At 42.0% G+C, this 860,917-nt stretch overlaps 1 protein-coding gene across 1 annotated transcript; it reads right to left on the bottom strand.

Moving 5' to 3' along the window:
* Nucleotides 1-79,709: 79,709 nt before the first annotated feature.
* Nucleotides 79,710-718,632, bottom strand: ENTREP2 (endosomal transmembrane epsin interactor 2). Its single transcript, XM_075273590.1, has 11 exons — nt 717,609-718,632; nt 514,534-514,590; nt 345,514-345,624; nt 288,144-288,275; nt 218,367-218,474; nt 178,870-179,030; nt 176,513-176,648; nt 120,258-120,333; nt 118,204-118,788; nt 82,574-82,899; nt 79,710-80,253 (listed from the first exon to the last, which is right to left on the bottom strand). Exons 1-11 carry the CDS (start codon nt 717,834-717,836, stop codon nt 80,068-80,070), a joined length of 2,106 nt encoding a protein of 701 aa, XP_075129691.1. The 5' UTR covers nt 717,837-718,632; the 3' UTR covers nt 79,710-80,067.
* Between the last annotated feature and the right edge of the window lie 142,285 nt (nt 718,633-860,917).

Below are 860,917 nucleotides of genomic sequence, written 5' to 3'. Positions count from 1 at the left end.
GGCATGCAATACATCGCTCTGATATACGATGGAAAGGAGGAACAATCAAATCTAACATAGTGTGGACCAAAGAATTGTCAGGTGCTGAACAGATTATAAGCCATTGATGTAACAGCTCTCAGTACAGTCCTGGTTTTCAGTGATTTACTTTTATAAATTCATTAAGAAGTGTGAAAGAAATTGTATTGTCATCGGTTCCTCCGCTCACTGTTCTTTAAGAGGACCTGTCACCACTTACCTGTCTATGTTATACTTGTATTCTGTGTGAGATAATGTTTCTGAAGTATCCTTTCTATTCTAAAAATCCTTGAATCCTAAGGGTAAGTTCAGACTGGTTTTTTTGGTCCGAAACCTGAGGCAGGGGCCGCTTCAAGTTCCGGACCAAAAACCGGGTAGCCGTGACTGAAAACCAGTGCACTGCATCGGTATCCAGTCGTGCACTCTTCTCCAGATTAGGCCCAATGAATGGGCCTAGTCCAGAGGAGGGAGTGTCTTCAGGCCAAATCGCAAGGCGAATCGGCCTGAATGAGCATCACGCATCTTTTTCCAGGAGCCAGAACAAACCGGCTCTTGGAAAAAAAAACCTGAGTGGCTCCCATTGATTTTAATGGGAGCTGACTTTTTGGTCAGGATTTTGAGGCGGATACGGCCTCACAATCCTGACCAAAAATCCCCATGTGAACTTACCCTAAAGGTTTCTGAATAAATTGACAACTAAGTGCTACAATTTCCTTGTCCCAACTGAGTGCTATCATTCCCCTTCAGTGTTGATCCAGAGGAAGGCAAAAACCCCATGAGGCTTATGGCAATTGCCCCATTTCAGGGGAAAAAAATTCCTTCCCGAGTCCAATCTGGCAGTCAGCATAAAAACCCTGGATCAATGTGTCCTTAAAATCAAGAATCTTCACTCCCCTCTTGAGATCTCTACAATAGACAAAACACCTGTCTATTGTAGTACATGCATTCCCATTAATATACAGTAACAATTCTGGAGCAATTAGAAATTTGTCTTGTAGTGATATATCTGCTAGAAATTACCACCTGGCGGTTTATCCCTGTTCTCTCTTGTGCTGTCCAATCGGTGTTTCTAGTGTTAGACTGTATAAGGACACAGATCTTTTACAAGGGGAATGATAACATCTAGTTGTCAATTTATTTACTACGACATGACAAGGTGGTGACAGGTCCTATTTAAAGTGTATCTATTGCTACAATAAATATATGCTAAGATAAAATATTAAGCACAAATGAGAAACAGACTTGTTGCTGTGCATTATATATAGTGGATTCTGTAACTGTGATATCAGAACTGTGCTGGGCTCTCAGACACTTCGATGTCTCGGCCCTGCTGCTTATTCTTTTTCCTTCTTGCAGTATACAGTCACAGGTCGATGCACAGAGTCTGTACAGAGTCTTCTTCTTTCTCCTTTTCTCTTATACAGATACTATGGGAGAAAGGAAAGTTATCATAGGTACATGTTAATTTGTAACTAAATATTAAATAAATTATTGGAATAAGCTTTGTTATGGAGTCCAAATGGACTAATGCTCATCTAATAAGCTAGAGCTACACATTGACTTTGGCTGGTCACTTTGTGACTCTTTCACTCATGTTAGTGAATGGAGAAGCATTGTGACCTTAATGGTGCTGTGACTGTGACTTCTAGTTGCAAACCACTCTAGTTATGACAACTCTCAACTTGTCTATTTTATACTTATGTGTTATACTTGGCCATCTCTGGTCCACAAACAAAGTGAATGAAAAGTGAGCTGCAATAGTGAAGTGTCCCCAATACAGAGCATACTAAGCCGTATACTTTTAGCTCCTTTCACTGTGCTCTGCTAATCTGTGGGGGCGACGGTTGTCAGGCCCCCACCAATTTGATATTGACGACCTATCCTAATGATAGACCATGAATATCCAGACTTGGAAAATTTCTTTAAATTCTTGTATTCTCTTGTACACAAAAGAGCACTTATAGATATAGTCAAAACATAATAGTGCAATAATAACCAACGATCAAAACAGTGAGCTGAATCCATCATAAAATGTAACTTTTAATAGAACATTTAAAAGTTAGATGCCCAAAAGGGGACTATACGCCAAACAATAAACACCTACAGTAAATAATATGCCATTATATCCAAATGTGTTCAATCCTTGTTTCAAAAAATAGAAAGATCCTACCAGCATAGTCATAAATGGCGTCATGCACAGGGGGATCTTCTGTATTAGGTCAATCCAAACAGGCCTCATTGGGTGATCAACTACCACTTTGTCACTGTATGGACACACATGTGGGATTCAGCTATTCCTTTCTGGGATATTGCCAGATGAAACAATCATTCCCTGAGTAGTGCCTTACTAACCAAGGGATGAAATGAAGTGAAGGTATAGCTACCTATTGGAAAATAATTGGAGACTGCCCTTGTAAGGATGGGAATTATATTGATCTGGGATATTGGGTGAATGTAAGGGATAGTTACTCATTCCTCACCCAATGGGAGATTTTCTGGATTGACATTATACAGATGATATTCCCTATCCATGACTGTACATTGACTGTACATTGTGCATTTATGACTACGCTGATAAGAACTGGCGTATTTATCTGCATATATTTTTATGTTGGTTTATTTATTTGTGTATAGTCACTTTCATAGGTGCCCCCTTTTAACTGTTCTATGAAAAATTACTTTTTATGATGTATTCATGTAGATGCTCTGGATTATAATACTTTAATAATTTCAATAAGATATCTGCTATTTTAAAGAGATGCAATCCTTCAGTTACTGTAGTTGGAGACAGTTCTATCCATTCAAGGCAATCTGGTGTGTGCTATAGTGTACCTACCTTAATTTAGAAATCAGACAAATCTCTTGTATCAGACCTGTAGGAAAGATTTGTGCTGCTGACTTATTTAGCTCACGTACTGTTTACCTAGAGTCAGTATGACGACTTTTCAGTTCAACCAGGTCTTTACTGGATTTGCTGTCTTTAAATGTAATACAGAATGTTTTAATCCCCTGACAACAAACAAATTACAAAAAGAGAAATTGGGGCATAAAGTATATAAGAACTTATACAATTTCCAGAGTCCCTGCCATGCTAAATTCCCTGCTTCATTCCTGACAAAACATGAAGGGACTGAGAATGCCCACTGTGCCAATCACTGGCTGATGGGAAACCCCTATAAGGACATTCTGGTGATCCAGTTGACATCCAGTAATTAAAAATGATTAATTCATAACATTATTAATCATTACAAAAAAATGCAACATTGGACAAAAGATAACAGATAACATTTTTTATGACTATGCAAAAACCCTTATACAGTACCACACCCTTTTCAGCCTTATGAATAACCCAGTTAGGGTATGTTCACACAGCAGAAAATGGATTTCGCGTGTGAACATACCACATGGCTAGCTGCGACGGAATGCCAATGCAGTGCATCGGCATCCCGTATCGGCATTCCGCTCTGGATTAGGCCTGAATGAATGGGCTTAATCGGGAGGGAGACTCGCGCCACGGACGCCGCAGCTGAGTCAGCCGTGGAATCCGCAGCAAGATAGGTCATCTCGCTTCTTTTTTCCGCTACTAGCTGGCGAAAAAAAGAAACGAGCAGCTCCCATTGCAGTCAATGGGAGCCATTTTGGCAGGCAGGTTTTGAGGCAAATTCCGCGTCAAAATCCGCTGCCAAAGAACTCTGTGTGAACTAGCCCTTATATTTCATCTTCAGCTTACTGTTGGCCCAACTTTCTCTTTAGGACTTTGCTATTAGTGTAGAATTCTTGTTTTCCCAATTCGCCCACCTTGTTTTATTGCTTTTATGATGCTTGGTTTGTACAATACTACATTACTTTACACCATACATAAATGGACTTGTGTTCTATAACTGTTTTGCTGTAGTTATTTTACTCACAAACATGAGCTTTGCTGATGACAGAGAAGAATTCTTTGTTAGAACTTTCTGGATCATATGCATCCTGAGCAATTTTGGCAGTCTGGCCGCTCTTGGGAAGATTATGCCAAATCTTCCTTAGTTGCAGATAATGGATGTCATTGTTTTTATAAGTTCTAAAGCCTAAAGCCTAACCAGTTCATATAACTCTCAGCCGAACACCTGTTTCTCTCACCTCCTACACTCTTGGCTCAGGCAGACATGCATATGTTCTTGGAGTGAGTTGCTGATAGAGGTTTATCTCCCTTAAGAACTTAAGGATAGGGCATGTTGAAATCCAACGGCCCGATCCTTCTTTCACTGACATCAGTAGAAAGTCGGGACATCCATACATATCAGACAACATTAATGTATTATGTAAAGCCTTTAGAAATGATTCCATAATTGTAATCAGAAATATACAATTAACCATTCCTCTGAAGCCAAAAGCACTAAAAGTTCAATTGGTGTCAAGGAACGGAAGTATTTTTGCAATAAATAGAGAAATGGTCAGTAACTACGTTTATTAAGTTACTGTAAAAGGACAGTTACTTTTCACATGTAGGATATAGGTGACAGACAATTGAATGCTCTACCAATTTATAAACTATATTACATTTTTCTATATTACATCATTTGTCTAAGCACTGGGAACTATTACGTATGAGCAACATACCATACAATAAATGGAAAGTACCATACACAAAACCAAAAATGTTGCATAGCCTATCAATGAGCTTGAGGTAAGCAACTCTTGGTTTGTATGGATACCTGTGGTCTCCAGGGCTTGGCGCTGTAGTAGGCAGAGATCTCGCTCCTGTAGCTCAACCAAGAATCCATTTTTCCATGCCAATGGGGTGACCACAGATGTTAGTGTAGGGATAAGAGGATAGCCATCTGTCTACTCTATAAACCTGTTGTTTGATAAAACATGTTATTTCTTGATGAAAACAAAGGACTCAATAGCTATAAAACCAGCCTACTGATCCATGAAGATATCTGGGTCTGTACCAATGGACAGTAGGTTTGAATTCTCATGGCTACAACCAATGTAAGACAGTCAATGCTTTTTTAATGTTACTATGGATATTATCTGAGTACTATTGCCACTTTATAACAATGGAAAGTTGTAGAACAAGTTTTAACAAGTGACTAGGGTTGAGCTGATCTTGACTTTTCAGGATCGATTTTGAAATCCGATTTCCGATCATTTTTCATTCGAACCCGATCTCGATCACAATTCCGATCCCAATGCAAGTCAATGGGATTTTTTTACTAATCAGAGATCGGATTTAAAAAAAAATCCTATTCACTATACAGCATGGGATCTAACAATTGAACGCTTTAATTGTTAGAATCCACGCTGTGTGGTGGTTTTTTTTAATCACTAAGTAGCCAGAGGATTTTTTTTTAAGGCGAAGAAGATTGAGAACACCAGGCACCAGACCAGCCATCTCTGCAGGTAAGTAGCTACTAGAGATGATAGCTAGTCTCCCATTAGAATGAATGGATGCAGCCGGTGCGCAGGGGGTTAAGGCTGTGTGCCTGCTGCTTCCATTCATTCCTATGAAAGCGCAGCGGAGGTTTGGAAAAGCTTATACTGTAAAGTAAAATAAAAGCTTACCAAAGATAACATCTTCCGTATGGTAGTCAGACAGTTTATGGAAGGACTCAACTTTGTTAGAGCCATTCTGGATCATAGAGCCTGGTACTGAGCTGATGACACTCCCCTATGATGTCCTTATGCCATAACAGGTCATGTAAATAGATGCTATATTGTGTTTATGGGAAACCACCTTAAGGGTGCATTCACACTGAGTAAACGCTAGCTTATTCTGAACGTAAAACACGTTCAGAATAAGCGGCGTCTAAAGCAGCTCCATTCATTTCTATGGGAGCGGGGATACGAGCGCTCCCCATAGAAATGAATGGGCTGCTTCTTTCACTCCGTGCAGTCCCATTGAAGTGAATGGGGAGTGCCGGCGTGTACGCTCCGGCATGAGCAGAGCTTGCCGTATACGCCGGCACTTCCCATTCACTTCAGTGGGACTGCACGGAGTGAAAGAAGCAGCCCATTCATTTCTATGGGGAGCGCTCGTATCCCCGCTCCCATAGAAATGAATGGAGCTGCTTTAGACGCCGCTTATTCTGAACGTGTTTTACGTTCAGAATAAGCTAGCGTTTACTCAGTGTGAATTCACCCTTAGGCTAAGGCCCCACATAGTGGGCTGCAGCAGTAAAGCGCTGTGGGAGAAACCGTGCTGGAAATATGTTGCAGCTTTCATAGAAGGTCCACAGAGCTTTCCTCTGTGGACTTTCTTCTTCTATTATATCTATAGGAAAAACTGCAAGCATTTCCATAGGTATAATTGACATGCTGCGATTTTCAAAAATGCAACAGTTTGGGAAATATCAGCATTTCCGCTGTGGGTATTCTTCTGCAATGTGTGGATGGGATTTGCTAGAATGGGACTGTAAAACGTTGTCAAACGGCGTTTGCGCCACGTGTGGCCCTGTCCTTAAAGGTGGCCATACAAATGAAATGAACATTTGTGGAACCTGACTACCTAAGCCATTTAGTGTGTAATTTGGGGTGTCAAAACCCTCTTCTGATGGTAGCTGTTGTGAAAAAGAAGGATGGGGCATGTTGGATTTCAATACGCCTGTGCCTAGTGTATGGAAGGAGGGTGGGAGGAAGGTGGATACAATAGCTGCCTAGAGGCTTTATAAGGTGTATGGAAGAATTTTTAGTGGCATATTGAGAGCGATTTAGAGACCAGTAGCAATTGCTGTACTCACTGGGGCAGATAAACTAAAATTGTCTAACTTTTAGACAGTGCAGAGTTAGACTAGACATTCTTAAACAGCATCAGACTTTCAACGTGTTTAATGCAGTTTTAAATTCTAGTGCAGTTTTAGGGTGCGTTCACACGATGTAAAGTGGAGCGTGATTCGGCACGTCTACGTATGTCAGCAGATTGCGCGCTCAAAAAGATCCCATTGATTTCAAAGGGAGTTACAAGCGTATACGCTGTGTTATTTTGTGCCCGTGATTTTGCTGCCACGGGTGCAAAATAACGTGGCATATACGCTCGTAACTCCCTTTGAAATCAATGGGATCTTTTTCAGCGCTCAAACTCTGACATGCCATATACGTGCCAGATCACGCTCAATTTTACATCGTGTGAATGCACCCACTGCCTGATGTACCTTTGCATCACTTTGCTTATTTTTGTGGGGTAAAAATGTGGCCCAGTGGCTGAAATTGTGGCACAATATCTGACGCACAGTTTAGCATATTAAGCATTTTCCCCTTTCCAACAAACCGCGCTCACAAACGTAAGAAAGTGTCTAAGGCTGAAACCCCATATTGTGGAAACGACGTTTTTTTTATTGCCGATTTTGCTGTGTTTTTTTTTTATTAATTGAAATCTCTGCTCTTTCAATATTGAGGCATCAAGGAGGTGGTCTTATCAGTGATTGACAGCCCCCATGACTTTGCAGATAGAGATAGCTGTCAATCATGGAGTCAAAGTTAGGAGTGAGCAGAAGGTAGAAGTATAAGAGCTTCCTTTTATATTCTATTCCTTTTGAAGCCATCCTTGACTTTGGTTCATAAACCGAAGGTAAATCTGCAACAAAAAAGCATATTTTCTACAAAGTGGGGCCTTAACCTAAAACACACATAAAATGAGGTGAAAAGCTTTTTTTTTTTTTTTGTTTTTTTGAGCAAATTACACCAGAATTATGGTGCATATTTATTAGTCTATCTGCCCCACTGTATCTATTGATCTATGTCATTTGAAAACCTATGAAATCTATGTTCTTCTATCATAATACGCTTTATATGCATAACCTGATGGTCAGTGTCTCACAGTCTACAGATCCTGAAGGAAGTGTTTGATCATTTCAAGAATCTTAATGAAACTAGAAGAGTAAGGAGATTCTATAAATGTATCTTATAGTAGAAGCCGAGTACAATCTGGGTAGTGTGGTACCGGTGTGATTGTTTTTCGTGTGTATACATGCACTGTACTGCTCAGCCTCCAGATCTTGTATTACTGTCTGTTTTCAAGATCTAACAGAGAAATTTCTCCTCCAGGAGCAGTGTCTATAAATGGATGATTCTGCTATTAGACATGATGAGATTTTTTTTTCTTCTCAGTAAACAAGCGAGAAAGAACACGACTTGACTTGCTTCCTTGTTTTGTTCAGTCAATGACAACCCATGACCATTTTCAGTGTTAGATTGTGTGCATAGTGACACTGTATTTCATGAACAAAATAAATGTTGATCGGTGTTCTACATTTTGGCTTAGACCTTGAATAGTATACACTGTGATTTAAGAAGCCTTACCATACAGTAACACAAATGTACTGTATTTGGAGGACTAACGTATACGATGCATGCCGCCGCCAATTGTAGGAAAGCATCATTGTTAATAAATTTAATACAAACGGTGAGTGGGTGGTCTCTTCTTTAACCCTTAAGTGAGCAAACACTATAATGGTTTGTCATCTGCAGATTAAGCCTGATGCTCTGACTTGCCTTACCCCGTGGCAGATGCCTAAGTCCTTACATTGTCTAATATTCAGCAATCCCACACAACTGATAACTCAGCCATTTATCTTGGCTGCAGTGCTCCACTGTAAGATCATGTATAATGTATAGACTTCCTCGCCGTTTTCACTCCTAACTAGAGATGAGCGAACACTAAAATGTTCGAGGTTCGAAATTCGATTCGAACAGCCGCTCAATGTTCGTGTGTTCGAACGGGTTTCGAACCCCATTATAGTCTATGGGGAACAGATACTCGTTAAGGGGGAAACCCAAATCCGTGTCTGGAGGGTCACCAAGTCCACTATGACACCCCAGGAAATGATGCCAACACCTCTGGAATGACACTGGGACAGCAGGGGAAGCATGTCTGGGGGCATCTAACACACCAAAGACCCTCTATTACCCCAACATCACAGCCTAACAACTACACACTTTACACACTCAATACCACCTCTCTGACAGTAGGAAAACACCTTGAAACGTGTATTTGGCACTTGCAGTGAGGAGAGCTTGTCACCAGCAGTGAATTTGGCCCTTGTAGTAAGTTGAGGTTGGCACCAACATTTGTTTTGAAAATCAGGGTGGATTGAGCCTCTAACCAGCAGAGTTTGGGCAAATTCATGGTGGAGGGAGCCTCTAAAAACCCCAGTTTGGACCAATTCATGGTGGAGGGAGCCTCTAACCAGCCCAGTTTGGGCAAATTCATGGTGGAGGGAGCCTCTAAAAAACCCAGTTTGGACCAATTCATGGTGGAGGGAGCCTCTAACCAGCCCAGTTTGGGCAAATTCATGGTGGAGAGAGCCTCTAACCAGCCCAGTTTGGACCAATTAATGGTGGAGGGAGCCTCTAACCAGCCCAGTTTGGACCAATTAATGGTAGAGGGAGCCTCTAACCACCCCAGTTTGGACCAATTCATGGTGGAGGGAGCCTCTAAACAGCCCAGTTTGGGCAAATTCATGGTGGAGGGAGCCTCTAAAAAACCCAGTTTGGACCAATTCATGGTGGAGGGAGCCTCTAACCAGCCCAGTTTGGACCAATTAATGGTGGAGGGAGCCTCTAAACAGCCAAGTTTGGACCAATTCATGGTGGAGGGAGCCTCTAAAAACCCCAGTTTGGACCAATTCATGGTGGAGGGAGCCTCTAACCAGCCCAGTTTGGGCAAATTCATGGTGGAGGGAGCCTCTAAACAGCCCAGTTTGGGCAAATTCATGGTGGAGGGAGCCTCTAACCAGCCCAGTTTGGACCAATTAATGGTGGAGGGAGCCTCTAACCAGCCCAGTTTGGACCAATTCATGGTGGAGGGAGCCTCTAACCAGCCCAGTTTGGACCAATTAATGGTGGAGGGAGCCTCTAACCACCCCAGTTTGGACCAATTCATGGTGGAGGGAGCCTCTAACCAGCCCAGTTTGGACCAATTCATGGTGGAGGGAGCCTCTAAAAAACCCAGTTTGGACCAATTCATGGTGGAGGGAGCCTCTAAACAGCCCAGTTTGGGCAAATTCATGGTGGAGGGAGCCTCTAAACAGCCCAGTTTGGGCAAATTCATGGTGGAGGGAGCCTCTAACCAGCCCAGTTTGGACCAATTAATGGTGGAGGGAGCCTCTAACCAGCCCAGTTTGGACCAATTAATGGTAAAGGGAGCCTCTAACCACCCCAGTTTGGACCAATTCATGGTGGAGGGAGCCTCTAAACAGCCAAGTTTGGACCAATTCATGGTGGAGGGAGCCTCTAAAAACCCCAGTTTGGACCAATTCATGGTGGAGGGAGCCTCTAACCAGCCCAGTTTGGGCAAATTCATGGTGGAGGGAGCCTCTAAAAAACCCAGTTTGGACCAATTCATGGTGGAGGGAGCCTCTAAACAGCCAAGTTTGGACCAATTCATGGTGGAGGGAGCCTCTAAACAGCCAAGTTTGGACCAATTCATGGTGAAGGGAGCCTCTAAAAACCCGTTTGGACCAATTCATGGTGGAGGGAGCCTCTAACCAGCCCAGTTTGGGCAAATTCATGGTGGAGGGAGCCTCTAAACAGCCCAGTTTGGGCAAATTCATGGTGGAGGGAGCCTCTAACCAGCCCAGTTTGGACCAATTAATGGTGGAGGGAGCCTCTAACCACCCCAGTTTGGACCAATTCATGGTGGAGGGAGCCTCTAAACAGCCAAGTTTGGACCAATTCATGGTGGAGGGAGCCTCTAAAACCCCCAGTTTGGACCAATTCATGGTGGAGGGAGCCTCTAACCAGCCCAGTTTGGGCAAATTCATGGTGGAGGGAGCCTCTAAACAGCCCAGTTTGGGCAAATTCATGGTGGAGGGAGCCTCTAAAAAACCCAGTTTGGACCAATTCATGGTGGAGGGAGCCTCTAAACAGCCAAGTTTGGACCAATTCATGGTGGAGGGAGCCTCTAAACAGCCAAGTTTGGACCAATTCATGGTGAAGGGAGCCTCTAAAAACCCGTTTGGACCAATTCATGGTGGAGGGAGCCTCTAACCAGCCCAGTTTGGGCAAATTCATGGTGGAGGGAGCCTCTAAACAGCCCAGTTTGGGCAAATTCATGGTGGAGGGAGCCTCTAACCAGCCCAGTTTGGACCAATTAATGGTGGAGGGAGCCTCTAACCAGCCCAGTTTGGACCAATTAATGGTGGAGGGAGCCTCTAACCACCCCAGTTTGGACCAATTCATGGTGGAGGGAGCCTCTAACCAGCCCAGTTTGGGCAAATTCATGGTGGAGGGAGCCTCTAACCAGCCCAGTTTGGACCAATTAATGGTGGAGGGAGCCTCTAACCAGCCCAGTTTGGACCAATTAATGGTGGAGGGAGCCTCTAACCACCCCAGTTTGGACCAATTCATGGTGGAGGGAGCCTCTAAACAGCCAAGTTTGGACCAATTCATGGTGGAGGGAGCCTCTAAAAACCCCAGTTTGGACCAATTCATGGTGGAGGGAGCCTCTAACCAGCCCAGTTTGGGCAAATTCATGGTGGAGGGAGCCTCTAAACAGCCCAGTTTGGGCAAATTCATGGTGGAGGGAGCCTCTAACCAGCCCAGTTTGGACCAATTAATGGTGGAGGGAGCCTCTAACCAGCCCAGTTTGGACCAATTAATGGTGGAGGGAGCCTCTAACCACCCCAGTTTGGACCAATTCATGGTGGAGGGAGCCTCTAACCAGCCCAGTTTGGACCAATTCATGGTGGAGGGAGCCTCTAAAAAACCCAGTTTGGACCAATTCATGGTGGAGGGAGCCTCTAAACAGCCCAGTTTGGGCAAATTCATGGTGGAGGGAGCCTCTAAACAGCCCAGTTTGGGCAAATTCATGGTGGAGGGAGCCTCTAACCAGCCCAGTTTGGACCAATTAATGGTGGAGGGAGCCTCTAACCAGCCCAGTTTGGACCAATTAATGGTGGAGGGAGCCTCTAACCACCCCAGTTTGGACCAATTCATGGTGGAGGGAGCCTCTAAACAGCCAAGTTTGGACCAATTCATGGTGGAGGGAGCCTCTAAAAACCCCAGTTTGGACCAATTCATGGTGGAGGGAGCCTCTAACCAGCCCAGTTTGGGCAAATTCATGGTGGAGGGAGCCTCTAACCAGCCCAGTTTGGGCAAATTCATGGTGGAGGGAGCCTCTAAACAGCCCAGTTTGGGCAAATTCATGGTGGAGGGAGCCTCTAACCAGCCCAGTTTGGACCAATTAATGGTGGAGGGAGCCTCTAACCAGCCCAGTTTGGACCAATTAATGGTGGAGGGAGCCTCTAACCAGCCCAGTTTGGACCAATTAATGGTGGAGGGAGCCTCTAACCACCCCAGTTTGGACCAATTCATGGTGGAGGGAGCCTCTAACCAGCCCAGTTTGGGCAAATTCATGGTGGAGGGAGCCTCTAACCAGCCCAGTTTGGACCAATTAATGGTGGAGGGAGCCTCTAACCAGCCCAGTTTGGACCAATTAATGGTGGAGGGAGCCTCTAACCACCCCAGTTTGGACCAATTCATGGTGGAGGGAGCCTCTAAAAACCCCAATTTGGACCAATTCATGGTGGAGGGAGCCTCTAACCAGCCCAGTTTGGGCAAATTCATGGTGGAGGGAGCCTCTAAACAGCCCAGTTTGGGCAAATTCATGGTGGAGGGAGCCTCTAACCAGCCCAGTTTGGACCAATTAATGGTGGAGGGAGCCTCTAACCAGCCCAGTTTGGACCAATTAATGGTGGAGGGAGCCTCTAACCACCCCAGTTTGGACCAATTCATGGTGGAGGGAGCCTCTAACCAGCCCAGTTTGGACCAATTCATGGTGGAGGGAGCCTCTAAAAAACCCAGTTTGGACCAATTCATGGTGGAGGGAGCCTCTAAACAGCCCAGTTTGGGCAAATTCATGGTGGAGGGAGCCTCTAAACAGCCCAGTTTGGACCAATTAATGGTGGAGGGAGCCTCTAACCAGCCCAGTTTGGACCAATTAATGGTGGAGGGAGCCTCTAACCACCCCAGTTTGGACCAATTCATGGTGGAGGGAGCCTCTAAACAGCCAAGTTTGGACCAATTCATGGTGGAGGGAGCCTCTAAAACCCCCAGTTTGGACCAATTCATGGTGGAGGGAGCCTCTAACCAGCCCAGTTTGGGCAAATTCATGGTGGAGGGAGCCTCTAACCAGCCCAGTTTGGGCAAATTCATGGTGGAGGGAGCCTCTAAACAGCCCAGTTTGGGCAAATTCATGGTGGAGGGAGCCTCTAACCAGCCCAGTTTGGACCAATTAATGGTGGAGGGAGCCTCTAACCAGCCCAGTTTGGACCAATTAATGGTGGAGGGAGCCTCTAACCAGCCCAGTTTGGACCAATTAATGGTGGAGGGAGCCTCTAACCACCCCAGTTTGGACCAATTCATGGTGGAGGGAGCCTCTAACCAGCCCAGTTTGGGCAAATTCATGGTGGAGGGAGCCTCTAACCAGCCCAGTTTGGACCAATTAATGGTGGAGGGAGCCTCTAACCAGCCCAGTTTGGACCAATTAATGGTGGAGGGAGCCTCTAACCACCCCAGTTTGGACCAATTCATGGTGGAGGGAGCCTCTAAACAGCCAAGTTTGGACCAATTCATGGTGGAGGGAGCCTCTAAAAACCCCAATTTGGACCAATTCATGGTGGAGGGAGCCTCTAACCAGCCCAGTTTGGGCAAATTCATGGTGGAGGGAGCCTCTAAACAGCCCAGTTTGGGCAAATTCATGGTGGAGGGAGCCTCTAACCAGCCCAGTTTGGACCAATTAATGGTGGAGGGAGCCTCTAACCAGCCCAGTTTGGACCAATTAATGGTGGAGGGAGCCTCTAACCACCCCAGTTTGGACCAATTCATGGTGGAGGGAGCCTCTAACCAGCCCAGTTTGGACCAATTCATGGTGGAGGGAGCCTCTAAAAAACCCAGTTTGGACCAATTCATGGTGGAGGGAGCCTCTAAACAGCCCAGTTTGGGCAAATTCATGGTGGAGGGAGCCTCTAAACAGCCCAGTTTGGACCAATTAATGGTGGAGGGAGCCTCTAACCAGCCCAGTTTGGACCAATTAATGGTGGAGGGAGCCTCTAACCACCCCAGTTTGGACCAATTCATGGTGGAGGGAGCCTCTAAACAGCCAAGTTTGGACCAATTCATGGTGGAGGGAGCCTCTAAAAACCCCAGTTTGGACCAATTCATGGTGGAGGGAGCCTCTAACCAGCCCAGTTTGGGCAAATTCATGGTGGAGGGAGCCTCTAAACAGCCCAGTTTGGACCAATTAATGGTGGAGGGAGCCTCTAACCACCCCAGTTTGGACCAATTCATGGTGGAGGGAGCCTCTAAACAGCCAAGTTTGGACCAATTCATGGTGGAGGGAGCCTCTAAAAACCCCAGTTTGGACCAATTCATGGTGGAGGGAGCCTCTAACCAGCCCAGTTTGGGCAAATTCATGGTGGAGGGAGCCTCTAACCAGCCCAGTTTGGGCAAATTCATGGTGGAGGGAGCCTCTAAACAGCCCAGTTTGGGCAAATTCATGGTGGAGGGAGCCTCTAACCAGCCCAGTTTGGACCAATTAATGGTGGAGGGAGCCTCTAACCAGCCCAGTTTGGACCAATTAATGGTGGAGGGAGCCTCTAACCACCCCAGTTTGGACCAATTCATGGTGGAGGGAGCCTCTAACCAGCCCAGTTTGGGCAAATTCATGGTGGAGGGAGCCTCTAACCAGCCCAGTTTGGACCAATTAATGGTGGAGGGAGCCTCTAACCAGCCCAGTTTGGACCAATTAATGGTGGAGGGAGCCTCTAACCACCCCAGTTTGGACCAATTCATGGTGGAGGGAGCCTCTAAACAGCCAAGTTTGGACCAATTCATGGTGGAGGGAGCCTCTAAAAACCCCAATTTGGACCAATTCATGGTGGAGGGAGCCTCTAACCAGCCCAGTTTGGGCAAATTCATGGTGGAGGGAGCCTCTAAACAGCCCAGTTTGGGCAAATTCATGGTGGAGGGAGCCTCTAACCAGCCCAGTTTGGACCAATTAATGGTGGAGGGAGCCTCTAACCAGCCCAGTTTGGACCAATTAATGGTGGAGGGAGCCTCTAACCACCCCAGTTTGGACCAATTCATGGTGGAGGGAGCCTCTAACCAGCCCAGTTTGGACCAATTCATGGTGGAGGGAGCCTCTAAAAAACCCAGTTTGGACCAATTCATGGTGGAGGGAGCCTCTAAACAGCCCAGTTTGGGCAAATTCATGGTGGAGGGAGCCTCTAAACAGCCCAGTTTGGACCAATTAATGGTGGAGGGAGCCTCTAACCAGCCCAGTTTGGACCAATTAATGGTGGAGGGAGCCTCTAACCACCCCAGTTTGGACCAATTCATGGTGGAGGGAGCCTCTAAACAGCCAAGTTTGGACCAATTCATGGTGGAGGGAGCCTCTAAAAACCCCAGTTTGGACCAATTCATGGTGGAGGGAGCCTCTAACCAGCCCAGTTTGGGCAAATTCATGGTGGAGGGAGCCTCTAAACAGCCCAGTTTGGGCAAATTCATGGTGGAGGGAGCCTCTAAAAAACCCAGTTTGGACCAATTCATGGTGGAGGGAGCCTCTAAACAGCCAAGTTTGGACCAATTCATGGTGGAGGGAGCCTCTAAACAGCCAAGTTTGGACCAATTCATGGTGAAGGGAGCCTCTAAAAACCCGTTTGGACCAATTCATGGTGGAGGGAGCCTCTAACCAGCCCAGTTTGGACCAATTAATGGTGGAGGGAGCCTCTAACCACCCCAGTTTGGACCAATTCATGGTGGAGGGAGCCTCTAACCAGCCCAGTTTGGACCAATTCATGGTGGAGGGAGCCTCTAAAAAACCCAGTTTGGACCAATTCATGGTGGAGGAAGCCTCTAAACAGCCCAGTTTGGGCAAATTCATGGTGGAGGGAGCCTCTAAACAGCCCAGTTTGGGCAAATTCATGGTGGAGGGAGCCTCTAACCAGCCCAGTTTGGACCAATTAATGGTGGAGGGAGCCTCTAACCAGCCCAGTTTGGACCAATTAATGGTGGAGGGAGCCTCTAACCAGCCCAGTTTGGACCAATTAATGGTGGAGGGAGCCTCTAAACAGCCAAGTTTGGACCAATTCATGGTGGAGGGAGCCTCTAAAAACCCCAGTTTGGACCAATTCATGGTGGAGGGAGCCTCTAACCAGCCCAGTTTGGACCAATTAATGGTGGAGGGAGCCTCTAACCAGCCAAGTTTGGACCAATTCATGGTGAAGGGAGCCTCTAAAAACCCGTTTGGACCAATTCATGGTGGAGGGAGCCTCTAACCAGCCCAGTTTGGGCAAATTCATGGTGGAGGGAGCCTCTAAACAGCCCAGTTTGGGCAAATTCATGGTGGAGGGAGCCTCTAAAAAACCCAGTTTGGACCAATTCATGGTGGAGGGAGCCTCTAAACAGCCAAGTTTGGACCAATTCATGGTGGAGGGAGCCTCTAAACAGCCAAGTTTGGACCAATTCATGGTGAAGGGAGCCTCTAAACAGCCAAGTTTGGACCAATTCATGGTGGAGGGAGCCTCTAAACAGCCAAGTTTGGACCAATTCATGGTGAAGGGAGCCTCTAAAAACCCGTTTGGACCAATTCATGGTGGAGGGAGCCTCTAACCAGCCCAGTTTGGACCAATTAATGGTGGAGGGAGCCTCTAACCAGCCCAGTTTGGACCAATTAATGGTGGAGGGGGCCTCTAAACAGCCAAGTTTGGACCAATTCATGGTGGAGGGAGCCTCTAAAAACCCCAGTTTGGACCAATTCATGGTGGAGGGAGCCTCTAACCAGCCCAGTTTGGACCAATTAATGGTGGAGGGAGCCTCTAACCAGCCAAGTTTGGACCAATTCATGGTGAAGGGAGCCTCTAAAAACCCGTTTGGACCAATTCATGGTGGAGGGAGCCTCTAACCAGCCCAGTTTGGGCAAATTCATGGTGGAGGGAGCCTCTAAACAGCCCAGTTTGGGCAAATTCATGGTGGAGGGAGCCTCTAAAAAACCCAGTTTGGACCAATTCATGGTGGAGGGAGCCTCTAAACAGCCAAGTTTGGACCAATTCATGGTGGAGGGAGCCTCTAACCAGCCCAGTTTGGACCAATTAATGGTGGAGGGAGCCTCTAAAAAACCCAGTTTGGACCAATTCATGGTGGAGGGAGCCTCTAACCAGCCCAGTTTGGGCAAATTCATGGTGGAGGGAGCCTCTAAACAGCCCAGTTTGGGCAAATTCATGGTGGAGGGAGCCTCTAACCAGCCCAGTTTGGACCAATTAATGGTGGAGGGAGCCTCTAAAAAACCCAGTTTGGACCAATTCATGGTGGAGGGAGCCTCTAAACAGCCCAGTTTGGGCAAATTCATGGTGGAGGGAGCCTCTAAACAGCCCAGTTTGGACCAATTCATGGTGGAGGGAGCCTCTAAACAGCCCAGTTTGGGCAAATTCATGGTGGAAGGAGCCTCTAACCAGCAGAGTTGTGGGAAAGCAGGGTGGAGGGAGCCTCTAACCAGCAGAGTTGGTGGAAATCAGGGTGGAGGGAGCCTCTAACCAGCAGAGTTGGGGGAAATCATGTTGGAGGGAGCCTAGTATTAGCAGAATTGTGCAACGCTTATGGTGGATGAGTATGAGGATGCGGAGGAATTGGAGAGGTTGAGTACAGACATGGAGTTTCATGTTGGGGTGCTTTACACAGGTGGGCACAAAAATGACGGCTCTACCCAGTGGTGGTTCATTTTTATCAAAGTGAGCCGGTCGGCACTCTCAGCTGACAGACGGGTGCGCTTGTCAGTGATGATGCCACCGGCTGCACTGAACACCCTCTCAGATAGGACGCTGGCGGCAGGACAGGACAGCACCTCCAAGGCATATAGGGCAAGTTCAAGCCACAGGTCCAACTTCGACACCCAATACGTGTAGGGCGCAGAGGGGTCGGAGAGGACAGGGCTGTGGTCGGAAAGGTATTCCCGCAACATGCGCCTATACTTCTCACGCCTGGTGACACTAGGACCCTCCGTGGCGGCACTTTGGCGAGGGGGTGCCATCAAGGTGTCCCAGACCTTAGACAGTGTGCCCCTCGTTTGTGTGGACCGGTGAGAACTTGGTTGCCTACTGGAGGAACTGCCCTCCCTGCCGCCAACGTCACATGCTGGAAACATCTCCATCATATTCTGCACCAATTGCCTGTGGCAAGCATTGATGCGATTGGCCCTCCCCTCTACCGGAATAAAAGACGAGATGTTGTTTTTATACCGGGGGTCAAGGATAGCAAAGATCCAGTACTGGTTGTCCTCCATGATTTTGACAATACGCTTGTCGGTTGTAAAGCACCCCAACATGAACTCAGCCATGTCTGCCACAGTGTTAGTTGGCATGACTCCTCTGGCCCCACCGGAAAGTTCAATCTCCATTTCCTCCTCATCCTCCATGTCTACCCATCCGCGCTGCAACAATGGGACGATTCGAAGTTGCCCGGAAGCCTCCTGTATCACCATCACATCATCGGACAACTCTTCTTCCTCCTCCTCCTCCTCCTCCTCCTCCATTAAACGCAGTGAAGCGGACAGATGTGTGGACCTACTCTCCAGCTGTGACGGATCGGATGCTATCCCTAACTCCTCTGTGTGATCTGAGTTATCCCTGATGTCAATCAGGGATTCTCTCAGAACACACAAGAGCGGGATTGTAAGGCTCACCATCGCATCCTCAGAGCTCACCCTCCTTGTGGACTCCTCAAAGACCCGTAGGATGTCACAAAGGTCTCTCATCCATGGCCACTCATGGATGTGAAACTGAGGCAGCTGACTTTGTGGCACCCTAGGGTTTTGTAGCTGGTATTCCATCAAAGGTCTCTGCTGCTCAACCACTCTATTCAACATCTGAAACGTTGAGTTCCAGCGTGTGGGGACGTCGCACAAAAGCCGGTGTTGTGGCACATGCAGGCGTTGCTGGAGAGATTTTAAGCTAGCAGCGGCTACTGTCGACTTGCGAAAGTGGGCGCACATGCGCCGCACTTTCACCAGTAGCTCTGGAACATTAGGGTAGCTCTTTAGGAAACGTTGCACCACTAGGTTGAAGACGTGGGCCAGGCATGGAACATGTTGGAGTCCGGCAAGCTCCAGAGCTGCTACCAGGTTCCGGCCGTTATCACAAACGACCATGCCTGGGCCCAGGTGCAGCGGCTCAAACCATATTGCCGTCTCATCGAGGAGGGCATCCCTCATCTCGGAGGCAGTGTGCTGTCTGTCCCCCAAGCTGATCAGCTTCAGCACAGCCTGCTGACGTCTACCAACGCCAGTGCTGCAACGTTTCCAACTCGTAGCTGGGGTCAATCTAACAGCGGAGGAGGAGGCGGTGGCGGAGGAGGAGGCGGTGGCGGAGGAGGAGGCGGTAGAGGAGGAGGAGGAGGGGGGTGTTCTTCTCGTGTCCCTGCCAGGAATGTTAGGCGGGGAGACGAGGTACACCGGGCCAGTTTGGGAAGCAGTCCCAGCCTCAACTACATTCACCCAGTGTGCCGTCAGTGAAATGTAGCGTCCCTGTCCGCATGCACTTGTCCACGCGTCGGTGGTCAAGTGGACCTTTGTGCAAAGCGCGGAACTAAGGGCCCGCCTGATGTTGAGTGACACGTGCTGGTGCAAGGCGGGGACGGCACACCGGGAGAAGTAGTGACGGCTAGGGACGGCATAGCGAGGTGCCGCAGTTGCCATCAGGTCCAGGAAGGCGGGAGTTTCAACAAGCCGGAACGCCAACATCTCCTGGGCCAGCAGTTTAGCGATGTTGGCGTTCAAGGCTTGCGCGTGTGGGTGGTTAGCAGTGTATTTCTGCCGCCGCTCCAATGTCTGAGAGATGGTGGGTTGTTGTAAAGAAACGCCTGATGGTGCCTTTGATGGTGCAGGAGAAGGAGATAAGACAGGACCAGGGGAGGATGAGGTAGAAGTCAACAAAGTGGCGGAGGCAGATGAAGTGGTGTCCTGGCTCGTCCTCTGGAGTGCATCGCCAGCACAGTCAGCAGTGGCAGTGGCAGAGGCAGAGGCAGTGGCAGAGGCAGTGGCAGTGGCGTGAACGGCAGGCGGCCTTTGTCCTGCCGTTGCTGCCTGCCACTGATTCCAGTGCTTGGATTCCAAATGACGGCGCATTGAAGTGGTGGACAGGTTGCTCTTCTCAGAGCCCCTAATCAATTTCGAGAGGCAAATTGTGCAGACAACACTATATCTGTCCTCGGCGCATTCCTTGAAAAAACTCCACACCTTCGAGAAACGTGCCCTCGAGGTGGGAGTTTTTCGGGGCTGGGTACGAACTGGAACATCTTGGGAGATTCCGGGTGTGGCCTGGCTTCGCCTAAGCTGCTGACCTCTGCCTCTGCCTCTAGCTACCCTTTTTGGTGCTGCACCTGCCTCAACATCCACACTACTTTCCCCGCTTGACATCCCCCCTGTCCAGGTCGGGTCAGTGTCCTCATCATCCACCACTTCCTCTTCCAACTCCTGTCTCATCTCCTCCTCCCGCACAATGCGCCGGTCAACTGGATGCCCTGACGGCAACTGCGTCACATCATCGTCGATGAGGGTGGGTTGCTGGTCATCCACCACCAAATCGAACGGAGATGGAGGAGACTCTAGTGTTTGAGCATCTGGACACAGATGCTCCTCTGTTAGGTTCGTGGAATCGTGACGTGGAGAGGCAGGTTGAGGGACAATGAAAGGAGCGGAGAACAGCTCTGGGGAGCAGGGACAGTTTGGGTTATTGTTCTGTAAAGCTTCGGAATTTTGGGAGGAAGGAAGACAAGACTGTTGGGTAATAGGAGGAGAGGAGGCAGAGTCTGACTGGCTGCTGGACAATGTGCTGTAAGCGTTCTCTGACAGCCATTGCAAGACCTGTTCCTGGTTCTCGGGCCTACTAAGGTTTGTACCCTGCAGTTTAGTTAATGTGGCAAGCAACCCTGGCACTGTGGAGTGGCGCAATGCTTGCTGCCCCACAGGAGTAGGCACGGGACGCCCTGTGGCTTCACTGCTACCTTGCTCCCCAGAACCATTCCCCCGACCTCGCCCACGGCCTCGTCCATGTCCCTTTCCGGGAGCCTTGCGCATTTTGAATTCCTAGTTAGAAATTGGCACTGTATACCAGTAGTAAAAATTGTGGGTGCACGTAACCCCAATATATTCTTTGAATTCCCAGTCAGACACTGGCACTATATGGCAGTAGCAAGAAATGAGGGTATTTGTATTCCCAATATACTCTTTGAATTCCCAGTCAGACAATGGCACTGTATACCAGTAGTAAAAATTGTGGGTGCACGTAACCCCAATATATTCTTTGAATTACCAGTCAGAAACTGGCACTATATGGCAGTAGCAAGAAATGAGGGTATTTATAACCCCAATATATTCTTTGAATTCCCAGTCAGACAATGGCACTGTATACCAGTAGTAAAAATTGTGGGTGCACGTAACCCCAATATATTCTTTGAATTACCAGTCAGAAACTGGCACTATATGGCAGTAGCAAGAAATGAGGGTATTTGTATTCCCAATATACTCTTTGAATTCCCAGTCAGACAATGGCACTGTATACCAGTAGTAAAAATTGTGGGTGCACGTAACCCCAATATATTCTTTGAATTACCAGTCAGAAACTGGCACTATATGGCAGTAGCAAGAAATGAGGGTATTTATAACCCCAATATATTCTTTGAATTCCCAGTCAGACAATGGCACTGTATACCAGTAGTAAAAATTGTGGGTGCACGTAACCCCAATATATTCTTTGAATTACCAGTCAGAAACTGGCACTATATGGCAGTAGCAAGAAATGAGGGTATTTGTATTCCCAATATACTCTTTGAATTCCCAGTCAGACAATGGCACTGTATACCAGTAGTAAAAATTGTGGGTGCACGTAACCCCAATATATTCTTTGAATTACCAGTCAGAAACTGGCACTATATGGCAGTAGCAAGAAATGAGGGTATTTGTATTCCCAATATACTCTTTGAATTCCCAGTCAGACAATGGCACTGTATACCAGTAGTAAAAATTGTGGGTGCACGTAACCCCAATATATTCTTTGAATTACCAGTCAGAAACTGGCACTATATGGCAGTAGCAAGAAATGAGGGTATTTGTATTCCCAATATACTCTTTGAATTCCCAGTCAGACAATGGCACTGTATACCAGTAGTAAAAATTGTGGGTGCACGTAACCCCAATATATTCTTTGAATTACCAGTCAGAAACTGGCACTATATGGCAGTAGCAAGAAATGAGGGTATTTGTATTCCCAATATACTCTTTGAATTCCCAGTCAGACAATGGCACTGTATACCAGTAGTAAAAATTGTGGGTGCACGTAACCCCAATATATTCTTTGAATTACCAGTCAGAAACTGGCACTATATGGCAGTAGCAAGAAATGAAGGTATTTATAACCCCAATATATTCTTTGAATTCCCAGTCAGACAATGGCACTGTATACCAGTAGTAAAAATTGTGGGTGCACGTAACCCCAATATATTCTTTGAATTCCCAGTCAGAAACTGGCACTATATGGCAGTAGCAAGAAATGAGGGTATTTGTATTCCCAATATACTCTTTGAATTCCCAGTCAGACAATGGCACTGTATACCAGTAGTAAAAATTGTGGGTGCACGTAACCCCAATATATTCTTTGAATTACCAGTCAGAAACTGGCACTATATGGCAGTAGCAAGAAATGAGGGTATTTGTATTCCCAATATACTCTTTGAATTCCCAGTCAGACAATGGCACTGTATACCAGTAGTAAAAATTGTGGGTGCACGTAACCCCAATATATTCTTTGAATTCCCAGTCAGACACTGGCACTATATGGCAGTAGCAAGAAATGAGGGTATTTATAACCCCAATATATTCTTTGAATTCCCAGTCAGACAATGGCACTGTATACCAGTAGTAAAAATTGTGGGTGCACGTAACCCCAATATATTCTTTGAATTACCAGTCAGACACTGGCACTATATGGCAGTAGCAAGAAATTAGGGTATTTGTATTCCCAATATATTCTTTGAATTCCCAGTCAGACAATGGCACTGTATACCAGTAGTAAAAATTGTGGGTGCACGTAACCCCAATATATTCTTTGAATTCCCAGTCAGACACTGGCACTATATGGCAGTAGCAAGAAATGAGGGTATTTGTATTCCCAATATATTCTTTGAATTCCCAGTCAGACAATGGCACTGTATACCAGTAGTAAAAATTGTGGGTGCACGTAACCCCAATATATTCTTTGAATTACCAGTCAGAAACTGGCACTATATGGCAGTAGCAAGAAATGAGGGTATTTATAACCCCAATATATTCTTTGAATTCCCAGTCAGACAATGGCACTGTATACCAGTAGTAAAAATTGTGGGTGCACGTAACCCCAATATATTCTTTGAATTACCAGTCAGACACTGGCACTATATGGCAGTAGCAAGAAATGAGGGTATTTGTATTCCCAATATATTCTTTGAATTCCCAGTCAGACAATGGCACTGTATACCAGTAGTAAAAATTGTGGGTGCACGTAACCCCAATATATTCTTTGAATTCCCAGTCAGACACTGGCACTATATGGCAGTAGCAAGAAATGAGGGTATTTGTATTCCCAATATATTCTTTGAATTCCCAGTCAGACAATGGCACTGTATACCAGTAGTAAAAATTGTGGGTGCACGTAACCCCAATATATTCTTTGAATTCCCAGTCAGACACTGGCACTATATGGCAGTAGCAAGAAATGAGGGTATTTGTATTCCCAATATATTCTTTGAATTCCCAGTCAGACAATGGCACTGTATACCAGTAGTAAAAATTGTGGGTGTATATAGCCCCAATTCTATTGCTAGGGGACTTGCAGGGTATTTCTGGGGTGAAGGTGGGGGGGCACACCGTTGGAACGGGTATCGGGGTATATATCGGGTATACGGGAATACACTGACAGTGTATTCCATTCAGGATCCTGGGAAAGCTGGGTTGCGGCGATTGAGCCCGTCAGTGCCACGTTACACTGACAAGCTTCTCCCTGGAATTTAGCTCTTACAAGAGCTGTTGGTTGTCTTCTCCTTCCTATCCTAGCCTGTCCCTGCCTACCCAGAATCTAAGCCCTAGCTAGCTGGACGGAAACCTCCGTCCTCGGTGAATTGCAAGCTCAGAATGACGCGAACCTGGGCGGCGCTGTTCTTTTAAATTAGAGGTCACATGTTTTCGGCAGCCAATGGGTTTTGCCTACTTTTTTCAACGTCACCGGTGTCGTAGTTCCTGTCCCACCTACCCTGCGCTGTTATTGGAGCAAAAAAGGCGCCAGGGAAGGTGGGAGGGGAATCGAGTAATGGCGCACTTTACCACGCGGTGTTCGATTCGATTCGAACATGCCGAACAGCCTAATATCCGATCGAACATGAGTTCGATAGAACACTGTTCGCTCATCTCTACTCCTAACCCTAAGAGAATCGTCAGTTTTGTGTGGTCATAAAATTGAATGAGACTTTCATTAAATTCTATCGGATTTCATTATATATAAAGAATTAAAAAATAATGCTACACAGACAGTACCATGTGGAAAGCCAGAGACCTATTTATTTCATAGCCTGGTACAACAAAAACGCTCTTTTCTCAGATATAGAAGAACAGAAAAGCAATATTTAAGAGAAAGTTCTATTAATGGGAACTTGTCGCATGGACAATGCTATCAATCTGCAGGCAGCATATTATACTATAGAGCAGAATTGCTGAGCAGATTGCTATATACTATAGATGAAAAGGTTTATTATGACATTTCTGCTCTTTTTCTGTGGAGAAGTCATAGAGGTGGTATTATCAGTGATGACCCCCCCCCCATGACTATGCCTACAGAGATAACTATCATTTACAGGACTGCCTCCTTGACTTTTAAACATAGAAAGCACAGAGATTTCAATACACAAATGACAGTCACAGGTATAAGTCATGGTAAACAATCACAGTATATTTTCTTCACATTTTCTGTCCATTCAATTTTATTAACCACAGACGAATACTGTAGTTATGACCTTCCAACTAAATATGTCCGTATGGCTGCCAGTGGTATTATGTTATTATATAGCCAACAAGCAACTACAAAAACATACCAGCTCCATTACTACCATGAGAACATGTCTTATGGTCATCCAATATGGCCTCTTAATGATTCTGATGCACTCCTGTACACTTGAACCACAAGCTACACTAGTCATAAACTGGTGAAGAATTCAAGTATAGCTCAGTTATAGTAAACTTGTCAGCCCAAGGTGTCCTCGCCCCAGTCCACCTCGGTCTCTGCCCTGATACCCACTTTCATCAGAACTGGCAAGCGGTGTACAGAAACAACAATGTGGTGCATCTTCAGTTCAAGAAAGCGTTGTGTCCCAAAGATTCACCCATCTATGTCAGAAAACTTTTATAGATGCATTAGTACTTTACCCCCCATTTCATAACCTAACATCAGGGAAATATGGCCCTATTTAGTTCTATAAAATTTACGTTAAAAACATTATTAAAAAACATAGTAAAATATATAATAGAATGCAAGACCTGATCAAGAGCAAGTAAACTTTTTATTACTAAAAGAAAGACGGAAGCCAAGCTCCACTCTTATTTCAGATATGCAGAGGAATAGTTTATGCTTTCTTTATGGAAGGCAACGCTATAGGCCAGAAAGGATATGCTGCTGTATACAAGGCATTATTAATAAAGGGAATAGTCACAAAACAATAAAATTGTTATAAGGAGCCCATACTTGGATATATGAGGTTTTATAAGTAATTGAATGCAGTACAGTATGTATGCCACCTAACTAATGATGCATATGTCCTTGTTCCTTAGCATAGCGTATTGTTTTGAGGATGAGTTTGGGGACATAGTGCATGTTCAGATCTCTCCAGACTCTCTTATAGGAGCTCTGAAAACAGCCAAGCACCAGTGATGAGACCAGTATGTATACAACATTTATGGCATACTCTGAACCTGCACTGGGCCCTATGGCAGCAGGGGGCCGCTACTTAGCCATCACCAATCAAACAGGACTAGTATTGTTCGAAAAACATGGACGTTGTAAGTGACAAACTGGGGAGTGTAGCTGTGGAGGAAATGAATGGCAAACTATGGGAGAAGGGTAGTTATGCATGTGGTGGTAAATTGTAGGTGGCGTGGAATTGATTAACTCTTAAATAGTGGTGGTGGTGAGCATGAATCCTTGGCAATAGGCCCACCGATTTGTTGAAAGGGTTGTGTCATTAAAAATACTTATCCCCTTTGAGCTCCATTCACATAGAGGCTTTAGGAGGACTTTTGGTTTGGCCCCCGACAATTGGACATTTATCCCCTGTGTCATGGATGGGAGATAAGTGTCCTTAATGGCACAGTCCCTTTAAAGCCACCCAGAACATGCCAAGATAGGAAACGTTGGGCAAGGCAGAAAATCAGTGTAAGTGTGAGGATATATAATCAGATGGAAAGTTGATAGCTTGTCTTTGATTGTAAGTTTCAAAGATGTTAATAGCATTTAATTCATTTTCATATTTGATCAAATACTATGAAAGCATCTGAATGCGAACAAATGCATTCTTCAGGAAGAAAACAATCACAACCACACGGCGATCAGGATGATCAGGACATACTGTATTTACAATGAAGCTGCTGGTCTTCTCAGGACAACGAACTTGCAAATGTACAGAAGTGCTGACATTGATGATAAACTCTAAGGGTCCTTTCAGGATGCACACAGTGCTTTTTCTCATTAAAGTTTTTATTGGTTCTACAGTAAAGGTAAAAACATACAAAAATATTAACTGTAAAGAACATTAGTGTGGGGAGAAGTGGATGAGGAGAGGGCAGGGCAGGAGGCCATGAGGGGAAACAACGTCTGGGAGGAGGAAGAGATGATGAGGGGTGAGTAGTATATGACTGTTGTGGCAGAGTTTTATAGAATAGTAGCAAAAACAACAAAAGTCTTGTCTCTTCATAACAGTATGTAGTGATGGGCAGAGAACAGAGGGTAGAGAACAATAAGAGGGGTGGGAGTCAAGTAATAGGGTTGAAAGTAAAAAACGTCTGAAGGGAAAAGGAGAGCTTGAGCAAGAGACTGGGGAAGAAGATCTGAAAATGAACAGAATTGTAAAAGATATTCCATAGGAGCCACACTTTCTGGAGCGAGATGTCTTCATGTTTGATTTTGGCTAACTGATCCTCCATGCGATGGATATGTAAGACTTCCTGAAGCCAGGACTCGATAGAAGGGGGTGATGTAGACTTCCACAACCTAGGTATGACACATCCAGCAGGAAACAATTCAACTTATACATATTTTTGAATCTTATGAGGAAACATAGAAAGATGGAGTGGGGCTGGATCATCTTCCAGCTCAACTCCGGTGACTGTCTTAATAAGGTTACATACCTTAGTCCCAAAGTTACGAAGGAGAGGACATTTCCAGCAGATGTGCAGCATTGAACCACAATCTGCAGTACATCTCCAGCAATGACCACAGGATGCTGGGAAGATCTCATGTAGTATGGAAAACACTCTGTACCAACAAGAAGGGATTTTGTAATTGGGTTCTTGAACTTTGCATGAAATGGGAAATTTTTGGCAGGATTTTAAGGCAGATAGCCACACATCTGGAGGGAAGGAGATCCTCAGTAACCCCTCCCAGCTAGCCATCTCCTAGTGCACTCAGGAAAATATTATAAATGAGGAATATGGGATGTAGCAGCATTGAGGTAGACATACAGAGACATTCAGATGACAGGAGAGATCTGTGGGACTGTGTGATGTCCTCAGAGTTGTGTAAAGGTAGTGTAATTTTACATATTGCCAATGAGAACTAGAGTCTCTGGCCTCTGGAGGTACTAGTGCAGAGTAAAGGAGGAGGGAAGACGAGGACCTGAAGAAATCTAGGTGATGTGTGGCTTGGAGAGTTTGAGAGAAAGGAAGAGTGTAGAGCAGTGACGAAATCTGGGTTACTTGAGCAGGCCATCATTCGTGAATAGGCGAGTGATATCACGGTATGTTTCACATTTTTTCTCAAGGATGGGGTGAGCTACGTATGGAAGATCTATAGTAGCCCTGTCCAACTAGTGGCATCTATGTAGCCATGGGAGAGCAGTGAGAGGGCAAGGGGACAAAGTTTCCTCTAGATCAACCAACAGTTTGGAGTGAGTGGAATGGTTTAGTCTAGTATATGTGTAGCAACCACAGCTAGGTAGTACTGTAAGCAATTTGGGACTGCCCATCCTCCTCTCTGTTTTGACCTTAACAATGTATCTGGCAGTCCTCAGAGGCTTTGCAGCTCATACAAATCTAGAAAAGGGTTTTTGAACTGTAACAAAAAAAAATCTTTATGGAGGATGATCAGGATTGTTTGGAATAGGTAGAGGAGCCTAGCACACATTCCCCCTACGCCCAAACAGCAGCACAAGATGGGGTATTCCTGCCCCTGTGTACTGTTAGGACAGGTGGAACTTTTAATAAACTAACAAGTTCCCTCCCATAAAAGGCCCAGGAGACCTCCCCCTCCCTGTGTTTTTTTCTGTCCTGTGGACCAGGACAGGTGGAGGGAGAGGTCTCCTTTCCTCTCCCACAATTTTATTTTTCTTAAGGATTTTTTCCTCCTTTGGGATTTTATGTTTCCCCCTCCCCCTCTGGGTTTTACCTGGGGCAGGGGGATTCCTGGCGGCTCCTCTTGCTTCTGCTCCCCCCCCCCCCCCGCCTGGGTAATGGTGCTCCGGCGGCCGGGGGGGGGGGGGAGTGAGTCTTGCGGCGCATCCTTCGGACTGCTGTCCTGTCCCGCCGCGCTTCCCCCGCCGCCTGGATGTGACAGGCTCTGGCGGCCGGGGGAGGAGGAACCTCGCGGCGCTCTACATTTTCTGCCGCGGGCACTGTCTGGTGCGCCGCGGTGTCACGGAGCAAAGGTATACGTCTTCCTCCGGATGGTCTTTTGAATCAACACGGACACAAGAGGTCGGGAGACAACAGCAATTTATTGTAATCCACAAAGTTAGTAGCCGGCGGCGGTCACATCAACCGTAATAACAATAAGTCCACAGAAGTCACAATCCAATGATAACTTTGGTTCCTTGGTCCTGTAACTAAGTCCTGGCTCTCTACAGAGCTGTGCACAGGCCGGCTAACACATACTAACTGCTAGCTACATCTATATACTAAACTGTTACTTCCTCTATCTGTGGGTGGGGAGGGCTGAGTCACAGATCCTTCCCCCCTCACCTATGCCAAGGAGAGCAGACTCCCTGTCTCCTGTGGACAATGCACCGTCCAACATCTTCTTGGAGACACTGATCAGATTATCTCCACCCATTGTCCTCACTGGTCCTCACTAGTTAGAGGTATTTGCATACAATGTGCTAACACACTAGACCCTAATCAGCCAACTACACACTGATGTTTACAACAGGTTAGAGAATACATTCCACATGAAATATATATTACACATTGCCTATAGTATAGACTCTAACCATCCCGTGACAACCCCTCCCCCTCTCAAAACATGTGCATGACACAATTGGCCTACACAGGTAAATTGGGGAATGCACATCAGTCTCTATAGCTCATATTTCCTCCTGCCGGGATAACCCATCTGTGTTCTGGTGTTGGTTCCCTCGGCGGTACTGAATGGTAAAGTTGTAGGGTTGAAGGGCTGGCATCTGTCAGAAAATCCGGTGGATCCATGTTGGCTTCTCCCTGAGCTTGGCTTCGGGTCACTGCTCCCACAAAGTGGCACTGTAGATTTCCAACATCGTTGCCTAACAGAACATCGGCCGGCAGCCCGCTCATCACACCAATTGTGCATCGTTTTGGTCCATAACCATAGTCGAGTTCCACGGTAGCTTTAGGAATACGTCTTTGAGTACCCCCTGCCAACTTGATAGAAATGCCAGGACCCTCCTCTAGGGCCTCGGGTCGCACAACTCGGGGGTCCGCTACCGTTAGGAAAGCTCCCGAGTCCCGGAATCCAACAACTGTTCGGCCATCCAGTAGGACCTCCTGCAAGTGCTTCCTCTGAAGGTTTGCGGGATGTGTGGCGGAAGGCTGAATCCCATAGACCCCTGGAGGTGGAACAGATGGGTCATTCATGGAGTCATCTGGAAATGGGGCCAAACTTTCTGTCCTAGGAGTGGTTCCCAGGTAGTGAATAGGCCGGGATGCCACGGTGGCCCGTGCCCCCATGTTAACAGGGCAACTAGCTTGCAAATGTCCAGGCCGCCCGCACCCAAAACATCTGCGCTCTAGCATTCTTCCAGTAGGTCGTTGTCTAGGGACAGGGTTGTTCATAGCTGGAGGCCGATGGGCTGGGACAGGGGTAGAGGGGGAATTGTAATCCTGAGGCCGGGCACGAAAGGTGGTTGGCTGGCTGAAGGGTGTCTGGCGGACTGTGGTAGTTTTCCGCTCCTCTGCAAACAACCTCTTCCACTGCGGCTTGATGGTCAGGCCCTCATCTGCAAGAGAAGCAGCTTGCTCAACTGTGGCTGGGTTCCGTTCCAGCACCCACTCACGGATCTCAGCGGGGCACTGGGAAAAGAACTGTTCCTTAAGTATGACTTGGAGGATCTTATCGACTGTGACAGCCTCCTCTCCTTCTAGCCAGCGCTTGCATGCTTGCTTCAACTTGTGGGCGAACATGTGGAAGGAGCTTCCCCCATTGTAAGACAAAGAGCGGAACTGAACTCGGTAGGTCTCTGGAGTGACTGCATAATACTTCTGCACCGCTCTTTTAATGGCCTCATAGTCCCGCTGATCACTAGGGTCCATGGCTCTGAGAGCTTCCGCAGCCCCATCTCGTAGGTGCCCCACCAGATACCGGACCCAATCCTTCTCTGGGACTTCCATCAGGTGGCACTGGTGTTCGAAGTCCTGAAAATATCCATCAACATCCCCAGCCGCTTCCTCAAAGGTCTTGAAGTGTTTATGGGAGACATATGGTGGTTCTCTCACTGTTGGGCTGGGGGTCGACGTTTGATTATAATTCCTCATAGTTATCTCAGCCATTCGCATTTCATGCGCCATTCTTTCCTTTTCATGCGCCATTCTCTGTTCCTCCTTCTCCGTTTCCTGAGCCCTCTGTAATGCTCTACTCCTTTGCTCTGCAGTTGCTTCTAGCCCCAGCACTGCCAATTCCTCCTCATACAAAACAACCCATCTGCTCTTTTGGGTCTGTACCTGCCACTCCTGTATCTCTCCAGTCTCCTGGGGGCAGCCCTCCTCATGGTCGCTTTGCAGGGTCATCTCCTCCAGTGCCTCGATCAGTTGCTCTTTCGTTCTTCCCTGGTAACTCAGGTTTAGTTCCCGGGCCCTTACTTGTAGACTTGCCATAGTCCAGTTCCTGTATTCTGAGGTTGTGGCTCCATTAATCGCTGAGCTGCTGTAGTCCATCTCGCTGTCCGCTGTTGATCCCACCACTGCCAACCAGTTGTCACGGAGCAAAGGTATACGTCTTCCTCCGGATGGTCTTTTGAATCAACACGGACACAAGAGGTCGGGAGACAACAGCAATTTATTGTAATCCACAAAGTTAGTAGCCGGCGGCGGTCACATCAACCGTAATAACAATAAGTCCACAGAAGTCACAATCCAATGATAACTTTGGTTCCTTGGTCCTGTAACTAAGTCCTGGCTCTCTACAGAGCTGTGCACAGGCCGGCTAACACATACTAACTGCTAGCTACATCTATATACTAAACTGTTACTTCCTCTATCTGTGGGTGGGGAGGGCTGAGTCACAGATCCTTCCCCCCTCACCTATGCCAAGGAGAGCAGACTCCCTGTCTCCTGTGGACAATGCACCGTCCAACATCTTCTTGGAGACACTGATCAGATTATCTCCACCCATTGTCCTCACTGGTCCTCACTAGTTAGAGGTATTTGCATACAATGTGCTAACACACTAGACCCTAATCAGCCAACTACACACTGATGTTTACAACAGGTTAGAGAATACATTCCACATGAAATATATATTACACATTGCCTATAGTATAGACTCTAACCATCCCGTGACACGCGGACTTCCGCTTCTCCGCGCATGCGCGGGGGAGTTTGCTTCGCGCATGCGCGACTTTGCCGGTTCGCGCATGCGCAGTCCGGGGCGCTTCGTCTATGCGCTCTGTGCCTCCTTAGAAGGCCGTTTCAGGGGGACAGGTTCCCCCCCCCTGCTTTGGTTTGCTATTAGGTTTGCTGGGGGAAGGTTTTGTAATCCCCAGCCATGCTGGGGGGCAAGAAGGTAGAGAGGGCGGAGTTAACATAACTCCACCCCCCCCCTTCTCCCTTATTTAGCTCTGGGTTGCCCAGTGTAGGTTGCCTGTCAGCTCTAGCTTGCAGGTTCCTACTGTTCCTGGACACCCAGAACCAGAAGGCTGAATTTCCCTACGTTGGAGATTTCTGAACCATAACCGAGGTGATGTATGCCCCCTGGTGGGGCCTGAGGGTAGAAGCTTTAAGGTAAGAGGAATAATGAGCAATATATTTCTCTTTAGATGTCATCTTCCTCCTCTATTGCGGAGAATCCTAGGAGGAAAGCTTCTAGTAAACGGCGTCACCTTGCTTGTGCTAAATGTGAGGTGCCTTTACCGGACGGCTACGCCTACCAGTGTTGTCGCGGATGCCGAGGTCCCCCTTCAGAAGACACTTCTGTCCGTGACGTGGTTGGTTGGGTGAGAGAATTCGTTGAGGAATCAATGAGAGAAATCAAGGTCTCAATCTCTCAGCTGTCTAAAAGACCACGCATGGAGTCATCACCCCCTTCGCTTCCACCTATGGAGGCGCTGCAGATTTTGGACGAGGTTTCCTCAGGAGAGGACAACCTGGACCCAACTAAGCCGGTCTTCCCGGTGGATAGGATGCCTAAGTTGCTTAGGGTCTTACGGGCCAAGGACGCAGAGGAGGCCACGGAGGAGACTCCGTCCACCTCCCTCAAAACCTTTAAGGCCAACCCTGATATGGTCAAAAGGTTTGAAGCTGAATGGAGGTTCCCTGAGCGTCCATTCAATGCTTCTAGGCGCTTTAGGGCGCTCTTTCCCTTGGCCGAGGCCCAGTCCAGCTCCTGGGGCCCCCCCCCTAAGGTCGACATAGCGGTCTCCAAATTATCTAAACGCACGGTGGTGCCAGCGGAGGATGGCTCTAACCTCCAGGATGTGATGGATCGCAGGGTGGAGGGGTCCCTGAGGCGTATTTACGCCTCTTCCTCTGCTCAAGCTTCGGTGGGCATCGCGGCTAGTGAGGTAGTCGCTAAACTGCGATCGGAGGTCTCAAATCTGGAGAGGGACATCGACTCCGGTGTCCATCGGGACGATCTGTTAAAGGCTATGACAACCATTAGCCTCATGTCCGACTACCTCTCTGAGACCGCTTTCTATCAGACCAAGCTGGCAGCGAGAACCATGGCACTGTCTACCGCCGCGAGGCGTCCCCTCTGGCTCAAGCCCTGGAAGGCAGATAACGCCTCAAAATTCAATTTATGCGCCCTGCCCTTTGAGCCAGGCAGGCTATTCGGAAGTGAACTTGACCGGCTAATGGAGGGGTTGGCCGATTCGAAAGGTAAGAACCTACCTCAGTCTACAGGATCCAGGCAACGATCCTTTCGTGGCTACGCCCCCGCGAGAGGCATGTCAAGAGGCCAGTTTCGAGGGCGCCCCTCTGGCTCTAGAGGCGGTCGAGGTTCCTCCCGTGGTGGTGGAAAAAGATCCACCTTCTGACTATCACGATTCCCTCGCCTGCAGGGCCAAGGTGGGGGGTCGGCTTTCCTTACATCTAGCCGCCTGGCACCATCATATCCAGGATCCATGGGTTCTCCAGCTTTTGCGGGAAGGCTACAAAATAAGCTTCCTATCCCCCCCTCCAGACAGATACAGGAGGACCCGCCCTCTTCAGGGCACCAAACAACTTCATCTGCAAAGATCCGTGCAGGAGTATGTGGACAAGGCTGCGTTGGAACCCGTCCCTCCAGACGAACAGGGTCAAGGCGTTTATTCACCCGTGTTTCTAGTACCAAAGTCCACCGGAGGGTGGCGCATGATTATCGACCTGAGGTATGTAAATCAATTCATCCGCAAGGTCCGGTTCCGTATGGAGACCATAAGATCGGTTCTCCCCTTTCTGCAGCCAGGAGAACTATTCGTCACCTTGGATCTGAGGGACGCATACCTCCATATCCCCATTTATCCTCCACACAGGAAGTACTTAAGGATTGCCACGTATTTAAACGGAAGATTACATCACTTCCAGTTTACAGCTCTCCCGTTCGGTATATCCTCGGCCCCCCACACCTTCACAAAGGTAGTGGCTCCGGTCATAGCCGCCCTGCGCCTCCAGGGGATATTTATTGTCCCTTATTTAGACGACTGGCTGATAAAAGCTCAGTCAAGGGAGGTCTTGGCCACACAGTTGGATATCACAGTGGCCTTTGTGAGCGAGCTGGGCTGGCTGGTAAACTGGCAAAAGTCGGTAGTGGTTCCATCAACCCGGATTCAGTTCCTGGGGTTCATGTTGGATTCTCTCAGTATGATGATCTCCCTGCCCTCTCCTCGGAAGGAGAAGATTGGTCGAGCGGTTCACTACCTATCCCGAACCAGGAAGGTTACAATCAGGACAGCGATGAAGGTCCTGGGTCTCATGTCCGCAACCATCGAGGCAGTTCCTTGGGCACTATGGCATATGCGCCCCTTACAACTCGAGATCCTGAGAGTATGGAACCACAGTCCTTCGGGACTTCAGAAGCCTATCCAGCTTTCCATCAGTACCCGTCGATCACTGGAATGGTGGTCTCAACTCAAGGACGGGAGGTCCACGGTCCAGACTTCCTGGACCCTGTTGACCACAGATGCCTCCCTTACAGGCTGGGGAGCGCATCTGGGGGACACCCTAATACGAGGAGCCTGGAACCATCAAGAGAGAACTCGCTCCTCCAACTGGCGAGAGCTTATGGCAATTTATCTAGCACTACGGACTCTGACTCTCCATCTTCAGGGAAAGGCTGTCAGAATAAGGACAGACAATTCAACGGCCGTCCAATATATCAACAAACAGGGAGGCACCAGGTCTCCCTCCCTGATGAGGGTGACCAACCTGATATTCTCCTGGGCGGAGGAGAACTTGTCCCGGCTGTCAGCGGTGCATATCAAGGGCCACCTCAACGTCCTGGCAGACCAGTTAAGCAGGGGACTAATAACAACAGCCGAATGGTCTCTGTCCCCGGAAGTGTTCAAACAACTCACCAGGATGTGGGGTCTCCCCGAGGTGGATCTGATGGCCACCCAACACAACGCCAAGGTGGGACAATTCTGCTCCCTGTATCGGGACGGCAATCCCTTGGCGATCGATGCCCTGTCAATACCCTGGAGCTTCAAACTAGCATACGTTTTCCCTCCGATTCCAATGATTCCCAGGGTGTTGGCGAAACTCAGGCAGGACCAGACTTCGGCCATTGTCATTATGCCGTTCTGGCCGAAAAGGGCATGGTTTACCCACCTCATGGTAATGAGTCGAGGGACCTACTGGAGGCTTCCGTGTGTCCAAAACCTGGTAACTCTAAACAGTCAGCTCTGCCAGGATCTGGACAGGTTCAACCTCACTGCCTGGAGGTTGACCGCACCGTACGTGGAGACAGAGGATTGTCCCAGGCCGTCTTAAGAACATTGGCCCACTCTAGAGCGGATTCGACCAATCGCAGTTACCAGAGGATTGCTCGAGTATTTAAGGACTGGGGGGCCAGAAGACAGTGTGATACATCGTCCATTGAATCAGTCCTGGAGTTTTTACAAGAGGGATTGGACAAGGGATTGTCCCCGGCCACCTTGAGAGTGCATGTTTCGGCACTATCCGCTCTATTGGGGACTAGATTGTCTCAGAATCCTCTCATAAGGCAATTCCAGAAAGGGGCCTCTAGGCTCCGACCCCCGGTACGGCCCCCGGCCCCCCAATGGGACCTAGGTGCGGTCCTACAAGGTCTATGCGGCCCTCCATTTGAACCCTTAACAGAGGTGGAGCTCAAATACCTCTCATGGAAAGTAACCTTTCTTCTGGCAATCACATCTGCCAAGCGAGTGGGAGAACTCCAGGCTTTGGCGGCATCAGAGCCATACACGACCTTTTTTCCGGACCGAGTCCAGCTTAGGTTTATTCAAGGTTTTCTGCCTAAAGTTCCCTCAGTGGAAAACATAAACCAGGTTATAACCTTACCTACCTTCTTCCCCTCTCCTTCCTCGGAGTGGGAACAGAAAATGCATAGTTTGGATCTGGTGCGAACTCTGCGAATATATCTGGACCGGACAGGTCCATTCCGCAGGTCAGAAAACCTACTTGTCAATTTTTTTGGTCACAACAGGGGTAAGAAGGCGTCCAAGACTACTCTGTCAAGGTGGATCAAAGAGGCCATCTCAGTGGCCCTTCAGACACAGGGGCTGCCGGTCCCAGAAATTTTGCGAGCCCATGCTACCAGGGCGGTAGCGGCGTCTTGGGCAGAGAGGCAGTCCCTCTCAGTAGACCAGATCTGTGCGGCTGCATCTTGGTCTTCCCACTTGACTTTCGCCAGGCACTATAGATTGGACTGGCATACCTCCAAGGCGAAGTCCTTTGGTTACTCAATCCTGACCTCGGCCTGTCAGGATCGCCCTCCCTAGAAGGGGCATTACTTGTTAAGTCCCCATCTTGTGCTGCTGTTTGGGCGTAGGGGGAATGGAAGATTATATAGATAATCTGTTTTCCCTTAGCCCAAACAGCAGCACAAAGCTCCCTCCCTTGGCTTGTTAAGATTATATGTGGTCTTATGCTATATAGTACTTGGAGACTAACACAGGGAGGGGGAGGTCTCCTGGGCCTTTTATGGGAGGGAACTTGTTAGTTTATTAAAAGTTCCACCTGTCCTAACAGTACACAGGGGCAGGAATACCCCATCTTGTGCTGCTGTTTGGGCTAAGGGAAAACAGATTATCTATATAATCTTCCAGTGTGTGCTAATATGTGTAACATATTACTATTCATTTTTAGAGATGAGCGAACAGTGTTCTATCGAACACATGTTCGATCGGATATCAGGGTGTTCGCCATGTTCGAATCGAATCGAACACCGCGTGGTAAAGTGCGCCAAAATTCGATTCCCCTCCCACCTTCCCTGGCGCCTTTTTTGCACCAATAACAGCGCAGGGGAGGTGGGACAGGAACTACGACACCGGGGGCATTGAAAAAAATTGGAAAAAGTCATTGGCTGCCGAAATCAGGTGACCTCCATTTTAGACGAATAGTGGATATCAAATCCGGGTCATATGAGAATGTGAACTTTGTGACTATGAGACAGGGATAGCTGTACAGGCAGGGATAGCTAGGGATAACCTTTATTTAGGGGGGAATGTTATTAAAAATAACTTTTTGGGGCTCTATCGGGTGTGTAATTGTGATTTTTGTGAGATAAACTTTTTCCCATAGGGATGCATTGGCCAGCGCTGATTGGCCGAATTCCGTACTTTGGCCAATCAGCGCTGGCTCTGCTGGAGGAGGCGGAGTCTAAGGTCGGACCAGAATGGAGACTGGTGTGGAGCGATCTTAGACTCCGCCTCCTCCAGCAGAGCCAGCGCTGATTGGTCGAGTTCCGTACTCTGGCCAATCAGCGCTGGCCAATGCATTCTATTAGCCCGATGAAGTAGAGCTGAATGTATGTGCTTAGCACACACATTCAGCTCTACTTCATCGGGCTAATAGAATGCATTGGCCAATCAGCGCTGGCCAAAGCATTCTATTAGCGTGAACTGAGTTTGCACAGAGGTTCTAGTGCACCCTCGGCTCTGCTACATCAGATTGCTACATCTGATGTAGCAGTGCCGAGTGTGCATCAGATGTGTAGTTGAGCAGAACTGGCTCAGCACTGCTAAGTCTCTGCATTCGCATAGGAATGCATTGGCCAGCCTTCGACCAATCAGCGCTGGCTCTGCCGGAGGAGGCGGAGTCTAAGGTCGGACCTGAATGGAGACTGGTGTGGAGCGATCTTAGACTCCGCCTCCTCCAGCAGAGCCAGCGCTGATTGGTCGAGTTCCGTACTCTGTGCCAATCAGCACTGGCCAATGCATTTCTATGGGGAAAAGTTAGCTTGCGAAAATCGCAAACTGACAGGGATTTCCATGAAATAAAGTGACTTTTATGCCCCCAGACATGCTTCCCCTGCTGTCCCAGTGTCATTCCAGGGTGTTGGTATCATTTCCTGGGGTGTCATAGTGGACTTGGTGACCCTCCAGACACGGATTTGAGTTTCCCCCTTAACGAGTATATGTTCCCCATAGACTATAATGGGGTTCGAAACCCATTCGAACACTCGAACAGTGAGCGGCTGTTCGAATCGAATTTCGAACCTCGAACATTTTAGTGTTCGCTCATCTCTATTCATTTTAGCTGTAAGCTAGTGGTCATTCCATTGAAACCCTCTGCTGGCATAGTAAAATGTGCTTCTCATTAATGCAGTTAAAGAAAGCAGGCAGCTATTGATTAAAAAGGCACCATGTGGACCCAGTCTTACACTGATCGATTTTAGTCTGGAAAGAGTGCTGATCAGAGATAAAACAAGTAAGGGCTCGTTCACATCTGCGCCCAGGGTCTCCGCTTTCAGGTTTCCATTTCCTGTCCGAAACTGGGCAGGAGACGGAAACCATCAGGCATTTTTCAAACCCATTCAAATTAATGGGTTTGAAAAGTGTCTGACCATGAGCGCTGGTGAGCGTTTTGTGCTCTCTGCGGCTAAACCGTTTTTTTTTTAATCGGACACAAAGTTGGACTTGCAGTACTTTTGTTCGGTTTAAAAAAAACGGTTTCGCCGCGGAGAGCACAAAACTCTCACCGGTGCTCACGGCTGGACACGGTCTGACAGGTTTCAATGGAAACCTGAGAACAGAGACAGGATGCTGGTGTGAACCCCACGTTAGGGTCTATTCACATTTTTTACATCTGTTTTTTGGCTCTGTTGAATGGATATGGTAAATGTATGTGAAAAATGTAATGTGAATGGAGCCTTAGTATATTGCTATGTAAGTTCTCTGCCTTTACACTTCTCAGAGAGGAGTCTGCAACTTCTCACAAGTCACATTGAGTCTAATAATAATAATAATAATAATACATTTTATTTATATAGCGCCAACATATTCCGCAGCGCTGTACAATTTATAGGGTTCAGATACAGACATACATAACAAAGAACGTCATTTCACACAATGGGACTGAGGGCCCTGCTCAAAAGAGCTTACAATCTATGAGGTAGAGAGGGTGACACAAGAGGTAGCAGGGGCGGCATTGCTTATACAGTGTTCAGACAATTTTGTGCATTAGGAATTGTGATAGGCTTGTCTGAAAAGATGCGTCTTTAGTTTGCGTTTGAAACTGTAGAAGTTGGGAGTTAATCTGATTGTCCGGGGTAGAGCATTCCAGAGAAGTGGTGCAGCTCGGGAGAAGTCTTGTATACGAGCATGGGAGGTTCTGATAATAGAGGATGTAAGTGTTAGGTCATTGAGTGAGCGGAGAGCACGGGTTGGGCGGTAGACAGAGATGAGGGAAGAAATGTAGGGAGGTGCGGCATTATGGAGAGCCTTGTGGATGAGAGTAATAACTTTATATTTTATTCTATAATGAATAGGCAGCCAATGTAGCGACTGGCACAGACCGGAGGCATCGCTGTAGCGTCTAGCCTGATAGATGAGCCTGGCCGCTGCATTCAGAATAGATTGTAGAGGAGAGAGTTTAGTGAGGGGAAGACCGATTAGTAAGGAATTACAGTAGTCAAGGCGAGAATGAATCAGAGAGACAATAAGTGTCTTTAGTGTATCTCTGGTAAGGAAAGGGCGTATTCTGGAGATGTTTTTGAGGTGGAGGTGACATGAACGTGCGAGTGATTCAATATGAGGGGTGAAGGAAAGGTCTGCGTCAAATATGACCCCAAGGCAGCGGGCATGCTGCCTAGGAGTTATAGTAAGGCCTGAGACTGCAATGGATATATCAGGGACAGATCTGTTAGATGGTGGAAACAGTAGTAGTTCAGTCTTAGAGAGATTTAGTTTCAGATAGAGCGAGGACATGATATTAGAGACAGCAGAGAGACAGTCACTGGTGTTCTGAATGAGTGCAGGGGTGATGTCACGGGAAGATGTGTATAATTGGGTGTCATCAGCATAAAGATGGTACCTGAAGCCAAATCTGGCGATGGTTTGTCCAATGGGGGCTGTGTAGAGAGAAAAGAGCAGGGGGCCGAGGACCGAGCCCTGAGGAACCCCAACAGCAAGGGAAAGAGGGGAGGAAACAGAGCCCGCAAATGATACACTGAAAGTGCGGCCTGAGAGATAAGAGGAGAACCAGGAGAGCGCAGTGTCATTGAGGCCAACTGAGCGGAGCATAGTGAGGAGAAGTTGATGGTCAACAGTGTCAAAAGCTGCAGAGAGGTCCAGAAGAATAAGAAGAGAGAAGTCACCATTGGATTTAGCCTTTAGTAGATCATTAGAGACTTTTGTGAGAGCTGTTTCAGTAGAGTGCAGAGCGCGGAAACCAGATTGTAAGGGGTCAAGCAGAGAGTTAGCAGAGAGATAACGGATTAACCGAGAATAAACCAGGCGTTCCAAAAGTTTAGAGATGAAGGGGAGGTTAGAGACGGGTCGATAGTTAGCAGCACAGGATGGGTCCAGGGAGGGTTTTTTCAGTAGCGGGATTATAACAGCATGCTTGAAGGAGGATGGGAAGATTCCAGAAGAGAGAGAGAGGTTAAATATTTTAGTAAGGTAAGTAGTGACAGCAGGGGACAGAGATTGGAGAAGGTGTGAGGGGAAGGGGTCACTACTGCAGGTTGTGGGGCGAGATGAAGAAAGTAGCTGGGAAACTTCCTCTTCTGTGACAGGTTCAAAAGATGAGAATGGACAGTCATAAGTGCGGCTGGTGAGGGGATCAGTACTATCGTAGGTGTGGGAGTCAATGCCACCTGGGGCTTGGGCAGTAATTTCCTGATGGATCTTATCAATTTTATCATGGAAATACATGGCCAGGTCATCAGCACTAAGGTCTGTGAATGGCGTCTGCACCTTGGGTGTGAGTAAGGAGTGAAAGGTTTCAAAAAGCCTTTTAGGGTTGCTTGAGAGAGAAGAGATGAGGGCGGTGAAATAGTCTTGTTTGGCAAGGTAAAGGGCAGAGCTATATGTTTTAAGCATAAACTTGAAGTGGAGGAAATCTGCAGGTGAGCGTGATTTTCTCCATAGACGTTCGGCACACCTAGAGCAGCGCTGAAGAAATCGTGTCTGTGGCGTGTGCCAGGGCTGCTGCCTCCTATGTGGGACTTTACGAGTGGAGGGGGGAGCAACCTCATCCAATGCATTTTTGAGGGTATCATTATAGTGACTGGTGGCCAGATTGGGACAGGAGATTGAAGAGATGGGGGACAGGGAGGACTGTAGAGTATCTGAGAGGTGCTGGGTGTCAATAGCACGCAAGTTCCTATATGTGTGATGGATAGGGGCGTCTTGTGAAGGGGAGAGAGCACTGATGGTGAGAGATAGAAGATTGTGGTCAGAAAGCGGCAGAGAAGAGTTAGAAAATTTAGAGACTGTGAGGAGTCGATGGAAGACTAGATCAATCGTGTTACCGTCTATATGTGTGGCGGAAGAAGAACATTGTGAGAGACCAAGAGAAGTGGTTAATGAGAGAAACTGTGAGGCAGCCGGGGAGTGAGGGGGGGCAATAGGGATGTTAAAGTCACCCATGATGAGGGTAGGAATGTCACTGGATAAAAAGTGGGGAAGCCAAGAAGCAAAGTGGTCCAAAAATTGGTAGGGTGAGCCAGGTGGGCGGTAGATCACAGCTACACGTAAGGAGAGTGGCCGGAAAAGTCTGATAGCATGGACTTCAAATGAGGAGAATGTGAGTGAGGGGACCGGGGGAATGGACTGAAAAATGCACTGCGGTGACAGCAGTAATCCTACCCCACCACCCTGCCTGTTGTCAGGCCTAGAGGTGTGTGCGAATTGTAGGCCACCATGAGACAGAGCAGCAGGGGAGGCAGTGTCTGCCTGCTGGATCCAAGTTTCAGTAAAGGCGAGCAGGCCGAGGGATTTACTAAGGAATAAGTCATTAATATATTCTAGTTTGTTACACACTGAGCGGGCGTTCCAGAGAGAGCAGTTAAAGGAGACAGGGGAGAGATGAGGGGAAGGAACACGGTAAATATTGATGAGGTTTGTAGGCCTTCTATGTGTGCAGGAAGAAGAGTTAGTGAAGGAAGGAGGGCCGGGGTTAGGAGAGATGTCCCCAGCAGCGAGGAGGAGTAACATGGACAGAGACAGAAGGTGGTTCAGTGATTTATGTGGGCGCTTCTGTTTGGTGTCACTGCTAAAAGAAATAAAGGGATGATTAAAGAGTGTGAAAAGTGTGTGAGAGCTGTACATGGGAGAAGGAAGAAAAGAGGGACTGATATGGATGGTGTGTACTGGTGGTAGAGATGGAGGAGAGATCTGCAGGAAGCCAATGGCTAAGATAGTAAGAGACAGTGCAGCTACAGGATACCATGAGGTAAAACTTGTTGTTTTAGGTTGAAATTTACCTGGTGTTCTGCCATGGTTAGCCTGTTTTGTGCCCTGTTTAAGTGCCATGTATAAGTGCACTTTGGTTAATCTGCACTTCGGTTAAGATGCAATTTGGTTAAGATGCATGCTGCAGATGAGATGCACCCCATAAGCTATATCTACTTATATAGGAAAGCACAGCTTCAGACTAGCACTAATTTAAGTCGTTAACTAATTAATCTACAAACTGTGACACATGAGGAGACTGGCAGTGTGGATCCAAGTAAACACTTGGCCAGAAACACCAATAAAATCAGTGAAGATCAAAAGACTGACACTAGTGCAGATAAGAAGACATGGAAGTGCAAAAAATATACAGCCTGGATGAAATGCTAGGATATAGTTCAGTAATCAGGCAGAGGTGAAATACAGAGGTGAAATACAGGATTATATACCATTGAATATTACAGCAGATGATCGAAGGGAGAATTCAGACAGCAAGCAGAGGTGGGTTCAATAGCAGATTATATACCATTGAATATTACAGCAGATGATCGAAGGGAGAATTCAGACAGCAAGCAGAGGTGGGTTCAATAGCAGATTATATACCATTGAATATTACAGCAGATGATCGAAGGGAGAATTAATAATAATTAATAATAATAATATAATAATAATAATAATAATTAATTAATAAATAATTAATTAATAATAATAATAATAATAATTAATTAATAATAATTAATAATAATATAATACATTTTATTTATATAGCGCCAACATATTCCGCAGCGCTGTCTAACGAGAGTCTATCTGACTGACTGCTTGTGTTTTTACTGATGTGGTGTTAGTCATAGACAGCAAACTGCTTTCTTGAATGTGCTCAGGTTTCTCTTTTTATCTACATTATAACATGGATTTGAAGTCCATTGTCTCTGGATCTCGTATATTAAGTTCATGTGAGTTATTTGCAATTTTACAGTTACATTTTGCTGTATTAATGTAAAAAAAGATCCAGCAGTAATAATAAAGTATGGGGGTGGGGGGTGGGGACTGCTCTGTATTGTACAAATCTCAGAGAGAAATGCAAAATGTGTTGCAGCTGTGATGGGGCTAAATAGCAGCGAAAAACTAATAAATGTATTAAGGCTTATACAGACAGAGAACAGATTGCCTAGCAAGACCCCACAGATGTTTCAACTGTTGATGAAAACACAGGTATCCTTTATAGAGTTTCCAAGCTTATAAAAACACAGAAATTTACTAACAGTGAATGTGTGTGAATGCTCACCAGATGGTGCTTAGAAGTAGGTGCAATTGCAATTGCTAGCATTCGCTATGGATGGGATTTGAAAAGTAAAGAATCAAAGTTCCCATGATTCTTACATACTTTGCCTCTATTTACAGTTACTCACATGCCCTTCCATTAGACGGTGAAAGATATTGCAGGCATACACTCAATCAGGTGCTGGAAGGTTTCTTGGGGAATGGCAGCCCATTCTTCACGGAGTGCTGCACTGAGGAGAGGTATCAATGTAGGTCGGTGAGGCCTGGCACGAAGTCGGCATTCCAGAACATCCCAAAGGTGTTCTATAGGATTCAAGTCAGGACTCTGTGCAGGCCAGTCCATTACAGAGATGTTATTGTCCTGTAACCACTCCGCCACAGGCCATGCAGTATGAACAGGTGCTCGATTGTGTTGAAACATGCAATCGCCATCCCCGAATTGCTCTTCAACAGTGGGAAGCAAGAAGGTGTTTAACCCCTTCCCGACATTCGCCGTAATAGTACGGCGCTGCAGGGAAGGGCTTCCCGCAAACCGCCGTACTATTACTGCGGATGCATGGTGCGCACACAGAAACTGTGTGCGCACCATGCACAGCGGGTGACAGCCGTAATACACGGCTGACAATGCCCCGTAACACCCGCGGTCGGAACCGGGTCCGATCGCGGGTGTTAACCCCTGAGATGCCGGTGATCAACATGACCACCGGCACCTCCGGGGTTACAATGTCATATGGTGCCGATCGGCACCCCCCGCGCCGGTTTCGGGGGGTGCCGGTGTTCGTAGGGGGCAGCCCGGGGTCTGATCAGTGACCCCGGGTCTGCCCCTTCACTTACCCCGTCCTCGCGCCTGGCCGATCCTGCCGTAAATGAAGCTGTCAGCCTGTGCGTCCACACAGGCTGACAGCTTCCTATACTCTGCAATACACGTGTAACACGTGTATTGCAGCGTATCTCTATTGAAGCAGTGATCAGCCGATCACTGCTTCAATCCCCCCTGGGGACAGAAAAAAAAAGTGAAAAAAAAGTCAAAATAAAAAAGTTTAAATAAGTTTAAAATAAATTATAAATAAATAAAGCCCCAAAAATCCCTTTTTCCCCATATAAAATGTTTTATTATGTAAAATAAAGAAAAATAGAAAAAAACATTACATATTTGGTATCACCGCGTCCGTAATAACCTGAACAATAAAATTAAAACATTATTTAACCCGAACGGCGAATGTCGTAAAAAAAAAACGTAGAAAACCGCACAAAATAATGATTATTCACCACCCCGACGTGCCCCGACGCGCGTTTCGCCACTACCGTGGCTTCGTCAGGGGGAAAAAAAGATGACGCGCCCCTGACGAAGCCACGGTAGTGGTGAAACGCGCGTCGGGGCGCGTTCACTACATGAAGGTCCACCCATAGGTAATTTACCACTTGGTATCATGTTATTTCACAGAATATTTGCACTTTAAAAAACTATATGTTATATATGCACTTTAGAAACCATGGATGTTTCACATATCCTTATATATATGTAATGTAAGTGTCATTTATTCATCATCAACCATTAGTATTCCATCTTGGGCCTTCATTGTTCTGTTTGGTTGTATCACCCCATTCATTATTTCTGTCTTATATATGTTTTAAAATGTATTTAAATAAAGCTTTATATATTTTTTGCTAAACATTTTCTGTGGCAGTGCGCTTTTTTAGCATAGTGTTCTACTCATGTTACTTATAGTGTACGCTGCACGGGAAAAAAAATAAATGCTAAAAAGCAATGCCAGAATTGATGTTTCCTTTTACATCCCACCCAGAAAGAGTTAATAAAATGTAGTCAATAAGTTACAGGCCCCAAAATGGTGGCATTGAAAAGTACATCTAATACCGCAAACACCAAGCCCTCATATGGCCACATTGCCAGATAATAAAAATAAAAATCTACCTTGTACAATGTGAAGACAAAAACCCCAAAAGTCGCCAAATCATTAGGACATAAGTGGCTGCTACTAGAAGGAAATGTGTAAGCTGTGCGAGCGTTTTCAGGGGACACCCCATATTTAGAGCTTATGAGAGATAATACAGCAGCGCTGATCCCCCAGAATGCCCCTCTTCCCCATCCGCGTCATAGGAGCTGGTGGGAAAATAGAATGGGATTTGGTGTACCCAATTTACTCCGCACAGCTTACATATTCACTTCGGGGTTACTAATGCTCAATACATCACTTGATAAATTCTTTGAGGGGTGCGGTTTTCAAAATGGGGTCACTTTCTAGAGGTTTCCACTGTTTTGACTCCTCAAGGGCTTTGTAAATGCGACATGGTTCCTGAAACTGATCACAGCCAGATCTGCCCTCTAAAAGCTCTTTGGCGCGCCTTCCCTCCTGCGCCTCGCTGTGCGTCCATATATTAGTTTACACCCACAAGTGGGGTACTATGGTAGTCGGGAGAACTTGCCTAACAAATTGTGGGATGCGTTTTCTCCTTTAACCCCTTGTGAATGTGCAAATTCTAGGGCTAAACGAAAATATTAGTAAAATAAATTCAAATTTGAAAATTTCACCTCCATTTTGTATTAATTCCTGTTAAGCACTTATAGGGTTAAATTACTAGGTATATGTTGTTTTGGCTTATTTAAGGGGTGCAGTTTTGAAAATGGGGTGATTTATGGGGGGCTTTAATACAAGGGTCTTTCAAAACGCTTTCATAACTGGATTAGGCCCTTTAAAAAATGGGTTTTGGAAATTTCTTGACAATTTTGAATATTGTTGTTTCACTTGTAAATCTTATAATGTCCGTAAAAATTAAAAGGGTGACTAAAGTTTGATGCCGACATAAAGCGGAGATCTGGGACATGAGATTTATGATATAATTTTGGCGGTCTGACTATCTGTATGTAATGTACATCATTTCAAACTTTATAAAATGCATATTTTTCAAAATTTCCACCAAATTTCCAATTTTTTTATAATTAAACACAAAACATATCAACCAAAATTTACCACTAACATGAAGTACAATGTGTTACAAAAAAACAATCTTAAAATCACCTTGGTAAGTTAAAGCGTTCCAAAGTTATTGCCACATAAAGTGACACATGTCAGTTTTGAAAAATCGAGCTTGGTCAGGAAGTCAAAAAGTGCCATCGGCGGGAAGGGGTTAAAACATCAATGTAGGCCTGTGCTGTGATAGTGCCACACAAAACAACAAGGGGTGCAAGCCCCTTCCATTACCGATGGAGGGCGCCACGAACTTGTAAGTCATTATCAGCCAGGTGTCTGGATACTTTTGATCACATAGTGTACGCTGTATTTTACAGTACCTGAAAAGTGGATGGTATTTAGGCTAATTCCATCCACACATTGCAGAGAAAAATCTTCAGTAAATAAAAAAAAACACAGCATGTCAATTATACCCGTGGAAACAGTGTTTTCAGTATAGTATTATAATAGGGGCAGAAAGTCCGCAGAGGAAAAATCTGAGAAAATACAATGAAAAATACTGCAGAAAAAAAAAAAATCAATGTGTTTCTGTTGCTCCTTTTTTTTTTCACTACGTGGAGACTTTGCCTTGCAAAAAAACCATTTAATGTGTCTTCTTTTTATGAAATACAGTATGAATGTAATCTCAAACACAAGATAAGATAACAGATGTGTTTGGTGCATTGGGCTTATGGATCTGCTCAGTGCACAGAGGCTTCTTCAGCACATGCCAAACAAAAATAATGTGATTTTTATATCTTCAGATGAATTGTAAATTTTACCTAGGTTTCACGTTTTCTGACTTTATAGTCATTATTAATCAAAGCAGAATTTCACTATAACAGAACAAATTCTAATAAGGGCCACACATGTATTGTAAGTGCATTTTAATATTTTTCCAAAGCTGATGATTGTTATGTTGTTTAAAAAAAGCAAAGAAGAGAAGTTACTGTCTACAGCTCTCTGTCGCTCTTGTTGCCTTGCATAGAGGCTCATCTAACCTCACAAGAATAGAAAACGAATCCTACTAATATTATAAATGTGAAAGTTTGTGTGTTTGGATGTTTGTGAGTTTGGATGTTTGTTCCTCAATCACGCTAAAATGCCTGGACGGATTTGCATGCAATTTTCCACAAACATAGTTTTCCCTCAGGATTGAGTCACAGGCTACTTTTGGTGCCACTAAACAACATGGCTTCCTAGCAGGAGACTCACAAAAGCAGGACTCCTAGCCCCAGCTATAGACTCACACACACTGGCTGGCATTTCCTGCCTCAACCTGCCTGCACACTCCTTACTGTCACCTCAGGAGTAGCCCTCACTCTACTCACTCACATTTACATATAGCTTTCCACTATATAACACATCACATTGCAATTACATGTATCTCCTATCACTGCTATATACAGTGCCTGATACATATATACTCCTGTACACAGGCTGTATACAGTGGCGTAACTACCACCATAGCAGCGGTAGCAGCTGCCACAGGGCCCGGGACATTAGGGGCCCGGTGACAGCTGCTACCGCTGCTATCATTATTCTCGGAGGTCTTTTCGGACCCCCGAGTATAATGATCGGGGCCCCCTGTTGGTGGAATACTTTCCACCAACAGGGGGCCCCGAAGCTGCAGCAACGGCTGAGACACAGGAGCTGCAGCTCTGGCTCCTGTCAGCGCTTCAGGATGCTCCCCCTCTCTCCCCCCTCCCTTTCTCTGCTGTCCTCTGCCCACCAATGAGAGGAGGAGGCGGGGCTTATCCCTGCCGAGCTCCTGCCGTCCTGCACTGGAGGAAGAAAGGAAGAAGGAAAATGAAACTAAAGCTACACAGGTATGTACTGGGGTTACTTATTAATATCAGGCATATGGGGTGATTACTTGTGTTTTAGTAACTCCATGTGCCTCATATTAATAGCAGTTAACCCCATAATCTCCCTCACATTAACCCCTGTGTGCCTCATCATAAGAGTTACTGATATGTGAGACATATGGGGGTAATAATAATGAAGATACTTTACTATTACCTCCATGTCTCTCACATATCAGTAACTCTTATGGTGAGGCACACAGGGGTTAATGTGAGGGAGATGATGGGGTTAACTGCTATTAATATGAGGCACATGGAGTTACTAAATTGTAATGCACAGGACCACATTTTTTATCCACAATTTGTCCTGGTATAGCGGTCAGCGGGTGACGTGACAGTATTTAGTCCTGTAGGGACCACTAAGGGACATAATACTGTGTGCAGTGGCCACTATTGGGTATAATACTGTGTGCAGGGGCCACTATGGGACATAATACTGTGTGCAGGGGCCACTATGGGACATAATACTGTGTGCAAGGGCCACTATGGGACATAATACTGTGTGCAGGGGCCACTATGGGACATAATACTGTGTGCAGGGGCCACTATGGAACATAATAGAGCGCGCAGGAATGCGTAGGAGGGACTCGGTCGAGATCTTCGGTGTCGGGGGGGCCCCATGTCAAAAGTTCGCCACGGGGCCCCGCCATTCCTAGTTACGCCACTGGCTGTATATACATATAGATTTCCACTATATAACACATCACATTGTAATTACATGTATCTCCTATCACTGCTATATACAGTGCCTGATACATATATACTCCTGTACACAGGCTGTATATACTATATATTACATGTATTACCTATCACTGCTATATACAGTGCCTGATACATATATACTCCTGTACACAGGCTGTATATACTATATAACTACATGTATCTCCTATCACTGCTATATACAGTACCTGATACATATATACTCCTGTACACAGGCTGTATATACTATATAATTACTAGAGATGAGCGAACAGTGTTCTATCGAACTCATGTTCGATCGGATATTAGGCTGTTCGGCATGTTCGAATCGAATCGAACACCGCGTGGTAAAGTGCGCCATTACTCGATTCCCCTCCCACCTTCCCTGGCGCCTTTTTTGATCCAATAACAGCGCAGGGTAGGTGGGACAGGAACTACGACACCGGTGACGTTGAGAAAAGTAGGCAAAACCCATTGGCTGCCGAAAACATGTGACCTCTAATTTAAAAGAACAGCGCCGCCCAGGTTCGCGTCATTCTGAGCTTGCAATTCACCGAGGACGGAGGTTTCCGTCCAGCTAGCTAGGGCTTAGATTCTGGGTAGGCAGGGACAGGCTAGGATAGGAAGGAGAAGACAACCACAACAGCTCTTGTAAGAGCTAAATTCCAGGGAGAAGCTTGTCAGTGTAACGTGGCACTGACGGGCTCAATCGCCGCAACCCAGCTTTCCCAGGATCCTGAATGGAATACACTGTCAGTGTATTCCCGTATACCCGATATATACCCCGATACCCGTTCCAACGGTGTGCCCCCCCACCTTCACCCCAGAAATACCCTGCAAGTCCCCTAGCAATAGAATTGGGGCTATATACACCCACAATTTTTACTACTGGTATACAGTGCCATTGTCTGACTGGGAATTCAAAGAATATATTGGGGTTATAAATACCCTCATTTCTTGCTACTGCCATATAGTGCCAGTTTCTGACTGGTAATTCAAAGAATATATTGTGGTTACGTGCACCCACAATTTTTACTACTGGTATACAGTGCCATTGTCTGACTGGGAATTCAAAGAATATATTGGGAATACAAATACCCTCATTTCTTGCTACTGCCATATAGTGCCAGTGTCTGACTGGGAATTCAAAGAATATATTGGGGTTACGTGCACCCACAATTTTTACTACTGGTATACAGTGCCATTGTCTGACTGGGAATTCAAAGAATATATTGGGGTTATAAATACCCTCATTTCTTGCTACTGCCATATAGTGCCAGTTTCTGACTGGTAATTCAAAGAATATATTGGGGTTACGTGCACCCACAATTTTTACTACTGGTATACAGTGCCATTGTCTGACTGGGAATTCAAAGAATATATTGGGAATACAAATACCCTCATTTCTTGCTACTGCCATATAGTGCCAGTGTCTGACTGGGAATTCAAAGAATATATTGGGGTTACGTGCACCCACAATTTTTACTACTGGTATACAGTGCCATTGTCTGACTGGGAATTCAAAGAATATATTGGGAATACAAATACCCTCATTTCTTGCTACTGCCATATAGTGCCAGTGTCTGACTGGGAATTCAAAGAATATATTGTGGTTACGTGCACCCACAATTTTTACTACTGGTATACAGTGCCATTGTCTGACTGGGAATTCAAAGAATATATTGGGAATACAAATACCCTCATTTCTTGCTACTGCCATATAGTGCCAGTGTCTGACTGGGAATTCAAAGAATATATTGTGGTTACGTGCACCCACAATTTTTACTACTGGTATACAGTGCCATTGTCTGACTGGGAATTCAAAGAATATATTGGGAATACAAATACCCTCATTTCTTGCTACTGCCATATAGTGCCAGTTTCTGACTGGTAATTCAAAGAATATATTGTGGTTACGTGCACCCACAATTTTTACTACTGGTATACAGTGCCATTGTCTGACTGGGAATTCAAAGAATATATTGGGAATACAAATACCCTCATTTCTTGCTACTGCCATATAGTGCCAGTGTCTGACTGGGAATTCAAAGAATATATTGGGGTTACGTGCACCCACAATTTTTACTACTGGTATACAGTGCCATTGTCTGACTGGGAATTCAAAGAATATATTGGGGTTATAAATACCCTCATTTCTTGCTACTGCCATATAGTGCCAGTTTCTGACTGGTAATTCAAAGAATATATTGTGGTTACGTGCACCCACAATTTTTACTACTGGTATACAGTGCCATTGTCTGACTGGGAATTCAAAGAATATATTGGGAATACAAATACCCTCATTTCTTGCTACTGCCATATAGTGCCAGTGTCTGACTGGGAATTCAAAGAATATATTGGGGTTACATGCACCCACAATTTTTACTACTGGTATACAGTGCCATTGTCTGACTGGGAATTCAAAGAATATATTGGGGTTATAAATACCCTCATTTCTTGCTACTGCCATATAGTGCCAGTTTCTGACTGGTAATTCAAAGAATATATTGTGGTTACGTGCACCCACAATTTTTACTACTGGTATACAGTGCCATTGTCTGACTGGGAATTCAAAGAATATATTGGGAATACAAATACCCTCATTTCTTGCTACTGCCATATAGTGCCAGTTTCTGACGGGTAATTCAAAGAATATATTGTGGTTACGTGCACCCACAATTTTTACTACTGGTATACAGTGCCATTGTCTGACTGGGAATTCAAAGAATATATTGGGAATACAAATACCCTCATTTCTTGCTACTGCCATATAGTGCCAGTTTCTGACTGGTAATTCAAAGAATATATTGTGGTTACGTGCACCCACAATTTTTACTACTGGTATACAGTGCTATTGTCTGACTGGGAATTCAAAGAATATATTGGGAATACAAATACCCTCATTTCTTGCTACTGACATATAGTGCCAGTGTCTGACTGGGAATTCAAAGAATATATTGGGGTTACGTGCACCCACAATTTTTACTACTGGTATACAGTGCCATTGTCTGACTGGGAATTCAAAGAATATATTGGAGTTATAAATACCCTCATTTCTTGCTACTGCCATATAGTGCCAGTTTCTGACTGGGAATTCAAAGAATATATTGGGGTTACGTGCACCCACAATTTTTACTACTGGTATACAGTGCCATTGTCTGACTGGGAATTCAAAGAATATATTGGGAATACAAATACCCTCATTTCTTGCTACTGCCATATAGTGCCAGTTTCTGACTGGTAATTCAAAGAATATATTGAGGTTACGTGCACCCACAATTTTTACTACTGGTATACAGTGCCATTGTCTGACTGGGAATTCAAAGAATATATTGGGAATACAAATACCCTCATTTCTTGCTACTGCCATATAGTGCCAGTGTCTGACTGGGAATTCAAAGAATATATTGGGGTTACGTGCACCCACAATTTTTACTACTGGTATACAGTGCCATTGTCTGACTGGGAATTCAAAGAATATATTGGGGTTATAAATACCCTCATTTCTTGCTACTGCCATATAGTGCCAGTTTCTGACTGGTAATTCAAAGAATATATTGTGGTTACGTGCACCCACAATTTTTACTACTGGTATACAGTGCCATTGTCTGACTGGGAATTCAAAGAATATATTGGGAATACAAATACCCTCATTTCTTGCTACTGCCATATAGTGCCAGTTTCTGACTGGTAATTCAAAGAATATATTGTGGTTACGTGCACCCACAATTTTTACTACTGGTATACAGTGCCATTGTCTGACTGGGAATTCAAAGAATATATTGGGAATACAAATACCCTCATTTCTTGCTACTGCCATATAGTGCCAGTGTCTGACTGGGAATTCAAAGAATATATTGGGGTTACGTGCACCCACAATTTTTACTACTGGTATACAGTGCCATTGTCTGACTGGGAATTCAAAGAATATATTGGGGTTATAAATACCCTCATTTCTTGCTACTGCCATATAGTGCCAGTTTCTGACTGGTAATTCAAAGAATATATTGGGGTTACGTGCACCCACAATTTTTACTACTGGTATACAGTGCCATTGTCTGACTGGGAATTCAAAGAATATATTGGGAATACAAATACCCTCATTTCTTGCTACTGCCATATAGTGCCAGTTTCTGACTGGTAATTCAAAGAATATATTGTGGTTACGTGCACCCACAATTTTTACTACTGGTATACAGTGCCATTGTCTGACTGGGAATTCAAAGAATATATTGGGAATACAAATACCCTCATTTCTTGCTACTGCCATATAGTGCCAGTGTCTGACTGGGAATTCAAAGAATATATTGGGGTTACGTGCACCCACAATTTTTACTACTGGTATACAGTGCCATTGTCTGACTGGGAATTCAAAGAATATATTGGGAATACAAATACCCTCATTTCTTGCTACTGCCATATAGTGCCAGTGTCTGACTGGGAATTCAAAGAATATATTGGGGTTACGTGCACCCACAATTTTTACTACTGGTATACAGTGCTATTGTCTGACTGGGAATTCAAAGAATATATTGGGAATACAAATACCCTCATTTCTTGCTACTGACATATAGTGCCAGTGTCTGACTGGGAATTCAAAGAATATATTGGGGTTACGTGCACCCACAATTTTTACTACTGGTATACAGTGCCATTGTCTGACTGGGAATTCAAAGAATATATTGGGGTTATAAATACCCTCATTTCTTGCTACTGCCATATAGTGCCAGTTTCTGACTGGTAATTCAAAGAATATATTGGGGTTACGTGCACCCACAATTTTTACTACTGGTATACAGTGCCATTGTCTGACTGGGAATTCAAAGAATATATTGGGAATACAAATACCCTCATTTCTTGCTACTGCCATATAGTGCCAGTTTCTGACTGGTAATTCAAAGAATATATTGAGGTTACGTGCACCCACAATTTTTACTACTGGTATACAGTGCCATTGTCTGACTGGGAATTCAAAGAATATATTGGGAATACAAATACCCTCATTTCTTGCTACTGCCATATAGTGCCAGTTTCTGACTGGTAATTCAAAGAATATATTGTGGTTACGTGCACCCACAATTTTTACTACTGGTATACAGTGCCATTGTCTGACTGGGAATTCAAAGAATATATTGGGAATACAAATACCCTCATTTCTTGCTACTGCCATATAGTGCCAGTGTCTGACTGGGAATTCAAAGAATATATTGGGGTTACGTGCACCCACAATTTTTACTACTGGTATACAGTGCCATTGTCTGACTGGGAATTCAAAGAATATATTGGGGTTATAAATACCCTCATTTCTTGCTACTGCCATATAGTGCCAGTTTCTGACTGGTAATTCAAAGAATATATTGTGGTTACGTGCACCCACAATTTTTACTACTGGTATACAGTGCCATTGTCTGACTGGGAATTCAAAGAATATATTGGGAATACAAATACCCTCATTTCTTGCTACTGCCATATAGTGCCAGTTTCTGACTGGTAATTCAAAGAATATATTGTGGTTACGTGCACCCACAATTTTTACTACTGGTATACAGTGCCATTGTCTGACTGGGAATTCAAAGAATATATTGGGAATACAAATACCCTCATTTCTTGCTACTGCCATATAGTGCCAGTGTCTGACTGGGAATTCAAAGAATATATTGGGGTTACGTGCACCCACAATTTTTACTACTGGTATACAGTGCCATTGTCTGACTGGGAATTCAAAGAATATATTGGGAATACAAATACCCTCATTTCTTGTTACTGCCATATAGTGCCAGTTTCTGACTGGTAATTCAAAGAATATATTGTGGTTACGTGCACCCACAATTTTTACTACTGGTATACAGTGCTATTGTCTGACTGGGAATTCAAAGAATATATTGGGAATACAAATACCCTCATTTCTTGCTACTGACATATAGTGCCAGTGTCTGACTGGGAATTCAAAGAATATATTGGGGTTACGTGCACCCACAATTTTTACTACTGGTATACAGTGCCATTGTCTGACTGGGAATTCAAAGAATATATTGGGGTTATAAATACCCTCATTTCTTGCTACTGCCATATAGTGCCAGTTTCTGACTGGTAATTCAAAGAATATATTGTGGTTACGTGCACCCACAATTTTTACTACTGGTATACAGTGCCATTGTCTGACTGGGAATTCAAAGAATATATTGGGAATACAAATACCCTCATTTCTTGCTACTGCCATATAGTGCCAGTTTCTGACTGGTAATTCAAAGAATATATTGAGGTTACGTGCACCCACAATTTTTACTACTGGTATACAGTGCCATTGTCTGACTGGGAATTCAAAGAATATATTGGGAATACAAATACCCTCATTTCTTGCTACTGCCATATAGTGCCAGTTTCTGACTGGTAATTCAAAGAATATATTGTGGTTACGTGCACCCACAATTTTTACTACTGGTATACAGTGCCATTGTCTGACTGGGAATTCAAAGAATATATTGGGAATACAAATACCCTCATTTCTTGCTACTGCCATATAGTGCCAGTTTCTGACGGGTAATTCAAAGAATATATTGTGGTTACGTGCACCCACAATTTTTACTACTGGTATACAGTGCCATTGTCTGACTGGGAATTCAAAGAATATATTGGGAATACAAATACCCTCATTTCTTGCTACTGCCATATAGTGCCAGTTTCTGACTGGTAATTCAAAGAATATATTGTGGTTACGTGCACCCACAATTTTTACTACTGGTATACAGTGCTATTGTCTGACTGGGAATTCAAAGAATATATTGGGAATACAAATACCCTCATTTCTTGCTACTGACATATAGTGCCAGTGTCTGACTGGGAATTCAAAGAATATATTGGGGTTACGTGCACCCACAATTTTTACTACTGGTATACAGTGCCATTGTCTGACTGGGAATTCAAAGAATATATTGGAGTTATAAATACCCTCATTTCTTGCTACTGCCATATAGTGCCAGTTTCTGACTGGTAATTCAAAGAATATATTGTGGTTACGTGCACCCACAATTTTTACTACTGGTATACAGTGCCATTGTCTGACTGGGAATTCAAAGAATATATTGGGGTTATAAATACCCTCATTTCTTGCTACTGCCATATAGTGCCAGTTTCTGACTGGTAATTCAAAGAATATATTGTGGTTACGTGCACCCACAATTTTTACTACTGGTATACAGTGCCATTGTCTGACTGGGAATTCAAAGAATATATTGGGAATACAAATACCCTCATTTCTTGCTACTGCCATATAGTGCCAGTTTCTGACTGGTAATTCAAAGAATATATTGTGGTTACGTGCACCCACAATTTTTACTACTGGTATACAGTGCCATTGTCTGACTGGGAATTCAAAGAATATATTGGGAATACAAATACCCTCATTTCTTGCTACTGCCATATAGTGCCAGTGTCTGACTGGGAATTCAAAGAATATATTGGGGTTACGTGCACCCACAATTTTTACTACTGGTATACAGTGCCATTGTCTGACTGGGAATTCAAAGAATATATTGGGGTTATAAATACCCTCATTTCTTGCTACTGCCATATAGTGCCAGTTTCTGACTGGTAATTCAAAGAATATATTGGGGTTACGTGCACCCACAATTTTTACTACTGGTATACAGTGCCATTGTCTGACTGGGAATTCAAAGAATATATTGGGAATACAAATACCCTCATTTCTTGCTACTGCCATATAGTGCCAGTTTCTGACTGGTAATTCAAAGAATATATTGTGGTTACGTGCACCCACAATTTTTACTACTGGTATACAGTGCCATTGTCTGACTGGGAATTCAAAGAATATATTGGGAATACAAATACCCTCATTTCTTGCTACTGCCATATAGTGCCAGTGTCTGACTGGGAATTCAAAGAATATATTGGGGTTACGTGCACCCACAATTTTTACTACTGGTATACAGTGCCATTGTCTGACTGGGAATTCAAAGAATATATTGGGAATACAAATACCCTCATTTCTTGCTACTGCCATATAGTGCCAGTTTCTGACTGGTAATTCAAAGAATATATTGGGGTTACGTGCACCCACAATTTTTACTACTGGTATACAGTGCTATTGTCTGACTGGGAATTCAAAGAATATATTGGGAATACAAATACCCTCATTTCTTGCTACTGACATATAGTGCCAGTGTCTGACTGGGAATTCAAAGAATATATTGGGGTTACGTGCACCCACAATTTTTACTACTGGTATACAGTGCCATTGTCTGACTGGGAATTCAAAGAATATATTGGGGTTATAAATACCCTCATTTCTTGCTACTGCCATATAGTGCCAGTTTCTGACTGGTAATTCAAAGAATATATTGGGGTTACGTGCACCCACAATTTTTACTACTGGTATACAGTGCCATTGTCTGACTGGGAATTCAAAGAATATATTGGGAATACAAATACCCTCATTTCTTGCTACTGCCATATAGTGCCAGTTTCTGACTGGTAATTCAAAGAATATATTGAGGTTACGTGCACCCACAATTTTTACTACTGGTATACAGTGCCATTGTCTGACTGGGAATTCAAAGAATATATTGGGAATACAAATACCCTCATTTCTTGCTACTGCCATATAGTGCCAGTTTCTGACTGGTAATTCAAAGAATATATTGTGGTTACGTGCACCCACAATTTTTACTACTGGTATACAGTGCCATTGTCTGACTGGGAATTCAAAGAATATATTGGGAATACAAATACCCTCATTTCTTGCTACTGCCATATAGTGCCAGTGTCTGACTGGGAATTCAAAGAATATATTGGGGTTACGTGCACCCACAATTTTTACTACTGGTATACAGTGCCATTGTCTGACTGGGAATTCAAAGAATATATTGGGGTTATAAATACCCTCATTTCTTGCTACTGCCATATAGTGCCAGTTTCTGACTGGTAATTCAAAGAATATATTGTGGTTACGTGCACCCACAATTTTTACTACTGGTATACAGTGCCATTGTCTGACTGGGAATTCAAAGAATATATTGGGAATACAAATACCCTCATTTCTTGCTACTGCCATATAGTGCCAGTTTCTGACTGGTAATTCAAAGAATATATTGTGGTTACGTGCACCCACAATTTTTACTACTGGTATACAGTGCCATTGTCTGACTGGGAATTCAAAGAATATATTGGGAATACAAATACCCTCATTTCTTGCTACTGCCATATAGTGCCAGTGTCTGACTGGGAATTCAAAGAATATATTGGGGTTACGTGCACCCACAATTTTTACTACTGGTATACAGTGCCATTGTCTGACTGGGAATTCAAAGAATATATTGGGGTTATAAATACCCTCATTTCTTGCTACTGCCATATAGTGCCAGTTTCTGACTGGTAATTCAAAGAATATATTGGGGTTACGTGCACCCACAATTTTTACTACTGGTATACAGTGCCATTGTCTGACTGGGAATTCAAAGAATATATTGGGAATACAAATACCCTCATTTCTTGCTACTGCCATATAGTGCCAGTTTCTGACTGGTAATTCAAAGAATATATTGTGGTTACGTGCACCCACAATTTTTACTACTGGTATACAGTGCCATTGTCTGACTGGGAATTCAAAGAATATATTGGGAATACAAATACCCTCATTTCTTGCTACTGCCATATAGTGCCAGTGTCTGACTGGGAATTCAAAGAATATATTGGGGTTACGTGCACCCACAATTTTTACTACTGGTATACAGTGCCATTGTCTGACTGGGAATTCAAAGAATATATTGGGAATACAAATACCCTCATTTCTTGCTACTGCCATATAGTGCCAGTTTCTGACTGGTAATTCAAAGAATATATTGTGGTTACGTGCACCCACAATTTTTACTACTGGTATACAGTGCTATTGTCTGACTGGGAATTCAAAGAATATATTGGGAATACAAATACCCTCATTTCTTGCTACTGACATATAGTGCCAGTGTCTGACTGGGAATTCAAAGAATATATTGGGGTTACGTGCACCCACAATTTTTACTACTGGTATACAGTGCCATTGTCTGACTGGGAATTCAAAGAATATATTGGGGTTATAAATACCCTCATTTCTTGCTACTGCCATATAGTGCCAGTTTCTGACTGGTAATTCAAAGAATATATTGTGGTTACGTGCACCCACAATTTTTACTACTGGTATACAGTGCCATTGTCTGACTGGGAATTCAAAGAATATATTGGGAATACAAATACCCTCATTTCTTGCTACTGCCATATAGTGCCAGTTTCTGACTGGTAATTCAAAGAATATATTGAGGTTACGTGCACCCACAATTTTTACTACTGGTATACAGTGCCATTGTCTGACTGGGAATTCAAAGAATATATTGGGAATACAAATACCCTCATTTCTTGCTACTGCCATATAGTGCCAGTTTCTGACTGGTAATTCAAAGAATATATTGTGGTTACGTGCACCCACAATTTTTACTACTGGTATACAGTGCCATTGTCTGACTGGGAATTCAAAGAATATATTGGGAATACAAATACCCTCATTTCTTGCTACTGCCATATAGTGCCAGTGTCTGACTGGGAATTCAAAGAATATATTGGGGTTACGTGCACCCACAATTTTTACTACTGGTATACAGTGCCATTGTCTGACTGGGAATTCAAAGAATATATTGGGAATACAAATACCCTCATTTCTTGCTACTGCCATATAGTGCCAGTTTCTGACTGGTAATTCAAAGAATATATTGGGGTTACGTGCACCCACAATTTTTACTACTGGTATACAGTGCTATTGTCTGACTGGGAATTCAAAGAATATATTGGGAATACAAATACCCTCATTTCTTGCTACTGACATATAGTGCCAGTGTCTGACTGGGAATTCAAAGAATATATTGGGGTTACGTGCACCCACAATTTTTACTACTGGTATACAGTGCCATTGTCTGACTGGGAATTCAAAGAATATATTGGGGTTATAAATACCCTCATTTCTTGCTACTGCCATATAGTGCCAGTTTCTGACTGGTAATTCAAAGAATATATTGGGGTTACGTGCACCCACAATTTTTACTACTGGTATACAGTGCCATTGTCTGACTGGGAATTCAAAGAATATATTGGGAATACAAATACCCTCATTTCTTGCTACTGCCATATAGTGCCAGTTTCTGACTGGTAATTCAAAGAATATATTGAGGTTACGTGCACCCACAATTTTTACTACTGGTATACAGTGCCATTGTCTGACTGGGAATTCAAAGAATATATTGGGAATACAAATACCCTCATTTCTTGCTACTGCCATATAGTGCCAGTGTCTGACTGGGAATTCAAAGAATATATTGGGGTTACGTGCACCCACAATTTTTACTACTGGTATACAGTGCCATTGTCTGACTGGGAATTCAAAGAATATATTGGGGTTATAAATACCCTCATTTCTTGCTACTGCCATATAGTGCCAGTTTCTGACTGGTAATTCAAAGAATATATTGTGGTTACGTGCACCCACAATTTTTACTACTGGTATACAGTGCCATTGTCTGACTGGGAATTCAAAGAATATATTGGGAATACAAATACCCTCATTTCTTGCTACTGCCATATAGTGCCAGTGTCTGACTGGGAATTCAAAGAATATATTGGGGTTACGTGCACCCACAATTTTTACTACTGGTATACAGTGCCATTGTCTGACTGGGAATTCAAAGAATATATTGGGGTTATAAATACCCTCATTTCTTGCTACTGCCATATAGTGCCAGTTTCTGACTGGTAATTCAAAGAATATATTGGGGTTACGTGCACCCACAATTTTTACTACTGGTATACAGTGCCATTGTCTGACTGGGAATTCAAAGAATATATTGGGAATACAAATACCCTCATTTCTTGCTACTGCCATATAGTGCCAGTTTCTGACTGGTAATTCAAAGAATATATTGTGGTTACGTGCACCCACAATTTTTACTACTGGTATACAGTGCCATTGTCTGACTGGGAATTCAAAGAATATATTGGGAATACAAATACCCTCATTTCTTGCTACTGCCATATAGTGCCAGTGTCTGACTGGGAATTCAAAGAATATATTGGGGTTACGTGCACCCACAATTTTTACTACTGGTATACAGTGCCATTGTCTGACTGGGAATTCAAAGAATATATTGGGAATACAAATACCCTCATTTCTTGCTACTGCCATATAGTGCCAGTTTCTGACTGGTAATTCAAAGAATATATTGTGGTTACGTGCACCCACAATTTTTACTACTGGTATACAGTGCTATTGTCTGACTGGGAATTCAAAGAATATATTGGGAATACAAATACCCTCATTTCTTGCTACTGACATATAGTGCCAGTGTCTGACTGGGAATTCAAAGAATATATTGGGGTTACGTGCACCCACAATTTTTACTACTGGTATACAGTGCCATTGTCTGACTGGGAATTCAAAGAATATATTGGGGTTATAAATACCCTCATTTCTTGCTACTGCCATATAGTGCCAGTTTCTGACTGGTAATTCAAAGAATATATTGTGGTTACGTGCACCCACAATTTTTACTACTGGTATACAGTGCCATTGTCTGACTGGGAATTCAAAGAATATATTGGGAATACAAATACCCTCATTTCTTGCTACTGCCATATAGTGCCAGTTTCTGACTGGTAATTCAAAGAATATATTGAGGTTACGTGCACCCACAATTTTTACTACTGGTATACAGTGCCATTGTCTGACTGGGAATTCAAAGAATATATTGGGAATACAAATACCCTCATTTCTTGCTACTGCCATATAGTGCCAGTTTCTGACTGGTAATTCAAAGAATATATTGTGGTTACGTGCACCCACAATTTTTACTACTGGTATACAGTGCCATTGTCTGACTGGGAATTCAAAGAATATATTGGGAATACAAATACCCTCATTTCTTGCTACTGCCATATAGTGCCAGTGTCTGACTGGGAATTCAAAGAATATATTGGGGTTACGTGCACCCACAATTTTTACTACTGGTATACAGTGCCATTGTCTGACTGGGAATTCAAAGAATATATTGGGGTTATAAATACCCTCATTTCTTGCTACTGCCATATAGTGCCAGTTTCTGACTGGTAATTCAAAGAATATATTGTGGTTACGTGCACCCACAATTTTTACTACTGGTATACAGTGCCATTGTCTGACTGGGAATTCAAAGAATATATTGGGAATACAAATACCCTCATTTCTTGCTACTGCCATATAGTGCCAGTTTCTGACTGGTAATTCAAAGAATATATTGTGGTTACGTGCACCCACAATTTTTACTACTGGTATACAGTGCCATTGTCTGACTGGGAATTCAAAGAATATATTGGGAATACAAATACCCTCATTTCTTGCTACTGCCATATAGTGCCAGTGTCTGACTGGGAATTCAAAGAATATATTGGGGTTACGTGCACCCACAATTTTTACTACTGGTATACAGTGCCATTGTCTGACTGGGAATTCAAAGAATATATTGGGGTTATAAATACCCTCATTTCTTGCTACTGCCATATAGTGCCAGTTTCTGACTGGTAATTCAAAGAATATATTGGGGTTACGTGCACCCACAATTTTTACTACTGGTATACAGTGCCATTGTCTGACTGGGAATTCAAAGAATATATTGGGAATACAAATACCCTCATTTCTTGCTACTGCCATATAGTGCCAGTTTCTGACTGGTAATTCAAAGAATATATTGGGGTTACGTGCACCCACAATTTTTACTACTGGTATACAGTGCCATTGTCTGACTGGGAATTCAAAGAATATATTGGGAATACAAATACCCTCATTTCTTGCTACTGCCATATAGTGCCAGTGTCTGACTGGGAATTCAAAGAATATATTGGGGTTACGTGCACCCACAATTTTTACTACTGGTATACAGTGCCATTGTCTGACTGGGAATTCAAAGAATATATTGGGAATACAAATACCCTCATTTCTTGCTACTGCCATATAGTGCCAGTTTCTGACTGGTAATTCAAAGAATATATTGGGGTTACGTGCACCCACAATTTTTACTACTGGTATACTGTGCCAATTTCTAACTAGGAATTCAAAATGCGCAAGGCTCCCGGAAAGGGACGTGGACGAGGCCGTGGGCGAGGTCGGGGGAATGGTTCTGGGGAGCAAGGTAGCAGTGAAGCCACAGGGCGTCCCGTGCCTACTCCTGTGGGGCAGCAAGCATTGCGCCACTCCACAGTGCCAGGGTTGCTTGCCACATTAACTAAACTGCAGGGTACAAACCTTAGTAGGCCCGAGAACCAGGAACAGGTCTTGCAATGGCTGTCAGAGAACGCTTACAGCACATTGTCCAGCAGCCAGTCAGACTCTGCCTCCTCTCCTCCTATTACCCAACAGTCTTGTCTTCCTTCCTCCCAAAATTCCGAAGCTTTACAGAACAATAACCCAAACTGTCCCTGCTCCCCAGAGCTGTTCTCCGCTCCTTTCATTGTCCCTCAACCTGCCTCTCCACGTCACGATTCCACGAACCTAACAGAGGAGCATCTGTGTCCAGATGCTCAAACACTAGAGTCTCCTCCATCTCCGTTCGATTTGGTGGTGGATGACCAGCAACCCACCCTCATCGACGATGATGTGACGCAGTTGCCGTCAGGGCATCCAGTTGACCGGCGCATTGTGCGGGAGGAGGAGATGAGACAGGAGTTGGAAGAGGAAGTGGTGGATGATGAGGACACTGACCCGACCTGGACAGGGGGGATGTCAAGCGGGGAAAGTAGTGTGGATGTTGAGGCAGGTGCAGCACCAAAAAGGGTAGCTAGAGGCAGAGGCAGAGGTCAGCAGCTTAGGCGAAGCCAGGCCACACCCGGAATCTCCCAAGATGTTCCAGTTCGTACCCAGCCCCGAAAAACTCCCACCTCGAGGGCACGTTTCTCGAAGGTGTGGAGTTTTTTCAAGGAATGCGCCGAGGACAGATATAGTGTTGTCTGCACAATTTGCCTCTCGAAATTGATTAGGGGCTCTGAGAAGAGCAACCTGTCCACCACTTCAATGCGCCGTCATTTGGAATCCAAGCACTGGAATCAGTGGCAGGCAGCAACGGCAGGACAAAGGCCGCCTGCCGTTCACGCCACTGCCACTGCCTCTGCCACTGCCTCTGCCTCTGCCACTGCCACTGCTGACTGTGCTGGCGATGCACTCCAGAGGACGAGCCAGGACACCACTTCATCTGCCTCCGCCACTTTGTTGACTTCTACCTCATCCTCCCCTGGTCCTGTCTTATCTCCTTCTCCTGCACCATCAAAGGCACCATCAGGCGTTTCTTTACAACAACCCACCATCTCTCAGACATTGGAGCGGCGGCAGAAATACACTGCTAACCACCCACACGCGCAAGCCTTGAACGCCAACATCGCTAAACTGCTGGCCCAGGAGATGTTGGCGTTCCGGCTTGTTGAAACTCCCGCCTTCCTGGACCTGATGGCAACTGCGGCACCTCGCTATGCCGTCCCTAGCCGTCACTACTTCTCCCGGTGTGCCGTCCCCGCCTTGCACCAGCACGTGTCACTCAACATCAGGCGGGCCCTTAGTTCCGCGCTTTGCACAAAGGTCCACTTGACCACCGACGCGTGGACAAGTGCATGCGGACAGGGACGCTACATTTCACTGACGGCACACTGGGTGAATGTAGTTGAGGCTGGGACTGCTTCCCAAACTGGCCCGGTGTACCTCGTCTCCCCGCCTAACATTCCTGGCAGGGACACGAGAAGAACACCCCCCTCCTCCTCCTCCTCTACCGCCTCCTCCTCCGCCACCCGCCTCCTCCTCCGCTGTTAGATTGACCCCAGCTACGAGTTGGAAACGTTGCAGCACTGGCGTTGGTAGACGTCAGCAGGCTGTGCTGAAGCTGATCAGCTTGGGGGACAGACAGCACACTGCCTCCGAGGTGAGGGATGCCCTCCTCGATGAGACGGCAATATGGTTTGAGCCGCTGCACCTGGGCCCAGGCATGGTCGTTTGTGATAACGGCCGGAACCTGGTAGCAGCTCTGGAGCTTGCCGGACTCCAACATGTTCCATGCCTGGCCCACGTCTTCAACCTTAGTGGTGCAACGTTTCCTAAAGAGCTACCCCAATGTTCCAGAGCTACTGGTGAAAGTGCGGCGCATGTGCGCCCACTTTCGCAAGTCGACAGTAGCCGCTGCTAGCTTAAAATCTCTCCAGCAACGCCTGCATGTGCCACAACACCGGCTTTTGTGCGACGTCCCCACACGCTGGAACTCAACGTTTCAGATGTTGAATAGAGTGGTTGAGCAGCAGAGACCTTTGATGGAATACCAGCTACAAAACCCTAGGGTGCCACAAAGTCAGCTGCCTCAGTTTCACATCCATGAGTGGCCATGGATGAGAGACCTTTGTGACATCCTACGGGTCTTTGAGGAGTCCACAAGGAGGGTGAGCTCTGAGGATGCGATGGTGAGCCTTACAATCCCGCTCTTGTGTGTTCTGAGAGAATCCCTGATTGACATCAGGGATAACTCAGATCACACAGAGGAGTTAGGGATAGCATCCGATCCGTCACAGCTGGAGAGTAGGTCCACACATCTGTCCGCTTCACTGCGTTTAATGGAGGAGGAGGAGGAGGAGGAGGAGGAGGAAGAAGAGTTGTCCGATGATGTGATGGTGATACAGGAGGCTTCCGGGCAACTTCGAATCGTCCCATTGTTGCAGCGCGGATGGGTAGACATGGAGGATGAGGAGGAAATGGAGATTGAACTTTCCGGTGGGGCCAGAGGAGTCATGCCAACTAACACTGTGGCAGACATGGCTGAGTTCATGTTGGGGTGCTTTACAACCGACAAGCGTATTGTCAAAATCATGGAGGACAACCAGTACTGGATCTTTGCTATCCTTGACCCCCGGTATAAAAACAACATCTCGTCTTTTATTCCGGTAGAGGGGAGGGCCAATCGCATCAATGCTTGCCACAGGCAATTGGTGCAGAATATGATGGAGATGTTTCCAGCATGTGACGTTGGCGGCAGGGAGGGCAGTTCCTCCAGTAGGCAACCAAGTTCTCACCGGTCCACACAAACGAGGGGCACACTGTCTAAGGTCTGGGACACCTTGATGGCACCCCCTCGCCAAAGTGCCGCCACGGAGGGTCCTAGTGTCACCAGGCGTGAGAAGTATAGGCGCATGTTGCGGGAATACCTTTCCGACCACAGCCCTGTCCTCTCCGACCCCTCTGCGCCCTACACGTATTGGGTGTCGAAGTTGGACCTGTGGCTTGAACTTGCCCTATATGCCTTGGAGGTGCTGTCCTGTCCTGCCGCCAGCGTCCTATCTGAGAGGGTGTTCAGTGCAGCCGGTGGCATCATCACTGACAAGCGCACCCGTCTGTCAGCTGAGAGTGCCGACCAGCTCACTTTGATAAAAATGAACCACCACTGGGTAGAGCCGTCATTTTTGTGCCCACCTGTGTAAAGCACCCCAACATGAAACTCCATGTCTGTACTCAACCTCTCCAATTCCTCCGCATCCTCATACTCATCCACCATAAGCGTTGCACAATTCTGCTAATACTAGGCTCCCTCCACCCTGATTTCCCCCAACTCTGCTGGTTAGAGGCTCCCTCCACCCTGATTTCCACCAACTCTGCTGGTTAGAGGCTCCCTCCACCATGAATTTGCCCAAACTGGGCTGTTTAGAGGCTCCCTCCACCATGAATTGGTCCAAACTGGGGTTTTTAGAGGCTCCCTCCACCATGAATTGGTCCAAACTGGGCTGTTTAGCGGCTCCCTCCACCATTAATTGGTCCAAACTGGGCTGGTTAGAGGCTCCCTCCACCATGAATTTGCCCAAACTGGGCTGTTTAGAGGCTCCCTCCACCATGAATTTGCCCAAACTGGGCTGGTTAGAGGCTCCCTCCACCATGAATTGGTCCAAACTGGGGTTTTTAGAGGCTCCCTCCACCATGAATTGGTCCAAACTTGGCTGTTTAGAGGCTCCCTCCACCATTAATTGGTCCAAACTGGGCTGGTTAGAGGCTCCCTCCACCATGAATTGGTCCAAACTGGGTTTTTTAGAGGCTCCCTCCACCATGAATTGGTCCAAACTGGGGTTTTTAGAGGCTCCCTCCACCATGAATTGGTCCAAACTGGGCTGTTTAGCGGCTCCCTCCACCATTAATTGGTCCAAACTGGGCTGGTTAGAGGCTCCCTCCACCATGAATTTGCCCAAACTGGGCTGTTTAGAGGCTCCCTCCACCATGAATTTGCCCAAACTGGGCTGGTTAGAGGCTCCCTCCACCATGAATTGGTCCAAACTGGGGTTTTTAGAGGCTCCCTCCACCATGAATTGGTCCAAACTTGGCTGTTTAGAGGCTCCCTCCACCATTAATTGGTCCAAACTGGGCTGGTTAGAGGCTCCCTCCACCATGAATTGGTCCAAACTGGGTTTTTTAGAGGCTCCCTCCACCATGAATTGGTCCAAACTGGGGTTTTTAGAGGCTCCCTCCACCATGAATTGGTCCAAACTTGGCTTTTTAGAGGCTCCCTCCACCTTGAATTGGTCCAAACTGGGGTTTTTAGAGGCTCCCTCCACCATGAATTGGTCCAAACTTGGCTGTTTAGAGGCTCCCTCCACCATTAATTGGTCCAAACTGGGCTGGTTAGAGGCTCCCTCCACCATGAATTTGCCCAAACTGGGCTGGTTAGAGGCTCCCTCCACCATGAATTGGTCCAAACTGGGGTTTTTAGAGGCTCCCTCCACCATGAATTGGTCCAAACTTGGCTGTTTAGAGGCTCCCTCCACCATTAATTGGTCCAAACTGGGCTGGTTAGAGGCTCCCTCCACCATGAATTGGTCCAAACTAGGTTTTTTAGAGGCTCCCTCCACCATGAATTTGCCCAAACTGGGCTGTTTAGAGGCTCCCTCCACCATGAATTGGTCCAAACTGGGCTGGTTAGAGGCTCCCTCCACCATGAATTTCCCAAAACTTGGCTGTTTAGAGGCTCCCTCCACCATTAATTGGTCCAAACTGGGCTGGTTAGAGGCTCCCTCCACCATGAATTTGCCCAAACTGGGCTGTTTAGAGGCTCCCTCCACCATGAATTGGTCCAAACTGGGTTTTTTAGAGGCTCCCTCCACCATGAATTCGTCCAAACTGGGCTGTTTAGAGGCTCCCTCCACCATGAATTTGCCCAAACTGGGCTGGTTAGAGGCTCCCTCCACCATGAATTGGTCCAAACTGGGCTGGTTAGAGGCTCCCTCCACCATGAATTTGCCCAAACTGGGCTGTTTAGAGGCTCCCTCCACCATGAATTGGTCCAAACTGGGTTTTTTAGAGGCTCCCTCCACCATGAATTGGTCCAAACTGGGCTGTTTAGAGGCTCCCTCCACCATGAATTTGCCCAAACTGGGCTGGTTAGAGGCTCCCTCCACCATTAATTGGTCCAAACTGGGCTGGTTAGAGGCTCCCTCCACCATGAATTTGCCCAAACTGGGCTGTTTAGAGGCTCCCTCCACCATGAATTTGCCCAAACTGGGCTGTTTAGAGGCTCCCTCCACCATGAATTTGCCCAAACTGGGTTTTTTAGAGGCTCCCTCCACCATGAATTGGTCCAAACTGGGGTTTTTAGAGGCTCCCTCCACCATGAATTGGTCCAAACTGGGCTGTTTAGCGGCTCCCTCCACCATTAATTGGTCCAAACTGGGCTGGTTAGAGGCTCCCTCCACCATGAATTTGCCCAAACTGGGCTGTTTAGAGGCTCCCTCCACCATGAATTTGCCCAAACTGGGCTGTTTAGAGGCTCCCTCCACCATGAATTGGTCCAAACTGGGCTGGTTAGAGGCTCCCTCCACCATGAATTTCCCAAAACTTGGCTGTTTAGAGGCTCCCTCCACCATTAATTGGTCCAAACTGGGCTGGTTAGAGGCTCCCTCCACCATGAATTTGCCCAAACTGGGCTGTTTAGAGGCTCCCTCCACCATGAATTGGTCCAAACTGGGTTTTTTAGAGGCTCCCTCCACCATGAATTCGTCCAAACTGGGCTGTTTAGAGGCTCCCTCCACCATGAATTTGCCCAAACTGGGCTGGTTAGAGGCTCCCTCCACCACGAATTGGTCCAAACTGGGCTGGTTAGAGGCTCCCTCCACCATGAATTTGCCCAAACTGGGCTGTTTAGAGGCTCCCTCCACCATGAATTGGTCCAAACTGGGTTTTTTAGAGGCTCCCTCCACCATGAATTGGTCCAAACTGGGCTGTTTAGAGGCTCCCTCCACCATGAATTTGCCCAAACTGGGCTGGTTAGAGGCTCCCTCCACCATTAATTGGTCCAAACTGGGCTGGTTAGAGGCTCCCTCCACCATGAATTTGCCCAAACTGGGCTGTTTAGAGGCTCCCTCCACCATGAATTTGCCCAAACTGGGCTGTTTAGAGGCTCCCTCCACCATGAATTTGCCCAAACTGGGTTTTTTAGAGGCTCCCTCCACCATGAATTGGTCCAAACTGGGGTTTTTAGAGGCTCCCTCCACCATGAATTGGTCCAAACTGGGCTGTTTAGCGGCTCCCTCCACCATTAATTGGTCCAAACTGGGCTGGTTAGAGGCTCCCTCCACCATGAATTTGCCCAAACTGGGCTGTTTAGAGGCTCCCTCCACCATGAATTTGCCCAAACTGGGCTGGTTAGAGGCTCCCTCCACCATGAATTGGTCCAAACTGGGGTTTTTAGAGGCTCCCTCCACCATGAATTGGTCCAAACTTGGCTGTTTAGAGGCTCCCTCCACCATTAATTGGTCCAAACTGGGCTGGTTAGAGGCTCCCTCCACCATGAATTGGTCCAAACTGGGTTTTTTAGAGGCTCCCTCCACCATGAATTGGTCCAAACTGGGGTTTTTAGAGGCTCCCTCCACCATGAATTGGTCCAAACTTGGCTGTTTAGAGGCTCCCTCCACCATGAATTGGTCCAAACTGGGGTTTTTAGAGGCTCCCTCCACCATGAATTGGTCCAAACTTGGCTGTTTAGAGGCTCCCTCCACCATTAATTGGTCCAAACTGGGCTGGTTAGAGGCTCCCTCCACCATGAATTTGCCCAAACTGGGCTGGTTAGAGGCTCCCTCCACCATGAATTGGTCCAAACTGGGGTTTTTAGAGGCTCCCTCCACCGTGAATTGGTCCAAACTTGGCTGTTTAGAGGCTCCCTCCACCATTAATTGGTCCAAACTGGGCTGGTTAGAGGCTCCCTCCACCATGAATTGGTCCAAACTGGGTTTTTTAGAGGCTCCCTCCACCATGAATTTGCCCAAACTGGGCTGTTTAGAGGCTCCCTCCACCATGAATTGGTCCAAACTGGGCTGGTTAGAGGCTCCCTCCACCATGAATTTCCCAAAACTTGGCTGTTTAGAGGCTCCCTCCACCATTAATTGGTCCAAACTGGGCTGGTTAGAGGCTCCCTCCACCATGAATTTGCCCAAACTGGGCTGTTTAGAGGCTCCCTCCACCATGAATTGGTCCAAACTGGGTTTTTTAGAGGCTCCCTCCACCATGAATTGGTCCAAACTTGGCTGTTTAGAGGCTCCCTCCACCATGAATTTGCCCAAACTGGGCTGGTTAGAGGCTCCCTCCACCATGAATTGGTCCAAACTGGGCTGGTTAGAGGCTCCCTCCACCATGAATTTGCCCAAACTGGGCTGTTTAGAGGCTCCCTCCACCATGAATTGGTCCAAACTGGGTTTTTTAGAGGCTCCCTCCACCATGAATTGGTCCAAACTGGGCTGTTTAGAGGCTCCCTCCACCATGAATTTGCCCAAACTGGGCTGGTTAGAGGCTCCCTCCACCATGAATTTGCCCAAACTGGGCTGTTTAGAGGCTCCCTCCACCATGAATTTGCCCAAACTGGGCTGTTTAGAGGCTCCCTCCACCATGAATTTGCCCAAACTGGGCTGGTTAGAGGCTCCCTCCACCATGAATTGGTCCAAACTGGGTTTTTTAGAGGCTCCCTCCACCATGAATTTGCCCAAACTGGGCTGGTTAGAGGCTCCCTCCACCATGAATTGGTCCAAACTGGGTTTTTTAGAGGCTCCCTCCACCATGAATTTGCCCAAACTGGGCTGGTTAGAGGCTCCCTCCACCATGAATTGGTCCAAACTGTGTTTTTTAGAGGCTCCCTCCACCATGAATTTGCCCACACTGGGCTGGTTAGAGGCTCCCTCCACCATGAATTGGTCCAAACTGGGGTTTTTAGAGGCTCCCTCCACCATGAATTTGCCCAAACTGGGGTGTTTAGAGGCTCCCTCCACCATGAATTTGCCCAAACTCTGCTGGTTAGAGGCTCAATCCACCCTGATTTTCAAAACAAATGTTGGTGCCAACCTCAACTTACTACAAGGGCCAAATTCACTGCTGGTGACAAGCTCTCCTCACTGCAAGTGCCAAATACACATGTTTCAAGGTGTTTTCCTACTGTCAGAGAGGTGGTATTGAGTGTGTAAAGTGTGTAGTTGTTAGGCTGTGATGTTGGGGTAATAGAGGGTCTTTGGTGTGTTAGATGCCCCCAGACATGCTTCCCCTGCTGTCCCAGTGTCATTCCAGAGGTGTTGGCATCATTTCCTGGGGTGTCATAGTGGTCTTGGTTACCCTCCAGACACGGACTTGGGTTTCCCCCTTAACGAGTATCTGTTCCCCATAGACTATAATGGGGTTCGAAACCCATTCGAACACACGAACATTGAGCGGCTGTTCGAATCGAATTTCGAACCTCGAACATTTTAGTGTTCGCTCATCTCTAATAATTACATGTGTCTCCTATCACTGCTATATACAGAGCCTGATACATATATACTCCTGTACACAGGCTGTATATACTATATAATTACATGTGTCTCCTATCACTGCTATATACAGTACCTGATACATATATACTCCTGTACACAGGCTGTATATACTATACAGTCCTATGAAAAAGTTTGGGCACCCCTATTAATCTTAATCATTTTTAGTTCTAAATATTTTGGTGTTTGCAACAGCCATTTCAGTTTGATATATCTAATAACTGATGGACACAGTAATATTTCAGGATTGAAATGAGGTTTATTGTACTAACAGAAAATGTGCAATATGCATTAAACCAAAATTTGACCGGTGCAAAAGTATGGGCACCTCAACAGAAAAGTGACATTAATATTTAGTAGATCCTCCTTTTGCAAAGATAACAGCCTCTAGTCGCTTCCTGTAGCTTTTAATCAGTTCCTGGATCCTGGATAAAGGTATTTTGGACAAACAATTCAAGTTCAGTTAAGTTTGATGGTCGCCGAGCATGGACAGCCCGCTTCAAATCATCCCACAGATGTTCAATGATATTCAGGTCTGGGGACTGGGATGGCCATTCCAGAACATTGTAATTGTTCCTCTGCATGAATGCCTGAGGATTTGGAGCGGTGTTTTGGATCATTGTCTTGCTGAAATATCCATCCCCGGCGTAACTTCAACTTCGTCACTGATTCTTGAACATTATTCTCAAGAATCTGCTGATACTGAGTGGAATCCATGCGACCCTCAACTTTAACAAGATTCCCGATGCCGGCATTGGCCACACAGCCCCAAAGCATGATGGAACCTCCACCAAATTTTACAGTGGGTAGCATGTGTTTTTCTTGGAATGCTGTTTCTTTTTGGACGCCATGCATAACGCCTTTTTTTATAACCAAACAACTCAATTTTTGTTTCCAAAATGAAGCTGCCTTGTCCAAATGTGCTTTTTTCATACCTCAGGCAACTCTATTTGTGGCGTACGTGCAGAAACGGCTTCTTTCTCATCACTCTCCCATACAGCTTCTCCTTGTGCAAAGTGCGCTGTATAGTTGACCGATGCACAGTGACACCATCTGCAGCAAGATGATGCTGCAGCTCTTTGGAGGTGGTCTGTGGATTGTCCTTGACTGTTCTCTCCATTCTTCTTCTCTGCCTTTCTGATATTTTTCTTGGCCTGCCACTTCTGGGCTTAACAAGAACTGTCCCTGTGGTCTTCCATTTCCTTACTATGTTCCTCACAGTGGAAACTGACAGGTTAAATCTCTGAGACAACGTTTTGTATCCTTCCCCTGAACAACTATGTTGAATAATCTTTGTTTTCAGATCATTTGAGAGCGGGCTGTCCATGTTCGGCGACCATCAAACTTAACTGAACTTGAATTGTTTTGTAGAAAGAAATGGTCCAAAATACCTTCATCCAGGATCCAGGAACTGATTAAAAGCTACAGGAAGCGACTAGAGGCTGTTATCTTTGCAAAAGGAGGATGTACTAAATATTAATGTCACTTTTCTGTTGAGGTGCCCATATTTTTGCACCGGTCAAATTTTGGTTTAATGCATATTGCGCATTTTCTGTTAGTACAATAAACCTCATTTCAATCCTGAAATATTACTGTGTCCATCAGTTATTAGATATATCAAACTGAAATGGCTGTTGCAAACACCAAAATATTTAGAACTAAAAATGATTAAGATTAATAGGGGTGCCCAAACTTTTTCATAGGACTGTATATTACATGTATTACCTATCACTGCTATATACAGTGCCTGATACATATATACTCCTGTACACAGGCTGTATAACACATCACATTGTCTGTATCACAACATACACAATATAACACATCAAATCACATTTGCTAGCCCACCAAACTTTTTAAAGCACTTTTACAGTTTCACACGTCTGTGTCCGCCCAATTCTCAACTCACCGCAGACGAAGTCGCGGGTAAAAGCTAGTAAGCAAATAAACAGGAAATTGTTTGGCCTCATATGCTCTGCATCAAGCCAATATTAACAATACGCTACTAACATATATATATATATATATATATATATATATATATATATATATATATATATATATATATAGTAGAATTTATATCTCAGTGGGCCCCCTTGTAAAGGAGGCGGGGGAGTCGAGACATTGTGCGTCACAGATGAAGCAAGTGACGTCACACAGGAGTGTGGTGTCACCAACGCCATACCTCCCAATTTTTAAAGAGCAGAAAGAGGGGCAAAATGTGTGGCGCAGCAAATTTAGCTCCACCCACTTTTATGTTGACTCCGCCCATTCTCATTCATTTATCATGTGCTCCCACACAGTATAATCCTCCTACAGTCACCCATAAATTATATGCCCCCCTCTATCTCTCCCCCAGTTTATTATACACCCTTCCTCTGCCCCAGTTTCATGTCCCCCCCTCCATCTCTGTCCCCAGTTTCATCACGTTCTCCCCCTTCATCTGCCCAGTTTCATGTCCCCCGTCTCTGCCCCAGTGTCATGCTGTTACACCCCCCCATCTTCCCCAGTGTCATGCCGTTCCCCCCTCCCCTTCATTTGCCCCCCAGTTTCATTGGGCCCCCTCCATCTCTGTCCCCAGTTTCATGCCGTTCTCTCCCCACCCCCTTCATCTTCCCCAGTGTCATGCCGTTCCCCCCCTCTCCTTCATTTGTCCCCCAGTTTCATTGGGCCCCCTCCATCTCTGTCTCCAGTGTCATGCCGTTCCCCCCCTCCCCTTCATTTGCCCCCCAGTTTCATTGGGCCCCCTCCATCTCTGTCCCCAGTTTCATGCCGTTCTCTCCCCACCCCCTTCATCTTCCCCAGTGTCATGCCATTCCCCCCCTCCCCTTCATTTGCCCCCCAGTTTCATGGGCCCCCTTCATTATGTTCCACCTTAATATAATACAAAACAAACACTTACACTCATCTTCCATCGCTCCCCCGACGCTCCTCTCTCCGCTCTCACTCCATTCACATAGGCGATTAAAGCAGGAGCTGTGACAGCTCAGCTCCTGCTTTAAAGCTGCGGCCCGGCTTGCGTGTGTAAGCGTGATGTGATGACGTCATCGCGCCTACACACGCAAGCTGGACCGCAGCTAAGCAGGAGCTGAGCTGTCACAGCTCCTGCTTTAATCGCCTAATCAGCTCATCGGCGTCCGTCGGAAAAGAAAGGCCAATAATCATGAGGAAAAAACAAAAAATGTGGCAAAAATAAATTGATAATGATAAAACTCAACTTGTATTGACTATCAGTTTAAAAACCTCAGTTTTAAATATGTGTAAATTTCTCAAGAGATAGAACGTGTCATCGCACATTAGCTGCTACTTTCTGTAATAATATTTTTAAGAAAGCTTGTATAGTGAGGACACTAACAATGCACAGGCACAAACACACTAGGTTTGACACCAAACTTGTTATTGTCAAATCACCTAGTATAGCTTAATCATGAGGACTATATTTGTCACTACTAATAACATTAATTTCAGTGGAGCTTCTGAATTGTTTTTATTTTTAGCATAGAGATGGGGAACCTCTTAAGATTTGCTTCACTTCAGGTTTGCATAATTTGGTCCAAAATTAAATTGTCTTAAAACATAGTGTATAGAGATGAGTGGAATAGTGAAATGTTCGAAGTTCGATTCGAGTAGCCGTTCAATGCTCGACTGTTCGAGCATTCTTCATTATAGTCTATGGGGAATAAATACTCGTTTAGGAGAAAACCACTATTCAACTCAGGAGGGTCACCATGTCCACTATGACACCCCAGGAAATGATGTCAACACCCTGGAATGCAACTAGGACAGCAGGGGAAGCATGTCTGAGGGCATCTAACATGTCCAAGTCACTGAATTACGTCGGGATCCCTGTCAGCTTGCGATATGCCCAAGCTGACTTTTTCCCATAGAAATGCATTGACCAGCGTTGATTGGCTGAATGCCATACAGAGTACAGCATTCGGCCAATCAAGGTTACTCCGGAGATGCAGCCAAGCTAAGCGCACGGCCAGCACTGCTACACCGGAGAACCGCTGAACCCTGCTGCACACTCAGCTTTGCTGCATCAGAGATGTGCTGAACCCTGCTGCACACTCAGCTCTGATGCATCAGAGATGTAGGAGAGCTGAGTGTATGCTGAACCTTGCTGAACCTTGAGATGCAGCAGAGTGGAGTGTGCAGCAGGGTTCAGCGCACACTCAGCTCTGCTACATCTCTGATGCAGCAGTGCTGAGTGTGCAGCAGGGTTCAATGCATCTCTGATGCAGCAAAGCTGAGTGTGCAGCAGGGTTCAGCGGTTCCCGGTGTAGCAGTGCTGGCTGTGCGCTCAGCTTGGCTGTATCTCTGGAGTAGTCGAGCAGAGCGCACGGCCAGCACTGCTACATCTCGGCATAGGAATGCATTGACCAGCGTTGATTGGCCGAATGCCATACAGAGTACAGCATTTGGCCAATCATCGCTGGTTCTGCTGGAGGAGGTGGAGTCTAAGATTGGTCCACAGCAGTCTCCATTCTGGTCCAATCTTAGACTCCGACTCCTCACAAACGAGCCTCCGGCAGAACCAGCGTTGATTGGCCGAATGTTGTACTCTGTATGGGATTCGGCCAATCAACACTGGTCAATGCATTCCTATGGGAAATAAAGGTAATCCCTAGCTAACCCTGCCTGTACATCTGTCCCTGTCTCACAATCACATAGTTCACAGTCTCATATGAACCGGATATTAAATCCACTGTTCGTATAAATCGGAGGTCACCTGAATTAGCCAGCCAATTACATTTTCCGATTTTTTTTCAATGCCTCCGTTGTCATAGTTCCTGTCCCACCTCCCCTGCATAGTTAATGGTGCAAAAAAAGCGCCAGGGAAGGTGGGAGGGGAATCAAATTTTTTGTGATTTTGTCACCTGGTGTTCGACTCGAATTGAACATCTCGAACAGCCTGATATCCGATCAAACATGTACTCGATCGAACGCTGTTCGCTCATCTCTAATAGTGTATGACGGTCATGGCTCTTGGGACTCTATCTGGCCTATTTCTAGTTCTTTGAACCCTTATATAAACAGTTTTAAAAACTGACGTGTGACTTTATGTCACCATAACTTTACTAAAGTGAATATGAGATTGGCATGCTAGTAGTAAACTTTGAACAATATCTTTTATATTTATTTATATAAAAAGGGAAATTGATGGAAATTTGGAAAAATTAGCAATTTTCAAAATGTGAAATGCTTCGCTTTTCAGACAGCCATACCACCCAAATACATTAATAAATATTATCTACCAAGTATCTTCTTATATTTGTTTAGTTGTCCTCAAATTAATTTTGGATGATAGAAGGCTTACAAGTCTAAAAGTGATTTTACAAATTTACAAGAAAATTTTCCCAAATCCATCAGTTCTATCAGGGATCCCAAAATCTTGTATATTAGAAACCCTCCATAAATCACCACATTTTCAAAACTGCAAACATAAATAATTCATAACAGCACTTAGGAACTTTTTGTTGTTGTTTTTTTAACCCTTTAAGCAGGTCACAGAAATTAAAAAATATGCAGGTTAAATTTAGACATTTCATTTTTTTAATAATGCATTCATTTGCCCTCAAATTTACATGTTCACAAGGAGAAAATGTATCCCACGACTTGTTATACAATTTCTCCCCAGCACAGAAATCCCCCACATTTGGATGTAAACTGGACACATGGCAGCGCGCCAAAGAGATGGTGCGCCACTGGGCATTTGGAAAGCAGATTTGGCTGGATTCGTTTTCAGGTGTCATGTCACATTTGCAGAGCCCCTGAAGCACCACCAATACCAGTACCTGTATCTTCAGATGAATTGAGTCTTCGGATTGGAGCAAAGCAAACCTATGAGAGAGAGCCTGTTACAGCCTTAAATGAGGGAAATGTGGTCGGGTTCTTATCAAAGCTTTGGTCCAGCAACATCATTGCTGCAGTCATATATAGTAGGAGAGCACCAACGCACATCTGCTGCTACTACGCCACCTTCTGTACTGAGCACTTTAAGTCTCTAGTGACCAAATTTCTGCGGGGAAACACACATCCACCCTGGAGCAGCATCACCCCAACATCAATGACATCTTTCTACCTGACTAAGGAAGCAGAATTAGCAGAATTAGGGAAATTTTACTAAAGTGATGGTACACTCTTCCTTTGGGTGAGTTTTGTCCAGTCTATCCAATGGTTGACTTAAGTAAGAGAAGACTATGTCTTCAGTTGACTTCTGTGGTTAAGAACAGAGCAGCTCTCTGAGAGAGAGCCAGTAACAGTCTAAGGGTAAGTTCACAGAGGGTTTTTTGGACCGGAAGCTGAGGCGGAGGTCGCCTCAGGTTTTGCTCCAAAATATGGGTAGCTGCGACTGGATGTCGTTGCAGTGCACCAACATCCAGTCGTGCACTCTGTTCCTGATTAGGCGCAAGTGAATGGGCCTAATCGGGATGGAGTGTCTTCAGGCCGATATTGCGAGTAGAATTTGCCTGAAAGAATGAGCATATCACTTCTTCAGCTCCCGGGAAAAAAGAATTGACCGGCTCCCATTGATTTCAATGGGAGCCGTCTTTTTGGTCAGGATTTTGAGGCAGATGCAGCCTCAAAATCCTGACCAAAAAACCCAGTGTGAACTTACCTTTAGCCTTAGCTCAGTGACATCATTGCTGTAGCTCTGAGACAAATCTGCTGCCAGCCGCCTGAGAGGAAAGAGACTGCAAAGTTGGAGGAGAGGTTGAGGTATGAAAGCCTTACAGCCTGGATCCTGCAAAATCCTCAGGTAGATAGGGATCCTTAAGACTTACTGATATCAGCCCTCATATATATTAGGAGAGGCAGGAGTAAAGCTATAGAGGAGTGGAGGTATTAGGCACAGGACTAACATCCTATATTGGTCTTTGTTCTCTAGTGGAACTTCTTATATACTACAATATCCATCTGGAGGCTTCATCTATTGCCTATATCTCAGCAGCTTTCCAAAATTTGGTTCAACTGTAACTGCTGTCTCCTAAGTCATTTTTTTCTCAGTGAGAGTAGAGGACTCCTACAACTGAAAGCACCCCGGGAACCTACCACCACCATCAGGTGTACACTACAGGCTCCCTCGACACTGCTCCGATTTGGGAGGAGGGCTGGAGGAGCCAATTGAGTGCTCCTGGCCTTTGTTGACAACTACTACTCTCATTCTCCAGTTTCCTCTAGTGGGTAGTATGTAGCAGTATTACAACAATTCAAAACTGGTGTTACGCCCGAGTAACACTTGACATGGCAATCCCACAGCATTGGCGACTTTGTGCTATGTTTTTTTTTTTTTTTTTAGCAGCAATGTAGAAAAGAGTTAAATAAGAGTAATTCAATGAGATTTGAGTCTTTGTTCTTTTTTTTATTAAATAAGGTTGTGAAAACACTTTGAGGTACATAAAGTAATACAACACTGAGGTTGTAAATTTTTTCTTCTTGTGAAGATTTTTCACCTTTTATATGTTATGCTACCTTTCATTGATGGTACAGATAGGATATATTGAAATGTTGTCTGCAAGACTAGGTAATGGCTCCTCTTTTCTGACAGGTGGCAACTGTTGAGAAGATGGTATACATTTAATGAAGCTACATGGCAGCAATATCCAAATCTCTATTTTAAATTAAAAATAGATTAAACTTCAGGTGTCTGTTCCCAAAAGGCTGTTGTTGTGGAAATAAAGCTTGCATTGTTGGTGCAGAACATAAAACATTCAGGGACTTCTTTGAACAGGAGTCTATTGTCCCATGCATGACCATGTTCAGATTGAAGATGCCATGTTGTTGGTTGGTGTTGGTGACAGAACTGGATTTAATGTGCTCAGTCTTTGCATGCAATCTTTTATAACCTGTTGTCAAAGGATGGTTTCTCTGCAGACTCCAATAAGACTATGTGGTCTGTCATGGTCCATTTCTCGTGTTAAATGTATTCTGTGTAGAAATGTCACTGGAGAACTTAGAGCACCACAGCTTCGGAGGTGAAGATCTTCTTGCAACCGCTTTCTTGACATACTGACACTGTGCTGAGAGCTTGTAATTACCTGGTAATAAAACAAATGGTGGTTACCACTTACTAGGAAAATAAAACCAGCATCCTGATTGAAGAAGAATGTCCGTCTTGTCACAATACTACAGTAAGTAATTGTGTCTGGATGCCTTTCTTGAAAAGAACAATATTACGTGTTATGGACTCTAGATTTTAAGGACACGTTGATCCAGGGTTTTTATACTGACTGCCAAATTGGACTCGGGGAAGGAATTTTTTCCCCTGAAATGGAGCGATTGGCATAAGCCTCATAGGTTTTTTTTGCCTTCCCCTGGATCAACACTGTAGGGATTGTAGGGTTATAGGTTGGACTTGATGGACTAATGTCTTTATCCAACCTCATCTACTAGGTACCTATGTAAGATATGTGCAGTATGAAAGACAAGTACAGTATGGGATACATAGGTTGTATGTATGTATTACCAGTCACAGTGGCTGTTGAGTGCTTCCCCCTACCTAAAGCGGTTGGGAATATGATTGTCTTTGCTATAGGATTTTATTGCACAGATTTCATACATAATTGTACAGTGAAGTAGCAAATAATGTTATAAATTATAATTGGCAGGTAATGTGAGGTGGGTATGAAATTGGTACAAGGCTTGATGCACATGAACATTGAAAAAAATGGATGTTATAATATAATAAATGGTCTGTTAACGTCCATTTTCAATCCAAGGATTAGGCTTCATTTAAACAAACGTCTGTGTGCCAGATTTACCTGCCTGAACACATGATGGGAAAGGGACTCCTAGTATTATAGTTCTCTATGCTGCTAGGAGTTCTCACCTTCCCGCCATACACTGTTCTGTAGTGATCATAGTACTGAACATTGTTTCGCTGGGAGGCAGGAATGCCTAGCAGCATAGAGAACTATAATACTAGGAGTTCCTCTCCTGGTGTGTTCAGGCGGGAAAATTCGGTGTATACACAGTCTGATTTTCAAAGGTAAAACGAGGTCATGTGATGTGATTGTAGCCTTATATATTTCTATTCCATTTTCTGACCATTTGTCTGTTTTTAATGTCTTTCTGTAATTCCTTTGTCATCCATTTTTAGGTGTAATCAATTTTTCTTAAATTTTCCATAAAAGAACAGCTTAAGTGCACAATACAGAATGCAAACAATGGTGAAAACATCATGATAACACTTGTGCAAATGGAAGTATGAGTCCAAAACAGGTAAAGGAAGAGTAAAACAGAGGTAAGAGAAGGGGGGAAGAGGGAGACAGAAGGACGCTGGGAATCATACAGACATTGAGGGGGAAACAAGAGGAAGAGATAAGGACGGGGGGGGGGGGTCATCCATTTTTAACTGTCGTTTAAAAGTAAAAAAAAAAAAAAAGTTGAACTTCACCATTCTATTTTTTATTTTTATTTTTGGACCTAACTTACTGGTCTATTTTTAATTGCCAGGGAATAGATACATCAGCTAAAAAAAAATTAGCATTAAAAACTGATCGATTGACTTGTATCGGGTTTGCCAGACTGGAAAAGCAAAGCACTGTGCAAGTAATTCTCTATGGCTTTGTTCACACAAGGAAGTCGAAAGGTTATGTTTTAAAAGCTGTAACAACGCATTTTTCTCATTATGAACTAAAAAATATCACTGCAGTTTAGGGTGGCCATTCACACTAGATAGTGGATTGAAAAATGTGTAGATAAGATTAGCCTGAATCACATTCACTTTGCAGGTCCTGTAACGCCAGTGCCCCATATTTGGCCATGGCATAAACACTGTGAAAAAACTGTGGCGTCTTACAGTCCCTGTAAAATGGATCCCATCCACACATTGGGAAAAAACACATACAGAGGAAGCGCTGCGATTTCAAAGACATTGTGGTTTTGGAAATTGTAGCACGTTGATTATACCTTCGGAAACACCGATAGTTCCCTTATAGGTACAATGGAAGCTGAAAGTACATAGAGGAAACCTCTGCGGACTTTCTGTGAAAAATGATGCAGGAAAAACCACAATGAATTGCCGCCATGGTTTTTCCTGCAGCGCTTTTTTGCCGTGGCCCGCTACAGTGGTCTTAGCCTCACCTGTACAACATCGAGAAGCAATAAGAAAATGTCTGCTGGTAATAAAGAAAGAGGGGAAAGAATAAATGGGTGACCTCACTCTCTAGCGGCAGATGTTGCTATTCACTATGTTTTTTCTCACTGCCAATATGACTACGGGAAGAAGGTCTGAGACAAGACAAATAGGATCAGTAAAGCTAAGAGAGAGATTTCCAGGAAAGAGTGAGCGGAAGGTGCAGTTCAGCCGTCATTATGTTCATGTATTCCTAGTTGTGCTTTGCTATATTTCTTTACCTGATCTATAATGTTGGCACTAAAGATGGCTTCCTCCATGTGCCGCTCATCTGATTTGATGACAGACTTAATACTATTGACAACATGTTGCACTTCTGGAGACAGATGACAATTTGAATGTTCCAGGAATTTTGCCACTAAAATCTTTGTGTCTTTGTATGTTTTCAGGTCCACCAGAGAGTTGGGCCTCTCTTTAGAGATGTTTTTTAGGGCCTTGGGCTTAATTCGATGACTCCCTTTCTTGTTGTCTTTTTGTCTTCCCAATAAAAAATGGTTTGCCGTCTCCTGGCAGGCTGAGGCAGTCATGTGCGAATACAAGCTAGGAGCTGCAAAGAGAGAGAGTGGGAAAAGGTAAACAGTCGAACAGATTGAAACATGATATGAAGACTAAATTGTCTGACTGGATAAAAAGCATAATCAACCATCAAGATGCAAAGCATAAATAATTAATAAATCAAACTCTCCCCAGTGAGTATTTAGGCGATTAGGAATATTCTGTGCACGTTCTAAATAAATGTATTCTGGTTCAGTCATGCACGCTGCTGTACTGTATAATCCATCTGGAAGCAAATCATAAGGCAGCGGACGACATATGATTTGTAAGTAGCTCAAATTTTGCCATTTGTTACTTAAATCTGAACATGCTCAAGTGTCATAAAGTGTTTCCTTTTTTCTTATTTTTAGCAAAAAACTGTAGAAATAAAATGAATTTACCAAACTATTTATCCTCAATGCTTACCCCATTTGGTGTATGGAGCACAACACACACACACACACCTGGGGAAAGACATAACAGAGATGACATCATAAGAAGGGCTCTTCATGTTATGGCTGGCGGCTGGAGGGGATTTATTAAGCAAAATGTGCCAGAATTCTGATATACTTTGCACCAAAGAAACTGACGAGCATGCTGTGCACCACATTTATCGAGGGTCTTAACCAAAAAAGGAGAGGGCCTCATGGGTAAGGGCCATGACCTAAGTTGTGCCTCTGTGCACCACAAATGCTCCAAGAACTTTTAAGTCTACTAATAGTAGGTGCAAACTTAGACTAGAAAACAGATTTATCAAACAATATCAGACACTTTGATAAATCTGGTACAGTTTAAGAGGGCGTTCACACTACCGCTGCTGTCCGCCCCTGGGTTTACATCCTAAACCCTGTGGGAAACTGGACAGGGGATGGTTTGCCGGCAGTCTGCTTTAAAACTCATTCATTTTTATGGGTTTTTAAAAGTAACCATCGGTGTCCGTATGCAGCTTCTCCACCTGGAAACCGTTATTTTTGCACTTACACAAACTCCTGCATGTACGTCTTTGTGTCCGTGCAAAAAAAAAACGAAACGGTTTTCAGGTGGAGAGGCCGCATACGGACACCGGCGGTCACCTTTAAAAAAAACAATACAAATGAATGGGTTTTAAAGCTGACAGCCGGCAAGCTGTCCCTTGTCTAATTTCCCTGGAGTTTAGGGTAGAAACCCCTGGATGGACAGTGGTGGTAGTGTGATCGCCTTCTAAGACTGTCTAGTCTAAGTTTGCACTGTCTATTAGAGAGGATTTAAACTCTCAAGTTTTGTTTAAGGAAAATGTTTGGTTTTGTACCGTGTTAGCCAGCGGGTAGGAAATATAAAAACAAAAAACTTGAGAGTCTTCAGTAGTTGATACCTTTTTTAATGGCGAACTAATAATGATGACAGATTACAACGTTTCGAAGCTCTCGGCTTCTTCTTCAGGTATATCTAAAAACAATTTCTGATGGCTGCATATTTATGTACATAGGACTAGAATTCTAGTAGGGTGGCTGGAAGAAGGTTATTGGTTATACAACTAAACAATTCAATAGTTTGTGATGTTCTTATCAGTTCAGAGTGTCTTTTATGGCTGTTTCAGTTCAGTTATTTCTGTAGGATGCCATGAACCCATGTGACAGATTCATCCAATTCTCGAGAGTGTTAAATAAGGTCATCAGCTTGTACCTATAAATCTGTCTCTGTTTCCTTGATTTAAAATTCCCTCTTAAAACCAAAATTTTCATGTCGTTGGTGATATTATGATTTTCACTGCTGAAATGTTTAGACACGGGAAGGTCCACTCTTTGTTCTCTAATTGTATGGCGATGTGCATTCATCCTCATTCTGAACTTCTGACCGGTCTCTTCAACATTTCAGAGGAACTATTGGTGCATATTATTAAATACACTAAATTGGGTGTGTTACAGGTGAACGTACCTGGGATTTTATATTCCCTGTTAGAATTTGGTATCTCTATTTTGTCAGCGGTCAGTGTGTGAGGGCATTAAAAAAGTTATCAACTACTGAAGACTCAAGTTTTTGTTTTTAAGTAGTTTTGTTTAGTTTCGCATTTGGTTTATATATATATATATATATATATATATATATATATATATATATATATATATATATATATATATATATATACACTCACCGGCCACTTTATTAGGTACACCATGCTAGTAACGGGTTGGACCCCCTTTTGCCTTCAGAACTGCCTCAATTCTTCGTGGCATAGATTCAACAAGGTGCTGGAAGCATTCCTCAGAGATTTTGGTCCATATTGACATGATGGCATCACACAGTTGCCGCAGATTTGTCGGCTGCACATCCATGATGCGAATCTCCCGTTCCACCACATCCCAAAGATGCTCTATTGGATTGAGATCTGGTGACTGTGGAGGCCATTGGAGTACAGTGAACTCATTGTCATGTTCAAGAAACCAGTCTGAGATGATTCCAGCTTTATGACATGGCATTGCATTATCCTGCTGAAAGTAACCATCAGATGTTGGGTACATTGTGGTCATAAAGGAATGGACATGGTCAGCAACAATACTCAGGTAGGCTTTGGCGTTGCAACGATGCTCAGTTGGTACCAAGGGGCCCAAAGAGTGCCAAGAAAATATTCCCCACCCCATGACACCACCACCACCAGCCTGAACCGTTGATACAAGGCAGGATGGATCCATGCTTTCATGGTGTTGACGCCAAATTCTGACCCTACCATCCGAATGTCGCAGCAGAAATCGAGACTCATCAGACCAGGCAACGTTTTTCCAATCTTCAATTGTCCAATTTCGATGAGCTTGTGCAAATTGTAGCCTCAGTTTCCTGTTCTTAGCTGAAAGGAGTGGCACCCGGTGTGGTCTTCTGCTGCTGTAGCCCATCTGCCTCAAAGTTCGACGTACTGTGCGTTCAGAGATGCTCTTCTGGCTACCTTGGTTGTAACGGGTGGCTATTTGAGTCACTGTTGCCTTTCTATCAGCTCAAACCAGTCTGGCCATTCTCCTCTGACCTCTGGCATCAACAACGCATTTCCGTCCACAGAACTGCCGCTCACTGGATGTTTTTTCTTTTTCGGACCATTCTCTGTAAACCCTAGAGATGGTTGTGCGTGAAAATCCCAGTAGATCAGCAGTTTCTGAAATACTCAGACCAGCCCTTCTGGCACCAACAACCATGCCACGTTCAAAGGCACTCAAATCACCTTTCTTCCCCATACTGATGCTCGGTTTGAACTGCAGGAGATTGTCTTGACCATGTCTACATGCCTAAATGCACTGAGTTGCCGCCATGTGATTGGCTGATTAGAAATTAAGTGTTAACGAGCAGTTGGACAGGTGTACCTAATAAAGTGGCCGGTGAGTGTATATATAGTTATTTATTTTATTCTATTTTATGAGTAACAATGATTCCTTCCTCCATAACACATCTTAGTTGAAATCTATTCCTTGGGTGCATATATCAGGTTTTCTACTGCAAGAGTAAATGATTGTTTATATAGCTGATGTGCATATAAGAGCAATGCTGCCCCTACAGAAGAGTGTAATAATATACAGCACAGCATCATTTTTTGTGAGGAACACAACATGTTATGTTAACAATATTTTGAGTAAATCAGTCTTGTAATACACTCATTTCCATTAATAATTTGCTGATCATGGGGAATCCGTCATAAAACAAGGCACTGAGAACTGACTGCTGAAGTCTAATAAACGGCTCATCAGTTTCAGTGTTTATGTGGTATATGTAAGAGAGAATAAAATATTTGACTATTCTATTCTATCCTATCCATCAATCTATCGATCCACTTACCTACCTACGTTATCCTTCTCTCTTATTGCCACCACCCCATGCAGTTCATATTCCCATACCTGCCTGTCATGTTTCTGGACGGGATTATTGTAGTCATTTATGTTCTTAGCGGGAACACAGATGTTTTGAGACATATTGTCATTATTGCTGCATAAAGTCTGAAAGCAGCGACTATGAATACATTTTCCATGTGTCAATGAAGCCAGTAGAAGCTGTTCTGGATAGTGTTCCCAATGAGACTCCCACTACAGTTCCTGCCAACCAGTGTGTAAAGAAGCGTTTATGGCACATAATGGAAAGTGAATGATTGCAAGAATCATTATAAAATAAATTATAGACAATAAAATGATATCAGTCTTGTAATAAATAATATATATATGAATATTTTGTATTGTAATTTTTTAAAAACAAGTTTTCATTATTAATATACATTCATATTACCATACTACACTAACATTAGTATTGTGTCAGGAAGAAATAATAGTTTGCCATCTGCGCCCACAGCTGTGTTTCCATGGTATAATATTTTATAACTATTGCTTGTTTAGGTAAACCTGAGTTAAAAGTCCAATGCTAGAAAGAAATATTTTAAAATTAAGCAATTTTGCATTTTTTGCACGGTTTACCACTATATACCATAATACATGCAATTCTTCTCATTTAACCATTTAAGAGCTCATTGAAGAATCTGAACTATAACCTTTATTGTCAGAAATAGCAAAAATAAGGCAAAACTATCACTGTTAGCAAATCAATGTAATGTTTCATTTATTTCAGGTACCGAATAGGTTAGATTGGTGAATGTCCTTTTCGGGATTATGACAGGAATCTTTACCATACTACATTTTTCTGTATAATATTGATGTAAATACTATAACTTGAAAACACCATTGTATTTTGCATGGCCCCAAATACATGACCACGTATTATCACAGGCCAGAGGCAAAACTCAGAACAGGTCCTTTTCCTATCCTTTTTGTGGCCCGGGCTTCACTGAAGTAAATGACTAAGCATCATCCATGTGCCATCACTGCCGTTCATCCACCAACCTGGATTATCAATGTGGCCTAAGTCATATTCTTTCACAGAACCTACTTAGAAAGTGTCATATTGGAGGTGTAGGGATGTAACTTGAAGCTCCTGAGCCACCTACTTACCATGTGCCGTATATCAAACAGACTCTTCATATGTGGTGTTTTCAGATCCCCTCATTATGATCTTAATGCAAGTGCTGTCTACGTACCGCTATATACGTGAGTCTGGACTAGGAACATAACAAATGTGGTTACAACCAGGACAGAGGTGTAGGGGAACCTGCACTACTTCTACAGATACCAGCAGTAACAAGATGTTGAGAAATTCATGGTGCTCCTATTGGTTCCAAGTAGAGATGAGCGAACAGTGTTCTATCGAACACATGTTCGATCGGATATCAGGGTGTTCGCCATGTTCGAATCGAATCGAACACCGCGTGGTAAAGTGCGCCAAAATTCGATTCCCCTCCCACCTTCCCTGGCGCCTTTTTTGCACCAATAACAGCGCAGGGGAGGTGGGACAGGAACTACGACACTGGGGGCATTGAAAAAAATTGGAAAAAGTCATTGGCTGCCGAAATCAGGTGACCTCCATTTTAGACGAATAGTGGATTTCAAATCCGGGTCATATGAGAATGTGAACTTTGTGACTATGAGACAGGGATAGCTGTACAGGCAGGGATAGCTAGGGATAACCTTTATTTAGGGGGGAATGTTATTAAAAATAACTTTTTGGGGCTCTATCGGGTGTGTAATTGTGATTTTTGTGAGATAAACTTTTTCCCATAGGGATGCATTGGCCAGCGCTGATTGGCCGAATTCCGTACTCTGGCCAATCAGTGCTGGCCAATGCATTCTATTAGCTTGATGAAGCAGAGTGTGCACAAGGGTTCAAGCGCACCCTCGGCTCTGATGTAGCAGAGCTGAGGCTGCACAAGGGTTCAAGCGCACCCTCGGCTCTGATGTAGGAGAGCCGAGGGTGCACTTGAACCCTTGTGCACCCTCGGCTCTGCTACATCAGAGCCGAGGGTGCGCTTGAACCCTTGTGCACACTCTGCTTCATCAAGCTAATAGAATGCATTGGCCAGCGCTGATTGGCCAATGCATTCTATTAGCCCGATGAAGTAGAGCTGAATGTGTGTGCTAAGCACACACATTCAGCTCTACTTCATCGGGCTAATAGAATGCATTGGCCAGCGCTGATTGGCCAGAGTACGGAATTCGGCCAATCAGCGCTGGCTCTGCTGGAGGAGGCGGAGTCTAAGATCGCTCCACACCAGTCTCCATTCAGGTCCGACCTTAGACTCCGCCTCCTCCAGCAGAGCCAGCGCTGATTGGCCGAATTCCGTACTCTGGCCAATCAGCACTGGCTAATGCATTGTATTGGCGTGATGAAGCAGTGCTGAATGTGTGTGCTTAACACACACATTCAGCTCTACTTCATCGGGCTAATAGAATGCATTGGCCAATCAGCGCTGGCCAATGCATTCTATTAGCGTGAACTGAGTTTGCACAGGGGTTCTAGTGCACCCTCGGCTCTGCTACATCAGATTGCTACATCTGATGTAGCAGTGCCGAGTGTGCATCAGATGTGTAGTTGAGCAAAACTGACTCAGCACTGCTAAGTCTCTGCATTCGCATAGGAATGCATTGGCCAGCCTTCGGCCAATCAGCGCTGGCTCTGCCGGAGGAGGCGGAGTCTAAGGTCGGACCTGAATGGAGACTGGTGTGGAGCGATCTTAGACTCCGCCTCCTCCAGCAGAGCCAGCGCTGATTGGTCGAGTTCCGTACTCTGGCCAATCAGCACTGGCCAATGCATTTCTATGGGGAAAAGTTAGCTTGCGAAAATCGCAAACTGACAGGGATTTCCATGAAATAAAGTGACTTTTATGCCCCCAGACATGCTTCCCCTGCTGTCCCAGTGTCATTCCAGGGTGTTGGTATCATTTCCTGGGGTGTCATAGTGGACTTGGTGACCCTCCAGACACGAATTTGGGTTTCCCCCTTAACGAGTTTATGTTCCCCATAGACTATAATGGGGTTCGAAACCCATTCGAACACTCGAACAGTGAGCGGCTGTTCGAATCGAATTTCGAACCTCGAACATTTTAGTGTTCGCTCATCTCTAGTTCCAAGGTGTTCTGATAGGGTTTCACCCTTTTCACCCTTTCAAAGTTTGTTTTTATTCCATGCCATTCCATCATAAAATATGCAATCCACAATAGGTGAAACGTTTTTTGGCTGTTTCTTATGAGCCTACATCAGACTGGCTTTCCGTAGGAAAGAGGAAACCAAAGATAAGGGCAGAGCTACAGTAGAAATGAGTGATAACATCTATCACTTAGGCAGAATTATCTCTTCAGTAATATTATCACTCACTAGTAGTACCTAAAGGCGTGTGGATAGATATAATATAACCACTTCAATATAGAGCCAAATCCAAGCCACCCATCTACTAAACAAGTAAGTGAAATATGATGTCACTCACAGCTACATAAACTTCAACCAGAGACCCACTCTTTAATATTTGTAAGGGCCCTGATTATGAGACGCTGAATTATTATTATAATTAGAGATGAGCGAACAATGTTCGATCGAGTACATGTTCGATCGGATATCAGGCTGTTCGAGATGTTCGATTCGAGTCGAACACCAGGTGGCAAACTCACTAAAAATTCAATTCCCCTCCCATCTTCCCTGGCGCTTTTTTTGCACCAATAACTGCGCAGGAGAGGTGGGACAGGAACTACGTCAACGGAGGCATTGAAAAAAAATCGGAAATAGTAATTGGCTGGCTAATTCAGGTGACCTCACACAGCTCTTTGGGGCTCTATCTGGTTGGGATCCCTGTCAGCTTGCGATATGCGCAAGCTGACTTTTTCCCATAGGAATGCATTGACCAGCGTTGATTGGCCGAATGCCATACAGAGTACATGGAATAAAAACAAACAGAGTATAGCATTTGGCCAATCAATGCTGGTTCTGCCGGAGTAGGCAGAGTCTAAGATCAGTCCACAGCAGTCTCCATTCTGGTCCAATCTTAGACTCCGCCTCCTCACAGACGAGCCTCTGGCAGAACCAGCATTGATTGGCCGAATGCTGTACTCTGTATCAATGAATTACTATGGGAAAAAGTCCGCTCCCGCATATCACAAGCTGACAGGGATCCCGACATAATACAGTGACTTGGGCATGTTAGATGCCCCCAGGCATGCTTCCCCTGCTGTCCTAGTTGCATTCTAGAGGTGTTGACATCATTTCCTGGGGTGTGATAGTGGACTTGGTGACCCTCCTGAGTCAAATAGTGGTTTCCCCCTAAACGAGCATTTATTCCCCATAGACTATAATGGGGTTCAATTTTCGATCGAACAGTTGAGTATTGAGCGGCTACTCAAATCGAACTTTGAACATTTCACTGTTCGCTCATCTCTAATTATAATCATTAATTATTATGATGGAACAGAAGAAAAGAATGTCTAACATTGTGCATGTAAACCTACAGTAACCTTATACTTGTTGTCAGGGGTGTAGTTTAGGGGTTGCAGACAAGTTACTACTTGGCCCTTGAGCCTGAGGGGGCCTTAAAGGTCCCTATGCTGCATAAAATTTACTACTATTCTAAATAACACATGGTCAGTAAGGGTCTCATTACAGGTTTTGGATTGGGGCCCAGGAGCTTCAGGTTATGTTGTGTGTGTGTGTGTATAGTATGAAAAAAAAGAAGTCACACTATGATTAAAGATGGACAGGATACAGTATTAAAAACATCACAAGGGGGCGGGGGGCCTGTCTGAATGGAGCACAAGTAGAATGTGTATATCTTATAGTTTTAGAAATAAATGGACTTTTAATTGCTGATATTGTTGCTGCCCAGGAGTGTCCATATATCATCATACATTGCTTATGCTTGGTATCGGCCTAGTTCTTATACCTCGGCCTAGTGCGTATCTTCATGCGCGGAATACTTACACAACTGTTAACACTAAACTACATGGACTTTATTTTCTGTGTGTGTAGTGTATAGATTTTTTGTATGTAGATCTATATGTGTAGAACATATGTTGTGTGTATATACAGCATATGTATTGTATTAAATACAATACTGCATAATATACTTCATATGTACTGCATATGTATTGTATACAGGATTGGGGGAGCCTTGTACAGAGTTCATTCTGGGGCCCATTAGGAATCTTGTTTCCCCATTGCCTTGAACTAAAAGAAAATGCAGATCTAGAATTATCAGAAGTCATTTTGTCAGAATGACCCTTGAATTTAATACTGAGATGTATTATTGTGATTGGGAAGCAGATCAGGACGTGCACTATATTGTTTCCTCATCCTGATGTATTCTTCATGTATCCACATGGAGCTGAGGTGAATGACCTTTGGGTCTCTTATTGTACACTGGAGGCTCCGTGGTATTATAGGCTACTATTAGGACTGCGGAGACGTTAGCTGGTTCGTTACGGATATAAGACCATAATAAACTAAAAAACAATAAATAACATCTGTATCCGATGTTAGAGGTGGTAGATCACAAGTAAAGGTCATGACAAATTACCTCCATATAGCAAAACATATCAGTTCAATATTAAGAGACTTGTGCCAAAAATACAACCAATGGAATCTTTACGTTCTGTTTGGGAAAGAATGATAATACAATAAAATTTACATTAATATTAGTAATGCTTTTATTGTAGGGAATCTGTGGTTTCTGCTAGCCAGCTGTGATCCAGAAGCTATCCTCCCGGAGAAAGCCTTTACCTGCTGTGTCTTTCATTATATTTAAGAATACTATTTGCCTTGGCAAATGGGTAATTGATTCCCCCAGTAGTAATTAATGTAATTGCTATTGATTTAAGGAGCTCTCCACCACAAATCCCCTTTGAGAGGGAAGAATCACTGAAACACTTTCTGTCTCTCTCAATTTGGTTCAGGGCGAGCCGAGCCATTGCATTGATGTATGTGCTCCATTTGCAATACAACCATCCTTTATAAATGCTCAGACAGAACGAATCTTAAATCATCTTTGAGATACGGTTGCATATTAACACAAACAAAGGCAGCCAAAGAGATTTACGACATGGTGGGCTAGCAAATCTTTCCAAAGTATTGACACTCTTCCTATCTCCAAATTGCCAGCATTAGATATATTGCACAAGCCTAACAAATTGAATCACCAAAATCATACAGTTGTATTCTACAATATAAGGGTACGTCTGGATGGAACATACAATAGATCCTGCAAGAGAAAATTGGAAGAGAACGGCTGCCACAGATGCAAAATTAGTGCAAAGAGAGAACATATATTACAACAAGCGAAGATGTGACTCCTCTATTACAACGATGCTAATATTCTAACTGTGATCATATATCATTAGTTCTGGATGTATTATGAAGGGCCAAATGCACACGCCAGCTGTGTTTTGTCAGTTCTTCTCTTTCATCCATAGCTCAGTCTCTCATCCGCTTGCAATTTTAGCCATCAAATGCATATAATACCAGTGATCAGTAAATGTTAGCTCTTGTCTCGGTGAGTAGTGCGAGACAGATAATGATCCTTAATGATAGGAGTGCATAATAATTTTTGGCTATACTCCCAGTCATACTGTATTTTATGGTGCGACTGTCTTTCTGATAATAAGCCATCAATTGTATACAAGTATATTGTAATCCAAACTAATAGGGAATTATAGATTGGATCGGCCCTTTTGTTAAATTTATAATACATTGCCAAATGTCATAACATTAAACCAAAATATAAGATAAATCAATGTATGTGCAAATGAAATTCTCTGTAACAATCTTTCTAGCCCATACTAGTCTAAAGGTGGCCATAAACTTTAGATAACATTTGTTCTACCAAGGGCTATTTCTCCCAGCACCCCCCTCTATAACATGCTTTGCCAAGTGTGCATGTATTCCTGACTCTACCCTTCTTTTCTTGACAGGTTGTTACGGTTCTGTGTGTGTATATATATATATATATATATATATATATATATATATATATATATATATATAATATTTTAAACCCTTAACGACCGGCCCATAGGGAATCTACGTCGGCACTTGCAGGTCCTTCCTGACTGCCCTATAGGAAAACTATGTCGGGCAGTCAGGGAAGGATTCCCTGTAAGTGCCGACATAATTGGATGGGATTTTAGCTGTATCTAACAGCTAAGACCCCATTCCATAACCCCCCATCGGAGGGGTCTCCGATCGGGGGTTTTTAACCCCTTCAGTTCCGTGATCAAACATGATCACGGAACTGAAGCGGTTCCGTGACGGTGCCGGCTGAATCGGCACCCCCCGCGGCGAGATCGAGGGGTGCCGATGTCTCTAACATGGAGCCTGGGGTCTGGCCAGTGACCCCAAGCTCCAAGAGACCCCCAATACCTGGTTGATCCTGCCCGGGGAAGAGGAAGTCAGACGCAGGCAGCCCCTGCGTCTGACTTCCTCCAGACGCTGCAAGACACTGACAGCTGTGTCTTGCAGCGTCTAATAGAGAATTAGTGATGCTTTTATCAAAGCATCACTAATCCAAGTGTCCTAAAGGGACACATGACAAAGTAAGAGAAAAAAAGTGAAAAAGAAATAAATAAAGTGTCTGATAAAAATTAATAAACTTATAAAGCCCCAAAATTCCCTTTTTTCTATAGAAAATGAATTATATTAAAAAAACCCTAAAAGTTAATAAAAACAATACATATTTGGTATTGTCGCGTCCGTAACAATCTGAACAATAAAACTGCAACAATATTTAATGTATACGGTGAACGTCGGAAAAAAAACCCGGAAAAAACCCGCCGGAAGTAGTGATTTTTCGCCATCTCACCTTACAAAATATGCTATAAAAAGTGATCAAAAAGTCATAATCACCGCATAATAGTACCAATAAAAAGCGCACATTGTCCCGCAAAAAATAAGCCCTCAACCAACACTGTCAACCAAAAAATAAAAATGTTACGCCTCTCAGAAGATGGTGATACAAAAAACATTGATTTATGTCCCCAAATGTGTTTTTATTCTACAGAATTAGTATCGCATTAAAAAATAACATAAATGAGGTATCGCCGTAACCGTACCGACCCGCAGAATAAAGGACACATGTTACTTATACTGTACGCTGCATGGCGAAAAATTTAAAAGGTAGAATGCAATGCTAGAATTTATTTTTCTTTAGAAAATCCAGCAAAAAAGAGTTAATAAAATGTATTCAATAAGTTGTAGGCACCCAAACATGGTGTCATTACAAAATACATCTCATCCCGCAAACAACAAGCCCTTATATGGCCATGTAACCAGAAAAATAAAGAAAATATAGCATCTAGTAATGTGAAGACAAACAACCCCAAAATCGCCAAATCATTAGAACACAACTGGTTGCGGCAGGTAGGGAATATATAATCTGTGCGAGCGAATATCAGGGGACACCCCAGATTTAGAGCTTATGAGCGAAAAGACACCAGAAGTGCCCCCAAAGTGACCCCCAGAGTGACTCCCCCAATCATAGGAGCTACTGGGACATAGTAGGGAATTTGGTGTCTGCAATGTTCTTCGCACAGCTTATATATTCCCTCTTCGCCATCCGCTGTGCAGTCACGTCTGGGATACTAATACTCACTACACACCCTGATAAATTCTTTGAGGGGTGCAGTTTTCAAAATGGGGTCACTCCTTTGGGGAATCCAATTTTCTGGTACCTTACAGGCTCTACAAACATGACATGGCAGCCAGATACCAAACATTTGAATCTGTACTCCAAAAGCCTCATCGCGCTCCTTCCATTCTGCGCCCTGCTGTGCGCCCAAACTGCAGATTATGCCCCATGTATGACACATGTATGACACTGGTGTACCCGGGATAACGTACGTAATGTCATATGTGGGTATAAACTGATATTAGGGCACAGCCGGACACAGAAGGGAAGAAGGGTTATTGGGTTTTTGGAGCACAGACGGTTTGGTTTTTGGATGCCATGACACATTTGCAGAGCTGAAGCGCCAGTAAAGTGGAATCCCCTGATATGAGACCTTATTTTGGAAACTACACCCCTGAAGGATTTATCCAGGGGTACAGACAGCATTTTTAACCCCCAAATGTTGGTATAACTTATTATCCATAAATGAATACGCAGATGATTGTGAAAGGTGAAAATGACCATTTTTCCAGGAATCTGTCATTTCAGTGCATAATATATTGTGCCCACCTTGTATCAGAGATGAACGCTCTGAAAGCTGTTGTGCCCGGGATACCCGCTTACCAGTGTTTGGAGTGTGTATCTCTGCTGACATTAGTCGGGCACAACATATCAGATACTGAAATGGCGAATCCCTGGAAAACTTCATTTTTAACTTCTCATTATCAGCCGCAATTTCATTTCTGGAAACCAAATAAATGCAACACTCAAGGGTTAAAAATGCTCGCTACACCACTTGATAAATACCATCTGTGGGCTAGTGTCCAAAATGGCGTGACATGTCTGCGGATTCCACTTTATTGGTAATTCAGGGGCTTTGCAAAAGTGACGTCCAAAAACCAAACTGTGCTCCAAAAACCAAAATAGCGCTCCTTCCCTTCTGTGCCCGGCTGTGTCCAAACAGCCTTTCTATCCACATATGGCATTAAGTCCGTTATCCGGGGTACACCAATGTCATACATGTGGGCATACACCGCCATTTGGGTACACAGCAGGGCGCAGATGTGAAGGAGCGCTATGTGCTTTTGGAGTGCAGATTTAGATTGTTGGTGTTTGGACACCATGTCATATTTGCCGAGACCCTAAAATTTCCCCTACAAAATGGGGTCCCTTCTTGGCGAATTCCAGTTTACTGGCACCTCCAGGGCTCTGCAAAAACAACATGGCGCCCCAAAAGTCCCTCTAACTCTGTACCCCAATAGCTAAAAAGCGCAGTGCTCCTTCCCTTCTGCGCCCTGCTGTGTGCCCAAGCAGCAGTTTACACCCACATATATATTTTTCTGCCCCTCGGGATGGCCCCTTAATAGTTTTAGGAGTGTAGGTCTCTGACAACACAAAGTGGGTGCAACGTATTGGGCACCGAGATGGCAGATTTCTTTCAAAATTTCAATTTTCATTTTGTACATTAATTTTTGGGAAGCATTTTTAGGCTCAAAATGATAATACCCCTTGATACATTCCTTGATGGGTGTAGTTTTTAAAATGGGGTCACATCTGAGGACTTTCCATTGTATTGGTACTTTAGGGGTTCAGCTAATGCGACATGGAACCTGAAAACTAGTCCAGCAACATCTGCCCTCCAAAAGCCAAATAGCGCTCTTCCCATTCTAAGCCCCACCATGTCCCCATACAGCAGATTATGGCCACATATGGGGTATTGCCGTGTTCAGGAGAAATTGTGTAACAAACTGTGTGGGCTTTTTCTCTTTTAACCCCTTGTGAAAATGAAAACTTTGGGGATAAAGGGACATTTTAGTAATTTTTAACCTACACATCCCAAGTTTAGTAAAATCTGTGAAATGGCTATAGGGTCAAAATGCTCACTATACCCCTCAATGAATACCTTAAGGGGTCTAGTTTATAAAATGGGGTCATTTATGGGGGTTTTCAATTGTTTTGGTAACTCAAATCTTGTTTGAATGTGCAATGGGCCTGAAATATCTGCAAGCAAAATTTGTGTCTTGAAATCCAGTTGGTGCTCCCTTCTTTTTGGGCCCTACCGTGCATCCGTACATAGGATTAAGGCCACAAAGTGTACGTTTTTGAACACAGGAGAAATGGGGTCATCTATTTTGGGGTGTTTTTCTTCATTTTCATGTGTTATGTGCAAAAAAAACTGCCTATAAAATGACACTTGTGTAAAAAATATGATTTTTTTTTTTGTTTGACGCACATTTTCTCAAAACTTATGGGGTCAAAGTACTCTCTATACCCCTCAATAAATACCCTAAGGGGTCTAGTTTATAAAATGGGGTCATTTATGGGGGTTTTCAATTGCTTTGGTAACTCAAATCTTGTTTGCATGTGCAATGGGCCTAAAATATCTGCAAGCAAAATTTGTGTTTTGAAATCCAATTGGCCCTCCTTACCTCTTAGGCCCTACTATATGTGCTTACATAGGACTAAGGCCACAAAATGGACATATTTTAACACGGGAGAAGTGGGGTGATATATTTTGGGGTGTGTTTCTTCTTTTTGATGTGTTGTGTGCAAAAAAACTGGCTTTAAAATGACATATATTTGAAGAAAATGAAAATGTCATTTTTTTCATCATTTGTAATAATTCTTGCAAAACAATATTTATTTGATCAAAATACTCACTAAACCCCTCAAAGAATACCTGAAGGGGTCTAGTTTTCCAAATTGGGTCATTTAATGGGAGGTTCTGTCATTATTCCACCAATTCCTGTTTGCAAACAGAGCTTGGTACAGGAAAAAATGACAAACTCAAAATTTCCAAAATTTGCTTATAAACTTGATAAACTTGTAAATTGTCTAAGTTACTCAAATATGCTAAAATTATTTCAAATATGCTTGAAACACAAAAGGAACATTTGGAAGTATATAACTACTAACTTTTTTGCCCTGTATTATTGTGTATATGTGAGATATCGCAGCTAAAAATGGAAAACATTGAAAAATTTTCAAAATTTTCAGCATTTGCAAGTTTTTAAATAAATTTACGCAAGTTATATCAGTCTAATTTTACCTTCTCAGTAAAGTACAACATGTCACGAAAAAACAATATCAGAATCGCTTGGATGTGCTATACTGTTACAGAATTATTCACTGATAAAGTCACACAGGGCAAATTTCCAAAATTTGGCTTGGTCATTAAGGTCCAAAATAGGCTGGTCACTAAGGGGTTAAACAACAGAACCTCTAGTCTGCAAGACACTGCAGCGAGGTCCACAGGCGGCTGTATGTCTGAATAGTTCTCTACCAGTTAAACTGCATTGACAGATATGTGACGCGATACTTAATGTGAACAAGCTGCAAGAAATCCCTGCCAGTTAACCTCACTGGACAGGTGCACAGTACAGCTGAAAAGGCAAGGCTGCCAAGGGTTAACAGTCACCCCAGGTCAGCAACTAAACATGCTCCTGCAACAGCCAGGAGAGTAAAGGAAGATTGACAGTTAAAGAGGTTATCTAAGAGCCCAAACCTGCTGCAACTCTATGGGCTGGAACAATGTCTACTGCTCCTAACCCTGGTATAGAGCTGTCAGTTCAGGAATTACAGGGTACTAACTACAGAGCAGATAGAGGCTAGAGAAACCCGACACAGAGGCCTAGTCTGTACACCTGCCTGGAAACTGGGGCCTAGCCCTGAACTACTGTCATTTAACAAACTTCAAAGTGTGAGCGCCGGGTGGGCGTCGGCTCACACTATTTAAAGGCAAGTCCCCGCCCAATAGGGGCGGTGGTCATGACCTCACCGCTCATGCTCAGTAGGGACAAAATGGCACTTAGCTTGCGAGCGGCTCCAATAGGTCTGAGCATGCTCAGTAGGCCGAAAGCTGGACTTACACTCCAGGCACCTCACTATCTGCAGCCGAGGGTGAGAGTTAGATTGACCCGCAGGTGGCGCTGTGTGCTGAGCAAGAACCCTGCGGGACCCAATCCTAACACAAGTGTGGTCAGAAGAAAGGCAAGAGACAACCACACACATTAGACACCAGTGATATAGAAACATATGCTGGGATTGCGTACTTAGTCTCTGAACACTCTTTATTCGTATCTCATTTTTGCTGCTTTACAATTGTCAGATGGGGTTGTCTACACTTTGACCTCATGTTACTCTTGTATGTAGCTGGCCCTATTACAGAACCTCCTGATGCTCCGGTGGGCCAGTCTGGACCTGATGTTGGTTAACTTAGACAAAATTATATCTTTCAGCTGAAGATTTTGTTCAAGAAGGGTCATAGACATTTTTTGGGTTTAAAGTTTCCACTGATGGTTTCTTGGTTGTAGGAATTGTAGCTTGACAATGATGGGCTTCTGTTTAATATTATAACTGAGTATCAGCCATTATTTTATTGAATGTAATCTTATTTACTTGAGTTCCTGTCTGGTAGATCTGTACCAACACTATAGCAAAGCAACATTGCGCATGCAGCCCAATATCTTGTAATTTCCCCCCGAATGGACTACCGAACGCACTGCCAAGCGCTGTGCAGTGAAAGCACACGGACCCCTTAGATTATGATGGGGTATGTGTGCTTTCCACGCGCTGCCCACACAAATCATGCGGACAGGAAAGTAGATCACAATCTATTTTTCTGTCTGCATGTTCTGTGCGGGCAGCACGTGGAGAGCACACGGACCCCATTATAGCCTATGGGGTCCATGTGCTTTCACTGCACACCGCTTGCCGATGTGCTTGGTATTCCGTTCAGAAATGGGGTCCACATGTGAACTCCCCTGAACAGATTATCAAAGCAGATGTGAACAAGGCCTTAAGCTGAAATGCATTGTGGTGTTTTTTTCTGTAGCATTTTTCCTGGTGTTTTAATTGAGTTTTTCTCTCCAGACTTTCTGCCCATTTTATACATATAAGGAAACTGCCAGCATTTCTGAAAGTATAAATGACATGCCACAATTTTCAAAAAGGCATTTTTTTCCCTTCAATGTGGGGATGGGATTAGCCAGAATCCTATCCACTTTGCAGGTACTGTAAAATTCAGCGTTTTTGCTGTGGTGCTTTCGCAGTTGCAAAAGGTCTGTTTTTTCGCAACGTGAGGCTTTACCTCAAAAAGGTTTTCCAGCAGATGGCACTGGAGAAGTATCCGTATAAAACTGTACTGCAAATTAATTTCTGCACTTAATATATATATGCATTGTACTATTATCTGCTGCAGATTTATAGTGCAAAAATCTGCATGGAAAATCAGAATTCTGCTACCTTTGCATTCAATGTTAAGATATATACATGAGCTAGTTTGCTATAAAAAAAATGACTAGATCTTGCTGCACAACAGTCGTAGGAACCTTTCCTCATCATGACTTGATCATCTCCAGGATTTCCTCACAACTCCCTAGAGTTGGACATCATCTATCATGAAGAATAAGAGAAGCTCGGAAACAATTGCCAGGGTCTCCTGTGACATCCCTTCCTGCTGCTATCTTATAGAAATGTCATATTTATACCTATTTCAGATCCTTATATTAAATGATATTGTAAAACTCACAGTTCATTAATAATATGTATGAGAACTCTGTAAAGAAATATCCTACAGATTGCGCTGATGTGAGGTGAATAAATACGGTACACTGTAGATATTTTTGGAAAGAAAAAAGTAAATGCTTGAGTAGTTTCATAGGGCATACATCATGTGAGACTGCAGGATGATAAATGCTTCTGTCCTACTCTATTCCTGAGACTCTATTTTAAAGCTCTGAAAATCCAATTGGGTGATCTGTCAAGCTTTTAGTGTGACTGATTGTAGCGAAAAGACAAGCAACAAAGGAATCTCCTGTGCAATAGGGATTCCATGTCCTCACTAATGAAAATCTCCACAGTGACTGCAAAATGTCCGCAAGGGCACTAATCAAATTATTACATAAAAATAGGAGGACAAATGTCACTATCAGCCCAGTAATCCTCTCTCCGCTCTCAGACTTTCTGTTCTCCATAATTCTAATACTATTTGCACCTAACCATGACAATCATAAACTTAAGGAGTACTGAAATAGAAGGGAGATGTGCAATCTATACATCATTTCCCTGTGGAAGTATTCCATTATGAGCCTAGATTTCCCATTGTCCCTGTTGTATAACACAGATCTGTTACTCAGTTTCTTATGTCTTTGAGACAACAGAACCATGGTATACACTAAAAAGAACATTGGATTTAAAGAGAGCGAATAATTCCAGTGACTAAGGATGAAATATGTCACACAAAGGGTAACCAGAGGGTATCATGATTTCCACATAGCAATGATATTTATAAGAGGGAATGTATATATACAGTACAATATAATAAGGCACAACATTTAGGAGAGGGAATATAAATGATAATTGTCATAGGACACAATATTTAGGAGAGGGCATGTATATGAAAATTATCATAGTATGGAATATTTATAAGAGGAAAGGTATACAATAATTATCATAGGGCACTATTTAGGAGAGGGCATGTATATGAGAATTATCTTAGAGCACAATATTTAGGAGAAGGTATGTATATGATAACTGTTATAGGGAACAATATTTAGGAAAGTGCATTTATATTAAAATTATCATAGGGCACAATATTTATAAGAGGGAATGTATACAATAATTATCATAGGGCACAATATTTAGGAGAGGGCATGTATACGATAATTATCATAGGGCACAACATTTAGGAGAGGGCATGTATACAATAATTATCATAGGGCACAACATTTAGGAGAGGGCATGTATACGATAATTATCATAGGGCACAACATTTATAAGAAGGCATGTATACGATATTTATCACAAATAGAGATGAGCGAACACTAAAATGTTCGAGGTTCGAAATTCGATTCGAACAGCCGCTCACTGTTCGAGTGTTCGAATGGGTTTCGAACCCCATTATAGTCTATGGGGAACATAAACTCGTTAAGGGGGAAACCCAAATTCGTGTCTGGAGGGTCACCAAGTCCACTATGACACCCCAGGAAATGATACCAACACCCTGGAATGACACTGGGACAGCAGGGGAAGCATGTCTGGGGGCATAAAAGTCACTTTATTTCATGGAAATCCCTGTCAGTTTGCGATTTTCGCAAGCTAACTTTTCCCCATAGAAATGCATTGGCCAGTGCTGATTGGCCAGAGTACGGAACTCGACCAATCAGCGCTGGCTCTGCTGGAGGAGGCGGAGTCTAAGATAGCTCCACACCAGTCTCCATTCAGGTCCGACCTTAGACTCCGCCTCCTCCGGCAGAGCCAGCGCTGATTGGCCGAAGGCTGGCCAATGCATTCCTATGCGAATGCAGACTTAGCAGTGCTGAGTCAGTTTTGCTCAACTACACATCTGATGCACACTCGGCACTGCTACATCAGATGTAGCAATCTGATGTAGCAGAGCCGAGGGTGCACTAGAACCCCTGTGCAAACTCAGTTCACGCTAATAGAATGCATTGGCCAGCGCTGATTGGCCAATGCATTCTATTAGCCCGATGAAGTAGAGCTGAATGTGTGTGCTAAGCACACACATTCAGCACTGCTTCATCACGCCAATACAATGCATTAGCCAGTGCTGATTGGCCAGAGTACGGAATTCGGCCAATCAGCGCTGGCCAATGCATTCTATTAGCCCGATGAAGTAGAGCTGAATGTGTGTGCTAAGCACACACATTCAGCACTGCTTCATCAAGCCAATACAATGCATTAGCCAGTGCTGATTGGCCAGAGTACGGAATTCGGCCAATCAGCGCTGGCTCTGCTGGAGGAGGCGGAGTCTAAGATCGCTCCACACCAGTCTCCATTCAGGTCCGACCTTAGACTCCGCCTCCTCCGGCAGAGCCAGCGCTGATTGGCCGAAGGCTGGCCAATGCATTCCTATGCGAATGCAGACTTAGCAGTGCTGAGTCAGTTTTGCTCAACTACACATCTGATGCACACTCGGCACTGCTACATCAGATGTAGCAATCAGATGTAGCAGAGCCGAGGGTGCACTAGAACCCCTGTGCAAACTCAGTTCACGCTAATAGAATGCATTGGCCAGCGCTGATTGGCCAATGCATTCTATTAGCCCGATGAAGTAGAGCTGAATGTGTGTGCTAAGCACACACATTCAGCACTGCTTCATCAAGCCAATACAATGCATTAGCCAGTGCTGATTGGCCAGAGTACGGAATTCGGCCAATCAGCGCTGGCCAATGCATTCTATTAGCCCGATGAAGTAGAGCTGAATGTGTGTGCTAAGCACACACATTCAGCACTGCTTCATCAAGCCAATACAATGCATTAGCCAGTGCTGATTGGCCAGAGTACGGAATTCGGCCAATCAGCGCTGGCTCTGCTGGAGGAGGCGGAGTCTAAGATCGCTCCACACCAGTCTCCATTCAGGTCCGACCTTAGACTCCGCCTCCTCCGGCAGAGCCAGCGCTGATTGGCCGAAGGCTGGCCAATGCATTCCTATGCGAATGCAGACTTAGCAGTGCTGAGTCAGTTTTGCTCAACTACACATCTGATGCACACTCGGCACTGCTACATCAGATGTAGCAATCTGATGTAGCAGAGCCGAGGGTGCACTAGAACCCCTGTGCAAACTCAGTTCACGCTAATAGAATGCATTGGCCAGCGCTGATTGGCCAATGCATTCTATTAGCCCGATGAAGTAGAGCTGAATGTGTGTGCTAAGCACACACATTCAGCACTGCTTCATCAAGCCAATACAATGCATTAGCCAGTGCTGATTGGCCAGAGTACGGAATTCGGCCAATCAGCGCTGGCTCTGCTGGAGGAGGCGGAGTCTAAGGTCGGACCTGAATGGAGACTGGTGTGGAGCGATCTTAGACTCCGCCTCCTCCAGCAGAGCCAGCGCTGATTGGCCGAATTCCGTACTCTGGCCAATCAGCACTGGCTAATGCATTGTATTGGCGTGATGAAGCAGTGCTGAATGTGTGTGCTTAGCACACACATTCAGCTCTACTTCATCGGGCTAATAGAATGCATTGGCCAGCGCTGATTGGCCGAATTCCGTACTCTGGCCAATCAGTGCTGGCCAATGCATTCTATTAGCTTGATGAAGCAGAGTGTGCACAAGGGTTCAAGCGCACCCTCGGCTCTGATGTAGCAGAGCCGAGGCTGCACAAGGGTTCAAGCGCACCCTCGGCTCTGATGTAGGAGAGCCGAGGGTGCACTTGAACCCTTGTGCAGCCTCGGCTCTGCTACATCAGAGCCGAGGGTGCGCTTGAACCCTTGTGCACACTCTGCTTCATCAAGCTAATAGAATGCATTGGCCAGCGCTGATTGGCCAATGTATTCTATTAGCCTGATGAAGTAGAGCTGAATGTGTGTGCTAAGCACACACATTCAGCTCTACTTCATCGGGCTAATAGAATGCATTGGCCAGCGCTGATTGGCCAGAGTACGGAACTCGACCAATCAGCGCTGGCTCTGCTGGAGGAGGCGGAGTCTAAGATCGCTCCACACCAGTCTCCATTCAGGTCCGACCTTAGACTCCGCCTCCTCCAGCAGAGCCAGCGCTGATTGGCCGAATTCCGTACTCTGGCCAATCAGCACTGGCTAATGCATTGTATTGGCGTGATGAAGCAGTGCTGAATGTGTGTGCTTAGCACACACATTCAGCTCTACTTCATCGGGCTAATAGAATGCATTGGCCAATCAGCGCTGGCCAATGCATTCTATTAGCGTGAACTGAGTTTGCACAGGGGTTCTAGTGCACCCTCGGCTCTGCTACATCAGATTGCTACATCTGATGTAGCAGTGCCGAGTGTGCATCAGATGTGTAGTTGAGCAAAACTGACTCAGCACTGCTAAGTCTCTGCATTCGCATAGGAATGCATTGGCCAGCCTTCGGCCAATCAGCGCTGGCTCTGCCGGAGGAGGCGGAGTCTAAGGTCGGACCTGAATGGAGACTGGTGTGGAGCGATCTTAGACTCCGCCTCCTCCAGCAGAGCCAGCGCTGATTGGTCGAGTTCCGTACTCTGGCCAATCAGCGCTGGCCAATGCATTCTATTAGCCCGATGAAGTAGAGCTGAATGTGTGTGCTTAGCACACACATTCAGCTCTACTTCATCAGGCTAATAGAATACATTGGCCAATCAGCGCTGGCCAATGCATTCTATTAGCTTGATGAAGCAGAGTGTGCACAAGGGTTCAAGCGCACCCTCGGCTCTGATGTAGCAGAGCTGAGGGTGCACAAGGGTTCAAGTGCACCCTCGGCTCTCCTACATCAGAGCCGAGGGTGCGCTTGAACCCTTGTGCAGCCTCGGCTCTGCTACATCAGAGCCGAGGGTGCGCTTGAACCCTTGTGCACACTCTGCTTCATCAAGCTAATAGAATGCATTGGCCAGCACTGATTGGCCAGAGTACGGAATTCGGCCAATCAGCGCTGGCCAATGCATCCCTATGGGAAAAAGTTTATCTCACAAAAATCACAATTACACACCCGATAGAGCCCCAAAAAGTTATTTTTAATAACATTCCCCCCTAAATAAAGGTTATCCCTAGCTATCCCTGCCTGTACAGCTATCCCTGTCTCATAGTCACAAAGTTCACATTCTCATATGACCCGGATTTGAAATCCACTATTCGTCTAAAATGGAGGTCACCTGATTTCGGCAGCCAATGACTTTTTCCAATTTTTTTCAATGCCCCCAGTGTCGTAGTTCCTGTCCCACCTCCCCTGCGCTGTTATTGGTGCAAAAAAGGCGCCAGGGAAGGTGGGAGGGGAATCGAATTTTGGCGCACTTTACCACGTGGTGTTCGATTCGATTCGAACATGGCGAACACCCTGATATCCGATCGAACATGTGTTCGATAGAACACTGTTCGCTCATCTCTAATCACAAAGCCTGGTGGCGATATTTATGATAGGGCATGGGTACAATATATACATTTAGTCTACCTACTATATCCTTGCAGTTTACTTTTAGAATAAACAGTTGTGCGTCTTTAAAGGCATGTTGTATATTATTAGTGATGGCTTACATAGATCTGTACATAAAGGTATCCCTATCCTCTACATGGCGGTCATTGTGATTACGGGGGTTCCCTATAAGGGCAGAGTTGAAACTTCTGTTTGTAAAGCATGTGACTGGAGAGGTCACAGCACTGTTGTAAAGCTCTGAATGGCAGACGGAGAACACAGAATATTTAATAGTTTGTTTTGTGGTCTCCCGAACAACAACTCAGGGAACAGTTTACTGCCCACATGTTTGCCCACTTCCCTTCACCAATGATATCCCAACAGAGACAGATGACAAACTATTTTACTGATCTGAAAAAAAAAATCTGATACTATACAGCATGTCATTTTAAAGGCATCCTACCATAAGACATGTAAAGGCCCTTTAGTGAGACATTCAGATGACAGAATTTCTTGTTCTGGATTTGTCTATAATTTTAATGAACACTAAAGGGACCTTATTAAATTTCCTTCTAGAAGGTTTCCTTTAATATTGCTGATATTCCAACCATAAACATCACATCTAACACACTCAATGCTGGGAAAAAAAAACCTTTTTTTCAAATATATGTTTGCGACTGTTTACCAAATATTATAATTCTGCAATTTACTGTATTATATATGACTTCCTTTATATATCAATTGCACCCAACCTGTTCACAAGATTGCCTACCACATTCATAAGAAGACAAATACATTTCAACTTCCTCAGTAGTTACTTTGTATAGTAAGAACCTGAGCAGTAATCCAGTAATATGGGAAAGATTCAGTATAAATTGTATTATATTCATTTACATCTTTGTCCATTCTATGCTTAGGAGTCCAGTGGGCAGTCTTATACAGTAACAGACATCCCTTGTAATTCTCTGTCTGTGTAGGACTCCTAAGCATAGATCCTTAAATTAATAAAATAAAATATATAATGAATTTTTCCCACAAAACTATAATTCAATCTATACATCTCTTACAGCTCTAGAACATACTGTCTGAAGAGAGGATTCCATATACAAAGTTACAGAGAAGGTCCACGAACAAGCCACATTATACAATATGTAGGCTTTACCTTGGACAGTAAAATATGGTTGCTAAATGAGATTTTACATCCGATTATCACATTACTTGTTTTAGGCCTCATGTACACGACTAAGTGTACAGGCCGAGGCTCTTCTAATGGGGAGTTCAATGCTCTGTTCTGCTCTGATGCTTATAGAGCATGTCCTATCCTGCTCCAAGATATCAGAATGAAGAGGAAGAAAAACCCCATTTAAGTCAATGGGGGACAAAAGACACTTGGATGTCATCCATGTGAATTTGATTATAAAATGGCCTCTACCATTGCCCTGCACAATCGGTTGTGTATATGAGGCTTAGACCATTAACAGCACTGGGCACTTCACTTACCTCGCCTAGTCGCTAATTTTGATTTTATAGTAATTAAAGAAGTCTTTCTCTTGTTTATGTTCTACCTTGAACAGTTCTACAAGGTCTACCGTAATACAATACTGTGGACAAGGTGATTACTAACTATTATGTGAGAAGTATTATGTTAGCGGCCTCCCGATGGTACATAGTGCCTAAAGTGAGGCCGATGTTGTTTGTTCCAGAATCAGGAGTGCATTATCCTGCCATAACTCTTCACTTGTCTGATATTGCTTCCATTATACTGGTGGATTATAAATAACACAAAATACAGCGAAACCTTGAGAGCAGCTTTTCCTGAAAACACCGGCCCATTATAAGGACAGCTGCTGTTAGTATTACTCATTGCATCGCTTTGTTCCAGTTTGTGGATTACAGCAAAGCCAAGTGGGTATTTTGTTCCATTAGGATTTTACTTTGTGCCATAAATATGTTTTGCTTTTTGGGGTCTTTGGTAAAATATATATTTTTTACTTGCATTATAAATTTAGCAAACTTTGTTTGCATTTTATTAATTATAAATTTGATGTACAATATAATAGCAGAAAGTTTGCATGGATTTATTTTTTTAATTTTTAATTTTACTTTAGGAGTTTACAGAACATAGCAAAATGATAACATTAATAAAAAAGAAAGATTGGCTATGTCTGCCAGAGCATCTCTTGTCACCCAAAGTCGCCTACTAACATGAAGATAGGTCCCGATGTACTGCAACAAATGGTAAAAGTTGGTGCTGTTGCATGCTCCGATTGCACGGAACAGCTATCTGTGAAAAACGCTGCAGAAAAAAACACAATGTGTTGCCACAATGTTTTTTTGGCTGCCACTCACTATATGGGGCCTTAGCTTCTCTACGTGATTGAAATGCGGCAGAGAAAACTGCAGCATTTTACATTTACAGTAAAGCAGAAAAATACACGCAGCGGACATGCTGCAATTTCCAAAAGTGTTACGGCTTTGGAAATCACATCGTGTCAACTATACCTACTGAAAAGGCAGCGGTTTCCTTATAGTTATAATTGAAACAAAAAGTCCACAGAAGCAACCTTTTTGGACTTTCTTTGAAAAGTAATGTGGGAAAAACTGCAATGCTTTTTTTTTTGCTGCGGGACGCTACATGAGGCCTTAGACTAAGGATGAGAAACCACATTGCGAAAATGCAGTTTCTTTTGTTGCTTGCTGCGTTTTTTGAGCCAAAGCCAGGTGTGGATTGTGAACAGGGTAGAGGTATCAGTTCTTGGTGTATATTTCCCATTCCCTTTGTAACCCAAGAATGACTTTGGCTCAAAAAAACGCAACAAAATCTGCAACAGATTAGAGTTAGAAAAATGCCAAAGTACAGGAAATGTGACAACTAGACATGAGCGAGTAGTGAAATATTCGAGATTTGATATTCGTTTCAAGTCGAGTCTCAATATTCGATTACTCGATCGAATATCGAATCCCATTATAGTCTATAGGAAAAAATGCTTGTTTCAGGGGAAACCACTATTGGACTAAAGGAGAGTCACCAAGTCCACGAGTAGCAGGAGAAGAGTGTTTAGGAGGAGCAAAGGGCAGTTGAGGAGTGTTGAGGAGGAGCGCTGTGCAGTTAAAGCGCACGGACCCCATAGACTATAACGGGGTCCGTGTGCTTGCAGCGGACTGCCCGCACGAATGATTTGTGTGGGCAGCACGCAGCAACCACACGGACTCCATTATAGTCTATGGGGTCCGTGCGCTTTAACGGCACAGCGCTTGCAGTTGCACTGGTATTCCATTCGAGGGGGTCCTCCTGCGGACTCCTTATGGATGGGAGGCAAGCGCTAATGTGAACCGGCCCTTACTCGTCCTGCAGAACCAGCATTGATTGGCCGAATGCTATACGGTGTACAGCATTCGGCCAATCAACGCTGGTTCTGCTGGAGGTTCATCTAAGATCGGACCACAATGGACACTACTGTGGTCCGATCTTAAACTCCGCCTCCCCACAAATGAGCCTCCAGCAGAACCAGCATTGATTGGCAGAATGCTGTACACTGTATAGTATTCGGCCAATCAACACTGGTCAATACATTCCTATGAGAAAAAGTCAGCTCCCGCATAACGCAAGCTGCCAGCTCTCCCGACTAGCAAAGACGAGCCTGCTGCAGAACTAGCATTCGGTCAATCAACGCTGGTTCTGGATTGAATCTTTACTGCGAAGGAGTAGTATTCGATCGAGTACGAGTATTTCGAATACCGTAGTATTTGTTCGAATACCTACTCGATCGAATACTACTCGCTCATCTCTAGTGACAACATAAAAAAAAACTTAAACATGCTTGTTCCATCCTCTAAAAGAGCCTAGACAATCCAGTGGTCCCTGCCAGGCTGTGTCTTGCAGTGATGATGTTCTGTATATGCATGTGACTACTGTATCTCACTAGGTATGTGCCAGACATGGAAACATCTCCGCTGAGGTCAGAGAGTTGCTGCATGTATAGCACATCATCACTGCAGGGCCAGTAAACCGAGACTGGTGGGGATACAGGAGCATCAGCACTGGAGTAGCAGCATACTGAAAGGATTAATAGGTTCTTTAATGTTCTCACATTCCCTTTGCATGTGTGGAGCTGCAAAAACTAGGTTCTTATGGACATGAGTTGCAGAGCTTCTATATTTCAATTAAAAATAATATAGAAAAATGCCATATAAGTTATAATATAGTTATTGTATTTTATGTGTCTTCCAAGTAGATTCCAAGAACGAAGAGGAAAAAAGAAAAACCGCTTGGCAATAAACCATTTTACAGCTTTATTTATACCCATCCCAGGCTGCTGCAGTCAATTACTTTTCAGAATCATCTATTCTGATATGTTTTCGATGTGAAAATCCAACCTTTACATCTTTATCGGAAATAAAGAATTTATGATTGATGTGCTACAGAGAAGGTTGTTTGTGTTTCATGTATTTTGTTGGACATCTCACAGACAACTATATTGGCAGCTCTGAGAATTGTACAAGAGCCCAGTGCAAGTTAAGAATACTGATGGCAACAGTGACATGACTTGCCCTCCAGCAAGCCACAGGTTTCACTTCCTCCAGGTCTGATAGGCTATGGAAAGAGGCCTATACTTAGACACAACTCTTTGTAACATTCACCAGGGATTTGCATTCAGATTTCCCAACAGTAAAAAGAAATGTTGACATGGCTGCTTGACATATACGCCCTATTCACACCAACTTAACAGGAATGTTTTCATGAATATTTCAGCACCATAACAGCTTGAGATAAAAGCTATCATCCCTGTATGTTTAGCCAACCTTAGCTACTTTAAATGTAGAGACAAAAAACCCAGAACCTGTAACTAAAAACAGAAACATTACTGGTTAATGCGATAAATGGACCTCCCAATTTATTCATCACAAGGTCTAATATACAGAGCCCAGTATTTAAGATGGGAGGGTGAATTTAAGTGTAGGAATAAAGTGGTGCCACATTATCAGTAAGGAAACATCTCAGCATATACTTTTAAGAATCTGGTTTATTTATATTAAAGCTTGTATACCTTGAAGCATGTACCATCTCATAGATTGTAAGCCCTTGCGGCAGGGCCTCCATCCCATTATGCCAGTCGGTCACTGTTAGTATTAGATTTGTTTTGTATATTTTGTGTACTGTATGTAAACCCTCAAATGTAAAGTACCATGGAATTACTGGTGCTATATAAATAAATAAGTAATAATAATAATGATGGAATATTTTGGTTATATTCATACAGTAAGACATTTACCATGTGTGACTATAGACGTGATTATCTGAATAAGAGTACCCGGAATAGTTAATTAATATAGAATCAGTGAGTCACTTCCTGAGTTATTAAAAAAGCTAAATCTTTATTAGTATTTGTTAAAAAGATCCATACAAATAACAAGTATGGGAGCTCTGTAAAAAAATGCCCAAACAATAACAAATAAATTCCCCAAAAAACTGGCCAAACCATAAAAATAGCATGGCGGCAGGAGGACTGGTCAAAATGTATATAGGTATACCTATAAAGTTTTATATGGGTAACAGGTATACAAGGACAGGTGTCCGTAAAATTCTGCCCTAATTTCTATTGAATGCATAAGAGCTGCTAAGTATGTATACAGCTGAAAAGATGTAGCTGATGGTTGTTAGCAGACTATGCTGCATATTGAGTGCCAGAAATTACAGAAATATAAAGTGTTTTTGTCTAATTAATTTGCAACTTTGTATCAAGCCAGTACTATAGTCCCTAGCATACAACTATTAGCAGCGACTCTGCCAAAATCTTAATCAACTTGCAGCACCATGTTAAGAGTCAAAGACCCCACGTGCACAGCTGACCATTGATAAATGTGAAGGTAACATGCTATGTGATATGAGAGGTAAAAAAACAGCAGTATTGCTTGTCAGTATACATCCCCCAGCAGCTAACGTGTTTCTATATAGACCGTAGCTCTCATGTCATCAGAGGTGACTGTATACGGTATTGTTCAAAACCTATATATAGAGAACTAAAGTTTCTGCCTGTTCCACCCTCAGCACTAGTTTGTTGGGAGTGGGAGTGCAAAATTGGGATAGGGAGCGCCAAATCTATAAAGGAAAGGCCACATCCTGTTGGAATCAAGCTCCAATTAGGTGAGCACTACATGGCCAGGAGTGTTCACAGTAAGCAGAGTCAGCAGCAGTATAGGTACAAATGCGCTTGCATGGGGCACAGATAGACACTACATATCATCAATGATAAGTCGCTATCATAAGTTGGTAAAATATGTATAATAGCCATATGCATATGGAATCTAAGATAACTATGCTTATATTACAGGCTACCAAGAGTAGTCTGAATAATAACCTTCAGAAAAAAACAGAGTAAGGAACAGAGGCATAACCATAACAGAGGCATAACAATCCAGCAACTGACCCGTTAATCATACTCAAATGAAACATGCATAAGATATTCCATCATTTAACCCAAAAGGTTTTACTGTACATAATGGGAAGGTCCAGTCGTCCTCACGATGCAATCATTTTTGGTCAAAGTTCACTCCTCTGACAGGTGAGGAGGACAATTTAAACCCCTGAAATTTAATTAATTAATCATTAAGTAAATGAAGCCTGAAGTTTTACAGTTGATGAAACTTTGAGTTGTGGTACACCTTATTAGTGCTGTTACTTCTAAAGATCTTGCTCTGTCACATAAAATTACAGGCCTTGCAAGCGCCACCAAAGACTTGTCTCATATATTTTGTCTAAGAGGTTGCAAGTGATTGTGGACTAATTTGTCTCTTAGGTTGAGCCCTCTCCTGTATGTAACTATGGACCAACTGTTAAATAAGGGCCAGCATCTGGATCAGAAAGTGAGATATTAAAGGGGCTCTATCACTGGATTTTCACTATTTTAGTTAAACAAATGTCTGAATAGCCTTTAAAAAGGCCACTCAAGTCCAGCTATTCGTCTGTTAAAAGACCCCCCCCCCCCGATTTAATGAATTACCTTTTAAACGTATATGTAAATGAGCCCTGCCATGCACCGTGGGCGTTCCCGTACACCCCTCACATCATACTCTGTTCACGCCTCCTCTCTTGGTTCTTTTATCTAAGTCCCTCCTCCTACTTTCGATCACCAGCTCTGTCTCTTCCCTGTTAGTGGCACAGGACCCGTGATAACATCACTACTGCTCTGTGATTGGCTTGTCCCTGTGATGACGTCACTACAAGGTCCTTCATCGTCTTTGAAGTAGTGATCTATGCAGAGCAGGGTCTGCAGCTCCCTAAGTCTATCATAGATTTCTATGTGCACAGTAGCTCTATGCTATGATAGACACAGACCACTACTTAGAAGACAACACACATCTGTGTGTATAGTTTAAAGTTACTAAACTTTTGGAACGCCTGGTTTATTCTCGGTTAATCCGTTATCTCTCTGCTAACTCTCTGCTTGACCCCTTACAATCTGGTTTCCGCGCTCTGCACTCTACTGAAACAGCTCTCACAAAAGTCTCTAATGATCTACTAAAGGCTAAATCCAATGGTGACTTCTCTCTTCTTATTCTTCTGGACCTCTCTGCAGCTTTTGACACTGTTGACCATCAACTTCTCCTCACTATGCTCCGCTCAGTTGGCCTCAATGACACTGCGCTCTCCTGGTTCTCCTCTTATCTCTCAGGCCGCACTTTCAGTGTATCATTTGCGGGCTCTGTTTCCTCCCCTCTTTCCCTTGCTGTTGGGGTTCCTCAGGGCTCGGTCCTCGGCCCCCTGCTCTTTTCTCTCTACACAGCCCCCATTGGACAAACCATCGCCAGATTTGGCTTCAGGTACCATCTTTATGCTGATGACACCCAATTATACACATCTTCCCGTGACATCACCCCTGCACTCATTCAGAACACCAGTGACTGTCTCTCTGCTGTCTCTAATATCATGTCCTCGCTCTATCTGAAACTAAATCTCTCTAAGACTGAACTACTACTGTTTCCACCATCTAACAGATCTGTCCCTGATATATCCATTGCAGTCTCAGGCCTTACTATAACTCCTAGGCAGCATGCCCGCTGCCTTGGGGTCATATTTGACGCAGACCTTTCCTTCACCTCTCATATTGAATCACTCGCACGTTCATGTCACCTCCACCTCAAAAACATCTCCAGAATACGCCCTTTCCTTACCAGAGATACACTAAAGACACTTATTGTCTCTCTGATTCATTCTCGCCTTGACTACTGTAATTCCTTACTAATCGGTCTTCCCCTCACTAAACTCTCTCCTCTACAATCTATTCTGAATGCAGCGGCCAGGCTCATCTATCAGGCTAGACGCTACAGCGATGCCTCCGGTCTGTGCCAGTCGCTACATTGGCTGCCTATTCATTATAGAATAAAATATAAAGTTATTACTCTCATCCACAAGGCTCTCCATAATGCCGCACCTCCCTACATTTCTTCCCTCATCTCTGTCTACCGCCCAACCCGTGCTCTCCGCTCACTCAATGACCTAACACTTACATCCTCTATTATCAGAACCTCCCATGCTCGTATACAAGACTTCTCCCGAGCTGCACCACTTCTCTGGAATGCTCTACCCCGGACAATCAGATTAACTCCCAACTTCTACAGTTTCAAACGCAAACTAAAGACGCATCTTTTCAGACAAGCCTATCACAATTCCTAATGCACAAAATTGTCTGAACACTGTATAAGCAATGCCGCCCCTGCTACCTCTTGTGTCACCCTCTCTACCTCATAGATTGTAAGCTCTTTTGAGCAGGGCCCTCAGTCCCATTGTGTGAAATGACGTTCTTTGTTATGTATGTCTGTATCTGAACCCTATAAATTGTACAGCGCTGCGGAATATGTTGGCGCTATATAAATAAAATGTATTATTATTACTATACTGCCTTACTTATGCTTTCAACAGTACAGCAGAGCTGTCATTAAATCCCCTAATCCCTGTTCACCCTGTACCAGTCTATACAGCAAAGCTGAGATCAACAATACAAAACGGTTAGTGCCAGAAAAAAAAAAGTAGTAGGGCCCACACGGTGGCTCAGTGGTTAGCACTGCAGCCTTGCAGCGCTGGAGTCCTAGTGTTCAAATCCCGCCAAGGGCAAAAAAACTTTTGCAAGGAGTTTGTATGTTCTCCCCATGTTTGCATGGATTTCCATCCCATATTCCAAAGACATACTGATAGGGAAAAATATTCATTGTGATCTCTATGTGGGCTCACAATCTACATTAAAACAAACAAAAAAAAAAGTAGTAAATATTTTTAACAAAATGTTTATGCTTGCTAAGATCCTGATTTTTATGATATATTCCTTTTAACCTTTCCTATTAACCAGTATGTAAATACAGTATTTGGAAAATAAATGGTATGCAAGGCTGGAAAAGTCAAGCTTGCAATGTCCCTATACCAAGCTATTTTATTAAGCACAATACTATTATCATATGTTAAACAGTTGCCCTGTTAGTGGCGTTCAGCTAGAAAATGATTAAAGTAATCTCATTTTCCAGCTTTTTCTAAACAGCAGCAAGATACATTTACAAAATCAGTAATTTTGCCGAGTTTTGTAAAGGTCTCTGAACTGATTCAGGCCGGATCTACTTAGGCAGCAATTTACCAAACACAAGTCAACAAGAACCTATTTGCAAACAAGACTTTCTAAAAGTCATATAGTCTCATACTGTGAATTCACAGCTGGAAATACAAACCATTAAAGTAGTCGGATCATTCTGTAAGTGTGTTAAAGTTCAGCCTCATTTTCTCAGTTGGGGATACAAACCATATTACTTGTCTGGTAATTTTCTGGTGAGTAAAAGTGCCTTTAATTCTCAATTCTGTTCAGGCTTCCAAATGTCTTTCCTAATTAATGTAGGCATTGTACGGTGGAACTGCTGGGGCTGCTGCAACATGAAACTTTTCTTTCTAGTAACTGCCTGCTATAAAATACTGAATCCATTTCAGGTACTAAAGTCAAACTGCTTGTTATATCTGCTGATATATTTTGTCAGGGTTTTATTATCGAAAGCGCTCTATATTGATCAAAGGTAATTGCTTTCTAACCAGGTTATCCGATCTATCTCTCTTGCCTTAAAACTACCCAATATGGATTAAATTATGACAATCACCCAGGCTGTATATTTTCTACATGTTTTGTGACATTTAGTGAGGAACCAAATTATGGAGATGTTTGGGACTAAGAAGCATTTACCACTAACAAAAAACAAAAACACACATCCAATTTTTTTCTTTTCTAAAGCGGTAAATGGAAGACTTAGAAAAAATACTACACCATATGCCAACCGCATGGCTGAGAGAGTGATGTACGCCACAGAGCACAGCCATAAATCTTTAATATTTTTCTTCCTACTTTCTTTTCCATTTTCTTCATACCACCTTGCTGCTTTTGGATATGTTATTAGATGAAGCAGTCTCTCATGTACTGAGTACAATACTAGTCAGTAGACATAACACCGTGGGGGAATTTCCTACTCTATTTATGCCATTAAACTGGCATAGATGAGAATAGTTGTGGCGCTTCTTTGGCACATAGACCTAGGCTGGCCGATGAAGAGATGCCCAATCCAAAAATTACACTGATTTAGTTAAGACTGGCATACACAATGCTTATTGTAATACATTTCCCCCCAGTATAAATTTACTCAATGTGTTCCATTTCAAATTTTACTCTGTTTTTTTTGTTTTGTTTTTTTTTTTAGTTAATTCTATTTTTTGTGGAAGGCTAGGTGATAACCAGTATGGACACCTTCCCAAGGCTCCTAAATAACTAATGTCTGTTTCCTTGTGCTCTTGGGGTAGAAATACTTTGATGTACTTTGAGTTAGGGCATATATGGCAATATGGAAGGCACTTGCATTACCTTCTTTCTTCCAGCATGAAATAGGAACAAGCTAACAAAAATAGCAACAGTGCTGACCTGTCATAAAATTGACACCTACGTTTTTAGACTGACCCCCTCTGATTGTTGTCCATCATTTTACAGGACAAAATAGTACAGTGTGCTGCTCTATTTTTCCTGTGATTGACAGAATTTGTGACTTAGTTGAACTAAGCTTTCAATGTAGATGTGAACTCACCCCAAGAAGAGGTGTTTTTGTTTGTGTACACCAGTGGACAGATATTCAAGTTGCCTGAATGCATTCCCCTATAAGTCATGCCAATAACATCAGCCTACAAAAGGGAACTGATCATACCTGCCCTTGTATAAGTATGTACAACATATAGAAACTGATATACCAAATAAAAGGCCAGGTAGAATAACAAACAACTTGACAGATGATGATCATTAATGTTTTTGTAGACCACCATATAGATGTATCCTCCTTATCTGCCTTATTGGCTGAACATAGACTTTTGTAACTCAATTTAAGCAAATTTCCTAAAAACAATATGATTGCATGAGACTCTATCAAAAAGTAATATTCTAGCTATCATATTTCTGTCCTCAGATATGTCCACACTTATTTGATCTTCAGATTGTTTCAGGAGTTCATATTTTCGTGAAACCAATTTAATACAGTATTGTGAAGTGCTTGAAAGGCTGCAATTCATTCCTTCTACTGGGTGGCCAAAGGTAGACAGAAGTAGGACAGGTATGGTAACTTATCACTTTGCACTAATTTATCACAAAACCATGCAGATTTTTTAGAAAATCTGTATATGATACACACCTCTGGACATGTCTAGTCAGGTAAAAAAGGACATATCTCTATGTTTGTCCACTCATTGTGGAGTATATTGTAGTCTTTCATGGTTGTCCTAATTTTAGATGAATCTTCTAATGTTATAAGGTAAGTGTTAACCGTTTCTAAATTGTTTCAGCCCAATGAGAAATATTTTCTCCCATTCTTATAATCCTTTAGATGAGGTGTCTATTACATGGACTCTTATTAGAACATGGTTGAACATAATATGCAAGGCCTAGTTCACTGTTACAAGTGTCTGTTTACCTTCTGTACTAGATGAGCAGGAGACTGGGTCACTGGTGGATCGGACTATACTGGCAATCCGATATCTCCTGGCATGATGCTGCTGAACTGTCTTTTCCTTCGGTCCTGAGTGAGGTGTTGGATTTATTGGTAATGTGCTTGGTGATGGTTGGCATTGTCCAGGTGGTTGGCTGAACACACCATAACACATTTTTATAGGTTTCAATGGCTGAGACACTTTCCTTTCTTTTGTTGATAGTTGAGATTCTCTTTCTGGGGTGCTGAAATTCTCCGATGAAGAGTCCAAGGACCTGGACTGAGTATAATTTTCACAGTCTTGCCACTGAGATCTGTCTGTCGAAGCTCTGCTTCCATCATCATCTGGTGAACACTGAGAATTGGTGAGGTGAAGGCCACACCGGAGACTATGTTCCAAACTGGCACAGCTACTGCCTGTAGCTGCTGTACGAATAGTGCTATATGGAGAAAAGTCCGCCGAACGTAAAGAACCCTGGACCTCTAATGAACAAAGGTCTTCTGATGAGCAACTATGAGCAGGTATATCGGCCACCTCCGATACCAGAATGGATGTGCTGTCCACAGATACTACAATGTAAAACATGGAGATAAATATTAGCAACAGTATGATTTTTAATGGTATATTATACATGAAGTTGTCAATAATCCTGTTAAATTTAATTAAAGGCATTTTCTGGGACTTAGGAAACCCTCTTGGCAGAAATATACTGTATCTTTCAATATATAGCCAGTATCATCCTAGATTTTTTACATTACATTTAGTACAAGGAGCTTGACCTTTATCATCACAGTGAAATTTTAAACAGTAGTCAGATACTTTACCATAATGGTCAGTGTTCATCTATGTACAGTCATTTATCAATAGCCTTCTTGTGCAATTATTATTATTATAATACCAGTGGACTTTATAGACATCCACATCCATCATATTAATTGTTGTATTTAATAATTCAGAAATATGTATAATTTTCTAGCATTAGTTTCCAGGACACATTTGCAAAATCGAGTATTATTACATTCTCCAATAAAAGCAGAAGATCTGCTGACATATGCCCTTTATATAAGAACCTATATACTCTGTGTGTGTGTAGCTGGTAACAGCTCCACATAACTATCCAAGGACAAAGACAGCACGCTAATAGTATCAGGCAAAACTGGTGAAGTTTATTCCATACGTATTTTCTTCGGAAACATGGCTATATCTCTTGTACAAAGGCGACAATATGATTCACAGGAAAGCTCTCTCCACTTTAGGCTATCCACTGCAGAGAAATGCAGGGTCTAGAGGAAATTTATAGGCGCTTACCAAATTACTTAGCAGGAAATCCTGTGAAATCCTGCCCTAGGAAGGAATCGAACATGCAGATTTTTCAATTACATGGCCTGTGTAGGGAAGTGGTTCCTTAGATCATGCTAAATAGTCCTTGGTCTACTACTGTAACATTTCTTCCCAAATGAACATATTCTTATACTACATTAACAATGGCTTCCTCTTTAGTGTTATAAATCGCCGTGTTTGAGACGAATGGGGGTAAAGTGTAAATTTATAGTTACTATCTAAATATTGGAGTTTAATAAATATTAATAAAATATTAGTTAGTAAAATAGCTGTATATCTATGCTACATTAAAATAATTCTGGAAAAAGCAAATAACTTAAAAGCAATAGCTACACACAATATCTGTATAATAAGCCCACTATATGTTAGTGAGAACAGCACTGATGAAGTGAGGCAGGTTTTAATAAAACGCATTACAGACATTATGACATTATAAAAGCCTCATAGTAAGACCCTGAGATTAAGGGACGCTTTTCCAAATACAGTGATGTACAGTAAGGTGCGGGGTACATAAATTATATATTTAATATATTATATACAAAAGTAATTTAGGTTTTTTTCCCAAAAGTTATGGTTAACAGTATAATGTAACATAAATGTATATAAAGACAATACAAGGAAAAATGTAATGTACTGTAAAGAGCAATATTTAGTAAATCAGTTCAAGATGGAATTTTCTGCATAAAAAGATGCCAACCTTGTGTGCTGAAGCCAGCTGTAGTATTTCTGTCTCCGACACTGGATTCTGTCACTTGCTGGTCAATGCTATTCCCCTGTGGCAACATAAGATATATACATCATGTACACATTTGTATCCATTTAATTCTGTATTATTAAGGTTACATGTCACTATAATCTTTAGTTTTATTTATATAATGGCATAATATTACAATCCAATAAAATATAGTGAAAAATTCTGCCAAGGAGTTTCATGTACTTAGAACAGCTAAAAATAACAGAAGGGTAATCCCAATGCAAGATTTTCCATCAAGTCTCATAGGCTTCAAGAGGACCTCGCACCATCTCTCCACATTGATTCTGAAACAGTTAAAAAATTTTCTGTAGCCCCGACCATTCCTGAACAATCATTTCTATGAGATTCAGCCCTCAATATGCTATTTATACTCCGTACAGTCGAGGCTGCCTGATCAAATCCAGGACACTAGACAGCCCAATTAACATATTGCACTGATTGCCCAGGAGTGGTAAGGGCTAGAAAAAAAATCCAACTGTTTCAGATCAGTGGATTACCCCTTTTTGGGCCACAGCCCCGCAAAAAAATCACTTCTTCATTATATGCTGCTGGTTAACTGCTATTTTGTGCCATGAGATGCTTACATTTCTTCTTTCTGAAATACTGTGTATCATAAATATTCTCACTCTAGCTCACCAGAAGGCAGGGGCATTGATTTACAATGCAGTGACTGCCAGTCATCATAAGGTTTCAGAAAGGTGATGAAATGTGTTGAGCGTAACACAGGGGAGGGCAATTAATTTTCCCATGGGGCCGCATAAGAAATTGAAACTATTCTAGAGGGCCATGCGTGCAGTGGAAAATTTAGCTCCACCCACTTCTATGTTGACTCCGCCCATTCTCATTCATCTTTTCATGTGCCCCCACACAGTATAATCCTTCTACGGTCACCTGTACATTATATGTCCCCACATTATAATGTTCCTTTCCAACTGCCCCACAGTATTAAGTCCCTCTCCTAGTGCTCCAGTTTAAAGTCGTGGAAACTAGAGGGGGACATTAAACTCAGGCAGCTGGAAACAACAATTAAACTGTAGGGGTAGCTGGAGGGTGACATTAAACTGGGGGCAACTAGAGGCAGACAGGTCTCCCTCCAGCTACCTCCACGGTTTAATGCCTCCTCCAGTTGTCCCCAGTTTATTGTCCCCTCAGTTTAAGTGCCCCCTTCATCTACCCCCAGTTTCATGTTCCCCCTCCATTTCTCTACCAGTTTCATATCCCCCTTCATCTGCCCTATTTTATGTCCCCCCTCCATCTCTCCCCCAGTTTCATGTCCCCCCTCCATCTCTGCCCCCAGTATAACATTCCTCCTCCATATCTGCCCCAGTATAACATTCCCCTTCAATCTCTGCCTCTAGGTTACTGAGACACAGACACATACATACACATTCTCCACCCTGCATCTCACAGCCTCCCTCCCTCCCCTCTCAGTACCTTAGGACAAAACACCACACATCTCCATCTTCTTGCACTGTCCATCTGGCACTAAGACAGGCCTCCCTAGTCAAGCTATGTGGGCCAGACTGAATCAGTCAGGGGGCCGGATATGGCCCATGAGCCGTACATTGCCCGGGTCTGGCGTAACATGTGGTCCCATTGTCTTATGGACTCTGTTGCAGCTGCAACCGCTATAGTTACACCAGTGGTTGGCCATAAATAGCTGTTGCACCCAATATGTTCCATTCAGCCCAGCTCTCACTTTTTCTGAATAAAGAGATGTAATAGTAATAAATTCTTGGAAGACATATCTGTCTCCTGCTTACCCTTTTGAGGTCCTGCCAAATGATCAGGGAAAAATCAAGACCTCTGCTTATACATTACACCACTGGCCAGTCCTGCTGAAATTATTGTCTCTAGGTCATATTAATCTAAGGTTTATTATATTACTGCTAAACAACAGTCTATAAAAGAGCTGAAGAAATAATATGGGGCAGCACTGTAGGTCAGTGCAAAACTGGGCAATGCTGGAGTCCTGAGTTTGATTCCACCCAAGGATAACATTTGCATGGAGTTTGTATGTTCTCCCCATGATTCTTTGGGTTCCCTCCTACTCACTTGTGACAGTTAGCAAAATCATATCTGTAAAGTGCTGAATATATTGGCACTATATAAGTAAAATTAATAAACATACATTGATTATAAATAATAAAATGAAGGTGATGGGCAGAGTGCTGGAGTCCAGATATATCATCCCCAGGTTTCTGACCTATGTGTGGTCCAGGTTGGATCTGGAGTAGGCCTCAGTCCAAGTTTAGAATCTTGGCTTACTGGGCCAAAAAAGGATGCTGTGTGGTTCTGTCCTGTAACCCTGAGTCCCGTGAGACAAAGTTGTACTTGTTTTTTTTTTTTTTCATGTGGCTAGTAGTAAGCCACACATATAGTTAGGTTATAATTTCTGTTTAGTTAGTAGCTCAAACGAGCAGGTTTTTATTTTGTTTTTGCCTGAAGGTAAGGCTGTATTTTGTTTTGCTCATTTTGTGCCTGAAGTTAAGGTTTATTTATTTTCCTGCTTTCCCAAATAAACTGGTTTGTTGCATGTTTTGTGTCCCTGTCTTGGGACACAAAATATGCTTCTAATGAACTAACTTATATATATATATATATATATATATATATATATATATATATATATATATATATATTACACTATAGTATATTTGGCAAGACTTATATGCTGAAAAGTAGGACTTATTTAGTGAGTATGACTGAGAGACTTTTTCTCCCCTTCATTTTCAGGTAAAACTTTGCATTAATTTTGACATCACGAGCCAGTGTATGAGTCTTTGTTTTAGATCTACACATTGACTTTTCTTCTCATTGGCATGGAGATATTCAGTATTATGAACTGTATGGCTGTGTGTGAATCAATTATTCTGAAAGAGAGATTCTATATGGAATTTGCATGAAAGGTGATGGGTTATGAAAAAAACATTACAGTGACTATAAAGTTTCACATTGTAAAGGTGCCACATACTGAAAAAATTATTAATACAGGACATTATTTCCTGTAACTTTTATCCATAGATATTACTTTTTGCTCTTTCTTGGTTAGATTATTAAGGGAACGGTTACTCATGGCCATCTCAGCATGTTTTTTTTTCTTTTTGCCTAGGGACACACATTAAAATCTGCCTGACTCTAACACCACAAACTTGGCTGTTAAAAAATTATGTTAAATAGTACAATAAAAGTGAATACGCCATCAATGACTCTACAAATGCAAACCAAGTGATTAATGATAGTAATAAAACAAATATATAATAGAAGAAATACACGTGTTCCCATATACATTGCCAAAAAATCTGATTAATAGAGACGCAAATACATTAGACATATGGGCACTGGCCATCTAGGCCAAATGCTTAATTTCTAATTATTTTGCTAAGAGGTAAACAAGTACTTTGAATAGTTACAGTTACAATAGTTATAGTTACATCTATGACTCTGTCTGGCTTTGGTAACTTTTTTGTGAAAAAAGAATATGCTTATTACTAGGGTTGAATGAATGGGATCGGAAAGGATTGGTTTCCGATCGGCGATCGAGTAAATTTCACGATCACGATCGGAATTCCGATCCCGATCTTTTCCGACGGGATCGAGGTAGGAGGTTATTTCCCACAATGCTTGTCTACTGGCCAATCATTGTGGGAAAAGCTACAGTATCAGATGAGCGAGTGCTATTTGAAACTACTATTTCGAATAGCACGCACCCATAGAAATGAATGGAAGCAGCAAGCACACAGACTTTGCCGGCGTCCGACCGCTTAACCCCCTGCGTGCCGGCTGCATCCATTTATTCTTATGGATTTACCACAGCCTGCCACCCTTCTACTTCATCCCTGTTTTACCGTATACTCAACTCTGAGCTGAGTATACAGTAAAGCAGGGACAAAGCAGGAGAGTAGATAGCATCTGTCTACTTGCGAAGTTCTCTCAACTTACCTGCACAGAAGTGCTGCCGCTGCCCGTTCTTCTCGCTCCTCTTCTGTTAGAGATGTTGGGAGAAGGCGGGGCTGGTAGCTTAGGAGAGTGTGGGCGGGTACTGGGAGGGGAGACGTAAATGATGCACTCATGTCTCCCCGCCTACCCTTTCCTAAGCCACAACAAGCCCCGCCTACCCCCATCATCTCTAATACTAGCCTAGGGAGGTGGGGGCGCGCACAGCGCTCTGAAGGCATGTCAATGAGAGAGAACCGGACTGAGAAGGACGTGGAGTGGCAGCAGATCTGTGCAGGTAAGTGGACACCAGGGGGGGTAAGTAGCCAGGGCATTTTGTTTTAATCACTACAAAGCGTGGAGTACAAAAATGTAAACAATTTTTGGACTACATGCTGTGTAGTGAATAGGATCGTTTTTAAAATCCGATCTTCAATTATTAAAAAAAATCCCATTGACTGGCATTGAGATCGGAATTGGATTCGGGATCGGGTTCGAATGGAAAATGATCGGAAATCGGATTTTAAAAACGATCCTGAAATTTCAAGATCGGCCCAATCCTACTTATTGCATTAAATTTTTTTGTGTAAGAGTTTATTAGAGCAAATTCTAGATGACATAAAATGGTTTTCCAGCCCCAACATGGTTTTTTATACTGATGGCTTATTCACAAGAGATGTCATCTGTATTGATTGTTGGTTGTCTAACACCCAAACCCCATACCAAACAGTTGATGCCTATAGGTGTGAAGTGATGCGTCTGGAAGAATTTCTGCTCGTATTAACTAATACACTGTCTACTAATAAGTATTTGGACACCCATGCAAATGAAGATATCTGCAGTCGTGATGTATGTCACACCTTCCGCCGTTAAATAGGAAACAGCATTGGCATTAGTGCATTGGCATTAGTTGCATGCAAGATGTCACAAAGTGCAGAGTTGTCCAATTTCGAGAAAGGGATAATTGTGGGGTACCACAGAAATGGTGAATCCTTAAGGGACATAGCAAGCGAGCTGAATTACCCAAAATTAACAGTGGCCTATGTAATTATGAAGTGGAAGATGAACGGTGATTGTCGGAATGTGCCCCGAGAGGGCAGACCCCCGAAACTGGGAGATAGAGACCGGCGAGAAAAACTGCACCCAACCGATGGCTCACATACACCAGGAGTTTCAACAGACATCGGGGAGTATTGTGTTGATCAATACCATCCGTAATGAAGCATCTGCAATGAAGCATCTGCTGGGTTCTACCAACTATTGAATATGAATAAATGTTGTTTTTCTTTTCTACCACAGGTGTCCAACTGCAGCCCTGTCTATGGTGACACTGGGGTACTGCAGCTATGCACATTTTATTTGAATTGGACCAGAGCTGCTTGTAGGAGCACTTTGAAGCAATGAGGATGTCACTGTCACTCTCTTCTTACTGAAGAATTATTCCTTCCTCATGGATCCAAAGTCCTCGTTTGCATATTTATAATAAAGCTGATATCTTGGGAATTGCGGCACCCAATAGCAAGGGGAATAGATTTTCTTCAGGTGAGCCTATGCTCGGTTGCAGTGCTGCTGGTTTGGTAGGACCGTTCTTCTGACAGACCCCTTTAACTAGTTTGATTCACCTTTTACCTAAAACTAATTCTTACATTAGAGCTATTTACTGGAGATGTGCTTAAGCCATTATTGTGACAGACGGCGAATTCCTCTGTTGCTTCCTGAGAACTTTCTGCACATTATGCAGTTTTAAAATATGGTGACATTTAAATGTGCATTAATCACTTTCATTTGGTGGCATTTCCTAATCTACCGTATATTATTGCTGTTCTATTTTTAGCTATAGCTAAGGTATTGTCAAGCACAGCAAAATGGAATAAATGGCCCTTTCCTCCAGAGAGTACTAAGAGATTCCTGCTGTTGTACTGAACTGAATTCTAGATTTCTTTTTGATTGTATGATTTATAGTCTATAATACATAAAAATGACTGATTTTAAACTGCTACAGTATGTAAAATGCTTACTGCTCAATGTCTTAAAGAGGACGTTTCATCAGATTGGGCACAGGCAGTTCTATATACTGCTGGAAATCCGACAGTGCGCTGAATTCAGAGCACTATCGGCTTTCCCGATCTGTGCCCCGGGTAAAGCACTATCAGTCCCGGTACCGTAGCGCTTTACAGTCAGAAGGGCGTTTCTGACAGTCTGTCAGGAACGTCCTTCTCCACAGCAGTGCCTATCGCGCTGTACAGTGTGAGCGGGGAGAAGCGCCCCCTCCTTTCCTGATAATACTCGTCTATGGACGAGCACTGTGAGTACGTTCCTTCCCCCTCACACAGTACAGCGCTATTGGCGCTGCTTGTACAGAAGGACGTTCCTGACTGACTGTCAGAAACACCCTTCTGACTGTAAAGCGCTAAGGTACCAGGACCGATAGCTCTTTACCCGGGGCACAGATCGGGAAAGCCGATAGTGCGCTGAATTCAGCGCACTGTCGGCTTTCCAGCAGTATATAGAACTGCCTGTGCCCAATCTGATGAAAGGTCCTCTTTAAGTCTTCAATTATTTGAGTGTTTTTTTTTAGGTTGCTTGGTTTCTTTTAACTGAAAAGAAATGGATTCCAAGTAGGAAATATGAAAGGGGTAAAATTTAACAATTGTTTTTGCTGAATATAGTTGAATGATAACACGTTGTCAACATCTGGAAAGGAGTTGGCATCTTCAGACTGGGTTGCGTAGGGCCAAATAGAAATATTCCTACTGGGAGCACACTATACAGTTCCATGCAAGTATTACCAGCCATATTTGCGAATTCCTCAACATCATTTTTTTCTAGTAGTGTTTGAAGCTTAGCTGTTGCCTTTGATTATTTTTGTCCTGGGGTCCTGTTGCCTGGCTCTTGCATTGAACACGGGCCCTCTTTGTTCTTTGAGTAGGGGATATGTGTACATACAGTGGGCCCATGTGGTTTAGAAGATGGGACCCAGAGAGGAAGGTCAGCCTGACTCTGCACCTAGATGTCTTCTAAGCCACCCAATGTACTGGGAAGAATATTCAAGAAACCACCCAGTTTATTATATTGACTCATAGCCCCTCATAAACACCACTTCAACACATGGTTTATAGTCAGAGAAAGTATCCATTTCTTCTGTGACCATCCTTTCCTAAAATGTTCTGAAAAAAATAGGCAATTAAATCCTCCTTGCTGGATAAGAGGAACTTACTCTAGCACCACCTTTGTAGCTCCATGTAGATCATTGATGAGAGGTAATAACCTTGAAACAGGTGTCTGTAGAGGGGTCCCCCTTCCTTTTGGAGGTGATATTCTAACTCTGGTTTTATTCCCAGATTTTAAAAACAAGTTTCAGGAAAACCGGGTATTGATCGATAGAAAGCAACCTTCCAAAAGGTGGGGCTAAAGCAAGTTCCACTTTTCCATCATGGGTGACTTGTTTGATATGCCTTTCCCAGAATTCTTAGAGGGGAAGCAAGGTGTAATAAGTCCCTGTGCATTGCTAGGTGATGTCACCTTAAAGGGGTATTCTGATCTCCAAGATCATATTTTATCTAAGCTAAATGAAGGGTTTTACCCAATACATTACTTTATCTATCTTTCTCTGTATGCAAGATATTGCTCATTATGCATTCTCAACTAGTTGCCTAGGTAACAGACCACTTCTCTTTATCCAGCTTTGGTGGTTAACCGATTATGAAAAGATGAACAGCCTGCTAAAGCTGCCTGCATTCCAGCCAGTCCAGTCCCTGTCAGACTTTTTGTCTAAAGTGTTGCGGGAAGAACCGTGATGCGTTGCCGCTGCAGTTTTTCCCACAGCGCTTTTTTGCTGTGGGATGTCCTGTGGGGCCTTTATGCTTGGTTCACACATCAGTATGCCATCCGTCCATTTGAATTCAGTTTGAGACTAAAAACGGACTGATGCACATACTGATTGTATACTGACACCTTTGTATGCTGATAGCAAACGCTGTCCCCTAGAGGACAGATAAGGGGATTAAAAGTAGCAATTGTAAACAGAGTAGAGATAAGAACATATAATAAATGTCCTTATCTCTACTCTGTTTACAATTAGCTACTTTTAATCCCCTTACCTGTCCTCTAGGGGGTGGACAGCATTTGCTATCAGCATAAAAAAGTGTAAGTATACAATCAGTATACAATCAGTATGTGCATCAATCTGTTTTTAGTCTTAAACTGAATTCAAACGGATGGATGGCATACTGACACTAGCTTCAAACTAGCGTCCAGAGTCCGTTCTGAGCTTTCCATCTTCTGCATGCAAAGCTGTCAGACCGGGTCCGGTCATGAGCGCCGGTGAGCGTTTTATGCTCTCCGCCGCGAAACTGTTTTTTTAAACCGGACACAGAGTACTGCATGTCCGACTCTGTGTCCGATTTAAAAAAAACGGTTTCGCAGCGGAGAGCATAAAACGCACACCGGCGTTCACGGCCGGACATCTTTCAAACCCATTCAAATGAATGGGTATGAAAGAGTCCTGCAGGTTTCCGTCTCCTGCTCAGTTTTGTTCAGGAAACAGAAACCTGCACAACAGAGACCGGGCGCAGATGTGAACGAGCACTGATGTGTAAACCAAGCCTTAGCCTATAAAAGATCACATAACCCCTTTATCTAACCAATTCTATGCTGGTTAGGTAAATTTACTCCTTTTATAGGGGGTGGGAAAGGATCCAGTTTCATAATCACTGATTCTTCTTTAGTCTACATACACAGCACATAGATGCTAACTTTTAGGAGTTGGCACTAGTACTTTTATTTTGACACTATTCATTTATAAAAAAAAAAAAAACCTTTTAATTAAGATTCACTAAAAAAGAAAAAAGTGATCATGTAAGTACAGTATGAAAACAAGATTTATGTTCTCTAGAGGGAAAAAAATCTAATTTTGAATAGATGACTCCGATCTTAGTAGATGTAAGCAGCTTCATGTAACAATAAGGATTAAGTTCACGGGTGGTCTGATGGTGGAGAATACATCACCCTCTGAGAGCAGGAAAGTAATACTATTTCACAGCTTTATATAAGTTTACTTAGAGTGCATCTGCCATTCCTTCTTACAACATATTGCTCAAGTATTTCATTTTTTTTTTATAAGCAAATCCATATGTAGTGTCTGCATTGCATAGTCTAAAATATTTTATAACTCTTACATTTTCAATGCTTTGTTGGTAAACTATATATGTTATATTACTGGATAAAATGTATGAAGAAGTAAATAAAGTATAAGGTCAGGGCCACACTGCAAATTTTGGTAGCCTTACTGATTTTAGCTATCAAACACCAATTTTTTTTTATTTTTGATGATGTCATTGAGAATAGGTGAAAGCTACTTCACAATACTTGTGCAATACCAGATGGAACCTGTGGACAGTTGTGGCAGTGTTACTAGTCATGTCTCTAGAGTCAGCTACAGTATAAGGTAACATTATATGTGAGAATCAAAAGCACTCAAGAACTTTTGTACAAGTTATAATATGTACTTGTGACAATACATCATAAAGGTGAAGTAATGAGCTAAGAGGTGTCAATGAGTTGTGGCATGTTTACAATGTTGGAGAGGTCTTTTCCTTTTCAATGATAAATGCAGATTTTACATTATTTTTATGCTTTATCTCCCTCTCACTGCCTTTTATTTCATGTAGTTTCTATTAAAAAAAAGGTAATTAAAGCAGGAGACCTAAGACCGCCATTAATAACCTTTTTAGGTCCCGCTCCATGGTCAACATGAGCCCAGTTCTTTCTCCTATCCAATCCATTGTCTTCTGTAAAGCCTTGTTCACATCTGCACTCGATAATCCGTTCAGGGAGTCCGCATTGGGACCCCCCGAACAGACTACTGAACACATTGACAAGCGGTGAGCAATGAAAGCACACAGACCCCATAGACTGTAACGGGATCCGTGTAATTTCTGTGTGGTCTCCGTACGAGTCATGCGGACAGGAAAGTAAATCATGAAGTACTTTTGTGTCTGCATAGAACATGCGGACACCGCGCGGAAAGCACACAGACCCCATTATAGTTTATGGGGTCCGTGTGCTTTTATAAGCTCACCACTTGCCCATGCATTTGGCAGTCTGTTCGGGGGGTCCCCATGTGGACTCCCTGAACAGATTACCAAATGCAGATGTGAACCAGGCCTATAAGTAGAGCTGGTGTTTACCGAATGGGCTCTCAAACCCAAATAGATTTGTCGTCTGCCCAGTATTGCTAGTGTAAAGGTTAGTCTGGAATGTTTTTCTTTAACAAATGACCAAATCTTTGATTCCAGTATATAGGCAGTGCCGCACCTCCCATGAGGCGACCTGAAGCGAGCGCTTCAGGCGTCACTATGCCAGGTCCTCAGGGAGGGCGGCATTTTTGCTAACCTAAGCCAGTCCAGGACAAGCTGTCCTGGACTGGCTTAGCACAGAGCGGTGGTTTGGGGAGGCCACTGGAGCAGCGCTGCTCCAGCAGCCTCCCCGCACGCTCAGGCAGAGCGCAGGCAGTCTCCGGGCCTGCTCTCTGCCGGCGAACGGTGCTAAGCCCCACCCCTTTCGAGGAGCCACGCCCCCTCCGCTAAGCCACACCCCCGCTCCGCTCCCTCCTCCGGCGGGGGGGGGGCGGCGGCTTTCTGTACTTCGCTCGGGCGGCGAAAGGAGCAGGTTCACCCCTGTATATAGGGACATGTGTCAGGATCTGTACGGGTTAAATAGGAGTCCTTGGTTTAAGAAATGGGAGAGTATAGTCTCCTGGATCATACATATCCTTAAATACAGATTTATAAATAGCTGTTATATATTCAGCATAAAAAACGGAGTTCAATGAATGTTATTTCTCATATTTTGCGTTAAACTTTGCTACCATTAATGAGGCCACATAGTTCTATACTTTTGTGTAAAACTATCAATGGGACACAGCAAGAAAAGGCAAAACTGTGACTAAGTCAATCTTCCCCTTAGACGGATATCGCATTAGCTTAAAAGTAACATTTGCTAGATAAGGATAGAAATGGTTGGTGAGAAGCATCCCTAAGCAGCAGGAGGTTAAATAAAACTTAAAGCAGGCAGTGGATGTGTTTCCTTACAAGGTCATTTACAAGAGCACTGCACAGATTACAAAAGATCTAAGTCACAAAAAGCAGAGAAAAAGGCATAAAGCATTGTGAGCTATTCATTGTAAATAGGTCGCATCCAGGCCTCCAGTACGACACCGATACAGGTTAAGTATGTGATCACTTCAAGCATCATAGGCAATCCTATTTAAATTTTGCAGTGGGAATGTCTGAAATAGCTCCTATGTATTCAATCAAGGAAGTGGCAGTGAGCTGAACACATCCGAGGAAATCAGCAGATGTGGCATATGAATTCTCGAGATTCAAGAAGTGCTGCTAAAAATGTCATCATGAAAAAATACAAGTGGGCAAAAAATAAAATGAAGCAAAACGGAGAATTGTTCTGGAGCCAGAAGTGCCGGCAATCAGCCCATAGATGTGTATGGAAATGGACTCCTGTCTATAATAGGGGAAACTGGACTCCCGCCAACTTAAACAGCTTTCTGCAGGCAATGTCCTTAAACTGCATCTGGGGAATAATCTGTGGTTGCTGAAATCTTACACAATATATAGTTGTCTATTTCCTCTTGTTGCCATGCAATGAAACTTAAGTGCCTTGGGCTACTTTACCTGGTCTTAATACTAGATTTCAGCCTTGGAAGCGTTGCATGTTGCGACTCGGTTAACATTACATATACTATGCAATAAATAAGATGTGAAATTATCAGGTATATGTGTAGGGTTACTGATAGGACCATTTACAACCATAGCCTATGTGTTATCATGCTATCAGAGAGTATATGTGGTTGTAGAAACGCATTGTTATTCCCTTATAGCCCACATTAGAAGTATTGCAGTTGTGCAGGCTAGAAGAAGCTACCTTCCTTTGCTCTTACCATCAGCATAGCTTGCATGAACAACTGGACACTTTTAGGCCTTCTTCACACTGTAGTGCGAGTCCGCAGATGGCACTTATTCACATAGAAGTGAATAATGGCCATGCGACGGCCACTTTTTAAAAAGACATCACATGGTTATTATAGAATCCATGTATGTCAATGGGTCTATTCACATGGCACCATGTCCATTTTGCACGTAAATTTTTGACATATGTGTAAAGGGGCCATCTAAAAACAGCCATGTGAATATACGCATTGAATTCAACACGTTCTCAAAACAGCCGTTTGTTGGATATTGCAAAAATATGTGTTACACAGTTGTCTTTCATTGTCATGTGAATAATCCCTTATCCCAGGTGCCTTTCAGTCCCAGTCTGTGGAACACCAGCAACTGGATTTACAGAGATTGAGAATTTATGGTACAACTGAAAGACAGAATGCCACTGGCTCAGGAGTAGGTCACTCCAAATTGCTCCTCCCATATCCTGGTGAAGGGTGGTAAGGGAAGCGATTGTGGGTTTCACAGTAGTGGATGGTAGTATATGGTGCATATCACCCTGTGTGGGGGTTGGCAGAGATACATAGTGTTTTGAAAGGATATAGTGGTCTATGTATATGTTGTGTGTCCATGATCTTTGCATGAAAGTGTGTCAACTGAAGGTATTGCCATTTTGTTATGACTGAGTGATCCGAAGGGGGAACTATGTTGTTATGTGATTTGAGAGAGGATATGGTGAAATCTGAGGGGTTTATGGTTAGTGTGTAGGGAAAAGAATAGTGGAGCATGGGCGGGGTGAAATCTGGGTTGTATGAAATAGTGAAGGGGCCATTGGATGTAAACAGTTACACAGAGTTTAGGTATGTTTACATGTCCCCATAATCTGTTGCACAATGTATGGTAGTGCAGAAAGGAAGGAACTTGACTAGAGATGAGCGAGTACTGTTCGGATCAGCCGATCCGAACAGCACGCTCCATAGAAATGAATGGATGCACCTGGTACTTCCGCTTTGACGGCAGCCGGCCGCTTAACCCCCCGCGTGCCGGCTACGTCCATTCATTTCTATGCGAGCGTGCTCGCTCATCTCTAAACTTGACCAGTGGTGGTTAGGAAGCTATGAGAGAGATTCAAGTGGGCTCTGATAAATGGCATTCTAGTATGAGCCATAATTTGGAGTGTTTTGAGTAATGCCAGTCTAATATGTGGGTGGTTACTGCGACCAGGTAATAGTAGAGACCTATAATATTTTGTTTCCATCCCCTGTCTCTTGCTTGATAAAGTATTTGTAAGTATTTGCTCTAAGTATTCCTGTTGTTGTTAACATTGCTAATGTGTTGCGTGTTCCAATATATGATGTGCTTACAACATTAACAAAAATGTTACTGAATAACTGACAATGAATGTGCACTTATAATAAAAAAGGAAAGCACAACAGCAATTGTGTGAGCATTATCGTTCTATGACAAGCTATATTCCCGAAGATAAAAGTACAAGTACAAAAGATAAGGTTCTTCTATATCACAGAGAGAAAGGAAAGGAGGAAAGGTAAGGAAAAGGGTATAAAATGGAAATTGGGGTCAGTGCACAAGAGTTGGGATATTGATAAAATTATTACCTTTTACTCTAACCCTGCATTTACATATGTGAACATCAGGCCGGGAGAAGGACGCCAAGCATAGCTATCTATGATGCAAGGAGTCTCTGCCTCCCAACATACTTTCCTGTAATATATTAGTATGGGACGATATGTCACTGGGAGGCAATCCCGGTAAATCTGGCCTGAGTTTCATGGGTAAAACTCGTAATAACGCAGGGTAAGTTAAGATGGTGGAATTTTTGTGGCGGAATAAACTACATTAATTCTGCCTCTTATTCATTTCAGTGAGAAGCAGGCGCTTTATTTTATACTAGCTGAAAGCATTCTGCTTGATTTTTGGGCGGATTCTTCCTGAAGCTCCATTTGAAGTGAATAGGAGGAGGAAATGTTTCTGCAGCAGATTTTTTATGGCAGCCGGTCAACATTATTTGAAAATCGCATTGGAGCAAGAGTGCACAGCTGTGTTTTGTAAGTGCCATAGACCTGAATCTAAAGAGCCATGCACGTGTGCGGCCACCTTTCCATCAGTTCTCCATCTCAATGTGCATGCTGTTTTGCCTGATGGAATGAGGGTCCCTTGAGATAGTACCCCATCTATCAGACATTCTGTGCATAGGACATTTATGGCATATCTTGTGGCATACATACCCTGTTTCCCCGAAAATAAGACAGTGTCTTATATTAAATTCTCTTCCAAAATATATGACCTGTCTTATTTTCGGGGGATGTCTTATGGAGCGGCTGGAGCAGGGGACAATCGGCAGTCATGCCGGCGCTTCCTTAACGGAGTGTAGGCATGACTGCCGGTTGTAGGTGGTGCAAGAGGTGGTGGTGGGGAGGTATGCTAGTTACCTTCCCCATCTTCATAGCAGTGCTGGTGCTGCTGTTGGTTACGGTGGTGGAAGTGGTTGGCGGAGCTTAGCAGAGATTAGCGAGGCTTCCGGCGGTTGTGCCGGAGAGCCTCACTTAGTGGGCATTGCAGCCGGCTGAACGCTGTGCTCCGTGTGCACAGGAAAGCTGGCTGCCTCCTCTGCTGTGATACCACTGTTCTGGCTGCTGTGGGATGAGCTGGGAGAGTGGACTCCCTGCAGCATACGATGCTTTCCCAGCTCATCTTACAGCAGCAGGAACAGTGGTATCACAGCAGAGGCAGCAGCCGGCATACCTATGCACACGGAACATCGAGCACAGTGTTCTGCCAGCTGCTGTGATTTTGGGGATGTCTTATTTTCGGGGGGGTGCCTTATATTAGGCAATTTAACAAAACCTCCCCCATGCCTTACTTTTGGGGGATGTCTTATTTTTGGGGAAACAGGGTAGGTTAGTGTCAGCTGGCAGACATTTGCATTAATTTTATATACTTGTTGCGTCCATAATGAAGCAGTACTACTATTTTTCTGTCTATATATAACAGCATGGTGTAAATTTATATAATCTGAACTACATGCTGATACTACTTGAATTTCATGTCTCCCTGAATCTAACATCGGTGTGACATGATCTGCAGCATTTCCTATTTAAAATTTTTGGACGTTACCACTTAGGTAGCACTGGAAATGTAAAGGATGTTACATAAAAACATTCTGAAAAAACAAACTGCTGGGGCCCATGTATGCTAGATAATAAAGTATTACACCCTACTAATAATTAACATTGGAAGTTTATTGATGGATAATGCATCTACAATATCCTCACATCAATGGATACTAATTTAACAAAATTGTATATAGCTTTCTATACAGTAGATACACTGACAGTTGACAAAAAAAGATGAATCTTACTAAACATAACTAGACTTTTTTTTCTCTTCCTTATGCCATGACTCGGCAGCTTACGGTATACCAATACTTTGTGCCAAATTAACTACAAAATGGGAAAGGTGTTTAAAACCATTCTAAGGTTGAAGCGCACATGGGGCTAGCGAATCCCATCCACACATTGCAGAAAAATACCTGTGGCGGAAATGCTGCAATTTCCAAAACCAGTGTGGTTTTGTCAATCACAGCATGTCAATTATGCCTACGGAAATGCTGGCGGTTTCCCTATAAGTATAATCAAATCAGAAAGTTCGCAGAGGAAAACTGTGCAGACTTTCTGTGAAAGCGCTGTGGGAAAAAACGTGATGCCTTAGCCTAAATAAGAAACACAGCATGTACTTCACTTTTTGGCACAATTCATGCTAGATTTCTTACGTATATTGCTTTTTCTTGTTATTTTTGGTGGAAAGTCAGTGACCAAAATATGCTAACTTTCACATTGCAGTATGGTTTTTTTGCCATTTACCAGGATTATTAACGCTATTTTTGGATAGTTGAGACGCATGTGGAGGATACCTAACATGTTTATGTATTTAAAAAATAAAGGATTTTTTTTTTACTTTTTATTGCTTGTGTATTTTAAACATAGTATTACAGAACATAGTACTTTAGTCCCTATGGGAACTGTGCATAGGCAGTCAGGAGGCCATGGCTTCCATGGCAAACCCTAGGAACCTGCCTTCTTATCGCAGGGGGTCCAAGGGGCGATGTGGGGGTGGAGGTGATGATCTTGCTCACAGTCCCCCTGGGAGTCATGATCGCTATTGATCACGGCATCGAGGGGGCTAATCTCCTGGAGTCGGATTATCTTCCAACTCCGGTGGCTGGTCCCGGCCTTCAGCTGTGTAACACTGTGCCAGTGGCATTACAGCGGCGTACTATTATGGTGCTGAGCATTAACTATGTTATTGTTTGCGTAATAAAACACTGTACGATTTTTCAATATACTTTACATATCAATTCCTGATGATTTTTTAGATTGCTACTTGTTTTCATTCTGCAAAGATCTAAAAACTGTGAGAAATTGATACATAATGCAGCTTTTATTATACAAATAAGAACATTGATCTCTCAATATTGTTCTGAAAGTGGCCAACCCCTTTAATTTTATGAGGGATATTGGAAAATATAAGACCAATCCTGATTGCACTTTAACTATACTCACACTGCACTGCATACTTTGTAGTGACTGAGCCATATCTGCCTATGTCAGGACACACATGTCGTGCACAGAATAATATGTATAAAAACTATAATTTATACAAAGGTGACTATTTGGTCATTTATTCTTGGCTCTGGTGCCAGATTTATAAATATTTCAGTACTTTAATATTCATGGGGTGCCCTTGAAACAATTTGGATGTTTTTGGCTCCTTTCGTTCCTTTGATGAGATCACATTTTGACTATATCTGGCTTCTGTGCTATGGATTGCCTTGAGGTAGATCTATATATAGACTGGATGTGATTTCCTATGGAGCCTGGAAATCAGTACTTATGACCCATAGTTTTATTATTCTGATCAGAGCTGAATCACATGCTGTTGCTTTTGAGAGATAATCTTACTTTCCCACATGTGTATATGAATCCGATGTACAGAATTCTAGAATTATACATCAAATATAATTTCTATTATTATTGTATGATTATATGGTGCATATATCTTCTGTGGCACTGCACAATGAGATAAATGATGAAGACATTTGGTAAATGAACCATTCAGTACATTATATGTGTGCAAATGCTAAACTATAAATGCATTAACCAGAAAGTGGAAGGGGATAGAAGGGATGATAAAGGGATGATTTAGAAAGGAAAAAGTAACATTCTTAGATGTTTCCATAAATAATAAAATAACTGTGTATCATTGCTCTTAGTAAAGATAAAGTGCTATCTCTTGTGTCACCTGCCTCATAGATTGTAAGCTCTTGTGAGCAGGGCCCTCAGTCCCATTGGGTGAAATGACTTTCTTTGTAATGTATCTTTCTGTCTGTATTTGAACCCTACAAATTGTACAGTGCTGCGGAATATGTTGGCGCTATATAAACAAAATGTGTTATTGTTATTATTATTATTATTATTATTATTATTATTATTATTATTAGTGAGCTGGTTATGCTGTAGATATTTTCTAAACTGGATCTGTTCTCTACATATGTAAACTGATGAGGTCCACATTAAACTGTATCAATGCCATAGTGCTGATCGCAGAAGGGTGACAACACAATTTGCCAGGTTATTTTATTCAGTTTCATTCAGATTATAAGGCAAATAGCTGGTCATTTTAATCTGATATAGCGCCAGAGTTTATAGGATTTATAAAATGCAGTTGTATTAGAAAATTTTTAGCACTACATGTCATTCATCCATTTATAACCCTGTTCATTTGGGGCTAAGGAGTCAAATGGGTGGTACTACTCAGTGAGTGACAGCTGTAGGTGTATGCACATTCATACATGGAAGGCAGTCTTTCATAGATCAGAGCACAGACTAGAGATGAGCGAACAGTGAAATATTCGATATTCGTTTCGAGTAGAGCCTCAATATTCGACTACTCGATCGAATATTGAATCCCATTATAGTCTATGGGAAAAAAAATGCTCATTTCAGGAGAAACTACTATTCGACTAAAGGAGAGTCACCAAGTCCATGAGTTGCCTGCAGCAAATCAACGCTGATTATACAGCAGCAAGCTCATCCTTGCTAGTCTGGAGAGCTGGCAGCTTGCTGTTATGAGTGAGCTGACTTTTTTGTCATAAGAATGCATTGACCAGCGTTGATTGGCCAGTGTACAGCATTCGGCCAATCAACGCTGGTTCTGCCGGAGGTTCGTCTGTGAGGAGGCAGAGTCTAAGATCCGACCACAATGGAGACTGCTGTGGTCCGAGCTTAGACTCCGCTTCCTCATAGATGAGCCTCCAGCAGAACCAGCATTGATTGGCCGAATGCTGTACACTGGCCAATCAATGCTGGTCTATGCATTCCTATGAGAAAAAGTCAGCTCCCTCGTAACAGCAAGCTGCCAGCTCTCCCAACTAGCAAGGACGAGCCTGCTGCAGAACCAGCGTTGATTTGCCGTAGGCTCGTCTTTGCTAGTCGGGAGAGCTGGCAGCTTGCGGTTACGAGGGAGCTTACTTTTTATCAGCGCAACTGTAAGCGCTGTGCAGTTAAAGCGCACGGACCCCATAGACTATAATGGGGACTGTGCACTTTAACTGCACAGCGCTCCTCCACTGTATAGCATTCAGTCAATCAATGCTGGTTCTGAATTGAATATTTACTGCGAATAGCTAGTAGTATTCGATCGAGTACGAATATTTTGAACACCGTAGTATTCGATCGAATACCTACTCGATCGAATACTACTCGCTCATCTCTACTGCCCACTGGACCCCTAAACCCAGAATAAATAGGGTTATAAAAAGTGGTCCTTGGGAACAGGCAACATATGGCCATGCAGGTTGATATACTCAAAAAGAAGAACAGAAGACCATAAACGCCACATTAAAACATGTACTGGGGTAACAATCCAAGAACACCCTGCCATTTGTGTTAATTTATATGTTACTACCCTTGAATTTCTGTGTCCTCTTTCTTCTGAGCATCTGCTTCTTTAGAGCTTCTTGGGACTGGTTTGATACTGATAAAGTTTGGTCTATGGTGTTCTGTACTGAGTTGTGCTGTGTAGTCCTTGCAAAGGTTCCTTATTCAAAAAATTTGTTGTTAAATTTGTTGCGTCATCGCCATTTGTTATTAATTGGTAAAATGACATTATGACGCAGTTCAGTGTTTTTTCCTTCTCAAGACAAGTACCCCTTCATGAAATCTGTCCCAAGTGGGAAAGAGAAACAGGTGCACTATGTGCGCCAAACAAATTACTATGTCCCATGACACACACACTAAAAGTTCTGAGGATATGTACCTTTATTTTGGCTCCCAGCCAGTTTTTCCCTCATCAGATTATAGATTAGAAGCTATTTCCGTATTCAGCACAGACTATCGCACACCCGTCCCCTTAGCCTGAAAAAAGATCTTCTGATGCCTGCCTCTGCGTGGTAGATACTGTCCCTCAGTATTTAAATATGGTGGGTGGTTTAAGCAGACAGGGTCTCCATTTTCGGGTCACAATTCGGAACTGAACAATGGAGACCCAAATGCAAGCGTGAATTTAGCATTAGTCTAACTAGTAATTATAGTACAGATACTGATGCATTTGGATTAACTATTTACATATGTCAGGGTCTGGGGTTGCTAGGTGGGGTGGCGTAGACACACAAGTCCAGTTTCTTTAGTCCAAAACAAAGGTAGAGTTTATTTTCACTCAAAAATATAGTGCAGCAACAAAAGGAAACAATACAAAAATAAATACCTGCCCGGCTAGGCTCTAACTAAACATAGAATAGGTTACCTCACCTAGAGTAACAGACATTCAAAAGCCAGTAGAATCATTCAGGACACAGCTCCAAAAATATGACCTCTCTCTTTGGCTCTCCAGCCAAACTCTTCCAAAGTGTTGCTGCTGGAGCTGGCTTCTTAAGCCTACTTGACGAGGAGACTCTCTGCAGCTGAGTTGCTGCCGAAACATCCCCAAAGTGTGGACTGGAGCGGGGTGGAATGACAGGTCCCACTACCAACCTACCCGCCATTCCTAAAAATACAGCCCAGTACTGAGCATTTAACAAAATGTTTAGCAGACAAAAGTTGTCTGCTGAGAACAAACATTCCTGGAGTTTTCTCATCTCACCCACCTGAGTAGTCTGGGTGAGATGTACACCCCCTCCATTACCTGACCAGCCATCAGCTTACAATATATTAACAATCTCTTAGTGAGATTACCTTCTTAGATATTGTCTAAGATGGACATGTTAAAGATGGAAATACCCCTTTAAGCATCTCCAGCTTTTATGGTACAACATCTTTCATCAAGTTGCTGAAAAGTATATAGGAAAACAATAAAGGCTTCATGACAATGACATAAAACTATAGGTCCTAAACTATTCTCACTCTATATAGCAGTTATAAATAAAGCACAAAATGTGCTGTGACAAGGTCAAGAGGACACACAGAGGATGTCATGTTTGGCAAAAAGCATCATCCCAGCTCAGTCTTAGCACACTTAAGCATCCGACATCTCATAAAACCGGTGGCAGATCCCACGAAAAGTCATCAATCACTTCCCAGCCAGCACTTGTGTCCAAGACTTAATTTAAATTTGGCCTTTCATAAAACTAAATGTGACATGCTATTTTAAAGCTATTAGGAAGAGCGCTTTCAGTTCATGTGGAATTCGACATTAATGCGAGTCTTCCCACAAAGTCAGAAAGGAGGAAAAAAAATTGTTTTGCGACACATTCTAAATCAGTAATGACAAATGGATCAACAGTCACTGTCTGCATGTAAATACAGAAATGGAGACCCTTAAATGTGTTGTACAAGTGTGAGCTTTAATAAGATGTCTGATTTGTTAAGATGCATGACCAATTCCATTAGGCAGACATTGTGCTCCACATTTATAAGGAATATGAAGCTGAAAATTGAATATTGTGGTAGAGTGGAAAGTGGGATATTAAACTGGGCTTTGTTGTGGGAAAAAATAATTTGAAGAATACTTTATTTATTACTGAAGGCTACTTTAAATTCCATGTGTATTATGCAAGCTCTGAACCATACAATGGAGGGATCGGTGCAAAGAAATTAGTTTAACTGCAATATGATACTGAAATTAGGTATTAAGATTGTAATTGCATATATATATATATATATATATATATATATATATATATATATATACTAGAGGGAGGACCCGGCTTCGCACGGGTATATTACATTTTATGTTTGTGTAGCGGCCCCATAAGAATTGTCCAATTTTGCACTGGTGTATTTTGTATGCTGTTTGTGTGTATGTCCATAAGCGTCATGTGATTATGTGTATCTCATTTTGGATGTCAGTGAAAAACCTGTGATCAGTTGTTATGGATACCTGGAGTAAAGCTGTGTCTAATCCTTCCCCGTGTAGTACTGTGTTTAGATGAAAGTATCCAATCCTTGTTGGTGTGGTACTGTGTGCAGATGCACATATCTAATCCTCCCCGTGTGGTATTGTGTGAAGAGGCGCGTATCTAATCCTCCAGTAAGTGAAACTGTGTGCAGACGCGCATATCTAATGACTCTGGCGTGCGGTACCATGTGCAGATGCGCGTATCTAATACTCTGGCATGTGGTACTGTGTGCAGATGCACGTATCTAATCCTCCCCTGTGTGGTATTGTGTGAAAAGGCGCGTATCTAATCCTACGGAATGTGGTACTGTGTGTAGACGCGCGTATCTAATCCTATGGCATGTGGTACTGTGTGTAGATGCGTGTATCTAATCCTAAGGCATGTGGTACTGTGTGTAGACACACGTATCTAATCCTACGGCATGTGGTACTGTGTGCAGACGCGTGTATCTAATCCTATGGCGTGTACAACTGTGTGAAGACACGTGTATCTAATCCTCCCCTGTGTGGTATTGTGTGAAGAGGCGCTTATCTAATCCTACGGCGTGTGGAACTGTGTGTAGAGGCATGTATCCAATCCCCCGGCATGTGGTACTGTGTGCAGATGCGCATATCTAATCCTATGGCATGTGAACTGTGTGTAGACGCGCGTATCTAATCCTCCCCTGTGTGATACTGTGTGCTGAGACGCGTATCTAATTCTCTGGCTTGTGGTACTGTGTGCAGAGACACGTATCTAATCCTCCAAAGTGTGGTATTGTGTGAAGAGGCGCGTATCTAATCCTTTGGCGTTTGGATCTATGTGTAGACGCGCGTATCTAATCCTACTGCATATGGTACTGTCTGCAGACGCGTGTATCTAATCCTATGGCGTGTACAACTGTGTGCAGACGCGCATATCTAATCCTCTGGAATGTGGAACTGTGTGTAGACGCGTGTATCTAATCCTACGGCATGTGGTACTCTGTGCAGACGCGTGTATCTAATCCTATGGCGTGTACAAATGTGTGCAGACGTACGTATCTAATGCTCTGGAGTGTGGAACTGTGTGTAGACGCCTGTATCTAATTCTTCGGCATGTGGAACTGTGTGCAGAAATGCGTATTTAATCCTCTGGTGTGTGGGACTGTGTGGAGACCCGTGTATCTAATCCTCTGGCGTGTGATACTGTGTGCTGATCTGTGTATCTAATCCTCTGGAGTGTGGTACTGTGTGTAGACGCCTGTATCTAATGCTTCGGCATGTGGAACCGTGTGCAGGCGCACGAATCTAATCCTATGGCATGTGGTACTGTGTGCAGAAGTGCGTATTTAATCCTCTGGTGTGTGGGACTGTGTGCAGACCCGTGTATCTAATCCTATGGCGTGTACAACTATGTGAAGACACGTGTATCTAATCCTCCCCTGTATGGTATTGTGTGAAGAGGCGCGTATCTAATCCTACGGCGTGTGGAACTGTGTGTAGACACGCGTATCCAATCCCCCGGCATGTGGTACTGTGTGCAGATGCGCGTATCTAATCCTATGGCATGTGGTACTGTGTGTAGACGCGCGTATCTAATCCTCCCCCGTGTGGTACTGTGTGCAGACGTGCATATCTAATCCTTTGGCGTGTGGAGCTATGTGTAGACGCGCGTATCTAATCCTACTGCATGTGGTACTGTGTGCAGACGCGTGTATCTAATCCTATGGCATGTACAACTGTGTGCAGATGCGCGTATCTAATCCTCTGGAATGTGGAACTGTGAGCAGACGCGCATATCTAATCCTCTGGAATGTGGAACTGTGTGCAGACGCGTGTATCTAATCCTATGACGTGTACAAATGTGTGCAGACGCACGTATCTAATCCTCTGGAGTGTGGAACTGTGTGTAGACGCCTGTATCTAATCCTTTGGCATGTGAAACCGTGTGCAAATGCACGTATCAAACCCTTCAGTGTGTGGAACTGTGTGCAGAAATGCGTATTTAATTCTCTGGTTTGTGGGACTGTGTGCAGACCCGTGTATCTAATCCTCTGGCATGTGATACTGTGTGCTGATCTGTGTATCTAATCCTCTGATGCGTGTATCTCAGTTTGGATATCAGTGTTGTATTGTGCATGTGGAGTGACCGTGTGTATTGCAGTTGGAATATGAGTGAAAGACTTGCAGGTTTGTATTGGCTAAGGGGGGGGGGGCACTGTGTTTGAAATGCTGTATCTCAGCAATGGTACGTCCGAGCGAGTTGGAGTCTCGTCTTAAACCTTCCCGGATACCTGAAGTATCTCTGTACCAAATTTGGTGAAGATCGGGCCAGTCGTTTGGTTCGCATTAGAGTAGACAGACAGACAGACAGACAGACGGACGGACAGACAAGAATTCATTTTTATAAGTTAGGGAGATATATTCAGACAATTTTAAAGCATTGGGTGCAATTTTATAAGAAAAAAATATAATATATATTTGAATCAATTTATAAATATTAAATTACATCATGTATTTCTGACAATTCTCATTTACATGCACATTTAGAACTTGGGCTGGCATTTGAGTATCCTTGAGCTTCCTGCCAGTTTGGTTTTTCCTTCTCACTGTTTCAGCAGTTTCCCTGTTGTCTTTTCTTCTCACTTCTTCATTTCTCCTCCCCTTCCCCCCTCTTGCTGAACAGGACACTGAAGTATCAATATGCAGATCAGAGAATGTTCTGCTGGCAGAGCTGTAAGTGACATAACTTGCCCAATCTCACAGGTCCGTGGTTATAGTAGCGCTATGTAAACAATGGGAGGAATAAGTTCACATAGAAGGCAAACAAAGCAGAATATTTAAAGCAATATATTTAGGAAAAGTCTTCAATTTATATAAGTTACCAGTATAGATAGGATCCTTGATATAGGACAACCTCTTTAATTTTCAAATCTCAGACATACAGCTCCAACCTGCCTGTTCATTTCTGCATAAGTGAACCTTACCTATGTCTATATACTTTTATGCATTGAGTTGTTGCCATATGATTTTTTAATTGAAGGGAATATATTTAGAGAAAATAATATGTTTTAAAAATGTCCATGCCATTATCCATATTAAACATAAAACCTAAAAATCCTGCAGTTTTCACTGTGGCCACTAAGCCTCATTATAGGCTGACATTTCCTGTTCTTTAGAGATCACTTCTCTAATTAAGTTTCTCTGATCGCTGATTAAAGAATACAAAGAAAGATAATGCTTTTATATTGGTAATACTGGATTGACCATTCATGGTAAGTGATGGTCATAGCTCACCTCCTCCTCCTCCCTGTACAATAATCTCTTCTTAGGTCTAGAATACTCTGCCACAGAAGACAGTGTGTTACCTCCATACTATAGGTTCCTATGGTCCATATGGCTGCTGTAAAGCATATCTCTTAATGAAATTAAATGGTTTATACCTTTAAAATTATTTATCCTCTATCCATAAATTGCTAATTGGTAGAGTTCCTACTGCTGAGACCCCCACTGATCACAGGGGATGTTTTACTGCTATTGAGAATGTAAAAATCAGGGGATAATAATACTCCTTATGGAGTGTTCACCTTTACAGGCGTATGGAGACTTAAAAGCCTTTTTCGCTCCACTGTGGGATTATGGGAAAACACTTATTTGCATATTTTTCCCATTAATAATGTAGCCATGGTGGACACATATATGCACCTCCTACTCCATTTGTTTCAATGGGAGTGCAAAAAATAAAAGGCGTCTGTCGGCTTCCACTGCAGCTACATTCTCAGTAGGAGTTCAATGCGTCAGACCCATACTGATCAGCTATTTATTCTCTCTATGTTATGGATAGAAGATAAAATGTCATATAATATTAAATGTAAAATGGTGTTTATAGGTCGTTTTTCTTTTTTTAATTCCAGGTCCTATAGTCATGTGTAATATAGGCCTAACAGTTTTCAGACAATATTTCTAGTGCTTTTTTTTCTCAATGCATAAACTTACATTATGTGAACACACAGAGAGCAAACATTTTCAAGGATTTCATGACTGTTTGGCTCTAATCGACATAGATAGAAAATATATTGTATATGTCACATTTTCACTGGATATAGGTTAGAGCAAGCTATAGTGCTCTATATCCATCTGAAGTAAACCCATGGAAATCTAGAAGCTGCAGGCATGAATCTGTCATATTTGGTGTAAGTTTTTCTTTCAGAAGAGAGCAGTAGTGATCATTTACAAAAATGATTCAGTATTGGCCGCGCAGTGACATATTGTACAGTAGAAGCAGAGAACCAATGTTAAGCACACAGGTTAATCTTCAGGACAGAGATAAGTGGGCCAATTATAAGGAATAGATGATCTGTGAATAAAATGGGCTTTAAAACAGAACAGATTTATAGAACAGAAATGCTTATCTTCAGAATATTAATGAGGCTAATCTGATACCATCATTTGCATTCAATATGTTTCTGCTGTTGTTTGCATGACAAATGGATGTATAAGACATTTATAGAAATCTAAATTCAATCTATTCTTAGTACAAGCAAATGCCACATTAACTAAATCATTTTAGAATTCTACTTTTAATAAGTGAAACAATATTTAATAAAAACTTGTAAGGAGAAATAAAACTTCATTGTGATGATAATAGAGTAGAACATTGTAGTTACAGCGGACACTTTTACTTCTCTCGACTTGTCTGTTTTAGTAACCACTTGTCCGCATAACATAAAAGTTTCAGAGTATTTTTGTCTTATAACTGTATTGACAAGTGGGCGTCACCATTCCCCTTACCAGGGGTGTGTGCTGCAACTTGCTACACAGTCTATCACTGGTAGCACTGGTTGGATTATATCAGGCTGGGATGGGGCAAACTTCAGTTGTCATCTTATTCATACATTTCTAGAAGAATTACAGAGAAATTATTACAGACAAAGTATCCAGAAGAAAAAAAATCTCCAAAATGGGTATTTTATGGAAAATGCTAAAGTAAATACAGTGTGCAGTCCTCTATTATTATTATTTTTTTTTTTTATCTAGAACTCAATTGTCTATATTGGTATCAGAAGTGTTAACATTATAGTTTCCAATTAAATAATTTCGTAATTTTATCAATTGCGTAACAAAGAATTTTTAAAAGAAAGTTCCTGAACTGTGATCATGCAGTATGTTATATTACACATGAGCACAAAGCGCCAATGTTACATACTACAAGTACTGCCAGATTAATTGCTTTGGCTACTTTTATCCGTTTATCAGTTAAATTATTATATCAGTAAACTCGCACATACCGGTGGCAGGACCAAGTGCTGAATGAAGCTTCTTCAATATCGCCCCTGCTTATTACTTAGGTAATTATTATTTATTTATTTTTTCTATGTAGATTGTGAGACCCACATAGAGCTCACAATGTACATTTTTCCCTATCATTATGTCTTTTTTGGAATATGGGATGGAAATCCATGCAAACACGGGGAGAACATACAAACTCCTTGCAGATGGTTTTATGCCCTTGTCGGGATTTGAACACCAGGACTCCAGCACTGCAAGGCTGCAGTGCTAACCACTGAGCCACTGTGTGGCCCCACATTACTTAGGTAATTATGTCCTCAAGGGAGACACGTTCACATAATGCATTTGACACTTACTGTCAAATCAACATAATATGATTTTTTTTGGCCATTCAGTAAAGGAGGCCGGTAGAATATTGTATATCAGTCATTTTTCACACACAACTGCGAATCCTGTTTTCATTTTCCTTAGGCTTTATACGACACGTAAAAACTTGCGATTGATTTTTCTGTGTTCATATAATCAGATATTAAGATACTAGAAAACATATGCAAAAATAGACAACAAATATGTTTAGGATGACTCTACTTGTATGAGAAGTTTATAAAATAGAGAAAAAAACCAATTCGTTACAAGCCAGGATCAAACCAAATATTCCAAATTCTTTTGTTTTTACGAAAACCAAACTAATCCCAATTTGTCTTAGATTAATTAAAATGCCTGTCGCCACGCGTATTGCGCAGAAAAAAAATGCAGACATGTCTTTTGAGTCAGTGTGATGTTCTAGTACAAACTGAAATCAGTAGACTGTACATCCTACTGGGGGAAGATGAGGCCACTGTGGAGATCGCTGCCCAATACGTGTCCAGCTGTCACCAAACAAGAGGAAGATGAGCCTCCACGGACTGTTATACCCCAAACCACCCACCCCACCTCCCCATATAGCGGTCACCAACTAAGAGGAAGATGAGCCTCCACGGACTGTTATACCCCAAATCAACCCCCCACCCCCCCATGCCCACCACTTCCCCCCCGACTCCAACTCCCCCCACACTTTACTAGCTTTGGCAATGCCAAATATCTATTCGGATGTGCCAATAAAGCCGATTTGATTTGATTTGACTGTCTCTCAACTTGCAGTGATAGGTAAACGCCTTGGAGTTCTGTGGACATACACTATAAGGTGCTCTAAGTTTGAGCATGATGCATTGCTGTAATGAAGAAAGTAGTGAAGGATCTGTGATTCATCTCACTGCATCATACTGAGCACTCAGGTCTGAGAAGCTTACAATTGCTAACAATGGAGAATCTTAGTAATACACAATGTGCAAATTAACATATTTTGCTTACCTGCTTACCCCACAAAATAGCAATAAAAAGTGATAAAAAATGATGTATACGAAGAATTAGTAGCAACAAAAACTACAACTAGCCCCACAGATAAAGATCCCTTACATATCTGTCAACAAAACAGCAAAAAGTTATAGGCATCAGAATACAGTGACCCCCAGGAAACTAATTCATTTTCAAAAAGTGATGTTTAAAACCTAATTTAACACACATTCTTTCTGTACTGTCAACCAAAATATGACTCATCGGGGATAGACACTGAAATATGAGACAGCTATGTAAGACGGCCTTTTGAGATAGTAGTGGCATGGGCCAGCTGTTATTAACATGTGACTAGGTTTACAGCACTCTTCCCATGCTTTGGCTACTAGAGGTAGCTATTTAAGATGGTCTCTTGAGATAAAAGGTGGCGTTGATCAGCTCTGATTAACATGATATAATTTGATTTGTGGTGGTGACCAGCTGGGTCTACAGCATTCTCCTATTGCTTCAGCAAGGTTACTTAACTAGAGCACAGACTGAGTCTGCATTTTGGGGAGGATGGGAGTAGTTGTTCCTTTTTCTACCGTGTTTCCCCGAAAGTATGACGCCCCCTGAAAGTAAGGCATGCGGGGGTTTCTGTTGAATTGCCTAATATAAGGCATCCCCCGAAAAAAAGGCATGCCTGGCAGTGGTGTGCGGGGTTTCGGGGGGTGGGGATTAGCGGAGGTTTTGGGGGTGGGGCTTAGCGGAGGTTTCGGGGGCGGGGCTTAGCGGAGGTTTCATGGGCGGGGCTTAGCGAGCTCCACTTCACTGACACAGAAGCCATGCTCTGTGTTCCGTGTGAACAGCAAAGCTGGCTGCTGCCTCTGCTGTTGTAGGATGAGCTCTCCCAGCTCATCCCAGAGGCAGAGACAGCAGCTGCCATACAGAAGAGGCAGCAGCCGGCTTTCCTGTGCACACGGAGCACAGAGGACGGCTGCTGTGTCAGTGAAGTGGAGCTCGCTAAGCCCCGCCCACGAAACCTCCGCTAAGCCCCGCCCCCGAAACCTCCGCTAAGCCCCGCCCCCGAAACCCCCGCCCCCGAAACCCCGCACACCACTGCCGGGCATGCCTTTTTTTTTGGGGGATGCCTTATATTAGGCAATTCAACAGAAACCCCCGCATGCCTTACTTTCAGGGGGAATCATACTTTCGGGGAAACACGGTAGAAAAAGGAACAACTACTCCCATCCTCCCCAAAATGCAGACTCAGTCTGTGCTCTAGTTAGGTAACCTTGCTGAAGCAATAGAGGAATGCTGTAGACCCAGCTGGTCACCACCCGAAGCCTAGCTAAGCCCCGCTCACCACTTCCAGGACGAACAGCAGCACCAGCGCTGCTAGGAAGAAGGGAAAGGTAAGTATGATACCTTCCTCCCTCCCCTACACTACACTACCGACAACCGGCAGTCATGCTGACGCTCCACTAAGGAAGTGCCGGCATGACTGCCGGTTGTAATAAGGCACCCCCCGAAAATAAGACAGGTCCTATATTTAGAGTGACAATTTAATATAAGACACTGTCTTATTTTCGGAGAAACACGGTAGTTGTGAACATGAAACCCTGCTAATTGGCTGACCGCAGAGGTCTTACATGTAAATATCAACCTTAATCTATGGGTGGTGACGCTTCTGCAATCCTTAATAAAACTATGCGGGTTATATTTATGTTCAGTATCTAAATGGAAAAAAGAGGTGTTTAGGATCTATAGGTGGCTGATGAATGTAATGAGCACAACTATATAGCAATATACAAGCAGTCTGAGCACTTCTCCAGAGTTAGTTGCTCCACTCTCACAGGGGTTATACAAAAAAAAACAAAAAAACTTGAGATATACCTGAAGAAGAGGCCGAGAGCTTCGAAACGTTGTAATCTACCATCATTATTAGTTAGCCATTAAAAAAGGTATCAACTACTGAGGATTCTCAAGTTTTGTTTTTTTTATATTTCCTACCCACTGGCTAACACCATACAAAGACATACATTTTCCTTACACTAAAAGGGGTTATACAATATATCTAAGTACTTTTATGTTGATGTTACGTTTGAAATACAAAGAAACGTGCTCAGGGACTAAGAAAACGCCTTTGCAGGCATATGGAGATTAACAAGCCATTTTTGCTCCACTGGGAAATTCTGGGGAATATGCAAATCTGTTTTCCAGGATGTAATTAGGAAAGCAATTCCTCTTTTTGCTGCCTCACGGACTGCTCCATTAAACATTAGGCATGACTTTTTCAGATATTCCCCAGAATCCTCCAGTGGAGCGAAAATGGCTTGTAAGTCTCCATACGCCTGCAAAGGTACTCTCCTTAAGGAGTTTTCTTAGTCCCTGAACCGGTATACAGTCTCTCACTTAGCCAGACTAGTTTCCCTACGCTATGCTGATAAGATCCAACCAGATCAAAACAGTTCTGTCCACAGAATCCTTTTGGGATAGATATACTAGTCTGGCAATAATCCCACATCATGGTATTAGGCTATCTGAAAAAGCCATGCCTGATGTTTAAAGGGGCTCTATCAGCAAAATTATGCTGATAGAGCCCCACATATGCATGAATAGCCTTTAAAAAGGCTATTCAGGCACCGTAAATGTTATATTAATGTTAATCTTATCTATCGTGCACGGTGGGCGGGCATTCAGGGATCGACGTCTTCAGCCACGCCTCCTCTTCCAGCGATGTTCTCGGATTTCGTCTTCCTCCGGCACTCGTGAACTGCCATTGATAAAAAATGGCACGGGTGCATTCGCAGTAGCATGCTGCTACTATTGCCACTGTGCATGTACCTGCGGCATTTTTTATCAATGGCAGTTTGCGAGCGCCAAAGGAAGACGGGACCCGAGGACATCGCTGCAAGAGGAGGCGTTGCTGAAGATGACGTCGGACCCTGAATGCCCGGGTTTCATTTTAAAACGGGGGGGGGGGGGGTTAGTTTAATATAACTTTAGCGGTGCCTGAATAGCCTTTTTAAAGGCTATTTAGGCATATGTGGGGCTCTATCAGCATAATTTTGCTGATAGAGCCCCTTTAAACATCAGGCATGGCTTTTTCAGATAGCCTAATACCATAATTTTGCTGATAGAGCCCCTTTAAGGGGGGCTGTCCTTAAGGCAGCAAAAGGAGGCATTGTTTTCCTAATTACATCCTGGAAAACAAAGAAATGTGCTGTGGAGGTTTCTCCTGACTGCATAGACTCATCTCAACTTCCATTTTGTTTCTACAGCCCTATATCAGAGGTTTTAGAATTTTTGTATGTTTATTCCAATAGTGGGACTATGTTTTAATACATATCAATAAAATGTTGTTTTTTATTTTTTGCCATAACTTCTGTCGGTGCTATATTTTTTTGTACTGTCAACCATGTCTTCTTCACTGACACAGATCATATTTGTATATATCATATATGTCTGGAGAAAATCACGCTCACCTGCAGATTTCCTCCACTTCAAGTTTATGCTTAAATCATATAGCTCTGCCCTTCACCTCGCCAAACAAGACTATTTCACCGCCCTCATCTCTTCTCTCTCCAGCAACCCTAAAAGGCTTTTTGAAACCTTTCACTCCTTACTCACACCCAAGGTACAGACGCCATTCACAGACCTTAGTGCTGATGACCTGGCCACGTATTTCCATGATAAAATTGATAAGATCCGTCAGGAAATAACTGCCCAAGCCCCAGGTGGCATTGATTCCCACACCTACCATAGTACCGATCCCCTCACCAACCGCACTTCAGACTGTTCATTCTCATCTTTCGAACCTGTTACAGAAGAGGAAGTCTCCCAGCTACTTTCTTCATCTCGCCCCACAACCTGCAGTAGTGACCCCTTCCCCTCACGCCTTCTCCAATCTCTGTCCCCTGCTGTCACAACTTACCTTACTAAAATATTTAACCTCTCTCTCTCTTCTGGAATCTTCCCATCCTCCTTCAAGCATGCTGTTATAACTCCGCTATTGAAAAAACCCTCCCTGGACCCGTCCTGTGCTGCTAACTATCGACCCGTCTCTAACCTCCCCTTCATCTCTAAACTTTTGGAATGCCTGGTTTATTCTCGTTTAATCCGCTATCTCTCTGCTAACTCTCTGCTTGACCCCTTACAATCTGGTTTCCGCGCTCTGCACTCTACCGAAACGGCTCTCACAAAAGTCTCCAATGATCTCCTGACGGCTAAATCCAATGGGGACTTCTCTCTTCTTATTCTTCTGGACCTCTCTGCAGCTTTTGACACTGTTGACCATCATCTCCTCCTCACTATGCTCCGCTCAGTCGGCCTCAACGACACTGTGCTCTCCTGGTTCTCCTCTTATCTCTCAGACCGCACTTTCAGTGTATCATTCGCAGGCTCTGTTTCCTCCCCTCTTTCCCTTGCTGTTGGGGTTCCTCAGGGCTCGGTCCTCGGCCCCCTGCTTTTTTCTCTCTACACAGCCCCCATTGGACAAACCATCGCCAGATTTGGCTTCAGGTACCATCTTTATGCTGATGACACCCAATTATACACATCTTCCTGTGACATCACCCCTGCACTCATACAGAACACCAGTGACTGTCTCTCTGCTGTCTCTAATATCATGTCCTCGCTCTATCTGAAACTAAATCTCTCTAAGACTGAACTACTACTGTTTCCACCAACTAATAGATCTGTCCCTGATATATCTATTGCAGTCTCAGGCCTTACTATAACTCCTAGGCAGCAGGCCCGCTGCCTCGGGGTCATGTTTGACGCAGACCTTTCCTTCACCCCTCATATTGAATCACTTGCACGTTCATGTCACCTCCACCTCAAAAACATCTCCAGAATATGCCCTTTCCTTACCAGAGATACACTAAAGACACTTATTGTCTCTCTGATTCATTCTCGCCTTGACTACTGTAACTCCTTACTAATCGATCTTCCCCTTACTAAACTCTCCCCTCTACAATCTATTCTGAATGCAGCGGCCAGGCTCATCTATCAGGCTAGACGCTGCAGCGGTGCCTCCAGTCTGTGCCAGTCGCTACATTGGCTGCCTGTTCATTATAGAATAAAATATAAAGTTATTACTCTCATCCACAAGGCTCTCCATAATGCTGCACCTCCCTACATCTCCTCCCTCATCTCTGTCTACCGCCCAACCCGTGTTCTCCGCTCACTCAATGACCTAACACTTACATCCTCTATTATCAGAACCTCCCACGCTCGTATACAAGACTTCTCCCGAGTTGCACCACTTCTCTGGAATGCTCTACCCCGGACAATCAGATTAACTCCCAATTTCTACAGCTTCAAGCGCAAACTAAAGACACATCTCTTCAGACAAGCCTATCACAATTCCTAATGTCAACCCCTCCGTACTACAATCAGAATCCCTACATTTTAACCCTCCTCTGTCCCCGCTCCCACATTACCCCACTTGATATGATGCCTTTCCAGCCTAACTTATTTGTTCAATCTCCATCCACATGTTAAAGATCACCACTAGTGACGGCTCATACAGTATTATTTGTGTATTGACAGTAACCTCTATTACAGAATTGTCTGATCACTGTATAAGCAATGCCACCCCTGCTACCTCTTGTGTCACCCCCTCTACCTCATAGATTGTAAGCTCTCTTGAGCAGGGCCCTCAGTTCCATTGTGTGAAATTAAGTTCTTTGTTATGTATCAGTCTGTATCTGAACCCTACAAATTGTACAGTGCTACGGAATATGTTGGCGCTATATAAATAAAATGTATCATTATTATTATATTTTCTAGTAATCATTTGAGATATTCTAGGTCTGAAGCCCTTGTAGTCAGCGGGCTTCTCCTGCCCTCGCACAGCTGGTTGACAGGTTCTCCCTATTGCTGTGTATAGGGAGAATACTGTCAATTAGTCACTGATATGTGGGAGGAGCCTGCAGCTTATGAATATGGAGGCCTCCATTGCTTGTGCACTTTATTAAGATGACTCAGCACTCAGCTGTACCTAATAAAGTGTCATTTTATGAAAACTGCTGCTAGAAAACTATATCTGCCACTACTATATTCTGCCCTCATGTAAAGTAGGTCAGCATAAACCTGGTGATAAAAGTAATCACAATGTGAATGTGTGTATTGAATAGAAAAGAAAATTATATTGTGTAGTTCTGTATATATTAATACATAGTTAGATGCTTTGTGATACAGCTTAAAGCTTTCTCATGAAGCTGGAGATGAAAAGATAATCTCTTCTATTGAGTCATGCCATACATTAAACATATAGAGAATTGATTTCATGCTAAATGGCATAGGGTGTGCAACTTTATGCAGGGTGAGGTCAGCAACAAAGAAGCTATTGATGATGTCCTTAGAAGTTTTAATACTTTATTTTTCTACCCAAGGCTTCATGGGGAGGCTGAGGATAAAGGATGATTTGGGGCATCTGATCTTGCACATCTAAAGCTCATACTTAAAAACTTAAGATGTTCCTTCTGTTAAATGTACATTTTTGAATAGCAAAAACCACACTCTGCTTGAAAGGTGTGCAACATAGTGCACTGAGCCCTGTGGCACATTTTCTGTAATAATTCATATAGTTGCAGTAAGTCTTCCCCTCACAGAATTTCGTAATATTCAGTGCAGTTCAATTCCATTCCCAGGTCTGGGCACCCACTACTTACTGTATGCTCTGGATTCCAGTTATCACGCTCTCCAAATTATAGACAAAAGTGACTCAGGCTGCTATTGGTACATAGAAATATTAAAGGGATTGGCTCACAAAAAACATTAATTCCCTATCCACGAGATCATGGAGCGTCTGACTGCTCTGACTTCTACCTCTTATGGGTTTTGTGACCTGTGATGTTCCTAGCCATAGGATGCCCATAAAGCCTACTTTTATTCATTGTCTTGTGGATAGGGGATACATGTGTTTTGTGGGAAAGCCCATTTAAGTGCCACCAATTATGTCATATAGAATACATTTAATTGTCTTAGAATAATTGAATGTGAAGAGGGTATTGGGGTTATCACCCCTTTGCATGCACACTAGCATGACTGTACACCAGTCTTTACTAAGGTAAAAATTCTTGTGCTGACAGGTTAAGTAAGAAGCAGTAAAGTGTGTAATATTGGAAGGAAGTAGAAATGTTACTACCCCTTCTCCACAAAATGTTAGTGTAAAGGTATGCTACCAGATAAACAAACTTTAAGTGTGGAATAATTTGACAACTGACGGAAAACAGGTTGTGCCTACCTAACATGCCATTTTTTTGTAGTTTCCCCTTCCACAAAAAATTTAATAAATAGTGATCAAAGCAAAATGTTATTGGAAAAAATACAAATTGCCCCACTCCTCAATAATAAACTAGACTGGGCTGATCCAGGGCCGCCATCAGGAATTTTGGGGCCCCATACAGCCTAAGTGTCTGCCCCCCCCCCCCCGCCGCCATTTTAAAACTACTTTAATTTGCGACATACCCATTATGTATTACATTTCCCTTTATTTAGCAGCTTTACAAGGCTTAATCAGATTCTATTTGCAGGTACAATCTGCTCCGTGTGACAGCGCCTATAGAGAGCCAACACCATCTATAAGAGCCCTCCTAATAAATCCTCAGGGCTTTTTCACATTGCGTTTTTGGCCTCCCTTGCCGGGATACGTTGGTAACCAGTCAGAATCAGCTGTCAACTTATCCGTGCACGAAGAACTGGCCATTAAAAAAAAAGGGGGGCCTGCAGTTCTCCGTGCAGGGATAAGTGGGGAGCTGATTGTGACTGGTTATCAACGTATCCTGGCAAGGGAGGCCAAAAATGCAATATGAACACTCCTTTAAAGTGAAAGTCCCACCCCCAAACAGGCTGCTATGCTAGTAACATAGCCGCCTCCATCATTATTAATACAAAGCACACATACCTTTGGAGGTATAAAAACTTATATATTATTGCCCCAGACGTTCCCTCTCCACAGTGCCGCACACCTGATGCCCCAACAATCCCCCTCCCCCCCACCTTCTAACATCTTTCCACTGCCCCCTGTACCCATACCTCCCAACTTTTGAAGAACCAAAAGAGGGATAAAATGTGTGGCGCACTTTGCGCGCCGCAGCAAATTTAGCCCCGCCCACTGTTATGTTGACTCCACCCATTATCATTAATTTTTCATGTGCCCGCACACAGTACACTCACCGGCCACTTTATTAGGTACACCATGCTAGTAACGGGTTGGACCCCCTTTTGCCTTCAGAACTGCCTCAATTCTTCGTGGCATAGATTCAACAAGGTGCTGGAAGCATTCCTCAGAGATTTTGGTCCATATTGACATGATGGCATCACACAGTTGCCGCAGATTTGTCGGCTGCACATCCATGATGCGAATCTCCCGTTCCACCACATCCCAAAGATGCTCTATTGGATTGAGATCTGGTGACTGTGGAGGCCATTGGCGTACAGTGAACTCATTGTCATGTTCAAGAAACCAGTCTGAGATGATTCCAGCTTTATGACATGGCGCATTATCCTGCTGAAAGTAGCCATCAGATGTTGGGTACATTATGGTCATAAAGGGATGGACATGGTCAGCAACAATACTCAGGTAGGCTTTGGCGTTGCAACGATGCTCAATTGGTACTAAGGGGCCCAAAGAGTGCCAAGAAAATATTCCCCACACCATGACACCACCACCACCAGCCTGAACCGTTGATACAAGGCAGGATGGATCCATGCTTTCATGTTGTTGACGCCAAATTCTGACCCTACCATCCGAATGTCGCAGCAGAAATCGAGACTCATCAGACCAGGCAACGTTTTTCCAATCTTCAATTGTCCAATTTCGATGAGCTTGTGCAAATTGTAGCCTCAGTTTCCTGTTCTTAGCTTAGGAGTGGCACCCGGTGTGGTCTTCTGCTGCTGTAGCCCATCTGCCTCAAAGTTCGACGTACTGTGCGTTCAGAGATGCTCTTCTGGCTACCTTGGTTGTAACGGGTGGCTATTTGAGTCACTGTTGCCTTTCTATCAGCTCGAACCAGTCTGGCCATTCTCCTCTGACCTCTGGCATCAACAACGCATTTCCGCCCACAGAACTGCCGCTCACTGGATGTTTTTTCTTTTTCGGACCATTCTCTGTAAACCCTAGAGATGGTTGTGCGTGAAAATCCCAGTAGATCAGCAGTTTCTGAAATACTCAGACCAGCCCTTCTGGCACCAACAACCATGCCACGTTCAAAGGCACTCAAATCACCTTTCTTCCCCATACTGATGCTCGGTTTGAACTGCAGGAGATTGTCTTGACCATGTCTACATGCCTAAATGCACTGAGTTGCCGCCATGTGATTGGCTGATTAGAAATTAAGTGTTAATGAGCAGTTGGACAGGTGTAACTAATAAAGTGGCCGGTGAGTGTATAATCCTCCTACAGTCACCCGTACATTATATGTCCCCCCTCTATCTCTCCCCCAGCTTCATATACACCCTTCATCTGCCCCCAGTTTCATGTCCCCTCCATCTCTGTCCTGTTTCATGTCCCCCATCTCTACCCCCAGATTCATGCCCTCCATCTCTGCCCCCCCGATTCATGTCCCTCCATCTCTGCCCCCATATTCATGTCCCCTCCATCTCTGCCCCCATATTCATGTCCCCTCCATCTCTGCCCCCATATTCATGTCCCCTCCATCTCTGCCCCCATATTCATGTCCCCTCCATCTCTGCCCCCATATTCATGTCCCCTCCATCTCTGCCCCCATATTCATGTCCCCTCCATCTCTGCCCCATATTCATGTCCCCTCCATCTCTGCCCCCATATTCATGTCCCCTCCATCTCTGCCCCCATATTCATGTCCCCTCCATCTCTGCCCCCATATTCATGTCCCTCCATCTCTGCCCCCATTGTCATGCCGTCCTCTCCATCTCTGCCCCCATATTCATGTCCCCTCCATCTCTGCTCCCATATTCATGTCCCTCCATCTCTGCCCCCATTGTCATGCCGTCTTCTCCATCTCTGCCCCCATATTCATGTCCCCTCCATCTCTGCCCCATATTCATGTCCCTCCATCTCTGCCCCCATTGTCATGCCGTCCTCTCCATCTCTGCCCCATATTCATGTCCCTCCATCTCTGCCCCCATTGTCATGCCGTCCTCTCCATCTCTGCCCCCAGTGTCATGCCGTCCTCTCTCTACCCCCAGTTTCACGTTCCACATTACACTGACTGACTTACCTTCTCCTTCGTTCCCTCGCAGGTCTCTGCGCGCCACTCTCTCACTGGCGCACAGTTATAGACGCGATGTGACATCATCACATCGCGTCTACAAGCCAGTAGCGGAGGCGGCGAAGTGAGGAGCTGACACAGGTCAGCTCCTCGCTTCAGCCGCATATGTGACAGCGAGAGAGGCATGCAGCGGCGAAGCAAGGAGCTGACCTGTGTCAGCTCCTCGCTTCGCCGCCGGCTACTGGCTTGTAGACGCGATGGCTGAAGCGAGGAGCTGACCTGTGTCAGCTCCTCGCTTCGCTGCTGCCGCCGGCTACTGGCTTTTAGACGCGATGTGATCACATCGCGTCTACAAGCCAGTAGCAGCGGCGGCAGCGAAGCGAGGAGCTGACACATGTCAGCTCCTCACTTCAGCCGCATATGTGTCAGGGAGAGAGGCACGCAGCGGTGAAGCGAGGAGCTGACCTGTGTCAGCTCCTTGCTTCAGCCGCGTATGTCTTCAACTCAGATCTGCGTCCTCTGGATGCAGATCTGAGTTGAAATAGGACATACACAATGACTGCTACGGGCGCCAGTGGGCCGGCACACGGTAGCGGGCCAAAACCGGGCCCCCCCCATTTTTCAATTTGGCCGGGCCCCTGACGCCAGTACCAGTAGTACTGGCCTATCGGCGGCCCTGGGCTGATCACCTGGAGGCGCTGCACAGAAAGGGCCACAGCAGACTCTACCTGCTCAGGAGGCTGAGGGCCTTCGGAGTCCAGGGGACACTTCTTAGGGTATTCTTCAACTCTGTGGTTGCCTCAGCCATATTTTTCAGTGTAGCCTGTTGCGGGAGCAGTATATCAACCAGGGACAGAAATAGACTGGACAGGCTGATCAGGAGGATATCATCTAGTTGGATCCTGTTCTTCTAGTATTTATTCATACACAGCTTGGTGAGATTATATGTGCTTTGCTGATATATGTAGCTTCTCCGTTATCAGGTTATACTGAATCATGCAGGTTATCTGTTCTTTTGTGTCTTTTGTCTTTTAGTTTCTTTTCCCCATACAACTGTATCAAGCACCTTATTCTTTCTTATGGTAGAGTTGGAAGGGACCTCAAGGGCCATCGGGTCCAACCCCCTGCGAGTGCAGGTTTTCCTAAATCATCCCAGCTATATGTTTATCCAGATTCCGCTTGAAGATTTCCATTGATGGAGCGCCCACCACCTCCCGTGGCAGCCTATTCCACTCTCTCACTACCCTCACTGTCAGAAAGTTTTTCCTAATGTCTAATCTGTATCTCTTTCCCTTTAGTTTCATCCCATTGCTTCTTGTACTTCCTTGTGCTAATGAGAATAGGGTAGATCCCTCTGCACTGTGACTACCTTTCAGATATTTGTAGACTGCTATTAAATCTCCCCTCAGCCTTCTCTTCTGCAAACTAAACAATCCCAGTTCTTTTAGCCGCTCCTCATAGGACATGGTTTGCAGACCTTCCACCATTTTGGTTGCTCTTCTCTGGACTTGCTCCAATATATCGATGTCTTTCTTGAATTGAGGCGCCCAGAACTGTACACAGTATTCCAGGTGTGGTCTGACCAGGGAAGAGTACAGCGGAATAATGACCTCTCTTGATCTAGATTCAATGCTTGTCTTAATACATCCCAGAATTTTATTAGCCTTTTTTGCAGCAGCACCGCACTGTTGGCTCATGTTGAATTTGTGATCTACTATTATGTCCAAGTCCTTTTCCCCTATGCTATCACTTAGTTCTATTCCTCCCATACTATATATGTTTTTTACATTTCTGTTACCCAGATGTAGAACTTTGCATTTGTCCCTGTTAAATACCATTTTGTTCGCCTCAGCCCATTGTTCCAGTGTGTCTAAGTCCTTTTGAATACACTCTCTCTCCTCTCTAGTGTTGGCTATTCCTCCTATCTTCGTATCATCTGCAAATTTTATGAGTTCCCCAATAATTCCATCGTCCAGATCATTTATAAAGATATTAAAAAGTACTGGGCCCAGAACAGAGCCCTGCGGCACCCCGCTTTTGACTTTCTTCCAGTTCGATGTGTAGCCATTTAGTATTACTCGTTGTGCCCGATCATTAAGCCAGTTGTGAATCCACCTAACTGATTTTTTGTCAAAGCCATACTTAATCATTTTTTCAATAAGAAGGTTATGTGATACTTTATCAAATGCCTTACTGAAGTCAAGATATACTATGTCCACGGCATTCCCTTGGTCCAACCATTCAGTGATTTTGTTGTAGAAGGAAATCAGGTTAGTCTGACAAGATTTATTGGTCATAAAGCCGTGCTGGCTCTGGTTAATTAATGCCTTCCCTTCCAGGTACCAAAGTAAATGTTCCTTGACAATTTGCTCAAAGATTTTTCCTGCTATCGAGGTCAGACTTACCGGCCTGTAATTTCCTGGATCGTCCCTTTTCCCCTTTTTGTAGATGGGGACAACATTTGCCCTTTTCCAATCTAAAGGGACCACTCCTGTTTCCCATGACTTACTGAAGATTATAGCAAGGGGTTCTGTTATTTCCTCTGCTATCTCTTTCAGGACTCTAGGGTGTAAATCATCTGGTCCTGGGGACTTGGTTTCCTGTAACTTGGCTAAGTGCTCTCTTACCAGACCTTTGCTTATAGTCAGTTTGGAGTCCTCCTTCCACTCATCTCCATTAATGTCGATATTTCCATTAGTTTCTTGGGAGAAGACGGATACAAAATATGAATTTAGTAGCTCCACCTGCTGTTCCACCATGTTAACTGTTTCTCCTTTGTCATTTTTCAGGACTCCAATGGTCTCCTTCACTTTTCTTTTGCTTTTAACATATCCCCAAAATCCTTTTACCTTACTCTTTGCCTCTTTTGCAAGCTTCAATTCGTGTTCAGCCTTAGCTCCTTTGATGCATGTCTTGCAGAGTCTGCAGACTGCTGTGTACTCTTCCTTAGGTATAGTTCCCATCTTCCACTTTTTGTATGTTTCCTTTTTCCTTTTTAGCAGGTTATGTAATTTTTTGGTCATCCATCCTGATATTTTTAGGTGCTTCCCATTTTTCTTCCTTCTAGGTATTGTTAGTTCCTGTGCTTTAATGATTTCCCTACGGAAGATTTCCCACCCTTCATGTGCATTTTTGTGCTTAAGAATTTTGCACCATGGAATTCTGCTAACCCTTGCCTTCAGGCTCTTGAAGTCTGCCCTGCTAAAGTCGAGCCTTGAAGTCTGTGTCTTCTCAGGTCTTCTTCTTCTTGCAACCCCAAACTCAAGTATAGCATGATCGCTGAATCCCAGTGTCCCTGCTACCCGTAGTCCCTCAACCATGTGCTCTTTGTTGGTTAGGACTAGGTCCAAAATGGATGTTCCTCTCGTGTTTTCTTCTACTAGCTGGGCAATGAAGTTGTCTGCTAGAGAGGATAAAAATTTGATGGAGCCTTTACTCTTGGCTGTGTGGGTTTCCCAATGAATGTCATTGTTCATGGTGAACCTGATAAGTTCATGGTGTCAGGTGGTGTGGGAGGGATCTTGAAACTATATTGTCCATCTTTGTTGAGGGCAGCATCTGACCAGATCCATTATTGGATTCTCCGGGACTATATACATGTTTATATTTATAATGTTGTTTATAACTATATGTAGGATATTCCACTATGTAAATAAGCATCTGTGATCGAGAATTTTATATGTATATGTATGTTTCATGCTATTTACTTCCTTTTCTCCGAGCAGTCAGGTATGTTTTTTAATTAGCGCAGGTGTGTATGTGTAGGTCTCCACTATTTATGGAGACATTCATTCACACAGGGTCAGGCTATGAGTAAGGAGCTGATCTAGAGGCTCCGAAACGCGTCAGCCGGACGCTGCTTGCTTTCCCTCCATGCTGGCCACACTGAGCGTTTTTTACATTTAAATTTGGATGCTATCTTATTTTTGAATATGGATGAATAAAGGCTAAGTTTTATATAAACGAAGGAGATGCGTGCTGGATGTTTACTTCTACAGGCTGATCAGGAGGGCCAGCTCTGTCCTGGGGAGCCCCTTGGACCCAGTACAGATGGTGGGTGACAGAAGGATCCTGTCCGTGGTGACCTCCATGCAGGAGAACAAATCCCACCCCATGTATGAGACCTTGATGGGACTTGGCAGCACTGTAAGTGACCGTCTGCTTCACTCCAAGTGTGAGAAGGAGCGCTATCGCAAGTCCTTCCTTCCAACCGCGACCAGGCTGTATAATCTACATCAGACCAAGCGAAGATCACTCCGCACAGAGAACTAATGATTATGATGTCCTCCTTCTTTCTTCTCTGTTTCTAAGCTGCTATGGACTCCTAGTATATCTTTCTCAGCATATGTGTGTCTACTACTTCTGTAATATATTACTGTGTATTATCATGTATCTGTATTACTATGCAGCTGAAACATACTGAAATTTCCCCACTGTGGGACTATTAAAGGATTATCTTAAATTATCTCTTAAAAAAGATCCCTTACACAGCAACGTATATGGAAATATAAAAAAGTGACGAGTGTCGCAAAATAGTAATAGAAAAAGTTTTTTTTACATTTTTCAATGTTTTGAACCTCTGTAAAGATGTTAAAGCATAACAAAAATGATAGAAATTATCTCTAGTAACTCAGCAATGGTACCAGCCCAAAGAATATAGGGAACATGTAATTTTTCCAGCACGATAAACACCGTAAGTCTGTAAGAAAATTGTGCAATTGCATTTTTTTTCCCAATTCTGCTCCATTGTGAAAATTATGGAAAATTAGATGTTACCAAAATGAAATACAATTTGTCCTGCAAAAAATAAATCCTCATATGACTGTGTGAAGTTATAACTTTTGGAAAGTGGAGGGGAAAAAAATTCAAAATCAGAAAATAGATGTGGCTTATGGGGTTAAATATATACTGTAACTATGATGTTATTAGGACCGAAGGGGTTTCAAGCCATTATTTCATGTTTTAAATAGGATCAAAGGGACATAAAAATGAAACAATGATATGTACAGCTGACTGATCGCTACACTGGTTACAACAATCCCAGGTCCCCACTGGCTTTTATTTCGGTTGGCTGACACACACAGGGAAACCTTGGAGATGCTAGTCTCTGAATGAGGCAGGTTAGGGATACCACTGTGGATATGGACTGGCTGAAAAGACGTCTTTAGTAGAGATGAGCGAGTACTGTTCGGATCAGCCGATCCGAACAGCACGCTCGCATAGAAATGAATGGACGTAGCCGTCACGCGGGGGGTTAAGCGGCCGGCCGACGTCAAAGCGGAAGTACCAGGTGCATCCATTCATTTCTATGGAGCGTGCTGTTCGGATCGGCTGATCCGAACAGTACTCGCTCATCTCTAGTCTTTAGTCATTTTATGTATGTTAAGAGACACTAGGAAGTAAATGGCTAGAATTAAATTAAAGGGGCTATCCAAAAATATAAATGCAAAAAACACAAAGTATTTTCACTCTCACATTCCACATGCTGTGAACCAGACTATTTCTTGTTATTCTTGTGACATTAGTGGCTGTGTTAGAGCTCCAGAAATGACCTTCACAATACTGTTACCACAATTCTTTTATTCTGCTCTTCAGCATGATGTAACAACCACCCCCATTACCCTTCTAATGGACATAGCAATGTCCATCTAGTACATTTTTGTAATTTACAAGTCTCTCAAACAACAAAATGCAGAACACAATTGTATGTGTGTTCTGCATTTTTCAGATGTGTCATAAAAATACAGTGGGGGTTTGGCCAATGTACTTCGTCCTTGGTGGTATCTGGAGTTGATCATGCGTCAGGCATACTACACTACTAGAGATGAGCGAACAGTGTTCTATCGAACTCATGTTCGATCGGATATTAGGCTGTTCGGCATGTTCGAATCGAATCGAACACCGCGTGGTAAAGTGCGCCATTACTCGATTCCCCTCCCACCTTCCCTGGCGCCTTTTTTGCTCCAATAACAGCGCAGGGTAGGTGGGACAGGAACTACGACACCGGTGACGTTGAAAAAAGTAGGCAAAACCCATTGGCTGCCGAAAACATGTGACCTCTAATTTAAAAGAACAGCGACGCCCAGCTTCGCGTCATTCTGAGCTTGCAATTCACCGAGGACGGAGGTTTCCGTCCAGCTAGCTAGGGCTTAGATTCTGGGTAGGCAGGGACAGGCTAGGATAGGAAGGAGAAGACAACCAACAGCTCTTGTAAGAGCTAAATTCCAGGGAGAAGCTTGTCAGTGTAACGTGGCACTGACGGGCTCAATCGCCGCAACCCAGCTTTCCCAGGATCCTGAATGGAATACACTGTCAGTGTATTCCCGTATACCCGATATATACCCCGATACCCGTTCCAACGGTGTGCCCCCCCACCTTCACCCCAGAAATACCCTGCAAGTCCCCTAGCAATAGAATTGGGGCTATATACACCCACAATTTTTACTACTGGTATACAGTGCCATTGTCTGACTGGGAATTCAAAGAATATATTGGGAATACAAATACCCTCATTTCTTGCTACTGCCATATAGTGCCAGTTTCTGACTGGTAATTCAAAGAATATATTGGGGTTACGTGCACCCACAATTTTTACTACTGGTATACAGTGCCATTGTCTGACTGGGAATTCAAAGAATATATTGGGAATACAAATACCCTCATTTCTTGCTACTGCCATATAGTGCCAGTGTCTGACTGGGAATTCAAAGAATATATTGGGGTTACGTGCACCCACAATTTTTACTACTGGTATACAGTGCCATTGTCTGACTGGGAATTCAAAGAGTATATTGGGAATACAAATACCCTCATTTCTTGCTACTGCCATATAGTGCCAGTTTCTGACTGGGAATTCAAAGAATATATTGGGGTTACGTGCACCCACAATTTTTACTACTGGTATACAGTGCCATTGTCTGACTGGGAATTCAAAGAATATATTGGGGTTATAAATACCCTCATTTCTTGCTACTGCCATATAGTGCCAGTTTCTGACTGGTAATTCAAAGAATATATTGGGGTTACGTGCACCCACAATTTTTACTACTGGTATACAGTGCCATTGTCTGACTGGGAATTCAAAGAGTATATTGGGAATACAAATACCCTCATTTCTTGCTACTGCCATATAGTGCCAGTTTCTGACTGGGAATTCAAAGAATATATTGGGGTTACGTGCACCCACAATTTTTACTACTGGTATACAGTGCCATTGTCTGACTGGGAATTCAAAGAGTATATTGGGAATACAAATACCCTCATTTCTTGCTACTGCCATATAGTGCCAGTTTCTGACTGGGAATTCAAAGAATATATTGGGGTTACGTGCACCCACAATTTTTACTACTGGTATACAGTGCCATTGTCTGACTGGGAATTCAAAGAGTATATTGGGAATACAAATACCCTCATTTCTTGCTACTGCCATATAGTGCCAGTTTCTGACTGGGAATTCAAAGAATATATTGGGGTTACGTGCACCCACAATTTTTACTACTGGTATACAGTGCCATTGTCTGACTGGGAATTCAAAGAGTATATTGGGAATACAAATACCCTCATTTCTTGCTACTGCCATATAGTGCCAGTTTCTGACTGGGAATTCAAAGAATATATTGGGGTTACGTGCACCCACAATTTTTACTACTGGTATACAGTGCCATTGTCTGACTGGGAATTCAAAGAGTATATTGGGAATACAAATACCCTCATTTCTTGCTACTGCCATATAGTGCCAGTTTCTGACTGGGAATTCAAAGAATATATTGGGGTTACGTGCACCCACAATTTTTACTACTGGTATACAGTGCCATTGTCTGACTGGGAATTCAAAGAGTATATTGGGAATACAAATACCCTCATTTCTTGCTACTGCCATATAGTGCCAGTTTCTGACTGGGAATTCAAAGAATATATTGGGGTTACGTGCACCCACAATTTTTACTACTGGTATACAGTGCCATTGTCTGACTGGGAATTCAAAGAATATATTGGGGTTATAAATACCCTCATTTCTTGCTACTGCCATATAGTGCCAGTTTCTGACTGGTAATTCAAAGAATATATTGGGGTTACGTGCACCCACAATTTTTACTACTGGTATACAGTGCCATTGTCTGACTGGGAATTCAAAGAGTATATTGGGAATACAAATACCCTCATTTCTTGCTACTGCCATATAGTGCCAGTTTCTGACTGGGAATTCAAAGAATATATTGGGGTTACGTGCACCCACAATTTTTACTACTGGTATACAGTGCCATTGTCTGACTGGGAATTCAAAGAGTATATTGGGAATACAAATACCCTCATTTCTTGCTACTGCCATATAGTGCCAGTTTCTGACTGGGAATTCAAAGAATATATTGGGGTTACATGCACCCACAATTTTTACTACTGGTATACAGTGCCATTGTCTGACTGGGAATTCAAAGAGTATATTGGGAATACAAATACCCTCATTTCTTGCTACTGCCATATAGTGCCAGTTTCTGACTGGGAATTCAAAGAATATATTGGGGTTACGTGCACCCACAATTTTTACTACTGGTATACAGTGCCATTGTCTGACTGGGAATTCAAAGAGTATATTGGGAATACAAATACCCTCATTTCTTGCTACTGCCATATAGTGCCAGTTTCTGACTGGGAATTCAAAGAATATATTGGGGTTACGTGCACCCACAATTTTTACTACTGGTATACAGTGCCATTGTCTGACTGGGAATTCAAAGAGTATATTGGGAATACAAATACCCTCATTTCTTGCTACTGCCATATAGTGCCAGTTTCTGACTGGGAATTCAAAGAATATATTGGGGTTACGTGCACCCACAATTTTTACTACTGGTATACAGTGCCATTGTCTGACTGGGAATTCAAAGAGTATATTGGGAATACAAATACCCTCATTTCTTGCTACTGCCATATAGTGCCAGTTTCTGACTGGTAATTCAAAGAATATATTGGGGTTACGTGCACCCACAATTTTTACTACTGGTATACAGTGCCATTGTCTGACTGGGAATTCAAAGAGTATATTGGGAATACAAATACCCTCATTTCTTGCTACTGCCATATAGTGCCAGTTTCTGACTGGGAATTCAAAGAATATATTGGGGTTACGTGCACCCACAATTTTTACTACTGGTATACAGTGCCATTGTCTGACTGGGAATTCAAAGAGTATATTGGGAATACAAATACCCTCATTTCTTGCTACTGCCATATAGTGCCAGTTTCTGACTGGGAATTCAAAGAATATATTGGGGTTACGTGCACCCACAATTTTTACTACTGGTATACAGTGCCATTGTCTGACTGGGAATTCAAAGAGTATATTGGGAATACAAATACCCTCATTTCTTGCTACTGCCATATAGTGCCAGTTTCTGACTGGGAATTCAAAGAATATATTGGGGTTACGTGCACCCACAATTTTTACTACTGGTATACAGTGCCATTGTCTGACTGGGAATTCAAAGAGTATATTGGGAATACAAATACCCTCATTTCTTGCTACTGCCATATAGTGCCAGTTTCTGACTGGGAATTCAAAGAATATATTGGGGTTACGTGCACCCACAATTTTTACTACTGGTATACAGTGCCATTGTCTGACTGGGAATTCAAAGAGTATATTGGGAATACAAATACCCTCATTTCTTGCTACTGCCATATAGTGCCAGTTTCTGACTGGGAATTCAAAGAATATATTGGGGTTACGTGCACCCACAATTTTTACTACTGGTATACAGTGCCATTGTCTGACTGGGAATTCAAAGAGTATATTGGGAATACAAATACCCTCATTTCTTGCTACTGCCATATAGTGCCAGTTTCTGACTGGGAATTCAAAGAATATATTGGGGTTACGTGCACCCACAATTTTTACTACTGGTATACAGTGCCATTGTCTGACTGGGAATTCAAAGAGTATATTGGGAATACAAATACCCTCATTTCTTGCTACTGCCATATAGTGCCAGTTTCTGACTGGGAATTCAAAGAATATATTGGGGTTACGTGCACCCACAATTTTTACTACTGGTATACAGTGCCAATTTCTAACTAGGAATTCAAAATGCGCAAGGCTCCCGGAAAGGGACGTGGACGAGGCCGTGGGCGAGGTCGGGGGAATGGTTCTGGGGAGCAAGGTAGCAGTGAAGCCACAGGGCGTCCCGTGCCTACTCCTGTGGGGCAGCAAGCATTGCGCCACTCCACAGTGCCAGGGTTGCTTGCCACATTAACTAAACTGCAGGGTACAAACCTTAGTAGGCCCGAGAACCAGGAACAGGTCTTGCAATGGCTGTCAGAGAACGCTTACAGCACATTGTCCAGCAGCCAGTCAGACTCTGCCTCCTCTCCTCCTATTACCCAACAGTCTTGTCTTCCTTCCTCCCAAAATTCCGAAGCTTTACAGAACAATAACCCAAACTGTCCCTGCTCCCCAGAGCTGTTCTCCGCTCCTTTCATTGTCCCTCAACCTGCCTCTCCACGTCACGATTCCACGAACCTAACAGAGGAGCATCTGTGTCCAGATGCTCAAACACTAGAGTCTCCTCCATCTCCGTTCGATTTGGTGGTGGATGACCAGCAACCCACCCTCATCGACGATGATGTGACGCAGTTGCCGTCAGGGCATCCAGTTGACCGGCGCATTGTGCGGGAGGAGGAGATGAGACAGGAGTTGGAAGAGGAAGTGGTGGATGATGAGGACACTGACCCGACCTGGACAGGGGGGATGTCAAGCGGGGAAAGTAGTGTGGATGTTGAGGCAGGTGCAGCACCAAAAAGGGTAGCTAGAGGCAGAGGCAGAGGTCAGCAGCTTAGGCGAAGCCAGGCCACACCCGGAATCTCCCAAGATGTTCCAGTTCGTACCCAGCCCCGAAAAACTCCCACCTCGAGGGCACGTTTCTCGAAGGTGTGGAGTTTTTTCAAGGAATGCGCCGAGGACAGATATAGTGTTGTCTGCACAATTTGCCTCTCGAAATTGATTAGGGGCTCTGAGAAGAGCAACCTGTCCACCACTTCAATGCGCCGTCATTTGGAATCCAAGCACTGGAATCAGTGGCAGGCAGCAACGGCAGGACAAAGGCCGCCTGCCGTTCACGCCACTGCCACTGCCTCTGCCTCTGCCACTGCCACTGCTGACTGTGCTGGCGATGCACTCCAGAGGACGAGCCAGGACACCACTTCATCTGCCTCCGCCACTTTGTTGACTTCTACCTCATCCTCCCCTGGTCCTGTCTTATCTCCTTCTCCTGCACCATCAAAGGCACCATCAGGCGTTTCTTTACAACAACCCACCATCTCTCAGACATTGGAGCGGCGGCAGAAATACACTGCTAACCACCCACACGCGCAAGCCTTGAACGCCAACATCGCTAAACTGCTGGCCCAGGAGATGTTGGCGTTCCGGCTTGTTGAAACTCCCGCCTTCCTGGACCTGATGGCAACTGCGGCACCTCGCTATGCCGTCCCTAGCCGTCACTACTTCTCCCGGTGTGCCGTCCCCGCCTTGCACCAGCACGTGTCACTCAACATCAGGCGGGCCCTTAGTTCCGCGCTTTGCACAAAGGTCCACTTGACCACCGACGCGTGGACAAGTGCATGCGGACAGGGACGCTACATTTCACTGACGGCACACTGGGTGAATGTAGTTGAGGCTGGGACTGCTTCCCAAACTGGCCCGGTGTACCTCGTCTCCCCGCCTAACATTCCTGGCAGGGACACGAGAAGAACACCCCCCTCCTCCTCCTCCTCTACCGCCTCCTCCTCCGCCACCGCCTCCTCCTCCGCCACCGCCTCCTCCTCCGCTGTTAGATTGACCCCAGCTACGAGTTGGAAACGTTGCAGCACTGGCGTTGGTAGACGTCAGCAGGCTGTGCTGAAGCTGATCAGCTTGGGGGACAGACAGCACACTGCCTCCGAGGTGAGGGATGCCCTCCTCGATGAGACGGCAATATGGTTTGAGCCGCTGCACCTGGGCCCAGGCATGGTCGTTTGTGATAACGGCCGGAACCTGGTAGCAGCTCTGGAGCTTGCCGGACTCCAACATGTTCCATGCCTGGCCCACGTCTTCAACCTAGTGGTGCAACGTTTCCTAAAGAGCTACCCCAATGTTCCAGAGCTACTGGTGAAAGTGCGGCGCATGTGCGCCCACTTTCGCAAGTCGACAGTAGCCGCTGCTAGCTTAAAATCTCTCCAGCAACGCCTGCATGTGCCACAACACCGGCTTTTGTGCGACGTCCCCACACGCTGGAACTCAACGTTTCAGATGTTGAATAGAGTGGTTGAGCAGCAGTGACCTTTGATGGAATACCAGCTACAAAACCCTAGGGTGCCACAAAGTCAGCTGCCTCAGTTTCACATCCATGAGTGGCCATGGATGAGAGACCTTTGTGACATCCTACGGGTCTTTGAGGAGTCCACAAGGAGGGTGAGCTCTGAGGATGCGATGGTGAGCCTTACAATCCCGCTCTTGTGTGTTCTGAGAGAATCCCTGATTGACATCAGGGATAACTCAGATCACACAGAGGAGTTAGGGATAGCATCCGATCCGTCACAGCTGGAGAGTAGGTCCACACATCTGTCCGCTTCACTGCGTTTAATGGAGGAGGAGGAGGAGGAGGAAGAAGAGTTGTCCGATGATGTGATGGTGATACAGGAGGCTTCCGGGCAACTTCGAATCGTCCCATTGTTGCAGCGCGGATGGGTAGACATGGAGGATGAGGAGGAAATGGAGATTGAACTTTCCGGTGGGGCCAGAGGAGTCATGCCAACTAACACTGTGGCAGACATGGCTGAGTTCATGTTGGGGTGCTTTACAACCGACAAGCGTATTGTCAAAATCATGGAGGACAACCAGTACTGGATCTTTGCTATCCTTGACCCCCGGTATAAAAACAACATCTCGTCTTTTATTCCGGTAGAGGGGAGGGCCAATCGCATCAATGCTTGCCACAGGCAATTGGTGCAGAATATGATGGAGATGTTTCCAGCATGTGACGTTGGCGGCAGGGAGGGCAGTTCCTCCAGTAGGCAACCAAGTTCTCACCGGTCCACACAAACGAGGGGCACACTGTCTAAGGTCTGGGACACCTTGATGGCACCCCCTCGCCAAAGTGCCGCCACGGAGGGTCCTAGTGTCACCAGGCGTGAGAAGTATAGGCGCATGTTGCGGGAATACCTTTCCGACCACAGCCCTGTCCTCTCCGACCCCTCTGCGCCCTACACGTATTGGGTGTCGAAGTTGGACCTGTGGCTTGAACTTGCCCTATATGCCTTGGAGGTGCTGTCCTGTCCTGCCGCCAGCGTCCTATCTGAGAGGGTGTTCAGTGCAGCCGGTGGCATCATCACTGACAAGCGCACCCGTCTGTCAGCTGAGAGTGCCGACCGGCTCACTTTGATAAAAATGAACCACCACTGGATAGAGCCTTCATTTTTGTGCCCACCTGTGTAAAGCACCCCAACATGAAACTCCATGTCTGTACTCAACCTCTCCAATTCCTCCGCATCCTCATACTCATCCACCATAAGCGTTGCACAATTCTGCTAATACTAGGCTCCCTCCAACATGATTTCCCCCAACTCTGCTGGTTAGAGGCTCCCTCCACCCTGATTTCCACCAACTCTGCTGGTTAGAGGCTCCCTCCACCCTGCTTTCCCACAACTCTGCTGGTTAGAGGCTCCTTCCACCATGAATTTGCCCAAACTGGGCTGTTTAGAGGCTCCCTCCACCATGAATTGGTCCAAACTGGGTTTTTTAGAGGCTCCCTCCACCATGAATTGGTCCAAACTGGGCTGGTTAGAGGCTCCCTCCACCATGAATTGGTCCAAACTGGGCTGGTTAGAGGCTCCCTCCACCATGAATTTGCCCAAACTGGGCTGGTTAGAGGCTCCCTCCACAATTAATTGGTCCAAACTGGGCTAATTAGAGGCTCCCTCCACCATGAATTGGTCCAAACTGGGTTTTTTTAGAGGCTCCCTCCACCATGAATTTGCCCAAACTGGGCTGTTTAGAGGCTCCCTCCACCATGAATTGGTCCAAACTGGGCTGGTTAGAGGCTCCCTCCACCATGAATTTCCCAAAACTTGGCTGTTTAGAGGCTCCCTCCACCATTAATTGGTCCAAACTGGGCTGGTTAGAGGCTCCCTCCACCATGAATTTGCCCAAACTGGGGTGGTTAGAGGCTCCCTCCACCATTAATTGGTCCAAACTGGGCTGGTTAGAGGCTCCCTCCACAATTAATTGGTCCAAACTGGGCTAATTAGAGGCTCCCTCCACCATGAATTGGTCCAAACTGGGTTTTTTAGAGGCTCCCTCCACCATGAATTTGCCCAAACTGGGCTGTTTAGAGGCTCCCTCCACCATGAATTGGTCCAAACTGGGCTGGTTAGAGGCTCCCTCCACCATGAATTGGTCCAAACTGGGCTGGTTAGAGGCTCCCTCCACCATGAATTTGCCCAAACTGGGCTGTTTAGAGGCTCCCTCCACCATTAATTGGTCCAAACTGGGCTGGTTAGAGGCTCCCTCCACCATGAATTTGCCCAAACTGGGCTGTTTAGAGGCTCCCTCCACCATGAATTTGCCCAAACTGGGCTGGTTAGAGGCTCCCTCCACCATGAATTGGTCCAAACTGGGCTGGTTAGAGGCTCCCTCCACCATGAATTTGCCCAAACTGGGCTGTTTAGAGGCTCCCTCCACCATGAATTTGCCCAAACTGGGCTGGTTAGAGGCTCCCTCCACCATGAATTGGTCCAAACGGGTTTTTAGAGGCTCCCTTCACCATGAATTGGTCCAAACTTGGCTGTTTAGAGGCTCCCTCCACCATGAATTTGCCCAAACTGGGCTGTTTAGAGGCTCCCTCCACCATGAATTGGTCCAAACTGGGCTGGTTAGAGGCTCCCTCCACCATGAATTTCCCAAAACTTGGCTGTTTAGAGGCTCCCTCCACCATTAATTGGTCCAAACTGGGCTGGTTAGAGGCTCCCTCCACCATGAATTTGCCCAAACTGGGCTGTTTAGAGGCTCCCTCCACCATGAATTTGCCCAAACTGGGCTGGTTAGAGGCTCCCTCCACCATGAATTGGTCCAAACTGGGCTGGTTAGAGGCTCCCTCCACAATTAATTGGTCCAAACTGGGCTAATTAGAGGCTCCCTCCACCATGAATTGGTCCAAACTGGGTTTTTTAGAGGCTCCCTCCACCATGAATTTGCCCAAACTGGGCTGTTTAGAGGCTCCCTCCACCATGAATTGGTCCAAACTGGGCTGGTTAGAGGCTCCCTCCACCATGAATTTCCCAAAACTTGGCTGTTTAGAGGCTCCCTCCACCATTAATTGGTCCAAACTGGGCTGGTTAGAGGCTCCCTCCACCATGAATTTGCCCAAACTGGGGTGGTTAGAGGCTCCCTCCACCATTAATTGGTCCAAACTGGGCTGGTTAGAGGCTCCCTCCACAATTAATTGGTCCAAACTGGGCTAATTAGAGGCTCCCTCCACCATGAATTGGTCCAAACTGGGTTTTTTAGAGGCTCCCTCCACCATGAATTTGCCCAAACTGGGCTGTTTAGAGGCTCCCTCCACCATGAATTGGTCCAAACTGGGCTGGTTAGAGGCTCCCTCCACCATGAATTGGTCCAAACTGGGCTGGTTAGAGGCTCCCTCCACCATGAATTTGCCCAAACTGGGCTGTTTAGAGGCTCCCTCCACCATGAATTTGCCCAAACTGGGCTGGTTAGAGGCTCCCTCCACCATGAATTGGTCCAAACGGGTTTTTAGAGGCTCCCTTCACCATGAATTGGTCCAAACTTGGCTGTTTAGAGGCTCCCTCCACCATGAATTTGCCCAAACTGGGCTGTTTAGAGGCTCCCTCCACCATGAATTGGTCCAAACTGGGCTGGTTAGAGGCTCCCTCCACCATGAATTTCCCAAAACTTGGCTGGTTAGAGGCTCCCTCCACCATGAATTGGTCCAAACTGGGGTGGTTAGAGGCTCCCTCCACCATTAATTGGTCCAAACTGGGCTGGTTAGAGGCTCCCTCCACCATTAATTGGTCCAAACTGGGCTGGTTAGAGGCTCCCTCCACCATGAATTTGCCCAAACTGGGCTGGTTAGAGGCTCCCTCCACCATGAATTGGTCCAAACTGGGGTTTTTAGAGGCTCCCTCCACCATGAATTGGTCCAAACTGGGGTTTTTAGAGTCTCCCTCCACCATGAATTGGTCCAAACTGGGGTTTTTAGAGGCTCCCTCCACCATGAATTTGCCCAAACTCTGCTGGTTAGAGGCTCAATCCACCCTGATTTTCAAAACAAATGTTGGTGCCAACCTCAACTTACTACAAGGGCCAAATTCACTGCTGGTGACAAGCTCTCCTCACTGCAAGTGCCAAATACACATGTTTCAAGGTGTTTTCCTACTGTCAGAGAGGTGGTATTGAGTGTGTAAAGTGTGTAGTTGTTAGGCTGTGATGTTGGGGTAATAGAGGGTCTTTGGTGTGTTAGATGCCCCCAGACATGCTTCCCCTGCTGTCCCAGTGTGATTCCAGAGGTGTTGGCATCATTTCCTGGGGTGTCATAGTGGACTTGGTGACCCTCCAGACACGGATTTGGGTTTCCCCCTTAACGAGTATCTGTTCCCCATAGACTATAATGGGGTTCGAAACCCGTTCGAACACACGAACATTGAGCGGCTGTTCGAATCGAATTTCGAACCTCGAACATTTTAGTGTTCGCTCATCTCTATACACTACACTTCATTTATAAGTAGCCAGCCTAAAGTGTTGTGGGGGCATAACTTTCCAAAAGTACATTATTAAACATTATTATTTGGCATAACAAGATTATTCATATACAAAAAAATCTCAAAAAGCCCCTTTTTGTTTTTTTCCCAGTAGTAGCAGAATAGGAAAATTTTATGCTTTACTACATCACAGTACAGTACAACATGCAAGGTTTTATATGAAACTATGTCTACTAAGGTATTTCTATACAGTATAAAATAAGCTAACCAGACAAAAAATTAGTTACCCCTAAAGAAATAAATATAATATATAATAAGCATGCCGCTTTATGTTAGTGGTCACTTCAGTGAATGGGCCCAATTCATATTAAGAAAAACACCCCCAAAACATCACAGACCTACCTCCAGCTTAAACCTGACCTTGCACACATTCAGGATGAAATGCTTCATTTGGCCCTCGGTGCATCATTGGAATAAAGGCAAAAACATGATTCATCAGACCACATTGCAGTCCGCTAGTCAGCTACTGTACATGTTGCCATGAAGCAGAAAAATAGATTCAGCTCACCATATCCATATGAATAAACTTCTCCTGGAGAACCCGGTATGCAGGTGAACTCAGCCTGCTAGCAACACATGTATCCAATAGACAAAATAACCAGCTGCATCCAGAAACCTCACGGCAAGTTAAAATTTAGCTTTTATTCATTCATTTAAAAAAGTTACATAGTAACTGTTACAGGTATGAAGTTAACCAACTGATACTGTCATGTTGGGCGATTTCTAGCCCATTGAAGACATGCAGCTTTTCTGTGCCTGTGTGAGCAATGGCCTTTTATGAGGTGAATGACTCCAAATGTTCAGTTCATGCAGTTCCTGCCACAATGTTTGCTTGCTAACAGGTTGAGAAGGATGTTCATTCACTGACTGCAGCAATTCCTGTTGGGTTTGGAAGCAATTTTGATCCAGAAGCCGTGAAACTCGTCTCCGATCCCTCTCACTTAAGATTCTTTTCCAATCACTATTCTGACATTGTGTTTCGTTGCCATGTTTATTACACCACTGCTTGCAGACATGTTGAACAGTCTGCTGTGAAACACCAACAAATCCAGCAACTTGGGCATAGCCAAACACGATCGCCCCTTTTGCCACTCAGTCACTTCCTTACATCTACCCATGTTTATTTACAATTACCGCTTGAAACAAACTGCCTAACTAATCACTACTGCCTTATCACGTAGAGGTGTGCGCACATGACTCAACTGCAGCCCTATCTGTACAGAATTAACGATTCATCTGTGCTTGTGCACTTGGGTGACTAATTTTTTGTCCAGTGAGCTTAGGATCTGCACTTACAATATTAAGCCATAGTGCAGGAGTTTCTTACCTGGCTTGCAGGAGTTTGTCCAACCACAGCTTCATATGGAGGCGGCAGCTCAGATGGATATAAAATACCTGGACTGTTTATGGACACTTCATACAAAGCACTGAATGGTGAATGTGGGAAGTCCAGGTGAAGCCCTCTAGGAAGAAAAACTCCAATTATTTTTTGTTTAATCCACTTGAACATTGATTCTACCATTTTCTCTATCTGTATGAGTGATGACTGCAAATGAAGCAGATTTACTTGTGCACTCAGTCACTATATTTATCTCTTCATAACTACCTAAATGTAACACGCTAGACTTTAATTTATCGGAACTGTAAAGGAATTGGACTGTCATTAACTAACAAATGTTTTCCCATAAATACAGGTTTAATGTCTTTCATCTCCAACCAATTGCAGTTACAGTTATTGGATTTTTCGTTATGCCCCAATAAATTGTGCCCTAATAAATTTCAGATAAATAATTGTTTATCTTCTACCTGCGAAGCGGGAGTACTTTCTCCATAATTTCCTTCACTCTAAAATATCTTCCTTCTGGATTCAAGTGCAAGTAAGATAGATACTTATTAAGTAATAGGGATAGTTTTAGATGTCAACGTGTCCTTAAGCCTTAGAATATTACATCTGATATAATCCAATAAGGCTAACATTGTAGTAGGATGGGACTAAAAGACACTATTTTCAAATTAATAAATCTACACTGGGCATGAAAGTTTGGGTTGAAGATAATTTCCAGATGGATATTTCATGTTGTGTATTTGGTCATTTTCCTACAATCTAGCTGCACTAGAGCTATTATGCTTAGACAGGATAGATTTAATTTGAATTAGATTGAATAACTGCATTTCTATATGCAAGACCTATTGAATTTTACCAATAAATTGATTTTCCTACAAATAACCTTTATCTTCTATCAACAGGATAAGGGTTAAATGTCTGATTCCTGGGAGTCAAACTGCTAGGACCCCCACTGATTACAAGAATGGGGATCCCCAAGTCCCCTATATGAATGGAGCCTCTTAATTTACTTTTTTTGGACTGACAAAGATTCCAAAGTACAGTCCCAGAGAAGTACAGTAAAAAAAACTGTGGTCAGGTATATGTACAACTAGTCCATTCACCAAGTGCACTGGGAAACCCCTATTCTTGTAATTGGTGTGGGTCCCGGTTATCAGACCCACAGCAATCATGCAACAGTATACATGTTTTTGGTTATGTTAAAGTTTATAAGACAAATTTATCTTTGTATTGTATTAGCCAGTGGATATGAAATATAAAGATTGAGAGTCCTCAGTAGTTGATACCTTTTTTTGTTAGCCATTAAAAAAAGTATCAACTACTGAGGACTCTCAATCTTTACAAAAAATTATTAGTTAAATATTCAATAGTTAGCAATTAGTTTAATAGGAATCTTTTCTTTCATGCAACATGGGCTAAAATTTAATGAGAAACCTCCATAAGGCTAAAGCCCCAGCAGTGAGTCGTAAAAATGCATGCGTTTTTCAAATCACAGCATTGTAATGTGTGGATGGGATTCACCAATTCCACTAATAAATATGAGTAGCAGGCATGATTCGATTTCCAAAACCGTCTCTTTTTTGGAAATTGCAGCACATCATTTACACCTACGGAAACTCCAACAGTTTCTCTATAGGTATAATGGAGGCATAAAGTCCACAGAGGAAACCTTTGTAGGATTTCTGTGAAAAGTACTGCAGGAAAAATCATGATGTGTTGCCGCCACTTTTTTTTTCCACAGTGCTTTTTTGCTGCTGCACGCAACGTGGGGGCTTGGCCTCGAGTAGCCTTCCCTGGTGATTTTTATGTAGTGTTGAGATTATGTCACACATGTACGGACTTCTCCATTCTCATGTTGTTGAGATAGAGAACATGGCAGGCTAGAGGTGTGACCTGTATTGGACATTTATTGCATAAGTAAAAATATCTATGAACAAACAAAATAATAATCCTTGCCAGTATGGACATAAATCCCACACACTCTTAGTGATCTCATATATTACTGAAAATGTTTTGTTTCTGTTTTGTTGTACAACTTTTGTATATTGTAAATTTTCACCAGGGGCATACATAAATTAGTCGCTCTCAGGGACAGTTTTTTTTATTTCCATAATTATTCATTTTAGTATATAAAAAAGAAATGTTTATGTAAATATATTGGTCATAATTAAAGTATTTGTTAGTCAAATATGCAATATTTAGCAATCTTGTGGAAAAAAAATTAGTTTAACAGAATTTTCTTTGATAAGTTACAAAGTCTCATACGCATAGCAGCAAATCTTATCTTTACAGCAGCTCCGTTTAACAGTATGTGTGGCATAATATAAGATTCAAATCACCTTTGTACTTCCATGACTGGTGTACAGGTATATTCTGGTGGGTAGTATGGAGGAGGTGGAATGGGGGGAATAAACTCATCAAAATCCAAGGTTTGATGAAGAATTGTTCCATGTGCCATCATACAGTCCATGTTAGTGGAATGTCCTCTGTGCGGTAAAAACTGCAAAAAAGAAATATATTGTTTAGGTATGTATTAGGATGAAAATCTCACAATTCTACACTATTTAAATTTTGCATAGCTTTATACAGGTGTATCCACACTTAAATTAACTGTAGTTTGACTAAAGATTGTAATTTTTCAATAGACCATAGCAATACAATATCAATAAAATATTGGAAGATGGAAATTTGTAAAAAAGCCATTGGGTAATGGTACTTTGACATATATGGGATAGGTAATATTATATATCACAAATAGCTGCTCATTGTTTCAAACACATATCTAGACATTTCCAGACAAAAATAAAAAGGTAAAAATGTATACATTTTTAGTTGGTGAGGTTGAAAAAAATCCATGACGAAATAAAATTTAACATATCTTACAGTATTGATCCTGAAAAAGGTCAAACCTCTTTGCACCCTATGAATGTGTCTTATCAGTTTTTCTGCTAATAGAGGATAAATACTTTTCATGACAAAACCCATTTAATGAACCTACCATCCCATATTATGTGGCAAAAAGTTCTGTACTGTTCTTATGGAAGAGAATCACTGTTTATGATGATGAAACTATATATCCTGTAGATGTGGTGGATCCTTCTTCCTGTACTCTCCAGCCATATATATATATATATATATATATATATATATATATATATATATATATATATACATAGTAACTAAATGACCCTAATTTGTGTACCCAAGCTGAATAACCAAAACTTTGATACAAATTTTTTTTTACATAGAATGTTTCAGTCTATGGCAACAGAAATAGAAGCCAAAGAATAAAATAGTTGACAGATCCACAGGATGATTTTGTTATGAAAATACTTGTTCCATTTAATGTCAATTAATCCATTTGAAGCATAGATTATCTATTTAGACTGTGTGTTTGGTGCTGTCAGTATTAGTTAATTGAATCCACAGTCATTTACACATGTAACGAATCTTATCATTCTTGCTGTTAATATTGCAAATTAGCATTGTTCCTATTAGTCAGTATCAATGTAACTTCATTATCTATGCTTCACTGGCCAGAATGACACCTCTCAATCCATTCTATTTCTAGTGTGCAATCCGCTCTGAAATGTGAGAATATCACAAGTGGTATAGACAGTAATGCAGACAAACACTTTCAATTATATGGGGAAACAGAAGCCTAATGAGCCTGTTAGCAAGTCTAACCAGTACACGGTACAGCAGGGACTGCTCTGAAGATCAAATGAAGTGTGGACCCTTTGACCCGGCTCCTCGTGCTCAACACTGGAAAAATCACAGTTGACGTCAATGGAAGAACATGGTGTCTCTGCTTCTCCCATAGGCAAGGTTTTGTTGTCATGTCACTTTCACTGGATTTTGGCAGGCTGTCTCTTTAACTCTTGCCTCTAGAAAGAAGTGAGCTAATAATATTTGCTATAGGCAAAACTCAGTATTGAGTTTGAACTGTTGCATTCATATTTGAGCTGTTGTCTGCTTGCATTATTGTGATCTACAGTCACTATGAAAAAGACATCAGGAGACCATTTCTCATCCAATACCACTCACACATTTTTTAGCAATTCAGTTGCTCTCCAACAGTCGGAGCATTTTTTATCATGGATTAATGGAAGAGGTTTATAAGTTTTCATGATATGGATACAACTGGATAGCAAAGGGATGAAGAAAATAGAAGGGGTGCATAATCAGAACGAAGATCCCAGTTTACGTCTAAATTCTTAGGATCATTGTTCCTCTACGTGTTCCTATTTCTTACAGCTGATCCTCATTTTATGTGATCCTTAAATCCCAGGAGCCAGGTAGACAATATTTTGACTCTAAGGGTAAGTTCACACTGAGTTTTTTGGTCAGAATTTTAAGGCTGTGTTCACCTCCAAATCCTGACCAAAAAGACATCTCCCGCTCAGGAGCTTTTTCCGGGAGTTGGCTTATGTGCTCATTCTTCAGGCCGAGTTGCCTTGCTATTTGGCCTGAAGACACTCTCTCCTCCAGACTAGGCCCATTCATTGGGCCTAATCCGGAGTGGAGCGCGTGGCTGGATGCCGGTGCAGTGCACCGGCTTTCAGTCGCAGCTACCCAGCTTTTGGATCGGAACCTGAGGTGCCCTCTGCCTCAGGTTCTGAACCAAAAAACCCCATGTGAACTTACCCTAACATTTATGGGTAGCTTTCTATAAATCAATACAGTCTAAATCATTAGATTAAAGGTCAGCCTAGCCCAAAGATTTCAGGAGGACTGGGAAACCATCTAATGTGCCCTGAATGTTCAGATGATACTCACTCAATCTTTGTAGGGGAGAAAAGGATCATCCGTTTTCAAGGCAGGTATCAGCTAGAAGGTTTCTCGTCTCTCCCCATTCAGGACACTTGCACACATAGCTGAACCCAGCCTTCATTAGTATGGGGGAACAGGAGGAATAGTGGTCAGCACATTCATCGGACACCTAATGTTGTTCGGTGTGTAACAATTGTTTCAATATATGTTAAAAGAACGAACATTTAGGCCACTTTTTCACAACAATACTTTGTATCAGTAATTTTAGTTAAAAACAAGAAGTAGATCCACAATATGGAAGAGCTAATCTTTTTCTGGGTTTCACCGGAAGTTTTTTTTTTACAAAAGATATGTAAAATATTGATTAAAATTTTACCATGTAAACGTAGCCTTTTGGGCCTGGCTATTAAGAGGATAATGTAAAAGCCAGGAATACAGTATATAGATTTTACTTCCACTTTAAAGGGGTAATTCACATTCATACTATTAATTGCCTTCCCATAAGATTGGCTATCAATATTATGAAAGTGAATAACCGCCTGTCAGGACCCCACACGCCAGTTGTTTTTTTTACATGACCGCGGTTCCTGCCATAGTTTACATGCTGGGAGCTGCAATGCACACTTACTGTCTCATTCACAGTGGTTATGAAAACTGAATTGATGTTCTATATACTTCAATGGAGCGCTACTGAAATACTCAAAATCACTGCTAGCACATGGTTAGAGTCCCACCAACCCCAAATTGATGGCCTGTTTTTAGGAATATGCCATCAATTTTATAGAACAGCTAAAAATGAACTTTCTTATGGCCCATTTTATTTTTATTCAATATGCTAATAACTTGTTCAAAGTCATGAGGGTGGAGAATCAGCCAATAAAGTCAAGTTCTCCAAGCTCAGTGCAGTTGATGTCAATGTTCGTAAGTATAGGGAAGTCATTACATAGCTTTCCAGAAATCCTCAGCATGCACTGCGATGTTGTACCTGAAGGAGGAGTTCTCCTAATTCTGGAATATGTGTTATTTGCCTGGGTGTATTCCCTGACTACTTCTGCTTTCTGAGCATGTACCATGATATGCATGACCACAGTACGCGTGTGTAATTTACAGAATGATATCTACTGACATCCCTGTAATCAGGGACTTCAATTAAAGCACAGGGGCATGGAGAACTTGGCTTTATTGACTGACTTTCAACTTTATAAAATCCATTAGCTTATTCAATAATACATCTTTTTCTACACACTGCGGCATGGCTGGGCTATAAGAATGGGTTCGTTTTCACACTCTTCAGTTGCTTTATAAGATACTGTGACTGATATAGAGAATGAATTCCTGTTGACAGGTTCCCTTTCATTTTTAGTACGTTGTGTTAGATGGTGTAATTTGTCAGAAAATAGTATTGTAAGTGAAGCAGCTGGGGATCTTATAAATACATAACAGATCAGTATTGTATCTAAAAATGTAAAATAAGTAAGTACACAAAATGAAAGGGTAGACTTTAGCCGGTATATGAAGTGTTTTTTTATTAATGAACATGTGACTAGAAATGCACCGTTGTGGCGCTGCAGGTAGACCGAGATGTCAGTTTCCTATCCCTCACTGCGCCATGTGAAAGGAGAAACGAAGAAGAGAATGTGCTTTAATGGGAAATCAGTCTAATCACTGTTACTTATTTACAAAAATTGCTCGAATTGCTGTCCGCCTGGCTCAATGCAAGCAGTGCAACGCCAGGAGATGGATTGACGCACCCGTTCACAGACTCATGGCATGGCCCTCACCATGACAAATGCAGCCTGGATGCGGTTCACAAGCTCTTTGCGGGTTGGCACAGGCGTTGTGTACACAATGGACTTCACATGCGCTTTCTCTACTTCATTTCTCCTTTCACATGGTGCAGCGAGGGATAGGAAACAGATATCTCGGTCTACCTGCAGCGACACAACGGTGCATTTCCAGTCGCATGTTTATAAATAAAAAATGCTTCATATACCAGCTAAAGTCCACCCTTTCATTTTGTGTACTTACTTCCAGACAACGTGTGTGTGTATATACCTGTATATATACAGATATATACATATATATATATATATATATATATACAGTCCTATGAAAAAGTTTGGGCACCCCTATTAATCTTAATCATTTTTAGTTCTAAATATTTTGGTGTTTGCAGCAGCCATTTCAGTTTGATATATCTAATAACTGATGGACACAGTAATATTTCAGGATTGAAATGAAGTTTATTGTACTAACAGAAAATGTGCAATATGCATTAAACCAAAATTTGACCGGTGCAAAAGTATGGGCACCTCAACAGAAAAGTGACATTAATATTTAGTAGATCCTCCTTTTGCAAAGATAACAGCCTCTAGTCGCTTCCTGTAGCTTTTAATCAGTTCCTGGATCCTGGATAAAGGTATTTTGGACAAACAATTCAAGTTCAGTTAAGTTAGATGGTTGCCGAGCATGGACAGCCCGCTTCAAATCATCCCACAGATGTTCAATGATATTCAGGTCTGGGGACTGGGATGGCCATTCCAGAACATTGTAATTGTTCCTCTGCATGAATGCCTGAGTCGATTGGAGCGGTGTTTTGGATCATTGTCATGCTGAAATATCCATCCCTGGAGTAACTTCAACTTTGTCACTGATTCTTGGACATTATTCTCAAGAATCTGCTGATACTGAGTGGAATCAATGCGACCCTCAACTTTAACAAGATTCCCGGTGCCGGCATTGGCCACACAGCCCCAAAGCATGATGGAACCTCCACCAAATTTTGCAGTGGGTAGCAAGTGTTTTTCTTGGAATGTTGTTATTTTTTGGACGCCATGCATAATGCCTTTTTGTATGACCAAACAACTCAATCTTTGTTTCATCAGTCCAAAGGACCTTCTTCCAAAATGAAGCTGGCTTGTCCAAATGTGCTTTTACATACCTCAGGCGGCTCTGTTTGTGGCGTGCTTGCAGAAACGGCTTCTTTCTCATCACTCTCCCATACAGCTTCTCCTTGTGCAAAGTGCGCTGTATTGTTGACCGATGCACAGTGACACCATCTGCAGCAGGATGATGCTGCAGCTCTTTGGAGGTGGTCTGTGGATTGTCATTGACTGTTCTCACCATTCTTCTCTGCCTTTCTGATATTTTTCTTGGCCTGCCACTTCTGGGCTTAACAAGAACTGTCCCTGTGGTCTTCCATTTCCTTACTATGTTCCTCACAGTGGAAACTGACAGGTTAAATCTCTGAGACAACTTTTTGTATCCTTCCCCTGAACAACTATGTTGAACAATCTTTGTTTTCAGATCATTTGAGAGAGGGCTGTCTATGCTCGGCGACCATCAAACTTAACTGAACTTGAATTGTTTTGTAAAGAGGAATGGTCCAAAATACCTTCATCCAGGATCCAGGAACTGATTAAAAGCTACAGGAAGCGACTAGAGGCTGTTATCTTTGCAAAAGGAGGATCTACTAAATTTTAATGTCACTTTTCTGTTGAGGTGCCCATACTATTACACCGGTCAAATTTTGGTTTAATACATATTGCACATTTTCTGTTAGTACAATAAACCTCATTTCAATCCAGAAATATTACTGTGTCCATCGGTTATTAGATATATCAAACTGAAATGGCTGTTGCAAACACCAAAATATTTAGAACTAAAAATGATTAAGATTAATAGGGGTGCCCAAACTTTTTCATAGGACTGTGTATATATATATATATATATATATATATATATATATATATATATATATATATATAGGGGTTTTTTCTAAGTATATTGGATGCTAATGCTCCAGGGCTAAAAGTGAACTGTAAAAGATTAAGAAATTAAATTTTTAGTGTGTTGTCTTTGTGACTAGAATTGTATAGTTATGTTAAAATGTTTTTCATTGTCTTATTTATATGTTTAGTCTAATAAAGTTACTTGATAACTGTGCCAGGAATAAAACGAGGCCACTGTATTTCAGTAAGTGTGATATTTTTAATGCGGCAGAAGTGTGTACTGTTTGGCTGAGAGGGCTGTATTGTTACTGACCATTAAGCAATGCCCATGTTTAGCATTAACAGACTTGGACCAAAATCTTCAGAAGGTATCATAGAGCCTGAACTCTGAACCACTAAGACTCCCAGCTGCTCTGGGAAGGTGATTTATTGCATTTGATAAAGGGCCTAAATGCCTGAAACGCATCGTGCCTTAATAAACATATCGTTATCCAATTGGGTGAGTGCTTCTCCTTGCCAAACCTTCTGAAGATTTTGGTCCAAGTCTGTTGATGCCTCTACGTCCCAGTGACGTTTCTTCCAGCTGCTTCCCTCTCGGTTTCTAACATCTTTTTAATTGTTGGGGTTGTTGTGTCCTACACAACCCCCTAAGGTGAGCGGCTTTCCATTTGCTTACCTTTACTCATACTTGTGCTGAATTTACTACACTAGGGTCGGCTCGGTGCCATATTTTTCTTCTTCTCATGTTTAGCATTAGATACAGTACAGTGTGCACCTGGCTTTATATGTATGCACTTAAAGAGCAGGGATACTTCAAATGAAGATGCAGTTACCACAGTGATAAGTTAATACCACATATAATCGGCTTTTATACACTGAGTCAAAAGCAAAGTGTCCCCGAAAGTTTCTTTAACATCTTGGTAACTTTGAAGTAGTGAAGCCAGAATTCAATAAAGCAACTGTATATATATATATATATATATATATATATATATATATACATACTAGAGGGAGGACCCGGCTTCGCACGGGTATATTACATTTTATGTTTGTGTAGTGGCCCCATAAGAAATGTCCAATTTTGCACTGGTGTATTTTGTATGTGGTTTGTGTGTATGTCCATAAGCGTCATGTGATTATGTGTATCTCATTTTGGATATCAGTGAAAAACCTGTGATCAGTTGTTATGGATACCAGGAATAATGCTGTATCTAATCCTTCCCCGTGTAGTACTGTGTTTAGACGCAAGTATCTAATCCTTGTTGGTGTGGTACTGTGCGCAGATGCACATATCTAATCCTCCAGCGTGTGGTACTGTGTGCAGATGTGTGTATCTAATCCTCCCCCGTGTGGCATTGTGTGAAGAGGCACGTATCTAATCCTCCAGTAAGTGAAACTGTGTGCAGACGTGCATATCTAATCTTACGGCATGTGGTACTATGTGGAGACGCGCGTATCTAATCCTCTGGCGTGTGGTACTGTGTGCAGACAGGTGTATCTAATCCTCTGGCGTGAGGTACTGTCTGCAGATGCACATATCTAATCCTCCCCCGTGTGGTACTGTGTGCTGAGACGCGTATCTAATTATCTGGCATGTGGTACTGTGTGCAGAGGCATGTATCTAATCCTCCAAAGTGTGGTACTGTGTTCAGACGCACGTATCTAATCCTCCCCTGTGTGGTATTATGTGAAGAGGCGCGTATCTAATCCTCTGGAGTGTGGAACTGTGTGTAGACATGTGTATCTAATCCTATGGCATGTGGTACTCTGTGCAGACGCGTGTATCTAATCCTATGGCGTGTACAACTGTGTGAAGATGTGCGTATCTAATCGTCTGACATGTGGAACTGTAAGCAGACGCGCGTATCTAATCCTATGGCATGTGGTACTGTGTGCAGACGTGCTTATCTAATCCTCTGGTGTGTGGAACTGTGTGCAGATGCACGTATCTAATCCTCCCCTGTGTGGTATTGTGTGATGAGGCGTGTATCTAATCCTACGGCGAGTGGAACTGTGTGTAGACGCGCATATCTAATCCTACGGTATGTGGTACTGTGTGCAGATGCGCGTATCTAATCCTCTTGCGTGTGGTACTGTGTATTGAGACGCGTATCTAATTCTCTGGCTTGTGGTACTGTGTGCAGAGGCATGTATCTAATCCTCCAAAGTGTGGTACTGTATGCAGACACACGTATCTAATCCTCCCCTGTGTGGTACTGTGTGAAGAGGTGCGTATCTAATCCTATGGCATGTGGAACTGTGTGTAGATGCGTGTATCTTATCCTACAGCATGTGGTACTGTGTGCAGACGCGTGTATCTAATCCTCTCTGTGTGGTACTGTGTGCTGAGACGCGTATATAATTCTCTGGCTTGTGGTACTGTGTGCAGATGTGTGTATCTAATCCTCCCCTGTGTGGTACTGTGTGCAGATGCACATATCTAATCCTCTGGCATGTGGTACTGTGTGCAGATGTGCGTATCTAATCCTCCCCGTGTGGTACTGTGTGCTGAGATATGTATGTAATTCTCTGACTTGTGGTACTGTGTGCAGAGGCATGTATCTAATCCTCCAAAGTGTGGTACTGTGTGCAGACACACGTATCTGATCCTCCCCTGTGTAGTATTGTGTGAAGAGGCGCGTATCTAATCCTACGGCATGTGGAACTGTGTGTAGATGCACGTATCTAATCCTACGGCATGTGGTACTGTGTGCAGATGTGCATATCTTATGCTCTGGTGTGTGGAACTATGTGCAGATGCGTGTATCCAATCCTTTGGCATGTGGTACTGTGTGCAGACGCATGTATCCAATCTCCCGGCGTGTGGCACTTTGTGCAGACGCGTGTATCTAATCCTTCGGCATGTGGAATTGTGTGCAGAAGCGCGTATTTAATCCTCTGGTTTGTGGGACTGTGTGCAGACGCGTGTATCTAATCCTCTGGCGTGTGATACTGTGTGCTGATCTGTGTATCTAATCCTCTGATGCGTGTATCTCAGTTTGGATATCAGTGTTGGGTTGTGTATGTGGAGTGACCGTGTGTATTGCAGTTGGAATATGAGTGAAAGACTTGCAGGTTTGTATTGGCTAAGGGGGGGGGGCACTGTGTTTGGAATGCTGTATCTCAGCAACGGTACGTCCGAGCGAGTTGGAGTCTCGTCTTAAACCTTCCCGGATATCTGAAGTATCTCTGTACCAAATTTGGTGAAGATCGGGCCAGTCGTTTGGTTCGCATTAGAGCACAGACAGACAGACAGACGGACGGACAGACAGACAGACAGACAGACAGACAGACAGACAGACAGAAATTCATTTTTATAATATAGGGAGATATATATATATATATATGTGACTGTCAAAATAAAATGAATATCGTATTATTCTAGCTTTAGCATCAATAGCATGACGTACACTTAAATGCTGTATTACAAGGAAGTCATCACATTCGAGAGGGGCTTCCTCCCACCCCCACCCTCTGGCTGCTGATTGACCGATTTCTTCCTTTTACCATGCTTTTGGGATAAAGCTGTGAATCAGCAGAAGGAGGGCATAAAGAACCAACACATCAGAGAGGACTTCAAAGCATGTGGGCATCACTGAGAATGGCAAGTATCGTAAGTGATGTCTACTAATAGGTCAGCATAATCCTAGAAAATGTATGGCAACATAGAGAAAAACATTTGTTATAATAGAACCGTAATAAAGGGTTTGAACAAAGTATTATCTTTGCCAATAGACACTTTACAACACCTAATTTTCATATTACTTAGAAAAACAATACATGATTTTAACAATTAACTTAAAATTCTGATGACAAATAGTAGATGGGAAACTGTAGAGATACTGGATAGTTCATGACCTTAAATTTCAGTAGAACAGAGTCTGGATTAGATTCAATCTAATAGTATCAGTGATAAGCAACAGCTTTTGGATTTAAGGGTCAAGAAACAATTGGCAACATGAGTTTTAGGAAAGATTAAATCAGAAACTACAAGAAATATAATATCCATAAAGACTATGGTTGGCTGGAGGTTTCAGTTATAAGAAGAACAACATGCAACCTCCCTGAAATCTAAGGTTTTAAGGATCAGAAGTTCTGAATGTAATAAAAAACATCTGGTCCTTGGAAGGTCTTAAAATTAGGTAAATACAACATCAGATGAACAAAAGCACATCATAAATTATACCATGTCATTATTTGTATAGAAGGTCCTCTTCTAAGTCCTATATGTCCTAAGTACTAAGTTGATAGAGAATCCTCCTCTAAGATCAGAAGTTTTATCAATTTTGCTGGTGTCTACCACAATTCCAGAGATATTGCTGTGTTCATTATGGCTACTGATATCACTGCACTGTCCACGAGCCTCACGGCTGAGCCTCATTGCTGGATGGTGAGGAATGCTTTTCTAATATACTACTATAGTTTTACTGTATACTGTGAGAGGTCATTCCCCATCACCCAGTGATGATGCTAAGCTGTCAGGTCGGTTCCTCTGAGAATACACTCATATTGGTAGCTGAAACCAATATCTGTGGAAGTGGATCAGACAGTACTCTTCGCAATGGTATATAACATTGCCAATCTTATATGGCATAAAAAGGTCCTCTTTAGCAAAAACTAGGTCAAAATGCAGAAGGAGTGCGTGAAAAATGATGAGGGTATTAAGAATTATGAGGGGAAGTTGTAGCAGGGTGCTGCCAATCAAAGAATCTAGATTATTTCATGATCAGAAAGCTGATGTTATGACAGTTTTCTGCCAAGGAGGAAAGATATCAGCAATTACCTAAGGGAAATAATTACGGTTTCCCATTTACAAGTGGCAAACATTTGAGACTGCTAGCAAACTTTGCAAGAGTGGAACGTCCCAGCAAATTTACCCTAGAGTCAGATAATGAAATGCTCATACAAAATACCTAAGGCTGAAGCCCCATGTTGCGAAAACACAGCTTTCTTGAAATGCCCCAGCAAAAAAAAAAAATCTGCATTTTACAGTACTTGCAAAATGAATGAGATTCTGGCCAATCCCATCCACTGCAGATTTTTTTTTCTGCAGCGTTTTTTTTTTTTGCTGCGTTTCGCTATGTGATACCTCAGCCTAATAGAGAGTGAAAACCAGGAGCTACATCTAAGACTCTATAGGCCACCACAAAAAGCATGTTAAATATCCAATTAACAGTATAATTAGAAAATGACTAAACAAGTATGGCTTGGTTCTGGAACAATGTTTTTTTTTTTTACAAAACTGAGTTGGAGTTGTTTTGCCATAATGCACAGTGCCAAAAACCAAACACCATAAAACCCTAGAATTCAAAAAGAAACTAAATAAAATTCACTATTGACTTACAGTATATATAATTATCAGACAATGTATGAAAATCAATTCATATTATCCAAGTAATTTTAAACAAAGTAAGTCAACCATTAGGTGGAATAAATTTAAAGGGGTTGTCAAGCCCCAAGCTGGTGACCTATCCACAAAGGACCTGGACCCCACACAGATCAGCTGCTTGTGTAGCCTTGGAGAGTCAGAGGTTGCTGAAATAGCTGATAGGGGTCCGATACTCAGACACAATATAGATCAGGTCATCAGTAGGAAACACTTATTTGTGGTCTTTAAAACTACGCAGTCTAAAGATGTAGCAGTTCATCCAGCATCAACAACTATAATAAATATGACCATTTCAACAATGTATAGTCGACACGGTCTAAATTTTAGACATTACTACTTAGTTTGCCCCAATGTGGTACACACATAGCAAACTTTAACTTGACTATGTTAACTTGCTTCAGTGTGTTAACTCACAACAAAAATAATTAAAAAGTCATTGAAAATGGTCATGTGCAGTATTACTATTGTTCGTCTGGCTATACGGTATATATTTTAATTGTTAGTCAAGCCATTTTAATTGCAAGCAGCAATAATTCAAGCTTGGTAGAATACTGTAAGCCATGCCGAGCAAAATAAATAAATCCCTTAGTGATTCAAGTAAAAACACATTGGATACCTGGGACGCAGGCGTGTAGGTGTACGATACATTTTCTCTTAAGGGCACTCAATATTGCCTTGCACAGTCTGCAATCAAATGTTATTTTGTAATGCAACTCAAGTAGCACTTGTTTTAAAATAAACTTGGGCCAAAATCCCTCAAAGTGTCTTCAAGTAAAAAAAAAAAAAAAAATGTGTTGTTACCCAACACAGTAACTGCTTTTATCTTCCGTCTTCCTCCAGTAATTATGCATTACGATGACTGTAATTAAGTCTGCGAGGAAAAGGTTAAGGTTCTGCTGTTTCCTCATAATACCCTGTAATTTGAAATAATGGGATTTAATTTAAGGGGATACACAGAAAATGGAAGGCCTCTCTGAGAAGAAAATGGTTCAGATGCTTCTCATCTATAAATTACCAATGTAACACTGCATAGATAAAATATTTTCCATAATTTTATAGATAAATTGCAGTAAGTAATGCATGTTACATGACACAATGGGGATGAGCTATCACGCCTTTTTAAAACCAGTTTTCTAAAAAGTGGACAGAGAGGGGATGCCTCTGCTTGTCAGATTTATGGATGTCTAAATTCAATTTAAAGAGAACCATTCATGTCCTCTGACATCGGTGGTATTACATACTGCTAGAAAGCTGACTTCAGCACAGTGTCAGTTTTTTGTCAGTATGTGCCCTGATAACTAATGGCGCCGATATCCCTCCACTGTCAGGAAGACAAGTGACTACTCTTTCATAGCTGTAAACTGTCTCGGGGCATTTCTCACAGCCCAGTGATGACGCTGAGCTGTAAGGCCTGCCCTTCTGACAGTGAAGAGATATCAGTGCTGAAACTAATGACACCAATATTTCTCGCACTAGGGCGCATACTGGCAAAACTTATAATGTACTGAATTCAGCGCACTGCCTGCACTACAAGCGGACATGCGCAGTCGGCTCTGTCCAGGCCCGATGTCTGGCAGAGTGAATGAAGAGCCGGAAGACGCCGCGGGGAAGCTGCACGGAGAAGACTTCTAAAGGTAGGAGAAGAACCAGCGTTGATTGGCCGACTGTATAGCATTCGGCCAATCAATGCTGGTTCTGCATCGAACTTTTACATTCGAATAGCGAATGGTACTCGATAGAGTACGAGTATTTCAAATACCGTAGTATTCGATCGAATACCTACTCGATCGAGTACTACTCGCTCATCTCTAATAATAACGCTAATGTCAGACATGAAAGGTCCTCTTTAACTCCAATCACAAATTACGCTCCTCCACTTGGTGTTCACACATAGACACAAATACAATAACATTTTCGCTTATCACTTCGTGATAACTTGTCACAAAACCATGTTATTTTCAGAAAGGTAACTTAATTTGTGATACGCATATCTCAACACGTCCAGCCAAGAGAACAGTTAATGACTGAAAGTAGTTTAACTTGTGTCAGAAAACTGGTAAAGCTGGAATATGTGCCAGTAACTAGCTGACATAGGCTTTGTTTCTGGCACAAGAGACCTAAGATACACCAGAATTATAAAGAAGTCAGAGTCTTTTATTTTATCTTATTATTGATTCTGGTGTATCTCATGCTAGTGGAGGAATGAGTTAAGGCCATTTCACTAAGGGCTCGTTCACATCTGCGCCCGGCACTCCGTTCTGCAGGTTTCCGTTTCCTGCATAAAACAGAGCAGGAGACGGAAACCTGCAGGAGTCTTTCTCACCTATTCATTTGAATGGGTGAGAAAGCTGTCCGGCCGTGAGCGGCGGTGAGCGTTTTACTCTCTCCGCCGCGAAACCGGGTTTTTTAATCCGGACACAGAGTCGGACATGCAGTATTCTGTGTCCAAATTTTAAAAAACGGTTTCGCGGCGGAGAGCATAAAACGCTCACCACCGCTCACGGCTGGACTCGGTCTGTGCTTTCCGTCTTCTTGCATGTAGAAGACGGAAAGCACAGAACAGAGTGCTGAACGCAGGTGTGTACCTAGCGTAAGTGTCGGTCTTAAAAAATCTGCCACAATAAGGTAAAACCAGCGACCCTGTACACTTTTACATTTTTCTGGTGCTCAATAATTTCTTTATAAAAGCTAATGAAAAGAGAATTTTGATTATTAATCCAGCTCTTCATCCTTATGTGAAGTTTGCACCTTTCTTGGTGTCACTACACTTTGTTCAAGGTTTAATTCAAAATAATCAATCCAAGATGTGGATTTACTACAATAGAATCAGTGACATCCAATATTGAGGTTACTTAACATTGAACAGATAACTTAAAGGGGTTGTCCATTTTAAATGAACTTTAGACTATGGTGTTTTTGTCAATACGAACTGCGACTTACTATACTTATGACACCTTTCCAACACACCAAATTTCCCCATGGCGGGACTATTAAAGAGTTATCTTATTTTATCTTTACACATAAAGTTTCTCCAGTCCTGTTCTGCCGACTCCCTGGGTTGTATATATAGTTGTATGCTCTTCTAGCCACCAGGTTATGGTTGGAAAAGAAGTCCATACAATCAGGGGAGTGTCTAGAACAAAAAGAGGTTGGCTTTACCGTTAAAGAAGACATCTCAGAAGGGTCAAAACCATCACATGGTAAGTGCCAACTCCTATTCATCTGCACATATCAGCCACTTATTAGAAATGTGGTCATATATAACCGTTAGAGATTATGAACTTTCCCAAAATGTGTTTTGGGTCCAATTCAATGGAATTGGTCAACACTTTTGATTAGATCCAAATGTATTCGGCCTGAATAAAAAGGGTCTTATTGCACATATTCGTCCGCTTTTAAGATCTATAATGGCAAGGAAACATTAGTAGTAGAGATGAGCGAGTACTATTCGAAAGGGCAATTTTGAATAGCATGCACCCATAGGAATGAAATGACTGCGTACCAGCTGCGTCCATTCATTCCTATGGGTGCAGCAGTTTCAAATAGTACTTGCTCATCTCTAATTAGTAGCTTTCTGTGTTTTATGACTGATCAGTGACTCACACTTATAGATCCTCATGACGGGCTGTGCTGGAAGGAGCGCTAAGGTCATATGATCTTCATTCTCTGTCTTCAGATCTGTGAAATGGCATCTATCATTTTGAGATGCAGGATGAGTCCCAAAAGTTTCATAACCACCAAAATATGAAACATTTGGAAAATTTGTGATCAATTTGAGTCATCCTAAATAGATTTATTAAGCTAATATCTAATCACAGAATGGCAGCTCTTCTGACTGCTATGGAGCTTGAGAGTGTGAACCTATCTAGGGCTAATCTCCCACATTGGAAAATGAAAATGAAATGAAAAACGCTATGGAGAAAAAAACAATCCATTTTCGCTACCTTTTTCCCATTTTTTTTAGTTGTAGTTCCCTATATGGAGTCTTAGCTTAAGTCTTCCTATACAAACAGCACAACTAAAAGGAAGGAGTGAACAAGGCCAAAGGACAGGATAACTGCCCCTTTACAAGAGATGGTAACAAACTTTAGAACGCGATTGGATGAACTATTTTTTGTTCTCCAGACACCCCCTACACAAACTTGAGAAAGCATGTATTCTGAATGGGGAGAGGGGGTAAGCCTCTGACCGATGCCTCTAACAGTGGATTATCTGTCCTAAGAACAAAAGAATGAAGCATCAGACAGATCCTTATTTCCCCAGATACTTGCAGTTGGGGAAAAGACAGGCCACAGCCAGTGGCGTAACTAGGAATGGCGGGGCCCCGTGGCAAACTTTTGACATGGGGCACTCTCCAAGAGTGGTACATGGGCATGCAGGCTGTTTGTGAATAAGAGGGTGACGTGGGGTGCAGGGTGTGTATAAGCAAGAGGGGAAATGGGGGTGCAAGCTGTGTGTGAGAAAGAGGATGATCTGGAGGGGGGAACCCCCCATTCCACCACACTTTTGCTCACCCACAGCCTGCACCCCCATTCCCTCTTCTCACTCACACACAGCCTGCGCCCCCAAGTCACCCTCTTTGCTCACACACAGCCTGCATGCCCATGTACCCCTCTTTCTCATACACAGCCTACACCACCCATTCCCTCTTCTTGCTCACATAGGGCAGAATGGGGAGTGCAGACTGTGAGTAGGAGGGGTACATAAGTGTGCAGGCTGTATGTGAGAAAGGAAGGAATGGGAGTGCAGACTTTCTCACTCACAGCCTGCACACCCATGTACCCCTCTTCCTCACAGCCTATAACCCATTCCCCCATTGTACACTGACCTGTACAATCCGGGTAGCTCGGCCACACAAAAGACACTGAGTCTATGTTAGTAGATTAAAGGACCTTTGATGACGTCATGTCTCAGGTCCTTCAATCTACTAGTATAGATGCCGGCACAGGGCCTTGGGACAGTGTGCAGGAGATAGAAGTTTCTCTTGTCCGCTGTCACTATGCAAGTGCTGGGAGGCAGGGGCCCGGACAACAGGCGGCTCCTGCTTGGGTGCAGTAGTAAAGGCAGCAGTTGCTAGCTTTACTACAGTTAAAACATGGACTTTGGAGGAGGCAGCTCCTCTCCATCATCAGGCAGCCCCCAGCGCGGCAGTAAATAGGGCCCGTTACCTGCTGGAGTTACTCCAGCAGGTAACGGCCCATTTAAAAAAAAAAAAAAAACAAACATCTGCAGCGGTAGCAGCTGTCACCGGGCCCCCTAGTGTCCTGGTCCCTGTGGCAGCTGCCTCTGCTGCTACCATGGTATTTATGTCCCTAGCCACGGCATTAAATATTAGATGATCTGCTGGCCCTTGCAAAATTGGTAGCTTTGACTGACTTTAATCTAGTGTGTATGAACATCTTAACTAAAGAAAATGAACTTGGAGCCAAAAGAATTGCTATAGATCTCATGAGCTAATTGATGGATTATGAGCGACATGACAGATCCGCTTATCCCATATTGTGTTTTTTTTACTGTACCGAACAAACAAAAAAAACAAAAGTTCTCAACTTAGTCTACCATAATAAATTCTTAGGATAAGGCAAATTGTTTTCCATGTAATGAGTAAAGTCAAAAGTTCATAGTGTGGATTTAATACTAAAAAGATGACTTTGAGAAAAGGAATAATTTGCTGCAAAAGCCCCGAAGAGATGTGTCTGATTTATACCCCACTGAGGGCTTGTGCTGGAGACATTAATGCTAAGGATGCTTTTAATCTTCATGATAAAGTATCCTACATATGTTCTGTATGCAGATGTCTATAGCATGTATTTACATATTCTCAAAGTTCAACCTCATTGGAGAGATTATGAATATGAAACACTGTCATTGTAAAGCCCTCATCTGTGACTTATAAAGTGTACTTTACTAGTAATTCCAGAGTGTGGCGGAGAGTGAACAACTGATATTTTATATGCTTATACGGTATATTGACATTTTGGCCGTTCTTTTGTTTTATTAAACGCATGGTTAAACAGAAATTTTATTTCAGTGACACATATTGTCTTACTTTTATTATAGCATCTATGTGTCAATAACAATCGGGTAAGTCTTCAGTGTTAGGAAAGGGAGAATTGTCCATGACTTTTTTTCTCCCTATTGTATTGTAAAATCTTGAAACCAGACAAGACTTGTGCTGATCAATATTAAACATGCACGATTAGGTGCCAAATCGGAGAACTTTATACTTCGTAAATAAGCCAACTATTGTTTAATCAATATCCCTGCAGAATAGAAAACACATGGACATTTAGCGGAAACATTTCTCTGACATTTGAGACATTTACAAAACAGGTGGTGCTCTTTCAATGAGGAGGGTGCGCTGGTAGGGGGCGCTGCGTAATAGTCCCAGATCTAAGATTTTGTCAAGGTCAGCCTAAATTCAGGTTATATGGTGTCAAAAGGACTGGAATGAATAAAACTTACACTTTATTGTACATTATTTTCTGTGTTGCTGTTATCTACAAATACTGCACATTTGTTTCTTGTTTGCACACAATAGTAAACTAAATATATAGATTTGTGTTATTATTGTAGGGGCATTTAAAGGTTATAAAAAAAAATAATCTGTAATTATGTTTTGTGTTTCTGACACTTCAGAAACACAACATTTTCAAAATTGAAATCAATGGAAAAAAGTGACACAAAATATTGTGCGTTATAAAAACGACACAAAGTACAACTATATAAATTGAACTGCATGAATGGGAATTTTTACATCAACTAGAACATACTGTTATCCTACCTTCTTCTCTACATTTTAGATACTATGAACCAGCACTATCATCTATCGTAAGTGGTCAAGAAGTCATTTGCAGACAAAATTAGAAATCCTGAACAGAACAATCTATTTATAAAGATAAGCAATTTTACTTTTGCAAAAATATTTGGAAATAGCAGTAAAACACTTCCCTAGTGTTCAAAGCAACTCATTCACCGTAGCAATGTAAAAATGTTAATTTTACTATTGTGCTAAAGTGTGGATGCCTTGGGGAGTTTACTTTTATCCATTGGTAATATATGAATATTTAGAAGGTAAATGATTTACCGCATGTCTGTTTATGAGTACTGCACCTTCATAACATACTGCAGATAAATACATGAAAAATGATCATTATCCATAACAGGTCCCAAGCTCCATCCAAGAGAGTTTTGACAATTACACAACACATTCGTCTAGTGCAATCTACACTGCTATTCTTGTGTAATCCCTGTAACATGTACTAGTAGTAAGGATATACAGCAATATGTCTGATTTTATCTGCAGCATATTAGAATTGATGTGTTGCAAGGTGAAATGATAGAAAAAGAAGAAACATAATGCAAGGTTTTTTGGATTAGGATGACAGTCAACAGACAAGATGTAGTTTTCAGGACTCTGACTGTGTAGTCTGAACTGTGGGGGTGGTCCAGACTACAAGGCAAAACTTCTAGGCAGCATCGACTTATCATTCATTTCATCTATGACCTAAAGTTTAAGCTGCAGCCTAAAGTGTTATTTTGGAGATAGCTTAACTTTCAAGAGTTCTGGCTTTATTCCTGGCGTTCTGCCACTCAAAAGTTTTTTTCCTCCCATTTGATTTTGACTGACAATGGCACAGCCTCTAAAGCTGAGGGGAAACCTCACATCTGTGCAGAGCATTTCAATCATAACTTAGAGGCTAAAAATAGAAGGGGTGGAAACAAGCAGAGGATAATAATTAGAGATGAGCGAACAGTGTTCTATCGAACTCATGTTCGATCGGATATTAGGCTGTTCGGCATGTTCGAATCGAATCGAACACCGCGTGGTAAAGTGCACCATTACTCGATTCCCCTCCCACCTTCCCTGGCGCCTTTTTTGCTCCAATAACAGCGCAGGGTAGGTGGGACAGGAACTACGACACCGGTGACGTTGAAAAAGTAGGCAAAACCCATTGGCTGCCGAAAACATGTGACCTCTAATTTAAAAGAACAGCGACGCCCAGCTTCGCGTCATTCTGAGCTTGCAATTCACCGAGGACGGAGGTTTCCGTCCAGCTAGCTAGGGCTTAGATTCTGGGTAGGCAGGGACAGGCTAGGATAGGAAGGAGAAGACAACCACAACAGCTCTTGTAAGAGCTAAATTCCAGGGAGAAGCTTGTCAGTGTAACGTGGCACTGACGGGCTCAATCGCCGCAACCCAGCTTTCCCAGGATCCTGAATGGAATACACTGTCAGTGTATTCCCGTATACCCGATATATACCCCGATACCCGTTCCAACGGTGTGCCCCCCCACCTTCACCCCAGAAATACCCTGCAAGTCCCCTAGCAATAGAATTGGGGCTATATACACCCACAATTTTTACTACTGCCATATAGTGCCATTGTCTCACTGGGAATTCAAAGAATATATTGGGGTTATAAATACCCTCATTTCTTGCTACTGCCATATAGTGCCAGTGTCTGACTGGTAATTCAAAGAATATATTGGGGTTACGTGCACCCACAATTTTTACTACTGCCATATAGTGCCATTGTCTCACTGGGAATTCAAAGAATATATTGGGGTTATAAATACCCTCATTTCTTGCTACTGCCATATAGTGCCAGTTTCTGACTGGTAATTCAAAGAATATATTGGGGTTACGTGCACCCACAATTTTTACTACTGGTATACAGTGCCATTGTCTGACTGGGAATTCAAAGAATATATTGGGAATACAAATACCCTCATTTCTTGCTACTGCCATATAGTGCCAGTTTCTGACTGGTAATTCAAAGAATATATTGGGGTTACGTGCACCCACAATTTTTACTACTGCCATATAGTGCCATTGTCTCACTGGGAATTCAAAGAATATATTGGGGTTATAAATACCCTCATTTCTTGCTACTGCCATATAGTGCCAGTTTCTGACTGGTAATTCAAAGAATATATTGGGGTTACGTGCACCCACAATTTTTACTACTGGTATACAGTGCCATTGTCTCACTGGGAATTCAAAGAATATATTGGGGTTATAAATACCCTCATTTCTTGCTACTGCCATATAGTGCCAGTTTCTGACTGGTAATTCAAAGAATATATTGGGGTTACGTGCACCCACAATTTTTACTACTGGTATACAGTGCCATTGTCTGACTGGGAATTCAAAGAATATATTGGGAATACAAATACCCTCATTTCTTGCTACTGCCATATAGTGCCAGTTTCTGACTGGTAATTCAAAGAATATATTGGGGTTACGTGCACCCACAATTTTTACTACTGCCATATAGTGCCATTGTCTCACTGGGAATTCAAAGAATATATTGGGGTTATAAATACCCTCATTTCTTGCTACTGCCATATAGTGCCAGTTTCTGACTGGTAATTCAAAGAATATATTGGGGTTACGTGCACCCACAATTTTTACTACTGGTATACAGTGCCATTGTCTGACTGGGAATTCAAAGAATATATTGGGAATACAAATACCCTCATTTCTTGCTACTGCCATATAGTGCCAGTTTCTGACTGGTAATTCAAAGAATATATTGGGGTTACGTGCACCCACAATTTTTACTACTGGTATACAGTGCCATTGTCTGACTGGGAATTCAAAGAATATATTGGGAATACAAATACCCTCATTTCTTGCTACTGCCATATAGTGCCAGTGTCTGACTGGGAATTCAAAGAATATATTGGGGTTACGTGCACCCACAATTTTTACTACTGGTATACAGTGCCATTGTCTGACTGGGAATTCAAAGAATATATTGGGAATACAAATACCCTCATTTCTTGCTACTGCCATATAGTGCCAGTTTCTGACTGGTAATTCAAAGAATATATTGGGGTTACGTGCACCCACAATTTTTACTACTGGTATACAGTGCCATTGTCTGACTGGGAATTCAAAGAATATATTGGGAATACAAATACCCTCATTTCTTGCTACTGCCATATAGTGCCAGTTTCTGACTGGTAATTCAAAGAATATATTGGGGTTACGTGCACCCACAATTTTTACTACTGGTATACAGTGCCATTGTCTGACTGGGAATTCAAAGAATATATTGGGAATACAAATACCCTCATTTCTTGCTACTGCCATATAGTGCCAGTGTCTGACTGGGAATTCAAAGAATATATTGGGGTTACGTGCACCCACAATTTTTACTACTGGTATACAGTGCCATTGTCTGACTGGGAATTCAAAGAATATATTGGGGTTATAAATACCCTCATTTCTTGCTACTGCCATATAGTGCCAGTTTCTGACTGGTAATTCAAAGAATATATTGTGGTTACGTGCACCCACAATTTTTACTACTGGTATACAGTGCCATTGTCTGACTGGGAATTCAAAGAATATATTGGGAATACAAATACCCTCATTTCTTGCTACTGCCATATAGTGCCAGTGTCTGACTGGGAATTCAAAGAATATATTGGGGTTACGTGCACCCACAATTTTTACTACTGGTATACAGTGCCATTGTCTGACTGGGAATTCAAAGAATATATTGGGAATACAAATACCCTCATTTCTTGCTACTTCCATATAGTGCCAGTTTCTGACTGGTAATTCAAAGAATATATTGGGGTTACGTGCACCCACAATTTTTACTACTGGTATACAGTGCCATTGTCTGACTGGGAATTCAAAGAATATATTGGGAATACAAATACCCTCATTTCTTGCTACTGCCATATAGTGCCAGTGTCTGACTGGGAATTCAAAGAATATATTGGGGTTACGTGCACCCACAATTTTTACTACTGGTATACAGTGCCATTGTCTGACTGGGAATTCAAAGAATATATTGGGAATACAAATACCCTCATTTCTTGCTACTGCCATATAGTGCCAGTTTCTGACTGGTAATTCAAAGAATATATTGGGGTTACGTGCACCCACAATTTTTACTACTGGTATACAGTGCCATTGTCTGACTGGGAATTCAAAGAATATATTGGGAATACAAATACCCTCATTTCTTGCTACTGCCATATAGTGCCAGTTTCTGACTGGTAATTCAAAGAATATATTGGGGTTACGTGCACCCACAATTTTTACTACTGGTATACAGTGCCATTGTCTGACTGGGAATTCAAAGAATATATTGGGAATACAAATACCCTCATTTCTTGCTACTGCCATATAGTGCCAGTTTCTGACTGGTAATTCAAAGAATATATTGGGGTTACGTGCACCCACAATATTTACTACTGGTATACAGTGCCATTGTCTGACTGGGAATTCAAAGAATATATTGGGAATACAAATACCCTCATTTCTTGCTACTGCCATATAGTGCCAGTGTCTGACTGGGAATTCAAAGAATATATTGGGGTTACGTGCACCCACAATTTTTACTACTGGTATACAGTGCCATTGTCTGACTGGGAATTCAAAGAATATATTGGGAATACAAATACCCTCATTTCTTGCTACTGCCATATAGTGCCAGTGTCTGACTGGGAATTCAAAGAATATATTGGGGTTACGTGCACCCACAATTTTTACTACTGGTATACAGTGCCATTGTCTGACTGGGAATTCAAAGAATATATTGGGGTTATAAATACCCTCATTTCTTGCTACTGCCATATAGTGCCAGTTTCTGACTGGTAATTCAAAGAATATATTGTGGTTACGTGCACCCACAATTTTTACTACTGGTATACAGTGCCATTGTCTGACTGGGAATTCAAAGAATATATTGGGAATACAAATACCCTCATTTCTTGCTACTGCCATATAGTGCCAGTTTCTGACTGGTAATTCAAAGAATATATTGGGGTTACGTGCACCCACAATTTTTACTACTGGTATACAGTGCCATTGTCTGACTGGGAATTCAAAGAATATATTGGGAATACAAATACCCTCATTTCTTGCTACTGCCATATAGTGCCAGTTTCTGACTGGTAATTCAAAGAATATATTGGGGTTACGTGCACCCACAATTTTTACTACTGGTATACAGTGCCATTGTCTGACTGGGAATTCAAAGAATATATTGGGAATACAAATACCCTCATTTCTTGCTACTGCCATATAGTGCCAGTGTCTGACTGGGAATTCAAAGAATATATTGGGGTTACGTGCACCCACAATTTTTACTACTGGTATACAGTGCCATTGTCTGACTGGGAATTCAAAGAATATATTGGGAATACAAATACCCTCATTTCTTGCTACTGCCATATAGTGCCAGTTTCTGACTGGTAATTCAAAGAATATATTGGGGTTACGTGCACCCACAATTTTTACTACTGGTATACAGTGCCATTGTCTGACTGGGAATTCAAAGAATATATTGGGAATACAAATACCCTCATTTCTTGCTACTGCCATATAGTGCCAGTGTCTGACTGGGAATTCAAAGAATATATTGGGGTTACGTGCACCCACAATTTTTACTACTGGTATACAGTGCCATTGTCTGACTGGGAATTCAAAGAATATATTGGGAATACAAATACCCTCATTTCTTGCTACTGCCATATAGTGCCAGTGTCTGACTGGGAATTCAAAGAATATATTGGGGTTACGTGCACCCACAATTTTTACTACTGGTATACAGTGCCATTGTCTGACTGGGAATTCAAAGAATATATTGGGAATACAAATACCCTCATTTCTTGCTACTGCCATATAGTGCCAGTTTCTGACTGGTAATTCAAAGAATATATTGGGGTTACGTGCACCCACAATTTTTACTACTGGTATACAGTGCCATTGTCTGACTGGGAATTCAAAGAATATATTGGGAATACAAATACCCTCATTTCTTGCTACTGCCATATAGTGCCAGTGTCTGACTGGGAATTCAAAGAATATATTGGGGTTACGTGCACCCACAATTTTTACTACTGGTATACAGTGCCATTGTCTGACTGGGAATTCAAAGAATATATTGGGAATACAAATACCCTCATTTCTTGCTACTGCCATATAGTGCCAGTTTCTGACTGGTAATTCAAAGAATATATTGGGGTTACGTGCACCCACAATTTTTACTACTGGTATACAGTGCCATTGTCTGACTGGGAATTCAAAGAATATATTGGGAATACAAATACCCTCATTTCTTGCTACTGCCATATAGTGCCAGTGTCTGACTGGGAATTCAAAGAATATATTGGGGTTACGTGCACCCACAATTTTTACTACTGGTATACAGTGCCATTGTCTGACTGGGAATTCAAAGAATATATTGGGAATACAAATACCCTCATTTCTTGCTACTGCCATATAGTGCCAGTTTCTGACTGGTAATTCAAAGAATATATTGGGGTTACGTGCACCCACAATTTTTACTACTGGTATACAGTGCCATTGTCTGACTGGGAATTCAAAGAATATATTGGGAATACAAATACCCTCATTTCTTGCTACTGCCATATAGTGCCAGTTTCTGACTGGTAATTCAAAGAATATATTGGGGTTACGTGCACCCACAATTTTTACTACTGGTATACAGTGCCATTGTCTGACTGGGAATTCAAAGAATATATTGGGAATACAAATACCCTCATTTCTTGCTACTGCCATATAGTGCCAGTGTCTGACTGGGAATTCAAAGAATATATTGGGGTTACGTGCACCCACAATTTTTACTACTGGTATACAGTGCCATTGTCTGACTGGGAATTCAAAGAATATATTGGGAATACAAATACCCTCATTTCTTGCTACTGCCATATAGTGCCAGTGTCTGACTGGGAATTCAAAGAATATATTGGGGTTACGTGCACCCACAATTTTTACTACTGGTATACAGTGCCATTGTCTGACTGGGAATTCAAAGAATATATTGGGGTTATAAATACCCTCATTTCTTGCTACTGCCATATAGTGCCAGTTTCTGACTGGTAATTCAAAGAATATATTGTGGTTACGTGCACCCACAATTTTTACTACTGGTATACAGTGCCATTGTCTGACTGGGAATTCAAAGAATATATTGGGAATACAAATACCCTCATTTCTTGCTACTGCCATATAGTGCCAGTGTCTGACTGGTAATTCAAAGAATATATTGGGGTTACGTGCACCCACAATTTTTACTACTGGTATACAGTGCCATTGTCTGACTGGGAATTCAAAGAATATATTGGGAATACAAATACCCTCATTTCTTGCTACTGCCATATAGTGCCAGTTTCTGACTGGTAATTCAAAGAATATATTGGGGTTACGTGCACCCACAATTTTTACTACTGGTATACAGTGCCAATTTCTAACTAGGAATTCAAAATGCGCAAGGCTCCCGGAAAGGGACGTGGACGAGGCCGTGGGCGAGGTCGGGGGAATGGTTCTGGGGAGCAAGGTAGCAGTGAAGCCACAGGGCGTCCCGTGCCTACTCCTGTGGGGCAGCAAGCATTGCGCCACTCCACAGTGCCAGGGTTGCTTGCCACATTAACTAAACTGCAGGGTACAAACCTTAGTAGGCCCGAGAACCAGGAACAGGTCTTGCAATGGCTGTCAGAGAACGCTTACAGCACATTGTCCAGCAGCCAGTCAGACTCTGCCTCCTCTCCTCCTATTACCCAACAGTCTTGTCTTCCTTCCTCCCAAAATTCCGAAGCTTTACAGAACAATAACCCAAACTGTCCCTGCTCCCCAGAGCTGTTCTCCGCTCCTTTCATTGTCCCTCAACCTGCCTCTCCACGTCACGATTCCACGAACCTAACAGAGGAGCATCTGTGTCCAGATGCTCAAACACTAGAGTCTCCTCCATCTCCGTTCGATTTGGTGGTGGATGACCAGCAACCCACCCTCATCGACGATGATGTGACGCAGTTGCCGTCAGGGCATCCAGTTGACCGGCGCATTGTGCGGGAGGAGGAGATGAGACAGGAGTTGGAAGAGGAAGTGGTGGATGATGAGGACACTGACCCGACCTGGACAAGGGGGATGTCAAGTGGGGAAAGTAGTGTGGATGTTGAGGCAGGTGCAGCACCAAAAAGGGTAGCTAGAGGCAGAGGCAGAGGTCAGCAGCTTAGGCGAAGCCAGGCCACACCCGGAATCTCCCAAGATGTTCCAGTTCGTACCCAGCCCCGAAAAACTCCCACCTCGAGGGCACGTTTCTCGAAGGTGTGGAGTTTTTTCAAGGAATGCGCCGAGGACAGATATAGTGTTGTCTGCACAATTTGCCTCTCGAAATTGATTAGGGAAGAAGAGCAACCTGTCCACCACTTCAATGCGCCGTCATTTGGAATCCAAGCACTGGAATCAGTGGCAGGCAGCAACGGCAGGACAAAGGCCGCCTGCCGTTCACGCCACTGCCACTGCCTCTGCCACTGCCTCTGCCACTGCCACTGCTGACTGTGCTGGCGATGCACTCCAGAGGACGAGCCAGGACACCACTTCATCTGCCTCTGCCACTTTGTTGACTTCTACCTCATCCTCCCCTGGTCCTGTCTTATCTCCTTCTCCTGCACCATCAAAGGCACCATCAGGCGTTTCTTTACAACAACCCACCATCTCTCAGACATTGGAGCGGCGGCAGAAATACACTGCTAACCACCCACACGCGCAAGCCTTGAACGCCAACATCGCTAAACTGCTGGCCCAGGAGATGTTGGCGTTCCGGCTTGTTGAAACTCCCGCCTTCCTGGACCTGATGGCAACTGCGGCACCTCGCTATGCCGTCCCTAGCCGTCACTACTTCTCCCGGTGTGCCGTCCCCGCCTTGCACCAGCACGTGTCACTCAACATCAGGCGGGCCCTTAGTTCCGCGCTTTGCACAAAGGTCCACTTGACCACCGACGCGTGGACAAGTGCATGCGGACAGGGACGCTACATTTCACTGACGGCACACTGGGTGAATGTAGTTGAGGCTGGGACTGCTTCCCAAACTGGCCCGGTGTACCTCGTCTCCCCGCCTAACATTCCTGGCAGGGACACGAGAAGAACACCCCCCTCCTCCTCCTCCTCTACCGCCTCCTCCTCCGCCACCGCCTCCTCCTCCGCCACCGCCTCCTCCTCCGCTGTTAGATTGACCCCAGCTACGAGTTGGAAACGTTGCAGCACTGGCGTTGGTAGACGTCAGCAGGCTGTGCTGAAGCTGATCAGCTTGGGGGACAGACAGCACACTGCCTCCGAGGTGAGGGATGCCCTCCTCGATGAGACGGCAATATGGTTTGAGCCGCTGCACCTGGGCCCAGGCATGGTCGTTTGTGATAACGGCCGGAACCTGGTAGCAGCTCTGGAGCTTGCCGGACTCCAACATGTTCCATGCCTGGCCCACGTCTTCAACCTAGTGGTGCAACGTTTCCTAAAGAGCTACCCCAATGTTCCAGAGCTACTGGTGAAAGTGCGGCGCATGTGCGCCCACTTTCGCAAGTCGACAGTAGCCGCTGCTAGCTTAAAATCTCTCCAGCAACGCCTGCATGTGCCACAACACCGGCTTTTGTGCGACGTCCCCACACGCTGGAACTCAACGTTTCAGATGTTGAATAGAGTGGTTGAGCAGCAGAGACCTTTGATGGAATACCAGCTACAAAACCCTAGGGTGCCACAAAGTCAGCTGCCTCAGTTTCACATCCATGAGTGGCCATGGATGAGAGACCTTTGTGACATCCTACAGGTCTTTGAGGAGTCCACAAGGAGGGTGAGCTCTGAGGATGCGATGGTGAGCCTTACAATCCCGCTCTTGTGTGTTCTGAGAGAATCCCTGATTGACATCAGGGATAACTCAGATCACACAGAGGAGTTAGGGATAGCATCCGATCCGTCACAGCTGGAGAGTAGGTCCACACATCTGTTCGCTTCACTGCGTTTAATGGAGGAGGAGGAGGAGGAGGAGGAGGAAGAAGAGTTGTCCGATGATGTGATGGTGATACAGGAGGCTTCCGGGCAACTTCGAATCGTCCCATTGTTGCAGCGCGGATGGGTAGACATGGAGGATGAGGAGGAAATGGAGATTGAACTTTCCGGTGGGGCCAGAGGAGTCATGCCAACTAACACTGTGGCAGACATGGCTGAGTTCATGTTGGGGTGCTTTACAACCGACAAGCGTATTGTCAAAATCATGGAGGACAACCAGTACTGGATCTTTGCTATCCTTGACCCCCGGTATAAAAACAACATCTCGTCTTTTATTCTGGTAGAGGGGAGGGCCAATCGCATCAATGCTTGCCACAGGCAATTGGTGCAGAATATGATGGAGATGTTTCCAGCATGTGACGTTGGCGGCAGGGAGGGTAGTTCCTCCAGTAGGCAACCAAGTTCTCACCGGTCCACACAAACGAGGGGCACACTGTCTAAGGTCTGGGACACCTTGATGGCACCCCCTCGCCAAAGTGCCGCCACGGAGGGTCCTAGTGTCACCAGGCGTGAGAAGTATAGGCGCATGTTGCGGGAATACCTTTCCGACCACAGCCCTGTCCTCTCCGACCCCTCTGCGCCCTACACGTATTGGGTGTCGAAGTTGGACCTGTGGCTTGAACTTGCCCTATATGCCTTGGAGGTGCTGTCCTGTCCTGCCGCCAGCGTCCTATCTGAGAGGGTGTTCAGTGCAGCCGGTGGCATCATCACTGACAAGCGCACCCGTCTGTCAGCTGAGAGTGCCGACCGGCTCACTTTGATAAAAATGAACCACCACTGGGTAGAGCCGTCATTTTTGTGCCCACCTGTGTAAAGCACCCCAACATGAAACTCCATGTCTGTACTCAACCTCTCCAATTCCTCCGCATCCTCATACTCATCCACCATAAGCGTTGCACAATTCTGCTAATACTAGGCTCCCTCCACCCTGATTTCCCCCAACTCTGCTGGTTAGAGGCTCCCTCCACCCTGATTTCCACCAACTCTGCTGGTTAGAGGCTCCCTCCACCATGAATTTGCCCAAACTGGGCTGTTTAGAGGCTCCCTCCACCATGAATTGGTCCAAACTGGGGTTTTTAGAGGCTCCCTCCACCATGAATTGGTCCAAACTGGGCTGGTTAGAGGCTCCCTCCACCATGAATTTGCCCAAACTGGGCTGTTTAGAGGCTCCCTCCACCATGAATTTGCCCAAACTGGGCTGGTTAGAGGCTCCCTCCACCATGAATTGGTCCAAACTGGGGTTTTTAGAGGCTCCCTCCACCATGAATTGGTCCAAACTTGGCTGTTTAGAGGCTCCCTCCACCATTAATTGGTCCAAACTGGGCTGGTTAGAGGCTCCCTCCACCATGAATTGGTCCAAACTGGGTTTTTTAGAGGCTCCCTCCACCATGAATTTGCCCAAACTGGGCTGTTTAGAGCCTCCCTCCACCATGAATTGGTCCAAACTGGGCTGGTTAGAGGCTCCCTCCACCATGAATTTCCCAAAACTTGGCTGTTTAGAGGCTCCCTCCACCATTAATTGGTCCAAACTGGGCTGGTTAGAGGCTCCCTCCACCATGAATTTGCCCAAACTGGGCTGTTTAGAGGCTCCCTCCACCATGAATTGGTCCAAACTGGGTTTTTTTTAGAGGCTCCCTCCACCATGAATTGGTCCAAACTGGGCTGTTTAGAGGCTCCCTCCACCATGAATTTGCCCAAACTGGGCTGGTTAGAGGCTCCCTCCACCATGAATTGGTCCAAACTGGGCTGGTTAGAGGCTCCCTCCACCATGAATTTGCCCAAACTGGGCTGTTTAGAGGCTCCCTCCACCATGAATTGGTCCAAACTGGGTTTTTTAGAGGCTCCCTCCACCATGAATTGGTCCAAACTGGGCTGTTTAGAGGCTCCCTCCACCATGAATTTGCCCAAACTGGGCTGGTTAGAGGCTCCCTCCACCATGAATTGGTCCAAACTGGGGTTTTTAGAGGCTCCCTCCACCATTAATTGGTCCAAACTGGGCTGGTTAGAGGCTCCCTCCACCATGAATTGGTCCAAACTGGGTTTTTTAGAGGCTCCCTCCACCATGAATTGGTCCAAACTGGGGTTTTTAGAGGCTCCCTCCACCATGAATTGGTCCAAACTGGGCTGTTTAGCGGCTCCCTCCACCATTAATTGGTCCAAACTGGGCTGGTTAGAGGCTCCCTCCACCATGAATTTGCCCAAACTGGGCTGTTTAGAGGCTCCCTCCACCATGAATTGGTCCAAACTGGGTTTTTTTTAGAGGCTCCCTCCACCATGAATTGGTCCAAACTGGGCTGTTTAGAGGCTCCCTCCACCATGAATTTGCCCAAACTGGGCTGGTTAGAGGCTCCCTCCACCATGAATTGGTCCAAACTGGGCTGGTTAGAGGCTCCCTCCACCATTAATTGGTCCAAACTGGGCTGGTTAGAGGCTCCCTCCACCATGAATTGGTCCAAACTGGGGTTTTTAGAGGCTCCCTCCACCATTAATTGGTCCAAACTGGGCTGGTTAGAGGCTCCCTCCACCATGAATTGGTCCAAACTGGGTTTTTTAGAGGCTCCCTCCACCATGAATTGGTCCAAACTGGGGTTTTTAGAGGCTCCCTCCACCATGAATTGGTCCAAACTGGGCTGTTTAGCGGCTCCCTCCACCATTAATTGGTCCAAACTGGGCTGGTTAGAGGCTCCCTCCACCATGAATTTGCCCAAACTGGGCTGTTTAGAGGCTCCCTCCACCATGAATTTGCCCAAACTGGGCTGGTTAGAGGCTCCCTCCACCATGAATTGGTCCAAACTGGGGTTTTTAGAGGCTCCCTCCACCATGAATTGGTCCAAACTTGGCTGTTTAGAGGCTCCCTCCACCATTAATTGGTCCAAACTGGGCTGGTTAGAGGCTCCCTCCACCATGAATTGGTCCAAACTGGGTTTTTTAGAGGCTCCCTCCACCATGAATTGGTCCAAACTGGGGTTTTTAGAGGCTCCCTCCACCATGAATTGGTCCAAACTGGGCTGTTTAGCGGCTCCCTCCACCATTAATTGGTCCAAACTGGGCTGGTTAGAGGCTCCCTCCACCATGAATTTGCCCAAACTGGGCTGTTTAGAGGCTCCCTCCACCATGAATTTGCCCAAACTGGGCTGGTTAGAGGCTCCCTCCACCATGAATTGGTCCAAACTGGGGTTTTTAGAGGCTCCCTCCACCATTAATTGGTCCAAACTGGGCTGGTTAGAGGCTCCCTCCACCATGAATTTGCCCAAACTGGGCTGTTTAGAGGCTCCCTCCACCATTAATTGGTCCAAACTGGGCTGGTTAGAGGCTCCCTCCACCATGAATTGGTCCAAACTGGGTTTTTTAGAGGCTCCCTCCACCATGAATTTGCCCAAACTGGGCTGTTTAGAGGCTCCCTCCACCATGAATTGGTCCAAACTGGGCTGGTTAGAGGCTCCCTCCACCATGAATTTGCCCACACTGGGCTGGTTAGAGGCTCCCTCCACCATGAATTGGTCCAAACTGGGGTTTTTAGAGGCTCCCTCCACCATGAATTTGCCCAAACTCTGCTGGTTAGAGGCTCAATCCACCCTGATTTTCAAAACAAATGTTGGTGCCAACCTCAACTTACTACAAGGGCCAAATTCACTGCTGGTGACAAGCTCTCCTCACTGCAAGTGCCAAATACACATGTTTCAAGGTGTTTTCCTACTGTCAGAGAGGTGGTATTGAGTGTGTAAAGTGTGTAGTTGTTAGGCTGTGATGTTGGGGTAATAGAGGGTCTTTGGTGTGTTAGATGCCCCCAGACATGCTTCCCCTGCTGTCCCAGTGTCATTCCAGAGGTGTTGGCATCATTTCCTGGGGTGTCATAGTGGACTTGGTGACCCTCCAGACACGGATTTGGGTTTCCCCCTTAACGAGTATCTGTTCCCCATAGACTATAATGGGGTTCGAAACCCGTTCGAACACACGAACATTGAGCGGCTGTTCGAATCGAATTTCGAACCTCGAACATTTTAGTGTTCGCTCATCTCTAATAATAATAACAAAGGTACAATTTTAATCAGTCCAAAGTGCCCTACAGTACTGTGTGGTTAGTTTACTATGATGATCCTGATGACAGACTTCCTTTAAAGAGGACTTTTACCTCTCCTAAAATGTCTGTTTTAGAACATACTCGTATTCCAGATAAAATAACAACTTTGGAGCATATGGTGAGAAGGGATTCCACAACAATCTGTAAAGGGTGCTAAGAAATACTCTACACAAACAGTGAGAACATGAATGGAGATTAGACATATATACTCTCTAATAATGAAATTAGTCTTGGACAGAAGGGAATAGTAGTGAATATATAAAAAAGTAAGCCACACCCACATGTGTACAACAGAATGTATAAAGCAAATATTAGACAGCATATCCAAAGTTACATAAGTAAACACATGCTCAAAAACACTGTATAAAGAGCACTTAGGGGGTGTCATACTACAGTTAATGTCTGTTGCTATCTTCCATCATAGGATGACAGCAACGGACATTAAACTGTTGCAGAGAACATTCACAGACCGCTTGTGTGTCCGTTCCTATTGACACAAATGTAAACAACATGACAGACGCTATCGGCCATCATGTTAGTTTACCTTTGTAACAGAAGATAAAGCCCTGTATGCATGACTTCCATTTTTCGTTATAAGTAAACAAACATGACGGAAGATAGTGTCCGTCATGTTGTTTACATTAGTGCCAATGGGACTGGACACAGAATCGGTCTAATGTCCAATTCTGTCTATGACAGACGACAGCAACAGACATTAACAATGGCAGTGTGAATGCCCCTTTTGCATTACTGCTGTATTTACTTTATATATAAATGGGAGGTTCTACATTTTGACCGAACCATTAGAGTCCAATATGCCAGTTCTATATTGCCTTTGTTTTTGAACTATGCATGTTGGTTTTTCTCTGTTATTCCCTGTGGAAATTTTTAACTATGTTTAAACTGGGTGTTATTGTTCTTCTTTGCTGTAGACACATTCTGAATTTGCCAGGACTGATTGGATAATGTTAAAGTGAGCATGTGCACACCACAATGGGTAATGCTATCTCATATATAGCTATACTGCTGAGCACCACCATTGGTCCAAGTTACTACGCCTTGGTACAGAGAATAGTGACTATTGGGAAGTTCTCCACAAGGTAGTGCAGGTGATCTTACCTTGCTTAGGACTGCAACCCACTGACAGAATAGACACTGCTACAATAATATCCTGCATTCTGATGATGGGTCTCCAAGATAAATATGGAGTTTAAAACACCATGAAGGCCCGCAGGTTAATATCAAAATGACCCCATTAACATTATATTCAGGAATTGTGATAGACTATTTCAATTCAAGTGGCTAAAATGATAAAGCTTCCCCTTCAACAAGATTTATCCTTACAAAGACAGTTAAATCTTGTACAATTGTGCTATAATAACTAGAAATAATAATAGTCATCCAGGCCATTGTGTTTCATAGTTGTACACTACATTTTCAGGTGTATTAATATGAAGTCCCATTACAAAAACGTCTGGTCTTTAAGTAGGTCTCTCATCATGCTGAAAAAAAGAAAATATATTTCCACTCTCCGCCATGTAACAGAAATGAGAGCAGGCAGCCTGTAATGTCTAATTAGGTTTCAGCAATTAAAAGAAGAGTAAAGGAATGTTTGATACTACTGAGTTCTGGATGTACTGGAAACATGGTATGCAAATTCTAATCTAATATATATTTATATATATAGATAGATGATTCTATCTACGTTCATATACACATATATAAATGCTGAGAAGTTTTAGGCAGGTATGGAAAAAATGACAGAAAGTAAGAACTCTTTCAAAAAGTATTAATAGTTTACTCTTTATCAATTTTAAAAAATAAGTTAATGAACAAAATAGAAATCTAAAAATCAATATTTGGTGCGGACACCATTTGCCTTTTAAGCTGAAGCCCTACGTTGCGACAATACTGTGTTTTAGAGTAACTGCAAAGTGAATGGGATTCTGGCTAGTCCCACCCAACATTGCAGAAAAAAAATCCAAAGCAGAAAAACTGTGTTTTCAAAATGGGAGTGTTTTTGTAAATCGCATCATGTCGATTATACTTGTGGAAACACTAGCGTTTTCCTTATAGGTATAATAAGGGCAAAAACTCTGTGAAAATGCAATAACAAAACGCTTTGAAAATAACCCGGATGTGTTTCCTTATTTGGGGCTTTAGAATTAAATGGCATCAATTCTTCTAGGTATAATTGCACTCTCTGTTTCTGAAGGAACTCAGTGGTTAGGTTGTTCCAAACATCTTGAAGAACTAAGCACAGATCTTCTTTGGAAATAGGCTTGCTCTCTCCATGTAATCCCAGGCAGACTCTATGTAGTTGAGATCAGAGGGGGGCCATATCATCACTTCCAAGACTCCTCCTCCAAAGGGTGGTAACACTATATTATATTGATGAGATTTAGATTTTCTTGTTTATTCTATTTTGGTAATTAACTAGCAACACTTCATTTTATTGAAAGCAGTATTTTTTCCACAAATGTCTACAACTTTTGCACAGTACTGTATATATTTATCTAATTTAGTATGCTGATAGAAGCCAACTATGCCATGAAGATACATGGAAATTTCAGCAGCTAAGGCTGAGTTTACACTGAGTTTTTTGGTCAGTATTTTGGTCAGGAAAAAAACCGCTCAGTAAAATTTGTGTGGCGTTTATGAAGTGTTTTTTGACACATTTTTTCAGGCGTTTTTTGAAGCGTTTCTTAGAGGTGTTTTTTGAATGTGGCCATGAATTAGTTTTGAAAAACGCCTCACGTTTTTTGAGTTCTTTTTCTGTCAATTCCGCGTCAAAATCGCACACAAAAACCGCATCCAAAAAAATGTGAGGTAGATTTTCTGTGAAAAGAGCTGCGGGATGCTAAGTGGGGCCTTAGCCTCAAAGATTTTATTACAATTTGGATGTGGAGATGAAAAATACGGGCAACACCCCACATGTGACTATACAAGGTTGTATGGGTACATGGCAGAGATCAGAATGGAAAGAATGGTATTTGTATTTGGCTTTTGGAGGGCAGAATTTGCGGAATAGTTTTCTGGTGTCATGTTATGTTTACTGAACCCCTAAAATAACAGGCTCATTTGAGTGCAGAACAGGAAGTAAAAAGACAGTGAGAACAGGGATTGGTAAGTAAATTTGGCCGGTTACCTGCTGGGTTCATGTTATCTGCTGGGGTTACTCCAGAAGTTAACAGCATATTTAAACAAAACACACAAAAAAAAAACAAAAAAACCCAGCAACTGAAGTTATGGTCTGTGTGAACAGAATATGTACTCTTTGAATAAAAAAGGATTTTTTTGAAATAATTTAATTATTCATTTATTTATGATTTTGCATCTGTATTAGTAACTAATGTGTTAATTGTGTAATTGTGTGATATTTTTGTATTTAAAATAAAAAATACAAAAGGAGATAACCAAGGAGATGCTACTTTATAATAAAGCATGAAATATATTACAAAAGATTACATTTTTGTTTGCAGTATTTGAAGTCTGTGTTTTTTTGTCAGTGGCATATTTTTTTGCAGCATGCACCAGGTGTAGCATGTTTTTTCTAGTAGTTTTCCCAAAGATTTCTCCATATAAACAAATGCCAGAATGTGGCAAATAACTAGCAAATTGGAACAATGCCACACAAAATATAAAAAAAAAACCCATAATGCTTTTTTAAGAAATAAAGGTTTAAAAAGTACATGTAAAAGAAGTCTGACAATTGTAAATATGATTCAATTCTAATTTGGAACCTCTGCTGTTCACTGCTATACCTCATTTTAGTATTGTTGTTTTTTTATGTTTCTCCTTTTTTTTCTCTGAGAAATTAATACATTGCTCTTAATAACTTAATTAGTGAGGGAGGTCTCAGAATTTTACTTATTTATATATATATATATATATATATATATATATATTATAATACGGATAGTTGTACAATATGGAAAGACAACAACTCTAATAAAATGTTATAATAAATGACAAAGGTAGAAAAAATATTCTTCAAAATCATTCTTATTGTCTACTGCTTAAAAATCAGCAATGTGTGCAAAGTGGCCTCTGAACAGATGCAACAACTGGTGAACACAGGATCCACTGGGATGGCAACATGCACTGGAATAAGAAAAATTGCCTGCAACCAAGAAAAGAAGCCCTCATTTAGATTCTACTAAACTGTACTCAGGGATTACGGAAGAATTACAATAATTGTGAAGACAATAAAGGCAGATGCTGGACAATAAGAATTCTTAAGCAAGAGACTAAACAAACATCACATATGTAAATGGTTCTTTTGCCGACCAAAGTGGTCTCTGGATGTTTCGAATTATCATGGGCAGAAGGAACAGCAATGCATCTGAGCGCACATCAACCAACTGCTGTCTTGTTATGCAATTTAGAGGAAGCAATTAGCTTAGAAGAACATACAGAGCAGTAACCAAGATTTTATTTTCTCTTTATTATGTTTTTCTTCAGCTCTTTCACTTACAACCAGTAATTAATACTTTTTTCCATTTTATTTACTTAATTTTAATGCTCGTTTTATAACCTTCAAAGTGGAAAGAAATAAAAAAGAAAAAATAGAAATGCTATAACAAGTAATTGGCTCTACCCACAATCATTTTAAGGCTTTGATTTAATATAGTATATAGGAACTATGTGCAACTGGACCATTATGCAATTCTTTTGCAATTAATACAGTTAAAGTGACACTTTTTTAGATGAATTTGTAAATGGGAAGAATGTGTTGATTTCATGTTGTACAAACCCTAAAATACCTATTGTGGCAAAGTTAGCTCAGTAGAAGCAGTGGTGCAGACCCAAACAGTCAAGACAGGGACACAACACATGCCGCAAACTGGTTTATTTAGAAAAAAACAGGGAAATAAATAAACCTTGACTTCAGGCACAAAATAACAAGACATCCTTGCATATTTCTGTATTTTATAGATTTACAAATGGGCAAACCTCTGGAGATTAGTATATTTTCAAGGTCAGGTGGTTTAGTCCAAAGACTTGTTTCGAGTCGAATAAGTTTGTCACAAATCAGAGCTTAAATTGGCTTAAAACATAGTGTATGACTCGGTCAGGGAACCTAAGACTCTATCTAGCCCGTTTCCAGGTCTCAAAGGCAAACACAGCTGAGGTTATGTGACAGTAGGTCTATGAAAAACATATGATAAATAGTGTATACAAACTACTAGTGTAACCATTCACTTACCTCCCAACTTTCAATGGATGGAAAGAGAGACATAAGATGTGTGGTGTTATATGTACCAACAACCCTGTGCTAAGTGTGGATGTGGCCTACAAGGAAGATCATGGGGCCAAGGAGTAGAACATTCTTGCTCACTTTCCCTGCCACTGTCAATTTCATTTTGCCAAATTAGCTGGTGATGCCTTTTCATGTGAGCATGGAGAAACATAGTATCTACTTTTGTTCCTGCACAGCCACATTTAATTTTCTGCTTGCACATTGTTACGGATCTGTTGTTTGGCAGGAAATGTGCCTGCTAGAGTTCAGCGAGTAGTTTCGATTGAATACCTCCCCTGCATAGTTATTGTTGTAAAAAAAAAAAAATGCGCCAGGGAAGGTGGAAGGGGATTCGAATATTTACCATGTGGTATTCGACCGAGTACACCAATAACTATGCAAAGCGAGGTATTCGATCGAACACTATTCACTCGTCTCTAGTGCCTGCAAATGCCACCACTGCCACTCTCCTCACCCACTAGCTTCCCCCAGGTCTATCTGGGGCAGACTTTTTGGATGTTGGGGCTACACATTAGCAGGAATCATTACTATCTCCATTGCCACCAATCTCTTTCTCTGATTTCAGTGCAAAAAAAGGGCTTAACAAAACGAGATTTTGGCAATAAAATGGTTTCATCAAATCCTTTTGTGAAATTCAGGTCAAAACCAGTTTGTTACAAATTGATTTGCTCATCACTTACCTCAAATCATACTCTATAAAGAATTAAAAAAAAAAAAACCATTGCGATATTTCTGTTCGGTGCCCTTATTTATAACATCTTAAATAACTGCACACAAATGAGTTCTTGAATTTGGGTAACACTTTATAACGTTTCCAAGAGTTAACCAAATTAATTCAATCCATTGGGTTCATTGATTAATCCTGCCTTACTGCTGAGTAGTCTCTATTAGTTACAGACATCAGCATTGACTGCCGCTAGCTCCTTCCTTGGAAATGTGATGCTTCTGGGGCCAAGGGGTCTGACATCTTCCTTTTAGTATCTACTATTGATGGTCTCTGATGATTTTAATAGATAATATTTCAATGTACTGATATTTTGAATAGATGTTACGGATACTGATATCACTGTGCTTAGGATAGGCCATCAATATTAGATCTTTGGGGGTCCAACTTCCGGGACCCCCGCGATCACCAGTACCAAGTCACACTGCTCACTCACTGTATAAACTGTAGCGGCAAGTTTAGGTATTGCAGCATGTAGTATCCACATTTGCAGCAACAATATCAAGTGCCACGTTGTCTCTGTACTAATGATCTGTAGGGATCCCAGATGTCCGAAAGGTAGGCCATCAAACTTAGAAACTAGATAACCCCTTTAGGCTGGAGTACCACATCGCATAAATTCTGTAGCAAAACCCATAGCATTTCACAGTACCTGCAGAGTACCACATTGTAGAAACGTATCCACAGCGGACGCACTGCGATTTCAAAACCATCATGTTTTTGTAAATAGTAGCAAGTCAGTTATACCTACAGAAATGCTGGCGGTTTACGTAGAATGTCCGCAGAGGAAAACTCTGTGGACTTTGTGTGAAAAGTGCTGTGGGAAAAACCTAAGGGGAGCCTTAGCCTTAATCTACTGCCTCTATATTTGCATATATTTGGTCATTATACGGTTATATCAGTATATATCAGTGTATAAACTGGGAGAATTTCCTAACATACATTGTAAAGTATACTGACTGCGCACATGATGTGAATTGAGCCAAGGTGATTATAGAAAAAGGGTTTGATTCTTAACTAGAAGTAATGGTTATTTGTTACTTACCAGCTGTAGAACATCAGCAGAAACCATCTGCATGCAGCACATTGCTGTAGCCAAGGCACAGACAATTGTAGAGATGATATTCAAAGCACACACACTGAACAACAGGTCCTATAAAAAGATGCAAAGAAAACCATCAGGTTTTATCTTACAAATGCATGTGACGGGACTGCAAACATATTTAATTGGTTTGATAATAGCGGCTGTCACTTGCTATCTGTGTGGTATGGGATTAATTAGTTTGCACTGTCGCTTAGTCAGATCTTAACCCCTTACCATGGAACTCTTTCAGGAGACCAATATATAACAATTCTGTACAATTCACATCATACCACCATAAATTATTAATATTTTCATGTGAATTCAGCTATAGTGGAAAACTGTAGGGAAACTGTAATGACAAAGGCAATAAATGCAATTTATGTGGCTACCATGTTTATGTCTCAAAAAAAATTATTTTAAAGGAGTGGAAGCTGGGGGACCATTGATTGGTTTCGTGCCATCATGTGGGGTGCAGGACTTCTGAAATCCAGGTCCTTGTGTAAGACCAAATGGTCACTGGCAGCAGACAATGGGGTTGGGACATGAGTATGCTTTTTTTTTTTTTAATTTTTATTTTTTACCTCACTAGCCCCCACAGCGGCTCGTCCAATTCCTGAATAACTCCTTTAAACAATAATTGAAATATTCTACAAATTGTATTTACTGAATATAACACATCTCAGCTGTAACCAAGTAATGGGTCTTTGTCCGACGATCTACTTTCTTTGGGATATCAAACAACAATGTAGACTTGGATATAACATCACAATATGAAATATATTACATGGTTATATAGTTTTCCATCTCTCTGCCTACAGTATCTACAGTCTACATCCAGGATTTCTCCATCTTATTCTATTATTGTAAACTGCCCATTTGCACAACCAATTCAGCTCATAATAAATGTACAAGGAGGTCTTTCCCTACCATGTATTGTTGACAGATGGCAGTATAATATATGTGTTTCTGTTTTATATACCGAACTATAATGTGCCAAGACAACATTTCTCTCTGATACATAAAATTCCATAATGAAGGTGAGTGAACACTCCAGAACATGATGCACAGTGCTTATATATCAATGTATACAGTCTGTAGAGCTCCTTACTATGCTGTGTTTCAGATGTCATATATCACATTTTACTATTAAACCTAGACAGTAAAATGTGTATAGCGTAAACCCAAATGTCACTGGGCAGCAATTGTTAAGAGAAAAGCATCAGCATTGTATTTTTTAACATGGTTGATTCTTTGCTATGAGATGTATCTTCACAGTCAAGTGTATGAACTAGGGGTGAGGAGAGCGGAAAGGGATTGGCTGCTAAAACAAAGCTGCGAGAGGGAGAGAGGAGGTTCTAGGTTCTGACATTGGCCTCAAGCTAAAGCTGGGAGCAAATATGGTTGACAGAATGTTGTTTTTCCTTTTAGATTAAGGCAACAGATTGGAGCATTATGTACAGGGTGTATGAAAAAGAACAGAGAGGTAAAACACATAAACATATAAGGAATTAGGAGCAAAATGTAAGTTATTTTGGCTGGAGACACATTCCAACGTCATACAGGTTGGTAACACAATCATTATGCCGGCATATCAGGAAGATGCTGCCATACTACTTGGCATAGTCTATACTAACAGGAGACTCCTGCCTGCTAATGATGAGAGAACGCTTGTTCACATACAGAAGTAGGGCGCACCTGCCTTTCCTGCAGCGAAAGGTTACAGCACGGCAATACAAAATAAAACAATTAGCATTTCACTTTGAAGGTATGAATAAAGCAACATAATTACTGTGAAAGATCATGCTAATCAGCCATAAGTATTATGTTTATGGTAACCATGACGATGTTAATCAGTGCGCAGCATTCTAACAAAACAACCTGTGATCAGCAGCCGCAGATTTCCTGAGTTACAAGATATATATATATATATATATATATATATATATATATATATATATATATATATAATAAAATATTCTGTATAATTAGTTGGAATCTTTTAGTATGGAATCTTTTAAATGGAATCTTTTAGTATGAAAATAAAGATTCTAATTATTATTTCTACTGTAAATATATGCACCAAAGGAATGTATCATTAAATGATGCCGTTATGATTCTATTTTGCAGCATTTCTTTTTTCATTTATCTCCATAATAAGGCATGCCGCTATTTAATATGCTTTAATTAATGGTAAAGTTTATCTTTCTTTATGAATGGCATACTCTATGAATGATAACATAATGATAACATATGAATGATAACTATGAATGATAACATATAAACATATAAATACAAATGAAGCAAGGCTGAGGCGACACAGAAAATAAGCCATGTTTGTACTAAAGTTTACATACTGCTTAGAGTCAGCATTGCATACAAAAACCTTTTTGGTGACTACATTGCATTATTTGGGGACTACATTAGTATTTGCAAACTAACAGCATGAGCGGGCTTAAAACGCAAAAGAGGTACAAATCTTTCCATTATATTTTATCTTTGTGTTTTGTATTTGTAAGCTAAAGCAACAGTGACTAGTGAACAGTAAGCAATATACTATACATTTTAAAAAGTATTGTAACTGTCATTTCAATTTTACATCTATCAATACAATCTAATGAAATATACTATTTGTAATATGATAAATCTAAAAATGCTCCCAAACTGCTAAGCTCACTTTTTAAGGCCTCTTGCAGATCACTGTGGTTCAATGTGATATCTAGGTTTTTCCCAAATAGCACACTGACCCAGTCATTTCTGTCCATACACACATGGAACCACAGCCGGCGCACAGACGGCACATGGATAACATCCATGTGCCGCCCATGCCATTCAACCAGTCTAATTTTTTTTCAGTTTAACTAGAATAGCAGATCACAGCCAGACAACCCTGGCACACTGACCTGACTAAAAAACTGAGACGTGCCTCGCGGGTTGCAGAATGCCTCTGGAAGAAAAGCCACTCCAAGGAGGATTTCCTCAGGTACAAAGAAGCAGTTCTCTCATTTTTTTTTTTTTATTTACTTTTTTTCTAAATGTAGATTGTGAGCCCCACCTAGAGCACACAATGTACATTTTTCCCTATCAGTATGTCTTTTTTGGAATATGGGATGGAAATCCATGCAAACACAGGGAGAACATACAAACTCCTTGTAGATGGTTTTTTGCCCTTGGCGGGATTTGAACACCAGGACTCCAGTGCTGCAAGGCTGCAGTGCTAACCACTGAGCCACCGTGTGGCCCCAGAAGCAGTTCTCTCATTTAAGAACGCACTCACCTCTGCAAAGCAGGTCTACTTCACCACACTCATATCTGCACTCTCTCGCAACCCCAAACAGCTCTTCTCCACCTTCAACTCCCTCCTCCCTCCTCCGTCCTCCCGCCCCCCCTCCGACATCACTTATCTCAGCTGACGACTTTGCCGCTTACTTTAAAACTAAAATTGACACCATCAGAGACAGTCTCACCCTACTCCCCCGACAACCCCTCTACCCAACTACTTACTGTTCCTCATCCCTGACCTGTTTCTCCTCCATAACTGACGAAAAACTCTCCTCCCTAATCTCCAAATCCCACCTCACCTCCTGCGTGCTCGACCCGATCCAGTCACACCTCATCCCCAAACTCGCTGAAGTCATTACTCCAGCCCTAACCCATCTCTTCAATCTATCCCTAACCAATGGATCCTTCCCCTCAGCCTTCAAACACGCCACTGTCACTCCTATATTTAAGAAACCATCCCTCGACCCGTCCTCTCCTGCCAACTATCGTCCCATCTCTCTGCTCCCGTATGCCTCAAAACTTCTTGAGCAGCATGTCCACTCCGAACTCTCCTCCTATTTCTCATCCAACCTGCTCTTTGACAGACTACATTCAGGCTTCAGACCCCGGCACTCCACTGAAACTGCCCTAAAAAAAGTCACTAACGACCTGCTAACCGCCAAAGCCAAGCGCCATTATTCTGTCCTCCTCCTCCTCGACCTCTCCTCTGCCTTTGACACAGTTGACCACTCCCTCCTGTTAGAAATTCTCTCATCCCTTGGTATCTCAGACCTGGCCCATTCCTGGATCTCCTCATACCTCACCGACCGCACATTCAGCGTCTCCCACTCGCACACCACCTCCTCACCATGCCCTCTCTCTGTAGGTGTCCCCCTGGGCTCCGTCCTAGGACCCTTCCTGTTCTCCATCTACACCCTTGGCCTGGGCCAACTCATAGAATCTCTTGGCTTTCAGTACCACTGTTATGCCGATGACACCCAAATCTACATCTCTGGACCAGACATTATCTCCCTGCTGGCCAGAATTCCAGATTGTTTAGCGGCCGTAGCCTCCTTCCTCTTCTCCCGCTTTCTCAAACTCAACATGGAGAAAACAGAGTTTATCATCTTCAGCCCATCCTGTATGGCCCCTCCACCTGAACCATCCATCAAAGTTAATGGAACCACAATTACCCCTGTCCCACAGGCCCGATGCCTTGGGGTAACCTTGGACTCTGACCTATCCTTCAAGCCACATATTCAAGCCCTCAACACCTCCTGCCACCTCCAACTCAGGAACATCCACCGAATTCGCCCCTTCCTCACCCAGGAAACTACCAAGATGCTTGTCCAGGCCCTCATAATCTCCCGCCTAGACTACTGCAACACCCTTCTCCATGGACTCCCAGCTAACACACTCGCCCCCTCCAGTCCACCTTAAACTGCGCTGCTCGCTTAATCCACCTCACCCCCCGATCTTCATCGGCTGCTCCCCTCTGCCAGTCCCTCCACTGGCTACCTATAGCCCAGTGAATTGAGTTCAAGCTACTAACGCTAACATACAAAGCCATCAACAACCTGTCCCCTCCATATATCTCTGAACTAATCTCCCGCTACCTGCCCACACGTAACCTCAGATCCAAAGATCTCCTACTCCGCTCTGCTGTCATCCGCTCTTCATAAAACTGTCTCCAAGATTTCTCCCGTGCATCCCCCATACTCTGGAACTCCTTACCACGACACATAAGACTGACCCCCACAATCACAGGCTTCAAGAAGGCCCTGAAGACTCACCTATTCAGGAAGGCCTACAACCTCCAATAACACTATCACCACACCACCATCTGTACAGTCTCCCCCTCTCCTTCTGTCTCTACCCCCCTTCCCTCATAGATTGTAAGCCCTCGCGGGCAGGGCCCTGTACCCCACTGTGTATATTCTGTGTATTGTATGTAACCCCCAAATGTAAAGCACCATGGAATTAATGGTGCTATATAAATAATAATAATAATAATAATAATAATGATCATAGAAATATATGGAGAGAGATTAGGGGAAGGAGGAGGAGCTAAGTCAGAGAGGCGCACAAAAACGGATATCCTGCTAGAGCCATCAGTACATTTTAGGACTGTTCACATCTGTGCCCGGTCTCCGCTTTTGGGTTTCCGTCTTCTGCCAAGAGAAATTTGACAAGTAACGGAAACTCGGCAGTCAGTTTTCAAACCCATTCACAATGAATGGGTTTGTAAAGTGACCTCCCATGAGCGTCTTCTGCCTCTCCGTGGCGAAACTGGTTTTTTTTTTTAACCGGACACAAAGTCCTGCATGTTTGACTTTGTAAAATCATGGTGCTGTTATTTACTTTTCTCTAAGGGTAGGTTTGCACTACTGTGATTAATGTCTTTAGCTCTCATCCATCATAAGTATTCTATGTCTGCATTCAATCTTATGATGAAAAACATGATAGAAGCTTCATGTGTGACTGTCCCTTAACTCAACTCTGCTTCTTCCCCACCTCCCCTTTCCATAGACTCCTAGAGCCCGCAGACTGTTTTTGCTGAAGTTTGTTTTCATCTGTAAATTGCGTTTTGGAGGGAGCCTAGCAGAGGAGATTGAGAAATAGCGAAAGCACTTTTGTCTAATATTAAATGTTGCAATGTTTCTTAAATTCTCTTCTATTAATGGTTTATAAGAAAAAAATAATAAAATGGCTGTTAATCTTTAAGAGCCACAGATGGTGTACAGACACCAAGTTAACTATCAGTCTAACATGACACCTTTTTGTAGCAAATGGTGCTTTTTGTAGCTAAAAGAACTGCTAGAAATAGTTGAGTGACTGTGGATGTGGAGGTCATGCATAAGTGACCACTCTTGATCAGTGGGGGTCCTTGTGGTCAGACCCCTCCTTGTTATATATTTATCCCCTATCTTTTCATGTGTGTTTTTTATGTAAAGAAAATTGATGACACTTAAAAAAAAAAAAAAAAAAAAAAAAAAAAGGAAAAGAAAAAGAAAGAAAAACATTTCACATTGGTGAAATGTACTGTAGACAAGTGGTTTTCAGAATGTAGAACTCCAGCTCTCAGCATGACCTGACAAGAACTTTAAGAAGGCTGGTGGTATTGAAACTATGGAGAGCTGCAAGTTGAAGACAACTGCTTTAGATGGTGCTATAACCCGTAAATGGGGTAGATAGAAAGTAGCATAATAAAGACAAACTAAAAGTTATCTTTCAAGAATATTATGAACACGTATCATGGTATCTTTGCAGTAATGGAAATCAGCTCTCCATGCACGGACTTCCTGGTGAGCCTTTGATAGACAAGAGCAGCCTGGGATGGAAGAGAGCAGCAATATAATCCAATAATAAGATGGGAGGTTTCTCTGAGACTACATCAGAGTCCATGCAGAAATGACATCTAAACTGTAGACCTGTCCTTAAAGGGAACCTGTCAGGTCGATTTGGGACATTAAACTACACACATGTCCTTATAGACTTGTGGTTAAGTGGTTAATTGCCTTGTTTTAATGCAATCCACTTTAAAAATATAAAACCTTTATACTTACCTAGAGAAGATGCTACACATGCACATCCGGTCTGCTCAAGCATGTGCATATTATCTGATCTGCATAAATATTGTGATTGTCAGCAGGAGGGGAGGGAGAGGGAAATACAGGAAGTGAAAAGAGGAGATTGCAGACAGACTGCTGAAACAAGGAGATGGGAAAAACCCTTTAATGCAGCCATGAATAACATTATAACATTATTTGGGTCCATAAGGATCTGTGGGTTGTTTAGTGTCCCAAATCGACCTGACAGTTACCTGCTATTTATTTAAAGGGGATCTATCAACTACAGATACTGACTCGCACTATATTTTTTTAACACTTGATTCGACAGTCACTTTAACAATCTGTAGATTGTAGAGTCGTAGTCTCTACATAGCATGAGCACTACCGGATGGCGATAAGGTATATACAGCAGTGTAAGGTACTATTACTGCTACTTAAGGGTCCATAAGTCAAATAAGGGCAAAAATATGATGACATTTAAAGACTAGAGAAGGAGAAGACTACTCTGTTCTTCATGCTTGATCCTTGCAGATGATCTTTCTAAAGCAGACACTCATATAATTATGACCTGAACTGAATACAGAGCAGCCATGTAGACCAGACCCGCTTTTCAGTATATTTAACAGCTGCCTCAAGGGCTTACTTAGTTCATTTTAAGGATATCATGAAACAATTTGCTGTGCAAGGAATTATACAACTCTCTGAAGGGCAAGATGACTTGAAATGCACTGTACTGCTCAGTATCATGATGTAACCTGCAGATGATAAACTCTTGCTTGACTGCACTCAATGTATCCCAGAGAGCAGCATGCAGGGCAGGTTTAGAAGCAGAGGACACCTTGGCATACATTATATGTAATGAAGCATATCAGCGTAGATTTGTCTCTCTACCTGTGCAGTCATGGATATGACTGTAAATACACAGACAATTGCATGCTCAGAATCTGTTTGTAACAGGATTGTTTCCCACCTCTCTTTTGCAAATCAGATCTTACTGTACTAAGTGACACATTGTCAGCTTGCAGAAGACACGTTGCTGTGCTATTTATAATAATGTGCCGGGCTTTAACGCGAACATGGAAATAGCAAATAGAAAAAATATTTTAAAAAAATAAAAAATGGACAACTGTTTATATTGTGCACTTGCTTCTGAGATTCTGTAGCTTTCCATTTTATTTATGCACTTTTTAAACAATGTTTTATTGGTTTCTCAGGAAAAAAAAAAAAAAAAAGGACGGTGATAGACATACAGCCAAAGAAGGGTTATGTCAAAAGGAATAAGCTATAGAAATGGCAATGTCAATATAAAAAGACAAACAAAATAAAAAAAACTGTTACCCCCCCCCGACAGATCCATATCATAGGGCAGTCAAGAAAACCTATAGTTGTGGCCAAAGTCAACACAAGCAAGAAAACTATGACCTAGGCAGCTCCGGATGTCCCAGATTCCCATCCAGACTTTGTAATAAGTACCAGGAGGTGTAGTGGAAAGGGGACAACATTTCTCCGATTTCCTCAACATTTAAGAAATGCTTAATAAATGGGGTTCATTTTTTAAAGAAGACTTTCACCCCCTACTTCATGATCCACTCCTTTTCCAATCCATAACATATTTCAATTGAGCTAGAATTTCAGATTGAGATGGAGTAAAGTTTGTGACTAATTTGTTAACAATACCTAAAGGCCACAAATATTAGTACGTGTACCATCTGAGGGACCGTTAAGGTGTCTGAAGAGAAACAGTTGAGGGGTAAGTGGGACAGAAATATGTTATTTATTATTAATCATCTCACTCTGGCCCTTCCAATAACTCTGGGCAAAGGGGCAGAAGTTGGTCACATTTGGGACAGGCAGTCGATGTTCCAGCTTGGCCCAGTGCACTGAAAGAGTCAATTCACAAATTTGTCCTTGGATGAACTTAAAGTGGGTCTCTCACCACTTCTCAGCTCTCACCAAATGGCACAATCATGCCCAACCCCCCTGAATCCAAGAAGGCAATTCAGGATCATGAAAAACATGAAAAATAGTCTCCCATTTACAAAATAACATGTCTCTCAGCAGGTTGCTTGAATACTTCCTCAGGGTCCATTCACATGGAATTTGTTGTCGAGGATTTTGGTGCTGAATCCATGTCAGAATCCACATGGAAAAAAACACCTCCCCATAGAGTTCTATGGGTTCCGCTAACAGATTTTTTTTTCCCGATAGCAGAAAAAAAGCTTCCTTCAGGCAGATTCCACCTGCAAAAACCAATGCAGTCAATGGGAGGCAGAAAATCCATGTCGCGGATTTGGAAGCAGAATTTACAAAAAAACATGTGGAAAAACTGCTTGCTGTTTTTTCAAGGTCTATACATTGTGCTGGAGTAAAAAACCATTTCCTAATTCCTAAAGTGGATTTTTTCCTCACCAAAATCCTCGCCAAAAAACTCAATGTGAATGGACCCTCAAGTGGAAATATATAGGTACAACAACAAAGATCAAGACTCTGGCTGACACGTCAATGCATCTAATGGCTGTTGTCTGTGTTCCTTAGAGAGATCCCCCAGGCGAGCTGACAGAAATCCCTTCAAATGGGCATGGCAAAAAATATGCTGATTTGAGAGTTGATATTGCCCTCTCCATTTTATAATTCTCTTACACAATTCACAGATAACCTTTTAAGATGACATATCTTGTCAACCCATGCATAAGGTCATCAAGTGAGCACATCCTTCCTTTCTATAGTCAATACAGTAGCTTATGGGGTACTTATGGGGCACTCGGAACCCCTCGGTCTCATGATTATCAGTGGTCCGAATGGCTGAATCCCCAGTGATCATACTTATCCCCTAACCTCTGTATAGGATAAGTGCTGTTAGTGGGAAAACCCATTTAAACAAAGGATAGTTATTAAAGTATTAGACAATGGGTTATTGTTTCAATGTAATTTTCCACAATCAAGGCTTTTCTTCATGTTACATAGTAGGTATATGAAGGAAACTTAAAATATTTTAAGGATAGCTAAAGATGAAATTCCCTACCCATTCAGCTCTTTACATATTCAAGATAATCTGTTGTGTCGTGAATGTTATTAAAGAGCTATTTATTATCCCTTGTGTTGAGAAGTCTGTTAATCATATGCTGGTTGTTATGAATATTATTCAAGGTTAAAGGTCAGAAGGTGACTGAGGATTTCTCTCCATCTCTTAGAACAGATATAAAAAGCTAAGTTCTCTCTCATTTCCTTTATTATGTTAATAAACAACAGGAACGGGGATAATAGTGATTGATAAGACTAATATTTACAGGATCAAGATAATCCCAATGAACATTAAAACTGAATTAAAGGCTTAATTTCTTCATAATACTACTATAAGTGGCACAATGCTGTCATAAATAAAAGGGTCATGTTTAGTATGTAGGGAAATGTACACTTGGAAATCCAACGTTTTGCATGATATGATTTTTGTAAAGAACGTATATTATTGAGCAGGAGGAGATGAGCAGATTGATATATACTGATAGCTTTATAGAAAAAAAAATTCAGGGTATCTTGTATTTTATTTATTATCACTGCTTATTTTGTACTTTGGAGTCCAGTGGGCGGTCCTACACTGGAGTTGATTGCCTGGCCTCTATGAGCGTGAATACATACATAGCTGGAAAGCAATAAGATAAACCACCCATTGGACTCCCAAGTCCAGAGTGAGAAGATAGAAATCAACAAATTAAAAGGTCTATTGAATATTTTGTCATCAAACTATATATCAATCTGCTCAGCTACTCCTGCTCTATAAGGATGCTGCATGTAAACTGGACAACTTTTTCAGTGTTATAAATTCGCTTTTTAAGAAATAAATTCACACTTTGCGACACTTCACTTTTGACACTGGTTACTAACTTAATTTTACGTTTCAGACATTGAGTTGTTTCTATACCTTAGAAAGAAGATTTATGTAGTAACTATCCAAAATAGAACCAAAATGAATAGTTGGATTTAAAAGCATAGGCTGAAATGTGCAATATTCGTAACTTATCCCGGTTTCTGTCCTCTACAGCCAGTCTTATACATGTCTTTCTATCCATGTTAGTGACATTCCACTGTTACTATGAAAGGAACATCCTTGTCAGCAGTTAACCAAGGCAGTTACCTAAAAGTGCAGCCATATTTGATGTATTATAAGTAGAGATGAGCGAACACTATTCGAAATAGCACGCTCTCATAGAAATGATTGGACGTAGCCAGCACGCGGGGGTTAAGCAAAGTCTGCGTGCCAGTCACTTCCATTCATTTCTATGGGAGTGTGCTATTTGAAACGGCTGTTTCGAATAGTGTTCGCTCATCTCTAATATAAGCAGGTATGCAGGGAATGCATGGTCACTTGAGGAAGGGGGGCTGAAAGGGGGTCAATAAGATTAATAAATTGAATAATTTGTTACATTTTGATTAATATTGGCTGAATCCATGGTGACCATCGAATGTACACTGATGTGTCTCATCTTTTGTTCTCATGGGAGATAAGTGTCTGGCAGCAGCTTATTTCCCTTTACCATTTAGTACACAAGCATGCTTGGCAGAGGTGGTTGAGAAAAAAAATGTCATTCAATTCACTGGATCAGCCAAGAGCTTTCTCATGTACATGGCCAGTCTAACTTGCTGTGGTTCATGATCACCTTATTCTGAATCAAACCAGTTAGGGGGCGTTCACACTACAGCCAGCGTCCACCCAGGGGTTTCCATCCTAAACCCTGGAGAAACTGGACAGGGGTCAGCTGGTCGTCGGTCAGCTTTAGAACCCATTAATTTGAATGGGTTTTTAAAGGTAACCACATGCAGCCTCTCTGCCTGGAATCCATTTTTTTATTTTTTTTGCATGCACACAAAGTATTGCATGTCTGACTTTGAGTCCATGCAAAACCCCCCAAAAAACAGGTGCTCCATTTAACATCATGCCGACCTTTTCAGAGGCCTTTGTTTGCAATGATGTTGGTGTGCATGCCTGAGGCACTGGCTTCCTAATTACATCATGGAAGTCATATTTGCATATTCTTCCCATGTTCCTTTGCACAGTGGAGCTCTCATGGCTTAATAAGACTCCACACACCTAATTGGTGAATCTCTCCCTAAGGAGCGACGATATCCCCTCAACCCTGTCTAAGTCTCTCACCTCTGCCAGGTCAGTCCTCTCTGCGCCAAGCTGATGAGATGCAAGAACATCGAAACAGCTGTCCTTGGCTGAGGGACTACCTAGTATAATCCCAACATCATTGCAAACAAAGGCCTCTGAGAAGGTCAGCATGATGTTAAAGGGAGCGCCCTCTATTGGTTTGCTTGACTGAGGTTCTGTCTTCCTAATTACATCATGGAAGATAGACTTGCACATTCTCAGTGAGCGCCCTCTATTGGTGTGCATGCCTGAGGCACTGGCTTCCTAATTACATCATGGAAGTCAGATTTGCATATTCTTCCCATGTTCCTTTCCATGGTGGAGCGCTCATGGCTTAATAAGACTCCACACACCTAATTAGTGAATCTCTCCCTATGGAGTGACGATATCCCCTCAACCCTAATCACTTCTGATGAAAGTGTCATTGCAAAGATAAAATTCTAGTGTCCATCTTTCCTATTCTAGGCAGTCCAATGCCCAATCTCAATCACAAAAGTTTCTTATATTTATGCGATCGATTAGGGATTTTATTAGTAGTTCCCCATGGCCAACCCATATTGTTATCAATGACCATCCATGTCCTAATGTGAAAATGCTGTATAATAATGGTATTTTATTCATTTTATTTCTTTATTTGCTTGCGATATCCTAAACCATACGCTGTAATTGTTTGACTTTATCTGATCTCATCAGTGTTTCTCATGGATTTTAGACTTATCTGACTACTCTAATGCCAATGCCTTAATGAAAATGGCTACAAAAATCTATCAAAATCAGATTCTTCATTCTTCTCCTGTTCTTGCCTTGGTGGAAAGCACATAGTTAACACAAGATCCATTCTAAATAAATTTCAGTTTTTTTTCTTGCTTTTTTTTTCTAAAGTCATTTAATCTGTTTATTTCGATAAGAGTTAGAATAATAATGCAAAACACGCTCAGATCATCCGCATTGAAACTGTGACTCATTTTACCCTCTGCTGGATTGAAAAGCTCATAGAATTTGTAATGTTCATTGAAACCTGGCTGCAGCACTTGGCATCTCTTCCCCAGCGTGAATACTTTTCTATTCCCTTTCTTTTATGATCTTTCAGATAATTAAAAAACATCCATCCTATGCCCAGTTACTGGGGATATTTGATCTTGAATTAATTAAAAAATAGAATGCAAGCGCAATCTAAGAAACAATAAAACAACTCGAAACACGAATGTCACCAATGCAAATTCCTAAATGTTGTGATTAAACTGGAAGAACATTCAGGACTTCGCTATAACTGGTGTGATTATTCATGTATCGTATACTACGTTTCTATAATAAGCCAATCCACTTGACACAACATAAATATCTTGGCAATTTCATGAAGTGATTTAAAATGAGTTTAATAAAACTGCATAACTTACATCTCACTTTACTTTAAGTGGATGATTAAGACGCTCTGATTTCGGTCATCAGAATCACGGCAAGAAAGTTGAAATAGCAAACTGTGCCAAACAATCTTGTATTTTTCCATTGATGGGATAAATAGGGGGTAATTTAAGAAGCCAGCCAGCAGTTGAATAAAAGGTACTAGTGGTTATTGTGATATTTGCTTAATGTGATAGCATGACACTATTAAGTCATAGGGAGAATGTTTACCCCCCAAAAAATAATTGCCTCACATAAAATACCCTTAATATGCATTCATTCTAACTTTGTTACTTTTTTTTCTCCCTATCAGTATGTCTTTGTGGAATGGGAGGAAATAACATGCAAACACAAAAATAACATACAAACTCCTTCAGATGTTGTTCCTGGCAGGATTTGAACCCAGGGCTATAGCGCTGCAAGGCTGCAGTGCTAACCAATGAACCACCATGTTGCCCCAAATTTTGTTACTTTTTGTTCCAGATGGCATGTGTAAGAGGATGGCTATAATAAATATTTTGATGCCCATGTAACAGCCACAAAATCAAGTTAACAATCGTTCCAGTGTTCCCGTCTTACAACCCTATGTAATTTTGGTGCTGACATACAGTTGTACTGCGGCAATGTGCTACAAGGCTCAAGGCCATAATATTGAATGTTCATAACTATAGCTAGGTGTGAATACATTTCTTGTGCATGGACTGAGCTTTTCCATCAAAGGGGTTACTCGGCTTTTTGAAACATTTTTTTTAACTAATGCAAATGTGATAAAACAAAAAATAAAATAGTACACACCTCTTACATTTCCCAGAGATTCAGCAATGACTTACTTTGGTCTTCTTGGTGTTTGCTTACAAGAAGACAGTATGTGACTACTGCCGCCAGTCACTGGCTGATGTGGTTGGTCATGTCCCATACTATGGGCATCACCTCTCAGACATGCTAGCCTAAATGCTAGTCACAATCTTTCTGTGTGTAAATAAAGATCGGTTGGATCATGAGAGAGTATCAGGGCTGGATCGCAAAGGCAAACAAAAGGTGAGCATTGTTTTTCCTTAGAGTACATTTTTTTTTACTTTAAAGTACATTTAGAAGGGTTTTCCTGCCTGGATGGAGCCATTATGCTCCTTCCTTTTAATAAATCAGGTGCCTGCCCATGTGCCAGAATGGAGAGCTACATCAGTCAAGTACTTGTTTAGATTTCATACATATAACTCACACCAGCTTCCTGACATGGGTTATAATAAAGATGTTGGACCAAGGTGTCCCTACTTCATCCACTCTCACAGAACATGACCAGCAAGGTCCAGAGTAGGAAGTGTGGGGCATCTTTGGCACATTAACACCCACTATGCCATAAACATGGCATAGACAGAATGAGAACTCCCCCCAGTTGTCAAAATTGTGCCTATTTATATAAAAAAAAAAAGTAGTGAAAAGACAAGAACACTATTAAGAGCACCTGTACATAAGACGTGATAACACAAGAAAACAGTTTCATATTTTTCTCTTTTAGGACACAAATTTAGACCTGATCTCAATCCTTTCTAGCCGTACACATGATACATACTCAGTATGAAATGTGCTTTTTGATGAGTAGAAACAGAGAATATCTTTGCTTGGATGCTGTCTGATTTATAGCTCTACTTCAAATATCAAATCATATTAAATAAGGTCATGGGAATAAATTAGAGAATAATTTCAAGATAAAAGGAAAAGTGGAATAGTGATAGGTCTCTCTCAACAAATGTTTCCTTAATGTAGTGATTATGGCTCATCGATTCCCACTTTCATACCACCTACCACAGCTCTTCTGATGTTTTAGTTCCTGCGCTGAGGATTTAATAAAGTGTCTTCTTATGAAGATGAATTAAAGGAGCATGCCCTAGAATAAGAATAACCATCTCTACATGAATTGTTCTAGGTGGCATCCTTACATCTTCACCAAGGCTTGTCTGTATGACTAATAGGGTATATGGAGTGTGGTTCCTATTCTCAGACAACATCTTTAATGTTAACATTTACTATAGAAAATACCAGCTAGGAATATATTAGTAAAACAACTCATTATGTAACTCAGTATCAGCAGAAGCTCATACATGTGTTCTGTTAGTCAGATCTGATCTTCTTTTATCAGATCTCTAGCCTATTCATGTGGTGTATAAACTCTGACACTAGCAAAAATAGGTTTGAGCCTAGACATAGAAAGGGGTTTCCCCCTAACCCAACAACAGCCTTCGATAGCTTGGTATTCACTTTTAAAGGGAATCTGTCACCAGGAAACTTGATATCAAACCCATTGCTTTGCAGATGATATTACAGTATCTTGAATAATATCAAACCTTTAGTTAGTCCACCAGTTGCACCAACAGCTTTTATAATTATACAAAGGGTGTGCCATAGCCTCAGGTTTTTAAACCTAAGTATCTTGGGGCTCTGATAACACCTCCATTACACTTGAACCTAATTTGCATATTTCTAAAAACAACTTTTTCAAAGAATGGTTCATCCCGGTCTAACAGCCCCATGAACGCTCTGCGACTAGTTTGATATTAATTTTTTTTTTTTTTTTACTAAAGCCCTAAGTAGTGAATCGGAGCTAAACAATGTTAGCAGACTGCCGCAAAAATTATATTTCCCTGTGTCTTGGATTTTTGCTCCCATCATTCTGTATAAGTCTATGGGAAATAACCAGCGGGTTTGGATAACGCAGAGGGTTTTTCTGCAGTGATGAAACAAACTCTCATTCACTGTAAATCTCAACCTTTTTTTGCTGGGTTTCTGTAGAAGGCTGAAGCTCTGCGCTTCTACAACATAGGACTTTAGCCTTTAAGAGTTTTCCTACAATATACTTAACCAGGTTGGAGTAGGTAGCGACGACCACTCTTTTTGCTTACTCTATGACTCTGTATGTGGTTATCTTCTACATTATTACAAAACCCTTCTGTTCACAGATCAAAAAGAACGTTTTAATTTCTTTGCTCAACACAAGCCGGGATGTGTATTGGAGTGACAATGAATCTTTAACAAGATGTTGATAGGTTTACAAACATGGCACTCAGCAGTAAATATAACCTGAAGATTGTAAAGAGTTTTTCTACGTATCTTGCTGAAATGTGTTTAATACATTTAAAAAGCATGCACAAAACACAGATGTATTATGAAAGACTGAAAGGAAGTTACACTCTCTAGTACTTCTCATGCAATTCAGTGTACAGGAAAGCTTCTTCAGAGGCTCTTCACTGTCTTTCATATTCTCCATATCCTCTAATAAGGATACAAATGTCACATACTGAAAATAGATTGATGTGTTCTATACTAGGTGAAAGTTTCATGCTTTTTGTGTTAACTGTGTGGGGGAGGTAACTCGGTAGCAGTATAGGTGCGGACCCAAACAGTCAAAGAAAGGGACGCAAAATATTCAGCAAAACAGGGTCATTTAGTAAAAACAGGAAAATAAATAAACCTTGACTTCAGGCACAAATTGAGTAAAACAAATCTTCAGGCAAAAACAAAATAAAATCCTGCTCATCTGAGCGAGTAACTAAACAGAACTGATAACCTAACTATACGTGTGGTTTACTTCCAGCCACAGGAACAAAGCCAGCACAATATTGTCTTATCGGACTCAGGGTTACAGGACAGACCCAGACACCTACTCTCACTCCCTGAATCTACATTGGAGTACAGGAGCTGCAGCCATTTCTGGACCAGTAATAAGCCAAGGACTAACACCTGGAGCTGAGGCCTACTCAAGACCCGAACTGGACCACACATATGTCAGAAACCTGGGGCTGATATATCTGAACTCCAGCACTCTGCCTGTTATCTTCTCACAACTGTTACACTATGATTCATAAATTGCTTGTGTGTATTATCTGTATTTTCCCTATCCCTATATATGCCTATGCACAGGTACCAACCCTTAAATTTGACCTAAGTGACTTTTTTTTGGTAACAAAAAACCTTCTTCTAACATATGGTACTTAAGTCCCAGGAAGATAAAAAACATACAAACAACCATAGCTATTACTCTAGCATCTAATAGTAATGGATAACACCATTTTTGTTCACAAATGACTTCGGTAGTGAAATGTCTTGATGCTGGAAACCAAATTTCACAAGGAGTCTTCCTTACTGGCTGCATCTAGAGGTAGTTCGAGAATGATACAGAAGTCAGTGTAGCAGCCAAGGGTAGACAATTGTTATAGCATTCAGGACTGAAGTGCTATCAAAACTGAATAGTGTGGAGATTTGCTGGGGTTCTAGTGATTTCTACTTTATCAGTCCTCAGCAGCTCTGTCAGTTTGATAAACTGACTTGCTGAAACCATGTTATCCCCAAATACTATATTTAATGTATCTATAACTAGAAGCATGGCTGAAATTACTAGCTGAAATGGGTATCCAAATCATGTCAGCCATGCAGTGTATGTATTATACAGAAATGAGCAAATGTAGAACTCAGGGGTATAGCTATAGGAGGTTCAGCAGTAGTAGCCATTGAACCCTAAGGCGACCCCATATATACCACATAAAATATACCATTATTATAAACAACACAAGGTAAGTAAGGGCCCCATTATAGGTTTTGCATTGGGGGCCTTGACAGTGTGTTTTCTCACCATTCCTGGAAGGTGAAAAATAAAAATAAACACACTTACCTGTCCCCACTTGTCAATCAAAGAATAAGCCCTCAAAAAAAAATTAAAAAGTCATGAATTTTGGAAGACTGGAAATGAAAATATTTTAAAAAGTCGGCAAGCATTAATGTTCAAATTACTCTGTGACCTTAAATGAGTAAGTAAAGCCAATAAAATAATTTACTATTCCATGTATCAGTGACACTCATTATTGTAGGTGTCAGCTTTAATTATTCTGTAATTTTATATTTAAACAAGTCAAAATCTAAGCTGATGGAGCACAAGTGCGTGTATATTTTGTACAACAAATATAATAATATAATATACATATGCATCATTAACCCCTTCCCATTCCATGACGAATATATTTGTTATGGGCAAAGGGCAGTTCATGCTCAATGATAAATACAACCGGTTCCCTGTTCAAATAGTGACCACAGCATGTGAAATGGATAGGCAGGCAGACGGAAGGAGTTATCTCTTCTAGTTTCTCGGTCTGTGCAACACTATAGTGGAAAGCCAAGTGGTTGCCATAGCAGGCCTCCTTGTGTAGAGTACAGATGAAAACTATAACTTGACCAGTAAAAAAAATTAAAAACCTTACACAGCTTAATCAATTGAAAAATTAAAAAGTTGTGGCTCTTTGAATATAGCAATACAAAGACAAAATATTAATTGTATACACATATTATTGTGCAAAAGTAATAAAACCTAAAAAACTCTTTCTGTATTAGGCTGCAATCATAAAGACAGAAGAAAATTAGTTTTTAATGTACTATATGTATTCCAAAATGGTTCCATTTAAAAATACAACTTGTCTCAGCAAATTCAAGCTGTCAATGAAAAATATTAAATATATACTTGAGTATAAGCCGAATTTTTGCAGCCCAGTTTTTGAGCTGAAAAAGCCCCCCTCGGCTTATACTCGGGTCAGCAATTTTTATTTTTTTTTTTTAAGGGGGGGGGTCTATGACCAGCCACAATATTAATGTATAGAATCTCCCATAAAATAGTGCAAAAAAAAAAAAGATTAAAAAATAAATAAATAAATAAATAAATAAAAGTTCTAAATCACTCCTTTCCCTAGAATACATACAAAAGTAGAAAATCACTGTGAAACACATACACGTTAGGTATCCCTGTGTCTGAAAGTGCCCGATCTACTGAATATAGGGTATCTGCAGTGCTCCTGTTCCGTTGGGAAGGGGTTAATAGGAGCACTGCAGATACCCTATATTCAGCCAGGCTAAATTCCAAGTGGGGGAAAAAACCCCAGTCCTCAAGCTCAGGGAAGGGGCAGACAGACAACCAAAACACCCCCTCCCCTTTACCAGCACCTACTGTACCCCAAAACTCCGACATTTTAATTTTTGAAATTTTCCAGTAGCTGCTGCATCTACCCCCCCACCCCCAAGGCTTATACACGAGTCAATAAGTTTTCTCAGTTTTTTGTGGTAAAATTAGGGGCCTCGGCTTATATTCGGGTCGGCTTATACTCGAGTATATACGGTATATATATATATATATATATATATATATATATATACATATATATATATAATACTTTTGTATAGTATCTACTACACTGAACGAACATACTGGCCTTACTAGGCTGAAACAGAGTTAAGACATAACAAGAATGTGGAAGGTTTAATACTACTGTATATAAAACCTAATTCTGACCAGTAAGTGTGACATTGGACAGATCTGTACACATCATGACTGGTCAAGCTGCCTCTCATGAGGCAGAAGTGAAATGCACAAGTGTGTTGTGATGTGAAACAGATCTATCTAGCTCTGCAGGTCTTAAAGCATCTACGTTTCTAAAGGTTAAAAGTTCTCTTAGTCGTCCTTCTCACCTAGTGGGAAAACATTTTGGCAAACAGTGGAAATAATGAGTGGAAATAATGAGTGGAACAGCAGCCGGTATTCTCCTGCCGCCCACCAACTCCTGCAGGATGTCATTTACTATGCTGGGATATTGCAGGCAGTTTACTATTTTCACTCACTACTAAGCAAAAATGATCAATTTCAAACATTTACAACAATTTAGTACAATGCTTTCTGCATGAAGAACTCCCATTGAAGAAAAGCATTTCTTACATGTAAATTACTATAATGCCATCAAGTTTGCATGGCATCAGCAATAGACATTTAGAGGGGAGCACATTGCCTCTCCAAAGGTACAGACTGTATACATAATTGAACTGAAATGTCAAATGTGATAACTCATTGTCAATGTCTGACCTTACTTCATAGTATAACCAATATCATCATTATGGAGAAGAGAAAGTATTCAGCTTGATCCCATGTGCACATAGAAGTATATTTATATTATGTTTGTGGGTACACATATCCCGGAGTAGTGTATTTTCTTATAAATGTGATATCTTGCCAGGTAATTGTGCAGTTACAGGAATACAATCTTCCAGGGTGATGATATGAATTCATTACATACATAAGTTACTGCAGGTGTATGACTATGTGACCTGAGAAGTAGTATCACAATGAGAGCTATTCCAATTCCAAATGAGAGTAATTTCACTTGTATCTAGATAGATAGATAGACAGATAGCTGCAGTATATTTCAATTAAATGTGAAAATATACAAGATTGACTCCATATCATTAAGACACACTTAACAGACTGTAAGGCTAAGGCCCCATGTTGCGGAAACACAACATATTTGGCTCCTGTGGAAATGCTTCAGAAAAATATGTTGGATTTTACAGCACCAGCAAAGTGAATGAGATTCTGGCTAATCCCATCTGCACATTGTGGGAAAAAAATGCTGCAGTAAAGCTGAGTTTTCAAAAATGCAGCAAATCAATTTTATCTGATGAAATGTTCACATTTTCCCTATAGATTTTAAAAGGGAAGAAAAACAGGAGAGGAAAATGCATCAAAAACGCTGTGGGAAAAAACCTAATGTGTTTCAGTTGTGTGTTTTTTTCCACAGCGATTTTTAGCTGTGTTCCTCAAGATTAGCCTAAGACTGCAATCATCTTTTTAGGGCAAGTTCAGTTTTCACTATTCGATTAGTGTTTTTTGGAAGACCCAAGGTTATTTTCACTTAGGTTAAGGCCTCAATTAAAAAACGCTGCAGGAAAAAAATAGCAAAAACACAATGTTTTTTCCTACAATGTTTCTCACTGTTTTTGCTGTGGTTTTTTTAACAGTTTTTTCTTCGTTATTTAATCTGTAGGGAAAACACTTCAACACAGGTTAAATTGACATGCTGTGTTTTTCAAAAACTGATATGTTTTCCCAATGTGTGGATGGGATTATCCAGAATCTCATTCACTTTGTTGGTACTGTAAAACGGAGCATTTTTTTTCTGCTGCGCTTCCACAGCAGGCATAAACATTGCATTTCCGCAAAGTGGGACCTTAGACTTGAGAAGATTCTAACACCAGAACAGAAAGTGGATGAAAACCACTATGGATTGTAATTGCTACCATTATTGGTCGTTCGACACAACTTCTTTCAGCATACCATAGTAGATATGATTGAGATCCCATCATCCAGTTATATACAACAATTGCAGTGTAAGATACATCAGATTTCATTGGACGTTTTTGTGGCTGGTGTCCATTATTATTTTGGGACTTGTCCACCAGAGGGTTTTCTTGTTCTTTGGTCGGTCACAAGTGGTTGGAACACTGCAGCTGGTATCTGTTTAGGAACAACTGACTGAATAGATCATGAGGCTGAGACCACATGGTATGATCAGGGTCAATTCAATTTGGAAAATTCTGTAGTGTTACAGTTAGTGGATATTTTTAACTCGCTGCTACCATGTTGGTGGATATGATTTAACTTGCTGCCACTCCACTGTTAACATGTTGGTGGATATTATTTAACTCGCTGCTTCTCGTCTGCTGCTATGTTGGTGGATATTATTTAACTCGCTGCCACTTCGCTGCTACCATGTTGGTGGATATTATTTAATTTGCTCCCACTCTACTGCTACTGTAGATCAGAGCTAGTTACTAATCCACTGTAATTCTTGCTTATAGGGCCCAGACCTTATATTGAAAGACTTCAAGCAAGACGAATATTTGAGGACTTTAATTTCTAATTTTTTTAAGTAATTCTCTTGAAAAATACTGTAGGTAACTTGTGCTTTATAGGAGGAGGAACATTGAGTAGAAACATTCTGAATTCACCATTGCATGTATTACTAAATGTAACTAAATATCTGTATTTGGTATTGCCTTGTCCATAGATATCACAGTCGGCAGCTAAACAAACACAAGATGTAAGAGTATAAAGATATAAACCTTCTAATCTGAACGCTAGTTATCCTGTTATAACTGAATATTTTTCACAGCATGAGCTGCAACAACCCGGTAATGCTTCAAACCCTGCAGAATATACAGTGATCTTATAAATAACTTATGTGGAAAGATTACTTGATTAGAAGTTTTTTAGACAGAATAAGCACAAATTTATGCAAATTTTACGTAGTTTCAAACAAATTTGCATCCCATCCTACTCAAGATACAAGAAAAAAAGTCTCTCTGAATTGAGAAGTAGTGCAAATTTGTCATTTTTGGAATCAAATTTGTTTATTCACTGTACATTTCCTCAAACATCATTTTCAGCTGCAGAGAAACTATTTGCATAATCTTTCAGTTAGCTCAATTTAATTAGGAAAAACATTTTTTCTTGCCTAGTCCATGCCTGCAAGATTTTGTGCAGAGCATGGTATCAGCTTTATTAGCTTATATCTTGATTTTCTGCTTGACTAAGTACCTAAGTTTAGCTGTCTACTTAAGGCTGTATTCACACATATCTAATCATAAAACATATGTTGGTGAATGATGCTAAAATTCTTCCTGTTAGAATTTGCATTCATAATACCAGTATGCACACAATGAAGTGTTCGCACACATATGCTACACAAATTTAATGAAGAGTGGGGAAATGGTGGATGGAGATTCAACCCATGTTATTGTCTAAGTATAGGCCATTCATACTATATTAATACTGGTCTTACCAGGATCAGCCAATCATCTAATGTGCTTGGGGACCTCTCAAAACTCCTACAACTGCAGAATTTAGAGGACAGAACAACTTAGTTGCTGGAATTCAATATCCAATCCCAATGTTGTTTGTTCTCACAAGCCAACACCAAGGGTTCTGAAAGCAACTGACTCCCCTCATGTGTAAGGCCAACTTGCATTTAGAACCATTACTCCAAACTTGTCTTATTGAAAAAGATATTATTACAGTTTTGATAGTAAATGTGTTTATAGTAGTCACTGGTAATAACTAACTAATGTCTACACAGTTCAAAGCAATGTCACTTTCACTTCTGACTTCATAAAATGTATCATGTTCAATTTTAGATTTTCATGAACATTGGTAGGCTACATCCATATCAGGTTGGGACTTTAGTTTTGGCTTCTATACAGTGGTGTAACTACTGGGGTAGGAGCAGAGGGTCTTGGGACATTAGGGGGCCTGGTGGGCCCCTGATATGTAAATAGGGCAGGTAACAAGCCCTATTTACTTACCGATCCTCTCTCCTGCTCACGGCCACCCTTGCTTCCCTTTCTACAGAAGCAGAGGTGGCTGTGAGCAGGAGTGGGGATTGGTAAGTAAGGCCATGGCCCGCAAATCCCACAAACACTGCTATTATTATACTTTGAGTTCTTTTCAGACCCCACAGTATAATGATCATTGGGCCAGGGGAGGTGAGGGAACATAAAAAAAAACACACTAACTTACCTCTCCTGTGATCCAGAAGGCTTTGGGCCTGTTTGGTGATGTCACAGATGTCATGTGGCCTAGGCCAGCATCATTATGCGTTGGGACGCTGACTTGGGTCAGATGATGTCTGGTCCATTATTGAAGAGATCTGCAGTGAGTGCACTGGAGCCAGAGAGATGTAAGTAACAGTGTTTTTTATGTTTGTATCCTCCACTGTGTCTCCGATCATTATACTATACTCTGGGGTCTGAAAAGTGCATAATAATAATTAGAGCATAATAATTGTTAATGGGTGGGCCACTATGAGGCATATTACTGTGTGCATGAGCCACTATGGGGCATACTAGTGTATGCTATTGTGGGGCATTATAATGTGTGCAAGTGGTCAAGGAGCTGGGAAGGCACCATGTCAAATGTTCACCTTAGGGCCCCGCTTTTCCTAATTATGACACTGCTTCTACATTAGGAAGTTCTCCCACTATATAAATCTAACATACTCAAACTATTATTAGTCAAATGTCTGCCAAAAGAGTACCCTTTCTAGATTGTGAAAAGACATTGGTATAACTTTACGTCATTTGTACTGAAAATACATTCAGGTCTGCTTTTCAACACAACCACAAAAAAATATGGTATTCCCATAACAGCCAATGTGAGATGTATAAAAACGCTATATGCACTCAGATACATTAGTCTCTAGCAAACTGTTAAAACAAGTGAAATTGTTATACCAAACATAATGCTTGCGTGCAGTGTGAATCTAAACTCTAATGGTGTCATATGCTATCACTTATAAAGTGTTGAATTTTACTTCAGAGTTTCAAAGGTGAATGCCCTGAGTTCATCTATGGTAAACCATACAACTTCACAGAACTCTACTGATTTAGTATGGATGGATTGTTGTATATCACTCTCTGCATGGGGCAGCCAGAGAGACAAGAATGGTATTCTAGTCACGGTTACCTGTTGGGGTTCTCAGTGGAAAGCAGATGAGCTGAACATTATTACATTTTGCATATGAAAGGAATTGTCTAATGCTAGGCAGTTTCAAAAGGATATATTTTTGACCTGACATAATAAACTCAGAATTTCCAACATACAATAGAAATATTAGTTAAAAAAAAAAAGTTTATAGAAACTTCCCTTATAAAAGGAAAAATATTAATATTGCAAATTAAAATATAGTAAAACAAGTTAAAAAAAACAAAAACAACAACTTTGGAGTGGAAGGACCTGGAGGTTTTGAGCCTAAAGTGCTATACCACTTTCAACATTTGCACCAACAACAAATGTTAAGTAACTTTGTTATTTTATGCTTTCTCCATTTATTTTCATAGCTGGTTTCAAACTTCTGCCTTTTGCCTTAGGAAACAGACTATGATTTATCTCACTTTCAGACATGTTGCCTCACTACTTACATTTTAACTATCATCTCAGCTACTTACTACAAAGTAATACTTACAATACAATACTTAGAAAACTTTGGAATTGGATTTTTTGCATTCTCCCCAGAAAAAAATACTAGTTGTTAAATTGGATGCAACCCAAAATAATACAATTGAAAATACAGTTAATTCTGCCAATACAGCTACATTGGTTAATAGAATAAGAAGTTATGACTTTTGGGAACTGACACTAGAAAAGGATTTGAAAAAATTTGGTCCGTAAAGGCTAGGTAGACCTTTGCACCTTTTTAAAAGCAATATTATTGAAAAAGTCTCCCCTTTTTCCCATTTTGAACAGTATCAGCAAATTCAAAAGGTAGAGTAACTATCAGGGGCATAACTTGAAGAGGTGCAGAGGCAGCAGGGCCGTAAGCACTGGTATCAGTATTGAGATTGCAGCTTCTATCTGGCCCATAACCCAAGTAGACCCTAACCACACTAAGGTTGATTAAACTGCTTAGAACTATAACGTAACCATTACTATCAAGAATTCACTGTAAGGATGAGTTAGGGGGCCCCGGACAAAAGATTGGACCGGAGCCCACAAGACTTCAGTTACCCCACTGGTAACTATATTACAATATTTTAGAATTTTAGAATGATTTATTATTATTATCATTATTATTTTGAATTATGGAACTTCCATAGAAAGAGTTGTTGAATAGGGTCGGTACATAAAATATAAAGTAATTTATAAATTTAGGAATAGTAGGATAGGCAGGATTCTTAACTAGAGATGAGAGAGTAATGAAATATTCGAGATTCGATATTCGTTTCAAGTAGAGCCTCAATATTTGACTACTCGATCGAATATCGTATCCCATTATAGTCTATGGGAAAAAATGCTCATTTCAGAGGAAACCACTATTCGACTAAAGGAGAGTCACCAAGTCCACGAGTAGCAGGAGGAGAGTGTTTAGGAGGAGCGAAGTGCAGTTAAAGCGCATGGAGCCCATAGACTATGGGCCGGTTCACATTAGTGCTTGCCTCCCATCTGGAAGGAGTCTGCAGGAGGACCCTCCCCCCCTTCCCCGAACGGAATATCGGAGCAACTGCAAGCGCTGGACAGTTAAGCATACAGACCCCATAGCATATAATGGGCTCCGTGTGCTTGCAGTGCACTGCTTGCATGAATGTTTCATGCGGCCAGTGTGCGGCAAGCACACAGAGCCCATTATATGCTATAGGGTCCATGTGCTTAACTGTCCAGCACTTGCAGTTGCACTGATATTCCGTTCGGGGAGGGGTCCTCCTGCGGACTCCTTCTGGACGGGAGGCAAGCGCTAATGTGAACCGGCCCTTACTCATCCTGTAGAACCAGCATTGATTGGCCGAATGCTCGTCTGTGACGAGGCGGAGTCTAAGATCGGACCTTAATGAAGAATGCTGTGGTTCCATCTTAGACTCCGCCTCATCACAGACGAGCCTCCGGCAGAACCAGCGTTGATGGGCCGAATGCTGTACATCAGGGATAGGGAACCTTTGGCTCTCCAGCTGCTGTGAAACTACAACTCCCATCATGCTCCATTCACTTCCATGGGAGTTCCAAGAACAGCAGAGCAAGTATGCATGCTGGGAGTTGTAGTTTTACAACAGCTGGAGAGCCGTACATTCCCTACCCCTGCTGTACACTGTATAGCATTCGGCCAATCAACGCTGGTCAATGCATTCCTATGAGAAAAAGTCAGCTCCCGCATAACCGCAAGCTGCCAGCTCTCCCGAATAGCAAAGACGAGACTGCTGCAGAACCAGCGTTGATTGGCTGAATGCTATAGCATTCGGCCAATCAACGCTGGTTCTGAATCGAATCTTTACTGTGAATAGGAGTAGTATTCGATAGAGTATGAGTATTTTGAATACCATAGTATTCGAATACTTACTCAATCAAATACTACTCGCTCATCTCTATTCTTAAATAATAACATTGTAAAAATGTCACCCTGGCTGCATCATGTAATGCTTGCCTTAATTTTATTCCTTGTCAAGTCTAGTATTGCAGTGGTTTTATTAGATGTTTAAAGCTGTCCATGTCCACCAAATGATTAGCATTAGTAAGTAGCCCAGAGGCCAGACCACAATGTAATCAGCATCTAATAACATGCATTAAACAGCACTTTCCACGCTACTCTGAAAGATCACCACTAATATCATCCATAAACATGGTTCTGATGCTGGACACATAATAAAATCCATAACAAGCTTGCAAGGTGCAGATAAAAGCTTCACAACTCCATGTTTAATTACTAGAGAGGAATGTCGTCCTCACTCCACAGTGCTATAAGAGTTAATTAGAATAATACCAATCTAATGGTTATATAGCTCGAGCTATAAAGATTTAGTCACAAAGCCATTGCTGCAATTGATCAGTAAAAATGATTCTGTTTAAACACGGCTATTGATTGGCTGCAGCGGCTTCCATCTTTACAGATTGAAAACAACTTTTATCCTTGGTTGACTTCAATTACAGAGCCTCATTTCTAACATCACAATAATCTGAACAAAGATAATGAGCTGTAAAGCTTTTCCACCCATGAAATTACTACACACACCTTTCACTTGGCATTCAAGGACAGATGTGTTTCAACTTAAATTTTTCTTAAGGAATTATAATTGCAGTACTTGGTCCTTTCAGCCAGTGTTAATTGTTGTAAGACTTGTGAGAGCTGCGGTGCCACTGCTTTAAGAAGTTGGAGAGGATCTGCTAATTAAATAGTACTACTTGAGTACGTTCAAGTTGCTTGCTGAGCCGCCTGTAGTCATCATACTGTATAATTAGCTAGCATTATTAAGTGCCAGGCAATTATAAATAAGTAACAAATTGGCATTACTTATGAACAGTTTCAGATATCTTACAGTAGGCCTAATGTTGATAACAAAATATGCCCCTTAACTTATTGTCAACTAAGATTTGTAAGTTTTTCGAACATTCCTACATATAGTACGATGCTTCTAAAACTGAATCCACCCACATGTACGGATTATATATATGCGGATTACATCTTTTCCTCCTATTTACTGTCATTTATTAGAGATGAGCGAACACTGTTCGGATCAGCCGTTCCGAACAGCACGCTCCCATAGAAATGAATGGACGTAGTCGGCACGTGGGAGGTTAAGCGAGCGGCTGCCGGCAAAGTATACGTGCCAGCTGCTTCCATTCATTTCTATGGGAGCGTGCTTTTCGGAACGGCTGATCCGAACAGTGTTCGCTCATCTCTATCATTTATCAATGGTATAGCTTGTTTTTTTATCAATACATAAGATTCACCTAGAAATCTAGACCGTTTTAGTTTTGCTATTTTTCACTAAGTAAATGTCCTTTTAGAACATATTAAATATCAGACAAACTGCAATTCAGGATGTAAACTGAGCTCCTGCCCTCTGGGCATGCGCTGGACCAAGAGACTGTGAATTCGCAAATAGCCATTTTTTAGTCCAGAATCCGAGGCTGCCCCCGTGCCAAATTCCGGACTAAAAAACTCCAGTGTGAACTTAGCCTAAGTTGCATTTCAGCATTATTACCCAGTACACAATTATGCCATTTTTACCAGTTCATGACCAGACATATTTTCAGTTGTTTTGTACATGCAGTTTTGGATGCTGTAACATTTATTTTTGTATATTTTTTTACATTTTTTTGGGTGAAACATAGGGTTTGATCTGTATGTAAATTTTTCATTTTTATTTCTTTTATTGTACAGAAAAATGTAGAAAAAAAGGATGTCTGTTTTTTTACTTTTTTTAAAAATTTTTTTTGTAGTAAAAAACAGCCCCAAAGGGTTTTTTAAGGCTAAGGCCCCATACATTCCACAAAGGCGGAAAATACATTGCAGTTTTTTCTCAGAGCGCTTTTCACAGAAAGTGCGCAGTTTTCCTATATGGAAAATGCATTTCCGTGGGTATAGTTGACATGTAGCAGTTTACAGGAAAGTGTTTTTCCAATTGTAGCATTTGGCTGTGGATATTTTTCTGCAATGTGTAGATTAAATAATAAATGATGGATATTAAAAACATTGCCAACTTCTTTAAGCATAACTGATTTGGCAATAGTTTCACGAAGCAGTGCTTGCTCTATTCTATACGCAAGAAATGTATTATATAATCTTGGCAGCGTTGTGTGTTGAAATGGGGGAAAACTTACTAACCTAAAAAAGCCAGAATTCAGGTTCAATTTGCAGCAAAAATCCAGTGCACCACATTTAAATATACACTTGGTGCATCTAACTCAGCAAGGGGGCATGGCTAGTGGGAGAGAGCATGTGTTTAATGTGCATCAAAATTTTAGCACAAATTTATGACAAAAAGTAAGCCATCCAATACTGTAGGTTGTGTAAATTTACACAAAGTGCTTTAAGATGTACAAGATGTACATTAGAATAAGACACACATTTGTCTAATATAAGTTCATGCTGTTAAAGGCTTGTCCAGGCAAAAAGCAAACAACCCTTTTAACTTTTAAATCAGCCAGGGGCATTGAAAAAAATAGTAAAAATTCACACTCACTTGTACCGGATGCTCCGGTGTCCTCCCAGCGTGTCTCATTTCTTCTGCTGAATGGGTCTCTTCCAGAATTACGCTGAAACCACTGAATGGCCTGAACAGTCACATGACCGCTGAGGTCAATCAGCAAATGGCATGCAATGTCACTGCCTGTGACATCACGGGTCTCTTCCTGAGGCCTGTTGAAGCTGCGGATTGGCCTGTAACCACTGAGGACAATCAGTAGCTTCACTGCAACTCTGGAAAAGATCAAGAAGAAGCCACTGGAGCAGAAGAACCAAGATGTGCTGTGAAAACACCAGAGCATTGGGACAGGCGAGTATTATTATTATTTTTTTTTTTCAATGAAGCGGCTGATTTAAATTTAAAAGCATTGTCAATTTTTGCCTGGCAACCCCTTTAGAGACATTTACTAAATCTTACCCTCTGGATTTTATTTCAGAACTTGCTACAAACAAGGGACAGTACAAAGGGGTGATAGAAAAACACTGGCTCACATTAATTATTTTATCTATGTCACTTTTTGGCATGAATTGCATTTTTTTCTCTGTTATTACAAAAATTGAAAAGTGATGCGAAGACGAGATGAGGTCAGGCAATGTCGTTTTATGCCACATTTATCAACTGGAAAAAGTTATAAAAAAAAGCACAACATTTTAAATATAGCATTTATAACTGTGCCAGATTTATTATGATGCATGTATCTTCATAAATTATGGGAACCTTTTACAATCTTATATCATGCTGTGCTATTCTATCCATTAAAAACTGACATGCATCCATTAAAACAAGATTTTAATAGATCATGTCTAATACATTAAATGGATCTTGATGGCAATGGATCTTAACAATACAATATTTATCATAGATCCTGTAAAAACACAAGCCATGGTCCTAGTCTTCATGGAACAGTGAATCCAGTGGTCACCCATACAATTAACAGGACCAGAGAAAAAAATTACACCTCATTTATTTCTGGGCATAGTATAACTATGCATTATAGTCAGATTAAATATGGTGACAAGCATAGTAAGAATACAAAGTAATAGTACAATAATATGTTCTATGTAAACTTTGCCTTAAAGGGATTATCCAAGACTAGCACATTGATAACCTATCTTTAGGATAGGTCACCAACATATGATCAGAGGGGTCTAACCATCATGACACCCATATATGAGCCAGGTGAAGAGGCCATGGCACTGACTAGCACTGTAGCCTTGGTGTCATTCATCAGCTGCATCAGCCACCACACAATGTACAATGCTTGGTATTCAGTAAAAAGGTCATATTGGTCACCTGAACTCCGCAACCTGGGTTCTGGGTATTAGATACCCACTAATCATATATTCATGACTTACCCTAATGACATACACTGTGTGCTGAATTATTAGGCAAATTAGTATTTTGATCACATCATCCTTTTTATACATGTTGTCTTCTTCCACGTTATATAGGCTTGAAAGCCAGCTACCAATTATGTAAATAAGGTGATTTGCATCTCTGTAATGAGGAGGGGTGTGGTTTAATGATATCAACACCCTGTATAAGGTGTTAATTACTAGGCAACTTCCTTTCCTTTGGTCAGAGGAGAGATTTGACGGACTCTGAAAAGTCAAAAATTGTGAGATGTCTTGCAACGGGATGCAGCAGTCGTGAAATAGCAAAACTTTTGAAGAGTGATCACCGAACAATCAAGCATTTCATGGCAAATAGCCAACAGGGTCGCAAGAAGCATGTTGATAAAAAAAAAAGGTGCAAAATAACTGCCCGTGAATTGAGGAAAATCAACCATGAAGCTGCCAAGATGCCATTTGCCACCAGTTTTGCCATATTTCAGAGCTGCGACGTTACTGGAGTATCAAAAAGCACAAGGTGCGTGATACTCAGGGACATGGCCAAGGTAAGGAAGGCTTAAAAACAACCACCTTTGAACAAGACTGGGCCAAGAAATATCTTAAGACTGATTTTTCTAAGGTTTTATGGACTGATGAAATAACAGTGACTCTTGATGGGTCAGGTGGATGGACCCGAGGCAGGATCAGTAAATGGCAGAGAGCTCCACTTCAACTCAGACACCAGCAAGGTAGAGGTGGGGTACTGGTATGGGCTGGTATCATCAAAGATGAACTTGTGGGACCTTTTTGGGTTGAGGATGGAGTGAAGCGCAACTCCAAGACCTACTGCCAGTTTCTGGAAGACACCTTCTTCAAGCAGTGGTACAGGAAGAAGTTGGTATCATTAAAAAAAAAAAACATGATTTTCATGCAGAACAATGCTCCATCACATACATCCAAATACTCCACAGCATGGCTGGCCAGTAAAGGTCTAAAAGAAGAAAAAATAATGACATGGCCCCCTTGTTCACCTGATCTGAACCCCATAGAGAACCTGAGGTCCCTCAAAAAATGTGAGATCTACAGGGAAGGAAAACAGTGTCTGGGAAGCCGTGGTGGCTGCTGCAAGCAATGTGGATCGTAAAAAGATCAAGCAACTGACAGAATCTATGGATGGAAGACTTTTGAGTGTCATCGTAAAGAAAGGTGGCTATATTGGGCACTGATTTTTTTTTTGAATGTCAGAAATCTTTATTTCTAAATTTTGTGTTGTTATATTGGTTTACCTGGTGAAAATAAACAAGTGAGATGGGTATATATTTGGGATTTATTAAGTTTCCTAATAATTCTGCACAGTAATAGTTACCTGCACAAACAGATATCCTCCTAAGACAGCCAAATATAAAAAAAAAAAAAAAAAAAAAAAACACTCTAACTTCCAAAAATATTAAGCTTTGATATTTGAGACTTTTGAGTTGATTGAGAACATAGTTGTTGAACAATAATAAAAATAATTCTCTCAAATACAACTTGCCTAATAATTCTGCACACAGTAAATGTAAATTGCAGAAAAACCCTTTAGGTCAGGGCATTTTACCACCCTAGCAAATTGCATCCGCACATTGCTGAAAAATACATGTAGCAGACACAATGCGATTTCTAAAACTGTTGTGGTTTTGGAAATAGTAACATGTCAATTATTTCTGCGGACCGCCAGTGCTTTCCCTATAGGTATAACTGAAGCAGAAAGTCCGCAGGGGAAACTGCAGGAGATGCAGTGCTTTCTGTCTGCAGCCCGCTATGTGTTGCCTTAGCCATAAAGAGCTTTTGCTATGGAAAAAATGTTGACTCTTTTAGTATGATGCTAATTGTTATTATGTATACAATTGTATTGGCAAAACTTTCTTTCAGTGCTACAGTGCAGATACTTTCCAAGTTGCTCACACTAAAGTTAGGAAAGTAATCCACCCAACTATAAAAATAGTTTTCCTGTATGTGACTCCACCAGTTTTATCCTATACAAAATTAGCTGTCCATAGTACTGAAAATCTTATGTCTCACAGTGTAATTTTCACTCAACAGATATTTTTATTCAATAATAATTTCAAATTATCCAAATATGGTTTATTCAGAGAAATTTCACTAATACTGGCTCCAGTACTGGATATTTACTATTTTCAGACTATCAGTCATTAAAGAAAATCAGAAAGGATATCAAGCAAGTTTATCCAGCCCCAGTGTATTGAGGCTGACCGGTGGGGCCCCCATGGCTTCTGGCTCTGGTCACAGCTGCCACCACTGCAGCCCCTATAGTTACACCAGCGCCAAAGTCCATATTCCTCTTTAAATGTAAATATCCACAATTCCTCAAATCATAGCTGGAATACTTTAAGAGTATGATTCAGAACGCAAGAGTTGGGATCAGGGAATTCTGGACTCTTTGAGTCAGCAGTAATGACTTGGGGTTTCTGCTCCACTGAAGTCTTTCTTCCACTGCCTAGTGGGCCAGAAACTCCTCGGAGAACCAGAATGATTAATTTCATTCTTTCTGCGCTGTTCACACAAGTTCATTTTGCTAATTGGCTTCTTTTCAAACTTTTCATACCAATCTGCTAAAATGTTCAGAGACTGTTATACATCACCGATATCTGTAATAGTAAGCTTAATGGCTAACGTCATGTACTTGGCCATTAACAGACAACGCCTGTTTTCTGTCCTGTAGTATTTTAAATCAGATTTTTGCTTCTTACCAGCTACTGTCCCTTTCCCGCACGTCATTGTTCATTCCATAGTGGGATATGGAAAGCTAGGCTTCTGGCAAAATAATAAAATTGTAGTTCTCCATCTTTCAGCACAGCTTGTACTGAGATGCTAATAACCACATGGTCAATTTACTTTCATCCCATGGCATCCTTTAGAATGAGAGAGAATTTTAAATTAAAAGTTTGCATGTGTGCTCACAGGAAAATCACATATCTTTTAATAGTTTGCGATGTTTTTTAATTGCAGAGAAGATGAACTTATTGTCTTCCTGCAGCTTTGGTTGTGTGTAGTGATAGATGCTGATGTGCACAGCAATATTATTATTCAAAAAATAAGGGAACAAATACATTCATAATGGAATAAAACAATAGGAACGTTGCACTCTGTATAAACAATGAAAATAAAATCAACATGCATTTATTAATATACTATACCATAAGTACTTTGCTATGTCTATAATACTACAGTAGTTATGCATACAGAATATATATATTTTTGGTGAATCCAAGACAAAATGTAGAATTGGACAGAATTTCTAGAAAGCTGAAACAAACAAACAAAAAACACTATATAGTTTGCTAAAAGTTTTTTTTTGGGGGGGGAAATCAAATATTAAACCATATACAGTGTTGAAAAAGAGAACCTCCCCTAACTGCACCCAGCTCCTCCCCACATTACTTGAGTTAATCTCCACTTTGTCTCCAGTTATGGGCGGTTACTTGCAGTAGAGAGCAAAGCCCTAGGAGGAGAACGCAGACTGTCATTAAAATGGTGCTGCAATGCAGAATTAAAAAAAAGAATAGAGCCAGCCCTATAAAGTGCTAGGAGTTTGATACCTGTGTTCCTGCTAACAAACTTTCCATTACATTTTATAGTTCAGATATTTTATAAACTTTACACAAACCATCTTTTTATACGCTCAATACTCGACTATTCGATTGAATATCGAACCCTATTATAGTCTATGGGGAAAAATGCTTTGTTTCAGGGGAACCCACCATTCGACTCAGGAGGGTCACCAAGTCCACTATGACACCTCAGCAAATGATGCCAACACGAGGCTTGAGGGTGAAGTTCAGTGCATCTCATTGCTTCAGCACGGATGGTGTGAAGGGGAGTGGAAAATGGAAGAAATGGAGAGTGACCCTTACAGTTGGGGGCAGCGAAGTCATGCCAAGTAACACTCTGGCACACTTGGCTGACTTCATGTTGGGTTGCTTTTCAAGAGACAAAGGCATAGTTCACATCATGGACAGCAAACAATACTGGATTGAACAAAAAATTGGATTGAGCTGATATAGCATGACTGAATTGCTGTGTATCACACTTAGCTTTTGGGGGTAGACCCTTAAAAATTGGACTGAGCTGATATAGCGTGACTGAATTGCTGTGTCTCCCACTTAGCTTTGGGGGGTACAGCCTTAAAAACAGGTTTGACCATACATGGCCTTACTGAATGAACGGCTGTCTCCCACTTAGCTTCGGGGGGGTAGATCCTTAAAAATTGGATTGAGCTGATATAGCCTGACTGAATTTCGGTGTCTCCCAGGTAGGTTTTGGAGTTACACACCGTGAAAAACTGGATTGAGCGTACATAGCCTGACTGAATTTCAGTGTCTCCCACCTAGGTTTTTCACTGCCTGAAAAGCTGGTTTGCACATATATATAGCAAGAACTAACTGCTCTGTATTCATGCAATTTTGTGGTGAGGACACCCCTAAGAAAAGCTGGTTTGCACGTATATAGCCGGTTCTAACTGCTCTGCATTCCTGCTATTTTGTGGGGGGAAAACCCCTAATAAAAGTTGGTTTTAATGTATATTGCAAGAAGTAACTGCTGTGGATTCCTGCTATTTTGTGGGGGGACACCCATGAGAAAAGCTGTTTTTCATGTATATAGCAAGAAGTAACTGCTGTGGATTCCTGCTATTTTTTGGGGGGACACCCATGAGAAAAGCTGTTTTTCATGTATATAGCAAGAAGTAACTGCTGTGGATTCCTGCTATTTTGTGTGGGACACCCCTAACAAAAGCTGGTTTGCATGTATATAGCAACAAGTAACTGTTCTGTATCCCTGTTTTCCACCATCCATGGAAAGCTGGACTCCTGTCCCTGCAGTGTATAGCTCTGAGAAGAGCTGTTGTTGTTCTTTGGTTTTTCCCTGCCTATCTGAAGCTAATGCCTATCTAGCCCTCAACAGATATGTTTCTCTCCCTATCTTTGACCGCAAATCTGGCGGCGGCCGTTCTTATAAATGGGAGGTCACATGTTTTCGCAGCCAATGGGTTATTTCACTTTTTTTTTTTCAATGCCTCCGTTGTCGTAGTTCCTATCCCACCTCCTCTGCACAGTTATTGGTGCAAAAAATGCACCAGGGAAGAATACCTATTCGATCAAATGGTGTTAGCTCATCTCTAGTGAAAGCTAAAGAAAAAATTCTAACTGTGCTGCAATCTGTGGAGTGGCATCTATTGAAGGATACAAAGAGTTGGAGAGTAGAGGTTGTGAAAAGACATTATCAGCACACTATACCATACTGTAGCTAATACATTATTTGTAAATTTAGCCCCTACCCGTTGCTTATCTGGCTCTTTATGGCATTCCAGCTGGTAGCCTATGCTGAAGCCAAGTTCATTGAAGTCGAACAGTTGTAATACTGTAACTCCACTATTGACTGATAAGAGAGGCTTCTCCATGCTTGGGTTATAGTCAGGGATTTCCTCCTTGATAAGGTAGACTTTTAGGTTCTTTATCATCACTGATCAGCAAAATTAAACTATTTATGATGATTATAGTGAAGTGAAGGTAACTTCTGAAACACACTGTGTTATCAGAAGCTGCTCCTTGTTCCAGACCCTCCCTTTACCTTCCTCTTTTCTACACTAAATACTGATCAATTTACAAATGCACTATGGAGCCATAAAATAAGCCATACTGAATATGAGCCCATATGATGTCAATTTTTTTTGTTAGAGACTAGAGATGAGCGAACAGTGTTCTATCGAACACATGTTCGATCGGATATCAGGGTGTTCGCCATGTTCGAATCGAATCGAACACCACGTGGTAAAGTGCGCCAAAATTCGATTCCCCTCCCACCTTCCCTGGCGCCTTTTTTGCACCAATAACAGCGCAGGGGAGGTGGGACAGGAACTACGACACTGGGGGCATTGAAAAAAATTGGAAAAAGTCATTGGCTGCCGAAATCAGGTGACCTCCATTTTAGACGAATAGTGGATTTCAAATCCGGGTCATATGAGAATGTGAACTTTGTGACTATGAGACAGGGATAGCTGTACAGGCAGGGATAGCTAGGGATAACCTTTATTTAGGGGGGAATGTTATTAAAAATAACTTTTTGGGGCTCTATCGGGTGTGTAATTGTGATTTTTGTGAGATAAACTTTTTCCCATAGGGATGCATTGGCCAGCGCTGATTGGCCGAATTCCGTACTCTGGCCAATCAGTGCTGGCCAATGCATTCTATTAGCTTGATGAAGCAGAGTGTGCACAAGGGTTCAAGCGCACCCTCGGCTCTGATGTAGCAGAGCCGAGGCTGCACAAGGGTTCAAGCGCACCCTCGGCTCTGATGTAGGAGAGCCGAGGGTGCACTTGAACCCTTGTGCACCCTCAGCTCTGCTACATCAGAGCCGAGGGTGCGCTTGAACCCTTGTGCACACTCTGCTTCATCAAGCTAATAGAATGCATTGGCCAGCGCTGATTGGCCAATGTATTCTATTAGCCTGATGAAGTAGAGCTGAATGTGTGTGCTAAGCACACACATTCAGCTCTACTTCATCGGGCTAATAGAATGCATTGGCCAGCGCTGATTGGCCAGAGTACGGAACTCGACCAATCAGCGCTGGCTCTGCTGGAGGAGGCGGAGTCTAAGATCGCTCCACACCAGTCTCCATTCAGGTCCGACCTTAGACTCCGCCTCCTCCGGCAGAGCCAGCGCTGATTGGCCGAAGGCTGGCCAATGCATTCCTATGCGAATGCAGACTTAGCAGTGCTGAGTCAGTTTTGCTCAACTACACATCTGATGCACACTCGGCACTGCTACATCAGATGTAGCAATCTGATGTAGCAGAGCCGAGGGTGCACTAGAACCCCTGTGCAAACTCAGTTCACGCTAATAGAATGCATTGGCCAGCGCTGATTGGCCAATGCATTCTATTAGCCCGATGAAGTAGAGCTGAATGTGTGTGCTAAGCACACACATTCAGCACTGCTTCATCACGCCAATACAATGCATTAGCCAGTGCTGATTGGCCAGAGTACGGAATTCGGCCAATCAGCGCTGGCTCTGCTGGAGGAGGCGGAGTCTAAGGTCGGACCTGAATGGAGACTGGTGTGGAGCGATCTTAGACTCCGCCTCCTCCAGCAGAGCCAGCGCTGATTGGTCGAGTTCCGTACTCTGGCCAATCAGCGCTGGCCAATGCATTCTATTAGCCCGATGAAGTAGAGCTGAATGTGTGTGCTTAGCACACACATTCAGCTCTACTTCATCAGGCTAATAGAATACATTGGCCAATCAGCGCTGGCCAATGCATTCTATTAGCTTGATGAAGCAGAGTGTGCACAAGGGTTCAAGCGCACCCTCGGCTCTGATGTAGCAGAGCCGAGGCTGCACAAGGGTTCAAGTGCACCCTCGGCTCTCCTACATCAGAGCCGAGGGTGCGCTTGAACCCTTGTGCAGCCTCGGCTCTGCTACATCAGAGCCGAGGGTGCGCTTGAACCCTTGTGCACACTCTGCTTCATCAAGCTAATAGAATGCATTGGCCAGCACTGATTGGCCAGAGTACGGAATTCGGCCAATCAGCGCTGGCCAATGCATTCTATTAGCCCGATGAAGTAGAGCTGAATGTGTGTGCTAAGCACACACATTCAGCACTGCTTCATCACGCCAATACAATGCATTAGCCAGTGCTGATTGGCCAGAGTACGGAATTCGGCCAATCAGCGCTGGCTCTGCTGGAGGAGGCGGAGTCTAAGATCGCTCCACACCAGTCTCCATTCAGGTCCGACCTTAGACTCCGCCTCCTCCAGCAGAGCCAGCGCTGATTGGCCGAATTCCGTACTCTGGCCAATCAGCACTGGCTAATGCATTGTATTGGCTTGATGAAGCAGTGCTGAATGTGTGTGCTTAGCACACACATTCAGCTCTACTTCATCGGGCTAATAGAATGCATTGGCCAGCGCTGATTGGCCGAATTCCGTACTCTGGCCAATCAGCACTGGCTAATGCATTGTATTGGCTTGATGAAGCAGTGCTGAATGTGTGTGCTTAGCACACACATTCAGCTCTACTTCATCGGGCTAATAGAATGCATTGGCCAATCAGCGCTGGCCAATGCATTCTATTAGCGTGAACTGAGTTTGCACAGGGGTTCTAGTGCACCCTCGGCTCTGCTACATCAGATTGCTACATCTGATGTAGCAGTGCCGAGTGTGCATCAGATGTGTAGTTGAGCAAAACTGACTCAGCACTGCTAAGTCTCTGCATTCGCATAGGAATGCATTGGCCAGCCTTCGGCCAATCAGCGCTGGCTCTGCCGGAGGAGGCGGAGTCTAAGGTCGGACCTGAATGGAGACTGGTGTGGAGCTATCTTAGACTCCGCCTCCTCCAGCAGAGCCAGCGCTGATTGGTCGAGTTCCGTACTCTGGCCAATCAGCACTGGCCAATGCATTTCTATGGGGAAAAGTTAGCTTGCGAAAATCGCAAACTGACAGGGATTTCCATGAAATAAAGTGACTTTTATGCCCCCAGACATGCTTCCCCTGCTGTCCCAGTGTCATTCCAGGGTGTTGGTATCATTTCCTGGGGTGTCATAGTGGACTTGGTGACCCTCCAGACACGAATTTGGGTTTCCCCCTTAACGAGTTTATGTTCCCCATAGACTATAATGGGGTTCGAAACCCATTCGAACACACGAACATTGAGCGGCTGTTCGAATCGAATTTCGAACCTCGAACATTTTAGTGTTCGCTCATCTCTATTAGAGACTATATAAATGTGTAGCCTCTGAAATCAGAGGAAATTGAAAAGCACATTTAAATGTGTTCATGTGCAATAGTATATGTATATAAAAAAAAATTATAGATCGAAGCAAAATCTACATTTTTTTTTCACATTTTATACTATTTTTCAACTTCTAACAAAAATCAATATTGAATTTATATAACAATTAAGGATTTTTATTTCAAGTCTTCTGTGTCCAGAAAAATATCATAGTAAAAATAGTTGAGATATGCAAAGCCATTAAAACTGCAATGTATACCGAAAATGTGAAATTTGGCCTCAGCATTAGGGCATCAATGACCCATTGATGAAACTTACCTGAAAGATCAGAAAAGGTTCAGATAGGTTTGTAACTAACATAAGCTATAAAGCGGCGTCTGTTCATTTCCATTGCTCATAGTTAGTTAGCACTCTGCAATTGTTGTTTTCTAATGGAACAGAAAACCAGAAATGGTGACACATGTGAATGAAGCCTAATGGAGAAAGCACCAAAGTGCTTATCTAAATAGGCTGAAGTCAAATATATCTCACAGGAAGTGTAAAGCTATATAAGAATTCAAAGAGGCATAGATCATTGTAGAGAGGTAAATCTGCTAATCCCAATGTCATACCACTAGAAGTTTTAGGTCTGAGTAAACATGCAGGCCAGTAATGTTGAATTCGCACTAAACGTGCACATTTGGAAACCATCAAACTTACAATATTTAGAATCTATACTTCCAGAAGATCGAGAACTTATTCCTATAGATTAAGGGTCCATTCACACAGAGGAATTTGGTGCTGATGGACTTCAATGAGTTCCGGTTTCCGGGAGTCTTTCTTTCAGCGCTGACACGGATTCTGCGTCAAATTCCTCCATGTGAGTTGCCCTTAAGAAGGTTTATCTTATAATTTTGAATCATCAAAACTGCATTTTAGAGGAATGAATAATACACCAAAAAATGGAACTATTTCCCATTTCAGTTTTGTTAGTGTGGGCTCCAAGGAAGTTTAGTACTTATGTATCCCATTTGTAAAATTGCCCTTGTCAACAGTGATAATAGAAGCCTTTCATGCAGCCACCCAGATAGGAAAGTTAGCAATTTATAGGTGGAATTATCATAGCTGAATAATCAGTATCTGATTAAACAATAGTGTGACAATCAGTCCGTAAGAAGAGAAGACTAAAAATGATATCCTTGACCTTCTGCTAAGTACAACAATAGACATGCACACCTCTATATACTCGGGTTTTACAATCCACTGAAAATATAATTACAGAGTCCTCGAGTGTGAATTATGCATTCATTGACCAACCGTTCTCAGTTTAGATCAGTCCATTAAACAAAAATAATCACATGTGATGGATAAAAAGGAGATGTAATGCCATTGTTATCAGGATAAATAAATGATAAAGAATAACATTGATTTTCCATTAGCTTCTAATTTTCTGACTACCTGATGACATTAATAAAATTGTCAGTGACACTTTAGTTTCTTAAAAGGTTGGAATTAAAATCATTCACAGTGAAACTATCAGATGGGCTCTATATCAAATGACAAAACTTTCACTTTTTTGCAGGGGGGCAAAATCTGTGATCTAACTCAATGACATACAGTACGGATATTCTAGTTAGTGCTTTCAAGGCTAGCAGGGGCTGTTGTAGTGTTACAACGATACATTTGTCCATAAGTAGAGATGAGCGAGTACTGTTCGGATCAGCCGATCCGAATAGCACGCACGCATTGAAATGAATGGAAGCACCTGGTACTTCCGCTTTGACGCCGGCCGGCCGCTTGACCCTCTGCGTGCCGGCTACGTCCATTCATTTCAATGCGTGCATGCTGTTCGGATCGGCTGATCTGAACAGTACTCGCTCATCTCTATCCATAAGTCAACTTAAAGAGGACCTCTAACCTCCTGGGGCATATGTGGCATAATACACTGCTAGAAAGCCGACTGAAATCAGTGCACTGAAATCAGCTTTCACGTTCTGTGCCCCCAGTGAAGAGCTATCTGTGCAGGTACCGCAGCCCTTCACTGTCAGAATGACGTTTCTGATAGTCAGTCAGAAACGCCCTTCCTCACAGCAGTGTCTATAGCGCTGTACTGTGAGAGCGGTCGTTGCTTACCGCCCAGCGATGACGCGGAGCGGTGAGGAACACCCCACCAGTATTCGTCTATGGATGAGTACTATCAGAAGGGGAGGGGGGCGTTCCTCACCGCTTTCACAGTACAGCACTGTAGACGCTGCTGTGAGGAAGGGCATTCCTGACTGACTGTCAGAAACGCCCTTCTGACAGTGAAGAGCTACGGTACCGGCACCGATAGTTCTTCACCTGGGGCACAGAACGGGAAAGCTGAATTCGGTGCACTGTTGGCTTTCTAGCAGTATATAAAACCGCATGCGCCCCAGATAGTGAAAGGTCCTCTTTAATTGCTCTCATAGTGAATTAATATTTAATATCTCCAATCACCTTCTTGGTATGCACAGATGTAGCCTTCACCAAATGAACATTTGTTGCATTAAATGGATATTTATTTTTCACCATGGAGTGTCATACAGATTGTACCACACGAATGGATGGCAGTGCTTGGCATATAATAAGCACAGCATATCCTTTCAGTGTCACAGTACAATAGTTTGGTAAAGGATGTATCTGTAATCCTGATTCTGGTTTAAGTTTTTATGGGTGACTGCAACTTAGAAACCAATTTATGATGGGCCATTGAATTTATTATAAAAAAAACAAACTTTGAAATTAGTCTTGACTGAAAATATCTTTATGTCAAGTTATCTGCGGCTGCTTCTCCATGTTGACAGACTACAATCAAACCTACTGTGTAGTCCTATACTAGATTTAGTTATCTCTCCTCTGTATCTGCCCCTGCTTAGTGCTGCCCTTCTAGTGAGCAATGTAAAAGCATTGTGTGCCCCCATGACAGTAAAAAAGAGGACGTACAAGAGACAAGTAAAATTCTCAACAAAAATGCATCAGTTTTTCCGGCAGCACTTTTTACAGAAAGTCTGTAGAGGTTTCCACTAAGGACTTTCTGCTTCAATTATACCTATAGGGAAACCGCCAGCATTTCCGTATGTTCCAAAACCATAACAGTTTGGTGGTGGTATTTTCTCACAAAGTGGGCATGGGATTCTCTGGAATCCCATCCACCTTGCTGTAACTGTAAAACGCCACATTTGGCGGCATTTTCACTGCGGGTAAACTGTGGTGTTTACACCATGTGGGGCCGCAATCTAACTGACCTAACTCAGTGCTGGCGGCTTCAAAACAAAGGTAGAAATTTTATAAAAAGTGACAAACATTAGAAGTCAGCCTGTAACACGTCTCCAGGTACACAAGGAACATATTTAATGATAATTTTGTTTTAACAAAAGTAGACACATAGCGACTTGTTATTTATTTTCGCAAAATTTAGTCACCATGGAGACAAAGCTAAAAATAAAACAGCTGACCTTCTGTCTACCACACTGGTAGAACCGAATGGAACATTAGAGGGTTTGTTTTTACTACTCCTGTAAATATTAGCACAATAATTAGTATTAAGATATTTATAGCGTAATGTGTTACCCAGATTATAATACATTGATTATCATGTCATAATGGTGGATTAGCGGGTTGGCGTTCATTAGTCTAGAAATTCCAGTGGTCTGGTAATTATGGAACATATAACTACCACAGTTTTAACCATGTAATTGCTGACTACTTTGAATAAAGTTGAGGAAAGAAAGAGAACATCATGGAATATTGTTGAATCACTGTAAAGCTGGCCATACACATTAGATTTTAGACTGCTGAAGAGGAAGATTTTGGACTGTCTGCTGTTGGTTGGTCGTACATAAACCTGCAGTAGTTAGGGTTGAGCCGATCTTGAAATTTCAGGATCATTTTTAAAATCTGATTTCCGATCAGTTTCCATTCGAACCCGATTCCGATCCCAATGCAAGTCAATGGGATTTTTTTAATAATCGAAGATCGGATTTTAAAAACGATCCTATTCACTACACAGCATGTAGTCCAAAATTGTTTAAATTATCCAGTTATCCATTATTCCAGTTTTCAGGACTTCATTAGCATTGAACAATTTTCATTTGTCAATTTTCCAAGTATCTGGGACAGTCAAATGAGCTTTGGAAGGTTTGCGGTTGTTCATGTATTTGGAACAGTTTGGTATATGACCAACCAACCACAGTTCGTTTCTGGCCACAGATGACAGTTTAAAACTAGAGATGAGCGAACACTAAAATGTTCGAGGTTCGAAATTCGATTCGAACAGCCGCTCACTGTTCGAGTGTTCGAATGGGTTTCGAACCCCATTATAGTCTATGGGGAACATAAACTCGTTAAGGGGGAAACCCAAATTCGTGTCTGGAGGGTCACCAAGTCCACTATGACACCCCAGGAAATGATACCAACACCCTGGAATGACACTGGGACAGCAGGGGAAGCATGTCTGGGGGCATAAAAGTCACTTTATTTCATGGAAATCCCTGTCAGTTTGCGATTTTCGCAAGCTAACTTTTCCCCATAGAAATGCATTGGCCAGTGCTGATTGGCCAGAGTACGGAACTCGACCAATCAGCGCTGGCTCTGCTGGAGGAGGCGGAGTCTAAGATCGCTCCACACCAGTCTCCATTCAGGTCCGACCTTAGACTCCGCCTCCTCCGGCAGAGCCAGCGCTGATTGGCCGAAGGCTGGCCAATGCATTCCTATGCGAATGCAGAGACTTAGCAGTGCTGAGTCAGTTTTGCTCAACTACACATCTGATGCACACTCGGCACTGCTACATCAGATGTAGCAATCTGATGTAGCAGAGCCGAGGGTGCACTAGAACCCCTGTGCAAACTCAGTTCACGCTAATAGAATGCATTGGCCAGCGCTGATTGGCCAATGCATTCTATTAGCCCGATGAAGTAGAGCTGAATGTGTGTGCTAAGCACACTCATTCAGCACTGCTTCATCACGCCAATACAATGCATTAGCAAGTGCTGATTGGCCAGAGTACGGAATTCGGCCAATCAGCGCTGGCCAATGCATTCTATTAGCCCGATGAAGTAGAGCTGAATGTGTGTGCTAAGCACACACATTCAGCACTGCTTCATCACGCCAATACAATGCATTAGCCAGTGCTGATTGGCCAGAGTACGGAATTCGGCCAATCAGCGCTGGCTCTGCTGGAGGAGGCGGAGTCTAAGGTCGGACCTGAATGGAGACTGGTGTGGAGCGATCTTAGACTCCGCCTCCTCCAGCAGAGCCAGCGCTGATTGGCCGAATTCCATACTCTGGCCAATCAGCGCTGGCCAATGCATTCTATTAGCCCGATGAAGTAGAGCTGAATGTGTGTGCTAAGCACACACATTCAGCACTGCTTCATCACGCCAATACAATGCATTAGCCAGTGCTGATTGGCCAGAGTACGGAATTCGGCCAATCAGCGCTGGCTCTGCTGGAGGAGGCGGAGTCTAAGGTCGGACCTGAATGGAGACTGGTGTGGAGCGATCTTAGACTCCGCCTCCTCCAGCAGAGCCAGCGCTGATTGGCCGAATTCCGTACTCTGGCCAATCAGCGCTGGCCAATGCATTCTATTAGCCCGATGAAGTAGAGCTGAATGTGTGTGCTAAGCACACACATTCAGCACTGCTTCATCACGCCAATACAATGCATTAGCCAGTGCTGATTGGCCAGAGTACGGAATTCGGCCAATCAGCGCTGGCTCTGCTGGAGGAGGCGGAGTCTAAGGTTGGACCTGAATGGAGACTGGTGTGGAGCGATCTTAGACTCCGCCTCCTCCAGCAGAGCCAGCGCTGATTGGCCGAATTCCGTACTCTGGCCAATCAGCGCTGGCCAATGCATTCTATTAGCCCGATGAAGTAGAGCTGAATGTGTGTGCTAAGCACACACATTCAGCACTGCTTCATCACGCCAATACAATGCATTAGCCAGTGCTGATTGGCCAGAGTACGGAATTCGGCCAATCAGCGCTGGCTCTGCTGGAGGAAGCGGAGTCTAAGGTCGGACCTGAATGGAGACTGGTGTGGAGCGATCTTAGACTCCGCCTCCTCCAGCAGAGCCAGCGCTGATTGGCCGAATTCCGTACTCTGGCCAATCAGCGCTGGCCAATGCATTTTATTAGCCCGATGAAGTAGAGCTGAATGTGTGTGCTTAGCACACACATTCAGCTCTACTTCATCGGGCTAATAGAATGCATTGGCCAATCAGCGCTGGCCAATGCATTCTATTAGCTTGATGAAGCAGAGTGTGCACAAGGGTTCAAGCGCACCCTCGGCTCTGATGTAGCAGAGCCGAGGGTGCACAAGGGTTCAAGTGCACCCTCGGCTCTACTACATCAGAGCCGAGGGTGCGCTTGAACCCTTGTGCAGCCTCAGCTCTGCTACATCAGAGCCGAGGGTGCGCTTGAACCCTTGTGCACACTCTGCTTCATCAAGCTAATAGAATGCATTGGCCAGCACTGATTGGCCAGAGTACGGAATTCGGCCAATCAGCGCTGGCCAATGCATCCCTATGGGAAAAAGTTTATCTCACAAAAATCACAATTACACACCCGATAGAGCCCCAAAAAGTTATTTTTAATAACATTCCCCCCTAAATAAAGGTTATCCCTAGCTATCCCTGCCTGTACAGCTATCCCTGTCTCATAGTCACAAAGTTCACATTCTCATATGACCCGGATTTGAAATCCACTATTCGTCTAAAATGGAGGTCACCTGATTTCGGCAGCCAATGACTTTTTCCAATTTTTTTCAATGCCCCCAGTGTCGTAGTTCCTGTCCCACCTCCCCTGCGCTGTTATTGGTGCAAAAAAGGCGCCAGGGAAGGTGGGAGGGGAATCGAATTTTGGCGCACTTTACCACGCGGTGTTCGATTCGATTCGAACATGGCAAACACCCTGATATCCGATCGAACATGTGTTCGATAGAACACTGTTCGCTCATCTCTATTTAAAACCTATTATGTATGGGCAGCTTAAGACTGGGGATCTGACAATGGACAGGAAAGCACTAGCTGAAGAGATGACTACTAAACAGGGCTCGCACCTTGTATTACTTTATTGCTCCAAACTGATATTTTTAAACATGTTTTGTTTTTCAGGCATCAGACAGAAAGCTAAAGTAATACACATTGGTTTATAAGCAGTCCATATTCAGACCAGTGGCTACCGTAACTTCTGCAGAGATGACCTGCAAGGAAGTACCATGCAATTTGAAAAATTATTCTAATAATTAATAATGGATTATTCCATTATGAAGGAGGAGAGAGTAATGACCTATTCCCCCCCCCCCCTTCAGTTATTGGAAACTGTTGACAATTTTGACTTTAAATAAAGTCATATTATGAAATTAAAGGGAGCCTGTCAGCAGGAGAATCTGTATCAAACCAATGACATTACCTTGTAGGATGGCTTCCACACTTTCCAAAGATGCCTTTCTTATTCTGCATTGCTGCTCAATATTCATCAAAATCTGGGTTTTATGCTGATTAGCGGAAAAGGGATTTAGAGATGTTTTTTCACCTTCACTCTCTGCTCTAGGTAACTACCCCTAACTGCCACCCTGCTCCTGCCCTATTTCTTGAGAGGCTTCTGCCGCTTTTGTCACACTTTGTAGTTAGGGGAAATTATCTAGAGCAGAGAGTAAAGCTGCAGCAGAAGAAGAAAACCCCTAAAGCCCTTTTCAGCTAATGCGCATAAGGATAAAATGCTGGTATTCATGAAAATGGAGCTGCAACGCAGAATAAGACAGACATCTTTGGAAAGTGTAGCAGCAATCCTACAAGTTACTGTCATTATTCTGATATTGATTTTCCTGCTGTCAGACTTACTTTACACAGTTTTTCCTGTATCAGATCATTGTACAATGCTGTACATAAAGACACTTCGTGGAGTACGATTTAATACAATTCACCAGAAGTCAATTTAATGTAATTGAATTGTGAAGAATTCCAAATGTGGACTTTAAAACAATGTACAAATGTGAATATCCTCTTTGCAATTCAACTGAAGAGCACCTGAAAGCGTTCTCTCTTATCAATCCCGCTCCCCTGTCTCACATATACAGGACATTATATATTCTTTGTTGGGTAACTCTGCATTTATCTTCCATGTGCTTCCAGCTACTATGTTTCTCATAATCCATGAATGTTCTTTAAAAATAGCCAAACAAAACCAAACAGGAATAGAACGGAGCTCTCACTCCCCAGTGCAAATCCCAGTCAAACTGTTAATTAAATCTACCATGCTGCTTTATTTCATAATCCCCTACAGTGAGAATATTACACTGATAGGGTTCTTTTCCTGAGCACCGAGAGGAGATATTTATTCACAGGAATCTACATCATACAGAAATTGCACAAAATCATTTCAGCACATTACTGAGATGCATTACTTCTCCAAAATGCAACGCATTTAACAAACACAGTGTGTTCATTTCCGAATTCTCACAAGGCAATATTAGATTTATTATTACTAGAAATTAAAGGCAAAGCACAACAGACATTAGGCACATTAGTAACAATGTGTCACATCTGTACGCGTGCTGTATGACACCAATGCGACATTATCATTACTTTTTGTGGGGAGAATTGGTTGCACATATTTCAATGTATGAATGGCATTTTGCATACACATGATATTTATCCAGTCCCCCACCAGAGAAGCACGACTTTCAAGGTGCACTTGCTATAGCTGGTTTATGATTTTTTTTCAACCTAAAAAATTGGCAGTGAACTATGGGCACTATGGGTGCAGTTTTATAGCTGTGCCCTTGTCTTTTGCACACATATTCTAAAATTCTCGGCCTGACTCTTATCTCACAGAGATGGGCAAACCTTACAAAGTTTGTCTTGTGAATATTTGCAAGGCTCACTCACCATTTGAGTCTGGAACAGCTATTATTATGTTCTGGGGTCCCTACAAAAACTGTACCAGGCCCCACCAACTATAATGTATTGTTTATAATACTGGTCTCTCCATAATGTGGAAGAGATCATTAATGGGCCCCTTAGGGTCCTGGGCCTAACTGCACCTTCTGCACCCCAAGTTATGCCCTTACTTTAGGACCCCAGAGTAGAATTGGAGGTCCTGTGGAGGTGAGGAAATGTAATAAACACTAATACATACTTTCTCTTACCGCTCCTGGAATTCCGCACAGCATTCAGTGCTCCATCGTTTTGGTCCTCTTTTCACCTCCTCCGACCTCCAGGGTGATGTCATATGATTGGCCTCAGCAGAGACATGGGTTGTGCCTACTTCATGACACTTTGACACAAGCATCATGATGACGACAAACCTCCAGGGGAACGCCAAGTTACGTAATTGGGTTTGAGTAGTTAAGTAGAGTGCACCGACATCATGAAATTTAGACACACTTTTAGGAAATTTGTAGCAAACACGGCTCAATATTAACCTGTTTGCTCATCTCTACTCCCTGGCTATAACAGCCAGATGGGTAGGTTAATAGAATATAGTGGAGTAAGTGCATTTTTGACCCACAATAATGGCTAATGCCATTCAGGAGTCACAATCTTGAAAATGATATGACACAATCATTTATTCAGGTACATGTTCCACTCTAATGGTAGTCCTTATTAACCTGGCAACACAGAAATAACCCTAATAATTCTGTTATGGACTGAGTTAGTACTGAGGTGCAAGTGGCAGAAGTGTCAAAAGTGTCAACAAAGTTTCATAAGTGACAACTGACAATTGCAGTTCAATTACTTTAAATTACTTCACCTCTTGCTAAATAGGACTTAACTGTGCTCAAAATACTTCTGACCTGGAGCAGAGAGGCCTATTCATTATTACTGCTTCATGGTGAGGAAGTAAAATCTACTTAGGTGACTTCTCAACAGCAGAAATGTTATTGGGACTTAGGCTTAATAAGATATATTTCATGGAAATATTCTATGATCTTATTCTATTAAAATGTCGCATTGAAATATATTTGGGATAATCGTAAGTGCAACAAGTTAATATATCCTAGTGCCTTAAACTTTGTGAATGGGAACTTAGCTGCAGCAACCTGGCTTGGCCTCTACCTAGAAAAAGGAGCTGAACTTCCAGATCCATTGTCTGTGTTAATTCTGTGGCTGGTGGAAATGGCTGATCAATGGGGGTTTTGGATTTCGGACCCCACTAATCTGATATTAATGACCGATATTAAGATAAACTGATAAAAAAAGAATTGCTAAAATAATATCACTAATAATAATATGCATATTATAAAAGATGTCCAGTATGTGCCCTAACATTATTCAGAGGACAATAAAGCCCAGTGAAAACTTTTTATCATTGTGCTGTAATAATAAATATAATCCATATATAACAGAAAACCAGTATATAACATATGGCATGTAACGTATTGGTATATGTTTACAGGTTGTGTCTGTGTGAACACACAAAATGATTACATAGCTATCCTTTTAATTAGAGATGAGCGAACAGTGTTCTATCGAACACATGTTCGATCGGATATCAGGGTGTTCGCTATGTTCGAATCGAATCGAACACCGCATGGTAAAGTGCGCCAAAATTCGATTCCCCTCCCACCTTCCCTGGCGCCTTTTTTGCACCAATAACAGCGCAGGGGAGGTGGGACAGGAACTACGACACCGGGGGCATTGAAAAAAATTGGAAAAAGTCATTGGCTGCCGAAATCAGGTGACCTCCATTTTAGACGAATAGTGGATTTCAAATCCGGGTCATATGAGAATGTGAACTTTGTGACTATGAGACAGGGATAGCTGTACAGGCAGGGATAGCTAGGGATAACCTTTATTTAGGGGGGAATGTTATTAAAAATAACTTTTTGGGGCTCTATCGGGTGTGTAATTGTGATTTTTGTGAGATAAACTTTTTCCCATAGGGATGCATTGGCCAGCGCTGATTGGCCGAATTCCGTACTCTGGCCAATCAGTGCTGGCCAATGCATTCTATTAGCTTGATGAAGCAGAGTGTGCACAAGGGTTCAAGCGCACCCTCGGCTCTGATGTAGCAGAGCCGAGGCTGCACAAGGGTTCAAGCGCACCCTCGGCTCTGATGTAGGAGAGCCGAGGGTGCACTTGAACCCTTGTGCACCCTCAGCTCTGCTACATCAGAGCCGAGGGTGCGCTTGAACCCTTGTGCACACTCTGCTTCATCAAGCTAATAGAATGCATTGGCCAGCGCTGATTGGCCAATGTATTCTATTAGCCTGATGAAGTAGAGCTGAATGTGTGTGCTAAGCACACACATTCAGCTCTACTTCATCGGGCTAATAGAATGCATTGGCCAGCGCTGATTGGCCAGAGTACGGAACTCGACCAATCAGCGCTAGCTCTGCTGGAGGAGGCGGAGTCTAAGATCGCTCCACACCAGTCTCCATTCAGGTCCGACCTTAGACTCCGCCTCCTCCGGCAGAGCCAGCGCTGATTGGCCGAAGGCTGGCCAATGCATTCCTATGCGAATGCAGAGACTTAGCAGTGCTGAGTCAGTTTTGCTCAACTACACATCTGATGCACACTCGGCACTGCTACATCAGATGTAGCAATCTGATGTAGCAGAGCCGAGGGTGCACTAGAACCCCTGTGCAAACTCAGTTCACGCTAATAGAATGCATTGGCCAGCGCTGATTGGCCAATGCATTCTATTAGCCCGATGAAGTAGAGCTGAATGTGTGTGCTAAGCACACTCATTCAGCACTGCTTCATCACGCCAATACAATGCATTAGCCAGTGCTGATTGGCCAGAGTACGGAATTCGGCCAATCAGCGCTGGCCAATGCATTCTATTAGCCCGATGAAGTAGAGCTGAATGTGTGTGCTAAGCACACACATTCAGCACTGCTTCATCACGCCAATACAATGCATTAGCCAGTGCTGATTGGCCAGAGTACGGAATTCGGCCAATCAGCGCTGGCCAATGCATTCTATTAGCCCGATGAAGTAGAGCTGAATGTGTGTGCTGAGCACACACATTCAGCACTGCTTCATCACGCCAATACAATGCATTAGCCAGTGCTGATTGGCCGAATTCCGTACTCTGGCCAATCAGCGCTGGCTCTGCTGGAGGAGGCGGAGTCTAAGGTCGGACCTGAATGGAGACTGGTGTGGAGCGATCTTAGACTCCGCCTCCTCCAGCAGAGCCAGCGCTGATTGGCCGAATTCCGTACTCTGGCCAATCAGCGCTGGCCAATGCATTCTATTAGCCCGATGAAGTAGAGCTGAATGTGTGTGCTAAGCACACACATTCAGCACTGCTTCATCACGCCAATACAATGCATTAGCCAGTGCTGATTGGCCAGAGTACGGAATTCGGCCAATCAGCGCTGGCTCTGCTGGAGGAGGCGGAGTCTAAGGTCGGACCTGAATGGAGACTGGTGTGGAGCGATCTTAGACTCCGCCTCCTCCAGCAGAGCCAGCGCTGATTGGCCGAATTCCGTACTCTGGCCAATCAGCACTGGCTAATGCATTGTATTGGCGTGATGAAGCAGTGCTGAATGTGTGTGCTTAGCACACACATTCAGCTCTACTTCATCGGGCTAATAGAATGCATTGGCCAGCGCTGATTGGCCGAATTCCGTACTCTGGCCAATCAGCACTGGCTAATGCATTGTATTGGCGTGATGAAGCAGTGCTGAATGTGTGTGCTTAGCACACACATTCAGCTCTACTTCATCGGGCTAATAGAATGCATTGGCCAGCGCTGATTGGCCGAATTCCGTACTCTGGCCAATCAGCACTGGCTAATGCATTGTATTGGCGTGATGAAGCAGTGCTGAATGTGTGTGCTTAGCACACACATTCAGCTCTGCTTCATCGGGCTAATAGAATGCATTGGCCAGCGCTGATTGGCCGAATTCCGTACTCTGGCCAATCAGCACTGGCTAATGCATTGTATTGGCGTGATGAAGCAGTGCTGAATGTGTGTGCTTAGCACACACATTCAGCTCTACTTCATCGGGCTAATAGAATGCATTGGCCAGCGCTGATTGGCCAGAGTACGGAATTCGGCCAATCAGCGCTGGCTCTGCTGGAGGAGGCGGAGTCTAAGATCGCTCCACACCAGTCTCCATTCAGGTCCGACCTTAGACTCCGCCTCCTCCAGCAGAGCCAGCGCTGATTGGCCGAATTCCGTACTCTGGCCAATCAGCACTGGCTAATGCATTGTATTGGCGTGATGAAGCAGTGCTGAATGTGTGTGCTTAGCACACACATTCAGCTCTACTTCATCGGGCTAATAGAATGCATTGGCCAGCGCTGATTGGCCGAATTCCGTACTCTGGCCAATCAGCACTGGCTAATGCATTGTATTGGCGTGATGAAGCAGTGCTGAATGTGTGTGCTTAGCACACACATTCAGCTCTACTTCATCGGGCTAATAGAATGCATTGGCCAGCGCTGATTGGCCGAATTCCGTACTCTGGCCAATCAGCACTTGCTAATGCATTGTATTGGCGTGATGAAGCAGTGCTGAATGAGTGTGCTTAGCACACACATTCAGCTCTACTTCATCGGGCTAATAGAATGCATTGGCCAATCAGCGCTGGCCAATGCATTCTATTAGCGTGAACTGAGTTTGCACAGGGGTTCTAGTGCACCCTCGGCTCTGCTACATCAGATTGCTACATCTGATGTAGCAGTGCCGAGTGTGCATCAGATGTGTAGTTGAGCAAAACTGACTCAGCACTGCTAAGTCTCTGCATTCGCATAGGAATGCATTGGCCAGCCTTCGGCCAATCAGCGCTGGCTCTGCCGGAGGAGGCGGAGTCTAAGGTCGGACCTGAATGGAGACTGGTGTGGAGCGATCTTAGACTCCGCCTCCTCCAGCAGAGCCAGCGCTGATTGGTCGAGTTCCGTACTCTGGCCAATCAGCACTGGCCAATGCATTTCTATGGGGAAAAGTTAGCTTGCGAAAATCGCAAACTGACAGGGATTTCCATGAAATAAAGTGACTTTTATGCCCCCAGACATGCTTCCCCTGCTGTCCCAGTGTCATTCCAGGGTGTTGGTATCATTTCCTGGGGTGTCATAGTGGACTTGGTGACCCTCCAGACACGAATTTGGGTTTCCCCCTTAACGAGTTTATGTTCCCCATAGACTATAATGGGGTTCGAAACCCATTCGAACACTCGAACAGTGAGCGGCTGTTCGAATCGAATTTCGAACCTCGAACATTTTAGTGTTCGCTCATCTCTACTTTTAATCACATTTCCAGAGCATAGCCATGTAAACTTGTTATAATTTCCATGATCATTTGGCTAAGTATTGAACAGACAGAATCTTTCCACTGAATACGAAGACTAAGCCATCTGTTTACTAGTGTCCTGCTAACAGAAAATTAATCCAGGTCAGGAGGAGGATGGTGCCTGTTATGCAGATATCACTACTGGGAACCCACAACACACTCAGGTAACATAGGGGCAGAGGTTGACAGATGTAGTAGAGTTACTTGACTTTCTGTAGCATGAAAACGAAACGCAACAAAGGTAAAAATAAAAAACACCACCACATTAGCACTTTCTGCCTCTGCTTGTTAACACCCACTAGTAGCTCAGACGAGCAGGATTTATGTTATTGTTTCTTGCATGAAGTTAAGGCTTGTTTATTTTCTGTGAGTTTTTATAAAATGTACAGGGCAAACCTGTTTGAACCTGATTTTTTGCCTGTCTCTGTCTGGATCCGCTGCTGCTACTTATGTAGTACTATCTATTATTCTGTCAGTATTAAACTGACAAGCACTGCAGATGGCATATTAAGCCCCCTGACTGCCATTTAATGGGATCAGCACAACATGATTGTGTTTGTGAGAGTACCGATACCTGACAGAAGAAACCTCCTCCCTTCCAAGCATTCACATGCTCTGGTCAGTATTGACAGGGTCAGCTAAAAGTTTAAATGCTCAAGATGTGAGTTTTTTGATCCTGGGCATTAAGAACAGGTGCTCCACTATACATACCCAAGCACCAGATTCACCCGACATGGAACTCCCGTGCCAGGGTCTAATACATGCACCAAAGGACATACACATTGGAATACAGTGATGCTCATAAAAAGAAATATTGGCAATCACTAAAGGATTAAAAGAGTACTTTGTGTTGTAAATAGCGGCAATATATGGAAAAAAAAAAGAAGGTTGTAGGTCCTCCATTTCCAGCATGTTTCTGTTTACAGGTCCTAGCTAATGTCTACAGAGGAGGCCAATTGAAGATCAGGTCTCTACTGGGTCTACAGACCTCTGTGGTTTCCGCTTCCCATCCATCAGTCAACGCATCCTTTTTTTTGTGGCATCCCATATCTTTTAGTGGCTCTTGAGTGGAGTAAGCATGTATACTATGGCCATATAAAAATATCTTGGTCCTCAAGAGATCAAGTATGGCCTGATAGAAGACCGGAATAGAAGCTGTTCAAATTGATGACAGAATATTGCTCTATGCTGAAAAATAAGACAGTTCCATTGTAGCTTTATTTCTACTATAAGACTGACAATAAGAGTACTAGTAGAGGTCATATTATGTCTACATTTTGTGGACATGAAAAGTATATCCCAAGGTTTGTCTGCTGTTATCCAGACAGAAGTTTATCATACCGCTACTGAAGTGAGTATGTCTACTGAGGTCAGAGGATAATTTAGAAAAGTCCCAAGATAGGCCACATTGAAAGCTGCAGACAGATTTGGGACAGGAAGAATGAACAGATAACAATCATCCTTCACCAAGAACACATTGCCGGTGACACAGACAAGTGAGCTTTCTGTCTCATGTTCTATTTTCTTAATAACCAGCTTTTCTATAGATTGTTTTTTTCTGGTTGATTTAAAACTTCAGCGGCTTTTGGGATAGCGGCAGAATCTCCAAACACGATTGTTTCTTTAACAAAAGTAACTTTTTGCATTCATTTCGTGTGACACAGACTTGAAATATATCTTACAGTTTTCTTTCTGTTCTATAAAAGATGAATTCTTTACGGAAGCTTTAATAAATTACAAAATGTTGATGTTTTAGCTTGAATAATACTGAAGTAGTAAAGGAAGGTTGTAAATCTATTTCTCTTTCAAACTTCCAGCTGAGAGAGCTGTGGCAGGAAATTCACACTGAGCTGCTACAATATAGTGTTAGTCTTTAATATGCAGTACCTTGGTCTAGGTAGAAAAATCATTAGATGGTCATTGTTAAAGTCAGTAAGCAACTGGTCTTTCTATTCAATGTGCATGTACTGTGCTGAGAAAGACTTAGAACTCACAGGTTGCTTTAGTCTTCCAGAAATAAAATAAAAAGATACTTTGTAAATTTTGATCTAATTCTCTTGTTCCCATCAGCTACAACCATTACGGCAATCAATGGCTCCCATATCCGCTAATGGAAATACAAGGAGAGACACTACAATTTGGAACATCTGGAAACTAGAGCCAGCAGGGAAGAAGTCTGTGACTAGAATCCGCACACAGTATTTAGATCACAAATTGTCAGGGTATAAATTATGGTATGTCGGCATCAGGAAAATTTTCCAAGTGGAAGCATACACTATAATTGGGTGGTTGGAAATTGACCTGGACTTTCTGCTGTCCATGGTTGACGTATGGTATTTACTAAACATGGTAATTTTGCCCAGACTTCTATACTGCGTACCATAGGTGTAGCTAGGGGTTCAGCACAGGGAAGAAGGGCAAACACATCTAAATGAGACTTCAACCCAGGTATACCAATATTACCACAATATAGTGACCAATTAGTGGTAGATACTAGTTCTACAGACCATGTAAGTGAATACAGGACATGAAACACAGCTATTTACAGGTGAAAGCTCTGGCTATAATGGTTCACATTTACCATATTTTCCATTTAGAGTCCCATAACCACTTCTTCTAGCAGTGCCTTTTCTTTATCAAGTTTGCAGCAGAGACATCTTTGGCTCCTCATTTTTCCAGGCGTTTGACCCACATTTACTTCACCTACATAAAGTCTCCACTCTTCTGATAACCATTTATAAAATATACAATATAGAAATCCCCTGGAAATGAACAATTCACCCTGTGTGTATCTTAAACTATTAATGTCCCCTTGTGCCACTTAAATTAGTAAGACCCCTGTGTGCCCTTTTAAATAAAGCCTCCTGTGTTTCCCCTTTGCTAAAGGGGTTATTCGAGCTATTTTTTTTTGATGACCTATCCCCAGTATAGGTCATCAATAAAACCAGAGGGAATCCAACACCAGAACCCCCACTGATCAGCCATTTGAATGGGCTGCAGGGCTTGTACTCCTTCTCTGTTTACAGAGTACTGTGTATTAAATAGTGGCTATGCAATATAAGTACAGCCCCGTCCTATTCATTTCTATAGGGTGAGGCTGTTATTAAATAGCACAATTACTATAAAGCAAACAGTTTGCAATGTCACAACTGAAGAGTCACAGCTGATGAGTGTTGACCACAGATATCGGACCCCACTGATCTCTTACTTTAACCTATCATTAGGATTGATCATCAATAAATATGAGATGGACAGCCCATTTAATAAAACCCAAGTACCACCATAATTAATACTGCCCTCTTATATTATGCCCCCTGACATAAGTCCTGCACTGACCAGGGGGCGAATCAAACAAGCAAGCAGCATCATAGAAATCTATAATGTTGTAGGTTTAGGTCATTTGATCTATGCTTAGAACAGGATTATGGTCCATATAGCACCATATGTAGACACATTACCATAATCTGTTTGCAGCCTAAACATAATTATATTAGCTACACAATTACATTGCTATATAGTACAGTTCAATACAGATATATGTCCACCAGGTTCAATCACAGGATGGAAAGGACATGGCTTACATAAGGGGTGAGGAAATCAAGAAACCTATACATGTACTTAGGAGATAATGTTATTTTTCTTTAAGAAGGGACTTTGGAGCTGTCTTGTTAATCATCCTATTAGTATGACCTGTTCAGGGGCACAGCTGAAGGCTCATGGGCCATGGTGCAAAAATTCAGCTTGCCCCCCCCCCCCCCTTATATCTTCATTCACAGAGGTTGTCGTTGCCTGTAAGTCTAGGGCTACAGGGTCACTTTGACAGTTTCTTGCGTTGTATGACCAAAGATTGCTGTGTGGTCCTGTGACCTGCATGAACAGGGTCACATTGCAACCTAGGGGATGCTGTGACTGACTTTCAGTCACATTAAGATTATGTACAATGCAATCTTCTTGCGCTAGAAGTAATGGTTGCAATGCAACTCTATGCACCAATATTAGAGTGACGTGGTGATCTTTGGTCACACAATGGCCAAGTTGTGGCCAAAGTTGTGGTGTAACCACAGCCAAACTTTCAGCTGCATCGTTGCATTGTTGGAAATTCATTTTATTGTGTACAATTCATAGTCTCAGAAATTTTGAACAGATTCGCTGTGAGGTTTCTAAGTAAGACAAAAATTTTATTGGTTGTCAGCCAAGTGCAGGCATTATTGATGTCATCTGCCAAAATGTGTGCCAAAACCTGGCATTCTTCTTTTACTCAAGTACCATATTAATCTCCCTCATTAGCACAAACATTAAGATATTTTAATCACCTGAAAATGGATTACTACTACAATGTACAATCCGTAATAACTTACCTGATTGATGTTATACAAACTGGCAAAGTGGGAAGAATTGCTAACACTGTAAACACAGGTTGAATATGGGTGAACTATCTTTTTTGGATCTTGCTAGTATATAACAATCACACCATAATGGAATTGGTTATGATATCTGAGATGAAGTGGAAACAACATAATATCTCACAACATAATGTAAGTGCATTACAATATTTCTGCAACTATGGACTACCCTGGAACTAAAGCACATCATACCTTAAAGGGATCCTATCATTAAAACACAATTTTTTTCTGGTTAACACGTAGGAATAGCTTTAAGAAAGGCTATTCGTCTCCTACCTTTAGATATCTTCTCTGCGCCGCCATTCCGTAGAAATCCCCATTTTCGTCAATATGCAAATGACTTCTCTCACAACACTGGTGGTGGGTCCCAGCACTAAAACAGCACCGGGGGCATTTCCAATGCTGCAAGAGAACTCACCAGCACCGCCTCTATCTTCATGCATCTTCTTCCGGCGCAGGCGGTCAAACTTGTAGGCTTCAGGCAGAGCTGACTGCGCACGCCCAAGGGCCACAAGAAAATGACCGCTTGCTTACTGTGTAAGCGGACATTTTTCTTGTGGCTGCGGGCATGCGCAGTCGCTCTTCCTGAGGCCTACAAATTTGATCGCCTTCGCAGGGAGAAGACGCATGAAGAAGACGTTCCTGAAAAAGATGGAGGCAGCTTTGGAGAGTTCTCTCGCAGCATTGGGGACACCCCCAGTGCTGTTTGAGCGCTGGGACCCGCCCCCAGTGTTGTTTGAGCACTGGGACCCACCCCCAGTATTGCAAGAGAACTCATTTGCATACCGACGAAAACCAGATTATATACCAAATGGCAACGTGGAGAAAACATCTAAAGTAGGAGAAGAATAGCTATTCTTAAGGCTATTCCTACGTGTCAACCAGAAAAAATTGTGTTTTAATGATAGGATTCCTTTAATGGTTTCAAATATGATATTGTATACTTAAAGATATCTTATAAATGGTTATTATTTACTGTACTAGTTTTAAGGCAGCTGACTGGTCTTTCTATATTGTTTATGATCACCAAACACGTGTTTCCCACTCTATCATAGTGATCTCTGTTTGCCGGTGGCCCTTGTATCCTTGCCATAATTGACAAATAAATGTGATAGTAGTATATCCATCTGAAACGTGCCAACACCTTTCCCCTTTTTAATATCACAGGTAACTCAGGCCTCCTCATGTCAACAAACGTAATCACCGATGATCCTGCATTTCGTCTATACCATGGCAACTGAAATTTTCACTTCTCCGTGTTATGAAGAAGCTGAGCTATAAGGCAAACAATTTCTACAACACAACCAGAGCTTGACAGCTCACTGAATAGCAACTAAATGTTAATCCCCTTGTAACAAAGAATTAGCTGGATGTTAGTTTTCTAATGAATTATTTGAAGACCTAAGTCAATTGGTGCTGTTGTCTGACAGGGTATTAAACTCTTTCCAACTGGAATCACCTATGGCGAATAATTTAATGCATAACAAGTAATGCACAAGGCTATTGTCTAATACTATGCAGAACATATGTTCTGTTCACTATAACTGGAATAATCTGGAGTCACAATGTCAAATACAGTACTTGTTATAGAAGAATGAAGTATTGTTATACTGAACAGCAGCTTTTATTATACCTCTTGAAGATAGACCTTTTCACATTAAATAGAAATGTTGCATACTCATGTTCCACAGACTTTTATGGCATAATTCAAGCAACTATATCAGTCAGGAGAGGAGTCAAGGGATCCTTATACTTGACATACAGTAAGAGTTGGTTCCAGAGATGAAATATGCCTTAAACTCTTCTAATGAAGGTATCCCTTTAAAAACAATCCACCACTCCGCCCAAGAATATTTTATGGCTATCATCACATTACAGAGTGCATTATAGTGATAAACACTATACCTTTATATTATGAAAAAAATAAATTTTGAAAGCTTATGTAAATGAGTCAGCCGGTTCACTTCAGCCCTCGGAGTAATGCTCTTGCTGCTCAAGTAGGTTGGACAATGTTATAGTAGTGGGGGAATGAATTCTCACTGCATCAGGTTGTGCAGGATGGAGATGGTTGGGGTCACCCCAGTGCACCAACTGCCTCATTTGCAAAAGACATCAAAATCGTTTCTCCAAGTCCATAAAAGTGGCACACATAACAAAGGTGACAAATATGCTTGGGGGAGTTGGTGGCCTCCCGTAAAAAAATATTCACAAACTAGGGAATTGCGTAGAATGTATATTCCTGATATGTACATTTTAAATCTGAGATAAGACAAAAGACAGTGGTAAGGGGCTGCAATGGCCCCCTAAGTATTCTAAGTATTGCCATTAATAGCTGCATCGCTAGACGTCTCCTCTTACAGGAAATACATCAGCTGATTAATATGCAAGAGGAAACATCATATTCTAGCTGCAAGTGCCGTGCCTCTAATTGTGAATGGAAGAAGGAATGAAGCACTGGCCAAAATTAATCTTCTCCTTGCTTCTGGGGACAGGTGTTCAATTCATGGTTATAGAAGCCCCAGACACAAATATCCTGGTCAAGCAAGTTCACGATATTAAATTCTTCTCTCACGTAAAGCAATGCCCTTGAGAAATTGCACTGAATAAACAGGTCTTTATCTTTCACATACGTGTTTGTCAGCAGAGGGAACAATAAAAACCTGTTAGCCGAGCACTATTGATATCAACCTTGTGATGGACAAAATTAATTGTCTCTATAAGTGAAACATTGAGGCATTAACCATCCTCATGATTTAGAGCTTATCTTCTATAGAAGCTAATCTTCACCTATATAATAAAGAGGCAATTGCAAATCAATAGTGTTCAGAAATAACACGCACAAACCAATTCTTACACTTGGCACAGCTTCATATTACAAATTGTATTTATTGTAAATTGAAATGTCTTAAAGGGACCCCAAAATACTTCTAACGGGATTATGCAGAGGATGAATTGAGCAGTATAAAGCTGTGTTAACACGACATAACTTGAAGCCCCAAAATCTGTGGGCAGCATGGTGGATCAGTGGTTAGCACTTCAGCCTTGCAGCACTTTCAGTCATGGGTTAAAATCCTGCCAAGGACAACATCTGCAAGGAGTTTGTATGTTCTCCTTGTGTTTGCATGGATTTCCTCCCATACTCCAAAGACCTACTGATAGGGAAAAATGTACATTCTGAGCCCTATATGGGCTCACAATCTACATAAAAAAAGAAAGAAAAAACTGTGGCAAATTCTGTCCTGAATCTGAGGCTGATTCAGTGATAGAAGTCACTACGCTGTTCAGGCCCATTCATCTAAGGGTTTTTTCACACTCCTTTCATTATTGTCCGTTTTTATCATCCTTGAGAAAATGTTAACAGACCCCCCAAAAAGGACAGTATTATAACAGACATTAATGTACACTAACTGAAGTTAACTTTTACCATTTTTTTTTAACAGACTCTTTCATATCAGACTTACAATGATAGTGTGAACATCCCCTAAGCCTAATAAGCAAGTGAAAACCACTGCAGAAAGCAGGAGAGGAGAAAGTGACAAGAAATTTAGGCAGAAATCCAGCTCAAATTCTGGTTCACTTTCCACCATTTGAACAAACCTTACATACACCTGATGTCATGATGACCTTCCTGTTCTTACAACTTGCATGAAAATCTATGCTTTAATGCACGAGGCATTATAATAATCCACAGCTGATAATCCACCGCTACTGTGCAGGTGTGGGAGCAGCCTCAGAAATGTGCGCAGCAGAGGTGGATCATCGGCTACAAATCAGCGCTGGGTCTATAGTACGCGCCGGCAGTCAGAGAAGAAGGATGGGCCTCCAACAGGAGGAAAACTGGAAGGAAGAGATATATAAATTGGGTCCGGGGTTGAGCTGAGTAGGTGGTGAAGGGCTAGTAGTTGTCAGTGGAATAGCTAGTGAGACAGGGAAGGGGTGTATGGGAGGTAGAGAGGGAGGAAGGGGGGGAGTGAACTGAGAGGTAGCTAGGATGGAAGTTACATATCAGAAAGCTGAACCATATAAACAAATGAAGATGTCAGGAGCTCTCAGAGACACCCATAAATAACTAAAAACACTGCTAAAGGTATATGGGTGCATTTATTAACCCATTAATAGCACTAAAAGACCTTTAAAAAAAAAAAAACACACCACATTTTTACTATTAAAACTAGAGATGAGCGAACAGTAAAATATTCGATATTCATTATTCATTTTGAACAGCCGCTCAATATTCGACTATTCGATCGAATAGCGAACCCTATTATAGTCTATGGGGAAAAACGACTCAGGAGGGTCACCAAGTCCACTATGACACCTCAGCAAATGATGCCAACACCTTTGGAATGCAACTGGGACAGCAGGGGAAGCATGTCTGGGGGCATCTAACAAGTCCAAGTCACAGTTTTACTCCACCATCACAGCCTATCAACTACACACTTTCCACTCTCAAAAAAACTCTATCAAAGTGGGAAAATACCTGGAAACCTTCTTTCCTCCCCAAATGGATGGACAGAAACCCAAATTTAAGCTAAAGAAACATTAACAAGCACCCCTTTAAATCACATTGCCCATGACAACCACAGATGGAATAGGCAATGGGAAATCCAAAAGCCCCCACCCTTAACTGTCATTGTGGATGTGTGTGTGTGTGTGTGTGTGTGTGTGTGTGTGTGTGTGATGTGGTAAGACCTTCCAAAATTCACTTTTCTGGCCCTTAACGTTAGCCCTTCCAAATCAAGTTAGAGGCCCTTAAGCTGAGCTACCAGCAGAAATTGAGGCCCTTTAGGTGACTTAAGCCTCTTACCAGCAGAGTTTTAGGCCCTTTAACTTATTTGAGCCTTGCACCAGCAGAGTGTTAGCCCCTTTAAAATTGTTAGCCCCTAAAACGGTGGTTTCAGAACCATCACTCTCATTGTGTTGGATTGATGCAGTGGATTGGACTGAGGACCCAGACATTGACCTTGATTTTGATTGTGAAATTGATAACATTTTTCCATCAAGTCCTGGGGGTAACTTTTAATTAGAGGACCGCAAAGGTGGAGAATTGGCTGCAACTACTACTACCGGTAATGGTCCTCTAATATCAGACTCTACATTACCTCTACAGGGTTCTGATCAGGTGTTAATAGTCCAAACAACATGCTCCAGTACTTTAGATGTAGATAAGAAACCACTTTCCCTTCAGACACCAGATTTAACCAAGCTTCACCATCATCATCCTGCTGAGATGGAGCCACTAAAGGAAACCTTGCCTTCAAAGGCATGTTCTGAAGCTGTGACTGAGCCAAATCTAAACACAGAGTCCTTTGGAACTGAACAAATTTCACCAGCAGTGTTTTTGGCCCTTAGGGTGAGTTGAGCCTTGCACCAGCACGTGTCCCGTAACATCAGGCGGGCCCTATGTTCTGCGCTAAGTTGCACAAAGTTCCACTTGACCACCAACGCGTGGATAAGTGCATGCAGCCAGGGACGCTGCATCTCAATCGCGGCACACTGGCTGAATGTAGTTGAGGCTGGGACCGGGTCGCAAACTGTGGTGGCCTGCCTTGTCTCCCCAGCCAATATTCCTGGCAGGAGTGCTGAAACGCCACCCTTCTCCTCCACCGTTAAATCGACCCCAGCTACGAGCAGGAAACGCTGCAACACTGGCGTGGGGAGACGTCAGCAGGCTGTGCTGAAGCTCATCAGCTTGGGAGACAGACAGCACAGTGCCTCCGAGGTCAGGGATGCCATCCTGGATGAGATGGCATTGTTTTTTGCCCCTCTGCACCTGGGCCCAGGTGCAGGTTGGTGTATGTGATAATGGCCGGAACCTGGTAGCAGATCTGGAGCTTGCCAGACTCAAACACGGTCCACACATGGCCCACATTTTCAACTTGTTGGTGCAAAGGTTCTTTGAAACCTACACCATTGTGCCTGATATACTGCTCAAAGTGCGGCCATTTTCGAAAGTGAGAAGTAGCCTCTGCTAGGCTGAAAACATTCAGAGCACACTCTTGTCATCTTTGCACCGTTGGCTGGCAAAGGAAGACGAGGGGGATGAAACGGCATGTCATGTCACTGTCCCACACGAGGCTTGAGGGGGAAGTTCAATGCATCCCATTGCTTCAGCATGGATGGTGTGAAGGGGAGTGGAAAATAGAGGAAATGGAGAGTGACCCTTACAGTCATGCCAAGTAACACACTGGCACACATGGCTGACTTCATGTTGGGTTGCTTTTCAAGAGACAAAGGCATAGTTCACATCAAGGAGAGCAAACAAAACTGGATTGAACAAAAAGAAGTAACTGTTGTGGATTCCTGCTATTTTGTGGGGGGACACCCCTAATAAAAGCAGTTTTTAACATATATAGCAAGAAGTAACTGCTGTGGATTCCTGCTATTTGTTGAGGACACCCCTAATAAAAGCTGGTTTGCACGTATATAGCAAGAAGTAACTGCTGTGGATTCCTGCTATTTTTTTTTGGGGGGGGACACCCCTAATAAAAGCTGGTTTGCACGTATATAGCAAGAAGTAACTGCTGTGGATTCCTGCCACTTTTTTTTTTTTTTTTTTTGGGGGGGGGACACCCCTGATAAAATCTGGTTGGAACGTATATAGCATGAAGTAACTGCTGTGGATTCCTGCTATTTTGTCAGGGGACACCCCTAACAAAAGCTGGTTTGCACGTATATAGCAACAAGTAACTGTTCTGTATCCCTGTTTTCCACCGTCACTGGACTCCTGTCCCTGCAGTATATAGCTCTGAGAAGAGCTGTTGTTGTTCCCTGCCTATCTGAAGCTAATGCCTATCTATCCCTCAGCAGATATGTTTCTCTTCCTATCTCTGACCACAAATCTGGTGAATATGGCGGCGGCCGTTCTTATAAATGGGAAGTCACATGTTTTTGGCAGCCAATGGGTTTTTAAAAAAAATTTTTTTCACTGCCTCCATTGTCGTAGTTCCTGTCCCACCTCCCCTGCACAGTTATTGGTGCAAAAAATGCACCAGGGAAGGTGGGAGGGGATATGACTTTTTACTGTGTATGCCGCGTGGTATTCGATTGGGAACGAATACCTCGAACAGCCTGATATTTGATCAAATACCTATTCGATCGAACGGTGTTCGCTCATCTCTAATTAAAACCCTTTTAAGGCTGAAGCCCCACATTGCAAAAATGTAAGTTTTTTTGTTGCAGATTTTGCTCCAGTTTTTTGAGCCAAAGCCAGGAATGGATTGAGCAGAGTGTAGAAGTGTAAGAAGCTTCTTATATATTTTTCATTCCTTTTGTAGCCATTCTTGGTTTTGGCTCAAAAACCCACAGTAAAATCTACAACAAAAAAGCGGCTATTTCACAACGTGGGGCCTTAGCCTAAGGGTATGTCCGCTTGGAATGTATACACGGCATTTTACACCTTGGAACTGCATGTGGAAAATCTACAGCATTTCATAGTAACAAATGGTTTGGATTTATAACTTATCTCTGTGTAGTCTCCGTGCCTGGTTTTGGCTTACAAATACTAATGCAGAACACTGACCAAACAGCATTCTGTAATAAAGTCAAATACATGCAGTATTTCAGATAATAAGGGTATTTAAAAAATGGGTTTCTGAGATAGACAGTCTCTTTAAAAAGTAGTATAAGCTCAGAACCCTAAGCTGAAATTCACTGTAAACATTAAACAGATTCTGTATTATTCAACACTAGGCTACGGCGGGAAAGCAACACCTTGTCAGTGCATTGCAAATACCTATTTTGTTGTATAGGAGAGGTTTTAAAAGCTTGTTTTACAAAATAGTTTACTGGCTATTACAGAATTGTACCTAGACTGGAAGGCTACAGCTAATATTTGGAAATTTTCTGAGTCTCAGAGGCGAAAATTGTTTACATGCAGCTGGAATGGCTGGATATCATTCAGATGCTGATTAGTGCTTGAGCTCATACTGTGACTTCCCGCTGTGAGAGGTGGAGGGGAACCAAACATTGTAAAATTCTAGAATAAAATATAAATAAAAAGAATTGAATGATGATTTGTAAAAGGGCGATGTTCCGATAAATATTACATTTCTTCAATAAACAATACAAAAAAAAGTGCTTTATAGGGCAGTATACAAATGAGGAAATTGGGTAATCTTTTCATAGCCTTGTTAGCCACATAGTTCTTGTGTGGTGTGCTGTTAGGTAATAACTTTGGTGCATCTTAACCATTAAGTACTATCATGATGTCTATCATACACCACTATCCTACATATATCATTATGATAGACACCATGAGGGTTAATAGACATTTAAGACAAAATTTTCAAGCTTTTTCTACCTGTCACATTGCTTATTTTAGACCAATATTTTGTGCCAAAAATGTGAGATATGCCATTTATACATTTTTGAACATTTTAAGGGTATGTTTATGTTTTAATAGGCCTAATCAGCATTGTGGCTTGCAACATGGGTTCTATAGCTGAATCTGCTGTGTAATCCATGGCAAGAAGAGCAGGATGCTTATTTCTTTTAATGCCTTCTTTTGAGCTCTACCTCCGATTGAAAATAGTGCACTGATTTTGAGGCAGAATCAAACTCAAAATAAAAATCAGTACCAAATTCTGTTTTTTGAACTGACCCAAATAGTTCAATTAACCATCCCCTTTTCTACACAATTTTCAATTAGGTCAAGTAAGCATGGTGGCTCAGTGGTTAGTATTCCAAGTACGCCTTGCAGCTCTGGAGTCCTAGGTTCAAATCCAGCCTATTTTCTCCCTGTGTGTGAGTGGGCTTCCTCTGGATACTCCTGTTTCCTTCCACACTCCAAAGACATACTAGGACTACAGGGAATGTAGATTGTGATCCCTATACAGGACAGTGATTGACAATGACTGTAAAATGCTGCAGAATATGTTGGTGATACAAGTAAGAAAAATATATAAATAAGGTACAATGATGTGTCAAACACACAACAAATTTGGTGCAAATTATGTGCACTAGTTGTTTGGTGAAATTTGTATCAGAATTCTGGGGTACTTAAAATGGTAAATGTGCTCATAGTGTCTGCTAAAGTTTTCCTTTACTGCACTGAGACAATATACTATTGTAACTAATATAATAGATAACCAGTTCTAGGGAGAATAACTGCAAACAATACGTAATATGTAACCCTGTAATTCAAACAATATTTCCATGTAGTTGCCAGTTTTAAGATCTACTTTGTCTTGCACAGCAAAGTTACAGCAAGTTAATCACATTACTGACATCAACATGGACCCAATGTCTATAATTCTTGGAGCTGTTTATGGATGAAAGATACCGCATGGACTGCTGTTCAACAGCTGTAACGTATTTGTTTTATTTATGGACGTGTAATGGTAGCTAATCTTATCTTTAAAGTGACAGACAATATATCCCACATAACAATTGGGACTTATAAATGGAAAAAATACATGGTGGGAGTTGTATTGTAAGTATTAAAATGAAATGTACTTTTTACTGGAAATATAATATGTACCATGTGTATGATATGTATATACTACACTCTGTGTACTAGAAATCCTAATTTCTGTTGACAAATCTAGGCAAAGTGAGAAGTAACAAATGGGAGTGAATATACAACCTACTGTAATCTGCTGGTAGGCTGCAGCAAAGGAACATGTATGTCTTTGTTATACAATTAAATGGGTGCTCCAGGATTAATTAATTGATTTCCTTAAAGGGATTGTCCAGGATAAACGCAAATTCTACCTATAAACTAACCTCCAACCCCCACCTAACTTCTAATTTACATCAATTAAAAAAAATGTATAGTTGTTAGAGATGAACGAACAGTAAAATATTCGATATTCGTTTCGAATAGCCACTCAATATTTGACTATTCGAACGAATATCAAACCCCATTATAGTCTAATGGGGAAAAATGCTTTGTTACAGGGGAATCCACAATTAAACTCAGGAGGGTCACCAAGCCCACTATGACACATCAGGAAATGATGCCAACACCTCTGCAATGCAACTGGGACAGCAGGGCAAGCATGCCTGGGGGCATCTAACATGCCCAAGTCACAGTTTTACCCCACCATCACAGCCCATCAACTACACACTTTCTACACTCAAAAAAACCTCTATCTATAAAGTGGGAAAATGCTGTCTCTTCTTCTCACTTCCTGTATATCCCCCAAGCTTGCTGAACAGGACACTATGAAGTATCACAATATTTATGATTAATAGAAATCTAATATAAATGCAGATCAGATAACATGCATGTGCTCCTAGAAAATGGACTCAGTGTTATCTGTGTGTTTACATAGAGAGATAACAGAGACTGCTCCTTGAGCCTTTATCAGGAAACTGCAATTAGCTGAGCTCCAGAACTGTAGATAACAGGCAGAGCAGTGAGTGACATCACTTGTCCTGTCTTATCAGTCAGGTCTGGTGCTATGGAAATGCTGTGTAAACAATGGGAGGAATAATTTCACATAGCAGGAAAACAAAGCAGTATTGCTAAAGCAATGTATATACGAAAACTCTTCAATTCACATAAGCTACCAGTATAGATAGGATATTTGAGATGGGAATACCCCTTTAAAAGTGAAATGTACTGCTAAATGTAAAGAGTTTATCATATTTTCTTATACATGTATATCATATCAGTGTTATTTGTAAATGATGCCATACTAGTATCATTAAATACATTCTCCAATAATTCAGCTATATTGTATAGTTTATGTACAGCAAATTGATGTAAAGCTCATGTCTGTTAAAAGTGTGTCCAATAAAAATGTTGCATTATATCTGAAAAAGCAACATAAAGCAGAAGCAAAAAAAAAACCATAGTTTATAATACAACTCATATATACATTTTTTTAAATTTGCAATTGTGAACTATGTGGAAAGCGCTGTGGAAATGCCGCCATGGTTTTTCACCCACTGTTTTTTTGCTGCAGGACACTATGTGGGGCATTAATCTTAAAGGAGTTTTCCGAGAGAATAATATTGATGAACAATCCTTAGGATACAGTAGGTCATCAATAAATGAATATTTACAAGTGTCTGACTCCAGTAGTCACTCAACTGGCTGCATTGTACCAGAACTAGCACAGCCTCCATTATCCATACAGCAACTTGGAAAAGTACTGCAAATCTAGTCTCATTCAATGAGCTCCTTCCAATCTACTTGTGATAACTTGAGGGTAAGGTATCAATAGTATAATCTTGAAATATCTCTGTTACCCCATCACTCCACATTGCACAAATTTATAATTCTACCATATATCAACCAAGGAATTAGAGAGAAAAGTCAATTATTGAGTTTGACTTACCTTAAGTGTCAATCGCACAGCACTACACTCCTGCAAAGGATTGAGTTTCAGGGTTTCTCCAGGGTTACTGCAGCCAGATGTCTGATGTTGCATTTCACAACAAACACAGACTCCATCACTGTTAATATTAATCTGTGGAAGAAGAAACAATACTTATAGATCTAGATAGTGCACGTAAAATTACTGTCATAATAAAGGTTCCATTGAATGACAGCCAACATACTGTTACCCAGGTGTTTCTTATCAGACATGGTACAATGATGGGTAAGTATCTTCACAAGGTACGAAGATACTTAAAAATGAATGTTTTAAAGGTTTCAAAGACAAAGATGTAATTTCCAAATTAAAAAGTAGAGATGAGCGAACAGTAAAATATTCGATATTCGTTACTCGCTTCGAATAGCCGCTCAATATTCGACTATTCGATAAAATATCAAACCCCAATATAGTCTATGGGGAAAAATGCTTCATTTCAGGGGAACCCACCATTCACCAAGTCCACTATGACACCTCAGCAAATGATGACAACACCTCTGCAATGCAACTGGGACAGCAGGGGAAGCATGCCTGGGAGCATCTAACAAGCCCAAGTCACAGTTTTACCCCACTATCAAAGCCTATCAACTACACACTTTCCACACTCAAAAAGACCTCTATCACAGTGGGAAAATACCTGGAAACCTTCTTCACTCCCCAATTGTATGGACAGAAACCCAAATTTTACTCTAATGAAACCTCAACAAGCACCCCTTAACGTGAGCCATTCAAAATTAAGTTACTGGCCCTTAAGCTGATCTACCAGCAGAGTTTTAGGCCCTTAGAGTGAGTAGAGCCTTGGACCGGCAGTGTTTTTGGACCTTGGAGTGAGTTGAGCCTCTAACCAGCAGAGTTGGGGGGAATCAGGGTGGATGGAGACTCTAACCAGCAGAGTTGGGGGAATCAGGGTGGATGGAGACTCTAACCAGCAGAGTTGGGGGAATCAGGGTGGATTGATGTGGCCATCAAGGCAGAGACTGCGGGGAAGCGCAATGCTTGCTGCCGCAGAGCAGTAGGCACAGTACACGCTGTTGGTTGAGCGCAAACTTGCGCAACCTTGCTCCACATCTGCATTTCCACGCCCCCATCCTCATTCCCATCCCCTTGCGCTGGCCTTACGCATTTTTTTATGTATAGTAATGACCTTTTTATGGTCTATACACCCCCAATAAAAGTTGTTTTTTACGTATATAGCAGGAGGTAACTGCTCTGTATCCCTGAAAATTTGTGGGGGGGCACCCCAAAGAAAAGCTGGTTTGCACGTACATAGCAGAAGGTAACTGCTCTGTATTCCTGCAAATTTGTGGGGGGGGGACACCCCAAAGAAAAGCTGGTTTGCACGTATATAGCAAAAAGTAACTGCTGTGGATTCCTACTATTTTGTGGGGGGACACCCCTAACAAGAGCTGCTGTGCTCGTATATAACAACAAGTAACTGTTCTGTATCCCTGTTTTCCACCGTCCGTGGAAAGCTGGACTCCTGTCCCTGCAGTATAGCTCTGAGAAGAGCTGTTGTTGTTCTTTGGTTTTCCCTGCCTATCTCAAGTTAATGCCTATCTATCCCTCAGCAGATATGTCTCTCTCCCTATCTGTGACCGCAAAATGACACGAATATGGCGGCAGCCGTTCTTATGAATGGGAGGTCACATGTTCTCGGCAGCCAATGGGTTTTTTCAATTTTTTTCACTGTCTCCGTTGTCATAGTTCCTGTCCCACCTCCCCTGCACAGTTATTGGTGCAAAAAACGTGCCAGGGAAGGTGGGAGGGGATACGAATTTTTACTGCGTATGCCGCATGGTATTCGATTGGGAACGAATACCTCGAGCGGCCTGATATTCGATCGAATACCTATTCAATCGAACGGTGTTCGCTCATCTCTATTAAATTTGTGCTTGTTAGGCTTCGCTGTCACTAGCATCATGGCTTCCATTCATACTGAAGCTACAAATGTTCTCTTTTAACTTTCCTCTTGGCTTGATATGTCCACATACAGTATGTGTATTATAAGAGTTTTACATTGCTCTGTTTGATGTGCTATTACAAAGTGATACGCTAACACATTATATCCATCTATGCTATCAAGATATCACATTCAATTTGTTTCTTTAGAACCTCAAGTCCTTAAACAAATTATAGCAAAGTTAAATGTGAAAAGAACTTTATGCCAGTTATGTTGAATTCATTTATATACAGCTCCCAATGAATCCTGATGGATCAAGTTGACTTAGAAAAAGACAGTTGTCAGATGAGCCATTGAACAGTGTCAACAATAAAAATAAGAAAAAGGGAAAAGGAAAAAGGGGGGGAGCAGGAGGGAGAGAGGGAGAGGTAGAGAGGAGTCAGAGACCACGCAAGATACAGTAGGAGTCCCAGGATGACCAGATAGCCTGGAAGTCATCCATATTATGATTAAGAGATGCCGTCAAATATTCCATGCTGCGGATGTCCTTTACTCTGGCCAAAGATGGAGGAGTACACTTTTTCCAGTGGAGAGCTATGAGCATCTTAGCCGTAGTACATAAACATAAGAATAGCTTGGAGGTCTGTTTACCTAAGTGTGTACGGGGGAGATTACGCAGGTAAATAAGTGGGTTGAGCGGCACACCCTGGATAAAAAGAGCATTGGTGAGCGACTCGACCTCTATCCAAAAGGAACATATACAAGCACAGTCCCAAAAGACATGGTATAATGTGCCTATATTCGACTGGCAGCGCCAGCACATAGGGGAAATGCTAGGGTTGAGGGAGGGAAGCAGGGCGGGGGTGTGATACCAATGCATCAGTAATTTAAATTGAGTCTCACGAGTTAACTTATCATTTATTTACTATATTCAGATTGCATCCTAGCAAAACAGCAGGGCTAAAGACATATGGTAAAGGTTCTGTACTAAACTGTACACAAGAAATTCACCTTTATCTGTAACTTGGACAGGCACTTAGTATGCCCATACTCTTTATCATAAGTACTCTATAGTGGGATATATTTTCCACAACAATATATCTATTTACCGTACATAAATAGACACACAGATCGGCAAGTAGATATAGATTTATTAAGAACATTTTATAGAAATAAGGTTCTATATGTATACTATGAAAAATGTGAGGTCTATAATTATTACTGTAAGAAATCGCAGGAAGTATTTTGCAGCTTTCTATATTACAAAATGAAATCTATATCAAACAGGACCATGAAATAAATCTGTGCAGAAGTACCTAGGCTTGCAATATAGAATACGATCAGACATGTCTGAATTATTCATTATAGACTAAATATGTAATGCTAGGTCTGTGACCCCCTGGGAATGCTAAAAATAGTGGCAGGGGATGAAAAAAATATATTGTAAAGGCTGTGGAATCACACACTGGAATCTGTGTTCTTTCCTCTGCAAAGACACTTTAGCTACAGAACAACTGATGTAATAGTAAATGGTATACAAAAAATCAATATGTTCTTCAGTAGGGAAAAAGCTTCCCCATGTGGCGTGTTATTTGGCTCCTAAAGGAGCACTTTATGTTCGGAGGCAGAAAAATTCATTCTCTTGAAGCACTTTACATGTCCTCTTTCCAAGTATTATTGTAGATATTACATAGATAGATAGATAGATAGATAGATAGATAAGAGATATATAGAGAGATAGATAGATAGATAGATAGATAGATAGATAGATAGATAGATAGATAGATAGATAGAGTTGGGGTGAATAAAGGTCCCACTCAATTTTCTTTCTCTGATTTTGGAGTGCTGCCCTATTGTTTGGTTTATTATTGGGTTATTATTCAGTACCTTGCGGCTGGCACACTACTCTATTCCCAGTGTGGTCTTTATTTGCACTTGATAATAGGTGAGTTATGTTGCTGTTTTCTGATACAGCAGATTACAATAGTTGGCTTAATCCGTTTTCCATCCATCACGTTAATGATTTCAATATATAAAATGACAAATTCTAAAAAAAGAAAATTCAATCCTTTCTTTTAACTTCAGAAGGATGTTTACACAGATATTTGTTTTCACCTATGCTATCTTTATCACTTTCATAATAAACCTGTTATTTTTCCAACAATGTGCTTATCTGAAGCGCTGTTATTGCTGACCTATCCCTATATATATATATATATATATATATATATATATATACATACACTTCACTTGGTTAAAGCCAGTGAGTTGACAAGGAAAGCTGCTGCCAGACACCTCTAGTACTGACTTCTCTCCCTTGAGAATAAAGGATCACACATGTTCAAATGTATCATGCGGTATTCTGTTTTCTTTGTCACCTGCTCAATGAACATTTACCAGAGATTTAGGCTAAGGTGCCATGCAGCAAAACAGAATTAAAAAAACTCTGTAGAAGAAAATAAAAATTTTTGCTGATTTTTTTCTCTGCATTTTTCTTCCCATATTAAATCTATAGGAAAACCTATAGGATCGTATACGCCACATTATTTTGCGGCAGTGATTTTGCGACCACAAAATCACGGCCGCAAAATAACGTGGCATATACGATCCGAACTCCCATTGAAATGAATGGGAGCATTATGAGCGTGTCATCTGCCGGCACGTGTATATGTGCCAGATTGCGCTCCACTTTCCTCCGTGTGAACTTACCCTTAGTGTATACCCCTACACTACCTTTCCTACAAGCGGCAAACAATGCCCATTCCATGGAACACTTTCCCTGCTTAAATACCAGGTCACATACTATACTCAATATGTTACCATAACATCAAACCACTGGCAAAAGCAGTAAAAACAGCCAGCCACTAAGGTTAATGTGTGTCCCTGTCAATTACAGATGGTCATAATTAAAAACTGAACTGACATAGTAGACCCAATAAGAAAGCATACATGTTCTGACATAGCTTTACTAGAATAAATGATCTAAATAACAAAAGACTATTATTAATATAAAAGCCAACACAAAGAAGGGCCCTTATTCTGTAGTAATAGGATTGGGAGCAGTCTCTTCTTCATCAGTGCAGATGTTCCCAGTGTCTCTGGCTGTAATCACAAGACTTTGGTATTCTGCTCCCATTCAGCTCTAGTCTGAATATGCCACCGATTTTAAAGTGACATCATTTACTGAAGAGCGGTATGTTTAATCATGACTGACAGTTTTCATTAGCAGCTGGGTCTTATAAAGAATCTGGCATTCTGCTCAGGCACACAGCTTTACTACAGCTTCTTAAAAATGATTTCTGCTGGCACAAATTAATACCCATCAGCATTAGAAAGCAAAGAGAGTGTCTGTATCAGCGCTATAGATTTATGTTAGGCATGTTACACTGCTTACTGTCTGCTTGTTTGAGAACTAATGGTTCTTACTATTGGAATACCAAGATCTTTTAGATATGTTCTTGTGTGCTAATCTGTAACCAGAGAAAAATATACAGTCACGGAAGACCTGAGTTTGTCAATACACCATAGCTGAGTTTCTTATTTATTATGACCTACTCAGATGTGTGGCTTGTCTATATGATTGGAATTAAAGAGAATCTGCTAGGTCTCTTTGTATAAGGGAGTCATTTTATTTCATGTTTCACAACAATTTAGGAGCAGGTTTTCTTATAACCCTACTTAGTGCCATTATTTGGTTAAGGCTGGGATAATGTCCTTGTTACTTTTTCAAATTGTATGTTCCATTACAGAAACAGAAAATTGCAAAAAAAAAAAAAAAAAAAAAACCTTCATCAAAATATCTAGGAAAATTAAGACAACAATGGAACCAAATAGACCCCATCGATTATAACGGGTCTTTCCAGTGGCATAAGTCTTCTGGGGCCCAGTATAAACTTTGACCGGGGCCCCCAACCTACAGTGTATTCTTGATAGCGACTGTTATGGGTGCTGCAGAAAGGGAAACAACTATAACTTTTAACATGCCCCCCCCCACCCCTGACCGACCCCCCCACCCCACATTCTTATGCTCTCTAATATTCCCCTTAGTGCCCCCTGTACACCATATTATAACCCATAGTGGTCCCTGCACACAGTATAATGTCCCATAGTGGCCCCTGCACACAGTATTATGTCCCATTGTGGCCCCTGCACACAGTATTATGCCCCACTGTGGACACGCATGAACAATTATTATACTCTGGGGTCTTTTCAGACCCCAGAGTATAATAATTGGAGACTAAGAGGGGAAACAAACATAAAAAAACAATGTTACTTACTTATCTCCAGCTCTGCTGCAGTCCTCGGTGGTGCCAGCCTTCTTCAATGAGGTCTGGGACATCACATGAACCGGGACGTCACATGACTGCATCCCGGGTCATGTGACGTCAGGGAGCGTCCAGAAGTGAGCCCGAACCTGCCCAGAGCGTAGAAAGGTAAGTAACATTTTTTTTTTTAATGTTCGCTTAACTCCGATCGTTATACTCGGGGGTCTGAAAAGACCCCCGAGTATAATAATGTTTGTGGGGCCCGTGGCATCACTTACCGATCCCGTCCCCTGCCAGGATTGGTAAGTAAATAGGGCCAGTTGGCAACGGCCTATTAAGAAAAAAAAAAAACACAGGGGTAGTGGCTGTCGCCGGGCCCCTAATGTCCTAATGTCCAGGCCCTGTGGCAGCCGCTACTCCTGCTACCCCAGTAGTTACGCCACTGAACTATAGTACACACAACTGAGGCTGTCAATAATACTGTGAGTGAGCAGCACCCAACATGTAAACAGTACTGGTAACAGTAATAGCTGCTTGAGATCTGGTATTTTGTCTATGGCAATAGAAATGTGTATGCACCAAATAACATCTCAATGAACAGGCCACAAACATTGCTCAGATCTCCAGAACTTGAGTAACATCAGTAACAAACCTTCCTAAATCTTTGGTATTTCCCATATACAAATGTACGTAAGGTTTACTATATAAACTAAATTCCAAAAAAAATAAATAAAAAAAATAATGCAATGATTTGGAAATCTCACGTAACCAAATTTCATTCACTGCAGAACACATTTCAAAAGTTGAAAGTTAGACATTTTTCCATTTTGTTTGAAAAAAAAAAACTCTTTTAGAATTTGATGGCAGCAACACATCCCAAAAAAGTTTGGGAAGAGAAGACCAGTTGCTGAAGTTTTGGGAGAGGAGTGTTGTCCCATATTCTAGCTGATGAAATCCTAGGCTTTCTTTACCAGATTTTTTGTTTCATAAGGTGCCAAATGTTTGCCATTAGCGAAAGGTCTGGACTGCAGACAGGTCAGACTCTTCTTCTCCAAGCCATGGTGTTGTGATGGATGCTGTGTGTGGTTTAGCATGGTTTTGCTGAAATATGCAAGGCCAACTCTGGAAGAGACATTGGATGGGAAGATATGTTGTTCTAAAACCTCTGTATACTACTCAGCAGTGATATTGCCTTTTAAGATGTGTAAGCCGCCCATGCCAAAGGCACTAATACAACCCCATAGCATCAGACATGTCTTTTGAACAGATCAATGATAAGCTAGATGATCCATTTCCTCTTGAGTCCACATGACATGGTGTCCATGGACAAATTTTGATTCATCTAACCACACAACAGTTTTGTATTTTGCCTCAGTCCATTTTAAATGAGCTTTGGCCCAAAGAAGATGGTGGCATTTCCCGATTATGTCCCGATTATATTTGCATAATAGCTTTAAATTGTATTTGTGGATTGCACTATGCATTGTCTTCACAATGATTTTTGGAAGGATTATTGAGCCTATACAATGATTTGCATTAAGGATTCAAGTTTTTTTTTTTAAATACAATGCTAGCTAAATGCCCCGTATATCATGAGTATACAATATTGACTGTAGGCCTTGCCACATGTAAGCCTCTCTACATGCTCTTTCTATACGTAGTCATATAATTTATTTGAAAATTTACCCTCTAATTATTTTCCTTTACTTTTTTACCATTTACTTTCCAGCCTTTGTTAAAGGGGTATTCCCACGTCGCATACTCACCAGTCTTTACTGCTGTAAAATCTTCTTTCTTCCTGGTTTCTTGCATCATTTGATGGGTGGGGTTTCACATGCAACCTGCCCTTTAGCTCTGCCCCCAAATTCGCGTGTAGTTCCCCCCACCCATATTGGACTATGAAGTACAGGCAGCAGCAACTCCATTCTATGTTACATACAGAGACTGCCTGTCTCTGCCATAATGAACACAACTGAATTAGCTAGCCTGATAACTGGGAGAACAGAAGAAATGAAAGCAGCTCCTCTCTTCTATCTGCTAACAGGAAGCTAGGTCAGATGGTATAGACATAGGAATAGCTAGATACACAGGCTCGCTCCCGTGCACTTAGCCCCTCCTCCCTCCCCCCTCAGAGCAGCAGATACATCACTTGACTTATGACCAGATAAGTCAAGGGATGTGTAAAAAAAAAAATGAATAAAGTAAGATAGTGGACAAACAAAGCAGTTTTGCTGAAGCAGTGTATTTAGGAAAAGTCTTACATCCACATTAACAAGCAGTATAGATAGGATCCTTGTGATGGGACAACCCCTTTAATATTTTCCCAACTTCTTAAAACATGTTAAAGCCATCAATTTCTAAGAGAGTTATTTTTTTTCAAATGAAATAGAAATATGTCTCATTTTCAACTTCTAATATGTGTTTTATTGTAAATAAAATATGATTATATGAAATTTCCAAATCATTGCATTCTTCTTTTCATTACATTTTATGCATCATCTCTTATGGTAGAGTCCCTGGAGTAAATATGAGAATCTAACTGATAATAGAGTAGAACTAGCTGTTTAAATCCTTTGCAGTTCTGAGAGATAGGTCCCAGACATCAAAAAACCTTTACCAGCGACATCTACAAAGCTAGATGGACTTTGCTGAATTTGGGGTCCAATTTATTATAACAAAAACTGTACAAGAAATAAAGGGCTTCGCTATCAGAAATCAAGACCAGAACCCACAAGGAGGAAAAATCAGGATAATAAATGTCAGTCAGTAATTGTATATTTTATATACATATAAGCTCTGTTACAAAACCATACGTTTATAACATTTTTATTGCAGCCTTTTGGTAGAAGTGCTATTTAATATGTAGACCATGATTTCTTCATAGATTATGTCAAATGTTGATTTTTTTTCGTTCTTTTTCAGGCATCATGCATAATTAATTAATTCATTAATTAACGTACTTGTGTGCTCAGTAAAGTCTAAATTTCCTGTGTCAGTAGAGAATCTTATGCTATGACTAAGGGCCTCATTGCCCCGAAACATGTAAACGGTTTACTGCACCTGTATCAAGATTGGATTTCTCCGTTTTTATAATTTGATTAAAAGCCAAGTTTTAATTTTCACCTGGTAACTTCTTTGGTTTCCTTGTACCATAAGTCGGAGGTGGATTGCACCTGGAGCTTGTATTATGTGAATGGGCTGTGTATTTTTTGGGAGAGATTTTGTATATTGCAGAAGCTTCCGAGGTCACAGTAAACTTAAAACAACAGTGGCCGAACTAAGATTCTTGACAATATCCCAACTTTTATGGAATTGGGTTTGCACTATATTATAATTTACTACCAGTAAATTATGCATATTCCCTACAGCTGTACACTAGGACTTAGTTGGCAGTCCATGTGCCAATGAATCTTGCTTCTTGAACACACCATACTATCGATAGTTTAAGCTAAAATATTTCTAGTTGGGAAAAGTAATGTAATTTTTTTTAATAGTGCTGAATTTCCCCATGCTGGGACTATTAAACAATTATCTTATCTTGTCTTGTCTTAATTGCCATGTTCAATATTTTAGACATAGCTCTTGTTTTTGTTCCAAAAAAAGTGACTTAAAGACTTTTATGGAATGTGAAAACAGAATTCTCTGTGAGAAACAAATACTATGATCAAAACAAATAGAAAAAAAGCATACTTTATATATAAAAGAAAACTCACAAGCAGAAAAAAAAATCTATTTTAGTTAAAATGGCAGCAATAACAAAATCAAAATATCACTCCTTATGGATTTGGGAGTCAGGAACATTTCTATTTAGAATTTTTGTTTAGTCAAACAGTATTTGGCTTTGCAACTGTAAACTAGATATATTATTTTCTATAGGTATTAGATGGATTTTCATGAAAACTGTCTTTGTAAAGAAATTGAATGAATAAAACCAATAATCTAACCTTTCAGATTTTTGAGAACTTCTCAAGGGCCAAGAGTTGAATAGGGACCCACAGGTCACCTACAAGTTATAGTTAAAAGATAAGGTTTTCTTATATTGTGGTTTTAGTTGTTTTTCCCATTTTCAGAAAACTGTATCAACAGATATAGGAGATAGATGAAAGAGAATAATATAAAAGTTTTCGTGGTTGAAGTAAAACCAATTTCCTACAATTCCATGCTGGCCAAATTTGCAAAAAAAAAAATCAAAAAAAAAAATCAATATCTTCGCTAGTAAGTCTTGCCTCAAGGGATAGCACTGTAAATAAAGCACAATTCTAATGGGTATTTTCACTTATACAGCAGAGGAAAATATAGACAGAGGGCAGATACATTGAATATCAGGCTTATTCACGTGTATGTCTCTGTTTTTTTGTATGTGAAGATATAAACCATTTTTCACCCATGACAGTGTCCATTTTTGATCAGTTTTCTGTCCATTTCTCTATGTCATTTATTTTTCACATCTGTTTAAAAGTGAGGTCTAACCAACTAAAGTCACAGACCAATTGACTTGTATAGGTATATTTTGCCCGAAAACTGGACAAAAATAAGGCAATTTTTTCCTACAGAACAATAGTTAAAATATTGTTAATAGAAACATTATGACTTTCCAGTTTCCTAATGAAGTTGAGAATTGTGTAAGTCTTCATGAGAATTGCATTAAGTTTACATGTAGAATATTTTCATACATATTGTACCCTAACACAATTTTTCAAAGAGTTCTGCCAAAGTCATATTACAACCATGACAGGAAGCTAGATAAACAGTATCTATCAAATGCACACAGTGAAACCTCCTTGAGATGCCACCCAAAATTTTCTAGATAGTATATGATGAAACTAAAAATTTGGTTCATATGAGGTATAGTCTTCTGAAGGAAGTGGTCTTTGGGAAGGGTTTACTGTATAAATATACTTGGACTATGCTAGCGGAAATGCAAATATTAAAAGAATTTCCGGCACTCAGAGTTGAAGCTTCCAATGTGTGACATTTATTACATCCGATATATACAAACGTTTCGGTCATGTATAGACTCAGTGTATGGGTGCAAGAGGAGAAGCAGGTGAAAAGGAAGCCAAAGGGTCGAGTTAATGGCGTCCAAGTACGTAGTATGTGACATACTCAAATTTGGCATACTACGTACCTGGACATCATTAACTTGAACCTTTGGCTTCCTTTTCACCTGCTTGTCCTCTTACACTGATACACTGAGGACGGTCTATACATGGCCGAAACATTTGTATATATCGGATGTAATAAATATCACACATTGAAAGCTTCAAATCTGAGTGCCGGAAATTCTTTTATTATTGGTTATGGCAGTGAGAAGCCTTTTCCGGGCACCATCTACACTGACCGAGTGACTGTATATTACTATCATGAAATGCAAATATGTCAAAACTAAATTTCTTTATTGAGTACATGTTTTCCAAAATTAGCCTTAGATAAAGAAGAACTTTGGCTTGGACATATTTTCATCTCAATCTCTTCTCTCCTATGGCCTATAGGGCAGCTCCTCTTAAAGTTGGTTATGTGAGATTGATATGTTTTTTGCCAGTATTAATGTTTTTTAAAGTCTATAGTAAAAACTTTATTCATACTTCTTTGCATAAGATACACTTTATTTTATGTTGGACTCACACAGGACATAAAACTCTGTATATCCTATATCAGATACATATATCAGATGCATATGAAGGTTAAATAATCCATACAATTTTATGGTTGCTATATTTGAGGAATGTACATCTTGGAGGTGAAGTATACAACCTAATTCTGCATAAACTATAGGGCATGTGGACTACAATCTGAATTCTTGCCCTTGTAAATGGAAGAAAAGTAATATTACAAATTTATATATTAGTTTATAGTGATTTATATGCAATGTTATAACTTTTACTGTATGTAGTCCACTTTATATTGATTTGATACCCACAGATGGCATGTACGAAAATACTTGTCCAGAAGCCTTTTACATTCTAAAAATGCTTTTACTAAGCAGTCTGCTATCTCTTGCAATGTTTGACAAAGCTTTGGTTGATTAAAACCATCATTTAGATGGAAACATCCTATAAGACACACATTTCAAAATAATTAAGGATTTAATACCAATTATCCCATGACACTGTTATGCTTAATGAGAAATAAAAGTAGCTGTTACTGCAAGAGAGACCGACATAAATATAAATAAACTAGGAGTCTAATTATACTGACTTCTTAAAGGGTTGCATTGGAGATCATAATTAACTACCTCCTATCAAATATTTATGTCTGACTATAATAATAGAAGTATTTTAATTGTAGGGCTTCAATAAAATACATGCAAGACACATTTCAAAATCTGTATGACCTGTATTAAAAACAGCAGTACTTTACTTTAATGTGTGTTTAAAAGTTTTTCTGGTTTAAACAGATTAAACTTTTTGTAACTATTGGTAATACATCTATTTGTGTAGCGCTACTACAATACTCTACTGGAGCAATGGAAACATGTTTTCTGGAGGGATAAGTGATGGTACCAAATTGAGCTGGCTGAGGGATATGATGTGTCCACCCTTAAGCTAAAGCCCCATGTTGCAGAAATGCAGCTTTTTTTTGTTGCAGATTTTGCTGCGTTTTGTTGAGCCAAAGCCAAGAATGGCTACAAAAGGAATGAGAAATATATATATATATTTAGATCTTTGGATATATGCTGACTAACCTAGTTGAAGTTAAGCAGAGTCATAGCTAACATACCTTCTTTAACTTATGAATTTTCAGAGACATTTGTTCCGATCATGTGACCGCGGCGAGTCACGTGACTTTGGATTTCATGTAAGTGCCGAGGGCTCCAGCGCTATGCTTTTAGGTCACATGATCGCTATTCAGGAAGATATGCAGATCTATTTAATACCAATATCCAGGGATTTTCAGTTCCTAGTTAGTGTTTGTTTGGTTTTGTACTCACCTGATGTATTCATATCTCTTAGATGGCTTTGTATTTCATGTTTGAATTCTATAGAATAGTCAGGCCTGTTTCTACTACACAGCATGATGAAGTAACTAGTTATAAAAATGTGACACAATTTATAGTACATTGGTTTTCTAGTTCAGGAAATAGTTGTAAGTGAATACAATTTCATATGGTAACAGATATTTTTGAGGCATATATGGATGGCAATAGTTTTGTAGATTAACAGAGTTTATATGCTCATACATTATTTTTTATTTATTTATTTATTTATTTGTAATCTCATGATCCATTCCACATATGTTAAGGGTAGTACTTTGCTGGGTACCTAATTAGATCTTTTTATTAAAAATATGGTACCTGTTGTACACCTAAATAAACACCTTTATTATCATGGGGTACTAGACTATGTTCACACATTACGGGTTACATGCGGTTTTTGTATAATATTAGATCTAACAACAGATATTTCTGTGTATGATCCTATGATAAACATTGCATCTAGAATTATGTTGTATCAATTTTTGTAAATTCTTGTATTTAATGGTTTTTGTATATTGTTTTAATCTTTTTTGTACAACATGGGGTTAAACATCTAAATGTCTTGATAGTAGGAGGAGTCTTACCTGCCTCGTTTAGTTTTTAAGGAGTTTGGTTTTTGTACATAGTCGAGCCGAGAAGAAGGGACGCACTGTCCCGAAACGCGTCGCCCATTATACGCACAGGCAAGACTTCAGTCACAATGTAACTGTTTTAATGTGACAATAAAAGTTATATTTTAAATACCACGGATTTCCATCTTCATCCACCTCCTGGTAGCAGCTGGCGTTTTTTACCTTCAAGTTGGACAGAAATATATATATAGGAAGTTCTTATACATCTCCCAACTGCTCAATCCACTCCTGACTTTGGCTCAAAGAAAAGCATCAAAATCTTCCACAAAAAAAAGCTTCTTTTCTGCAACGTGGGTCTTCAGCGGTAAAGAGGTTTTTCCATAAATATAACCATATTTAGATTGTTAGGCAATTAAAAGTTAGACATCACTGAGTGTTCAAGATTTTCTCTAACCATTTTAGTGTTGGCAGTCTTTTGTTTTGATCAATTTCCAACGTATGCGACCATGAATACAGGAACGTTCTATGGCCAAAAACCCAGCCATGATTATCATATACTGTGGCTGAATTATCAGAAAGAGACTACATGCATAACCTGGACACAATAAGAAAATCATGGTAGATTTTAGAACAATTAGCAAGACCATAGAAAGTTCCTGCATTTATGGTTGTATAAATTCGCATCTGATTGAGATAATTGACTTCACTTTGTTTTAATTTAGCTAGAGACTCCAATTTCTCATTAAACCAATTCAGCACAATAATATCACAACATAACAACAGCACCTTTGACAGGTTGCAATTAATGACACAATCCCTGGGTGACCACACATATGACAGTGAATGTATCACTTTGTGCGATCATATCACTTCTGATAGCATGCTGTTAATCTTGTGACACCTATATGGACATGTCCATCCAAGAGGGAAGATAAGGAAGGAAACAACTGCATATGTGGTTGGGGTATTCCTGGAGAGGAAAATTACTGAGTGTTCAAGATTTTCTCTAACCATTTTAGTGTTGACAGTCTTTTGTGTTGTTATTAGGGGAAAGGGTGGATTGGAGTACGATGGTAGATTAACAATGTTGGGGTTATTCAGTTTAGAGAAAAGACGTCTACGGGGAGATCTAATAACAATGTACAAATACATGAAGGGACAGTATAAAGAGCTTTGTAATGATCTTTTTACTTCTAAGCCAGTAACAGTGACAAGAGGACATCCTCTATGTCTGGAGGAAAGAAAGTTTCACCAGCAACAGAGATGGGGATTTTTTATAGCAAGAACAGTGAGGCTCTGGAACTCTCTGCCCCAGGAAGTGGTGATGGCGGATTCATTGAACAAGTTCAAAGAGGGCCTGGATGCTTTTCTTGAAGAGAACAATATTATGGGTTATAGGTTCTAGATTTTAAGGACACGTTGATCCAGGGTTTTATACTGACTGCCAGATTGGAGTCGGGAAGGAATTATTTCCCCTGAAATGGGGGAATTGGCATGAGCCTCATGGGGTTTTTTGCCTTCCTCTGGATCAACACTGTAGGGGAGTGTAGGGTTAAAGGTTGGACTTGATGGACTGATGTCTTCATCCAACCTCATCTACTATGTAACTATGTAATTGCCACAGAAAAGCTCCAAAATCTTGTGGATAGCCTTCCCAGAGGAGTCTGGTATGGCCATAAAAGAAGTCCCAACTCCATAATAATACCAATTGTTTTGGAATGAGGTGGAATGTAGATTTTGCTATATTTTTCACCATGGTTTTTCACCTTTTAATATTGAAAGGTCTTCAATCTGTGTAGAAAAACTAAACAACAGCTTGACATGCTGTGGGTTGATTTCAATGCAGATTTCTTTGGCTGTAGAATGTGGATGAGATTTCTTGCTGCCTGTAAATTCAGACAACATGCAGTGTATCTGCTTTGTGAGAATATAGTCTATTGTATATACATCACAATAGATACAAGTAAAATTACAACAGACAATATAAATATAGTGCAAATATAATAAAGTTATCATAACCCAGTTCACACGAGGCTGCTGCTACTGCCTGATATGGGATTACCATGTGTTACTGATCAGTCTCTCTAATACACGGGTATGGTTCTGCTGCTAGACATTAATGACAGGGACAGTTATAAATACAATATATTACACAAAGAACATAGTAAAGTGTGATAATGTTACCTCTATCCAAAATCTGTTAGTTTTTATTTTCCTATATTGAAAGAGTCTGCGGAGCTGAAATCGTAGACCCCTGTTTATGAAGTGTTGTGTTGTGGTAGCACATTTTACACTCTCAATATTGCACACAAACAGCATATTCTTTTTTATATCCTGTGAGATTATTTTTCAATATAGCAAATACCCACAACAATTTGCTTTTGACTGTTCTGTTCTGGCTCACTTCTAGTCGAGGTAATCCAGCCTATAAAATGATATATAAGTAAACAGATGCTGACATTTGATTCTCTTGTTCACATAGACATGCTGCAGACCTGACATTGTCATTTTACTGTTTCCTTTGTACACTGTGATAATTCATTAAGTGTTAATCTGGGGGTTGGGCTTTAAAAGATGAGGCATTAACAATCTGTCATTTTCTGGTCTTATTCAGCTCCAACAATATGTCTCACAACAACACTGTGATCAAAACCAGCAACACTCAGGCAGAGGACAGATAACAGTCCACTTGCACATGCAATTTCAGACTATAACCAGTGTTACAGGATTGTTTGAGTTCCCAAGCTCATCACTGCACTATTTTTTGACCAGAATGTACCAAAATATTGATTTGGCAACTCCTAACATTTCCACCATCTCTGATGGATTTCTTCTTTTTTCAGCCTAATGATAGTCAGGTTCACTTCCATTGAGAGCTCCTTTGACCACGTGTTGTGGGTTCACAGCAACAGCTTCCAAATGCAAATGCCATACCAGGAATCAACTCCAGAACTTTTACCTGTTTAATTAATGATGGATTAACGAGGGTATAGCCAAGGCAGCCCATTAAATAGCTTTTGAGATACGTTAATTGTCCACTTACTTTTGGTCCCTTGAAAAAGAGGCATCTACAGGTTACAGAGGTTTCCTAAACCTTTCCTCCAAATAGGATGTGAATACCCTCATATTAAATCTGTGAGTCTTCACTTTACGACCATATTATTATATAACTGTAGTTTATACAATAAAATGCCAAAACTTGTGTCCAAATATTTCTGGACTTAACTGTACACCCTTTAGGCTGGTACACTACTGTATTTCATAGAGGAGTCTTATAATTTTATATAAGTCTTATATTTTAGACCTAAAAGTGACTTTAATATGGGTTTCTTGCAACTACCATGTACTGTATATACAGTGGGGCAAAAAAGTATTTAGTCAGTCACCAATAGTGCAAGTTCCACCACTTAAAAAGATGAGAGGCGTCTGTAATTTACATCATAGGTAGACCTCAACTATGAGAGACAAAATGAGAAAACAAATCCAGAAAATCACATTGTCTGATTTTGTAAGAATTTATTTGCAAATTATGGTGGAAAATAAGTATTTGGTCAGTAACAAAATTTCAACTCAATACTTTGTTATATATCTTTTGTTGGCAATGACAGAGGTCAAACGTTTTCTGTAAGTCTTCACAAGGTTGGCACACACTGTTGTTGGTATGTTGGCCCATTCCTCCATGCAGATCTCCTCTAGAGCAGTGATGTTTTGGGGCTGTCGCTTGGCAACACGGACTTTCAACTCCCTCCAAAGGTTTTCTATAGGGTTGAGATCTGGAGACTGGCTAGGCCACTCCAGGACCTTGAAATGCTTCTTACAAAGCCACTCCTTCGTTGCCCTGGCGGTGTGCTTTGGATCATTGTCATGTTGAAAGACCCAGCCACGTTTCATCTTCAATGCCCTTGCTGATGGAAGGAGGTTTGCACTCAAAATCTCACGATACATGGCCCCATTCATTCTTTCATGTACCCGGATCAGTCGTCCTGGCCCCTTTGCAGAGAAACAGCCCCAAAGCATGATGTTTCCACCCCCATGCTTTACAGTAGGTATGGTGTTTGATGGATGCAACTCAGTATTCTTTTTCCTCCAAACACGAAAAGTGGTGTTTCTACCAAACAGTTCCAGTTTGGTTTCATCAGACCATAGGACATTCTCCCAATACTCTTCTGGATCATCCAAATGCTCTCTAGCAAACTTCAGACGGGCCCGGACATGTACTGCTGTAAGCAGTGGGACAGGTCTGGCACTGCAGGATCTGAGTCCCTGGCGGCGTAGTGTGTTACTGATGGTAGGCTTTGTTACATTGGTCCCAGCTCTCTGCAGTTCATTCACTAGGTCCCCCCGCGTGGTTCTGGGATTTTTGCTCACCGTTCTTGTGATCATTTTGACCCCACGGGGTGAGATTTTGTGTGGAGCCCCAGAGCGAGGGAGATTATCAGTGGTCTTGTATGTCTTCCATTTTCTAATTATTGCTCCCACAGTTGATTTCTTCAATCCAAGCTGGTTGCCTATTGCAGATTCAGTCTTCCCAGCCTGGTGCAGGGCTACAATTTTGTTTCTGGTGTCCTTTGACAGCTCTTTGGTCTTCACCATAGTGGAGTTTGGAGTCTTACTGTTTGAGGGTGTGCACAGGTGTCTTTTTATACTGATAAGTTTAAACAGGTGCCATTACTACAGGTAATGAGTGGAGGAAAGAGGAGACTCTTAAAGAAGAAGTTACAGGTCTGTGAGAGCCAGAAATCTTGATTGTTTGTAGGTGACCAAATACTTATTTTCCACCATAATTTGAAAAAAAAAAAATCATACAAAATCAGACAATGTGATTTTCTGGATTTGTTTTCTCATTTTGTCTCTCATAGTTGAGGTCTACCTATGATGTAAATTACAGACGCCTCTCATCTTTTTAAGTGGTGGAACTTGCACTATTGGTGACTGACTAAATACTTTTTTGCCCCACTGTAGTTAAGAAAGACATGAGGTCACGTACCGTATAAGTCAATTGGCTAAGACTTATCAGATACAGTATGAATAATGTATAATCTAAGGCAGATATCGGCAAGAACATTATATTGCTCGGGGCACCTTTATCAGAAAAATATCTTAAACCGACTTCTGAAACTTCATGCATATTCAGAAACCAAAAATAAATTCAAGGACAATGTTTATCATACTCATGTCCACAAATAACTCATCCCCTGTCTGGATGGGAAATAGAAATTACTCATGAAACCAATTCAACACGGAAAATAGCACAACATGCTAATAAAAGACTCAGGGTGGCCGAATGATATAGCATATCGCATTGTGTTAAGTTAGAAGAATATTAAATCGTGTTTCTGCTAGAAAAGCTGCTTAACTTGTGATACATATACCTGGACATGTTTAGCCAATAGGACATGTAAAGAAGGTCAAACCATAATATGTGGAAGATGCAAACATAATAGGAAAACCTGATATTGAAGACTCTGCCTGTTTATATATATTATACTGTATATTATTATATTGCATACATAAGTGTAAATCTTTGAATGATTGCCTAAGTCAGCAGAGTCCAGTAGTAAATCCATTATATTCTAGCAGATACAACTACAGTAATGTTCTTACAGCCTTGCTAATGAATGGCCTCCATAGCACAATAGGCTTCTGCGTCAGAGGTAAACTTAGGATACGTTCTAGGGTGCTCATTAATATAGTCTACAGTCAGGCAGAAATAACATGATTTCCAGGCTGAAGAGCAGTATTTTTCAGATGTTGGTAATAATATTCAGTGGGAGCTGAGGCATATTGGCTTATCATTGATCTCACTATCCAGTAATGATAGCTCTGTCTCTGAAGAACAAGTGCAGCTCTATAAAAACTCGCTCTGCCAATACCACTTACAAATGCTCAGGGCATTTATTAATAATATAATAACCATCCATTTAATGTTACCACTAGACAGTAGAGACGTAATTACACAGTATGTGAACTACATGTGTCTGTATTCTGAATGTATCACATGTATATACAACGTCATTCTTGTTGTTACATTCTCTATAGATTTTTAGCTTTGTATCAGCATAAGCCTGTATCCTCAGCATTGTTCTGTTTTAGCCCATGTGGTACTTCCCTATAGATTAGGTGACATAAATGTTTTATGGCCAATTACACTTCAACTTTAGGATTAAGATATTTACTTGCATGCCCTTAACATATCCTATTGGTAACAGTTTTAGCTTGTGACACCAGCACTCCGCAAGCAATATTCAAGATGTTTATAAGACAGAACCAAAGATGGTTAAGGATGGGAAAGCAAAAGAGAAATTACATTACATTCAAGAGCACACATGTACTCCATCTGAATGGAGAGAGTCACTCAGGTGGGCTATTGCTTCATTCATCTTTAGGGGACTGGTGAAGAGGAATTGAGTACATAGCTCAGCTTTCTCCAGCAGTCTCACAGAGCTAAATAGAGTGACAGTAACCCTGCGTGACTACTGTCTAATTCACATAACATTACAGGGGACATTCTCATCATCGCCGTGTCCAGCAGTCAGACCCCCGCCATTCAGACACCTTACAAAAGTCAGTGGCTGTGAATTCAGTTTCAGCTAAAGTACATTTATTGAACAATGGAGAAATGTGTAGCAGCAGTATTGTGACAAGTACAGGTGTATATTGGAGCATGCCTCACCACATTATTTTCCCTATATTACGAGATGTGTAACTAATTATATGCTATTATTTTGGTATACTGAGCCTATAGTCCTATAAAGTACTTTTTCCCTAAAATAAGTTTGGCAAATTTGCATCATAGTTTTGAGATGATTTTACCTTTCACTGAATCAACTCTGGCATTCTTGTTTCTTTTAGCCAAAGTCAGTGTGTGGGGATGCAAAATAAAATACAAGGTCCTATGCACATGATAGCGATCACTGAAATATATTAGGTAAAAATACATGCAAAAAAAGTACATTAAAAACTAATGATGCTGGATTCACACTAGCAGCACCTTCATTGGATGACCCAAACAACAAAGAGGCAGACTGTTATAACAGCAATACCTAGGGTTGCGCAATTGGGATCGGAAAAGATTGGATTCCGATTGGCGATCAAGTAAATTTCAAGATCACGATCGGAATTCCGATCGCAATCTTTTTAGGCAGGATCGAGGTTGAAGGCCAAGCATTGTGGCTACTGGCCAAGTATTGTGAGAAAAGCTAACAATGTTAGGAATGAATGGATGCCGCAGGCACACAGCCGCTTAACCGGCTGCGTCCATTCATTCCTACGGCATAGCAGGGAGGAAACCTCGAATCTGCTACATCTGCATTATTGTACATTGACTTGTCTATCTACTCTTCTTCTTTGTCCCTGCTTTACTGTATACTCATCGGCTCTGCTACATCTGAGATCTACATCTCATATGTAGCAGTGCTGAGTAAACGATAAAGCAGGGACGAAGCAGAAGACTCGATAGACAAGTCCACTTACCTGCACAGATCCGCTGCCACTCCCGTCTGTTCTCTTCTTGGTCTGTGCGTGCCCCCAGCTCCCAGGTTAGTGTTACAGACCTAGGAAGAAGGATGGGGCTTGTGGTTTAGGAGAGTGTGGGCAGATACTGTACCCACCCACACTCTCCTAAGCCACAACAAGCCCCACCTATTCCCAGCATCATTAACACTAGCCTGGGAGGCAGGGGCACATACCGTGCTCTGCAGACATGTGCAATAGAACGAAGAGGAGTGAGAGCAGCGTGGATCAGCAGCGGCAGTGCTTCTGTGCAGTTAATTGAACAGCAGGGGGGGATTTAAGTAGCCGGGGATTTTTTAATCATTACACAGCGTAGAGTCTAAAAATTAAAGTGTTCAATTTTTGGATTCCACGCTGTGTAGTGAATAGGATCGTTTTTAAAATCCGATCTCCGATAATTTAAAAAATCCCATTTGGATCAGAATTGGGATCGGGTTCGAATGGAAAATGATCAAAAATCGGATTTTAAAAAAGATCCTGAAATCTCAAGATCAGGGCAGAGGTGAACGTAGCCTTAAGCGGTCAGTTTTTAACATCCGTTTTACATCACTTTGTCACTTATTTTTCTTCACTTTTTTGGAAGTATTCACAAAACAGATAAAACAACTGACATATGTAAATATCCATACAGGACATGTAACAAATGTTAAAAATTGCCCACTTTTCGCTATCATGTGCCTAGGACCTTGTATTTTATTTTGCATCCCCACACACTGACTTTGGCTAAAAGAAACAAGAATGCCAAACCTAGAGCAAGTTTTATTCTGCACGGGCCAACAGGCCATAAATGCATTTTGTGTAGAGAGCTTGTACTGCAACAGATTTTTGGTACTTTTTGTATTTCATGTATTTAATATATTTTTGTAACAGAACACATAGAAATTTCCCATATGATTGCCACATTAGATTGTATACTTAGAATATAGCCATAATTTATGGAGTTGTAAAATGTGACAGATTTATTAATGGCTGAAATCACTTTTTTGCCACAAAATCCGGGAAAATGTACCAAATCTTTCATACAGTGTGAGCTTCAGGGGTATACTTGGAACACTTTAGACTGGCTCCTTTAGCTTATTTAATCCATTATCAATAAATCAGACCCATGTGTGAATCGATCCTATGAGACTGATTTTAGGATTTGTGTATACTTACAGTAGCTCTAAAATACACAGCACACTTAGAAGAATGACTTAGTTGAAAAGTAATGTGTTCTGCATTTACGCCTGCAGTTATGTAGACAATTTTCCAGTTTTATTTTATTGTGCGGAGCTCTAGCACACTAGACAGACTTGACCCATATACTGTTTTTGCTAAGTATGAGATCTCAATAATACGTCTTGTTTTAAAGTGCCGTCCTATACATGAAAATAATTTATACAGCCGGCAAGATCTATTCATCAGAGAACAGACAGGTCTAACAAATTATAAACATGTCCTTCTAGATCCAACTATTCCTGCTTTCTGAATTTTATTTGCTCTTATTGAGTTTCAAAGCTATGCATACCAGAGCAGCCTACAGTCTCCACAGACTTTATTTCAGCAATATATTACTTGCATGATTTTTTAAATTATACAAAGTACCCTCAGGGCACAGCTTGAGTGACATGTAATTTACACACAAACAGAAATTTTACTGTATTCTTACTCTTTTTGGTCAAGTAAAAATTCCGTTTTATAAGAATGCATTGATATATTCTACATGAAATGACTTATACTGTTAAACAATTTTATTTCCTTCCAATTCTTTCTATACAACATGTGTAAGCAGATTTTTCAGATCTATTCTGCAGTACGAAAAAAAATCTTATGTTGTAGGCGATTTTATTTTGGCACCAGTAACAGTACACAGAATTAAAACACTTCAAAAGTGAAGACTAGTAATATAAATATACTGACATAAGACATCCTGGTAAAATGACATTTCTTCAGATTATTTTTCAGCACTTTATATCAAAGACATCCAGGTTTATGTGTGTATTTAAGCCGGGGCCCCACAGGACGGAAACACCACGATTTGCCCACAGCGGAAATGCTGCAGGAAAAATTGCAGCATTTTATAGTGAGGGCAAAGTGGATGGGATTCTAGCGAATCCCAGGACCACTTTGCGGTAAAAACTGTGGTGCAGATACACTGCAATTTCCAAAACCGGCGTGGTTTTGGAAATCGCAGCATGTCAATTATACCTACAGAAACGCCGGCTATTTCCCATACCAATAGCTCTTCACTGTCAGAAGGGTGTTTCTGACAGTCTATGAGGAACGCCCCTCCTGACAGTAGAGTCCAAGGCACTGTACTCTCAGAGGGGGCGTTCCTTACTACTCAGCGATGATGAGTTATTGTCATGGCTGGGTGGTAAGGAACGCCCTCTCACAGTACAGCGCTATGGACTCTACTGTCAGGAAGGACGTTCTTCACAGTCAAAAATGCCCTTCTGACAGTGAAGAGCTATGGTAACGGCACCAATAGCTCTTCACCGAGGGCACAGAACGTGAAAGCTGATAGTGTTCTGAATTCAGCACACTATCGGCTTTCTAGCGGTATATAAAACCGCAGGTGCCCAAAGACATGAAAGGTCCTCTTTAATAGTACACTAAAAAAATGGCTAATTGATGGCTTCAATACAGGCTAAGCTGAATAGTTTTCTACAGTATCTATCTAGATACAAAGGTAACTATGGTATTTTTTTTAATTACCAGCTCTTTTCTACTTTACGTAATAAAAGTGCAGAAGGGTTACCTTTACTCCTTATAACTCAATGAGCCGACTGGCAAATTAATTGCATGTAAATGTGATGTGGAAGAGCCTGAAACAGGTTCTAAGAACTTGGCATTAAAGATCTAAGAATAAGAATCTGCTTTGTATTTCTTTCCTCAGATACCGCACCACTAATGTGATTTGGCTGCGCCATGAGCTGCAGCTCAGCCCTATTTAACTACAGTAAATGGGGATGAACTTCATGACAGACTCATTCTTCACAGGGAAGTTGCCATTTCAGGTTTCTCTTTTTCTAATTTCCAACAACCTCTTTAAGAATAGCAGGAGATGATGAGATGGGATTTTGTGGTGAATAGTCTCTGTTTCTAGGACCACTGTACAAGCTAACTGAAAACTAAAGAGTACTATTGTCAAAGTCTGAGGTCAGCCATTGATGAAGTTCTATATTGATTGAAAAGAGAAAACCTTTATGTGGTTTGGGGTGTGGGTATGTCGGTATTTACCATTTATCCAGTTCCGTATAATGCGGTATAGTGATTGCTAAGATTTCCTGGGAGCAATTATTTGTATCCTTGGGCTGCTTAGATATTCTGGGTATTACAAGATGTAAGGGATGTAAAGAAGAGATGCCAAGACTGGAATGTAGGCTTGAATCAGCTGTGCTCATTAGGGCTAGTAATCTCGTAACGCATGGTCTCCCCCTCCGTAGAGTAGTTTTCTGCTTCATAGTATCTGAGCTGCCAGCAGGCTTGGCTCGCAATATAATGTTTGCTTCTGGAAATGTTTCACAACTATTATTTACACAGAATTACTTTTCATGTTCTAGATATTTTATGTCACATTCTGGTGTTCTCTTGGAGACAAAATATAATATAATATGCATTTATAAATATATTCTTGTGGTCTGGGAGTCCCTAAAGGTAGAACATGGTTAAAGTTGTTATTTGGCACATCTAGTCCTGATGTATTCTCTTTGGTGTTTCTCCATTATAATAAATCAGAGAACAATTTCATTTTTTTCCCCAGAACTACTGGTACACTCTGTTTTTGGAAAACCCTTTTTAACACTGATTTGGTAGTCAGTGGCATAACTAGGAATGGCTGAGCAACAAGGCAAATATTTGACATGCCCCCCTTCCCCGTGCTCACACAAACCGTTATTACTGCACTCAATATTATACCCAAAAGTGGTCCATGCACACAGTATTATGCCCCACAGTGGTCCCTGCGCACAGTATTATGTCGCATAGTGGCCCCTGCACACACTATTATGCCCCATAGTGGTCCCTGAGCACAGTATTATGCCCCATTGTGGACTACCCATAAACAAGTATTATACTGTGAGTTCTTTTCAGACCCCAGAGTATAATGATCAGAGATCAAGGGAGGAGACAAACAGAAAAAAACACGGTTACTTACCTCTTCTGGGCTCCGGCGCACTCCCTGCTGATGTTGGCCATCTTCAATGATGGACCAGATGTCACGTACCCAGCCCATGTGACGTCTGGGACATCACCAAATAGGCCTGAAGATTTTCAGAGCCAGGAGAGGTAAGTAACAGTGTTTTTTAGGTTCCCTCACTTCTCCTAGCCCTCCAATCATTATATTTGAGGGCCCGCAAACTCACTTACCAATCCCAGCTACAGATCACAGCTGCCTCTGCTTCTGAAGGAGGAAAAACTCTGGCAGCCGTGAGCACGAGACAGGATCGGTAAGTAAATAGGATCAGTAAGTAAATAGGATCAGTTATCTGCTGGAGTTACTCCAGCAGGTAACAGGCTATTAAAAAAAAAAGCAAAAAAAAAAACAACAACAAAACATCAGGGGCTTTCTAGGCCCCCTAATGTCCCAGGCCCTATGGCAAGCCACTACTGCTGCTACCCCGGTAGTTACCCCCCTGGTGTTAGTGGTTAGGACTGCATAAGAGTTAATGAGTAAAACCTATCCCACCTCTGGAACCTAGCTGAACCCTTATTACAACCATATATAAACAGGTGGCAAAAACATGTACATGGCCCTTTATTTCAAAGTCTATGGAATACATGGAGACAGTTAAGTCAGTTATTTCTTTAGTCTTCCACGTGTATATATTGCAACCTGTCGGCAGCCATCAGTATACCACAGTCAAACAGTGTATACATATATAAGGAAGTTTGCCTTTTTGCTCTACATACATGGACAAAATTGTTGGCACCCCTCGTTCAATTAAAGAAAAACCCACAATGGTCACAGAAATAACGTGAATCTGAAAAGCTGGAATTTGCCAAACTACATGTAGACAAGCCAAAAAGCCTCTGGGAGAATGTCCTATTGACAGATGAGACAAAATTGAACTTTTTGCAAGGCTCTATGTTCACAGATAGAAAAATGAAGCACATCTTAAAAAGAACACTGTCCCTACTGTGAAACATGAAGGAGGCTCTGTTATGTTCTGGGGCTGCTTTGTTGCACCTGGTACAGGGTGTCTTGAATCTGTGCAGGGTACAATGAAATCTCAAGACTATCAAGGGATTCTAGAGAGAAATGTACTGCCCAGTGTTAGAAAGCTTGGTGTCAGTAGCAGGTCACGGGTCTTGCAACAGGATAATGACCCAAAAACACCCAAAAATGGCTAAGAGGAAAACATTGGACTATTCTGAAGTGCCCTTCTATGAGTCCTGACCTAAATCCTATTGAATATCTTTGGAAAGAGCTGAAACATGCTCTATGGAAAAGGCACCCTTCAAACCCGAGACAATTGGAGCAGTTTGCTCATGAGGAGTGGGCCAAAATACCTGCTGAGAGGTGCAGAAGTCTCATTGACAGTTACAGGAATCGTGTGATTGCAGTGATTGCCTCAAAAGGTTGTGCAACAAAATATTAAGTTATCGGAACCGTCATTTCTGTCCAGGCCTGCTTCATGAGTTTTTTTTTTTTTTTAATTCTGTTGAAGCGGAAAGCAATGTCTGACTTTCATTTGTTCATTGTCATAGAATTTTTTTTCATTATTACTTTTGTCAGATTCAAGTTATTTTTGTGTCCGTTGTGGGTTTCTCTTTGATTAAACGAGGGGTACCAACAATTTTGTCCACATGTGTATATACTTGCTTATAGGGTCATTAAATTTAGTATATACAAGCGATATAGCTAGATGGATATGGAATGGCTGGTGAAGGTCCACTACGTTGCCAAGGTGGAGGAGGCATGGCACAAAGGCATAGTATGCTCTCCCTATAGCCTGGCCCTGGAAATGAGAGTGGTTAATCTTGCTTGGAGAATCTTTTATTACCTTGAGATGAAAGCTGCACCTAAACAACCACTAACCATGCAGTCCAATTAAATAGACATTCATTATTGTACATAGGAAATGGGTAATTCATAATTACTCATCCAAAGGATGTTGAGGAAAAAAAATAATTATATAGCAGCAACCATGATCAGCGTTAAAGGGACACCTTGCAATATGAAAGACATTGGGATGGTGGGATAATGTCCCACTTAAAGTTCAGCCACGTAAGAAGAATTCAATCAAATATCATCCTTTATGTCTATAGTTACTCTACTAAGGATATACACTGTATACATTTTTATCTGTATAATTAAAAATAACCAAAATGTGAAGAAAACAGGAATGCAATAAATATTGCATCATAAAACAATTTTTTTTTTGGAAAGTAGATATAGAAAAATGCTGGTTATGTTCTAACCTTTCCTAGTTTTTTTCCATTATAAATACACAATAGACGTTTTGTCAAGATTACATTTTACTTTTATTTGGGATGGCACTTACATTAACACCATCCCCACTGTCGCAAATAAAATGTATCAATATAGTTTGGCAAAAACTTGCCCCTCTCTTTTAGGAATGATAACTTGCTGAAATAGTGGAGATAATGGGAGCTCTGAGAGATATCTATACTCTGTTCCAGCCAAAAGTGACCACATCCAGCTTGGTAAGGAAAATGATACATCTATAAATAGCTAAGTAATTTGTGTTCTCTTAAGTAATTATGTTGTAATGTGTTCACTGCATTGAGAAGCTTCCAGCCAGTCTCTTCAGCAACTGCATGGTTTAGAAAAACTGTAACTTGTCTGGTCCTCGAGGGTGATGTCAGTGTTTAACAGGTCAGAGTGGGTTACAAACAGCACCGCACCTCCCATGAGGCGACCTGAAGCGACCGCTTCAGGCGGCGCTATGCCGGGGCCTTGGGGGAGGGCGGAATTTTTGCTGACCTAAGCCAGTCCAGGACAAGCTGTCCTGGACTGGCTTAGCGTCACCGTCTCGGCAGCCCGGCACGGGAAGCGAGCGGTGGATTGGGGCGGCCCTGTGGACGCAACGCTGCTCCAGCGGCCGCCCCTCACGCTTAGCAGAGAGCAGGTCCTCTCCCTGCCTGCTCTCTGCCTGCTAACGACGCTTGCTCCGCACGACCCCGCCCCCTCCGCCCCGCCCCCTCCTCCGGGGGGGGGGGGGGCGGCTTTCTGACGTCTGCCTCAGGTGGCACAAACCCTAGGTTCACCCCTGGTTACAAAGAAGCAATACTTACCTCTTCAATGCCCCCCACTCCTGGGTGAGCGATACCTGGTTCTCCAGCAAATTGCTATCTCCTGATCTCTTCTGACATGTAGGAAATAGTAGGTATTTCTTATATGTCGACATGGAGAGGGAAGAATGTTTAGAATCCAAACGGGAGCGTCAGGGGGTATTTTCTGCCCATTCTGGGCCTTTTCTAAAATAAATCTAACCACCTGTCAGTTCTTTTACCTGAGCCAGGGGTGTAACTATCAGGGCAGCAGCAGTGGCTGCTGCCAAAGGGATTGGGACATTAGGGGGACAGGCGGGCCCCTGATTTTTTTTTTTTAAATAGGCAGTTACCTGCTGGAGTAACCCCAGCAGGTAATGGGCCCTATTTACTTACTGATCCTCACCCTGCTCACGGCCGCCTGTGTTTCCCCTTCGGCAGAGGCGACTGTGAGCCGGAGCCGGAGCCGGGATAAGCAAGTCAGTCTGAGGGCTGACAAACCCCACAGACCACCTTAGTATAATGGTCAGAGAGTTAGGAGAGGTGAAGGGACATAAAAAAACCCATTATTACTTACCTCTCCTGAGCTCCGGAAGGCTTCAGGCCTGTTTGGTGGTGTCCTAGATGTCACATGGGCCGGGCTTGCGTCCTTATGTGTCGTGACACCAGCCTGAGTTAGGTGACATCTGCTCCATCATTGAAGATGGCTGACATCAGCAGGGAGTGCACCGGAGCCCAGAAGAGTTAAGGATCAGTGTTTTTTTTTAATGTTGTATCCTCCCCTTAGTCTCCAGTCAGAAAAGACCCCAGAGTATATTAAATGATCATGGGTGGTCCACAATGGGGCAAAACACTATGTGCAGGGGCCACTATTGGACATAATACTGTGTGTGTCTTTCTGTATCTGCTGTAGTGCCCTATTTGACTGTTGGAGGTGACAGAACATTTCAGTTATCGAAGGATACAGCTGGTACATTGTCACTTGTCACTAGTCTTAATATTTCCTTTTAAATTTGAAGCCAAAAAAGGGATAAAGATATGAAAGGCAGTCTTCACTGGACATTACAGGGCTATGGTGTGATTGTGTAATCATTTAAAGCTTTCTTAATAACAATACGGATAAGTTCACACAGGTTTTTTGGTCAGGATTTTGAGGCTGTATCTGCCCCCGTATCCACTACCGGAAAAAAGAAGTGAGATGCTCATTCTTCAGGTCGAGTTGCCTCGCAATTCAGCCTGAAGACACTCCCTCCTCCGGACTAGGCCCATTAATTGGGTCTAATCCAGAGCGGAGTGCGCAGCTGGATGCCGATGCAGTGCACTGGATTTCAGTCGCGGCTACCCAGTTTTTGGATCAGAACCTGAGGCGGCCTCCGCTTCAGGTTCCGATCCAAAAAACCCTGTGTGACCTTACCTTAAAGGGTATTAAAGGGGTTTTGCAGTGACAATACTCCGAGGTATCACCCACACTGGATAAGCTTTTTTTATTTTTTTTTTTTACTATATACAGGTAGGGGGAGAGGGGTGTCTCAGGGCATGGTGGATGCCAATAATAAAGGTTTTTGGAAACATCATAGTACCAGGGTCTTTGAGGAAAGGGCATAAAGGAGAGGCATAAAATCAAGGAAAGTTTCTTTCTCTATTTGACTGTATCTGCAGACTATATATCTTTGTCTTAGAACTCAATGCTGTCTACATAACATTCAACCCATACAGTGAATGAAAATAATTTATTGTGAATAAAACCCACAAGCACAGTTATATATCATACTTCAAAATGAATGTGCGATCCACAGATAAAATATGATAGCGAAGCCATCATTCTCACTAGCTTTCTGATGTCAAGGCTACACATACTTACCTTAAGTTCTGAAGAGGCAATGTACACATTTCTTTTGCTTTGATACAACGTGTTTGTAGTCTAAAACATTTCTGAGTTTTCCTAATCACTTTCATCTAGAAAACATCAGTCGGTAATATTGTCAGTCACTTCTTTTCGATTTGCATGTGCTCACAGCAGCAAATTGTCTGCTCGAGCTTACAGCTGGGTTTTCTAACAAGTCTAAAATATACAACTAGATTGAATTTGCTTTATTTTTTTAATATTTATTTTTACTATGTGATACTGTATGGAAAATTTTTAAAAATTGCCACCACATTGAGATAACACAGAATTATTATACTATAGAGGATTTTGTGGATTTTCAGGAACTAAGGGTCATTGATGCCCCGATGCTTAGGCCAAATTAGCTCTTTTGGCATGCACAGCAATATCTTTTCAATGGCTTTGCATATTGCAACTATTTTTACCATGTTTTCTTCAGGTCACAGAAGGCTTTAAATACGTAGTCTTATTTGTTAAAGAGAATTTATTATTATTTTTTTTTTTTTACCAAAAACAATTAAATAGCATTTGGTTTTATAGTCAGCATGGCTTTTTTGGCTCCATAGTACCTCTGAAAATTGACCAGTAGTTTAAACTGCTTTTGCTATCGCTAGCTAGGCTTGATGCTGGCATTTTAGAGATCCAGGAACAAGGTGATGGGAGGAGCTGGCAGGGGAAGCAACTTCTGTTAGCACAATGTTATTCATTTCACTGATCGCCATAAAGAATTACATTTTGCTGATCACACTGATGATAAAGGAACTAAAAGTTTCCCTATAACCCTAGCATGGAGAAGCCTCTTATCACTCCTACAAGAGCAGTTGTAAATCACGGCTGTTTGACTTTAATTAATGTGACTGCAGTATGGGGTATCAGCTTGAACACCTTAAATATTGACACCTTGGGGTTAAAGAAGAACTTCAGCTCCAGTGGTAAGAAACTGTATATTGGTTATTGCACGGTGTAAAATGCTGTCAGTTTCCGATTCCATTCACTATGCAGATATTATCTGATCATGGTGGGCTAGTGGCCAGGCCTCTACCAATCACATATTGATGACTGATCCTAAGCACAGGCTCTCAATATATAGTCTTGGACAACACCTGATGACTTATGGTTATGCTTAACCAGGCACAGCATTGAATGGGGTGGTGTTGTAGTAAGTTGAAGTACCCCCACCCAATGCTTTAACTCCTTCGTGTCACAGGCATTTTTCGACTTTGATTTTTCAAATTGGAGAAAAACTTTGTTTGTGCAACTTTTTTATGGGTTTTGTTTTTACCACATTCACTGTGCAGCCAAAATAACATTTCAACTGGATTCTATGGGTCACTATGATTGTAGGGATACTACATTTACATACTTTTGTTTATGTTTTAGCCCCTTTTAAAAAAAAAAAAAAAAACTCTTGGAGTCACCATTTTCTGACACCCATAATTTTTTAATTATACCATTTTGTGGAATTTCTGTCACTTTGATCACTTATTTATTTTTTTTATAAGAGGCATAAATGGAATAAAAATGGCGATTTGCCCATTTTGATTTATTTTTATTCCCACTACAGCGTCTGCCGAAAGTGAAAAATATTTTAATATTTGTTGACCAGGTTTTTTGAAATCGGGGGATACATAATTTGTTTATTTCTGTTTATTTAGCTTTATTTGAGATAGAGGGAAAGAGGGTGAATTGAATTTTTAAAAGGTTTTTAAAATTATTTATATTGGGGGCTTGAACCTTAAATCTTTAAATAGCTTGTCTCATAGACTGCAATACTACTGGTGCTACATGTCTGTTGAGGCCTGCCACAAACAAGCCTCCATAGGCATATAGTTAAGGCAAGTTTGGGAGTTTTAATAAGGCTTCAGGCTGTCACGACAACCAGATGGCTCTTGGAGGAGGGGGGGCAACACAAATAGGCCCCTTTTTCAATTTGGGGACCATGATTCGAGGTAGGCTCAGATAATGGGTATTATTGCTAGGTCTCTGCTTTACAATACAAGTAAATAAGTTGATTGTCCTGCATTTTTAAACACCGGAGTTTCACAGTAATAGTACAGCAGATGTTGGGAAAGGGTTAAAATTTATGCCACTATGCCTTTTAAACACTGAAGAGGCTACCGTGTTTGCCCTAGCACCTTGATACCTTCAAACCGCTGATTTTTTGAAGGTTGTTGAAAGTCAGACCAAAACTGAAGGCCATACCAAGGATCAATATTAAAGTCGCAGGAAGCTGCTTGAGACTGTGGCCGCACACTGTGGAAAAGCTACATTTTTGTTGCATATCTTACTGCATTTTTCAACCAAAGCCAAGAGTAGCTTCAGAAATAGTCAGAACAACAAAGTAAGCACTTATACTTTTTTGTTTCTACGTCTGGCTTTGGCCCAAGATCCTGCAGAACCATCTGCAAGAAAAACACAGATTTTCTGCAATGGATGGCATCAGGCTTAATAGGCTGCTAAAAAGCTACTCTGTATGCTGATATTCACTTTCAGCAAAGTTGCTGCACAAAGTTTTGTAACTGAAAATCCATTCCTTATATGTAATTGTTCTGCGTTTCAACTCCTTGCTCTTTTAAAGAGTACCTTTGACCAACTCCAACTTATTGCATCCTTCAAAAGGTGCCGCTCTATTCATTCCAGTACAGTTGGAACTATTTCTCTAGGCCCTTGTTCCTGAGAAGTCAGTACCACTAGTTTCAGCACCCCATACGCTAATTAGACTCTCTGTGGGCTGGTAGGAAAAATTTCAGACATCTATAGACCTTTTCTTAAAGGCTAAGGTGATGGAAAGGAGTTAATATGGGATATGCACTGGAGACACACAATAGACATATTGTTACGGTTCTGTCTATATATATGAAAATAATTTTAAACGAGACAGAACTGCTAGACTGCAAGACACTGCAGTGAGGTCCACAGGCCCCCTGAGGGGCAGCCGTGTGCCTGAAAGGCTAACCACCAGTTAACTGCACTGGCAGTGGTGTTCGTGCGGTTACAATGTGAACAGGCTGCAAACAAACTTTCACCAGTTAACCTCACTGGAAGAGTGCACCTGTTTAGCAGGCTGAAGCTTTTAAAGGGGCTCTATCACTGGGAAAAGTAATTTTTAACTAATCACATGCTTGCATAGGCTTTAGAAGTGCTACTTCACACCTACCTGTAGTATGTAGATTGCCTCAGTAGTGTCTGAATAAGTCCATTTTTATTCATATGCTAATGATCCTCAAGCCAGCTCAGGAAGTTCCCAGCAGCCTCCTCTCTCCCATTATCTTCTATGTGTGTGAAGCAAACAGGAAGCTGAGTCATCAGCAGCAGCAGCAGCCTCCCATAGGAAACAATAGGAGAGGTGTGCACGATCTATCGTGAACCAGTCTAATTAGCATATGAATAAAAATGGACTTATTCAGAAACCACTGAGGTAATCTACATACTATAGGTAGGTATGAAATAGACTTTCTAAAGGCTATGCTAAAGTGTGATTAGTTAAAAATGACTTTTCCTAGTGATAGAGCCCCTTTAAAAGCTTCAGCCTGCTACACAGGAAAGGCTGCCAGAGGTTAAACGTCACCCCTAGTCAGTAACATAAAAGGCTTCACAACAGCAAGGAGCTATAGTGTAACTAGACAGTTCAATAGGCTTTTCAGATTCCCACTGGCAGAGCCAAGGAATCCTAACTAGATCCCTAGACTGCTCCTACCTTTCACTGGAACCTAACCATGACCTCCTGTCTCAAAGTGTTTTAGTCAAAGTGAGAGCACCCAGCGGGCGTTGGCTCACATTATATAAAGGCAAGTTCCCGCCCACAGGGCGGTGGTATAACTTCACCAGACATGCTCAGTATGGGCAGAATGGGACTTAGCCTCTGAGCACCTCCAAAAGGTCCGAGAATGCTCAGTAGGCAGAAAGCTGGACTTAAAAACCGCTCACTGCATGACGCCGAGGGTTGGATTGGCGCGCATGTGGCGCTGTGCGCTGCATGGGAAACCTGCGGGACCCCATCCTAACACATATATAGAATCATACAGATATTTAGGCGCATGTTTGGCGCAGGGCTCTTTCTTGCGTCAAACATGTGCCTTAAGCCAGGACTCTTGCCTAGCCCACCACCTTATGCAAATATAGACAGGGTGAGTTAGAGATTTATGAAGACCAAAACGTCCTTGCCTCTTGTTGACAGATTTATTGCAATTCACACCAGATTTCTGGAATGAGTTACAATGGAAATATACGCCAGTTCTGTAGCTTCTTCATAATTCTCTTTGTTCTTTTTTTTTTTTTTTTTTTTTAATGTAGATTGTGAGCCCCACATAGAGCTCACAATGTACATTTTTCCCCTATCAGTATGTCTTTTTTTGGAATATGGGATGGAAATCCATGCAAACATGGGGAGAACATACAAACTCCTTGCAGATGGTTTTATGCCCTTGGCGGGATTTGAACACCAGGACTCCAGCGCTGCAAGGCTGCAGTGCTAACCACTGAGCCACCATGTGGCCCCTAATAATTCTCTTTGTTCTTGTACCAGTTGGGCCATTTTTTTTTAAGACTGACCAGTGTTAAAAAAAATTGCTCCATTGTATGTTTAATTGTTCTTTTAATTCTGAAAGGCTGTAACATCTTCATTGCTCAATACAACAAACATGTCTGTAAAAGATAAATCAGTGAACATTTATTGTCTATTTCCCTGCTACAATGTATACCACTGGGGATGGAAGAAGAGATTTATAGGAAATTACAGGTATCATCTGTTCCAGCTAAGATTATGAATGCAGGAACGCAATTCGAAATTGTTAAAATGCCTAAGGAATACTCCGTATATAACTAAAGTCCTGTGGACAAGAACAAATAAAGCCTTTAGGTTATTTCTACCTTCCTCTGCATTCCATATCCTAGTTTATGACTCTGCTATTGATTTTTTCATTGCTTCTTTGAAAACATACTATTGTACTTAATAAACAAATGGAATGGATTTTTTTTTCAAGGCAATGCAACAGCCTCCTCTATCATAACCATCTCTCAGAAGAGGAGTATATTTAAACTGCAGATTTCAGAAATATCTGGGGCTATTTTATTAATCTGAATGGAGTTTGCAGAGATCCATGAGATTGCCACCAAACCGCCCCATTCAGATGATTTGCACTGAGTTTCAGTTGCAAAAAGTTCTGCAACACATTTGCCATGTGTGAATTCACACTAAATGGTTTTACTACAATAGCTGTCAAAATTTACATATTAAAGATGAAAACTAGACATGTTCCTAAATGCAAAATAACATTGGATGGCTTGGATCAGTATACCCCAAAAATGCATCAATTATTCATGATAATCTCTGAAGTAAACTTCAGCTTTGCTACTAGACTTTTCACTGGGCTCAACTGGGATACATATTGGAGTTTGGCATGTGTTCACACTGAATTATGTTCTCCCATCAGAGGTATATGCTAGGGATATTTCCCAGTGAGTAGTGTAGCATTTATACTATTTTGTCAAAGTGACAGGTAACACGCCCCCTTGTTAAAACCCTGCCCCTTAGCTGCCAAAACTCTTCTCATCAATATATCACAGCACGCCCCTTTCCGCCCCTAATATAATAATGCCTATTAAAGAGGTTGTCCATGCTAAATAATATTTTCCAATTAGAACGGGGGAAGTGAAAAAAACCAAACATACTCACCTGCCCCCATGCTCCGATGTCCTCCCAGAGCGGTTCAGTCAACTGCCTTCTTGTTGATGAATTTCTCGCCAGCTGTGATTTTCCTGGCCATAAATCCTATGACACACATATGACTGCTGAGGCCAATCTATCCACTTCAACTGCTGGCCATGCAACACTATTCTCATCAGTCATATGGTCTGTTTGCAGCTCAGTTCCATTCAATTGAATGGGGCTGAACAACAAGAGCAAGCACAGCTACTGTATAACGTATAACATTACTTTGTGCTTTTTTCAGTGACAAGACCATGTTTGTCCAAACACTGCTTCTCTTCAAACATTTGATCACAGGTGTGAAAGGAAAGGACCTCAATCTTAGGTCCTATTCACATCTGCATTCGGGTTTCCGTTCCCCCAAATGGAAACCTATACGCATAAAAAAGCGGTTACCTAAAGAAATACACGGACCCCATAGACTATAATGGGGTCCATGTGGTTTCTGCACAAAACATGGAGAGAAAAGTGCTGCTTGCATTGACTAAACTTAATATGGTGAACAGTTGAAAATGTAAAATACAATATCAATGGTAGATTTGCTGTTCCTTCACGTTCCACTCCCCACAAAGTCAATCAGTATATCTCATCCTGCCTTCATAATAAAACAGTGTTGGCACTTAAAGAGTTAAATCCTTAGCTGTTTATGTCACCATGGTAACTGCAGCCACTTACAGCCAATAGGATTACAGGATTTGAGTTTGAAAAATCAGTTGACTGGTGTCAGTTCCTCGGTGATGGTGATGGAGGTGAGAGCTCGGCTCTGCTCAGCGAGATAGTAACTCTGAGGGGACGTCTTTGGTAACAGAGCGGGGTCTGATCCTAATACTGAAGACCCTATCATATATTACACATATTATACATAGGTGGGGGATGGGGTGACGTGTCAGTGATGACCAGTATTAGCCTCTGTTCACATGAGCTTCAATGTACATTTTTATGCTCATTTATATAACAAATACAAGACATTTCTGTAATATTTCTTCCTCTAGCCGGTGGAATCAGTTTTTATCAGTTTTATCTGCTCAGTCAGTTTTATGATGTTATAGGGCAGGCAGAACCGCGCAATCAGCTCTGCTATTCCACGTAGTTAAGAGAACTCGACCTATAGGCTCAACAGATAGCAAAAACTTGGCTGCTATATACCTGTAGACAGTATATAGACAGTATGATTAGTTTTACTTTATAGAAAATTACAACCTGAAATGTAAATTGCAGTACTGAATATATTTGTATAATAGTGACCTATAGGTGATATATCCCCCTAATGCATACATTAGAGACATCCAGAGGTTTAAGGCAACTATATTACCAGATGTGTATGCCTCACATGTAATGTGAACAGAGTCTAAGGCTATGTTAACACTACCATTGTCAATGTTATATATATATATATATATATATATATATATATATGTGTGTGTGTGTAATATGTATATCTAAACAGTGTGCGTAAGGTCCCATTTGAGTTTAGCCCCGAAGCACTGAATAATAGGAAGGCAGTGGCAACTATCAGTAGCAGTCGCCCCACTATGATGTCACCGTCTATTATGACACAGTGATGTCACACTACTGTTAGTGTTAGAGCAGTGTTAAAAAATAAATAAATAAAATCCAAAACATAGTGGAACCAAGCATCCTCCACAGCCCTGTGCTTTGGCGTTAAATTAATGTGGGCCAATCACTTAATGTCTGATGACGACTATGATTTGTGCCACTAATGATTTGTTTTTCACTGTAGCAGCAGCAGAGGTGGTGTGATCGGGGTTAGGTGGAGGAGGTGGTAGGCACTGCCTGGTGTAGTGTTGTAGTGAGGATGCAGGTCTTCTGGAATAAGTCCACTATGAGATGATTACTGTTATAGATCAGAACACTTTATTCCATGCTCCATCATGGCTCCCTGTATAACAACTCCTCCCCCTAAGCTCAGCTCCTCCTCCATTACTACCTCACTGTTGCTAGGCAGACAAAGCAGAATAAGTAAGCAGAACAGAACATACAGAACATACTTATAACAACATCACACCTGGCAATTCATTTGAATTGACGGACAGCTCCTGCTAAGATTTCTGGCATGTTTCTAGCATGAGCCAAGATTGCTGTATCTCAGATGTAACAGATTTACTGATCACAGTTGGATTGCTCTACTGCCTGCGATGTTGTATTGTGGTGACATGCAAATTAATTTGGATTGTCAGTAAATTGGATTGTCTTGGATTTTCACCTGAAATGCTGCACAGCCCCTGCCTCCTCCATCCCCACCAGCAGCCCTCTATGCTGCTGCCTACAATGAAAAAAATCACTGGTGGCACAGTGGAGGAAGACTCTGGCTGTCAGATCTTCTGCTAAGAGTTCTGGTTTGTGGAATTTACCAGACTTGCTCTTAAAGATTGTTCCATCTGTTTATAATCATATTTATGTAAATATGTATTTAGACATATCTGTGAGCAGTAACTGATGTAACAGGTTTCTCTTTTTCTTATGTTTGCTGCTGCTATAAATATATGCAAAGTTCCAAATATATATATATATATATATATATATATATATATATTTATAGTTAGATATTCTGTATATAGTTTCACTTATACAGCTTGTTTTGTTTTAACACTGTTTGATTGGGTGTGTGCAGTGAATAGCAAGTAGTCAAATGCAACGTCAAGTCAAAACACGTTACTCAGTTTTTTGGATTTTTTTTGTATAATAGGGTACAAGTTACACTAAAACAAGGGTGACTGCCATCAGGACTCCAGCGGGGGGGATTAAAAAAAAAAAAAAAAGATGGAATGGTGGGAGAGGGGAAGGAGCAGAGAGTGTAAGGTAGGGAATGTAGATGGGGAGTGGCAAGGAGAGCAATGGGAGGAGAAGGGGTGGGAACCAGGTGGGAGCAGGGAGAAGGAACAGTAGCAGGGGTATAGTATAGAGGGGGCGGTAAGGAAAAACAATGCAGCCTGAAAGTAGATACCTACAATTGGTACTATAGGAAGACACAGGTCCGCGCTCACTGGTAGACTTAGATAAATGACGGGTAGTCAGGTATTAAAATGAACCATAGATTATTTATTGATGTAGAACAAGAACAAGCACGACGCGTTTCGGACCACCACGGGTCCTTTCTCAAGTGCAGAAACAACTGAATACGCCGGGCGAGATATTGAAATATATGGAGTTTGGGTGTCCAACTATGTGAGTGTCTGTTTTGTGGATAACCACAAGGTCAATCAGAAAGGTCAATCTGGTCATGGGATTCCAAGCTCCTTCATCCAGAATATATCACTAATGTTAGAGACCCACTGTGAGAAGGAGGGGAGGGAGGAACTCTTCCAATGAGGAATCAGGAGCTTGGCTGTAGTAGGTGGGTAGTCAAATAATTTTTCTGTGTTTATAGTCTTCATGGGGATGCCATAACAGAATATGTTCAGGTGAAGAAGGGATTTGCTTGGAGTAAATTAGATTAGTGGTGTAGTATTTTGTTCCAGAAGAGTCAGATCATTAGGCATCGCCACCAGATATGTAAGAGACTACCTGCCACTTTTTGACAGCCCCAGCAGGTATCTAGGATAGAGAGGTCAATGCTATGTAATCATACAAGAGTCTAATACCACTATATGAGCAGTTTGAAAGAGTTTTCCTGTGTCCGGACACAAAGAAATTGTTAATTGGCCAGGATCCTTCTACGCTCGCTAGTGGAAAAGGATAATTCTAGTTTCTCTTCCCATATCATCAGGAACTTAGGTTTGGGGTCGGCAGGTATTTATAGAGTTTGAAGAAAACTCCCTTTAGTTGTGGGTGGTTCCCTGCCAAGGATGATAGCCAAGACAACAAATTCTTGGTCAAATGTTGTGACAGGTAGCATTCACATGTGGTTGTGAAATCTGACTGCTCCATAAAATTTCACAGGATCGGGCCTGTTTTTTGTAGTAAGTAGGAAGGTCATAGGTGGGGAGACCCTAATGAAAAACTTGGACAGAGTGTTGCCAGAACTTATTCCAGAAAGTAGGTTGTACAAATTTCTTAGTGTTAATCATATAGGGGAGTAGGTCCAAAGGCAGGGTAGGTCGTGATGCAGAAAGTAAGGAGTATGTTTTCTGGAGAGTGTGCCTGGTCGTGATTATACCACATAGGAGAGAGTCCGTAGTAGGGGTGGGGGTTGAGATACCCCAGATTGATAGTTTGTCTGATAAGGAGGGAGGTTTCAAGTTGTATAGCTAGATTGTCACTTGAAAATTGTGTTAGGAGGATCCAATGCTCCAATTCATGGGTGGTAATAAGTGAGTAGGTCTGGGAGACCAACTCCTCCATTAGTAGGTGATTATAGAAGCTGGGAGTATTTGATCCTGGAGCGTTTCTGTTGCCACAAGAAAGTAGTGATCATACACCTCACTTTGTCAAAGAAAGAACTAGGAAGCCACACTGGGAGTGTACGTAGTAGGTATAAAATTTTGGGAAGAATGAATGTTTTAAGGTTAGTCAATTGTCTCTGGATATCTTGGAGCAAGGGGTAATAATTGTATAAAAATAAGTTTGTTGGGTCTCGAGGAATACAGAAGCCTAAATACTTGATGTCCGTCTTTGGTGAATGGTAAGAGAAGTTTTGCTTAAAACAAGACGCTGTGGCTTCCTTCTCAGTGATGTTCAAGATTTTTTACTTAAGTTTATTATGAAATTTGAGACAAACCTGAAGCATGAGAATAGGTCATTGAGAAGGGATATTAAGTGTGCCTGGTTGGTTATAAGAACCAATTATCAGTTTTTTGAGTGAAATCTCCCACTGTCATACCAGGTATCATCTGTTCCTGTCTAATTTTTCTGAACTAAGGCCTCCACGACCACAATAAATAGGGTAGGAGAGAGAGGGCATCCCTGTCTTGTCCCGTTGCTGATCTAAGAGGGGCGGGAAAGGGTGCACTTCACTCTGATCTGTGCTGGAGTTTCAGTATATAGTTAATATAGCTTCAATGAAGGCATCAGGAAATCTGAAATCTTTTTATTATAGCAGAGAGAAAGGACCAGTTACCTTGTCAAAGGCCTTCTTGGCATCAGTGCCTAATAGGGGAAGTGGGGGGTCTTTGCTGATTTTGCTTGATCAGTCCGGCTACCTCCATGTATTGTCTCTTCCCTGACAATTGCATATATATCCGGATTGTTCTTTTGCCATAAGTGAGAGGAATAGGGGAGATAAATGGTCGATAAGTGCTTTTGCCGACCACGATCACTTAAGGTCGATATTGAGAAAGGAAATAGGTCTATACCTGCCACAAGATTTCAGATCCTTACCCTCCTTGGAAAGGATAGTGATACATTCTTTTAAAGATTTGGAGGAATTGGAATCAGTGGCCTTGTAAGAGGGAGTTACATTGAGATGTAAAGTGTAGTAACAGTAATGATTCAAAGGTCTTATAATACTGGATCAAAAGTCCAATCAGCCCCAAGCTTTTCCCCATTCGGATGGTTGGCAGTACTTCAGCTAATTATTTGTCAATATAGGGACACAGCAGGGAAAGCCATCTTTGACACCGGGTTTCACCAGATGGATAGAGTCAAGGAAGGACTCGATCAAATGTGAACTAGCAGAAAAAGGAGTAGGGGCAGAGTATTCTGAGTACTGATTTAGATTGTAGCATGTGTGATAGGAATCATGAAAAGTAGGGGCCACACGGTGGCTCAGTGGTTAGCACTGCAGCCTTGTAGCGCTGGAGTCCTTGGTTCGAATCCCGCCAAGGGCAAAAAAAACATCTGCAAGGAGTTTATATGTTTTCCCCGTGTTTGCATGGATCTCCCATCCCATACTCCAAAGACATACTGATAGGGAAAAATGTACATTGTGAGCCCTAAGTGAGCTCACAATCTACATTTACAGAAAAAAAAAAAAGAAAAAAAAAGAGGAATCATGAAAAGCTTTGGCTATGTGTTCAGTAGTGCTGACTGTGACTTTGTGAGCCAGAGTGGTCTCTTTTAAGAACAATTTTTCTTTTTGTTTTTAGACGAGTGCAGACGTAATCTTATTGCCTCTGTCATGTGTATAAAACTTCTACCTGGAGGTTTGAAACAGTTTGGCCTTAATTTTGTCTCTTGTTAGTGTGAGTTCATATAGAGTACTCTGTGAGTGTGATTGTTTGTGAGTACACTCCAATACCGCAATGCGGCATAAGGAATCACCTAATGCTTTCTGTGTAGTCTTTCTGATGAGAGTGCCCTGGGATATTAGTTCTCCCCTCATAAGTGTTTGGTCTGTCTCCCAGATTATAGGGCCAGTGATATCAGTTTTATTCACGGCTAATGCATATGATTTTGGTCATTTAATAACGTCAGTTAACCTCCAGCAATCGTCTCCTTTAGAGACGACCCATTTGTGAAAAATACAAGGGGTGGTCAGAAAAAAGGATGCTGCCAATTGATGTGTCAATCACTAGGTCTAGGTCTCTTTCTGCTGCAGAAAGAGATTGTCAGTAGTATGTGTGGTCATTGGGCGGAAGGGATGGGATAACTGCCAGGCGTCAATCAGATGGAGGTTGGCAAGGGTCTTGTTGAATGACACTAATGTTTTGATGGAGGCACTTTCGGAGCTGGTGGAGTCCAGAATAGGAATCAGAGGCAGATTCCAGTCACCATGGCTATGAGAACACCCCCTGTAAAATCTATGAGGGTGGTTAAAATTTGGACAAGCCATGAGATCTGGGGTCGATTCAGGGAACAGAGGTTAGCAAAGGTATAAAGGTATAAACTGTGATTTGCTATTTTATTGCTAGTGATGTTATATAATATGTCATCATATTTTACATGACATTTTTGATCCCATCGCCCACTTATTGGCCTTATTACGATGGGTCCCTATACTAACACTTCACATATAGGAGAGGAGATTACTTTCTTATATACTTACTGTTACAGCACAGTCTCTATGAACTTGATCTCTGGGGTCTTGTCTGTAGCAGGGGTATAACACATAAAGTCTTAGTGTAGGGACCCATCTGAATGAGGTCGCCGTGACGTGGCAGATGGGCTCGCACAATTTGTAGAACTGTGCGCTAAGAACCTCACATTTATAACAGTGATAGACAGTGCTATATGAAAGTGTAGACAAAGAATTATTTTATATTATATAATATATATGATCTAAAGCTCTGCATCAGAAATATAAACTCACTTGTTAGAATTGGGTCTAGTTTCCTTTAAAATCTATTCTGGGTACATCAGTCCTCATTTAATGTACTTGGTCTTTTACTTTTCCTCCTATAGTTTACCTCTTAGCTTGATAAAAGGAATATACCATTAAGAAACTTTTATCCACTAAGCAGATGGCAAATATTAGACTGGTTTGGGTCCACCCAATCTTATCACCCATGGTTCAGATGTTGGATAAAGCCATTTAATTACATTCTTGTAATGAGTTAACCCTTTTATTGTATAGTGTAGTATTTTGATATGCTGAATAAGCTTTTTAAAACTTTGCATTTTTGTCTGTGCACCATTCCAATATCTTCTTGGTTAAGCTTGTAAATTGTAAATACTGATCATGTGTATACTATTGTATAATGGAACTCTGCTAATCATATTTTTTGAATTTATATGCACTGTAACACTATCTGTTGAATGAACTTTTTAAAACTTTGCGTTTTTGTCTGTACTTAATTTGTATACAACCATTATATACGTTGATAGGGGTTTTAGCATCTACCATAATATTGTAATGCATAGACGTCTCATAAGACATGTCCCGGCATGTCTCTACCTGACTGTATAGCTAGTCAGGGCGCATGCTCCTAATACATGATATGAGAGACATATCATGTTCATTCTAATTGCCACGCTACACCTAACTATACCCCCCTTACACACCAATGTAATATAGACAGCACGGCCTGATGTAGCTAAAAAAGAGAAGGTTAGTGGGGTTTTTTTTACAATAAGCGTTGTATTATAGAATGTAATGCTGGTTTTGATTTGGGGTGGGAAATTAAACTTGATTATATGACATAATCAAACTGACACTGCATTCCAGAGACAGTCACATTCTTGAGGACATCACATTCTTGAACTTTTGGAATGTGCGCACAGAGGGGAATGTGGGGGGTGGAAAGGGGTGTGTGGGGGCTTATTGATGAGAAGTGTTTTGGCAGCTAAGGGGCAGGGTTTCAACAAGGGGGCGTGGTACCTGTCACTTTGACATAAAGTGTCGACGCTTCACTACTCCAGGGTCTACTTTCAAGGGTTTGCTCCAATATTTGTCTGTAGATATGCCGTGGTGTACATCACTCTGTGGGTCCAACTCTAGAAGAATGTAATTGCACTGAATACTCCTGCTGTACTTTCCAATGCCGTTAAAAAAACAAACAGTACAGTATGCAGATGCATACTGGCCTGACAGGCTGAATGGACATTATTTTGGTCTTTGTTCAGTAAATTAAGTCCTATGAATGTGTGTAATGGATATACACTTGGAATTTTTCCCAGCCTATACGCCAAGTGTTAGACCCGCTGGGGCAATTTACTGTGCCCTGTATACCAGAAAACTGATGTAGATGAGAATAGTTGTGGTGCATGGGCATTTTTTGCACAAAGATATGCCACTTCCCTCTTTTGATAGAAAAAGTAAAAATTCCAGCAAACCACTTCTTCATAAAACTTAACTTTTAATAAATTATGACATTTGAGGTTGCCAAAAAAAACAGGCGTTGCCTCTACTGTATGAACAACATCTTAGCTTTAGCTTTAACTTCCCTCTTTCTGCACCCCATGTAACACTTTTTACTAAAGTAGACAGAAAGCAAGGACAGATGCTTGGAGATGCCTTGACCCATCACATTTAGTATAATACACACCAGTTTTCTGAATTCTATATGAAATTCACACCAGTTCCTGACTGTGAGCATGCCTTAGTTACTATAAGGCTAGAGCCTCTTAATAATTCAGGTACAGTTAGAGTTAGATGGAGATTTAGGTCCACATTGCTCATTAATAGATTGGTAATGACGTGATAGACTGTGACAAAGCTGGCCATGCACATTAGAATGAGATCCGTTCTGCAGCACGTTCTTCTGCAAGCCACCATGACAAAAACCAATGGAAATTGGGTATTTTTCCACTGCAGCTCATCTGCAGGTTTCTTTGCGAGAAGTAGCGGCGCTCAGCCTTTGCATGGCAAAGATTGAAAATCTGAGTTGAAAACCACAACAATAATTGACACCCTGTGGGTTTACAACTGCAGGTATGCTAAGTCTCATCCACTGATCTGTTACTGTATATCACCCCCTGCAATTATTGCCCATGTTTTTGTAGAGTAATAGACTGGTTATAGAGATGTGAATTCATAATAAGTATATACCATAATTCATATAACTAGGTAACCTGCTTACTATATAGACTGGATGAAAGCCATTGATCACTGGATAAACTGCTTGACACTACAATACAAAATTCTCCTTTTGAGGTTGCACTAGCTCTCCAGAATACATATTACATGCAGAGCTAAGCACATTGCAGCAGTGTAAATGCCAAGGGGTTCATTCATTACAAAACATTTATTTCTGGAGGAGCGCTGGCTTATAGGATAACTGCATAAAAAGCCTGCTTCTTCAAAAGAAACAAATAGCAGCCATTGCAGAGTTACAATAATCATAACTGAGTGATCATATGTGTCAAGAGGTAACCTGCAGTGTCACACAGTCTAACAAACAAAGCTGAAAAAAATCAAGAAAACCTAAAACTCAAAATACAATTCATATTCTGAAAAAAATCCCATGACTACTTTGTAAATCGCAAACGGCATAGTTACCTTACCAACAAATCAGTCATTACCAGTGATCTATTGTCAATGGGTATACAGTACATTGATAGCACAAATGGGTTATTGAGTAGATATAATGCCAATAAATGGAGAATGCTAATGCTAGGTCGTCCAATTTCAAACAGCCAAATTCAGACAGATTTACCTTCCCGAAATTGGTTCAGTGGAACTGAACTGGCTTCATGGGACACATTTATTAAAACTGCCATTCATTTTGGAAATGGCTCCAGAAAAATTAAAGCTGCATTGTGATTGGTTGCAATGGGCAAGTAAGGCAGTTTTTCTTTTAGGGTGAAGCACCATGTTGTGGAAATTCCGCTTTGTTACAGATTTTGCTTCTGATTTTTTGAGCCAAAGCCAAGAATGGCTACAAAATGAATGGGAAATATATAGGAAGTTCTTATACTTTTCCCTTCTGCTCAATCCACCCCTGGCTTTGGTTCAAGAAACATGAGCAAAATATGCAACAAAAAAGGCTGCATTTCCGCAATGTGGGGCCTTAGCCTTGGGCAATTTAATATATCTGCACCGATGAGTTCAGCTGACCTACACTTGGCCCAGTAAATCCAACCAATACGGGGAACGTGTTTTTCAACCTTAACTTAAGCATGTGAAATCAGCCTTAAGTAATGTCAATAAATGTTCAGTATGTGTGTTTAGAATTCAGGTTGATTGAATATGCACAATGTCTCTACTATTACTGCAGTGCATTACTCATAGTACAATAATCCACATAACCCTCATATTCTTCTTACTGCACTAACTGCCTAAAAAATGGGGAACAACTTTTAAAGTTTGCTTGATGTCATTCAAATCCATAAACAACTTAGGCCCTAACTACTTAAAGGGGTTCTCCCATCTTAGCCTTTCAGCCAGGCTGCCTTCAGTGTCTGATTCGCACTTTCTGTATTTCTCTCCCCCTCCTCCCTCCTGCTGAACAGGACACACAACACTTCTGCAGGTCAGATAATATGCAGATTCTTGTACAGAACAGGTTCAATGTTATCTGTCTGATTACATACAGAGATAACAGACCTGGCTTTATCAGCAAACTGCAATTAGCTGAAGTTGTCAAGGCTGGTTAGTGAGTGATGTCACTTGTTCTATCTCCCAGGTCAATGGTTATAGCAACGCTGTGTAAACAATGGGAGGAATAAGGTTACATAGCAGGTAAACCAAGCAGAATTTCTAAAGCAATATACTTAGAAAAAGAGTTCAATTTACATAATGACTTTGAGAAAGGAGGTAATCCGAAACGTTTCAGTCTGACACCGTATTCTTGTTGCGTGTGTATGTCAATATTGTCATGGAATTTTAAGCAATAAAGAAGAAATTTTTCGTTTTCCACTACGACTGTGCTGGATACATCTTTTTTTATTCGTGGATCCATTGTGTCGCTCTGAGCCAAGAGAGTTTTGATATCCGAGCAAAGTTCAAACAGGAATATAGAGTGGAACCTGAAATGGCAACTGAATAGCTGTGACCACAAGTGGCTGAGTATTTTCCCATTCCTTTTTCCCTCTTATGCATTCAATTTACATAAGCTACCAGTATAGATAGGATCATTCAGATGGGGCAACCCCTTTAAACAAGCTTCTGAAGAATCAGAATCCTTGTCGACCTGTCAGATCAACAGGCACCAATAAACCGTCCATCCCCAGGATCTACCTTAAACAATTCGAAGCCAGAGCCTTCTGCCGTGCAGCCCCCACTCTCTGAAACGCGTTACCCAGAACGATCAGGGAGAACTCATCCTTAGACTTCAGTTTGGCATTAGAGGGCAAATAATGCCCTCACCGAATATAGAATACTGCAAAATACTGTTACTCGCTGGACTGTGCTTTGAGACTATTGTGTGAAAAGTGCCCAATAGGCAAATAAACCCCCTTCTACTCACTATTAAAATAAACTGAAGTAGTAACTGCAATGTTGTTTATTGCGGCGTCATACTGTACACACTCATTTAATAAAACCTCGGTGTTAATGTTTGGCCTTACATAAAAGGTACAAAGACCTTCACAAAACAACGTTTTTGCTTTATTACCACTGTGCAGAACAATGGAACTAGTATTAATGTATTATACAGTTATAGAAGTAGAAAGACCTCAGTGCAAGGCTGAAACACATGGCAGTGGGTTTCTTATGTTCATGTGGTTTTATTTGTAATAAACATTTGGTCCCAGAGCAGTTTTATTTAACTTGAACTTTCCACCTAATTGGAATTGGCCAACAGCAGTACCCATATAAAGACGAAGATTTTATTTCTACTAGTTCACAGGTCCATAATGTACTGAACAATTTTATGTTACAGATGTAGCACAATTTAATGGGTTTGCCCAGCATAAAAAAATGTTTGTTTGTTTTTTTAAATTAGGCTGAGGGAGGTGACCCCCCCAAAAAAAACAAACAAAACAAAAAAAAAAACTCACCTTACCCTGATGCTCTGGTGTCTTCCAACACAGTCCGGTCCTGCAGCTCTGATGATTTCTTCCAGGACAGGTCCCTGTCACATGAGACTGCTGAGGCTGCTGATAAGCCTCAGTGGTCACATGCAACAGGGATTTCTGCCAGAAGAAAACAACAAAGCTGCAGGTCTGGACTGTACTGGTTGGACACCAGAGAACAAATGAGTAGGGTTTTTTTTTTTTTCTTATTTTTTCACCTCCTAGGCCTAATCAAAAAAGAAAAAAATCAGCCTGGACAACCACTCTGAGTCTAAGGCTCCACGTGACAAACTGCAGCAATACAACTCTGTGAGAAAAGTGCTTTAAACAGAAAGTTTGCAGAGTTTTCCACCACGGACTTTCTGTTACAATTATATCTATGTGGAAACTGCAGGCATTTTCGTAGATATAATTGTCATTCTGTGATTTCCAAAACCCCTGACTGTCAGAAACGCCCTTCTGACGGTGAAGAGCTATGGTACCAGCACCGATAGCTCTTCACCCGGGGGACAGATCGTGAAAGCAGACTACCCACTCAGGATTGGGAATCATAATGGGCAGAGAGATATTTAGCCCAAATTTGACGAGTATAACTAGGGAAAAAAAATGGACCTAAAGAGGAGAGCCAGATGCACAATAAAAAATTCTGGATCTAATTCATAAACTTACTAGAATGAATATTTAGTAAACTTCTGGGAGTAATACATGCCCTTGTATTCTTACAAGAAATAGTGACATTAGTGTGCACTTAAGTAAATTGTATTACTTCCAGAATTACAAGTGTATAGTCCAACTGATGAATCAATACAGAAAAAATGATTTTCACATTTATTACACCATGCCAGCTTTTGGGAACGAGAGAAAGTAGTTCAGGGTACATGGATCTGAAATAAATCATGCTAACATGAAAAATGGTTTTAATCACAAAGCTGACATTTACCAGTGTACATTGGGAAACACTTTGGATAACCTAAAAATCAGAAGAGCTAAAAATATTGAAAAGACAAAGGTAGAAAAGAGGGAAATGATACAAATATTCTCACAAGTCATTTTCCTCAGCTGCATTTAATATAGATTGATCTGACCGCATTACAAAGGGAAGCAGAAGAATGTTATCTGGTCTAGTGTATATGACTAGAGGAATAGAGCTCTTATCCCTAAATGAACTCCTATTTTAGTTGTGAAAACACAGTATACCTTTCTTCAAGATAAATACACAAAGATATTGCCTAGAAAAATAGGATACAAAGATTCTTAAAATGTCTAGGTGAGTGAAAGATTAGCTAAGGCCAGCATTTACTAAGTGGAGGGGGTTCAATGGAAACCCCAGTAATCAAAAATGCCCTCATGGTTTACCCTAGGAATAGACTGTCAGTGTTAGGCCCTGTTAACATCATGGTAGAGCCTTCTGTAAGACATACTGTACACTGTGCATTGTGTGAACAGTAAGCCAACATATGCCACCAGATAGGCAACCATGGTCAAGACTTCAATTGTACAGAATACTAAGAAGTATATTATGTCACCAGATGTGCTTGCACATGAACTTTCCCATTGCTAAGTCTAGCTAATAGAGATGAGTGAGTAGTACTCGATCGAGTAGGTATTCGATCGAATACTACGGTATTGGAAATACTCGTACTCGATCGAGTACCACTCGCTGTTCGAATGTAAAAGTTCGATGAAGAACCAGCATTGATTGGCCAAATGCTATACTGTCGGGCAATCAATGCTGGTTCTTCTCCTACCTTTAGAAGTCTTCTCCGTGCAGCTTCCCCGCTGCGTCTTCCGGCTCTTCATTCACTCTGCCAGGCATTGGGCCTGGGCAGAGCCGACTGCGCATGTCCGCTTGTAGTGCGGGCATGCGCAGTCAGCTCTGCCTAGGCCCGATGCCTGGCAGAGTGAATGAAGAGCCGGAAGAGGCAGAAAATGCCGCGGGGACGCTTCAAGGAGAAGACTGCACGGAGAATCCAGCCCAACCCTCACTCGTGGACTTGGTAAGTATAATTTGATCGAACGTTGCCTACCCCTGAAACGAGCATTTTCCCCCCATACACTATAATAGGGTTTGATATTCGATTCGAGTAGTCGAATATTGAGGGGCTACTCGAAACGAATATCGAACCTCGGACATTTTACGGTTCGCTCTTCTCTACTAGCTAAGACTAGCTAAGACTAGGCTAAGGCCCCACGCTGCAGGAACGCAGCTTTTTTCGTTGCAGATTTTCTTGTGGTTTTTTGAGCCAAAGTCAGAAGTAGACTGAGCAAAAAGGAGAAGTATAGGCGCTTAATATATATCCACCATTCCTTTTGTGTTCACTTCTAGGTTTGGCTAAAAAAAAACTCAGCAAAATCCACAACAAAAGAAGCTGGTGGGCCTCAGCCTTAAGATGGGTAGAGACAAACAAGTAAAGTGATATATATTATATGTATATTATATTATATGTATATTGTCCCATTGGAAGTTTCTATTATAATAATCTAGAAGTGTAAGAATGTAACCTGCTAACAAAAACATTGCAACTGGATAGAATTGCATGGTATAACAAATACATAGGTTATGGACACAAACACCTGTAGGTTGTACCAAGATAACACCATGTCCAAGATAACATTTATTGGATGGAATTTATCAAGCCCTCAACACTTGAATTTGGGTATCAAAAAGTTGCAAAATAAGACTCCCGAGGTTATGGTAAACCTTCCCTATTGCGTGCAACTAATCAGTTTTCATTATTGACCAGGATCTGAATATTTGACAGGTTTTTAAGATTTGTGTAAGGAAGAGTTTCACCAGATTATCCATAGCATTAACATGTAGAGAAAATCATATTGACTTGTACAAACACATTTCCATTCCAGTCACTCTACGTGGAGGTTTCAGAAGACCATATTTAAGAGCTTTTACTTTGATGGCTGTTAAACTGTATGAACTGTGCACGGTGAGCATGTCCAGTGAGATGAATCTGTTTTGTTTGGTGTTTTTCTTATTAAGCTAATTGCAAATGATTCGTAATCCTGACAGCTCCAAATAGTGTGTCACATGGAAATGCATAATTTACAGAGAGATTAAGTCGAGGTCAAGACCTGGTTTAAATTGTTGTGCTTTAAACAGCTCCCGATGCCCTAATAAAGAGGATGGCACCAAGCTCAAGTTGGATTTCAATGCAGGACATTATTGAATATTGTGAATTTAAATGAACTATTTTATGCATGATATAGAATGAATACTAATGTTAAATGAAATTGGATTCATCAGTTCTAATAAAGAGAATACCAAGAGATATGAAATAGAAAAGGCCGAAATTGAAAACAGCATGCAGTTGATTAAGTGGAAACTAAGAAATAATGAAAAATTGAAGGACTGCATGCAAGAATATGTTAGATAACATTGCTTATCTTAGATTGGCAGATACAAGATAGCTCTGTTAATATATGATTTTGGGCATTTTTTGATAAACTGTGAAGTGTACAATAAGCAGACCCTATTGTGATCTTTATTACAATCCCTGGAGTTGTATTTGTACTGGTTAATAGCACTAATGATGATACTCTATGGAATGAAGAATGGTCTGTGGTACACACTATTTAGGAACTTTGGCCCTACACAGTCCATCATAACTTTTGCAAAGTGAAACAAGGCAGAGAATGTTTAGTAAATCACTTCAATCTTGCCCAAAGTTGCGTAATGTGAACCTGGTCTTATACAGTTAATTTCATTAAAGTAAAACTTTCAGATTCATATTCTATTAAAAGTTAAATTGTTTTTGCAAATATAGATTATTAAAACTTTTGCCTAGTTTTAAAGATTATCTTAGTGGCGGTAGTCTTGTCTTAATGAATGTAGGAACTTTCTATGGTTGGGGACGTGTCAGAAACCCAGCCATGATTTCCTTATTGTGAAGAGATTATCAGGCAGTGACACAAAATGCATGAAATGATAACCTGGTCACCATAAAGAAGTCATGGCCAGGTTTCTGGCAAAGCACATAGGAAGTTCCTGCATCTATGGTTGAATGGTTGTATCCATTGGCAACCAATCAAGACAAAAGATCATCATCAGTAAAATGCTTATCGAAAACCTGTAAAGCTCTGCAAATTTAGATCACATATATTTGCAAGAATATTTCACTTTTAATTGTCCACTAAATACTGTTTCAGGTCCTAAATATTGTTTCAGGCTAAAGCCCAGCACTATGGAAACACAGCTTTTTTTGTTGCTTTTTTTTTTTTTTTTTTTTTACCAAATCCAGGAGTGGATTGAGCAAAAAGTATAAGTATAAGAACTTCCTATATATATATATCTGATTCCTTTTAATCATCCTTGGCTTTGGCTTAAAAAAACGCAACAAGATTTGCAGCAAAAAAAGCTGCATTTCTGCCTCGTGGGGCCTTAATGTCAAGTGGTTTACGTCACATGATATGCTAGTATGTATTGTAGATAGAAGAGGTTCTTTGGTGTACATTTAGCACTTAGATTTTGATAACCCACAACCAGGTCATGACATCAACATATTTTCAGTCTAGTGGAGAACTACTATGATGCATGGTTACCCTCCACTAAAGTCAATAAGAGATACAGACACAGTTGACATGCCATAAAAAAAAAAATAATAATGGGGAAATACCTTCACCTAAGGCTATAGGTTGTGGAAATCCAATACATTAGCTATTGTAGACATGTAGGGAAAAAATTCTGTGTTTTACATTGCCAGCAAAGTTAATTTTGTGCAATGATACACACATCCTCTCCTCCTCTTCTTCTTCTTTGCAGGAGCTCATCTCTGTAGCAGGCAGGGTCCTGGTGCTGTACAATCTGAGCTCCACCTCCTGGAAGGGAGTGTCCTATATCATTGCTGTAGCACTAAAGGAAGCTCCCTCCTTCTTTTCTTAAAGGGGTATTCCCACGTCACATACTCACCAGTCTTCACTGTTGTAAAATCTTCTTTCTTCCTGGTTTCTTGCATCATTTGGTGGGCGGGGTTTCACATGCAACCTGGCATTTAGCTCCGCCCCAAATTAGCGTGTAGCTCCGCCCACCCATATTGGACTATGAAGCACAGGCAGCAGCAACTCCATTCTGTGTTACATACAGAGACTGCCTGTCTCTGCCATAATGAACACAATTGAATTAGCTAACCTGATAAATGGGAGAACAGAAGAAATGAAAGCAGCTCCTCTCCCCTATCTGAGTGCAGGACTTAGGTCATGTGGTGTAGACACAGGTATAGCTAGATACACAGGCTCGCTCCCTGCACTTAGCCCCTCCTCCCTCCCCCCTGAGAGCAGCAGATACATCACTTGACTCATGAGCAGCTAAGTCAGGGCTGTGGCCACAAAGAATTGAATAAAGTAAGATAGTGGACAAACAAAGCAGTGTTGCTGAAGCAGTGTATTTAGGAAAAGTCTTACATCCACATTAACAAGCAGTATAGATAGGATCCTTGTGATGGGACAACCCCTTTAATGCATGCAGGTCCTGTGCTGGCTTCAGTGCCAGTAAGATATTCCACGTATGCCACTCTTGTTAGAGGTTGCCGAACTCTGGGTTAGGTGAAGGTAAAACTCAAAAATTTAGGGGAAAAGTGCAAGCATTTTTACTGTGTTTTTTTCCACTGTGCTTCTTGGCTGCGTTTCAGTAATGTGTAGCATTTGCTTTGAGCAGTAAAGTAGTAAACCCATAAATATCTATATTTTACTCTACATGACATAAAAAGCAGGCAAAATATCTTTCAGGTGTCCAGTGCTCTGGCACAATCTATAAGCAGTAAAATATTTTTTCACTAAGTATATTATGAGGAACTTAAATAATAAAAAGGAAAATGAGTGAAGTATAGAGGGATGGCCTACTGTTTAAGAGACTCCAAGTGTGTTAGAAATTGGTGCTTTGCCAATACACTTTGCTAAATATAAACCACAGAGGCCTCCGGGTCTCTTACCTCATTTGTCTGCTGGACACAGTTATTCTAGCACACTGCAAAATGCAACAATTTTTACCGACTCTAGTCACAAGGGACAGGCTATTGTATTTCTGTCAGTACTGCATGTTATTATGTTTCTGTTGTTAACTTGTTGTCTTCTGGATTACATCAATGATTTCCTTAATCTTTTCTAAGTACAGGAACATAGGAGTTAAACTTGTACATTTAGCTTTCAAGGGGATCTACAATTCATTTTTCTATCAAATGCAAGTGATAGAGAAGAATTATATGATCACATTTGTATATGAACATTTCTAAATACAGACTCCATATTACTCAATGCAGTCATACACTTAGTGTATGTATTTTTTGCTTTTGTACTTAAAATATGCAAGATGTTCTATTTTTAGCCATCTGGTAGTGTCTTATCTCCCAGGAAACAAAGGAACGGGCATGTTTAAATCTGTTGGAATGCCATAATACACATCATATTTTAGGAAGTAGGAAATTATAATTGGCTGATCGTTGCTTTATACCAAACCCTGTCTATGTAAAGAACACTGAGTGACTTGGTAATGCTGTAAAATATTACCATGTTACCGAGCCACAGTAATAGTCATTTCAGGGAAATGCACAAAATTTTGTCATTAGAATAGTTCACGTGATAAATTTAGTGTTGTATAACCTTGTCAGCCATTAAAATGGCTTTTGTAATGTGATTCATAACTGGCATCCTTAAAGAGGTATAGTCAGCTCTTATGGCTTGTTTAAGTTGTATTCTCTGTATCCTCCAATAGATATTGTAATTAGAGATGAGCGAACACTATTCGAAACAGCCGTTTCAAATAGCACGCTCCCATAGAAATGAATGTAAGCGGCCGGCACTCAGACTTTGCTGGCAGCCGGCCGCTTAACCCCCCGTGTGCCGGCTATGTCCATTCATTTCTATGGGAGTGTGCTATTCGAAACGGCTGTTTCAAATAGTGTTCGCTCATCTCTAATTGTAATATATATTTGGCTAAGTTCACACAGTGGAAATCGAAGAGGTACTTGAGGTGGACATCTGCATCAGATTCATCTGTCGACCCCCTGATACCCACAGCAGAATGCCTAAGCAGAGCTTCAATAAATTGGCCTTGGGTCAGCAGATTGTCTCAAGCCGTGAACTCTGAGGCCAAACCAGCAGCAAAATCCATGGCAAGATCTTCTCCAATCTCTGCCTCCCATTGAATATGATGGGAGGCAGAATCACGGTGGAATCTGCTACTGAATGTGGGCAGAATCCACCTAAAAATCAATGGCAGGTTCTGCCACGCAAATGGGCCCTTTCTTTGACAACTTCATTCTACTGTACCTCTGTTATTGTTATAACTCTGTGTGCTTGCCGTGCACTGCCTGCACAAATGATTCATTTCGGAGCACATTATATGTTATGGGGTCTGTGTGCTTAACTGTCCAGCGCTTGCAGTTGCGCTGATATTCCGTTCGGAGGGGTCCTCCTGCGGACTCCTTCCAGACAGGAGGCAAGCACTAATGTGAATCGGCCCTAAAAGCATAGTGGAAGGAGTAGGGCATGGCGTGGGGAGAATGATAGACCCACAGGATAGTATTGCAGCATCCCTCCTGCAGAATCAGCGTTGATTGGCTGAATCCTATACAGTGTATAGCATTCAGCCAATCAACGCTAATTCTGCAGGAGGATGCTGCAATACTATCCTGCGGGTCTATCATTCTCCCTGCGCTGTGTCCTACGCCTTCCACTTTGCTTTTAGGGCCGGTTCACATTAGTGCTTGCATCCCGGCCAGAAGGAGTCCGCAGGAGGACCCCTCCGAACATAATAGCACAACTGCAAGCACTGTGCAGTTAAAGTGCACGGACCCCATAGACTATAATGGGGTCTGTGTGCTTGCCTCGCACTGCCCGCACGAGTCATTCGTGCGGGTAGTGCACTGCAAGCACACGGACCCAGTTATAGTCTATGGGGTCCATGCGCTTTAACTGCACTTCGCTCCTCCTAAACACTCTCTTCTTACTACTTGTGGACTTGGTGACTCTCCTTTAATCGAATAGTAGTTTCCCCTGAAACGAGCATTTTTTCCCATAGACTATAATGGGATTCGATATTTGATCGAGTAGTCGAATATTGAGGCTCTACTCAAAACGAATATCGAATCTCGAATATTTCACTACTCGCTCATCTCTAACAAAGAAATGTGACAATGCAAATTCATCAGAATTGTTAGGTTATAGGGCCATGATGGAGAACCATGGAAGATGGTTGCATTAAAAGCCCTCTCTGTAGAAATCCAACTGTGGAACAGATTGTACTGTGTGGGGACCACTGTGGAGCAAATTGTACTGTGTGGAAGTCACTGTGGAACATATTGTACTGAGTGGTGAGTGGGGGCCCTTTGTTATAAAACAGATACTGTGTGATATAAATAGTAGACGTGATATTATTACAGATGATAATAACATTTCATGGTCACTATAAAACAGATCTATGCAATGTAAATAGTGAACATTAATTGTTCAAAATGATACCAAATGCAGTACAAAGTTGTTTGTTTAATTGAAAGCTTTGTAAAGCCTCACTCGCACAACAATACTTTGCGGGTCCGTGATTGTCTGAAATTGTGGATCCGGATCCACAGAGTAAGGTTAAATTGCCATGTTGGCATGTTATGATAAATGAGTGATTTCTGGGTTGCAGTTTGGGCACTCAGTCTCTAAAAGGTTCGCCATCACTGTTATAGGGAATACAATATCCTGTATAACACAAATATCAGGAAAGGCGACAGGTACTTTTTAATACTTCAGTTCCAACCCCCAAAGTTCCCAGTGTCAGCCTCAATTACCCCTCCATATTTTTACACTAAGAGAGATAGTTATGTATTGTATGTGCAGCCAGTCACTGAAATATAATTTCCAAAATTCTGTGCTGTACTTCTAACTTTCATATATCTGTCATTCTTGAAAGCAAAATGGTACATGTTCACTTACTATGTTTTAGTAAAAATTCTACACAACTTTAAATGGGCTCAATACAATGTTTTATACAGCACTTTAGCTACAAATTTAATAATGCAGGAAACATATTGTACTTTAATATCCAGGTCGATACAGGTCACAATACAGCTACTTACCAGTCGACAACCTTCAAGAGAACTGACTAGTTGAGCATTTTGACAAGACAGAATGGATCCAGCTAAGTTGAGCATGACACAAACAGCAGACAGCAGCATAAAAAAGGTTATCTAAAGATAAATCACAAAGAGCAAATTAGTAAGACGCCATCTTCTACCTTGTGCTAAAGCTAAAAGTGTAACAAAAGAGTGAAACATGATCTAATGCAAAGTATAAAATGTATAAAAGTGTAATACCTAAAAAATATAGTGAAACTCTAAGGCTATGTTCACATGGTGAAATTCTGCCTCAAAATCAGCTCCTAATTTTGCCTCAGCTTTTCAGTGACGGATGACATCTATAGCTATTCCCCTGGTACACATCACTGTTTCCTTTACACAAACTTGTTAATCTAGTAAATCTTCACAGTTTGGAGACAAGTCTAGGACATCCTCTGTTCCACTCCATACTTACATAAAATGCATTCATTTCATAGATTTTTTTTAATGTAAAAAATACATGTAACCTATGATGTTGTAAACAAGGGGCCCATAATTGTTGTCACATAGGGACATCAGCTGTCTGCATCTGCCCCTGCATGGGGCATATACGAAACCATGCCATGAAATGATTGCCTCTCCCAAGGAATAGACCCCCATAGGAACAGCTCTGTTCATTAGTGTTACAGACAGTGCGGGTAAGTTATCAATGTTTTAATGACTATTTACAAAAGGAGCACAAAAAGCCTAGCTGGGGGATTATTCACATCACATCATGCATCCTATATATACAGCGAATAAGATACTAGCACTCCATTCCAGAACACCATAACCCATATATTCTTATCTAATGTTATTGTTATTTAATGTTAAGAACTAACACAGAACCCATGTTACCCCATAACAGTATTTGCTCCATTTTGATCTCCATTTCATGGTAACAATTTGTCTGCAAATTTATATCAAAAAGATCATGATAACATGGCGAATATGAATATGTTCACATATATCCATTTTATTTATTTATTTTTTGCTTAAGCTTAGGTTCACAACTGCGCCTGCTCTCCGTTCAGGGTTTCCATCCCCGAATCCACTTGAAAAATGCAAGCAGGACTTTTCTCTCCTCATTTTTCCACATTTTTCAGGCGGAAACCAGGTGGACCCCATTACGGTCTATAGCAGGGTAGGGAACCTTGGTTCTTCAGCTGTTGCAAAACTACAACTCCCAGCATGCATACTGGCTCTTCTGTTCTTTCAACTCCCATGGAAGTACTGGCGTACTGAAGGTTCCTTACCACTGATCTATAGGGTCCATGGGTTTCTGTGTGTAACCATTTCTCTGGTCCTCAATTGGACTTGAGGAACGTAAAGTCAGACGCTTGTGTGAACGTAGCATTACTCATACATATATCCATATTTCAAAGTAAATTGAAGTAATAATAGATAGAGACTAGAGATGAGCGAACACTAAAATGTTCGAGGTTCGAAATTCGAATCGAACAGCCGCTCACTGTTCGTGTGTTCGAACGGGTTTCGAACCCCATTATAGTCTATGGGGAACATATACTCGTTAAGGGGGAAACCCAAATCCGTGTCTGGAGGGTCACCAAGTCCACTATGACACCACAGGAAATGATGCCAACACCTCTGGAATGACACTGGGACAGCAGGGGAAGCATGTCTGGGGGCATCTAACACACCAAAGACCCTCTATTACCCCAACATCACAGCCTAACAACTACACACTTTACACACTCAATACCACCTCTCTGACAGTAGGAAAACACCTTGAAACATGTGTATTTGGCACTTGCAGTGAGGAGAGCTTGTCACCAGCAGTGAATTTGGCCCTTGTAGTAAGTTGAGGTTGGCACCAACATTTGTTTTGAAAATCAGGGTGGATTGAGCCTCTAACCAGCAGAGTTTGGGCAAATTCATGGTGGAGGGAGCCTCTAAAAACCCCAGTTTGGACCAATTCATGGTGGAGGGAGACTCTAAAAACCCCAGTTTGGACCAATTCATGGTGGAGGGAGCCTCTAAAAAACCCAGTTTGGACCAATTCATGGTGGAGGGAGCCTCTAAACAGCCCAGTTTGGACCAATTCATGGTGGAGGGAGCCTCTAAACAGCCCAGTTTGGACCAATTCATGGTGGAGGGAGCCTCTAACCAGCCCACTTTGGGCAAATTCATGGTGGAGGGAGCCTCTAAAAACCCCCGTTTGGACCAATTCATGGTGGAGGGAGCCTCTAAACAGCCCAGTTTGGGCAAATTCATGGTGGAGGGAGCCTCTAACCAGCCCAGTTTGGACCAATTCATGGTGGAGGGAGCCTCTAAAAACCCCAGTTTGGACCAATTCATGGTGGAGGGAGCCTCTAAAAACCCCAGTTTGGACCAATTCATGGTGGAGGGAACCTCTAAAAACCCCAGTTTGGACCAATTCATGCTGGAGGGAGCCTCTAAACAGCCCAGTTTGGGCAAATTCATGGTGGAGGGAGCCTCTAAAAACCCCAGTTTGGACCAATTCATGGTGGAGGGAGCCTCTAAAAACCCCAATTTGGACCAATTCATGGTGGAGGGAGCCTCTAAACAGCCCAGTTTGGGCAAATTCATGGTGGAGGGAGCCTCTAAAAACCCCAGTTTGGACCAATTCATGGTGGAGGGAGCCTCTAAAAACCCCAGTTTGGACCAATTCATGCTGGAGGGAGCCTCTAAACAGCCCAGTTTGGGCAAATTCATGGTGGAGGGAGCCTCTAAAAACCCCAGTTTGGACCAATTCATGGTGGAGGGAGCCTCTAAAAACCCCAGTTTGGACCAATTCATGGTGGAGGGAGCCTCTAAAAAACCCAGTTTGGACCAATTCATGGTGGAGGGAGCCTCTAAACAGCCCAGTTTGGGCAAATTCATGGTGGAGGGAGCCTCTAAAAACCCCAGTTTGGACCAATTCATGGTGGAGGGAGCCTCTAAAAACCCCAGTTTGGACCAATTCATGGTGGAGGGAGCCTCTAAAAACCCCAGTTTGGACCAATTCATGGTGGAGGGAGCCTCTAAAAAACCCAGTTTGGACCAATTCATGGTGGAGGGAGCCTCTAAACAGCCCAGTTTGGACCAATTCATGGTGGAGGGAGCCTCTAACCAGCCCACTTTGGGCAAATTCATGGTGGAGGGAGCCTCTAAAAACCCCCGTTTGGACCAATTCATGGTGGAGGGAGCCTCTAAACAGCCCAGTTTGGGCAAATTCATGGTGGAGGGAGCCTCTAACCAGCCCAGTTTGGACCAATTCATGGTGGAGGGAGCCTCTAAAAACCCCAGTTTGGACCAATTCATGGTGGAGGGAGCCTCTAAAAACCCCAGTTTGGACCAATTCATGGTGGAGGGAGCCTCTAAAAACCCCAGTTTGGACCAATTCATGCTGGAGGGAGCCTCTAAACAGCCCAGTTTGGGCAAATTCATGGTGGAGGGAGCCTCTAAAAACCCCAGTTTGGACCAATTCATGGTGGAGGGAGCCTCTAAAAACCCCAATTTGGACCAATTCATGGTGGAGGGAGCCTCTAAACAGCCCAGTTTGGGCAAATTCATGGTGGAGGGAGCCTCTAAAAACCCCAGTTTGGACCAATTCATGGTGGAGGGAGCCTCTAAAAACCCCAGTTTGGACCAATTCATGCTGGAGGGAGCCTCTAAACAGCCCAGTTTGGGCAAATTCATGGTGGAGGGAGCCTCTAAAAACCCCAGTTTGGACCAATTCATGGTGGAGGGAGCCTCTAAAAACCCCAGTTTGGACCAATTCATGGTGGAGGGAGCCTCTAAAAAACCCAGTTTGGACCAATTCATGGTGGAGGGAGCCTCTAAACAGCCCAGTTTGGGCAAATTCATGGTGGAGGGAGCCTCTAAAAACCCCAGTTTGGACCAATTCATGGTGGAGGGAGCCTCTAAAAACCCCAGTTTGGACCAATTCATGGTGGAGGGAGCCTCTAAAAACCCCAGTTTGGACCAATTCATGGTGGAGGGAGCCTCTAAAAAACCCAGTTTGGACCAATTCATGGTGGAGGGAGCCTCTAAACAGCCCAGTTTGGACCAATTCATGGTGGAGGGAGCCTCTAAAAACCCCAGTTTGGACCAATTCATGGTGGAGGGAGCCTCTAAACAGCCCAGTTTGGACCAATTCATGGTGGAGGGAGCCTCTAAAAACCCCAATTTGGACCAATTCATGGTGGAGGGAGCCTCTAACCAGCCCAGTTTGGGCAAATTCATGGTGGAGGGAGCCTCTAAAAACACCAATTTGGACCAATTCATGGTGGAGGGAGCCTCTAAACAGCCCAGTTTGGGCAAATTCATGGTGGAGGGAGCCTCTAAAAACCCCAGTTTGGACCAATTCATGGTGGAGGGAGGCTCTAAAAACCCCAGTTTGGACCAATTCATGGTGGAGTGAGCCTCTAAAAAACCCAGTTTGGACCAATTCATGGTGGAGGGAGCCTCTAAACAGCCCAGTTTGGGCAAATTCATGGTGGAGGGAGCCTCTAAAAACCCCAGTTTGGACCAATTCATGGTGGAGGGAGCCTCTAAAAACCCCAGTTTGGACCAATTCATGGTGGAGGGAGCCTCTAAAAACCCCAGTTTGGACCAATTCATGGTGGAGGGAGCCTCTAAAAAACCCAGTTTGGACCAATTCATGGTGGAGGGAGCCTCTAACCAGCCCAGTTTGGACCAATTCATTGTGGAGGGAGCCTCTAAACAGCCCAGTTTGGGCAAATTCATGGTGGAGGGAGCCTCTAACCAGCCCAGTTTGGACCAATTCATGGTGGAGGGAGCCTCTAAAAACCCCAGTTTGGACCAATTCATGGTGGAGGGAGCCTCTAAAAACCCCAGTTTGGACCAATTCATGGTGGAGGGAGCCTCTAAAAACCCCAGTTTGGACCAATTCATGCTGGAGGGAGCCTCTAAACAGCCCAGTTTGGGCAAATTCATGGTGGAGGGAGCCTCTAAAAACCCCAGTTTGGACCAATTCATGGTGGAGGGAGCCTCTAAAAACCCCAATTTGGACCAATTCATGGTGGAGGGAGCCTCTAAAAACCCCAGTTTGGACCAATTCATAGTGGAGGGAGCCTCTAAAAACCCCAGTTTGGACCAATTCATGGTGGAGGGAGCCTCTAAAAAACCCAGTTTGGACCAATTCATGGTGGAGGGAGCCTCTAACCAGCCCAGTTTGGACCAATTCATGGTGGAGGGAGCCTCTAAACAGCCCAGTTTGGGCAAATTCATGGTGGAGGGAGACTCTAAAAACCCCAGTTTGGACCAATTCATGGTGGAGGGAGCCTCTAAAAAACCCAGTTTGGACCAATTCATGGTGGAGGGAGCCTCTAAACAGCCCAGTTTGGACCAATTCATGGTGGAGGGAGCCTCTAAACAGCCCAGTTTGGACCAATTCATGGTGGAGGGAGCCTCTAACCAGCCCACTTTGGGCAAATTCATGGTGGAGGGAGCCTCTAAAAACCCCCGTTTGGACCAATTCATGGTGGAGGGAGCCTCTAAACAGCCCAGTTTGGACCAATTCATGGTGGAGGGAGCCTCTAAAAACCCCAGTTTGGACCAATTCATGGTGGAGGGAGCCTCTAAAAAACCCAGTTTGGACCAATTCATGCTGGAGGGAGCCTCTAAACAGCCCAGTTTGGGCAAATTCATGGTGGAGGGAGCCTCTAAAAACCCCAGTTTGGACCAATTCATGGTGGAGGGAGCCTCTAAAAACCCCAATTTGGACCAATTCATGGTGGAGGGAGCCTCTAAACAGCCCAGTTTGGGCAAATTCATGGTGGAGGGAGCCTCTAAAAACCCCAGTTTGGACCAATTCATGGTGGAGGGAGCCTCTAAAAGCCCCAGTTTGGACCAATTCATGCTGGAGGGAGCCTCTAAACAGCCCAGTTTGGGCAAATTCATGGTGGAGGGAGCCTCTAAAAACCCCAGTTTGGACCAATTCATGGTGGAGGGAGCCTCTAAAAACCCCAGTTTGGACCAATTCATGGTGGAGGGAGCCTCTAAAAAACCCAGTTTGGACCAATTCATGGTGGAGGGAGCCTCTAAACAGCCCAGTTTGGGCAAATTCATGGTGGAGGGAGCCTCTAAAAACCCCAGTTTGGACCAATTCATGGTGGAGGGAGCCTCTAAAACCCCCAGTTTGGACCAATTCATGGTGGAGGGAGCCTCTAAAAACCCCAGTTTGGACCAATTCATGGTGGAGGGAGCCTCTAAAAAACCCAGTTTGGACCAATTCATGGTGGAGGGAGCCTCTAACCAGCCCAGTTTGGACCAATTCATGGTGGAGGGAGCCTCTAAAAACCCCAGTTTGGACCAATTCATGGTGGAGGGAGCCTCTAAACAGCCCAGTTTGGACCAATTCATGGTGGAGGGAGCCTCTAAAAACCCCAATTTGGACCAATTCATGGTGGAGGGAGCCTCTAACCAGCCCAGTTTGGGCAAATTCATGGTGGAGGGAGCCTCTAAAAACACCAATTTGGACCAATTCATGGTGGAGGGAGCCTCTAAACAGCCCAGTTTGGGCAAATTCATGGTGGAGGGAGCCTCTAAAAACCCCAGTTTGGACCAATTCATGGTGGAGGGAAGCTCTAAAAACCCCAGTTTGGACCAATTCATGGTGGAGTGAGCCTCTAAAAAACCCAGTTTGGACCAATTCATGGTGGAGGGAGCCTCTAAACAGCCCAGTTTGGGCAAATTCATGGTGGAGGGAGCCTCTAAAAACCCCAGTTTGGACCAATTCATGGTGGAGGGAGCCTCTAAAAACCCCAGTTTGGACCAATTCATGGTGGAGGGAGCCTCTAAAAACCCCAGTTTGGACCAATTCATGGTGGAGGGAGCCTCTAAAAAACCCAGTTTGGACCAATTCATGGTGGAGGGAGCCTCTAACCAGCCCAGTTTGGACCAATTCATGGTGGAGGGAGCCTCTAAACAGCCCAGTTTGGGCAAATTCATGGTGGAGGGAGCCTCTAACCAGCCCAGTTTGGACCAATTCATGGTGGAGGGAGCCTCTAAAAACCCCAGTTTGGACCAATTCATGGTGGAGGGAGCCTCTAAAAACCCCAGTTTGGACCAATTCATGGTGGAGGGAGCCTCTAAAAACCCCAGTTTGGACCAATTCATGCTGGAGGGAGCCTCTAAACAGCCCAGTTTGGGCAAATTCATGGTGGAGGGAGCCTCTAAAAACCCCAGTTTGGACCAATTCATAGTGGAGGGAGCCTCTAAAAACCCCAGTTTGGACCAATTCATGGTGGAGGGAGCCTCTAAAAAACCCAGTTTGGACCAATTCATGGTGGAGGGAGCCTCTAACCAGCCCAGTTTGGACCAATTCATGGTGGAGGGAGCCTCTAAACAGCCCAGTTTGGGCAAATTCATGGTGGAGGGAGCCTCTAAAAACCCCAGTTTGGACCAATTCATGGTGGAGGGAGCCTCTAAAAACCCCAGTTTGGACCAATTCATGGTGGAGGGAGCCTCTAAAAACCCCAGTTTGGACCAATTCATGGTGGAGGGAGCCTCTAAAAAACCCAGTTTGGACCAATTCATGGTGGAGGGAGCCTCTAAAAAACCCAGTTTGGACCAATTCATGGTGGAGGGAGCCTCTAACCAGCCCAGTTTGGACCAATTCATGGTGGAGGGAGCCTCTAAAAACCCCAGTTTGGACCAATTCATGGTGGAGGGAGCCTCTAAACAGCCCAGTTTGGACCAATTCATGGTGGAGGGAGCCTCTAAAAACCCCAATTTGGACCAATCCATGGTGGAGGGAGCCTCTAACCAGCCCAGTTTGGACCAATTCATGGTGGAGGGAGCCTCTAACCAGCCCAGTTTGAGCAAATTCATGGTGGAGGGAGCCTCTAAAAACCCCAATTTGGACCAATTCATGGTGGAGGGAGCCTCTAAACAACCCAGTTTGGGCAAATTCATGGTGGAGGGAGCCTCTAAAAACCCCAGTTTGGACCAATTCATGGTGGAGGGAGCCTCTAAAAAACCCAGTTTGGACCAATTCATGGTGGAGGGAGCCTCTAACCAGCCCAGTTTGGACCAATTCATGGTGGAGGGAGCCTCTAAAAACCCCAGTTTGGACCAATTCATGGTGGAGGGAGCCTCTAACCAGCCCAGTTTGGACCAATTCATGGTGGAGGGAGCCTCTAAAAACCCCAGTTTGGACCAATTCATGGTGGAGGGAGCCTCTAAACAGCCCAGTTTGGACCAATTCATGGTGGAGGGAGCCTCTAAAAACCCCAATTTGGACCAATTCATGGTGGAGGGAGCCTCTAACCAGCCCAGTTTGGGCCAATTCATGGTGGAGGGAGCCTCTAAAAACCCGAATTTGGACCAATTCATGGTGGAGGGAGCCTCTAAACAGCCCAGTTTGGGCAAATTCATGGTGGAGGGAGCCTCTAAAAACCCCAGTTTGGACCAATTCATGGTGGAGGGAGGCTCTAAAAACCCCAGTTTGGACCAATTCATGGTGGAGTGAGCCTCTAAAAAACCAAGTTTGGACCAATTCATGGTGGAGGGAGCCTCTAAACAGCCCAGTTTGGGCAAATTCATGGTGGAGGGAGCCTCTAAAAACCCAAGTTTGGACCAATTCATGGTGGAGGGAGCCTCTAAAAACCCCAGTTTGGACCAATTCATGGTGGAGGGAGCCTCTAAAAACCCCAGTTTGGACCAATTCATGGTGGAGGGAGCCTCTAAAAAACCCAGTTTGGACCAATTCATGGTGGAGGGAGCCTCTAACCAGCCCAGTTTGGACCAATTCATGGTGGAGGGAGCCTCTAAACAGCCCAGTTTGGGCAAATTCATGGTGGAGGGAGCCTCTAACCAGCCCAGTTTGGACCAATTCATGGTGGAGGGAGCCTCTAAAAACCCCAGTTTGGACCAATTCATGGTGGAGGGAGCCTCTAAAAACCCCAGTTTGGACCAATTCATGGTGGAGGGAGCCTCTAAAAACCCCAGTTTGGACCAATTCATGCTGGAGGGAGCCTCTAAACAGCCCAGTTTGGGCAGATTCATGGTGGAGGGAGCCTCTAAAAACCCCAGTTTGGACCAATTCATGGTGGAGGGAGCCTCTAAAAACCCCAATTTGGACCAATTCATGGTGGAGGGAGCCTCTAAAAACCCCAGTTTGGACCAATTCATAGTGGAGGGAGCCTCTAAAAACCCCAGTTTGGACCAATTTATGGTGGAGGGAGCCTCTAAAAACCCCAGTTTGGACCAATTCATGGTGGAGGGAGCCTCTAAAAAACCCAGTTTGGACCAATTCATGGTGGAGGGAGCCTCTAAACAGCCCAGTTTGGGCAAATTCATGGTGGAGGGAGCCTCTAAAAACCCCAGTTTGGACCAATTCATGGTGGAGGGAGCCTCTAAAAACCCCAGTTTGGACCAATTCATGGTGGAGGGAGCCTCTAAAAACCCCAGTTTGGACCAATTCATGGTGGAGGGAGCCTCTAACCAGCCCAGTTTGGACCAATTCATGGTGGAGGGAGCCTCTAAAAACCCCAGTTTGGACCAATTCATGGTGGAGGGAGCCTCTAAACAGCCCAGTTTGGACCAATTCATGGTGGAGGGAGCCTCTAAAAACCCCAATTTGGACCAATTCATGGTGGAGGGAGCCTCTAACCAGCCCAGTTTGGACCAATTCATGGTGGAGGGAGCCTCTAACCAGCCCAGTTTGGGCAAATTCATGGTGGAGGGAGCCTCTAAAAACCCCAATTTGGACCAATTCATGGTGGAGGGAGCCTCTAAACAGCCCAGTTTGGGCAAATTCATGGTGGAGGGAGCCTCTAAAAACCCCAGTTTGGACCAATTCATGGTGGAGGGAGCCTCTAAAAAACCCAGTTTGGACCAATTCATGGTGGAGGGAGCCTCTAACCAGCCCAGTTTGGACCAATGCATGGTGGAGGGAGCCTCTAAAAACCCCAGTTTGGACCAATTCATGGTGGAGGGAGCCTCTAAACAGCCCAGTTTGGGCAAATTCATGGTGGATGGAGCCTCTAAAAACCCCAGTTTGGACCAATTCATGGTGGAGGGAGCCTCTAAAAAACCCAGTTTGGACCAATTCATGGTGGAGGGAGCCTCTAACCAGCCCAGTTTGGACCAATTCATGGTGGAGGGAGCCTCTAAAAACCCCAGTTTGGACCAATTCATGGTGGAGGGAGCCTCTAAACAGCCCAGTTTGGACCAATTCATGGTGGAGGGAGCCTCTAAAAACCCCAATTTGGACCAATTCATGGTGGAGGGAGCCTCTAACCAGCCCAGTTTGGACCAATTCATGGTGGAGGGAGCCTCTAACCAGCCCGGTTTGGGCAAATTCATGGTGGAGGGAGCCTCTAAAAACCCCAATTTGGACCAATTCATGGTGGAGGGAGCCTCTAACCAGCCCAGTTTGGACCAATTCATGGTGGAGGGAGCCTCTAACCAGCCCAGTTTGGGCAAATTCATGGTGGAGGGAGCCTCTAAAAACCCCAATTTGGACCAATTCATGGTGGAGGGAGCCTCTAAACAGCCCAGTTTGGGCAAATTCATGGTGGAGGGAGCCTCTAAAAACCCCAGTTTGGACCAATTCATGGTGGAGGGAGCCTCTAAAAAACCCAGTTTGGACCAATTCATGGTGGAGGGAGCCTCTAACCAGCCCAGTTTGGACCAATGCATGGTGGAGGGAGCCTCTAAAAACCCCAGTTTGGACCAATTCATGGTGGAGGGAGCCTCTAAACAGCCCAGTTTGGGCAAATTCATGGTGGATGGAGCCTCTAAAAACCCCAGTTTGGACCAATTCATGGTGGAGGGAGCCTCTAAAAAACCCAGTTTGGACCAATTCATGGTGGAGGGAGCCTCTAACCAGCCCAGTTTGGACCAATTCATGGTGGAGGGAGCCTCTAAAAACCCCAGTTTGGACCAATTCATGGTGGAGGGAGCCTCTAAACAGCCCAGTTTGGACCAATTCATGGTGGAGGGAGCCTCTAAAAACCCCAATTTGGACCAATTCATGGTGGAGGGAGCCTCTAACCAGCCCAGTTTGGACCAATTCATGGTGGAGGGAGCCTCTAACCAGCCCAGTTTGGGCAAATTCATGGTGGAGGGAGCCTCTAAAAACCCCAATTTGGACCAATTCATGGTGGAGGGAGCCTCTAACCAGCCCAGTTTGGGCAAATTCATGGTGGAGGGAGCCTCTAAAAACCCCAATTTGGACCAATTCATGGTGGAGGGAGCCTCTAAACAGCCCAGTTTTGGCAAATTCATGGTGGAGGGAGCCTCTAAAAACCCCAGTTTGGTCCAATTCATGGTGGAGGGAGCCTCTAACCAGCCCAGTTTGGGCAAATTCATGGTGGAGGGAGCCTCTAACCAGCAGAGTTGGTGGAAATCAGGGTGGAGGGAGCCTCTAACCAGCAGAGTTGGGGGAAATCATGTTGGAGGGAGCCTAGTATTAGCAGAATTGTGCAACGCTTATGGTGGATGAGTATGAGGATGCGGAGGAATTGGAGAGGTTGAGTACAGACATGGAGTTTCATGTTGGGGTGCTTTACACAGGTGGGCACAAAAATGAAGGCTCTATCCAGTGGTGGTTCATTTTTATCAAAGTGAGCCGGTCGGCACTCTCAGCTGACAGACGGGTGCGCTTGTCAGTGATGATGCCACCGGCTGCACTGAACACCCTCTCAGATAGGACGCTGGCGGCAGGACAGGACAGCACCTCCAAGGCATATAGGGCAAGTTCAAGCCACAGGTCCAACTTCGACACCCAATACGTGTAGGGCGCAGAGGGGTCGGAGAGGACAGGGCTGTGGTCGGAAAGGTATTCCCGCAACATGCGCCTATACTTCTCACGCCTGGTGACACTAGGACCCTCTGTGGCGGCACTTTGGCGAGGGGGTGCCATCAAGGTGTCCCAGACCTTAGACAGTGTGCCCCTCGTTTGTGTGGACCGGTGAGAACTTGGTCGCCTACTGGAGGAACTGTCCTCCCTGCCGCCAACGTCACATGCTGGAAACATCTCCATCATATTCTGCACCAATTGCCTGTGGCAAGCATTGATGCGATTGGCCCTCCCCTCTACCGGAATAAAAGACGAGATGTTGTTTTTATAACGGGGGTCAAGGATAGCAAAGATCCAGTACTGGTTGTCCTCCATGATTTTGACAATACGCTTGTCGGTTGTAAAGCACCCCAACATGAACTCAGCCATGTCTGCCACAGTGTTAGTTGGCATGACTCCTCTGGCCCCACCGGAAAGTTCAATCTCCATTTCCTCCTCATCCTCCATGTCTACCCATCCGCGCTGCAACAATGGGACGATTCGAAGTTGCCCGGAAGCCTCCTGTATCACCATCACATCATCGGACAACTCTTCTTCCTCCTCCTCCTCCTCCATTAAACGCGATGAAGCGGACAGATGTGTGGACCTACTCTCCAGCTGTGACGGATCGGATGCTATCCCTGACTCCTCTGTGTGATCTGAGTTATCCCTGATGTCAATCAGGGATTCTCTCAGAACACACAAGAGCGGGATTGTAAGGCTCACCATCGCATCCTCAGAGCTCACCCTCCTTGTGGACTCCTCAAACACCCGTAGGATGTCACAAAGGTCTCTCATCCATGGCCACTCATGGATGAGAAACTGAGGCAGCTGACTTTGTGGCACCCTAGGGTTTTGTAGCTGGTATTCCATCAAAGGTCTCTGCTGCTCAACCACTCTATTCAACATCTGAAACGTTGAGTTCCAGCGTGTGGGGACGTCGCACAAAAGCCGGTGTTGTGGCACATGCAGGCGTTGCTGGAGAGATTTTAAGCTAGCAGCGGCTACTGTCGACTTGCGAAAGTGGGCGCACATGCGCCGCACTTTCACCAGTAGCTCTGGAACATTGGGGTAGCTCTTTAGGAAACGTTGCACCACTAGGTTGAAGACGTGGGCCAGGCATGGAACATGTTGGAGTCCGGCAAGCTCCAGAGCTGCTACCAGGTTCCGGCCGTTATCACAAACGACCATGCCTGGGCCCAGGTGCAGCGGCTCAAACCATATTGCCGTCTCATCGAGGAGGGCATCCCTCACCTCGGAGGCAGTGTGCTGTCTGTCCCCCAAGCTGATCAGCTTCAGCACAGCCTGCTGACGTCTACCAACGCCAGTGCTGCAACGTTTCCAACTCGTAGCTGGGGTCAATCTAACAGCGGAGGAGGAGGCGGTGCCGGAGGAGGAGGCGGAGGAGGAGGCGGTAGAGGAGGAGGAGGAGGGGGGTGTTCTTCTCGTGTCCCTGCCAGGAATGTTAGGCGGGGAGACGAGGTACACCGGGCCAGTTTGGGAAGCAGTCCCAGCCTCAACTACATTCACCCAGTGTGCCGTCAGTGAAATGTAGCGTCCCTGTCCGCATGCACTTGTCCACACGTCGGTGGTCAAGTGGACCTTTGTGCAAAGCGCGGAACTAAGGGCCCGCCTGATGTTGAGTGACACGTGCTGGTGCAAGGCGGGGACGGCACACCGGGAGAAGTAGTGACGGCTAGGGACGGCATAGCGAGGTGCCGCAGTTGCCATCAGGTCCAGGAAGGCGGGAGTTTCAACAAGCCGGAACGCCAACATCTCCTGGGCCAGCAGTTTAGCGATGTTGGCGTTCAAGGCTTGCGCGTGTGGGTGGTTAGCAGTGTATTTCTGCCGCCGCTCCAATGTCTGAGAGATGGTGGGTTGTTGTAAAGAAGCGCCTGATGGTCCCTTTGATGGTGCAGGAGAAGGAGATAAGACAGGAACAGGGGAGGATGAGGGAGAAGTCAACAAAGTGGCGGAGGCAGATGAAGTGGTGTCCTGGCTCGTCCTCTGGAGTGCATCGCCAGCACAGTCAGCAGTGGCAGTGGCAGAGGCAGAGGCAGTGGCAGAGGCAGTGGCAGTGGCGTGAACGGCAGGCGGCCTTTGTCCTGCCGTTGCTGCCTGCCACTGATTCCAGTGCTTGGATTCCAAATGACGGCGCATTGAAGTGGTGGACAGGTTGCTCTTCTCAGAGCCCCTAATCAATTTCGAGAGGCAAATTGTGCAGACAACACTATATCTGTCCTCGGCGCATTCCTTGAAAAAACTCCACACCTTCGAGAAACGTGCCCTCGAGGTGGGAGTTTTTCGGGGCTGGGTACGAACTGGAACATCTTGGGAGATTCCGGGTGTGGCCTGGCTTCGCCTAAGCTGCTGACCTCTGCCTCTGCCTCTAGCTACCCTTTTTGGTGCTGCACTTGCCTCAACATCCACACTACTTTCCCCGCTTGACATCCCCCCTGTCCAGGTCGGGTCAGTGTCCTCATCATCCACCACTTCCTCTTCCAACTCCTGTCTCATCTCCTCCTCCCGCACAATGCGCCGGTCAACTGGATGCCCTGACGGCAACTGCGTCACATCATCGTCGATGAGGGTGGGTTGCTGGTCATCCACCACCAAATCGAACGGAGATGGAGGAGACTCTAGTGTTTGAGCATCTGGACACAGATGCTCCTCTGTTAGGTTGGCAGAGGCAGGTTGAGGGACAATGAAAGGAGCGGAGAACAGCTCTGGGGAGCAGGAACAGTTGGAGTTATTGTTCTGTGAAGCTTGGGAATTTTGGGAGGAAGGAGGACAAGACTGTTGGGTAATAGGAGGAGAGGAGGCAGAGTCTGACTGGCTGCTGGACAATGTGCTGTAAGCGTTCTCTGACAGCCATTGCAAGACCTGTTCCTGGTTCTCGGGCCTACTAAGGTTTGTACCCTGCAGTTTAATTAATGTGGCAAGCAACCCTGGCACTGTGGAGTGGCGCAATGCTTGCTGCCCCACAGGAGTAGGCACGGGACGCCCTGTGGCTTCACTGCTACCTTGCTCCCCAGAACCATTCCCCCGACCTCGCCCACGGCCTCGTCCACGTCCCTTTCCGGGAGCATTGCGCATTTTGAATTCCCAGTTAGAAATTGGCACTATATACCAGTAGCAAAAATTGTGGGTGCACGTAACCCCAATATATTCTTTGAATTCCCAGTCAGACAATGGCACTATATACCAGTAGCAAGAAATGAGGGTATTTATAACCCCAATATATTCTTTGAATTACCAGTCAGAAACTGGCACTATATGGCAGTAGCAAGAAATGAGGGTATTTGTAACCCCAATATATTCTTTGAATTCCCAGTCAGAAACTGGCACTGTATACCAGTAGTAAAAATTGTGGGTGCACGTAACCCCAATATATTCTTTGAATTACCAGTCAGAAACTGGCACTATATGGCAGTAGCAAGAAATGAGGGTATTTGTAACCCCAATATATTCTTTGAATTCCCAGTCAGAAACTGGCACTGTATACCAGTAGTAAAAATTGTGGGTGCACGTAACCCCAATATATTCTTTGAATTCCCAGTCAGACAATGGCACTATATACCAGTAGCAAGAAATGAGGGTATTTATAACCCCAATATATTCTTTGAATTCCCAGTCAGACAATGGCACTGTATACCAGTAGTAAAAATTGTGGGTGCACGTAACCCCAATATATTCTTTGAATTACCAGTCAGAAACTGGCACTATATGGCAGTAGCAAGAAATGAGGGTATTTGTAACCCCAATATATTCTTTGAATTACCAGTCACAAACTGGCACTATATTGCAGTAGCAAGAAATGAGGGTATTTGTAACCCCAATATATTCTTTGAATTCCCAGTCAGAAACTGGCACTGTATACCAGTAGTAAAAATTGTGGGTGCACGTAACCCCAATATATTCTTTGAATTCCCAGTCAGACAATGGCACTATATACCAGTAGCAAGAAATGATGCTATTTATAACCCCAATATATTCTTTGAATTCCCAGTCAGACAATGGCACTGTATACCAGTAGTAAAAATTGTGGGTGCACGTAACCCCAATATATTCTTTGAATTCCCAGTCAGAAACTGGCACTATATGGCAGTAGCAAGAAATGAGGGTATTTATAACCCCAATATATTCTTTGAATTCCCAGTCAGACAATGGCACTGTATACCAGCAGTAAAAATTGTGGGTGCACGTAACCCCAATATATTCTTTGAATTACCAGTCAGAAACTGGCACTATATGGCAGTAGCAAGAAATGAGGGTATTTGTAACCCCAATATACTCTTTGAATTCCCAGTCAGAAACTGGCACTGTATACCAGTAGTAAAAATTGTGGGTGCACGTAACCCCAATATATTCTTTGAATTCCCAGTCAGACAATGGCACTATATACCAGTAGCAAGAAATGAGGGTATTTATAACCCCAATATATTCTTTGAATTCCCAGTCAGACAATGGCACTGTATACCAGTAGTAAAAATTGTGGGTGCACGTAACCCCAATATATTCTTTGAATTCCCAGTCAGAAACTGGCACTATATGGCAGTAGCAAGAAATGAGGGTATTTATAACCCCAATATATTCTTTGAATTCCCAGTCAGACAATGGCACTGTATACCAGTAGTAAAAATTGTGGGTGCACGTAACCCCAATATATTCTTTGAATTCCCAGTCAGACAATGGCACTATATACCAGTAGCAAGAAATGAGGGTATTTATAACCCCAATATATTCTTTGAATTCCCAGTCAGACAATGGCACTGTATACCAGTAGTAAAAATTGTGGGTGCACGTAACCCCAATATATTCTTTGAATTACCAGTCAGAAACTGGCACTATATGGCAGTAGCAAGAAATGAGGGTATTTGTAACCCCAATATATTCTTTGAATTACCAGTCACAAACTGGCACTATATTGCAGTAGCAAGAAATGAGGGTATTTGTAACCCCAATATATTCTTTGAATTCCCAGTCAGAAACTGGCACTGTATACCAGTAGTAAAAATTGTGGGTGCACGTAACCCCAATATATTCTTTGAATTCCCAGTCAGACAATGGCACTATATACCAGTAGCAAGAAATGAGGGTATTTATAACCCCAATATATTCTTTGAATTCCCAGTCAGACAATGGCACTGTATACCAGTAGTAAAAATTGTGGGTGCACGTAACCCCAATATATTCTTTGAATTCCCAGTCAGAAACTGGCACTATATGGCAGTAGCAAGAAATGAGGGTATTTATAACCCCAATATATTCTTTGAATTCCCAGTCAGACAATGGCACTGTATACCAGTAGTAAAAATTGTGGGTGCACGTAACCCCAATATATTCTTTGAATTACCAGTCAGAAACTGGCACTATATGGCAGTAGCAAGAAATGAGGGTATTTGTAACCCCAATATATTCTTTGAATTCCCAGTCAGAAACTGGCACTGTATACCAGTAGTAAAAATTGTGGGTGCACGTAACCCCAATATATTCTTTGAATTCCCAGTCAGACAATGGCACTATATACCAGTAGCAAGAAATGAGGGTATTTATAACCCCAATATATTCTTTGAATTCCCAGTCAGACAATGGCACTGTATACCAGTAGTAAAAATTGTGGGTGCACGTAACCCCAATATATTCTTTGAATTCCCAGTCAGAAACTGGCACTATATGGCAGTAGCAAGAAATGAGGGTATTTATAACCCCAATATATTCTTTGAATTCCCAGTCAGACAATGGCACTGTATACCAGTAGTAAAAATTGTGGGTGCACGTAACCCCAATATATTCTTTGAATTACCAGTCAGAAACTGGCACTATATGGCAGTAGCAAGAAATGAGGGTATTTGTAACCCCAATATATTCTTTGAATTCCCAGTCAGAAACTGGCACTGTATACCAGTAGTAAAAATTGTGGGTGCACGTAACCCCAATATATTCTTTGAATTACCAGTCAGAAACTGGCACTATATGGCAGTAGCAAGAAATGAGGGTATTTGTAACCCCAATATATTCTTTGAATTCCCAGTCAGAAACTGGCACTGTATACCAGTAGTAAAAATTGTGGGTGCACGTAACCCCAATATATTCTTTGAATTCCCAGTCAGACAATGGCACTGTATACCAGTAGCAAGAAATGAGGGTATTTATAACCCCAATATATTCTTTGAATTCCCAGTCAGACAATGGCACTGTATACCAGTAGTAAAAATTGTGGGTGCACATAACCCCAATATATTCTTTGAATTACCAGTCAGAAACTGGCACTATATGGCAGTAGCAAGAAATGAGGGTATTTATAACCCCAATATATTCTTTGAATTCCCAGTCAGAAACTGGCACTGTATACCAGTAGTAAAAATTGTGGGTGCACGTAACCCCAATATATTCTTTGAATTCCCAGTCAGACAATGGCACTATATACCAGTAGCAAGAAATGAGGGTATTTATAACCCCAATATATTCTTTGACTTCCCAGTCAGACAATGGCACTATATGGCAGTAGCAAAAATAGTGGGTGTATATAGCCCCAATTCTATTGCTAGGGGACTTGCAGGGTATTTCTGGGGTGAAGGTGGGGGGGCACACCGTTGGAACGGGTATCGGGGGTATATATCGGGTATACGGGAATACACTGACAGTGTATTCCATTCAGGATCCTGGGAAAGCTGGGTTGCGGCGATTGAGCCCGTCAGTGCCACGTTACACTGACAAGCTTCTCCCTGGAATTTAGCTCTTACAAGAGCTGTTGTGGTTGTCTTCTCCTTCCTATCCTAGCCTGTCCCTGCCTATCCAGAATCTAAGCCCTAGCTAGCTGGACGGAAACCTCCGTCCCCGGTGAATTGCAAGCTCAGAATGACGCGAACCTGGGCGGCGCTGTTCTTTTAAATTAGAGGTCACATGTTTTCGGCAGCCAATGGGTTTTGCCTACTTTTCTCAACGTCACCGGTGTCGTAGTTCCTGTCCCACCTACCCTGCGCTGTTATTGGAGCAAAAAAGGCGCCAGGGAAGGTGGGAGGGGAATCGAGTAATGGCGCACTTTACCACGCGGTGTTCGATTCGATTCGAACATGCCGAACAGCCTAATATCCGATCGAACATGAGTTCGATAGAACGCTGTTCGCTCATCTCTAATAGAGACTAATCTAACCATATCACTCATATAGATAAGTAAAGAAATATTCTACCCTAAGCAGCCATATTTCTAAGCTCCAGACTTTAGGACCAGATTTCACCACATTACATTATGGAATACTACAATACTAGGAGCTAACCAAATAGGATTCTGCATGTGTGGTATTGTAGGTATTAAGCCATTACATATTTTTCACCTACACAGTGTTCACTGGCTACAGTATAACAGGCTTATAAAAAGCACATTAAGCCTCCCGTCCTACTTGGGTTACTTAATATTCACATGTATAAAGTAAAACGTCTGCATTTGCATGTAAGTCCTGAAATGCCTTCCTTATATTATAATCCTGTTAGAAAGGCAAAAACAGACAGAACATCTGATTTATAACCTTTTCAATGCTAAGAGCTTTGCTTTGCCTTTGTACTAAATTGTAGACTGCATGTGTCCCTATGAACAGGCGAAATCTCCAAGCATTTCGATAATGGACTGAGATGCTAAATAGCTATTCTGTATCTAGCTACAGATGTGACCTGTGCACTGGCTGATACTGAATCACTGCATTTCTGCTATAAAAAGTATTAATGAGTCATACATCTGGTTTTGGTTGATGTAATAGGAATATTCCGGAATATACTATGAGCACTTGCTATTTCATGTGGTACCGGCTTTAATATATAATTACTTACTGTACTCTACCAAATGTCTACAGCTTTTGTCTGAACAAAGAGATGGTCAGAATGTTTTCTATTAGTCTGGTCTAGTCCTACTGCTTTATTTCATCTTACTCCATAAAGTGTGTTAGTAAAACTAGGCCTTAAACGGCTTCTAGAGATCTCATAAAAATCAGCTGTAAATGTTCACTATGTCTATAATATACTACAAGCCATAATTCAGTCCTTGAGACATGGAGAATGACGACTAGTACCATTTACATGCAATCATATCCATGTGCAGTGGTAGGCAATAATTGTATGACCGTACATGTATAGATAAAGCAAGGTTTACCATACAGTATCAGCGGAGAGGACATTGCCATTTGGGACAATGTAATAAGGGATTTGGGATATGTAATAAGGGATCAGGCGTCTCAATCTATTTTAGATTAATATTTAATGGTACTGGTTAAGTAACCTCTCGAGATTTCGTTAATTTGGGATACGTACTTTTACCAATAACTTATTTCTAAGCCTGTGAGTTTTCATCTTCTAATAGCTAGCTATAGTAAATGCTATAGTGTATGCATCATATTGCCATCTCCTTTAGATACAGTAATATGGGTGTTGAAATAAATGGGGTCTAAGTTAAAGGATCATAGAGTTAGTTACAACTGAAAGTGACTGCCGATCACATGGCCGGTTGGGTGGGAGACAATTCGCAAGCTGAATATAGTGTATGGTGAACCCGGTAGGTGCATCATTCACTTTACATCAGCTTGGCTTGTACAGTACTACAGGGCCATACATTGCATAATAAAACTGGCCAAAGTTTGACTTTAAATCTGAGGAACCTGTAGTCACAAAATGATCTCTGGTTAGATTACTATAAACCACTATAAAGATAAGACAGATGCATATGATAGCACTAAGTGGATGCAAAAACTTTTACTAGAGACTATCAATGCAATATACAGTACTGTACAGCTACTCCCGAAAAATAAGTACTGAATGGACACTACAACATTAACACACAGGCTCCTTATGCCTAGTAGAACATCCCACAGCAAGGGTTAATTTAGCTAGGATCCGGTATTGTATGCAAATAACTGCATAGGAGCAACCAAAGCATTGCTAAAAATAGGAAAATACCTACCTGTCATTGTACTTGACAAACTTTTTTCCATTAACTACAACCGAAAACCATACTTATACTTATATTCTATATATCAGTGTTCTCCTCCTTGATAATTAGGAACAAAAGCTTCTTTTCTCTTTTACGGAATTTCTTTCATTTATGATTTTAGCGGAGGCTGCCATTAACCATGTGGCTGGCTGCCAAAACAAGGCTCTCTCCTCCATTCCATTTGTACTGTAGCTCCCAAATCATATCATTTGTGCATTGTAATAAAAGAACGTAATGTCAAAGTTCTTTGCCAATCTGAATTGAATTATAAAAGGTGCCTCATGCTAATGTATCTATTTCATTTGTGTAGCCGCCTTTGTAAAGGAAAGTTATAAATGAGGTCTAATTTTCTTCATACCACCTACAGCAGTAACCAAGAACACCACTGTATTTCATTACGATGTGAATGAACAGTTATGTAGGGGTTTCATTTGAGGAACGGAGGAGTTGTTTAACCATTGTATTTGAAGAGAATGCTTTCCATGGGCTAGTAAATCAATGCTATGTGCAAGAGTCCCGATAAAAGCTCATTTTTCCAGCTATTAAGAATTAGCAGGTACATATGTGCAGTTAACAGGGTAATCCATATCATAGTGTAAGAGAGCTTTGTATAACACATCAGCATAGAACATATTTCGTTGGTAAAATCATTTAGGTGTCCATTGATTGTGAAAGACAAGTCTAAAGCATGAACTGGTGGCAAAGATAACAGAAACGCACAGGAGGTGTACCGAGAACCATCCCTATGTCCTATTAACAGGATAAGGGCTAAGTGTCTGATAAGTAGGATTAAAACCACTGGGACCCACAATAATCACAAGAATGAGTATTTAATCCCCCCATTTGAATGTAGCCGTGTCCGTGCATTGTATTCAGCTGACGTTCTGCAGTCCCATGGACAGAGGTGACATCACACATGCACAACCACTGTTCTATTTAAATGGGGTAACATGCAGGAGCAAAGCTATTGGGTATACAGCGGTATGAGTTGCTACCAGGCTTTGGACCAAGAGAGGGCCCCAAAGGTAAAAATATGCGACTATTCTAAATGAGTTTTTATTGGTGTACAGGAGCTGTAAGTTATGCCTTTGGTGACACGGGTCTCTGTCCTAATGATAGGTGAAGATCCCAGTGCTGGTATCAAAATCACTGACCAAATACTTATAAAAGTTGTTCCTAGTCCGTCCCTATAAAAATAAATGTATTCCCTTTGTGCCCATACTCTGCTGTAGCAGACTTGGTGGTAAAAGTTTTTTTTTAAAATAGATCCTTAAAAAGACCTTTTCACCACCTCCACCAACTCCAACATCAATTAAATTGTGTCAATACACTGATTGAAGTACAGTTGGAATTTTTCCCTAGCCCCCACCATATGCTATTTAGACTCTCTACTGTCAGGAGGGCGGTGTCAGGCAGGAGCAGGCAAGGGGTGTAATTCTGAGCTTGGACACTGACTGCCTCTGATTTGATCCCCTTGCCTGACAATATAGAGCTTAGGGCTAGTTCACACATGAACTGCCCGCGCAGGTTTTGACACCAAGAGAGACGCGGCGAGCTGCGTCTCTCTCTGGTCAAAACCCGCCTGCTGCGACCATCGCGGTCGCGGCTTTCCCCTCCGCTGTCGGCTCAAATGAATGAGCCGACATAGGAGGCTTTCGCCTGAAGAAAGGACATGTTGCTTCTTTTCTCCGCTAGCAGCAGCCCGCTGCTAGCGGAGAAAAGAAGCCTGGCGGTCTGCATAGACCACCATTGTAAGGGGAGGTTTTTGACACGAAATCCGCTGTCAAAAACCTCCCCTTTGCTCACGTGTGAACGAGCCCTTAAATGGTACATCAGGCACCAAAACTAACTGTGTTTTTTACTCAGGAAGGGTGGGGGCTAGAGACATAATTTCAACAGCCTTGGAATCAGTGGAGATACTGACTATTAGCAAATGTTAAGAACTTCAATTGGTGCAGGTGGTGAAAGGTCCTCTTTAATAGGAAGTTCCCTTTTATTACAGTACCACCAAATTAAGTTTCCTATCATTGTACTAACTCTTCCTGCAAATAAAGCAGTTATATGTAGAGTTTAAATGGCTACAGAATGAAGTTAAAACATATAAATTACTTTTGATACACTCAGTACAAAGGAGTCTTTCCTTTCTCCAAAAAGAGTCACTTCCTGCTGCCACTTTGTTGATCTTCCATTGATTTCTTGTTGCATTTCATCTAACCATCTGCTATTTTCAGACAGCCCTATATTCATGCCTTACATTTTCACCAAATTTTCAACTATGAAAATGTACCTCTGAAACCAATGCACAACATGCGCGGTCCAGGTTCTTCTTGGGTACATTAGGAAAACAATAAATCAATGCACTCATTTATTTATCTGCAATCCAAAAACATATGGCCATCTCATTGCTACCACAAACTTTGGGATTTCCAGATGTTGATAATATAGACCTTTAGCTTTTTGGCAATGATACTAAAATAAGTACATTCCAGCGGCAGTACAAAAAAATTAAACAGATGGGATGTTAAAAGAGAACATAAAATATTGGGTTAAATTATGCTTACAAAATACCTTACAAAGACTGGAACTCAACTACAAAGGCTACTGTTCCACTATAGTGCAAAAATCTCCTGAAACTGGATCTGGCAAGCACTAAAAGCTAGGAAATAAAGGGAGAAGGAAAAAGAGCCATCTGGTCAATCAAATATATTTTTATTATTATTTGGATCTAATCTGGGACATATCTTGCAAGAGGCACTGGAGACAGAAAAGTCAGATTTTGCCAGTAGAACAAGAGGATGGTTCTAAATACTGCCTGCCAATGCTTTCCTGTCCAGTGTCCCTAAATGTTATGTGTTGGGACCACTGGCTTCAATGACCGAACACTTTTGTAAAGGTGCCAAACCAGTGCTTGGCATTTCTTTCAAAGCTATCACAACATTTTATTACGCTTTTTTGCTTTTGCTATTGTTGTTGGCAGCACCTGGCTGCTCGATACAGGAACAGTTCTGCCAATGCTTTTCGTGGTTACATGGCAGAAATATGGCCTGGTACATGTTCCATGAAGGTTTCTGCAATACTCTTCTTGGGTATTTAATTAAACTGTAACAATATTGTTTATTAAAAAGTAACACCTTTTACCAATAATAATTTTAATAATAAATTATTTCAGCAATAATCTCTAATTGTCTTAGATGGAACAGTAGATACAATAATTTTATCTTTACATGGGCAGTGTCTGTCTGAGATGAGTCAGTGTCCATGTGTAAGTGGTTTTAGCTATATGACCTGCTATCATTGGGTCTTAGGTGTGTGAGACTCCTGTTACTAGGTGGAATATTCATTACAATACTTTGGTCACTAGTGCATATACTAATTATCTTGGTAGTACATGCCACCTTTACACGTTTTACCCACATGGAGTCACATGACTCTTTTCTTGACCTGATTCAGTCAGTCAAGATTGGTACCAACCAGTGGCGTAACTAGGAATGGCGGGGCCCCGTGGCGAACTTTTGACATGGGGCCCCCCCGACACCGAAGATCTCGACCGAGTCCCTCCTACGCATTCCTGCGCGCTCTATTATGTCCCATAGTGGCCCCTGCACACAGTATTATGTCCCTTAGTGGCCCCTGCACACAGTATTATGTCCCTTAGTGGCCCCTGCACACAGTATTATGTCCCATAGTGGCCCCTGCACACAGTATTATGTCCCTTAGTGGCCCCTGCACACAGTATTATACCCAATAGTGGCCCCTGCACACAGTATTATGTCCCTTAGTGGCCCCTACAGGACTAAATACTGTCACCGCTGACCGCTATACCAGGACAAATTGTGGATAAAAAAAAATCTGGTCCTGTGCATTACAATTTAGTAACTCCATGTGCCTCATATTAATAGCAGTTAACCCCATCATCTCCCTCACATTAACCCCTGTCTGCCTCACCATAAGAGTTACTGATATGTGAGAGACATGGAGGTAATAATAAAGTATCTTCATTACTATTACCCCCAAATGTCTCACATATCAGTAACTCTTATGGTGAGACAAAGAGGGGTTAATGTGAGGGAGATGATGGGGTTAACTGCTATTACTATGAGGCACATGGAGTTACTAAAACACAAGTAATCCCCCCAAATGCCTGATAGTAATAAGTATAGTAACCCCAGTACGTACCTGTGTAGCTTCAGTTTCATTTTCCTGGAGCAGCTTCTTCCTCTTTTCTTCTGTGCTGGACGGCAGGGATAAGCCCCGCCTCCTCCTCTCATTGGTGGGCAGAGGACAGCAGAGAAAGGGAGGGGGGAGAGAGGGGGAACGTCCTGCAGAGCTGACAGGAGCCAGAGCTGCAGCTCCTGTGTCTCAGCCGTTGCTGCAGCTTCGGGGCCCCCTGTTGGTGGAAAGTATTCCAACAACAGGGGGCCCCGATCATTATACTCGGGGGTCCGAAAAGACCTCCGAGCATAATGATAGCAGCGGTAGCAGCTGTCACCGGGCCCCTAATGTCCCGGGCCCTGTGGCAGCTGCTACCGCTGCTATGGTGGTAGTTACGCCACTGGTACCAACCTAAATCTGTTGCAGTGTCATTTTCATTTGCAAAGCCCCTAAAGTATCATTACAAGGGAAATCACTAAAAGTTACACCATTTTGTAATCTATACCCCTTAAGGAATTTATCAAGGGGTATCCCACAGATGTTTCAACATGTTATTAACATCAGAACATGAAAATGAAAAGTTATTGCATTCAGAGGCATATATGTTCACAACAGGAACATAGCTATGCCTCTATACAAATCACAAGCATGACCACACAGAGTATTGTGTACAGTCTTGTGCCCTTGTGTACAAGAAGGACATATCTGAACTAGAGAAAGTGCAGAGAATGACAACTAAATTAGAGAATAGGTGGGGTGGAATACAGAGACAAAATATGGCTATGGGGAGATGTAATCACTTTTCACAAAAACATGAAAGGATAGTATAAAGATCTTCCTAATGATTAGAGATGAGCTAGTAGTACTCGATCGAGTAGGTATTCGATCGAATACTACGGTATTCGAAATACTCGTACTCGATCGAGTACCACTCGCTGTTCGAATGTAAAAGTTTGATGCAGAACCAGCATTGATTGGCCGAATGCTATACAGTCGGCCAATCAATGCTGGTTCTTCTCCTACCTTTAGAAGTCTTCTCATTGAAGCTTCCCCGCGGCGTCTTCCGGCTCTGAATTCGCTCTGCCAGGCATCGGGCCTGGGCAGAGCCGACTGCGCATGTCCGCTTGTAGTGCGGGCATGCGCAGTTGGCTCTGCCCAGGCCCGATGCTTGGCATATTGAATGAAGAGCCGGAAGAGCCGGAAGACTCTGCAAGGAGAAGACTGCACGGATGATCCAGCCCGACCCTCACTCGTGGACTTGGTAAGTATAATTTGATCAAACGTTGCCTACACCTGAAACAAGCATTTTCCCCCCATAGACTATAATAGGGTTCGATATTCGATTCGAGTAGTCGAATATTGAGGGGCTACTCGAAACGAATATCGAACCTTGGACATTTTACTGTTCGCTCATCTCTACTAATGATCTTTTCATATCCAAGTCTGTGACAATGAAAAGGAGACATTTTATATGTCTAAGGGAAAAGAACATTTTACCAGTATCATAGGCGTAGATTCTTTACTGTAAAAGCAGTGAGGCTATGGAACTCATTGCCACAGGATGTGTGATGGTGAATTCACTATGGAGCTTCAAGAAGGGCAAATATTACAGGTTATGGGTTTTAGATTTTTTATGACGAAAAGTTGATCCAGAGTTCTATACTGATTGCTGGATTTGGAGTCAAGAAGAAATTTTTCCCTTGACGTGGGGTAATTGACATCAGTCTCATGGGGTTTTTGCCTCCTCTGGATTAACAGTATAGAATTATAGGTGGGACTTGATGGACATATGTCTTTATTCAACCTCATCTTCTATGTCTTTATGAAAATTGGTCATAGTGGTAATGAGTTAAAAAGGGATGATGCATATCAACAAAATAACTATATAATTATTATTATTAATAATAATAATAATAGCCCCATGCCATGTAAAGGCAGCGTTTTTGCCACTTTGGAAACGTTGCAGCAAAAGATGATTAGTTTTACAATACCAGCAATGCATTCTGGCTAATCCCATTCACACATTGCAGAAAAAAAAATGGCAGCGTTTTCAAAAACGTTGTTTTTTTTAAAATTGCATCATGCCAATTATACCTACAGAAACACTGGTGTTGACATTAAAGGTATAATAAGGGCAGAGTGTCCTTAGCCTAATAATGAGATGCCAATTACAAAACACTGCTAATAGAGAACATTTTACAATTAATAGTTTGGATATTAATTCCTTTTTGCACTCATACACACAATTCTACTTTTGATGTAATGCCTTACTAAAGCATTTTGCGGTTTATGTACATCATTTCACATATATAGAGCATACCATACAGTATTGTTGAATGAGATGACACTATAAATGAAATAATTTTTATAGTATTAAAATTATATTATTATTATTATTATTATTATTATTATTGTTATTAATATTACTACTATCATTAATATTATTTTCAAAGCATATCAAATATTTCAATGAGTGAATAGACTTGAGGTCTGGGTATTTAAACTTGACTCTGACATTGAATCTTTGCCTATGATTACTTTTTACACCAGGCTTACTGAGATTCTCTGTACTTATTCCCTATGCCTTGCTAAGTTTATTACTTTGATTTTCCAGGTATTCTGACTCTAGCTTTTATTCTGTTTAATCCTGCACTTTCTGATTTGGCAGCATCTGAGTCCTCTTTGCCTGCACCTCGGCTTTGCCTGCTGGTATTTCTTCTGTTTACATTTTTATTATATGTGTACTATCCAAGTTTTGATTTCATAAGTTTATAGTTTTGCCATTGATTTATTAATCTGTATGCAAGTTTGCACCCTTTTATTTGACAGATTACTCTTCACACAGGGCCGCCATCAGGAATTTTGGGGCCCCATACAGCCTAAGTGTCTGCCCCCCCCCCCCAACGACAAATTTAGCCCCGCCCACTTTTCTGTTGACTCCACCCATTCATTTTTCACGTGCTCCCACACAGTATAATCCTCCTACAGTCACCCGTAAATTATATACCCCCCTCCATCTCTCCCCCAGTTTCATGTCCCCCCTCCATCTCTGTCCCCAGTTTCATGCTGTTCTCCCCCTTTCAACTGCCCACAGTTTCATGTCCCCCCGTCTCTGCTCCATTGTCATGCTGTTCCCCCCTCATCTGCCCCAGTGTCATGCCATTCTCCCCCCTTCATCTTCCTCAGTGTCATGCCATTCCCCCTCTTCATCTGCCTCAGTGTCATGCCATTCTCCCCCCCTTCATCTGCCCCAGTGTCATGCCATTCTCCCCCCACTTCATCTGCCCCAGTGTCATGCTGTTCTCTCCCCACCCCCTTCATCTGCACCAGTGTTATGCCATTCTCTCCCCTTCATCTGCCCCAGTGTCATCCCATTCTCTCCCCACCCCCTTCATCTGCCCCAGTGTCATGCCATTCTCCCCCCCCATCTGCCCCAGTGTCATGCCATTCCCCCTCCTTCATCTTCCCCAGTGTCATGCCATTCCCCCCTTCATCTGCCCCAGTGTCATGCCATTCTCTCCCCACCCCCTCCATCTGCCCCAGTGTCATGCCATTCTCCCCCCCTTCATCTGCCCCAGTGTCATGCCATTCCCCCCTTCATCCCAGTGTCATGCCATTCTCTCCCCACCCCCTTCATCTGCCCCAGTGTCATGCCATTCTCTCCCCACCCCCTTCATCTGCCCCAGTGTCATGCCATTCTCTCCCCACCCCCTTCATCTGCCCCAGTATCATGCCATTCTCCCCCCCTTCATATGCCCCAGTATCATGCCATGCTCTCCCCACCCCCTTCATCTTCCACAGTGCCATGCCGTTCCCCCCCTCCCCTTCATTTGCCCCCGTTTCATGGGCCCTTCACTTACCTCTTCCATCGCTTCACATCACCCACCGCTCCGCTCTCACGCCACTGAAATAATTTAGGCGCGATGTGATGACGTCATCACATCGCGCCTACAGACGCCGAGGCCGGACAGCAGCGTTTAAAGCAGGAGCTGAGCCGTCACAGCTCCTGCTTTAATCGCGTAAGTATTCAGCTCATCGGCGTCCGACGGACGCCGATGATCTGAAATCGGGATCGGCAACTTCGGCAAGTGCTGGGGCGGGCAAGTGCCGGGGGCCCCAAGAGGCTCTGTGGGCCCCGGCACTTGCCCGACTATGCCCTGCGCTGACGCCGGCCCTGAATGACTGGTGCAGACGCCAGGGGGCCGGCACACGGTGGCGGGCCAAAACCAGGCCCCCACCAGTTTTCAATTTAGTCGGGCCCCTGACGCCAGTACCAGTAATACTGGCCTATCGGCGGCCCTGTCTTCACATGCTACCTAGGTCTCTAATAGCCAAGTACAATCCTGGCTTGCGATGGGCTATGGTAAAACCTATGGGTGGCTTATAGACTCTGCTAACCAGGTTGGGGTCTTATTATAGGTAACATTATTAAGCTTGTAGAATTTCTTATAGGGATTGTCCAGTTTCAGACCAATATTGAGACACAATTATTATTTATTGAATAATGAAACGTTCTAGTTTCCCAAGATAATTTCTGAATCAATTCCTCATGGTTTGCTAGATCTCTGCTTGCTGTCATTCATTCTGCTTACTGCCAGTGGACAGAAATCAGCCTAGTTTCTTAGCTGATCTACAATTCTTAGCTGATCTACAGTCCGTCCACTAGTTTAAGCACACAACTATGCCACTGAGGACTGGGGGCTATCTCCCATAACTGTTGTGGCTTGCTGAGTAGACCTCCTCTACTCATTGTATGATCATGTGCTGTCTACGCACATGACTGCAGCAGTCGATCACTGGTCTCAGCAGTATTTTCCCCATATATACAGACATCACTTCTGAGGCCAGTTGGCTGCAAAAGTTACAAACAGCTAAACAAAAGTATATAAAGAACAGGGGGCCACCAAGGTCCTAGAATTGAATAGGTGTTGGTTATTTTGTTACTTTAACACATTTCCTGCTCTTAGTCGATTTACTTACTCTGAATAACTTGTTGTATTACCACATGTGCAGTAGTATTGAAAGTAATCTTTTATTGCTGCATAACAAACCTCTCTACGTCCTATGGTGCATAAGGTAAGATTACCATGCTCTTGTACAAATATTGCCGAACACAATTGTAAATTGACGCTCTCACACTTTGTAAACTGTCTACAACACAATGGCTAAGCCATCAAACACTGTGTGAGTCCAATCTGTAGAATTTACTGTTTTGAATCCTGTAGTCTTCACAAGGTAGCATATGAGCAAAATGAGAACACATTTTAATCTTTTGTAAAAAAAATAAACTGTGTAGGTTCTTTACAAACACTCAGTTTACAGAAAAGTCTGTAAGTCACTATGAATGCTTATGTTATATGATAACCACATGGTAGCACATGCTAGTTATATCGAAAAGGAAACCTTCATTGAGTAAAAGGTCCTCTAGTGGGCAGCTCAATGTCATCGGTTGGTCCATATTTTTAATAACTGATCTATCTTTACATTAAAAACAAAAAAACAAGGCTGCCCATTGGGTCCTCCTGGACAGTACAGCATAAGACCCTTATACCCTTGTTTATATTAGAGACATATCACTGCTGCAATTGTACGTTTAGGTTGTGTCTTTGAGGACTGCTCTGAAATCTGTATTTATTCTGGCATCTGGCCAGGTCCCTGTATTTACATTTAGGTTTGGGCTAGGGTATCTAGTAATTCTGGAGTCTAAATTTATTCTGCGGCCCAGTCTGTGGTCTAAAATTATTTGAATGTGCCATCTAGGATCTGACTTTTGGGGTCTAGCCCAGGATTTGAATTTATTCATGAGTCGAGATTTAATGTTTGTTGTGGAGTCTGCATCTACAATATTTTGGGGTCTGGTCTGATTCTTGTATTTTTACCAGGCGTTGGTCTGGGGTTTTTATTTTGGAATCTGTATTTACAAGTATATTTGTCTCAGAGATCTTTATTTAGTTTGGGCTTATTTATTTTACCAATAAAAGCACAAACAACTTCAAACTTTTAATATCAAACTTTGAAAATACACCTCAGAAAGAAAAGTGTCCTCAAATACTGTAGAAGAATACCACAATGAGTCATAGCACAGTAGTCAAAATGCACACCTAAGTAAATCCATTGTATGAGCATTGTTTGAGCATGAGCATTTTCAATTCCCAAGTGTTGCAATAATTTATTTTCCAGAAATGAATAAGCTGATGGTGAAAGGTGAAAATGGCAATTTTTCCAGGAATACGTAATTTCACTGCGCAATATATTGTGCCCAGCTTGTATCAGAGATGAACATTCTAAAAACCTGGTGTTCCCTGGATACACGTTGAACAGTTTTTGGAGTGTGTGTCTTTACTGATACAAGCTAGGTACAACATATTAGTCACTGAAATGGTGTATCTCTAGAAAAATTTCAATTTTCACTTTTCATTATCTGCTGCTCATTCATTTCTGGAAATTAAATGAATGTAAGATTCAAGAGTTAAAAATGCTCTGTACACTACTAGATAAATCCCTTGCAGGGTGTAGTTTCCAAAGTGGGTTCACATGTCTGCGGATTCCACCTTACTGACAATTCAGGAATTCTTCAAAAGTGCATGATGTCCAAACAACAAATTGTGCTCCAAAACCTCTCTCTTTTGTGCCAGGGTGCGTGCCCAAACAGCAGTTTATATCGACATATGTGATTGTTAAGCACATTATCCTCAGTACAACGGTGTCATACATGTGGGCATAAACTGCAGTTTGGGCACACAGCAGGGCGCAGATTTTAAAGTGCGCTATATGCTTTTGGAACACAGATTTAGATTGGGTGCATTGGGTTAATTTTTGGATGCAATGTCACATTTGTAGATACTCTAAACTTGCCACTACAAAATGGAGTAACTTTTTGGGAAATTCCAATTTACTGGCACTTCTAGGGCTCTGCAAAAACAACATGGTGTCCATAAAGTCCTAAATTTCACCTCAATTTTGTTTTAATTCCTGTGAAACACGTTAAGCATTCACAAACTTCCTTTTTAAAAAAAAAAAAAAATTAGGGGTGTAGTTTTTACAATGAGCGGATTTACAACAGTGTCTAATATATAGGCCTTTAAAATACGCATCAGAACTAAAGAGAACTGTAAACTTGGATTTGGACATTTTCTTGTAAATTTGGAAAATTGCTATTTGAATTGTAAGCCTTGTAACATCCAAAATAAATTAAAGGACAATTAAAATATGATGCCAATATAAAGCAGAGCATGGTAGATAATATATATTATTAATGAGTTTGGGTGGTATGACGATCTGTCGGAAAAACTAAACAATTCACATTTCGAAAATTGTGATTTTTTTTCCCAAAAAAAATTCCATCAAATTTCTTTTATTATAAATAACTAAAAAAATATTGATTAGTATTTGCCAATAACATGAAGTGCAATGTGTGTCAAAAACAAACTCAAAATCAATTGTGTAAGTTAAAGTGTCTTAAACTTATGGCCATACAATTTTTTTTTTTTTTTTTTTACATTTTTGTGTCTCTGTATGCAGAATAGTTGTAGTTTTATTGGTACCATTTTGGAGTGTACATGACATTTTAATCACCTTTTATTCAATTTTTAAGATCAAATGAACAAAAATTCAGAAATAGCTGCAAATTTGTACATTTTTAAGAGAATGCAGTACACAGAAAACAAAACCAGAAAACCAATGGATTAATTCTCACCTGGCGGACAAAGGAATCTCCCATTCTGGCACCGGTAACAATACACTGAATATAGAACAGTTCTGTACTGAGGATAACCAGTACAAGGCATCTAATCAGTTCATGTACATCAGGAATATACATGGTGATTTGGTTAGATCTTTCTGATAATTCAACATGGCCAGATGACGACCGATTCTGGTGGTCTATATTAAATGTTGTTTCAGTGGTCAAGGAAATGCATTGTAGGTTGACAGACCACTGTGTACAATGAAAAAAAGATTCAGAATCTCATGACATGCTCCTCACCTAATTCATTTATGCCTCATGCTGGGAGTTGTTTTACTTAATTTTAGTCAATGACTTTAGAAGATTACCTGCTAAATAATACATTGGCTCCTCTGTAGCTACAGGCTGCTTGTTAGTTGGAAGTCATTTCTTTACTAGTTAACCTAACACAACTGCGTGCTTTCTGTAAATGTGCTGGAAGCCTGAGAGACACATGAACAGTAAATGATTATCAATAGGCAATAAAGCTACTTGCCAACTAATCAGTGTGGACTCCAACAGAGCACAGTGTGCGGACAAGCCTTGGACAGCCATGTCAAGTGTATCAGAGATAGGCTGTGGTGTACAGGTAACATAATAGGAATGGTTATGTTGCCAGAGAGTTGGATTTAACCCCTTCCCACCATTTTTTCTTTTTGCATTTTCCATTTTTATCCCCACCTTTCAGAACCCATTTACATCACATAGCTATAGGAGAGCTTATTTTCTATGGGACAAATTGAACTTTGTAAACTTTCATTTTACCTATATTCTGTGGGTTGGTATGTGGGTTTTCCTATGCAACCATTTAAAGCCACTATATCAATTAACATTTAGGATGAAAAAAAATGACCATATAAGGCTATTCCCCTATAAAGGCCATTAAAGAGAATTTTGCAAGGATATTTTACTCAAGGTCATTACCCACAAATGTTTGGCTGGGGAGAAACTAGCACAACATGCACCCTGGGTGCTGAGTGACATGGAAAGTCAGCTGCCTCTTCGAAATATACACCCACTTTAGGGTAGACTGGATGTCATTCTCTCCATCTACTGTTATAGGAGGGTTTTCAGGCAGCACAACTCTCAATCCTGGATGCATTCTGCCGGCTGCACGTTCCTGGTAGGTCACCACTAACCCAATCACTAACCACAAATGGCACCAATGATCCTTGGGGTGATTTTAATCAGATCTTTCCCTAAAACAAAGACAGCTGATGAACATAAGACAATACATTTAGGGTATCAAAAAATCTTAATAAACCAGTGATAATGTAGGATGCTATCATAGACATGAACTCTACTCCAATGGGCTGGAAGAACACCTTGTGAGTTCTTGGAACGATGGAGGCAGTGAAGTAATCTGAAGATCTCCGTGCAGAGTCACAGTCACATGACGCAAGGGAGGACAGAAACCAAGCTGATATATCAGGAAAAAAAGTCACCATAAATGTCACCACTAATACTCATCTGATGTATGTAATCAGCATGGCAAATGATAAATGCTAAAAAGAATTATGGGAGGGATTCTTTAAGACTGACTTGCACTTAAAATGTGTGATATCACAATAATATGTGCCAAGTGACAAACTCAGCTGTTACAGAGATCTACTCAGAGAGAATTTACTGTGTAGTGTCCAAGGGATTCAGGCACACATCTGAATTTTTCAGCTTTACTCTACCATTTATTCATCTATTCTTTAGGATTACATAGTCAGAAATAGAAACCCATGTGAAACAAACTATACAGTTAATATTTGACACTGAAGAAGTTGTACAGCTCTAGACCCATTAACAACTTCTGGCCGTACAATAAAAATATTTTGTAAAGTAAATTTAAGATGCGAGTTCGCTAAGTGGCATTTATAGCCACAGGTTTCCATCCCTTTATGGTGTCAATGATCACAGAAATATTCTTTAAAGGCAAACATGTCTGTGACAGACACAGCAGGTTACATAAAAGAAAAGGAACATAAAACCTCTATGTGGCTGAGATGGCATTAATAGGAATGGTTTGTTACCATGGTTCAGTCAGCCATTAGAAAGATGTTTAATAGGCTGCACAGAACAATATCTAACACTTTAGAATAATGATAAAGCAGCTAGGATGCTGATCTAACACCTAATACAATGGCAGTGTAAGGCTCATTCTGTATTGCGTAGGTGTACGTTCATTCAGCAGAGTCTTAAGGAAAAACAGCACTATTAATATACATTAGCACAATTATTGCATGTGAGCTGCTTTCCCTATAAATTACACATTTGGGTAAAGCGGTGTCAGAAGTGTTCAAAGCAAGACAAGTGCCCTCGGTGGTGCACTTCTTGGAAGCAAAAAAACCCATTCATATCATGATCCCTTTGGACAGCACAAAATACTGTGGACTTGTTGGATGTGACAGGCTCATTGAAGAATGCAATATCCCTCGTGCCAATCAATCATGCTTTTCAATCCCCACTTCAATCAATCACATAAAAATGTCGTGTTCTGTGATAACTACACAAAGCAGCACACAATGCTTCTGCCGAACTACCACACCATGCTCTCAAACTGCACAATGGATGAACTGATCTCTTCTCCGTAAATTCTGCAGGCAATGGCTGTTTATTTTCAGACGCAAACAATGTCAGCAATCTATTGTTTCAATCTTTTCCACAGGCATAAATTATTGTGAATGGTGCACAGCGTGAAGGCGCCATTTCTGCTTCTGTATTATTTACCTTAAACTTAGTCTAAGTTGTTGGAAAACTGTTACTTGTGACATAAGTTATTGCTCTCTGTGTAAGGATCTTTAAAGTGTAGAACAAGAAGCAGAAAGGTTAGGAAGCAGTCTGAGTGTCGGTCATGGTAAATCCTTGTCACATAGGCACTAGAGATGAGCGAACAGTAAAATATTCGAGATTCGATATTCGTTTCAAGTAGCCCCTCAATATTCGACTACTCGAATCGAATATCGAACCCTATTATAGTCTATGGGGGGAAAATGCTCGTTTCAGGGGTAGGCAACATTCGATCAAATTATACTTACCAAGTCCACGAGTGAGGGTCAGGCTGGATCCTCCGAGAAATCTTCTCCGTGCAGTGTCCCCGCAGCATCTTCCGGCTCTGAATTCACTCTGCCAGGCATAGAGCCTGGGCAGAGCCGACTGCGCATGCCCGCACTACAATTGGGCATGCGCAGTCGGCTCTGCCCAGGCCCGATGCCTGGCAGAGTGAATTCAGAGCCAGAAGATGCCATGGGGAAGCTGCATGGAGAAGACTTCTAAAGGTAGGAGAAGAACCAGCGTTGATTGGCCGACTGTATAGCATTCGGCCAATCAATGCTGGTTCTGCATCAAACTTTTACATTCAAATAGCGAGTGGTAATCGATCGAGTACGAGTATTTCAAATACCGTAGTATTCGATCGAATACCTACTCGATCGAATACTACTCGCTCATCTCTAATAGGCACACATATGAAATATGATGTTTGGCAGCACATTGTTTGGCAGTAAATGGTATAATCGAGTTAAGTAACAACTAGCAAAACATGCTTCTCTGCAGTACTGCACAATTATTTACTTTGCAAATATGATTAATCTTTCAAAGAGTTCTCCGGCACTTAATTCCAAGAAAACCTCTTTAATTCAAATAAGTACAACTTCAAAGTACATACAAATAACCCTGAGCATGCAGTACACGATCAAGTACATAGGTATAATTTCCCATGCTGCCATTATAAAGGTGTGACCTCCGTTTCAATCACCTTCTTCATGAAGAATCCCAAACAATACAATGATGATCGTTTTTGTAGCAAAATTGTAGCTTGCAAGATTATCAGTGTAATAAATGCATATGCTGCAATACTTTGGATGAATTAGTGGAGAGTAGATATGTATTCAGAAGTAAGGCTAGGTTCACCACTATGCACAGGTCACTGTCGGGGGACCTGAACGACAAAGAGCCAGACCTCTAGAACAGCAGTTACCCAGAGACACCTGTGAACCTCCATAGACCATAATGTGACCTGCAGGGTTTCCATCAAGTTTCTGTTGTATTTATAATGAAACCGGCAGAGAAAAAAAAAGTCTTCCATGCAGGACTTTTCTCTCTGACGATTTTCAGTTGTTTCTTGAGAGTTTGGATGTGAACCTGGCCTGGAACTAGTCATTTTTGGGTTTACCAAGTTATGAAGTTATTCCCTATCTATAGTACCAACCTCTGAGATGCTTTGATCACAAGAATGGGGCCGCTTTGGTTTTTCTCTTAGAGAATTAGTGGAGTGACAGGGTGCATGCTCAGAATACTGTTGAATCAGAACGGGAGAAATGGTGCTTCATTATCGGGATCGGGCTTCCAGTGGTCAGAACCCCACCAATCAAAGTACCAAAAGAAGCTAATTTTATAATTTAGTACACCCCTTTAAGTTACAGTTATTCAAAGTGACTAAACAAGCTTAATGGCACTGGTGGAAGAACCAACCAATTTTCTGGGTACATCTTGGGAACACAATTAGATAAGCATTTGTGACTAGCAACTATGGTACAAAAACTGTAAACATAGCAACTCCTGTCCAGATGATGACCTGTAGTTCTGTTCCCCTATGTATGTGTAATAATCTAAGTGTAGTAACTAAGCTCGGATCAAGGTTTTAAGAACCTGACTAACCTACATACATACATAATAATAATAATAATAATAATAATAATGAGGGACTGTTCCTATTGAATTTCTTGTATAACTGGAAGGCACCAGTGCTGATACGTTTGCAGTAAAGATTCAGCCTCCCACTTCACATTGGGATGATGTGATGAAAGCAATAATTACTTACAGGATTTTCTCTACAACTAATTACAGTCTCAGGCAGTCTCATAAGAAGGTAGACAGAGGTAAAGCGCTATATAAAAGGATCCATTTTATTAATGCACATTTTGTTATCTGAGTTCTTGTTCTATTATTTTTACCTTTGTAAGATGGAATACTCTCTCAGTATTTCCTTAGTGTAGAAATTAATCTTATTCTAAAAAAAAAAATGTTTGAATAAAAGAGGTAAGGAAATTAGATGGTAAGCTCTAGTGGCAGGGGTCAATATTTCTAAATATATGGTCTCAAGAGAACTGCAATGCTGTATATTAATTTTGTCAAATACTGTGAAAAGAGTATGCTAATGAAAATTTACAACTACAAGTAATGCATTATTGTGATCACAAATGGGGTCAAGCTAGAGGCAGGTGAGTCTGAGTCCTCAGGGCTTGGGCGCAACTTCTGCATCTGTAACATATACCGCCACTATAAGCATCTTTATTGGATTGATGGTTTGTTGGATGGAGGTAGCTTTGCGGCTTACTAGTTGTCTATCTACACCCACATAGTGTGTGTTGTCTCTTTGGTGTAAATAGGCAATAAGAAATTAAAAACATGGTCCAATTTTAGACCACAAGTTTCTTATTTTGTAGTATTTCTTCTTAACTGTGTGAATCTTAAATTTCAGTACTTAAAAGAAACATAAAACTGAGTTATAAAGAAAATTATGTTCATTGAGTCTCAAGACTGTTTTAAAAACCACTCTTAGTTTTTGAGAGGTATTCATAGAAAGCCATTTGCTTTCTTTTTGGTAAACAGTGATTGCTCTTACCTTTCAAGGAAAGCACAATACTGTGACATTTGTCCTTGGCTGGATTCTTATAAAACAAGTGCCTTACAGGAGTGCAGAGTGGCTGACACAACCTTTTTATCATGTAATGGACAATCACTGTCAGAGTCCTCTGTCCAATCATCATAATGAGGACTAAGCCGCTGTCTCTGCTTCTCCGCAGTGGGCAATAGCAGCTTTTCCATCTGAAATATAGCATGTCGTATACACAGAATATAATATACCCAATAAAATAGTAGTCACCAAAGACAATGTACTTTTCTGCGAGTTGTGAAAAGGGCTGGATTAATTTCTCTTTTTAGAAGAGGAGTATCTCTTTACCTATGACTGGTTAAGCTCCTACTATCAAATCTTCAGCTATGTTTTAGAGATTTACAGTGGATTCAAAGGATAGTTACAAAGGACCCATTCTCTCTGTTTAGCTATCTCTCCATCTCACTACCCTGGTTTTCTGCAAAACTCCTCAAACAAATTGCTCACCTAAACTGTCCTCTCATCTAAGCTGGAACAAAACAGTGTGCACAGCCCACCTCACATATAATCCAACTTTGGTCTTTTCAGTGGACCCGGCTTCTGATGTAGGTCTGTTGTTGGAGACAACACCCATGATGCACAAGCAAAAGTTTGGAAAACCAGTGCTCAAGGAATGGAGCCAAAGTTTTAAAAATTATAACTTAGCCTTTAATCCATCAAAAATATATGATGAACAAATATCAATCAGTGGAATATTCATTTACATCTCTTATGCATTTCAGGACCTAAAGTCCCTTACTCATATTATAAGATTTAACCCCTTAGCGACCCTTGACGTAACTGTACGTCATGGGTCGCATGGGGATGTATGGAGCGAGCTCACACGCTGAGCTCGCTCCATACACGGCAGATGCCGGCTGTATAATACAGCCAGGACCTGCCACTAACAGCAGCGGTCGGTGCCCGAGCCGATCGCTGCTGTTAACCCTTTACACACTGTGGTCAAACGTGACCGCAGTGTGTAAACAGCGCAGGCGGCATGGGCGCCGCCATGTTTTGCCGATCGCCGCCCTCCTGAACGTCACAAGAGGGCGGTGATCGGTTGCTATGACAGCCGGAAGCCTATTGAAGGCTTCCAGGCTTGTCTCTGCCCGAGATCTATTAGACGATGCCAGAGGCATCGTCTAATAGAAGTGCTGCGATTTTCCTATTCACTGCAATACTGTAGTATTGCAGTGAATAGTATGAGCGATCAGACTCCCTAGGTTTCAAGGTACCTAAGGGGTCTGATCATAAATGTAACAGAAGAAAAAAAAAAGTTTTTAAAAGTATTAAAAAAATAAAAAAAATATAAAAGTTCAAATCACCCCCCTTTCCCTAGATCAGCTATAAAAGTAATTAAAGAACATTAAACATATTAGGTATCCCTGCGCTCCAAAATGCCTGAACTATTAGAATATTAAAACATTTATCCCATACTGCGAACGGCGTAGCGGCAAAAAAAATAAAAACAGCCAAAAAGCGTTTTTTTCAACACTTTGCCTCCTATAAAAAATTGAATAAAAAGTGATCAAACCATCGGATCTTTCCCCAAATGGTATCAATAGAAACGTCATCTTGTCCCGCATAAAAAGACACCACAACCAGCTCCATACATGGAAATATGAAAAAGTTACAGGTGTTATAACATGATGACACAATTTTTTTTTTCTATTTTGCAAAGTTTATCATTTTTTTAAAAGTATCAAAAAATTTCAAATACTATATAAATTTGGTATCACCGCGTTTGTACTGACACGTAGAACACAGGTAACATGTCATTTGTACCAAACAGTGAATGCTGTAAAAATTAAACCCATAAGAAAATGGCGCAAATGCATTTTTTCTCCAATTGCGCCTCATTCTGAATTTTTTTACAGCTTCCCAGTACATTGCACAGCATATTGAATGGTGCCATTACAAAGTACAATTTGTCCCGCAAACAATAAGCTATCATGTGACTCTGTGAACTGAAAAATGAAAAAGTTATGGCTCTTGAAATGTGAGGAGGGAAAAACGAAAATGCGAAACCAAAAAATGGCCTGGTCCTTAAGGGGTTAAGGGTTCACAATGTTTAAAAACCTTTCAATATACTTACAACACGCCCATTCACTAACCAACCAAAATCAGTGCACATGATAATAACAACTTTAATTACAACACTTGCCGTTAATGAACACACCTGACCTTAAATAAACAAACATGCCTTCTGTGAACAACACATTAAAAAAAATATGTCATAACATTCTCTGCACAAAAAGTATCTGAATATACACATTTATAAATATCATATTACAAAATATACCCTAAGATTCATTGCACAGAGAATATACACTCACCGGCCACTTTATTAGGTACACCTGTCCAACTGCTCGTTCACACTTAATTTCTAATCAGCCAATCACATGGCGGCAACTCAGTGCATTTAGGCATGTAGACATGGTCAAGACAATCTCCTGCAGTTCAAACCGAGCATCAGTATGGGGAAGAAAGGTGATTTGAGTGCCTTTGAACGTGGCATGGTTGTTGGTGCCAGAAGGGCTGGTCTGAGTATTTCAGAAACTGCTGATCTACTGGGATTTTCACGCACAACCATCTCTAGGGTTTACAGAGAATGGTCCGAAAAAGAAAAAACATCCAGTGAGCGGCAGTTCTGTGGGCGGAAATGCGTTGTTGATGCCAGAGGTCTGAGGAGAATGGCCAGACTGGTTCGAGCTGATAGAAAGGCAACAGTGACTCAAATAGCCACCCGTTACAACCAAGGTAGCCAGAAGAGCATCTCTGAACGCACAGTACATCGAACTTTGAGGCAGATGGGCTACAGCAGCAGAAGACCACACCGGGTGCCACTCCTTTCAGCTAAGAACAGGAAACTGAGGCTACAATTTGCACAAGCTCATCGAAATTGGACAATTGAAGATTGGAAAAACGTTGCCTGGTCTGATGAGTCTCGATTTCTGCTGCGACATTCAGATGGTAGGGTCAGAATTTGGCGTCAACAACATGAAAGCATGGATCCATCCTGCCTTGTATCAACGGTTCAGGCTGGTGGTGGTGGTGTCATGGTGTGGGGAATATTTTCTTGGCACTCTTTGGGCCCCTTGGTACCAATTGAGCATCGTTGCAACGCCAAAGCCTACCTGAGTATTGTTGCTGACCATGTCCATCCCTTTATGACCACAATGTACCCAACATCTGATGGCTACTTTCAGCAGGATAATGCGCCATGTCATAAAGCTGGAATCATCTCAGACTGGTTTCTTGAACATGACAATGAGTTCACTGTACTCCAATGGCCTCCACAGTCACCAGATCTCAATCCAATAGAGCATCTTTGGGATGTGGTGGAACGGAAGATTCGCATCATGGATGTGCAGCCGACAAATCTGCGGCAACTGTGTGATGCCATCATGTCAATATGGACCAAAATCTCTGAGGAATGCTTCCAGCACCTTGTTGAATCTATGCCACGAAGAATTGAGGCAGTTCTGAAGGCAAAAGGGGGTCCAACCCGTTACTAGCATGGTGTACCTAATAAAGTGGCCGGTGAGTGTATATCTACTACATGCGGTATGATGTATTTTGAAATAAGCATGACACATAACACATAACAATTAAGTATATGATATTGGGTTCTAGACATCAAGGAACCTTCACCTATGTTTTGTCATCGGTTACCATAGTGAGGATATGGACTGGCTGGAGCTTCTATTCATGAACTCCCATTGCATCTTGCGATAGAAAATACTACCTGGGTCCGATCACTTGATCATTAAGTGCATAACCAATTGACATGATCTAACCTGGACTTTGGCTACAATCTGGCTTCCATCTTCATCACCCCACTGAAGTCAACCTAACCAAAGTCAAAAATGACCTATTAATTATCAAAGCTAAAAAGCAATACCATGTTCTCCTCCTTCTAGACCCTACTTTCACACAGTTGACCACTCCTTCCTATTACAAACTTTATTAAATCTTGTTATCATAGAGTTGGCCATCTCCTGGATCTCACATACCACCTCCAGTCTAATATTCACACACTACCTTCTCAGCACATCCTCTGTAGGTATACAATTCTGAATCTATCTCCTCAGCCAAGGCCAACTCCTAGAGTCTCATGGCTTAAGGTATTCGACATATTCGATTCCAATCGAATACCACGCGGTAAAGGCAGTAAAAATTTGTATGCCCTCCCACCTTCCCTGGCACTTTTTTGCACCAATAACTGTGCAGGGAAGGTGGCACAGGAAGCAGGAAAACGTAGGCATAAAAAAAAAAAAAAAAAAAAAATAGGAAAAAGTCTTTTGCTGGCTAAATCAGGTGACCTCGGATTTATAAGAATAGTGTCAGCCATATTTGTGTCAGATGCGTTTTGGTGAGATAGGGAGAGACACTGTATTGGGGGTTAGATAGAGTTTAGACACTGCTAGGCAGGAAAACATTACAATCAACAGCTGTTTGCAGAGCTACACTGTACAAACAGTGTACACATACACTGAACCTGCCAATGATGCGTCAGGGTAGCATCAAGGGACGGGGGCTAACACGTGGACGTAGAAATCCAGTCCACAGTCCAGCTACTGGAGGGGGGCTGAAGGCAGTGCCCCTTGTCAGTACCACAAGGGGCGAGGACGAGGATGTGGAAATCCAGTCCACAGTCCAGCTACTGGAGAGGAGCTGTCAGCAGTGCCCCTCGTTAGTAGCACAAGGGGACCCAGGCCGCAGTAGCTCGACTCCAATTATATACTGGAGAGGGGCAGCCATCAGTGCCACAACATCAAGCGGGCTGCAGGGTGTAGTGCTGACGAGGCCCAAGCTCCAGGAACCTATACTAGGGTGGATAGCAGATATTGTGGACCTGCAACCAGCACATCCCATCCACAGTACTGACGAGACACAGTTCCATGTGTCTGTGCCAGCACACAAGTTCCTCGTCCTCCTCCACCTCCAAGACTACCACCAAATAAATAAATAGTTAAACCCCCCCATTAATGTTTTAGGGCTCACCCCAAGGGCCTGAAAATTAATGTTTTAGAGCTCACCCCCAAGAGCCTGAAATCTAATTTTTTAGGGATCATCCCAAGGGCCAAAAAATAAAACTCTGCCGATTAAAGGCTCAATTCACCCAAAAGGCCTAAAACACTGCTGCTTAAAGGCTCTACTCATCCCAAGGGCAAAAAAGAAAAACACTCCTGGTGCAAGGCTCTACTCACCCCAAGAGCCAAAAAATTAAACACTCCTGGTGCAAGGCTCTACTCATCCCAAGGGCCAAAAAGAAAAACACTGCTGCTGTAAGGCTTTACTCACCCCAATGGCCAAAAAGAAAAACACTGCTGCTGCAAGGCTCAGTTCATTGCAAGGGCCCAAAACTATGCTGGTTAGAGGTTCAGTTCACCCAAAGGGCAAAAAACGTTGCTGGTTAGAGGCTCAGTACATTCCAAGGGTCAAAAACACTACTGGTTAAAGGCTCAACTCACCCCAAGGGCAAACTCTGTTGGTGCAAGGCTGAACTAACTTAAAGGGCCTAAAACTATGCTGGTAAAAGGCTCAAGTCACCTCAAGGGCCTCACTTTCTGCTGGTAGCTCAGCTTAAGGGCCTCTAACTTAATTTGGAAGGGCTCACGTGAAGGGCCAGAAAAGTGATTTTTGAAGGTCTCACCACATCACATAAACATAAACAATGACAGTTAAGGGTGGGGATTTTGGATTTCCCATTGCTTATGCCATCTGTGGTTGTCATGGGCAAGGTGATTTATAGGGGTGCTTGGTAATGTTTTTTTAGCTTCAAATTTGTGTTTCTGTCAATACTAATGTAGAGGAAAGAAGATTTCCAAGTATTTTTCCACTTTCAGGGAGCCTTCACACGGAGTAAACGCACGTGTATTTTTGCAAAATACACATGTAAAAATAAGACTCCCATTGACTTCAATGATATTTTTTACATGTGTAAAAATACGCCTGTAAAAATATGCCTGTAAAATGTCATTGAAGTCAATGGGAGTCTTATTTTTACACGTGTATTTTGCAAACATTCACGAGCGTTTACTACGTATAAAGGCTCCCTAATAGAGGTTCTATTGAGTTTGGAAAGTGTCTAGTTGATAGGCTGTGATATTGGGGTAATAGTGGGACTTGGGCGTGTTAGATGCCCTAAAGCTTCCCCTGCTGTCCCAGTTGCATTCCAGAGGTGTTGGCATAATTTTCTGGGGTGTCATTGTGGACTTGGTGACTCTCCTGAGTCTAATAGTGGTTTCCCCTGAAACGAGCATTTTTTTCCCCATAGACTATAATGGGATTCAATATTCGAATAATCAAATATTGAGGGGCTACTCGAAACGAATATCGAATATTTCATTACTCGCTCATTACTCAGAGTGTTAAGCAGCTACAGCCTTCCTCTTCTCCTTCCGCTTTCTCAAACTATAACACGAAAATCACACTATAATGGCTTTAGACTATGATGGGGTCCCCCCGGTTTCCACGAAAATCCCTTTCAAATAGCTAAAGCAATGGGGCCACACGGTGGCTCAGTGGTTAGCACTGTAGCCTTGCAGCGTTGGAGTCCTGGTGTTCAAATCCCACCAAGGGCAAAAAAACATCTGCAAGGAGTTTGTACGTTCTCCCCGTGTTTGCATGGATTTCCATCCCAAATTCCAGAGACATACTGCTAGGGAAAAATGTACATTGAGAGCTCTATGTGGGCTCACAATCTACATTTAAATAAAAGAAAGAAAAAAAAAAAAAAACCTAAAGCAAAGCTGAGAATTTGTCAATTATTTTTAAACACAGAACAGCAAGGCAGAAGAATACATCTAAATAATTAAACTAACCTTTTCCATAGGTTAATAAATATTACCACTATTATAGTGCAGCAATGATCAAATCTGCTGCTATTGCTTAGAATATTAATTGATGAGGATCACGCCTTTGAATCATATATATTTGATTTAAAAAAAAAAAATAATAGGAATATTAAGCTGTTACGTTTGCTTGTATTCTGACTTGAATTCCCTGTTGATCCTATGGACAACCTTAGTGATGATGTGATGTCCTACAGTAATATGCTATAAGTGGCTCCATCAGAAAATATCTCCCTAATAAGAAATAGGCAAAAACCTGTTCATTTGTGTAACTGAACAATAAACTAACCTTAACCTACCATTGTCTAGAAATATTTCATTTTATGGAGGAGCGGTGTCTACTACAAGCAGTCCTTCAGAAGGTTATTGTGTGACCTCACTTGCACTGAACATTCCAATATTTTATAACTACAATCTCCAGGGAGTTATAAACTGAACATATATGACAGATGGATATTGGTAGTCGTCTCTATTGAAGACCACTATAAATTAACTAGCAGGAAAGCTGGTGACAGGGGATCTAATCTAAACTAATATAATGGATATTTTACTTGCAGGTTTTGAAACTGAGAGTGTAGGAATGTTAGACCCGACTCTGACGCCTGTAAAAGCTACACGTGTGGATTTAACATGCAGTTTTTCATATTAGCTGATAACTATTAAAATCCAGTAAAACCGCCACAAAAATGTTGTAACTACATTACATTGTGGTTTAAAGGGCCATGTTGAAAATGCAGGAAGCATGTCATTGAGCAAGAAATGCTGAACAGTTTGATATATAGTTGTTAGAAATGTTTCAGTATAATGTGCCATTTAGTAACTTAAATATCTTCTCATTGTGGACTTAGGAGTCAAGGTGGTTGTCCTACTGGCTTAAGAGTCAAGTGGGCGGTCCTACTCACTCGACTAGTCCAAAATGAGCAAAGGTTAAAATTAATATATCACAAATTATACTATAAATTTTTTTATCAAAACTATATATCAATCTACTCGGCTCTTTCTGCTCTATAACATGCTGCCTGCCGATTGCATTGCATTGTCCATGTGACAGGTCCTCAGAGAAAATATAGTACAATACAACTGTAGAATTCTATGAAGCATTTATGAATTATTTTCCCATAAACTTACTCATCTCGCTACAGAGTTAAAATACTACTTCAGAAAACCAGCCACAAATCTGCCCATGTGAATGAAGCTTTAAAGAATAACATGTTACAGTAGAAATCTGCAATTACCAATGGAATTCTATGATTAATTCACTAATTAAGAATGCAGTTCTAATTAACAATGGTATAGCATTGCTTATGAAACCTTATTACTTCTGGCAATACTCAGCAATGAAGGACGGATATCTCTCTGAGCTAATTCAATTGAGAGTCTATTGAAGACATGTCAAACTACTTTCTTGTCAGTCTACTAAGTGATCAAGATCAAACACAACAGACAACTATTGACAGGGGACAGATATCTAGACATCTATGTATTGGCAAAGATAGACATATTACAAAGTCACCTGGGCTATTCATGGGTCCTATCCATAATGCGAGGAGTTCAATCTACATGATGTATGTGATTTACAGGCTTTCCTGTTCCTTACAGCTCTTATCTCTGCAGAAAAACAGCAAGCAACGATTAACTCGCTTCTACAAAACAGAGTTTATGAACGCTTTTAGGAAAAATCAATGATTCTAATAAGAAAACCGCATCCTCTGTCTTTCAGACTGTGGGTTTGTAATAGGTAAAATAAGACAAGTGAGGACGCTGTTTTTCTTATTGTATACAACCTGTTATTTGCAGAGCAATGGATATGTGTCACATCACAATAGTAGTTTACTCATATTGTAGAATTATTGTTTAGATGTAACAGCAAAGTCACAGCTAGGCTTTTCTTCATACAGGGTGATTGAAAGGAGTCTACTTTCTCCAAGATCACTTCTAAAGACCTTATATCCTGTTTTAGGGAGGTTAGTGGCATAGTGAACAGTGTTAAAGTGCAATCTTAGGCCTGGTTCATATCTGTGTTTGGTAATCCGTTCGGGGAGTTTGCTTGAGGACCCCCAGAACGGTATACCGAATGCATTGTCAAGTAGAGAGCAGTGAAAGTACACGGACTCCATAGACTATAATGGGGTCTGTGTGCTTTCTGCGCGCTGTCCGCACAAGTCATGTGGACATGAAAGTAGATTGTTAAGTATTTTTCTGTCCGCATGCTCTGTGCGGACCTCCCCATTACATTCTATGGGGTCCGTGTGCTTTCATAAGCTCTCCGCTTGCCAATGCGTTCGGTATTGCGTTGGGGGAGGGCATGCGGATTCTCCAAACGGAATACCGAACGCAGATATGGACCAGGCCTTACTGCTCAAAAAATTTTTTAAAAAAAACTTTTATTCTGTATGGAAAAATCTTGAAGGTTATATAAAAATCTTGCCCAGGTAACAGGTGTTCTCTGTGGGTTGCAAAAAATGGAAATGTTCATGGGTTGTCATGTTTTCAAGTGGTACATTGCATTGTTGAGTCATAAACAACCTACAAGAGGCTGTATGGGAAGCAATGTGTACAATTTGTGCTTACACATTTTGGCTATACTTTATCTACAGGGAAAAAGTAGCATTGGGTGTCTTGTAGAGATGAGCGAGTAGTGAAATATTCAATATTCAATATTCATTTCGAGTAGAGCCTCAATATTCAACTACTCGATCGAATATTGAATCCCATTATAGTCTATAGGGAAAAATGCTTGTCTCAGGGGAAACCACTATTCGACTAAAGGAGAGTCACCAAGTCCACGAGTAGCAGGAAGAGAGTGTTTAGCAGGAGCGCTGTGCAGTTAAAGCTCACGGACTCCATAGACTATAACAGGTCTGTGCGCTTTAACTGCACAGCATTTGCAGTTGCGCTGGTATTTCTTTCGGGGGGGGGGGGGGTGTCCTCCTGCGGACTCCTTCCGTGAACTTACTCGTCCTGCAGAACCAGTCGGGAGAGCTGGCAGCTTGCGGTTATGTGGGAGCTGACTTTTTCTCATAGGAATGCATTGACCAATGTTGATTGGCCGAATGCTATACAGTGTACAGCATTTGGCCAATCAACGCTGGTTCTGCCGGAGGATCATTTGTGAGGAGGCGGAGTCTAAGATCGGACCATAATGGAGACTGCTGTGGTCCAATCTTAGACTCCGCCTCCTCATAGACGAGCCTCCGGCAGAACCAGCGTTGATTGGCCGAATGCTGTACACTGTATAGCATTCGGCCAATCAACGCTGGTCGATGCATTCCTATGAGAAAAAGTCAGCTCCTGCATAACCGAAAGCTGCCAACTCTCCCGACTAGCAAAGAAAAGCCTGCTGCAGAATCAGCTTTGATTTGCCGAATGCTATATACTGTATAGCATTCGGCCAATCAATGCTGGTTCTGAATCAAATCTTTACTGCAAATAGGAGTAGTATTTGAATGAGTACGAGTATTTCGAATACCGTAGTATTCTATCATATACCTACTCGATTAAATACTACTCGCTCATCTCTAGTGTCTTGTACTAAATTCAATTGGTGATCAAGCAATTGTTATAGGGATGTAAGAACCGATTCAGGTGGAAGAAGCCTGTAGAGGACATTGGGAGACTACTGGTTGCCCCACAAATGGCTAGGAAAGGTAAGGTGAGGCAAGTATAACTCCTTGGGCCTCCACTGGGGTCTGCACAAATTCACTTTTTCTCCAATTACTTACCATCCAGAATTTTTTTTCAGCTTCCCAGTACGTCATACAGAATATTAAATTATACCATTATGAAGAACAATTTGTCCCGGAAACATTAAGCTCTCATATGGCTCGGTGAATGAAAAATAACAATGTTATGGGGTTTGGAAGTTGGGGAGTCAAAACCGAAAATCGAAAAGGGCTGTTCCACTGAGCTTAGTTATTGGCTGCAGTTGTTCTGCGTAGTCAATGGGATGTTACTGCTGCGGCCCTGTCAACACTGTCAGTATCATTCAGTTTTTTTTCCTGCTTGTAGCTGTTTTTTTATGGAACTGACAACCTCTTTAAGCTATCTGAACAAGTAGTAATAAGTGAAGAAATATATAATTGAGAGCAGTTACCTTTATATCTACCCTACCTAGATTAAGAAGTGATGCCACTGTTGTCTATACAAATTCCTCAGGTAACTCGACCTTATTAACACATTATACAGCTTACTATAAAATTAGAGGTTTGGGACAATTTTTAACATTTTAATTATTAAAATGAAATGTGGTGCATTCATGTGCTTTGCCTTCACTCAGAACTTAATGGTGTAATTATTTAATGTGTGCAATGTTAATGCCTGAGCTAAACATCTGTAATTAATTCTGAAAACTCCCGAGTGCTCCGAGTGGGACCATTTCCTGAGCATCAACACATTAACTCATTTATTTCATATCAGAAATTGACAGATCTCATCCAGGATAGCAGAACACCAAGCACTCTGACCGCTCTACATAATGTGCCTTTGCTTTATCTATATAGAGTATTATATTGAGTTTGATTTCAAATACCCGCCAGTCTTTGCTCATAGTACTAGGCCCTAATATAACAATAATTTCTATAAATTGCCACAGTCTGCCTGCCATTACTTGCCTTCACTTTTCATGACTTCTTCTATGACTCATTCATTATTTAGAGGTAAAACTGCAAGATTATCTTGTCAGTCGCAATTATATTTGTTACAATGCAGATCACTCTGTATGTGGATTAGAGCAGAACAACCAATAGGATATCTTCACATTTCTCAATACACTCTTCTATTTCTGAATCTTTAGTGCTGTCATCGTTTTAGTATAATAAAATTTGTGCGCCTTTTGAAGCAGGATGATACTGTGAAAGAGCCAGCGTCTGTAATATTACATCATGCCACAATACCTTTTCCATTGTAAATTGTACTTTACTGTCATGGTACCATGTACAACATGTATTATACCAGCCTCATACAGCTATTGTCTACATAGATGGGAATCAAGCCCTGGTTGGTAGCATCACATTTTAATAATGAGAAATTCTGTTTTTTCAAAGGCAAACTTCTTGGCTAAAAAGGGGCTGCGAAGGAATTTCTGTAATTTTACTCGCCAAATTCAGTCCAATCACAAGTGTAATAGAACAGCATTTGTGGCATGTTGTATGAAAGCCAGAGGTTTCACTGCTTGGACTCCCACAACACAGACCACTTGCATAGTGATCTTGGTTTCACCAACATCATCAGATTGAGTTTTCATCATTGTAGTATATTATGATGTTATAATTAGAGATGAGCGAAGTTTTGAAATATTTAAATTCGGAAAGATTTGATTCTATCCAAATTAATTTGCGGTGAATAGCATTAAAAATCAGATATTTCTTGTCAGTAGAGAGCCTGTATAGTAATTTAGAACACTGTTACTTTCAGTAACACACGTGGGGAGTCTGCTGTGGTAGTCAAACAATACAGTGAGTGAGTATGACACGCACATATAACAGGGTTCGCTCTTAGAACTACTGCACACTTCACTTATCTGGCCAGTTATGTGGCCAAAACTGACCAAATATCTCAAGTGTGAGCTCAGCCTTACACATCAATGTTAGGGCTAGTTCACACGTGGGCAAAGGGGAGGTTTTTGACAGCGGAATTCGCTTCAAAAACCTCTCCTTTAACATGGTGGTCTATGTAGACCACTAGCTTTTTTTTTCCTCCTAGCGTTTTCCGCCTGAAGAAGCGACATGACCTTTCTTCAGGCGGAAAACGCCTGAAGAATTGCATAGAAGTGAATGGGAGGCGAAAACCGCGCGGTAAAAAACCGCGCGTTTTTTTGCACACAAAACCGCGCGGTTTTTTGCAAAAAAACGCGCGGTTTTCGCCTGCAGTTTCTATAGCACATATAGAAAAAAAAAACCCTAGCGAAAACCGCTAGCGAAAACCGCGTCAAAAACCTCGTCAAAAACCGCGTGGAATGCAAAAAACAGCGTCAAAAAAACTCCTCGAGGTTTTTTACCTCGCACAAATAAGCTAGGCGGTTTTCACGTGTGAACTGACCCTTAGTGCCAGGTATAAACAACAATGTAAAGGATCAAGATCCTACTGTAGCGTGAAAGAGCACACTCCTTTGACACCCTCACCTGCTGATTCCACACAGATGTCTACAGAACCTGTTCTAATAAATAGTTTTAGAAGTAGAGCCCGCCTGACAGAGTGGAGAGGGTGTCATAGTGACATGGTGATCGTGTTGAGGAAGCAACAGCATGAGGAGGCCACAGAGTGGCAAGGTGATATAATGTGGAGGTTGCAGCATCCTTAGGAGGCCATAGAGAGCCCAGTGACAGATTGAGAAGGCGGCAGATGAGGAGGCCATACAATGACCCAGTGGCAGAGTGTGGAGGTGGCAGCAGCGTGAGGAGGACATAATGTTAATGTTACACAGTGGAGTACCTCTGTCCACTTGGATCAAGTTATTGTTCATTAATTTTTCTCTGTTCATATAATCAATTCAACATATGGAGGGTTGAATTCCAACAGGTGGAAACATCACATATCAGCCTATGTTGTGGGAGGCTGTTCTCCCACTGCAGCTCAAGGAGTGTGTGCCTGCAAGTGTAAAAGTGCCCATAAAGTGACCCAGTGGCAGAGTGAGCAGATGGCAGCAGCGTGAAGATGCCAGTTACCCAGTGGCAATGCGGAGGTGGAAGCAGTGTGAGTAAGCCACAGAGTGGCAAGATGATATAATGTGGATGTGGCATCAGTCTTAGGAGGCCATACAGTGACCCAGTGGCAGAGTGTGGAGATTGCAGCAGCCTTATGAACTCACATCCTTATTACTCCACTGTACAGTAACTGACAGGGGTTTGGAATAATAAACCAGGAGGATATCTCTGAAACATGACACAAGGACTAATATAGTAAAAACTGTTGATGTCCAGAGAAAATGTTGTCACACTTTTGTAGTCCTCTTGACATTCTTCCCAAGCACCATGAGGTCAGAAGAACTGTACCTCTTTATAAAAAGCATTCATTTTAATGATAGACCCTGTATGCTCTACAGATCCATTACCTTTTAGGCCGGGACCACATGTGGCGTAAACGCCATGGTTTATCCGCAGTGTTTTACAGTCCCTACAAAGTGGATTAGATTCTAATGAATGCCATCCACACATTGCAGAAAAATACCTGTAGCAGAAATGCTGCAATTTCCAAAACCATCGTGTTTCTCGAAATCGTAGCACATCAATTATAACTTCAGAAACACTGGTGGTTTCCCTATAGGTATAATTGAAGCAGAAAGATTTCCTCTGTGGACTTTCTGTGAAATGCATTACAGGAAAAACCACAACATGTTTCCGATGTGATTTTTCCTGCATCACTTTTTCATTGCGGGCTAAGCCTTAAAGTTTGTTTGCCATCTTTTAGAGAAATATATGCGCATGTGAGTAGGGTTCCTACTACCCAAATCAATATGGGTTGCTGCGTATATCTAGAATGCATGGACTGTGTTGGCATGTGATTTTATGATCAACTTGCAGCCTGAGTGGAGTGAATTAATCCAACAACCGCACCCATGTCACTTATAATATGATGTCATAGTGACCAAATTACACTTTTGTACATGTTGTATTGCATTTTGTGTTGTCTGTTCTATAACTTACATCCTATGCTAATGGAATAGTAACAATGCCATATATTGTGCACTTGCATAAGATCCTTATATCTATACCTTGTATATGATACAATAGATTAACAAAATGAAAAAAATATATATATCTGCTCAAGAATCAAATTCAGACAAAAATTTTGAATACACTGTATACTGAAAAAAAAATATATAGAAAGAAATTTCAACTCAATCCTTTAACAAAAACTGTATCTTTGCAAAGCATAAGCCAGCATGTAATCAGCATGTGATCGCACTTAGTTCTCTTTATACGTAGCACTGTGACTGCCCCCCATAGTTTTCACTTCAATGACTGAAGCTACAGTGACATGAAAGTAACACAAAGCAGATGGGTGCACGGGAACTGAGTGGGCTGACTTAAAAGAAAGGATTATATATCCTTCTAGTTATACCATTCTTCTGTGGACACTAAATAATTCCTAACAACTTTCAATACTGCTGTTCAAAGTGGCTGTAGCACAAGGTGCCATCAGTATAAAAGACCCTTCTGAAGAATGGCTAACCGTAGGGCCTGAATGGACCTAAATAATTGTTTCAGTATGTTTTACCATTGGTACAGTGGCCTTAATAAATAAGTAAGGCAACACAGTAAAACTATTTCCTCCAGAAGACACAGAAAAATAAAATAAACTATTTGCCATTTGGCATAGTGTCCCATTCTCATAAGACAGCCCAACATGTAGCCCTTGGTTCACATCTGTGTTTGGACTACCAAATGCCTTTGCAAGCGGTGTGCAGTGAAAGCACACGGCCCCCATAGACTATAATGGGGTCCGTGTGCTTGCTGTGCACTTCCCGCACAAATCATGCGGACAGGAACGTAGATTGTGAAGTACTTTCCTGTCCGCATGTTCCCTGCAGAGGTCTCGCGGCAAGCACATGGACCCCATTATAGTCTATGGGGATCCGTGTGCTTTCATTGCACACCGCTTTCAAATGTGTTTCGTAGTCCATTCGGGGGGTCCCCATGTGGACTCCCCTGAACAGATTACCGACACAGATGTGAACAAGACCTAACGTGAAAAAAACAGTAGAGCGCCTTAGTTGTAAAAACAGTCGACTTGCTGCACTGGGTCCAAGTCTGAATATGACCTAGTACAAAATCTGCATGAAATATACATTTTCTCCTTGTGTTTGCATGGGTTTACTAAAGAAACTAAGGTTTTGACACTGAAAAAATATTCGGGTAAAGTGTGAACAACAATGGGACAGGGACAGCTATACATGATGGCAATCTCTGTACAGTGCTGTGAATAAAGTTGGTGCTATATAAAGTAGTAAAATTAATTAACCACTTCTGAACTGCCCATAGACTATAAACATCCGGGAAGTGGTTGCCTAGTTCTGACAGGACGTACCGGTATGACCAATCAGAACACAGCAGCTGCACGGAGAACGTGCATCTGCTGAAGCTGGGAGCCGGCTGCAACTTTAGCCGGAGCTCCCAGAGAGATGGCAGGGAAGGTTTATTCCCTTCCCTGCCTTCTCAATCACTGTGTATACAGCACTCAATGAGCGCTGTATACACAGCTATGGGAGCCACCATGATGCGGCCGCCCTCTGACCTGGTGGTCACGTGATACGCCAGGCTCAGTGTCTTACAAGAGCTGCTGGGTCCTACAGGACTCAGATCAGCTCTGTAAGTGTAAAGAACAGTGTGCAGGAGGCTGGATTCCTCCTGTAACTGAGGCTAAATGTAGCAGCCTCAGTTATAGGGGAAATAAACCTCCCTAACAAAAATAAAGTGATCAGATGTCCCGAAAGGTCTCCTATGACCTTATGGGGACACAATCTGAAAAAAAAAAAAAAAAATGTAATAAAAAAGTTTTAAAAAATGAAAATAAAATAATTTTAAAAAATAAATAAAATAATATGCTAATAAAACGCCTTTATTAAAGGTTATAGCCCCACCCCCGACAACACCATACAAATTAAAAATTACCGTAACAGAGAGGAAAAATTATTTTATAAAGATTTTCAGTAGCACTTTGTGTTATTAAATAAAAAATAATAATAAAGTGAAAACCAGACACAATTTCCCTCCTATTATGCAAAAATTAGTTGAATGAGACATACGAGAAAAATGTTACAGCCCTCAAAACCGCACATACAAAAAACTCGAAAATGTGTCTGGTCCTGGACCACAAATTGGCCCGGTACTGAAGTGGTTAAGATGTTTTAAAAGAGACTAGCAACACCAGGAAAACAACAAAACCTTGTGTACCGAGCTACCATCCGCTGTCTCTTCCCAATTTGAGAGGAAGTTTCTTAGAAGTTCAATCGGTGAATATCACTGGAGATGTATCAGCAGCAAGGATGTCCGACAACCCCTTAGGGAGGTAACGACCAGAAGGATTTGACCAAAACAGATGGACACTGCGCTACTCCAGATGGAAACGAACAAGCACTTTATTGACAATTCTTTACACGACGCAATAGAAACAGCGTTTCAGGGATTCCCCCTTTTTCAAGTGTATCAGAATACACGCACGTATCCTTCCTGCTCAGATTGGAAGGGAGAATCTGTGGTGTCCGTGATGCCAGTGCGAGAGTCTGTGACACCAGGACACATTGGGAGTTATGTATGAAGAATGGCATTATCAACCTCAGTCTTCATAACCCCATAGCTGGTAGAGGGTGCGCCTCCTTATAAATGAGGTGCATGCTCCACTGGGCCATGAGTATGGAGGGAAATCTTTGGCTGCTGTAGATTTCCAGCATCATTTATGTTAGACCAGTTGTTCTTAACCACGGTTTGATGGAACCCTAGGCCATATGCATGGTTCATTTTGTGTACCAGTAAAAAAACATATACCTATGTCTTGAATTTGGAAAAAAAATCATATTGATTTATCACTAAAGAAGGGTTCGGTGAATGTGCATATGAAACTGGTGGGTTCGGTACCTCAAACAAGGTTAAGAACCACTGTGCTAGACATAAACAATAATAAAACTGGTGAGGTGGGTGGCCCCGACCCCTGCATGCCCTCGGTTTGTCCCCTTTGTGGGAAAGTGGCATGGACGGTGCACAAAAGAAAAAGTAATACATACCTGGCATAGAAGGCATAAAAATCTGTCCCATTCTCTATCCATGTATAGACAATAAATGAGAGGGCTCAATAAATATAATAAAGTTCAGATATCCAAATCATTTCACCCGACATGACACATCTGTACATTTGTCAGAAAAACTGCCCAAATAACAGAATGACATCCATTTAGACATTATACTCTTCAATGTATTTACTCCAGAATGCTGGAAAAAATAATTAAAAAATATGTCCCATTGTAAGAATTTTTCTTACACTTATATGCACCGTGAACAGAAATGTTTGAAAGGAAGGATAAATGTAAAGTTTCCAACCTCACTTCAAACAGCTACAGATATTGGTTGAATATGCCAGCAAAGCTTTACGACCAACATGAAAGATGATTTTGTACATTATTACGATACATATATTGTTAACATTATTGCTTCAATTGAATACTTAAAGAAAATCACTTGTTAAAACATTTTAATGAGCTCCATCATTTCGTGAACTTATCTGCCCTTCAATCTTAAGACATAAAATGAGCAACCAAGCCAAGGATGTCTTATTAATACACTTTCTTTGAATGAGTAGCCTTGATGTTCGTGTGATATATCTATGCCTTTGATTTATTATCAAGCTGAAATCAGTAGTACAAGCCCCCTACAAACTAACATAGCTGTAGCCATGTTAATGGGATGAAGCCGTCTAACCTCAAAAGCCATGTCCTTATACTTGGTCGTTGCCTAGCAACCGGTGAAGCCAATGACGAAATTGATTAGAAACGGTTCCAAAATCTAAAACCTTAATACTGAGTTGTCCTCGATGATTTTACAGCAGGGAAGATGGATTTAGACCTCATTACTGATATACAATACTTCGGGAATATAAGTAACTAGCTTGCTCATAGCTTTAGACCTCATTACTGATATACAAAACTTCGGGAATAGAAGTAACTAGCTTGCGAATAGTTTTAGACATCATTACTGATATACAATACCTCAGGAATATACGTAATATATAATATATATACAATATTTCTGCAATGTAAGGAACTGGCTTGCTCATAGGTTTTTAGGAATGGCTTTTTTTTAAAACTGAGATCTGTGGCTCCTTATATCACTGTGTCGATCCATAGGAGAAACTATCAAAAAGAATCATGTAAAGTTCGTTGTTTTATGCGTTTTAGTGTTGGAATAGTTGGGGCCGTTTGATTCTCAGTTGTCCATTTTTAACCCAATCTGTCGCAGCACCTTCTGACTTTCCATCATCCCTGACTGTCTTCTGTGCACAGTGCCAGAGCTGGTATACTGACCAAGCCATGCTCTAGGAATATCCCTGTAATGGCTTGTACCACTCCTCTTTCATCCAAGAAACATGCACAAACAGCCAATTTTGGGTGAAGGGTTACATTTTTCAAGCACAGACCCCTTTTCATCCTGTCCATTTCTTGGGGTTGTTGATACCTATGTAACACAGTAATCTCATTTTGAGACATGGGAAGCAAATATTGCTCAAAAATATAAACTGCAGAGACTAACCATCATTTGTACTGTATAAAAATATAAACTGCAGAGGCTAACCATCATTTGTATGTACTGTATCCAGGACAGGTGAACAATTAATGTAAATTTCTGATTGCTTTGTATAATTTCAGAGCACATTTCCATCTTCAATCAGTGTCAGTACAAAAGCTGTATTCCGGTATCCTGCAGATAAATCATGTCTTCATTCTTACTTGTAGAGGAACACTCTCTTTTCCCTAAGCATTGAGTTTTACTCTCTTAATAAATCCACAACACAAGCATCCAGGGAGTACCTACATTTTATCTTTCTATACTACATTGCAAGCCTGGGCCTTTAGAAAGGATTATTTATTTGTTTGCTTTATAAGTATTTTACTGCACATGGACATCAACATTTCTAGTCTGGCTCATCCTCTATCACATTTTCAGTTTTCACTCTAATTCCATACAGCTAGTTCTCTTATGCAGAAAAAAATGTCATAACTTCCTTTCATTTCCATTTTTTTTACATTTATTTGGCTATAAAAGCTGCTGAGCCAAATCTCAACAAACCCCAGGAAACAATATGTGCTCAGAATGAATAATGTCTCATAGACACAGTCACCTGAACACCGGTCCTTTCAGCACCGCTCACAAGCTAGAATGTATACTTGTATGGATATATACAAAAAGAAATATGTATCCACTGCTGATTAATGTTCCATGGTTTATGCACATTTTATTTTAACTATTTGTGTACATACAGATGTAATATGGTTAAGGACTGCAATTTCTTAAAAAACTCAAAAGATCTGAAAAAAACATATCTACCTGGTGGCCACGAATAGACCTATATAAGGTAGATATCTTGTTTTATGTCATAAATGATAAAGTCGCATATCACAATGCTACTTAAGATTTAAAAATTTCATTTTTTTTTTTTTAGAACAATGGCACTTTGGCAGAAATTGGGGATCAAATGATGATATTATTTGCACACTTTGTTGTCTAAAACAAATGGTTTCCTTGCAGAAATGTGCTACAAGCTGCTTGTAATAGCACCCCAAATGTATTAAGTTTTTGGACACAGCCCAACTTACATAACAAGGATTTGTGAGGTCTTGCTCCAGTGCTCAGATCCCCACCCTTCGGTTAAGGGCATTGGAATACAACAAAGAAGAAAAAAAACAGAGATCCAGCAGTCCAGGAGTGTCTCAAAAATTAAAACTTAACTTTTATTGTATCCATGATCAGACAAGTGTGTAAAAACATTGAGAATTGGAAGGAAGCATAACACTTAGCCAGTGATATGCTTCCTTTTGAAAGATGGCGTTTTTGCTCACTTATTTGGTCATGGATACAATAAAACTTAAGTTTTAATTTTTGGGACACTCCTGGACTGCTGTATCCCTGTCTTCTTTCTTATTTGTTGTCTTCAAAGGTATAGGTACATATCCTTCCAGAGAGTCATATGGAAAACAGTACAGCTATTGCTGAATCCTCAGTGAAAGAAGTAGAGATTAGAGATGAGCGAACAGTGTTCTATCGAACACATGTTCGATCGGATATCAGGGTGTTCGCCATGTTCGAATCGAATCGAACACCACGTGGTAAAGTGCGCCAAAATTCGATTCCCCTCCCACCTTCCCTGGCGCCTTTTTTGCACCAATAACAGCGCAGGGGAGGTGGGACAGGAACTACGACACCGGGGGCATTGAAAAAAATTGGAAAAAGTCATTGGCTGCCGAAATCAGGTGACCTCCATTTTAGACGAATAGTGGATTTCAAATCCGGGTCATATGAGAATGTGAACTTTGTGACTATGAGACAGGCATAGCTGTACAGGCAGGGATAGCTAGGGATAACCTTTATTTAGGGGGGAATGTTATTAAAAATAACTTTTTGGGGCTCTATCGGGTGTGTAATTGTGATTTTTGTGAGATAAACTTTTTCCCATAGGGATGCATTGGCCAGCGCTGATTGGCCGAATTCCGTACGCTGGCCAATCAGTGCTGGCCAATGCATTCTATTAGCTTGCTGAAGCAGAGTGTGCACAAGGGTTCAAGCGCACCCTCGGCTCTGATGTAGCAGAGCCGAGGCTGCACAAGGGTTCAAGCGCACCCTCGGCTCTGATGTAGGAGAGCCGAGGGTGCACTTGAACCCTTGTGCACCCTCAGCTCTGCTACATCAGAGCCGAGGGTGCGCTTGAACCCTTGTGCACACTCTGCTTCATCAAGCTAATAGAATGCATTGGCCAGCGCTGATTGGCCAATGTATTCTATTAGCCTGATGAAGTAGAGCTGAATGTGTGTGCTAAGCACACACATTCAGCTCTACTTCATCGGGCTAATAGAATGCATTGGCCAGCGCTGATTGGCCAGAGTACGGAACTCGACCAATCAGCGCTGGCTCTGCTGGAGGAGGCGGAGTCTAAGATCGCTCCACACCAGTCTCCATTCAGGTCCGACCTTAGACTCCGCCTCCTCCGGCAGAGCCAGCGCTGATTGGCAGAAGGCTGGCCAATGCATTCCTATGCGAATGCAGACTTAGCAGTGCTGAGTCAGTTTTGCTCAACTACACATCTGATGCACACTCGGCACTGCTACATCAGATGTAGCAATCTGATGTAGCAGAGCCGAGGGTGCACTAGAACCCCTGTGCAAACTCAGTTCACGCTAATAGAATGCATTGGCCAGCGCTGATTGGCCAATGCATTCTATTAGCCCGATGAAGTAGAGCTGAATGTGTGTGCTAAGCACACACATTCAGCACTGCTTCATCACGCCAATACAATGCATTAGCCAGTGCTGATTGGCCAGAGTACGGAATTCGGCCAATCAGCGCTGGCTCTGCTGGAGGAGGCGGAGTCTAAGGTCGGACCTGAATGGAGACTGGTGTGGAGCGATCTTAGACTCCGCCTCCTCCAGCAGAGCCAGCGCTGATTGGTCGAGTTCCGTACTCTGGCCAATCAGCGCTGGCCAATGGATTCTATTAGCCCGATGAAGTAGAGCTGAATGTGTGTGCTTAGCACACACATTCAGCTCTACTTCATCAGGCTAATAGAATACATTGGCCAATCAGCGCTGGCCAATGCATTCTATTAGCTTGATGAAGCAGAGTGTGCACAAGGGTTCAAGTGCACCCTCGGCTCTGATGTAGCAGAGCTGAGGGTGCACAAGGGTTCAAGTGCACCCTCGGCTCTCCTACATCAGAGCCGAGGGTGCGCTTGAACCCTTGTGCAGCCTCAGCTCTGCTACATCAGAGCCGAGGGTGCGCTTGAACCCTTGTGCACACTCTGCTTCATCAAGCTAATAAAATGCATTGGCCAGCGCTGATTGGCCAGAGTACGGAATTCGGCCAATCAGCGCTGGCTCTGCTGGAGGAGGCGGAGTCTAAGATCGCTCCACACCAGTCTCCATTCAGGTCCGACCTTAGACTCCGCCTCCTCCAGCAGAGCCAGCGCTGATTGGCTGAATTCCGTACTCTGACCAATCAGCACTGGCTAATGCATTGTATTGGCGTGATGAAGCAGTGCTGAATGTGTGTGCTTAGCACACACATTCAGCTCTACTTCATCGGGCTAATAGAATGCATTGGCCAGCGCTGATTGGCCAGAGTACGGAATTCGGCCAATCAGCGCTGGCTCTGCTGGAGGAGGCGGAGTCTAAGATCGCTCCACAGCAGTCTCCATTCAGGTCCGACCTTAGACTCCGCCTCCTCCAGCAGAGCCAGCGCTGATTGGCCGAATTCCGTACTCTGGCCAATCAGCACTGGCTAATGCATTGTATTGGCGTGATGAAGCAGTGCTGAATGTGTGTGCTTAGCACACACATTCAGCTCTACTTCATCGGGCTAATAGAATGCATTGGCCAGCGCTGATTGGCCAGAGTACGGAATTCGGCCAATCAGCGCTGGCTCTGCTGGAGGAGGCGGAGTCTAAGATCGCTCCACACCAGTCTCCATTCAGGTCCGACCTTAGACTCCGCCTCCTCCAGCAGAGCCAGCGCTGATTGGCCGAATTCCGTACTCTGGCCAATCAGCACTGGCTAATGCATTGTATTGGCGTGATGAAGCAGTGCTGAATGTGTGTGCTTAGCACACACATTCAGCTCTACTTCATCGGGCTAATAGAATGCATTGGCCAGCGCTGATTGGCCGAATTCCGTACTCTGGCCAATCAGCACTGGCTAATGCATTGTATTGGCGTGATGAAGCAGTGCTGAATGAGTGTGCTTAGCACACACATTCAGCTCTACTTCATCGGGCTAATAGAATGCATTGGCCAATCAGCGCTGGCCAATGCATTCTATTAGCGTGAACTGAGTTTGCACAGGGGTTCTAGTGCACCCTTGGCTCTGCTACATCAGATTGCTACATCTGATGTAGCAGTGCCGAGTGTGCATCAGATGTGTAGTTGAGCAAAACTGACTCAGCACTGCTAAGTCTGCATTCGCATAGGAATGCATTGGCCAGCCTTCGGCCAATCAGCGCTGGCTCTGCCGGAGGAGGCGGAGTCTAAGGTCGGACCTGAATGGAGACTGGTGTGGAGCTATCTTAGACTCCGCCTCCTCCAGCAGAGCCAGCGCTGATTGGTCGAGTTCCGTACTCTGGCCAATCAGCACTGGCCAATGCATTTCTATGGGGAAAAGTTAGCTTGCGAAAATCGCAAACTGACAGGGATTTCCATGAAATAAAGTGACTTTTATGCCCCCAGACATGCTTCCCCTGCTGTCCCAGTGTCATTCCAGGGTGTTGGTATCATTTCCTGGGGTGTCATAGTGGACTTGGTGACCCTCCAGACACGAATTTGGGTTTCCCCCTTAACGAGTTTATGTTCCCCATAGACTATAATGGGGTTCGAAACCCATTCGAACACTCGAACAGTGAGCGGCTGTTCGAATCGAATTTCGAACCTCGAACATTTTAGTGTTCGCTCATCTGTAGTAGAGATATAATTCAGGTTGGACATAGGCTTTCTTCTCAAAGAGAAAACCTAGTTAGAGATGAGCAAACAGTAAAATGTTCGAGGTTCGATATTCGTTTCGAGTAGCCCCTCAATATTCGACTACTCGAATCGAATATCGAACCCTATTATAGTCTATGGGGGGAAAATGCTCGTTTCAGGGGTAGGCAACGTTACATCAAATTATACTTACCAAGTCCATGAGGGAGGTCGGGCTGGATCCTCTGTGCAGTCTTCTCCTTGCAGGGTCCCCGCAGCGTCTTCCGGCTCGTCATTCACTCTGCCAGGCATCGGGCCTGGGCAGAGCTGACTGCAACTGCGCATGCCCGCACTGCAAGTGGACATGCACAGTCGGCTCTGCCCAGGCCCGATGCCTGGCAGAGTGAATGAAGAGCCGGAAGACGCCGCGGGGAAGCTGCACAGAGAAGACTTCTAAAGGTAGGTGAAGAACCAGCATTGATTGACCGACTGTATAGCATTCGGCCAATCAATGCTGGTTCTGCATCGAACTTTTACATTCGAACAGCGAGTGGTACTTGATCGAGTACGAGTATTTTGAATACCGTAGTATTCAATCGAATACCTACTTGATCGATTACTACTCGCTCATCTCTAAACCTAGTATGCACAGTAGCAGTTATTCCTGTACAAGATAGAAGTCCTAATAGTCACTGCTCCAAGCAGTGAGGTGGTAAACCAATGAGAAACTCCTCACCACTCTGTGCTGCTCTCTTCCTTATCAAGGACAGAAAATGAGTGTTCAGAAAAGAGCAGCAAAATATTTATGTGAGGAAACATTGCTTTGAAAGAAATTACTTCCCAAAGTTACTCTAGAATGCATACTTTGTTTACGTATTGCCATTTGTACTGATTATATAACCACTGTCATAAGGAAAGCTCTGGAAGTAACTCAATAATGGGGCTCACTTTCCCCAATGGCATGGTCTGTCTCTATGTTTGATATACCATTTACTAGTGGGTGTATGGCAATTCTTTCCTATTCTAAAAGCAAAATGGTCTAATCCTCAATCAGGTGCCATGTTCCAGATACCAAATGTTGTCAATAATTACAGGGAAATGAATGTCTATGAAAATGTCACAAGATACATTCAGCAAGACTTTATTTATTATTGCTTGCAATTTAATTGTCACGTTTATTTAAAATGAAAACTACATAGAGGGTGTTCTCAGATGTACTTAGTAATCTGACATTAAACTAAGTCTGAAATGGTACAACGGTGCCCTAATACCAAGTGCTCTAAGTGTGATGTGCAGGTTTATATAAATATCCAAGGATATTTAAGGGTAAAAATAAAACCCCACATCAGAACTACTACACTACCTTCTCTTGACAATACATAAAAAAGTCAAACAAACAAATATTGCAAAGATGTCCAATGTTAGGAACCATTGCAGTTTTATTTTCTCACAGCTCTTAGATGACCTCTTTAGATGGAAAAACTCTGGCTACAGCTCGAACATCGCTGGCCTGTTTATGGCATATGTATGCAGGACAATAATAGGGAACATACTTTGTATCAATATTTGTTCCCCGATCATTGACTTGTGTAAAAGTCCCACAAATGGCCATTAATTGTTCAGCAATCTTTTAATAAATTAACAGTACAATCAGATATTAGAAATTCTTTAACCCCTTAGTGACCAGCCTGTTTTGGACCTTAATGACCAAGCCAAATTTTTGAAATTTGCCCTGTGTGACTTTATCAATGAATAATTCTGTAACAGTATATTGCATCCAAGCGATTCTGATATTGTTTTTTCGTGACATGTTGTACTTTACTGAGAAGGTAAAATTAGACTGATATAACTTGTGTAAATTTATTAAAAAACTCGCAAATGCTGAAAATTTTGAAAATTTTTCAATGTTTTCCATTTTTAGCTGCGATATCTCACATATACACAATAATACAGGGCAAAAAAGTTAGTAGTTATATATTTCCAAATGTTCCTTTTGTGTTTCAAGCATATTTGAGATAATTTTAGCATATTTGAGTAACTTAGACAATTTACAAGTTTATCAAGTTTATAAGCAAATTTTGGAAATTTTGAGTGTGTGATTTTTTCCTGTACCAAGCTATGTTTGCAGACAGGAATAGGTGGCATAATGACAGAAACTCCCATTAAATGACCCAATTTGGAAAACTAGACCCCTTCAGGTATTCTTTGAGGGATATAGTGAGCATTTTGATCAAACAAATATTGTTTTGCAAGAATTATTACAAATGATGAAAAAAATTTCATTTTCATTTTCTTCAAATATGTGTCATATTAAAGCCAGTTTTTTTGCACACAACACATCAAAAAGAAGAAACACACCCCAAAATATATCACCCCACTTCTCCCGTGTTAAAAAATGTTCACTTTGTGGCCTTAGTCCTATGTACGCAAATACAGTAGGGCCTAAGAGGTAGGGAGGGCCAAATGGATTTCAAAACACAAATTTTGCTTGCAGATATTTTATGTCCATTGCACATTCAAACAAGATTTGAGTTACCAAAGCAATTGAAAACACCCATAAATGACACCATTTTATAAACTAGACCCCTTAGGGTATTCATTGAGGGGTATAGAGAGTACTTTGACCCTATAAGTTTTGAGAAAATTTGCGTCAAACAAAAAAAATTTCATATTTTTTACACAAGTGTCATTTTATAGGCCGTTTTTTTTGCACATAACACAAGAAAATGAAGAAAAACACCCCAAAATAGATGACCCCATTTCTCCCGTGGTCAAAAATGTACACTTTGTGGCCTTAATCCCATGTATGGACGCACAGTAGGGCCCAAAAAGAAGGGAGCACCAACTGGATTTCAAGACACAATTTTTGCTTCTAAATGTTTCAGGCCCATTGCGCATTCAAACAAGATTTGAGTTACCAAAACAATTGAAAACCCCAATAAATGACACCATTTTATAAACTAGACCCCTTGAGGTATTCATTGAGGGGTATAGTGAGTATTTTGACCCCATAGGTTTTAAAAGAATTTGCGTCAAACAAAAAATTCTCATATTTTTTACACAAAAGAGTAATTTTAAAGGCAGTTTTTTTGCACATAACACATGAAAATGAAGAAAAACACCCCAAAATAGATGGCCCCATTTCTCCCGTGTTCAAAAATGTACAATTTGTGGCCTTAATTCTATGTACGGACGCACGGTAGGGCCCAAAAAGAAGGGATCACCAACTGGATTTCAAGACACAAATTTTGCTTGCAGATATTTCAGGCCCATTGCACATTCAAACAAGATTTGAGATACCAAAACACTTGAAACCCCCCATAAATGACCCCATTTTATAAACTAGACCCCTTAAGGTATTCATTGAGGGGTATAATGAACATTTTGACCCTATAGCCGTTTCACAGATTTTACTAACTTAGGGATGTGTAGGTTAAAAATTAGTAAAATGTCCCTTTATCCCCAAAGTTTTCATTTTCACAAGGGGTTAAAGGAGAGAAAGCCCCCCACAGTTTGTTGCACAATTTCTCCTGAACACGGCAATACCCCATATGTGGCCATAATCTGCTGTATGGGGACATGGTGGGGCTCAGAATGGAATGAGTGCTATTTGGATTTTGGAGGGCAGATGTTGCTGGAATAGTTTTCAGGTGCCATGTCGCATTTGCTGAACCCCTAAAGTACCAATACAATGGAAACCCCTCAAATGTGACTCCATTTTAAAAACTACACCCATCAAGGAATGTATCAAGGGGTATTATCATTTTGAGCCTAAAAATGCTTCCCAAAAATTAATGTACAAAATGAAAATTGAAATTTTTAAAGAAATATGCCATTTCGGTGCCCAATACGTTGCACCCACTTTGTGTTGTCAGAGACCTGCACTCCTAAAACTATTAAGGGGCCATCCCGAGGGTCAAAAAATTATATATGTGGGTGTAAACTGCCGCTTGGGCACACAGCAGGGCTCAGAAGAGAAGGAGCAGTGCGCTTTTTAGCTATTGGGGTACAGTGTTAGAGGGACTTTCGGGGCACCATGTTGCTTTTGCAGAGCCCTGAAGGTGCCAGTAAACTGGAATTCGCCAAGAAGTGACCCCATTTTGTAGGGGAAATTTTAGGGTCTCGGCAAATATGACATGGTGTCCAAAACCCAACAATCTAAATCTGCACTCCAAAAGCACATAGCGCTCCTTCACATCTGCGCCCTGCTGTGTACCCAAATGGCGGTGTATGCCCACATGTATGACACTGGTGTACCCCGGATAACGGACTTAATGCCATATGTAGGTAGAAAGGCTGTTTGGGCACAGCCGGGCACAGAAGGAAAGGAGCGCTATATTGGTTTTTGGAGCACAGTTTGGTTTTAGGACACCATGCCACTTTTGCAAAGCCCCTGAAGTGGAATCTGCAGACATCTCACCCCATTTTGGACACTACCCCACTGATGGCATTTATCAAGCGGTGTAGCGAGCATTTTAACCCTTGAGGGTTGCATTTATTTGGTTTCCAGAAATGAAATTGCGGCTGATAATGAGAAGTTAAAAATGAAGTTTTCCAGAGATTCGCCATTTCAGTATCTGATATGTTGTGCCCAACTTATGTCAGCAGAGATACACACTCCAAAAACTGTTAAGTGGGTATCCCGGGCATAACAGCTTTCAGAGCGTTCATCTCTGATACGAGTCGGACACAACATATTACGCACTGAAATGACCGATTCTTGGAAAAATTGGCATTTTCACTTCTCACAATCAGCTTTGTATTCATTTATGGATAATATGTTATAGCAACACTTGGGGGTTAAAAATGCTCTCTGTACCCCTGGATAAATCCTTCAGGGGTGTAGTTTCCAAAATAAGGTCACATATCAGGGGATTCCACTTTACTGGCGCTTCAGCTCTGCAAAAGTGTCATGGCATCCAAAAACCAAACCGTCTGTGCTCCAAAAACCCAATAACCCTTCTTTTCCCTTCTGTGTCCGGCTGTGCCCTAATATCAGTTTATACCCACATATGACATTACGTCCGTTATCCTGGGTACACCAGTGTCATACATGTGGCATAAACTGCAGTTTGGGCGCACAGCAGGGCGCAGAAGGGAAGGAGCGCTATGCGACTTTTAGAGTACAGATTCAGATGTTTGGTATCCGGACGTCATGTCATGTTTGTAGAGCCTATAACGTACCAGAAAACTGGATTCCCCAAAGGAGTCACCCCATTTTGAAAACTGCACCCCTGAAAGAATATATCAGGGGGTGTAGTGAGTATTAGTACCCCGGACGTGATTGCAGAGGGGATGGCGAAGAGGGAATATATAAGCGGTGTGGAGGACATTGCAAACACCAAATTCCCTACTATGTCCCATGATTGGGGGAGTCACTCTGGGGTCACTTAGGGGATCACTTCCGGTGTCTTTTCCCTCGTAAGCTGTAAATCTGGGGTGTCCCCTGATATCCGCTTGCACAGCTTATATATTCCCTACCTGACGCAGCCAGTTGTATTCTAATGATTTGGCGATTTTGGGGTTGTTTGTCTTCACATTACTAGATGCTATATTTTCTTTATTTTTCTGGTGACGTGGCCATATAAGGGCTTGTTGTTTGCGGGATGTGATGCATTTTGTAATGACACCATTTTTGGGTGCCTACAACTTATTGAATACATTTTATTAACCCTTTTTTGCAGGATTTTTTAAAGAAAAATCAATCCTGGCATTGCATTCTACCTTTTAAATTTTTCGCCATGCAGCGTACAATATAAGTAACATGTTCCCTTTATTCTGCGGGTCGGTACAGTTACGGCGATACCTCATTTATAGTATTTTTTTATGCGATACTAATTCTGTAGAATAAAAACACATTTAGGGACATAAATCAATGTTTTTTGCATCGCCATCTTCTGAGAAGCGTAACATTTTTATTTTTCGGTTGACAGTGTTGGTTGAGGGCTTATTTTTTGCGGGACAATGTGCGCTTTTTATTGGTACTGTTGTGGGGTGTATATGACTTTTTGATCACTTTTTATAGCATATTTTGTAAGGTGAGATGGCGAAAAATCACTACTTCCGGCGGGTTTTTTCCGGGTTTTTTTTTCGACGTTCACCGTATACATTAAATATTGTTGGAGTTTTATTGTTCAGATTGTTATGGACGCGACGATACCAAATATGTATTGTTTTTATTAAGTTTTAGGTTTTTTTAATATAATTCATTTTTTATAGAAAAAAGGAAATTTTGGGGCTTTATAAGTTTATTCATTTTTATCAGACACTTTATTTATTTATTTTTCACTTTTTATTTTTTACTTTTACACTTTTTACTTTAGGACACTTGGATTAGTGATGCTTTGATAAAAGCATCACTAATTCTCTATCAGACGCTGCAGGACACAGCTGTCAGTGTCTTGCAGCGTCTGGAGGAAGTCAGACGCAGGGGCTGCCTGCGTCTGACTTCCTCTTAAAGCGGCAGGATCAAACAGGTTTTGGGGGTCTTTTGGAGCTTGGGGTCACTGGCCAGACCCCAGGCTCCATGTTAGAGACATCGGCACCCCTCGATCTCGCCGCGGGGGGTGCCGATTCGGCCGGCACCGTCACGGAACCGCTTCAGTTCCGTGATCATGTTTGATCACGGAACTGAAGGGGTTAAAAACCCCCGATCGGAGCCCCCTCCGATGGGGGGTAAGATCCGCTCCAATTACATCGGCACTGACAGGGAATCCTTCCCTGACTGCCCGACGTAATTTTACTATAGGGCAGTCAGGAAGGACCTGTCAGTGCCGACGTAATTTTACTATGGGCCGGTCGTTAAGGGGTTAATATATACACTCACCGGCCACTTTATTAGGTACACCTGTCCAACTGCTCGTTAACACTTAATTTCTAATCAGCCAATCACATGGCGGCAACTCAGTGCATTTAGGCATGTAGACATGGTCAAGACAATCTCCTGCAGTTCAAACCGAGCATCAGTATGGGGAAGAAAGGTGATTTGAGTGCCTTTGAACGTGGCATGGTTGTTGGTGCCAGAAGGGCTGGTCTGAGTATTTCAGAAACTGCTGATCTACTGGGATTTTCACGCACAACCATCTCTAGGGTTTACAGAGAATGGTCCGAAAAAGAAAAAACATCCAGTGAGCGGCAGTTCTGTGGGCGGAAATGCGTTGTTGATGCCAGAGGTCAGAGGAGAATGGCCAGACTGGTTCGAGCTGATAGAAAGGCAACAGTGACTCAAATAGCCACCCGTTACAACCAAGGTAGCCAGAAGAGCATCTCTGAACGCACAGTACGTCGAACTTTGAGGCAGATGGGCTACAGCAGCAGAAGACCACACCGGGTGCCACTCCTTTCAGCTAAGAACAGGAAACTGAGGCTACAATTTGCACAAGCTCATCGAAATTGGACAATTGAAGATTGGAAAAACGTTGCCTGGTCTGATGAGTCTCGATTTCTGCTGCAACATTCGGATGGTAGGGTCAGAATTTGGCGTCAACAACATGAAAGCATGGATCCATCCTGCCTTGTATCAACGGTTCAGGCTGGTGGTGGTGGTGTCATGGTGTGGGGAATATTTTCTTGGCACTCTTTGGGCCCCTTGGTACCAATTGAGCATCGTTGCAACGCCAAAGCCTACCTGAGTATTGTTGCTGACCATGTCCATCCCTTTATGACCACAATGTACCCAACATCTGATGGCTACTTTCAGCAGGATAATGCGCCATGTCATAAAGCTGGAATCATCTCAGACTGGTTTCTTGAACATGACAATGAGTTCACTGTACTCCAATGGCCTCCACAGTCACCAGATCTCAATCCAATAGAGCATCTTTGGGATGTGGTGGAACGGGAGATTCGCATCATGGATGTGCAGCCGACAAATCTGCGGCAACTGTGTGATGCCATCATGTCAATATGGACCAAAATCTCTGAGGAATGCTTCCAGCACCTTGTTGAATCTATGCCACGAAGAATTGAGGCAGTTCTGAAGGCAAAAGGGGGTCCAACCCGTTACTAGCATGGTGTACCTAATAAAGTGGCCGGTGAGTGTATTATCAGATAGAAATGCACATGCCTGTGTGCCACTGGTAAAACTGTGCATTGGTCATGGCTGAACAAGACATATGTAAAGTTAATGTGGCACTGATTGTGGGCATTGCCACCGGGTCTCCATTGTTTAATACACTGGGGATCTGTCAGCTATGGAGCTGAGTGGCTGATATGTTTAAAGACTCAGCATTTTCCATAACAATACTATGTCAGAAAAAGGAAGACTGTATACATGTACTGAGTTCTCGCTTATCATTACATCATGTGTAATGGTATAGTTAACTTGCTTGGAAGTGGCCCTCAAGATAAACCCAGAAGGGACATATTTTAATGCAGTTTACATATCACAACTTGAGTGCTAAATAGGCTTGTGCTATTCATTTCCAGTTGCCAGAAGCTGAATTTCAGTTTAATGAGGCAAAATACTGTAGGTGTTAATTGCTACCTGCTAATATGAGGAAAACTGACACCATACAAAATGAGTAGATTTCAGTACATTTTACAGTAAAAGCTTATTTTCTTTTGTAACAAGATGTGACATTATATGCTGTTATTTAGCTGAATATTGCCATTGTGCTGATGAGTAATAAAGCTATATTCATACATTCAGGATATGATAAGTATTTAGGTTCATATCCAATACCTTAATCTTCATCAGATTACCTACCATGGAAAAATATCCAGAATTTTATACCCTATTCATGTTCCAAACCACGAGAATAAGTATGTTCAACATTCTTGCAGGTTCTACAAGGACAAGCCACTTATTAGTAGAGATGAGCGAACAGTAAAATATTCGATATTCGTTATTCGTTTCGAATAGCCGCTCAGTATTCAACTATTCAAACGAATATCAAACCCTATTATAGTCTATGGGTAAAAATGCTTTGTTTCAGTGGAACCCACCATTCGACTCAGGAGGGTCACCAAGTCCACTATGACACCTCAGGAAATGATGACAACACCTCTGGAATGCAACTGGGACAGCAGGGGAAGCATGCCTGGGGGCATCTAACAAGCCCAAGTCACAGTTTTACCCCACCATCACAGCCTATCAACTACACACTTACCACACTCAAAAAAAAACCCCACTATTAAAGTGGGAAAATACCTTGAAACCTTCTTTCCTCCCCAATTGGATGGACAGAAACCCAAATTTTAAGCTAAAGAAACATTACCAAGCACCCCTTTAAATCACATTGCCCATGACAACCACAGATGGCATAGGCAATGGGAAATCCAACAGTACCCATCCTGAACTGTCATTGTGGAAGTGTATGAGTGTGATGTGGTAAGACCTTCCAAAATTCACTTTTCTGGCCCTTAACGTGATCCCTTCCATATTAAGGTAGAGACCCTTAAGCTGAGCTACCAGCAGAGTTTTAGGCCCTTTAACTTAGTTCAGTCTTACACCAGCAGAGTTTTTTGTCCATTGGGTGAGTTGAGCCTTGCAACCGCAGAGTTTTGTGCCCATTGGGTGAGTTGAGCCTTGAACCAGCAGAGTGTTAGCCCCTTTAAAATTCTTAGCCCCTAAAACGGTGGTTCCAGAACCATCACTCTCATTGTGTGGGATTGATGCAGTGGATTGGACTGGGGACCCAGACATTGACCTTGATTTTGATTGTGAAATTGATAACATTTTGGCATAAAGTCTGGGGGTAACTTTTATTTAGAGGACCGCAAAGGTGGAGAATTGGCTGCAACCACTACTACCGGTAATGGTCCTTTAATATCGGACTCTACATTACCTCTCCAGTGTTCTGATCAGGTGTTAATAGTCCAAATAACATGCTCCTGTACTTTAGATGTAGATCAGAAACCACTTTCCCTTCCGACACCAGATTTAACCAAGCTTCACCATCATCATCCTGCAGAGATGGAGCCACTAAAGAAAACCTTGCCTTCAAAGGCATGTTCTGGAGCTGTGACTGAGCCAAATCTAAACACAGAGTCCTTTGGAACGGAACAAAATTCACCAGCAGTGTTTTTGGCCCTTCGGATGAGTTGAGCCTTGCACCAGCATGTGTCCTGTAACATCACATGGGTCCTAAGTTCTGCGATTTGCACAAAGTTCCACTTGACCACTGATGCGTGGATAAGTGCATGTGGCCAGGGACGCTACATCTCAATCACGGCACACTGGCTGAATGTAGTTGAGGCTGGGACCGAGTCACAAACTGTGGCGCCCTGCCTTAGCTCCCCGCCCAATATTTCTGGCAGGAGTGCTGAAACACCACCCTCCTCCTCCGCCATTAAATCGACCCCAGCTACGAGCTGGAAACACTGCAACACTGGCGTGGGGAGATGTCAGCAGGCCGTGCTGAAGCTCATCAGCTTGAGGGACAGACAGCACACTGCCTCTGAGGTGAGGGATGCCATCCTGGATGATATGGCAATGTGTTTTTCTCCGCTGCCAGGGGAACTCAGAGCTCCTCTCTGTTGGCATGTGTGCTGTTGTCCCATCCAGGCTTCCAGATCGCTCACTAATGGGGAATCTGGTACAGGATTCCCTGTTAGCGGGAGAGCGCTTCTTTCAGCTGTATGTGCAAATGTACATACAGCTGAAAACTGTCCATGTAAACTGTGTGTGTATATACTACTGTGTTGGGGGCCACTGTGGAGCACATTGTACTGTTTGGGGGCTACTGTGAAGCATATTGAATTGTGTGTGGGGGGACACTGTGGAGCACATTGTAGAGTGTGAGGGCTACCGTGGAGCACATTGTACAGCATGAGGGCCACTGTGGGTCAGATTGTACTGTGTGGGGAGCCTTGACTGTTTATATCACACAGTATCTGTTTTATAGCAGACATGATATTAGTACAGGCTGTAATAACATTGCATGGTAACTATAAAACAGATCCGGGGCCAGACACTTGTGTCAACTGTTAAGATGGACCGAACCTGGTAGCGGCTCTGGAGCTTGCCAGCCTCCAACATGGTCCATGCCTGGCCCACGTTTTCAACTTATTGGTGCAATGGTTTCTAAGAACGTACCCCAATTTACACAAGCTACTGGTTAAAGTGTGGCGCTTGTGCACCCACTTTGGCAAGTCTACAGTAGCTGCTGCTAGCTTCAATACACTCCAACAACGCCTACATCTGCCCGAAGCACCAGCTGTTGTGCGAGGTCACCACAAGCTGAAACCCTAGATACCATATGTTGAGCAGGGTGTGTGAGCAGCAGAGACCTTTAATGGAGTTCCATCTACAAAACCCAAGGTTCATCAAAGTCAGCTCCCTTAATTTCTGCACCATGAGTTTCCATGGGTGGTAGACATATGTGAAATCCTATCCCATCCTTTCCACTGGACAAGAAACATTAGCATGCGCTCATCACAATTCCTGATATGACAGCTGCGTTAAGCAGGGTGCAGGGTACAACGCAGACCAGCCCGACCACCAGGAACAGGTGTTACAATGGCTAATGGATAATGCTTCCAGATGCTTTTCCACCAGCCAGTCAGCCACTACCTGCAGTCATGTTCATACCCAAGAGTCTGCCCTCCTTCCTCCCAACATGCCCAATCTTCCCAACAGAGTCATCCCACCCTTGCTCCCTCCCAGGATCTCTTTCCGGGTCCTTTTACTGTCTCCTCCTCTGTTGAACCACTTCCCAAATCCCAGGAGCTACCAGACGACTTTGTGTATACTGATGCCCAAACACTGGAGCATCCGCCATCACCTGGCGATTTTGTGGTTGTGGACCTGCAACCAGCATTTTCCATGCTGGTTGCAGGTCCACAATGATGAGACACAGTTGCCATCAGGGCAGGCTGTTGTCATGTGCGGTTTGCAGTAAGAGGAGAGTGAACAATTGGAAGAGGAGTTTGTGGGGACAAGGCCACAGACCCTAAATGGACAGGGGTGATGTCTAGGTGCGAAAGCAGTGAAGATGTGGAGGCAAGCTAAGCAGGAAAAAAGGTGGCTAGAGGCAGAGGCATGGACTGGGGTGATGTCTAGGGGTGAAAGCAGTGTAGATGTGGATGCAAGCACAGCAGCAAAAAAGGTGGCTAGAGGTAGAGGCATGTCCAGAGGCAGCTAGGCCAAAGATTTTCCGTGTACTAGACACTCATGCAAAACTCACCCATGTTGCCAGACTAATTCCTCCAACAGGCTAACAACTGCCATCCGATCCACACCCACCAAGGGCACACTCTCCATGGTCTGGGACACTTTAATGGCACCCCCTGGCCAAACTACCGCCACTGCGGGGCCTAGTGTCACCAGGAGGGACAAGTATAGGTGCATGTTGCAGGAGTACCTGGCCAACCACAGCCCTGTCCTCTCCGATCCCTCTGCACCCTACATTTAGTGGGTCTCCAAGTTGGATTTGTGGCTGGAACTTGTGCTCTATGCATTTGAGGTCCTTTCCTGCCTTGACGTCAGCGTGCTATGGGAAAATGTCTTCAGCGCAACCGGTGGCATAATCACGGATAAGCACAGCCGGCTGTCAGCTGACAGTGTTGACCGGCTGATGCAGATCAAAATGAACAGCCACTGGATAAACCCATCATTTTTATGTCCAGCAGTGTCAAGCACCCTGACATGAAGTTTGATGTGTGTGCTCACCCTCTACAATTCTTCCTCTTCCTCATACTCCTCCACCATCAGCGTTGCACAATTCTGCTCCTACTAGGCTCAATTCACACTAATTCCCCCAAACTCTTCTGGTTAGAGACTCAATCCACCCTGATTCCCCCTACACACTGGCACACATGGCTGACTTCATGTTAGGTTGCTTTTCAAGAGACAAAGGCATAGTTTACATCATGGAGAGCAAACAATAATGCATTTTTGCAATCCCCGACCCCCGGTATAAGTTAAAAATCTCATCTTTTGTTCTGGTACAGGAGAGGAAAAAAAATTGCACCCATCATATGTAAATATGGAGGCAGGCTAAGCAAGAAAAAAAGTGGCTAGAGGCAGAGGCATGGACAGGGGTGATGTCTAGCGGGGAAAGCAGTGTAGATGTGCAGGCAAGCTAAGCAGGAAAAAAGGTGGCTACAGGCAGAGACATGAACAGGAGTGATGTATAGGGGCAAAAGCAGTGTAGGTGTGGATGCAAATGGACCAGCAATAAAGGTGGCTAGAGGCAGAGGCATGTAGAGAGGATCTTCCGTGTACTAGCCACTCATGCAAAACTCGCCCATGTTGCCAGACTTATGCGAGATCTCTCCATGTCTTTGAGGAGTCCAACAAGAGGGTCAGCTATGACGACGCACTCATGAGTATTACAATCCCGTGTGTGATGCGAGAATCCCTCATCGCCATTATGGATAATGCATTGTACGCATTGCTCTGTATCCCTGTTAGGTGTTTGGGGGGACACTGCCTGCAAATCTAGGTTGAGCGTATCTGGCTGGACTAAATTTCTCTGTATCCTTGTTAGGTGTTTGGAGGGACACTGTCTGCAAAGCTTGGTTGAGCATATATGGATGGACTGAATTGATCTGTATCCCTGTTAGGTGTTGGGGGGGACACTGCCTCCAAAGCTGGGTTGAGCATATATTTCTGGACTGAATTGCTCTGTTGAGATCTCAACTCTCCTCCCTGCAGTGTATAGCTCTGAAAAGAGCTGCTGTTGTTCTTGTTTTTCCCTGCCTACTAGACGCTATCTAGCCCTCAGAAGGTCTTTTTCTCTCCCTATTTCTCACTGCAAATTACACGAAGATGGCGCTGGCTATTCTTATAAATGGGAGGTCACATGCTTTCGGCAGTCAATGGGTTTTTTAATTTTTTTTCAATGCCTCCGTTGTCGTAGTTCCTGTCCCACCTCCCCTGTACAGTTATTGGTGCAAAAAAGCGCCAGGGAAGGTGGTAGGGGGATACAATTTTTTTTTTTTTTTTTTTTTTTATGTAGATTGTGAGCCCCACATAGAGCTCACAATGTACATTTTTTCCCTATCATTATGTCTTTTTTGGAATATGGGATGGAAATCCATGCAAACATGGGGAGAACATACAAACTCCTTGCAGATGGTTTTATGCCCTTGGCGGGATTTGAACACCAGGACTCCAGCACTGCAAGGCTGCAGTGCTAACCACTGAGCCACCGTGTCGCCCCTTAATACGAATTTTTACTGCGTATGCCACGTGGTATTCGATTCCAAACGAATACCTCGAACAGCCTGATATTCGATCCAATACCTATTCGATCGAACGGTGTTTGCTCATCTCTACTTATCAGTCCTACTTAATTACAATGGGGATAATACTCATGCAATCCTTTTGTACATTTTGGATTTGTCATTGGCATATCTGAGATGTGTGCATATAGGTAACTGCAGCTTTAATGTAGCACAAGGAAGCAGAGTATTGTACATAAGCTTGGTTAGGGATGTCTATAAAACTGCTAACATAAATAGGGCTCAAGGGCTGTATCCAATTAAATTTGCAGCCTGTGATCATGTCATTGTGGTCCCTTGAGTTGTTAAAATATTAGAATATACACTTTCTAATGCACTGGCCTATTATAGCTGAGCTATTATTCGCAGAAAATAGGAAGCGATGGGAAAGATATTTGCCATGTCATTGAATAGGATATCATTGAGCAAAAGAGATACAATGGATACTCAGTAGAACACTCATACAATGCAGTATATCTGTAGTTAATAACTGTACTATATGTCTGGAGTTAAATGTGTGATTAATATGAAGCTATTAAAGTGGTTCTCCACTTTCTTAGGATTTATAGCTTATCAATAGGATAGGCCACTGATTTTTTGATTGGCAGAGGTCTGACTTGGAGACCACAACAGATCAGCTGTTTCTTCAGGTTTACAGTTCCCAGTGTTGTTTACATGCAAAGTACTGTGCTGCTTACGCGCCATATTCTTAATATAAGCGATTGTGGGTACAGTGGAGGTGTCCCATAGTCTTGAATGGGACATTGCTGTAGTACCCACTACTACCATTACCAAAAATATCGCAAGTGACCTGCAAATCTGTCAGCATGTAATCAAAGCCAGGACTAGCACATCCAGGGAGAAAGCTGATCTGTGGGGGCCCCCAACAGTTAAACCTCCTCTGATATAAAATTGATGGCCTATTTTATTATTGGTTACCAGAAAAATGGTCAGGAAAAACTGAAAGCTGAATATGATAGACACAGTCTTCTACATGTGATATTTTGACAGATTTAAACAACAACAGCAGAGAAAATGTAAATGGACACAGCCTTTCATCTCTATCAGAATGTTCTAAACATTTACACCTATTCACACTGTGATGTGGATGTTCGATGCCTTAATATGCATGTTTGATATATGCAAAAGTGTGCATGCATTGGAAGTGCAGACCTTCACACTCTTAACATTCAAGGGGCTCATTTAGCTGTGGGTCCCTGGAGTCATAATAACATCAACATTTTGATGGTATATCATTATTTTAGTCCTTAACTAAGCCCAGGGCCTTATGAAGTTCCCACTCATACAGAGAATCAAGATGTACGTGATTTATCCAAAATTGTTACATGTCTGTAGTGTCTGCAGGTTTATGGCTGTGGTTGCTAAATTGAGGACCCTTCTGTGTTTGTGATCACCAGCTATTAGCTGAAACAACTAGAGATGAGCGAACAGTGTTCTATCGAACACATGTTCGATCGGATATCAGGGTGTTCGCCATGTTCGAATCGAATCGAACACCGCGTGGTAAAGTGCGCCAAAATTCGATTCCCCTCCCACCTTCCCTGGCGCCTTTTTTGCACCAATAACAGCGCAGGGGAGGTGGGACAGGAACTACGACACCGGGGGCATTGAAAAAAATTGGAAAAAGTCATTGGCTGCCGAAATCAGGTGACCTCCATTTTAGACGAATAGTGGATTTCAAATCCGAGTCATATGAGAATGTGAACTTTGTGACTATGAGACAGGGATAGCTGTACAGGCAGGGATAGCTAGGGATAACCTTTATTTAGGGGGGAATGTTATTAAAAATAACTTTTTGGGGCTCTATCGGGTGTGTAATTGTGATTTTTGTGAGATAAACTTTTTCCCATAGGGATGCATTGGCCAGCGCTGATTGGCCGAATTCCGTACTCTGGCCAATCAGTGCTGGCCAATGCATTCTATTAGCTTGATGAAGCAGAGTGTGCACAAGGGTTCAAGCGCACCCTCGGCTCTGATGTAGCAGAGCCGAGGCTGCACAAGGGTTCAAGCGCACCCTCGGCTCTGATGTAGGAGAGCCGAGGGTGCACTTGAACCCTTGTGCACCCTCAGCTCTGCTACATCAGAGCCGAGGGTGCGCTTGAACCCTTGTGCACACTCTGCTTCATCAAGCTAATAGAATGCATTGGCCAGCGCTGATTGGCCAATGTATTCTATTAGCCTGATGAAGTAGAGCTGAATGTGTGTGCTAAGCACACACATTCAGCTCTACTTCATCGGGCTAATAGAATGCATTGGCCAGCGCTGATTGGCCAGAGTACGGAACTCGACCAATCAGCGCTGGCTCTGCTGGAGGAGGCGGAGTCTAAGATCGCTCCACACCAGTCTCCATTCAGGTCCGACCTTAGACTCCGCCTCCTCCAGCAGAGCCAGCGCTGATTGGCCGAAGGCTGGCCAATGCATTCCTATGCGAATGCAGAGACTTAGCAGTGCTGAGTCAGTTTTGCTCAACTACACATCTGATGCACACTCGGCACTGCTACATCAGATGTAGCAATCTGATGTAGCAGAGCCGAGGGTGCACTAGAACCCCTGTGCAAACTCAGTTCACGCTAATAGAATGCATTGGCCAGCGCTGATTGGCCAATGCATTCTATTAGCCCGATGAAGTAGAGCTGAATGTGTGTGCTAAGCACACACATTCAGCACTGCTTCATCGCGCCAATACAATGCATTAGCCAGTGCTGATTGGCCAGAGTACGGAATTCGGCCAATCAGCGCTGGCCAATGCATTCTATTAGCCCGATGAAGTAGAGCTGAATGTGTGTGCTAAGCACACACATTCAGCACTGCTTCATCACGCCAATACAATGCATTAGCCAGTGCTGATTGGCCAGAGTACGGAATTCGGCCAATCAGCGCTGGCTCTGCTGGAGGAGGCGGAGTCTAAGGTCGGACCTGAATGGAGACTGGTGTGGAGCGATCTTAGACTCCGCCTCCTCCAGCAGAGCCAGCGCTGATTGGCCGAATTCCGTACTCTGGCCAATCAGCACTGGCTAATGCATTGTATTGGCGTGATGAAGCAGTGCTGAATGTGTGTGCTTAGCACACACATTCAGCTCTACTTCATCGGGCTAATAGAATGCATTGGCCAGCGCTGATTGGCCGAATTCCGTACTCTGGCCAATCAGCACTGGCTAATGCATTGTATTGGCGTGATGAAGCAGTGCTGAATGTGTGTGCTTAGCACACACATTCAGCTCTACTTCATCAGGCTAATAGAATGCATTGGCCAGCGCTGATTGGCCGAATTCCGTACTCTGGCCAATCAGCACTGGCTAATGCATTGTATTGGCGTGATGAAGCAGTGCTGAATGTGTGTGCTTAGCACACACATTCAGCTCTACTTCATCGGGCTAATAGAATGCATTGGCCAGCGCTGATTGGCTGAATTCCGTACTCTGGCCAATCAGCACTGGCTAATGCATTGTATTGGCGTGATGAAGCAGTGCTGAATGTGTGTGCTTAGCACACACATTCAGCTCTACTTCATCGGGCTAATAGAATGCATTGGCCAGCGCTGATTGGCCGAATTCCGTACTCTGGCCAATCAGCACTGGCTAATGCATTGTATTGGCGTGATGAAGCAGTGCTGAATGTGTGTGCTTAGCACACACATTCAGCTCTACTTCATCGGGCTAATAGAATGCATTGGCCAGCGCTGATTGGCCAGAGTACGGAATTCGGCCAATCAGCGCTGGCTCTGCTGGAGGAGGCGGAGTCTAAGATCGCTCCACACCAGTCTCCATTCAGGTCCGACCTTAGACTCCGCCTCCTCCAGCAGAGCCAGCGCTGATTGGCCGAATTCCGTACTCTGGCCAATCAGCACTGGCTAATGCATTGTATTGGTGTGATGAAGCAGTGCTGAATGTGTGTGCTTAGCACACACATTCAGCTCTACTTCATCGGGCTAATAGAATGCATTGGCCAGCGCTGATTGGCCAGAGTACGGAATTCGGCCAATCAGCGCTGGCTCTGCTGGAGGAGGCGGAGTCTAAGATCGCTCCACACCAGTCTCCATTCAGGTCCGACCTTAGACTCCGCCTCCTCCAGCAGAGCCAGCGCTGATTGGCCGAATTCCGTACTCTGGCCAATCAGCACTGGCTAATGCATTGTATTGGCGTGATGAAGCAGTGCTGAATGTGTGTGCTTAGCATACACATTCAGCTCTACTTCATCGGGCTAATAGAATGCATTGGCCAGCGCTGATTGGCCGAATTCCGTACTCTGGCCAATCAGCACTGGCTAATGCATTGTATTGGCGTGATGAAGCAGTGCTGAATGTGTGTGCTTAGCACACACATTCAGCTCTACTTCATCAGGCTAATAGAATGCATTGGCCAGCGCTGATTGGCCGAATTCCGTACTCTGGCCAATCAGCACTGGCTAATGCATTGTATTGGCGTGATGAAGCAGTGCTGAATGAGTGTGCTTAGCACACACATTCAGCTCTACTTCATCGGGCTAATAGAATGCATTGGCCAATCAGCGCTGGCCAATGCATTCTATTAGCGTGAACTGAGTTTGCACAGGGGTTCTAGTGCACCCTCGGCTCTGCTACATCAGATTGCTACATCTGATGTAGCAGTGCCGAGTGTGCATCAGATGTGTAGTTGAGCAAAACTGACTCAGCACTGCTAAGTCTCTGCATTCGCATAGGAATGCATTGGCCAGCCTTCGGCCAATCAGCGCTGGCTCTGCCGGAGGAGGCGGAGTCTAAGGTCGGACCTGAATGGAGACTGGTGTGGAGCGATCTTAGACTCCGCCTCCTCCAGCAGAGCCAGCGCTGATTGGTCGAGTTCCGTACTCTGGCCAATCAGCACTGGCCAATGCATTTCTATGGGGAAAAGTTAGCTTGCGAAAATCGCAAACTGACAGGGATTTCCATGAAATAAAGTGACTTTTATGCCCCCAGACATGCTTCCCCTGCTGTCCCAGTGTCATTCCAGGGTGTTGGTATCATTTCCTGGGGTGTCATAGTGGACTTGGTGACCCTCCAGACACGAATTTGGGTTTCCCCCTTAACGAGTTTATGTTCCCCATAGACTATAATGGGGTTCGAAACCCATTCGAACACTCGAACAGTGAGCGGCTGTTCGAATCAAATTTCGAACCTCGAACATTTTAGTGTTCGCTCATCTCTAGAAACAACACCACTCAGACTACCTGTTTTATACACCCCATTCATACAGTCTGTATATGACACTGCTACTATTGAGAGCCCACTGTTGTATTTTAACTGTATCTTCCTACATTTGGACCAGAAACCAGAGAAAAGTAGATGATATTATTATAAAATGACACATGCAACAACAAAAATATAACATTTTATTTAAATGTTTAACCCCTTGCCAACATCTGCCTTAATAGTACTCAATAAGCAGAGCAGACGTACACTTTGGGTCTTCGCTGTTTGATACAGCAGTGACCTGGCAGTAAAGCTCATATTCAGAGTCTACTCTGATCAAGGACATTACGATTTAAAGGGCCCCCACCGTCAAGAAAAGTCCCCTACCTGCCTACTGTCAATGACCGAGACAGCTCCTATATGGTGAGATCTCAGGAGTCGATCTCATCCCCATGACATCTGGTAGCCCTTTAAAGGTTCTCAGAAATGTCATGAGAATATATGTATTGAGGCTTGCATCAATAATTATATAGTAATTCTCCCTTACAGCAGTATTGCACTTTATGGAACAAGGGAACTAAAAATCTAGGTTCAAGTCCCTATGTGGGGGAAAAGGGTTCTAAAAAAAAGTTTTAAAAAAGTTTAATGGTTTTAAAAATATTCAAACAGAATTTTAAAAAATCAAGTCACTCCCCCTATCACAACTTAAAATAAACAAACATATTAGGCATCCCCATGTCCAAAAATGATGAAATTCTAATTGAAAATATTTCAGCCATATTATAAAAATTGTAGTAGTTAAGAAAATTAAAATAGTGAAAATTTTGGGGTGCTTTTACAATTTTGCCTCATTGAAAAATGAATTAAAAAGCAAGCAAAACATTACACATTCCTTAAAATGATATCAATAAAAAAAGACATATTTTGCTGTAAAAGAGTATGCCTTACACAGCTCAGGACACAGAAACATAAAAAAAAAGTTATAGGTGTCAGAATATGGCAATTAAAATATTTTTTTGCATATTTCAAAAATTTAGATTTCTGTAGAGGTATTAAAACACATAAAAAATAAATACATTTGTTATCACTTTGATTATGCAAAGACGAAGAATATATGGAACATGTTTTACCGCACAAGAAATGCCATCAAAATGAAACCCATAAGAAATTGGTGCAAATGCAGTTATCCTCAAATTTCACTCCATGTATTTGAATTTTTTTTCCAGCTTTCCAGTAAATGTTATGTAATATTAAATGCTACCATTATAAAGTACAATACGTACTGCAAAAAAATACGCCCTCATATGGCTCTCTGAATGGAAAAATGAAAAAGTTGTGGCTTTTGGAATGCAGAGAGTAAAAAAACAGGACATGAAAAAATTAAAAATGGTTGTGGCATGAAGGGGTTAAGCTCTGACTATTTGCATATTACAAAGAGATGGAAAATAGTTTGCAATGTTCATTTTCCAATATTAATTACATAATATAGTTCTATTAATATGAAGTGTGAACATTTACTAGATTTGTAAGTGACAGTATCAAATAAATGGAAATCATTAGTAATTATTTTATGGAGAAATAAATGGGTGTCACTAGTCCCTTGCTGACTTTCTGATATATGCAACTGCAATTATAAACTATCTTTAGAAAATTATAGGAATACAGTGATTTGTGCTGGCAGACCAGCTGTCTGTCTTTCAGGCAGTTTATTAGATCTATAAAACTGACTGAATAGTAATTGGAGAGGCAGGGATTATTATGTTACGTTTCTCTCACATTATAAATGATGATGATAATATTGATACACTAATCATGTACTCCTCTTAAAATATTACCATTGATTCCGAATCTTTGTAAGATTTAAAGGAGTTTTTCAAGCTCTAAAACATTTTTCAAAAATAAACAAAAAAATCAGGAATGAACCAAAGTTTTTGCTGTTATATCAACAGTTATAACTCAACAATTTTCAGGCTCTCATAACATGCCTTAAAAACGTCCTCAATATAATGCCCCAAAATCAAAGGTGGGAAGCCTCAAGATTCAAAAACATTGCCTACTTCTTCATTTCTGGCAGCGACATCATGTTCCTTGGTAAAGTGGCCAGGCTACAGCTCAGCTCTATTCATTTTAGTAGTAGAAAACTGTAGAATGACCAGCCTTGCTATACTGGATAATCCCTTTAAGCCCCTACTGATTGTAACAAGCAGGACTCATTCAGATGGAAAAGGATGTAAGGGCCCCTTCACATGGAGTTTACGCTCCGCTCATTCAGACACGTATACACGAGCGCTTCAAAACACATCTCATTCACTTCAATGGGAGCGCGTGTAAAGCCGGCTTTACGCTTGCTCCCATTGAAGTGAATGGTATGTGTTTTGACGCGCTCGTGTATGCGTGTCTGAATGAGCGGAGCGTAAACTCCGTGTGAAGGAGCCCTTACATCCTTTTCCATCTGTAGACATTTTTCTAAATAACCATAAATTTGTGAATCTGTCTGTGTACTCCAATCTACCCATTCCCTTCATATTCTTGGTCACACTTTTCTGCACTCTCTCGTGCCTACCATCAATATATATTAATAACAGCCCTTATTTGTTTCAGGACAAGAGTCCCCCAGTACTCACAAGCTCCTCCGGGCTCAGCTCTCTCTGTTCTCTATGTCACTGTGTCCCCTTTTACTATTTTAATTTTCTTGTGCTAATTTACTAAATAATGCAATTCGACAAAAATGTTATACAAAATCCAGCGGCACAGTAAGTTTTTCATTAATACTTTGAGAAATATGACAATCAAAATGGAAAGTACTTCATCACAATACAGGAAATTAAGTAATTCATAGATGAAAGTGTGAAATCAAATAAGGGAATGTGAAACCTTGGATGTATATAAGCCCTTAGTCAGACAAAGCCTCGATGTCACTGATTAAATCACGGCTTCTGTATAAAATATGCGATTCCTGTATCCCTTTGAATTATATGCTTTCTTCTACTTGTAGATTAATGAGTGCATATCTTGATAGTATAGACAAATCAAAGGAATCCTTTGCCATCATTTTAATGTAGGACAAATGTTTTTTTTGTCCCAAATCAAAAAGATTATATCTTTGCTTCTACCTTTGAAACAATATCAAAATAATGCAAAAAGTAATGAGCCAGTGCACCAAGCTTGTTCTTAAATTACTTGCTTTGAGAGCACATTACAAACCATATCCAAGATTTCAACAGAGTCATCAGGGAAAATGGATTTGCTTTGTATCATTACAATTTCATTATGGTAATAAGTAGCAGCTTAGTATTCATTGTTGTAGGATTGACACGGCTGCCATGTCTTGCCACATAAACCACAGAAGCTAAGAAAGGAGTGGGCTGTGTAAAGGTTACCTTTAAGAGACTGTCTGCAATTGTTTTGTTCAATACTCAAAGAATGTGTGTGTATAATACGTGTGTGTGTGTGTGTGTGTGTGTGTGTGTATGTGCATGTAGCAGCACTGACTAGTGCTAAAAGGTGATGTATACATTCACCCAACTGCAATGGTATAATGCATATATGTATGTATCCTATCCTACTATTATAAATGTGAAAGTTTGTGTGTTTGTTACTCTTTCACGCAAAAATGGTTAAACTGATTTGGATAAAATTCAGCATATAGATAATTTGTAACCTTGATTAAAACATAGGATACTTTTATGTAAATGACATGGCTTTACAATAGGGTTGAGCCTCCCCTTCCACACTCTCCTAAGCCCCGCCTTCTCTATAATACTAGTCTAGGGAGGCGGAGGCGGGGGCGGGGCAGGGTGCAGGGCACTCTGAAGCCACATGAAGGACAGAGGATTGGACCAGCAGAGGGCAGCCGTAGCACTTCTGAGCAGGTAAGTTGAACGAAGTTCACGAGTAGATAGATATTACTGTACATTGATTTGTCTAGTAGATAGACAAGTCAATGTACAGTAGTATCTATCTACTTGTGAACTTGCCTCGTCGTCCTCACAGCAGTGCAGCACAAAGTGATTTACCGCAGCCTACCACTCTTCTGCTTTGTCCCTGTTTTACCGTATATTCAGTTGAGTATACAGTAAAACAGGAACAAAGCAGAAGAGTAGCAGGCTGCGGTAAATCCATAGGAATGAATGGACGCAGTCAGTACGCTGGGGATTAAGCGGCCGGCCGCTTCCATTCATTCCTATATACAATGTATCTTCACAATACGAGAAGACCAGAAATATAAACAATACATTTTAGCTGGGGAGACGTCACACAAATTTTGCATTGGGGACCATGTTATGCCTCTGGTTCCTTATACAGATTAGTATGCAGTCTATAAATATTATCTTTAGTAGAAGTAGTAGCAGTACTCACAACATACTTGAGTTTTTACACAATGTCCCTTGAACAGTTATATTGAGCATCAGTATTTATTTATTTTGCTTAGTTATATAGCACCATCATATTCCGCAGTGAAATTGTCCCATATGGGACTCACAATCTACATTACCTTTCAGAATGTGTGATAGCGATCTCTTGGCCAAGAAAACTGCTAAACTGCATCATGTGAGTGCCATGACAATTGGAAGAATACAAAATTAAGGCCGTCCTTTTAAAAGCTAAGAGGTGGACAGCCAGGTAAAACATCGGTGTCAACAAGTCAGCTCATCACAAGGTCTATCAGTTCTATTGCAATGAACATGGCAATGGAGGTGGATCGTATGCTTCATAATAGTGAGATCACAGACATCCATGCAAGCAACATGTAACGCACATTACACAAGTCTGGAATGGTGACCCGAAAAAAAGGTGAAGAAGCCTCAACTTCAATTTTGCCATAAGAAGTATCTGCTCAAGTTTGCAAAAAAGGATAAAAAGTGGACAGCAGAATATTAAAAACAAAAGTCAATAGACAGGACTCTGACGGATGCAAATGGGTCTGAAAGAAACAAGGGAAAAGGTGGCTAACTGAAATTGAAGGAATTGTCAAGTTTGGTGGAGGAAGCCTGATGATATAGGATTGTTTCACGACCAATACTTAACCAGGATCAATGGTGGCCTCAATCAAGATTAGGGAAGAAATGGTTCAAGGACAATGTGTCACAGTTGTGTCAATGCCCGACAACCGTGGTACTGAATGGTGCTAGCACTGCTAGGGAAACGGGGAAGGAAAGCTGTCCATAATGCTACGACGGCTGACTAGGCCCTGCCTGAGGGTTTTGGTCAGCTGTACCCAAGTTAGGCTCGGCCCCGACAACTACTGGCTCTCTAAACACGAAGCCCTAACAGACAGGTAGAATGAGAGCTAAAAGAGGCTAGGGGCTGGGAAACTAGAGACAGTCACCCATAGCGAAAGGATTAGTGCAGCCACAAACAGTACTAACTAGGATGGGACGTGCTGAAGGTGCAGCAGAACCAAAAACACACAACAAGAAATGAGGAGAGGAGGAGTGGAGTAGTGAGGAAAGGGTATCACAGGACAGTGGGCAAAACAAACCTGGAACCCTAAACAGAAGCTCACTGACCAAAACAGTGACAGGCAGCCAGAAATGCAGGATAGGGATTGAGTAGGAATGTATGAGGGAAAAGCAAACTCTCACACAGGACAAAACTCACACCACTTCCAATTCAGCTCAAGAAACAGTACAACTCCAACTAAACTCTCCTTCAGCCCCCTGAGGAAGCAGGGCAAAGCACGTGTCGGGGCTGTGGGTGGAGGTCGCAGTGGTAAGCATGCTCCACAAGGAGTTAATTTACATTTGGTTACGCTATGTAGTCAGGCTTTGATGTGTTTTAACTTTATAAGGCACTCTTTGTATAACAGTTATATGTACTCCTTCTCCCATATCCTATTAATATTATAAATGTGAAAGTTTGTGGGTTTTCTGAGTTTGGATGTTCGGATGTTTGTTCCTCAATCACGCAAAACCCGCTCGACCGATTTGGCTGAAATTTTCCACAAACATAGTTAATACACCCAATTGCGCAATAGGCTACTTTTTGTCACAATAGCGCACATACGTTTGTGCCAGGACCCTCACAAAACCCGAACTCACACCACCATCTCTGCAATCTCACACACTTTGGACCATAGCTAGCCCCAAAATTCCTATTGCCCTCTGCAGCCTCGCCCCTAACCCCACACAATCACATATACATATACTTTACCACTTTGCCCCTCACCTTAACGATACTCCAGGAGGCGCTCTTTAACGCTCCGGAGCAGCCATGTTTGCCGACCCCCACCACTCTGACAATCCGCGACACCGCCCACCCATGTCAATACCCCTAGGAGGTCTAATAAATGCAAAAAAAAGTTTTAAAAAAAGTTAAAAAAATATATATATATATAAAAAAAAGGATTAATAATTCAAATCATCCCCCTTTCCCTAGAACACATATAAAAGTAGTTAAAAACTGTGAAACACATACATGTTAGGTATCTCCGCGTCCAAAATCGCCCGCTCTACAAAGCTATACAAATATTTTTCCTGTTCGGTAAACGTCGTAGCGGGAAAAATGGTCAAAAGTGCCAAACCGCCGTTTTTTCACTATTTTGATTCTGATAAAAATTTGAATAAAAAGTGATCAAAGCAATAACATTTCCCGAAAATGGTAGAACTACAAAGTACACCCGGTCCCGCAAAAAAAGACGCCCTATACATCCCTGTACACGCACGTATAAAAAAGTTACGGCTGTCGGAATATGGCGACTTTTAAAAAAAAATTTTTTTAACACAGTTTTGGAATTTTTTTACGGGGTCAAAATGTTAATAAAACCATATAAATTTGGTCTCCCGGAATCATAACGAAACACAGAATACAGGGGACAGGTCATTTTGGTTGCACAGTGAACGCCGTAAAATTAAAGCCCGTAAGAAAGTCGCAGAAATGCATTTTTTCTTCAAATCCACCCCATTCGGAATTTTTTCCCTGCTTCCCAGTACATTGTATAGAATAAATAATGGTGGCATCATAAAGAAAAATTTGTCCCGGAAAAATTAAGACCTCATATGGCTCTGGGAGCGGAGAAATAAAAAAGTTATAGGGTTTAGAGGGAGGGGAGTCAAAAACGAAAATCAAAACATGCCATCGGCGGGAAAGGGTTAACTTCAAATCCCTCTGTCCCAAAGACACTATGTACAGTTTATACCAACACCGTATAGCAGCTCAAATACAAATTAACTTCAACACAAAAGTCTCACATATTCTCAGAATTAAAGCGAAAACAAGATACAAAGTTATATTTCATCTCCCATAACTTATACACACTACGAAAACCTTACCCACGCCTGTATATACCCACTTCTACAATCACCACAGACGAAGTCGCGGGTACCAGCTATACTCAATATAACCAGGAGAATTTGCTATCCACTCCACTTTTTCAAGTACGCAAACATTTAAGAAATCTGTATCCACCCAATTCTCGAATCACCGCTGACGAAGTCGCGGGTAACAGCTAGTATCATCTATATGTGATTTATACTTACCTTTTATTATAATTTATATTTAATTCTGCCTTAGCTGGGCGACCCCATTTATTTATATGATTATTTTTATCACCCACACCATATGAGCTTACAATGGATGTACATCTAATTAATTAATGGGCATAATACAGCAACAGTACTGACTCATATATGTTGTCTATTGTGATCTACATGTGACACTGCGACCTCCACTCACATTTTTGATGCAATTCTTTTTAAATTGTTTTTAACTGTGTTGTCTTTTCTTTTTTTCTTGATGTGTAATATTAATAAAATTATTTTTGTATTAAGAACTAATTTTGTTTTCTTATTTATGTTGTTATTTCTATACGGATACCATATTGGTTTATAAACTCTCCTTCAAGACTGGGCCAAGAATCCTAGCTGGAAGGCATGAAAACTCGTGAGGACTGAAGCCAGCAGTCAGCATTTTACAGACCCCAGAAAGACCTGATAGGTTGACGACAATTACACACAACTGAAGCTCGCATCCACTGAGACACAAAGCAAACTCAAGTAAACACTGTGGCAGATACCCAACCACTATCCCAACAGCTAAGTGGCAAGAGAACCGCCCAAAGAACCACAGGACACCGGCTCAAATCCCTAGACGAACACCATAAAAAAAAAAACCTCAACCATTTTATAAACAATTCAGATCCTGACACAAAGAAGTAGAGGTGCTGGATTGCCCCCCACTGTCCACAGACCTCAACCAAACCAAACACTTGTGGGTAGAGTTGAAGTAAAAGCTGTATTCTTACCCAAGTGAGTTGACTAGTATGAGCCAACATTCGACATGGAAATGTGCAGAAGGGACCTGATCAGATTTCGGTCGAGACATGATTGAATCTGATCACGAGCATGCCCACAATGATTCAAACAGTGTTGAAAACCAAAAGTGGATTTGCAAAATAATAAAAATAAAATTTGCAGGAGCAAAACAGTAACAATGCAGTAATATATCAAAGAATCTGCATAACTAATCATATTCTAAATAGTTGCAAGTCAAATTTATGTATGAGATAGCTAAGATGGTTGTCTATAAAATGATGGTAGTCCCACGCTCAAAGCTGTGGTGGGTAGTGAGATATGGAGCCCAAAAGTCAAAAGTTTAAAAGATTGTTACTCTTTTGCTCATCAGTTTACATATCTGCAGGTATGATTACTCACATTACTCCACTTACTTGTGTCAAAGTGCAATTTATTATTACATATGTAAGCAAGCTGTTCGGTGTACATGGGGAAGGGTTATACTTAATGAAGCACTATTTTCCTTTAGTGTTTGTGGCCTGTGGGACTTGACAGTCTTTCCATTTTGCATGGGAAAGTGGATGGTGGTGTTCAAATCCCACCATGGGCAAAAAACCATGTGCAAGGAGTTTGTATGTTCTCCCCGTGTTTGCATGGATTTCCATCCCATATTCCAAAAAAAAAAAAAAAGACATACAGATAGGGAAAAATGTACATTGTGAGCTCTATGTGGGGCTCACAATCTACATTTAAAAAGAAAAAAAAAAAGAAAGTGGATGGTGGCCACAAAAGAAAACGGGTGCTGTCTCCAGTGGGTGTTGGCCCACCCTAAGTGCACTGCACAAGTCATAAAAACTGAATTTCTCAGCAGCAACATTGCACTTTAACACATGAAAGGTATGTTCACTATACCTATGATAGCATACAAGTGGTTTGGAAGCAGTTTTAATGGTAATGAACTCCCTTCAACCTGCCATCAATTCATACCTTTGATCTTTTATATAATCTTGTTTTTATAAAATTCCTTTTTAGCCAATATAATAGGCATTTTCTATTTCTTTTGCATGTGAATGTCCTTAATTTGTATTCCATGTGTCAGCAATCAATAAAGCATTTGGCTTCCTTGAATATGCTTTATATAAATTTTATATTTTTACAGTACTCTTACAGATTTGGTACTTTGTTAAACAGTCTTTTCTAATATCCCACTAGGTATTCTGTTTTACAATTACAACATGTTTTTATTCATTTCACTCTATTTCACTTTATTCTTATAAAAATTAGAATACGAGAAAAAAATAGTAATATAATCCTTTTGCTGGGTATTTTTTACACTACCTTGCATAAAAAAAATATTATTAAGGAACTAGTTTTCTTGAAAACCACATGGGAACCCAATGGATTCCATTATAAGCCAATGGGATCCATTGGATGACAGTTGTGTCCATTGCTTGCATGTTTTTTTGTTTTTTTTTATAAATGGAAACCAGTATGCAAAAGTGAACAGAACCCAATACTTTACAACATGGACATTTGTGGTATATCCACATAATATACTATTAAATGTATAAAAGAAGTGGGGTCAACCTAAGTGACCCACACTTATGTGGAGAACAGAGATTAGGCCATTGAGGCAATTCTGTGACTCCCATAAAATTGAAAGGATAAGCCTGAATAGTAACCTGCTCATTAATTCATGGCCTGAATCCAGTACCAGGAATTTAATAATAATCTATTCAGGGTATGCAAAGCAAACATATATTCTCTCCTAAAATGTATTATCATTCACTTGTCATCAATGAGCTTTATTCGCTATGGGTTCATGCCACATATCCTAAATCCTATTGAATTAATAAAAAACTGCATCTTGCCCACCTCTACAACAAGGTTAGTAGCAACCCTTTTGGGTTCTCACGTTTCCTATTATGTCTATTCTTAGTATACCCAGATGTGTATGATGTCCAAATGTAGTAAAGATATTATGCCAAAATGGCTATTTAGAGTGGAAGAATCAAATGAGCAACTGTATAGTGAATAATGAATACATATAATGGTATTTGTACTAATGTAATTTAAAAGCCCAACTTAAGCATGAGAGGATTATATTAATAATATGATAACCATAAACCAAAACTTTTACTATCCGTGTTACTTTGGTTTAGATAATCTAAATTTTTTGTGAAAATAATAAGCAAATGGTTATACGGAAAAAATGACAACATAATATGTCTAACTGTGCTGCACAAGACATAACACGATTAGATTCTACCTAAGGTTATCATAAGGCTGTTATAATTAAAAAACATTGCTCAAGGCAACATATTTCCTAGCCGTTTCCAATTATGATTTAATCACAGTGCTATTTCTTTGCCTAGTAACTTTTTACAGTGATAGAATAGATTAGAAAGGCAACGCTTTTTTAATTTTTTTTTTTACTGCAAAGCCCAAAATCTCCACTGACAGGCATAGGTTACCAATATTAATGTGCCCAAACTTTTAATGAAATCATAATATTTCTAACTATTATTAAAGGGATTCTATCATACAACCCCTTTTTTTCTGAGTAACACGTCGGAATAGCCTTAAGAAAGGCTATTCCTCATCTACCTTTTGTTGTCTTCTCTGCGCCGCCGTTCCGTAGTAATCCCTTGTTCTTGTTGGTATGCAAATGAGTTCTCTCACAGCATTGGGGTGAACCTGCCCACTTATACAATGAATACAATGAAAGTAGAGCAATAGGTTAATAGTATTTGACATGCTCAACCATGCTCAAGCAGTGAAGGTGGGCCCCAATCCTCAAACAGCACTGGGGGCGCCCCCAATGCTGCGAGAGAACTCTCTCCAGCGCCACCTCCATCTTCGTCAGCAGCATCCTCTTCTTCTGGTGGTGGCTTGCAACTTCTAGGCCTCGGCCCGAGCAGACTGCGCATGCCCACAGGCCATGAGAAAACTCATTTGCATACCGACAAGAACCGGGATTCCTACAGAACGGCGGCGCGGAGAAGACAACGAAAGGTAGGAGAAGAATAGCCTTTTTTTAAGGCTATTCTGATGTGTTACTCAGAAAAAAAGGGTTTGTATGATAGGATGCCTTTAAAACAGGACCTTCACTTCTACAAACATACAAATGGTGAAAAAGGAGCTAGTAGCTTAGCACAACCAATCAAAAACTAGAAAAGATTTTCGCTAATGCAATAGTTTCAGAAGGTAAAAAGAAAAAAATAATACCTGCCCACTTATACAATGAATACAATGAAAGTAGAGCAATAGGTTAATAGTATTTGACATGCTCAACTAGTATCCTAAAGTGTATGGGGACTCCAATTCAATCAGATAACATTGGCTCAGGTGTTCTGGCAATTTTCTATCCCCAATGAAGCAGAATCTTTTTGAAAACAAAGTAGAACATCCCGCCTGAATGAAAAAAAAACTATGTATGCTTCTAACCGATATGTAAAAGTTTAAGGTATTACCCGGTACTATGTTCTCCCGATTCTAGTTAGTAGATGCAAACACAACATATCTTATTTTCATTTCTCCACTTCAGCATAGCAATAGAGCACCCTACAGGATATTAACTAAGGAAAATACATATCTGAGACTGGTTATTAAAAGGAAATGATTGAAATAGGCAGAAGAGCAAAGTGATCGGATGGAGGATGATTGGAGAGAAGTGTTATGGACAGATAAATCATACCTTTGCCGTTTGATTTCTCCAATAGAACATTTGTGAAGCATGGAACAAATGAATGGATGAAGGACTGCTTGATGCCATCTGTCAGGCATGATGGATGACATGATGGCCTGGAAGTACTTTGGTACTGGTAAAGTAGAGCATTTATACTGGCTAAAAAGTATCTTATACCAGAAAGGCTATAATTCCATAAATCATGTGATATCCTCTGGACAGCACTTAATTGGAGTTGCTGTAACTTCACCCTATAGTACAACAGGAAAATGACCCACAGCATTATTTCAAAAGCAAGACTCATTTAGGACAAAATCAGTTAACTGGTAATTCAACCTCTATGGTACTGTGGGGAAGTTAGCTAGGTAGCAGCACAGGCGTGGACCCAAACAGTCAAAGACAGGGATATGAAATATGCAGTAAAACAGGTTTATTTAGAAAAAAAAAGAAAAGAAATGAACCTTGATACATCCTTAAGTTCCGGCAAAAACAAAATAAATAACTGCTTGTCTGAGCAACTAACTAAACAAAACTGATAACCTAACTATACATGTGGCTTACTTCCAGCCACACGAACAAAACGCACACAATATTGTCTCACCGGACTCAGTGTTACAGGATAGATCCATTTACCTCCAATCACTCCCTGGATCTGCACTGGAGTGCAGGATCTGCAGCCTTTTCTGGCCCAGTAATGAGACAAGGACTCACACCTGGAGCTGAGGCCTACTAAAGCCCCGCACTGAACCACACATATGTCAGAAAACTGGGGGAGATATAGAGGGATTCCAGGACCCTGCCTGCCATCTTCTCACAGGTACATACAGGGGCATAACAAAAAAAATTACTGGCTGTTGTGCAAAAGCTCAGCTTTGAAGCCCTGTGCACATTCTCATGACCACTGAATTCCCTGTCCAAACAGTTTAGAACCATTTACATTTCTCTTTCCTTCTTTTCCTGGTCCCAGAATGTCATGAAACCTTGTTCACAACATGTTTGTGCAGACAAGCTTCCCATCATTCTCATCCACTGTTAATGATCCCTATACTTTTATTATACCCCCTTTACGTCTAACGGTTGGTTCACACTAGCACTTGTATTCCGTCCGCATGGATACCCCCCGGACGGAATGCAATCGCAATTGCAAGTGATGTGCTTGCAAAGCACATGGAGCCCATAGACTATAATGGGCTCCATGTGCTTGCCGCACACTGCCCGCACGAATGAATTGTGCAGTCAGTGCGTGGCAAGCACACAGAGCCCATTATAGTCTATGGTCTCTGTGTGCTTAACTGCACAGCGCTTGCATTAGCATTGGCATTCCGTCCGGGGAGGTCTCCATGCGGACTCCTTGTGGATGGAATACATGCGCTAGTGTGAACTAACCCTAAGTCTCCCGCTTCAGAATCCCTCCATATGCTGACTGACTACTCCTTTTTAGCAATAAAAGTGAAATTATATATATATATATATATATATATATATATATATATATGAGGAGCTCAACGGAAAAATGGCCTAAGTCCACATTTTGTCATATTTCAAATTATTACCTAGAAAGCTTCTTTGTACCTCGTTCTATGCATTGGGTTTACAAGGTACCTAGGATTAATGACCTAAGTCCATATATTTCAATGCAGAAGAATTTACATTCAATGGAATAATGGCCTAAGTCCAATACAAACTTACTTACGTCACTCTCGTTGGTCATTTTTTCATTGAAATCTTGACTTCCGGTCTGTTGTTTATATTAGTGTAAAAACTTTGTCTTATTGTTTAAAAGGCTCTAAATCGACTTTTGCACATATTTAGCGCCGAAAAGGGAGGCAGGTAATTATTATTCTTCATCGTTTAATAATAGTAGTAATCAATTAATAATATTAAATAAATAATATTTATAAATGAAGCTGCAATTTTTTTAATAAATAATACAATTTATGATTAGGATTAACGGTGTTCATTAGCTGATTACATTGGATAGATATATTCCACAATAATGCCCGTTTGCTTTAGACTAAAACTTTAAATTTCGTTTTTCTCACAATATTGATTTTTGGACTTAGGCCATTTTTCCGTTGAGCTCTCTCTCTCTCTCTCTCTCTCTCTCTCTCTCTCTCTCTGTGTATATATATATATATATATATATATATATATATATATATATATATATATATATATATATATATTAAACAAAAATCATTTGCCTCCCTCCAGGGAACTAGAGGGCAGGGGTAATACATTTACAATCAGTCAGCAGGGGAAATCAGAAAGGAGATAAGGATTAGAGATGAGCGAACACTAAAATGTTCGAGGTTCGAAATTCGATTCGAACAGCCGCTCACTGTTCGAGTGTTCGAATGGGTTTCGAACCCCATTATAGTCTATGGGGAACATAAACTCGTTAAGGGGGAAACCCAAATTCGTGTCTGGAGGGTCACCAAGTCCACTATGACACCCCAGGAAATGATACCAACACCCTGGAATGACACTGGGACAGCAGGGGAAGCATGTCTGGGGGCATAAAAGTCACTTTATTTCATGGAAATCCCTGTCAGTTTGCGATTTTCGCAAGCTAACTTTTCCCCATAGAAATGCATTGGCCAGTGCTGATTGGCCAGAGTACGGAACTCGACCAATCAGCGCTGGCTCTGCTGGAGGAGGCGGAGTCTAAGATCGCTCCACACCAGTCTCCATTCAGGTCCGACCTTAGACTCCGCCTCCTCCGGCAGAGCCAGCGCTGATTGGCCGAAGGCTGGCCAATGCATTCCTATGCGAATGCAGAGACTTAGCAGTGCTGAGTCAGTTTTGCTCAACTACACATCTGATGCACACTCGGCACTGCTACATCAGATGTAGCAATCTGATGTAGCAGAGCCGAGGGTGCACTAGAACCCCTGTGCAAACTCAGTTCACGCTAATAGAATGCATTGGCCAGCGCTGATTGGCCAATGCATTCTATTAGCCCGATGAAGTAGAGCTGAATGTGTGTGTTAAGCACACACATTCAGCACTGCTTCATCACGCCAATACAATGCATTAGCCAGTGCTGATTGGCCAGAGTACGGAATTCGGCCAATCAGCGCTGGCTCTGCTGGAGGAGGCGGAGTCTAAGGTCGGACCTGAAGGGAGACTGGTGTGGAGCGATCTTAGACTCCGCCTCCTCCAGCAGAGCCAGCGCTGATTGGCCGAATTCCGTACTCTGGCCAATCAGCGCTGGCCAATGCATTCTATTAGCCCGATGAAGTAGAGCTGAATGTGTGTGCTTAGCACACACATTCAGCTCTACTTCATCGGGCTAATAGAATGCATTGGCCAATCAGCGCTGGCCAATGCATTCTATTAGCTTGATGAAGCAGAGTGTGCACAAGGGTTCAAGCGCACCCTCGGCTCTGATGTAGCAGAGCCGAGGGTGCACAAGGGTTCAAGTGCACCCTCGGCTCTCCTACATCAGAGCCGAGGGTGCGCTTGAACCCTTGTGCAGCCTCGGCTCTGCTACATCAGAGCCGAGGGTGCGCTTGAACCCTTGTGCACACTCTGCTTCATCAAGCTAATAGAATGCATTGGCCAGCACTGATTGGCCAGAGTACGGAATTCGGCCAATCAGCGCTGGCCAATGCATCCCTATGGGAAAAAGTTTATCTCACAAAAATCACAATTACACACCCGATAGAGCCCCAAAAAGTTATTTTTAATAACATTCCCCCCTAAATAAAGGTTATCCCTAGCTATCCCTGCCTGTACAGCTATCCCTGTCTCATAGTCACAAAGTTCACATTCTCATATGACCCGGATTTGAAATCCACTATTCGTCTAAAATGGAGGTCACCTGATTTCGGCAGCCAATGACTTTTTCCAATTTTTTTCAATGCCCCCAGTGTCGTAGTTCCTGTCCCAAGGTGGGAGGGGAATCGAATTTTGGCGCACTTTACCACGCGGTGTTCGATTCGATTCGAACATGGCGAACACCCTGATATCCGATCGAACATGTGTTCGATAGAACACTGTTCGCTCATCTCTAATAAGGATGTTTAATCATTATTAGTATGGTGAGGAGACCTTTGGGTCCCCTGACTTATGACTTAGACGCAACCTCTATAGTTACATGCGTTGGTTCAGAAATAGTCCAGAACATGTTAATTCAACTTTTTTTTTTTTTTTTTTATCATAGTGTGATAAATCTAAAGGCCTGCAATTTAAAGAGGACCTTTCACCACTTTTGGGCACATGCAGTGTTATATACTGCCGGAAAGCTGACAGTGCGCTGAGTTCAGCGCACTGTCGGCTTTCCCGACAGTGCGCTGAGTTCAGCGCACTGTCGGCTTTCCCGATCTGTGCCCGGTGTAAAGAGCTTACGGTGCCGATACCGTAGTGCTCTATGGTCAGAAGGGCGTTTCTGACCATTAGCCAGGAACGTCCTTCTGCCTCGCGGCGCCAATCGCGCTGTGCTGTGGAGCGGGGAGGAACGCCCCCTCCCCTCCCTGATAATACTCGTCTGTAGACGAGCTGTGTGAGCAGAGGGAGGGGGCGTTCCTCCCCGCTCCACAGCACAGCGCGATTGGCGCCGCGAGGCAGAAGGACGTTCCTGGCTAATGGTCAGAAACGCCCTTCTGACCATAGAGCACTACGGTACCGGCACCGTAAGCTCTTTACACCGGGCACGGATTGGGAAAGCCGACAGTGCGCTGAATTCAGCGCACTGTCAGCTTTCCGGCAGTATATAACACTGCATGTGCCCAAAAGTGGTGAAAGGTCCTCTTTAATGAAAGCAAATTTGAAGCAGTTTTTTTCAAGGAGATCTCTGTACATATACATATATTTACAACATGATTGATAGATAGATAGATAGATAGATAGATAGATAGATAGATAGATAGATAGATAGATAGATAGAGATAGAATGGAGGTTTCTTCAGAATCTGAAGATTTGAGATTGGTGACACCAAAGTCGACATCTTGTGTATCTACATTCTTTCTCTAAAGGGTTTCGTATAAGAGCAGAAGCTTAGTTACACTGTTTAGATTATATCCAGGTTTCTAAGTGGAAGATACAAATGTTCCATTACATTTCTGCGTTGCTATTTTTGCCAGCCACAAGGTGACATTCCAAGAGCTAGGAAGATTGTGTTGCTCAGTCATGCCAAGGAGAAGTTTTATTTCCGCATTAATGGTGAGAAACTACAGCCCTTTATTCTATCCATCATCATTTTTCACAAAGAAGATAGTGAAGATACCATAAAGCTGATGTATCTAAATGAACTAGACCTTGCTGCATTCATTCACCGCATAACGATTTCAAAACATTATTTCCAATTTACAATCGATATTTAAGGAACATCTAAAATGTAAAGGGACAATGTCACCTACTATATCATACAGAATATGATCTTTCTGATGTAGGAAGAGAATGAAAAGTATACTTATAGGCAGTTAAAAGAAGTGGAGAGGTTAGTTTCAGTGTGAACCTGGTTTACAAAGAATATAAAATCTACAGCAGTTTAAAGAGACACTAAACCTAGAGTCTTATCTCTTATCTGAGCAGCTGAATGCAATCTATACTTGTGTGTTGGAGACTGTAATGCTCTTCAATGGAGTTACTGACAGAAGTCAAGAAAAATGTCTGCCCCCATGATCACTACTTTGCCTCACATATATTCAGTGCTGAGAACCTCTAGAAACATTTACAACCATTTGTGTGACTGATATCAGCTGTTTTTTTTTATAATCTGTGCTTTTAGCAGATGCAGGCTTGAGGGCTAGTTATCCTTCAATTTTCTGCAGTCCCCATAATCAATAATATTTATATCTAATTTTTATTATCAAAGATACAAGAAATCACATAAGACTACTAGAGCTACAGTACACAGCGACATGTAGTGGGGCAGCACGAGATCACAATTTTTGCACTATTAGTTCATGCCTAAAGAACAGGGGCAGATTAAAAGATACCATGGGCTCCGGACTTTTCAGAAAGTTCAGCCCCCCATATACATGCCAAAGATCCCGATGATAGAATAACGTTCCCACAACGATCATCCACATAGTGTTATGTCTCTACACAATATAATGCCCCATATTGGCCATTCCACACAGGATAATGTCAGCCAAGGAGTACGAGAGTCTACTGGTGGTGAGTATTTGTTGGGTGAATCTCACCTGAGTAATATTTGCACCAAACATGTCCAAACCAAACAGCACGCTCCCATAGAAATGAATGGAAGCACCTGGCACGCAGACTTTGCCAGCGGCCGGCCACTTAACCCCCTGCGTGCCGGCCGCTTCCATTCATTTCTATGGGAGCGTGCTGGGAGTGTGCTGTTCGGAACAGCTGTTCCGAACAGTGTTCACTCATCTCTACTTATTACCTAAGAAAGGAACTATCAAATGTTATCATAATAGCTGTATATGTCTCCCACCTCTGCAAAAAAGCTGTTTCTGCCTATTATGTCTACATGCTGTGCCCCCCTCCTTGTGTCCTCCAACTGCCACTGGAGTGTATTATAAACATCACCTTGTAAAGAGAACTAAATGGTCCTGAAGTTTCTTTTTTCTTTAGTTGCTATGACTTCCAGTATCTTTTTTTTTTTTTTATCATCTGCTATGAGTTTGAATGTGTTCTTTTCTTGCAATATACTACTGTACTATCCATGATGCTGTAACACACTGAATTTCCCCATGGTGGAACTATTAAAGGATTATCTTATTTTATATTTTATTATGCTCTTGGGTCTGAAGAGAACACATAGTATAATAAAAGCAGGTCCACTGACCAAACCTTGCAAATATTCAGAAGACAAATCTTGCTAGGGTAACACATCAATACTGACCTCAAAAAGATTCTCCCCTCTACAGTAATCAACGTTACCAACAGATGCTGATACCAATTGCAATAATGGCAAAATTATTTTGTTCCTGGGGGCCCTGTAGCAATTTATTGCTCATTCACCCCATTATAATCCAACCTCATAACCAATACCGTTGATTATGAGGTTGCATTATAATGGGGATGAATGAGCAATGAATTGCTACAGGGCCCCAGGAACAAAATAATGTTGCCCTTATTGCAATCCATCCCTGCCGATGATAGAAAATTGACTTGAATCCACATTAGCAAATTGCCACAACTGTGATCCAACAGTAAGCAGAAATCCAAAACTTCTGAATTTAGTCGACCACGCTATACACACCTAGTTTCAACCAACCATGCCCAAATATTCCAACCAAGCTGATAACATAAGTACTGTGGGTGGGGACATCAATTCATCTTCATATATGATGCTTGAAATCTACAAGATGGTGTAGATTTCAGTGTGGGCCCACGGCTCAGCAGGGCTCTGTGCCTCATCAGGCAGTGGATGAATTATCATACTGTATTAATCGCCTCCATAACGTTCATTCCAAAGAGGATTTAGATGCAAAGATTGCCACCAAGTACGAGAAAGAACCAACCTAACCACTCAACTGCATAATATCTTCCAGCCTTCAGTTTGCAGCTCTTTATGAAGGTAAGCAGTCCACCGGCTTTATATAGTGTACAATAGATGAATTGCTCTTCTTGGCCTGTTAATAAGAGCCTATGGACCCATATCAATATAGACTTCTGACTGTTCTTTAGGAAGTTCATTAAAATGATGGATACACTTTAAAGCATACTTCCCATTTTAAACAACTTTGCATAAATTAATAGTGCAAATGAATGTAAAAAAAAACAACTTTGTAATATATCTTATTCAGGGAAATGTGTTTCCCTCCCCACTTATTAAGCTGTTCTACTGCTCCTCATCTTCATTCTGAATCAGTGTCTGTATTCAGCCCCATACAAAGAGCTCTATGGAGGAGGGAGGGATTGAATAGGATGCAACTCTGCCATACTTCCGTTCTGATACTCCATTTGATTCTATTCCACTAAATCACTATATAGATTTTAATAGACTGTAATCCTATTTTAGTTTTATATACAGATAAATAAATCGATATATTTATTTTCATTAGTATGTAACATATTCCTATTGCTCTCTACTGTCAGCTTGTATAGCCTTATATATTTTTCCATAGTAAATAAAGATGTCACAACTGAACAAGATGTCACAATTTTTATTCCCTCCTTAAGGGTAACCAGTCAAAGCATTTTAAGATCTTTATAACACTTAATTAACAATTAACCCTGTCCTAATTATTACTGTGACAGCGTGATAGCATACTTAGTGTCGTTTTTCAATCCTAAATCTCTTGGTTTTCAACAGTAACGAAAGTTGGGCCGTCAAGGCTCCTGGTTACAACCTGTTATATGCATATTATTTCTCACTGTTCATTTAATAACTTCATTGTACGCATTGCTATGCCCAGAAAGAAAAACCCAGCGGACCTTAAACTAATTGAAATCCAAAATTGGGAATTGAATACTCATTTTCCATGACAAATGTGTTCATATTTATATGTATATGTGTAAATTTTAATTAGTTTCTGCTTGACTGGTTTCTCATTCTTTCAAAATACAAAATTACATTTACAGGTACGCAAACAAATGATGTGTTTTTTTAGGCTAGACGGTCAAGCAATACAACACTTTCTTAATGCCTTCATGCAAGGCTTAAATCTGTAATAAAATGCATAATGTAATTACAGGCTCAGCTGGTGACGCTGGCATAAGGATAAACAGGAGTTTAGTAACAAGTAGACAGTTTTTAATAGGAAATCCCCTTTTCCTTCGGTTAATTTTCAATTTCATTCTGCTACTAAATTCTTCAATTTTAACTAAATTCTCTTTTACAGAAATAACATTTTGCTGCTGTATGTACTTTGGTGCAGTAGTTGGATAAAATCTCTTCTTTTCACAGATAAGTGAATAATCCTTTTTAAATACAGTGCACTATACTATTCTGGTGTCATGTTAGTAACACCATCAGAAATGAAAAATCCCATTTAATAATATTTCACACTGGGACCTTCCAGTTGCATCCATTAAATTCAGTTCTCACCACAGTGGAAACGGACATATGTGCTGACTTGACCACAAACTTTAGTAGCCATGTATATTCCAAAATGTTGTTTCAAATGAGTTGAGATATGAAAAGCATAGTTCACAATGATTTTCAATACAACGATATACAAAAATAAATAATATTCAATGGTAGACATGCAATTGTATAGGCATATAGATATCATTCTGGACATATATTTGAAGGCCCCCTAAGTGTTGAGCGCATCTATCCTTAAAGGGAATACACACGTAGATACATTTGTTGCAATGTCCTAGTTCATTTCTTTGTTTTTTAACAAGGCCTATTATTACACAGTTAACAATAACGTTTGATGGTAATAGAATTGGTAAAGATATTGGGGTACGGCCATTTACGTTAGCTACTAGAGATGAGCGAACAGTAAAATGTCCGAGATTTGATATTCGTTTCAAGTAGCCCCTCAATATTCGACTACTCAAATCGAATATCGAACCCTATTATAGTCTATGGGGGGAAAATGCTCGTTTCAGGGGTAGGCAACGTTCGATCAAATTATACTTACCAAGTCCACGAGTGAGGGTCGGGCTGGATCCTCCGAGAAGTCTTCTCCTTGCAGCGTCCCCGCGGCGTCTTCGGGCTCTTCATTCACTCTGCCAGGCATCGGGCCTGGGCAGAGCCGACTGCGCATGACTGCACTACAAGCGGGCATGCGCAGTCGGCTCTGCCCAGGCCCGATGCCTGGCAGAGTGAATGAAGAGCCGAAAGACGCCGCGGGGAAGCTGCACGGAGAAGACTTCTAAAGGTAGGAGAAGAACCAGCGTTGATTGGCCGACTGTATAGCATTCGGCCAATCAATGCTGGTTCTGCATCAAACTTTTACATTCGAACAGCGAGTGGTACTCGATCGAGTACTACTCCCTCATCTCTATTAGCTACCCATTGCATCTGGGATATATAAAATGCCTAAGAGGCTAGTTCAGTTAAGAAATGCATTATAATATTATATGTACTTACACTGTACAATATATTACCTAATTCCTCATCTGACTTATCTAGCTGGTTTAAATTATTGTTAGTTTTACTACATAGAAGCATCTGGAATTCTATACTACATGATCCCATAGAAGTTTTACTTTCTCCCCATTCTTCAGTGTTTATACCACACAATTCCGTCACTTTTATGTTAAGTCTTTGCTGGAATATACTGTACTTTTATAATTTAAAATTTCAAACTGTTCTCAGCAACGCCAAACATTAGAAAAGAAGAAGGATGACAACAAAACAACCCAAGCAAGGAATAATGAGTGATAAGGAGCTCAAGAAATAGGCTTACAGAAGGACCGACAGTCTTTTAAAACTTCCAAAGAAGACATGTAAGCTTCACTAGCTTTGTAGTTTAATTGGGGAAGGGGAGGGAGAAATGTTATGCCTTTTTTTGTTTTCTCCAAACTTTGACCCATTGGTTATATTTGGTATCTAGTGTTTAAAGGAAACACAAAACCACTCACATGTCTTTTTGGACCAGTGTCTGAAATAGTCCAGTTCTAACACACCTTAACTAGAGAGGAGTCCAATGTGTCTCAAGGAAGTACATTCAGTTTCACTGTGCATGTGCTCATGGTGCTAGTGGAACAAGGCAAGTATAAAAGGTTTTTTCACTGCAACTACAGATAGAGTCAAGATCTGGGAATCTAAACTTCTGATTAGAGATGAGCGAGTAGTATTCGATCGAGTAGGTGTTCGATCGAATACTACAGTATTCGAAATACTCATACTCGATCGAGTACCACTCGCTATTCAAATGTAAAAGTTCAATGCAGAACCAGCATTGATTGGCCGAATGCTATACAGTCGGCCAATCAACGCTGGTTCTTCTCCTACCTTTAGAAGTCTTCTTCGTGCAGTTTCCCCGTGGCGTCTTCCGGCTCTTCATTCACTCTGCCAGGCATCGGGCATGGGCAGAGCCAACTACGCATACCCACTTGTAGTGCGGACATGCGCAGTCGGCTCTGCCCAGGCCCGATGCCTGGCAGAGTGAATTCAGAGCCGGTAGACGCCGCGGGGAAACTGCACGAAGAAGACTTCTAAAGGTAGGAGAAGAACCAGCGTTGATTGGCCGACTGTATAGCATTCGGCCAATCAATGCTGGTTCTGCATCGAACTTTTACATTCGAATAGCGAGTGGTACAGAGAAGACTTCTCGGAGGATCCAGCCTGACCCTCACTCGTGGACTTGGTAAGTATAATTCGAGTAGTCGAATATTGAGGGGCTACTCAAAACGAATATCGAATCTTGAACATTTTACTGTTCACTCATCTCTACCTCTGATCCATAAGGACTTGTGGGTGATTAGGTGCTACAAACAGACTTGACAGGATCCCCCATGAATACATATGTTGATGCATAGTTGTGAGCATGGGCGTAACTTGAGGGGGTGCAGATGGACCGGGGCCCAGGAGCCTTGGGGGGGGGGGCAAAAGCACTGACATCAGTGTGGAGATTGCAGCTTCCATCTGGCCCATAAGCCAAGGAGACCTACAGATTACCCTAACCACACTAAGGTTGATTAAACTCCTTAGCACTCGTAACCATCACTAACAAGAATTTGCTATAGGGATGAGTTAGGGGACCACAGACAAAATATTGCACCGGGGCCCACAAGACTTTAGTTACGCCACTGGAGCATACAATGCAATACTGTTGGCAAAGTACAGCATTAAAGTGGCCGATTTATCTTTGCTAGTCACTGAATGTAAATGTTCTTCCCTGTGTTGTCACTAAGACCTATCATGTTGGACTAGCACTATTTTGTGGTGTTCGTTTGTAGAATGACATTTCTAGCCAGAGGTTTAGACAGTCTAAAAATGCCCCAGATGTATCCACCAGATATATCATATCGCATTTGTACGCCGTTTAGCCTACGCATGCTCTATTTATTCATTAGACAGGATTATTAAATCTGTTCTATTATATTTATGCAGACCTTTTCTATGCGGATTTAACTTCTACTAGCAGTTGTGTACACAGAGGTTTTAGTGTCATGCTTTCTTTTTAGCAATGCCTCAGTTCACACAGAATGTAATAACTAAGAAGCATAAGGAGGTCCTGCCCATACACCTGTTATTGAACCGCTGGGAATACCGCCTGTTTTACGCTCAGAATATTTAGAAACACATACTTTTGCATGTTTTCCAAAAGCTAGCTGTGCATATTAAAAGCTGGAGCCACTAAACATCTGCTAATAAGGGAGCTGTTGACGCTCTGCTGACACACAGAACACTTCTCCGGAGGCTTATTGTCAATAAAGTCTTGTTAAATTAAAGTTTTCTAACAGTTTTATTGCAATAGACATTAGATAAACAAACTATCTTTATATCAATCAACTTTGTCTCACATTCATTATCATATACTATGCATCAACAATCCAAGCGAATGTGCGGAGTAGAACAAAACTCATCCACAATGGCAGAGAATAGAACATTTGCAGAGATTTAAGTCATTTCTATTGTTCCATGACAATTTTCAAGCAGCAGCAAGAAAACGTGAAGGCTTTGGTTGACATAACTTCTTTTACTTCTACACTTGATTTCTAAGAAAGTACATTCTGTTACTTACATTAGCATAAAATGCATCCTGGGTAATTCTTGGTCTTAAAACCCCCTCCTGTAAATGAAATAATAGCACACATTCATAGATGGTGCTGCATATGGTTGTGAAGCAAAGAGCCTTGCCTTTGAAATACACACTGTTTTACTCTGCAATTTGCTTCCTTTTATAGGTTTTCCAATACTAGCTAATTTGCAGAATGAAATACACGCACAGACTGTCCTTCAATTTATTGAGGTTGGATGTTCTGGGACAAGAATAGGATTAAACAATACATTCAACTTTCCCAGATTCCTGTTTTAACTATGTATTCAGAGATAGCTTTAGCAGAGGTCTAAGAATTAGTGAAAGTTGACCTCCAAAATGAGGACCGCTTTCAATATTTTCCTTTTGTTAATATTATTTTGTGTATAACACTACGCATTGAACAGGTATGGAGCAGTTTGACATAAAATACAATGTTCCCATTCAAACAAGACTGGGAAATGGAATTAAAAGTCTAGTAAAATTAGTATATGCTGTTTAGAAAATAAAATACCTTTGACAACTTAAAGGGATTCTATCATTAGAAACCCTTTTTAGAGTAAATACTCAGTAAATTCTCTTATTATTATTCTGATCCATGCCACTGTTCCTTAGAAATATTTTCTTCTTTATGTAAATGAGTTTTCTCGCAGCACTGAGGGCATTCCCTAGTGCTGCTTGAAAACTCTCCAGCAACGCCTCTGTCTTCTTCTCTGCCTCCGCCTCCTTCTCACCTAATCCTCTTCTCTGGGTCCAAAAGCGCTGACTGTGCATGTCCGTGGCCATTTTCCTGTGTTTCGAATGAGAGAGGCCACAGGAAAATGGCCAACGGACATGCGCAGTTAACCATTTTCCTGTGGCCTCTCCCATTTGGCCCACAAGAAAATGGCCGACCAACATGCCCCCAGTGCTGCGAGAAAACTCATTTACATAAAGATGATATTTCTAAGGAACAGCGGCGAGGATCAGAATAAGGATATGTTCACACTGAGTTTATAGCAGGCAGATTTTGGCGCAGAATCCACCTGCAAAAATGGCTCCCATTGACTTCAATAGGAGCCACTCATTTTTTTTTCCACTAGCTAGTAGCAAAAAAAAGAAGCGACAAGACCTATTTTGCCATGGGTTCTGTGGCTGAGTCAGCATGACGTCTACAGCTCGAGACACGCTCCTGTTTAGGCCCAATGATTCGGGCCTAAACAGGAGTGGGATGCCACGAAGGGATGCCACGAAAGAATGCCGATGCTGTGTCAGCATCCCGTCGTGGCTAGCTGCACGGAAAGTGCACAAGGTGGAAAAGGTTTCTGCCACCTTTTCTGCCATGTCAACATACCCTAATAAAGGTAAAAGAAGAATAGCCTTTCTTAAGGTTATTCCTACGTGTATTTACTGTAAAAAGGTTTTCTAATGATAGAATCCCTTTGAATTGTAGGCTAACACCTCCCCAAGCATGTCACTGCCATGACATTATAGTTATAAACAACATACATTTTTTTGATTTGGAGAAAAACTATTGTGGAGTCTTATGTAAATAACGCTTTTTGTGCAAAGAAATCGGGTGCTATTGCTGCCTCACTAGGATGGGTGATGTCATAGCACTGGGTGCATCAACTTTCACTGTACAGAGTAGGGCAGGCAAGAGATGGTAGGCATCTGAGTGACCAAGACCAAGAGCTCCAGAGAGCTGAGGGCTGCCCCAGTGCATCAAGAGCTTCATCTGTATAGAAAAATGACATACATAATAAAAGTATGTTGTTTATCACTGTAATGTGCTCTGTAATATGATGGTGACACTCAAATATTCTTGAGGAAGGAGGTAGGTGCCCTTTAAAGGGAATATGTCACTATTAAAATGTAGTTTTATCTGCAGGCGCCTTGTTATAGAGCAGTAGGAGCTGAGCAGACTGATATAGTAATATATATTTTGCAGGAAAAGTTTCAGTATAACCTAATATCTATTTTTTAGTTTTATTCTATGCTTAGAAAAAGTTAGTTGGGGGACTGGTCTAACACAGGTCTATCTCTGTATGCACAGTCATAGAGCGGAGGATGACATTAGGACCACCCATTTGACTCAAGTACTCCTCCTGAGCATAGAAAAGGCAGAAAAATAAACAGTTACATAACAGGTTGTTAGAGATGAGCGAACAGTAAAATGTTTGAGATTCGATATTCGTTTCTAGTAGCCCCTCAATATTCCACTTCTCAAATCGAATATCGAACCCTATTATACTCTATGGGGGGAAAATGTTCGTTTCAGGTGTAGGCAACATTTGATCAAATTATACTTACCACGAGTAAGTCCACGAGGGCCGGGCTGGATCCTCCGAGAAGTCTTCTCCGTGCAGTGTCCCTGCGGCATCATCCGGCTCTGGATTCACTCTGCCAGGCATCGGGCCTGGGCAGAGCCAACTGCGCATGCCCGCACTACAAGCCCGATGCTTGGCAGAGTGAATCCAGAGCCGGAAGACGCCGCGGGGAAGCTGCACGGAGAAGACTTCTAAAGGTAGGAGAAGAACCAGCGTTGATTGGCCGACTGTATAGCAGTCGGCCAATCAATGCTGGTTCTGCATCGAACTTTTCCATTCGAATAGCGAGTGGTACTCGTTCGAGTACGAGTATTTCGAATACCGTAGTTTTGGATTGAATACCTACTCGATCAAATACTACTCACTCATCTCTAAAGGTTGTACTGCATATTTTCCCACAAAACTATACAGCAATATGCTGAGCCCCTCCTGCTCTATAACATCCTACCTGCAGATTAAGGCAGTTTCACACCTGTGCCCAGTCTCCACTTTGCAGGTTTCCGTTTTGTGCCCGAGAAACTGGACAAGAGATGGAAACCAGCAGTCAGTTTTCACAGTGTCTGCCCGTGAGCGCCTGTGAGTGTCTTCTGCTCTCCGCGGCGAAACAGTTTTGTTTTTTTGTTACCGGAAAATGAATGCCAGGTTTCTGTCTCCTGTCGGCAGAAGACGGAAACACACAAAATGGAGACTGGGCGCAGGTGTGAACCTGCCCTAAAACTGTATTTTCATAGTGAGCAGTTCCCCTTAAATTATTATGCTTGGCACTGATAATACTCTGGGGTCTCTTCAGACCCCAGAGTATAGTGAGTGATGGCCAAGAAGAGGTGATTGAACATAATAAACAGTGTTCCTTACTAGAGATGAGCGAACAGTGTTCTATCGAACACATGTTCGATCGGATATCAGGCTGTTCGATGTGTTCGATTCGAATCGAACATCACGTGGAAAACTCCAAAAAAATTCGATTACCCTCCCACCTTCCCTGGCACTTTTTTTGCACCAATAACAGCGCAGGGGAGGTGGGACAGGAACTACGACACCGGAGGCATCGAAAAAAATCGGAAAAAGTCATTGGCTGCCGAAATCAGGTGACCTCCATTTTAGACGAATAGTGGATTTCAAATCCGGGTCATATGAGAATGTGAACTTTGTGACTAAGAGACAGGGATAGCTGTACAGGCAGGGATAGCTAGGGATAACCTTTATTTAAGTAGGAATGTTATTAAAAATAACTTTTTGGGGCTCTATCGGGTGTGTAATTGTGATTTTTGTGACATAAACTTTTTCCCATAGGAATGCATTGGACAGCGCTGATTGGCCAGAGTACGGAATTCGACCAATCAGCGTAGTTGAGCTAAGCACACACATTCAGCTCTACTTCATCGGGCTAATAGAATGCATTGGCCAGCGCTGATTGGCCAGAGTACGGAATTCGGCCAATCAGCGCTGGCTCTGCTGGAGGAGGCGGAGTGTAAGATCGCTCCACACCAGTCTCCATTCAGGTCCAACCTTAGAGTCCGCCTCCTCCGGAAGAGCCAGCGCTGATTGGCCGAAGGCTGGCCAATGCATTCCTATGGGAATGCAGAGACTTAGCAGTGCTGAGCCAGTTCTGCTCAACTACACCGTGTGCCGGTCAGCCCATCATATGTAGCAGAGCCGAGTGTGCATAAGGGTTCCAGTGCACCCTCGGCTCTGCTACATCTGATGTAGCAGAGCCGAGTGTGCACACTCGGCTCTGCTATATCAGATGGGCTGACTGGCCCCAATACAATAATAGAAATATATGCAAGACCCCAATTAATTTTACTAGTGGAAGCCACATCCTGTAAATCCTTTTTTCCCGCAGTGGCCATAGTACAGAGCTTCTCTCCATTCTGGCTAATGAATGGGGTCCCAACTAGTAGATCCAATCAATGATGTCCATATATCTTAAGGCCCGGGCCCCACTTGGCGGAAATGCCACAGAAAAATACATGGTGTTTCTCAGTTATGGCATAGCGTTTGGGATTCTAGATAATCTCCTCCCCACACTGCGGTAAAATACGTGCAGCAATTACCAAAAGCATGAAAATTCCAGCATGTCAATTCTACCTACGAAAATGTTGTCGGTTTCCCTATAGGTATAATAGAAGCAGAAAGTTTGCAGAGGACTAAGATGAGCCAGTGGATGTTTTTGAGCTTAAAACAATGTACAATGACATCCTGTAAATCTAGATGTTTCTAAAATCTATACCCGGCACCTCATGTATAACCAATAACTTAACACATTTCAGAATGTGAGTAAGCATCTAGCAAGCTCCCTGACATATTAGAGAGAAGCTGCGTTGTGCTTGCTACGCAGACATATTTGCTGAGTGAAGCTTTACCACTCATGCAGAAAATTAGCGTTCTATTTTACATAGCGCCTCAGCTAAAACAATAGAGAAGCAAACAAAACTCCAAGCATCAAGCTTCAATTTAACACATAAGGAGTGGAAATAAACAGCATTAAGTAAGCTCCTGTGTACGAAGCCGCCTTTTGTTACTGCCTATTGTCAGCCATTCATGATGGATCATTGTTTACCATTCATACTCAACACTCCACTTGCTTCTGACAACTAGCAAAGAAGTAAAATATGCAAACTCTCTTTTTATGACCTTTGTTGTCTGCTTTTGTACAGCTCACATAATGTGCGTGGGTGAGCCTGAAATCTTTTTCATGTCTCCTTTGGAGTCCCATTTTCTTGTAAATACTAACCAATGCAGAAAGTCTAAACGGGATTGTATCTTAGAGCTGGCAATAATGCTTTTTTTAAGCTTCTTGTACAGCTGGCAAATGGGATGGCAAAAAGAAAGCTAAGATAAGCATAACAAGCAAAGTAATATATATTTTTTCAATGCAGTGTGTGTTATCTGGACATGTATCTGGCCATTCATGATTTTTCTTATACATAGGAAGCTTCTTCCTCATTTATATTGTTGGCACTGTGAATCGATGCTGAGCACTGATACCTACAAGCCCTGTTGGGTGTCAATCGAACAGTCTATGTTGGCTTTATTCCCAAAAAAAACAGGACTAGCTTTACCATCCTTCCATGAAATTGGCCCTTAGGTGTGTGAGGTTGCTTCAGACAGGAAAATTATACCACGCACTTCCCTGGGGATGTCGATCAATATGAGTGCATTCTCTTTCCAATGGTGAACAATAGTTTGGCTCTATATTGAATAATGGGCTACAACTATTTCTACTACTAATAGTAATTCTATAAATACTAAGCAACACTCTGGAATGAGTCCAGTATTTGTCCAGACATGATAAACACTGTAAGTGTTCAATTTCCACAGCATATCTGCCAGAAATCCACAGCAGGGTAAAAAGGCAAAGAGTGAAATTGGCTGTGAAAATCTGAAGAACTGCATATATTGACATGTTATGAATTCAAATCCACACAATAGGTCAATAAGCACTGTATGGTAGTAGCAGCAGGATAGAGTAAAGCAATGGCCGTACCTGCCTTTAGCTTGTAAGTATGACTGCTTATGGCCTGGGCTCCTTGCTGGACTGAATGCACCTCTCCCTTTGGGAGAGCTGGAGATAGCTGATGTACAGCACTCAGTTAATGCCGATATTCACTTTGAAGTGAATGGGAAAATGAATGCATAGTCACAATGTAATGAATTCACAATGGAAGTAAACGACCCTTGTTCTTAAGACCTGAAGGGCTCTCAGGGAACAGAACGCCACAGATCATCCATTTCTCCTCTACCATATGTATAGAGGGATACATATTCTTCATGGCATAACTCCTTTAACACTACTATCAGGTCAAGAGGCAGTCTGTCAGGTTGACACCTACAACCCACCATGTTGTGCATTTACAATTGTGCAACCTACTGTGTGCCATAGGTTGACCTCAGTTCTCTGTTGGACAGAAGTCTACAGTTCAATAGGAAATGCCATCATCCATCTTACAGACAATTACAATTGTGATTAATATTAGAGATGAGTGAGTAGTGTTCGATCGAGTAGGTGTTCGATCGAATACTACGTTAATCGAGATACTCGTACTCGATCGAACACTACTAGCTGTTCGAAGTTTAAGGTTCGATGCAGAACCAGCGTTGAGTGGCAGAATGCTATACATTCTGCCAATCAACGCTGGTTCTTCTCTTACCTTTAGAAGTCTTCTCCGTGCAGCGTCCCCGCGGCGTCTTCCGGCTGGAATTCACTCTGCCTAGGCATCCGGCCTAGGCAGAGCCAACTGCGCATATGCGGGCATTCCCTCACATGCGCAGTCGGCTCTGCTCAGGCGCCGGGCAGAGTGAATTCCAGCCGGAAGACGCCGCGGGGACGCTGCGCCGGGAGAAGACTAAAAGGAGAATCCAGCCCGACCGTCACTCGTGGAGTTGGTAAGTATAATGTTATCGAATTTTGCGTACCCCTGAAACGAGCATTTCCCCCCATAGACTATAATGGGGTTCGAAATCCGTTCAAACAGCCGAACAGTGTGTGGCTGTTCGAATCGGATTTCGAACCTCGGACATTTTAGTGTTCGCTCATCTCTAATTAATATTTGTCTTTTTTTATTTGGGGAGATTATCAGACATGAGCTCATTTTTAATCTAGATGGATTTTCCAACATCAGTTACAATAATATAGGATGCATCCAACATTATCCTTGCATGAGCTTCACTGTATAACTTTAATTACATTATTTGCACAACAATTGATGATTATATTCATGGGCCATGATGAATCTTGTCCCATAAGCCATAGCTATAGACTTTGTCAGCTTGTGAGTTTCAGATTTCGAATATAGTAATGTCTGAAAAACATAAGTATAAAAGGACTACAGTTCCAGAGTTACACTGAAATACCCCAAAGGAATCGAATAATCATAGACGTGCTGGAAAGGGCAGCAGCTCAGACACTACATCCTGAGCAATCCAGAAATATGACTTACCATTATGTGGTATTTACCTAGTTCCTCAGAAGTCTAGTACATAAAAAGTCTGATAACTCTGTGGAAATTGCAGTAAAATGAGTGTGCTAAGCAAACTCTAGACATGGCTGTAGTACAGATATAAAAAGCAAGACATTATCCACTCCCTGAGCTGTATTTATACACTGAATCTTTTTACAATGTCCATGCAAATATCAGTTCCTTTCATTATCATTTAATAATTGCTATGCAACGTAACGGTCCCGGAGGAAGCGCTCCATTTCTGTAATAATTCATTGTGTGATGCCACAGTACAAGGGGATAGTAAAAGAAAGAAAGGTTAAGGGGTTAATATATAAAGTGAATAAAGGATAGACTGTCTTTGAGTAAAGCATAGTTTAATCCCGGAGGCGATATTAAATATCTACACTTATTTCAATGGAGTTGGTGTAAGAAAATGCGTTAAACAGACACAGGAAAGTATATGTAAAGCTTATAATGTACTCACCATCTACATATGACACCCCACTATCTGTAGCCATTATAAAAATCAAACATTCATTATTTATCTCAAACTAAGAAATCCCCACAAATTATTTTTTGTGTATATATACATACCTTGAGTGCTGCATTAGTTAAAAGGGTTGCAGTATTGCAGAATCCCAATGCAGGCTCTTGTGGAAGGGCTACAAGACTGCATAGTGGCATTTATATGTGACTGACATTTTCAGAAGTTTACACTGTTATCTACACTGTCATCAATACTGTGCCTTTAATGGAATCTATTACTTGGCTGGTCTAAAGGATGGTACATCCCTTGACAAAGGAATGTGAATTAGTCTCTTCCTCCCTGAGTTAGTATTGATAAGTAGGAAGCAAGTTAGTTCTCCCCCAGCTAAGTAGTAGTAAGGATGAGCTGAGTCTGTAGGCTGTAGACCTCGGCATCTACAGTGTTGTTCTGCCGGGAGTAGATGGGAGGAATCTCTGCTTGCTTTTAGAGGAGGTGTGTGCAAGAGACTGTGAGGGTAATTGTGATTATATTCCACATAGCTATGACCCTGCCTGATAATGTAAGGACAGACAGATCCCCTTATTGTATCTGCATCCTGTAGCCAGGCAATCAGGACACTTTCGTGAACAGGAAGAGGAGTTAGGATAAAGATATCATACATACTGTATGAAAGGAAGACTGACCTTGCAAGAGAGACAATGGGAATACCATCAACATCATCATGGGAATACCAAAGTGGAAATACCTAAAGAATTGTGACTCTATTGTATGGATGAAGTTTTCCTGTCATCAAGGGCACTCCAACCACCATCTGGCTTAGGGAGATGCATCACTAGAAAGTACCCCATGGGATGTGACAACCACCATCCTACACCCTGCAGACACCTGCTAAGCTGTACCAGCCCTGAGGAGTTCAGGAGTATCTGGTAGAGAGCCTTGCAAACACAGTTACAGACATTCCCAATCTCCTGGTCTTCTATCCTGCTTCAAGATGACCCAAATAGGCGACAGTGGGTTAGACATTAGAAATAATTGAATATATAGAGAGTGGAGTAATAGGGCTCTTTTTCCCACTATTATATTCTGTCAATCCCAAATATTTACTGACGGGGTTCAATTTATTGGTACAGAAGGTAGATTCACATAGGATGCAACACTGTACTGAGTAACCCAACATGGTACACCACTGAATGATGGAATAGTAGTTTTTTTTTTTTTACATGGATCATTTGTGTTATTTGGTGTATGTGCACATTACATAGCAGATTAGGTTGTATGTAACCCCTAAGGGAAGATGTTGGGGCATTGAATGAGCAGTGCCTTTTTAAAAATTTAGCAGAATTGAGCAAACACAGTCAGAGATACTGCCTTTTGCATGGATCCCTAAAAATGCTGCTGATGTAGTGAACTGTGTTGCCTTAAGGCAAACCAAAGTGCCTTTGGTTTGCCTCTTTAAAATACTATTTGAGAGTAAAATGTCCCAAGTGGCGTTTTAGGTCGGCCTTGTCTTTGGGGCAGGTTGGGGCACAGGTCAAGATAATGCCAAGGCTATAGACATTAACATTTACACAACTCTTGCAGTATTCAGCAGCCAGGAAATGGAAGGAAATGGCTCACTTTAGAAAAGTTGTGTACAATAAGAGACTTTGTGTCAGGATACGGAGTCGCCGTGGTCTCCTTGCTGCGCGGCGTCTCCCTGGGAGACGTGTTAGGAGTTCTATTGGGTGTGCTTAGGTCATTAAGGGTTAATCTTTTCCTTGCTCTCAGTCTCCATGCCATTAGCCATCAGGTGTGTTCTCTGCTGCTATTTAAACCCCACCCAGGCATAGATCCTTGCCAGCCATTCACTTTGGGTTTCCTGGTCCCCCTGCTCAGTCTGTTTCCCTGTGTGTTTGTATTCGGTCTGTTCCTTGGTTATATACCCGGCTTGTATTTTTGACTATCCCTTGTCTTTTGATTCGGTACCTTTATTATATCTCCTGGCTTGACCTCTTGCTCTTCTGACCTCGCCTTCTCTTCTGTGTCTTGCTGGGACTTGTGGTCCTCCCTGGTTCCATGCTGTTTAGTCTTTTGTTTTGCATTGCAGTTACACTGTGCTTTCTGTTTAGGTGTGACCCCGTGACTCCAGTCCCTAGGACTTTCAGGGCCTCCTCTTCCCTTATCCTAGCCGCCGGGATAGAAGCGTAAGGAGTCGTGGTAGGCGCACTTCAATTAGGAAGTGCATTGGTCTGCCTCATCTCAGATATTACAGCATAGTTATAGCCGCAGGGCCTACGACCCCTTTTGTCATTAGCTGCACAGTGTTGCTTTCCCATCTGTGTCACTTTGCACTGCCTGACCCTGACTCCAATCCTTACATAATGGCTGGCCCTTACCCTCGGCAGACCGCCCGGCGGTTTAGTATGGATGCCGAACACTCCGTAACTGACCGACTGGACGAACTGTCAAGGCAGGTGCAGGGCATGGCTGGGTTAATTAACCAAGTCTCGCAGCGTCTGGATGCTTTGCCTGATCCAGCATCAGCCGCTGCAGGTTGTTCTATTCAAACGCCAGTTCTTCCTATATTGAATACCCGTCAGGATCCTAAAATGCTCTTGCCTGACCGTTTTGACGGTAAACCAGACAGATTCCGAACATTTCGGGAATCTTGCCATTTATTTTTTCGTTTTAATTTCCTTTCTTCTGAAGCAGAGCAGGTGGCGCTGGTGGTGTCCCTTCTACGAGGGTCACCACAAGACTGGGCCTTGGCTCTACCTGCTGGAGCTCCTGAATGGAATTCATTAAATAAGTTTTTTCAAACATTAGGTCAGATTTATGATGACCCTAATAGAGTTGCCTTGGCCGAGTCCCATCTGTTGTCTATTCAGCAGGGAGTTAGAACGGCTGAGGACTATTGTACGGAGTTTCGTCAGCTCTCAGTCAGGGTGGACAGACAGACCTTTGTTAACCCTTTTTAGACAAGGCTTATCTGATTCTGTAAAAGATGCTCTAGTAAATCATCCAGTCCCTGAAAATCTAGGAGACTTTATGTCCTTGGCTATTTCTATTGATAGGAGGCTTAGGGAAAGGCGTAGAGAGAAATTAAGCAAACCTGGGTCCTCAGTTAAATCCTGGTCTGTCCTTTCGGAACCTATACCTCCTTCTGCTGTTCCTACCTCTTGTCCTTTTCCTGAAGAAGAACCAATGATATTGGGGTCCACATCCGCCTCCAGGAGAAAGTATCGCCTAGAAAACGCTCTGTGTCTGTATTGCGGCAAACCTGGACATATCCTGAGAAACTGTCCAACCAGACCTAAACCACCGCCGGGAAAACGCCAATGCCTGAGTGATTGCCGGGAGGGTCACTCAGGCACACAGGTACCTCCTAATAATATTGAGAAATGTTTACTCCCTGCTATTCTTGTTAATGGTAATAAAACTTTTGCATGTCAGGCGATGGTGGATTCAGGTGCTGCCATGAACTTCATCCATGAAGTGGTGGCGCAAGCTCTAGGAATTGAATTAATTCCCTTGAAATACCCATTTCAGGTATCTGGAGCAGATCTAACCCCTTTGTCTGAAGGGAAAATCTTAGCCCGTACTGCTGAGGTGCAGTTTTTTGTCGGCAGTTTACATGTTGAAAAAGTGTCATTTTTTGTTATGAAAAAACTGGCTGCAGACGTTATTCTTGGTTTACCCTGGTTGCGTGTACATAATCCAGTGTTTGATTGGGAAACTTCGGAGTTGGTTAGATGGGGAGATTCCTGTACTTCTCATATTAATACTATTTGTACTATCAAAAATGATATCAAAATTCCGGAATTTATTACCGTGTTCAAAGACTTCTTTGACGAGCTCAGTGTGGAGGCCTTGCCTCCACATCGACCTTATGACTGCGCAATTGATTTGGTTCCTGGAGCTAAACTACCCAAAGGTCACATTTTTAACCTTTCAGCTCTAGAGCGCGAGTCCATGCGCCAGTACATTAAAGAGAGCCTATCTAAAGGACACATCTGACCTTCAGTTTCTCCTGTGGGGGCGGGGTTTTTCTTTGTTGAAAAAAAAGATGGTGGCCTCCGACCTTGTATTGACTACAGGGAATTGAATAAAATTACGGTCAAAGACCAACATCCTCTGCCACTCATCCCGGATCTTTTTAACCAGGTGGTGGGGGCTCGGTGGTTTTCTAAAATTGACCTCCGCGGAGCATACAACTTGATTCGGATAAGAGACGGGGATGAGTGGAAAACCACATTTAATACCCCGGAAGGTCATTTTGAATACCTAGTTATGCCTTTTGGTTTGAGCAATGCTCCGGCGGTATTTCAATGTTTTGTGAATGACATTTTTAGGGATCTGTTAGGTAGATATCTAGTAATTTATTTAGATGACATCCTCATATTCTCACCGGACTGGGAGTCACATCAGCAACATGTAAAAGAGGTTCTTCTTAGGCTACGTCAAAACCACCTCTGTGCTAAGTTATCCAAGTGTCAATTTGGAGTCCAGGAGATAGGTTTTTTGGGATACATCCTTACTCCTGGTACCATTGGTATGGATCCCAGAAAGGTATCTGCAGTACTTGAATGGGAGAAACCTACTACCTTAAAAGAAGTTCAAAGGTTTCTAGGTTTCGCCAACTATTACCGAAAATTTATCCGAAATTTATCTTCTATTGTTAAACCTCTCACCGATTTGACCAAAAAGGGGGCGGATCCTGCCTCCTGGACACCAGAGACGGAGGTAGCGTTCGCCACCTTAAAACAACTTTTTACTTCTGCCCCAGTCCTGGTCCATCCTCCTGAATTTCCCTTTATTGTAGAGGTTGACGCTTCAGAAGTAGGTGTAGGAGCGGTCTTGTCTCAGGGCACTGAACCATTTACCAACCTCCAACCTATCGCCTACTTTTCCAGGAGGTTCTCCACATCCAAGGCCAATTATGATGTTGGCAATAGAGAGCTTCTGGCGATTAAGTGAGCCTTTGAAGAGTGGAGATACTTCCTGGAGGGGGCCAGACATAAAATTACTGTACTAACTGACCACAAAAACTTATTATATTTAGACAAGGCAAAAAGATTAAATCCCCGTCAAGCCAGGTGGGCTCTATTTTTCACTAGGTTCCACTTTGTAATTACCTACCGTCCCGGCTCAAAGAATACTAAAGCAGATGCCTTGTCTAGAAGTTTTGGTCTTAGTGGTAGTTCTGATGGGGAACCTGAAAATATACTTGCTCCTGGGGTGGTAGTGGCAGTTTTGACCTCGGATCTTGAAACCCGTATTCTCAACACTCAGGATGCTGCCCCTAGTGCGCTACCACCAGGTAAATTGTTTGTCCCTAGTCACCTCCGCTTGGAGCTCTTAGAGGAGATCCACTGCTCTGTTCTGGCGGGTCATCCAGGCATTGCTGGTACTGGGAATCTGTTATCACAAACGTATTGGTGGCCATCTTGGCAACGAGATGTTAAAAATTTTGTTCATTCTTGCGAGATCTGTGCCAGATCTAAGGTGCCCCATGAACTTCCAGCGGGTCTTTTACATCCACTCCCGCTACCCAATAGACCCTGGTCACACATCTCCATGGATTTTATTACCGATCTCCCGTCCTCTAAAGGGAAATCGGTAATTTGGGTTGTAGTAGATCGTTTTTCTAAGATGTCCCACTTTGTTGCCTTGAAAAAATTGCCTTCAGCTAAATTGTTGGCCTGGTTGTTTATCCGCCACATTTTACGTCTGCATGGTATTCCTTCAAATGTGGTGTCGGACAGGGGCGTACAGTTTGTGTCCAGGTTTTGGAAAGCCTTTTGTAACAGGTTGGGAGTCTCGCTTTCTTTTTCCTCAGCCTTTCACCCAGAGACTAACGGTCAAACAGAGAGATTGAATCAATCTTTGGAACAGTATTTGAGGTGCTTTGTGTCTGATTGCCAAGATAAATGGAGTGAATATTTGCCCATGGCTGAATTTGCACTAAATAATCATGTCAACTCCTCGACTCGGTCATCTCCTTTCCACATTAACTATGGTTTTCACCCCAGATTCTCCTCAGGAACAGGTAATGAATTTGCCTTTTCCTCAGTAGAGGACGTTGCTAAATCTCTCTGTACTGTATGGGCTGAAAGCCTGGCATCGCTGAGAAAAGCCCAGGCTAATCAAGTAAATTTCGCTAACAGAAAGCGCCGCCCTGGACCTGACTTTGTGGTGGGTGACAAGGTCTGGTTATCCACTAAAAATCTCCAACTTCGTGTTCCATCTACTAAATTTGCCCCGCGTTTTATTGGTCCATATCCCATTTCTGAAATAATCAACCCTGTGTCATTCAAATTATCACTTCCTAGGTCCCTCCATATTCACCCAGTTTTTCATAAGTCCCTACTCAAAAAGTATGTTCCGGCAATGGTCACTCGTTCCCCACCTGAACCAGTGATCGTTCAGGGGGAACTAGAGTATGAGGTGGAGCAGGTCATTGATTCACGCAGAGTGCGGAATTCCCTTCAGTTCCTCATACATTGGAAGGGGTATGGACCAGAGGAGCGTGTTTGGGTGGCAGCCAGAGACCTTCACGCTCCTAGATTGGTGGAGGAGTTTTACCGTTCTTACCCTACTAAGCCAAGGGGTCCTCTTGAGGGTCCGGAGGCCCCTCCTCAAAGGGGGGGTACTGTCAGGATACGGAGTCGCCGCGGTCTCCTTGCTGCGCGGCGTCTGCCTGGGAGATGTGTTAGGAGTTCTACTGGGTGTGCTTAGGTCATTAAGGGTTAATCTTTTCCTTGCTCTCAGTCTCCATGCCGTTAGCCATCAGGTGTGTTCTCTGCTGCTATTTAAACCCCACCCAGGCATGGATCCTTGCTAGCCATTCACTTTGGGTTTCCTGGTCCCCCTGCTCAGTCTGTTTCCCTGTGTGTTTGTATTCGGTCTGTTCCTTGGTTATATACCCGGCTTGTATTTTTGACTATCCCTTGTCTTTTGATTCGGTACCTTTATTATATCTCCTGGCTTGACCTCTTGCTCGTCTGACCTCGCCTTCTCTTCTGTGTCTTGCTGGGACTTGTGGTCCTCCCTGGTTCCATGCTGTTTAGTCTTTTGTTTTGCATTGCAGTTACACTGTGATTTCTGTTTAGGTGTGACCCCGTGACTCCAGTCCTTAGGACTTTCAGGGCCTCCTCTTCCTTTATCCTAGCCGCCGGGATAGAAGCGTAAGGAGTCGTGGTAGGCGCACTTCAATTAGGAAGTGCATTGGTCTGCCTCATCTCAGATATTACAGCATAGTTATAGCTGCAGGGCCTACGACCCCTTTTGTCATTAGCTGCACAGTGTTGCTTTCCCAGCTGTGTCACTTTGCACTGCCTGACCCTGACTCCAATCCTTACACTGTGAGGATAATTGTTATATGGTCCTCATAGATCCAACTCTGCTTGTCGGCCTCAGATCAGACGGACGGGGCATCATTTTGGATCTGCATGTTGCAGCCTGGATATTACAGACAATTTTGTTGACCTGAAGAAGAGCAAGGGTCAATTTATCGCACACACTGAATGAAAAGAAGTCCGACCCTGCAAAGGCAACACTGAATGAGTGCTGTCACGTAACCTCAGCCCCAGCGAAAATAGAAATTCAGGGCCATGAAATTTTTCAGTTTTTTGTTTTCATTTTTTACTTCCTTCTTTCCAAAAGCCATAAAATAATGTATATGCAATAAATACCCACATTGGTATTGAAAGGATCCCAAATATAGCAGTGTCTGTAAGTCACTTGTTTCTCACTTAGCTAAAAATAAGTTGACCATGCAAAATGTTCATGTTATATTAGAGCAGGGAGAATAATCATTATTTGAACAAAAAAAAAAAACTGTTTTAGCTGTTTCTCAACTATAAAACTTAATCTGCAAATTGGAGCATCTGTCTGGTCTGTCTATCAGAAGAATTTAGATGTGTGTCACATGTTTGCTCTGGAATTTAATTAAGGACTCATTCGATTTCTCCTTAAACCAATCCAATCCAATCCAATTTTACAACATGTTAGCAAAACCCTTGACAGGCTGCAAATCACAAATATTGGAACGGTATCTCGGGACAGAGTATCATTATGTTTTTTTTTAAAAAAAAGCTGCCCATTTTATATCATACATCTCAAGTTGTAAGACCGGAAGAAAGCTCTAATAAAGGACACATCTGTATATAAATATTTTCACATTCATTTATGAATGAATTATTATTTGTGAATGGAGATGAATAATAATAAAGAAAACCATTTTAAATAGAAACTGTCACCATAGCTCAGCGGTCCCCTTTGTAGCCCGAGCAGGCCTCTTCTGTAGAAATTATTTCTCCTTCCACAGCAAATAAAGAACATGTTTATACAGAAGATGGCATTCTGCACGTCTGACCTTTCAGACCACCAATTGTTTAATGAAGAAAAGATCCACTGTAAATATCACAAGGCTAATGCACAATTCTTTCACAAACATTAGCAGACTGCATGGCTAAGATGCAAGAAGGATGCGCCTAGGAAACGATAAAAGCTGTAAAATCACTACATTCCACTAAATGACAGATGAGAAACTCCAAGCTTTGCTTCCATTACTTGTATCTTTTACAAACTGTTGATTTCAAGAACCAGATTCCTGACTGACTGCCAGTGAACCATGGCAAAGGCACAATGAGGTTACAGCCATTCCAGGACTAACTAAGGGTCATATGCAGAATAGTTCATTCAGTACACATCTGCTCGTTCCAGTGGCGGATCCAGGGTTTGCGGGGCCCTGGGCAATTGACTTTGGTGGGGCCCTACTTACTGGGGGTCTCGCACTTCTAACCTGTACTTTCCAACTGTCGAAGACTAGAAAGAGGGAACAAAACGTGCGGCGCGCACAGCGCGCCGCAGCAAATTAGGCCCCGCCCACTTTTATGTTGACTCCACCCATTCTCATTCAATTTTCATGTGATTCCACACAGTATAATCCTCCTACAGTCACCCGTAAATTATATCTCCCCCCCATTTTCATATACACCCTTCATCTACCCCTAGTTTCATGTCCCCCCCTCTATCTCTGTCCCCAGTGTCATGCCGTTCTCCCCCCTTCATCTGCCCCAGTGTCATGCCATTCTCCCCCCTTCATCTGCCCCAGTGTCATGCCATTCCCCCCCTCCATCTGCCCTAGTGTCATGCCGTTCTCCCCCCTCCATCTGCCCCAGTGTCATGCCGTTCTCCCCCCTCCATCTGCCCCAGTGTCATGCCGTTCTCCCCCTCTATCTGCCCCAGTGTCATGCCATTCTCCCCCCTCCATCTGCCCCAGTGTCATGCCATTCTCCCCCTCCATCTGCCCCAGTGTCATGCTGTTCTTCCCCCCTTCATCTGCCCCAGTGTCATGCTGTTCTCTCCCCCTCTTCATCTGCCCCAATGTCATGCTTTTCTCCCCCCTCCATCTGCCCCAGTGTCATGCTGTTCTCTCCCCCTCTATCTGCCCCAGTGTCATGCCGTTCTCCCCCTTCATCTGCCCCAGTGTCATGCTGTTCTCCCCCTCCATCTGCCCCAGTGTCATGCGGTTCTCCCCCTCCATCTGCCCCAGTGCCATGCCGTTCTCCCCCTCCATCTGCCCCAGTGTCATGCTGTTCTCCCCCTCCATCTGCCCCAGTGCCATGCCGTTCTGCCCCTCCATCTGCCCCAGTGTCATGCTGGTCTCACACTCACGCACACACTCACCATTCCTCGTTCCCCCGCAGCTCTCTCCCTCATACACATATTGTAGCCGCGATGTGATGACGTCATCACATCGCGGCTACAAATGCCGGAGGCCGGAGCTCAGCGTTAAAGCAGGAGCTGAGCTGTGACAGCTCCGGCTATAAACGCCTATGCATTCGGCTCATCGGCGTCCTACCGCCGATGAGCCGAATACATAGGCGTTTAAAGCAGGAGCTGTGAGCTCAGTTCCTGCTTTAACGCTGAGCTCAGTAGAAGTCGGGACATGCCGACCGGGACCATTTTGTTAGGTCCCGGCCGCGCCGCGGGGCCCCGCTAAGCGCGGGGCCCCGGGCGGTTGCCCGGCTCGTCCGGCCCTGGATCCGCCCCTGGCTCGTTCTTCTCTTGCAATGTCTTATTACATACCTACTGACACATGAAATGGATATGCCGAAATGTATGGATATCATTTTATTTACATAAATTAGGATTAGTAGTGAATGCTGTATATGAAACTTAGTGGCTTTGTATTTGTTTTCCCACAGCCTGTAGTTCTCCCTTTTACGGTCTGTAGGATTTTGTAAATGTCAAAACCCTCCTCATAAAATAATTGTAAATTGAAGATAAGGAGGAGGGTGAAGATGAAGAAGTGTGTGCAGCTGCACCCCATACATCTTTAATAGCGGACAACCAAATAAGCTTTAGTCAGCCAACAACTGTTCTGACTTTCTTTGCACATGCATACTTGTTCCAGCCAATTGCTATAATGTGCTGTAATAGGAAGGAAGTAAAACCACTATCAAAAAGAAGGATTGCGAGTTAAAATTCAACATGCCTGAGCTTTTCAGGGGAACGTCTGGAGGCTCACTGCAAATAAAGTAGTCATCCACATACAATAAAATGGGAGGATTTGGCTGAATTTTCTATAATATGAAAGCTGGTCTTTACTGAAATAAGAAAGGGATAATGTTGGTAGCTGAATAAGGCCGGGGCCTCGCGTTTCAATAACCTTTTTTGTGTTTACATATAATAAGGACAGAATGACCACAAATGAAAACTCTATGAATTATGTAAAAACTTGTGATGCATTTCCGTAGCATTTCTCGTCTTTTCAGCAGTGGGTCGCAATTAGCCTAAAGTGGTTTTCTAGCCCCAATTGGAGTTCCCATACTCATGACCTATCCTGTGGATAGATTATCAATATGTGATCTGTGCAGGTCCAATACCTGGACTCCGCACAGATCAGCTGTTCCGCCAGCCGCTAGGCACTAGAAGCTGGTGCAGTGGACAAGGAGCTTGCGCCGGCTACTTCTATGCTAATAGGAGCAACGCTGCATCATCTTAAGGTCCCATGTTGCGTAAACAGAGCATTTTGTTTTGCACGAAATCTAGTAGTGGCTACAGAAGGAATGGGAAATAAAAATGAAGCTCTTACACTTCACCCTTGTGCCCAGTCCACTCCTGACTTTGGCTCAAACAACCGCAGCAAAATCTGCAACAAAAAAGGCAGTTTTTCCGCAAAGTGGGGCTTTAGCCTAAAAGCTGCTAATCCGACTTCACCGGCAGTAAGTGATTTGTACCATTTACCTCCCTTACATATTTTCAGTTCTTCCCCATGAAATACACAGATTTCCATTCTGCATTCAGGTTACAATATACTGGCATTTATTGTTCATGTTTATAATGCTATGAAAATTAATTATTTTCATATTCTTCTGAAACAGTAGCAGGGCTTTATAGTTATTTCACAGGATTATGAATTTATTTTGAGATAGACAAGAAACTACAGGCTGACATTTCCCATAAAGCAGAGAAGCTTTAAAGGGTTCTTTGTTTTCAACATTTCAAATAAACCAAGTCACGGCATTGTCAGCTTTGTAATGTTTCTATACTTCAGCTGTCTAACACTATCTGCAGAACCTAGACATGGTGTTCCTGAGCTGACACATGCAGACTTCTATATCCACTCAAGACCAAAGGATGAAGCTTAGGAAACTTGGCTTAGGCAAGTTAGAAATGTTTAAATATTTTACCATATTATTATCTAGCTCCATTATTTTTTACCATAAAGCGTAGGGTTTTTAAGCTAGTCGTCATTGTACTAGCAGTTGCTGAAAATGAAAAACCTATTAAAACAACAATAACAAATTTTCCAGACGTTCAAGACCGCAGTGTTACCATGTTATAATGCCACAATTGTCTAGATTGTTAGAGCTGTGATTGTCACAAGACAGAATAGATTGATTCCTCCCAGTGGATAACAATCAAATATCTTATTGACTGTCAAAATGATCATCTGTTCTAGCAATAAAAAGTTAAAAGATTTTTCAAGACCCCCAAAAAGTTCATATAAACATAAGGCAACATAAAATAACAAAAAAAACATACTCCTATATATGACCAGCAGCCATTTCACCACTGTCACTCTGGTGTTCCCCAAGGCTATTGCAGCTATTAGAGATAAGCGAGTAGTACTCGATCGAGTAGGTATTCGATCGAATACTACGGTATTCGAAATACTCGTACTCGATCGAGTACCACTCGCTGTTCGAATGTAATAGTTCGATGCAGAAACAGCATTGATTGGCCGAATGCTATACAGTCGGCCAATTAATGCTGGTTCTTCTCCTACCTTTAGAAGTCTTCTCTGTGCAGCTTCCCCGCTGCGTCTTCCAGCTGTTCATTCACTCTGCCAGGCATCGGGCCTGGGCAGAGCCGTCTGCGCATGTCCACTTGTAGTGCGGGCATGCGCAGTCGGCTCTGCCCAGGCCTGATGCTTGGCAGAGTGAATGAACAGCCGGAAGACGCCGCGGGGACGCTGCAAGGAGAAGACTGCATGGAGGATCCAGTCCGACCCTCACTTGTGGTCTTGGTAAGTATAATTTGATCGAACGTTGCCTACCCCTGAAACAAGCATTTTTCCCCATAGACTATAATAGGGTTCGATATTCAATTCGAGTAGTCGAATATTGAGGGGCTACTCGAAACGAATATCGAACCTCGAAAATTTTACTGTTCGCTCATCTCTAGCAGCTATGTTGTGTGAACTGTGCCCTGTGACCTCTTAGACCAGGTACTGAATGCAATGATCATGTGGGGTTGTCAGGCACTTTATCACTGCTGTACTGGTAACACAATCTAGTGGTAGGACTGGAAAGGTAGGCGCTGGAACAGATAAATAAGGCTACTCTTATTATTCCCTGCCATTGTCTTATTTTTTGGGGGGGCAAACCCCTTTACTACTGAATTATATTGAAAAACTTTAGTTTTCATCAAAGAATGACCAGCCTCGATAGCTATGTAGCAAAAATCCCACAGATCTAAATTTAACATTAAAGAAGCCCCAAAAGAGCCATTTTTTTTCCCCATTTTTCGCTTCCCATAAAAATTTGAACAAAAAGCAATCAAAACATCCAACATTCCCCAAAATAATATAACTAAAAGGTAACTCTGGCATTATGCATAATTGTACACGGAAATACAAAAAAACTTATGGGTGTTAGAATATGGCGACTTGAAGAAGGGGTTGAAAATATATATACAAATTTGGTATCCCCCAGAATCATACCGACTCATAAAACACAGCTGATTTTGTCTGCACAGTAAACACCACAAAAACATAGTGTTCTGCAAATTCCACACCAATTTTTTTTCCCCGTTGCCCTGCAAACAATAAGCCCTCATATTTCTGTAAACAGAACAATAAACAAAGTTGTGTGGTTTGGGAGGCAGAGTATCAAAAATGAAGATAAAAAATACCTGTGTCAGGATAGGGTTAATTTATTGTGTCCCTTTTTTTGCTGTACTTCTAATATTGCAACATGATTTTATTCTGTTTTTTTATAATGGCATTTAGTTTAGTATGGTAGACTGCCTTAAAAATCAGCATGGTTTACTGAGACCATTAAAATTCGTCTAACTTCGGAAACGATCATCATGGCGCAAAAGAAAGGACATTGTAATATGAAAGGGTATTTGGAATTTAGAAATCATCAAATATATGGCCCAATTTATTCTACTAGTCACATAACTTGTGGCGCACAGTGCAGTATACTGATCTTGTATAGATATCTCGAAAACCACAGTACTGTATAGTACAGAGACATATATTGGATAAGAGCAAGGATTGACATATCAGATAGAGAGCAGAGAATGAATAGCAGAAGGTCATAGGTTTCAATGAACAAATATACCAAAAAATCAATATAGTTCACGTTGGTGAGATTTAATGAACTAATATTTATTTCAACAGAATTACTTTAATTAATCCTGCACTATTAAATATGCAGTACATTAGAAATTACCCATTGGTTACACCTGTATTATCATGCCATTTCAAAGATTTGCCATCAAATTAGCATTCTGAACTCAATGTTCATTTACTGAAAATTCAAGCTGTCTATTATTATTATTTCATCAATCGTCATTTGCCTTTTCTTATCTCTCTTCTCTGTATTTTGATCCATTCATTTTTGATCCGTCCTCCCCAGATTTCATCTTCAATTATCTGCATTCTAAACAACTCTTTGTTTTCATGATCAAACAAAGAAAAGATTTCCGTTTCATCGCGTTGTGCCCCAATATACCTGATGTCTGTTTAATAGGTAAACTACGTGTCGGAATAAATCTGATTATATATTGTTATGTCAGTCCAGGTAGCTGCAACGGGGCTAAGGGATAGCAGTAGGGAATCTCGCCCTGCACTACTCCCACTAGCTATCCCGGTCCCTGCCTCACGGGTGTAGGTCGGCTGTTCTCAGGCTAAGCCTGACCCCGACAGCTCCTCTCTCACTGATACCGTAGGCCTAGAGGGAAGTGGGAGAAGGAATGCCCTATAAGACCTCTAGGGACTGGAGACTAAAGGGGGTCACCCCTAACGAACAAGTGAAGCTGCTACTGACAGGGACTGACAAGGGTGTGCGCTGACTAACAACACAAGCAGCACACAGGAAAAATGTGGGAAAGGATTCCCCCAAACCAATATGGGAAGGAACCTTACACTAGGAAACAAACACAGGGAAACTGAGTAGAAATCAAAGGATAAGGCAATTCACTCACACGGTCAATTATACACAGAGGGAGGATTGGTGAACACAGAAGGGAAAACACACAAACCAACTCGTTCACCCAAACCTCCCAAAAAACCAACCACGGAACTTCCTCTATCCCAGAACACCACCTACTCCTCCTGCTAAGGCCTAGCTCTGTAAAAGCGACACTCAGCACAGAACCATGGGAGGCATGGGTTTAAATACAGAGTAGAGACCACTCCTCCCAGGTGCAAATGGGAGGACAGACTAATCAACCAGGAAATAAAGCTGCCTACCAACAGTGCGCGCGTGCAAGTCAGAAGGTGTGCACCAATACCCACGACAGGACAACCCCGCAGCGCCAGGATGCCACCCCAGACACTGCGCAGCCAAAAACTCCCCAGGTAAGAAAAATAGAAAGTAAAGAACCTAAATACTCCTAACATATATTGTGTACAGGGAACAATAGGGAACAATCATTTATTCATTTTCTTTATAATGGAAGTCTTCAAAAACTGATACAAACCAGAACAAATACAATATACAACATGGATGCTTTACAATATTAAAAGAACTTTATGGGAGTAGAAGAATAGGACTACTTTTTCCCTAAAAACAATGCCACTTATGTCCATGGGAAATGTTTAGTATTAATGAACTTTATGCTTGGCTGACTCTTCCTGTCCTACTAGTTTCGCTAGAGATAAAAGTATACTTCTAGTTACTAAGAACTCAAGCTCATATTTAAGGTATGTTCAAATCTGCATTGTGGCTTGTTACAACACCGTTCCAGATTCCTTATATAATGGACACCACTGTTACCCTTCTGGGCTCACCAAAGTGTTTATCATTTTAAGAGCACTTGGCACTATGGGATCTGTGATAGAGTTTGCTGACAAAAAGTCTACTGTGCAGATGTGAACATAACCTAAAGCAGCCCATAAAATGATATGACTGTTGGCTAAACCTGCAGATAGGACTGGATGTATATAGCTCTACCAACTCCAATGGCATATGTTGGGAGAAAATTAATTTCTACTGCCCTATATTTTTGTCTCAGGTTTCTTATCAGATTGAATGTGTATAGGGATCATTATTTATTGAAAAATTATCTTCTTTGATTCTATACGGAGTGGACCAGCATAGCGTTGGCCTAGTAGATGCATTTTCTTACAAAGATCTTCTTCTATAATGATTAAATAATTATCTTAGATTATTAATTGCTTAAAATTACTGAAAAAAATTATGTGGTTACAAAAATGAAAAATGCTCCTATAGACCTACATACAGTCCAAAAAATAATCCAGGACCTGCGCCCCTCAGTGAAAGGATCCAAAACATACCATGGGTCTTGGATAAAACACAATTTTATTACTTTATTACTCTTTTTTAAGTAATGGTAGTGTTTTATCCAAGACCTATGGAGCGTTTTGGATCCTTTCACTGAGGAGCGCATATCCTGGTTTATTTTTTTGGAATGTATGTAGTTCCATAGGAGAATTTAGCGCTACACGGCATTGGTAAACCCATATAGCTGTCCATACCAGTTGAAACACTTCCTTCAATTTGACTGGCCTAATCACTAAAGTTCAGACATTGGACACCTATTACAATAGGAAAAGGGGTGCCATCATAACTTGAGAGCGTGTTTCGAGTCCCCCTTTATACGGAGACATTACTATAGTGGTTCCCTGATAAGGAGCGCATCTGATTTTTTTTTTTTCCCCTTTGGATGAAAAATGAAAAACAAATGTTATGATTTGTAAGAATTTACAATATATTTTTAACCTGAGAAACTGGTTCTACTATCCATAGATGCAACATTTTGCTGTGGTTACTTGGCATCAGTATAGCATCTTTCTATAGTAATTCTCCAAGTTCTGACCCAACTCAGTTCCCTATGGTTTTAATACTTTCCCAAACTGTGAAGATGACCAAATATTAAAAAAATAACCTTCAGAACCAGAATCAATGTTCACTGTAAGTATCTCAGACTTGAATCTGTTTAATCCATCTACAATACCACAAGTGGCTACTTTCCATCAGGACGGACTCAACATTTGCTTCAATATAAATGAAAATATATGGAACAAAGCACCTACAATTACCATAAAACAGGCTGTAGGAGAACTCAGGGCCATACTTCTAAACTCCTTAAGCAAGTGGGCATTGTGATTTATGTCACTTTCAGAAATAAGTATACAGTATATCTCGATAGATGTATAGACATAAGAAATGCAAAGAGGATATATTGTATTATTACATTTACATTATATAAAAGATGGTTATTGTGTAGAAATTCTATTGACTAAGGTTTGCTCAAAGTCAGACATACAGTACGCTGCAAATGATTTATACAAACAGATTCCAAAGAATGTATTCTTTACAAAAACAAGTCTTTAATTTATCTGCTTACAATGTGTATGGATTACCGCAAGCCAGGGTTATACGACCATGTCTGTTGGCAGAATAATTTGAATCAGCATCACCCTATTCTAGTCTCCACATTCAATTTCCTGCATGACTTGTTCACACAGCTTTGGTGCTCCCATCCCTTACACTGTAATAATGAGAGATTTTCTCAGGGGATATGTCCTAAGGCCAAGTCATTTGCCTCAGTTTTTGCTAATAATGTACAAAAACAAATGAAGAAACCATTAGCAATATGTAAGAGCTGTAAAAACGATAGAACGGATACTAACTGGATTTTTGTTTTGTGAGGGATCACTTAGAATTTTTTTTTTTTTTTGTATTTCTATTCATTGCTCACTGTACTATGATTGGTTTATATTGATACTGTAAAAGGGGTTTTCTGAACCTAAATGGTGTTTTCATACAGATGATCACATCAGTATGTGATTTGTGGGGGTCTGACACAAATCAGAGGATCCAAAAGCCTCCAGGCACGAAATCTGGTACAATGGACAAGAAGCACCTGCAGGCTGCCCATATTCAAGTAATAGAAGCGGTGTTTTAGCCCCATCCACTGGTTTCAAGGAATGGTAGCGCTGTAAGATACCCACAGACAGGGGCACAACTATCGTGAAAGCAGCAATAGCCGCTGCCACAAGGCCCGGGATATTAGGGGGCCCTTTCAGGCCCCTGATTTTTTTTTTTTTACTTTAATAGGCCTTACCTGCTGGAGTAACTCCAACAGCTAATTGGCTCTCTTTACTTACCATTCCTCGTTCCTGCTCACAGCTGCTGGTGCTTCCCCTTATGCAAAGGCAGCTGTGATCAGGAGAGGGGATCGGTAAGTAAGGCCATGGTCCCGCAGACCCCACAAACACTGCTATCATTATACTTGGGGGGTCTTTTCAGACCACTGAGTATAATGATTGGAGGGCTAGGAGAGGTGAGGGAGCATAAAAACCCTGTTACTTACCTCTCCTGGGCTCCAGAAGGCTTTGGGCCTATTTGATGACATCCCAGACGTCACGTGGGCCAGGCCTCCGTCATGATGCAGGCCCGGCTCACATGACGTCTAGTCCATCATTGAAGATGACTGACTCTGGGGTTTGAAAAGAACCCAATGTATAATATTCGTCAAGAAGGATCCCACTGAGACTGAGTAGTCTGATTCAAGGTGCGTTTAATTAAAGGTGGAAAACATATAACGTATGGTGTAAGCGTAAATGTTTTCGGCCTATATCGGCCTTCGTCAGACTCTACAAAATATATACAAGAACATAAAAAAAACACTGAGTTTACACCACATAACATGTGTACATATACAGTGATACCAAGCACAATTCTATATACAGTTATATACAATACAGTCACAATTTTGGCAGTTCAAAGGTGCTAAATTGGCACAAAGCTTAACAATATCATGGAGGTCCTTACTGCCCAGTCCACATTGGCTAGCAATAACACTGAAAAAACTTTCCTGTACAACATCGTGAAAATCCTTGGATGTTGATACTATCTCATAGACCTCTCATTCTTTCCTGCCATGGATCGGGACCAAGGATTTTCACGATCTAAGGATAAACCATCATTTCTAAGTCCAAGATAACTGGAAGTTAATATATAGTATGGCTTGAAGATATGCTTAACTAAAGACCATTTTACCTACCGCTTGCAGGAAATATTTAATGCACTTTCCGATGCACCTACTTTACTCATTAGCTGTTACTAATACAGAGAGCTTCTTTATATTTCCCACAAGTATTTTCTAGAGGTTCGTGATATTTCCAGGTAATGGCTTTTTTAAATACATCAGCACGAATGGAAATTAACCAGAAATACCTTGATCATTAGAATAGCCACATTACGGTATAATGGACTTGAATGGAGCTTTACCCTTTAAATCAAAGACGTTGACCGTGTTAACATTTACTGAGTGCTTCTACCTATTCAATATCCTATCATTTTCTTCATTTAGCTGTGCACATTGACAGTTTAGCCATTACTTTGAGGAATATTATTTTAGGAGACTGGAAACCTTAGCCTTGCAAAAATTTTATTCATTTAGATAGCATTTATTTGTATGCAGAAAGTTTCAGCGGGAAAGTGTTATGTTATTTTTGGAACCAATTTTTCTGTGTCATAGTTGCTGAGATGTTGAAGCTATTCTAGGACAAACTCCAAGGGCACTACTTAAAACACATTTAAACAGACAAGATTTCAAAAGAGATGTCTAAACCACTTTTAATAAACTGCAGCAATTTATTGTCTCGCATCCTGCTGATGCTGTTGTCAGACTTTTTTGAAAGCCCTCTTGGGTCAGCAATTCAGGACATTCAAGCCCTAAACCACTCTCATAAATTTAATGTATCTGACCATTATTCTAGCGTGTTTGCAAAAATCTCAGGTTTAGGGTCTCCAATTATTGAAAGCCATAGCTTATCTATCAATACTATTGTAAAAAAGATGAACAAACCGCAGGTCTAAGAGGTTTTGTAGATGAGAAACTTCATCACTATCAATTGACAAAAGCCTTCATTTTAAGAAAATATACAAGTACACTGTCAAAATTTTGTTAGTTTATTGGTTTATTTTGTATGTTATCTCAAATTTCTGGAGACAGTCTTTAATGGAACTGACTTCCCACATACTCACCATCTCTTTTCAGCTGAATAAAGAGTCTACACTCAGCCAAACTAGTTTCCCTACACTGTGCTGATGAGATCCAACCAGATCGAAACAGCACTGTCCACAGCTGGGAAGTCTATTTCTTTTAGGCTGCCGGTGTCTGCCTGCTGCCTGTCCGTGGGGAAACCAGTTTTTTTTTTTAGTCGGACACAAAGTCCTGCATGTCCAACTTTGTGTCCAGATAAAAAAAAAAACAAAAAACAAACTGTTTCCCCACGGAGACGCCACAGGCAGACACTGACTGTCACTTTTGCAATCTCATTCAAGTGAATGGGTTTTAAAGCTGACCGCCGGATTTCCGTCCCCTTTCCAGTGGGGCTGAAGATGGAAACCCGACGGAATGCACAAACCGGACACTGCCACAAGCGTAAACCGGCCATTATTTGTTGGACGGTAGATGCAAAGTATTCTTGTAAACAGTTGCTATCCCAGCCAACATACTGCATCTTACACAATCCTTACATTCACAAGTAAGATGAATACTTCTTAGTAAATTACATTACCTTGCAGTGTCATGTCTACCTTTAACAGAGCGTAAAATAATTACAAGATATAAAAAAATAAATAGTCATGTGGCCCATTCTACATAATGATCAGATGACAGCTATATTAGAGAGAGAATTACCATACTGACCTTTTAAGATTACATGTTTAAAACCTAACTTCAGGAACAAAAATGGAAATCTAACTGCTGCTCAGACATATGAGGCTGTTCTTGTCAGCAAAATCTCATTTATCTGACTGGAATAATTTGGCACTCTCCTGCTGTCTTCTAATAGGCTGCACTTGAAGCCTGAACTAGTATATGAAATACCACAAATACGTATTGTCAGGGTCTGGGGTTGCTAGGTGGGGTGGCATAGACACACAAGTCCAGTTTTTTAGTCCAAAACAAAGGTAGAGTTTTATTTTCACTCAAAAATATAGTGCAGCAACAAAGGAAACAATACAAAAATAAATACCTGCCCGGCTAGGCTCTAACTAAACATAGAATAGGTTACCTCACCTAGAATAACAGAAATCCAAAAGCCAGTAGAATCATTTAGGACACAGCTCCAAAAATATGACCTCTCTGTTTGGCTCTGCAGCCAAGCTCTGCCCAAAGTGTTGCTGCTGGAGCAACTTCTTAAGCTGCCTTGACGAGGAGACTCTCAACACCTGAGTCGCTGCCGAAACATCCCGAAAGTGTGGACTGAAGGGGGTTGGAATGACAGGTCCCACTACCAACCTACCTGCCATTCCTAAAAATCCAGCCCAGTAACCGGAACTCTGAAATAACCCTCAGCAGACAATAGTTATTTGCTGAGAAACGTTCTTTCTGGAGTTTTCTCATTTTACCCACGTTAGTAGTCTGGGTGAGATGTACACCCCCTCCATTACCAGACCAGCAATCGTCTTACAGTGTGAACAAATTATAAGTGTGCTCACTAATACAAGGTGTCATCAATAGTGGGGGCAAAAGAGGCTTCAGAATATGTAGATTACAGGGACAAAAAAGGCTTTGCTAGTAGGATTGGAGTGAAATCTGAATACTTTAAGGGTAAGTTCACACGCAGATTTTTGGTCAAGATTTTGAGGCCGTATTTGCCTCAAAATCCTGAACAAAAAGACGAGCCGCTTGAAATCAATGGGAGCCGCTCAGGAGTTTTTTCCAGGAGCCATTTCAAACGAGGTGCTTATTCTTTAGGCTGATTCGCCACACGATTCGGCCTGAAGACACAGCCTCCTCCGGACTAGGTCCATTCATTGGGCCTAATCCAGAGCAGAGTGCGCGACTGGATGCTGTGCATTGCAGCGGCTTTCAGTCGTGGATACCCGTTCTTTGGTCTGGAAACTGAGGCGGCTTCTGCCTCAGGTTCCGGTCCGAAAAACACAGTCTGAACATACCCTATCATGGACATTTGTGGCTGTTTACGTGAAAAGGGCCCAGATCGTCGATACTAATTATAGAGAAAATAGTCCAAAACATATTTGGGTAAAAAAATCACAATTTTGTTTTATGCAAAAATTTTATTTAAAAATATGTCAAGTTTACAAATAAATTTTTTTTTGCTGTTTCAGACAATGTTACACCATAACCGTTACAATGATACCAAGAACTCCATATCGACAGTGTGGGCCCTTTTCACATAAACAGCCACATTTGATAGTTTATTGATCAAACTAGAAACAGGATACTGCATTGTAAAATCCTTTCTCCACATGTTCATATTTATGTGCGTATGTACAAGTTTTTGGATTTTTAACGGCTACCATACAACACCCCTATAATAACATGAAAATGCTTTAATGAACACTCCTAACATTATTCTAAATCATATATCAATTGCTTTGCTGCTTTGCAAAAATAACATAAATCAATTATACTTGAGCTTAAACTCCCAGAAAACTTTACACATTTTGCTAATATACCAACTTTTAGCTAATAACTCCAGCATTTTAAAGGCAACACATTATGACTAATAACTGATTTACATTATAGCCTAAAAAAGAAAATGTAAAAAGAAAAAAAATGCTAAAGCAAATTAAGTGAAAACCTGAATTCTACTACATTAATAGGCTGACAGAGGAAAAATCAATTAAAGTGGCCTAAAACGTTAATGCATCCTGCTCAGAACTATTACATAATACTATGAAACATTTGCTAAATGTATGTGGATAGTAGCATGTTTATGCAGATCCAATACGTCTATTAGTGTGGAAAGAGAGTCATTGGGCTCTTCGATTTCCTTTATAATAAATAATCTATATTACATTTACTGAAAACTATAACAAGCAGCATTTTATCTATCTTATGACATGCAGTAAAGTAATGCTTAGTGGGCTTATTCCTGTACAGAGATTTGTAAATAACTTGTTACATTCAGCTTAAAATAATGTATTTGTTTAAGTCACATCAGGTGCCCTGAATCCAGAGATACGCGCCTCTGGCTAATATTTTTATGTGCTATAGCTATAACCTCCAGCTAAATGAAGAGAATCTCCAAAAAAATCATATTAAACAGCTATGTACAAAACCTATATTCAGGTTGCAATTATGGATCCAGGGTTGCTTTTCCCATAGGGCACGTAGTGCATCTGTCCACTTGGTGCAGTCTGGGGCAATACAATGACCATCTCATCTGCCACGCTGAACCAAGGATAAGCTTGAGGAAACCTGCAGACAGCTCAGTGAGATTGGTGCTAGAGGAGTATCTTTTTATTATTTCTTTTAATGGTTTGCTAAGGGGGCATTATATTGTATAGGTAAATCTAAGGAAGCATTATATACTGAGCTGGGGCACCAACATACTCTGTGGGGTAAACTACAGAGATATCAATAGAGAAGGGCACTATTACTGTGCGGAGCCACAAAGGACCTGGGTGCAAGTGGCAGGGGTCACATGGACAAGGTTAGGGTTATGGCTGAAGCAGATGGGGAAATTATGAAACCTTTCCACTGGGTCCACCAATGTGTTAAATTGGCAATGTACAAATCCATTGCATCATCATTGAATTTTAGGGACATCCATTAGAATTTGATTACTAAAATGATTACTCGATTACCAAGGTAATTCAAAATCATTGAAAATGGCCATTGGATAACAATGTGTAGATAAGCTGTGGATCATTAAAGGTAGGAGCCAAAATACTGGATCATGTGACATAATTAGAAGGGGTGTGTCTTAAACTTTGAAGACCGGTTCCCATATATACAGAGAAAAGTAAAGTGCCAAATGTGGAATACTCCAAGGTATGTGAATAAATAGAGCCAAAGTACACTGTATTCTTACTTTTCTTACAATTTTACTTTGTTTTGACTTTTCTAATTTTATTTTAATAATTTTTTTTTTCTAGGTACTTACACATTAAATTGTGTGCACAGGAGAAGTGCACAACTATTTCAATAGTGTCTATATTGTCAAAATGCCATTCATCTTGTTATCATAAAGCCCTCACAGTAGGCTACAATTAATTGCTTGATGCACGGCATTTTTGATGCCAACTCTGATACTAGGATGGTCTTTTTAGTTTTAAGTCTTTTAAATTTTTGTTACTAGATAAACACTTGGTAATATATGTGTAAGTCACCAGGGGCGTAACAATTGTGGTCACAGGGAGTGCGACCACGACTGGGCTCAGAGGGGTAATGGAAATGACCAGGACCACAGTGGTCGGAGAAAACCTCGTTTCTCGTTATATATATTGTTAATGGAAATGGGCCTGACTTGGCTTCTTTTCATTAAATGCCAACCCAGGGGAGGTGTAAATATATATATATAAAAAAACATATCATGACATCAAAGGTCCTGTAGCCCACTAGGATATGATCACACCCTTATGTGGGCAGAGCTATCCTGGATTGTACAGGACAGTGTAAAAGCTGCTGGGATAGAGACAGATGGAAAGTAAGGAGGAGAGAAGAGAATGTGTGAACAAGAGGAGTACATGGAGGTGCAGGCTGTGTGTAAGAGGGGGAATGGGGGCTCAGGCTCTGGTGAGGGTGGGCACTGTTCGCACATAATACTGTGTGAGGGCCACTGGTGAGCACATAATATTGTGTGGAGACCACTGTGAAGCATATAATACTGTGTGGGGACCACAATGGAGAATGTAATACTCTTTGGGGGCTACTATGGAGCATGTAATACCGTTTGGGGTCCACTGTGGAGCACGTAATACTGTGTGGGGTCCACTGTGGAGCACTTAAAACTGTCCCAGTATTGTTTGCATGCTGGGCAATAATGCTGCTCACTCACCATATTCTTGATAAATACAGTTATGGGTATTAAAGCTGTATCCCTTTAAAGCAGGGGTCCTCAAACTTTTAAAACAGTGGGCCGAAGGCAGAGCAGGTCGCACAGACATCGGGAGCGGTGCCCTCCAATAGGTAAAGTGAAGTGTGCTCCATGGCCTGGGCCGAGCTCCCCAGGAGCTTCATTATAAATGCACGCCTGCCGGCATTGTCGGCTGGGCCAGACAGAAGTGCTTGGTGGGCCGCATGTGGCCCATGGGCCGCAGTTTGAGGACCCCTGCTTTAAAATATCTGAGATATCACTTCAGTGCCCATAACCACCACTATCAAAAATTTGCTCTAGCAAGTGGGTAGGGGACCGTGGACACAAGTTTACACCACTATAAGTCACCCTAAAAATGTGCTTTTCTCTGCCTTAACCTGCTTTGCTACCACTCTGGTTTCTTGATAGATCAGGAAGGATGCTGCACTGCCCTGTTATTTAATCTTTTGAGCTGCAAAATATATATATAAAAAAAATCAAAATCAAATTGCCAAAAAGAGAAAGAAATAAGCAGAAGCACTAGAATTGTTCATAATCTGTGAACCAGAGAAAAATCTGAAGAAAATATTAACTGCAATTACAAGAAAGAAGCCATTTCTGGCCACGCAGTGTAAGAGACAAGCATATGTAGTATCTAGGATAAAGCTTTACTTTTTTATAGTATAAGGGCCCGTGCACACAGAGAAAATGCGCACTCATATTTGCATAACACACGTATAAAGAATACGCGTCGCGTTTTTTGATGCGTTTTTTTACACGTGTAAAAAATTTCATTGAAGTCAATGGGAGTGTTATTTTTACATGGATATTCTATACACGCGTATTATGCTAAAATGCGCTCACATTAACTCTGTGTGCACGGGCCCTAATAGTTTATGGGGCATGGCTTTTAATACCTCATTTTGGTCATAAGAAGAATACAAGGTTTTTATTTTTCTGTAATATAGGTTCTAAAATAATGGCTACACAGAAAACAGAAAACTGTAGAGCTATGTTCCGAGTCAACTGAGAGAATGGTTATCTGTGTCATGGCAACTTGCATTGCAAGGTGACCTTTATCCATAAAGCAAATTAGTTTTAATATTCAGATCCATCATAGTTGACAACATTTGGAAATAATTCCTAAGGACATTTGGTTTCTAATCATACTAGGTCTATTCGGCATGTCAGTGTGGTGTATTATAGGCCGGCCATTAAGTCATCTCGTGTTGACTATAGCAATGCAGTTATACACTAATTCTAACAGTTTTCACTGCCATGCGTTTTACAGAGAAAATGAAGAAGAAAGTGAATACTATAATATACACGTAATAGAAAGGAATACTATCAGATGCTTCTCAGAAAGATATAATTTCTCTTTGTATATCTGTTCATTGGTGAATAATAAGTAATATCCAATCTTAATGAAATCCAGGAAAACAATAGACTTTTTGGTGATTATCAGCCATATGTTACTGTCTAACCTCCAAGAAAAAAAAGCACCATAATGAAGTAAATTGAGCATGGGATATCTGCAGAGAAGTTCAGTGTTAAGAGGCCACTGAATTAATCAGGAGTTACAATTAATTAAATTGGTGATTAATCACCACATTCGGGTGTCCAAACCCAACTATAAAACATGGTAAAAGAGAATAAGTATAATAGTGATGTATTTCCACCATGATCTTTTCTACAGTGTTCTGTAGCTGCGGTTCACTACATGGGGCCTTAGCCTTTTCCCCCTTGCACACGACCGTATGAATGGTCAGTGTGCTATCTGGAGTTTTTCCGGATAACACAAAGATCCATTCATTTCCATGGGCCCGTACACATGACCACTTATAGTGCTAGTCAGTGATACTAGTTAACTGGAGACCAGTTAACTCTAGTTGTATCTGTACTGAATGGTTATTAGTTTTAGTGGTAGTCAGGTATAGTTATTGCTACTATTCAGGTATAGTCAAGTGTTCAAGAACTATTTCAAAATTGGTGTGAGGCCAGCCATAGAGAAACGCTAGTCCATTAAAGCTTCCAATGTATACATAGTACCTTTAAATCATACCTTATGCTGGAGAGAACATTACACACTTTGTTCCTGTGGAGTAATTACAGATACGTTGTATAAATGTGAAATTATTTAAGCAATAATAGTCATTGTAAAGTCCATCCAAAGAATTAGTTTAGTGAGAACGTCCAGCTGATAAGAGCAGATCCCATTTATAAAAATGGATATTACATTATGTTTTAAGTAGTGTTTCTAATTTTTAAACACCAAGATAAATGGATTTATTTGGCCTGCAATGGGTTTCCTGCTATTTTATTTTAATTAGCTATCTTATCTGTCAATACGAGTATCTCTGTGCTGAAAATAGAGAGTACCAGCTAAAACGGTGCCAGACTATATTAAGCAAAAAAGCTCTTTGTGTCCACCTTCCATGTGACACAATGATTAACACCGAGTCAGATGATAGCCGGCCCTAGCAATTAGTAGGTCACTCGCAAGCATGCTTATAATTGGATTCCTTGGTTTTTAACATTTTACAGTACTTTTAGATGGCGGTTCTTTAATCTCTATGCTATGGATGTTCTTTGGTGCACAAAATTTGTATCTTATTCTGGTAAAAAAATGAAAATATTCCCTTCTTTACAGTATATCTAATATTAAGAAGCTTATGTAATATTTGTAAATCATAAACATCTAAATGGTTATCATAAAAAGGTTGCCAGCTCATTTAAAATACTTAGAAAGTTATAAAATAACTTTCTGACTTCTCCCAGGCCCACCATGAGCCCTTTTTCTTGTAGGGAGTCGACATGGACATATGACAGCAGTCAATAAATGGCCTAAGTGTTGACCTCAGTGATCTTACACTAGGTTCACGCCTGTGTTGGGGTTTCCATTCATGAAGTTCACTTGGAGACCCCATGGAATGGAAACCAAATCCACTTAAAAAAGTGATTAACCCGCATAGAATATAATGAGGTCCACCAGGTTTAAATTAAATCAAACTTTTTAAGTGGACACTCCAGTTTGAGCTTTTACACTTTTTTGTATACTATTTGCACTCAATAAAAATAGGACTTTAATTTAATTTTACCCTAATGCCAATTCATTGATTTCCACAATTCACTTATTTTTCTGCAGCAATAGGTATGCAATAGTAAATTAACATATTAAAAGATCCCTCATCACTTTTAGGTAAATCGCCCCAAAACATAAGTCAAAGCCAAAATGGCTAGTTGGAGAATTATATGCAAATGATAGTTCACAATGAATGATGGCGAAGTACTAACTGCTGAAAAAGTAAGCTGAAGCTACAAGTGTAAGACCCGACTCACCAGTTATTTGCCATGTTACACAAGCCCATCCCGTGAATGTTTTATGTTACACTAGCTGGTACCCGCGACTTCGTCTGCGGTGATTGTAGAAGTGGGTATATACAGGCATGGGTAAGGTTTTCGTAGTGTGTATAAGGTATGGGATATGAAATGTAACTTTGTATCTTGTTTTTGCTGTAATTCAGAGAATACATGAGACTTTTGTGTTGAAGTTAATTTGTATTTGAGCTGCTATACGGTGTTGTGAGAAACTTTACATAGTGACTTTGGGACAGAAGTATTTGAAGTTCCCGCCGATGGCATTTTTTGATTTTCGTTTTTGACTCCCCTCCTTCTAAACCCCATAACATTTTTATTTCTCCGCTCCCAGAGCCATATGAGGTCTTAATTTTTCCTGGGACAAATTTTTCTCCATGATGCCACCATTATTTATTCTATATAATGTACTGGGAAGCAGGGAAAAAATTCAGAATGGGGTGGATTTGAAGAAAAAATGCATTTCTGCGACTTTCTTACGGGCTTTGGTTTTACGGCGTTCACTGTGCAACCAAAATGACATGTCCCCTGTATTCTGTGTTTCCTTACGATTCTGGGGATACCAAATTTATATGGTTTTATTTACATTTTGACCCCTTAAAAAAAATCCAAAACTGTGTTTAAAATTTTTTTTTTTTTGAAAAGTCGCCATATTCCGACAGCCGTAACTTTTTTATACGTGTGTGTACGGGGATGTATAGGGCGTCTTTTTTTGCGTGACCGGGTGTACTTTGTAGTTCTACCATTTTCGGGAAATGTTATTGCTTTAATCACTTTTTATTCAAATTTTTATCAGAATCAAAACAGTGAAAAAACAGCGGTTTGGCACTTTTGACCATTTTTCCCACTACAGCGTTTACCGAACAGGAAAAATATTTGTATAGCTTTGTAGAGCGGGCGATTTCGGACGTGGGGATACCTAATATGTATGTGTTTCACAGTTTTTAAGTACTTTTATATGTGTTCTAGAGAAAAGGGGGTGATTTGAATTTTTAATCCTTTTTATTTATTTTTTTATATTTTTTTTACTTTTAAAAAAAATTATTTTTTTGCATTTTTTAGACCGCCTAGGGGTATTGACATGGGTGGGGGGTGTTGCGGATTGTCAGAGCGGTGGGGGTCGGCAAACATGGCTGCTCCGGAGCGTTAAAGAGAGCCTCCTGGAGTATCGTTAAGGTGAGGGGCAAAGTGGTAAAGTATATGTATATGAGATTGTATGGGGTTAGGGGCGAGGCTGTAGAGGGCAATATGAATTTTGTGGCTTGCTATGGTCCAAAGTGTGTGAGATTGCAGAGATGGTGGTGTGAGTTTGGGTTTTGTGGGGGTCCTGGCACAAACGTATGTGCGCTATTGTGACGAAAAGTAGCCTATTATAATAAAAAGTCCCACCAAAAGTAACTTCTTTAGTGTGAATGCTTTAATATCGGAAGTTTTTGAACAGAGTTGGTGAAAACGATACATAAACGTTTTCGGCCCAGATGGCCTTCTTCAGACTCGTATTAGGTTAGTTGAAGAGGAGTATACAATTTAGGGAAAGCCCAAGCAGAGGAGGCATATGCCCTCAAAGCTGTGTCACTGAGATGGACGCCGGTGTTGTAGTAGACTAGGTACAGGGGTGATGACCCCTAGTCTGGATATAGATCAGTGAAATGGCCAGGTCAGCTGTTTGTAATGCAGGGTTGGCTGCAAGGTGACGCCTATGGTATGCTTGAAGGAGTAACGCATTGGTGGTGCAGTGTACCCTTAGGGAGCTGAGAGTGAAGCGTCCTGGTTCATTGGTGGCGTGGACGCTTCACTCTCAGCTCCCTAAGGGTACACTGCACCACCAATGCGTTACTCCTTCAAGCATACCATAGGCGTCACCTTGCAGCCAACCCTGCATTACAAACAGCTGACCTGGCCATTTCACTGATCTATATCCAGACTAGGGGTCATCACCCCTGTACCTAGTCTACTACAACACCGGCGTCCATCTCAGTGACACAGCTTTGAGGGCATATGCCTCCTCTGCTTGGGCTTTCCCTAAATTGTATACTCCTCTTCAACTAACCTAATACGAGTCTGAAGAAGGCCATCTGGGCCGAAAACGTTTATGTATCGTTTTCACCAACTCTGTTCAAAAACTTCCGATATTAAAGCATTCACACTAAAGAAGTTACTTTTGGTGGGACTTTTTATTATACTACGTATGGGTTGGGACCCTTACCCACCTCTCATCTAACCACATCCATTATACCTACTATATTGAAAAGTAGCCTATTGTTTAATCGGGTGTATTAACTATGTTTGTGGAAAATTTCAGCCGAATCGGTCGAGCGGTTTTTCCGTGATTGAGGAACAAACATCCGAACATGCAAACATCCAAACACACAAACACACAAACCCACAAACTTTCACATTTATAATATTAATAGGATTGCTTGTCTCATAATATCAAGTCTGCTGTATTCATGTAAATATCATCCATTAGATACAAAGGAGGAACATTTCAATGATAAAAGATATTTCAGTATTATTGTGAATCAATTGAATGACAACATGACAGAAGTTTATCCATCTGGATTTTATTTTTCAACATGATACTGCCCCATGTCACAAAGCCAAGATTCCCAGTAATAGTACTGCATAAAAAACAGATTAGCAGCATTGTGTATTAAAAAAATGAATTATGAGCAGCCAAGCCATTCAATGGTTCTCATTTCAGACAGTCATCTGTTGACTAAGCTAGAACAAGCTGCTTTGAATAGAAACCCACTGCCAGCTAATTCAATAAAGCGGTGATAAACTCAGAAATGTAGAAAGTACATTGATCATATGGAATCCTTTTTATACTAAACCTTGCTCTATTCATCTAGATTGAACTAAAACTGGACCTAAAGCCTTTACCTGTGTTCTGGGACTTCAAATGGCAGCAAATGTTTCTCTTACTTATTCTGTGCACTGTTGAGGGCCCCTTCACACGGCATAAGCACTCGGCTCATTCCGAGCCGTACACGTGAGTGCTTCTAAACGCTTCCCATTCACTTCAATGGGAGCACGTGTAAAGCTGGCTTTACGAGCGCTCCCATTGAAGTGAATGGGAAGTGTTTAGAAGCGCTCGTGTGTACGGCTCGGAATGAGCCGAGCGCTTACACCGTGTGAAGGGGCCCTGACATCCCTTGTCCCTTTCCTTAAGCCAATCAGTGCAACATGGAACGTTACAGGTAGTAATGTCCCATGTCCTTCGTTAAGGCCACTGATTGACCTCGGCAAGGACACAGGAGCACAGAGGACAAGTAAGAATTTTTTATATATATTATCCTGATGCATTTAGCTTAGTTAATCTAACCCAAAATCAATAGTAAAAAAATCTAAAAAAAATTACTACATTATATGGTATGTACAGCAGGCCATACACTTTAAAACCAAACCCTCTGAATTAGCAGGTGTGAAAAGGGATTTCCTAACTCTCTCCTGACAGCAGACGTCAAGAGATAAGGATAAGGCCAGGTTCACACTGGGTTTTTTGGTCCGGAGACTGAGGCGGAGGCTGCCTCAGTTTCCGGACCAGAAAGCGAGTAGGTGTGACTTGATGGTGCATCTGCCTGAAGAAAGAGCATGTTGCTTCATTTTTCCCGGAGCGGCAACAAACTGCTCGTGAAAAAAGGAACCTGCCTGAAGAATGAGCATGTCGCTTCTTTTTTCTGGGCGCCATTTGTTCTGTTTGTTGATTTCAATAGGAGCTGTCTTTTTAGTCAGGATTTAGAGGCAAATTCGGCCTCAAAATCCTGACCAAAAAACTACATGTGAACTCAGCCTAAGGCAGTTGGATTTCAAGTTGCCCTCCTTCTGTTCTCAGTTAATTAGGGCGTTTTAACATCTGCGCCCCGGCCTCCACTTTCAGGTTTCCGTCTTCTGCCGACAGAAGACAGAAACCTGGTAGACAGTGTCCGGCCATGAGCACCTGTGAGCGTTTTATGCTCTCCACTGCGAAATCGTTTTTTTGTTTTTTTTTAACTGGACACAAAGTCCTGCATATTTGTGTTTTGGCTTTGTGTTTGGTTTAAAAAAAAAAAGGTTTTGCCGCGGACAGCACAAAATGAATGAATTGGTTTGAAAACTGACTGCAGGTTTCAGTCTCTTGTCCAGCTTCTCGATCAGAAAACGGAAACCTGCAAAACAGAGATCGGGTGCTGGTGTGAACCCGCCCTATACTGTTATTTCTCCCCTTTCCTGGATCAGGACACGTGCACTGCTCAGCTGCACCAAGCATGCATGTGTATGGAAAAGCAGAGAAGATAGCTGTCATAACTGAATAAGTCAGCTAAATTCTTCCTAGTCTAGGTTTGTGTGTGTTTAAGGAAATGGAGATGGATAATACCATTAGGAACATGGAATGTACAGCACTGCAAAATATCTTGGCACTTCCACTATAACCAAAGGCATAAATTAGCATTATTATACATAAAATGTTTTATATCCCCAGCCAAAATAGTGGACATTTTTATCCATACTCTACTCAGCAAAAATAGAAGATTACAACTATTTGGGAACATGTGGCAGCCTTTATTGCAATAGGGTACAAGTTTATTATTATTTTATATGCTTTCTGTAATTAATTCCCTGGACCAAATATTGGAGTACAAAAGTAGCATACAGTACAATAAAGAGAGCTGAGCAAAATGAAATTATTAGATAAATCTTAAATATTAGGCTCCTCTCGAGCCTAAACACATGAATAAAGCCATAAAAATAAACCAACAGAGTTAGAAGTTGAATGGTTTTAAATAATTACATCTATAAAACCAGGAAATGTGGGACCAGCAATAACCTTGATATGTAACGCTTAGTATTCAAAAACATAAAGAAAAAAAAATTGCTTGAAAATCCATAGAAGTTTCTATTAAATTTTTCAAGATATACAAGAGAAAAGTACAGAAATGTTATGTTAAGTTTATACTTCTTCATCAAAGCAATGGCTAATGTTAGTCTACAACGCTTTCCTTTCATTGAATAAAAACACTTAGTTACAAAGAAGATTTGAAAAGCTATGGACGACTGCTGAGCTTATTATACTACTTCCTGAGATGTGTCAATTACCAGCAACCTATGGCATGGAGTGTTGGTCGTCCAGTCATCGGGTGTCAATCAGTCTCTATTCTTTGGACATCTATCAACAAACAACATGATTGCTGAAACCTATACAGATTTTAGATAAGACTGGACATAAGCTGTTCCAAACAGTGAAACTGGATACATTGACTAAGCAGTGCTTAAGGCTCCACGTAGCGGGCTGCATTAAAAAAGCGCTGAGGAAATACGTCTGCAGACTTTCTGCTCTCATTATAGCTATATGGAAACATCGGCGGTTTCCCTAGGTATAAATGACATGCTGTGATTTCCAAAACTGCTTCTGCTACCTCATTGTATTTAACTCATTTGTGAGAGAACACAGATGAGTTGATAACAGGACATACCTCCCACCGCACGGGACAGCAGGACAGAACCTGGAATCTGGGACTGTCCTGATGAACTCGGGACGGTTGGGAAGTATGCATAAACATATTTACCAATTTAATTCCTTGTTGTTCTATCACTGCCTATCAATACCCTGCTGAGTCCTATTTACACCCTTAGCATAATGACAGGTTATACACTAGTCATCATATAGATATAAATTACATGCTCCGATTTCCAAAACCACAATGTTTTTGGAAATCACAGTGCGTCTGCTGCGGATATTTTTCTGCAATTTGTGGATAGGATTCACTAGAATCCCATCCACTTTGCAGGGGCTGCAAGCCGCAGTGTTCTTATCCGTAGTGTTTCAGTCAAGGCCAAGTCGGGGCATTTACGCCACATGGGCCCCAGCCAAAAAAAAAAGAGACATTCCTATGTAAAGCCTAGGTGAAATGTAAAAACAGAAGTGGTGAAAACTTCTCAAAGTAGTAATTGTTTGGACAAAGCAAAAAACATGGTGGTTGACAGTAGCAATGTCTGAGATGCTGGTATGGTATTAAAAAAAAAGAAAACTGTATGGCTCCAGTTTTTTTTTTTAAATGAAAATATGTTATTGAATAAAAGATTCTTGTTCTACTGCCAGTCAAGTAGTATTGCGACTAGAGATGAGCGAACACTAAAATGTTCGAGGTTCGAAATTCGATTCGAACAGCCGCTCACTGTTCGAGTGTTCGAATGGGTTTCGAACCCCATTATAGTCTATGGGGAACATAAACTCGTTAAGGGGGAAACCCAAATTCGTGTCTGGAGGGTCACCAAGTCCACTATGACACCCCAGGAAATGATACCAACACCCTGGAATGACACTGGGACAGCAGGGGAAGCATGTCTGGGGGCATAAAAGTCACTTTATTTCATGGAAATCCCTGTCAGTTTGCGATTTTCGCAAGCTAACTTTTCCCCATAGAAATGCATTGGCCAGTGCTGATTGGCCAGAGTACGGAACTCGGCCAATCAGCGCTGGCTCTGCTGGAGGAGGCGGAGTCTAAGATCGCTCCACACCAGTCTCCATTCAGGTCCGACCTTAGACTCCGCCTCCTCCGGCAGAGCCAGCGCTGATTGGCCGAAGGCTGGCCAATGCATTCCTATGCGAATGCAGACTTAGCAGTGCTGAGTCAGTTTTGCTCAACTACACATCTGATGCACACTCGGCACTGCTACATCAGATGTAGCAATCTGATGTAGCAGAGCCGAGGGTGCACTAGAACCCCTGTGCAAACTCAGTTCACGCTAATAGAATGCATTGGCCAGCGCTGATTGGCCAATGCATTCTATTAGCCCGATGAAGTAGAGCTGAATGTGTGTGCTAAGCACACACATTCAGCACTGCTTCATCAAGCCAATACAATGCATTAGCCAGTGCTGATTGGCCAGAGTACGGAATTCGGCCAATCAGCGCTGGCTCTGCTGGAGGAGGCGGAGTCTAAGATCGCTCCACACCAGTCTCCATTCAGGTCCGACCTTAGACTCCGCCTCCTCCGGCAGAGCCAGCGCTGATTGGCCGAAGGCTGGCCAATGCATTCCTATGCGAATGCAGACTTAGCAGTGCTGAGTCAGTTTTGCTCAACTACACATCTGATGCACACTCGGCACTGCTACATCAGATGTAGCAATCTGATGTAGCAGAGCCGAGGGTGCACTAGAACCCCTGTGCAAACTCAGTTCACGCTAATAGAATGCATTGGCCAGCGCTGATTGGCCAATGCATTCTATTAGCCCGATGAAGTAGAGCTGAATGTGTGTGCTAAGCACACACATTCAGCACTGCTTCATCAAGCCAATACAATGCATTAGCCAGTGCTGATTGGCCAGAGTACGGAATTCGGCCAATCAGCGCTGGCTCTGCTGGAGGAGGCGGAGTCTAAGGTCGGACCTGAATGGAGACTGGTGTGGAGCGATCTTAGACTCCGCCTCCTCCAGCAGAGCCAGCGCTGATTGGCCGAATTCCGTACTCTGGCCAATCAGCACTGGCTAATGCATTGTATTGGCGTGATGAAGCAGTGCTGAATGTGTGTGCTTAGCACACACATTCAGCTCTACTTCATCGGGCTAATAGAATGCATTGGCCAATCAGCGCTGGCCAATGCATTCTATTAGCGTGAACTGAGTTTGCACAGGGGTTCTAGTGCACCCTCGGCTCTGCTACATCAGATTGCTACATCTGATGTAGCAGTGCCGAGTGTGCATCAGATGTGTAGTTGAGCAAAACTGACTCAGCACTGCTAAGTCTCTGCATTCGCATAGGAATGCATTGGCCAGCCTTCGGCCAATCAGCGCTGGCTCTGCCGGAGGAGGCGGAGTCTAAGGTCGGACCTGAATGGAGACTGGTGTGGAGCGATCTTAGACTCCGCCTCCTCCAGCAGAGCCAGCGCTGATTGGTCGAGTTCCGTACTCTGGCCAATCAGCGCTGGCCAATGCATTCTATTAGCCCGATGAAGTAGAGCTGAATGTGTGTGCTTAGCACACACATTCAGCTCTACTTCATCAGGCTAATAGAATACATTGGCCAATCAGCGCTGGCCAATGCATTCTATTAGCTTGATGAAGCAGAGTGTGCACAAGGGTTCAAGCGCACCCTCGGCTCTGATGTAGCAGAGCTGAGGGTGCACAAGGGTTCAAGTGCACCCTCGGCTCTCCTACATCAGAGCCGAGGGTGCGCTTGAACCCTTGTGCAGCCTCGGCTCTGCTACATCAGAGCCGAGGGTGCGCTTGAACCCTTGTGCACACTCTGCTTCATCAAGCTAATAGAATGCATTGGCCAGCACTGATTGGCCAGAGTACGGAATTCGGCCAATCAGCGCTGGCCAATGCATCCCTATGGGAAAAAGTTTATCTCACAAAAATCACAATTACACACCCGATAGAGCCCCAAAAAGTTATTTTTAATAACATTCCCCCCTAAATAAAGGTTATCCCTAGCTATCCCTGCCTGTACAGCTATCCCTGTCTCATAGTCACAAAGTTCACATTCTCATATGACCCGGATTTGAAATCCACTATTCGTCTAAAATGGAGGTCACCTGATTTCGGCAGCCAATGACTTTTTCCAATTTTTTTCAATGCCCCCAGTGTCGTAGTTCCTGTCCCACCTCCCCTGCGCTGTTATTGGTGCAAAAAAGGCGCCAGGGAAGGTGGGAGGGGAATCGAATTTTGGCGCACTTTACCACGTGGTGTTCGATTCGAACATGGCGAACACCCTGATATCCGATCGAACATGTGTTCGATAGAACACTGTTCGCTCATCTCTAATTGCGACATTATTGGATAGTTTCTGTTATTTTTTGTTGTTATTTTTGGTTACCATGTCAAAACCACTTCGTTTTAGAGACGTCAGGTATGCTGTATATATGATTTTTAACAAAATTTATCATGAAGGACATTATCTACTTCCTCAGCCCTGGTCTGTTTTGATCCTATGCCATGTCCCTTCTGCCAATCCCTCTTCCCATTTTTTTCCATATAGCCCCAGTATCTTTTCCCCCCATAATTACAGAGTCTACCATACCCCTTGTTCACATCTGCATTTGGTAATCCATTCGGGGAGTCTGCGTGGGGACCCCTCCCAAATGGAATACCAAACGCATTGGCAAGCAGTGTGCAGTGAAAGCACACAGACCCCATAGACTATAATGGGGTCCGTGTGCTTTCCGCGTGCTACCTGCACGAATCATGTGGACATGAAAGTCGATCATGAAGTACTTTTCTGTCTGCAAGTTCTGTGCGGACACCGCGCGGAGAGTACACAAACTCCATTATAGTCTATGGGGTCCATGTGTTTTTACTGCACACCGCTTGCTAATGCGTTTGGTATTCTGTTCGGGGGGATCCCCATGTGGACTCCCCGAACGGATTACCAAACGCAGATGTGAATGAGAGGTTACACAAGGATATTATTATTATTTGTAAAATATCATTCATAAAAATTCCCTGAAAAAAAGTGAAGTCAACAACATTCTAGCCATAATTATTTTTATGAAGAAATTTAGTTAAATCCAAATAAGTAAATAGTTAAATCATGTCATTCTCATTTTATTAATTTCCCGTCCATCAGATAATTCCTTATAAGGTTATTTCTCTGTTAGTCTACCATCTAAATCAAAATTCTTTAATAAGAGTTCACAATTTCAGCAACCAAAGATGTTGTAAATGCCTTAATTCACTTTATTTTACACCGATAAGAAGTGTCAATTTAATACGTCTATTTTTGAAAAAAGAAACACTTCCTGGTATGTTTAGTAACAGCTTGATCTACTTCTTGCAGAGTTGAAGGCCTACAGCAATAGCACTCATTAGTATGCTGACAACACCCTATCCCATGGGGCTGTAAGGTCACAAGACATCAATGACAATACTGAAGGGATAATCAGGAGTCTGACATGTAGGTTTCTCGCTACTGAAAGATTTTGCAATTCAATTGGAAAATGACTATACTATATTCAATGCCACCTTTGAAAAACAGCCAATTAAGACTATGCGTGTATGCCACAACTTTATCATTCATTCTGACAAAATTCATTGCTTTGTCATAAGAATAAATACATATAATGTCAGGCCGCATTGTGGCCAATGCCTTAATCGAAAAAGAGAATAAGATCAAAAGGTAAATGTAAAGACAGACAGACTATTACAATACAGAAAATAATAATGTACAGGAGAATAGGCCCTGGAGACAAGTGGAAGGCTGACCTTTCATTTAACCCTTATAAAGAATTTAAACCTCAATGAAACCTGCTTGTTTGTGTTCCATTTACAGCATAATATATATATATATATATATATATATATATATATATATATATATATATATATTTAGTATGTTCCAACCTTTACACATTTCCAATAGTTTTCATTTAAATAGATCTTCCTAGAACAACATATTAATGATATATTGAAAGAATAGGCCATCAATATAAAATTGGTGGGGTCTGATTCTGCTGCTGATGAGATATTTTCTGCATCCTCTACATTGCTAACATTGGCCCTTCTACCTGCACTCGGTCTACTTAGTAGTGGCAGTGTTAGGTCAGGCCGGAGCCTCCGCTGTATCGCGCAGAGGCTGCCGGCCCGCTCCGTATCCAGCGCCAAAGTGGTGCTTCCGGTCCCTTATGTAGGTGTGCCGGAGCCTCCACTTGAGTCTGCGGAGGTTCCGGTTTCCCTCTAGTGCTGGGACCAACATTTCCGGGGTCGGGGGGGGGGGGGGGGCAGCAGCGGGCTAGAGGCTGTTTAGCCTTTGGTCTGGCTCTGAGCTGCCGCTGGTTATTCGGTCTCTACTGATGTCAGCTCCCCTGCTATTCTCTTGCCTCCTGTTCTGTGTATGACCTTGGCTTGCTTTTCAGACAACCTCTTCTGAAGCTCCTGTTTTGGCTACCTCCTGACCACTTGTGTTTGACCTCGGCTTTTCCTGACCATTCCTGTTTGACACCTGCTTGGCTAAGCCGTGACCTCCTGTGCATGACCTGGTGCTCCTGACTATGCATCTGCTTCTTCCTCCTGCTACCACGTGACCTCCTATGTACCGACTCTGCTTGATTGACTAAGTTTTGGCTATCCCTATAACCTATACCTGTAACCCTGTCTTCTAGTGTACCAACTTGGCCTGAACAACTTTCTTACAGCGGTCTGCCACCACCTGGTGAGCCTCTGCCTTCTGCTGTTCGTGCTGAACAGCTCTCTTGATTTTCATCAGCTGAGGTTAGTGATTCTGGTTTTTCTGGGTCCTATTACTTGGGCTTTGCTGGGTGTGTGGCGCTCTCTGCACGGTCACAGTTCTGGGTCCCGGATTTTACCAAGTCTAACTCCATCATCAGGAGCTATGGCAAAGAACTCTGGGGCCTGGTTCTGCTCTGGTTAGGAAAGCATTGTACACTCAGTGCTGTTTTCACCTCGGTGTCTGGGGATTCTGGTTGCCCGGGACTTCCGGTTTATTATTGTTGCATCAGGAAGCACATAGTACTGGAGCTTCATTCCATTCATCTGAAAGGACACACTGCATTACCCTGCACCACCACTTTTATATACATGGTATGCAGGTAGACAGAGCAATATAAACAGTGAAGTGCCCAGGGTCCCTTTAAGAAGCCTTTCAGTGGAGGTGGTCTCCCACCAACTTGATACTGATGGCTCTCATAATAATAGCATCAACCGTGATCAAGATCATGGCTTAGCAAATGTCGTGGCACATCCTAGCAAGAAAATTTACACTATAGGCATCTATGGGGGACTTGCAACTCTGTCTGTACATAGTGCCACAATAGTACTGAAACTTTGATGGCCTCTGCAAGTCTCTACTCATCTTTGTTCACTTTTCTTAAAGGGAGTCTGTCAATAGGAACATTACAATTAAAGTAATCACAGTATTTCCAAATATGCCCAAATTATTCAACATTGCACCTTCATTTTAGAAAAAGAAAGTGTTTTATTCATATGAAAATTAGTTGAAATTTGAGTTTTGGGAGTGTCTCTCATCTTCTCCAGGCTTCGCTCTGTGTTGTAGATTACCTCCCCTACCTGCTACCTAGCTCTCCATGTGGAGGAGCAGTTCATCAAAAGATGGTGGGTTGAGCACAGGGAAGATGAGAAATGACCCCAAACCTCTTTTCATCTAAATTGCATATGAAAAAAATCAGGGATTATCTTGATAATGGAGCTACAATACTGAATAACAAAGTCACATTTGGAAAGTGTGTAAAGAGCACTACTGATATTACTTTTATTATAATGTTTATTCTGACAGATTTCCTTTAAAGAGGACTAGAGATGAACGAGTAGTATTCGATCAAGTAGGTATTCAATCGAATAGTCGAATATTGAGGACTACTCAATTCGAATTTTGAATTTTTGAATATTTCACTACTCGCTCATCTCTACTGTATGTTTTGTTTTGTTTTTTTAATGCCTACGTTATCCTAGTTCCTGTCCCACCTCCCCTGCATAGTTATTGGTGTAAAAAAAAGCGCCAGGGAAAGTGGGAGGGGAATCAAATTTTTACTGCATTTATCGTGTGGTATTCGACCTAGTATTTCGAATACTGTAGTATTCGATCGAATATCTACTCGCTCATCTCTAAAGAGGACCTTTCATGTCTTCATTAATGTGTGGTATTATACACTGCTAGAAAGTCGACAGTACACTGAATTCAGCGCAATATTGGCTTTGCCAGATATTTGCACCGGAGTTTGAGATATTGGTATCGCTCATTTCCTCACAGCTCATTGTCATTGGGATGATGCTAGGCTGTAAGGCCTGGCTTTCTGGCAGTGGGGTGATACTGGTGCCGAAATTAACCCCACCAATATCTCCAACACAGGAGAACATATAGGGCCATGAATTCAGAGTATGGTTGACTTTTTAATGGTATATAATATCGCACATTGATGAAGACATGAAAGGTTCTCTTTAAGTGATGGCAGCCATATTGCACTTACACATGACAGCTACAGCCATTCACTGGCTTCATCACTGATAACTGCATATAACTGCATGTATAGTATAAGATCACTGATTGGCTACAAATGTCATCTGAATATAGGAGGTGCTATCACTGTAGGACAAGTAAACAGCGACCAGTGAATGATTGAAAAGGAGTGTTATATAGATTTCATTTTATTGCATTTGCTTTCTTTAGGGATTGTTTTAAAAAATATTGGAAACCCCTTTAAAGTGTAAGTAATTTTGTCATAAATCAGTGCTGTATAAGGGAACAGACTTTGCAATATACTGCACCAAAAAAGGTTCCTGCATCTTTAACTATTACGGGTTTCCGTTGTGGGGGTTCACTTGGGGGACTTCCCCAAATGGAAATCTAATCTGTTTAAAAAAGCGGTTAACTGTGGAAACCCATAGACTATATGAGGTCCACCAATTTTTTGCCTGAAAAGGGAAACTGAATCCCCAAACGGAGTTCCAGCACTGGTGTGAACCCATACCTGAGTGCATATCTACAGAGTACGAGACAAAATCAGTGTCACTTACACCAAAGTCTATGGAGAGAGGAAGGGGAGGAAGAGAAAAATAGTCAGAAATATAAGGCTGTATAGTGCAGGACAAAGCTGGATAGTAATTCAGTTTAGATGTTTGGTTATGTGTAAGACGTCCATATACATGAAATGATGGCTGTTCTTCCACCATAACACTTCTCGGAACTCAGCAGTAGATTTATCACTTCTTATATATGGATGTAAATTAATTATTCATACCTTTATAATATGATATTGAAGCAAACTATCCAGAGAGTCACTTCACCTCATCCTTGAATTTTCTCTACCAGCAACATGAGCTGTGGAGTCTTGGAGAGGAACGCAACATTATTAAATGAAGTGTTCCTCCATGACCAATCCTCTTTAACAAGAAATGTAGAATATATGAGGTGAAGAAAAACAGAGGAATATACATCTTAGATAGGGGGATGAGAGATGTATGAGTGCTATAGACTTCAAAACTATAGATCTATGTGAAACCATATTTATGAATACAGAGAAAGTTGCTTACTATAATATATATATATATATCCTGTAAGTTGGAGAAAAAAAAAATCAGAAGATGCATTTTAAACGTCTTTCTATTAAAGTATACATAAAGTCTGTGCTGAGAACCTTTATTACAAAATCCTGTTTCTTTGAATGCCTCCAAGTTCATTGCACAGTCGAATGTGATATTGAACACGCAAGCCATTGAGTTTTTTGCTATTATTTCTACTCTCTGGATTTCAGATACTTTGATTTGTGGAGTGCTGCTCACTGGAAAACAGCCAGAAGGTATCATTAGTCATTCCACATTGAAGGTGAATGTCTCATAGAAAGACAAGAGGTGTTTGGCACAGCAGTGCTTTTGTTTAATATGACAACTGCTTTGCCTGAAATGGATGAAGATCAGCATAAGGATTCTTCACAGTATAGGGTGTCGATGGATTATGTGTCAGAGGAGAGCCAGTTTTTCTCTGACCAATGGAGAGAAATGGAAAAAAGGATTCGCTTACAATAAGAAATATATATACATATATACACACACACACACACACACACACACACACACACAGTGTTGGCCTAAAGTATTGGTACCCCTGCAATTCTGTCAGATAATACTCATTTTCTTCCAGAAAATGATTGTATTAATATCTTCATTAATTTTTGCTTGCAATGAAAAAACACAAAAAAAGAGAATGAAAAAAAAAAAAGACAAATCATTGATCATTTTACGCAAAACTCCAAAAATGGGCCGGACAAAAGTATTGGCACCCTCAGCCTAATACTTGGTAGCACAACTTTTAGACAAAATAACTGCGAACAACCGCTTCCGGTAACCATCAATGAGTTTCTTACAATGCTCTGCTGGAATTTTAGACCATTCTTCTTTGGCAAACTGCTCCAGGTCCCTGAGATTTGAAGGGTGCCTTCTCCAAACTGCCATCAAGAGATCTCTCCACAGGTGTTCTATGGGATTCAGGTCTGGACTCATTGCTGGCCACCTTAGAAGTCTCCAGTGCTTTCTCTCAAACCATTTTCTAGTACTTTTTGAAGTGTGTTTTGGGTCATTGTCCTGCTGGAAGACCCATGACCTCTGAGGGAGACCCAGCTTTCTCACACTGGGCCCTACATTATGCTGCAAAATTTGTTGGTAGTCTTCAGACTTCATAATACCATGCACACGGTCAAGCAGTCCAGTGCCAGAGGCAGCAAAGCAACCCCAAAACATCAGGGAACCTCCGCCATGTTTGACTGTAGGGACTGTGTTCTTTTCTTTGAAGGCCTCTTTTTTTCCCTATAAACTCTATGTTGATGCCTTTTCCCAAAAAGCTCTCTTTTTGTCTCATCTGACCAGAGAACATTCTTCCAAAACGTTTTTGGCTTTCTCAGGTAAGTTCTGGCGAACTCCAGCCTGGCTTTTTTCTCTGGGTAAGAAGTGGGGTCTTCCTGGGTATCCTACCATACAGTCCCTTTTCATTCAGACGCTGACGGATAGTACGGGTTGACACTGTTGTACCCTCGGACTTGTTTGGATGTTAGTCGAGGTTCTTTATCCACCATCCGCACAATCTTGCGTTGAAATCTCTCGTCAATTTTTCTTTTCCGTCCACATCTAGGGAGGTTAGCCACAGTGCCATAGGCTTTAAACTTCTTGATGAAACTGTGCACGGTAGACACAGGAACATTCAGGTCTTTGGAGATGGACTTGTAGCCTTGAGATTGCTCATGCTTCCTCACAATTTTGCTTCTCAAGTCCTCAGACAGTTCTTTGGTCTTCTTTCTTTTCTCCATGCTCAATGTGGTACACACAAAGACACAGGACAGATGTTGAGTCAACTTTAATCCATTTCAACTGGTATTGATATTGATATTCCAACTTCTGTCAACCCCAATGATCAGATGTCTGAAGGAGCTGTGGTGTTTGGATATAGTCTCTTCACTGCATAACAATTAGAGCACCTTATATTTGCACACGGTGCTCCAATGTAACCCAATTAATTTGATTCAGTCTTTTGGACAACCATAAATCGAATATCAAACCTTATTATAGTCTATGGGGGGAAAATGCTCGTTTCAGGGGTAGGCAACGTTCGATCAAATTATACTTACCAAGACCACGAGTGAGGGTCAGGCTGGATCCTCTGAGAAGTCTTCTCCATGCAGCGTCCCTGCGGCGTATTCCGGCTCTGAATTTACTCTGCGAGGCATCGGGCCTGGGCAGAGCTGACTGCGCATGCCCGCACTACAAGCGGACATGCGCAGTCGGCTCTTCTGTCTCAACTTGGCCACCAGTTACTATAATAAAATTCATAAAAGTGCAATGGAGGAGGCAGATTCCCCCCTACACTCGAACCTTTTAACAGAGATGGCAGAAACCCTGGCACACAGCACATAAACACTTTCTTGGTGGTCCTCTATATGTGCTGAACATCTGTGGAGAAAATCCCACACCCCCAGACGTCCTCCATTTCAAGTTTACGACCAAAACCTATAACTCTGCCCTTCACCTTGCCAAACAAGCCAATTTCACCGCTCTCATCTCCTCTTTCTCCAGTAACCTGAAATAGCTCTTTGCACTACTTACTTACTCCCAAGGTGCAGGCGCCATTCACAGACATATGTGCTGAGGACCTGGCCACTTACTTCAAAGACAAAATCACATAGTAACATAGTAAATAAGGTTGGATAAAGACACAAGACCATCAAGTCCAAGCTATAGACCTACCAAATTGATGCAGGAGCAGGCAAAAAATCCCCATGAGGAGGACTAAGTTCGTGAATCAATATCCTAACCCAAAAATTTCTATCTCCCATAACTTATGATATAATTACTTTCAAGAAAGGCATCAAGTCTTGAACTTGTATAAGTTGTCAGATATCACCACATCATGTGGACGTGAGTTCCATAGTCTCATAGTTTTTTCCTGTAAAGAAGCCCTGCCTATGACTATGATACAACTCTTATACCTGTAGACATAGAGGCTGCCCCCTTGTCACAGTTAAACTGGGTAGCTGCGCCTGAAAACCGGTGCACTACACCGGCATCCATTCGTGCACTCCACTTCAGATTAGGCCCAATGAATGGGCCTAGTCCGGAGGAGGGTGTAACTTCAGGCCAAATTGGGAGGCAAAATGGCCTGAAGAATGAGCACCTCACTTATTTTTCTGGGAGCCAGAACAAGCTGGCTCCCGGAAAAAACTCCTGAGCGGCTCCCATTGATTTCAATGGGAGCCGTCTTTTTGGTCAGGATTTTGAGGCGAATACAGCCAAAATCAAAATCCTGACCAAAAAACTCTGTTTGAACATACCCTTTACAGTGCAGTTCACTTTGTGCTGCAGGTTTTGGTTGAAGTAGATGTGATTTGTTTAAAGAGGTTGTCCTATTTTTTTTTTTTTTTAAAAAATAGGCTGGGGAAGATGAAAAAAAAATATATATATATATATCACACACACCTGTCCCCCAGTGCTCCAATGTCCTCCCAGCATGACTGTGACATCCCGGAGCCCTTTCAATGAAGCCGCTGATTGGCCTCAGCAGTCATGTGATGGCTGAGGCCAATCAGCGGTCTCAGCAAGGGATTCGGACGTCATAGGTAGTGACCTCATCTGTCCTTCACTGACGTCGTTGATTGGCCTCAGCGGTCACGTGCAGCGGGGACTTCATTCATAAGATAAGAATGGACCAGGCAGGACTGGAACATGCTAGGAGGCATCCGGGAGAGGAGAGTATGATTTTAAGTTAGTATATATTGTGTATATCAATCCAAAAATAGGAGCAATATGGAAGAAAAAGAAGCTGAAAAGAAGTATGAGAAGTTATAGAACATCTTATGAATCCTGGAAGTAATAAGCTGTATAGTCTTTACTAATATATAAATGGAGAGAAGGAGACTTGACATAAAATTAGCAGGCTTTTTTCATACACCAAAAGGCCATCTACTTACACATACTTGCTGCTTCATTTACCAGATACTTAAACACAAAATGGTTTGTGCTTTAGGTAATGAAAATGAATCAGCTTGCTTCAGAGATGAATGAGAGCCACATTCATTGCATCTCTTCATTACACAATGCAAAATATTGTTCAGCTATGAAAACTTGATAAAATGACCAGAGAATAATCCCTTAACCCCACAGGCATATAGGTCATAAAATAGATAATGAAGAACATCTTGACAAATAGGCAGGCTATAAAAAATATAACTAGGACTTGGGAACACTAAATAAAATTTACTGTTCCAAAACCTTATTGTGATCACAGAAATAGTATAGATCTGATATTGGCACAGGGGTTATGTGAAAAAACTCATTACAGACCCATGTTTAATTCTGAACTGTTCACACTGAAGATGACTAAGACCTGGTTCACATTTGCATTTGGTATTCCATTCAGGGAGTCTGCTTTGGGACCCCCCTAACGGAATACAGAACGCATTGACAAGCAGAGAGCAATGAAAGCACACGCACCCCATAGACTATAATGGGCTCCGTATATTTTCCGCGTGCTGTATGCACGAGTCATGTGGACAGGAAAGTAGATCATGAACTACTTTTCTCTTCATATGTTCTGTGCGGACACTGTGCAAAAAACACATGGACCCCATTATAGACTATGGGGTGTGTGTGCTTTCATAAGCTCACCGCTTGTCAATGCATTTGGTATTCCGTTCAGGGGATCCCCAAGCGGACTCCCCAAACAGAATACCGAACACAGTTTTGAACCAAGCCTAAGATATCAGGTAAAAACTGGTAAAAAGGTCTAAATAATTTTGTTACGGTCTTCCAAAAACAGAAGCTTCACATCTCTTGACATGTATGTTTTAGTAAATGCATATACTAAAATAACAATCAGGTCTTAGAAAGTAATGGCAGGATAGTAACAAATCCTATTGATCAGGAAACACTAACACCCAGTTGACAAATTATTTATACAGTTTCAGGAAGAACAGAAGGGGAAAAAATGCTGACTTCTATTAAAAGGTGCACTAGTACTATTACATAGCAAATATAAGGTCTTTAGTAAAACAGACGTAAGAGAGGTGACAGCTCCTATTCAACCTATTGATGCCTTAGGGCTATCTTTTATAGTAAAGGACTTATTTGATATTAAAGATATTAAAGACTACATTAACCTAACATGACTATTACAATTGAACGTATCCTTGAGCAATTATTCCCAACCACTGACTACAATTCCCTGCCTTCGCCTCAATGTCTGAGCAGACAAAAGTTTACCGTGCCTTAGACTTGCTGCTTGGATACTGGGCATTCGCAGTCCATGAAATACATTGGTATATCCATAAATTGGTCATATTTCGTAGAACGCCTCTGCAGGCCCAGACTCTCAGTGTCATAGTTATCTAGAAAACTATTTTTATCTATGACACTGAGTCATGGCCTTACCTCAAGACTACCTTTATGCACTGAAATAATGAAGGTTTTTTTGTTAATGATTTTGAAGAAATTTTGTTATATGACCATGATTCTGTGAGCACGTCTCCAGGCAGCTTGAAGTTCGTGGAATATGTCTGTGTAACTGTAGCCTAAACGGCCAGGAAAGCAAGTAATGGGTTTTAAGTAGATGTGTTAGTGCCCATGTCTGGTGTCTTGTAGTAAACAATTGTATGTCCTATAGCATTACTGTTCTGGAGCATCTTTTCTTAGAACTCTGTGCTGTGCCATTCCTCTGTTATTCATAGTAAGATTTTAGGACTATAACAACAACTGGGTGTTACCAATTGGAGTGTCCCTACACAATTTGCTGACAAGGTTAGACTAGGTAAGGGAATGCCCCATTGACACAGAGAACAGTAACATCTCATTTATTTATATTTGTTGAGAGGCAAGAACAGAGGAATTGCACGATACGAAGCTCCAGAACTGTTTTTTCTTAGGGAATACACAATTACTTTTCTAAAACAGACACATTACGACTAATGCCCCATGTTGTGGAAACACTGCATTTTTTTGTTGCAGATTTTCTGGGGGGTTTTGAGCCAAAGTCAGAAGTGGATTTAAAAAAAAGGGACACATCTAAGTACTTTCATTATACTTTAAATTCCTTCTCAAGACATTCCTGACCTTGGCTCAAAAAACTGCAGCAAAATCTGCAACTAGAGATGAGCGAACAGTGTTCTATCGAACACATGTTCGATCGGATATCAGGGTGTTCCCCATGTTCGAATCGAATCGAACACCGCGTCAGTGCGCGTCAGTGCGCCAAAATTCGATTCCCCTCCCACCTTCCCTGGCGCCTTTTTTGCACCAATAACAGCGCAGGGGAGGTGGGACAGGAACTACGACACCGGGGGCATTGAAAAAAATTGGAAAAAGTCATTGGCTGCCGAAATCAGGTGACCTCCATTTTAGACGAATAGTGGATTTCAAATCCGGGTCATATGAGAATGTGAACTTTGTGACTATGAGACAGGGATAGCTGTACAGGCAGGGATAGCTAGGGATAACCTTTATTTAGGGGGGAATGTTATTAAAAATAACTTTTTGGGGCTCTATCGGGTGTGTAATTGTGATTTTTGTGAGATAAACTTTTTCCCATAGGGATGCATTGGCCAGCGCTGATTGGCCAGAGTACGGAACTCGACCAATCAGCGCTGGCTCTGCTGGAGGAGGCGGAGTCTAAGATCGCTCCACACCAGTCTCCATTCAGGTCCGACCTTAGACTCCGCCTCCTCCAGCAGAGCCAGCGCTGATTGGCCGAATTCCGTACTCTGGCCAATCAGCACTGGCTAATGCATTGTATTGGCATGATGAAGTAGAGCTGAATGTGTGTGCTTAGCACACACATTCAGCTCTACTTCATCGGGCTAATAGAATGCATTGGCCAATCAGCGCTGGCCAATGCATTCTATTAGCTTGATGAAGCAGAGTGTGCACAAGGGTTCAAGCGCACCCTCGGCTCTGATGTAGCAGAGCCGAGGCTGCACAAGGGTTCAAGCGCACCCTCGGCTCTGATGTAGCAGAGCCGAGGGTGCACTTGAACCCTTGTGCACCCTCGGCTCTGCTACATCAGAGCCGAGGGTGCGCTTGAACCCTTGTGCAGCCTTGGCTCTGCTACATCAGAGCCGAGGGTGCGCTTGAACCCTTGTGCACACTCTGCTTCATCAAGCTAATAGAATGCATTGGCCAGCGCTGATTGGCCAATGCATTCTATTAGCCCGATGAAGTAGAGCTGAATGTGTGTGCTAAGCACACACATTCAGCACTGCTTCATCACGCCAATACAATGCATTAGCCAGTGCTGATTGGCCAGAGTACGGAATTCGGCCAATCAGCGCTGGCTCTGCTGGAGGAGGCGGAGTCTAAGGTCGGACCTGAATGGAGACTGGTGTGGAGCGATCTTAGACTCCACCTCCTCCAGCAGAGCCAGCGCTGATTGGTCGAGTTCCGTACTCTGGCCAATCAGCGCTGGCCAATGCATTCTATTAGCCCGATGAAGTAGAGCTGAATGTGTGTGCTTAGCACACACATTCAGCTCTACTTCATCGGGCTAATAGAATGCATTGGCCAATCAGCGCTGGCCAATGCATTCTATTAGCGTGAACTGAGTTTGCACAGGGGTTCTAGTGCACCCTCGGCTCTGCTACATCAGATTGCTACATCTGATGTAGCAGTGCCGAGTGTGCATCAGATGTGTAGTTGAGCAAAACTGACTCAGCACTGCTAAGTCTCTGCATTCGCATAGGAATGCATTGGCCAGCCTTCGGCCAATCAGCGCTGGCTCTGCCGGAGGAGGCGGAGTCTAAGGTCGGACCTGAATGGAGACTGGTGTGGAGTGATCTTAGACTCCGCCTCCTCCAGCAGAGCCAGCGCTGATTGGTCGAGTTCCGTACTCTGGCCAATCAGCACTGGCCAATGCATTTCTATGGGGAAAAGTTAGCTTGCGAAAATCGCAAACTGACAGGGATTTCCATGAAATAAAGTGACTTTTATGCCCCCAGACATGCTTCCCCTGCTGTCCCAGTGTCATTCCAGGGTGTTGGTATCATTTCCTGGGGTGTCCTAGTGGACTTGGTGACCCTCCAGACACGAATTTGGGTTTCCCCCTTAACGAGTTTATGTTCCCCATAGACTATAATGGGGTTCGAAACCCATTCGAACACTCGAACAGTGAGCGGCTGTTCGAATCGAATTTCGAACCTCGAACATTTTAGTGTTCGCTCATCTCTATCTGCAACAAAAAATGCTTTGTTTCCGAGACCCCACGTTGCAGAAGCGCAGCTTTTTTGTTGCAGATTTTGCTGTGGTTTTTTGAGCCAAAGTAGGATTGAATTGAGCAGAAGGGAGAAGTATAAGGGTAAGTTCACACAGGGTTTTTTGGACTCAAATTTGACACGAAGGTCACCTCAGAATCCGGTCCAAAAAAATGGCTAGCTGCAACTGGATGTCGGTGTGGTGCACCAGCATCCAGTCACTGCATTCTGCTCTGGATTAGGCCCAAATGAATGGGCCTAGTCGGGAGGGAGTGTCATGCCACAGATGCTGCGGCCGATTTCACTGTGAAATCCACATCAAGATAGGGCAGCTTGTTTCTTTTTTCCACGAACAGCAAAAAACTGCTAGCGGAAAAAAAGTAGTAAACGGTTCCCATTGAGGTCAATGGGAGGACTTTTTTGGAGCCGGATTCTGAGGCGGGCTCCACGTCAAAATCTGGTCAAAAAAAAAAACCCTGTGTGAACTCGCCCTAAGAACTTCCTATATATTTCCCATTCCCTCTGTAGCCATTCTTGACTTTGGCTCAAAAAATTGCAGCAAAATTGGCAACAAAAGAAGCTGCGTTTCCGCAACGTGGGGCTTCAGCCTTAGCCTCAGAAAGCTGACAGGTCCTCTACTAGTACTAGATCAAGCGTAGAAAATGGAATATGAATGGCCTTTAAATAAAAAGGTAACATGTTTTAGCTGAAAAGCTATTTTAAGCCTAGTCAGTATGGTGAACTAAGTGAACCTTCAGACCTATCCCTGCAGCATTATTAGTACATGTCAGCATTCAGATTTCATTCCCACCGTCTCCAGATCCCGCGTCATACAGGTAACTCATTAATCCAAGTGACTGATGATTTGCTTAGTACAACATTTCAGATCCTGAATGCTACATAACACATGTGAGCACAATTTACAGATCTCTAGCTACAGTTTGCTTTAATAATATTAGAGATTTTCTTCCTTTCAGACAATACAGTTGGCAATCACAGAAAACATAATGAGGAGGCAAAGTACCGCCATTTCTACAGCGTTTTATTTCACTAGCTATTTTGATCCTTTGCTGCTAAAAAGACAAGTGGAAGCCACTGCACAGAAGACATGCATATATTATATTTATTGAAGGTATAGCCCAGTCAGATGAGCACATTATGTGTATTATTGCAATTGCAGACAAAATGAAAGAGATAACAGGATGATTCAACAGATGCGCGCAGCATACAAATGCTTTATTTGTCACTTGCTGAAGCTAGAACAGCAAGAATGGCCATGAAAAAGACGTTTTTACTATGTTTCTCACATCTCTAAAGCTATAAGCACACATGTGCATGTGTGGGGTTTGTGGGAAAGCAGAACAGAACACTTGCGTCATCCGTGACTTCCATGGACCCATAGATCTCATTGCTGAGTCTGCACTGTGGAACAGACAGGAATAGGGCCTGAGTTTTAATTCCAGGCTTACAGCTCTATACACAGACCTTGAGGCCATAAAGTATAGTGGGTAAGATTGGTAGCCATTAAAAATATGGTCAGAACACTGACAAAGTACACAGTTATGTGCACAGAGCATAAGGCTGAGGCTCCACGTTGCAAATTTTGCTGCATCAAGCCAGGAGTGGATTGAGTGTGCCTTTTTAACCACTTCTGGACTGCCCATAGACTATATACGTCTGGGAAGTGGTTGCCTTGTTCTGACAGGATGTTCCGGTACATCCTGTCAGAACACAGCAGCTGCACAAGATCGTGCAGCTGCTTTTACTGGGAGCCGGCTGTATCTTCAGCCGGAGCTCCCAGAGAGATGTCAGGGAAGGTTTGTTACCTCCTCTGCCTTCTCGATCGCTGTGTATACAGCTCTCAATGAGCGCTGTATACAAAGCTATGCGAGCCGCCATGATGCGGCCGCCCTCTGACCCGGCGGTCACGTGATCCGCCAGTGTCAGTGTCTTACAAGAGCTGCTGGGTCCTACAGGACCCAGATCAGCTCTGTATACTGTGTATACAGCGTGCAGGAGGCTGTATTCCTCCTGCAACTGGGGCTAAATGTGCCATCCCCAGTTGCAGGGGAAATCAGCCTCCAATACAAAAAAAAAAAAAAGTTATCAGATGTCCCCAAAGGTCTCTTATGACCTTTTGGGGACACCATCTGAGAAAAAAAAAATATTAAACAAATAAAAAAAGGTTTTTTTAAAAATTTAAATAAAATAATTAAAAAATAAGTAAAATAATACCCAATAAAATGACTATTAAAGATTATAGCCCCACCCCCGACAACATCATACAAAATAAAAATTACCAGAACAGAGAGGAAAAATTATTTTATAAAGTTTTTCAGTGACACTTTGTGTTATTAAATTTAAAAAAAAAAAAAAAAAAAAAAAAAAGAAAAGTGAGAACCAGACACAATTTCCCTCCTATTTTGTTTATATTTTCCGGATATAAAAAAAAAAATTAAAACATATTCGAAAATAAAAACAACAAAAATAAAGCCCTATGTGTCCCCGAAAAAAGATGCAAAAATTAGTTGAATGAGACGTATGAGAAAAATGTTACAGCTCTCTAAACTGCACATACAAAATAAACCTAAAATGTGTCTGGTCCTGGACTCCTGGACCACAAAATGGCCCAGCACTGAAGTGGTTAAAAAGGGACCAAAAAATGTTGCAAATGCAGTCCATGGGCAGTGTAAAGAGCCTATTGGGTTAGAAAGCAATAAAAAGCGGCAAGGTGCTCACAGCTTAAAACGAAGCATCTAAACTAAGTAACATGTGCACAACATACTGTATAAAAAGAAGGTACGTCTACATCATAAAAAAGCACCACAGTAAAACTAGTCTAAAAGAAAGGCATATCTGCGAAAGGTATAGCCAAATGGCAGATGATAAATAATTCCAAATAAGTGTGGAAGTCTGGAAAGATCACTTCAAGCGTTAGTTGTTATTATTATAGCTACACGTTATAAGTCCAGAGAATGTATCCAAATACTGTATATAGTAGACTATATTAAGTGTCTCATTGTACATACACTCCAGTGCTTCGTGCTTAATAAATTACTAAAGTCACTTTTTCATACAGCAGATGTCACCATTAAATTATCTTTACAAAGTCACTCATTGACATCTAATATCAGTTATGTGAGCATATAATCATTACTAGGACATAGGTTTGTGTCACTCCGGAGAATAAATGGAAATGATGGTTATAAAGAAGGTGACTCAATTCTTAGATTTCACAAAATCTCTTTAAGGCTGAAGCTCCACATTGCAGAAATGCAGCATTTTTTTCTTACAGAATTTGTTGCGGTTTTTGAGCCAAAGCCAGGATTGGATTGAGGGAAAGGGAGTAGTCTAAGAACTTCCTATATATTCCCCATTCCTTTTGTAGCCATTCTTGGCTTTAGCTCAAAAAACTGCAGGAAGACCTACAACAACAAAAAAAAACATGTTTCTGCCTTTTGCCTAAAACCCCATGTAGTTAGACACAGCAACAACAACAACAAAAAAACAACAACATGCTTTTTCCACAGCATTTTTAACACAAATTCCACAGTGTTTTCCTCTGTGGACTTTCTGCCCCTATTATACCTATGTGGAAAATGCCAGCATTTCCATATAGGTATAATTGACATGCTGTGATTTTCAAAAACATTTTTGAAAATACAGCTTTTTCTGCAATGTATGGGTGGGATTAACCAGAATACTATCCACTTTGCAGGTAATGTAAAACAGTGATTTTTGCCGTGGGCAAAATGGCCTAAGGCTAAGCCAAAAAACTCTGCAGTAAAGACCACAGCAGAAATACATTGCTTTTTTTTCTCCCAAAAGGTTTTTCACAGAAAGCCTGCAGTATTCGGCAGCGTTTTTGGGCAACAAATTGCTGCATGGGCCCTTAACCCAAATTTGTTTTTGCTGAAATTACTGCAGGTCTCTACAACTTGGAAGATTTGCACTGCATTGACTGTATGGCAGGTGTGACATGCAGGCTTTGCTAAGCAGCGGTTTTAGGCTAAGACCCCACACTGTAGAAAACGCAGCGTTTTTGGCAGCTGCTGAAACATGGGGGGGGGGGGGGAAATCACTGGGTCTACAGTATCAGCAAAATGAATAAGATTTTGGGTAATCTCATCCACACATTGCATGAAACAAATAGTATAGAAAAACAGAATTTTCAGTTATTCATGCGTTTTTAATAAATTAAAGAGGACCTTTCACCACTTTTGGGCACATGCAGTGTTATATACTGCTGGAAAGCTGACAGTGCGCTGAATTCAGCGCACTGTCGGCTTTCCCGATCTGTGCCCGGTGTAAAGAGCTTACGGTGCCGGTACCGTAGTGCTCTATGGTCAGAAGGGCGTTTCTGACCATTAGCCAGAGACGTCCTTCTGCCTCGCGGCGCCTATCGCGCTGTGCTGTGGAGCGGGGAGGAACGCCCCCTCCCGCTCCTGATAATGCTAGTCTATGGACGAGCTGTGTGAGCAGAGGGAGGGGGCGTTCCTCCCGGCTCCACAGCACAGCGCGATAGGCGCCGCGAGGCAGAAGGACGTCTCTGGCTAATGGTCAGAAACGCCCTTCTGACCATAGAATTCAGCGCACTGTCAGCTTTCCAGCAGTATATAACACTGCATGTGCCCAAAAGTGGTGAAAGGTCCTCTTTAACCAACTGTAGATCTAAGAGGGGGAGAAAATAAATGCTGAGAAAAATGCAGCAAAGCTAATATATATATATATATATATATATATATATATTATATATATATATTTATTTATTTTTTATTTATTTTTTTGAACCAAAGCCAAGAGTGGCTTCAAAAGTAATAGGAAACAGGAATGAGTTAATATTATCCCTTCTGCTAAATTCACTTTGGCTTAAAAAACTAAGCAAAATGTGAATTAAAAAATGACAATGTATATGAAGAAGCCTTTGATAGGAATGCTGGTATTTTTTCTATAATACTGGACATGATAAGAGCAATGTGTTTGCCTTTTACAGCAATTTGCTTAGTGGTTGATATAAATGGACAGTCTTATCCGTGACATAATTAGACTGTTACTTACCACAAGTGAAAGGGGACGTTTCCAGGCAACAACACCAATCAATCCTGACAAGAGCACCTAGAAAGAAAGGAGACATGTCAGCATCTAAAGCACACGGCTATTTCATCTGGCCCCTCCATAGACCCACAACATGCACTTTATGCATTACATTTGTCCAGAAGAGCGGCACTTATCCACTGTAAAGTTACTTCTCTGACAGCAGAGATGTGCAGAGTTATACATTACATATAAAAATATCACAATGTATCCTGGTATATTTTATATTGTACAGTTCTAGCATGTAGTACTTCCCATCTGGCTATGTGTAGGAGCAATTCTACAAACATGTCCTAGACCTGTTCACTTAGTAAAGAAGATTTGCAGCAGAATCATATGGGTGCAGGTTCTAGAATTCTTACATCCAGTGGAAATCTAAGCTGGACATATACATTAAACTTAAGAAGGCCATCACGCATCCGATACAAATAATAGTATCAGTCTCGCCCTTACACAACAGATCATGGCAGACAGACAGCAGAAAAATTCCAAAGCAACAGATTTTAGTTGTGGTCACTAGAGATGAGCGAACACTGTTCGGATCAGCCAATCCGAACAGCATGCTCCCATAGAAATGAATGGAAGCACCTGGCACGCAGACTTTGCCGGCGGCGGGCCGCTTAACCCCACGCGTGCCGGCCGCTTTCATTCATTTCTATAGGAGCGTGCTGTGAGCATGCTGTTCGGAACGGCTGTTCCGAACAGTGTTCGCTCATCTCTAGCGGTCACCTTTAGATGATGGCTGGACAAGCTTTCATAGATTTATCTACAGCCAAACATCAGCAGACAGGTCGAAATCTGCTATTTTAGTAGTCTAATATCGAATCTCTATAGCTAGCCACATGGTCCAAACATACACCAGATTTACCTCAGTGTCTGATTCTCTATAATAGTGCGGTCCTTTGGCTTTGCTTATTTAGCTACTTCACATTTCCATGACAGAGTTTTAGCTGTGAAACTTAGTCCGTGTGTTGGCCACATTTATCAAGCTCAACAGCATCCGTAGAGATGAACTCCTAGCTGTATAGTTACCTATGCTGCTAGGAATACCTGACTCCAAGGAACATGGCACGTCTGGTGCCGATACCAGAAAACACAGTGAACAGTGTACTAGTGGCATCTAAGAGGCAAAATGGTCCATGACATGTACAGTAACACTATCCAGGGCTAGGGTGGCAGTGGTATTGTGGCTCCTGTTACCAATATGGGATGACAAACACTGCAGAATGACTAGGAGCCTTTAGAAAATAGATCGACGTGGCTTCGAGGATTTCAGTTTAATGGCTACTAGCTTACAGCTGAAGTGCAAAGTAAGATGTACTAGTCATTTATGGCACTTTAAAAGCATGTAGTGTTTAAGATAACTTAACCAACAAAAGCAACAGAACTACAAAAATTGCAACAGAACTGTAATACATGAACCCAGTTTAAGAATTGTGCAGCAAGGAAATTATAACCAGTAGCTGTATACACTGTTGTTTTGTTTGACTGCTCTGAGATAAGGTTACAAGCGTAGGATGGTCAATTTCTGGTTCTGCCTTCTGTGACACTGTAAGCAACCTATGGAATAAAAAAACTGGCTGAGGTCAGTTTAAAATAAAAAAAAAAATCCCCTGGACTCCTCTTTGCTGTGCCAATCCACCTAACCCAGGAAAGATGGTGGCCCTGAAAAGTCACAACTGGAACATTAAGGCACTTTGAAGAAACACAATGCTATAGTTGCAGATTTTTGTTTTTTGACCCAAATATTAGAATGGCTACAAAAAGAATGGAAAATAATTTGCTCTATCCATTCCTGGCTTTGGCTCAAAAAAAAAAAAAAATAGCTGTGTTTCAGCAATGTTGAAGAAGGAGTGGAATCAAAGCCAATGCATCAAGGTCCTGTCTCCGGCCCTGACATATCATGCGATGTATTCTAATAGAAATGGAAGTACTTAAACCTTCTCTGTTTCTCCCTTTTGTTAGATCACTGACTTCAGGTGTTTTTGTGTAATACCTGGGTGGAGGAGTCATATTGGTAGATGAGGAAGTCATTCTGCAGCCAAGTAAACAACTGGAGCAGCAGGGGATTTAACAGAGGAGTATCAGTAATTTACATTGTTCCATCCCCTATGTTTGCACATTTTTTTTTTTATCGTTTGGGAAAACCCCTTTAATTAATAAGCGTAAATGATATGTGAATGGCGCTCTACCATAAACCGTTCACTGAAACGCTGTTTACTCTTTAAATCACTCTAAAAAACGGAAAAGAAATTTAAGTTGCACCATCTACATTTAAGAGTTATTACTTCTGAAATCCTTGACGTTCATTTCGTATGAACAAAACAGAACGGCTAAACAAAAGCTTTAGAAAGTCCTTTGTAAGCAGGCTTATTTGTGTCAACATAAATAATTGTCTGCTTTCCAGTGTAAATCATTGTAAAGAACAGGCAAGCAAATGTTACTTTCTTGAGTCGAGCCAGCTGCCAGCGCAGTCTTTCTGTTAAAATGGCGTTGCTTAAAATACATCGCTTTTCATTTTTTAATGTCATTCATTCAAAGTGAGTGACTTTGAAAATCTGGCATGCTTAGAAATTACTTTTAGGATCTGAAGACAATCAAGTCTATTATAGAAGAAAGTGATTACCAATTAGTGTATACCATATCCAACTATAGCACACAACAGCGAGCTAGAAGTGTGTCGTGTATAATAATGCTATGGAATATCTCTATGATACGCACAGTGTCTGGTATAGAAACAGGAGGTCAAACATGCAGGTCCATGGGAGTCAGATCAAGACTAATAAATCTGAATAGATAGTTTGACCTCTTGTGTGTACATCAGCATAACACAGAGGGTGGTCAGTGCCTCAGGGGGGAGCACATCATTGCACAATAAATTTACCAAGAATTTAGGCTTATTTTTTTTTCCTTTTTGTTTTTAAAAAGAGAAGACAAAATAGTGTATGTATGGTAAGGTTGTGGTTGAGCTTGAATCACCAACAATACTGGACCGGACCGCACTGCTATACAGAGTGCACATATGAACTAAACTTTGATATTGTCCTTTTATCAGACACTTGTTTGGTGCACCTTTGTTAAGTGTTGTTGCTTGTTCACATTTCTTCTTTTCAATTAACAAACATTGACATATGTTACAGATATACTTTTATCATACAATTAAAAAGTGTGACTATATACATCACTATAGGAGGTATAGGATTTGCTGCCGCATTCAGTCCTTGATATCTGTGGGCCTTTTCCACATAAGAAGATATCAGTATTAGAGATGAGCGAGTAGTATTCGATCGAGTAGGTATTCGATCGAATACTACGGTATCCGAAATACCACTCGCTATTCGAATGTAAAAGTTGGATGCAGAACCAGCATTGATTGGCCGAATGCTATACAGTTGGCCAATCAACACTGGTTCTTCTCATACCTTTAGAAGTCTTCTCTGTGCAGCTTCCCCGCGGCGTCTTCCGGCTCTTCATTCACTCTGCCAGGCATCGGGCCTGGGCAGAGCCGACTGCGCATGCCCGCTTGTTGTGCGGGCATGCGCAGTTGGCTCTGCCCAGGCCTGATGCCTGGCAGAGTGAATTTAGAGCCGGAAGACGCCGCGGGGACGCTGCACGGAGAAGACTTCTCGGAGGATCCAGCCCGACCCTCACTCATGGACTTGGTAAATGTAATTTGATCGAACGTTGCCTACCCCTGAAACGAGCATTTTCCCCCCATAGGCTATAATAGGATTCGATATTCGATTTGAGTAGTCGAATATTGAGGGGCTACTCGAAACAAATATCGAATCTCGAACATTTTACTGTTCGCTCATCTCTAATCAGTATCATAAGTGGCACATGGTGGGAGAGGTCCCCATTACAGATTTTGAACTTGGGCATAAAAGTTTTAAGTTTTGCCTTTGCCTGGAGTCCAGGCCAATTGTACTTAAGTTCAAACCCCATGTGGCATTAACACTGCTCCCGAAACATGGCAAAAACTGCTGAATTTTACAGTCCCTGCAAAGTGGTGGGATTCTAGAGAATCCCATCCACATATTGCAGAAAAATATCTACAGCGGAACTGCTGCAATTTCCAAAACCGTTGGGTTTTTGGAAATTCCAGCATGTCAATTATACCTATGGAAACGATGGTAGTTCTGTATAGGTATAGTTGAAGCATAAAGTCCACAGAGGAAAACTCTGTGAACTTTCTATGAAAAGCTCTGCGGAAGAAAGGCAATGTGTGCCGTGGATTTTCCCACAGCATTTGGCTGTGGACCACTACGTGGGGCATTAGGCTTATGGTAGGTTAATGCATATTTTGGGTGCAGTTTTTTTTGTACCAAAATCTCATTTCTAAGCAGTAAAACAGGGACATATTATGACTTTTTTTTTTTTTTTCACGGTACTAAAATCAAAATCGATGCAGGACAAGTAAAAAAGATTAACTATACCACAATGAAAGACAGATGCAGCCATTATTACTATAAAGTATGTCAATAAATAAGTAACATATTAGTATTGGCTTTTAGCCTGTTCATAATGTTAGCCAATTCCAGTAGACTAAAATTATTCACTATGGAAAAAATAATGACCCAGTACGATATGTTTTCATATTTACTACTTAGTGTTTTCTGGGACTTGTCTAATCCCCGGATGGCTAGTACCAGCAATATCAATCACTTGTTTTATAACGCAGAAGGAATATCAATTTTATTTTCTGTGACAATGATAGATTTTTTGTGTGTTCTGTGGGAATCTTGACAGAGTTTACTGGTTTCTCTGAAGTTCTGATCTCAGGAGGGTTATGGAGAGCCCAGGAGAAATAGGAGGGAAAAGTCGCAATAACAACTCTACTAGGTTTAGAATGATTTTGGTTTATATGATTGTGTGATAAGGATAGTTTCATCAATATATCCATTATCCTGCTTTTAGAACTACTGAGTTATTACTATAATATTCTTAGATCATGATGTTATATTCAGAAGTGTAAGAAAGGACTGCAGATGTTCCAGTCATCTGAATGGGGCTTGCACAAGCTTGTTCACATTCTGCAGAAATAACCCCATTCAAATGCATGGAATTACTTTCAAGTCTCATAAATTTGTATGAGTCTGTAAAGATACCTTATGCATTCTATACTATTCACAAATAAACAGAATACAGAGGGAAACAACACTTAATGTCATTACATGCATCTTAAATATACTGTAGGTTTGATGTCTAGATTGATGGTGTATGGATGTTACAGGCAGGGTAGCCAGTTCTGTGGAATAAAGTCATGGCCAATATGAGGCGAGTTGGTAAGATAAAGTCAGGAACACCTCTGTTCAGGCACCATGTACACAAGTATAGTATATATTATAGAATATATTATCCATAGCTTTTATGGTTGGAGAAGGTCCTACACCTGTGTTTCAGCAGCTCGGTAAATTCAATCAAATATATGGGTCAGTAAAAATCATGGTTGGCACACACATACCAGTCCATGTGCCACCAATTCCAATGTTACTGACATGTACATTGCATGTGGTTCTGTGCATGAAATCTTGCAAAAAAGTTGTAGCACGCAGGTTATTGCCTCGGTTAGTACAGATCTGGTCACAAGTAGAAGTCACACAGGTATTGAGAGGCTGCATGTCTTCATAGTTACAAATAGTCTAGTGACAGACAGCAGTTATGGCTCTCCCTTAGGTTCGCAGGCTGTAATTCTTTTCTGGAAACTACTTATTTAGGTTGAGGTTAGCTCAGATTAGTGAGCACTGCAACTTTCAATGCCTACATGGTGGCACCAGGTCTACTTTGATAACCTAAGACTGAGCACCTTGTTTGGCAGTCTTTGGCATTTGCTTTCAGATATTCTGAGCATCTCTGGTACCAGTCTCCGTCCCCTCACACACCTCTCTATCACATAGGGCTTTAGCTTTACAGTTGACAATATTACCATTCCTTATCAGTCTTGGCATTCAGTTCTGTACTTCACCAGTGAGTACAGCATTGGACTCAGATGGTCATCAGATGACACATATGTGACTACTGGTCCATTCAGATGCTTCCAAAATCAGGACCTATGTTCTAATAACTGATGAAGTCCATGCACTTGGATTGCTGGTGATCTTACATTTATTATGGACACTGTGAATAGGTGAAAAAGGTTTGTTCAGCTTAGCATCTATAAGGGTGAATTCACACTATAGATGTAAGTTCATTGTTTTGACCTGTCATAGCATCAAATCAGAACATCAGACATAAATGTTTGTCAGTTTGAAAGACACAAATAAAAAAAGTTTTCTATTTCTATCCATTAATTTGGCACAATTTAAAGGTCTTCGTCTGTATACTCTATTGCAGGGGTAGGGAACCTTTGGCTCTCCAGCTGCTGTGAAACTACAACTCCCATCATGCTCCATTCACTTCCAAGGGAGTTCCAAGAACAACAGAGCAAGTATGCATGCTGGGAATTGTAGTTTTGCAACAGCTGGAGAGCCGTATGTTCCCTACCCCTGCTCCATTGAGTCAGAACAACGAACCCACAAGTATAGTGTGAACATATACTAATAGACTAACAGTTTTTATTACCTTAAAATCCTTCACATTTTGGGGGTGGGGTAAGACTACACACCTAAAAGCTTATTCAGAGAGCAGAAAATGAAGAGGAGTTGAGGGGGACTTCTGTCTCAGAATACACTTAATTTCCCAGCCCTCCAGCTTCCCATAGCAGAACGAAGAATGGGGATTATCAGCCATTGAATCCACACCAAGATCTAGCACAATATTTTTTTTCAGTGTCAAACAACAGGAGCAGATTCAGAGTGGTGTATGGGGCAAATTTTGATTTGGAATCCTTCTCAAAATCAGAACCAAATTCCCCTTTTGAAGATTCACTTAAAGTAAAAAAAAAAAATCAGCAGAATAAGTTCAGTACATAATCTTGAGCCATATATGGATGCTTTGAGTTTCCAGTTCTTAAAAAAAACAAGACCCAAAAAGCAATGGATCAGATCTGACAGTGTACTGATAACCCTTCTCACACCTTATTTGACAACTCATGAAGTTTTCGAGGGAAAGCTAAATATTTTGCATAAACATTAGTGAACAATTGTTAATAAAATCTAATGTCGGGAAATGTATTTTTTGTACATTGATTCATGTGTTTCAGTACAATACTGCTGGTTAATTTATTCCTACATCTCAGGAATACGGCTATAGACCTGTCAGCGTCATTTCAGATTCGAGAACTTGTCAGTGCAACTTGCCAGAAGTTCCATATGCAATTAGCTGTTGCTTGACTTGATCTAAAGATCATTGCTCTGACATGTCTCTCTCAGGGTCTAAACTTGGCAATATATTCATCAACATGTCCTGGGGACATTTGCATAGGTGTTCTGGATAGAGATTTTTCATACTATTATCACGCACTTCAGGTCATCATCTACAGTCACGCCATATCTATTCAAATGTTTTTAACAGTTTTTCCATAGTCATTTAGCTCATAGGCCTTAAAGAGAGTTAAAAGAATGAGTTGAAGCAGAGAAATAAACTTTCTAACGGAAATTTGTATGTGCCGATCTAACATTTTAAAAACGTATAACTCAGCTTTTCAGCAACAGAAAGCTTAGCGAGGGGCACCATGGTCATTACTTGACGTTACACATACTGGGACCAGTTTAGAGTGAACAAACCACATGACAGGTTCCCTTTAATCTATATGCAGATGAACTATACAATGCACCAGGGGCATGCCCACATCTGCCAGAGCACGGTTTTCTCCCATGCTTTCCACCTAATGCTGCCCCAAGCAGAAAGATTGACAATTCCTGATGTGTGGTGTCTACAGGTGAACACAGAGGCCTCTACAGACACAGCCTCATGAAAGCTACATCAAACAGCTCATTTGAATACTGATGAAAAGTTAATTTTTCTCTATGCTCTTATGTATTTAATAGATCTAGTCTTCATTTTGCCATTATTGGCTTCTACACCAACATATAAGTAGTTTAGAAGTTAATGTAGTGGTGGTAGACTCCCCTTAAGGTGGCCATATATACAGAATTGTCTTCTGGCTGACAGTTATAACTTCTGGGGAAAAAATAGATACGCAAACTTAGTTGACCGAGTTGTGTGTGTTCTCATTGGGCTTAGAGGAATAAGTAGCTACCAGTCATCTCCTGATGTGGCTATTAAGAACTAAATATATGGCATGTTGAAATTCATCATGCCCGATCTTTTCCCTGGGTATGTAAATACAAGCTATGACATTGGTTATATATCAATAAATCACACAAATTCATTTTATCCTAATTTGCTACTGAAATGTATATATAGGAGGTAGGTATTAGAATGGCTCCTATTGGGCAACATCTAATATTATATGCCTCTACAATGGCCTTCCTTTAGAGGTATGATAGAAAGTACTACCAGTGTATAACTGATGAAAAGCTGATGTGATGTGAGAGCTCAAAAAACCCTTCCTATACTTTGCAGATCTTGGAATCAAAGGAATATTGGTATAGTTCTGTCTATGTAGTTCGGTATTACTGTTTGCTAAGCCACATTCAAAATGTGTTTAATCTTTTGATAAGAAAAAAAAAGAAAGATTTCATTCAGAGTAAAAAATTCCTTGTCAAAAACCAAAACTGTTTGCAATATGGAGGGCATTTATTTTCTCTGTTTACAATCTTATTAGAGATAGTGCTATCTCTGTCTAAAAACCCATATATATAGGAAGAGAGAAAAATGCTTGGAATTGTAATCATAATTCATGTAGGAGATGAGGCAATAAAGAGCAGGACCAAAGCACTGACTAGCAGCGGCAGTACTGTTCTTCTATAGTTGATCAGCTAAGTCCCATCACATTACCTGCAAATTATGGAATAAATATTTGAAGCTTCCACATAAAAATGAATTAATATTATGTTGAGCACTTGGCATATTCTTTCAAATGGAGTTTAATTGGTGTGACAACCTAGGAGCAAGTTTGGTGAAGGGATCACCAACATGGGGTCAGATGGTTGCAACACAAAGCATTTGTAGTCCAGCACAGTGTGTTAGGCAAAAAACTGGCCACAATGTACTTAATCGTCTTTACAAATAGAAAAACAATACGTGCAAAAATAAACCTTAGATCATCTAACCCCAAATTAAATACATGCAATGCATCTCACTAGGAAACCCTAGGCCTAGTATTTAGTATCTCGAAACAAAGTTCATACCATTCTCCTTGGCTGTGACTCTCACAGGCGTTGATATGGCTTGTCCTTTCAAAAGCTTGGGCATTGTGAAAAATGGCTCTCCTCTCTTATTGCCATCCCCAGGTAGCACTCAATGAGCTCACATGGCAAGATGAAAACATGAACTGGTGGAATAGGAAACCCCTTCTCTTCCTACATACAACAACCATTCCCCTTTCCAGGCTTCAGACTAAATTTTCCTTCCTGACAATTGCACGGTCATACTGGTCTTCTAGAAATCTACAGAAGCGTTGTATGGCAGTACTCAGTGCCTGAACAACTCCCCTTCCCAAGGAGCCAAAGAGCCTCATTACACTGCAGTACAGGCACCATCACATTCTACGTGTACAGAGATATTCTCCTATTGAAGAAATTATATTTAAGAAAACCTTTCTATGTATGATGTTCAAAGAAACATACCCCTCTTTCTTAGCTGTTAGATTTGGTTAGCTTTTAAAGGGTGCATCCACAATTCTATATGAGAAATTACACAGTGCAGTACTTATTTTAAGATTTAAGGTGATGGACACACATTTCACATATGAAAAAAGATTTTTCTATATGTTAGTAGTTACCTTGAGTAAACAAACTTGCATTATGTTGCAGGCTACAGTCTTCATTCATTCGTTCTCAGGCTCTCTCATGTGAATTTTTCATCCTGGTCATAGCTTCACATTTTTCTCATGAGAGCATGTCCCTTCCAATAATACATAATGAATATGAGATCTGTGCATCCAGGATACTGCTGCTTTACTAGCTCTCATGTATCCCTACAGATGTTCCTCTGTACTGCTTTCTTCTTCAATAGCCACTGACAAATCTCTTTTTCTTTTGTGCTGACCGATACAAATCCTCCCAATTTCTATGATTGACCTGCCCTCCCTGAAGGCTTGGATGCTTTTCCTCCGTTCCAAATTTAGTTCTGCTATGTACCACCATCCTCACTCCCTTCTGCTATTTGTAACACTGAGAGAAAGAGGGAAAGGGAGCATGTGTTTTGTGTCAGGCTCAGCAAGACAATCAGCTATGTAAAGTAGTTACACTTACTCTATACCAGCACAGTCGTATGACAATTTTAACTTTACAGTATTCCGTGAGATTATTTTTATTTTTAATTTTGCATTTAGGAAGCAAATGAACAATAAAAATAGTTCTTAGGTGTCCATAGCCTTTATCTTTGTAGTGTAGTTCAATAGCAGTGTCCTTTCTGAACTACAAAAGCACAGACACATGCTGTACACTCTTATAACTGACAACAGCAGATAGAGCTCAGTGTTGGATTACAATAGGATGAGAACGGTTATAAATACAGGTGGATATGAGATAGCTAAGTTACTTAATAACCACAGAGGTGTAGCTTAAACTTTAGTTTAGTCTCATAGCACGTCCACCTATCATGTGCCATACTGGTGCCTTTTTATGTCGTAGAAGAGCTTTTGAAACCCTTCAGCAAAGAGCTGAAACTGCAGTCCTGTGTCCAACCGGCACTAACAATATGACCCTTTTCACAAGGGGTATAGTAACACTCAATTTATTCATAAACTTCTGTAAAGACAGAGGCATAGCCCAATGCAGAATTCTAAGAAAATAAATTCTATAACTACTAGGGTTGAGCCGATCTTGAGATTTCAAGATCGATTTTAAAATCCGATTTCTGATCATTTTCCAGCCGATCTTGATCCTGATCGCGAAATTTGCTCGATCGCCGATCGGAATCCGATCTTTTCTGAACTCGATCCTCAACCCTAGTCAATGCTTCTCTATGGGAAAAGTCACTTTTAGGGTTGAGCCGATCTTGAGATAACCTCCGATCTCAATCCCGCTGGAAAAGTTTGGGTCGGAATTTCGATCGTGAAATTTACTCACCGATCGAAATCCGATATTTTCCGATCCCGATCGCTGAACCCTAATAACTTTTGGAAAATATGGGTATTAAAGAAGTTCTCTCATATCAGGGTTTCAGCTTCCCCTCTGTCTCCTCTCCCCTTCACTTCCTGGTTTTCTGCTGAGTTCAGAAGAGTTAGGATGAGGCCCCCCTTGCGGAAATTCAGCTTTTTTTGTTGTTGCAGATTTTGTTGCATTTTTTTGAGCCAAAAGGAATGGGTAATACAGTATATAGGAAGTTTTTATACTTGTACCTTCTGATCAATCCACTCCTGGCTTTGGCTAAAAAAAAACTAAGCAAAATCTGCAACAAAAAAGGTGCGTTTCCATGGGGCCTTACAGTCAGAGATAACAGAGAAGGAAACATAACATCTAGCTTTTATGAGGGATCAACAACTGAAAGTAATATGCAGAGAGAGGGGAAGAAGAGAGAAGAGAGAGGATGTAGCTGGAGTAGGGACAGAGTAATGAACTGAACAATAAAGCTAGATATAGAGAGTTAGCATAAACTACAAGTTTAAATACAATCCTGGAGATGGGAATAGGGAATACCCATTTATCTAAATCAAACTTGTCAGGACTGGTGACAGGTCCGCTTTGAAGATTGTGTTTAGACATCACTCATTCACCTTGTCTTATTTGTGTACCGCTGGATAACATGTTAATGCTTCGTCTCCTAAAACCCCAGCAGCTGTAGTTCTATTAATATACAGCAATCATACAATGAAGGAATTGCAATGGTTTAATTACATTGCACTGGCAATACGACCTATCTTGGCGTGAAGTGTCACTCTGCCAGCATTTATTTGTAATCATAAATAATTAAGGAAGACTTTCACTGTGAATGCAAGAGAAAAGGATGTTTCCACTAAATCATTGAAGAGGTTGGCAGTTTCTGGAACCTGACAATTTAGTGACTAATTATCTAAAGGTTATCGCTCATGTTTGAAGGAAACATTTCCACAAGCACAAAGGCAGACAATTAAAATCAAACTAACAATATAACGTATATGACAGATAATCTGTGATTTCTACGCAACACGGGTGCATAGTCACGTAAAGGCCAATGACGCGGTTTAGATAGAAACGAACATTTCAACATTCTGTCTACACTTTGGGAAATCTTTTTTTCCATAAATCAGATACTATGTGTTTTTTCTTATTACTGTGCATCAAGAATAGAGATAAAATTGAAATATAAAACCCTATTGTTCAGTATACATTTTGAAGATGAAAGTACTCTGTGCTAATAAATGTACTTTTATTGCTCATTGACCCGATATGACTTTTCAGGCTGCAGAATAGACCGTGAAGGTAGCATTTAGAAATAACAGGAAACGATAATAAATATGAAGGCCAAACCAGTCTCTACATTATTATTACTATTACACTTTACTTATATGAAGGGAGAGTATTAGGATCAGGTTTATACATTCATTCAATGTCTGCTTGCTGAAATGAAGCCAGAGCATCAGAAAAGAATTCACAGGAACACAATAGGCATGCTTGCTAAGTGTCCTGAATTTGCCATAACAGATCTAAATTATTGGAAAATATCCTGGAAAATTCATGTATGCCTTGACCCAAAAAAGGGCATGGATTACAAAAAATTTACACAAAAGTGGCACCACTGACTAATAGAGATGCACAGCTGGGTGCCACATCAGCGCTCTGCAGGAAGAGGTAAAAAAATTCCTTACACCTAACTCATACAGTGTTTTCTCCATGTGAAGTTGTGTCTGTGTTGCCAAGATATCACCATTTTTGCGAATATATGAACAATCACTTTGTAGCCCTTGTTGCTCCGAACAGCTGATTTTCATATTGACAAAAAGGTTGCATTTCAGCAAAAGAGGTGCCATTTAGGGTTGAGTCGATCTTGACTTTTCAGGATCGATTTTGAAATCCGATTTCCGATAATTTTTCATTTGAACCCGATCTCGATCCCAATTCCGATCCCAGTGCAAGTCAATGGGATTTTTTTACTAATCGGATTTTAAAAACAATCCTATTCACTATACAGCATGTAATCTAACAATTGAACACTTTAATTGTTATAATCCACGCTGTGTAGTGATTTTTTAAATCACTAAGTAGCCAGAGGATTTTTTTAATCCTCAGGCTACTTAGTCCCCCCTCGTGTCCACTTACCTGCAGAGATGGCTGGTCCACTGCCCAGTGTTCTCATTCTTCTTCGCCTCGCTGCCCCCTGCCTCCCAGGTTAGCAGAGTGTGGGCGGTTTAGGAGAGTGTGGGCGGGTACTGGGAGGGGAGACGTCATGTCTCCCCGCCCTGAACCGAACACTCTCCTAAGCCACAAGCCCCGCCTTCTTCCTAGCTCTTTAACACTAACCTGGGAGGCGGGGGCAGTGAGGCGAAGAAGAACGAGAACACCAGGCACCGGACCAGCCATTTCTGCAGGTAAGTAGCTGCTAGCTAGTCTCCCATTAGAATGAATGGACACAGCCGGCAGGCAGAGGGTTAAGGCTGTGTGTTGGCTGCTTCCATTCATTCCTATGGAACCGCAGCGGAGCCTTCACACTCCACTCAGAATGAGTGGAGCATATACTCAGTGTGAAGGCCAACATTGTTAGCTTTTCCCACAATGCTTGACCAGTAGCAAAGCATTGTGGGAAATAATCACCGATCTCGATCCCACCTAAAAATATCGTGTTTGGAATTCCGTCGTGATCAAGAAATTTTCTCGATCGCTGATCGGAATCCGATCTTTTCCGAACACGATCGCTCAACCCTAGTGCCAATTCAAAATATGAACACCACAGTTTGATTCATATAACCCTGCCCTATTTATCTGTTGGGCTAGGTGGGATATACTGGGTTCTGGTAACTACTATGTTTTCCATAGACAAAGGATAAACATGATGCATTGGCACTGCCACCAAGAAATCCTATTTAGTACTTGCACCAATACACTCACACATGTAGGAACTGAAAACCAAGAGGCCTTTATCTGAAGATACACCAGCAGTGTTGAGCCAATAAAGCCAATGTACAACAGAAGGGATCGTGATGGATTCACTTAAGACATTAAAAAAAGTCTATTATTCTTTATCACTAAAAAACAGCAGCGCATAATCCAGATGCAGAAATCTCAATCCCACATTCCTGCTTTCTATTGGTGAAGAATAAAGAACTTTTTTTTTTAATGGGGTTATCAATGCAGTATATTCTCTGCACTGAGTACCAAGGATTAGCTTTACATGGTTCAGTGGGCGAGGCCTAAAGTTTTGCCCCTTGTTTCGCCTGCTAATGCTTGGTCACATTACCAACTCTGAAGCCAATGTCACCATTGACAATTTCAGGTCACACAAACCCTAAAGACTGGTAGGTTTGAAATGTGTCAGCTGTCATTCTAGATGGTTGTACTAATCTGCTTGTATACATAGATATTAATGAATTACTAATAAAATGAAAGATTTATAACAAAGTGCTTCATCACTGTTGAGTTTGGACTGAAACAAAAGATCTTTTAAAACCTATAAGTTGCAAGGTGGGTTCTCCGTGGCCATGCTTTAGTGCTTCGGGGGAAGCAGGGAACATTATGCTGCTCTTCAAAAATGTTGTTTCTAACTGGATTATAAGACACCTCTGATGATTGATTGGACTTATAGCGGTTGCCATTAATGAAACATGTTAGGTAGCAGTTTTCAGTGTGCTTCATATGTACTTTAGGGGGAGTTCCTGTACTGATTGCTTGAAAACTTCTTTCCTTTTAGCGTCTATAGACCTTGATTTTGGTTGCAACTACAATACCAAAAGCAACATCAGATCTTTTTGGCTGATTAGTAATCCGATGATCACAATCTTTTGCGCATATTAGTCGCTTTTTCCTATGGGTTTAGACACACTATGTGGGTCTACATATGAGTATTGGAGTGGAGTGACTGTACTCATGGGATGGATGATTTAAACTCACATCTTTTAAACCACAAATATCTATTGGTGAGTGACTCTTCCACATGTTTTACTATTTCTCATTTGTTTTGGGTACTGTACTACAGAATTTGATTCCTATTTTTTGTTATGTCTACATGGATTAGATGTACACCAATTCACCTCAGGTGTCCATGAACCCATTTCTACATCATTTGTTGCCTTTCCTTGGACGACATTTGGTACTAAACACTTGCATACCAGGGACACCAGGCAACATTGCAATATTCAGAACAGCCCCTATAAAAAAAGATGGCATTGCGAGTCCATGACTGTTCCCCAGTGTACAAAGTCCATAAAGACATGACTTGGGTTAGTTTAGTATGGAAGAAAATGACTAGCCTATATGAAGCCAAAACCTCAACCAACACCTTTGGATGAATTGGAATATAGATAGAAAGCCAGGCTCTCTCTTCCCACATCAGTGTCTGACCTTACAAATGTTCTTTTGGATAAATGGGCAAAAATTCTCACAGACATAATCCAAAGCCTTCCCAGTAGTGTAAATTGTTTTAGATTGCAAATGGGTGGAGAGAGCAATTTCATATTAATGACTATGGGTTTACAATTGGATGTTAAAAAAAGCTTGTGTATTGTATATTTGTAGGTTTCCCAATACTTTTGCCTATATATATATATATATATATATATATATATATATATATATATATATATATATATACACACACATGTATGTATAAAAATATAAAGTTAATCCATTTTGAGGGGAAAAAACAAACCTTAAATGCTGTGAAATTTGTATAGTTTTTACTCTGAGAGCTACATACATTGAACTCTTAAAGAGTAAATGACAATCTAAGAGGATAGACAACCATGATCTGAATTTAAAAGAGAGAATTCAAGACAGTCAGAAAGAGCTCAATAAGAACTGGAGATTGTAATTGCATTTCAAGTGAATAGCGCAATCTATCCTTTCTTTTCTGTGGCTGACAACTAATTTGTCAAATGCCACACTGATTTCTTACCGTAAATTGGACAGCTGAGGCCACCAACTTATTTACATAGGCAATAATATGCTACTATTTGGATATTTCTTCATAATTCAAAGTCTATTTCTGTCACCGATACGACTCCAAGTATATCTATGTCAATTTTTGATTGTTATATATTTCCTTTGTTACTTCTAATGGGTAAATTCTCGGGCAGATTGTATAATCTGAAATATGCAGTACATTAAACCAGCTTAGAAAAGTTTTAGAATATAATAGAAAAATGACATTATAAATCAAATAAAACTATGTTTTTATATTGTACATATAGATGTAGCAAAATTTAACAGATGTTTATCATGTTAGCAAAGTTTTAAAGTCAAGTTATCATGCTTCAGAAAACTAAACTTGGCTACGATTGTATTTTTGTAATTATAATCAAGTTTGTAAATTGGTAAATCACCAATCCATTAATGTGATGCTAAGACTAAGACCTGGCCTGTTTGAAGAAATATCAAATACTTTAATATTCTTTTTATATCAACTGGTTTCGATCTGGCCTCATAAAAAATTGAAAAGGTGAAAGTTTGTTAAGTAGAGGAAATGTTATCATCATAGGTGTCGATGAAAGAACTCACAGTATATTGGCAGATTTATTTCTCTGGAGGTTTATTAGGTGAAGATACTAAGAAATAAAAAAAACATCCTGTCCAGCTTAGCCATCTAGGATGCTGTGCAGAATATAAAAAAATCTAAGTGGCTGTCTGAGATTAGAGTGAAAGTTCAGCAGGTTTATGAATTGTTGATCATTTTTCAGCTCACAGAGAACATCGAACTAAAACTGAAATTTCAGATAGGCAAAAGTGGTTCTTTTATGGATGTTATTCAGCATTTATACTGGCATGTTCATGCTGTAAATACCTCTATAAGTGGCAAATGCTTATAGTATATAAAAGGTTATAACGCTTTATCTCCTTAAGGATATAGGGGAATTTATCAATCCTTATACACCAATTTTAGCTCAAGGCCTTTTCTTGTGCCAAATATGTGACACTATCTCCGTTCTCCATCTTGTTTGACAGTGGGGCGGGGGGGGGGGGGGGCTCAGGCCAGCATATTTGTTATAACTGACGCTAGTTTTCATACCCATGCACCAGATCTCCATTCCCGGTGGCGCAGCAGCTAGCATTGCAGCTTTCCAGAGTCGCAGCCTTCCAGAATTGCCGCTGTTGTGAGTTCGATTCCCGGCAAAAGCCTTTTCATTTTATTGGAGCAAGTCCAGAGAAGAGCAACCAAAATGGTGGAAGGTCTGCAAACCATGTCCTATGAGGAGCGGCTAAAAGAACTGGGACTGTTTAGTTTGCAGAAGAGAAGGCTGAGGGGAGATTTAATAGCAGTCTACAAATATCTGAAAGGTAGTCACATTGCAGAGGGATCTACCCTATTCTCATTAGCACAAGGAAGTACAAGAAGCAATGGGATGAAACTAAAGGGAAAGAGATACAGATTAGACATTAGGAAAAACTTTCTGACAGTGAGGGTAGTGAGAGAGTGGAATAGGCTGCCACGGGAGGTGGTGGGCGCTCCATCAATGGAAATCTTCAAGCGGAATCTGGATAAACATATAGCTGGGATGATTTAGGAAAACCTGCACTCGCAGGGGGTTGGACCCGATGGCCCTTGAGGTCCCTTCCAACTCTACCATAAGAAAAAAAAAAAAAAAAGAAGAAGAAGAAGGTATCAGCTTGATATATGAAGAGGCTGGAGCCCTGGGCCCGTGGAGGCCTTTATTAAGACTGGTGTACAAAACACAGCAGGCACAAGTAAAGTATTATAGGAGTCTTCTGTGGGACTCAAGAGATTTGCCAACTTCTACAGGAGTCTGGAAGGTTCCCTTTTTCTGGTAGGCTCCTAGACATTGAAACAACAGAATAAGCTTTGAAATGGAGGCTGGAAACAAAAAGTGAAGTGATCAGTTACTTACTGCAGATTGCTTTCTAAGCATTGGCCAATGTGGCTACTGCAGGGAAAATTTAGTAATACTCATAAATAGTGACCCAAATAATACCACAGAGGCTCACATCCACTAAAAAGGAAGCTACTATCACAGAGATCATACCAAGGGGACATCAGAGAATTCTCCCTCCTCTCTGAGTCCACTTACCCTAGTTGGATGGGGTTGTCTTCTTAAAGCAACCACTTTAAATAGCGGTTATACAAACCGTTATTGCTTACCATTTTCTGATGTGTAGATAAAAAGTGCCACCATTAGATTATGGTTAGAACAAGTATCTTGCCCTTTGCAAACCTTTTCAGTTAACAGAATGTGTATTTGTTTTTATTCATAGCAACTTCATTACAATATTCTTCAATCTTTCCATAAAACACAAGTATTGTAAGAGAGGAACAAAGATGACCAATGGCACCCCGAGACTCTTGGACAACAATATGGTGAACAAGTATATCCTGATGCTCAACACAGCGCTCACTACAACATAGTCAAACTTGAAACTTTGGCTAATAATGCCAGGATATCTTTGTTCACCGTATGGTTGTCCAAGAGTCCCGGGGTGCCAATGGTCATCTTTGTTCCCAGCTATATGCGCCATCTTTGACATTACTTAGTAGACACCAGCTTCCCCCAAGCTCTGTACCCAGATTTTAGGGTGGTTTAAATATGTTTAATGTTTTTTGTCTGTACACAACCCACTAAGGTGAGAGTCTCGCTTATTCCTTCTTTTTCTTTGCCACCTCAATTGGGACGGTATCACGCTATACACAGGTCGGTGCTTTCTCTTTTTTATTTTTTCAAGTTGTAAGCCGATGGCTGGTCAGGTAATGGAGGGGGTGTACATCTCTCCCAGACTACTCAGGTGGGTAAGATGAGAAAATTCCAAGAATGTTTGTTCTCAGCAGGCAACTTTCGTCTGCTGAGCCCAGTATTGGGCTGGATTTTTAGGAATGACAGGTAGGTTGGTATTGGGACCTGTCATTCCACCCCCCTCCAGTCCACATTTTGTGGATGTTCTAGAAGCTACTCAGCTGCAGAGTCTCCTCATCAAAGAGGCTTAAGAAGTTGCTCCAGCAGTAACACTTTGGCAGAGTTTGGCTGGAGAGCCAAAAAGAGAGGTCATATTTTTGGAGCTGTGTCCTGAATGATTCTACTGGCTTTTTGGATTTCTGTTACTCTAGGTGAGGTAACCTATTCTATGTTTAGTTAGAGCCTAGCCGGGAAGGTATTTATTTTTGTATTGTTTCCTTTTGTTGCTGCACTATATTTTTGAGTGAAAATAAACTCTACCTTTGTTTTGGACTAAAGAAACTGGACTTGTGTGTTTATGTCACCCCACCTAGCAACCCCAGACCCTGACAAAGTATTGTAAAAAGACAAACTTTGCTTTATTCCTAAAATAAGTGGTCATGCTTGGACAACCATTTCAAGTTAGAAATGAAACAGTGTGACTATAGCAGAGGTGTTAGAACTGAGTTAGTCATCTGGCTCATCACAATATCACAATGTGGTTCTGTGCCTATAATGGGATTGCAAGTAAACCTACTGAGGTGTCTTTATGAGTTATCGCACTATACAAGTCACAAAACCCCAAAGGGTTAAATTAAGCTCTGCTACATTCATATAAAAACACCTTGAGAGAAATTGTACTTCTTGCACTGTACAAACAAAGGATAAAGCATCATCCTCAAGGCATCAGTTCTCTTTGCTGTAAGAGGATCATGCTTCTTCCAATATCAAAATCTCTGGCTTCTTGCTTAGATGCACTGCTCACCAGATCAATACTTTATAGAGAGTCGGAACATGAGTGTCTAGGTGTGCTTATACTGTGTATTGGTGTGTTCTCTGCTGAACATGCATGCAATATTTGGATACAATATGTATTATAATGTAGTTTTATCAAAGATAACCATATAGGGTATGGTCTCATGGTTTTGATAATTTTTGTTAAGTACTTGAAACACATTGCTATTAGCCCGGGCTGCTGGTGTGAGTGGAAAAAACCCAGGTTGCCGTGTGTGGTTAATTAAATGTGCTCACACGGTTAAGATAGCCTATTATTACTGTTATGATAACTGTCCCTGGGTTGTTAATCCGGTAATGCAGCATTGCACTGGAGAGGGTGAAATGACAAGGTTAGCTGATTCAGCTATAGCATAGACTCAGACAGATTTAAGAGGAAACTGACAGGAATTACAATTCTTGTAATGCAAAAGATAGACCACTAATAACCTTAGAAATTCAAGAAGAGCTTACATAGGGCAGAGAAGAAATAGGTGGTTTACAGTACGTAAGCAGGTAGGCAAGGCAATAACCTATTGATGTACATGTGAATCCAATGCCGAATTCTATGGTGCCTTTTCAATCCGCTAAGAATTATTTTCTGCTTCTGTACATTTATCTACCTATACTGTAAAAAAAAATTAAATTCTGTGACAGCTTTCAAATTAAGGGCTCTGTTTTGAAGCGCCCCGCTCGGACACGTGTATACATGTCTAAATGAGTGTCGCGCTTACGCCGTGTGAAGGGGCCCCAATGGGGATAAAACCATTCCCTTAGTTGCACAGGGGAACCCCATCTCCCATTTGGGGTTACTTACAAACGAGAAAAGCAGTCCAGTGCGTCAGCAGCCATATAAAGCATAATAGGAATTTTCTTTATTCAAGCAATAGTATCATACATCGCATATTGATCATATATATATATATATATATATATATATATATATATATATATATATATATATATATAGTGTGTGTGTGTTTGTGTGTGTGTGTGTCTCAAATCTTTTCCAGAATTGACCTACAGAGTATCACCATACAGCTTGGGTTAGATAATGACTTAAACCTGTCTGTATTTTCACAGATTTTATACCATATATGATGTTATGTACGCATTGCAATTTATTGAGTTACTGCTGCAGTTTGTTCAAGTTTTTTCCATAAATTAGTAATAGTAGAAATATTAGGAAAATAAACCTGAACCAGAATAGAGCTAAACCAATCTAGCAAGCAAGTGAAATGCTGTACTTCTCAAGACGCACACTATTTCAGCCTCATTTGCTGACCTTTTCCTCCTTCATGGCTAATCAACCTGTCTCTCCTATTAGGATACTGAATCCCTGGCTGAACACCTATCACGTCTACACCACAGTATAAAAAAAGGAATCACCTCTAAAATGTAAGACATACTGAAGCACCTATTAGCAGTAAGCCTCGGATACTGGTTTAATACACCTTCAGAATGAAATGTACATTAAAATTGTAGATTAGGATTAATATGGAATCAGTGAAAGAGAATTAGTCACCTGTTATATTGTTCTTTACTAATATTCGATACCAACAAGATTTTAGAAACCACTTTTTTTTTTGGAAGACTCAATGCATTATAGATAGCATTATTACTTCCTTGCCAACCCAGGACAAGTTATTGACACACATGCTATTCTTTAGTATTCGCTTACATAATGAAGGATTTCCAATAGAACAGCTAGTGTGCACTCAGCAGAAGACACTGTTGATGTTTGCAGTGAAGGACTTTCATATTTTATTCCTTTATGTTGTACAGTGAATATTGGATTTTAGCTCCATAGACAGCTAAAGATACCACCATGAATGATACTATCGAAAGCACAAATGACACCAATCTAACACACTTCAAGCTACCTTGCCTAGCAATCTGAATGTGAATAGCATCTACAAACTGCTATGGTCCATTTGGTGTCCCATAAGATTTCAGATCAATCACCTGTTTTTGGTCCTATAAAGTCATCCCTTGGATTCCCAGGCACAGAGTACAGTTATTGGTCTCAATTGGAAAGAATCCATTCTAGAACTTGCTGAACTTTGCAGATTTTTTTTGCAATGTCTTTTCTGCCATTGACTGTTATGAAACTTCATAAACTCCACAAACTCCCTTACTAAATCCATAACAAATTAACCCAGACTGCTAGATCATATTTTATACAGCAGAAAAGAGGGTCTAACCCTTAGTTTTCCTCTTGGGTTGATATGTCAGACAGATAGCTGATGATTAGATGTCAGAAGATAAATAACTTTTCAAGACAATATTATTTAACAATATTTGGTCTAAAATGATATGCTAAATGTGCCTAACAATGGTTTTGTTACCATACTGACAAACTGTATGTTAATTTCATGAGAAGTGAGAGTTTTTATATTCAAGCAAAGTGTGAACACAGCTGTATGCTGTACAGTATCTAAAAGGTTTGTATATAAGATTATTGCTTAAAGGGTCTCTATCATTGGGAAAAGGCATTTGTAGATAGCCTTGTAAGTATGAAATAGGCTATTTCACACGTATCTTCAGTATGTAAATTGCCTCAGTAGTTTTTGAATAAGTCCGTTTTTATTGATATGCTAATTAGCCTCCTCCGTGCACTCTGGAAGTGTCTGTGAGCACCCTGCGCTATTCTCTGTGTGTGTGAGAGCAGGGAGAAGAGTCATCATCAGCAGCCTCTCTGCTCTCACTCACATAGACAATAGTGCACACACACTTCCGAAGTGCGCGGAGGAGGCTAATTAGCATATCAATAAAAACGGACTTATTCAAAACCTATTGAGGCAATTTACATACAAAAGATATGTGTGGAATAGCCTTTCTAAAGGCTATGCAAGTATGTGCTTAGCTAAAAATGACTTTTCCCAATGATAGGGCCCCTTTAAGACACCTCTTTCTTTTGGTCATATTTGGGGATTAGTGCGAGTAGTGGTAGTCAAAGCGAGTTCACAACTGATAGAGACAATGACATGGCTAGTAGGGTGCAAACTGGGTGTCTGTGTTTATTTTTATAGGTCAAAGCCAACAGAAAAGAAAAGCCTGCTTAGGCAATAAAGAAAAAAAAAACCTGCTTGGCTGCTCTCTAACATAGATGTTCCTGTCTATACCAAGTGTCATTCTATCAGGCACTGGACATGCAGCAGTGGTAAGTAAATTGTCACTCACAGGCAGAGTACAGATGTCCAAACTTTACAGCTCCAGCGCACATCCAAGACAGAGTCCGAGACTGGACTCCACAAGAATTCTGTTCAACTCTGAGCTCTCTTCAACGTCCGCAAAGGCTCCTTTTTATAAAGATGCTGCAGATGCAGCGATTAACCAACACCATGGTCCTAATAACAGACATGGACTAGGAATTGGACCTTTCCACTTGGATTGGACAATTGAACACCATATTCCTAGTACACATGTGAAAGAAACCTTAGGAAAATATATATTTCCTCCTAGATTTTCCCCATCACTATCTTACACATGTAAATAATTCATTGCAGAAGTATTTATTACAGAACAAATAATAGCTTTCTGTGGCTAATCTCTCAATGGCTTTGTCATAGGCTCAACCCAAACACTCAGTGATAATTTCCATGAACACTGATTGAAATTAGTGAGAAATTAGATACCAGGTATTTTTAAGGTTTTATGCATCTAATTGTTGTTCAGTCCCATGAAATGTTTTAGAATCAGCTTACAATGTTATAAAATAACATGTGGACACATGCTAATACTTCTCTGGTCCCATTTCGGATTTTGTTTACTGACATTTAGTGATGATCACTACCATCGCTTCATCCAATTGAGTAATGGTCACTCAAGTACAATATAATTTCATTCACATGAGCCTAAGTGACCCCTCCTCTTGAAATAAGTGAGTGTCCTCAGGTTTGGACCATTAAAGGAACTCCATTTTCGATAGTCTTAATTGGAAATCCCGAGTGAGAAATGATTGTCAGGATCTGAGTGTCCCTAATATTTACCCTTGGCAAGTCATCTTTACAGTATATGTCTGCATTGCCAAAGGGGAATGTGCAGTGCAAGACTGGAGGGCCTAATGCCCACCAGTAAGATTAATTCCAGGTTCCCACTATAAAACTATATGCAATTATTATCTTATTATCATTCGCAAGTTCTAAAATGTCACAGACACAATTTTTTTTTTTTTTTTTCAATAGTAGTCTGCTTTGCTTTGGACTATTTCTCTCGTGGGTCCCAGGGTAGAAAGCCATTAACCTGCTGCATGGCTCTTGTCTTCAACTATAACTATCTTAGCGCTGTTAGTTGGGAATGTGTGAGTTGTCCTGAAAGCGACATTGAAAAGGCAGGGCCCTGGAGAAAGGATATTGGTTGGACTGACTGAGACTAGATGTTATCCAATGCATCTACAGTAGATAAACTACCAAGTATATATATATATATATACTGGATGAGTTACTACACACTAAATGTCTACATGTATTATAGTAAGGCTACTGTACCTTGCATCACTTATGCAGGGGGTGGGGGGCTAGGGGTCCATCCTGGCTCAGGGCCCCACCAGGGTATGGGGCAGTGCTACTGGACAGAAAACCACCACTACACTTTGCACTAAAATCAAACGTTACCAGGACCTGCACTATCCCAGAGCTGCCGAGTCCAGGGCGGTGGACTCTCTCAGGTCTAATATTGATGAACTAGCCTAAGGATAGGTCATCAATATTAGAAAGTGGATAACCCCTTTAATAAATCTAAGGGAAACATTGCTTGGTGCTCTATGAACAACATCATTGTTCAACTATATTTCTGTCTAAAATTGGAATCCTTATGTATCTATATGTAAAAAATAAAGTAGAGTTCAAATAGGAGAGCGTTTTTGTTTACTGCTACAATCCAATAATGCAACTGCCTCCAAGTACAAAATGCCACTCAGCCAAATGACCTTCAGTCTGCCTCTCATCCCCGGGTAATGAGCTAGTGAATATATCTGGCAGTTTGGCAATAAATCACATTTTGTAAAGAAATCCAAACACAGACTGGCAACAGCTCTGTCAAGAAAGGCACATTCCGGCTTTCTCTTTGCGGACTTAAATGAAGTTAGATTTGGCACTTGGCAGAGCAGAATACATTTCAATGTACTAATTAGCCAGTATAAAAAAAATAAATAAATTATTAAAATTAATCTTCCATGCTGTATTTCTCATTCTCTCATGGGCTTTAGAAGTATTTTGACCCCTGTTTAAATACAATTAATGAAGAATGGTGGAAAAAAAAATAGTACTTGAAACTGAGTACAGTATTTATATTCAGCTATATTGTAGAAGAAATGAAATTATATTTATGATGCTGTATAACAAAAACTCCACTCTATGACCGATTCCTGCATAGGTAGATTTAAAACATAAAATGCCAAAGGAGTAATACCGTATTAGTTGTACTCCAAAATAAGAACGTATGCAGTGAGCTCCCTCCCCCTCCATTTGCCCTCTAGTGGTGACTGCAGTCAGCAAATAACATTCCACATTTGTGTGTGTTCGTTGGAGATAGAGCACTGCATCAGAAAAAGCTGACACTGCAACAAAGATATGTTTAAGAAATTAAAAGTATTAAAAGAATTATAACAATATTCAAGGTGTATATGGTCCTAAAACCAGCAAGGAGATCAGAATCAGCTAACAATCCAGGTCTATGTACCCTACAGACTGCCTTATTCCATAAAAATAAAATATATCAATGACTAAGTCATATGGACATCTGCATGGAGGAGAAAATAACCGTACAGCCGACCATCACTTGCAGGTATCATCTACATCCTACTGATTGGTGCTTGTACTTTCGATTATTTTAAAGTATATTGGACAAAAAAGGTTTTAACTCAACATTAGGTAAGTGAAGATGAAATCCTAAGCCCTGAAAAGCCTTTTGCCCTCAAAAATGCAATATTATTGATATATTTTACTTTATTTCACAGTTAGCAAGATTTACTTCTTATATTGACAATGTAACCTCATATTGTACAAAGTATTCACTACCTAAGGGGTTTTTGAAGAATCGATATATTGATAGCCCTTTGATGACCTGTCCTAAATATATCAACTCTTGGAAAACCCATTTAATAACATATATAACCTTTAAAGGGTATGCATATTTTGATCATGTTATAGTAAGATAATAATAATAACAACAACAACAACAACAACAACAACAACAACAACAATAATAATTACTACATTCTTAATAGTCTCTCAGAAATCGGAAATATCTGTAATATAAGATAAGATAATCCTTTAATAGTCCCACAGTGGGGAAATTTCAGCATGTTACAGCAGCATAGTAATACAGGTACAAGATAATACAGAGTAATATATTATAGACGTAGACACACATAAGCTGAGAAGAGAAGATATACTAGGAGTCCATAGCAGCTAAGGAAAAACGGAAGAGAAAGAGGAAGACTTCATCATCATAATCATTAGTTCTCTGTGCGGAGAGATCTTCGTTTGGTCTGATGTAGATTATACAGCCTGGTCGCGGTTGGAAGGAAGGACTTGCGATAGCGCTCCTTCTCACACTTGGAGTGAAGCAGACGGTCACTTACAGTGCTGCCAAGTCCCATCAGGGTCCCATACATGGGGTGGGATTTGTTTTCCCACATGGAGGTCACCATAGACAGTATCCTTCTGTCACCCACCACCTGTACTGGGTCCAAGGGGCTCCCCAGGACAGAGCTGGCCCTCCTGATCAGCCTGTCAAGTCTATTTCTGTCCCTGGTTGATATACTGCTTCCCCAGCAGGCCACACCGAAAAAGATGGCTGAGGCAACCACAGAGTTGAAAAAGGCCCTAAGAAGTGTCCCCTGTACTCCGAAGGCCCTCAGCCTCCTGAGCAGGTAGAGTCTGCTGTGGCCCTTTCTGTGCAGCGCCTCCAGGTGATCAGCCCAGTCTAGTTTATTATTGAGGAGCACACCCAGATACTTATAGGTCCTGACTATCTCAATACATGTTCCTTGGATCTCCACCGGGGTTGGAGCACCTCTCCGTTTACTAAAGTTTAATATAGTAGGTGTACCACTTTAGTCCCAAGTTTCTGCAGTCTATAGCCTGCTCCAGTATTGATACCTAACTACTAACAGTGTTACTAGGGAATGACAAGTAACCTGGGTGCTATCTGCTGGGGGAGAATGAATAAGCCATTCTGCCTTGTATTAGATACAGTAATATTTAGATACGAGACTAAGACAGCAAATTCTCAATTAAAAGAAAGTCTAGATACATCTCTCCTAATCTTAATATATTATAGAGCTCTGTATAACATAACTTCTTTAATCTTAAAATAATAAATCAACTTTAAAACATTATGTGTGTCTCTTGAATCGGTTATGTATGCAATTCTCCAATGTAATGAAAAATGATAGTATAAAATAACCCAAAAAAAATATCAGATTTTCAATTTGGCCTGCATCAAAAATCCACAGTGTACTAGAAAATATATAACCCATATGTAAATGTAATATTTAAGCAACAAAAAGCAGAACATTTCATATGAATAATACAATGGAATGTTTCCTGAAAGGTCAGAAGAAAGTAACAACCAAAATTTATTTTACTTCTTCCTTTTATCTTTTAAAATAACTTTATAAAACACATTATTTTTTATAAATCAGGACATTGGAATGAAATACATGTTATTGTATTTATTTTTTTATCTTCTGTTGTACCTGAATAATAGAGGTTACATAGAGATTAATAGATGTTACAATACTTAAACATAAGTTAGAGCATACCTACTGTCTACTTCATGCTACATTTTATTACATTACAATACATACATAATTAAAGTAGGGGTCCAAAACTTTAATTCAATAAGCACATTGCAGATTATACCACTCACTGGGAAAATAATTAAGCTTGATATACTTCTACAGTTTATTACAAGAAAGCCATATGTTAATGTACAGTATAGGGTGATATGATGTAAATTGTACTCTAGAATATCCCTGTAAAGGTAATGGTGCGACAGTGGTAGTTGCTTTATGGTTAAATGCTGAGTAAGACAGGAGGTCACTAAAATATTATGGCTCACAATAGAAGTGTATGGAGAGAGAAGAGAGGAATAAGCAGTAGGAGCACAGTGAGACAGAAAAGAGAAACATATAGACACAAGACTGCTACAGTAAGTAAACATTAACAGTATTGGACTACAAGAGCCTTATTCACATCAACAGTGGTGAGAAGTTCCTATAAGATCTGATTCTGAGTAAGAGGTTTAGATGAGCAGATTCTACTTTATTTTCTGTGTGAATGCAGCTAGTCTCCGAGACATCTGAAAATTACAGGTAGAGCAAATGGAGGGGAAAAAACTAAATAATATAATGCCCAGAAATCATGCCATTCCTCATGTACACACACTGTACTATTGATTTACATAAGGTTTGTTGGATAACGGACACGTTAATTAACAACTTTATTTACATAGCACTAACATATTCCGGAGCACTTTACAAATCTTGTAATGAATGCTAGATAAATGGGTTTGTGAACTGTTATTAGTATCAGATATTATGGCATTATGTGGAGGCACATACATTTTGGTCAAGATCCCTTGGTAGATTTTGTTTGTGTACCTTCAAATATAAAACAACTTTTCATAAATCAATAGTACATGTGAATATAAGAATTTTTGTAATGTATCTTATTAGAATAATATTCTAGAATAATAGATAGAAGTTTATGCAGAGGGGAAGGGAGAGGAAGACGCCATTTATTGATTTATTGCCTTATTCTGTGCAGTGGTACAGTCTTATCGTGAAAGAATGCAGTGTCAAAAGAGCAGTTCCAAAGCAACGTTTAGTATCTGCAACCACTACTGTGTATTTTTTCAGAAGACGCATCTTCGTTGTTCCCCTCTCAATAGACTTCCATGTAAACCTTCTGATCGGAAAAGGAGAATCAATAGTTTTGCCACAGTTAGTTGGTGCGTCAGGAGTATATTTGTGGTTTTCAATAGGGATATTTTGGCAAATATTTATGTGTTTTGCAGGTTTTTGATGCAAGTTCAAAGGACTTTTTAGCTCTCATTTTATAATATGTTGACAAAGACTAGCTATCTAAGGTAAGAAATCGGTTTTGTTTGTTTTTTTTTAAAATGGGGACCTAAAATTAATTTCTTAGTGAAATTTCTCTATCTACTAAAGACATTAGGTCAAAACTACTTTAACTACAGTATAACCCATTGATTATACAACCAGCCTGAACATTAGTGCAATATATTTGAAGCAATGTACAATTCTCACAATAACAAATAAGCAATATGATTTATAAGACGTATTTTCATGCAGAAAGTGGCCCTGTGGTTAGCACTAGGATCATGGCTTTGAATTTGGCCAGGACATCTGCAGACCTATATGCTTTCATGTACATGTAGGCATTCTCCGGATTTTGTCCAACATTCCAAAAAGACTTCAGTTAGTTGGTTTTCTATATACTCAGTCACTAGAGAATGCTCCTGAGGTTCCCAATTTAGAATATGAACCCTACTGGGAGCGCATTATTTGTACATTTCTTAAGAATGGGATACTTGTGTCTGACTAATAAATAATGCATACATTTGACCTTTAGAAGACTAATGTACTTTAATAAATTGGATGCTATTCTGAAATCTGAACCACAGTTTATAGTCTGAGTAGATCTTCTACAGGCACCACAAGAAGCACTGTAGGCACTGTGAGTGCATTACATATGGTGCTTCCATATACGTATGATGTAAAATAAATGAATGATGTAGCATATGAAATTGGAGGTAGTCCCATAAATTGCTATAGGTACCCTGTTATAGCTCAGTATTTCTAACCAGCTATAACATGGTCACATGCATGGATCCCATGGGTTATCAATATTTACCATATGTACAAGTATACACTAAGCTAAAAAAACAACAACTATGTCCTAAATTCTAATTTGACTAAATTGTACAAAATGTCATTCATATTCCTACAACACTCTGCAGTAATGAGGTATAAAACACTATTATGGAGAGAGCAGATATATTGCATAATAAGTCTGTGGCTCCAGGTAACATCATTTTCTACAGATGCAAGCTATGAGCATACAGCATTTAGATGCACATCAACTCTCTAATGCGATTCAAAACAAATGGATCACTTATTTATTCATTTTTATTGTGCTTTTCACAGTGCGTTACTGTTTTCTCTTCCCTAAATTGTAGAGGCTATCAGGAAAATCTCACTTAATAAAAATTACCAATAAAATTTCAAAAGATACATTTAAAAAATGTAACATTTTACAGCTGTTTTGCACTTTCCAAATGCTCTTTCAACATAATGTTATTCTTGTGCCTGTATGAATACATTTACTGTGTCAGAAAAGCAGGAAATCATATTGATCTCAAATGGTGTGCCTTTTAGAGATCTGGATTTTAGTAAAAAGAACCATTCATTTTAGAAGGAAAGTACTAAATCGGAGTAAATATTTTGCAATTCAGTATTGCAGATATCTGTAAACGGCAAACAGTTTGCATTGTAAAAATGTTTATCAGCTATTGTTAGCATCAACCTAGATCATCAACCGGGGGTACATGGACCCTCTAGGGGAATTGTTGTAACTTCATACTGGGTATTTAAAAGGAATATATGTAATAAATCTATTTCTTAAAACCAGATAGTGAACTATATAGCATATAACTATATAAATTGTTGGCACCTTTTCAAAATTGTGGGTATATAACTTTGTTTCAAGCATGTGATGTTCATACAATCTCACCTGTGGCAAGTAACAGGTGTGGGCAATATAAAAATCACACCTAAAACCAAATAAAAATGAGAGAAGTTTACTCAATCTTTGAATTGTGTTTTTGTGTGTGCCACACTAACCATAGAGAACAGAAAGAGGAGACGAGAACTGTCTGAGGACTTGATAACCAAAATTTTGGAAAAATATCAACAACTTCAAGGTTACAAGTCCATCTCCAGAGATCTTCATGTTCCTTTGTCCATAGTGCATAACATAATCAAAATGTTTAAAAACCACTGTAGCTAATCTCCCTGGATTTGAAGAGAAGAGAAAAATTGCTGAAAGTTTGCAATGCAAAGGAGTCTGGATGGTGAATAAGCATCCCCAATCAAGACTCAAAGAAATTCAAGGTGTCCTCATACTTAGTTCATGCTGACACTGATGCACCCTATCTGTTGATATTTGAAATGCTGAAGCAGGAGACCCCGCTGCTGACACAGAGGAATAATAAAAGCTGCTGTTTGCCAAAATGTAGCAGAGTTGGCCAAAATCCTTCTGGGCAAATGTCTTCTGGGCAGATGAGACCAAGAAATAGTTTTTTTGTAAAGCACATCATTCTACGGTTTACGGAAAATGGAATAATGCCTACAAAGTAAATAACACAGCACCAACCATCAAATATGGTGGAGATTCAAAGATGTTTTCGAATTGTTTAGCTACCTCTGACACTGGGTGGCTTGACTGTATACAAGGCATCATAAAATCTGAAGATTACTAGAGATGAGCAAACACTATTCGAAACAGCCGTTCCGACTAGCACGCTCCCATAGAAATGAATGGCCGCTTCATTTCATTTCTATGGGAGCGTGCTATTCGGAACGGCTGTTCCGAATAGTGTTCGCTCATCTCTAAAGATTACCAGAGGATTTTGGGTCACAATGTAGTAGGCTCCAGTGTCAGAAAGCTGGGTTTGCTTCAGTCTTCTTCAGATAATTTGAGGGCTTGACCCTCTTTATATTGTTTGATCTTATATGCTTGAAATGTTCATATCACTGCTACCCCCTTTTTATGTTTTATTTTCTGTAAAAAAAAAAAATTGAAAATGTTAATAAAATTAGATCATATATCGTGGGTCTTCAAGCTGGACAATGACCCCAAACATACTTCAAAAAGTCCCCAGAAATGGATGGAAACAAAGTGCTGGAGAGTTCTGAAATGACCAAAAATAAGTCCTGATCTGAAATCCCATTAAACATCTGGGGATAGATCTCAAAATTGTTGTTGGGAGAAGGCACCCTTCAAATATGAGAGACCTGGAGCAGTTTGCAAAAGAAGAGTATTTTGTTTGTTTATATTGGAACAACATAGTTTTAGACTAAACAGGTATATAACAAAATATGGGTTATTCAAATAATTGTCTAGGAAAAATACTTCATTTTCTGGAGAAATTTCAGGGGTGCCAACACTTATGGCCATGGATGTATAAATCGCAGTGCTCAGCTTCTCTCCTTCTGTCTTATCATTCTCTCAGATAGGGCAGCAGTAATTGGTCAGTTTCATTTAAATTGGCAGTGACTCACATCAGCATAGACAACCATGACGCTGTGAAACTAGGTCCAAGGACAATGTTCATTCTGGGGCATACAACCAGCATATACTCCATACCCCACACACTACACACACCTAAATATGTCTACAATTGTCCAACACACAAGTTGTGTCTATTGTATGATTGCCGTTCTTTGTGCACCCATTGGCAAGTTTAAATTTCCCTATTGGAAACCCACTGACCCAGTATCAGATTTTACATGCAATAAGATGAGTTGTCCTAAAAGAGAAAAATAACAGCAAAACATTATAGAAATTCTATCAGTGTATAAATTCAGTCATCTGAAACTAGAGATTCATATACCGCAGTGCGTTAGAACCCCCTAATCAGAATAAGAAAGCGCAATTTAGTAAATACCTTTTAATGCCTGAATGGACTTGTAGGTTTTTTTCCCTCTCATTTAATTATTGTTCTGATAATAACAAACTGTTAATCCTCTTACTGATGAATGAGCTTGCTGTTCGGCTCGCTCTCTCGCTAGAAGTGTTCACGGGATATCATGGACAGCTTGTACATGATAACTGTCATCCCCTTGCCTGAAATCTACAATAACAAAACTATGATATGTCAACTGGTGTGATGTTAATACGTTTCCAAATGATAATTAGCCACAGTCCTGTATTAAGCCACTGTCTGCCAATTCTCCCCATAAAATTTTACAACCAGAAGCCACTTAAGGTAGGAGCCAACAGAGCTTGCTATTTTCTTATTACAACAGCCTTCAAAGGAGCAGAATAAATATATTTTCAAACAAAATCCTCCAAAGCACAGTACTGAAAAATATCGCAGCTCTATTTGGCTTCTGTATAATTTGCAGTCAAGACATTAAAATATGACTGCATTTTTTTTCAATCCCTTTTAGTTAAAAAAAACACGTTTTCCAAAACTAAATAAATAAATAAAACATTTCTGTTCATCTCCTTTGAAAAGGCTCTCAGTAAGGACAAACCTTTTTTTGGCCCCCACTGTTAAGTTCACACCAGCGACTGAATAAAAAATCTGCTTTATGTTATATTTTGTCAGAACTTCCAATTTCAAATGAAATGGTAAATTTCTAGTATTTCACCCCCTCTGGTCTTTAAAAGGCTTTTCTGTGCATCTATTCACAAATATATATCATGTGATGAATACAAATGGTAAACCATTCCACTGATACTAAATATTTTTGACCACATTTGCGATTTGATAGTTTTTGACATCTGTTGAATGATAAACACCTGGCGTTGGTATTGGGATCTGTCTCTAATAACGTTGTAACACTCATATATACACTCGTGGACAAAATTGTTGGTATCCATTTAATGAAAGAAAAACCCACAATGGTCATAGAAATAATTTGAATCTGACAATGCTTTTCACTTCAACAGAATTATAAAAAAAAAAAAAAAATCATGAAACAGGCCTGGACAGAAATGATTGTTCCCTTAACTTAATATTTTGTTGCACAACCTTTTGAGGCAATCACTGCAATCACATGATTCCTGTAACTGTCAATGAGACTTCTGCACCTCCCAGCAGGTATTTTGGCCACTCCTCATGAGCAAACTGCTCCAGTTGTCTCGGGTTTGAAGGGCTTTTTCCAGTCGGCATGTTTTAGCTCCTTCCAAAGATGCGCAATAGGATTTAGGTCAGGACTCATAGAAGGCCACTTCCGAATAGTCCAATGTTTTCCTCTAAGCCATTCTTGGGTGTTTTTATCTGTGTCTATTGGGTCATTGTCCTGTTTCCAGACCCATGACCTGCAACTGAGACCAAGCTTTCCTACACTGGGCAGCACATTTCTCTCTAGAATCCCTTGATAGTCTTGAGATTTCATTGTACCCTGCACAGATTCAAGACACCCTGTGCCAGATGAAGCAAAGCAGCCCTAGAACATAACAGAGCCTCCTCCATTTTTCACAGTAAGGACAGTGGTCTTTTCAAGATATCCTTCATTTTTCCATCTGTGAACATAGAGCTGATGTGGCTTGCCAAAAAGTTAAATTTTGGTCTCATCCGTCCATAGGACATTCTCCCAGAAGCTTTGTGGCTTGTCAACATGTAGTTCAATTATTATTACTTATGTCAGATTCAAGTTATTTCTGTGACCATTGTGGGTTTTTCCTTCATTAAACGAGAGGTACCAACAATTTTGTCCAGGTGTGTAGTTACATGAGTGTCTTGTACTTTAAACTATCCTGTTATATTAAAATTGTACATATATATGTATGTATATATATATATATATATATATATATATATATATATATATATATATATATATAGTTTGCTTTCAGATAAAGACTTTTATATCAAAAAGTAATTTCTCGATTCGGAAGTAAACATTTGCGATGCAATTAGATTCCTTGTAAGTAATCTTGGCTCCATTTATTAGATAGTTTCCTTGAGGTGCATGTGACAAGATAATTACCCAGTGCTGTTGCCAGTGTAAGAGATATCTGTTTCATTTTTATGTTGTCAGCAGTATAAAGGAAAAATTAATTTTTTTATAAGCAGTTCTATAAAATATTAAGCCCAATAACGTAGGATTTGCTTACTTTATGAAATGAAATAAGCTAAACTAATACATTTCTCATGTTTATTACTGTTGGTTTTGCTTTAGTTCCCTTTTTCTATGATAAAACAAACAAGAAATATGAATTCTATGAACAAATCTAATTCTATAGGGACTTTATAGGTAATAGAGAGTCTCCACCATTCATGCCGCATCTATAAAAGGTACAAAAGTTGCCTTTTACTCATCATGGGGATGTGACATATTTGTGCATTACATGGGCAGCCTACTGATTTCAATGAATACCTTGACATTTCTAAAGGATAGGCCATCATTGCTAATCGGTGGGTGTCATACCTAGGAGAGTCCTTGTGAGCACATGTCAAACTACTCATTTAGCATAAATAGGAAAAAGGAAAAAATTGCCTTGCCAAGTGTTTAAGGTAGCCATTTGTTGCAGAATGTTATACAATGTATAGGAAATAGTTTGTTGTCAAATTGATATATTTCATAAGCCAACTATAAAGGTTAGGCATGCCGGTATATAAAACACCTATAGTAGGTCATTTTACAGTCCTCTTATATGGAAAAATATTATCTCAATGAGACTCTCAAAAAAATACTATTTGAACAAAGACATATACTTTATATAGTTTATGGAAATCCCAACAGGAATATATAATCAATCTTTGGTTTTATTTAAAAAAATCCAATTCTCCAATACTGTAATCTCATGTAATTCCCAGTTCCACACAAAAAAAGAAAAGAAATAACATTTTCACCTGCAGAGTCCAACAATCTTTGGGGATGTGTAGCTACAAATGCAAGCAATATGGCAAAATACATCACTAGTCATATCAAGACACACAATGCTTATTAGGCCATATGCGCTTTTTTTTGTCTAAAATATTATTCTTAGAAAACCAGTCTGCATGCATGTTGTCACAGATCATTAGGTTCATCACAAATTTGCATCGGAGGTAGAAAGATAAGCCAACGTATATTCAAATAAACTCATTTATAGATGCACTCAGCCCAGATATTATCAGCAATACCATGTGAATAGAAGATCTCTGAGAGCTCTGCACATTATCACAAGACCCTTAGTTATTGTCATGGAGATCTGATATGTAATTCATAGCTCAGTTAGTGAGATGTTAAATTCATAGCAAAAAGGACCAGAATTCTCCAATGATTTCCGAAGTGGTGGAGAAAATAACTCAAAGAAAGGGGGAGGTTAGCACTAATCCACTTGTAAAGCAAATTTATTTAATATTTTGTGGAAAACAACGCATTTTAGGACACTTACCCATTTTCAAGTGCATAAGCCAAACAAGACATAAACCACATGCTTACCATACACACATATAAACCTAAAAAGGCAGTTTTAAATATCTGAAGTAGGATGGGAGTGTGTGCTAGAGCATTTATAGAGAACATGTTAGGTAAGACCATAATTAAAGAATAATTGCTTTATCTGTTTCTTCAGACGCTGATGGCAGTTGTTTAATTGTGAAAAAAAAATTAAGTCTATAGAGTAAGGGGGAGTTCACACGGAGTTACGTGCCGTGAGATTTGGCACGTAGACGCCGCGTGACCCTTTGCGTGCCGTACACGCTCCCATTGAGTTCAATGGGAGCGGGGAGCGTATGCGCCGCGCTAGTTTGCGGCCGTGAATAAATGCACGGCCGCAAACTAGCGCGGCGCATACGCTCCCCGCTCCCATTGAACTCAATGGGAGCGTGTACGGCACGCAAAGGGTCACGCGGCGTCTACGTGCCAAATCTCGCGGCACGTAACTCCGTGTGAACCCGGCCTAACTCAGAATTGACCAAAGTCGCAGTTATGGTGGTCTGCCGCATGATGTAATATTATAGCAGTGTTTGTTTCTCCTTTCTCTGAGACATATGGAAATCGGCCCCACACATTGTACAGTATATGTGCATTATAGTGCGTACATGACATATGAGGAAGACAGTTTAGAAAAGCCCAAGTTGGAAATGGTCGCCAGTAGGGTTGAGTCGATCTTGACTTTTCAGGATCGATTTTAAAATCCGATTTCCGATCATTTTTCATTTGAACCCGATCTCGATCCCAATTCCAATACCAATGCAAGTCAATGGGATTTTTTTATTAATCGGAGATCGGATTTTAAAAGCAATCCTATTCACTATACAGCATGGAATCTAACAATTGGTTGCTCGGTGCTCGGTGTGTTCTCCTTCTTCCTCTCGCTGCCGCTCCACGCTGTTCTCGCTTCGCTGCCCCCTCCCTGCCAGGTTAGGAGAGTGTGTATACTCAGTGTGAAGGCTAAGCAAAGCATTGTGGGAAAAGATCACTGATCTCGATCCCATCTAAAAAGATTGTGTTCGGAATTCCGATCACGATCGAGAAATTTTCTCAATCGCCGATCGGAATCCGATCTTTTCCGAACACGATCACTCAACCCTAGTCGCCAGTGGATCAACTTGTAATAACCTTACCATTATTCACAATGGAGTGGCAACACTTGTACATAGAGCCATTACAATAATAACTCCCCCCATGTGGTAGGAGAAGTTGGTAGGAGAAGTTGTATAGAGAGATTTCTCCTTTAATCTACTAGGAGCGATGTAATTTTTCAATGTTTGTGCCCTCCTAAAAGTAATCCTTGGTTGTTTTGGAAAATATACTTTATGGTATTAATCACTGATTAGAATCAGCCAATGGCGCGACTAAACTGCCCTGTTGTTTGTATGGGCCGAGTTAGAAGTAGTGACAAATTTAGAACTAAAGTTAAATTTTTTTCCCCTAGTTTTGGATAACAAAACAGTCCAATTGAGATACGAGACCAGCCTTGGTTTTTGACAGATTCAATTGGTTTGTGCTGACTTAATCCATTCCTGGAGACCCTACGTTTCACCTTCAGTATACAGTATGTTGTAGTACCACAACTCTTAAAGGTGAGAGTTAGGGTTGAGCTATCGGAATTCTGATCCCAATCTTTTTAAGGGGGATCGAGGTCAGAGGTTATTTCCCACAATGCTTTGCTACTGGCCAAGCATTGTGGGAAAAGCTAACGATCTAGAGATGGGCGAGTACTATTCGAAACTACAGTTTCGAATAGCACACTCCCATAGGAATGAATGGATGCAGCCGCCACACAGCCTGTGCCGGCGTCCGATCGCTTAACCCCCTGAGCACCGGCTGTGTCCATTCATTCTAATGGGAGCATGATATTTGAAATGGCAGTTTCGAATAGTACTCGCTCAACTAGCTAAAATCTCTAGTAGCTACACTTACCTGCACAGATCGCTGCCGCTCCCCGCTGTTCTTGCTCCTCTTCTTGCCTCGCTGCCCCTGCTCCCAGGTTAGTGTTACAGACCTAGGAAGAAGGTGGGGCTTGTGGCTTAGGAGAGTGTGGGCGGGTACTGGGAGGGGAGATGTGAGTGATGCGGCGGCAGTGAGGCAAGAAGAAGCGAGAAGAGGAGCGAGAACAGCGGGGAGTGGCAGCAGCAGCAGTCTGTGCAGGTAAGTGGACACCAGCGGGGACTAAGTAGCCAGAGGATTTTTTTTGAATCACTACACAGCGTGGAGTCTAAAAAAATAAAGCGTTCAATTTTTGGACTCCATGCTGTGTAGTGAAAAGGATTGTTTTTAAAATCCTATCTTCGATTATTAAAAAAAATACCATTGACTTGCATCGGAATCGGAATTGGGATCAGGATTGGGTTCGAATGGAAAATGATCAGAAATCGGATTTTAAAAACAATCCTGAAATCTCAAGATCGGCTCAACCCTAGTGAGACTATACCCTCCTATTATTATTTTCCACAATGATCTTGCTAGACTATGCTATGCATGTTTTTTCTTTTTTTAATTTTTAAAGCTTCCAAAGTAAGAACTTGTAAATGATGAACTGTAATGGATCAGAAATTCTTGTTCTGAACTTCATATTGACAGGATGATCTGTACATGACCCTGTATGACTTCTAATCTAATATAATACAATGATGATCTAAGGAATAACATTTACGTCATCACTGACACAATTCTTGTCCTTTATTTCTCATGACCATTATACAAAATGTAAGCAAGCAGTCAGAAGTTTAATTTGTAGCCACATATTTTCCAATCAATACCAGGAACAGGGCCTCTCACCCACCATATACCATTTATAGCACTGGTATCTAGAGATAAGCGAATTAGTTGGGCACAACTTAAATTAGCGTAAGTTCACACGTAGTTTTTTTTTTTTTAAATGTAGATTGTGAGCCCCACATAGAGCTCACAATGTACATTTTTTTCCCTATTAGTATGTCTTTTTTTGGAATATGGGATGGAAATCCATGCAGACATGGGGAGAACATACAAACTCCTTGCAGATGTTTTTTTTTGCCCTTGGCGGGATTTGAACTCCAGGACTCCAGCACTGCAAGGCTGCAGTGCTAAGCACTGAGCCACCGTGTGGCCCCTACACGTAGTTTTTTGGTCAGGATTTTGAGGCCGTATTTGCCTCAAAATCCTGACCAAAAAGACAGCTCCCATTGATATCATTGGGAGTTACTCAGGGGCTCATTCTTCAGGAGAAGCCGCCTCGCGATTCGGCCTGAAGACACTCCCCACCTCCAGACTAGGCCCATTCATTGGGCTTAATCCGGTGTGGACTGTGCGGCTGGATCTCAACTTTAGTTGAGGCGTTACATATGTGACCCTTGCTATACAGGTGTTTATGGATAAAGATTTTATTACATCTGCTTTATCTATGCGGTAGATAGATTTTCTTAGAAATCCATAGATGATTCCTTACATTTATACTTACAGTATATGTATATAACTATGACATTCAGGAATTATAGCTGGTGCCTGTATTGTTGGCTTTCAGACATATTAATCATAGCTTACGGATGAAGCTGCCTTACACTTATTATTCCTAACTATCACTCTTCTTAAAGTGTGCCAAAAAACTTTTCAATTATGATGGTTTTCTGATGGCATCTTATATGCAGAACATTGTGTCTCACATCATGTCATTTTGGTCCTGTCTGTCACCGTCTGTGCACTTGTAAAATGAATGATACGTTTTTTACAGCAAAACAGGGAAACCTGAAAAATGTTGCAATCTGGAGCTGCTCAAGTAGCCGAAATCTGCAGATCAAACAGAAAATGAGCCTAAATATCTCATCGTCCTATTTTAAGACAAATGTGGCTTTGAAGGAAGAGACAGAGAGCACAGTGCATATATTGCAAAGTATCAACTCATATTCTTACATGTTACTTATTATGTAGTATTAGACGGATGATTTTATACTATGACAGGAAATTCGGATTTATTCTATGTCAGGTGAGAATATTTGACTGCAATACTTGAATAATAAGCTAAAAATATACAGTATATGAACCCCTTAAAGAGGACCTTTCACCATTTTGCCCACAGGCAGTTCTATATACTGCCGGAAAGCTGACAGTGCGCTGAGTTCAGCCCACTGTCGGCTTTCCCGATCTGGGCCCGGTGTGAAGAGCTTACGGTCCGGTACCGTAGCTCTTCTATGGTCAGAAGGGCGTTTCTGACAGTTAGCCAGAGATGTCCTTTTTCACAGCACAGCCAATCGCGCTGTGCTGTGAGAGCCGGGAGGAACTCCCCACTCCCTCCCTGATAATGCTCGTCTATGGACGAGTACTGCGAGCAGAGGGAGGGGGCGTTCCTCCCGGCTCTCACAGCACAGCGCGATTGGCTGTGCTATGAAGAAGGATGTCTCTGGCTAACTGTCAGAAACGCCCTTCTGACCATAGAAGAGCTACGGTAGCGGACCGTAAGCTCTTCACACCGGGCACAGATCGGAAAAGCCGACAGTGCGCTGAATTCAGCGCACTGTCAGCTTTCCGGCAGTATATAGAACTGCTTGTGGGCAAAATGGTGAAAGGTCCTCTTTAAGTACGCTTGGTAGTTTGCATGTTAATGATCAGCAGCTTTTTTTTTTTTTCTTTCCCCTCCTACCAAAATTCATAATTTTATTTTTCTGTCAAGAATGCCATGTGCGGGCTTATTTTTTCCATGACAAGTTATGTTTTCATTGGGCACAATTGTGAAATACATATAATGTTTTGATTAGGTTTTATTAATGTTTTTTTAGGGTGGTCATGTGAAAAAATCCACAATTCAATCATAATTTTTTGCATTTTATTTTTACACCATTCACTCTGTATTAAAAACAACATGGTATTTTTGTCCAATGGGTCATTACTATTACAATCATACCATATTTACATTGTCTTACCACTTTTACAAATAAAATGTCCCCTTTCAAAAATGAATAGAAATGAGCGAACAGTAAAATGTTCGAGGTTCGATATTCGTTTTGAGTAGCCCCTCAATATTCGACTACTCGAATCGAATATCGAACCCTATTATAGTCTATGGGGGGAAAATGCTCGTTTCAGGGGTAGGCAACGTTCGATCAAATTATACTTACCAAGTCCACGAGTGAGGGTCGGGCTGGATCCTCCGAGAAGTCTTCTCCTTGCAGCGTCCCCGCGGCATCTTTCGGCTCTGAATTCACTCTGCCAGGCATCGGGCCTGGGCAGAGCCGACTGCGCATGCCCGCACTACAAGCGGCATTGCGCAGTCGGCTCTGCCCAGGCCCGATGCCTGGCAGAGTGAATTCAGAGCCGGAAAATGCCGCGGGGACGTTGCACGGAGAAGACTTCTAAAGGTAGGAGAAGAACCAGCGTTGATTGGCCGACTGTATAGCATTCGGCCAATCAATGCTGGTTCTGCATCGAACTTTTACATTCGAATAGCGAGTGGTACTCGATCGAGTACGAGTATTTAGAATACCGTAGTATTCAATCGAATACCCACTCGATCGAGTACTACTCGCTCATCTCTAAAAATGAACGATTTTCCTGAGGTCATCTTATGCTGACACCTATAACTTTTTTACGGTTTTGTTGACAAAGATATGTCAGGACTCTTTATTTGAGGGACCAGTTGTACTTTTTATTGGTAACAATGTCATGTGGGAATTTTTGGTCACTTATTGTTATATTCTGGGGGAAAGTGAGGTGACCAAGATACATTATTTTGCACACTGCAGTATATTTTTTTTTTACAGCGCTCACTGTATGGGATAAATAATGCTATTTTAACATAGTGGGGACTTATATGCACATGTTTGTTTGTTTACATTTTAGACTTTATTTGAAATATATATATATATATATATATATATATATATATATATATATATATATATATACATACAGTCCTATGAAAAAGTTTGGGCACCCCTATTAATCTTAATCATTTTTAGTTCTAAATATTTTGGTATTTGCAACAGCCATTTCAGTTTGATATATCTAATAACTGATGGACACAGTAATATTTCAGGATTGAAATGAGGTTTATTGTACTAACAGAAAATGTGCAATATGCATTAAACCAAAATTTGACCGGTGAAAAAGTATGGGCACCTCAACAGAAAAGTGACATTAATATTTAGTAGATCCTCCTTTTGCAAAGATAACAGCCTCTAGTCGCTTCCTGTAGCTTTTAATCAGTTCCTGGATCCTGGATAAAGGTATTTTGGACAAACAATTCAAGTTCAGTTAAGTTAGATGGTCGCCGAGCATGGACAGCCCGCTTCAAATCATCCCACAGATGTTCAATGATATTCAGGTCTGGGGACTGGGATGGCCATTCCAGAACATTGTCATTGTTCCTCTACATGAATGTCTGAGGATTTGGAGCGGTGTTTTGGATCATTGTCTTGCTGAAATATCCATCCCCGGCGTAACTTCAACTTCGTCACTGATTCTTGAACATTATTCTCAAGAATCTGCTGATACTGAGTGGAATCCATGCGACTCTCAACTTTAACAAGATTCCCGATGCCGGCATTGGCCACACAGCCCCAAAGCATGATGGAACCTCCACCAAATTTTACAGTGGGTACAGTGGGTAGCATGTGTTTTTCTTGGAATGCTGTTTCTTTTTGGACGCCATGCATAACACCTTTTTTTATAACCAAACAACTCAATTTTTGTTTCCAAAATGAAGCTGCCTTGTCCAAATGTGCTTTTTCATACCTCAGGCAACTCTATTTGTGGCGTACGTGCAGAAATGGCTTCTTTCTCATCACTCTCCCATACAGCTTCTATTTGTGCAAAGTGCGCTGTATAGTTGACCGATGCACAGTGACACCATCTGCAACAAGATGATGCTGCAGCTCTTTGGAAGTGGTCTGTGGATTGTCCTTGACTGTTCTCACCATTCTTCTTCTCTGCCTTTCTGATATTTTTCTTGGCCTGCCACTTCTGGGCTTAACAAGAACTGTCCCTGTGGTCTTCCATTTCCTTACTATGTTCCTCACAGTGGAAACTGACAGGATCAATCTCTGAGACAACTTTTTGTATCCTTCCCCTGAACATCTATGTTGAACAATCTTTGTTTTCAGATCATTTGAGAGCGGGCTGTCCATGTTCGGCGACCATCAAACTTAACTGAACTTGAATTGTTTTGTAGAAAGAAACGGTCCAAAATACCTTCATCCAGGATCCAGGAACTGATTAAAAGCTACAGGAAGCGACTAGAGGCTGTTATCTTTGCAAAAGGAGGATCTACTAAATATTAATGTCACTTTTCTGTTGAGGTGCCCATATTTTTGCACCGGTCAAATTTTGGTTTAATGCATATTGCGCATTTTCTGTTAGTACAATAAACCTCATTTCAATCCTGAAATATTACTGTGTCCATCAGTTATTAGATATATCAAACTGAAATGGCTGTTGCAAACACCAAAATATTTAGAACTAAAAATGATTAAAGATTAATAGAGGTGCCCAAACTTTTTCATAGGACTGTATATATATATATATATATATATATATATATATATATATATATATATATATATATTTACTATCCCACAAGTCCCACAAGTACAGTAAACCTGGGATCTCTGATCCCCATTGCATAGGTTCCCTATGTGTAAAGTGAATAAGCAGTTTGCAGACTGTGGCTGTCATTGAAAAACCCTTGGATCCCGCAATCTTATCATGGGGAATTCAATGGGTGGCGGGGGTTGCGATATTGCTCTTGCAATCTCTGGATGCCATGATCACTATTGATCAGGGCATCCATGGGGTTAATCCACCAGAGTCGGAGTATCCGTAGCATTATAGCTCCATACTATTATGGCGCTGAATGTTAAATATTAGACAGGGCATTCCCAAGATTGCTCGTTGCTGTTAATAGCCTGGAGGAGGATAGAACTTAATAGAATATTTTACTAGAGGACTACTTAGGAATTTAGGTTTCCATGCACATTTGTAGTGACAAGTATGGGTATAAACTACTTTCACAAGTAACTTTCTTCCAAATTACGCCAGTATGTTTTCTAGCTCGGTTGAGCATTGGGCATATTGTAACCAACGTCTAACCCTGACATGTACATGCAAAAGCAGGTCAACCTTAGACAACCCTGTTTAGGTGAATCTATCAAATATCTCCTCTGTACGAATTAATATATGACTGAATGTCAAGAATGTTAATGGACCCTAAAATGTATTACTAGCAAATTACTGATTTTGTTTCTCAAGGAATTGCCTGGAAAAGGAATAAAAACAATAGACATTTTGCTATGGTAAATAAATTGTAAAAGTTGTTGCTAAAATAATATCATAGTCAAGTTAAAAAATTCACAATATCCGGAATGAATGAGAACAAACTAATAGCTCATGCTACATGGACATTATTTTCTGTTTCTTAGAAACAGTCATTCTTCAACTACCGAAGCTAAAGAACATTAGAAGGAATGCTTTACTGCATCAGAATCAAAGCCAGTTCAATAAAAGCATGACTTTAAATTTGCATCATACTGGCAGTATGTTGTTTGTTCCGTTCATTAGCTGCTGAAGATTCAGAAATATCTCGACAGCTTTCCCTACTTACACACAGTGCGCTAGCTGGATGCTAAGTAGGTCTTGCAGATTTTCGTACTAAAGCATTTTACGTATCATTTTTATAGTTGTTCCAAAGCAAGAAGTATCACCCTGAGAAGAATACAGACGATCTATTGAATCTAAAGTAAGCAATGTATTCTACAGCCTAATTCAAACATACTGCACTTACAGCTAGTACTACTAAATCAAATTCTTTATCACATTCACATTCATGGATATACACTAACACAGTCAAAAATAAAGTGTAAAGGAACTTATCTAGTCGGCAGCAGCTTGTACCTTGTACATACAGCCGTGTTCAATGCTTTGTTTCCAAACAGGATACTGCATTTCATAATTGACATTAGAAGAACATGGCTGTTTTTGTTTTCAGAAAGAGCGCCACTCCTGTCCATAGGTACATGTGCCATTACAGCTCTGCTACACCGATGTGAAAGAAGCGGAGCTGTAATACCACATATAAATAATGGGAGGCAACATTATTAAAATATGTCTAAATCTGTAAAATCAGAGGCTCACCTAACGAACATATAAAACGGGTAGGAAACCTTCGGCAATCCAGTTGTTGTAAAGCTACAACTCCCAGGATGTATACTTGCTCTGCTGTCCTTGAAAGTCCCATGGAAGTGAATTAAGCATGTTAAGAGTTGTAGTTTCACAGCAGTTTAAGTGCCGAAGGTTGTTTACTTCTGATATAAAATAATCCTTTAATAGTCCCACCATGGGGAAATTCTGTGTGTTACAGCAACATAGATAATCCAATATACAAATACAAAAGCTCGAAGGTAGAGACATTGCAGTGACAGTAGGTACAGACAAAAAAGAAAAAGGTAAAAGTAAAAAAGGTAGGAGGAGGGATATCGCAACTTGAAGTTCTCTGTATGGCGTGATCTCCACATAGCTCAGTGTCGTTTGTACAGCCTAACCACAGCGGGGAGGAAAGACTTCCGATAGCACTCCTTCTCACACTTAGGGCTCGTTCACATCTGCGGCCGGTCTTCGTTCATGCAGGTTTCCATTTCCTGCACAAAACTGAGCAGGAGATGGAAACCTGCAGGACTCTTTCAAACCCATTCATTTGAATGGGTTTGAAAGATGTCCGGCCGTGAGCGCCGGTGAGCGTTTTATGCTCTCCGCCGCAAAACAGTTTTTTTTTTTAAATCGGACATAGAGTCAGACATGCAGTGTCCGGTTTAAAAAAAAATGGTTTTGCGGCGGAGAGCATAAAATGCTCACCGGCACACACGGCCGACCCGGTCTGACAGCTTTTCGTCTTCTGCATACAAGACGGAAAGCTCAGAGCGGACTCCAGGCGCTAGTGTGAAGCAGTCAGTCATTGACAGTACTGCCCAGAGCTATCACAGTCTCATGCATGGGCAGTACCCTCAGTGACCGACTGATTCACATTAAGTATAGACAAATGCTGCTGCACACCATGTATGGGTGAAAAGGTGAAACACAATTTTTATTGGTACATATACGCCATGAGTGGTTTGTCAAGCATAAAGAAAGCACTAGATCATAGAAATGAACATAACGTTTCGGTCATATTGGACCTTCTTCAGATAGGATCTAGCAGCAAGCAGAGCGCGCAGAGGAATCATGGCGTGAGTCGCAGGACTCTTTGACTGCTAGCACCCATACTCTTTGTTTAAAAGTGTGCGGTTCCATTGCTCTTTATATATGCTTCACATTAAGTGTGAGAAGGAGCGCTATTGGAAATCTTTCCTCCCCAATGCGGTTAGGCTGTGGACGCCATATAGGGTGCCATATAGGGTGCCATACAGGGCGTTATCCCTGTATCAATCTAGTGAGTGGTATCAGTGACCATTCATTCAAATAATCACCATGTAACATTAGATTTCTGTAATAATATTAAACAACAATCAAGATTGCCTTTATGTCGATCATTAGACAGACTTCTCTATCACTCCTCTGACTTTCACTCTGCTGTTGCTTAATTCCCTGAAACAATAAGGATCAGTCAGGCAGTGGAACTCCAACTGACTCTATAGACGTAACATGGTTGGCCAAACCCAGTGAAATCGTCAGGTTAGAGCAATACACATCTAATGTGCATGGGCTGTCTTAGACTTGTCAATATAAAGATGAACAAAGTTCCAAACCAAGACCAGCAACGATTGATGAGAAACACATTGATCGGCTGCATTGATCTAGCCACATAGGCCAATGCCAAGTGATAGGAGGTGGCATGATTGCTGCTGCCATATTCCTCCCCCATTTAGCTACAATAAACACTGGGAGCAGCCTGACATGAAGGCAAAGTCCCTTAAGTTTGCAAAGTCTAAGACAGAACTAGAAAAAAATCTGCCTCAATGTAAATTATAAAGTTACATCACGTCAAGTCACATTATTATGACCAACAGCAAATATCTAAAGTAACCACTATGTACAGCTAGATTTGTGGATCCTCCTGGGGGAGGATGCACAAAATGAATGCAACAATTGAGGTAGCCCCACAAATGCTCAACTGGGTTCAAGTATAAATAATTAGGCATCATGAAAGTACTTGGAAGTCTTGGTTGTGCTCTTCCATCAACCGTTGGACTTTTCTAATCATGTTGCATTGTCTTGCTGGAAGATTTCATCTGCCCCAGGGAAGACAAACAGCATGTATGGGTGTACGTTTTTGGAAAGGATGGATTGATAACCATGCAGCATCTCAGAGTAAGCTGCTACATGTTTGTCACTTGTACCTCGAGGTTGTCTTGTTTGTCCTGTCTTCTGTGTTTTATGTGAAATACAAAGAATATGCCATTTTCTTGAATATTTGCACTTGTTTCTGGAATATTTGCGCTTTCTACTGTTTGAATAATGCATACTACCTCATGGCCAATCACAGACCACTAGGTGTGGTTTGAAGAGAGGGTTTATAGTTCCTTATTATGAGTCACAGATTAGTCGAGCCCAGTACAGTACAGAGTAGCTGTTGCAGACATCTATACATGTGCCCTGCCGTGCAGAGGCAGAGGGAGAACTCAGTTAGGAATCCAGCAGACACCAGTCCAGCACCTTGGAGGGAGTCGTCTTGTTCCAGAGACAGTCCCTGAGATAGGGAGTTATTTGGTGTATCTCTGAGTATCCCAGTTTTCATCCAGAGATAGCCACTGAGATAGGGAGAAAGTCTGATTCATCTCCGAGAGACATCTGCTTTTCCATGCCAGTAGGAGCAACAGAGGTGTCCGACTGAAGTATTTCAGCAGAGTCTAGTTTTCATGTACTCAGGTCTCTGTCAGGATGATTTTCCCCATTTTTCCCCTCCTGGTTGAGGTAGGGAGTGGTACAAGTGGTGAGTGGAGTAGGCGAAGTGTATTTACTGTAGAGTCTCTTTTAACCCTGATCAACACCTCCTAATATCAAGGCTTTGGGGAATGCAAACTATATCTGTACCCATCTGCAAGCTGCTGGTGAATCTGCTGAAGCTGTTCAATAAAATTGTCACTATCTCTCCCACTCTTCTTTGGGGTTGTACGCTGCACCCAGATCAGTTTACAGTGTTTTCTACATGGATTAGTGGGCTTAGAGAATACCATGAACAATTTTCCCCAAACTATACTGCTCTGCCAGTTTGTGTTCTTCCAACAATGATTTCATAGTGTTTGCTTCCGAAGTTTGTCTTCTGACATGTCAATGTTCATCTCTTTGATGAAGCATAAAATATAACTCATCGAAGAAGGTAACCCTTTGCCATTCAGTAGTGGTCCAAATTAAAAAAAAAAAAAAAAAAAAATTCTGCACTGTAGCTTTATGGTCAGCCCTTGTGTACCCTCATAGCCAATGTTCACCAGTCACATCAGTGGCACATGGTGCTCCTCAATTTCCACATTGATTTTTCTCAGTGATACCATTTGTCCACTCAGGACACATTTTCACCACAGCAGCATGTGAACAGTTCAAACTGCGCTGTTTCAGAAATACTGCCACTCTTTGCCATGAAAGCCAATAATCATCATCCCTTTTGGCAACTCTACTAAATTGCTACATTTAACCCTTTACTGGCATCCTCTGACCAAGGCAACAAATTGGTTGCATTGGTTGCATTGGCACCACCATTCTGAAAAAGGTACTAACCAAGTTTGGGAGCAAGATCAGAAGGTTATTGATAGTTAGCATCATGTCATCTGCAAAGAGGTTAGACTTAAATTATTTACCTAATTTTAATACCTTCCAAAGAATAGATTTTTTTAAAAACTGTGTTCTGATATATAAAGCCACAGATATCAAAGAAAGCATACTTTGTTCAGTTCATCAAGCATGTTCCAGCCATAAAAAGTTTAGCAAAGCTCACAAAGACAAAGGTGTGCGGCACTTTCATGGTGCTACTGCCAATTTATTCTAGTGACTGCCAGCGATCAGAGGTGTGGAACCCACAATGATGATATAGTTTAATGATTGACTATCAGTCACTAAAACAAAAATAAATTATTTTGATATAGTCAAGTCGTCACCTTAAATGAGGTCAATAACGACGTAAATCAGCATAAAAAAGCAACAACCCTATTCTGGAAATCGCGCAAGTAATCTTTTTAGCAAATTATATTCTTGCAGATTGTTATGAATTGCGACTCGCTAATTAAAACAACTCTTCGAATACTGTAATTTAATGTGGATTAGAGGAAACATCCAACAGATTATATGAAAGGGTCCAGATATTGATGTTAATGCACCCCAAGTACTATATACAAAACTACCAACATTAGAGATGAGCGAACACTAAAATGTTCGAGGTTCGAAATTCGATTCGAACAGCCGCTCAATGTTCGTGTGTTTGAATGGGTTTCGAACCCCATTATAGTCTATGGGGAACAGATACTCGTTAAGGGGGAAACCCAAATCCGTGTCTGGAGGGTCACCAAGTCCACTATGACACCCCAGGAAATGATGCCAACACCTCTGGAATGACACTGGGACAGCAGGGGAAGCATGTCTGGGGGCATCTAACACACCAAAGACCCTCTATTACCCCAACATCACTGCCTAACAACTACACACTTTCCACATTCAAAAAAACCTCAATCAAAGTGGGAAAATACCTGGAAACCTTCTTTACTCCCCAAATGGATGGACACAAACCCCAATTTAAGCTCAACAAAGAGTAACAACCACCCCTTTAAATCACGTTCCCCATGACAACCACAAATGGAATAGGCAATGGGAATTCCAAAAGCCCTCACCCTTAACTGTCATTTTGAGTGTGTGTGTGTGTGTGTGTGTGTGTGTGTGTGTGTGTGTGTGTGTGATGTGGTAAGACCTTCCAAAATTCACTTTTCTAGCCCTTAACATGAGCCCTTCCAAACAAAGTTACATGACCTTAAGCTGAGCTACCAGCAGAGATTGAGGCCCTTGGCATGAGTAGAGCCTTGCACCAGCAGTGTTTTTGGCACTTAGGGTGAGTTGAGCCTTGTACCAGCGTGTGTCCCTTAACATCAGGCGGGCCCTAAGTTCTGCGCTTTGCACAAAAGTTCCACATTAACTAGGCTGAATGGTACAAAGATTAGTAGGCCCGAGAACCAGGAACAGGTCTTGCAATGGCTGTCGGATAACGCTTAAAGCACATTGTCCACCAGCCAGGCAGCCTCTACCTCCTCTTACCCAACAGTCTTGTCCTCCTTCCACCCAAAATTCCCAATCTTCCCAGAACAACTGTGGCACCTCACTATGCCGTCCCTAGCCGTCTCAACTTCTCCCGGTGTGGCGTCCCCGCCTTGCACCAGCACGTGTCACTCAACATCAGGTGGGCCCTTAGTTCCGCGCTTTGCTGCAAGGTCCACTTGACCACCGACACTTGGACAAGCGCCTGTGGTCAGGGATGCTGCAGTGCTTATCTTTAATGACAGGCAGGGTGAATGTGGTGGAGTCTGTTCCCCAGGTGCAAACTGGGGTGGCCTATCTCCTCTCCCAGGCCAAAATTCATGGCAGGAGTAGACTGAAACCCTACGACGCTGCAACCTCCAACACAGCTACTAGCGGCAAACTCTAAAACACTGGTGTGGGGAGACGTCAGCAGGCGGTGCTGAAGCTCATCAGCTTGGGGGACAGACAGCACAGTGCCTCCGAGGTCAGGGATGCCATCCTGGCTGAGATGGCATTTTTTTTTCCCTGCTACACCTGGGGCCTGGCATTTTTATGCCTGTGATAATGGCTGGAACCTGGTAGCGGCTCTGGAGCTTGCCAGCCTCCAACACGTTCCATGTTTGGCCCACGTCTAACCTAGTGGTGCAAAGTTTTTTAAAAACATACCCAAATGTACCGAAGCTACTGTTGAAAATGCGGCGCTTGTGCGCCCACTTTTGCAAGTGCACAGGAGTCGCTGCTAGCCTAAAAACACTCTAGTAAGGCCTACATCTGTCCAAACACAGGCTGTTGTCCGTCATTCACACACGCTGAAACCCTACAATACCATATCTTGAGCAGGGTGTGTGAGCTGCACAGACCTTTGATGGAGTTCCATCTACAAAACCCAAGGGTTCCTCAAAGTCAGCAACCAAAGTTTCTGCACCATGAGTTTCCAGGGGTGGCAGAGTTATGGCTAGGGGAAGAGGCATGGATAGGGATGATGTCTAGGGGCAAAAGCAGTGTGGATGTGGAGGCAAGCTAAGCAGGAAAAACTGGGGGTACAAGCTAAGGCATGGACTGGGGTGATGTCTAGGGGCAAAAGCAGTGTGGATGTGGAGGCAAGCTAAGCAGGAAAAACTGGGGGTACAAGCTAAGGCATGGACTGGGGTGATGTCTAGGGGCAAAAGCAGTGTGGATGTGGAGGCAAGCTAAGCAGGAAAAACTGGGGGTACAAGCTAAGGCATGGACTGGGGTGATGTCTAGGGGCAAAAGCAGTGTGGATGTGGAGGCAAGCTAAGCAGGAAAAACTGGGGGTACAAGCTAAGGCATGGACTGGGGTGATGTCTAGGGGCAAAAGCAGTGTGGATGTGGAGGCAAGCTAAGCAGGAAAAACTGGGGGTACAAGCTAAGGCATGGACTGGGATGATGTCTAGGGGCAAAAGCAGTGTGGATGTGGAGGCAAGCAAAGCAGGGAAAATGGTGGCTAGAGGCAAAGGGATGTCCATAGGCAGCAAGGGCAAAGATGCAAAACTCTCCCGTTTCAAGAATTTTCCTGACTTGTTTCCCCACAAAACATTCCTGGGAGGAGGGCTGAAACACCACCCTCCTCCTCCTCCGCTGTTAGATTGACCCCAGCTACGAGCTGAAAACGCTGCAACACTGGTGTGGGGAGACGTCAGCAGGCTGGGCTGAAGCTCATCAGCTTGGGAGACGGACAGCACACTGCCTCTGAGGTCAGGGATGCCATCCTGGATGAGATGGCAATTTGTTTATCCCCGCTGCCCCTGGGGCCAGGTTTTTTAGCTTGTTGGAGGGCTCTGGAGCTTGCCAGCCTCCAACACGTTCCATGCCTGGCCCACATGTTCAATGTAGTGGTGCAATGATTTTTAAAAACATACCCCAAATTAGCTGAGCTAAGGGTGAAAGTGCGGCACTTGGACACCCACTTTCCCAAGTCTACAGTACCTGGAGCTAGCCGCAATACACTCCAGCAAGGCCTACATCTGCCTGAAGCACCTACTGTTGTGCGAGGTCACCACACGCTCTAATCCTAGATACCGTATGTTCAGCAGGGTGTGTGAGCAGCAGAGACCTTTGATGGAGTACCAGCTACAAAACCCAAGGGTTCCTCAGAGTCAGCTCCCTCACTTTCTGCACCATGAGTTTCCATGGGTGGCAGACTTATGGCTAGAGGCACAGGCATGGATAGGGGTGATGTGTAGGGGCAAAAGCAGTGTGGATGTGGAGGCAAGCTAAGCAGCAAAAACTGGGGGTACAAGCAGCCGGTGACATCATCACTGACAAGCACAGCTATCTGTCAGCTGACAGGCTGACTTTCACCAAAATGAACAGACAATGGATAGACTCATCATATACATGTCAGTTACATGACAAATTTAGTGCAATTTGCAAGTCCAAGATGGTTTGGAGATCTGCGGAGAGGAATCTCACCACCTCTTGCGGGTGCCATCATTTGGAAGGCAAGCCCTGGGCTCAGTGGGTGAGAGCAAGCGCAGGATAATCGTCGTTTGGCCTGGCGGCCACTGCCTCTTCCACTGTTGACAGGGCTGGCGCTGCAGTCCAGACCAGGAGCCAGGACACCTCCACATCTGCCTCTGACACTTTGGGGAGTTCACCCTTATCCTCACCTTTTCCTGCCATTTCTCCTTTTGCCCGCGCCATCATGCGCCTCTTCCCAGCAACTCCCCATCTCCCAAGCCTTTCATTTCATGCTAAAGTACAGCGCAACCCACCCACATGCCCAAGGCTTCAACGGCCTCATCTCAAGAAATCTGGCCCAGGAGATGTTGGAATCCCGGCTGGGGGACACTCTGCCCTTTTTGGGCAGAGTGTCTACTGCGCCACCGCACTGTGCCGTCCACACCAGCACTTTCCCCCAAACATGAGGCGGTCCCTAAATTCAGCGCTTAGCCCTAAAGTTCCATGTGACCAGTTACGAATGGACAAGTGCATGCGGACAGGGACGCTACCTTTCAATTTGGGCACAGTGGTTGAATGTAGTTGAGGCGTGGACCGGGTCGCAAAATGTGGTGGCCTGACTTGTCTCCCCACACAACATTCCTGGGAGGAGGGCTGAAACACCACCCTCCTCCGCTGTTAAATTGACCCCAGCTACGAGCTGGAAACGCTGCAACACTGGTGTGGGGAGACGTCAGCGGGCCGTGCTGAAGCTCATCAGCTTGGGGGCCAGACAGCACACTGCCTACAAAGTGAGTCATGCCATCCTCGATGAGACGGCAATGTGGTTTTTGCCACTGCACCTGGGCCCAGGCATGTTGTCATGTGTGATAATGGCCGTAACCTGGGATTGGCTCTGTAGCTTGGCAGCCTGCAACATATTCCATGCCTGGGCCACGTTTTTAACTCATTGCTGCTAATCTTTTGAAAAAGGTACCCCAATGTTCCTGAGCTACTGGTGAAAGTGTGGCGCTTGTGCGGATAGTTTTTAAAGTGTATAGTTGCCGCTGCTAGCCTCTATGCACTCCTACAACGCCTGTACCTGCTGGAACAACGGCTGTTGTGCGACGTCTCCACACTGCTGGCACTAAACATATCATGTGTTGAGCAGAGTGTGTGAGCAGCACAGACCTTTGATGTAGTTCCAACTCCAAAACCCTCGGGTTCGTCAAAGTCAACTCCCTCAGTTGCTCAACCATGAGTGGCCATGGGTGGCAGACTTATGTGAAATCCCATCCCATCCATTGCACTGGACACGAAACATTAGCATGCGCTCAGCACAACTTCGGATATGGCAGATGCGTTAAGCAGGGTGCAGGGTACAACACAGACCAGGCCCGAGCACCAGGAACAGGTGTTAGAAATACTGCAGCATCTGCCATTTCCTTCCAATTTTGGGGTTTTGGACCCGCCACCGACTTGTCTGGACCTAAGTGGGGATCATGAGACACAGTTGCCATCAAGGCAAGCTGTGGTCATGTGCGGTTTGCAGTAAGGGGGCAGTGCGCAATTGGAAGAGGAGTTGGTGGATGACGAGGCCACCGACCCCACATGGACAGGGGTGATGTCTAGGGGCTAAAGCAGTGTAGATGTAGAGGGAAGCTAAATCAACAAAAAACCTGGGTAGAAGCAAAGGCATAAACTGGGGTGATGTTTAGGGGTGAAAGCAGAGTAGATGTGGAGGGAAGCTAAGCAGCAAAAACAGTGGGTAGAAGCAAAGGCATGCAAAACTCTACCCTGTTGGAAGACTTATTCCTAGGTCTGGAACACGTTAATGGCCCCCCTGGACAAATTACTGCCACTCAGGGGCCTAGTGTCACCAGGAGGGACAAGTATAGGCGCATGTTGTGGGAATACCTGGCCGACACCAGCTCTGTCCTCTCCGATCCCTCTGTGCTCTACAGCCTAAACTTATTTTCTCATCTTTTTTTCTGAACTGCACATCTCTTGCCTGCTTCCTTTGGGATCTTAGAAATGGTGGTCCACTTCCACAGATGGTAACTTCAATAGACAGTGTAACGGGAGTAGCTGAGGGATCGCTGTCTTAACCACTTTTTGGCACAAAATTAACTTCCAAAGCCAAATATGGTGCAAGTATATGATGCAAGGACACCTACACACCTATCTCTGACACATTGGGGAGTTCACCCTCATGCACCCTTTTGGCCTGCACCATCATGCGCCTCTTCCCAGCCACTCCACATTTCCCAAGCTTTTCATTGCAGGCAGAAGTACAATACAACCCACCCCCATGCCCAAGCCTGTAACAGCCTCATCGATAAACTGCTGGCCCTGGAGATGTTGGTGTTTGTTTATGCTTCTGGAGACCCAGGCCTTCCGTCAGCAGATGGCAGCTGGGGCACCTCCCTATGCTGGGCCTAGCCGTTACTACTTCTCTTGGTGTGCTGTCTCTGCCTTGCGCCTGCATGTGTCCCATAACATCAGTCGGGCCCAGAGCTCTGCGCTTTGCTGCAAGGTCCACTTGACCACCGACACATGGACAAGCGCCTGTGGTCAGGGATGCTGCAGTGCTTATCTTTAATGACAGGCAGGGTGAATGTGGTGGAGTCTGTTCCCCGGGTGCAAACTGGGGTGGCCTATCTCCTCTCCCAGGCCAAAATTCATGGCAGGAGTAGACTGAAACCCTACGAAGCTGCAACCTCCACCCCAGCTACTAGCGGAAAACACTGTAACACTGGCATGGGGAGATGTCAGCAGGCCGTGCTGAAACTGATCAGCTTGGGGGACAGACAGCACAGTGCCTCCGAGGTCAGGGATGCCATCCTGGCTGAGATGGCATTTTTTTTTCCCTGCTACACCTGGGGCCTGGCATTTTTGCGCCTGTGATAATGGCTGGAACCTGGTAGCAGATCTGGAGCTTGCCAGACTCAAACACGGTCCACGCATGGCCCACATTTTCCAACTTGTTGGTGCCATGTTTCTTTGAAACCTACACCATTGTGCCTGATATACAGGTCAAAGTGGGGCCATTTTCGTAAGTGAGAACTAGCCTCTGCTAGGCAGAAAACATTCAGAGCACACTCCTCTCATCTTCGCACCGTTGGCTGGCGGAGGAAGACGAGGGGGTTGGAGTGGCATCTGATGTCCCTATCCCACACGAGGCTAGAGGGTGCACTTCAGTGCATCCCATTGCTTCACCACAAATGGTGTGAAGGGGAGTGGAAAATGGAGGAAATGGAGAGTGACCCTTACAGTTGGGGCCAGCAAAGGCATGCCAAGTAACACACTGGCACACATGGCTGACTTCATCTTGGGTTGCTTTTCAACACATATTTCACATCATGAAGAACAAATAATACTGGATTTTTTCAAGCCTCGAACCCCGGTCTAGGTCTAATGTCTGTTCCTTTCTTATATTAGGGGAGAGGGAAAAAAAATTACTTCAGTGATACGTTTAGCGTACATAGACTGACTATTAATGTGTATCCCACTTAGTGTTGTTAGGGTTACACACCGTCACAACCTGGCTAAAGCTTCTATAGCTGTTAATAAAGTCAACATAACTTTACGGTATCCAAAAAGACAGCTGGTACCGACAGAGAGCAAGACAAATGTCACCCAAAGCTGTGAGCTCTGAACACCCACAGTGACTTTGGCGTCATCATCATTATAAGGGAGCGGGTGGTAATAAATAACTTGGCAGTGCCTAAAACCCAAAAAGCTTATACAACTATATTTACATTAAGATACACAAATGAAACTTTTCAGTAGCATGTCATGAGACAAGCTGATAAGCTCTTCCTTTGTGCAGTGCTATTTGAAAGTTAAACGCTGCCTTTATTTTAATTCTGGAGAAGGTGCAGACATTAGATTTAGAACATGTTGTCTTCATTGTCCAAATCCTCTATATAGGTAACGTGTTTTTCGGGACGAGCTGTCTGGGAACGAGCTGGTGCAGCACTGACAACCTGGGTGAATATGGCAAGAGCCTGAGATGTAGGGTGAATGAATCCCCAAATTATTTGTGGAATTCCCAGTGAGACAATGGCACTGTATACCAGTATTAAAAATTGTGGGTGCACATAACCCCCATATATTCTTTGAATTCCCAGTCAGACAATGGCACTGTATACCAGTAGTAAAAATTGTGGGTGCACATAACCCCAATATATTCTTTGAATTCCCAGTCAGACAATGGCACTGTATACCAGTATTAAAAATTGTGGGTGCACATAACCCCCATATATTCTTTGAATTCCCAGTCAGACAATGGCACTAAATACCAGTAGTAAAAATTGTGGGTGCACATAACCCCCATATATTCTTTGAATTCCCAGTCAGACAATGGCACTGTATACCAGTATTAAAAATTGTGGGTGCACATAACCCCCATATATTCTTTGAATTCCCAGTGAGACAATGGAACTGTATAGCAGTAGCAAAAATTGTGGGTGCACGTAACCCCCATATATTCTTTGAATTCCCAGTCAGACAATGGCACTGTATACCAGTATTAAAAATTGTGGGTGCACATAACCCCCATATATTCTTTGAATTCCCAGTCAGACAATGGCACTGTATACCAGTATTAAAAATTGTGGGTGCACGTAACCCCCATATATTCTTTGAATTCCCAGTGAGACAATGGCACTGTATACCAGTATTAAAAATTGTGGGTGCACATAACCCCCATATATTCTTTGAATTCCCAGTCAGACAATGGCACTGTATACCAGTATTAAAAATTGTGGGTGCACATAACCCCAATATATTCTTTGAATTCCCAGTGAGACAATGGAACTGTATAGCAGTAGCAAAAATTGTGGGTGCACGTAACCCCCATATATTCTTTGAATTCCCAGTCAGACAATGGCACTGTATACCAGTAGTAAAAATTGTGGGTGCACATAACCCCAATATATTCTTTGAATTCCCAGTGAGACAATGGAACTGTATAGCAGTAGCAAAAATTGTGGGTGCACGTAACCCCCATATATTCTTTGAATTCCCAGTCAGACAATGGCACTGTATACCAGTAGTAAAAATTGTGGGTGCACATAACCCCAATATATTCTTTGAATTCCCAGTCAGACAATGGCACTGTATACCAGTATTAAAAATTGTGGGTGCACATAACCCCCATATATTCTTTGAATTCCCAGTCAGACAATGGCACTGTATACCGGTATTAAAAATTGTGGGTGCACATAACCCCCATATATTCTTTGAATTCCCAGTCAGACAATGGCACTGTATACCAGTAGTAAAAATTGTGGGTGCACATAACCCCAATATATTCTTTGAATTCCCAGTGAGACAATGGCACTGTATACCAGTAGTAAAAATTGTGGGTGCACATAACCCCCATATATTCTTTGAATTCCCAGTCAGACAATGGCACTATATACCAGTAGTAAAAATTGTGGGTGCACATAACCCCCATATATTCTTTGAATTCCCAGTCAGACAATGGCACTATATACCAGTAGTAAAAATTGTGGGTGCACATAACCCCAATATATTCTTTGAATTCCCAGTCAGACAATGGCACTGTATACCAGTAGTAAAAATTGTGGGTGCACATAACCCCAATATATTCTTTGAATTCCCAGTGAGACAATGGCACTGTATACCAGTATTAAAAATTGTGGGTGCACATAACCCCCATATATTCTTTGAATTCCCAGTCAGACAATGGCACTGTATACCAGTAGTAAAAATTGTGGGTGCACATAACCCCAATATATTCTTTGAATTCCCAGTGAGACAATGGCACTGTATACCAGTATTAAAAATTGTGGGTGCACATAACCCCCATATATTCTTTGAATTCCCAGTCAGACAATGGCACTGTATACCAGTAGTAAAAATTGTGGGTGCACATAACCCCAATATATTCTTTGAATTCCCAGTCAGACAATGGCACTGTATACCAGTAGTAAAAATTGTGGGTGCACATAACCCCCATATATTCTTTGAATTCCCAGTCAGACAATGGCACTGTATACCAGTATTAAAAATTGTGGGTGCACATAACCTCCATATATTCTTTGAATTCCCAGTGAGACAATGGAACTGTATAGCAGTAGCAAAAATTGTGGGTGCACGTAACCCCCATATATTCTTTGAATTCCCAGTCAGACAATGGCACTGTATACCAGTAGTAAAAATTGTGGGTGCACATAACCCCAATATATTCTTTGAATTCCCAGTGAGACAATGGCACTGTATAGCAGTAGCAAAAATTGTGGGTGCACATAACCCCAATATATTCTTTGAATTCCCAGTCAGACAATGGCACTATATACCAGTAGCAAAAATTGTGGGTGTATATAGCCCCAATTCTATTGCTAGGGGACTTGCAGGGTATTTCTGAGGTGAAGGTGGGGGGGCACACCGTTGGAACGGGGATTTGGGGTGTATATATGGGGTATATGGGAATACACTGTCAGTGTGTTCCATTCAGGATCCTGGGAAAGCTGGGTTGCGGCGATTGAGCCCGTCAGTGCCACGTTACACTGACAAGCTTCTCCCTGGAATTGAAGTTATATGTAAGCCCAATATATTCTTTGAATTCCCAGTGAGACAATGGCACCATATGGCAGTAGCAAAAATAGTGGGTGTATATAGCCCCAATCCTATTGCTAGGGGACTTGCAGGGTATTTCTGGGGTGAAGGTGGGGGGGCACACCGTTGGAACGGGTATCGGGGGTATATATCGGGTATACGGGAATACACTGACAGTGTATTCCATTCAGGATCCTGGGAAAGCTGGGTTGCGGCAATTGAGCCCGTCAGTGCCACGTTACACTGACAAGCTTCTCCCTGGAATTTAGCTCTTACAAGAGCTGTTGTGGTTGTCTTCTCCTTCCTATCCTAGCCTGTCCCTGCCTACCCAGAATCTAACCCCTAGCTAGCTGGACGGAAACCTCCGTCCCCGGTGAATTGCAAGCTCAGAATGACGCGAAGCTGGGCGGCGCTGTTCTTTTAAATTAGAGGTCACATGTTTTCGGCAGCCAATGGGTTTTGCCTACTTTTTTCAACGTCACCGGTGTCGTAGTTCCTGTCCCACCTCCCCTGCGCTGTTATTGGAGCAAAAAAGGCGCCAGGGAAGGTGGGAGGGGAATCGAGTAACGGCGCACTTTACCACGCGGTGTTCGATTCGATTCGAACATGCCGAACAGCCTAATATCCGATCGAACATGAGTTCGATAGAACACTGTTCGCTCATCTCTAACCAACATCAATAAGGAAAGAAAAGGTGGTACTGCTTAGACACCTGACCTATGTCACGTTATAATGTAAAGGTGTAACAGCAATAGGCATCCTGAGGCGACTTGAAAAAGCGTGTGTGCGCAAAACGATTCTTTGCCTTGCCTGTAAGGCATCTTCCTCTCTCCTATTGATGTAAATGGATGTTTTTATGGATGTTTTTTGAATAAAAGCCTTCCTTTAATACATGTCCTGGTGAGTGCCCCCATTTCGTCTTCACGTGTATTCTATATACAAAACTACTATAACAAAATTCTTTATTTTCTCTAATACCCAAAGCTTCTGTTAAAAGTCTTTCGCTAAGCATGTAAGATAGAAAATCTCTATAAAAAAAATAATTATATTGATCATTTCACAAAGAAGAAAGATAATTCAATAGCTGTATTAGCGTCAAAGACAGATGTATAAGATCTAAGCATTAAAGGCTACATGGTTACAGCGCACTTGACATAAGAAAGATTTCATGTACAAATGAGATAAGATAAAGTTAAGAGCACTGGCATTATAGACCATATCTTTTAATCTTATTTTCTCGCATCAATAGACCAGTGGCTTTAGTACTCATGATGAGATTAACAGAAAAAGGTCATTGTGTGGTCTATTATTGCCCCTCAACCATGAGCATCATTCTGGAATTACCAAGATGTTTTGTGCCTAGACTTTTTTCAGACTAGGAGCATGGATCAAAAATGTATCCCATCCATATATAATATATAGAGTATATTCCAATTGCTGTAATCAAAAATAAGTTTCCCTTAAGTTTCATAACTATACATCGTAAATACTGTAAAAATCTGAAGTCAGTTGAAGGAGTTCTCTCATAAAGACAACCATTGTTCACATGCATTATTAGCACCGGCCTCTTTAAGCCACAGTATGGAGCCACTAAGTAAGAATAGCTTCAAATCTGCTGGGTCTGGTCTGTTCATGTGTTACATGAGCAACTAAAGTTTAAAAAAAAAAAAAGTTTAAAACATTTTTTAAGATTACAAAAAAAAACTTCTTCCTATTTGACACAAAGAGAAATAAAACAAACATTTTGGATACTGAATCAAAACATCATACATTTCCAAAAATGGCATACATTAAAACTACAAATCAACCACAAAAAAAAAAAAAAAATCAATTACACAATTCCAGAGACAGAAATATAAAAGTTACAGATGTCAGAATATGGAAATTTTGAGATATTCAAGGTAACGTGTAATTTTTCTCCACAATGAACAAAGTAGAAACAAAACCAAAAAGATGTGACAAATGAGATTATTTTCCAATTCCTCCCTTACCATTACATCTTACAGAATATTAAAGGGGTTGTCCCATCTCAAGAATCCCATCTATACTGGTAGCTTATGTCAGTTGAAGCATTTTCCTAAATATACTGCTTTAGAAATTCTGCTTTGTTTGCCTGTAATGTGACCTTATTCCTTCCATTGTTTACATAGTGTTGGTAGAACCACAGACCTGGGAGATAGGACAAGTCATTCAGTCAGTTCCGGCAGGAAAATCGTTCAGCTAATTGCAGTTTGCTGATAAAGCCTAGTCTGTTATCTCACTATGTAAACACAAAGATAATACTGAGTCTGTTCTGTACAAGTATCTGCATATTACTTGATCTGCAGAAGGATTGTGTGTCCCGTACAGCAGGAAGGAGGAGGAGAAATACAGGAAGTGAGAAGTAGACAATGCAGGCAGCCTGGATGAAACAAGGAGATGGGAAAACCCCTTTGAATAATGCCAATAGTAATTATAATTTATCCTGCAAAAAAAAAAAAAAAAAGCAGTCATATATGGCTCTGTAAACAGGAAAATAAAAAAAGTTTTGGTTTCTGGAAAGAAGAGAGTAAAAAATGAAAATGAAAAATCAGAACATGACTATAGTGGAAAGTGCTTTTAAAGGGGTTTTTCAGGAAAAAAACATAAAGCCCATCATTGCATTCCTGCACTGCAGACGTTTTATTACTAATATATAAGCTGGTCCTCAAGAGCCCCATTGACTACTTTTGCAGAGTGAAGCGGGGGAGACGGAAGTCTCATTCCTCCACCTTTGATGTTCCAACCTTTAAGTCTCATGACTCTACTCCACAGACATGATTTTCTGGTATTATGTTACAGAGAAGAAGAATAGAAGAAGCAGATTGATATTTGGTTTTGTGTGGAAAAATATCACAGTACATTGTACTTCATTCTTGAAAAAATCTCTGCACTTTTTGGAACGGTGGGTAATTATATTCAGCGATTGACAGCCTTCTCTGTATGACCATATACAGAAATAATTGTTAATCACAAAGTAGACCTGCCCACTGGACTCCTAAACATAGAAAGCAGGGATTTATATGGAAAAATACAGCTTATACTTAATCTTGTCTAGCAACATCATATATCAATTAGAGATGAGCGAACAGTAAAGTGTTCGATATTCGATATTTGTTTCCAGTAGCCGCTCAATATTCGACTACTCGAATCGAATATCGAATCCTATTATAGTCTATGGGGGGGAAAATGCTCGTTTCAGGGGTAGGCAACATTCGATCAAATTGAATTTACCAAGTCCATGAGTGAGGGTCGGGCTGGATCCTCCGAGAAGTCTTCTCTGTGCAGTGTCCCCGCGGCATCTTCCGGCTCTGAATTCACTCTGCCAGGCATCGGGCCAACTAACTGCTTCCAGGTAATGGCAGAGTTCTTTTGAAACAGAGCCACTGTGGGAATGGGGTGAGCTTGGTAGACAGATGGTCCAGTAACTGAGTTTGAAATCACTCTCTAAGTACCAGTCTCTAACATACTCAATATCAGAGTGCCTTGCCCATCCTGTGGTGTAGTAGGGTCAATGTACTGAGGTCCAGAACAGATTTGTCCTTATACTCCAAAATAAGGAACTTTGTTAACTCCAAAACTTTTACCTTTGAGGAGCTCTCTATGCCCTGTTACATTGCAGTAGCGCAGTCCTATTACCAGCTCTGCTCAAACACTCTTATTTATTTCTTTTATATATACAGCTGCAACATATTCTGCAACGCTTTATAGCGGTAGTCAGTCACTGTCCCATATAGAGCTTACAATCTATGTTCCCTATGGATATGTCTTTGGTGTGTGGGAGGAAACCCATGCATAAGCATGGAGAACATTATTATTAATTAATTATTATTATTATTATTTATATAGCACCATTAATTCCATGGTGCTTTACATTTGGGGGTTACATACAATACACAAAATATACAGGTACATATCATACTAACAGTGATCGGCTGGCACAGTGGGGCAGAGGGCCCTGCCCGCGAGGGCTTACAATCTATGAGGGAAGGGGGGTAGAGACAGGAGGAGAGTGAGCCTGTACAGATGGCAGTGTGGTGATAGTGTTATTGGAGGTTGTAGGCCTTCCTGAACATAAAAACTTCTTGTAAATAATATCTTTGGTCAGATACAAACCCAGGACTCCAGCATTGTAAGACAACAGTGCTAACCAACTACCTTCATGGAAGCTGGAAAAAGACTCCTAGTGTCCTCTCACTATCCAGAACTAGGAACATCTTCAGTGTGGTCTACTGGGGGGAGTAGAATACCAGCCAGGTACAGAAATAGACTTGACAGGCTGATTAGAAGGGCCAGCTCTGTCCTGGAGAGACCCCTGGACCCAGTCCAGGTAGTGGGTGACAGAAGGACACTGTTTGTGGTGAGCTCCATACTGGAGGACAACTCCCATCCCATGTATGAGACAGTGACAGCACTGGGCAGTACTGTCAGTGACCGACTGCTTCACCCCACGTGTGGTCAGGCTGCATAATCTACATCAGGCTAAACGGAGATCACTCAGCATAGAGATTCTAAATTATCCTGAGTCTTTCTTTTCTTCTTAGTTGCTACGATTCCTAGTATCTTTCCTATCTGCTGTGAGCTTGTATGTGTTCTTTCTTGAAATATATTACTGTATTATCCGTGCTGCTGTAACACACTGAAGTTCCCCATGGTGGGACTATTAAAGGATTGTCTTATCTCTTAATTTAAGGGAGCATAACACGTGCTACATACATAACTGTGTAGATAATGGCACGGTGCATTATATAAACAATATAAAACAATTTAGAAGTTTCTATTAGAATGATGCTGTCAGACAAAAGTATGTACTGCTTCCTAGCATGAAATGGGCTGCTACTATGCAATAGTTTATAGTCACTGTATGTATATACACTTAATAAAGCAAAAAGGCAACACTATTGAGGAATATTAGGAGTTCCTATATTATAATACAGTGAGACAGTTACACTTGAGTTTTTCTTCATTGTAAATATAATGTATACATATACATTTCTTTATATGATTTCATGATAGCCTTTAACTTGTTTTGTGCCAACATTTAGAACACATTATATGATAAGCTACTGTTATTCCGTCTGCTGCCAGGGAGATAAGTTACCTTTTACACTTGGTACACTTGGTACATTTAGTAGCTTTTCAACCCAGTAATTATTAGTTATTAAATTTGTTACTGTTCCTCCAGGCTCGCCAACAATAGGGCTGTACGTTTCTTCATAGTAAATTACACTCCAAAGTACATATTTGTTTTGCCTGTATTATTCAGCAGACTAAATATGACATTCTTCAAAAGGGTATAATTCGTACGCAGTGTATGCATAGGAAATGTCTGCCTATTATTCAACCAGTTTTGAAACCATCATTAGTTCGCTCGGTTGATGATTAACACAGGCCTTGTATTAATAGAAGTGGATAATTGTTTACCATGTCAATTTACGTACAATCTCTGGCTGCTACTCCAGGAGGGCTTCTAGCTAACAGCTGGAACATGGATCAATGAAGTGTAAATGTCCTGTTGCTTTAGCAGGCTCTTGCTAAGTACTAATCTTGTTGCTGCAAATACAGGAACGAAAAAGACTCAACAGCTCTTAAGTCCTAGCTCAGTTGCATTAGAGAAGCAGATTAATTGCACATTTACGTATTATTGCAACAATTATGTGGAGTAGTATGAAAGATTTTTATAGAGAGGAATCAGGAAATTTTTCCATTTTAAAGTACAATTCCTGGATGTTTTCAAGTATTGCAATTTGTGGGTCAACACTTATTTATATACCCAACCATTCACCTTCTTACAACATGAACTAGTCTTTGGAAAGGCTAGAGAACAATACTATACAATCTGCAATGTTAATTATTAAACTCAAATCAGACAGGGGTCAGCAACCTTCGGCGCTCCAGCTGCTGTGAAGCTACAACTCCCAACTTGCCTCATTCACTTCCATGGGAGTTCCAAGAGCAGCAGAGCAAGTATGCATGCTGGGAGTTGTAGTTTTACAGAAAGCTGGAGTGCCAAAGGTTTCCTACTCCTGGAGATGGAACCCCAGGGGTCTGATCAACCATACAATATATTACAATACTAACATATTGCAGTATATTGTAAAATTCCTTCTTTTAATAGAACTGTACTGATAACAGGCCTGGAAACCTGCAATAGTCTGGATGTTCCATTAATGTATTGCTGCCATTATGCCACTGCTCTATAGATCCCTTAGTCGCAATTGACCAAAGCATTTAAGGAGTTCTTGGTCTTCACTGTGTCTATGGTGGCTACAGTTGCTCAGCTCCATATTTAAAAGCCTTAATGTTACACCGGACTTCAAGAAGGGATTAAAAATAGCCCTACACGTCCTTGGGCTTTGTCTGGTGCTGCAGCTTAGCTCCACAAAGTGAACAGGCCTGAACTGAAATGTTGCATACAATCTGAGGAAAAGTTAAAGAGATGTGTATTGAGAAACTGTATAACCCTAATATTCCTTTGTGGGAAGGGAGGGGAAAAGAGGAATATTCAGCCACCAGCAGCAATAACAATAGCAGAAGATTTTTGATTAATGTGTAACTATTCCACTTAACTTTCCTTAAAATGCCGGGTATCGCACGGAACTGTCCCCTTCGGCTTGAAGCTGTGGATATGTAGATCAATCGTAAAATAGAACCAGCGTAGCCCCGTTCGGAAAGTTAAAACTCTTCTTTATTTAATCCATGGAAAATCTTTGTACATGCATGTCACAATTATGGAAACTGCGCCAGACTAATCTGGCGCAGTTTCCATAATTGTGACATGCGTGTACAAAGATTTTCCATGGATTAAATAAAGAAGAGTTTTAACTTTCCGAACGGGGCTACGCTGGTTCTATTTTACGATTGATCTACATAACCCTAATATGCATATGGTTTACACCCAGCAGATATAGATATAGATATATATATATATATATATATATATATATATATATATACACACACACACACACACACACACACACACACACACTCACCGGCCACTTTATTAGGTACACCATGCTAGTAACGGGTTGGACCCCCTTTTGCCTTCAGAACTGCCTCAATTCTTCGTGGCATAGATTCAACAAGATGCTGGAAGCATTCCTCAGAGATTTTGGTCCATATTGACATGATGGCATCACACAGTTGCCGCAGATTTGTCGGCTGCACATCCATGATGCGAATCTCCCGTTCCACCACATCCCAAAGATGCTCTATTGGATTGAGATCTGGTGACTGTGGAGGCCATTGGAGTACAGTGAACTCATTGTCATGTTCAAGAAACCAGTCTGAGATGATTCCAGCTTTATGACATGGCGCATTATCCTGCTGAAAGTAGCCAACAGATGTTGGGTACATTGTGGTCATAAAGGGATGGACATGGTCAGCAACAATACTCAGGTAGGCTTTGGCGTTGCAACGATGCTCAATTGGTACCAAGGGGCCCAAAGAGTGCCAAGAAAATATTCCCCACACCATGACACCACCACCACCAGCCTGAACCGTTGATACAAGGCAGGATGGATCCATGCTTTCATGTTGTTGACGCCAAATTCTGACCCTACCATCCGAATGTCGCAGCAGAAATCGAGACTCATCAGACCAGGCAACGTTTTTCCGATCTTCAATTGTCCAATTTCGATGAGCTTGTGCAAATTGTAGCCTCAGTTTTCTGTTCTTAGCTGAAAGGAGTGGCACCCGGTGTGGTCTTCTGCTGCTGTAGCCCATCTGCCTCAAAGTTCGACGCACTGTGCGTTCAGAGATGCTCTTCTGGCTACCTTGGTTGTAACGGGTGGCTATTTGAGTCACTGTTGCCTTTCTATCAGCTCGAACCAGTCTGGCCATTCTCCTCTGACCTCTGGCATCAACAACGCATTTCCGCCCACAGAACTGCCGCTCACTGGATGTTTTTTCTTTTTCGGACCATTCTCTGTAAACCCTAGAGATGGTTGTGCATGAAAATCCCAGTAGATCAGCAGTTTCTGAAATACTCAGACCAGCCCTTCTGGCACCAACAACCATGCCACGTTCAAAGGCACTCAAATCACCTTTCTTCCCCATACTGATGCTCGGTTTGAACTGCAGGAGATTGTCTTGACCATGTCTACATGCCTAAATGCACTGAGTTGCCGCCATGTGATTGGCTGATTAGAAATTAAGTGTGAACGAGCAGTTAGACAGGTGTACCTAATAAAGTGGCCGGTGAGAGTGTATATATATATATATATATATATATATATATATATATATATATATATACCATAGTACTCATTATTCCAAATGATGAAATCCATGAACGCAAAAAATTTATTTCACTCTAGGTAGAAGGCATAAAGGATGGTCAAAGTTCATGAGCTGAGGTATAGCTACTGAATACCCTGCCATATCAGTAAGAATTAACAGATTACTTAAGAAAAATCAAAAACATAACAAGCACGCTATAAAGCTAGCATTACACTTTAAATAACTTTTGGCCAATGGTTATCCTTTTCACTTCCTTTGGGTTTAGCCAAGCAGGCATGTGTTCTCAATAAAGGAGAATGGAGTAAGGGATGTATGTCATCCACATTTTTCACGGACAGCATACTGATCCATAAGTTTCATTCAACTCATTCATCCATCTCTTTTCCACAATCCATGCATTCGTAAAATGAAAAAAAAAAAAGTCATATATATGTCATCCATTTTTCACATACCCAAAAATATTGACAGAGTTTAAAAAAAAAAAAAAAAAAAAAGGCATGAACCATCTTTCATAGATGTGATCAGCAAATGAGTAGGATTGTGGGCATGAGTCCTAGGGGTTATCCAACATTTGAAAACATGTCTGGTTTCAGTCAGAAGGAATTTCACTTTCTCTTCTGAGGCAGTGACATCACATACATTGGTCACATAGCCATGATGCAGTCCCACCCATTTAAATGGGACTGATCTGCAGCATGGCCATGTGACCATGGACTGAAGGAAAGCAGTCATTTTCAAACCTGAATAACCCCTTTAGTCTGGGGCACCATGTTGCAAAAACGACGGAAATGCTGTGGCAAAAAGCAGTGCATTTTGAAGTACCTAACAAGTGGATGGGATTGTGGCTCATCCCTTCCAAAGATTGCAGAAAAAAAAATATTTGGCAGAAAAGCTGCTTTTTCAAAAAAAAAAAAAAAAAAAAAAAAAAACACCTGCTTTTTTGAAAAAGCAGCATATCAATTATACCAGCGAAAATTCCAATGTTTTCTGTATAGGTAAATTAGCGGCAGAGAGTTTTCCTCTTTGGACGTTACTTAAAAAAACATTGCAGAATGTAATGCTATGTGTTTCCATCGTTGTCTTTTCCACAGCATTTTTTTTGCAGTGGCTCGCTACATGGGGCCTTAGCCTTAAGATGCTTTTTCCCCAAATGACTTCTAGGAAAGTCAGGTTACCCATATACATATTACCTTTTCAATTGGTCCTGCCAAAAACAGCAGATTTGACTGACATTCATGTGTATCACTACCTTAAATTTGCACCATAGTATCGCACCATTTGAGGATTTCCTTGAAAGTCACTCTGACCCTGGTAGTGTGAATTATTATCTACTTATCTACACTACTTATCCATTTTTTAATGGTCGAGTTAAAAAATGGGTTGTATGACTCCTAAACTATGGGATGCCATCTGGAGAATATGTAGCATCTTTATATGCATTATTTAGGAGCTGGTATACCTGTTGTATACAAAGTCACCATCTGCATCTAGTGTAAAAAGTGGTTGTATTATCTTTTTCATTTTCTCCTGTCTACTGGAAATAATTTGTAGAGTCCCACTGCAAAGCAAATTTCCTTGAACTTTGCTTTCATTTTATGAGCTGTATGGTGCAGGCTTCTTCTAAAGTGAGTAATAAAGCACTGGTAATTTCTCTGTCTCAGAAGAAAATAAGACCTGTGTTTGGAAAGAGCGGCACCAGCGGCTACACTTGAACTGAATTTAGAGCATTTCTCCTGCCATAAGGCCTGATTCTCTGTGCAATGAGCGTAGCATCATGGCTCTGTCTGTCTCGCTTACCGATTGTGAACAAAACACTAATCTGATCCTAATTGCTATGGAAACAGCAGCCGAGACATAAACTCCCTTGATGCCCTTCATGGACAGGACAGTCCAATTACCTGCAGATTCCCATCGCTCTGAGGGTTTATTAACATGCTACACTTTTGATCTAATTTGAAGTCCATCTTCATGTATCTCTGCTCACTGGTGTGCAGCACACAGTCATTGACATCTACATTTTATGTATAAAAAAAGAACCGAATGGCAGAATAATCTGCAGATAAAATGGCTTGCCTAACAAACAGCATTAAAGCGGAACACAATTATCTGAATTTCTAAAGATTTGCAGCAACTTATGTTCTATTCCTTTTCATTTGTGAAAAGCAGAAATGTTTCTGAAAAATCTTAACCCTGCCATATCTCATCCAAACTGAGTAATGATATCACTGTAATGTAAGATCATTTGGCAGATAGGACAGATGCCAATATGAGACAGTCTTGATGTTTTTTTTCTGTGATAAAGATGCTGCATAAAATAAATATTTAAGACTTGTATTTGAAGATGTTTCCATGTTCTTGGCAACAATTTACATTTGGGGTAAGCTTTTGTCATTGGATATAATGACCATATTAAGTCATTATTAGAGATGAGCGAACACTAAAATGTTCGAGGTTCGAAATTCGATTCGAACAGCCGCTCAATGTTCGTGTGTTCGAACGGGTTTCGAACCCCATTATAGTCTATGGGGAACATATACTCGTTAAGGAGGAAACCCAAATCCGTGTCTGGAGGGTCACCAAGTCCACTATGACACCCCAGGAAATGATGCCAACACCTCTGGAATGACACTGGGACAGCAGGGGAAGCATGTCTGGGGGCATCTAACACACCAAAGACCCTCTATTACCCCAACATCACAGCCTAACAACTACACACTTTACACATTCAAAAAAACCTCTATCAAAGTGGGAAAATACCTGGAAACCTTCTTTACTCCCCAAATGGATGGACACAAACCCCAATTTAAGCTCAACAAACAGTAACAACCACCCCTTTAAATCACGTTCCCCATGACAACCACAAATGGAATAGGCAATGGGAATTCCAAAAGCCCTCACCCTTAACTGTCATTTTGAGTGTGTGTGTGTGTGTGTGTGTGTGTGTGTGTGTGTGTGTGTGTGTGTGTGTGATGTGGTAAGACCTTCCAAAATTCACTTTTCTAGCCCTTAACATGAGCCCTTCCAAACAAAGTTACAGGACCTTAAGCTGAGCTACCAGCAGAGATTGAGGCCCTTGGCATGAGTAGAGCCTTGCACCAGCAGTGTTTTTGGCACTTAGGGTGAGTTGAGCCTTGTACCAGCGTGTGTCCCTTAACATCAGGCGGGCCCTAAGTTCTGCGCTTTGCACAAAAGTTCCACATTAACTAGGCTGAATGGTACAAAGATTAGTAGGCCCGAGAACCAGGAACAGGTCTTGCAATGGCTGTCGGATAACGCTTAAAGCACATTGTCCACCAGCCAGGTAGCCTCTACCTCCTCTTACCCAACAGTCTTGTCCTCCTTCCACCCAAAATTCCCAATCTTCCCAGAACAATAACCCCAACTGTCCCTGCTCCCCAGAGCTGTTCTCCCTTCCTTTGACTGTACCACAACCTGCCCCTCCATTTCGCGATTCCACGGACCTAACAGACGAGTATCTGTGTCCAGATGCTCAAACACTAGAGTCTCCTCCATTCCATCTCCGGTCGATTTGGTGGCGGATGACCAGCAACCCACCCTCATCGACGACGATGAGACGCAGTTGCTGTCAGGGCAGCCAGTTGACATGCGCATTGTGCAGGAGGAGGAGGCGAGACAGGAGTTGGAAGAGGAGGTGGTGGACGACGAGGACACCGACCCCACCTGGACAAGGCGGATGTCAAGCTGGGAAAGTAGTGTGGATGTTGAGGCAGGTGCAGCACCAAAAAGGGTAGCTAGAGGCAGAGACATGTCCAGAGGCAGAGGTCAGCTGCTTTGCCGAAGCCAGGCCAGACCCGGAATGTCCGAAGATGTTCCCTTTTGTACCCAGCCCAGAAAAACTCCCCCATCAAGGGCACGTTTCTTGAAGGTGTAGAGTTTTTTCAAGGAATGCGCCGAGGACAGATATAGTGTCGTCTACACAATTTGCCTCTCGAAATCGAGTAGGGGCCCTGAGAAGAGCAACCTGTCCACCACTTCAATGCACCGTCATTTGGAATCCAAGCAATGGAATCAGTGGCAGGCAGCAACGGCAGGACAAACGTCGCCCGCCGTTCATGCCACTGCCTCTGCTCACAGTGCTGGCGATGCACTCCAGAGGACGAGCCAGGACATCACTTCATCTGCCTCCGCCACTTTGTTGACTTCTCCCTCATCCTCCCCTGTTTCTGTCTTATCTCCTTCTCCTGCACCATCAAAGGCACCATCAGGCGCTTCTTTACAACAACCCACCATCTCTCAGACATTGGAGCGCCGACAGAAATACACCGCTAACCACCCACCCACGCAAGCCTAGAACGCCAACATCGCTAAACTGCTGGCCCAGGAGAGGTTGGCGTTCCGGCTTGTTGAAACTCCCGCCTTCCCGGACCTGATGGCAACTGTGGCACCTCACTATGCCGTCCCTAGCCGTCTCAACTTCTCCCGGTGTGGCGTCCCCGCCTTGCACCAGCATGTGTCACTCAACATCAGGTGGGCCCTTAGTTCCGCGCTTTGCTGCAAGGTCCACTTGACCACCGACACTTGGACAAGCGCCTGTGGTCAGGGATGCTGCAGTGCTTATCTTTAATGACAGGCAGGGTGAATGTGGTGGAGTCTGTTCCCCGGGTGCAAACTGGGGTGGCCTATCTCCTCTCCCAGGCCAAAATTCATGGCAGGAGTAGACTGAAACCCTACGACGCTGCAACCTCCACCACAGCTACTAGTGGCAAACGCTAAAACACTGGTGTGGGGAGACGTCAGCAGGTGGTGCTGAAGCTCATCAGCTTGGGGGACAGACAGCACAGTGCCTCTGAGGTCAGGGATGCCATCCTGGCTGAGATGGCATTTTTTTTCCCTGCTACACCTGGGGCCTGGCATTTTTACGCCTGTGATAATGGCTGGAATCTGGTAGCGGCTCTGGAGCTTGCCAGCCTCCAACATGTTCCATGTTTGGCCCACGTCTAACCTAATAGTGCAAAGTTTTTTAAAAACATACCCAAATGTACCGAAGCTACTGTTGAAAATGCGGCGCTTGTGCGCCCACTTTTGCAAGTGCACAGGAGTCGCTGCTAGCCTAAAAACACTCTAGCAAGGCCTACATCTGTCCAAACACAGGCTGTTGTCCGTCATTCACACACGCTGAAACCCTACAATACCATATCTTGAGCAGGGTGTGTGAGCTGCACAGACCTTTGATGGAGTTCCATCTACAAAACCCAAGGGTTCCTCAAAGTCAGCTCCCAAAGTTTCTGCACCATGAGTTTCCAGGGGTGGCAGAGTTTTGGCTAGGGGCAGAGGCATGGATAGGGATGATGTCTAGGGGCAAAAGCAGTGTGGATGTGGAGGCAAGCTAAGCAGGAAAAACTGGGGGTACAAGCTAAGGCATGGACTGGGGTGATGTCTAGGGGCAAAAGCAGTGTGGATGTGGAGGCAAGCAAAGCAGGGAAAATGGTGGCTAGAGGCAAAGGGATGTCCATAGGCAGCAAGGGCAAAGATGCAAAACTCTCCCGTTTCAAGAATTTTCCTGACTTGTCTCCCCACAAAACATTCCTGGGAGGATGGCTGAAACACCACCCTCCTCCTCCTCCGCTGTTAGATTGACCCCAGCTACGAGCTGAAAACGCTGCAACACTGGTGTGGGGAGACGTCAGCAGGCTGGGCTGAAGCTCATCAGCTTGGGAGACGGACAGCACACTGCCTCTGAGGTCAGGGATGCCATCCTGGATGATTGTCTTGTTGGAGGGCTCTGGAGCTTGCCAGCCTCCAACACGTTCCATGCCTGGCCCACGTGTTCAATGTAGTGGTGCAATGATTTTTAAAAACATACCCCAAATTAGCTGAGCTAAGGGTGAAAGTGCGGCACTTGGACACCCACTTTCCCAAGTCTACAGTACCTGGAGCTAGCCGCAATACACTCCAGCCTCCAGCAAGGCCTACATCTGCCTGAAGCACCTACTGTTGTGCGAGGTCACCACACGCTCTAACCCTAGATACCGTATGTTCAGCAGGGTGTGTGAGCAGCAGAGACCTTTGATGGAGTACCAGCTACAAAACCCAAGGGTTCCTCAGAGTCAGCTCCCTCACTTTCTGCACCATAAGTTTCCATGGGTGGCAGACTTATGGCTAGAGGCACAGGCATGGATAGGGGTGATGTGTAGGGGCAAAAGCAGTGTGGATGTGGAGGCAAGCTAAGCAGCAAAAACTGGGGGTACAAGCAGCCGGTGGCATCATCACTGACAAGCACAGCTGTCTGTCAGCTGACAGGCTGACTTTCACCAAAATGAACAGACAATGGATAGACTCATCATATACATGTCAGTTACATGACAAATTTAGTGCAATTTGCAAGTCCAAGATGGTTTGGAGATCTGCGGAGAGGAATCTCACCACCTCTTGCGGGTGCCATCATTTGGAAGGCAAGCCCTGGGCTCAGTGGGTGAGAGCAAGCGCAGGATAATCGTCGTTTGGCCTGGCGGCCACTGCCTCTCCCACTGTTGACAGGGCTGGCGCTGCAGTCCAGACCAGCAGCCAGGACACCTCCACATCTGCCTCTGACACTTTGGGGAGTTCACCCTTATCCTCACCTTTTCCTGCCATTTCTCCTTTTGCCCGCGCCATCATGCGCCTCTTCCCAGCAACTCCCCATCTCCCAAGCCTTTCATTTCATGCTAAAGTACAGCGCAACCCACCCGCATGCCCAAGGCTTCAACGGCCTCATCTCAAGAAATCTGGCCCAGGAGATGTTGGAATCCCGGCTGGGGGACACTCTGCCCTTTTTGGGCAGAGTGTCTACTGCGCCACCGCACTGTGCCGTCCACAGCAGCACTTTCCCCCAAACATGAGGCGGTCCCTAAATTCAGCGCTTAGCCCTAAAGTTCCATGTGACCAGTTACGAATGGACAAGTGCATGCGGACAGGGACGCTACCTTTCAATTTGGGCACAGTGGTTGAATGTAGTTGAGGCGTGGACCGGGTCGCAAAATGTGGTGGCCTGACTTGTCTCCCCACACAACATTCCTGGGAGGAGGGCTGAAACACCACCCTCCTCCGCTGTTAAATTGACCCCAGCTACAAGCTGGAAACGCTGCAACACTGGTGTGGGGAGACGTCAGCGGGCCGTGCTGAAGCTCATCAGCTTGGGGGCCAGACAGCACACTGCCTACAAAGTGAGTCATGCCATCCTCGATGAGACGGCAATGTGGTTTTTGCCACTGCACCTGGGCCCAGGCATGTTGTCATGTGTGATAATGGCCGTAACCTGGGATTGGCTCTGTAGCTTGGCAGCCTGCAACATATTCCATGCCATGCTAATCTTTTGAAAAAGGTACCCCAATGTTCCTGAGCTACTGGTGAAAGTGTGGCGCTTGTGCGGATAGTTTTTAAAGTCTATAGTTGCCGCTGCTAGCCTCTATGCACTCCTACAACGCCTGTACCTGCTGGAACAACGGCTGTTGTGCGACGTCTCCACACTGCTGGCACTAAACATATCATGTGTTGAGCAGAGTGTGTGAGCAGCACAGACCTTTGATGTAGTTCCAACTCCAAAACCCTCGGGTTCGTCAAAGTCAACTCCCTCAGTTGCTCAACCATGAGTGGCCATGGGTGGCAGACTTATGTGAAATCCCATCCCATCCATTGCACTGGACACGAAACATTAGCATGCGCTCAGCACAACTTCGGATATGGCAGCTGCGTTAAGCAGGGTGCAGGGTACAACACAGACCAGGCCCGAGCACCAGGAACAGGTGTTAGAAATACTGCAGCATCTGCCATTTCCTTCCAATTTTGGGGTTTTGGACCCGCCACCGACTTGTCTGGACCTAAGTGGGGATCATGAGACACAGTTGCCATCAAGGCAAGCTGTGGTCATGTGCGGTTTGCAGTAAGGGGCCAGTGCGCAATTGGAAGAGGAGTTGGTGGATGACGAGGCCACCGACCCCACATGGACAGGGGTGATGTCTAGGGGCTAAAGCAGTGTAGATGTAGAGGGAAGCTAAATCAACAAAAAACCTGGGTAGAAGCAAAGGCATAAACTGGGGTGATGTTTAGGGGCTAAAGCAGTGTAGATGTGGAGGGAAGCTAATTCAACAAAAAAAAAAGGGTAGAAGCAAAGGCATAAACTGGGGTGATGTTTAGGGGCTAAAGCAGTGTAGATGTGGAGGGAAGCTAATTCAACAAAAAAAAACAGGGTAGAAACAAAGGCATAAACTGGGGTGATGTTTAGGGGTGAAAGCAGTGTAGATGTGGAGGGAAGCTAAGCAGCAAAAACAGTGGGTAGAAGCAAAGGCATGCAAAACTCTACCCTGTTGGAAGACTTATTCCTAGGTCTGGAACACGTTAATGGCCCCCCTGGACAAATTACTGCCACTCAGGGGCCTAGTGTCACCAGGAGGGACAAGTATAGGCGCATGTTGTGGGAATACCTGGCCGACACCAGCTCTGTCCTCTCCGATCCCTCTGTGCTCTACAGCCTAAACTTATTTTCTCATCTTTTTTTCTGAACTGCACATCTCTTGCCTGCTTCCTTTGGGATCTTAGAAATGGTGGTCCACTTCCACAGATGGTAACTTCAATAGACAGTGTAACGGGAGTAGCTGAGGGATCGCTGTCTTAACCACTTTTTGGCACAAAATTAACTTCCAAAGCCAAATATGGTGCAAGTATATGATGCAAGGACACCTACACACCTATCTCTGACACATTGGGGAGTTCACCCTCATGCGCCCTTTTGGCCTGCACCATCATGCGCCTCTTCCCAGCCACTCCACATTTCCCAAGCTTTTCATTGCAGGCAGAAGTACAACACAACCCACCCCCATGCCCAAGCCTTTAACAGCCTCATCGATAAACTGCTGGCCCTGGAGATGTTGGTGTTTGTGTATGCTTCTGGAGACCCAGGCCTTCCGTCAGCAGATGGCAGCTGGGGCACCTCCCTATGCTGGGCCTAGCCGTTACTACTTCTCTTGGTGTGCTTGTCACGGGATGGTTAGAGTCTATACTATAGGCAATGTGTAATATATATTTCATGTGGAATGTATTCTCTAACCTGTTATATACAGTAATGTGTAGTTGGCTGATTGGGGTCTAGTGTGTTAGCACATTGTATGCAAATACCTCTAACTAGTGAGGACCAGTGAGGACAATGGGTGGAGATAATCTGATCAGTGTCTCCAAGAAGATGTTGGATGGTGCATTGTCCATAGTAGACAGGGAGTCTGCTCTCCTTGGTATAGGTGAGGGGGGAAGGATCTGTGACTCAGCCCTTCCCACCCACAGATATAGGTGTAACAGTTTTAGTATATAGTTGTAGCTGGAGTTAGTATGTGTTAGCCGGCCTGTGCACAGCTCTGCAGAGAGCCAGGATATAGTTACAGGACCAAGGAACCAAAGTTATCATTGGATTGTGACTTCTGTGGACTTATTGTTATTACGGTTGATGTGACCGCTGCCGGCTACTAACTTTGTGGGTTACAATAAATTGCTGTTGTCTCCCGACCTCTTGCGTCCGTGTTGATTCAAAAGACCATCCGGAGGAAGACGTATACCTTTTGCTCCGTGACAACTGGTTGGCAGCAGTGGGATCAACAGCGGACAGCGAGATGGACTACAGCAGCTCAGCGATTAATGGAGCCACAACCTCAGAATACAGGAACTGGACTATGGCAAGTCTACAAGTAAGGGCCCGGGAACTAAACCTGAGTTACCAGGGAAGAACGAAAGATCAACTGATCGAGGCACTGGAGGAGATGACCCTGCAAAGCGACCATGAGGAGGGCTGCCCCCAGGAGACTGGAGAGATACGGGAGTGGCAGGTACAGACCCAAAAGAGCAGATGGGTTGTTTTGTATGAGGAGGAATTGGCAGTGCTGGGGCTAGGAGCAACTGCAGAGCAAAGGAGTAGAGCATTACAGAGGGCTCAGGAAACGGAGAAGGAGGAACAGAGAATGGCGCATGAAAAGGAAAGAATGGCGCATGAAAGGCGAATGGCTGAGATAACTACGAGGAATTATAATCAAACGCCGACCCCCAGCCCAACAGTGAGAGAACCACCATATGTCTCCCATAAACACTTCAAGACCTTTGATGAAGCGGCTGGGGATGTTGATGGATATTTTCAGGACTTCGAACACCAGTGCCACCTGATGGAAGTCCCAGAGAAGGATTGGGTCCGGTATCTGGTGGGGCACCTACGAGATGGGGCTGCGGAAGCTCTCAGAGCCATGGACCCTAGTGATCAGCGGGACTATGAGGCCATTAAAAGAGCGGTGCAGAAGTATTATGCAGTCACTCCAGAGACCTACCGAGTTCAGTTCCGCTCTTTGTCTTACAATGGGGGAAGCTCCTTCCACATGTTCGCCCACAAGTTGAAGCAAGCATGCAAGCGCTGGCTAGAAGGAGAGGAGGCTTTCACAGTCGATAAGATCCTCCAAGTCATACTTAAGGAACAGTTCTTTTCCCAGTGCCCCGCTGAGATCCGTGAGTGGGTGCTGGAACGGAACCCAGCCACAGTTGAGCAAGCTGCTTCTCTTGCAGATGAGGGCCTGACCATCAAGCCGCAGTGGAAGAGGTTGTTTGCAGAGGAGCGGAAAACTACCACAGTCCGCCAGACACCCTTCAGCCAGCCACCCACCTTTCGTGTCCGGCCTCAGGATTACAATTCCCCCTCTACCCCTGCCCCAGCCCATCGGCCTCCAGCTATGAACAACCCTGTCCCTAGACAACGACCCACTGGAAGAATGCTAGAGCGCAGATGTTTTGGGTGCGGGCGGCCTGGACATTTGCAAGCTAGTTGCCCTGCTAACATGGGGGCACGGGCCACCGTGGCATCCCGGCCTATTCACTACCTGGGAACCACCCCTAGGACAGAAAGTTTGGCCCCATTTCCAGATGACTCCATGAATGACCCATCTGTTCCACCTCCAGGGGTCTATGGGATTCAGCCTTCCGCCACACATCCCGCAAACCTTCAGAGGAAGCACTTGCAGGAGGTCCTACTGGATGGCCGAACAGTTGTTGGATTCCGGGACTCGGGAGCTTTCCTAACGGTAGCGGACCCCCGAGTTGTGCGACCCGAGGCCCTAGAGGAGGGCCCTGGCATTTCTATCAAGTTGGCAGGGGGTACTCAAAGACGTATTCCTAAAGCTACCGTGGAACTCGACTATGGTTATGGACCAAAACGATGCACAATTGGTGTGATGAGCGGGCTGCCGGCCGATGTTCTGTTAGGCAACGATGTTGGAAATCTACAGTGCCACTTTGTGGGAGCAGTGACCCGAAGCCAAGCTCAGAGAGACGCCAACATGGATCGACCGGATTTTCTGCCAGATGCCAGCCCTTCAAACCTACAACTTTACCATTCAGTACCGCCGAGGGAACCAACACCAGAACGCAGATGGGTTATCCCGGCAGGAGGACATATGAGCTATAGAGACTGATGTGCATTCCCCAATTTACCTGTGTAGGCCAATTGTGTCATGCACATGTTTTGACAGGGGGAGGGGTTGTCACGGGATGGTTAGAGTCTATACTATAGGCAATGTGTAATATATATTTCATGTGGAATGTATTCTCTAACCTGTTATATACAGTAATGTGTAGTTGGCTGATTGGGGTCTAGTGTGTTAGCACATTGTATGCAAATACCTCTAACTAGTGAGGACCAGTGAGGACAATGGGTGGAGATAATCTGATCAGTGTCTCCAAGAAGATGTTGGATGGTGCATTGTCCATAGTAGACAGGGAGTCTGCTCTCCTTGGTATAGGTGAGGGGGGAAGGATCTGTGACTCAGCCCTTCCCACCCACAGATATAGGTGTAACAGTTTTAGTATATAGTTGTAGCTGGAGTTAGTATGTGTTAGCCGGCCTGTGCACAGCTCTGCAGAGAGCCAGGATATAGTTACAGGACCAAGGAACCAAAGTTATCATTGGATTGTGACTTCTGTGGACTTATTGTTATTACGGTTGATGTGACCGCTGCCGGCTACTAACTTTGTGGGTTACAATAAATTGCTGTTGTCTCCCGACCTCTTGCGTCCGTGTTGATTCAAAAGACCATCCGGAGGAAGACGTATACCTTTTGCTCCGTGACAGTGCTGTCCCTGCATGTGTCCCATAACATCAGTCGGGCCCAGAGCTCTGCGCTTTGCTGCAAGGTCCACTTGACCACCGACACATGGACAAGCGCCTGTGGTCAGGGATGCTGCAGTGCTTATCTTTAATGACAGGCAGGGTGAATGTGGTGGAGTCTGTTCCCCGGGTGCAAACTGGGGTGGCCTATCTCCTCTCCCAGGCCATGGCAGGAGTAGACTGAAACCCTACGACGCTGCAACCTCCACCACAGCTACTAGCGGCAAACGCTAAAATACTGGCATGGGGAGACGTCAGCAGGCGGTGCTGAAGCTCATCAGCTTGGGGGACAGACAGCACAGTGCCTCCGAGGTCAGGGATGCCATCCTGGCTGAGATGGCATTTTTTTTTCCCTGCTACACCTGGGGCCTGGCATTTTTGCGCCTGTGATAATGGCTGGAACCTGGTAGCAGATCTGGAGCTTGCCAGACTCAAACACGGTCCACGCATGGCCCACGTTTTCCAACTTATTGGTGCCATGTTTCTTTGAAACCTACACCATTGTGCCTGATATACAGGTCAAAGTGGGGCCATTTTCGTAAGTGAGAACTAGCCTCTGCTAGGCAGAAAACATTCAGAGCACACTCCTCTCATCTTCGCACCGTTGGCTGGCGGAGGAAGACGAGGGGGTTGGAGTGGCATCTGATGTCCCTATCCCACACGAGGCTAGAGGGTGCACTTCAGTGCATCCCATTGCTTCACCACAAATGGTGTGAAGGGGAGTGGAAAATGGAGGAAATGGAGAGTGACCCTTACAGTTGGGGCCAGCAAAGGCATGCCAAGTAACACACTGGCACACATGGCTGACTTCATCTTGGGTTGCTTTTCAACACATATTTCACATCATGAAGAACAAATAATACTGGATTTTTACAAGCCTCGAACCCCGGTCTAGGTCTAATGTCTGTTCCTTTCTTATATTAGGGGAGAGGGAAAAAAAATTACTTCAGTGATACGTTTAGCGTACATAGACTGACTATTAATGTGTATCCCACTTAGTGTTGTTAGGGTTACACACCGTCACAACCTGGCTAAAGCTTCTATAGCTGTTAATAAAGTCAACATAACTTTACGGTATCCAAAAAGACAGCTGGTACCGACAGAGAGCAAGACAAATGTCAACCAAAGCTGTGAGCTCTGAACACCCACAGTGACTTTGGCGTCATCATCATTATAAGGGAGCGGGTGGTAATAAATAACTTGGCAGTGCCTAAAACTCAAAAAGCTTATACAACTATATTTACATTAAGATACACAAATGACACTTTTCAGTAGCATGTCATGAGACAAGCTGATAAGCTCTTCCTTTGTGCAGTGCTATTTGAAAGTTAAACGCTGCCTTTATTTTAATTCTGGAGAAGGTGCAGACATTAGATTTAGAACATGTTGTCTTCATTGTCCAAATCCTCTATATAGGTAACGTGTTTTTCGGGCCGAGCTGTCTGGGAACGAGCTGGTGCAGCACTGACAACCTGGGTGAATATGGCAAGAGCCTGAGATGTAGGGTGAATGAATCCCCAAATTATTTGTGGAATTCCCAGTGAGACAATGGCACTATCTAGCAGTAGCAAAAATTGTGGGTGCACGTAACCCCCATATATTCTTTGAATTCCCAGTCAGACAATGGCACTATATACCAGTAGCAAAAATTGTGGGTGCACGTATCCCCCATATATTCTTTGAATTCCCAGTCAGACAATGGCACTGTATACCAGTAGTAAAAATTGTGGGTGCACATAACCCCAATATATTCTTTGAATTCCCAGTGAGACAATGGCACTGTATAGCAGTAGCAAAAATTGTGGGTGCACGTAACCCCCATATATTCTTTGAATTCCCAGTGAGACAATGGCACTGTATAGCAGTAGCAAAAATTGTGGGTGCACGTAACCCCCATATATTCTTTGAATTCCCAGTGAGACAATGGCACTGTATAGCAGTAGCAAAAATTGTGGGTGCACGTAACCCCCATATATTCTTTGAATTCCCAGTGAGACAATGGCACTGTATAGCAGTAGCAAAAATTGTGGGTGCACGTAACCCCCATATATTCTTTGAATTCCCAGTCAGACAATGGCACTGTATACCAGTAGTAAAAATTGTGGGTGCACATAACCCCAATATATTCTTTGAATTCCCAGTGAGACAATGGCACTGTATAGCAGTAGCAAAAATTGTGGGTGCACGTAACCCCCATATATTCTTTGAATTCCCAGTGAGACAATGGCACTGTATAGCAGTAGCAAAAATTGTGGGTGCACGTAACCCCCATATATTCTTTGAATTCCCAGTGAGACAATGGCACTGTATAGCAGTAGCAAAAATTGTGGGTGCACGTAACCCCCATATATTCTTTGAATTCCCAGTGAGACAATGGCACTGTATAGCAGTAGCAAAAATTGTGGGTGCACGTAACCCCCATATATTCTTTGAATTCCCAGTCAGACAATGGCACTATATACCAGTAGTAAAAATTGTGGGTGCACATAACCCCCATATATTCTTTGAATTCCCAGTGAGACAATGGCACTGAATAGCAGTAGCAAAAATTGTGGGTGCACGTAACCCCCATATATTCTTTGAATTCCCAGTCAGACAATGGCACTATATACCAGTAGTAAAAATTGTGGGTGCACATAACCCCAATATATTCTTTGAATTCCCAGTGAGACAATGGCACTGTATAGCAGTAGCAAAAATTGTGGGTGCACGTAACCCCCATATATTCTTTGAATTCCCAGTCAGACAATGGCACTGTATACCAGTAGTAAAAATTGTGGGTGCACATAACCCCAATATATTCTTTGAATTCCCAGTGAGACAATGGCACTGTATAGCAGTAGCAAAAATTGTGGGTGCACGTAACCCCAATATATTCTTTGAATTCCCAGTCAGACAATGGCACTATATACCAGTAGTAAAAATTGTGGGTGCACATAACCCCAATATATTCTTTGAATTCCCAGTGAGACAATGGCACTGTATAGCAGTAGCAAAAATTGTGGGTGCACGTAACCCCGATATATTCTTTGAATTCCCAGTCAGACAATGGCACTGTATACCAGTAGTAAAAATTGTAGGTGCACATAACCCCAATATATTCTTTGAATTCCCAGTGAGACAATGGCACTGTATACCAGTAGCAAAAATAGTGGGTGTATATAGCCCCAATTCTATTGCTAGGGGACTTGCAGGGTATTTCTGAGGTGAAGGTGGGGGGCACACCGTTGGAACGGGGATTTGGGGTGTATATATGGGGTATACGGGAATACACTGTCAGTGTGTTCCATTCAGGATCCTGGGAAAGCTGGATTGCGGCGATTGAGCCCGTCAGTGCCACGTTACACTGACAAGCTTCTCCCTGGAATTTAGCTCTTATAAGAGCTGTTGTGGTTGTCTTCTCCTTCCTATCCTAGCCTGTCCCTGCCTACCCAGAATCTAACCCCTAGCTAACTGGACGGAAACCTCCATCCTCGGTGAATTGCAAGCTCAGAATGACGCGAAGCTGGGCGTCGCTGTTCTTTTAAATTAGAGGTCACATGTTTTCGGCAGCCAATGGGTTTTGCCTACTTTTTTCAACGTCACCGGTGTCGTAGTTCCTGTCCCACCTACCCTGCGCTGTTATTGGAGCAAAAAAGGCGCCAGGGAAGGTGGGAGGGGAATCGAGTAATGGCGCACTTTACCACGCGGTGTTCGATTCGATTCGAACATGCCGAACAGCCTAATATCCGATCGAACATGAGTTCGATAGAACACTGTTCGCTCATCTCTAGTCATTATATTATAGTATCCACAGTTATTCCTCCTAGGTAGCGAAAAATTAAACATATTAAGATTCAATAATATGTTGCACTAGTATTTTATTCCTACATGCTTCTTTTCTACATTTCTACAAGGTGGCGTAACTTGAGGGGGTGCAGAGAGTGCAGTTGCACCAGGGCCCAGGAGCCTTAGGGGGCCCATAATCACTGGCATCAGTATTGAGATTGCAGCTTCCATATGGCCTATAAAGCCAAGGAGACCCACAGAGTCCCCTAACCACACTAAGGTTGATTAAACTCCTTAGCTCCCGTAACCAGCACTATCAAGAATTCACTGTAGGGATAAGGTAGGGAGCCCAGACAAAAGGTTTCCCTGGGGCCACAAGTCTTTATTTACATCACTGGTTCAACAGTTTCCATAATTTAATCCCTCTCGCAGACATTGCCTCTTTTTATACCTGCCTACATGAGGTGTGCTATAATCATGCACATAACAGCACTGCTACTAGGTACAGCGAGCTCTGCAGTCCTATTGCTAACTGCACCCTCTGCTGCCCAGCATGTGAAATAGGATCCCTATGGAGATAAAAAGGTGTTCAGAATATAGTACTTCACATAAGCAGGAGATAATCACCAAGAATATGGTCATGTGCCTGCATGAGAAACTGGGTTACGAAGACATTTCAAACATAGACACAACAATATATATTTTACTGAGTATAAAACATTCGCACATCATTTTTTTTGATATTAGAACATTAACAAGCACTTGAACAAGAAAAAAAATATAGGGGTATACAGTAGAATGAATGGACATATTGAATAAAGAAATACATGCCCTTGAATGGCAACAACCTTCCTTACTTTTCCCATTAACTGTACCTGCTTAGATATATGTGTCACAAGATCACCAGTTTTTCAAATCAACACGAGTTATTGATATTCAGTCAAGAGATGTCTATCCTATATGTGTCTATGTGTGGTCGAAAATTCAGCCTGTTAAGAGTTAAATGAAAGTCTTTGATAACCTTTCACCACATCCAACAAGTCCAGCTCTTTACATAATTTAAGAGACACCATTTCTAGGCACCAACGTTCTAGAATCATCAATACTGTTAGTTTTGGTGCCTGATCTGGTGTTAGGGGCCTGAATCACTCCGCCCTGCCTGACGCTACAGATGTTAAATAGCACATCAGGCACCAAAACTATCTGTGCTTGTTGCTTTAAAATGATGGGGTTAGAGAGAAACATTTAACTGCACTAACTAACTAACTAACTAACTAACAGGGGAGTGGCACCTATTAACCAATTATAAGAACTTGAATTGGTGGAAGTGGTGAAAAGTTCTCTTTATGAAAACCTTACTAAGACATGGATCACATCTGTACTCATTGCCTTTAAAGTTCCTCTACTCCCTAACCCTCTGACTGTAATTACCAAAGGCATAAGACAGACACCATGACTCTTATATTATGAACAGCATGGAAAGACAAGGCATTTCTATAATTCATCCCTCAATATAATGATCTACTTATCTAATACGGTAAAGTATTTTCAACAGGTTTTATCCAACCCATGTCTGTGAAATGAACTTTAATTAATTCTACCATATATTCACCTTCATATTAAAAAATCATTGCACGATTTAATCATGAATTCATGATAAAACTCATATTGTAGGGGCCACACGGTGGCTCAGTGGTTAGCACTGCAGCCTTGCAGCGCTGGGTCCTGGTGTTCAAATCCCGCCAAGGGCAAAAAACCATCTGCAAGGAGTTTGTATGTTCTCCCTGTGTTTGCATGGATTTCCATCCCATATTTCAAAAAGACATACTGATAGGGAAAAATGTACATTGTGAGCCCTATGTGGGGCTCACAATCTACAAAAAGAAAAAAAAAAAAAAAAAAAACTCATATTGTAGTGGATGAAGGCATACAAAATAAGACAAGGCATTTTAAAAGGTCACTGTCTAAAGATGCAGTTCTTACAAAAATTGTTAGCAACAAAGCAAGGCCTCAAATGGATAATATCTTTGTATTATCCATTTCAGTTTGACCCTCACATCCCATCTCTCTAATCTCTCCTCACAAAATGGACACCTCCTCCTCCTGTCTAGTGTTTTCTATTGCCTAGGAGTCATCAGTGACCTCTGACCTATAGTCCCTCACAATTGGTTGTACCTGCTTCCCTAATTCCTAACGTCTTGTGACTCTTCTTTTCTGCTTTTCCCATATTTCCATATGCCACTTTAGTTAGTGTATGTGAACTGAATCGAAAAAATCTCAAGTTTGATCCAACCCCCAAATTTTTGTAATATATATATATATATATATATATATATATATATTTTTTTTTTTTTTTTTTTTTTTTTTTTTTTTTTTGTTCAAACCCAAAAGTTCAGACTGAGCCCAGCCCCCTTCAGGAACAGATCACTTATTTCTAGTAATTATTGCACAATATTCTATATAACGCGCCTCAAATCTTATATAGACTATACCCAAAAAAGATTGTATAGACAAATTATCTTTGGTGCTATGGGAATGGCTGAGAATACAGGTGTGATCTTTACCTGTAGTCTTGAATAAGTCACCTTGTTTTCTGCAATCACAATTAGACTATGGGGACCTCATTATATTTATATCTTACTATTGTACGTTCTAAATAAGGGTGAAATGTTCTTCCTGGGAAGCAGCAATTTCATGTGTGATAATTGGACATAGTTAGGTCTAGCTATGCTTCCATTGCTATTAACTATTGCACTGCTTCATGGTGCTCCTCATATATTCAGAGACACTATTAGTATCTCTATGCCTTTGCTTTTACACTTTATGTCCTAAGTGGAGAATTTTGTCTATGATGTTCATAGAACATGTGAAAAGAGGTTTGTCTTCATAAGATTACCCCTAAAAGATGAACCCTGAAACGTTGAATGATATCCAACAACTATCATAATGCTTATATTTAAATAAAGCTGCTGTGGAAAAAAAAAAAAAAGAATAACTCTTCAGTCAGGACTTAGAAATAGAGGTTGTGGCTGGAAATGGTGGACCTGGGAGAGATAAGTGCATTTATTTTTTTAGTGCCCACATTTGCTTTAAAAAACAAAAAATAAAAACACAACTCATACAACCCCTTTAAAGTAACTTATAATTCCTCTTAGGCTGGTCTTACACGACTATAATGCTTTTACGGTTCGCAAGTTGCTGATCAGCAACACTAGTTGCTGATCATCAACTTACACTCCGCAGATGTCCGTGACCTGCCGCACTCGCCCATAGAGTTCTATGGGCGAGTCTGTGCAGTGCCGTGAATTGCGGCCAATGCGGACATGTTCTAAAAAGTGCGGACCTCGGTTGCGGCCCGGCACACCACGGATAAAATATCCGGTGGTGTAAGAGGCCGCATTGAGTATAATGTGTCCGCAAATGGTCCGCAATTGAAAACCCTCAATTGCGGACCATTTGCGGACTTAAACTACGGTCGTATAAGACCAGCCTTACATGTGTAGAAGTAAAAAAATAAATAAATAAATTACAGATTGGAAAATACAAGAATCCTGAATACATAACATAATTAGTAAAAATAGAAACATAGAATGACAAGCTAACGGATCTGTCACAATGAATAACATTACTGCCAGTCATTCTTCCCTGCCCAGGCTATGTACCAATTTGATGGAAAGGTTTACTCACATTCACAATCACCACTATAAAAGCATTTCCATACCAGTAAGATGACTTGGTGTGAGTGCTTATGGGACTTAAAGCATGTATTCTTTAAACCAACAAGTCCCTTAAGGAACTAGCTTGTCTCATGTTTATTTGATGAACCTGGTCTATCACACTAATGTATATCAGCACCTATGAATATGAAATAAAGACTTTTTTAGAATAGATAGAATATCAAACTATGCTTCAGGTAAGGAGATAAAAAAAAAGCAGGAAATAGGTTTCATGGTTTGTAATACTGTGATACTTCAATGTCAATAACAAGAATGAAAACTTACTATAATAGGAAGCAAAGAAACAAGACAACAAACAAAACTTTCCAATGTGTCGTTTCTGATGTTGTAGTTAATAAAAAAAAATTCTTGAATAGATAGTTTGTCATCAGGATTTTATAGAATGAAACAATATTGAGAATATTCGCCATTTTACGTCATAGTTTTACATATTATTCTTTACCTAACAGTCATGTAAGGACAATAACAGGCAAAAACACTTCCAACATGCAACTGAAGATCTTGCTAGTCCAAACATCCACAAAAATGTATTCAAAGGTCTTTTGAATCTCAGTTCATCCAAACGTTTTAACATTTTTGTTGAAATGTGGGTGTAAAGTACAGGAACATCTGCTCAGTGGTTGGGGAAAGCTGGAGAGGACTGGTGGACTTCCAGCAAGATTGTGAGCAAGATATAGTTTAATCTGACAATGGAAAATTCTATAACTTTCATAAAGAGAAATGTTGGATAAATATAGAACAAGTAAGTAGCAATATACTCACGGTCCAGTTTGGCAGCCAACATAATGCAGTATTTGTCTACATTAAAATCCCTTTTGTACAGTATGTGCCGTATTAATCCGGGTTCAGACAGGTTTTTTTTTTACCAGATATTGACGCGGAGGTCACCTCAGAAACCAGTACAAAAAACGGCTTGCCGCGAATTTCCACTCCAGATTAGGCACAAATGAATGGACCTAGTCGGGACGGAGTGTCACACCACGGACTCTGCGACAGATACCTCCACAGAATCCGCCTCAAGAAAGGGCATGTCGGCTCTTTTTTCTGCGATTGGGAACAAACTTCACACGGATAAAGGAACCTATTGAATTCAATGGGAGGCATTTTTTTGAGCCAGATTCTGATGCAGATTCCGTGTCAAAATCCAGCCCAAAAAAGCCTGCATGAACCCGGTCTTAGGGCAAATTAAAATATAAAAATAAGAATGCTCCTCCTCCTTGGTAACACTACTATTAGTCTGAGCAGAGACTACTATAAAGATGGGGCTCATCTCATTTGTTGTATTACCTACAATGCGTGACATTACATTTTTGTATTACATACAGTGGGTGAAAGTATTGAACACGTCACCAATTTTCTAAGTAAATATATTTCTAAAGATGCTATTGACATGAAGTTTTCTCCAGATGTCAGTAACATCCCACCCAATCCACACAAGCAAAGAAATGTAACCCATAGATGTCCATAAATGAAGTTATGGGGAGAAACGATACAGAGAAAAAGTATTTCACGTGCTTACTGAAATTTATTTAATACATCTTGATACTTCCGGTCTTTGCTTTAGCCAATTCGGTGGGTTTCCCTCTTTTGCCCCGAGAAACTGGACAGGGGACAGAAACCCAGGGGTCAGTTATCAAATCCATTAACGTGAATGGGTTTGCAAAGTGACCGCCTGTGTGATTTTTCTGCCTCTCTGCAGCAAAATGTTTTGTTTTTTTTTAACCTGGACACAAAGTCCACTGTCCAGTTTCTCGGGGAAGAAGATGGAAACCCACCAGATTGGCTAAAGTGGAGATCAGGCACAGGTGTGAACCCACCCTTATGGCCCAACAGTTTTCATAACTAGTTTGGAAAGTCTTGTGTAACCTTTGCCATCACTATGTTTTGTAACAATAAAGTTGTAAAGGTCTTGAGACAGCTCACTGGTTTTAGCCACCATGAGAAGTTTCTTGTATCGCACCATAGTAATGAGACCACTTTTTATGGGCCATCAGTTGAACCAGCTGATATTATTGGTCACTAAGTGGCAAGATTGCTTTATCATTCCTAATAGATTTCAGTTAGAGACTTTCCATAGCTTTTTGCACCTCTCTTTCTCAGTGTGTTCAATACTTTTACCCTGTGTTTTTTTCTCATTATTACACATAATTTATGGACATCTATGGTTTGATTTCTTTGCCTGTGTGTATTGGATGGTTTGTTATGGACATCTGGTGAGAATTTCGTATCAATAAATCTTTTAGAAATATATTTACGTAGAACATTGGTGACGTGGTCAATACTTATTTCACTCACTGTAGATGGACCACTGATATCTATGGATTGTCAAACTCTTGCTACCCACTTCTCAATTGAGAACAATGCATTTAAGGGGACAAATAAAAACCCGCACCTTACAGTCAGCAAATTAATGGGGGTCATATATTTAGACACTCCCTTTGAAAACCAGCATTTAAAAAAAAACTATTTTCCTTTCTAGAATATTTCTACAAAATGAAGCAAACCACTACTAGGTAAAATCCAAAATAAATACACAGAAATACATTCAACCTTGAATTCCCAAGAACGGTATCTATATTATAAATTTAGCATGAAAAATCATCCCCTTTCTATGATCTGTTGTATTGTGTTTATTGCAATTCTCCTGATATAACAAGCATGTAATTGTGAACTCTATTCCATTGTATCCGTTCCCACATCACTACACAGTTGATCAGGTTTTTTTTAAGAGGCAAAAATCAACTTGGATGACTTTCATCTATCTAATCTCCATCCCTCGTCTAGTGAGACTGATTTCTTTGTAAGCTTATCTGACTCCCACATCACAAGCAGAAGAGACAAAGCAACATTGGCACCAATCTGCAGGGGAAGTATTCACAGCTATTACCAAGACAAATGGAAATACTATAGCTTGGCCCGCTGGGACAAAGGAGATTTGAGAATAAAATCCAGTTACCTTAAGAGAATTCAAGGCTGCTTATCTTTCCAATGACACATTCTCCCCTTAAAGCTCCTGGGGTTAATATACTACTTTTTTCCTTTTATGAGACATTCAATATATTTGTTGGCAGGTGGTTAGGGATAGAAATGTGTCTAATCCCAGAATAAAAAAGTAATATGTAGAAAATGAATGTACACTTATGGATGCCAAGGCTAATGGTCATTTTGTATTTCCGTCAAACCTCATTACAGCCAGACTTTTTTTTTAAAGCTATATGGAATTCATCATCTTTACTAGAAAGTCAGCATACATAAAGAACAAATGAAGCACAATACACTATAGAAATAAACAGTAGAATCTAATAATACATTTTCCCTGTTACAGCACATCAGCTCATGCTTTATGAGGTATTTATGTGGATTAATAAAGATTAACGTTATTAAATCCCTACATACCTTCAAAAGCCAAATGCCTATACCTTCAATGGCTGTTAGCTGAATGCAGATAGCCCCTTCAAAAGCTACCGTCCAAAGGCTCAGATGTACAATTAGTTAGGCCTGGTTTGCATGTGTTGTCAAAAGGAGAGAGTAAGCCCTTATTAGGTCTTATTCACATGCCAGTGTAATTTTATCATGAATATAATGTCAAGCCATTATGAATCTGTTCCATATTCGCCTGATCTTGGTGCTCCCTTGTCCACCATCAGTGTTCATTCAATCTCATGTCGGCTCCTCATTGCCAGAAGCCTTGCATTTCATGTAACCATATTAGTGGCCTCAGTGGCTGCTAGAAGGGAACTGGTCATATATGTGAGTGATGTCACCAGTCCCTCTCCAGTGATCCCTGAGGCCACGGATTGCTTTCAGTGGCCATATGGCGCATTGTACTGTACTTCCAACTATGAGGAGACTGAAAGGACACTGGCAGAGAACAATGGGGCACTGGGGACAGTTTAGTATGCTTTTTGATTCTTCCTAATTTTACTCCTCTCCAGCTGCCATAGGGGTTGCTCTATCACTGCCTCCACACAATATAAGGACACCATCACTGGTCTCTCATATAGTGGTTCCCACACAGTGTGGAAGTACCAGTGAATGGGTCATTGGTCTTCTATAGAGCAGAATTATCTCATTACTTAACTGCCTTCTCCCCCGGTCCCACTCAGTTTCTCTTCTTCCTACTCTGGGTGCACATAACACCACAACAGTCCACCTGGGACTGGAAGGAGCGGGACGCAGGAGAAAACAGGTAAATACCAATACTTACCTCTTATGTTACCTCTGGTTGTTGAAAAACGACCAGATCACAGAACCGAGGAGACCTGACAGTATCCTGCTATTGTATTCATTTATTAATCTGTTCTCTTGTCCATGGCCTCCGCTGCTTCCCCTTCACCCTTCAGGGGTCCCTGTGTACTGACACAATGACGTAATGTGTGACACACGGGGCCCAATGGAGGCTAAAGCAGAAGTCTAAGAGGCTGCTGTGGGCAGGAACTGGGACCGGTAATTTAATAGCGGCCATTAATGGATGGAGTAGGCACAGAGTTCACCAATCCTGACCAGACACTTCAATGGAGCGCAGAAGTGGTGAGCAAGTCTCTTTGTTATATTTATTCACCTCCAATGGGCTTCCATTTATTATTATCTGGGGTCTAAAGAGGCTATAGAGAATAATAATGTTACATGGGTGGAGAACCTGAAATTTTTAGAAAAAACTTGGCTCATTACTAACCGATTCACTCATCCCTAAATATGACGGTTTAATACTCCATATTGAAGAATGGGATGATGGGTGGGAAGGGTTAACTAGAATAATTAACAATCTGGAATTTAATTCTGATTGATGTCCAATTCCTATCACTGTTAAATCTGTTTAACAAAAATCTTTTATAGCCAAAATAATTGCAAGCGTGGACTGAGACAATTGTACAGAAAATAACTGTATGATTTTACAACCTACGTGTTTCATTTGGTAAATAACAGCTACTCAGCAAGCTATGGCTACATTTTCGGCGACTAGGGGAATCGATGCATCTGGTCTGAGCATATTAGGATATAGTTAGAGAAACTAAAGGTAGGAATTTTAAATACAAAAGAAAATTACAGGCTAGTTGAACCAGCCATTTCATGTCCCATTTACGATCACGTTTCTATGGTTACGGACAATATTTTCGGTGGGGGATAGTTCTTTTATGTGAAAGATTTCAAAGGAGCCTTCCTGCCTTATTATGTATCATCGGAATATTATATCTGTTCTTTAGAAGGATTCTTTCACACCTCACCTCAGATTTCATCACCAAACATTTTTGGATGTTTTGATGGATCGCAGTCATTTACATTAAATTGTGAGGCATTGACAAAACTATTGTAACATATCTACACTCAAACACTACAGAGAAATTGCTGCTATAAGTAAATCGGAAATAGTTGGAAGATTTTCTGCATAAGTCTGCATAACGGATAATGGACATTATTATTAAACAGTGCACAGTTTTAGGCAGGTGAGGAAAAAATGCTGCAAAGTAAGAATGGTTTCTAAAATATAAGCATTAAGCTACATTCGCACTGCCGTTATTAATGACCGTTACTGTCATCCGTCATACAACCACTGAGGCCAGTCAGCGGCTTCAGTGGAAGGAATTTGGACGTCACAGTCGGTGTGCAGTTTCACATTGAGAAGCAGGACCAAACCGCGCTGGACAGACGGACACCAGAGCAGAAGGGACAGGTCAGTATGTTTTTTTTTTGTTTTTTTTTCACATCCCACGGCCTATGTTAAAAAATATTTCTTTCACTCAGACACCTTGATCTGACCACCAAGCATGAACTTAGTGACAAATTCCCTTTTCTATAAAGCTACATACTTATCCTTTTATCTATGTTTCTATTGAATGCAAACTACAAACTACAACCCCAAACTGATCAACCCTATATCTAATGGATATATAAAGCACAAAGAATTTGTCTTTAAGTTAGTGATCCTCCAGTAGTTCTTTGGTGCCCAGATAATCAAAATAAACTAGAAGGAAATTGTCCTTGTGTTTTCTGCTACAGGCAGTTTATCCTTTATAGTTTAGATCACTGTGCACTACATTGATTTTGATGGAAGACATAAACTGGAACATAAATTTTGCTTACTTACGAATAGATTGAAGCCGCTTACTACAGTAACAAACAGTGCTCCTCATATTCCCAAGGTATCATAAAGAAACTTTTCATGCTGTGATCATATCTTGATCCTTCAGTCAAATCCAAATGATTTATATATTGGAGGTTTTTTTTTGTTTTTTTATGTTTCGGTCCACAAATTTTAGCTACTATTGTGGAATATATTGCTGTACTACTGCACAAGGGATTACGTGGGTTACGGATTATGGTAAGAATCTTAATAGGATTGCCAGGTAAACATTCAATGTGCTATTTAATGTGTTATTTATGCAACATTTCTTATAAGGCTCCGTTCTCACGGAGTAAGGCGCTTCAAAACAGATCCCATTGATCTCAATGGGTGTCGGCTTATGCACGTAACTCATTTAAATCAATGGGTTATAAAGCCTCCCATTGATTTCAATGTGTTACACGTGCAAGTCGGCACCCATTGAAATCAATGGGATCTGTTTTGAAGCACCGCGCTCTGACACGTGTATACGTGTCTAAGTGAGCAGCGCGTTACTCCGTGAGAACGGAGCCTAAATTTTAACTTGTAAACGTTAAACAACTTTCCAGATTTGCATACATTTTTTCTCCATTCATATGCAAAGCTAAATTAACATCTTGCCTTGTTTCCTGTCATCAAAATACAATGCATTCTGTGAGCTCAGATGACAAGTTCAAAGTTGGGCATAAGGTGTTAGGCCATGTAGCTGATATTGAAGTGTAGAGAGTTTCCTGGGGAAATAAGGCCCCACATAGCGAAACACAGCTAAAAAATGTTGCAGAAAACGCATCACTTTTTCGTAGCGTTTTTCGCAGAAAGTCTGCAGAGCTTTCCTATGCAGACTTTCTGCCACTATTATAACTATATGAAAAAAACAGCGCTTCTGCAGGTATAAGTCACATGATGCAAGTTTTTCTGTACTGTGTGGATGGGATTAGACAGAATCCCATCCACTTTACAGGTAATGTAAGGCATTATTTTAACAATGTGGGGCCCCAGCCTTAAAAAGTTCTCATAATATGCAAAAACCTATACATAAAATAGTGCAAATCAGTAAAAAAAAAAAAAAAAAAAAAAAAAAAAAAACGCATTGTGAAGTTTAACTATATTATTTTTATCTGCTCACTACATCATAACTATTAAGAATAAAGTGTAAAACTTTGTACATGCGAGATAGCTGTATAGCAATCACTTGTTTGCCTGACAGCTATCTTTGCCAGACACCCTTTGTTTCAATGGAGAGGTCTTCGTTTCTCCAAAGATATGCCATTGGCACACAGAGAAGGCTCCATATACATATATAGATTGTTGGAATTAATCAAGAGTACATGTACAAGTTATCGCATAGCGGATTTGTGGCAACAATTTCTGCAGCGGTCCCAAACATTTGAAAGGATCATGCGGATTTCCATGTGCATGCTTTCTTGAATGGGTTTTCAATTGCATACGTTTCTCCTGCATGTGATTATTATAAAGAGTGCAAAGAAATCCTCTAGCAATTTCGTTACTTACTAAAATGGATAGAGTTCTTTTCTTTAAAGAGGACCTTTCATCAGATCGGGCACATGCAGTTTTATATACTGCTGGAAAACCGACAGTGCGCTGAATTCAGCGCACTATCAGCTTTCCCCATCTGTGCTCGGTGTAAAGCGCTATCGGTCCCGTAACGCTTTAGTGTCAGAAGGGCGTTTCTGACAGTTAGCCAGGGACGCTCTTCTGCCCAGCAGCGCCTATCGCGCTGTGCTCTAAGACCGGGGACGAACTCCCCCCTCCCTCTGCTCACACACCTCGTCCATAGACGAGTATTATCAGGAGAGGGAGGGGGGAGTTCCTCCCCGCTCACACAGTACAGCACGATAGGCGCTGCTGGGCAGAAGGGCGTCCCTGGCTAAGTGTCAGAAACACCCTTCTGACACTAAAGTGCTACTTTACCGGGACCGATAGCGCTTTACATCGTGCACAGATCGGGAAAGCCGATAGTGCGCTGAATTCAGCGCACTGTCAGCTTTCCATCAGTATATAAAACAAAAAAATAAATGTGGCATATGCCAGTTCACACAAGGCTGACCAACTACAGGTAGATTTAGTGCTGGTTAACTATAAGAAAATTGATTAGTGAATTAATATTAAGAAAGATAATCTCCTTCACTTTTCAGGTGCTCTATAAGCCTGTATTAGACAGAAGAAATGTACTGGAAGACACCAGTTTTATGTTTACGCCAAAGCTCCTAAACAAAACTGACAGGCGATAAAGAAACAGCACAGGAACAATCTCAAATGTGCAAACCCGTCCATGCAATAGAAGAAAAATGTACGTAGGGAATAATTACTAAGTCCACATAGCTGAATATCAGCACATTGGTAAATGGAAGTTTTCTGATACAGCTTTATCTAAGCTTAAAGAATAAAGAGATGGCTGTGTCATTTCTGTACAATGCTTTATGCTGTGGAAAAAAAATAAAAAGTGGGGGGAAAAAGTGGGGAGTATTTCAAGGAGTTGCAGCATCCTACAACAAAAACTCACAGCGGCAACACATTATAGGTTTTCCTACTGCGCTTTTCACACAATCTGCAGAGGTTTCCCCTGCGGTCTTTCTGCTTCAATTGTATCTATAGGGAAACCCCTGGTGTTTCCATAGGTATAACTGACATGCTGTGATTTCCAAAACGGTGATGTATTTTTACGCTGTGTGTGGATGGGATGTCCTAGAACCCCATCCACTATACAGTGAGTGTAGCTGGAGCAAGGCAGGGAATAAATTAGGACTACACATAACAAAAGTTAAAATCTAATGTATTATCTCTATTGTACTAGTTTTTCACCAGCAATCTCTCCATAAGTTGTGCTATACACGTAGAACTGTCTAGAACAGGGGTGCTCACACTTTGTCAGCATGTGAGCTACTTCTTTACATGGCTAAGCCCTAAGATCGACTACCTACTTCTTGTGGGCGGGGCTGTGGGTGGGACGGGAGTGTCTGTGGGCGGGGCTGGACATGTGGGCGTGGCCGGGCGGATCGTGAGAAGTGGCTGCCCAGGCATCCCCGCTGTCTGCTTCTTCACAGCGCAGGCTGAGAGTTATCTCTGGACACTGGCAGGCTGGGGCTGCGGCACCCCGGCCCCCTCCATCCCTAAGAGCGGCCTGCAAGTGCTTGTGAAGAAGCAGACAGCGGGGATGCCTGTCTGCATCCCGCGATCGACCCATACGTCCAAGATCTGGCAGCTCTTCTGAGAGTCTAAGATGTCTCCCAAACATGTCAGGAGAGTAGGCAAGCATGCTTGAATATGTTATAAAGTTTGCAATAATCAGTTATGTTTAATTTTTTTTCCATAATTTCAGTAATAATTATTAAAATAATAATTATTGTACACTATTTTAGTTTATACTAAATGTAATTAAGGCTAAGTTCACACTAGTGCTCGGTCTCTGCCTGGGGATTCCATTCCCCATTCCTCTTTAAAAATGCGGAGAGAAAAGTTCTGCAAACAACACTTTTCTCTCTACATTTTTATGCCCCTTTTGGGTGGAAACCTGCTGGACCCCATTATAGTTTATAGGGTTCACAGGTTTCCAAGAATAACCACATATTTAAGTGGATTAGGTTACCATGAATGGAAACCTGAACGCAGATGTGAACCTTGTGTAAAATAGTAATGTAAGGCTGTTTACATATATATTTATATAGTTACCTGGGCTATTGTTTTTCATAAAATATTAAAATGATTCAGGCAAATCATCCATTACGCCCAATGGAAATTTCTGTTTGTCTTACATGTCTGAACTTCACCAACCATACAAATTCTGGTTGTGTTAAACTGAAAAAAAAAAAAAACACAAAAAGTGGAGATCAAGGCAGTATATAAGACAGACGCTCTGCAGCCCCAGGAGATACTCATCTGCAATTTTACACTGAACAACTGTTCTTTGGAGATAAAGAAGATGTAAGGAATGCTAAGCCTAATATCTACACATCAAAGTAAGATCTTTGTTATGTTATCCCCAAGTACAAATCAATATTGCCAATCACTGGAAGTCAGGCTCACTTTACAGATAGACATAGTTCACTGATATCGTGTGCTCATGAGTTCCACCTCAATGCTAGTACAGACATCAAAATTTATCAGTTTGTGGTATTTTAGCCAAAATCTGCTAAACTAAGATTTTTTTTTCTTTAACTTTGACTGTTCAGTTGCTCTAGAACTTAACAGAAGTGAAAAATCTAACACCACCCAGAATCATACCTGAGAATCGCACAATGGAGGAGATCTAAAGTTTTATTACCCAGTTTCTGCACTATAAAATAATGTGCTTTCTAAAACTTGCATATGCATTAGATTGTTCAAAAATACCTGCAGTTTTCTGATTTGGGGGCAAAAATGCACTGTGTGAAAACAGCCTAAGGAGGCCTGATAAGCAAATGAACTTGTTAAGGTCAAAGCTGTATTTACGACTAATTGACTAATAATCCCGGGTAACGGTCATCGTCCTAATTACAGTACTTTTCGGACTATAAGACGCACCGGACCATAAGACGCACTAAGGTTTTAAAGGAGGAAAATAGGGGGAAAAAAATCTTTGAAGCAAAACAATTTGTAAAATATTTAATAACATAATATAATATTTCACTAATGTAAATATAACTGGGGGTTTTAGGACACAGGGATACCAAAGGTGTATGTGTTTTAACAGTAATGTTTTTGCTTTATATGTATTCCAGGGATATGGGGGTGATTTGTACATATATATATATATATATATATATATATATATATATATATATATATACATACACACACACACATACACACACACACACACAGTGTTGGCCAAAAGTATTGGCACCCCTGCAGTTCTGTCAGATAATACTCAGTTTCTTCCAGAAAATGATTGCAAGCACAAACTCTTTGGTATTAATATCTTCATTTATTTTGCTTGCAATGAAAAAACACAAAAGAGAATGAAAAAAAAGTCAAATCATTGATCATTTTACACAAAACTCCAAAAATGGGCCGGACAAAAGTATTGGCACCCTCAGCCTAATACTTGGTAGCACAACCTTTAGACAAAATAACTGCGAACAACCGCTTCCGGTAACCATCAATGAGTTTCTTACAATGCTCGGCTGGAATTTTAGACCATTCTTCTTTGGCAAACTGCTCCAGGTCCCTGAGATGTGAAGGGGGCCTTCTCCAAACTGCCATTTTGAGACCTCTCCACAGGTGTTCTATGGGATTCAGGTCTGGACTCATTGCTGGCCACTTTAGAAGTCTCCAGTGCTTTCTCTCAAACCATTTTCTAGTGCTTTTTGAAGTGTGTTTTGGGTCATTGTCCTGCTGGAAGACCCATGACCTCTGAGGGAGACCCAGCTTTCTCACACTGGGCCCTACATTATGCTGCAAAATTTGTTGGTAGTCTTCAGACTCCATAAGGCGATGCACACGGTCAAGCAGTCCAGTGCCAGAGGCAGCAAGGCAACCCCAAAACATCAGGGAACCTCCGCCATATTTGACTGTAGGGACCATGTTCTTTTCTTTGAAGGCCTCTTTTTTTCTCTGTAAACTCTATGTTGATGCCTTTTCCCAAAAAGCTCTACTTTTGTCTCATCTGACCAGAGAACATTGTTCCAAAACGTTTTTGGCTTTTTCAGGTAAGTTTTGGCAAACTCCAGCCTGGCTTTTTTATGTCTCTGGGTAAGAAGTGGGGTCTTCCTGGGTATCCTACCATACAGTCCCTTTTCATTCAGACGCCGATGGATAGTACAGGGTGACACTGTTGTACCCTCGGACTGCAGGGCAGCTTGAACCTGTTTGGATGTTAGTCAAGGTTCTTTATCCACCATCTGCACAATCTTGCGTTGAAATCTCTCGTCAATTTTTCTTTTGCGTCCACATCTAAGAAGTGCCATGGGCTTTAATCTTCTTGATGAGACTGCGCACGGTAGACACAGGAACATTCAGGTCTTTGGAGATGGACTTGTAGCCTTGAGATTGCTCATGCTTCCTCACAATTTTGCTTCTCAAGTCCTCAGACAGTTCTTTGGTCTTCTTTCTTTTCTCCATGCTCAATGTGGTACACACAAGGACACAGGACAGAGGTTGAGTCAACTTTAATCCATTTCAACTGGCTGCAAGTGTGATTTAGTTATTGCCACCACCTCTTAGGTGCCTCAAGTAACAGGTGCTGTTAGTTACACAAATTAGAGAAGCATCACGTGATTTTTCAAACAGTGCCAATACTTTTGTCCACCCCCTTTTTATGTTTGGTGTGGAATTATATCCAATTTGGCTTTTTGACAATTCTTTTTGTGGTTTTCCATTGAAGACAAATTAAATGAAGATAACAATACCAAAGAATTTGTGATTTCAATCATTTTCTGGAAGAAAATGAGTAATATCTGACAGAATTGCAGGGGTGCCAATACTTTTGGCCAACACTGGATATCTAGCATTCAGTTTTTAAGGATAACAATGATTTTCGTACATTACATGATTATAACCTTCACAAACTGTTTGATGTAATGTCATTGCACCAAAGATGTATGCTTTTCATCATCCAGTCCCTCCCTTCCAGCTATGGATTGTCATGTACATTGCCTGCCCCTATCAATCACATCAGAGCGATATGAATCTCTTTGGTGCAACAAGACTAATGGTGACATCTTCTTTGCACCAAACAGCTCATTAGAATATAAGGAAAAAAGCTAGTATCTCAGCAATGGAGGCACTGATCGGGAAGCAGAAAAAAAAAGCATTTATTCACATAAACCACATAGACATATAGGTCAATAGGGACTGTTTTGACGTCAGACTCTCTTTAATGTCATGGATATATGTGTATTTATCTATTCTTATTGACTTGAGAACCTTCAAACTGTTCCAACAGAATTTTACTTGCTCACATTTTTATGTGTATTTCAAAATGAAAACATCACTTAACCAAATCAATAGACTGGCCTGTAAATAATAGATGCTGTCAGGAGAGCTGTTTAGAAGTGACTGTTTATCTATAGACAAGCTGATGAGATGTTAAAGTCCTCCGAGATACGCGGATGGCTGTGTGCTCAATAACTGTGAACCCGCATGTTTAAATGCGCTAGGCTGAGCATACACGTAACGTAACAAACAAGTAGATACCAGACACCTTTGTTATGCCAGTGGCATACATCTGTTGCATCTTACTACATCTTGTTAGACACTTCCTCTATTTAAGCCAACTTTTTAGCTCACTTTAAAACATTAAAATGATCTAGATTTGATTTACTCCAAAAGAGTTGCAATTTATGCGAAAATTCTGGCACATTTGCAAATGTGGACCAATGTCTTTCCTGTACTTAACACTATGGAATTTAACCACCGCATCCAAACATTACTGTATCTTCACGTATGTATTATAATACCGCACAATACCTCTACCACTATATATGAGCCTACCCAAATATTACATGTAGCCTATATCTTTAACACCCCTGGCTGGGAGTCAATGTACTTTAAAAAAAAAAAAAAAAAAAAAAAAAGACAGCGTTTAGTTTTCTCGCTGTGTATTCCTTGTAAATTAACCTGCAAAAATGGCAACATTCACAGAGTATGTTTTACAGTTCTTTTTGAGCTGAGCAGTCTTTGATATAGTAGTCTCATATAAATGCTCCTAGCTCCTACAGAAGTAGTATATTGTACAGAGAAAACACAAACAAGTAGATATTTGCTTTATCACTTTCAATGGCAAGAAAGCAGAATTCTGGATTATTCTCAAAAACAGTAAGAGAACAAAACTGATACAGTTGATATAATATAAAGATCCATATACATTGGTCTATACATTTCATATTGTGATGATGATGATGATGATAGTAGTAGTATTTTTTTGTACAACTATTAGACGTTCTTTTAAAAGACATCAATGAAAATGAAGCTTTGTAAGTTTTATGAACATTAGTTATGTTTTATATTTCTTAAATCACATTCTGATTATTTTTGTTATTCATGATAGAATCAGACCAAGCGTTTTATTGTGTTCCCATTATCAGTGGGGGTTAGCGACTGTTCTGGACTGATAAGAGTTGGTACAAAGAGGTTATTGGGATCTTCAAATAATTATGTTTGCCACAAAGAAACCTTAGAAAACCTATTTATAACAAGTCCCTCTGAAATAATAGGTTTTAATCTAGTATCAATTACTTTTTAATCTATTTCATTAAAAAACAAAAATAATGAAAACAATAACATTTCCGACATTCTGTTCTGCTATAATGAAGGACTATTGGGGTTAGTACACCAGTCGTGATGTACTATAATGCAATAGAGCGCTTTTTATTAAGACTATCTTTAGCTCCTAGCTGGTGTAGGTTTCAGCTATAATTTATACAGATTTTCTGGACTCATAAATCTGCACCTTTTTTATAGGCATTAAAGAATTGATTAAATATTTCCTCATTATTTCGCACATTGGCTCATATTTAATATTGTAGTTTGAATCCTACCAAGGACAGCTTCTGTAAGGAGTTTGTATGTTCTCCCCGTGTTTGCGTGGGTTTCCTCCCACAATCCAAAGACATACTGATTAAGGAAAAAACGGTAACAAAATAAAGATCTACATTCTGAAAGGCCAAGCCTAAAAAAAAAAATATTCCTTTAAGTCCAAATAGCCTACACATTGAGGTTCACACTGAAGTCTAACTGAAACGTATCTTGCTGTCCTTCCATTTCATAATATGGCCAGGACGTTGAAACCACAGACTTGTTAATCTTGGTTTTGTGCTTATTTGGATTACTAAAGGGGGCCTTACTGAGGTAGGAATGCCCATATACAGGTCTATAAACCAGTATAACCAACTTTATTTATTGCAATGCAAAAATCATTCCTAAAATATGACAAAAGTAAAAAAGATTATATAATACACAATTATTAAACACATATTATCTGACCAAATAATTGGAAGGAGGAGATTTTAACTCCTGCAGGGGTAGACTGGGCCTTCAATTACCATTTATCGCCATTTCACAACCCTGTCTTAATATTTACACTCCATTTCATTTACAGGATTTTGAGATGTGAGAAAGAATAATCTAAAAACAAATCACAGGTAATTGAAATGTACATTAAATTGGTTCCTTCCACCAGACTCACAAAACCTACAATAAAGTTACAAGAATTTTTATTAGGCAATTTAATTTTACTTAATACCTATAAACATCTGAAAGTGTATTAGGTGACTGAATGTTAATGGGAAATATTCACAGCTCAAATTATTTATGAAGAGCCTTTTGTGAAAAGATGAACAAGATATAAAAGCTTTTATCAGAAACAAATATTTCACAGTCGTAAAATGTAGGAATAATTTATCAGAAAAATCTTGAATACGTTTTCCGTTATTGTATTTTATCATCCAATAACTTTTATTTGGATATAGTGAAAACAATCAGCTTTTACCCTTACTAGATATTCATTTGGTATAGTCATTTATTAAAATATGTTCTTTCTAGGGGACTTTCCAAGGTGAACATACACATTAGTCTACACTCCGCCAACCCACCAACTTGATTTGGTGTTTGAAATTCGTCAGGTAGGTTTTAGGGGAATAAAAATGTCCATGTTGGATTTTAAACAAGCTTGACCATTTCGTGGGGAGTGAAAATGCTTCCAAATACGTCAGGCAGTTCCTATTCCCCCTTCTCCATTGAAAACAGAGGTATCCAAATCAATCTGAGTGTGCATATGTATGAAATTGCCCAACAGCTGTTGAAAGTGGCCAACTGTAATACCACTAAGTGCACAAACAATAATAAACCAACTATATTTTATTGTACCTATAATGGTATAGTATACAAGAGGAGGAGACCAAGCTGTGCCACTCTAAAATACTGCAGAGATTTTTTCCCCCGAATGGGGCAATTGGCATAAACCTCATGAGGTTTTTTTTGCCTTCTTCTGGATCAACACTGTAGGGGACTGTAGGGTTATAGGTTGGACTTGATGGACTGATGTCTTCATCCAACCGCATCTACTATGTAAAGCCGTGTTCACATGGGTTTTTCTGGACCAGATTTTGAAGTGGAGGCCGCTTCAGAATCTGGTCCAAATAACGGCTAGCCGCGACTGGATGCCGGTGCAGTGCATACAGTGCACCGGCATCCAGTCGCGGAAATCCGCTTCAGATTAAGATCAAATGAATGGGCCTAGTCGGGAGGGAGTGTTGCAAGGCGGAAGAAAGAGCAAGTCTCTTCTTTTTTCCACGAGCGGGAACAAACCACTCGCGGAAAAATGAACCCATTGAATTCAATGGGTGGTAGGTTTTTTTAGCCAGATTTTGACACAGAAATCCTGACCGAAAAACCCTGTCTGAACCCAGCTTAACTATGTAAGATTTTGGGAGCTGCTTGGTTTGCAGTATGCTCTATTCTCTTTTCTTTTTCCCTAAATTACATTTAAACGACTTATTACTACTAGTTACTACTACTAAAATTTCTTGTAAATTACGTGTTACGTCTACAAACTCTTTGTTTGGGTAGCATATACAAGAAGAAGTAACACTCATACACTCGTGGCAAATCTCACATGCATGACTATTCAATGAAAAAATACCTAAAAGCATTAGCTATCTGAAACAGCCATCTTGGTCTATGTGATACTCACAGATTGTCTTGGAAAAAGCTCAACTGACCAATGACAGTCTTCTATGCCCCTCCCGAAAGGTTTTCTGTTCACAGTCCTGTAAAACAGACTGGACATTGGCATCTGGACCAATCCATTAAAAATCTTACCTTAAAGACTATTGTAAAACTAAGCATTTTACTGTTGTCTTGAAGCCAGTCAGATAATTTGCTAATGATTTGCTATTTTTTTAATGAATGCCTAATTTAAAGTAATATATGTGATACATGAGCAGAGCGCATATTTTGCATCTCCCCTTTCTAGAAACTGGCACAAAAACATCAATGCCAGCCAATTCTCGTTCAAATCAATTTTTCAGTGCCCATTTGTGCAGGCTGCAGCTGCATCTTTATTGGAATTGTAAATCCTCAGCAAATGGAATTTATTAAAGAATCTCTAACCTTCCTGGATAGAAAAACGCTCACTTAATCACATTTCTAAATGGCACTTCATTAATGGGGTCCTTGGCATCACTGCAATGATAAAGGCTTTAAACAGATGTTCATGAGTACAATATTCCCTCAACCCTACAATGAACGCTGCAGTGCAGAAGCAACCCATAATAATGCTAATGTTACAATGAGGAAATCTTGCTAGTTTACAATCAACATTGTAGACAATCAATTTAATAAGAGCCACTTTGTGCCTCTACAAAGGCTAAAGTGCTTCTGGAATGTTAGTTCTCTATTAAACTGCATGGAAAGAAGATGGTTGTAAAAGGCAAGAATACTTGGAAAGCTAACTCGTAAGTTATGGAGTGCGGCACATATAATGAACTATCTGAATGAACTTACAAGAAGATATGTATAAAAGTTAAGACCCAATATAAGGCACTGACATAGTCAACACAAGTGAGGCCTGGTTCACATATGCGTTCGGTATTCCGTTCAGGAAGTCCGCTTGGGGACCCCTTGAATGGAATACCGAATGCATTAAAAAGAGGTGAGCAGTGAAAGCACATGGACTGCAGTATTTGCACAAATCATGCGGAGAGGGAAGTAGTTCTTGCAGTACTTTTCTCTCTGCATGATTTGTGAGGACACCATGCAGAAAACACATGGACCCCATTATATAGTCTATGGGATCCATGTGATTTCATTGCTCACCGCTTTTTATTGCATTCGGTATTCCGTTAGGGGGGTCCCCAAGCGGACTCCCTGAATGGAATACTGAATGTAGATGTGAACCAGGTCTAAGTACATTTTAATGCAGATATCATGAGACAGTTGCATAGTTAACTGCTTGGCACACCGCAATATACACCTATGACTTGAAATGTCTTGTATTAAGTATGTAAGTCATGACATGTATTTAAAAGACAGCTGGAGTCTGGTTGGGATAAAGGATCTTGTGATCCCAACCTTTAAAGGGAATATGACACATGAAAATGCTGTTCAGTCTGCAGGCTGTATGTTGTGGTGTCGAGAAGATGTTGTCAAGCAATGAGAGGTCCATCTTCTTTAATGGATAAATGACAAGTTATAATAATTTTGTTCCTACAAAAGTAAACCTCAACCTGCCAGACTCCCCCTTTTTCATGTGATAGGCTTCCTTTAAACTCTTTAGAAACTGAAGTCAGCTGTAACTGTAGCATGCTAGTCACAGAGAGGGGGATTCCTTTTGCAGCCCATTGCCCCATTCTCCTGTGGTGTAGTCACAGAGTGCAAATGGATTTCCACGACTCTCAGGGACTTAGAAATATCCCCTGGTCTGCCATAAGAATCTGCCTATTAGCCAAAGTAAGTGCTTATTCTCACACAAGCAGAGTAGGGACCCACTATAAAGAGGTCACCATGAAATGGCTAGTGGGCTTAGGTATACGGTCACTGAAGGTATAAGGCCACTGATTTTAAGGGCAAGCATGCAAAAATCCACAGATAGTGGAAAGAATGGCAACAAGTGCTTGGTCCTTTGTGCAGACCACAGACACCCAATATAATCTTGTGTCTGGTAAAATCAATGAACACGCAGATGCCATCCATGCAAGGTCTATTTTAACAATCCCAGAGACAATAAAAAAGTACAGCAAATAAAAAATGTTGATCTGTTTTACACAGATCTGGAAAGCAGATCAACCACAGACAGCATACAAGATGGCCATATAAAATGGACACGTGAATAAGCCTTTACATGGACAAGCAATACATCTATGTAATAGTGGAGACATTTTCTGTCTACTACTTGCCAAAATACCTATGTCAACATTCTTATCCTCACTATATAGAAGTATGATTGAATATTATTGTAGAAACTAGTCCTGCAATGTTACATCAGCTTTTGAATCAATGTAAGGGGTATTCTTCAACTCTAGAAAATAGAATGATGTATATCTGTCATAAAATTATTATCATAAATAAATGGTAATAAAAAAGCAATTAAAACTCGTAGACAGTCAATTTTAAGCCTATGTATATGAAGAAAAATGAAGTCTACTCTTGTGAATACAGATTGTGGATGCTGTAATAACATAACTGTCTGGTTATGAATTCCCATTGCAGCACACTCAATTACACCCTATAACTGTTATTTTACTATTTGTTTTCTACATGAACTTAATGGTGCACCAAACCATTTGCTCAGGCTCATTGCCTTATACATGAGATAAAATACTGTGCAGATAAAAGAGAAATACATCTCCTTAGTCTTAACCCTTACTCATACTTTATTTATTGCCATATTGCTCAGAATACAAGGAAACTTTTACTTCCGGAAGTTTGTTAACTTCTCAAACTTTGTTACCAAGCCGTTATGTTCACAGGATTGTCCAGAATTTGTCCAGATATCTCTCCGCTGTAAGCTTGACTAGGCTCGGGCGAGTTATTAAACTCTTCAGGTAAATGAATGCCGCTAGATACATAGACGCTCGAGATAAGAACTCAGAGATCGAATCACAATGTACAAATATATGGAGGGATAGGACAAACACAGTTCTAATGATCTAGTGACCGTGACAAGGAGACTTCCTTTACATCTAGAGGAGAACATTTCCCCAGCATTATAGACAGGGATTCTTTACTATAAGAGCACAGTGCCACATGTGGGGATGGTGGATCCATTGTGCAATTTCAACAACACCCTGGACGCCTTTCGTGAACGGAATAATATTACAGGCTACAGGTTTCAGATTTTTGATAAAAAGTTGATCCAAGGTTTTATACCGATTGCCGGAACTGGTGTCAGGAAGGATTTTTTTTCCCCCCTGACATGGGGAATTCAGCATAAGCATCATGGGCTTTTTTTTTTTTTTTCCTGCTCTCCTCTGGATCAACACTGTAGGGTTATATATTGGACTTTATGTACCTGTGTCTTCATCCGACCTCAACTATTTTACTAAATTACTATTCACTGATCCTAACAAGTGTGGGGAGATGAAACCTAAGCAATATTTTTTTGCAGGACCAGATGTACTTTTTAGTTATACCATTTTGTTGAATGTTTCCTGCTTAGATTGCTTTTTGTTCAAATTTTAATTGGGAATCAAAGCATCAAAAAAGAGGCAGTTTGGGGCTTTTGATTTTTTTTGTTTCCGCACATGGGAAAAAAATATTTTGATATGTTTGTAGACCGGGTATTTTTGGATTTGGGGATGTATAATTGGTTTAGGTTTGTTTTTGTTTATTTTTATTTCAAATTTAGGGAAAGCAGTTCATTAGGCTCCCGACTATCAAGGAAACAGGATGGTTCCCGAAATCTCACCAAGTGGGAGCTGTCCTACACCAAAGGGCAAAATTTTACTTTGGGGGGGCATCCTGAGCAGCAAAGCCAGAGATTAGAGTGAACTCTGGTCGTGGGCATTAGCTCTGAGTCTCTGCTTTACAATACAGCAAACAATAGGTAGCTATGGTGGCCACTTTGCAGATCCAGCTCTGCATCTTTAAAGACTGGCATCCACTGTAATAGTACAGTGGATGTCTGGAAGGGGTTAAACTAGGGCCTTCTTATCTCTGTGAGGCAGGGATATGTGCCCAAGCAACAGCAAGATGCTGAAAGATCACTGGTGATGGGGGACTCCGCAGTGCGATTGAGAAGATGTGGCCCAGGGAGGAAGGATACTGGTTTGCACCTAGACGTCATCTCAGTCGCTCAGTGTTTCTAAAGTATATGCAAATAAAGTGAGTATTTTTAAAATAATTACCCAGTATAGTATGCTGCATGATGGGCCTCTGTATGAAATAGATTGAGTGCACTGTGCCATACCAAGGTATCCAGGGGACTTACTTGTCTCAGAGGCCACCGGAGGATTGACCTCTGGTTTGATTGACCTCTGATTGACCTGTGGGCCAGTCAGAGCCTAAATCTAGTTACTTATAAATATTCTAAGTCCAGGTTTATCTTCATTGTGCTACCATACAATATATATCTTTACTGAGCATAGCAAATATAGTTCACAATACTATGAGACGCCAGCTTTATAATAAAAATAGGTAAAACCTCTAGCGGCAATTAACAAAATATCTGGTTTTGATAATTAAATTTCAAGCTGGCAGTTTTATGATCTGAAGTATATCCTCATTAGCATTTCAATAGCCACAACCTATGGCTTTGAAGTAAAGACTCCATTAGGATTAACGGGAAATTTATAAATCTGCAGCTATTGTTGAAATCTGTCTCATAAAAAGGCAAATTCAACAAGTCAGTGATGTACTCATTTGCATACCAAAGAGCCCACTATCTCTCCACATTGGTATTTTGCATCTAAATGTGAAGAGGAATGCAATGTGTTGATGTGATACAGCAATAGCTGTTTATATTGTCTGTCTTTAGCTATGCTGCATTGCCTCTTGGAAAAATATGGGCAATGAAACTGCATATCCATTACTTGGTCAAGGTAATGTAAATAATGCTGTAAGATCTGAAACCGAGGGGTAAAGTTGAAACACTACAGCGATAATTGTTTCCAAGATCCTAAGAAAACCAAGAGCTCCACAGATAATACACTCCCAGCTTGGGACCATCACAGTTCTCAGCTCGGGAGTCACGGAACAAATGTAGCAACTGCTGGCTTGGTTGTTTAGTCAAAAACACACTGTATACAGTGCAAGTAGTCCGTCATAATAATGAGTCACACTTATGATATAAACCACTGATGGGGGATACAGCGAAATACATTGCCAAAAAAACTGTATATAGCATGTACGTTTTTTGTGTGTGTGTGTTTTCTCCCTCTGCATAAAAATAGTGTATTCTAAATCTGTTTAAAGTACAAAAACACATATACCAAGAGGATACTCCTAACATACACCAGGTAAATGGCAGTAAATGTTCATCATATGCACTAAGAGCTTTACCGCCACATACTCCAAACATTTCACAAACACAGGTACATCAACAGGAAAAATACTAGATCAATAATTTTGTATTAGACAATACAATGTTTTTTGGTTTATTTTTACATTGTACATATAAGCAACGTAGAAGTCATGTATCTATATGGGAATTATTTACTTTGGACAATATACACCCAAAGAAACTTATCACAGGGTGTACTGCTTAAGCTGGGTTAACACCAGCATTCGGCACTCCATTCTCAGGTTTCCATCTTCTGCATGCAGAAGATGGAAACCTGTCATGCAGAGTCCGGCCGTGAGCGTTTTATGCTCTCCACGGCGAAACCGGGTTTTTTTTTTTTAAACCAAACCGGACAAAGAGTACTGCATGTCCGACTCTGTGTCCGTTTTTTTAAAAAAACGGTTTCGCAGCAGAGAGCATAAAACGCTCACCAGCACTCACGGCCGGACACTTTGATGAATGGGTTTGAAAGATGCCGGCAGGTTTCCGTCTCCTGCACAGTTTCGTGCAGGAAACGGAAACCTGCAGAACGGACTCCCAGGCGCAGATATGAACGAGCCCGTAGGATCCAAGACATCAGCTGTAGCTTGCATGGGGACTTGAAGCAAGTGATCAATTCCACAGAAGAAATTAATACAGATGAGTAAATTGATATAGCACAAATCAAATTCATTACAAATTTCCCAAACGCTTTAGATTTTGGTGAACCAGAAACTTTGGAGCTGCTCAAAATGGGAGATCAGAAAAAGGAGTCACACGACCTCAGATGGCAGCCCAGAAGGTGTGAAGGTAGCCGTCCCTCTGGCATAGCCATTCATAAGGGACTTTAGGTGCGAGTCTCTGATGAGTGGATAAGTCATAGCCACTGCAAAAGAGCCCAAACAAGCAATGCAGCATTTTTGTGAGGATACAGATAGACAGAGGATGTCAGACAGCAAATAAGTTAAAGTATAACAAAGAATATAGATGGTTTATGGATTAGTGTCAGTGAATGTTTTGTGGTTTGGAGAGGATTTACAAACAGATTTACAATGAAAAGAGCTTCAAAGGGATTGGGCAATGTCCTAGGAGACCTCAGAGTGTCATATATAACTTATCAGGACACTTCTTTCAGAACAAATGGATTCAGACCAAAACAAATCTAATGGCCAATTTGACTGAATCTGATCCTCTATGAATTTCGGTAAAATTGGCTCATCTCTATAAATAAGAGTTTGCAAGGTGTTGATTGAAATAAATGGGCTGTTACGTAATCCAGCGACAAATATTCTTTGTACTTCCCCCTCCACTTCTGCTATTGATAAAGGTTACAAATTAAAGTATTCCTCAAGCTTGTCACTTATTCGTATTTGCCTCCAGTTTTATAATAAAAGTGTCATCTGCCATTGTCTATGATGAATATATGGCTGCTGAGAAGTGATCTCTGCAGAACAAGAAGTGTCCGTGCAGAAACAAGGTGAGATTTCTGAATTTTTTTTTAAAACATAGGTGAAGTAACATGGCAAATGAAAAATATATGTAAATTACAATGATTAAAATATACGTCTAACAAAAAAAATAAACATTGGGTAATTTTCTGACACTATTTTCCCTTTAAATCTTATAATAAACCTTTCTATTTTTAATCTCTGTGCCTGAGAAAACTGTCTGCCAATCCTTATGACTGTCATTGCAGCCGCCACATACATTTACATTACATGGGAACATCTATGGAATGACGATATCCCCTTAACCCTGTCTAAGCCTCTCACCTCTGCCAGATCAGTCCTCTCTACGCCAAGCTGATGAGATGCAAATACATCGAAATGGCTGTCCTTGGCTGAGAAGACTGTATCTGGTATAATCCCAACATCATTGCAAACAAAGGCCTCTGAGAATGTCGGCATGATGTTAAAGGGAGTGCCCTCTATAGGTGTGTTTGACTGAGACTCTGTCTTCCTAATTACATCATGGAAGATAGACTTGCACATTCTCAGTCAGCGCCCTCTATTGGTGTGCACACTTGAGGCACTGACATCCTAATTACATCATGGAAGTCAGATTTGCATATTCTTCCCATGTTCCTTTGCAGTGGAGCGCTCATGGCTTAAGACTCCACACACCTATATGGTGGTCTCTCCTTATTGAGTGACGATATCCCCTTAACTAACGGGAACATCTAGTGAGTTACATGACTCTACTGCATTTGAATGGGATTGAGCTGTAGTTTGGCCATGTGACCAACAGACATGATGTGATTTGCTGAGAAGAGGAAGTGGAGCTCTTTTTGAAAGAAAACCAACATGCTTTCTAATCCTGGATAACCCCTTTAACACTAAGAATTCTAAGTGGGAATAAAGAATGGAGGAGAAGGCAAGCAGTTTGATATGGGAAGGGTCTATTCACTTACAAACTTCCATATGTCCAGTTGAAATACCACAAATATGTTATGCATTTACAAATAATACTTTACAAAAAAGGTTTACAATATAATCTGAAAATCTGGATTGAATACATTCTGTTTAACCAACGTGTCCTTCCATTAACTAGTTGGTTACTGGGGTTTTTACTGTATGCAAGTCTGTAGCTCTTTGAATTTTCCTTGTGGCTTCTTCTTAATATTACATCCATCCTTGGTCATAAGCATCATCTGCTACATCACAATGAACTACTAGTAATAATGTTTGCTGAAATATTATTTCACAGTACAAACAATTATGCTTTATGATGTAGAAACCCCACAGATGGTGTTGAACTGTTCAGATAGTTCTAGAAAGCATTTGCAGGGCGTTGTAAATACTGTTATTTTCAGCTAGATAATGTTTAAATGATGTTGTTTGTTACATCTGCCACTGAAAATGGATTAAAAAATTAGGCTGTAAACAGGCATAACTAATTCTGATTGGAATTGCTACTTTAGCAGAGACATCAACCTTGTGGTGACCTTGGTTTAATATTGTCATATTTCATTTCACACATATTACTTCTTTCTAGAAAAGTAGATACTAGAACATCAGATGTTAACCAAGTGATACGATTATTAACTACGAATTGTATGCACAGTTGGCCTTTCAGAGGAAGGATCAGACATATGAACGTGCATACCCTCATAACATTATAAGGAATATAGAAGACCATAGCTTGTCCCCTTACTTTTTTTTTTTTTTTTTTTTTTTTTTTTTTAAATTGCAGCATTTCTGCAACATTTTTTGTCCCATGTGTGGATGGGATTAGCCAGAATCTCAATGGCTTTGCTGATACCGTAGCAGGAAAAACACTACATTTCCACAATGTGGGGGCTTAGCCATACTTTTACATTAACATTCTCCTGAACATCGTCATAGTTTCACCATTCGGTGTCATCATAGGAGAATCTACATGAGACACAAGCAATGTAATGTCCTATGTAGATTCTCTTATAACAGTTTGCAGAGCAGAAGGAAGCAATGGGCATTGCCACTTTCCTAAATTTGCCATGTGCTGGCAATGGCTGTGTATGCAGATTATAATTCTACATGTGCTGATTTTTAATATTGTTCCTGGTTACCATTATAAAGCATTAATGTTATATTTTCAACATTACTAGGAGAAATTTTGTGTTTAATGAGAGTCTGAATGGCAAATTCGTAAGCTGGAAAGAAAATGAATATTAAACCATCATTGAGGGCTCATACTTAAATTTTATTTGTGTCAGAATTTTGGCAAAAGATTGTATTTTTTTTTTTTTTTTTTATATTTGCATAATTCTTGACACATAGTATCAATACTTCCTGACAGTAATGCAGGAGTTTTTTCACTCATTTTAAATATGCTTTATGAATAACCAATTTAGGAATGGGACTGGCACCTGTTTTTAAAATGAGCCACCTCAGCCTGGCATGCTGGGGCAGCTCTGTATCAACTGCAAAGGGAAGGAAATCCATCAACTTACTGCAGGATGATTTTATGGTCCAGTTTGTAGAAAAGCCTACTAAAAGGGATGCTCTGCTGGATCTGATCATTAATAATAATGTGAGACTTCCTAGAAATGTCACTGTTGGCAAAATCATTTGTCATAGTGGCCATAATTAGGGTTGAGCTATCGTGTTCGGAAAAGATCGGATTCCGATCGGCGATCGAGAAAATTTCACGATCGCCATCAGAATTCCAAACACGATCTTTTTATGTGGGATCGAGATCGGTGATCTTTTTCCACAATGCTTTTCTTAGCCTTCACACTGAGTATATGCTGTATACTCAGTGTGAAGGCTCCGCTGCAGTTCCATAGGAATGAATGGAAGCAGCCGGCACACAGCCTTAATCCCCTGCGCGCCGGTTGCCTCCATTCATTCGAATGGGAGGCTAAACCAAACACCTCTAGCAGCTACTTACCTCTAGAGATGGCTGCTCCGGTGCCCTCCTTCTTCTTACCTCGCTGCCCCGCCTCCCAGGTTAGTGTTTAAAGCACTAGGTAGGCGGGGATTGTGGCTTAGGATAGTGTGGGTGGGTACAGGGCGGGGAGATGTGACGTCTCCCTTCCCACTACCCGCCCACACTCTCCTAACCTGGCAGGGAGGGGGCAGGGAGCAGCGTGGAGTGGCAGCGAGGCAAAGAAGAAGGAAGGCACCGGACCAGCCATCTCTGGAGGTAAGTGGACACCAGGGGGGACTAAGTAGCCAGAGAATTAAAAAAAAAAATCCTCTGGCTACTTAGAATACATGCTGTGTAGGGAATCACTAACAATTGTTAGATTCCATGCTCTATAGTGAATAGGATTGCTTTTAAAATCCGATCTCCGATTAATTAAAAAATCCCATTGACTTGCATTGGGATCGGAATTGGGATCGAGATCGAGTTCGAATGAAAAATGATCGGAAATCGGATTTTAAAATCGATCCTAAAAAGTCAAGATCGGCTCAACCCTAGCCATAATCTGATCAAATAGTACTTAAATTGTAAAAAAACAAACAAAGGTTGGGAGGACAAAAATGGTAGGGACTAGAGATGAGCGAGTAGTATTCGATCGAGTAGGTATTTGATTGAATACTACGGTATTCAAAATACTCGTACTCGATCGTGTACCACTCGCTATTCGAATGGAAAAGTTCGATGCAGAACCAGCATTGATTGGCCGAATGCTATACAGTCGGCCAATCAATGCTGGTTCTTCTTATACCCTTAGAAGTCTTCTCTGTGCAGCTTCCCCGCGGCGTCTTCCGGCTCTGAATTCACTCTGCCAGGCATCGGGCCAGGGCAGAGCCGACTGCACATGTCCACTTGTAGGGCGGGCATGCGCAGTCGGCTCTGCCCAGGCCCAATGCCTGGCAAAGTGAATTCAGAGCCGGAAGACGCTGCGGGGACGCTGCACGGAGAAGACTTCTCGGAGGATCCAGCCCGACCCTCACTCGTGGACTTGGTAAGTATAATTTGATCGAATGTTGCCTACCCCTGAAACGAGCATTTTCCCCCCCATAGAGTATAATAGGATTTGATATTCGATTTGAGTAGTCGAATATTGAGGGGCTACTCGAAATGAATATTGAATCTCGAACATTTTATTGTTCCCTTATCTCTAGTAGGGACATCCCATGTCTTTTCCTTAGGCCACTGATTGGTCACCTTCCCCGACTTCATATAAAAAAAAAAAACCTGGTTATCCTGAACAACTCCTTTAAGTGTGAGACATTTAAATCTATATTAAGTATATAGCAAAATACCCATAAGGAACATGTAAATTCCCCCCCCCCATCCCCCATGGTTTACAGCTATGGATTAAAAGAGTGATAAACGATAAAAGAACAGGCATTTAAATATAAATCCGAAGGGTCAGCTGTAGCCTTGGAGAATTACAGAGCACTTAATAAAATAATTGTAATGGAGAGTTGGTCATCTATCTATACAGAAGAATAGGGAGTAGCTGTTGTAGATGACACCAATGTTGCTAATACATCAACCAATATACTACACGTGGCATTTTACAGTACCTGAAAAGTGGATGGGATTCTGGCTAATCCCATCCACACATTGCAGAAAATAGCCGCAGCGGAAATGCTGAGATATCAAAAACACTTTTCTTTGTAAATCACAGCATGTCAATTATATGTACAGAAACCCTGGCGGTTTTTGTATAGGAAAACTCTGTGAACTTTCAGTGAAAAGCCCTGTAGAAGAAAAAAAAAATGCATTTTCGCCACTTTTTTTTCCCCGCAGAGCTGTTTGCTTGGCTTGTTATGTGGGACTTAGCCTAAAGGATTGTATCCAGATTTGTGGTCAATGACTGCTTTTCAGACTGGTCATTTGTTATAAGTGGTGTATCTCAGGGTTCAGTGCAGAGTCCACTGTTATTTATTATTTATTTGTGATCTAGAAGATGGAATTAATAGCACTGTCACTATTTTTACAAATAACACCAAGCTATGTAGTACAGAGCTGACTATGGAGGATGTAGAGCAGGTTACAAGCAGACTGGGACAGACTGTTTGGGCATCCACATGATAAATGATGTTCAATGTGGGAAAAGCAAAATTATACATCTGGGTAAAAATAATCTGCATGCAATACATGTCCTAGGGGTAGTAAAGCTTGGAAAGTCACTGGTGGAGAAGGACCTGGAGAAAAAAAAAAGTGTAATCTCAAGAGCAGACAAGGCTTCTTCATTGTAAGTACTGTGACTCTGTGGAATAGCCTACCCCAGCAGCGGGTCACAGCAGTCATAGCTCAAAAAAAAAAAAAAAAAAGGGATTAGATGCCTTTTCAGAGATAAATAGAACTGATGCTTATGGAAATACATATAATGTCATGACCTTTCCCGTCCCCTGGTTGAACTTGAAGGATATATTCCTTTTTTCAACCATGCTGTGTAATTATTTACTTGCTGCAAACAAGATTACATTTTTAGCTGTAGTCGAAATACCCGTAGAAAAGGAGTTCCAGAAACAGAATTGAACGGTAAACTACTGTTTTTTTTTTTAGTTCCCATTCACTTTTATGACAGTTCTGAGAACAAAGCAGCTCTAAGGTAAGCCAAGCGGTTTCCAAAAAGACCAACTATAGATAAAAGTCAACAAGGTTGTGGCTGGGAAAGTAACAGGGCAGAGAAGCTCAATTTAGAGATAAGTGTGGTGACCAGAGGTAGAACCCCCACCTATCAGACATTTATGGTATATTTGACAATATGCCATAAATGTCTTTCATAGGAAAACCCCATAACTTTTTTTCTTTATAAATAGGTACTATGTATAGATATATGTACCTTACCATTTGCTGTATATTAATCATTTTCATTTTGACAATTGTGCAGGAAAAAGCAATTTGACAGCGTTATTTTCTTCCAGCTTTCAATGAATATCATAAATTTATTGTACAGGTTCTTATGATTATGATAGACTAGAGATAAAAAAAAAAAAAATCTAAATGAAAATAATGTACTAGTATATAAGACTCTGTACTAATAAAAAATACCTAAGTATGTCCTAACAACAGAGAATATAGTCAGACAGTTTTAAGATCCTTCAAGGAACCCTGGACTATCTGCCGTTTGCTTATACAAGTTATGAGCCATAATCATGTCACATGGATTTCCCATTATGCACTATTGCTCACCATTGTATGAGGTGTACGGTATATATTGCACTATTTAGCATTTTTCTCCTGCATAGAATCTATCTGTAGTTTGCACTTTTCCTTTGTTACGGACATCAATGGGTCCTAAAAATAGAGTATGTTGCAGGGTTCCAAATTAATTAATTAACAGGCCTGGATGGACTACACCCATCCTTTTAGGCCTGGAGAACTGATTAAGACACAGATGGTGGTGTATCAAAATGAATTCTGCTTTAGGGTGCATTCACACTACGTAACGCCGGGCGTGTATGAGAGCCGTACACGCCGGCGTTACAGCAGACTGCCGAACACTTCCCATTCACTTCAATGGGAGCGCTCGTAAACGCCGCTGTTACGAGCGCTCCCATTGAAGTGAATGGGAGGTGTTCGGCAGTCTGCCGTAATGCCGGCGTGTACGGCTCTCATACACGCCCGGCGTTACGTAGTCTGAATGCACCCTTATTGTTACAAAGAGGTAGTATTTATACAGACAAAAGCAGGTTGGACTTATAACATAACGTAACATACCAGGATTGGATGTGGAGTGCTGACAATCTTAGCCTGTATCCATTGGCTAAAGCCTACTGTAATCTCCATCTAATTATTACATTCCAACAGGAAGCTACCCCCCACAGTCACTGTATATGTGTATCTCAAGGCTCAGAAGATAATTATACATCAAAAGGCCTGGTGCCACTTCTTGGATCTAACATTCAATGGACTATAGACATCCTGTGTTTACACACTCTAAATTGACACAAAGGTGCAGCCCTGAAGTCGATCAGCTAGATAAGGATTCATTAGCATTCCATTTCCTTGTAGCCCATAGCATCTCTATGTTAATTAGTCTAACCAATTCCTTTTTGAGACAAACTACTTATCTTTGATAGAGAAAGATGGATGCCAGAATACAAGATGGAGGATGTGATTCTAACACCTTCAACTGGTAAATAAAGACTAAGTGCTATAGGTTTACAGTAAAAAGAGGAGAATCAGCTCTAAGTGTCTCTCTTCCACTCAGAAGCATCCCCAGGATTAGGCAGGACAAATATATGTAGAGAAGTACTGACCTTTCTGGTATGAACTAACTTGGCTACAACATGAAGTCTGTTTAGTTCCACCATCACACTAAAACTGAACTCTCTCAGGTCCATTAAAAACATTTTTAAAAAATTATAGTTTATTCAGGGAGACCCAAATTAATCATTCGAAAACACTGCTGAAATTTCTAGATTTTTGTACAGAATGAAGTTTGTTCAATTCTACCATCACACTAAATAGTTCTTTCTACTGCTATCTATTTCTCTGCTCAATCCTCCCCCATCCCTCTCCATAGACACTTGTATTATATAGCAGAGACTTTCAGAGCAGAGATTATATAGAATATAGCAGAGACTTTCAGACTGAAAGTAAATTTAGCATTGGGATGGAGAGAAGGGAAACAGCCTGACAAGATCAGGAAAAAACAAGGTCTCTGATAATATATATTGCAATTTGAAAAGACAAGTATATTTATTAGTCAATATCCTGTTAAAGCTAGTGTGTATGTGCATCTAGATGTTTTTTCTACGGAATCTGTTGTCTATACAGGACCTTCATTTTCCTACTAGTATAATCCCTGTCGCAGGTAGCCATAAGTATAGGTACATATAGAAAACACTCAGAAACAGTAGAGCACTGCATAAAACACTATAAAGCGGCAGGCATGGGGCATAATACTGTGTGCAGGGGCCACTATGGGGCATAATACTGTGTGCAGGGGCCACTATGGGGCATAATACTGTGTGCAGGAATGCAGCGGTGGGGGTGGGGGTGGGGGGTCAGTCGGTCGGTCAAGGTCTTCTGTGTCGGTCAGGAAGTGGGGGGGGCCCATATCAAACGTTCGCCAGGGGGCCCCACCATTCCTAGTTACGCCACTGGTTGTAACGTTCCCTTTAAATTCTAAGTATCTATTCTACAAGTACTTGAGTCCTAAGCACAACAAATTGCATTTCAATAAAAACTACTAATTCTAGCTGTCTATGAAGTAGACTCCAAATCAATAATACACAGTGAGGGCTGGCAGGTCTGTCAAAGGCATTTCTTCAGTTATTCACAAAACAAGTTATTCAGAAAAGCGGTCATGTCCCTGATTAGACTCTTCAGAAGCCAGGAGTTATATTGATTATCTAAAACCATTAGAACAAGACTAAGAGAAAGAAAAAAAACTGTAACAGGTTACTTTTTACATGGAAGTAAAAAAAACAAAACAACAACTTATAAAGACTTTGATGTGGTTAATGGGTCACTAACTTTTCAGTAATCATGCATGCGCATGGCCACTACTCTCAGGGCCTAGTACTGGACAGTCAATCCTAAAGATTTAGAAAAGTTATTTCTTAACCCCAAATACTTTTGTATTTTCCTGGAATTGATTTAATAACATAGCTTATTTCCTAACAATTATTAAATGTAAAAAAAATTAAGAAAATAAAAAAGGATCTGTGTCATATTGAATTTTTGTGTAAAAGGTATAACAAAACCTGTACAGTGTCTATGCAGCATGTTAGTCATGCAAGGTTATCCTTTATGTTATTCTGGCCCAGCATGATACGCTTGCAGACAATGCACAAGGTATTAATACGTCGGCACAGCTCAGCACTTTCTAATATAAATGGAGATCAGGGATAATTAACCCCGAGTTTCTGTAGGTCCCCAAAGTGTTCCAATGTTCCCTGTAGTCTACCACCTCTAGCGTCTACGCCTGATCCTTTGTGCTGATGTTCTTTTACTCTGAAAAGTCATTCATGCCTGAACTTTATTTATCCCCTTGAGATACTCAATTGATTTCTAGGAGATGCCATGCATGCAGCAAACAGGATTAATTCAATCAATCAGAATCCAGTATACGCAAAGTACTGCAATCCAAATAAAAGAAAGAAGTAACCTCAGAGCAAGGTGAGCAATCTCCAGGTCTTCCTAGGACAATTTATAATCCACAGCTGCTAAATTTATGTGGTTATATATATGTATGTCACCACAGGATGCTTTTGTTTTCTTCATTATCCACAAACACATTGGAATAATTAAAAAAGACTAAAGCATTTGGAAGTGTGTCTTCCAACATACTGCATATTTATAAAGCACACATAATAAGTACAGCATATAAAGTGAGTTCTCTTTCTTCCCATTGAGGTAATTAAAGCAAGTACAAAGTGTTTAAAATGCTAAGAAAATCTGTAAAGAACATGAAAAGCTGAGCAAATGCCATATAAAAGTATGTGTAAAAACAACACAGCCATCCAGCGAGTCATCATTATGGGTTACTGGAATTAATCCCAACCTATTATAGGAGATTCATGTCTTGTTGAAATCTTGTAGATGGCGAATAACCCCATTATTGGGGTCATGTTATTGTTTTATTTAGAAATAATATCCTTGTTGGCACTATGAAAATTTGGGAGATATGGAAGTCTATGCAAAATATTTATTTCCTAAAGGTAAGATTTTGTACAACAATTATTGCAAACCAACCAACCATTGCTTCAGGTTATTCTAACTAGCCTGCAGAAATATCAAGCAGCACTAACCTAGATTCATCTATGCAACAAGCCATTACAAGGGTTCTCCTGTGAACACAACCATGGCATCAACATGAGGGCCATCCAGTTCCTCTCACCCCTAATTCTTATCATCTGTGGAAGCTGTTGCCAGCCCCAAATCTGCCTTAAAAAAATTACATTATTCAAATGAATGAGCATTCAAACAATGCATGGACACAATGGCTTCCTTATAGAGAAGCTCTGTTTTTGGACATATAGGGGCTACCAAGTAGAGGACTGACTCAATGACATCCATATGCCTTAGTTAAAAATATGGAAAGGTTGAACTTATGACGTAACCCCTAAAAGCCCATGCATGTAGCATACTGTCTGTGAGATACAATCAGAAAAATGACACCTGCACAGGAGGGTAGTTTCGAAAGACAGAACGCATGGCTAACCAAAGCATTTTAAGGCATTAATACCACAAATGAATAACATTCCATGTGAGTGTTTTAGACCGATGCACATGGTTGTCCAGTGAGAGCAATAAATATACAACTGATACTTATGAGCAAATATGTAATCATCGGATGCTTAGTAAAACCTGTCATGAGCCCAATGAGCAGCAATTTGGTTCATGAAATAAAAAAATTAAAGGGTTATCCACTTAGGACAATTGCTTTTTCTTCAAAGTGTCCATGATAATAAACTGATCAGTCAGTGTCCCACTGCTGGGTCTCCTGGTGATCAGCTATAATCTGTGGGGGGACTCAGCAGCTGGTAAATAAAACATTACACGGTGCCCATTAAATTCAATGGCCTGGTGCTGAAATGCACAGATGTGCCAGGTCTTCCAAAGTGAAAGGAACAACTCTCCAGATAATAGAAGAGAGTCCTCATCATCTCATCTTCTGGTCACTATAACAGATGTTATACCTGCTATTTTAATAGTTAAATCCTTACTACTATTTAAAGTGGAAGCGATTAACATATAAAATTAGGTAAGTCTTAAAACAATCACATAAAATAGGTCTTCTTATAGTTCCAAAGAGGGTATTATTCTTCAATTGTGATGCAACTGCCAAAATCTTGAAAATCTAATATAATATCTAATATGAAAGGCCACCAGTTGGACACCTGCGCGCAGGGTAACTTGTACAAAAACATATGTAATGTATATATACTTATGGCATATTCACAGAATGGCAGTTTAATCACACTTGGCCATTGGCAAAATAAATGAAAAAATTGTTGCAATGTAAGTGTCTTCAATTCTTCAAAAATGTTATTAACCACTTTTTTAGTCTTTCAGTAGACATGACAACGTGAATTCCATTCAGTGTGAGACAAGACAGCAGTTCTACTTGGAATGTGCAGTCAATACGGAATTACATTACTTTCAATTTTCCAGTACATACCATGGACTTGTCATTTAATGTGAGCTTGGTTGAAGCATATTATACTATCCCAGCAGTGGTTCTTTCAAGTGGAAACTTTCATTTCAACCTGTACATGGTACCATCCCAGCCTGAAAAAGTATAGACCCGACGTGCTGACTTCTTTTTAACCCTTTACAGCTAAAACATTCTCTAAAAGTTTGCAACAAGAGCATAAATAAAAATGAAAAGCACAAAAAATCATTTTCTGCCTTTTAACTTTTGGCAAGCATCCAATACAAAGACTCGGAAATATACAGTATATTAATTCCTTCCTCCGAGATAGGTTGCCAATTTTCACACTGCAACTCTTAAGCCAACTATGATATCATGAATTAATTATGAAATAGTATGGTATATTAGTCATTCTTGGTGTACAGCAGGTCACTTCAAAGCTATATTTGACCCGTGTAGCTGGTACTTGAAATCACATTTAATGTTCTTGTGTCTTTTACTGATGAATCTTAACATCCTGTACAATAATCCTAACCTCTTTTACATTGTGAAATAAATGCTGGGTCCAGGATATAGTTCAGAAAATATATACCTAATTATACATGGACTGCCAGAATACATTACACACACATTCTGTCACATGGTGAAACACAGAACTTTTTAGAATATTTGAAAAAAATATTTATCTTGTTAGAGTCTGAATATGAAACCGTATTTTATAAAGCTATATTGCTGTAATACACAAGTAACAAATATTTTGTGCATGAATGGGTGCAGTAACTTCAAGCCAAACCATATGTGGGCAATCTTTGACTAAACAAATATCTTTTATAATATAATGGTTAGTAGCTTGAACGCGAGTTCAAGCTACTAACGTTAACATACAAAGCCACCCACATCCTGTCCCCTCCATGTATCTCCAACCTAATCTCCCACTACCTGCCCACATGTAACCTCAGATCCTCCAAAGATCTCCTACTCCGCTCTGCTCTCATCTGCTCTTCACACAACTGTCCAAGATTTCTCCCGTGCATCCCCCATACCCTGGAACTCCTTACCAAGACACATAAGACTGAACCCCACAATCACAGGCTTCAATAGGACCTGAGGACTCACCTATTCAGGAAGGCCTCCAACCCCCAATAACACTACAGTCACCACATCACCATCTGAACAGTCTCTCCCTTCACCTTCTGTCTCTACCCCCCTTCTCTCATAGATTGTAAACCCTCGCAGGCAGGGCCCTCTACCCCACTGTGCCAGTCAGTCAATGTTACTATAATATCTGTTTGTATATTTTGTGCACTGTATGTAAACCCTCAAATGCACAGCACCATGGAATTAATGCTGCTATTTAAATAAATGTAATAATAATAATAATAAATAATAATAATAGTTTTTTACAATTGCTTCTATGTTTTGGTCCCTGATGAGAAGCTGTAAGGCCAGGGCCCCACATGGCATACACGCCACAGTGTTTTAGTCACAGCAAAGTGAATGGGATTCTAGCAAATCCCATCCTACGTTGTAGAAAAATACGCACAGCCGACACGTAGCAATTTCCAAAACCATCTCGGTTTTGGAAACTGCAGCATGTCAATTATACCTGTTGAAACGCCCTATAGGTAAAATGGAAACAGAAAGTCCGCAGAGGTATACTTTGTGAAAAGGGCTGTGGGTAAAGCTGTGGTAATGAACATACAAACATATTTGAAAGCATGAGGATCACAGCAATTTCATGGTGAATACATCTGAAGCAGATATTTTTACAATTAATAAGAAAAATAGTAGTCAAAAAAGTCAATAATAGAATAAATATAATAATCATATAACATAGCAACAACAATAACCAATCCTACGTACTACTCAGTGGTGTAACTGGAATGGCGGGCCTCCGTGGCGAACTTTTGATATACCCCCCCCCCCCGCATTCCTGTGCGCTCTATTGTGCCCCATAGTAGCCCCTACACACAGTATTATGCCACATAGTGTCCCCTGCACATACTATTACGCCCCATAGTGACCCCTATACACAGTATTTTACCCCATTGTGAACAGCCATGAACAATTATTATACTCTGGGGTCTTTTGAGGTCCCAGAGTATAATAATCAGAGACCAGGGGAAGGGGGGGGAACCAACATAAAAAACACTGTCACCTACCTACCTATCTCTGGCTCGGCTGCACTCCTCGGTGGCGTCGGCCATCCTCGATGACATCCGGGATGTCTCCCCCCCCCCCCCCCCCCCCCCAAGTATAATAATAGTGTTTGTGGGGCGGTTGTCGCCGGGCCCCTAATGTCCCGGGCCCTGTGGCAGCCGCTACCCCAGTAGTTACGCCCCTGGTACTACTATAAGTGAAATAACTCCCTTTTACCCAGTGTAAGACAGTATGTCTGCTCAGGGATGGACCCAAGCCCAATGCAGCCTCCTTCTTGGGGGGAAGGGGGTGTCTTCACTTTTTTGGACTAGGTTAGGTCATTGTATGTAGTTTTGAGTGTCCATTTTAGATGATGTTTGGATGTTTGATGCCTTCTTGTAGCTATATATCATATTTTAAAATCTCTGCTCAGCTCTTCCTGTTCTATACCATGCTGCCTTCCATTGGATTGCATTTTCAAGGTCATAGATTCTCTTCATTATATAAATATATATTTAATTTATTTTATGTAGAGTATGGCATTCAAGTCACTCAACAACTATTTTTTTTATTATGGAAGGAAACCGCAATCCTAAAATACTGGGTGTACAAGTTATAGGAAATAATTTTGTTATCTTCTGTCTGCACATGTGAAACAAAATAAACCCATTAATGAAAAAATCCTATTGTAAAAGGCATCTCTCCAGTGCTGTATATATCTGTGCTTGCTCAGGTCTCTGTAGGTCTATTACCCACCATCCTTAAGCACATATTGGTTTTTCTGTGTCCACAGAACAATCTCCTTCTAGATATTTATTTACAGAAGAATAGTGTATTGTACCCAAGGCACGGAGAGATATGATGGGTCATATGTACAATAGATTGAGAGTAGGGATTAACAGTTTTGTTCTTTACAATGAATGTGTTCTAATAACACTGGTGGGAATCTAGTTACTAAATGGTAATACTCACACTTCAATAAGAAACGGCACAGTCTGCATTCAGCTACACTATATTTATATAGCCTTACAAAAATTCATTATGACATCTCTATAGGTGCATAAAGCTGGACTGGTGCTTAAAAAAAAAAAAAAAAAGTGCAATACGTTTAACCTATTGTACTATTATGTTTAAAGGGTTGTAAAGTTTCAGACCAATATCAAGAGACAAATGTTATCATTTGCATAATACAGTTGTACAATTTTCCAGTATAATTTCTGTATCAATTCCTCATGGGTTCTCTAGATCTCTGCTTGCTGTCATTCATTCTGCTTACTGCCAGTGGAAAAAAATATTTTATGGTCATGTGATGAACACACAGGTGCACAGCTAGTTAAAGTCACAGCTCAGTAATCAGACATCTGCCTGGTAATGAACTGTGCATCTGTGTGTTCATCACATGACCATGGTCTGTATATCACACAACAATAGACTGTATATCACAAGACCATGGACTGTATATCACATGACCATGGACTGTATATCACATGACCATGGACTGTATATCACATGACCATGGAATGATTTTTTTTCCCACTGGGAGTAAGCAGAATGAATGACAGCAAGCAGAGATCTAGAAAACCATGAGGAATTGATACAGAAAGTATATTGGAACATTGTATAACTTCAGTCTATTGCTGATGCATGAAGATGCCTACAGCTGACTGTGGGAAGAATATGCAAATCCGCCTTCCATGATGTAATTAGGAAGACAGTTGCTGCCTCATTGTTGCAAACCAATAGAGGGCGCTCACTGGAATGTGCAAGCCTGTCTTAAGACAGGATTCCAGTGAAATAACCCAATAATGGCTGCTCCCTTTAGCCTCATGCCCAACCTTCCAAGAGGCCTTTGTTTAGCAATGACGCTGGGATTAATACCAGGTATAGTCTTCTCAATCGAGGACAGCTGTTTCGATCTGGTTGGATCTCATCAGCCCGATGTAGAGAGGACTATAACCTGGTAGAGGTGAGAGGCTTAGACAGGGTTCGGGGGATATTGTCACTCCTTAGGGAGAGACCACCATATAGGTGTGTGGAGACTGGTATTTCTTTCTTCTACTGTGGACACGTGGGACTCTGCTACAGCCTGGGAACCTACCATCACCCACCTACCCCAGGAGTTATGGAAGCATGGCAAGAGAGCAGCACCATGTATACCTGGATGGTTTCTGACTTCTTTGGGGGCAGTAGAACACCGTGGTAAGAAGAAAGGATGAGGAGGAGGGCTTGTGATGAAGGACATTTGGGGCATTTTTTGTGGTTAATGGAAAATAGTGCTGATGTAAGATACCGAACTATCAGTGGAGATCTCACTACCTACCAAAGGAACTACCACATGTTATCATGATAGCTGACTATGTCCCCCACCGCTCCAAAATTTCTGCTTGTTATATTCACATGCTGTGACCCCTCCTCGTGTCCTACAACCACAGTCGGCTGTATTATTATTAACATCAATCCGCACAGAGAACTAAATGATCCTGCAGTGTGTCTGTGTTTCTTTCTTTTTTAGTTGCTATGATTCCTAGGATTTCTCTATCTGCCATGAGCTTGTATGTGTTTCTCTCTTGTTATATACTACTGTACCATCCATGAAACTGTATCACTGAAATTTCCCCATTGTGGGACTATTAAAAGGAATATCTTATCTTATTAACCAATACCAATAACATGTGTCTCTTAACATTGGTCTGAAACTGGACAACCCCTTTAAATCTTTTAGGCTGAAGGCCTACGCTGTGTTTTACAGTGCAAAGTAAAAGGCTAATCCCATCCACACATTGCAGAAAAAAAATCTGCAGCAGGAAATCTGTGTTTTCAAAAACACTCACATTTTTTATGAATAGGAATAATAAGTAGAGATGAGCGAACACTAAAATGTTCGAGGTTCGAAATCCGATTCGAACAGCCGCTCACTGTTCGAGTGTTCAAACGGGTTTCGAACCCCATTATAGTCTATGGGGAACATATACTCGTTAAGGGGGAAACCCAAATCCGTCTCAGGAGGGTCACCAAGTCCAGTATGACACCCCAGGAAATGATGCCAACACCCTGAAATGACACTGGGACAGCAGGGGAAGCATGTCTGGGGGCATAAAAGTCACTTTATTTCATGGAAATCCCTGTCAGCTTGTGATTTTCGCAAGCTAACTTTTTCCCATAGGAATGCATTGGATAGCGCTGATTGGCCAGAGTACGGAATTCGACCAATCAGCGCTGGCTCTGCTGGAGGAGGCGGAGTCTAAGATCGCTCCACACCAGTCTCCATTCAGGTCCGACCTTAGACTCCGCCTCCTCCGGCAGAGCCAGCGCTGATTGGCCGAAGGCTGGCCAATGCATTCCTATGGGTATGCAGAGACTCAGCAGTGTTGAGCCATTTCTGCTCAACTATACCGTGCTACATCAGAGCCGAGGGTGCACTAGAACCCTTGTGCACACTCGGCTCTGCTACATCAGATGTAGCAGAGCCGAGGGTGCGCTAGAACCCTTGTGCACACTCGGCTCTGCTAGATCAGATGTAGCAGAGCCAAGGGTGCACTAGAACCCTTGTGCGCACTCGGCTCTGCTACATCAGATGTAGCAGAGCCGAGGGTGCACTAGAACCCTTGTGCACACTCGGCTCTGCTACATCAGAGCCGAGGGTGCGCTAGAACCCTTGTGCACACTCGGCTCTGCTACATCAGAGCCGAGGGTGCACTAGAACCCTTGTGCACACTCGGCTCTGCTACATCAGAGCCGAGGGTGCACTGGAACCCTTGTGCACACTCAGCTCACGCTAATAGAATGCATTGGCCAGCGCTAATTGGCCAATGCATTCTAATAGCCTGATGAAGCAGAGCTGAATGTGTGTGCTTAGCTCAACTACTCCACCGGCGTAGTTGAGCTAAGCACACACATTCAGCTCTACTTCATCATGCTAATAGAATGCATTGGCCAGCGCTGATTGGCCAGAGTACGGAATTCGACCAATCAGCGCTGGCTCTGCTGGAGGAGGCGGAGGCTAAGGTCGGACCAGAATGGAGACTGGTGTGGAGTGATCTTAGACTCCACCTCCTCCAGCAGAGCCAGCACTGATTGGTCGAATTCCGTACTCTGGCAAATCAGCGCTGTCAAATGCATTCCTATGGGAAAAAGTTTATCTCACAAAAATCACAATTACACACCCGATAGAGCCCCAAAAAGTTATTTTTAATAACATTCCCACATAAATAAAGGTTATCCCTAGCTATCCCTGCCTGTACAGCTATCCCTGTCTCATAGTCACAAAGTTCACATTCTCATATGACCTGGATTTGAAATCCACTATTCGTCTAAAATGGAGGTCACCTGATTTCGGCAGCCAATGACTTTTTCCGAATTTTTCGATGCCCCCGTTGTCGTAGTTCCTGTCCCACCTCCCCTGCGCTATTATTGGTGCAAAAAAAGTGCCAGGGAAGGTGGGAGGGGAATCAAATTTTTTTTGGAGTTTGCCACGTGATGTACGATTCGAATCGAACACATCGAACAGCCTGATATCCGATCGAACATGTGTTCGATAGAACACTGTTCGCTCATCTCTAATAATAAGGGGTGAATGGCTGCAGATGAAAACCCTGTGAAAATGATGCAGATTTTCATTGTTCACCACATGTATACTTTATCATGTATTTGTGGCATATTATTCAGTAGAAAATATCCAGCATGTCTGAATATAGCCTGTGTTCCTACTTAATCAGTCATAAACCACAGATTAAAATAAATTTAATTAATACTAAAAAAAACACCTTCAAGTATGATAAGCTTCTTCTGCATAGAACTGGTTCTACATGCATGGCTAAGAGAGGAAAATGTGGTGTGGTACAGCATGAGTAGCTTTCCACAAATCCTATTAATACTAAGATTCTTAGGAAAGTATTATGATAGTTGCTTCCACATTTCATTTACAACATGGTGACACAAGCATCTCCTATAAACCCCCATATTATGGATAGAATAAGACAAACTTCAAAAAACTATAGAAGTAGTTATTTCTGTTCACTATACTCTGTATCTGTTTTTCAATAAGTTAATAAGTAAGATCTCAGCAATAATTGCACATAAGTTTTCAGCCATCACTAGAAACCCAATACTATTAATAATATTACCAAGCTCACAGATAGCTCACAGGCAACAAGAAGCGAGCAGAGATGCTAAACGTGCAATTAATGTGATCTTCCACTGACTGGCGGAGAAGAGTGTAAAATATACTCTGGAAATAAGTAGCTTTTATAAGACCTTGGGGTCGTATTATGTACTTCATAACTACATTGAAGAAGTTTCTTTGCTAAACTTTCTTCCTTACTTCATCATTAGATCTAATTAACAAAGCAAAAAAAGCAGATGTTTATTCTCAATACCCAGAGTATTTATCCTCATTGTCCCACATCTGCACATAAAACAAAACAAAAAATTGATGCGCTGAGGCAATTAATGTCAGCGGCATCTAGAATCTATTCAGACACAAGACAGACTGTCGCTAATCAAATACCTAGTAGTTTATCTTAGCTGCCCCAATCTGCTAACGCTGCTCCCCTGGCAGCGTTAAATAATTATAACCTGTCAGATCTAGAAGCAAGATCTTTAGAGAATCTGAATAACTCATTTTTGCAGATGTATAAATGACTTTGTGCGTCTGTAGCCTATCTCTGGGGTAGGCAACTAGAACTATCAATGAGCATATTAAACTGGCCGCAAATAGCCCTTGCTTTTCATGATGACTTAAGAACACATTATGCCAGCTCTCCACATCCTCTGCTACACTTAACCTTGTTCACAGTGCCACTTGGACTTCAGCCCATGCATAAATGTCTGCCCAGTGAAACTTTGGCTTCCAGTTGTTCTACATTAACAGAGTGCTATCTATCATAATTTGTGTCACTGGTGCACAGAGGTCAGAGAAGTGGATGGCTACCACATGACATTACTGGTGTTCAGCTTTAAAGATTAAATATGTATGATCTAATGATCTTGATCTTTAAGTAAAGCAATTGAAGAGATGGGTATTGGCCCTCTGACCACTTACTCTAATAAGCTGTACTGGACAATGTTAACCCATTTATGACTATACTAGGTTGTAGGGTTGTCATTGCATAGGTTTAATAACAAAATCATATCTCCACTGAAAAAAATAACCTTTACGTTAACATTGTTGAGTTTATCACTTGAAAAAAAAAATATCATTTATTAGCACTGATGACTTCTCCTGCTTATTAATTTAATAATTGCCACGTGACATCATGGTCTGCCATGATACAGATACAGCGGCACTGTATACCAGTGACTAGCTCATACTATACTTAAATTACAGAAAGAGACAGGGATTTCCTGTCTGAATCAGTGCCAATGCTTTTCATCACAGGACTCACAAGTCACACAAGACACCTTGTATTTCCTGGTTTCATCAAGATATATCCATAATTACCAGCATTCAAATTCCCATAGGTGGTAAGTAGGGTTGAGATGATCTTGACTTTTCAGGATCGATTTTAAAATCCGATTTCCGATCATTTTTCATTCGAACCCGATCTCGATCCTAATTCCGATCCAAATGCAAGTCAATGGGATTTTTTTTATTAATCGGAGATCGGATTTTAAAAGCAATCCTACCCCCTGGTGTCCACTTACCTCCAGAGATGGCTGGTCCTGTGCCCCGTGCCTTCATTCTTCACCTCGCTGCTGCTCCACGCTGCTTTTCTTCCTTCGCTGCCCCCTCCCTGCCAGGTTAGGAGAGTGTGGGCGGGTTAGGAGAGTGTGGGCGGGTACTGGGAGGGGAGACGTCACGTCTCTCCGCCCTGTACCCGCCCACACTCTAAGCCACAAGCCCCGCCTACCTAGTGCTTTAAACACTAACCTGGGAGGCGGGGCAGCGAGGCAAGAAGAAGGAGGGCACTGGAGCAGCCATCTCTAGAGGTAAGTAGCTGCTAGAGATTTAGTTTAGCCTTCCATTCGAATGAATGGAGGCAGCCGACGCGCAGGGGGTTAAGGCTGTGTGTCGGCTGCTTTCATTCATTCCTATGAAACTGCAGCGGAGCCTTCACACTGAATATACATCGTATACTCAGTGTGAAGGCTAAGCAATGCATTGTGGGAAAAATCACCGATCTCGATCCCACATAAAAAGATTGTGTTCGGAATTCCGATGGCGATCATGAAATTTTCTCAATCGCCGATCGGAATCCGATCTTTTCCGAACACGATCGCTCAACCCTAGTGGTAAATTTAAACTTCACACATAAAGATGCCCATTAATGGCCTAAAATGGATACTTATGACGCAAATTTACAGAAAATCTGTTAGGAGTATTTTGGTTCATTGCTTTCTATTTTTCGTACCTGGGGAGTTTTTGGCTGCGCGGTGTCTGGGGTGGCATCCTGGCGCTGCGGGGTTGTCCTGTCGTGAGTATTGGTGCACACCTTCTGACTTGCACGCGCGCACTGTTGGTAGGCAGCTTTATTTCCTGGTTGATTAGTCTGTCCTCCCATTTGCACCTGGGAGGAGTGGTCTCTACTCTGTATTTAAACCCATGCCTCCCATGGTTCTGTGCTGAGTGTCTCTTTTACACTGCTAGGCCTTAGCAGGAGGAGTATGTGGTTATCTTGGATAGAGGAAGTTCCGTGGTTGGTTTTTGGGAGGTTTGGGTGAACTAGTTGGTGTGAGAGTTTTACCTTCTGTGTTCACCAATCCTCCCTCTGTGTATAATTTACTGTGTGAGTGAATTGCCTTATCCTTTGATTTCTACTCAGTTTCCCTGTGTTTTTTTCCTAGTGTAAGGTACATTCCCATATTGGTTTGGGGGAATCCTTTCCCACGTTTTTCCTGTGTGCTGCTTGTGTTGTTAGTCAGTGCACACCCTTGTCAGTCCCTGTCAGTAGCAGCTTCACTTGTTCATTAGGGGTGACCCCCTTTAGTCTCAAGTCCCTAGAGATCTTATAGGGCATTCCTTCTCCCACTTCCCTCTAGGCCTACGGTATCAGTGAGAGAGGAGCCGTCGGGGTCAGGCTTAGCCTGAATACAGCCGACCCACACCCGTGAGGAAGGGACCGGGATAGCTAGTGGGAGTAGTGCAGGGCGAGATTTCCTACTGCTATTCCTTAGCCCCGTTGCAGCTACCTGGACTGACATAACAAAATCCACCCTTTCCAATCCATTTTCATAGATGGGACACAAAACTGGAGCTGTTGGTATCTATTTGTTCAAATTATTTTACCGATCTTACAGTAGGAAGAAAGTAAAGAACTGTAGTAATTCAACTGTTCGCCTACTCCAAATACTGAATTGAATAGAGTATGTAGTCTACACAAACTAAAGCAAGGCTCACACTACCATTGGATTCCATTCAATTAAAAAATCAAAACAGACACCTATATCATAACAGACATTAATGGACACTAACTGATGTTAATGTCAGGGATGCATCTCTAATGAGACGAGGTGAGGGGACTGCCTCAGGTGGTACTTTTGGAGGGTGCGGTGAGTTTACGATTTAACTTTTTACTTTTTTTTTTCTAAACTAGCCCAAGACAGGCCACTCTGAAAATAGATCTGAGTGGCCCTGACCTGGGATAGTTTAGACCTCTGTGTCTCAGCGCAGGCGACGATGATAGGACATTATCACTCCTGTTGCACTGAGACACAGACATCTGCACGGGTGAAGGAAGAGACAGCAGCGGCGACACAGGGCTCCATCAAGGGATTGCAAAGTTGGTAATTAAAGATACTTTTTTGTTTTTAAATAGGCCACTACCTGCTGAAGTATCCCCAGCAGGTAGCAGCTTATTTACCTACCTCCCTAGGCCTACTCATAGCCGCCCCCCGCTCTCCCTTCTACTATAGGATGCAGTGGGTGGCACTAAGTAGGCCCAGGCCCGTGAACCCCGACAACTGCCGCTATTATACTCCGGTGTCTTTTCAGACCCCAGAGTATAATAATCACAGCCACAGGAGAGGTGAAGAAACATAAAAAACAATGTAACTCACCTCTCCTGAATCTGATGTTACTCCTAACAGGCTTCGGGCCTATATGATAACGTCCCAGACGTCACGTGGGGACAAAATAAAATGTATATCCTAAGAACTTTAGATGTATACTACTGTAGCTACCTTTGAGTATATTTCTAGTTATACATAAGAGATCCCATGGTAAATTTGTAATAGACCATAATCTCTTAACTGATTCTTTAAAAATTCATACCATAACAATCTTATTTGTTACATTGTAATGTCTGATATGGTTTGTTCATGTACTCCCTGATTTGTAAAATGCTGTGAATATGTTGTGCTATATACATACAACTATTATTTTTATTTTATTTTTTTGTATTCTTGCTGTTATCCAAAAATTTATAATATAATGGAAATTCCATAAAACATGTAGCCAAATAAGAGGGCTTGTACTAATCTCCTTTCACAGTATATAACAGATGTATAGAATTACTGTCAGCCTACTGAACAAGAAAATTAGTCATGCGGCTTGTTAGAGTAAATGTATATAACACATATGTATTATCAAGGTCATTGCTAGCTGTAAACAAAATTATGTATTAGTATTATGTCGTGGCTTAGTTTTTATTCTTCTAAAGACAAGTTAATTGTTTTCTAAAACGGATTTAAGTATATAGAAGAAAAAAAATAAACAAACAGTTAAAATAAAAATCATAAACAGTGTGTGTGTATTTAATGCTTACCTCCAGTTATAAAGCACTTTTCATAAATAGTACATGTTAACATATGAAGCTTTGTAAAATATCTTATTGATTTAATAGGTTTTCTCCTCAACTCTTCAGGCAGATTTACTTTCTATATATTAGACTATGATGAGGGGGATAGAATAGACACATAATTGCTCTTGTTGCACTTCACTATTCCATGTGCTTTTAACACTGCTAATTTGTAGTTATGAGGCTACTAGTACACAGAATGAGGCAACACATCAATTAACTAGCCTACAGAAGAATCCTACTCCCTCCCTTCTCTGTGTGTGAGGTGAATACTGGAGACAATTTAAGCAGATTATATTGAAGATAAGGAGCAGGAGAACAGTTTATAAGCATGTTTAGCTCACAGAGCATTGCTTGGACTGGATACAATTGTATACACTTGTCAGCCATAGACTACGTATTAGGCTGCTCCTGCTGCTGCTGCTGCTGCTACTGCTACTACTACTACTACTACTACTACTATATCATATACTACTACTAATACATTTTATTTATATAGTACCAACATATTCCGCAGAACTTTATAATTTCTAGGTTCAGATATAGACAAAAAGATAGATTACAGAGTGAAAGTCAATTCACACAATGGAGCTGAGGGCCCTGTTCGCAAGAGGGGGTGATACAAAATGTAGCAGGAGCAGCATTGCTTATTCATATATTCTGGTTTGAAGACAAGAGTGTTTTCATTCACTGACAGTAAAATATCTTGAGGAAAATAACTGAAGCACAAAGTACATTAGAAAACCATATCACTTTTCATTCATACAATGATTATACTATGTAACAGAGTTTTTGTCCTTGCTTATCCAATGTTTTTTTCTAACAGTGCATAGGTTGGCATTGCAAATTATTATTGATCAAGTTTGATTTTATAACCAGGGCATCAAAAACAATAAAAATGTCTGATATTAGTAAAAATAACAACTATGTTCAGCTGTCTAGCTTCATATACAATAACAAAATGTCATAGAAAAATAATGTCATTATACAGTACTGTAAGAGTCGAGATATTAAACATAAAAGTGTGTTTTCTTTCCTATTACTTACATAAGCTCGTAATATATACATCTTTTCAACTCAATTAACCTTTATCAAAATATTTTCTCACTTCTTGTCTTTGGTGCTCATGTGAATCTTTCATAATGAATCTCGTATATAAGACATCATACTGTTATGTCAGATATCGGATATTGGTAAATAGTAGAGATGAGCGAACAGTGTTCTATCGAACACATGTTCGATCGGATATCAGGGTGTTCGCCATGTTCGAATCGAACACCACGTGGTAAAGTGCGCCAAAATTCGATTCGATGGGACAGGAACTACGACACCGGGGGCATTGAAAAAAATTGGAAAAAGTCATTGGCTGCCGAAATCAGGTGACCTCCATTTTAGACGAATAGTGGATTTCAATTCCGGGTCATATGAGAATGTGAACTTTGTGACTATGAGACAGGGATAGCTGTACAGGCAGGGATAGCTAGGGATAACCTTTATTTAGGGGGGAATGTTATTAAAAATAACTTTTTGGGGCTCTATCGGGTGTGTAATTGTGATTTTTGTGAGATAAACTTTTTCCCATAGGGATGCATTGGCCAGCGCTGATTGGCCGAATTCCGTACTCTGGCCAATCAGTGCTGGCCAATGCATTCTATTAGCTTGATGAAGCAGAGTGTACACAAGGGTTCAAGCGCACCCTCGGCTCTGATGTAGCAGAGCCGAGGCTCCACAAGGGTTCAAGCGCACCCTCGGCTCTGATGTAGGAGAGCCGAGGGTGCACTTGAACCCTTGTGCACCCTCGGCTCTGCTACATCAGAGCCGAGGGTGCGCTTGAACCCTTGTGCACACTCTGCTTCATCAAGCTAATAGAATGCATTGGCCAGTGCTGATTGGCCAATGCATTCTATTAGCCCGATGAAGTAGAGCTGAATGTGTGTGCTAAGCAGAGACACAAAAAAATCACAAAAATCACAATTACACACCCGATAGAGCCCCAAAAAGTTATTTTTAATAACATTCCCCCCTAAATAAAGGTTATCCCTAGCTATCCCTGCCTGTACAGCTATCCCTGCCTGTACAGCACTGCTAAGTCTCTGCATTCGCATAGGAATGCATTGGCCAGCCTTCGGCCAATCAGCGCTGGCTCTGCCGGAGGAGGCGGAGTCTAAGGTCGGACCTGAATGGAGACTGGTGTGGAGCGATCTTAGACTCCGCCTCCTCCAGCAGAGCCAGCGCTGATTGGTCGAGTTCCGTACTCTGGCCAATCAGCACTGGCCAATGCATTTCTATGGGGAAAAGTTAGCTTGCGAAAATCACAAACTGACAGGGATTTCCATGAAATAAAGTGACTTTTATGCCCCCAGACATGCTTCCCCTGCTGTCCCAGTGTCATTCCAGGGTGTTGGTATCATTTCCTGGGGTGTCATAGTGGACTTGGTGACCCTCCAGACACGAATTTGGGTTTCCCCCTTAACGAGTTTATGTTCCCCATAGACTATAATGGGGTTCGAAACCCATTCGAACACTCGAACAGTGAGCGGCTGTTCGAATCGAATTTCGAACCTCGAACATTTTAGTGTTCGCTCATCTCTAGTAAATAGTAAACAGTGATACATAGAAGTTATTGCCCACAAAGTAAATATCCTTATATACAGTACAATAACATCTAACTAAAATATCTATTATACTATTCATATACTATTGGTGCGGTTTGAACCCTTGTTCAGAACATTTAAAGCCTTTCCAGATAAAATGTATGTTCAGGTTCATTAACCGATAGATATAACGCATGTAGTGCAAGATATAAGGTTACATATCACAAAGCAGATTACTGAGGCCCCAGGAATGGTTTAAAGGAATCCAACAGAGATTAAAGTGAATTAGGCAAAATCAAAGAAGAAAACTGGCCCTATGAATCCAGGAGCTGTAGACATGCCCAGCAGGACCAATAACTCAGAATGTATAAGAAAATGGAATTTGATTCAAGTTATACTCTGCAGATTGTGACCTGTTCTTCCACTATAAATGTACTTTAGTTTTCAATGTGAAACCTTAACATTTGATTTTAGTTCTTTGAATGTTTTGGTTTCCTTTTAATTTTGTCCCTAACACTCCAAGCCTTCAGCACTTCTTATATCTCATCATTTCACAGGGCTCTTGCTGAATTTTGTGACCTTATAAAGAAAAGGCAGACAGGTTTCTCTCAGTTCTAACAGGAACTATATGAACTTTTACCCTTTCTAGAAAACTGCTGCTTACTATATAAGTGTCCGGGCGTTACAATTTCCATGGCTTCATTTGCTAGTTATGCTCTGTAATTCATTCAATAATCGACTCCGGCTTAATGACACATTTGTCATTGGCCACTGAGGTCACCGGATGTATCATGTTGGATTTGGCATGGCTTGTGTGGAACTTGAGAGATGTAATGTAGAATATAGATATAAATAACAGAGAGGGAAAGCTGGTCATACAACGACTGGACTCAGCATGAGGCAAGCTTAAGAGTTTAGTATAAAGGCTAAATAGCATCATAAAGACACATATCCCTAGTGGAAAACTGACTTAAATATGTTTCAAAATTTGAGTCCTGCTTAGTTTTATTGCACACTATTCAGTAATGACTAAGCTACAATTTATTGTTGGTGTCAATATCACAGATTGAATCACAATGTAAAAACCAGTAAAGGTCACCCTTCTCAGCAGCCAGGAAACTTTCATTCAATAAGAATTTTGGATAAAACATTTTTAATAGGCAGAATAGACATACCCTATCTTGTGATTGGTTGACAACGCTGTTCTAAGTTGTCTTCTATTCTGGCTCATAGAGTAAAGTCCTGAGTGGGGATATTCATATGCCTTCATTACTTCTACAAGAACACCTTTTAATCTATCAACATGCACATGCAGTCTAAATAGACTTATTTTTTTAAAGATCTTGTCTCATTGCCATGTTCTAGGGAATGAGAAATAATTTTTGTATATATGTGCTTTCAATGGAGCAGGAGAGTAAGCTGCTGCCAAACACCTATGGAAGTCGAATACCCCCCAGTCCACCTTAAATTGTGCTGCTCACTTAATACATCTCTCCCCCCCCCCCCCCGTTTTTCATTAGCCGCTCCCCTCTGCCAATCCCTTGACTGGCTACCCTTTGCCCAGCGAATAGAGTTCATTATACTAACGCTGACATACAAAGCCATCCACAACCTGTTCCCTCCATATATTTCTCTAACCTAACCTCCCGCTATCTGTCCACACGTAACCTCAGATCCTCCAAAGACCTCCTACTCTGCTCTGCTCTTATCCGCTCTTCACACAACCGTCTCCAAGATTTCTTCCATGCATCCCCCATACTCTGAAACTCCTTACCAAGACACATAAGACTGACCCCCACAATCACCGGCTTCAAGAAGGCCCTGAAGACTCACCTATTCAGGAAGGCCTACAACCTCCAATAACACTACGGCCACCACACCACCATCTGAACTGTCTCTACCCTCACCTTCTGTCTCTACCTCTCTTTCCGCATATAATGTAAGCCCTTGTGGGCAGAGCCCTCTATCCCACTGTGCCAGTTGGTCATTGTTAGTATTATATTTGTTTGTATATTTTTGTACTGTATCTAAACCCTTAAATGTACAGCACCATGGAATTAATGGTGCTATATAAATAATAATAATAAAATAATAATAATAATAATAATAATAATAATAATAATAATAATAATAATAATAATAATAATAATAATAATAATAATGAGGAGAACAAAGAATCAGCCAAGATACAACTAAGAGCGGATTCACACCTGCGCCTGGTCTCCGCTTTAGCCAATCTGGCTGGTTTCCATCTTCTGCCCCGAAAAACTGGACAAGGGACAGAAACCCAGTCGTCAGTTTTCAAACCCATTCACTTGAATGGGTTTGCAAAGTGACCACCCATGTGCGTCTTCTGCCTCACTGTGGTGAAAGAGGGTTTTTTTAACCGGACGAAAAGTTGGACATGCAGGACTGGATTTGGTTAAGGGAGCCTTCACATGAAGTAAATGCGCGTGTTTTTGCAGAATACACGTGTAAAAATACACGTGTAAAAATAAGACTCCAATTGACTTCAATGACATTTTACAGGCGTATTTTTACATGTGTAAAAAATATCATTGAAGTCAATTGGAGTCTTATTTTTACACATGTATCTTGCAAAAATACACGTGCGTTTATTCCGTGTGAAGGCTCCCTAAGGAAAAAAAAAAAAACAGTTTTGCCGCAGAGAGGTTGACGGAAACCTGCTGGATTGGCTAAAGCAGAGACCGGCGCAGGTGTGAACCCGCCCTTATGTTAGTTCATTCCTTCCTCCAGCATCATCTGTGGGGAAATAGAGACTGTTGGGTTCACCTAAATTTTGTCGTATCTGAAAGGGAGCATTTACTTATTAAGTTATTGTATTTATACACGTTTGTGACACATTTATTGGGGAAAATTTTAGAAATGCCGAATCTACAAAAAATGTAAGATTCTATCAGCAAATATTCATTACCCGGAAGAATAAAAAAGCCACCTGACCTAAGCACTGTAAGATATAAATAATCAGTGTAGAATGGGTCCTTGCAATGAATGGTTACATTTCTGTAGTTGAAATGAAAAGCCTTTATGAGATAAAAATGTTTTTTTCTTTAAATAAATTATCCCTAATATGAAGCATGTAAATTCTTTCAAATGAGTTTGCTCATTTCTAGCCAAGACATCATTTCTTGAAAGTGAAATCATCATTTCTTGTTTGCACATAGAGGACTGAATACCTGGCTATTTAGATGGTTCCAATTACATTTTATTTACTTAATCGTCCGCTTAACACACAATTAATGGAAAAAAGAAAGGATTTTAAGTGTTAATTTAGTAATAATGAGATGCTTGAGTTTATTGTTCCGCACAGTAACAGAAAATAGTAATATATTGTAAATTGAATATCTTTGGATTTAATGCATATTCATAGCAGCCCATGTCAGTTAATTTGGAGAGACATAAAGATATAACAAGAGCGGAATATAAAACATTAATCTGTGATTTATATATGAGCAGTTATCCCTCCTGCTTCAATTAGACATAAGACACAGACTAGCTCTTAATACAAGTATTATGCATTGTTAATCCTGAAATATTAGATGGCATGCCTTTCCTTATTACATTTCTTGTTCTGAATTTGCAAAGCAATTAAACATGCCTTAAATCTTGTAATCAAAACTCACAATAAAAAAAAAAAATCTGAAAAAAATTAGGCTTATTTAAGCACTCAAACATGGTGTACGTCTCAAAGAAGACAAAGTGTAGGGAACTGATAAATGTATGCACATATTACAATCTAGAGACTTTATACATAAGCAACAGGTATTTATTTATAATATGCATAGTAGTTGGCAGGGCTAATCTTCAACAAGGCAACACTCTACAAACTATCATATTTTTATATCTACAGTATCCATCCATCCATCCATCCATCCAACCATCTATCTGCAATGGAGTGATGGTTTTATAGATATCAGTCTAATGAGCACAGATTTATGGCCTTGATAGATAAAGGGATTAATGATCATCTTCTTGAAGGGTCTAGGGCAAATGCTGATCAGCAGACCATGTTCTGTTCTAGGACAGAGAATGGGTTAATAGGTCTCTGGGGGTTTATAGCAGTGAAGTTAATGCAGGAAATTTCTGATAAGCTAAGACAGGAAAGGGTTATTTGATGGATCAATGGTATACTACAACATTGAAGAGAATATTGGACAAACCACAAGTCAACTAAACCTGGGAAGGAGTTAATACGAAAACCCTTGTTGGTCTTGGGTATGGAATGGGCTAATGGGCAGATACCAGATGAGACAGTAAAAGGGTTGATATGGTGATCAATGGAGCTCTAAAGGTGGCAATAAACAGATACATTTGGTGTTCTTCCTCAGCTGCCAACACTTATCAGCACAGGAGAAAGAACTGTCCACTCTCTGAACCAATCATTCTGTTAGATAAACACCATAGAAAAAAAAGACAGTCAAGTACTGGAGAGTCAAGTACAGCTCGATAAGTCAATAAAGCTACCCAGAAGTACAGTTTTCCGGATCTAAAAAAAAAAAAAAGCCTTCATATCAGGGGCAACACGGTGGCTCAGTGGTTAGCATTGCAGCCTCGAAGCACTGGAGTCATGGGTTCAAATTCCGCCAGGAACATCATCTGTAAGGAGTTTGTATGTTCTCCCCGTGTTTGCGTGGATTTCCTCCCATTCTACAAAGACATACTGATAGGGAAAAAAAATAAAAGAAGTACATTGTGATTCCTATATGGGGCTCACAATCTACTGTACATTAAAAAAAAAAAAAACTTCATATTCGCAATTTGGTGAGAGAGTGAAACAATCACAATAGACAAATCTCTTTCACTGTACCCTATTCCCTGCCATTTTCGAGTTCTTGGGGGGCTGAGAAAAGATCCCAGAACCATCTGCACTGAGTGACTGAGACCTCCTGTTACTAACTATACATAGAGTGAAGAAAACTGCAGATATAGTAGATGGGAACTGGAAAGGTCCTCAAGTAAAAATGTCTCATTCAACCTGTGTGGATGTACAGGTCACACACCCTTAAGGCTAGCCCCTGGTCACAGGCATATAATGACATTGTTTGTTTGAGCTTAGGGGATATTGTACCCACATCTATAACTGTAATGGCACAAGGTTGTGGAACTCCACGGTGACTACTAATATTCTTAAAAAACTTTAGAGTTTACAAGTCCTTACCTCAGTTACTACACTTGAATTGACTAACATGAGTTTGTTGTGGCTGCCACAATATCCACCTCAACCCCTTCACCAAAAATATTGTCAGCATCAATGTTGCCCCCATAATACTGTCGTTTCACTTACATTTGCCATATCATTTGAGATTCTCCCAGATTCTTCTTTGCTACAGGTCTACAGGTTTATGTTTTTTTTAAATTCGTAAAGGAAGTCAGTCACCAAAACCTAGCACATCAACCCAACTCATAGTTTAGGGTCACTTGAATCAGTGTTTTCTGCTTGTGAATTGGTGCCAAGACATCACTATTTTTGGTATTACGCAAACAAGCTCTTTGGAGTACCAAGGGATTTGCCATTGTTCCAAAATGATAAGCAGTAACAGCCTTGTTGCTCCAAAAAGCTCATTTTCATATTTTTACCAAAAAAAAAAAAAAGTGATCTCAGCACCATAACCTATCTATTTTCAGGTTGATATGATGGGTTCTGGTGACAGACTTCATAAACACTCTAAAATATCTAGCTATAATAGTAAATTGCCACAATAGCAAAGTGCATGAGAGTACATTAATGCGGGACATTAAAAACTTGCAACCACGCTCATTACCACCAGACTACCCATTATAGAAATTCAAAGACATCGACTTTGCTTATGGTAACATTTAGTAAGCAACACGATCATCCATACTCTGCAAGTTTTATGAATTGATGGCTGGTGACCATTTTGTGCCTTCTTCATTTCCTCAGTTTGGTAATTGATAGCCTAATTAGTAAGGTTTTATTGCCATCACTATCCATACAGCAAATGTCCACTGTAATATCGGATTCTTCTGCACATTACTTCATATAAACCAATTAAGTCAGTTGAACAAGATCGATTTCTTATAATGTTGTAACAAGGAAACCATTTCTATGAATATTTAGTAGCTCTTTAAATAGCTTACCCAATACTTAATGCTCTACAATTAAAGAAACACTACAGGATTATTTTACATATAGAATTAACTTAGTTACCAGCAATATTTTAGCAGTATAATGACCCAGAGTTGTATATCACAAGAAATACAGAAAATCAGAAGAGAATGGTCATGTGATTTGCACAACTTCTTACATATCTTGAAATAAAGCCTCACACTTTCCTCCCCTGCCTTCCACTTGTTAGCGCTGACCATGAGAAACCTATCAATTACAAGCAGGAGGAGAAGAGAATATCTGCATTTTATCTTATCCTACAGATTTCAGAAAAGAGCAGTTTCATAACTCTTTCATCATCACACTGCTGTCTTCTTCCTCCTGTATATGATAGGTTTCTCCCATTCAGCTCTTCCAAGCAGCGGAGAGATCCAGTTTATAGATAAACATTGAAGTGCGAGTTAGAAGGTATAAGCTATATATCACTGAGCTCTGTCTCTTAGGACTCTCCAAGTAAGTACAGTATGATGGCACTCCATCCCTTTCACCTCTGTTAAGCCGGAGGCCTAATGGAATATATATAGGCTGCAGCGTTGCATGTCAGAATACATTATGGAAGCCAAATCAGTAGGGAAAAAGAAACAAAGTTGGCAGAGGCCCATATATTGTTTTATCAACTAAACAGGTATACAAAACATATACGTTTACATTATTCTTTAAAGGGGTATTCCCACGTTGCATACTCACCAGTCTTCACTGCTGTAAAATCTTCTTTCTTCCTGGTTTCTTGCGTCATTTGGTGGGCGGGGTTTCATATGCAACCTGCCATTTAGCTCTGCCCCAAATTAGCATGTAGCTCTGCCCACCGCATAGCGCGATCCTATGGGGCAGCTGAAGGGCCTGTGATGTCATCAAAGGTCCTCAAACAACACTATATGCACAATATTGGACTATGAAGTACAGGCAGGAGCAACTCCATTCTGTGTTACATACAGAGCCTATCTCTGCCATAATGAACACAATTGAATTAGCTAGCCTGATAACTGGGAGAACAGAAGACGAGTTCAGAAATGAAAGCAGCTTCCCTCCTCTATCTGAGAGCAGGAAGCTAGGTCACGTGGTGCAGACACAGGAATAGCTAGAAACACAGGCTCGCTCCCGTGCACTTAGCCCCTCCTCCCTCCCCCCTGAGAGCAGGCAGCTACATCACTTGACTTTTGAGCAGATAAGTCAAGGGCTGTTTAAACAATGAATTGAATAAAGTAAGATAGTGGACAAACAAAGCAGTTTTGCTGAAGCAGTGTATTTAGGAAAAGTCTTACATCCACATTAACAAGCAGTATAGATAGGATCCTTGTGATGGGACAACCCCTTTAATAGACTATGCTACACTATATAGGCAAAGAAAGTGTTGGTGTGCTACTTTAACTCAGATTTTGTTATATTTTACTTTTTTTTCGTTACTTTAAAAACTAAATTATTTTTAGTCGGTTATTCAAATAGGGGAGTTTTTTAAGTTTAGGTTTTTGTTTTTATATGTCATTTTTATTTTTGTATGCTTTATCTTTTTTATATATATATCCAAGGAAAATTATTTTTGTATGTTTGCATATGATATAGTAATGTTCCGATGTATGTAGCGAACTGGCAGTACAGTATTAGCTGGGGCCAGATTCTGTACAGTATCTTTTACAAGGAAGTGTTGTTCATCCTATAAAGAGAACATTTTTATGTGCGTCCAATTACACCTGTTCAACAGACAGAATTACATCCCAGCCTTTTCTGTCATCTATTATTTACCAGGTAGCATTTTATAAATTCTTAGTGCTGAATGAACTGCAGCATATTAACACATTTTTGCTAGACATATACCTTGAACTCTGGTCCCAGTCACTATCGCCTTGAGAATAGTACGAGTCCCAGAAGGTTCCTCCAGGCAGCCTGTCAGAGAAATGCTGCCTTTGCACTTCCCAAATCGCAGCCCTTTGGCCTTCACATGAGCTTCAGTATTTTTCACAAGGTTTCGGAATTTGGTTATGTGCTTGGAAACCTCAAAGCTATTGCTTTTCTAAAGAAGCCTTTATTACAGTACGGGAGCTGCCTCAGGCTCTGTCTGTGCTATATATATTTTGTTATGTGAGGAATTAAAGGAAGCCTACACCATATGACTGCATTCACGCTAAATTGTTTTAATCTGAGATGTGCAGCCATTCTCAGAAGAATAACTGTTATGTTCTAAACATCAGGAGAATCTCTTTCTGTAGGAAATCAAAAGCCGTGGCCCCATCGCTGCAAAGCTGGTTCTAAGGATGGCAGGAACGCAATTTTATTAAAGCCCAAACCAGCAATATATATAATGCTTTAGCCCTGTAGTACAAGCATAATAATGTAAAGTAAATGATACACCCACTCAGCCTGGTGCAGCATTCACTTTATTCATCCTCTGAACAGTCCCCTGGATGGTCATGTGATCACCAGACAGACCTGCCAATTCAAACACTAGCTGGAAATCCCTGATTTCTATGTAAGTCTAAGATCCAGGTTGTCATAGACTTACATAGAGAAAGTGACTTCCAACAGGTATGTGAATTGGCAGGTCAGTCAGACTATCACGTGACAAACCAGGGGACCATTCGACATTGGTTTTGCATGGGACCTTAGACTGACTAGTCTAACTTTATCCAAGGTATCAGTTGGCTTAGTTTCCAAAAAAAAAAAAAAAAGACACTAAAGGTGACTGCAATTTTCAATGTACGGTTTCATATATTAAGCCCCACCCATTTTATACAAACCCCATCCTTATCAAAACTGGCCACACCTAAAATAATAGGCCTTCACTTGCAGCAGGCTCCAGTGCATACTGTATAGTGTGTGTATATAGATAGATAGATAGATAGATAGATAGATAGATAGATAGATAGATAGTGGAAAAGGTAGCTCAGTAGAAGCAGTGGTGCAGACCCAACCAGTCAGAGACAGGGACACAAATCTTGCAGCGAAAAACTGTTTATTTTAAAAAAAAAACTGCAAAAATAAACCTTTACATCAGGCACAGGATAAGCAAAATAAAATACAGCCTTAACTTCAGGCAAAAAGGGAGAACAAAACCTGCTCGTCTGAGTGCTAACTAAAGAGAACATACTAACTGTACATGTGGCTTACTACCAACCACAGAAATCAACCAAAACCATAGTACAGTATTGTCTCATCAGACTTTTAGGGTTTGAAGACAGACCCAGCCACTTTCTCTCCTTCTTCCAGGATCTGCCCTGAAGTGAAGGCTCTGCAGCCTTTTATGGCCCAGTAATAAGCCTATGACCCATCATACTATAAGCCAATAGTTCTCAAAGTATTGGACTTACTTTAAATGTGACGTGACTTGGCCTAAATCCAAGACAACACTTTTATTAAATGAAAGTTTTTGTTGCAAATTTTTGTCTCTATGAAAATAAAAATTATTTATTTGCAGATGATCTTCCCCCATCTGTATGGTAGTGATCAGTACAGTTTTTCTAAATCATTGAGCAAAATCATGTTCATTAGAGACGGAGATTACTGACCAGCCATGTATTACTTATTGATGCTGCTTCATACATAAATCTTATTTCAGGCTCCAATGCTGACTACAATGTCACCACAGACCTGATATGTGTAGATAAGCAACTAAAGGAAGGTTTACTGGTAATTCTGTTCTAATGTATATATAGTAGAAGGTCTTATGAAGGTATTATATTATTTACAGTGTTAAAACTACTTCATGGGATGACATTTAGAAAGAAGCTTATACTTACCAATCTATGATTCTCTGCAATGCTTGCATTGCAATCTGAACCCCAGCAGTCAGCGTATTTCTAAAAGGACCAGTGATAAAATAAAGGGTAAAAAAACAAAAAAAGCCTAGAACTTATTTACTTAAAGGAAAATTGGCTTACATAGACTTGGAGTGTTAGTGTTGTTAATACCAACACTAAATCTCACTAATGCATCTTCCGAGTAACATGACGGAATCAGTATGATGCTTTTTGTCCTAACAAACCTAAGAAGGGGTTTTCCACCTTAAAGTCCTTTATCTCTTTCAAGGAACTAAAGGAAATCAGCTGTTTTATACCATTAGGTGATTGACTTGTTTAAGTATTTGAAATCCAAAATTATAATGCATGAGACGTAAAAAGACAAAAATATTTAAGTTCTTCATAATGTTGAATTTGTTTTACAGGAGTAAGACTTAAGCAAAATACGTGGAAAAAAGTATTGGGACACCTCATTTTCAATCCATAGGCATTAATGTAGAGTTGCCCCCCTCCATTCAGTGCTAAAATAACATCCATTCTTCTGGAATGACTTTCTACAAGATCTTGGAGAATGTCTGCAGGAATTTTGACCATTAACTCAGAAGAGCATTTGGAGGCGTTGGATGAGAGGACCTAATTTGTCTTGGTTTTTGTTCATTCTCAAGGTGTTTGTAAGAGTTGTAGTTAGGGTTCTTTGCAGATCGCTTAAGTTCTTCCACACCGAAACCCTGAAAAATAACTATATCACTATGCCTCCTCCCCAAACTTTACACTTGGTACAATGCAGTCAGGCAGGTAATATTCTCCTGCCATTCACCAAACCCAAACTTGTCCTTCAGACTGCCAGATAGAAAGCATGATTTGTCACTCTAGAGAACACATTTATGCTGCTCTAGAGTCTAGTGGTGGCGTTCTTCACACCACTGCATCCGAATTCTGGTACTGTGCTTGTTGATGTAAGGTTTGCATACAGCTGCTTAACCTTGAAAATCCATACCATGAAACTCCCAGTGCAGTTTTTGGGCTGATGTTAATGTCAGACAAGGTCTGCACTTACTGACTCCGTAGATTGTTGGTGACTTATGAACTATTATCTGCCTCAGTATTCGAAGATCCCCCTCTGTAACTTTACACGACCACTTTATGGCTGAGTTGCTGTGGTTCCTAAACGCATCTACTTTCCAATAATACCATTCACAAAATGTAATGAACAGACTTCTAGCAATGGTGACCTCCAAGCATAGTACCATGCTGGAATTCAGTGATGTCTGTAGAGTGATACATTATATTGCAAATGTTTGTAAAGGACGACTGCATTGGTTAGGTGCTGGATTTTATACAATTATGGCAATGGGTCTGAATGAAATACCTGATTTAAGCGTAACCAAGCTTTGGAACAACTTTAGATTTTCTGAATGTATTTGGATCATTAATTTCTAATATATATTTGATTAACAAATGTTCGTTCCTTTCTGTGGAAACCTGTTTAATATTTCCCTTACTTCTCTGTTGAGAGCTGTACAATACTAAGGTTGAGTTCAAGAGGGGTTTTTTGGTCAAGATTTTGAGGCGAAATCCGTCAATCCTGCTAAAAAGAAACCGCTCCCATTGAAATCAATGGGAGCCGGTCATTTCTTTTTTCTGTGAGCGGTTTGTTCCGGCTCCTGGAAAAAAGCAGCAACATGCTCATTCTGCAGGACGTCTGCCTGAAGACACTCCCTTCCAACTAGGCCCATTCATTTGAGCCTAATCCGGAGTGGAGTGCCGCAATGGGATGCCGATGCTGTGGATAAAAAAAAAAATGCTTGTTTCAGGGGAAACCAAAATTCGACTAAATGGAGTCACTAAGTCCACAATGACACCTCAACAAATGATGCCAACACTGGAATACAACTGGGACAGCAGGGGAAGAATGCTTGGGTGCATCTAACACGCCCAGGTCCCAGTATTACCCCACTATCACAGCCTATCCACTAGACACTTTCCAAACTCAATAGAACCTTTATGGAAAGTGGAAAAATACTTGGAAACCCTCTCTCCACTACATTAATATGGACAGAAACACAAATTTAAACCTAAACAAACATTAGCATGCGCTCATCACAATTCCTGACTTGACAGCTGCGTTAAGCAGGGTGCAGGGTACAACACAGACGAGGCCAGAACACCAGGAACAGGTGTTACAAGGGCTAGCAGATGATGCTTCCAGCTGCTTTTCCACCAGCCAGTCAGCCACTACCTCCAGTCGTGTTCATACCCAAGGGTCTGCCCCTCCTTCCTCCCAACATGCCCAATCTTCCCAGCAGAGTCATCACACCCTTGCCCCCTCCCAGGAGCTGTTTTTGGGTCCTTTTCCACTCTTCAACTCTGTTCAACCACTTCATGAATCCAAGGAGCTAACAGACGAATTTCTCTGTCCTGATGCCCAAACATTGGAGCATCCGCCATCTCCTGCTGCTCCACTGTTTCTCGACCTCAGTGATGATGACAAGACACAGTTGCCATCAGGGAAGGCTGTGGTTATGTGCAGTTTGCAGTAAGAGGAGAGTGAGCAATTGGAAGAGGAGGTGGTGGATGACGAGGCCACCGACCCAACCTGGACAGGGGTGATGTATAGCGTGGAAAGCAGTGTAGATGTTTAGGCAAGCGCAGCATCAAAAAGGTGGATAAAGGCAGAGGACTGTCCAGAGGCACAGGACAGCTGCTTCACAGAAGCCAGGCCAGAGCCAGCAAGGTCCAAGATGTTTCCTGTACTAGCCACTCGCCCAAAAGTCACCCATCGAGGCCACGTCCCTCAATGGTGTGGAGATTTTTCAATGTATGTGCAGAGGACAAACTGAGTGCAACTCAAAACTGAATAGGGTCTCTGAGAAAAGCAACCTGAGTACCTCAGCCATGCGCCGTCATTTGTAAGCCAAGCACTGGTTCTCAGTGGGAAAGAGCAAATGCAGGACAATCATCGGCTGGCGATGCAGACACTGACTCTTCCACTGCTGGTGCTGAAGTCCAGACCACCAGCCTCGACACCTCCACATCTGCCTCTGACACTTTGGGGAGTTCACCCTCATCTGCCTCTGCTCCTCTTGCCTGCACCATCATGTGCCTCTTCCCAGCAACTCCCCATCTCCCAGGTGTTTCATTGTAGGCAGAAGTACAGCGCAACCCACCCACATGCCCAAGTGTTCAACGGCCTCATCTCAAACTGCTGGCCCTGGAGATGTTGGCATTTATGCTAGTGGAGACTCAGGCCTTCTGTGACCTGATGGCAGCTGCGGCACTTCGCTATGCTGCCCCTAGCCGTCACTATGTCTCTTGGTGTGCTGTCCCCGCCTTGCGCCAGCATGTGTCCCATAACATCATTCGGGCCTTGAGTTCCGCGCTTTGCTCTAAGGTCCACTTGACCACCGATGCATGGACAAGCACATGCGGTCAGGGCCGCTGCTTCTCTATAATGAGAGGTTGGGTGAATGTAGTGGAGGCTGGGCCTGGCTCGCAAACAGGGACGGCCTATCTCCTCTCCCAGCCCAAAATTCATGCCAGGGGTTCTCAGAAAGCCTGCTGCAACATCAACCACACCTGCGAGCTGTAAACGCTGCAGCACTGGCGTGGTAAGATGTCAGCAGGCCGTGCTGAAACTCAGCTTGGCTGACAGAAAACACACTGCCCCCGAGATGAGGGATGCCATCCTAGATGAAATGGCAATGTCTTTCTCACCGATGCACCTGGGCCCAGGCATGGTAGTGTGTGATAATGGCCGGAACCTGGTAGCGGCTCTGGAGCTTGCCAGACTCAAACATGGTCCACACATGGCCCACATTTTCAACTTGTTGGTGGTAAGGTTTTTAAAAATCAACCCCATTGTGCCTGATATACTGGTGAAAGTGCAGCCATTTTCGTAAGTCTATAGCCGCTGCTAGCCCGAAAACATTCAGCGCACACTCCTGTCATCTTCTCACCGTTGGATGACAGAGGAAGAGGAGGAGAATGAAGTGGCATTTGAGGTCACTGTCCCACAGGAGGCTAGTGTGGAAGTTCAGTGCATCCCATTGCTTCAGCGCAGATGGTGTGAAGGGGAGTTGGAAGTGGAGGAAATGGAGAGTGACCCTTACAGTGGGGGCAGCAAAGTCATGCCAAGTAACACTCTGACACACATGGCTGATTTCAGACTCTTTCCTGCCTAGCAGAAGCTAAAATTTCTCTCTGACCCTCAGCACGATGTCTCTCCCTATCTATCCCAGCCACAAAAGACATGAACAAGCTGCCATTATTCTTATAGATACAAGGTCACCTGATTTCGCCAGCCAATGACTTTTTTTTTTTTTTTTTTTTATGCCTACGTTTTCCCCTTTCCTATCCCACCTTCCCTGCACAGTTATTGGTGGGAAAAAAGCAACAGGGAAGGTGGGAGGGCATACGAATTTTTACTGCATTTACTGCGTGGTATTCGATTGGAATCGAACCTCTCGAATACCTTAATATTCGATCGAATACCTACTCGATCGAACAGTATTCGCTCATCTCTATTCATTATACACAAGCCTTTACACTATGAGAAACCTTGTATAACTCTCGATAAGGAAACGAGAAATAATAAATAAATGCAGGATTTCACAGAAAGGAGCCAAGTATATTACAAAATTTATTCATAACAAATCCTGCCTCTTTTGGCATGGATTCAGAACACTTCTGAAGACTCGCCATCACTATAGTTTGGCTGGTGACACAAAGTTTATAGGGTTTAACTACGGGACACTGGGGGCTGGTTGTCAGGCAAGTGAGACATGTAGAGGCTTTTTGCAAATTCACGCTGGTGCTTTTATTGAATGGAGTTTACAAAGTTCAAACACAAAATAGCTTCCATCAGCAAAAAGGCAACTTAAACAGTATGTCTTACTTTAGCCACGTGGCAGAGGACACTAATCAGTACAAAGCAGTCTCTGTGAAAACAGTCTAACAGGCTCACCAAGTTGGCATTTTGTCTATAGTTTTGGTTCTCTACACAGTCAGTCACAGTGTTTGGTGCTCAGGTACGACTGTCAGCAGCAGGAAGGAGAGTGAGCCACACCCTCCTGTCTAGACAGGGTTAAAGGGGTATTCCCATGTACATAATTATTTTTTAAATTTGTAGATAATTAAAAGTTAAACATTTTTGCAAATATAAGTAATTAAAAATTCTGCAGAGTTTTAAAGATTTTCTCTAACTTTCTTAGTGGTGACAGTTCTGTTGATCGGTTGCCAATAGTTACAACCACTAATGCAGAAACCTTCTATGGTCTGGGTCTTGTCAGGAACCCAGCTATGATTTTCTTATTGTAGGCAGGGACACTACATGTATCAGAAGATATCCCGGCCACAATAAGGAAATCATGGCTGATTTTCTGACCTTAAAAAGTTCCTGCATTCATGGTCATATCCACTGGCAACCGATCAAGACAACAGACTGTGACCACAAGATATATAGAGAAAATCTTTAAAACTCTGCAAAATGTTTAATTACTTATATTTGCAAAAATGTTAACTTTTAATTATCTGCAAACTTAAAAATAATTATGTACATGGGAATACCCCTTTAAGGCTCCAATTGCTGCTGTAACAAAACCCAGGACTAGAACTTTGAACCCGGTCTATAATTACACCCCAAAACCCGGACACTGATTCCAGTCCATTACCTTGTGGGGAGGAGCCATCTTAATGGGAGGTATCTTCCCTCCACAACCTTTCCCTTTACCTGCCTACAAGGGGTTTTCTAGAAATAGAGAAACGCGGTTGCTTTCTTAAAAAAACAGTGCAAGAACGGTCCTGTTTCTCAGCTCCATTGATCCAAATACCATACAGAATAATATGTGGACAAGTGTAGCACTGGATTTTGAAAAACAGATCCATGTTTTACTAATTCTAGACAAGCCCTTTAAACTTTTCCTCTAGAGAGTCGCCAGCCAATCCACAATGATACCTAGAGCAACTCCTGTGCTAAAGTATTGGTGGTAATTATTTTATCAAAATCGAATACATAATTTCACTTGCATGGTATCTTGTAATGTATAAAACTACAGAAAAGGAGGTACTATAAACACCACAAATAGCTTAAACAAGCTGTATAACACTCTGTAATATATTATTTAGCTGAACATAAATATATCCAACGACATCCGTCATATAATGTACTTGCTTTGATAAATCTTGCAGAAACATTGCTTGTGGGGAGCAGAAAGGATTGGATTCTGTAAGTGTTCTATAATTACACTGGGTTTCCTCTTCAGGGAATCTGTTTCCTGAGACTGGTCACCACCAATGTGACCACAACATACACTAATTGATGTAAATGACTGAACGAAGTCTAAGCTGCAGCAACAGACAAGGAAGAACATTGTAAAGAGATTTCTAGCCGTGTTAGCAGGCAAGTACTGTATTTCATCTTGGTATTAATTTCCCCAAGTGGGTTTTATCATTATGAGAAGTAAAAATGTTTTTTCGCGTTTTCTTTTGCTTTGGAGTTTAAGCTGCCAAATAATTTGTTCTGTAGGTTAAATATGAATGATTGATGTTATTCTTCTGTCGCTTCCATACACTTCTTCTAATCTAACCACAATGCAATGATTAAACCCACTGGGAATACAACCAGCATTAGAGAATGAGCGGCAGCGCGATATCCAGAGCTATTTCACTGCTTGGCAGATTACTTCGACTCTAATATGTTAACATACTCAGCACATTCACAAATGAACGTTCGATGAGGATAGTTAATATGAAGCAATCTTATACACAAGTCAGAATTTTGGTCTATGTGATAACGTTTCATATTTATGAATATATTACACGTATATTGGCATGCAATATCAGATACCATATTACAAAGGTATTCTCAGCTTTTAGTGGAAAATGTCATTATAATACTGTTCACTTTGGAGACACCATTTGGCAGTGCTGAGGCTTTATAGAACAAGGCCTTAGGGGCTTTAGCAGTCGCATAAACCCCATTTGCTATGTACCTAAGGCCTGAGGGTATATTTGTGGCAGAATGGTTTTGTGATTGTCCCATCCATCTGAATGGTGCTCAGAGAACTCCATGAGCTTACTGCCAAAATAACCCCATTTAGATGAACAGAAGTTATTGGTACTCATGGAAATTTCTGAAACCAAATCGGCCACATGTGAATGCACCCTAACAGTGCTAGCACTGACTGACACTATGGAAATGAGGATGTCAAAAGTTATACTTAACTAGAGATGAGCGAACAGTGAAATATTCAAGATTCGGTATTAGTTTCGAATAGCCGCTCAATATTTGACTATTCGAACGAATATCGAACCCCATTATAGTCTATGGGGAAAAATGCTTTGTTTCAGGGGAAGGCACACTTCGACTCAGGAGGGTCACCAAGTCCACTATGACACCCCAGCAAATGATGCCAACACATCTGCAATGCAACTGGGACAGCAGGGGAAACATGTCTGGGGGCATCTGACAAGCCCAAGTCACAGTTCTACCCCACCATCACAGCCTATCAACTACACACTTTCCACACTCAAAAAAAAACCTCTATCAAAGTGGGAAAATACCTGGAAACCTTCTTTCTTCCCCAAATGGATGGACACAAATCCAAATTTAAGCTCAACAAACATTAACAAGCACCCCTTTAAATCACGTTGCCCATGACAACCACAGATGGCCTGAGGATGGCCCAATAGGCCGAAACAGCGCTGTCCATAGCTGGGAATCTGTTCCTTTTGGGACAGAAATACTGATTTGGCAATTAAATCCACATTATGATTAAAAAGACATTATAACTGAGTCGTTCATGATGTTAAGGATGCTGCCCTCTATAGGGTGGCGTACAGAGTGCACACTGTTCTCCTAATTACATCCTGGAGAAAAGATTTGCATATTTTTTACCCAGAATCCCTAGCGAAGCAGGAATGACTTGTAAGTCTCCGTACTGCCTATGTAGGCAAACACTCTCCCTGATGTGTATGATCGTCCCCTGATACTAATTTTTGATGAAGTTGTAAATAAATTTGCATGTTATATTAACTATATAGTAAAATTAATATGCTGAGACTTCCTACTTTCTGTAGGAGAATTCTTTACAGAAGCCCCTCGCTTATTATGACAACTAATACATATATATAGATAAGACACAATTTGCCAGTCATTATATGTGGTTTCACTGCTTATCTATTCCCCCCTAGGTGCAATAACCTCCGCAGAGGTCGCAAAGCATACCTAGAAAATTAATTCATAGAATACTCCTTCAATTCATTGTCTCTATGGCCTATGGTGAATTTCTAGGAGATAGGAAGTCACAAACTATTTTAGGCTTAAGGGCAAGAGCTGGAATTGCGAAATTTATAGGAATTTTTGTATTATAGTCAATCACATGAAAAATTAAAAACCACTAAAAACTCTTCAAAATATATTCTAAAAATGTGAATGGTTAAACAATAGGTAAGCTTTTACATCTTTATACAAATGTTCATAGCTTAGATATACAGTACACATCACCTGTTGAATGAACTTTAGAAAAATTTCTATAATTTATTCAGTTTCTATATAAGAAACTGGAATCTAGGTACCACTAAAAGGGATATCGGCTATGAGTTCCTGGTTTTGTATACGCCTTCCATTCAAACATAGGCCAGTGTGGTTTGGCTGTAAATGTGGTATTTTCCTTGGCATATATGGAAGCATATTAAGCCAGCCATATTTCCTGGTAGCCCAATATTGATCTTAAAAGAGAATTTATATTGCTTTAATATATCTGTAGATTATTTCAATCTGGACAAAAAGGTGGTATGGGAAGATTGGAATACTAACCCCGAATGTACATAATCTACAACATGGAGAAGCGTTGCCTTTGTTTGTCCAGTCTAACAGTAATTTGTATAGTTGTTTATTATAAAGCAAGACATTAAAAGTAGTAATTGCTGAAAATACTGTAGATTTATTAGTTACATAAAGCATTTAATGGTTGTTAAGGATTCGTGCTCAGTACTTTAGGGATTGCTGTAACCTCAAGCACACCTTAGCTACATTTTCTGAATTGCTATTGAATGATTGTTTATATAACTTGTACTTTGTACTAGTGAAAAAATAATGTGGTATGAAAAGTATTTTTTATATAATTAGTTACATTGAATTGTTACATAACTGATGGAACTTCTGCGCTGTTTTTCAGCTTAATCACCTTTTCTGTTAATGTGGTCGGGTGGCCCAAAGGATCAGATCCCTGTTAGGAAAAACATTACCCTGCTCATGTATACAAGTTTCCACACATGTTGCACTGCTATGACACAGACCCATATAGAATACATATTAATTGCTATAGTGCCTTTTATTCAGCATAAAAGAATCAGGTTCTTTTCACATTGCATTCTGCGGTAAACATCTTAAGAGGATTTGGTAAGAGGATTTCCCAGAATATATAAATGTCAGCATGCGTTTAACAGTTGCTACCTAGTGGTATCCATCACCCATAATCCCCCATGTTAAAAAAAATAAAAATAAAATGTATTCTGTGTAGTATACATGTTTTCACTGGATGCCTCTGAATGAAATGGCACAGTCTATGCCATCTCTTACAGAGAAAACTAGAAACCTACCATTAACTAGCAGAATAGTGACTACTGTAACAACCCCTGTCTAGTGAATGGGGACTTATGGAGCACAGTGTCAAAACAGTCGGTCATACAGATTGACTTATTCTGTCTACTAATACAACATGAGTGTCACAACTGACTGTAGCAACATCACAGAGTCATCAAATGCTATAGAAGGGACTTTCAAAATCAAAACTTTACTAAACGTTACTTTTATTAAACAAATGATTTGGTTCTCTTTGATTTTAACTTAGTTTTTATGCAAAGATTTATGCTAATTGTTGTCATTTTTTGCAATAAAAATATGCTTCTGGAATTTTATTTGAACATTTGGATAAAACACAGTCTTGGTGGTAGCAATCGAAATAATGATCACCAATTTTGAATTTGTATTGACCCCACTGAGATCAACAGGCACATTTTTTTAGATCTTGTTCACACTACACAGTCCATTTCTGCAGCTTTTGGCAAAAATGAAACCCCACTTCAGCACTAACTATGGCAAATCTGGTTCTTCATCACTAAATAAAGATCTGTGTGTACAATTACGGAAAACTGGATTGCTATTCTCAGTGCCAAAGTGGGATCTCATTTCTACCAAAACTTGTATTACTAGAGATAAAAGGATCCTTTTCCGGGAGAGACTAAGGCAGCCAGAAGGACTAGATAATACTCAAGAGCAGTGGTTATTAACCTTGTTTGAGGTACTAAACCCACCAGTTTTATATGCACATTCACAGAACCTTTCTTTAGTGATAAATCAAATATGATTTTTTTTCCAAATTTAAGACATAGGTATGTTTTTTTACTGGTACACAAAATGAACCGTGTATAGGGCCTAGGGTTCGATCGAACCCTGATTAAGAACCACTGCTCAAGAGGCTTTTCAAGAAGTTGTACATTTGCAACTGCACCAGGAGAGCAGGTTACATTCTTGATACCGCTCCTATTGGTCTGTTCAATCCTGCACATCATTTTGTTTGCTCCCTTCTATTTTATTTCATGTGGCTACTACAATCTGTTGCTGTCGTCTGTCATGGGATGATGGCAACAGATGATAACAGTGGTAGAGTAAGGGCTCGTTCACATCTGTGCCCCGGTCTCCGTTCTGCAGGTTTCCGTTTCCTGCACAAAACAGAGGCAGGAGACGGAAACCTGCAGGAGTCTCTCACCCATTCATTTGAATGGATGAGAAAGCTGTCCGGCTGTGAGCGGCGGTGAGCGTTTTATGCTCTCCGCCGTGAAACCGGGTTTTTTAATCCGGACACAGAGTCGGACATGCAGTACTCTGTGTCCGGATTAAAAAAAACGGTTTCACGGCGGAGATCATAAAACACTCACTGCCGCTCACGGCCGGACCCGGTCTGTGGTTTCTGTCTTCTTGCATGCAGAAGACGGAAAGCACAGAACGGAGTGCCGAACGCAGGTGTGAACCTAGCGTTACATATAAAGATGTATGTATCCATTCCCATTGACTATAATGTAAAATAATCATGGATACTTTCTTCTTGTTGTTTATTTTTGTAATAAGAGAAAAGCCCTTCATGCAGGACTACTTCTTCCATCAGAAAAGCAAAAAAAAAACATGATGGGGAAAGATTCTGTCAAGATTTTAACATGCAGACGGACACCTGGGGGGCCTTGGTCTGCATCTGTTTATTCATGTCTGTTGCTCCCATTCTGTGAGGAATAACAGCAATAGACATTGAATATTGGTAGTATGAATGAACCCTTAAGGAGAAATCCCCACACATGCACAGCCACTTCTACAATTATATCAGTGTTAAGAAATGAGAAAATATTAAGGTCTCTATGATTAAGATTGATAATAATGGGAAATAACAGCATGGACTCTGCTCTATAGCAAAGATCCAAATAATACAAAATATATGTATATGTAGTCATCCATTAAGAAGGAAATGTTGAATATGGCTGTTGAGATCTGCAAATAAAGTAAAAATAATGGTCTGTCTGTATTAATAACTTTCATATTCCAATCATCATCCACCCAATCCATTACTGTCTAGTCTTTTCAATATTGCTTTTATTTCTGCACGCTGGTAATGATTAATCCGTTAAAAAGAAATGATTCTACATATACCTTAATAAAGAGCTACAAAGTCACCTTTCCCATTACCTGAAATAAGTAGGGATATATTTGCATTAAGATGGGGACATTAGTGATGTTATGCTTATCGCACTCAAAAGGAACCTGTGGGCTGTACAAATGCAGATGTGCATGCTGTAGACTGAAGCAGTAACCAGGACAGTCTGGATATCAGCTCTCTTGGTTCATTCAGGCCTGTAACTTCCCTAGGTTTGGGGTTATGCTAAATACTATAAAACTAAAATTACATTATGAGAAACTTTCAGATATAAATGGTTTTGTGAAACAATTGCTGAGCAACCCAATGGACACCACAAGAAAACACCAGTGAACCCTATTGTAAGTGGCGCAACAAATTACCCACTGTTTACATGGGTTTTCAGGTTGCATGTGTTTTTATAGTGATGACCTATCCACAGGACAAGCCAACAGTAGCCGATTAATGGCAGTCCAATGCCCAGACCCGCACCAATCAGCCAATCCAGCCATGTCTAGGACCAGAAACAGCTCTGCTCCTATTCTAGTAATAAGGAACCATTGTACCATTGTTATAAGGGTGAACAGGGCTGCAGTTCTTGTGCCTGTTACTCAAATAGGACCAGAGCTACTTCTGGTCCTGTCCAGTACAGTAGCTCCTGACTCTAGGGCACATCATCAGTATAAAAAAAAAAATACATTTGGGGCTGGAAAAAACCTTTAGGCTAAGGCCCTACGGGACAATCGCCAGTAGAAACGCATCGCAGTTCTTCCCGCAGAGCTTTGAACAGAAAGTTCACAGAGTTTTCTTCCATGCACTTTCTGTTACCATTATATCTATGGGAAAGCCGCCAGCGTTTCTGTAGATATAATTGACATGCTGCAATTTCCAAAACAGCACCGGTTTTGCACTTGCATAGCCTTTAGAAAGGCTATTTCACACATACCTTTTGTATGTCCTGCTCTTTTCTCTCTACACAGCCCCCATTGGGCAAACCATCACCAGATTTGGCTTCAGGTACCATCTTTATGCTGATGACACCCAATTATACACATCTTCCTGTGACATCACCCCTGCACTCATACAGAACACCACCAACTGTCTCTCTGCTGTTTCAAATATCATGTCCTCACTCTATCTGAAACTAAATCTCTCCAAGACTGAACTACTACTGTTTCTACCATCTAACAGATCTGTCCCGGATATATCCATTGTAGTCTCAGGCCTTACTATAACTCCTAGGCAGCAGGCCCGCTGCCTCGGGGTCATGTTTGACGCAGACCTTTCCTTCACCCCTCATGCTGAATCATTCGCATGTTCATGTCACCTCCACCTCAAAAATATCTCCAGAATACGCCCTTTCCTTACCAGAGATACATTAAAGACACTTATTGTCTCTCTGATTCATTCTCGCCTTGACTACTGTAATTCCTTACTAATCGGTCTTCCCCTCACTAAACTCTCCCCTCTACAATCTATTCTGAATGCAGCGGACAGGCTCATCTATCAGGCTAGACGCTACAGCGATGCCTCAGGTCTGTGCCAGTCGTTACATTGGCTGCCTATTCATTATAGAATAAAATATAAAATTATCACTCTCATCCACAAGGCTCTCCATAATGCCGCACCTCCATACATTTCCTCCCTCATCTCTGTCTACCGCCCAACCAGTGTTCTCCGTTCACTCAATGACCTAACACTTACATCCTCTATTATCAGAACCTCCCACGCTCGTATACAAGACTTCTCCCAAGCTGCACCACTTCTCTGGAATGCTCTACCCCGGACAATAAGATTAACTCCCAATTTCTACAGTTTCAAACGCAAACTAAAGACGCATCTTTTCAGACAAGCCTATCACAATTTCTAACGTAAACCCTTAACCCTCCTCTGTCCCGGCTCCCACATTTCCCCACATGATATGATGTCATATCATGCTAACTTTATAGGTCCAAGCTCCATCCACATGTTAAAGGACACGACTGTTGACAGCTCATAAAGTTTTATGTTTATGTAATGACAGTCACCTCTATTACGAAAGTGTCTGACCTCTGCATAAGCAATGCCGCCCCTGCTACCTCGTGTCACCCCCTCTACCTCATAGATTGTAAGCTCTTGCGAACAGGGCCCTTAGTCCCATTGTGTGAAATGACTTTCTTTGTAATGTATCTTTCTGTCTGTATTTGAACCCTACAAATTGTACAGCGCTGCGGAATATGTTGGCGCTGTATAAAAATAATTATTATTATTATTATTATGTTGTAAATTGCCTCAGTAGTTTTTGAATAAGTCCATTTTTATTCATATGCTAATTAGGTTCCACCGTGCACTCTGGAAGTGTCTATGAGCACCCCCTTTGCTATTCTCTGCAATGTGTGTGAGAGCAGAGAGGCTGCTGCTGACTCATCTCTGCTCTCACACACAAAGAGAATAGCAAACGGTGCTCACAGACACTTCGGGTGCACGGAGAAGGCTAACTAGCATATGAATAAAAACACGGCTCATTCCAAAACACTGACACAATTTACATACAAAAGGTATGTGTGGAATAGCCTTTCTAAAGGCTATGCAAGTATGTGCTTAGCTGAAAATGACTTCCCCAATAATAGAGCCCCTTTAAGTCACAGCTTCCTCTAGCAGATTCTTTAAGCTAAGGATATACTGTGATTTTTAGTAGCACTACTTATTAATTTTAACTATTAAGTGACAACTGCAACCAAAAGATTGCATTGAACTTAAAGGTGTATACAGATCTCAAGGATCCTATCTATACTGGTAGTTTATGTAAATTGAAGACTTTTCCTAAATATATTGCTTTAGAAATGCTGCTTTGTTTGCCTGCTAGTTGAACTTATTCCTCTCATTGTTTACACAGTGTATCTATAGCTCTAGACCTGTGTGATAGGACAAGTGACATCAGTCACTGTTACCTACAGCTCTGCTAACAGGACAATCAGTGCAGCTAATTGCAGTTGGCTGATAAAGCCCTGTCTGTTACCTCTTTATGTAAACACACATATAACACTGAGTCCATTCTCTACAATGACATGCATATTATCTGATCTGCATTTATATCAGATTTCTATTAATCATAAGTATTGTAATAATTCATAATGTAACGTTCTGAGGGGAGGGTGGATACAGAAAATGAGAAGCTGCGGAAGCAGGGATATGGGAAAACTTACTTAATGTATTGATCTAGACTGCAGATGAAGCTCGATAGTTAAAATCAATTAGTAACGCTACAAAAAGTCGCAATGTGGCCCTTGCCTTGTAGCAGGAAAAGCTGAAAATTGATCTAAACAAGTGCCCCGTGATAATTTAAAAATTATTTTTTGTTTTCAAAAAGATAGTGATATAGTAAATAGACAAAAACTACAAATATTTTTTATAACAAATAAGGGAATATGCCAGAGGTGTCTGGCTACGTAATTCCCTTTCCACATTGAAAACACATGTACATATACACTCTGCTTGGCCAGCTTTGGGCTTTTGTAGTTATTAAATATAGTTTTTCTACTAAGCCACCCATGAAGCAGAATGAAACATTCACATTCGCCTCACACAGCACAATATGGGCATAGCAGAATGCAAACATTGCCAATATGACACAATATCTGTTTTAACCTGTCCTTGGGGCTTCTTGTCTATTAAAAATACAAATACATTCAATTAAATAAAGCATATACATATTAGAATTACTAAGGTAGTGCCACGTATACACAATGTACATCAATTTATACTTTGTATTACTTCCCCATTGAATTCAACAGGGGAAAGCTGCCTTGAAATGTTATTGATGGAACATGCTGCCATTTCAACATAAGCTCCAAAATGCATGGTTCTGCATGACAATAGTATGTGAATGGCAACCAATAAATCCTTTGTGTCTTACATGTAACCCATGGTGGGTACGATATTGGCTGCTGAGCTACACATAGAGTTTACCAGATTAGAAGCAGCTATTTAATAGATGAGCCCTGGCCCACATTTGTATATTACAAGGCATACGTTGAACAATGAAGTAACATAATGTATAGGGGTTTATGGTTTCCTGCTATTTTCACATGTCTCTATAGGGCTGCCGACTGCGGCAGTCTATTATTAGAGACCTATGCCATTGCATTTTCCAATACAAACTCAACTTTAAATAATAAGGCTTTATTAAAAATCTTCCCAAATAAAGGCTGACTATTCCATTATATCCACCTTGCAAGTGAATGTGGTTCCAATTACATAACATCGTGCAGTTAGACTTCAATTTAAAGTTTTATTAGTTTGGTTAAAGCAGTGCAATCCTATACTAACCGCAGAGCAACAAAACACACTGCAAATAATGTAATAATCCGATTATGAACCTCCCAAATGTGTTATGCTAACCAATAAAATAGAAAAACAATATTTATTCAAATAAGGCAGCAATTATTTCCAATGAATTTCTCTTCCAATTTAATGCCCCACCACAAATAAAGTATATTGGAAATCATATTTAGAAATAATATAGGTATTTATTACGTTACCACAGGCTAGGAGTAAGGTCATGGTCTATTGGCAATAACAAAGCTCATCTGAATTCAGAACTTTTCACCTCTTGGTTCTAATATGGAAATGTATTTATCCAATAGTTGCTCACTGTCGAGTATATAGTCAAATCAAATCCCCTTATATGCCATTTCCCATTATAAGAAATTTGGCCTCAGTGTAGAACCGTAGAAATGGCTACTGCTTATTTATTACAGTTTCAGGGTGTTGGTAAAATATACATTTCCATTGTTTCACTTTATTTGTTTTTGGCTCCACATGTGATTCTGGACATAGGAAAAGGGGGAGTAGGCCCCTAGGCTAATGGGGGGGGTATTGCAAACCTCTATAGATATTACTCTTTTCTATTTGAGCGTAGCAGGTCTTTCATTGTTCATTGGTGTTCTACTATTATAGAATATAACTATATTGTAGTTACATTATTATAATATAACTACAACGCTCTTATTTACTTTCTATATCACTTAGTTATTGTTTTCCAGATCTCTTCTTGTTGTCATTCTGTAGGTACCAGCATAGTTTTCGCTCCGTAAATAAAAACATAATATATTACATAGATAAGAGGACTGGCTACAATTCCAGTATAGTTGTCTTGTAGCAAGCCTTGCACCTCTGTGTCTACCACATGACCAATAGAGATATGGACTTATAATACAGAAAGCATAGTGGGAAGCTGTACTACATTTTATTAAAAAGAATAAAAGTTAATAGAAGGGAACACAAAAACTGCACAATATTAATTTATTCAATTTTTAGCAATTATTGATAGTCTGTATATATCTAGATATCAATAATTCCTATTTACTTGTACTAATACACTTTCGCACATAGTGTAGACTCCTCTTCAGAGACCTATGCAGTAGATAAATAACAGTAACAGCCTCAGGAAGTCTGAACTGAACACTAGTGTGTGTTCTGGTAAAAGTCTCCTGGGCAGATTTGCTTACTTTATAGGTAAATAAAACTACTGCAGTACTGTACGGTTTTTGTGCCTTCATGCAAAAAGAATACTAATGAAAACCACTGTATTCCTGACCTCTGCCATCTGCCTGGCTGGATGATCTGCACTTGCTAAAAAGAGGAGCACCTTCTAATCATAGCCAGAGACCTACAGAAAGGAAGCTAGAATTATTGGATCAATACAATGTTGATTGCTTGTATTTCCTACTTTATATAGAAAAAAATCATTTTGACTTTAGTGTTAGGGGAAATTCACACTACAGTTTTTACAGTCTGCTGCTTTCATCTACCATAGACGAGAGCAAAGGACATTAACTGTAGTAGAGGGACGAATCTGTTCCCATTGACTAGAATGTGAAAAACATGATAGATGCTTTCTTCCGTCATGTTTCTTTACTTTTGTGAAGGAGGAAAAAGTTTTGTCTGTCAGAAATGTGAAAAACATGAAGGATGAGAGCAACAGACATTACTGTAAAAAACAGTATTGTGGAAGCTCCTATTAGCTGCTATTAGAAGGAGCAAAAGGGCCAAACATATAATATCATATTTATTGCGTAAAGACACATTACACAAAAAGAAACAGAAAAGGTTTTGCACTAGTGATCCTTGGTAAGGCCCAGGTTCACATCTGTGTTCGGTATTTCATTCAGGGAGTCGCATTAAAAAGCGGTTAGCTAAGAAACCATGCGAACCCCATAGACTATAATGGGGTCCGTGTGGTTTCCAGACAAAACATGCAGAGAGAAAAGTGCTGCTTGCAGTACTTTTCTATCCACATGATTTGTGTGGACACAGAGTGGAAACCACATGGACCTTATTATAGTGGTTTCTTAGCTAACTGCTTTTTAATGCATTTAGATTTCTGTTTGGGGGGTCCCCAAGCAGACTCCCTGAACAAAATACTGAGCACAGATTTGAACTAGGGACTAATTTTCTTGAGCCATAGTCAACTTATATACATAACTTCAGTCTAGTTTGAATATGGGGAGGATAACAATAGGAAATGATTGTGCTCCTTTTGCTTCAATGAAATAATTTGGCCGGCTCAACCTTGATTCTGCTCAAACCCTGGGGAAGCCTACCAGACCCGTTAAGGTGTGGAGCTTAGATTCTCAAATAAAGCTTGTGAGCAGGGGTCGCATCCACCTGGGGGACGGGTCATCTGACCCCGTAGCAAGTAAATTAGCAAATGGAGCCAAAGGCTCTCTAATCCCAGAGAAACTATGCGCTCAACCTCAGTAATGCAATCAGGCACCTTAGATAGATTGGACCAGGCTTTTATTTACAGTAGGATAACGCGTTTCGGGGTAAAATGTATCCAACAGGGATACACCCCTTCATCAGATCTACACAATAATAAAACACAAAAGAAACAATGAAAAAAAAAGTTACAAATGAAAAAAACAAACCAAAATGTCCTTTTTCATGTTAACAATATTGCCATCATTCTGTGACCAGTTCTTGGCTCATTATTCAGCAGTGATCGGTCTAGTTTAAAATATAGATCTATACCCAAATAATACAGACTGTAGCTGAAATTTGGTCAGGACTCAGGAACCTAATTGACATGTGAATTTCTATTTCTATTTCTAAAAGGGTTACTTTTATCTAATAAATTGATGTCCTGGCACAAGAATAGGGATAAAATAGGAATACAACTTCTGGGATACCTACAGATCCTATAAACGAAGAGAACCTAATGTTAGTGTACAGCTGGCCCCCCTTTACTGTTTCCCCCTACTTTTCCTGCAGAAAACTGCAGCACAGCTCCATTTACAGTAACTCTACATAGACATCTGCACTAGAGGTACATTGTTCTGGTCTGTCAAAGGATCGGAAGAATATGAAACAATGACTAAAATAATGACAGACACAAATGAAACCAGAGTTGGGCATCTGTCTTTTTTTGGGGGGGATTAAAAAGCTAGGCATACAGCTCTGTTTCATCCAGCAATTTCCGACGGAACTACACTGGTTGGACAACCAGCGAAAATGAGAATGCAACCCAAGGCCGCGGCTCCACGTAGCATAAACTCTGCATTTTGCCCACGAAATACCATGTTCACTTCGTGCTAAAAACAGTGGTCCGGACACGCTGTGCTTTCCAAAACTGGCACAGTTTTGGAAATCGCACCATGTCAATTATACCTACAGAAAACACTGGCAGTTTCCCCATATGTCTGATTGAAACAGAAAGTCCACAGAAAAAACCTCTGCAAACTTTCTGTCTAAAGCACTGCAGGAAGAACTGCAGTGATCATCACCAGATCAACATGATGGATGCATCATTTTAGGATACCCAGATATTGTTTAATTTATCTGCTGTTTGTACATAAACCAAAAATGAGAGATATCAATGAATTTATTTCAGTTTTAGCATGTGCCATATTAACAGACCATGCACCTTGCTTTTCTATGGTAGCACACAAGGAGCAGTGTGAAGCAATGCCCCAGTGGTAAGGAGTCTCCACTACAATGAATAAGACTATAATATCATCTCCATTGTTCTACGGCTTTTACTATTCCATCAAAACACTGCGGTATTTTAACATTAGACAGAATGACAAACCTAAGTTACAAACTGTTCAGAAATTGCCTAGGTTACTTATGTTGTAATAAAACAAATTTCACATAAGAGGAAACATATCGGTGTTCTCATGGTGTCATTACTTTCCATCATTGCTAAACGCTTTTCTCAAACACATTTATGCATTCATGAAATTAAATATACTGTAAGTTTCATACAGTGAAATGTTCTACTTGGCACTGATCCATCTGAAACGCGCACCAAATTGTGCTTCAGGTCGGAGCTGGCAGGTAATTATTTTAGGATTTATACTGCAAATTTAACTTATGAGCTTTTAAAGTCAAACCTCTAGAATTGTCGTCTCTTCCACCAGGATCATTTGTCAATGAACCTAGGTACGTGTATGTTGGGTAGCAAGGTATGGGGGCCGATTTATCCAGACCTTTGTTTTCCAAGCTGATCTTGATAATCTCTGATCCCTGGAGTTTGTGCCTAATTTATTACAAAGTGAATGGTTCAGCCAAAATTAGGAGCCTCCTCTCAGGCCTGTGGGCCTGAATAGAAACCTATGCCAGTTTCTTGTTGGCATAAAGTTCTGATATCACCGACACGAAGGCCCCATGTTCTGGAAACACAGATTTTTCTTGTTGCAGATTCTACTGCGTTATTGAGCCAAAGCCAGGAGTGAATTGAGCAGAAGGCAGAAATAAAAGCTATTGCTATATATTTCTCTTTCCTTTTTGTAGCAATTTTTACCTATGGCTTTAAAAAAAAAAAAAAAAAAAAAGCTGCGTTTCCACAACATGGGGCCTCAGCCTAAGGATAAACCCCATGTGGCGTCCTGCAGTAAATAAGTGCTGTGGGAAAAAAACATGGTGGCAATGCATCACGGTTCTTCCTGCAGTACTTTGCACAGAAAGTTCACAGAGGTTTCCTCTGCTAACTTTTCTCAATTATATCTATTAGGAAACCGCTGGCATTTCTGTAGGTATAATTAATATGCTGTGATTTCCAAAACCGCAACAGTTTCGGAAATTGCAGTGTGTCCGCTGTGCGTATTTTACTGCTGCAACTGTAAAACGCTGTTTTTTTCCCCCCCGCTGTGTCATGTGACCCGCAATAAGACTCCCCAATTGACACAGTGTGGACAGGAAGTCTGGAGTCGTTGCTTATTTCAGGCTTATGTTTGTTATATATAATGATATTCTTTTTATGGATATGAAAATCAGCCTACAAATGCAATGGGGCAGGGCCTGATTTACCAGATTTGCTCACAGACAGTTGCAAATGCAATCTGTACCTAATGTTATCCCTTTAGCTGTGATTGACATGCATCATGATTGTTTGTAGGCAAGTCTGGAAAATCAGGCCCCGCCTTTGGTAAACTTGCAGACTGTTTTGCATATTCATAAAAAGTTTATTTCTGACCTGCTTCATCGGTTTATGACCCCAAAGGTATTTTTTGCTCCTATTACAGGCCCCTCTGTGTCTCAGTTTTGATAGCTGTGAAAGTACAGCAGCACGTCACATAATACCCTACACAATACAGGCGTATGGCCCCACCTAACATTAACATTTTTTTTTTTTTTCTTTTCAAAAAGTAGCTTTTCTACAACAATTTTTTTTCCTGGAATATGTGAATGAAATTGACCAAAATCTCAGGGTGTTATCAAGATGCTTTTCTGCAGAAGTCAAAAACACAGTTTCCGCAACATGGGCCTTTGCCTTAAAAAGGGTTGTCGTTTCTTTAAGAATAGATCACATTAACCTCTGAGAAGGTCGGCATGATGTTAAAGGGAGCGCCTTCTATAGGTGTGTTTGACTGAGACTCTGTCTTCCTAATTACATCATGGAAGACAGACTTGCACATTCTCAGTCAGCGCCCTCTATTGGTGTGCATACTTGAGGCACTGACATCCTAAAAGTCAGATTTGCATATTCATCCCCTGTAACAGATAGTCTATCACTGTCTCTCTTAGCTCCACAAGAACTCTCACTCCTCTAGACTTGGTCAAACAGGCCTTAGGGAAGTGACTCTCTTCTAGGCAGGAACCTCAAAGCCACAGCTAATCCAGCCATGGTTGCCAAAGTCTCTCTGTCTCTTTGTTAGCTTACCTGTTCACCTTGGAGGGGCCATGCGTAGACCTTGCTGTTCAGCATCACTCAGGCTCTCCATGTCTCTTTGCATTTTTTTGCTTCTTCTCTCAGTCCAATGGCACATGTCTTTAGCCTCCTTATGTGCCTCAAGTATTATCCCAATCTCTGCCCTTGTATGACAGTTCCTGCTCCTTCCTCTCAGCTCTGGATACAACTTACCACTTTTTAGCATTGGGCTCTAAGCAAACCTGAACTGACCCTTGGCATTTCCTCATTCCACAAACTGGTGCTCAATGATACTGACAAGCCATTAGTTACCCCAAGCAATACCGCATACAGAGCAATGTGGCAACTACACATGGAAAAAGTGGAGGCAAAATGCAAAAGAAGGGAGGACCGACTACTGATACGTCTGGTAAAGGAAGGATCTGCTCCATCATCCTGCCACCCCAGTATGTCGCTTCACATCTTCATATCTCTTTCATGTGACTGATTTTCACTAGCATTTTCTTTCAAGATACGTGAAGTATAAATACAGCCCCTTTGTCTTCAGTTGAAGCTATTTAGTTGTGTGGGCTTTGAGGTGAGCATTCCTACTGCTAGAGATGATTTAGTGTGCATTATGCTCTATGAAAAAAAAAATAATTATCATTACAAATCAAAATAGCTTCAAAAAAGACTGACATTAAGCCCGGGGACTTTCATTTCCCATTTTGGATACATTTTTTTTTTCTTATGACTGATGCTTCAAAGCCTAGGAAAAAATAATGTCCTTGATGCTATTGTTATTTTTCTTTCCCTTCATTTGCATTGTATTTATTTCTGAGGCTCTCCCAAAGGGACGATAAAGATTATGCTGGGAAGTCTTTAGGAAATCATGATCTGCTCCTGGCAGGTAATGTACAGCCCCAGGGATCCTCCTCCTGCTGCTTTCACAGATATGTCTCTTTCAAACTGTGTTCTACACCGCAACTTGCAATTTCAGAGCTGAGCACTAAGAACATTAAATGCCATTACAATGGTATACAGTTTATTTTCAATTATGTTTTATGGAAAACTTCCTGGTTTCATTGCTTGAATATGAATCCTGTACTATACTTTAATGTACTCCGATTCATCCATATAAAAGCCTGCAAGTGACGATCAGTGAAATTAACTTCCATAACTATTTCCAGAAGAGAGTATAGCATGACACAATGTCACAAAAAGGTTAGATATCCCGAAGCCCCCATCTGCCTTTCTGAAGTGCGAGGATAAAAATGTTAAAATCCGTTGCCAGTCGCTCTATCCTGTGCAGAATACAGTGCACATTATTAAGGAATATCAATGTGGCTAAAATGAACTGACAGAGTTGCAGGGGCTTAATCAATATGAAGTTCGACATTCATGCCCACCAAAGTTTTCAATGTATTCACTCGATAACCATCATAAATATATAGTCTGCTTCAATGTTTAATGATCAGACCCCAGAGTACAATTGTCAAACGGTCCAGGGAAGATGCAGAAAAGTATAAGACAAAACACTCATACTCCCCATTCCTGGGATATTCCATAGTGTCTGGTCTTTTTTTCCGGGCACCCCAGTCGTCCATTTGCTTCCTCTGTGACATCAGTAGCCCCAGATGTCTCTTTGATGGTGTTTCCTTCATGAACATTAGTTATAGAATGTTTGAACAAGTAAGAAAAAATAAGACTCCAATAATGGAGCTGAAAGTAAGATAATCTGCTACAAGCCTATCTAAAGTTTACTCCATATACAAAGTTAAAATACTTGCCATTGTGTTTTGAACTTGAACTGGGCTCTCCCTCAAGTCAGAACATACATTACAAGGTGTAAGAAGTGTATTCAAATAATTAAAAAAAAAAAATCTAAATTGCTGTAAACTGTTAATTACAACTTAATTTTCCGCACTTTTATCACAAGCCTGTTTGTAAGCCATCAAAGTACAGGTATAATCACAGCCTATTGTAAATGGGAACAGGCTACATGATTAGTGGTCTATGGTCTGGGACTTGTCAGGAACCCAGCTATGATTTTCTTATTGTCGCTGGGTTATCAGGCAGGGACACTACATGTATGAGAAGATATCCCGGCCACAATAAAGAAATCATGGCTGATTTTCTGACCTTAGAAAGTTTCTGCATTGGTGGTCGCCTCCATGGCAACCGATCAAGATAACAGACTGTCACCACTAAGAAAGTTAGAGAAAATCTTTAAAACTCTACAGAATTTTTAATTACTTATATTTGCAAAAATGTTTAACTTTTAATTATCTACAAATTTAAAAATAATTAAGTAGATGGGAATACCCCTTTAAGGAATGGTGACTTTGATAAACCAGTTAGGTGAGTGTATAATCTCACAACACAACATATCAACTGATATTATAAACTTTGTAATTTTTTCTTTGTATGAGTAACATTAAACATCTCTGCAGGCCAATTTATTCTAGCTATGCATTATTCTAATATATGTATTTATTCCTAATAATAATTATATTATTTTATTATTATTATTATTATTATGCAAGGAAAACACATAGGATAAGTGAATATTCAGGCCAGCTTTACAAGAGTAGGACGTGTTTGTTACTGTACAGATTCTGCACCAAAAATCCACAACAAAGCACAGTCAGCGCTTATGAATGGGGATTAGTAAAATCCCATTTAAATGCTGCTAAACAAAATTGGTGCAGTTTTAAGGGCATGCTATAACAACTGTAATCCACAAATTTTTATCCAACACTCCTGGCTTTAAACAGGTGTCAGCCGTTGCGTCGTGAGGAGTAAAATATGGATTTTTTTCAGGCTACACTACAAAAAAATTCCATGAACATTGCCTTATAAAGTAAAGGAATTTGGTTTATCATAAACGTTCAAACTTATTAACCAATTTGGGGCTTTTTTATTATTTATTTTAACCTCTTCCTGCTGCAGCCATTTTTTCATTTTTTGCATTTTCGTTTTTTTTAGCTCCCTGCCTTCTAAAAGCCATAACTTTTTATTCCAACTCTAACCACAAATAACAGCAACCCTAAAAACAAGGGCCATTCTTTTTAAATTACAGCTGGGGTGGTCTAAGAGATCTTAAACATAGAAAATGTAGGTTAGGGGTACACCGTGATTTGGGCCATATATCATGAAAATTGCAATGTCATATTTCAACATGTCATCCAATATTTGTCAATCTGATTGCATTGCAACATATAATGAGTCCACAGCATGAAAGATGCAATTAAATAAAACATGTTGGACTTTTGGCTACACATTACAAGTCACACAGGACAAATTTTTTTAGCATAGACTTCAATGCAATTTTTTCTTATTTTTCAAATAGTACTATACCTCTTATGCTGGGTTCACATCTACACTGGAATCTCTGAGTCATCTTGCCTAATGGTAGGGGGCTCCATAACACATAATATGTTACTATCCTAATGGCATATAGGGTAAGAAGGGGCCCGATTACAGATTTTGCATGGCCCACAAGCATCAAACTACACATCTGGTTGTCAAAGTTTATGCTTTTGAAGCCAATGTAATCATTATTTTCAGGAAATTCATGAAATGGCTACAAAAGGAATGGGAAATATAGAAGTTCTTATACATCTACCTTCTGCTCAGTCCACTCCTGGCTTTGGCTCAAAAAAACGCAACAAAATCTGCAACAAAAAAAAGCTGTGTTTCCACAACATAGAGCCTCAGCCTTAAAGGGGTTGTCCCATCTCAAGGATCCTATCTATACTGGTAGCTTATGTAAATTGAAGACTTTTCCTAAATATATTGCTTTAGAAATTCTGCTTTTTTTGCCTGCAATGTGACCTTATTCCTCCCATTGTTTACACTGCGTTGCTATAGCCACGAACCTCAGAGATAGGAAAAGTGACATCACTTACTCAGTGCCAGAAGAACAATCTGCACAGATAATTTCACTTTGCTGATAAAAGAGGATTCTGTTATCTCTCTAAGTAAACACACAGATAACACAGAGTCTGTTCTGTACAAGAATCTGCAGATTTTCTGACCTGCAGAGGTGTTGTTTGTCCCATTTAGCAGGAGGGAGGGGAGGGAGAGAAATACAGGAAGTGAAAAGCAGACACTGCAGGCAGCCTTGCTGAGATTGGAGAACCTCTGTAAATGGTTTCAGATTATATCCAAATCCAGTCCTAACAGTTCTTATTATGGAGAAAGGGCTTTATCTAATCTACATAGACTTGACTATATATTGAGATACAGTGAAATAATTTTGTAATCTTATCTAGGAAGTGATGTTGGGGTGTAAAAGTAAAAAAAGAAAGTTTGTGCAAATCGGCAGTTTTGAGGAAAGAATTTGCGACTGTTTATGGCATAATAAATATACCCCAATGTTTTACTCACACTTTCCCAGCGTCTCTTCCTCAGTATCGGTTGTATAATTTCATTACATCTATTCTTAGAAAACTACATAACACCAATTTTATAAATGGCTCAACATAAGTATCACATACATATATGTTATACTTAATACATGTGTATTACAAATGTTGTGAATACTACAATAAGCTACTACTATATCACACAAAGAAGGGTGACAGCAGCCAAAACCACAATACATTTATTTCAACGATTTTTCGATACCCAGAATAAAGGGATATTGAATAGTGCATTGCCTGTAACTTTATTATCTTTGTATTACAGCGGGATCCCTCCTGTGAGCGCCAGCATTACTATTGTCACAGACTGCTGTTTTGCAACATGTTAAATTTGTGCATATCCTGTTGCGTGTTCCCCAGTTCTCCTGGGGTGCATATGAAACTAGAGACATTTTGTGAGAAGGATGACCTTCAACTTCAGCGCAACATGTACCACTCTCTGTGCCTTTGGAAGCGCACACACATCAAGATATCAGCTGAGTGCACAGCAGGGTTGCATTTACTGGGAGCTTTGCTCTCATATGTTTGAAAGGAGATGTATTCCTGCAGAGAACCATAAAGACTGTCTTTAATATAAGATTCTCTCAAAACGGGACACATTTATATCATTTAAATAGACTACTAGGGACTATTTCCAGTCGCCAGAACAAATGAGCGCTATCAATTATTAACATCTTCATTTAATTTACTGAGTATACTGGTCTCGGTAGGTGAACATAAACATCACATGTAAGGGACTTATTCAGGGTACATTTAAACTCTGCTTTTCTCCATAAAAACATATGGGTTTTTGAAAACGGCACGCTTCTAACATAAAAACGCATGCGTTACTGTATGTGTTTTTATGGAGAAAGGCATTTTGAAAGTCTTAAGAGATAAACATCTTCTCTTAGAGAAGAAATCTCCATTGGTTTTACAGTGAAAATCATTGGTGCTTCACAGAGCACATCAACGCTCATTTAGCCAGCAACGTTTGCAATGACAGTGAAAATTGTCTGAAAGTTATTCCAAAATAAAACAAGGTCTGTGAATGGAAGCCATTTACATGACCAATATTTTAATGATCCATTGTCACAGACCGTCAAAATATAGGTCATGCTCTATTTTTAGTATTTGTGGAAACATCCAGCACATTGAAACAGCTCCAATTTCAATAAAACTTAACTTTTAATCATGGATTAGCATGTCTATAAAAGATACCAGACACCAGAAGATGGTAAGAAAAAACTCACAAACACATGTTCACCAGGACGTATAAAACTCACAGGACACCATAGAAAAATCACCTACACGTTTCAGGGCGTATGCCCCTTACTCGTGGCAGTGTTGGTTCTTCACTGGCATGAGTAAGGGGCATACGCCCTGAAACGCGTATGAGATTTTTTCTATTGTGTCCTGTGAGTTATATGTCCTGTGAATATGTTTTTGTGAGTTTTTTTCTTACCATCTTCTGGTGTTTTTATGGACATGCCAATCCATGATTAAAAGTTAAGTTTTATTGAAATTGGAGCTGTCTCAATGTCCTGGATGTTTCCACATATACTATTGCATTCTGCCTAAACCAGGAGGTTTTTCCTTTGCACTGAGAACCCCACTGATTCACTCATATACTTTGTGGGCTGTGGACTTTTTTCCCATATTCGCCATGCTCGATTTTTGTCAGTTTTCACGAACAGACAATGTAATGTATGGGGGAATCCATGAAAACACCTGGTGGGTGCAAAAATGGATGGTTTTGCACCATTGTGTAAATGTAGACTTAGGATATTGCATATGCTGCAGATTTTGTTGTAGCAATTTCTGCAGACGAAAAATAAATAAATAAATGCATGTACTTTAGAAACAATCTCAGATGCATAGGCTATACTATATTTATATTTTATATATATATATTATATATACCCCGTCTGAACCAGGCCTACGGCAAGATGTGGCAGCTCTAGGTAGGTGTGAATATTTCAGATGAGTACCTTGGCCTAATCACCAACCAGCTGTCACATGCCCCTTCCTTTAATGTTTCAATTAACATGCCCACACACATTGTTATGGAGAGGCTGAAAAGGCAGCTGGACAAGGAGGGAGGCACTTACTAAAGCCAGCACCCCAGTATTGTATATCTTTCATGGGGGATAGAATTCAATGGCAGACCTTTTCCTACTGATTGCAGTGTCGAAGATTTACTATTCACAGTTTCAAATAGATTCCACTTTTCTGGGTCTGATCAATTTTTCAGAATCCATAGACATAGCATGCTGCTGTTTTTATTAATAGAATCCATTAACGCAGTGGTTAGCAACATGTGGGACTCCAGCTGTTGTGAAACTACAACTGGAGGCAAATCCAAGAAATGAACTAGCTTCAGTCTAGAATGCTTTTATGTTTTTGAGACCAAACCACTAGATAGATAGATAGATAGATAGATAGATAGATAGATAGATAGATAGATAGACACACACAGTTTATATTACACACGCACATACACTTTAGAAACAATGAAAACATGGGAGCTACATAAGAAAAATCTTTTAAATGAATTAGCAGTGGTCTAGATTGTTTCACACCGAGCAGATAGATAGATAGATAGATAGATAGATAGATAGATCACTATGGACAGTGGGGCAGCTACATGAGGCAAATCCATGAAATGAATTAGCTTCAGATGTTGGCTGTGAAATAAAATCTAATAAATTTCCTGTTTATCTAATTTCTCTGATAACAATCCATTTGCACATGGTGTCCATTCCCAAGGTACATCCTTAACAAGCATTTCCCATACACCAGTGTTCAGGGGTTAGGTTGCTACTAGGAGACAGAAAGAAAAGGGATGGTAATTTAAAACTTGCAGTGTCCATGGCATCAGACTCCAGGGATAAAGCAAGGATTTCAGTGAATGCTCAAGATATGTTGATAGATCTCATTTACATGTAATTAGCTAATACTGCAAATTTACATATAAATGACCCTGCTTCTTATATAAATAATGCTAAAATAAGTCAGCAGAATGGATTCATATCAAAACTCAATCAGGAAATATTAGGCAATGTGTACTCAGCTAAACACTTAGCTTGTCTACTCATGTCTTAACGGTAAATGTCTTTAAGGCTAAGCCCCTATAAACCCCCACATAGCGAAACAAAGCTAAAAAAAAAACACTTTGGGAAAAAATGCGCCATTGCTTTTTTTCCCGCAGAATTTTTTCATTGCATTCTTGCTGAGTTTTTCTGAACGGATTTTCTTCCCTTATTATACCTATAGGAAAAATGCTAGTGTTCCCACTGGTATAGCTGATACGCTGCAATTTAAAAAAGAAACACTGGAGTTTTTGAAAACTCAGTTTTTCCGCAGCAAATTTTTCTCGGCAATGTGTGGATGGGATTAGCCAGAATCTCTTTCACTTTGCAGGTGCTACAAATCACAGTGTTTATAGCCATTGCATTTGCTCATCGGCAAAAACGCTGCATTTTTGCAACGTGGGGCTTCAAACAAAGGAGTATTCCCATTGGGTCATTTCTGACATATATCCACAGGCTATCATAAATGCCCCAAGCAGGAGCACACTTATAAGGTCATTTCCAGTAATATTACACCGTGATGCAGTATATAAGAATTATATATATATCTGAACTATCTGTAGTTAGTTCTCCAAGATATTTAGAACCACCTGCCGAGCTCCATCAAAACTATATGCAAGAGGACCTAGAAGAATTGATGCTGTTTTGAAGGTAAAGGCAGTCACAAACACATTGTGATCAAAGTGTCTGCAGTTCTCTTTAAAAATTAAGGACTAAATGGTGTTTCTTGTATGCTACACTCTCTATATCACTTAGGGTAATGGGGAGATCTATACGGTTACTATTATTTCTATAGAAACGGTGCCGTCTGTAGCTGAGAAATTGATTTGGTTATAACCCCGCATTATGCAGTAAAGACTTCCGGGAAAGTCAGGCATGATGTTCAGGGTGCTTCCCATAGAGGGCGGCATAACAGAGGCACTGTCTCCCTGTTTACATCTTGGGAGACAGATTTGCATATTTTTCCCATGTTCCCTTGCAGTGGAGCAAATATGGCTGTATAAGTCTCCACACACCTGAATAGGTGGTCTCTCCCTAAGGATAGATGTTATCCCCATATTATTTCTATAGCAAGTATATAACAAAAGAACAGATCAGAAGAAGTAGTAAAGGTGACCATATAAAAAGGTTTGTATGTAGATCTCCATGTTACTTGTAATATATCATTTGATTCCAAATTTCCAAGTGCTTGCATGCTTACTGTTGTTCCATTGCCTTTCCATATCTATTTGCAGATTACTCTTTACAAAGTCCATTAGTCGGCTGAAGAACCCATACTGATAAATCTGTCACAATTCAACAGATATCCTACTGGAAAAAACAATGGACGACTCAATTTATATTGATTAAATTACATTATTAGGGGGTTAGAACTACAATATAGGCTCTGGTATATCAAAATAATGGAAAATAGGAGAAAGATTCTACTCTAATATAGTTTAGTAGTAGACTTAAGGTTCGTTCACATGATGTAACGTGGCGTTGATTCTGACAAGTAAACTCGTCTCAGAGTCAGCGCTGCAAAACAGAATCCCATTGACTTCAATGGGTTCCATTTAGCGCGCATAACACATTTAGGTTAAAAAGCCTCCCATTGATTTCAATGTGTTTCGCGCGATAAATGCAACCCATTGAAGTCAATGGGATTCTGTTTTGCAGCGCTGACTCTGACACGAGTTTGCGTATCAGAATCAACACCACGTTACATTGTGTGAATGCTCCCTTTGGCTAAGGCCCCACATTGCAGAAATGCAGCGTTTTTGGCTGCTGTGGAAACGCAGGAGAAAAATATGCTGCATGTTACAGTAAAGTGAATATAATTTTGTTAATCTCATCCATACATTGCTGAAGCAATGTGTTTTCATAAATGTGTGTTCTTGAATAACACAGCATAATAAGATTGATAGGCCTAATAGATATTTAGCCAACAGTTGTTGCTCCACACATTCCGGTACATAAGCACGATTCAGCTGGGTCAAGCATTGATGTCTTCTGAATGGGGAGAAGTGAATAAGTCACTGCCAGGCTTCTGTTATATTACATTTTTAAATCATAGCTTATTTTACTTGCTTTATATTTATTGCACATGAAAAAAAATATATATACCGTATTTTTCGGACTATAAGACGCACTTTTTTTCCCCCAAATTTGGGGGGAAAAGAAGGGTGGGTCTTATAGTCCGAATGTGGCGCCTGGCATCCACTGTAATAGAGAGGCGGATGTCGGCAAGGGATAGACGCCGGGGCCTGAGACATCGCTGCGCTCCTCTGCCCTGCATGAAGCCAGCAGCGGCGATGCTATTCCACTCCTCCGTCCCCCCGCCGCTGGCTTCATGCAGGGCAGAGGAGCGTAGCGATGTCTCAGGTCCCGGCACCTGTGCCTGCGTTTATCCCTCGCCGGCATCCGCCTCTCTAGTACAGCGGATGCCGGGTCAGTATCGGTGGCCCCTTCTGGGGACCGGCCCCATACCTGTGAAGTTGCAGGTCGGCTCCTGCGCGGCGATATCGCAGGAGCCGACCTGTTCGGGTGACAGCCGGGAGCCTAATGAGGCTCCCAGGCCTGTCACTGCTATATTAGTATTGCGGCTGGGTCTATGACCAGCCGTAATACTAATAGACAGAATGTCCCATAGATGGCAATACAGTTGGAATAAAATAGTTAAAAAAAAAAAAAAAAAGCTTTAAAAATATATAATAAAAATATGAAATAAATAAAAGTTCTAAATCACCTCCTGTCCCTAGAATATATATATATAAAAGTAGAAAATCATATATCATAAACCACCGGTTTTTTTTTTTTCAATACAAGGTGATCTAAGCAATAGATATTCCCCAAAATGGTATAACTAAAAAGTACATCTGGCCCCGCAAAAAAAAACCCACTGTATGCATCCCCGTACAGCTGCAGGGTCACCTGTCAATGTGGCCTTGCAGCTGTTGCAAAACTGCAACTCCCATATATTAAATATTTTACCATTTTTTGCTTCAAAATTTTTTTCCCTATTTTCCTCCTCTAAAACCTAAAACCGTCTTATAGTCCAGTGCGTCTTATAGTCCGAAAAATACGGTATACATCATATTAAAATACAGATATAGGTTAGACATTGTTCAATGCTCTGCAGCACAGAGGTTATATATTAGACGTATGATCCTTCTACAACCTTATAGGATTCTCAGCTATTTCCAAATATATAGTAATTATTAAATGGACCAGTTGCATCCTTTATGATATGGCATATGGAGAAGCATACAGATATTGCTTTTATAATGTGCCCAATATGTCCTCCTGTTTTCCCTCTACTTCTCGGCAGTTAGGTAATGTAAAAGTCAATATGGAAGTAGATATGGACAAGAAAGGTCACATATTGATAAATGGCTCAACATTGATTTGAAATAAAACTAAACAGCATTTGTGTGTAGTGACAGAGACAATGATTTACGGTCTACATACTTAATGGTAAAGGCATCTTTGGGAGCAATACATCAAAGCCTCTTGACTGAAAACATGAGACAGACAGGATTACTTCTGTGCAACAATTTAGTTTTTTGCTGCCATACTGTTTATCTTCTTTCTGTATGATGTGTATTATACACTTGTTTAGCATTATAGCACTGTAGTGGCCAAGCAATATACAGTGGATGGGGAAATTTCTAGAGATGTACATGGCAGACTTATCTAGACATACTTCTTCACTTTAGCCATTAAACATCCAAGTCTGCATGTATCTCACAAACATAAGGAGCTATTCGTTCTAAGGTTTGTCTCCAGGTATGGCTCATTCCCCTATATTATTGGAGAAGCGCTTCCAGATTGACGACTAATAATTTTTCTATATAGGCTTGTCATTGTAAAGCAGATCTTTCAGGTTAACATTATGCCCTATATAAGAGTTACAGGATCTTACTACAAGTGGTCAAAAATGGCTCAGTGATGCTTAGCTATTAGTAGCACTGATACAATAAATCAGAAGACGCCAGACTGTTTCATCAGCTGATGAAAGCTGAGACAGACATACAGAAGTCTACTACACCAGAGATGTTACCCAATTTATTCAGCATTCAATATGCCATATAAAGAAATAGGCAAACATCCAAAATCTATAGGCAAAAATGTCCAATTTTTGGCCAGACTAAAGCAGGGTTAGGTTCTATTCAGATCACATGTTTTATATCTGTTTAGCACATCCATTTAAGGGTGAATGCACATGATGTAACGCAGCACTGATTCTTGCACAATAACTCGTGTAATGATCAGCGCCATGAATTTCATGGTACTGTACACTTGAAGGTTTACATGCAGTACACAAAACAAGTGCAGTACTAACAGTGACCCACTGGTACAGGGGGATAGAAGGCCCTTATAATCTATGAGGAAAGGATGATAGAGATAGTAGGTGAGGGTAGAAGCTAATCCGGTGGTGGTATAGTGGCAGCAGGGTTATTGAAGGGTGTAGGCCTCTCGGATGAGGTGAGAAAGCGCATGGAGAGGAAGGAAGTTATGGCTGATAGATACTCTGCAACTCTGGACAATAAAGCAATAATGCCTGGGCCACAGAGTTTATGAGTCCAATATATTAATGAGTAGAGAGTTCCTTCACCCATGATGTGACTGACAGACCCCTCTGTATGTGTAGACGTCAGCCTGTCAGCCATTGACCTGAGGGAAAGGAGAGGCATTGAGCACACTCTTATAAATACACCAACCTACTAAACTATGAGGCCAGTGTATTCTTTTATCACTGAGTAGTTGAACAGTATGACATTATTTGGGTCATTTTGGCTGCTAGGAGTATGAACCTATAGCTAAAATATTATTCCTTATAAAGGGCAATTTGCTTTAACGGTAGTTTACTAAATACACATTATATCCCCCATAAATATTACACCATTAAGGATAGGAAATGTTAAAAGAATGGTTTCTTTATATGGTGACATGAGGTAAGTTAAGGCGGCATAGCTTGTACTGTGGGGATAGGCTGAAAATTATTATTATACCATGGATATATTACATACATTTCATAGCTCAACCAATAACGATTATGTTTCCGTTTTATATGCAGTGTGCAGACTCTCATCTTTATGTTCAATAACGTTCGCCTTTTATGTATGTCCCTGCTCCACATACTTAATGTTCTCCCAGCCATACATTACAGACAATTATATACCATACATTTATATATACACATCAAAGACTCTCTTAGAAACCAAGATGAATAGTGGGAGCAGAGCTGGCATTTACATAGTCCATTATTCAGCAAATCCAACATTAAAATAAAAAAAAACACAAAGGAAACTGTGTTGGAAATTGTTAATTCAATGGTTCGATTGAATTCTTTCACTTCAATAAACTAAGTTTCAATACAAGTAGTGGAGTCTTAGCATTGCTTTACCCTTTTAAGAAGGGAGAAGCCTTATTACAAGACATCTGTACCACACACACACACACTTCTTTTGGTTTCGAAATGTTCCTTATCCATTCTAGTGCTCTGCCCATCAAATGCATAAGAATTCATTAGGGGTCATATAAGTTCTGTGTGCATCAAAGAGAGTCTACCAACTCTCTCAGGGCTCGTTCACATCTGCGCTCTCCTCTCCGTACTGCAGGTTTCCGTTTCCTGCATAAAACAGAGCAGGAGACGGAAACCTGCAGGATTCTCTCACCCATTCATTTGAATGGGTGAGAAAGCTGTCCGGCCGTGAGCGGCAGTGAACGTTTTATGCTCTCTGCCGCGAAACCTCTGATCCTCCAATGAACTCCTACTCCGCTCTGCTCTCATCCGCTCCTCACACAACCGTCTCCAAGATTTCTCTCATGCATCCCCCATACTCTGGAACTCCTTACCACGACACATAAGACTGACCCCCATAATCACAGGCTTCAAGAAGGCCCTGAAGACTCATCTATTCAGGAAGGCCTACAACCTCCAATAACACTATCACCGCACTGCCATTATTAGTATCATATCTACCTGTATATTCTGTGTATTGTATGTAACCCCCAAATGTAAAGCACCATGGAATTAATGGTGCTATATAAATAAATAATAATAAAATAATAATAATAATATAATCCGGACACAGAGTCGGACATGCAGTACTCTGTGTCCGGATTTTAAAAAACGGTTTCGCGGCAGAGAGCATAAAACACTCACCACCGCTCACGGCCGGACGCGGTCTGTGGTTTCCGTCTTCTGGCATGCAGAAGACGGAAACCACAGAACGGAGACTCTGAACAAAGCTGTGAACCTAGCGTCAAGCATATTCATCTGTCACCAGTAATATAGAGCACATTATAGAAATAAACAACATACCTTTTTAATATAGCTCACTTTTGTAGATTTGAAGAGGCAGTTGATGCACTGGGTGGTCCTTCAGTCCAGGAAGCACTGCTCTTGCCACCTTGTCCTCTACCATTTCCATCTGCACCGTCCCCTGCAGTGAGAGTTGATCCTTGCACTGATATGACATCAGATCGACAATTCTACTTGAGCAGCAAAAGCAGTGCTTCTGTTAAAAGACCACCTCTTTGAGAAGACAACCCCCACAATTTTTGGTGGTTGCCTCAAAGAGGTTTCAAGATCTATCTATCTATCCATATACTGTATATACATGCATATGCAGTATTATTAAATATATAGTAAACATACAACAAATATTATTTAATGCAACTAGTGATCCTGCCTTATAACAATTGCTTCAGTATTCTATGAAGAAAAACCCAGAGAAACCCCAAGTGTATGTGTGTGCAGGAAGAAGTCAGATCATTTTGATTGCCTATAATATTACAAAGTGATGAATTGCCAGAGGCAACTGACCAAACTGAGAAGCATTAACAGACCTGCCAGTGCAGTTTGATAAACTGTGCAGAAAACATCTAGTCATTACCATCCTGAGACTTTACAAATGAGTATGAAATACAGTAGTAATTACATAGGAATATGTAAGTGACTTTTGAAGAGGCATTTTCCTCTCCGTGGGCATACTGACCTGCAGGCCAAATGTTTGATATCTGGTTATGGACAAAAAGTGCAGGAATTTTCACATTTCTCATGCACAATTCAGATATGAAATGACAGGCGTATATTATTTCATTAATTTATTTATAGCTCAATGTGTAATAATCAAAATACTTTTTTAAGGTGCCACACCGAAATAGAGACAGAAGAAAAAGTTTGAGTTCCGACCTGTTCCATTCAGTTCCGTTTACAGACCCCTCTGTGTTCGTCAGGTCTTGCCACATTTCTGGTTCTGGTTTCTGTGTTATTTTATTTTATTGTGTTTATATTTGTTATAAATAAAGAATTTATTTAAAAAGAGAAAGTTTGAGCATAATGGGGCAGATTTATTAAAATGATCTCAAAGCAAAAATAGTCTTATATCAACCAATCACAGCACAGCTTTCTATTTCTGAAAAAAGAAAGTTACTCTTTTATAGATTGCCATGGCCAACTAAGACAATATTAAATTTAGACTTTTTTTTAATGAATCTGTCCCATTGAGAGAGAGTTATCAAAATTGGGGAAAAATAATACATTGAATAGTTGCCTGAACTACTTTCAATTACCAAAGGGCCTCTGAAATAAAATGGAATCTGGTTAATTGTGCTGGTCAATAATATTGTAACCATGTCCCTGTTTAAAACTGCAATCCTTTACTAAGGTATAAGGGGTGTAAGACAGGAAAAGTGGCTGAGGATCACTACATTTCTCCAAGGTTCCATTCCTCTATGTTCTCATCAAGTGAAATCTGGGTGAGACATTGTTACTAGAGATGAGCGAACAGTGTTCTATCGAACTCATGTTCGATCGGATATTAGGCTGTTCGGCATGTTCGAATCGAATCGAACACCGCGTGGTAAAGTGCGCCATTACTCGATTCCCCTCCCACCTTCCCTGGCACCTTTTTTGCTCCAATAACAGCGCAGGGTAGGTGGGACAGGAACTACGACACCGGTGACGTTGAGAAAAGTAGGCAAAACCCATTGGCTGCCGAAAACATGTGACCTCTAATTTAAAAGAACAGCGCCGCCCAGGTTCGCGTCATTCTGAGCTTGCAATTCACCGAGGACGGAGGTTTCCGTCCAGCTAGCTAGGGCTTAGATTCTGGGTAGGCAGGGACAGGCTAGGATAGGAAGGAGAAGACAACCACAACAGCTCTTGTAAGAGCTAAATTCCAGGGAGAAGCTTGTCAGTGTAACGTGGCACTGACGGGCTCAATCGCCGCAACCCAGCTTTCCCAGGATCCTGAATGGAATACACTGTCAGTGTATTCCCGTATACCCGATATATACCCCCGATACCCGTTCCAACGGTGTGCCCCCCCACCTTCACCCCAGAAATACCCTGCAAGTCCCCTAGCAATAGAATTGGGGCTATATACACCCACTATTTTTGCTACTGCCATATAGTGCCATTGTCTGACTGGGAATTCAAAGAATATATTGGGGTTACGTGCACCCACAATTTTTACTACTGGTATACAGTGCCAGTTTCTGACTGGGAATTCAAAGAATATATTGGGGTTATAAATACCCTCATTTCTTGCTACTGCCATATAGTGCCAGTTTCTGACTGGTAATTCAAAGAATATATTGGGGTTATAAATACCCTCATTTCTTGCTACTGGTATATAGTGCCATTGTCTGACTGGGAATTCAAAGAATATATTGGGGTTACGTGCACCCACAATTTTTACTACTGGTATACAGTGCCAGTTTCTGACTGGGAATTCAAAGAATATATTGGGGTTACAAATACCCTCATTTCTTGCTACTGCCATATAGTGCCAGTTTCTGACTGGTAATTCAAAGAATATATTGGGGTTACGTGCACCCACAATTTTGACTACTGGTATACAGTGCCATTGTCTGACTGGGAATTCAAAGAATATATTGGGGTTATAAATACCCTCATTTCTTGCTACTGCCATATAGTGCCAGTTTCTGACTGGTAATTCAAAGAATATATTGGGGTTATAAATACCCTCATTTCTTGCTACTGGTATATAGTGCCATTGTCTGACTGGGAATTCAAAGAATATATTGGGGTTACGTGCACCCACAATTTTTGCTACTGGTATATAGTGCCAATTTCTAACTGGGAATTCAAAATGCGCAAGGCTCCCGGAAAGGGACGTGGACGAGGCCGTGGGCGAGGTCGGGGGAATGGTTCTGGGGAGCAAGGTAGCAGTGAAGCCACAGGGCGTCCCGTGCCTACTCCTGTGGGGCAGCAAGCATTGCGCCACTCCACAGTGCCAGGGTTGCTTGCCACATTAACTAAACTGCAGGGTACAAACCTTAGTAGGCCCGAGAACCAGGAACAGGTCTTGCAATGGCTGTCAGAGAACGCTTACAGCACATTGTCCAGCAGCCAGTCAGACTCTGCCTCCTCTCCTCCTATTACCCAACAGTCTTGTCCTCCTTCCTCCCAAAATTCCCAAGCTTCACAGAACAATAACCCCAACTGTTCCTGCTCCCCAGAGCTGTTCTCCGCTCCTTTCATTGTCCCTCAACCTGCCTCTCCACGTCACAATTCCACGAACCTAACAGAGGAGCATCTGTGTCCAGATGCTCAAACACTAGAGTCTCCTCCATCTCCGTTCGATTTGGTGGTGGATGACCAGCAACCCACCCTCATCGACGATGATGTGACGCAGTTGCCGTCAGGGCATCCAGTTGACCTGCGCATTGTGCGGGAGGAGGAGATGAGACAGGAGTTGGAAGAGGAAGTGGTGGATGATGAGGACACTGACCCGACCTGGACAGGGGGGGATGTCAAGCGGGGAAAGTAGTGTGGATGTTGAGGCAAGTGCAGCACCAAAAAGGGTAGCTAGAGGCAGAGGCAGAGGTCAGCAGCTTAGGCGAAGCCAGGCCACACCCGGAATCTCCCAAGATGTTCCAGTTCGTACCCAGCCCCGAAAAACTCCCACCTCGAGGGCACGTTTCTCGAAGGTGTGGAGTTTTTTCAAGGAATGCGCCGAGGACAGATATAGTGTTGTCTGCACAATTTGCCTCTCGAAATTGATTAGGGGCTCTGAGAAGAGCAACCTGTCCACCACTTCAATGCGCCGTCATTTGGAATCCAAGCACTGGAATCAGTGGCAGGCAGCAACGGCAGGACAAAGGCCGCCTGCCGTTCACGCCACTGCCACTGCCTCTGCCTCTGCCACTGCTGACTGTGCTGGCGATGCACTCCAGAGGACGAGCCAGGACACCACTTCATCTGCCTCCGCCACTTTGTTGACTTCTCCCTCATCCTCCCCTGTTCCTGTCTTATCTCCTTCTCCTGCACCATCAAAGGCACCATCAGGCGCTTCTTTACAACAACCCACCATCTCTCAGACATTGGAGCGGCGGCAGAAATACACTGCTAACCACCCACACGCGCAAGCCTTGAACGCCAACATCGCTAAACTGCTGGCCCAGGAGATGTTGGCGTTCCGGCTTGTTGAAACTCCCGCCTTCCTGGACCTGATGGCAACTGCGGCACCTCGCTATGCCGTCCCTAGCCGTCACTACTTCTCCCGGTGTGCCGTCCCCGCCTTGCACCTCCGCTGTTAGATTGACCCCAGCTACGAGTTGGAAACGTTGCAGCACTGGCGTTGGTAGACGTCAGCAGGCTGTGCTGAAGCTGATCAGCTTGGGGGACAGACAGCACACTGCCTCCGAGGTGAGGGATGCCCTCCTCGATGAGACGGCAATATGGTTTGAGCCGCTGCACCTGGGCCCAGGCATGGTCGTTTGTGATAACGGCCGGAACCTGGTAGCAGCTCTGGAGCTTGCCGGACTCCAACATGTTCCATGCCTGGCCCACGTCTTCAACCTAGTGGTGCAACGTTTCCTAAAGAGCTACCCCAATGTTCCAGAGCTACTGGTGAAAGTGCGGCGCATGTGCGCCCACTTTCGCAAGTCGACAGTAGCCGCTGCTAGCTTAAAATCTCTCCAGCAACGCCTGCATGTGCCACAACACCGGCTTTTGTGCGACGTCCCCACACGCTGGAACTCAACGTTTCAGATGTTGAATAGAGTGGTTGAGCAGCAGAGACCTTTGATGGAATACCAGCTACAAAACCCTAGGGTGCCACAAAGTCAGCTGCCTCAGTTTCTCATCCATGAGTGGCCATGGATGAGAGACCTTTGTGACATCCTACGGGTGTTTGAGGAGTCCACAAGGAGGGTGAGCTCTGAGGATGCGATGGTGAGCCTTACAATCCCGCTCTTGTGTGTTCTGAGAGAATCCCTGATTGACATCAGGGATAACTCAGATCACACAGAGGAGTCAGGGATAGCATCCGATCCGTCACAGCTGGAGAGTAGGTCCACACATCTGTCCGCTTCATCGCGTTTAATGGAGGAGGAGGAGGAGGAAGAAGAGTTGTCCGATGATGTGATGGTGATACAGGAGGCTTCCGGGCAACTTCGAATCGTCCCATTGTTGCAGCGCGGATGGGTAGACATGGAGGATGAGGAGGAAATGGAGATTGAACTTTCCGGTGGGGCCAGAGGAGTCATGCCAACTAACACTGTGGCAGACATGGCTGAGTTCATGTTGGGGTGCTTTACAACCGACAAGCGTATTGTCAAAATCATGGAGGACAACCAGTACTGGATCTTTGCTATCCTTGACCCCCGGTATAAAAACAACATCTCGTCTTTTATTCCGGTAGAGGGGAGGGCCAATCGCATCAATGCTTGCCACAGGCAATTGGTGCAGAATATGATGGAGATGTTTCCAGCATGTGACGTTGGCAGCAGGGAGGACAGTTCCTCCAGTAGGCGACCAAGTTCTCACCGGTCCACACAAACAAGGGGCACACTGTCTAAGGTCTGGGACACCTTGATGGCACCCCCTCGCCAAAGTGCCGCCACAGAGGGTCCTAGTGTCACCAGGCGTGAGAAGTATAGGCGCATGTTGCGGGAATACCTTTCCGACCACAGCCCTGTCCTCTCCGACCCCTCTGCGCCCTACACGTATTGGGTGTCGAAGTTGGACCTGTGGCTTGAACTTGCCCTATATGCCTTGGAGGTGCTGTCCTGTCCTGCCGCCAGCGTCCTATCTGAGAGGGTGTTCAGTGCAGCCGGTGGCATCATCACTGACAAGCGCACCCGTCTGTCAGCTGAGAGTGCCGACCGGCTCACTTTGATAAAAATGAACCACCACTGGATAGAGCCTTCATTTTTGTGCCCACCTGTGTAAAGCACCCCAACATGAAACTCCATGTCTGTACTCAACCTCTCCAATTCCTCCGCATCCTCATACTCATCCACCATAAGCGTTGCACAATTCTGCTAATACTAGGCTCCCTCCAACATGATTTCCCCCAACTCTGCTGGTTAGAGGCTCCCTCCACCCTGATTTCCACCAACTCTGCTGGTTAGAGGCTCCCTCCACCCTGCTTTCCCACAACTCTGCTGGTTAGAGGCTCCCTCCACCATGAATTTGCCCAAACTGGGCTGGTTAGAGGCTCCCTCCACCATGAATTGGTCCAAACTGGGGTTTTTAGAGGCTCCCTCCACCATGAATTTGCCAAAACTGGGCTGTTTAGAGGCTCCCTCCACCATGAATTGGTCCAAATTGGGGTTTTTAGAGGCTCCCTCCACCATGAATTTGCCCAAACTGGGCTGGTTAGAGGCTCCCTCCACCATGAATTGGTCCAAATTGGGGTTTTTAGAGGCTCCCTCCACCATGAATTGGTCCAAACTGGGCTGTTTAGAGGCTCCCTCCACCATGAATTGGTCCAAACTGGGGTTTTTAGAGGCTCCCTCCACCATGAATTGGTCCAAACTGGGCTGGTTAGAGGCTCCCTCCACCCTGATTTCCACCAACTCTGCTGGTTAGAGGCTCCCTCCACCCTGCTTTCCCACAACTCTGCTGGTTAGAGGCTCCCTCCACCATGAATTGGTCCAAACTGGGGTTTTTAGAGGCTCCCTCCACCATGAATTTGCCAAAACTGGGCTGTTTAGAGGCTCCCTCCACCATGAATTGGTCCAAATTGGGGTTTTTAGAGGCTCCCTCCACCATGAATTTGCCCAAACTGGGCTGGTTAGAGGCTCCCTCCACCATGAATTGGTCCAAATTGGGGTTTTTAGAGGCTCCCTCCACCATGAATTGGTCCAAACTGGGCTGTTTAGAGGCTCCCTCCACCATGAATTGGTCCAAACTGGGGTTTTTAGAGGCTCCCTCCACCATGAATTGGTCCAAACTGGGCTGGTTAGAGGCTACCTCCACCATGAATTGGTCCAAACTGGGGTTTTTAGAGGCTCCCTCCACCATGAATTGGTCCAAACTGGGGTTTTTAGAGGCTCCCTCCACCATGAATTGGTCCAAATTGGGGTTTTTAGAGGCTCCCTCCACCATGAATTGGTCCAAACTGGGGTTTTTAGAGGCTCCCTCCACCATGAATTGGTCCAAACTGGGCTGGTTAGAGGCTCCCTCCACCATGAATTGGTCCAAACGGGGGTTTTTAGAGGCTCCCTCCACCATGAATTTGCCCAAACTGGGCTGGTTAGAGGCTCCCTCCACCATGAATTTGCCCAAACTGGGCTGTTTAGAGGCTCCCTCCACCATGAATTGGTCCAAACTGGGGTTTTTAGAGGCTCCCTCCACCATGAATTGGTCCAAACTGGGGTTTTTAGAGGCTCCCTCCACCATGAATTTGCCCAAACTCTGCTGGTTAGAGGCTCAATCCACCCTGATTTTCAAAACAAATGTTGGTGCCAACCTCAACTTACTACAAGGGCTAAATTCACTGCTGGTGACAAGCTCTCCTCACTGCAAGTGCCAAATACACGTTTCAAGGTGTTTTCCTACTGTCAGAGAGGTGGTATTGAGTGTGTAAAGTGTGTAGTTGTTAGGCTGTGATGTTGGGGTAATAGAGGGTCTTTGGTGTGTTAGATGCCCCCAGACATGCTTCCCCTGCTGTCCCAGTGTCATTCCAGAGGTGTTGGCATCATTTCCTGGGGTGTCATAGTGGACTTGGTGACCCTCCAGACACGGATTTGGGTTTCCCCCTTAACGAGTATATGTTCCCCATAGACTATAATGGGGTTCGAAACCCGTTTGAACACACGAACAGTGAGCGGCTGTTCGATTCGAATTTCGAACCTCGAACATTTTAGTGTTCGCTCATCTCTAATTGTTACCCTTAGCAAAGGATAGATGCATTGAGGATACTTGGCAAGTTCAATTTCCAAGCATGGGTTTTCAGTGGACTGGTAGACCGGTTGATACTGGGGCACATCACTGGTTATCCAGTCCAGTTCTTCTGTATATCTAAGCCCAGATGTTAGAGCTCATCTCATTACCATTAAGCTGTGCAAGGTGTATACTTCAGGGGGGTATATGTGAGACAGAACCTGTCTGCTGGTACTGAAGTCTACTCGCCTGCAGCTAGACCGCAGGCTAGCAGAAATAAGTTGTCTCTTGTATTGACCTGAGTGGTTGGTAATATACAACCTATATAGTACAGAAGTTCTTGTTTTCATATAAATGATGGATTTTTCATACTACAGAATAAAAAAAGCTAAACCCTGTTCACACTGAACTTCTGTGTTGCTGTTTCTGAGTACATTTGGATTCACCTTGCCGTCTGCTATAGAGCTAATCCTCTACAGGGGATAAAAGCAGAACATTCATCGAGACAGAATGGACATGCTAACAGGTGGGACTAGTAACCACTCCAGCAAAGCCCAGATGATGATCAGTATTGTATAATTCCTTTATAGTATAACTGAGGATTTAATGGATATGGTTACCACATTATTAACAAGCACTCTAAGACCATGGATTGTTTAAATCAACAAAACTATAGTGAAAAGTCCCCTTTAGTCCCATCCCTGGGTAACGGTCCGTGTGTGGGCTGTATTTCCAAGACTGAACTCCGCTGTATGCATAGGAGTCACTTCATCATAGTCAGTTATCATGCAGAATGTTCCCAAACAGTCTGATTGCTATAGTAATAAATTGATAGCATTATGTCATAGTGTAGCAACTGGGCTGTTCATGAGCTCACTGCATCATAACTATGATACAGTAACTCTTATGCAAGCGGCTGAATTTAGCCAGAATACAACGGACCAAACACTGACCCCTTCCATGGACAGCACTCGGTCATGTACAAGTGCCCTTGAAAGTTGGAAAAAAGCTTAGAGTCATTCAGTGTGATTTGGATTGTTATAAATTAGAGCTACCATAGTCATATTTCTTTTCCAACACCAACTTGAAGTAATATTCACATCCTTTGCATAAATTTCTCTTCTAAAACCTTAAAAATGTCAAAATATTAAAGACATAAGGGGGTAGTTAAACGAGGACCTCTTTTAACTTGATTTGGACAATCCTCGCTCTTACGGGTGAATGGAAATCAATCCAATTGGTGGTTCCAATAAAATCAGTTTTATTGATGGATAAAAGCACAACTCGTTTCGCTACTTACATTCCCTTTCTCAAGTGCATTAAATCGAAGGTACGCCGCTTTTCCTTTACTAAAGCTCCTGAAATAAACAAACAGTCTCTTCTTATTTCAGGGGCTTTATGAAAGGAAAAGCAGCGTACCTTCAATTTAATGCACTTGAGAAAGGGAATGTAAGTCCCGAAACGCGTTGTGCTTTTATCCATCAATAAAACTGATTTTATCGTAACCACCAATTGGATTGATGTCCACTCACCTGTAAGAGCATGGTTTGTCCAAATCAAGCTAAAAGAGGTCTTCATTTAGCTACCCCCATTATTTCTATTCTATTGACATTTCTGTTAATGTACAAGGACAAAGACGCTGCCTCCCTCTAGTGAGTAATAGGTGTTAATACTAGTTGTGACTCTTCACAACCCACAAGGTAAAAGGCCAATCAGGCCTTACCCTCACTCACATATATCTAATCCTTGAACCCTCAAACAGTATCACGCTATTGTGCCGCTCAGCGTTCTTCTTTGTTGCTTTTGAAAATATTAAAGATGACAATTATTCTGTAGATATTACTGCGTACACATATATGCAAGCATTTCCTTCAGACAATTTCTCATCATAAAACATAATTCTGAGGTGAACATAAATAAAATACAAAACCATGACCATAGACGTAGAGCATCATAAAACTAATACAATGTTACTCTTCTTAGATTTGTAAAAATGGCAGGAGTATGAGAGATGGAGCACAGCACGAGCTCACTGTAGCGAATACAGTTTAGGCATTGGGGACAGTATTCCCAGGGGTGGGCTCATGCTGTTTCCTTTCAGGACAACTCCAGGAACATGTCATTTCTGCAGGATCTGTCACTGTTTATTTCAAAGTGCTTGCAAAAGACCGAAATCTGGTGATAGTTAATCTGAAATTCCATGTCTCTATGGTTTATAAGTGGGACATTTTCGTAAACAGATAATGGAAGTACTAAAATGCAGACAATAGAGATAATTATCTAATGCTTGGGTTTTCTGATAGACAATCTGGTTCATTAAGTATCTCTCTATTAGAGCAGTACTATCGAAATATGTTTATCAAGGATAATTGTCTAGTTCCGCTTCTGATGCCATCCAACGCTAACCACACATTAGGCATTGGTCTAAATGTCGCTACCAAGTGGTTAAGCACCAGTGAGTCTAATGTCTACTAAACAGTGGGGATTTAGAGAAATGATTTCCACTTCACTTGTGTACAATGGGCATCAGGTGTCATTTGTATGCAGCACATCACTGGAAGGTAGAGAAATTCACATCACAGTAATGTTTCCAGTTAGATAAACAAGTTAAATGATAGAGACAGAATACACAGAGAAGTGACATTTCAGCATATCTCATTTCTTAACCTAAGCTACAAAGGAGCTCAGCCTAGAGAGGTAAAAGGTTAAGTGTGTGTGTGTGTGTGTGTGTGTGTGTGTGTGTGTGTGTGTGTGTGTGTGTGTGTGTGTGTGTGTGTGTGTGTGTGTGTGTGTGTGTGTGTGTGTGTGTGTAGAGGGGCCTGAATGCTCCTTGTGTTATGTTCTGTTTTCCATATTCAAACCATAAGAAAACATATAGTCCGTGTAACCGGTAAGAGGTAACCAATATTTAGACTTGCTGCATTGCACAAAAAAAAAAGGGTTCCCCGTTATCTTTTCCCATTGCTGAGAACCTGTGTAGGGGACACCACAACTCTTTTCTACAGATTTGTCCATCCTGGCCTTTCCACTTGACTGAACATGTCCAGATATGTATGTTACAAGATGACAATCTTTTCAAAACAATGTGATTTCATAATATCCAATCACAAGGTACTTATTCCATATGTGTCAATATGTAGACATATTGAACAGTAGTCTGTCAAGGTTTTGATATCATGTCACAATATTGTATTGAATTTATGAGAAATTGGAATCCTTAACCAAATTCCAGCTAAGATAGATGGACACTGCAATGTACACAAGTTTAACAAGGGAAAGATGTAGAATTATATGTTGCTTATAGGTAGGCAGGTTTTTCACTGACTACTTTAGCTCCTTCCTAACCATTGGTAAGGCACTTAGTGATAGGATATTTGACAGCCTGAAAAATAAGACATAGTGTAATGGTAATGCCATGGTATCATTAGAGAGCCTCATACAGATTCATACTGTCTATATGGAAGAAGAAAGGGGGCAGCATAAGCTGACATGTACTTGTCCACAAACACCTTAGCAACCACAGTAAATGTCGTGTAATATTCACTTGTTTATTCTAAGGCACCTTTCATCGACAAGACTAACAATGAGAAGAGGAGATAAAAGAATTACATTCTATGTTCAGATGGGATGTATATGAATTTATTCTGTATGCCTAAATAATGTATCAGTGTGCCATAGATAAGGAATAACAACACTGAAAGGAAGAAAGAGCCGCTTTATCCAGTGACATAATACACCACAAACTAATGTAAGATGACAGCAATTAGATATTTCCACTTATAGAAAGATATGAATCCTAAATAGGATCTGTCACCAGATTTCACAATACAAACTGCATCCATTATTAAGCAGACTTCTGATGCCTAATGAGGCTGGTGTGCTTACATTGAAAATACATATCAGGATGGCTTCTTCACTTTAAAATGGGTCAGGAAGGGTATTGCGTCTCCTTGTAGAGACCAACATGTAAAGGTTAAGGACGCGACTCTAAAAATCTGGGGAAAAGGTAAGCAAATCCATCAGGAAACAAGGAGCTCATGAGTCCAGTATATTTATGAGCTTAACTCAACCTCCACCCATCTAGCCTGACAAGTTCTGTTCAGTATACCTCCTCCCTGCTCCTGAGATCTCACACTGCTCAGTGCAAGCTGCATAGAAACAGATTTGTCAGTTTAAGGGCCCATGCACATGATGTAATGCGGCGCTGATTCTGACACGTAAACTTGTGTCAGAGTCAGCGCTTCAAAACAGAATACCATTGACTTCAATGGGTTGTCTTAAGCGCGCTACACATTGAAATCAATGGGAGGCTTTATAACCCATTGATTTCAATGTGTTACGCGCCTTAAACGGAACCCTTTGAAGTCAATGGGATTCTGTTTTGAAGCGCTGACTCTTTCAAGTTTACGTGTCAGAATCAGCGCTGCGTTACATCGTGTGCACGGGCGGGGCCCAAAAGGGTGGAAATTTTGGAGGGGTTTATCTAATAAATATACTGAACTCATGAGCTCTGTCACACTTTCTCTAGACTCATAAATTGCTCATTTTAATATCAGATATTTACAGCCATTATGTCAAAGTAAATGCACCAGCCTCTTCAGGTCTAAGTGATCTAGTTAATAATATGTGCAGGTTATATTGTGAAATCTTTAACCTTCATCACACACAATTATGCATGTAAAGGCTTTTCAATAACTGAAAGTGGCCAGACAATTATACATTGTATAATCTTACTATGTGACAATCAATATAAATATGTATTTTTCATGCCTCTCACACAAAGCACTTGAAAAAAAAAATATTGATCTTGATTTATCTCTGCATGAATATTCATTTGGGGTCCAACTCATATCCAGTCTTCTTAGAATACATACGTGATGACAGTCAATTGGCCAGTCATAAGGATTCGCACACGCACAAACACACACACATCCTGTTCTTTTTTGGTTTTGTGGCTGTGCTTCTGTAGTAGCAGAAGCACGGCCGGTGTACGGGTAGCACACGCACGATATCTATGTGCCGCCAATGCATCAGCCATGCCATTCAATCACAGCAGGCGAACCATACATGCTTGTATGCAAAGGACCTAAACCAGAATAGGTCTACAAACCCATCATGCTTTTTCCCACAGTGCTTTTCAAAGACAGTCTGCACAGTTTAACACTGCAAACTTTCTGCTTCAATTATACCTATAAGTAAAAGGCTCAAACAGCACTGGAGGCATCCCCAATGGTACAAGAGAACTCTCCAGCGACGCCTCCATCTTCTTCTGGAACGGCATCTTAACGCGTCTCGTTCCACCCTTGGCTTGAAACTTCTATGCATGTGCAAGTCAGCTCTGCTGTCGGGCCTTGGGCAGAGCCAACTGCGCATGGCTACCTGGTGTAAGTGGCCATTTTCTTGTTGCCGCTTACACAGTAAGCTGGGTAAGCAGCCACAAGAAAATGGCCGCTTACACCAGTCGGGTATGCACAGTCAGCTCTGCCCGAGGCCAGACAGCAGAGCCAACTTGCGCATGCGTAGAAGTTTCAAGCCAAGGACAGAAGAAGACGCGTGAAGAGCTTGTTCCAGAAGAAGATGGAGGCATCGCTGGAGTTCTCTCGCAGTATTGGGGATGCCCCCAGTGCTGTTTGAGTGCTGGAACCCGCCCCCATTGCTGCAAAGAACTCATTTGCATACAGCAGAAAACCGGGATTTCTACCAAACGGCGGCATGAAGACTTCTAAAAGGTAGGAGAAGAATAGCCTTTGTTAAGGCTATTCTGACGCATTAGGGACCAAAAAAATTGCATTTTAATGATAAAATCCCTTTAAGTGTAATTGACATGTAATTTACAAAAAAAAAAAAAATGCAGTAAAATGCTGTGGTTTTTGCCGCTGCTTTTACACTGTGTGAGGCCCCGGCCTTAAACTCATTTTTTGGTAAACAAGCTCTTAAGGCTGGGTTCACATGGTACCTTTTTTTTATGAAGAACTGCATGCAGTCTTTAACTGCAGTAATGAGTAGTACGTATTACTATACACCTATTCATAATTCTAAAATTACAGCCATTACTGTACATATAACAGGGTGTACTCGTCTAAGGTCACATTCACATTTAATATTTAAAAAACACACAAATATAGCAGAAAAAGAATTTGTTAAAATACATGTAAATAGTAGGATTTCTACAAGTATTTCTTTTGAGAAGTTATAGGAGTTGCAAAAAGGTCAAAATCCAAGTGCAGCTAACATAAGGGAAATGTACTTTATAATAATAATTAAAAAAAAAAAAAAAAAAAATTCTCCATTCACCCTACAATATTTCATAGTTTTTCCACTAAGATTAAACTTTACCACTAGGGAATGAATCTCTCAGTGCCCCTGGTCTCTTCTCTTATTAATCGATCATACCTGCTAGCTTTTATTCTGAAAGAAGAAAGTCTACTATTAGAGTACATGAAATCTGCCTCTGAGCACTGGCCTGTGAACGCAGACCCAGCTGTATTGTAATTATTCCCAATATTCCCTTAAGATTTCATATATTGGTGCAGTAGCGGATTATTTTTTTTTTTTTTTTTAAACAATAGAGGATTTCTAGTACATTTTTACAATGACTAGAGTTCAACACAAGGTTAAAATATAAATACAGAAATCAAGATAAAATGCACTGACCGCGGTTTATTCTTTTTATGTATTGATATTACAGTGTAAGACTAGTCCTTAAAAACAAATTTCCATTTTACTATGTTCTCTATCCAAGCTTTATCATCTATGTAGTATTGTCTAATTCATTTTAAAGACTACCTGCAGACCTGAAAATATTCTTTCTGGAGTCATCTCAAAACTGCCCTATTTCAATACCAAAATTCTTATTTAAAGGGCATAACAGGGCATACCTGTATCAGGCAGCGGGTTGAGGACCCACCATGCTGCAAAACCAGTTTGACTTTAGGTCTACAGGCCTCACCTAAGCAGACTCCCAGGTATTCACAATTTAACCCCATATGGGGATCTGGACTTCACTGGTTGCTCACTGCTGAAGTAATATTGAGTTGGTAACTTCTGACCAAGTAAAACACATCGTGTGAATCTAGACTAAACTCAGGCAGACAGACTACAGCCATAGACTAAAAACAGTTCAGGTATTAAATCAGGAATAGATCAAGAACATCGGATAACATAAGCCAGGTCAAAACAGGAATCCATAGTAGAACATCAGGTCAGGCAGCAAATGTGTGTACTACATACATAGCAGAGGCAGCTGCCACAGGGCCCGGGACATTAGGGGCCGGGCGACAGCCGCTACCGCTGCCATCATTATACTCGGGGGGGTTTTCGGACCTGCGTCCTGGGGCATGTGACGTCTGACGTCATTGAAGATCGACTACTTTGGAGGCTGACAGCATAGGAGACAGGCGATAGGTGAGTAACAGGTTTTTTTTATGTTTTTCTCCCCCTGGGTCTCTGATTATTATACTCTGGGGACAATACTGTGTGCAGGGGCCACTATGGGGGACAATACTGTGTGCAGGGGTCACTATCGGGCACAATAGAGCGAGCAGGAATGCATAGGAGGGGGGGGGTCAGTCAAGGTCTTCATTGTTGGTCAGGGGGGCTCATGTCAAAAGTTCGCCTCGGGGCCCCGCCATTCCTAGTTACGCCACTGTGTGTGTGTGTATATATATATATATATATATATATATATATATATATATATATATATATATATATATGTATCAGGGAAATGATGAACTTAGGGATTTGATCAAATCCGGGAAGATGTTAAAATAACAACTCTGTGGGGTCACTTCCCTAAAGAAAGTAAGTGATTTGATCAAAACCCTGAACTGTTTAGTGAAATGATGAAATAACACAAGTCAGGACTCACACAGCAATATGTTTTGCTTGTTACCACTCCCCCTTTACCTCACTGATCCCCTCTAGCATCTGTGCCGGCAATCACGCTGAGCTTCTGACGTAACGCACACGAAAAGTGGATTCAGATATAGAATAAAAAAGAAAATTAAAAAAAAAAAAAAAAAAAAAAAAAGATCAAACTGACCGAATTTGTATCTGAAGAACAGTTTAATGAAACTATCAGGACGTATTTTGAACAAGCGGCATGATAAAGAAAAGCCTTTGTGGACTCGCGAAAGGAGAGAAGAAGCTTCATAGGTCATTGAACAATTTAAAATTAGCCGCAGCTACTTACATTACAACGGACAAATACGGAGGACCATTATGGAAAAAAGTACCATATTATGGAAGTAGTGGCCACTATACAATATAGTGACCTGAATGATGCACTGCAACTCCAGTACACAGCTGATCAGCAGGGGGGCCAGGAGTTGGGATTTAGACTTTCTCCAAACTACTATTATGACATAAGGATAGGTTATGAATATTAAGGTTGTGCACAAATCTTTAAAAAATAATTGCTACTTCATAAAAGTGATAAGTCATAGGTGGGGGTGTCAGTGCACTGACTGATAAAAAATTAAAAAGGGACAGTGATAACGGGAGAGGAGGGAGGCGGCAGTGTGACCCGGGGGACAAGGACTGATTCCGATCACATGACCCAGGGTCAAAACCAGCCTGGAGCCTTCAGTCCAACATAAAAGAAACCTCCATTAGAAGTAGGGGAAATTTAACTCCTGCATGAAGGAATTTTTTCATCTCCAAATTTTGACAGACTCAGGAGTGTATAGGCTTACAGACATGTAGAGAACTATCCTCAGCAGGGCCGGCGTCAGCGCACGGCATAGTCAGGCAAGTGCCGGAGCCCACAGAGCCTCTGGGGGCCCCCCGGCACTTGCCCGCCCCAGCACTTGCCTGTCCCGGTTTCAGCTCATTGGCGTCCGTCGGACGCCGATGAGCTGAATACATAAGCGATTAAAGTAGGAGCTGTGAGCTCAGCTCCTGCTTTAAAGCTGTGGCCCGGTGTGCGTGTGTAGGCGCGATGACGTCATCACATCACGCTTACACACGCAAGCCGGGCCACAGCTTTAAAGCAGGAGCTGAGCTCACAGCTCCTACTTTAATCGCCTATGTGAATGGAGTGGGAGAGCGGAGAGGGGAGCGTCGGGGGGAACGATGGAAGGTGAGTGTGTTTGTTTTGTATTAAATATTAAGGTGGAACATAATGAAGGGGGCCCATGAAACTGGGGTGCAAACGAAGGGGAGGGGGGGGGGGGGAACGGCATGACACTGGGGCAGATGGGGGGTGGAACAGCATGACACTGGGGCAGAGACGGGGGACATAAAACTGTGGGCAGATGAAGGGGGAGAATGTGATGAAACTGGGGACAGAGATGGAGGGGGGACATGAAACTGGGGACAGAGGAAGGGTGTATATGAAACTGGGGGAGAGATGGAGGGGGGGCATATAATTTACGGATGACTGTAGGAGGATTATACTGTGTGGGAGCACATGATAAATAAATGAGAATGGGCAGAGTCAACAAAAGTGGGTGGAGCCAAATTTACCGCACCGCACATTTTACCCCTTTCTACTCTTTAAAAATTGGGAGGTATGGCGTTGGTGACGCCACACTCCTGCGTGACGTCACTCACTTCATCTGCGACGCACAGTGTCTCAATTCCCCCACCTCCTTTACAAGGGGGCCCACCTAGGCTCTGTCGCCCAAGGGCCCATAAAAACCTGGAGCCGGCCCTGATCCTCAGCTAACCTTGCAAGGAGAACAAATTACTGCAAAAGGTGAACAGTTCTCAGCTGAGAGCTTCTGCCCCTTCATTTCAGAGATCAGTGGGGTCCTCAGTACTTGGACTCCTACCATTCAAAGTTTGACACTATGACATGTCAAAGTTTTATGAAACAATGATTACACTAGGTTCACACTAATGTTGGCTCTTCTTTGTTCATGGACCTGAACAATGGAGAAGTGGACTGCTAAAACGGCGGTTACACACAGAGCCTGACAAACTCCATTAACTAGAATGGGGACCACCAGGTGTCTGCTGTTTTTAAACTGAAAGAGTCTCCAACAATGCAGATGTGAACCCAGCCTTACTCTTTCATTTTCGACTACTCTTTTACCTGATTTGTTGCATTTTTTGTGAACCAGATATATTTTCACAGCATTTTATCTATAAATAATTCTTTGTATGTATGTATGAATGATCTGTTATATCTAAGAAAGAAGGAAAAACTACAACAGATCTGATACAATATATACCGCTGCCTTTTACCTCACAATTTCCAGGCTAGTCCTATCATTTCATAAATTTCATATTCCTTTCTGGAAATTCTTTGAAAGGTTGCATATATTTCTCACCCACAGAATTACATGAGCCATAAAGTCACAACAAGTATGACTAGGATTATGAGCCTATAAAAGTCTGAAGCAGAGACTTGTGGTTCTTAGCGAGAGCTGCACAGTTCCCCCATACAAGCCATATTGAGCACTGACACCTTTGCAGATGGCTTTGTGAACAGAGTGCACAAAGAGTGCTTGGTCAATCCGTATTTCCTCAACCTGCTGGGGAAAGGTTCAGTTCACTGTTTTTCTATAAGGAAAATGCCCTTGTCCTTGAAGCATCTGCAGCAGATTTGCCGGCTGCTCTGCGGGTCCCCTCAGGGGAAAAACAGAATCACAGCTCATTTTCTTCTCTCCATAAATTAAGTAGCACTGGATGTGAAACCAGTAACAGAAAGAGAGAAGGCAACTGGGGGTTGTAGATTTGTGCAAAACTAGCAAAAAGTTGGTATTGTGAAGCACAAGGAAACAAACTTATGACTGTTCATCAAGAAGCCGCTCATGTTCCCAAACTTCAGCAAAGCTAAAACATCTCAATGCAATTTCCTATTTTCTAGAATCCAATTTGTTACCTGTAGTATAGTTTTTACTTCTTTAAACTTCACATGCAACTTCCTATTGAAGCCCAAGTTGCTATAGGAGATTTATGGGCAATATAAATCTGATCTTGGTACATAAACCTCTGTTAATTACAAAGTATCAGCGTTTTCTGTATTACTGTACAATATTTACATAAAGATGAACAAAATATTTATTCATATGTTACTGCTTAAATTCCCTCCGATAAACAGGTATAGGTCTAAGTACTCATGCACACACACATTATAGCTTCAGATAACTGCTGTATTTTGGCTCTGTACCACCCTCTAGTGGAAAATAATGCTATAACAGTGCCACAAGAACCACCATGCAGCAACACACAGAGTGCCTACCAAGTGCCACAAGTGCTACCATATAGACCTCCAGCATGGTTTAGGCAAAACTCCACACAACTATATAATAGCTGCAATCTCCCTGTGTCTCAGGGGATAGGTTATAAATTAAAGGTCGGCATGGGGTCCAACACCCAGACATCAAGTTGATCAAATGTGAAGAAGCTGCAGTTTTCATTACTTGCCAAGCACAGTGCCATAACATTTGTATAGCAGCGGCGCTTCAAAAGGCATCTGAGCCCATTCAGTTGATTGGCCATGTGGCCAATGAACGTGAGGTCACATGACCTGTGAAACATTAGTGGCACTTAAGGAGCGCCACTGCAACTTGAAATAGCTGGTCTGTGGGTGTCAGACCCAAAGGATCTTCAATTCATTACCTATTCTAAGGATGGGTTATCATCTATTGATATATGTAGTGGTACATCTAATATTTACGCATAGTGGAATAACAGTATAGTCAGTGTATTTTAAATGAAACATCATGCAACAGCACATGGAGGTAGAAGGAGGGGTGGGTGGTCTACACCAGTAAACGGATGAATGAGTGAATGAAATACATTAAGAGTAAGATCACATATTCCAGTGCCACACAAGCAGCATGAACATACCTTCATCAATGACCAATGAATGGTTTTACTAACAAATCCATAAAGGATTAATCCCATTTTAGACATTGATAGCATATCCACAGGGTAAGCCATAAATATCTGATAGTTGCGGACACACCTCCATTTTGTGTCCAGAATAGGGGCCCTTAACTGTTATGCTACCTAGTGAGGCAGACAGTTGCTGACTCCCAATGGAGGATGAATAGAGAGGTGGCTGTTTACATGGCTCTCTTCATTTATCTCTATGGGAGCAATAAAAATAACCAGCATGGTTTCTTGGCCCTATAGAAGTGAATGGTGAGTGATGTGCATGTTTCACCTTGAATGAACTAGCCACTGGCCACATCAACAGAAATGATGGGATTGAAAGACCCCCATTATAGAGATATGTGCAGGTTTCTGAGCTTCTCTTACATAATTGCTCTTGTGTTAGCAGTCTCAAGTCATCCATGTATTACCTGGAGGGTCATTGTTCTGTTTGGCCTCCATATAATACCACATTTCCCTTATAGCAGCAGAGGCAACATTTTGTTATCTCTGCATTCGCTGGCAAAATCAGTTGTTTGCCTGAGTTACAGGGAGCCAGACTCAGTTGTCTGACAATCCCCTTAAAGGCACATTTCATAGATCCCAAGTAATCAGGCTAAATATTGCTCTTTATTAGGGTTCTCTCAAGCTTACCCAGCTTTATAACCGTCCAGAGCAGCAAATCTGTCTCATTTTACAGTGATATGGGGTAATAGGGTTATATCACTGAAAAGTCATGCAGATATGCCATTCAAGATTTTGGGAAAGCTGGGTAACTGTACCAGGGAGCTGTAAAGAGGAGTGTACCTGCTGACACCAGTCAGAAGAAGGATTTAACAGAGAAACAGGTGAAAAGAGTTATTCTGAGAGAAAGAGCATTTTGACAGATGATGGCAACAAAAGGATTTATTTACAGGTAACTTTTAAGTTTAGGGGAAACGCTTTTAACAGAATAGGTGGGCTTAAAGGGACCTGGAAAAATGTTAGCATTGTTTTCTGTGTGCTTAGTATTCATGATTCCTTAGTATTCTCAGTATCTATTGCTAGTCCTAAATGGCATCTCACATGTTGCCTGCTCCTCCATCATCCCCATAATAATAGATCCTTGTGCAATCTATATTACAGATATTGCAATTTACTATTACTTATGATTCTACCTAGTGCATTAAAATGCCATTTTCAAAAGCACAAAATGTATTTTAACAGTAATAGTAAAACCCATATATAAAATCTAGATGCTAGAGAATAAACAGTGAGAGATCTGTCTACTCACATAGATAATCCCCATATGAAAGCAGACAAGTACATTGGTCATAGTGACAAGCATTGATATAGTATAGTGATGGTAGGCATCAGCAAATGATTCTTGGAAATTCTGGCATACAGCACCAGAATCTGCCTGCCATTCTTACCATGGACTTTCAGCTTGCTGTAGTATTGTATTAGGTCCACAGTTTATAGCAGAGGGTATAAATCCAGAAAGTCTCTGTGATGTTTTGTTTGCTTTTTGCTTTCAGACTGGTGTAAAGATTGTAGCTTAGTGAGCAATGACTGTACACATTATTAGCTCATAGACAGAGGACGATTTGCTATCAGTTCACATTATCATTTTACATTGAGTTTGTTACATTTTTGTCACATATATTCAAAACAATGGAGCAAAAATACAAACATTGCTGCAAATATTATATTATTAATGGTAGCATTGTAACAGAATTTCCATTGCTGAGAAATATTGCATCTTTCCTCAGTCTTGCATAATGTATAGCCAGACCAATAAAAGTTTATGCAGGTGTAGATATGGGCTGATATTCAGCACATAAAGGAGAATCACAAGGCAAATGCATGAGCAAAGCAATAGTTAAAAAGTCACCATGTACTTACCGAAAATCCTGCCCAGAATGGACATGAGTGCCTTACCCTGGCAGAGGTAGTGAGGGCCAGGGCTGCAAAGCTCACAGCCACAATGAGACATCCCAGCACCATCTGGGAGACCCCAAGAGACAGCATGATCCTAGAACGAGTTCGGTATTCCCGAAGACGGGAGAGGCTCCGGGATAAAGCAGCAGGGCTTAGGGAGCGAGTGCCAGGAAGGGCACTTAGTGGCATCATGTATGGCGAGAGATGACCTTCTACAGGTAGCAAAATATACCCAATAGAGAGTGCAGCCTGGACCAGGGCACCCCAGATGGTCAGTCAATGCTCCTTACAATAAGGGATGTCACAGTGAATAGTATGCTATAGCAAAGCTATCTGTACCAAGACCTTGTGAGAGAGGTATGCCAACCTATGAATGACAGAATCAGGGGCAAAGTGATGCCAGGTGATGGGCAGAGTGTAATGAACTCCTGGAGAGTGCACAGACCCAATGGAGAAATAAAGGGTAGAGGGGATTCATGAGTCACAGGCAGAAGGCAGGGGACAGGTCCTAGGGGCAGGGGTCTCCATAGGTGCTGATCAGGATCTGAAGATCTCCTCATCCATACAAGACTTCTCGGTGCTCATCTGATCTCAGCTTATCTTCACTGCACCCTTAGGAAGATGGGCTACCATGAGGGATCAGAGTGTCAGTGTGGTGAAGTGACTTGTAGAGAAGCCTTGAGCAGGGGGGACGCCAGGAGAAGACATGGGGAGCCGGGGATGTGCGATGTCTCAGCTGTGATCTGCCTGCTGGAGGAGGTGATACAAAGTCCCATGTATCAGTGCTCTCCCTGGTGATAGCCAACGCCAGACTGCTCTGCAAATGAATGCAACTCCTCCAGTGTACTGTCAGGAGGGGAGGGGGCTCAGGATCACAGTAACCCCTTGTCTCCTGCTCCAGCACTAGCCCACATCACAGGCTTTGCTTACTCCGTCTTCCAGCAGCCTCATTACACTGCAGGTCCATTGACTAGCTCAGAGCCTCAGCTACATCCCAGTTGTATCAACCCCTGGCTGCTAACTCCTGGCTGCAAACAGCATGTACTATGGTAGCTTACTGCTCATCGCTCAAACCCCCGCCCTCACTATTAACCCCTAAGAGGAAGCACCGTGCCTCTTCCACAGGCTGCTAATTACACTGCTAGTCTCATTATCTGCTGCTACCTGCAGCTGTCACACAAGCAGGTGCCCAGTCTGCTGTCACTCACCTCTGCCACTAACTGTCCATAACAGATCCAGGTATGTCCCATCTAACTCTGAGCCTACAATATCAAGGCTGATCTATATTTACTAATATTAATAATCATCATACTGTCCATACATGTAACCTTTATTAATAACCCAGCTGACCTTCAACAGAACTATTAGTAATGTTCTAGATGACATAACATTAATTATGTCGCGGCCCATCAAATAATAATTAATTATTAATAATCCCACTAATTGTCACCAATGACGATAATCAATAATTGTCTGCAAACATAATTAAACTTGTCAACAAGCCTGCTGTTATGGTAATCATAGTCATATGTGTGCAATATCTATCAGGGGTCTAATGGTGCATTGATGTAATAATAACTAATAATAAACCAGCTGACCATCAATTTATTGATAATTAGAAACAATATTGGAGGACATAGATGTAACACTTAGTTATTTGCTTGGAACAGGAGAAAATCTGCCTGGTGTGTGCCCAGTATTGTCGTCCTCTACAACATGTGATACAACCATAAGCATAATGATTATTAATGATAATGATAATTTGTGGTTCCAGTACAGCTGGGTACAATCACCTCAAATCCATTGAATCACTGAGATTTTATCAGCTTGATCATTGTTCACAACTGTAATGTGTATATAGGAGATGGTAATAGTCATACATCAGTCACTATACAAAGAGATGGGTATATACTGTCATTAGAAGAGACAGCAGTGTTTGCAGCCATACATTCTACCAGCAGGATACAAGTGAACTCTTGTCCTCAACCACTATCCAGGGGTGACACCACATTACAGAAATGATAGTCATTAGGTGTCTCCAATGCATTTACTAAGATGAATTGTTTCACTTAAGTTACATGCAGTTGTGTGGAAACAATCCTCTGCTGATAAAAAAAAATAATATTAGATTCTTCATTGTTTTTATTAAAAACTGCTATGTCTATGGCCAGCATAACATTAATTTCCTAGGAAAGTGATTTCTTTACAATAACATACGTCTTCACCGCCAGGCTTCATTCACTGTCGCTAGGATTCATTCACTGTCTCATCTATAGCACTGTGAACCTGCACTGTCATATTCATCCACATGTCCATCATCCAGATCTCTAGATTATCCTTGAATACCTCCTTGTGGTCGCACAGCACAATGTGTCTGTTCTGCAATCAGTATCATATAGTGCTAGCATTCTGATCACAGTTATGTATGCCACACTCTGACTACCTCCTAGTCTGACTCTTAAAGGACACATACTAGCCCAAGGTCAAACACTTCCTAGGAGCTTTTTCCAGTTACTCTGTATAATGGGCTTCTATACCTGGACCAGTAAAGCCCTTTATGCTGATATATCTTCCTGGAGTTGTTGATATATTGTAATTTAAAATGTAAGTATACATGAAACTGTCATATTCTTACTCTTTTCTATGAGGTCTTAACAAGTTATTAAACCATTTCTGAACTTGACTCCTATAGCAGCAATGACAGTGACCATAGTGACTCCCAAATTCTTACACACTTGGAATGAACTACATCTTCAATGCTATGTAGTGATCTGTTACTATACCTGGGTAAGTTACAGTCACTATTGCAGTTCTGTAAAACTACTGGTATTATATTTATACACAAGGAAGATATCATAATGAGCGCTATAGGTCCCTGCTAGACAAAAGTGAGCTGTTTTAAACAAACTGTAGTGGAAAACAGATGAATACATGCATATGTATCTGTAGTTGGGGTAAATCTGATACACTGTGTAATACCTAGTATGTGGCTTTAGTGGGCAGTATTCCACCCCCTTATACCCTGTGCTAGATATATCTAAGTTTCTTCTGAATTGTTGAAAGTTATATATGTAAATGTGTAACTATTTGTGTTATTGTAGTCTCTGTGCCATATGTATCGCTATACCAAGTCAAGTCAACATCTGTATACAGAGTGCATGAAACTTCACAAACTACAATAGAACAAACCACATTGTGATATACCCGGGAACAACCACAAAACCTTCTGAGAAAATATACATTTTCAATAGCCCCACTCCCTTCTAAATCCATTATTTAATAACTAAAAGCTTGGGCCACCCTGTGCAACTTTTCCTCACAACAGTTAGCTGCGTCCCATTCAAATGCTGTAATAATAATAATAATAATAATAATAATAATAATATAATAATAATACATTTTATTTATATAGCACCAACATATTCTGCAGTGCTGTACAATTTGTAGAGTTCTAGTACAGAGAAAAAGATACATTACAAAGAAATAGTCAGTTCACACAATGGGACTGAGGGTCCTGCTCACAAGAGCTTACAATCTATGAGATAGAGGGGGTGACACAAGAGGTAATAGGGGCGCCATCGGAGGTAGCATTGTTTATACAATGGTCAGACAATTTTGTGTTATTGTCATTACACAATGATAAAACTGTATGAGCCATCACCAATCGTGTCCTTTAACATGTGGATGGTGCCTGGACATATAAAGTTAGCCTGAAACGGCATCATATCGTGTGGGGTAAAGGGGGAGCTGGAACAGAGAAGGTTCATTTTAGGGATTCCAATTATGGAACGGAAAAGTTTACATTAGGAATTGTGATAGGCCTGTCTGAAAAGATGTGTCTTTAGTTTGCGCTTGAAGTTGTAGAAATTGGGAGTTAATCTGATTGTCCGGGGTAGAGCATTCCAGAGAAGTGGTGCAACTCGGGAAAAGTCTTGTATACGAGCGTCGGAGGTTCTGATAATAGAGGATGTAAGTCTTGGGTCATTGAGAAAATACACCACCCCAAACAGAGACAGACCCTGAGCCAGTAGAGACTGAGTGCCCACAGCCTAGAGAAAGAAACAGGGTGGCACAGGCAGACATACAAGCCACGGGAGAACAGACTGTGCCAACACTGCAACAAATAGTCAGCTGTGAGGACCTTCTACTTCCAAAGACTCTCTGCCCACAGCCCAGACTTCATATCTGCAGAGTGGATCCATCCATCCACCCTAAGCCCACCCGCCACCCCCATGTGGCCCCCGCCAACCCCCCAATATCCACCACTCTAACCCCCAACCCCAGCCCGCCATCCCATACTCACCCTATTTGCTTTGGCAATGTCAAATGTTCATTCGGACGTGCCAATAAAGCCTCTTTGGTTGATTGATTGATTGATTGATTGATTGACTGAACGGAGAGCACGGGTTGGGCGGTAGACAGAGATGAGGGAGGAAATGTAGGGAGGTGCAGTATTTACATTTACATTTCCCTTTCCTTTATGTGGGCCGGCCTTAGATCGTTTTGCACCATGTGTGGAATACACTTGTGATGCTGCTCACCTGTCATAAGAAAAAGTCTATAACAAGCCTTGAAGAGTGAAGGACTTGTTGCCTATTTCATGCTTATTGCCTGCACATGGCCCTAATGATTTGCACAAATCCCTTTCAGACATCAGATCTTATAATGTTTTCAAGGGTTATTCCAATCCCTTTTTATTGCAGACCTGTCCTCAGGATAGGTCATTAATAAAAGATCAGTGGCATTCCAACACTCAGCCCCCCCCCCCTGATCTAAAGGGGATACAGCATTCATGCAAGCGGTATGACTGCTTTACTACTTACATTGCATCTCATCCTTTTCATAGCGGCCATGCAATGTAGTAACGGCTTTGTTGCATCTACAAAGATATCCCACCATCTGAATTATGTAATCCACTAAGAATCAGATGTAAACAGGGAAGGGGTTATAGCACTTGCATGAGTGGCACCTTCAAAAAACTGATCATTGGGGGTCGCGCACATTGGACCATCACTGACCTTTTATTGATGACCTATCCTGAGTATAAGTCATTAATGAAAATAGACTAGAATAATCCTTTAAGATCAGGTAAATAAAAAAAAAATGTGTGCCCGCGATTTGCAACCGCAATACAGTCTGGAAAATCCAGATGCAGTATGGCAGTGTGTAGGATGCCTAAGATCAAGTTCACACAGTAGATATTGCAGTGGGCCCTGACATGTAAAATCTGCTGCCGAAATCTTCCTGCCTTCTGCAAAGATATATGGGAGACTCCTATTCATTTCAGTGAGTGGTTTAGGCAAAATTCACCTGAAGATCAAGCAGGATGCTTCTTTATGTATTTTAGTACTTCTTTAGCACTTTTTGTCACAGAACACCAAAGGGGCAATAATTGACAATTGGGAGTCAAGGGAACATTCATCAGAAGGAGCCTAAAAGGGTAATAAGTGGCCAAAGGGTACCAGGGTGTCACTGAATCTTTTGCCTGTTTACCATTGGATGCCTTCTTTAGACTATAGGTGCCCCCATTCAACAACGTAAAGCCCATAGCCCACAAGGAGCCCACAGCAAAGTAAGGTTATGTTAGCATTGAATTTCAGGCACATTCTGTCTCAAAATCAGCAAAATAAATTCCGCACTGAATTGCCCTACCATTGCTTTCAATGAAATAGGACTAAAAAATAAGCATCCTGCTTGATCTTGAAGCGTTTTTCACAGCTGATCAGACAAAGGACCAGCAATGGATCCATCTGAGGCTAATCCACGAGTGGAAACCATAATAGATAGCTGAAGCACTGGTTTGGTTTTCTACTGGATGGTCGGAGAGCCAGAAAAGGAGAGGAAGTCTGCCTAAATTCCTCTCCATTTTCTGCCATTTGAATGGGCCCTAATAGTTCCCTCACAAGTAATATATCACTACACACATTGGGAAATAATGCTTCCCAATGGTAATACTGCTCCTCCTGTATAAGTAATAGTATTATGTAGGTGGGGGCACTTTAACAGTAATAAAGCTCTAATAGTGCCTCCACCTTAGGTAATAGTCCCACTGCATAGCTAATGCTATTATCTATGGGGGGAGGGTCTATTAGGATGCTATTATTGTAATAATAGCTTAATATGCCCCCTACAGGTAATAGTGCCACACACACATATTTTGTTCAGTTCTCTGTTGAACTGTATAATTACATTGTATCTTTAGAGCAGTGAGGTGGAGGATGGGAACTACTATGGCACATGGCCTGGGTGCTTCTTCTATTCTCTTCTCCCCTGACTCTTACTCTATGGTACTACTTTGAATAGGTAGGAGAATAATAAGTGCACCACAGCACTGATCTGAGGGTACAATAAAATTATATAGTTCAGAGCAAGGGTAGAGTGGCACCCGAAGGCACCTCTAACAGTGTGAGTGCAGGGGGCGCCAGAAGAAATGTGCAGGCTGTGGCTTGGGGGCAGTCAGCAGTGCAGCTTGACACTCACTGTCTGCATGCAACCTGCTTGCATCCTGATATTGTGTAATGGCCATTTCCCTGTGCGGCCACACGAATAGTACATAACAAAGGCCAGCTATGCCCAAACCACCATGAAGACTTGTTCACAACATGTCTACGCACACAAGTCTCCTATAATTCTCACCCCCCTGTACCCCCTCTTGTACCATATCCTCCCTATACTCTTTGAGTGATAAAACATTTACTATGTATTTTTTCAGTGGTCAGAGATCCAAATGCAATGTATATAGTTAGATAATAAAATTCTGTCTGTTTTCAGTCTCTGATAGCAGTATGTTACTGAAGATGGATTATTTCAATGGAATGCGACAACATTAAATTGCTCTAATCAAATTAACTTACAACTTATACATTTTCAATGAGAATCATTTAAAGGGGTATTCCCACTTCACATACTCATCAGTCTTCACTGCTGTAAAATCTTCTTTCTTCCTGGTTTCTTGCATCATTTGGTGGGCGGGGTTTCACATGCAACCTGCCGTTTAGCTCTGCCCCCAAATTCACGTGTAGCTCCGCCCATCCATATTGGACTATGAAGTACAGGCAGCAGCAACTCCATTCTGTGTTACATACAGAGACTGCCTGTCTCTGCCATAATGAACACAACTGAATTAGCTAGCCTGATAACTGGGAACCCCCGTGCACTTAGCCCCTCCTCCCTCCCCCCTGAGAGCAGCAGATACATCATTTTACTCATGAGCAGCTAAGTCAGGGCTGTGGCCACAAAGAATAGAATAAAGTAAGATAGTGGACAAACAAAGCAGTGTTGCTGAAGCATGGTATTTAGGAAAAGTCTTACATCCACATTAACAAGTAGTGTAGATAGGATCCTTGTGATGGGACAACCCCTTTAAAAACACAGTGTGTAGATATTAGCATTAAATATGTATAATGGCACCCACATAAAATGCACGTCCCCCTAATATATTCAGTATCTGTGGTCACATATGCTCGGTCAGTCTTGTACATAAATCATGAATAGCAGAGCAACTCCTGTTATTGTACAGGCCAGTCATTAAGAAACAATGTACTTGAAGTAGCTTCTTCTCACTAACCGGGACACATTAGGCGGACATTCTGAGAGGGAACACCAGGCTTTACCATAATAAATTTAAGCATATGTAGGCATATGAGCACTCATATATTATTCATGAATCAACAATATGACATGTTATTGGTAAACACGATGCCAAGGATATGTCAGAAGGAAAATCCTTATCAATCTAATGACAGCATCTTGTAGAGTGGCTTCTACACTTTCAAAAAATGTCTCTTATAGTGTATTGTGGCTCCATTTTCATGAAAATCATTTTTTTCTTATGCAAATTAGCTGTAAAGGGCTTTAGGGGCTTCTTTTCCTGCCAGGGTTTTGCCCTCCACTCTACATAACCACCTTTAAGTGTAGAATAAGAGTTACAAAGTGGGTGATGTCATTCAAAAAAATGGGGGGGTGGAGCTAAGCGGCAGTTATGGGCGGTTAGCTAGAATGGAGAGCGAAGACCTGATGGCAGAAGAAACACCCCTACAGCACTTCTCATCTAATTTGCATAAGAATAAAACTGATGATCATGAGAATGGAGCTGCAATGTGGAATAAGAAACGCATCACTGGAAAGTGGAGAAGCCGCCCTACAAGGTGTTGCCATTAGAATGATAATGATTTTCCTGCTGACAGACTCCCTTTAAGAGAAGTAGGGGATTTGAAGCACTGTAACAGAAAGGAGTATCTGCAGCTAGAAAGGCATATGATAAAATAAATCAGAAGAAATACATGACCCTATCTAGATAAATAGAATGGTATTGTATCCTTACACAGGCTAAAGTTGGCCATGGCCATGAGTTAAGACTTTGTCAAATAGCAGATTTTGCCATTTCAGATGGTGATTGTTTGAAAAATTACCAAAAACTAAAATTTGCGATGGCTGACGGCAGGATTCTGTCTGCCAGGAAAATGAGCTCCCTTGATTTGACAAAATTACAAGAATATGTCATGTCGGTTGGATTTGGCTCATCATGTGCTATTTTACAAAAGGTCAGTGCATTTGTTTTCTTGTTTTATTAAACCGGGCCCTGATCAGTTGGATGTGTAGAAGAGGGATTGCTCCTGTAGAAAAGAAATCAGGAAGGGACAAAGTGCTTGAACGTTAAAGGGGTTCTGCCATTACAGACACTTCTTCCCTATTCACAGGGTTAAGAAGTGTCAGATCACCATAGATCTGACTACTTGGACCTTCTCTAGTAACAGAGAGTGAACAACAAATTAGGAAGAAGCAAATCACATGTTTTTTCAAGCAGAAAACAGCAATATTTTAAATAAATAAATTTTATTTATAAATAAAATACATTACATATTAGTCCAGCATCACATGCTCTATTAAATGAGACTGAATTGTCTGATAAGTTAATTTAACTCTACCTCTGTAACATTCTTGCCCGTCCGAGCTTTGGCGCCATCCTCCAGCCACATGCTGCAGCACAGGAGGCATGTCCAGCTGTAATTCCTTCCTTTGGATTCTTCTTGTATTTTCTGAACACTGTCCTATTCTCTCACCTGGGTTATTGATTTACCACCACACCCATCTCCTTCACCTTGGTTTCCCTTGGATTCTCTCTACTCCTCTAAGGGTAAGTTCACACAGGGTTTTTTGGTCTGGATTTTGAAACTGTATTCACTTCAAAAACCTGACCAAAAAGATGGCTCCCATTGAAATCAATGGGAGCCGGTCAGTTCTTTTTTCCAGGAGCCGTTTCTTCCGGCTCTCGGAAAAAAGAAGTGAGATGTTCATTCTTTCAGGCCATTTAGCCTCGCAATTTGGCCTGAAGACACTCCCGACTAGGCCCATTCATTGGGCCTAATCCGGAGCGGAGTGCGCGACTGGATGCTGGTGCAGTGCACTGGCAATCAGTCATGGCTACCCGTATTTTGGTCCACAACCTGAGGCGGCCTCAGGTTCCAGACCAAAAAGCTTAATGTGAACTGACCCTAATAGTTAATGTTAGCCTTGCCTGTGTGATTGACAGCTTATCTTCCTATCAAGTCTGAGGCGGGTCCTTCTTTCCTATTTATTGTTTGCTAACATTCACATTGGTGCTTGCTTTTGCATTGTGCTTGTTGGCTGTTACTTTTGCTAATTTGTTACCTGTACTCATTTTATTGACCTCTGGCTTTACCTTTGATTATTCTCTTGGATTACGATATAGGATTGCATCGCTCGATTGCTACCGAACCCTTGGCTAGCTGACCTCCCTTTTGTTGTTGTTTGTCTTGTCTGAGTTCTGCGTCATCACCTATATCTAGGAAGGGTTTTGCCGCCCAGTTGTCATCTGTCACCGAGGATAGTTCAGGCAAGAAGGTAGGGACAGGTGGGGGGGGGGGTGTCAGCTTAGGACTCACTGTCTTGTCATACCCCTCCCCTAGGATTCACCAGCAGCTACTGGGGAATTGTTCCTCTAGCCATCAGTTACTGTCCGTTTGTGTCCGTTATGATAGGTGTTCTGTTTTTTTTTCTTTTTAAACGGACACCTTCTGAGCAGACATCAACGGTAGTGTGAACCCTACCCAAGCCATCCCATAATAAAGAAAGAAAGTGCAATTCCTAAATGGAAATATACATCTAATACCTAGACAAGAAATGCTTTAGGGTAAATGTACATGTAACAGATTTGTTGTACTGTGAAGATTTATGAAGCTGAGAACCAGTTCCATACATCTTAATAATACTGCTATTATAGCGTGTGCATGGATTTTACATACCGTATGAAAAGTGTGGAACAGTTACAAAAATTCCTCCTATAAAACTGGTGAATGTAAACATTATCTAAGGTATATTTCCAGACCCCCCATCTTTCTGGTAGTCAGGACTTGTCAATGAATCATAAATGATTAGGTTTTTATATAGGTTTACTGTATATTTTATTTGACTCCTTCAAAATTGGAGAGTGGGTGTGGGTGACTACAAGCAGGGGACCTTGTTCTGCCCCTGCTTGCATTTCTGTGAAGTATGTCACATATAATTCCCTGTCACTATGTTATAGATCTTCCTTTATTGTTTGCAATATATGTTAGGCTTGCTTGTTTCTTTTTATTCAATCGCTTTGCCCCTGAACAGCAATAACTTTCATTAGTTCATCGCTTCATGGAGTCAAATACATTGTCTTCTGTGCAGTTTGTGGCCTTTTTGCAACCTCTGCAGGAACATAACTGTATTTTCTTCCACATCTTACATCATAAGTTAATTAAAGCCCCAGCCTCATGTAATTTTACATAAAGTGATTCATTACATGGATGTGCCTTTGTCTAAATGATGGAAACAGGAAGGATTAAAGCTGGCATATCAAATGGCAGATACAGGAACAGAGGCCATTATCATATGACCAAGGTCATTCAGGAGTTGAATGAAACCATCTCAATTTCTTTAATTCCTGCCGGTGACGTACATTTCTGTGTGCTATTATCACAGCATGTTTTCTGACTACAGTATACATTTTTGGGCACAATTCCAATCCGATGTTAATATAAAGTTGAAATAACTAGTATACAATAGATGTGAATGCTCCGACATATTTATACAAATCCTGTAACGAAAGCCTGTACAGTTGTAAGATAAGTGTTCTATAGTGTATAATGCTTTTATTATCTCTGTAATAATGTATGAACTGAAAACCTGATTCCACTGTGAGATTATATAAAAGAGTTAACAAAGAAGCTTCACATTTTGTTTTTTCATGGAGGGGGGTTGGGAGTTAGCACAAATATCGAACCCTGCATCTTTCTTGTGCACATCTTCCACCAAGTGAGTTTAAGTTTAAGGCCCCACTGGACAACCGCAGCTATAAAGCGCTACGGGAAAAACCGCGGCAGGAACGCATAGTGGTTCTTCCCACAGAGTTTTATACAGAAAGTTCACTGAGTTTTCTTCCGCTGACTTTCTGTTACAATTATATCTACGGGGAAGCCGCCGGCATTTCCGTAGATATAATTGACGTATTGCAATTTTGGAACTCTTAGCATGTCTGCGCTGCAGTTTTTACCGCAAGGTGGGCATGGGATTCACAAGAATCCCATCCACTTTGTAGTTACTGTAAAAAGTCGTGTTTCCGGCCGTGTACCTGTCATTTCATTGGGCTTTTCAAGATCAGTCTGTGAACATGATGAGTTTCTAATCTTTATATGACAAATATTCTGCAGCTTTGGTACTTATACCCTCTGCATGCTATATTTTTAGCTTTAATTCCTCTCTGTACTGGTAGATGAATATTAGCGATCATAGATTGAAGCCCCATGTTGCGGAAATGCAGCTTTTTTATGTAGATTGTGAGCCCCATATAGGGATCACAATGTACATTTTTTTTCTTATCACTATGTCTTTGAAGAATGGGAGGAAATCCACGCAAACATGGGGAGATCATACAAACTCCTTACAGATGTTGTTCTTGGCAGGACTCGAACCCAGGACTCCAGCACTGCAAGGCTGCAGTGCTAACCACTGAGCCACCATGTTGCCCTACGGAAATGCAGCTTTTTTTGTTGCAGATTTTGCTGCGGTTTTTTCAGCCAAAGCCAGGAGTGGATTTAGCAGAAGGTAGAAGTATAAGAACTTCCTATATATTTCTCATTCCTGTTGTAACCGTTCTTGGCTTTGGCTCAAAAAACTGCAGCAAAATCTGCAACAAAAAAAGCTGCATTTCCACAACATGGAGCTTCAGCCATACACTGCACACAGTGGCTACAGGAGGCAACCCCAGGACTGTACAGGATAAATACAGAGATTGCTGACATTCACTGATGTGAGTAAAGTACTTTGGGTGTTAGACCTGAAGTCCATTTTGAGATTCATATAGCAGATTTTGTTGTTTATTTTTTGTTTTTTTTAGGGTCAAAAACCGTTTATCAGATGTGAGGTAATAGCCTGATAAGAGCAGAAAGGCAATTCTCTGTGATAGGATATACTACAAACTTTACTATAATCACCTTTGCTATTCATTTATCCAAAGTTTGTTGAAACGACAGTGCCTATGTAATTCTTTCCTGACATTGGCCATAATAGTATGTCAAATGACGGGTCCGTAAATATGGCGGCCATTCAGGAGCTTAGCTCCTGACGAAGCTGCCGGTTCTCTGCTGTATTATGCAGCATCAACCTTTTAATACCTCAGTCAAATTTTACTGAGGCACCATTTTCTAGGTGGGGCATGGGTGCCGTCATCTTACTGGTGATCGCCGTCCTTCAGAAAAAGATCCGAGATAGCAAGCAGTTTCTGCTAGGACCCAAGTGAAGGCAGCCTTTAGTAGAAGTCCGGGAATTATTGAATACATTGAATAATACATTGAAATGTATTAGGAGAATTAGTGATCAGACCAACTGGGGTTCAAGACTCTTAGTGGAGTCAAAAAAAATAAAAGTGAAAAAAATATATTAAAAAGAAAACATTCAAAGTTTAAATCACTTCAATTTCCCTACATCAGTTATATTAATAAATATATAAATAACTAAAGAAAAACACATACACATTAGGTACCCCTGTGTCCAAAAACGCCCGGTCTACAAACTTATAATTATATTTTTCCAATATGGTGAATGCCAATCAAAAATCAAAACAGCCAAACTAACTTTTTTCGCTGTTTCACCTTCAATAAAAAATTGAATATAAAGTGATCAAAACACTTTGAAGGCAGGGAGTAAAAAGCAAAACTCAAAAATCAAAAAATGGCTGCAGTGGGAAAGGGTTAAAGGGGTTGCACACTTACCAAGAGTTTACATAAATTTAAAATAACAAATTAAGGGGGGCGTTCACTCTTGCGTCCATCCTATTTCCCATGGAAATTGGATAGGGGATGGCTTCCTGGCGGTCAGTTTTAAAACCCATTCATTTGAATGGGGTTTTAAAGTAAACCGCCAATGTCCGTATGCAGCCTCTCCGTGGGGAAACCATTTTTTTGGTCGGACATACAGGACTTTGTGTCCATTAAAAAAAAAAAAAAAAACACCCTGCCACTTCCCAAATCTCTATATTCAGGCTTCCTATTCTTTAGACATCACCAGTGAAAATCATGTAAGGTTTTGATTTAAATGTGTTAAGAATATTTAGGAACAGACAAACATAAGCAATAAGAACAAGGATCCTTTCAATTCACTATAACTATAAAGGATGTGGCTCAAAGCAGAACATGTATAAATGAAAAAGTATGGCAAGGAAGCAGTTACACCCCAGGTGACTTAGAGCCATGATAATATAGCTCTGACCCTGTCTCATTTAATCCTCCAATTGTCCCTGATGATGTTCCCTGCTACTGTAGACATGCACGAATCTATTGTACAGTCTACACCATGGGGCTACTGAACTCCCTGTCTTCCTTGCTTGCACATCACTCTGACAGACAGAGGCGTAAGAACTCCTATATCTAAGGTGAGGAGGATTTGTTTACAATGTGTAGTGTAAGACAGACCCCCTTCAAAGCAGAAAGTCAAGGAGTCAGGAGTAGTTTGTCGGAGATCCAGCAACAATACAGAAAGGCAAGAATCCCCTGAAGCTTCACAGATACAAATAACTGCAAATCAAATGTGTTGTACGGGATCTAGCATAGCAGCAGAATACATAGTCCAAAATGTAGCTAGCTCCCTACTCAACAGACAAAATAGGAATTTAATGTAATAATAATAATACATTGTATTTATATCATTTCATCATATTCCGCAGCACTTTACAAATTGTAATGAACAGATACTGAAAAGGCTGCTCACAATGATTCCCTATGTGTACAAGACAAGGTAGTGGCGAAGGCTCACAAAGTATTTTACTGGGGGCACAGATGCTAGCTTAGCTTTCTTTTATGGCATATTTTATAGCACATTTTCACAGAATAGTAACCTTGTTTTTGTTTTGTCTTTCCTTTAATGGATAATACATAGATTTAAATCTCTGGAGGAATATAGGAACACACATGGATTCAGTATATAGAGACCTTTCAGTGTGTAAGTGATTCCAGTAGCTTTTTTAATTATATTGTACAATAAATCACATGGCACAGTAATACTATAGCTTGTTAGCACTCTGTGCAGTGCCACATGGTGGCCAGTTGTGGTACTGTAGTTATTTTTATATACAAGTGTTCTATTCTTTATCATGTAACAACTAGAGATGAGCGAACAGTGTTCTATCGAACTCATGTTCGATCGGATATTAGGCTGTTCGGCATGTTCGAATCGAATCGAACACCGCGTGGTAAAGTGCGCCATTACTCGATTCCCCTCCCACCTTCCCTGGCGCCTTTTTTGCTCCAATAACAGCGCAGGGTAGGTGGGACAGGAACTACGACACCGGTGACGTTGAAAAAAGTAGGCAAAACCCATTGGCTGCCGAAAACATGTGACCTCTAATTTAAAAGAACAGCGACGCCCAGCTTCGCGTCATTCTGAGCTTGCAATTCACCGGGGACGGAGGTTTCCGTCCAGTTAGCTAGGGGTTAGATTCTGGGTAGGCAGGGACAGGCTAGGATAGGAAGGAGAAGACAACCAACAGCTCTTATAAGAGCTAAATTCCAGGGAGAAGCTTGTCAGTGTAACGTGGCACTGACAGGCTCAATCGCCGCAACCCAGCTTTCCCAGGATCCTGAATGGAATACACTGACAGTGTATTCCCGTATACCCCATATATACACCCCAAATCCCCGTTCCAACGGTGTGCCCCCCCCACCTTCACCCCAGAAATACCCTGCAAGTCCCCTAGCAATAGAATTGGGGCTATATACACCCACTATTTTTGCTACTGCCATATAGTGCCATTGTCTGACTGGGAATTCAAAGAATATATTGGGGTTACATATAACTTCAATTCCAGGGAGAAGCTTGTCAGTGTAACGTGGCACTGACGGGCTCAATCGCCGCAACCCAGCTTTCCCAGGATCCTGAATGGAACACACTGACAGTGTATTCCCGTATACCCCATATATACACCCCAAATCCCCGTTCCAACGGTGTGCCCCCCCACCTTCACCTCAGAAATACCCTGCAAGTCCCCTAGCAATAGAATTGGGGCTATATACACCCACTATTTTTGCTACTGGTATATAGTGCCATTGTCTGACTGGGAATTCAAAGAATATATTGGGGTTACGTGCACCCACAATTTTTGCTACTGGTATATAGTGCCATTGTCTGACTGGTAATTCAAAGAATATATTGGGGTTACGTGCACCCACAATTTTTACTACTGGTATATAGTGCCATTGTCTCACTGGGAATTCAAAGAATATATTGGGGTTATGTGCACCCACAATTTTTGCTACTGGTATATAGTGCCATTGTCTGACTGGGAATTCAAAGAATATATTGGGGTTACGTGCACCCACAATTTTTGCTACTGGTATATAGTGCCATTGTCTCACTGGGAATTCAAAGAATATATTGGGGTTATGTGCACCCACAATTTTTGCTACTGGTATATAGTGCCATTGTCTGACTGGGAATTCAAAGAATATATTGGGGTTACGTGCACCCACAATTTTTGCTACTGGTATATAGTGCCATTGTCTCACTGGGAATTCAAAGAATATATTGGGGTTATGTGCACCCACAATTTTTGCTACTGGTATATAGTGCCAGTTTCTGACTGGGAATTCAAAGAATATATTGGGGTTACGTGCACCCACAATTTTTGCTACTGGTATATAGTGCCATTGTCTGACTGGGAATTCAAAGAATATATTGGGGTTATGTGCACCCACAATTTTTGCTACTGGTATATAGTGCCAGTTTCTGACTGGGAATTCAAAGAATATATTGGGGTTACGTGCACCCACAATTTTTGCTACTGGTATATAGTGCCATTGTCTCACTGGGAATTCAAAGAATATATTGGGGTTATGTGCACCCACAATTTTTGCTACTGGTATATAGTGCCATTGTCTCACTGGGAATTCAAAGAATATATGGGGGTTATGTGCACCCACAATTTTTGCTACTGGTATATAGTGCCAGTTTCTGACTGGGAATTCAAAGAATATATGGGGGTTACGTGCACCCACAATTTTTGCTACTGCTATATAGTGTCATTGTCTGACTGGGAATTCAAAGAATATATGGGGGTTACGTGCACCCACAATTTTTGCTACTGCTATATAGTGCCATTGTCTCACTGGGAATTCAAAGAATATATGGGGGTTACGTGCACCCACAATTTTTGCTACTGCTATACAGTGCCATTGTCTCACTGGGAATTCAAAGAATATATGGGGGTTATGTGCACCCACAATTTTTGCTACTGGTATATAGTGCCATTGTCTCACTGGGAATTCAAAGAATATATTGGGGTTACGTGCACCCTCAATTTTTGCTACTGCTATATAGTGCCATTGTCTGACTGGGAATTCAAAGAATATATGGGGGTTACGTGCACCCACAATTTTTGCTACTGCTATATAGTTCCAGTTTCTGACTGGTAAATCAAAGAATATATTGGGGTTACGTGCACCCACAATTTTTGCTACTGGTATATAGTGCCATTGTCTCACTGGGAATTCAAAGAATATATGGGGGTTATGTGCACCCACAATTTTTGCTACTGCTATATAGTTCCAGTTTCTGACTGGTAATTCAAAGAATATATTAGGGTTACGTGCACCCACAATTTTTGCTACTGGTATATAGTGCCATTGTCTGACTGGGTATTCAAAGAATATATTGGGGTTACGTGCACCCACAATTTTTGCTACTGCTATATAGTGCCATTGTCTGACTGGGAATTCAAAGAATATATGGGGGTTACGTGCACCCACAATTTTTGCTACTGCTATATAGTGCCATTGTCTCACTGGGAATTCAAAGAATATATGGGGGTTACGTGCACCCACAATTTTTGCTACTGCTATACAGTGCCATTGTCTCACTGGGAATTCAAAGAATATATGGGGGTTATGTGCACCCACAATTTTTGCTACTGGTATATAGTGCCATTGTCTCACTGGGAATTCAAAGAATATATTGGGGTTACGTGCACCCTCAATTTTTGCTACTGCTATATAGTGCCATTGTCTGACTGGGAATTCAAAGAATATATGGGGGTTACGTGCACCCACAATTTTTGCTACTGCTATATAGTTCCAGTTTCTGACTGGTAAATCAAAGAATATATTGGGGTTACGTGCACCCACAATTTTTGCTACTGGTATATAGTGCCATTGTCTCACTGGGAATTCAAAGAATATATGGGGGTTATGTGCACCCACAATTTTTGCTACTGCTATATAGTTCCAGTTTCTGACTGGTAATTCAAAGAATATATTAGGGTTACGTGCACCCACAATTTTTGCTACTGGTATATAGTGCCATTGTCTGACTGGGTATTCAAAGAATATATTGGGGTTACGTGCACCCACAATTTTTGCTACTGGTATATAGTGCCAGTTTCTGACTGGGAATTCAAAGAATATATGGGGGTTACGTGCACCCACAATTTTTGCTACTGCTATATAGTGCCATTGTCTGACTGGGTATTCAAAGAATATATGGGGGTTACGTGCACCCACAATTTTTGCTACTGCTATATAGTGCCATTGTCTCACTGGGAATTCAAAGAATATATGGGGGTTACGTGCACCCACAATTTTTGCTACTGGTATATAGTGCCATTGTCTGACTGGGTATTCAAAGAATATATGGGGGTTACGTGCACCCACAATTTTTGCTACTGCTATATAGTGCCATTGTCTCACTGAGAATTCAAAGAATATATGGGGGTTACGTGCACCCACAATTTTTGCTACTGCTATACAGTGCCATTGTCTGACTGGGAATTCAAAGAATATATTGGGGTTACGTGCACCCACAATTTTTGCTACTGGTATATAGTGCCATTGTCTCACTGGGAATTCAAAGAATATATTGGGGTTACGTGCACCCACAATTTTTGCTACTGGTATATAGTGCCAGTTTCTGACTGGGAATTCAAAGAATACGTGCACCCACAATTTTTGCTACTGGTATATAGTGCCATTGTCTCACTGGGAATTCCACAAATAATTTGGGGATTCATTCACCCTACATCTCAGGCTCTTGCCATATTCACCCAGGTTGTCAGTGCTGCACCAGCTCGTTCCCAGACAGCTCGGCCCGAAAAACACATTACCTATATAGAGGATTTGGACAATGAAGACAACGTGTTCTAAATCTAATGTCTGCACCTTCTCCAGAATTAAAATAAAGGCAGCGTTTAACTTTCAAATAGCACTGCACAAAGGAAGAGCTTATCAGCTTGTCTCATGACATGCTACTGAAAAGTGTCATTTGTGTATCTTAATGTAAATATAGTTGTATAAGCTTTTTGGGTTTTAGGCACTGCCAAGTTATTTATTACCACCCGCTCCCTTATAATGATGATGACGCCAAAGTCACTGTGGGTGTTCAGAGCTCACAGCTTTGGTTGACATTTGTCTTGCTCTCTGTCGGTACCAGCTGTCTTTTTGGATACCGTAAAGTTATGTTGACTTTATTAACAGCTATAGAAGCTTTAGCCAGGTTGTGACAGTGTGTAACCCTAACAACACTAAGTGGGATACACATTAATAGTCAGTCTATGTACGCTAAACGTATCACTGAAGTAATTTTTTTTTCCCTCTCCCCTAATATAAGAAAGGAACAGACATTAGACCTAGACCGGGGTTCGAGGCTTGTAAAAATCCAGTATTATTTGTTCTTCATGATGTGAAATATGTGTTGAAAAGCAACCCAAGATGAAGTCAGCCATGTGTGCCAGTGTGTTACTTGGCATGCCTTTGCTGGTCCCAACTGTAAGGGTCACTCTCCATTTCCTCCATTTTCCACTCCCCTTCACACCATTTGTGGTGAAGCAATGGGATGCACTGAAGTGCACCCTCTAGCCTCGTGTGGGACAGGGACATCAGATGCCACTCCAACCCCCTCGTCTTCCTCCGCCAGCCAACGGTGCGAAGATGAGAGGAGTGTGCTCTGAATGTTTTCTGCCTAGCAGAGGCTAGTTCTCACTTACGAAAATGGCCCCACTTTGACCTGTATATCAGGCACAATGGTGTAGGTTTCAAAGAAACATGGCACCAACAAGTTGGAAAACGTGGGCCATGCGTGGACCGTGTTTGAGTCTGGCAAGCTCCAGATCTGCTACCAGGTTCCAGCCATTATCACAGGCGCAAAAATGCCAGGCCCCATGCGTAGCAGGGAAAAAAAAATGCCATCTCAGCCAGGATGGCATCCCTGACCTCGGAGGCACTGTGCTGTCTGTCCCCCAAGCTGATCAGTTTCAGCACGGCCTGCTGACATCTCCCCACGCCAGTGTTACAGTGTTTTCCGCTAGTAGCTGGGGTGGAGGTTGCAGCATCGTAGGGTTTCAGTCTACTCCTGCCATGAATTTTGGCCTGGGAGAGGAGATAGGCCACCCCAGTTTGCACCCGGGGACCAGACTCCACCACATTCACCCTGCCTGTCATTAAAGATAAGCACTGCAGCATCCCTGACCACAGGCGCTTGTCCATGTGTCGGTGGTCAAGTGGACCTTGCAGCAAAGCGCAGAGCTCTGGGCCCGACTGATGTTATGAGACACATGCAGGCGCAGGGCAGGGACAGCACACCAAGAGAAGTAGTAACGGCTAGGCCCAGCATAGGGAGGTGCCCCAGCTGCCATCTGCTGACGGAAGGCCTGGGTCTCCAGAAGCATAAACAAACACCAACATCTCCAGGGCCAGCAGTTTATCGATGAGGCTGTTAAAGGCTTGGGCATGGGGGTGGGTTGTGTTGTACTTCTGCCTGCAATGAAAAGCTTGGGAAATGTGGAGTGGCAGGGAAGAGGCTCATGATGGTGCAGGCCAAAAGGGCGCATGAGGGTGAACTCCCCAATGTGTCAGAGATAGGTGTGTAGGTGTCCTTGCATCATATACTTGCACCATATTTGGCTTTGGAAGTTAATTTTGTGCCAAAAAGTGGTTAAGACAGCGATCCCTCAGCTACTCCCGTTACACTGTCTAGTGAAATTACCATCTTTGGAAGTGGACCACCACTTGTAAGATCCCAAAGGAAGCAGGCAAGAGATGTGCAGTGCAGAAAAAAAGATGAGAAAATAAGTGTAGGCTGTAGAGCACAGAGGGATCGGAGAGGACAGAGCTGGTGTCGGCCAGGTATTCCCACAACATGCGCCTATACTTGTCCCTCCTGGTGACACTAGGCCCCTGAGTGGCAGTAATTTGTCCAGGGGGGCCATTAACGTGTTCCAGACCTAGGAATAAGTCTTCCAACAGGGTAGAGTTTTGCATGCCTTTGCTTCTACCCACTGTTTTTGCTGCTTAGCTTCCCTCCACATCTACACTGCTTTCACCCCTAAACATCACCCCAGTTTATGCCTTTGCTTCTACCCTGTTTTTTTTTTTTTTTTTGTTGAATTAGCTTCCCTCTACATCTACACTGCTTTAGCCCCTAGACATCACCCCTGTCCATGTGGGGTCGGTGGCCTCGTCATCCACCAACTCCTCTTCCAATTGCACACTGGCCCCTTACTGCAAACCGCACATGACCACAGCTTGCCCTGATGGCAACTGTGTCTCATGATCCCCACTTAGGTCCAGACAAGTCGGTGGCGGGTCCAAAACCCCAAAATTGGAAGGAAATGGCGGATGCTGCAGTATTTCTAACACCTGTTCCTGGTGCTCGGGCCTGGTCTGTGTTGTACCCTGCACCCTGCTTAACGCAGCTGCCATATCCGAAGTTGTGCTGAGCGCATGCTAATGTTTCGTGTCCAGTGCAATGGATGGGATGGGATTTCACATAAGTCTGCCACCCATGGCCACTCATGGTTGAGCAACTGAGGGAGTTGACTTTGACGAACCCGAGGGTTTTGGAGTTGGAACTACATCAAAGGTCTGTGCTGCTCACACACTCTGCTCAACACATGATATGTTTAGTGCCAGCAGTGTGGAGACGTCGCACAACAGCCGTTGTTCCAGCAGGTACAGGCGTTGTAGGAGTGCATAGAGGCTAGCAGCGGCAACTATAGGCTTTAAAAACTATCCGCACAAGCGCCACACTTTCACCAGTAGCTCAGGAACATTGGGGTACCTTTTTCAAAAGATTAGCAGCAATGAGTTAAAAACGTGGCCCAGGCATGGAATATGTTGCAGGCTGCCAAGCTACAGAGCCGATCCCAGGTTACGGCCATTATCACACATGACAACATGCCTGGGCCCAGGTGCAGTGGCAATAACCACATTGCCGTCTCATCGAGGATGGCATGACTCACTTTGTAGGCAGTGTGCTGTCTGGCCCCCAAGCTGATGAGCTTCAGCACGGCCCGCTGACGTCTCCCCACACCAGTGTTGCAGCGTTTCCAGCTCGTAGCTGGGGTCAATTTAACAGCGGAGGAGGGTGGTGTTTCAGCCCTCCTCCCAGGAATGTTGTGTGGGGAGACAAGTCAGGCCACCACATTTTGCGACCCGGTCCACGCCTCAACTACATTCAACCACTGTGCCAAAATTGAAAGGTAGCGTCCCTGTCCGCATGCACTTGTCCATTCGTAACTGGTCACGTGGAACTTTAGGGCTAAGCGCTGAATTTAGGGACCGCCTCATGTTTGGGGGAAAGTGCTGGTGTGGACGGCACAGTGCGGTGGCGCAGTAGACACTCTGCCCAAAAAGGGCAGAGTGTCCCCCAGCCGGGATTCCAACATCTCCTGGGCCAGATTTCTTGAGATGAGGCCGATGAGGCCGTTGAAGCCTTGGGCATGCGGGTGGGTTGCGCTGTACTTTAGCATGAAATGAAAGGCTTGGGAGATGGGGAGTTGCTGGGAAGAGGCGCATGATGGTGCGGGCAAAAGGAGAAATGGCAGGAAAAGGTGAGGATGAGGGTGAACTCCCCAAAGTGTCAGAGGCAGATGTGGAGGTGTCCTGGCTGCTGGTCTGGACTGCAGCGCCAGCCCTGTCAACAGTGGGAGAGGCAGTGGCCGCCAGGCCAAACGACGATTATCCTGCGCTTGCTCTCACCCACTGAGCCCAGGGCTTGCCTTCCAAATGATGGCACCCGCAAGAGGTGGTGAGATTCCTCTCTGCAGATCTCCAACCCATCTTGGACTTGCAAATTGCACTAAATTTGTCATGTAACTGACATGTATATGATGAGTCTATCCATTGTCTGTTCATTTTGGTGAAAGTCAGCCTGTCAGCTGACAGACAGCTGTGCTTGTCAGTGATGATGCCACCGGCTGCTTGTACCCCCAGTTTTTGCTGCTTAGCTTGCCTCCACATCCACACTTCTTTTGCCCCTACACATCACCCCTATCCATGCCTGTGCCTCTAGCCATAAGTCTGCCACCCATGGAAACTCATGGTGCAGAAAGTGAGGGAGCTGACTCTGAGGAACCCTTGGGTTTTGTAGCTGGTACTCCATCAAAGGTCTCTGCTGCTCACACACCCTGCTGAACATACGGTATCTAGGGTTAGAGCGTGTGGTGACCTCGCACAACAGTAGGTGCTTCAGGCAGATGTAGGCCTTGCTGGAGTGTATTGCGGCTAGCTCCAGGTACTGTAGACTTGGGAAAGTGGGTGTCCAAGTGCCGCACTTTCACCCTTAGCTCAGCTAATTTGGGGTATGTTTTTAAAAATCATTGCACCACTACATTGAACATGTGGGCCAGGCATGGAACGTGTTGGAGGCTGGCAAGCTCCAGAGCCCTCCAACAAGACAAAAAAGACTGGCCCCAGGGGCAGCGGGGATAAATAAATTGCCATCTCATCCAGGATGGCATCCCTGACCTCAGAGGCAGTGTGCTGTCCGTCTCCCAAGCTGATGAGCTTCAGCCCAGCCTGCTGACGTCTCCCCACACCAGTGTTGCAGCGTCTTCAGCTCGTAGCTGGGGTCAATCTAACAGTGGAGGAGGAGGAGGGTGGTGTTTCAGCCCTCCTCCCAGGAATGTTTTGTGGGGAGACAAGTCAGGAAAATTCTTGAAACAGGGGAGAGTTTTGCATCTTTGCCCTTGCTGCCTATGGACATCCCTTTGCCTCTAGCCACCATTTTCCCTGCTTTGCTTGCCTCCACATCCACACTGCTTTTGCCCCTAGACATCACCCCAGTCCATGCCTTAGCTTGTACCCCCAGTTTTTCCTGCTTAGCTTGCCTCCACATCCACACTGCTTTTGCCCCTAGACATCACCCCAGTCCATGCCTTAGCTTGTACCCCCAGTTTTTCCTGCTTAGCTTGCCTCCACATCCACACTGCTTTTTCCCCTAGACATCACCCCAGTCCATGCCTTAGCTTGTACCCCCAGTTTTTCCTGCTTAGCTTGCCTCCACATCCACACTGCTTTTGCCCCTAGACATCACCCCAGTCCATGCCTTAGCTTGTACCCCCAGTTTTTCCTGCTTAGCTTGCCTCCACATCCACACTGCTTTTGCCCCTAGACATCACCCCAGTCCATGCCTTAGCTTGTACCCCCAGTTTTTCCTGCTTAGCTTGCCTCCACATCCACACTGCTTTTGCCCCTAGACATCATCCCTATCCATGCCTCTGCCCCTAGCCATAACTCTGCCACCCCTGGAAACTCATGGTGCAGAAACTTTGGGAGCTGACTTTGAGGAACCCTTGGGTTTTGTAGATGGAACTCCATCAAAGGTCTGTGCAGCTCACACACCCTGCTCAAGATATGGTATTGTAGGGTTTCAGCGTGTGTGAATGACGGACAACAGCCTGTGTTTGGACAGATGTAGGCCTTGCTAGAGTGTTTTTAGGCTAGCAGCGACTCCTGTGCACTTGCAAAAGTGGGCGCACAAGCGCCGCATTTTCAACAGTAGCTTTGGTACATTTGGGTATGTTTTAAAAAAACTTTGCACCACTAGGTTAGACGTGGGCCAAACATGGAACGTGTTGGAGGCTGGCAAGCTCCAGAGCCGCTACCAGGTTCCAGCCATTATCACAGGCGTAAAAATGCCAGGCCCCAGGTGTAGCAGGGAAAAAAAAATGCCATCTCAGCCAGGATGGCATCCCTGACCTCGGAGGCACTGTGCTGTCTGTCCCCCAAGCTGATGAGCTTCAGCACCGCCTGCTGACGTCTCCCCACACCAGTGTTTTAGCGTTTGCCGCTAGTAGCTGGGGTGGAGGTTGCAGCGTCGTAGGGTTTCAGTCTACTCCTGCCATGAATTTTGGCCTGGGAGAGGAGATAGGGTACCTCAGTTTGCACCCCGGGACCAGACTCCACCACATTCACCCTGCCTGTCCTTAAAGATAAGCAGCATCCCTGACCACAGGCGCTTGTCCAAGTGTCGGTGGTCAAGTGGACCTTGCAGCAAAGCGCGGAACTAAGGGCCCACCTGATGTTGAGTGACACGTGCTGGTGCAAGGCGGGGACGCCACACCGGGAGAAGTTGTGACGGCTAGGGACGGCATAGTGAGGTGCCACAGTTGCCATCAGGTCCGGGAAGGCGGGAGTTTCAACAAGCCGGAATGCCAACCTCTCCTGGGCCAGCAGTTTAGCGATGTTGGCGTTCTAGGCTTGCGTGGGTGGGTGGTTAGCGGTGTATTTCTGCCGGCGCTCCAATGTCTGAGAGATGGTGGGTTGTTGTAAAGAAGCGCCTGATGGTGCCTTTGATGGTGCAGGAGAAGGAGATAAGACAAAAACAGGGGAGGATGGGGGAGAAGTCAACAAAGTGGCGGAGGCAGATGAAGTGATGTCCTGGCTCGTCCTCTGGAGTGCATCGCCAGCACTGTGAGCAGAGGCAGTGGCATGAACGGCGGGCGACGTTTGTCCTGCCGTTGCTGCCTGCCACTGATTCCATTGCTTGGATTCCAAATGACGGTGCATTGAAGTGGTGGACAGGTTGCTCTTCTCAGGGCCCCTACTCGATTTCGAGAGGCAAATTGTGTAGACGACACTATATCTGTCCTCGGCGCATTCCTTGAAAAAACTCTACACCTTCGGGGCCACACGGTGGCTCAGTGGTTAGCACTGCAGCCTTGCAGCGCTGGAGTCCTGGTGTTCAAATCCCGCCAAGGGCAAAAAACCATCTGCAAAGAGTTTGTATGTCCTCCCCGTGTTTGCGTGGATTTCCATCCCATATTCCAAAAAAGACATACTGATAGGGAAAAATGTACATTGTGAGCTCCATATGGGGCTCACAATCTACATGAAAAAAAAAAAAAAAAACTCTACACCTTCAAGAAAGGTGCCCTCTATGGGGGAGTTTTTCTGGGCTGGGTACAAAAGGGAACATCTTCAGACATTCCGGGTCTGGCCTGGCTTCGGCAAAGCAGCTGACCTCTGCCTCTGGACATGTCTCTGCCTCTAGCTACCCTTTTTGGTGCTGCACCTGCCTCAACATCCACACTACTTTCCCAGCTTGACATCCGCCTTGTCCAGGTGGGGTCGGTGTCCTCGTCGTCCACCACCTCCTCTTCCAACTCCTGTCTCGCCTCCTCCTCCTGCACAATGCGCATGTCAACTGGCTGCCCTGACAGCAACTGCGTCTCATCGTCGTCGATGAGGGTAGGTTGCTGGTCATCCGCCACCAAATCGACCGGAGATGGAGGAGACTCTAGTGTTTGAGCATCTGGACACAGATACTCGTCTGTTAGGTCCGTGGAATCGCGAAATGGAGGGGCAGGTTGCGGTACAGTCAAAGGAAGGGAGAACAGCTCTGGGGAGCAGGGACAGTTGGGGTTATTGTTCTGGGAAGATTGGGAATTTTGGGTGGAAGGAGGACAAGACTGTTGGGTAAGAGGAGGTAGAGGCTGACTGGCTGGTGGACAATGTGCTTTAAGCGTTATCCGACAGCCATTGCAAGACCTGTTCCTGGTTCTCGGGCCTACTAATCTTTGTACCATTCAGCCTAGTTAATGTGGAACTTTTGTGCAAAGCGCAGAACTTAGGGCCCGCCTGATGTTAAGGGACACACGCTGGTACAAGGCTCAACTCACCCTAAGTGCCAAAAACACTGCTGGTGCAAGGCTCTACTCATGCCAAGGGCCTCAATCTCTGCTGGTAGCTCAGCTTAAGGTCCTGTAACTTTGTTTGGAAGGGCTCATGTTAAGGGCTAGAAAAGTGAATTTTGGAAGGTCTTACCACATCACACACACACACACACACACACACACACTCAAAATGACAGTTAAGGGTGAGGGCTTTTGGAATTCCCATTGCCTATTCAATTTGTGGTTGTCATGGGGAACGTGATTTAAAGGGGTGGTTGTTACTGTTTGTTGAGCTTAAATTGGGGTTTGTGTCCATCCATTTGGGGAGTAAAGAAGGTTTCCAGGTATTTTCCCACTTTGATAGAGGTTTTTTTGAATGTGGAAAGTGTGTAGTTGTTAGGCTGTGATGTTGGGGTAATAGAGGGTCTTTGGTGTGTTAGATGCCCCCAGGCATGCTTCCTCTGCTGTCCCAGTGTCATTCCAGAGGTGTTGGCATCATTTCCTGGGGTGTCATAGTGGACTTGGTGACCCTCCAGACACGGATTTGGGTTTCCCCCTTAACGAGTATCTGTTCCCCATAGACTATAATGGGGTTCGAAACCCATTCGAACACACGAACATTGAGCGGCTGTTCGAATCGAATTTCGAACCTCGAACATTTTAGTGTTCGCTCATCTCTAGTAACAACTATACAATATATTTGGAATCTCCTTTATCTAGCAATATTGTCTAGATAAAGGAGACTGCAGAATAATGGGTTCACTTGTGTTACACACCAGGGGTTTACAACTTTTTAAACACAATTATGCTAAAATGTTTCTAGACTGCTCTTGCCACTTTCCGCATGGTATGGCTGGGGCCATAGGACCCTGCAGATTTATCATCATTTGTGCCAGGTTTCTGACATAAATGATGACCGAAATCTATAGCAGCTGCAAGCTAATGTAGATTTCAATCTAGGTGCATGGACTGGCAGAGAACGCGTGTTCTTCATTATAAATGATGTGCATCCTCCGGCCACACAGGTCAGAGCAGCGTGGTGCCGTGGCCCAACCATCGCACCCATAGATATAATCATAAGTAGCATCACATCTACAGTAAACCTGTCTCAGCTTCAGCTTTCATTACTAAATTTAAAATTCTTAAACTTCTTCATAGCAGTAAACAAATTTATTTGAAGCTGTTGCGTAGCAACTAGAATTTATATTGCCTTATAATGGAACCATGCCTCACCAAAGCGGGACACAGCTAAAGACAGAATTAATAAGATTTTCCATTAAAAGTACCAGAAAACACAATGTCTAACTTTTAAAAGATTGTAGTTTGTGACCTTTTAGATTTAAATGTTGTTGTTTTTTTCTTGTTTTATTTTCATACAATGGTCCATACTGATAGGATACAGTATAGTACAGTGATAGCAAACCTTTTAGAGACCGAGTGCCCAAACTGCAACCCAAAACCCACTAAAATACTGCAAAGTGCCAACACAGCAATTTAACCTTGATACTGTGCAGATTCACAATTGTGGACAGTTCCGGACCTGCAAAATACAGTCGTGTGAATGGGGCTTTTTCAGAGCTTTCAATCATACAAACAACTTTGTACTGAAAGGTTATAGTTTACATTTAGCACTTTTAAATAATAAACATTCACTATTTACATTGCACAGGATCTGTATTAGGGCTAGTTCACACAGGCACAGAGGGGGCAGATTATGGCACAGAATCCACATAATATTCCACCCCCTCACAATGGTGATCTATGGAAACCGCTAGTGATCATTTTTTTGTGAAAAAAGAAGCGAGCTGCCGTCTCTGCAGGCAGATTCCGCGGCTCCTTGATCCGCGGCGGCAGCACCCTCTGGACTAGGCCCATTCATTTTGGGCCTAATCCGGAACGGGAAGCTGCGAGCAAGCATATTTTGGTCCCGATTTTGACGCGGCTTCCCGCGTCAAAATCAGGACCAAAATACGCTATTCCGTCCCCGTGTGATCTAGGCCTTATAGTGGCCGTGCAATGTTATTACAGCCTATAATAATATCACATCTGCTATTGATATAAATAATAAGGGGGCCCCCACACAGTACAATCTGCTCCACACAGTACAATCTGCTTCATTATGGCCCCACACCCACAAATGGGTGCCAACAAAGAGGATTCTGAGTGCCACCTCTGCCACACGTGCCATAGGTTCGCCACCACGGGTATAGTAGATCCCTGAGATGTACCCACTGCACTAGAATATTGTCCTTACAGTCCTTTCTTGAAGATTTAATTCTAACCTCTCTTATATTTGAAGGTTATTACAAGTTTGCTCTTATTTGTTGAAAATAAAGCTCTCCTGTAATATAAAAGAAACTAAAATATTTTTTTCTGTGTTGTTGATAGTCCTCTAAATTCTGTTATTTCTTCCTTTATTCCATATTGCCAGTTGACATTGGTAAGGCGATTTACATGGACATCTTTGCAGCTTTTCTTTCTTGTGCTAATAGCAACCACATGAATGCATATAATTTCTGCCACCATAGTAGGCCTCCATTTTGTTAAATGGATTCCCAGGTATCAAATAAATAACATTTCATGTCCAAAGAGTTAAAATAATCTAATAATAAACACAATGATCTTTAGAGCTTCTACCAGTTCACTGCTGCTGTTTGAGTGCCCGCTGCATCTCTATTTACATGTCTGCATGATACTAGTATGACAACATATCACACGATGGGATCAGCCAGTTGAGGCTTACTGTAGTGACATCCCTATGGTTGATCTATCACTATATTAATATATTAATATCCTGCTTTCTTTTGTTTTTTAACAGTTAATGTTCAGCACAGTGATCAGATGTATTGGGTATTTAAAGGTGCTCTATCATTGGGCTATTCCACACCTACCTTTTGTATGTAAATCGCCTCAGTGGTTTTTGAATGAGACTGCTTTTATTCATATGCTAATGAGCCTCTTGGTGCACCCCGGAAGTCTAATCGTGCACCCTCTGCTATTCTTTCCTATGGGTGTGTACAGCACAGGCTGCTGCTGCTGCTGATTATGACTTTCTGCTTCCTGCTTGCACACACAGAAGAGAATAGCAGAGACGAGTGCTGCTGGGAACTTCCTGTGCTGGTTGGCAGCTAATTAGCATATGAATAAAAAAGGGCTAATTCAAAAGCCACTGAGGCAATTTACATACTAAAGGTAGGTGTGGAATAGCCTTTCTAAAGGCTATGCATTTATGTACTTAATTAAAAATGACTTTTTCCAATGATAGAGCCCCTTTAAGCAACCAAAAACTGCAAATTCTAGAAAAATATAGGAGAAGATAGTGGGGCAGAATAATTAAAGTGATCCAAACCAAAAAAGCCTTTGTTGTCCATAGCAACTCTAAAAGAGTGTCCTATAGGGGTCTTTAATAGTAGAACAAATATACATATGTGGAACAAATCAATAAAGCAATGGAGAGAAAATGATCTTTTATGGATATGCAAATCAAATTAAAAAGGCATTGGAGAAGGGACTTGATTTGCCAGATTTACCTACCTTATGTTGCTTCTGTGGAATCGCAGCCTAGTGACATCCCTGTACCTGTCACCCCTGTACCTTGCAGACAATCAAAAACTGGTGGTCCACAGTGTACAAATAAAGCACTAGTACACATGCATACCTCCAAACTTTTAAAGGACAGAAAGAGGTTATGAGGCAATGAGCAAGGGAGTAAGGGATCGACTATGTTTTCCTGAAACGGGTAAGCTGTATCTTGCTTTTTTGCTTGTTTCCTGGATCCATGTTACGAGAATGTTTTTTATCCTAATATGAAGTAAAAGTTTTTTTTAATTTTTTTTGGCACGCTGGATTGTTTTATAACTTTTGTTAGCTCATATTGCTGCTAGTCATAAGAATGAACTAGCGTAGATTTCCATTATAATTCACACCAGAAAACTGGTATACATTATGATGAATCTGGCAGGCAGAGACATCTCTGACCCTGCCCGTCCTGCTCTCTGCCCTGCTACATCCACATTCACACAATGTTTGCCGCAAGAAAGGGCCTTACGCCAAATGTGCACCACAATATCGTCCCTCTAAACCAGTGAGATCACTGTACACATTTTTAGCATATTCATTAGTTTATCTTTTGGACCATGTACTGTATTTTTCGCTGTTCCGGCATGTTTTCTCTCATGTTTTGTATTTTATTTTTAGCGATGTTGCCTCAGACATACATTGTCTGCTGTAACTCTAGTTCTAGAGTTAAAATTACCATGTTATGGTCTATTCAGCTGAAAACATATCTTAAATAATAGTCAGGATCCATTCTCAGATGTTTCATCACTTACAGAAAGAAGCAGAATCCTGGCATCACTCTCAAGAATGTCTGAAAGATTTCATTTCAGCAAATGGATGTTATCAAGTCTTTGGATTTCATTTTTCCCATCTGCTAGGACATTTTTCCCAAAAATAGATATTTAAGATTTTAAATAAAGATATATAGATAGAGATATAGATATACATTATACACAAAAGTCTAAATTCCATGGGGGCAGAGGGAGATGAATATAGTGGAGTCATTCCACAATGCTCGGGCTAAAATATATGCTGCCCCTTAAACAGAGGAGAATAGAAAGATGTAAGATCTGCTTGAAATATTCTAACTTTAGTGGTGACTTGTCCAGTCTCCAGACATATCTACTTTACACTTCCCATAAAATAACAATTCTACAGAATCTTAGAAACCATTATTGTGCATATTAATAGTGCTTAGAGAAAGTAATAGAGATCACATAATAAACACCTCTCACGGGGATGCATAGGGCGTCTTATTTTGCGGGGCCGGGTGTACTTTTTAGTTCTACCATCGGAGGCATTAGAGCCGGTTGTCTACTGCTTAAAGCCATAGTTACAGACCCGACATGCGCCGTACTATTACGGCGCATGTCGGGAAGGGGTTAAAAGAGAACGGGCCGCAAAAAACACGTCACGTTTTTTTACCACGTCACGTTTTTTACCACGTGTTTTTAAATTAACCCCTTTCACCATGCAGCACTAATAACGTGATTTTTTTTTATAGGCCTGTATGCCTATATGTATATTTTTCTTATGTTTTGCCATGTGTGCACAATACTAGCAGATTTCATAGGAAATGAATAGTTTTATATTTCTACATTCAAAAATCCTTAACTTTTTAATTTTTTCAGCAATGTTGGTATGTTTTTTTATGTGACAAGTCACGAAGATCTGATAGAGTAAGCAACTCCCTCTCTCTAACCACTTACATGGCACAGTTGCTATTGACCACATTTAGGCTAAGTCCCCACGTAGCGAGCTGTAGCCAAAAAGCACTAAAGAAAAGACCGTGGCAGAAACACATTGTGTTTTTAATGCAGTGCTGTGCTTTTAATGCTGTGTATAAGGTATGGGATATGAAATGTAACTTTGTATCTTGTTGTTGCTGTAATTCTGAGAACACATGAGACTTTTGTGTTGAAGTTAATTTGTATTTCAGCCGCTATACGGTGTTGGTATAAACTGTACATAGTGTCTTTGGGACAGAGGTATTTCAAGTGAATATACTTGGATATACGACATTGTATGATTTGTTATTTTCCGCCAGTACATGTAAGTTTTGGGCACAGGATACTCTTGAGCAAGCAACATAAAGTCTGTCCATGTGCATGACAGTTTAGTAACGCCATGTGCCTCTTATTAATAGCAATTAACCCCATCATGTCCCTCACATTAACCCTTGTGTAAGAGTTACTGATATGTGAGAGACTTGGAGGTAATAATTAAGTATCTTCATTACTGAGGTCTTTTATTAGTACCTCCATATGTCTCACATATTAGTAACCTTTATATGGGGCACACAGGGGTTAATATGAGGGACATGATGGGGTTTATTCCTATTAATGTGAGGCACATGGAGTTACTAACACTAAACTAATAACCCCAAATGCCTGACATTAATGAGAATAGTAATCCTATGTACCTGTGTGTTTTTCAGTTTCACTTTGCTAGCAGCTTCCTCTCCTCCTCGGGGAATCTTTGCAGGATGCAGACCACTATAGCAGGCACAGACCTGAGCGATTAAGCTCCACCCCCTGGGTTTCCTGCAACCCTCTCAAAGGGGAGTGTCCTTATGCCTCAGCTCTAGCAGAGCACTGAAGGGACCTCGGACTTCATTTAACTCTTGCAGGTCCTGTGCTGCTGGTGTGCCAGTGAAATATGGCAGGAGTGCCACTCTTGGCACGTGTGCCAGGGGTTGCAGACCTCTGCTATAGAGGGTAATATGAATTTTGTGGCTTGCTATGGTCCAAAGTGTGTGAGATTGCAGAGATAGTGATGTGAGTTTGGGTTTTGTGGGGGTCCTGGGAAAAACGTATGTGCGCTATTGTGACGAAAAGTAGCCTATTGCGCAATCGAGTGTAGTAACTATGTTTATGGAAAATTTCAGCCAAATCGGTGGAGCAGGTTTTGCGTGATTAAGGAACAAACATCCAAACATCCAAACACACAAACCCACAAACAAATGGATACTTATAGAAAACATCAGCGCTTCTGTAGGTATAATTGACATGCTGCGATATACATAAACACAACGGTGATTGAAATGGCAGGATTTCCGTTGCGGATATTTTTCTGCAATGTGTGGATGGCATTACCCAGAATCCTATCCACTTTGCAGGTAATGTAAAATATTAAACTGCAGTGTTTTCACAAAGTGAGACACTGGCCTTAAGTGGTTAATGCAGTAGTACTGTCCTGCTGGGTCTTCCCTGCAACAGGGAAGGGGTCCATGAAAAGGGTCTATGAAGGGGTCCATTAAAATGGACAAAAATACGACATGACCTATATTTTGATGGTCCATTACAACAGACCATCAAAATAATGGTTTTGTGAATAGCCTCCATTTACTGACATTGATTTTATTGTTGCTTCGTGGCGTCTGTTAAAAAAAAATGTACAGGGATGCATAGGGTATCTTTATGCTGGAGTGTGTGTCCTTTTTAGTTAAACCATTTTGGGGAATGTCTATTTGTTTTATCACCTCTTAAAAAATTTTATTATTTGTGAAACAGTGAAAAAACTGTGTTTTGGCACTTTTGAGTTTTTTTTCCCCACTATGGAGTTCAACTTAAAAGAAAAATATGTTTATAAGCATGCCCAGGCGTTTTCAGACACAATAATATCTAATGTGTAAGTGTTTCACAATAATTTTCTACTTTTATATGTATTTGAAGGAGAGGGGGTGATATGAATTATTATTTTTTTAAAAATACTTTATCTATTAGACCCTCTCGGGGTTTAAAAAGCAGCAAGGGCCCATTGAGGAGTCCACAGCAGGGGTCACAGTAGCTATTACATTACAGTGTATGGTGGGGTCCTTTAAAACAAACGAAAATAGGACACAATCTATATTTTGACAATTCATTACAATAGACCATCAAAGTAATGGTCATTTCAATAGCCCCAATTTTCCTGAATTGAATTAAGTCCTGGCATATGATGTCTGTTAAAAAATCGGACATCACATAGCCATTATTCACTGTCATGTGAGTATAGCCTGAAGACCATTTTCCATCAAAAACCAAAAGAGAAGTTAAGGACACATAATAATGTGACATGCAGCTTTCCAACCCTTTATTGCTGGGGCTCCACTAGTCCAAACATGTTGCTGCCTGGTCATCCGCATTAACCTTAGTGCATGCTCAAGCCCCAAATTATATTAATATTTGTTCTGAGCTCTGAAGTAGGGCATTAAAGGGGTTTTCCCAACTCACCTGTTCACCAAGTTGCAGGCTGTCTGCTCTGTTCATTTCCTGGTTTTCTGGGTAAATTGGTGGGCGGGGTTTCACTTGCTCTGCTATCTCTCTTCATAGCAGTACATGTTTGCAGTCAGTAAGGAGGGATGGTTGTAAATAAATTAGCACAGTATCACTGGAAGATGCACAATATGAAGCTGATGTAGCAAAGCTGGATTTGATAGGTGATGAAAATCCCAAACTTACATGCTACAGGACCAAGAGTCAGCTTGCAATAAACTGAATTTTAGGTCTGTGTTTACATACAGAGGTAACAGACTCTCTGTCTCAGCCCTTATCAGAAAAATTCAATTAGCCGACCTGATAACTGGAAGAGGGAGATAAACAGCTCAGAAATACAAGCTCACTCCAAGCACTCAGTTCCCCCTCCCCTCCTGAGAGCAGGGAGCTATGTCACTTGTCCTGGGCGGAGAGATAAGATCATCCCCTGGTGCGTGGTTATGGAGACAGTGTAAACAATGAAGTGAATAAACTCAGATAGCAGCCAAACAAAGCAGTGTTGTTGAAGCAATGTATTTAGGAAAAGTCTTAAATCCACATGAGCTAGCAGTATAGATAGGATCCTTGTGATGGGACAACTCCTTTAAACAAGAACATAAGAGGCAGAGACTTGTACAACCATTGAAAGGCCTGTTCAGTTTACAATCACTTCTATCAAAACAGCTCAGTTGTGCCTCATCGACAAATGTGAGGGGGTGAGAAGCCCTGGTGTAAGATGTACAGTCCATATCATCTCACATTGTATACTGTACATTAGTTGAGGAGTACAGTGCATGCTACTGGACGTCACCAAGCTGCACCCACCATTGAATACTGCCAGAGCAGAAAAAATGAGTGAACAGTTTGCTATGTTAATCGGACATGATGTCAACTAAAAGCCAGAATGGACAGCTGTTGAACAACAGGAGAAGGCCTTAATAAACATTATTTAGCAAACTACCATCCTTTATATTTCTAGATGACTATTCCGCAGTCTTCATTCAGTTTTTGCTTTAAATAATAAGTTACCACCAAAATTGCTTGTGATATTTAACTATAAATGTGCAAACAGCGGTTTACTATATTGGAGGTATGTGGCAGCACAGCAGTGTTTTGTATTTGTTTGCTTTCGCAGATATCCCTGATGTGATAATACAATGTATTTTATCACCTCAAAATTAACCAGTCTTTTTATCCCCCAGAGCCACTACTGAGACACATTTTGTACAAGATCTGCTTGGTCTTTTAAGCACTTCAGATGTCAAAAATGACAGCAGTGGAAATAGAACTCGGCTGGAGTGTGGGATTTAAATCGAATAATAAACTGTGAACAAAAGAATCTCTCAAAACAAAACCATAGGCACATCATATGAGTTGCTATGGTCTGAATCGCATATATAGATGTATATAATAAGAAAAATTTAATTGGTGGAAATTTAACGTAGGCTTAGCAAAAAAAAAAAAAAAAGTAACCTCAGAGAGGCCATTAAGGATTTTAAACTCTACCTTTAGGCTAAGGCCCCACATAGCAAAATGAACCTAAAAAATGCAGCAAAAACATTCTTTTTTTCTGCAGAATTTTTCATAGTATTGTGCTTTTTCCTCTGCATTTTTTCTTCTCTTAACATATAGGGAAAGTCCTCACGAGTCCGCCCATTAAAATTAATATGCTGTTTTTTTCAAAAACATTGCTTTTCCAATGTATAGATAGGTGCTGGTAGGGGAGATTCAATTAGGGAAACAGACAGGGCAATCGGTGACAAAGACCATAATCGTCGAATGCTGTGTTGCCTTCCTGGAGCTCAAGTTCAACACATCACGGATTACTGGATGGGGCAGATGAAGATCCAGTAGTCATGGTGCATGTTGGCACAAATGACAAATCTATGTAGGTGGAAAGTCCTTAAATATGATTTCAGGGACTTAGGACACAGGCTGAAGGCAAGGACCTCCAAGGTGATATTTTCTGAAACTCTACCTGCACAATGCGCCACACAGAAGAGGCAGCGGGAGATTAGGGAGGTAAATAAGTGGCTCAAGAGCTGGTGTAGGAAGGAAGGATTTGTGTTCTTGGAGTTTGGCCAACTTTGATGTGGGCTACAGGTTTTATAATAGGGAGGAGCTGCACCTGAATGGGCAGGTGCAGCTGTGTTGGGGAGATGATGGAGATAAGGTTGGAGGAGAGTTTAAACTAGGGACTGATGGAAGGCAATAACTGGTGTAGAGGGTAAGATAGTGTAGACCGTGAAAAAAGGATATGTAATGTAACTAAGTGTGGATTGGGGTGTGTAGTGAGAACAGTCAGTATGCATAGGAAGAATAGGGATAAGGATAAACACATAGAATGCAGTTATACCAATGCCAGAGGTTTCACTAAAAGTGACAATATTGGAAGACAAATATGACATAGTGGGGATAAGTGAGATGTGGCTGGACTCTAGCTATGACTGGGTTGAAAATATACAGGGGTGCAGAATGCTTAGTATGTGCAGAAATAGGAAAGTTTAAGGAAATAAAATGAGGAATGAGTGGAAATATACATGCCTTAAATTAATAGTACCCCTGTAATAATACTGCTCCCTAATTAATAATGCACCCGACTACCACATTTTATACTCTCTTGCATTAACTATGCCTCAGATACCCCCTAATGTATTGTTAATGGAAGTATCCTTAGCGTTGCCACACACACACACACACACACACACACACACACACACACAGATCATCCATTTGGAGGTGCATCTGGTCCTTGTACTATATGGAGCTTCATGGTTACATGCTACGTATAATACAAGGACCGTAAGACCACCAAATGGCTGATCTGTGTGGAGGCCAACTGTTGCCCTCCCCCACCAGAGAATTATGGCCTCTCTTTTAGTGCATAAAAATAATCCTACACAATCTTTTATCATTAATATTGCTCCAATGACCCCTATAGTAATGATGCCACTATATATTATTATTGCCCCACATATCCTTCTTACTACCCCATTTCCACTGTGATATAAATAATGCTCACCACTGATCCCCTGATTCATGGAGCTGGAGCTGTTTCTCTTCTTTCTTCCTCTTACTTGTAGGTCTCTAGCCTCTTCAGGCCTGCAGTCTACAAGACGTCTGCGTCCCAGGAGGTGCAATGCAATGATGTCATCACGCTGGGACATAGTTGTAGTTATGGAAATTTATAGGCCACAGTCCTGAAGAGGCTTGCTGCTTACAAGTAAGAGAATACTAGAGCAGGAAACCACCAGCTTCCTGCTCTAGCATATATAACAACTGGATCAGTGTCCTTGTAGATGCTGATACAATTGAAATTGCTGCCTTTATTTGTGGCAGTCATGGGTCACCCCCAACACACACAAACATCTTCCCTGCTAGCTACGCCTAGGGGCTGTAGTTAAGTGACTCTAGACTCTAATACAGTAACTCAGGACTAATGTTAGGTAATTAACACAAGATATTATACATTCATAGAATAGTGACTCCATAACTATAATGCAATGTTTATTATGAGGTTTCATCTCCTAACTAGTATGTTAAGTCATATCTTATGTTACATATTTATATGAAATAAAAATTTAATCTCTAAGAGTCATCGTTTCTCATTGCAAAGTGGCCATGAGCAGCCAGCAATGTATTTGCACCTCTTTTCATCCCTGTAGTCCATCATCATGACATTCAACTACCTGTCTTGGAAATAACATTCAGGTTTCAATATCAGTTTCCAAAAGCCATCAAAAATCCATTGAGTATGATAAGCAGGTTTGGTCAGTACAAAGGCAAATAGCAAATATGATTTAATAGACCTCAAAGCAAGCTCATATTTCTCCCATGTATGCTTTACTCTGGCTAATCCACCAGCATTGGAAAAATATATAGCTGGCTACTTGACTTAAGCAATTACAGTATACTGGGTAAACCAAAGAGATATGAGACTATAGGCTGCATGCACACTCTGCGGAATATGCGTAGATTTTCATGCGGAATACAGTAGCACTTAATCTATGAGATTTTCTTAATAATATGTATTTTGTAGATTTTGTTTCCACACAGAAGTGGACATAGGGTGTAGATTTTACATCTGTAACTTGTCAATTCTTTCTTTCACTTTGGATTCCAGATATTTCATCGAGAGGGTTGATATTAATACACAGTAGTTTATATTTTACAATCTGCTCTTAAAGGGGTTTCTGAGCAAGAAATTTTTTTTTTTTTTTTTTTAAAAAGGTCTGTTAGTGCTATTAATACAGTAGGTTAATAAGTGCACCCAAATATCTTTAGCAGTGTTTTGAGTGATTTCTGGGTGTCTCTGGGAACTCCTGGTATCTTCTGCATTTGTTTACATGGGTAGCTTCCAGTTCTGTTTTCCTATAACTACCATGATGACTTGCGTTTTAGACAGAGCTGACTCACACCACCTCCCTCTCTCATCCCCTCCCTTTTTCCCTAGCTAGCCCACCCACTACTAGCTCTTCCTAATGAATTCTACCCCTCCAGCCCATCATACTTTCCTCATCCCATGCCCATAAGATCCGGACAGGAAGACAAGTAAATATATTGGGGGTTAGCATTCGTAATGTTCCATGTACGGAAACAAGGAAACAGAGCGTCACCAAAAAAATCTGAAAATGTGCCTGGAGCGGTCACATGACTGCCCTGGATATGTAAATAAATATAGATTTTTGGTAATCTAAGTAATGTAGAGGTAGGCAGGGGGTGGAGGAGTGAATAACCTAGATCAGTTTATCCTGGACAATCCCTTTAATGTTTTATAGTGCTTTAATTAATAGGGGTATTGTGTATTTGATATGTTTTATAATGTATTGTAAGAAGGCAGGGCCACTACTATTTGCTGTGTAGGGAAACAGGATTTAGCATATTGAATCTCAACATTCTTGCTCCTTTATTCATGCTCAACTAAGAGACTTCTATTTAGTGATGCAGGAGATTGATTTAGTAAATATTCACATAAGCTGTAATATCTTCTTCACAGCCACATATTAAAGCTTTTATATTGTTGCAGGAACCTCCCAACATTTAATTTAGCATTTTTAACTCCTACTCCAGAAGCATCATTTGCTTAATAAGACCTGTGCATGGGTCGAAACATTATATCTTCTCTGTAGTTATGTGATTTTCTTTTGGATTTAGCATCCAAAATTTAGGATCTTTCAATTTGTGAATATTTGATCCCTTACTACAACAAAGAGTACTGCTCATGACTGCAATTTATCAACAACACTCACCAAATCTACCAGAAATACCTACTTTGGGGGAGAATTTGGACAAGGATCCTTTTAAGCTTCAGTTGTTTGAACATATTGATGGTACAAAATCCCATCTGAAATTCCTAAAAGTTGCTGCTGGAACTTTCTTAGAAGAGCCGGTGGTGGGAGCAGTGGTGAACGTAGCCTGCATGCTGCCTGATGGAGACGATTGAAAGACTTACCGGAGATGTCTCTGACTCATCGCTCACATTTACCGTCTCTTCCCTTTGACCACTTCTTCCAGCTGTAACTTGTCTCTGTAAAGTTTACAACACTTTATTCATAATGTCCCCTAATGAACGCTTTTATAAATGTCCCTTGCATGTGGAATTATGCCCACAGCATTCCCTACAGCCTCTAGTATGCCCCACCGCAGCCCTTGCATCCTCTATTATGCCACACAGGAGCCCCTGCAACCTCTATTATTCCCCACAGTAGCACAATAGACTGTGGGGCATAATAGAGGTTGGTTGGGCCACTGTGGGGCATAATAGAGGTTGCAGGGGTCACAGTGGCTGCTGCAGCCTCTATTATGCCTCATAGTAGCCCACCCATGAACTATTATTATACTCTGGGGTCTTTTCAGACCCCCAAGTATAATAATCAGAGACTCAGGAGAGGAGAAGAAACATAATAAACACCATTACTAACTCACCTCTCCTGGATCTGTTGGTATTCCTAGCAAAGCCTTTGTGCCTTTCTGGTAATGTCCCAGACGTCACATGGACCATCACATGGCTTCTGGGGCCTTACTATAAAGGCCCGAAGCCTGCTACGAGTAACATCAGATCCAGGAGAGGAGAATAACACTGTTTTTCATGTCTCTTCACCTCCCCTGAGTCTCCGATTATTATACTCTGGGGTCTGAAAAGTAGTAGTTGTTGAGTTTCGCAGCCCGGGCCTGCTCACAGTCACTTCTGCTCCCCTCTTCTGCATCTTTTATAGAGATGGAGCCATTGCAGCTGCCGCCTTCTCTTCATCCACTCGGCAATAAAACGTCTGTGTCTTAGCGCAGGAGGCATGATAACGTCTTATCATTGCTGTCTTCACTGAGATGCAGAGGTTTAATCCAGCCCAGGACAGGTCCGCTCAGTTTTGTTTTCAGAGCAGCCTGTCTTGGGGAGCCTTCAGATAGAGTAAACACTCCACTCATTCTGAACGTAAACTTGTTCAGAATGAGCGGCGTTAAAACAGATCCTATTGATTTCTATGGGTGCCGGCATACGCTCGTATCCCACGAGTTTACGTTCAGAATGAGTGGAGCGTTTGCTCATTCTGAAGGCTCCCTTGGGCTGGTTTAGAAAAAAAATAAAATGTAAAATTGTCGCCCCTCCAAAAGTGCCGCCTGAGGCGGCTGCCTCACCTCGCAGTGCGCCCCTGGGTGGGAGGCCAGAAGGTGCTTTCCCGTCCATCCAGTCCTAATCTGTATATAGACACTGATTATGGGGATAACGTCTATCCTTAGGGAGAGACCACCTTCCCAGGTGGAGACTTCTGGGAAGTCAGGCATGTTGTTCAGGGTGCTTGCTATAGAGGGCAGCATAACAGAGGCACTGTCTCCCTGTCTCTTGGGAGACAGATTTGCATATTCTTCCCATATAGACATTGAGAGATTCATTTCAGCAACCATCACTCCTCTATTCCAATGGCTCATTGTGTTAGCAAATCCTAAGTGACCATAGTAACAAGCTGAATATGTAAAATTATTGCAGCATAGATGAAAATAGTTGCACTATTTAAAGAAGGAATAAAACTGGTCTTGTTTGACCTGCTTTAGTGTTTAAAGTATCCGCATTACTGATCTTAAAATTGCTGGGAAGAAAGAGCTTTCTTCTGAAAATTTTCAGGCTATTGTTGTTTTGAGAAATAAAGGCTATGCCATGCAAAAACATTGCCAGGAAACTAAAGATGAGTTGTACTGCCTCTTCACAAACAGCAAAACTGGCACTAACCAGGATAAAATAGAAGTGGGAGACCCCAGGGAACAACTGCACAGGAGAATAAACACATCATTATCTTAAGTTTAAGAAACACACATCTGCTATGTTCTCTACTAGCAGCTTTATTAATAGTACCTACAGCCTAAGTCCCATCTGCAATGAAGAAGTGACTCCAGGGTGCTTACTTCATAGGCAAGACTGAGGATAATCGGAAAAATGCCCTATGCATGAAAAAAACAAACTGAACAGCGCTCTCTTTTGCATAAATGTTGCCCCTTTCACCTTCCAGTTTTTAAAGGTACTTAGATGTCAATTCCTAGTTTTGAGCTGGAGTATACAAAGTGCTGGCTACTGATTTTGTTTGGGTAGGAGTATATAGGGTTTCTGAGAATCATCTGGTTTCTTTAACTATTTCACTGCCAAGGGTCTCTGGAAATTTTGCACCTCCAGTAGCCAGAGCAATTTTCACAGTTTTGAGATGGAGAAATCAAAGCTAAATTGCAACATTAAAAAAGCATCCAACTCTCCCATACCTATATATTTTCTTAAAGTAGACACCTGCAGCATTGTCTCAATGCCACTTGGTACTGTATACAAACAGGCACCTTCATGCAATTTTGATTTAAAGTGAATGTTTTATGAAAAAATACAAATAAATGTATATTAGTTGTTAAAAGTGGAAACCAAACAAACAATAAATTATATATACTGAATCCCTTCTCCCCCCTCCTGGGGTCACATACAGGTTGTGCACAGAGACAGATAATATGCTTCTCTGTCTCTGTGTCTGTGTGCACGCTGCTGCAGCTGCTCCTCCTCCCCCCTGCCTGTTTCACTAATGCTTCCCGAGACAGGAGGGGGGACACACTTTAAAGTCCTGTATCTCAGGACTCGTTTGGCCTATGAAGATAATTTTAGATTAATTTTAAAGATGAGAATCTCATCTTTAAAATTATGCCAAGATCTTCATAATAGCCCTTATAGATTTTTAGCGAATTGCTGTTAAAAATGCTATCGGGAATTGAGATCTTCAATGAGATCTCAATCCCCAATAGCATTTTCAACAGTGAATTGCTTTGGCACAGTGAGGGATAACATGAAGAACTAGATTCTCATCTTTAAAATGAATCTAAAATTATCTTCATAGTTCAAACAAGTCCAGAGATATGGGCTTTAGAAGTAAGAACATAACAGCTACGTCCTCAGCTAGGCAAGTGACACCCTGGGAGGACGTAGAGCTACGTCATGGGCAGCAAAGGGTTAATGATGCCTATTTTGATGTATTATGTCTATACATGGTGCCAGGGTGCCTGTTGGCTTTGGTGTTTGTGAAAGGGGGTCACAGAGGGCTGAAGTAATGGTGGTATTATAGAAGGCAGCAGTGGCATCTGTGACTTGGAGTGAGATTATGTCAGTGAGTAGTAGGAGAGAATTAGCAGAGCTTTGCACTCAACATTGCTACATCTGAGATCGGACTGTGGACCGATCTTAGACTCTGCCTCTTCCAGCACTCAGCTCTGCTACATCTCTGGTGTAGCAGAGCTCAGCGCACACTCAGCTCTGCTACATCTCTGGTGTAGTAGAGCTCAGCACACACTCAGCTCTGACACATCTCTGGTGTAGCAGAGCTCAGCGCACACTCAGCTTTGCTACATCTCTGGTGTAGCAAAGCTGAGTGTGGGTTATCCGCCAACGAGGATGCCATGATTAATTTGCTGTGAGTACTCCTAGAGTGTCACATCAAATTAAGTGGTCCTGGCGCTTTTTTTTACAACAATAACCTATGCAGGGGAGGTATTCGATCGAATATACTCCCTCATCTCTAGTCCTCACCCATGATGTTTTTCCCTATATTGTAAAAGGGCATTTTTTGTGCATTTTATGGTGCATTCTATTGTTGTATATTCTCATTCTCTCCCACACTTGGGACAACGTATATTCTTGATAATAGAGACTATACAGTAATACATCAAGGGGCCAGTGAGCTCATTTTCTAGATCGGGTTATCTAACCACATTATAGACATTTGTCCACAACACTATGGACTACCACCATTAATTAAAATATCTATTAGTGGAAAATAATCCTAATTACACCTGCATACTGATCTAGCTAGGCTTTTTATATATAGCAGAGATACCTGATCATTAGGATTCATGTTTTTATTCATCAATAGCTGATCACACTATTGGGTGGTGTTCACACAACACATTTTCATTTATGTATTGTTTCTAGGCTTCCTCTATGTCTACTGCCTTAGCTTTCATTCATAGAACCATTTTCTCGGATACCACATAGATTTTACTCTGTCCACATGCAAGCTCACTTCCCCCCTCCTGTGAGAAGCAAACATAGATTGACAGTAGGCAGATGAATCATGGGAAATGTAGTTTGTCCACAGATTCAATGCATGTAAAGAACAGGGATACAAGGCCCAGCAAGTAAAATAAAGCCAAGAAAATGGTGCAAGGGGGAACAGTGAGTGTTTAACAGTGCTACCAAGATATATTGCAAATCATTTTTGGAAGCCGGATAATCCCTTTTAGGACGTGGCCCCACATTGCAAAAACCCCATCGTTTGGCCACAGCGGAAACGCCATAGTTTCGCTATGGTGGAAATGCTACAGTTTTGCCGCAGTGGAAATGCCATGGCAAAAGCCACAGCATTTTACAGTACCTGCAAAGAGGATGGGATTCTACCTAATCCCTTCCACACATTGCAAGAAAAATATCCACAGTACAAATGCTGCAATTTCAAAAACTGTCACATTTTGTAAATCGCAGAATTTCAATTATACCTACGGAAATGCTTGAATTTTTCATATAGGTATTATTGAAACAAAAATTCCACAGAGGCAAACTCTGCGGGAAAAACCACAACCATGAGTTTCTGCTGTGGTTTTTCCAGCATTACTTAACCACTCCCATAGGAAAATTTATCTGAAAATACTAGGGAAAAGCTAAAAAATTTGCAACAAAAAGTGCTGCTTTTCCACAGCACGAGGCCTTAGACATAGGCTAGGCCTCACATTGCGAAAACACAGTGTTTTGGGTATGGCAAAAAGTCCGCAAAAGAGAACTCTGCAAATTCACAATGAAAAGCGGTGCGGAAAAAACCTGATGCATTTTACGCAGTGTTTTTTTGATGCGTTTCGCTACTCAGGGTCTTAGCCTTACAGAATTTTCTACAGAATGTGTGCTGTTTATTACATATTTGTTATATACATGAGTCTTTTTCCTCACTAAGGAGATTCTTTACTCATGGCTTATTTTTTTTCCATCAGTAGAATTTCATTAATTTACTACGTTGTCCATTTTATTTTCTACTATAGCGGTATTATTCTATCCCTAGCATTAGCTATGTTTCACTATTACATAATTCTATATATTTTGGCTCTATAGCACTTTTGCCTCCCCTTCTTTTAACTCCTGCCATCCTTTCCAGCACTTTAATAAATACTTAAAATGAAAGGAAGAAGAGGGTTGACAAGGAGCAGTGTGTATGAACAGATAAAAGGAAGAAACGTGCTTGGTGTATATATAAGTGTTCCAGAGATACTCCATAGTCACTGACCTATTAAAGCAGTTTATGGGTTTTCTTTCATTTTCTTCTTGTACAGTATGTGTGTATTATCTCTTTCTCATAGGGTTTGTGTGTTTTATCTCTGTGGTCATTGTATGCCTTTTCTATCCTAATCACTCTGTAGTGACTTTCAAGCATCCCGGCAGGACTGGAGACGGCTTACTTCACAAACTGAAGGTTAACGGGTTCTTTTTGCTGCAAATATCTATCTAAGCCTTCTATTGTTCATTTGAACTTGATGCCCTTGTCTTTGTAATGTTTGTGGCTCTTTTACTTCTGTCTAGATATTTGTCTTATTTTATCTTAGTCCACCGCCCGACTATAGATCCCAGATTTTTTTCATTGCTTTTGATGGTAGCTATTATTTTGTCATAGTCCTATGCTTTGTAAGCTTTGCTTGTGTGGTATTATCGGTGCATTCTGCTTCGCTTTTCTGTTGCTCATCTAGTCTTTGACTTCTTTCTTTATGTTAGTCAAAACACAAAAAGAGATTCAGCATTCTGCTGACTCAAGAACGTTCACCTCCAGAAGTTTGGTTATTAGGAGTGGTGATATTAAACTTACTGTAAAAGTAATAACCTTGTTCTGGGCATGGACCTTCCTTCAAAGTTTATTTACCTGATGGTAGACATGTTGTTTAGCTGACATCATCTGACCATATATGTGAGATTTTAGTCCTGTTATCACAATATAATGTATTTAATATTTTAATGTATTGCATTTAGCCTGATATACTACCAAATAATTATTTCAGCTTCACTTTATTAAACCTTGCAGACCTTTCTCTATTTTCTTTTTCCGAAAATATGTATTTCAGATTAAATTCTTTTACAGGAGAGAATAAGCAGATGATCACTATGTAAGTTGCTGCACCTGTTTCTTGGTATGTCAGCATGGTCACATAGCGACATACCAAGAAATTCTATAGCCCTTACCAAGGCAACAGCAGGACTTAGGGAGCCTGCACACGGAGTTTATGCTCGCTCATTCTGAACGTAAAGGGAGCCTTCACACGGAGTTTACGCTCGCTCATTCTGAACGTAAACGCGCTGTGATGTACGGGGGATTCAGAAGCTCTGGTTTCTTTCCCAAAAGCAGTCTTTATTGCAGCAGACAAGCTTAAAGGTACAGATAGTGCTGCTCAGCAGCTCAGCATGTCAAAACAAACAAATGAAAATAAAGACCTACGCCTCTCCGGCAGCTTACTAAACGAGTTGTTCCCTCACTAACCAGAGGGTCAGCCTACCGCTGACCTCCTAACAAACAGGATTTACAAGAAAACAAGGGGTACACATACCCGGCACTTTAACAGCATCCTTTTTGGCAGAGCTTTCTCAGACTGGTTGAGTGTGTGTGTTTCAGTCTCTCTCCTCTCTCTCCAACTAAACAGCACACCTGTGCTATTTACAAAGCCCTGACAGTCTGTTTCCAAGCCTGGAGTGGATTTCCCTACAAGACTGGCCCAAACTCCTAGTCCAGTCCAGGACCTACAAACTAAACGCCTGTGCATACTGCAACTTGGGGCAAAATAGAGGTTCTCCCACACTATACCTCTCTCCACTTTACAGCATGTATCACTTTGAAAGCAATAGGTAAAAAAGCCTCCCATTGATTTCAATGGGGAGCGCGTGCATGCCGGCACCCATTCAAGTCAATCGGATCTGTTTTTTACCTTTTTTATCTTCTGTGCCAATATAAATGAGCATTGAGATGTTTACCTTTAAAGAGGACCTCCAACAATTCTAGCTCTGAGTATGTGTTGGAATATTTTTTTCTTTAGCCCCCACCATTCCTGAGCAACAATCGCAGGTAGTTGTATTGCCTCATGTGCTATGTAAGCTTTGTAATGTCACAAAGGTAGTGTCAGGCAGGGAGTATGTCAGAGCTCAAAGTCACACCTCTTGTCTGCTCCTGCCTGACACTGCCCTCCTGACAGTACAGACCCTAAGCAACATATCAGGCACCAAAACTAACAACATTTATTGCTTAGGAATTGTGGGGACTAGAAGAAAAATCCCAAATGTGTCAGTATCAATGGAACAGCACCTATTAAATAATGTAAAAAGCTGCACTTGTGGTGGTGAAAGGTTATCTTTAAGCTAAAAAGAAATAGCAGCAATTGAAAAAAATGAATCTTTGACCACACAAGCCTAGTTAAAATATTTTTGGCAGGAAAGAAAAAGTGGATAGAATAGTAATTAATCTCCTTTATGATGCAAACTGCTTGTACCCTTGGCATCTATTTTCTAGCTTTATACTTGAAGAATTGCTAATAGCTTTTAGACTTTAGGCATTTATCATGCATTTTCTCACTTTCTTTTAAATGTGCAGCATTGCCTTGCAGGCCAGGAAATTACTGTTGTTTTGCTTTTTTTTTGTTCACAGGGTCAGTGTCATTGTAATATATGGTACAGCTTATTGTTAAAGGAATTCTCTTTCCAAAGGGATGTCAAGGATGACAATCTTTAAAGCTATAGGAAATGCTAATATTTATCATGATTCTTCTACAGGATGAATCATCCAATGGATAACTACTAGAGATGAGCGAACAGTGTTCTATCGAACACATGTTCGATCGGATATCAGGCTGTTCGATGTGTTCGATTCGAATCGAACATCACGTGGCAAACTCCAAAAAAATTTGATTCCCCTCCCACCTTCCCTGGCGCTTTTTTTGCACCAATAACAGCGCAGGGGAGGTGGGACAAGAACTACGACACCGGAGGCATCGAAAAAAAATCGGAAAAAGTCATTGGCTGCCGAAATCAGGTGACCTCCATTTTAGACGAATAGTGGATTTCAAATCTGGGTCATATGAGAATGTGAACTTTGTGACTAAGAGACAGGGATAGCTGTACAGGCAGGGATAGCTAGGGATAACCTTTATTTAGGTAGGAATGTTATTAAAAATAACTTTTTGGGGCTCTATCGGGTGTGTAATTGTGATTTTTGTGACATAAACTTTTTCCAATAGGAATGCATTGGCCAGCGCTGATTGGCCAGAGTACGGAACTCGACCAATCAGTGCTGGCTCTGCTGGGGGAGGCGGAGTCTAAGATCGCTCCACACCAGTCTCCATTCAGGTCCGACCTTAGACTCCGCCTCCTCCGGCAGAGCCAGCGCTGATTCGCCGAAGGCTGGCCAATGCATTCCTATGCAAATGCAGAGACTTAGCAGTGCTGAGCCAGTTCTGCTCAACTACACATCTGATGCACACTCGGCTCTGCTACATCAGATGATGTACATCTGATGTAGCAGAGCCGAGGGTGCACTAGAACCCCTGTGCAAACTCAGCTCACGCTAATAGAATGCATTGGTCAGCGCTGATTGGCCAATGCATTCTATTAGCCCATCAGATGATGTACATCTGATGTAGCAGAGCCGAGTGTGCATCAGATGTAGCAGAGCCGAGTGTGCATCAGATGTGTAGTTGAGCAGAACTGGCTCAGCACTGCTAAGTCTCTGCATTCGCATAGGAATGCATTGGCCAGCCTTCGGCGCTGGCTCTGCCGGAGGAGGCGGAGTCTAAGGTCGGACCTGAATGGAGACTGGTGTGGAGCGATCTTAGACTCCGCCTCCTACAGCAGAGCCAGCGCTGATTGGTCGAATTCCGTACTCTGGCCAATCAGCGCTGGCCAATGCATTCTATTAGCCCGATGAAGTAGAGCTGAATGTGTGTGCTTAGCACACACATTCAGCTCTACTTCATCAGGCTAATAGAATGCATTGGCCAATCAGCGCTGGCCAATGCATTCTATTAGCGTGAGCTGAGTTTGCACAGGGGTTCTAGTGCACCCTCGGCTCTGCTACATCAGATGTACATCATCTGATGTAGCAGAGCCGAGTGTGCATCAGATGTGTAGTTGAGCAGAACTGGCTCAGCACTGCTAAGTCTCTGCATTCGCATAGGAATGCATTGGCCAGCCTTCGGCCAATCAGCGCTGGCTCTGCCGGAGGAGGCGGAGTCTAAGGTCGGACCTGAATGGAGACTGGTGTGGAGCGATCTTAGACTCTGCCTCCTCCAGAGAGCCAGCGCTGATTGGTCGAATTCCGTACTCTGGCCAATCAGCACTGGCCAATGCATTTCTATGGGGAAAAGTTAGCTTGCGAAAATCACAAGCTGACAGGGATTTCCATGAAATAAAGTGACTTTTATGCCCCCAGACATGCTTCCCCTGCTGTCCCAGTGTCATTCCAGGGTGTTGGTATCATTTCCTGGGGTGTCATAGTGGACTTGGTGACCCTCCAGACACGGATTTGGGTTTCCCCCTTAACGAGTATATGTTCCCTATAGACTATAATGGGGTTCGAAACCCGTTCGAACACTCGAACAGTGAGCGGCTGTTCGAATCGAATTTCGAACCTCGAACATTTTAGTGTTCGCTCATCTCTAATAACTTCATATTATATATCAGAAATAATGTAAAGCAAACCTGTCACATTGAAGATGCTATCCAACCTGCATAACCTATATGTTAGAGAAAAGCTCAACAGATTGATATTTAGATCTATGGAAAAAGAAGCAGTTATGTATTCGTATAAATCTCTGCTGGTTCTGGGTGTTCAGTCCAATAGCACCAATGTTATTTTGCTGCAAAAAAATAAAAAAGCATAGTTTTTTTAAGCTGTCAGAGGTTCCACAGATTGACAGTCCTTACAGTGAAGAAGCCTTGTTGGCTCTGGAGATAAACCATTTTTTCTCCAGATGGAGAGAGTGACCCCTTGTCTATTGAGGGGATTTTGCACGGGGCATCCTTTCCCCAAACTTCTTATATCGGCCATTTATATAATTTTATTTAAGGGGGGATTCCCATGTCCTTTGCTCACCAGTCTTCGCTGCTGCAAAGACTTCTTTCTTCCTGGTTTTCGACGTCAATTGGTGGGCGGGGTTTCATATGCAAAGCCATACTGTCCAACTGCCTCCAGTTTAGCTCCGCCCCCAAATTAGCGTGTAGTTCCGCCCACCACATGGCGTGATCCTATGGGATGACTGAAGAGCCTGTGAGCCTGTGTGCTCAAAAAAATAAAGGGAACACTTAAGCAACACAATGTAACTCCAAGCAACACTGATTGACAATCAATTTCACATGCTATTGTGCAAATGGAATAGATAACAGATGGAAATTATTGGCAATTATCGAGACACACTCAATAAAGGAGGGCTCTGCAGGTGGGGACCACAGACCACATCTCAGTACCAATGCTTTCTGGCTGATGTTTTGGTCTCTTTTGAATGTTGGTTGTGCTTTCACACTCGTGATAGAATAAGACAGACTCTACAACCCACACAAGTGGCTCAGGTAGTGCAGCTCATCCAGGATGTGATATCAATGCGAGCTATGGCAAGTAGGTTTGCTGTGTGTATCAGCGTAGTGTCCAGAGGCTGGAGGCGCTACCAAGAGACAGGCCAGTACACCAGGAGATGTGGAGGGGGCCATAGAAGGGCAACAACCCAGCAGCAGGACCACTATCTCCGTTTTTGTGCAAGGAGAAACAGGAGGAGCATTGCCAGAGCCCTGCAAAATGACCTCCAGCAGGCCACAAATGTGCATGTGTCTGCACAAACGGTTAGAAACCGAATCCATGAGAATGTTATGAGGGCCCAACGTCCACAGATGGGAGTTATGCTCACAGCCCAACACTGTGCAGGACACTTGGCATTTGCCACAGAACACCAGGATTGGCAACTGCGCCACTGGCGCCCTGTGCTCTTCACAGATGAAAGCAGGTTAATACTGAACACGTGACAGATGTGACAGAGTCTGGAGACGCCGTGGAGAGCGATCTGCTGCCTGCAACATCCTTTAGCATGACCGGTTTGGCAGTGGGTCAGTAATGGTGTGGGGTGGCATTTCTTTGGAGGACCGCACTGCCCTCCATGTGCTCACCAGAGGAAGCCTGACTGTCATTAGGTACCGAAATGAGATCCTCAGACCCCTTGTAAGACTATATGCTGGAGTGGTTGGCCTTGGGTTCCTCCTAATGCAGGACAATGCCAGACCTCATGTAACTGGAGTGTGTCAGCAGTTCTTACAAGATGAAGGCATTGAAGCTAAGGACTGGCCGTTCCCCAGACCTGAATCCGAATGGGCACATCTGGGACATCATGTCTCGCTCCATCCACCAATGTCACGTTGCACCACAGACTGTCCAGGAGTTGTCAGATGCTTTAGTCCAGGTCTGTGAGGAGATCCCTCAGGAGAACATCCGCAACCTCATCAGGAGCATGCCCAGGCGTTGTAGGGAGGTCATACAGGCACGTGGAGGCCACACACACTACTGAGCCTCATTTTCACATGTTTTAAGGACATTACATCAAAGTTGGATCATCCTGTAGTGTGTTTTTCCACTTTAATTTGGGGGGACTCCAGATCCAGGCCTCCATTTGTTAATAAATTTGATTTCCATTGATGATTTTTGTGTGATTTTGTTGTCATCACATTCAACTTTTTACAGAACAAAGTATTCAATGAGAATATTTCATTCATTCAGATCTAGGATGTGTTATTTGAGTGTTCCCTTTATTTTTTGAGCAGAGTATTACATCTGCCCTGCAAGTCCATACCACTATTACTACATGACAATATCCTGCTGGCCACAGAAGTAGCTGATTGACATTGCATGCAGTTATATAGTCCATGATCTACAAGTGCACCAAGGTCTCTTCCAACTCATCTGCAAAGTGGATGCCCAAACACTGTCTGTCCAAGCCTACTTGTAACCTCCATTCATCCATCATAAACTGCACTGTACTACATAGCTTGGTGTCATCTACAAGAATAGAGACAGTAATATTAATCTTATGTTCTATATCATGAGTAAATAAGTGAAATAATAGTGGACTCAGCACTGAACCCTGGGGTACACCATTTATAACAGAGGACCAGTCTTAGGAGCTAAATTCACGCCACATCTGTAGTGTTAGCGTCTACTAGACATCCTTACATGTATGCAGAAATACAGGCATGAAATATAAGGATTCACACAGCTCCGTTTATGATTAGTTGCTCACATATGATCCCTTTCAATACAATAAAAAGCGAAACTGGCCCTCATTTGTAACTCTGTATGCCTAGGAACTGTTCATAAAAGGATAGTTTTATTTATTTGTATAATTAAAGAAACCTTTATCATAAAAATGGCTGGTCGACTGTATAAGCAATGCTGCCTCCTATGTCACCCCTGCGTGCTGCAGAATATTTTGGCGCTAAGTAAATGAAATTTATTAGTATTATCGGGTTTTACATTTAGTCACTATTCAGACCTTGGAATAGGCCTATTCAACTAGCAGTGGCTGCTGCTGTTCACCAGCGAAGATCATACAGACCCAAACTAAGCAGCCTGATGGTCTGAAAGACGTCCAGACCAAAATATCACATAATCGCTTGGAATGCTAATGATTCATAAGAAGTCATAGGAATAAAATGTGTTGGGCATAGAACAAATACTGACTTCAATCTGTGTTATGTGGGCAATGAGACCTTACTCTTCATAGTGACATAAAGCAGCAGTTCTTTTTTAGTATGTGCTCTAAGGATCACTGAACTACAAATCTGTCAGGCATGATTAAACACAATTGGGGGAGTTCAGTAAGACCAGCACTTTGTGTGCCAGTCTTTATATCAGACATCAATGTCCTCTATCCCCTTATTCTGGTGTACCACAAGAGGTCCTATGCAACAGAAATAAAATCTACATCTCATCAGAGACTAGTGTATAACTCCATTTTTCTGGTATAAGTTATAGTAAATCTGTTGGACTGTGGGGTCCCCATCCCAGCCCCCTCTATCCAATCCCTGCTCTGCCCACTTTTCTCGAAAGTGATGAGTAGGTCAGAAAATGAACTAAGTGGCGCAAATATTTTACTGCTTTTTTGTTGTTTGTGACAAAAAATGTGTAAATTTCCAACAGTGCCAATTACTGAATGTTAATGCATGAAAATGCAAAAATCCCCTATATTAGTAGTGCCTAATATACTTACATAGAATTTCATTAGCGTATATCAAACTAACATGAATATCTGCCTTTTGATAAAAGGAAAAATAGTATAATATAATAAAGCTAATGCAGTAAAATGAAATGGTAGCATCTGCCTACATCAGGTCAAGCCTATTCAGAACATTGAATTATTGTATCCTTTTTTGTATAAGAATAAGTCTAATTTTAATCTAAATATGACCTCTTTCATAAATGAACTTGAACTCATTCTCCTTTTTCTAGTACATCATACTCAAGAACACACAGTTAATATATCCCACCTCTATACAGGTGACATAGACATTAAATAATTAATGCAATTTTCTTCATCTGGTTTTATAGAGGTATTTTTAAAGAGGTTTTCCCATCTGGGCATTTACGGAAACTATCTTGAGAATAGAAGATTAAATTCAGGGTCAAATAAAATAAAGTAATAAATAATATGAGGAAAAATGGCCAAGACGTAATGGATCATAAAATTAAAGCTCAAGTTTTATTGTGATGATTAAAACCTGGACTTAGAACCATGTCACTAATATCTAATGAACACAGTATTTAATACTCCGCCTCTCCCAGGATCCAAAAGACAGAATGGGCAAAAGCAAAATCATCTAAAGTTTTGTCCAGGTGTACTGTGGAAGTGGAGCAAAAAATTTGATATTTAGTCAAGGTATGTTTAGATGCGGCGCAAGTGACTATAATGTGATTTAGGTACAAAATGAAGGTAGTGCAAATAAGGAGTGGAGTTCTGATAAGACTGTCCAACTAAACTCTCTTGTATCAAAAACTCTACTTCTACTACGGGAGAGAGAAATATATGGAGAATTAAGGTGATCAAAGAATTACTCCAATATCACCTAAATAAGTTAAACCAACCTCTCTTCTACAAATTCAGATTCTCTCCCATCTCCCAATCTTGACAATAGGAAAGATGTACAGGTCTCTCCATTCAATTGTATGGGAGTTACAAAAATAGCTGAGCAGGCACCTTGGCTATTTATGGTATTCCCATACAAGTGAATGGATGTGCTGTGCATGTTCACCCATTTCTTCCTTCACTGCGTCCATGAGGCAAAGGTCAGGGAACCCCCACTCTTAACATACTGGTTCCATAGGTGGTACTCCCATTTCTAGGCACTTATGCAATGACATGTGGATATAGTCATAAATACCCAAATGAGAATACCCCATTAATGTTATGGCTGAACTGTGTACTATATATTAGGTAGTTTGAATTCCATCTTGAAATGAATAGTATAAAAATCCATAGAAATTACATTGTAAAATCTAGTACACTAAATATTACACATGATATAAAGGAGAGAAAATTCTAAAGGTGTTGTTTTTTTGCTATATATAAGAATATCAAACTTTGTCCTTAAAATAGGGGTATAATGTTCTAACAACCTACATCTTACATGCTATTAGCGAATGCAGCAGTATCAGCTGAGAGCTTCTTATATACAGCAATGAAATAGAACTTTGTTACAAGTGTTATTGTATTTCCAATTGCAACAGAAAATAAATGAAAAGAAAACCACAAATAACAGCTGAATCATTCACTATTCTGATGTATGTATCTCTGGAGAACATAGTCTTGTCAACATGTTAGATTCTTTATGGGTGTAACAAATATTTTGCTTTCTTTGTATAAAGCCATGGGAGTGGTAAGTAATAACAGATATGGAACGGTTTCATCAGTTATAATAATAATAACTTTATTTATATAGTACCAACAGCAGCACTTTGCAAGTCAGAGGGTACAGTCATGGCCAAAAGTTTTGAGAATGATACAAATATAAATTTTTACAAAGTCTACTGCTTCAGTTTTTCTAATGGCAATTTGCATATACTCCAGAATGTTATAAAGAGTGATCAGCTTAACAGCAATTACTTGCAAAGTCAATATTTGCCTAGAAAATGAACTTTATCCCCCAAAACACATTTCAACATCATTTCAGCCCTGCCTTAAAAGGACCAGCTAACATAGTTTCAGTGATTGCTCCATTAACACAGGTATGGGTGTTGATGAGGACAGGGCTGGAGATCAATCTGTCATGATTAGGTAAGAATGACACCACTGGACACTTTAAAAGGAGGCTGGTGCTTGGCATCATTGTTTCTCTTCTGTTAACCATGGTTATCTCTAAATAAACGCGTGCAGTCATCATTGCACTGCACAAAAATGGCCTAACAGGGAAGAGTATCGCAGCTAGAAAGATTGCAGCTCTGTCAACAATCTATCGCATCATCAAGAACTTCAAGGAGAGAGGTTTCATTGTTGGCAAAAAGGCTCCAGGGCACCCAAGAAATACCTGCAAGCGCCAGGACCGTCTCTTAAAAGTGTTTCAGCTGCGGGATTGGGCTACCAGCAGTGCAGAGCTTGCTCAGGAATGGCAGCAGGCATGTGTGAGTGCATCTGCACGCACTGTGAGGCAGAGACTCTTGGAGCAAGGCCTGGTCTCAAGGAAGGCAGCAAAGAAGCCACTTCTCTCCAGGAAAAACATCAGGGACAGACTGATATTCTGCAAAAGGTACAGGGAGTGGACTGCTGAGGACTGGGTTAATGTCATTTTCTCTAATGAATCCCCTTTTTGATTGTTTGGGACATCTGGAAAACAGCTTATTCGGAGAAGACGAGGTGAGCACTACCACCAGTCTTGTCTCATGCCAACTGTAAAGCATCCTGAAACCATTCATGTGTGGGATTGCTTCTCAGCCAAGGGAATCGGCTCTCTCACAGTCTTGCCTAAAAACACAGCCATGAATAAAGAATGGTACCAGAATATCCTCCAAGATCAACTTCTCCCAACCGTCCAAGAGCAGTTTGGCGATGAACAATGCCTTTTCCAGCATGATGGAGCACCTTGCCATAAAGCAAAGGTGATAACTAAATGGCTCAGGGAACAAAACTCCCCAGATCTTAATCCCATTGAGAACTTGTGGTCAATCATCAAGAGACGGGTGGACAAACAAAAACCTACAAATTCTGACAAAATGAAAGCATTGATTGTGCAAGAATGGACTGCTATCAGTCAGGATTTGGTCCAGAAGTTGATTGAGAGCATGCCAGGGAGAATTGCAGAGGTCCTGAAGAAGAAGGGTCAACACTGCAAATATTGCAACGCTGCATTAACTCATTCTAACTGTCAATATAAGCTTTTGTTACTCATAATATGATTGCAATTATATTTCTGTATGTGATAAAAACATCTGACAAACACACATAAAAACCAGAGGGCAGCAGATCATGTGAAAATAGAAGATTTGTGTCATTCTCAAAACTTTTGGCCATGACTGTACATGAACAGTCAGTATTAAACATTACAATGTGACAAAGAAATTAACATATCAATCAATAGGAGTGAGGGCCCTGCTCACAAGAGCTTACAATCTATGAAGTAATAGGAAGACACAAGAGGTCAGAGGGTTTGTTTGGTACAATGGTCCAATAATTCCAAAAAGGGGGCACCCCCACTAAATAGGATAAAACGTAACCTTTATTTATAATATTTTTTTTAAAATTAAAATACCCCAACACAGTATTCGGCCCCTATAATTCTTGCAAAGGGCATATGTGTAAGTGTGTCTATCCACTCTACAGATTGAATAAGAGTGAATTAAATTTCTCCCAGACTCACAGGGTGTGTTTCTAACAAATGCTTCACACGTCTCCCTGTGACTGAGATTACACTTGCTGCACACTATATACTATATACCTCTCATCCAGCAAACCAGAGGACAGTCTATAGAGTGTTAACACTGATTACAATGTGTCGTTTGTATTAACCCCACAATACTATTTGAAGCTGTACACTGGTGAATAAGGATTTAAGTGTGATAGCTGCAGCTTGATATTGAATAAACAAGACTTCCCTATTGTCTGTAGATATTTACAACGTGGAGCAAATCCCATTAACACACAAACACAGCCCACAATCTAGCAGTTCATTTAAACTGATAGGTAGTCACTAGTCTGTGATCCCTAATCTCAGGCTGAAGCTAAAGCTCATTGATAACCCAGAGCCTCAGTGTTCACTGCTGACTTTTGTTCAGGATCACAGTAAGTTTTTCACACCTATAGTGTGTCTAATCTACATTGTCTCAACGCGTTTCTTTTGTTCTAAATCATCAGGAGACATTCTCAAACACCCTGCCTATGATAACAGGCTATGGCTACCTAACACCCTAAACAATGTAGTGGTGTGCGGTCAAAACCGCAGTTCTCAGGACCCTGATGGTGGGTCCTGATCCTTCATAGAGGCTGACACTGCGTTCAGTGCTGGCTGCTCTTATATAGTGTCCGAGCACACCTGTAAGCCCGCCCTCCTCACAACCGTCGCCCAATCAGAGGCCATCACTGTGTGTGACCCAGCCTCCTCACTTCCCAGGGCTTTGTGGTGGGCGGGGCTAAGTTCAAAGCACGGCTACAGTGCAAGAACTGTGATCTCTCAAAGGAATACAACACATATAAAGTAAGTGTTAAAAATCATTTGTGCGATCTCCTGCATACACGATACAATGGCATAAATCATGATATTTATGTCACAATTGAGGCAGCTGGAACTCTCTTCAGAAAACCGCTCTGTCTGAATGTAGACCAATCCTTGCTATACGGACATTCATATATTGATTGCCCCATCTTAATAACACACCCACATTGTTTATATGCAAAGTGCCAGGATTACCCATAGAGAATGCCAGAAAGAGGGGCGTTATCATACCACTGACATCATCTGGGCACCTGGGCACCCATAGGTTAATGCTGTTCAAAATCTCTGGGGGAATAGATGTTATCTCAACCCGTGTAGCTCTAGCAATGCCGGACTACTTCAAATAAATGGCAAAAACGAGATGCTTTCATTGAGTCCTTTTGGCTGCACTGATGCAAATTGAAATATCCACTGCGCCTCATGGCGCAAAATCTGTTGGTCCCAATCTCCTCCTCTCACAGACTTTGGCACCTTTTCAATCACCTGGAACCTAAGAGCAAAAGGGTCTCCTCCATGACATTCCCAAATATGTTTAGAAACGGGCATCTCTACCTGTCTCACCACATCACCCACATGCTCAAGAACCCTTCTGCGTAATTGCCTACGGGTTTTCCCTACATAATTGAGGGGACAAGGGCATGTGATTACGTATATTACCCCTTCACTCTTGCAATTTGAGAAATCTCTAATGTCGAAGATCCGTCCCGTGGCACATGCTTTAATTTGCGTTCCCCGCTGTATATAAACGCATGCTCGGCACGATCCACACCTGAACGTGCCAGGCGTGTGAATCCTGCCCAACCACGTCGCATCTCTTAATGTAGGGGAAAGATGACTGTGCATGACCTTGTCTCCCAGGTTTCTACCCCTCCGAAATGTGATTGAGGGATGTTCAGGGATGACGTTCCGTATGTCAGCATCTTGTTTCAAGATGCTCCAGTGAGTTTTAATGATATTAGTTACTTCACTGGAGTAGCTGTCAAACGGACCGATCATTCTTATTATCTTACGTTCCTCTGTCTTCTTTTTCGGTATTAACAAAGACTCCCTCTGTGTTTTTCTAGCTACCTCTCTGGCTGAATTTAACAATGCATAAGGATAACCACGGGCCATAAACCGTTTGATTAAAGCCTCACTCTCATTGTCAAAATCCCTGATGTTACTACAATTCCTCCGCAACCTGAGGAATTGTCCCTTGGGGATACCTCGCTTGAGGGACAAAGGATGATGACTTCCCCACTCGAGTAAGGCATTAGTTGCTGTGGGTTTCCTAAAGAGGGTAGATGTAAAATTCCCATTCGGATTGAGGGTAATTTGAACGTCTAAGAATGGTACACATGTCGGGTGAAAGAAAGCTGTGAAGCGCAGATTCAATTCGTTTTGATTTAAAGCTGCAACAAACTGTGTGAATTGCTCAGATGTGCCAGCCCATACCAACATGATGTCATCAATGAACCTGAGCCACAGCACTATGTGCTGGGCCCAGGTATCAGCATATTGGCCAAATACACGTCTCCTCCCAATGTCCCAAATAAAGATTGGCGAAAGTCGGTGCGGCGGGGCACCCCATAGCGGTGCCCCGCCGCTGATGGTAGACTCGCCCATTAAATAGGAACACATTATGTGTTAGAATAAAATTGAGGAGATTCAATACCAAATCATTATGCCTGCCAAATTGTTCCCCCCGGGTCCCAAGGAAGCGCCCCACAGCCCCACACCCCAAGTCGTGGGGTATGGAACTGTAGAGCGCCTCCACGTCCAAAGTTGCCAGGGCCGCCCCCGATGGTACATGGACGCCCTCCAAATGACGGAGGACGTCCATCGTGTCCCTGACATAGGAGGGTAGAGCCAAGACGAAGGGTCGCAACACTTGGTCGATATAGTTGCTGACTCCCTCAGTGACTCCCCCCATGCCAGAGACAATAGGGCGGCCCTTAAGAGGATGGTACCCCTTGTGGATCTTGGGTAGGGCATAGAACGTTGGGACCCGGGGAGAGTCCGGGCGCATATACAGATATTCCTGGTTGGATATCAGACCCTGCGCTTTTGCTTCGTCCAAGATATTTATGAGGGTTTCAGCATATTGGGTGGTTGGATCAGATGGTAACACTTCATAATTCAGGTGGTCTTCAAGAATACTGTCACACATGGCGATATACTTCTCCCGGTCCGTCACCACAACGTTACCGCCCTTATCCGCTGTTTTTATTATTATGGAATCATCAGCTTCCAAAATCTTAAGGGCGGCACGTTGATTCATATTTAAGTTGTTCCGTTTTGGTGTAGACCGGGAGGCCAGTTTTGACAAACTTTCCAAAACCACCTTCTCAAAGACATCCACACATTTGGAGTCACAAGGGGGGGGATTTTTCCTATTTTTTGGACGTAGATTTGTTGCCTGGAGGGTTTCCTCCAAGCCTTGTCCCTCCAGATAAAGGCTCTCTAATGTCCTAATCCCCTCCAAATCCTCCACCTCCACCCCCAATTCACGTGCTCTTCTACTTTCAACAGTAGACATAAACTTGGACCAACGCAATTTGCGTGTGAATAGCGCCAGATCTTTAACCCAGTGAAAGTGTTTAAATGTGTTGGTTGGCACAAATGAAAATCCTTTACACAGCACCGATAACTCGCACTCTGTCAGGGGGCGTTGAGATAAATTGATAACCCTTAAAGAATCAATGGGTTCATCCCCCGCTGGTGAAATGGTATGAGGGTTAAGATTTATTGATTGGTAGGTTGTCCCGTTCTGTACCGCAGCATGTATTGCGTAATCTGCGGGGTCTGGGCTAAAAACCCCCATTATTGGCTACCCCTCTCCCTCCATCTCGACTCTGACCACGGGTTTTAGTTTTGCCCCTGTGTGTGGATCCATATCCACGACCTCTAGCACGAGGTAGATCTCTACCAGAGCCACCCCTCTCACTGTCGGAGTAATCATAATCGGACGATGATATATCACTGGGTGCTGGTTTATCATTTTCCCAGTATGCCTTGTTCTCCCTAAACTCAAGCAGGTCTCGCATGAACTGCTGATGTTTACGAGTCTTGATATAATTTGTATATTTTTCAATATTGATCTGTAGATCCTTCTCTTTTTTGTATACTCTGGATCATTTGAGAATGTTTTCGCTTTTATAATCATGTCCTTTAGTTGTTCATCTAATTTGGCCAAATTAGTCTTCTCTTCCTCTAAAATGAGAGAGATCAACCGGAGCGATGAGTCTGTGATCTCTTTGACCCATGCACTCACTAAAGCTGTGGATCTAACCCTTCTTGCAGGTTGAATTGGGTTTCTTAACCCCTTGGGGACAATTTTATTCTCGAGATAGTTGGTGAGTGCCTGTATTTCCCACCAGCAGCGTGTAAATTCACGATAAATCTTTGTCAGAATCTTAAATGTTTCTTTTATAGTACCCAGAGGGTTTGTTTGGTACAATGGTCCAGCCATCTTTTAATTAATGAGGTCATATAACCAAAGCTGTATGAGCCCATCACCAATTGGTATCTATGAATATACAGATACTAAGTGCATGGAGTGCAGGGTAACTTCTAGATAGAGGGGTTAGGTACTGAGGAATAGAGTGGAAAGGAAAACTTAGGATAAGAAATGTTACTGTTGTAACATCTCGGCCTGTTCGGGCCTCTGTGCCACCCTCTGCTCGCATGCTGCGGCGCAGGAGGCGTGTGCAGTTTGATAATCTGCTTAAAGTTTTTAGTTGCACTGTGTGAACACGGCTCTAGTCCTTAATTGGATTTGCACCACACCCGTCTTCTGACAAGGTTGCCTCTGTTCATTTAGTGTTTGATTTTGTCTTGCCTGTGATTGACAGCTTTCCTTCCTATCAGGTTCAGGGCGGGTTCTTCCTCCCCTATTTAGTCTTGGCTCACAGTCACACTGGTGCCGGTTATTGCCCTAGCTTTCTGGTTTTTCTTGCTGTTATATTACTTGTACTCTAATCCTTGACCTCTGGCTTCCCTACTGACAATTCTTTTGGACTCCGTTTTGGCACTGCATCGCTCTCCTGTTACCGAACCCTGGCTAGCTGACCTCCCTTTGTTGTTGTTCGTCTTGTCTGCGTTTTGTGTTTCACGTATTCAGGGAGGGATTGTCTTCGTGGTTGTCGCCTATTACCAAGGATAGGGTCTGGCAATAGGAAGAGAAAGCGGGGGGCTTCAGTTTAGGGCTCATTGTCCCTTGTGCCCCTCCCTCCAGGGTTCACCAGCAGCTTCTGGGGAATTATCGTCTGCCATTCCCTAACAACTGTAGTATGAAGTGGAGTAGAATATTGTGATCAGGTCATGTGATAAGCCAGACTAATCAAATGTAAGTTTAGGGCACTTTTGAAGCTGCTGTAGTTGGGTATTAATCTGGCTGTACATGGTAAATCATTCCAGAGCACCAGTGCAGCTCAAGAAAAGTTCTGGGGACAGGAGTGGGATATTCAGATAACAGATGATGCAAATCGAAGGTCATTGAAAGAACCGTGTTAGGACAGTAGACCGTGATGAGGGAGGAGATATAGGGGGTGCAGCGCTATGGCTGGATTTGTAGGTCAGTGTGATAATTTTATATTCTGTGGTGAATGGACAACCAGTACAGTGACTGACACAAGGCAGATGCATCTGTGTACCAGTTTTATAGAAAGATGAGTCTGGCGGCTGCATTCAGGACAGATTGTAAAGGGGAGAGTTTAGTAAGAGGAAGCCCAATTAGAACAGAATTACAATAGTCAAGACGAGAGAGAATCACAGTGATAATTAGGGGTTTTCATTACTAAGAGGTGCACTATAAAATATAATACACTATAACAGCATTCACTGATTCTGGAGAATATATTAAGTTTGTTAGAATTAAAATAAATAATTATAGAAATAATATGTCATTAGTAGAGATGAGCGAACAGCGTTCGATCGAGTACATGTTCGATCGGATATCAGGCTGTTCGAGATGTTCGATTCCAGTCGAACACCAGGTGACAAACTCACAAAAAATTTGATTCCCCTCCCACCTTCTCTGGCGCCTTTTTTGCACCAATAACTGTGCAGGGAGGTGGGACAGGAACTATGACAATAGAGGCATTGAAAAAAAATCGGAAAAAGAAATTGGCTGGCTAATTCAGGTGACCTCCGATTTATACGAACAGTGGATTTAATATCCGGTTCATATGAGACTGTGAACTATGTGACTGTGAGACAGGGATAGATGTACTGGCAGGGTTAGCTAGGAATTAGTTTTATTTAGGTGGGAATGTCACTCACACAACTCTTTGGGGCTCTATCTGGTTGGGATCCCAGTCAGCTTGCGATATGCGTGAGCTGACTTTTTCCATAGGAATGCATTGACCAGCGTTGATTGGCCGAATGCCATACAGAGTACAGCATTCGGCCAATCGACGCTGGTTCTGCCGGAGGCTCATCTGTGAGGAGGAGGAGTCTAAGATCGGACCAGAATGTAGACTGCTGTGGACCGATCGTAGACTCCGCCTCGTTCGGCAGAACCAGCATTGATTGGCTGAATGCTGTACTCTGTACGGCATTCGGCCAATCAACGCTGGTCAATGCATTCCTATGCCAAGATGTAGCAGTGCTGGCCGTGCGCTCAGCACTGCTACACCGGAGATGAAGCAGAGCTGAGTGTGCGCTGAACCCTGCTGCACACTCAGCTCTGCTGAGATGCAGCAGAGCTGAGTGTGCAGCAGGGTTCAGCACACACTCAGCTCTGCTACATCACTGATGCAGCAAAGCTGAGTGTGCAGCAGGGTTTAGCGCATCTCTGATGCAGCAGAGCTGAGTGTGCAGCAGGGTTCACATCTCCGGTGTAGCAGTGCTGGCCATGCGCTCAGCTCGGCAGCATCTCCGGTGTATCCGAGCTGAGCACACGGCCAGCACTGCTACATCTCGGCATAGGAATGCATTGACCAGCGTTGATTGACCGAATGCCATACAGAGTACAGCATTCAGCCAATCAACGCTGGTTCTGCTGAGGAGGCGGAGTCTAATATCAGTCCACAGCAGTCTCCATTCTGGTACGAGCCTCTGGCAGAACCAGCGTTGATTGGCCGAATGCTGTACTCTGTATGGCATTCAGCCAATCAACGCTAGTCATTGCATTCCTATGGGAAAAAGTCAGTTCCCACATATCGCAAGCTGACAGGGATTTCACTCATATTCCAACTGCAATACACATGGTGACTCCACATGCACAATCCAACACTGATATCCAAACTGAGATACACACATCAGAGGATTAGATACACAGATCAGCACACAGTATCACACGCCAGAGGATTAGATACATGCGTCTGCACACAGTTCCACACACTGAAGGATTAGATACGTGCGTCTGCACACAATACCACACGGGAGGATTACATATGTGCATCTGCACACGGTACCACACTTTGGAGGATTAAATACATGCCTCTGCACACAGTACCACACGCCGTAGGAATAAATATGCAGCTCTTCACACAGTACCATACAGGGGAAGATTCGATATGCGCGTCTGCACACAGTTCCACACGCTGAAGGATTAGATACATGTGTTTGCACAAAGTACCACACGGGGGAGGATTAGATATGCACCTCTTCACACAATACCACACAGGGGAGGATTAGATACGCACATCTGGACACGGTTCAACATGCCGGAGGATTAGATATGCATGTCTTCACACAGTACCACATATCGTAGGATTAGATACGTGCATCTGCAAACATCTCCACAGGCCAGAGGATTAGATACGCGCGTCTGCACACAGTTGTACATGCCATAGGATTAGATACACACGTCTGCACACAGTACCACATGCCGCAGGATTAGATACGTGCGTTTACACACAGTTCCACATGCCGTAGGATTAGATACGCACCTCTTCACACAATACCACACAGGGATTACATAAGAGCATCTGCACACAGTACCACACTTTGGAGGATTAAATACATGCCTCTTCATACAGTACCACACGCCAAAGAATTAGATACGTGTCTCAGCACACAGTGCCACACAGGGGAGGATTAGATACGCGTGTCTACACACAGTACCACACGCCAGAGGATTAGATATGCGCAAATGCACACAGTACCACATGTCGTAGGATTAGATACACGTGTCTACACACAGTTGCACACGCTGTAGGATTAGATACGTGCCTCTTCACACAATACCACACAGGGGAGGATTAGATACGTGCGTCTGCACACAATACCACACCACCAAGGATTCGATATGCGCGTCTGCACACAGTTCCACACGCTGAAGGATTAGATATGTGTGTCTGCACAAAGTACCACACGGGGGAGGATTAGATACGCACATCTGCACACAGTTCAACAACATGCCGTAGGATTAGATATGTATGTCTTCACATAGTACCATCGCCAGACGATTACATACGCGAGTCTACACACAGTACCACACGGGGGATGATTAGATACGCGCATCTGCACACAGTACCACACACCAGAGGATTGGATACGCACATCTGCACACAGTTCCACATGCCGTAGTATTAGATACGCGAGTCTGCACACAGTACCACACGCCGGGAGATTGGATACATGCGTCTGCACACAGTACCACATGCCAGAGGATTGTGTATGCACATCTGAACACAGTTCCACACACCAGAGGATTAGATACGCACATCTGCACACATTACCACATCCCATAGATTTATGTGTAAACTGTATTTTATTGAAAATTTTACAACAAAATAAAAGGAACAAACATGTAAAACCACAATGTATAGCAATAACGCAAAATGAGGACCAACCATGGGCAGGTCTAATAGCGCAAAAACAACCACACAACGCCCAAAATGGGCCAAAAAAGACAAACATGCACCATGAGCATACAACACCAAACCACACAGAAGGCGCTACCACAGGCACAACACGGCCCCAAGGGCAGCACATCCCATAGATTTAGATACGTGCATCTGCACACATTTCCACATGCCAGAGGATTAGATACGCATGTCTGCACACATTACCACCCAACGGGGGATTGGATACATGCGTCTTCACACAATACCACACACCAGAGGATTAGATACATGCCACTGCACACAATACAACACAGGGAGGATTAGATACGCACCTCTTCACACAATACCACACTGGGGAGGATTCGATATGCACATCTGCACACAGTTCAACACGCCGGAGGATTGAATATGCATGTCTTCACATAGTACCATCACCAGAGGATTACATACGCGAGTCTACACACAGTACCACACGGGGGAGGATTAGATACGCACATCTGCACACAGTACCACATGCCAGAGGATTGGATATGCACATCTGCACACAGTTCCACATGCCGTAGTATTAGATACGCGAGTCTGCATACAGTTCCACACACTAGAGGATTATATACGCACCTCTTCACACAGTACCACACAGGGAGGATTAGATACATGCCTCTGCACACAGTACCATATGCTAGAGGATTAGATAGGCGGCTCTGCACAGAGTACCACACATTAGAGTTTTACTCCAGGTTTCCATAGCAACCTAGCCATTTTTCTTCACTGCTGTATGTCAGCTTTATCCCCTTAAGGACACAGCCCAAAAGTGGATGACTCTGTTAAACAAGGTCACATACACACAGCTTTACTCCAGGTATCCATAACAACTGATCACAGGTTTTTCACTGATTTCCAAAATGAGATACACATGATCACGTGACACTTATGGACACACACAAACGACATACAAAGTACACCAGTGCAAAATTAGACAATTCTTATGGGGCCACTACACAAACAAAAAATGTAATATACCCCTGCGAAGTCGGGTCCTCCTGCTAGTACATTATAATAGTAAAGCCAGTCTCCATCGTACAGGTGAACATACAAGAAGAGGGAGGAGCAACTTGGAGGACATGTGCTAGTTCAGATCCCATGACCCAGGACCTGGGTCAGTCAGTCAAGCCGAGCTAGTTATCTCAGTACAATCATATGATCCTGACATCAAAATTTGCTTAAATAAATATTATTTCCATTAACTATATCATTATAAATTATGGCATAACTTGTCTTTTCCAGTACTACATGTCTGCACTATAACATATAACTTTGGTCCTCAGAATAATGAATCCTTTATATTATTACATTTCTAAGATGCTCTTTGCTATCATCATTCATTCATTGTGAATAGCAATATACTAACCGAATATCCTAATCACACATAGACAGTACTTAAAATGTCAGCTGCTATAACTATATACATTTCAGAACCGTGGACAGCAGATCTTTCACTAAAAGAATTACTGGATTTTTCTCTCAAATTTCAGGCCCCTGGATATTAATATGGCCGAGCAGAGCACAGCCTGAATATATCCTGTACAAAATGAAGATTTAAAGTAGGTAAGTACTTTTTATACTAATATTCAATTTGTGTTCAAATGATCAATTTCTGTTGAGATATAAAATAATAACTCATAGATAGCATAATAAAAATCATGTTATTCTTAATCTGATAGTTAAGAAATTTTAATAGTCTGGAATGTTTTCAGCACAGCATTGAAAGAATCTGAAATCACACAAAATGCAAGAAGCAAAAGCACTGTAGTTTATTTCCATATTATCTTTAAAATTTAAGAGGTCTCTATTTTTGTGAGCCCATCGGGTCATATAAATTAAGATAATTTTACTGTACTGTACTAATGAAGACTAAGATTTTGGAATTTATTGTAATATGATAACAGGTAAAAACTTTAATGTGATGGCTATGTAGCTAATGGAAGTCTTGTTTATATAAGAAAAGGTATCAGTATTTGTAGGGGTTTTTTTGTATGATTTTAGGTTTTATAGAGTTCTTTTCCTTATAAACATTTATATGCACAGTATATGTCATTAAAGGGGGTGGTCATGTGACCGCCCCAGGGACATTTTCTGATTATCCGGTGACGATTAGAGATGAGCGAGTACTGTTCGGATCAGCCGATCCGAACAGCACGCTCGCATAGAAATGAATGGACGTAGCAGGCACACGGGGGGTTAAGCGGCCGGCCGCCGTCAAAGCGGAAGTACCAGGTGCATCCATTCATTTCTATGGAGCGTGCTGTTCGGATCGGCTGATCCGAACAGTACTCGCTCATCTCTAGTGACGATCCATTTCCCATTTCCAGAAATGGATTGTCTCCCCCCCCCCATCCATTCCATTATACTTACTATTCAGGCTTCTTCCAGTGAGACGGATCCTCATCCTGTAATGATGCTATCTGTGCAGTGCACACTCTTCTCCACTCTATGTGCCGCTGCTGGTAATTCACCTCTACTGCACTTCCACATATGCACAGAAGAGGTGGCTTATCGCTGACGAGAATGAAAAGTACCGGAGCAGTACAAGAGGAGGGGTTGTCTCATCGGAAGAAGCGTGGAGGGGTAAGTACATAATATGGGTTGGGCTGAGTAGGTGGGGATGGGCAGGATAGTTATAGAGACAGGGAGGTGGGGTATGGGAGGAATGAGGAAGGAGGGGGGATTAAGCTGAGAGGGTTAGTGAGGAAGTTACATAGGAGGAAGCTGCACATGTAAACAAAAGCAGAGATACCAGCCAACCCCAGAGACACTCAAAAATCACTCAAAACATGCTTAAAGGTATGTGGTTGCATTTATTAACCCATTATTAGCACTAACAGACACATTTAAAAAAAAAAAATTGCCCAGAAAACCTCTTTAATGCTTAATATGTGAAGACCGCACTTCTTGGACCCTAAGGCTCTATAAAGTAGTCGGATTTATTGAATATATTAAAACTGAATTATTTCCTATCTTGAAATCTGGTAGTAATCAGAATACCAGGTGGATATTAACTTAACAAATGTAATATCGGATATTAAAAGATCATATACTAAAAAAAGTACTGTAGGGGGCCACACGGTGGCTCAGTGGTTAGCACTGCTGCCTTGCAGTGCTGGAGTCCTGGGTTACAATCCTGCCAAGGGCAAAAACCATCTGCAAGGAGTTTGTATGTTCTCCCCGTGTTTTCGTGGATTTCCATCCAAAAGACATACTGATAGGGAAAAATGTACATTGTGAGCTCTATGTGGGGAGAAAAAGAAAGAAAGAAAGAAAGAAAGAAAGAAAGAAAGAAAGAAAGAAAGAAAGAAAGAAAGAAAGAAAGAAAGAAAGAAAGAAAGAAAGAAAGAAAACTACTGCGATCTCTTTATAAGCTGAGTGCCTGTGTCTAGAAAGTGTAGGTCTGGAGGCTGTAAGACAGGAACTTATCCACTAATAAATTAAGAAATAATGATAAAGATAATAAGCAAGAAGCAAAAGGGTAACAAAATAAACCTTCTCAATAAAACAATCCTTCATGCTTCATGAGACAAAGCTGATTTCCTCTAAAAGATTCTTTATGACACTGGCTCTTTCTTAGTAGTTACTGACATTTTAAGAAAAAAAAAGGATTGGACCACACATCCCAATATTATACATTGAGCTATGCTTCTTAGTAAAATCTACAGGACATAAGGTTCTTAATATACATTTTGATCAAGGGATACAGTGTTGGCTAAAAGTATTGGCACCCCTGCAATTCTGTCAGATAATACTCAGTTTCTTCCAGAAAATGATTGCAGTCACAAATTCTTTGGTATTATTATTTTCATTTAACTTGTCTTCAATGGAAAACCACAAAAAGAATTGTCAAAAAGCCAAATTGGATATAATTCCACACCAAACATAAAAAAGGGGTGGACAAAAGTATTGGCACTGTTTGAAAAATCATGTGATGCTTCTCTAATTTGTGTAATTAACAGCACCTGTTACTTACCTGAGGCACCTAACAGGTGGTGGCAATAACTAAATCACACTTGCAGTCATTTGAAATGCATTAAAGTTGACTCAACCTATGTCCTGTGTCCTTGTGTGTACCACATTGAGCATGGAGAAAAGAAAGAACACCAAAGAACTGTCTGAGGACTTGAGAAGCAAAATTGTGAGGAAGCATGAGCAATCTCAAGGCTACAAGTCCATCTCCAAAGACCTGAATGTTCCTGTGTCTACCGTGCGCAGTGTCATCAAGAAGTTTAAAGCCCATGGCACTGTGGCCAACCTCCCTAGATGTGGACGGAACAGAAAAATTGACGAGAGATTTCAACGCAAGATTGTGCGGATGGTGGATAAAGAACATCAACTAACATCCAAACAAGTTGAAGCTGCCCTGCAGTCCGAGGGTACAACAGTGTCAACCCGTACTATCCGTCGGCGTCTCAATGAAAAGGGACTGTATGATAGGATACCCAGGAAGACCCTACTTCTTACCCAGAGACATAAAAAAGCCAGGCTGCAGTTTGCCAAAACTTACCTGAGAAAGCCAAAAACGTTTTGGGAGAATGTTCTCTGGTCAGATGAGACAAAAGTAGAGCTTTTTGGGAAAAGGCATCAACATAGAGTTTACAGGGGGAAAAAAAGAGGCCTTCAAAGAAAAGAACACGGTCCATACAGTCAAACATGGCGGAGGTTCCCTGATGTTTTGGGGTTGCTTTGCTGCCTCTGGCACTGGACTGCTTGACCGTGTGCATGGTATTATGAAGTCTGAAGACTACCAACAAATTTTGCAGCATAATGTAGGGCCCAGTGTGAGAAAGCTGGGTCTCCCTCAGAGGTCATGGGTCTTCCAGCAGGACAATGACCCAAAACACACCTCAAAAAGCACTAGAAAATGGTTTGAGAGAAAGCACTGGAGACTTCTAAGGTGGCCAGCAATGAGTCCAGACCTGAATCCCATAGAACACCTGTGGAGAGGTCTCAAAATGGCAGTTTGGAGAAGGCCCCCTTCACATCTCAGGGACCTGGAGCAGTTTGCCAAAGAAGAATGGTCTAAAATTCCAGTAGAGCATTGTAACAAACTCATTGATGGTTACCGGAAGCGGTTGTTCGCAGTTATTTTGTCTAAAGGTTGTGCTACCAAGTATTAGGCTGAGGGTGCCAATACTTTTGTCCAGCCCATTTTTGGAGTTTTGTGTAAAATGATCAATGATTTGACTTTTTTTTCATTCTCTTTTGTGTTTTTTCATTGCAAGCAAAATAAATGAAGATATTAATACCAAAGAGTTTGTGATTGCAATCATTTTCTGGAAGAAACTGAGTATTATCTGACAGAATTGCAGGGGTGCCAATACTTTTGGCCAACACTGTATAAGCCCACACTAGCAGACCTTCTTGTGATATCATTAGATATTATAAAGAAGGCTGGTGGTATCTATAGATTCTGGCTACAAACACTTGCCGGCCTCAGCACATTGCAAGTGCAGAATTTCAAGGTTTGTATTTTGATATTAGGGTTAGAGGACCTAAGAGGAAGATAGGAACCTCTGAGGATGCAGAGAGCACTTTTATGTGCTGCTTCAGTTCCTTATAGCTATGTTAATTAATTACATTTTAATTACTTCAATAAAATAATTATTGCTTCAACCCTCATGGACACAGCTAAAATTATATTTTGTTTGGATTTTGCTGTAGTTTGTTGCAGATTATACAGACCTGCAGAATATAGACAACATGCCATTTTGGATGCACAGTGAACACTGTAAAAATAAAACCCACAAACACAAATGCAGGTTTTTTTTATTACACCATATTCTGAATTTTTTCCCACCTTCTCAGTACATCACATAGAATATTAAATATTGCTATTATGTAGTACAATGCATCTGTCACAAAATAAGCCATCATACAGGTCTGTGAATGGAAAACAGAAAAATTAAGGCTTTTGGAAGGTGGGGAAGAAAAAATTTAATTGCAAAAATGGAAAAATGGCTGTAGTAGAAAGTAGTTAAACATGATTGGGTTAAATGTATGTCTATCCTAATTAATGAAATAACATAAGGACAGACTAGATGAGGTATTGTTCTGACATCAGCCTTCTATGTTTCAATGTTTTATACTCACCCTTCCTGAGCCCTGCAGTCCAAGCTGAGGTCCCTCTATCCACAGTACAGGTCTCTAGTTCCGGTGCTCCTGCTATGACATGCTTTAGCCCGAGCATGGATGCTGCAGCTAAATACTGGCTTCAGAGCTCACATGTGGGTGGTCATGTTCATTATCACTGCTGAGATTTCATTCCCTCTACAGTAATACCATACCCGACCACCCACGGAGGCCAGTGACCTACTGCAGCAGCCATGTAGGCACATTATGATGCACATTATTTCTGAAGCGCCAGAATAGCTGAACATTGCCATGGATCAGGGACCTATGGCTGGAATAGCAAGGCCAAGGACAGGTGTGTATACTGTCTTATAATATTTTAATCCTTTCTATGTCCTTCCCTATATTTTGTATAAAAGCTGAAAAACTCTGCTCAGTTATTTATGGTCCAGAAGTTCTTAAATAATATGGTACGACCTAAGGTTCAAAGTGTATATAAGTACAGTGCTGCGGAATATGTTGGCACTATATAAATACATTATTATTATTATTATTATTATTATTATTACCCAGCACGCTCCCATAGAAATGAATGGAAGCACCTGGCACGCAGACTTTGCCGGCGGCCGACCGCTTAACCACCCGCGTGCCAGCCACTTCCATTCATTTCTATGGGAGCGTGCTGTTGGGAACGGCTGTTCCGAACAGTGTTCGCTCATCTCTAATTATTATATAACTGTGCACACCCTCCAAATGAGCTGAATGCTATGGACACACATGTTCAGTCACTCTGTACTGGCCATCCCTTTGCATAGTGATCCTCTCTTCTCTTCAGTGCAGCCATAGCTTTCAGCCCAGCTGGTCAGGGAAGGGGCAGAGACTGTGCAGTAGTATGGCAGTATAGCAGACAGCACTCCTTCTGCAAACGATGTAAAAAAAAAAAAAGCATTATCATATCAGCCTATCCAGAACCTGTCCACATTATCACAGATAAACAGTAACATCAAGTAGGGGTGAACACATAGGAAAAAACACACGGTAGATACACTAGAAACACTATGAATTCACGAGATAACCCCTATAAGTCTAGTGAGAACATTACTGTGAGAAAGGGTTAAGTCTGTCCTGCAACACTTTATGAATATGTTCCTATATAGAGCTAAGACATTACAAAAAAATAAAAATATCAGGTACACAGTAGCATCATAATTCTAATCCCCTTCCTCCTTCCTTTGCATCAGGTGCTTGTAAAAAGTAAACCATGAAATTGTATGTCATATGAAACCTTCAGGAAATTTGAAGGAAATGAGCCCAGACATTATTTGCAATGAAAGGCATTTTTGGTGAAAGGAAATCTATCCTGAAAATAAGAAAAACATATAAAGGAGCAAAATACAACTTTACTTAAAGGGAAATGCTATTCCAATATGTAGTAATCAGATTGCCATAATGAAGTAGGATATTTAATTTATGACATGTTATTCCATCTCTTTTCTGTACCTTCCATCTTTAAATAATTCATATTTGGATGGATAATGATAGATCCTACTGACTTATAGCAGGTGCAACAGAAAACCAGAGGAAAAAATCAAGATGACTATAAGAACTAATGCAATGGGCCCCATGAAAAAGTGGGTGTTCCTTTAAAAACCTTTTTTTTTATATATCTTTTCCGCCTTTATGCCTCCTTCTATATCTTGATATATGTTACCATATATATCAACTGTATGCATTCTTTGTTACATTGTCTTCCTATGACAGATATATATGTTATCTGAGATCACTAGTATAGACTACTGTTTTTAAGTGTAATTCCCCTTTAACAGATGTTGGTGTACTGGAGTTGCCTTGCAGTCACGCAGGAGGCGCATTTAATCTAATGTCCTGACATCATAGCAATGGAAGGCCATTGGAAGTGTAGGTTTAATGCTGAATGGTCCATTGCCTTGTGCTGGTGTCCAACCGTGTTTTTACAGCTGTCATTTGGAAGAATAAAGGAGTAGTTATCTGAGTGCTTCTGTCTTTATGCTTTTATATTTGATACTTATGGTGTTTCCAGCTGAGCACTGAGTACTGTATATCTCCTGTCCATCGCTTTCTTGGACAAGGGTTGTTTACCCTTATATAATGCCTATTAGGAAGTGATAGTGCCAGTGCTTTTAGCTTCTCTTTTGTGTACTATACATTTGTACGCATGCTCTACCAAATGCTGAGAGTTGTTTGACTGGACAAGCTTGCTGGCAGATTCCCTTTAATTTGTATTCTTAAATGGAGTCTGTTATTATGGTAATTCTGTTTCTGTAGCCCATGCTATAGATGGATATTACAGGATAACATATAACTTGGACCAATTCCTACTGCTTAAGTATTGTACATAGGGAAATGTCTATTGTATAGTAGTTAAATTGTGAGTCTTTCTTAATTTCAGAAGAAGTTAATCTAAATATATAATTTAAAAAAACTTTATTTGGTGCAAATGTAGCCAGACTTCTGGAGTATTCGGCTTCGTAAATCTGCCCCATTGTGTCAAAGCTGTGAATCCCTATTCAGTTGAAACTCAAGCAGGCAAAAAGCCTAATCTAAGATGTTCTGTACAATGCATGCTGTCTCCATTTAATTTTATCACAGTCTGTAAAGTAAAGACACAAACACTGTCATCATGATATGTAAGTCCCACAAGTAAGAATGTTTGTTAATTGGTAGGTGTCCATTACCGTTCCCTTTTTTGCTCTACAAATATTCTAAGGAGGATTAGGAATATCAATGGCAAATGATTTCAATGCATAAAAGCAGGGGGGGCTTGTGACCTTTGAACCCTAAGTGTAAGAGTTGTACAAGTCTGTGCATTGCACTGTAAATGCTGAGCTCTGTCATTATCTTATCTAATAGATAACTTGACACTCTCAATAAATATACTTAATTCCGCACAATTCTTAAAGCCAAGACGATTCTTCATTGACAATAAAATGTCAGAAGTTATTGTGTGCCTTGAGATTTCTTTATGAAAGAACTTCATATGTATAGATAACTTTACATAAAAGCTAAAAAAAATTAAATGTATAATATTCTTGACTGTATTTAATGTTGTTTGTAACATGTACAGATACTGTCACAAGACATAGGCTTAGGGAAATAGCACATGGGAGGGAATGGTATTTCTAGGTCAGTGTTGGAAGAGAGTCTTATTTCTGAAATCTAATACATGAATAGTTGGTATATTACCTGTAGCAATCTGATCAGTTTGCATTTCCAGATTATCACTATCATTTGAGAAGTGACAGCTGGAATCAAACTCATTGTAACGAGTGACACTAATGTTTCATAAACCACAATTGGAACATTACAGTGTTTATGGGACCATAAAGTAGCTGTGTATAGTCTGCTTCTCTATCTGAGAATAACACTCTTTCAATTATTCATGGGCATGCTTTGGTTTATTTGAATGGGTGGATAAACCAGGGAATAGGCATTGTAGCTCAATACTCCATATCCTTAGTTTCAGAAATGCAACACCGATCCATGAAACTCCCCAAGGTTACATCAGAGTGCATTGTAGACTTCTCTAATAATAATGAGCCAGGCCAAGGTATGTTATTTGGTCGGGTCTTTCTTGCCTCTCACTATTGCATACCATATAAGCCACCGCCACTGCCATGTTTGTTATGCCAGAACTAACAGACCTTGTAATGAGCCAACTTGGTGACTCTCATATTATGCCTGAATATCCACCTCTTGGCTTCTGAATGGACGGGCTTCATTTAGTATTCTTCTGGCACTTTTATGATGCAGTTTAGCAATTTTCTTGGCCGAGAGACCTCTATCGATGAGATGGATGATGCTGTTTCTCTTTTCATGGGAAATCTTCTTCATGGCTTATCCTCTATTTGAACCAGTGAACTTTCGCTTGGGAATCAACCTAATAAAACACTGAGTTATTACGGAATGTGAGAACAGGTTGTACTTTAGTATACAAGAAGAAAGAGAATTTTCCACCACCAGGAGCTAAACAGTAACAATGCAGTTACATGACAATAATCTTCATAACAAATCATATGCTAAATTGTTGCAAGTCAAATTTATGTATGAGATAGCCAAAATGATTTTCTATAAAATGACGGTAGTCTCATGTACAAAGCTGTAGTGGATGGTGAGATATGGAGCCTGAAATTAAAGAGTTCAAAGCATTGTTACCCTTTTGTTTGTCAGTATAGCTATCATGGCAGACAACTTTAGCTATCATTGTTATAGCTGAAGTATATATTCTCTATTTCTCCGGCATATGCAGTTTTTTATTCATATTTGTGTGCCATTGTGTGTCATGTTCTGTGTTTTGTATAGATGCAGGGGAGGTGATTTGTATTATCCTTTGGTCTTCCCATCATATGCTGTGGTCTGCCGTATTCCTCTAACTATTCATGAATAATGTTTGCAGTGTGACAGGGCACAATATCATGGTGAAAGATGCTATTAAGGAATACCGTTTCCATGAAGGAGTGTACTTGGGTCCAATATTTATCAGTTTGGGTAGGTTATACAATCAAGTCTATGTAACATCTATATGAATGCTAAAACCTAAGAGTTCCCAGCAGAACATAGCCCAAAGCATTAAACGTGCTCTATCAGCCCCTGGAAAGAGACACATTCACATGATATGAAAAATAATGGGACCATGACCAGACAATGCAACCGTCTCCTATTTCTCTATGGTGGAGTTCTGATGTTCATGTGCCCATTATAGGCACTCTTGGGTGTACATAGGGGTTAACATGGCTATTCTAATCAGTCTGTGGCTACAAAGCCCACACACATTGTTACACTACAATGAACACCTTTCTGTCACAGCCAGCATTAACATTTTTAATATTTTTTTCACAATAGCTCTTCAGTAGGATCCAACCAGATGGTTAGGCTTTCATCTCTAAATGTATCATTGAGCCTTGGCCACCCATAACATGTCGCTGGTTCACCAGTTTTCATTCCTTGGACCACTTTTGGTAGGTACTAATCACTGTATATAAGGAACGCTTCACAAGGACAACTATTTTGGAGATGTTCTCACTGAGTTGTTTATCCATCACAGTTTGGACCTGGTCAGAGTCACTCTGATCCTTCTATTTGACCATTTTTATTGATTCCAACCCATTAAAAGCTGATTGTACACTTGTTACCTAATATATCCTGCAAGTTCACAGGTTTCAGTGTCACAAGATTATCAATCTTATTCACTTCACTTGTACAGCTGAGGGAGTAGAAATAAAACATAACTTTTATTTTTTAATATATTAAAATTGTGCCCATTATAGCATAAAATATTCCAATAGGGACAATCACTAACTAATAAAGAGATTAGGTAGATATGGCTTCTATCTCTTAGATAAAGTGAAACTCTCCCCTTTATCTTTCCAATTGGCAGGAAAAAATAGATAAGTATTCCATTTCTTCAGCAGGACTTGGAGGAGCAAGAGTTAATATGCAGCATTAGCTCCCAACAGTACTCAGAGGTCTGACCAGGTAATGATATAGCCAGTATTTAAATGGTTAAGCAGCAGTCCTATCTATCCTCTGGTTCAATTTAGATGTATTGTAAGTCCCTGAACTATTATATGGAGAGAAAACTATTTCCTAATCCCCTCTATACGTATTTCACTAGCTTATATTCTAGCTCATCAGGAGGTTTTTCTCAGGAAAGATGAAAGCTGCAGTGAAAACTGCACTTCCCACGTCCTTGGTGGTAGGACGTGGTATTAGGTTAGACTGCCAGCGAGCGCGCCGGCAGTCAAGCCTTTTAAAGCTTAACCACACCCCCAGTCAACGCCCATGAAGGCATCACGTGACTCCAAAGGATTACACCCACGTAGATGTCATATGACGCTCAGGGGGCGTGGAGGCACTCTCATTAGTGCTCCTATGGACATATGCAAGTCTAGCTGGAGAACCACAAGTCCCAGCTAGAAAATAAATGTTTTCTATTAGAATCTCTTCAGTGTATTTATTAATACTAGGGCATCGATTTATTATTATTCACTTCACTTGTCAGCAGTTTTATTTTATGGTTTATTGCAGGGGTCCTCAAACTTTTTAAACAGTGGGCCGGAGGCAGAGCAGGTTGCACAGACATCAGGAGCGGTGCCCTCCAATAGGTAAAGTGAAGTGCGCTCCATGGCCTGGCCCGAGCTCCCCAGGAGCTTCATTATCAATGCACGCCTGCCGGCGTTGTCGGCGGGGCCAGACAGAAGTGCTTGGCGGGCCGCGTGTGGCCCTCGGGCCGCAGTTTGAGGACCCCTGGCTTATTGTGTATTATGTTATGATTAACATATTACCGCTGACCATACCATGCTTCACCAACCTAATTTATATGGAGGGAGGGTCACACACAATTCAATAATGGAAACCTAGTACCGAATTGATTGAAATGTTGCTTTGTGTCCATGGATCTTCAGACATAAGGTATCATTTGTCAAGCTGTGATCATAGTGGATGGAACCATAGTTGCCATATTGCTTTACAGACACAAGCTTTATCTTCGGCTTTCTTGTAGTTGCATCTGTATCAATATCACTTTGGTTGTTTCAGATAACTTGCATATTTTTCGTAATATGTAATATAAACAGCCCTGTGAACATAAATCACTAGAACCTGTGTACCTTTTCATCATATTATGGATATATTACTATATTTTCATGTATTGTTTTATATAAAAGAATATACATAAATATGAAACTAACAGTGTAAAGAATCCTAAGTGGAAGACCATGTTCTAATAAGGTGCAATTACTGCAGATTTGTGGGGTAATGCCATCCAGAAATGAGCCTGCTGCATGCGTGTTACTTACTTGTGAGATTTTTACACCTTATTTCATATTTCCAGTGTATAGGGGAAAATTTGTGATAAATCCACAGTATAATGCGCCGCAAAATTCACACATAATACAAGCAGATTGGTGGAAGGTTCAGAAGAATTTTCCTTCCATCCGTGAATTTACCTAACTAGATACCACAGAGAAACAGACTCCTGATTCTGACACCTAATTCTTTAGGGCCCCTTCACACTACGGATACGCTGACTGATTCTGAACGTTAAAACACGGTCAGAATCAGTGCGTATAAAGCAGATCCCATTCATTTCAATGGGAGCCGGCATACGAGCGCTCCCCATTGAAATGAATGGGCTGCTTTTTACTCTACGAGCGCTCCAATTGAAGTAAATGGGAAGCGCTCACGTGTACGGCTCACCGTGTGAAGGGGCCCGGCGCTCAGCTCAGTCTGAGCCATACACGCGAGCGCTTCCCATTCACTTCAATGGGAGCGCTCGTAGAGTAAAAAGCAGCCCATTCATTTAAATGGGGAGCGCTCGTATGCCAGCTCCCATTGAAGTGAATGGGATCTGCTTTATACGCACTGATTCTGACTGTGTTTTAAGAATCAGGCAGCGTATCCGTAGTGTGAAGGGTCCCTTACTCCAGTGTTAGAAGTCAGGTATCACAGTCATAAATCAGGTGTCAAGCGTCAGAGTTGAAAACTTGTCTAAACGTCCATTAATCTGATGTTTGACTCTAATATCTGAGGATGTCCTAATACGGACACTATAAGACTGGATTAATATTAGGAATGTTAGAAGGGATGGCATATTTTCAAGTTGACAAACATTACAGTTTAAGACTAAATCTATGGTAAACATATATATCATATATATCCAATATATGGTCTTGTTCCCGCTGCCACTAAAGGCTCTATTCAGAGCTTCCATCAGTGGTTTTATCAGATTTATTGGCAATAAGAGTTATAGGAGCCTAGTGCAATAACAACGGACAGTTAGTCCCGGTCAACCAGAATCTCCCACACACCAATGCAAAACAGCACTGAGTGACCAACGCTCTCCAAACTCCAGTGGAACCAGGCCCCAGAGGTCTTCGCCAGAGCTTCTGATGGTGGAGTTGGACTTGGTAAATTCTGAGACCCAGAGCCGCTGCCGCCCAGAAAGCGTCACACACACAGCACACCCCAAGTTGTCTAAGTGGGTGAAGAAACAGGAAAATCTGGTCAGCAGAGTTGAGTGCTGTACGGATAACTGCCAGGGGATGGTGGAAGCACTGAAGGAAAGTTGTACACGCCGAGTCGGTACACAGGAGATCACAATGTAACAGAGGGTACAGAGGAAGAATAATTCACAGGTCAAGAAGAGGTAGTCTTTAGGCAAGTCGGGGACATACACTGTAGGTCAAGAGGTAGCCAAATCACAGATCAAGGAGAGGTGGTCCAGGAGGCAAGCAGGGTCATACACAGAGGCCAGACAACAGGAACACAGGAACATAGTATGAGGCAGGAGAATCAGGACAAGAATGGACAGAGGCATGGGTGAGCTGATCCCAATGGAAACTGAATGACCAGCGGCGGGCCAGAGCAGAATGTGGCCTAAATAGCCTCCGGCCCGTGGCCAAACCCCCTGACCCCTGAAGCGCTGCTCCCGGTCCAAGGAGGTGACCGGAATCCCCCGCAAACTATTGTGGAGGTTCTGGCCCTCCTCCTCCAGGGACTGGAACACAGCGTCTGAAACAGAGTGGGCCGGCAGCCTCCATGCATCGTAGCGGAGGCTTTGGCCCACACTTTAACAAATAGCATAGCATGGAGGTCTGCTCTTTCCATCAAAGCAACAGAAACCACAATAGAATCCCAACAAACCAAACTATTAGTCAACAGAGATTGTCAAGCACCACTTGGATCCATCATACAATGGACTAAGGATAACCTATTGGCTTCTGTTATGAACAGAATTCCCATCATGGATGAAACCTAAGCATTAGTATTGTGAGTAGAATTCTACCATCAGAATAACCTGTAACATAAATAACAAACACTTGGGGTTTCTAAATATCAGTGTTACATGCTTATATTATATTTCTCTTGCAATAGAATTATGAGCTAGTACATTGTGATATACCGTACATACAGTCCTATGAAAAAGTTTGGGCACCCCTATTAATCTTAATCATTTTTAGTTCTAAATATTTTGGTGTTTACAACAGCCATTTCAGTTTGATATATCTAATAACTGATGGACACAGTAATATTTCAGGATTGAAATGAGGTTTATTGTACTAACAGAAAATGCGCAATATGCATTAAACCAAAATTTGACCGGTGCAAAAATATGGGCACCTCAACAGAAAAGTGACATTAATATTTAGTGCATCCTCCTTTTGCAAAGATAACAGCCTCTAGTCGCTTCCTGTAGCTTTTAATCAGTTCCTGGATCCTGGATGAAGGTATTTTGGACCATTTCTTTCTACAAAACAATTCCAGTTCAGTTAAGTTAGATGGTCGCCGAACATGGACAGCCCGCTCTCAAATGATCTGAAAACAAAGATTGTTCAACATAGTTGTTCAGGGGAAGGATACAAAACGTTGTCTCAGAGATTTAACCTGTCAGTTTCCACTGTGAGGAACATAGTAAGGAAATGGAAGACCACAGGGACAGTTCTTGTTAAGCCCAGAAGTGGCAGGCCAAGAAAAATATCAGAAAGGCAGAGAAGAAGAATAGTGAGAAGAGTCAAGGACAATCCACAGAGCACCTCCAAAGAGCTGCAGCATCATCTTGCTGCAGATGGTGTCACTGTGCATCAGTCAGCAATACAGCGCACTTTACACAAGGAGAAACTGTATGGGAGAGTGATGAGAAAGAAGCAGTTTCTGCACGTACGCCACAAATAGAGTTGCCTGAGGTATGCAAAAGCACATTTGGACAAGCCAGCTTCATTTTGGAAACAAAGATTGAGTTGTTTGGTTATAAAAAAAGGCGTTATGCATGGCGTCCAAAAAGAAACAGCAATCCAAGAAAAACACTTGCTACCCACTGTAAAATTTGGTGGAGGTTCCATCATGCTTTGGGGCTGTGTGGCCAATGCCGGCACCGGGAATCTTGTTAAAGTTGAGGGTCGCATGGATTCCACTCAGTATCAGCAGATTCTTGAGAATAATGTTCAAGAATCAGTGACGAAGTTGAAGTTACGCCGGGGATGGATATTTCAGCAAGACAATGATCCAAAACACTGCTCCAAATCAACTCAGGCATTCATGCAGAGGAACAATTACAATGTTCTGGAATGGCCATCCCAGTCCCCAGACCTGAATATCATTGAACATCTGTGGGATGATTTCAAGCGGGCTGTCCATGCTCGGCGACCATCTAACTTAACTGAACTTGAATTGTTTGTCCAAAATACCTTTATCCAGGATCCAGGAACTGATTAAAAGCTACAGGAAGCGACTAGAGGCTGTTATCTTTGCAAAAGGAGGATCTACTAAATATTAATGTCACTTTTCTGTTGAGGTGCCCATACTTTTGCACCGGTCAAATTTTGGTTTAATGCATATTGCACATTTTCTGTTAGTACAATAAACCTCATTTCAATCCTGAAATATTACTGTGTCCATCAGTTATTAGATAGATCAAACTGAAATGGCTGTTGCAAATACCAAAATATTTAGAACTAAAAATGATTAAGATTAATAGGGGTGCCCAAACTTTTTCATAGGACTGTAATTAAAATATAAAAATGACCATAGGTAGTCTGAATGTGGGTAGGAGCTAATGGTCAGATTCAATGCATGGTGCAAGGAAAGAACTCCCTGCTCTTGGGATCAGTGGGGGTCTCAGTGGTTATACCCCCACCATTCAGTTATTTACCCTCTATCCTATAGATAGAGGATACATACATTTTAAGGCATAATATTTTAATACTTATTTAATATCTCTCTTAGTACTGAGGATCAATAGAGACACAACTGTAAAAAAAACAATTTAAAAAAAGTTTATTATCTAAACAAACTATAATAGACTAGCATCAACTTTGCAGATAAAATACTTCCATAATAAATGGATTCTAGCCAAGTCATCTTCCGTTAATATGCCATTATATTCAAATGTTAAAAGAGAAACCAATGATCTGCTTAATCTGCTTAGTAGACATAGCTGGTACCGTCTTGTTATTGTAAAACTCTGTAGGGAGCTTCGAAATAGTTCTATAAATTTGTACATCATTAAAATGTTGCAAAATTCTTAGGCTGAAACTGCAAGAATATGATCTATTACAAAACCAATTCAATTAAAAGTGTCAGTCATTTCAGCACGGTGAGGAATTGTACATTGTAGTGGGACGAGGATTTAGAAACTAAAGGTAATTTGCCTACTGTTACGAATTTTGCATGTTAAACATGTTTTTTAAAGAATTTTTGGTGATGTCTATACAATAGACTGTTAAATCTCATAATTTGCTGAACTTAGAGTGTGAGTGGAGAAGGTCATGGAGTAGCATTTGTGTCCAGCATGTCATCCTTGACAGATGAAGGGGCTAGTGGAATGTTGGGTGGAGGTAGAAGAAGTCTCGTTACTAACAACAATACGTCAGTGTAGCCAAACTTAGGGCTATGGTCAAACAAGGAACGATCCGGAGTACATGGAAGGATCATACCTACACCTTTCCTTATGGGGAAAAAACTTGGATGAGGGTAAAGCATCCTCAGCCTTTATAAGCAGGCTTTGGTAACATGGAGGTAGAGCACTAACTCCACCTTCATACCAGCTCTCACTCTCTTCATATTGACACTTGTTATTTGTCATGCATATTCTATGTTCTTTTAACTTTGTTTAATTTTTGGACTGTAACCTATCTATTCGTTTGAATTAAACCTTCGTTTGCTGTTTTAACCACAAATTGGATTGGACTCCAGCTGCTTCTTGGTATCACCGAAGTACACCTCTTGTCTCATCAGTCAAGTGGTGTGGGACGTTATTTAACATAGACTATCTTGAACTTTTAGCAGCTGGAGATATCTACAGTCATGCAGGATGTATTAAAGGGTATTTACAAGAGACTGATGCTTCCTGTTCTGTACGGATCACTGTTTAGCAGTCATTTCATTATCATCACAGGCAGGATTACAATGTAAGGTTACACTTAATATAGATACATTAGGATCACAACATTCACAAGGTTACTGTGCTCTCCATCCACTGGTCAATGAGCATGTCTAGAGCACTCTCTCCTAGAAATTAAAGCATCATCTCCAGAGTACAGGATCCACTGGTCCAAATGTACACAGAAGATGGAGCAGCACTGTAAAAAACCTGAAAAAAGATATTAACACAGTAAAACAAAAGAGAATCAGTAAGACACCAGTAACACATATCTGGTTTTCATTAGTAAATATATATATATATATATATATATATATATATATATATATATATATTTCTCTCTTTGTAGACAAGACATGGATGTCCTTTTGTCCCTTTGTTATGTGTAGCTGCTATTATACTGTAGGGACTCATTTTCAGTATTCATATAAAATAACATAATTAACATAATAACATAATTAAGGTCCAATATAAGAAGAATGTATTACAAAAAAAGAGTGTACCGCTAGGTCCACTCACCCACCAACCTGCACTGCTCATTATAACTGATGTTTATGTTCTTATATTTGAGTATCTAAAATGTCAGAACAAACCTTAACACTGCAATGTGTCAGTGCTGGGGGGACTTTAGTTTCCACCGGGGACTTGACTGCCCTCACAGTGGCTGTACAAACAGTGGGGGTAAAATTTTGTAAAATGAGTTAGACACCAGACCACAAAAAAAACAGGACATGTGCATGGTCCACTTGAAATCAATGTGTCCGTAACTGTCAGCAATTGCAGATACACAACTGCTGACAGTTATGGACTTGCAAAATACGGCTGTGTGACTAGGGCTTTACAAAGATTTCAATGATACAAACCACAGTGGCCCCCACACAGTACAATCTGTTCCAGTGGCCCCCTACAGTACAATCTGTTCCACAGTGGCCCCCACACAGTAAAATATGTTCCACAGTGGCCCCCACATGGCACAATCTGCTCCACAGTGGTCCCCACACGGTACAATCTGCTCCACAGTGGCCCCCACACAGTACAATCTGCTCCACAGTGGCCCCCACATGGCACAATCTGCTCCACAGTGGTCCCCACATGGTACAATCTGCTCCACAGTGGCCCCCACAAGTACAATCTGCTCCACAGTGGCACCCACATGGCACAATCTGCTCCACAGTGGTCCCCACACGGTACAATCTGCTCCACAGTGGGCCCCACACAGTACAATCTGCTCCACAGTGGCACCCACATGGCACAATCTGCTCCACAGTGGTCCCCACATGGTACAATCTGCTCCACAGTGGCCCCCACAAGTACAATCTGCTCCACAGTGGCCCCCACATGGCACAATCTGCTCCACAGTGGCCCCCACACTGTACAATCTGCTCCACAGTGGCCCCCACAACCAGTACAATCTGCTCCACAGCATCCCCCACACCTTGTACAATCTGTTCCACAGTGGCCCCCACATGGTACAATCTGCTCAACAGTGGCCCCCACACGGTACATTCTGCTCCACAGTGGCCCCCACACCCAGTACAATCTGCTCCACAGCATCCCCCACACCTTGTACAATTTGCTCCAATTGTCCTAACATTAATGTCTACTCTGTCAGAAATGTTGCCTACTACTGGCAATTAGGCTGTTCTCTGTGATTTAACGGAACCTAGAAAGCAATAATAAAAGCAAGACATAACAGTTGTCCTCATTGTTTGTCAACCTTCATCATTTTGTTCAGTTTTGTAGAAATCCTGCAGGGATCAATTAACCTTCTTCAGATCTACTCTATCTTCAGCTTGTAGATGGCTAGAGAGGTGTAGCTTAGATTGAGGGTTTGACATTCCTCGTCCTACTGCATTGAGGGCACAGCAGAGAGGTTTCTTCTAGCCAGTTGTTATTTTTATTCACCTTCCCTGGGCCTCCAATTATTATACTCTGTGGTGTGAGGAGACTGGTCTGAGTATAATAGCAGCACCAGAGCAAAGGGGGGTTGTTGGGAGCACATAATACTGTGGGGACCACTGTGGAATATATATATATATAGCTGGTACCCGCGACTTCGTCTGCGGTGATTGTAGCAGTGGGTATATACAGGCGCGGGTAAGGTTTTCGTACTGTGTATAAGGTATGGGATATGAAATGTAACTTTGTATCTTGTTTTTGCTATAATTCAGAGAATACGTGAGACTTTTGTGTTGAAGTTAATTTGTATTTGAGCTGCTATACGGTGTTGTGAGAAACTGTACATAGTGACTTTGGGACAGAAGTATTTGAAGTTAACCCTTTCCCGCAGATGACATTTTTTGATTTTCGTTTTTGACTCCCCTCCTTCTAAACCCCATAACTTTTTTATTTCTCCGCTCCCAGAGCCATATGAGGTCTTAATTTTTCCTGGGACAAATTTTTCTTCATGATGCCACCATTATTTATTCTATATAATGTACTGGGAAGCAGGGAAAAAATTCAGAATGGGGTGGATTTGAAGAAAAAATGCATTTCTGCGACTTTCTTACGGGCTTTGGTTTTACGGCGTTCACTGTGCAACCAAAATGACATGTCCCCTGTATTCTGTGCTTCGTTACGATTCCGGGGATACCAAATTTATATGGTTTTATTTACATTTTGACCCCTTAAAAAAAATCCAAAACTGTGTTAAAAAATTATTTTTTGAAAAGTCGCCATATTCCGACAGCCATAACTTTTTTATACATGCGTATACGGGGATGTATAGGGCGTCTTTTTTTGCGGGAACGGGTGTACTTTGTAGTTCTACCATTTTCGGGAAATGTTATTGCTTTGATCACTTTTTATTCAAATTTTTAGCAGAATCAAAACAGTGAAAAAATGGCGGTTTGGCACTTTTGACCATTTTTCCCGCTACGGTGTTTACCGAACAGGAAAAATATTTGTATAACTTTGTAGAGCGGGCGATTTGAGACACAGGGATACCTAACATGTATGTGTTTCACAGTTTTTAACTACTTTTATATGTGTTCTAGGGAAAGGGGGGTGATTTGAATTTTTTATCCTTTTTATTTATTTTTTTTATATTTTTTTTAAACTTTTTTTTTGCATTTATTAGACCGCCTAGGGGTATTGACATGGGTGGGCGGTGTCGCGGATTGTCAGAGTGGTGGGGGTCGGCAAACATGGCTGCTCCGGAGCGTTAAAGAGCGCCTCCTGGAGAATCATTAAGGTGAGGGGCAAAGTGGTAAAGTATATGTATATGTGATTGTGTGGGGTTAGGGGCTAGGCTGTAGAGGGCAATATGAATTTTGTGGCTTGCTATGGTCCAAAGTGTGTGAGATTGCAGAGATGGTGGTGTGAGTTTGGGTTTTGTGGGGGTCCTGGCACAAACGTATGTGCGCTATTGTGACGAAAAGTAGCCTATTGTTTAATCGGGTGTAATGACTATGTTTGTGGAAAATTTCAGCCAAATCGGTGGAGCGGTTTTTCCGTGATTGAGGAACAAACATCCGAACATGCAAACATCCAAACACACAAACCCACAAACTCACAAACTTTCACATTTATAATATTAATAGGATTACTGTGTGTGGGCCACTGCAGAGCATATAATGCTGTGTGGGGGCCACTGCAGAGCATATGTTACTATGTGAGGGCCACTGCTGAGCATATAACACTGTGTGGGGGCCCCTGCTGGGCATATAATACTGAGTGGGAGCCATTGTGCAGTATGTAATACTGTGTGGGGGCTACTGTGGAGCATATATTACTATGTGGGGGCCAATATGGAGCATGTATTACTGTGTGGGGGCTCCTCTGGAGTATATAATAATGTGTGGGGCCCCTTCGCTATTCACATCACATGACATCTGTTTTATAGCCGCCATGCACTATGATTACAGGCTGCAATAATATTGTTCAGTGATTATAAAAATGATCCTGTGCAATGTAAATAGGAAAGGCATCACAGCGCTCACAAAAGCACTGTAACTTCAAAGAATTGATCAGCAGGTGCCCCAGGTGTTGGACTCCCACTGATTTTTATATCTCTTAGACTGTTAGGACCCTGCAGATCAGCTGTTTCCCAAAGTATGCAGCTCCCAGTATTGTTTTTATATGCCGGGTGCTGTGCTGCTCACTCATCATATTCTTGATAACTGCAGTTTTGGGTACTAGAGCTGTATCCCTTTCAAGTATCTGAGACACCACTGCAGCACCTGTAACTGTCACTGTCAAAAATTTTCTGTAGGAAAAGGGGAAGGGGATCGCAGACAAAAGTTTTCACCCAGGCCCACAAGACTTTTGTTATGCTACTGGTTCGCGGGTTTCTTAACACTTTTTTAAGCAGATTAGGTTTCCGTTCAGGGGTTACCCAAGTGGACCCCCACATCCCGAATACAGGTATGAACCTAATGTAAGACTTTTTCAAGATTTAATTCTGGATTTTTTGGCACATATCTTTATTAGGTCAACTAGTAAATTTTAGAAAGATGATAGCGTTTGCTCTCACTGGTTGCACAATTTCAAAATAAATAAGGTGTGTGAGCTAAAACATAACTTTTAATAAATATCACTTTAAAATAAGTGCAATGTGTCATGGATAAATTTTTGTGGGCACATATGAAATTTATTCATTGGGTACTTTATTATTTTTGTTTATTCTTCATTTGTCCCAGGTTTTTCCCACTCTCCAGTTTATCCTAAAATATCAAGTTTCCCACCATCTGATTTGTCATGTATATATTTTGAAATCACATATCTTTATTGCAGTGTCACCAAGCTGAATACTTTGTTTAAGGCTATTTCTCTTATTCTTCTGTTCTACGTCTCAAGCTCAACTTGTGTAAAACTGAACTTGTAAGTGAGTTTCTTACTCATGGTCTCCTTTGTAGTCTCTATGCCTGCTGTTCTGATGTGCTTTAATTCAGTCCCATCCTTTATTACAATCAGTTCACTGTCAATCTTGTCCCCTTCACCTAAAAACTCTCTCATTTATCCACCTTTATTTGACATTAATAAAACAGTTTTCCATGCACTGATGATTTCTTCCCTTATCTACTATTAAATGAATTGTCTCTACTGTAATCCATCACAAATACATCAGGCAAGATGATCTTTCATCCTAGTGGTTATACTATTGCCTTTACACTTGGTAACTACCCTGGACACGTTTCTTCTGCCATTCACCTGAAACCTGTATTACTAACCTACCATCTTTCCTTTACTACCACATTACTAGTCCTCCATCCTCTTTGTTTTCTAATCCACCAATGCTCTGTCCTTGATCTTTGGTAACACCCTTTTTCATCTCAAGTTCTCACTCCTATCTCTCATGGTCATCTGTAACACACCTATGCTACAGAAAACCTTTCCAAGTACCATTATACTCATGGATAACACTCATCACATACAAAAATTCTTAATAGAATTTTATGTAAGTGAATGGAAACATATAATATTGAAAGTATGATCAATAAAAACAATCAATTGCAAGAGATTACCACTGCTTATATTGCCTGCTTATATAGAAATAAAGAAACAATGTGTTATACTGCAGATCCAGCTGTATTCTTCCTTTATCTCAAAGAAACTTGCATCATTGACCTTGGGAGTCACCTTATAATATCATTTATTCTGTTGCCGCTCAGTCAGGGAAATGTTAATTAAAAGAGCGATGTGGTGGCCAAAATAAATTCCAAGTGACAAAATAACAAAATGGGCATTTTTGGAAACTGAACTAAGATATTCTGAAGACAGCAGGAAGCCTGCCTGCAGTACAAAATCAAGCAGAACATCAAGCCTTATCTCTCAGCAGGATTCCCTAAATGTAAAACTTTATTATCCTTGAAATCCCACTGTTAAATGTGAAGAATAAATATGTAAAGTGAACTTTTTCCATCCACAGTACAGGCAACATTATTTCAAGCACCTCGAAACTTAAATATATTTATGTTTAACCATCTTCCTCACAAATCTGAAGCGTGGGTATGGGATTTGGTCCATTGTTTGCTGGACAGAACACCATTGTCTACCATGCTCATGTAAAAGGACAGATGGGAGAACAAGTATGTAAACTATTCAATAGCTAAAAATGATTGTACATAATGCAGTGCCGCACCTCCTATGAGGCGACCGGAAGCGAGCGCTTCAGGCGGCGCTATGCCAGGGCCTCAGGGAGGGCGGCATTTTTGCTAACCTAAGCCAGTCCAGGACAAGCTGTCCTGGACTGGCTTAGCACGGAGGTTTGGTTTGGGGAGGCCACTGGAGCAGCGCTGCTCCAGCAGCCTCCCCTCACACTCAGGCAGAGCGCAGGCAGTCTCCGGGCCTGCTCTCTGCCGACGAACGGCACTAAGCCCCGCCCCCTCCGGTCACCACGCCCCTCTGTTAAGCCACGCCCATGTTCCGCCCCCTCCCCCGGCAGGGGGGGCGGCTTTCTGTACTTCGCCTCGGGCGGCGAAAGATGCAGGTTCACCCCTGACATAATGGACTCAAGCTATATAAGTCTATAGATAAAAACAAGAAATATGAAAGAAAAGTCTCACTTAGTAATGGACATCATAGAGTTGGATCTTCTGCTTGGAACCCGCTAACTATTCCCATGGCATGGCTTTGTAGAAGAAAAGTCCAGATGCAGAACTGACCTGCCTGCCTCTAGACCTTCCACCATCAACCAATAGAAAACGTTTGGTATATTATGAAACAAAAAAAATACTGGCAAATAAAATCTAGGACTATTGTGCAGCTAAAATCCTACATTGGGCAAGAATGGGACAACATACAACAACTGGTCTCCTTATTTCCCAGACGTTCAATTTGAAAAAGAAGAGGGGGTGGCACACAATGGTAGACAATGGACATGACCCTGTCCCGACTTGATGTGATGCTGCCATCTATTTCTAAATGAGTCATTTTTTTCAAATGAAATGTCTAACATTCAACCAAGTGTGCTCTACTTTCTATTGTGAATAAAATATATTTATATGAGATTTTCAGATTATTACGTTTTCTTTACATAGCATCCCAACTTTTTGGAATTGGAGTTGTAAAATATATTATTTTTATTATTATATTTGGTTTCCTTTTACATCTCTAGTGATATTGTTTGCCATTTAAACAGGTTATGTCAAGAACACAATATCCACTCACATCATTTATTAGGGATATCAAATAGAGGAATCCTCCACTTAGAATGGCCCTTACCTCTGGCTCATAGAGAGATTTCTTAGTGTGTAGATCCTCCACTGGAACACCCAAGCCATCTATGTATTACATAGACAGGCCTTCTTCTGAAAAGTTACCATTTACAATGCAGTGGCTGCTGTTAGCTGAGGGTGCTGGGAGCTGGAGCCATGCTGATCAGCTGTTCTCTACAACTCCAATCCTGAGAAGATTGTCAGTGATGAGACCACCTCAATAAAGGGTTATCACCATTTTATACCTGAGATGGAAATACTGTTGTCTCGGCTACCCTGAGGTGGTTGAAAGTTACAGAGACAGCTAGATGTGGCTGCTGTATGCTGGTTCAATAACAGCCATATAGGAAAATAGAAGTTACGGAAACAGCGTACCACAGTGAGCTACAATGTTTCTGTACCTCCAAAATTTCCTGAAATAGTGTAAAACAGCCACATTCTGCTGCTTTTATATCTCCTGATATTGTGGCCGTAAGGAGTCTCATATTCCCATTTTGCCCATGTTTGGAAATTATGGGAATACCCCTTAAGTGCATTATTAATAGCAGAATATTTAGACTTTATTTCTTATCTTTAATTGCACTATAGATAGACAAAACAAGTTGTATTGTTCCTTTCGTCCCCTAAAACTAATCCTTGGGTGTCACTTGTATCACATCCCCTGGAATTACTGTCTTATTGAGACTTGCATCAGATTTTAGCAGTAGAAGAACCTCTTTCCATTGCCCCTTTCTGCTGCACTTATAGGTTTGCAGGTAATAAAGGACACATAAATTAAGCGATTTTTAGTTTCGGAATGTGGTTATTATTTACTTCACAACATATAAATCTGCCTCCACAATGTCAGTTCTTAGTAGCGGATATAGTTGGAACTTGCCCTGGACTACTTTAAACATATCATATAAGAGCTTTGGGATACACATGCAGTTAAAGTAATCAAAAATATATTTATAAAAAGTAATAAAATGAGACTGGCACTTAGCAAATAAGACTAATGAGAATGGAAATGAAATGGTTTGTTTTTATTATAGCACAAGAGGGCCACAGGGAATCTAATGAAATCTACTGGATATTGCTTATGCAGTGTACAATGAAATGAGGGCATGTGGAGCCCAAATGAAATAGAAAAATAAAAGTGGTTAGAAAGTAGCTCAGATTGGCACGATACCCCCTTTCCAAAAGATTTGTATTGGAAGCTTTACGGAAGAATAAATAGGAACTTTCTCTGAATCAACTGAGCATTTGTAACTTCTGATACAGATGTAAACAATTCAAAGGATATGAATATCGTAATGAAAATGACTGAATTATACTTTATTCTACTCATATGAATGTATAATCATACAAAAAATTATTTTGAAACACAAAAGAACTTTTAATTCTTTAAAGTTGACAAAGGAATTTTTCTTAAAAACTATGCTCAGAGACTCAAGAGCATCTATTGACCATAGCCAGGCAAAGTATGGACAAACAAATGTGTATCACTATGCAGGTGTCGATCCTTAACCCAGAGCAACAGAAGAAGTGCCTGGATTTTATGGTCCCAACCTCCGCTATATCGTAGAAAACAGTGACCACTCAGTTTTATGTCCCACACATTGGCATATAGTGTGCAGTCAATTCACACTTAGCGTTTTTATACATTAATCACACACAGAGGCATAACTAGGAATGGCGGGGCCCCGTGGTGAACTTTTGACATGGGCCTTCCCCCACCGACCGCCGCCTCAACCAACCGTGGTCCCTCCACACAGAATTATGCCCTATAGTGGCCCCTGCACACAGTATTATGCCCCATAGTGGCCCCTGCACACAGTATTATCCCCAATAATGGCCCCTGCACACAGTATTATGTCCCTATAGTGGCCCCTGCACACAGTATTATGCACCATACTGGCCCATGGACACAGTATTATGCCCTATAGTGGCCCTGCACACAGTATTATCCCCCATAGTGGCCCCTGCACACAGTATTATGCCCCATAGTGGCCCCTGCACACAGTATTATGCACCATACTGGCCCCTGCACACAGTATTATGCACCATACTGGCCCATGGACACAGTATTATTCCCCATAGTGGCACCTGCACACAGTATTATCCCCCATAGTGGCCCCTGCACACAGTATTATGTCCCCATAGTGGCCCCTGCACACAGTATTATGCCCCATAGTCGCCCCTGCACACAGTATTATGCCCCATAGTCGCCCCTGCACACAGTATTATGCCCCATAGTTGCCCCTGCACACAGTATTATGCACCATACTGGCCCCTGGACACAGTATTATGCCCTATAGTGGCCCCTGCACACAGTATTATGCTCCATTGTGGACACCCATGAACAATTATTATACTCTGGGGTCTTTTCAGACCCCAGAGTATAATAATCGGAGACACAGGGCAGGATACAAACATAAAAAAACACCGTTACTTACCTATCCCCAGCTCCGCTGCACTCTCCGCCACTGTCGGCTATCTTCAATGACATCCGGGACGTCATGTGACCAGGGGTACCTGCGTCACAACGCATATGGACGCAGATCCCAGTCATGTGACGTCAGGGATGTCAAGCAAGTAGACTAGAAGCCTGCCCAGAGAGGTAAATAACATTGTTTTTTATGTTCCATTATCTCTCCTGGGCCTCCAATCATTATACCCTGCCAGGATCGGTAAGTAAGTAGGGCCCATTACCAGCTGGAGTAACTCCAGACGGTAATGGCCTATTAAAAAGAGAATAAAAAAATGCAGCGGTAGTGACTGTCGCCGGGCCCCTAATGTCCCGTGCCCTGTGATAGCCGCTACCCCGGTAGTTACGCCCCTGCTCACACACATATATTGCAATCAGAAACTGGCTAGTGGGTCAGTAAAAGACCGATCCCGAGAGGTGCTAACCAGTTTACTGCCTGAAGAGCTTACATTACACTCTCCCAAGTAATCTAACTAGGTAACACACACACACTTACAGCCTCATATGTATTTGCAGCCTGACGCATTTCTGCAAAGACAAGTAGTCTCTGCTCATCAGAGGCATCACTGAGAGGACCAGTGAATGAATAAACAGAGAAAATTCTAAATAGTCTTTTGAGATCAGAGCCCAAGTTCTTTTAATGAGCATAGGTGCGCCGCTCTGTCAGCCATAATGAATTAAAGAATACTATTAAAAGTAAATTTTTAGTGTGTTTTAAAATATTTTTTGTATGATTCCTCACAAAAACGCACATACCACTGGGCACAAGTGTGAACGAGGCATTACTTGTTCACTCTACTTTTACAAACAACAAAGAATGAAGCAATGGCAATTAATATATTTAGAGATTTTATAGTCCAGTAACATAAGATGTAGAAGTTTTGCTGACCATGGCATAATCTCATGCCCAATATTTACAGTGGCCACATTTATAAAATCTCTGATAGGTCATCAAATTTGCCATTTTTCTCACATTGTCAGAATAGTGAACAACTGATCTGAGAGGGGTGCCAGGTTTTGGACCCTCACCTATGTTTTTTAACCTATTCTATATTTCAGACTGGTGAACCCCTTTGAAGAATACACTAAAGGGGTCTTTTATGTCTATTTTTGGAAGTTCTCCTATAAGAATTTTGAACATTTCTTGATTGTGTCTCATGATTGTGTCCATTCATTGATCCCATCCATCATCTTTACCATCAGATGAATTGACATTCTGTTTCGTTGTCTTTGACAGAGCCATGCCCATCTTGAAGGATAATAAATTAGCATAAGTGATTTTTAGTTCGCAGCTGTGTTTAATTATGGCATCTTTGTTAGGGGCTCTGTATATGTAGGGATTCTTTTATGGCTGGCCCTCAATGCTGAAGACCTTCCTTCAGTGCTCAATAGCTCCTTTTTACAATTCAAAATCACTCCATATTCTTTGCAATGTCTTTCACTTGAAATTTAATAATGGCGATTTTAATGGAATTTCCATTCTCAGATGTATAAAAGAATTTAATTAAAGCATCACAAAGATCTACAAATACACACAGAATTCTGAAATATTTTTCTTAATTCACAAACCATAGAAATTCCAGCTGCACTTTATGAAATTTGGAAATTTAAACATTTTATGATATTCAAGTGACAGTTCATCTGGCAAATATAGATTTTTTACGAATCTCAGTGCATGAAAACACTTTTATATAAATTCCTCTGGTATGTATCTTTGACAACATCACTTCTGGTAATAACAGCTAGGACATACTTTAACCCCTTAGCGACCCATGACGTACTATTACTTCATGGGCGCTAGGTACTTTGCGCACCATGACGTAATACTATGTCATGGAGCGCTCGCCCGCTCACTAGCTGAGGGGGCGGAAGCGGGTGATCGCTGTTACCGACAGCAATCACTCTTTTTCATAACCTCCAGTCGGTACTTTACCTATCGAAGGTTTTAATCCTTTGATTGCGATGGTCAAACATGACCACCGCAAACAAAGGGTTCCGCGATCTTCTACCCCCCCCCCCCCCCCCGCCAAGATCAGGGGGTGCCGATATGTCTACTATGCAGTCTGGGGTCTGGCCAGTGACCCCAGGTTGCCCTGAGCCCCCGTTACCTGGTTGATCCTGCCAGGTCTTTTGGAAGTGAGCTGTGCACACATGAAAAAGTAAAAAAGAAGTGGAAAAAATACATAAAATGTTTTAAAACAATTAATAAAGTTATAAAACCCCCAAAATTCCCTTCTTGCTATAGAAAATTAATTATATACAACAAAAAAAAACCTAAAAATTCATAAAAACAATGCATATTTGGTATTGCCACGTCCGTAACAATCTGTAAAATAAAACTGAAGCAATATTTAATGTACACAGTGAACGATGGGAAAAAAATAACTGAAAAAACCCCGCTGGAAGTAGTGATTTTTCGCCATCTCCCCTTACAGAATATGTTATAAAAAGTGATCAAAAAGTCATATGCACCCCGCAACAGTACCAATAAAAAGCGGAGGTTGTCCCGCAAAAAAATAAGCCTGCAACCAACACTGTCAAGTGAAAAATAAAAATGTTACGCCTCTCAGAAGATGGCGATGCAAAAATCACTGATTTATGTCCCCAAATGTGTTTTTGTTCTGCAGAATTAGTATTGCATAAATGAGGCCGTAGCCGTAACCGTACCAACCCACAGAATACAGGGAACATGTTACTTATACTGTACGCTGCATGACAAAAAAATTTAAAGGGTAAAACGCAATACCGGAATTGATTTTTATTTTTTTTTTAAATCCAGCAAAAAAAGAGTGAACAAAATGTATTCAGTAAGTTGTAGGCACCCAAAAATGGTGTCATTACAAAATGCATCTCGTCCCGCAAACAACAAGCCCTTATATGGCCACGTCACCAGAAAAATAAAGGAAATATAGCATCTAGCAATATGAAGACAAAAACCCCAAATCATCAAATTATTAGAACACGACTGGCTGCGTCAGGAAGGGAATATATAAGTTGTGCAAGTGAATATCAGGGGACACCCCGGATTTACAGTTTATGAGGGAAAAGACACCAGAAGTGACCCCCAGACTGACTCCCCCAATCATAGGAGCTACTGGGACATAGTAGGGAATTTGGTGTCTGTAATGTTCTCCGCACAGCTTATATATCTCCTCTTCATCATCCGCTGTACAGTCACATCTGGGATACTAATACTCACTACACCCCCTGAGAAATTCTTTGAGGGGTGCAGTTTTCAAAATGAGTTCACTCTTTTGGAGAATCCACTTTTCCGATACCTTACAGGCTCTACAAACATGACATGACGTCCAGATACCAAACATCTGAATCTGTGCTCCAAAAGCCGCATCGCGCTCCTTCCCTTCTGCGCCCTGTTGTGTGTCCAAACTGCAGTTTATGCCACATGTATGACACATGTATGACACTGGTGTACCCAGGATAAGGTACGTAATGTCATATGTGAGTATAAACTGATATTAGGGTGTTCATTTCACGTCAAGGATTGATTTAGGGACAGGTTTAGGGATGGGCAGACTCCCATGGTGTGATAAGTCTTGATGGAAGGAGTTGGTGTTTGTTAGGAACATTGGCTCCAGTAGTCAAGTGAAGTCTCCAGGTTACCCCTCCCCACCATGGGACAGCTGCAAAGGTCAACTTAGTCAACAACAGTATTAGGGAGAGAAAAATATAATTTAGGGGGGATTGTGAAGGTAAACCCATATATTCCTGTTTTTATATATCTCTTATACTGCTTAAGAAATTATATTTTTCTCTATGCAAGCTTATTATACCTTATACACATTAAGATGGCGCCCGTATCCAGTACCGCACCCAGATGCTGACACACACGATCGTCATGTGGTTTACAAGAAAGACAGTATCATTTTCCTGGGAATCGAAACTTAAGGAGATGTTGAAAATTTAAGAGCCAATGACTGATCGCCAGTGTATTCGGATACAAGACGTATATGCTTACAGACTGCCGTTATCTTATCTTTCTTGAATTCCTGTATAAGATTTGTGATTTTCTCAATAAACCTCAGTTCTGTGTGAATAGGCATCACGCTCATTGCATGGACTGGGATTAACACTGACATATGTGTCGGAATTCATTCTAGTCAGCGCCCACATGCATGATTGATTTGGAGCAGGTGACTGACCACTGTAAGTGACCCGTACTCTGGCGGGGGTTCTCCCTCAACAAGGGTACATGTATGACATTGGTGTACTCCGGATAACGTACGTAATGTCATATGTGGGTATAAACTGACTTATGCTTGGTTCACACATCAGTATGCCATTCGTCCGTTTGAATCCAGTTTGAGACTTAAAACGGACTGATGCACATACTGATTGTATACTGACACCTTTTTATGCAGATAGCAAACGCTGTCCCCTAGAAGACAGATAAGGGGATTAAAAGTAGCAATTGTAAACAGAGTATAGATAAGGACATATAATAAATGGCCTAACTCACTGTTATAATAAACTAGCTGGTACCCGCGACTTCGTCTGCGGTGATTGTAGAAGTGGGTATATACAGGCATGGGTAAGGTTTTCGTACTGTGTATAAGGTATGGGATATGAAATGTAAGTTTGTATCTTGTTTTTGCTGTAATTCAGAGAATACATGAGACTTTTGTGTTGAAGTTAATTTGTATTTGAGCTGCTATACGGTGTTGTGAGAAACTTTACATAGTGACTTTGGGACAGAAGTATTTGAAGTTAACCCTTTCCCGCCGATGGCATTTTTTGATTTTCGTTTTTGACTCCCCTCCTTCTAAACCCCATAACTTTTTTATTTCTCCGCTCCCAGAGCCATATGAGGTCTTAATTTTTCCTGGGACAAATTTTTCTTCATGATGCCACTATTATTTATTCTATATAATGTACTGGGAAGCAGGGAAAAAATTCAGAATGGGGTGGATTTGAAGAAAAAATGCATTTCTGCGACTTTCTTACGGGCTTTGGTTTTACGGCGTTCACTGTGCAACCAAAATGACATGTCCCCTGTATTCTGTGTTTCGTTACGATGCTGGGGATACCAAATTTATATGGTTTTATTTACATTTTGACCCCTTAAAAAAAATCCAAAACTGTGTTAAAATATTATTTTTTGAAAAGTCGCCATATTCCGACAGTCGCAACTTTTTTAGACGTGCGTGTACGGGGATGTATAGGGCGTCTTTTTTTGCGGGACCGGGTGTACTTTGTAGTTCTACCATTTTTGGGAAATGTTATTGCTTTGATCACTTTTTATTCAAATTTTTATCAGAATCAAAACAGTGAAAAATGGTGGTTTGGCACTTTTGACCATTTTTCCCGCTACGGCGTTTACCGAACAGGAAAAATATTTGTATAGCTTTGTAGAGCGGGCGATTTTGGACGTGGGGATACCTAACATGTATGTGTTTCACAGTTTTTAACTACTTTTATATGTGTTCTACGGAAAGAAGGGTGATTTGAATTTTTAATCCTTTTTATTTCTTTTTTTTATATTTTTTGTACTTTTTTTTAAACTTTTTTTTTTTTGCATTTATTAGACCTACTAGGGGTATTGACATGGGTGGGCGGTGTCGCAGATTGTCAGAGCGGTGGGGGTCAGCAAACATGGCTGCTCCGGAGCGTTAAAGAGAACCTCCTGGAGTATCGATAAGGTGAGGGGCAAAGTGGTAAAGTATATGTATATGTGATTGTGTGGGGTTAGGGGTGAGGCTGAAGAGGGCAATATGAATTTTGTGGCTTGCTATGGTCCAAAGTGTGTGAGATTGCAGAGATGGTGGTGTGAGTTTGGGTTTTGTGGGGGTCCTGGCACAAAAGTATGTGCGCTTTTGTGACGAAAAGTAGCCTATTGTTTAATCGGGTGTATTAACTATGTTTGTGGAAAATTTCAGCCAAATCGGTGGAGCGTTTTTTCCGTGATTGAGGAACAAACATCCGAACATGCAAACATCCAAACACACAAACACACAAACCCACAAACTCACAAACTTTCACATTTATAATATTAATAGGATAATTTATCATGGTAAAGACAATATCTATATCTGCTTCAGGACTTCATAGTATTCTGCTCATCAAACAGTCAAAGCCCACCTAACAGCTTGTTGAAGAATACAGGAAGTGAGAAGAAGAGACTGCAGGCAAACTGCTGAGAAAGAGAGATAGGAAACCAATTTAAACTCCTCCTACCATTACTTTATTACTTTTTCAGTGCCATAAGAGGGATTGTTTTGTTGTATTTTTAAAAGCACAATTTATTGTTCATAAAATGTATTAAGAAACTATACAAAATTGGGATAAATGCAATTTCACCATTGTTCTTCTAAGTAGTTAAACGGATATCAAGAATCCTATTTATACTGCTACCTTATGTAAATTCAAGAGTTTTCCTATATACATTGCTTTAGAAATGCTGCTTCATTTACCTGCTATCAGAAATGTTTTCTTCCCATTGTTTATACATTGTTACCTATATCTGAAAACACTGGTTGGAGGAGGACTCCTTGCTGTATTGATTCTCTTACTCCTTTGTGGTTAGGACAATCAGGTCATCTAATTGCAGTTAGCTGATGAAGGCTCAGACAGTGTGTTTATCTCTGCTGTCTGGGTCAAAACAGAAAGAGACTAGTATGTCAACTAACATCTGGAACATAGAATAGTGACCTAATATACAAATCAAAGATAGGGGTTCTCAGTTAAAATTTGGCAATTCATTTTCAAAGTCTAGGTATTAGGGTGAGGTTATGGCATCATACGGATTTTGGGGTTAGCAATGTCATCTTATTGTATTTGGATCCAGGTTTCGAATCCAGTCCATCCAATATCTGCATGTTGTTCCTCAATACTGTATATTCATCCAAATTCCAATAGGACTAAAGCTCCTGGTTTTTTTTTTGTTTTTTTTTCAAAAGTGTTTGGGGAATTCAGTGGTTGTAAGTTGTATAACGGTGATGATACGAACAGACCGGTGACAAGACGCTTCTCATCATGGTGTGGTAGTAATGGCCTTATTATAAATGTGGGAAAAACTGAAGTCCCACATGAGGAGGAGAGAGTTGGTTTGTACAAGTATTTGGAAATATACTTTGATAGTAGACTTGATTGGAGGCTAAACACAGAAAAGATGTATGATAAAGGCAGCCAGTAGATCGATTCCCCTATACTGACATATTTCTCTATACTGTGTATTATATATAGCACTCTAATACTGTTAGATTTAGTAACTACACTATTCTTGGCATTAAACATTCCTGACAGTATATGAGCAAGCATTGTTATACTTGTGATAGGAACGTTATCCAATAAGTGATAAACCAGTTCTTAACGTTACAATCTCCACTGACATAAAAAACTGATTGTGACGTCTCTAGGGTTTTGGTGTGGTCAGAATATACGCCAAGCAATCGAATACTAGAAATATATTCTTGATTTATAGTTGTCCATGAAAAACAGTTTAACAAGCTGGCTTTAAATACAGGCCTGACTGCAAAAGGAAAGTGATAACTCCTCTAGGATGGCAATGATGTGTGCTTACAGATGGCAAGAAATAAAATACAAGTCAGGGATAATATTCACAGGTCATGGATGGAAAATATAAGAAACTGAATACACATCTTTAAAACTGTAAGTCAGTTAACATAGAAAACTCTGCATCCAAGAGCTTACAATCTACACAATACTGATTGGCTGAAAGGGTAGAGTTGGTTATATACATTACCGATATATCAAGGTGTATTCCTTTTTTATAGCACCAAGCAATAGTAATACCATGTAAATGTACATCGGTTCTAATGTGTGAAATCACAGGAAGTCCATGAATTTACAACTGTAAAGATGTTCTGTGTGTGAGTGTGCGAGTGATGTGTGTGTGGCATCCATGATATTGGAATAAATGTGTATATCAGCGCTCTAGCTCGCAGAAAACAGGAACAATATCCTAGGGATCTGTCTCTCAGTACACGGGGAGGGTGAAATGACCGGGCCACTTCCCGGGTAAGTAGTAGCAATACATATAACTCCATCATCATGATCTTGTAAAAATATCCAAGTTTTATTGGAACAGTTGGAACAATTGTCTGAAAGCATATAATTGTCCAAAATGTCTTGGTATTTTTAAGCATTAAGAATTCCTTCTAGTGAAACTAAGGTTTCTGCTACAAAAGTGAGGTTGTTGAATTTACCAGGCCTTTCCTAGTCAAAGATTGCAAAGCAGACTTAAGTTTGAAGATGTTTCATTCAAGGTCTTTTGAAGAAGAACCAAGAAACAGACAACATTGAGGACCATAAAGGCAGTGGTCAGCCGGACTGACCATGATTACCTCCCTTTTAGATAAGAAGATGTCCAGCAGTGCCATCAGCTCAGAACTAGCAGAAATCAGTAGGACCAAGGTGCACTGATTTACTGTTTTAGAAATCTACCAAGAAGTTTATTTCGTTGCAAAGGTAAACAAACATGGCAGAAGCTAGCGTCCATCATGTTACTCTATTGTCGTCCTGCAGATCCCGATTTGTTTGCTCTCCGAGATCTCTTCTGGCATTTGTGCTGAAGCTGCTGATTGGCTTCAGTTGTCAGCGGTCAGTGGCCAATCAGTGCCGTCAGGAGGAGGACCCATGATGTCACAGGTAGTGAATGACATTCAGGCCCTTTGCTGATTGGTCTCAGCAGCTTCAGCACAACAATGGTAGATGCCGCAGGAGCAGATGACAGAGCAGGGGTGGCGCGGGAAGACTCCAGAGCAAAAGGGGTACAGCACTATCTATAGAAGTAGAGCATAGATAAAGAAGAGCACATTGGTTTCTGATTTGCAATACTTATATATCTAGGTATACACAATACAATGAGCATATCAGTTTACCTATTCGTTTTTACTACTAGAAAATAAAACCACAAGTGAAATGAGTTGGTCAATAGAATGAATTGTGAATTTTCACACTCAGTAAGGGTGCATTCACACTGAGTAAACGCTAGCTTATTCTGAACGTAAAACACGTTCAGAATAAGTGGCGTCTAAAGCAGCTCCATTCATTTCTATGGGAGCGGGGATACGAGCGCTCCCCATAGAAATGAATGGTCTGCTTCTTTCACTCCGTGCAGTCCCATTGAAGTGAATGGGGAGTGCCGGCGTATACGGCAAGCTCTGCTCATGCCGGAGCGTACACGCCGGCACTCCCCATTCACTTCAATGGGACTGCACGGAGTGAAAGAAGCAGCCCATTCATTACTATGGGGAGCGCTCGTATCCCCGCTCCCATAGAAATGAATGGAGCTGCTTTAGACGCCGCTTATTCTGAACGTGTTTTACGTTCAGAATAAGCTAGCGTTTACTCAGTGTGAATTCACCCTAACAGTAATATCCTGATGTGTAATGTGAGGCACATAAATTCAGTGACAAATTTAGCTCTGCTACATCTGTAGCTGATTTAATTGCTAGAAAGTTTGCAGTGAAATATTTTGTTCTTGCTGTATGACATATTCCCAATTCATTGCAGTCTGATGGCTGATCCATCACACATGGTAATGCTAAATCTAAATGCAAGATGGGTTAGCTAAGAGCATTACTCTGGTACTCTCTGTTCACCCACCCCTTGCAGCATTTCAGAAAAAAAATAAAAGATTAAATGTGTTTGCATAGTGGGGGACAAATGGCATATTGAGGAAGACTTAAGTAGATAAATGACTCTCTCTCATACATCACTACATCTGTTCAATGTTTAGCTCTGTCTCTACTGCAACCCCCTACATGGATCTTGCTACTTGGCCTTATTGAAATGTTTGCTTGTAGCAATAAGCTTACTATTGATGGAGTTCTTCTGAAAATGAACATAATGCATGTTAAGCTTGATAGGATGTACCTGCGCTTTAGAAACTGCCTATAGGGCTTTATGTTCTCTGCAGCAGTGAACATAATAATGCTTAACCAATAATACCATCCTTCCTGCAGTATAAACAGCAACAGGCACCCCACGGAATAATGCCAGGGACGTAGACGAACAGCTGGGAAACTATTCACTATGGATACATGGGAGTAGCATTCTGAAATAACTCGGTAACATTAGTCCAATTGCTTTAAGTATATGCTTTTTACTGGCCATTACAGCCAACAGATTCAGGATTTCTTCCATAACTTTGTGTATAGATTGAAATCATAAGAGATCACCATATATAAGAGAAAACAGGACCATAGGATATTATTCCAGCAGATGTAAGTGTCTCCAATGTTACCTGCTACAATGCTAAGGGCTCATTCCCACGGAGTAACGCGGCGCTCAATCTGACACGTAAACGTGTGTCAGAGTGAGGCGCTTCAAAACAGAATCCCATTGACTACAATGGGTTCCGTCTTACGCGCGATACACATTGAAATCAATGGGAGGCTTTTTAACCCATTGATTTCAATGTGTTACGCGCGTTAAACGGAACCCATTGGAGTCAATAAGATTCTGTTTTGAAGCGCTCACTCTGACGTGTTTATATATAGGGGTTGGGTGAGGTGTCAAAGATGTCTATGTTTAAAACTTTACAGAGTCAAGTCATAGCTGAAAGAAGTGGTCATGGCGATCCAAAGGGAAGAGACGGGAAATGTGGGGAGATGTCTCCTGTGAGTATTACTGCATTGTATTTATTGTAATGTTCACCCCAAACCACACCCCAAACACAGACAAGCCCTGAACTGATACAGACTGAGTGCCCACAACCTAGAGATCGAAACAGGCTGACACAGCCACGGGAGAATAGACTGTGCCAGCACTGCGACCAAGGGGCCCTAGAAGACGAGACCCACTTCCTGCTACACTGCACCAAATACTCAGCTGTGAGGGCCGTCTACTACCAAAGACTCTCTTGCCCACATCCCAGACTTCACATCTGCAGACAAGATGGAGGCCACTGTGGAGATCGCTGCCCAATATGTGTCCAGCTGTCACCAAACAAGAGGAAGAGGAGACGCATGGACTATCAAACCCCCCACCCACCACCCAAAAGACCCACTAAGCCCCTCCCATCACTTGCCTACTCCATACCCACTGATACCCACATGCCCCAAACAAGAACGATGAGACCCTAAGGACACTCAAACCCCCAACCCACAAACCCCGTACCCACTCCCTTCCACTACCCCCAACTCACTTTTTGCTTTGGCAACACCAAATGTCTCATTCTTTGGTAATGCCAATAAAGTTCATTTGTATCTTGTATCAACACCCGCCCCTCCCCGGACTCAATCCGGGGGAGGGAGGATGTCTTTCGATCATCCGCCTCAGGCAGCAGAGAGGCTAGGTTCACCACTGGTTGAGATTCAATTGTTTAACAACACCTTCCGTGGGGAGGGGGCTGCTTGCAGCACGTGCAGTGTCCCGTGAACACAAAGCCACACTACCTCATTTTGAAGCCTACCACTGTGCCATCCTGTCCCCTAATATAAATTATGCTCCCATATATTAATTGGTTTATCCACCTTTGTAATGTTGATGGACTTTCCTTAGGATAGACCATCAATTTTGTGTCTGTGGAGGTCCCCTATAGATCAATTATCCTTAGACAGCATGGTTACCCAGAGGTATAACTTGAATCACTTGGGCTCCAATGTAAACTCTGCAATTGGCCCCCTATTTGTCTTGTGCCATTTAGAATATTGGCATATTTTATGTGGAAGAGGGATCTTTGGGACTCCCTCCAGTGACTGATACTGCTGCACCCCTATAGCTAGCCCTTGTGGCTACCAGTAATGTTAACATGCCACACTTCTCACCTGCTGGACGTTGTGCACCGGTCCAGTACAGATACCACTGCTGCACATTGTATGGCAAGCGAGCAGCACAGTTTCATACATGTTAACACTATCACTCACTGTGCTGTGCTGTCCCAGTACTAATCTGCAGGGGTCCTAGCTGTCGGACCTCTGCAGATATTGATGGCCTATCCTAAGGATTAATATTGATAGTCTATCCTTTGATATTCTCCATAATAGCCCACACAGTTTAATGCCCCCTCACATGATTTTGGCCCCCATTCAGTATAATGGCCCCCATCACTGTCCCTATACAGTAACATTATGTTCACACAGTAGAATCTGGTGCTGATTTTTAGCCAGATTCCATCCCAATTCTAACTCCCATTGATAATAATGAAAAAATAAGCATCCTGCTCTATCTTACCAAGGATTCTGTGGCTGATTCAGCTGCAAAATCTGCGGCACAAGACGCCCAGCCTAATGATCTGAATCAGCTGCAAAATCTGCGGCACAAGACGCCCAGCCTAATGATCTGAATCAGCTGCAAAATCTGCGGCACAAGAAACTAGCGAGGGAAAGCAAGGAAACCAGAGACCCCAGAAAATGAAGAGGAATCTGAGGCACGTCAGTTTGAACCCTAAAGATGGCCCTACTCCGCAAACTTTCTTTTCAAATCGCTGCGGGAAGAACAGTGATGCGTTCCTACTGCGGATTTTCCCACAGCGCTTTAGCGCCACGTATTATCCTGTGGGGCCTCAGCCTTATAGTAATATGCGATGGGTACTTCAGTATAAGATTTTGAGTGATTTGTATTTTATGACCATGTCTTATCCACAGCTTTACCTTTACAGCAATGGTATATATGTGTTGTCACTATTTCTTCACATGGGTCTGAGGATTTTTCATTCACATTCTCCTTTAGGTATATTCATCAAACAATCCTGTGGGCTACAATAATGTTCTTCTGATAAGGACCCATAATTACAGCCAATATTTCTGTCCTGGTTTCCTGTCCCGCACACCTCTCATATTCATATCTCAATGTTAATGAAATGACCAGTGAGATTTACTGGAGCTGCCGGCACAGAATTTATAAGTCAGGTTGCAGCAAATACCATTTAATTGCTTGTTAGGCGACAGTTTTGCAGCGATCACCTATTACACACTTCTTCCCTTTGTATCCATAGTGTATGGAACATTGAATATGTTTCCATATAATAAATCCTAGATAGAAAGAGTGGTGGAAATTCTGACGCATACACAAATAACAACACATAATACAGCTTCCATTAGATGTGACACTATGGTGTAGGTGCACCCAGAAATTGTTTCACATTTGAACCCCAAGTAGTGCATTTTGTCTGCCCCCTATTTGTTCTTGTGTTGTCGTGCATACTTCAATGCCTTTATTTACCTAGATAGCACAATGCTGATACATAACTTTAGGACACAGTGTTCTAACGTGCCACCTGCTGGACATAAGTAGAACTGCAACACATTCTTATTATTTTACTACATCGATTTCATATATCAGCAAAGTACATAAATATGCACCGGTCTATAGTGTTTTGTGCCTGTTTAAAATATTAAAGACTGAAGGTCTTCTGAATTTAAGGTCTGACAGATGAAAGCAGCATTCAATAGTATAACTGTATAATAACCAGAACATTGTGCTTCTGTGTCTTCCCAGGATTGACCGACTGCTGTTTATTATGCATGGACACCCATTGTAGGTTTTATCACTTTCCTTAATGCCCAACTTATATTAGAGGCATGTGGGATTGAAATTTCAATTAGATTGATTTAACATCAATGGTAACTTTCTTTGACAACAGATTGAAGACTGCATCCTATACTTAGTTTGACTAAATGTTTCACGGGAACCCGCCATATATCCCTGTCTCTGGGCTCATTAACCACATTGTTTAGTCCTTGGCAGAGACTTCCAATGAGCTTCACATCTGCAATGAACAGTACAGACTTTACACTCATTGTTTAACCTTCCATCTCCATAAACCCAGGCCTAATTTTATATGAAATCATAAGGCTAAGGCACCATGTATAGAGCCACAGCCAAAAACGCTGCAGAAAAGACCGCGGCAGTAATGCATCTGCGGCTTTCTGATTCTATTATAGCTATACGGAAAACGTCAGTGTTTCTGTAGGTATGACTGACATACTGCGATTTACAAATACGCAGCATTTCCGCTGCTGATTTTTTTCTGTAATGTGTGGATGAGATTAGCCAGAATCCCATCCACTTTGCAGGTACTGTAAAACACTGCTTTTTGCCGCGGTTTTCACAACGTGGGGCCCCGATCTTAAAGTCATCCTATATTTTATAGGGCAAACCCTCACTTATTGCCACACATCTCAGTTGTTTTTCCTCACAATCACGTTTTCTTTCTTTCACAGCCAATGCTCAATAAACTCCATGCACAGGCAAAAAAAAAAAAAAAAACCCATTGTTGATTACTATTTTAGTGCTCCATTTTGTTCATATATTTTAGTATACATTTTAAGTGCCGGAGAATGCGGTCGATTGTGGATACATGAAAAATGGTCTTCTGTTTTTACAAAGGAAAAAATGTTCTTGTAAAAAATAAATTATTTTACAATTTTTTTTTTTCTTTTCTCTAAGCCCACCCTAATCTCTAGGACATAAGTTGACTGACAACAGTGAAAAGCCTTATAAAATTAAAAATCTCTACAGTAGGTATTACAGTGGGAACCTGGGAATATACTCAGTACATCCATCTCTCTCATTCCGCTACTGGACTTAATGAATTGTGGTTGCTGTCAATACAATGTACTGAGATATCTGCTTATTGTGGTTTTCAGATGCTTCCTACTTTTCTCTATTAGTTTTATCATTTGATAATCATCATTTGTCATTACCTTATAATTTCCTTACGCTTTCATATTGTATATACATTACATTTTTGAGGATGGATCCCACTTCTTTTTCTAGGATCCACCATCAATCTGATGTTTGTGGGACCTCTGTCAGGGAATACATAGATAAATGTTGTGTCAGATCCATATTCTTCTAGTAATAAATGGTGCCTGAGATTCCTAGTATAATAGCTATCCTATGTCTGTGACCACTGTCATTGTCAGACCCTGATATTAAAACCATCTAGTAAGAATGTGCATGCTTCCCTAATGTTCTCCCAGAACAGTTCTTACCTATGAAAGACTAAACTTCACAAGACCTCTGAGTCTTCAGAGAATCAGCAATTCGGTTCGTAATGAAACCAGATTTTTACCTGAATATTCCAAATTGTTCGTGTTTAATCAAACATTTTGGGATTTGTCTTGGATGAACTGAAATGGCTACTGCAAATAGATGATAGCAGGACCACGGCCGATATTATAAGCGGTGGTATCGCTACCACAGAAGAGCCGCTGCAGCTGTTGGATTCCTTAGCTCATTAGTATTTAGTACAGATCAGGTCAGCACTGACAATAGCCAGGGCACTGCTATACAATAGGATGTACACGAGAGGTATGGCGAATTCAATGGGAGTCGCTCGCTTCTTTTTTCCACCAGCTAGTAGCAGAAAAAAGAAGTGACATGCCCTATCTTGCGACGGATTCCGTGACTGATTCAGCGGCGGCGTCCGTGGCTCGAGACATGCTCCAATGTAGGCCCATTCATTCGGGCTTACACAGGAGCAGGATGCCGCGACACAATGCCGATGCTGTATCGGCATTTCAATGAGACGAGCAGCGTGGAATGTTCACATGCCGGAAAAGGTTTCCACAACCTTTTTCCCCATGTGAACATACCCTTCGGAATAGGGGCTGTTTTACTGTAGCAGTAAATAGACACCTTTATAATATAAGGAGCTCCTTAGTGGTTTTGATCCCAATACACATTTATTGCTCCAGCGTTTCTGAAATGTTGTGCTTTGTTTCAGTAAAAATTAAAATCTGTACCAATGAGTACGGAAACAGAACTATAAAGTAATATCGTGTCCTGTGAACATTATTATTATGTTCCTAAAATACTGGGATTGCTCTTGTCTCTTTAACTTGAAAGATATGTGCTTTATCTGGGTTAAGTAAGGGTTAATAGCATTTTATGAATGATGTCATGCTATAATGAATCACTTAGTGCTCGCACTATGTGTCAGGCCTGAGACTGTAAGCATGACATTTAATGGATTTTGATCATAGAATCCACTTAATTAAAATAACAGAGAAAGCGATTTCCAGCCTTCATTTTATTTATCATTGCCAATTTGCAGCTACTATTTGCACCACATATTTGGGCTGGGTCATACAATGTAGTATGGCTTCCAATGTGAGGAAGACACAAACTAAAATAATTCCCTTAGAAAAAGAATAAAATGAGTTAGGGTCACAAAGGGAAAAAAACCGTCATTATTCCACAAGGACAGTACTCCTCTAAGCCTTTCTAAGCATTGCCAGCAAATATACATCTAAATCTAAAGTAAAGAATAGTGCGCCAAGTATAAAATGTAGGACTTGCGTACACCTCCAGAAATATGACTCCAGAAAATGCAGCTAAATCTAGGGCCACAATAAAATAGATTTTTTTTTATCCAGTACAAAAGCCTTTGTTCACGTATAATATGATTCAATAAAATAAACTAAGCTGCTCCATGTGGTTTACAGTTATGCTGATCCATTTCCTAAAGCTTATTCTTAAAGGGACGGTAAACATAGAAAATGCATAAAAAATGTTTATCCCTTAATTTCATTCTTTCCATTGATCCTATTTTATCTCATGTCATATTACAAATAAAACTGAGAAATCATAAAAAAAAAAAAAAAACTTCTCTACATGTCCCAGGAGCTCAGCAATCCCACCCACATTTCTATTCTGTCTCTCTCTCCTGTTTGGAAGTGGACAAAATAATCAGCTCCTGCCCTTTGACTGAATACGACCCCTGCAGTGATTCCCAAGCAAATGGTCAGTCCTTGGCCATTCTGCTTGGCTGCTGTCACGTTCCCAACACATGTTCTTGCAGATGATGTTAGGCCCTGGCAGCTTGTTTAATGGTGTCTCCAGATTCTGCACCTTATCTTAGCTATTGTCTCTGTGCTATTTGATTCTGTTCCTGACTCCTGATTATGACATTTGGCTTTGTTCTCTGATTGTGCTCCTGTCTTACTCCATGAAATTGTCACCTGATTCTTGTGGTAGGCTGCAATTGCGCCCACGCGCAGAACGCACCTCTAAGTCTACGCCGAACAAAAAATGGCTGCCAGCCGGCATGCGCAGTCGGCTCTACTAGCGCCTCACTGGCAGAGCCGACTGCGCAGGCATCAGAGCTGACCCAGACGGAAGACGACGAGAGAAGGTGAGGATGTAGCTGAAGATGGAGGCGTCGCTGGAGAGAGTTCTCTGGTAAAAAAAAACAAACGTTATTTCTAAGGAGCGGCGGCACGGAGACCACGTCTAAAGGTAAGAGACGAATAGTCTTTCTAAAGGCTATTCCGACATCTAAAGCACAAAAATTACATATTTAGTGGTAGAATCCCTTTAACGAGGACGTCTCACGTCCTCGGGCACATGCGGTGTAATACACCGCTAGAAAGCCAACAGTGCGCTGAATTCAGCACACTATCTGCTTTCATGTTCTGTGCCCTCGTGAAGAGCTATCGGTGCCGGTACTGTAGCTCTTCACTGTCAGAAGGGCGTTTCTGGCAGTCAGTCAGTTATGTCCTTCTTTACAGCAGTGTCTATAGCACTGTATTGTGAGAGCGGTGAGGAACAGATAATGAACTAATAAGGCCTAAAGCAGTGGGTGGAATATGCATTCTTACAAAATAAATAAATGTCATTATTAATAAATCCATTTATACATTCAAAGAAAACTACTGTCTTTCCCACAAAGTCAAAAACTCATCCTGGAAGTAAACAGATTTTGTGAAAAACTGCTGCTCAAGCCTTTTTATGACTGACGTGCCAAACGTCACAGCTGCTTTGCATCCTTTGAGCCCCCATTTTCAAGGATCCATCTTAGATTTGAGCCTATTGTATTGTTTTTTTCATTCTGATCATAGGCGTGGTACTGCCCTGTGGTGCTATATAGTAGATAACACTTCTAGGAAATGAAGTAGAAATACTGTTAGAGCTGCATGATGTATATATACTATTATGGTAAGTTCCAAATCATCACATGCTCACATGGTGTAATCCTAACATTTATGTGTCCCCCCTCCCTCCCCATAAGTAGGGAGACTTGGAAGGCCTGGATTCTCTAGAACTACAAGAAGACCAAACCTGAATGTTAGAGCATTCACACTTGTACCCCTGTCCGTCCGCCGTGTTTCTGTCCTAATCCCAGGGAAAATGGATAGAGGATGGCTTTCCAGTGGTCAGTCTTAAAACCCATTCATTTGAATGGATTATTAAAGGGGTTGTCCAATAACAAGGATCCTATCTATACTGCTGGTTAATGTGGATGTAAGACTTTTCCTAAATACATTGCTTCAGCAAAACTGCTTTGTTTGTCCACTATATTACTTTATTCATTTTTTTTTTACACATCCCTTGACTTATCTGGTCATAAGTCAAGTGATGTATCTGCTGCTCTGAGGGGGGAGGGAGGAGGGGCTAAGTGCACGGGCCCAAGCCTGGAGGGGGGCGGGCGGTAGTTTACCCTTTGGGGGGAAGGAGCCGCCAATACAGACCCGGCATCCGCTGTAATAGAGAGGCGGATGCTGGCGAGGTTAGACGTCGGCACAGGTGCCTGCAACATCGCTATGCTCCTGCCCTGCATGAAGCCAGCAGCAGAGGAGCAGAATAACAGCATCGCTTCTGCCACTGCTGGCTTCATGCAGGGCAGGAGCATAGCAATGTTGCAGGCACCTGTGCCGACGTCTAACCCTCCCCGGCATCCGCCTCTCTATTACAGCGGATGCTGGGTCTGTATTGGCATTGTGAAGGCTAGACTGGTCTCACCACCTATGAGCATGCACGCAGGGCCAGCGGCATCTCGCCGCTGGCTTTGCATATGTAACCCCGCCCACCAATGACACAATAAAGCAGGAAGACAGAAGATTTTACAGCAACGAAGACTGGTGAGTATGCGACGTGGGAATACCCCTTTAAGACTTTTCCTAAATACACTGCTTCAGCAAAACTGCTTTGTTTGTCCACTATCTTAATTTATTCACTACATTGTTGACACTGCGTTTCTATGGCCCTTGGGATTATCTGCTCATATGTCAAGTGATGTAGCTGCCTACTATCAGGGGGGAGGGGCTAAGTGCACGGGAGCGAGCCTGTGTCTGTAGCTGTTCCTGTGTCTACACCACACGTGACCTAGCTTCCTGCTCTCAGATAAAGGAGGGGGGAAATGAGTGCTGCTTTCTTATATAGAGCAGGCTAAAAGCTAGTGGGCAGAAGGAACTGGTCCCCTTAGCCCACTAGGATTGAGCCGACTCTATATAGAGCAAGCTAAATCCAAGTGTTATAGGACCTTTGATGACATCACAGGCCCTTCAGTCGTCCCATAGGATCACGCTATGTGGTGGGCGGAGCTACACACTAATTTGGGGGTGGAGCTAAACTGGAGGCAGTCGGACAGTATGGCTTTGTATATGAAACCCCGCCCACCAATTGACGTTGAAAACCAGGAAGAAAGAAGTCTTTGAAACAGCGAAGACTGGTGAGCAAGGGACATGAGAATACCCCTATAAAGCAAACCACCAGTGTTCATATGCAGCCACTGTGCCTGGAAACCATTTTTCATTTGCAAGGTCACAAAATCGGACATGGAGGACTTTGTGTCCATCCAAAAAAATCGGTTTCACCTTGGAGAAACTGCATATGGACACTGGCGGTTTTATTTAAAAACCCATTCAAATGAATGAGTTTTTAAACTGACTGCCGGGAAGCCGTCCCCTATCCAAAGTCTACATGGATTAGGACGGAAACATGGCGGATGGACAGGGGCACAAGTATGAACGTCCCCTTAACTGTTGGCCAATGTTAGCTTCAAAACCATTGACTCATCTATTTCCATAATGTATTAATAATTAGAGATGAGCGAACACTAAAATGTTCGAGGTTCGAAATTCGATTCGAACAGCCGCTCAATGTTCGTGTGTTCGAATGGGTTTCGAACCCCATTATAGTCTATGGGGAACAGATACTCGTTAAGGGGGAAACCCAAATCCGTGTCTGGAGGGTCACCAAGTCCACTATGACACCCCAGGAAATGATGCCAACACCTCTGGAATGACACTGGGACAGCAGGGGAAGCATGTCTGGGGGCATCTAACACACCAAAGACCCTCTATTACCCCAACATCACAGCCTAACAACTACACACTTTACACACTCAATACCACATCTCTGACAGTAGGAAAACACCTTGAAACATGTGTATTTGGCACTTGCAGTGAGGAGAGCTTGTCACCAGCAGTGAATTTGGCCCTTGTAGTAAGTTGAGGTTGGCACCAACATTTGTTTTGAAAATCAGGGTGGATTGAGCCTCTAACCAGCAGAGTTTGGGCAAATTCATGGTGGAGGGAGCCTCTAAACACCCCAGTTTGGGCAAATTCATGGTGGAGGGAGCCTCTAAAAACCCCAGTTTGGACCAATTCATGGTGGAGGGAGCCTCTAACCAGCCCAGTGTGGGCAAATTCATGGTGGAGGGAGCCTCTAAAAAACCCAGTTTGGACCAATTCATGGTGGAGGGAGCCTCTAACCAGCCCAGTGTGGGCAAATTCATGGTGGAGGGAGCCTCTAAAAAACCCAGTTTGGACCAATTCATGGTGGAGGGAGCCTCTAACCAGCCCAGTTTGGGCAAATTCATGGTGGAGGGAGCCTCTAAAAAACCCAGTTTGGACCAATTCATGGTGGAGGGAGCCTCTAACCAGCCCAGTTTGGGCAAATTCATGGTGGAGGGAGCCTCTAAAAAACCCAGTTTGGACCAATTCATGGTGGAGGGAGCCTCTAACCAGCCCAGTTTGGGCAAATTCATGGTGGAGGGAGCCTCTAAACAGCCCAGTTTGGGCAAATTCATGGTGGAGGGAGCCTCTAACCAGCCCAGTTTGGACCAATTAATGGTGGAGGGAGCCTCTAACCAGCCCAGTTTGGACCAATTAATGGTGGAGGGAGCCTCTAACCAGCCCAGTTTGGACCAATTAATGGTGGAGGGAGCCTCTAACCACCCCAGTTTGGACCAATTCATGGTGGAGGGAGCCTCTAAACAGCCAAGTTTGGACCAATTCATGGTGGAGGGAGCCTCTAAAAACCCCAGTTTGGACCAATTCATGGTGGAGGGAGCCTCTAACCAGCCCAGTTTGGGCAAATTCATGGTGGAGGGAGCCTCTAAACAGCCCAGTTTGGGCAAATTCATGGTGGAGGGAGCCTCTAACCAGCCCAGTTTGGACCAATTAATGGTGGAGGGAGCCGCTAAACAGCCCAGTTTGGACCAATTCATGGTGGAGGGAGCCTCTAAAAACCCCAGTTTGGACCAATTCATGGTGGAGGGAGCCTCTAAAAAACCCAGTTTGGACCAATTCATGGTGGAGGGAGCCTCTAACCAGCCCAGTTTGGACCAATTAATGGTGGAGGGAGCCTCTAAACAGCCAAGTTTGGACCAATTCATGGTGGAGGGAGCCTCTAAAAACCCCAGTTTGGACCAATTCATGGTGGAGGGAGCCTCTAACCAGCCCAGTTTGGGCAAATTCATGGTGGAGGGAGCCTCTAACCAGCCCAGTTTGGGCAAATTCATGGTGGAGGGAGCCTCTAAAAAACCCAGTTTGGACCAATTCATGGTGGAGGGAGCCTCTAACCAGCCCAGTTTGGGCAAATTCATGGTGGAGGGAGCCTCTAAAAAACCCAGTTTGGACCAATTCATGGTGGAGGGAGCCTCTAACCAGCCCAGTTTGGGCAAATTCATGGTGGAGGGAGCCTCTAAAAAACCCAGTTTGGACCAATTCATGGTGGAGGGAGCCTCTAACCAGCCCAGTTTGGGCAAATTCATGGTGGAGGGAGCCTCTAAACAGCCCAGTTTGGGCAAATTCATGGTGGAGGGAGCCTCTAACCAGCCCAGTTTGGACCAATTAATGGTGGAGGGAGCCTCTAACCAGCCCAGTTTGGACCAATTAATGGTGGAGGGAGCCTCTAACCAGCCCAGTTTGGACCAATTAATGGTGGAGGGAGCCTCTAACCAGCCCAGTTTGGACCAATTAATGGTGGAGGGAGCCTCTAACCACCCCAGTTTGGACCAATTCATGGTGGAGGGAGCCTCTAAACAGCCAAGTTTGGACCAATTCATGGTGGAGGGAGCCTCTAAAAACCCCAGTTTGGACCAATTCATGGTGGAGGGAGCCTCTAACCAGCCCAGTTTGGGCAAATTCATGGTGGAGGGAGCCTCTAACCAGCAGAGTTGTGGGAAAGCAGGGTGGAGGGAGCCTCTAACCAGCAGAGTTGGTGGAAATCAGGGTGGAGGGAGCCTCTAACCAGCAGAGTTGGGGGAAATCATGTTGGAGGGAGCCTAGTATTAGCAGAATTGTGCAACGCTTATGGTGGATGAGGATGCGGAGGAATTGGAGAGGTTGAGTACAGACATGGAGTTTCATGTTGGGGTGCTTTACACAGGTGGGCACAAAAATGAAGGCTCTATCCAGTGGTGGTTCATTTTTATCAAAGTGAGCCGGTCGGCACTCTCAGCTGACAGACGGGTGCGCTTGTCAGTGATGATGCCACCGGCTGCACTGAACACCCTCTCAGATAGGACGCTGGCGGCAGGACAGGACAGCACCTCCAAGGCATATAGGGCAAGTTCAAGCCACAGGTCCAACTTCGACACCCAATACGTGTAGGGCGCAGAGGGGTCGGAGAGGACAGGGCTGTGGTCGGAAAGGTATTCCCGCAACATGCGCCTATACTTCTCACGCCTGGTGACACTAGGACCCTCCGTGGCGGCACTTTGGCGAGGGGGTGCCATCAAGGTGTCCCAGACCTTAGACAGTGTGCCCCTCGTTTGTGTGGACCGGTGAGAACTTGGTTGCCTACTGGAGGAACTGCCCTCCCTGCCGCCAACGTCACATGCTGGAAACATCTCCATCATATTCTGCACCAATTGCCTGTGGCAAGCATTGATGCGATTGGCCCTCCCCTCTACCGGAATAAAAGACGAGATGTTGTTTTTATACCGGGGGTCAAGGATAGCAAAGATCCAGTACTGGTTGTCCTCCATGATTTTGACAATACGCTTGTCGGTTGTAAAGCACCCCAACATGAACTCAGCCATGTCTGCCACAGTGTTAGTTGGCATGACTCCTCTGGCCCCACCGGAAAGTTCAATCTCCATTTCCTCCTCATCCTCCATGTCTACCCATCCGCGCTGCAACAATGGGACGATTCGAAGTTGCCCGGAAGCCTCCTGTATCACCATCACATCATCGGACAACTCTTCTTCCTCCTCCTCCTCCATTAAACGCAGTGAAGCGGACAGATGTGTGGACCTACTCTCCAGCTGTGACGGATCGGATGCTATCCCTAACTCCTCTGTGTGATCTGAGTTATCCCTGATGTCAATCAGGGATTCTCTCAGAACACACAAGAGCGGGATTGTAAGGCTCACCATCGCATCCTCAGAGCTCACCCTCCTTGTGGACTCCTCAAAGACCCGTAGGATGTCACAAAGGTCTCTCATCCATGGCCACTCATGGATGTGAAACTGAGGCAGCTGACTTTGTGGCACCCTAGGGTTTTGTAGCTGGTATTCCATCAAAGGTCTCTGCTGCTCAACCACTCTATTCAACATCTGAAACGTTGAGTTCCAGCGTGTGGGGACGTCGCACAAAAGCCGGTGTTGTGGCACATGCAGGCGTTGCTGGAGAGATTTTAAGCTAGCAGCGGCTACTGTCGACTTGCGAAAGTGGGCGCACATGCGCCGCACTTTCACCAGTAGCTCTGGAACATTGGGGTAGCTCTTTAGGAAACGTTGCACCACTAGGTTGAAGACGTGGGCCAGGCATGGAACATGTTGGAGTCCGGCAAGCTCCAGAGCTGCTACCAGGTTCCGGCCGTTATCACAAACGACCATGCCTGGGCCCAGGTGCAGCGGCTCAAACCATATTGCCGTCTCATCGAGGAGGGCATCCCTCACCTCGGAGGCAGTGTGCTGTCTGTCCCCCAAGCTGATCAGCTTCAGCACAGCCTGCTGACGTCTACCAACGCCAGTGCTGCAACGTTTCCAACTCGTAGCTGGGGTCAATCTAACAGCGGAGGAGGAGGCGGTGGAGGAGGCGGTAGAGGAGGAGGAGGAGGGGGGTGTTCTTCTCGTGTCCCTGCCAGGAATGTTAGGCGGGGAGACGAGGTACACCGGGCCAGTTTGGGAAGCAGTCCCAGCCTCAACTACATTCACCCAGTGTGCCGTCAGTGAAATGTAGCGTCCCTGTCCGCATGCACTTGTCCACGCGTCGGTGGTCAAGTGGACCTTTGTGCAAAGCGCGGAACTAAGGGCCCGCCTGATGTTGAGTGACACGTGCTGGTGCAAGGCGGGGACGGCACACCGGGAGAAGTAGTGACGGCTAGGGACGGCATAGCGAGGTGCCGCAGTTGCCATCAGGTCCAGGAAGGCGGGAGTTTCAACAAGCCGGAACGCCAACATCTCCTGGGCCAGCAGTTTAGCGATGTTGGCGTTCAAGGCTTGCGCGTGTGGGTGGTTAGCAGTGTATTTCTGCCGCCGCTCCAATGTCTGAGAGATGGTGGGTTGTTGTAAAGAAACGCCTGATGGTGCCTTTGATGGTGCAGGAGAAGGAGATAAGACAGGACCAGGGGAGGATGAGGTAGAAGTCAACAAAGTGGCGGAGGCAGATGAAGTGGTGTCCTGGCTCGTCCTCTGGAGTGCATCGCCAGCACAGTCAGCAGTGGCAGTGGCAGAGGCAGAGGCAGTGGCAGAGGCAGTGGCAGTGGCGTGAACGGCAGGCGGCCTTTGTCCTGCCGTTGCTGCCTGCCACTGATTCCAGTGCTTGGATTCCAAATGACGGCGCATTGAAGTGGTGGACAGGTTGCTCTTCTCAGAGCCCCTAATCAATTTCGAGAGGCAAATTGTGCAGACAACACTATATCTGTCCTCGGCGCATTCCTTGAAAAAACTCCACACCTTCGAGAAACGTGCCCTCGAGGTGGGAGTTTTTCGGGGCTGGGTACGAACTGGAACATCTTGGGAGATTCCGGGTGTGGCCTGGCTTCGCCTAAGCTGCTGACCTCTGCCTCTAGCTACCCTTTTTGGTGCTGCACCTGCCTCAACATCCACACTACTTTCCCCGCTTGACATCCCCCCTGTCCAGGTCGGGTCAGTGTCCTCATCATCCACCACTTCCTCTTCCAACTCCTGTCTCATCTCCTCCTCCCGCACAATGCGCCGGTCAACTGGATGCCCTGACGGCAACTGCGTCACATCATCGTCGATGAGGGTGGGTTGCTGGTCATCCACCACCAAATCGAACGGAGATGGAGGAGACTCTAGTGTTTGAGCATCTGGACACAGATGCTCCTCTGTTAGGTTCGTGGAATCGTGACGTGGAGAGGCAGGTTGAGGGACAATGAAAGGAGCGGAGAACAGCTCTGGGGAGCAGGGACAGTTTGGGTTATTGTTCTGTAAAGCTTCGGAATTTTGGGAGGAAGGAAGACAAGACTGTTGGGTAATAGGAGGAGAGGAGGCAGAGTCTGACTGGCTGCTGGACAATGTGCTGTAAGCGTTCTCTGACAGCCATTGCAAGACCTGTTCCTGGTTCTCGGGCCTACTAAGGTTTGTACCCTGCAGTTTAGTTAATGTGGCAAGCAACCCTGGCACTGTGGAGTGGCGCAATGCTTGCTGCCCCACAGGAGTAGGCACGGGACGCCCTGTGGCTTCACTGCTACCTTGCTCCCCAGAACCATTCCCCCGACCTCGCCCACGGCCTCGTCCACGTCCCTTTCCGGGAGCCTTGCGCATTTTGAATTCCTAGTTAGAAATTGGCACTGTATACCAGTAGTAAAAATTGTGGGTGCACGTAACCCCAATATATTCTTTGAATTACCAGTCAGAAACTGGCACTATATGGCAGTAGCAAGAAATGAGGGTATTTGTATTCCCAATATATTCTTTGAATTCCCAGTCAGACAATGGCACTGTATACCAGTAGTAAAAATTGTGGGTGCACGTAACCCCAATATATTCTTTGAATTCCCAGTCAGACACTGGCACTATATGGCAGTAGCAAGAAATGAGGGTATTTGTATTCCCAATATATTCTTTGAATTCCCAGTCAGACAATGGCACTGTATACCAGTAGTAAAAATTGTGGGTGCACGTAACCCCAATATATTCTTTGAATTCCCAGTCAGACACTGGCACTATATGGCAGTAGCAAGAAATGAGGGTATTTGTATTCCCAATATATTCTTTGAATTCCCAGTCAGACAATGGCACTGTATACCAGTAGTAAAAATTGTGGGTGCACGTAACCACAATATATTCTTTGAATTACCAGTCAGAAACTGGCACTATATGGCAGTAGCAAGAAATGAGGGTATTTATAACCCCAATATATTCTTTGAATTCCCAGTCAGACAATGGCACTGTATACCAGTAGTAAAAATTGTGGGTGCACGTAACCCCAATATATTCTTTGAATTCCCAGTCAGACACTGGCACTATATGGCAGTAGCAAGAAATGAGGGTATTTATAACCCCAATATATTCTTTGAATTCCCAGTCAGACAATGGCACTGTATACCAGTAGTAAAAATTGTGGGTGCACGTAACCCCAATATATTCTTTGAATTACCAGTCAGACACTGGCACTATATGGCAGTAGCAAGAAATGAGGGTATTTGTATTCCCAATATATTCTTTGAATTCCCAGTCAGACAATGGCACTGTATACCAGTAGTAAATATTGTGGGTGCACGTAACCCCAATATATTCTTTGAATTACCAGTCAGAAACTGGCACTATATGGCAGTAGCAAGAAATGAGGGTATTTGTATTCCCAATATATTCTTTGAATTCCCAGTCAGACAATGGCACTGTATACCAGTAGTAAAAATTGTGGGTGCACGTAACCACAATATATTCTTTGAATTACCAGTCAGAAACTGGCACTATATGGCAGTAGCAAGAAATGAGGGTATTTATAACCCCAATATATTCTTTGAATTCCCAGTCAGACAATGGCACTGTATACCAGTAGTAAAAATTGTGGGTGCACGTAACCCCAATATATTCTTTGAATTACCAGTCAGAAACTGGCACTATATGGCAGTAGCAAGAAATGAGGGTATTTGTATTCCCAATATATTCTTTGAATTCCCAGTCAGACAATGGCACTGTATACCAGTAGTAAAAATTGTGGGTGTATATAGCCCCAATTCTATTGCTAGGGGACTTGCAGGGTATTTCTGGGGTGAAGGTGGGGGGGCACACCGTTGGAACGGGTATCGGGGTATATATCGGGTATACGGGAATACACTGACAGTGTATTCCATTCAGGATCCTGGGAAAGCTGGGTTGCGGCGATTGAGCCCGTCAGTGCCACGTTACACTGACAAGCTTCTCCCTGGAATTTAGCTCTTACAAGAGCTGTTGTGGTTGTCTTCTCCTTCCTATCTAGCCTGTCCCTGCCTACCCAGAATCTAAGCCCTAGCTAGCTGGACGGAAACCTCCGTCCTCGGTGAATTGCAAGCTCAGAATGACGCGAACCTGGGCGGCGCTGTTCTTTTAAATTAGAGGTCACATGTTTTCGGCAGCCAATGGGTTTTGCCTACTTTTCTCAACGTCACCGGTGTCGTAGTTCCTGTCCCACCTACCCTGCGCTGTTATTGGAGCAAAAAAGGCGCCAGGGAAGGTGGGAGGGGAATCGAGTAATGGCGCACTTTACCACGCGGTGTTCGATTCGATTCGAACATGCCGAACAGCCTAATATCCGATCGAACATGAGTTCGATAGAACACTGTTCGCTCATCTCTATTAATAATGTATTTTATTTATTTGTAGTGTATGTGACGCAGTTCTTGCTGACTTCCTCCCTTTCTCTCTTTATGGACCTTTAGTTTGTACATTGTGTTTAGTACAAATATATTACCAGTAAATTGAATATGCCTCTAGTGATGTGAATGTTATCATACACGCAGAATTGTACATGTTTTCTATCATCTCCATCATTTCCTGTTAAATACATGAATGAAATAATTTTTATTTCAAAGGCATGGGATAATGGAAGCGGAGAATGTGCGCATAATAACACTCAAACACGATAGTCAGGCAATAGTTGTACAATATTTGAATGGTAGCATAAATGTATTTTCCAGACAATGCATTCAATAAACTGATAAATGTCACTCTTGTGCATGTACATGGAATATGAAATTGTACAATTTAAATACTGTGTTGCAGGCTATTTCAGACAGGAAATGTCATTACTGTGAAGGGAATAAAATATTATGTATGAAAAAATAGAACACTTAAATGAAATAAGCCTCATGTTAATGTCTCCATAAAAATAACCAGTACAAATACATTTATATGAATATCTGAAAAATAAAAATGTTTCCTCCATAACCAAGATCTGTCTTTAGACAAGTCTAGTATTATAAATCTTCATGCAGATGGTCATAGTACAGATCCAGTAGTCAACTACTCAACACTTCAAATACAAATCTCATATGGAAGCATACAGGATTTTCTTACAAATACATACAAAATCTGTAAGAATCAAGTCACGGCATGCTAAGTGGCAATGCAAGATGTATGTAGGGTTTCATGGAGGCTTGTCTGAGACACACTGCTTTAAAGAGTCTCCTATGTTTTCCTTAATTATTGACTTTTTCAGCCATTGGATCTATAACAAAACCTACATCTTAAAAATTAAGGTAGATTTACAAGATGCCTTAGAAATTGAGACATAAATTTGCTATAAATAAACTATTTGCTTACTTATATAGTATCATTGTATTTCACAGATCTTTTGCAGAGGTATTGCTAAGGCCCAGTTCACATCTGTGCATGGGTTTCTGTTCAGGGAGTCTGCTTAGGGACTCCCGCCTCCCCCCCCACACACACACACACACCCCGCCATTGCATTGAAAGAGTATGTCCCATCAAAGTAGTAAAAATAAGCATGTCATTCCTTTCAAATATCCTTCTAAATGTAATTCGATATTAAAGGTCCTCCTTAGGCAATAAGTGTAGACTGCGCTATGAGTAGATCATCTGAATTATCTCCTTTGCCCTGGGTATGGCAGTGCAGCAAGTTAATCCATCAGATTTCAATATTTTCATAACTTGTCTGCAATAAAAGCAGTAGAATAGCGTTAGTGTGTATTATATCACTGCAGCAATCCTGGCAAAAAATATTAGCCTTTTTCTCAATAATTATAATACCAGCCCCAGAGCCAGGCATATAACTTGGCTGCCACAGTCGCAAGGACCAGATGGAAATAATACAGGATTGTAACCCCACAGGGTCAAAGGCTGATTATTTGTTTTCCTTTAGCATGGCCATTATAAACAGAGTCAGCTTTTAAAATAGAGCACAAATAGTAAAAATTGTTCCATTTTCCTTTATACACCAGGTAGTCTGTGTTTCTTGGAATATCTGCATACAGCAGTGGTTCTGTGGGTATGACCAGAGGGAAGAAGGTAGATTTAATAACTGCAGTTCATATAATAATATACTGGTATCTGAGTCTACTGAAAAGAAGTCTAGGAAAATAGTCATTAAAGGTATTAGTATTTTGGGTTGAGGTTGCCTTCTAGGTGTATACTGATTAATTGCTTTTTAAGATGCTTCCTAGACTTTACCTTGAGCTTACACACACAGCACACTGAATGGTTTTATCTAATATATCCACAGGCACAGAATGCAACACATCTGAAATCTCTTTGCTGATCTATAACTGCAAAGAATGATAAAAGAAAATTAAGAGAAGTACACCGAAGTGATTACTAGCTGGCTGCAATAGAAACAGGGCAAGATCTTCGAGATGTAGGGGCTGATTTATTAAGCTTGGCGTATTGTACGCCACAATGTGGTGCGCGTGGTGTGGAATGATGTTTGAGAAAGAGCCTTGTACAAAATGTGCCAAAATATTATCCTTCTACATTTAGAAAACGGTCGTAGATAAATCTTCCCAATAGTGTGTAATGTAGGAAATCTATGGCAGTCATTTTTACATATCCTGTTTCAGCTGGCAAATTTTCATAGACATTGCTATGTGTATAATTTACTTTATAGGTATGTTTGTACTGTGGGCACAATGATATGAATAATTCTGTGTTTTTTTAAAATTATTATTGTACGGTGTATGCAACACTATGCACTTGCTAAGTGGTCAGAGGTGTATCTAGAGGTTTAACACAGGGTGGGTGAACATGTCTAAGTGGGGACCCCAACTCAGGTATATCAATATTATCACTATAGGGTGACCATATAGATGTCTCTACAAAGTGCTCTGCAGACCATCTAGGTAAATATCGTACAGGAAAAATGTGACATACATGTGACGTCTCTAATTGTAATCATTCACATTTGTAATCTCTTCCATACTGACCTCCATGACCAATTCTTCCAGCTGTGACTTGTTTCTTCAAAGGTTGTAACACATCTTTGGCTCCTCAGTTTTCCAAGCACCTAACCTACATTTTCCTCTCCTACACAAATTCCCCATCCTCCTGAAATTATAAAATATATAATATAATAATCATGGAAATTAGTTATATCCCATGTGTCTTTTTAATTTAATAAAGCTCCTATGCGCCCCTTTAATTAATAGTGCCCCTCAATAAATAATGCCCCATGTATCCCCTTAAATCACTAATGCCACTAAGTGCCAACTAGAAATAATACTGTCCAATTCCCCTATTAATTATACCTTCTTATATCTCCTTGTATTAATTATGCCCCTGATGCCCCCTTACATATATATTACACCCCAATTCCCCCATGGTGTTAATAACCCCCTTGTATTAAAGGGGTTATTCAGAGAATATCACAGCTTACCAGTGCATTCAATATACTGGTAAAGCTTTACTACTAATGTGCACCCCGGGCCCCCCATTTACTATATTTGCACAGTGCAATTGTAAAGACCACAATTCTCATTCCTTTTCCTTCCCAACTGAAAGTCCACTCTGTATCACATGACCAACTCCCCTCTACTCAATAGACCTGCGGTCCGAGAACAGAAGAGTCAGTGGTCAGTGACATTAGTGAGAACTGGAGCAGCTGCATGGAGACAGAGGAGCAAGAGTTCTGGCCTCCCCAGCTGCCCTCCGCAAACTAGTAAACAGGGCTCCAGGGTAACACGGTGTATAAGAAATGCACTAAGAAACTTTATTATTCCTTGGAAAACCAGTTTAATACTGCTAAATGCCTTGTATATTGTTATTCATAATGCTCACTTATATGTTTCCCCTTCTATTAAAATGCCTCCAATGTGTGTGAAAAAAATTAAAAAGTTAAAATACAAGAGCCCCTGAGGCACTGAGGAGTCGCTGCCGCCTTTTGATTTCTTGTAGGCCACAAGTGAAGTCAGGTCTGTGGCCTACAAAGCCCTGCTGACTCTACGCTATAGATGAAGAGGGATGGTTTGGGCTTTTACTGATCCAGTTGTTTCGTTCTCAACGCCTGAGGTGTATGGCAACAACTTATTTCCTCACTTCTAATCAGAATATATGCTCACTTGGCCAAGCAGAGCATGCATGTGCGCGGGGGAGTCAAGAGGAATAGTTGTCAACTGAACAATGTTTGGGCAACAGATATTACGAATGACTCATTTGTATCATTGCTTTAGGTGTAATCTGTTTTTATTGAGCATTATAAGAAACAAGGTAAATGCATAGTACAGAATACAGGCAAAGGTACGAACACCATAACAAGCGCATGTGCTAGTAGACATGCAAGTCCAAACCAGGCAAGGCTGGGGGAATAAACAGAGGTAAGAGAAAGAGGGAGGAGGGAGACAAAAAGACAGCAGGGGGCACACAGACATCAAGTGGGGAAACGAGGAGAGGGCAGAGGTCGCCAGGGCATAGGGGAGGGTAGATCGGGGAGGTTTACGAGAAAAGGCTAGAGAACTAGGATGACTCCTCAAACACCACCCATGACTGCCAGAGGGTCTCAAACTTAGAGGAGAACTCCATTCTCCTAATGAGGTGGAACTCCTGGAGCCACTCCATCAATGAGGGCATGACAGAGCTACGTTAATGGCATGGGATAACTGTCCTGGTGGCTGTGAGAAAGTGACGCAGGAGGTCGCCCTGGAATAGCCTAGCTGGGATGAGATAAAGGAAAGCCAGTTGGTGGGAAGGGACCACGTCCCGTCCCTTGACTTTAGTGTAAAGAGAGAACACAGAAGACAGGAAGACCTGGATTTGTATCATTGCTTTAAAAGCAATTTGAGTGTCCAACTGGGAGCCCTAAAAAATGTATATAGTTCATATGCTTATGTTATAACTTGCATATAGAGTATAGTTTAGTTGGCTAACCATTATTATGGATCTGAAAATGAAATGAACTTGTATTACATAATATTTCAGAATTCTAACAGTTGCGCTTAAAAGAAACCTCTACCTAAAAGCTGAAGCCAACCTATAGCTCGCCCACATCTAAAACCCAACAGGTCTATTAAGAGAAAAATGGAATTAAGAACACATATAACTTTAAGAAGTTTTAAAGAAAAGCTTTATTAAAATGACATTTTTTGCGTGCTCATTAGCTCCGGCCATTTTAGACATAGCTGAGGGTATAAAACCCATTTCCTTGGCAATGCTATTATTCTGGCCCTTGTTACAAATGATTGTTATACTGGTGCAAATGGTATGTGTGTGTCTATTTCTGGTGGTATTTCAATATTCAGTATATACTCTCCCTCCAGTGTAATAGATTTATTTCCCATTTAAAGAAATATCAGTTTTTTATTACTAAAAGTTGCCTCATTTCTTTTGCAGTATAAGACATTTACTTGGTTTAAATCTGAATGTTTTAATGAAGAAAAAGGCCAAATCTACATTTTGTGGGCATTAATCTGCCTAGTGCTATTATTGTCTCTTTTATGGAGAGATAAACTAGCCAAATAAGGCTTAAGTTAAAATGTACCATTTGGGATCGAAATCTAATTACCAGAAAAATGAAAAGAAATAAATTACACAAGTAGAGGAGCTCTAAGCTCCCGAGGCAGAATATTCCCAAAAGGGCATATTGCTGGCCTGGAAAATGGTATAAAAATGTTATGTACATAGTAACATAGATAATAAAGTTAAAAAAAAGACTTATGTCCACCAAGGGCATGACATTCTATACATTTCCATAACCATCATTGCCATTTAGCACTAAAAAGGCTGTTGGCACACTGGCCCTGCCATTTTGCCGGGGATTGCGTCCCATTACCATGATGACTGGGAGCCTTTTGAAGACTCCCAGGTCTGTTTCTCATTAGTGTCTATTGTAGGTTGCAACAGTATATACAGCCTGCATTGTAATGCATTACATTAATGATCAGACCTCTGGCATTCAAGACCCCTAGGGGATCTAATAAGTGGAAGAAACAAAAATTTAAAAAAGTAAAACAAAAAAAATATTATATATATATATATATATATAAAAACCATCAGGGAACCTCCGCCAGGTTTGACTGTAGGGACCGTGTTCTTTTCTTTGAAGGCCTCTTTTTTTCCCTGTAAACTCTATGTTGATGCCTTTTCCCAAAAAGCTCTACTTTTGTCTCATCTGACCAGAGAACATTCTTACAAAACGTTTTTGGCTTTCTCAGGTAAGTTTTGGCAAACTCCAGCCTGGCTTTTTTATGTCTCTGGGTAAGAAGTGGGGTCTTCCTGGGTATCCTACCATACAGTCCCTTTTCATTCAGACGCCAACAGATAGTACGGGTTGACACTGTTGTACCCTCGGACTGCAGGGCAGCTTGAACTTGTTTGGATCTTAGTCGAGGTTCTTTATCCACCATCCGCACAATCTTGCATTGAAATCTCTCGTCAATTTTTCTTTTCCGTCCACATCTAGGGAGGTTAGCCACAGTGCCATGGGCTTTAAACTTCTTGATGACACTGCGCACAGTAGACACAAGAACATTCAGGTCTTTGGAGATGAACTTGTAGCCTTGAGATTGCTCATGCTTCCTCACAATTTTCAAGTCCTCAGACAGTTCTTTGGTCTTCTTTCTTTTCTCCATGCTCAATGTGGTACACACAAGGACACAGGACAGAGGTTGAGTCAACTTTAATCCATTTTATCTGGCTGCAAGTGTGATTTAGTTATTGCCACCACCTGTTAGGAGCCTCAGGTAAGTAACAGGTGCTGTTAATTACACAAATTAGAGAAGTATCACATGATTTTTCAAACAGTGCCAATACTTTTGTCCACGCCCTTTTTTATGTTTGGTGTGGAATTATATCCAATTTGGGTTTTTGACAATTCTTTTTGTGGTTTTCCATTGAAGACAAATTAAATGAAGATAATAATACCAAAGAATTTGTGATTGCAATCATTTTCTGGAAGAAAATGAGTATTATCTGACAGAATTGCAGGGGTGCCAATACTTTTGGCCAACACTTTAGATGAGAGGGAACAACCCTGTATCGTGCCTCGGAAAAGATCAATAATCTGATAAAGGTGGCTATTGACTAACAGGGCAGTAGTGGTTTGTCACATTTGGGATGAACTAAATACAAGATTGCAAGCCATGTCCTCTCATCTAACATCATTATTTGACCTCACAAATTCTCTTCTGGATGGGGGAATAGACAAGTATTTTCACTGCCACTCTCAAGATCTTGTAGAAAGACTTCACAGAAGAGTGAAAACCGTTTTAGTTGCAACTCCATTTAAAGCCTATGGATTTAGAATGTGAGGTCATAAAATCTCCTGTTGGTCTAATGTGTAGGTGTACCAATACTTTTGTCCATAAAGTGTATTAAACTTACATATACCGAGCTGAGTCACATTATTATAACCACCAGATAATATCCAGAAAGCACCCTATGCAACATAAACAGCAGCTAGAGGGGCTGTAAGTAACTCATTAAGGTGCTTGTAGGTTATCTCAGGCATCTGGAGCCATGTTATCTGCAGTGTATTCCACATTTGCTGAAGGGTGCGTGTGGGAAGATCCACAGAGCCAACACAACAATTGAGGTGCTCACACTGATGCTCAATTGGGGTCAATTCTGGAGAATTAGGAGGCAGAGGAAGTACTTGGAAGTCTTGGTTTCTTTCAACCACTGTCAGACATTTCTAGCCATGTGAAATGTTGGTTTGTCTTGTTGGAAGATTCCATCTGCTCAAGGGAAGACAAACAGCATGTATGGGTGTGGATGAAGGATGGATATATGTGACTAACAGGATTGGGTACTAATAAATACAGAATAACAAACAATAATACCTTCACTATGCTATGCAGCTTCTGGCATCACAGTAACCCTTTGCCAGTCAGCAGTTGTTCAACTCCAAGACTGCCGTGGAAAGTGAAGCCTTTTTTTCTGATGCACCTTTGCCCGCAGAGATACATCTGTCTACTTAAGAGCCCCATATGCAGTAGCGTTCGCTGAACTATTGCTTTATACCCTGTTTCCCCGAAAATAAGACGGTGACATATTAATTTTTGCTCCCAAAGATGCGCCATGTCTTATTTTCAGGGGGTGTCTTATTTTTTTCAAAGAAGAATTCACATATATTGCTAAATATAAAAATTAACATTTATTAAATACTGTACAGTATAAAAATATTTTTATAGATTTGTAGAGCAGGCGATTTTGGACACAGGGATACCTAACATGTACGGTATGTGTTTCACAGTATTTACATACTTTTATATGTGTTCTAGGAAAATGGGTTGATTTGATTTTTTAATACTTTTATTTTTATACATATATATATATATATATATATATATATATATATATATATTTTTTTATTTTTTTTTTGCATTTATTAACCCCCTGTAATACATTACAGACAGGCAACCTGCCTTCAAAAGAAATGACGATTTTTTGCAATGCAATTGCAAAGGTCTGATCACTAATGCAATGCAATGCATTAGTGATCAGACCTTTGCAATTGCATTGCAAAAAAAAAAAAAAATCGTCATTTCTTTTGCAGGCTGCATAGAGCAGCCTGCAAAAGAAAAGCACTGCAGACAGGCCGGGGAGCCTTGTAAAGGCTCCCAGCTGTCATGCCAACGTGACGTCGGCCCTGGAGCATGCTCCAGGTGCCGGCGATCACCGGCGCCAGAAGGGTTAATGCCCACGGTCGGTGTGGGCACCGACCGGAGGCATTAGCGCTGGATGTCTGCTGACACCAGCAGACACCAGGCGGCTATGGCGGCCGCCCGAAACCCGGGTGGCCGGCATCGTTAAACACCCGGCAGGATGCCGGGTGTTTAACTATGCCGGCCACCTGGGAGTCAGGCGGCCGCCATAGCTGCCTGGTGTCTGCTGGTGTCAGCAGACATCCAGCGCTAATGCCTCTGGTCGGTGCCCACACACGCTCCCATAGAAATGAATGGAAGCGCCCGGCACGCCGATTAAGCCCCTGCTTGCCGGCTACTTCCATTCATTTCTATTCACTACGTCTTACTTTCGGGGGAGCGCCTTATATTAGCCAAAGCAGCAATATGTCTGCCATGCCTTACTTTCGGGGTATGTCCTATATTCGGGGAAACACGGTATACGTCTATCATCCCCCTAGTTCATCTTCACTGTAAACTGTTCCACTATAGCTTGTCAGTCGACCCTCTCATATCAATAGCACGTGCTCTGCAGCTTCCATGTCAGTTACTGTCAATGGTGCCATTTGTTCGCTCACCATACCCTTACACCAGAAATAGCATTACTCCTCATATATACCATACACATTCCAATTTATCCTGAAAAGTCAAATGAAACAAAGCTTGCAACGCATTTCTGGTTTAGATGGAGGACTTAACTCTAACATGACCTAAACATATAGATACAAAACACAAACCAAATCTTCCTGGTGTGAAAATTACCTTAGTAAAAGTAACTCTCAGTATTAGTGAGTATTAAACTGGACAATCTAAAGTGCTGTCTAATGTAATAAACCATTAAAGGATTGATACATAAAAGCTAGCGGTATATAGATATTAGTCACCTTGATTTACAATATAAATCTGTTTTATTTAGGCAGCAATGCTTTCCCTTGCCTTGTGCAGGTTGTGAAGACATTAAAGCTTTTTCAGTATGTAGAAGATAACTTTGAATGACAGTCGCCATACTACTAAGATGTTCCTGGAACATGTCACAATGTCATTAGCAGGCTGTCTTGAGGAGCAGCAGTTAAGACTAATCTAGGGTTACTTACAATTGGTTGCTAGGTAATTTGTTCTCTACTTCACAGCACTTTCTACAGAGGCCAACTAATAGTTGTCTGCAGGAGTCTACCTCCAAGTCCTCAATGTCTTAAATGTCTTTGTTTTTAAATAAACCACATCCATTCAAAAGAGCACATAGCAGAGAATATTCTGATGAGTAAAACACTGTGACAGAACAACTTAAGGTTGCGGCTCCATGGCGCGTGACGCAGCAAAAAAGAAGTTGCAGGAAAAAAACTACAGCAACAACACATCACGATTCTTCCCGTAGCTCTTTAGACAAAAAGATCATAGAGTTTTCCTCTGCTGACTTTGTTGCAATTATACCTACGGGGAAACCGTCGGCGTTTCTGTAGGTATAATTGACAAGCTGCGATTACTAATCGTAGCGTGACTGCACTGCAATTTTTACCTCAAAGTGGGTAAAACACTGCGATTTTTCCCGCAGAGTTTACATCCCATCCCAGCCTTTGGAAATGCTGCTTTTATGTTGCAGATTTTGCTGGGATTTTTTGAGCCAAACCTAGTAGAGGCAACAGAAGGAATGGGAAATATCTAGGAAGCTTTTATACTTCTCCCCTATGAATAAAATCCGTTCCTAGTTTTGGCAGAAAAAAACAACAACAAAAAGCAGCTTTTCCGCAATGTGGGGCTTTAGCCTTAAGCCCCTTGCAGATAACCGTGATCAGCATGCCATCCGTGTATTTCATGGATAGCACACTGACCCATTCATTTCTATGAGCCCGTACATATGACCGTGAATTTACTGTGGGATTCATGACCCTCTACACAGACCCATGCAGGGGTGAACCTGCTTTTTTCGCTGCCCGAGGCGGACGACAGAAAGCCGCCTCCCCCAAAGGGGGGGGGAACGGAGGGGGCGGAGAGGACCTGCTCTCTGCCTGAGCATGAGGGGACGCTAATCCACCAATCCACCGCTCGGTGACGCTAAGCCAGCACAGGACAGCTTGTCCTGGACTGGCTTAGGTAAGCAAAAATGCCGCCCTCCCCAGGGCCCTGGCATAGCGTCGCCTGAAGCGGTCGCTTCAGGTCGCCTCATGGGAGGTGCGGTGCTGGACCCATGATAATATCATAATACATAAGTGTATATGGGAACATCCTATCCTACAAATATTATAAATGCTTAAGTTTGCGTGTTTGGATGTTTGTTAACCAATCATGCAAAAACAGCTGAATGGATTTTAATGAAATTCGGCACATAGATAGTTTGTAACCTCTATTAACACATAGGCTACTTTTTATCCTGGTAAATGACATAGCTTCACGACGATTATGAATTTATTTTCACATACTATATTAAACTGCTCTTGCAGCAGCTTATCTCAGGTTCTGATAAAACCAGGTCTGTTATCTCTCTATGTAAACACTCAGATAACCCTCAGTCCATTCTGTACATGCATTTGCGTATTATTTGATCTGCTCTAGGCAACATGCTGACACACTGGAGGTTAAAACACCTTTAATCCAGTACTTTAATGGCAGTACTTTTAAACATGCCAAGAAAAAGAAAATCTAGTTTGTTGCAAAATTGTATAACGACAGCTATGAAGGTAGCCAGAAGTCAATAGAGTTCTCCTCAAGCGGAGCTGAGGGAGATCATTGGCATCAGCAACACGCTCATTAAATGGCGTCCCAGAGAGCTGATGAGATGCTGGAACAATCACAGGCACGGTGTGAGGAACAAGTTCAGCAGCAGGACAGCTTAAAAGCTGCCGAAACACCAGAGCAGGCAAACCATCGACGGCAGCAAATTACTGAATACAGGCAGATCATCGACGCCAACAACCCGCAGATGAAGTTGAGGGCAGAGGCTAGTAGGAAATAATGGGTTAGTGTGCTAGCTGTTAAAAATATAGCTAGCACACGTTTGCTTGCACAGAGTGATCTACTGATCAGGCATAACAGGTAAAGTGAATAACACTAGTTATCCAAATAGCGTGTCACTAGCCAAGTGATGAGATAGGCAGCAGTCTGCTCTTCAAGCTGATGTATTGGAAGCATAAAAAATAGGTAAGTGTAAGGATCTGAGTGACTTTGACCTGGGCCAAACTATGATAGCTAAATAGAGATGAGCGAACACTAAAACATATACTCGTTAAGGGGGAAACCCAAATCCGTGTCTGGAGGGTCACCAAGTCCACTATGACTGCCTGTACAGCTATCCCTGTCTCTTAGTCACAAAGTTCACAGTCTCATATGACCCGGATTTGAAATCCACTATTCGTCTAAAATGGAGGTCACCTGATTTTGGCAGCCAATGACTTTTTCCGATTTTTTTCGATGCCTCCGGTGTCGTAGTTCCTGTCCCACCTCCCCTGCGCTGTTATTGGTGAAAAAAAAGCGCCAGGGAAGGTGGGAGGGGAATCAAATTTTTTTGGAGTTTGCCACGTGATGTTCGATTCGAATCGAACACATCGAACAGCCTGATATCCGATCGAACATGTGTTCGATAGAACACTGTTCGCTCATCTCTACTAAACAACTATGTCAGAGCATGAAGGACTGGTGAGGAACAGCTGACTCCTAGGTGTCCAAGGCTCATTAACCCCTTAAGTCTTCATTTACACAGCACAAACTTTGCAGTAGATTGAACAGAAGGGAGACGTTTAAAGGGATCCTATCATGAAAATACAATTTTTTTGTGACTAACACGTAGGAACAGCCTTAAGAAAGGCTATTCTCCTACCTTTAGATGTCTTCTCCGCGCTGCTGTTCGGTAGAAATCCCGGTTTTCTTCTGTATTCGAATAAATTCTCTCGCAGCACTGGGAACGTCCCCAATGCTGCGAGAGAACTCGCACTGCATCTCACTCTACATCAGAGGAGTCAGTCTGTACCACAAATTCTTTCTTAAAGTCAAGTGTGACCAAAACCGGATTGACTTCAACACCTGAAATACCACCTCAGCTTCTTCACTCCACTTGACCATTAAGGAACTCGTTCCCTTAGCCAGGTCTGTCAGTGGGGCTGCAATGGTTGAAAACTTTGGGATGAACCTACGATAATAGCCAACAATTCCCAGGAAAGCTCTTACTTGCTTTTTATGTAAGGGTCCCAAGCTCTCAATTAACTCATTGACTCTAGGCATCGGGTAGGCATCAAACTTTGAAACTTCATTCAGCTTACGGAAATCATTGCAAAACCTTATGGTACCATCCACTTAGGAGTCAAAACAATGGGATTGGACCAGTCACTCGTGAATTACGCCAAGTGCCAACAGATTTTTGACCTCCTAAAATATGGCTCGTCTAAGAGCTTCAGGTACCCATACCTGCGGCTTGGTGACAATGTCATGTTCTATCACATGGGTGCATCCAGGCAACTCAGAAAACAGTATTTTTCTGTGCAAACTCTTTTGTATCTGGTTTCTGTGCCTTAGACAGGGATTCTGCTGTTTGCACCTCGGGGAAAGCCTTACCAGCAGTATTTACCCCTTCAGTAACCTTGTTAGCGGTACCTATTGATGTCAACGTTTCCCTTTCTTTCGAGGGTTTTAGTAAATTTATATGGTATATTTCTTTGGGCTTTCTCTTGCTCAGCTGCTATACCTTCTAGTTCACTTCCCCCCACTCTTTCAGTAATCTCAAGGCCTTTGCCATTTTACCAGAAATTTACTTTCTACCGTGGGAATCAACACCCAATCCCCTGGAGTAAAAGGTTCTAAGTTTAGCCATTCTGTTATAGTCACCGCTTCGAGCCATTTGGGCCTGCTCCAAATGTTCCTTTACAATGGGCATTACCGTTGCAATTTTGTCCTGCATCAGGATGATGTGTTCAATTACACTCCTGTAAGGAGTTTGCTCTTGTTCCCAAGTTTCCTTGGCTATGTCTAGGAGACCACGTGGGTATTTACCATACACCAACTCAATTAGGGAAAAATCTGTGGAGGACTGTAGTACTTACCAGATTGCAAACATTAAATAGGGCAGTAGGCAATCCCAATTTTTACTGTCCTTGCTAACTACCCTCTTCAGCATGCGCTTAAGAGTTTTATTGAACCTCTCCACTAGTCCATCTGTCTAGGGGTGACATACAGAGGTTCACAGGTGTTTAATTGTCAGGAGCTTACACATCTCTTTCATTAACTTGAACATAAAAGGAGTCCCTTGGTCAGCCAGGATCTCCTTGGGTATACCTGTATGAGAGAACATATAAAAGAACTCCTTGGCAATTAACTTAGCTGAAATATGTCTCAAGGATACGGCCTCAGGGTGACGGTAAGATAATCTACCACCACTAGTATATATTGATGCCCCCTAGCAGATTTTACAACAGAACCTACCAAGTCCATAGCCACTCTTTGGACTCTTTACAATGGGTAGGAGTAAAAAGGGACTCCTGAAGTGTGACAAAGGAGCTGTTAATTGACACTCTGGGCAGATGTTAAAATAGTCTTGGATATGCTTATCTATTCCTGGTCAATAGAAATGCTCTGCTACAGCCACAGTACACATCTGTGGTTCCATCACAATTTCTGCCGAATAAGCGGGTTGGGCAAACAGGGACACCTGCCGGGAACTGCTGCAGTCCATGAGCTCAGTCATCAGGGGACAGCAACATGTCCCAGTTCATGGCATCGCCAACACCCGAGGCGATATGGGTCTCGATTTTGAGACTTGGGCTTAACATTTTCAGTCCCAGATGCCTGTTCCCCCTCTGAGTGTCCTCCCCTCACAACCTTTCCGGCAAACAGCAGTAATAGGTGCAGTCTTGCCCTCCTTGGGTTTAGTAGATCCAGGAGACGCCTGCAGTAGTTCCTCGGTGGCTTGTTATCGTTTCACCAAACATACCAACAGGTCAGCCGTTGTAGATTGCACCTGACCAACCCAGCTCTGAATCTTAGGTGGAAGTAAGATGGTGCACTCTCAGAGAAAGCCCAAAGGTGCCCTCTTCTAGCACATACTGTACATGCATATTCACACCAAGACATGCCAAGATCTCACCTCTCAATTTAGAGTAGTCCTCAGCCTCCTGTGATAGTAGGCCTTCTCTTAGCAGCTTCTCTCGCTCAAAGACCCAAAGATATGCCTCCACATTGTCTGTGGATGTCATCTGTGGCAGGGTACTCTGAACTGCAGCTCGGGCAGCGGTTTATACACTATGGATATCTTTTACACCAGTACTCTCTACTGCCAACATCTGGTCGACCAAATCCTGGCTGAATAGTGTCAGCTTCTCCATAAGTCTTAAGTTCATCTCCTGCTGTTGCTGTGCTTGCTGTTGTCACCTCTCGGCTTCCATCTGGCCTTTTTGCTGCTGTGACAAGATTTTCTGCTGACCTGCCCAAACTGTTTTACAAAGTACTTCATGCTGGCGGTCTCCTTTTTATTCTCTTCTTGCAACTTTCACCAACAGAGGCGAGTTTAAAAAGAAAAAAAAAAAGAAAAAAAAGATACGTCTCTTTAAGGCTGGGGCCCCACGGGCTGGAAACGTCAAGACGTTTTGTAGTACTTGCAAAGTGTATGGGATCCATGCGAATCCCATGCCCACTTTGCAGCAAAAAAATTGCAGCGTGGACATGCTGCGATTTCCAAAACCGTTGCGGTTTTGAAAATTGAAGCATGTCAATTATATCTACAGAAATGCTGGTGGCTTTCCTATAGATATAATTGTAACTGAAAGTCCGCGGAGGAAAACTTCGTGAACTTTCTGCTGAAAGCGCTGCGGGAAGAACCACAATGCGTTCACACCGCGGTTCTTCCCGCAGCACTAAAGCGCTGCTTTTCCACCCGGTGGGGCCTTAGCCTTAAAACTATTTAAATTGGGTTTGCCCACACCAAAGCACCATATGTGTGGAAGGTAGCTCGGTAACAACAGTGGTATGGACCCAAACAGTCAAAGACAGGGACACAAAATATGCAGGAAACAGGTTTATTTAGGAGGGAAAAAAAACCAAAAAACAGGAAAATAAATAAACCTTGACTTCAGGCACAAAATGAGCAAAATAAAATACAGCTTTATGTTGCGTTCACACTACCGCTGCTGTCCGCCCTGGGGTTTCCATTGTAACCCCGGGGAAACTAGACAGGGGATGGCTTTCCGGCGGTCAGCTTTAAAATCCATTCAGGCTGCCTGTGGCCTCACTGCCTGGAAGCCGTTTTTTTTTTTTCATGGCTTTGTGTCCATGCAAAAAAACCAAAACTGTTTCCAGGTGGAGAGGCTGTACACGGACACTGGCAGTCACCTTTAAAGACCCTTTCAAATGAATGGATTTTAAAGCTGACTGCTGGCAAACTGTACCCTGCCTTAACTTCAAGCAAAATCCTGCTCTTCTAAGCAACTAACTATATGTGTGGCTTATATCTTAGAAAGATGTATTTCCAGCTCACCCTTACATCCAGCCAGATGCACGGAAACGCAGGTGGACTTCAACGAGAATACGTGTGGCTTGCCAACAGCCACACGAACAAACCAATAATCACGATACAGTCTCACTGGGACTCATGGTTACAGGACAGCCCCAGACGCCTCCTCTCACTCCCTGGAAATGTCCTGAAGTGCAGGCTGTGCAGCCTTTTATGGTCCAATAATGAGCCTATGACTCTCACCTGGGTCTGAGGCCTATTCCAAACCTGCCCTGGACCACACATAGGTCAGAAACCTGGGGCTGATATAACGGGACTCCAGCACTTTGCCTGTCACATTCCCACAGTATGTATTGCAACATACTAGATCACAGTGACGCAGGTTGCTAAGTAACATATTAGGCCCTAACTCTAGCAAGGCCTGTGAGGGGAGGTAAGATGGCTGACATGGCAACCTTTCTTTGGTCCATAAATGCATCTCAGGGACCGATAGCATGTAAAATGTGGAAACAAATTCATAAAAAAAAAAACCCAAAAAACCATAACAGCAGCCACTATCTACCATAGCACCTAAGAGGTTAAAATGCTGCAAGCTGTGTAAGGCAGGAGCCAGGTGGTCTGATACAGCCGAGTTTGGCGTCTGAGTGGAGCATCACGATGAGCAGGCATACTGCCACTCCACTGTCTAAGGAGCTGCCCAAGATAAAGATAGCTGAGCACTGCACTGTAGCAGACCAGTAGAGAATGAAAGGAATAGCAACATACCTGCTGCTCCATGGAAATAGGGGAACGGGATCAGACAGTTGTTATATCCCATCATATGGATAGAAGTTAACCTTTAAAACTGGGTCAGCACCTTTAATGCAATTATTGTAATTTACATTCTAAAAGATTATTTTTTTTTTTTTCTGGTGAGAGTCAGTCAACCTTTTAGTGAAAATGGACTGACAATAGCTTGGTATTCAAAAGAGGATTTGATGGAAAGATTTAGAATGGCATCTTTAGTTTCAGCTATTACTGCCTTTTGAAGAATCTATAAAATTTGCTAAGACTTCATGTTTATCGCTAAAGTAATCGCTTTTCCTAAAATGAAATGCCAGCTAATCTTTTTAGAAATTTTATCAAGGCTTATCAGCTCTAGTTCTACTTGCCTTACATTAAAGAATTTGTGTGTCCCTCTCCACTGACAGCTGAAAAAGACCATCAAACAGATGTCCTGCTCAAAGCTTTAGGTAAAGCAGATCTAGTTCATGTACACGGTTATAGCTTGAAGGCCATTATCTATGTTATTATTAACTGTATTAGGGAACTTGCCCTGTTGAAATGTAAGGAGTCTTTAGTTTTATTCTGAGCCCACATACACAGTGAAGGAGAGTGTGTGTGTGGGGGGGGGGATTTATTAAGACTGTTGTTTCTTACACAAGCCTTAAAGTTATCCGCTGGCATGAGATGCACCAGAATTATAATGAAGGTGCTCACAGCTCAGCATCCCTAACTATATGCTTGTAGTCTTTAAGGGATTCAATCATTAAAATGCTATTTTTTTCTCCCTAACATGTAGGAATAGCCATTAGAAAGGTTATTCTTCTTCTACACCTTTAGAGGTCTTCTCCACGCCGCCGTTCAGTAGAAATCTCGTTTTTCTTCTGTATGCAAATGAGTTCTCTCGCAGCACTGGGGGCATCCCCAATGCTGCGAGAGAAATCTCCAGTGTCACCTCTATCTTCCCCTGGATTGGCCTCTCCCTTCATCTTCTTCCGGCGCTGGTTTCAAACTTCTAGGCAATGTGCAAGCCTGTCTTATGACAGGATTCCAGTGAAATAACCCAATAATGGCTGCTCCCTTTAGCATCATGCCCGACCTTCCAAGAGGCCTTTGTTTTGCAATGACGTTGGGATTATTACCAGGTATAGTCTCTCAATCGAGGACAGCTGTTTCGATCTACTTGGATCTCTTCAGCTCGATGTAGAGAGGACTATAACCTGGTAGAGGTGAGAGGCTTAGACAGGGTTAAGGGGATATTGTCACTCCTTAGGGAGAGACCACCATATAGGTGTGTGGAGACCTTAACCCTGTCTAAGCCTCTCACCTCTACCAGGTTATAGTCCTCTCTACATCGAGCTGAAGAGATCCAAGTAGATCGAAACAGCTGTCCTCGATTGAGAGACTATACCTGGTAATAATCCCAGCGTCATTGCAAAACAAAGGCCACTTGGAAGGTCGGGCATGATGCTAAAGGGAGCAGCCATTATTGGGTTATTTCACTGGAATCCTGTCATAAGACAGGCTTGCACATTACAGTGAGCGCCCTCTATTGGTTTGCAATACTGAGGCAGCAACTGTCTTCCTAATTACATCATGGAAGGCAGATTTGCATATTCTTCCCATAGTTCCTTGCAAAGTGGAGTGCTAAAGGCTTAACAAGTCTCCACACACCTATATGGCGGTCTCTCCCTAAGGAGTGACAATATCCCCTTAACAACTTCTAGGCATACGCAGTCGGCTCTGCCATCAGGATTTCTACCAAACAGCGGCACAGAGAAGACATCTAAAGGTAGGAGAAGAATAGCCTTTAAGGCTATTCCTACGTGTTAGGGAGAAAAAAAAATAGCATTTTAATGATTGAATCCCTTTAAGGTTATTTAGGAGACTATAGAAAGATAATTGCACTCCCTGATATAGAGGCAGTGCATAGATTGTGAGCCCTTGCGGGCAGGCACCTCTACCTCACTGTGCCAGCCGATCACTGTTAGCATTATATCTACCTGTATATTTTGTGTATTGTATGTAAACCCCCAATTGTAAAGCACCACGGAATTAATGGTGCTATATAAATAAACAATAATAATTAATAATAATAGTAGTTAGATGTAGTAAGTTCTGACAGAAAACTGCATTTTTTTGCATATCTTTACCACCAAAAAAGAAGCAAAAATGATCGGAGTAGCTCAAAGGCAAAAAATAAAATATGTTATAGCCCTCAAACAGTCCTGGTCTGGCTAAACACCACATTGTCTTAAAGCAAACTGTGTTTTTTGAAATACATACAAGAGTCCCCAAATAGAGAAATGACCATGCACAAGTCTCTTCATTGACCTGTATTGCATTCTCTTCACTGTGGCCTCAAAAGAGGGCCAGGGAACCCTGGTTCTCTTGTAGACCCTATAGGGCAGTGATGGCGAACCTTTTTGAGACCGAGCGCCCAAACTGTAACCCAAAACCCAATAAATTATCACGGAGTGCCAACACGGCAATTTAACCTTAAAACTATTTGGATCCACAATTGCGGACTCACAAATTACAGTCGTGTGAATTGGGCTTTACAGAGCTTGTACTGAAAGGTCTGTACACAGTACAATCTGCCCCGCAGTGGCCCCCACACACACAGTACAATCTGTCCCGCAGTGGCCCCAACACACAGTACAATCTGCCCTGCAGTGGCCCACACACACACAGTACAATCTGCCCTGCAGTGGCCCCCACACACACAGTACAATCTGCCCTGCAGTGGCCCACACACACACAGTACAATCTGCCCTGCAGTGGCCCACACACACACACAGTACAATCTGCCCTGCAGTGGCCCACACACACACACAGTACAATCTGCCTCGCAGTGGCCCCCACACACAGTACTATCTGCCCTGCAGTGGCCCCCACACACACAGTACAATCTGTCCCGCAGTGGCCCCCACAGACAGTACAATCTGCCAGGGGGCCACACGGTGGCTCAGTGGTTAGCACTGCAGCTTTGCAGCACTGGAATCCTGGTGTTCGAATCCCACCAAGGGCATAAAACCAACTGCAAGGAGTTTGTATGTTCTCCCCGTGTTTGCATGGATTACCATCCCATATTCCAAAGTCATACTGATAGGGAAAAATGTACATTGTGAGCTCTATGTGGGGCTCACAATCTACATAAAAAAACAAAACAAAATCAGTACAATCTGCCCTGCAGTGGCCCCCACAGACACAGGACAATCTGCCCCGCAGTGGCCCCCACACACACTACAATCTGCCCTGCAGTGACCCCCACAGATAGTACAATTTGCCCCGCGGTGGCCCCCCCCCCCCCCCAAAGGATTATACCTGTATACTCCACAGTAGCCCCCTTCCCACACAGCATGAAGTGGTCCACAGTAGCCCCCTCCCCACACAGCATGAAATATTCCACAGTAGCCCCCTCCCCACACAGCATGAGATGGTCCTCAGTAGCCCCCTGCCCACACAGCATGAAATGGTCCACAGTAGTTCCCCCTCCCCAAACAGCACGAAATGGTCCACAGTAGCCCCTTCCCCACACAACATGAAATATTCCACAGTAGCCCCCTCCCCACACAGCATGAAATATTCCACAGTAGTTCCCTCTACCCAACAGCACAAAATGGTCCAGAGCAGCCCCCTCCCCAGACAATACACATATATACTTACCTGAAGGGCCGCCAGGCGTCCTCTCTCTCACCTATTCACTACGGGCGCTGATGACTTACGTCATCATGTCCGCACCAGTGCAGAGGTCACACTCTGTATAGTCAATGTAGGCCGTGCGTACCGCGCGGCCTACACTGACAGCTTTCAGCTGGATGTGCATTTGCACATCCAGCTGAAAGCAGCGATTGCTCACTAACGGGGAATCGTGTACCGGATTCCCCGTTACTGAGCGATCCGGGAGACCGCAACCGTGCCAGCATAGAGGGCTCTGCGTGCCCTCTCTGGCACGCGTGCCATAGGTTCGCCATCACTGCTATAGGGCATTTATGGCATATCCTGTGGATACAGCCTTAAACTTCCAGATAGAAATACCCCTTTAAGAGCCGTGTTCATAATTAGTAGGCAAGCAATAACATACACTTAACTAACACTTCATCTATTAGCAGATGTCAATTTCTATCTACATGCAGAGGTTTTATTCGGAATTTTATAATGTATGATTTTGAGACAGAAGAATATATCTTAACTTTGCATAACAATTACCACGGAAGGAACAAGCCCTAAATTCTGCACATTAATTAGAAGCTTGCCTTCAGTTCTGAGGCAAAAACGCAACTAAAAACAGATGTATGAGAATTTTTAGTTTCATTAAATGTGTTATTTTCCTTCTGTGACTGAGATAATAAAAGCCAATGTAATAATTCCATCTGTGAGCCAATTCCGTTTGTGCAAACAATTTTGTTTTAGATTTTCAGACTACAGCACTTTTGTTGTTGTATTGATATTTCTCAAATGTTTTGCTTCCTTACGTCCATTTTAAAATGTACTTGGAGGCAACTTTGTTCACATATGCGTTGGAGTCTGCGTCTGGAGACTTCATTGCAAAGTGTTGAAAATCACTGGAAGAAAAAGTGCTGCAAGTACAAATTTTTGTCTAGTAGTTTCAATTAAAAGAACTGGCACTAGACAGATCCCTTTATAGTCAATGGTGCCAGTCAGGCTCTGTTGGAGTCCATTTGTTCTGGTCCTCTGATGGACCAGAATAATGGACACAGTGGCACAGATTTAAACATAGCATAAGGAACCAACAGGCTATCAGTATATGAAAAAAAAAAAAAAAAAAAAAAAATACTCTTCACCTCGGTCTAGCCAATAGAGGCCTATAGATCTGTGTATCATCTGCTGCTCTTCTGCCAGATATAGTTAGTGTACACTGCAGACAGTCTAAAAAGAGACTGATGCATCAGAAGTCAAAGTCAGTATTTATTAGAATTTAGCTTACTACAATCTGGACAAACTATTGATACAACCCATAATCCATCCCTGTAGCTTGCGTTATCAATTACTAGCCTCTGCCCGTGACTGTGTCTGCAGGTTGTTGGCGTCGATGATCCGCCTATATTCAGCAAATTGCTGGCATCTATGGTTTGCCTGCTCCGGCATTTCGGCAGCGCTCAAGCTGTCCTGCTGCTGAACTTGTTCCTCACACTATGCCTGTGATTGTTCCGGCATGTCAGCAGCTCGCTGGGACGCCAAATAATGAGAGTGTTGTTGGCACTGATGATCTGCCTGCTCTGGCAGCTCTCAAGCTGGCCTGCCGCTGAACTTGTTTCTTGCACTGTGCCTGTGATTGTTCCGGCATCTCAGCACCTCGCTGGAACATCATATAATGAGCGTGTTGTTGTTGATGATCTGCAGCTGTCAAGCTAGCTTGTTGCTGAACTCGTTCCTCGCACTGTGGCCGTGATTGTTGTGGCATGTCAGCAGCTCGCTGGAACGCCATAGAATGAGTGTGTTGGGGGTCGATGATCCCTCTCAGTTGCACTTGAGGAGAAGTCTGACTTCTGGCTACCTTCATAGCTGTTGATGTTTGCGACAAATTAGATGTTCTTTTTCCACGCATGTTTAAAATTGGCAAACTGCCAATTTGGATTAAAGGTGATTGCCCATGTCAGTGTGTGAGCACTGCCTGGAGCAGATCAGATTATATGCAAATGCATGGACACAAACCACTTAGGGTTAGTGTGTGTTTACACAGAGAGATAACAGCCCTGGCTGAGATAAGGAGCTGCTAAGAGCTGTTTAATATAGTATGTGAACTTAAATTCATAACAGTCATTAAGCCATGTCATTTACCGGAATAAAAAGTAGCCTATATTTTAATCGAGGTTACAATGTATCTGTTGGCCGAATTTCATTCAAATCCGTTCAGCCGTTTTTTTGTGATTGAGGAACAAACACACAAACATCCAAACTTACACATTTATAATATTAGTAGGATTATAATATTAGTAGGATAGGATAGGATAGGAAGTAGGATACCTAAAAAGCAAAATAGTAAATTGTCAGGTATAGGGTAATTGGGACCATTCAAATATGACCCTGATCAATCTCTACCTATCCTGTGCAAACACTTTAATTTGGTTGATTAACAAAATTAAGAAAGAAATTAAAACAAATATTTGGTGTGACTACATTATCTTCAAAACAGCATCAAATCTTCTAGTCACACTTGTATACAATCTTTAAAGAGGCTTGGCAGGA

The sequence above is a fragment of the Leptodactylus fuscus genome, chromosome 5, assembly GCF_031893055.1.
Source record: "Leptodactylus fuscus isolate aLepFus1 chromosome 5, aLepFus1.hap2, whole genome shotgun sequence".
NCBI classification, from domain to species: Eukaryota; Metazoa; Chordata; class Amphibia; order Anura; family Leptodactylidae; genus Leptodactylus; species Leptodactylus fuscus.
The sequence above is the reverse complement of the archived record's forward strand: the minus strand, read 5'-3'. Positions and strand labels throughout refer to the sequence as shown.

Bases quoted from the DNA above. Each gene is read 5' to 3' on its own strand.
- ENTREP2 (XM_075273590.1), bottom strand. From the start codon at position 717,836: ATGATGCCACTAAGTGCCCTTCCTGGCACTCGCTCCCTAAGCCCTGCT. The intron at 345,625-514,533 runs GTAAGTAACAGT...ATTTATCTTTAG, and splicing joins AACGTCCCCTTTCACTTGTG to ATAACCTTTTTTATGCTGCT. The intron at 176,649-178,869 runs GTGATTTGAATC...TTTTCTTCCTAG, and splicing joins CCAGTCATGGAAGTACAAAG to AGGGCTTCACCTGGACTTCC.